Source organism: Pseudonaja textilis, chromosome 1 (genome assembly GCF_049901715.1).
Source record: "Pseudonaja textilis isolate UNSWEBS1 chromosome 1, rPseTex1.2, whole genome shotgun sequence".
NCBI lineage: Eukaryota > Metazoa > Chordata > Lepidosauria > Squamata > Elapidae > Pseudonaja > Pseudonaja textilis.
The window spans coordinates 92,828,140-93,928,974 of NC_141990.1; the positions used below are offsets into that span (position 1 = coordinate 92,828,140).

Below are 1,100,835 nucleotides of genomic sequence, written 5' to 3' on the forward strand. Positions count from 1 at the left end.
ATTTTTTTTTTCAGAGGCGGGCCGTATTAAAATGACCAACGGGCCGGACGTGGCCCACGGGCCATAGTTTGCCCACCCCTGGTGTAAAAGAATAGTGATCTTTCATCCCATAACGAAGGAGCAATGGGGTGAGGCACCAGCACACTGCTGGGGTCCAGGCAAGACTGAAGGAACCTACCCCAACCCAACCCAGGGTCAATTCAGTGACCAATCAGGATTACAGATGTGATCACATGACATGAACTACATTTCCCAGGATGCATTAACTATATTTACCATGAGGCATTCCCTTAAGGGGACAGCTCCCAATTCTAACTTAACTAACTCAGTTCCCATTACCTATATACTATATGGACAGCACAGGTCTTTTATATAATTGACCATGGGATCTTCCCATTTGGGAGAGAGACAGTTTAAGCCTTCAACAACTCTGTTATGTTGCAGATGTCCATGGAGATTCTCTGTTATCCAGGTCATGGTTGTCCCAAAGGTACTTTTTCATGAGGCATGTGGACTTTCTGTTTTTTCTTTGAAGACATTTTCCTTCTCACCCAAGAAGCTACTTGGATGAGAAATGATATAGTTGCCTCTTGAAAAAGCACCTTTGGGACTTACGTTGTAGATGTTCTCCCTACTACTTTTCAACATCTATATGAAGCAATTGGGAAAGATCACCTGCCAACATTAGTAGACATCTTCAGTATACCGATGTTATACACTTGTATATCTCCCAGGCAGAGAGAAGATGCCATGGACCAAGTGGAGGCTGTGGCCAGGAGGGCCTTTGCACCATTAGATTTTGCATGCGAGCCTTTCCTGAATCAGGAGGTTTTATATTGTTGTATTTCATTGGTGGATTTTTGCAATGAATTCTTCCTGGAGCTGTCTTTGAAGTCAACACAGAAATTGTTTTCTATGTTTTCTGTTTGGTCAGTGGCAAGTTGTGCCTGCCCTTTCTTTGCTAAGAGAAAGACAGTTAAGGTGTCAGTGTGAGTGGCTGTTCCTGGGCATGCGTGTGGGCATTTGAGTAGTTGGCACCTGGTGCTTTTTGTGCAGATGTGTTGGATGTGGATGAAGGCAGGTGAAGAGGTGAAGGGGAGTAAAATGGGACCGTGAAGCAAAGGGGAGATTCATTGTGAAGCCTGAATGAGAAAAAAGGAAGTGAAACTGCAATTGTAATGGAGTGAAAGAGGTAAAAGCAAGGCCCCTTCCCCCAGTTCTATCTGTAGCTCTCTGGCAGCAAGCATGCTATGTCCAATTGCTACGGTGCAAAAGTCTATCTGGATGGGTGACTACATGTGAGCGCTGTCTGCTATGGAGGATTCATAAAAGCGCAGATTCAACATCTCCGCTCATCTTTTTGAGACAAATAACATGATTTCCTCCTATTTTTCTTATACACTGATGCCTTGGAAAATCGGATATATTCTCACAGCTCTCTCTCCCCAATTCTGCAATCTCTGCTACAAGAACTCAAAATCCTCTCTCCCCTCCTTTGCTATTCTACCATATCCATAGATGATGTCTTTCCCTTTTGAAGGGGAAACCAGTGGTGGGATTCAATTTTTTTTACTACCGGTCTGTGGGCGTGGCTTGGTGGGTGTGGCAGGGGAAGGATACTATAATATCTCCACTCACAGTTCTCCATTTGCCGGTTCTCCGAACTACTCAAAATTTCCACTTCCGGTTCTCCAGAACTGGTCAGAACCTGCTGAATACCACGTCTGAGGGAAATGTACCATAATAATGTCCTTTTCCTGTATCAGAGAATCTTTAATATGAGGAATTACATACACCAACCCTTAAGAGGATGTTTATGGGATTTCATAAATGAATCTCTACGGTAGAATATTCCATCGGTAATTTGCATCGTTTAAGAAGGTTGTTGAAGCACTTGGAGGTTTTTATCTGTGTCCTCAGGGTCACTTTAGACTTTTAGCTATGCAGTTTAGGATGAACACCCTTTGAATGGTGTGGGAGTAGGAATGGATTTCCAGAGGGGAAAAAAAAATGCAGACTACAGGAACCAGGAGCACTACTCGGTGACTCTGAGGATACAGATAAACCTCCCAGATATAAATTATAAGTCTGTAAACTATACAGGCTTCAACACTGAGATATACTTGCAGATAAAACATTGCAATGTTTTAATTGTAAATTAAAAATAACTTCAAATAATAATATTAGGTGGGAGCAGAGACTGTAATGTGTGCCGGTAGAAATATTCATGGGCAATATTCATCAAGCACCCTCTAAAAGGATGCAAATGACCAGTTGTCTGCGAAGAATATAAATCCTTCCATTCCCCACCATCCAGTCAAAGCTGAAGAAGCTTCTTGGATGAGAAGCGAAACGTCTTCAAAGAAAAAACAAAGTCCAGTTGACTTCTGAAAGAAAAAAAAAGCCCCTTTGGGATTTCCTCCGGCAGTTTGCTTGTTTGTTTGTTTTTATATTGCCGTTATGTACGCAATACACGTAGCGCGGACAACGAAGCAAAGGGGCTCCCGCGAGCAACTTTCGTTGACGGAGGAGAAAGCGGAGTCAAGCGACTGAAGCGTGGCAGGGAACAAAGTCAGCGCCCAGCGGATTGGAGCAGGCCACCGGAAGTCCCGCCTCGAAATGGTGAGCGGTTCTCGCCTCTTTCTCGGCCGCTGCTTGGTGGCAGTTGCGTTTGGCTGCCGAAGGACGCGATGGGGAATTTGCTGCAGTTTCTGAAGCTGGTGGGGCAGCTGAAGGTGGGAAATCCGGGCGACGAGCCGAATGGGCTGGGGGGGGGGGAGTATTTTAGACGGAGGCGGTTCTCCCTGCTCATGCTGGGCTTTTCGTTGCCGGCTTGGTTTGCCGGTCCCTCCCGCGGTCCTGGCTCGCTCATTCCGGCTGCCTTCGGAAGCCCATCTCTGATTTTCGTGAACCCGAAGCCGGGTCGCAGGTTGCGCAGGATAAGCGGGGCCTCGAGGCGGGCTTACAAGGCTGCGATCCCAGCCAGGCGATCCCTGCGGTTCGCTTTATCCCAGTGGCCTGTTGGGATCCAAGCGCACGAAATGTATTCATTTATTTCGGCTTAGGATTTTACCTATTCGTCAAATTCGCCCGGCTTCCCAGCATCCTGGGTGGCTCGGATCAGGAAATGGCGTTAGTAACGCCAAGTAAAACGAAGGAAGGCAAGGATGTTGTCATTCCGCTTTTAATCCGCTCGTTCAAAAACTGCTGTCCACGGCAGCCCCTAATCTAGTTTTTCCCTATGGCCACCTTTATGTGACAGGTCATTAGGCTGAGAGACATAACTGGCCTTGCCCACTCGGTGAATTTCCATGGCTGGTGATGGATTTGAACCTGGCTCTTCCCCCCAAAAAAATTACATTATTGAATGTAAAAATTACATTCAATAATGTAATTTTTCAGGAGGCTGGCAGTGTATGAGATGGCACAAGCACTTGAGTGTTTTGACATGAATAGGTTCTGGGCATGTTACTTATAGAGCCCATGATGATAATGATGATTAGACTGCTTGGGCTCCTCAGCTGTCACTTATGATTTATATTATGCAATTGCATTGTTTTAAAAAGTTATGAGCTACCCAGAGTTGCTATTGTGAGATTGCTGCTATATAAATTGAATGAATAAAAACTGATGTGGAAAAAAAAACCTGCAGATATTTTTATGGCATTGCCAAGTCAATCAGTCAGAACAGAGCTGATTGGAAGGGACCTTGGAGGAATTCTAATCCAGCCTCCTGCTTTTAGCAGGAGACTCTATACCATTTCAGACAAGTGACTGTCCAGTTTCTTCTTTAAAATTTCCAGTGATAAAGACCCACAACTTCTGAAGGCAAGCTGTTCAATTGGTTAGTTGTCCTCACTGTTAGGAAGTTTCTCCCCAGTTCCAGGTTGCTTCTTTCCTTGAATAGTTTCCATCCATTGTTTCTTGTCCTGTTATCTGGTGCTTTGGTAAATGAGTTTACTCCTTCCTCTTTGTGGCAACTTCTCAAATATTGGAATCATGTTACTGCTAGTCCTTCTTTTCTCTAGACTAGCCAAACCCAAAACATTTTTCATATGTTTTAGGCTCCAGGCCTTTAATCATCTTAGTTGCTTCTTTGCACTTTTTACAAAGTCTCAATATCTTTTTTGTTTTGTGACCAAAACTGGATGCAATATTCCAGGTGTGGCTTACTAAAGTTTTATAAAACGATATTAATACTTCCCATGGTTTAGTTTCTATTCCTGTTTATGCAACTAAAGATTGTATTGGCTGTTTTGACTGCTGCCTCTTACTGCTGGCTCATATTTAAGTGATTATCCACTAGGACTCCCAAGGTCCCTTTCACAGTTACTATTTTTGAGCCAGGTTTTGCCTAATTGTACTTGTATAATATTGAAAATAACATGACTGAATCCTTCCTTTTACTTGTGTTTGAGGGGGGGGAATATCAGTAAATATTTTTTAAAGAACATTTCTGTGGTACAATAGATGAACATGCTGCCTGGGGCTTAAGTCTAATTGTCCATCTGGGTTTTCTGATTCCTTTTTTGAAACCAGAGAGTACCTCGCACCGGCTGGGTATACAGAAAGGTAAACAATCCAGAAAGTGTCTCAGATCACATGTACAGAATGGCAATTATGGCTATGGTCACTGAAGATAAAACTCTTAATAAAGATAGGTGAGTGGACCTTAAAATTAATTAAACAAATTTAATTTATATTTATTAATTAATTTGCCACCCATATTTTAAGGAGATGACTCTGGTTGGTTTCCAGCATTAAAATGTTAATATCCTAACAAATATCTTTAAAACAATAAAAATAGAAATCCCAAACAAGATAAAATATAGTTAAAAGAAGGGGAGGGAAGGAACAGGCCTTTTGAATTGTCTCTTAATTCAACTACCACCTCCCAAGTGATGCTCTCCTGTTAGGGTCCCAAGTTATCTGGCAGAGCCACGTCTTCAGGCTCCTGCAAAAAGACAAAAGGGGAGGAGCCAATCTCTCCTTGGGGTGAGGAGCCATGGCAAAGAAGGTCCTTCTTCTGGACCCCACCAGCTGAAATTCCTTGATCAATGGGGCCTGCAGCATGCCTCCTCTGCCAGTGTGGATGGGGTGGTGCTACTGAAATTCAGTACTTCAGAACTACATCCCCTCCTTGTTTAGTGATCACTTAAAATCAGAAGCAGAATGGTCACTAAGATGACACATGACAGAAAGATACTGTGAAGATCACTGGTTAGTTGCTGTCCTTATTTAGTAGATTAGAACCCTCTGACTGTTTGACACTGATCTTAATCAGTTTCACAGTGAGGGCTTTTGTTGTTAGGCCCCCCCAAAAGTTGTTACAAATGATTGCATTGATCAAAATGAATTTTTAAAATTATTATTATTATTGGTGTTTTTAGAGCAAAGTGTTTACTAGTGTTAAAACTTCTCTTTATGATACTTCATGTGACAAAAGTTTTTTATTTCATTCATTAACCTACATGGATATTTTGTCGGAGATCTATATACCATTCACTAATATTCAAAGTAAATTTTGCAGGTGGTGCTTCTCTGTTGTATATCTTTATCCATATTTTCTTTGCAGGTGCATTCGATTAGCTTTGGTTCATGATATGGCTGAATGCATAGTTGGTGACATTGCTCCTGCTGACAATATTTCCAAAGAAGAGAAACATCGGCAAGAAAAGGTCAGCATGGAGATGAAAATAGTGTGATTGTCTATAACAGCTTTCCCTGAACTGTCATTCCCAAACAACATTAAAAAACACTTTTAGAACATATTTCTGGTATAGAACCCACCAATTATACTGGGTTGCTGTACATTTACAGGTAAATGTAGGTTTCTAATCTACTAGTCCTTGAATTACAATCATAATGGAACCTGCCCATCAGTATTATAAATTGTGATGCTCCTAAATTGAGTCAAGCATGTGACAGACCTGATTTTGTGACCTTTTTTGGGGCAGTCGTTATGCAAATCAATGGATCCCTATGGGCTGAAAGTGAAGTAAATGCCAGTTTTCAGCAGAACCGTCATAAAGAAACAACTGCATGACCATGGGGCGCTGCAAATAGCTGTAAATATGGTCAGTTGCTGAGTGATTGACAGTTGTGACCACGTGAGGCAGCCAGCTGTTGGAATTTCAGAACCAAGTCATAAGTACCCCAGAGAGGTCCATCATAACTGAAAAGCCACCAAGCAACTGGTTGTAAATCAATAACGATAAAAACCAAGCTAACACACTCATATCCTACCAGTTCCCCCATATCTGACCAATTCTGAATAGCAATGCAACATAGACCATGGCTCTTATTGATGTCCAAAAGCAGAGAACAGGATAAAGGTATTTGTTAGCATTTCAATAAAAATTAGAGCATCTTAGAGATTTTGTTTTGTTTTTTTTTCTTTCTTCTTTCTTTTTAGGAAGCTATGAAACATTTGACCAGGTTGCTGTCAGAGGATCTGGAAAAAGAGATTTATGAACTCTGGGAAGTAAGTTTTCAGCATATAAAATTATTCATGGAATTTTTTTTCTAAAAAAGAGATCATGTTAAAAATTGTTTTGCATGAAAGCCACCATCAATTTAAGAAACCCCTCTCTACTGCTCATTATAAGATTCAGGGTAATTGTCATGCAGCTATTACCTACAATATTGGGAGTTAGAAAGCACAGTTAGCAATTTGAAGTATACATACTTAACATGATCAGTATATCTTGTCCATTACAGTGACACCTCTTTCCTCAGTTTTTGCTTAACGCTTCAAAAAATGAATTATTTTCTTACGTTTACATTAGAGTACGTTTGTTTTAATTTGGGGAAATATTGTGCTTCTTGAAATAATGTGAGTGGGGGATAATAGGGAACAGAATCCTTTTCATAAAGATTATTTATTATTGAAATTATACCCTTGCCTCAATCAACCAACTCTTTAAGGTCATAGACCAACATAGGAAGGGTGGAATGCAAACAATTAGTAATTTTAAAAGCTAAAAATGTAAAATACACAAGGTTAAAAGAATATTTTAAAATGATATGCATATAATCCATACAGAAAAGGGTAAAAATATGTGTGTGTGTGTGTGTGTGTGTATCCCACCTTTCTGTTTATTCCAACATTCAGTATTTACTATAATGAAAAATACAAAACATAAAAGATTTAATACAATTAAAGATTTGAGAGGATCTTTTGCCAAGCTTTTGTTAATTTTAATTAGCAAACCATTTAAAGTCATTAAAATGGTTAACAGTGCAGATCTCTCATTATAGGCATCATATACAGGTGAAACTTGAAAAATTAGAATATCATGCAAAAGTTCATTTATTTCAATAATGCAACTTAAAAGGTGAACCTAATATATGAGATAGACTCATTATATGCAAAGCAAGATAGTTCAAGCCATGATGGGTCATAATTGAGATGATTATGGCTTACAGCTCATGACAACCCCAAATCCACAATCTCAGAAAATTAGAATATTGTGAAAAGGTTCAATATTCTAGGCTCAAAGTGTCCCACTCTAATCAGCTAATTAAGCCATAACACCTGCAAAGGATTCCTGAGCCTTTAAATGGTCTCTCAGTCAGGTTCAGTAGGAATCACAACCATGGGAAAGACTGCTGACCTGACAGTTGTGCAGAAAACCATCATTGACGCCCTCCATAAGGAGGGAAAGCTTCAAAAGGTAATTGCAAAAGAAGTTGGATATTCCCAAAGTGCTGTATCCAGGCACATTAATAGAAAGTTATGTGGAAGGGAAAAGTCTGGAAGAAAAAGGTGCACAAGCAGCAGGGATGACTGTAGCCTGGAGAGGATTGTCAGGAAAAGGCCATTCAAAAGTGTTGGGGACTTTCACAAGGAGTGGACTGAGGCTGGAGTCAGTGCATCAAGAACCACCACACACAGAACGGATCCTGGACATGGGCTTCAAATGTTGTATTCCTCTTGTCAAGCCGCTCCTGAATAACAAACGTCAGAAGCCTCTTACCTGGGCTAAAAAAAAACAGAACTGATCTGTTGCTCAGTGGTCCAAAGTCCTCTTTTCTGATGAGAGCAACTTTTGCATCTCATTTGGAAACCAAGGACCCAGAATCTAGAGGCAGAATGGAGAGGCACACACTGCAAGATGCTTGAAGTCCAGTGTGAAGTTTCCACAGTCTGTGTTGATTTGGGGAGCCATGTCATCTGCTGGTGTTGGTTCACTGTGCTTCATTAAGTCCAGGGTCGTCGCAGCCGTCTACCAGGAGATTTTGGAGCACTTCATGTTTCCTTCTGCAGATGAGCTTTATGGAGATGCTGACTTCATTTTCCAGCAGGACTTGGCACCTGCCCACACTGCCAAAAGCACCAAAACCTGGTTCAGTGGCCATGGGATTACTGTGCTTGATTGGCCAGCAAACTCGCCTGACCTGAACCCCATAGAGAATCTATGGGGCATTGCCAAGAGAAAGATGAGAGACATGAGACCAAACAATGCAGAAGAGCTAAAGGCCGCTATTGAAGTATCCTGGTCTTCCATAACACCTCAGCAGTGCCACAGGCTGATAGCTTCCATGCCACGCCGCATTGAGGCAGTAATTGCTGCAAAAGGGGCCCAAACCAAGTACTGAGTATATATGCATGCTTATACTTTTCAGAGGTCCGATATTGTTCTATGTACAATCCTTGTTTTATTGATTGCATGTAATATTCTAATTTTCTGAGATTGTGGATTTGGGGTTTTCATGAGCTGTAAGCCATAATCATCACAATTATGACAAATCACGGCTTGACCTATCTTGCTTTGCATGTAATGAGTTTATCTCATATATTAGTTTCACCTTTCAAGTTGCATTACTGAAATAAATGAACTTTTGCACAATATTCTAATTTTTTGAGTTTCACCTGTATATACTGTATATTCCTCAAGTTACAACTATTTTTTAATGACCATTCAAAGTTATGATGGTGTTGAAAAAAGCAACTTACAACCAGTCTTCAAACTTACCATTGCAGCATCCCTGCAGTCAGGTAATCGAAATTTGGGTGCTTGGCAACTGGCGTGTATTTGACAGTTGCAGCATCCTGGGGTAACATGATTGCCATTTACAACTTTCCCAGGGATCATTACAAGCAGTCAATGGTGGAAGCCTTATTTGCTTAGTAACTGTGTGATTTCAGGTTGACTCAGCCTTCCATCCTTCCAAGGTCGATAAAATGAGGACCCAGATTGTTAGGGGCAATATGCCGACTCTATAAACTGCTTAGAGAGGACTATAAAGCATGGCAAAGCAGTATATAAGTCTAAGTGCTATTCCTAATTCCTTAATAACTATGGCAAAAAATGTTGTAAAATTGGATTGTTTCACTTAGTGACTGTATCTGTTAACGATGAAAGTTTTGGGCCCAATTATGGTCATAAGTCAAGGGCTACTTGTATTGTTCTACTTTGCAATTTCAGACACTTCAAGAACAGCCCTTCGTAAAGCACAATACAGTAGTTTGGTCAGATTGTATCCCAAACATAAACTGGTTTAGAAAAGTTTGCGCACCTGTTAAGTATGCAAATCACAGCCACAATCTGCAAATGTCCACTGAAGGTCAAGAACCATTCAAAAGATGCAAATGCGTTCTTTCTGGAGTATGGCCTCATTCAGAAAAGGTAGTCCCAGAGTAAAGCTTTCTCCTTACTGTCAACACTTCTATTTTCTCTGAATTTAACTTCAGCTTGCTCCCTCTCATTTAGCCTATTATTCAGGTCAGGCAACATCCCACAGTATTGACGGCTTCCTTAGAGGTGATTGGGAAGAGCAGTGGCGTTGTGCATCTGTTAAACAGTATGCATGTGGATGGATAAGCTTAACATTCACTTCAAACAGGCAGAGTTCGTTTAGGAAGATTTCAGCTTACATTACATGTGGAGCCAGGGTGGAATGCAAATATTTTTACTACCAGTTCTGTGGGTGTGGCTAGGTGGGAGTGGCCATGTGACTGGGTGGGCATTTCTTTTTCTTTACTTTTTTTTTTTGCAGCAACCCCCGCTCCGGGTTTTTTTTTTTGGCCTCCTGGGCCTCAGAGAAGCCTTGGGGGGGGGGGCGTTTTTGCTCCCAGGAAGCCCAGGAAGGCAAAAAATGGAGCGGGAGTGTGTGTGCACAGCACACCCACAGACCCTGCATGCCTCTTTTTTCCTCTTGGGCCTCCGGGAAGCCTCCTGGGTGAAGCAGTAAGACAGCAAGTGGGGGATCCCAGCACAACTGATTGTCGGAACAGCTGATACCTTAAGGAACGACTGGGCGGGGAGAGGAGGGTGGAGCAGGGCCAGCCAGCGGCATGATTTGCCGGTTCTCTGAACTGCACAGAATCGTAACAAATGGTTCTATAGAACCAGTCCGAACCGGTAGAATCCCACCCTTGATGTGGAGAATTACAACTTTAACAAAAGTTTAGCATTATATCTCTCTAGCAACAAAAGAGAGTTCTCAAAACACAGTTTCCATGTGAATTAAGGGAAGAAAGGCACTCTGCTGGAAAAGTACAAGGAGATGGAAGAAATGCTTTGAGTGGGCACTATAGTCCTTGGAAGCCAGAAGCAGCATTCTGTGTAGCTCACCTTGATTGTTCTGGAACTCAAACCTAACCTTTGCATTGGGAACGTATGTTTGGATGCGTGAAACATAAAGAGTGGAGCTCTTAGATCAGAAAGTGAACAATACTGCATATAAACCTGCATTTGTGCCTACATGTCTGACTTGCTAGAAAAAGTAATGCTGGGAATGACTTCCAGACCACAGTGTGACAGGATGAACTCCTTTTCCATTCTATGTTCTCTTCAGGAATATGAGTATCAGTCTACTGCAGAAGCAAAATTTGTTAAACAGCTGGACCAATGTGAAATGATTATTCAAGCTTTAGAGTATGAAGAGTTAGAGAAAAGACCTGGGACATTACAAGACTTTTATGATACTACTGCCGGTAAATATCCTTTCTTTTAAACAAGTTTATGTTTATGACTCATGAGACAAAACAAATGTTATAGGGTGGCTTCTCTGCTGAGAGATGACGCTACAGGATGCTGTTCATCTTTCATTCTGGTGCAGAGCTAGCTCATCTTCTGTGGGGCAGCTTGGAAAGTGCACAAGTGTGAACCAAACAGGACGAGCAGTCTTAGGCAGCCAAACTACTAGTATGTATTAGCATTGTAGTCTCCCGGCTAACATTGTCATACACTCAGTAAAATAAAGATGGGATATTAACTTAAAACAGATGACTGGGATCCTACAATCACCCTTTCAAAGTGTTCTGGGATCAAAATTTCTCAAACCAGAAGCTGATAACACCAAGATGGGAAAGGGAAGAAGTTGGGACTGTCCTGGGGGCTGCTCCATCTTGTTGACTGGAAAAAGGCTTGTTGCCTTGACTTCTGAATCATAGCCTAAATCTTGTAGATGTCTAGCTACTTGTATATTTTCCAAGAAATTCAATTTTGGTCGTAGGAGCTTCTCCTAATGGATCCACCCATTAACGTATTCCACATGATTGAAGTTGCAAGACATTCTAGTTAGAATTTTTCAAAGACACAAGAAGCTGCCAACAACCATTTGGTAGCAGCTGTTGGTGCTCTTGTTTTCTACGACTTTGGCTTGTCTAGTTGTATTTTGGAAGGCTAGCAAAAAAGCTGTCAATTTGTGACTTTGACTCTCTGTGACTTTGATTTCAGAGGCAAAGGACATTTTAAAAAACCAGCCAATTGTGTTGATACGTGCTATGGACTTGCTCCTCCTCTCATCTGATCTGATTTCAGGCGACAGATTAAGGCAATAATACAACATAGATGCCTAGCATTTTTTTTCAACATCCAAAGCTTTATTGTAATTTTAGGAAGGAATACCTTAGAAAATAGAACTTGTATAGGCAAACAGATGAGTACCAAATATAAAAGCTTACATAATAATACAGTTCTTGTAGGTAAAATTATAATTACCAGAATTACTGCCATAACCTTGCAATTAGCTTACTTGAAGAGTATGTAAACTAACTAAAATCTTTTTCTACAGGAAAATTTAGTCATCCAGAAATAGTCCAGCTTGTATCTTCGATAAATAAAGAAAGAAATGCAAACATAGCTGCGAAAAACAGTGATCCACCAACTTGAATCACGTTTGAAATATGCTTAGCTGCATCTAAAATAAATTATTTTATAATTTGAATATGTGTGTGTGTGGTCTTGTGGCATAATATACATAAAGACTTTTGGTTTATCAAATAATTTGTAGAAAATGTAGGCAATAAATGAGTGTGATATGGGATAGGAAGGCCAAGATTGGAGTCAAAAAAATAAACTGGCTGCTTTAAAAGCATAGTTGGAGTTTTATAGGAGGCAACTAGTACCTAGAATATTCAGTAATAAATTAATTGGACACAGTATGAATCACTTTGTTGCTTCCATCTCAGACTCTCTGCACGGCAAAAATCTATTAAGTGAGAAGGGGCGTTGGTTCTTACCTGATACGCTTCTTTTCGTAGAGCTGTTGAGAGTGTCCAGGTTGGGAGGAGCTCCAGTCTCGGCTCTTCCAGGCTGAGCTTGAAATTGAGGAACGCCCCCTCACCGTCACGTGGTCCTCGGGCGCTCCCCAGGTTTTTGCACAGACGAGAAGGAAGGTCCTGTTCTCATCACACTCAGGAAAAAATATATTAGATTGCTCGGTCAAACAGCCAGGTTTCCCACCAGACGGCCTACGGGTGGGGCTGGACACTCTCAACAGCTCTACGAAAAGAAGCGTATCAGGTAAGAACCAACGCCCCTTTTCCATAGAGCTGTCTCGAGTGTCCAGGTTGGGACATACCAAAGCTTGGCTAGTCCTGCGGGTGGGGCCCCGTCTGGTATAGAATCTCTCCTGGAACCCTGATGACCCGCTGGAAGGCATGCCCAACAGGAGAAAACCCTGGATATTGGGATGTCTCAACAAGTGGCCTAGAGAGGAGGCGGAGCTATCCGGGAGGCAGTCCCGCCAAAGAGGCCAACAGGTGTGCACTGGGACCGGGATTCAAGAAACTGGGAAGACCGACCCGTGTGGGGAATTCCCTGGGAGAACTCTGGGACAGAGAGAAGGAGGGGAGGTGCAGAGATCTGTGTGAGGCCCGGGAGCGCAAGAAGGGACCCGGCTAGCATTGAATGGGGGTAGATGTGTTGCCGACCAGGCGCCCAGGGCAGGGTGAGGAGGACAAGAGTGCTCCTGGGGTAGGAGCCTGTTGCAAGCAGGGGTTAAAGATCGGAGTAGAGGTAGGCCTTCTCGCACTCCTTCCTCTTTTTTTTTTTTTTAAAGGACAAGCGCCTGAGGGCGACTGCATTATCGAGAACGACGGAACGAACCTCTCCCGGATCCCGGGAGGGCTTCCTGGAAGGATTACCTCCGGACCCATCCGGCTCCGCTCGGTAGGGAGATCTATAGGGAGAGGATCGGTAGTATCTGGCAAAGGAGGAGGAATGAGAAGAACCCTGGCGAGGAGAGGGGGAGCCTCTGAAGTCGGACCTCCTAGAGAGGGAAGGGAGGTACTTGCGCTTGTTCCGGGTCTCGGCCAGGAATGGGTCGAGAACCGGTCCAAATAACTTTCCCCCAGAGATGGGGGCTGTTGCTAGCTTAGTCTTGTTTTTAACGTCCGCTTGCCAGTGGCGGAGCCAGAGTAGACGGCGGGCGGTAACCTGGGACGAAATGGCCCTGGTGGAGAACTTTGCCGCCAGGAAGGTGGCGTCTGCCGAAAACTCGGCGCGGCCAGGATCTTGGCAATGTCCTGGTGCGCCCTGAGATTGGCTGTGGGGACATGCTGCTTGAGCTGCTGGAGCCACTTGATGGAAGACCTGGTGAAAAACGACGCGGCAGTGGAAGCCCTGACTGCCCAAGCGTCAGAGAGGTGAGCGCGGCACAGGGCCAGTTCAGCTCGCTTGTCCTCGGGCTGGAGAGCATCGAGTGAGTCGCTGGGAGTAGAGCGGGAAACCAGGCCTACCACGGGCTCGTCCACGGGGAGGGGATCGAGCAAGGTGGAGAACTGCGGTTCCAGGTTAAAAAACCGCTTGTCCTGGGCGTTGGGGGGCGAGGAGGCCAGCTGCCTAGAAACCATGTCTGAGAATATGGGCGGGACAGGGATCACCTCAGTTTCCGCCACGGGCTGAGAGAAGAGAGAGTCGGGAGGAACCCCTGCCGCCGCCGGGTTGGGTGGGGGAGGGGGGTTCAGGCCCGAGGTGGTCCTGGCTTTGAACAGGAGGGACCTAAATAGGTGTGGTTTAAAGAGCCCTAGAAACGCGGGCTGACCTGGAGGGAGGCCCTCGTCCTCCGACATGTCCCCTTCTAGGGGACCTGTTCCCAAAAAGAGTTCACTGCCTATGAGGGACCTCATGTCAAGGTCCTGCTCGTCCCCAAAGAGGGAAGGGTCCCCGGGTTCTTGGGCCTCCATTCCCTCCAACTCCAAAGGTAAGGTTAAGTCCTCTTGGGGAGTTGCTTGACCATGCGAGGCCGCTGATCCTAGGGCCTCGGGGGCCGCGGGCCGAGGAGCCAGGCCGGCCAGCTGCTGCATCTGTTGTGCTACCCTTTGCCGGATGGCCAGCTCCATAGCCTGCATTAGGTTTTCGGGTATTTCCGCCATGGGGAGAGACTCCTCCGGGCGCAGTTCTACAGCAGTGGTGGGCAAGGTGACCTCAGGGGCCTGTCCAGGCTGTGGGGGGGAAGCAGAAGCAGGAGGGGAGGGGAGAGGAGGATGGGTGGAGGTTGATGGAACGGAAGGGTCCCGGGGCACAGAGCTTGACTCCTGAGAGCGTCTGTCAATTTCCCTTTCGAGGGCCCTGTGTCGCCTGAGGGCATCCCTTTGGGAAGCTTTGGATGGTTCCTGTGCCTGTTTGCGCAGGTGGTGGGATTTGGCCTTGGCCTTCAGAGAAGTGCCACGAGAGGTATTGTCGTCTGCCATCTGGAGAGGAGAGAAAAAAAGGAAAAAATTTTTTTGGTTAATGCGAGGCGGTTAACGGGTCTGGGTACAGCCAAAGCAGAGGCTGGAACTCCCAGTGCTCGTGTTGCACCCCCTTTTTTGTCAAGGCCACAGAATTGTTCTGTAACGTGTTGGGAAGTAGGGCCTAGCCCGGGGGCCAATCGGCCAGAATAAACGCCAAGCTGTCCCTGCCGGGCGAACCGGGGAAGGGACATGGCAAGCAACTAACTCCTTAGTTGGGGGGAGACTTAGGCAGGATTGCAAGGTATTTGAGCAGTCCCAGGATCTGCCCAGGAGTCAGGAAAACAATGCGGCCTACTGGTAGGCCTCTGAAAAAAAAAAAAAAAACCAATGACCCTGAGGCCGCAGGCAGAAGGGAATAATGTAAGCTGAAACCAGGTCTGGATGCGGCCTACGGGAGGCCGGGAATCCCAACGCACGTTCCACGCCCCCCTTTTAGTCAAAAAATTTTTTTCTGTTTAAAATAGAGGTTTGGTACGAACCAGGGCCTAGCCCAGAGACCAATCAGCCAGAAAGGTGAACGCCAGGCAGCTACCCCTGCCGGACGGACCGGGGAAGGGGTGGGGGGGGGGGGCAGAGCTGCTACTTCGCCTGCTGGGGAAAAAAAGGCTGCAGGGCCAACAGACCCTATTTCTGCAGGAGGCTGAGACGAGGGAATCCCAGGCTGCCTAATAGTCAGTTAAGGCTGCGGCCTGTAAAAGGCCTCTAGTAATGGCAGACGGCCATGCGGCCACTCCCAAGATGGCGGCCGTTCCAGGGCACACCCAAGATGGCGGCCGTTCCAGGGCACACCCAAGATGGCGGCCGTTCCAGGGCACACCCAAGATGGCGGCCACTCCAGGGCACACCCAAGATGGCGGCCGGTCCAGGACACACCCAAGATGGCGGCCGTTCCAGGGCACACCCAAGATGGCGGCCGTTCCAGGGCACACCCAAGATGGCGGACGCCACAGGGGGCCCGAGATGGAGGCCGCAGTAACGGAGGCAGCCCCAGCGGCGGTAAACTCCCAGGGAAGATTAGAGCCTTTGGGAGAACCAGGGAAGCGTACCCTGGGCTAGAAGGCGTTCGCGGGGGGGGAACGGCGGCTAAAGCGAGGAGAGGCAGGCAGGAACGAAGCGGCCTCGCGCGGAGCGATTAGGCGGCAAACGAAGCGGTGGGGGGGGGGCAGCGCTCGAAGCGCTCGTTTTCTCCCCCTAAGGAAACAGTTCGGAAGTTAAAAAACACTCCCTGGGGAGTTCAAACCTGAAGTCCTGCGCTGCCTGCCGGTGATCCAGTAGAAAGCGATGAGAAGGAGAGGCCTAGAATGCTGAACGACCGGAGCAAGGGAAAAACAGCCTGTTAGCCACGAGGCTGAGCAAAAAACTGGGGAGCGCCCGAGGACCACGTGACGGTGAGGGGGCGTTCCTCAATTTCAAGCTCAGCCTGGAAGAGCCGAGACTGGAGCTCCTCCCAACCTGGACACTCGAGACAGCTCTATGGAAAAAACACGTTCACCATTTGGGCAGTTCCAGTTAGTGAATTTCAGACACGAAAACCCAAATGATTAAACCATGTGTCAGCTTTTCAGTCTGCTTCTTTGAACATTTGCAATAGAAACAGTAACCATCTTTAAATGAACCACATAACCTAGCAAGATAGGGAGACAAAAGTGAAACAGGAAAATAAAAATAGTTGCTTATGTCACACTCTACATAATTTGTAAATAAACACAAATAATTTAAATTGGTTAATGCTGCATAAATTTAATTGAGCTCCATATCTTTTAGATATCAGTTTTTGCCAGGTTCAGAAGTCATATGTTACAAGATTTATTATTTTTTTAACATAGTTTAAAGGTCTAGCCCGAAATTAAGAATTGAAAATTTAAATATTCTCTTTAAAAAGTATAAATAAGTTCAGGTTTTTTTGGGATAGGCACATTTATTTTACTCCAACTGAAAAGAGAAAAACATTATTACAATTCAAACAATTGCAGTCAAGCATGGATATAATCTGGCTCAGATTGTTATGAGATTAAATCTCTACATGCCACATGTTTGCAAGGAAATTGGAACTGTTTATATACACCAACTTTTTACTGATTGGCTATTCCAAAATTATCTCTTTTTTTCTTTTATATTTCCTCAGTACTTTGTACTAAAGGCATGTGTATCATTGCTTTTTTAGACAGAAAACTTTGCAACAGAATTGCTTTTTGTTCCAATCCTTATCCCAATGGCACATATATAATAATGAAGAGATTGATTTTCTTTTAACAGTCAGAAACGGCACATAAACAGAGAACAGGCAAAAACAGCTGTGCTGTTTACACCATGAGAAATAGAATAGGTAATGGCTTGAACAATAATCACAACTTATTTTCTGAAATTGATTATAAAAACATACATGGACAAATTTGTTAAGATAATAGCCATTTTAAAAATTGATACAATTGTACAGAAGTTGCAATGTAAAATCACTTATAAGCATAAATAGAATTAAATGGGTAACATAGAAGGAAAGCTAGCAGTTACTTCTGCAGCAATGGCTGCCATTTGGTTGCATCCTAGCCATTCTCTCTGCCTAGTACTGTCTGTCTAGGTATATTCTCAATGCAGTCCTACAACTTCATACTCAGTCCTGGAGAGAAAAGAAACATTTCATGCATCGGTATACGCAAACAGCATATACCTAGCATTGGAGCTCCTCTTCGCTTTCTGAAAGTCGGCTGCCTGCAATTGGGTTCTGAGCACTAGCATTGGCTGCAGAGCTAAGAACTTCTTCAAAGTTTCCTCCATGGTGAGGGTTACCTCCAACTTTTGTCTAGAAGGAACAAAACCATTTTATTTTTTGCTAAAATCAATAATTTTATCTTTGTCCCTCTGGACTGTTTATGTATTCTGACTACCGTTATCATGAACTATTTGGTACCCTTGCATAATAACTCATTCTACCTTTTGATTGTCCCAGCTCACAAAGCAGCAAGTAAGACAGAACTTGTTTAAAACGCAAGAAACTTGTGCCAGAGCAAAAATTTATTATAAGCGTATTCGTGTTGACAAATAGATCAGCTTTGCATTATATAATTGTGACCATTTGTATTAAATTATTTATTTTGAAATGCAGTACAGAAGTTCCTTAATTCAAGATAGCTCTTAAATGCAAAATCGGCTATGAATTCATCCACTTTCCTTCAGAGATCTAATGTTACATTTTGGAAAAATCAGTACTGTAGGGAAAACAAGGAACCTATCCGAGTAACAGAAATTACCAGGAACCCTGGGGGAAAATGTGGATGACCTGACCATAGATCTGAGAATAAGTTCTGATAAAAGTATAGCTTGCTCTTAAACCAAGTATTTCAATTGATAAATAACACTCCGAGATTAAAAATGAACTGGAGTTTCATAGAAGGAACCCTGTGAACATCTAGTTTGCTTATAACACAAGTGTCAACAATAACTTAACTGACCAACTTTTCACAAGGTTTTTCTTAGGGTTTTCCTGGCTCCCCTAATCCCTTTTCCCTTTGTTCTTATCCCTACCTTAATGCTTGTAACAGTGGTTTCCACCTTTTCTTCAAAGGATTTGAATGTAGGAGAATTCCTTAAAAGGAAAAAAATGAAGACCAGTATTTGTTAGTACTTAACCTTGTTCATTTCTATAGTTAATATTTAAAAGTTTAAAGAACCCCCATTTAGAAGAAAAGTGCAGTATGTTTACAATGACATCAATTATTTTGAAATACTTGGACATCTATTTAGCCTACATCAACCATACAAATTCTTTGTGGCCCTATTATTCCAGATATCATTCTTTAAGAAAAAAAGATGATACTTGATAAAAAATCTATGGAAATTTGGGTAGCTTGAACTGAGACTCTGCATTGGAGATGTTCAGAGAGTACTGTTTTTCAATTTTTTTTTTGCATAGGAACAAATACTTCAGTTGGAAAGCTGATACCAAACAGAAGCTTTAATTCAATGGTACAAAATAACAGAAAGCGTTTAAAAGTGATTCAAATCCTTTTTTGCAGAGCATTCACTTCTGGCATTGTTCTAGGAGAATTAGATTGTTGATGTGAAAGTACTGTGGCATGTAGGCAATGTTAATAGATGAAACTGAGAAACAGACTCTCTAGCCAGGAATTAGAATCAAATTTGTCTCTGAATTAAAATGATCTGACTGGGACTTTGGCCTAAGAAACTTTGACAATAAAAAAAATGAGACAGACAATGTAATGGGTGCCCTTCCCCTCAAGGATGCTTCCCATTTTCTCTAAATATAACATACACCAAGTACAAACAAATGTTTCCAAACATTTTTATTTTAAGGCACTGCTAAAGTAAGGAATGTTTTACCATTCTCCATCATCAATTTCAAAGTTTCCATCTCAGCTAAACAAGAGGATCTCTTATGACTCCAAGCCTAACACATTTTTAAAAATAAAGAAGGTATCCGAAAAAATGGAAAATACAATTATGCAAAACGTTTCTAATATAAAGGCTATAGGGTTAAATATTTTTATAATTACAATACCATTGGATAGATAACCGTAGTTACCTCATAGCGGGCATACTCATGGAATGACGGATAGAATACCTGCTTTGCAAAAGCATGAAAAAGAAGAGAAAATACACAGCGATTACAGGTTTGCAGCTATATTGATTTCACATTAATGAAGTCCAGCGGTAACTATTGTAATTTACATTCTAAGAGCATGCTCACTGATGAAAAGGTACTTTGGAATCTCACTAAAATACAACACTCAGTTGTCAGAATCTAATGGAAGATCTTCCATGGTGACACTTTAACTCTAGTTCATTTGGTTTTAATTGATGAACTATAGCTAGATGGGGTTAGTATGGTATAGCATTCTAATTGTGCCTATCAGGAATAGTCTAGGGACTACCAAATAGCAGCAGCAGGAAGGAAGGGAATGATTAAGACACTAATGGGAAGAAGAGCAATAGTTCTAAACCCGGAAATACTTTATTCACTAGCGCTCAGTTGTAAGTCCTATAATGCACTACTTCTAAGATAAGATAAATAGGTCTTAGGTTAATGGTTGCCTTTAATAAACTCAAGTCTTTTTTAGAGCAGGGGTCTCCAACCTTGGCAGCTGGCTGGGAATTCTGGGAGTTGAAGTCCTCCAGGCTTAAAATTGCCAAGGTTGGAGACCCCGATTTTAGGGGACAGAAAAGTAAAACTCTTGTCTCTAAAAGAGCTGTATTTTAAAGACCTTGCTACCTGGTCTTTGTCTATATCCATGAAAGTTCATGTAGTCTTTTGTCAAATGGGGGGAGGAGGAAGAGGAAGAGGAGAAGGGGGGAACCTTCTCTTGTGTCTAATCCTCTTTTTAAAACACTGCAACAATAAGGAGCAGACAGAAGACAGAAAGCTACCTCCTATAAAAGTCAAATCAATACAACCTGGCCACATCCTGCTCATAAATATTCTAAAAATGGGAAACAGGACAGATTTAAAACTAACTCAATTGTTTCCATTTTTCAGAAAGAAACAAGCTTTCAGGCAGTTGGAATGTGCCAAGCTATAATTGAGAGCATCATTTATACTTAGACCAATATATGCATATTTACTTTGGAAGTGCTACCTATAGTTGGAAAATCTAGTTTTAAATTTTCCTACGTATCATATTCCTCAATAATGTTTGCAGATGTTTGTTTCAGTCCTTAGCAATCTCTCTACTGTTTAATCAAGCTATATATTCAACAATATTTTAGTTGAAGAAATAACCTCCCTCCTTAAAGGATGGAAAGAAATACTGCCAAATATTTACAGTATGTACTTACCCGATATACTCACAGGTAAGCCAACTTGCATTTTTCATAGCATTTTGGTTTAAAAAGTTAGGATACGTTTATCTGCAAGCGGATATATCCACAAGTATGATTGGGGACTATGGCTTGTTTTGAAAATATTACCACATATATTCATGGATAAGTTTATCCGCAGATAAGCCAAAGCAATTTGTGGGGTCTATTTGGGCACCTAAAATTCTTCTCTTATCTGTGAGTATATGTGGCATTTTCCATATAATTTCAAAGTTTCCTGAATGCACAAAGGAATAGCTTGCAAATAAGAAACCAAGAGACAGAGAGAGAACAAGAAGTAGTATCAACATATAGTCACCTTACCCAATGGAATGTGACCTGGCTCAGCAGCATAAGGAAAAATCAGGAAGAATTAAGCATGGGTATATAGCTACTGAAGTTCTTTCAAAACCCAGCATAGACTACTCAGTGCCATGAGGAATTGAATAATATTTACAGTATTTTTCATGACCAGAAAGCATGTGAAAATGATGCTTCACAAAGTACGTTAACACCTGCAAAGCACCAGCTTATTGAATGAATGGGTGGATGGATGAATGGATGGATGAATAAATACACTGCTCAAAAAAACAAAGGGAACACAAAAATAAGACATTCTAGATCTGAACAAATGAAATATTCTTATTAAATACTTTGTTCATTACATATTTGAACGTGCTGACAACAAAATCACACAAAAATTATCAATGGAAATCAAATTTAGCAACCCATGGAGATCTGGATTTGGAGTTACACTCAAAATTAAAGTGGAAAAAAACACTACAGGCTGATTCAACTTTGATGTAACGTCCTTAAAACAAGTCAAAATGAGGCTCAGTAGTGTGTGTGGCCTCCATGTGCCTGTATGATTTCCCTACAATGCCTGGGCATGCTCCTGATGTGGTGGCAGATGGTCTTCTGAGGAATCTCCTCCCACACCTGCACTAAAGCATCCCCCAACTCATGGACAGTCTGTGATGCAATGTGGCGTTGGTGGATGGAGCGAGACATGATGTCCCAGATGTGCTCAATTGGATTCAGGTCTGGGGAATGGGAGGGCCAGTCCATAGCATCAATGCCTTCTTCTTGCAGGAACTGCTGACACACTCCAGCCACATGAGGTCTAGCATTGTCTTGCATTAGGAGGAACCCAGGACCAACCGCACTAGCATATGGTTTCACAAGGGGTCTGAGGATCTCGGTACCTAATGGAAGTCAGGCTACCTCCGGCGAGCACATGGAGGGCTGGCGGCCCCCTAAAAAAATGCCTCTCCACACCGTTACTGACCCACTACCAAACCGGTCATGCTGGAGGATGTTGCAGGCAGCAGAATATTCTCCACGGCGTCTCCAGATCCTGCCACATCTGCCACATGTGCTCAGTGTGAACCTGCTTTCATCTGTGAAGAGCACAGTGACAAATTTGCCAATCTTGGTGTTCTCTAGCAAATGCCAAATGTCCTGCACGGTGTTGGGCTGTAAGCACAACCCCCACCTATGGACGTCAGGCCCTCATACCACCCTCATGGAGTCCCTGATGATATAAACATGGAGATAATCAATCTATGTGATCACTTAGAATCAACACAGATTTGATGGCACATAATCATCCATTTCCTGAACCTGGTGCTATAAAAATTATCCAGTTTTATCATTAATATAAGAATATTTATATCATATAATAGCATTTTAATGTGACATATTTATCTTTACTTTTATCAAAGCTTGCTATTCATATAAGATCTCCACTATTTTTAAGAACAAACTATACACAACTCTTTTGTGCAACATTATCAAGTGGCAAATAACTATGGTAAAATGTACCTACTATTAGTTGGGATTATATTAGAGAGCTGCACAGTAAATTATCTTCATTCAAATAATTCTTTTCCAGGGAGTGGGGATGGGGACATAGCGAAGGCAAAGTCAACAGTTTGGGCAAAACAACTTGGGCAAAAATTACCCAAGACTGGCTTTGTTTGAGCTGGAGATCAAAAAGTGTCAATACTCAATAATGAATTGGAGAAGTTTCAGATCCGACAATATAAATTAACGTCAACATAGGATGTTCCACTTAAGATGATAGAATATAACTTGCAATCTATAGGTCAAGCCATGGGCAACTTGCTTTACTGCCAGCTATTGTTTTGAAGATTAGGAACTCTCTCTTTGAAAAAGGTTGTTAATCCTTTCATCTGGGACTTATCTCCAATGTCTTTCACCTCATTCCTATCCAACTGCTAAAACCTTGGCAATAAGTAACAAAGCAAATACAAAATTAAAACTAGTTGCCTAACAAGCTTATAAACCTGGAACCTTGCTATTCAACAGTCTGTTCAACCCTGAAATGTCTAATAATAAAACCTGATTTTCTATGAAAGACGGCTCTGATTGAAAAGATCCACCATGGAGCAGTCCACTGAAAATGATGAATGAAGATCCTGACAGTTTTACAAGTTCTGTAAAAGTTTGGTGGTAAACTTGTTATTCTTCCTTCATCCCAAAGGTGCTTTTTCAAAGGACTTAAGTTTTTTTCCCCGAAGATGTTTCACTTCTCAGCCACGAAACTCTTCAGTTCTGACTTCAAACCCAGTTGCCTTTTGAAAAAGTATCTTTGGGATCATGACTTGGATGATTGAGAATCACCATAGATAATTATTCTTCAAAATATTTGTTTTTAAAATTTCATCCATGAAAAGAATTAATGTAATACAGTTTTTGTGGCCCAACTATACATTTACTAGTAAGAATTAGCAAACTGGACTTGTAAGCTCTTTGGTTCCATTGTCTAGGAGTTAAATCAGAAACGTATCTTACTAAGGTAGCAATTTACTTTATGATAAAACAGGAAAAATGAAAGCTAATTTAACTATTATTCAATTTTGTAAAGCTAGTAAATTGAAGAATAACCAGGAGGAACTAAATTTCATCCTTTAAATTAAATCCATACTGGCATACCTCATATCTCCAAACTTCTTGCTGATAACTGTTCCAACGTTGCTGATGGCTGCTGTGGCCTTTTGCCCTGCTTGAGTCAAAGTTTCTTGAGTCTTCTTATACCTAGCATAGCATTAATAACAATACTAATTAAGAACTAGATTCATTTTTATGCCCTTACGATATCAGGATATGATAAACTGAAAGCAAGAAGCCAACATTGTTACAGGAATTGAGAGCCAAAGTGCAAACTCACTTACAAAAGAGTGAACGAATTGTATGTAGGTCTAAAATGGGTTAGTCATTCTTTCAAATTATTCAGTGCATAGGGCTATGCATTGTTTGAAAATGCTAATAGCTTTTCCATGCAAATTTGAAAAATAATATGGTCACTTTAATGAATTGCAATGAAGATATGAATGCTTTAAGAAGTCACTTATTAAAGTATCCACATTTTTTGAGAATCACATAAAAAACTGAAAAAGACAGCACTGTTTTGAGAGATTTCAGAGCACTGTATTTCTGCTCCCACAAAACACTATCAAGTGATTTTCAAAGCTTACAGCCTTTACTAAATAATGCTCGAAACTAGAAAGAGCAAGAACTTATACATCAACTTCTGTAGGAGATTCATTTCACACTAAAATAACATATGACTTGAATTTCATTAATACGTTAATTGCTACTTATCAATTACATACTGATGAATGAAATGGGGGGGGGAGTAAAAATATGATTACTTAGCTAAAAGAGAAACAGTCTAGAATTCTACTGTCTTATACTGGAGTTTGTGAAGATTGGTTGAAGAGTGAGCAACAGCCTGCATCCCCAAATATCACTACATACATATCAGGCCATCAAAGTTCCTTGGTATGATGCACATCAGCCAAATTGATCTGTGTTGTACAGATGCATAAAGCATTATACTGGTTAAAATTATCACATAGCTAGGAAATTCATTTGATGGCTATGGGTAAGCTAGTTTCTCAAACTCAAGATTATTGCATTGAACATTTCAAAAATAAAATGTCAACTACAATATCAACATTAGAAAAAAATAAACAATAGCCATTTCAGTCACAGCTCACTAACTACAGAGTTAATTGAACAGATTCATATTAAAAGGAATTCTGCTTTTCCTCTTAAAACAGCCAACAGAATACATGTCACAATCCTCTTAAATTTGCACGTAACTGATTTATAGGATATGCTTTCAACCTGCTATGTTTCCATTTTTCAATGCAGCTGCAAATCTGTTTTAAAATCTAGAAACCAACAAGTCAGTTTTAGTCAATTGTATCTGCTGAGTATGCTCATTCATATCTTATAATTTATCTTTACCTTTTACCTTTCTACCTACACTGGAGATATATATTCATACTCAAACACTATTACTATTATTCTTTCTTTTACTGTGACCCTCTGTAAAAATACTGAGCAAGCCGATGGCATCAATCTATATAATTTATAATTTATATATATAAATTATATATATACAACTATATATAATTTATATATAGTTGGTTTACCAAACAGTAAAACCCAGTTCACTAATTATAATTCAATTCAATATATTTCTTTTTTTCTATTAAATCTTAAAATGAAAACAATTGTGACCTAGAGAAATGGAGAAATGAAAGAATAAAGTGAAATAAAAAAGCACATCATTAAGAGAAACAGGATATACTATCAACAAACAATAATAATACAAAGAATCCGCTAAGGTGTCATGTTTGTACTACCTTTATTCCCTGTGATTATGGAGTGCCCATTGATCATGATTATATCAATGAGCATCCCAAAATATCTGTCAATGACTCAAACATTTAGAAAACAACTGAAAAACTTTTGGATCAGAATCTCCAGAAATAAATGTTGAGAATTAGACAACTGTGTTTCCTTCTAACCAATTTTGATCAATCCACTCCCAATTTTAAGGGATAACTCCAACATCCCTTTTGTAAATCCAGTATAGGATAGTATTCGACCTCACTCTTCTGATTATTATGTGTTTATCTTTTTGTAATGCTTAAGTCATCATCCAATTTGATTTGTAAACCATTATTTCCATCTCTTTCTGATAGGCTGTAATTTTTAAATGCACATCTAAGTCAACTTCAGTTTTAAGCAACAGGCTTGTTCCTCTTCCATAACACCTTCTGATTCTGATATAAGGTTGAATAATTTAAAAACTTCTTGCACAGATATATCAAACACTTCTTTTAACATCTGGTGCCCTCTTGTGTCCAACCTTTCAAATTGTCTTATTAGTCTCAGCGTGTATGCAGAAAAATTCTCCCATGAGGAAGGATTCTTTCAATTAATTTCAGTCTTAAGTCCAACTGAGCCTTAATCAACTTAAAAGTTTCTAGGCAACAATAAAGTAATCATCAGAATCATATCTTTTGAAAGTGGATGACTAGATTAAATAGGAAACTACGCATGTAGTAGATTTAAATCTTAACATTTGTACTGCAGTAAGAGTCTGCAAAATATTAACATTTGCTATGAACAGGTAAGATAGTAATTTGAAAAGAGAAGTTTCCAAGTGCATGTATTGCATTATGAATATTGGGTAACTGATTAAAGTTTGAAACAATATAGAGGCAGAAAGAAATGCTTTACCTGCTCCCAGAATCTAAAAACTTCAATAGGTTATTATAATTAATAAAGACTAATTGAAAAAAAACAAAGTCTGGTGTATCATTTGGGTGCCTGTCATGCATTACAAAAGTGTGTGTGAAACTAGCTTCTTTGCAGAGAGATAATGCAAAAACTGAAAAGTGATGCAAGCAATATCGCATGGGTTTTTTTAAAAAAATTCCTATCCATTAAATTGCTGGTGCTGTCATTAAAATATATACCTCCTTGGACTCAGATAGGCCCATCTATCTACAATGCATTCTTTGAAAGTCAAATGGAGTTAGTTTGTCCAAAGAATATCCAATTATTCATTCTAAAGTGCCCAAGTATATTTCCTTCAATTAATATATCAAAAAGGGAGGTTTCCCTATACCTCAATGCAACCTTGCAACCTAGGAGGCTCAGTCTTTTCTATACCTGACAAATTAGTTTTAATAGATTTTCACTGAGAGGTGATAGCTAAAACAACAACCCCATCTCCCCCCAAAAGAGGCAAAGCATCCCACATAAGCCAGGCATTCCACGATTATTTTTAAGAGCATACCATATTTCCCCATGTATAAGCACCCCCTTTGTATAAGCCACCCCCCCAATTTTTGGACTGTGAAGTTTTGAAAAAAATATTTTATTAGAGAAACAAGTTATGAAGAAAGAAAATTTACAAAGAAACAAAATTCGACGTCTAGATCTACAACTTCGGTCATGACGCCGAAAGCGGTGCGGGCGACGCTAGCAATCTACGCATCGGAACGAGAGTAGGAACGAAGCATTCAGGCCGATGCCTAGCGTATGCATTTCTATCGCGTACTCGCACTCGTAATTGTATCATCACGTACAATTTTTACAAAAAAGTATAGCATACTGCTGGAAAACCAGTTTATTCCCACTTTATTATTTTATGCATTTTTCACGTATAAAAAGTGTACCTGCTTTGTATATGCCACCCCCCTACTTTTTGGGCTTGAAAATTTTGGAAAAAAGGGGTGGCTTATACATGGGGAAATACGGTAAATTGGCAGACTTGATAGTTCTTTGGTGTTGAACTTCAGAAGGGTTCCTTGAGGAAGACCAAGCCAACGAAACAGCGTTCCAAGTAGAGTCATAATAAGAGCGGTAGACGAACATCAAGTTGTGGAAATCAAATTGGTTCTACCCCAAGTTCTGGATTGCCCATGCAAGTGATAATGAGTTAATACCCAGAGGAAAGAAGAGACTGAATTTGCACTCACGCACTGGTAGTTTGCACGTCATGCCAACTTTTGCTGAAGTTCTGCTTCAGCTCATTCATCAGATTGATGCCCAGTTTTTGCTTTATTTCCACAAGGTGCTTCTCTTTGGCTGCTAAAACTTGGCGTAAAGTTGCAATTTCATCCTCTAGCTGCGTATAAGGAATAAAGCAAAGGAAAAGCTTGGATCATCGCTCCTTGTTGTTCATGCCCATTAATTTTAAGTGGCACACTTTCCTCAAGTACAATAATGCCAGATAACGGAATTCCTACCAAATATATATATTGCTTTTATATTCATTTAAAGAATGCCAAAATTAATGAATATGACTATTCATGCAGAAATGATGGAGTCAAATGGCTTATTATAATTTTAAAAAATAGGCATCACAATATGGCAAATCTCGGCAATGGTTATGTAAGGCTGGACTTTAGGGGTGCAAAGGTAGGGACCCACAGTCCTGGAATTCCTAAAGTATCAAGGGAAAGAAAGGCTGATCATTGATTATTTATAAGATTTTTATGCCACCGATTTCTTTATGGTTTATGGGGAATTACAGCAATTATACAACCATGATAAAAACAGGAGAAAACAATAAACCATCCATAGTAAAATATTTAAACATTTGCAATAAATCATTTAGACTGATATTTATAGCAACCATACAATATCTTAGCAGCCTATCACTCTGAATTAGTGATAACCCTAGTATAACAATCTTTTTTTAAAAAACAAATTTTATTGATTTTCAAAGACAATACACAAACAAACAAAACATAGAACATAAAAACATAAAACATCTTTTCTGAAAGCTGCTTGATCCTGGGTTACATCTCTTCGTACAGACACAAATTCAAATTCATATTCATTTTATATACCATTCCATATCTTATTACCATTTTCCATTTTCTATATAGCTTCTCACCTCTTTTAACTTTCTTAGTTTTATTTTATTAGTCTCATCTCAGTTCAGATCATAATACTTATTATTCTTTGTCTGTTCTGTTTCCAGCTATCTATTTCTCTTTTCTCTTTAGATAACTCCTGTACACTAATTGGAGTGTGACGCCTTTGACTCTTTCCCCTAAATTTATAATACTTAATATAATACATAACTTCCATTGGGATTCTGTTTAGTACATTCTAAAATTACACATTACATTTTATAAAAAGAAAAAAATTATAAGTATATAATATAATTAAAACAACTATCAATACCAATACAGATCTAATCATTAATATTAACATTCATTTATATCTTACACATCACTTTTCAATTGAATATCATACTTTTATGGGGACACTTATACTTTCCATAGTTATTTCCCCCCCCATATCACATATTTTAAATCATTGTATCATTAAAATGTTCCCATTTCCTCCTAGTTCAATTCTCTCATTTATTTCATTGCCTTCTTTTTATTCACAAAAATTTCACTAAGTTACACTAAATGTTTTATCTCATTTTTAATCACGTTGTTTCGAATTTTCTAACATTATTTCTAAGTACAAATATAAAAATACAATCTTGTGTACTTTTGCAGAATCCCTTTTTCAATTAAGTTTACCCATTATCTCTAAATGAATCTTGTTTCTTTACATCTTGCTCCCCACCATTAAGGCTTCTCATCCCTTCCTTGTTCTTCTCCCTGCCCTTTTTACCCCCTTGTCTCTCCACTCCCTTTTCTTCTTCTGCCTTCCCCTTTCTGTTGTTTTCTAACATCATATCCACTTTTCACCTTACTTTTCTCTTTTTTGGTTGTTTTTTCAAGTCTTAAAGTCCCCCTTTTCTTTTCCTCTTTCTCCCTTTCTTCCTCGAATGAAGTTACTTAATCATCAAAGATGGCTTCTTCTTTGTCCCAATCATCTTGTTGCGCAGTCAGTTTCTCATAAGTGCAAATCGCCATTTCTAGAAATTGAAAAAGAATGCCAAGAGAGTCTTTCCCTTTTAGTTCTTCTTCTTTATATTTTTGGTATTCAATTTTCAATTCATCCACAAGTGATGCCATTATAGGAAGAAAAATTTTTTTCCAAAACAACCACCCAAGTGTTTTTAGTCAAAAATAATTCCCAAAAGTCCCAAAGTCACCAAACAATCCAAATAGGCTGTTTCTTTTAACACTTTCTTCTTTCTTCACTTTCTCTTTCTGGGGTTACTGCTTAGTTACAAAGTTCCAGTTAAGATATATCTTTTAGAAGTCTTGTTAGTATTTAATAATTCTTTAAGAGTCTACGCAATCTCCTCCTTACTTCCAAATCCTGCTCCAATTCTTTTCCTCCCCCTTCCCACTTACAGCAAAAAAGATTTTTTTAAATATTCAGAAATCCTTATCCCTTTAGCATTTAATTACCTATAAGTGCCAATGCGGGTTTTTCCTATTTCTCTTGCTTTTCTATTCGCTGTCACGTTAGGAAGGAGAGTGAAAAAAAATATTTTTTTTTCCCTTTAAATTTCCATTCACCGCTTGTAAATCTCTGGAAACGATGTATCTTTCACAAATTTTTAGGTTCCAGGGTACTTTTGCTGTTGCTTTGTCCCGGTCAGCAAAAAAACTTTCACTTCTTCTCAACTCCTCCTGCACTTTCTTTTTCCGGCTGAGCACTTCTATGTGGCAGCCATTTCTGACCACCGCTCAGCTGCCTTCGGAAAAGGGGGTTTAGCCGGCTAGAGAAGAGAGGTGCGATATCTCTCGACCCTGCCAGATCCCCCCTGTCTTCGCCACCTTCTACGGAGGTGGCTAGCCCTGAAGCCGGGTGGCTCAGGGCACTCCGGCAGAGAGCGCAGGCAAAAACCGAGCACAGTCGCGGATTCCTGCCTGCCCCGAAGTGCTGCAGACCGGAACTCCTAGTTTATCCTTAAAGCACATGTCATGGTGCAAACTGTTTTGTAGTCTCTGTGATTATAGAATCTAGGTCAATTCTGATCTTAGAACATTCATAACATTCAGATGCCATAGTGCTTCATTGTTTCAAAGAAGTGCCCTGGAGATTTGCTTTCAGAAGTACTTGAAACTTCTCCAAGTTTACCAATTTTCTGAAGAGTGAATGAATTTTTGCTTATTTAGATTAGTTGTTACCCTTCCATTGGAAGCTATGATTCTCCGTAACTTTGCAAGTCAGTAGTTAAAGATGTTTATTAAACCTGACTACATTCTCCCAAAGTAATAAACACTGTAAATATTATACTCATACGTGCTCCTCTTTCTCCTCACCAACTCTACTACATTATAAATATAACACATGAAGTTGGGGCTACCAGATCAGGTTACAGAAATAAAATGATCAGCAGATTGCACTCTGAAGGTATTATTAGTGCTCACCCAAATTTTTGCAGGTCAGATCTGGTATATCTAGATCAGGGGTCCCCAAAATTGGCAACTTGAAGACTTATGGACTTCAACTCCCAGAATTCTCCAGTTAGCATAGCTGGCTGAAGAATTCTGGGTGTTGAAGTCCACAAATCTTAAAGTTGCCAAGTTTGGAGACCTCTGGTCTAGATGAAGCAGAATTCCAATCTATACCAGCTAATTTTATTATAAGCCTAAATTTTGCACCCCATTATTTTTCAGCTTAGATCTTTTTTAAGACCTCCTCCTTCTAACCATGCTGACTTATGATGCATTTTTAAATTGTTTACAGACTGTCTTATCTAAATTTCCCAACCATTGTTTAAGAGACATGTGTATATACAGATTCCTATGTATAACAATCCATAGTTCACTAGTGCATGATTTCTGGATATTTACAGAATCTTTGCTCATTTCAGGATTTTTACAGGATGCTGTTATGGATAATTAGCAGGCAAACAGGCTGCTTTATGTTTATTTGCCAACTAATTTTAACTGTTCCATCCACTTTTGTCTTTTATCTATGTTTGCATAGATAAGTCAAGTATCATAGGAAGATATGCTCAATCCCTATTAGATTCAGATATCATAATACTAGAAGTACTCAAATGTTTTGAATGGGAAAGTTTTAGATTTGAAACAGCTTGTTTCAACCTTACTAGAAGAGATGCAATGCTATTTCACCCATTCCAGGAAAATTTAAAACTTGAAAATGGTTTATTGAGCTCATGGAGCTGTTTGATTCTGGAATGCTAGAACAGCTGTGTAGTGCAGGATATTTCAAATTTTGCATTGCACTTTATATTTCCATGTAAATGTAATGATTTACAATGGCAGTGTATCTTGCTTTGTGATAGTATATAAGATTAATTGGGTTTTGGGATAAACTTAACCTGACTTCACGTCAGTGAGAAGGAAACACTTATACAACTAAACATAAAATTCTTTGTACTTGATTTTGACTCAATTTTATAAATAATAAACAGATACAAATAAATAACCAAGTGACCAGAAATGGATAATCCTGGTTCCTCAAACTAATGGGTGTGGCATGGCCCCACCAAAAGATATGTTGAATCTGACCAACTGAACTTTCAAGTGGCCAACTGAAGAACAATAGCTCTCGTTTCCCAATTCTGATAGACAATCTAGGACGGGTCGGCAACCTTAAACACTCAAAGAGCCACAAAAAGTCCTAACCGGAAGCCCCCGTTCAATTCTGGAGCTGACTGGAAATCTGGTTCCCCCACCATAGTGTCTACTCTTAGCACAGCGTCCGTTTTCCTCTGCCGACCGGAAGTCCGGTTTCCCCACCACAGTCTCCTCCTAGCATAACATCCTTTTTCCTAAAAGTGATTGGCAGCAGGGAGCCGCAGCAGAGGGATGAAAGAGCCACATGCGGCTCCAGAGCCACAGATTGCTGACCCCTGATCTAAGTGAACAATATCATGGTTAATAGTGTCCAAGAGGATTGGGATAACCACATCCCTCTATCTCAGTTGCACCAAAGTTTATGAACAAGAGCAACCATTGCAATTTTGATCCCATATCCAGACTTGAATCTAAATCCCAATGATCCAGATAATCTGTTTTAACCAGGATTACTTTTAATTATAATCCAATAGTTTCACACAACTAAGTGACCAAAAATAATAGAAAGTAAAAAAAATAGTAAAACTAATGAATTCTTTTAAAAAATCATTTTATTTAAAATGATGGATAAAGGTCAAATAAAATTACCTTGATTACTTCAACTTTTAATTCTTCTCGCTCTTCTTCAGAAATCACATTGGTCAAGTCAACATCAGTGACAGTGTCTTCATCTGTCTCAGGGAATGTTTGTTTTTCTAATAGACCTTTGTAAATAATTCAGAAAAGAGTGAAAATATAAGGGCTCCTTCAAAGCAAGCTTGATTCCCGAGTCTTCCTGGACAAGTGAGAGTGGAGAGACACAAATATAACACCAATAACAGATAGTCCTCAACTTACAGCCACAACTGAGCCCAAAATTTCTGCTGCTAAGAGAGACATTTGTTAAGTGAGTTTTGCCCCATTTTATTACCTTTCTTGCCATAGTTGTTAAGTGAATCACTGCAGTTGTTAAGTTAATAACATGGTTATTAAGTAAATCTGGCTTCCCCATTGACTTTGCTAATCACAAGGTCACAAAACATGATCACATCAGTGGTGGTATTCTACCGGTTCGGCCCAGTTCTGGTGTACTGGTAGCACCAAAGATCAGCTGACAGAGAACTGGTTCACTCCGAGCCTGTCTGACACTCTGCAGTTGGGCCCACCTGTTGCTCCTGCTCCTAGGTCTTTTTTAACCTCTCAGCTATTTGGCATGGCAGAGTGGATTGCTGTGCTAAACAGCTGAGAGGCTCAGTAGCTTAGTTTTTACTGTTTTAATGTGTGTGCAAAGTGTGTGTTTGGCACACACATGCGCAAAATGCGTGCATGCGCAATCCCACCCCTGCTGCCACACCCACCAAGCCACACCCACAGAACTGGTGGGGGAAACTTTTTAATCCCACCACTGGATCACATGGGGAAAAATAATGGACATAAGTGTGAAAAAGGTCATAAGTCACTTTTCCCAGCACTGTTATAACTTTGAATGGCCACTAAATGAGCTGATGTCAGTCAAGCACTAGCTGTAAGGAATGATCACTAGTGTATAAATCTTGAAAGTATAAATAGGCATACAAGTCCAGCTTTCTGGAAATAAATTTATAACATGAATAGAAGCAATTTAAGTAATTTACAGTATAGAGTGTGCTCCTTGTGTTAATAGAGAACATAAACAATTGTATATACATTAGGCTGTCCAAGACTATCTAGTAAATATTCTCAAGCTCAGATAAGACTTATCCTTAGGATTCATATCCAGTTTTCCATGTAGACTGTCAACTTGTTTGATCTTATGACTTACTTTATTCAGATGATGAACTGGACATCTCTATTATAAAGAAGATTTTATAATAGATGGCTTGAATATAGTTTTAAAAATAGAACCAAAGGTTCTTGAGACATGGTGAAAATGTATGAAGCTTAAAGATTGTAGACATGCTGTAATATATTGGATCCAAATTTTCTGAAGAGAACAGTACATGTTGACCAACTAACATATGTTCAATTCTTTGCTGCCAGGTCTAAAATTCATTTTTCTACATCATATACGCAACCTTCCCTCATAGTCATTATTTTGTACAGCTCATTAATTTAGATCTTATGATGATTTAAATGGCACAAAGTACATTCAAAAGAAATGACAAAGAAATGGAAGGAAACAGAGCATCTGTGTAATTTCCAAAGAGCTATTCAGTTCAGGTATGTTACAAAATGCCTTCACATTTCTTTGTGTATTCTGATTGAAATGTCAACCTTAAGGGAAATTAAAGCCAATTACATCATTTCCTGTCTTTATATGCAATAACATCATACAAAGTTACTGTACTTCTTGTTCTGTGCCTTAAACTAATATAGATCTTGTAAAGCAAACTGCTACTACATGGTTGTTTAATATTAAAAGTGATGTAGCAACATTATGCTTCTGAAAATACTTTTTCTGCACCACACCACTTTATTTCAATGATAAACCAGACACTGAGAACAGTAAGAAGACCAATTCTCTGTAACTGATCAAACAGACTAATATTAACAGTATAAAAGAAACGGAATCAGCTTTTCAGAACAATTAAAAAGTTCAGAAAAGATAACACAATTCATTCTCAGAACATAGATTTTGGAGGTGAAAAGAGTCAGTATTATGATACACCAGCTCTTACTTCTAAGGATAGAAACAAACTGTCTTTATGGTGCTATACCTTCATCTCTTTGCTGCCATCTACCAGTCACCCAGTTTTTTGCAATAGCTTTGTAGTTTATGGCAAAGAAGTGAATGTTGTCTTCTTGGGTCAGGAATAGCTAAATATGAACAAACTAATGCAGGAAGAATATTTCTATGACAAAGATCAGAATGATAAAATAAAGATAAAGGAATGTTTTTTCCCTAACAATGAATAATTGTAAAAGCTGTTTATTAAGAGAGAGCAGGAACCCAGATGCCTTCAATTATGGATTAATAATTACTAAAAGAACCCATCAATCAGTCCTGGATTAAATAAAGACTGACTGATCCCTTGAAGTGATGAGTAGCATGCAGAAACTAATTTTGGGGCATGTAATGCAAATGTATGATGAAGTAGAAAAAGCAAATATGATTCGCAAGTAGAAGAAAGGAAAGACAACAAGTACGGGTGGGATCAAGAGATCAGTGTTACCCCTTAAAAGATATACAGGTTTTCAGATCAGTTTGAGATGGTGGACATTGATTCTTGGACTTGCCAATGGCTGAACCCAACTTGATGGCATCCAAATAATTAAATCAAGTAACAATATACAAAGGAGTTTGAGACTTGTTACTAAATTTACTGCTTGCTCTTAGTGGAAGCCACATAGTAATGTAGCTGATTAGGACTGTAGCTTTAATTAGGCAAAGCTTGCTGTACCAGTGAAGTAAACATTATACAGCAATATGAGCTAGGTTAACAGAAATGATATAAATATAATCAGTTCACATTTTTCCATGAAATACGAGAATCCAAAATTTGATTAGGCATTTTTTGTGTGTGTTTTTTTTTTACTGCTAGCTGCCTTGAGTATTATTCATTGGTAGAATGAAGACATGCATCAAATAAATAAGAAATAAACATAGTCATTTATTATATTTCACTCGGCACTAATAGCTTTTAGATGCACAATAATTTCCTCTACAAGTATAAACTATATTGGATCAGGCCATGGCTATTTTAATCTAGCATTTTGTTTCTCATATTAGGCAATAGGTTCCTTCTTGGTTGTTTGCAAGCAGGAAATGGGAGACTTCTGCCATTTACCAGGACATACATTATTGCAAAAGCAACAAAAGAAAACGTGAGTTACAAGGGCTGCATTTCTTGGTGAATGGGATTCTACTGAACAGAACCTCCCTTCTAATACAGCAGAAGGTAAAGCACTGACATGAGACAAAGTAAACACTTCGCAGTATGCTGGACAAATAAGGATAAATAAGCTGTTGGAAATATAAAGTAGTTTTGGACTGAAGCCTACTAGTGGGTGATTGGCTAAAGTGCCCAAATCCTTCTGCCACGTGATATTGAAAACTTTCCAAGAGTTTTTTCATGGCAGTTTTCTTTAAATCCAGGGGAAGTAGAAAAAAAGACAGGCTGTAACCACACAAGTCAGCTAAGAGTTTTCATTTTCCACTTTGATGAAAATTCATCAAGGAGAATTAGCAGGGTCAGTGAGCCATTAGAGAACAAAAAACTAGTAAAAGAGCAGGCAAATGTGGCCTCTCGCCTCCAAAGGGTTTCCATGCAGATTAAGGCATTTGAGACACAGTATGGGACCTTGAACAGTGTTCATAAAAACTTAAGACTCAACAATGTCTTGGGGCTTGTAGTTCACTGTAAATGCACACAGAAGCACTGTAGGACATCTGGGATATAATTTTAGCTTTTAAAAACTCAGCGGTGGCAAGCATGCATCTACCCACTTTAGAAAGGAAAAGGCCTAGAATTGCCTTAACACTGCTGTTAGCTTTGGCAAAGATGGATCTGATTTGTTCCCTCTAGTTTCTGCAGCCTGGGAAATTATGCCAAGGTATTTAAAAACTGGAACTTGTTCAGATTTATTATTTCTAATTTGCCACTGAGGTTAATGCAACTAAGCCTCCCAAGAAGAGCGTAGTGTTGGTTTTGGAGTCACTGGTTATAATGAAGCACAATATTCCATTAGAGCTCTCCCACTTGGATAAATGACAGAAATGCTGAATCACTAGCATACAGCAGCACTGACTAATACCTGTCACTAATTTAGCATGGGAGAAGGGGTATCCACAGGGATGGTATTTAAAAAGATGGCCATCAAACCCATGCATCCAAAGCCCTGTTCCCTTTTTACATGCATTCCACATTTATAATTTATGTACATTTACATTTCACATCGTGATATATGTAAAAACGATGGATCTCTGATTGTGTAGTTGAGGCTGCCATCTTGATTTTTGTCTATGGAAATTCTCAGTGATCCAGGTCATGGTTATCCAAAGGTGCTTTTTCAAGAGGCAATTTGACTTGCTTTGTTTTTCTTCAAAAACATTTTGCTTTTCATCCATTAGGAATTGTGAACATTCAACTACTACAAAAGCAGATATACCCATTAAATGTTGGAACCCATTTCTAACGATCTTTTGTGAGGAAGTTACCTTTTTATTCTGGAAGAACCCTCCAATATTAGATGGATATCATATATCAAGTGGGCAGAAAGTGAAAATGGTAAACAAACACCATTATGGTAAAGTCTGAATAAGAATTGTTCAAGAAACTGAGAACCCACAGTTCAAAATCTTTTCATCACTATTCAAAATCCTTCATAAAACTCTACAAAAGATTTCAGAAGAATGCCTGGTACTTCAATATGCTTATTCCCTCAGGAGGTACTGAACTATACCATGTTTTATTTTCCTTGCAACCTTTTCATAACTCAGAACAATAAACATTAAAGAATCTTTTATAGGCTTTACATTAACACCTCATAATGTGTGGGAAGCATATTAGCAGGCAGCAGAAGCATTACATGAATTCTGGGTAATCCTTCTCAACAAGGTTTAACTTTGAAATAATTTTGGCAACTTTCTATTCAAAAAATGAACTGAAGGTGTCCTAATGGTCAATTATTTAGCTTAATAAATAGTAATTAAATACCACATAGAACAGAACTCCAAAATAAAATTGTTATCACTCACAAATCTCTCTCATACCTGTGAATATGTTGAGAGGAAAAGCTTTATGAATTTGTCAGAGAAGGCATTCATTAAAAAATCTGCCCCATCCAGAAATCAGCAACTGATTTTTCTGGATGATCACTAGCATGTCAGTTTACACATCATAGTCTAAGGTTAATAATGTGAGAAGTTAGCATCTAAACCATGCTCTTCCCACTCAAATCCATGAGTTTTAACACAAAGCTGAGAGCTGCAACTCACAATAACTCTGAAGTGGAATCCACACAGCGAAACAAGTTTCTTTCAATTATTTCAGAATAATTGCATGCATTATCAAAACATTCATGTTTAAACTGCATCTATTGTACACTTTTTCAGTCTGATGCAATGCATGTTTTACTTGAAAAGAAATCTCACTCAGCACAATGAGTTCTTGGTAGAAATATAATTATTCAACCATGATATTGTGCAAAATTACATTCAATCCCTTTATTAAAAACTAAACAATAATGAGTGAATATATTCCCTTAAAACAACTTCTCTTATTTTGCAAACTTGTTTCCAATGTTCATTTTTTTACTCACAAGATGGCAGTGTGGAATTATCCCTATAATAAATTCATTGGCAGAATATTATACAATTAGTTTCTTTCAGAAATATTCAGGCATGTATGCAAAATGGCAAATGGCACTGGCTAAAATTTATTGGATTTTCTCTAAGGACATGATACCCTTTAAAAAAAGAGTAATATAAAAAGGCATCCTCGATTATTTCTTAGGTTTAGAAAATGATATTGAAGTAACTAATGGAGTCACAAGAAGAGGGTCTCTGTAATAGGACAGAGGTCATTACTTAGCAAATTCTCCATGGAAGAGTTCTTAATTTAACTAGATCTCTCTCCACTAATAAGAGGCATTTATTAAAAAAATGCAGGCATAAAATAAGGGCTGTAAACAGAAACAGCAAATACAAGCTCTGGTCCATAAAGTTCACAGACCAAAAAGAAGCAAGTGGTACAAGGAACCAAGATTTAAAGAGAGATTCTGACATTTACTTTTTATTGCCAAACCTGTTACACAGCAAAACACGCAAAACTCCTTAAGAGACAGTGCTGTAATTAGCTCTTATGGAAACAATTGTGTTTAATACACTAAAATTGTATTCCATTCGGGAAGAGGGGGGCGCGAAACTTAGAAGGTAATTTGAAAATAAGAGCCTTTCCGACGCTCATAGAAAACGCTCGTTGATTTCTATTCACCAAATCAACAAAGGAGTTTTGCTTTGCAATTGGCAAAAACTCTAATAATGCAAAATGATAAAGAAGAAAATCAGAGGCTTTAAAAAAAAAACTTTTACTGTATTTGAATGCACGTTTTAAGGATACACCTGAGCCTTTTCAGGGGGAAACTGTCATGGGAGAGAATCTATATTTACCAGGCTGCGCCTCTTGACGGGAGAGTAAAAGTAACGGAGAACGCCACCTCAGGGCTTTTTGCTACACGGCGCCAAACGAGAGCATGGTCTTGTTGCCGAAAAAGCCGGCCTTACGTTGGACTTAGAGAGACCCAGAAGAACAACATCTTAGTAGTTTTTCTCATCAGGAGACCGCTTAGGGGTTCAAGCTAAGTAGTTCTTTGGCAAAAGCAACCGATCGAGCCATGCGGGATTGTCAACTTTCTTTTTAAAAAAACCCCCAGCTTTAAGCTATTCAAGGGACCTCACTCCAAAATAAATAAATAAATAAAATAAAGTATCTTAAAATAAAACTTCGAAGGTTCTACTTCCGAACCTTCGAAGCTCCGCAGAAAAGAAGCGCTGGTTTATTCTACGCCGTGCCTTTCTCTCTCATCTATTACGACGAGGATTATTCTGCAAGAGGAACCTTTTTCAGAACTTTCTCTGCTTGTTGCAACCAGAGTAAGAGGTCTAAGCTTTGGGTGACCAGCCTGAGGATTGCCACCCACTCCTCCTCCCTAAAAAAAAAAAAAACCAATACCGAGCCGGAAGCGAATTGGGGAGGGTGGGGAGAGAAAGAAGAGACTGGAAATCTCTGACAAGAAGAAGGGAAACAAACGCACGCGGCTTCCCCAGGAGGTCCAGCTAAGCCACGCACCTTGCGCCTGTGTTTCCATTGTCCCGCAGCGCGTCTCACCGCGGAGAAGACCAGCGGAGGGATCCGCGTCTAAAAACGCGTCCGCTTCGACGCCGCGATTGCTGCTTCTGGTGATCCTCGGCAGCTCCGGCTTCGATGCTCTTTGCCTGTGCTCTTCTGAGACAGCGCCACCTGTCGTCTTTTGGTCCGCTCTGCTACATCACCTCGGCTTTCTCCCCCTCCCTGCCCCAAATGCGGACGCTTTTGTGGGGAAGGTACCGTCACACGTTTCGCGAAAGGAAATATCTGTTTCTTCCTTTGGTGCCGGATTTAGGCATGAAGCTACAATTTAGAGGTTTACAATCTGAAGGGGCTCACAACATTTCAGGGTTAAGTGGGTGCTTTTCTCTCTCTTATTTTTGACTTGTAGAATTTAGTGTGGCTTTTTATATGTGTATTGTAAGAAACCTGAAGACCACATTTTCTCTTGTTTTGGAGATTACAATGAACAGAACTTTTGAGAGCAGATCCCAGGGGGAAAAATGTATTTTTCCGTTTTCCCCTTGTATTAGGTACATGTTTTCTAACTTCTGAGATAATATATGTAACACTTCTTCTGTCTAGTCAGATGCTATTAAAGCTAAGACCAAGAAGGTTAAGAAACCTTTCAAGTTACAAAATTTATATAGTGTCATATTTTTTCTTTTCATAGCTTTCTTTCTTTCTAAGCTACCCAACCTATTTTCACTTAGGCATCTGAAATTACTTAAATTTGCTCACAAATCAGCTTTAAATCTGAATTTACCCATGAATTATGAATGGCTTTCTTGGATGAATTGACCCTTTTTTATAGTTTGTAGTTTTCTCTGTGCCAGAAGTTGTTTTAGAAAGAAAGATTGGGGATGAGTTTCCCATACTTAGAAATGATGCCATACTTAGAAAAGATTGGGGATGAGTTTCCCATACTTAGAAATGATGCAAATTACCAACTGCTGAAGGATCATTGAAGACTGTGAGTGCAACTTAGTGCAATACTGATGGAAAACTACATCCAAAGACTTGGAAATTTATTTACAAACACACCCCACAACACACAAAAACAAAGGCAACTTAAAATAGAAAGATAACAAAAGACAAGAACAAAAAGAATCGAACCCACACAACCCAATTATTCTTGCCAAAGGCCCAGGTCTTCAAAGTTTTTTAAAACCCTAGCAGTGTTGGCACCCATCTGGATACTAGGAACCACACTTTGACATGTTTTGAACAATGGCATTATTTTAAAGAAGGAGAAAAAGAAAATATCTGATCAACCTCTGTGCTTCAGCACAAACATATATTATAATCTGAAATGAAAAAAATGTGTTTCAAATTGGCTGTGTAAGTGAACTGTTTTTTGAGTGAAAGAAATCACCAGTATAAAAAAGAATCTTAATATGATACACTTAAGACCAGATGACATATAATCATTTAAACAAAGGTTACCAAATTTAAATTTCTGAACAATGGTTTAAAATCTTATAAAGTTGAGGATGCAGGATAAAATAAATGCTGCCAGGTATCACCTATTATCCTGCATTTGCTTCTGCTTTTCTGCTTTAACAGTATTAATATTTTAAAAATCTATTAAATGAGAGATATTCTTAGTGCAATCTGTTTCTTGGGAGCCAAACCCACTGAATTCTATGAAATATTGTCCTTTGGTAAAAGAACAATTTCATGCCACAAAATAAATTGTGCCCTGACAATTATAATCATTTTTAAATATGTTCTAAATTACTGTTCCACCAGTAATAATTAAATGTATAAATATTTGCAAGGTGAGTAAGTATAGATCATGCTTAAGTTTATACAATTGCTTTTGAAGATTACAATTTCAAAGACATCTTATTTCAGCCTTGCAAGATAGCCCAGACAAGAAGCATACCAGAAATACCAACTCCATCTTTATTGTAATGTTAAATTTACAGAATCTTGTGAGCCTGAACATACATCATCCTCCCTCTTCTCTTTACACCTCAAGAAACTAGAAAGAGTCCTTCCCAAAATTTGCCATGCCCCATTTCTTCTGAGGGCCCAGCTGCTTCTTATCTGACCATTGCTTATTTGACTATATCAAGACTCATCTATCTGTGCGTCTTCCTCCTATCTCCCAAAGTCATTCCCATATACTACTGCCTGCCTTCTTCCTTCTGTGTACAGTCATGATTGAAAGAATAATTCACATGATTAAATTGACATGATTCAAGAAGGGTCTATGAAATCATACTTAATTTAACATTACTCATATGAAATCAAATTAACACATTTCAATTATTCTTTTCCTATTCTGTCAATAATATTCACCATTGAATTGCTGAGTTTCATCATGGTATTTGCCATTTTGGAGACTTTGTCCCATTTTTCTGATTGAAGAGATTGATGTAATGTATGCTTCATTTTTAATGCTGAAATTGCTTCATCCAGGCCCAGCATCTTATTTGATGCCTCCAGTAGACTGTTTTCTTTTCCAGCAAGCTGAAGATAGAAAAACGTGAAAATTATGTAAAAAGATATTGTTCATAAGGCCAAACTACTTTACCCAGCCAAATGAAAGGGCATAAAGTGCCTGCACTATATTTCTGAATTGTTATAGGAAATGAGATTATATTTACAGATAAAATTAATTTTGATAAAAGGATGAAATGTGAACAGTACAAAAGCTTAAAATACAATACAAAATACTAGTTTTGTTTTTAAGCATTCATACCTTTATCTATTTGGGCAGACTGTGAAATATTTGACATAATAATAGATCAATTCCTCTGTGATTTTAGTATTAGTATTTTCATGCAATTTCAGCATACCATTATCTACTTACTATAGCCTTTTAAGTGGAATTGTATAAAATATCTCATGCCACAACATATCCAGATTATTTATAGTGTGTACATGTGAATACAAGTATATTTGATTACAGATGTTCTTTATTACCCACAATTTCCTTACACAAATGATAAAAGAAATCACCTGTTTTTTTAGATTAGATGCAAAATCAATTAGCAGAGAATTCTCTCTTTTTAGTTTAATGTTGTCATCTTTTTCTTTTTCTAGCATAGCTCTAACTTCAGCTATTCGGCTACTCAGTGTTGCAATATTTAAATCAACAGTTGTGCTTCTTTTTTCTAACAGGCTAATCTAGAATAAACCAGCAACCATAAACAATAAAAACCAGCGAGCAGAAATTTAAAAGAAATACATATGAATATAAAAATGCTTTAATTGTTTAGTTGATGTACATCACTACATCAACTGAGCAAGAAAATTATAAGGGAAAATCCAGAGAAAATCAATAAAAAACTTGGATGAGCAACCTCCCTATCTCTCTGATGCCCTCACCTCAGAAGGCCTGCTTCCTGCTTCCCCCTTTCCATCAAAGGCCTTGAATATTGATCATGAGTATAATGGACCTTCTGAAGATCAAAAGTTATTGACTAAGTATCAGAAACAAGCAATCTGTGAAGAATATAATATTGGCTTGCGGTTGAACTTTAAAGGAGAACTAGATGTTTTCAAGCATCTGGCTTCTTTATAACACAAAAGCAAAGGAAAATTCAGCAGTAGGAAGTGAATGTTTTGACTCAGTTGCACCCATCTGTTATTCTCTAAAAATGTTTCTAATTGCTTTAAAAGGATTTTGTTTAAAAATGAACCTGGATGACGAAGCAGTTAGTACAGGATTTGATATGCACAGATTGTCACTGAACTAAGTGCTGGGTTATCTTTACACTTTATCTTTAAAAGTGTAACTAGTATGCATCATGTTCCTGTATTACCATTATACATGCAAATATAGAATAAGGATCTGATTTGTTAACCATTAAGTGCAAACTGGGTCTGTTTTATAACACATCCAATTAGTGATCATTTAGCATAATAGCCGTTTAGCTGGTAGCAGCAAAATGTCAGGCAGCCATTTCCCATCACACTGAAGTATTACTAAAGACAGAAGACAGGATTCCTCTGCTGTTCTCTACACAAATAAGTAAGGAATTGATTGGTAGTCATGTAACTCCTACACAAGATCACAGACATGTTGTTGTGATATCAGAACTAGCCTAGTACTGATTTTACGATTTTTTAACAGCCATTTAGTCATTCAACCTTATCTTCAAGTTCCTGGAATGTGCTCATTTCTTGCTTCAGAAGGTCTTGGCGTGTCTTAATCTCATGTTGCAGTTGCTCTTCCTGATCTTTCACTGTCAGAAATTGAGCGATGCTCATTGAATGGGTTGTATACATCTCTTCCTTGAGAACTCTTTCCTACAGCAAGGAAATATGAGCTATTTATGAAGTTTCAAAGGAAACATGTATATTTTTTTAAAGCACACAAGTCAACCCTAGATATTTAGAGCTATATAAAATAATGGAGCCCTGCAGCAGGTATTTTTCTGTGTTAGATGAAGTTTTGAGATTGTAATCCAGAAAAAAGAGGTGGGTGATATGCATTGATGGATGAAAATAAAGCAAGGGAGTACAGAAAAAGTGATTGAACCATTTTAGAAACCCAAGAATAAATGAGAATCATGAAAGAGGTTGGATTCTTTTGAATAGCTCAATCATATATTCATGGCAAAAGGGTACAAGGGAATTCTAAATGTGAGAAAGGTCATTTTGGTAGAAGATGTGTATGAATAAACCTATAAAATCATAAAATATATGCATATAAGAGGCAACTAATGCAAAAAGTTAGGATGAAAAATTAAATTCATATGTATGATACTGCATCAGGTGTTTATAAAGAAAATTATAATTTCAAAGAATGCAGTCAAAGAGGGTCAAGAGTAGAAGAGATAAAAAATACAGAGTAATTTTAATGGAAATTAAAAAAAGACTAAACAACGAGCTTCCAGTAAAATAAATGGCATTGAAAAATAACATGATGAAATAATTGAAGATGAAATTGAAGTGAAGGAATGCTGGAATAAGCATTGTAGACATTTACATAATTATAATAAAATATCAAATGATGAAATAACTGTTATATATGCTAGTGTCCTAGAAAAAATAGTGGGGGGTGGGGGAGTCTAAATGCTTTGAAAAAATAGTTAAGGTTGCTGCTGCAGTTGAGGCACTTGGAGAAATATAAAAATAAAGATCTAGTTTTGTAATAGAATGGCTATGCAAGTTCTTTTATATTCACAAGAACAGCACAATAATCCCTGATGATTAGAAGTGTTTGGATATATATATAGAAAAGGTTAATATATAATCAACAGTGTGATTAATTTTATTGATCAGAAATGGGCATCATACTAATTGGATAAATGAATGCATTTGTTAACTGTGCCCAGGAAGACATTTGGCAGAATCTGATCAAAGGAGAGTAAAAAAAAAACGACAGTGAGCCAAATATGGTATATTATGTCATCAGGAGATGCAATGATGATATTTTTCCTCTTCAAAAGTGAAATGTATGAACGTGAGAAACTAAATTAACTTTAAGTCAGTTCCTCTGTTAGGCAGGTCCATCCAGTCTTTATCTTTTGATTCCATTTACTATGCTACAGTTCTTTATTAACACTAATTAATACAGAAGAGAGCATTCTACATCTTGTGTAATATCTTCTCACTGAGATCCTAGTATAGGATTTCTATCTTTTGAAAACATGCAAGGCCACTTGGAATGTATACAAGTCATCTCCTATTCTTAACCAGCTCTTCTTGTATCCTGGGGTTCAGATCATTCTGACCACAAGGCTTTCTTTTTATTTAAAATACTATATTTCACCAGATTTTTAAGCTTTAATATCATAGGCATAACACAAATACATTAAAAATGTAGGCAAAATTTTGTCCCTTGAGAGAAAAAGAATGAATATTCAACTGGCCTATTTGTAGCAAGAAACAGAACAGCCTTCATTAATGCATTTTTACTGGAATACGTACAGATGGTAAAAAGGCACACTTTTAAAAAAATTAAAAGTAGTAGAAGCCAGTATATTTCCTCACATACTGTCAAACACATATGTATGTTCTTATTGTGGATGAGATTACTATTTTTCTTACAATGTTTGTTTGTTTGACAAGTTCCAAAAACCTGGATTGCAAAAGATTATTTTCCTTGGTCAAAACTGCATAATCATCCGCTATTTTACTTCGTAAGAGACGGTCCTGTTCTGCCAGTAGCTCTCGTTCACGAATTTGATGGTGCAGAAAAGATATCTCATTCCTACAGTAATCAAAAAATACAATTTCCAGAGTTTGCTATCATCCTGATGCCATAGGCCACAATTCTGCATCATTCCTAATTTTGATTATGAGAATTGTTGTCTACTGTTGAAGAAGACATGACACCTGCAGTTAGGTGAGGAAATTTTTTAAAACTTTTTAGTCAATTAATCCTGAAGCAACTTCACAATAATTAAAATGCAAAACAAAATTATTTAAAAAGGCACATCAGAATCAAAAATAAAATAAAACAAAGAAACAGAGCTTCATGGAAAATTAATAATTATAACATAATATAATCAGATTCAGAACTCCCCTGAAATACAGTGTCTTTGCAGTCACATAAATATCATCACAAAAAATGTAAAGTGTGATCGTCTCAGAAGAGAATTCTGTAATTATAGGATTCTAGTTGAAAAGGTTTCATTTCAAACATTTACCAAAGTTTCCTAGTCAAGCCTCCCCACAAAACTTCAGTATGCTAAATCCATTGGGCAGAACCATTAATGAATATTTTTTCTTCACTTCTAGCACTAATACTATCATAAATTAATCATTTAAGTAGGGGGTTTGCAGCATTCATAAATACTTGCAAGGTTGAATATGGTATTAGTTTATCTAGCCTTCATTTTTTCCAAAATTCAATAATTAGTACCGTAATTCATGAGTAATTTGCTCATGCATTGCGGCTGTTTTCTTAAGGATTTTTTCTTCCATTTCATGAATAGCAGACTGCATTTCCAAGAATTCCTTTTTCTTTTCAGAAAGCTGCAACTCCATTGCCTTTTGATGGTCCAACTGTTGCGTCACCTTGATTTAAATATAACATGTGATAGTAGGCAAATATTCTACAGAACTGTAATTCAAAAATAGTGGAGGGTCATTTCATCACAGAACAAGATTAATGAATAATTAGTCATATATCTAAAGTTAGGACTTTGAAATTGTTGCTTTTTTGTTTCTCAAATGTTTATAAACAACTTTTCTGAAGAAGGAAGGAAGGAAGGAAGGAAGGAAGGAAGGAAGGAATTTTTTAGCAGGAATATCTGGATAGATTTCATCATAATGTTATCTGTTTTCCCAGGATAACAACTCTGAGATATCCCAAAATGAGAGAGGAAAATACAGGAGCATGTACTTATTTGTTTATATAAAACCTGATGAGATGTTTGATATTACGTGCCCAGTTCAGCTTAGAAAATAAGGTAATATGTTGCTACCATAGATCCTAGGAGCTCTTGCATCTCTTGCATACTATATAGTGTATGCTATCTGATTTATCAAGGCATTAAAATATTTTGTTTTCTGAAAACTCTTTAATGATGATTTAGAGAAAGGATTGGGAGGCCATTACTGTCTCACAAGAGGCAGAATATATATTGCTTCTCTTGTCACATTTCTCAAAACATTTGTTCCATGACTTGCAGTAATGCAGAAGGAAATGGAAGAATAGATTTGTTTATATGGGTGGGGGGGGGGGGGGGTATGGCAACAATAGAATATGATGGACCAAAACTGATGTCAGAATTTGCTTTCAATGGCTTTGTGAGGAAAGTTTTTTCTTCTAACTGTCTAAGACAGAAGGCTGTAAAGGAAACTTGTGTGTTTAGAGGAATGTTTCTTCCCTAGTCAAAAAGTGCCTCTGAACATTGATGACATGAAATAGGAGGAATTCTACCCAAGGAATGCTTTTTTTGCTTTCGTTATACACCATCCTGGCATTCAAAAACAATAGCAAAACTCCAGGATCTGACTGTCTGGACACATAGGAAGCCAAGAACTGGACAACAGAACAACAAACAGCAAACCCAGTGTCTGAGAGTATGATCCACCCTCAGATCCTTCCCATATATCAATCACTCTGCCCACTGCTGGTGAAATAGTCCAGCTTGCTTCCTCAGCATCCCAGCCTACTCCCATTCCTCACTACATTACTCTTTTAGCAATAAACATATTTCCAGAAATCCAACTGGTTCCTGGTTCCCAAATTTGCCAGCCTTAGAGGGGCTTGACAGATGTACAGAAATAATGATGGCCATTATGAAAGCATAGATTTATTAGGCAGATGAAATATAAATTAAACTCTCCCAGCTCTATAATTCTGTGTATAACTGTTTTGTTTAAAAACTGTTTAAATCAAACATATTAGGACGTAATAAACTATAAATAAAATAACCAATACCTTTGTTTTTAGCATAAGGATAGTTTGTTCTTTGTTTTTCAGATTCATTTGTTGTTCTTCCAGTTCTTGCTTAGCATATGTGATCTCAATTTGTTTTCCAGAGATTTGCTCATCTTTTTCTGCTTTCTTTTTCTTCCATTGTCTGATCTCCTCTATCAAACCCTGTTTCTCTTTTAAATGCTGCTCTGAAAGTAGAATGTATGAAATTCTAGCCAGCATAAGATAACTAATGCTCTTCATATTTTTAATAAAAGCTCGCTCCAATTGTGATCAGATCAACACAGTTGTAGATTAAATTTAGCATCAGCTTTAAAATTCAGCAGCCACATTTTTTTTAAGAGAGTTGGAGGAGTTGAAAAGTTCAAGGTTATTCTGTATGTCGTATTAAGAAATTCCAGTGGCAGTCAATTGGTTCTCATGATTTATTAAATGTAGAAGTGGGAAGAGAGAAGGTGGATTCTGGGTAACACAGCGAAAATAATTTCACTTGGGAAATTGCCTTTGACATTGCAGATCTGTTTCTAAATAAATCAATTGGAAAGAAATGTCTCGGAGTGATTGATATCATGGATACTTTCTGGATGCCTTACACTTAGATTAAATTAGCTCAAAACTTCAAAAATTTTAGCACAAAATTAGAGTCGGAAGCCATGGAAAAATGAGCAAAAGGACATTTTGTCATGAATAAATAAATTATTCTGTGCATTATCTATCTTATCTATTCATAGTGAAATAAACAACTCAGCTGGATGTTTTGTCTGATTGATTTCATAGGGATAATTATGATAGACTGCTGCAGGAAAGAAAAGATCCTATAGCATCTGAAAAATGCCTGTGGTGGTTTTAACCAATGATTCATACATGCTGGTTTGTGGATAATCGGTACACCATGGAAAAATCCCACAAGGTTGTTTAATGCAACCTTGCTGTATTAACAGACTAGAACCTATTGGTGACTCAACAATATCAATAAAATAGAAGGTTTTGTTCTCTGTAGTATGAATGCCCTATCTGTGATTTAGTTCCATCTCTTTTTAGGTTTCTTTAGGTAGGCAAGGGCTGGTAGCCAATGAGCTAGTGAATGAGAGCTGCTATTCCTCTGCTGTCTTATATAGTATCTATATATCATACCAAGTTACAATTTGTTTTTTATTAGTTGTAGCTTGATGTGATATCTAAGTTCTGAGAATTGTGGATTAGTTATTATATCACGGTTAAATAAGTATTTCAGATTTACAGTAACAGCAGCTGATTTACAACACAAGACTGTAGTGTACAATGCCACTACTTAGAATACCATTTTTCAGTAGTGTTAGTGTTACTTCAGTAGTAACACCTGACTTGCTTCTAGATTCATTCTGTCTAAGAACCCTCTAGTTACTTCATTTCCTTTTGAACTGCCTTTTGAAGACTAATTTATAATCAGTTATTCAACACATTCATATTTTCTTTTAGAATTTGGTCTACCTAATTGAAAGCAAGAAAGCAAGAAAGAAAACATACTATTTCCTGAAGATATCATTTGAAGCAATAATATACAAATTTACCACAGGATGGCGCTATTTTGAAAAACAAAAGCAGTCACCTGAAGCTTAAACTTAAGTAATATTTGGCTTTTTAAAAGGGTTATTGTCAGCAGTCAACAGTTTCAATAAGCTATATAATACTAGAATGATGTATCTTACATTATGAATTTAGAGTGAAATTAAAAATCTGTCCTTGTCTGTCTTTCCTTCTATATTTGCTGTTTGGCTTTATTGTCTGCTTAAGTACATCTTTCCATTTGCTAAATAGCATAAGCATATTGAAAATGTCATGTTGAAAATACTACCGGTATTTCTTTAAAATAATCTTTAGTATGTTTTTACTAAGGCTATGCCTTGGTGATAAATTCATGAAGCTGTACACCTTACAGAGAAAAGAGTGATTATAGTACTATTATTTAGAAAATATTTTTTTTCAAGCACAGTTAGAATTTATTAGAGGTTCAAGTATCTTGGATGGTTTTAGTAAAGTTTCTTATTCTTTATTATTGAAAAAGAACAATACCATAGTTGGACATATATAACACTTTCCCCCCTGTCTACAGTGGTGGTGTTTAGTGATTTCAGTAGAGGACTTTGGAATTTTTTTTGCAGTTTAATGAAAATGATTTGCAATAAAATTTTCTGAGTTTTTTTCACCCCAGATATTAGAAGTCAACAAAAAATCCAAATGTTTATTAAATTAAAAAAAATAGTACTGTGGGAAAATCTACATAATTTTGATAATGCTGAAAAAATTATTACCATTAGCCATACTGATTTGGTTATTAAGTTGATTTCTTTCCATCATCAGCATGTTTAAACCATCTTTCTTTCGCCTCAGCTCCAGATCAAGGCTATCAGCCTTACACTGTAATGTCTATAAAACAATAAAAAGTGAGTTATAGTTATAAAATTATAGTTACAGTGAAATAACAGTTCAGAATCTTAAGGAGTTCATTTTAAATTATGTGTTCTGATACACTGCATTTCAGACCTACCGTAATGTAGAAAAATATTTTCATACAGGTAATCTATGACTTTTGACTGTAATTGGGCCTAGCAATTCCAGTTGTAATATGTGACAGTGGTAAAGTGGATTGTCAAATAACTAGACTCAATTTTACAACCTTTTTTGTGGTGGTTGTTAACTACATGCAGCAGTCATTAAGTAGATTCATTGTTCACTATGGTCGTTTTTCCCAACAACCAAATGTAAATGTATATCATAATGGTCATATGATCACAAGGCACTGCAAACGATTCTAAATGTGGGCCAGTTGCCAAGCATCCAAAATGTGGTCACATCATAACCTTGGAATCAGGTTGTTTTGAGAGTTCCATTGTAACCTTGAATAATCACTAAGTGACTGGTTGTAAGTTGACCACTACCTATACATATATTTCAAATGTATTTGTGGGTAGTTAGCCTCCTGTTTTTCTTATGTTTTCATTCATTGGTAGCAAGTCCTCAATTCACAAATACATTTTGAAACTGCTGGAAGAAGCTACTTTCACTTTCCTTAATAATAACCCACTAAGTATAAGTAAATATGCAAAAAATTACTTCGCCATTATTTGTCAAAGAGATAAAAGTTACCTGTAGATTTTGTAGCATATGTTCCATTTCACATGCAAGGAAAGGCTGAGTATGAATTGCTTTTTTAGTCTGCTCACGAGTAATAACAAAAGGTTAAGGCAAAAGGGTGAAATATTAACTAAATAACTTTCATTAAAACTAAAATAAATAGCTGAGCAATTCTCATTCAGCTCCCACATTAATACAATATTTGACCCCAATATTACAAATAATCTTTTTAATACCCCTATGATTCTTTAATTCATATTTTAGTTAACCATACACAGAAATGCATAGGATATAGAAATTTAGCTTCCAATTCAAGGAAATAAATTTGCTGCTGAAGATTCTTGATGTATTCAGATTCTATGCATAGTAATGTATTTTCCATTTCTAAAAGCAAAAAAAAAAACAATTAAAATGAAGCTTATAGAGTTATATTTTTATGGTTTTTTAAAAGAAACTTTTATCTTATATACCATAGTACTTATCATGACAGGATGGAAGTTCAAAAATAACTTTAGAAAGTATTGCTTCTTAGAGAAAGAGTAGTGGAAGCTTGGAACCAATTTCCAGTGAGTCAGTGATTAGTAACTGAGTTTAAATATGCTTGGGATAAACACATGTCCATCATCTGATGAAAAAAATAATAATAATAATTAAAAAAAACAAGAGCTGGACAGCCTGGATAGGAAAACGAGAAAACTGATGACCATACACTATGCACTACACCTGCATAGTGACGTTGACAGGCTATATTTGCCCAGAAAAGCAGGTGGCAGAGGACTTTTGCAAGTGAAGCAGACAGCCGAAGAAGAAAAGCATGCTCTGCTTTTCAGATTATGTGAAAGACAGTATTGAATCAGCTTTGATGGAGGTCAACAATAGGAAGCTGCTCAAAGTGCAGCAAATCAAGAATAAGTACAGGAAAACAATGATGCAAACGGGCTGACAGCTGGTGTAACAAAGCACTCATGGACACTTCCTTGAAAAGATCCAAGGAAAAGTAGATAAGGAAAAGACCTGGTGATGGTTGACCAACAGAACACTGAAGAAAGAGACAAAAAGCCTGATTCTTACAGCCCAAGAACAAGCCATCAGAGCAAATGCAATCAAAGCCAGAATAGAAAAATCTGCTGATGACCCCAAATGCAGACTCTGCAAAGAAGCGGACAAAACCATCAATCACATACTGAGTTGTTGCAAGACAATCGCTCAGACTGACTACAAACAATGTCACAACACAGTCACTCAGATGGTCTACTGGAACTTGTGTCACAACTACCATCTCCCTGTAGCAAAGAATTGATGGGATCGTAAGCCTGAAAAAGTGGTCGAAAATGAGCATGTAAAACTACTGTGGGACTTCCGAATACAGACTAACAAAGTTTTGGAACACAATACCCCGGATATCATGATTGTGGAGAAGAAAAAAGTGTGGATCGTTGACATTGCCATACCTGGTGACAGCAGAATCAATGAGAAACAACTTGAAAAAATCACCAGATATCAGGACTTGAAAATCAAACTGCAGAGACTCTGGCATAAACCAGTGCAGGTGATTCCAGTGGTACTTGGCACACTGGGCGCTGTGCCTAAAGACCTAGGCAAGGACTTAAAAACAATTGATGATGACAAAATCACCATTGGTCAACTGCAGAAGGCCACCTTACTGAAATCTGCTTGCATAATTCGCCAATACATCACGTAGTCCTAAACTCTTGGGAAGTGTTTTCACCTTTTCATCTGGGAGATCTGCCTTTAAAACTTTTTGATTTAAAAAATAAAAAGGATTTATACTTTCTCTTTCTGCAGTCATTCTAATTTAATTCCATTTTGTACAAAGGTAAAATTTCCCCAAAGAAACCTGCTCTACAGTCATAATCTCTCATCACCCTTGAATCCTTCACTATTTTTTTCAAAACAATTAAATCAACCATGTTTTAAATCTATGTTTGTCTGAAATGGTATAGGGTCTGCAGAAACTTCCCATGAGTTCCATAGGCTTTCTCCTTGGTAATTAAGTACAGGAGAATATAGTTGTTGTTGCTGCTGCTGCTGTTGCTTTAATTGGTCAAATACAAATGCTTGCAATTTGCATTCTGGATATTTTCACTATAGATGTTTTGTTAAAAGCCCTATCATAAAATAAAAAACTTTCATTTTACTAAAAATAAGCAAGATTGTTCAGTTAAAACTTGTTGGATTTTAAGAAGTTAAGCCAGTGCATTTTGCTCACGATCATTCATGTAATTATGTTTTAAATCAGCAAGTATATAAAAGCCTGGTCCAAGTGCAATACAGTACTCATATTTTATACTACCCTACTGTTGCAATTTTAAAATTTTAATTTATGTCCATGTCTGCTGATCCTTTATCAAACAAAATGAATATGTCTTTTAACCAAAGGAAGGTAAAATGAAGCAGTAAATTAATATCAGTGTAGTTAAATGATGATTCATATTTAAATCTTTCCATCAGGATTCTGGAATTAGACCATTTCTTACTTCGTTCCCAAGCATACTATGTTTCTTCCCCAAACCCCAAAAACTTTAACCTTAGACTGTCCACTATTGACCTCACCCCTTTCCTAAGAGGTCTGTAGGGGGCGTGCATAAGCGCACCAATGTGCCTACAGTCCCTGTCCTATTGTTTCTTTTATTTTTCTTATATGTATCCATGTATCCAACTATGTTTTTACTAATACCTATTATCTTGTAAGCAATTGACAAACCAAATAAAATAAAATAAAATGAAATACTTCAGTCCAGTCCAAACTCGAAGAAGAGATCCGTGCGTGTACAAGAATTACACTTTTAAAATCTCTTGCAGGAAAAAAAAAGGTTACAAGACACAAATTGAATCACTGCAACACAATTACTAGAAAGCTGGGCTTCCCCAGATGCAAATGCACGACCCTTGGCCAACAAACCACAGTAGTTAAGCTACGTTTAAGCTAAAACACCGGGGCAGTCCCTTCAGTCTTTAAAGTGGCTTATAATTTTATTTGTGGTAAACCGTGCGCGTTTTGCACTTCTCCATTTTTCCCTTCGGGGTTTGTTTGAGATTTGTTGATCACAGGTGATAGACGAGCGGGGTTGTTTAAACCCAGCACGAGCAAATGGATTCAGAGAGGGTTCATTTTGTAAGCAGTTGCTAACGACACAACTTTCCGGGCACGGACGTCAAATCGTTCTTACAGAGAGCAGAAGCCGGCTTATTCTCACGAGGAACCACAAGAAATGAGCTGTTCTCTAGAAGCGGTTTCGATCGCTCAACCCCAGGAAGGGACGGCGTAGGGAAGGGCAACGGCAGGCACAGGAAAGGCCCGCAACTCTTACCTTTCAGCTCTCCAGGAAAAGCCAATGCAACCGACCGGCGGCTCTTCGTCTCCACGGCAACCTGCAGGCACAGGTTTAGCCAACTTTCCTTGGGAGCCGAAGCCAAAATGTCAGAGGGCGGCAGCGGAGGCGGGGCCGGGCGGGGTAAAAGCCACGAGGGAGAAAAAAACCAGAAAAAGGAGAGCTAAAGCGCTCGGTTTTGAAGAAAGAGGGGAGGTTTCGTACCTCCTTTTCCTCACTTGCAAAATCTCCGCGATTTCCTTAAGACAAAACAAATTTGCAAAACAAAACAAGCCGGGCGTCGCCCTCAAAAAGACGACTCCTCGGTCCTGACGCAGAAAAGGTACCTCGTCTTCCTAATCTTTATACATTCTCAGTCATCCAAGATTATAGTCTCAAAGGTGCTTTTTTTTCCCCCAAGACGCAACCGGACTTTGTTTTTTTTCTTTGAAGACGTTTCGCTTCTCATCCAAGAAGCTTCCTCAGCTCTGCAGAATGGATGAGAAGCCAAATGGCTTCAAAGAAAAGAAAGTCCAGTTGCCTCTTGAAAAAAAAAAAAAAAGCACCTTTGGGATTGGCTTCCATAAAGCCAAGCTGCTCACCGGGCGCAACTACTTTCGGATGGAAGGCCCTTTCTTTGGCAAGTAGCCAACCCTGAAATTGCAGGATTCCCCCACAGCCCTGTCACCCTCCAGGTGTTGTTGCAAAAAAGGTAGGCCGCCCAACTGTGAGTTTGGTGTCCCATGTTTGCCTTGCTGCTCATGTTCCTGGGGCAGCTGAGCCAATTTCCTTCCATCTGGAGCATGGCACGAAAAGGAATTGTGATGAAGGAGCACCGAAGCTCCGCTGGCTTTGTCTCTTCTTTCATCTTGTCTCAGGCAAGGCATACAGGTAGACGAGTAGTAGTTAAGTATAGGTAGTCCTCGATTTATGACAACTGAGCCCAACATTTTTCTTGTTTAGTGAGACGCTTGTTAAGTGAGTTTTGCACCCGTTTTATAGCCTTTCTTGCCACTTTTGTTAAGTGAATCACTGCAGTTAAGTTAGTAATCCAGTTGTTGACTTTGCTTGTCAGAAGGTTGCAGAGAGTGATCACATGACCCTGGGATGCAGCAACAATCATAAGTATGAACCATTTGCCAGGCACCTGAATTTTGATCACGTGACCAAGGGGATGCTGCAAAGTTCGTAACTGTGGGAAATGGTCATAAGTCACTTTTTTCAGTGCCATTGTAACTTTGAACAGTCACTAAATGAACTGTTGTTAGGTGAAGACTACCTTTACGAACTGAATGCAAGCAATCCAAATGTTTCATCTGACAGTCTGGTCATGCTTTGCTTTGTCTTTACAGCGGATAAAACAACCTGAAAGACATTGTTTAAACTCAAACTCTTTGAGCCAGACTGAATAAACTCGGCAAAGGAGAAGGGTGCGAGCAACTGGCTCGCATTGTTGAAGCAGGTAAGAGTAAAAGGCATCCTTGCAAAGGAACACTCATTCAATTGCCTGTTTTAAGTTTGATGAAATCAACATACACAATCTGGTTAATGTAAAAAATGTTGCCAAAGTACCAGGTCACTCAGAAGGATCTTTAAAATATGCCTGGAACTCCAAGTTGTAGCTTAGATGTTTTTTTCTGCAGATCAAAGCTATGGCCTGTTTCAATGTTAATATTGCAGGCTTTTCTAAAGCCAGCTCAACTCAGACGTTAAGTGGAAAAGCCACAAGATTTGAAGGTTGAATTGATTCCAATTATTAGCTCATTAAATGTATTTTTAGTGTAATTAAATAGTGGAGTTAAAGCAACTGAATTGCTTTCTTCAGTTAATATGCTGTGTGCTAAACCGTGTAGCTCCTTGGATTCAATGACAAAAAGATGCTTGGGAGTATCTAGAATTGCCCACAATTCTTATAGCAACTGTTGTACACAGAGAGAAATCATACCACTCCAAATCTGCAGACTGATTCCCAAAAGAGATACACCTTGTAGATAGAATAGAATAGAATAGAATAGAATAGAATAGAATAGAATAGAATAGAATAGAATAGAATAGAATACTTTATTGGCCAAGTGTGATTGGATACACAAGGAATTTGTCTTGGTGTAAATACTCTCAATATACATAAAGGAAAAGATACATTCATCAAGAGTCGAGAATCATACCTACAACACTAAATGATAGTCATAGGGTACAATATGCAATCAAAACATACTAGGAAACAGTCTATAGATCAAAGTATACAAGTGACAAAGTTACAATCATACAGTCATAAGTGGGAGGGGATGGGTGATAAGGAATGATGACAAGATTAACAGGAATAGTAGTGCAGACTTTGTAATAGTTGAACAGGGTTGACGGAATTATTTGTTTAGCAGAGTGATGGCGTTTGGGGAAAAACTGTCCTTGTGTCTAGTTGTTCTGGAGTGCAATGCTCTATAGCGTTGTTTTGAGGGAAGGAGTTAAAACAGTTTATGTCCGGGTTGTGAGGGGTTTGTAAATATTTTCACAGCCCTCTTTTTGACTCTTGTAGTATACAGGTCCTCGATTGAAGGCAGGTTGGCAGTAATTGTTTTTTCTGCAGTCCTAATTACTCTCTGAAGTCTGTGTCTATCCTGTTGGGTTGCAGAACCAAAACAGTTATAGAGGTGCAGATGATAAGACTCAATGATTCCTCTGTAGAACTGTATCAGTAGCTCCTGAGGCAGTTCGAGCTTTCTGAGTTGGTGCTATATGCATGCTTCCAAGCAGCTTTTTCTCTTTGAATCCAAAATGCAGCTTTAATAAATCACTGCATCAAGAAGTCATTAAAGTCAAAATAAAATAGGTGGTTTTATCAAATCCTGAAGAGACTTCCCATGAATAATTTGGATTGTTTTGGAAAGCATTTTTTTGGTTATAGATCTTGAAGTGCTGTAAATGCTGATGAGGACAGGACACAGAAACATTGCCGCTTTAAGACTGAGCATGCGTCCACAGGGTTTTAGCACTTTAAGAAGTTTTCTATATAAAGGCGGCCTTGAGAGGGTGTATCTCTTTCTCCTTGTGTTCTGTCTCCATTGTGGTTCTCCGTGCAGAGTAAAAAAGATTGATTGATTGCCAGGTATTTGCCTATGTATATAGCTGTCTTGTATATAAACCATGGTTAAAAGACGAAGCCTCTGTGCTGTGTTTTGCTCCTGGTTGTCTCACAATAGTAGTCATGTTGCAAACACTCCAACATTGATTAGTAAAAGGGAAATTTTACATATAATTGTTTGAGGTCAGTACTCTACTTGGCACCACCAATTCCACTTGTATTTAGCTGAATGTTATTAGAATGTTATTGCAATAAGGTTCTGCAAAGCATTCAAGAGAAGTGCTCTGCAAAATGTGTTGGCACAAGTGAAACATACTCTTTAAGTATTAAAGCAGCTGCATCCTTTGTATAGAATACATAGCTACTTAACTGCAAGTCCAAAGTGCATGCATGAATACTCACTGGCTGTACCCATGCGCAGAAAACTATGGACAGCCTTCAAAAGGTTGCAGATGCCTTATAGCTTTCTGATTCTTCATTCATTTTTGCATGGTCCAACTATCCTTGTCAAAGAATTATTGGAAAGGGTTACACACAGAAAAGTATAAGCAGAAGATTAAAAAAAAAATGGTTCTATACTTGTTTCAGATTGCACCACCAAAACATTTTATATGAATGCATCCACATTTATGTATTTCTTTGACTCTGTGTAGTTTTTGTGAGAAAGGAAAATACATTTTTAGAATGCTTATATATTCGTAGTATATAAAGTAGAAATATTTACTTAACTTCATATGCATATTAGGCTTTTAAGCAATTGAGATTACAATGTGTGATGAACTTAACTCGTGATAATTTCTTATTAAAATGATGAAAACTAAATTAATGCAATGAAACAGGCATCCAATCAGGGGTTTCTTTTAAAAAGTTTATTAGGCTAATATTGCTATGAAAGTTAATGTGCAATTTAAAAAATACTTAATATTTCTGCATATAAATATCCATGTGTTGCTTGCCCAATATACAGTTTTTAGATCAAATTAATATGGACTATACATATTTATTGTGATTGAACTTTCTCATCTTAAGCACAGATAGACTTGAAGATCAATGGAAAACAAAAACAAAAGTATTCTTTAGGCTTCTGACCGTTAATCTGCTGTTACTGATAACACTAATTCCTGGAGTTGCTTACACCATAAATAGCATTCAATTTTCAAAACAGAAAATGAAAGACACAATTGTAACTGAACAGTTTTATGGTAACCAATTTTTTTTTTAAAGTTAAACCTTCATTTTGTGTTAAAAAGTCCTGTCCAGCAGGACATACATTAGCAGCAGAATACTTTCCTTTTGTGTCTTGAATATTATATATATGTGCATGCACGGTCTGTTCAATTAAGGTATGATCTACATTCATCAGGACATGTTTATTTCAATACATGTAGTACATATGCAATATAGAAAAGAAACTATACAGGCCACTTTTAAACCAAAAGGCACTTACTTAGAACAATATAAAACATTTTGGATGGAGCTTCAACCAACATCAACAACAATTAACAGCCACTGGCATTCCAATGTGAATGTTCAGAAATATACTGGGAAAATATTGCCTCAAATTCGTTAGTGAAATACATTACCAAGCTGTAACACAGTTGAGCCTAGAAAATATATTGCGTATTAATATGCTAAATCTGTATCTAAAACACTATAGATGAATCATCATAAAAGTTGAATGGCTATTATCCATTGATAATAGCACAAATTTCTAAATGGAACCCTTCCTGTAAAGAAGCAGTTCCCTAATATGCTGGGGACGAGTAATAATTATTGTGTTTATGTTCTTTCTTGTATTTCAAAAGTATTAAATGTTATTGGAAAACAACTCTTGGATGAAATGGAACTTCAGCCTCAGTCATCAAGTTAATTTTTATAAATAAAAATGACATAGGCAAAGATTAATGTCAATAAATACAAATATAGTATATGGCTGCTAGTACTTAGTGGATTTGCAAACTCTAGATCTTGGATTATGAGTAATTATCATTAGAAGGACAAGTTTTTCTTCATGTACAACTATTATGAAAAAGTAATTGATATAGTGCAGGGGTGTCAAATTCACAGCCCACAGGGCGGATGCATCACGCGCTGGCCACCCCCACCCCAGTTTAGCGAAGGAGGAAAAAGCCACAATACATCCCATGACGATGACGTGACAATGTGAGTTTGACACCCCTGGGATAGTGGGATCATGGATGGAAATGATGCTGAAAAAGGCCAGTGCAGTGCTACAATTTCATTTTATCGTTTTATGAAGCATTTACTCCATTAACTGGCTTAATGGACGATTGGAAGTAATTCTGTAGTATACAATGCACACTATTTTATTGATAAGTTGCTTACTTTTAAAACTTCCATGCAAAGAAAAGTGATTTTATGCTAAAAGCGATAGTCGTTTAATTTGGATTAACAGGATATAAAAAACAAGAGGAAAAGTAAGACTTATCAAATTTACTTTTGTCCATGTTCTTTAGTATTATGAAAATACAGATGGAATATTTTGACAGTTTTCAGAACAATTACCAGCCTTAGGAATGATTTCATATGAAAGTCTCAAATTCAAAGTAATGGAAATTTATGGGATCACATAAAACATCTTACTGAATATTTCTATTTAAATATTCAAATATACACAGTACCAAGATATTCAGAAGATGGAAAGGAATAATCCTATGCTCTTAGGATACAAAATATTTTTAAGCAGAATGTGGATATACCTACTTTTAAAAAATCTATCTTCCATTATCTAGTGGCTACTTGTAATATTTTTTCAACTCAACATATGCATACCCATGCAGAAAAAAATGTAATATATGATTATCTATCTATCCATCCATCCATCCATCCTAATTGATCCGATCTCCCTACCAAAGAGAGGCACTCATACAAAGAGGGCTCATCCATTGAAAAAACACAAAATATCCCACTGGTTTAATTATATTGTCTTCTATTCATACTTTTTTTAAATCAGGAAATGGCAACTTATGACTGGGAACTTTTAAAATTTCCTGGCAACATAGCCGATTTTATCACTTAAGACTCCAAAATCTTGGCTCTTTGTGGGAAATAGAGTGTTTTAAATCTCTCTCTCTCTCTCTCATAATGGGGGAAAGGGTCAGTGTGTGTGTGGGGGGAGGTGTTAAATGGTCTTATCCCGATGGGTTTTACTGAATACATTTTCACCTTTATTTTACCTCAAATTGCATTAAAGATCAAGAAATTTCACTCAAGGTTGCAAAATCTTTGCTTCATTCTCCATGGTTTTAAATCACTTTAATGGAATTACTGCATGTCTCTAATAATCCCCAGCATTATTAAAAATTTTCTTCACATCCACTTCATACAGAAAATATGGGCTAGAGGTAAAAATTGCAGGTGTATCCAGCTTTCCTCCCATTTCTCAGTAAAAATTCTATCATTGTATTCCTGAAAGCTGATCCTGACATGAGAGATCCCTCCAGTTATTGGGAACTATAGAAGGGGCAGGAAAGATTAACTGCCACTAAATTAAAGTCTTTAATACAAACTTTTATAGAAAATTACAGAAAAAGAAAAATAGAGACACCGATTCTGAAACCAGAGGAGAACATAGATGTTTTTATTTTATTTTTACCATGGGAAGCGTACTGTTTCAGATTTACTTTGTGTCAATTAGTCCACCACTTCCTTTCAGAAATAATCTTTATGATTTTTATAATCAAATAAAGTCTATTACAACACAAATGTACATATAGGTCCAAGTGTAATTTTAACACATACTAGGTTATTTAAATAAACAAACAAATCACCTTGCCTTCTCACAGGATTTCATATGCAACTTATTTGGAAATGTTACACAAAGAGAGAAGCTATGAAATTAGCACATAATATTGGCAATGCATTAAAAAGATTATGGGTGCCACATGGGGGAAAAAAGACATATTCACTCCTTTGCCCTTGAAACTTCTGTATATGACTGCAAGTGTACTCAGTAATAATTAGTATTCTACAGTTTGCAACATTCTGTATTCAGATCCTACTGCCATACACCTCAGAGAAGCAAATGAGTAAAGCAACAACTTACATAGCTGACATCTGTTGATGGAAAATGCAGTGATCTCCTCCCACGAGACAGAGCTGATTAGAATTACTATGGATTGTAACGGAGGATTTTCTTCTCTAGCATATTTTGCTAATACTAAGACACATCCAGAAAGACAACACAATTACATAAGCCCTTTAAAGGCATAAATCAGCACTCCTGAAGGGAAGTATAAATGGATGGGATACAACTGTATATTTTAATAAAAGGTTACCTGACATATTTTCATAGATTAACATTAGTAAAACAACGTGTTCAATAATTCACTGCTTTTGTTGGATCCATCAAATTACAGGGCAGCTTTCTCTGTTTTTAACAAAAACTTTGTCATATTTAGAAAAAAAGCAGGCAAGCATCAATACAGATATCAACCATAATGCTACCTAAAGCAAGATCATATTTCTTATAATTCGCTGAATGTCTTAGTAAAGACTGTACCAGAAATGGCAGTAGTGTTACATGACTACATCATCTTATTTTTTTCATCTATTCATTACTTTAACATAGACAACATATTAAATGAATAGTTCTAAAGAAAGTGCTCTAGAAATAATACATATGTAGCCAAGAACTGCACTGCATTGTGATTATGGTTTTTATAAGGTAACTTCATTTACTGAAAATATCCAAATGCAGCACAATAGTTTGTTATAATCAGAGAAAGCCTATTTGCGGAAACCAAACACAAGCTAAATATCAAATGGAGCCAGAATGTTAGTAATTTCTCCATTAAGATGAAATCCTCATGCAATTTTGTATTTTACTTTATATGCAAATACAATTCTATTTGGCAAATATATATTTTAAAAAGCGCTGGATAATCTAAGCTTCCTAGGGTTGACATATTTAGTTATATAGCAATCAGGACCTTAGAATAAATACTTGAGTGGCACAATATCATTCAAGCTTTTCTGATTGTTCACTGTCAAACTAAAGAAGAGTTGTATCCTAAAAAGGAAACTTAAATAATTTAAATATTTCAAGTCTTTTGCTCTGATAAAGTTACATTATATAAATAAAAATATTAAAGATGACTTCCTTACTATAAATAAGGAAAGGCTAGAAATATAGGGGACAAAAGTAATTTAAACTGGAATAACTTTTCTCAGAAAAGCACCAAAGAACAAGTCAGAAATTGTGAAAGAGAAACACAATATTTATCAGTCAAAAAACAATTCAGAAAAATAGAATTTTCTCCCAGAAACAATCCATAATTATTCAATGATTGTTAAACTGAACATGTTCACAGATATGTAGTTAAGGCTGACTGAAGTACAATTTGCAAAGATTAATCTTTAATCAACACTTTATAGAAAGTTTCTAATGCATATGTTTTTTTTATGGGACAGTATAATCTCATTTTGGGGTGAATTCACTAAAGTAATAATAACTACAGGATTTGACTGAAATATTTCTTCAAGCAGTATGTTTTGTGTTAAAAGAATTAGAATGAGAATAAAGCTTCAATTTTAATTTTTTACAAGCGTAATATGCATACATATTTGTGTCTTTTCTTTATTTTAATATATCAACTTTTTCAGTACCACCCAATTTATATCCAGGATGCCATTTTTAAAAAAGCAAAACAGACATGCATTTTGTCCAGCAAAAGTAATCCACTTATAGAACATTTGGCTTCCATAAATGAGATTATTTTATGTGGTCCCAAATGTGCAAACATGAATGAAAAAGATCGCAGCATTTCATAAGGGTCCACTCTGATAGCTCAAATGCAGAATCTGTACACAAAATCATTGATTGTTATCTCTATCAAGACCTGATATTGTATTCTAGCCAAATGGGCTATCTAATAAGCCAATTGTCTTTGCACATAATTTGCTCTTACATATGAAGGTTTCTAGACAAAATCCAAGAATTACTATACAGTAGGCTTTATGTTTCACAAGGATAAAAGAAGGGGGAAAATATGAAGCATTGCAGGAAAAGATAATTCTTAAATCAAATGGAAGCCTTGATGTTGCTTTAATGTATTCCACACTATAAACATCAAATCCAATCATAACTTGGATGTCTGAATGTTAGTAATACAAAAATGTTTTCACAAAAACATCTGACATTATAAGGAAGGACTAAAATCCCTGAGTAAATCAAAGACAATAGATATGTTTGGCCTGAGAAAACAATTATTTGGGATTAAGTATACAATCTTTTAAAAAAAGTTTAAGGCAACATTCAACTTTGAGAAACACTATTAAAGAAAAACATATTAAGCTAAAAATATATCAATAGCATATAGTTGAATGCAGATTTGCTTTGACAGCGGACGCATTGAAATCAAATTATCTAAGGTAGTCCTAACTAATTTAAAGACTGTTAATTTCAACAGATCTAAATCTATTCTTTTAATAAATAAAAATTATGTTAAAATGCAATGTTTCATTGGGGACTTCCCAAAATCAGTTTAATTTTAATGGATGAAAAGGCAGTAGTAAATTTGGGTATTATTTGTGGTTAATAGAAAATGACTGATAGCTATACAGAATTTAGCATGAACATATTTAACAAATTAGGGACATCAGTTTACTTCAGCTGACGCCAGGCAATGAATCCAGATTATATACTACAGTTGATTTTGTACTGATCAACAAACCGCTCCAAGTTTTGCTAAAATGTGTATGTCTTCCCTTTCAGTATAATGGAGCCTACTGGCATTATTATAGACTGAATTCAAGAACAATTTACAAAATAGCCATTTTCGGTAATACTGTCTTACTTTTTTTTAAGGATGTCCAATAGTGACAAGAAGTATTAATACCTCAGACTGAATCATGTTGTCCATAGAATGCAAATGGACATCTCAACACTGACTCATGGAAATGGAAAAGGTGATTTGGCCTCTCTCACTCAAGCCAAAACAACATGAGAGAGAGAGAGAGATTGCACTTGAGCTGCAGGTCTTCAATGAGTGAAAGATCTTTCATCTCACTGTAGAACTACTTCAGTGACTTAAAGGCCACTTTTAAAATTAAGTTCCTAAGGACTAACTGCATATCATGTTCTCCTTTACCCCAACATTCTCTTCTATGTTACCTTGGACAAAACAGAAAAACTTAAAAAATATATCCGTGATTGTTTTTATTCCTAAACCTGTTAACCTATTATCATTTTTAAATTTTAAATCCAATATAAATGGTTATTATTTTAAAAGCACACCAACAAGAAAAACACAATGTTATTTGGCTAACTGCTCTTGAAGTCAAACAAAGGTATCATTCAATTTTGTTGTAATAGCTTTTAAGAAACTTAGAATTTTACTGGTAATCTTGGAATTCAATCACTTATATTCAGTATGTGTATATGGGCCAATTTAGGTATATAATAACCTACTTTATGACACTTGGTGCACACCAGAGAACTGTACAGAAGCATGAGCATGCTGAGTCCGTACAAAAGCACAGAGGTGTCACCCAATAGTCATGATCCTTCCCAACTTTTAGGGATAAGTCATGATATGGCAGACTAATCAGTAAGGTCCACATCTTCTTCCTCACCTTATGAAGAACCAGACCAACTGGCACTGTGTTTTAATTGGCCTTATATTAAGAATCTTTTCTGGAACTACAGACATTTCTAGATGTTCCTAGGGAAGAACTGGAAACACAGTTTTAGACAAACTGGTACAGTTTGGTGGAAATGTAATATATGTTGATTTCTTCAGAGCAAAGTGTTACTTTCTATAATGGACTTTGCTGAACACTGTGAAGAACTATCTGAAGGAAGATTATTTCATTTCCTAGCTCTTCAAAACATCTTGATTTTTGTGGCATATTAGATTATGATCATGCTACTGTCTTCTGGTGCGGATATGTATGAAAAGCTTGGCATTGCATCAGACACTACCGAACAACCACAAAGAGCAGGCTTTTTGTCTTTCTCTAATTAGGTTAGACACAGTGAATTCCTTATACAATTCAAAACACGATAAATGGATGACATTATCTCCCAAACATCCAAGCTAATTCTTCCAACTTTTTAAACAGTAGTAAAATATGAGATATTGATGCTCTTCTAATCATTTCTCATTTCTATTCTGGATATCTGTCAACAGCTAATATTATGGTTCATTATTAGGCAAAATTTCACATCTAAGACAATTACTCCATTCAGTACCAGATGGATCCAATCATCATAGTGTTGATGACCATAAAAATCATTTTTAACATAATACTTTTAATCAACTGCCCACATGAAACCAACCTCTGTGAAGAGAAGTCACCTTCATTCGAATTGCTTCTGTAAAAGTTCCAGAGTTATTATCAATAACTGGAGAAAATGTTGCTGAATTATATACTCCTTTCATGAGCTCATCAGTAGATAGGCATTTACAGTGCAGATATAAGCTGTTCAAGAAAGAAGAGCTGAACTAAACCTTAGGCAGTTGGCTTGGGAATTAAAAAAAAAATTCTGAGGCCCCAGGTCTGAGCAAAATTCTGACTTGTCTTCAGTAGTGTACAGTGCAATAAGAATATGGCAGATGGCCCCCTAATCTCTGCCAGGGCTGTGATATCAAGATAGTTAACAAACACACTATTGCTGGTTGCTGTTATTTTGCATAAGCCTTGCAGGATCAGCTCCATTCAGATGCACAACTCTTCACTCGTACCAGGGCATTTCAGTTTGTGGTCTTTTCTTCTTCTTTTTACAAAGGCAATAGATGGGGAACACAAATAAACCTATTAAAAACAAGAGAAATCATTGCATTTTAAACATATGCCCACAATACCACTGTACACAAGTGTATTTTGAACTGGGATAAATGTATTCTGGTAAAGTAAAGAAAAATTCAGTAAGTGCACATAACTGTTATTCTCCAGAATCCTCATCCGGCACAGACCAAAATTATCCTACTTTGGGCATATTATGTGAAGATTCAGCTCTCTGGAAAAGGCTCTGAGGATGGGGAAAGTGAAAGGAAAGAGAAGATGATGACAAGGTGGCATGGCAGGGTGAATGGATTCAATTATAGGGACAATTATAGGGACAACACCATTGGGAGACTTGAAAAAACAAGTTATGGAAAAATCATTGAGAAAAAATATCAAGGTGATTGACTAAGAGCCGAAAACAACTTGATGTCACAAAATAAAGAGTTGTGTGGAAGAGTTCATAGTTTTAAATTTCTAGGAACTCGTATTTCCGACAACCTTACTTGGTCGGTCCACACTATGGCCACTGCAAAGAAGGCCCAACAGCACCTGCACTTTCTGAGGCTGCTGAAAAAGAGTGGTTTGGGTGAGAAGTTGCTGGTTACTTTTTACCGTTCTACCATCGAGAGCATTTTGGCATACTATGTAACAGTGTGGTATGCTGGATGCTCTGTAGTGGATAAGAAGATGTTCCAGAGTTATAAACACAGCACAAAAAATCATCAGTTGCTCTCTTTCTTCTTTGGAAGAGATTGCGAAGATCAGACTCCTCTCTAGAGCACAAAATATCTTCACAGACCGTTCTCATCCTGGTCATTCATATTTCGAATTGTTGCCATCAGGGAGACGTTATAGGTGTCTTAAAATGAAGACTAATAGACTGAGAAACAGTTTCTTTTCCAAGGCAATAATTGTCTTGAATCAAACAGTACATTTGTGATTTAGTTCTATGTATAAAGTAGCATTTTAAAACTATCTAACTTAATATATGTTTTAAATAGGTTTTAGACTAGGTTTTTAATTATTATTATTATTACTTTAATTATTTTACTTTTTAAATAGTGTGATTGTGATGTGGTGTTTGGGGCACTGTGCTGGAGTAGCTTTCAAATTTCATCGTATTTTGAATTCAATGACAATAAAGGTTTTCTATTCTATTCTATAAGAAAATGCCTGCTTCAGAATACAGAATTTTAGAGCAACATTCTTTATTCAGATTACTATCGCTTTTCTTTCAAGAGCTCAGGATCATTATGCAGCACATTTTCCTGCAAAGTCTTCCCATAACCACAGGTGACTTAAACCGGACCAGCCTAAAATCATCCAGTGGGTATCTACATGGCTGACGGGAAGATGGATTCATGAAATCATGAATAAAAATGATGATTCAGAAATAGCACCGAAAATATTAAAAGTAATTACTTTATAAAATATAAATATTATAACATTATAAAAATAAAAAGTTGTTATAGGATAACCAATATCTTTAATCTGTCTAAGAACAGTATTTGTTGACAAAGATACTTAGAAATGAATAGTATGGGGTATTTGAAAACAATTGTAAACATTTCAGAAATTTTACTCTTGGAGTATAATTTGCAACTGTATCAGTATTCAGCTGAACGGCACTGTGGAAATTATGCAAATGAAGGCATTTGAAGGCAGTTAATAACCAAGGTATTGCCTATATTTCCAAAAGATGAATTTACAGAATGTACAAAAAAAATCACTTAACTTTCCCTTCATGACTGAAGACATCTTTTTTTAAGTTTTGTCCTGAGAGATCTAGCAATATCTTTTTTAAATACATGAAGTGCAAGGGGTTTTTTTAACAGTGTAAAAATCATATTTTACTTTATCTCTGACTTGGCATATAGAGGTGAAATTTATCCACAGATCACCATTAACATCCACCAATCCCACAGTTTTATCTTAAAATAAAAACAATCTAGAGAGAGCAAAACTCTCATTCTGCAAAGCAAGTGCCAGCCTCCAGCATCATCTTTATTTCCAAGAAAGTAAAAATGATTAAGGAAAGTACTCCTGCCCTGCAGGCCAGATGCATCATGTGCTGCTCACGCCCAGTTTAGCAAAGGGGAAAAAAGTCCCGATACGTCACATGATGCCACTGTGACGTGAGTTTGACACCCCTGTCTAAATGGTTAGGGAAAGTACTCCAGAAAGTACTTTGTCTGGAAGCATGCCCATCTACTCAGAAAATGAATACAAATCAGAGCAACAGGCTTTATTGGCATGATAGGTAGATTCTGAAATGGGGTTATAGCATGCATGGTAATCATTGTGGGTGGACAAATCCACCATTTCATTTCAAGATTTATAAGGCTGCCCAACTCAGACAATGTGACTCCGAGTGACATACAACATTTATAACAGGTTCTTAATTCCAAATGTATCTTCTCACTATGACTTTTAGTTTTGGAAGAGAATTTTAAAATGTGCTGTTCATTAGTTTTCCAATGATTCGTGCTGAAATTACTTATTCTAATCTAACTCGTGACTTTTTTTAAAAAAATCTTCATATAATGATAGGAAGAAGATAGCAGTTTCAACTATATCTGTTGGGAAACAGAGTCAAGGTAAGTTGAAAAAGGAAGATGAATCAGAAAAAAAGTCATTATCTACCTATACTATTGAGATGTTACACTGGATCAGAATTCTTTCAATTCATGAAAACCTAATGTAACCTAAACTAATACAATCAGTGTTAAAGTGCAAGTATGTGAACTGTTACTTCAAATATTAAATATAATCATTATCTGTCTTCCAGATGTGCAATTACTGAATTGTATGGTGTGATTTATAGATAAATAAAAAGTTGAATTTCAGGAGATAGAAAAAGAGAGAGAGAGAGAGAGAGAGAGAGAGAGTTAGTTAATTGTGATTTTAATTGAGTTTCCAATTCAATATCCAATTCCATATCTCTGAAACCTTTTTTCTTTCCCCATTTATAATTTCTTTGAATTCAATATGTTCCTGAGTTTGAAAATTATGTAATTCAAAACATACCTTTTTCTCTTACCTATTAGAACAACAACAGCTCCTACTACCAGTCCCAAAACCAATATTACTGGTGCAATAAGTAACTTCCCACCTGAAAAATAGAATTTTTTAAACATATTGTGAAATATTTCAAACTATGTTATTTTAATTTCTGCTGGGAACAAACTAATAAAAATAAGTGAACTAACATTAAAAATTTAAGGAATATGCATACCATTTACTTACATGAGAAAATGCTAAAATGTTTTGCCTTTTGTGAAAATAATTACCCTTAATGAAAAAATATCATTTAATTTATGCAACTTATAGGCCATCCAACTCCAAAGACTGGAGATCATTGTTTCGTAAATCTAACTGCAGTTGCACACACTTCCTTGTGAATAACCAGGCTATGAGGATAAAACTGAACTTCCCTTATCTTCTCAATGGAAACTATCTTTTTTCTAGGATTAAATTTCAAAATTACTCATCAAAAACCACACTATTAATTCAATGTGTAATTGGCTCCTTACAAAACACCTTACAAAACCCAAAAGTAATTATCTTTTGAAATTGTTGAATCTTCCACTTTGGGGTTTCTTTTCTCCCCGAAGAAAAGAGGCTAATAAAGGGTAAAAGTGAACAATCAGAGTCTACTTTGTTTTTTTCTAAGAGTAGTTTAGAAATACAGTACGTATGAAATAGATGATCACTAGCACCTGCTTGTTATACCGGTAATTGGTTAATCATATACCTGATTCCAACCGTACAAAATCCCTGACTTTGTGCAAGTGTAAGATTTGATGCTGTTTTAAAAGCAAGGGTGGTCCACACCAAATATTCATTTGATATGGATTTGTCTTTTCATTTACCTTACATTTTGTTAATCAATAAAAATTAACACTTGTTTCTGAAAGCATTCTTAATTTATAGCATTTTTGCACAAGTGCCTAAGATTGTTGCACAAGACAGTACATCCAAGGTATTTGCACTTTGCAGAACAAATCTACTGTTCGTCAAATATGAGCTATGCATATTTATTCTAGGTATCAGTCAAAAATCAAATACTGATTTCAAGGAAGCACATTCAAAAATCGAGCAAGTCACTGGCAGCTGTTATTATTTTTTTTTAAGTAATGAAGAACATTTACTGACACTTGTGAATAAAACTGATCTATATATCCAACATATTTTTGTCATAAATGTCAGCATTCTAATGCTGACATTTTATATAATATTTAGTATGAATTTTAGTAATATATTAACTCATTGCACTTATTTAAAAAAAAAAGTAATGTTTCTCTTCCGCTGTTTGTTATTATTTTCACAATACAAATGTATACCCTTTATTCTAAATAGATGAAATTGCAAATATAACCATGTATTACTAGTATCTTTAATTTAGTTACAAAATACATTTAACCTACCAAATATTAAAGTTCCACAAAAAATGTTGTCCTCAGAGAATGTGTGTGTGTGTATTTATGTATTTATTTATTAATGGTAACATTACAATAATGGAGTCCATCTCTCTCTCTGTGTATATGTATATGTGTATATGTATGTGTGTGTGTGTGTGTGTGTGTGTATGTGTGTGTGCGTGCGTGCGTGTGTATGTGTGTATATGTATGTATGTATGGCATTCAGCTTTGTTCGGGCATTTTTCCACGTCATTGTAGTTGTGCTTTTAAAGTTGTAGCAACGTTTCGGCAGAATCTCATCTGCCATCATCAGGCTTCTGTGAATATTCACAGAAGCCTGATGATGGCAGATGAGATTCTGCCGAAACGTTGCTACAACTTTAAAAGCACAACTACAATGATGTGGGAAAATACCTAAATAAAAAATATATATATATATATAAATAAATATAAATAAATAAATAAATTTGTTTTGGTGGATTCTCACAGGTACAGGTATGCAGGTCTTGGCATGTTCAGGTGTTTTCATGTGTAAGATTGAGATCATCTTGGCAATGTTTCGATGAGGTCCCACTTGCCATCTTCAGGCTGGTGCTTTCGGCTTTGTACTTGTGCGAGCAAAGCATGATCGGAGCTGCCCCTATATATACTGGTGGGGAGGTTGGCTGTATTGTCATTTCTTGATTGGTTGATGGAGTTGGTGTTTGCAGATTGGCTGGCTTTTTCATAAGAACATGTGTGGCTGAGGTATTGGCTGTGTATCTATCAGCCTCCTTACAACACAGGAGGCTGATAGACACACAGCCAATACCTCAGCTACACACGTTCTTACAAAAAAGCCAGCCAATCTGCAAACATCAACTCCATCAACTAAACAAGAAATGACAATACAGCCAACCTCCCTACCAGTATAAAAAGGGAGACAACAGCTCCAATCACGCTTTGCTTGCACAAGCACGAAGCCAAAAACACCAGCCTGAAGATGGCGAGTGGAACCTCGTTGAAACGTTGCCAAGATGCTCTCAATCTTACACGGGAAAAGACCCGAACATGCCAAGACCTGCATGTCTCTCTGTCTATCTATCTATCTATCTATCTATCTATCTATCTATCTATCTATCTATCTATCTATCTATCTATCTATCTTTGGAATCCACTGCTGTAATATTACCGTTAAAAGATTCCATGTTATTATTTTTGAAAAGTGCATAAATCCAAATACACAGAATCAATCCAGGGCTACAAAATATTGAAACTATTTCCAGAACCCCACCTCTATTAGTCTTTTACTGCAAACAGAAACCTTGCAACATTTTTCAGGGTCGCACATTTATTCTTGCACAAAGTGAAGTCAGCTCCCCATCTTGGCATTCAACCAAGAGTTGGCTGTTCCAGAAAGTCTTTGGGGATTGATGATATGGATCCTGCCCTTGCAGTAGGCAATTGCTATTGTCGGACTCTTCCTCTATGACTCAATGGCTAGAACAGAGATGAGCAATTAATTTTTCCATGGGCCCAGAACTAGGACTATTCTAGAGGGCCACTGGCACCCTGCCCTACTCAGATGGTCAGTCTGGGACCATTTGTGGACTGTAAAAGGAACAGATCTGGACTAGAAAACTAACTGCCAGTAGGTTCTGGCAGTGTTGTTTTGTTTCCCCAACTTAATTATTTCAATTTTACTTTTCTATTATGGGACACTAGTCAGTTTGTGCAATAAATGAACTTGTAGTGTTTTAATTATCATCTGATTTTAATGAATATTGTCAAGTACAATATTGTACTACCCAACTTTAAACTATAAACTAACAATGGAAATGTCTGAAGGTGTATGAGTTAAAAATAAGAGGGCAGTTTTTGTATGTTCAACACACTCTAAGTATAGAGGTAAAAGTATATAAATTTAAAACAGGAAATTTAAAAATCTATAAACATCTACCTTGATGGCCAATTATGGCCTGAATTTCCAACATGGTGCTTCCCTTGGTGACAGACAAGTTTCACTTGATTTACTCATTTATTTTACATCCATTTAATTGAAAAATAATAATTAATGGAATGTTGGCCTGTTATTACGAAAGTACCAATTTCAGGCAGAAATGAAGGCTATTGGGCTCTGCATAGACCCCAGAAATGTTCTTAGAAAGTAAAAAACTGAGTTTTATTTGAAAGTATGTTAACCTACAAATTTATTATTTAAATCTACTGAGACACAGAATATAAGTTATCCAGATAAAAAAGAAACATGATACATAACTCATAGCATAGTGAGTTATTTTGAAAGAGGAAAGAATCAGTTGGTAAAATGTAAATTTATTAATTATATACTATACACAAATCCTTTCTATTACCTTTTTCTTTACCCTTTTATATATAAGGTGTAAATAGGATTTAAAAATACTTCCATATGAGGTGTGGAAACAAAATACCATCTTTCCACATTTTGTAATGCTTACTTTTGGATAAGAGGTTTTACTCCATTTCTATTGGTGATGACAGCTTTGTTTTTGTTTTTAAAAAAATTAAGGTTAAGCTTATATTGCAAAAAGTTTGATGACATTTAGCATCCTGAATTTCTCCCAACATTTATCTTAAATGCTCATTGCCATTTTAAATGTTCACTGAATATTCTGCTATATGCTGTTCTATGATTAATTTCATTTCAATTGTTTTATGTAAAAAGTTATTATCTTTTCTTCCCTGAGATCCTGTAGGGCAGACACTGTGTTGTAGAAAAAGCAGACAGCACCATTCTTGTTAAGCAAACAAGCCAGCAGACAGCACAGTGTATAGACAACACTACAGTAGGCAACAAAGAACAAAGCTGTTAAGAGATAAAGTAAACTTCCCCAATGGCTATTATCAGACTGCATTCCATCTATTGTAACATAAATGCCCAGGTCTTATAACATATTATATAACATGTTATCCAGTTGGTAAGTAGTGCAAGTCAGTTTGTATTGTATATATGTAAACAGTTAATAAAAGACTCTGTTTTCTGAGACATTGTCATCTGATCATGTGAGACAGATGCATTGGTGGTTGTTGAAGAAGATGCAATACAATCTTTTTTCTTTACAGCATTTTTGGTAAAAAAATAAATTTACCATAATAATTTGGTTCCTCAAGTAGAATTGGAAGGGGTTGACTGGTGATCAAAAATTATTCCGACAAATGACTTTATCCTTGCCCTCACTCCTCTCAATTTCCCTCTGCAATTCAAACTTGGTAAAGATAAAAAAATGAATAAGCTGACGAAAACAAAAGACCCAACATCCTGGATGATTCTTGTGGCATCTGCTCAAAGATTGGTCTTTAGACCATCATCAATATCTTAAATTCTGTCCCTGAATGAGGTATCAGAAAGACTGAAACACTTAAATCACTGATTCAGCTAATGCAAAATAATTAAGGGAGTGAGAGGGTGAACTATGGACATTGATGGAATGGATGGACACCTAATAATCCTTAATATAATTATTGGGCATAAATAAATACCTGTGAATCAGATAAATATTTTTTTATTTTAAAAGATCAACAATATATAAAGGTAGGTAGAAGTATGATGAAGACTTATAAGCAGAAAGGAAAAAAAGGTGAAAACATGAGACCAATTAAAAGCCTACATGAAATAAATAGCTGATTGAAAAGCAAACATTCCCAGTTGATTAAAACAAAATATGCTAACAGAGATTAATATGCACATGCCCATCCTGAGTATACTTTATATACTATAGTTTAGCCACCCCTGGCTCAAAAGGAAGTACTTGTGGCAATGTTAACAGAGCTATAACTTTATTTACCTGTTCAGAGGAAGTGATTATGCCACTAACTCAAGACATACAATTTCTACTCAGATTTGGTAAATACCACATCCCTCCCAAAAGTATGAAGAGAGATGTGGGGTACCAAAATGTATCTTTAAAAGCAGCCTGGGACTGAATAATTAAGTCCATTTGTATCTGTATAGTCTGGATTCCAAACAATCTGTACAATATGATTTTACAATTTCTTAAAACCAATGCAGTCCTCAGAAATTTAAGTCATAATTTTTATATGACCATATTAGCTGACGCTAATCAGTTGTCATAACTACTTTAGCTCAATACCAATATACTGAAAAAAAACATTGGGGTTCTTGGTGTCCCAACTCCCATGAGGTACAGGAAATTTGTGTGCTGTTGGTTAAAGCTACTAGTGAAATGTTTTACATTTCATCTAACTGCATCAAAATTAATTCTTGTGATGAATTTTTTTCTGAATCTGCTACTCAGTTTATTACAGATATTAAACCAATATGGCAGTATTAATAACCCTGCTCAAGCTTTTCCTCGGGATCTAAGTGTGGCTTTTAATAATGACTTTTGCTATGTGTTTTAATCTAGGTAAAATTAATTCAATTTAGAAATAACTCCTTGAAGACACGGCGAGCTCAAATACCCATTACAGTCGCATGAAAATTGTCTTCAATGCTTATGACAGCACCACCCATGGGTAAAATCAGAGAAATGTGCATTTGACACAACAAGGTTGAATTCCTAGATTACTCTACTATTCTGTCATTTGATGCCTGCAAACAATAAGGGAGATGACCTTGAGACAAATATGCAAGACTATTATATAAACAGAAACAGCTGATGCATTCTTTAAACTCTGGGAAGCAAAGTATTATCTGGAAGATGTTCAGGCAGGGATCTCTCTGGTTCACTAAGAAGGAAGGGAGACAAAGCACAATCAGGCTTGCAAGATTCTGTTACTTTAGCCAATCTCAATCTAATTCTGATTTTCTTGTAGAACTGATTTTCTGGTCTAGTTTACCTAGTGTACCTACTCTAGAAAGTTGAGGAGATGGCTCTGATGGAAATATGAAATAACTGTTTCCTATATACAAGGGGTGCTGAAACATCTTTTAAGATCTAACAAATGAGAGCGCTCAGAAGTAGGTCAGATGTTAAAGTGTGTGTGTGAGAGAGAGAGGAGGGGAGGGAGGGAGAGATGGTACAGCACATTCAGACTTGCACTATTCCGCTACTATGGACAATTTCAATAAAAGTAGTTCTAGTCAACCATGTCAGCTGACATTTACCTGCATCCTGCATTCTAGTGGGCTGACATCTACCTACCTATTCTACCTACTTAGCCTGATCCACCTTCTTTATCTATCCAAATAAATATTTTCTGTGCTAATAATTCTAGATGCAAATCACCATCTCCTTTCTTTCTCTTCATGTTTACCACTCCATGTGCAAATACACTCACAAAATTTGCCTGTCTATCACACCTTATACTAGCAGTTTAAAGTGCAAATGCATGTATCATGCTTGCTTATCCCTTGCTTTCCTTGCCAGTGACTCTGTATACAAGCATATAGGATGCACCAATTTCTCCTTAACAGTTATGTAGTGAAAAGTGATAATCAAGACAGTAGATAAAGTGCTTCAAAAGAGAATTTGAACAAAGATACAAAACTAAGGTGCATACATGCATTTGCATGTGCACAGTAATATATTTAGGTACTCCTCAACTTACAACCACAATTAGGACCAGAATCTCAGTTGTTGAGTGCAGTGGTACTTAAATTGGATACTATGTGACTGCTTTGTTCAATGACCACAATCTTGGCACTTCCAGTTGCAGTAATTAAACAATTTCCTGGTCATTAAGTGGCCAGAGCAAAAGAGCTGCCTGCTAAAGCATTTCAGCTCTGCGCAGAGCTGAAATCCTCCTGACAGGCAGTTCCTTGAGAGTGAAAGGGCTGCTTGCCAGAGGGTTTCACTTCTGTGTGGAGCTGAAATCCTCCTGGCAGGAAGCCCTTTCAAACTCAAATGTTTCAACTCTATTCCTGCAGCCCCACAAGGATTTTCCTCTCTTCTCCATCCCCTCCACTTGCAACCTTCCCCATGACCTTCCCAACTGGCTTTCAGCAGAAACTGGCAAAGAAGATTGCAAATGGCAATTACATGATTGTACAGTGCTTGGCAACCTGTCACGAATACTAGCCAGTTGTCAAATTCCCAAAATATGGTCATTTGACTGTGGAGGGAGGATACAATGGATGTTTTGCAATGAATGTGCTTGATGGGCAGAAAAGCATCTTTCTGAGGTCCTTGTAACTTTGGTCATTAAATGATATTCCTATCTGCAATGACAAAATCAACAACACAACTGCAGAAACAAGTCTATTTTCAGTTTGCAAATTATTCATCTATTGTCAGCATTAAATGGACTTTTCTGATATTTAAGAGACGGTTGGCTTATCTGGTTTATAAATAATATTTAATGAACAAAAGAATTTGCCCAAGAATCAACTGGGGATTCTTCACTGGACCAGAAATTTACAATAGCAGAAACAGGCAAATTATGAAATGTCTCTAATGCTTTTCTTTGTCAGAAACAGACTGTTGTGCAGTGTCACTATGAGCAGCTCACAAGCATGAAATGTACATAGTGGTGAAATAATGTGGGAGAAGTTGAGGGGGGCGGGAAGCAAGATCTAAAAATCTTGCCTACACATTGCATGTCAAAGTGTAGTATGTCCACCTGGCCACCTAGAAGTTCGAAAACCTGCAAATGCTATTAAGATAAAGAGGTATCACTAAGACTGGCATATTAACAAGGACTTGAAAGGAGCCCCCAAGTGGTCATCCCCAGGCAATGGTGATGTCACCAGCTAATCCTTTCAACCCGAAGTGTCTCAGTGCTTCCAACACAAATGCGATGCGAGTGTAGATTTTTAAAGCACTCTTATGAAATATTTTTTACAACCCTCCTTTATCCAAACCTAGTACAACAAATGTAATTCCAGATCAAAATTCCAAACAATGTATCATATATAAATATGATACTTGATATACACAATACTTCAACAAGCATTGGAAATGTGCTCTCAGAATGCTTAATTTGTTAATTGTCCTAGTTCTGCCTAGACAGATGTATGCATATCTTGTTAATTAGAGAAATTAAATTTAGTCCTGGACTTATTTAAGAGTACATATTTCCTACTGATTACAGAGAGGATTATGCATGGACTCATGATCATTCAGTAATCTGTACATCTTTGTATCTCCTCTGAAGTTAAATCAATTGAAATCTGTTGAATGCCAAGTAGCTCCGTCCCCCACTATAAAGAAATGAATTCTGTGGTTTGTTTTGCCTCTGAGTACAATACATAAGCAGTAATGCATCATCTGATCTATTATTTAATTCACTTAATTGGATTCAGATTCTGCAGAGCTTTAATATCTTAATACATTTGAAAGCGCTGCATTTTACTAATTTCCAAAGCATCACTGGGATATGCAATCTTGGCCAAAACATCAGCAAATTTGGAACAGCATTTTGATTTTCAAAGCAGCTGGGCAAAAAGAAATTAGTTAACATTTCACCTTGCTCTTTGCCAGATAGTTTTAAAAAAGATGTTTCTTCTTGATGTTCCCCATGCTATAGTTTAGCAGACGAAGATACAGAAAAGGGAACAATACATGATAGAAATGTATTTTTTGGTAACTTGTCAATAAATTCCCCCCTCCCGCCTTCAATGTATAAGGCAAGCTACATCATACCTAAGAACGATAGCTTCCACTGACAATTCACTTAATATTGCAGTAATTGCTTAATGGAATGGTCAGTACATTTATTTCATATTTCATTGAGTTACATTAGCAAGATCAAATGTACTACTGTTCCAGCTACTAGTATTATTATTAATGTGTCTCCTTAACACATTTTCTTTTCTACCCATTTCTCAATATTAGTACCGATTAGCAGATCTATAAAATCAAAGCACAAAAAGAAGGGCCTTCCAACAATGCAGTAAAATTGTCAAGAAATTCCCCCTTAAATTTTCTTTTTAATAATTTTGAACCATAGGCAATCATCACTTAAGTTTTGACAAACATTTCAAAAACATCCAGTGTATTTTTTAAAAATTTATTTTAAACTGCTGCTAGGTTGTTATGTTTGCTGCTCCATCATGATCTTGTAAAGGCAAGCTACATCATACCTAAGAACTCGGCAAAAGAAATAAAAAGTTCTAACAGAGCTATTCTGCTACGCTACCCTGTATCACTGATTCTGATACGTATTATGAAAGTTCCATTAAAACACTAAAAAAATCAATACATCATATAACCATTCTATTTTTCTAACAGGAGGGCATCATGATCTGGACAAAACCCCTGTAGCTTGAAACTCATTATTTGTAATAGGAACACAATGTTTGGCAACTATGAGACCCCGCTTAAGGTTATTTAATTATTCAATTTATTTTAACTTCTCCTGGAAGTCAAGGGGACTGCATGGGAGCATCTCCCATATAGAAACAGAGACAAGGGGCTGGGATAAATTAAGGAGGCATTGGGGTCAGAAAAATAGAAAACGGGTAAGCCTAGTTGTTTATTATTTTCTATAGATACAATATGATTTTCATTTAAAAAAAAATTAAATCTGAAATGCATAGAAAATATTAGGATAAATCCATCATTACATTAGCAGACCTAATTTCTCCATTCTATTGTGGAAGAAATCTGGGAGTTGAAGCCCATTATTCTTAAAGTTGCTAAGGTTGGATACCCTTGTTCTAGATTGTCAGATTCTCAAAATATATAACTGGCATCTAATTATGTTTCTGTTAAGAAGTTCAAATCACATTTGTGCAATTCCTTATGCAACCTCAAGATGCACAGAATTAGAAAACCTGACAAACATACTTTAGGAAGAGATTTCCATGGTAATGAATCTTATGTTCAGAACAAAAATTTATAGTTAGAGGAAGTATGTTTATTATTCTACATGTAAATGAGGAATAAGCATCAGAGTTCCTATCAATGGCAATTACTTCATAGATGATATAATTTTCCAAAAGATTTTATTACCCACTTACCACAGACAGAGCCTCTCACAAATCTCCTTAAATGTGGATTTCCAGGGAGGTAGCGGTATTTGCATCCAAAAACACTGAGGTTTGATGTGTGATCTCCAAAGAAACGAAGCTGGCGATATCTCTCCCCACAGCGGTAACAGAAGTTAGTGTTGCATTGTGAGCAAGTCATATGATCACAGCCTTCTGTTCTCTGAATATGAATCTTTAAAAGTAAAACAGGTGGGAGGGAAGGATAAAAATAATTGCTTTAAAAAAAGAAAGATTCCACCCAACATTAATTACGTCAATGGTTTTATGACAAATCATCCAACAAATTCTGAAGAAAGCTACTGTTGTATTAATAGGAGAAGCTAAAAGGCTGCTGCAATTAAGGTTTTTAAAATACTGCTGAAAGCCACAAAAATTCATAAACTTAAGAGACTGGTTATTTGCTCTACAACAATGACACAACTATAAGTTAAATCTAAGAAAAAACAAAATGCTGCAAAGTTAAGACATTCAAGAAAATTGACAAGACTTTTCAGCAATTCCCAAGCATTCAAAGCCTCTCATTCCCAGCCAAGGAAGAAAGTTATTATCCCATAGACCACCACCAAACAGTTGCTAGAGAAACTTTCTGCCTAAATCTTTGGATCAAGTCATAGGTTTACATTTATACAGTGCCATTGGTATGTTTTGGAAGGTAATTAACAATATGAGTCTATGCCCAGATATACAGTACATAAACATCAACAAAGACTCTATGATGCACACAACTGATTTTAGAATGGTTGAAATTTTGGATATTAAAATAATTAAATATATTTAATACACATATACATATATGTCCCCCGCAAAATCAATGAAAACTTGGTTCTATTTTTTTTCTTATTAATTGATTGTATTTCTAGTTTGTTAATGTTTGATTATTGAGCAAATCTATTTAGCTGTTTATCTATTATTTGGTCTGTTGTCCCAACTGGAAACTTGAGTAGCTCACAATAATAAAACAGAAAACAAATGGGCTAATTAGATTCAAAAAAATAAAATATATAAAGTCATAATTAATTATTTTAATCATTTTAAATCAACAAAGCATAATCACTTAGTTTATACAAAAAGTCATAAAGAATTTCTTAAAGTGCCAATGTTATTTCTACCTTTTAGAAGCAAATCAAGATTCTAGGTATTTTATTTTTTTATTTTAAAATATTTCCTATCAGTACAGCAAAAATATTTTAAATTATGCCGAAAGTTAGCAAAGCAGTATTTTTGCACAATGTATTAAAAATTTAAACTACTAAAGCACATGACTTAATCAGGAATTAAAAATAAAATAATTCAACTGTTAAAATCCATCTCCTTAAAATTGTAGTATCTTCAAAGAATTTTTAAATTGCACTTGAAAGTTATGATCAAATTGATACAACTTCTGGTAAACTATTTATTTTGATCAAAAGCCTTTGAGGAAATTTGGTAAATAGCATGTGATAATTAATTCTAGTGCCACTTTATTGTGAATTTCCCCTTCCAGATAACAAAAATAAATTCAATATCTTTTGTTAGCTACCATATTTACTGTAGCAAATCACTGGAAAGCTAAGGTACTTCCTTTTTATGTAGCAGTATTTAAAACTTTGAGAAATGGTATCACAGTCCTGAATAACCCTTTATTTGAATTATGTACTGTACTCAATTTCATAAGTTACAATTTTAAAACAGTAACCTTACCTTGACATTAAAAATAAAAATTGCAGACTAAATACAAATTGCTAACTAACCTAAGGAAGTAATCATTTGATATAATTTATAGCTTCTTCTGCAGTAACCCAATAGATTAATTTAGTTATAATAAACACTAGAAATGCACTAGGAAAACAATGCTGAAAATTTGAAATGTCATGTTCAAATCAGGACAAAGTGTTTCCAAAATGTATTCCACTTTGATTTTATATAATGAATATGCAGTTTGTAAAAACAAGCAGAACCAGTTGGTGGAAACATGCTGCATATTATCACCATTAGAACATAAAGCACAAGTTTGCTCAATAAAAATTCTTGTGTGTAGAAAGTTCATTTTCACTGAGTTTCAAATGAAGAAACTTGAGATACATTTTATACCTGCAGACAGATTTTGAGTTCTGTATTTGTAAATGAATGAAATAATAGCTGTTTAGCATACAGGCTGCATTATCAGAATGTTTTATTTTCAGACTAGTATTTAATGACAGTATTTTTCTATTTACTGCCTAAAAGCTATTTATGCACTTTGTTGCAAACATCTTGCATTAATTTTACTTAAATTAATGCAAGAGTCTCACTGTTTCATTAACTTTTGGACAGCTCCTGAAAAATAAATTTGCATGCTCCAACTTTTCAATATATCTTACTTATTTAAGAGTCACAGTGGTGCACTGGTTAGAATGTAGTACTGCAGGATATTTCTGCTGACTACTGGCTGCTTGAAATTTGGCAATTTCAATCTCATCAGGCTCAAGGTTGACTCAGCCTTCCATGGGAAAGAAAGCAACCATCAAACAGTGGTTTCCTCAAAATTTGGGGGGTTAAAATTTTGCAAGATTTGTTCATTTTTTTTCAAGATGTTGAGTAATAAAAGGAAGCTCCAAATTGGTAAAGTCATGGGATGATGTTCATTCCTGAAAATATCATTGACACTTCATGTACAGTACGAAAACTAAATTACACTGTAATTCACCTGTTAAAAGCAAACTTTTTTTTAAAAAAAGAATGCTGTCATGAAAAAAATTATGCAAAAGTGTTAAATGATTTTAATTAAAAAACATTTTCACATAACACTATTGCACTGGTCTTTAAGAAACATGGGACCAACCTTGGCAATTCAGTTCAGCTTTCATAATAACTAACATTGATATTTTTTTAAAAAACACAGTGTTTTTCAATATTGCTAAATATAGATTTCATCAAAGAAGTTCAGTTGAAATTTCTTTCTCCAACTTCCAATCAGTATTATCTTGAAACAGAGAAATATTTTATCAAATATTATTACCCAGAATAGTGTATCCTCAGAACTTACCATTTAAATGTATCTTAGATTATTCTAAAAAAAAACTTTGGGAAATGAAGGAAGGGAAGGGTTATTTGGTTTCTTTTCCTGAGAAACAGAATGTTCACAGTTCTAAAAGGCATTGGTTCAATAAAAAAGGGTGATAAGAACTGTAATGTCAACAGATGAAAGGGATTGGTTTTCTCAGTTTGTTTCCTAGTAGGTGTTAGTTCTACTAATTGACTTTGCCCAGGCACCTCAAAGGGTACTGCAAGAACATGCACTGTCTTCTTACCTTGCATTTTGGACATTTTTGAGCATTTCTTTGCCCATGTTCAATTTCACTGGCCCAGTGACGTAGCAGTTTGTCTCCCTTTTTGAACTCTTTGCAGTTGACACCTTCGTGCCAAGGAGAGTGGCACTTAAAACACCACACAAATTGGCAGGTTGGACACTGGATCTGTTTAAGTAAAGAGCATAAAGCAATAAACATCTAAACAAATGGCCATTGAATGAGGCTGGGAAAGCATAACTCAGCTCCCCCTTGCACAAAAATGACAAGGAGGAAGATGGTGAAGGCATGTATCAGAAAAACCACCTAATACAGGTAGACCTGAACTAATGACCACAATTGAGCTCAAAATTTTTGTTGTTAAGTGAGCTTTGCCCCATTTTACAACCTTTTTTTGCCATGGTTATTAAATGAATCACTGCAGTTAATAACTTAATAACCCAGTTGTTAAATGAATCTGGCTTCCCCATAGACTTTGCTTATGAGAAGGTAACAAAAGAGGATGACATGACCTTGGGACACAGCAATGGTGATAAATATGAACCACCTGCCAGGCATCTGAATTTTGATCACATGGCCAAGGGGATGCTGCACAGGTCATAACTGTGAAAAACAGTCATGAGGTACATTTTTCAGTGCTATTGTAACCTTGAATAGTCAATAAATTAACTGCTGTAAGTCAAGGACTACCTATAATACTGCAACTTCTCATTTACTCACACATTAAGATGAAGCTCTTAAGAAGCCTTACCGATTAAAGAAAAAGACATTTCATAAGGAATTAACTTTGTCGACAGCTTAAACCAATAAAATTCTCTTGAAATCAGAGTGTGGTCACTGGAAGCTGATTTATATAATTTATCTTCCTACCACACACTAATTCCAACTACTGTCGTACAAAACCTATTCTTATCACCAATATCAGTGCTCTAACCAAACTTGGAAGACAAAAAATAAAATATCTGTTTATTATTACTAGCCGATGGTGTTCAACAAATGTTACAACAAATCTTAAACAGTAAGAAGAATGCACTTGTTCATTGGCTGATAGACATCTGGGAATTTTGTTCAGGCTTTATATCATATGTAAATCTTCCTCAAAACATATTATCATTATGAAAACATAATAGTATTAAATACTATTCTTACAATATTTTGGTGGTAATCTTTAAAGAATACAGGAATCTGAGTTTTCAATAAGCACTATGGACCAAATACAATTACAAAGTAATCTTTGTATGTGTATGTTTACTTTTCCTCTAAGGGAAGCAAATCTCATAAAATGAATAATAGAGACCGTCTGTTGAATGCTTTAGGTGTTTTGCTCCTAAAATAGGCAAACACATTCAGTCTTGCCTCTATTTCTCACCTGTTTTATGCCTTTATTTATTTATGTGCTGCCATCTTGTCCAGTGACGACTCTCCAACAGGTTTTAACTTTCATAAAAATTCAGAAAGTCAGCTCTGTTACATTGTATTGTAACATGCAAATAAAAAACTGGTGTCATATGTTTATCTTTCCTACCAAGATAATAAATTTATTTTCATATCGGAAGACATTTTAATAGAACCCTATAGCTATTTGTTTGCAACAACCTGAATATGATAAGGATTGTGGACTTATTGCAATGGAACAAGTGTCTTGGTAAGATTCCATTAAGATTTCAGCAAGCATCCTATTATGACCTCTGATCAAAGCCAGTTCTCTTGCATGAGGTTTTGTATTCATAAGAATTTATACAGCTCTATATAGGCTTTAAAAATATTACATAGCAAAGCTGTTAGCAAAATATTAATGAAGCAGAGGTCAAGTTCATTATGTCTTGCTGGTCAAGATACAGATCTATTTTAATTTTTGAAACATATTTTAATGTATAATAGATGAGTGCTATGTGGCCCAGTCCTATTACTGCTTGAAATAATAGGCAAACTGTATGACACACAAATAACCTCATAACTACAGTTCTTTTGTTCTAGTTCCTTTCCATAGCTATTGATGATGTCAGAATTGCGAGTTATATTTCTTTGAGTTTATGTTGCCTTTCATTCAGGAGTTCAAGGAGGCATAGAAAAATCCCTATTTTCCTCTTACATAAATGAACCCCAGTGAAATGTTGTTTAAATTGTAACAGCATTGGGTTTTCCATGTGCAAGACCCTCCCAGCCACCAAAGCTCACTGGAACAGTTGCTATCTCTTAGCCCAATAATCCCAGATTTGAAAGAAAAAGAAAAATGGAATGCTTTCTGTGTTGACATGAATTTCTAGAGAAAAGACACAATAAATCAAATGAATGTTCTTCCTGGTAACATATATATGAGCAAATACACTATTCCTATATCATATTTTCAACAGAATATGTTATACAGTAGTTTTAAAAATTCGTAATATTGTTTGAATCAAGTCATGACATTTTCTTTTGCACTAATCAATAATGGAAATGCTTTGATTAGGCCTCTTCTTAGAAATTAGGTAACCAACTGGGTAATTATCCTTTCAACCTTGTCTTCTGCTTTTCCAAAATGCAATATTCTTTCCTTGGTGGGAGCTGTTCAGCTGTACTCTGCTTAACATTCAGCAACTTAAAAAAAGCAGCTGACCTTTGAAATATTAATAATCATATGTAAACATGACCTAGTTGAGCAAGTTGTGCTCTTAATGTTCAACCAAAACCTAGTTTTGCAACAGAGATATTTGGTCACTTGAACAATATGAGATAAATTTTAATATCAAATTAAACTTAGACATAAGCTGCTTGTAGAGCTATACCTGATAGTTCTTTATTATCATTAAACTGGCCAAGTATTTTTTAATGAATTGACAATGTGCATTTGCATAGAAAAAGTGCAAAATTTATAACCAATAAAACATTAAAGTAAAAGGAAATAACACTTACAGATTTATACTGCAAGCTTAACGTGTACTATATACTACAAAGTATTTTCTTTTTGGCTGTGTAGGAAACAGCTGGTATAATCTTACAAGATCAGCCACTGCAGAAATCTCCTCTATATGCAAAGAATGGTAAAACGTTTCAAAGAAAAATAGTAAATGGCTGTTATTTTTGATGTCAGCAAAACTGAATCCTTAAAAATCTTTCTGCAGAAGAAAAGCAAATCATATATATCAGTATAAAATAGAGATGTTTAAATCTGTGCAAACATTTATATTTTATATTGATATATATGATTCGCTTTTCTTCTGCAGAGATTTTTTAAGGATTCAGTTTTGCTGACATCAAAAATAAAAGCCATTTACTATCTTTCATTTCAACTGAAGGTTTAAGTTAGGTGTAGATACTGTGCCTTAGCATATGAAAGACCACTATTCAAAGTACCAAGTATCAACATCTTCTGGAAGACTCAGCAAAGATGTCGTAAGTTCTATTCCAGATTGTTTCAGTAGGTGTCTGCGAGCCAAGCAACTTTGCTAGTATACTCTATGGAACAGATGCCTATGCATGCACACACACACACAGCCTGGGAAAACCACTGAATCAAACACTTGATCCTTTATAAGGCTACAAATACTTTATAGTGCTATATAGAGTGCTTTATAAAGTGTATAGAGTGTTTGTACAACCTTACAGTTTATCTAATAGGATACAAAATCTAACTCAAAATATAACTTCTTGAATTGCTTATACCTTACAAAACTGACCAATGAAATCTTCATTGTATGTGTATTATATTATAATGTGTTCCTTCTCTACATCCTTACTACTGCTATCCATGTATTCCATGTCATACTCAATAAACCTAAGATTTAGCTTGGCTCCTCCAGATGATTTAGATTTAATTTTCCTCAACTCAATCAGCACAGTTAGTGATTAGGGAAACAAGTCTTGCAATATACAATATCCAGAGGGCACCAGATTGCCTATCCCCAAGGTTTTATGTGTGAAGACTTTCTTTTCCAACTGTGTTTCACATTGCTTTTTAACCTAGTATATCTGACAGGGTTGATGTTGTGTGTAAAAATGGGGGGAGAGGATGCTATATATGCTGACATGAGGACTGCACAGAAATCTACAAATTGCAATTCAAGCATACACCCAAACTCTCTGTAAATTTCAAGCCTTATTTTAGGAAAACAAGATACATCCACCCTAATGTCATACTGCCCAATTTTTTACACTGGATGTCGTTCACGAACAACTGACATGCAAATTTAATTTTGATTTTCTTAAAATATAATGGATTTCCAAAGGATAATTCCACAAAATAGTTCAGGTATCATGAGCTGAATAAATTATGGTCCAAAGCTCACAAGCATTTGTAGATTTTCTTAAATCAGAGTTGGTCATTATGTCCATAGTAACAAGTTACATATTTGCAAAGCATAGCAACTATTAGGAAGTTGGGGGGGGGGGGAAGCCTTTAAAGCAGCATTACTCAATGTGCTTGCCATATTGTCTAGACAGCAACAGAATAGAGAAGATTAGTTTAAGAAATGAAGGCAAGGGATGAGTAAGGATACAAGTCAATAACACATTCCTTTGAATCTGCTTTGTAATCCTTTCAATGCGATTTAAGAAAAACATAATTCAAGAGAGAATGTAGAATATAAAGTACATTAGTCCTAAAACAAAAATTAAGAATACAAAAAAGATACATTCATTAAATGCCCTGTATTATAAAAATATTTTCAAAAACTGCTTTTCCCAAGAACACTGAGCTTTTATCTAATTAATTGCTAGTTTTATATTATCAATATGATGAAATACTAAGATTATAAAATACAACCTAATAAATATATTAAAATGTAAACATTACGGTTGTACAGAGGTTCCAATTCAGTTCCAAAAAAATCCTTTTAGCGAATATGAGAACATTGTCTGAAACTTTTTAAAGCAGAGGCATCTTTTCCAAGGATCATGTGAATGTCCTGCTATATATTTCTGTAAATAGATTCAGTTGCTTTAAAAAGGGCTACATTTGTATTCCTGTACCATTTGAAAAACATTTTTGGAATATAAGGAATTATTTCCAGGTGATTTATATAACATTATTCATGTCTAAGTGTGTACCTATCAATAATAGTTAGTGAGAAGGCACTGGAACATTTAACTCTACTTAAACTGACATTGATAATCTCAATTTTGGTCAACCAACAAAAAAGTGGTGTTATGTAGAAGAAATCTTGATCACTTAATTTTTGATGGGGCTTCTACAAAGATCTATGTTGAAAAACAAGCTAGCAAAACGTCCTACATACCATCTGAGCATTTAAAAAAAAGAACCTTAAATATCAGTTAGTACTTACTGTATCCTTCTGGGAATGAATTATCTTCAACTGAATATTCTAAAATCAATGAGCATACCAATGTGTTTGAACCATGAGTTAATAATATATCAGAACCACATTAAATATTACAAGAAGAAAATTTGTTTACATTTCTCTACCACTCTCTAATTTGTAGTCCTGATCCTGTCGATCACTGAACCACTGATCCCAAATTTTGTTTTTACTATTATATAGTCTTTTAAATTACTCTAGCATTATTAAAAATAAAAGTCTAAGACAAAACTCTATGCTTATATTACTGATAATTCTTTTTATGTATGTACAATGTTATAATCTGGAATTCTGCACATGCAGTATCTTACCATGTATATTTTAGTATGTATTTTTCCAAAAATATTCTGCACATATAACAACCTATCTATTATTGCCCCATTATACTAAGCTTATATATCTGCATTCTTGTAGGTAAAATCTATTAAATACCTTATGGAATTTCATACCAAAGTGGCATGAAAAAATCAGAATAATCCCAAGAGGTAAAGTCCACCATGTACTTTGCGATGGTCAATTTCAGTGCAGTACCAAATCAAAAAAGTAAAGCTGGAAACTTTGTAAAATTCAGCTAGGTACTCATATAGTACAATACTTAAAATAAACATTGCAAAGACCACCAAATACTTCAGAGTGTAAAAACTGCCAAACTTCATAAAATATTGCAGGCCAGATGGCCATTTCCAAAAGTAGACAAAAAGACATAACAAACATAAGGATTAACATGGCATCTGACTAGTTAGTCCAGATAGATTAATTGTTGACTAATACTGGGTATGAAGCTACATATTTGTAGTCTAAAAACACAGCTTACATGAGATTCCAGTAAGAGAAGAAATCCCATTTAAATGCCCACCATATCCTGGCCTAATTTTGCTGCTCACACTCTGCCATTTAATCCATAACTTGTGTGAGCATGCTCACTTTGTACTTGTTCTCCATTCTGGTAGGGTTCGGAATATGACCTTTCCTCTTGAAGGTTGTAAAGTGCTTGCATTGAGGGCATGGCTTGGTGCCTGAGCCGATACGGCCAAGTTCCAGGAAGTATTTATATTTGATGATGTCATCATGTGGCAAGTTGAAGAGGATGGTGGTTTCATCCAGATGTTCATTGCACTCTGTAATCGGACATGGGATATCTGCTTGCCCCACCTGCACCTGCATATAAACAGAAGAACATGTTGATAAGGTAATGTGTCACAAAAGTAACCTCATAGAACTAAATTCATCTTTTAAGTGGATAGCTAGTCCTAGTCCTCACTTAATACTGTCCTTGTTCAGTCACCATTCAAAGTTCTGATGGGGTTGAAAACGTAATTTTATGACTAACCTTCACACTTATGACCATCATAGCATTCCCACAGTCATGTGATAGAGGACAGGTGTCAAACTCGATCGCATCATATGACATATTGCAATGCATCGTGACATTTTTTTGCCTTGGCAAAGCCAGGGTGGGCATGACCTGTGAGTAACGCATCTGGCCAGTGGCCCACCAGTTTGACACCCCTGTGATAGAAGTTTGGGTGCTTCACAACCATCAGGCATTTATGACCTTCACCATATCCTGCAATTACATGATCACCATTTGTGTGCTTCAAAGATAGCTTCCAACAAGCAAAGTCAACGGAGAAGCTAGCAAAAAAGTTTTAAGTTGGGTGCACAAGGTATCTTATTTATTGCATTGCTTAATGATGAAGCTGACAATCCCAATTGTGGTTATTAAATGAGGACTACCTGGTATAAGGCAATGGGGTTTAATTTAGAATCAATTTTATTGCATGTAAATACTATATTCATAAAATGAAAGGAAAAAAAAACAGAATCTATTAATATCATTATGGAATATTCTAATATAAGAATTAGAAGCTGTGGTCTCATAGAGTCCAGAAGTTGCTTGGCTCAACAAAACAACCAATGCTCAGAGATTGTGGGGAGGCTTAATTTGTTAACATTTAAGGACAACCTCTGCCCCCAACTTTGGGTAGACAATTTTAAAAAAAAACTCTGCCTAAAACATAAATTCAAATTCAAAATGAAAAATAAAGTTTTTAAATCTCTCATGTTTGCACAACTTAAATTTAAAAAAAAAAAAACCCTCAAGAATTATCAGCAATGCGGGCAAATTAATCTCTACTATGTAACAGTGAAAGCTAGATCTATCAAGTATATCTACATCCAGTGAAACAATGTAACAAAATTAGAAACGTGTATATAAAAGCCAAGAAAAGCCACAACAGACAATCGTGATAGAGGCTTAATCCAGGGCCTCAGGCTTGGTAACAAAAACCTTTCTTCAAGATCTTACAAAAAGGCCACCAAAGTCAGGGCAAGTCTCTAGGGCAATGATGTTTCAAATGGTAGGCACCAGATCATAAACAGATCTCTACCTGGGTCCCTATGATGGGATGTGGATATGACTTTGTGTGGTGGGGACGAAGAGAGAGCTCCTAGCTGCATAAAGGACAAAGAAAGAAACTCCGAAAGAATTTAATCAGTTTGTAAAAAGAGGGTGAGAGATTTGAACTTTCGACTTAGAAGATTTTAAAAATGTAAAATAAAACAGAATTAGCTCATTATGTTTCCTGTCCAGTCTACCTAGAAAGGCTGACCAGTCCCACTAGATGACAGCACTTGATGGAATCGGACCATACCTCTCTTACTGGATGTTTAAAAAACAGGTTGAGGAGTCTCACAAGCCTTAAAATGCTTATTTTAGGATTTATTCTATTATGAGTATTTATGCTTCAACTACCATATGTTATTTTGACCCAATTAAAATAAATGGGAAGAGATAAATGAAAAAAGTAGAAAAACAGAGGGTATCAAATCAATTTGTAAGAAAAAAAAGCATTTGATTTCAATTAATTCCATATTTGTATTCCTCCTTTGTCTCTCACACACAAATACTTTCAGCTAAGGCAGACAATAACTTAAAATAATTATAAAAAGAATAAATTGGAAATAATTGGAAAAAAATCTGGAGAGTTTTAGAAAAATATTCTCAAATATTACCAGTATATGTATGTTAAATAATCTATATATATTTTACCTTATTCAATTGGTGTTTTATTACTCTAATCTAAATAAATGAATTATTTTTTATATAAATGAATGAAGCATTCATATATTGTAATACAAATATTTATATTTCAATTACCATATATGAGCATTTCATTTTGACCAGATAAAAATAAATGGCAAAAGAGATAAATCTTACTCAACCTATCAACCTATTAATCATAGGCAATATTTCTTTATTTTGAGCCCAAGTCAGGCCAGGCGTAGGAGAAATTAGCATCATTACAAAGAAAAGAAGGTAAGATTGTACAGGACTCTATCTCCTTTAAATCTTAACTTCAAAAAATCTAGTTATGAAACTTTTAAAATAATTACTTGTAAGTTTAAAAAAAATGCATTGTGAGTTCAGTATGAAACAATGATACAAAGACTGCGCCACTACAATATTGTATCCAACTATTTAGCTGTAAAATGTGGTTAATGATTAGGTTTGCAATATTATAAAACAATAGCAATAGCATTTATAGACTTATACAGGTAGTCCTCAACTTACAACAGTCCATTTAATGACCGTTCAAAGTTACATCACTGAAAAAAGTGATTTATGATAATTTTTCACACTTACAACCTTTGTAGCATCCCTATGATCATGTGATCAAAATTCATATGCTTGGCAACTGGTTCATACTTAAGAATGTTCCTGTGTCCCAAGGTCATGTGATCATCATTTGCACTCTTTTGACAAACAAAATCAATGGGGAAGACAGATTCACTTAACAACTATGTTACTAACTTATCAACTGCAATGATTCACTGAACAACTGTGGCAGGACAGGTCGTAAAATGGGGCAAAAATCACTTAACGAAAGTTTTTACTAACAACAGAAATTTTGGACTCAATTGTGGTTGTAAGTCAAGGACTACCTGTTTACCACTTCACAGTGCTTTACAGCCCTCTCTAAGCAGTTTACAGAGTCAGCATGGGTCCTCATTTTACCATCCTCGAAAGGATCTGGGTCCTCATTTACCATCCTCGGAAGGATGGAAGGCTGAGTCAAACTTGAGCCTCTCAGAATCAAACTCCTGGAGCGAGAAGTGAGTTAGCCTGCAGTGCTGCATTCTAAGCATGGCTCAATGTATAAAGTATATGCATCACACTAGCAAGAACTTGTTTTAAATTGGCCTGGTTTCTTCCTAATTTAAAATTGTTGATTTAAATCAGCATGAGTCCACCAAAGCTTTAGGTGCAGCACCCAGAGACTTCAAATATCCACTATCAAAATATAATGTGACAACAGCACAAAATAATTATGGGAAGTAATTAGGTTGATAACGTTATAGGTCTTTGCAATAATTAGGGTCGGTTCAAAAGACAATTCGCATGCATGGAAATACAGCAACTGCCTGCATATCATTAAAGTGGATGTGCTGATTTTCCAGGTCTGCCATTTTCTGGGAGGCAGAGTCAGATATTTTTTTTTCTTGTTTTCCTCCCCAAAAGCTAGGTACGTCTTATGGCCTGGAGCGTCTTACAGTGCAAAAAATATGGTAAATGTCCAAACTATTCAAGCATGCAATTTTAATACAAAAATAAATTATTTGAAGACCAAAGTAAGGTTCAAAACTACCAAATGTATTATATGAAATAATACCATATGGAAACTTTACTTACATACTGTTTTAAGTACCTTAAAGTATACTGATATTTCAGAAGCAAAAACTATTTTAAAAAATCTTTAAAAACAGGAATCATGAGCAAATTGAGTGAGACACTAATAAGAGATTAGTTTCACACATCCCCATCTATCCACTATTGTCTATATAAAGCTGAGTTTAGAGAAAACTAACTATATATTATTTAAAAGCAAGTATCCTGCTAAACACTTGCAATAAAGTATCTGCCCTGTAATATTTAGACCACTATGTATTATGTCAGCATACCAAAATGTGTTGAAAAGTCACAATATTTAGATACATTCATTTAACATCTGGGTTACAGAGCTCTTTGGGGCTGAGGATCATACTAATTTTGGAATGGGGTCATGGGATCAAAAACCAAAAATAGGCTGAAGATAAAAATGTTATTTAATTTCGAATTAGAATTAAATATAGATTTAATTTAATATTAGTATTGGGATATTCCTGATGCATTTTATAGTTCTCATTTTTAAAATCACATTTTAAAAATGCAGTTTGGCAACAATTTTTGGAAGGGCTTTAGGGGCCACACCCAACCTTTGGGACCCATATAGCGCCCTAGAGATGTCATAATGTACATTTTTGCTTCACATTATAGCATTTAGAGAGGAATGTATCAGGTTCCACAGCTAGAATTGCCAGATAATCAGTCAAACAGGAGTGATAATAGCACTAATACTTCATATACAATTTAATATTAATGCAGTAATCTCTACAGGTGTGGTAACAGTAAATTACTTGTCAGTCACTACACACACACACACACACAGAGACACTCACATGTACGCACATATGCACACATACACCATAAGCCAGACAAGAAACACAGCTAGATGTAGTAATTCTACTTTATTGTGAGGCTACATTGATAGAATCTTCCAAGTACACCACTTTTAACCATTTGAACAATTAGGGTGGGTCCTTCCTAATGTTCTATTGGGGAGGGAGTTCCTGCATCTCTTGTCTGATCATTTCCTAGACAGCATCTCTTCCCCATTTTTCCCCAAGGTCATCTACACATTCCATTACTGCTACAGAAATCAATGAGTATGTAGATCCATTAAAGCAGCAGTCATCAATAAAGCATGCTTTATTCTGCTGGAGTTGCAATTCCCACATAACATGGCAACCCCAACACAATTGTAAGGTGATAGCTTGGGGAAGGTTGCAATAGTATCAGCTGTATTTAAAATTCGAGTGCAAGGTAAATTAATTCAATGATCAGAATATAAATTAGTGGTAAGAGACAGTGAGTCACCACTGTCTGAATGTTCCCCTTGCTAGGATTCCCTCGTGTCTAGTTTATCAAGAAGCAAAACATCCTTTCAGTTAAAATAGTTCTTGCAGATGCAACTGGCAACAAAATTTCTTTCTGCTGTAACTATTTTATTATTTTCTCCTTAGAAATTTTGTTTCCATGGAATGTGTCTAAATCCAAAATCAAAATTATTTGAATAGCAACTTTGATTTCTTTGTTTTCTTTTCAATACAATTTAACACTGGAAACTGATTTTGAAACACAGAAAATATATCTTCCAATCTTATTATCTATCCCCTCATCTACAGATGAAGCATATGTTATTTTATTTAGCACAGCATAAATATTTCTCATTTATTATATTTTCATAGCTTAAAGAACCCAACTTGGAATAGTACCACTCTTCTGAAATTTAATTAAAATTCAATCTGCTTCCAAACTTGAGACATAAAAACTTAATACTGTTTATCATAACTATAAAGTAATGTGAAAGTAGAACCTGTAAATTCTTTAATTCAATATTTGTAAAGAACTTCCCTTCCTATATTATCCCAAAATTTTAAATATTCTGCACCAGACTGAGTACCAGTTCCAAAATGTCTTCATCTAAAAAAACATTTTAATACAGAAGTTGAAATCATAAAATGTTCATCTAACATGAAACATCCTCACTTCTGTAGAATGTAGAATTATTCCAAAGAGAGCTTTTAGGAACACATATTGTATCATTTCAGTAACTGAAACTTATTTGGCAAAAAGTTAACACGCTGAGATTTAAATGCCAAGCAAGCAATTTCTGAATTAATGCATATCCTCTTAATGAAGCAAACAACATTTTGGTTGTGTTATTACTTTGGGGACATAACCACAATCATCCTTGGATTAAGGACAGACAGACTTGAAAGAATGAACCGGTTTCCTCAGACAACCAATTCTGCATGGAATGAAATGGCTGAAAATAATTAGATAAATACAGTGTAATTTATTTTTTCTGAATCCTTATAGGAAAAGGAAAAACATTACTTTCTTTTTTTTAATGTCTAAGCAACTTGACAAGTCCTATATTAAAAGCACCTGAAGTGAAACGAAGTAGGGGAGTCAATGATTACTAAATGCTTGGAACCTTCCCCAAACAAACACATCAGACAAGAATATTGGAAAATATTATTTTTAAACAGAACTAAATTAACTGAAACAAATTTCTGAAGTAGAAGCAATTTAATACATTTTACATCAAGCTTCCCTTATTGCTGAAAAGCCATACCTAGAAGGAAACAAGCAACTTTTATAAACAGCCATCATCCATTGCTTTTGCCTTGTAGCAATTGTATTAAATGATAAAGATTTAAAGAACACTGGGTTTCTTAAAATAGAAAGAGTGACTACTTTTATTGGATTTGCGACAGTTTAGGATTCTGAGTGTAGAGTTTCTACTCAGCATAAAAAGATACAAAAAGAAAAAAGAAAACAATACAACATATAATTTTATAATAAAACTAAGGGTTAGGGATAAAATACAATCAACTAGTCATAATTAACTACTTTAAAGTTGAAGGAAAAATATAATCAGTTTAACTAGCAATGTCTTCCTAAAATGCCAAAAGGAAAGGTTATCATTTGAAGAAAAGGCTGTATCACAGGAAGGTGCTCCAGCTTGTTCCCTCAGGGGAACAGTATATCTTAGAAAAACTTCCAACTTATAAGTCAAGTCAATACAGTAGAGACCAACCGAGTCCAGAGTTATTGTGGCAAACTGCTCTGGAGTTGAATGGGTTACAAATCCAGAGCCACACCATCCCAAAGGAGTTAAGACTCAATCTATCTCTGCCTTTCCAGGCCCAAGCAACCTGCAAGTATCTGCACAGATTTCAATGGTATTATCTTACGTACTGAAAATACCTAAGCCCATGCTTAGGAGAAGAATGACTTCATTTCATAACAGTGAAGCCTATAACTTTCTCTCCATCATGATCAACTGGAGCCACCCCTGTTGGAATCATTGTTGAACAGTGCCTCCCATTCCAAATCCTTGGTGGAAAATCAGAAGGATTCCATAATTGACAGTATGGAAGGACAATGAGAGAGATCAACAGCACTAGGAGCATCACATTTCCCCTATCTGGTTACCCACAATGCAAACAATGTTATCTCTGTACTGTGGCCAAGCTTGAAATCTGACTAAATTGAGTCTGATTTCTCCATGGCTCTCTAAATGGCAGTCCCATGACTTTCTTAACAACCTTCCCTAAAAAAGAAGGTTGAAACCATAAGTTTCCAGGATGTCCATGTAAATGCAATAGAAGCACCTATTGCTTCCTTCAGGGAGGATGACCACTCCCTCTACTTAGCAATGCATTTATTGCCACCCCAATATAAGTTCCTAGCACCTCCCCAGAGACATTCACCAACTAGGAAGGGAAAAAATCCAGACTACATGCAATGCTGCAATCCACCTTGTCCAATTCCTTGGATAATACAGAATCAAACTCCTCACAGTTAATCTGTTAAGATATAGTCTCAGACACTACCGCTGAATTTGCTCAGCTGACATCAAACTCCAAGCAAACCCAAGTGATTTTGTCCTCCTAAGAAATTGACCTCAATGGCCTTCCAGACCATTCTTAACCATCCTTTTCAGCAACCAGTTAAATATCACAGTGGAAATGTCATTATAGTCTCAGAAAACTCTTCAAGTGAGTCTGGAAACCGCATATTGCCATTGGATTACTTTTGGATAATGAACTTCCAACTTTTCATGTACCCGTATTAAATTACAAGTTTCCAACCACAACATTTTAGCTATATAGCATAATAGACCATAAGTGGTGTGGTTGGCAAGCTAAATATGTCTTTTTAAAATTAGGGTAACCCACCAAGTACAATCATGGCTTAATGTGCCTCTTCTTTTTCATTTAATGCCAGCAATGTTTTTAAAATGGTATTTGCTATGTTATTGAATCAAATAAGAAACAGCAAACAAGGGAAAAAAATGACTATTAACATTTTAAAAATCCCTTTCAAAATTGGCCTTGGTCCAACCCATTTTGGAATGTGGTAATTATACTGATGTTGGAAGTTCTGCAATAAACCATTCATAGTTGAAACTATCCTGTGATGGATTATATAGCTTGGAATTATCAGTCAACAAAACCCAGGAGCAGAGGGGTTTGGGAAAGCTAGTGTATACTAGAATCACCTCTAGGTGAGATGGGCAGCATATAAATTTCACAACTAGATAAATAAAATACTAAGAATACTGCTTAACAAAGCAGTCATTGTTCAAACAAGTATGTATGGTAGAAAGAGGAGTAATTTTTGTGGAAAAGGTCTCTCTCTCTTGCATTGAGCAAGGCCTATATTCACCAGCAGAAAAAGGGATAAAGGTGATCCTTGAGTTATAACTTGTTGTAACTGATCAAAGTTACAACAGTATTGAGAAATGTGACTTATGACCATTTTTCAGAGTTACAACTTTTGCAGCATCTCCATGATCATGTGATCAAAATTCAGGGGCTTGGCCACTGGTTCATATTTATGACTGAATCCCAAGATCATGTGATCACCTTTTGCAAACTTCTCCCAACCAAAGTCAGTGGAGAAGCCAGGTTTATTTAACAACCAACTACAGTGATTCACTTAACAACTGTGGCAAGAAAAGTCATAAAATGGGGCAAAACGTACTTAACAAATGTCTCATTTAACAACAGAAATTTTGGGCTCAATTGTGGTCATAAGTTGAGGACTACCTATATTACATTTGAATCTTCAAACCTGTCTTCCGTCAATTCAGTAAGAGCCCGCTATAAAAAACTGTGGTTAATTATCACTAAAAAGAACATGATAGCTAACACTATGGTAGTTCCTTTAATAGCACTGCTTCTGAAGAAATCTCAACCATTTCATTTAAAATTGCACCCCATATAAATCATTCCAAAAAGAATCAAACACAAAAACAGTAAGGCTAGGGGGTATGTCAAGCACTAAAGTTAGTGGTAAGTTAGACTGCATTTGGTCTCTATACTCCATCTGGTTTGAAGTGGCTCCAGTTTGACTGAAATATCATGACTCCAAAAAAAGCACAACTTCTGTATAAGAAGGTAATTCTTCAGATTCAATGTAATTGCAACTCAAAATTGCTGGAAACTCAATTTTAAAAGCCTATGCAGTCCATATAGTGCAAAATATTTTGAATTGAGCCATCACAGCACACTCTGAACAGTCTATTGAACACAAGGCATCATTGTATAGAAAACATATGGACACACACAGTGTGTGTTTTCCATAGAGTGCATGGATATCAAGCATTCAACAGCATTCACAGATCTAGTATTACCAGTCTTTTAGGGAAGGAAGACTTGTGCAGCTTCAAGAATTATTGGAACAGATCTTTAAAAATGCTGTGTAAATGCAGTGAAGTACCTTAACACTTCATAGCATACATTTTAATTAATATCTGGGGCCTATTAATGCACACATTTATGTAATCGATTGAATCCCCAGATGCCCTGAAGTTTGCTTGGTAAATTTGGCCAGTTGTTCTTCTTGCCTTAAAGTAACACACCGAAATAACACCTTAAATTTATATGCTGTATATTCATATGCTCTTAAGGTAGTAGTTGTTGAAACATTTAGAAATAAAGAAGCAACAGAAAACAACACAAAAACAACAGCAATTCATGTAATACCCAAGGTAATTCATAGAGCTATCTTGATCCAATGACTATAAAGGACTATAATCTATAACTTGATAAGGGAAAGAAAGTAAAGCACAGCAGGAAAACACTTCATATATTGCATATGGCTGGAAATTAAAAAGGCCAATATATTTGCATTTTTTGTCATTACCCAAGCCTTATACACAAACAATTTAATAAAAAAACCATTAAAGTTCAGTTAATAATTGGCTGGAAAAATTCTACTGAAGGTGTGACTCAGCTTACTCAAAATGATGCCTATTTTTGCCTGGTGACTCCATAGGCTCCTATCTCCAGCTGCTCATTATTTGTCTGACATTACTGTAGTGTCATACTATTCTTTCAGTTCATTAACAGCATGCAGTATATGTTGTGGTTCGCTGGCAGCTGGCAGAGGTATTGGACAGTGAGGACGAAAGGGAACCAGTCAGGGAGTCTGGCGAGGACTTGGACGAGGGTCCTGCATCTGATGCAGGGATGGGGTCAGGACAATCTGAGAGTGGGGCGCTGCCTTTGGAGCTTTTGGAGTCTGGCAGCAGCGAAGCAGAGGAGCCTGGGGAGCCTGTTCCCAGTGTGCATGTGCGCAGAGCTGCTAAAAGGCGAGAGCAGCTGATACAGAAGGGGCGACTTGGGAGTAAGGCTGGAAGGTGATTGCCCTTCCCATAAGGGATAAAAGTTAGTCCTCAATGATGAAGAGCTTTGCAGGAAGCAAAGCAATTCAGTAATCCCCATGTCCTTCTTGAAGCTCTGTAGTCTGGTCAGTTTTTTCTAGGTTTTGGGTTGGTTTATGTTAGCCTGAGTTGGACATCTGTTTCCTGGCAACATTCAACAGCACTAAAAAGCATGCTCTTACCTGGAGGAACTGTGTCTAATGAGTTTTGGCTGGGAATGCAAGTAATTTCCAGAGTCACATTAAAAAAGGTTTTACTTTAAATTCAGTTTGTGTTTTATCAAGTTTGATGAAGCCTGGATCAGAACAGTATACAGTGTTTAATAAATTTAAATCTGAATAAATTTTCTTGTAAAGTTCAGTTGATATTCTTTGCACCTGTATTTGAAATTACAAGTTACTTGGGAATAAACTGTATTCTGTACAACAACGTATATATCATGTAATGAATCTAATGTAACACATTACATGGAATTTTATTACAAATAATTAGTTCAAATTTTTAATATAGCAAGGAATACTCTGTACACATTTCTTGTTATTCCAGCCTAGTGGAATTATGATAAAATATTTGAATTCTTTGATATATATACAGGTAGTCCTCAACTTACAACATTTCAGTCATCATTCAAGGTTACAACCATTTTTCACAGTTATGACCTGTGCAACATCTCTAGGTCATGTGATCTAAATTCAGATGCTTGGCAGCTGTTCATATTTATGACATTGCAGTATCCTGGAGTCACATGATTTCATTTTGCAACCTTGTCAAGCAAAGTCAATGAGGAAGCCAGATTCATTTAACAACCGAGTTACTAACTTATCAACGGCAGTGATTCACTTAACAATTGTGGCAAGAATGGTTGGCAAAATGGGGCAAAACTCACTTAATGTTTCACTTAACAACAGAAATTTTGGGCTCAATTGAGGTTGTTAGTCAAGGACTACTATAGTTGGAAAAATTAAGCCTATTATTATTAAACAAAGTGTGCACAATTCACACGCACACACAAAACACAGAAATGTTTCTGGTGACACAGTCATTAGTCAGCGGCAGAACTGGAAAGTGAATATTTTTCCTTAAAAAATCTTACAAAATTTGATTAAAGAGTGAAGCAGTTTGAAAATGTTTGCCAAAGATAAGAGTTGGACATTTCCCCCCATCACTTGACATAATCCTGAAGACTGAAGCAGCTTTAAATTACTTCTAGCTGAGATAGAAGTACATTCTATTCTTCTCACCAGAAATATCTAAAGAAAAGATTAAGAACATTCTTGCCGTAACATCCATTCCTTATTCAGTCGCTATACCTAAGGCATACAAGGGTCAATTCATTGCAGGCACCATGTAGGTTCACATGTTAGATTAAGCTCAACTGTTCAACTGTATTTTGTTGAAACAAAAATACAATTGCCTGGTTTCACACATGGTCTTAAGCCTGTCAAACACAATAATAGCTGGATGAGCATAAAATGCTATGCCTAAAGCAAACAAATAAAATTATGGCTTATTATGATGTCGCATTTTCTTATTGTATATTATTTGCCTTGTATTAATTTGCCAGTTGTTTCCTATTATTTGGTTGAAGACAGCACATGACCAACCCATGTTTTGAAGTATACTGCTTATATAATGTTATCATGCAAGATATTTCCTATTTCCTGGCCAGGCTATGCTGAAGGAGCTGCTGCAATTTTGTGTATCAAAAATGAGTCAAGACTCAATTGCTTTATACATACAGTTTCACCCTACCTAAACTAGCATGCATTTGTTCTACAGAAAACAACAAAGCCAAGACCTGGGCTACACACAATGCACATCATGATTTTCATATATATTTTTTTAAAAAACACATTTTTGTGTAATTATTTAGTATATTTACCCATTAAACAAACATTTGCTCAGGATTTTGCAAAGTGAGAACCTATGACACCAATTGTCCAAAACAATATGCGTTACTGTGGGTCACTATGACCTTGATTCAGTGTTTCTAGTATTCAAAAATACTTCAAGCCCAGCCCCATTTCAAGGGTCTTCAAGCGATCAAATTCAGATATGCCATCTCAACAGATTGTCTCCTAGTTTAAGTACCTTAAAAGTAATTGTTTGTCACTTCTGATGCCAAAAAAAGCAATCTTATTCAGTTCAATTTATTATTATTGGAGTAAAGACATATACCATTAAGATTTGGACTAAGTGAAAGCTTGATACTTAGCTAAAACCAACATCTGTGTATATATATATATATATATATATATATATATATATATATATATATATATATATATATATATATATATATATATATATATATACATTGTATATACAATTGTATATATATATACAATTGTATATATATATATACAATTAATAATTATTAATAATAATAAATATATATATAGTTCTACACAGTGGTATGAGTTTTAATTGACATTCATCAGTAACTGATAGCCCCCTTTCCCCAATTAGTATTTTAAATGTTTTATTGTGCTTTCTGGATTATGGCAAACACCTCTCTGTACTTTCTAGAGCAAAGAAAGTCATAAATGATAAACAATGTAACTTTGACCTATTCCCAGAGATGTTGTAACATGGAAGGAATAAATATGAAGCTTTCGGAACATGTTATATACTATTTTTAACTTTCCTTCAGCGTAAGAACTTACTAAGTGCCAGGAGTATAGTAAACATACAACTACATTATATAAGCACACAATAACTATTTTCCATTGTCTACAAAAAAATGAAATAAAATTCCTTTTTATAATTCAGATGTTTGTGTGTATCTGTTTAAAATTAAAATCAAACACAAAAAGATTTTTTCAAGATAAATCTTGGTCAACTGCTTGGAATAATGTCACTAATATCTCAAAATTGCCCAGTTTCCTCAGCCTCTGAGGGAATTGGGAAAACAAATATTACTGGGAAATTTTATAGAATAAAACGAGGAAGTGTGCCTTTCAGTACCAGCAAGTCAACATTCCACCTATCCTGAAAGACCTGAATTTTCTATCAAGTTAAGTAAAAAACAAACTTTTTCAAAAGAGGAGCATCAAGACAAGCAACAAAACAAAACAAAAATGTTAGCACCAAAGCTAAGTATAGGATTTCATTTTTACTGGAACAAGAGAGCAAAGCCTCATATAAATGTAAAATATTAAATAACCTTTTGTTCAATTTCATATCCCAATGACTCAGTTTAAAGATACCACAAAAATGTAGTCATAAAGAGAACAGCTTTTTTGTCAATCATATAGATAAAGCTGATGAAGTGCCTCAGATTCTTTGATGTAAATAGGGAAGTGGAATTCAACTTCTTTATAGACTGTTAGATCATTTAACCACATCACTCTTACATAGCTTGCTCCTACATCATAGAACTATTAACATATTTAAAAAATCTTTTCTCTTACCCTCTTTTCTCTCTGCATTTTGTCTGAAGATTCTTTTATTTCTGATCATTGTAATAGTAGTATTTTCAGATGAATAGAAAATATAAGACCTTCAAATACATTGATACATATAAAAAATAGAAATAAATGATCACTTTGGTCTTTAAACATTCTTTTTGAATATAACAATACCTTCAACAGACCCTGATGAACAACAGCTATTCCACAGCATAAAAAGAGTATCTTGCTTAAATATATATCCAAGCTATTAGCATGATTAAAACAGATTAGAAGTTTTAAACCAGAAAGTCAGTTACTGACTTGATTCACCTATCCTGCTAAGTCACACTTTATTAACTAAATTACAATTACCTGGGTTCACAATATTATGGTAATTCATAACATGATTTATGTAAAATCTATGTAATACATTTGCAAAAGATAGCTCATGGCTTAGCAGAATGTAGGAACCTAACTCAAAACAAACCTTGGCTTAGAGTAAGGTATGAACTCAGCTAATCTCCCTTGTAAAAATTATAGTGGTATCATCAAATATGAGATAAAGAAAAAAATGCAAGCAAAAATTTCACAAACATGTTGATAGGAACACTTTTCAATAAGTAAACTAGCATTATAGAGGACACAAACTTCATGCTAATTTTATTAATCTCTTTCATTCTTACAACCCCCTTTTTTCTTAACTAGCCCAAACAGTTTTGGAAAAAAACTGCAAAGCCTTTTCACCTATTGTAACTTTCAAGTTTTTTGCCTTATAGAGGAATAAGTCCATTTATATCTTTTTTTTCCTTTTACTATTCCTGCACTGATTTTAACTCTAAAAGAAATGCAAAATTAAACTCTGGTGTAGACAGTGGGGGGAATCAAAACACAAAGTTAGAGAGAGAGAAATGCAGAAAAATGTGTGTTTGTGTGTCCCATAGGAGGAGCTGCAGTTATATGATTTGCAACAGAATTCAGGCATTGGAACAGCAATGGGTTGTTGATTTTGAGAAAAAAAGAAAGAAAATTATTCACAAGAAAATGCCAAATGCCATTCCTTACAGCACTTAGTAAAGTAAAAAGTCTCCTGCAAGTTGAACTTGATTCTCAATGACTACGGCTAGGTCCATGTAGTTTTCTCCACAACAACATGGAAGAATTTGATGTTATCTTCTTTGAGGTTATTTCTACCTCCAACCCTCCCCCCATCCCCCCCATTTATTCTATTCCTGTGGTTCTCATCACGGACCTTCTTTAAATACCTTTTGTGGCCAAGGACCGTGGCCAAGGACCCCCAAGATTTAAATCGTCACATTTCTTTGCAGTCCTCCCTATGATGACATCATGCCCCGCTCCCAGGGTTTTGCTGACCACAGGTTGAGAACCAGTGTTCTATTCCATATCTCCCATCCATGCTCTAACCTGATCTCTTCCAACCTAGAGTAAGTTCAAATTCGGAAAAGGCTGAATTATCTTCTCACTGCACTGCCTTCTTCAATGGCTTCTATGAGGGATAAACAATCAGTCACCACTCTCTCTCCCCACAAAAGAAGCAGGAAGCTTCAAGAAAAGCATGACATTTTGTGTCCCTTCCCCTCATAAGTTTTACATGGTTGGACCAAAGAGAAATGAGAGGAGAAAAGAAGAACAGGAAATTCAGGGATGCAGGATACCGAACAGGAAGTTCATGGGGGGGAGGGGGGGAAGCACTGATAGAAAAGGTATTAGTAAACCATGTGGAGTATAACAAGAAAAGATATTTGGCATTCAACTCAGGAAGAACATGTTGTAAAAGGGAAGGACGCTCCACATTTAAGAATCTCTAGGTTCAGGTATGAAATAGGAAAACAAGACCTGTGGGAATCTAAGGGCTAGTTGAAGAACATCAAGCCAGGTCTTCCCTGACTTCCAGACTGGCAGCTTCGTCCCCTAAACATACGTGCGCCTGCGGGTCGGGTGGAGAATAGGTTTTGGCGGATTTGGGAAGGCAGCATTCTTGCCCATGTGCCGAGAGCATGGGGGGCACGGATTTTACCGACGCCCGCAGGAGCGGCCAACTCGGGATCGCCCTCGGAGGCAAACAAGGGAAGGAGACCGCACGTCCCAGGGCCTTTTGGGAGGGGGAGGCATCACCCTTCCCCCCTCCCCTTCAGCCGCTCCGGGGAAAGGGAGAGAAGGGCAGGTCAAGGACAACTGCGCCAAAGCTGTACCCACTTGCGAGCTGAGATAGCGCTTGAGGCACGCTTCGCAGACGGGCTTCTTGCAACACGGCAGCGGCTTCAGGGGTTTCTCCTCCAGACAGACGCGGCAAGGCAGCACCAGGAGGGTCCCGGAGATCAGGCCGGAGAAAGATTCGGGCAGAAGGTACAGGTCCACCTCGACGTTGCCGGAAGGGGTTCCTTTTCCTCCAGCTCCCACTACGCTTGGCTGGGAGGAGGGCGGCGGCGGCGGCGGCGAGACGGCGGGCGGGGGGTCTTCTTGTCGGCCCTCTTCTCCTGGAGTTGGAGGAGGAGAAGGAGACTCCTCGGTCACCGCAGGGTAGACGGGCCTCAGAGCAAACGGGTAGCTGTTGCTACTTGGCGCTTCCGAGCATGGACCCTCTTCCAAGGGAGCCCCGCCGCCGTCGCCGGCCTCCTGGCCTTGAGCTTCAGCCGGCGGCGGTCCAGCATCGTCCTCTTGCTGTGGCCTTGGTGTCCTTCCACTGACTGTGGGGAGCGGAGGTTGAGTCTCCGTGGCCGGGAGACGCGGCTCGGGGGCGGCTCCGTCTGGCTCCGGCGGAGAGCTCGCCGTGCTAAGACGCTCCCCCATGCCCGCCGCCCCTGCAGCCACCCGCGCTGCTGCTGCTTCCCATCCAGTTCCCAAGCCGGAACTGGCCTTCGCACCCAAACCGCGGGGTGGGGAAGAGAACTCCTTCCAGAGGCGACCGGCGGGACCTTCCCGGCAAAAGGAAGCCAAGGAGAAGCAGCAGCCACTTCGCAGCTCTCCGCGCCGAGGGCCCGACGCCCCAACGCGGCACCGCCTCCCCCTGCTCGACTCGCCGAGTTCAAAGAGGAGTAGCTCCGCCCACGCGCCGCGCGCGCACGACACACCGCCTCGTATTACCTACCTTCCTCTTTCGCGGGATTGTATCCAGCTCGCTGACGCGCCTAACCATTCCACGCACATACGCACACAAACACACAGACCCCCGCCGCCTTCTCTTCGACGTTTCCAAATTCAGTCACCCTAACGCCACCTTTCTCTTACTTAGATGGTGTACGAATAGAACATGGGTACAGCCCTAAATTTCCTTCCCCCCCCAACTCCCCTCCCGAAAGGGATTGTTTTCGAAAGAGCTTTAGAGCCTCCCTGAACTTGCCTCCTCATTTCATCAGCTTACTTTTCAGAGAGTTGAAGTTATGCAGGTATAATCAAAGTGCGAGGGGAAGGGAGGGGCGGCGAATCAAGGTTGTTAATAAAACTGAATGAGCAGGATATATTATATGTTATTGGTATACTGTGTATTAAGATGCTCCTCGGGGATTTCCATCACGGGTTTACCTTACTTTATCTTACTGGCTGATTTTGCTTAACCAGGATGTGGTAAGGAAAGCTTATTCAATAAGGTCGTTTTAACCCCACGATCAGTTCAGTACATGAAAGAAATCAGACAACAGGGCTGCCGCCGAGACTAAGGAAGATCCGGAAAAGGCAGCTGAGAAATGCTACCTTCTAGAGCAAAACAAACAAACAAACAAACCCTAACTTGATTCAAATGAGAAAAGTTATAGTGGAAATAGTGATTACATTAGAACTAAAATATAATAAAAAAGTATAATAGAAGTGTGTGTGTGTGTGTGTGTGTGTGTGTGTGTTTTAAGTTTTTGCGGGTACTTACATGTATGGTATTCAGCTTTGTTCGGGTATTTTCCCACATCATTATACTTGTGCTTTTAAAGTTGTAGCAACATTCTCATCAGGCTTCAGAATCTCATCTGCCATCATCAGACGAACACAATACAGAAGCCTGATGATGGCAGATGAGATTCTGCCCAAATGTTGCTACAACTTTAAAAGCACAACTATAATGATGTGGGTAAAAACCCAAACAAAGCTGAATGCCATACATGTAAGTACCCGCGAAAACTTGAGAATGAATATATATATATATATATATATATATATATATATATATATATATATATATATATATGGATTTGGTTTTGTCTCACACACACATTCATCATCACAGGCAGTGATGAGTGCAGCTGCTTTTTTTAAGTCAGTGGGTGCTTGGCTGTGTTCTGACAGAACACAGCGCCCCACCATTCAATCCCACCCCTGACAGAAAGAAAGCAGCTGCAACCCACATCACTCTGAAACAGAGCAAGACAGACTGATGAGATGAATGAGACTTCATCAACGTGCCTAGACTTGAATCTCGAGACGCACCAAAGATCCACATACAAATACCGAGAACCTCAAAAACAAATATATATATATATATACACACACACACACACACACACACACACACACACACATATACATATGCACATACACACACACACGCACACACACACACACATACACACATATATATATATATATACATACATACATACACACACAGTTACTCTGAGAAGCACAAAGCTGAAGACACAAACCTGAAGATGATGAATGAGACTTCATCGAAACGTCGCCTAGATACTTCCAATTCTACGCAGGAGAAAACCTGACTAACCAAAGATCCACATACAAATACTCAGGAAAATCTCAGAAAATACACACACACACACACACACACACACACACACATATGCAGGTTTTGGCGTGTTTGGGTCTTTTCCCATGTAAGATTGAGAGTACATGGGAAAAGACCCGAACACGCAAAAACCTGCATACCTATACCTGTGAAAATCCACAAACACACACACATACACATGCAAACAACAATTATTACAAGTAATACGTTATCTCTGAGTTGGTGACCATCCAACTTTGAATGTCAATTGAAAAAGAAAGAAACTGAGGACTTGTCAAACAGGACAAGTGGGAAGGTAGCACAGAAGGCTTGAATTTTTAAATCAAAGCACTCTATCACTCTAATACATAAGAGTTTAAGCAAGTATAACAGTACATAGAATTAAGCAAAGGGAAAAGTTGTATTATCTCCATAAACTTAAAAACTTTTTTCAACTATCGTGTTTAAGAAAAATCCATTATATGTAACCTTTTGCGGAAGATGCTATTTCTTTATCAAGGGAATTAATTAACAGTGAACACACAGTAAATGGATAGAGTCCCACAGGACAAGCTTGGCAACAATATGAAACGCCTGAGAAAATTAAGAAATGTATTAGATACAATTAAACAAAGGTGAAGTACACTTGAGTATTGTATGTATGTATGTATGTATGTATGTATGTATGTATGTATGTATGTAGTAAGCATTATCTCATTCAGACAACTTGCAAAAAAGTAGATTAAAAGTATTTTTGCTTTCAGTTTTAAGCTTTTTAGGATTGCACAATCTGTTGAAACCAAATGCTATTTTGGGGCAAATGCTTTTCAACATGGTTCATTATAAGATAAGAGAAATCAAAAATCCCAATAAGCTATTAGATAACATAATTCTAACTGTACATATGTGCAGATGGATCTTAGAAATCATAGCCTCATTCAGGTGAATAGAACAGCAGTCAACTAATGCAATAAAATATACCTTATTCCAATTTACATTTGCTATACATACTCACTCTACCCAACAAGAGGGTTAAATGAATTGGGTAGATCTCGACAAAATCTATTCAGTTCAGCATTCAGTTTCTATAATGACTAACCAAATGCTTATAGTTCCCCTATAAACAGGATGTGACTGCAGTAGCACTGTCCTGCTTATGATTGCAGCAAATGTTTCAAACACATGTTTTCCTAGGATCATATGTCAGGACAGCCATGCAAGTCCCCCAAAACCCACAGCTGCTTTAAAATGTTTCTATCACAAGTATTCCTCAAGTGTCCTATCAGAATCACAATTTGCCTTTCAGATCCTGATCCTGTACAACTCACATTTATATTAAGAGGTATTTTGCCTTTAATACTGGTGGTTGTATATAGTCACTGATTGATTTATCCTTCAGGAATGGATCCCAGAGAGTTGCAGTCACAATTTTATGGTTAGAAATTCCAGTCTTTTAAAGATCATGAGAAAGCACTCTTTTCTACTTGACTTTCTCAGATTCTAGAATTAAGAGAGAGGAACGTATTCCCCATAACAGACGTAATTTTAAACATGTGCTTACCTTTTTCTTAATCTGGAAAATTCTAAATCTTCTTGCAACCTACATCTTCGAAGAGGCATTGCTAAAAAGAAATGAAGGGATTTGAGTTGATTCATCCAAAAATATATATTTATATTTTTTAAAATAAATTTATTGATGATTATATTATACAAATAAAATTAATTAAATACATAGTTCAAAAATAAATTTAAAAATAAAATTTAAAATGTGCAAAAACAGGGAAAAGAAAAGGATGCAAAGAGAAGCCCCTCCCTTCATCCCCAGCAAGTATAGTCAACATTAACAACTTATCGCTTTCTCTTAAAATACAACCAAACACCTCTTCATCCCATACCCACCCCATTCTCTATAGGTCTACATGTGACACCTCATCTCTCCATTTTAATCAGCAACAATGCAGTAAGGCTTAGCAGAAACATGATTACAAACTTTACCCATTATACCATTTCGAATACATTATTTGGAGAATCCAAGTGTTCTAAATTATATATGAGAGTTCATTCACCTACATGATACAGTCCTGTGGTTATCTGATACCTTTTTGGAATGGGATTTTAATACATATAAGTAGAGTTGTGGCAACAATTTTAAATTTTAAACATATTTATATGATATTTAACTATGTACTCAAATTCTTTGTGTACTTAGTCTCAACAAGTTGGTGAATTAATAATGGCTTAAATGACAGTTTATATGGAAAGATTTTAGTTTTTCCTATATGAATATTTAATTTTGCCCATGCTTAATTTTTTACATTGGTGCTTTGTCATTGATGCTGAAATATTCCCATGACATGCTTAGCCATTTTCTGTTTAGATCTAGTATGAGAGTTCAACTTGGACCACTGATTAAATTATTAAAAAAGATCTTAATAATACTATCTTCTCTTAATAAACAAAAAACAAAAAAAACCTTTAGCTGTAGCTGTTATTCATATTCAGATTGGGATTAATCTGTTTTCTAATTGCCAGGGAGAAAAAAGTATGACAAATAGAACTAGAAACATGTAAATATCATATATCCTGGTTTGACTGGCTTTGTCCCAGCTTTACATTCCAGTCCTGGTATCTCAGAAGGTAGGACTGTACAAACCTGTGAAGATGGAGCTCAGATTTTAGTCAACTGTTGCATTTTTCCCCTGCACAGTGGAACCAGTTTTGTAAGATGGCTAAACCTGTGTTATCCTTTTGCTTCCAGAAGTGCAGGTTTAAGCTATTTCAACTTCCTGTCCCCTGGCCTATAAATAAAAGGAGAGGGTTCACTGGTGGACTTAGAACATTCAAAGCATGTCAACTAATCAGTAAACCACAGCTAACTATGGTGTGGTGTGTTTTGCCACTGGACTGATGGGTAAGTGGCTTATTCATCTTGTGCACTCATATCTTTTGTTGCTAGGCTCCTCTATACTGTATATTTCTTCATTGCCCTTTCTTTGACATCAATCTGTTAAACAAATATAATGATTTCCAAAGGATCTGTCAGGTAGGTTGGTTGGTTGACAGAAGACTCTGCCGTGCTGAATGCTTCAAGAGAGATGTGAATTACTGAAACCTGTGAGATTTGAAATCACGGTTTGATAGCAATAGAAACAATGCTTTGATTTATATACTGTTTCAAAGTACTTTACAGCCCTCTCTAAGTGGTTTACAGAGTCAGCATATTGCTCCCAACAATCTGAGTCCTCATTTTATCAGTCTTGGAAGGATGGAAGGCTGAGTCAACATTCAGCCAGTCAGGATCGAACTCCTGTAGTAAGCAATGGGTTAGCCTGCAGTACTGCATTCTAGCCACTGCTCTTGAATCTTGATGCATTTTTATTTAAATATCTATGAACTACTGCAATCTAGTACAATATTTAGGATTCCCAGATTGGAGTACTGTAATTAGCCCTTCTCTACGGGCATATTTTGAAACATTCCAAGCACTAATAAAGTTACTTTAGACCTACGCTTCATATCCTCTCCACAAACGTGAGCAAAAAGGAAACTGTGTGCAACTCATAGGGAACCAATGACCAAAGAGCATGCCAAGGAAAAGAGGGGCTGGCTGCAAGTGAGGAATTCCCCTTTCATGCACTAAGGCAGGTCTCCTTGGCAAAAGGGGATTGAACTGGTACTGAAGAATGTGAATGATCTGAAAGTGAGCTGTCTTGTGATTCTCAGACCGAGAAGGGAATAGAAATGTTTCTAAGCTTGCACAATCATGTTGCACGCTCAAGTTCTTTCTGGCAGAAGTAAATAAGTACTTTCTGAATATGATATAGCTCATGAAGTTTCTTTGAAAATTATCATACAGCGCAGGCATGCCTGTGTGTTAATATATAATGATCTGGAAATTCATTTATATTGTAGATGAAGATTGAGAGAGTTATCTATAAAAATAGCAGCCTATTCTTCATTTATCTCAAATTAAATACTATCTAATAATGCAAAATCTGAAGATTAAGATCCTTGTTTTGATTTACCTTTTCTGCAAGTATGAATGAGGATGCAATTCCTACCAGTGATCCAGGAATTATCTATTTAACAGAGATCCATTTAACCGAACATCTAATGCTGCCCTGTTGAGAAGTCTGAAAGGAAAAAAAGTGTGTTTATTTTCTAGATGCTGGTTTCTGACCCTACAGAGGCCCATTTCCTGAACTCTTATTTGTCCTGAGGATGGTGTAATTTCAGATATCTTTGTGAGATTTCCTTTTTCCTGCTTAGAATTTGAGATCAACTCTCTATTCTCAATTTAGAGCCGCACAATTTATTCTTTCCCTAAATTGTGATTTGTAGCCCATTCTTCCTTTGCTAACACCATGTGTGATGATGGCCCAAATGTTAAGCCAACCTGCTGATGATCTTATTTCATCTCTGTATCAACATAAAGACTTTATATAAGTTCTTTGATTCCTTTTCAGAAAAGAAAGCTTTTACTGTAGACAGCAGGGCATTGTTTCTGAGGTCCCCAGAGAAATTTGAGCACTTTCAGCTGCTGGCTCAGGGAAACCAAATATAGGCGAGTTTAGGATTTACTTGCCTGGAATGCACAAGGATGTATATTATGTTGCTACATTATATATAAAGGCTCTGTTCAGACATAAGTTGGCTTAGAAGTTCTTTGGTGAAGGATCATATTCAGAGACAAACACAGAGTTCCTTTACCTTGGGGTCTTAATTTGGACTTTTGGCTAAGAAGTATTATCATTATCATAATTTTAAATCACTGGCTTTAAAGCTCTCCAGATATTCTTAAGGGATTACTGGGATTCTTCAGAGGCACACTTCCCTGATAGGCAACTTGCCAATTGCTCATTCTTGTTCGCTGCACAAACCCAGAAGAGTTTGAGGTACAGTATATGGTCTTCTAAATGTGATCTATCACTGTTCCATAATTGTTAACCAGCCTGGCCATTATCTGGCCAGAAGGAATTAAGATAGGGGGCACTAGGTCAAGTCACAACGGTAAGCCTAATATTCCCAGTTGATTGAGGCTCATATTGATCTGGAACTGAAACATGGCCTCATAATTTAGAATAAATTAGGGCCAGATCAGTAACTCATCAGAGGTTTATGTTAGGATATGTGCAGAGTAACTCATGTATAAAAAAGATATGCACATGGAAAACGGTTTATGAGAACAGTTATGAAGAAATATACAGCCACACAGAGTTGAATAAATTGTATTAATGTTTACTTGAAGAAATAGCACAGTCCAATAAACAGTCCATGTCATACACATTTTTAACAGTCCAGAAATATCCAGTTATAAAGTCTTCTTTCATCTAGTTATAAAGTCTTCTTACTGGTTCCATGTCTTTTACAGCAGACAAATATCAAACCATAATACAACAAATAACCTTCGATATCAACAGAATATCAAAATAAACAGGGTTAGTCAGTATCGGTCCGTAGTCAGTCAGTATCAGTATCAAGAGAGATCTTCAGTGAAAAAGAGAAAGAGAATTAAACCATGATCTATAGCTCCCTCTTATGGCAACTTGTAGCATAATTAACCAACCAGAACACAGCATAATACATTACAGTATTTTTCCTTAAAGCTACAAACATATATATTTGTAGTTTATATATTGTCAACCCAACTACGTATTTACATATACATAACAGTTTGCATGGCACAGCTGGAAGATTATGGAACAAAACTTCCTTTCAGACTTAGTCTATTCTCATTCTGAAATGTTGCCACTACTGATGACCTAATAACAATAACAACAACAATAGCTGATACAAGCTGGATTTGCTGGACCTGGCATTTTTATTATATAAAATAGTATTTTTAATACCAGAAGTGTTACGTTGTAGGTAGAAGAAATTATCCAAATAATTATTGCCTCTGTGATTAGCATTGCTTTTAGTCTGTACAAATGTACAGTATCTCATTACAAAATGAGAGACATCACAAATTCTGATCCTTCAAATTTTGAAGTGATAATCCTTTTTTTTAAAAAAACTTATACTTTAAAGAATTTATATAAAAGCCTTTTATAACCAAAAGTGTACATTTCAGTCTTTGGTTAACAAACAGGAAGCGGTTGGAAACTTTCAGTATTCTGTGCAAAATTGTGTCCATTTTCCATGCTCACAAGATTACATGGCTAATAGTGTTAATAACAATTTAGTGATATAAATATTAATACTGAGTTATTAATGTTTTGAGAGAAGTCTAATTGAATGTAAGTCAATGGGAATTATTTTTGAATATATATAGGTGCACAATGTACAATTTGCAGTAAAAAGGACAGCACATGCTAACTTACTTTTTACAAATAATTATCAAGTTATCAAATTCAGTATACAAATTATCTGGAAAACTGTGGACCACTTTTACCTCACAAAAATTAAATGAATGGAATTTGGAAGTCTCTAATGATTGCAAATCTATACTGCAACAGCAACCGTGGACATAAAATTCAAATAAACAAGCACCTGCTACACAACACCCAGAGGTGGTATTCAACAGGTTCTGACCAGTTCTGGAGAACCAGTAGCGGAAATTTTGAGTAGTTCGGAGAACCGACAAATACCGCCTCTGACTGGAGATTTTACAGCAAGGGTCTTCAAACTTTGCAAGTTTAAGACTTGTGAACTTCAGCTCCCAGAATTCCTAAACTAACATGACTGGAGGAGGAATTCTGGGAGCTGAAGTCCACAAGTCTTAAAGCTGTCAAATTTGAAGACCCCTGTTTCCCCTGCCACGCCTACCAAGCCACACCCACAGAACTGGTAGTAAAAAAATTGAATCCCACCACTGACAATACCCACTATATAATTGTTGATAAGAAAGACAAAAACGTCTGGTTAGAGGACATTGCAATACCTGGAGACTATGATGGAATGTGCACTTGTGGCAGCAGAGGGAGAGTATTTTGCTAACAAAGAGCTTTCCCCCAAAGAGACCTAGATTAAGAAACTGTCCAATTCCAAGATGGATAGGGAAGGGTGGAAGAGGTTTTGGAAAGCCACACTAGAATCCCTCAGGATGCCTCTAGTAAGTTATAAAGTTAAAACTTTAATTTGACAAGATTATGTCCATTAGATGCCAGCAAATAAAGGATTGCATTTGATTGGATTTTACTGTTTCATGTCTGGACTGACAGCAGAATAGAAAAGAAAAAAACTGGATCAAATAACAAAATATAAAGACCTCTAAACAGAAGTAGAACAACTGTGGCAAAAGGAAGCAAATATAGCACCAATAGTAGTAGGAGCCTTGGGTGCAATTCCAGAACATCTGGAGCATTGATCATCAGCATTGACAAAGTCATCATCAATCAATTGCAAAAGGCAGCTTTCCTTGCAACAGCTTACATGCTACCTTTAATATTATTAAACAGCAACATCTCTGTCCCAGGGCTTTGGAAAAGACTTGGGATTTGGATAAAATACCAAATCCAGTCCAAACATCTGGCTGACTGGGGTAACCAATAATAATAATAATAATAATAATAATAATAATAATAACAATAACAATAATAATAATAATAATATTGCCTTCGAATCTGAGAACAAGCCAAATGCACTGTAAAGATGATTGAAAGGGTTAACAGGGGAAGGTTGTTTCCTCATATATTTGTTTTGAATTTTATGTAATTTGTTTAAAATTAATTCTGCCAGGCTTCTCATAATTTTCTAAGATACTTTGCAGCTTGTACATGATGCTCTAGTATAATCATATTCTTCCGTTATTAAACTAAGCCATTCAGATGAAATTAAGTAGCTGAATTGGTAATACCTAGAAGCCTGTTTTGCTTGGCTGGTTGCATGGACTGTACCTTCTAGTTCCATGATTAGACACAGGTAATAATCAGATTAGGGCAACTGAAAGTTATTGTACCTTCATAACATCTTGCTCAGTAAACCTAATCACCTGAACATGTCCAGTTGAAGTAAATGGACTCAGATTAATCAGATCTGTGAAATATAGTTCTACTCTGGATTGAAAAGCATAGAATTCTTCTATGTAAATAATAAAACTAAAAGTAAAAAGAATTTTGAGGAGAATTTGACTTTTAGCTTCACAATCTTTATCTGTCAGGTAATTTCACTCATCATAAATAAAGACCAGCAATTAAAGCCTGACAAAGAAGTATTTTAGAAGTACCAAAGTACATAGAAATCAAATAGACTACATCATTACTAAAAGGAGATAAAAGATCTTAATTATAGCTTTAAATACATAGTCAGGTGCTGGCTGTAGAACTGACCATGAACTGTTCATTGGTAAGTTTCAAGTTGGGAGGGGGGAGCTTATCAAAATATGATCTTGAACATATATTTACCATTTTCAAGGAGAAATCTGGAATTTCTTTAAGAGTATACCCACCAGAGTATCTATGTGAAACAGGCAGTTAAATAATTTAAACAAATAAATTCTTCAATCTCATTGACAGTGTTTCTTGGCAATGCACTTAATGATTCTTCAATAACGTTTTTTGAAATGGAAACTGGATAGAGCAGCTGACCCCAACTAGATCTTTTGGGATTGCAAGTTCCAGAATTCTGGAAGTTTTTTCATGCTATCTGGGAATTTGGTTACTGGTATGGAATACACTTTAAGGCAGGACCAGGAAAAAGTCACGATACATTATGTGATGACGCTGTAACCATGCAAGTTTGACACCCCTGCTTTAAGGCACCAAATGAGAAAGAATGGCCTAATATCCCTGATGGTTGTAGAATATTGAACCCATTTCAGTATTTTTCCCAGCACATGACATTTTATTTTCTCCATTAAAAGAGGAGTCATTCAGGTATTATTGGGGGTGGGGGGGGTGGGGTGTGGAAATAATAAGCATACTTTTGAGATGGGAATATTTTTTCTGATAATTCCAATTTTCAAATGAAACCTGAACCAATTATAAGAGCTTCTGCTTCTGAGTTATATGCTGGTAGTAGAATGCTGTGGCCTGGTTTTTGATGTACATACATAACAAATAGCCTTGTTCCTAAATTAAAACAAAAACAAACTGATTAAAGATTATTTAAAAGCCCTCATCTGGCAAAAATACAGTCATGTTAAAACTTTGTTTCAAAGATGCTTCTAGTCTTTTATAAACTTTCTGTCTTTTTCTGCCATCATTTCCCTGCCTACCATTTTCCCTTGAAATATACTGTGTGTTAGGTATATTTGAGATGATTAAACTTTAGAATAGTTATTTTTGGTCTAATATAACATTCTGTAAAGATCATGTTAGTCCTAGAGCTCCCTCTGGTGTATATTTGGTTAGTATGGAAAGCATTGCAATAATTAAGGCTATTGTTCCCTATTATTTATTCATTTCTTTGGTTATGGTTGTTTGATATGATACGAGCACTTGATCAGTCCTTCTAGCCATGAACTAAGGTAGTATCATGCAAGATGGAGAACCATTGAGAAATAAGATGGAGGCATCAGTATATTTGGAGAAACTGAAAGATATACAAAAGTAGAAATATTAGGGAAGATAAACTCACATATACAAAATATCACTCTTCCCCATCCATATCCCAAAGAGGTCTGACCATTAACCCTCAAGAAGTATCAGTACCGGATGGAACAATAAGTAAAACTGATAGAGGGCAATGCAGCTGGCTAAGATCAGAAACCTCTTACTGGCTAATACATCTGTAATAATTGATAGAAAGCTACAGGCTCACCACCTGTATTCCCTAGTGCAGTTAAAACTTCACTCAGAGAAATAAAAATTATCATGGGGAAAAAGTTAAGTCCAGTTGCAAGAAGGAAAGTATTGAAATATCATGTAAAGAAATCTGGCTTGTATCTGCTAGGTATTTGAGGCAGTTAGTTGTGATAGCCATTATGAAAAATATTCTGGTTTCTTTAGTAAATTCCTTTTTTAAATTAATAACCTCAATCAACTCACAAAATGTATTTTATCCCAAACTATTTCTTAGAAAAATGTGATGGGGAAATGTACACAAGGTGTTCTTTTTCCAGTTTTTCTGAAAAGGACAAAGAAGAACACCAAGAAACTTCTTCCAAATTTAGCTCCTACAGTTGAACCTGTTGTCATTTGCTTTCTTTCTCAGGTCTCCTTCTTTGTTACATCTTTAATGCCAAAAGCAAAAAGCTAAAGTAATGAAACAAGCAAACATTATTGTATAAATGTTCCAGTTTACTAGGGGAATTTTGCTTTCACAGGAACCCCAGTGGGTTATGGGGAAGAGGTAAGCAAGGTCAGGAAAAAAAAACTTCTGATCTACTTTTTTTTGGTCATTCATTGCAGAACATCCTGCTGAAAATGTGGAATAACGTGTGTTTTTAAACATGTGTAAAATGCCCTGAATAACTAATAAGTAATAATGATGTCAAGGGCTTTCATCTGATCTTTCTAGTATGTTGTAATGGTCAGAAAAGTATATAATGTTCAGGCAAAATACTCCAAGAATATAGTTAGATGAGAGAGAGAGAGAAAGAGAGAGAGAGGAAGGGAGGGAGAGGGAGAGGGAGAAGAAGAGAAGGGAGGGAGGGAGGGAGAGAGGGAGAGAGAGAGAGAGAGAAAATATTATTTTTACGAATAATTCAAGGCAGCAAATATATCCAAAACATTATCCTCTTCTTATTTTCCCCACAACAACCTTGTGGAATGGTTTGGACAGAGAGAGAATGATTGGGCCAAAGTCACTCAGCTGGCTTTCATGGCTAAGGCAGCACTTGAACTCATAGTCTCCTGCTTTCTAACCTGGTGCCTTAAATACTAGACCAAGCTGGCTCTCAGTAATGTTTATGAGATATTTGCCATGAATAGCATGAACTAATTCTGGCATGCATTTCCTAATATCATATTTATCTCTGTCATTTTCACTTTTCTCTCCCTCTCTAAATCTCTTTTTCCTTCATGTAAATTATCCTTCTTCTCAGATTTGAGTTTTGGGAAGAGTTGATATGTTTTCTCTTGAGTATTATAGTAACTCTTCTAATTTTTAAAGCTTTTGATTATCTATCATTATCATGAATGTAGCTGCAGTTTTACATTTCTGAAATATGATTTTTATCAGATAATTGCTACTTTATTCCTGAACTTGGAAGGGAACATTATTTTCTTATCTCTGGAGCCTAACAACTCATAGATACTTGGCCTTTTAAAATTCCATTTAGTATATTAAATATATATATTAATTTGTTAAGGCAGCATTCTTATTTATGCTTACAAATCTACCTTGAAATAAAAATGCATAGCATAATTTAAATGAATCGGATTACTAGCTTTTGTTGCCTCAAGTTAATTGATACTAATCCTTTCATGGGTATTCTGTAATTGATAGTAATCTTCTCCATGGGTATTCTCTTACCATACGGTTTCTGACTTTATGTTATTAAAATGCTGTTTAAAACATTACCTTTTAAGGATTCAATAGAATGCAGGATATCAGAGTTGACAATGTTACAAAAGAAACAAGAAAGGAAGGAAAGAGCAGATGAAACAACTTTAAACAGGAAAGAAAGAACCATTTATTGTGAGAGGCAATGTTTAAAACAACAACTTGCATCTAGCTACATTTCAGAGGCATTTTGGAAAAGTTTACCTGAATACTCAGGATAAAACCTGAAAAGTTGGGAGTAAACATGCAGATTTTTAGAAATGCCATACTTTAAAAAGAGACAGATTAATATTTTAACTTGCCAATAGGTGGTGCTGGCAAATCAAAAAGAATTATTTAGTTCTTTTAATTCTGCAATACAAATAACTGAACTGCTAAACGTCTTCCTAATTCCAGCTAATTTCAACATTCCTATAAAGTTTAACACGTTTTATTGTGTTTTGCCAATATCTGTTATTGCAGGTATATTTTCTAGGGAAAAACTCTATTTTGAATAACAAATAAACAAATTCATACAGAAGTAGAAATCTGTTCTCTATCAAAATTGGAATTGAAAATATTTATATTCTGTTTCTTCATTTATGTAATTGTTATTTAAATACATATCCCCCCCCATACACACACACCCTTCAGCACAGTGGTGGGATTCAAATTTTTTTACTACCGGTTCTGTGGAAGTGGCTTGGTGGGCATAGCAGGGGAAGGATACTGTAAAATCTCCAGTCAGAAGTGGTAATTGCCAGTTCTCTGAACTACTCAAATTTTCCACTACCAGTTCTCCAGAACTGGTCAGAGCCTGCTGAATAGCACCTTTGCTTCAGCAATATTGTTCTCAGGGGGGAAAGAAGTCAATTACAAAAAGTTAAACCACTACGAATACTACTTTAAAAAATCCAAAGTATAAAAGCTAGAACATAAAAATTTAATAGAGAAGGAATTACTATACTGTACTTTAGTGCTATAAAGCAATTCAGTAACATTCTATAATTCTAAGGGAACAAAGAAAATCCATCAGGCATGGGAATTTCTTCTCTCTTTCAATGTCCAGTCCCATTTTTGTATAACATTGCTTCCAGAAAAAAAAAACCTTTGGGTAGGAAATCTATTTGGGCACTGCTGATGGATCAGCCAACAGAGATGCCATGAGCTGGAGAAATGTACATACAGTTGATTTAGAGAGAAAGACAAAAAAACCTTCATCTATTGATGCAACCATTGTCTTGGCCCCAGTACCAAAATATTGCAATTGCAATCATCACTGATGGTTTTCAACTTCTCAAATCTATTGCCCTGAATTTCCTTGTAAGTCTCCCCTCCAGGTTCTAACCAGCCTGAACTCCTTAATAATAGCAAATAGGTTCTGCAAACTGTTGCTGAATTATAAAAGAAACTCTCAACTTGCCCAGCCCAAAATTACAGTTCCTGGAAAATTGGCTATATAGAAATTCAGGTTCTTTAACTTATATTAATAGCACAGTGCCATAACCCAACACTGAGTTATTCAGAGCATGCATATCTATCTGAAAACTGCTCAGGCAGAGTAATAGTTAGGCACTATGAATCTGAGTCGAAAAACATACTGAGCTACCTAGGTGTCTAATGGAAATGATGGATTGAAGAACATTCTTAAACTCTAAATCTGGTTCTTGTGCAAATGACAATTCATTTCAGATAGAGTGAGAATTATTTAATCAGTAGAGCCACAATAACTAGTTTGTTCATATTGTCTGAAATGTATCTCAATTTACTGGCCCTCCTTATCTCTTTGGAAAATACAGTGAGCAACATGTGGTCCAGCAGGTGTTCCTGCAGCCTATCATCTTTCATTATGTACCATGCTAGATAGCATAGATGACATTTATCATTCAGATATATCTAGATCACTTGTTGGCTAGTTCTACATAAGCAATAATAAGAACATCCGGATCATAAAAAACTGGAGTCAGCAGAAAGATTGTGCTATTTTTGTGCCCTTGCAAGAAGCAAACACTTTTCTGCATTATTCAAGATTCAATTATTCTTCTACCTTTTTAAAAATGTCCTTTTTATGTAAAAATTACAAAGCAGATATCACTTCAAATTCTAACTGAATGTCATATTGTGTTTAGGGCAGTGGTGGGATTCAAATTTTTTTTACTACCGGTTCTGTGGATGTGGCTTGGTGGGTGTGGTATGGCCTGGTGGGCGTGGCAGGGGAAGGATACTGCAAAATCTCCATTTCTACCCCACTCCAGAGGGAGGATACTGCAAAATCCCATTCCCTCCCCACCCCACTAACCTGCTTTCCAGCTCCTTCTCTTGTGCAGGGCAACAAAAGAAGACTCAGCCAATGAGCTGGGACTTGGGAGGCAGAGAATAGATGGGGGCGGGGCCAATCAGGTGGTATTACGAACTACTCAAAATTTCTGCTACCGGTTCTCCAAACTACTCAAAATTTCCACTACCGGTTCTCCAGAACTGGTCAGAACCTGCTGAATACCATCTCTGGTTTAGGGAGCAAAGCACCTACACATAGGGCATTTGACTGTTATTCTAGATGTTCCCATTTGAATTCTCTCTGAGAATTCAAACATTAATCTTCTGAGCAGTTTATAAATTATTTCCTGCCTATTCCACATTACTTGGATTCTATCTCATGTGATCAAAAGAAGCTCAACATTTCTTTCTGGCATTTTGTTCCTGAGTAAAATGGTTTATTTTTCTCTAAGCTGTACTATATTAATGCAGTCAGTTGTGGATATTCTGCTTTTTTAGCTACATGTGCAAGCTGGAACAAAACAGAAGGATAGATAAGGGATTTCTAACTCTTACACAAGCTATTTACAGATCAGGATTTAGGTCTCTCGATGGGATTAAGATTAGAACATATCAAAACATCCAGTACTGATAGAAGCAAATTCTCAGTCTTGTGTGACTGAAGTGCAGTATATATTTTAATAATATGAATGGATTCATATTTGTACTGAGATTAATATGAATAATTCAATTAAACATATTAATTATATTAATTTATCATGTTTAGATGATTAAATCAATCATTTCATTGATGCTTTTTTTTTTCTGTTTTTCAGCTTTGTGGAATTGATTCCTCTGAAATCCATGACCAAATATCCAAGAACTTCATATGTGTTTAGACTTGAGAAAATTTTTTTGGTTTCCTTACTGCCAAGGAAATAATATATCCTACTTGGTTTCCATGTTCTTCTTCAACTTGGAATGAATACTGCTACAAATTTAAAAGCTCCTATAAGTAGAAACGACAACGTGAAGGTGAGTGGGATATGCTGGATGTTTATATATGGAAGTTTGGCTGCAGTGTGGTTTCTTTCTATGGTGTCTTGATTATAGTATTTATTTCCAAAAGGAAACAGCCCAGAGCACATCCTCCCTAACAACCAATATCTGGATAAGCAAGATAAATAGTCAAAAAAGAAACAAAGCTTTAACCAAGAAATCATAGAAGGAAGAAACCACATCATAACCAAAACTGATAGAGCGAGCTACTATATCTAAATAGCCAGCAAAATCCTGCTGTCCTTTACACTGACAATGTTACCTAGCCTGATATTGTTCCAAAAGTGCTTTTGAAAAAGGCAACTGGACTTTGTTTTTTCCTTAAAGATGTCTTGCTTCTTATCCAAGAAGCTCTGACTAAATGGTGGAAGATGGAAGGATTGAATTGAATTGGAACACTGAAAATCTCTATAGACATTTAGCCTGGTAGTGAAATATCCACCAGAAATAACTAAGGTCGGAAACCATCGAAAACCGATTGTTCAATTCTAAACTTGATATATTCTCTTCTATTGGAAGAAGAATAAAGGCAAACCCAGGAAAAGGTTAGATAAGGAAGTCATTAAAAAAAACCCTCCCTAACAATCTAGGTACAATGTTAAATGCCTTCTTGTAAGTAAGTCCCTTGAGTCCAGTAGAATTTAGTCCCAGATCAATGTCTACAGTACTAAAGCTTTGATTTATCTCTTAAAAAGCACTTAACCAGATTTTAGTTATTTAGTTTACTAAACAAGAAAACAGACATATTGATATTTAGGCTGGGTATTGTAAAATCCACCCCACTCTAATGATGAATATAGCATGCCTTTTGGAACAATTGTGTACCTTAAAATACAGCATCTTTCTGTGTATATGTATTAATGTATAACTATCTGTGTAAAATTTGATTCTTTCATATGAATGTGCAGTGCATTGGGGAATTTTTATGATGTAATCATTAGTCAGTCTGGTGTCTTTCACATATTTTCAGTAACAGTACTTATGTCCTACATCCGTGGTGGTGAACCTATGGCAGGCGTGCCTCAGGTGGCACACTCTGTGGGCATGTGTGCCATTGCCCCAGCTCAGTTCCATCACACATGCACGTGCACCTCCCACCAGCCAGCTGGCTTTTGGATCTCTGCCACACATGGGGTAGGACACATGCGTGGAGGTGGGGGCACATACACAGGGGTGCAGGCGGTATACACGGTGGTGCCTTGCATTTTGGATATGTTGGTGCACGTCTGTGCGTGACACTCAGGGCCCAAAAGATTCACCATCACTGTCCTACATTATGGGTCATCATGACCAAGGCCTGATAGGACTTGACACCTAAAATAGCTGGATAGCACCAAGTTCTCTGCTTTGACCACAGGACAAGGCAGTTTTCTGTTGTAATCTGCCTTGTCTTGAAAGACTGTGTAGTTGCCTCCATGGTAGGTTGGAAAGCTGAATATATCTCAAATGACTCTCAGGGGTCATGTCATCCCACTTCTAGTGTTACCAGATAACATCCTCCATCCACCTGACATAGACTTAAAATAAATATTGTCCAGATTTTTTTGAGGTTTTTTTTTAAATTGAATTGTTTTTACAACAATAGTTTTTCAGACTTTTGACTATTGTCACCTTATAAATTGCCTGTTTCTTTATTTCACTGAGACCTAGACTTACATAATTTATTTCCTAAGTCTAAAAATAGGTTTCAGCCTAGCCCTCTCCAAATCAACTAGGCAGTAGAGCACATGAGTACATATTTCACATCTTCTAATTTCTATGAAATTAAAAAAGCACTCCTTTGCCAATTCTATTATTATCACTAGCGTATTTCTCAAAAATAAAAGTTTGTTGGAAAAATAATGTGATTGAAAAACCAGTTTTTCTGATGCTGGAAAAAGGAAGTTAATATATTGCCTATATGTAGGCAATTTTTCACTGTATTTTTTGTTACAGATACCAAGAAAGTGAAACAATCAATGTATCCTTCCCCAGCAGATTTTTCCCCCATTCCAATGGTTCATGTCCCCTTTGTAGTAGTCCTATTTACTGCTTAATTAATTTAATTTAATTTTTTTGTTCTTTTTGAAAAAAGAGCAGAAGAGGAACAGATGTAGGTTATTTGTAGGTCTCTGTATTCTGAAATGGCTTTTTCTGTGATTTGTGCCTAGGCAAAGATGGAGGTAGATGGGAAGCAGGTGCTTGTTTTTTCCTCCATGAGGCTTCCTCCATGCAGAGGAACTTTAATGAATTCTGTTTTCCTTTTTATAAGAATTACCTAAGAAACAATACGGAGGATAGGGAAGGGAACTTGAATCAATTGTACATAAACTTGTCTTCTGCTGAGGACAGTTTTAATGTTTACTTGAGAATCAAATTCTACACAGCTGAATAATAAAGATACAAGAAATGCTGAAATGATGTCACTATATTGCATCTCTGAGGAATTAATGGTGTTTACCTGTGATGCAAGTTTTAAAGTGGTTATTTACAGAGCTTTGGGCAGGGTAATAAAATGGTGTTAAGATTTATATTGTAAATAGCATCTTAACAGGACTTTTCCACACACCTTGAATTATAATCCCCTTGTCAGGTTGATTTCATTCCCCTCATTATGATCAGAGTGATAACAGGGAAGGATATTTACACCCAAAAGCTGAATTTCCCCCCTCATTATGGGGGAAAATTCAGCTTTGGGGTGTAAATATCCTTCCCTATTATGACCCTGAATATTTAAAACGGGGCAAGAGGTTTATGTATGAGTTCTAAAGAAATGATATTATTCTGACCAATCTCTCTATACAATCTTTCCTGTTCTTCGGGAATTTAACTACTGACCTTAATCCAACAATGAAAATGTGTGATTACAATTCTTGTCCATTATGGCAGCTTAAGTCTATATATCAAATTGTTATGTGAGCAACAGTGAGACAACTCTGGCAGTGATTGCATTACAGCAGCCACTATAGGCTCCAGTTTAGATTGCTTTCCTTTTTTATTGCTTCTTAAAAACATTTTTCTTGGCTTTGTGAAAAACGTATTGTGGACGTATGTTTTGCAAACTGCATTTTGATATGAAGAGATTATTACCTCAGTTTAGAATTAGAAGTTGCTTGGATATTATCTTTCAGTCAAGTCTCATGTGGGACAGATGTTGAGGAGAACAAATTCCAGCTATCTTCCAACCTCCCATAGTACCTACAAGATTGCACATATTTTAGTTTTATCATTCATCCAAGAGGTCCATTCCATTTAAAAAATGTTTTAAAAAACCTAGCAATCTGGGGAGCCCTTTAAAAGAGCTGCAGCCTTTAAAGTGTGCTACATGGGTTCTAAGTTTTTTAATGTTGTTTAAAAAATGAAGGGAATCTAATGCAACTTCTGATATAAATTAAATACAACTGCTGTTTGCCTTCAGGACTTGGCTCTTCCTACTTTTCTCTATATTATCTCAGAATACGCTGTACAATAGGCAACTGAAATGTTTTGGAGGCCTGAAAAATATATGTAGGCATAAGCCGATTTATCTAAACTGAACTCTATTTGAAAGAGACTTTCTGTTGTATTGGCCAAGCAAAACATGTGGTGAAGCTTAGATAATCTTTTTTGAGAAAGAGACCTCTTTGACCACCCATTTAAGCTGTGCCCTTAAATGTCTACAATTTTCCTCTAAATCAGAATTATCTTCAGCACTTTCATAGTGACTATTCTCCACAGCAGCCACCAGCTGGTGCATCTCAGTCAACATGTATGAACCTATGAGGAATGAACTCCTCTGAGGTCCATATTTACTACAAGGTCATTAAATGTCTTATTTAGCCCTAGATCAAATTTATTAATTCATATGTTTGCTGAATTGTAAATCTGACTATACGAGTGAAGTGAATGCTTATCATGATCTTCCAATTCCTCTTCAGGATTTGATAAGTCACAGGGAGAACAAAGATGTTATCTATCATCAACACTAGGGGTTGTCCAAAAGCAACAAACTGACCATTTCTGTGCTAGATTAGTGGGCAATTAAACCTTTTTATGAATCAGGGAACAAGTTGTTCAGATGATCCCTTTCCATTTTCATCTCACTCTACTGAAGTCAGTGACCCAGTAGGTGGAACTGTGTAAGTCAATATACTGAAAAAAAACAACAACAACCTATTGGCTTTATATTATAGGGATTGATTTTACTTTCTGGCATGATTGACCTGTTCATATTGAACAACATGTGGTATGAGGTACACCCCATGGGTGATGCCTGAGGGAATTGCTCCTCCCTTTGTAAATGCCTGACACCTATTGTGAACTTGCTTCCTTGCATCCTATTATTGTCACACCTGCAGTTATTATGAGATGAGTGTCTATCATCTGATAAAATAGCTAGGGAAAAAGAGGTAGATTGAGAAGATGGGGAAAGCCTTCACAAGCAAATATCACATCCATACTTGTGAACAGAATAAAGTGTAAGAATCAGTAGTGCTGAGAATACAGCTAACCTAATTGTCTGGACAAGCCTTTAATTACAATTAGGGAGGCTGAAACAAAACTGATATAATTTGAGACCCCCTGAGGTACAGAGAAGAGTGTTCCCTTTTAGTAAATAGGACTCTACCACAATTAAAGCATAAATTGGTTTTACAAAAGCTCCATGATTCCCCCTTAAAAGCAAGAAATGTAATTACCCCAGTTAATTGGCATTCCAGCACTTAATTCTTCTAATCAGCTATTTGTACAGGAAATACCTTTATAGTATCAGAGGTGAGTTTAATTTAGATTTTGTTTTTCATTTTCAGCCTCCTGTCAAAACAGTCCCTGGGATTGTCTTAATTTTTGTATAAACCTCATTTGAAAATCTCTAAGGTATATATAAAACTCTCCACTTTATCCACAGCAGGAAGCAGTGAAATGTATAACCTAAGAAAGAAAAACATCCTGTAATCGACTAAGTGAAGTATAAAGTTAAATTAATTTAGAAATAAATTATTCTACTTTATATACTAGTGATGGGAAGGATGGACAAGGTGACACACTCATATAAAAAAAAATTGAAAGCAGTTGTGCATTTTCCTATTCATGCAGTACAACACAAATAGTTTTTGAAGTGAGAACCATTTCTCTTTGAGAACCTTCCTTTCCCAAATACTTTGCCTATTTATGTTATTGCCTGGCTTAATATTTCAATTATGGCCCAGAGTAGTCTGAACATTGATTTTCTCCCTAGAGAGAAAATAATAGAGACAGGAAGACACATTTTTACAAATTGGGACATAAAACCATAAAGAGAACCCATTATAGATTTTCCCGCTGCCATGGTAGCTCTGAATTGTAGCATAACAAACACTATATAAATGGTGTCTTTTTTTCTCTTCTTCCTTTTCATTAATTTAATTTATTTTTGCATCACATTCCCACTTCCTCTCTTCATTAGTCTTTTTTCGTTTTTTCCAATGCTCTTGTTAAACACTTACAATCCTGTGGTAATCAGCTGCTGCAGCATTTGTACAGCTCAGAGGAAAACATTGCTGAGTTGTCAGCATGTTTTCAACTTCATTTAAAATGACAACATGGTAATCAGCCATACATGCTGCATGGCTGTGAGGGGGAAAAAGAATCAGTGTGAGTTCTCTGCCATTAATTCTCTTCCCAACAGTGACCTACATCTTTGTTTTCTAAGCCAGTTGATTGCTTCAATAGGGCTTTGTTGTCCCTTTCTCCATGCTGATAGAATGATCACTTCATATCAGGGTTAGTAAAGGGAATTACAGAGAATTTGGGTATTAACCCCCAAAACTTTAACCTTAAACTGTCTACTGTGGACCTCACTCCATTGCCAAGAGGTCTGTAAGGGGGTGTGCATGAGCACACCAGCATGCCCGCCAGTGGTGCGATTCAAATTTTTTTACTACCGGTTCTGTGGGCATGGCTTGGTGGACATGGTGTGGCTTGGTGGGCGTGGCTTGGTAGGTGTAGCAGGGGAAGGATACTGTAAAATCTCCATTCTGTCCCCACTCCTGGGGGAAGGTTAGTGCAAAATCTCCATTCCCTCCCCACCCCACTAACCTGCTTTCCGGCTCTGTTCTTCTGTACATGGCAACAAAAGAAGACCCAGCCGATTAGCTGGGACTCGGGAGACAGAGAATAGATGGGGACGGGGCCAGTCAGAAATGATATTTGCCGGTTCTCTGAACTACTCAAAATTTCCGCTACTTGTTCTCTAGAACTGGTCAGAACCTCTGGTGCCTACCATCCCTGTCCTACTGTTCCCATTTATTCGTACTCATTTATTATGTATATACTTATACCAGTTTATACTTATATGTTTATATGTTGTATTTATACTTATACTTTTTTTCTCATACATGCTTGACAAACTAAGTAAAATAAATAAAATAAAAATATTAGAAGGGAAGAACACCCCTCCCCCCAATTAAAAATATAGAATTATCTGCACTTCAGCAAGCTATTCTTACGTCTGGGACATTGGCCTTGATTTTTCAATGTTTCAATGAGATTAGAGTGAAGTGGTCAGGCAACAAGATTTGATGAAGACATTGCCTTTACGATGGAATATTATCCTTAATAATAGAAATTGACTTGGCTATTAATGAAGTTAACAATAAAAATGAAAGCAGTAAAATTGGCTTTACAAGAAGATACATCTTTCTGGCACCTTAGGGATAGTTCTATGATCAGTTCAAAATAATAAATTGTTAATTTAAAATAATATTGTAACATTTTTGTTGTGCGAAGAATTAGCAGGGGTAACATTCTGATTGGAATGTTTTCTGATTGAAAAGTCTCTGCTTGAAATAGGATGTACTACATCCTTGGTGGTGAATGGAGAGTTAATTTCATATCTGTCTAAAAGATAGCAAACTTATGAGATGGCATAGATGGATCATCTTTTGGGATATGTCAAATGGATACTGAATTTGTGAGTGATATCTGGTCCTAGCTATGAATCCATAAACCAGCAATAAGGAGTCCTGTCATGCCCCTGGTGGAGACTGACTCTGAGGGAGAAGAGGAACAGACAGGGAGTGGAAGTGTGGCTCCGGAGGTTGTAGAGGAGGCTGGGGAAGGGCAGAGGTCAGCTGAGCAGTCAGAGGAGGACCCAGGCTCATCCCCTATCCATCCTAGGACACACAAGGAGGAGAGGATAAGGGAGAGACATGGTCTCCTTGGAAGGAGAGGGCCTTGATCCTCTTCATGGGCTGCAGGTGTAAGAACTGAATAAAAGTTTGGACCTGCGTACTGGCAAATGCTGGAAACAAAGCGCTTTTTATTTTGGTCTGAAGTTATCTTGGTTGGTGTCCTTCCAACAGGCTGTGCCTTGTTATCTCCTTGAACTTAGTAAATACTTCTCCTGTTCTGTTGTGGAAATTTCGTCATTGTAGTTTGTTTGGTTTTTTATTTCAACTCTATCTGCTCATTAAGTTTTGCTTTCTTTTGAAGACTTTTTAAAAGTCCGTTTTATCTCCAACTGAGTATTACTGAACAGTGGGGCCAAGTTAGAGGCATTAAAGGACATTTATTTATGTTTTGGATTTTGTTAGGTTTGTGTTACACTCTGGATCGCCACAAGTCCAGGCTAGTTCTGGCCTAGCATATCTTCATTCAGGAATGGATCTTAGGTGAGGGGGCGGAGCTGGCGTCGCAATGATATGGCATGCGATCTTGGAGGTCTGGGATTGCTGCCGATATCTTTGTTCCTGGATGGTCCAAACGGATCTAAACCATCCTGAAGAGACAGTGAATGTAAAGAGCACATCCTGTCAATCCCAGGGATACCGCAAAGTCCCTGGTAGATCCAGGAGAAGCTCTTTGTGCCAAAGGCAAAGAGGCAGCCATTAAAGCTGCTGAAGTTGGGACAGCTCCAAAAAGAAAGAGGACGGAAGGAGAAAGTGTGCCGGTTTGGTGAGGATTTTTTCTTTACTTTAAGATTTGAAAGGACACCCTAAGGAAAAGAAAGAATCTGTAAAATTTTAGACAGAAGTGATTGAGTGGCAATTTTATTTATTTATTTTTTTTTTAAATAAACTTTATTAGTTTTACTTTTTAAAAAACAACAACACAGCTACAAAGTATATACAACAAAAAGACGAACAGATCTTGGCATGGGCCAAGAGAGAAAGAGGAAAGCTTGAGAGAGGAAAGAGGGAAAAGGAAGGGAAGGGTGGGTGGGGGGAAAGTGGGGATAACAGAAGTAGAGAAAACAGTTATAATAAAACCATATTTTTGTGACTGTCTGTAAGGTCTTTTCTTCTTCCAGACTATCGTCGGCAGTGCTTTTCTTTATCTCTGCCTCGGAGGCCTCGGCCTTAATTTTCTTAGAGGTGATCTATCTTTGATTAAGCCAAATGTACAAAGGATTCCAATTGCTATAATAGGTTGAAGATTCTTTATTTTTTAATGCTTGGGTTAGTTTGTCCATTTCGGCGCATTGTAAGATTTTCTGAATAACCATAAGATCAGTGGGGATAGAGGGTAGTTTCCAGCACTGGGCAAATGCCAGTCTGGCCGCAGTTAAGATGTGGATTGTAATATACTTTGACTTTTTGGATATTTGTTTATCAAAAATTCCTAGAAGGAAGGACTCTGGTTTGTACTCAATTTGTTCCATGGTTATTTCCTCTAGCCAGTGTCTAATTTTTGCCAGTACTTCTGGGTTTCCTTGCATGACCACCACATGTGAAAGAAGGTACCTTCTATGTATTGACATTTCCAACACTTGGGGCTCGTGTTGGGGTGCATCTTCGCCAATCTCGAAGGGGGCAGGTGCCATCTATAAAACATTTTATATAAGTTTTCTTTATAAGCTGCTGATTTCGTGATCTTAATGTTCCTGTTCCAGATCTTTTCCCATTCTGCTAGGGTAATGCTCCCAGACCCACATTTCTGCTCCACGCAATCATATTTCCCTTGACAATTTCTTGTTCTAGTTCTGTTTCTAATAAATATTTGTAAAATTTAGATATATTTTTTTACTTGGTCCTAGTAGAATTTTGTCTAGGGTCTGTAATTTATTGTAGATTCCAAATTCCTTAATGTCTTGTTTGTATTTACTATGAATTTGAAGGTACACCCACTGATCAATTATAAATCCTCGCTCTTGCAGTTCTTGTTGTGTTTTCAATTTTCCTTGTGGGTCTAATAAATTTTCGTACTTAATCATTTTGGTTATATCCAGATTATTAGGGTGTACTATCGCTTCCATTGGGGATAGCCAAATCGGTATTTTTAAATAAAGCTTTTTACGTACTTTTTCCAATTAGTTAATAAAGAGTCCCTGATAAGATGCCTATGGAAATATGATTGCCTGGGTTTCCCAGATTCCCACAGAAAGGCATGCCATCCTTTCTGCATATCGTGGCCTTCTAATACTAGTGTTCTTTTGTTGGTTAGGTTCACCCAATCCTTTATCCATAGTAGGGTGGCTGCCGTATGATATATTTCCCAGTTTGGCAAGGCTAACCCTCCTCTGCTTTTCAAATCTTGTAGGGCTTTTTACGTTAATCCTAGCTTTTTTCCCCTGCCAAATAAAATTCAATGTTATCTTGTTTAGTTCCGTAAAAATTTTTTTATTTAGTTTAATTGGTATTGTCTGGAATAAATATAGAAATTTTGGCAGAATATTCATCTTAATCAAAGCAATCCTGCCCAATAGGGAAAGTTGTAAATTGCTCCAAAAATCTAAGTCTTTCTTAGTTTGTTGGAGAAGTTTATCATAATTGTTTTCTTTTAACGATTTGCTTTGTGGAGTTAGCCAAATTCCTAAGTATTTAATTTTTTTGTCACTTGTATTCCCATTGTTGTCTCTAGCTCTTTATTCTGGTCTCCTGTTAAATTTTTAGTCATTAATTTTGTTTTTCCACTGTTTATTTTAAATCCCGCGACTTCTCCAAATCGTTCTAGTTCTTCTAATAAGTTGTGTCCTTTTCTATGGGCTCCTCCAGAAAAAAACCAAATCATCTGCGAAAGCCTGTACTTTATATTCTTCTGATTTGATCCTCAAACCTCTAATTCTCAAATTTTGCCTAATGTACGTCAGAAGAGATTCTAGAGCGAATATGAAAAGCAGAGGAAAGAGAGGGCAACCCTGTCTTACCCTTTTCTATTTTTATCGGGCCAGTTTGTTCCCCATTTATTAGAATGTTTGCCTGTTGAGTGTGGTAAATTGTAGTGATGACATTTTCAAATCTGGTGCCAAGATTCATATTATATATTTTTGAATTAAGAAATGCCAATTTAAATTGTCGAATGCTTTTTCAGCATCCAAGAACATAAATGCAAATTGTTTTTCCGGGTGGGCTTCATAGTATTCTGAAATGTCTATCACTGTTCTTAAATTATTCTTAATTTGTCGAAATGGGAGAAATCCATTTTGATCTTCATGGATATAAGTGTTTAAAACCTGTTTTAATCTATTGGCTATTATAGAAGAGAATAATTTATAATCTGCATTCAGGAGCGAAATTGGTCTATAATTATTAATAAGTCTGTGGTCAAGGTCCTCCTTTGGGATCAGCGAAATTAAGGCTCCCTCCACGAGTCCGGCATCTTGGCTGCTAACAGTACCTCATTAAATACATCCAGCATCAGTGGTCCAATTTGTTCTATGATAATTTTGTAAAGTTCTACCGGTATCCCGTCTGGTCCTGGTGCTTTATTGTTACTTTGCTTCTCTATTGCTGACTTCAGTTCGGACCATGTTATATTTTGGTTTAATAATTCTATCTCTTCCTCTCCAATTGCTTTGTCATTCGCTTCCTCCAGGTATTTCATTATTTTATCCTCAGAGACTTCTTCTTTTTGTATAATTTCCCAAAGTAATTAGAAGTGATCTCTTTTTCTTCTCTATCTCCTCTTGCATATTGCCCCCTCATCCATTAATTGGTGTATCAATCTTTTTCTTTCGTTTTCTTAAGTTTGTGGGCTAACCATCTCCCTGGCTTGTTTGCATGCTCAAAGTAGATTTGTTTAGTCATTTTCAGACTAATCTCCAATTTTTCTTGTTCCAGTAAATTTAGTTTGTGTTTAGTTGTTATTAACTGGTTCTGTATTCTTTGGTTTTAAATTTTAAACAGGAAGTCAAAGTAATATTTTTTATTTATTTTTTTCTCATTGCTGGATTTTTTTATACATGATTTTATATTTTGAAACTGGACTGGTTTTTTTTTCTACCTATTCTTTCTCTCCTTTTTGACTTTATAATATTTTAGGCTAGAGACTCCCTTCTAGTCAACTTTTTAAATATCTTTTCCCCTTTTTAATTAATTTTTATTATATCTTGTTTGGAAAAGGAGGGGGAAAGTAACACTGCCAACTAGAGGCTTGGAAATATTGTATCACTTTTTTTTTCTCTTGACCAGACAAAGCTGAGAAAGAACTGAGACTTCTTTTCAAGGACATTGCCTGTTTGATAAGATAGAGGGAAGAGCATGGGAGTATTATAGTATTATTGCAGGTGCTCTTCTGGGTTTCTATCAACAGCTGGAGTCTGGTGTTGAAGCTTATAGAAAAAAAGGTGATAAGACTCTGGAGAAGAGAGTTATAAATCTTAACAAAAGCCTTGGATAATCAAACAAGGTGCAGTGTGCTCTTTTTACTTTTTTAAAACTGGGCTATTGTTTACTTTAACAAACCCCCTCCTTACTAGTTTACTTTTTGGATCTTTGGCCTTTTGGAACTTGTTTTTGTCTTTCTTTTTGTTTTTGAAGTCTAATTTTTACATTTCCATTTTATTTTAAAGGAAAAGTTTTAGTATTAATGATTTCCTCCTCCTCCTTCTTCTTTTTTAAGGGAGTAGTCTCTTTTCTTTTTTCTCCCTCCCTCCCTTGTATTTTTTTCTATTTACCTTCCATATTGGGCTTTTTTTGTGGCTTTCTTTTTTTTATGCATCCTTTTATACCTGAGACTTTTTAATTGGATTAAGGTGTTGAAGAACCTGAAGAACTTTTCTTTTCTCTTCTTTAGTTTTTTATTTTCTATTTTTCCGCCCTTTCCAGGATTTAACAATTTTTTTTTTGTATTTATGGTCTTTTCTTCCATTTTTGAGTTTTTACTGCTATCTAACCAATCGATTGGATTAAGGACAAGAACCTGAAGAATTTTTTAAAATTATTATTGTTATTATTTGGCTTCTTTTTCCCCACTATTTTTACTTGGAATTACAATTGATTATTTCATAAGTGGATTAAGGTCTAGACGAACCTGAAGATTTTGAATTGTCTGAAATGAGTAGGAAACTAACAGCGCCTGGTCCCTCAAACTTCTACTTCTTCCTCTTCACCATCTGGAGGACAACACTCAATACAGACGATGTTACAGCAAGAAAAAGAACAGGAAAAAGTGACGTTGTGGATGATTATGCAAGGAATTCAAAATAAGAACAGAGAATATTGAAAAGAGAACAGAGAACATTGAACAAAGAACAGGAAAAACTGATGAAAAGGTGGAGAACATTCAACAAATGATGATGAAGTATGATGAGAGATTCCAAAAAATTGAAGAAGAAGATAAACAAAGAGATAAGAAGATTGGAGATATTGATAGCAGATTAACTGTGGTTGAACAAGATAAAAGTGGGATGTTGAGATGGGAAATGGACAGATCAGAATTTTATCTCAGATTCCAAAACATAGACCAAAAAAAGGGACAAAACCTAGCTGAGATAATGATAGAAATTTTGGCTGAAGCTCTGGAAATAACTAAAGAGAAGATGATGGATGGAATAGATGAGGTTTATCAAGTCTTCACAAGATATGCAATGAGAAATAGATTACCAAGAAAAGTTCACATCAGATTTACAAAGAAAGCCATTAAAACGCAACTATTGCAAGTGGCAAGAGAGAAAACATTGAAATATAAAGACAAGGAGATTGTGGTCCTGAAACATGTACCTAGAAGAGTGAGAGAGATGAGAAGAGAATACCGATTTCTGACTAAAATTCTACTTTAAAAAGAGTTGAATTATAGATGGCTGATTCCAGAAGGTTAATGTTCACATGGCAAGAACAGAGACATAGAATTGATTCAATTGAGAAAGCTGAATTATTTTATACAGAATATTTTGGAGAGAAAGAGGAGGAGGCAGAAAAAGAAATATCACTAATTGAATTCTAAGAGGACTGCCAAATAGCGACTGAAAAAGAAGAAGATACAATAGGCAGAAAGGTGGAAGTCAAAGAACAACGTGAACCAAGATCTACGAGAGCTGCTAAACCTAACTACAAAATATAATCATGGAAGAGAAAAAAACTGATTACAATTAACATAAATGGACTTAACTCAGCTGTTAAAAGAAGGAAAACTTTCCATAAATTAGAGAAATTAAAATTTGATATAATCTGCCTACAGGAAGTACATATTAAAAAGCAACATGAACAATTGCTGATAAAGCCAAAATTAGGGAAAATATTTACTTCTTTGACACAATGCAAGAAAAGAGGAATGGTGTTATACATTAAAGATATTATCCCAGTGAAATTGATTTATACTGAAGACGATGGAAGATTACTAATGGTGGAAATAATGGACAATAATATGAAAACACTCCTGATTGCAATCTATGCCCCGAATGACAATCTAGAAGAATTTTATAGAAAACTACATATGAAAATAATTGAACTGGACTATGCTAATATAGTTATGATGGGAGACTTTAATGGAATTGTAGATAATAAATTGGACTATACAGCACAGAAAACAACAAAGCAAAACAGAAAGACTCTCCCTAAATCTTTTTTTTAAATGGTAGATGAAATAAATTTAAAAGATACATGAAGAGAAGGAAATGCTGAGACTAAACAATACACCTTCTATTCAAATAGACATTTATCATTGTCCAGAATAGATATGATATAGATGGCAACAGAATTGTTAGCTAATATTCAAGAAATAAATATTGAAACAAGTACTTGGGCAGATCACAATCCAATGACAATTAAATGGAAAGGACAAAGAAGAAGATCTAGATGGATGTTAAATAATACTATATTAAAGGAAAAGACTTCATACAGAGGATGGAGAAAGAACTGGCTTTCTTCTTTAGAGAAAATAAAAAAGAAGACACATCAATGCAGAATGTATGGGATACAATGAAGGCATATGCCAGAGGCTTGATAATAGACTATACAAGGAAAAGAAATACCATGAAAGGACTAACCTCTAAGACATTAGAGGATGTGTATAAAGGACTTGAAAAAGAGCTACAGAAAATCCCACAGAAAAAAGACATTAAATTAAAAATGGATATAATTAAACATAAAATGGGACTAATGGAAAACGAAGAACTAGCACAGAAAATCAGAGGTGCTAAACCGAACTATTTTGAAGATGCAAATAAACCAGGTAGATGGTTAGCATATAAATTGAGAAAGGAGAAAGAATCAAGGAAAATATTGCAATTAATAGATGACCAAGGCCAAGTTTGCTATGGTAGTAATGAGAAGAAGGAAATTATACAAGACTATTATGGGAAACTATACACACAAGAGAATATTGACGAGGAAAGAATTAAACAGTACTTACAGAATGCTAATCTACCCCAGATACCTAAAGAGACTGAAACAATGTTAGAAAGCAATATAACGATGATGGAGTTAACTGAAGCACTTAAGAAGCAAAACAATGGAAAGGCATCAGGCCCAGATGGATTTACAGCAGAATTTTATAAAACTCTACAAGAATCGTTGAACCTTCCATTGCTAAAAGTTATGAATGAAGTTATGTTAAAGAAGAAGATATCCAAATCATGGTCAGAAGGTTATATTACACTTTGTCCCAAAAGAGGAGGCCAATCCATTACAAATCAAGAACTATAGACCTATTTCCTTACTAAACGTGGATTATAAAATTTTTGCTTCAATATTGGCAGAAAGACTTAAAAAATACCTAAACAATTTTATCCATCCTGATCAAAATGGATTTCTGCCAAAGAGACAAATTAAAGACAATATGAGAGTAATCTTGGACACTTTGGAGTACTATGAAGCACACCCTGAAAAACAAATAGCTTTGATATTTTTAGATGCACAGAAGGCATTTGATAATGTGAATTGGTGATTCATGTTATTACAGCTGGAACAGATGGGCTTTGGTAAAAAAAATTATTCAAGCAGTAGAAGCTATATACCATAACCAAACTGCAAAGGTAATGACAGACTCTACTGATATAAGAAAAGGAAAAAGACAAGGGTGCCCACTATCACCTTTGTTGTTTGTGTTAACCTTGGAAGTGTTAAACAGAAATATTAGAGAAGAAAAGGATATAAAAGGGATGAAAATTAAGAAGGAAGAATTTAAGTTGCAAGCATTTGCAGATGATCTGGTTTTCATTTTAGAAGACCCACTAGAAACAGCATCAAAATAGACAGAAAGGATAGAGGTATATGGAAAGGTGGCTGGTTTGAAAATAAAGAAAGATAAGACAAAGATCTTGACAAAGAATATGCTATCAAGACAAAAGGAAGAACCGGTGGATCTATTGAAAATCCAGGTCACAAATAAGATCAAGTACTTGAGGATACATTTGACAGCAAGATGTAGTACACTAAAAGAGAATAACTATATTAAACTTAAGCAGCAGATAGCGCTAGATTTGGCGAAATGGGAAAATTTACAACTGTTATTAATAGGGAGAATATCAACAATCAAGATGAATATACTACCCAGAATTTTATATTTGTTCCAAACAATTCCAATTAGGCTCGGAAAAGATTATTTTGAAGATTTAAAAAAAATTGTGTTGAAATATATATGGCAAGGTAAGAAAGTGAGAATAAAGTTAAAACTTTTGCAAGATGCCAAAATAAGAGGAGGATTTGGTTTGCCTAACTGGGAGTTATATTACCAAGCTACAAAATTGATGTGGGTTAAGGAATGGATAACATTAAGAAATACTAGATTGTTGACATTAGATGGACATGATCTGTTGTTGGGGTGGCATTCTTTTTTATGGTATAAAGGAACTAAAACACAGGGGTATTTTAGAAGACATTATATATGAGAGTCTCTGTGGTTAAACTGGGAGAAGACTAAAAGGCAATGTTATTTGAAAATTCCAGTCTGGCTATTGACTATTGAAGCATTTTCTTATCCTATAATATATAAAAAGGAACAAACAGATATGGTGAAATATTGAATGAAAAGGGTGAACTTAAATCTATGCAAAAATTAGACGAACAAGGTATAAAGATGAATTGGTTTTCATATATGCAGATACATTCAAGGTATGATAAAGATTCTAAAACAGAAGGTTTCTATGATAAACTGACTGACTTAGATAAGATTTTGACAGGTACTGATGAAAAGGTGATTAAAAAATTGTATGGATATTTATTAGAAACTAAACTAGAAGAAGAACAAGTTAAAGAAACTATGCTTGCTTGGGGGAAGAATTTTGGATATGGGATTGATCTAGAGAAATGGCAAAAATTGTGGTCTCAAAATTATAAAATGATAATGTCAACAGCACATAAAGAAAATTTGTAGAAGATGTTTTACAGGTGGCATTTCCCCCGACAAGAATAACAAGAATGTTCAAGAATAAATCTGTAAAATGTTGGAAATGTCATAAGGTACCTGGCTCATATTACCATATGTGGTGGACTTGTGTGGATGCCAAAAAATATTGGACTAAAATCCACACGTGGTTGGAAAAAATGACAAAAAAGCATACAGACTTGAAACCAGAGATATTTTTATTGGGAATTTTACCTGTAATATATAGTAAAGAATTGAAATATCTGATTGTAAATGTATTAACAGCGGCTAGGATTGTTTTTGCCAAAAACTGGAAAAATAAGAAAATACCATTACAGGAGGCAATCATTAAGAAAATATTGGAATGTTGATTGACATTTGAAATCAGAGAACAAGATGATAAACAATTTTATAAAATTTGGGATCTATTCTATGAATGGTTAGACAATAAAACATGGTAATGAAATATGTAGATTCTTAGAAAATAATAAATATATAAAGATGTACTTTTTCTTATTATATCTACAAAATGATTGTAGGATAGATTTGAGATGATAATATGAACTGTCATAAAACAAATTAAGCAAAATATGGATTATTTCATAAAATATCAATGAATAATAGTATAGTCAAATGATTGATTAACAATGATATTAATGTATTTAATATTTGATTGAAAATCTGAGAATATATACAATGTAATTGTAATTGAAGACTACGAAATGGAAGCACAAAACAATTTGTAAACCAACTGACACACTGTATGTATATATATGGAAGATGGCTTGATGTTTTTATGTTTTGTTTGTCTATGTTTGTCTTAAAAAACCAATAAAAATTAAAAAAAAGGAATGGATATTAGGTGTCTTTGCTTCAAATTTATACAGCATTTTCCCTGCACATGTAGTGTAGTCATAGGTTTATCAGAATTATTAGAGTTCATAATTTGGAATCAGGTTTCTAGGCCATCAATATTCCTTCAGCATTATCTGGATTCTGGTGGCCTTCTGAATAGTGCTGGAACAATATTTGGAAAGATTACTTAACTTTGGATCAAAGTTTATCTGTAGCCTTGATCCAGAAACCATATATCAACCTTGTTTTAAATTCTTCATTTTGTTCCTGGCTATGACTCACAGAGTATTCCATTCCATTATGCTCAGCTTTAGATGGTTGTTCCCACTGATTCAGCCTTTAATGGCATTTTCCCCTCCTTCTCTTGCTCCTTCATTTGATATTTTTAAAAGTAGAACAATAAACTTGATTTTCCAAATTAGGGGAAACCTCAAGCTATAGAACAGCATAATGTTACTGATTCCAGACTTTGCCATAAACAAAGAGAAGGCGAACTTTACTATATAATACTTAGGCATCAAATAGTAGAACAAGTAGAGTCTGGTTACAGGGTTATCTAACAAAATATAAACTAGTAGGGATTTGAAAGAGGCCAAGACCACATTTTAATATAATGAGTTAAATCATGGAAAATGCTACAATGGAAAATGTAGTTAAAAAGCCAGAGAACAGCTTTCTGAATGGCCTACTGACCTAATAGATACTCATTTAAATTGAATAAAATATTTAGCTTTTGAACACTACTGACTGGAAAAGATAAAGTCAAAGGCTTCATGATAGTGGAATGCAGGAGCTCTAGGACACATTACATTATTGTTGCAACAGCTATGGAGAGGATTAATCTGAACACTGAGAGCTTTGAATTCAGCATTGTCTATTAAAAATCCACGGCAATTCTTAACTGGTCCCCAGGGATGGTTCCTAGCAGGCAGGAAGAAAGCTGGCAGGACTGAGAGCCTGCTCTAGATGGTGAAATAGATTCTGATGTCGCTGCAAAAAGCTTGCATCCTTTTATGGAATATCCTTTTTTTGCTTTGATTTCTCTTCTTATTACCCTTATCCCCCCACTTTTTTACAGTGACCTGTCCTTTTTCTAAGCAATTGGAAGATTTATGAGCCTCCCATGGATCTTGATTTATTCTGTTGTGGGACAAAGATTGGATGCTGGTGTTTTACCACAAAGCTGTTTATGCATCAGTTTTGGGGTTAATTAAAAGAAATTGCAAAGTATGGTGAATTGCAATTTCTCTGATGTATAACTGTTATAATTAAGGATGCCTTGAATGTTTGCAACCATTGAAATGTGTTTCAACAGAATCCAATCCAGATTTTCAACAGAATCCAATCCTGCTCTCTTAACTTGTTGATTTAACACATCTGACATCATTTGGTAAATACCGTGTTTCTCCAACAATACGGCCTCCACCAATAGGAAGGCCCAGCATGTTTTATCAGCATAAAATCAAATTAAGCCCCTGCCCCCAAATTAAGGCCTATATTAAACATGCGAAATGGGGGGGAATGGCCGGGTGGTGGTGGTTGCCGTTAGGAAGTACTTTTGTTGCATACCCAGATATGGTGCTGCCTGTGTTGACTTTGGCATTGGTGGGGCACTTCATATCGGGAGACCTTCCTCCACCATTGCTTTCTCTTCTCCCTTGCTGCTGTGGTGTTTAGAGTAATGCCGCGGCATTTGGCGCAGCCACGTGCAGCCAACCAGGGCTCCTCCCTGCAACCGGAGCCTGGCGGAGACACTCGGCTTCAGGCTCTCCTGTCGCTGCCTTCCCTTCTCCTTCAAAGGCAAAGCCAATTCTTTTCACCCTACTACTGGTATGACAAAGCCTCCCCTGCCCGAGAGGGCAGCCCAACCACATGTGGTGAGGCGAATCTCCCGGGGCTGCAGCGCAGGATCGGCCCACCCCGGGAGAAGCACCCAGCCGCCATCCCTGCCTGGCGCCGGGCAGAGTGTGAAGAGCATCACCTGGGGCGCCCAGTGCAGCTGACAGAAGGGCCCTCCTGCCTGGCAGCAGAGCTCTCGCCAAGGCAGTGAGCGCCTCCCTGCTGGACCCTCCGCTCATTCCTCCAGGGCAGCGCCAGAGCCATGTGGGCTGGGCAGAGCTGGGAAAGCAAGCTGCGGGTGCACGCCCACATGCCAAGAAAAAGAGCCAGGCCGACCCAAGCTTGGCTTCCTTTCCAAGTCCCTCCAGCCTGAACCTGAAGGGGCCACCAGGAGAGGCTGCCTGAGGCAGTGAAATCACCCACCCATCCATGGACAGGGAGGCAAGGCTACGCCGCGTCCTCCTCTGAGCTGAGCCCCACCTAGTCAGCGCCTCTGCCTGATGCCCATTCCACTGCAGTGTTTGGAGCTGCTGGTGCATTTGGAGATGTGTGGGGATGGGGACAGGCTGGGTGAGGGGTGGAAAGGATGGGCAGCTTCAGGCTCTCTCTGCTGGCCAGGGAAGCAGCACTGCCATCACTTTGCCTCCCTGTCCACAGATGGGTGGGCGCTATCACTGCCTTGGGAAGCCTCTCCCGGTGGCCCCTTTGGGTTCATGCTGGAGGGACTTGGGAAGGAAGCCAAACTCAGTTCGGCCCAGCTCTTTTGCTTGGCAGGTGGGCGCACACCCGCAGCTTGCTTTCCTGGCTCTGCCCAGCCCACACGGCTCTGGCACGGCCCTGGCGGGATGAGCGGAGGGTCCAGTGGGGAGGCGCTCACTGGCTTGGTGAGAGCTCTGCTGCCAGGCAGGAAGGCCCTCCTGTCAGCTGCACTGGGCGCCCCAGGAGAAGCTCTTTGCACTCTGCCCGCCGCCAGGCAGGGATGGCAGCTGGGTGCTTCTCCCGGGGTGGGCCGATCCTGCACTGTGGCCCTGGGAGATTCGCCTCCCCACGTGGGGTTGGGCTGCCCTCTCAGGCAGAGGAGTCTTTGTTGTAGTAGGGCATCATTTTTAAAATAATTGGCTTTACCTTCGAAGGCAAAGGGAAGGCGGCGACAGGAGCGCCTGAAGCCGAGTGTCTCCGGTTGCAGGGAGGGCTCCGGTTGCAGGAAGGAGCCCTGGCTAGCCACACGTGGCTGCAGCAAATGCCACAGTGTTGCTCTAAATGCCGCGGCAGCAAGGGAGAAGGGAAAGCAATGGTGGCAGAATGTCTCCCGACATGAAGTGCCCCACCAACGCCGAGGTCAACATCCAAACTGTTGCTGCCCACCCACCCGAGGATGCAAGGGGGGGAATTAAGTCACCCCTGAAAAGATGGCCTAGCCGTTTTTTCGGGGGTCAAAAAAAAATAAGGCCCGGCCTTATTTTGTGAGAAACACGGTAGTAGCAAGTAAGGATGGATATGTATGTGTATATATGTGTGTAGCATAAAGAGGATTTGTTATGAAACCATCTACAGACCCCCTCACATCCCGTAGGTAAACTGTTTCAACTCCTTCCCTCAAAATGACGCATAGAGCACTGCACACCAGAACAACTAGACACAAAAACAGTCTAGCCATCACTCTGCTAAACAAATATTTCCCTCAACACTGTTCAACTATTTACAAAGTCTGTACTACTAATACTACCAATCCTCTCCTCATTCCTATCAGCCATCGCCTCCCACTTGTGACTGTATGACTGTAACTTTGTAGCTTGTACACTTACAATCTATATTGACTTTTTCCTAGTATGATTTCATTGCTTATTGTACCCTATGACTATCATTAAGTGTTGTAACTTATGATTCTCGACTCTTGACGAATGTATCTTTTCTTTTATGTATACTGAGAGATTTACACCAAGACAAATTCCTTGTGTGTCCAATCACACTTGGCCAATAAAGAATTCTATTCTATTCTATTCTATTCTATTCTATTCTATTCTATTCTATTCTATTCTATTCTATTCTATTCTATTCTATTCTATTCTATTCTTAGAAAGAAAAAGCATAAAGACAATTTAGGAGGGAATCCCAAAAGAATCTTGAAGAAAAAATGGCTCATGAAGTATTTTCTTTTAGAATGATGAGTAGTATATGCAGGGGAAAGTTTCTTTTTCCCGATTGCACACTTAAATCACCTTGCAGTATCACCACTACAATTTCAGAACTACACTGATTTTTGTTATTAAGCACCTCCTTGCCTTGATTCCACATCTGAATAAACCACATCCAGTTCTTTATGTAACCGTTAAGGTTACCTTCAATTCATTACTGAAACTTGGTTGTATTTTGTTTCTTTCTCTCCTGCTAATTCTTTTCTCATCACTGAAAATCTCCTACTTTTGGGCAGCAATTTCCATCAGTCACCCCTCTTCCATAACATAACTGAAAAAGGCAGTATCGGAAACATCTGAGTGTGAACTGGGCTGAAGACTCTAAGGAAACTGATTATGAATTGGCAGTGAACTAAGAGTGGTAGAGGCAGAAATAGAACTAGGCTCTGGCAAAACAAAGCTAGCACACTGAAACATTCACAGCTGGCCTTTATACCTCCAACTGGAAGGGACAAGCATAGTCTCTGCTGTAATTTTATCTTTCTTTCTCATTGCTGACATGGTGTATCTTCAGTGAAGCTAAAACCCTCTTGAAAATAACAATATAGAAGCATTGCAAGAATTATGCAAATATCTGCTCCATTGGAAATATTCTTATACTCCTGGAGATTTATCAAACAATAGTCCTGAAATTCATTGGGTAAATTTATGGCATTATAAATACCTCCCCACTGAATGCAATAATGGATTTGTTGTACCCACAGTCCTCAAATATATCAGCTTGCCTGAACGGAAAGGGAACAGTTTCTTCTTCCTTTTAGTTAGTCATTCATTGGTTCTAAAATATTTAAACAAAGAAAAGCTATTAGGGTGTGCATGCAGCATAGCAACTGCTTATTCAATCCATGTTTTTATTGTTGCTCCTTCTCAATATTTCTGAAACATATCCACTGGTTTATATTAAGCAATAAATCAATGTTTTTCAACCTGGGCAGCTTGAAGATGTGTGGACTTCAACTCCCAGAAGTCCCCAGGCAGCATCATGAGAAGGAATTCTGGGAGATGAAGTTCACAGTTTTTAAGGTTGCCAAGTTTGAAAAACATTGTTATAAATCCTAACAGTTACAAATTATGTGGCATGTTAAGAAAAGGCAATATTATATTTTATTGCTATTAATTAAGATGAAAATTAATATTTCAGGATTATTGCACATTCAAAAGCAAACAGTAATAAAAGAAAGATAATTGAGATGGGGAAATATCCAGAAGTTTCAGTATTCAATCCTGCATTAAGATTTAGGAATTCACTGGGAACAGAAGAAGCTTCTTGGATGAGAAGCAAAATGTTTTCAAGGAAAAAGCTGAGAAAGTCCAGTTCCTTTTTGAAATGCACCTTTGGGATATGTATAGAGAGGTGTGGCTTTGATTGGCCAGAGCCAGTGAGGAGATGCTGATTTCACTGGGCAAAGAGGTTTGGGTGATGCCTCTTTTATGCAGTTACCCCACACCCAACAATAGCAGCTGTATTTGTGATTTGGATAGTTCTCTTTTCTTGTTGTTAATGCTCGGTCACTTAAATTAATTGCCCTCCTTGATTGCTTTGATATAAAGAAAAGTGCATCAAGAAATCACATCACAATTCTTTCTATTGATGAAATTTAGTCCAAAAGTACTAATGTTAGGCAATATCTATGTGGCAGTAAAGACAGAATGGAAATGGTCAATTTTGAACTTTTCAGGCACTAATGACTATTCAAGTTTTCATCCAATACAGATATACTCTAGTTTTTCTGCTCTAAAAATACCTTTCCAACTATGATTCATTGAACAGGCTCAAATTCACTTTTTAAAAAGTGTTCATTTAATGAATATTCTCTAAAATGTAAAGAGCAACAAAAATAATTTGATTGAATAATGTTATTCTAATCTAATACAAAAAATTGGTGCTCGGAGCTGTACATGATCCCCTTTTAGACCCCTTAACCTTCTCCATTTTTTGATTTCAAGCCTTTTTATACCCTTCAGAATGTAAATATGACTAATAAAATTCGAGGACAATGGATAGATGGAAATTATTGTGCCATTCATAAAAGAAGAAAATAATGGTTCAAAAACAAACAATTCAAGCTCCCTTGAAACCTGAGTTCTGCTGATAATTGTTATTATAGCCCCCGGGTGGCTCTCAAATCCCTCTACCCTAATATAAGTGTGGTCCTTGGTCATCAAAAGGTTTGCCGACCACTGTGAAGGAGCATAGAATTATTGCACAGAATGAACTTTTAGTTAATCATATAGTTCTTCTTATATTTACTTCCTATATTTGAACACTTTTCAAATCTCCAAAGGTTGAAGAAGAAGAGTATATTCAAAATTGGTAGTCGTTGATGAGAACAATGGAAAAATCCACTGAACTAGCAAATCTTTTATGAGTTTGGATGTAACCGCAATCATTTGTGTCATTTTCCATAAAATGTATTTGTTTAAAAAGATAAGGCTTTTTCAGAAAGACTGAATTCTAAAGAATAAATTGTGCCTTATAATAGCTCCTTATCCATATATGAGCCTGTATTTGAGAAATCTAATTATATTTTGCTATTGAAACAAGAAATAATAAAAATGCTAAGTAATTATGTGTGGGACAAAATGATATAGACAAATACCTAGAGTTTTGAATATATTCATGAATCTGGCTAGTTATTACATTTGTAGTAAGCTATAAATTGCCAACACCACAGTACCTTTATATATAAATGTAATATAATGTAAAAAAAAGCTGTTGCATCATTTGTACTATTTGAAATTTGCTAGGTTCAGTGAACATATTCTCAGTGTGGCTAAACTTAAATTGATGGAGTTCATATTTTGCTTATGCCCAGGTTGATAGAGAAATTGTTGGAGATCTAAATTCTTGACATTGGCAATTTTGGAATTATGACATCACTGAATGATTTCACAGCATTTCCCAGAAGTATACAACTGTAATCGGTGATCTGCATTATATGGATGCTGGAGGAATGATCAATGTTTATGTATGGCGGGTTTCTCCAATTTTTCTTTGTTGCAGGAAATTTTTGATAGGGATCAACTTTCTCTACAAGTGGAAGGATTGTTCTCATTCATGATGTGCCATAAACACAGATATAATGTTATTTAACTTGGTCATTACTGTGCAAGTCATGGCTCCTGATTTGTCCTTAAAAATAGTCAACATTCTAATTCAGTTTGATACGTTTATCTTGGCTGGATTTGGCTCTTCCTGATTTTACAATTTTAAGTTTTGCTATATTTCTGTATGATTGAAATTTCTACTATTGTGCTTGGAAACTTTGCAGGCTACCCTAGGAATTTGATTGAAGGGTCTCATGTAAAACTTGAAAATAAAATAACAAAGAAAAATGTAATAGCACCCAAGAGTGTTAATATTTCTGTTTAAAATTTTGAGATTCAAACATCTAATGAAACAAACAGCAAGTTTATAATCTATATGCCAAGAAAGAAAGAAGGAAGTTGTAACTGTAGGAAATCTTTGTATTCTGAGAACCATCACCAGTGTATGAAGAAATATTCAGATATGACTAGACATTGGGAATGAGTAATCAATACGACAAAGCAGAATCCACTCAGATTGGCATAGATTATAGTCTGTATTCTATCTAATCCAGGCTAAACTTCATATTTGTATAGGCTTCTCCAAATTTCTGGATATTTTTTCCTGATTACTCAATAGGACATTATGAGATAAATATGACTATATGATAAGCAATTCACAGTCAGCAATAATAGGGAGTATCAGAAAAGAAACTTGTAGTTCAGCACTGAAAAACATAAAACCTACAGTTGGAGTATAAACCAAGAGCTTTAGAATTTAGCCTATGATCTTGTCCTCCTCCATGGTGTGAATTAGCATAAGTGTGCCAGCTTAGTGGCTGCTAAACTCCATCCTTCAGCTAATTCTTTTCCCCATTAATGTAATGTTTGTTTTTGTTTTGTTTTGCTTTAATACACAAGAAGCTTGAATGTGAAAGGCAGGCATTAATCTTAAAACTAATCCACGTGCACAAAAATGTTAGTGGGGCCCAGAATCATTCTTAGAAAAGAAAAATAATGCAGCAAAGGCTACAGCTCAGCTTTGTTTGGATTTGTGTCTAGTTGGTAAAAGGGTGGTCTTTGATAAGCCATTCTCTTCATAGAGAATGAAGAGTGCAATAGCACTTAGACTTATATACTACTTTGTAGTCTTGAAGCGGTTAACAGAGTCATCATATTGCCCCCAACAATCTGGCTCCTCATTTTACCCACCTCAGAAGGATGGAAGCAGAGGTGGTATTCAGCAGGTTCTGACCAGTTCTGGAGAAAATTTTGCGGAAATTTTGAGTAGTTCAGAGAACCAGCACCTCTGACTGGAGATTTTACAGTATCCTTCCCTGCCATGCCCACCAAGCCACACCCACAGAACCAGTAGTAAAAAAAATTGAATTCCACCACTGGATGGAAGGCTGAGTCAACCTTGAGCTTGGTGAGATTCAAACTGCTAAATTAGTCAGCAGTAGTAGCCTGCAGTACTGCATTCTTACCACTGTGCCCCTGTGGCTCAGTGATGGTTGTTGGCTAAGAAAGCCCATAATATGATTTCAAAATTTCTAATATGCCTATCGGGTGACAAGGGTTTAAGCAACTGATAAGATTTTATAGAGATATCAAGATTGTCCTGCTGGGAGCCACATCCTTCATATTCTGTCATTTTGTAAAAATAAAGCTGGCATACTTTTCTGCAAGTTTGGCTTTTCCTGGTTCTGAAGTTCATGAAACCCAAGGCAGAGTTGCCTATATGTAGGATGATGATCTTTCTACAAATCCGGACTCCCTGTGGAGAAGCATCTGCCCAACTTTAATGCATGAAATCACTAAAATAGAAAGATGTCCGGATTGTTGCCTTTGCTACAAAGTTATACGATAAGTCAAAATGAGCAGATATATGCAGAACAGCCTTGCGGCTAGCCACTAAAAATAGAATATATTCCAAATACTTACAGAATGAAACTAAATGTAATAAAGAGAAAAAAAGCCAGATTGCAAGACCTTGAAAACAACCGAAGTACTATATGGCTTTAGTATGCCTCTCCCAGCAAAACTCTTAAGAGTTTTAGTAGTATGCCTCTCCCTGCAAAACTCTTAAGACTTATTGGTTAATTGAATCAATCCATCATGTTTTGGTGGCAGATTCCATTTTCAGAGTGTGATTCCTGTCAGAAGTACACTTGGAAGAGCACATCAGTATAAGATGAGGTATGTAATATATTTATGTGAAAGTATATGCATGCATAATTTCTTCTATGCTGAATGGTTTGTGGTTCAATTATTTAACTGATAAGAGTTCTGTTGCTTATTCTATCCTCCTGTTTCCAGATCTTACTAAAATTCTGAAGTGAGTTGACAGAAGGAAGTATAGTCCTGGGACAAGAGTCTGAAATACAGATTTCCCCTAGCAAGCTACAAAATAGCAGGAAAGGCTTCTTTTCCATATGTGGAAATGCAGTATTTTGGAAAGCTTGGTCTGTTAATTTTTTGAGCCATAGAAGGATCATAGAAACAAGGCCTCTTCCTCCTCCTCCCTCCTCCTCCCCTCCCCCTCCCCTCTGAATGTTATGGTTCACATTAGTTCACATTAGTTGGAAAATTCATTTCTTTGCTTCTTTTGGCTGTCTTCAAAGGTTTCAGTAATATCAGTATAAGAGTGTCTCCTTTGGTTTCGCTCGGCAGATCTGAGTTCTCTACTATTTCAGATGGAAGGAAAAGATTAAATATTCATCATTTAAAACAATAAATACATTTTTAAAATCCCTGAATATAGAAAATATCAACAAAACTATTCCCATTGTTTTTCTCCATCACCAGAAATCTTTTACTTTCTACATCTCTACCTGGCTGCAAAGTTATTCTTGATTGTGCTAACAGTTCCATGAGAATAGGGACAAGCAAATTATATATTTCATTTTTTTTCTCTAGGATTCTTATTTCATAATAAAATTATTGCCTCTTCAACTTTTTTTCCTCAGGTATTCCTATTCACTCCATCTTCCTGAGCCAGTTATTATTGGCCCAGCAAATCCTTTGCTGTTACTTCTTAAATGCTACTGATGTCTTGGAGGTTTGATTGTTTCAATAAGATTTCACAATTTGATTACCATTGCCTCCTTCCTAGGGTTGAGAGAAAACGACTGGCCTAATGACATGCCTAGGTGGGATTAGAGCTCTATGAATGACGTTCTATGTCCATGTTCACAAATATTATCTCCTTCTCTTTCAAGGTGTACCTGGGATTTATGTAAGAAACAGTACTTTTCCTTTTGCTGAGGTTTGTTTTGTCATTTGCACCATACCATGGCACAAAACATGTCGACATCTTTTTTTTCTGCTGTGTCCTGATGATGTTGCCTTCGTTTCACTCTTGGCTCAGGAGTGAGACAGGCATAAGTCATCCTTAACTGTAGAGAATTAATTTTCTCCCTTATTCCAGCACTTTCCAAAGGCAGCGTAAAGTCGCAAAACCTGTTGGGCTTTGCCACGATTTATCTTGGAAGGATGCCACACTAAGCAAGAGAAGCAGGGCAGGAATAAGCCATAAGGATAGCAGATTTCATACTGGTAATTACTTTCTTGCTGATTCAAGAATGGTTGGATAGTGCTATAAATTATAAGGGGTAGGACACTGCCACAAATGTTTTAAAATTTGGACTCAGCAATCATAGGAAATAATTATGCACACTCTGTACATTTAGTGATGCCTGAAGTACTCCCTCCACCAATCCTTTTGCAACATCATAGCTAGAGTAACAATTCTGACACGCAAGCAATTAACCTCTGTAATAATTTGGGCCTTCCTTCCTATGCACAGAATACATTGAATCCAGTCAGCATACTGCATGCTTGTGGTAACCGATCACATTTTGATAAAGTGAAATAGTGGGTAGTTGTTCTGACTTAAAGATAAGGTGGGGTGTTTTCTTTTTAAAGAAATTATTATGAAATAGTTTTTGAGGTATATAAGACTGGTACGTTGAACTGATTCTGGGTCAGAACATTTTAGTGGGCAGTAGGACAAAGTACGTATGTTTTGTTTGAATAATACTTGACATGAGGATTATATGCCATCATATGGAAAAATTACTTTGATCTCATTAATATTCACCCCAACCATTGACAATTGTTCAGAAGAATGAATAGTATCTGTATATTGCTAGAAGGCTTTCATTGCATTTAAAACGTTTAAGAAATATTCACATGTTTCAAAATATTCTTCCTCATTTGAGGCATACTAAATTATTGATTTGCTCTCCCCCATGATAGACATATCTTGATGCAATGTGCCTATTCCATAGCTCCAACATAGGCAATATACAGTATAGCTCCAATATATACAATATACTCGACTTATGACAACAATTGAGCCCAAATCTTATGTTGTTAAAGGGAGACATTTGTTAAGTGAGTTTTGGCCTAATTTATGACATTTCTTGCCACAGTTGTTAAGTGAATCACTGCAGTGAATAAGTTAGTAACCCGATTATTAAGTGAATCTAGCTTCCCCACTGTCTTTGCTTGTCAGAAAGTTGCAAAAGAGGATCATATGATCCCGAGACACTGCAGGAGTCATAAATATGAACCATTTGCCAAGCATCCGAATTTTGATCTCATGATCATGGGCATGCTGCAAAGGTCATAACTGTGGAAAAAATAAGTCACTTTTTTCAGTGCTGTTGTAACTTTGGTTACTAAATGAACTGTTTAAGTAAAGGACTACCTATACAGCCCCATATAGATTTACATCACAGAATCACAACATTGGGTGTGCCTGATAACTTTGCATCATGTATTGAACCTCGGGGTACGGTGATTAGAGTGCAGTACTGCAGGCTATTTCTGCTGATTGCTGGCTACCTGCAGTTTGGCAATTCGAGTCTCACCAGGCTCAAGGTTGACTCAGCCTTCCATCATTCCAAGGTCAGTAAAATGAGAACCCATATTGTTGGAGGCAATATGCTGACTCTAAACTGCTTAGAGAGGGCTGTAAAGCACTGTAAAGTGGTATATAAGTCTAAGTGCTATTGCTATATATACTAAATGGTATGCTAATTAAAGAGCTCCAGGACATCTGTCAGTTGTAGTGAAAATTTCTCCATGTCCTCAACTCTGCTGACTTCCTAAGAATTAGTTTTCTTGGATTGGGCTCATTGCATTGTCATTTATTCATGGCCAACATAGGAACATTTTTGAGGGATAGGAGATATTTATGTTATACAGTAGTAAAGGAGAATATTTGTAATTCAGGGTTGACATGAGGGGCCCTTGGCACTCTCTGAGCTGGTTTGTTTTCTTGCAGATGTTTCATTAACCAAACTAGGTATCATCAGTGCTAATAAGGAGTGTCTTAGTAATACTGATGATGTTAGCTAGTTTGGGTAATAAAACAATTGCAAGAAAACAACCCAGCCCAGAGAGCACCAAGGGCCCCTCACTGTTATATAGTTTTAGAGCCACATTTTTTAGCTACTAGAACTTTATCCAACTTCTGATCATGCCCATCTTCTGAAAACATCAGAAAGCAAAATGTCATCTATAAATTAAGTCCCCCCCACCCAGGTGTCACAGAAGTTTGAACAACTTGAGAAATTCCCAATATGATACCATCAAATGGTATGATCACTATAGTGAATCTGGCACAATTTTGGCCTAATTGAATCTGTGAAAATCCATGGAGAGCATCAAACAGCGAGAACACTTGAGCATCTGTAAGTCCCAGGAGAATGTACATTTAGCACCGAATCTACAGATAGCACCGCTGCATTTCTGTTTCTCATGTTTGCACAGCTCTTTAAAGTTGACAGATAAGTGAACCATCTCTTGGGCACAAGTATCACTGAAGTGCATGTTAGTTGAGTGTTCTTTTTAAAATCTCCCCTGGAACATTCTCTATAGTTCTGCTTTTAGTGTGGGGAATAAGAAGATCAATAATGTTCTAGGTTGGACAGCATACAAAACAGCTCTTTCTTAAAACCATGTTTCTACTGGAAGAACCTTTAAGGTTGCCATTTCTATATTTGGCTCCATGGAGATTTCTCCCGCATGACACACCTTTGGTACAGATGTGTCTCAGCCCCAAATATTATTTGTTTGCTCAAGAGGCACATATGCATTAATTAAACTCACATTTCTCTGCACTGGATATTGGGATAAGATACCTTAGAATGTAGATATTCTTGCTGCCAGAGCTTGCAGCAAACATGTACAGTATGAGGTGAAGTAGGTTCTAGAAAGTTCTGTAGACATGTTTGAAATAAGACTTTCATCAGTTCCTGTGCCCCCTTTTAAAGTTCATTATGTGATCACTGATTTGCAAAGAGATTTCTTACAATTTGGCGAAACCTACAAGGTATCCAGTGTTATATGTGTAAATTTTTTTGACTGAGGAAATGGCCTGGTCTATTGGTCTGCCAGATTCTTGCCCTGAACTTGACCATTGACAAATCTCTTATCATTCGCCTTTTCCAAGATTAAAGGAATTTTAACTAATTGCTATTGGAATAAAGCTGTAATGTTCAGAATTAGTCTGTTCCCATTTATTAGACCTCAAATCACAATCTTCTTTCTTATACAGCAATATTAAATAGATTTCAGCAGATTTCCAAACTAAAGTTTCCTTTACCTCAAACAAACCCATTGGTTTGCCTCAATCATAAAAATTTACCAAATTTTCTCAGATGGAGAAAGTAAACCTTATCTTTAAGCAGCAGCAGCAAAAGAAAAATATTTATATCTTTTTTTTCCTGCCGATGGCCACATGGCATAAATGAGGGCACATACCTGAATATCTTCTTCATGCAATTTCAGTAGCAAAAAAACCCCTCTGTTTCCAATCAGAACATCCCAGAGGGCTGTTAAAATCAAAGGCCTTTGGTTGGGAAACTTTTATCAGGAAATGCATGATTTCAGATGAGAGTTCTAGTCATCTCAGGAATCTCTAAAGCTAAGATAGATTTCAAACATATTCTTTATAAAATGGCTCAAGACTTTCAGCTAAATTACAATGCAGCATTTTAGTTTGTTTCCAATAACTATATTTATATTCTAATTGGTTACAAGTCCCGAATATGTTTTTATTATGGAAAACAATGCTGCACATGTAATTTTTATTATTTTTTCTAGGATTGTTCTTGACATATAAGATATTGAATTATCTTTCTGCTATTCACTCACTAGGATCACTTTTCACTCTGCTAACCGTGTTGAAGACTGCCCAACCATGTTCTAATCTGCTACCCTCAGAAACGATGGTGATCACTTGAGTGTTGTGAGCATGGAAATAAGAATGAGCTACCAAATTTGATCCATTTCAAAAGCAGCACATCAGCTGCATTAGAAGTTTTAGGAGAAGGCCTATGTGCAGAAAGCAATCAGAACTCATGGTTACCTTGTTGTTCCTGGAGATCAAGACAGTTTTTTCTGCAGAAATTAAGATGATAATCATTTAGCCCAAGAACAGTATAGTTGAGCAAAGTTTTCTTCGGACTACCACTATTATTCATAGTGTTATATTTTCAAAGAAAAATGTTATAATGTGAAAAGCTGTTCAAATGAATGGCAGCGACATTGTCCTAATATAGATATGATATCACATCTTCTCAACAGGGATTATTTAAAATAGCGCCTTAGTATTACTGAAAGTCTATTACAGACTTTAAATTCACTGATGAGGAAGCAATAAAAAGGCATATTTTAATAGCAGAGATTTTGTTATACAGTCTGAGTTCTAGAAAAAGCCTTTTAATGTCAGTGGATAATGAAAATACTGGTCACCTTTGACTGAGTTAAAATGATGTCATGACCTGGCAATTTCTATTCAGTCCTGACATATCTAGGTGGAGGCACAGCTCACGATTGCTTTCATGTAAATATAATAGGAGGTTTTTTTGGTGGTATTTTTGTTCTTTCAAGAATGACAGATCAGAAAAAAGCTGTGAAAAGTATCAGAGGACCATTAAAACTGGGAAACCTATATATTTTTTCCATTTATTTTTTAAAATGCAAATTACACTAGTTAGTCAAAAAAGGTCACCTTTTGTTAAAAATACATTCAGAATTAACAAATGACTCTTAAGAAAAAAAATGAGAGAGACATTTGGATTGTTAACACTTGCTTTTTGAATATTTGGATTTATAACAATAACAGAAAGCCCAGTCTAGAAAAATAACATACTTCATTGGATTTTGAAGAGGATACAGCTGTATAATTCAACAGTGTTCAAATATTCTCACACTACTGTGCTCTTATTTTTTTTTTTCTATAGTGGATTTGTCAATTCAGTCATTGTTGTAATAATTATTTTGGGATGATACTGATTTTGCTGCACAAGAATAAAAATAAATGCCTGATCCCATGTCTGTCCTCGTGTTTAACGTATATAGGTTTGTGCAGGTGTATTTCTATATAGTGGATAGTGTTTTATTTAAATTTAGAATTCTCATTACCTCAAAATTCTCTGGTCTTATTCAGATGTACTTTCTAGCCTCTTCCTGGATCAACAGGCCTCATCCGAACACAGAAACCTAATTTTCTTCCTGCCATCTGCTCTGCTACTTACCATCTACAGTTCTGCTCTGCTACTTACACCATCATCTACAGTTTCTGTGCTATGCCTCCAAATAATTGCTGATGCTCAAAATCATGTTTCTGATAAAGTCTAGTATAGCTGGTTATAGGCCTGCAAAACTTTCCATGCTATTTATGGAGACTCTTGATTCCTTACATGGAGACAAATATGCCCACAGGCCCAATAATGCATCAATGCATAGAATATATGAGAATGTTCCACCTTTTTCTTATTCACTTATGTCCCATACTGGATGCATTTGCTTCTCACTATGAGTGTTTGTGTGTGAGGGGGAGAAACATAAACCATGATATATCCATATGATTGTTATTATATTATGTAACAGAAAAATGACTCTTTCCTTAACTCTATCAAAGTAAACATTTGATGTAGAGGTACAGGAATGCCGTAATTTAGAATGTGGCACAAAGCAGGAATTGGTCAAATGTGTTTAGTTTGCACTCAATAATTCTAAACTAGAAGAATCACAATGTTTGCTCATGGGGAATGACAGCAAGCAAAATTTCATCAGTCCCCAGCATGTATGATGTACTGTTTATTTATTATTATAAATAGTAATGTCTCTTCTGAATAGAATTGGACTGCTGGTGACTTCACAAACAAGTAGTTCTCTTGACAACAGTGCAGAAGTGGTACCCATTGCCTTTTTTCCAGTTATACTATTACTTCATAGGGCAAAACTATGCACCCAATTGTAATATTAAAAGAATTGGGCTATAAAGTAAGGCTGAACTAGTGCATAAATTATGCAATGGATGCTTATTTCTTCTTAATAAGACTTCGAGATACAGGACAGTTAACATTTAAGTTGTCCAAACTTCTTTTCTAGATTCTACAAATCTACTTTTAAAAATACTTTGCCCTATTTTATTGGGTGCAGAACATCAGTAAGAGATCATTTCATCAAACCTGCTGCTTCAATGATTTGAAGGCAAACCTGTACATTTGTTTTGATTTTATGATATTTACTGCAGGGTCATCCCATTTTTTCCATTGGTATTAAGGATAATAAATGTAAAAAACAAGATTGGGGAGACAATCCATATATCATATACTCCAGACTTATTTCACTGGTAATAAGTAAATTTCAGGTGTACAAGAGTTGTGCCTCTTGATCCTGCCCAAAAATAATTAAATTGCAAACAACCATTAAAACTGAGAGCATCTTTAGAAGCTTAACTAAAGCGACAGTACATATACTATCATTACTACTACTGGTGTTGATACAACCAGGCAGAGACTTAATTATAAGCTTTATATTTTTTGGAATTTTCAAGTACTAACCACTATTTTATATACATTTCATCACTGTATTATAGATCAATATGGTGTTCCATTCATATCTCTGTTACTGATGTGACATTTATTGCTGGAACCAATTTGTTTTTGTTTCTGTTAGAAATACCTGTTCTGTTGTTCAGGTGGTATTTTTGTAAATACACTGGTACGTATGGTATGTTTACACTGGAGGTAATGGGTAAAAGATGAATGGTCTTATTTCTAGGGAACTTGTACTGAGAGTTACTACAGTGGATGGTGGATATCTAGGCCATATAGAATTGAAACATTTGGCAAGTGCAGACAAAAGTTATTTGAAGAAGCTGTAGTAGGCTAAGAAAAACCTAACCCAGCAAGTGCCTAAGGCTGATGCAGTTGTAGGTTTTAAATAAAGAAATTTGGGCAATTCAAGTTAAAAAAAAAAAGCCTGAGCAATATAACTCTTCCCAAAGAAAAGCCACTGCAGTAGTTGAATATACAGCTCAAATTCAGAATACAGACGCTTCTAGGAGTCAAGAGTATTTCATAGACATTGACCTACTAGTAAAGTTTCCAAAGGCATCTTGTTGCCAACTACATAACAGCACAGGTTTTTTTAGCCACAAAAATACAGGAAGATAAGATACACATTCTAACACACAACAGTTTCCCCAGAACCACAAAAAAAGGTTTTCAAAAATCTCACCAATGCAACTACTCCCACCCCCAACTTAAAAACAAAAAAGAACAGAATCTAGAAAGATCTTATATGCTGCAGGTTTTCAGTGTTTTTTTTCTTTAAAAAAAGCTCACTTACATAAGGTTTTCAACTGGAATCAGTTATAAAAGAGTAAACATTGTTAATACTTATGCAGTTGGCCTCAGTTGATAGAAATATGCAGATATCTCTGTTATTAGTAAAAGACGTAGGTTAGAATCATTTATAAAAGCACCTAGAGTGCATTCACTAAAACAGTGGGGTTAAGGAGCACTGAGTTTGCACTTTCTTTAGTTATTGTTTAGTAAAAGTTCCTTTTCCTGGCATTCCACAGCTCCCAAAGTGTCCAGTTCTTTTAAAATACATCAAAGTAATTTGAAACTAAGTATTCTGGAAGCTTAACCATAAAGCACTTTTTTTCTGACAATATTTTTTTTAAATACAGACATCTCTGGAATGGTGGGAGCTGTAGTATATTACCTGACTCAGCTTTATAATTTTTGTTTAGAATTCATGAACAGTATGGTTGATCCTAAAGGAAGTGATTTCAGAGAGCTCTCATCAAAGTTCTCAGTGTGTGACTTAGTATGGGTTAAGGCAAGCATATATTAAACAGCCTTTCCTGTCTATTGACTTCAGCTTCAACGTTATCTAAAGATCTTTAATCCGTATGGACTAAGAAGACATGGTTCCAGACAGAGTACAAAAGAGCCTCAAATAGCTAAAACAGATGAGATTGTTTCATACATCAGAGGCAAGTGCAAAAAAAGAGCAGAAGGTAGAAAGTGGCCAGGAGATGGCACCACTGCTTTTTTTTTTTTTTAAATAAACCTTCTGTATAGGAACTTGGAAAATCAAAGTTGGGAGGGACTGGATCTTGTGCACTTCTGCCAGCACTAGCTAGACAGAGAGGCCCTTGTCTCTGAGTGTTCTATTATATATTGAAACAGAAAAGTTAGGTCTTCTTTCATTCTTCTGCAACCTGTAGGAGGCTGTGCAAGAAGTCGATCTTTGTCCAGTCTTTCATCCCCAGGACAGATTTAGCTTGTGTCTACTTAGACCTAGAAAGAAAGAGAAAAAGAAGATAAAGACATTTTCTCACAAATATAATTTATACCACATCAGTTCCCTTTGAACAGCAGCATGAACTTAGTTCATGGTCCATCTCCAAAATTATCTTTAGTCCATTTTTGCATCTACTCAAAAGTTCTTGTTTAAACTACGGTTAAACACAGTACAAGAACAAAAAAAGTCACACCATTTAATATAATAGAATATTAGAACACTTCAAAGTTAGTTGAAAGAGATATTTTTTAAATGGAGTCAGAAATCTAAAGCTACCTAAACAGTGTTGAAATAGAATTCCCATCTGCTTTCATCATTGGTTCTACGGAGGAATTGCTGCTAAGACTTACAAATTGGGATACAAACATTACATTATATTTAGTTGAAAGAGATATTTTGGTTTGACCCTGGAAGTCCAGTTGCCTTTCCTATGTGAATAACACCTGTTATTCGTGACAGCATTATCACTACATGATACATGATATACATGTATACTATTATTCACCTTAATATTTTCCTACTAGTAGCACCAATAGCAACAATCTGATACCTGAAGGGATGGGGCAGGATGCCTGAGATTGTGGTCCCTTTCCATTTCATGCTTCTATTTAATAGGGTTTTTTGGGGGGTGGGGGTGGGTGGGGGCTTTTCTAGAGGCATTTCACTGTTAAGGGGAGAGGGAATGATAAGAGTGAAGAATTTATCGAAATGTAATGTTTGTATCCCAATTTGTAAGTCTTAGCAGCAATTCCTCCATAGAACCAATGGTGAAAGCAGATGGGAATTCTATTTCAACACTGTTTAGGTAGCCTTAGATTTCTGACTCCATTTAAAAATGAGTGCAAAGCAGTTAGAGTTGTCTCAGGTTTCTTCATGTAATCTGGGCACTGTGAGTGATAAGGTGACAACAGTTGGCTGTTTCTCAATGGAACAATAGGATCAAATCTCACTGAACTGTAGAAGGGGATATGATACAACTGACATTTGTTTTGGCTTTTAGGGACATAGTGGATTATAAGCAAATAATGACATTCGAAGTTTGCCCTTCTAGCTTAGAGAAGAAGCACAGCAAAATGTGGAGAGGGAAATGTGATAACAAAATGCATTAGGGCAATGGAGTTTACAGGTACAGTCTTTGGAATTTGTGCAACATAAAGGTTTAATAATACATGCATAAATATTTTCCCATGATCACAAATGATGGACTCAATGTAAAGTGTCCAAATCTTCATTGATCCCAGTGAGTGAATCTCAATGTGGTTTAGATGGATCACAAGATCTAAACTTCCTTATCTAAAGGTTTCACTTAATGAAGCAAATTGTATGTCACTGGTTTGTGGGTCCATATAGATGGGAGAAAATGCATGGCTGAAATACTTCACACTATAACATATAAAATCCTTCAATAGTGGTTACCTGTTCTTGAGCAATTCTTCCAACACAACCAGCATCTGATTCCTTTCCTTTCTTTTCCTTTCCTTTCCTTTCCTTTTTCTTTCTGTCCTGTCCTGTCCCATCCCTTCCCATCTCTTTTCTGTCAACCCAGCTGTGTCTCTTCTGTAAGGATTTCCTAGATTCATAAAGTATATTTGCTATTACAGAACTCAAAAATTAGTTAGCACTAATTTTTAATCTACTGATACAAAATCCATTTCTGAGATTCAATTCCATTTGCTAAAAAAGCCAAAGTTTTGTTTTCTTGTTGACATGCCAAAGCCTCAAAGAATATAATCACAGCAGAATTCCATGTCATAATCAGGTTAGTTATTTACATTTGTTAGGCTATATTTAGACTGGTTATTTATCATAAATGAAGACATAGAGAATTTTGCTTAAGATGTGCTTGATTGTAGCAACTGAGGCAGAAGCCTTGGCCTCCTAATATATGAAAGGAAAACAATTTCCAAGCACTTCTGGTTCTCTCTAAATTTTCTCTGCCTTTCCCCAACTTTTTCTCTTCTCCCTTAGTAGGGGAAAAAAAGAAATAACATGCTTTTGAGGGTTTTTACAAACTACTGAAGACATAATTTCTGCTGTCTTTTTTGACCATTAGAATTAGAGATTACTCACTAACAGTGATATTGTTTAAGCTGAGTCACCAAGTACAGATGGCTCAACAGCTAAGATAATTTCTAGCCCGAACAGTTTTGTCCTTCCTTGCCTGGTGTCCTTTAGAGACCTTCTAGAGCAGGGGTGTCAAACTGGCAGCCCATGGGCTAGATGCGTCATGTGTAGGCCACGCCCACCCCAGTTCCGCAATGGGAAAAAACACTGCAAACTCGTGATGCAGCAAGTTTGACACCTGTGTTCTAGAGGAATGAAGTTAGTGGCAGGACTATTACCACTTTATTTTGCAGTGCAATAAAACTTGAGGAGTAAAAGAAAGGAATAAAAGAGGCAAATGATCCTGCCTAGCATCAGTAAAATTATAGACTGCGTGTGGAGCAAGTGGATTGGAGGTAAATCTGTCAAGAAAAGGTACTCAGCCTGAGGGACCACAACTTGGCAATGTCGTGCCTAGCAACATGTACCACTCTATTTTACTTTCTGAAATGTTGACAAATGTACAGGATTAGCACAACCTGGCTATCCAAAGACACCTATAATCTGAAATGCTTTCTTGGTCTTCCTAACCCTGGAATTATTACTTTTACTAATCTACTACTACATAGACATTTCTCATCAAACTCTTAAGTTTTAGAGGAAAAAAAATAACATATATATGGAATAGGAGATAGATAATTTTGGTTAGACAATAATACATCACAACAAAAAGGCCCAGAAAGATATTGCTATGTTTGCTCATTTCTATGTTTGTTTTAAAACTATGGTTTGTATAATATCATTTTAAAATCCTGGTTTGCTGAATAAGAAGCAGCTGGATTTATATGACAACAACCAAATTACAGCAGCAGCTACTGAATTTACACATGGCATTAGTCAAAACTACACATCATGCCGTGTGAATCCATGTACTGGGCTACCTGCTTCTTCTCAATGTCAGTTGGCTTGTAAGAATTTGCCAGACTGTGATAGTATGTCCTCTGTTGCTTTATTAGAAATACTATGCTGGATTTACCAACATGTCAATGAGAAAGTAGTTTAAAAATGAAACAAAGCAGAATTTGAAATGCTCTTCCTGTCGCTCCCATGTTTCAGCTATATGCTTCAAAATTTATGTTGACTCCTCCAGCCCTACAGCTTCACGTTTTTCCCAGCAATACTTAATAAGCTCTTTGAATACAAAAAAGCTACCCTCTTTAAGCTGAGAACATAAAAAGAATGGAACAATATCTCAGTTAGGAGGCTCCATATGTTCATGGTAAAATATACTACCTAAAAGAAGAAATACAATTAGAATTGCTCTAAGTAGAATTTTGTTAGGTGTCTAGGTAATCCTCCACTTATTCCCCAATTATTTTGTTTGTTAGGTCGCAAAAGGTGATCACATGACCCAGGGACACTGCAACTGTCATAAATATGACCCAATTGACCAGCATCTGAATTTTGATCATGTGACACTACACGAGGATACTGCTATGATCTTAAGTGTGAAAAATGGTCATATGTCACTTTTTTAAAGTGCCATTATAACTTTGAACAGTCAAAGGTTGTAAATTGAGGACGACCTGTATAATATTTCAACAGCAACCAAAGAACAGATGGTAAAACATTTTTGTGGGCACGTGCAATTGAAAAACTATGTTAAAGCACAGCCACAGTTTCCCAGCCATAGCCACGATAGGACCATGGGCTGCTATTTGTGGCTCTTATGACTACCAATACAGAAGCTTCTGAAAACATTAAGAAAAAAAAATCACACATGTTATTTAATTATTGGAAAGCAGCTTATTAAACAGGCAGACCAATTCCATGCTAACATTGTATATTGAAAGGAAATGTCAGAGAGATCCTGTTTTCAATGCACCTAAAATCTGGGATTCCCTAGTTGATTAGCATGGCCTCTTAACAGAATAACAGAATTAAAAGGGACTTTGGAAGTCTTCTACTTATAAGAATTCTAGTCTTATATCTATAATGAAATTGGGGTCTTCACAGCACATGTCTGTTAGGCTGCCATCATTTTAGTGGGTAGGTGAGAGAGTTCCCTTCCAATCTTTTGAAACTTCAGCAGCCTTGAACTTTTCAATGTCACTGCTCTGATATTGGAAAAGGCAGGGCAGAAATTGATGGTCATGACAAGCTTTTAGATATCCTTGCTCCTCAATGTTTCCCCTTCCTATCATGTCTTCTAATTAAGTCCTGGATTAAACACAAATATGACACTGTACATACATGAAGATTATATTTATAGCCAAAACTGATTTGTTTTGCTTTCCATTTTTGGTCTTGTATGGAGTTTTTGGAAAAGAGGAATTTTAGTTTGTTGTGAATATTTTAATTTCCAACATTTGTGCATTTTGTTTTTGATGATCTGATACATTTAACTTGATCTGATGAGTTCTTATATTGTTTTAGGAATAGCCATCTTGGATTGGCCTCTTATCAGATATCTAAAATATTAAATATTCAGAATACAAAATCTATACAACTACCTATGCACGGAAATGTAGTTTTCAAAATATCTAGTGAGCTGCTTTAAAAACATAACAAAACACAGACTACTTAGCTTACTTAACTACTGACAAGAAGCTTAACTACTTAACTACTGACAAGAAGCTGTTCAATGTTTGGATCATGAGTCTCCAGCCTGCCATGAAAACTGATTGTGGGACTTTACCCATGCAAAGTATGAACAGTGCCATGTATTTCTCTTCTTGCTGCTTCAATAAAGTTGACTCAGTCCCTAAATCTAAAGATTTTTGCATCATCAGAACCACAAAATAGTCATATCCTCTTACATAAAAAGTATATTTATATGTTCTCTAATAACCACTGTATGGACAAATTGAACTCAACAGTTGGAGCAGGCAATGGGGAGCACTTCATACAATATAGTGGGCTGACTGTCCATAAGGAAGGCTAGCTGATTTCAGTTGAATGTCCACATTATTACAAACATTTTTTGAAAAACATTTCTTCCTGATGAAGAAGATTGATTAATGACAATCTCAGAGTTTAACCAGCCTAACAAATCTGTCACCATTATATTCTATCTTTCAGTGCCTTTACATCAAGCATCGCACAGGACACAATGCTGCATGCTAAAAAAGTAACAACTTATTGTGAATAGATTGTGAACTAACATTATTCAGGTATCACTGAATAATTTTCTTTGAATTATAACAAGCCATTTTTTTAGTATGTCTCCAGCAGTCCATTGAAGAAACATAAATGTAGATACTCACATATACATTGGTTGTAGCTGTAAATGTGATGTCTTCTGTGGGCCTTGATAGCCGTAAGAGTCAAATCCACCTATGAAATCAACTGAAAAAGGAAGGTATTTCTTTAATTGTTGACATCATTCTTTGAAGGGCTAAGTATCATGACTTTAAAACAGCTTTACACAAAGACTATATTGGCCAGCAGCTTTTCTTCCTGCTTTCAGGAAAGTGCCAGTCACAGATTTATTAGTATCTATCTGTATAATAAAAAGAATTATACATTGCTTCTACTGGCAGCAAGCAGTCCACCTAGGTTAGGGGTGTCAAACTCGTGGCCCACAAGCTGGATGCATCACATGCTGGCCACCCCCACCCCCAGTTTAGTGAAGGGGAAAAAAGTTGTGATATGTCACGTGATAATGTGTCATAGTGAGTTTGACACCCCTGACCTAGGTGGTGTGCATAAATTGCTCATTTGTTGAAGCTGCAAGCAATGCAAAACCATTCCCTTGCGATTTCCAAATGTTTTAGCTAGCTGTGATTATAGGTATTATATATTTGATGTCACATTGTGATTCTCTGAAAAAGAAATGCAAGAAAATGGACAATGCTTTTGAAAAAAATAAAAGGCTTCAGCATGGGAGAAAATGAGGGAGAAACAGAAAGAGAAAGAAAGAAAAAGCAATCATGATTGTGTCATCCATGGGGGGAAAAGCCAAAATCCACAATGAGATGAGAAACCTATTAGCACCATCAACAAAAAATTGACATAAAAAGCATGTTGGTTTTGATTTCTCTAAAACTTTTAAACAGGCAAGGTATTACCAAAAATAAGAGATAGGGAATAGGGAAAAGCAAAAAAAGAAAAAAGTCCATAGATTTAGGCTATAAGGTCAGTAGAATAAAATCAGCCCCAAAACATAAGAGCGGGTTGACTATGTTGATATCACATAAACAATTTTCACATAAAATAATTATTTTTCTCACTTCTAAAAATATATGTATTTAGTTCAGACTATTTCTTATCGGCAATGCCTTGGCCTGGCATCAAGAAATGTTGATCAATATTAAAGACTGTGTAGACCATTGGTGTCAAATTTGCGGCATCACGTTGCTGTCACATAACGTTTTGCAACATTTTTACCATTCGTGGAGCTGGAGCAGGTATGGCCTGTGCGTGACACATCTGGCCTGCGGGCTGCCAGTTTGACACCCCTAGAAGACTGAATATGGGAAACCTCTGGTCCTTCAGATGTAGTTGAACTTCAATTCCCAGAATTCTTATATGTTGGCCAAATACCATAAGGAATTGAGAGCCCAGTTTGTGAAGGAGATTACAAGAAGGCATGTCTAATCTTATATTTTCTTTGACCCAACAAGTAAACACATTTTGTATAGTAACTGAATAACCCTGTTAAATTGCAATTTTCTGTTACAAATTATTTTAATATTTATTGTAACAATAAAATCACTATTATGCTAAGTTTGCACTACAATCACTTCTCTTAGCTTGGTGGTGATTGTGCTAATTATAGCACAGGACCATAGAATTGTGTCCAATATCCATAAGCTATATTGTAGTACCACGTACTCAGTCCTGTCAGTCCAGCCAGAAATAAATTTTTATTTTGACATCTTGAACATTTTGCCAACTGTTGTTCTTTCTACTAGGTGTTTTAGCATGGAAGTGCCTAAAAAGCTACAAAAAGTTACATCAGTTCCTTTCTAACAGATATAAAATAAATACCAACAGATGCTCTAACTCCTAAACTGATTTATCAAAAGTGCTTTAGAACTTTGCTTTGTATCTTGAAAAATAATAATCCAATATCACCACTAATTAAGCTTATTTCAGAAAAAAGCATAAAAGTGCTAAGATATCTTCTCACTGATATAAAACATCAAAGGCTTAGAAATACTTTTAAAAGAGGGAATTATGTTAAATCTCATGAAGCCCCAAAATCTATATGCTTATCTGGAAGTAAGCTTGATTGATGATTTCACTGAGGCTTTAGTTCTCTTTACACTAGAATGCAGTATATATTAATCAGGAAATAGAAGATTCAAGCATGCTAGTATCTGGATATATAAATTGCTAACTACATTTCACATGCAAAAGGTGATGCATGAACATAATATAATCATTTTCTTACAGTTCCCCTAGATTTTCCTAGCACTGCTTCTTTCTTTTTTTGAATCATAAAACCATAATTATAAAGGGAAATGGAGAATAGCATGTAATCACTACTTTTGCTCAGCCTCTGGATGAGCTTACAGAGAGAGTAGGCATCCTGCTTTGGGGAATGTTGTGTTGGAAATAAAAAATAATTTCTTTCTCTTACAGAGACTTACTTCCAGGGGTGGGCTGCTGGGGGTTCACAGGGCTTTGGGAGAGCCCCTATCTAAGATTCTGTGCAGTTTGGAGAACCCCCAAATCCCATCCCTTGCTGGCCCTGCCCACCCCGCTCCTCCTGAGTTCCCATGTGGCCCATTTTGAATGTAGGTAAGTGCAGGGGCTTGGGGAGGGTGAAAAACAGGTATCCTGGAAGTTCGGGAAGGCTGGATCATTTCCAGCCTCCAGAGATTCTCCGGAGTCCACCCAGCAACCGGGCAGAGAACGCTTTGCTAAGATTTTTGAAGCCCATCCATCTATTAAGCATTCTCAAGCATAGTCCTGAGCTGGTGAACTTGTTTGGAACTTTGAAAACATGAGCGGTCTCTCACAAAATGGCTGCTTTCAGGACACATGTGCACAGAATGGCAGCCATAGCAATATAAACAAAGGTCTGATTTAGGATGATGCTACTTGTCAGTAGCATCACCTTTTCTGCAGGCTGCTCTAAATTGTCTCAGCTTACCTTTCTTCTTTTCCTAGTCTGGTGAACATATTTCTAAGCAAAGAATTGGGATATAGCCATCCATCTCTTAAAATTTTTCAAATAAAATAAAATAAAATAAAATAAATCTTTCAAATAAAGATGATACTAAAAACTAACAGTTTGCTTTTCCATATAAAATTACAAGAATGTTTAAAATGTATGTGTGTGTGTGTAAAAACCATGTGTAGAGATCTAGTAGTGCCAAAGAAAATGCTCACTAGACATTGGCACTTCTGGGTATCACATAAGCAGTTTTATGTCCTTTAACTACCCAGAGTTACAGTGAGTTGGGCAGCATAAGAGCTATGGTAGTGCAGTGGTTAGAACACAATGCTTCAGACTACATCTGCTGACTGCCAGCTGCCAGCAAGTTTGGCAGTTAAATTCCCACCAGGCTCAAAGTTGACTCAGCCTTCCATCCTTCCGAGGTCAGTAAAATGAGGACCCAGATTGTTGGGAGCAATATGCTGACTCTGCAAACTGCTTAAAGAGGGCTTTAAAGCACTGTGAAGCGGTATATAAGTCTAAGTGCTAGTGTTATTGCTATAACAACAAAAATACTACTACTACTATCCCCATTCTAAATTATGTGTGTATTAATTTAGCAGCTTACTAAAGCATCTAGATAATTTGAAGCATCTTTGATGCTTAGCAGTAACATTAAATTTTACACTTGGCTAGCAATTAACTATACAATTTTACTTCATAACTTGATTTAAAAAAAATGTATCTGAAATTCCAGAGGAATAGAATTATGCAAGAAAGGCATTAGATTTAAAACATTTAGAGCTAATATAAGTAGTCCTCACTTAATAATCATAGTGGGGACTAACATTCTGCCACTAGGTGACATGGACATTAAGTGAAACATCATGTGAGCTCACCTATGACATCAGTTCCATTACTGTCATTAAGTGAATCACCTACAAACATTAAGCATATCACATGATCTTGGCTTACAACATACTGCCACCTTTCCATTGAGTGATAAAAGTTGTGTCATGCTGCTGTTGGAATCTGATTCTGAAGGGGAGGCCAAGCAGCTGACAGGGAGTAGGAGTGTGGCTCCATTGGCTCTGGAAGAAACTGGGGAAGGGCACAGTCTGGCTGGGCAGAGCAGGGAAGAGGTAGAGCAAGGCAGAGGGAATTCAGAGGAAGATCCAGGCCCACCCCCTCTTCATCCTAGGGCATGCAGGGAAGAACGGAGAAGGGAGCAACGTGAGTTGTGTGGCTTATGGAGGAGGAAAGGGCCCTGATTCCCTTCATTAGCTGCAGCTGGGAACACAGTGTTTAAAAAGAAAAGCTATGCATAGCAACTTTTTGGAAGCAAATCATGAGTTATCTTTTATTATCGAGGCTTATCTGGGTTCCTGGCATCTTCCCAACTGTGTGTGTTTTGTTGGCCTTTGAAGTCTGCAATTCCTTATCCTGCCCTGTCCAGTTAATTTCTGCAGCATGGTTTGTGTCGATTATTATTTACAGTTTATATATACTTTGTTTTCGGACTGAATTTCCTCCACTTAAGGACTGTTTTGGGAGAGTTTTTTCTTCAGCTGAAGGTAACTGGACATTTGAGGCAAAGTTGGAGATATTAAAGAGACTTTTCTTACTTATGTGACTGTGTTGCCTTTGTGCCATGCCCTGGGTCATCACAAACTGGTTGTAAAGCTCATAATCGCATGATTGTGGGACACTGCAATGCTTGTAAGGACCAGACATAAAGCTACTTTTCCAGTGTGGCCCTAAGTCTGAATAGTCATCACAGATCAGTTGTTAACCAATGTCTGCCTGTAATTCTTAGGAGGGATGTGAACAACCTTTCAAAATGGTACTTTGAAACATGTACGAAATTCAACCTCTGCTCGGATTACTAAAGCAGCCACACATTTTTCCAGGCTTGCACAGTTCCTTCAGAGGCTTCTTCCAGATGTCTCTGCATACTTATGTGACAAAGGGACTGTGTATGTCAATGCATATATACCCGTGTTTCCCTGAAAATAAGACCGGGTCTTATATTAATTTTTGTTCCAAAAGATGTGTTAGGGCTTATTTTCCAGTTAGGTCTTATGGTATTAAATGTGTCTGACTGGCTGACAATCTCAACTGGGGCTGACAATCTTAACTTATTTTGGTGGTAAGGCTTATATTACGAGCATCCTAAAAAATCATGCTAGGGCTTATTTTCCAGTTGGATCTTATTTTTGGGGAAACAGGGTACTTGCAGAAACAGTTGTGAACAGCTTTGAAACAGCCACACAAGTCTGAAAAAGACATAACTGCTTTAATGATTCAAACACAGGTGCTTTGCTTGTGCTACAACTGCACGTTACGAAGACTCTTATTTAAATGCTTTTCAAAGATGTAATATTTGGTGTGCACAAAGTGGAGAAAGGCATGGGTGGCAGCAAGACTTCTCCCCCACCCCATGTGTGCAAATGCTTCCCAAACAATGAAAGGAAGAAATCTGAATAGCAACCTAATCTCTAGTGACTTTCAAGGCCAGATTTTTTTGGACAAGAGAGGAGGGAAAAGAATAGCTAGTTTAGAGCTGCTGTTGTTTCTCTGAATCTCTTGAATGAGAACAGCAGGAAGCCACTGTGTCAAAGAAATTGCTGGGTTGAATTGTGATTTTTCTCCCTACATTGCTCATTTTGTAATCCCAGAACAGCAAGAGGGAATGGAAAAAGGGCAGCAGGGCATTTTTAAAAATCTACCTGTCCACTTTTAGACAAAAAAAATAAAAAACCCACCAGCCACTGTGATGTAAAGCCCTCAATGATATTAGGGAGGCAGGAAGAAAAGGATTTGTCCTCTCCCTTCCTTTACAGGGGTAGACAGAGTACACCCAATAGATATCCATACTGAGCACTACATCAATCATTGTGAGAGAAATCTATTACAATTCCATTTGTAGGATCCAGGGGAAAAGCAATTAGTGTGTAGCTCTAGGATTCTGTAGCCTTCCATCTGGAAAAACCCCATACTAAGTTGGAGTGAAGGATTAGCTGCTTTCTGGCTAGGAGATGAATAGGTAAAGGTAAAGGTTCCATTCGTACATATGTGCTAATCGTTTCCAGCTCTAGGGGGCAATGTTCATCTCTGTTATAAAGCTGAAGTGCCAGCACTGTCTGAAGATGTCTCTGGGGTCATGTGACCGGCATGACTAAATGCCGAAGGCGCATGGAATGCTGTTTTCTTCCCATCAAAGGTGGTCCCTATTTTTCTACTCCCTACAGGTTAAATAAATAAAAATATTGTTTGATTGCAAATATATTTCATTTGTTGTAATGACTATTAAAGCAATCTATGCATTTTTAGAGAAATGCTTATTAAAGCCACCCATCCTAAAATATGTATATATTCTCTCAGATACACAGAATTAATTTCTTACAATCCTGAATCTGTGTCAGCTACTTCAGATAAATCGTGAGAATGATGGAAATCAAACTGGAACTGAAGAGATAAACCCCTGAAGAAAATAAAAGACCTCGGAGAACTTATTTAGAGTGTATCTATCAATGTGTTTTACTAAATTATATCTCTAAAAGACTCAAACAAATATCAAGCTGTATATTCTATTACAGGGCCCTTGTGGCTTTTGTGTACTTTACAATGGGTTATTTTAAATTAATTTTTTTTTATCATTCAGGTGGAGAAAAGGATGAATTCACATTACCAGTTCCTGTATTGGTGATTTCATTTAAGAAATGTAGCCGCTGCAATTTTTTTCACTTAGTTTTAGAGCAAAAGGAAACATTCTGATTGCAATGGCTGAATTAGACTGGACTTTTCACATTATATTATTACATCTGTTTTACCAAAAATACAATTTTTTGTTCAACAAAAAGTCATGTCTAGAGCTGACTGAAAAGATTCCAAAAGCATCTTTTTCAACAAACAAACAAATAAATAAATAAATAAGAAAGCAACACTGGTAGAAAAAAATAAAAGTGGAGGTTGAAGCTACATAGTGGCAATATCAGTGATAAAGCACCAATTCTTCCTTCCCCTTAGTGCATCTGCAGATTGCACCAGCAACTCTATTTGGGAAAGGTGAGCAGGACTAGGCTCTTATAGACACTCCAGGTGGTTTACCAGTTTTCTTAGTGGCTAAAATTGTCCATATTCACCCAGGACTGGATAGATTCTACAGTGGTAAACGAGACAATGTCCTACATGGTAATTTGGGATTCCTTTGAGTTTGTGGTGCCCAAGGAAGTCAATAAGACACTTGCTGTGTTTTGAAGGCTCCTTTCTGTAAGTTTCCTGTTTCCTTAGGGGTACCAGGCAGGACATGAATGTTTGGATGCAGGATACTGTCAACATTTCACTGAGCATTATTATATAATTATATGATACAGCATGATATAATAAGATAATCAATTATGGTAGGATTATGCCGATAGCACTAAAAAGGTGAATGCTCCCTCTGGGTGAATCCTTCCATGAAACTACAAGTTATAACCCTCAGACTAAGAGCCATGGCGGCACAGTAGTTAGAATGCAGCACTGCAGGCTACTTCTGCTGACTGCTGCTGCCATCAGTTTGGCAGTTCGATTCTCACTAGCTCAAGGTTGATTGAGCCTTCCATCCTTCCGAGATTGGTAAAATGAGGATCCAGATTGTTGGGGACAATGTGCTGACTCTGTAAACCACTTAGAGTGGGCTGTAAAGCAGTGTGAAGTGGTACATGAGTCTAAGTGCTATTGCTATACTTGATTACTCTTCTGCCCACTGGTTTGATTTTGGAACTCTGTAAGCCAAACTTGTTGAACCTTGGTGGGCGGGGGGGGGGGACGACTTTTCTCTAACTGCAAGTGTGTGCGTTTAGTAAAGTGGGCAAGCTCCTTCTTTGTGTATTTGTGTGTGCTTGGCCTGGAACAGGACAATAACATCTAGCTATACATTGGTACTCTGGACCAAGCCAGAGATACTGTGGGAGTCTTGAACTGGTACCTGGAATCTATAAGGATCTAGATGGGATTAAACACCATCAGTTTAAATCCTTACAAGACAAAGTTGCTGTTTGTCAGTGGACATCTAGTTGATGAAGTAATAGCAGTTTCAATATTTATTCAAAAGAATTGTGTTTTCCCAGAAAATATTGGTTCATGATGTGTGATTCTAGGATATCTTGATGCCAGTGACTCACGCCCCCAGAGATGTGGACATTGTTTGAGCCCAAGTAACACAATAAATAAATGACTTTACAATCCTTTACTGTGCAGTACTAGGTAATATCAAGCTTGCCTGGTCAATACAGAATCCACCTATCCAGTTCAGACATTAGTTTTATATGTTATATGTTCCTCAAAGAAGCTGCCTCCAGCAAATATGACCAGGTGACATACTGATATAGATTGTATATACTCCAGTGAAATGCATCAAGGCCACAGATCACATGGTATACTCCATGTTACAGTCAGCATTCCAGATCCACAAACTTTCTGCAATTGGCTGATAGACATGGACATTGAAATATAATGTAACCCAGAGTGTGGTATCCAATGATCTTTCTTTGATGTCCATGTGAAGAAAACATTAAGAACATGTCCTAAATATCCACCTCTGTACCATACTTAAAAGACTGAAATATTTATAAGCTCATGTTTATAGGAAAGATCATTATGGGAATAACCACAAAGTCAGCATTCCAATACAACTTAGAACTTCACAGACTGCGACAGAATGTAATTTCACCTAATTTCTCTGTAGAATGTTTGGATAAATCCAATGTATTTGTATCTGCATCAACAGGAAAATGCTCATCGTTAGTTCTTTTTTCTTTGGAGATCTCTCTTAGCTCTGAACTAGTTCCAGTCTGGTGACAAACTGAACAATGCTGGTTAAATGTAGAATAGATAAATATAAAGTAACAAGAGCCTATTGAGCCTGTTTTCATTCCCTCTTCTCTTCATACACCAAATGTAAAGAAATGCAAATATCCCTAGTGAAAAATAAACAGAGACCTAAGCATCACTCTTTACATATAGTTTTGGAACACAAGACCAAAATCATTTCTCCAACATTTTAATATCTAAAATTTGAGAGAAAGAGATACACACCCAATCATTTGCTTGTTCACACATGCATTGCTATCCCTTTATAACATTCAGAATTTCATTGTCTCATAAAACCTGGTGGCATGAACCATTTCCCAAAATAAAAATGCACATAGATAGAATAGAGAGTTAAAGATAATTTACTTGTCTATTTTGGACTTTTTAAATATTGCAAAACCTGTATTATTTGGCCGTACCCATTCTTCCTATCTTTCCCCCTTTTTAAAGGAAGCCCAAGGAAGATGAGGGACACACCAACATCAACTGTTGGGATGTTCAGATGTAAAAATCCAGGCAGACAGTAGCACATAATCAAATTACACCCATGTATATCTGCATTAGTGATCTTGTTTTGCTCTTGAACAAAACTGACAGTGAAAAAAAACAGAACAAAATGAACACAAAGTTTTAATTAATGCAGAAAATCTGAAACTAATGCAGTTCCAACCAGCTTATCCGTGAACAAATCAAATTGTGGGACTTATTTCCAAAAATATATAAAGTATTAGACTGACATGAGGGTTGTTGTTTTCCTTATGTACCTGTGTGTTCACGTTTGAATTTCTATTTTTCTTGTTCAGAAATTTCATCCAGCACTTATTACAATCTAGCTGATTCCAATGCACCTCAAAAAACCAGATGTTGGGGTAGAAAGGTCCAAAAAATCCTTTAGCATATAGCAAATCAGCATTACACTAGTGACTAGTAAGTCAGTAATTATGTACAGAATGTACTGGAATGCTAAAGGGAAGGAGTAAGTGAGGCAATATTACTGGCAAAGGGTATCTGTAAGGACTATTAACAAATAGGTTACAGTAGTAGCCAGGTAAGATCTGACTTGTGAAATGGAATATGAAATAGAAGAAAGCGGTGGTGTGGAAAAAAGGCAAACATATGCCAGCAGCTGAAAGGAGTTTGGGGGGAAAGGAGCTGTTCACATTTAGTATGATATGCAGAATTAGGAAATGAACAGAGTGGAAGAGAAAGATGCTGCAAATTCTTGCTTCTTTTTCTTAGGTTGCATGATTAAAAATCGGCAAAATTACAGAGAGAGACAGATGAATGAATGAAGCAATTTTTCTGAGTCACTGCAATGAGTTACAGTGGTAAAATGATCAGCATATGTCAAGTAGAGTTCTTGAGCTTTAAGTGGAAACAAGATTTCTTCCATTATTGGAATTTCATCCTGTCAAATGTGTATATGCAGAGGCCATCCTTTTTGTGACATTTCATATTTATGAAATACTGTTGGCAAATCCCCTGTTAATATCCAGCCAGCTATTGTACCTAGGCAAGTGACAAGTTTTTGCTTTTAATTCATGAATTTTGAAAGCATATAAACATTATGATTTTAGAAAAGTCCTTTCTGGATATACTTTACACATGCAGTATAACTAAATATCCATCTCACTCCTATGGGTAGTATGTGTCTTCCTCATTCTTGGGTCCTCTACCTGGCAGTTTGAAGGGTTGAAGGTTCTGGGCAGCATCTTAGCTGTTCCTGGCACTCCACTCTTTTGAACAGAAAGCATGTGACTGTGGGATGCTACAACAGTTGTATACTCTGTGTCATCTCTAATATTTCTATTCAACACTTCCAAAGTTAGTACAAATAGCAAAGGTGATAGTGGACATCCTTGTCTTGTACCTTTTCTTATATTGATAGGATCTGTCAATTCTCCCTCTATCATTATCTTTGCCGTTTGCTTATGGTATATGGCTTCTATTGCTTGAGTAAATTTTCTGGCAAAACCCATCTGTTCCAATAATAGTAGCATGAATCTCCAATTCACATTATCAAATGCCTTTTGTGCGTCTAAAAATATCAATGCCATTTGCTTTTCGGGGTGTGCCTCATAATATTGCAAAATATCCAAAATTACTCTCATATTATCTTTAATTTGTCTCTTTGGCAGAAATGCATTTTGGTCAGGATGAATAAAGTTATTTAAGTCTTTCTGCCAAAATTGAAGCAAACATTTTATAGTCTGCATTTAGTAAAGAAATAGGTCTATAGTTCTTAATTTGCAGTGGATCAGCCTCTTCTTTTGGGATACGTATAATATAGGCTTCTGACCATGATTTGGGTATCTTCTTCTTTAGCATAACTTCATTCATGACTTCTAGCAGTGGAAGGCTCAACGATTCTTGTAATGTCTTATAAAATTCTGCCGGAAGCCCATCTGGACCTGGTGCCTTTCCATTATTTTGCTTCTTAAGTGCTTCAGTTAATTCCATCATTGTTATACTGCTTTCTAACATTTTTTCAGTCTCTTTAGGTATTTTAGGTAGATTAGCATTCTGTAAGTACTATTTGGCTCTTTCCTCATCAATATTCTCCTGTTTATATAGTTGTCCATAGAAGTCTTGATAATTTTCCTTTTCTCTTTGTTGCCATAGCAAACTTGACCTTGATCATCTATTAACTGCAATATTTTCCTTGACTCTTTCTCCTTTTTTAATTTGTATGCTAACCATCTACCTGGTTTGTTTGCATCTTTAAAGTAGTTCTGTTTAACACTTCTATTTTTTGTGCTAATTCCTCTTTCTCTATTTGACCGATTTTGTGTTTAATTATGTCCAATTTTAGTTTAATGTCTTTTTTCTGTGGCATTTTCTGTAGTTCTTTTTCAAGACTTTTATGCTCATATTCTAAAACTTTAATGGCTTGCCTTTTCCTGATGTTCTTTTTCCTTGTATTATCAAGCCTCTGGTGTATGCCTTCATTGTATCCCAAACATTCTGAGTTGAAGTATCTTCTTTTTTATTTTCTCTAAAGAAGAAGGCCAATTCTTTCTCCATCTGCTGTGTAAAGTCTTTTTCTTTTAAAATAGTATTATTTAACATCCATCTCGATCTTCTTTTTTGTCCTTTCCATTTAATTGTCACTAGGTTGTGGTCTGCCCAAGTACTTGTTTCAATGTTTGCTTCTTGAATAAGAGTATAAAAGGAATGAAAATTAAAAAAGAAGAATTTAAATTGCAAGCCTTTGCGGACGACTTGGCTTTCATATTAGAAGATCCTTTAGAGACAGCACCAAAATTATTGGAAAAGATAGAGGCATATGGTAAGGTGGCTGGTTTGAAAATAAATAAAGATAAAACAAAGATCCCGACAAAGAATATGCTATTAAGACAAAAAGAAGAACTGGCAGATCTATTGAAAATTCAAGTTACGAACAAGATCAAGTATTTGGGGATACATTTGACAGCAAGATGTAGCACATTAAAAGAGAACAATTACGTTAAACTTAAACAACAGATAGCGTTAGATTTGACGAAATGGGAAAATCTACAATTGTCATTAATAGGGAGAATCTCAACAATCAAGATGAATATCCTACCTAGAATTTTATATCTGTTTCAAACAATACCAATTAGGCTTGGAAAGGATTATTTTGAAGATTTAAATAAAATTGTCTTGAAATATATATGGCAAAGTAAGAAAGCGAGAATAAAGTTAAAACTTTTGCAAGACGCTAGAACTAGAGGAGGATTTGGTTTGCCTAATTGGGAGTTGTACTACCAAGCTACAAACTTGATGTGGGCTAAGGAATGGATAACATTAAGAAATACTAGATTGTTGACATTAGAAGGACATGGCTTGCTATTGGGGTGGCATGCTTTTCTATGGTATAAGGGAACTAAAACACAGGTTATTTTAGAAGACATCACATACGGGAGTCTCTGTGGCTAAATTGGGAAAAGATTAAAAGATAACGTTATTTGAAAATTCCAGTCTGTTTATCGACTATTGAAGCATTTTCCTATCCTATAATATATAAAAAGGAACAAACAGTTAGATATGAGGAAATATTGGATGAAAAGGGTGAACTTAAATCGATGCAAAATTTAGAGGAACAAGGTATAAAGAAGAATTGGTTTTCATATGTGCAAATACATTCAAGGTATGATGAAGATCTTAAAACAGAAGGATTCTATCACAAACTGACTGACTTAGATAAGATTTTGACAGGTACTGATGAAAAGGTGATTAAAAAATTGTATGGTTGTTTATTGGAAATTAAACTAGAGGAAGAACAAGTTAAAGAAACTATGATTGTTTGGGGGAAGAATTTTGGATATGGGATTGATTTAGAAAAATGGCAAAAATTGTGGTCTCAAAATTATAAAATGATAATGTCAACAGCATATAAAGAAAATTTGTATAAGATATTTTACAGGTGGCATTTTCCCCCTACAAGAATCGCAAGAATGTTCAAGCATAAATCCGAAAAATGTTGGAAATGTCACCAGACACTTGGCTCATATTACCATATGTGGTGGACTTGTGAGGATGCTAGAAAATACTGGGCTAAAATACGCATTTGGCTGGAAAAAATGACAAAGAAACATATAGACTTGAAACCAGAGAACTTTTTATTGGGAATTTTACCTGACACTTGCAGTAAAGATTTAAAATATTTGATTGTAAATGTATTAACAGCAGCTACGATTGTATTTGCTAAAAACTGGAAAAATGAGAAAATACCATTACAGGAGGAAATTATTAAGAAAATATTGGAATGTGCTGAAATGAGTAGATTGACATTTGAAATTAGAGAACAAGAAGATAAACAATTTTATAAAATTTGGGACCTTTTCTATCAATGGTTAGATAATAAAATATAATAATAGAATACTTAGAATTTTAGAAAATAATGAATATATAAAGATGTATTTCTTTTTTTGTTATTATATCTATAAAATGTTTCTAGGATAGATTTGGGGATGATTATATGAATTGTTATAAAATAAACTGAGTAAATTATAGTTATCTCGCAAAGTATCAATGAACAAAATTATAGTCAAATGACTGATTAATAGTGATACTAGGGTATTCAATTTCTGATTGATAATATGAGTTATTATGCAATGTAACTGCAATTGAGACTATGAAATCGATGCACAAAACAATTGTAAACCAACCGACACACTGTATATTTATGAAAGAAAGTTGGATGTTTTTATGTTTTGTTTGTTTTTGTTTGTCTTTAAAAACCAATAAAAACTTGTTTAAAAAAAACAAAACAATTGTATACTCTGTGTGTGTGTGTGTATGCGCATGCGCATACACCAGTGGTGGGATTCAAATTTTTTTATTCCGGGTTCTGTGGGCGTGGCTTGGTGGGCGTGGCAGGGGAAGGATACTGCAAAATCTCCAGCCAGAGGTGGCATTTGCCGGTTCTCTGAACTACTCAAAATTTCCTCTACCAGTTCTCCAGAACTGGTCAGAACCAGCTGAATACCACATCTGGCACGCACACATGCTCTGCTTGTAAAATACCCAAATTATGATCTCCTGACTGTGGGGACACTGCAACAGTCATAAGTTTGAGGACTGCTTGTAAAATTACTTTTTCATCATAGTTGTAACAACAAATGATCATAAAATAGAGCAGTCATTTACTGAGGACTATCAATATCAGTCTTGGCAATACAGTACCTGAGTGGGCAATTCTGAAAGTTGGCTTTCTATATTTGTGTTGTAAAATAATCCCATAATCAGCTGGTAAAGTGGGCAGGGTAGAAATTTAATTAAAAAATAATAACTATCCAAGTTAAAGGAGGCTGTCCTATTGGAATTATTTGCTATTATGAGGTCAATGGTTTGCTTCAAGTCACTCCTACTATTCCTGAACCTTATTCTTCTTGACTGTCTGTATTCGTGGGATCCTATATTATTATAACTGGTATTTGTTACGTTTTTTGAAATAAGATTTCCTAATGTCCAAGATGCATGTTCGAGTAGATTCTATTATATATTCTTTGGGTTTACTTAATAGATGCAGTATATTCAAGGTACTATAGACCAAGACTTCAGACAGGTCTGATATTCACCTGCTCACGAACAACACCAATTAGGTTTTTAGTCTCTTACTCATAAAACCTGAAAGTCAGCAAGCAGGGAACAATGTAGACATTCAGAGCACTCAAAAGAACCTATATTTCATGAATACAATTCAGAGAGGGCACTGAGAAATATAATTTATATTTTCTCTTTCTGAAATTAAATTTCAGTTGAACCAGGGTGTTTCCAGAATCATTTTCATAATAATGTTCCATTTTACATATGGAGTATTCTAAAACTGTCCCTGAAGGATTTTCAAATTGAATGAATGCTTCAAATAAGTTGAGAAGAAAAAAAAGAAGGAAAAAAAGAGGTAGGCCATGCCCAATCAGTGCCATTTAGAGCCAGCCCAAGCAATGAAATAACTCTCTAATAAAATAAGTTGTTAATGGAGATTGCTGTAGACAATTTTATTAGAAGAGAAATATTGGGAGAAAACTGGTACAAATGGAGGAAAACTCCAGTATTCTCAAAGGTTAAAGCAAGTATGAGTCAACAACAATTATGTCCGGATGTTCTACCTTCAGGCAATTCTTTTCTTATGAACTTGGCTGGACAGAACCCCCTGAAGATTTTCTATGAAATTGTTCATGGATGTAAGCTATGCCTTGGGATACATATGGGATTTGTAGAGAGCTTAGACTAAGTCTTATTCAAAAGAAATCTTTGCAAAAGTACCAAATATTCTTTTAAACTTTCAGATTTCAGAGGAAACAGATTGGCTGTTTTAGAAAAAGTTGTCCACCATTATTACTGCTTTTACCAAAGTATTTCTGGTACATATTCAAAATGCAATGGAGATCCTTCCAGGCACAGTTTGAAAGGGCTGCTATTCAGATATAGATACAGATTAACAGAGTTGGAAGGGACCTTGTAGGTCATCTAGTCCAACCCCCACCCAGCAGATCCTGTACCATTTTTGACAGATGGCAGTCCAGTCTCTTGAAGACTTCCAGTGATGAAGCTCTCACAACTGCTGAAGGCAAGCTGTTCCATTGGTTGATTGTTCTCACTATGAGAAAAGTTACTTCTGGGTTGAATCTCTCCTTGTTCAGTTTCCATTTATTATTTCTTCTCTGGCCTTCAGTTGCTTTGGAAAATAGCTGGATCCCCTCCTCTCTGTGGCATCCCCTCAAATATTGGAAGACTGCTCTCATGTCTTCCCTGGTCCTTCTCTTCACTAGACTAGCCATGCCCAGTTCCTGCAACCGTTCATCATATGTTTTAGCCTCCAGTCCCCTAATTATCTTGGTTGCTCTTCTCTGCACTCTTTCTAGAGTCTGAACATCTTTTTTATAGCGTGATGACCAAAACTGGATGCAGTACTCTAGGCGTGGTCTTACTAAGGCTTTATAGAGTGATATTACTACCTCTCCTGTTCTGGATTGTATCCCTCTATTAATGCAATTTAGGATTGCATTGGCTTGTTTGGCTGCCACTGCACACTGTTGGCTCATATTTACACTTCACAGTTACTACTATTAAGCCTGGTTTCACCCAGTCTATATGTATACTTATGGTTTTCTTGCCTAAGTGTAAGACTTTACTTTTCCTTACATTGAATTTAATTTTGTTAGATAGGGCCCAGTGTTCAAGTCTGACAAGATCCATCTGGATCCTGAGCCTATATCTAGGGTGTTGGCTATTCCTGCCAGTTTAGTATCATCTGCAAATTTGGTAATGTCCCCTTCTATTCCCTCATCTAAGTCATTTATGAACATATTGAAACTCACTAGGCCCAGGACAGAATCTTGTGGTACCCCACTGCTTACTTCCCTCCATGTAGATGTAGCACCATTAAGGACTACTTGCTGAGTACAGTTTGTCAGCCAGTTATGAATATATCAAATGGTGATACTATCTATCCCACTTTTTTCTAGCTCACCAAGAAGTTGGTTGTTACTTTGTCAAATGCTTTGCTGAAGTCTAAGTATATTATGTCCACAATATTTCGCTGGTCTACTAATTTAATCACTATGTTGAAGAATGAAATAAGATTGGGTTGGCATGATCTGATTTTAACAAACCCATGCTGACTTCTAGTTATTACTTTACTCATTTCTAGATGTTGGCAGATCTGTTTTTTTTCCTTATCTTTTCCAATATCTTCCTGGGTATTGATGTTAGGCTGATTGGTCTGTAGTTTCTTGAGTCTGGTTTTTTTCCCCCTTTTTGAAGATGGGAACTATATCAGCTCTTTTCCAGTCCTCTGTTAGTACCCCAGTGCTTCAGGATTTTTGGAAGATGTGGTACAATGGTTCCGATATGACATCTGCCAGCTCCTTTAGAACTCTGGGATGTAATCCATCAGGTCCTGGTGATTTATATTTATCAAGATCAGACAGGTGCTCTCTTACCATTTTTTTTGCTTATTTTAACTTTTATTTCTAGTCTGTCTTTTACAGTTATGTTTTTGGTAGGTTGGACTATTGTTTCTTTTTGCATGAAAACTGATGCAAAGAATGAGTCAAATAGCTCTTCTTTCTCTCTGCTGCCTGTTACTTTGCCACCTTCTCTCTTTAGTGGACTGACTGTTTTGATTTGTTTCTTGTTATTTATATGTTGGAAGAAACATGATGTTCTCAGTCTTCTTCTCCTCCTCAACCCATTAACTGTTCTCTTTATATTTATTTTATAATTTAATCTTCATTCATTTTCTGCAAAATACTTTGTTCATACTGATTACTTATTTTCATATTCAACCAGGGATGGGATACGAAAGGGTTAACTATCAGTTTGGGATTTATGAGCTTCCCTGCCCGCTGTGAGTTGGTGCCTGTAAATCGTCATAAATCATCATTAGCACATCATTAGCATGCTGCCTGCCGAGAAGCAGCCTTTGAAACAGCCCTCTTTTCTTGTTTTTTTAATTGCAGCTGTGCCTCGTTCAGCAGCTGAAGTTGAAAAATCAGGAAATAAAAATCAGGTAAGAGCCTGGGTGGGTGGGTGAGCAAACACATCAGCAGACATTGAACTGGTTCTATGTCTGATGCTCTTCAGAGCTACTGGTTCTACAGAGGTGGACAGAACCGGCAGAAATCGACCCCTGTATTCAACCTATATTCATTCAGCTCCCACTCATTCTTGCCCTATCTCTTCTTGTCCTGTCACATACACTTTCTGAATATCCTACTCCTACTGTATCGACCTTACTCATCCAATTCCTACTTTAATATAAAAAAGTGGGCTGAAAGCATTTACTTTTAACAAATGTTCATTCCCACAACTGATGCTATATATCCAACTACTTTCCCCCCAGTATTTGCATGTCTTAAATATCTCCATCTGCCTTCCCATCTTTAGTAACAGTCTATGAAGGTCTGAAAATATCTACTTGTTTTGATTTATGAATAAGTTACAATAATTCATTTCATTTTTCTTATTGCACACAACTACCTTGGTCTTGAAACATTAATTTTCAGATCTATAACCCTCATTACAAGACATAATCTATCTAATATTCATTTAGCCAGACATATAGCACCATTTGTGTTCAACATATATTTATGATCAACATCCTTCTAACATCATAAAAAAGTTCCTAATACATTCATTCATGCATGCATACATTTATTGAACACCCAGGAGAACATTGAACATCCTAATTTTATTTCTTGCTCAATGTTGGACCATTCACTAAGCATTTAACTTATTCTCATTCTTTTGTTTACTTCTATAACATTTCTGTCTTATTTATTTAGCAGCAAAACAGTGCAAAACATTCCATAATTCAAGCCATTCATTTTATCACATGTTTTTTTTGAATATGCATTCATTCATTCACTCATTTATTAATTCAGTCATATAAACATAACTACACGCAAAGTTCCTAAAACAACAAAACCCAAATTCTTTTAAAGCAGTCTGAAGAAGAATGTTTTATGATGCATGTGAAGAACTTGAAGGGTCATAGGAAAGCATCTCAGAAGTGAACTCATGCCACAAAAAAAAAGCAGAAAATGAAATAAAAAGAAGAATGAAAGAAAAACCTTGTAAGAGTTCCCACAAACCATTTCAAAGGACACTTGAAGCAAAACATTCATAATGATAAAGAAATACATACTCTGGTTTGCTCCAGGGAGCCAGTAGGCCAATCTTCCGCCCATCACCGGGTATTCAGCTGTAAATTTTAGCAGGCCAAAACTCAGGTGAGAGTTTGAGAAAATAGAGATGTGATTTTCTTTAATAGGTAATGTATTTTTTTTAAAAAATAATTAATGGTTCACTGGATACTACTTTACTATTTTCTAAACAGTATTAGCCTGTTAAGTTGTCAAAATGCTAGTGGATGAAAAGTGTGAGAAATAAAGCAACATGCAGTGGATAGATGCAACCCTACTCCAAAACATATATTTTAGGATGCTCCTAACCGCTCCATAAATTCTGATCATTTCCTTACTTCAAACCATGGTTTGCTTTAGTTACAATTCCAACTGAACCAGTTCAAGAAACTAGAGTATATGAGGAATAGCAGCAGAATTGAAGGTAGGTTAAAAATGAGTCTCCCAGTATTCACAATTACTACTTTCAAGATTTTTGTTCAGAGATTGGCAGAATATACAATTATTGTTTTCCCAATGTTGGTTGTGATGTATGTTCTTCCAGAAAGGATTCTAGTGGCTTATCTTATTTGTAGCTGTCAGTTCAACTACACCAGATTCATATCAAAATTCAATCTTTTAAAAACACATATATAGCCCTATATAATAAGGCTATGTGACAGATTAAGAGAAAATCAATAAAATTCAGATGGTGCCAATCCATTTATTATACTACGATTGGGTAGAATATTAAACTGTTATTGTTATTAAACAGTATTGAATATTTATTAAGCAGAATCTTAGGACAATAATGTGATACTAAATATAAACATTATTTCCTTTAAAGTTTTGTCACTCCCTGTATCTTTATCTTTATCTATAGTTATATCAAAGTTCCTTGAGGAGATAGTAACTATTGTTCAGAAAAGAAGAGGGCAGATAAATGTTGTGGAAAGAATAGAATAATAGAGTTGGAAGGGACCTTGGAGGTCTTCTAGTCCAACCCCCTGCTTAGGCAGGAAACCCTATACCACTTCAGACAAATGGTTATCCAACATCTTTTTAAAAACTTCTAGTGTTGGAGCATTCACAACTTCTGGAAGCAAGTTGTACCACTGAGGAGCAGATAAATTAATATATAGGAAACCCATCGACAGCACCAGTTTTAGAGTGCAATTCCATTTATTAATTGTTTTTCATTACACAATTATTGTCTTAGCAATTTCCTTAACATCAGCTTCATTACTTGGGAAGGCAGCAATCCATAGCCAATTTTCTTTTCATGTCGTGCTTGTTCACATATAAATGCAGACCTTTTGTTCAAAATAGTTGCAATTAATAACTTCAAACAAAAGAAATGCAAAATCCTTCCACTCAAAGCCATTTATAATCCACTAAAATGAATTGAAATTCCCATCTTGAGCCTAACCTATTTTTTTTTTTTTTTACTGATAATAGGAATGGATTCCCAAAAGCATTCCATGCATCTTGATAGTAACATCCTAATTTTCTTTCCTGGTAAATGTTTTAAATAAGATTTTAGCACCCAAGGAAATTAATCTTTAAATTAATTGCACTTATAAAATGTCACCTCAGCCTTTTGTCTTCAGCCTAATTAGTTGCTAAAATTTAAACCAGCCTTAGTAGCTATCCTTTCAGTTTAGATTACTTGCAGATACAGGGAGTCAACTTCTTCTCTTTGTGATAACATTATAATGATTTTGTTCTGCCTCTACAAGGCCCAAGCTGTTAAAATCCTTATGATACTTCAATCTGGGCCCGATACAATTCAGAGAGCAATGGAAAAACTGTCACTAACTCCATAAACATTTCTAACTTTTTGTTCATTGTTGGGAAGTTTCTTAAACACAGATAATCCACATCATTGTTGTACACTGTACTGATGTCATCATCCATAAGTAGCTGATTTGTTCACTGCATCTCTGCTAAACAAACAGGATATATTTTAATGCATAGCTGAATAATTCAGTATATTTTGTTTTTAAAATAAAGAAAATGAGCTGAAGGAAACTATGGAAAATGGCTGGAATGGGAGAGTTTAAGCCACGGTTATCTCCTTTGAGTTTAATTTTCTGAGAAAAGCAGCTTCCCATGTCAACTTTTCATTAAAGACAGCATCTTGAGCTGATTGCCCACATATATCTAGTGCAACGTTAGTTCTGCCCTTATAGTTCAAGTCATATAAAACCATGAGCACAAAGGTCTGGGGTTAAATGCCATTTGTAGATACACAATCTCTGAGATTCACAACATTAATATGCAGTGCACAGTTATGCCTGAAGGAATAACTTTTCTTAGAACATCATCTCATGCCAAATTACTCATTTCTCTTTCAACATTCCTGGGTCTGAAGCCACTCTAGCAAGCTCTTTCTTTGAGAAATATGCTCATTTTCAGCCTCTTTTGCTGCCTGGAAGTTGTTAAGAAGTTCTTAAGTTCATGGGCCTTGCAAAACAAATCAGATAACTGTACCTTGGGCTGACCTTTGCCCCCCTCAAAAAAACCTGCCTCTGTCACTATATTCTGTACCAGTTGCAGCTACTAAATACTCTTCACAGGCAGCCCCATGTAGAGTGCATTTCAACAACCCAGGAATGAGATGGCTAGGCCTTGAATGACTGAGTGTAGAGATTCCTGATCAGGAAAAGTGAAATTGTGAAAAGGTTCTCCTTGTCACAACTGCCACCTGTTCTTCATGAAGGAGTTGTGAGTCCAGGAGAACCTCCAAGTTGTGCACCAGTTCTATCTGTGGTAGGTCCAGATCTCAAAGCTCCTTGCACCTCAGCCCTCTGGTCTTTTCAGGATTCAGTCGAAGCCTGTTGTCTCCCATCTCGATCCCCACAGTCTCCAAGCACCATGAGAGAGCAGTGACAGCATCATGTGGGTTGGAGATATAGAGTTGGATATCATCCACATGCTGATGATACTTCAACTCCTGGTGATCTCACCCAGTTGTAGATGTTAAAAAGGAGTGGAGAGAGTACCAAGCCCTATGGTGTGCCACAAGGGAATGGCTGTGAGCTGGATCTCTCAATCTCTATCAACATTGATTGGGATTGGCTTTGGAGAAAGGAACAAACCAGAGCAAGACTGCAGTGCCCAGCCCTATACTATGTAACCAACTAAAAGCATATCATGGTTGATGGTTTCAAAGGCCACTGAGAGGTCAAGGAGAGCAAGGATGGGTGTACTACCCCATCCTACTTTCACCAGAGATCAAGTGCAAACAATGTTATTTCTGTCCCATAACTGGGCCTGAATTCTGACTGGAAGCAGTCAAGACAATCAATTTTATCTAGAATTCTCTGAAGCTGCCAAACAACACTTTTTTATCAAATGGGAAGGTAGGAAACTGGATAAATATTGTCCAGGTGGGTGGGATCATTTTTTTTTCAGGTGACATTTATAGGTTTTTTTAAAAAACGATAGGAATATTTAGGTAAATGTTATTAGAAGATTGTGATAAATCTGACAGATACTTGCACTGATTTGAGAATCTGAAATATTCTGAGAATACTGATTGTCAATTTCAACAGTTCTTGGTTCAGTGCTTTTATGTATTATTTAACTTCTTAGCAACTATGTTAAATTGAAAGCTCAAAATGTATGAATAGCTGATTCCGCACACATTTTTATCTTTTGCAATGTTTGATTTCTACTCTCATCTAGCATCCAAGCTCATTGTTTCTGATTTTTTTCATACTCAAACCTGTCCCATATTTGCTGAAGAACAGTTTTTTTTAAGACTCCATAAGACAATTCCAGTCGGCTTTGCTGCATGGATATTTGCTTCCTGATCAACTACTTGTCAAAATAAACTTTATTCCACTAGAATATATGTAATTCAGAGTTGAACTGTGGAGTCCTTCTTGTTCTTTGAGTTTGGTTGTTTGCTTGCAAACATTGCATTACCCAGTTAGGAAACCTATCAGGGCAGCTGAATGTGGAATTTGCTCTTAATTTAGCAGGCTGGCCTGCTATAGGTTGCCCTACTGTGTGTTTTCTCCTTAGTTTACGGCCCTTAATTGGTCCTGAACTTTGATTAAAGAGGCAATCTGGATTTGAAGTTTATCTATACGAATATCTAGGGGTTGGCCTAACAGAATTATAGTTGTCTGAACTACTGGAGGATGATGGAGATGTTTGTCATCATTTTGTACTGTATGTGTGGTTATGTTTGTACTGGGCTATGCCCTCATTATCCTATACTCACTGGCTCTTTCTATGCTGGCTGCAAACAGATGTCATTGCTAACACACTTTCTGATTGAAAGGATTCGTCTTCGGTCCAAGATTCTCCCATTATCATAATATTTCTGTATTTTCTGGTAGTATGTTTCTTCCCAGAGTTAAGCATGCCTTCAAAAAGTGACTATTTCACAACTGTTTGTTTTCAGCTTCTGTATTATATATGTTTAAGATTGTTCAGTTAATTGATTTTTCTCACGGTTTTTTTTATTAAAGACTTGCTAAACTTTTGAGAAACCTATTCATATGTGAGCAATTTTTGAATTTATTTCTAGCTAGCTAGATGAATAGATGTCTGACTTGGATTTTCAATACTGATTACTTTCTGAAGGAACCTTTAAAGGATCAGCATAATAGTAAGAACAGTTCAACACTGAAGCCATATCAAGGGAACTGATGGGCTGTCTTTTGCTGCATGTGTTCAGACAGTAAATGGATACTTATTAGTTGTAAAGGCTTTATCTGGAGTCCTGCACTGAGCAGAGAGATTGCTGGGGAATTTTAATGGCAATTTAAAAGTTGATGAAATACTAACTGTATGTCAAATTATAATGCTTACAGAGAAAATTGTAATATTTTGAATCTCCAATAATCTAAAGTAATTGAAACTTCTACATTTGTGCATAAAATTAGCAATAAGAATTAAAATGCTCATAACTACTCATAACTACAGATTGAAAGCATGCAAAATAAAATGACAGTCTAACCAGATTGCAAAGTATCCTCAATATACCCCAAAACTACTGTGAGCAACATCAATCTTTATGAAGCAACAAGTAGCTGCCTCACTCCCATTAAGGGATACTGGTGTTTATCTACAATATCTTCAGATAGAAATTACTAATATAAATGATAATGTGCTTGGCCATATTATAAATATGAATGTAACAGTAATAATATGACATAACATAACATAGTTAATGCTTTGTGGAAAAGGGTTAAAATAATTTAATTCCACAGAGTTAAATGACTGTAATTTTAGGATTGTAGTTTGTAGCCTGATTCTGTAAATTTTCTTAGAAGAAATGCTATTCTATATATTTTCAGGAGATGGTAGTTATATATACATTAATCTGAAAGAAAGGCTCATTGAACTTAGTGAAACTTACTTCTAAGATGATGTGTAAAGCTAGATATTCCTTAAAAAAATCAGGTTTATAGAGAATAGCTATTATTACAATATAGATCATACTTGCTAACATTAATGTGATATTAATCAGTTTCGTGTGTTGCTCTATAAACAGAATAAGAGAAAGAAATGTGGAAAATAAGTGACACAAAAAAGGATATTACACAACAAAAGCTCTGTACTAAATTGTTTAAAAATAATACTCTTTTATCTAAATAATTCTATTTGGGAAACTGCATTTATCCTAAAGTGGAATCAGGAAAAGCTCTTTTGAAATTCTTCATGCGGGCCTCCACCATGTCTTCATCTCCACATATATTTATCATCAAAATGTGGTGATAAAGTCACCAGCTTAGAAAACCGGAAATCATCCTATCATAGCCACAAAGCCAACTGGGTAACCTTGGGCCAGCCACTCTCTCTCAGTCCTAAGAAGCAGGCAAGGGTAAACCACTTCCAAAAAATGTGATTTGTAAATTTCTTCTGGCCATGAAAATTGCAGAGGCTAGTCCAGACAGTCACTAGGAGTAAAAAAACAACAATTTGCACACAAAAAAGTAGTCTTTTGCTATTCTTGATAGGGGTTACAGATATTGAAGTACAATGATGTGAGGAACATACAACAGGGAAGAGCTATTTTAGATATGGTAATAAGGCTTTATCTTTTAAAATTCACTATGTTTACACCATTCCTTTTTTATTAGGGCACAGTAGTGCTAAAAGAGAAAGCAGTCTTAGAAACAGAGAATCTCTTCTTTTAATTTCGTGTAATCTACAAATGCCAGCAGGCTGGTGTTTTATTGATGACTCTCTAAACCTTTTTATGAAGTAACTAAATATTTAATGATTTTTTTTAAAAAAAGAACCAAAATTGTTGGGGAAGTTGACATAAAGCTTGTATTGGAGGAATCAAATTGCATAGAGTTTAAACTGATTAAATGAATATTTCAAAGTAATAAAATTACTGTGCAATTTTAAGAAAATATGGCTCTAATAAGAGTTCCAAAAATAACTATAATGTGTGGATTAGATATTCCATCATGAAAGATAAATGTTGACATTTTAGTTGCTTTAGATTGCTACTGCTAATATTCCCAGTGACAGTAGAATGCAACTGGTTAATGGTATCAAATTCAGTGACTGTGAAAAATAAGGGAAACACAGATTTCCTCTTTGTGTCATAGAACTCTAACTCTATCACATTTTATTTCTAAAAAGTTTAATTTTTAGGTATATATTCTATTTTACATCTTAATTCATTTCTTCCCATTTACTTCCCTTAGAGAAGCTCCAAAATCTTCCATTAACTGATATTCTTTATGCCTTGGCTGTTCCAAGAGTTCCAGATTTCACTGAATATTTCCCAATAACATTTTGGACAGTTTATCTAAAATAATAAAATGATTGTTTTAATGCCAGAGTATTTTAACTACATCGGGGACCTTACTGATTTAGAATATGAATCTGCCTAATTTACAATACTATCCAAACCAAACATAATTTCATTCAGCTACTAATGAAAGTATGATATGGAATGTAAAATGATCCAATACATTATAGGGGACTACAACTAATTTTTGTTTCCCCTTCTCTCAGCTGACTGGCTGTTGCTCAGTCTTAAGATACCTATATTAGATTATTAAGATGTCCCTGTAGGCTGAACTAGGAAGTTGTGGAGGGAGGGAGAAGGACTACTAAAGGCAGAAAGGGAAATCACTTATGTGATTAGAGATGTTTATGAAGAGAAGTCACCAGGTGTACAACCTGACAGAGATTTTTACCTCTCCTTGCTAATAAAACTTGCTACAGCTATTTATATTACAGGGAAATAAAGATATCCTAAGCACTAGGCTTATTTATAAACTTCTTAGGACACCAATGAGATAGTGAACATGTACCTAAACAAATCTTTTTATTGATCAGATGCTTTATTGGAGTATATCCCTTATAGAGAGTGATAATTAGCATCTGTTTAAGGTCTATAAAAACAAAGCATAAAATAAATTCATCTTCTGCTCAAAAGTGGCACATTCTTGGATCATTAAAACACCTTGTATTGTATTTATATTGAATAATAAATTCAATAACAACCCTGGAGTACTTATCAATTATGAGAGAAGAAAAAGATTTGAGGTATTCATGCATCCTGATTTCAGATTTCATGGATTTTCTTTTAGGAAAGAAAACTAGGAAATAATTTTGCCCACAACATGAGATCCAATCCAGCCACAGTTAGAACTTAGTTTTCTTCTCCTGGTGAAATCTAAGAGACTTCAGAATGCTAAACTATGCAGATAGTCACTGAAATATTAAAAACAACAACATTTGTATCTTCATGGCAGAAGTAGATGTCATGTTCAACACAGACTGGAGTTGAAAAATAATAGTCTCTTGTCAATTTTAACCCCACTCCATCTCCCAATAGCATTTTAAGTCTATTTATTTGCATTGTGGACATTATTATATGAGACCCACCAACCGGGATCCTCATATAACCAATTACAAGGTTGAAAGGCTGAGTCAACCTTGAACCCAGTTAGGATCAAACTGCTGGCAGTTGGCAGAGTTTGCCTGCAATGCACTACGCCACCCAGGACTCCTTAAAATAATGTTGTAGCAGAATTTGAGAAGTAAGATAATAAGTGTAGGTGAACATTTTTGGAATGGTGAAAAAACTCAACACAGAGCTTTCAGTTTCTAGATCACTTATACATAATATGTACTTCTACCTTCAGAAATATTTTGTTATGTTGGCACAGATGTGATGAGAAAACTGCAAGTAAATTGTTAAGGAAAAATGTACTTCTAATTTATATTTTGTGCATGTAGCTATATGTGTGGCTACAATATTTGAACTGTTTGTAATGTTTGACCATGGCCCTGATGTACAGCGCAAAAGGTAGAATGGAAGTTTAAAATGATGACATAATAAACCCAAGAAATCCAAGGAAGAAGGGTGACTATTAGGATTGTGTGCACCTTTAAAGGGCAATTCCATTCAAACATCTCCAAGGTCATTCAGGATGTAGAACCAAGGCAGTGTCTTTAAATGAATTCAGAGAGAGTCAGCTGTCTTTTGGGCTTTGCAGAGACTCAATAGTTGTTGCAGTTTTCCTTCCATATGTGGAAGGGACTGGGAGCTGAGTGGTATGAGAGGCTGGCTGACACAAGTCAGTTCCTCATTAGTTTATTATCTCTACAATCCCTACCTGTCAAAGCATTGGGAAGTGTGTTGTCTTGCTGTTTGTGTCTCTCTCCTGAGATTTTTTAAGAACATGGGAGGAGGGAGAGAGGGAAGGAAGGAAAGAAAGAAGGAAAGAAGGGGGAGAAGGAGACTTTCCAATTATTCTGTTGTTCTTCTTTAACATTTTTTCTTGTCTTTCCCCAAATCTTTATTTACCTTTATCTTCTTTTATCTCTCATTCTACCTAGTCTTGTGTCCTACATCTAAACTGCCATTCTTCAATTCTTTCAGCTTCATCTTTCATTTTCCTTTGATTCAGCCTACCCCAACAAATAAGCAATCCTTATGCCTGTCTTCTGCTACTTTACTGTCACTATCTTGTATTGTATTAAGTCTCCATTGTATGAATGAATCTAAGACTGCATGCCCATTGCTGAAAAACTGTAAACTAATTCTTTATAACAGTGCATTGTGTACACCATTGTGACAACACCCTCTTCAGAGCATTATTTATGTAATTAATAAACTTACATATATAGAAGACTGATAATTAAATCAGAGTAAAAATAATAAGAACAAACAGAATTGGGGGAAAAAAAACAGGAAAAGCATAGGATAGCAGCAGAGAATACTCATAAACACTCAAACTAATCACAAATTGGGCTCACCCATACTATCAGGGCCCTAGGATTCATAGCAAAGTCAGATTTTTAGTGACTTACAAAAGGCTAGCAAAAAAAACCCCCAAAACCAGGAACAATTGTAGACATGTTGATGTTTTCACATTGTAATATATTGTTGAATCTTTTATCAAATTGAATCACAAATTCTGAATTGATTAAATGGAAGCCTCTTTCCTTAGAAACTCAAATCCAAGACAGACCTTGCCAACTCTGAATTCTGAACTGCATCATAATTCACAATACCCATACCTATATCAAAAGTAAAATTAAAGCCACTGATGGGTTATCATGTTATTCAATTAGGAGTTACAGGCGTGTTAAACCAAGAGAAAGCCATATATATATCACTGCACCCTCTTTTGATGTTAGCAGACTCTCTTCTATTTCATCTCTTTGCTATGAAACTTGCCAAATGCCACTACAAACCCCATAGCCAGTTACAAGTTTTACATACAGGATAAAGCATTAGTAAGGCTGTGGTCATAGTGAGAAACAAAACGAGCTGTGCTAATGTTTGGAGGGAGAGAACTTGTGCAGCTTCATTTCAGAACAAAATAATTATTTTGTAAAGCTGCACGTTATCCTTCTCTCCATTGGCTTCAAACACTTGGACCTTTTTTGGAGCCTATATGTTAGGCAAGCTTCTACACTTTAACTTATTCCTACCTTTTATAGCATGACAAAGTATTCAGAATGGTATTAGAGTGGAATGGATGAGCGAGATGGGTGATATAAAAATGATTTCAACCCGCACGTAATAAACCTTTAGTACTTACAGCTGTCCTCTTCTTCGGTGATACATTTCACAACATAACAGGCGTAGATGAATCCTGCCAGCTTAAACAAAATGGGACAATATTAGATGTGCAGACAAAGTGGTTAGTAGGCTTGGCAGTGGGCTGTTCCTACAAGACAAATGCTGTCCTGCCCCCCCCCCCACCCAATTTGTTAAGACAATAGCATATGTTGTATTTAAAACAGTGATACATTTCTAGCAATAATAATTAGCACAGGACAGGTCAATCTATAATAATTGTCTGGGTCTACTGCAGTGGTGGGTTTTATTTTCTTAATTTATGAACGTATTTTGTCACTCAGAAATAAATAGCAATAGCACTTAGACTTATATACCACTTCACAGTGCTTTACAGCCCTCTCCAAGCAGTTTACAGAGTCAGCATACTGCCCCAACAATCTGAGTCCTCCTTTAACGACCTTGGAAGGATGGAAGGCTGAGTCAATCTTGAGCCAGTGAGAATAGAACTGCTGGCAGCTGGCAGTCAGCAGAATTAGCCTACAATACTGCATTCTAACAACTGTGCCACCACAGCTCTTGTAATATGTTAATAAATTGGCATGTAGCTGTGATGGCGAACCAATGGCACACATGCCGGAAGTGGCACACAGAGCATTTCTGCCAGCAAGCGACAGGTCACCCGGAAGAACTCCACTGCGCATGTGTGTGCACCCCCATCAGCCAGTTGTGCATGTGCAGGGGGGAGACACATGCATGGGAGGTGCACGCGCATGTGCAGGGGGTGGGGCACACAGGGGGTTGCACGCGCATGCAAAGAGGCACCTGGTGCACAGGGGATTGTGCATGCATGCACAGGGGGCCGGACACACATTGCATCATGGGTGCAGGCACTTTCGGCACGTGATGTGGAAAAGGTTAGCCATCACTGGTATATAGGAATGCCTGTAGCTGTTTCATTGAAAGCTTGCCACACAAGCAGAAGTCATGGGCCGTTTCCTACAACTCTTACAAGTTATAAGATAGCCACTCAAATCTAAGGAAAAGGGAACACTTTTTATTCAGAGCAAACTGCTCCCTCTTGTTTCAACAATCCATCCATATGAAGAGAAGAGAACAAGAAAGTGGCTTTAAAGAGACCTCTGTTTATAAATACAACAGAAATCTAGCACCAATAGAAGAGAATATATATGGGTCAGGAGTGTTGAACTGTGACATCCTTGATGTTCTCTGAGCTTGATCGTTGGCTTGCAGATGTTTCATTACCTCACTAGGTAATATCTTCAGTGCTCTGGACTGCATCTTCAGTGTGCTGAAGATCTTACTAGACAGGTAATGAAATGTTTGCAAACAATCAACCAAGCACAGAGAGTTCCAAGGATGTCACAAAAACTATTCAAACAAGAAGTATAGAAATGTTTTCAGATTACTAGTCTTCTGTTCCACGAGAATTCACAGCCCACTTTTAAATAAATATATCGATCCCGTTTACCTGAGAGAAATCTATATAATATTCAAAGTGCTTCCCTGTGAGACATCTTTTTTACACTAGAACTTGAAGAAGGTAGCAGTATTCACCATTCCTGCCTTCAAGCTAGCTGTTAACAGAACTGTTCAACTCTAAAAGTTCCAAAGCCATAAATTATTTTTTTAAATAAGAAAATTAAGTAACTGATATCATATTTGTCATTTGTCTGGTGGTCAGCAACCCCCCCCCCCAGCAAAATCCATGTATTGATATTGTACAAAATGTAAATAAGTGTCCCCTGACATGGCAGCAACAAGGTTATCTTGCTCTAGGTAGTAAATCTCCAGTGTAGAAGCTGCAGTCATAATCTAGGGCAGTGTTTTTCAAACTTGGCAACTTTAAGACTTGTGGACTTCAACTTCCAGAATTCCCTAGACTGCATGCTGGGAGCTGAAGTCCACACATGTTAAGGTTGCTATATTTGAAAAATATTGATCTCGTGATGTTTTTATAAGAATCCATAGATCTATGGCATTAAACTTAAAACTAAAAGGTGGGATGGGTGGGGAAATAAGGAAAACTAGCTGCAAAAAGGGGCATGTGAAGATCAGAAAGTTAACAGATACATGAAGAAGATACTGGGAAGGAAGAAATTTGATTACACTGTTGTACTAGGCCTGGTTTTAGAGGGAAACACAATGGTTAAATTTAATACTACATGGGGAGTATTATGTAAGATTACTCCTATGCGCATGCAGAGGTCACCCAAAGAATAGATAGCCTATTTTCCCATTAGTCCTAGAGCTTAAATCATGGGTCTCCAACCTTTTGACTTTCCTGGACTACACTGAGCGAAGAGGAATTGTCTTGGGCTACACATACAATATGTAACATAATTGATGCATATAAATAACAATATTCCTTTATTTTTAATATATTTTATATTATTTTAATATCTTTAATATTATTGTATATATTACGGCACCACATTACTATCTGTCTAGGGTTGCATGCATCCCATGGGCTATAAATTGGACAGGTCTAAAACATTTTAAAAGAATGTATTTTTCAAAAAATCCTGCTCCATTATTTCTTTTCTAGTGATCTAAGAGTGAAATAATTACATCACTATATTATTTTATCACACAGCATATTTGGCAACCAAGGTCATGCCTTTAGCACTTTTTCCTCCGATTGATATGCATTAAGTCTGCACTCTTCCTCCAATACTTCATTATTATTGGAACCAGTTTTGGACTTTTGCTGGATTTTGTGTTTTAGAAATTATCCCAGACTTCATTTGCCATCACAGGATTTTCCTATAAACCAAAGATGGGGAACTATGCCCCTCTTATGACTTGTGGATTTCAACTCCCAGAATTTCTGAGCCAGTCAGGATTTCTCGGGGTTGAAATCTACAAGTCATTAAAAAAACCATCATTCCCCATCCCCAATGTAAATGAAAGGATGATTGGGAGATGGACAGCATAAGCTTGACTATAAAGTTATGCTTCATATATTACCAGTAAAATGTTATTCCTCACAACCAAGATATTATATTGATCCTTCTTTCGGTGTTCAGTGTTTACAGAGTTCAGAACTCACAGTTAGTTGTGTGATTGCAGGCATACATACCCATTTCTTTGTAGTAGAAACAGGTAATATTCATTAAGCTTCTATCATGAGGGGTCCATACTGACAATGGTTCACAGCACCAGTGTCTTGAATGTTCAAATGAACATTAGAGAATCAGGAGGTGTTTTTTTTAAAAAAACCCTCTCTTTAATGCTGAGAAGGTTTCCCAAGAACAAAAAAGGCATCTTGCGCTTCCCTTAAGATCAAGAAGAGTCTTATGCCTACTAGTTTGGAGCGCCACTCATGCATCAGAATGACTAGATCTAACTGATCTAGTGGATGGTAGGAAAAATGTATTTCTTCATAGGTCACCAACAGAGCTCTGCAGAGCAAGAGTTCCCGACCAGCACACAAAGACTCTCTGCTGTGCTTTAGCACAGCTTGTCAAGCAGGCCTCTGAATGGAGCCAATTATAACTGTTCACTGAACCATCTCTTTTATCACAATTTCCCAGCTGGTGATCAGCCCTAGATGGGTGTTCAGTAGCTGGTCTGCCCAGCTATACTTTCTGACCCTTGGGCTGCTAGGGAGAAAATGTTTGCATCTTTCTGCTCTCTCTTTAAGCTAGCCATTGGGAAGAATAGCAAATTAGCATAGATGTGCAGAGGAAGTGGGTGGAAGAAATCCTTGAGGTAAATTAGTTGAAAAATTATGTTGAATAAATTGAGGAATTATTTTAATTATATCTAATAGAAGATACAGGACACGCTGCATTATGTAAGAATTTCAGCAAATTTGAAATTCAGTACAATTCTTAGATTTCTATCTATCTGTATACATAGATTTAAAAATGTGATATTATTCAAAAGTTGTCTAAAACAAAGTATAATAATAAAGAATTACAGTACTCGGGGTTTCAGTTTGCAAGGCTTCGGCGGCGGCAGGAATCCACGATCGTGCGCGGTTCCTGCTGCGCTCACCGCCGAAGTGCCTCCGATCCAGCTGGATCTGGAGGATATGGTTGCCCCATAGAGGCAACCAAAGATAGAGGAGATCCGGGTAGGGGCTTGGGGGTATTGCAAACCCCCTCCTCAGCCAGCTAAACTCCTTTTTCCCAAGGCGGTGGAGCGGTGGTCAGCAATGGCCGCCACAAAGAAACCTGCAGCTGGATAAGAAGTCAGAGAAAGCAAAAGTTTTTGGCTGATCCGGGACAACAAGGAACCTTTAAACACCCTGGAAATTTAATCCCTTGAATGATACATTGTTTCCCCAGAAGACTGCAAAGCGGCAGAAGAAAGTCTAAAAGGGAAAGTTATTTTCTCTCACTCTCCCTCCCCACGGAAATAGCAGATGGAAATCTGAAAAACCTGCTTGGGCATAGAAGGTAACTAAACTTGAAATTTAAAGCCAAGTGGATAAAAGATTTCTGAACATTGGAATTAAAAACTATTTTTTTTTTTTGCTATAAGTGGGAGGGAAGAGGTAAAGAACTTATTTTAAGATTGTATTGAAGGAGACTGCTTGGAGTTTATAAGACCAGAAATAAATGGCAATAAGACTTCTAAAAAATTACTTTGGAACTGTGTAATTGAATTCTACCCCAGGAAGAGAAAATATAAAAAGAAGAAAGTGCTAAATGAAACAGTTTGTCCTGATTTGGATTGCTTTGTGACTTTGGGATTTTTGGGAACTATTTCTTGAAAGATTTAAAACATTTGGGCTGTTCTTAAAAAAAAAAGAAAAAATGGCATTATCTGTTGAAGAATTGCAAATGGAATTTCAGAAGCTAAAAGAAGAGGAACAAGAAGGCAAGGGCTCTTCTGGATCTATTTTTCACTTTTTAGAAATGGCGATTTCTACCTATCAAGAAATGCAACAACAAGAAGGCTGGGATGAAGAAGAAGAAGCCATCTTTAATGGACAAATAATCTTAGCTGAGGAAGAAAAGAGAAAGGGGGGAAAGAAAATGGAGAACTCAGAACTTAAAAAAGCAACCAAGAAAGGGAAAAATAAGATGAAAAATCGATACAATGTCAGAAAGCAACAGAAAAGAGAAATACAACAGAGAGGGGAGATTAAGAGAGTGGAGTTTGAGAGATGGGGGGGGCAAAAAGGCTAGAATTGATAAGAAAGGAAGGGAAAAAGGAAAGAGAAGTCATAAAGGTTTAAAACAAGATGTTAAAAAACAGTTTTTTTTCAGAGATAAAGGGTAAAATATAATTTTAAAAAATTTCTGCAAAAGTACATAAGACTGTATTGTAGATATTAGTATTTGAAATCGAGTTAGAAAACTGAAATATTATATGAGTTAATAATGCATTAAAGGGAACGTATAAAAATGTTTAAGATTTAACAATAGAGTTTAACTTCCTATGGAATATTGTTTTTACTATATTATAAACTTAATTTTCTTTTTTTGTTTTATTATTCTAAAATGTAGTACTTCGAATGTACTAAGCAGAATCAGTATGGAAAGTATGTATTATTTTAAGTGTTAAATTTAGGGGAAAGATAAAAAATTGTCATACTTCAACCAGTGATTACAGGAGAAATATTGTATTAGAAAGAAAAGATAAATAGATAATTGAAAGAGAACGGACAAAAGATGCAAGTATAATTATCTAAACTGAGATGAAATAAATAAAATAGAATTAAGAGAGTGAATAGAAGAGAGAAAATATATAGAAAATATACAATGTTAAATAAGATATGAAATAGTATATTAAGTGAGCATGAATTTGATTTATGTCTGTACAAAAAGATGTAACCCGGGGTAAGCCGCTTTCCAAAAAGAAAAGTTTTATGTATTTATGTTTTGTTTGTCTATGTTTGAATTAATAAAATGCTAGAAGAATGTTGGAAGAGAATAACGAAATTGTAAATAAGACAGATGGATATAATGAATATATACAATTCAAGGCAAAAGAAATATAACTGAATAGAAGGAAAGGGAGAAATAAAGAGAAGTTGGGAAAAGATATGAAGTTGAACAGATAAGATAAATATACATATTAAATTGTGCTTGTATGGGAATGTGATAATTTGGAATTATCCTGTCTTTAAATAAGATGTTTTATTTGTTTTTCAGAAAAGATGTCTTATGTTATTATATTCTACGTTGTGTTTGTTTGTGTATTGTTTTTAAAAATTAATAAAATTTGTTTTTTTAAAAATAAAGAATTACAGTACTCAAAAGGATTAGGAGAAACTGTAGTAGAATATTGTCATATCTCAGAGAAGAAAACATTTTTTTTTTATATCCTTGATTCGTGAGATTTTACAGACTCATTCATTCTTAAAGCTGCCTTCCAAAATGCTTCTTATTTTCTCAGTCCAATCTACTTTCTTTTTATTTCCTGGTAGCTTCCTGGCTAACCTTCTTAGCTTTGGAGGGATCTGCAAATTTAATGTTCTGTTCTGTCAACAATTTGGCTGGTATCAAATGTGTTTTATAGAGTATATATTTTGATAATTTTTTTCCAGAAGGTGGTGCTGAAGGATTACTATTCTGCTTCAAGCCTGTTTCATTATGGAGTCCCTCAGGGCTCCATTTAATCCCCTGTGCTTTTTAATATCTACATGAAAGAGCTGGGAGAGGTCATTTTGGCAAGTGAGCAGAGATACCATTGATATGTGAATGACATCAGACATTCCTCTCCTTTTCATCTAACGCAGGTGAGGTATTTTGGTGTTTTGAACCAGTGCTTGGGCAGGATCAAGGATTGCCAATCAAGCAGGATTTAATACATACAAAATAGAGATATTGTGTGTGTCTGGGTGGCTGTTTTGCAACGGTCTGTACCAGTGGTGGGATTCAATTTTTTTTACTAACGGTTCTGTGGATGTGGCACGGTGGGTGTGGGAACGATACTGTAAAATCTCCAGTCAGAGGTGGTATTTGCCAGTTCTCTGAACTATTCAAAATTTCCTCTACCGGTTCTCCAAAACTAGTCAGAACCTGCTGAATACCAACTCTGGTCTATACTTGCCCTAAAGGAGCAAGATGAAGAGGCTACTAGATCTACCACTGTCATTAGAGGCCCAAAAAGCTTCTGTGGTATGGAATGTTTTTTCCACCACCCTTACTTAAATACTGATATACCAACTGTAACCTTATCTGAATAGAAATAATTTCACAATACTTAATAATTCTAATGATTTTCTGGCTAAACTATAAGGAATGCATTGTATCTGAAGCAGAAGTGGTCCAGAAACTTTAGTTAGTTCAAAATAGAGCAGCTAGATGGCAGATAAGAGATAACATATAATTAGAGTTGGAAGGACCTAATAGATCATCTAGTCCAACCCAAGCGGATGACCCTACACCATTTTTGACAAATTGCAGTCCAATCTCTTCTTGAAAGTCTCAAGTGATGACGCTCTCACAACTTCTGAGGGTAAGCTGTTCCATTGATTGATTGTTCTCACTGTCAGAAAGTTTCTCCTTATTTCTAGGTTAAATCTCTCCTTGTTCAGTTTCCATCCATTATTCCTTGACTGCCCTTGTCTGGTGTTTTAGAAAATAGCTTGACCCCTTCCTCTCTGTGGAAGCCCCTCAAATATTAGAAGACTGCTATCATGTCCTTCTCTAGCCATGCTGAGTTCCTGTACCTTCATATGTTTTAGTCTCCAGTTCCCTAATTATCCTGGTTGCTCTTCTCGGTACTTTTTCGAGAGTCTCAACATATTTTTTAGAACAGGCCACTATTTATATATTAAATCAGTATTTCACCCATCCACATTGGCTATAAATCCATTTCCATATCCAGTTCAAAGCAATGATTTTGCTTTTTAAAGCATTAAATTGCTTAGGAACAAGTTACCTGAAAAAGTATTTTCTCCCATATATACCTACTTGGACCATAAGATCTTCCAATGAGGCCTTTCTCCTGGTGCTTCCACCAAAGGAGGTGGGTTGGGACTCTACGGAGGGGAAATCTTTTTTGTAGTGATACTTCATTTATGGAATTTCCTACTTGAGAGCCTTGACTGATGCCCTGATTAGAATATTTAAGCACCAGATTTCCCAAGATTTTTAAATGCCTTCCAACTCTATTTTAATTTGTATTGTTTTAGGTTTTGAATTATCACCTTGCTATTGCTTAATTTGCATAGTGTTTTCATTTTGCATTTTGTTTGACTTTATTGCATATGTTTTTACTGAAATTATATCTTTGGGTGTATTTTATTGTAAACTGCTCAAAGAGTTTAATAAAAAATTTAATAAAATCTTGCCTTATCTAAAGTATATGCAATTTCAATTTTATGAGCGTGCACATAGGTGGAGAAAATATACTAGTTATCCATCTGCTGTCTATGTTAATATTACAAAGGACTGGCATGAAATCAGTTTTGAGGCATGAAATGCAATGTCATGCTTCTGGCAAAGTAGCCCATTTGTCTAATTTAACTTTTACTAAGATCCTTTAATATCAGGCTAATTACAAACATATTTTCCACTATTAAGATGTTTAACAGATGGTGGCCACTGAAGAGGTATATTGGGAAACTCGCCCAAACTGGCAACAGATGATGTACTTTCAAAAGAAGTAGCTGTGGGCTAAGACACAAAGTGCTCTGATGCCTTGAAAAATGGAGTCATGTCAAGCTGAAGATGGCTCTTTGCATGGCCTCAAAATGGTTGAAAGTGTATAGATGTTAATTCTAAATGTCTTTGGTAGAGATGGCTTTGATCTAAATAACTAGGAATGACAGTGTGCTGTTTACTCTTATTAAACCTACAAAAGCTAGTGAGGACCTCTCTGCCATTGTTGTTTTTATATTGTTTGGTATATCTTATGGACCCTTCTGGCTCCATTATTTTGGAGGCTGAAGTAAAGATCTTAACAAGCTCTTGGCCTGATGTTTAAAAGGCAAGAGGCTGTTAGTCACCTGAGAATGATGGGTCTGACTCAACCCAGTTGGTAGCTGATTCTGATGACCAGGACTTTGAGGGAAAGCAGCATTAACTTCTTTGATTAAGCACAGCCAGGAACTGCCTACATAATAGTGAATTTCAGATGTTCTCTCTATTGGAAACTACATTCCTGTTTCTATATTTCTGTGCCTCTAATATCCTGTTTCAATTAGTTCCTCTTTGCCCTGTGATCAAACATTTGGCTTGCTTTTCAGACTGAGTCAACCTATGTTCTTATCTTGAACTTGGCTTTCCTGTCTCTAAATATTCTTGACTATGTTGGAGTGCTAGGCATAATTACAAGGCAAGCAAACTCTTCAAATCTTGCTGCTCTCTAAATAAATAGCCAGCCTTTGTCTCTTGTCTCAAGATTTATAACCTGCTGATAAATAATAATTATTTGTATAGCTCTAGTGCTCTCCTGTGTCTGCTTTCAAACAATTGCTTGTTCCTGTTTTAAGATGTAATTGAAGAATTTCTAATAAAAGTCTTGATTTTTTAAAATCCAGTCTGCTCTAGTGTCTTGAACCAGTCTTGATTAGGCTGTTAAAAGCTCTTTATTTACTGGCTTAAAACAAAATCAGAAAAAATTCCATGCTAACCTCAGAGCTTATCAAACTTGGACACCCCTCAATCATTTAGAACAGGAGTATCAAACTGGCTTGCCTGGGCTGCACTGAAAGAAGAGAAAATGTTTTGGATCACTTATAAAATATATAATATAGTTAATGTATATAAATAATAAATTTCCTTTATTGGGGGAAGGATCTTGTGGGGCTAGATTACTAACTGTTCAGAGCCACATGTTGCCCATGAGTTGGACATGCATGATTTAGAACAAGGTGGACAAAAGAATAGAGTGAAACAAAAGACAATTCTCATAATAGAACATTGTAAGCTGCACTTAATTGTTTAGCTGATTAGGATGTAAAAGATCAGAAAGGAGCATCCAAGTGAGTTGATAGTGCAATCTCCCCTCCCCATCCTAATTTCTTATGTACATGTAAGATTGTCAGGATCTTATGTGTCTAGCTCTAGAGTCACAAACCACAGAACCATGAGGAGAAATAAATACTACATTGGGAGTCATTTGCAAGTATGCTATAGTTTTATTTTCAGATAATATTTTACCCAGGAGATCATTTAAACATAGTACAGTATTTCCCATCTGTAAGGTGGCATTTCCCTATTTTAGAATGGTACCATTTTATTCTACTATAGCTATTTTAATAGGCAGCAGCTATATCAATTGTTGTTTGCCATTCTATGTAAACAACAATTATTTATTCTTGACCTTTTGGTTCTCAGTATGTTAAACACAGAATTTGTGTTTTTCTGGAGCGTCAAATTCCACCATGCATTACCTGCATGCAATTTTTGTTTATATTTTTTCTCGCCACAGCAGCAGTAGGGTCTCAGTTAGGATGGGAACATAATGCTTTTCAAAATTCTTCCTTGCTCCATGGTGTTTTCCTGCTGAAAATTCTTCTACAAATGATAAGACAAGGAGGAGCTAACTGTATGGGTATAAATTTAAAACCCTCTATTTCAAGGTCCTCTGCCCATAGCTATTTATATATACAGTATATAAACACAACTAACCAGAGAATTTCCCCTGTATTAATGCCTAAGCATCAAATAGGGCAAAGATGAGCATGAAGGCTTGCTGAACAAAGTAACAAGAAAACAATGTTATTTTTCATGAAGAAATTAGCATTTCAGAGATCAGTTTCCAGGTGAAAAGTTGCAAGGTTCCCAAATTCAGATTTGCTTTTTGTTTTCAGAAAATATCTTTTGCATACACAGGTTACATTAAGTAAGAATAAAAGGGGAATAAAGACAGACATGAAGCAATGTGAAATTTGTTGCAGTTGTCATCATTGTAGCGTATTCTCTCTACCATATTTTACTATTGTTTTTACATGGCTTAAAAGTGGATGATTTTGTTCTATATATGGGATTCTCTTTCTCACCATGTTAATCACTGAATCAAATAGTTCAGCATTTTTAAAGGAGATCTAAAAACACAGACAGTGTTCCTATTCAAAGATTTCTCATGTTCTGTAACAATATCAAAACTGAATAAGTTATTAACAGCCCGCCCTTGGTATACCATAGGAAATTTATCAAAACTAAAAACCCACAATTTAGTTTATTTTTGTTTTTATTATTGTTAACTACTGACATCAATGCTTCATTTTATTGTGATTCAACTCCATGGATATTGCTGCTCTATAGCCAAATACAACATGGTTTTATCACAATTATGACTTGCTACCTTACCAAACAGATGCAATGAAGGCACTAAATAGATGGGAATGGAACCAATTTTCATAATGGAAAATGGACTTTTGTGGAAGAACATTGAATACATTTGTGCCATATCATTAACATAATATGTAAATTGATTCTTACATAAATCTCTATATCTCCAGGATTAGTTTCCATTTTCCACTGAAGTGTGAATTGTCTCCTTTAACATTACCTTACACAAACTCTTTATCTGTAATAATTGGTTCAACTGTAGCAATAGGCACTCAGTTGCCTTTCCCAGAGGAGGTGATTAAGGATGGTTTGTAATCAAAGTAGCTATGTTTGTCTGATGCATGGCCTGGCCATTCTCTCCTAGCTCTCTTAAAATTGTCTTAGCTTCTGAACAAACAAAGAAAGGTCGACATCTTCTCTGTTTCTTGCATTTTCTTTCTTTTTCTTTTTAATCTGCTCCTGTCCTCAGATTGGTGGCATGACTGGGGTCAACCCCACTGCAGATAGATTGGAAGAAGTACTTACTCAGATTTTCCCCAGAGACCCTCTATTTTTGCAAGATCTTTCTATGGCAGGGGTCCCCAAACTTGGCAACTTTAAAACTTGTGGATTCCACAAGTCTTAAAGTTGCCAAATTTGGAGACCTCTGCTCTATAGAATTGTCTCAGTCTTAGAAGGCAAGAGAATCCATTCATTCCACAAAAAGTAGTTTACATATGATGGGAGAAATTGATGGAGGACTTATTTTGACTCAAACAAGACCAGATCTGTTTAGGCCTAAACATAACCCCTTTGGGTTAATTGTGTGAGTTACTAGTTTGATTTAAAAAGTTTGCTTAAGAGGGCTGGCATATATCACACATCCATTCTCTTTTCCCTGAAAATGAATATTTTAATAGGGTAACATAGACCTTCAAATGAATTTGAACATGATTTCATAAGTTTGAGGTACCTTTCAGAATTTAATGAAAAAATGGCACCACTAGAAAGGAGATAATGAGACTTTGGGGGGGATGGTGGAGTGAAAGACCCTAGCTTTTCCTTACAGAATTACCTTCAAGGTAGAAACGCTGCCATGGAAACATTTCTTATTTTGAGAGATTTTCTGAAACCTTTTTTCCTCTTGTAGAGACTGTAATGATTAGAAGCAATGGAGTAGAGCTTTCTACCAAATTCAATCTATATCTTCCCAGCTTTAAGAGTATCCAGATTTATTGGAAGAAAGGCTTGGTTAGTTATATCTGGGGTAGAGAAGTGGAACAAGTAATTCCATTCAGATGCCCCAAACAATTTCTCTTCCTCTCTGTTCCCCACTCATCCACAATGTCCTTCTCCTTCATATCCCCTTAAGACAGAAATGTGTACCTGGATTGAAATGAAGAGCCTAGAATAGGAAACACCTTCCCTTTGACCTGGACTTGGCAATGTGAGGCCATGGCATGCAAATTTCTTCATCCAACTCAATCATGGCATGATACTACCTAGTTTAGCAAGACCCTGTTATAATTTATATACCATAAAGTTTATTTTTGTAACTAGAAGGCTTGATTTTTCTTCAAGCATTTTTATACAGCAGGTTCAGCCATTAAAAAAAGAAAAAAAGAAGAGGAGGAAACAGAGAAAGAATGAAAGAAAGACCCCTGTTCCCAGTTAGGAGAGTTGAGGAAAGCTACAAACTGGAAGAGGTAGAGGAGCTCTGCAAAATAAGAGCAAGGAAGATTTACACAGGTCTCCTCTGGAGACTTGATAGTCATGAGAAGGCAGCATAGAATTTGGGCAGGCAGGTTGCCAGTACCATTGCTGGGAAATTGGGAAAGACCTGTAAGATCTGTATGGAATGTTAGCAGGAAGAGCAAAGAAAAGCGTTTATAGTACAGCATAGTGACTTTTTATGTTGCCACCCTAGTCCTACAGGAGTAGGGATTAGAGCAGTTCCACACCTTTTGGTATTGAAGAAGGCTGTTAAACCTTGGTGTTCCTGGAAGCCTTTGGAGATTGAAGAGGAGATGTCCACAGTTCAAGATTGTTTATAGTGGCAGCATTTCCTCAGTGGAACAGATTTAATGGTCATGAGGTATAGGTTATGAGGTATAATGTTGGGGATTCGTTTTAAAAAAAACATCCCTTGTTATAAATAAGGAGCATATTTTGCTTAGAATTGAAGCAATTGTCATTGTCATTTGTAATTGAAGCAATTTATAAACCAGATGTCAACCTGCAAAACAACTTCAACTGAAGCCACGCTTACTTTTGCTTCATTTCTTGGTTGCCATTTGGGGGGTGTGGGGAGGGAGAGCTTAGGAATGTGGTGCCTCAGACAACTAATCATAACATTTACCAGCTGGTGTGTGAACCAAGGTCTTGTCAACGGATACTTGTCAAGGCCAGGCGGGATCCTACGACTGGACTGATTGGCCCATGTGACCTGAGAGACCTAATGGGAGTGGGGAAATCCTACTCTTTTAGCTATCACTATACACGGGAAAAAATTAGAGCTAGCTTCACCTTTATAAGTGCCGATATGATGTAAATCGTGTGCAACTGAGAACTGCTTCAACTTTAGAAAGAATCAAACTCCTCTGTGTGAATCAAACAACAACCAGTACTAGTTCTCTTGTGTATATAATAAATTAAATAGATAATTATGTAAAATGTGGGATCTTTATCCTTGAAGGCTGGATTCTCTTCTGTACAATTCTACCTTAGTGAACAGAAGAATTAGCGAAGGGCAGCAGCTGCAGACTGAGATTCTGTATAAGCAGGATCATGGTCACAATTACTGTACAAATAATTTTAAAATGATGAAAATCTGAAAAGACAGACATATCAATAGAGAGAGATAGACAAATAATAGGTATATAGACAGATCGAATGTTGGGAGTTTTCTTGAATGTAGAGGTCAGTGTACACAGTTACCAAGGTCACTAACTTCTGAGACAATACTAAAATAAAAATCAAATATTGTCTATCTGTTTCTCCTGACACTCTTTACGGAAACAAATTGTTTTCATATACTAAAAATACCATCTGAGTTGGTGACGGAGAGACACGCTATATAGGAAAGCACATAATTCTTATATATGTTTTTATTTCCTGTTAATGTTCAAACACTAAACTGATGATCAAAAGCAGGTAACTTGATTGTAAGATAGTAAGAAAATATATATAAAAACAGTGAGACAAGAAGAGAATTTGTGTAAATTGAAAGAAGTTAGTTTAAGGAGGTGAAGAAGATGCTGTGGAAAATACAGATAATTATAATGAGAATCTAGACCTCAAATGGCTGGCCTCCATTGAGAAATGTTTTATTTGTTTTGAGAAATACTCCTTAAGGCTACTTCAAAAGGAGGAGTAAAAAGCCTAGACAAGCATGCTGGAAGAAAACAAACTACCAAATCAGAACTCTACAAAAGTGTTTCATAATTTTAAGCTGCAGTATACACCAAGGCTGCTTCAGAATCAATACCTGGCCAGGCACATCCTGAGGACACAATGAGTTTGTAATAACTTGTCAATGCAATACTTAAAAAAGATAATTAATCATGGGAGACTGGAATGCTAAAGTTGGAAGTAAACTAGCATCTAGTATAATGAAAAAAAATGTCCTTCATGTATGAAATGAAGCAGGAAACAGATCTGCCAAAACACAAGGTGTACAGAAAATATTCACTTCCAACAATCTAAAAGATGATTTTACACAAAGATATCACTAGGTGGATGACATTAAAATCAAATTGACTATGTACTCTGCAAGCAATCACAAGATTTGGTACTGGTTGCAACTCAGAAGATCAGTTCTTTCTTGAAAAAATTACAGCTTCAGTTAAATAATCAAATAATCAGTCCAATAAGATATGGTTTAACCAATATCCCATATGATTATTCAACAAAGATTAAAAAACAGATCTTATGGATTACAGCTGAAAAATAGAATCCCTGAACAAGTCTGGACTCTAACTCATGATATACATATATAGCACCTTTGGTTGGATGGACAGTATTAGGATCTAAATACAGTATATGGTAATAAGTCTCTACATAAATTAGAAAATTATGGGATGTAATGTCTAATTTAAAAAACTGATGCTTTTTCCATTTTAAATTGAATTTATGGAAAGACTGAACTTTTAAAATTGGGAGAAAAATGGTGATATAGAAAAATTAGATGGAATGGGGATATTGCCTTTGACCCAAAAAGATGAAGATCAATTTTTAACATACTTGTATTAAGAGATAAACTTCATCCATCAAATATTTAGACAGTGCCAGTATTTACAATTACAACATTTGTTAACAACATTGTTTGACCTGCAACTTCTGAGACACCTGAGATACTACAATAACTAGTTAAATCATTTAAAACTAAAAAAGCTAGTATTAATTTTTATAAATATTTGTTATTAATATATGAATTTGATATGCAGATATTAGGAAATGAGTGGAATAAAGAACTAGGGCAGGGATGTCAAACTGGATTTCTTCGAGGGCTAGATTAGCATATTAGTTCTCCTCTGTGGGCCCGTGGGGGTGGCAGTGGAGGTGGTACTGATGCCTCCTGCAGCACTCTGCCAACTGAAAACAGGTGGTGTGGCCTGTTTTCAGGCTGTTTTTCGGCCCGGTTTTTGGCCCAGTTCTGGCCAGCAGAGTGCTGCAGGAGGCCATGAAGGGTGAAAATGCAGCGCACGCCCCCATGTGGCCTGTTTTAGCTGCCAGAGACACCACGGGCCAGTCCTTTGATAGTTCCAGGCCAGCCCCATGGGCTGGATTTAAGCACCCTGTGGGCCGGATTTGGCCTGCGGGCCTTCAGTTTGACACCCCTGAACTAGAGGTTCCTATATTGTCTAGGCAATGGGACATGTCTGAACTTTTACAGTAAAAGTCTGAATGAATTTCAAATTGCATCTTATATAACAAGTAACAATTAGAATTTATTGCACTTCATTACATTTCTACAGAGAAGGACTTTCAAGAACATTGCTCCCTTGGAGATGTAAGAAGGATAACGCTTCTTTAAAATATGTTTCTGGAATGTCTCATATTTACCAATTTTGGAGAAAAAGTAGTGGATTATATAAATATGATTGTGCAACAAAAGCTACATTGAAAAGGATAATATTCTTTTGAACTATATACCTAAGGCATGGAATTTGACAACTAGACAACATAAATGGGTTCGCCCTGCCATTATTGTAGCTAAATGACTGATATTGCAACACCAGAAAGATGTATGACTCCATTTATTCGGTGAATTGAAGACCTGATTGAACTTGTCACTTACGAGTGAATTGGCTGTAAACGTAGATTTTATATGGATCTTTTATGTGCTGTTTTATTTCTTTTCTTTGACAATGTATATATCTCTATCATTATTATCCTTTGTTTTCTTTTTTCCTCATTTTTGTTATTAATTAAAGAACAGTAGACTATAAATAGATTTAAAAAACACAGTCAAAAAAGGATAGAAAGCAAAAAGCAAGAAATATGAAAAATTGTCCAACTAATTATAAAGTTCCAGAGAAGGGCAGAAAAAGAATTATATCTAAATAAAGCCATACAAAAAATTGAGAATAGCGCTAAGGGATATGGAGCAAGCAAAAATTGGGAAAAATTGGGAAAGAAACTTGTGTATTGTGCCTTCACTAATTTAACATACACTAATATTAACACACATATACTGTATACGCGTTCCTATGTTAACAAATAATGCCAACCCAATGCAAATCAATTAAATTTGAAGTAGACTTTTTCTCCCTAGGGTCAAACATTTTCAAGGATTATGACTATCCATGAAATTACTGGAAACTGAAGGACTCTGACCTGAGGAAAGACTACTGAAGTTTTCATAATTACAACAGGAAGAAGATTTATTTACAGAAAATACGTTATATAAATAGGCAAAGCTAGCTAGCTACATCCAATGGGAAAGAAAGTTGAAAGAGCATGTGCTTTAAGTTTGTTTTTGTTTTTTTTCTGAGGAAGAAAGGCAAAAGGAAGTGAGCTCAGGAAAGCTATATTTTGGACTTCCCATGAAGAAACTAGAAACTCTGCCATTAAAAGTGGTTACTGACAACTGAAGCAAAATGAAAAGCTGCTACATAGAGCAGCTCTTTGTATTTCTTTTCCAGTGAAAGAGGGCAGTCAACATCACTTACTAGTGCTCCAGACTGTTCCTCCTTGTGAGGAGATTGCAAGACAACAGACTCTGGAAGTTCTGGGAGATGAGCAAATAGACAACTTGTTCAAACCACAGTCAGTGCCTTCAAAAAGACACTGGGTTCAAATACCTCCTTTTTCTAATTGCTTTTGGAAACTGCTTTCCAGCTGGGTGAAGACGCAGCCCTGGAATGTGCCTAGTGAGCCCAGCATTGTGGTGAAGCCTCCCTCATCTATTGAAGGGAGCTTGCTGGGAAGGAAGATGGCGAGGCATGGAGCTTGGAGTAGGAGGCTGTCTGGATGGCACTATTTGAGCTAGTGGCAAAATTAGAGGAAGTGGAAGCTTAACTTTGAATGATAAAAGTCAAATAATAGCAATAGCACTTAGATTTATATACCCTTCACAGTACTTTACAGCCTCTCTAAGTTTGTTTACAGAATCAGCATATTAACCCCAACAATCAGGGTCCTCATTTTACCAACCTCGGAAGGATGGAAGGCTGTGTTAACCTTGAGCTGGTCAGAATCGAACTCCTGGTATGAGCAGTATTGCGTTCTAACAACATTTTAACCACCGAGCTACCACGGCTCTAATATCCACTTTTTTCCTTCTTCATATCCAATCCTCTAAGAAGTTGAAATAATAAAATGCTAAGAATTTGTATATTATATAAATATCATTAAAATTACATAATTGTATGAAGACTTATATTAACATACTCAAAATGAAAAGCAAAGTATTGTAGCTGTTTCCCAACACATGTAACACTACACTAAGGTGACCAACTTTTTTACAATGAGGAGGACACAAATAAATTGAAGAAAAAAATATCGTAAATAAATAATAATTATTAATTGCAACAATAATACAGAATACACTATAATATGATAAATGCATAATTAAAAAACATTTGTAACAATAACATTTTATATTCTAATTATGTTTACATGTCTATTAATTATTTAAATGAGTACTTTTCCATTGAATGAATATTTTTTGTCAATGTATCATCTTCTAATAATATATTGGGAATATCTGAACAAAAAATATCCTTCATATTGACTTTTACGGCAAATGCTGCAGCTAGAATATCAAAATTCAATCTTGATTTCTCACTTTTCCAAAAATCATTAGCAATTGAAAAAACCCTTTCAACTGCTGCATTATTTCCAGGGCAGCACAACGTAAATTGAACAAGAATAAATAAATTTTCACATGGAATGTGTTCATTTTTGAAATGGCTGAATATTTCCACCCATCTTTTATCAATTTCAACATGTTTATTTTCCCATTGTATTAACTTTTCAGAATTTAAAAATACATTCAGTCTTCTAATTTCTTCAGAGACAATTGTCATCTATTTTAACGTCTGGCATTTCTTTAGATAAAAACTCAACACAAGATTCAATATCTGTCCAATATACTTGCGATGAAGTCAAAAAACACCATTGAAAACTGTTATTTCCTGTGATGTTTGTTTCAGACCATTCTTAGATATATTGAAAACATGTTTGGTAAAAATTCTACACTTCTTTGATGAACTTTTCCGTTATGCCCGGATCTGATTCCTCTAAGTCTGACAATTTTCTTTTTATAACTAAAGGAAGAATTTTTTTTTCAAATTGAGTTTTATATTGAAGGATAAAGTCGTTCAAAATAAGACTAACTTCTGTAGCTGAAATGTGTTCACCTTCAATCTTTTGAATCATTTTGTGAAAAATAGGTGCTTGATTATGTACAGAATATATTAATAGATATTTCATTATTGAAAAATGATCCCAGGATTTTAGGACATTAGTCTAAACTTACAAAATATGAACAGAGATGCTCAAATAATTGTAGAACACGTTCTATAATGGGTGTTAGAGCAAGTCATCTAACTTTTGAATATCCTAAAACTGTTTTGTATTAAACATTCACTTCTTCACAAAATTGTTTTAAAGTAGCCACACAAACTGTAAAATGACTAAAATACAAATAAATTGTAGTTATTATTACTTATACATCAATTGGCATGGCCATGTTGATTGTATTTGACAAAATATGTGCATTACAACTTATTCCTAGTATTTTCTTTTGGAGTAAATCTTGTAATTATATATATACATTATTCACCCCTTTGCGTCTTCCTGCACCAAAATTTGTGTTTGCATTATCAGCTGTTAGTGCAACAACTTTGGATTTCAATTTTTTTTCATTTATTACTTTGTATCGATGGTTTGATAAAATTTCAGCAGTTTTGCCCTCAATGGATTCTAAATTTAAAATTTTTACTTGAATGCCTTTGGTAACATTAAAATATCTTACTAGTATTGGATACAATTAAGTTTCATTATGATTGGATGCATCAGATAAAACCGTTACAAATGCTACTGTTTCCAAGTCTTCTGTATTTTGTCACAATAATTTTTAAATGCTGATTTAATAATAGCCTTGCATTTTGTCCTGGCGCATGAAAATTTAGCACCATGAAACTTTTTTAATAATTTAGTTGTACAATTCATACTACGAAAACTTTGATTGTGAATTATGGTATGAAATGCAAAGGGTAAGGCATATTTGGAAATTATTAAATAGATAATGAATTAATAAAACATGAATTATTGTGCTCACTTGTGTATGACTGAATATTCCCTGAGAAAGAAGTGAGTCTAATGTGTGTGTGTGTGTGTGTGTGTGTGTGTGTGTGTGTGTGTGTGCTGTGTCATGTTTCGGTAAGAAAAAACCACTTGCGCACAGTGCACTCTCTCAAAACAATTCTCCTGTGCAGAGCGCATGCATCTCATAATCGCATCTCACCGCACTGTATCGAGCCTTGAAGAATTGTCATGTCAAATACAAATACGTTACATCACACGCAACGGATCAGCTTGGCATCGATCAAATATGGAGATTTACAGATTAGTCTTCGAATATCGAAAAGGAGGACATGTAGGAGGACACTTTTTGAGAGAGGACAGAACTTACAAAAGGACTGTCCTCCCTAAAGGAGGATGATTGGTCACCTTAACTACCACTTCACCAGTGCTTCTCAGCTGTATCCATTTTCAGATGTGTGGATTTCAACTCCCAAAATGCCCCAGCCAGTAATGAGGTATTGCTGGGAGTTGAAGTCCACACACTTCTGAAAATGGCTGAGGTTGGGAAACGCTACCACTACACTGTCTTCCTTGCAATCTTGCTTTATTGAAACCACTCAATAGGAAGAACTGCCTCATGATAGGCATTAAATCTTAGGAGCTAATTTTAGGACTAAATTTTGAAATTTTAAAATCCTCATGCTAGATAGCAGAACAGGGAAGGACAGGATGCTTGGTCCACTCCTCAGCCACTTTCTGATTAAATTAGCAATGTGACCCCAGCAACTCATTCATGAGAAATGCTCTCCCCAAGATTTTCTTCTCTAGAATATATTCCAAAGGCATTTCCTTTTGAACTGACATGAAAGAAAAGGGCTAAAACTGCAGAGAAAAACTCTCAAAACAGAACTTTCACTAAATGTACTAAAGTTTCACATTTGTAAACACAAATACTGAATGCCTTGCCCTAAGCTAGATACATACAAAGATTTGAACTAAAGGTTGTGGCGATCATTATCATTAAGGAAATACACTTGAAATTGATTGTTTACAGAAAAAAAACCCCACACTTTCTCATGGATTAGAAAGATTGTGATTTTTAAAATGTATATTTATTTACTCATATATTTATATCCTACCTTTATTATTTTTACAAATAACTGAACTTGGCAAAGATATCCAACACACCTTCCTTCTCTTTTTTCTTTATAACAATAACCCTGTGAAGTGAGTTGGGCTGAGTGAGAGTGACTGACTCAAAATCACCCAGCCAGCTTTCATGGCCAAGGTGGGACTAGAACTCATGGTCTTCCACTTTCTAGCCTGGTTTCTTAATCACTCGACCAAACGGGAACATATGAATATAAAAAGATGCAGTAACCCTACTGTAAACCTTCTCTCCCCTAAATTTTACCATTCTATTACAACCAAGATGAAAATTTGGGTATCTCAATACTTTTTTCCTTTCCTGCCCAACTGTATTTATTTGGCTGACTGGAACAACAGGTCCTGCATTGCTCTGTTTCACCAAACCTGTATTCTTATGATGAAAGGATCGTAGGAGAAAGCAGTAAAATGAGTTTAGAATGTACTGAATGTGTTACTTTTCCTCCTTCCCGTCAGGGCAGAGAAGCATAAGACGTGCACCTGCCTGTCACTTTTTCCTCAAGTGCTTTTCAAGAAGGAAGCATACATAATACCTTCTCGCATCCATGGTTTCCGAGAAAGTTACCGAATGGTTTTTAATCACCTTGTTTTGATATCTGACTGCCTTCGGCAGCTTGAGCTTTTCCTATTGTAATGTCTCCCTGAATGTCACCTTTTCCCATCAGCTTTAGGATTAGGATAAGAAAAATTGGTGCTTTGTGTTGCTGCAGATCCGACAAAACCACCCCCTGCTCTCAGTTCTCCAAAGGAACGCCTTGCATTAAATGGCCCCTTTCTTGTAACCACCTGCATTAGATCAAGTAGCTGATTATAAATGTTAGGCAGTTATTTGGGGCAGACAACATCTGCATATCCTGAAGACTGGGAAGACTGTTTGCTGAGATCTATTTCTGATAGCAGAAAGGACAAGCCAGAATCTTTCTGGTAAACAAAGACAAGCTTTGACAAGCTCTTCTCTGCTGAGTACAAACTGCCTCATAAGCCGGAAACCCATATGGTGAACTATTTGCATGAAGGATGGGTTCTGAATTTAGAGTATTTTTTTCTAAGCATCTCAAGGCTGTTATAATTGCTTGGCATGGTCACCTCAGGAGACAGTGGAAGAAACAGCAGCTCCAACATTTTTATCTTTCATTTATTTTTTGGATCCAAGTTCTGGAGGTGTATTTTAAAAGGAAAGGATTTTGAGGAAAACAAACATGAAAATGAAAGCATTATATTTATTCTATTACTAACTCTATACCTGTGCTTCGCTACGAAACTATGTGATATGGCTTATTTTGGGAGGAGGAAAATAAGAGGGAAAATGTGCCTCTGCCTACCAGCATCCATTGGTATTTATCTGGCTAGTGTCCAGTCAGTTGAGGGCTGTTTGGAAACGGAAACAGTATTTGCTGTGTGAGCAAGGAGACCGCAAGGAGCCTGGGCGTGGCTTAGCTCAACTGTTCTGTACTAAAGCTGCTTGGTGCTCTGAAGCTGAAACTGAAACTCCTCTCCTCTGCTTGTGTTTTGCATTTGGAACAGATTTCTTTTCAGATGTGAGGGGAAGTAGAACTCCTTAGCATCAGAGTATGTTAATAATAATATAGGAAATACTAATGGTCTGATGGTCATTTTAAAAAATCCTTTCTTAGTGAGCACCTAGAAACCAAGAGGAACAAACATGCCAAATTTCAATTTTGTAGGCTTTACAGTTCTGGAGATTTTGTGATGATGTATGAGTGGTATTTTACTTTTATATATATAGATAAGTAAAAGTAGAATATTGCAGCTATTTTAAAATTACTAAATCATAGAATAATCACCATCCAAACTACAGTCTTTAATAATATAGTCATGTTTAATGTATGCATATATTGAAAACTAAGATCCATGATGAGTGTCCTGGGAAGCCATTACATTGGGTCACTTAAGAGGTTCCAACTACATGCTCCATCTCCTAGTTATTTATAACTGTTCTGGATTTTCCAGGGAAATAAATGCATTATGAGCCATGGTGGTGCAGTGGCTAGAGCGCAGTACTGCAGGCTGATTGTTGGCTGCCTGCAATTTGACAGTTCAAATCTCACCAGGCTCAAGGTTGACTCGGCCTTCCATCCTTTTGAGGTAGGTAAAATAAGGACCCAAAATTGTTGGGGGCAATCTGCTGACTCTGTAAAACACTTAGAGAGGGCTGTAAAGCACTGTAAAGCGGTATATAAGTCTAAGTGATATTGTTATTAGAGATGTCTGAACATCCTAGAGCGGGGCTGTCAAACTTCCAGCCCACACACAGCTTAGTGAAGGGAGAAAGAGTCCTGATACATCATGTGACACTGCCGTGATAACGTGAGTTCGACATCCCTGTCCTAGAGGGAACTATTTATAGAAAGATTCAACAGATCCTTACACTGTCATTGTGATGACCCGTAGTCTCTTAAAATAACCCAAAACATACATTAAAGTCCAGTAATACCTTCAACTTAACTTCACTGTTTTATTAGGCACAGTTTAAAGTTACAAAAGTAAATAATGAGGCAAACAACAACAACAACCAAAACAAACCGCATTGATGAGAGTTCTAAAGCAAGCCAAGATAATTAATCATACATTCTAGGAAGATAACCGAGGAGAGTCCATGGGAAGAACGCCAGCAAAGATAAACCTCTTTCAAAGAAAACAATAAACTTTGATTCCAGCAATTCTGACTACGCAGTTACAAACTTATATACATAGCTCCCAGCTGCAAGCCACAAGGAGGATCATGGTAATCTCCTCCTGAGTAGACCTCGCTTTTCCCTGATCCTCTCCTCTCTGCGTGCCCTAGGATGGATAGGGGATGGGCCTGGATCCTCTTCTGATTGCTCAGCCGGCCTCTGCCCTTCCCCAGCCTCCTCCACCACCTCTGGAGCCACACTCCCACTCCTTGTTGGCTGTTCCTCCTCTTCCTCAGAGTCAGTCTCCACCAGGGGCATGACAGTCATTCAATTTGGCATACTGTAGTTATCATCAGCCCACTGCCAGCTTCTTTTAGCAATGAATGAAGTCAAGTTCCCATTCTAACTGATCAGTAGCCAAAACTTGGCTAAATGGATTATGAAGACATTTCTTGTAGATTTGATATAAACATGCTTTCAAAGGATTACATTCTTTTTTCCTCAAAAGAAACAAAAACAAACTTAGTCATTGGTTCCAGTTTGTGATTCCAATCTCCATCTGATCCTGTGGAACTAGTAAAGTTGTTGATGGGCCATCTGCTAAAATAAAGCCAGGTCATGGCACACACTTCAAAGTAAATCAGGAATCCTGTAATTGTGGAGTCTGCCTGGCAAGAGCAAAGAAGCCTTATCCACAGAAGATATGCTGATGTAAATCGTGGAACAATTCTGGCTAATTGGAAAGCTGATCAAAGTAATACGAGCTAGCCAACTTGCATACCTTAGCTAAAAATTCCCTGCAGCAAATCAAATGTATATTAGATAACTCCTAGGGATTTCATTAGCCAAGACCTAGGAATAGGGACAGTTAGAGACCAATAGAATAAATTGTAGAATTATTACTAAAATATTTATTAGATGATATTTCTTATTACCTCACTTTGTCCTACCTTCTCCTTTAATGAAAAATGTATAAAACTTACTCAATCCTTTGTTCTTGGCTCTTGGCATTTTGACCATTTTCCTTGGAGTACTCCAATAAAAAGCAATCAGAAAACCTGCACCTCGTATCTGGCTTTGGCACCAGACTCAGACCCGAATTGGGGACAACATTGTGTTCTTGTTAATATGCAATTGTAGGTGCTAAAGATGGTAAAATAATTGTCATAATATCATAGCAGAATGCAACTAGTCATATTTGATTATATACAACAAAACTTCCTGATTTGGGGGTGGGTGGGGGGTGGGGAGTAGTTGTATTGTCTTTTTTTTCTTTATCTGTGATTATTAAAGCAAATAAAATCTAGTGCATTATTCTCACTCTGAATGCATGCAAATTAAACAATTGGATTGCTTAGCATCTGTAAGGGCTCCTTGGAGATCCATGCCTGCCTCACAATTGTAATACAACTTGAAGAGAGAAATTAACAAAAGCTTAGATCAATCTGCTTTAGAAAACACAGTCAGATACACAACAGCATCCATGGTGTGATTTAATAATTTGTTTTATTTACTGAAAGAAGTACCATCTGTAAATGAGATGTGTTCATTGCTTACCATGACCAACTGTACCTGTTAGGAAACACTTTACCTTGGCAGGCATTTCCATTTGGCTGATCTCTCCCAAGGGCATCCTTTATACATCATCTGCAGCTTCTCTTCTAACTAAGCCACAAAGCACTGCTAATGTCTATGGTCTACAGTTCACTTATTACATGACAGCTGGGCAGGCTGACAGGAGCGAGAAAGGAACTTTCTCGGCCTAAGACAGGAGTAGTCAACCTTTTTATACTACCGCCCACTTTCTGTATCTCTGTTAGTAGTAAATTTTTCTCTAACCGCCCACTGGTTCCACAGTAATGGTGATTTATAAAGTAGGGGACAAAACCCCTACTGCTCACCATGAAAGCTGGAACGCCCACTAGTGGGCGGTAGGGACCAGGTTGACTACCACTGGTCTAAGATATCTGAATTTGACAAGAGCTAGTAAGCTGATGAGGGAAGGAAGGACCAGAAAGGGTATTTTAAAAGGAGAATCAACGTAGTAATATTGTAGTCAAATCTCTAGAGACATCACATTTACTTATTAAATTTTATTTATTTATTACATTTAAATGCTGCCCAATTCTCTGATAAAGTGACTCTGGGAGGCTTACAATATAAAGACAATACAAAGCGATTATAATTAAAAGGATTAAATAGAAAGCTAAAAACCAAAAGGATGAGTAACGTGGTGGTGGGATCTTCTTTACTGCTCAGCCATCCCAAAGAAATGTGCTCCAGGCCAGGTAGCAGAGTCAACTCTTCCAGAAGACCAGGAATGTGTGCGTGGGGGGGCTATAGCAGAAAAGCCTCTTCTCCTGCATCCCACAAGCTGAAATTCTTTGGCAGATGGGATTTGAAGTAGGCCTATTCCGCTGGAGTGAGTGGGGCAGGCTACTCTGGACCCATGCAATAAAAAGCTTTAAGAGAAATGACCAATACCATGAATTGAACCCAGAATCATACTGGCAACTAATACAACTCATTATAACAGTGGTGCTACATGTGAAACCCAAGGGGCCTCCGGAACTTTCCGTGCTGCTATGTGTTCTGTGCCAGTTGTACCTCCTGAATACTCTTCAAGGATAGCTCCATGTAAGAGCGCATTGCAGTAATGTAACAGAAAGATGACCAGGACATGAGTGACTGTGCACGGCCTCATGATCCAGGAAAAAGCGCAAATGGAGCATAACACGATGGTTAAAATGTTCATTAACATGGTACTGCTTCTGAAATCATTATGTTATAAAATGAATCATTAAAAGGATCAGATGTGTTAGTGTTTGGGGACAAACCCCCAAGCAGAGTGCACAGCAGCAGTCAAGCCAGGCAGGCAAATGAGAGAGAGGCTGGGCCCAAGAGTATACACACACTGGAGACAAAAACACTGTTTGTAGTTTTAAATAGTTATTTAATTCATTCAGAGTTTAAGCAGTGTCATTCAGTCCATATGTCATTATCCAATATATCCATCCAGTAACATAGTTCATTAAACTAGTCAGTACAATGTCTTTATCTGCTTGTACATCTTCTCCTCCCGATACCTTTTTCTCGAAGACAACGCTGAGTATGCACAGGATATCAGCTCACCAAGTAAACAGTCCTTTTGTTCAGTAGAAACGGTATCAAGCACAGTAGCCAACAAGCAGACGTCTCATACAGGAGTAAACAGCAGGCAGCAGAGAGCAGAGAGACCAGGGAGACCAGTGACCAGACCAGGGCAGGGATCAGTAACCAGGAACCAGGAAGGGTTACGTTACTCTCACTGCCTTTTATTGCTGCTTGCAACCGCACCCTTAATTATCTAATTACATTGCAGTTTTGTGCTTAAAGCTACAAACACTTAAACCTAGGTTTATATATTTAGTCACCCAAACCTAGTTGGTGTATCCATATACCCAACATTCTCCCCTTTTGGGTGATATAAATATATAATACCTTTACAATTTAAACCCATACTTTTCACAACTCTCTAGGTGCTTAATGGCACCTTGGGCTTTAGTAAAATTATCAGCTATATTGTCCTCCGACATGCAGTACTCCAGCTGTATCATTTTACTCTGTACAGATTGTCTAACGTTTAGGTACCTTAAATCTGTATGCTTGCTCCTAGTTTTTACTGCAATATTTGTGGCCATTTGAATTGCTGCCTGATTATCTTCATGTACAATTATAGGATAATTTACAGTTATACCCATATCATTCAACATTTGTTTATGCATAATTAATTCAGTACATAATAGCGATAAACAGGAGAATTCTGCCTCCATAGTAGACAAACTTATATGCTGTTGTCTTATTGACTTCCAACCAATTAATGTCTTACCCAGCATTATGGCTGTTCCTGAAGTCGACTTTCTTGTGTCTCTTTCTGATGCAAAACTAGCATCTGCATAAGCACTCAATATGAGATCACCTTTTGGTTCTAGATACAGTGCATGGTGTAATGTTCCTTTAAGATATCTTAAGATTCTCTTCAATGCATTCCAATGACATTGAAATGGATCATTATTATGTCGTGCCAGCTGATTAATACTATAAGCTATATCTGGCCTTGACCAATTGCTAATGTATGATAAGCTACCAATCAAAAATTGATATAATACCTTATCAAACTTGGGACTTTGAGCATCCATTTTGCAAATATCCTGACTCATTGGAGTCTTTGCAGGCTTACAAAGTTCCATCTTATAATCTATTAGCAATTTAGATATCTTATCTTCCTGAGATATCTTAAAACCTTTCTGTGTTTTCAGTATATTCAAACCTAGATATTTCTTTATCTCCCCTAATTGCTTGATTTTTATTTTCTTGGCTAATGATGCTATTATTTTATTTGCTTCATCATTAGTCTCAGTAATCAAGGCAATATCATCCGTGAACAACAATAATAATGATATTTTCCCATTTGTCTCCCTTTTAAAAAGACATGGATCGGCTAAACCAGCTTTAAACCCTATATTGTTCAGTTCCTTTACAATATACTGGTTCCATTCATAGCCCGATTGTTTAAGACCATAGAGGCTCTTCTTTAACAACCAACAATCATTATTATTTTCACCTTTAAATCCAATAGGCTTTTTCATATATACAGTATGTCTTAGTGGAGCATGCAAGTAAGCAGTTTCCACATCTAAATGGTTAACTATATATTTCTTGCTTGCTGCCCACACTAAAGCTGCCCTTAACGTTGCTGCTTTAAGACTAGGTGCAAATACCTCATCATAGTCATTGGCACTTTGTCTAAAACCTTGGGCTACTAATCTTGCCTTATGGATTATATTTCCATCTTTATCAGTCTTTATCTTAAAAATCCATTTGCAGCCAATGGGTTTTATATCTACAGGTAATCTCGCATTTTCATAAACTTTCATATCCTTTAAGGATTTCAATTCCTTATTCATTGCTGCATACCAACTTTCTTTATCTTTAGAAGGATACTTTTTTATCTCATCCACAGTATATGGAACTCTATTTTCCTGGCACACTGTATTAGCCTGGTATCTATCAGGCGGTCTAGATATTCGTGTAGTTCTTCTGGGAATTACAGGGCTTGTATGAGAACTTTTTTGAGTTACTACTTGTTCGTGTTCCTCAGCTTGCTCAGCTATTTCTTCTATTTCTTCCTCTATGGGCACAATTTCTTCCTGTATTTCTCTCTTTACTTTATTTTTAAAGTTACAGGGATAATTAATGGGATTTCTATAGGATTCAATAACCACTTCTTTATTGTTATCCTGTTCTAACTTATCCCATCCTACGTGCTCTAGAAATTGGGCATTGGCACTACATAACACCTTAGATGTGCCTTTCTCCCAAAATCTATATGCCCTATGGTTAGCTTGGTAACCAACGAAGAAAAATTGTTTAGCTCTGTGTTGCCCTTTACGCCTGAGTTGTGTAGGGATATGCACCCATGCTGGTGCACCAAATGTGTGCAGGTAACTCAGATCAGGCTTCCTGCCATGCCACATGGTGAATGGTATTTCACCAGTAGTTGAGTTAACAACGTTGTTCAATATGTTATTAGCACACATTGCAGCCTCCCCCCACAAAGAATCAGGTAATCCAGAATCAGTTATCATTGTTCTAACCATTGCCTGTAGTGTTTGGCCTCTTCTCTCTATAAATGCGTTGTGTTGTGGTCTGTATGGTGCAGATTTCTTGTGCTCTATTCCAGCTACCTTTAATCGATTCTGGAATTTGCTGTTAACAAATTCCGTACCATTATCTGTCACCAAGGTTATCAGTTGCCGTTTAGTCTTTCTTTCTGCAAACTTTAACCAGTTGAAGAAATGTTGATATGTTTCAGTTTTGCTTTTCATTAGGTAGCAAAATCCATATCTAGAGTAATGGTCCATAATGCTCAGTATATATTGAGCACCCCCCATACTGGGTTTCTTTGGACCTATAATGTCTGCAAATACAACTTCTAAAGGTTCTTTAGTTTTGAAACCATTTAGCCTATTTGCAGGCAATATTTTACTCTTATCTTCACAACAGACATTACAACGCAAATATTTATCACAGGGTTTTAACCTTATTCCTTCAGATAACTCTACTGTACGTTTTAGCATTTTAAAATTTACATGCCCCAAACGCCTATGCAATAAATGGATACATTCATTATGAGGCTTGATATTGTTAAATACAGTCTGTGCCTCCCCTTTCTTACTATCATGTAAGACATACAATGCTCCATTTAAAGCTGCAGTTACCCTTTTGTTATCTCTTTCAAGTATGCACTTATTATTTTTAAATGTAACTACATAACCTAGTTTATCTAATACTCTTACAGAAAGTAAGTTCATCTTTAACTGTGGTACATACAACATTTTTATATTCTGGTTTAAGCATGGACAGTATGCAATACCTTCACCCTTGGCCTTGAGGTGCCAGCCATTTGCGAGTGATATATGCTGAGAGCTTGTTGACATTTTTATAAACTTTGTCTTATCTCTCGTGATGCAGTGGGATGCACCACTGTCCACCACCCATAAATCATTCTTCACATCACAGTTGCTAAACGTGGCTAGTTCAAAGGATTTCTTTGGCTTTTTTACATTCTGGCTTTTTCCTTTTCTGCAGAATCTTGCCAAATGTCCTCTGCTATAACCTGGTTAGTTAGACTGTGCTCACTGCTGGGCCCATAACCAATGTTAGTGTTTGGGGACAAACCCCCAAGCAGAGTGCACAGCAGCAGTCAAGCCAGGCAGGCAAATGAGAGAGAGGCTGGGCCCAAGAGTATACACACACTGGAGACAAAAACACTGTTTGTAGTTTTAAATAGTTATTTAATTCATTCAGAGTTTAAGCAGTGTCATTCAGTCCATATGTCATTATCCAATATATCCATCCAGTAACATAGTTCATTAAACTAGTCAGTACAATGTCTTTATCTGCTTGTACATCTTCTCCTCCCGATACCTTTCTCTCGAAGACAACGCTGAGTATGCACAGGATATCAGCTCACCAAGTAAACAGTCCTTTTGTTCAGTAGAAACGGTATCAAGCACAGTAGCCAACAAGCAGACGTCTCATACAGGAGTAAACAGCAGGCAGCAGAGAGCAGAGAGACCAGGGAGACCAGTGACCAGACCAGGGCAGGGATCAGTAACCAGGAACCAGGAAGGGTTACGTTACTCTCACTGCCTTTTATTGCTGCTTGCAACCGCACCCTTAATTATCTAATTACATTGCAGTTTTGTGCTTAAAGCTACAAACACTTAAACCTAGGTTTATATATTTAGTCACTCAAACCTAGTTGGTGTATCCATATACCCAACAAGATGCTTTTCTTTTGAGAATCCAATTCATTTCCAGGTACCAAAATAAAAATACCTCATATTCTTTAGGGATGGGAAAACATATGGGACGATCTCCAATTCTGGGTCATAGTCATGCATCTCTGTGTTAGAGGAAAAGTGGGGTTTTCTATTCTTTTGTTCCTTCCTTCCTTCCTTCTTGCTCTCTTGCTCTCTTCTATGTCTCATTAATTAACATTAGCCTTATAATAGCATTATCATTAAAATATAATTAAAAGCTTCCATCACCTTTAATAACTGGCTAGGGTTTGTTTAGGAATGATAGAACATAAATTAGTCTGCAACTTCTTCTAATTTCCGGATTCTATTCAATTCAAGGCAACATTTGTAAGAGTGAAAGGCGTTGTCTCTACATTCACTTTCTTGCAGACGAAAAATAAGGAATCTAATACAAAGTTTTGTAATTTTTTAAATTAAAAGCCATATACCTTTATACCTCACTTCATCATTGCAATCCCTGCTCTAGCATGAAGACAACAGCTGTCTTTCTCTAATACGCTCATCTTTGCATTATTCTTAAATTTTCCTCCTTCAAATTTTCAATGTAATATCAGAGCTCTAGAAAGTATATTTTAATGAGCATCCCCTTAACATATTTGCAACCCAAGCAACGTGAGTTGTATTAATGGTGATTGATTCCTATTTAAGCACTGGGAATAAGCTAGGGATTTACAGGTATGGGCATCTGTAGAGAAGAAGGAAGATTTTACTCATCATTTAGGCAATTAATGGTGAAATTGGTAAACAATTTCAGCTTTGGGATTAGATAGGAAAGCTACTGGAAGGTTTTTTTTAAAAAAGAATGGAAAAGGAAAACATTAAGTGTCTCTACCATGGCCATCTTTCCCCAAGCAGCTTGCTTAAAAATAATCAGTACTCATTTCCTCAGGAAAAGGATAGTTTTTGAATGTCACAGTCTCTGATACATATAAAGACATATGGGGGAATTATGATACTTACACTACTCGACAAGGCAGTGATTTGTTAGGGGGAGTAATATGGTATTCTTTGAGGGTGACACCCTCACAGTCTGGTATGATATGACATCCTACAGGCAATTGGTCCAAAGAAGCTGGAATCTCCTGAGATATTAAAGCTGTAAAAGCCTTTATCTCTGGAAATCTAACAAAATTATTTTAGTAGCTACAGGGAGGGAGACGACAAATTAAAAAGAGGAGTCATTCTTAGGAGGGATGTCTCTTTCTCTCTCTAAAATTGCATCACTGTAGCCAGTTAAGTGGACAAGTTATTTCTGACAGTTTATGAGCCTTGTTAATATAATGTGCTATCTGGGAAATTGCCAGCTAGCAAGATCCAGGAAAGTCAAAATTAGACCCCAGTGGTGGCAGGAATCAGCGGCCCATTTAATACCAAGTGTTTCAGCTGAGACTGTCTCTTCTGCTGCCAAATCAGGAATATTCAACCTGGAGCTCTTGGGCTTTGTATACCTCAGAATAGACCTGAATGCACAATTATTTGTAGCACTAAACTGACCCCCCCCAAAGGGGCGAAGAGGGGGAGCATGGAAATAACAGGAAGCTTATGTCTTATTCAGGTCCAATTTGTTAAATGATTGGTGGTTGCTCTCCTGTGTCAGGAAAGAAACCCTACATAGTGATGTTTGTTCTTTTGAGCTGTGGTTCAAAAGTGTGGAGTTTGAATATAATAGAATAGAATAGAATAGAATAGAATAGAATAGAATGAGTTGGAAGGGACCTTGGAGGTCTTCTAGACCAACCAGCTGCTTAGGTAGGAAATCCTACACCACTTCAGGAAAATGGTTATCCAACATCTATTAAAAAACTTCCAGTGTTGGAGCATTCACAACTTCTGGACACAAGTTGTTCCACTGATTAATTATTATAACTGTCAGGAAATTTCTCCTTAGTTCTTAGTTGACTCTCTCCTTGGTTAATTTCCACCCACTGCTTCTTGTCTTGCCCTCAGGTGCTTTGGAGAATAGCTTGACTCCCTACTTTTTGGTGGCAGCCCCTGAGATATTGGAATGCTGCTATCATATCTCTCCTAGTCCTTCTTTTCATTAAACTAGACACATCCAGTTCCTGCAACCATTCTTCATATGTTTTATAACTCAATTGAAAAATCTTGATTAGAAATGTCAATGATAAAAGGTGAAACAATGCTCTGAGTTTTCTTTTCAGACTTTTCCCACCCAAGTTTGGGAAGGAGAAGATCACACAAACTCCCTCTGCATTTGAAGAAGGGAGGAAGAAAGTAGTTTTTTTAAAATTAATATGCTAAATATGCTAAAGCAAAGAAGTTTCTGCAGTACCTTAAACATTCCCCAAATTTATTATGGCATGAACTTTTATCTGCTGAAGCCTAATTCATCAGTCATCTGCTCTACAAACCATGAGAAGGCCAAAGGACGATTTGTTGGTCCAGAAAGAAATGTTTTGCTTGAGAAGAATTGGTGGGTAAAAAAATAAAATGAAAAAACATTTTGTGAGTCCTATAGGAGGCCTGTCATGTGGTTAGCCAGTCTGGCATACAGAATTTCAGACTAGGTAGGACTCTGCTATTTTCCTGCAGAGTGATGCTCTTACAACTATCTTGTAGGCCAGGGTTTTTCAAACTAAGTTCTATAAGAAATTAGGGCAGAAAAGCCACACCACCACCACACTCAAAGTTTCATGGCCTGAAAATGATTGGAAAATCTCTGCTTTGGACACCATGGCAATAACACTTAGACTTATATACTGCTTCATAGTGCTTTACAGCCCTCTTTAAGCAGTTTACAGAATCAGCAAATTGCCCCCAACAATCTGTTTTTCAAAGCATCGAAAGGCAAGACAAGAAACAATGGATGGCAACTAATCAAGGAGAGAGAAGCAACCTGGAATTAAGGAAAAATTTCCTAAAAGTGAGAACAAATAACCAGTGGAACAGCTTGTCTTCAGAAGTTATGGGTGCTCCATCACTGGAGGCTTTTAAGAAGAGGTTGGACAGGCACTTGTCTGGAATGGTATAGGGCAAGGGTCTTTAAACTTGTAAAATTTAAGACTTGTGGACTTCAACTCCCAGAATTCCTGAGCTAACATGACAGGAGGAGGAATTCTGGGAGTTGAAGTCCACAAGTCTTAAAGCTGTCAAGTTTGAAGACCCCTGGTATAGGGTGTCCTGCTTGAGCAGGAGTTTGGACTACAAGACCTAAATAAGGTCCTTTTCAGCTCTTGTTACTCTTGTTCCTATTAATAGTGTTTGTATCCCGATGATTTTCCTAAATAAAACTGTGGACCTTGAATCCACTCAGTTCTATGGAGGATTTAATTTATTACAAATTCCTGAATTGGATGATCTGAATTAGTTACTTTAAAGCCATATATATGGGTCAAGGGATAGTTGATTAATCTGCAAAATTATTTTTTTATTAAATGTGTATGCCACCATTCTCACTATCCAAAGCAACAAATACAAATATAATTATTGAAATGTTTAAAAATGTCTCAAAAATTTCTTAAATTAAATAAACATTCTTTAGATCAGATTTTACCTTTTAAAAAATGTATGTAGTAACTTTCAACTTGTTTTAACATTTGGAAGATATCCTAATGGCTTATGGAACAAAGTCAGTTCAGGAAGCATAGAAAAACCAAAATAAAATAAACAATGCTGTGTGCATATAGGTTTTGCTGTTTGTTGGACTTTTTAAAAATCAACACAACTTGAAAGAAATCCCTTAGACATCATTGCATTTTAACGAATAAACATAATCACAACTTTCTAAATTTTTTTTTTTTTGAGAAGGAATAATTCTAAACTGCTTCATTTTGTATTGCATTCCCTAGAGGAAAACCTCAAACCAGTCCAAAGGGACTCAGGATGGAATACTCAGAGTACTCTAGTTGGCATTCAGCAATCTGTATTATTAAATGATAATAAAAACCATTGTTCAATGAACTGGGGTGTTCCTTAAGGAAGGAAATAATTTGCATGGACGAAATTCAGATTAAAGGAGACCAAAATAACTGCAAATATGTTATTTAATTATTACTCTGCCATTATCCTCCAAATATTAATTGCTAACAATTATTATTGTGAAAATATGTTATGGCTTAATGCACTCGCCTTATTTTAAGACATTTGTCTTTCTGTTTTGTTTACACAAAACATCTAAAAACAAGGTGAGTGCACCAAGCCATAACAAAATTCATTATAGCTAATAAATGCATCTGACAGTTGAGACAGAGAAAAAAGACAAAAAAAGTATACTTGGCCTTTGCAAAATGCAAGGGTAACTTGAAAGAAAAAATATCACTCACATTTCTAGTGGAAATCATTGCTGGCTACTATGGCACGGAAAGACACAACAAACCTGTTCCATAATTGCCAAATTGGAGTCAACCATTGTTTGTGAAAATCTTGAATGCTTGCTGCAATGGCCAGTACAAAAAAAATAGTTTAGGGTTGTTAAATCTGGGAGGATGGTTCAAGAACGGAGGCAAGACTCAGATAGCAACAACAGCTCTTTATTTGTGACTTCAGATCTGAGCAACTAACCCCAGCCGCAGCAGCCCCTTATATAGGGCTGGCTGCGGCTAGGCAGCCAATGAAGGCGATTTGAGTTTGCCGCTCTTGGCAGGGCCAATCGCGGCAGCCTGTTTACTGGCCAATCGCATCAGTCTATGGCGACCAATCACGATCGGCTTTCAGCAGGCCAATCAGATTTGCAGGCTACGAGCCTGCTAGTCCGGAACACCCCTCCCCTCTCGGTTCCGTTTAAGGGGTGGAGTAATATAGTCTCGCAGGTAGGCAGGTCTTCGCACCTGTCTGCCTGACTTACGCAATTCCACTTGTCCCTGTTCAAACCCGGGTTCAGATGGACTGCTTGCTGGATCAAACAGGAACGGTGAACCGGTGCCATGGTTAGGGCTCTCCTCTGGTGCCCCCGGGGTGATAGAGTCCTCAGCCTCACTGTTACTGCCATGGCTCCCGGGGCTCGCTGAACCTGCCTGGTTGCTGCTTCTTGGCGAAGCGTTTGACTGTCCAGTTTCAGCTGCAGCTGGTGAGTGTTGCCAACCATGGTGCGGTGATCTTGGTGTTAGCTTGGAATAAACAGGTGTTGGTTCTAATTCTGAGTTCGCTGCTTCCCCTCCCCACCTAGTGTCAAAATTAGGGTCAGGGTTGGAAGATGTGGTTAGTCTGGAGCGCAGTTGGTCAATATGGCGTTTCCATGGCCTGCCATCAGTGGTGAGTAGACGGTAGGAGCGGGGACCCGTAACTTGAGTTACTTGGGCAGGAATCCAAAGGGGATCCCCAGAAAATTTTTTTGCGAAAACAAGGTCTCCTACCTTGAAAACACAGTGCTTGCTGCTGGAACCCAGGGGCTTTTCCAGGGTGTAGGCAGGGTGCAAACGATCTAGAGGCGATCTGAGTTTCCTGGCCATCAGGAGTTCAGCTGGGCTCTTGTTGGTCGTGCTGTTTGGTGTGATGTGTTGTAGGAGCAGCATTCTACTGACTTTGTCGTGGATGTTGCCTTGATCCATTTTCTGCAGCGTTTTCTTTGTAAACTGAACCATTCGTTCAGCCTGGCCATTCGCCGCAGGATGAGCCGGCGATGTGAGTGCGTGTCGGATGCCCCGTTCCGCTAAATACTGTTCAAAGGCTAAGGCAGTAAATTGGGGCCCATTTTCAGAGACCAGGACATCTGGTAACCTGTGTGTGGCGAACAGTCTGTTCAGTTTTTTAATGACCGCCTCAGTAGTGGTTGCTTTCATCTTATTGACCTCAAGCCAGTTTGAGTAGGCATCTACCGTTATTAAGAAGGTGTGGCCTCTCGTAGGTCCCGCAAAGTCAATATGAATGCGAGACCAAGGACCCCTGGGTGTTTCCCATTCTGCTGGTGGGGGTTTAGGTGGAGCTGGTTTGTGAGCTTCAACTCTCATATTTCCCTAGTCAGCATGGTCATTTTCCTAGCCAGCATGTTCATTGCAAATAATTATGGTAGCTCAAGTCCATAAATCTGAAAGGAGCTCAGGATGGCGACTGGCTTAGAGAACACAGTAACTGTATGACAGTTCTAGTTTCCACAAACTAGTTAGCCTCAATATTGAGAGGCCCATATAGGGAAGTCATCTAGAGAACATTAAGACAGATAAGCCAGGTTGGAAGGATCATTTAGCTCACTGAGTCCAGTACAGCTTCCCCTACTCAGTGTAGGATGTTATAAGAATCCTGCATAAGGTGGGCTTTGAGAAGAGGTAACCTATTTCACCCAACCTGCTTTCATGAAATTTTGCACTCAGAACTTTCTTTGTTCTCAAATTCACTTGCTTTAACTTGAGGATAATCTTTTTCCTATCTTTAAAAAACTGGACTAGATTGTAATAGATTGTAAACATATTTCTGTGGCACCTTGGGAGCTATATTTCTGTTAAAGTTTGTGTTAAAGACTTTGAATGTAGTAGTAGTGGAAAGGGTAATATAATAATTGTAGTAAAATCAGTTTTCTCCAAAAAGCCAACAGTTTTAATGTTCCTTATAATTGGATGGCTAATGTTTTTAATTTCTAGTGTCTGAACAACATTTCTCCTTTTCAATTATATTTTTTGCACTTTATTTTTTTACTTCCTGGATCCTACATCATCCTCACTAATTTTTGTTTTAATTACAGAAGGCCTATTTTCAGCAATGATAATAATAAGAAACAGAGCTGACAAAAGATTTGTTTTTACTGAACATTTAGCAGTACTAAAAAATTCTCTTTTTCAGTACCATTTGTGAAATTATCGTTTTAAGCTATACTGTCCTTACTACAAGTTAATAATAATAAACTTTATTGTTATGGTCTTCAATTGACCTAATATCGATAGAATAAATTCCACTAACATTTTCTTATATAAATATACAATCAAACTTCACAATAACCAAAGTTATCTGGCATAATCACATTGTTATAACACTGGAAAAGGTTTCTTACTATTTGTGCTGTGCAGCCAGTGTATGGGAATTGGATAGTTAGTTAGCAATTGTGAACTGTCCCCTTAAGGGAATGCATCATGGTAAGTGTAGTTAAGGTATCCTGGGAAATGTAGTCCATGTCACGTGACCACATTTGTAATCCTGATTGGTCACTAAATTGACCCTTGATGGGTTGGGGGAGATTTCCTCACTCTTGCCAGACTCTTGGTAACTGTTCTACTTCTACTGCTATGAGATGGGAGAAAAAGGATAGAAGATAACCATCTTTTTACCTAAAAGACAGATATGCAAGGGACTGGTCATTAAAGAAGAACTTTATCACAAATGTGAGTTATGAGGATACCCGATGAACCAATAATAAAGACTTTGTATGTAGATTTTATTGAGTTTATCTATCTGCATCTGTACAGAAGACAAAATCTACCACTGTACAGAATACAGAACACTATTAAAAATAAGGACAAAACAACCCATTCTGCTTGCCTAATGTGGCCTACACACTGCTATGGAAAGCACTGAGGCTCTGCTAGCAGAGCATGTTGGCAAAGCAGCCAGCAAGGGGGTGGGGTGTAAAACTGATCCTTAAGGAGCCCTATGACATTGCCATGGTGAAGACCTATAATTTTTATGCATCGCTGTTTGAAAGCTGCCTATCAAAAGGGGACAGAATTATTATAAAATAGTTCACCCAACTTAAACAGCCAGTATAGCAGGATACTCTAATCATATTTTCAAAAGTTGCTGAGATGTCTAAGAGAATCAGCATATGCATTATTCCTATTTCTTATTCTCAGCAAAGTTCATTCCATGTAGCAATCATGGTAGACTCTGTCTCAAAGCAGAATTCAGGCTTAAGTCAGACTGAAATAAGTTTTATTTATTTTAATAAGTTCTATTTCCTGGAATAATGCCAAGAGCTATTATGCCAGATCTAAGATACTTAAAACTACTTAGAACTATCTCATTCTCTAGCACTTGCCTGCTCCACCTGTGCTGGCAGAAGAGGTATGCTAGGCCCTGTCAGTCAAGGAATTCCAGCTGGCAGGGTCCAGGAGGACAGCCTTCTCTGCCACAGCACTGGCCCTTTGGAACATCTTGCTCCCTGAGGTGAGATGGGCTCCCATCTTTCTCACCTTCTATAAGGCCTCTGCCAGATGGCTTGGGGCCAAGAGGGAGCATCACACTGGAAGCGCCTGATGAATTAAGAGCCAACCCTACCTCCTTGCCATATAACTTTCTCCCTACTTCCCTCCCATCTTTTAACTATAATTCTATTTTGATTGTAATTTTCATTGTCATTGTTTTAGAAATGTTTATATTTTATGCTTTCAAGGCTCTAAGCCATCCAGAGTCATTTTGAAACAAGATGGGCAGCAAATAAATTTAATATACATCTATAAATAAGAGTTGGCTATAAATCCCTCATGCAAGCACTTTATCTATGAAGGAGTGGTTAGTAATTTGTGTGTAGTCATACCTTACTTCTAGGCCTTATGAGTGTATGATTTAATTAGCCTATTTTATTTTCTTGTTTTTCAGTGATATAATTACATAGAGAAATCTTACTGACTACATAGTAGAGCCTTGTAACCCAGTAAGAAGAAGCATCCATATGGGGTAGAAGGTACTAAGCTAACTAGGGAGGAAAAATAATTGAAAAATGGCTAAAAAAAAAAGCTATTTAAAAAACAACGCTGTACTGAAATAGGTATTTCTGGCCAAAACAGGACTATAAATGCAGTCATGTTGATATGAGCAATCTATGTATGCATGTTTTCTATCTTTAATTAGTAATTGTTTAGTTTCATTTCTTATGTAACAAACATCATGTAAATGTCTTTAAACCCAAACAACTATTATAATAAAGCCTACCACCAAACCCCCCCCCCCCCAAGTCTATTGGAGAACACTGTACAGGCCTTGATCAAATTAGAAAAAAAAAAGATAAGCAAGAAGCTGATTTAAAATGTTATCGGCCAAAACGGTGTTGTTTGAGACACATTGTATGATGGAATGAGTAGAATGATTGCTTAGTCTGTGTGGGAAGGAGAAAGGAAGGGCAGTTTACATTCAAGTGAAATATCAGGCTAAACTGAAAGTATGACCTTATTATAGCTGGATTCATTGCCTTGGCTAAATCCAAGCTGAAGCAGGAAAATTTAATTGGCAGACTAGAAGAGGATGCAAGATGACATTACACAGTAGGCTTGAAGTCATGTAGCCATCTTCAAAAACAGATGATCTGTGCAGCTGCACGATAAGAAGAAATGCCAGGCAAAGCCAAGCAATAAAGCTGCTTTGAGATCTCACCCTTCTCATATACAGAGCAAGGAAAATATCTGTGGATCTATTTCTAAAAGGTAGCAGCGGTACATTTCTAATGCTACTTACAGAATTAAATCTTGTGCAAAGAGAGGGGGAAATCATGGTTATTAGACAACCGGGATTAGTCAAGTAATGCTTATAGTTGTGAGAGCATTACCCAGAAAAAAAAAAAACCCACCCAGATTTAGCTGAAGTGAAATATGGCCAGATATGTAACAACTAAAAGCTTTAGAAGGAAGTCTGCAGTCCTCTACATTTAAAACATACTGTATATTCTTCCCCAAAAGAATATATTACCCACAATAAATTCTGAAGCTGGTATATTTCAATTCATCTCAATCAATGGTAGTCATAAGTGCCTTTCTGAGACCCCCAAATACTAGAATACCACTGAAATTTAAGTTAAATATTTGTTCCAGAAAAGAATAAGAATTACTAAGCGATTTTCCTCTAACTATTATATGGCAGAACTATGGTCAGTTTAAAATTAACAATTTGTAATCAGAGCTTAATCAGAAGGAACCCTGTAACATGTGCCTTTTGTTGACTTCTGAATCCAAGAAAATGAAAATTATTTACTCATTTGTTAGACTGATATTCTACCTTTTCTCCTGGAGCTTGCAACAATATACACAGCATTATCTCTTCTAGTCTTTTTCATAACAAACTGGTAGGATAGACTGGAACAAAAGACACTCCTCTGAAGCAGCAACAATTATAGCAAACCATAATAATAAAACCATGCCACGTGTGTATATACTGATGTCTCAACCAAATGATGCCATGATGTATTTGTATTCTTAACCCAAGAAGATAAATCTCATAGTTCTGTCATGATATCTTCTATCAGAAACAAGAAAATAAGCCACATAGCTGTGTGATGTCTTAATGTTTTGTCATTTGACTTTTCTTATTCCCCCTTCCAGATGCCCATGCTTTGAATGCTAGCTTTTTAAAAAACAAGCAATAATCAATGATCACACTGATCAATGACCAAATGTACTTTATTTTTATAGTTCAAACACCAAATATACTCTAGGTAGTTCAATATTAAAATGATCCCACTGTCCCCTATAAATCTCCTACATTTATTGGCTGGTACAACAAGGTTTTAAGACTCCCAGGCTATCATTTACAGTATTTGGAGAAATGTACGTATATGTAATTGAAAAATCAATAGCATGTTGACTTCCAAAGTATTGATTCCATTTTTAAAATAGGAATAATGGCTAGATTACTAGCCAAGTAAGACAGCAGAAATGGTTGAGAATGAAGTAATACATGTTCACGACATCTTTACTGCCCATTTAACTATTCCAAATCTAGGTGACGTAACTGCAAATAGATTGTAATGTTTCTGTATTAGCACATGATGTTAAACTTGGTACAAAATATATTGTTTCCATGGAGAATTGAGCTACTATAGAAAGAAACTCTTCTAGAAATTAAACAGATGGGTTTTTTTTTAATGACCCTGTAATCCTTCGCATTGGGATGGAGTCAGGGTGATTGAGTAGGGCTGAGTGTTTACTGGCTAAATGCCCTTCCTGACAGCTATGTGAAGTTCACAGCAGATATTTTTTCTTTGCCCCAAAGAGAGAAATATCAGCCACTACCTAGGATTGAACTCACAGCCTCCTGACTGGGAAACGAGAATGCCACCTCTAGGCCACCATGTTGCTACTAGAAATTAAATGGTAAAATAACTAAAAATTCCAGCACTTTATAGAACAATAAATTATAGAGTCAGAATGGACTTTGGAAGTCTTCTAATTCAATTCTCTGGTCAGGGCATGAATCTTCATAGCATTCCAGACAAATGATTATCCAACATGTGATTGAAAACTTCCAGTGACTGAGTATTATGAGTCCATGAGATAGTCCACCTCACCGATTAATAACACATGATAAAAAAATTAAGTGTGGGTCTTCCTTTGCAGTTTCCATTCATTGGTTATTACCTTCAGATGGTATGGAGAATAAATTCTCTTCCCTTCAAGTATTAGAAACTGCTATCATGTATTGCCATAGTCTTTTCTTTAGGATAAGCCTACCCAATTTTTTAAAACAGCATTCATAGAATTTAGTCTAAACTTAGTAAAAAAAAAATACTGATTTTTTTTTGCTGTTCTTTCCTGATCCTCTTATATAGTAGCAACCAGAACATCCCCCTTCCATGAAACTGGTCCCTGATGCCAAAAAGATTGGGAACTGCTGATCTAGGTTATATTTTAATTCCTACTCCCAAATCTGAATAGTTAATTAATTATAATTTCAAAAAAAAATTCTCAATTTTTATGTATAGCATGAAGAGCATCCTATTGATTCTCTCTGATTATCTTTTATTTCCATGGTGCTCAGATCGCAAACATTTAAATAGGTTGGCTTCATGAAAGTCGCTCTCAAGCTATTTCTTCATTAGTGGTCTGATATGATTAAAAACACATTCCTTGCAAAGAAACAGCATGCCAGTGTAATATTTGCTGCTGCTGGACATTTGGGGTAATAACATTGCTCTATTTTACAAGGGCTGTAAGGAAGTTTGCAAGGTACCATGTAAACATTGCTGACAACAAGTGTTCTGTTATGGCCTGCTAAATGTTGGACAACCATTTTAAAACTATCTACAGCAGGGCTGTCAAACTTGATTTCATTGGACCGCATCAGGGTTGTGTTTGACCTCAGGGGGTTGGGTGGGCATGGCCGGGGTGGGCATGGTCAGCTTGACATCACTCATGTCCGGGGCACCTGTGGTGGCCTCGGTTTTCAGCTGCGATGGCCTCCTGCAGCCCTCTGCCAGTGAAAACAGAACGGTTCTCCTGAGCTCCATTTTTGCTGCCAGAGGCACTGTGGGCCAGTCCTACACTGTTTCCAGGCCAGATTAAGCTGTGGGCCAAATCCAGGCCTGTGGGCCTTGAGTTTGACATTCCTGGTCTACAGCCAAGAATTAAAACAGGAGAAACCTTTATATTTTTTATTATTTTCTGCACTACATGAGTTGTTTTGATCTGTAGAAGAACTCTCATTTCAACATTTTAATAAAATAGTACTAATTTTCTGTTTAATGTATTTCATTATTTAAAGCTAGAATGCCCATTAAAAAGTATATTATCATTACTATGGACCATTATACTTTAAAAAAGGACCACTTAAACCATAGGCACAGTTAAATCTGACAACTATAAATCCTTTTTAGTAATGGTGAAATGTATTCCACCATGAACTCAAGTTGCTATGGGGCCAACAAGTCCCCTACTGTGCCAGGTGTTTGATATGTCTGATCCAATTTTTTCTAGGTGTAAAATAGCTATCATTGCTTTAACTGCTGAGTTGTTCCTTTGCTTGGCAGTTGTATTCCCAGGCTGCTGTCCAGCTATATTTCCTCCTAAACCATTTTTGTAGCCACAGAAATTGTACTTTCATAAGATAAAGGTTAAGTATAACTGTGTTATTTTGACTTTAATTTCTTACCATTCACATGTTTTGTAGTTTTAGCCATTTGAATGACAGGTGAAATAATACATGGACCATTTTGATTAAAGCTTTCATGAGATAATAGTGTGAATGGCAACTGAGCCATACTAAGTCTTGCTAGGCATTACGTTCTCCTAGGTCAGGGGTATCAAACTTGATTTCATTGAGGGCCATATCAAGGTTGTTTTTGACCTCCAGGGGGCTGGGATGGGTGTGGCGGGGTAAGCATGGCCAGCTTGATGCCACTCGGGGGCTCCTGTGGTGGTCAGAGCACTCTGCCAGCAAAAACAGGCTCCTGAGCTCCATTTTCAGCTGCAACGGCCTCCTGCAACCCTCTGCCTGTGAAAACAGAGCTCGGAAGGACTGCACACCCTCCTGACTTCTGTTTTAGCTGGCAGAGGCACTACAGGCCAGGCCTTCACTGTTTCGAGGGTAGCCGCGCAGGACGGATCTAAGCACCCCACAGGCCGGATTCAGCCTATGGGTTTTGAGTTTGACACCCCTGACCTAGGAGAAAAACATTGAAGTCCATTTATCATTGGGCTAAATAATAGTTCACCTGAGCTCTATTTAAAAAAAGCAATAGAAACAAGACAGTATTCAAAGTCAATTACATGCTTATTTAAACATTTAGATAATGAAACTTTGATAAAGAATTTAGAAGAAAGTACAAATGAGGATGTTGTCAATTGGGTTGTGCCTAATTTTACTATTTTTTTTTTTTGCTGTCATCATAAAGTGAACCACCATAGTTGTTATGTGGATTACATTGTTGTTAAGTGAATCTGGGTCCCCCATTGACTTTGCTTCTTGAAAGGACAGGTTGTAAGATATTTGTTTCAGCACCATTGTAACTTCAAATGGTCACTAAACAAATGTTCATAACAAAGGACTATCTGTAGAAAGGATGTTTTTTTTTCCCCCAATTGCTATCCTACAATGAATCTCAGTAACGTGTTCTCCTCTAAAAGGAAAATGAATATTGGTCACCTTCTGGGTAGAGGTGACTGATATCCACAACACTTTAAATATCTCCTAAAAGTATTTAAAAGTTGGATGAAGTTATAATTGAATCTGTGTAACATATATGGTTTCACACTACAAGGTCTCTGGAGTAAAATGCCTTTGACCCTGAATCTAATGGTGAAGTTGCTGGACCTATTCTAGTTTTTTAAAGATTCCATATTTTTATCAAAGTTATATGTGCTTCAAAATTCTTTTTCTCTTTTGCTGGTTTCTATCATAAATACCTATGAAGTCCATTGGTTAAACTGGCTCCTTCTATGACTGATATCCTACTATTTGGGGATTTAACCCATTTAATCCACGATAGACAACCAGCACGGTAATACACTTTAAGGTTATGAAATACAAGACTACCCTTTTCTTTTGAATCCTGAATTTTTTGAAAAAGTATGGCGTTTTCTCTTTTTTAAAAGCACTTCATGATACTTGCCTTTACCTGAAATTTGGGCCATTTGAAATAAACAGCTCATCTTGGATAGTACTGCATTTTTACAGTTGGGATAAGTCCTAATCAAGAAAGTTTAAGATTTGTGCATTTTTAAGAGCCTTTTAAAATTTATTTTAAAACCTTTCCATAATTTACTTTCAATCGTTCTGAAAAAAACATCGTGTCAGATAAAGTCCCAAATATTTCGTGGAGTTTCAGTTATAGTTAGACTTTTTTTTGCTTAAATATTGAGTATTTGTTTTCTTTACATTGAGAAACCATCTCAGCCCAGTAGGATTGGTCTGCCCCACCTGAACTGGCAGAAGAGGCATGCTTCGGAGTCCCATCAATCAAGGAATTCCAGCTGGCGGGGTCCAGGAGAACAGCCTTCTCTACTACAGCCCCAGTCCTGTAGAACAACTTGCCCCCGAGATAAGATCGGCTACTATCCTTCTGACCTTCCATAAGGTCCTGAAGACCTGGCTCTGCCAGCTGGCCTGGGACTAACTGGGAAGCATCATACTCGAGGTGGTTGATGAATTAAGAGCCAATCCCACCTCCTCCTGCTCCCTCCCTCCCTATCTTTTAACTGCAATTCTATTTTGTTTGTAATTTTCATTGTCATTGTTTTAGAAATGTTTATCTTTATCTTTTTAATGCTTTTAATGCTGTAAGCCACCCAGATTTTGTATCTGGGGATTTTACCAAAGTCTTTTGATTGTTTTCATCAACTGTGGCACTCTGTGGCTGCATAGTGGAACATACATTATATGCATTTCAGCTTTTATTCTTCTCCTTGGATTTGAATCCTGAAATTCTTCTGTCTCTCCAAATCTTATCTGATAAACTTTCTAAAGCAATTACAGATAACGAGGGAGAAAGTGGAGCCCCTTGCCTGGTGCTTTTGCTTATTAGAAAACTTGTGCTGAGTGCTCCATTTGGTACAAGCTTTGCTGTTGCCAAAAAGGGAAATATATTGAAACTGAGAGAAAAATAAAGAATTCTTTTTCATGGATTTGATGTCTGCAAGTTCATCCTACAGTTCAGTTGCAGATGTTTGATGAATTGTATCGCTCAACACAAAAGGAGCAATGAAACTTTTTTTTCAAAAAACTTACAATTGGCATTCATTGCAGCTAGCAGGCAAATTTTAGCCTAAAGAGAAAATAAACCTTAAAAGCTGGAATCTAGAAGAAAGTAGACTTTCTTATTATCAAAAGCCTGACTGTGCACACTTCAAAAGCATAAACAATTTATTTGTGACCTTAATTTGTAGTTGTGGTCCCAAGATCATACAAACTTTGACATTAAATACAAATTCAGTTATTCATTCAATAGACTTGATCTAACTCCTCTATAAAATAGCTAGTATTACTTTTTCTTTCACTTATTGCTCAAGTGAGCAGCTAGTCACTTTCCCAGGAGTAATATGATAAAATTTATTAAGAACATTTGCTTTTGAGCTTTTAAAAAAAATAAAAAATAATTCTCCCATATTCTTTTTTAACAAGAGTGAACCTAAAAATATTTTCCTCTTTCCACCCCTCCTATTACATAATACATAATTTCAGAAGCACTAATTATTCCTAAAGACTCTGAAGCCATCAAATAAGCATTAAGGTATTAAAATGCAGTCTCTTATTTCAACTACTTAATAAACACAAAAGAAAAACTTACATAGAGGTCAGGAAGCCCAATAAAAACAGAACAGGGCAAAACAGACTGGCTCCAGGATGACACTGGAGAGCATGACAAGGTTGTATACTCTTCTCTTATTTATTCAACCTATATGTTGAATATATATTAAGGGAAGATGGATTAGAAGATGACCATGGATTTAAAATTTCAGGAAGAAACATCAATTACCTGTGTTATAGTGATGACAATACTTTGATATGTGAAAATGCAAATAATCTGCAAGTTGCAATAACAAAAGTCAAGAAGAATGTCTAAAAAAGTGAGACTAGGAGTAAACTAATGATAATTAGAAAAAATGAGCCTTAGAATTGACAACGATCATGGTAAATGAATTCTTCCTTTTAGGATCAATCATAAACTGTAAAGGAACAAGGAGACAAGAAATCTGTTGCAGACTAGCACTCAGTAGAGCAGCCATGAAGGGCTTGCAAAAGACATTCAAATACACATACAAAAATGAGAATTGTGCAAACAATGGTATTCCATGTGATACTCTTTGGAAGAAAAGTTGGACTTTGAAAAAGGATTATAGGAACAGTACTGATGCCTCTGAACTTTGGTGTTGGATAAGATTCCTAAAAATACCATGGACAGCCAAGAAAACAAACAAATGGATCACACAAATCAACTCCATTGTCTCACTCACGGTGCAAATGACTGTACTATGCAAATTATTGTACTTTGGATATATATTATGTAAACATTTAGCTCCCTAGAGAAGTGTAATGCTGGGGAAGATGGAGCAGAAGAGGATAACCAGCAACGAGGTCAATAAACCCAATTACAGTAATGATGGATATATCATTGGAAGACCTGTGGTTATCAGGTTAGGGATAGATCATCTTGAAGAAAATCATGAAGAAAAATTCAGGAAGAAAAGTTGCTAAGAGTCAACACTGACTCATGGTACATAATCAGTCTATCAAATCAATGTAACCAAACTGGTATAGTTTAAAGGCCCATGTAGCAAATTAGGGTTTGTATGATGAAGGCAAAACAGACACAGACACACACAGACACACACAGACACACACAAATTCCCCACCAGAAGATTTAGAAATGAGGGTGGGCAAATATTAGCAAAATATTGATTGCAAATCATTTGGGTCCTCCACACATCCAGAAACACTCATCAGTCTTCCGTCTTTCACTGATTCTTTCAGTCTTTTACATTAAACTATCAAATTAACCTTACCTCTATATAGGTGTGAAAAGGCATGGGCTTAAATATATCTGAAATGAAGAGATCTGAGTAGCTTCTAATTTACAGGAAGACCTCAGGTCAGTGACCATTCAAACTCGCAGTATTGCTGAATGTGTCAGGATTCCCAAAATGGCTTCAGCTCAAAATAGTTTCAGGGCTAACAGAATGACTGGTACTTACGATCAATCATTGAGATACTGGCCACTGCACTACCCCCACAATCACCTAATCACAATTCAGGTGATGTCAACCAGTTCACACTTATGATAGTTGTAGCATCCTGCAGTCATGTGATCACTATTTGTGATTTTTCTTGTTAGTTTCCCACAAGCAAAGTCAGTAGGGAAGTGAGCAGGGAATATTGCAAGTTGCTATCATCATTTTACTCCTGAAAAGTCCCATTATGGTCTTAACAACCCCTCCCCAGCCTGCACAGACTCACAGAATGCTACAGTAACCCTTCCTCAAGCCTCAGTAGTACTCACCTGCCTTCTAGTCTGCTTGTAAGCCTCCTGGGAATTGCAACATCCAGTCAGATTCTCCACTGACTTTCTTTGTGGAAAATTGATAGATGTCTCAAGTTGTAGTCATGTAAAATATTATCTTAACAACACACAGTTTTTGTTTAACAATGACAACAGGGACTACCAGAATTGCCATCACTCAGTGATGTAATCACATGACAATGTGTTGTTAAGCAAGGATTACCAATATTTTGGGATCCATTATTATCACAATTTAAGAACTAAAATATGTCACCAATCCACTTTAATATTAACCTGCAACAGTTTAAATCATACCAACTCATAATTTCTGAGATTTTAGACCTATCATTAAGAATTTATCCAAAATTTACATTTTCATGGGAATATTCATCACCTCCACAAGTTCGTCCATCCTCATTCAAATCTGTAAATTTTTTATCTTTGGTTTTTGTTTTTAAAGTACACATTTTTCCTTCTTTAAATCCACAAATTAATTCATGGAAGCTTCCATACATTGTCAACAGAATGCTAACCTCCACCTTCCACCCTTCACTTTTTTTTCAGAAAGAAAAGGAAAGTGTAAACTAGGTTAGCAGTCCTATTCATATCTATGACACAAATGGCATGCTCTTCTGATAATCTTCTGGTCAAAAAATTGGTAGATTTCAGCACATTTTTGGCAAGCACGCCATATAAACTATTTTTTAATGTATTTTAAGATTTGAAATGAAGACTGTTTTGTCAGCCAACAAATTTTAAATTATGTTCTTCACATTTCTTAGGACGTGACAATATATAATTGCACATTGCTATATAGTTTTCTTTTTTTTTCCAATAAAGTTTTATTTGGGTTTTCACACATACAAAATACAAGTAAAACATCTTTTTTGAAAATAGCATGGTCCTGGGTTGAATTTCTTTATACAGACACAAAACTCAATTTCATGCTCCTTTTTGTATTCTATTCCATATCTTATACTATTTTACATTTTTTATATAGTTTTTCCCCTCTTTTAATTTTCTCAATTTTATTTTGATTATCTCATTTCAATTCAGATCATTATATTTATACTTTTGTCTGTTCTGTTTCAATTTCATATTATCTTTTCTCATTAAACAAATTTTCTCCTGTATTACTAATTGGAGTATGACACCTTTATATCTTTAAATTATATCCATTCAACTCTTATTTAAACTTCAATATATACCTTAAGGTTATAACCTTCAATATAATACATATCTTCCAATCGAATTCTGCTTGGTACATTCTTATAATACACACTATATTCTTTAAAAAAAAATGTAAATATATGTAATTATAAACCCTCATTCAATTCCAGTTCAGTTCTATCATTAATAATCATTAAAAGCTTAACATCTTTAACACTTCTTTTCAATTAAATATCATACTTCCTTAAAAAACACATATAATCTCCATAATTAATTTTTCCCTTATTTCTCTTCACATATGTTTTATAAATCATCAAATATACCTTTTATTACATTTATTTATTGACAAGCATTCCACTGAATTATGATAGCTATTTTATCAGACATTTTAATCATACATTGTTTCATATTTTCTAAAATTATTTCTGTTTCTAGTATAACCATACTATCTTATGTACCTTTGCAGAATCTCTTTTTCCTTTAAATTTTTGCCCATTATCTCTAAATAGGCCCTGTTTCTCTATATTTTGTTTCTGTCTTTAATGACTTCTTTTCCTTTCTTTCTTCCCTCTCATCTTCTCCCTCCCCTTTTTACCCCTTGTCTCTCTAGTTCTAATTCTCTCTTCTGCATTTCCCTCTTCTGTTGCTTTCTGATTCTGGGGGGGGAGTTGTTTTTCCCAATCTTAAACTTCCCATTCTCTTTCCCCCCTTTCCTTTTTTTCCCCGATCTAAGATTACTTGTTCATTAAAGATGACTTCTTTTTTGTCGCAATCTTCTTGTCCAGCAGGCATTTCTTGTTGTTTCTCATAATTCCAAATCTCCATTTCTAAAAATACGAAGCCAAAAGAACCTCTCCCTTCTTGTGCATCTTTGTACTTTTTAAGTTCCATTTTCAGTTCTTCTAAAAGTGGAGCCATTTTAAACAACCACCCGATTGATTTTAGTCATTCAAAACAATAACCAAGAATCCAGAAATCATCAAGTAATCCAGATAGTCCCGAGTTATATCTTCTTATTTCTTTTTCGACTTTCTCTTCCTGGGGTTTTTGTTGTGATATTTCAGTTAGAATGTATCTTTTGGAAGTCTTGTTGAGATTTTGCTGTAAGTTCTTTTTTCATTCCAGGCAGTCTCCTCCCTTCCAGATCCTGCCCTTTTATTCTTTTTCTCTCCTTTCCTGTTTTCAAAAGTTTTCTCCAGAAAACTTTATTATCCCTTTGACTTTTTATTTTCAGCATTAAATACCTATTGATGTCAAAGTGTAATTTTTTCTAATTTCTTACTTAAGTCTCTTAGCTGCCAGTATAGGAAAAGGAGAATAAAAAAAAAACCAAATCTTTTCCCTTTTCTCTCTCCTTCACAGCTTAAAAATCTTCTTAGGGAACAATGTTATTGTTTTTTAATAGTTTCAATTCCAGGGTACCTTATTTGTTGCTTTTGCTGTTTGACCCAGTCAACCAAAACTTTCTCCTCTTATCTTCCTCCTGTTACATTCTTTTCCGGTTGAGTTCTTTGTGGTGGCCATTTCTGACCACCGCTGCAACCGCCTTTGGGAAAGGGAATAATGGCCAGCTGGGGAGGAGAGATGTGGCTCTCCTCAACCCTGCAGGCAGTCTCCCCCCTCTTCACCACCTCTACAGGGTGGCTTAGCCCCGAAGCCAGCCGGCTCAGGGCGCTCCAGTGGCGAGCACGGATCGAAGCCTCGCAGGGACGAGGTTTCGGTCTGTCACTGAAGAAGCTCAAACCGGAAGCCTCATTACTATATAGTTTTCTTTTTCCCTGATAATCTTAATGCTCTCACTAATTTGGGGGGAACATGGTTCATAAATATTACTAATTGAATGAAAATAGTACCTTCATTTATTGCAAGTTGAAGAAATGGGATCATTATTATTCCAAAGAATACACAGATTGGTGAGGAGAGTAGAAAGAATAAATGATTTTATATAATCTGAAAGATATTGCAGTTCCCAAATATCATGGAACACACTCTTCTGTAGATATGATCCTAGATTTCAGTCTTTTTAGTTGTTTGCATTAAAGGAGTCTGTTTTTAAATAATACTGCTTAATTCATTTTTTTCTTTAAAAAAGTATTTCATTTTTTAAGGAAAAAAATCCAACTTGGCTAATATAAAATAATACCAACAGATGATGTTGCATTTCACCTTGCCTGTGTATTATAATTGGGGGTTGTTTTCATTTTTCATTGTTATAAAACAACAGAACATAATATTATCACTGAGGACCCAGAAAAAGGTGTAAGTATTTTGCAGTTCCAAAATTTTGTTACCTATGTATTTTAAAGTGTGTTTGAAGGTGTTGAAAGCACCTGTAGATATGCCTGTAACTAGCACTATGTTCAGAGAAGAGTGAAAATGGGGCCTGAGGGGGAAGTTGGTCAAGGCAAACCTGCAGAAGTTCAATGACAAGAAATCATTATCCTTTTATTTTGAGATGACGTGTGACAAATTCTTTGACAGCTATAGTGTAAACAGCTGAGTGAAACTCCCGAGACCATGCAGAGCTGTGTACTGTAATGATGAGCTGATTCTTAGGAAGAAGATAGAAAAATCACAGCATTAAACATTCTTTTGTATTTCTGTCTATGACAAAACTGACCAGAGTTGATTCAAATCCTTCTCCATGCTTACAAGTGAACTTTTTGTTCAGCAAATTAATGTTAAGACTTACATCTGTTTAGGGATTTTCAATTGTTGCCCCCAAGATTCCAAAATTAAGGTAGAAACCCTTCCAGACAAACAGAAGCAAAATAAAGATGGGCAGAAGAGGAAAAAAGAAATTCAATGAAAACAAGTAAGTCAGCTCAATTTTCCCCAAGTACAAGAAAGAGATCAATAGTTTTTCCTTTCCTCTGGACATTTCTCTCATATTTTCTGTTTATTTACTAGGCTTGCAAGTACTTCAAGCCTGGGGCAAGCAAGAATGTTGCACTTTCTGCTATATGGAGAGTTGCTGTACCTTTAATGAATGGAATCTTTAAAACAATGACATAGGATGGGATCTTTTTTTTTCTCCTGCCATGGAAAAAGGCATAGAAAGGTCAGTTTTCTTGAATGAATTGTAGAAAGAGGCTATGCTTGTCTAAGACCAAGTATCATTTCAGACAAATGGTTGTCCAATATCTTCTTAAGAACTTCCAGTATTGGAGCATTCACAACTTTTGGAGGCAAGTTGTTCTACTGATTAATAGTTCTGTCAGGAAATTTCTTTCTCTTCTCTCTTTAATTAGTTTCCATCTTTTGTTTCTTGTCCTGCCTTCAGGTGCTTTGGAGAATAGCTTAACTCCTTCCTCTCGGTGGCAACCCCTGAGATATTGGAACACTGCTATTATGTCACCCCTAGTCCTTTTTTTCATTTCACCAGACATACCCAATTCCAGCAATTGTTCTTTATATGTTTTAGCCTCCAGTTCCCTAGTCATCTTTGTTGCTTTTCTCTGCACTCTTTGTAGAATTTCAATCTCTTTTCTATATCGTGGCGACGAAAATAGGTTGTAGTATTCCAAGTGTGGCCTTACCAAGGCATTATAAAGTGGTATTAACATTTCACATGATAGTAATTCTACCCATCTGTTAACGCAGTCTAGAACTGTATTGACTTTGCAGCCGAGAACTGTGTTGGCTATTTTCAAGGACCACCCTGTAAAAGAAGGGGAATCCACAACATACATACGTATTCAAGTATTTTATATACATGCATAATGCATGTGTATAAAATACTTTAACTGTGGCTTAACTTTTGTTATTAAATACCAGAATGAAACAAGAAGGCTTGGAAAAATTAATGAAGATGCCCAGAAATAAACATTAGAAAGCCTTTGGGAAAATGAGATTCTACAGTTGTGAGTCAGCTATTCAAAGCAGTTTTCCATTTAATTTGTAGAATTAATACTCAGACAATTTAGCTAAAAAGCAAAGTCAACTGAGCATAAAGGATTAAAAGAAGAAAGAAGAGGCTAAGAGTTCTAGAATTAATACTAAACTACCTTTGTACTAGGAAATTAGTAGAATAACTAGAAGAAAAAGAATTATTCTAATAAACTGAAAAGGTAGCATTAACCCAGATGTCAAAGACAGGATTCAAGAAATATCTAAATTGCCAATTTTTGAAAAGACTATTATGTCTACTAATTAAAAATAATGCAACACATTTACTATTTGAACTGATTTCATAATATTTGGAAGCATGGATAATTTTTTGTTTGTGATTTGTTACATGGTTATTCAATCATTAAATGAAAATGTGATATATTTAAATAATTTATATGTTAATTTTTAGGATTCTCTTTTTCATTTCATTTTATTCTTTTGAATTTTCCTTTATTTGTTTTGTTTTTCTAACTTTCTAACTAATTAATTCATTCTATGTGTGCGTATTACTATTAAAATCAAATAAACCTTTATTATGTACATAGAGCAGCCTAAAGGAATGGGTAAAATTAGTAAGAAGAAACAAAAATAAAGTAGGCAAACTAAAAAAAAATTAAAATCCAAAAGACATTAGTAAATTGTCATTAGTAAAAGTGAGCATCTAAAGGAAATTATGTAAAAGAATGTGCAAAAAAATAGGAGTCATAGAAAGTATAAAGTTATGAAAAATGAGAATTATTTTATTAGGATGAACTAAGGAACTATTAAAAAGAAATAAGGGAGCAACTCTCTCTATATATATAGAATGTAAGATATTATGTATATTATTATTTTGTTTCTGCATATTGTTTTCTCTATAGTTCTTTTAAAATTTGTAATAAATTTATAATAAAATTACCAATCTACAGATAGTTTTCAACCTAAGTAACAATGGTATTGAACAAATGCTGTTTACCGCCTGTCCTTGGAGGTCTGGCTGTCTCAGGAGCTCCATGGTTACATCATTGCAACCTGGGCCCTGGTTGGAGAATTCTGGGAGTTGAAGTCCACAAGTCTTAAAGTTGCCAAGTTTGGGGACCCCTGTTTTAAGCAATTATGTTTTCAGAATTCTGGAAGATTCTCCTGATATATTGTGTGCCTTCAAACAAAAATGGAGAGTGAAAAATCTAAAACAGATTCTGACTCTGGCCCCAGCCACCATTTGCTTTAGCATTGGCATAAAGCTCCCTACAAGGAATTTAGAACCAAGGAAAAAATTAATCTTAAACCTCTCTTTGAGCAACAGAAAGAATGTAATCGTAGCCAAGTAAATGGGTTGCCATTTCTATATATACTCTAAATTAGTGGTATTATATTTTGATCTATTCATAGCTGAGCACAGTTTCATCTGTTGAAGTCCTGCAAAAAGTAATAGATCAAGTCTCAGTTGAATTAAGTCATTTATAAATATTTCAAAGTATGAGCTATAAATTTTAACTCAGTGAGTTTCAAGACACAATCTCCCCCTCTATCCATCTGGCAAACAGAGAGATCTTCCAACTGGTCTAATAATAATTTGAAATGCGTGATCAACATGCATTGATTTCAAATACCTAACAACGAAGGAAGAAAAAATAAATATATATAAGCTGCATATATGATGGAAGGAGTTATTATTTTGATGGAGGGAACGGGGAAATTGACTGGCCAAATTAAGCATCTGTGGTAGCATATATTGGGATGGAGTGAAGAAGAGGAAGGTTGTCTGTTGGTTCATTTTAGCTTGAGGATAGACTTAGTCTTGAAAGACCTGAACAGCAAAAGCATACCCAGTTCAGCATCTTATTCAAGAAAACTGCAAAGGCAAATAAATATCCACGGAACACAGCTTAGGGTGGTATACAGGGTTAAATAATATAGTACTCACAAGACAACCTGCAAATTATATCTTAGAAAGGAAGAGAAAAATGTGTGAAAGATGAGACCGTAGAACACCTGACAAAGAATGTTGCCTGCTGTTATCTCATCAGACTCCTTGACTCTCCCAGTTTAAAAGCAAGAGGCCCCCAGTAGTCACTCAGGCATCCCAGCTTCCTGCTTCACAGCCTCCATCTCCTGGAAATAGCCTGTCAGGTCCCATCTGTTTTTTTCTTTTGTGAAGTTGCCAAACCCCTGAGAATGAGTCTTCCCTTCCCGTCTCCTTGCTGATGCAGGAAAACCAAAGGGGAATAACCCATCCAATCTGCCAGAAATTGATTTTCTGATATCAAGGACTGCTTCAGGGAGGCTGCAATCTGCAACACTTAAATGAAAATTAGATTCGTAAGTACAGTGTTTTCTTTTGTTGTCTGATTGCAAAACCCTTCATTTTTGCCCACTTCTTGCTGTGTGGAGTGAAAGGGCTTAAAATGAAATAAGACATTAATGATAAGAATCCTGAAAATAAGCAAGCATTATGACATCTGCTATGGTATGAAACAACAATATCAACAACACACAGGCAAGGCTTTGCTAGCATTTCCAACCTGCCCCAAATGGAAACTTTTGTTGTTGTGGTTTGAAAGAATGCACAAGTTTAAGATAGTACAATTAGTTGCCATGAAATTTGCCAGAACCCAGAAGGCCATTAAAACATGTGTCTTATTAGATATGACACAGTCATTAATCACCCAGAGCATTTCTTTTGATTGATTTATCAATCAAGCCACCATGTCTTTACCTTACATTTAGCACATTTATCTCAGGTCATAAATTTGCATTGTGTTTAAAGGCAAGGAGGTATCATTTTGATTGGCTGGGTTCAGCTTTAATACAGATTATTTTTATAGTTCTGGTCTCTATTGTCTACAAGGAAGTTTCACTTCTAATTCTGCAGGGATTTCATAGTAGACTTTACATTCAAATGTATATTTTTATAGCTGTAGTGAACATCACAAGTAGTAGAAATATATTATTTACCATCAAGCAAAACAATATATAGTCTCAAACTACTGATGATTCAGACCAAAAGCCTATGTAGTCCGGAACTGTATTCTTACAGTGTTCAGATAATTGCATTAAGAAAATTCCACAATTAGGATTTGTGCTTGTTAACTTTCTCCCATTTCTCTTCCCAGCAATGAACTATGCACACACTTCCAGTCCTGAGAGATGACAAGCTGCTAAAAGCCCTCTTTATTTTATTTTTTTCAGAAGTAGCCACGCTATCACCACTTATTGTTTAATAACACTTAATTTAACTCTGCCTGAAGGCAGAAAAAAACAGATGTGTTGCATTAATAAACCAAGACCCTTTACTAGAATGGTCCTTAAGAAACAGATAAACATGAATGCTTGGAAGTCTGGCCCACTGGTAAGATGCTCCCAGATTTAGGATAAATGTTAAGGCTGTCCCATCTTCTAGATCAATACATTTAAGAGAAAAATCAGAAATCTAAAATCAAAGAAAAGATAGACATAACTATCTAAACTTATTGGGAAACTAAATATTTCAAAATATGTAAGGCAGGGGTGTCAAACTCACGATGTCACAGCTGCGTCTCATGACGCTGTATCGGACTTTCCCCCACTTTGCTAAAATGGGTGTGGGCATGGCCAGCGCATGACGCATCCGGCCATGGGCTGGGAGTTTGTGCAGCCCTGATCTAAAGGACTTTCCTGTGATATCATAACATATATAGATAACTCTGTAGCTGTTAGAAGACAAAATAAACATCACACATCAGTTTTTTTCTGGGAAATAAAGGGAAAGGACATTCTTGGAATTTTGACCCAACTCGATAACTTCCATGTGATGCTTATTTATTTAGCATAAGGTTGAGTCCTTGAGAAAGGCAGCTTAGGATCTAGATTTTTGATCTGGTTATATCTGATTGCACCCTCTATTTACTGAACTGTATCGAGGAAACTATAGATACTTCACAGACAGGTAGTGTTAATATTGGAAGTAGAGATAGTCCTCAATTTACAACCATTTGTTTAGTGACCATTTGGAGTTACAACGCACTGAAAAATTGACTTATGACAGTTTTTCACATTTATTACCATTGAGTCATCCCCAGGGGTCACGTGATTAAAATTCAGATGATTGGCAACTGGCAATTGCTGTTTCCCAGGGTCATGTGATCACCTTTTGACAAGCAAAGTCAATGAGGATGCCAGATTCATTTTATAATCAAGTTACTAACTTAACAACTGCAGTGATTTATTTAACAACTGTGGCAAGAAAGGTCAAAAAATTGGCCAAAATTCACTTAACAACAGTTTTGCTTTGTAAGAGAAATGTTGGATTCAATTGTGGTCGTAAGTCAAGGATTTTCTCTAATACATAATCATTATCATCGCAAGTAATTGCTGATAGTTCTGTCTCACTTTAACTAATCTCTTTGAAAGCTTCCCAGGTTAGGAGGTTTCATTTCTTGTTTCAAAGGATTCCATGATTTACATGCCTGCCCCTATTTTCTCTTAATGCCTGTCCAAGAGACAGATACACATAAAAGGAATACATAGATACAGTATCTATGACTACACTTTCAAAAGAAAGCATTACTATGCTTTCCTGGTTAGGAATTATTGGGTGTTGACCACAGCTTTAAATAAATCTGTGGGATCCTTTTATTATTTATGATGACCTGATTATCAATATATCTTTTAATGTTACGTTAAGAATTTTTCTCCATTCTTAATTGCATTGAAAATATTTTTTAAGCCAATTATTTTCTATGAGAAGGGCTGAGAGACTTGCTGGTTTAAAATCTTAAATTTATACAATAAAATCTGACTTTATAAAGAATCACTGAATGGGCTGTCAAACCAGAGTAGTACTGACTCTAATAGCACAATCAATTTTTCTTAGACCTGGCAGGCAATTAACTGTTTAGGCTGTTTATGATGAAAACAAATATCATAAGCTATTATTATGCACTGGAAAAAGATTAACTAGGGTTTATAATAACTGTACTCTTATTGTACAGATATACAATGCACTTACTGTAATTGCATTGTAGTTCTAAACCCAGAAACGGTCTGAAAATAATTAATGTATTTTTTTTCTTTTCAATTGCACGTAGCTAAGTCCTCTTGATTTAATTAGGTCTGACATAGTTATTCCAAGGTGTTTAAGTTGAAATTCTAAATGAGTTTATCCAGGAGTAGCTTCCACTGAGATTTATGAATTTATGTTTTTTTTTAAAAAAATAGCTTTATCTATAAATTCTTAATGCTTCATTATATACTTGAAATATTTCAGGGTCAGAGCACAATATATAAACATTGCTCAATTTTTATTAAATCACAAAGGCATTGTCAATAAAATATAGTCTATATACGTTTTACATTCCCAAGTGTTTACCAGCTACCATGTCTATTGCTATAAGGATGTATCACTTTGCAGATGTCATTGGTATTATCAAGCTTTTGAGCAGAATCTACAGCAAGAGTTGCTTGTTAGTTTAATCTCCAATTCGCTCAAGCTCAAAAACCAGTCAGGCTTTTCAGACTGAGTTCCACTGCTTCTTCTTTTCCCCCAGATAATATTTTTATTTTATTTTATTTTTTTGATTTGTCAATCGCTTACAAGTATAAACATGAGTAAGAATACAGGAAATAGGTACAAATAAATAGGGACAATAGGACAGGGATGGTAGGCACGATGGTGCACTTATGCATGCCCCTTACAGACCTCTTAGGAATGGGGTGAGGTCAATAGTAGTTAGTTTGAGGTTAAAGGAGTGGGGGTTACAGGATGTAAAAACAGAGTCAGGTAGTGCACTCCAGGCATTAACCACTCTGTTGCTGAAGTCGTACTTTCTGCAATCAAGTTTGAAGTGGTTTACACTGAGTTTGTATCTGTTGTTTGCTCTTGTATTGTTATGGTTGAAGCTGAAGTAGTCATTGACTGGTAGGACATTGTAGCAGATAGTTTTGTATGCTAAGCTTAAGTCTAACTGTAGGCGGCGTAGTTCAAGGTTGTCCAAACCCAAAATTTCAAGCCTGGTCATATAGGGTATTCTGTTGCAAGCAGAGGAGTGTAGTACTCTTCTTGTGAAATACTTCTGGACTCGCTCGATTGTATTAATGTCTGATATGCAGTGCGGATTCCAGACTGATGAGCTGTATTCAAGTATTGGTCTGGCAAAAGTTTTGTATGCTCTAGTTAGCAATTCGATATTTCCGGAGGAGAAGCTTCATAAGATTAAATATTTTATCTCTTGATCATTGGAGGGTGGCATGATAATCAATTTGGAGTCTGCCTGGCTTCCTAAGGTTCCAATTCCCTTTTGGGTTGATTTACTACATGACCTAGTATAGCTCAATGGACAAGAAAACCTTCTAGGTCCGTTCAACTCTGTTATTCTACTTCCCTTTGCAGGAAAATCCTATTTATCTGTGAATCTGAGGGACGCAATCATAGCTAGCTAGCATCTTCACAACAGATGAGAACTGGATTTTGACCCTTAGGACCATTTCCACTCATTTATGAACTGACTTCATTTATTACTGTTAGACCTCGACTTACAACTGAGTCCAACAGAAATTTCTGTTGCTAAGCGAGACAGTTCTTAAGTGAGTTTTGTCTCATTTTACGACCTTTCTTGCCACAGTTAAGTGAATCAGAAATGTCAGAAATGGTGCAGAGTCCCCCTTCTTGGGCAGCGGGTTGGACTAGATCACCTATAAGGTCCCTTCCAAGTCCTTTGTTAATATTCAATGCTCCTTCCACCCCACTCCCTTTCTCACTTTTTTTCCTCATGGAACCTGACTTTTATGAAGATCTTATAGCTTTCTGTGCGATGCCTTCTTGGATATTGTTAAATTCTTGATTTTTCAAGAAACCAGAGCACACATTGACTATTTAAAGACTGTGGTTATTCTACTTCCTCACAAGAAGATTCTTCTTTGTGGTTCTTTTTGTTCAGCCTAAGGCAGAATGATTTTCCCACTTCCAAGCAAAAAATGAGATTAAAATTCCTATCTTCTTCTCCTCATTTCTTGTCTAGGGTACAGTAGTCAAGGCAAACCTTTCTTCTTGCTGACATGGATTGATTTCTGGCTTTCTTGTGATCTCACTTTCACTTTGAATGTAATTGCATAAACTAATGTTTAAAGTTTTTATCAATTATTCACCAGAGAGGAAATAATATTGTTGCACAGTGCTACTGATTTTTCTCAAGCTAGGCTTCAATCGGTGGCTTAGAAATAAAGTATACCACATTTCTTTAAACTATAAGGAGGCTTATGTCATCATTTTCTTTCTTTCAATTTATTTTGAAGCCTCTTCTTCACACCAATAGACTGTTCATATAAAGAAGTGTAAGAGGTATCTTACAACTAAATATTTCTGCTATCAAATATCAAAAATTAAATGTATCCACAACTGTTTGCCCAGACATTTACATATAACCTAACTACTCATATTGATACTTCTGGAAATCTTTCTCAGAACTTGCTACATCATATAGCTGATGAGCTATTCTGTAGTCTTGAAGCAATGTCTTGCACAGGTTTTCACTTTAACATGAAGCACAAGTATACAAACAATCTTGCATCATACCTATTAGAACAGCACAGGAAGGCTAACTGATAGGGCTATTCTCATTCTCAGCAATCTCAGAGAAATTTCTATGTGGTATACGATGATGACAGCAGCAAAATTTCTAAGCAATATAATAAAAAGCCTGGCTATCTCTTGTGCATAGCCTATGTGTAAAATACATATAATGAGTATCATTATATTACTTAATTACCATAGTTATTTAAACATTAAGTCTTCAATCTGATACTCGATAATATTCATAGTAATGAGCAGAAGCTATAGTAGGGCTTCGGGGCTGGATATCTTTCAATAAATTTACAAGCACCATTAGGCCTTTTCTTCCCTCTAGGCTCTTTTATACACACACACACACACACACACACACACACACACACACGTGTGTATGTGTGTGTGTGAAATCTTTTAGCAGTAAGTGCAAAAATTAAAAAGGTCAAATTATATGATGAAGCACACAGACCTGGATGTTTTAAATGGTACCCAAGACTAAAACAGCTAATTGCTTTTTTCACACAGCAGCTGTCTTAAGTCTCCATAAGGCAAATGGGCTCATGTAAAGTAAGAAAGAAAAAAGAGGGGGAGGAATCCATCTACCTTTTCCTTGTACTCCCATTAGGGCTTATTTCGATGGAGTGTTGTTATAAAGAAATAGAAATCACTTGTTAGCCTGTTAACATTATTATCAAGGAAAAGTCCACAATTATGTTCTAATCCATTTATCTGTGTATCCCTTCCCCACCAATTCCAATCAGCTGCTGTGGCCACAGCTGCATTACTAGGGGAACAGCATGGAAATCTCCTTACTGAACAAATATCCAATAACAAAATAATGGTATGATTTGTCTTGCTTGTTTCTGTATCTTTAGAACTGTTTATTTGTCATTAAACCAAAAAAATTAAAGTCATCTATTGTTATGTAGCACATCTTCAGTTTTGCACTGCACAAGGAAACCATGTTGAATGATATCTCAGTTTGCTTCCAGGCTTGCATTATGCATCAATGCATTGCATATAAATAACCTAGATGAGGAGATTAAAGGGACATTCATCAAATGTGCACATGACACCAAGCTGGGTGGGGTTGTTAATATGTTAGCAGATAGACCCCTTATTGGATTGGAGGACCCTTCTCTCAATCACTCATTTCCTAGTCATCTCCTGTATGGAATTTTGCAATATGCTACTATATATGGGGCTATCCTTGAAGAATATCCAGAAGCTACAATTAATACAAAATGCAGCAGCGCAAGCAATTTGGGGCACCCAAGGATGGTGCATTTAATACCTTTACCGTGTGAGTTGTACTTGGTGCCACTTTGCGCATTCATGCTTGTTGGCCACTCGCATGGAACTATCCCTTCTCCACACACACTTACACAGCCTGGTCTGCAAAGCTGGAAAGGCTGAGGAACTCTTCTCTACATGGTATTTCTTCCTCTGATTTTATCCTCACTGAACAACATTGAAAGTTATGATAGACTGAGAAACGTATGGCCCACCATTGTCCACTGACATTCCATGGTTTAATGTGGACTTGAATCTAGTCTCCCATGTAATCCAAACTCGAATCAGGACATCATATTAATTATCACCAATGTAGTAGTTATGTACCGTGTTTCTTACAAAATAAGGCTGGGCCTTATTTTTTTTTGACCCCTGAAAAAACGGCTAGGCTGTCTTTTCGGGGGTGACTTAATTTCCTCCCCACCGAGAGTGGCCTGTACCTCTCCACGTTTCTATTGGCCGATGAAAGCTCCCGGAAGGCAGAGTCCCCAGCCACTTCGGGGGGCAAGGCATGGCTGCCCGTGTCCCCTCGCCATTAGGCAGTGTCTTTCGGGCGATGGAAGCTCCCCAAGTGCAGTCACCAGCCACTTCGATCGGTGGGTAGAAGCGGCCTCGGGGTGAGGGAATGTGTGTGTGCGCTCACCCTGAGGCCGCTTCTACTAGCTGATTGAAGTGGCTGGTGACTGCACTTGGGGAGCTTCCATCGCCTGAAAGACACTGCCTAATGGCGAGGGGACACGGACAGCCATGCCTTGCCCTGAAGCGGCTGGGGACTCTGCCTTCAGGGAGCTGATGTTCTATTGGTATATCGGGGTATTCTAGCCTAGGCTACCTGCAGGGCACTCCTTAAGGCAAGTTTTCTCCCCACCCTTCCCCCCATTTCTCTTCACCTCGTATAGTTCTAAAGAACAATGTGAGAAATCGTGGGAAACGCATGGATCAAATAGGCCTAAATTTGGGGGGTGGGGATTAATTTCACCTCATGCCTAGAAATCATGCTGGGCGTACCTATTGGTGGAAGCCATATTGTTGGAGAAACATGGTAGATTAGTGCAACCTATTGGCAAGCAGTCAATTAAGATTTAGCATTTAACAAGAGCTGATTATAGTGGACAATTGGTGAAGATTAAAATGGGCAAACCAGGGAGTATGAGACTTGCACTTCAAAATTTATTATGACACAATTGATCAAACTATATTATTTTTCGTTTTTATTCATCCGCATTTTCTTTTTTTTCATTTATTGTGTTTTTTATGTACTGGGATTCTATTACTAGTTTTGGTCTACTTTTTTTTTTAACCAGGTGCATGTTTTTCTAGGAATCCACATTTAATCAATTAATCAGATCAATTTCTTAAAATCGTTTTCACTGAATAATATGGTCTTGTTTGGACAACATTTCTTTTTTTTGGTGGGGGGGAGTTTTATTTGGGTTTTCACAAAAACAAAATACAAATAAAACATCTTTTTTGAAAATAGCATGGTCCCAGTTTATCACTTCTTCATACAGACACCAAACTCAATTTCATGCTCCTTTTTATATTCTATTCCATATCTTATTACTGTTTTATATTTTCTACATAGTTTTTCCCCTCTTTTAATTTTCTCAACTTTATTTTAATTATCTCATCTCAATCAAATCATTATATTTATACATTTGTCTGTCCTGTTTCAATTTCATATTATCTTTTCTTATTAAACAAATTTTTCCCTGTAGTTACCAATTGGAGTACGACACCTTTATATCTTTTAATTTTATCCATTCAAACTCTTATTTAAGCTTCAACGTATACCTTTAAGATTATAGCATTCAATATAATAAATAACTTCCAATCGAATTCTGCTTGGTACATTCTTAAAATACACACTATATTCTTAAAAAGAAAAAAATTATATATATATATATATATAAATAAAGCACACATTCCATTCCAATTCAATTCTATCATTAATATTCGTTAAAATCTTAACATCTTTAACATTTCTTTTCAATTAAATATCACACTTCCTTGGGAACACTTATAAACTTTCCATAGTTAATTCTTTTTTTTCCCCATATTTCTCACTTATATTTTTATAAATCATTACTAATAATTAAAAATGTTCCCATTTAATTCTCTCAATCATTTTAATTCATTTATTTATTACCAAACATTCAACTACATTACAGTAAATATTTTATCCATCATTTTAATCATATTTTCTAAAATTATTTCTGTTTATAATATAACAATGCTATCTTATGTACCTTTGCAGAATCCCCTTTGCAATTAAGTTTTCACCCATTATCTCTAAACAAGCTTATGGTTACAATCCTTATATCTTTTCCCTGTTTCTCCATTTCTTGTTTCTATCTTTTACAACTTCTTTTCCTTGCCTTCTTCCCCCTCTTCTTCTCCCTCCCCCTTTTACCCCCTTGTCTCTCTACTTCTAACTGTCTCATCTGTAATCCCCTCTTCTGTTGCTTTCTAATATTATACTTATCTTTCAAATTATTCTTCTTCTTTTTGGTTGTTTTTTCTAGTCTTAAACCTTTCACTCTCTTTCCCCCCTTTTCTTCCCCCCCCTTAAAATTATTTGATCATTAAAGATGGCTTCTTCTTTGTCCCAATCTTCTTGTTCTGCAAGCGTTTCTTGTTGTTTCTCACAGTTCCAGATTTCCATTTCTAAGAATTGAAATATGAAGCCAAAAGAACCTCTCCCTTCTTGTGCATCTTCTTTCCATTTTTAAAGTTCCATTTTCAGTTCTTCTAAGAGTGATACCATTTTAAAGACTTTTAAACAACCACCCGGTTAATTTTACTCATCCAGATGCAAAAACCAAAAATCACCAAATAATCCAAATAATCCAAGGCTGTTTCTTTCTGCTTCTTTTTTCCACTTTCTCTTCCTGGGGTTCTATTATTTTGTTACCAAGTTTCAATTAAGATGTATCTTTGAGGAATCTTGTTGTAATTTCACTGTAAGTTCCTTTTAGTTACAGTTCCATTCCTTAGTTCCAGGCAGTCTCCTCCATTTTTCCAGATCCTGCCCTTTTATTCTTTTTTTCCCTCCTTTCCTGCTTTTAAAAACTTTTGAATATCCAGAAATCTTTATTATCCCTTTGACTTTTATTTTCAGCTTAGATGCTTTTTAATGTCAAAGTGGATTTTTTTCAATTTCTTGCTTAAGTCTCTTAGCTGTCAGTATAAGGAAGGGAAGAAAAAAAAAACTAATCCTTTCCCTTCTCTCTCTCCTTCGCAGCTTCAAAATCTTCTTTGGGAACAATGTTCTTAAATTTAAATTCCAAGGGTACCTTATTTGTTGCTTTTGCTGTTTGACCTGGTCAACCAAAACTTTCTCTTCTTATCTTCCTCCTACACATTCTTTTCCGGTCGAGTTCTTCTTTGGGGTGGCCATTTCTGACAATTTCTACAACCGCCTTCGGGAAAGGGAGTAATGGCCAGCTGGGGAGGAGAGATGCGGCTCTCCTCAACCCTGCAGGCAGTCTCCCCCTTCTTCACCACCTCTGTGGGGTGGCTTAGCCCCAAAACTAGCCGGCTCAGGGTGCTCCAGCGGTGAGCATGAATCGAAGTCTCGCAGAGATGAGGTTTCGGTCTGTCGCTGAAGAAGCTCAAACTGGAAGCCTGGACAACATTTCTAATGCAAGCAATTATGTTGTGGAGAGAAATGCTATCTCAAGAAAGGCCCTACTTTCTTTTTTACATAGTGGAGAAACGTTTAAAAATAAATGCCTGCTGTAACGTATCCAAACTCAAACAAATATGCATTTCCTTCAGAAAAGTTGCTTATATGCATATGCAAATTTAATTGCTTAATTAATAAGGTAAAAGTTAATCAGCTAACAGCTGTAATTTCTTTCCAGGTAGCTTTTGAAGTTTACATATGAAAGAAAGTCCATGGTAAGGTATCAGATGATTAGTCTCTGTGCCTGAATAAACAATTTTTGTTTCTTTGCTGAGGAAATAAGTTTTTATTTGTGAAGGCCACGTTGATTTTAAGGTTTGAGAGTGAAGTGTTGATAATACAGATGATTCCTTTAAGATTTCAAACCTTAAGTGCTGTTTCTGGGGGTATGTTCCACTGTATGCAAGGAGTGTTTTCTTCAGATAAGTCAGAGGTGTTATTCAGCAGGTTCTGACCAGTTCTGGAAAATGGTAGTGGCAATTTTGAATAGTTCGGAGAACTGGCAAATACCACCTCTGACTGGACACGCCCCCATCCATTCTCTGCCTCCCAAGTCCCAGCTGATCAGCTGGGACTTCTTTCATTGCCTTGCACAGGAGAACGGAGCTGGAAAGCAGGTTAGTGGGGTGGGGAGGGAATGGGATTTTGCAGTAACCTTCCCCCTAGGAGTGGGGAGGGAATGGAGATTTTGCAGTATCCTTCCCCTGGACTGGGTATCAATGGAGATTTTACAGTATCCTTCCCCTGCTATGCCCACCAAGACAATCCTTCCCCTGCTATGCCCACCAAGACATGCCCATTAAGACACACCCACAAAACCGGTAGTAAAAAGATTTGAATCCTACCACTGAGATAAATGTAATATTGTACTGTACAATTCGTCATAGAGTCTAGGTCTATTTTTCTTTGCCAACATATTTTTGTCCCATGAAACTGCTTCCTCTTATATTATATTCTCCTTGAAGTTACGATTCCTCAATCAGATAGCAACCTTGATCTAATGTCATAAATAAGTTACTATTGCATCTGTTGATATCTAATAGACCAAATAGACATTTGATTTAATTTATCAGATCTTCTAAGTAGTGCAAATTACATATAATTGTTCTGCTTGTGTTCATTTTGCACTTTCTGGCATAGTTTGTTTTTGTTGATAATGCTTTCTCTCAGCCTTCAATCTTCTCTGTGTTTTCTTAACTCAATTCCCATCTTGCCTGTAACTATATTTATTCATTGTAATATCACTCATTCTGATCTTCCTCTTCAAATTCTTGCAGATGTTGTTTCTAAGATTAGAATACTGATTTTGTTCCAACTAATTTTTCTGGGTCATCCAGAAGATACCTGCCTTTTTATGTTGAAATAAAGGTGCCATATTATTATATCTTTCTGATTAATTTTGCCTTGATTAAAAGTTTTTATTTCTGATTTATTTTTCAATTCTAATAACTTTGGTCCACACTGAAATCATGTATTTGCATGGTTGCAATGGTTTTCTTCATAAACCATTTATTTTTATTATTAAATAACAAAACAAAAGGAAGCTTTTATAATAATACATATCCATCATATTCAGTTAGGTTTATATATAAATCATACCATATTATATAATTAATGTATTATATTTAAATCATTTTACCTGCTTCATAAGAAGAAAAAAGTAGGAGTAAATATATAAATGAGCATAAACAGTGTTCATTTCTCAACAGTCTTCCCTTGAAAACTCCAGGGAGAAACTATTGTGTTCAAATCAAGAATTGGATAAATTGTTCAAATTCTGACATATATAAAATATCTTGGGATCTTTTAATAAAAACCATTGTGCAATTATAAAATTATGCAATGTCCATTTCTTTGACCTCTTGTTGGTTTCCACACTGGACATGTTAATTTGAAAGAACATCACCATCTACAATAACTAAGGACACTTTCAGAGCAAAATAAAAGTTTTAAATCTAGAAAAATAAGATTTATAGTTTTCCATGGAATAGATGTATGGGACATTATAATTCCTTATTCTGTATCTTCCTATATTCTTGAATATCTAACAATATAAACTAATAAGCATTTATAAATTATAGTTGCAGGCTTATTATATTGCAGAGATTCTGCTAAATCTATAAGCAGAGGCAATTTTGAATAGCGTAGAACTTAGTATAGAGATATCACAAGGTGTTTGATTTCAAGTATTTCTATTTCTTGGATTTTGGCAAATAATATTTATGTTGCAAAACCATAAGTAGTATCATCACCATTTGATTCAATCAAATGACTATGCTCCTCATTCGACCTGTATTGTCCATTAAAATAGATATTTTCTATTTTCTAATGAGGTTTCTCCCCGATCATTAATCTAGCATGTTAAGATTGTGTGCTATTGCAACCCACACCACTCTGGCAGCTACAGTAAAAACAAGAGAAAATATACATTTTTTGAAAGAACTGGCCCTTCAAATTTATTGGATGGGCGAAACATGCCTATTTAAAGCAGCAACTCAAGAAAAATTTCAAGAGGACAAACCATGCTTTTATTGATATGAGACAGAAATTACACAATATAATATAAAGTTAAAACTTTTTTGTTGAGTGAAAAAAAGGGAGGAAATTTCTCCAGAAACTTCCAAAATGATGTGTTAAATTACTGAAAATATGCTTAAGGAACTTTCTCTCTCTGTCTCAATATCATATGTCATATGGCATGGATGATCACAGTAAAATGTTTTAAAAATACTGATTTTACTCCAAATATTCAGCTTTTGTACAGCCCACCTATCTGAACCTAGTACTATTTCTCAATACTGCTATTTCTTGTGAATAGTTTTGAAATATTCTAGATATATCCCTTCCTGAGTAAGATAAATCATTGCTTCTGTGCATTATTAGAATAAAACTGATTTTTATATCTTGACAGCCTCTAATGGCATCAGTTTTGATTAAGATCAATTAATATTAATAGTCACTTCTGGTGAGATGGATAACTCAATTCATTGTATTAATTCTAGTATAAAAAAATTACGAGTGTCAACAGATCATCTGTGAACAAGATTATTTAATATCCCTTGGCAATATGATTGAAACCAAGAATCTCACTATTACATGTAATCTCACTTGCTAATATTCTAAGCATAAAACTTTAATGGAGAAAGGAGATGACTTTTTTTTTTTAAAAAGGGCTTCAATAAAATCCCATTGATCTTAACCTTGGTCTTAAATTGACTTAAAAGGTGTCAAAGAAAAGAACATCTTGAAAGACTGAAAAACAGACACAGTCAATTAATTTTATCAAAGTGTTTCTGTGCATCCAATGAAATAATTACAAGAGTTTTCACCTTGGCACAATGTAATGCTATAAAATTGTTTATCAAGAAAGAATATAACATAGACAGAGCAATAGAAAATGAGTGATTAAAACTTTGATTTTAGAAAGTTACCAATTGAGTAAGGGCCCAGATAAATTTGAAATGAGAGCTTCGAGTTAATTATAAAGAATCCTTCCTACGGGAAAAATACTTTTGTTTGGATTCTTAAAAAACAAGATAAGAGCAAAATTGGGAACTACTGTAGAAGGAACTAATGATTACAATTAAAGGAGAACAACATTCAAACACAACTTACAAATACAGAATGACAGAAATGTTGAAGGATATTTGTGAACAATGGACCCAGATATTAATTTTAAGAGTGTCAGCCTCTATAGACAGATTCTGTTCAAAAGATGTTATTGAAATGGATGAAGTTTTACCGGACATGACTGAGATTAATCTGAAAGTGGATTTAAAAATGATAGGCTTTAACTCTTAGACTTTGGGGAGTTATAGTACTCAAGTCTTAAAGTTGCCAAGTTTGTAGACCTCTGGGCAAGAAGAATGATATGGAAAAAGATGCTGCACTGGATATTCAAATGAAACTGGCTGATGTCATAATAATTAAAAAGAATATATAAATAAGAAACCCAGATACTACATTTGTTTCCTATATTGTATTTAGAAAAGAGAGTTGTTTGAAGAAATTTATGAGAAGGAACAAGGAGAAAGTAAAAAAAAAAAATCAAGCTCTAGGACATTATTTGAAGGAATTTAAGATCAAAATTGTAAAAGTACAGGACTATAAAGTTGGCTTATTTGATCGAAGTTAAAATAGATATGTTGCTATCTCTGGTAACCCTTAATGGATTTTTGCTGATCAGATCTGGTTTAGTGATATGTTTAGAGATAAGAGATGGGATATGGGAAGAAGAGAACATTTGTTGTATTTTAAGGGAAGGGGATAAATTACTAAAATTGTTTATACTTATTGTGATTAAGGGGGGAGTTTTTTCATATATTTATTTCCTTTTTTATATTATAATTCTTTATTTCTTTTCTATTTCTCTATTGTTTCCTTTCTTCAATTTTTATTCTTTTATCTTTTTTTAGTTGTATTATTTTTATCTCTTTAACTGTAATGTTTAATAAAATTACTACTAAAAAGGCAGGTGGCCATTTGTGCCCTGGTCCCCAACACTGGGCTAGAGGAAATTTGGCCAAGTTGCATGATTCTCTAAGTCTTCCATGTGGTCATTGCAAGGCGAATGGGAATTCAGCATGGGTTTCAAAGAGAGCCTCCACATTTTCCCACAGAAATAGAAATGAAGTAAAATCAATAAAGAGATAGGAGAACGTTCATCCTTTTACCAGCTATAAAGGTTTGGAGATCCATTTTTATATTGCTATCACCATCAGTAAATAATCAAGTAGCTGCTACTAATTTCACCAGGTCTCTACAATGCGGTTAGATTGGCTCTTTTCTTTTATTCTGTTTTGCCCTTCCTCCTAAGCATTTCTTCATTCTGCTTTGGTGCTAGAAACAGACAGTGACAGGCTGCTTGAAGTGAGCAGCTGTTCTCAAACAAAGCAGGTAGAAATGGAAGAAAAGCTGTCAAACCCATAACAATAAGCCCATCATGACATAATTACAGTAAATCTCTAGAGTGGTCTTTATGCACATAGCACCATATGTTTTCAGAAGAGGAAAGATGCCACAGTATGCTATAGTGGAATGTAAGCAGTTTCAAATAATTTTCCTCTTTTTTTTTAATCTGAGAAATTAGCATATAGGTTCATCAATTGACAACATGGAGAAGGAGTCAATTAAGTCAGCTTGTAGTTTAAAAAGTTGAAAGGTAAAAGCGGACAAAAGGAATGGTCTCTCTCTCTCTCTTTCTCTCTCTCTCTCTCTCTCTCACACACACACACACACACACATTCTGAGAGTTGTACTATAGAAAAAATTCTACTTCATAGTAATTTTTTTTTCTACTTATTGTGACAACTTTGCTGTTATGGGAGCAAATTCTTGTAATATTTTTTTTCATTATAAATAAGAACATAGTGAGTAGGTCAGATACTCTCATATCCTAGCAATCAGCTTTTTTATTTGTGTATGTTACATTTCAAACAATATCCTCACAATAACCTTGTAAAGTCAGTTAAGCTGAGATAGAATTATTTAAAAAGAACTAAGCAGGAGACTAGCTCATACTGGTTTCAGTTCAAAAAGATTTCAGTGTCTCGATTTAAAAATAAAACTTCAATGAGTATTTCAAATAGCTACTAATTTCAGCTTACCCTCCATATTATACCAGGCTCACATTCTTCCATCTAGCAACTATTGTACAAAAAAGCAAATTTACTGAATGAGGATCCATGTCTTTATAGGAAATACAACCAAAAGTTGTGAAAAGAAGGAAATTAAGGTCCCAGTCAAGGACTATCTGTAGTCTGAGGAAACCTGGCTCATTAAGTAAAAAAGAAGCTGCTCATTTTATTATTGATACTTTTACAGTATATTTGCCTTTACTATAGAAATATTCTGCTTATAACTAAGAAAAAACAATTAACCCCAGGCCCACAGAAATAACCTGTATTCCTTCCTCACAGTTATTACATAATTATAAATTAAGTAAATTTAAAATATGATGTTGCACATTCTCTTTTCTTTAAGGATTGGCAAATGGATCTTTTTAAAACTCAGACTCATTTGTAAAGTAAAGCTTGACAGCAGCCATGGGAAAAAGAAGAGATAATATACATGGCACATATAAGGATTCTGAATTCCCCAGCTGTGCATCTTCCTACATCTCATCCTCTCTATGTTGAGAAATTCTTTGATTTTCCAGAAAGGATTTTCATGGGATGCTGAGAAGGATGGAAGAAATCTTTTTTTAATGACATTCCTATTCACACTATGAGTTGAGTAAAACTGAGCCTGTAGATGAACAATATTACCCAGTGAGTTTCATAGTTAAATTGGAATTAGAACACTGATTTTTACTATCTAAAGTCTAATATCAGATCCACAACATGTCGCTGGCTCCTACTGTATCTTTCTAATATAGATATGGTCTGAATTATTTAGTAAGAATACAAAAGGGAGGCAAAGTCTGTGGTATTTCTTGTGTTTAATACTTCCAGAAAGTATTTCATTAGAGCCTTAAGTTCTCATTTGATAATACTTACCCCTACTTAGCCTGCAATCACGAAACCATTTTTTCCTTACTTACCAAAACTGTTTATTGCAAAACGCCAGTTGGACTGCTTCTTAGTAAATGGTTTCCTAAGTGCATCTTAAATTTTCACAATAGTTGATCTATTGGTTGCTATCCACAAAACTTGCCCTTGGCTTTTACTAAAGCCTTCTCCCAAAGAAAATGATAAAGGCTTCATAATTAATCTTGCTATCTATCATTTATATCCAACTACATAATACATGCACGCTTTCCTCAAGGTAAGAAAGAGGACTGCCAATTTTGTACCTTACACAAGCTGTGCAAAATTGATATAACAGTTTTCATTAGGAGGAATGTACAGGGAACTAGCATATGTCTTTGTTCTGTCCCACCTGTATCCACAGATGAAACTTCAAGTTATATAGTTCAAATACTTTACGTAATCAAAACCAGAGGCAGAAGATTCAATTGCTCTGTTATCACAGTCCTTTGGCAATCCTCCAAGAATCTGTCCGGCAATTCTGTAAAGTTCGTAACTCACAACGCAGTAAATCAGACGCAAGTCTTTCCAAGGCAAGATTCACTTTGTTTCCAGCAAATATTTCAAAGTCATGCGCTCCCTTATATCCTCTAAGAAAGGGCGTGTCAGTCTCATTAATTAATCCTTTGCTGGACATCTCTTTTCTAATTGAGATTGACATCTCAGTCTTCTCCTAGTTCTGGCATCCATCCAGCATCCGGCAGTTTCATCTCCGCTTGAAACCTCTGACACACTCTCCTGGTTAACAGTTAACACCTGAGGTTCAATTAGGGAAGTAGTTTCAGGGGAGAGAGTGGCCTCTGAATCTTCCAATAAATCAGGCTCATATCTCGAATCCAATTCCTCTCCCTGTACCTGACTCCCCTCCAAGTCACTTAATAATGCAGAATCAAATCTCAGTGCCAGATCGTCTTCCTCGCTCGAACCCACATCTGCTGACTGATCAGGTTCAAGTCTCGGAGTCACAACATGTCTTTATGTGTGTTTTCATTTTTCACTCAAGAAGCACAAATATATGTTACCGGTGTTTTCTTCTGGAAGGACTGAGATTGTACTGTAATTAAGAAACACCAGTTATCCTTTCTGACTGCTAATAGGGAAAAATATTACACCTTATTACACTTGGTCTTTCAAAGGCAAAACTCTGGTAAGATTAAATCCTGTGATTTAAGGGAAGAATTTATGTGCCTAATTTGTTTAGCTGAAAATACCAGCACTGAGTCTGCAATCTTAAATCTCCTTATTTGGAAGGCTTACCAATTACTTAGGGGTTCTTTTCAGAGTAGATAAAATTTGTATGAAGTTGTGGTTTTACAAAGTTTTAATTACAGATAAACTTCAAAATACCGAAGATTAAGGAAGCTATGGAATCACATCCTAATATATCCTAATATGGTATGGTTTTATTAGACACTAGTTCTACACCTGTGCTTCACTATGAAACTATGTGATCAGGCTTAGTTTTGGGGGAGGAAAATAAGGGGGGAAAATTCTGGCTCTGCCTACCAGCATCCATTCGTATTCATCTGGCTAATGTCTTGTCAGTGTGTAAGAGAGTTGAGGGCTGTTTGGAAACTGAAAAAGTATTTGCTGTTTGAGCAAGGAGACAGCAAGGAGCCTGGGTGTGGCTAAGCTCAACTGTTCTGTACTAAAGCTGCTTGCTGCTGTGAAACTAAAACTGAAACTTCTCTCTTCTGCTTGTGTTTTCCATTTGGAACAGATTTCTTTTCGGGTGAGGAGGGGTAGTAGAACTCCTTAGCATCAGAGTGTGTTAATAATAATATACAAAATACTAATGCTCTGATGGTCATTTCGAAAAATCCTTTTTTAGTGAGCATCTAGAAGCCAAGATGAACATATAGGACGTTGGTACTTACCTGACACGCCCGTTCTCTTTGAGCTGTGAAGAGCATCTAGTAGTGGGAGGTGCTTCAGTCTCTGCATGTCTAGGCTGGGCTTAATTTGTGGAATGCTCCTCCTCCTCCATGGGACTCTTCCCCAGCATTCCCCAGTTTTGGCGAAGATGAGAGAAATAAATGCCCTCGTCCTCAATGCCCTAACAAATTCGTTGGCCGAAACAGGACCCCACCAGACGGGAAAAGGGTGGGGCTGGATGCTCTTCACAGCTCAGAGAACGGGCGTGTCAGGTAAGTACCAACGCCCTTTTTCTCATGAGCTGTTCAGAGCATCCAGTAGTGGGACATACCAAAGCTTGGCCTGTCCTACGGGAGGGACTCCGTCTGGCCTGGAAACCCCTCCTGGTCCCTGTGGACCCGTTGTAGAACTCTTCTGCCAAAGGAGGCCTCAGCGGATGTAAACACATCTATTTTATAATGCCTAATGAATGGCGATGGAGAGGCCCAAGTTGGAGAGGCTCGACAAATTTCAGTTATTGGTGCCTATGTGGCCCACGCTGCCAATGTTGTGGCACTTCTTGTTGAATGAGCTGTTATGCCCCTGGGCACCTGCAGTGCTTGAGTCTGATACGTTTTTGCTATCGCAGCCCGTAGCCAACGGCCTATTGTAGAAGATGAGACCTTGCATCCCTGAGTGTTGGGCTGAAATGACACAAATAAGGCTTCCGTTTTTCTGAAAGTTGCTGTGCTGTTAATATATATTCGCAATGCTCACCTCACATCAAGCCTATGCCATTGTAATTCCAACCCTTGGGATGGTCTGGGACAAAAATTAGGAAGTATCAGCTCTTGTGCCCTATGAAAAACCGAGTTAATTTTGGGAATAAATGTAGGATCAGGACGAAGGACCACCCGATCAGAATGGAAAACACAAAGATCTTGACTGATAGACAAAGCTGCAGGTTCCAAAATACAACGAGCAGAAGTCATCGCTATAAGGAAAACTACTTTATACGTCAGAAATTGGAGACTTGACGATTTCAAGGGTTCAAAAGGGCCCTTAGTGAGTGCGATGAGGACCTTGTTAAGGTCGCAGGTGGGATAACAGTGTACCGCTGGAGGGCATAAATTTGTGGCTCCTCAAAGGAAACTCCGTATGCGTGGATGATGGAAAAGAGATAGTAGACCTTCACAAGTGAGAACTGATGCCAAGGTCGCCACCTGTCTTTTCAATGTATTAGGTGATAATCCCTTGTCAAGTCCTTCTTGCAAGAACTCTAGGATTTGAGCCACAGATGGAGAGATGAGATCAATTCGAGACTTGGTACACTATTTGCAGAAACTGGACCATGTGGCATTGTAAATGCGAGTTGTTGAGGGGCGTCTGGCGGTTTGGATGGTGGCGATAACTGTGTTGGAAAACTTTTCACTCTTCAGACAACTCCACTCAACCTCCAGACGGTCAGGTGCAACCATTGAGGGTCCGGATGTTGAAGGGGTCCCTGGATTAGCAAGACCATGTCTGGTGGAATTCTCCATGGTGTTGATATGGATAGACTGCGGAGATCTGCAACCCACAGCCGTCTGGGCCAGTAATGAGCTACTAGAAGCAGCTCTGCCCTCTCGTCCAGCAGTTTCTGGATGACCTTGGGAAGCAGTGGAAGTGGCGGGAATGCATACAGAAGTCCTGGGGGCCAACGACAGCAGAGCGAATTGAAGTTCTCTGCTCCTTGCAAGGGGTACCCGGAAAAACATCTCGGGAACTGAGCATTGAGGGGGGAAGCAAACAGGTCCACAACCAGCTGTCCAAATATCCTGACCACCTCTTGAAACAGGGTTGGATGGAGGCGCCACTCTGATTGATCGATCTTGGTCCTGTTTAGCCAGTCTGCCTGTGTATTCGACAGGCCCGAAATGTGCTCTGCTCTGATGGAAAGTAGGTTGCTCTCTGCCCAACAACACAAGCGCTCCGCTTCCCGCATGAGATGTTTCGACTGTGTGCCCCCCTGTTTGTTTATGTGAGCTTTGGCTGTTACGTTGTCAGTCAATATTAGTATGTGCTGATTGCGTACCTGTAGAAGGAAGCTGTGGAGAGCCAGGTGTACTGGGAAGGAAAGCGATACGGCTCTGTTGTGAGCAAAGAGTTCACGACGCTGTTCAGGTAAAGGAAACTCTGTGGCTATCTGTTGGGATGGCAGGGGTAGAAAGATCAGTTGTGGGGAGGGGACGCGGAGCAACGCCGAAGCCTCCCACCGCTTTGGGGCATGAATTGGCACTTCCCTGTAATGTGAGCAATCTCCGACTGTCCGATGTTAACGAGCCAATGTCGAGAGATCGCAATGCAATTAGAAGGCTAAAGGATTCTAAAGACAAGCTGATTAACTTTCGAACCTGCTAGCAAGGAAAGAATTTTTCCTGTTTCGGTCAAGGAAGAATCACAAGCACTGCTTATCTCTCACGAGGCTGAGCCAAAACTGGGAAACGCTGGGGAGGAGTCCCATGGAGGAGGAGGAGCGTTCCACAAATTAAGCCCAGCCTAGACATGCAGAGACTGAAGCACCTCCCACTACTGGATGCTCTGAACAGCTCATGGGAGAAGTGCCAAATTTCAAGTTTGTAGGCTTTACTGTTCTGGAGATTTTGTGATGATGCATGAATGGCATTTCGCTTTTATATATATATATAGATTGAATTCCTAGATATACTTATTTGGAAGTATTTCTTTTTGAAGCACAATTTCATGATAATTTATTCACTTTAATTCTGGTCAGGCATTTTTTTGAACTGGTGGGGTCAAATAATGACAAAAAAGGTGTTGTATTATGCTGCCAATCAAACCCTTAAAAAAAACCTTCTACAAAAGATCAAGGGTAAGCTTTATACTTGAAATTCCCTTTGTAAAATAAGAGCTAATGTGACTAAATCTATCAGTTCAGATAGATGATACAATGACTTGATGTGTTTTTGTCCCCCAAACTTCTACTGCTAATGATGTGCTGCTTAATATTATTGTCAGACTCATCAATATACTGTATGGTGGTCTGAGGCAATGTCAAGCAGACTACAGCTGAAGTCACTTTTGCTAATAAGACAGGATGGTGTTATTGGGTGTTATTGCATAATCAGTGTGTGGTCTCACACATATTTATACCGTTGTACTAATTGTACTAATTTCATTCATTCTTATCTGAAATACTACTTACTCTTCAACATCTATCTGTATCATTGACAACCAACTGTTCTGGTTAAAAAAATGAGTTGCATTGACTCAACAAACAGCTCCACCTTAATCAAATATTATTATTTTCTCACTATGCCCATTGAGCCCAAACTTCATTACAAAAGATCTTAAGTCATTTAATTCTGACAAACTATTACTAATCACTTGAGGAATAGAAAGACTTGGCAACAATGTCTTCAATGCATTGTGAGAAAATTCTCCAGATAAAGTTTGTAATATTCTCTCTAAAACCTGAACAGATGACTTGCACATTTACTCAAGAAGATAAAGATAACACCAGCTTTAAAACCTCTAACTGCATTTGATTGATGAAAGTATAATGAAAGTTCCTTCCAACAAAACAAAATCATCTTCTTTGCTCCCACCTTTGAGGGTAGGTGCTGAGCGGCTTAATTTTGGGCAGGGTTAACAAAAACAACACAATGTCATTCAAAAAAAAAGTTGATTTTAAATAATTCAAATGCTGGATAAATTGAAATTCTGTATGGTGATGAAAATATAGCTCTGGCTTTATTTTCATCAGCATACAGAAAGATTAAAGCTGGACTCCCATTAAAAGATATAATGCAATTCAGGAAAACTGTCAGCATCCCATGTAATGCACTCATAGAAAGGAAAATTCTGAAGCATGCAAGCTCCTCAAAGAATGATTTATTGGATATATCATATTGGCACAAACTGGTGAAAGCTGACTCTGAGTTTTTCTGTGGATTTCACCTAATTAAAAGTAAAAGTGCCCCCCCCCCCCAGTAACTGGTCGCATTGTCCAATCCAAGTGCTGGTTGGTCACTTGATTACTTTCTCCTCTGGCCAGCCACCTGTGTGAATGTGCAAATGTCCTTGGGTTCCCATAGGAAAACTTTGGTTTGGCTACAAAACCCCATCTACACTGGTGTGTGGCAACCCTGGAGCCGCTAAGATGGCCTCAGCCAGGTTCCTTTCAGGAGAAATATCCACAGAGGCAAAGCTATTAGTAACCAGCAACATGATCTTCTGATGCTAAGAGAGAAGCATGGATGCTAAGAGAGATGCTAAGAGAGAAGAAAATTATTTAATACTACAGATAATTTGGTTGTCTTGCAAAGTGATCTTGACTATGTGTCCAAATGTTCATCTATTTGGCAACTTCATATTTCAATTAATAAATGCTCTGTCTTTACATTTTGGTAAACATAATCAGAATGTCAAGTATAAGCTAGGTGGTATCGATCCAGCAAATGACCCTCAATTTGTTAAGGACCTAGGTGTACTCATCTCTAACGATCTATGCTCCAAAGGTCACTGTAACCGCATTGCTAAAAAAGCATTAAGAGTTGTAAACTTAATTCTTCGAAGTTTCTTTTCTGGAAACATTGTATTGCTAACTAGAGCTTATAAAACTTACACTAGACGAATCTTAGAGTACTGTTAAACTGTCTAAACTTTGGAAGGAGAAAAGGATACCATCAGAGGGCATGATTATAAAGAAAATAATAGATTGTATAGAGATAGACAGGCTAATGTTGAAAGTAAAAGACAAAGAAGATTCAATATATTATAGAGCCTGGGATGTCTGGTATGAGTGGTTTAGAAATAAAAAGAAAATAAAATGGCAATTAGGAAAAGAATGAGGAAGTACGTAAATATGTAGATATGTTATAGAAAAGATTGAAGTGTAAGATGAAATATATTGATTTGTAACAAGAGTAAGATGTAATGGTAATGGAATAAGCAATCATATATTGAAAAATGTAGGGAAATGTAAAAGATGTCTTGATGTTGATAACAATGCATATAGTTTTATTTTATGTTTTTAAACTTTGGAAAATTAATAAAATATTTTAAAAAATAAAATAAACTGTCTAGAATCCCTACCATATATCTGACATTAGTACAATCAAGCAGGTTCAGAAATACTTTACGAGAAAAGTTTGGCCCTCTTCTGTACATAATAGAATTCCCTACGCTACTAGGCTTGAAATTCTTGATTTGGACAACCTGGAGCTGCGTCACTTGCGGTCAGACTTAGGTATTGCACACAAAATTGTATGTAGCAATGTTTTACCTGAAATGAACTTTTTTTGTTTCAATCGCAATAATATGCACACGAACTGTTTTAAACTCTCTGCAAATCATTCTAAACTTGACTGTAAAAGATATGGTTTTTGTACTGGAATTGTCACAGTCTGGAATGCGCTACCCGATTCAGTTGTCTCAGCTACAAATTTTCTCAGTTTTAGTCGAAAATTGACTTCCATGGACCTTACTTCATACTTAAGAAGTCCGTAAAGGGGGCATGCCTAAGTGCACAAACGTGCCTATTGTCCCTGTCATTGTTTTTTTATATTATTCCTGTTTTTGTTTCTGTTTGACAAAGTATAATAAATAAATAAATAAATAAAAATAGTATTTTCTTTCACATATACTACGTTGGATTGAAAACTACCTTCACTATAATTCAGTTTCTAAGATTAGACAGAGATTATAGGAAGAAGCTTAAGCAATTAATTAGCAATTGATATTATGATACCTATCATAATCAACGAATAAGGTGACATATGTGTCTGCATTCATGTTGGACTGTTCCATTGTATTAAAATAAGACCTCATTGTGTTGTCCCATTTACCTGCCAACTACTTTTTTCTCTAATTAATTCCATATAGTAGCAGATTCATATTGGAAAGTCACTATTTAAATACTGGAATGTTACTGTTTGTTTCTATATATAGCCAAGGATACAAACATACCAGATACAAGAAAATGATACAACCAATTATAAATATTAAGATATTTGTATATCTACATACAAAAGGGTATCAAAGTTGTCCAAATTGCAGATGATTGAGCAATAATAATTGCAATAAATTTGGCAAATGTTCTGAAAATATCTGGAGATTTGTCCTAACAACAGCAAAAGAGTACAGTATTCTTCTCTGAGCTGGAATGAAAATTGGTTAGGAAAAGTATTATTAAGTCAGTTTGTTTTATTGAATGGAAAAGGCTACCAAAAGCATGTGGGGACTGTTTCTAATTTCTTCCAATAAAAAGGGGCTGGCATGTTATTAGATCTTTTTTTCTAGTAACAAGGATGACAAAAATGTGATAATGGATAGGATGCAAACACACATTTTGCATGTTTGCTGAAACATTCAGGGCGGGAAAACAGCCTCCCAAGTAGGCCTGTTTGAACAAGAGAGTGACTTAGGCACTTCTGAATACTGATACAGAGCACCAGGGTTGGGATTCTACCAGTTCGCACCTATTCTCTAGAACCGGTTGTTAACATTCTAAGCAATTCGAAGAACCAGTTGTTAGAAGAAATTACTGACCTAATCCTGTAAGGAAGGCAGGAAGGAAACATTCTGGTGTTGCTTACAGAAACTGCCTCTCTGTTACCCCTTATTACATTCTTGGCAGGACTAGACTTCCTGTCTCTGGAACTTCTCTGGAGTTTTTTTCCCCCTCCTTTGCTGTTATTTTGCTTGTAGTGACCATTCAAAGTTACAATGGCACTGAAAAAAGTGACTTATGACCGTTTTTCACACTTATGACTGTTGCAGCATCCCCACAGTCACGAGAGGCCAGGCGAGGAGATGCATGCCACGATGTGAGTGATGTTGAGTTGGCCACACCCAGCCAGCCACATGACCACCAAGCCATGCCCATCAACTAAGCCATGTCCACAGGTTGTTAAAAAATTTGAATCCCACCCCTGCTGAGCATCCTTCATTTCAGATCAGACCTAAGTTCTCTTGTGACAAGTCAGCTGGTAGTCCAGAGTACTGCAAATCTATGTGATCCCAGTCTTCCATGTGGTCATACAATTATCCTACAGTACCCCATAGACTAAAGCATTTCCCCCAAAATAGCAATTTATCCCAATATTTCAGGAGGCAGAGCAGCATCCTCAGCTTACAACAGTTCATTTAGTGACCACTCAAAGTTACAACATCACATAAAACAGTGACTTGTGACCATTTTTCATACTTACAACTCTATGATCATGTGATCAGAATTCAGACACTTGGCAACTGACTGATATTTATGACCTTTGCAGTGTTTTGGGATAATGTGATCACCTTCTACAACCTTCCGACAAGTCAACTCAAGGAGGAAGCCAGATTCATTTAACAACCCTGCTACTAACTTATCAACGGCAGTGATTCACTTAACAATGATGAAAAGTTGTAAAATGAAGCAAAACTTATTTAACAAATGTCTCCCTTAGCAACATACATTTTGGGCTCAATTGTGGTTGTAAGTCAAGGGCTCCCTGTATTAGTCACCACAGATAATAGGAACTATGATTTCAGCAAGGAATATAGCACATAGCAGAAATACCCACAGCAGACCTCTCGATATGTAGTTTAACTGCTTCAATTGGGCTTAAGTTGACTGTAGTAGATCAAGAGGCTGATGTTCTTATCCTGAAAATTTTCATGGCAGTAAAGAACTAACTATTGACACTTTGCCTGCACAGTGCACAATTTTATTTAAATTTGGGGGTTTTCATTCAACATTTTTTTCATATAAATGTTGAGAAGAATTCAGATTTAATTAATGACACCAAGCCAGAAGGCAGCCTAAAGCAATGGATGGAAACTTGAGAGAACCAACCTAGAAATAAAGGGAAATTTTCTGATATTTGGAATAATTAATCAGTAGAACAACTTGCCTCCAGAACTTGTGGATACTCCAACACTGGCGGTTTTAAATAAGAGATTAGACAACCATTTGTTTCAAATGTTATACAGTTCCTACTTGAATAGGAAGCTGGACTAAAAAACCCTTCCAACTCTGTTATTCTGTTAAATTTGAACTATACTAAAAGTCAGTACATCTATCTTAACCTGGCCAAGATTTTAAAATGAGAATTGATCAGTTAAGCAGTTGGAGAATATCAGTAGGAAAATTACAATTAGGCCAATTTATAGTGGAGAGAGACAAATTTGAAGGCTGGTTTGCAACTGAGAGCAGCACAGCTAAAAGTTGAGAGCGAAACAACTACTTTTCCCCAGAAAGGTTGGAAAAAAGGTAATAGGTGAAAGCCAATTGATGAGATGATGTGAAGCCGTACCCTGTTGTTATGATAAAACTTCAAGCAGACAGAAAATCCCAGTTTCAGAAAGAGCTCTGCTTAGAGGAAACCTCATGTTTCCTGAAAATTTGAAAAAAAGGAATAATTCCGAATTCTGAAGTTACAAAAAGGTCTAAAATCAGACTTATTTAAGTGCAGTTTTGTGTGATTTATAAAATCAGATCTGAAGGAAAAGTTATTAGGAGCTTATTATCTCCAGAAGACTATCTTAAGAGAAATGATGTTTCATAAAAGTATGTCTGGTATGATTTGCTTGATCAGAAGAAGTTTAATTTTGTGGGCATTGGAGAGTTAAATCCTGAAACAAGGAACTCACACACATTTGTTGAGTGTAAAAGGAAATAGGAGTTTTTCTACCATGAGGCTTATTAAATTGCTCAGTGAAAAAAATTTAGAGGTAAGATTGGCTCATAAAGTTCATGGCCTTTGTTTTCTGGATACTATTGCTCAGAGTGTGAAAAATATTGTTTAGAACTCTTTGTAAGGGAAGGCAAATCTGATTAAATATGTCTAGTGAAGACCTGGTGGGATGAGTCCCACGAAGAGGATATAGCAAGTGAAGGATCCAGAAGAAACAGAAGCAACTGAGAAGAATGATGAGTAGCACTATTAGTTAAAAATATCACAAATCCAAGTGAATGAACTTAGTGTAGACACTATTTTATAAATATAATGGAAGAAAGAATAAAGGAAGTGGTGTTTGTGATAGCTACTATTGCTTACCCAACTATGGAACAAATATGAGTGATGTTTTATAAAAGCAAACTGCAGATTTTTAAGGAGACATGCAGTATTTTTTATTTTCCTTTGTAAGGCAAACTGCTTTCAAAAGGACAATCCAAATAATACAATAATTTAAAATCATAAAGTGGTTAAGTTTGGTATTAAGAAGACACAAGTTCAAGTCTACTATGGATGTTCCTTGGATGGGAAATTGTGCAGGTCATTCATTCTCAGCTGATCCTACCTCACAAAGTGTGATGGCATCTTATACTTGTTGAATCCTTCAGGGGATCCATTTTGATTCCAGTGATTGGAACTTTTTTTAAAAAAAAAGTCTGCTTTGAAATTTAAAAAAGAACTGTGGGAGGTTGTAAACTTATAATAATATATAATGATACTATAATAGCATATATTATCTGATAACAATAATATTGGTATTAAAAAACAGAAACAAAAATAGGCTAGGCAACTCCAACAAAGAAGGAGTTAACTATAATATCTATTTTGCCACAAAACATTTATTGTAAAAATCCAGAACTGCTAACTGATTACGGGATTTGGTTATTAAACATAAAGGGAGATTGGTAATGCTATTACAATAATTATTTTAATGTACTCCTATAACATCAGTGGAAAACAAATTGCAGTCAATATGTAGAACATTATATAGGCAAGCACTCAGAGGGATCAATATGAAAATACTCAGCTTTTATATCAATTCTTGTTGCTGGTTGTATTAAAATTATTATTAAAGATATATTTGTAATGTATAGATAAAGAGTTAACCAACTTTTTCTTTTTCACTGTTGTATAATATGCAATAGTGTATTTAACTACATGTCATTCAGATGCGCCTTTCTTTTGGAGAAAGGCGCATCTGAATGGCTGCTAAAGAATAATAAACATGTTTCCTTGGTTAACAGTTACAGGATTTTGATGCTCACAAGTACTTCTACTTGACTATAATACAGGAAACATATTTTGGGGGACTGATGTTGTTCTTTTTTCTTCTTTGGGTGCTTTTTACCATATGATTTAAATCAGTGGTTCCCACCACCCCCTTGGTGCTACAAATTCATCCTCAGTGCCCTCCACCCAGGGGTGGGATTCAAATTTCTTTGGGCATGGCCTAATTTGAAGGTGTGGCTTGCTCATCACGTGACTGGCTGGCATGGCTGGCTGTGGCTTGCTGGTCACATGACCTGGTAGTTGTGGTTTGGTGATCATGTGACTGGGTGGGCATGGCCAGGTGACTGGCAAACCAAATACAAGTGGTCCTTACTTAATGGCCAGTTGTTTAGCAAGTGTTCTAATTTATGACTGGCCTCTCCAGAGCTACTTGACCTGTTTTTGGACTTTTGACAGCCATGTACACACACACACAAACACACACACACACACTCCCTTCCAACCCTGCTGGAGCAGGTCATTGGACTAGAATCAGCAAAGCATTTCTGATTAGATTCTAGTAGTGAATAGAATCTAATCAGAGATGCTTTGCCGATTCTTGTTGATTTTTATTTGTATTTCTTTATTTTATGTTGCTGAATTGCATTGACATGTGTGTCCCTTCTTGTGCACAGCCCAGAAGCTTTTGTGATTCTTTGCAGCAAAAATTACCAACCTCTGGCTTTGCTCTACTTTTCAAACATGCCGCCACTGCCACATTCTAGGTGCCGGCCCCACAGGTCCACCCAATTGAGCCCACTGCACCAGAGAGACCTGCCAAAGCAAGTCCGAGCGAAGTGGTGCATCAAGTCAATGGGGTGAGCCTGAGAGAGAGAAAGAAAAAAAGAAAGAGAAAAGGGAAAGAAAGAAAAAGGGACAGAAAAAGAAAGAGGGGAGGATGGAAGGAAGGGACAGAAAGAAAAAGAAATAAAGGAGGGAGAGAGGAGAACGATAATGAGATATCTATTCTAGTCCAATCATCTGCTCCAGCAGGGTTAGAAGGGTGTGTGTGTGTGTGTGTGTGTGTGTGTTCTCTTTGTAATTTACCAGTACATTTTGGTTTTGCCTTCTTCAGAATTGGCACTGTAATACATTGGGGAGAAGTAATTTTTTAGGGTGGAGATCTGGTCCAATGGATCCTGTTTAAAGCCTCAACAAAATGTGAGAGCTTCCTGATAGTCTTGACCATGTTTTGTCCACAAAATCTTTCATAAAGCCAAAGATGCTTCAATATGCTGCAAAGATGTTGCAATGTGGAAAAGGGTCTCAGTCTAAACTAGGCCTCATTTCAATCTGATGCATCAAGTCTCTCTCTCTCTCTCTCCCTCCCTCCCCCCTCTTCAGCTCATTCTGGCCTCTCCCAGCTCAAAACTCTGAGAAAATGTTTCCTCCCCCTCAACACGCATTCCTACACACACACACACACACACACACACACACACACACACACACACACACACGTTCATTTCATGGGTAGATTCTTTCATGGGAAGAGCTGCTGCGCTGGATGACAAGGGAGGAGAGAGAGGTAGCCATCTGCGTGCCACCTGTTTTTCCCCCCGGAGGCTGCTGGACAGAGTGCCAGCAGCCTCCTACTGCCTCTTAGTGCCCCCCTGTCAGCCCCCTTGCTTCTTAGCATCCCTCTAAGGCATCCCACCCCCCCAGGGGGCGGTACCGCCCACTTTGGAAACCACTGATTTAAATCAAGACTCATGTCAGGTTCCCAGATAAATGAAGCTCTTTTGTCTCCTTTCTGTGGCTTCCTGTCGGCTGAACCCACCACTGGCTGTGCCCACCCCTCACCCTCCTGTCCCAGGCACTTCTCACCTAAGAAGGTAAGGGTGATGGCAGCAGATGGAGACTCACTCCATATTCCAGAGCTGGAGCGAAACTCTTGTTGGTGCTGCATGCACTTTGGTCGCTCGGGGAGAAGTGTGACTTTCTCTGCACCCCGAGACATTGGCCAAGCCTGGCTGCAGCCGATGCTCCATGTCATAATGGGCTCCAGGAGGAGGAGGGGATGCTGTCTCCCCCATTGTGGAGTCCGCTAAATTTAAGTGTGCTGTGCAAGATGCAGTGAGCAGGCCATGAAGGCGGAAAGCAGCGGCATTAGCCTCAGCTGGGCCAGCCAGTGTCTTGGGACAGAGAGAAAGTCGCACATCTCCCTGAATGGACGAGGTGCATGCAGCACCAACGAGGACCGAAAGAAGAGGCAAGAAGGGGGCACTTCAGTCCTGCTCTGGAATATGGAGCAAGTCTCCATCTGCCACCGTCACCCTTATCTTAGGTGAGGAGTGACTCGGAGGAGAGGGTGAGGGGCGGGACCAGCCAGTGGTGGGATCATCTGACAGGGAGCCGCAGCAGAGGGCCCAAAGAGCATCATGTTACTCTGGATCCATGGGTTGCCAACACCCGATCTAGTAGAATGAAAGCAAAGATAATGCCACTAGTAACAGGTGAATACCAAATTTGGATGTAATCCCAACACAACTGAAGCACCACTTGACCAACATTGCCATTGACAAAATCACAATCAGTCAATTGCAAAAAGCAACTTTACTTAGAACAACTTACATCCTGAGATGATACTTTTAAATACCACCAAACATCTACATCTGCCTATCCCAGCTCCCTGGAAAGGACTCAATAGGTAGATAAAAATGCCAAATCCAGTCTAAATTTCTGGATGACTGTATGAACCATAAATAACTGCACTGATCCCAATTGTCAATACTGGCTTCTTTGGAGAACCTTCATCTAGAATAACTGAAAAGTAAGCCAGCAGTAATTGCAATAACATTTTAATACGGTATTATATTGTACATTATTGTACAAAGAGAAACAATAACTTATGAATGCATGTTTCTACAGAATATAGAAACATATCACAATTATTTCTCTACCCCGCAAAAAAGAAAAGAAAAAAGAAAAAACATTTCCCATCATTAATTAATGGCAATGATGGGAAGATAATATTGCCTGGCATATTATTTTTTAAAAAATCACTCGGGCAGAACATTTTCAGTTTTGCTATCCATCTTTACTATCTACGCCATCTTCATATTGCTATCTGATTTATCTGGCTTGAGCACAAACTACTCACACTATAGCAATGTATTTATTCCTGACTTCTTCCAGTACCCCCGCCATACTGGTAACAAACCTGGAATTATATGGGAATCAGTCAAGAATCAGGATAATGTCGGCCTGTAGAGCAGGGCTGTCAAAGCCACGGCCCATGGGCTGGATGCATCATGTGCTGGCCACACCCACATTCAGTTTAGCAAAGGGGAAAAAAGTCACAATACGGTGACGAGTTTGACACCCCTGCTGTAGAGAGTATAAAGGATGCCCCTGATGGAGAAATGATGATGGAGAAATGATGCCAAGGGAACCATCAGATAAACATGGCTTAAGCCCCTATAAAGACTTACAAAAATTCCTAAGACTGGTAGTCCCTCATTCACATGGCAATTCAAGAAAAAAGAGGGGAAGAACATCCAGACTTGAAAAATGATGTTGCTGCAGCCATTCTAATTTAAGTAATGTTAGGCCTGTGTGATGTCTATTTCTTGTTCTGATACAGCCCTTCAAAATCTACCTTTTCTGTTGTCCTGACTTAAAAGTATGCTTTTGCTTGTTTAACCGTATCTGCATAGTTTCTCTAAGATCATCTCTGTGGATGGATCTACAGATGGATCAGGACAGGCTGTACATATAGCAATTTAGGATCATATTGATTAATTAACACCAAACTTAGCGAGTACCCTGAACTAATTAGCCCAAGTACTAGGTGCCAAAGATGTAAAAACCTAAGAGGATTTGAGAGAAAAATCAATATTAGCTATTCAGTAGCTAATATTAGGATCCAGAAATATTATATCCAGAAATATTAGGATCCATAGGAACATTTCCCATGCTTGGCAGCAGAATATACTTGTTTCCAAGATGCTGGCACTACAACAAATCACAAAAATGCTTTTGAGAACTTCATCTAATTAGGCCACTTGGTGGGAAAAGAAATGATCCAATCCCTGAGGGAAAAATACAATCACTGGTAGACTGAATGACCTAAGAGATATTTTTCCTTTGTTTGCTCAGCAAGCCAGCTCACATATGGATTCGTTGAAAAAGACTGGTCCTAATAGAATGAAATAGATGATGAAAGCGGTGGAAATAGCATTCTTTGACCTGATGTTGGTTACATCTTCTTGAACAAATACACCTCACCAACTCAATATATCCAGTATAGTAGGAAAGCAGAAAAAGGACATCAAGGTATAATGAACATGTCCTCTAAAGTCTTCTCAATTACTTCCTGTTCCATTTTATTATTTTGTTTTCACATCACTTTATCCTCCCTTATCTTCCTTTTTTTATGACATTCATTACTGGTTTGTCCCTTTGCAAGTGTGAATATTTATACTACTACTATGGGGAAAAGGAAAAAGATACAGGCTGCATCTGCATCAGAGACTCCATCCAAGACTATAAAAAACAGAAAATGGACAGATATATGACAAGCAAGCAAGCCTCTTTTGTAGGTAACCTCACTCCATTTTGGCTGTCTGATAGGTATGATTCCCGGGAGTGGGATTTACAAGCTCCAATTGAAAGCCAGCCATTTATAGATCTTTCCTCCTCCTTGAGAGAGGATATTCTTTCTCCTCAGACTGCAGCTGCTTGCTCAGTGGCCATATGGCTCACATAGGTTGGGGATGGGGATTTAAATCTTGAATTTTTGAAAAGCGTAGATACAATTGTTTAGATGACAAGACATCGTTTCTTCCTGGCACAAACTGTTCTTTCAAGCTCCCACTTGTACACTATAGTTAAAAATAAACTAGATGTTTCAAAAGAGTCTCTTGTGAAGTTCATTGACAGCCAACAATAACAAAATTATTCATTTTGCCAAAACAAATGATTTGTGCATGAAATGCCTCTTATAAATAGCCGACAGAGGACAGGAGGTCCCTATCTCTGAATTTAAGTCTTTGAAAGGGAAGTAAGAAAAAAAAATGGAGAAGGCTCAGAAATCTCACACAACTGAGAGGCAAACTCAGAAAGGCCAAAAATCTTATAAAAAGTGTCTCCTACAAACTAATCTGATAACTTTGCACATTTTAAGCATTAGAGTACATAGAGACACATGGGGATCTTTAAAAAAAAAGCTGCCATCTAACTCTGTTAAGCCTGCTATTACACTGTGAAAGGTGGAATGGCTTCTAGTCAAGTCTTACGGACATTTGGGCAACAGTCTCCAACATGCTGTTTCAGATGAAACTCTTAAAATCAGTCTTTTTCAATCAGATTTTTCACTCAGAGGAAATCAGCCCATTTCTAACTCATGAGTATGCTGGTATATTAAAAGAATAACAGAACTGGAATGGACTTTGGAGGTTTTCTAGTCTAACCCTACTGCTCCAACAAGAAACCCTGTACCATTTCAGATAAATTGTTGTTGAATCTCTTCTTAAAAACTTCCAGTGTTCTACTGATTGTTCTAACTGTCAAGAAATTTCTCCTTAGTTCTAGGTTGGTTCTCTCCTTGATTAGAAGGATCTATTGCTTCTTATATTCCCTCTAATCTTTGAGTGGTTTAACATACAAAAGTAAGACTTCTTTTAATTTTTAATAGTAATTTTATTAAAAATTACAACCACAACAGCAAAAACTAGTATGAACTGGTGAAAAATGAAAAAAAAAAGAATGCAGAGTTTTGACACAGTAGGAAGGAGTATAGAAAATTTCAAGGGATTGTGTTGATTATGGCTGAGTATGTTGGGAAACAGCATTATGTCTCAGTAGACAAGACACAATAATCTTGAAAATGCAATTTATGATGTTTCTCTTCAGCTTGAAGATAAAGCTTCACTTCTTTTGGATTCCCTCAGGTAGCAGATATGATTGGAATGCTTCTCCTCAAATTTTCAGTTTCTTCTTCCTAGATTTTATAAAAGCCCAGGAAGCCCAGAAATTTATACTTCATCTTTCACGAAGTCCAAAGCTGGTCAACTACTTTGACTCTTTGTACCACAAGACTTCCATTTGTTGAAGTGATGGTTAAATCCTCTAGTAACCCTATAGTTATAGTATAGTATACATGCTATACTTATTGCATATGTTTATATACTTCATACATAAAATCATTATTCTACTTTTCTTGAATTTACTAATGTTATAATATTTGGGAAGAATTAGCTGATAAAAAGTTATTGTTATAAACTGCTTTAAGCTAGCATTTAAAGCTGATGAAGGGAATGTTCCTTTTCAAATAAAGAAACGTCTTTAGATTATTTTATCAGCTCCTAAAGGTTGGATAAATGGAATCACATAATCCTCAAATAGGTGTAAACTAGACAAGCCATTTCAGAGATATTTCCTTATCCTAAACAGAAAACAGAATGACCATAGATGGACAAAAAAACTGTGGGAACAGAAGCAACTTCCAAGTTCTTCTCAGCTTTCCCCATCTTCCTTCCTTCCTTCCTTCCTTCCTTCCTTCCTCCCTCGCTCCCTCCCTCCCTGCCTCCCTCCCTTCTGCTATTTTGGCTTGTTGGGGTGTATAAGAAGTATAAGAAGTGCTGCATAGTTAGAGAATTGTGCAGGGGGACAGTGTAGGCCAAGAAGTGTGCACATGTGTATGTCCTTGCTTTGTATTTCCCCTTCCCTTCCCTTCTACTGCTGATTGTGGTGGAGGGAAGAGGAGAGTCAGAGATTGTGAGAGTGACTGGGAAACTGTCACAGCACATTCAAAATGAGCATCACATGAGTGCAGCTGCAGCAGCCCAGCAATACTGTAGCAGCACTAGCAGCCACCCAGCAGTACTAAGGCACTCACAGGTTTCCCAAACTTCATTCCCTCAGGAATTATGGATCTCAGATTTTGAATACATACTGTAAGTTGTCCCATTTGAGTTTTCTTATAATGTGCCATTTCACCTAGTTAAAGGTTATTGGAACAAGAGTTCAAATAGTATATAGCTATCCACACAAATGCATGTGTGTGTGTGTGTGTGTATGCAATAAAGTTTTTGGGGGGCTAAAATTACATTCAAAATTATTTTTGGATATGAGATACAGAAAATTGTCATATATAAACTCTAAGTGAAGTACACTACTGTATATATCCCGAACTATCCTTGAAGAGCAGAGATACATTTTTGAGGTAATTATTTCTTTGGAAAGTTTATGCACGTGAATAGTATTAACTGTCTTGTAAATTATAATTGACAGAAGTCTTTGATCTAAGGATTTCCAAGATTAATGACACAGTTTGTTCAATTTTATACTTCAAACAGGTAGTTAATGAATTTTCTCTAAGAGAAAGAGAAATTCAGTACCTGTAACAAGGCTTATATAAAACAAACTAAAATTCTTAAATAAAATTGCAGTGACTCCAATTTCCCTCTAATGCTTTATAGAGCATAACTACTGGAGCATCACACAGCTAACTTTTTTTTAAACCTTGCCAGTTTTAAAATGTGTGGACTTCAACTCTGGGGAATTCTGGGAGTTGAAGTCCACATATTTTAAAGCTGTCAACAGCTTGAAAAACATCTCAGAGGGCTACAGATTGAGACAGAAGAGACCTCATAGATTATCCAGTATGAACACTGCTACTGTAAGAAATCTGCACCATAGAAAATACCGCCCATTGTTTAGAAAAACAGACAAAACATTTAAGGGGACAATGAGGCAGAATTATGGTAATCCACTCTCCAATGTTCAGCCAACTAATTAAGAGTCTTACACTTAGGCAAGAAAAGCCAAAAGTATACATATGGGTGAAACTAGGCTTAATAGCAGTAATTGTGAGAGGGATCTTCAAGTCTTAGTGGACAACCATCTAAATATGAGCCAGCAGTGTGTGGCGGCAGCGAAAAAAGCTAATGCAATCCTAAATTGTATTAACAGAGGGATACAATCAAGATCAAGGGAAGTACTAATACCACTCTATAAAGCCTTAGTAAGACCACACCTTGAGTACTGCATCCAGTTTTGGTCACCACACTATAAAAAAGATGTTGAAACTCTAGAAAAGGTGCAGAGAAGAGTAACCAAGATGATTAGGGGACTGGAGGTTAAACATGTAATGAACGGATGCAAGTACTCATTGCAAGTTGCTAGTCTAGTGAAGAAAAAGAGCAGAGGAAACATGATAGCAGTTTTCCAATATTTGAGGGGCTGCCACAGAGAGGAAGGGGCAAGCTATTTTCCAAAACACCTAAAAGCCAGACAAGGAATAATGGATGGAAACTGAACAAGGAGAGATTCAACCTGGAAATAAGGAGAAATTTTCTAACAGTCTCTCTCTCTCTCTCTCTCTCTCTCTCTCTCTCTCTCTCTCTCTGTGTGTGTGTGTGTGTGTGTGTGTGTGTGTCTTTGTCTCTCTCTGTGTTAAAGGTATGCTTTGGAATTAGTTGAAGCTGAATTTTTCAGTATAATTTGCAAACTGGTTTAATTTACCATTGTGAAGTAGATAAATCCTTCTCCTGTTTTAAACATGAGTTTCCTTGAAGCTCCAGTCTCTGCTCATTTTTAACAGTTTGTGATGATGTTTTAGGAGCTGCGTTACCTAGTTGGTCAGCTGAATAATAGATTTAATTGACAGAAAAGACACACAACTCATACTTTACACTTCTCCTTCACTCCTGACAATCAGAAATTACCTCCACATTCAGAGAGCGCCATCATCTTCCTCTTGCACACACAGATATTAAACCATGTTTCCAAAATCTGCTACAAATATCTCTCAACCACAGATATATCATCCAAAATGTACAGGTAGCCCTTGACTTATGACCATTCACTTAGCGACTGTTTGAATTTACAACAATGCTGAAAGAAATAACTATCAACCAGTCCTGGCATTTACAACCATTCCAACATCAAAACCACTGCAGTCACATGGTCAAAATTCGAGTGCTTAGCAACTGGCATGTATTTATAATAGTTGTAGCATCCTGGGCTTATGTAATTGCCATTTGTGTGTTCCTCCCAGTGGCTTTTGACAAGCAAGATCAATGGGAAGAACCAGATTCACTTATTGTCCACATGATTCTCTTAACAACCATGGCAAAAATGTCTTAGTGGGTTAAATTGAGCACAGCTCACTTAACTGCATCATTTAGTGACAGAAGTTCTAATCCCAATTGTTGGTTGTAAGTTGAGGACTACCTCCATGTGCAAATATGAACAATTCATCTGTTCTTAATCTTCATCTAGTTCTGTACCCAAATATGAAACTTACAGGTAGTTATAACTCAGAATCATCCATACCAATTTGTGGTTAAACATTCTGTTATTCAGTTCCCGTTTACTGAAATTTCTGCCTTTTTTGTACATTTCATCTCTTAGAGCCATATTTTGGGGGGACAGTGAAGATACATTTTTCTGTGCAACAAGTTAGCTGAATTATCCCAAATGTTCTAGAGTAAATCCACTAAATTTTGAAGATCCAGAAGTGTACTGTTTCATTTCTGTATATCCTTATCTTTAACAGGTTTTAATTTGGTATAGACTTAGAGGTGTTAGGTGGAAATGAATAATTAAGAGATGAACAGAATTAAAATACAAAAGGCATAGAGAGTGATAATTACCTACTTGACAGGGGCCACTCACAAGGCAATTGTTGGGTGTGATATTCTGACATTATCAAGATAATTAACACATGTAGTATGATAAGATTTCTTTGCCTTTGTAGATGGGAAGGAATCTCTTTTTGAATAGTTTCATGGTATTGTTCTTTGTATTTATTTATTTTGTTCAGAGATGAAGTCAAATATTACGTATTCTTGAAACTATTAACAGTTAAATATTTATTTTTATTAAAGTTATAAACAACCTTTCTCAGACATACAGCTTAATCAAGTGTAGTAAGATTGCTCAGAAAACAACTGCTCCAGTAAATTAATCCTGACTAGATTCAAATTAAAGCCCCACCACTGAGAAAGAGAATCTCGATTTATTCAGAAGGAATCTGCAGTTTGTTAAATGCATAGATCCACAGAGTTAGAATTGGAAGTCTCCTAATCCAATCAGCTGTTCAGGGAAGGAGACTTTAGCGCAGGAGACAAATGACTGTCCAGTCTTTTCTTGAATGTCTCCAGTTATGGAGCATCCATAATTTCTGGAGGCAGGTTCTTCCATTGCTTAATAGCTCTTACAGACAAGGAATTCATCCTTAGTTAAAGTTTGGATCTCCCACTCTAAACCTTCCATCTGTTCATTTTTGTCTTCCCCTCAGGTGTTAGAGGGAATACATTTCCTCTTCCCTGTGATATTCCTTCACAAAAACACTCCTAACAAAAACCTACAAAAAAAAAAAAGAATAACGCCCCAGGGAGGACAAGGATTCTCAGCAGACCTCCAGTACTGAATATCTGGCATGAGGGAAGAGAAGAAAATGAAAATATCCAAGAAAAGTGGAACTTTCATGCCTCACTCACTTGGACAGAATGGATGGCCAGAATCCTGAAGCAGGGCACTTCAGAAATGAGGGATCATATCTAGAATAATTTATTTTATATCAGAGAAAGAACTCAAGAAAAATAAATAGTTGTGAAGTATAACTTACAAAATAAAAATATATCCAGTTTCTTTTTTCGTTTGTGTGTCAAGGGTTCTCTTGATTTCTTCTTTTCACATAGAATAAAAGACGCTTCTCATCATTCTAGTAATCAAGACTATGTTCCCAGTAACACCATTATAAATAGCTTAATTATGAACCCTTTTTCTTTAAAAAAGTGCATATTCCTATCTTTTTGCATCAGATATCAAAGTTCAATTTGAATCACAAGAAATATCTGAGGAGTTCAGATTTGCTTTATAAAGTTCTACATAAGTAGGAGGCACATTAGAATGTTGTGTTAAAATTAAAATACCGCTACTGAATAGTAACAAAATATGAGGTATTATTTAAAATAGAACTTGAGAAATTACCTAAGTTTAAATAACCTTATTTATATGAATAGTGATGCTCAAATGAAGGCTTTAATTTGATTCCATTTCTAAATGCAATATTTGTATCCATTTCTGGAAGAAAAACTTGTCTCTTTAATGAGAAGGTCAGACAATGGAGCTTATAGAGGAGGCCTATATTCATATGGAGCTAAAGACATCTTCAAAACTGGTTGCTAGGTTGCCAAGCTGGTTTTTTTCTGAAATTTTGCTATAATCTGTCTCTTGGTTTCTCAAAATGCCCTTTTTTCCCTTCTAACTTTGAAAGAAGCATCTTCCCCCGAGGCTTGAGCATTTCTTCTGAATTTATCTAGGTAGGCTTTACTTAGAGCTACAGGTGTGAAGGGTTCTAGTGCTAGGATAGCTGTTTTCTGCTGCCATCTCTTTGAAGATCTTGGGTTGTCTAAGCTGAAAAATGGGGAAGAAAAGACGATATTCACAATTTCGCCCTTTGGGATTGCTGAAGTGCTGAATGTCAGGACAGCTTCAGACCACTGAAGAGAGAGAGGATGGTACAGTAACGGACAGGATATTCAGATAGTCACTTCATAATTAACTAAGTGCAACTTCACTCCTGAGAATTTCTCATCTTTGTAGTAAATTTCAACAGAAAATTCTGTTTCATGAATGGAGATTAGAAAGAAAAAAAATGCAGATCTCTCCCCACCCTGCATGGCATGAATATTTATAGTGTAACTAAGCCGGGGCCTATAAATGCTTGCAAAGCTGATAGCCCCATCTACTTACTTATTTACCACCAGCTGTGAGCAATTTCTCAGTGGTTTACAATCATATAATATCTACACATAAAAGCAGCTATACATACAGAAATAAGAACCACGGTGCTACACAATCTCATAACCGTTAGATCTGAAATGCCCTGCAGATGGGTTCAGTTTTCAGAGGTCTTCTAAATGATGCAAAATAGGTGAAATCAACGTTTGCTGGGAAGAGGCTTTTTCATAAGGTGAGTCCAGAACAATAAAGCACTGCTTTCAGACATTGCCCAGGTTATGGGGTACCCTATGCTTTCCCACCTGGGATATTTGTATTGGATAGGTGGGTTCTGTCTGGAAAAGGTGGTTCTAGGACCCAAAATAGCTCTTTAAATTGTATTCAGAAGCCTACTGGAAACCAATGCAGAGCATACCATTATGTGACTCTAATGACTCTCACCTACCCACGTGCTATCCACTGTATTCAGCCCCAACTGCAATTTTTGGATGATTTTCAAAGACAGCCCCATGAAAAGCAAATGATTATGATAACATGTATGATGCTGTTCCAGGTAGGGCAGTAACTAGTTCTTCTTTCAGATAGGGTTATGGCTGTTATATAATCTAGTTTGCCAAATGCTCCCCTAGCCACAGCCTTGCTGTAGTTGTGACTCCAAAACAAACCCCCAAGTTGCAGACCTGCTCTTTTGTAGGTATGCCATATCATTCATGGTTAAGATTTACCAATGGAATGAGTGGAGTATGAGTTGCCAGTGTTTACAAAGTTTGTGAATTTCTTTTAAAATGTAAAATGTGGAAATGTTTGTTTTGAATTTTTAGTTACAGTTGACTAATAAGCTGTGATCAATAGCTGGGTCAGCCAGACTTGTGGCTGATGTCATGGCGAGATTGGACATGAGGAGTGGGTCTCTGTGCTCCCACACCAAGTTCTCCCCATTGGAGGGCTCTGAAAGGAACTAAAGTCACCCTGTAGGGGTGGTAAAGTAAAGAGGGACACTCTGTAGGTCGCAGAGAACTGCAACTCTTCCGCTTGACTCAGGGCTTCTTCTCTCTCATTCACGATGAGGAGAAGAGGCAGCCAACAACCGAGGCAACAAAGAATGTGTAGGAACGGTATAGATAATAAAATGGATAACAAAAACAAGGATAATAAAAACAAGGATAAATAGGCTGAAAAACAGCTTCTATCCCAGGGCAGTAACTTTACTGAATTCTACTGTATAGTGCAATATTAATGCAATATCGGGTTTTCAATTCAATGTATAGAATGTGAAGGATGTGTGTTTGTGTTTACTTTCATAGTCATAATGTACACTGAAGATAGTATTTAACTTGGTTGCATGAGGTACAATGACAATAAACTAAACTAAACTAAACTAAACTAAACTAGATGAACAGTGACTGGAGCCGGGTGACATTATTCCTTTTTTTATTTAAAAACCAACTCTAAAAGGAAAGAAAAAAAAGAAAATCCCTTATACCATAAAAAAGGCATGATCGAATAAAAGTATAGTCAAACTTTTTTTTTTTAATAATGATATGATGATTTATAAGTTTGTATTGACAATAAGAGTTATTATATAAGGTAATTGTAATTGTGACTATGAAGTGAACGCACAAAACTGATGAACCAACCGACTCACTGTTTGTATATAAATATGGGGGAGCTGATGTTTTTATGTTTTGTCTGTTTGTTTGTATGTTAAAAAACAATAAAAACTTTTATATATATATATAAAAAAAGAAAATCCAGGAAAAGAGACTCGTAGAATTATTTGTTAAAGTGACGAATAACTATACAGAGAAAAATTCTAGACCCGAAAGAAAGGAACCAAGGGGAGAAAAGTTAAACCTTTTTAAAACATTGAAAATTGGACTTTCAAACTGGATAGGTGTTGTTTTGGAAAGGCATTATAAAATGCTGGAACTACCTACTTGAATAACCAACTTTGCTTCCATAAATTGAATTAAAATTCAATTAAATAACTTGTTATATTTGAAACAATGCTGAAACTGAAGCTGAGGGCACCACCTACTGATGAATGGAAAATATACCATACCCCTACGAATCTGGGAAAATTTCTGATAAGAGAAATAAACAATATTCATCTGGAGGACTACAGTGATACCTTCTGTTCTATAATTATCTACTTTATGATTATTGGAGACTCAAGTGTGAGAATAAGGAAGACTCTTAAGTAAAGTAAAGTGACTTTTGACTTTGGGGAAGCTTCCTGGACTACCTAAATGGAACTGATTGAATAATCCTGGGATATGAAGAATTATTACTATTGTACTCTTGGAGGAGCAATATTAGGCTTGAATATATTGGCTTTGGACTATTGAGTAAGAGCGGGACTTACTAAAATAAGACAAAATACTCCACCAGGGGAAAATGAGTGACATTTCAAAAGAAATGGTGTTGATGTTCCAAAGCATTAAGGATACTATGACAAAGAATCACAGGGAGATCACAGGGAGATCAAGAACCTGGAAGGCATAAATGGGAAAATAGAAAATACCCTACAACTGATAATGAATCAAAATCAAAAAGTCCAGGAAAGACAGGAGATAACAGAAAGAATGGAGGAAAAGATAGAACAGACAAATCAGCAAATAAAGCAAGAAGATGAGAAGGAAAAGACAATGAAGATAATAATGACTGATGAAATAAACCAAGGGGAAAGTAGTTTAAGAGAATTAAAAATGGAATCAGATAAGTATCAGGTAGATACTTTCAAAAGAGAGATAGGGGCTTGGATAGACACTCTATAGGCCTGGCAGCATAGGAGGATAGAGATGGAAGAAATAGTTAGACTAAATAGTGAAGACACAGATGTTGATAGAGACAAAGAACCAAGAGAGGAGTAGGGGAGGCAAGCTAAAAAATGAATAAGAATTGAAGTATCAAAATGGGGAAAAAAAACCTATGGGTAGAAAGGAAATAGAGTTGCCAATGCTTACAAAGTTTGTGAATTTCCTTTAAAATGTAAAAAGTAGAAATGTTTGTTTTGTATTTTTAGTTACATCTGACCAATAAGTGCTATCAGTTCTAGCTGTGATCAATAGCTGGGTCAGCCTGTGGAAACTGTCTATATTGAGCAGTTAGACTGGAGCCACACTTTATTAATAAATGTTATAGAAACAAATCACAAAGCCCTGATTGTAAAGTTCCTTCCCTTTCTCTGTAACACAGGGAATTAAGGCAGAGCCAATTTGAGGATTTTTGTTGTTGTTATTGTTCCTTATTTTCTGGGCTTAAAGTCTGTAGAGATTTCCCAAGGTTTCCCAAGGTTATCTCTGTGCTTTCTACACACACTGCCTACATAGAATAAAGTGAATAAAGTATGAATCTGATATATGTAAATCCCAGGTTGTATTCCTGGTATATTCAGGTAAGATTAAGGAGGACTTCTACCTGAAACTTTATGAATCCATTGCTAGTCCATATGGAAATCAGCTCTATAGACCAATGTAAAATGAATTGTACCTTTTTATGGCTGTAACTTGTAAAATAAGGGCTCTGGTTTTATAATTTGAGGAACAATCCCTCAGAAATTAAGTAATAGTACGTGAATATTATGTGAATACGAAGCAGGAGCCAAGTAAATGTCTCTACTCAATGTAGATTATGTATACTTTTAAGTCTCAACATAAAAAGAAAAGCTTTAGGTATAAATTCAGCTCATGGCATATAGGAAACACTAATATAAGCCACTTCTTGCTCTATGTCTTTATGTTAGAGAAAGAAAGCTCTATAATGCAGTAACATGATATTGTATTTCTTTCCTTTTAATCAGAGTTATGATTTATTATTAAATCACAGATCAACTAACTGATCTATATATTCTCCAATACTTGGACATACTTGTGCAAATATATCTCTTTTCTGTTCTGTTTTCCAAGAATCACTTTTACATATAATTTCTTTCAGGTAACAAACATTGGCCAGAATATACACAAGGCTATTCAATATGAGGAAATAGTCTATAATAATATTTAACTACTCTGTTAAAGAGTGCAATGTTTTTTTCTAGTTTACAGTACAAAAATCTTTCAGAAAAAATAGGTGTTTAATTTAAGATCATAGTTCTGCTTCCATAAGCATGCTCTGCAGAATGTAAATTGGTTGTGCTTTAATGCTTTTACAGTTAGTATAGCAGGTGAAGAATTAAATATTAAATATGGTGCCTGCTTTTTTATGGTATATAGAAAGATATGCAAGTATTTCTACTAAAACTCCAATTTTAAATTCTGAATATTATACTTTCCTGACAGATTTGTTCCTGAAAAGAAAAATTAATTGTACTAGATCAAAAATGGAATAATGAATCTAGAGAAAACAGGGTGATTTTACAGAAGCTCGTTTGATATATATGTCAGGTTCCTTGATTTTTAGAAATTTCATGAATCATTAATTAATCTGTTCACTTCTAAGGCACAATTTACACAATTATTGTGCATTCTCCAATTTATACAATTATTGTGCATTATTCTTTTTGCAATTAAAAAAACCTTACTGATTTTTTAAATCTCTGATTTATTTATGAATTTATACATTCATATATTAATGCTTTTCTATTGAGCATATCAATATTCACATTTTAATACTTTTCTATTAAGATCTGTATAAATAAAATGAATAAATGAAGTTCCGGATAAAGAAGAAAACACTAGAACAACATATGTACAACTAAGCATTGTAGTTTAATTCTAAACTTGTGGAATTATTCCAATGAATACACACTAAGTCTTGTTGCTCCATCAAATAGTACAACTGCAAAACTATCCATAATTCTGCAGTTTTTAATAAAAAAGATAGTCGCTCATTCAATCACATAGCTAGCATTTATCCATAAAAGTATCTCAAAAATATATATTTAGAAATTCTGGTACTTGCATCCAAAACTTTAGCTTGCATATGTTCTGTAGAACACCACATGACTTTCTGCCTTCGAGATTCTAGAGATTGTTCTTTAAAAATGATATGTGGTTCCAACTAAACCTTAAGTGATATGTGCTACAAACTAAACATATTTAAAAAGAGTATTGTAATTTTTGTATTCTCTTGGGTTGAGATACCTCATATGTTGTGTCGGCAGCCTGTGTAGATGGCAGTGGAATTGGACAGTGGAGAAGAACGGGGACCGGTCTGGGAGTCTGTGGAGGACACGGACGAGGGTCTGCGTCTGAGGCAGAGATGGGGCTAGGACCATCTGGGAGTTGTGTGCTGACTCTGGAGCTTCCAGCGTCTGGCAGCAGCAAGGCAGAGAAACAAGGGGAGCCTGTTCCAGTGTGCATGTGCACAGAGCTGCTAGAAGGCAAGAGCAGCTAAGACAAAAGGGGCAACTTGGGAGCAAGGCTTGGAAGTGATTGCCCCTCCCCTAAAGTATAAAGGAAGTGCAAAGGTACAGAAACCTTTGCAGGAAGCAAAGTCGTTCACTCTGTTCGGTTTAAATATTGAAGCTCTGTGTGGACTTTGTACTTCATTTGGCTTTTTCAGTTAATTTGGCACTTTAATTGCTGGCAGCAATTGAAAGAAGATAAGGTGAGTGCTTATCTCGAGGGATTGTTTCGGATTCATTTTGGGCTGGGAATGAGCATAATTCCCAGCATTGAAATAAAACAAGAGTTGTTTGGACTAAGCATGTGTTTAATTACAGTCTCAGGAAGTCTTGGTCAGAACATCATATAAGAAGACAATGAAAGAAGAGATAATGGGATACTTACTGCAAAAAAGATTTGTAGAGAACTGTGAGCCACTTCTATATATTGATATTCAAGAACACACCCTGACACAGTGATGTAGCGATGGTCTTCTGGGGCCCAATCTGGGGCTGGAGTCACAGATGTCACTGTGCAGCCTGGGCCATTTTCCATCCACCAAGACCGGTGCATTGAAATATTGAAGGTCAGAATAAGATCTGTTTCCTGTCAAAGGGAAAAATCAGTAAACCATCAGTTGAAGTTTAGTTTGAAAGATGGCTTTACTGTAAAAAAAACCACACACCTTAAAATATCTCCACTCAGTTTTAAAATTAAAATTTGCAACTAGACTTGTAATTTGTGACACAACATTTCAATTTTTATGGTATCATTCAGCTTCCATAAAAAAAGAGAGAGTTGATTCTGTCTCCTGTATATCCAGTGACAAAAAAGACTGGCAACAGAAGGCCACAATCCGCTTAAAGAAGCAACCTGTGAAAAGGAATCCAAGTGTTCAGTCAAGCAAGAAAATTAAACCTTTTGTGTGAAATGGCTGCTCAAAATCCAATCATCCCCACAGATTGTTTTTACAGTTCCATTAATTTTTATTATCAATATTGAGCTACCTAATGAAGATTTTGAAACAAAAGGAAGAGAATGTCAGAAAAATAGCAAGGGGGAAGTCACTGAAAACAAAGGTAACCGTTGATGGTCATCTCAGGTTTGTCAAACTTTGGGAGGAATGTTCAGTGGGCAGATGAGTCAAAAGTGAAATAGTGGGACTTCGTAAACATGATGTCTGAGGGAAGAAAACCATTATATTTCACAATAAGAACTTCATATTAACCGTTGAATATGAAGGTGGTAACGTCATGGTTTGGGGATACAGATAGCCTTCAACTTACAAACACAATTGAGCATTTCTGTTGCTGATGAGACACTTGTTAAGTGAATTTGCCCATTTTATGACCTTTCTTGCCACAGTTGATAAGTGATTCACTGTAACTGTTAAGTTAATAACACGGTTGTTAAATGAATCTGGCTTCCCCACTGACTTTGCTTCTCAGAAGGTTGCAAAAGACGAATTTGTGGCCCAGGGACACTGCAATCATCATAAATATGAGTCCGTTGACATGGTTCTGAATTTTGATCACGTGACTGTGGGGATGATGCTATGGTTGTATATGAAAAATGGTCATCGGTCAATTTTTTTTAGTGCCGTTGTAACTTTGAACGGTCACTAAATAAACTGCTGTGAGTTGAGAACTACCTGTATGCTGTGGCCTCAGTATTGGGTTACTTACCATCACTGAAATAAGCAGAAATTTTTGCTTTAAATAAGGCCATCCGTCCCTTAGCACAAAACATTGTATGTATTCTATGTTTTAGACTGGCCAAATAAATGTTAAGACTGAAATTGCATAGACATGTTGTGGCACTATGTGATTTCACCAGGAAACCCTCTGATATTCCTGAAGTCAGCATGAAGGAATGAGCCAAAATGCCTACACAGGAACATAGGAGGTTGCAATGGAGGAAGCATTTGGTTGCAGTTATTGCTACTGATATTACTGAAAGGAATAGTTCCTTTTTTACATTCGTGCCTCATACTCACTGGATTGTTTTGCTTATGAAATAAATGAAACAATCATTAAACTTTGGTGTTATTTGTTCATTCAACTTTTTATTTATTATCACTCACTTGAAGTTCCGATAAGATACAGTACAGAGTAGTTCTGATTCAAAATTCAGAAGTTCTAAAAAAAGGCAAATATATTTTCAAAAAACTGTAAATTGGAATAGCCAGCTAACTGCTATATATTTGATTGTTCTCATATATTCAAAGCCAATAAATAACCAATAAGGCAATCTATACATTGTATTCTTTATTAAGCTTTATTATGGTCTAATGTGGTGATAAACTACCGTATAAATACTATAATTATATATGATGTTTTCCTAAAGCTCTTGACTAAATACCTTATCAAAATTTCTTAAGAAATGATAACTGTCATCCAGTAAGGTCATCTTAATGGCTTATAAGTGACTAAAGAATAAGAATATTAATAAAAGGAACCATACAATAATACTACGGTATCACAGTGGAGAAATGCAAAGTAGAATACAAGTAGTCTTGGTTTAGTAACCACTGTTGGGACTGGCATCTTATTAGTTAAGCAATGCTATCACTAAGAGATAGTGCAGCTGTGCTTATGATCTTATGCCAGCTTTCCTTCGATTTACAAACTTGCAGATGCTGAAAATATTAGGATTGTCATAAAGTTAATTTTTCATCACTGTTGGAACTGTGAATGGTTTTTAAGGAAGGAGCTGCTAAACAAGGACTACCCGTACTTCAAATATTTTCATTGCCATTAAAGGTGTGTCTATTTATGCGTGAATAATTTACTGTGGATTTAGAGGAAAATTTTTAATGTGATCATTTCTGCAGGTGACACCAGATTATTCAGGATTATCCCATCAAATAGGCAATGAATGGCCAAAGTAGTCCACTATAAATTTAAATGTAAAACATTTAACTTTTGGAGCTAAGTATTACAGCTCAATATATTCTCTAGGAAGATCAGAATTGATTGACCAGAAAAAAGACCTTGAGGTCATATCTTAAGGTGATGAAAATTCCAATTTATTCCACGCTAGGCATTATACTGGAGTGGTGACTATACTTTGGTTACAGTGTAGTGTTCTGATTATTGCATTTCAAAAAAAGATAATGTAGGGCTAGAAAAGATAAAGAAAAGTGTAGGAAAGAATAAAAGCAACTCCCAAAGGAGCAAAGGTAACAAAATGTTAAGCCTTTAAATTTAATTTAGTTTAGGCTGGAGTAGGCACAATATTTGTCATACATTGTTTGGTAAAGTGGTAGAAATAAGTTTTTCTTTGTTTTTCATTCTAGTACAGCCCAGTTTCATCCAGTAAAACTAAACAGAGGAAGATACAGAACGCCAAGAGAAAAGTACTTCCTCATGAAGCAAATAGTTAAACCAGAGATACATAGAGAGATAAGAGATAGAAAAAGAGACAGTATGTGTAAATAGGTAAATAACCTTTTAGAGATCACAACCACAGAGAAAACTATGCTTTTCAACAAATGTTACAAAAATAAAACTATGAAGACTACTTCATTTTACCTCTCGTTATTTTTGGTTTCAATCAGTCAAACTCTTTAATTTTACATGCCACAATTAATTTAATAATGTGAAATTAATGCTGTTCCATTTTAATTGAAATTAAAGCATTTGAAGGAATGATGACTAAATATGATTGGGATTCAGGTTGATATATGTTCCCTTTGAAGACCCCTGAGGCAGAAAGAGAAACCACTTCCCTTGTTAACTTCCTTAAAATCCACAAAATAAAAATCTGTTACCTGGGAGAGGGGAAGCAAAAATCAAATCTACTGTAACAAAATCGTAAACTATTGAATTCCTGGCCTGCTTCATATGCTGTTCTAGAGGGTTAACAAGGCAGAAATCTAACTGCTAGTTACGGTGATAAGTATAGAAAAAAGGAAAGGAATATAGGTTGGATAAACTATGATATTGCTTCAGAACTTTCATGAAGTCAATCCAATTCTGATATGACTGTAAGATTTAATGCAGTTCAGCAGTGTTATAGTGCAGTTATATGCATATCTACTTATCATTTCTGATAATGATGAGTCTGCGTACAGGGATGAAGTTCATCAGCTGTCCCTCTGGTGCAAAGTAAACAATCTTATTTTTAATATAAATAAGACGAAGGAATTCATAGTGGATTACAGGAAGAGCAGTTCGGATATCCAGCCGTTGTATATCGATGGTGTTTTGGTAGAACAGGTGGCAGAATGTAAGTTTTTAGGTATCACCCTGAAACAAGATCTAACATGGGGGGCAAATACTTTAGCCCTAGAAAAAAAGGCTCATCAACGACTGTATTTTTAAAGACTTTTAAGATCACAACAACTGCCAGAGAGTCTGTTGGTTGCCTTTTATCGAAGCTCTATAGAGAGCATTTTATCTTATTGCCTCTGTGTGTGGTTTAGGAGTTGTACAGAGGCGGAGAAAAGGGCACTCCAAAGAGTGATAAAAAGGGCACAAAAGATCAGCGGATGTCCTCTTCCCTCATTGGAGGATTTGTATAACATGGGATGTAGAAGGAAGATACAAAAGATCTTGAGAGACCCTTCGCATCCAGGCCACTCGTTGTTTGAGATCCTACCATCAGGAAGATGATATAGAGTGCTGAAAGCCAGGACAAGTAGATTTAAACATAGCTTTTACCCAAGTGTTGTGATCAGGTTAAATGCAGAGTTATGAATCTGGTGGTCTTAACATATATATATCCTGGTTGTACAGTTTTTAACTGTTATTTGTTTTAATTTGTTTTACATTGTTCTTTGTATATGTCTTTTGGTGTTGTTCAGTTGTATGTTGTGGAAGAGCACCTTATTTCGTTGTTCTCAGGTTTCTGAGTACAATGACAATCTATCTATATCTATCTATCTATCTATCTATCTATCTATCTATCTATCTATCTATCTATCTATCTATCTATCTTTCTATCTTTCTATCTTAGTCCTAAACTTAACCAAGGTGTGGGATCCACTCTTAATAGTCTGATAAGAGACATGGTTCAACAGCTGAGCAAAGAAAATCTGTCACAAACAGTTCTACACTTAAATTATTTAAATTATCTACCTCTATTATCTAAACAAAATCTAAATGCACCAAGCATGCTCATTGGCTGCTTGGCTCCATGCACATCACATCTGTGTCCATTTATATGTGAAATATTTTAACAACCAAGATGGCCAATTACTCTGTGGTGTACTCCCTTTTTATAAATAATTGATTGAGAGTGAATAATTAATTAATAGAGGCTATGGGGGTATTAACAATCAAATGTGTGCCTCAGAAATCTGTAGTGCATGAGTTCTTTAGGTCTGACTTAGAGCTCAGCCTTGCTGAGACTTAAAGCTGCAAATGGGAAGTTCTTAAGAATGAGGGCAAATATATGTGTCCCAGGATAATGTTGCAAGATCGACTCAGGATTGGTCATCGGAACCAGAGGTTTACTTTTATAAGCTTTCAGACTGGTGCTGGACCCTATCTTCCGTTCTTAAGAAGTCTTCATAAAAAAGAAGATGTCCTTTCATTGAGTGTAGAATTTTGACTCTAGAAGGGAAAAAAAACTGGTGCCTCACCTAAAGAATGGTGAGAATTTAGCACTTGCCCTTCATTGCATTAGGACAAAATAGGAAGTTCTTTGTATCCTTCATATGAAACAACTCCCTGCCATGAAGTATTTTCGGTAGTAGAATAAATGAGAGCTTAAGCAATATCACTTGTATTCATGTCATAGTGGATGATGTGTTGAGAGCGGTCCCCACAAAGGAAGAGCAGCATGATAGGATTCTGCGGGAAGTGATTGAAACAGCCCAATGGGAGAATGTTAAATTAACCCAGATAAGATCCCATTTAAGATGAATGAAGTTGGGCATCTGGGACATATACTTTCATCAAAAAGCATTAAGCCAAACGATAGTAAAGTTCAAGCTATAGTTAATTATTGCATTACAAGATAAAGAAAGGTTAACAGAGAATTTGGGGGAGGGTCAGATTGAACTGATAGCAACCTCTGCTTGATAAATGCCATGTTGCAATGGCCTTGGGGATATGACAATATATTGACATTTCTGAAAACAATACTGGACAATAAAGATCTTGTTTTCTCAACACTTTTGGGTGTATTTTATAGATTTTGGGCTGTGAATCACAAAAATAACCTGTAATTTAACCTATCCTGTATCATTTTATAGAAATCTTCTGTTTTTGCAATTTCTTTTTAATCTAATATATGTTTTAAGTTTAGTAATTAAACAAAGTTTACTCATTTTAATTTCACTAATTACTACTACCCACTAGAATACCCCTCTTTATTGAGTCATCAGGGTTAAGTTTCAAGGCTGTCTTGTCACACAATGGCAATATATATTCTTCAATACCTGTTGGCCGTGCTGAACACATGAAAGAAATATACAAAAATATGGAATTGCTATTGAAGCACTTCAAGTAAAACTGGAATATCTGTGGAAATCTAAAAATAATGATTTTGCTGTTTGAATATGTCAAGTAGATGTATTGTTATTACATACGCAAATGGGACAGCCATGCAAGAATGCCATTTTACATTAAAACAAAATGGCCAGTCAGAAGAATTTGGTTCCAAGATAGAAAAACCACTTGTTGACCTGACAAAAATATGTTTGCCTCTGTTTCACATTAAACTTGGACTGATGACAAATTATGTGAAAGTGATGAACAAGAAAGTGAAGGTTTTTGTTATTTGAGACAGATATTTCCAATAACTGATGCCAAGATTAAAGAAGGCATTTTTGTTGGTCCATGGAGCATATCTGTCATCAGTGACAAGCAGTTTGAAGATTTGTTACTGGGGCCAGAAAAAATTAATTGGAAAGCATTCAAAGATGTCATTGAGAATTTTCTTGGTGATTACAGGAGACCAAGCTACATTCAGCTAATTAACAAACTTCTTACAGTGTACAAGAAATGAAACATGTTACATGTTCAATTTCTGTCTTCATGTTTGGACTTCTTTCCCAACAATCTAGATGCAATCAGTGACAAACATGGTGAAAGTTTTCACTAGGTCATTGCCACAATGGAAAAATGATATCATGAGAATCCATCAGTGCTGGTTAACTACTGTTGGACAGTTCAACGAAATATATCAGACACTGAGTAAAAACAAAAATCAGCAGTAGGCACTCAGTCCTGTTGAACTCATGCAGAGCATGGGAAATACCATATGATTAAATACATTATAGTCATTAAAAGTTAATTTCATATTTTTCAAGATTTTTTATATAATACAGTCATTTGAAATTATGTTTGTCTTCAATTTAAAGGGATCTAATAATCACTAAAGGTTTTTCAGAAAACAAAACTTTTGAAAAAAAAATGGTTGTCTAGTGTATTATGTACAGGACCTGTTTTGAAGTTTTATGACACAAATAAGACAATTATTGTTCAAGTAGATGCATCTTAGAAGCTCAGAATGAGATCTCAAATGAGTTGGGGCTTGCCTTTTACAAGAGGATGTTCATATAATTAAAACTGTTGACTGACACAATAGAACTGGGATGGCAAACCTATGGCATGCTTGCCACAGGTGGTATGCAGAGCCATTTGTGCTGGCACGTGATCCTCAACCAAACTTACCTCACTGCACATATTCATGCCTCCCAGCTGATTTTAGCCCATTTGAGACCTTTTTTGGCCTCCCGGAGGCTCTAGGGAGGCCTCTGAAACCTTTGGAGGCCGAAAAACAGATCCGTTTCATCACTTCCGGTATTTCCAGAAATACCAGAACTGATGAAACATGCCCATTTTTTGGCCTCCAAAGGCTGCAGAGGCTTCCCTCGAGCCTCTGGGAGGCCAAAAATCAGCTGGGGGGCACACGGATGCCTAGTGCAGGTAAAGGAACGGGGGGATCATGTGCGCATGTGCAGGGGGCAGGGCCCCTGTGCACATTGCCTTCTGGGTGCTGGCATGCAAGAGCGCATGTACACAATTTTCGGCACAGGAGCCCAAAAAGGTTAGCCACCACTGAAATAGAATAATGTTGCAGTAGGAAAAAGTTATTATTGTGTTTGCTTCTATGATATTTCATCAGTATATTTAAATCTTAAAATTTTAATGTTAACAAAATTGCAAATGGATCAGAAGGCACAAGGCAACTTCTGTAAATTTCATTGGCAAATACAAGGATAATTGCAATGTTTTCAGTTAGAAAAATACATTCTGCACATAGTCCTCCAGCATGTATCTAGTGAACAACTGCTGATTGTAGGTTTATTTTCTATAGAAGCATTGCCAAATATCGAATTATTGAATGACATAGTTATGGATGACAAAATAGCTTACTCTGTACATTTTATATCTAAGGCAGGAGGAGATTTGTGGATGCAGCTATCATAATGTCTGGAATTATAGTCTTTATCTGGTTTAGTTCACTCTGGGTGGCCATGATGGACAAAGCAAGTAGAAGTTGTTCTGCAATTACATTGGTATATAAAGTTATGGTCTTCACAGGATGGTCTCTCGAAGACCGGGAAAGATTACTATACCTAGTCATATAAGAGTAGACATGCTTAGTCTCCTTCATAAATCATTATCAGAACAAATCACTCACAGAACAAAAGCATACGTTTTTGTATTGGCCAAAATGATACAACTAAGAGCATCAATTTAACTGAAAGGTGCAAGTTTTATCAAGAATAGAGCTTGATGTTAATGAAAATAATTTACAGCATTTAATTTATAAGCCATTTAATCAGAAAAGCAACTCGAGACTGCACAGTAAAACATTTAAAACATGTTAAAACAAAACAAAAGCAAAGAAACTAGAAATTGGAAGGAAGGAAGGAAGGAAGAAAGGAAAGAAAGAGGAAGGAAGATCTTGTCAAGGAAATGAAAAAGTATTAAAATAACACATATCTCCAGCAAATTTATTAAGGCGTTCTAACCTAAGACTTGTTAAGAATGTCAATTTTTTTACACATTTCTTAAAAGATAGCAGAGAAAAATCAGAAGACATTGTGGGACTCTCGGCAAAGCATAAAGGGGGGCAAGTAATGCCACATCCTTCATGATGTCATAATACAATATAATTCTTTTGTGTCATGATCGACTGACACAAATTGCCTAGTTACATCATGTAGCATGTATCACCATGGCTTTTACATGGCATCTTTGTTTTTCTTTCTTAAAACTTTATTAATTTTCAAAAAAGATACAAAATTAAAAGATAACAGACAAAAATATTTAAAAAAGAAAAAGCTCAGGAAAGAGTGAAAGTGTCAGCCTTTCCTTTCTCTCGCATCTTTTCAGCTGCCATAGTAACAGGGGGAGGGTGAAATAATTGGGCTTTGTGGGGGTGGGAAATGTGCTGGAGGTTTTAGAGAATGAGCTGTATAACTTGGGGAAAACTTTATTGTTTATGCTTACTTGCTTGCTTAATGCGCAACTGCAGTTCTTTATCAAACTAGGCCAAGGTCAACAGCCAGATGTCTGCATCACTACCTGAAGATGCCCACATGACATTATACACATCTTTGATGAATGGACCGGTTGAACTATTATGGGTGGGAACGTTGCCATCACTTTGTACGTGTGTTTTTCACTCGTAAATCCTCAGATCTAGAACTCTTTTGATGCTACCACTTGATTTCCAGTAAAAGTTTCTTTTCTCTTTAACAATGGAGTCTAAGAGTGTCTTTCTTGGATTTTGAATGGAGCACCATCGGACATTATTATATTAGATCTCAGTTTACCAGCCCACCCGAAGAATGAAACCACTCTTTCTTCTGAGGGGGTCTGAAAAACAATGTCTAATTCAGCTAGCGACCAAGAAGATTTGGGAGCTACTGGAAAAACAACTTCCCTGCTTCTGGATGCTGCAGGGGAGGCCAAATGGCTAGCAGGGCTGCATCTTGATGAGAAACTAGTGGTCTGACCCAAATGGTCCTTGAAAGTCGGATGGAAGGAACCAGAGGAAAACTCCGCTCCAGGGGTGATAACTACCCGATGGTGCCAAGGAGAGGAGGCTTGGCATGAGGAACAGAAGAGAAATCTCCTGCTAGTGCAAGTTTTAAATCTCCTAAATGAAGCTGTGGGAGGAAACAAACCTGATCAAAGGTATGAATGGCTAACTCGTAGAGAGAAGGGGGAGGCAGCAGCAGCACTGGAAGCCCCGCCAGTCATCCCCATAAATCAACCTGGGCCAGTTCAATAGGGGGCTGCAGCCCAAGGGCCCCTGCAGGGGGAGCAATTGCTAGAAGGCATCGAATTCCAAAGGTGCCTCCATTGGAAGTAAAATATGGGGGGTGGGGGAATCCCAAGGAATTAGGTTTCTTCCTAGCCCAAGTTTGGAACTATATGGAAGAATATGGGGAGGATTTTTCATCAGAAACAGCTAAAGTGAGATGTGTCACCAGGGCTTTAGAAGGAATGGCTGCAAAATGGATGGTGACATTGCATAATGATAATGCCCCAAATTGATGAATTATGACCTATGCATGGCAGCTTTGCGTGCCAGATTTGAAGACCCACTGACAGAATGTAAGGCTAGGATTAGAATGAAGACCATAAATCAGGGGCAGAGATCAGTGGCCAAATACACCCAGGAATTTAGAGAGCTGGCATGCCATATTTGAGGCTGGTCCCAGGGGGCCCTGATAGAAGCATTCAAAGATAGGCTGAACGAAGATGTTTATTAAAGCTGCATTGCCAGAAAAGACCCGAGTAATCTGCAACACTGGTACATATTAGCAGCAGAGGTGGAAATCGATCTGACCCGAAATAGACGTAGGTTGGAGCAAGCCCTCCCCCATCAACCCTCAAGAAGCCCCAAAGCCTCAAAAGGGAGGATTGGCATGAAACCCAAGACCACCGTATGCTTCCGATATGGGAAGGAAGGTCACCGGGCTACAGACTGCCACACTAAGTTGGAGCCAAAAGGGGTGCCAGCGGGAGGAAGAAAACTAGAAACTCCAGCCAAGCCATGCGAGACTGCACTGAAAGTGGAGGAGGTTGTGGGGTTCGCTCTCTGAAAGGAGAGGGGCTGGGAATTCCAACCTCTTCTGGTGAGAGTGAATCTGAATCTGAAGATAATCTCCTGGTAAGTCCAAAGAAGGGCCCCATGACTATCCCAGTGAAATTAAGGGTACCCACTTTGGGAACCCAAGGGGAAATGTTGGCCTTGCTAGACTCTGGGTTCACAAGCTGTATAACCAGTTCAGAAGTCGTGGAGAAATTGGGACTAAGGCTAAGAACTTTAAAAACTCCCATAGCGTTTTGCCAATTAGATGGATCAGTAGTGGGGGCAGCCCTGCACATTTTATAATGGAACCAATGGAAATGACGATGGGGAGGCATTGAGAGACTTTGTGTTTTATTGTTGCCCCTGGGATGGGGTGCCCCTTACTACTAGGCTTGCCCTGGTTCCGGAAGTGGAACCCCCAAGAGGATTGGAGGAGAGGACCATTACGCATATGCACTGAGCAACCCCCGGAAGGGAATGGACGGTCTCAGAACTCCCAGAATTCCACAGAGTTGGCGTCCATGGGCAGTGAGAGCTTGGAGGGGGGAGAAGATCCCAAAGAATATTGGGATTTAAAGGAAGTTTTTAGTGAAAAGACATCGGACGAGCTTCCCCTCATCTTCCAACAGATTGCAGTATCAATATTCTACCAGAAGTGAAACTCCCTAAACCTAAACTGTACTCGACATCTGACAGAAAGTGTAAAAAAGAAAGGGAAAAACAAGAGAAATAAAAATAGAAAAGGAATGAATCACAACATTTCTGGTGTTGATATAAATAAAAACATCAAACTCTTACTCTAAGGTTAACATTTGTCTAGATTATTTCCCATATAATTCTGATCATCAAAACCCAAAATCAATTTTTCATTTCTTTCAGTTTCTCTCAAAAAGCCCAAAAATGTTTTCCAAGTACAAACAAAATTTGCTAAAGTCTTTTCTCTAATCAAGGGTGTCAATTTCACCATTACTATCAATTCTATCAGCATCAAGATCCATTCTTACATTGTAGTTAATTCTAAATCCTTCTACCTTTGAATATATAAAGTCTCATTGCCATTATCATACACAAAAACCAAGTTACATAAGATGTTTCCATTTATTTTTCCCTTAAGCCCAAAAGAAAAGTCTCTGGTTCAACTTTATATTCATTTTTAACATCTTCTGTATCAAAAAACATAACAATTCCAATATTTTCTAAATTTTATTACATGTCCACCAAAAATGAAAAATTGTTCCTTTAATTTGGTTACATTTCCAGCTAGTGTCATGTACAAATAATACATTGTTTTATAAAAATCCTTTTAAAATTATAATTCAGTGCTAAATTACATCCCTTGGTTCCATACATTCTCCCTATGTTTCTACTAGAAGTGAGCTTCATCTATTTTAGAATTGAAAGTGGAACTTTCAGCTAGATGAATGACATAGTTTGCAAGTAGATTAACCTGTATCAGTCCAAAGTATCCTCAATCCAATGAGATTATGGAGTGAACAATTCAAATAATTCAATCAATACTTTACAAAGTACAAGAAACAGGTGAGGATGTTCATTTAGTTTTATTGGAACTTCAGAATGTACTCTTGACTAGCCTGAAGTTGTTGCACAGTTATTGCCAAACCTCATATTAGGGACCGTCCTTTCATCTATCAAACAATTCTTCTGCCCGAATTCCTTAGGGAATGCATTTTCAATTACAGCAGCAACAAGTTAAAGCACAAAGAATATTATGATTGGATTGGCAAGCTTACTAGCAGCCTGTAGAGCACAGGATTCAATGTGCATAGCAACAGCAGGGGGTTGGCAACTGGAAGGGATAATAACACCATATACAGATTGTACTATGTTGAGATACCAGCAGGAAATAGTTAGTGACGCAATAGGGGATATCATCAGGAGAATCAAATAACCTCAAAGTTAGGATAAAGATTGAAACTCAGGCAACAGAGTCAAACTGTATGATCTCTACAGCTGTAGTGTCTTAGCAGTTGGCTCTACTACAAAGAAGCTGAAAATTCACGATCCTCAAATCAATAATTGGGAACAAGTGGAGCAGGCAGCATTAGGAGTAAAATTTGTCTTGTGTGTCTATGTGCGTGCCTTTGAGTGAATATTGACTCCTGGCATTTGCATGGACAAGACCCAGCAATTTTCTTGGCAAGTATCTGCCAACGTCATCTTCTTAGATTTGACAGATAGAGACTGGCCTAAGGTCCTTCAACTGTGTGTAAGGTGGGACTAGAACCGTCAGTCTCCCAGTTTCTAGCCTGGTGCTTTAACCACTACACCAAACTGGCTCTCATTAGGTACAACTACTTTCAGCTAAATTTAAGAGAAAGTTGGATGCTGACTTCATATTTTGGTTCTTTATGCAGAACGAAGAGAGTTTTATACTTTTTTTTCTTAATACATTCAGAAATTTAGTCCCTAAATTTTAATCCTGATCAAATAAATCAATGTTTCCTATTTCTTTCCCCTTATTTAACAATCTAACAAGATTGATAAAAAAAAAAACAAGATCTAACGATCTTTAATTCCTCCAAATATCCCAGAACTTGATTTTTTCCCCTGCCTTTCTCACTTAGTTTTTAAAAAACTTTTAACAGGCCTCCTTTGTAAATCCAATATAGGAAAATTATCCAAATCATTTTCCTGATTTGTTATTGGAGTTGGGTGGCATAAAAATATGAAATATACATAAATGCATAAAGATGATAAATCCATAATCCTTTCCTTTCCTTTTTTTCTCCACTGTTTCTCTAAGGAAACCAGGGTAGTGTAATTAATGTACTTCTTTATGAAATAGAATAGGTCTAAAGATACATTGTGTGCTTCATAGTGAGTGGGTGCGAAACTAAATCAAAAGGAATCACTTCATTTTCTTTTTTTTAACCAGTGGCTAGAATGTAGACAAATTTCGGCCTGGCTTAGCCTCCATAGACTTACTTTTCTTTCTCCTGGCTTACGCTTTTCTTGTTGTATCAGGGCTTCTTAATGCTTACTATCAAGCTTCTCAGGATGCATTGTCCATGCACCAGTTTTTAATCAATTCAGTTGATAAAAGAAAAGCCTTTTCAGCCACTGGCTCTAACACCTCAAAGTCCTTCCAGATACCTTTCAGCACTAAAAGCAATGAACTTTAATAAGAATGACTTGCTGCAGAGACAGTTACAAAGAAAACTTCCTTTTTTCTGAAGTCTGAATAGGTGACTGAAATGTTTATTTACAGATCTGGTAGACAGCAGATTTATCCTTCTAACTCTGATGCTCTGTCAGCTTCTTAAATTAAGTTTTCAGTAGCTGATTTGTCCCCGGGAAATGCAAAAATGTGGTTGATCTGTCTCCTGGGGCTTCTTATACTAAATTTTTTGTTTGTGTTTAGTGCTAATGCAGAATTAGAGGGACTGCTGTGTTAGAGAGCTGGAAGATCAATGCTTTTATTACTTTGAATTGGAAAGCTGGTATATTCAATAGGGCTCTGGCTGGGGATAATACTATAGAAAGCTTCCTTTCTCCCTTTCTTTCTGGGTTGCAGAATGTAAAACTTTAGGAAATGTGAACTCAAAATAAAAGAATAATGCATCACTGGCAATTTAGTAGAATATGATAATATAGAGATTCTTAAAAGGAATTATAGCATTATTTTAATTATATTCTTCCAAGTAAGAAAATGGCTTACTCTAACCAAGTAATACATAGGTACAGTATGATGTCAATGAGAATAAATGCTGGAGTCACTTTCTGACACAGGTGAAACTCAAAAAATTAGAATATCGTGCAAAAGTTCATTTATTTCAGTAATGCAACTTAAAAGGTGAAACTAATATATGAGATAGACTCATTACATGCAAAGCAAGATAGGTCAAGCTGTGATTTGTCATAATTGTGATGATTATGGCTTACAGCTCATGAAAACCCCAAATCTACAATCTCAGAAAATTAGAATATTACATGCAATCAATAAAACAAGGATTGTACAGAGAACAATATCGGACCCCTGAAAAGTATAAGCATGCATATGTACTCAGTACTTGGTTTGGGCCCCTTTTGCAGCAATTACTGCCTCAATGTGGTGTGGCATGGAAGGTATCAGCCTGTGACACTGCTGAGGTGATATGGAAGACCGGGATGCTTCAGTAGTGGCCTTCAGCTCTTCTGCATTGTTCGGTCTCATGTTTCTCATCTTTTTCTTGGCAATGCCCCATAGATTCTCTACGAGGTTCAGATCAGGCGAGTTTGCTGGCCAATCAAGCACAGTAATCGCATGGTCATTGAACCAGGTTTTGGTGCTTTTGGCAGTGTGGGCAGGTGCCAAGTCCTGCTGGAAAATGAAGTCAGTATCCCCATAAAGCTCATCTGTGGAAGGAAGCATGAAGTGATCCAAAATCTTCTGGTAGATGGCTGTGTTGACCCTGGACTTAATGAAGCAGTGGACCAACACCAGCAGATGACATGGCTCCCCAAATCAACACAGACTGTGGAAACTTCACACTGGACTTCAAGTATCTTGCAATGTGTGCCTCTCCATGCTTCCTCTAGACTCTGGGACCTTGGTTTCCAAATGAGATGCAAAAGTTGCTCTCATCAGAAAAGAGGACTTTGGACCATTGAGCAACAGACCAGTTCTTTTTTTCTTTAGCCCAGGTAAGACGCTTCTGACGTTGTTTGTTGTTCAGGAGCAGCTTGACAAGAAGAATACAACAAGTCCAGGATCCGTCTGTGTGTGGTGGTTCTTGATGCACTGACTCCAGCCTCAGTCCACTCCTTGTGAAAGTCCCCAACACTTTTGAATGGCCTTTTCCTGACAATCCTCTCAGGGCTACAGTCATCCCTGCTGCTTGTGCACCTTTTTCTTCCACACTTTTTCCTTCCACATAACTTTCTATTAATGTGCTTTGATACAGCACTTTGGGAACATCCAACGTCTTTTGCAATTACCTTTTGAGGCTTTCCCTCCTTATGGAGGGTGTCAGGGATGGTTTTCTGCACAACGGTCAGGTCAGCAGTTTTTCCCATGATTGTGATTCCTACTGAACCTGACTGAGAGACCATTTAAAGGCCCAGGAACCCTTTGCAGGTGTTATGGTTTAATTAGCTGATTAGAGTGGGACACTTTGAGCCTAGAATATTGAACCTTTTCACAATATTCCAATTTTCTGAGATTGCGGATTTGGGGCTTTCATGAGCTGTAAGCCATAATCATCTCAATTATGACACATCACGGCTTGAACTATCTTGCTTTGCATGTAATGAGTCTATCTCATATATTAGGTTCACCTTTTAAGTTGCATTACCGAAATAAATAAACTTTTGCATGATATTCTAATTTTTTTGAGTTTCACCTGTAATTGCCCACAAAAGCAAAGAATAGGAAGATGTAAACTACCAAATTAATAAACTTGGAGAAGGCTTAGAAAGGACATTAAATAAAGAGTAAAATTCTGATGGCAGGTAGAAAACCAACTGCTGCACGAAGGAGAAGATAAAAGAACTATAGAAAAGAGGGCAAAGGAAACAAAATTTTAAAAAAGAAATTATGCAGAAAGAAATACACCCAGGAAACAACAAAACTATTACGAGCACCAAAGCCATAGCGTAGCTTTTAATAGCCATTTTTCTGGCAGTATATAATTTGAGTGAATGTGGAAAATCTTTAAGACAAGTTGTGAAATCCATATTTATTTGTTCATGACCACAGAGTCACAGAACCATGCACTATTTTAATCTATACATGATAAGGCAAATAAGATATCTGAAAGAGCTCAAAAGATCTATTACACATATTTCCTAATTAGAACATTTATGTATTAGCGCAGAGAATATTTATACATTAGTGTAGTGTTGGTGAACCTTTTTGGCACTGAGTGCCGAAACGGGAGCATGCACGCATACGAGGGGTGGGGGGATGGAGAGCGCCAGAAACTGGAAGATCAGGTCCCCGGTGCGCATGTGTGTGCCTGGAAACTGAACTTCTGGTTTCCGGCACGCATATGTGCGCCGGCCATCTGGTCTTCCAGTTTCTGGTGCACATGCTCACGCAAAGAGCAGCATGTATGCCGGGGAGCTGCTCTTCTGGTTTCCAGTGCTCCCACACATGCAAAGACCAGCTGGCCAGTGCACATATGTGCACTGGAAACCAGAAGAGCAATGGGCGACGACTGGCATGCCTGGAGACATGGCTCTGTGTGCCACTTCCAGCATGTGTGCCATAGGTTTGCCATCATGGCATTAGTGCATAGGTTCCTGAATCTAGCAGTTTGTGGGAAATAAAAATTCTATTTATTAAGTAATAAAATATCCCACTATGCTTATTGTTTTCAGAATACTACTTGGCCATTCAAATGTGCTACAGCTATTATTTCAGACTCTCCTAGTCTCAACCCCCTCTGTTCATCCTTCTCTTCAGGCTGCTAGGTCAAGCCAGTATAATTTTTTTCACCATAAACACTCTTTTGCCTTCATTTCAGCTCTCCACTATTCCTGCTGGGATCATCTGGAACAGGGCCTCAGGCAAAGGAAGTCTACTGTCAAAGAATCCACTATCCCCTTTTGGGATAGGTCCTCCTCTGTAGACTTGTTCTAAGGTCCTCCTCTGTAGACTTGTTTCACAGAAGCATTTACTATAGAAATGGCTGCACTGCCCTAAATGTTGTATCCACAAAGGACAAATTCTATGATAGGCTGGTCAGTGGTTTCTCTGACTCTTTATTTCTCTTTCCCTTTCTCTCCCCCCCGACCACTCTGTGTATGTGTGTATGTAGACCCAATAAAGGGAAACAAGGACAAAGTGGAACAAATCTGAAAGTAACATTATGAATGTTTTTATTTTCAATTCAAGATTTGTACATAAAATTCAATGGGCCATCATTGTTCAATGAGGTGCCAATGAGGCCAGGGAGCAATGCAGTCAAGCACATATGCAGAACTATCCCAACCATTCAAAAATAATGTGATTGCCTAATCACTTGCTTTGTTTACAGTGCTGCGTCATTGTTAAGCAGGATGATGGGATTATTTCAAGTAGAGGTTTTGAGGTATGATCAACATTAGCGGGGACAGAGGTGGGTGTCACATGTGGCAACGCCTATTCTACTTAATGGCAGTGGAAGAAAGTTTATTTATTTACTTGATTTGTATAAGTAGCCACTCAACCAACCTATTCTGAGCCACCAACAATTCTAAAAATATTTTTAAAACAGTACAAAATAAATCTATACAGCAGCAAATAAAATTATCACAATAATTGTGAGGAAAAACAAGAAATGGTCCTAAATTTAGGGTTCCAGGCCTAAAAACATACAAAACTTTTTAAAGAATGACAGAATGCTAACAGGGTCAGGGCCATTCTGATTTCTGAAGGAAGGATGATTCAAAGGGCAGAGCTACAGAAGACAAGGTAGATCTTCTGATCCCTGCCAGCTAATATTCCTTGGCCCACGAAATTCAGAGCATGCCCTGAATATTACCTGGATCTGATTGGACAGGCAAAAACTATTGGGAAAAGATGATCTTTTGGGTAACCAGTCCCAAAAGCCCAGGGCTTTTAGAGTGACAACCAGCACCTTGAATTGCATCTGGAAACTTACTGGTAACTGATGCAGCTATTATATGTATTGCATACCTGATATCATTTATTATGTGTGTACTGGTAGCTATATTTGTATCAGTTGAAGCTTCTGAATGTTCTTCAAGGGTAACCTCATGCAAAATGCCAAGATGTTCTTGTTGTTGATGTTGATTAAGGGTCAGCTCCCAGGCCAGACTAGTGAATGTCTGATTGACACAGATTCTGGATCCTTCTATCTTTTGTATGGATATGGAAAAGGTAATGAACAACCATCTTCCAAAGATGTACTTAAGTTACTCTCATGCTTACCCAAAAATAGTGTAATCCAAAAATGGCATTTGTAGAATATCATAAATAATACTTTTGGTAAAGATTCACCAAGACCTGCTTGATGTAAATCTGGTTAGGAAAGTGAGCAATTTCCAGGTATGACCAGGTTCCCCTCTCCCACAACATCTGCATAGGAAGGGGTGGGATTCCATCAGTATAACACCTGGTTTGGTGATCATGCGCTTTGCTCCATGCTCGCACTCCACATTTAAAAAAGCCCATACTTACCTTCAACTGCAGCTCCTGTCAAGAAAACAGCTGATGAGTGGCAAACCGTACTGCTGCGTGAATCAGCTGTGCTCTAATCAAAGGAAATAAAGCACAGGAAAGAACAGGGGCAAACGGGTGGGCCCACATGCTCGTTGCAGCAAACTGGTTCGGAGCTAGCTGATCATCGGAACAAGGGGTTTGTCCGAACCGGTCTGAACCAGTAGAATCCCAGCCCTGTGCATAGGAGGGATTGTTTTGCTAGGCTCCAAGCATGAAAACCTTTGGTGTCATTACATGCTACCCAGCCTGGATGATATAAGACTGACATTGGTAGAAGCAAATTAAACAGAGCCACATAGTTCATTTCTGCAAGTTTAACTTCCTTATTGCTCCTTGATTCCATAGTCAATTTGCTTCTGGAACATTTTCTTCTTTCTAAACTGAAGTTTACCAGCTTTGAAAGTCTTCAATGTTTGCGAGCCAATTATTTTGTGAGATAGGAATACATTTGAATTGATCATACACACTAATAAAAGACTTAGCCGGCTATGAATTGGCCCTGCTAACTTTGTCATTAGGTTTCTGTTTGAAAGGGCTGATAATGTCCCATCAATATTTAGCTCAGAATGTAATGGAATTGTTGTTTTTCTGAGACTTGTTCTATAAAACATGTGAAATTAATCAGAGATAATGGATCTCACCGGGGAAAGAGATCTGTTCCTCTTGGTTGTTATTGAACATCATTTTAAAAAGCTGGGAGTGTCCAGTGAGACACCAAATCGGTTTTTCCTCTGTTCACCCATAAATATTTCTGAGCCTTTGCTCTTCCTAAGCTTAATTATGAAAATTCAGCTCAAAGAGTGGAATTGTGCTTTCTATACACTGTTCTCCTCTTATCAGTTTTCTGTGATCTTCTCATACAGTACATCATTATCACTTCTGATGTCATTGTGCTGATTTAATACTTAATGCACTTTGTCCTAATCATGCTTCAGAGAAAACATTCCACAAATATGCTTTTTATTACTGATATGTTGTTCAATATTCATTTTCTGTGCATTAATTTGATCATTTTCCTCTTACACAAATCTGAAATAAAGAATACATGTGGTCAAATTAGAAAAATGAACTACACCGGAAGTTTTTATAACACAAGAGCTGTTAACACAAAGGATCTATTTTCGTCTTCAGTACTTAGTTTGTTATTACTACAGGGAGAACCTCTATATACATGACATATTATCTAAATTCAGCAGACTGCCTACGTATCCATAATATTATCTGAAGCTACTGCTTTGCAGTGTAAATTCAACACCTGAACATTTATAGCAATACTCTTTCTAGTAATTCATGATTCAGGGTATGTTTGAAGTCTGGTGGTACACTTGATACTATTCAAGTGCAGTATTGCAGGCAAATCCTGCCCACAGCCTGGAGTTCAATCTTCACAGGGCTCAGGATTGATTTGGCCTTCCATCCTTCAGAAGTTGGTAAAATAAGGACCCAGATTTTTGGGGGCAATATGTGAATAATGCTTATATTGTAAATCATCCAGAGAATTATTGGATAGTATTGGGTAGACATGCTACTCTGCACCTGGATGGGAGTGACTGGTGAAAGTCTCTAGTTGGAATGAAGTAATGATTGGATCATGTGGTGAATTATTGGATGTAGGGGTTGGATTTTGGGTTTTCTTTGTACTAGGGAAAACCTGGAACTTTCAGATTTAGGTTTTCCCCACATGTGCCAATGTGACTTATCTAATAAAATGGTTCTTTGGGAGGATGATACTCTCAGAGTCTTTTTTCTATGGAGGTTGTTACTTGGAACGCTGACATTATCATTTTAGTATCTACCAGTTTTAATGTTTGAAAGCCGCCTAGATTTGCCTCTAGTTGAGATGGGAGGCATAAAAATCAAATGAATGAATGAATGAATGAATGAATGAATGAATGAATAGGTACTCTACGGAATCCCCAAAGCAATCCACTTTCTCTTTTGAAACTCCAGACATATGGGCACTATTCTCTTATTAATTCTGGAGATCACAAAATTATTATTTTCTGTGATTTTTAGGGTTTAACACCTGACTTTCAATGATTTCTAATCTCTGGAAACAGGTGGGTTGGAGGAACAGATATCATTCAGCAGTTGTTTTTCATTTTGTTTTCCAATTCAAATGAACTGTTCCATCTGAGAAAATGTTAAGATAGGTATTAGGCAAAGCTTTCTTATTTTACCCTTGTTAATTTCCATAGATTAAAAAAGACAATTTTATTTTAGAAACTCACGTGCGCGGAGAGTGACTTTGTAATATGCCCTATTAAACTCACATCATACACCAAATTAGGCAATATTGTAGTAGTTCTCTAGCGTTATATCATTCATCTAAAATGTAACTGTGTTCTGTAATTAAATTTTATATAGATGTAATAGCTTGTTTTTTTTTTACTTGTTTCACCCTCTAATATTTGTTTTTAGCATATGACCTAATTGTGAATTTTCAGCATTGTTGCCTATTTGTATGCAGTTATCATTCAGTACTGACTAGGAAATGGTATCAGCAATAGCACACTATTTGTGATGAGTGAACCCATCCCTGTCATTAGCTATTTGGCAGCACGCTTTGGAAGCTAATGACAGTGATGGGTGTTTACTTGGCAACATTCTTTATCAGGTTATTAGCATAAAGGCTTAGAATGTGGTACTTTATGGGAAATAGGAAGTATTTAAATTCAGGAATAGAAAAAAATCCAGTCTCTATACTGAAATCTATGCATGTTTACTCTAACAAAAATCTATTTTGTTTGATCAGATTTACCTTAATATGAAAACTATGAAATCTATAAAAAAGAAAAATCTAGCCAAAAATTACATCTTCAGACAAGGCAATTTCCCAGATGTAGAAGTTTGTTATGACAAAACATTGATATGCACAAGCTTTTCCCATAAGCAACAGGTCTGTGCATTTATGTTTATTTGATGCCTTTATTTATTCATTTAATCATTTATTTACTTATTTGTCTACACACCTATTTTATAGTTTTCTCTTTATTTTTAGTTTACTGATCATAAAGGTAGGTAAAGTTTCCCCTCGCATGTACGTGCCAGTTGTTTCTGGCTCGATGGGGTGCAAAGCTGAAGTGTCAGCACTGTCTGAAGATGTCTCCATGGCCATGTGGCCAGCATGACTAAATGCCGATGGTGCATGGAACGCTGCTACCTTTCCACCAAAGTGGTCCCTATTTTTCTACTTGCATTTTTAAATGCTTTCAAACTGCTAGGTTAGCACAAGCTGGGACAAAAACTGGCAAATACCACCTCTGATTGGAGTTTTTACAGTATCCTTCCCCTGCTACACCCACCAAGCCACACCCACAGAACCGGTAGTAAAAAAAATTGAATCCCACCACTGAGTTGTAGTCCTATACAGCTAAAGGGCACTCAATTAAGAAAAGGTCCTTATAGTAGAGTTACTTTTGTCAAACAAAAGTAGCAGCTTTTTCCGTAAATTAGAAAAAGCAAGTAAGCATCCATCCATGGCCACAAGGCCACACAAGGAAATAAATGAATGCAAATGTGGAATCCTTTGTTTTATTGTAACCATATAGCAACTCAAATAAAAAACGTCAACTATAATAGTAGATATTTCTAGCTTGACAGACTTCATCCTTTATTTTAAAGCCCTCTTTAACTGAAGGGCTATTTACATTGAACATTTTAAATATTAGAAATAAGGATAAACAAATTATGTTAATTTAAGTATTATATTTTAATGTGGAATTTTAATGTGGGATTAGATTTTCATTCTTTTGTGTTATGCAATTCAGTATGCTTTAGTGTGTTAAACTAAATATTCAGTAGGTCTTTTCAACATGACCTACTCTTTGTACACTAACAAGAAGCTCTGGCTTCTACAGTGTATTAATAAATGCTTTTTCTTTCTCCCTTAATCAGATTGACAATTATATTAAATTTCATGAGACTCTACTTAAAGGCAAAGCATTGTTCTCAAGAAAAGCCAAGACATCAAACTCAGTTAATTGACAGGTACATTTTGGTTTCAAAGCAGCTTTCTAAAGTTTAAAGCTATTGCCAGAGTCCTCTTAAGAAAATCAATGAATACAACGGAAGTCCTGAAATGCAGTTAATGCTTCAAAGGAAAAAAATTACTAACTATATGACAGTGGCTTATGGATAATTTTTATTATCAGGATTACTATTCATAGTTACTATACTGACCTAATTTTCTCCTGTGATTTTTTAAAATCCATTTCCTTCCACTTAGACAGTCTTTCAAAGAATGTCAAGTAAAAAAGAGAGCATAGCAAAAGAGCATGTATTTTATAAGAACAAAAGGATATAAACATGACCATGAATACATTTAGGCTAGACGATACTTTACTATTCAGAAGAACAAAATTCCACAAGAAAAAGTGCAAAGATCATTTGCCAGGACAACGAATATGATTAAGCTAATGAGAAAGTCGCAGAGAGAAGAAATATAAGTTAATAAATTAAAAGCAATGAAGCATTTAATCCAATCACACTGAAATCTTTAAGGATTTTTTTCCCCTAGGAAAAACGTTCTTTATAGTGTAATATAATTCTTTTGTTAGTATTCTCCCTTCCACATACAGCTTTCCCTGATTTTTACACAGTAAATTTTGGAAGTAAGATGTGAAATTTTGGAAAAACACAGAATGTTTTAACAGCAAAGAACCTACAAGCTGCAATGTAGGAATAAAATACTGAATTTTATTTCAATATTTTCAAATTTCAACTGCTGAAAGCTAAAGGTTTCCCTCTTGATTGCAAATGAGGGCCAGAGATACTTTTTAGGAACCCCAAAAATCTGTTGTTCAGCCTTGTGATTCCTTGAAGTACCTATATCTTTGTTGGAAGTAAAATCTGATCTGGTTCCAAGCCAGAAGAAAGACACTGGGAAAAAAACCGAAATGGAAGCAGAGTGCAGGAAAGGAGGTCTCTATTTATTTAGGAATGAGGAACAAAATGAATTAGCAATCAGTTCTGAGACAACTGACAACCTGGTCTGGTGAATGGACAGACTTATATTATTTTGGGCTGTGTGATTGAAATTTCTGGGTTTGCTGGGCAAGAGTTTCAAGCGTGTGTTATTCTAATTGTGGTAGCTTGGTTTCTATTGTGGCTGGGAGGTCATGCCTTGTCTTTGAGGTCGGGTGAGGGAATGTAGATTTTATGTATCTTTTGTCTTTCTGCTTTTTAATCTGATCCATTCCAGCCTTCTGTGGAGGCTGCAGCTGAAGGTGTTTTGTTTATGAACGGAACAGTTTGTGAAACTAAATATCCATTCACAGATGCCGTCTGCTTGAGTGGTTTTACTTCAGGGAAGACTTTTCTCTTCCAGGGTATGTGTGTTTCTTTGCTAATATGGAGGTTTTCTTATATTAAAAGGGGGTGGTGGTGGTTCTCCTTACACTTTAATAAACCAAATAGTGTGGGCCTACTAAGTAAAACTTTTGAAATGCAATGATTACCCATTAGGAATGAATACAAGCAAACATATAAGCAGCTCTCTTTCGTGCTCTTACTCTGCCTTTCTCCATCTGGTCTGCCCTTCAATTTTCCACAAGTTAAACTTAGTGTCTGACTGGACATGGCTGGGCTGAGAACTTAAATTAGGTTTAACTAGTGCTTGGATGTGACATTGCCAGGGCATATCTGGACCATAGACTAGATTGAGAAAAGTGAAAACAATCCAAAAGAACTTAAATGTTAAACTACTCCCACATTTCTGCCAAGAGTACCACATGGACATTTTTGAAGTTACTAGGAATCAGATTGACTCAAAGGAGCTTTACATACTTTAAACATACAAGTGAATCATGCAATGCCATCATTGACAGTCTTGAGGGCATGCTTGGCCTTCTAGGCAAGTGTTTAAATATCTATTGATGCTTATGTGCCTTGCTGAACTGAGATAATCCTAATAATTAGATTCTCCACAGAAATTGACATAGGTGGATAAAGAATCAGATATACTGGGAAGACTCTTTCCAAGAGAAAAGCAGCTGGATTCTGTCCTTAATGTCAGATGAGAAAGCTCCGTAATCCATTCCAAATAAAAGGTGCTTCTCTATTCAGTGACAAAAAGAAAAATGTATTGATCACCTAAAGCTGAATTTGGACAGCGAGGTTTCATCCTTTGTTCTGCAATAGATATTCAGTGATTGAACCAGATCCAAAACTGAAATTATTCCTAGAGGACAAAGAGGAGCAAGGCAGTAGAGACTAGTGATGAATAGGAAAGTGGAGAAGAATATGCTACCAAGATACCTGCTCCAAACTAGATGGAGAGGAAAATCCACCAATTCAAGCATATTACTCAGGACAGGTAGCTCTAGAGACCCGCTTCCTCCTTTTCTTTTCTTCTCCTGCTCCAATTGTTACGTTAAAAAAGTATTTAAATACCAGCATCTTCAGTGTTATCATTTACAATAAAGCAACAATAACAAAACCATTTTACTCCTGGACCATCCCAGATAGTTGTACATCGGTAACTGCTGGGCCAATTCAGGCAGAGTAATTGTGCAACCCAGTTTTCGCTATGAAGACTGCACTTCAGTTATATTAGTCCTAAAACAAATATTAATCAAAATGATGGGGAAAAAAGAACAGCAATCAAGTGATTTGGGAAGACTGATGTGTCAAATCCTAATAAAGAAATCAGCAAGCAGATTATTATTTTTTTAAAAAGAGGGGAAGTAGCATGGAAGCATAAACATTCTTATGTTTGTCTCTGGGATATCAATAATTATAGGCAATACACTTATCCTTTCCATGCATTTTGACTCTATTTAAATTCTTCAGAAGGAGGAGTTCTAATTTTAAGTTATTTAATGCTTCTGACCCCTTGCATAGAGCCAAAGAACAGATGCAATCCCAAATTCAGTATTCTGCCTTTTCATCCTTTCGCCCTGTCTCCAACTTGGAAATGGCTCCTGTTGAGAGCAAAATTCCATCCAAGAGGCAACAGATGGTGTGGGAAAGTGAGAATTCTAAAAAAGAACTGTGATCCATGAATGCTTATGTGCTAATAAATTTGTTAGCCTTAGTGTGTCGAGAATTTTTGTGGCTCTTGTTCCATACCTGTGCTTAATTTCTAAACCTTAAATTTTATGTACACTGGTCTGTCGTAACACTCTGCTTTTCTTATTTGAAAACCTTATTTCTTCAAACTATGTGAGAGCTGAAAGAAATAGCATTTTGGGTTTGTATGTGTGAATAGAGTAATAAAAGATGCACCACATCACCCTTATAACACTGAAGACAGAACTACAAAAACAAAGAAAGATCAATGAAGAGATAAATACATACCTAGATAAAAACAGATTTTCCAATTGCTATTTTTAATGCTGTTTTGCCATTTTAAACTCTTAGATGTTTCTTATCAGCTGAAAAAAAGTTTATGTTCCTCAAGGCTGGATAAATGACTTGTGCTGAAACTATGTGAATGCTTACTTATCATGCCAGCATTGACTCTTCTCCTAATCATTATAATTCTGCAGATTTTGAAGAATGCTTTGATTACAGAATTACTCTTCTTCCTACAATTTCCTTGTTACTCTTTCCTGGCTTAGTAATCACATTTTATTCCAATGACTTGGTCATTAAGGGGGGGAAATGAGAGAGAAGAGGGGGGAGGGAGGTGTTGATTATAGGTTGCTACCAATGTCTTGTGCCTGACCCATTTTGGGTGGGGTTTTTTGCCCCTCACAGGGATGGAGAATTGCCTAAACAAGTTATCTCTTCTAGAGGTGCTGATTTCTCTGCTGTGCACATTTCACAAAAAGTGTTAACCATAAGTTAATAAATTCAGCTCTGTGACTTTAATTAGTTGATTAGACCCTCTCACTGGCTGGGAACTGCTGCCTGAAACCAACCACACTTTAATCAGTTTCACATTGAAAACTTTGGTTGTCAAGCATTATGGCATTAGACAGCAAGTGCATGGTTAGAAAATGATTTTTTAAATTACTATCTATTGCTGTCATATTTGTGAATGGTTGCTAACTAAGGTAGTCACTAAATGAGCGCTATATGCATTGGCCTTGGGGTAAATCAACAGAGTCTGGAAATTGATTGTATGCCAGACATCAATGGGGAAAGACACTCCAAGAAAAGAAAAAGATACTCCTGCATCCACTATACTCTGCAAATGGGACAGAGGAACATAGAATGGGTATTTGGAAAGTCAATAGGAAGTGCACAGTAGTAATGAATGGTGCACGTGTATTTAAAATAACTGCTTTAAGGCAATTGTTTGGAAGACCTACCAATGGGGAATATGAATCCTCTTGAGAAGGATCTCTATCTTTCCGAGAAAGACTGCCAATGGAACAAGAAACATTGTTTAGCCATACTTTGGTTCATAAAGAGTTACTATCCCACACTTTTAGACTGACACTGCCTTCCCTTTTTTATTTTCTTGATGAATCCTTCAGCCTGGAAGAACAAAGAAGCAAGCTGTACAATTTATTACAAGGAAGTTTTCAGAAGTCACTTCATGTGCAACATAGTATTTAACCCAACAGTACAAAAATTAATAAGGAACCCATTTTTATTATAGTGGATTTTCCCCCTGCAAGTGATAAGGCCTGTCAAATGATTCTGTCAAGAAAGGAAATCTTTTTCCAGTGGTTGCACAAACAGAATAAACCAGAGAAATAACATTATTTCAGATAAACGATCAATTTCTCCATAGTCCTTGACACTCATTTCAAAGAAGATTTCTGCTGGGCTACACCAGGAAGTCTCTCATGCATGTAATAGAATCAAAGAGGTCCATTATAGTTCTAAATTGGCATGATCTCTGTTCAGATCTGAACTCACTTTCTCCAACAGCTGACTAAAAGTCTTGAGAATCCCCAGTGGTTTTTAATTCTTGACAGATTGTTTCTTCTAAACTGTGGCATGTGCTAGAGGCTATTGATATCCTCTAAGGTACGGGTGTTCAAACTGGTGGCCTGCGGGCCGGATGCGTTATGCGCCAGTCACACCCACCACAGTTCAACAAAAGGAAAAACTGTGATACATCACCTGACGGCAACTTGACATGGTAAGTTTGACATCTGTGCTCTAAGGCAAAACATCATTTTAATTTCTTCCTCTATTTATCAAAAGTTTCTATTTTTTTTTTCCAAGAAAGAATTTTTTTTTTAAAAAAAACCCATATATATATATATATATACAGAGAGTCCTCAACTTACAACAGTTCATTTAGTGACCATTCAAAGTTACAATGGCACTGAAAAAAGTGGCTTATTGTTTTGACCAAGGCTTCCTGAGATAGTAACAATCACACACTGTTCCTAAAACCCTTTTAAAAAAAATATTTCAATGGCTGTGAATTCTATGCATTCACAGCCCGTAATGAGTTCCAAACAGTTTATGAATAGTCCAACAGAAGTCTACCAGTCTTTCGGGATAAGGCTGATAAGAATCCACCTTTATCTCCCTTGAAATCCTGCCAATGACTAAATTGCCAATTAGCTGTACAAGGCCAAACAGAGCACAAAGTCAACATGGAGCTTCAGAGTTTAGGACGAACAAAGTTGCTTCCTGCAAAGGTGCATGTCCCTTTGCTCCTCCTATATGTCTTATGGGAGGGGCCAATCATCTCCAAGCCTTATTCCTGAGTTGCCCCCATTGTCTTAACTGTTCTTGCCTTTTAGCAGCTCTGCGCAAGTATGCAATGGGAACAGCCTCCCCCTGTTCTTCTGCCTCACTGATGTCAAATTCTGGAGGCTCCAGAGTCAGCACATTACTCTCAGATGGCCTTGGCCCCATCTCTGTGTCAGACGCAGATCCCTCATCTGAGCCCTCCCCAGACTCCAGGACTGGCCCATGTTCCTCGCCACTATCTGACTCTGCTGCCAGCTTCACAGGCCGCCACAAACCACAACACTTATGACCATTTTTCATAGTTACATCCTTTGCAGAATCCCCATGGTCATGTGATCAAAATTCAGATGCTTGGCAACTGGTTCATACTTATGACCACTGCAGTGTCCCAGGGTCATGTGATCACCTTTTGCGACTTTCTGACAATCAAAGTCAATGGGGAAGTCAGATTCATTTAGTAACTGGGTTACTAATTTATCAACTGCAGTGATTCACTTAACAATTGTGGCAATGAAGGTCATAAATGGGGGGAAAACCCACTTTACAAATGTTTCCCTTGGCAACAGAAATTTTGGGCTCAATTGTGGCCATAAATTGAGGACTACCTGTATTTATAAAACTTTGTGACTTAGCCAAAGAACAGCATATGCATATTAGTGCTAAAGAACCAGTTTAAGATACTATTGAATTAGGTGTTTCTCCCTCTTCCCATGAGCTTGATTTTTTAACCTATATCATGGGTAAATGCTAGAATCATGCTAAATGTAAGAAGATTTAATGAATGTTGACTCTGATGTTTATGAATTCTTTTTCTTCCAGTGTTATTATCATCTACTGTTTGTCCAATCTATCATTAATGACAATAGAAACTTTGGCCCTTTTGTTTTCGAGACTATTTAAATGTTTGACTTGTGCAACTGCTGTTAGGTTATTAAAAAGCACAGTTAAACAAAGCACTCCAGAAAAACCCTATGCCATCTGGAGACATTTATGACTGACTTTGGATTCAGACCAATAACTGTAGGAATGGTGCAGTACGACAATTTCATCGACTGCTCCTTTCTTATCTGTCAGAGGCAAAACGCTGTGACTTACCAGCCAGGGCATGTCAGATCATCCCCATTATGCACTCAAGCTTGATTGAACATTAGAAAAAGATTTCTGAACAGAAAGAGTGCTGGAGAATGGGACAAGTTATCCAGAGAGATGAAACCTGTTCCCTTTGTTGAATGTGTTTAAATGAAGACTAGATAGCTATCACTTAGTCATGCTTTAATTTGGATTAGTACACTGGGCATGGGGCTGGAATGGATGGCTTTAATTACCCATTCTAGCCCTGGATTCTAAAAAGAATGTGTAATGGTTTAATTATCTCCACAATTTGTCCAAATCCTAGTGGATTTTTCACACATTGCAGCCTTGTGTAAGAGCCTGTTAAAAATAATTCCCGGGGAAGAGGGTTGTCTATGTAACAGTACGAATACTGGTTCAAAGACAAAAGGTTATATCTTTTTGTGCAACACCAAGTTTATCTACGTTATGACCCCAGCAATTAATAAGGTGATAAAATCTGAGAAGTGAAAAAACTAGAAGCAAAAAATGGGGCATTAATTCTCATTGCTTTTTCTTGTTTTTTTCACTAAGATCAAATGTAGTTGCTATTTTTCAAGTTTTATCGTCGTTCATTTTAAAATGTTTTTAAAGTTTCTTTTCTTTTCTTTGTCTCTTGTATTCCCTCCCCCACAATTTTTATTTTATGTAGATTGGTGTAGGGGTTTTTCTTTTTATAAAATATAGATTATTATATAATAGGATAATTTTTCCCTACTATTCTGAAGATTGCATTGGTACAGTATGCAAAGCTGATTTTTTACCATTTTCTTTAGTAGTTCACTTTATTCGCCCTTTCTATGGCAGTAGGAATTATGTCCCAATAATGAATCATGATGAAAAAAATCGCATTCCCTGTTGACAGACATTTTTTCCAGCTTAACCTATGAAAATGCAGTTTTTATGGAATCAATGCAATTAGTTTTATACTACTTACTCAGAAAGATGGGTTTTTAAAATGAGACATTTTAAAAGAAGAAATAAGTGAGCTGGCGTTGATCACAGGAAATGAAATTGAACTCTGTAGTCTGTGTGGGTGAATTTTAAGAAACAAGTATTGATTTCAGTTGATAAATATGAAAGTAGTTGTCATTCCCTTCGCAGCTGTAATAATAAAGATTAAATGGATGCCACTATACACTGCTGCTTTTGCTTTAAATATAATACAAAACATAAACACACGTGAGAAAGTATTCTTATGTAATTGGTAGTAAAACACTCTGAACTCAACATCATTTACTTTTGAATGAATATGCAAGGAATTTCACCATTAATAACCACCCCTCCAAAATAAAAACTTAATAAGATTTTGAAATGATAGGAGAGTTCATATATATATAGGAGAAAATACTTGCAAATGTTCTCTCTTCAAGCTCTGTGGTAAAGAGCATGATCAAGGGCTCAATTTTACAAATTACAAGGTTGCCTCAAAATGGCGAAGGAAGCCAATATTAATCCTATTTCACAAACAGGCTTTCATCTGCCACACTGCCAATTCACTAGCATCAATGAAGCAGCAGATAAATAAACACAATGGCAGGAACAGCAAGACAAAAACTGAAGCTGAGGCCAGATTTTTACTGATTCTAAAAGCATGTCTATATTATTATTTTTTTATTGTGTTTGAGAGGATTAAAGCACTGCTCTACTGAACTCTTACTCTCTTTCTCTTAATGGAAAGGGGGGAAAACCCATCGAGTAAACATACACCTACCATTCATCTTCTTAATTTACAATTATTTTACCAAACTACTCTTTATCTGGTTGATAGATTGTGTGGCATCAAGTCATTGTTGACTCTTAGCAATCATACACATAGATATTTCTCCACGACAATTTGATCCTAACCTGTATTTTAGGTGTTCCAACAAACATCTAGCACAACTGTAACTAAATCCATACATCTAGCTGCAGGTTGTCCTCTTTCTTTCTACCTTTCTCAGCATTAGAGCCTTGTCTAGAAAGCTAGGTCAGTATCCAAAGCACACATATTTGAGCCAGGCCATACACACTAGGAGTCAGAAGTGTAGGTTTTTTTGGTTCAGTGTTCTAGTTGTTTGTTTTCTTGGCTGTCCATGTTTTTTTAAGGAGTCTTGGCAGTCACCAAAGTTCAAAGGTGTCAATATTCAATAGGAAGAATAAGTCCACCTTTCACTTCTATAGATGTTACAGAAAATAGTATGACTAGCATGATTCTGATCTGTCAGTATAGACACATCACAGCATTTGAATATCTTTTCTTGGGGCGTTAATGGCCATGCTACCAAGTGGTCCTCTGTGATTTCATTTCTAGATTTTTGGTTTCTTAATTGTTGATGGTGATCCTAAAAGATCCAGAAAATATCTCCTACTTCTGTTTCTTCATAATAAGTTCTAAGGCTGGTTGTTCTACTTGTTCTCATTAGTTTGGTTTTCTCTACATTTAACTTCACTCTCATTTTTTCCTCACTGTGTTCCTTTTATTAGAACTTCTCTGGATTTCTCCATTATTCTGCATGTGTCAGCAATAGCTCTCATTTTTCTCATTTTTTAAAAAAGAATGCTTGAACATCTGGCATCTCTTTTTCCAGGTAGGGCTTTAATTTGTGCCGAATGAACCTGAGTATTATTTTGCTAATATGTGAAATTAACAATATTGCATGATAGTTTGCACTCTTGTGTGTGTATGTGCCTTTGAGTCATGTTGACTCCTGAACTATGCCTGCAGTTTTCTTGGCAAAATTTCAGAAGTGGTTTGCCATTGCCTGCTTCCTAGAACTGTGAGAAAATGACTGGCCCAAGATAACCCAGCTGGTTTTGTGCCTAAAATGGGATTCAAACTCACATTCTACTGGTACCAAGCCTGATGTCTTAATCACTGCACCAGTTTCCTTGCATTTTTCTATATTACTTCTACCTGATGTAAGCACTTTCCTGACCCGAGAATTGCGATGAGCTTTCATGCTTTGGTGTAGTCTTGGCATAGACTCCTGACATTCTTCATTCATCCCTCCCAAGAATACATACAACACGTACACCTAACCATGATAAAGCAGCACATCAATATTTGGGGAGAATTGCCTATTTATTCATGGCAATTCTTAAACCCACAAATTCTGAATAAATTCTGCTCTAGAACAGCTGATCTCTGTGATAATATTTAGAATGAAAGATGAACAAATATTACTGCCATGACCCTTCTTAATATGGGGCTACAGTAACCATTTACGGAAGGAATTTTTAAAAGATAATTCTTTCCTCCCACATAATCTTGAATGCACCATCTTACTGTCTGTAAGTTACTCGAGATCCAATCCTAAAGCAACCCTTAAGCATGTAAAGCTAAATGGGTTGAATAAAAAAACGAGGCTAATGTAAACATCAAAGGACTGGGAATACATAGTACAGATATTCCTTGCTTACCAATTGCCTTATACTCTTAAAGTTAGAACACTGTAAAAAAAAAAGGCAACTTTCCAACCAAGCCTTAAATTTATGATTGTGGCGGCATCCCATGGTCATATGATCATTTATAAGCATTACAAATGATTTCCAACAAGCAGAGATGGAAACTGCATAAATTGTGATCATGTGATATCTTGCTTAGTTACCAAATGGGAAATGATGTTGTAAACCCATCACAGAATGGAATAGAATTATTTATTGGCCAGGTGTGATTGGACACACGAGGAATTTGTCTCCGATGCATAAGCTCTCAGTGTACATACAAGCAACAAGTGATAAATCATGATAGTAATCATAAAATACAATCACGGTCACACTTAGTAACTGGGTTGCTTAATGATGAAGTTTTGTCCCAATTTGGTGACTAAGTGAAGTGACTACCTCTATATATGCTAAGATTATTTTGTTCAATGATCCATCCTCATCTCAGCGTTAAGCTCTCATGAATAGAAAACCTCATGCTCACATAAATGGGAAATATACAACATATAATGGTTATTTCACAGACCATCTAGGACTATTACAGCTCATCTCTTTTAATATTTTAAAAGCTATTTTAAAAGGAGCTTTTCTAAAGAATATTTGGTAGATAGTTTCTTGCTGTTATTTTTGTTTTATCCCATTTGACTTTATCTCATTTTGTTGCTATTATAGTTAGTAATATTTGTTATTACTAAAACATATGTGTTTACTGTGAACTGCTTAGATTTGCTCTGGCAAGTTTTATTATTATTTATTTAAGGTGTACTAACTGTAGTTGTTTTAATATGTATTTTATTGTTGATTGCCACTGGTTCTATAGTTAATCTGATGGAATACCAATTAAATAAATAAAAAAATAAAATATTTGCCCATGATTTTGCATTTCTTGAAACTTTTTGTTACTTGGAACAGAATAACAATATCAAGTAGATATAAGTAAGTGCTTTTAGGTCTTAGATATAAAATATTTAAGTTGTTCACACTTACAGTGCAAGGCTGGCTTGTGCAAGCAGGATTATTTTGGACTACAAGATGCAAGAAAGGAGGTACAAGGTTCACAACAAAATTATATTCAATGCAAAATTATGAAAAAACCATAAAATGCTATGACTTTTTATAAACCAGAATACCATAGCAATATTAATGAAATTTTTATTTATTTTTGTGGATAGGTCCTTCATGTTTGTAACCATATTTCAATGTATTGGGTAGACTAGTGCTTCTCAACCTTGGCATCTTGTGGATAGGTGGCCTTCAACTCTCAGAATTCCTCAGCCTGCAAGGCTTGCTGGGGAATTCTGGGAGTTGAAAGTCCACCAATCTTCAAGCTGTTAAGGTTGAGAAACACTGGTAGAACATTATTTCCATAAAATAGTTTCACTGGTAGTTATATAAAATGGACAGTCTTAGTGAACTTTTTGCTTAGTAAAACGGACACTTCAGTAAGGAGCCCTATTCTCTTTTCCATACTGATCTCCTATCCCTCTTTTCATTATTGTCATGCTATATGATGTTTTAGTATATACCTTGCCAGTTCTCTTGATGATCTATGAGATAGCTTTACTGAGGTTATATGAATGTATTTGTACCCCACTGTCCATCATTGTGATAGATAAGTAATATATATAGTTGACAGCTTTCTATCATGAGGATTTTTAGGAACAATGAATATTACTCACATACTAACAACTGGGAATGGGCAAATCTATCAATCATAGCATGTCACATTTTTCATTTTCAAAAATGAGCAATTATCTCCTCCACTCCATTTAATACTCTCCATTTTTACAAGCCATTTTTTCCATATATGATTTTTCTCCCTGTGCTTTCTTCTAATACATGCAGTTTTAGTTGCCGATTTTACTATGAATATCAATTTGGTTGCAAGTAACTAAAATTACATTATTAGAAATAAATGTCCATTTTTTCCTGTTTTTTAAGCTTTTTTGTATTAGTCCTTACCAAAGTATCATCCATCCAGCTTTTTCTTCCACTGACTCATACAGCTATGAATGTTGATTTTGTCCACATTTCAGATATATTTTCCCCTCCTATGAATAGCAATAAAGACAAACACTGGCAGTTTGGAACACTCCATATTCTTACTTACATTCCTGCTATATAAATCAAATCGGAGCTCGGGTGGAATACTTTATAAAAGTCTGCTTGGATTTTACTACTGGAATGTTACTAGCAAGTGCTGCATTTAAGAGATAATAAATCATGTATCATCAGCTTTAGTCAAAGAATAGACTGGTTTGCTCTCCACAACTTTAGGATACTTAAGCATAAATCTATGGTCATTTTAAATGCTGCAAATTCTTCAAGGTAAGGTTTCTTTTTTTTTCCAAGTAGCATCCTTGCAAAATGAAAATATTAAGCAACATGGAAAAGGATACCACAAATGGTTTGTTAATGCACAATTAAAACCAAAATCTTTTATAGTCATTTTATTACCGTACACCCAGTAATCAATTATCCTGATATCAATTGGAAAACTAATTCTGCACCAAGTGAGAAATCAAATAAGTTCCTAACCAACCTAGCTGACAACTTTGTTGGCCAAAAGGTAGAGGGTGAAACTAGAGGGACAGCTATACTGGACTTAATTCTTACAAACAGAGAAGAAGTAATAGAGGGAGTTGAAACTGCAGGAACCTTGGGTGAGAGTGACCATGTCATATTAGAATTCAACATAACACAAACACAAGCAACAGAACATAATGACACCAGAGTCTTGGATTTTAAAAGAGCTGATTTCAATAAACTCAGAGAGAACTTGGGAAAGATTCCATGGATGAAAATCCTAAAGGGGAAAACAACTCAAGAATCTTGGGGAACTCTAAAAAGTATGATCATAGAAGTCCAGACCAGCACAATACCACTGAGAAAGAAAAACAAGAAATCCAAGAAGAAACCAGCATGGCTGCACGAAGATCTCTCTGGCAAATTGAAAGAAAAAAAGGACAAGTACAAAAAATGGAAAGAAGGACATACAACTAAGGCAGAATATCAGCAGATAGCCAGAATATGCAAAGACGAAGTCAGGATAGCAAAGGCTCAGAATGAACAAAGACTTGCAACAAAAGTCAAAGATAATTAAAAAAAAGTTTCTTCCAACATATAAATAACAAAAAAAAAATCAAGAAAACAGTCGGTCCACTAAAGAGAGAAGATGGCAAGGAAGAGAAAGCAGAATTGCTTAACTCATTCTTTGCATCGGTCTTCACACAAAAAGAAACTATAGCTCAACCCACCAAAAAACATAACTGTAAAAGACAGACCAGAAATAAAAGTTAAAATAAGCAAATAATAATAATAATAAGAGAACACCTGTCTGATCTTGATGAAAACAAATCACCGGGGCCTGATGGATTACATCCCAGAGTTTTAAAGGAGATGGCAGAGGCCATCTCAGAACAACTGCACCATATCCTTCAAAAATCCTGGAGCACCAGGGAACTACCAGAGGACTGGAAAAGAGCTGATGTGGTTCCCGTCTTCAAAAAAGGAAAAGAAACAGACCCAGGAAACTATAGACCAATCAGCCTAACATCAATACCTGGGAAGATACTGGAAAAGATAATAAAAAAACAGATCTGCCAACATCTAGAAACAAATAAAGTAATAACTAGCAGTCGGCACGGGTTTTTAAAGAACAGATCATGCCAAACGAATCTTATTTCATTCTTCAACACAGTGACTAAATTAGTAGACCAGCAAAATACTGTGGACATAATATATTTAGATTTCAGCAAGGCATTCGATAAAGTAGACCACAACCTACTTCTTAGTAAGCTAGAAAAAAGTGGAATAGATAGCACCACCACGAGATGGACTCGCAACTGGATGGCAAACCGTACTGAACAAGTAGTCCTTAATGGGTCTAAGTCTACATGGAGGGCAGTAAGCAGTGGGGTGCCACAAGGTGCCGTCTTAGTACTCTTCAATATCTTCATTAATGACTTAGATGAGGGAATAGAAGGGGAACTTACCAAATTTGCAGATGATACTAAGCTGGCAGGACATCATCTCAGCCTTCAAAAGTTAGGAAGGAAGCACAAAAATAACAGGTAGTATTCCCAGCATTCTCTCCATGGAAAGTAAGCAGAAGCAAAAAGAACACGGAATACTAATATTTACCTATGAAAATGGTATTGATGGGGGAACATTTTGTTTTTAAGATCATGATATTTGTTTCTTGGATGATAGCCTACTAGAGCACATGATGAACTGCAAGTCACAAACACTAGGAAGAATGTATAGTATATGACTGAGGCATGGTAAATTGTTCAGAAACTTTAGCTTGAGTCTTACATGGGCTGTAAAACATTGCAAAATTCAGACCAGTACTTATGCACTGCAAAGAATAACTAAAAAGTTGCCTATTAAACCACTCAAAGAAAAATCATGAATAATGCTGAATCATAAACTCCTCAACCTACCTTATGAATTTACTAATCATCACCATCAGTGTGGAATGATCAAGAATAAGTCTTTTCAGAATAATCAAAATAATGTTTCATTTCTTTAATCAGATAACTTCCTTACTTGAAAGTGGAACTGCTGCAAGTATAATACTGTATATCTTATATTCACCAAAGCATTTGACAAAGCACCCATTCTGATGCACTAATTAAGTTTGGGCTGAATGGCGTATTAGGTTGATCTATTGTTGGACTGAAATTTTTACTGAAAGAGACTTTATCATTAGTGTGTTACTAATCTGGAATAAATTATTGGGTAGGATGCTGTACCTGGAAAACAAAATAGAAATGGAAAAGTTGAATAAGTTTAGAGGAGTGGGCCAAAACTACACATTAAAAAAACATTTAAATGTAATATTATTTATATTAGTTTCAGCTCTTTTGATTTTTGTCAGTGCTACAATTAATATCTAGATAATTTTTGTGATTTTTTAAAAAAGTGTGAATTATAGTTCATTAGTGTTGTGCATTTTTATGTTTCCTTAGAAACCAGTTATTTTGATCTTTTCCATGGAGAAAAACTCTAGGATAGATAACTTTATTCCATATAAATTACTAGCCAATAATGCCAGGTATTTATTTATCCCAATCCTGTATTAGACAGGAAAACCCTGTAGTCGGGACTCACGCTGTTGTACTGTCTTTTGCACAGCATCGCAACTCTTCTGTTCCTTTCCTCGGAAGTTTCTTGTCTACACTGGTATTTCATTTTTTTTTAATTGCACTTGGCCAATCGCCTGACGTTTCCTTGAGAGGTGTACTTCCTTGTGAATTACTGTGAAGCCATTACCATGGCAAGTCCATTGTGCTATACAGTAGAAGCCATTTTAAGGCACACACCCCGAAGTGAGTGAGGGGTGTCTTACTCCCACAGTATTTGTTTCCAGAGGGTAAGTCATCTATGTACCAAGTTTGGTTGAAATTGCTTGAGGCGTTCCAGAGTTATGCACACCCCCCCCCCATGATTAAAAATGTAGTTCAATGCTAATGGAGAAAATGATTGGTTGTTTTTGTGTGAAAATGTGCAGATATGAGCATATGGCTGGTTAGAACAGCATGCATTACTCCTTAAACTAAGCAACTGCTAACAGAGAAGCTTAAATAAAGCTACCAGATTTTAAGTACATAAAAAGCAAATAGAATCCCCTTTGTCATGACAGACCGTCAGCACCTTAATTGTCTGAGGAATCTATCTAGACGGCACCCAAAGGAGGTTAACCCTATTGTGAGAAAATCTCCTTGGAAACAGATCAGACTATTGGAAATAGTGGTTTATGTCTGAAAATTGGAATCCCTGAAATTGCTGCCCCAAACTAAGAAAATATAAGTATTTAAAAAAATAAATGTCTTGTACTATTTGAAAGAAAATTATTTTACCATAATATTGACATTACAAACATTATAAACATTTAGTCCTCAATATTTCTCCAAGAAATGTTTTTAAAAGGATCATATTCATTTGAAAAAGAGTGAAGAACTGGAATGAAATGAGACATTCAGTCAGGTTAATATAACATCATTTTAATAAAAATATGAAGGTAAGGGAATAAAAATATCATGGAGTTGTAAATAGACTCTGTATTTTGGAAGAACTAGTATTAAAATCTCTCAAATGCTTCACCCTTCTGTTCCTTACTTCATCTTATTTTCGTACTTCATTCTTTATCCCTCAGTTATTCTGAATAGCAAACTTTCAAATAACTCCCATCTCTGTTCTTTCAGAATAGGTGTCTTCTCTATTGCACTGGCACTATTGCACTATTAATCCTCATCACTCCTTATCCCCCATCCCCTCACACTTGTGACTGTATGACTGTAACTTTGTCACTTGTATCCTTACGGTCTATAATGACTATTTCCTAGTATGATTTGATTGCTTATTGTACTCTATTACTATTATTAAGTGTTTTACCTGATGATACTTGATTCTTTATGAATGTATCTTTTCTTTTATGTATACTGAGAGCATTTGCACCAAGATAAATTCCTTGTGTGTCCAATCACACTTGGCCAATAAAGAATTCTGTCTGTATTGGCTACTGATCACTAAAAGCACAAAGAGCAAAATTAATGCAATCAGCATTCTTGTTGGAAGTTGAAATATTATTTGTATGCATTTGTATATCTGTGTGAATATTCCTGAAATAGAAAATTGATGAGCTATTATTGGTTAAGCAGGTCTTATGACTGTAAGTGAAAGATTTATTTACAAAAATACATCCTCTTATACCTGTGAATATGTGCCTGGCGAGAATGGCAGAAGGACATTACCTGAGACAAACAAAATTTAGGCAAAAAAGCAGGCAGAAAATTTTTAGTTTAGTTTACTTTATTGTCATTGCACCTTGTACTACAAAATCAAACACCATCTTCAGTGCACATCATGACCATGACCATGAAAATAAACACAAACACACATCCTTCACCCTTCACAAATTGAACTGAAACCCCCCGACACCACACCAACAGTGCACTATACAGCAGAATTCAAAAGAGCTATTGCCCTGGGATAGAAGCTGTTTTTCAGCCTATTTGTTCTTGTTTTTATTATTCTATACCGTCTGCCAGATGGTAATAGTTCAAAAAAAGGGTTCCCAGGATGAGATGGATCTTTGAGAATGTTTTGAACTTTCTTAAGGCAGAGGGAGCTATAAAGCTCTTCTAAAGAGGGGAGAGGGCAACCAGTGATCTTCTGGGCAATGACAATAACCCTCTGGAGTGCTTTCCTATCTGCCACTGTGCAATTGGCAAACCATACAGAGGTGCAGTATGTTAAAATGCTCTCTATGGTGCAGCAGTCACCAGCAGTTTTTCATTCAGTTGTTTTTTTTGAGAAGTCTCAGGTAGTATAATCTCTGCTGGGCCCTTTCGACCAAGGCTCCAATGTGGGCACCCCAGGTCAGGTTCTCTTTTAGGGTAACACCCAGAAACTTAAAACTAGCCACTTGCTCCATTCAGTCTCCATTCATAAGCAAGGGCTGGATGTCTGATCTGTTCCTTCTATAATCCACTATAAGCTTCTTGGTCTTATTAGTGTTGAGGACCAAGTTGTTGTCTCCACACCACGAAAGCAACTGGTCCACCTCATCTCAGTACGGGAATTAGGGAATACAAAATAAATTCTTTCCATTTACATATTATTTGTGATCAGTAAATCATGAGGTCATTGTATTTAGATCTCCCATAAGTCTAAACTAATTGGCCACTGCAAAGTCAACTCTATTGTAATGATGTCAGAAAAAAGAGAGGGGGATTTTCTGTAAATTCCAAAAACTTAATTATTCTTAAGCTAAGGGTTAGCTGCACTTTCCAACTCTGAAAAATTTCTAGACTGTAATGGCATTATTAAATTATTTAAATCAGCTTTCCCATCTCAATTCTAGTTTCTTTCAAACATGTTGAATTTAATTCACAAAATACTTGGGGCATCAGATACAATCATGTTGAGGAAAACTAAATTAAAGCAGGTTTTAAAAAATGTTATCACTTTTTAACAAGTGCTTGAAGATAGCAGCATAGTGAGAAGTCTTGAATGTTGAGAAACAGTTTTTTTTTTCAACGTATGTTAGATGTTGTCAGCACATTGCTTTCCCAAGAGAGGAAAATTCTATGTGATTTTTGCAGACCAGATCTGTTAGCTCCATATATTACAAAATCACTTTCTACTGCCTTAGACAATAAATTAAGCACAAAACTCCACAAGGAGATATACGGGAAAATTTCTAAAGTACTTCATGCTATCCATGTGATAGACTATAGTTTCAATGTCCCCTATTCATCAAGCCAATCTCATGGGAGAGGGAATCTACCATAACTAAAGGACTCCAATTGGAAAGACTACATAAGGATGTAATCCTTAGAACAGATGTGAGAGCAAGAATAAAGTTCATTCAGTTAAATATTATTTATGATGTTTATAGGGATAAAGTAAAAGCTTCTCAAATAAAACTTGATTTCTGGTTACAATACCTGGACAATACCTAGTTCATCTTGAAAAACCTAAGTGGGGTTCAAACTTGGTTAGCAAGCCAGGAACACCATAATGGAAGTAAACTAGAAGGGAAATTTAGAAAATAATGGCAAAGACAACAGTGCCAACCCATATCTGTACTGCTGCCAAAAAACCCAATATAGCCATGTTTATGAAGCTACCAGGAATTATAGGAAATTTTACTTTGACCTCCAAACAATACGCTGTAGGCAATATTTTTGGTAATAAATGTTGAAAAGTTAATATTTGCCTTAACAAATAAAATGAAAATATCCCAGAAAAAAAACCCAAGCATAAAAAGCAATATCAATGTTTAGTCATGCCAGCCACATGACCATAGAGACGTCTTCTTCGGCTTTGTAACAGAGATGAGCACTTCCCCCTAGAGCTGGAAACGACTAGCACGTATGTACAAGGGGAACCTTTACCTTTTGCATCACTGTGATTGTCATTATGATTTTTTTTTAACACTCTGAGGACACTCTTGGATGGGATCCTTCCTTTTTTTGGTTCTCTGCACAATAACCAAAGCAGAACTGGAAAAGTTAAGAATTAGGCCATGGTAAGCAGTCCTCTTATTGCAGGAATTTAAATTGAAGCACGTAGTAGTTACCAAACAATCTATCCAGTCTTTTCTTGACTATAAAGGAATCCAGTAATTAGACCTTCTTTAGAACTGTTCCTGCCATTAGGACACTTTTATCAAATTCAGTTAAGTTTAACTTATGACTATTACTCACTCCAGGGTGAAAGAGTCATATTTCTTCCTCAGTCATTTTTTTCTGTAAGACCCAGTTGTTTCCATTTCTCCTTTTGCCCCTTCTTTCTGTCCAGGTAGTCCTTGATTCAACAACTACAATTGGGACCAGAATTTTTCATTGCTAAGCAAGGCAGTGAGTCATGCCTGATTTTACATCCTGTTTTGCCACAATTGTTAAGTAAATCTCTGGAGTTTTAAAATGACTTTTGTGTTTGTTAAGTGATTCTGCACCCCACCGCACCCCAATTCAAAAATTGTGATTATAGGTCCCCGGGGTGCTGCAATGGTCATAAATACATGCCAGTTACCAAGTGCCCAAATGTTGCTCACATGGCCATGGGGATGCTGCAATGGTTGTAAATATGAGGACCAATTGTAAGTCATTTTATTTTATAATGATGTAACTTATGATAAATGAAGGGTTGAGGAATACCTGTACTTAGTTGTCCATGTTTTTTTTTTCTTTTATTTTTCTTATATGTACCCATTCCATGTATTCATAACTATGTATACACTTATACTTATTATCTTGTAAACAATTGACAAATCAAATCAAATAAAAATAAAAAAATAAAAGTTACCATTCTTTGCAGCTGTTCCACTTGATCTAAGCCAGAGGTGGTATTCAGCAGGTTCTGACCAGTTCTGGAGAACTGGTAGTGGAAATTTTGAGTAGTTCAGAGAACTGGCAAATACCACCTCTGACTGGCCCTGCCCTCATCTATTCTCTGACTCCTGAGTCCCAGCTGATTGGCTGATTGTTGCCCTACACAGGAGAACAGAGGTGGAAAGCAGGTTAGTGGGATGGGGTGGGAATAGTGATTTTGCAGTAACCTTCCCCCAGGAATGGGGAGGGAATGGAGATTTTACAGGATCCTTCCCCTGCCATGCTCACCAAACCAGGCCACGCCCACCAAGCTACGCCCACAGAACCGGTGGTAAAAATTTTAAAATCCCACCACTGATCTAGGCCCTACTTTTAAGGGTGTCACCAAATGGCTCATGTGATCTGTTGCCGCTGGGGCAGGGGGGCTGGGAGGTGATTCTGTTATATTGTACTATATTAATTTATTTGATTTTTTTATAAGTTTTAAATGTGGTTTTATATTCTGTAAGCTGCCTTGAGTCACCATGGGAGAATAGGTGAAAATATAAATCCAATAAATAAATAAATAAATATAGTGCAATATTAATGCAATATCAGCAGCAGTGGTATTCAGCAGGTTCTGACAGTTCTGGAGAACCAGTAGTGGAAATTTTGAGTAGTTCAGAGACCCGGCAAATACCATCTCTGACTGGAGATTTTACAGCATCATTCCCTTGCCACGTCCACCAAGCCACGCCCACAGAACTGGTAGTAAAAGCATTTGAATACCACCACTGAATATCATCTATTTTTAAAACCTGCAGGTTAGGGGTGTGCTAATCAGCCAAGGTCCAATCTGAACTTTTGAATCAAATATTTGATTTGAACTTATTAAATTCAATTTAGTTTGAGTAATCAAATGAAATTTATCAAATAAACGTCTATGTGTGCATGTCCCAAAATCTACCAAAATCTAAAAGTTTCAGATGGTTCAAAGGCACCACTGAATTGAACTTCACATAGAAGCTTCACTGCTCACATAGCACGTAATCTCTTCAACTCTCTTAAAAGAAAGTAATTCCAACTTATTTAATGCAACTCTTAGGAACTAGCATAAATTGTTCAAATGTGTGTTCAAGGCACAATCCTTCACTGTAAACAGTTTGTGTGCATGTGTGCTAGGTTTTTTTTACAGAAGTGAAAAGTCATAATTCATTTCCCTTCTGCCATGCAAAACACTCTGCATAGGTAATAAGGTAACATTTCCAATCTTGCAGTATAAATAGCAAACGTCAGGCTGATTAGAATACAACTTAATTGCATTTAAGTCATTACACTTCAATCTCATTCCTTCTCTAGAAGGAATGTTTATCATTAAACAGGATCACACAGGTTTTTATAAAACCAGTTCTAATTCAGGATTGGATTCTTTTCCCCTTCAAAATAATGCTTAAAAACATTGTATGTCACCTGATAATAAAAAGACCTAATCATTTCCAATTTGTTATTATGTATGCATGAGGAACAACAAAACAATTCATATAGCAAACAAAAATGACACCGTTTGTTTGGCATCTTTATTACATCACACTGTGCATTATTGCACTTGCATTAATTTAGCTCAAAAGTAAAGAGAGCATTTTCTCCCCATGTTAGGAAATAATGTATTTCCTAGTTGCTATGAATTTGCTCTCTTTCCTCCTTTTTCCCTCAGCTTTCTTAACCAATCTTAGCTGGCTAAGGTCAAAAGGAGGAGGAAGACAAAACTGCCCCCCTTCTTGCTTCTCTCTGAATCCCTGATATGTCAAGATACTTTGGAAGTCTTCAGAAAAATTCTTAGAAAAACTATTATTTCCACATGAAGTCTTAAATCCTCCTGTTGTGTCTCCACTGACAAACTAATAACCAGGACATGTCCTGTCTCCGCAAATAGGTTTTGTAGAGTTGAAGCAAATAAAGCTGGGTCACTTTTTTTTTAAATATAAATTTTATTTGGGTTTTCACAAAATACAAATAAAATATCTTTTTTTGAGAATAGCATGATACCGGGTTATCACTTCTCCATACAGACACAAACTCAATTTCATATTCATCTTTGTGTTCTATTCCATGTCTTATTACTATTTTAACATTTTCTCCATAATTTTTCCCCTCCCTTGGTTTTCTCAACTTTATTTTTAATTATCTCATATCTAAATTCAATTATATATCTTTTTCTAAGTTTCAATGTCTTTCTAATCATTATATTTATACTTTTGTCTGTCCTGCTTCAATTTCATATTATCTTTTCTCATTAAACAAATTTTCCCCTGTAGTTACTAATTGGAGTATGACTCCTTTATATCTTTTAATTTTATCCATTCAACTCTTACTTAAACTTCAATTTATGCCTTTAGAATTATAACATTCAATATAGTACATAACTTCCAATCAAATTCTGCTTGGTACATTCTTAAAATACACACTATGTTCTTAAATATATATAGAGGGAGAGGGGAGAGGGGGAAGGAGAGAGAGAGAGAGAGAGAAAGAGAGAGAGAGAGAACAATAGTAAATAAAATACTCATTCAATTTCAATTCAATTCTATCATTAATATTAGTTACAATCTTAACATCTTTAACATTTCTTTTCAATTGAACATCATACTGCCTTGGGAACACTTATAAACTTTCCATAATTAATAATAATTAAAATGTTTCTGTCTTTTATAACTTCTTTTCCTTTCCTTCTTCCCCCTCTCCTTCTCCCTCCCCTTTTTGCCCCCTTGTCTCACTAATTCTAATTCTCTCTTCTGTAATCCTCTGTTTTGTTGCTTCCTAATATTGTAATTATTTTTCAAACTATTCTTTTTTTTTTTTTCAAATCTTAAACTTTTCACTCTCTTTCCCCCCTTTCCTTTTTTTCCTCCACATAAAATTACTTGATCATTAAATATGGCCTCTTCTTTGACCCGACCTTCTTGTTCTACAAGTGTTTCTTGTTGTTTCTCATAGTTCCAGATCTCCATTTCTAAAAATTGAAATATGAAGCCAAAACAACCTCTTCCTTCTTGAGCATCTTCTTTCCGTGTTTTAAGTTCCATTTTCAATTCTTCCAAAAGTGATGCCATTTTAAACACTTTTAAACAACAATTCGATTGATTTTAGTCCTTTAGATCCAATAGCCATAAATCCAAAAATCACCAAGTAATCCAAAGCTGTTTCTTCTTGCTTCTTTTTTCCACTTTCTCTTCCTGGGGTTCTATTATTTTGTTGCAAAGTTTCAGTTAGAATATATCTTTTAGGAATCTTGTTAAAGTTTCACTGTAAGTTCCTTTTAGTTCCAGGCAGTCTCCTCTATTTTTCCAGATCCCGCCCTTTTATTCTTTCATTTTCTCTCCTTTCCTTCTTTTAAAGGATTTTAAGTATTCAAAAGTCTTTATTATCCCTTTGACATTTTATTTTCAGCTTAAATGCCTATTAATGTCAAAGTGGATTTTTGTCAATTTCTTACTTAAATCTCTTAGCTGTCACTATAAGGAAGGGAAGAAAAAAAAAAAGCCAAATCCTTTCCCTTCCCTCTCTCCTTCACTGCTTTAAAATCTTCTTTGGGAACAATGTTATTTTTTATAGTTCAAATTCCAGGGTACCTTATGTTGTTGCTTTTTCAGTTCAACCCGGTCAACCAAAACTTTCTCTTCTTATCTTCCCCCTGCACATTCTTTTCTGGTTGAGTTCTTCTTTGAGGTGGCCATTTCTGACCACCACTGCAACCGCCTTCAGGAAAGGGAGTAATGGCCAGCTGAGGAGGAGAGATGTGGCTCTTCTCAACCCTGCTGGCAGTCTCCCCCCTCTTCACCACCTCTACGGGATGGCTTAACCACAAATCCAGCCAGCTGGGGGCGCTCCGGTGGCGAGCACGGATTGAAACTGCGCACGATCGTGGATTTTGGTCCATCACCGAAGAAGCTCAAACCGGAAGTCCCAAAGCTGGGTCACTTAAAAGTTTATTGTAGACTATCAACGTATACAACCATTGAGTGGAAAGCACAATCTAAAGGCATCAAGTGGGACTTGAACTCAAGATTTTGTAGTTTCTAACCTGGTGCATTAACCGCTGCATGTATTAGCTCTCGGGAGAAAGAAAAAGAGTGCTTATAACATTTGTGTTTTGTTCATAGTAGGTTACAAGCCTGAAATTTGGATTCTACACAGAAAGTAGGAGCTCAGATTTTTAAAAAAGCATGATGGAAAAAAACTATGTAATTCTCTCATTCTACATTTGTATACGCCCCTTCCCAAGCAATAATCTAAGCAGTCAAGCTCTGGGAAACAAAGATTTCCTTTGGGTACTGGGAAGTGAGCCCTCTTTTGTGATCATATAGAGACTTTAATGAGGCACCTGATGCAACAACAGATTTCAGCAACACTCCCCAATTTTCATGAGGTTCTCAACTAACGAGTCATTATCAGAAAACAAATAAGCTTACTTGTGAGCCATATAGAAGCAAGGCCCGACACTATTATTTATAGCTGAATGTGCATTCCAAGTTTTTATTATATGAGGTAGCTGATCAGAAGAATTAATGGAAAGACAGCATCCCTCTTCCCCCAACCCACCAGCATGAGATGCCAACTTATTCCTTACCATTGGCACCAGGATCAAATAGTTGCAGTTATGGGGCACATTGGCAAAATGACTTAACCAATTATTACATCATTAAGCTGCAAATGTTAGAAGCACCCATCTGATACTATATTTACAAATTCAGTGAACACTTAGGGCAGGATGATGATGGAATAATAGGTACACCTTTATTTTCCCTTTTATTTTTTAAGACTTCATTAGAAGAAAGAAAAAAGAAAAAGACTACACCTAGGGCTGACAAAATATAAACGCTATACATGGTTAAAGACAAAGGAAAACCACCACCAATATTCTCCCTAGTAATCATGAATTGGAACAAGTATTTTTAAAAAAATCATGCGTTAGTTTGGCACTTTGACAACTAATATTAAAATCAGATCAGATATTGACAAAAGCTACCAATTTGATATAAAGCATCACTCAAATTATTAATAATACAACAAGAATGAGAAAGAATTCTTACACAATATTATTATGGACATTTAAAACCTTAGCTTAAAAGAAATTGAAATTTCAGATGTGAGAGAAAACTATGCAAAACAATACCCCATAAATGGTTTCCAAATTATATTATAGTTAGAATCAGATTTATTTTTTAAAGATTTTTTTTTTACATTAATGTATATTCCAATGTTTAATCTGCCAAACTTCTAATGAACAAATTGAATGTAATTTCTATTGGAACGGAGAAATATCCTCTATCTTAAACTTAAAAACTAAAATTCTGCAAATTGGGTCTATGCCATACAGTAATTGGGTTGCCTTCTTAGCTAGCGAGCAACAGCCTTAGTTATGGGAATTATCATAACAAAGGGCAGAAATAAGAAATAGGGGGAACTAGAATATCAAATATGTTCTCCATACTTAACCCACTTAAAAATATTCAGCAGTAACTTTTTAATCTTAACATTTTCCCAAGTAATGGGTCTTTTTTCCAATTCTAATTGTAGCATGGCTTCGAACTGTAAAAATGAAACAAGGTGATTTTTTACTGATATTGCCAACTTTGTGTTAATTTCTCTATCATGCCCAATACATAACAATATATTTACAAAACTGGGACTATAGTACAACACATTTTAAATGTAGAAGAAAATAGGGTGGGGCTGTTCTATATTGAATTTATAATATCTCTTCCACACTTCTAGTATGTCTTATTAAACATTTTGTCTATTTGGATCTACATCTGCTTATTCTTTCAAATCAATGTGTAAAAGGCATATATATCCCAAAGATGCTTTTTCCAAAAGGTAACTGGACTTGGTTTTTTCCTTTGAAATTGTTTCGCTTCTCATCCAACAAACTTTTTAGATGTAATCTCAATTTTCCATTTTCCAAGGAAAACCCCTCACAAAAGCCCAGTTGCCTTTTTGGGAAAAAAAAAACTTTGAGACAATCCTGACCTGGAAGATTGATAATCTCCATAGACTATTTTATTATGAACTTCTGTTATTAGCTGTACTAATATGTGGCATAGGTTACTCAAAAATTCATTTGTGGTATTAACATTGTACTCAATTGCAGATTGTATGGTATACTTTCTTTTCCTGCTCCCCTATTCTGATTGAAGTGTTTCTGCCTCATGTGAATCAAAATACATTCTATTTTTGTAAGCAAGATAATGTTGGTGTAGTTTCTATTCTGGGTCAAGAACTTTAAAATTATTCCTCTATTAATAATGTGATTCAATAATACCACTGGCTTTTTACAGTTACACCAGCATTTCTTTTTCCAGAGGTTCCCAAGAGCTCAAAGAAAATCTATAGTCTGGAGTTAAAAATAGCTATCCCTTTATTTAATATAGACACTTTTCATTTCTTTGGTATCAATGCTTTTTAATTGATTATAGCCTGATAACTGCAGAAAAAAATATATTGATTTATGAGGTTCTAGCAAAAGGGCTATTTGTGCTGTTCAGCAACAGCATTAATGTATTGTCTACTCTATGAAAATGAATTTCTATCTTGAAACAAATAACTTTATAAAAGTATGCACTTACACTACTACAAATTGGTTTGATATTGTTGTCCCAATTAACATCTTATTTATCTCTTTAAGCCAAGGATTAGGGTTGTAAAAGAAAAAACATCACAAAAATCAATGATAGCAAAGTGGCACAATGTTGAACCCCTATGTTTACATAATATATTACGTGAATATAATAGAAAGCAAAAAAGTATGTGTTTAGAAAAGTTGTGTACAAAAAAACAGGTTACAAGACAGCTGTGTGAATAAAAAGTTTATATTTGATAGAATTAGTTCAAATCCATTTTATTTTGGAGCGCAGCGGTTAGAATGCACTATTGCAAGCAAACTCTGTCCACAGCCTGTTGTTCAATCCTGATGGGGGGGCTCAAAGCTGACGCAGCCTTCCATCTTTCAAAGGTCAGTAAAATGAGAACCCAGATTGTTGGGGGCAATATGATGACATTGTAAACCACCTAGAGAGTGCTGTAAAGCAGTGGTTACTAACCGGTGGGCCGGGGACCACTGGTAGTCCACGAGAAAATTTTGATGGTCCGCAGAGAAATGTCCCCCCACAAAGCACCCCCCCCCCAAAGCAATTAATCCAGGCTGCATGGGAATACAAGGCTGCACCACCCACATGGTCCACCCACCTGCTGGCTCCCACCCTTCAGTCAAGCACAAAACTTACCCTGAGTAGAGACATGCGAGCTGGAGTTGGAAGGTAAGACCAATGGCGGGGGAGGGAAATCCACCCCGGGGTGGCTTGCTGACATTAGTGGGAAAGTCGGTCCCATATTCCAGAGCTGCAGTAGTCACAAGACTGGTCCTTTAGTCATCCTGGAGCAGCTCCTCTAGTCCATGGCAGGCCGGAGCACCCGGGTGGAGGGGCAGCTGCTCCAGGATGACTAAAGGGCCAGTCCTGTGACCACTGCAGCTCTGGAATATGGGACCGACTTTCTCACCAATGTCAACAAGCCACTATTAGTCAAAATTCATATTAGTGGTCTGCGAGATTTAAAATTATGAGTTTGGTGGTCCCTGAAGTCCAAAAGGTTGGAGACCCCTGCTGTAAAGCACAATGAAATGGCATATGAGGCTATTGCTATTGCTAATTTTTAAAATGTAGGTTAAGGGATATTCAGTTTAAAATTATGTATGTTTAGAAAATGTGTACTTATACATATCAGGGAAAGTTTTGAATGAAAAAATACAATCAGTGTTTTAAAATATGTAGTTTTATCAGGATGTTTTTGTATGTAAAATATTTAAAACATACTCTAGCTTTAAAATAATCCTTATTCCCCTCCAATTCTTTTCCTTTTGAACCGAAGATTCACAGTGTAACATAGAGAAAATGAAACTGGATAGACCAAGGGCCCAATCCAGAGTAAGCTGCTTTCGTCCTAAGTAGAATTTGCCAGTATGTATTTATCTCATTTTCTATGAATGGGAACACTAAGCCAATTTTGTATATACTACATATTTTACAAAGAACAAATGTAAAGAAATTTAGAGTGGAAAACTTTTGTATTCAATTATCTTTTATATGTATGAGATAAGTCTCAGGCTGGCTGGGAATTCAGACAACCACATTCCAATATCAGCCTCGGAGAAGATCAAATTAGAGACTAGATTTCAACACAGCAAAAGTTACAAAGGGAAAAAAAATCTGGAGAAAAATGTAAAACATATGCACAGATATAGTAGTGCTGATGTTGTCTCCATCAGGCTTACTAAGTTACACCTGACTGAAGGCATTGGCTGGTGCAAGTAACACTGAACTATGCAACTATAAGTTTACTTTGGCATTTTGAATGTTGCATGAATTTTGTGTGAATCTAATTTATCATAGTTTACCTGATGACTTCAAACTACAAGAAATGCAGTTCCATAATTCCATACTGCTGTTTATTTGGCTATTTACGAAAAGAGGATTTGTCCGCAACCTTTATGAACTACTCCAGGGATGTCAAACTCAATTTCATTGATGGCTGCATGAGGGTTGTGTTTGAACTTGGGAGGCCAGGGTGGGTGTGGCCAGCTTTACATCACTTGTGTCAGGGGCACCTGTGGTGGCCTGAGCACTCTGCCAGTGAAACGGGCTCCCAAGCTCCGTTTTTAGCTGTGCTGGCCTCGTGCAACCCTCTGTGGCCTCCCGAGCTCTGTTTTCACTGGCAGAGGCACTGCAGGCCAGTTTTCTATTTCCAGGGTAGCCCCTTGGGACAGATCTAAGCACCCATGGGGCGAATCTGGCTCACAGGACTTGAGTTTGGTACCCCTGAACTACACTGACTCATACTTGAATTTCTTGCCTCTGAAGCTGAAAAGCTTGAAGCAATAACCAAGAGTCCTGCAAAGCCTGCCAACTTGGCGTGCGTGCGTGTGTGTGTGTGTGTGTGTGTGAGTGAATGTGTGTGTGTGTGAAGGGAGAATTTTATTAACGCAAAAGGCAACGTAAATGCACTTTCAAAGACATAGTGAGGTGTAGCTGCCATTAAAATGAATTGGAGATGTTTGGCTACCTTCCATACGACATTCTGGCATGAGGGGGAGAAGGGCTTTCACCATTATCTGCAATGAGATTTCATTTGCAACCTTTATGTGAGATGTAAAATAGCATTTGGGACGTTGGAATTGCACAGCCCACTTCTATTGCAGGTGTCTAATTGATAGCAATACAAGCTTCATTAGAATACACAGCAGGCTATGAAACTTTCTAAAATGCCACCAAAGATGAATGTAATTCGTTATTAGGAAAGGTAACCATCTGGTTTGGGAGCTTTGGCTGAAATATGCTGCAGAGGGTCTAAGCTGTTTCTTCAGCAACATGCTCTGGGACAGAGCAAAAAGCAGGCATACAGAAAAGAGGTGAGAAAAAGTATAGACATAAAATAGCGGACCTGTCAGGCTATTTGATTCAACTTTACTCCAATCATTTTAGCCAACTCTAAATTCGGGTTTCATCAGTTCTGAAATTTCTTCTTTTGCCTCTCCAGTACCCATATTCATCTCTTTGCTTTTATTTTGAAAACAGTCTATCCCTCCGTTACTGGATAAATGACCTTTTCATAGCATACAAACCAAACAGAAACATTAATGGGTTGTGGGGGGAAACTAGCTTTTCCGAATGCTATTCTGTTCTTCCTTGTTTTCTCTTATGACACTGTGGTGCTCTACTGCAGTGCATAATTATTTCTGAGAGATGGAAAGGGAGAAGGAATTGTTACGAGCTGCAGATTCATCTCTCCTGGAATAATTACCAGCAAAAGTTGTTTCAAAAAAGGGCACTGTGATCTGTATATTTTGTCTGCCCCAACTCCCTCTCTCCCTCCAAAAGGACAAGACAACATTGATGGATGTCCATCCAGTACTCTCTAGCGATTTTATATGTCTGCTGGCAGAGATTTCCATTTGTCAGATGCAATATCTATCTGTACCACGAGGGAATTCGCTTACATTTCCAATAAACTAGCTGGCTTGAAGGTTTGCAGGCGCTGGCCAGCCTTTTATCGAAGTGAGACAAGGAGGCTTTTCAATGACTATTTCAGAAAAGGAAATGAAGAAACCGACAATGGCCCAGTCCAATTCAATTCATTTCCGAGCTCTGCAATTGCTTCTATTCATTTTGTGTGCTTGAATCGTAGGTGCAGGGAAAAAAAACTGAAATAACTTTAAACATTCACTTTCCATCAGGCACTTCAAAGAGTAAAACTGTCCGAAATGTAGAGAACATGATTCTTACACTGCCAGTCCTCCATCTGATCAGCCTCAGAGTAGTGCCATCATTGATCCTTCATTTTGAAATAACCCAAAACCTGACTTTGTGCTCTTGCACAATATAATGTCAAGGTTTGAGAATAAACACAAATTAATGTTTGTATCATCTTCTCTAATGATCATAATGAATACGAACATTGTAACACAGGTTTAATATTCAATTACCTTAAATATTCAAAATCACAGTCTACACAAGAACTAGGAATATTTTGAAATAAAAATAAGCCTACAGAATTTGTATAGTGATAATAAAATCATCAACATGGCATCAGGATATTGACAGCAATTTCCAAATGCATATGTTCTATATCTCTATATGGATTAAGAATTTGGGTAGACAGATTAGGTACAGGTATCCCTCAATTAATGATGGTAATTGGGACCAAAATTTCTGTGCAGTGGTAAAATGTCTATATTGTTTAGTGTTGGCAGGCTGATAGACCCTGTTGCAATAATGAAATGAAGATCATAGGGTATTAAGTGAAAACCTTACTTGACTGCAATTTGCAACTTCCTGCTGTCTTCCACAAACAAATTCAGTGGGAAAGCTGGCAGGAAGTTGGAAGCACCAGTTATGACAAGCCTTTTCGTAGGTTGCTGGGTAGGCTAGTGTCATGGTTTATAGTAGGGTGGGTGCTGTGCCATGAGTACAGGATGGGGGGTGGGGGGAGAAGGATGTTGGGTGCTGTGAAGTGTTGTGGCATAATGCAAGTATGTGTAGGCAAACACAGTGGTGCAAATACGGGCAAGTGGGGGATGATGTTTCAGCATGGCATGAAAAGTGGGAGAGTGGGCCATGTGGTCCAGTTCAATTACAGCCTGGTAAATGGTCATTATAGAGTGCAGGTGGGAGGAGCTACGGGCAAGTACTACAGAATATAAGGTATACATAGTGAAGGTTTTAAGGAGAAAAAGTAGCAGGAGTGGGAATTGAGTGTGCTTGTGGGAAGCCAGCAGAGAAGGTCACAAATGGTGGTCACATGTCGTTGGGATGCTGCAACTTCATAAGTGTGAACTGGTCGCCAAGTGCCTGAATTAAGATCATGTGACTGTTGTGGACGGGGGGGAGCTGCAATGGCTGAAGCTTTGAGGACCAATGAGTATTGCTCATCCAGTGCCACTATAACTGCTATATTGTAACAGTAGCTGAACAAGTGTTCATAACCTGAGGAAAACTTCTATAAACAAGCCTTGCCTTGCTTGGTTATCACAGCCAAATATAAAAGTTTGAAAGTAATTAATCTGTAGAAAAATAAACTAAGAGCAGATAATTAGTCAGAATTGGAATGGACAAATTAAACATAACTTCTTAAAGAATTGACAATTACAAATAACTAGATAGAAGGATAATGTGCCAATTCTGTACAGCTGGTACATAATGCCATTGTATATATGTGTTTGTGTGTAGTTTTGCAGCGTAACTAAAGAAATTTCAAATAGTTAATCAACTGAGCTTTAGACAATTAATTGACTGTTCTATTACATTGGCATAATTTTGCATATGAATGAAAACACAGTATTTCTGCAGCAAGAGGGATATTTTTATTTTGGATGATGCACACATTCATAATCGTAGGCATAGTTTTAGAAATTACATTTTTCTTTTGTAAAAGAAATTAGAATACATCACATGGTACTGCCATCTGCTGTTTTTTTTTTTTGTACTAACAATCATGATAACTTAAGTCCCATTGTGATGGGTTTATCCTAAGCATGACTAACTCTGGAAAGGATCCAGTTCCATATATCAGCTTTCCCAAAGCCAAGGTATGAAGGTTTTCTTATATATTAAATTTGTGTCTGTATGTATATTGATGTGGTTTTGGGCCTGTGCCTAGAAGAGGACCGCATAATGCAAAGACCTACAGGTTTTTTTTAATATGCATTTTATTTTTTATGACAGATTCTCTTGATTTGCCTTGGTAAGACCACACTTGGCATACTACATCCAGTTTTGGTCACCACAATGCAAAAAAGATGTTGATACTCTAGAAAGAGTACAGAGAAGATCAATAAAGATGATTAAGGGATTGGGCGCTAAAAACAATAAAGAACGGTTGCTGGAATTGGGTATGACTAGGTTAATGAAAAGGACTTGGGGTGACATGATAGCAGTGTTCCAATATCTAAGGGGCTGCCATAAAGAAGAGGGGGTCAACCTATTCTCCAAAGCACCTGAAGGCAGGACAAGAAGCAATGGATGGAAACTAATCAAGGAGAGAAGCAACCTAGAACTAAGGAGACTTTTCCTAACAGTTAGAACAATTAATCTGTGATGACCCAGGGTGGGATCCAAACAAACACAGTCACAGAAAACAGGTGAAGCCCCTTTTATTCCTTCACTTTGCTTCCAAGCTTCAAATATCCTTGACGGAGGACAAAAAACTCCCACACAAACAGATACAAGAAGGAGGAAAAAAGCAACACAAATCAGGCAAGATAAGGGCTGGAGGACATCCACAGATAACAGAATGCACACTGGAAAGGACGCCAAACTCAGAGAGGAACCATAAACTAGAGATATTTCCACACTTTGTTTCCAGCATTCGCCTGTACGCACGCCTGTCTTCTTATTCAGTTGTCACAGCTGCAGCCCATGAAGAGGATCAAGGCTCTCTCCTCCCAAATGGACCACGTCTCTCCCTTATCCTCTCCTTCCTGCATGCCCTAGGATGGAGAGAGAATGGGCCTGGGTCCTCCTCTGACTGCTCAGCTGGCCTCTGCCTTTCCCCAGCCTCCTCCACAACATCCGGAGCCACACTTCCACTTTCTGTTGGCTGTTCCTCCTCTCCCTCAGAGTCAGTCTTCACCAAACGTTATAGGGGGCTGGATTAGAAGACCTCCAAGATACCTTCCAACTTTATTAATCTGTTATTTCATGATTCAAAACTTTGTACATCTATGAAATAAAGAGAAAACTTCTTTCCTAATACAGCGTTTTCCTTGAATAAAAAAAGCATTTATACATAAAGCATTCAAGACATACACTTCCCAACCAGTACTCTCACATGAGCATTTTTTAAAATTTGAATGTATAGATTTGCTTATTTTCTAGATGTGCTCATTATGTAAGACTAACACGGATTACAATGAATATACAATATTATCTTTTTCCTCATGATACAGTACTAAAATGATCTTATTGGAATCAAAAGCTGTAAAATAAACAGTACATCTGGAAAAGCACAATTAGCATGCTTGAAAATGGAAAGGCAGATGATGCAAATATTCCTGCTCCATAAAATGTCAAGTTCAATGCCTCACTGTGCACTAGATGGCTTAAAGAAGTGGCCTTCTAGTGCTAAGAAAGCCCCTTAATGCATAAAAAGACAGCATAATTGCAAACTGTGTAATTTTATTAAAATCAAGCTTGTAACATTTAAAATGAAATGCATATTTGAAGTTTTATGCATTTTTATCAATTAAATGCAAGTGAAAAATGTCACAAAGCAAAAAATATCTGCTGTTTTAAAGGTCTCAGATCAAAGATTAAGTCTCAGGATTCTTAATACTCAAAGAGAGCAAAACAACATTTTAATGAAAAGATAAACAAGCCCTATTACCATGTTCAGTTTCTCCCCCTCTTTCCATTTGCTTTCTCCCCTCTCAGATTAAATGAGTTCTATATTCTAATGAACAAGACTGCAGAAAACAATTCTTTGCACTTTGCATTGAAGTCTCACTTTACCAGCATGAATGAGTTGATGCAACAATTCCAGAATTACTTCAACATAAAGTAAATAACCAAGATTTGTGGTCTTATACTTCATCTTTAGTTAAGCTGAATATTGTCAATTGCAATAATTATCCCATAATGTAACATGCTTTCTTCTAAGACATCATCTGTCCTTCAATTAAAGGAATCACAGTTCAAGAATCAATCATAGTCAAGAGACAAAAGTGCACATTGCATAGCAATTCATAAAAGCAAATTAAAATATTAAAATGTCATCCAAATTCCACTGATTTCTTTCCACTTACACTTTCTATATTTTGAAAGGCAATGTGCCTGACAAGCAAAAGCAAGATCTTGCTCCTTGCCATGTTATTTCAGTTTCTATCTTAAAACTGTATTAAAAATTGGCTACAGTACCTAGAGATGTTTGTGTTCAGAAGACCACATGGTGCTATGGAAATTCTTTAAAAAAAAAAAAACACAGGAAAATTTCTATGTTTTTTCTACACTTCCACATAGGCATAGTCAAGGAGCAGTGTTTTTTTATACCGTCTTTCAAAAATCTTAGACCTGAGATTTAGTTAGTGGTTTCACTAATGCTTTCATTACTATGCTCAATAATTTTTTGAAAGTTTTATTATTAAGTAATGTCACTGACCTGTTAGAACAAAGAAGGGAATTTATTATGTAGAATGCTTTGAAAAAGATGATACAGTCAGTTTTCCCCAGTCTATTCATTTTTCATGCTCTTTTCACAGAATCCTAAATGCCCAACACAGTGTGATCTCCCCATACTCTGTGTCTCCTCTAAAATAGAATGTAAAATACATTTCCACAAATGGATCTTTGTTTTACACTTTTTAATTGGAGAAAGTATTCCATCTTTGTTTTTTGTATTGCTCAATGTCTCTGCATTGTCCATTTTTCTCTCTTAAATACTTTTCATCTGATCTAAGAGTCTATGATTTCATGAGGAAAGAATGGGGCACTATATTTTTCAAGTCCAGCAAAGTAGCAATGTTGAAGGAGACCACTCTATTGCAGCTATCTTCCCTCAGCCTCAATACATTTTGCATTGTAAGGTGAAGAAAATATTACAGGGATTGAAATTGCAATGTCGCAGCTCATTTAGGAAAGTAGAAATTCCATTAAGCTAACTCCACTGAGCTCAACCTTCCTATATGTAGGCATGTAAAAGATTATATCTAAAAACTCTCTCTTCCCTCCAAAATGTTGCTTTTTCAGCTTGATTTGATTGTTACATCCTGATAAAGTTTACATGTCTACTCCTGTTAAGCATGTATGAACCTTACTGAATTAGGAGGATGGCCAGAGGTAGGCAAAATACTCAGTTTTGTTTTTTACAATGTACTGATATGATGTTACGGAATGATTGCTCTAAAATCTAATCAACAGACTAACAAACATTGCCATTGGTACTGTTATTTAATCTTGTGGTTTTGCGTAGTGTTTTTCAACATTGTCTTCTGTAAAATCAATATGTATTAGATCATTGTAGTTTTCTGTGGTTCGGCTAGAAAATACTGGGCATGATCCATTGCTGTTTACAAATACTGAGCCAAAGAATGTGTTAAAGATGTTGGCTTTAATGGTGTCGTCGATGCAGTCTTTACCATTAGGTCCTTTCAGGGGGTGGGATGGACCTTGAATCTTTTAGCTTGTTTACAAAATTGTAGAAAGCATGGGTGGAATTGGTATGTAGAAGGTTTTTCTCTTGCTTAATGTGATAATTGGTGCATTCAGTCTTTATCTGGTGGCATACATTTTTGTATCGGCTTTTGAAGTCGGCAACGTGACCAGATTTGTTTTTCCGCCAAAGTGATCTCTTTTTGAATTGAAGCTTCCTTATTGTTATGGGTAATCTGTTTTTTTCTGGTTTTGGGAGTTGTTATTGGTACATATAGTTTGATGACTCTTTTGACTTCAAGTAAAAATATGTTGTAATGGTCTTCAACAGTATTGCATCCAGTGAATAGAGATTGCCAATCAAGGGATGAGAGATCGTTGTCTATAAGATCATAGTTGCCTTTTTTGAAGTTATAATTGGGGATCACATCGTGTTGATTTTTGTGTGGATGTATGTTGAGACAAAAGTCAATCATGCTGTGGTCACTGTTGGAAAAGGGTTCCTTAATTTGTATTCTGTAAATTGAATTCAAACTATTGCAGAAGATGAGATCGAGATAGTTGTTAAGTTGGTTACTAGTTGTTCCAATCCCAGGTTTGTTACAGTATTGTAGAAGGTTGCATGCATGGGTTCAATTTTACATTTGTTTAGGGTCCAGTTAATGTGAGGTAGATTGAAGTCACCAAGAAAGATAAAAGTGTGTGGGCAGGATGTTGAATTTAGCTTGTTTACATGTTCGATATCATAATCAGGGTCTCTGTAACATAGTAAGAACCGAAATGTGATATTTAAGGACAGTTCACAGATGATGGTCTCAGGAATAGCAAGCTCCTGGGTAACTTGGATGTTTTTTAGATGTAAGGACTTTTTATAGAAGATAGCAACACCACCTCCTCTACGGATTTCACGATCTGATCGGTAAACATGATAGTCACTTACTGAGGTAATGGAGTCAGGGAGAGATGCGTTGAGCCATGTTTCACAGACAAATATGATGTTGAATTTAGCCATATTTAGTAAGAGGAGAAATTCAGGTATTTTATTCATAAGGCTTTTTGCATTGAGTAGCTTGCATTCATAGGCTTCCCAGGACTTGTTTACCATGGTCTCATGAGGATTGTGGAATGCTATGGAGTGTGTTTTAAGAAGTATTGTTTCTTTGCATGGACACCTCATGTAAAATGACAATGAACTTAGTGTGTGTCAATGATTTGTATATGGTTGCAGATCATACAGAGAAGACTGTAGGCATCTATTAGTTGTTTTTCAAATTAATCTTTCCAACATTACTGACATTTTCCAGGAATTCCCTTTAGAAACCAGCAGTCTGTTAGTGTGGGGTAAATACTTCTTTTAAATTCACATAAAAATTTGGAATAGTATGATAATGTGGGCAATTTAAAGGAGGCTGAGAACTTCCTGCTTTTGAGGTTTCAGAGCATTATAAATCTTAGAAGCTTCACCCAAAGGTATTCATACCTTTTTTTAAAAAATGTGATCCAGTAGTTGGTAGAAGCCTATAATCTTAAAAGTGTGAAATGTTACTTCTCATTCAAGGCAACTGCATAAATATTTTAAGAACAACACAAATGTTATTTTAGAGTGTTTCTGCATAGGATGGTTTCTCTTTCCAAGCACCTAGCTATAATTTGTATTTGAATTATGGGAAATAATTTATGCATCCATTGGGGAATAGAGCAAAAGAGAGATTCAGCAGGATAAGTAAATTATAATTATTTAACAAGTGACCAGCTCAGTGCTCGAGCGAATTTTGCACTCTTGTTTAAGTCCCTCAAGGGCATCCTTTGGCATTCAGACATAAGAGGCATTAGCAGAGCCTCTTATTATTTCTGTCGGGAAGCGTGTTCTGTCCAGAGTCACTTAGGTAATCAATGTCAATTTATACTAGACAGGAGTTGTACCAGCCTTAGCATCTGTTATTAAACCTGTTTCCAGCGAACAAAATTACATTAATTCAGAGCAAGGTATATAAATAATCCTTTTATGTATCATAATCACTACGCACATTAAACAGTATATACAGACTTCTAGGATGTTTTCCTTTGATGGGGGTAACTCCACGATTATAGTACAAATGCAATATTCATTTTAAGAAATATTTTAGCAGATTTTTATGGCTAATGTAACTAGGCAGCCTTTATTATGGGCTGGTTCAGACAGAAGGAGAATGTAGTTTCTGGAGGAGACATCCTTTTAACTGAGTTGGATGGGGAAAACCACTGATAGGAAATTGGCCAGGAAAGAAGGCTTCACTCTGATATCAACTCTCATGAAACAAAGCTTGGGTTGCATGATGTAAATTGGTAGTTTATTTCTGTCCTCTAAGTCCACTTCTAGCCTGCCATGTTTGAGTGTTTTCAATCTAGTGTGAATTCTGCCAAATCCCAGGGAACATAATTTATCAGTGGTCCTGCTTTCTGCTCAACATCTCTATTTCCTTGGAAGTCTAGGATATGACAAACCTGGTTCCTATTAATTCTCTGAATCTGGATAAAACCTGGAAATTAGAGTCGGCTAAAGTGATTTGGGACAGATTGTTATTTACAATAAGGAGCATAGCTCTAATCTGCTTGTCCTAACTGAAAATCTTTAATAAAGCTTAGTAAATACTGATCTGTTGTCCTTGCAACTTTACCAAATCAAAACAAATGAACAACAATACATTTCCAATTTGTATAAAATGTCATGATGGAGAAGGAAAGATGTAGTAGTGATCCACACTTGTATCCCCAAATTAAAATTACTGCCTTGTGACCAGATCATCATCGCTGTATTGTAAAAGGATGAGTAGCTTGTGAGTTGTAGAGATATTAGTCTCCCTTACTAACTGAAGGATCACAACATGGATATGTGTCACTCATACTGAAAATTTTAAGGATTCCAGGTATCACTGACCATTTTTGTGGAAATGGCCTAACAAACAAATTCTATACTTATCCAGAGATGAAAACAAACAATGAATATTCATGTAGGCACCAAGATAGTGCTTTTGAATAGAAATGTAACAGCATCCCTTCCTGTGATCCTTTTCTTATTCAACACCAGATAATTCCTTCTATAGAAAGGCTGGGGCAGGTATAACTTGTATAGATGGAGGAAACATGCAGACATGTGGATTTTTGAGGCACTCTATGATGCTCGTGTGAAGATGTAGTAATCAGAAAGCCAAGCAAAATGAAAGAAAAGATTTATTAAAAAATGTTTTGTTGTGTTTAGTTTTGTTTTAACACAAGGAGTTCTGCTATGTGTACATGGAAAAAGTTATAATTGATGGATGGGCTCCAATTGTTCATCATTCATTTTTTATTACAGTATTCATGATTAATTAAGTTCAATTATTGTTTTTCCTGGTTCTGACCTGACTCCACCCCTTTTGTGAGAAGTGCCATTTACACATGCAAGTTCAACCATTATTTGAGTGGGGAAGTCTGCAGAATCGCCTTTAGCTGCAGTTAGCTTAATTTGAACCTGTTTCTATTTTCTTTTCCTTTTCTAGGAGGGTTGTCTTCAGTTCAAGTAAAAACGGTACCTCTGTAGCTCTATAATCCATGGCTGTTCTGAACCATGAAATGAATAAACAAATAAAGTATAATGACAAAATGTATGTATTTGGTTATTTAGTTCCAAAAATGTTGCAGACTCTGTTCACTCTCTCAAGTTCACAGTGCGATTATAGCCTCTCCAGCATTTTTGCACAGAAACTTCATTACCCAGCTGGTTTGAAAGCAAACCTAAAATAATGCTATCTATTCTCCATGCTGCTTGAGAAGGCAAATTCTGACTTGTCTTTTTGTACCCCCTCATTAGCCTGGAGGGGGTTGCAGTAGCCCCACAGCTTCTTTAAATTAGCAGTAACTCCTTTCCTCTGACCCCAGGTGCCACCACATTTAGGTAAACAATTCTCCCTCTGCCAGGACAGAAATTAGATTAATAGGCTTGCACATTCACATATTGCAAAGAGGGCTCTGCAAAATTAATCAGCCAGAAAATGTTGCAGCACAGACAAAATGATCAACAAGGGGGTTTGATCTTAACTTTCACCAGACAAAAAGAGTGGTAGAATGCTGGACACAGAAGATCTTGTGACAGAAGTCTTGTGATGACCCGGAGTGTGGCACAAAGGCAACACAGTCACATAAGTAAGAAAAGTCCCTTTAATACCTCCAACTTTGCCCCCCAGTGTTCAGTTACCTTTGGCTGGAGAAAAAACTCTCCCAAGAACAGTATTTAAATGAAGAAAATTCAGTCCGAAAACAAAGCACATATAAACTGTAAATAAAAATCCACAGAAACCACGTTGCAGCAATTAACTGACAGGAATAAGGAATTGAAGACTTCAAAGGCCAACAAAACACACAGTTGGGAAGACGTCAGGAACTCAGATAAGCCTCGACCATAAAAGATAACTCACGATTTGCTTCCCACGAGTTGCTGTGCGCAATTTCCCTTTTTAAACACTGTGTTCCCAGCTGCAGCTAATGAAGGGAATCAGGGCCCTTTCCTCTCCTGTAAGTCATGCAACTCACATTGCTCCCTTCTCCATTCCTCCCTGCATGCTCTAGGATGAAGAGGGGGTGGGCCTGGATCTTCCCCAGTTTCTTCCATAGCCACCAGAGCCACACTCCCACTCCCTGTCAGCTGCTCGGCCTTCCTCTCGGTATCAGATTCCAACAGGGGCATGACAAGTCTTCTGAATCAATGCCCAACATCTTGTACTGAAGGAAGACCAATTTCAAGGGTTAAAGAAAAAAAAAAAGACACTGGTTTGAAATGTGAGCATGGCATCCTCTTGTGTGATCCTCCATCAGAGATAAAGATTTACATAACTTTCATGAAGCAAGAAAGATCAAGTAATATTTATGCAGCGGTAATGGAATGCTGGCTACAATTCAACTTCAATGACCCAGCATTAAAACTGAGACATAGGTAGCCCAGAACAAGAAGCTCCCTTCAATTCCCACTCAGGTCTCAGGTTTGGCAACCTGAGAAGAAGGGTAACTCTTGTTATCTGTATGTCAGTAGCCTTTCAGAACTACTGCACTATGGATTATTGCCTGGTATCATTCTCTGATTAAAGTTGGACTTTAGGGAGCAGTTGTGATTGCCACTGTTGCAGTGGTGGTGTGTTACTGGTTTGGACCGGTTCTTCTGAACCGGTAGTAAAAAATGATCAGCTGAGAAGAGGAAAAAAAATAAAAAAAAATCCTCCAACAATCAGCTGAGAGGAAAAAGAAAAGTGCAGGATCAGCCCTCCCACCCGCCCTTGCACTTTTATCTTCTTTATCCTCTCAGCTTATTGGTGCTGAAGGTCTCAGCAGGTATGGGGGAAGCTGTACACTGGTGTTAGGCAAAGCATGCCCACCAAGCCACGCCCACCGAACTGATGGTAAACAATTTGAATCCCACCACTGCACTGTTGTATTGTCTTCCCTGCTACACAGCATCATTCCTGCCTGGCATGATACTACTGACATGCTGACTATAGACTCTCAGGGCTTTCAACTTCTACTGGGTGACAATGCATCTAGAGCAGCAACGAAGTTCACAGCCACCATAGCGGCCACGAACCTGTCCAAAATCATTGAAACCCTGATGCATATACTTCAAAATATGTGGGTTTATTATTATTTTTGTCTCAAGGCAATTGTAACATCATATGGTAGTGGAGGACATTCCTGCCAGTCTGTTGATATAGTCAGATCAGTATCTGTCTTTCAGCTTCTGGTATTACCCCACCCTTTCAGTGAGACAGGGCCTTTTAAAATGGCTTGCTCCAGGTGACTTATGGATCTGTTGAGTTCCCAAAGGAGCTTAGGGCATGGTGGACAATTCAGCTGAAGTTAAGGCTCAGCTTGGAATTGGTGAGTGGCTGAGGCCTTAGATCACATTGCCCCTATTCAGCCTCCCCTTGTGCATTAATCCCATGGTGCATCTTAGTTTTCCAAGGAGCTTTGGGAGATGTAATGCCAGAGATGCCTACAGCACTGTAACAGGAAGATGAAAAACATGCCTGATTGAATATGAATAATAACTCATATTCAGGATTATATAACTCACCAATTTGGAACTAGAAGTGATACATCAAATTATAACATGAACTCTACAAATAAGAAAACTCAAATTTGGAACATGACATGATTCCATGTACAAAATTATAATCCAAGAGTAATTTCCACATAGAGAAAAAGTTCTGATTTACTTTTTAAAATATGACGTTATATGGACATAAAGGAACTGAGGCATATTATTCCACCTAAGATTAGGTTAACGTCAATCTCAAGGTACTAAAAACGTATGTTTTTGCATGGGTTTGGTGTAAGGGCTTTTGGTTTTGTTATTGTATGAAGCTTGGCTGCTGTGTTTTTATTTTATTTTATATTATATATCTTAGTTGTTTTTAATGTTTTCTATTATAAGCTACTCCAGAGTTACATACTGTATGTGAGATGGGAAATTATACATAGCACAGCATAAGATAGCATAACATAACATAACACAGCATATAAGCGATGCTTGAGAAGGGTCCATGGCCTTGTCTGGGATGCAACACATCCTCTTCATGACCTGTTTTCCTTGTTACCTTTCGGAAGGAGGCTTTTTGGTATCTGAAGCAGAACATCTAGATTTAGTCAGCTTTGTTCCATAAAGAATCAACTTTATGAACTCACAAGTTTTTTCTTTCTGATAAGTATTCAAAATGGACAGTGATTAATATATATATGTATATACATGTATTGGTGTATGTGTCTGTGTTTGTCTATGTGTATATATGTGTGTGTGTGTGTAGATAGATAGATAGATAGATAGATAGATAGATAGATAGATAGATAGAGTATGTGTGTTATGTATGGGTATGGGTAGCTATATACTTTGAAAGCAGGAAACAGAATTTCATTTTTAATGTGTACCAGTGTGGTCACAGTAAAAAAAATGATAACAAAAGTTATCTTATACTGTATAGGTAAAATAAATCAATCAATCTGGACACCCATTTTGCAAGGTTGTTTCTTGTTTTTAAAGTGTGTGTTATTCAGAGTCACCAGTAGGCCTTTAAATTGTAATTAATTAGTCAATTAATTAATTTCTGGGATGACAATGGATGATCTGACTAGAATTGTACTGGAGAGTACATCAGCATAATAAATCTGTTAATCAGCAATTCAACTCTCACTAAAAGTTATCCAAGGAAGTAGATAGATGTTTAGCTAGCAACAGTGACGAGGAGTCCTTTTGACCTCTTCCAGATGGTGCTGAAGAAGTTGTATCGATCATGGTGGCATATGCATCAATCACTCCCTGATTATATTGCTCTAAGCTGGGCTAGGGAAAGTTTAAGGGTGTGGTTGTTTAGCTGTTCCTCTTCCTGGGTGCTGCCTGTAAGTCTACATGGTACTCAGCACTTTTATATTGCTGGACAAAGTTCTTCGCATTTAGGAAGTTTTGTTTTGGGCCACAGAAAATGCTGGAGTTTGAATATGGCCAATGGGCTGCTGTCAGGATTTTGAGATGGTACAGCTTAGGAAACAGAAGTCACAAGAATGACTGGAACTCTCCAGAACTTGTAAATGCTCCAGCATTGGAACATTTCAAGAAGGGATTGGATAACCATCTGTCTGAAATGCTATAGGATTTCCTGCCTAAGCAGGGGGTTGGACTAGAAGACCTCCAAGGCCCCATCCAACTCTGTTATTCTATATTCTATTCTGTTGTTATAATAGCAACATAATAATAACACAGGTTGAAAGTCTGAAAGAGATTCTCTCTCGCTTCTTATATTAAAAAGAATCAAAGTGGGTTAAACTGGATTTTTTTTTCTTCATTCTCTTCTGCTTATCCAGGCTAAGTTGATATTTATAAAATAGTTGCTGAATTTGTTCTTCAGGACCATCTTCATACTCCTCTAGAACTGCAAGTTTGAGATTTCTGTTCTATATTCTTTCTTTATATTAATAAGATTAAAAACTTCCTTCCTTCCTTCCTTCCTTCCTTCCTTCCTTCCTTCCTTCCTTCCTCATATTCTATACAAAAAAATCCTACATAGCTTACTGTAATATTAAATAGAACAGAATAAATAAAATCAACCAACCAAACAACAACAGTTCGAAATATATTTTACTATGACAATGTCTGGTTTCATAGCATATATTGGCTGTTAAGAAAGAAGTAGATGCAAGAAACTTGAGTATTCATTTCTGGCTAGCTGGCCAGTATAACTTAGTCATTAAATATAAAGAGCTTGGGTTACATATTTTCTCTCCAACTCAGAAACAGATGAGAGATTTTTATCTGCATTATGTATGGTATTAATCATACATTTTTTATAAACACAAGTGGCAAATAACGTAAGCTCCACAGTAGCAATTATATTTAAAGAAAATATTTTACCAGTTTTCTTTTAATTAACTGAGAGATACCATCATTTAGAACAGGTCTCACAAATCAGGCAGGAAGTGGTAGGAGAAATGTTGCGCGGGGAGATAAAATATTTTAAAATTAATTAAAAAATTTTTTTTAGTATTCTAAAGAATTATCTATATGGCTGCATAAATTGTGGCTCTAGATTTGAGAACATGAGAATTGGTTCCAAATATGCAGTCAAGTCTGAACACACAAAAAAGGCTAGTCTGAATTAAATTACATAAGCAAAATAGAAAACCGGACATAAATAATCACTTCTGATTGTTTTACTGACAACTTTTGACAAACATTCAGCGTAGCAAATGAATATGGACCAAATGATGAATTACTTGTTCTCCTGTTTGGCTGTCATATATTTAGATACATGATGGAAAAAGAAAACACTACAGGTAATCATATTTTATCTAGTGCAAACTTCTCCATCCTGAGCTCCAGTATACTCATTACCGATAATTCCTATACATTCATAAATACAATTACAGAATTTTCAACTATATCTCTATCATTCATTCTGCCAGCATAAATTCCACATAATTTTGCTTTTCTTCCCTATTTTCTTTGGATTTCTTGGATACAGAGTTAAACCAAATCTGAAATCTAATCTACATATTTAAAAAATAATCAGCGTCTATTCTTCTTTAGACCACAACTAAGAGTCATTTTATTTAATTAACTAAAAGCGTCTTAGGAATTGTAGCCATATAGTATACTGAACACAGCAATCACAGCAAGTGGTAGCATTTTAATTGATCTTGATATTAATTGCTCTTGACTTGCATCAGAATTAGTTAGCATTGAGAATAAAAGCCCAGCAGAAAATTCAGAATTGTAGATTAACATGGAAAATTAATAAACAAATCCTAGAACAGTACCTTTTCAACAACAACAACAAAAATACTCAGTCTTCCTTCTGAGTTGTAATATGTATGTATGTATGTATGTATGTATGTATGTATGTATGGTATTCAGCTTTGTTCGGGTATTTTCCCACGTCATTGTAGTTGTGCTTTTAAAGTTGTAGCAATGTTTCAACAGAATCTCATCTGCCATCATCAGGCTTCTGTATTGTGTTCATCAGGGGTGGGTTTCTACTGGTTCTGTCCACCTCTGTAGAATTGGTAGCTCTGAAGAACAGCAGACATAGAACCGGTTCTATGTCTACTGATGTTTTTGCCCCCGCGCCCACCTGGGCTCTTACCTGATCTTTATATTCCTGATTTTTCAACTTCAGCTGCCGAACGAGGCACAGCTGCAGTTAAAAAAACAAGAAAAGAGGGCTGTTTCAAAGGCTGCTTCTCAGCACGCAGCATGCTAGTGACGATTTACAGGCACGCGGCTCACAGCGGGCAGGGAAGCTCCTAAATCCCAAACTGGTACGAACCGGTAGTTAACCCTGTCGTATCCCACCCCTGTATATAGGTTTGTAAATTAGCTGAGACTAATGGTCTCTTTAAGACTTGACATTTATTTGATGGCACATCAATCAGTCACTCAATCAAAGAAAGAACTTTTAAATTTGCAGGTAAATAAAATAATATGATTATTTCTTTGTTTTTAAATGGTGAATACCTTCATTTCTCTTCGATAGTGGAAAGGATGGAACATCTCTTCTATGATATACTTAGCATCTAATAATTTTATTTTTTTCCTTTATAAAAAGGAAGTTGTTCGTTGGCTAAATGTTTAAAAACTGATTTATCAAACTAATACATCGATTAATTGTTAAATGTATACAGGTAGTCCTCAACCTGTACAGTGGCAACATTGACCACAATTGAGCCCAGAAATTATGTTGCTAACTGAGAAATTTGTTAAGTGAATTTGCCCCTTTTTATGACTTTTCTTGCTATATATGTTAAGTGAATCACCACAGTTGTTAATTAGTAACACAATTAAGGGAATCTAGTTTTCCACATTGACTTTGCTGGTCAGAAAGTCACAAAACATAATCACATGACCTGGGGACACTGCAAAGAATATGAACCAGTTGTCAAGCATCTGAATGTAAATCACATGACCATGGGGATGCTCAAAAGTGTGAAAAATGGTCCTAAGTCACTTTTTTCAGTGTCATTGTAACTTTGAACGGTCACCAAATGAACTGTTGTAAGTCAAGAACTACCTGTATTTGAAAATTAAAAAAAGAATAATATCTGGTCTATTAATATTCCACATTCCAATGTGCAGAAAAATGAAAAGTTTTATAAAACGGATTTGGGTTTTTTTGCTCTGCAAAATGTGTATCTGCATCATTGTGGTTAACCCTTATAAAATACTGTGCATTTCAGTATGAAATGCTTCTCAATCTACTATACAGCAATGGCATGAAAATGCCTCAGTTAGATTTGATGGGCACATAAGAAGGTATGAACTACTTTCATGCATTATAATGAAGTTGAGCAAGTGACCTTAGAAGATGCTGCTAAAAACTGAATGCTGTCCAAAATGAGGGTATCAGATTTTTTCTGCAATCTGTTTAATATAGAATATGTCACTAGGGCAGTTCTGCCACAGCTGTGTTTTTCTAGCAAAAGAGGATCAGACTGGTTTTTGGATTGGTTTGAAATGTGTATCTTAATCCTTCCTTCCTCCCTCCCTCCCTCCCTCCCTCCCCATTTTAAATAACCCACCAATATTTTATACATAATAGAATTGCAGAATGTAAGAATCAAATTACATCCAATAAATCACATTCCACCTTTACACTATTAAAATATAAACAAAAATATTGAATAGTACTTGGCAAAAGTGAGGTTTTCTGATTTTTCATAGAGAACAACACATTTCTAAAATGTCCCTTGTTCAACTCAGTTTCATAGTATCCTATTACCATATCAACATCACAGTTCTCAAATATTGCAATACAGAAACTTTCATATAAATAAATATACACTTCTCAAAAAAATAAAGGGAACACAAAAATAAGACATCCTAGATCTGAATGAATGAAATACTCTTATTAAATACTTTGTTCATTACATAGTTGAATATGCTGACAACAAAATCACACAAAAATTATCAACTGAAATCAAATTTAGCAACCCATGGTGGTATGGATTTGGAGTTACACTCAAAATTAAAGTGGAAAAAAACACTACAGGCTGATCCAACTTCAATGTAATGTCTTTAAAACAAGTCAAAATGAGGCTCAGTTGTGTATGTGGCCTCCACGTGCCTGTATGACCTCCCTACAATGCTTGGGCATGCTCCTGATGAAGTGGCGGATGGTCTCCTGAGGCATCTCCTCCCACACCTAGACTAAAGCATCCCCCAACTCTTGGACAGTCTGTAGTGCAACGTGGCGTGGGTAGATGGAGCGAGACATAATGTCCCAGATTTGCTCAATTGGATTCAGGTCTGGGGAACGGGTGAGCCAGTCCATAGCATCAATGCCTTCGTCTTGCAGGAACTGCTGACACACTCCAGCCACATGAGGTCTAGCATTGTCTTGCATTAGGAGGAACCCAGGGCCAACCACACCAGCATATGGTCTCACAAGGGGGCTGAAGATCTCATCTCGGTACCTAATGGCAGTCAGGCTACCTCTGGCGAGCACATGGAGGGCTGGTGGCTCACTAAAGAAATGCCTCTCCACACCATTACTGACCCACTGCCAAACCGGTCATGCTGGAGAATGTTGCAGGCAGAATATTCCCCACGGCATCTCCAGACCCTGTCATGTCTGTCACATGTGCTCAGTGTGAACCTTCTTTCATCTGTAAAGAGCACAGGGAGCCAGTGGTGAATTTGCCAATCTTGGTGCTCTCTGGCAAATGCCAAACATCCTGCACAGTGTTGGGCTGTAAGCACAACCCCACCTGTGGATGTTGGGCCCTCATACCACCCTCATGGAGTATGTTCCTAACCGTTTGAGAGCCACATGCACATTTGTGGCCCACTAGAGGTCATTTTGCAGGGCTCTGGCAGTGCTCCTCCTGTCCCTCCTTGCACAAAGGCGGAGGTAGCGGTCCTGATGCTGGGTTGTTGCCCTCCTACGGCTTCCTCCATGTCTCCTGATATACTGGCCTGTCTCCTGGAAGCTCCTCCATGCTCTGGACACTATGCTGACAGACACAGCAAACCTTCTTGCCACAGCTCACATTGATGTGCCATCGTGGTGAGCTGTGCTACCTGACCACTTGTGTGGGTTGTAGACTCTGTCTCATGCTACCACTAGAGTGAAAGCACTGCCAGCATTCAAAAGTGACCAAACCATCAGGCAGAAAGCATAGGAAATGAGAAGTGGTCTGTGGTCACCACCTGCAGAACCACTCCTTTATTGGGGATGTCTTGCTAATTGCCTATGCTTTCCACCTGTTGTCTATTCCATTTGCACAACAGCATGTGAAGTTGATTGTCAATCAGTGTTGCTACCTAAGTGGACAGTATGATTTCACAGAAGTGTGATTGACTTGGAGTTACATTGTGTTGTTTAAGTGTTCCCTTTGTTTTTTTGAGCAGTGTATTACCAGGCAAGAAATCTTTATTCCCAGAGAGCTGGGAGTGAGTGACTGGCTAAGGGGCCTCCCAACTGATTTCGTGTCTATGGAGATACTAGAATTCTTAGGCACCTGGATTCTAGTCTGATATCTTAATTGTTATACCATACTGGATTATCTTGAAAGGGGGTGTCAAACTCAAGGTCTGTGGGTTGAATCCAGCCTGTAGGGGTGCTTAGATCTGGCCCACAGGGCCACCCTGGAAACAGCAAAGGACTGGCCTGCAGTGCCTCTGCAGCGAAAATGGAGCTCAGGATGGCCGCCCTAACAGGATCTGTTTTGACGGCCTCCTGCAGCCATCTGTCAGAGAAAATGGATCTCAGGGGATATGCATGGCCGCCCCAAGCTCCATTTTCACTGGCAGAAAGCAGCAGGAGGCTGTCGCAGCTGAAACTGGAGCTTGGGAGCCTGTTTTTATTGGCAGAGCACTCAAGCCACCACAGACACCCCGGCATGAGTGATGTCAAGCTGACTATGCCCACCCTGACCACGCCCACCCTGGCATGGTCAAACACAACCCTGATGCACTCATCAATGAAATAGAGTTTGATATTCATGATCTAGAATTTTCCCTTTAGGTAGCCCATAAGTTAGAACTTTAATGACTAATGTCCATCCCTTGTAAAATAGCGTGTCAACTCATTCTAACATTAGGCTTCTATATCCCACTGAAGTTATATTGCCACTATCCATATATTGTCAGCTTTGAAATTCAGCTGCCACATTTTTTTTAGAGTTAAAGGAGTTGAAAAGTTCAAGGTTATTCTGTATGTCGTATTAAGAAATTCCAGTGGCAGTTAATTGGTTCTCGTGATTTATGAAGTGTAGAAGTGGGAGGAGAGAAGAGAGGAGAGAAGGTGGGTTCTGTGTAACGCACCAAAAAACTTTCACTTGGGAAATTGCTTTTGACATGACAGATCTGTTCCTAACAAATCAATTGGAGAGATAACGTCTCGGAGTGATTGATATCATGGATACTTTCTGGATGCTTGACATTTATTTCCCATGTCTAACTTTTATTTTTTGAATGGGCTTGGCTGATGCCCCTGAGTTCTTTTCCTAGAAATGGAGAAAGAACAGCAATCAGCTGAAGTTGCAGGTGTGCAGGGGGGAGCATGTGAGGGCCCTACCTCTGGAGCATTAATTGAACCTGCCAACCGTTGTTTAGAGGAGATGATGGATGCTTTCAGGATGGCAGTAGGAGAAAGAGATTTGGGAGCTATACCGAAGTGTTTCAACTCAAGAAGTTGTTATAACCCAGAGGTAACCCAGCTGTCTGAAGAGAAATCTTTCTCTAGCCCCAGGCATATGGCTATTCTGTCGGATTGGAGGGAAGAGAGAGACAATCGGGGTCGAATTTCTCTCAAGAAGACAACCCCCAGATTTTTCCTGGAAGTCCATCAAGGGCAGATTTACATCAACAGTTCCAGAATTTAAAGATGACAGATTTGGTCTCACAGTCTGTTTGGACCAGTGGAAGCTTGAGACCACCCATATTCATTTACCCAAATATTGTGAGGAACAAGGAGATATACAGATGCCAGTTGGAGGAAGCCAGAAAGAAGCCTCAACTAACAGAGGTATGTTGCAGCCTCAGAGGCAATCCCCTCATTTTCTAGAAGGAATTTTGCCCCCTGCAGAGACTATCCCTCCAGGGTGGGGATTTTATCCAGGCCAGGGGTGGATTCAATGCAAATGGCAGCCAGCACCAACACAGCCCTCGTCTGAAGGGGGTTGCCCAGACAGCAGACAGCAGCCACACCCCCTCCACCCAATCAGGGAACCAGGCCACACCCATCATTCTCCTGGCAACCACAATTGCAGCCCCAACCAGAAGTTCAGGGGGCCTACCCAGCCTACCCGTCCTGTTTCTTCCATTCCAGTACAACTTGAAAGAGCCTGGCATGTGCCACCTCCGCAACCACGACCCAGGCTGGACCGAATACCTTTTGAGGCCGTGTTCGATGGCTGCCATGAATATTTCAATTACTTCCTCACTTGAATCCAATCCCATATAGATTTGGAGATCAATATGCCACAGAGCGTGATTTGATTTGGTTATGGCCATAACAAATGAGATGAATGAAGGGGATGCTTCAGTCTGGGTGGCCCAATGAACAAGCCCCGAATTATATGAAGTAAACAGATTTATTCAATTATTAAGATTCAGATTGGAAAATCCAGACAGGGTAGAGAGGATGAAGAGAAGTTAATGGAAAAGAGGCAAGGCAAGCGACCATTGTCAGAATTCATTTGGGATTTTAGAAGGGTTGCAAGCCACCTCATGGATTGGCCTGAAAGAATGACTTTACAATATTTTTAAAAAGCCATTGATCCAGAAGTAAAGAAGGCCTGTGAAATTAGGGGAATCCCAGAGACCTTACAGTCGTAGTATATTGCCTCCCTTAGCTTAGATAACAGCATCAACCTGCATAGGAAACCCCTTCCGGCAGTCCTGACTAAGAGAATTGCGGCAAGGAGACCACTGACCGGACCAGCCAAACCTGCTTGTACCTAACCCACCAGGGTGCTGAAATGTTACTGATGTGGCCAAGCCGGTCATAGGGCAGCAGACTGTCTAGCCCCTGCTCCTGTGCCACAAGCTCCACAGTTGAAGCCTAATACAGCTGTTAGAGGTCAGAAGAATCAAGGAAGACCTCCGGGCATGGACGGGTTTGCCAAACACAGCTGGGAAAGCCCCCTCTGCGCAGATGGGAGCAACGGACTACCAGATCGACACCACGTCCCCAAAAACTCAATCTGTGAAGACGACCCAATGGTTAGTGATCCCATCATACCTTTTACAGTCAAGGTCAAGTTAGTGGTACCAAATACGGGCAAGGCTGGGGAGCTAGAAGCTATCATTGATACTAGCTGTTCCAGATGTCTTATCAAACTCCCCATCGTTGAACAATTGGGCATAAAGACTAACCCTCTAAAACGCCCAAACAGATTTGAGCAAGTGGATGGAAACTTAATTGGGGGGGCAGCCACTCAATTGACAGAATTAATCAAGATGAAATCACGAACTCATATGCTTCATAGTGGCCCCCAAGATGTCAGAATCAATAATACTGATACTTGCTTGGTTAGACAAATGGGCCCCGACAATCAAATGGGAGGATGGATTCAGAAAAATCCTTATTGGACCAGGCCCATTGCCTTCTCTTCCACCCACTACAAAGCCACCAGCCAGCTCAAACCCAGAGCCTGAGCCAGCATCCATGGCTTCCCACCTTCTCCCAGATAACCACCAGGTACCCGAACAATACAAAGATTTGGCTAAAGTATTCAGTGAAGAAGAGTATAATGTTTTACCTCCCCATCGTGCCACTGATTGCGCCATAGAATTAGAGCCCGGGGCGAAATTACCAAAACCAAAGATGTATTCCATGACGCCTGCTGAAATGGCTGAATTAAGGAAATACACTGACAGCAATTTGGAACGAGGTTTTATTGAGCCTGTCAAATCAAGATTATCTGCCCTCATGTTGTTCAAGGAGAAGCAAGATGGCAGATTGAGATTGTGTGTTTATTTTAGAGGCGTGAACACAGTATGCATCAAAAACATGTATCCTCTCCCTCTTGTGAATGACTTATTGAACCACCTGTTGAAGGGCAAAGTATTCACCAAGCTAGATCTAAGTGAAGCTTATTAACCGGGTCCACATCAAAGAGGGAGATGAGTGGAAAACTGCTTTTAACTGCCCTCTGGGTAGCTTCCAATTCAAAGTCATGCCTTTTGGACTTCAGGGGGCTCCTGCAGTGTTTATGCAGCTCATCAATGAGGTGCTACACCCGCACCTTTACTGGGGGGGTGTCCTCGTGTATCTGAATGACACCCTTATCTTCAGCAAAACCATGGAAGAACATGTTCAATCCGACAGGTTCTAGAAAAACTTCTAGCTGCCAAATTATATTTGAAACTCTCAAAATGCGAATTCCACAAAGGGTTGCCAGACTACCTAGGTTAACAGACATCCAACCTGGGGATTGAAATGGACCCCGGAAAGGTGAAAGCAGTGCTGGACTGGCAACCCCCCAGAACCCGAAAACAACTTCAAAGTTTCTTGGGGTTTGCCAACTTCTATAGACAATTCATTCCGTCCTTTGCTGATGTTGCCCTCCCGTTGACAGAGCTATTAAAAACAGGCCCATCACCCACCAAACCAAAGCTGAGTCAACCCCTGGCTTGGACTATGGACTGTCAGAAAGCTTTTGAGACATTAAAACGCCTCTTTGCAACAAAGCCCATCCTCAAGCAGCCAGATGCGACCAAGCCTTTTATTGTCCAAACAGATGCAAGTGATGTAGCAGTGGTAGCTGTTTTGTTGCAAAAAGATTCTGATGGCCTTGCGCTTATGTGTCCAAAAAGCTGACGGATGCAGAGGAAAGGTGGGCGGTCTGGGAGAAAGAAGCATTCACCGTACAATGGGCTTTATTGACTTGGAGGCATTTTCTAGAAGGGGCGCCAGAGGCCTTTGGGGTATGGACTGATCATAAGAACCTCGAGGTCTAAAGACCCCTAGGAGATTATCTCCCAAACAAGTCTGCCTGGCCCAATATTTCAAGTGATTCAATTTCAACATTAAAGTTATCCCCGGAGGGAAAAACGTACTGGCGGATGCTCTCTCCAGAAAACCTCAGTTTGACAGCCACCGAGAGGAAATAGTACAAGCCTTAATTTCAGACACTCAATTGGCAGGTCAAGTAACCACTCGAACCCAAGCTAACAGCAACCCCAAACACCTGGAAGATAAATTGACTGCAGAATTGAAAATGGCCCTATTGACTGATCCTTGGTTCCTGGACCATCAAGCCGAGTTGACAATGAATAGACTAGGTTGGAAAGGGACTAAGCTTTATGTTCCCACAAATAAGACTACTGGTACTAAAGCGTAATCATGACTCCCGGCTGGGAGGCCACTTTGGATTCCTAAAAACCCTACATTTACTAAGAAGACAGTTCTGGTGGCCAAAAATGAAACCTGATGTCGAGGACTATGTAAAAAGTTGTTCAATTTGTGCCACAATGAAACACAGAACTGGAAATCCCCCTGGCCTCCTGCAACAAGTTGATGAACCAACCCAACCTTGGGAAGAAATCGCAATGGACTTTATTGTTGAATTACCTATGAGTGAAGAGAATACGGTCATTGGGACTATAATTGACTTATTCTCTAAACAGGCCCATATTTTGCAAAGGGCTTCCATCTGCGAAAAAACTTGCAAAGCTGTTCATGAAACATATCTATAGACTCACATGGTGTACCTCACAGGGTAATATCAGACAGAGGGGTACAATTTACCGCAAAATTTTGGAGAGAATTTCTGAAATCCATTGGCTCCTCTCAAGGGTTATCCTCAGCTTTCCATCCTGCTTGTAACAGAGCAGTGGAGAGGACTAACACCATGATTGAACAATACATTAGATGCTATGTAAATTATCAACAAGAAAATTGGGCTGAGTTATTATCTTTTGCAGAGGTTGCTTACAATAATGCAGTACATAGCAGCATGGGATTAACTCCATTCCAAATCAACACTGGAATGGATTTTGTCCTGATGCCAGAGTTACCTAGACAACCTCCCTCATCCATGTCCCTGACAGAATGGAAGAACTCATTAAAGAAAGGGTGGGAAGATACAAAAAAAGCTTTGAATGAAGCTGCAAAAATTTATACAAAACAGGCGGATAAACATAGATCCCTTCAACCACCTTTTAAAGTAGGGGACAAAGTACATTTGTTGACCAAATATCTTAGGTTGAAACTGCCCAGTAAGAAACCGGCTGCAAAATTCTTGGATCCATTCCCAATTTCAAAGATAATCAATCCGGTCACTGTCCAATTTTGTCTTCCTCGACTATTGGGGCAAAATTCAACCAGTGTTCCATTGTAGTTTACTAAAACCAGCTACTATATCGATGATAAGACCACTACCACTTTTTTCTTTTCTTTTAGGAGGAGGAGTTTTCAGAGAGGGGGGGGGACGCCTGTCAGGTTTGAAATTCAACTGCCACATTTTTTTTAGAGAGTTAGAGGAGTTGAAAAGTTCAAGGTTATTCTATGTGTTGTATTAAGAATTTCCAGTTGCAGTTAATTGGTTCTCGTGATTTATTAAGTGTAGAAATGGGAAGAGAGAAGGTGGGTTCTGTGTAACGCGCCAAAAAACTTTCACTTGGGAAATTGCTTTTGACATGCCAGATCTGTTCCTAATAAATCAATTGGAGAGATAACGTCTCGGAGTGATTGATATCATGGATACTTTCTGGATATTTTGAAAGGAAAGTTTCTTCAAGTGTAACATGCACAGGTTTAGAACTGCAGTGTAATCCAGCTTTCCTTCTTATTTCTGGTGGGAAAGTACATTTATAATGAATGACAAACTGTATGGGCCTAGAATACAGAAGTAGAGATTAATCCATTTTTTAAAATAAGATGAGAAAAAGTATTTTTTTTTTCAATTATAATTTTACATGTAGTTTGCATTATAAGAATGATATAAAAGACTTGGCTTAAGAAAAAGGAAGATAACTTCATATGATTCAACTTCAGTTATATCATTATTTTCCAACAGCTCTTGCCCTAATTATAACTATTTATTTAACAGAAAAGTTGTTGAACAAGGATTCTTCTATTTTGTTAGGGATCTATTCAGATGTTCAAAATTCTTCTTCTTTTTGCTCAGATATTTTTTAAAAATTTGTGGCATCAAAGTTTTTAGCAAAAGGGATTTTACAAGAGAAGCAGCTGAGAACACAAGGTCAACTTGTTAACACACTTCATGACAAGACTGCAGGGAGAAATGTGAATGGGCTTTTAAAGAGGTTCAAATAGTGCAAAGTTTGTTGAGGGGGAAATGCTCCTGGTCTCTTCAGGACCTTGCTTATTATTATCTATAAGTTTATATTCTACATGCAGAGAATGACTTTCTCATTATCATGCAAAGCTCTTCTAAAATCTTAGCATTTGTTCAATGTGTTCTGCTCTTTCATAGGCTTAGTACTGTACATCTACAATGTCAGGGAAGTTTTCCAAACCTCACAAATGGCACCTCCTGGATTCTATTTATCTGGATCCTTGCCCAGCATGGCTTCAACACATACACAACGTAGTTGTCGCTGCCAAATTTTGTTCTGAATGCAAACCTTATTACTGGAAAGTGTTTAATGTCTGTTTGCTTGTTTTATCTAGAGAACTTGTATCTCACCTTTCAGCACTGCAGTTCCAACACAATAAAACCAAAATAACAAACACTGATCAAATGAAGCAAAGCAACCGGCAAAAATAGTAGCAGCAACTGGCAGCCAGCAGCAGCAGGTGTAGCAGTGTTAAGATGAAAACCTTAACAGACAGCTGGAAATCCAACAAAATAACAGAATAAACCATTCCTCAAAATTACTTCAGATGAAAAGGATTGTTGTATCTAAGAGAATGAAAATTGACATTGGTTTTCCCATGGATGAAAGATAGATATATAAACTATGATGAGTTATTGCTACAGAGAAAAATTATTTTCTTGTCTTTACTGACCTATCCTCTAAAGCAGCGGCCTCTAACCTTTCTGGCTCAGCAGACAGGCAGAGGAGGTGACAGCGAGGTTGTGGGGTAGACAGGAAATGATTTCACTTGTGTGTAAGTGTCGCTTTCACAAAGGCAGCTTTGCAAGCATGCATGCACTTGCCCATGAATTCCATGGCCCAGTCTGCTGCGGCCTGGAGGGTAGGGAACCTTGCTCTAAAGATGGGAACGGATAGAAAAATAGGTGGTCAGTACAAGACATTTAGAGAACCTGATCCCAGGTCTTTAAGGTTTTTATTAAAATCTACTACTTTGAATATTGTACACAGATAAAATTAGATACCAACAAGGAATTATTGTATAGATATTATAGCTTGGTTAGTTGATAACCATGTCAATTGAATTATGTATCAACTAATCATTCCAAACAGTCTTCAAAGGCAGACCCATAGAAAACACAAATGCAGTAATCCAATCTTATGGCAACATAGAGCTCCAGTCAAAGTTTAAGTAGTGTTCTTTTCAATGATGCTTACGTTGCCTTTCCTGAAGTTTCAGGTTGTTCATAAATCCCCAAACGTTTATTATATGAAAGTTATTTAATAAATACTACTTTTATTAATAGTACTATAAATTACAACAACAAAAATATTCTCTTGGATAGTCTGATTGACCTGTGGGAGGGTCAATATTGACCAATTAAGGGAACTCTGGTTTACATTGTTTAAAGAAACCAGAATCGAATTTCCAAAAAAACAGTACTAAGACATACATAGGATTTCTTCGAAGAGCTCTCCTTTTTATACCATGGATGAATATTTGCTGCTTGGTGACAATATACATTTACATATTAATTCATTGCGATTCTATGTTCACACCATAAAAGTGCATTTGGGTGAGTCAGCAAATTTGAAAAGGTATGTCAGCAAATTTGAACTATTCTTTAAGCAGAACTCAGAAACACACAGGGGGAAAATCAATGTTAGACAATGTCTAACAAAATAGAAATTCAATCTGCTAATGCTAGAAATATTTTAAGCCTGCATGGGTCATTCCACTGACCTCGGAGAGACTCGAACTGCCAAACTGCTGGCAGCCAGTGATCAGCAGAAGTAGTACTGCATTCTAACCACTGCACTACCATGGCTCTTTTCTCTTTACCTAGAAGAGGGGTGTCAAACTGGCAGCCCATGGGCTGGATGTGTCATGTGAAGGCCATGCCCACCCCAGCTCCATCACAAACCATCATGAAACATCATGTGACGGCAATGTGACACTGCGAGTTTGACACTGGTGACCCTAGAGCTTATAGGTATCAATTACTTTTCATCAATGAAACCTGAATGTATTCTAGAGAATAAAATCACACATAGAATGTAAGTTTCTATGAACAAAAATGCAAACATTGTTTGAATGATGAAATTTCAAAATGATACAAGAAAATGGGTCCTTTTCCAACCTATCATGGTTTCACTGATTTTCATCCAACTGAACAACAGATGCCTTGAAGACAGCAATTCAGTTTGCTATGTGATAATCCATAGAATCAGGGATTTTTGGCATTTCTTTCTCTATTAGGCAGGTTTTACCCATTTTCATTTTCTTTCAATTTTGGCTTAGTTTCAGGTGGAAGGTGCCATGCCACTGCTAAAAAAACCCTGCTGAATATTTTCCTCACACATTTCTCCCGAAGTAAGTAAGTAAGGTTTATAACTAAGTTGAGAAGTTAATATCTACAAAATGTTGTAGCAAAACAATCATTTTATGTATCCATAAAATGCAAAGAAATCAAAGGAAGAACACTTTATATTCAAGTGATTATGAAGAAACATGTCAATTAATTGAAAAAAGAAATTATGCTGAAATAATATACAAACATCCATTTTCAAATAAATATGGATAAGTATATACATTACAAAATATCCAAAATATTTCAGTGGGCAAATGGCTGGTCCTTGGGGCAAAATGCAGCCACATGGTTTGATAGATATTCATAAACCAAAATGTGGTGTATAAAGTGAGGCAAGCATCAAATTATATACTACTATTTATCTGTATGTATAGTAAAGAAGTCAGGAAAGCCCTTTAGATGAGCTGAGCTATATTAATCTATCTTTGAAACTGCCACAATATAAGTAAATCACACTTCTGCATTGCCAACATGATGCCATCAGGAAGGAATTAAATAAAAGGTAATCAGATCCTGTTCAGAATTCATTCTTTTTCTCAGAACCAGAACAATTTAGTGCTAAAAACAAATAGATCAAAAATCTTTTTAAATAAAGGGATTATTCCAAATCCTTGGGATAAGAAGCTCCTCATTTAGGTTTTATATTTTAAAGCAAAGCTATTGAACTGAACTTTCTGGAACAGAGGAATGAGTGAAGAAAATCACTCTACTTTTTTGGAAGATAAAAAGGGACAGAGAAATTAAATCTTGCTTTTTGATCAGATTTTTGTATTATGATTATCATTATTACCATTACTGGAATACTATATGTTATACCCTTGATTTCATCAAAGCATTTGAAATTAACTCAAAATAACTCAAATTAATTGGTTAACACACTAATTAAGTGTGAACTTGATGACATCCCAATTAAGCAGGTATATAACTGGCTTAGAAAGCATGCTCTAAGCATGTTCGTCAATGGTTCATTATCAAACTGGAGCAAGATATCAAATGGGATGCCAAAATATTTTTGGCCCTGTATTCTTTAGCATTTTTATTAATGTCTTGGATGAAGACTGGTGCTGACATAAAATTGGGTATCATTACCAGAAACTGAAATAACCATTTTGATAGATTATTGAAAGAGATTGAAAATAATAGTATCAAGTTTAATAGAAACAAATGCAAAAATTTTCCCTAATAAAACATAGATACAATGCATAAGGATAATATGGGGAATATTGGGCTTTGAAATAGTACTTAGCAATAAAGAAAAAATACTGATGTATTTGATTATTGGTGTTGCAGGAGATTCTTGGGGAAACAGATCAACCCAGAGTTCTTATTCGCGGCAATGATCATACTTCAATCACATTATGCAAATATTTAGTTTTCTGAAGAAGTTTAAAATACCAACAAACCTGGAAGGAAAGCAAACAAGAGGACAAAGGTGAAGAGAACCAATTTTAGCAGTGGTGGGTACACTATAAAATGCACTGTTATATAATGTGTGTGAAATTTTTCCTTTAGACACCCAGTCTTATACATTTTTAAATTTCTTTTTGTCCCCATCTCAATTCAATCTGAGAGAAGGAAGAGTTCTGAGTGAAACATATGTCTGTCTGTCCACCCACCCATCTGTCCATTTATCCATCCATAAATGACTTTATTTTTTTAGTGTTTGTATTTTTCCAAAGCAGTGAAATAGCTTCAACAATGAAAGTAATATTGTCCACAATATAAAGTGACATATAGCTCATTCTAAGAGCTGATTCATACATGCATCTCTATTATTGTATAATTTGCTGCCTAATGCATGGACAGCCTCCAGTAAACTGCTTTGCATTTGTTATGTCTCTGATGTTTGATTTGTGAGGCTCATTTTGCATATCATTACTTCATGCTGCAGTTATTAACTGATGAGCAAGCATGTGTGTGATTTCTTCTTAACAGCTGGAATCTGACAGGTAAAGAATTAGATAACATTGTGGTCCTACAATGATCTCTTTGTTTTCTGCTTTGGACTTTTATCAGCCTTTGCATGAAAACTAGTATCTCATATCACTTTTCTTACCAGAACACTCTAGAAATGCAAGAAGTAACTTTTTTCATTCCTAGAGTGTTCTGGTAAGAAAAGTGATATGATTATTTTTCTGGCCCTTCTGTTATTCTATATTCTGTTATTCTATATTATTCTATATTATATTCTATAATAACAGAAGGACCAGAAACATAATTTCATCATGGGCATCCTCAGGAAGGAGCAATGAGCTGGGACAAATAATGACATATATGTCATGACACAATGCAAGAATATAAAGGGCAGAGTTTGCATAATGATTTCAATAGCACATATTTAGATCTTTGGGCAAAACCTTGGCTTACTGCAGACACCCTCAATCTCAACTCTTCTGATATAGGAAAAACTGTGCCCTTGTTGGTGGCCATACATCATTCACTTAAAGAAGCTAAATCCAGGAGATTTGGTTTCCCTGCTCCTCATAGAATCTGTTCCATTTTTGGAGAGTTTGTGGTATCACCTGTAATTTTTACTCAAATTCTTCTAAATTGGATCTCTTGTCTGGCACCCTGAAAAATGTGAAATACATTTAAAAACTTTTCTTGCTATACAGGTCATAGTGGATTTCTGCATTAAACCAAGGGCTCGATTAGATCTCCTCCTATTCAAATGTCCGAAGATAATAATATTATAATTCCTTCCCTAAGCTAAACATTGTCACAGTATATTCATGAACTGTTCGTTTTTCTGGCGCTGAACTAATGCTGTCCAACTTTGAATAAATATGTCTAATCATTTCTCTTTCTCCTCCCAAAATAATCCCTAAGCCATTCACCATCTTTATTACTCACTTCTGAGCAATAAATAAATGAAGTAAAGAAACTTTTCATGATGGAAGAATTTTAGAAATGTAATTAAATTACACAATTTTCTTGTTTCATTTTAAATGTTTATCTTTTCCATGGGCTCTGCTCAAAATAGATTTTTAAAAATCTGAAATCTGCCTCTCACTAATTTCATTGATCTAATGATGATACCAGAAGGAAACTTTTAGGATCAATTTGGATATAAATCTTTAAAGAAAAAAATGGAAAGCTTATACTGCATGTCCAGTACTTTTGGTAGATATTATTGACGTATCTTGAAAGTTATTTCCATCATAATTTGAATAGTAAAATTCTCACTGTCCTTTTTATTGTTTTTGGCTATAGCTAAGAGGAAAATCACCTTTTAGGATTCTAAAATGATTGTCACTGCTGAACAAGAGTGAGAAGGCCAATTCAATCTAATTGTAACAGATCAAGAATTTCCTGTTAATTCTAATGGAGCCCTTCTGCCCAATAACCTCAATGTGCTGATCTAATTGTGGTAAAAAATGTAGGTGAAACTTAAAGTGATCCTAGGTGTGACAGTGCAGTGTACCTTTCATTCTACGTTTATTATTCAAATTTATACAGACAATTATGTTAAAATTGTTAAAATTAATGGGTAACATGACTTATCTGTTCTGGGTAGGATCAATTTCAAATCTAGCTTTTCATTTGGTTATAGATCTCCAGGAGTCTTGGGCACATAAAGGTAAATGCACAGGGTATATGCAAAAACTTTACAGTAACAACACTGTCTGCTTGCTTCCTGATTAATATCCCACTGAATAAGAACATGCATTAAAAAGCCAACTGGCAACTTTTTTGTTGTGTTTTGTTAACCATATTTTTCATCTCATGGAGTAATATAATGTAATCTTGTTCTAATTATCTTCAAAAGGGGACATGAGGCACCAACAATCCATGGAAATAAACACAATTTTACTTAACCAAACACAATTGTTGCCCATAAACACTTAGTAAAAATAAGACAAAATTTTAAAATATTGTTGAACAATTAGACTAGCATAAACATATCAGCATTAAAGAGTTACATTGTTCAATGTTGTCTTGTTTAATTTGAAACAAAATGAGCTTTTTGTCAACAATCATCATTATGTTTGTATAAAAGGACTTCTAACATTTCCAAAGATAATGTAGTACCTATAGGATAGGCTGCTTTAAACAGAAGTGATCATAATGCATGATGTCACACGACTGCATTGCTTAAACGATGGCAGTCCCAGCAGTCCCCATTGACATCGTGATTGCTGGCAGACTCCATTGCCTTTGTTAACAGAATACCACTGAATGTTAGGCAAGGATCTAACCTGTTCCAAGCCACTTCCTCCTTGGTCCCTCTCAGCTCTGAGCCTTTGTAAGATAACGGACTGTCTCTGCTTCGACCCCACCCCCAACTCACTCATCTCCACTATCTCTGCCTTTTTGACCAATCTGTACAACAGCACTCCTCAGGGTGGAAGACGATGTTCAGGTGCTTACCTCGTGCTTGGATGCTTTGGAGGTCTAGATGAAGAAGAACTGGCTTAGACTCAACCCTGGCAGGATGAGTGGCTTTGAGTCAGGTGTGTTCTTATCCTTCACTGTTGAAGGGGTAGCAAACACCCAGACCTGAGTTGGTGCACAATTTGGTGGCTTTGTCAACTGTCAACTTTGGGTTGGATTACGGGAACTTTGCTGTGCATGAGACTACCTTTGAAGACCACCTAGAAAGTTATACATAATTTAGCATGCAATCTTGCATGCATGATTGTGAAATTTTGTCCTTTGACCTTACACTGACATTGTGTGACTTCCAGTTGCTTTCTAGTTGCAATTCAAGGTGCTGTTTGTCTCCTTTAAAGGCTAAATGGCATGGGGACAAGTTATTTGGGGGGACTGCCTTTTCCTGAGAATATCTGCCTGGCCTATCAGGTTAGGCAGGCTGGGTGTGGTCCATATTGCCATCTGGTGGGATCTTGGAAATATGCATTTTCTGTGGCTGCCTCGATCATTTGGAACAATCTCTACTTTGACATTTGGAGTGCTTCACCTCTATCAGTCTTCTGGAAAGCTGCAAAGACTTGGTGTTTGTCCAGGCATTGCGCTACGATAGAAATGAGCCCAATAAATGTTAATTTAAATATGGAATTAGCGGGATGTTGTTCGGTGGTTTGGATAATGTTGTTATATTTCTTTTCTTTTTATTAAGTATCATTGAGGAATGTCTAGGATTACTACAGTATATATAAAATAAGGGGCATACAAATTTCTAAACAAATAAACACATGCACAGTGCAGAAACATCCATATATTTCTTTCTCTCTCAGTTATTTCCCAGCAATAAGAGTAGTTCAAGAATAGGCCAATTTTTCAGGTTTGAGAGAGGGAAATCTTATGATCTCTCAGCAACAGTGACATCTTTTAAAGATTTTCTTAATTATAAAAATATATATGTGTGCTTACATCTTTTGCTTAAGAAGATTTAGTTTTAATTTCTATGAGCACAAGCATTTCACCACCAGTGAATTCCCATTTACTAAGGTATTACTCCAAATGATAGCAAAACATTGAAGACCGAATAAAGGAATATTATTCTATATTGTACAAAAGGTATTTTGTCTTTAGTTTATGAAAGACAGCAGGAATTTGGAGTAGGTAATTGTGCAAACAAGCACTGGGAAGACTAGCTAGAATCAAAGTTAAATTCAGTAATCCATTCAATATGGCAACTGGTACTGTGCCACCAAAAAGAGTTGAGAGAACATTCTGTTGCAGGGCTTTAACCTTGTTTTGTTACTGAATCCATACAAGGAATTAATAGTAAGGCTATGGTTAATATATTAAAGAAATTGAGTTTGTTGACAACAGAACATATATGATAGCAATTGTAGCTTAGAACATTTTGCAAAATACAGAATTTCAAGGCATTGCCCACATTTAATAGACTTGGATAGAGAGAACATAAACATAAACCTATTGAGATAACAGGGTTAGAAGGTACACCCTACAGCTCTTCACCACTTCTGCATGTGCATACGTTAATCGCACAAAACAAAACTACACAGCAGAGATGTTATTACTTCAACACTGTTTTCTATTTTTTCACATGCATAATATTTAGATCTTTCGTATTTTGCTTCACAGTTGGGAAATGTTTATATTTTATTCCTCATTCCTGACTTAATAAGTGGCTGAAATGTTCTAATTATTGTGTAGCAGAAAAGAAGCAATATAATACAGTGAGGGAGTAAATGGATTTTGATTAGAAATCTGAGACTATGTTTTCTTAGCAGTAAAGATTTTGCAAGATTTGGTGGCTACCTGAAGAAAAACTAGGCAATTTCCTTGGTTCAGAAATGGCTTGTCAGTGTCCAGGATAGTTTTCAACTCCCCAATGTACAACTCCCCTAGAGACCAGGACTCTCCCTGTGGTCCTCCAGTCCTCTTCCTACTTAGCTTCTGAGATCAGACAAGCAGATGACACCTGCACTCAATTGACTCAATTCTTTGTAATTAACCAAAAGGTGCTTTTTCAAGAGGCAATTGAACTTTCTGATTTTTCTTTGCAGACATTTAGCTTCTCATTCAAGTCCAGTTGCCTCTTGAAAATGCACCTTTGGGATAGCCATGACCTGGATGACTGAGAATCTCCATAGATATCCTGATAATTAAATGGTTAAGTCTATAAAACTATGAGTCTATGGAGGCCAGTTTGGTCTAGTGGTTAAGGCACCAGGATAGATACCAGAAGACTATGAGTCTTGCCTTAGGTATTAAAGCCAGCTGAGTCTCTCTCTCTTAGCCCAATTCGCAACACAAGTTTATTGTTTGTTTGTTTGTTTGTTTGTTTATTTATTTATTTATCTATCTGAATTTGTCAAACAAAAATGAGAACAAGAATAAGAAAATAAAAATACAATAACAGGGACAATAGGCACTGCCCCCTCTACTGACCACTTAAATATGAAGTAAGGTCCACAGAAGTCAATTTGTCACTGAAACTGAAAATTTGTAGCTGTGACAACTGAATCAGAAAGGGCATTGCAGATTTTGACAACTCTATTACAGAATTCATATTTTTTATAGTCAAGTTTAGAACGATGTACATTGAGTTTAAAACAGTTGTTTGCACGCGTGTTAAATTTATTGTTGTGGGGAAAATAGAAAGAGGAAGGAGTGTTACGTATGTTTGCTGCCTTGAGTTATTTAAAAATCTAAATAAGTCTAAATTGTTTTTTTAGTAACCGTACTAAACAGGGGATTTCCCATTGCCTTCCCTCCTTCCTTTATATCAGTGGTTGCCATCTGGTGGGCTGCGGCCCACTGGTGGTCCATGAAAAAATTTTGGTGGTCTGCAGAGAAATGTCACCCCCAGAACACCCCCCAAAGCAATTAATCCAGGCTGCACAGAAACACAAGATTGCGCCGCCCACATGGCCCGCGGGAACCCTCCCTGCCCAATCACTCCTTACCCGGCAAACTTGCCTGCTAAGTTGCTATTTTTGCTTTTTTCACCCCCGACTATCAGCTGTTCTGCTGTGTTGGGAGATTTAGATTAGCTAGGAAGCAGGAAATGATCGCATTTCTTGCTTTCTAGCTAGTCTTTAGATCTTCGGCTCTGCTTTTAAGCATAGCCAAAACTCCCTTAGGACTGAAGGTTCTATTATTCAGTGCAGACTCACGGCAAGCAAATTTTATCTGACAGACTCAGGTAGCCGATGGCAGATAGATAGATCTCTGAATGAATCTGTGATTCTGTGAGCAACTCAATCTGCCTGCCTGCTTTGCCTGATTTTGGGTTAAAAGTTGCCCTTTTTTTAAATAAAAAAATTCAATATTTATATAAATATTTATAATATTTACAAACAAGCCATGCCCAGCCAGTCACATGACCACTAAGCCACACCCACAAATTAGGCCATGCCCACAGAACCGGTTAGTGGTCCCTGGGATTTAAAATTATGAGTTTGGTGCTCCCTGAGGTCCAAAAGGTTGGAGACCCCTGCTTTATGTAATGTATTCAGTATCAGAATTATTGAAATGTGTTCCTTGCTACTCTAGTCTTATTTCATTTGATTATATTACTATAAATTTACAGTAATTATGCAGTTCATTTGTAATGTATTACTGTAAATAAGGAAGCATTATCACCATTTAAAAAATAATGGATGCATTAATTCTCAAAGGCACCTTTGCTTAGAAATAATATTTTGTATTCTATTAACTGGCATCATTATTGGAAAGTCTAATGCTTCCGTTTAACTATTTCTGTGTTTCTGTCTTTGGGTGCTTGAAATGTATGTGGAGGTTTTTTCCCCCTGGCTGAGTGGGTGAGAGATACCATCTAGAATTGAAAATACCTGACAACATTTTTCTAGGAAGCCCAATGTAAACAATGTGCATGGAACTCCAGATTCCCACAACTGTCCATGCAGACCTCTATCTATATAACAGATGGAAACAAAAGGCAAGCCTCATTTTCATCTTTATTTCTCCAGGAAGTTATAAATGGAGTGTTGCCAAGTTAACCCCTCTTAGTGATACTTTCAGAGGAAATATCCTCAGCTCCATGGATCTAAAAATGGGTCTGGAAACCAGAACATCAATATGATTTTATTTCAGGTGACCTCCATTCTGGAAAGTCAATTTACTGAATTTTTAAAAATATATCAGGGGGGAAGCTGCAAAACATTATGGTTTTTATGATTATATCAAATGAAAACATTTGCTCATTCAGAAAGCTGCCCCATGATCAGTCAAATGAATCAATATAAGTGGCTGAAGGGGAGATTTTGATATTAATCAGTGTGAGTGTCATTCCACCAAAAGCTTTCAAGCTCCATTATTGATCTTAAGAGGAATATGAGTGAAATCAATAAGACTTAAAAGAGCTTAGCTATGGGGGGCATATCTTATTTTAAACCCTCTTGTAACGTTTAATTAGTTAAAAATAGGCCTAGTTCACATTTTTTAAGGCTAAGCCTTTTTAGGGGAAAAAATCCTAAATCTATTTCTGTTTTGCTTACTGTGAAGAGTAAAATTTATCGCCTATTATAGATTCACTATGCAATTTTTATTTAATTTGCAGAGCCCTGAAATATTTGCAACAGATGATATGGACCACAATACTGCTAACTATGCTATTGCTAAAAAAATTAAATTTTCATTTACATTTTCATTTGTAATACAAAAATGAATCTAAAATAGATGGAAAAAATATTTGTGCAGTAGAGTTAAGGAAATTATATAGTTGTCACTGAATAGGCAATCGAGATTGAAAAATATTTGGGAAACTAAACATTTGATTAAAGATGTGGTTCATACTGAATCTTTTTAAATTTCCTCTTATGTGATTCTGCGTGTTAATTTGAAAGCATTTTATCTTCTTGAAATGTATTACACTTGAATTGCATTAATAGAAGTGCTTTTTTATCTGGACAGAATTTCTGTTTTAAGTCTCAAGTTTTATTTTAAATATATATCGTCTGGGAGAAGTAACAAATCCGGTTTCTACCCTCAAACATATTCCAAACTTCTCCTTGGAAGTAATCATGCAGTAAAAATAAGTAGGAATTCATTATTTTCTCATGAGTCTCTGCTCAACATAACCCTATATGAGAAGAACACCATACTCTCTAACTGAACCATACAGCCTTCAGCACCAATTTGCAGTTGAAAGTATAGATAACACAGCACTAGTTACATTGATTATTTTTAGTATGATAAAGAAAAACAATGATTCATATCTGATCCTAATGTTTTCCTGTTTGTGATGGAAGAATGTTTTATACCCAAATTATTCATCTTGGTCACATCTATTTTCGTGTACAAGTGGTTGTCTAGTAATATAAGCATAATGCTGCCTGGTGAGAAACATCATGACAAATATGCTGGAGGGAAAAAAAAATCACCCAGCAAATTGAAGATATATATTCTTTCCACTAAGCTACCCTTATGCGCTGCCAAGTGCAACCAAGCCAAAGAGTAAGAACACTAGAGAAAGCTTCGTGGTTCACAAGTGGCCTTTTTCAAAGAGATTCAAGCTGACACTAAGGGAGCCTTTTCAGAAAACGAGAGGACACATTCACGCTGTTCTTTCTGGGAAGACATTTATATCAAATATTCATGGTAGTCTCTTGTCTATACAAATTTGGTTTGATAGTGCAATTGTGTCAGACTCACCTGGCACCAAAATTCAGTTGCTTTGCACTTTCTTCCTAAACAATACATTGTTGGCTGTCAAGAGATGGAAAATGATGCCATATCGAACTGCTTTATGACCTGTGCCTCATTTTTTCTAAAGACCTGAGCTAACAGCCTCCTTTCTGGAAGCCTATATTCCAGTATCATTTTTCTTTGTGAATGTTTATCAGAAATCTGGAATTTCATAAGGCAAGGCAGAGATAAAAGATTACTCACATGCAATGCCATATTAGAAAAGCAATGCTCTGGTCCATTAAACTATGAGGGAAAAGATATATTGCAGGGACGCATGAACACAAACAAAAATAAGAAGATGTATAAGTGTGTGTGTGTGTGTATCTATCTATTTATATCTATCTATGTCTATGTCTATGTCTATGTCTATGTCTATGTCTATGTCTATGTCTATATCCATCCATCCATCATCTATCAAATAGTGTTTCTTTCCAGGTTGTTCTGTCCCTTATATTTTTGTGGCTTGTGTCAGCAGGCAATAATTTATTTTCAATTCAGATAGTAAATAAGGAAAAATAATTACGTGCACTAATAAGGATTTGGAGAAAAAAGTATATTACAAAATCACTCACTTCTGTATTCTTTATCCTCCCCCCCCCTTTTAAATGTGAATGACATTTGATAAATCCTGATAATACATATGCTTGTGTGTGTACATGTGTAAATACATGAACAAATAAGGACTTCTGTTTTCACCTATCAACAATTGATAGTGCCTTGCCATAAAGTCAGGGTTGGGATTCTACCAGTTTGGCCCAGTTTGGATGAACTGGTAGCTCTGAAGATCAGCTGGGAGGCAACCGGTTTGCTCCGAAGATCAAGGTATTTCCTTTTTTCCCTCCCACCGATCAGCTGTTTTCCTAAGATCAGCTGTGCCACATGATTTAGATTAGCTAGAAAGCAAGAAATCATCGGATTTCTTGCTTTCTAGCTAATCTAAATCAGGTGGCACAGCTGATCCCCCCACTCGCTGTTGTACTGCTTCACCCAGGAGGCTTCCCTGGGGCCCAGGAGGTAAATTTATTTATTTATTTTTGCCTACTGGACCTCAGGGAAGCCTCCTGGGAGTAAAAATGGGGTGTGTGTGCAGTGCAGGGCCCCCATACCGTTTTTGCTCCCGGGGGCTTCCCTGAGGCCCAGTAGGCAAAAACAATGCCCACCCAGTCACATGACCACATGGCCATGCCCACCTAGCCATGCCCACAGAACCAGTAGTTAAAAAATTTGCATCCCACCCCTGCATAAAGTTGATGTTTAAAAATATGCCTGAACAAAAGGCAATACTTTGCATCTCCTTTGAGAACAGTAAATCTTTGTGGAATTTCTTATGCACAATAAACATTTAATTTCCAAATATAGTATTAACAATCAAAACATGAGTAGCATATAAAAAATGTCATTGTGATACAAGAGAATGGAGAGAGAAAGCCATTCTTTCCCACCACATGGATAGGTGAGGGTGCAGTTCTGTGCCTGATCAACGATTGAAAAAATGTTTCATGTACTGTAGACCTCTTCAAACACAGAATGTCATTAAATACTAGATATAGGGCTCAATTAACTATCAAACTCGATTCAAAGTTGGGATCCAAAACCAGAGTAATTATGTAAGATATCCTGGGGTGAAAAGACTGCCTCATTGCATCTAAGCATTCACAGGGAGTTATAGGTAGCACAAAATACAGCAGTTGTTACAATTCTTGCCTACGGGCTTACAATTGAAGATTGACAGAACAAAGGTGAAAGGAGAAAAGGAGAGCTTAGAATCGTAAGGACTCACAGAGAAGATTTAATATGGCACTGAGGCGAAACTTTGAAAAGCAAGCAAATTATCTGCTAGCATGTTGGCTAGGAACGGGATGCATAATGTTTACATATTTGTATTAGAAAATTAATAAAGATATGGCTCTGCCCCAAAGGTCACACAATTCAATTGTAATGCTTATAATTTAATTGTGAAGCATTTTAGTCCATGATCCATTACACAGGAAGGTGGAGATTTGTCCAATATTGTGGCTGTTAAAAGTACACAAGAATGTAGACCCCTTTGATCTTGAACCCTTTATGGTCTCTGGGGTTTTCAGATTTATTTATTTATTTGTTTGTTTGCTTGTTTGCAAGCAGAAACATTAGACCCTGAAGACATCAGCAACCTGCTAACATTTCTTTAATAGGGTACAGTTCATATTCCACACGAACTATGAACTTCTGTTTAGCAACAACGAAAATAAACAGATTCAGAAGAAAAGTCATACTAAATGTAGAAAGGAAATGATACAGAATACATTTCATATGAAAATAAAAAGGCAGATTCACATTGACTTTTTATTGCATGTCACACATGCTTAAGTGTTTGTGCTATTGTTAAAATAAAATAATATGCTATATAAATATGGAAAGGTATTATATTTGACTATTAAAATGACATTAAGAAGCCAGCTAGGATAGAAATCCCTGTAAATCCAAGGAGATGTTTAGTTTTTATCTTATATCAGATGTGCAAACCTTTTATAGTATACTTGACTTACAATAATATTTTAGGAGTTTTAGATATACAGGTTGAATTGTTACATGCAAAAGGAAATTCCAGCCAACTAATGTATCATGAATTTTCTAATATTAGTACCCTGAACCTCCAGAATTATGATGTAGGAATTTTATACAATAAAATGACACATCCCCAGCTACAAAAAGTTCCACTTAGAGAAGCTAATTGCTATGATTCCGCAAAGAAAAATGGAACAATGATTGCTATTGAAAACAAATCTAGGAACTATAATCTATTGGGATGGGAATATTCAGAACCAAAAGAAAACTCTTACCTAAGGTTTCAGGGGAACAAATCTGGGGAATGGAAAATTAAATACAGATCTTTCATCTACTGGGGGAAAGGCAGGATAAATCTCCATTTAGAAGCACAGTCATATAAAAAAAAGTAGCTGTCCACAGTTCTGGTTATTCTCCCCATTTTACAGTAGAATGAGCAAACTCGATCGCGTCACATGATGTATCGTGACATATCATGATATTTCTTGCCTTTGCAGAGCCAGGATGAGTGTGGCCTGTGCATGATGCATCCGGCCCATGGGCCTGATGAATTACACTATATCCAACCAAGCTCAGAAAGCACCAAGGACACTACAAAATTCCCCAAAATCAATGTAAATATTATGCCTAATAATAATTCCTGACTCTTTACTACTGGAAAAATGTCTTATTTAAGTTTTAATGCTTGTTTTTTGTTAGGTCACAAGACAGCTAGTTAGTCAAGAAGGAAAATTAGAGCCTTATGGAGCAAGAACACATAGTAAAGGGGCTTTATTTTTTCAGTGGTACATAACTTCAACCAAAGAGTTAATATCTATGCCTAACTTGCCATTTCATAATAATGTTGGAGACAGAAGCAGAAAGGGCACTCTGCTTGCATCTTTCCTTCCCTTCGCAATTAATAGTATGCAAATCAGATTACTGAAAAAGGTCAACAGCACTGGGACCCTAATCTAGAATAGTTGTTCGGTGCCAATGGAATGTAAATATGCAAATACTAATAAAGTAGGGGAACATACACAAAGCCCTGACCAAGAAAGAAATGGGTGCTTAGGGGAGAAATAGTTTAAGGAGGAATGAGTGAAGCCAATTCTGAAACTCAAAAAGTCACACAGTGAATCAGCAAACAAAGGAAAAAAAATCAAAATATAGGCCAAATAACAGCTGGATGTTTACACTAAGAACTATTAATATATTTTAAAATATATTCAAACCATATCAGAAGAATATATAATTTCAATGGCTTTTGATATTTTTTTAGATATCAAAGTATTTTTTTTAAATGAACATGTGAGAAGTCAGTTAAATTAAATACTATTGATGTTATTTATGGGGGTAATAATAATAAAATGGACTAAATGTATTCTATAGTGGAATAACTGCTTACTGAAAATAAGGTTCATTGAATTTAGTCAGGCTTTCTCTTGAACTGAAATAGAATCATACTCCAATTCCAAATCAAGAAGGAAAGCCCAAGCCACTTGTAACAATTACATAAATTACAACTTTGGGGGATAGTAATAACTGACATTACAACTCTTCAAACCTATAATTTATTTGATTGCTACAATATCAGTACAGCAAACACTGAAGGTTATAGTGTTTGTCCATAGACTGAATGACATCTTGCAGAATAGATTCCTTCTTCCCTTTCCACAGTGTGCAGTCTATAACTCAGCTGATATGTTTGATAAAAATAAAATTATTGTATTTGGCAAGGGAAGCAGTTCCCTTTCTCAGCATTTCCCATTATTCTGATAGGCTGCCAGGTGGGACATTTCTAGTAGACTTTCTTGAAGATTGTCAAAGAAAATACAACCTAGTCCTTAGGTTGTCAGCCATAAATTTAAAAAATGCTGGAAATGGCAAATAAGCTTAGCCCTAAATTAGATGAATATCCCAATAATAAAATAGTTAAGAAAGAATTATACTTTCCCTATTGGTTTCTCTCTTGATGCCCAATAAATCCAGTGTTTTGCATACATTTATTCCTAAATTTAACAAAACTGAGTATCATGTTTTAGAATTTAAATTTCCTCAGGCAATATTTGATATTTGATATATTCATATATAGGAAAAAAAAGAAGCACAAGAAGAGCTTCTCAACAAGAAATAATTATTGCATTTATACATTCTGACCATCAATAACATTTTGAAAAGAATCCAGTTTATCAAAAGAAGAAGAAAGCAATAACTCATTTCCCTACCTGGACATCCTGATCAGCAGAGACCATAATGGCAAACTAGAAACACAAGTGTACAGAAAAACCACTCACACGAACCAAGTGTTCCATTACACCAAAGTAACACCCCAACCTCCCACACCAGAAGCAGAAAGAAACAGAACTGGTCTGTTGCTCAATGGTCCAAGGTCCTTTTTTCTGATGAGAGCAACTTTTGCATCTCATTTGGAAACCAAGGTCCCAGAGTCTAGAGGAAGCATGGAGAGGCACACATTGCGAGATACTTGAAGTCCAGTGTGAAGTTTCCACAGTCTGTGTTGATTTGGGGAGCCGTGTCATCTGCTGGTGTTGGTCCACTGCTTCATTAAGTCCAGGGTCAACACAGCCATCTATCAGAAGATTTTGGAGCACTTCATGCTTCCTTCCACAGATGAGCTTTATGGAGATGCTGACTTCATTTTCCAGCAGGACTTGGCACCTGCTCACACTGCCAAAACCACCAAAACCTGGTTCAATGACCGTGGGATTACTGTGCTTGATTGGCCAGCAAACTCACCTGACCTGAACCTCATAGAGAATCTATGGGGCATTGCCAAGAGAAAGATGAGAGACATGAGACCGAACAATGCAGAAGAGCTGAAGGCCACTATTGAAGCATCCTGGTCTTCCATATCACCTCAGCAGTGTCACAGGCTGATACCTTCCATGCCACACCACATTGAGGCAGTAATTGCTGCAAAAGGGGCCCATATCAAGTACTGAGTACATATGCATGCTTATACTTTTCAGAAGTCCAATATTGTTCTCTGTACAATCCTTGTTTTATTGATTGCATGTAATATTCTAATTTTCTGAGATTGTGGATTTGGGGTTTTCATGAGCTGTAAGCCATAATCATCACAATTATGACAAGTCACGGCTTGAACTATCTTGCTTTGCAGATAATGAGTCTATCTCAAATATTAGTTTCACCTTTTAAGTTGTATAACTGAAATAAATGAACTTTTGCATGATATTCTAATTTTTCGAGTTTCACCTGTATACCACTATGCAGGACAAATAGACAGAAGACTGGCAGAAAACCTCCATGAACACCAACTAGCAGTCAGAAGACATGATGATTTTTTTAAAATTTCACAACATATGGACAGACTTAACCATAGTTTCAATTAGGAAACTATGACCATCTGTGACCAAGCCAAGTCTAAAATCATAGGGAATTTCTAGAAGCCCGGCAATCTGACAAATTAGCCATCAATAGACACATAGACATTCACATCTATAGACTATGCAAGGGAAGCAACCAGCCAAAAAGGGAACGAAAAGAGCTAAGTACCTCTCAATCAGTAATCAGCACAAAGATAAGCATAGATTAACTGCAAGATTAGCAGCAAACCAACAATCAAGTAACCAATACCCCAATCAAGGAACTGCCAAATAAAGCAAAAGTAAACAGCCCAACCTTCACCAATATAGCCATGGCAAACCCCCTTTTGGGCATTAGGGATCAATTCCATGGACAGAGGTTTTTCTGCAGACCAGAGGGGGCATGGTTTTATGTGCTGCCTGCAGCCCGTGGGTGGGGATTTGCTTATTTGAGCAGCCAAGTTTCTGACATGCTGCGGACCAGTGCCGGTCCATGGACTGGGAAATGGGGACCCTTGCCCTAGACCAGGGGTGTCAAACTCAAGGCCCGGGAATTGGATCCAGCCCACAGGGTACTTAGATCTGGCCTACAAGGCCACCATGGAAACAGTGAAGGACTGGCCAACTGTGCCTCTGCCAGTGAAAATGAAGCTCGGGAGGGCCGCATGCGGCTCTCTCAAGCTCCATTTTCGCTGCCATAGGATTGCAGGAGGCCATTGTCAACTCATAAAACATTTTGTATACACGTTTTATAGTTGACAACAGAAAGAAGTGGGGGGAGTTTCAAAGAGCAGGCAGCAGTGTGGAATTGAGAGTACATTCCATTCATATTTTTCTTCAGAGACTGATTAGATGACTGAAGCTTCTGCCGTGCAAAAATCTAATTGGAGAGCATGATTGACGACTCTTGGCTGTAGACGTGTTTCGTTGTATGATACACTCCGGGGGGAGAGGGGAAGCAGGATCAAGGGTGACAGTGAATTATGTATCTCAGAGTTGGCTACACCCAGACAAATATCAGACGTAGAATGTTAACTTCAAATAAATCCTTTTTAGTTTTGGGAGTGTGGCTCGAGGTTCATGATTTAAGTGGAGTAACTGCTGGAATCCTGACAGCCGTTGCAGCCGAAAATACAGCTCAGGAGCCCATTTTCACTGGCAGAACACTCAGGCCACCACAGACATCCCTGACATGAGTGATGTCAAGCTGGCCACACACCCCCGGCCACCACCCCCACCACCCCTGAGGTCAAACACAACCCTGATGTGGTCCTCAATGAAATTAAGTTTGACACTCCTGCCCTATATAAACTGAAAACACTCCTTATTAGCACCAATAATGTTACCTAATTTGAATGATAAAACATCTGCAAGAAAACAACCAAACAAAAGAAAGAAAACAACCAAAGCCAAAGGATGGCTTTGAGTTTTTGTGTAACTTATTCAATAACCCATAGCTTAACATGATAGTAACTGCAGTTAGATAGTTAACAATTTGCAGGAATTAATTGGAAGCAGACAAGTGCTAAAAAAATTGTCTCTCAGGCTTGCCTTGGATGAACAAGTAAATCCTGATTTGAGCATGAGACTCATATCTTTGACAATCCCCTCACAAAGGTGTTCTGTTCTGCATTTTTGCACTCCTAAAGAAAAATCCACAGGGAGTTCTTTCATTTAGAAAGGAAAGTGCCTCGAACTGTCCATCAACAGCTGACTTATGCAGCTTGCTTGAAGTGCTCTGTCATGACAAGAAACAATAATATATATTAATAATTTTAGTATGTCAGAGTATTTTGACTCTGCATTTAAAATAGAGAGGATCTGAATATAACATTAAAAATGGTCTTAAAGGTCACTGTTCCCAAGTACTGCAGTACTTCACATATTTTCATATTTCAATAATGTTCCTATGAGATGCTTATCAAATATTGTCTTTAGGACTTTAGCAATTCATTTATTTTAGTTGAAATTGTGTTGAACTATAAATCTGTTCACAGAAACCAACATATTACATACACACACACACACACACACACACACACACACACATTTGTTTTCTTATGTTTTCACGAGTATTTATTCAGCTTTGTTCGGGTATTTTCCCACATCCTTATAATTGTGCTTTTAAAGTTGTAGCGATGCTTTGGCAGAATCTCATCTGCCATCATCAGGCTCGTGTATTGAGTTCATCTTTGTCATGTGTGTCAGGCTTTCACAGCCGTATCTGTTTTAAATTTGGTGCTAGCCTTGTGCTTTGTTTGAATGGTTTTTTCTTCATTCTGATTGGTTGGGAGTCTTGGTCTGTGTTTATTGGTCTTGGAGTTAGCTGTGTTCTGCTTGAATAGCGTTTCTAATATCTTCTATCTGCGTTGTAGCATTTTTTTGTCTTCATTAGCTGGCAAGATTGTGTTTCGTGTATTGGGGGCTTTCAGCGTGGCTTGGCTTCAGATGAATGACCGGCTGTCGTTTATTAGGAAGCTAGGTTTCATCTGGGTGGCTGGCTGGGGTGTGTTTGGGCTGGAGGTATCAGGGGGTGTCCGTTTGTGCCCAGGTGCTTGCTTGGCTTGTGGTGTGGAGAAACCCCAAAGATAAAATTGACCTGGAAAACCAAGGCATATATGAAGTACCCTGGGCATCATGCCCTGTCACATACATCGGACAGACCAATAGAAGAATAAGTACCCACCTTGACGAACACAACAATGCAGTAAAAAAGCTGGAACACACTTCCTCACTAGTCCAACACATGAAAGCCACAGGTCATAGCATCGACATCAATGGCACCAAAACCCTAGCCACAATAGAAAACCCCAGCTACAGAATTATCAGAGAAGCCACAGAGATTGAAAAACGTCCTGAAAGCATGAATAGAAGAGATGACTCCACCAGACTGTCAATTATCTGGAAGCCTGCACTCACAAACAAAAAAATCTCCACCAACTATTTGTAGGTTTTAATTTCCCAATAATTTAACATATATTGTACCTCTTTACATTCAACTGTAACAAGCTGGAATGTCCACAGGTAGAACAAACCCTAAATTAAAAAGAAAAAAACTTAAAAATATTTGGAAGAATTTCTGATTTTTCCCCCTGAATTAATTTAAATAAGGCATAAAATGAACTCACTGCTAACTAAGTAACAACAGATAAAACTTCCAATTTATGAGAGCTATTATTTTGGATGAACTAGAATATTTGAAAGATTTATATGTATCATTTGTAGTACAAGTAGGAAGTCAAAATTACCACTAACTACTGAGTTTTATTTGAGGAATTTGTTGTTCTTATAAGACTAATTTTTTTGAAAAGAATATTTATAATAGATTAATAATTACTTTAGAGAATGGAGTTATTTACCCAAATATGGTTTAGGTTATCCTGAATCTAATTATCAGACAAACTGGACTCCAAAATGCCTTATTAAATGCCAGGAGAAATGGAGTAGAATCCAAGTATGCTTATACCATGCCCATAGTGACGCTCCAAAACCCTGTTCTTTATCCACATCAATTTCCACTCATAAGAAGGATGTTTTTTTATTCATAAGAAGTGTCTATCAATAAACCTCTAAATAAGGCTCTTTAATCTCTCAAATCCCCTATGGGTGCTAACCATGTGCAGTTTATTTTGCCAAGTATGAGGTAACCATTAACTTCTCCCAAAGTCAATGGTTAATGCTAACATAATAGTCGCAATATATATCTGTATATACTTCAGCAATTAAAACATTGGAGGAGAAAAGAGCAGAAGCCATCTGCTATATGAGAGTGAGGCAGGTGGATTAAGTGGAAATGGGACTGTCATAACCCTACACAAAATAGAGAAGAATAAATAAATATTTAATAAATACTGTCAATAAATTTCACACAAAATTTACTGACTATGACTGTATTTTAAGAAAATACAGATTTAAAAAAAATATCAGGTTATTTTGAATGATTCTGGATTAATTGCTTAGTAAGGGTGAAATAGAAATAGAAATCATGTTAGGAGGTTCTTTATTTGCCTCTAAAGCTATATGTAAATGTGCTACATTTTAGGTAACTTAAAAGAAAAACTGGTACTCATTTATCTGGCATGTGGTATCTGCATTTCATATTTCAGATGGCCACTCAAAGTATTTACTGTATATTTGGAAATATTTTGTTTTCCTTTTCCTTTTTTAATTTAGTAGGAATAGATTGACAATTCCTAATAATACTCTGTGATCTGCTAAGAAATCTGTCTCTAACATGTAAGGCAGAAGAAGCCTGCAGTCTTTCCAGAAAAATTCTTTCTCTATTTGACAATTTCTGAAGAGTGACTGAATAAAATTATTCTTGGAGCCCTCAAGATATTTAAAAGTTGTTGGTTAGAGTACAGGCCCAACTAGGGACTATGCTCAATAAAAGTTTTGCTGCACTTCTCAGAGAATTAGTCTATAACTGAAAAATCATGTAACCTTTCATCTACAAGTTAATGTATTCAGAAACTGAACAGTAATAGACTTTAGTTAATTTGCATTTTTATTTCTCATGTAAAGGGACTTCATGCCACTAAAAACAAAGGAAGATTCACAGCAAATGCTTTGTTCTGTTTTTGCATATGTCATCCAGGTTCCAACCTTCCAACAAATCAACAATTATAGCCAAGAAGCTGGTATTGCTTTCAGATGCATCATAATTAAAGCACTGCATTCTAAATCTGTTAAAAAATGTCATTTTATTTCTGTTACTTTATTATTAAATATTTTTCTACTGTCCACACAAACTCATTTAAAGAACACCAGAATTAAAATCCCAAGAGCCATTATATAAATTATAAAATGTCTTCAAAACATAAAATGAGTTAAAAGAGTACCTATCCTTATTTGGTTTAATTAAAATTGTTTTTTTTAATTGTTTTTCAGTGCCACATTTAAACAAGCAAAGTATGTATTTTTGATACTTATATTTTAAATATATTTTTCAAGGATGTTCTGGAGTCCAAATTTCTTTTTCTTGGAAACATCTAAGTTCTAGATCTGTTGGCACAGGTCTAGACCTATTGGTACAGTTCTAGACCTATTGGTACAGTTCTAGACCAATCAAGTATTCTATAGGTCATTTTCATTTCCTTTTAGAACAGGAGCATCAAACTCAATTTCATTGAGGGCCTCATCAGGGTTGTGGTTGACCTTGGGGGGATGGATGGGCATGGCTGACTGGGTGGGCATAGTCATCTTGATGCCACTCACTAGGCATGGCCGACTGGTGGGTGTGGCCAACTTGATACTGCTCCGCAAACTGTTTCTTCTTTGCACTGGGTAAACTGGGCCAAAGCCATGCTGGCCTGATGTTTCCTCTTTGCATTGGGTAGACTGGGCCAAAGCAACACAGGCCGGCTTCCATACATTTTCCAGGATGCAGTCGGAGGATCATCAATGTTGCAGAGTTCTGCTCTGAGAAAGTTTTGGACTAAACTTTCTTCTTTAGATAAGAAAAATAGGATAAGAGAAAGCTGTTCACGAATTAGCTTTCCCCACAATTTTTTTATTGGTTTAAGTGCTAAGTACCAAGGACCTACACAGCAAAAAAACTTTTTATCTTTCCATTCCATTTGGTAAGTCATATATTGATTTAGTACAGAACTATAACATGACATTTCCCTTTTCTAATCTTGAGTGGACAGGAAAAATGCTGGGCAAATTATATTATTTGGATCATCAAACTAGACAGTGCCATGGAGCGGAAGAGTAAATAATTGAAGCAATCTGCAATCATCTACTATTGCTTCAAATTGCAAGCATGTTATTTTAATCACCTTCTTTCGAGTCACAAAACTAAAAAAGCAGAATGCTTTAGCATTCAACATTGTACTGATATTTTTCACATCATAAAGCAGTTACCTTTGCTCAATGGAGTACATCAGACATTTGGCAGAAAAACTATGTCTTGAAATTGGAATTGACAAAGATAACTGAAGACAGTGCTGTCCGTCCTTCCTTCCTTCCTTCCTTCCTTCCTTCCTTCCTTCCTTCCTTCCTTCCTTCCTTCCTTCCTTCCTTCCTTCCTTCTGATTCTTGTCTACCCCCTCCCCCAATTCAAAATATTCTACATTTTTATGTCTGAATCATATCTACATTTTCTAGTATGATCATTTATTGGAGTGTACATACCACTATCACCATGCTACGGCTTTCTACATTCATACACACTCATTTCTGGTACACATTTTATTCATTTTATTTGCAATTAAACCTACGTCTTTATTTTTTATACTGTATGTATTGATCAATCTCATAGTCTCACGTATAGTTCAAGGATCAATTCTGACCCTTTTTTGCCAATATGCCAAAAGCACAACCAAAGCTGGTATTTTTCTGAATGAGATTACCATTCTCCACTTTGCAAGCTAGAATGTCTAATTACTACCTTGCAAGCCAACAGAAAGTTGTCCCATTCTACCAACTCAGAGGTAGATCCAGTAAATGAGATACTCAGAATGCAGAATTCCCATGTTGTTATTGCCTTTTCCAATACATGCTTTTTATCTTAAAAACTGACAGAATTACATATCAGGCTCATCCATTTAACATACATATTAATTAAACCAGAACCTTAGAACATTTCTTGGTCTGAAAGGGTCTTTGATTCCTGCCCCCACTAAACTATTCTGTGATACGAGGCATGCAGTGGTGGGATTCAAATATTTTTACTACCGGTTCTGTGGGCGTGGCTTGGTGGGCGTGGCAGGGGAAGGATACTGTAAAATCTCCAGTCAGAGGTGGTATTTGCCAGTTCTCCAAACTACTCAAAATTTCCTCCAGAACTGGTCAGAACCTGCTGAATACCACCTCTGAAGGCATGCCCTCTGCCTCAAATTTATCACTTTTTGTTTTTAAACCATTTTGCTTTTTGAATTGTTGATCATAGGAAAACATTATTTAAAATTAGTCAAAAGGGGATACCATTGTTTTTAATATAGAGACATTGATGTGCAATTTGTTTTAAAATGCTCTTCCAAATTGTGATAAAAATGCATAATTCAGCTATATCTTGTCTTTCATTATATAGGCCTCCAATTTCTTAAAATTCAGTTAAATTTGAAGGAAGGACATGAAAAGAGAATCCATCTAATGAAACTTTTTTTTTTCCAGATAGGAGGCTTCAGAGTTGGGGAAGAGCTGTACTGAGGTAAATGACAAGAGACCCAGTACCTTGCTACTACTTTACAAAAAGAAAACAGCTCAAACAACAGTAAAATGGATCAAGAGAAATTTTCAAGGTGGCTTGAGAATGAGTTCGCAAACAAGAGCTTCTTTTACTAGTTAAAAATTACAAAAGACTAGCGGACCAATTTTAACGCAGTATTAGCTAAAAAAATAAAGTCTCATGAAAACTCATTTCATCTGTTTTAACTGATTCAGGAAGATATGTTTAAAAGGATCAAACCTGAAACAGCATATGCTTAGAAATGTGTACATTGATTGAAAAGTCTGTATTTTCACCGTGAATCTTTTATGTGTTTCACTACATCTAAAGCTGCAAAAAAGAGCATGATTCTTATGAAAGTCAACAGGAAATTGTATATATCTCTAGAAGAAATGTTTAGGAGTGCTTTAGTCCTCCATTCCCCAAATGCCTCAGATCCTTCATTCCATTGGCATAACACACTTGCAGTCACTTAAGCCAGAACATTTGTCTTCAGAGAGCTGGCATTTTAATACATAGTTTTAAATCAGCAGGAGAGAACTTATCTAAGCCAATTAAAAGGATCATGAATAAAATTGAAAGAGTGGACAGCAACAACTAAAAGTGGCATATATTTTGGAAACTGCCAGTGACTCAAATGTACAGGAACAACTTTTTATGATATGCATGTCATTTCTTTTAATTTCATTTTACAGTACTTTAACCATTCAAATATTTATAGAGATGCATTAATGCAGAAACAACATTTTATTTATTTATTATATTTATTGCCTGCTTTTCTGCTTATATAAGCACTCCAGGGGGCTTGAAAGAATTAGAACTAAATACAAAATATAAACCATGTCAGTGAAATCAGTATCATTAAATAAATTAAATAACAGCTGAAAGCTTAGAGAAAGAGATTTGTTTCTGTTATTTTTCCAAAATACTTGAAAATACGGACTACCATAAATACTAACTAGGAAAATCAGACACAACGCTATATAGGGTTTAAAAGTCCATGCCAAAATCATAAATCATATCCACGGGGTGATGGATAGCCAGGGCAGATTTTTCAGTATATTTATCATATGATACTCACACACTGCAATCTTAGCAACATACCTGCAGCATTTTGCACCAAATGCCATTTCTGAATATTTTTCAAGGATAGCCTCACTTAGAGCATGTTGCAGTAATAAATATTTGTTGCAGCTTAGATAACCAGTACCAAGTCAAACCAAAAATCTGGGTAATATATTCTTTGTTAGAGCCATCACCTAAGAATTCAATGACCATGGACTATGCCCAGAGTATAAACCCATTCTCTCTGGGCGAGTGCAGTGCTGTCCAAACAGGTGTAATTTTAATCCCCAAACCCAGTTCTGATCTACACAATCTTCACCTTGTTGAGATTTCATACCAAGTTATTCTCTTTCAACCAGTTTTTAATCAAGATAAAGCAATACCAAAGGGTATGAGTTACTTTATTGGACTAGAGTTTGGAATAGAGCCCTGAATGATCTTTCATCTACATGCAGATGAAAAATAGCACTGGAACAAGATAGAAGCTTGTCAAGGTACAGAAATCAAGGCCTAGGTATTGATATTAGATCCATATTGATGGATAAGATTATGGATAAAATTTCGATTGAAACAGGTCCAGATAATCATATAATGTATCTGGAGTTGCAGGATTAGTACTTTCTAAATTCATTTCACTGAATAATGGAATATTGAGCCAAGCCTATAACTAAAGATCATGCTGGCCACATGACTGCGGAATTGTGTTCGGACAATGCTAGCTTAACTTCCTTGAAATGAAATAAGTGCCCTCCCCACCATAGTTGGCAATGACTAAATGGAGTAAAATCTGCAGGGACTCCTCTCTATAATTAAAGAGAACCTCTGAATCGCCTTGGGATGAGATGGGCAGCAAATTAATTAATTAATTAAATATTCAAGTAATTCTTCTGTAAGAAAATGCACATTCAAAGAACTACTGAACTCTTTCTTTCAGTAATGGACCAATCCCAATCTGATTCTTTGACACAACAAGAATAAGAAAGGTCAAGAAAGCATATGGTGACTTTAATCTTTCCATATATAGTATATGTGATGTCTTTTTCTGCAAAGAACATGAGAATTGATCATAATTATTTTTCAATTATTCTGGTTCATCCCTCAAAAAATCTTAAAAATACAAGACATTCGTAATACCAACACCTTATTTTGTGCCGATGAAATGAGGCAGTCCACTTGCTGTATCCATTACCATAAAAAATGTCAGAATATTCATGAACTGGCAGAGGCATGGTAACAAGGTCAGCATTGTTGTCACCACAAAAATGAATAGGCATAGCAACTAAGTTAGCCAATGAGGGCTGTTTGGAAACTGAAACGAGCCTAGACGTGGCTCTATATTAAGCTCTGAGTTCTGAAGCTGCAGTCTTATCAGCAACTGCTGGATTGAAACTGTTCTCTGCTGTTCTTGCTTGTGTTTTTGCCCGTAACTCTCTACCACATTGGAAGAATCTACTATTGGTATTGTACATTTTATTCATGTTCTTGTGTATATAAAGAAGTTAATGAATTCTGCTGAATCAGTCATCTCTGTGTGCTTTCTGGATTTGATTTCTGCAATAAACTCTTTTTTAAAAAAGGATTTATTCCATGTTCAGTCTTCAGCCTTCTACCTAGCTGCTTCACTGGTCTGAGGTTCCTGGTAAACTGAGATGCTCCTTTAGCTAGAGCAGGGTGTCAAACTCAAGGCCCAGGTCTGGCCCAACCCGAGTCCGGCCTGTGGGGTGCTTAAATCTGGCCCATTGGGTTGCCCTGGAAACAGTGAAGGACTGGCCTGTGGTGCCGCATGAGGCCCTCCCAAGCTCCATTTTCACTGGCAGAGGGTTGCAGGAGTCCATCCCAGCTGAAAATGGAGCTTGCAAGGATTGTGCATGGCCCTCCCAAGCTCCATTTTTGCTGGCATAGGGTTGCAGGAGCTATCACAGCTGAAAATGGAGCTCTAGAGCCTGTTTTTGCTGGCCACTACAGGCACCCCCCAACAGAAGTGACATCATGCTGGCCACGCCCACCCCGGCTCCCAGAGGTCAAACACAACCCTGAAGTGGCCTTCAGTGAAATCGAGTTTGACACCCCTAAGCTAGAAGGAAGGATGGGCTTAGGAAAGATAATGTCAAAAATATTCAAAAGCATTATTGACATACCAGCTAGTCAATTTCACCAGGATATTCAGGAGATCCATGAGAGATCTAGGCTTGACAATTTCAATACTCCTCCAGTGTAGCAAAGTTTTCATAATGCTAGCTGTTAATCTAAAATTTATCTGACAATGAGCAATTTATAATAATTGAGTTACACATGATTCCTATATTTTCAGATCATCAGTTTCAGGTAAACAGAAGACAATAACACCTAGTACGAGGTCATCTCCTATTTATAAATATCTGTTAAAAACCGTGATTTGGGCAAATGAGCCCATTTCTGTAACAGCACCATTATCCAGATGATAGCTTTATATTATGTAATGTAAATGTTAGTCCATTTCATGCAAAGTGCATTCCATCATGAGTCAATAAATTGAGATTTCACTGTACTAAACTTACAAGTATGTTCTACCGCGAGCACAAGGCCAAAAAATAATTGAGAAAGTCCATGGTCATTACAATGGGCATGAAATCCTAAACCAGTGCTGACTGGACAATCTCAGTGACTGCCAGATGAAATATGGTCCCCATCAGAAAATGCTATTTGCTGCAGACTTCCATGGCAAGCTGACATCTTGCTGGCTTTTGTTAGCTAACAAGACAGCTTTTGTGAGGAGAAATGTGATTGGATCCGAACAGGCATAATTTCTCTGAAACATCAAACTTCCACTCATAAAGCAGCCTTTAGTGACAGACTATATTAGATTGCCTACATGTCAAGTGATTTGGTCAGTGACCACTGCTCCTTATATTCCGACAATAAAATCTCTTGTAAATAACTATTCAAAAGTATAGTAGCTGAATTTAAAATTTTAAATAAATTGTAAAATTTAAAATATTCAGTGTTGTTATCCTTATTAAACACAGCAAATGACAAACATCAAATCTGTGGTCTTTTAAATGTCAAAATAGAGGCACTCTAGAGACCAAGAGTACTTGAATTTTCAATTAGCATATCTTGTGCATTTTATAATTCAAAGATGCTCTGATACACACATCTATAAAATGTATTTGCTTGTTTATTTGCTTGTTTTAACCACGGAGTCATAGAATTGGAAGAGCTATTTAAGACGTCCTAATACAATCCAGTTTACCTCATCCTTGACAAATAGCTGTGCTAGCTCTGTCCAGTGAAGGAGAATTCAACACTTTACTCAGCAATTGGCATCATATACTCTATTCAATTCTTGTGAAAGCTGCATACTTTTCAAACTACGAATAAGAGTCTGAGTAAGAACATTGACTACTAAATTGTGTTAATTCTTAATAGTGATATGAATGTGATATTTCACTACATAGGGAGAAAACTGTAAAAATGAATCAAGAAATATTCCTAGAAACAGATCCCAATTGCTTCAGTTTTATACCTCATGGTATTTCAGAATCCAAAACCCAAGAGCCATGCAATTATCATTACAATTGTATTCTCAAATCATAAGTGCTAATGAAGAAAAACTAATTACTTAGCTTCATAATCAGTAACCTAGTAAGTCTTTTTCCCCAAACCTTCCTTCCAAATAAATGCCTGATTACAGCAGAAGCACATTAATTTTTCCATTTATATATATTAAAAAACACTGCATCCCAGGAAACTGTTAAATCATAAAAGCTTTAATTTTATATTCCATCTAGAATTCTGATCTTTACACACTGAATCAGAAGTATTATTTAATTTTGTGGAACCACTTTCTGTGTAATATTATTTTATTTCACAAATTTATGTACTGCTCAATGTCGAATAACTGTGTGGCTTACTGGAGAAGGAGTGGCAGAACCTGGGGGCAGAGTCTAAAGAAGAATCAGCCTAAAGTCTCTATATAGCCACAAATGGACAAAGTACATCTTCTCTTGAATTGACCCTTAACTAGTGCCAAAATTGTGCTGACTGTTAGTCAGATTCCTGTGGATAAGCATGAGTTAAATCAGTTTTTAATTAGAACCTCACATGTGGTCCCAGTCTTTCCTGCATGACACAAAAATAATAAAAAAAATCACATGAATAAAATCTATATAACAAGTAAAATAAAGAGGCAGAGGTCAAGACAAGTCATACTCAACTGATGGTATTGTTGACAACAGTATGGATATTGTTTGCCACTGCTTTCTTCCAGAATGTATTATGAATTACTACACTGGTTTCTTGGTAGTTCCCCATTCAAGTAATAACGAAGCCCCACCCACCTCAGCAAATTCTTTCTAGAGGCTGGCACCCAGTCTTGACAAACAGTCACATAAATAACATAAAATATCAGTGCAAACTGTAATGGGGAGATAAGCTTCCATGATGTTATTCCAAATGTAATTCTTCCTATGGAAGAAAAGGAAAACCAATAGCTGATTATATAGATATGCATAATGACAACTCCACAAGGTGCTCCATTAATAAGCGTAAGGATAGAACTTTAGAAGTTAGATGAATTGATATTCTTGAGTAAAAAATAACAGCATGATTTAATAAACAGGGCAATGATAGGTGTAGAAATTACTTTTGGAGAGATGGAAGATTGGGTAGCTTTGCATTTGTGCTCCATGTTCCCATGTGGATTTGTTGCAAGATCAGCAGCAAATATTATTTGCATGGCAATAAGTGTGCTACCTCCTTCATGTTAGTATTATGTACTATATATGCCTTTTATTTTTATTAATTGTTTTCACATATTTGCCAGGGGGAGTTGAAAGCTACCTTAACTTTGAAGACCTACAGTCATAAATTAATTATTCACCTCTGCTCCACCAGTAGATCTCAGCATGTAAACAAACTTACCACTGAGCAAGGTCAGGTGAATAAAAGTCCAAATCAGGTGTGGGATTCTACCAGTTCTGTCCACCTCTGTAGAACCAGTTGCTCTAAAGAGCAGCAAACATAGAATCAGTTCTATGTCTGCTGCTGTTGTGGCCAACCTGCCTGCCCAGGTTCTTACCTGTCCTTTATTTCCTGCTTTTTCAACTTCAGCTGCTTTGTGCAGCACAGCTGTGGTTGAAAAAGCAGGAAAAAAGGGCTTTTTCAACTGCTGCGCACCTGCATGCAGTGCTGCTCAGCTGTCCGGGCAGCTCAGCAGGTTGTAAATTGCCCTTGCGCGACTCACGCAACTCACGCATGCGTACGCAATGCAAAGCAACAGAACCAGTTATACTGGTTGGATCCCATCTGTGGTACAAATCATAGAATTGCCCAAATTAACTAGCTATTTTGGGAGAGAGGTGCTTTGTTATATTGTTCCTTGTTAAAGAGCTAGCTCTTGGTATGAAATCAACAATCACTTACACTTCTGTTTGATTCGCAAGGTAACTGAATCAATCAGGTCCCACCCCACAAACACAGAATCCAATTTCTTTTTGAATAGGGGCTTGTGGTTCCTCGGTAAGTGGAATGCTATACTCTTGCAATTGTCTGGTGAACAGATAGCATGCACCATAAATTACCGTAATCCCACAGAAATTGCAGGAGCAGATTCTGGAAGGAGCACATTAGGTACAACCAAGTCTCTATGTCTGAATGTACAAAGGTAGGATGGGATAAGACACCACATAATGGAATTTTTCATCATAATGAAACAAAACAAGCCACACTGGGGAAAAAGGAGGTCCAAGCATCATGAATTTATTAGAAGCAGCACTTAATTTTTATGGCAATTCAAGAACTTTAAAAAAAATTAACCCTCCTGTCAATAAAGTATTCTTAAAATAACACTGTAGTGCATTTGCAGTACAATATAAATGGTTTATATGAAAGAACAAAATACTTGTGCTAGTTGTGTAGAAAAGCAGTATGAATGTACATACAAATGCAACACCAACAAGAGAAAAGTTGAGTTTCTAACTTGCACCACCCATGATGGAGGCTGGTAAAAGTTTAACATATATCCAATGAGTCTGATTCCCCTAGCAATTCTTGATGGATTTATCTGACCTATGAAGAATGACTGCCTTTTCAAACTGCATCTTCTTCCCTTGAAACCCTCCAGAAACTAAGATGTAATGAAATGTGGGTATAAGACCTAGGCAGCAGTCTGGGAAAATGAGAAATCTGGAAATCATCACGATCTGTAATGGAGGCTAGGAGCCAAAGTGATGAGATCAGGAATAGCCAAAAGATAACCAGAAGACAGGGTCAGAGAGAAAGTCAGATGTTGTAGTATCACTACTGAAAAAAAGATGGAGATATGTAATGATATGTATTGCTTTTTGTCCATGCACAGGAGTTTGGTTCTACAGTACATGTTAGGAATATAAGTCACCTAACAGTTATCTGGGTTGGAAATATATCAACCAAGATAGACATTTTAATACTGTATCTTTAAGAAAATGAAAAAATTGCATTTGGGTGTGGTTTCTCAAACTGCCATAAGATGGAGCCAGAAACCTGGGTTGTTTAATGTTAGTCTTAGTCTCAGAAGAGAGTGTGTCTCAGTGAGTCTCTTTTTCCTTCTGTTGGAGAGTATTGCCGTTCTTTCTAATTGACTGCTATTCCTGAATTTCATGTAAGTCTGATACTGAACTGTGTTTGACACTTTGTTATTGGATTATCCCTGGACTAAAAACTGACTGATCTTACTTGTGAATGATTTTGGACTGTTTTTTTTGAACTCTGCTTAAACTTTTATGGGAAGTAAAACCCTACATTTACTGTACAGTGTATCTGTGTGCTGTGTGTGTATTATTCAACACTTCTCTCACTACGTCTCCCTGTATGCGCTCATTCTCCTAACGGGGAATTACCTCAACAGTTTTATCTGACCTATGAAGAATGACTGCCTTTTCAAACTGCATCTTCTTCCCTTGAAACCCTCCAGAAACTAAGATGTAATGAAATGTGGGTATAAGACCTAGGCAGTAGCCTGGGAAAATGGGAAATCTGGAAATCATCACGATCTGAAAAGGAGGCCAGGAGTCAAAGTGATGAGGTCAGGCATAGTCAAAAGATAACCAGAAGGCAGGGTCAGAGAGAAAGTCAGATGTTGTAGTATCACTACTGAAAAAAAGATGGAGATATGTAATGATATGTATTGCTTTTTCTCCATTGCACTGGAGTTTGGTTCTACAGTACATGTAAACTTCTGTATTTTCCTGTCCTTTTACATTTTATGTAATACTCTTTCTCTCTAAGCTATTCTTTACACATGGTTTTTCAGCTAATTTTGTGTTTATTATTTATTTATTTAAGAATTGTGTATCATAAAGTATTACAATATTTCAATAAAATATTTTTAAAAAAACAGTACATAAAATTTAATGTTAAAGTTAATTAAAAGGCAGGGGCAGAACTTTCAGAGCACTAAGTAGTCCCATGGCTGTGTGCCCCTCTGTGTGTCCCAAGGAAGGCTCCAGAGCCACATTTTTATGCCTTTCCAGAAGTTCAGAAAAGCAAGGGCCTATCTCACCTCCAAGTGGAGAATGTCCCCCAGAAGATGGCAGAGAAGTCCATCTTGCTGGACACTGCCTGTCCGAATTCTTTGCTTGACAGGGTCACAACATACTTTCCCTGCCTGACTGGGTGGGACAGGCTGATGTAACAGGACTATTAAGTGTAAAATGTCCTTGTTTGATTGACCACCTAGAAATACCTAAGTGACATTGCCTAGGAACTCTCTTATGTTGTTCTTGTGAGATTGCTAATTGAATTATGTTGGTCATTATATCTTGGTAATTAACAAGGATAATGCCAACAAGCATGACTAAGAACCAGGAAGTATGTCAGGCTCAAGCCAGTTAGAATGGAAGAATAACCAAGTACAAAGGCACAGAGTTTGGGAACATCCTGTTGTCTGCACTATGCTCAAGTGGAACAGAAAGGATCTAACTGAAATTTGAATAAGTGGGGTGAATTTGGAAGGTTCTTCAGTGAGAGAACTGCCTCATCACATGAAAAAGATACATGTCAGCCTTATATGGTAAACCAAAGTAAGAAACCAATCCCATAAAAGTCAGGACTTCTTTTATTGTAACATCTACCGTAACAGAATCTTTCAGTCTGAATGTGCTTCCATCTCCCCTACTTTATCTTTGGGTGAGCTAGAGAGGGGCTTGCATAGTTTTCTTTCCCTGGGCTAAAGCCCTTCTTATCTGAGCATTGCCTTGATAGTGGCTTTTTCTTCTGTCCTATCCTTCAAGACCATTCTCTTTGCCATTTACATCTCTAATCTCAAATCTGGTCTAGAATCCTGGCTGAAATTTGGGGATTGCATTAAGCGGGATTAAACATGTTATAGCTGATGTTGTAATATACATCCAACATATGTTAATTTCCTCTTTTAAATTTTTTTATGAATTTTCCTAAGAGTTGGTTAATGTACTCTCTCTATCCCATTCTCTTTCAAATAAAGTCTAGTCAGATGCTCTCCTGCAGTCTGCTAGAGACTCAAATGTTTCTAACATACTATGAATATAATTTCCTTCTATTCTATCACCTTTAACTTCTTATTACCATATGAATGATTAGTTGAAAGTGGAAAAATAAAAAGTGTTCATGAAAGCTTACCCAAATATACTATTTCTACAGCATTACAGAATTTAATTTTGCAATCATTTCCATTCTAACTGGTAGAAATGCTGAGGTTAAAAAACCCAGCAAACTTATTTATCTGGAACCACAAGCATCCTTATAGTATCTACCCATAAAACTACCTACAATATAGCCTACACTGTTGGATACCAGCTCCATTTTCAATTTTCATTTGTTAGATATATGATCAACCATGTCAAATCTGTAATAGTAATATAAGTTGGAAAAATAAAATGAAGTCATTTACTTAAAACATTTTGATAGCTATTTGTTAAAAAAAAAAAAAACCTGGTCAGATTTCATGCTCAAAGGCATTTACCTACAAAGTTAACTGGATGCTTTGAGAAGAAAAGTAATTTAATTTCTCAGTTATCTTAACAGAACATCTGCTAAACCAATATCCATGGAAGCTAATATGTTCAAAATTAAATATCCTGCAGGTACCTTATTAGAATACATGCAACACTGAAATTTAACTGCTAACCACTCCATTATAAATTATTTCTCTGAGAGATATAAAGTAATAAGGGGCCAATATATCGCTAAGGCTAAATCACTCCAGTAGCTAAGATGGCAGGAAAAATATAATGAGGAAATTGCTGAAATATATTGTATTAAAATGTCTTTTCCATGTTACGAAATAACATATTTAACTTGTTTAGTAAACATACATTTGAAGTTATGTAATTTCATTGACTCATGGTTGAAAATGTAATAGGCAAAACTGTTACCTTAGATATCTGTAAGGTCTTCTATGCATAATGTTTATAGACTCTATTGTGTGATTTTTCATTTTCATGTTGAAACCCAATCACTAGCACCATGTAGATAAGGAAAGGAACACTAACATAATCATGTGGACATACAGATCATGTTAAAAGTATCCATAAGTTTAATTAGGAACCCTAATCGTAGACATTCGTTTTGAGATATCCTGAAAATAAAGATTTCAACTGAAGCAGATAGCATGAAATGAAAATACAGAGAGAGAAGAATGAATGAAAGCCTAATATACACAATACATTAAGTCCACCTAGAGGGCACTCCATTTCTTATCTTCCTCCTGTAATTTAATTTGGGTCTAGCTCCGTGATGATGAATCTATGGCACGCATGTCGGAAGTGGCATGCAGAGCCATTTCTTCCGGCACGTGAGAGGTCGCCCGGAAGAGCCCCACTGTGCACGTGCACTGCCCACCTGCCAGCTGATTATCGGGTATCTGGTGCGCATGTGCAGGGGTGCACAGAAGACATGCGTGCATGCACAGAGACCCGCAGCATGCAGGGGGGTGTCACGTGCACTTGCTCAGGGGGTGTGGGGGTCCTGCACGCATTGCCTTCTGAGTACTGAGTATTGAGAATTGTACCGTGTTCTAGGAACAAAGCAAAATTCTGAGTACTTAAAAAACAAACAAATGCAATTGATTTTAAAGGATTGTAACCTAAAAAACAGTGATTGCTGTGGTAGTTGGAATATCCATCTCTTTATGACACTTTAATTTCTTTGCAAATTTCATTTGTAAGCAAACAGATATAAATATAATTTGTTTTTCTCATGCCAGACTAGGAAAGAACAGTTTTTTTTCCCTAAATCCCATTCCAGATCCAGCTATCAAATCAGACTGGATCTGCAAACCAAATGGTTGTCCCTCTACATCCTTAGTGAACAGATAAAACCAAACTAGACCTGTTTTAAAAGTGCTAGATTTGCAACAATTCAATTACAATTTTATCTCAAACAAAATACCATATCAAACAAAGTGTAAAAATTTTAACTGTAGAACCACTAGAGTTATCTCATGCTAAACAACACATGTACAATACAATTGCTTTTGGATGATAAGACCTCATATTCTTTAAAACAGTCAAATAACTAAGTACTTTCATAGATCAAAGGCTATCTGTTTCGAGCAGATTTTCTATTTGATGATGCATTCCTCTCTCACTAGTACTATCTATCTAAGCCAGTTTGTACATAAGTTTGAATTTGCAAATTATTTCAATTCTTTCAAATCTCCATAATAAACTTTTATATTAGCTAGTAAAATCACTAGAGTAGCAAGTATTAAAAAACATGCAATAATATAGTAAGAATACTCAATTTTGTATGAAAAAGGCAATAGTTTATGCTTGTAAAAGAGATACCCTAAACCAGGGGTGTCAAACTCAATTTCATTGAGGGCTTCATCAGGGTTGTGTTTGAACTTGGGGGGGGGAGCAGGTGGGTGTGGCTGGGGTGGGTGTCACCAGCTTGATGTCATTCATGTCGGGGCACCTGTGGTGGCTTGGGACAGCAAAAATGGAACTCGGGAGGAGACTCCATTTTAATTGGCAGGAGCACCATGGGCCGATCCTTCGATGTTTCCAGGGCAGCCCCATGGGCCAGATCTAAGTACCTGCAGGCCTTGAGTTTGACACCCCTGCCCTAAACTCTGTGTGTGTGTGTATGCGCGCGCGTGCATGTGTCTGTGAGAGAGGCGGGGAGATATTCTGTACAAAGTTTAACTTGAAGGATGGAAATCTAGACTCAAAAATAAGGAAAGGAAAATATTTGAACTTGAATCAACTCATTTAGGTCTTGGATCTATTAAGACTGCTTTTTTTTAAAAAGTGCTGTGCACCCTCGGCATTTAGGTAGCCATTCTTAGCTGTGACATTCAATATTCAAAATTCATCAGCCTTGATGATTCTTAGGGTTAAAAGTCTGCCCTCACCTATTTTATACCTTGGATTCATTCCAGAAAGCTGCTGCCTTCTGCAACTGCCATCACATACTGGAAAAAGCACAACTGCTTCAAAGAGTTGCAGAGGCTACCTTCATGCGCCTGTGCTCTTGAAAGCACTTTCTGAAGCTTATATAATATTGCTCTTGATTCCAGGGCAAAGTTTAATGTGATGCTAAAGTAAAAGGGCATATTTTATTTAACCTTATACTCAGGGATATCACAACCAATATTCCTCCTCTGCCGGTATTTCTAACTCACCTTAGTTCAAGGTGATAATTGAAAAATTAAAATTTCATGCAAACATTCTGTGCTACTAAGTGTTCTTAGAAGCAAGGACACCAGATGTACTTCCAGTGACCTAAGAGACTGTGAATCTGAAGTAAATTACAGCTTAATTTCTAAAAAAAGAAAGTAATCAACCTCTACTAAGAAAGCATATAATATAATTTTTCTTGCCAACATAATATTATTTAAAAGCATCTGCGTAATAGCATGAGCTCTATGTAATTTGTACTCCCAACAGAAAATATTCCATACATGGCAGCTTTTCTAAACTGTAACTTTTGTCCTTTTTGTTACCTGGCAACTGCTTGTAATAATTTTGATAAGCTGTGAAAGCCATGCTATCATGGGGAAGACATTAACAATGACACAATGGCCCAAAATTTCCTAAGTCCACTGCCAAACTTAGCATTATTTATCTATCTCAGGTTCTAATGCAAGGAGAGCAACTCATTGGCAGGAGCTACTAATCTCATCATTCTGAATACCCCATTATTGTTATCAAGCTCTTTGACTTTGGTAAAGAGCTGCTGTAAAAGTGTCACAACCTTTGTGACATGGGAGGAGGAGAAAGAGCCATTAGTAAATTTTCTCACAGGGAATAGAGCAATAGCTTGGAAAATGCTATCTTGATCGGGCAAGTAATGACAGAAAATCAGTTGCAGATAAGCAAGAGGAAAATAAGACTCATAACTACTTCCTTCTCAGGTGAAATAGCTTTTCGTAGGGAAGAAAGGTATATTTTACATACAGAGAATATAATATATTCCCAACGGGGCAATTATTAAGCTATATTTTTAACACAGAGATTCCTAAAATTATTTTGTGGAAGATTATCTCTCATGCTTTACAACCTGAACTATGTCCCTGATGTAACATAGGAATAGTCCAGAGATTCCCCAAGGTCACATTTTATTCTCTATTTACAGTTATTTCACAACAATAGCCTTTTCAAACAAGGTTCAATATTCTTTTTCTTGCGCGAAGAATTTCCCAAGAGTGCATTTAACCATGCTGTCATATTTATTTTCAGGGAAACATTCAAATAATGAAAAGAAAAAAACACAAACCAAAACAGTGGGACAACCTCAAATCTCATTTGATCATTCAAGACTACTTGAACTTTCTGTTAAAGAAAACAGTGAAGTTGTTTTTAGAGCGTGTGATCTTTAATGATGCTCATAGAATACTGTAATCAAATATATCAAGTGGTCATGAGTATTGCGTTGAATGAGTGTACATGTGTTGGGTGTGAACTTTAAGAAAGATTGTATTTGTCTCTTACTATTCATAAGTCAAAATCTTTTTCCCCTATCTGTTATCTATTCAGGTTCTTAGGCAAGTATACACAGTTATTTCAGAGAAACATAGTTAATTGATGTCAGCCATTCTGTGAAAGTATCCATCAATTTGTCTACATTCCAAGTATTTCTGATAATTCCAAAGTGATTAAATTTATACTTCAATCCTGTTAAAAAGATGGAACAAATTTACAACTTTCATCTAACAATTTATTCTCAAAAAGTTGATGATCTGCAGTTGGGTCATAGTACTTTTTCTGTGATTACTATCATGAACTGACTCAATGCTTAGACCTTCTATGACTTGGGATGCATTAGTAGTAGCAATTGGTGATGAGCAGCACATGATGTGGATATATCACAGCAGCTTCAAAGGTATCTTAGATAAGTGTGACACAAGAGACTATTGAAGGGAATACCACACAGTAGGGAATTTCCAGCCAATTCGTTACAAATCTCACAGTTTGGGGGCATCACAAAAGAATCAATAGTGATGGGGAAACAGAAGCTCCTCAAATTCACTTAAACATGGTATTAGAATACAGTAATTCATGCTAATTGAATTAAATCTTACAAAATCTAAACTGAGTCTATTTTCACATCAAACTTTTAGACTTTTTATTTGTGAAAGTATTTTTCAGAAAATGTGCAGATGATAGCAATTCTTTTTTTTCCAAGCCAGAAGCAAAGGATATGGCTCCTTAAGCACCTCTAGATTCCCTGCAGGAACCACAAACAATTCATGCTGTATCTAGTGTTTTTTTCATACTGCTACACAGGCAAAATTCTAGACAATATATATCCGTTTTAGAAACATTGCCCATTATGTGGTCACCACATGAAAGCTGTGGCTTCCCATGCTGGCAGTCTCTGAGATCGGCATTGTTTGTATGGATTAATTCACCACACAAATGAGTACTTTTTCCCATACCATCATCTCCAACCCACTCCCTCCGTCTCTCACACACACTTTCCAACAGAGAAAGATTTTAAATATCAGAGGGAAAATCGTTTGATTTCTGACAGCCAGCTCACAAAAAAACTTTAAAATAATTTCTATAGAATGGTATAGAATGGTATATAGGTGTGGGACACGGTGGCTCAGTGGCTAAGACACTGAGCTTGTTGAGAAGAAAGGTCGGCAGTTTGGCGGTTTGAATCCCTAGCGCTGTGTAACAGAGTGAGCTTCCATTATTTGTCCCAGCTTCTACCAACCTAGCAGTTCGAAAGCGTGTAAAAATGCAAATCGAAAAATAGGGACCACTTTCATGAGAAGGTAACAGAGTTCCGTGCACCTTCGGCATTTAGTCATGCTGGCCACATGACCACAGAGATGTCTTTGGACAGTGCTGGATCTTTGGCTTTGTACCGGAGATGAGCACCACCCCCTAGAGTCAGAAATGACTAGCACTTACGTGCGAGATGTACCTTTACCTTTACACTGGTATATGTTATACATGGCCTTAAAGATGAAGGTGGATCAGAATGAAGCAATTGCCAGTTTATTTCATTTTGCTATGATTAAAAATAATAGTGATTCTTTGTCATCTTGGAAAGAAAACACTCAGATCAATATAGTAAGTTTTTTAAATGTTCTACTTTGTTTTGAAATACTGAGCTTCCATTGTTTGCAATCACTGCTACATTTCTTCATGAGAAAGATAAACTCTTCTCTAATGATCTGGTGAAAAATTAGGTGACCTGGAGGCCAATTTGAATGAAACAAAATAAACAGAAAAAGCACGAATTCTATGTGGTTTTGAAGCAATTCACATATTCCACTGAACAATAGTAGAATCAAAAGCAGGGAAAATGAGTTCCAAAGAAAAGGCAAAATGTTTATTGTTTAAATAGTTTGGCAAAAAACAATTTACAGTAAAATCAAACATTTTAATAAAAATTTCTTCATTTATAATCTCCTTGACAAAGAACTTAATCCAAAATATACTGGGCCACCAATAGACATTTTTTTCAGGCACTCTGAATCCATCTCTTATGTTTTCAATATCAGGGTATATCTTTTCCACATGGTCTGAGTGAGAATAGATGGATCAGTCTATTTCAAACTCTTATCATTTTTGTTTGTGTCCAACCTTGTCTGTTCTGTCCTTTTAATGAACTGCATTAAGTATTATTAAACCACACACAAAATTAAATAAAAGCATGCGACTGAAGACTATGAAGACAATCAAGTCATTTCTAAGCAGAGAAACAATGATTACAGTGAACAAATTAAGTGGGAATGGGAAGCAACTTCTTGAGTCATACTGGCTTCCCCGTTGAGTTCCCTCTCTCCCTCGTTCCATCTATCCATCCATCCATCCACATTTATAGGAAGGCAGGACTTCTCAGATAACTATTGCTAGATCTGTATGAGTACACAATTGACTTCTAGTCCTCCATAGACATGGCAGCTAGCTGGATGTCTTTGGGCCAGCCATTTTCTCAGTGCAACCCGCCTCATAGTATTGTGGGGAAAAGAAAATGGAGCACTATGATTAGGGGACTAGAAATTAAAACATGTGAAGAACAGCTGCAGGAATTGGGTATGTCTAGTTTAATGAAAAGAAGGATTAGGGGTTCCAATATCTAAGGGTTGCCATAAAGAAGAGGGGGCTCGACCTATTCTCCAAAGCACCTGAAGGAAGGACAAGAAACAATGGATAGAAACTAATCAAGGAGAGAAGCAACCTAGAACTAAGGAGATATCTCCTAACTGTGAGAACAATTCATCAGTGGAACAGCTTGCCTCCAGAAGGAGGCTTTTAAGAGGACATTAGACAATCAGTTGTCCAAAATGGTATAGGGTCTCCTGTTTGAGCAGGATGTTGAACTAGAAAAACTTCGTCCATTCCAACCCTATTATTCTATGTTCTATGCACTTGGTAGGAAGAGTTCTACATCACAAGCCAACTCCCTTCCAACTCTGTTATTCTGTTCTGTTAAACTATGAACACCACCTTATTCAGAATAAAGATGGCATAAAAATAATACATAAAAAGATAGGGTTTTTTTGCACTCTTGCCCAAGATGTGTGGAAGTATGTGTATGGAAGTAAAGATGCTGAAATCACTTAAAAGTATAAACAAAATAATTCAATCTTTCGATATATTGCTAAAAAGGAAACAAAATTACAAAACATTTGCTGTGCCAGTTATCTTGTCCTTTTTTCACTAATTAGCAAAATTATTTTGAATATGCATACTTCTATACCAAATCCACAACTCAATGAACAAGAAAAAGGCAACAATATGCATCATATTTAAAAGCATCTGACCAGTTATGATATTCCCAAGTATGAAATTAACATTATATAAATTAGTCTTTGGAAATCTTAGCCCATTTACTATCCTCATTAGAAGTTGTCCTCCTAGATGTATATTTTATACTGATAATATTTTGTCAGTGATTTAAGGCATGCACTGCTGAGGCAACCTTGATAGTCCTCATTTCCAAGGTTACTAAAGAAATGAGCAGATTTTAAGTATATAAGAGCAAATGTCTTTAAAACCGGAGAGGTAAACATCAGATGATTTAGCTTATCAGGCAGTGAATTACCTTTGATAGGTCTCCAGCTTCCAAGTAGAAGCAGATAACAAATATGTTCCATGTAACCCAGAGGATTAGCCAGACAGCATACTGTAGAGAAGAAAAAGAAAAAAAACATGATTATTTTTTAATATCATTTAGGCTGAAACAATTCTGAAAAAACAAAAATGAAAATGCAGACACAGGCATGCATACACAATATGCAATCATTTTGTTATATGAAAGAGGTTTTACTTACTTTCCCAAATAAAGACAAAATGAGTGGCTTGTCATTTCACATTTACTCCATATAATAATATGATAAGAGTGCTAGTCCGCAATGAATGATAATTTATTCAGCAACCAATCAAACATACAGCAGTGTTATACAACTTGTACTTATGCCTGAAGTTATGGCCACAATAATGCTCTCATGGTCACGTGATAAAATCTGAGCACTTGGCAGCCCCTTGACACAACTTCAGAGGCACTTCAACTCCCACCTCTTGCATATCTTCCCCCATCTCTGCCCTTTTGGCCACTCTGTACAGTGGCACTTCTGGGGGATGGGACGACAGTGGTAGTACTGGGGTTAATTGTCCCCTTCCATGAGCCCCTACTTCAACTCAAGCACTGCTGATGTCACCACCATCACGAAGAGGATCACCTCAAGCCCCATACTGTGGCCAAACACCCCAATGCCACATTGCAAAGCACTGCTGCCCTGTCATCCATAGGTCCTGCTGTCCCCACCAAATCTTCACCATCTTCATATAGGAGAGGCTTCATATAGATGTAAAACAGATGGAGAGAGGGAGTTGAGCTCTATAGCACCTGACAAAAGAATGGAGCACTTCCCCTGTATCCAGCCAACACTGACTAGATTTGGCCAGGAAGGAAGGGAACCGTCACAAAAGGGTGCTCTCAGTTTCCAATTCTTGTAGGTGATCCAGAAGGATTCTGTAGTTGACGGTACCAAAAGCTGCTGAGAAACCAAGAAGCACCAAGATAGGTACCATTTCTATCCCATCTCCACAGTTTACCCTCAAGTTAAAGCAACACTATCTCTGTATGAATCCTTGCATGAATGAAATGGGTCTCTGTGTCACATGCATATTCATACTCAGTCTTTGCCAATGTGCATAAATTCATAAATGATGCACAAATATGCATAAGTTCAGTTTTACCCCAAGATGCTCACATTCTTCCATGAAACCTCAGATTTGCAAATGAGGGACAACTTTGCAAGCCAAAATTTTATTAGTCACAGCTACCATTAAGAAAGATAAGCTACGTACTGATAATTCTGGTAATTCTCAAAGAATAAATAATAATGTCATGCTAATCTGCCTCAACTCCACGATAACTAAATTAATTATATAAGACCATTACGTTACTAATATCAAAATTGTTTCCAAGCAAATCAAAACACAACTTTACAGTTATATGGTCTCATTTTATCATTTCATAAGCCTGCTTAGTTGTTTCAACCATGTAAATCAGTGATTCTGTTTTATTTGTTAAAGGTAATTATATCTCAATTATCCACAGTGCTTGGCAACCAGCACTGTAAAAATATGTTTTTACAATGATTGCATCCTCCCAGTCATCTGATCTCCATTTGCAACCTTTCCTGCCAGCTTTTATCAACCAATGTCAATGGAGAGATTCAGATTCATTTAACAACACATCTTAACAGATAACAAATAATCAGAGTTGGAAGGGATCTTGTAAGTTATCTAGTCCAACCCTCCCCACCCAAGCGGGAGACCCTACACCATTTCTGACAAATGGCAGTCCAATCTCTTCTTGAAAGCCCCAAGTGATGGCGCTCCCACAACTTCCGAGGTCAAGGTGTTCCATTGGTTGATCGTTCTCACTGTCAGAAAGTTTCTCCTTATTTCCCGGTTAAATCTCTCCTTGTTCAGTTTCTATCCATTATTCCTTGTCTGGCCTACAGGCACTTTAGAAAATAGCTTGACCCCTTCCTCCCTGTGGCAGCCCCTCAAATATTGGAAGACCGCTATAATGTCTCCCCTGGTCCTTCTCTTTACTAGACTAGCCAAGCCCAGTTCCTGCAACCGTTCACTGTATATTTTAGCCTCCAGTCCCCTAATCATCCTGGTTGCTCTTCTCTGTACTTTTCCTAGAGTCTCAACATCTTTTTTATAATGCGGTGAACAAAACTGGATGCAGTATTCTAGGTGTGGTCTTACTAAGGCTTTATAGAGTGGTATTAGTACTTCCCTTGATCTTGATTATATCCCTCTGTTAATACAACTTAGGATTGCATTAGCTTTTTTGGCTGCTGCTGCATACTGCTGGCCCATATTTAGCTGGTTATCCACTAAGACTCCAAGATCCCTCTCACAGTTACTGCTGTTGAGCCTGGTTTCACCCAGTCTATATGTGTACTTTTGGTTTTTCTTGCCTAAGTGTAGGATTTTACTTTTCTCTACATTGAATTTCATTTTGTTAGATACAGCCCAGTGTTCTAGTCTGTCAAGATCCATCTGGATCTTGAGCCTATGTTCTTGGGTGTTAGCTATTCCTGCCAGCTTAGTATCATCTGCAAATTTGGTAAATTCTCCTTCTATTCCCTCATCTAAGTTATTAATGAAGATATTGAAGAGTACTTGGCCTAAGACGGAACCTTGTGGCACCCCACTGCTTACTTCCCTCCATGTAGACTTAGACCCATTAAGGACTACTCGTTGAGTATGGTTTGCCAGCCAGTTGCAAGTCCATCTCGTGGTGGTGCTATCTATTCCACGTTTTTCTAGCTTACTAAGAAGTAGGTTGTGATCTACTTTGTCGAATGCCTTGCTGAAATCTAAATATATTATGTCCACAGTATTTTGCTGGTCTAGTAATTTAGTCAGTGTTGAAGAATGAAATAAGATTGGTTTGGCATGATCTGTTCTTAACAAACCCGTGCTGACTGCTTGTTATTACTTTACTTGTTTCTAGATGTTGGCAGATCTGTTTTTTTATTATCTTTTCCAGTATCTTCCTGGGTATTGATGTTAGGCTGATTGGTCTATAGTTTCCTGGGTCTGTTCCCCCCCACTTTTTTTTTTTGAAGATGGGAACCACATCAGCTCTTTCCCAGTCCTCTGGTAGTTCCCCAGTGCTCCAGGATTTTTGAAAGATATGGTGCAGTGGTTCTGAGATGACCTCTGCCAGCTCCTTTAAAACTCTGGGATGTAATCCATCAGGCCCAGGTGATTGGTTTTCATCAAAATCAGACAGGTGTTCTCTTACTATTTTTTTTGCTTATTTAAACTTTTATTTCTGGTCTATCTTTTACAGTTATGTTTTTGGTGGGTTGAGCTATAGTTTCTTTTTTCTTTTCTTGCTTTCTAGCTAATCTAAAAGCAGAGCTGAACCTTCCTTAGGACTGAAGATTCTATTTTTCTGTGCAGACTCAGGTAGCAGTTGCAGAATCATAGATCTCTAAAGTGAATCTGTGATTCTGTGAGCAACTCAAAATGCCTGCCTGCTTTGCCTGCTTTGGGGTAAAAGTTGCTCTTTTTTAATAAAAAAATCAATATTTACATACATGGTGTGTTGTAAGTTAATTTTGTGAGTTTGCTTGCTAGCAAATTTTATGTGACAGACTCAGGTAGCCGACTGAAGAAAGATAGATCTCTAAGTGAATCTGTGATTCTGTGAGCAACTCAATCTGCCTGCCTGCTTTGCCTGATTTGGGGTAAAAGTTGCTCTTTTTTATTAAAAAAAAATCAATATTTACTTAAATATTTATAATATTTACATACAAGCCATGCCCAGCCAGTCACATGACTCCCAGGCCACACCCACAACTTAGGCCACACCCACATAACTGGTTAAGAAATTTGAATCCCACCCCTGTTTGGCTGAAAAAGGATTTAACAGGCCACACTGTAAAACTTGGCAAAAATCCGATTGGGTCCCTAAAGTAAAAGGCACTGACAGGATGAGAGAAAGTGTTAACTTCAAGAATGCAAGAGGAGTGCATAAGATACAACATAAGATGACAACAGATACAAACTCAATGTAAACCTCTCCAAATTTGATTGTAGAAAGTATGACTTCAGCAACAGAGTGATCAATGCCTGATGCACTACCTGTCAATGCACTACCTGACTCTGTTACATCTCTAACCCCCATTCCTTTAACTTCAAACTATCCACTATTGACCTCACCCCATTCCTGAGAGGTCTGTAAGGGGTGTGCATAAGTGCACCATTGTGCCTACCATCCCTGTCCTATTGTCCCCATTTATTTGTACCTATTTCCTATATCCTTACTCATGTTTATACTTATACCTATTATCTTGTAAGCAATTGACAAATCAAATAAATCAAATAAAAATACAATAAAGATAGCTGAGAATGGTTAGTGGTTAGTGGCAGGTGACAGTTAGAAAAACCATTAAAATAGAATTAAAAATCCACTTGCTTAAGTTAAGGCTCTGTTGTACAAGGAAGAGTGATCTTATCTAGCTCACTCCTTCCAGAATATTTTAATAAGCATAAACTTTACCCAATGAACAAAGGTAATTTGGTCACCTGTGTTAACAGTAATTATTTATTATATTAATGCTGATTAACTGCAGTTATAATCTAACCAACCAAATTGAATATTTGTATGCATCATTCCCTGGAGAGGATATATGGTATAACTTCTCCCTCCTCCAGGTATTGGCTATTAGTCTTTGGTACTGTATTGGTTAATAAATAAATTCATACTTCAATTTAAGTATATCTTGGCTTCCATTTAAATATGCCCTTGGTAGGAAGTATTCTACCTCAAAAACCAACTCCAAATCATAGGTTCTGAGTATGATTTCAACAAATTACAGTTGGGATTACCTTGTTGACACTTTCAAAGCAGCACTAAATTGTAATTATTCCAAAAAAAGTCTACTCTTTTCCTTGTGGCTACTCTGGAAAATGAGTGATGTTGGTAAAATGTGCTAATATCTCTGCTCCTTGCTTGTCACAATAAATTCATGTCACTAAATAAATAATAAATTCAATAAATAAATTCATGGCCCATCAAAAATGTGCTACCCTACAAGTGGCAGTTCTGTAAATTCTGCTTTGAGCCATAATGTTTGTAAGTATTTTTCCAAAGCCAATTTTAAATTCCTGGCAAATTTTCCTTTCTTTTTCTCAAGAGGAAAAATCTATACACAGCTGAATTTTCCTTTAATCATTACAACTTTAATCATCTATAAATAAGAAACCCTGTGTGCTGATAGATGTAAGTACTAATTAAGTTAGATAATTAATTAATGCATGGACTGTTTCAGGCAGGTGTGCAAAGGTGCTTTGCTGTAAGAACAGTAATTAAAGCTGTTCCTAAGCATACAGCATTTCTTCCAAGTTTGTCTTATCTTCTTTGGAAGATAGGTCAATATTATTATCAACGTATTGATGATATGTTGGTGAAGGGATTGGATTGGAAAATAATTAACTCACCTAAAGCCAGCTAATGGTTTGAATCAAAAACTTCCTAGTTCACAGTAATCACAAAATGTGACTGTACTAGATCCTAACTGTTGCCTTGTATTATGTGATTGCTGGTTACAATTATCTTCAAAATCAAAGCCTCATTACAAAAACTTAAAATATTGTAATTGTTTCAAATTTGTCAGGCTATATAACCTCCAGGTTACAGCCATTTAAATACCTCTTTGGGTTCATGCCTGAACTAATCAATGTGGCAATGCAGCATAGAAGGTCTGTAGCAAGATAAGGAAACAAATCCCATACCATATCCTATTTCTATTTACTGCTGCATTTTATGAGAGAGTTTCAAATTGTGAAAACCTGCCCTCCTGTTTTGTGGGAATAGTTAAGAGAACTACATAATCTAGCAGTAACCACGACACAAATTACAAGAGTCAAAAATCAATAAGGTCTTTATAACAATGTAAAATTAAGATTGCCGGGCTCCACCCCCAAGAGGGTATGTCATACCTTTCAGAGACACACAGAAGAGAGAAATTCAGTAGGTGTGTTGATTAAAAGTGGGAGAAACAGGATTTAGATTTTTATTAAAAGTCTTGGGCTATATAGAAACATAAGTAGATACACTTTATGGATGGGACCACAGTGATGTCATGGTACCTTCAAAGGATGCATAAATTAATGGGTTTTGTGGATAGATTCACCACACGTATTCTTTCTTGCACCTGATTAATTTGTGGAGAGAGAATATTGGTTGTAAGGAAACAGTCATGTTTAACACTAGGAGGGGAATATTTAAACTAATGTCTAGAGATCTCAAAGTTAATTTCTTGGTGGGAGGAGGTAATGGGTATTTCAAATAAAACAAGCTCTAAGAGTTTCCTATAAGATCAGCAACATAGCTACAGTTTATCTGCAAAGACAGGTGACTGAAAATAGCCATGCTGATACAGATAATCTCAACTTTTGTCCATAAGGAGCTGCAGTGGCACAGTGGTTAGAGTGCAGTACTGCAGGCTAGTTCTGTTGACTGCCAGCTGATCGAATCTCACCAAGCTCAAGATTGACTCAGCCTTCCATCCTTCCAAGGTGGGTAAAATGAGGACCCCAAATTGTTGGGGGAATATGCTGACTCAATAAAACCGCTTGAGGTGACTGTCAAGCACTGTGAAGCAATATATGTCTAAGTGCTATTGCTATTACTATAATTGAGCCCAGAATTATAGGTCTGATCATGCCAGTTGCTAAGTGAGTCACCATGTGATTGTGCCCAATTTCATAACCTTTTTTTGTAGTGGTTATTAAGCAATTCCATAATACCCAATGAGTGTTTTTTTCTTAGAAATCAAAAGTAAATGCCAGTTCCCCACACAATAATGATAATAATAGTAATACTAGTAATAATATGGTCATGGGACTTCAGGGTTCTGCCAATGTCTACAAATGCAGGCTGGTTGACAATTGCCCAAAATGCAGTCAAGTGACCATGGAAGGGTGACAGCCACCAGAATTTTGAAACTGGAATGTAAGTACAGTTAGTCCTTGACTTGCAACCATTCATTTAGCAACCATTTAAAATGGCACCATAAAAGGGACTTACAACTAGTCATCACACTTACAACTGTCCCAGCGCCCTCATTGTCACATGATCAAAATTCAGGCTCTTGGCAACTGGTATGTATGTATGATTGTTGCAGCATCCTGGGGTCACATGATCGCTGTTGGTGATCTTTCCAGCTGGCTTCGAACAACCAAAGTCAATTGGAGGGAAAATGGATTTGCTTAATGACTGCATGATTCACTTAGCAACTGCAATGATTTGCTTAATAACTGTTGCAAAAAAACAAAAGATTGTAAAATCAGCCGCTGTTTACTTAACAACCACCTTAGAAATGTTGGTCCCAGTTGTGGTTGTAATTTATAAGAACCTGTAGCTTTGAGGAGGTCTGTTGTAATTTTGAACAGTCTCTAAGGGATCAGTTATTAAAGACTATCTGTACCAAACACACCAACTCTGTCTTTTTCTATATGCATCATGTCACATGCCAGTAGTTCAGGAGTAGAATTTGTCTTGCAATACTGCAAAATTATTTGCCTTCTGCATCCCACAGACATTCATACCTGGAGAACAATCCCTTCAACCTTTGGTAGAATGAATACTTTCCCTTGACATTAAATATAAAGAGAGGATTTCTTTCTTCTGCTCTACCTATTGTTCCTTTGTCTACATCTTTTTTTTAAAAGCTTCTTCCTTTTCTTTACACCTACTGTTCCTGTGTGTTTCTCTTTGCCGTGTGGTGTCTTAATAAAACTGACACTATTTTAAACAGATCATTTGGTTGCCAGATTCTGTTTTCAGGGATTGTAAATGTGTCTCCAAAGGCAAAGGTGTCCCCAGGTGTGATACCAGGTAATGGGATTTGAAGTGTCTTTTAGTTTTTCCAATAGCAGAAACAGAAGGTTAGTTGGAATACTTACAACAGTATGATATGGTATCAGGATATCAGATTAAAATAGCCCCAAAGATCACATGGAAACAATCTGAAGAAAAGCTACATCTGCAGCAAATAACAGGTCTTAGTAATACTGTTAAACTAATTAGATATCTAGAGATTTATTCAACTTTATTCCTAACCTTTGTGCTCCTCTCTAAAGGCAGTAAGACTATTTAAAGCAGGAGTTCTGGTTTGCAGGGCTTCGGCGGCAGGCAGGAATCCACAATCGTGTGCGGTTTCTGCCTGGGCTCATCGCTGGAGTGCCCCGAGCCAGCTGGCTTCGGGGCTAAGCCACCCTGTAGAGAGCAGGGTCGAGGGGAGCTTCATCTCTTCTCCTCGGCTGGTCAAATTCCCTTTCCTGAAGGCGGTAGAGCAGCGGTCAGAGATGGCCGCCTCAAACACACACTCGACTGGAAAAGAAAGTGCAGGAGGAAGTTAAGAAGTGAAAGTTTTGGCTGACCGGGATAAAAAGCAACAACTAAGGTACCCTGGAATTTAAATTTTATAAAAGATAATATCGCTCCCAAAGAAGAGTCGGAAGCAGCGAATGAAAGTGAAAAGGGAAAGTTTTTTTTCCTTCTCTCTCCTTCCTTACATTGACAATGAAGAGAGCTGAATAAGAAATCAGAAAAATCTGCTTTGGCACTAATAGGCATTAAGCTGAAAATATAATTAATTGCCAAAGGGACAACAAAGATTTCTGGACACTAAAAAATCCTTTTTTTATAAGCAGGAAGGGGGAGGAAAAGAATAAGGGCAAGATCTGGAAGGAGGAGACTGCCTGGACTTCAAAAGAATCTAAAATTAAATCTCAATACGACTTCTAAAAGATACATTTTAACTGGAACTTTGTAACCAAATAGTAACCCCAGGAAGAGAAAGTGAGAAAAGAAGAAAGTGTAAAAGAAACAATTTGTGTGTATTTGGATTGCTTGGTGACTTTTGGATTTTGGGATATTATATTTGAATGACTAAAAACAATTGGGTGGTTGTTTAAAAAATTCTACAATGGCATTACCCTTGGATGAATTGAAAATGGAATTTAAAAAATATAAAGAAGAGGTACAAGAAGGAAAGGGCTCCTTTGGCTCTGTTTTTCAATTCTTAGAAATGGCGATCTGTAACTACAAGAAACTACAAGAAAAGACTGTGCAACAAGAAGATTGGGACCAAGAAGAAGCCATCTTTAATGAACAAGTAACTTTATCTAGGGAGGAAAGGGGGGGAAAGAGAATGGAGAATTTAAGACTAAAAATAACAGCCAAAAAAGGGAAAAATAATTTGAAAAGTGGATATAATGTTGGAAAGCAACAGAAAAGGGGAATACAGAAGAGGGAAATGGTGGTGTAGAGACAGGGGGCTACAAAGGGGAGAGAAAAGAAGAAAGGGAACAAGGAAAGGAAAAGAAGTTACAAAGGTTTGGAGCAAGATGTAAAGAAACAGGACTTATTCAGAGATAATGGGTGAAAATTTAACTGAAAAAGAGATTCTGTGAAGGTACATAAGATTGCATTGTTATATTTGTAACAGAAATAATCTTAGAAAATTGGGAAACAACATATGATTAAAAAGAGGGATAAAATAGTCAGTGTAACTTAATGAAACTTTTGTGAACAAAATGAATGAAATAAAATAAATGAGAGAATTGAATTAAGAAGGAACGGGAACATTTTAATTACTCAATGTTTTAACTATGGAAAGTTTATAAGTGTTCCTGTAGGAATATGATATCTATCTGAAAAGTAATGTGTAAAATGTTAAGGTTTAAATGATTAATGATAGAATTGAATTGGAATGGATTGTTGTTTTAATTATATTATACATTTATAATTTTTTCTTTTTTTAAAATACAGTGTGTAGCTTTAGAGTGTACCAAGCAGAATCCGAATGGAAGTTATGTATTGTATTAAGTGTTATAATTTTAGGGGAAAGATATAAAGGCATCATACTCCAATCAGTGATTACAGTAGAAATTTTGTTTAATGAGAAAAGATAGTAGATAGTTGAAACAGGACAGACAAAGAATATAAATATAATGATTTGAATTGAGATGGAATAAATAAAATAAAATTAGGGAAGTTTAAAAAGGGGAGAAGCTATATAGAAAATGTAGAATATTAATAAGATATGAAATGGAATATAAAAATGAGCATGAACTTGAATTTGAGTCTGTATGAAGAGATGTAACCCGGGATCATGCCGCTTTCAAAAAAGATGTTTTATGTTTTATGTTTTGTTTGTTTATGTTCGTTCTTAAAAAATCAATAAAAATTTTCAAAAAAAAGACTATTTAAAGCAGTAAGAGCAAACAGGTGTACAACACTGTGTTTACTAAATATCCGCTAATAATAATAGATGGAATCCTGTTCTTTATTAGGTTGAAGCTAAGCTTTTTAACAGGGTTCTTCTTTAATCTAATGCCTTGAATTAGTATCCTGTGTAATAATCTGAATCAAAGTAGTCCACTCCAATACATCTGGGTTTACTTATTCCTAACACATCTGAGATGGTACTCTTCACTTATGCTTTAACAATTCCAGCTTTTCTTGTTTCACGCTTCTCATATCTCCTCTTTGAAAAGCAAGGAGCTTCTTTTTCAATATTGATAACATTGGTGACCAAACTTCCTTACAGCTTTTGTCTGTACATGACATCAGTAACCAGAGAAGTGCCTTCCAATCTGGCATCTCACAATCTGATATTCAAACAATCAAAAAATGGTAATTATGTTCATACAAGAGGTTACTTATTTATTTAGATGGCTTGATTGGGGTTACTTATTTTATGAGTAAGGCTATGTACCATAGAACAGTAATTCTGGCCTGTTGTCAAAATTAAACTAATTTTAATTAATTAAAAACAATCATACCAGAAGTTCCTACTTTAGTGTAATCTTGTGTGACAACCACTGATTCGACACAACAGTGTCTACTAAAGCATCTGATAAATTGACCCCATGCTAAATTGTTCAAAAAAAGCCTTTCCTGATATAATACCATTATAGAATGGCTCAGCTGGTAGAAGCTCAATTGTGCATATATAATTCCAAAGGACATTAACAAGAAAAATTTAGTTATTAGATAATTTCTAATTTTCATGATTGAAGATACCAGAGATGGAATATTTAAAAAAAATAAAGAGTCTCCACAAAGAGGAATAATTAATTATCATACACGTATAAAACTGAGGTCTGTGCCCAAGGAATGGGAAAAAGAAAGAGGAAAAAAAGAAGTACAAAAAGTTTGTGAGTAAGATAAACTGTCTCTAAAGTAGATAGATCAGGGGTGGGATTCAAATTTTTTAACAACCAGTTCTCTGGGCGTGGCTAAATTGGTGGGCGTGGTTTGGTGGTCATGGGCTGGGCATGGCCAACTCAATATCACGTGTATCGAGGCACGAATCTCCTTGCCTGGCCTCTCATGAATGTGGGGATGCTGCAACAGTTGTAAGTGTGAAAAATGGTCATAAGTCACTTTTTTCAGTGCCATTGTAACTTTGAATGGTCACTCCACACAAGCAAAGTACCAGCAAAGGAGGGGGAAAAAAGTCCAGAGAAGTTCCTGAGACAGGAAGTCTAGTCCTGCGAAGAATGTAATAAGGGTTAACAGAGAGGCAGTTTCTGTAAGCAACACCAGAATGTTTCTTTCCTGCCTTCCTTACAGGATTAGGCCAGTAATTTCTTCTAACAACTGGTTCTTCGAACTGCTTAGAGCAGGCTTGTCCTGCGGCCCAGGTCACCTTGTAATGCGGCCCAGTGCCCACCCCAACCTTCGTGCCAGAGCCAGCGAGGAGGAGGAGGAGGAGAGGCAGGCGCGAGGCGAGCACCACGCCAAGCAGCAACAGAAAAGGCGGGCGCTGTCAGAGCGCCACCTCCTGCTGTTGCCACTGCTGCCGCTGCTGCCCCCACCGGCACTGCCGCTTCTGCCCCTGCTGCCGCTTCTGCCCCCGCTGCTGCCCCCCCCGCCGCTTCTGCCCCCGCCGCCGCTTCTGCCCCCACCGCTGCTGCTGCTTCTGCCCCCCCGTCGCTGCCGCTTTTGCCTCCGCCGCCGCCCCCGCTGCTTCTGCCTTCCAGTCCTGCCTCATCCAGCTGGGCCATTTGCAGGAGGAGAGGTAGGCGCGAGGCGGGCGAGCTTTCTTCCGCCCCCACCTCCGCAAAATTTGGCTGGAAAATAAACCATGATAAACCGTGATAAAAAATAAATAATTTTTAATAAATAATTAATAATAAATAATAAAAACATCTCACTAATTTCATTTCCAAATAAATGTAATATGTTAACTATGTTTTCTATGGTTTTTTTGGATGATCAGGTATCGTTACTGTTATTTTATTTTATGTGCGGCCCAAACCAAATTTTCATCTTCTAATGTGGCCCAGGGAAGGTGAAAGGTTGGACACCCCTGGCTTAGAGTGTTAACAGCCAGTTCTAGCAAATAGGTGCAAACTGGTAGAATCCCACCTCTGAGATAGATATGAGAGAGAGAGAGAGAGAGACAGAGACAGAGAAACAGAGAGAGATAAATTCATAATAAAAGGACAAAGAGGCAGCCAAGGTGATCTCCTTACAAATATAAACAATGAACCTATAATAAAATGAAATTCAATATCTTATTCATGGAGGTATTACTTGCGATTTTGCAAAATGTGAATGTTTTACCATGAAAAAGTCACCCTTAAAATTTTCTTTCAAATGTAAAACCAACAGTTTGCAAGATACCCAGTGCTAAGAAGATAAAGCACGAGAGTTCCAATGAACTTCCGTTTACAAGGGATTTGATATATCAACACTGCTCAGCAGGAAGCTGTAGAAGATTTTAAGACTAGGCTTAGTCAATTATTCAGTCAATTTAATATTGATTGAATAATATTCCATCAGTTGTAATTTTGGTAGCAGCTCAACCTGAGTAAGTGTCTGTCTGAGATTTCAGCAGATGAGATTCACATTAATCCTTTATTTTCTATTTTAGTTTGTACCTAGAGTCTACTGTAAAACATCTCCATTGGTGTGGATTTCTTTTCAGTTCTTTGAAAATTTAATCCACAGCAAAGCTGGCATTCTTTCAGCTACAGCTTAGGCACTGGCTGGGAATGTTGCCATCAGCATTTATACTTGATGCCCATACATTGTCTTTTGGCTCTGCACACACACAGGTCCATCTGTTGCAATGGCCTCATGCCACTTCTAAGTTAGCTAGAGTATGAGATTGGGCTTTAGTACCAAGAAATCTTTGATAGGCAGGTTCCCAAACCTTGTGCCTTCTTTGCAAGAAGTAGCTTTTATCTGAAACGTTGATATACCATTAGTCTCTTCATATTGTTAACAACTGTATGGGCAAAATTATTTTACACAATAAAAGAAAAATCTGAATGAAGGTAAGAATGTAAACCTGGTGATTTCAACTATCAACTTATAAAAGACACAGGAAATTGGAAATAGGACAAAGAAAAAATATATAGAGTATATCAACAGATTATTAAGATTTGCTGACCCAGGAAGCTATTAACAGCATAAAACAGCTGCAGAATCTATTTGCTGCTTATTTCTGAATAGGCTTATTTCAATTGGAATTACTTAGTATTTAAATAACTGAGGTATATGTTATGTATCCTTTGCTTCAACTCAGATAGATTTCTAGATTTCATGCCATCCGTGATTGAATGGGGCAATTTCTTAAAAAATGGCTATAAATTAATGGAAACTAATCATTCTTTCCCATATGCCCTTCAAAAAAATAAGAGTATGGGTAAAGGATAAAACCCTATGCCTTATCTTAAGACAAGAATTAGAAACAGAATTATTTAACAGTAGGTACTATAGAGTAACAGTACCCTGTCTACTATTGTTGTTTTATTAAATACTTAATAAATACTTAATAAAACAATCAATTTTAAAACTACATTTTAAATAGAAAGGATTAAAATAATGGATAAAACCCCAAACTTCAGTAAGTGAGTTTTAATTCCATAGATCTTCCAAAGATTACCAATATGGTATATGCCGCATTGAAAGTCATCAGCCAGCAACATATCAACTCTCAGAGCACTGCAGTTCTGTCATAACTCACTTCTAATTTCAGTCTCCACTCTGCCTGAATAAGCTGGCTGACAGTGTCATGTTCATATTTGCCCACAACTTCCTATAGGGTCAGAATCCTTGGTTTGAAAACTCCAGCTTTAAATAATTATAAGACCATGTTGTCAGTGTTAAACAGAAATCCTGTTCATGTTAACAATCACAACTATTATATCAGGTGCAAAAGACCAAGGTCACATATTAAGTTCCAATTAAACTGATTTATTGCTCATACCTATGCACAGAAATCTAATCAACTAATGATTTGCACAGTTTGGTGGTAGATAAGGGTTAACAGAATTCAAGAGGGGTTGGACTTAATGTGCTTATGGCAACGTACAGATTCTAAGCTGATCCCTCTTTTGACTCTGCACCCAAGCGCTGCGACTTCTTCTCTTACATCATGCTTCTGAACATAATATATCACTACCAAAATATTAAAGAGATTTTGCAGATTTGTTAAGAATTCAGAAATAAAATAAACAGCACAAAATTAAATTAAATAGGTAGTCCTTGACTTACGATAGTTCATTTAGTGACTTTTTGAAATTACAAGGGCACTGAAAGAAGTGACTGATGAGCACTTTTCACACATAAAACTGTGGCAACAGATCAAAATTTAGACATCTGGCAACTGACTCACAGTTGCAGTGTCATTGGCTCATATGATTACTTTTTGTGGCCCTCTAACAAGCAAAGTCAATGGGAAGCCAGATTCACTTAACAACCATGTTAATAACTTAACAACTGTGGCAAGAAAGGTAATAAAATGGGGGTAGAATTCACTTATCAACTGTCTCACTTGCAAACATAAATTTTGGGCTGACTGCTGATTTTTGGGCTGACTGTTGATATCAATTCTAGATTTTGAATCCCACATTGATCATCCCTTCTATTATATTAGCAAGGAACCAATTCAAATGGTTGAGACTTAACTGATTAAATCCACAGGAAAGGTAATTTATTTCCAGCTCAAAATTATTTTCTTAAGGTAGAAGTTCAACAAACAAACACATTAAGCCCAAAGTTCAACAAAATCATTTTTGGTGTATCATTCATATTAACATCTTGAAGACTTATTTATGTTCCCAAAATCATGCAAATATTGAACAAAAATAGAACGTCTAACAGGTTGACAGTTTGGCAAGCCCAAATCATATGTCAGAAGCCTCTCAAATATACTACATATTTAGCATTAAAAACTGATACTAAACTCTTTTTAAGTGTCGGCTGGATTGTCCAATAAACATGACAGTATCTTACAAAGAATTAATCTCATTTTAAGGCTGTGAGAAACATATTAATCATTTATTATTCCCCATAATGTTTTGAGAATTTTCAACCAACTGTATACATTAATAGGAAGCTCAATTGAAACAATTTTGAAATATTTGAATCAACAAACTATTATCTTCTTGGGGATAATTATTCCAGTGTAACTTTAGAGAATAATTATTTCAGTATATTTAAAACTAATTATTCCGCTATATTAAAAGCATTTAAAATGTTTGTGATTCAACTGGATGTCTAGTAGACATTCCATTTGATTGAACAAGTGATAATCAAACATATATCCACAATTTTAGATGAATTATCTCAATAATTATCAAGATAACCAATGTATAATGCATAACTCATAATAACAATTTTTGTTCAGTTCCAACTATTTTTATATCCAAAATAGTGTTTGATTGCCTAATAAACAGGCTATTAGTTTCAAAACCAATTTGGATATAAGAGAGTATTCTTTTCTGTGATAATAAACTATCTAGGTTCACATACTGATAAAACATACAAGCAAAAAGGAGGCTTAGTGTAAATGTATATGGAGAGATTACATTAAGATTCTTTTCATATTGTCATTTTGTATAAGAAGCCTTGAGTGGTTTGATTCAATAATCCATTATAACAGCTAAAGTATTTTTAAAACCTAAGTACAGCATACTGAATTATCTGGTTCCCAATTAAGATATAGGATATATACATGTATGAAATCAACTATGATCTACATTAAATATTTTATGAAATCAAAAGAAATAACTGGGTACATTAAAACACACTTTGAATGATTTATCCACTATTATAAGCATCACAATATAATAAGTCATTATACAGGGGGAAAAAACTCTTTACTTAATTGCACTGGAAATAAAGCATAACCCAAAAGGAAGAGTGGAAAAGAGGAAAAGAAGACAGATAAAATAAATCCAACAATATAATGGATGAGGCTGCAATAAAGGAAACTGTTGCTATATTCTTTGTCACTTTCACATTTTGCTGACTTAGAATTTTGTTAGGCACTTTACAGATCTAATGAGCTCTCTGGCAGAAACTACTGAGATTAGATTGGATATGGCAGAAAGGGCAAAGATTGAAATATTTGGTCATGGAGAATTTGCATCAATGAACTCTAGGAAGGAAGATTGAATCGGTGTGTCCGCTCAATTGCCAAGGTTTTGATACATATCTTACCAAGAGAGGTAGGTGCTCATGCTGTTCTAATCCTCAAAAATAAAAGCTTGACTCTTTTTCTAATGCCTCCAAGCTGATTTTTTTTTTCATGAAAACTAATTTCACTTGGAGGAAACAGCAAACACATTTTATCCACATCAGTTCTGCACTCACAATGTCACATAGCTCAAGGAAAACAGTAATGGAATGCTGAATAAACAAACATTAGCCTACGTGAGACACCATTTATTTGTATATGGTATGTAAACATACATTACTATGCCCTGTTAAAATCTGAGATTACTTCTGCCCTATAACAGCAACACATTAAATGTGTGCTATTTTAATGTGCAAATCTATACAATGCCAAAAACTTAAACTGAATTAAAAATTGAAATGAGCTTCATTTATGTTATTATTGTGGTATACGTTTAATCTGCCTTGCATTTTTGTTGTTTTAGGAAAAGAACTGGCATTCATCACTAACACACATTTCTTTTCATTAACAAATATTTGCATGCTTGGAGAACCCAGAAGAATTCCAGTTAACTGAGAATTAGGTTGATGATTGATAGTCAATGAAAATATTTCTAAATATCAGTCTGGTCTAAAGTGCTAAAATTGGAAATCCCACTTTCAAGTTTTAAAAAAAGTCTATAATGAAGGGCAAGGCACAATACTTTTCCATACATCCTGCACATATCCAAATATTTGCCCATAATGAATTTGGCAAAAGCCAGTTTGGTGTAGCAGTTAAGGGGCCAGACTAGAAATCAGAAGACAGGAAGTTCTAGTCTCATTTTAGGCATAATCCCATCTGCATGATTTTTGACTAGTCACGCTCTTTTAGCCCTAGGAAGGAAGCAATGACCAATTACTTCTGAAAAACCTTGCCAGAATATCTGCAGGGATGTCTATACTAACTCGAAAGTACACAATACACAGACACAGACACCACAGAGAAGGGGATTCTTGTCAACTAGGATGTCTCCCTTAATCCTAAATATCAATCTTCTAAAAGAAGGTAAAAGAAGACTCCAACATATTATAAGAAAACCCATATGAATTCCATTCTAAAATATTATTAGATTTCATCTATAACCCAATTTTCTGTTTATGCATAGATATAAGTAATTGTTTGATGAATCCACCCACTTATAAAATATGTATTGTCTTTACATATAAAAATAGGGTTCCAAGAAAGTGTAAATAAAAAAATTGATTTAAGTTAGTGCACATACACACACACATAATATATTAATATTAAAAATGTCAATCCACGAGTCAAACTACAGGGATAAAACAATGTGTGCAGGTATATTCTAGCAGTGTATTTCAATATGAATAAGATGAATGTTTAATTATTCCACCTGAAAATTTAATTTTGCTGCTTGGAAATGATAACAATTCAATCATGTGTTATAATTTCAGTCTATGGTTATTTATTTTCCTCACCTTCCCTACTTACCAAAATTTTAAGTGCTTACATAAATAGTTGTTTTTTTTTTGTATGCAAAGAAGCATTAGAAGCCATCTGCAGTCATAGATCAGACTGAAATTCTCTAAGATAACAATAAACTCATACAACTACAGGCAAGCTCTCCGATTTTAGTGAATAAGTTTTCTGCTAGTGCTCATTATTTCCAAAGGGAAAATGGCACTGAGTAAATTGACAAGAAAAGAAAGTAAGTCAGTGAATATTTTTGAGATGATCATAACCTGTCGCTCTCTCTCTTTGCACATTTAATGTTTAATTATAGTTTCTTCAGTACTGCCATGAAGAACAAGATTCCAATTCTAAATGTTAGCATTTCCAGATAGAAATTATTTCCACTCTCCTCACAGACAGTCTCAAGGCATGCAAAACTGTCAGGAAGAAGCTATTTTGGGTAGATAGAGTAATAAATGTTTCTAGTGTAATTATGAATATTTCATTTTTACCTCATTAAGGTCAAAATGTGATCAATATCCTAGTCATATCATCCCAATCATCCCTCTTTCTGCTTCTTTTACCAAGGTAAAAAACACCCGAGATTTTTCAATATAAAATCCCATTTCACATCCTGTATTTATTTCTATGTCTACTTCTTATTTGTATTAACCTTATCAAGATATTGACTAATGAAGAAAATGAAAACAGTGGGGAAATGGGGAAGGAAAGAGAAGAGAAAGAAGTGTATGGTAAAGGGAAAAAAAGAAAGGAAAACATTGACTTCCAAGAGTAACATTATAATTTCAACTTTTTACTTTTACATGTTTAATATGCAACTAGCAAGTCAGTGATTTGAAGCCAAAAGGAGCATACAGAATTGGGATTCAGAATAATTTGAATGTTGCTCTTCTGCACTTCTTATGTTATGCCTTTATGTGACTATCCTTACAAATTCCTAAATCCTTAGGTTAGGATTAGGATTTGAGAAAATGAGACAAAAAGCCCCTGTATTTTTTGCGTATTTTTTATTTTTATTTACTTACAACTGCAAACCAATAAAAAAAAGTTTGAAAGGACACGGTAAGTCAAACCTGAAACACTCATAAAAAGAATGTCAAATTGACTTCTGCAAGTCATAGCTTTTGCTAAAAACCTGGAAACTTTTCTGATTCTTATACATATTTGGCTTTATAGAGGCAGTCTGTAATCGCTTGGTCAAAGAGATGGCTAATAATCAAGTTTATCAGTTTCAGGTTTCATAGGATAATGGATATTTTAGTAGTACATATTATGGATTCAACCTGTTTGTGGTTATCATATAGGAAGCTAATAAAACTGTTAGGTGTTATCTGTAGAGGATATAGGGAATGGCATTGAAGGACAGGAGGAAGATCTGCTATGAAGGAAATGGTCAGAGGAGAGGGATTTGAATCTCAGCCAAGAAAATAACATGAGAAAAATGTCTTGGATATGTCCCCGCTCTTGAGTAAAGTCAAGTTGATGGAGGGGGGAAATATATTCAGATTTGCAAGATTCTGTTACCGAAACCATTACAATAAAAGTAGTATTGACCTGTATGCCATTGGTTTCATATTCGGGTCAACTATTGGACTGACATTGTCATAATGGGTAGTGTGCCAATTTGCCCCCCCCCCCAAAGAACTTTATTCCTGTCATTTGATATGCCTAGCTACCAAATCCTGTTTAAGATCAACCAAAACATTGTCTGGGCAAAGGGATGATATAGCCAGGAGACTACATAACCCAACAGACTCAATTGATCTCCCCTTGAATGAGGTAAACCTATCTGGTAGACTGGGGCAGACCAGGAAACCAGTTTGCATGAAGATTCACTTGAGTTACATATACAAGTACTCCTTAAGTAATGACCATTTGTTCCATGACCATTTGAAGTTACAGCAGCAGTGAAAGAATGTCAATTACACCTGGTCCTTACAGTTACAATCATTTCAGCATCCCAGCAGTCATGTGATCAAAATTTGGGCATTTGACAACCCATCTGCATTTATGGCCTTGAGGACATTTAAACTCTTCTGTAAGATCACTGTTACAATTACTTCAAATATACACGGATATGTCTTGATATAGCAAAATTATTAATCTGAGAAGGAGGTAGTCACTGGATATTGCAGCTAATTTTCTTCAGTCTCAAATAATAGACTCAAAGGCTGCTCTTAAATCAAAGGCAATGTAAAAAGAATCTTTAGGAAAACTGGATTACCTCTTTATTAAGTATCACAGAATTGCACATGGAACCTTGGTAGAATATCCTGATCCATGTCCTGTCCATTTAGGGGCCAGAATGTTTTCTGGAACAAGACTAAATGTTTATAATAAAGAAATTTAGCATAGCTTACTGTTTTTTTGTCAAAGGTTGATTGGACAATCATTTGCTGGATTATGACCATCAGTTTTCTTGTATATTTGGAGAGTATTTGGTTAAAGCAGTAAAGTACAGCCCTTTTTTAAAAAATCTCAAACTAGAGTAAAGGCTAAATACAACAGGAATAATGAAAACATTTTTCTCATCTTAGGCATGTTATGAAAGCATTATAAGAAATTATCCATACTGAAAATATTACCACCAAGAAAACCTCAAAGTACATATAAATAAAATAAGGATTGAAGTATTGACGAAGCAAGAATTTTCTTGAACAAATTATTTCTTGCATTGCTAACCTAAGACACATCTATGCCCCATTTCCTTTCTTTAGATTGATTTAATCTTTTATGTGTGTGTATTCTTTTATTATAATAGGTTAGTAATGATAATATGAGCAGCGTTATCATTATTAACAGTAATGTGAAGTGTGCCCAATACCCAAAGGCCTTCCAGGCACATGTACATAATTAAGATACAGATAATATTCAATTAATTAAAAACTGAAGAAAAAAAGATTAGCCCGGGAAAAATCTCAAACTCAGAATTGCTGCCATACATATTACAGTATATTTGTGCCAATAAAGTCCCCAAGCACATAGGAAGCTGAGCATGAAATGCAAGTCTGCCTTTGAGCTGCCAGTGTCTCAAAGGGAGGGTATGCTTTGGGTATTGTACAGGTTGTGGTGTGGCACAGCTTAGTAAATTAAGATTTAGAGCAATTTTGTTCCATGATTTCATTTAATAAGGAAGAGAATGGAATGGAATAAGAGGCTATCCAAACCAGGTCCCATCACCTACACCTACATGCTACCACACTGCAAGAGTTGCATGGGTATTGTATACATGCATCATGTTTTATATTATTTCATATAAACAACTTTCTTCTATAAATGAATTCTGCTGAATTATTTACGTGTGTGCTGGTTGGATTGCTGCAAACTCTGACATGTATAAACTACATGGCAATGTTAATATATGTCAATAGTCTTAATGTGTCAGAACAATGATGGTACATCCTGAATTTCAAATTTGGTTATTAAATAAATTTCATCCTTATCTTCTCATTTTCTAGTAATAGATGAAACATGCAACAGTTAATTAATACATATCCAGAAATAACTTCATATTTGAGATTCAATTATTTCATGCTTTCCTTCTCACCCGTATCACATGAAGATATGAATGATTTTTCACAGATTTTCTTTCATGTAAGTGTAATTTCTCTAATGGTTTGTAAATATACAGTTTACAATATTCATTTAAAGAAATGAATATTCCAATTATAAGAATAAATATTACATTATTTTTAAAATAATTGTTGGCAAGATGAAATTGATTTAAATATATTTTATCTAGCAAATGTTCAAGTTTACTTTATTAATTAGCCCTTGGCTCATATCAAAGTGCAGAATTCCAGACACAAATTATTACTAATATCTGATAACAATTTAAGATGGAATTGGATAAAATACAATGCTAGCAAATGTGTTCTAATCTTGTAATCTCTGTAACTTATTCATAACACCTTATATATTGAATAATGTATAAAGAAATATCAAATATTTACTCTATGTTCAGACAAAATTATGGTCATTGCAATAGAAATGAAAACACATAACTGGAATATTGGAATTGGAATATTCTTTATTGGCCAAGTGTGATTGGCACACAAGGAATTTGTCTCAGGTGCATAAGCTGTCAGTGTACATATTGCACAAACAACATAGGGATGTCATAGATCATAAATCATAAAGTACAAGTAGCAAGTGATAAATCATAAGATACCAATAGGAAAAGGTAGTAGGAATGATGAGAAGATGAGAAAGATGAGAATAAGAATTGCAATACAGCCCTGCTACATGGGTAAATATCTGTAGGCGTAAGACAGTGCTTTGGGAGTTAGGTATTTAACAGACTGTTCTCATGGGGGAGAAAAATCTTTGTGTCCAGTTGTTTTGGTATGCAGTGCCCTGTAGCAGCACCTGATGGGGAGGAGTTGAAACAGTTTATGTCCAGGATGTGAGGGATCTGTAGATATTTTCACAGCCCTGTTTCTGGCTCTTGCAGTATACTAGTCCTCAATTAGTTGACTTTTTACCACAGCTAGTTTCTTAATTACAGGTAATCCTTGTGCAATGATTCTTTCGTACAACTGTTCACAGTTATAACAGTGAAGAAAAATAATTTTGCAATCTGTCCTTCCATTTTATGACCTACACAGGTGTGTAAATCAAAGGATAGCAGAAATAAGACTGTAAGCACAGTTGCTGTTTCATTTAGCACCTATTTCAAGTAACAACTGAGTTGCCAATTCCAATTGTGGTTACTAAACAAGGATTACATGTAGTAGCACTGCCTCTTATGCACAGCATGATATTTATTATGATACAAGTTGCAAAGAAAACTAACGCTATTTAGGAGAAAAATAATTCTTTTGTCAGGGTGGATGAAGTGCCATATTGGTAGCCATTTATAATGCAATATCTGCAAAGCTAACTGAACATCAGATGCTACAGCACTGAGATTCTTATTACTTTACATCTGATATTTATTATGTGCAGTATGGTTCCTCTGACAGGAATCTGTGTGGCCTTATCACTGTGCCTATGCATGGACAATAAACCATAAAACAAGTCTCTAGATAAATTGCACAATTTACAACTAAACTATGGAAATTGTAAGAAATTGGAATTTGGGGGCACTCTAACTGCTGTGTTTCACAATATGCATGTTTTTTATCTTGCTTTTCAATGTAAGCTGTAAAATATTTCTTTCCAGGGAATAGCACACATGACAACAAGCATGGTGTGAAAAAGTAATTTGCTGTTTTCCCTGCAGACCACTCGAAAGCTGAACAACTTGCTGAAACAGTCAGATAGAGAAGGATCAAAATGGCAAGATTTACAAGGAACTCAGTGCCTACATTCAAGGAAGGGAAAATGCAATAAAAGAATCCTTAAAGCAAAGTTTTAAAAAAGTCAGCCAGTACAAAGCAATGCAGCTGCAAAGATATTGTGACCAGAGTACATGTGTCTTACAGCATGATCTTTAAACTAAAAAGAGACAACTTACTTCTCCAAGAGAAAGGATATAAACCATGTTAAGGAGAAAAGAAAATATCACAGTGGAACTGCATGCAGATTATGTGTGTGTGCAGATTGTGAAAAAAGAACAGAGACAAATGCTTTGTCCAAACAATAAGCTCCAACTATTGTATATCTTCATGCATATGCCTACTTATATGTCAATCCATTTTATTTCTTTGTTAATCAGCAATGTTTGTAATTTTAAAAAGAATCTAATTATGCAGTTATGAAGATATTTTCCCTTCAACTGTACAATCCCAATTGTATTTTATCTCTCAACAATCATTTTTGCATTGATTCCAATTCCTTTTTTTTTCAGCTGAAAATTGTCATATTCAGAGAAGTGCAAACCTCACTTAGCATAATATAGCTTACACAGATTATCTACTGGATAAATAGTTAGCAATTATGGAGCTTGGGAAGACCAGGCGCCATCCTCCTGGGCTCCATTTTCAATGGAAGAGGGCTGCAGGACATCAAGTTGGCCATGCTCACCCTGGCCCATTCATTCTCCCCAAGGTGAAATACAACCCCGATGCAGCCCTCAATGAAATCAGCTTGACACCACTGCTCTAGCTAGTGGTCTCTGAGAATGAACATATACAAAATATATACTCTACCATGGCATTATATTTTTTCCTAACAAGGGTAAAAGAGCTAAGTTGCCCAATAGCTTCACAGTAGAAGAAAAGAGGATTTTACATGTAAGCTTAGGCATGATCTCTATTTCACAGCATCTTCTCTGGTTCACTGGGCATATCAATTCAACTAGGAGCAGCATGCACTGGAATCCAACCAACAAATATACTCCAGGAACTGAGCAATTGTCACGTGTTAGATTTCTTCTGCGAATTCAGAAAACATCTTTGGAATGTCACCTAGAAGGCCTCTAAAGTCCTCTGGAAAAGAAATCTAACACAATTCTTACTTGTTGAAGCCACCACACATTGTGCCTGGATTCTGTGCGAAGGAAGTTTCCATCACATTTTAAAGATCTTAGGGAATGTTCCTCTTAAGATAGAACACAGAACATGATACAATAGGGTTAGAAGGGATCTTGGAGGTCTTCTGAACCTCCTGCCCATGGCAGGATGCCCTATACCATTTCAGACAAAATGGTGGTTCAGTCAGGGGTGGGATTCAAATTTTTTAACAACCGGTTCTGTGGGTGTGGCTAGGTGGGTGTGACTATGTAGCTTCTTTTTTTTTACAGCACACTTCCCCATTTTTTTTTGCCTCCTGGGCCTCAGGCAAGCCTTCTTGGGGGGGTTGCTCCCAGGTGGCTTCCCTGGGCCCAGGGAGGCAAAAAAAGAGCAACACCTCCCTACACTCCATTTTTGGGCCTCCTAGGGGATGTTTTTGCTCCCAGGAAGCTTCTCTGGGGCTCAGGAAAGCAAACAAATGGAGCGCAGGGGGCATCAACCCCCACATGCCCCTTTTTGTCTCCTGGGCCTTGGGGAAGCTTCCTGGGTGAAGCAGTAAGACAGCGAGGGGGATCCCAGCACAGTTGATCATCAGAACAGATGACCGTTGGGAGGGGAAAAATACCTTAAGGAGTGACTGGGCAGGGAAAGCAGTCAGCAATGTCACGCATACACACAATATTGCACTGCACGATATGAACTGACTGGGCAGGGAGGGGAGGTGTAGGCAGAGAGGGGCAGGGCCAGCCAAGGGCACGATTTGTCAGTTCTCCATACTACATAGGTTCATAACAACCGGTTCTACAGAACTGGTCTGAACCAGTAGGATCCCACCCCTGGGTTCGGTGTCTTCTTGAAAACCTTCAGTGATGGAGCACCACAACTTGATTAATCACTGATTAATCATTCTCACTGTCAGGAAATTTCTCCTTACTTCTAGGTTGGATCTCTTTTTAATGCTCTTCCACCCACTACTTCTTGTCCTGCCTGCCCTCTGGTGCTTTGGAGAATAGGATGACCCCGTTTTTTGTGACAATCCCTCAAGTAATAGAAGACTACTATGATAAAGACCCCTGAAGTTAATATCTTAAGGTTACTCCTGTTCAGTATTTTGGGCAAAGAATAAGCTTGCACTTGTATCTTTCATAACATCAAGGCACAAAAGCAGCAGCCAGGTGCTATGTTTTATTATACAGTTTTGAATGTACTTTAAAACAAGTTATCCCATGAATCTTCTAACTCTTCTATTTTTACACCCACTTCTATTTTTCTTTAAATAAAGCATGTTACAGGCACCTGTATCAAGACAAGCTACAGAAGTCTTTGTTAGGAGAGTTAAAGCTTTTAGTAACTATCCAAGTAACAACAACAAGAACAAACAGGGAGGTCATTTAGGTAAATATATGAATAAACCCTATTTTCTCCTTCCTGCTGCTTGGAAGATAAATAGTTAGCAAGTAGCCTTTTCCCCTAGAGGCTCTATTTTTTCATATATAACTATGTTTGAAACTATGGATGTGGTAGAAGGATATTTGCAAGAACAGGAAGGTACAGAGAACTGTAGAAAAATGGTGTTGCTGTAAATTAAATTTAGATATTATCTTACTTCATGCGTTCATTTTTTTAATGTGTTATTTCTTACTCATTTTATGTGTTCTGCATAATATTGTTTATGCCAGAAAGGAAATTACCTTAAAGAAATATAAATATGTCATAACAAAGAATAGGATGTTTGAATCCATGAGGCATCAGAGTAAATAAAATGATTTTCCCCCACTAAAATAACAATCAAATAAAAAGTAATACATTTTATGGGGGTTATGTCCTTTCTTCCATCTCCTGTCTTAGGGACCACAGGAATATCATAAACCACACTAACATAATGAAGAAGTATAGTTGAAAATATCAGGTACTCTTCAAAGATGAATGAATTTTTAACAGTTACCTGCTCCATAAAGATGAAACAAAACATAAATTTATATTTGAATAAATAAAAATCTGTGGAAAAAATATGGAATATATATTACAAATAATCCAAGAAAGAAATAAAAAGCTAAAATACAAAGAGGAGGGGAAAGAGCTCATCTCTAAAATGTTTACTTGGAAGTCTCACTAAACTCAATAAAGTTTACTTCCAATCATTTGAGTTTAAGATTGTAGTTTAAAGCCAATTATGATAATTTACAGTCCTTACCTACAAATCCATATTAGCTACTGAAATTCAAGCAGTGATTTGCATAGCAGTAATTAAAGCAGTATCTTAGATTGTATAAGTAGAAAGATAGACTAATTTAACTGCTAATCTCCAGATGAAAGCTGAGCATTCATTTGGTTATTTTTCTTTCTAAGAGGTTTGAGAAAAAGATATTTAACCATTACCTGCAGTTAATGTAGCTTTTAGACTTATCTAACAAAAAGCCTTTGATTTTATGAATCCAAACTTGCTGCTGTTTGAAAAGAAGATGATTTTGATACATCAAGAGAGATATTTTCAGAAATAGTCAAGAAATGCTGATATGTGACCTTGCACTAAGAATGGGCAATTCTTTCCCTTTCAGCTTCATTCATGTTTGCAGTTTCCAACCTAGACATAAATTCATTCCACTCATTTCTATATTTCATGAATTCAGTCCCAATACCTTGCAAAAAAGTAAATCTGACTGAAAATTAATAACATATTAGTCATTGAGAGAACTTTCTAATGTGTACATATTTTTTCATAAATATTTTCTTTAATATTATTCCTATCATGTACATTTCTTCAAACATACTTATTTTGTACATATTTTTCCAATATATGGTTTTTAGTGCCTGTATATTTTCTGAATATTGCAAATCTATTCTGGTTCTAACATAGTTTGGGAAAAGGGAATCTGTTGAGTTTTTATAACCATTCAAACCAAAACATATTCCCATTTCTCCACCTTGAATAAATATGAAAGATAGAGATAGGATTGTTGCTTTACTGTTTTGTTTTTTTTCCGAATTAGGATCTGTAGGACCAGCCTGCAAATAAATTGAAGTTCTACTCTCAAAGTAACTATTGTAGAGTCAAGAATTTATAAAATTCTTTAAAGCACAGGACTATATGCAATATTATACAGTATGAATACTACTTGTATTTACAGAAATTCCCATATATCTCCTTTTTTTCCATCTGTGAAAATAGAAAGTTTTCTAAATCTCTGGATATGAAGGGTGATAATGGGAATATGAAGATCCTGTTCTACTGGAAGGGCAAATTTGCAATCAAATGTTCATATATTGCAGAATTAGGAAGAAAACAGTTCATGTTCTTTAGTAGAATGGCTTCCAATCAATATTTCCAAATTGCTTTATCAAGAAAATGTGCCAGAGACATATATGAAGCATAAGTAATTTGAAAATCAATATAAAAAAAAAAATTTGGCTCTGTCTGTGCTCCTTTTTCTTGTGCTCCTTTTTACCTGGAGACAGAATGACATTGCATTAAGCAGCTTCAACTCCATGCCAAGCATGTTGATGTTTATCACCCACAAAATGTATACCCAAACATGCTCTGTAGATCGATTCTAGTTAACATGTATACCTCAGGAATGGAAATTGCTATTTCATTCCTCTGACATGTTAATTTCAATTCACAAGAGCATCAGGCTGGCGTTTATATTATTCCCAGCAATGAACAGAGAGACTCAGAACATCAAAGAATCATTATATGAAATTAGGAGAGTAGATTTGCTGCACAGATCTTCCTATCAGGATATTTGGCAAAATGTCAAAAACAAGCTCTTGTAGGCTTGAGAATTACTTCTTTATCCTTGTGTGACAATGCTTGTAATCTGTGAATCACCCAGATAGTTCACTGCCCTGTGCTTTATCCTGTATAAAAGGCTACATATTTAGTACAGAAAGAGATTGCTTGTAAACATGTCAAGAACTAACAGACACAGAATTCCTGTTTTGTGTGACTTATTCTAACAGAAGGAAGGGAAAGAAGAATCTGCATGCATGTTAGGAAACCTTTTACTATAATTTGGAGGAAAACCATGAATTATGTTTTATAATGTCTATAATAAAGAATGATTCTATGAAGAAATAATCAGTTTGGTGGAAGAGCTGGACTTCAACAAAAAGAATGCTAAGTATAAGAAGCATACAGGACGTGACTCTTGCAGACATAAAGCAAAGGAATAGACACCTGGCTTGTTTGTCAAATTGATGTGTGTGGGGAAAAAATCGATAGTATCGGCAGATATGTCAATGGTGGTAAAGCTACAGAAATTCTTCTAGGATAGTAAAAAACTACATGGTATAGTTAAATAAACTGGCTTGGAAAAATACTTAGTGTGATAGGATATTCTTCTGTATCAGTTTTATTATAAACAGAGGCTTTTAAGACAGTATTCAAATCAAACCTCTGTGACAGGAAATCCTGAGGAAGGAACTACTGAAATTAGTTGAGTTTAGTGAGGCCATGCACAGAACCAAATGGAAATTTTATTTCTATGAAAACTTCGAACTGTTTTGTTGTAATGAAATATATTTTACTCCTTAGTAAAACTGACTAAGCATAAAGGAATATCCACAAAAAGCATGATATTAAAAAAGAGTCTTCCATGGCATTCCAAACCATATCAACCATTCTCAAAATATGTGTTGGATATTGATTATGTTTTTTGACTACAGATGGTTTAGAATGCAGTGGCACAAGCAGTAATGGGCACTTCTCACTGTGGCCATTTAACACTACTGCTATGAGAGCTGCATTGGCTGCCAGTTGGCTTTCAGATATTCAAGGTTCTGGTTCTAACTTCTGAAGCCCCTCATGAACTGGTTATGTGAGGACCATCTTTCTCCCATTGTCTTTGCCCATCCGGTGTGTTTGGGCAGAATGGGTGCATTCCAGGTCTTTTATTACATGTTGTCATGGTTGGGGACTTGGAAAGTATGCCTTTTCTGTTGCAACTTCCACACTCTGGGACATCATTTCTCCAGAAATATAGATGCTACCCTCTTTCCTGGGATTCTAGTAAGCTCTTACAACCTGGCTTTAGTCCTAGGTTCAGGGTTGATGTGTTTGGAAAGGTCCTTGCCATTCTTTATTTTCAATAAAGGAGAATATTTGTCGCTCAGGGTTGAAATGAGTTGCTCTCTGAGCTTGGTTGTTTTCTTGCAGACATTTCATTATCACATACATACATACATACATACATACATACATACATACATACATACATGATATTCAGCTTTGTTCGGGTATTTTCCTACGTCATTATAGTTGTGCTTTTAAAGCTGTAGCAATGTTTCGGCAGAATCTCATCTGCCATCATCAGGCTTCTGTATAGTGTTCATCTGTGAGTCAGGCTTTTACAGTGGTTTCAGATTTAAATTTGGGGCTAGCCTACTGCTGTCCCAGAATGGTTTTTTCTTCATCCTGATTGGTTGGGAGTCTTGGTCTGTGTTCCAGACCAAGTTTGCTGTGTTCTGCTTGATTGGTGTTTCTAATATCTTCTGTCTGTTTTGTGGCTCTTTTTGTATCTTGATTGGCTGGCAACATTGTGTTCCTGTTTTGGAGGCTTTTAGTGCAGCTTGGCTCCGAGTAAATGGACGGCTATCATTTGTTAGGAAGCTAGGTTTCATCTGGGTGCCTGGTTGGAGTGTGTTTGAGCTGGAGGTATCAGCGGGGATCTGTTTGTGCCCAGGTGGTTGCCTGGCTTGTGGTGTAGAGATTTTTTTGTTGGTGAATGCAGGCTTCCAAATGATAGACAGTCTGGTGGAATCATCTCTTCTATTCATGCTTTCTGGTCTTTTTTCAATCTCTATGGATTCTCTGATGATTCTGTGGCTGGGTTTTTTTATAGTGGCTAGGGTTTTGGTGCCATTGAAGTTGATGCTATGACCTGTGGCTTCCATGTGTTGGACTAGTGAGGAAGTGTGTTCCAGCTTTTTGACTGCATTTTTGTGTTCATCCAGGCGGGTACTTATTCTTCTATTGGTCTGTCCAATGTATGTGGCCGAGCATGATGCACAGGGGACTTCGTATATGCCTTGGTTTTCCAGGTCAATTTTATCTTTGGGGTTTCTGAGGATGGCTGCTATTTTTCTGTCTGTTTTGAAGGCAGTCTTGATGTGATGTCTGTGCAGTATCTTACTAATTTTGTCTGTAGTACCTCTTATGTAGGGCAGGACAGCTGTTCCATAGGTCTGTTCATCTTCTGGGTCTCTATTATGTCTCAGTGTGTTTTTGTGGATCAAGCTGGTGATTTTGCTTTTGTGGAAGCCGTTGGCTGTCAGTACTTTAGTCAGGGTGCATAGTTCAGTCTTAATGTGTGTCTTGTTTGGTTCTAGTAATTAGTGTTTTAGCCACGGAGTTTATCTGTGCTGGGTGGTGATGGGATTGGGTGTTGAGGTAGCAGTTAGTGTGTATTTTCTTCTGGTATATGGTGTGTCCTAGTGTGCCATCTGTTTTTTTGTAGATAGTACATCTAGGAATGGTAGTTGTTTGTTTGTTTCTGTTTACATGGTGAACTTGATTTTGGGGTGTATGTGGAAATATATGTTTAGGTGTGTTAGGAAATATATATATATATATTCTGTGTATGTTTTTTTTAGCTAATTTAGTATTATATTTTGTAAGCCGCTCAGAATATGCTGGAGTGGGCAGCTGTAATAACTTTAATAAAATAAATAAATAAAGTCCTCTTGCCTTCTGAGCACTCAGTAGCAGTTATCCATTTTAAAAATCGGAAGTACATAACAATATCTACATTATTATGAAGGAGTATATGCATATAAATCTGAATCACTGAAGTTGCTGATAGAGTCGAAATAGCAATTGCTAAATTCTAGTGGATGAACTTAACCTGCTGTTATGATTGATCCTTGTGGATAACGCTTTTCAGCATATGTCGAAAAGCTAAAAAAGCCACCCAGGCTGAGCAGTAAAAGAATAAATAAAGTCTGACTCTATAATCTATGGAAATGTCATCTCTGTTGGCCAAATATCTTGTATTATTCTTTTAAACTATTTTATTGTATTCCTTTTTACCTTCATCCTTCTTTACCTTCATCCTTCATCTCTTCATCTCTGATTCCTATTTGAGTTCACCTCTGAATTAGATTTGCCACTATCGTGAATAGTTCCAGAGTTACAGTTTTATACATGTTGTCTTAAATGTTCCATTTAGCTAAGACCTGGATCTAAGTATTTTTCTCTCTCTCTGCCACCTAACCCATTCTGGACTTCAACATTTATTACGAGAAGCTACTGCAAGATTGCACAGTTCTTTGTGGATTTTATGTTTAGTTCTTTTAGGAAAACAGTAGAAGAAAGAATTAGATTGGAGGGAGAGAGGGAGGGAGAAGGAGAGAGGAGAGAGATGGAAATCACCCATTTCATTCACAAAGCATAAATAGCTTAACTTTTCAGATATTGAACTACTCCAGTACTTACACATGACATTATGTAAATCCCGGTAACATACTTTTTAAAAAAAAAAACCAATGATCTCTGAACAATGTGCTGTATTTTCTGCATAAAGTTAATCTGTCTTGATCACAGAGATTATATGTACAAATGCCTCCTAATTTATACAGTCTTAACATCTCTTAATTCTTATTGCATATAGCAGGTACATTATTAAGCATACAAAGTTAGCGATACTTACTCCTGTTATGTAGCGAGGTCTATACTGGATGGTTCCAAATAGGCCAAGTATGACTATAATAATGTGTACAAAATTTGCGAGGATTGGTGCCCACTGATAACCAAGGAAATCAAATATCTGTCTCTCCAGCACACAGACCTAGGATTAAACAACAACAGTGATTTGATTAGAATAGCTCAAGAAAAAAAGAGAAAGAAAAGAGAGAGGAAAAAAATTGAGTTTTGAAAAATAGTTTTTCCGTCTTCAGTACCACTAGAAACTTGTTATATTGCTTGATAAGGCAAAAAAGACAAAGAAAAGCAGATTTTTCACTACGATTCACTCTTTTTGTCTTACTAAAAATGTACCTTTTTAAAACAACAGTCCACTGAGATCTCTTTAGATAAAATATTCACATGGGCAGTGTTAGCAAGATATAAATCCCCATTCAATGAGATGCTGCAGTTGAAGGCAGTGAAGCATTAACAACTTAATCGTTTACCATTAATAAGATTTCCATGTCTAGAATGAGTGGTTTTGTTTGCAAGTCTGATACAGTTTTTTTCAGATGTGAATGCGTCACTTGGGTGTGTGGCAAAGGAAAGGATCTGAATCAAGTATCAGATATATGAAATTAAGATAGGTCCAAGTTTGCAATGCAAGTGATTGCACTGCAAAACTAGGATTTATTATTTATTTATTTACTAATTTATTTTATATGCCGCTAGTTTCACTACCCAGATTAACTCTGGGGGGCTTATAATAGCATGAAAGCATTAAAAGGATTAAAATTAACAACAAATAAATAAAGAATATACTTAAAGGCATGGACTTGAACATTTTGTAGAGTCCTGAAAGACATTTTGGGAACCAGATGTATCTCATAAATTATATTCTGCCTTATTGAAACCATCTGAAAATCTATTGAAAATCTATTGATCTGTTTATTTCTAAGACTTCTCTCCTACTTTGATAAAACAATTACAGAGAGAGATATTTTTCATAAAATCCCAGAAGATGATAGCATCCTGACTGTCATCTAACAAGTTAACTAGAAGAGGTCCGGTTCATAGTTGAATGGGAAACCATCATAAAATCCCAGGGCTATAGATTAGGCTGGGGAAAAAGCCATATTAGAAGAAGGCTATAGTAACCCTCTTCTACAATCTTTCTGGGGGAAAATATACACTGTGCAATAGATATGCCCAAACAGTCATCAGGAGACAATTCATACATTAATCAAATGGTTTCCATCCAAAAAAGTTAATGACATAATATGAGATGCCAGATTCTAGTCTGTAAGATACTATAAAGTTTTCCTACAATAGAAACAAGAACTTACTTCTTTATGTTGTGTATGTATGTATGTATGTATGTATGTATGTATGTATGTATATATGGTATTCAGCTTTGTTCGGGTATTTTCCCACATCATTATCAGGCTTGTGTATTGTGTTTGTCTGTGAGTCAGACTTTCACAGCCGTTTCTGTGAAATTTCAAGGATTTTTTTTTCAATGTTTTCTACAAACTATGTAATATGATTAATCCAATTTCAGAGTCAAGTCACTACACTAATGGCATCATAGAACAATCATTCAGTCCAATTTACCTTTTAACACATATCAGTTTTTGCATCCATATTCCCATTGCATCATACAATCTACATAATATTTATTTCAAATAACTCAAGGTCCCAGCTAACTAAACCACAGCATTTGCACACACAAAAGTATAAAAAACTTTCACAACTTCAATACCTCTAATATTACCACAAGCATTCCTCATACATTTATTCAGATTTCTTAAGAAATTTTCACTGCAGATTTGGAAACTATTTCTGAACTTATTTACACACACCTAGCATAAATCAATTCATTAATTCTATTTGCTCCTATCCTTTTCATTTATTTTGAAAAGTGGTACTAAAAGCAAGGGAAAGCAAAAACTTTGCTTGAAAGCATTCGGTACCCATTATCATTAGCCAAAGATTACACATGATTTCTGTGTTGCCCATTGTTATTGTAAATAAAAATGGGAAACCACTAGTAACACATAACAGGTTTAAGTTTATATTTTTTTTTTCAAGCTGATTTTAAGATTTAGACGTAGAGGACAAAGAAAATTTTAAATAAAAAAATGATATTTTATCCTTAACGATCTTTATCAGTATATGTACTACCTAAGATATACTGTGGTAATTACAATGCGTACCTTTTAATAGTTATAAAAATGTCATCAACAAGCAGGAAAACATTTTTTATTTGAACTGATTTGCACTTCCAATATATATCTATAGTCCACTGTTTTATTTTAATTGTTTACATGAATAAACTAAGTGAGCCATTGATCAGGGATTTTGATGCTCTTGAGGAATAATCACATTAATCTCAAAGGAATAAAGAGAAGCTCTTCAATATGATTATTTATGTGCTTTATTCCATACCCGACAAAATATGCACACAGTGTACCATTTTAAATGACATGCATATGAATGCTTTGCATCATTTTGCTATATTCAAACAACCGCTTGGTAAGGAACAAGGCCCTCAAGGGGGTTTAACTAGCTGTGTCCTTGAAATCCTTTATAAATTAAAATAAAATCAGTAAACAAAATCAATTATTCTGGTGAAATACTTTATCTCAGAGACCAATATTAGCTTTTAAATAAACGAAGGTACATGTATAACATAAACACCTAATTCAACTGCTCCACTGCCCCTGTTTGAGTGAAAATAACATACACAGAGTATTTCCATTTTAACATTTTAAGAAAAAACAGCTTTCTCTCTTCTGCCATTTTCTCTGATGTTTGTTTCTGCTCTGAATTTACAGGTAAACAACACATCCAGTAATTCCATTTTTATCAACCAATTACATTAGGCATATTATTAAGCCTAATTCCATATTTTACCAAAGGATAGCTGGAAGTGATTTAGCTAATCTTTGTCATAAGACAACCAACTTGGAATGCTCAGCTACCAGGAGGGAGCCGAAAGAAACAAAAATGATAGGCAAAGACAGTTTGAACAGACAAGGTTTTTCAAAAAAATTGAATTAAAAAAAGGGGGTATTTCCTCCCAAAGAGATCTCAGCATTTTTAGACACCAAGAGAGAGGGATTGCAACAGAAAAAAAAAGCTAGAGAGAGACTAATCAGTATATGATAGGTATACTAATTTAAAAAAAAAAACATATGCAAGAAAGAGTGAAGAAACACATCATGATTTACTAAAAGCATTTTGCAAAAAGTGCTGGGTAAAAACTTTTAATTAGCAAAATACATTGCCAACCCATATAACCTTAAAAAGTACATAGAGTTGCCCTTTTTATATGGTAACAGTTGCCAGGACACTTTGAGTTACTTATTGGAAATCACACATAATTCTTTCAAAAAATGAAATTGTGGGAGTGTGACTCAATGTAAAAAATAACTCATGTGTTAAATTGATAATTCATCATTTTTAGACTTATTGCTACTTTAATATTACTTCCAAAGTTTTTATTTCATTTTATGTAACCGGTAGTTTGTAAATTTCTATTCCTTTTTCTTTTTATCATTTTTTTTGGCTTTTTTGAAGGGGTAGGAGGCCTATCAAAAATATATTATAATAAGTACAAATTAAAAAAGAAAAAGAAAATTTATCAATTCATATCAGCAACATAAGGTAAGTGTTTTTTTTTCATTTATGCAATATTCTTGTGCAAAACATTAAAAAATAATTTAGATTTAGGTACAGTACATCTCCCACTAAATTTTGAAAAACTTCCATGTTTTGGTAATTTTCATGTGACAGGTTTACTTGGTGAACTACTTCTGGTATTTTAATCTGGTGGTACTTTATGCCTTTGAATGTTTTTACTGCTGTAGAAAGAACTGTAGTGATTAGATTTCTTCTCCTTGTTACTAAATTTATGGTATTTTATGGTAAACAAGACTTCGGTACAGGAGAGTACTGAAGTCTTAATCACATGAAACGAGGAAAACCTTCTACGCACAAATTCCACCCATGCTTTCTACAATTTTGTAAACAACAAACTTAAAGACTCAAGATCCATCCCATCCCTAAAAGGACCTAACAGTAAAGACTGTAATGATAAAACCATTAAAGCCAACCTCTTTAACACATTCTTCAGCTCAGTCTTTGTAAATAGCAACAGCTCATGCCCAATATTTCATAGTCAAACCACAAACAATCACAGCAATCTAATACATATCAACTTTACAAAAGATAACGTCATAAAAGCACTATGCAATCTAAAACCGTCACTATCTATTGGACCCGACGGACTTTGTGCCTACTTCTTAAAAAAGCTATTCACTGCCATAGCCGAACCTCTAAGCATAATCTTTGAAAAATCTTTCAGGACCAGCTCCTTGCCCAACCTATGGTCACTAACTACGGTCATCCCCATCTTCAAAAAGGGAGACCCCAGCCTAGTTGAAAATTACAGACCAATCTCTTTATGTTGTGTCACCTGCAAAGTCATGGAATCAATTATTAACCAATCAATTATTCTCCACTTAGAGACAAGCAACCTATTCTCTAACAAACAATTTGGTTTCAGAAAAAAAAAAAATCATGTAATCTGCAACTCCTACATTGCAAAAACATATGGACCACACAACTCGGCAAAGCAACATACACTATTTACATAGACTTCTTTAAAGCCTTTGATTTAGTTGTACATGACAAACTACTTCTAAAACCAAAATCTTATGGCATCTCCAGACACCTGCATAATTGGATAGATGCATTCCTGTCAAACAGGCAACAAATGATCAAAACAGGAAGCACCCTATCAAATCCCGTACCTGTCAATAGTGGTGTCCCCCAAGACAGCGTTCTAGGACCAACTCTCTGTATACTTTACATAAATGATCTTTGTGATCATATTAAAAACAACTGCATTCTTTTTGCTGATGTTGTAAAACTATTCAACACCACTGACAATACTGCTATCCTTCAAAAAGAGCTCGACTATGAGTCAGAATGGTCAAACAAGTGGCAACTTCAAATCTCAAAAAACAAATGCTGTCTTTCATATTGGCAAAAAAATCCAAAAATAAAATACAAGCTGAATGGACATGACCTTATAGATGACCCCCACTCTGTCAAGGACCTTGAAGTATTCATCTTTAATGATCCAAGTGCTAGAGCCCACTGAAACAACCTAGCCAAAAAGGCATTAAGAGTTGTTAACCTAATACTGAATAGCTTTTTCTCAGGTAATATTGTACTACTAACTAGAGCATATAAAACATTTGCTAGACCAATTCTCAAATACAGCTCATCCGTCTGGAATCTGCATTGCATATCTGACATTAATACAATTGAGAGAGTCCAGAGATATTTTTCACAAGAATCCTCCATTCCTCTACTCGCAACAGAATACCTTATACCAACAGACTTGAAATTTTAGGTCTAGACAACTTAGAACTACACCACCTTCAGTTAGACCTAAGCATAGTACATAAAATTATCCATTGCAATGTCCTACCTGTCAGTGACTACTTCAGCTTCAACCACAACAATACATGAGCACACAATAGATACAAACTCAAGGTGAACCACACCAAACTTGATTGTAGGAAATAGGACTTCAGCAACAGAGTGGTCAATGCCTGGAATACAGTATTTATGGTGTTTATGGGAGGCATGGACCCCTCCTGCCAGATTTTAATGACTTTTAAATGCAGTTGCCATATTAACTTACAAGTACATGATTTTGAAGCCATACAACTAAATGTTACATTCTTGCCTAACAAATAGGTACAATGAATGTCCCTGAATATACAACCAGTGTAAACTAAATGCTAATTAACTCATGCTGATATTCAGCAACAAGATTTAGGAGCATTCTCTTTCAAGGATCTTGAAAAAAAACTGATCACAGAGATTGTGTCTGTCTTGTTGCAACCCAACAAGACAGACACAGACTTCAGAGAGTAAATAGCACTGCAGAAAAAACAATTATTACCAACCTGCCTTCCATTGAGGACCTATATACTGCACAAACCAAAAAGAGGGTTGTGAAAATATTTACAGGGCCCTCACATCCAGGACATAAACTGTTTCAAACTCCTTCCCTCAAAACAACGCTATAGAGCACTGCAAACCAGAACAACTAGACACAAGGACAGTTTTCCCCCAAACGCCATCACTCTGTTAAACAAATAATTCCCTCAACACTGTCAAACTATTTACTAAGTCTGCATCACTATTACTATTACTATTAATCCTCCCATCCTTTCTTTCACCCATCTCCTCCCACTTATGACACTATAACTGTAACCTTGTTGCTTGTATCCTAACAATTTTATTGATTGTTTCCAAGTATGATTTGATTGCTTATTGTACCCTATGACTATTCTTAAGTGTTGTACCTTACGATTCTTGACGAATGTATCTTTTCTTTTATGTACACTGAGAGCATATGCACCAAGACAAATTCCTTGTGTGTCCAATCACACTTGGCCAATGAAGAATTCTATTGTATTCAGTATGTTAGATCTTCCATGTTATTTAGTTATAATTTTCATGCAACAGGGTTTTTTATGCACATCATCACTGGGATGTTGATAACTAGTTGCATCTGCACTAAATTTAATAGCCTGGATATTAACATCTGCAAGAACAATCCAAAGGATATATTTATTGGAAAGTTTTTGAACTCTGTACATCCTAGAAATGAGAGATAAATAGGTCAAGCTATTAAAAAATAAATAATATCAAATTATATCAAAATACAACTTTATTTTTATTAATTTATCTGAGCTAATTTACTCTTATTAGTAATTTATACATTAAGTTTTCTACCATTTACAGAGTTATGAATTATAAACACTATCACTTTTATGCCTGCAGGTTTTCCATTCCATTGAAAATTTATGTGTTTTTCTTGCTACATCACCCAGAAGTGACCCACCAAAAGTTACTGCAAGAAAAATATGTCATGTTCTTATACTCCAATTAAAAAACTGCTATATATGCAGTTTCAATAGTAAAAGTTCATGCAGTGAATTGCAAGACACAAGTAATGATAGTAAGTAGTGAACAATGGATGTGTCTGTGTAAATCAGCCCATTGTTTTTTTTTAATAAAATGCAGAAACCTCTCTGTAGTTAAACTTCTCTGTAAATGTTTTTTAAAAAATGACTATTGACTACAAAACAACTCTTTCCTTTAGAATATTATTTATACAGACACAGATACACACAGAGTTCTTTTAATTATAATAAATGTAAGAATTTTCTAGTTTTTTTAAAAAAAATACATTGTAAAAGTAAACAACTGATTAGTCTCAGAAAGCTATTTTAGACTGATATATTTCTCCTTGGAGATAAATATTTATTTACAAACTGCACTAATAAAAAGTACAGAAAGACCTTGTAGGTTTTCAGAGGAAGAAAAAATTCGCTGCTTTTTAGTTACTTGGCACCAAATCCAAACATTGAAATTATTTTTTGTCTCTATAAAGCTCATCTTGCTTGAGAGAGAGGTATAATAGAACATTGATTGGAGCCATAGTTGGGAATAACAGAGTTTAAAACATGCTGTCTGCATTTCAACTTCAAAGATTACTTTGCTGCTATATAGAAAATATTTGTAATATCATGAGATTTGTACTGTTGGACTTTCTCCCCCACTTTTTTTTTGCTGCTCAAAATGTTACAAGCACTTCCAGAGTACTAATATGCAGAAACTGATTTCATGGCGTTAACAAGGCATTTTAGCATAGTAACCATAAATGTCACCCTTACTTCCTAATTTATAGTTAATATTATAGAGTTACTATATCAACACCAGGGGTTACCTTGGATTGTAGTTATGATCCAACATTACAATTGGCTTTACTGTGTTACATTTTAATTGCATGACACATTGAAAGTTCTACATTATATGAGCTGCTTACCTGCTTATACACCAGCGTTCTTCCTTCAGACTTCCTCCCATTGAAGGTTGGCAGGGAAGGAGACTGGCCAGCAGAAATTCAGGAATAGGGGAAGCAAATACCACAACACTGTCCCACAAACACAGCTACAGAGTTATCACTTGAGATAACAACCATTTCTGCAAAAGTTCTATTGCTTAGCATGCTGGCACAGTCTTTGAAACCACCAGAGGCCAACTCTAAAGTTCAACACAGGCAAAAGCAGCACAGCATAAGCCTCTCTGTAATTCTAAAGTGGTCTTATTTGATTAAAGATAAAGGTTATTACGTTGGACATTGGAAGCTGTGATGTGACCCTCTAATGGTTTCCTAATGCTTCACAGATCATTACATAAGGAAGAGTCTCCCTATTCTTATTATTCTAAACTTTGATATCCTTAAATTGCAGAAATAAAAAAGAATATCCACAGGAACTCTAGCCATTTGGAAATTTATGAACTTTAAAAAACCCACCTATCATGTTTAAACCAGGAACGAAGCACTGAAATAATAATTCTATTATTAGGACCACAAACCCTCAGCTGCATGAGATATTTCTTCATACACTGATTCTTCAGTGTTCTTTACTCCTAAAAAGACAATCAACACAAATAGCCTGAGCCCTTGTATATAATCTTTCCTGGGCTTGATAAAATAAACAGGAAGAAGAGGAGGGGGAAACATGATAAGGTCTGCACTTGGTTTTAACTGGACATAGATCTGATCTTTGGGCAAGTCAACTCGTTTGGAGAGGCAGTTCTGTAGAAAGTTAGCACTCACTCCTCTCCTAGAAGAATGAGATATTTTGGGAAATATTAAAAAAGGAAGAATATTATATTTCCCTAAAGGAGAAACATGCTCTTGGAAAGCAGCCCCCATCTTGTGTTAATAGCCTCAGCAGGACATTCAGCTCCATGGTGATGGGATTAAGACATGACCCCTCAGGACATAATAGGATTATCCTGCTACCATCTAGCAGCAGAGCTTACCACATGGCACAACAAGCTCCTTCACTGCATTCACTCAAGAAGCTTCAACCAAGCCTGGGACTCAGCCAGCCTGCAAAGTTAGCTAGCACCCCTGTATCGCCCCCTGGGAGTCTGACAACAACCAATAGAATATATTTCTTGCATAGGAACAGTAAGCTCAAGGGCAAGACTCAAGAGAGGGTATAAATACCCCTCTCGCTCAACTCCATGTGGTCAGCTGCACCAGGACCATGTGCTTGGTGGTCCTGTTCACCATTAAACCTTCTTTCCAATCAGCCTCCATGTTTCCAGTGTCTTTCTCCCCACTTGGAATTGAACCAGGTGGATATTTCTTCCAACAGTTCATAATATTTGTTCCACTTGGTTAGCAGGTCTTTTTGCTTTGCACTGCATTCATTGAGTTCTCAGAGCTGTCAATGAATAATACAGTTTCTAACCCTCATATCGCACAGTCTAATATGGATTAGGACTCATGAGGAAGTGGGTGGATTAAAATCATGCAGTTAGCTTGCAGGCCAAGGGAGGCCTAGAACCTGATCCTAGGCCAGCAGTATAATCACCAAACCATCCTGTTCTCTCGTTTTGAAAGCAACTGCAATGTAGCAATTAAGATGTGTTAGCCCTGCAAGGTAGACCAGACCATGAAGCAGGCATCATGTGTGTCTAAAGCTATTTTAAGATTGGCTATACAGGTAGTCTTCGGCGTATGACCACAATTGAGCCCAAAATTTATGTCACTAAGGGAGTTTTGCCCCATTTTATGAACTTTCTTGCCATAATTGTTAAGTGAATCACTGCAGTTGTTAAGTTAGAAACATAGTTTTTAAGTGAATCTGGTTTCCCCATTGACTTTGCTTGTCAGAAGGTCACAAAAGGTGTTTCACATTACCCTGGGACACTGCAACTGTCATAAATATGAGTCAGTTGATAAGAACCTGAATTATGATCACATGAACATGGGGATCCTGCAATGTGATCCTGTAAGTGTGAAAAATGGTCATAAGTCACTTTTTCAGTGATGTTGTAACTTCAAACAGTCACTAAATGAAGTGTTATAAATCAACAACTACTATACTTGTGATAATAGAATCTTGGAAGCCAGAATATGCTTCTCCTCTCTCTCTTTTATCTTTATGTGAATTTGTGTTGGGTCCATCTGAGATATTTTTGGATTTCTCCTGCCTCAGTTGGACTTCTGCAATATAGCATTTATTTCTTGTTGCCTTGGTAATGGATCTCCTCCTTCTCCCTCAAGCACATCTTCTTTACTCTCTACATCATGAGGGAAACCAAGACCTCTGTGGATGATTTTAGACTAGTCTTTCTGAACCCTAACCTTGCATTATTATAAGAGGAAAAAAGGATAATGGAGTAAAATGTATATTAAAACAACAACAACAACACGAATGCAATCAAAGCCAGAACAGAAAAATCTGTTGATGAGCCCAAATGCAGATTCTGCGAAGAAGTGGACGAAACCATCGATCACATACTGAGCTGTTGTAAGACAATCGCTCAGACTGACTACAAACAATGTCACAATACAATCTCTCAGATGATCCATTGGAACTTCTGTCACAACTATCATCTGTCTGTAGCAAAGAACTGGTGGGATCATAAGCCTGAAAAAGTGGTTGAAAATGAGCATGCAAAATTACTGTGGGACTTCCGAATATAGACTGACAAAGTCTATTGTGTTTTGGAACACAATATCCCGGATATCACGATTGTGGAGAAGAAAAAAGTATGGATCGTCAACATTGCCATACCTGGTGACAGCAGAATCAACGAGAAACAACTTGAAAAAAATGGACGTTGGGAGAAGTTACCGTGAACACCCTTTCTATCTATGCTGTGAGAGAGCCCAGGATGGGTTGACTCCTTCCTATGACGTCATAGCTGAGTCTGTACTAAGATATAAAAGCCAGGCCCCGGGAGAGACCCCAGCTTTGGCGAAGATACTTGACAGACTAAAAGGTGTCTCTGAAAGCCCAAAATAAATACAGAAATATGTCTTACCCTCTCCAGAGGAATCAAGGGAGGGGCTGGGCTCTCTCGCAGCATAGATAGATAGGGCATTCACGGTAACTTCTACCAACGTTCATTCTCCTCCATGCTGCATCGAGAGCCCAGGATGGGACATACCAAAGCTTACATGTCCACGGGCGGGTCTTCACCTGGCTCATAACACCGACTATGGAACCACTCGTTGAAGCACCCGTCTGCCAAAGGCTGCAGTCGCCGAGGCAAAAGCATCCAGATGGATGAAAGGAGACGGGGATGTCCACGTGGCCGCACGACAAATCTCCTCCAAGGATGCTTGGGTTGCCCATGCAGCTGAAGTGGCCGCGCTTCTGGTAGAGTGCGCCGTCAGACCTTGGGGAACCGGAAGGGCCGCAGCTTTGTAGGCCTGCTCAATGCAAGACCTGACCCACCTGCTAATAGTAGGAGAAGAGGCCTTGTGCCCCAAGTGAGAAGGGAAAAAGGAAACAAACATGGCTTCCAACTTCCTGAAGGAGGAAGTGCGCTTAATGTATATTCTAAGAGCCCTTCTTACATCTACCGTGTGCCACTGCCGCTCTAAGTCATGGTGCGGGAGAGGACAGAAGTCAGGTAAAACAATGTCCTGGGACCTGTGAAACCAGGTGTTAACCTTAGGAATAAATGAGGGGTCCAGGCGAAGAACAACCCTATCACTGTGAAAGGAACAAAGGTCCTGTCTGATGGAAAGAGCAGCAAGCTTGGAAACCCTCCTGGCAGAAGTGATGGCAACAAGGAACATTACCTTCAGAGTCAGGAAACGGAGAGATGCTGTTCTAAGCGGTTCAAAGGGGGGCTTTGTAAGGGCATTAAGGACCAAATGAAGGTCCCAGGAAGGATACCTGTGAACCACTGGAGGATGCAGGTTGGAAGCCCCTTTCAAAAACCTCCTGACTGAAGGGTGATGGAATAAGGAAGGAAGCAAACCCCATGAAAGGACTGAGGAGAGGGCCGCAACCTGCCTGCGTAAGGTGTGGGGGGCCAAACTTTTCTCCAGCTCATGCTGAAGGAAGCTAAGAACTTCTGCCAACTGGGCTGAAGCAGGAGAAAGACCCTCCCTGAGGCACCATCGGGAAAAAGCCTTCCAGGTGGTATCAGAGATACGCCTTGTAGAAGGTTTGCGAGAAGCCAGGATAGTGAGGATGACCCTTTCTGGAAGATCAGCCTCCTCTAGCCGCTGCCGCTCAAGTGTCACACGGTCAGCTTGAACCACTGGGGCTCTGGGTGGAGCAGGGCCCCCTGGTGAAGGGAGATTAGATGGGCAGGGATCCTCCAAGGAGAAGCCACCGATAGGTTGACCAGATCCACAAACCAGGGCCTCCTTGGCCAATAGGGTGCCAGGAGGAGCTCCGCACGTTCCTCCAACATCTTCCGAATTACTGCTGGAATGATGGGAAGCGGGGGAAAGGCGTAGAGGAGACCCTTGAGCCATCTGCACTGAAGAGCATTGGTCCCCTCTGCTCCCTGGCAAGGAAATCTGGCGAAGAATCTGGTGACTTGGGCATTTTGAGAAGTGGAGAAAAGATCCACCTCCGGTGTTCAGAATCTGAGGGAAAGATCCCTGAATAGAGATGGAGGAATGGACCATTTTGCCTGGTCAACTAGGCTCCTGCTGAGCCAGTCGGCCTGAGAGTTGTCGACCCCGGAGATGTGGTCCGCCAAGATCGATAACAGGTGTTTCTCTGCCCATAACCCCAGCTGTAGAGCCTCTCTCACGAGGGCTTTGAACCTCGTTCCCCCTTGCCAGTTGACATGAGCCATGGCGGCCATGTTGTCCGTAAGGACTGGAACATGAGAGCCGGTCACTGATTGCCTGAAATGCTTGAGAGCTAGAAAAATGGCTCTGAGCTCTAGCCAATTTATGGGAAGGGTCTGTTCTGATCTGGACCAAACGCCCTGAGCTATCTGGCCCTGCATGTGGGAACCCCAACCCAGGAGGCTGGCATCGGTGGTTATCACTAGCCTGTCTGGGTCCCTGAACAGGAGTCCCCTCCAGATAGATGGGGAATGCCACCAATTGAGAGACCTCTGGATTCGTGGCAGGAATGAGACCTTGATGGATGAGTGGCTGGTTCCTGCTTGTTGGTAGGGAAGCAGGAACCATTGGAGGGCTCGGGAGTGGAGCCGAGCCCACGGGATGATGCCAATACAGGAAACCATCTCCCCCAGAAGTTTGGACAGCAGCGAGAGGGGGACAATTTGATGTTGCTGGATCCGGCTGATGATCTCTGCAAGGCTCTTTCCACGAGCTGGGGACAGAAAACCTGGCACAACATGGTATCGATGACTGCTCCCAAGTGTTGCAATTTGGTTGTAGGAGAGAGCTGGCTCTTTTTGGTGTTGATGGAAAATCCATGGCTCTGGAGACATGACAGGGTAATTTGCAGATCCCGATGGGTCGCAAGGATGGAAGAGGAAAGAATCAAAATGTCATCCAAGTAGCATTGGATCCTCACTGGAATAGAATGCAGAGATGCCACCAATGTTGCCAGAACCTTTGTGAAGACCCTTGGAGCCGATGAGAGGCCGAAGGGAAGTGCTCGATACTGGTAATGGGTATTCTGATAACAGAAATGGAGAAACTGGCGATGATGAGGCCAAATTGGGATGTGGAGGTAAGCCTCAGTGAGATCAATGGAAGGGAGGAGGTCGCCCTCCTGAACACTCTCTAAAATAGAATGCAGAGTCTGCATTTTATATTGCCTGTATTTTACAAATTGGTTGAGAAATTTTAGATCCAGGATGGTTCGCTACCCCCCCACCCCGTGGCTTTGGGAACTATGAAAGGGCGAGAGTAAAGTCCACATCCCCGTTGAGATGGGGGAACAGGTTGAATGGCCCTGATTTCAAGAAGGTGCTGAATGGCCTGATTCATGAGGACTTGCCTGGAAATGTCCTGAGACACAGGACAGATCAAAACAAATTGGAGAGGTGGGGTTAGGAAGTCCAATTGTAACCCTGACCTAATAGTGCTGAGCACTCAAGTGTCCGTTGTTGACTCCTCCCATTTGGAGGCAAAGAAGGCTAGGAGACCTCCGATGGGTGGGGAGAACGAGGGATTACTTAGAGCGACAGAAGGAATGACCCCCTTCCCCTCGAAAGGGCCGTTTACCAGTAGAAGGTTGTTGCCTGCCAGATGTTTCCACCCGTTGGTCTTGGTGTTGGGAGTATGGCCTGTGAGAGCGGGGGAAGCGAGATGAAGTCTCTGCTCTGAAGGCAGGAGGGCAATAAGGAGCAGGGTGATAGTTGGCTTTCTTCCCAGAGGAAGAGAGAATTTTATGTTTATCTCTGGTTTCGATAAGGTTCCAGAGCATCACCAAAAAGCTTATCGCCTGCGAAAGGAACTGAAGCCAGCTTACATTTTCGGCGTGACTCTGCCTGGCAATTTTGGAGCCATAAAGGTCTTCTTGCTGCTACAGAAGATGCCATGGCCTTGGATGCAAATATGGCAGAATTGAGAGTGGCATCCACAGTGAATTCCGCCGCTGCAATAATCTTATTAAGGTCTTGGTGAGACCAAAGGTCAGAAGCAAGCAATCTATTCTGGAGTTGGCTCAGCCACCGTATGGATGCCCTGGTGAAGAAGGATGCTGCTGTTGAAGCCTGAACAGCCCAAGCAGAAGCCTGGTGATTGCGCTTGAGGGTCTATTCGGAACGTTTATCATCCGCTTTCAGGATATCTTCTGGCTCTGTGGGAGTGCCAGAAGATGAGAACGAGGCCAGAACCGGAATGTCAACAGAAGGCACTGCCAGGTCATTGTCCAGAGCTGTGCTGACCTTGTAGAAACGCTTATCTAGAGAAGATGGGCAAGGACCTGCCGAACGAGAAGCGCACTGTTCCTTGACCATGTCCAGGAACAAAATGGGAGAAGGCAAAACCTCTGCATGCACTTCCAGCTTGGAGAAGAGCGAATCCTCTTGGCTAGAGGGATTTCCTTGTGGCTCGGGAGCCACTTCCTCTGGCGACAGCTTGGCAGTGACCAAGGCCTTGCTGAGTAATGGTCTGAAGAGAGTAGGTTTGAAGACCAATGCAGAGGATGTCTGCTCTGGGTGAGAATCCTCTTCCTCTGAAAGATTTTGGTCAAAAATCTCACTCCGTTCACACTCTGAATGAGAAGAGTAACTGTGTTCAGATGGTGAAGGCCTTCCTTCCTCATCAACCTCCTCCCATTCTGATAGAGAAAAATGGACCCTGAGGTCCTGAGGCCTGTGTAAATCAGGATGATGAGGCAAGGAACTCATAGATTGAGAAGGGAGAAGGGCCTGAACCCTTTCCAGAGGTTGAAGAATTTGCTTGAAGCCTTCAGCCAATCCCTGCCTAATGGCTGATGAGACTACATTTTGGATATCCCTTAGTCTATGCTCAATGGTAGAGGCAGAAGGCTGAAGGCCTGTTGCTGTGGGAGTGAAGGTGGCTTCAGGCCTAGATTGAGGAGAGGTTCGAGGCCTGGAGGGAGGGGGAGGAGCATAGGGCACAGAAGCCTGTTGGAAATAAGGCCCAGATCTGCTTAAATCCTGAGGATCTGACTGTACAGCAAGAGCCTCAGGAGACCAGGATGGAGGATGGAAAGGCTCATAGATAACCTCTCCTTCCCTGGGAAGGCTTGGCTGGGGCCTATGAGTGTCACCTTTAACATGCTGTAGTTGCACTCCCTTCTGTTGAATAGTTCTGTTGAACTGCCTCTCTAGAACTGCATGTCTGCACTTCTCTGCCCTCAATTCAGCCTGAGTTGCTTTCTTAGGGGCTAGAGCCTTAGCTTTGGTTTTTGCAGCCACCTCCCTCTGGACTGATTGGGTGCGTTGCCTACATCTTTTTCTACTATTGGGCTTAAGAGACTGTTCCACTGTGGGGGGGGGGGAAGCTCTGCCTGAGCCTTATCTTGCTCCATTTGTAAAGTAAAGGCTCTTGCGTTGGAAAGAAGCTGTTTAGAAATTTTTCTATTAAGCCCCTTAGGTTATAAATGGCCCCCGGGCTTACAAAATGGCCACTCACCTCGTGGTGGAAGGCTTGAATCCAAGATGGCCACTGACTACAGGAAAACAGCCTCCAAGTTTGAAGAATCACTCCTTAAGCTATACAGCGCCCCGAGAGAAGTCAGCAAGGGAAAACCACAGCAACCAGCTACACGATCAGCTGGCTGGAGCTCTTATCAGTTTGCCAATCGTCTTTACGATCGCTCCAAACTGCAGGCGTGGGGGAGGTCTGCAGACGCTGCCCAGCTTGCCTGCACAGAACTCTGTGACGCTGCTCCCAACGTTGCAGGAGAGAGAGAGAGAGAGAGAGAGAGAGAGAGAGAGAGAGAGACCTGCTCTCCTGGAAGAGCAGCTGCCCAGATCCCTGGGAGTTGCTTGAAGAGAGAAAAAAAGTACTGAACAGAACGCTTTCAGAGACACAGCTACTGACTGAAAGGAGCTGAGTCAAAAGCTGGGGTCTCTCCCGGGGGCTGGCTTTTATATCTTAGCACAGACTCAGCTATGACGTCATAGGAAGGAATCAACCCATCCTGGGCTCTCAATGCAGCATGGAGGAGAATCACCAGATATCAAATCAAACTGCAGAGATTCTGCCATAAACCAGTGCAGGTGGTTCCAGTGGTACTCGACACACTGTGCTGTGCCTAAAGAACTAGGCAAGCACTCAAAAACAATTGGCGCTGACAAAATCAGCATTGGTCAGCTGCAGAAGGCCACCTTACTGGAATCTGCTTGCATAATCCGCCGATACATCACGCAGTCCTAAACGTTGGGAAGTGTTCGACTAGTGATTTGTGATATGAAACCCAGCATAGTTATCTTGTTTGCTGTGTACACTGTCATAATAATAATATCATTATTATGATAATAAAAAATAAAACAAATTACCCTCCTTAGTTTTATGAAAAGGAAAAGAAAAGGAAAAGAGAGGAAAGATATCTTCAGATTTGCATAATTCTTTACTGTAACCTTAAAATAAAGGTAGTGTTAATACTCTTGGTTTCTGCTTCTTGTTTGAACTACCTTGTGGGCTGAAAGATACAAATTTCACTAATAATAATCACTTCTCCCCACCATAAGTTATTTGCAATTCCTACTGAATTATGTGCAATTACATACTCAGCAAGCTTCCTACTTACCCCTACCTTTTTTTAAAAGTGAGAATTTTATTCTCTATTAAGAATATTTTACACATCATCAATCACCATCTCTCAAACACATCCTGCTAAGCTTCAAGAGAAAAACAGAAGAGGTTACTAAACATTTCCTAAGCTTTGGTAGAAAATCCAAGCAAGCTCATTGGAAGTCCAATCCCATACCATCTCAAAGCCCAATTTTCTACCTCATATTTGCCTTCTAATCTTTGCTCTCTCCTCCCTTGAGTTTGGCTTCTTTGCTTCAGTACTTACAGCAATTTCTCTTGGCAGCAGCCAAAGTGGTAATGTAGTGCATGTGTCTGCAAGCAATTTTCCAACAGAATCTTGCCACTGCCAAATAAATGTCGTATTTCACAGAGCATTCATTCTCCAGAGTTCTAACAGAGAGATATTGTTGATGCCTCCTTTTTCTGGCCATACCTCATATCTCTAGCTGTTTCAAGGTGGGTGATCACCTTGCTGGTTTGATAAAATCCAAGAATTCAACAATAATTATTATCCCGGCAGGGTGCAAACAGTTAGGTGGCAGGTATTTAAATTCTGCCTGTCCAAAACAGTAGGGTCTACTGATTTGTGGCACTGCATATTTTTAATAATCGTGAGTGTTGTCATAGGATATGAAAGGCAAATTAAATTGTCATACTCTTCCACAATACCTATCACGAGGGGGGAAAAGCAAGTTGAAATTTCAAGTTATCTCTCGTTTTCATTGACGTTGGCTTGTTAGCTAATGACCCTTTTTGAGGTAAGAAGCAATTAGCTATGCAATCATGACCAGCAAAAGCTAGGTATTTACAACTGTTTTTGACCCATTTAACACAGATTAGTCTAAGAGAAAAGAAATCTAATGCTTCATTTATGTTCATAAAAGCAGTAGAAATGCTCGGCAGTTTACTAACAATACATAAAATATACCTTGAATCAAAACCTCTCTTCTTGAAACAAATCTAACTATATTAACTATAGATACTGTAATGCATATTGTCTATTCTGAATAGATTTCTCACTATTTTCTACTAAAAACAATCAATAAAAAGGTGATTGTACAGTTTTAACGAACCTGCAATTCAATATACTATGCCAAATTAGGGTGTTTCACTAAGGAGTAGGACAGGTTTTATAATCCATATACATACATACATACATACATACATACATACATACATACATATATATATGGTATTCAGCTTTGTTTGGGTATTTTCCCACGTCATTATAGTTGTGCTTTTAAAGTTGTAGCAACGTTTCGGCAGAATCTCATCTGCCATCATCAGGCTTCTGTATTGTGTTCGTCTGTGAGTCAGACTTTTACAGTTGTTTCAGTTTTAAATTTGGGGCTAGCCTACTGCTGTGCCAGAATGGTTTTTTCTTCATCCTGATTGGTTGGGAGTCTTGGTCTGTGTTTATTGGTCTTGGAGTTTGCTGTGTTCGGCTTGATTGGTGTTTTTAATATCTTCTGTCTGTTTTCTGGGTTTTTTGTCTTGGTTGGCTGGCAACATTGTGTTCCTTCCTGTATTGGAGGCTTTTAGTGCAGCTTGGCTCCAAGTAAATGGATGGCTATCGTTTGTTAGGAAGCTAGGTTTCATCTGGGTACCTGGTTGGGGTGTGTTTGAGCTGGAGGTATCAGGGGGGATCTGTTTGTGCCCAGGTGTTTTCCTGGCTTGTGGTGTGGGGATTTTTTTGTTTGTGAGTGCAGGCTTCCAAATAATTGACAGTCTGGTGGAATCATCTCTTCTATTCATGCTTTCAGGTCTTTTTTCAATCTCTATGGCTTCTCTGATAATTCTGTGGCTGGGGTTTTCTATAGTGGCTAGGGTTTTGGTGCCATTGAACCAAGACAAATATATATTTGGACAATATATATATGGATCTTTGGTTATTCGGGTTTTCTCCCACGTAAGATTGGAAGTATCTAGGCAACGTTTCGATAAAGTCTCATTCATCATCTTCAGGCTTGTGTCTTCGGCTCTGTGCTTCTCAGAGTACATTTTTATGTACTTTTTAAAATTGGAAAATAAATTGGACAATTCTGAAAAGTATGGATTTCAGAATGTAAATTCTTTTTTATCTGTATACTGCGTAGAACCTCTCTGTGAGAGAGAAGGGTGATTTTTAAATGCGATGAATAAAAATATTTTTTTTTAAAAAAAAATTCTCAATGTGAATATGGTGTATTTTAACAGTTCTGTTTGTAACCAATAAATAACACAAATCCCAGTAAGTAGCTAACACCTAGAAACCTATATATCTGGATTTATTTTTAATCTCAGTATTAAATTGCAACATTGTAAATCTGTATTAGTTTGAAAACCATTATGGTTATCGAAACACCAGAAGAGAAAATGTTTTTGGCATTTTGAAAGCTGCAGCTTGCAGAAAAAGTTTATAGTGTGCACATGCTAAAGTGGAAATAGGAAATTCCAAGAGTGTCTAATTAGCTAAAGTTTTCTGGCTGATCCCTTACTATTATTCTGGAAAACTTGACTTTGAAGAATGAAATGCAAAAATAAAATACCAAAACAACTGTAATAATTGTCTATCCTGCTTCGTCTATACAGTAGATTGACTCTTTCTAAATTTGTCTGTTTCCAGTTGCTCTACCACAGGGCCTTAAACTTGTAGCCCAGAGCCTTCAAGTCATATTCTGTGATCTGCCATGATACTTCAGCAGCAATAACAATGGTATCATCTGAAGCAGGGCTGTCAAACTCCCGGCCCGCGGGCCACATGCGTCATACATTGGCCATGCCCATGCTCGGTTTAGTGAAAATGAAAAAAGTCTCGATGTATCACGTGATGCCACCCTGACGATGTGAGTTTGACACCCCTGATCTAGAGGGTTTGCTCTGATTCAGTTATGATGTTTTATCTGGAATAGCAGAATATTTGCAAAGGCTAGAACCAACCTTCCTCCCTCCCTCCCTCCCTCCCATCAGTGGTCTCAGTTGTAAGACAATGGACTTTCTTTTCTTTTCTTTGGATTTAAAAGTTCAAAGAACACCTGCAAATAATCTTTAGTTGTTCCTGTTTCACAGCATACAGCAACATAATCAGGCTTTCATTATCACTTTATAATATGAAAGAGCACTTGACTAGTTGCATGCCTAAACGAATTCCAAGACCACAGACATGTCTAAACTGTTGCAATTGTGCCTGTTTGTGAAGCTACTTCAGTCACCAACAGAATACTGGAAAATCTACTAAGAGGCAACTAGACTTGAAAAGGACATAGGAATATGCCCTAGATTGGTCCCATTTGGAGAATTGTTTCCACTTCCAAAAGTCAATATAAATTGGTGCAAATTCAGACAAGGTTACTATGATGGTAGAGCTAAAATTCTATGAGGCAGGATGAAAGGATGTGGGTATATTTAACCTAGAAAGAAGATGACTTCTGACATAGGGCTTGGATATCATATTATATCTGTCCAACCAGGACATTGCAGCAGAGTGGGTGCATTATAGGTCCTCTCCATTAAACATTGTCATCTTGTGGGATCTAGGAAACATGTCTTCACTGTTGCAGTTGCCACCTTCTGGAACAGCATCCTCCAGAGATAAGGACAGTACCCTCTCTCCTGGGGCTCCAGAAAGCTTTGAAAACCTGGATTTGGTTCCAGGCCTGGGGTTTATGTTTATGATTTGTTTAATAGACCTCCTCTGGATTTTGTTATTTTTTTATTCTGTGCTGTTTGATGATTTTTAGCTGTTCTTTTTGTTGTTGTTTCTAGTTTTGTACACTTCCCAGAGTCCACTGGAGTTGGCCGATCAATAAATTTAAATCGATCAATTAATCAATCAATCAAGGTTAGGTTGCTAGGATGAGTCAGGTTGCTCCACTAGTAGATGTTGATCTAAACTGGAATTTCTTCCTTAAAATTTAGGCCACTTATATGTACATACAGAAAGAAAGGTGTAACAGAATAGCAGAACAGCAGAGTTGGAAGGGACTTTGGAAGTCGTCTTCTTCTCTTTTTTTAAAATTGTTTATTAACAGTGCATACATATTTACATACAACTAACAAAGCATTCAATGGGCCTCAGTTTGCACAGAAAAAAAAAAAAAAAGGAGCATTGCATGCATGTTAGGACGATTGTCTCTGTTCGGGATCCCAAGAGATATCGTATAAAAGTAATATGTTAGTTTCACCTAAGGCACTGTTCTATGGGGGGAATCATTTTGAAACCTAGGTGAGGGGATGGGGGGAAGCCTGCAGGGATGAGGCTGGCTTGGGTGATTTAATGGGGGAGGGAAGGAAGTGTGTACGTTCCCAGAAATGTTTCCATCTGGGCTTTAAAAGAGGTTGAGGAGCCGGCTTTGCTAGCGAAGGAAGGGGTTTGGGATATAATGTCCTGCTTTAGAAGACCTATACTATTCCAGACAAATGACTGTCCCATGCTACAATGGCTGTAAACACTTTGTAATTCAAATAAAGCAGGGCATAGCATTAAGCCTAAAGTGTTACTTGAGTTTTTAAAACACTGGCTCCCAATTGAAATACACACTTTAACAGTTGTATGGAATAAAGAATAAGAGGATCCTCTTTGTTTCCCTGGACAATGGAAAGAGGGGTTGACATTTTACCAAAAGTTACAATAAGCAGTGAAGTATGTTTTATTCAACAAAATACTACTTTAGACCGATTGGACTTCACTGGGTTTGAGTAGAAAACTAACATTTGCCAGCTATTGGAGAGGCAATGGGATTCGTACTTCATTTAAACATATTGCATAATGTCCTATAATTGGACCATTTGGGAAGAATGTTATTATATGTTCTTAATTTAGCTTTGAGACAAAATGTATTGTTTTATGCAGTTTTATGTGAACTGTATTTTTATTGGATGGAAAGTGACATTTGGGAAAAAATGGATTTTCCATGCCTACATACAACTAAGAGCCAATGCAACAAACAGAAGGTTAGGACATTAGGGGAGAAACTGGAAGATTGTGAATTATAATTGCATCTTAGGCACAAATTCAGCTGGATAACTTTGGGCCAGTCACTCTCTCTCAGCCTTAGGAAGAAGACAATAGCAAACCACTTCTGAAAAACCTTGCCAACAATAATTGCCTGGGTTTGTCTAGGCGGTCACAGGAGTAAAAAAGCAAAAACAAAAATCTCAACTCAAAAGCACACAGATATACCTAAAAGACTTCTTCAATGTAAAAAAGATTAATATATCTCCGACAATCATCTCCACAGAATGATTTTATTATTGAAGTTATAAACAATTTATGAATGTATCTTTAATTGGCATAGACTACTTATATAAGGAAAGGTAGTTGTTCATTTGATTTTCTTTGTAAAATCCTTCATATATTATATGTATTTGTAACTACATGCATTTAATGTTTTGATTTTGCTTTTTGTTCAGTTGCAACTTTATTTTTCTTGGGCTAATGACCCCAAATAAAGTTAAGTATTACTTATTTTTATTTTTGGTGTTCTATTACCCAAATGCCCCACAACCCCTCAAGCCCTTCTATAAAATTTGAAATAAGGAAAGCAAACTCTGCTATATTATATGAATTCTAAAATGCACCACAAAGGCTGCATTGATGGCAAACATACCTTCCTGTGAAATGTTACTATGGCAGCCCAATTTTTATCTGGATTTCCTCATCTAACATCAGTGCCTTGAACATTTTTTAAAAATCTCTACAGCTTAGTGAAAAATTTCTGAATATAGACACAAATATAATTTTGAAACTTTCTCCATGTGTAGAATGAAGCACTACAAAAAGGAGAAATTGTGGCCCTGCAATAGTTGGAAATCCACAGCTCTTAGCATCCGTCATCACTAGCCAAAAGTGGCAGGGCTGAAATGATTTACAATTCCTTAACATATGGAGGAGCACAGATTCACTAACTATCCTACATTCACTTGTTAAAATATTTACAAGGAAGCTAGATACCTGGATGTGAATGCCTATAGAAAATTATGCTCTGGCACAGTTTTAATGGATTAAAAACCTAGTATGCATTCTCAATTCAAGGATAATGTTTTTAGGATCAATACTTATAAATATTGTTCCATAATAACTACCACATTGGATTCTTCACTATTACAGATGGTGGACTGACATCACAATTCTGAATGAATATGCAACATAAAAAATGAATATGTAATGAGTAAATGAAATGCATTTATTTTGAAATTTGTTCTTTTTAAGCAAATACAGGAACTAAGAAAAATAAGTTTCTTAGGTTAGAATCACTGCATTTTTGGAATTAGAATGAACAGCCATCAGCATCTCTTACTAAAAAAACCCATAACTTCTTCTTTTGTTTAGAACAATAACCACTAAAGCTAAAACAAATGTTGGACAATAACATTGCTCAGGTTCTCATGAGTCTGATAGCAAGTATAATCATATATAAAGATGAGAATAATAATAAAATATACAATTTATAACAGCAATTTTATATTCTTCTGACTCAAATCCAGGAAGTGGAACTTGCAAAACATCTGCCCAACAACTTTAACATCAATTCCCAATGGAAAGCCAAAAGGCTCACTGAACGTCCTGTTATAGAAAGACATATAAATGACACCCTTCCTCGAAAAAAGGTGCCATGCTTTGAACTACCACGTCAGCAATGGACAATCCGGAATAGGATCCGCACTTCACATGGCGTCTCTTTATAAATGGGGCATAGTATCCTCCCTCAGTGTGTCTGCAGGGTCCCAGGTCAAACCGTTGATCACACTTTGACCTGCTGTAAGCTGAGGGCATATACCTCTCCAGTATCTGACTTTTTTTAAATCATACAAATGATTCTGTGCTTCATTGGTTAGATGGCCTAGAGTAGATGTTGATATTGTTCTGACCAAGGCTTTCCGAGACCATATTTAAGCACATACTTAGTTAAAACAACTCATTTTATTTAAATGTTGGGAATTATTTTCATTCCCAGCTGGTAATGAGTCCCAAACAGTCCCTTCGAGATAAGCACCCACCTTTCTTTCCTTTGAATTGCTGCCAACAACTAGAATGCAAAATGAATTATAAAAACAACAACTGAAGTACAAAGTCCACACAGAACTTCAAGGATTAATCTGAACAGAACAAACAACTTTCTTCCTACAAAGGTTTCATCACCTATGCCTGTCCTTCATATCTTATAGGAGGGGCAATCACCTCCAAGTCTTACTCCCGAGTCGCCCCTTTTGTCTCAGCTGCTCTTGCCTTCTAGCAGCTCTGCACACACGCACTCTGGGAACAGGCTCCCCTTGTTCCTCAGCCTTGCTGCTGCCAGACTCCGAAGGTTCCAGAGTCAGCACCCCACTCCCAGATGGTCCTGGCCCTATATCTGCATTGGACGCAGAACCCTTGTTTGAGTCCTCTCCAGACTCCCTGACTGGTCCCTGTTCTTCCAATTCTGCTGCCATCTGCACAGGCTACTGGCAAACCATAACAGATATCTGTACATTTATATTTTATTGGGGTCTATTAATTTAGTTGAAATGTCAATTTATATTGATAGTTCATATATGATATGGCATATGCTAAATAAATAAGTAAAATCTACTCTCTTAAATCCTGGTGACTCTCTTGTTTGTATTTAAAGGTTGCAGACATCTTCATAAGTAAGGAATTGAAGCAGGGAAGAAAAGTGAACAGAAATTCTTCTGATATGGATATAAGACTTTTAGAGTCCTGGACATTGGCTGTTGATTTCTTTGCTATCTATATTCATGCAAATGGACTTTCCTGTTAGTTATATCTAATTGAACAAAGAGAGAAATGTAAGCAAAATGAAAATGTTTGGCTTTGTGAAAAATCGCACGAAATGTCAATTCTCTCGCTCTCTTTTTTTGTCTCTCTTGACTCCCTCAGGGTTAATTAAATTATTCTGAGCAAGATTTGCAGAAAGAACGAGATAGAAAAGAAATGAATGGATGTACTCTTTCTTATTTCCATCAATACCAAAAAAAAAGGGTTGCAATCGATTCACTGGCATCTCACATTACAGAAGCCCAAGCTATGATTTGATAAGGTTCTTCTAGACAATATGACTACCCTTACATATGTTATTGGTCTCTCAAAAACAATGTTCCAATTAGATTGTGAAAACAAATTGCAGCAATTTGTTTGATTCATTTCTATCCCACCTTTTCTCCAAGGGATCATGACAGCTTCCTTCATTTTATCTCTTCAATAACAACCCCATAAAGTAAGCTGGCTTGAGTGAGAATGACAGGCCCAATTAGTTCTTGTTTTAATCCATTATTTGATAAACCACTTCAGAAATATTTGAAAACTAGTAAGTAATAGAGGACTACTTTCTAAAATTCCAGATGAAGACAACTTTAAAGGCAGCTACTATAAGAAATCTTAAGATACTCTCAACTACCTGAGAGGCCCAGAGGTCCATAAGGTGCATATTTGCTCTGTTAAGAACAGAAACAATATACTGTTCTAAAGACATATTTTTAAGGTCTAAGAAAATGTGTGATTTTTCTTATATCCACAGGGTGGTTTTTTTTAATATTCTGAACTGTTCAGCTTGCTGAAACTACTTTATACACTGAAAATGTATAAATGTCAGCTTATATTGGCAAATCAAGTAGATTTTACTGACATTCAAAAATTATGCAGAGTACATACAAAGAAGGAGAGCAGCTATGCTGTAGTCAATAAAGAGAATTCCATATCTTCTATAGTATGTTTTAGTTCCTGGCTTTTGCTGTTTATCATATTTCCTCATAATGTTTCTTCAGGCATAAATGTTCAACGGAAAATAGATAATGAATTCTGGTAAGTCTTTTGTGGACTTTAAGGATTCTGAGTAGCATACTATTTTTATGTAACATAAGAATCCTTGGTTTATGTTTGTCATGATGATACCCACAACAACATTCTTCAGTCTTCTGAGTAGAGGAGGCAATTATCTTTAATAAGCACCTTTTAAGTGATGTACCACATGTCTAATATTAGAAATTATGATGATATTATTTCAAGTAATGAAATTTTGCTGGTATATTTTAGGATCCCCTGTAACTGAAGTTATTCTATTTTGATTTTGCCCTGGTTGCTGTTAAACCTATCACAGATTTGACTCATTTGTGTAGTGAGTCAGTATCGCCTTATTTTAAATAATTTAAAGATAAATGATAATGATTTTTTTTTTGCATGCTTGACTGGCACTATGAGTAAGTATTTGCACAGTTGACTGGAGCAAGTAACTCTACAATTTTTTAAAGTGTCAACCATAAGTAATGTGAAATTTTCAACTTGACCTATAGATCCATTTATTGTAAAATCAAACTTGAAATATCTCCTTAAAAGACTTTTAAGTACAGTGAAAATGAAATTGGCATCAGTCCATAATAAGCCACAAAAAGACTTGCATAACTTCACATCCTGGAGTGTCTACTTAAAAGGATTTTTTTTCTTATCAGAAGCCACCCTCTAAAATTACCCTTTCAAATGCATTTGTATGACAATAATTTCATATATACAAAGATCAGACCAATTATTAGCACAGACAGGGTAATGAGCTAGTTTTCAAATTGCACAGAATTCTTCCCTGCTAAACCACAATGGCATGGAAGAAAAAAAAAAGCATTGCTGATGAATGGCGTGGAATACTGGCATAGCTTGATCAGCAGTAGCACCCTCAATTTCCTTTTTTATTTCCTATTGACTGAAGATCTATACCGGACAAAATTCATTTTGGTTTTTAGCAAACTCACAAGTTTTGTAATTTCCAGCTGACTATCATAATTATATTATGATACTGTTGCTGTTTTGTAAATATTTTGTACCTAATATACCTTCTCTACGAAACTATGTGATCAGCTTAGGTTTTGGGGCGGAAATAAGGGGGTGGAGGGGAATTCTGCTTCTGCCTATCAGCATCCATCAGTATTCATCTCACTAGCATCCTGTCAGTGTGTGAGAGAGTTGAGGGCTGTGTGGAAGCAGTATTTGCTGTGTGAGAAAGAAGACAGCATGGAGCCTGGGCGTGGCTTAGCTCAACTGTTCTGTACTAAAGCTGGTTGCTGTTGTGAAACTAAAACTGAAGCTGAAACTCCTCTCCTCTGCTTGTGTTTTGCATTTGGAACAGATTTCTTTTCAGGTGGGGAGGGGGAGTAGAACTCCTTAACATCAAAGCGTGTTACTAATAATATACGAAATACTAATGCTCTGATGGTCATTTTGAAAGATACTTTCTTGGTGAGGACCTAGAAGCCAAGAGGAACATACGTGCTAGATTTCTAGTTTATAGGCTTTACGATTCTGGAGATTTTGTGATGATGAATGAGTGGTATTTTGCTTATATATAGAGAGAGAGAGATTAGGAGTAAACTATTTTCTTACTTAAACTTAAAAAACAGAATGATATGGGAGTATCCTTTAAAAGCTACTACATTTGCAATGTCTTTCATTTTATACAGCAGTTGAAGTTTAATGATAGCAACTTCTGAGGGTCCAATAGGGAGTTCATCTTTTGGAGGTAGCTTTCTTCCTCCCCCCATACATTCCTAGAATTCTATCTTAAATGCATTCTCTATTGACTGAAGATCTATACCTTACTAAGTGGTTTGACTTAACTTGCATCAATTCTTCCATTTAACACAAAATCTGTAAAGACATAGAATATGAAAAGTCTTTCAAATGATCTCTGAACTCAGAAGGTTCCAAGGTTGAACTGCTATGCTAAACAACATCAATAATGGAAAGCCTTGGACATCCAAGCAACTATATCCCATATACCTCTTCCCCTGAAAAAAAATCACATGCAATAAAAACTGTACCACTGATAGGGAACCACAAACACATTTCATAAAATCCTCCAGAGAAGTAATGATGGAGCTTGCATCAAGGAAGTTATAAGTGCATCCATGACAGAGAGTCTACCTGTTGTGGTTTGCCGGCAGCAGGTGCAGACGGCTGAGGTCTCTGACAGTGAGGGCTCGGATGAGGGGCCTGCATGTGATGCAGGGATGGGGCCAGGACTATCAAAGAGTGGGGTGCTGCTACGGAGGTTGTGGAGTCTGGCAGCAGTGATGAAGAGGAACCCGGAGAGCCTGGGCTCAGTGTGCATGTGCGCAAGGCTGCTCGAAGGAAAGAGCAGCTGAAGTAGCATGGGCGACTTGGGACTAAGGCTGGAAGGTGATGGCCCCACCCATAAGGGATAAAAGCCAGCATTGATTGAATATAATTTATGGTGGGACTGGGATAGAGATAATATAACCACTCTTGTCCTTCTTGATCTCTCTGTAGCTTTTGTTACTATCAGTCATAGTTTCCTTCTGGGTCATCTCTGAAGGTTAGGAGTTGGAAGTCCTATATTACAGTGATTCTTTCCCCGCCCACCCGAAGGGATACTTCCAGTCAGTGGTGATAAATAGGACATATACAGATACCACTGCACCTGTTCAACATTGACATAAAAATGATGAGCGAGATCACCTGTTGCTATGGGATCAGATTTCTTCAGTATGCTGACTATATTCAATGTATATCTTAATCCTTGCCTAATTAAGTAATGTGGTCCAAGTGCTTTCCAGATGCTGGTGGTTGTCTGAGTTTGGATGCTAAAAACAGGTTGAGATTCAATTTCACCAACAAAGATCTGTTAATTCCAGTGAGTCGAATCAGAAATCTTAATTAGGTTCTATTCTTCTGGGTGAACCTGGTTCAAAGAGCAGGTAGTAGCTGTGGCCAAGATGGCCTTAGTACAGGTCTGTCTTGTGCACCAATGTAAACTTTCATGGAATGGGAGGTGTTATTCACTGTTGAACATCCCTCAGTAAATTTCTCACTACAGCTTTACATGGGGATGTCGTTGACAAGCACTCCACAGCTACATCTGGTCCAAATTGCAATAGGTCAGGTAGTGAAAAAATTATTTTGAGGCACTCATATAACTACTGAAACCCAGATTTTGAGAAGTACAGTAATTTCAAATAGTTGGTTATTTTTTTCTGAATTAAGGTAGTCTAACTTGCTGTGTTCTGGTATATGTATATATGCATTACGTAGACAGATGAAGGAAATCCATTATATATGTATATCCATATATCTATCCATATATCTATATCTATCCATCCATCCATCTACCTACCTACCTACCTACCTACCTATTTATGATGTCCAATGTGATTAATCAAATTCAAATCCCATAATTTATCCCAAAGTTTTTTTTAAGATTTTCACAATGATTGTTCATGCTTAATGTAAGAATTATAAGTAACACTGCTGGGATTTTGTTAAAATTTAAATTTAACATCTTAAATGTAATAGATAAACACTATTCTTAATTAATAGTTTTAACTGATGAGATACAGATATTCACCAAACCTAATTCATTTAAAACAGGGGTGTCAAGCTCAATTTCATTGAGGGCTGCATCAGGATTGTGTTTGACCTTGGGGGGCCAAGATGGGCGTGGCCAGGATGGGCATGGCTAGCTCGACATCACTCATGCTGGGGATATTTGTGGTGGCTCAGCGAAACTCTGCCAGCAAGAACGGGCTCCCAAACTCTGTTTTCGGCTGCTATAGCTTCCTGCAACCCTCGGCCAATGAAAACAGAGCTCCGGAGGGCCGCTGCAGCCCTCCCAAGCCAGCGGACCAGCTCTTTGCTGTTTCCCAGGCAGCTCCACAGGCCAGATCACAGGCCTTGAGTTTGATACCCCTGATTTAAAACATAACAGTCCTTGTGACCATTCCTTCTGCATAATTTCAACAATAAAGTGATTTCTATCTGTAAATCTTAAAATATTTATATTTTAAGTTCTTAAAATCATCTATTACTTCCCTTTTTGAATAAATTTAACTTCTTACTTAAAAAGTCAGTTTGTGTCCTGGAAGAAGGAAAAGAAAGATGCCAACCATCATTTAAAAAAAAAAAACACTTTATACTGCCCCTTTTAAATCAAGCTTTCTGAAAATGGCAAGATCTAGTTTTAGGTTTTACAATACACAAATTTCAAATCATCATTGAAATATATAACGAATCAAACATAATCATTAAAGTATAAAATAAACAATAAAAGAAGCAACCAAGGTAATTAAGAATTATAGGCAAAATTAATGTTAATTTTCAGCTTTATAGGACTACCAGGAATGTTCCAGTGGACAGCCATTCTCTCTACCTCTACCTATCACTTGAGGGCATGTAAACAGGACCTTTGAAGTTATCCATAGGTTAAGATTAGGAAAACAAAGAGGTCTCTGCTCTGCTCTCATTTCATTTGTGTGGCTACAGAAGTAAGTGTCTAAGTGTGTGTGTGTGTGTGTGTGTGTGTGTGTGTGTGTGTGTAAGAGTTCTGACAGATGCCCTAATTAGACCACAAATCAAGTTTCAAAAGAAATCCAGTTAGTAGGAGCAACATGTTGGCACATACTAAGCAGGCCAGGAATGCTTTACAAGTTGATAGTGTGTGTGTGTCATCGTTCCAATCAATGAACTCAGAGAAGTCAGGATTCTGACCCTTGGGTTAGGTTGAGAAAGCCCTTTATTGAGTACATCTTGTCGGCAATTAGAAAAGTGAATCTAGTTCTAAATAGTTCCTGAAGTTAAAAGTATAGGATTTCCCCCTCCCCTGTGTCTTTTTGGTCACTTGGGCCAATCAGATCTGCCACAGGTTCCCCGCTCAGCTATGACAGGCATCTGTTGACATGGCCTTGGTTCACATGCCGGCTGTTAGATATTTTGACTAGCAGCTGAGGCACCATATTCCTAAGCTCCCCCATCCTTCCCACTGCTGTGAATGGCAACCAAGAAATGAAAAAGAAGTAAGCATAAGAAAGACTGGCTTCAGCTGAGGTCGTTTTGCAGAGTGACAGACAACCTCTTTATCACATTAGGACTTTAAGTAATTATTTAGGTTAGATGAAGGCTAAGTGTATAGCCTGTTTTTTTCATGAAGATTCTTTGAATGGATATGTCAATACAACAGTTGTTCAAGAGCTATTTTAGTCATAAGACAGGAGCTGTTTTTAGTTAAAAAAGAAGGATCAATTCTAGGGTTAAGAAAAATCTCGTCCAGAGATTATCTTTCTCTTTGTTTTTAATAGCATTTTCTTGGCGCTTTCCCCCTTGCTAAATCAGTTGGGAGGCCACATAAATGTTTTAAATAAATAAATAATTCAAAACTTAGTGTCCTCTATAAATTGCCTGACATTTGCTGAATCCCTTAAGAATAGTTGGGGGGCTATATAGGAAAAACATTGACGATGAATGAGAATTGTGTTGAAAAACTGATCCTTCATGTAGAAAAATGAAATCTGCATGCCCAACACTTTAAAAGCTACTGTATGGGATATTGGATATGCAGTATACCCTGGAGTTTCTTTGCTTTGCAAATGATTCCAAGGTGATAGAGAGGAGATAAATGTAAATCAACAGTGTGCAGATTATAAATTGAAAGAAATGTGTATTTCTTTTCCTTGACCCCTGCAGACTAATCACTTCTGGGAAAACCCAAAGAATTCACTAGTGCCATTCAAGTCTGCCAGGTGGAATTCAGACGGAGTTTGGGAAAATGAGATTAGGAGAAATTTCTTCCCTGGATTCTGTCTCAGTTCTAATAATTGAAACATTTTTTGCGTAGGACACAAGCAACAGACTTATTTTTACTTTGATAGAGTACATATGGTGTTTCATATGCAGAAGGATTCTGCCATGTTATCTTCTATTAGCATGGGGTATGTTTTATGCATGCAGAGGGATATTCTCAGACGCTAAGTAAAATTACCCTTCACAGAAACAATTAGGAATACAGAAACGTTTTATTCTCATGAATGAATGAATAAACCTGCAGTATATAAGTGTGTGGTAGATACTGACTATGTGAAAGTCAGTGAGTTATATAGAAGACGTATATTTTCTCCCGTACAGGCTACTCATAAAATTGAGGTGGGTTTAATCTCAACCATCAAATAATATAGGTGTTCATAAGCCTCCTGGATAACAGGTAGTTTGGTGTGACCTTTCAGGTAGGTAACATTTTACTTTTTGTTTAAAATATCATTTATTGAAACAGGCTCTAGAATTAGCAAAAGGATTTAAATTCAAAAGTTGACACTTGAAATCCAGGTGAATTTCAAACATCAACTTTTATGGTTATAGACACAAAGTCCAAAAAGCCCACATTTCAAGTCAATCCAAGAATTAAAACTTTGCTGAATAAGATTTATCCCTACATGAAACACCAACAAGCCTTTCATTTCAAGCAACAATGTTTAAGAATAACCATGTTAATGAAATCATTAGAAGCGGGATATGTATAGTAGTTCAGTCTCAAAAAATGGATTATAATGAAATGTACAATGTTAAGATTTGTCAATACTTTGTATCTATAAAACTAGAATTTTCAATTTCTTTTGCTCCCTGATTCAATCTGAGAGGAAAGAAAATATGAAGTTCATGATTTAGCTGACCAGACTTGGTATACTGTTTCCCAGGGATCAAGAATTTAGGAAGGTATTTTGTCTCTCAAATGCATTTCACAATGCAGGATATAGTTCTCTCTTTTCAACACTCAGATTTTGGGACAGGAACAAGGTGAATAAATGAAAGGTATATTTACTTCAGTTATACGTCTTCCTAAAATGATCTGAAAAAGCTTCACATTCAATGTGGCTCGCCAATAATATCTTATAGTTTGCTAGTGAGTAATAAACCCCATGTTGCTGGAAGTTGAGACAGGCAATAAATTTAAAAGATGTATTCATAAGATGCTGCATTGAGTTTAACTGATCATAAAATGTGTAGGCTGATACCACGATATTACAGCATAATCTGCATTATTTATAGTTTAATCTACAACCTTAAAGTTTTTGTGTCTGAAAGAATGTAATAATCCAATTCCATATTCACATATGCATTTTACAAGAGAAAAACAAGTATTATCAAAATATGAATTAATTGGGCCTATTTTTCATATATAACTTTGCCAACTGGATTATCTTTTTAAAAAGTTGTGTTTCTAGCTTTGCTCCTTTCTCATCATAAAAAAGTTGTTTGTATTAGTTTCTAGGTAGGCAAATTTATTTTCTTAGAGTCAAACATTCAATCAAAATGAATAGTCAACAAAATGTTCAAGCAGAAAATTAAACCCAACCTTAACAATCCAAGGGCACTTGTAATTTATGGACCGCTGGTTGTTATAATTTTTAAAAAATGAACTAGAAAATTACTTAATTATGAGAAAAGGAACTAAATGCTTTTCCTAGCTACTTTCCTAATCTATGTAAATTAAAAACATCACAAACACTAGGACTGCAAAGCCAGACAGGGGAGAAAATCTGCTATTCTTTAACCCTGACATATTCAATTTAAACACCTATGCATCAATTATGTCGAATTGAGCTTTTCTGGATCCAAAGTGTGAGGGTATCAGAGATGATCAGGAGCAATAACCTGCCAAATCTAGATTTACAAAATGAATCTGGTTCTGTTAAAACCATACAGCAAAAATGTACAAGTACTCAGAGGTGGGATTCAAATTTTGTAACAACCGGTTCTGTGGGTGTGGCTAGGTGGGTGTGGTCATGTGACTGTGGTTTCTGTGGCCATGTGTGGGCGTGGCTTTTTTGCAGCACCCCACCTCTGTTTTGGGGGCCTTCTGGGCATCAGGGAAGCCTCCTGGGAGGGGATTTGCTTCCAGAAGGCTTTCCTGGGGACGAGGAAGGAAAAAAATGCAGCATAGAGGGGGGGCCCCTCCGCACTCTATTTTGGGGCATTCTGAGCCTCAGGGAAGCCTCCTGGGGGCATTTTTGCTGCCAGAAGGCTTCCTTGGGCTCCGGAAGGAAAAAATGGAGCATGGAGGGGGCATGCAGCACCACCCTGCACTGATTTGGGGCCTCCTGGGCCTCAGGGGAGCCTCCTCAGGGGTGCTTTTTGCTCCTGGGCTTCCCTGGGGCCCAGCAAGGAAAAAAAAAACAGAGCATGGGGGGCAAACAGCATGTTCCTGCACTCCATTTTGGGTCTTTCTGGGCCTCAGGGAAGCCTTTTGGGGGGAGTTATTGCTCCCAGAAGTCTTCTCTGGGGCTCAGGAAGGAAAAAATTGAGCATAGGGGGGCACGCAGCACGCCTCTGCTCTCAGTTTTTGGGGCCTCCTTTGGGGCATTCTGAGCCTCAGGGAAGCCTCTGGGGGGCATTTTTGCTTCCAGGAAGCTTCCCTGGGGCCCAGGAAGGCAAAAAACAGCATGGGGGCAAGGGAGCTGTGCCCCCCTCCATTTTTTTGCCTTCCCGGGCAAAGCATAAGTAAGCGAGGGGAATCTCGACACAGCTGATCATAGGAACAGCTGATTGTCTCGAGAGGAAAAAAAGAAATACCTTAAGGAGTGACTGGACAGGGAAGAACGCAGTCAACAATGTTGGACATGCGCGTGATATTGCACATGCATAATAATGACTGACTGAGAGGGGAGGGGCGGATGGAGGGGGACGAGGCCAGCCAGGAGCACAATTTGCTGGTTTTCCGAACTGTGCAGAATCATAACAACTGGTTCTATAGAACCGGTCTGAAACGATAGAATCCCACTCCTACTATAGGTATTCACAAGTCCACTAACACTGTGTAATATACTTAAACAAAATATAAACTTCCCTTTCTATAAAACCTAAATCCAGATTACAATAGTGATAGAGTCAGAAAATAAGAGATTACTAACACGTAACATTTAGAAAATAAGCCAAAGCCAAATTCCTAAGTATTCTACACTAAGATTGTAAATGTACAAAGTAACTGGATAAATGTTAAAATATGGATGTGGTTTATTTATGAAACAAATATACAATCTGTTTTACATGTGTGCAGATCACAGCTGTGCTTGGTGACAGAAAGAATCATGTTATTGTTTTCTGATAGAAAAAAAAGGGACAAATGACTGAATCTAGGGAGATTGTGGATGATATATGGACTGGAAGTTACTTCAAAAGGGAAGAGAGAAAATATACTGAATTTTAATTCAGGTAAGACAGAGGTTCTTTGTGAAAGAGAAAACTAGTTTTTGAAGATACTGGTGACAAAACAGCATTCAATTAGATCAGTGGTTCCCAAAGTGGGCAGTACCACCCCCTGGTGGCCAGTGGGATGCCTTAGGGGATGCTAAGAGGCAAGGGGGCCGGCAGGGGGCACTAAGAGGTGGTAGGGGGCACTGGCACTCTAGCCAGTGGGGGGGAGCCTCTGGGGGGGGGGAGAAACAGGTGGCACGCAGATGGCTACCTCTCTCTCCCCCTTGTCATCTAGTGCAGCAGCTCTTCCCATGGAAGAATCACAAACACGTGTGTTTGTGTATGTGTGTATTTGTGTGTGTGTGTCAGAGGAGGAATGTGTGTCAAGGGGGGAGGAAATGTTTTTCTCAGAATTTTGAGCTGGGAGGTGCCAGAACGAGCTGAAGCACCAATGGGAATTTTCCCTGCTCCAGTGTCATCAGTCTACGGGCAGTCTCCCTTGACTTCACCCAATGGAAGAGAGAGTTCCAAGCAGAGAGAGAAGTGGAGAAAGTGGGAGGGGGGATCTTTTCAGTCTTGGGTTGCTGCATTCTAGGGGGGTCTTTCATGCCAGCTCCAGAGGGGAGGGTGGACTTCCTTTTGCGCCCCCCCCCCCCATGATTCTCATCCAATCTCCCTTTCTCTGTGCACCTGGAGGGGCAGACTAGATGCCCTTTGAGTCCCCACAGTGCCCAGAAGGCGCCCAGGCTGGAGCTGCCGAGACTCCAGATGGGCAAAATGGAGACAGAGCTCGAGGAGTCCTTCAGGCTCCCCTCCCCCGCTCAGTCGGGAAGGAGGGAGCCCCGAGCAGGTGCTGCAGAGGACAAGGGGAGAGGTGCAGCCCCACGGCCAGCCAGGACTTGGGGGCCCCATACTCACCCCAATCTGAAGGGAAGCCAGGAAAATCCTCAGCTGACAATCCATGCAGGAAGAGATGGAGAGGATCTGCAGGGATCCCCCCTAATCCGGCCAGATCCTCTCCCAGGCCCTCTCCCCTTGACAGGGGGGATTTCCATAGGGATCTCTTGGCTTTTGGAAAACGGTGTTTTCCATCCTTGAAACCTGCATCTCTCTCGAAGAGCCCCTTACGATCCCCCCTCAGCCCCCAATGGGAAGGCATCTCCCCCTTTCTTTCTGTGGCTCAGGATCTCACTTTTCCTTGAAAAACAGCCCCTGATGAAGATCCCAGAACAAAGTGGCCATTTCTCCTCCATTTTCTGCTCCTTTCCTCACACAATTTCAACATCTGCCCATCATTTCAAAGCGCAACAATCGATACTTTCATCAGAGAAAAATATACAAAGTAACATTTTAGGGGGAAATTACCAATATAAATATGCGAACATAGAAGTGGGGTCACAATGAACTTTTTTTCCTTCAGAAATTTGCATATCTTGGCTGTGGAATAGGAAGCGCTGCTATAACAAGGGTCCTTTTTCTAATGGTTTTTCTTCATTATTTCTTTATTATTATTTTATCATGGTGTAAAATAGAAAAGAAAATAAAGCATGTGAGGAAATGAGAAAAGGAAGGAAAGGGGAGAAGTGTGGGAGAAAGGAGGCACCGGCCCCACAGGCACATCAGGAAAGTACTTTTCAAATGCGCCACCACTGCTGCGTTCTAGGTGCTGGTCCCACAGGTCCAACCCGTTGAGCCCGCTGCACCGGAGGGACCTGCCCAACCAACTCCGAGTGGAGCAGTGCACCAAGTCAATGGGGTAAGCCTGAAAGAGGGAAAGACAGAGAGAGAAAAGAAAGAAAGAGAGAAGGCAGAAAAGAAAGAGAAAAAGAGAAAGAAAAAGGGACAGACAAAGAAAGAGGGGAAGGAAGTGGGGAGGGAGGGAGGGAGGGGGAGAGAGAGAGAGAGAGAGAGAGAGAGAGAGAGAGAACGCTGATGCATCAGATTGAAATAAGGCCTAGTTTAGACTGAGGCCCTTTTCCACATTGAAACATCTTTGCCAGCACAATGAAACATCTTTGGCTTCTATTAAAGGTTTGTGGACAAAACATGGTCAAGACTATCAAGAAGCTCTCACATTTTGTTAAGGCTTTAAACAGGATCCATTAGACCAAATCTCCACCCTAAAAATTACTTTTCCCCAATGTATTACAGTGCCAATTATGAGGGCAAAACCAAAATGTACTGGTAAATTACAAAAAGAACACACACACACACACACACTCCCTTCTAACCCTGCTGGAGCAGGTGATTGGACTAGAATAGATATCTCATTATCTTTCTCCTCTCTCCCTCCCTCCTTTATTTCTTTTTTTTTCCTGTCCTTTCCTTCCATCCTCCCCTCTTTCTTTGTCTGTCCCCTTTTCTTTCTTTCCCTTTTCTCTTTCTTTTCTTCTTTCTCTCTTTCTCTCTCTCTTTCCCTCTCTCAGGCTCACCCCATTGAGTTGGTGCACCACTCAGCTCAGACTTGCTTGGGCAAGTCCTTCCGATGCAGCAAGCTCAATGGGGTGGACCTGCGGGGCCGGCACCTAGAACACGGCAGTGGCGACACGTTTGAAAAGTAGAGCAAAGCCAGAGGTTGGTAATTTTTGCTGCAAAGAATCACAAAAGCTTCTGGGTTGTGCACAAGAAGGGACATACATGTCAATGCAATTCAGCAACCTAAAATAAAGAAATACAAATAAAAATCAACAAGAATCAGCAAAGCATCTCTGATTAGATTCTATTCACTACTAGAATCTAATCAGAGAAGCTTTGCCAATTCTAGCCCAATGATCTGCTCCAGCAGGGTTGGAAGGGAGTGTGTGTGGCTGTCAAAACTCCAAAAACAGGTCAAGTAGCTCTGGGAAGGCCAGTCATAAATTAGAACACTTGTTAAATAACTGGCCATTAAGTGAGGACCACTTGTATTTGCCAGGTTTGCCAGTCCACCCAGTCACATGACCACCAAACCACACCTACCAGGTCATGTGACCAGCAAGCCACGCCCAGCTAGCAAGCCACACCAGCCAGTCACGTGATGAGCAAGCCACACCTTCAAATTAGGCCATGCCCAAAGAAATTTGAATCCCACCCCTGGGTGGTGGGCACTGGGGATGAATTTGTAGCACCAAGGGGGCGGTGGACTGAAAAAGTTTGGGAACCACTGATCTAGATGTACAATTTTCTTTGGTACTACTTGGTGTAGTCTGGAAGGTGAGAGTAATAATGAATGTTTTTCTATCCACTGTGGATAATACACCATCTGTGAAGTTATTTTTTTAACTATTGAGCTTAGTCACAGCCATCTCTTAAACTGTCTTAATTTAGCTTTCAGGATAACTTGAAAGCAACAGCTATTAAAAATTGGCTGCTACTGCTTCGGCAGGAAATCTTAATAAGTGGATGCTTCTTTTATGCCGTTTATGTTGGCATTTTGTTTTTCTTACATAAAGGATCAAGTCATCCAACAGATTGCTTTCACCTTTCACTTTTTCCACTTATCAGCTAGATTGGTCAGAACAAGGAGCAAAAGTGCAGCTTAAGCCATGGAATCCCTTTATTGAGAGATTGATCTGTACTGTACTCATTTAGTCTGCGATTTTCTTGACATTTTAAATATTTCAAAGGGAAATTTCAGCACCATAGATTAATCACTATTAACATGTTAAATTATTTCTATATTTTTTAAAAGGAATGTTGAATAAAGAGCTATGCCTTGGAATTTTGGGATATAATCTTAGAATTAGAAAGTTGGGAGTCAACACTTAAGCCATAAAACCACATCAGGGGCTATACATTCAAGTTAAACAACTACAACAGATGGTTTTCTAGCCTCTGGTGAAGGGGGGAGGGCGGCATGCATGTTGATTTGTTTTTACTACTAGGAAATTTCTTCTAACATTTGGTCACAATCTGCTCTATTACCATTTAGAATCATTTTTCTATATCCTTTTATAAAGAAACAACAGAGAACAAGTCTTGATCTCTGTGTGTGAGACAGACAGATGGACAGATAGGCAGACATTCTTTAAAATATATGAAAAGTATTATTTCATGCCCTCCCCTCTGCAATCGTCTCAAACGGAACAGTCCTAATAACTTTAATCTCTCTCTGTAGGATTTACTTTCTAGTCCTCTATTATTATCTTTCTCTAAATCTGTTCCATTTTGTCTGAATCTTTTCCAGCACAGCTTTGAACACATAGCACCATAAAGGTGGGATCTGATCAACATAATATGTCCTGATTGAAAACTGTATTGCTGCTCATGCAGTCTAAAATTTTATTTGCCTGTTAGGCAACCACATCCTATTGTTGATTCTTATTCAGTTTGCAACTCACTAGTATTCCAAGATCTATTTCTGAAGTACTATTATCAAGTCACATATATTTGATATTGAATCTGTGCCTAAGTGAAACACTTTATGACCTTGTTAAATCTGTTATTTCCCACCCATTTTTCTAATCTAGCAATATAATTCTGGGTTTTATTTCTGCCTTCCGGAATATTTATAAACATTACTTACCTCACAATCATTAATAAAAAAAATCCTGAAGAGTATAAGGCCCAGCATTAAACTCTGAAGCAATACACTGTCATGAGAAATTATTGGGGCAATGTTGAAAATAATTTTCAAGACAGCTGTGTATTCACTTGACTCTTACTGTATATCATTGAGCCTATACGCAAAGGTTGCTAATCAGAATTTCAAGGGGTATTTTCTTAAATAATTTGTAGAAGTTGAGATATATGATTTTTCCCACAATTATTATCCAATCAAAATATGATAAAAATATGATAAAAATTATTCTACTGAAAACTTGTCATTGATTTCTGGTAATTACCACACTGCTTTCAATATATTTAGGTATGTTATTATTTACTCTGGAATCTTCCCTGGCATCAAGATAAGCAGACTATTCTGTATTTCACCATATTTCCCTTCTAGTGATCATCTGATGACTCACTCCAAGAATTTTTACATATCTAGCTCAAGACAGAACACCAATTATTTCTTCAATAGACTTGATACAATTCACCTACAGCTACTTGTGCTAATACATTTGTCTGAATTATTATCACAATGCCTTGCCAATGTCCAAATGTATAGGTCAAGTTCTTAGACATTGAGCAGTGACTATGCTGGTTGAGGAATTCTGGGAGTTGAAGTCTTCAAATCACATTTGCACCACAGATCTATCTGAATCACACCCAAGCCAGAAGAATGTAAGATGTTCATTTTGGCATGGCTTAAGTGAGTTCAGCATAAGTTCCTATTTTATCCTCTTCCATACCTAATATATATTTAATTGCTCCTATCACATAGTTTGCACATATTTAAAAGTACCTCTTTATATAGGGTTGTTTACATGGATAAAATGCTAATATCTGGAATATTTTAATCTTTCTGCCACTTTGCAAAAGTCTCCCTATCAAAGAATCAACAGAGAACTGATTATTCTAAGCCCATTCATATTCTAATTTTCATGCATCTGAGTTCCACTGATATGGTCAGAATAAGAAATACAGCTTGCTTTTATCAACATAAGCCATTTTCATGTCATTAATTTCTGTCCAAGTGCTTTTTCTTGGAGATTTTATACTGATTTACTAATATTCCAACCCAAACAAAATTGGGGACTCAATGCTTCCTCTGTTGCACTTTCTTGGATTTGCTCCCAGACACATCCAGTCAGATGTATTAAAGTGCAATCCATCAGTCCTTGAGCTAGCAGGAAAGTGTTTCAGCATAAAATTTGCAGCCCTGATAGCTGAGCTTTATTCTACCACAGTAATGAGGCCAGCAAGTGGTGCTCTGCTTTCAGTTTTAAAGTAAGTTAAAGAAAGATTCTGAGGATTTGGATCTCATCTGTTTTTCTTTTTCTTTTAAATTTCATTTCATTAAACTTTTAAAAACATTGTAATTAATATTTGTTTCAGAAAGCCTTCATAGCTAGTAGTTTTATATGCAAGCTAAAGAACAATATAGCTAATATTATTATGTAAAAAATAAATCATGATTTGGAAAAGAAATCAAATTGTTAATAAAACATGCTAGAGTGTACCCATGGCAAAGCCTATCTTTAGAGAAGACAAGGGTAAGCAACACTTTAAAACTAGGTCAACTAAAGGGAACTTCAAGGTGGATTGATGGTGAGGTGGAAGTTACACATTAATGAGAAGATCACATCGAAATGGCTATTGAGAAATATTTGTGCCCAGTTAGAAGAATGTAAGTATGTAGCCTGTGTTCCATCGACTGCCATCAGAGTTCAAACTGATTCTTGTAGTTATAACAAAGCCTACCCATTAAGTCTAAAAGACAGTCAGCTGAAAAAAGAAATCATTAAAATGCATACATCATTAAATATCAATTGTCTAATTAAAAAGTTACTGTTTCAGTTCAGTAAGTCACTAATTTTACTCATCTTACTGAATTTTTAACAGAAACCACCACACTAACTAATTAACTCACCTTGATTACAGTTTTCTTAATAAAGTCTGACAAATGCTCACTGGATTTTGCTTGCCTTTAATATTATTATTCTTATTAAAGTACCAAATTAAAAAAATAAACAGATGGTTTATTTGACAAATTAAAATAAACGTTCCAGTAACTTATCGCTCAATCATGCACAATGCATAAATTCCATTACCATATTGCAGAATTAACTCATCCTAAGTAGTTATTATTGGAAGACAAATATTTGGCTTTTTCTTCTTATCATTCTCTTGTTAATATTATACTTCAACCCTTGCACAAATATAAGCAGGGGTGGGATTCTACAGGTTCTCACCTATTTGCTTGAACCAGCTGTTAATTTTCTAAGCAGTTTGGAGAACCGATTGTTGGAAGAAATCTCCTTTTGTTTTTTTTCAACCCTTCTTGCATTCTTGGTAGTATGCCTAGACTTATTGTCTCCAAAGGAGTTCTTTTTCTTTGCTGGTACTTTCTTAAAGGGGAAGGGTTGTTTTAAGCTTTTTACACTGCTGTTGGGAGGAAATACTCCCCTGTTGGAGTTAGCACTTTGAAGAAATAATTGAATAATGAAGCAGAGCTGCCAGAAAGCTTTCAATGACAAGGAACCAAGATGAGTGACATTCAGTAAGGCTTCTTGGCTAGCTAGAAAAATCGACATTCAAACGTGAGTTTACATACCTTTTCTGAGTTTTGGTCTAAAACTGGTGACCATTCAAAGTTACAGTGGCACTGAAAAAAGTGACTTATGACCATTTTTCACACTTACGAACATTGCAGCATCCCCACTGTCATGAGAGGCCAGGCAAGGAGAAGTGCCCCTTGATGTGAGTGATGTCAAGTTGGCCACAACCACCCAGACACATGATCAGCAAGCCATGCCCACCAACTAAACCACACCCACAGAACCGGCTGTTAAAAAAATTGAATCCCACCCCTGAATATAAGTATACTGGCACAGGCTAAAATTCCTTTAAGCCAACTCAGGCTCATATGCCAATCTGGCTATGGTACCATAATTGAAGATTTAAAAAGATCACAAAGACATTTTGTTTCTAGAACATCAACTCTATAAAGCATATAGTGCATAGAAATAGAACTTGATTCAGTGCGAAGTCAGTGTAAGAGTTAATTCTTACACAGTCAGGGGAAATACCACAACTAATCTAATGGTTGCAAAAAAACATTGAACATATAAAACAAGCCACCACACTCAAAGAGGAATTCGAACAGTCTGTTACATGGACAAGGAACAAGAAAGATATGCAAAGGTTATATACACAGCATGTTCTTGAAATACAGAAAACAATAATGCTTATTTACTTCAATATGTATTACTTATTACCAGTTTTGGTGATTTCTTATGTGCTTTTTTAAATGGTTCAGTCCTGTCTGTGAAGAAAAGTCACCCTGGGCGCTCAATAGCTGACAGGACTTGGGTTTTCCCAGTCTAACACTTCAGTACATTCAGATATACTTGCAGATATAGTTACAAAGTCCTACGCAAAAACCACAACATTCAAAATCAAGTATCCACACACATATCCACACATTCATACTTTAGAGCACTTTCATCAAAAAGCCCATCCCTTCACAGATCTCTCCTAGAAAAGGAAAATGCAGAGGCAGTTGAAGAACAGCAATCAAAAGGAAGATTTTTTTGTGCTGGGTCCTCAAATAGGGAGCAGAGATTCCAGGACAGCACATACTGTAGATGTGCAGAAAAAGGGAGAGGTTGCAAACTGGTGTACTGACAGGGAGGAGTAAAAAACTTTCAAGATGATGGCCACAATCATGTGATTGAAGCCCTGTGAAAAAGGGCGGGGCTTTGACTGCATAGTTTTCAATGCCATTTTGACTTCTTTAAACCCCTTATAGATGTTCTTGGTTGGGGAAAAATGCCATGGCTTGGTACAGACAATCTAGGCAGGAATCTGAAAAGAAAATGGAAGAATATGATATGTGGTTGGAAAAAAACAGAGAGCTAATGGAGGAAGAGAAAAGAATAGGCACTTGGGATTACAAGGCTGAGAAGATCAGATGAAAGCCACTGGTTGATCAATGGATGGGGAAAGAAGAAATTTAGCATGGTTGGGAAGAAGAGGCTACTCAAAAACTGTTCCAGCTTTTTTTTTTAAAGGATAAGCAGTTCCAGGAAGTATAGTTGATGTAAGGTTCATAATCTAAAACCTAGATTGAAGGAAGAAGTACAGAAGTACATGTTATAAACCCTGAGCAAATATTACCTGGCCAGAGTGATCCTTGTGCTGTAAATCTTCTAACATCTAACTGGATTAATGTAATGAAGCTATACATAAGCTACTCTTTGACAATCATATTCTTCATTTAAGGACCCCATAATCCCTTGCAGAGTGGAGTCTGGGCAACTGAATGAGCTAGTTTTAATGTCCAGATGCCCTTCATGTCACCAAAGTTACTCTTCGACAATGCCATAAGTAAATTTGTGTTTGATTTCACTAATTGTTTTAATATACCCTGAAGTTTAATTATAATGCAAATAGTTTAATTGGTGTAAAATAATGGTTCTTGTTTATGTTTTTGGCCTGTGAGGCAAAAACCTGCCTAGGATGAAGGAACTGTCTTTCTTAACACAAGAGGCTGTAGAAAGCAAAAGGTACACAAAGGCATAAAGAGGGAACTTTAGAAATTTCACATAGAAAGTGAAATTAGGGGATGGGAGGTAAATATGGAATTTTGTGATTATGTGTCAGATGAGAGTGAACTCAGGCTAAGGCTGTTTCTTAAACTATAGCAAAAAATATAACAAACTGGTCCAGATAGGAATCTGGGAAAGGGGCTTGAAAGGGTCTGCTCCAAAAATAAGTGAAGGCTGTCAGGTCACATGTAGTTGCAACCAGATTTAGGCTAAATACGAGTATACAGTAGTCTAGGACAGCAGTCACCAACCGGTGGGCTGCGGCCCACTGGTGGGCCATGGAAAATTTTTGATGGGCCGCAGAAGAAATGGCCCCCAAAAGCAATTAATCTAGGCCATGCAGTTCTTGCGCCTCCGAGCTCTCCGAGGGACCCTGGAAATAGGCCCCTGAGATGCATGCGCCAACCAGCTTCTACACCCAGTGGTGGCGGCAACAGCAGTCCCCTCCCCCAGCGCCTGCTGTCAGCTCTTCCCCATTAGTTCTCTAGCTTTAAATTGCTCCCAGCTCTCTCTCTTCCTCCCCCCCCCCGTCCACTTGCAGGCAGGAAAGGAAAGGGAGAAGGAGCTGTGCACAGCTTTCCCCTTTTCCAGCCCTTGCTGCCTCTCCCAACATCGAAGCCTCAGAAACGCAGGCAAAGCCGCTGCAGCGGTAGCATCCTGAGTTGCCTTAGCATGCTTGGTTATAGTTAAGAATCGCACTACCCAGAGAAGGAAGTGGTGCTGGAGTAGGAGGCAGTAGTGGAGAAGCAAGCAACTCAGGGCGCTACCGCTGTGGCGGCTTTGCCTGCATTTCCGAGGCTTCGATGTTGGGAGAGGCAGCAAAGGCTGGAAAAGGGGAGATATTATATTTAACATAAAAAATTATATTAAATATATTAGCTTTTTAAAGAAATTCATGTTAGTGGTCCTCGGGATTTAAAAGCATGAGTTTGCTGGACCCTGAGATCCAAAAGGTTGGCAACCCCTGGTCTAAAGCACGAATGCCTTCCTTCTTCCTAAACTTTCTAAAAATACAATATTTTGTATCAGTGAGAGAAGGTGACATCAGTCAATGTCGTTGAGGGGTGCCATATACCCTTGAGCCAGCACTGGTTGTAGTAAACAACAGAGCCTGTGGAGAGTCCCAGGTGACCGATGACAAGCAGCAAACTGTTAAGATTTAAGAGTCTGGCACAGATTTCAAGAATCTTGCTCTATAAAGTATAAAAAGGATTGTTAAACTAGAACTCGTCAAGAAGTTTCCATCTCTTCGGGAATGAGCATCTGGAATCAAAAGTTTCAAAAACATGTTCCTTCTCCCTTTTGTGAGCTTTCAAGGCTGAAAAAAATCATTAAAAAATTACAAGAAGATCATATAAGTAGGAATAAGATATATTTAGAATTTGTGTGCATTTGTTTAGCTTGTTCTATACTACAGTGATCATATGTCCTCAAAGGACAATCCTTTATTTCAGAAAGCTGTCCTTTGGATAAATTTAATTCGTTTATTTATTTTCTTGGTTTTGCTCTTGAATTTTCTTTTGTAAAACACAGTTGTAAACATAATCAATTACCTTTTTTAACCCTTATGTGCCACTTTCAGATTTGATCCTTATTTTTTTCCAGGAAAATATCATCACTCTAAGTATTTCATAAAAAAAGATCAGAATTGTGCAGGTTCTCTGTGACGCTCTATGAAAATGAAAGCTGGATTTTGAAGATGAAGGATTGGAAGAGTATACTGATATTTTTGAATTTGATGATGGAGCACAAACTACATAGGTCTCTGAGATCAAGAAAACACCTCAACGTATGCATTTTTTAGATAACTATTGCTGAACTAATTAGTTCACTCTCCATTTTTCAATGCATCTCATAACAGAATTGGTGATACTTGACTCTAAGTTCACCAAATGCCTGCAATCCAATTAGTCCAGCACTTATTGCTTTCCTACCTGAAAGAAGTTATCTCATGCTAAACATATTTTTCTTCATTTTGCCTTGTACTGACTAATTGGAAAAGTGCTTGTTAGTCAAGGAATACTGTAGATAACTTCTATTTAGTTGCATTTTTTTGCAATTCCAAACTTATGGATAACCACCTTAACAAAAGGTACTAATGGCTTTCAAATTATGATGGAATGTCTAATAGATTTTGGGCAAGTGAGGGAGGAAAAGAGAACGTTGCAAATGAGAGACCCAGCCGAGGGGAGGGAAGAAGCATGAGACAGACACTCAAAGCAACCCTGCCTTAATTACACAAAAGATAAATTCAGCTGGGGAATAGTTTTGACAGGCTTTCAAGATTCTGTTATGTTACCCTCCTAGCGGTAAAGATCATTGCAAAAATTCAAGTGGTTCTCATTTCCTGAGTTTATCAATCTCAAAGGACTCCACCCCGCCAAAGAAATAAAGTCTATATAATGATGCTGCAGGCAAAATTAATATTAATTCAGCAACTTATAATAGGACTCTGCAATGAAGCTTCACTTTACTAGCAATCCCAGTGAAAAGACACACAGAGAGAGTGCTTCGAGGATGATTCCACACCCTGATAATCCAAGCTGTTGATTTGAGTACTTTCCATAAATCCACTGCAGAATCTTACTGCATGTACTTCAAGATTTAGAATTTGATGTTTTGATACATTAAAATCACCTTCTTCTTTATTTGAATCTATAAAGGCTGAAAACCTGGAAGGAGATGAGGCCTTATGAATTAGTCTCTTTGCATAACTGGCCTTGCTTCCTTGCCACTCCATCTGTAGTCAGGAAGATCTGAAGAGCAGTCTTATCCATGTTTTATTAGAAATTGGCTTTAGAAGTTATATTGGGGGTGATTTATAAAACACATGGTACAGTCACAAATGATTTTATTAATGTCCATAAGTATACTTCAAGAAAATAATTAGCAAATCAATATCAGTAATCTTCAAGCACCTGTTGTCAGGCACAAAGGATCAGGATCGCATATTCTAGTTCATAAGGTTTATTCTCAAACATATACACAAGAATCTAGCCAAATAATATAGAATACTAAATTGGCACCAAATAAAGATGAACAGAATTAAAGATGGGTTGAACTTGGACTATTTGTGGGAATGTAGTATCTCTAGGCTGATAACTCACTTAATTCCACCCCCCACCCAGCTGTGCCTGTTCTTCTCCTATATCTATGCACCCATACATGTAGGGGAAACATAGCAAAAAAGCTACAGAGTAGGACCACACTTAAGATGAGAATCTTGGTCGTTGAGTGAAGTGGTCATCAAGTAAAATTACATGTGACCATCTTGCTCAATGATCACAATTTGGACACTGCTGGTTGTGGTCATAAAGCAATATCATGAGTTATTAAGAGGATGGAGTCATAGGTAAAGGGGCCTCAGGGGATGGAAAGGCCCGACGTAGGTTGTGCATGAATTGAGTATGTGTGCTGCAGTGCCGGGCAAAGTTGCAGATGGCCCTGGAAGCATCACCTACTCCAGTTCAGCCCTGTCGTGAGGCAGTCATCATCATCAATGCTGGGGACAGGTCTGAAATAGACAGCTGGGGCATTTAGCAGCCAAGCTCCATTATATACTGTTATTGTAAACTACTGTTAAAGCCAACCCATTTCAAACTACTTTCAATAATATTTGCTATAGATTCAAACCCATGAGCACGGAGTCTGATTTACAGCAATTTAGGGAAGGAAACACTTTCCAGCAGCCCCACTTGACTAATTGTGAGGATTATTGGAGTTTTAGATCCAGAGGTGATATTCAGCAGGTTCTGACCAGTTCTGGAGAACCAGTAGCAGAAATTTTGAGTCATTCAGGGGAACCGACAAATAACATCTCTAAGTGGAGATTTTACAGTATCCTTCCTCTGCCACGCCCACCAAGCCATGCCCTCAGAACTGGTAGTAAAAAAAATGAATCCCACCACTGTTTAGATCAGTATCTTAAGAGTCCTTTCATTCCCAAAAGTGCTCCAAGTCCATCCCCACCGAGTTCTGTTGACCCTAATCTGGTACCAATTTGGTGTTGAACTTTACTTGACCAGATACTTGCATGTATGCTAGAAAAATCTTCTATACTGCAACCTTATGAGTTTGCCCTGACACTTTGTTCTCCTCACTTCTGTCTTATGTTGTGGTCCATTTTCAAAGTTATTCTATGCACCAACATGGTGAGGTGGGAGGTGAGTCTTTCTAGAGTTAGACGGCAACAGTTTTTCAATATTAAGCCATTCAAAAAAGTCACACAGAAGTTAGTGTTGCTTCCTCAGTCTTGATGATTACCTAGTGCTGAATAGGAACATGGCACATTTTCTTTTCCCAAAATATTCTTGGAAATTAACTCTTGCTGGGATCAGATGGCATTATGCAATCTTGTGAATTAAATAATGCCACTGTACCTCTTAAATTACCAACTGCAGCAAAAGATATCTAATTACACTTAATTGCTTTTCATTCCAACTAACCTTATTTAGAGTTGTTATTATTATACAAGCTATATCTTTTTCCAGTGTTTTTCAGCAATTGTTTAAGTTTTAAATGCATCTACAATAAGAATGTCTTGCACAAACAAGGAAGAGGAAGAAAAAATGTATTTGCTGTAGTTCCCAAACTTTTTCGGCCCACTGCCCCCTTGGTGCTACAAACTCATCCTCAGTGCCCCCACACCCAGGGGTGGGATTCAAATTTCTGTGGGTGTGGCCTAATTTGAGGGTGTGGTTTGCTGGTCACATGACTGGGTGGGCGTGGCTTGCTGGTCATGTGACTGGGTGGGCGTGGCCAGGTGACTGGCAAACCAAATCCAAGTGGTCCTCACTTTATGACCAGTTGTTTAGCAAATGTTCTAATTTATGACTGGCCTCCCCAGAGCTACTTGACCAGTTTTTGGAGTTTTGACAGCTTTAGATCAGGGGTCTAAATCCCACCCCTCCCTGTCTGTGTGTGAGGGAGAGAGAGAGGTTGGATCAGATCTCTGTCTCTCTCTCTCTCTCTCTCTCTCTCCCACCAACGCCAGAAAGCCACCGTCAGTCACAATTCATATTAGTGGTCTCTGGGATTTAAAATTATGAGTTTGGTGGTCCCTGAGGTCCAAAAGTTTGGCGACCCCCAAAGGGATGAGCCTGAGAGAGGGAAAGAGAGAGAGAAAAGAAAGAGAGAAAGAGAGAGAAAAAATAAAGAGAAAAGGGAAAGAAAGAAAAAGGGACAAAGAAAGAGGGGGGGATGGAAGGAAGGGATAGAAAGAAAAAGAAATAAAGAAGGAGGGAGGGAGGAGAAAGATAATGAGATATCTCTTCTAGTCCAATCACCTGCTCCAGCAGGGTTAGAAGGGTGTGTGTGTGTGTGTTCTCCTTGTAATTTACCAGTACATCTTGGTTTTGCCTTCTTCAGAATTGGCGCTGTAATACATTGGGGAAAAGTAATTTTTAGGATGGAGATTTGGTCTAATGGATCCTGTTTAAAGCCTTAACAAAATGTGAGAGCTTCCTGATAGTCTTGACCATGTTTCGTCCACAAAACCTTTAATAGAAGCCAAAGAGTTCAATGTGCTGGCAAAGATGTTTCAATGTGGAAAAGGGCCTCAGTCTAAACAAGGCCTCATTTCAATCTGATGCATCAGGTCTCTCTCTCTCTCTCTCTCTCTCTCTCTCTGTCTCTCTCTCTCCCTCCCTCCCTCCCTCCCTCTCAGACTGGCTTTGCTCTACTTTCCCAATGTGCCTGCGGGGCCGGCGCTTCGAACATGGATGGATGGATGGATGAATGGATGGAGAGAGACAGACAGACAGGCAGACAGGCAGGTAGGCAAACAGACAGACCTTTTGGATGGATGGATGGACGGACAGACAGAATGCAACAGCAGCGGCACTTTGGGAAAATGGTGGCAGCGGCTTTTCCCAATGTGCTGCCACATTTGAGGCACCGGTTCTGGAGCATTACTACAGTCAATGGGTGAACCTGCAGGGCCGGCGCCTCGAACGCCCCCCTGCCGCTCTTAGCATCCCCAAGGGGGGCAGCAGAGGAGGGCTAAGAGGCAGCAGGGGGGAGTTCGAGGTGGCCACCGGCCCTGCAGTTTCACCCATTGTTTTCACACACAGAGCTCTTGGTATGATACAATGACAAATTCAGATTCACTATAAAATAATCATATTGCTCCCCAATAGTTAAGATCAGCTAAGAAGGGCGTCTTTTCTCATACCTATGTTTATGTGTGTGCCTTTAACACCATTTCATTTGTAATAACAATGGCAGCATATTTTTTTCTAAAGTAGATTTTATTTTAAGCAAATAACTAATAAAATACAGTATGGGATCCTTGGTGCTCTCTGAGCTTGGTTGCTTTTTGGTTGTTTACAGTGATGATGTTACCTAGTTTGGTAATGAATTGTCTGCAATAAAATAACCAAACTCAGAGAGCACCAAAGACCCCACAGTTCAGTCATGGGTTACAAATATTCCTTTCTAAAAGACAGTATTGTTCTACCAATCATGTTCGTTTCTTCAGTGCTGATTGGTACCCTTTGACATGCATTTTTCTTCTGCTATTACTCTTCAAGATATTTTATTTTTCTCTGCCTTTTGTCTCATTAGATTCACTGCCAATTACTGTTCAGGCAAACTATACAACCAGTATCCTTTTGGAACTCAATCAGATACAGGACTAAAAATAACAAGGAAAAAAACTTCATGCATGACTAGTATTCTCCAGAGGTGATGGACCAACATGATCAATCCAAAGGATTAGGAGAGATTTATTGCAAAACCTGTGCGAGATCACAAGGATGCCTAGACTTTCTATAAGCCAATCACACTGTGAGAGGAAAGGATGGAGGAGACAAAAAGGCTGGGTGAAAAGAAAGCAAACATGAGCTGACAAAATAGAAAACAGAAATTTGCTTACAAGCATTAAAACAGGAGGGGCTATTCTTAAAAGTCATCAAAGCAAAAAAAGAAAGAAAGAAAGGTTGAACATGTCTCCCCACCCACCCTCCAATTGTGGTAATTAGAAAAAGTAATTTTTGAAGAGATATTTTGTTCAAACCTTGAAGTCAGATCAAAGACAGGAGGTATTTATGTCCTGAAATGGCAACTCAATTTTATCAATATGTTTTGCAAGTTATTAAAATTATCTTTAGACTGTCCTTTGGCCAAAGAAATCAAGATGTGAATCTAAGGAAAGAATACAAGTCATGAATAAAATTAGACATGCTATAACAGCTGTCTTTATTTTGCCATTATTTTACCTGATTCACTGGCAAATCACTAGAAGGATGGGAAGGAGAGGAACTGCAATTTCTTTCTTAAATGTAGCACAGAAAACAGAAAATCCTGAGGGAGGGAGAGAGGGAGAAGGAATGGAGAGAGAGAGAGAGAGAGGGAAGGAGAGAGAGAGAGGGAGGGAGAGAGAGAGAGAGAGAGAGACCAGTTGTATCCATGTGGGAATGGCTTTTTTTTCTTGAAAACAATGCTAATTTCATTTTCAAAAAGCTACAACATGCATAACATTAAGGCTGTGCAATCTGCCTGAGAAGTGAATTATTAGCTCTAAGAGAGGGTTAATTTCATTTTTATTAATCTAAAAGAAAATTTGGAATATGGATCAAAAGTAAAATAAGCAAATAAAACCCCTAAAATTTTGCTTTCTATCATCTGTTTCCGAAATGCGGGAAAGTTAAACCATTTCACATGGACAATCCAAATACTGTAGGGCAAGGTTTTTGAGCTTCGTGATTTTGAAATCTGTTTCTTTAAAATGCACATAAGATTTGAGTTAAAAAATACAGGAAGTTTAGATCTCTATTAAAAGAACAGTCTTGTCAAATGTTATTGGAAAAGTTGAAAGATTTTTCAACTTTCAAACTTCATTCATTCTACAGTGCTTTCAAGTCAGTCTTGACTCTTTGAAACTGCCTGGAAAAGTTGTTGCAATTTTCTTGACAAGATTTCAGAAGTGGATTGCCTTTGCCTCACTCTTCCTAAGGATGAGAAAGAATCACTAACTGAAGGTCACATATCTGGTTTCATGCCTAAGATGAAAATGGAAGTCATGGTCTCCCAGTTTTTAGCCTGGTGCCTTAATCATTACATCAAACTATCTCTTTCATATTTAAATGCCTTTAAAATATTTTATTTTATTTTGTTCCGAGACAAATTGCAATAATATTTGTAAAATAAAAATAGAATCTTTAGTAAGACATTTTTGTGGCAAAGAAAGCTCTTTCTAAAAAAATTCTAAATATGAATTCTTAAATTTTATATTAGAGGAGTTATGCAAAACTCCTCTAACATTATATATACACACACACATAGTTACTTAGTTCTATTTTGCAAAGTTCTTTTTAAAATTCATAATTACATAGAACTGAAGCAGCTAAGAAAAAAGGGAATGGTAGGATAGGGTAGGATAAAACAGGGCAGGACAGGAGACAATAGGGGTAGGGTAGGTTTTGATGCCTATACAGATGAAATTAGAACCTGAAAAGTGGAGAAAAATCATATTTTCTGTTTAAATATGGCAATCAAGGATTGGAAATCTGGATAATAGCAATTTAACGAAGTTTTCTTTGTAACATGACACTTCGGTGGGCTGTAGACTTTGAGAGTGCATATGAAAGAATTATATGAAGAAAAAGTGGATCTTTGCCGAAGTATCAGAACATTAAATTAGACATTAGGCTAGCAGGACAGCAGAAAATTGATTGTCTGTAATGAAACCAGTAGAGCTTGGCAGCCTTGTTTGCTCAAGCTTTTTTTCCCCCCTCTTGCTTTTTATCACTGTTGATTTGTTATAGCATGCCACGATCATAGGTTAACACAGTTAGAATTTCTTTCCTTCAGATGCAGTGAAAACAATTCTGGGAAACTAAAACTTTCATCTAACATTTCGATAATTATTTTTTCCCTATTCCTATCGATTTTTAAGATCGAATGCTCAAATGCTATTAGAACTGCATTTCTCTATGTCTTGAGATGCAAAGTCTATTTTAGTTGTATACCCATTACTTTTCAAACCATACAAGTTTTAGATGGGAGAGAATCTGGACATTCAGAGAAATGTATGGGCAAAACAAAACTTGGGTTTGCAACTCTCAACACTTTATTAATTATTTAGTCTGTAAGTGGGGACTCCCATGTTCTGTTTTGAAAAACTTATATATAGAAATTAAGCATATTAACAAGTAGGCTTAGTTAAAATGTCCTCTGATATCTAGTTTATGGATGGAATTATTATTTTTCCCCTATAGAGGAACATCAAATGAGCTATTACTGGGTTACTGCAATTTTTATTTCAATCACAGGCGATCATATGTATTCTTCTGCTATATCTTATTGTGGCTGGTTAGATAAATCTGGTAAGAAGTAATTTTGAAATTTTTTGGATCTGTGAACCCTAGACTACAGGGTGCTGCCTATAAGAGTAAATGTTCTGAAGACTGAATTAGCTGCTCACACTCTGTTTTGGTTGCTCTCTCCATATTGCTATGTACTGTATTCCATAGAAATAAATCACATATGCTCTGTTACGAAGACAGCTCCAATTGAATATATCTTCCAGGGTGGGTGATGAGGGAACTCTCTCCCTTTTTTTTATATTCTCCACTTTCAGAAATCCATACTCTTTTACTTTTGTCCAGATATAATTCTAGAGGCTTCCGTAGATGTTTAATCTTTATACCAATATTTTGAAAAACTTCATTCATTGATGTTATAGCTTCTCTGAGATTGTGTGAAGTGATATTGCTGCCAAAAGTGCTTGATGCATCTCCCATTGATTTTTGAACAATATTTTATTCCATATATAGTCATTGTTTTTCTTTCTGTATTTCTACATCTATCACCCTTTTTCCAGATGGAAATAACATCAAATATCAACTCTTTATGCAGGATATGCAGTTATTGCTAATGCAATGAGGATGTTTAGAGAACTCACACAAAAACAGATTGCTTGTCAACCAACCGGATCTTTGATCAGCACATACACAGAAAAAAGAGAGATCACTTGGAGGGACTGATAGCATGGTCGAATTAATGTGAAAGCAACCTAAACTAATATCAACAATAATAGTAACAATAATACCCTTTAATATACATACGGTAGTATTTTTCTTCTTTAATTAAATTGTGTTCAATTGATAGACACAGCTTAGACAAATCCCTGCAGTTTTCTTGGTAAGATTTTTCAGAAGTGATATGCCATTGCCTGCTTTCTAGGGCTACGAAAAAGAGACTGGCCCAAAGTCACACAGTTAGCTGGCTTTGTGCTCAAACCAGGACTAGAACTCATGGTTTCTAGGTTGTTGTCTTAACCACTATGACAAACTAGCTCTAAATACACAGTAACAGTATTATCATTTCCATTATTTTCCAATCTGGAAATTCCTATATAATAAAACATACATGGGACTGCCTATGGGGACCATACAGAAGTTTCACTGGGTCCAGTATGCAACAGTGCTGACATTTACAGGAATATCTTAATATACCTGGGATATAAATCCACTTCCATCTGCAATTCGAGGTGCTGATACTTACATGGTATTGAACCAGGTTATTTGTGAGAGCATTTGTTTTCCAATAGTATCCCCTGAGATTTGGCTAATCCCTACATTACTCTTTCGGAAGGCAATAAACACCTGTTTTTTGTTTACTGGCACTTGGCCCAGAAGAAACTTATTGGATGGGTCCCCCACCCGCAAGCACTTATATATTTTTATTTTGTTTGGATATCTTGATTTATTACAGGTATTCCTAAGCTTATGTGATGGAATGTAGTAGATTGAATTCCCTGCAGCGCATGCATTCCAAAGGAATAAGAAGCAGCTGAGTTCAGATAGTTTGTCTGAGTGAAAGAGGGTGAAGACAGCCACTCCCTAATAGGTCTCAAAGTATATGCTTGATGTAGATAGTAGAATGCTTCAGTTTGGCAGGATTCTGTCTGTAAATGTGGAACAATCAAAAAATCTACTTGAAATGATCATCATGTGTCTTTTGTGGCTTGGGGGGCATGACAGCTTATAATGACAACTGACACTAGAATTGTCTTCGCTAATTGACATGTTCATAAAGTGTGATTTCACACCTCACATGATCACCATTGACTTTGTTCACCATTGACTTTGCTTGTGGGAAGCCAGCAGCCATAAAAAGTCAGAAATTATGATTATGTGACTGCAACTTGCTGCATAACTGCAAGCTGGATCGTGATCATATAACTGTGGGGATGCTGCAATAACTAGATCTCCAAAGACTGATCACACATCCTCCTTGTTCAGCACAGTTATAACTCTGGATGGTCACTGAACAAGTAGAGGTAACCCAAGGACTATGTATGTATTTTTTTATGGATTCATTATTGCTAGCGATGATGCACACAATCCTGTGTTGAGTAGAAAGGCTATACAAATGGATCAATCAACCAATCAACAGTTGATAGGATGGTATTATTGTTATTATTTCTAGAAATCATATTTTTATTCTTTTTGAAATGTTAACTACAACCTGTTTTAAAATATCGATAAAAGGTCTTGGGAGAAATCATATTAGAATCTTTGCACATAGAAAGGAAAATTCTGCTATTCAAAATTCTGCTTAGAATCTTTGAGACCTGTGTAAATAATCAATAAGATGACTGTGTGTGAATTCACATACATTACTTATGCTCTACAGAAACACAGTCCTTTTAGCAGTTCCGAGAAAGTTCCATACCCATTTGCACTATTCAAGTGACCTTGATGGCACAGATAAGCTCCCAAATGGTCTCAACAACTCTCAGAGAGAGAGAGATCTAACATGATTGCAAGGACTATAAATCCTTCCATTTTCCGCCATTCAGTCAGAATTGAAGGAGCTTCTTGGATGAGAAGTGAAACATCTTCAAGGAAAAACAAAGTCATGTTGCCTCTTGAAAAAACACCTTTGGGTATTATTATTTGTATATAACTGTGGCACAATTGTACTCCTTCTCTTTGTAAAAGTAATACATGTTCCTAGAAAGAGGAAAAACCGCTACAGTTTTATCTCTGAATGATTTAGTTAGTTAGATATGAGACAAGAATCAACTGAGCACACAGTATTTCTTTAACAAGAGTTAAAGCCTATTTTTTAATACTTTACTTGAAATTTTCAAGAGTGTTTGTGGGATACTTGAATATATATCCTATTTTCTTTGGTTACTAAGACATTTCACAGTGGGTTGATCTGGAAATGGTATTGGTAACCTGCAAATACCCTCTGACCTTTTTTAAAAAGTAAATCAAGTAAAGAATGTTATTTCTCTACCCTGCTCCTCAGGACCAAGGACATTGAATAATAGACTGCTTTGTGACCTTTCCCTGCAAGAAAGTACAAATACAGCTGCATTTTACCTGTGCTAGCCAGTGAAGATGACAATATTAATGGGACCATTATCCAGACCCTGCATATCAGGTGCCTCAAAAAGAAGCTCAGGCCTTTAGCATCATCGTTCAAGAGGAACAAAGCAAACAAAAGAAAAAGAAAATTTAAAAGGAAAAACAACCAGAAGGCTTGTTCTCTTTCCAAGAAGCCACAGATTGAAAATATTGCAAAGGTATCTGTGATTCAGACGACAGAGGATGGCAATTGTCTGAGGCTCTCTGCAAAACAGAAGGTAAACAGTGGAATTTTTGCTAAACTGGCGGCATCTTTACTTCTAATAACAAAAAGAACATATAAGATTGGGTTGATTTTCCTACTGAAGAATTTCTCCTATCGAAGAGTTTCTTAAGGCTGCGAACAACAGAAAGCTTATTAGGATCTTTGCACTCTCACTTCTATTCTGGCATTAAAATCAGCATTGCTGATCTGCAATTTGTAATACTATAAAAAGGGCTTCCCCTGTTCTTCTTAGCTCTTTTCTGCCTCTCTGTCCCCCGTTCAGACTACCTCTTGGGGGAAAGGGATGATCCTTCCCAAGTGTTGCTTCTGGTACAGGGAATATTTAATGAAAAGACCACAGTTCATAAGAGCAGGATCTCTTCCTTCGCAATGTAAGGGAGCTACACCCATTGTTCTTTGCAATTGCTATTGAATTCAAAACAGCCCTTGCTTAATAACCAATCATTTTGTGACCATTCAAGGCAACGAAAGGATACCCCCAAAGGTACTTATGACCCAGTTTTAGAGTTCTTGTATCCACCCCTCCCCCATGATTGCACTTTGGTAACCCGCTTGCATTTACGGATGTTTGCAGCATCTTGCAGTCACATGATCACTATTTTGGGTGGCAATTGAGAATGAAAATAAATTACAACAATCTGGGGAAATAGCAAAAGGGTTTGCCATCTTAATGTTGCCATTGACTGTATGTTGGTGCTAGAATAATACATTATATATATTTTTAATCTGAGCTAGTCTCTAATGATTTCCCCATGATCCTGATTCTGGGGATCAGGGAGCTCTCCAAGATTCTGAGATATTTTTTTCTGCCAAAGCCTAAACCTATTAATGTCTCTTCCTTTTTTTATAAATACAAACCTTTAGCTAATTTCTTGACCCTTTATCTGGACAGAGGATACCATCCCAAAGAAACTAGAGTCATTTTTCTCGGTGTTTGTTATAGGTAGGTATATCTGCCTTCATTTTCACTTTTTTCCTTTAAGCAGAAATAGTTGGTGCCATTCAAACCAAATTCCCACTAGATCACTTTTAAGATTGTCTTGGCCCCCTAGTGTCACTGACAACCACTCAATAAAACCAGTCTTGGTAAACACTGATAGTTTTTATAAAGATAAAGCAGTGGTGTTATTTCAGACTGCTTGCATGTTTTCCTGAAATCAGGTAGCAATGTGAAATCTATTCCTTATGGAATATGGAGCTTCATGCTGCTTTCTCCTCTCCCAATTCATTCTTTACAAAATTTGGATCTGTAAGATAGAACATTTCATGCTCCCCTAAGTCGAATGGGTTACTCCCAGTTTTTACTATTATTATTATTATTATTATTATTATTATTATTATTATTATTATTATTATTATTATTATTACCTGGAAAGGGAAGAAGGGGTAACAACAAATGAAAAGCCAAAAGAAAAAGCTCTGAAATTCTGAAAGAACCTGTTGGAAAATGACAAGAAGCAAACAAATGCAAGCTGGATCAAACAGATTGAGTCCTCAGTGAGAGTGCCCAAAATGGAAAATGTAAAAATAACAAAGGAAATGGTTCAAAGGCAGTCAAGAAGAATAAAGTACTGGAGCACACCTGGACCAGATGAGCTGCATGGCTTTTGGCTGAAGGCACTAACAAGCTTACATGAAAGACTTGCTGTCCAAATGAACCAAATTATAAAAGCACCTGAAAATGATGAATGGTTAACAACCGGAATGACTTTTTTAATTCAGAAAGAGAAAGACAAAGGAAATGACCCAGGAAATTACCAACCAATTACCTGCTTGCCAACAAACTATAAGTTTCTTACTGGCATAATTGCAAATCAAATTTATGGATACTTGAAAAGGAAAGATCTGCACCCAGTAGAACAGAAAGGGTGTTGCCAAAACTCAAGAGGCACAAAAGACCAGCTGCTGATTGACAAGCTAATTCTGAAGAATTCGAAGAAAAGGCAAACCAACCTGTTCATAGCTTGAATAGATTACAAGAAAGCGTTCGATTCAGTCCCTCACAGCTGGATTAAGAAATGCCTGGAAATCTTTGGCATCAGCAGCAACATTCAAAAATTCATGGAAATTTCAATGAACCTCGGGAAAACAAAGCTTATGGCTAATGGAGAAGAACTGGGTGAAATTGAAATTAAACGAGGCATCTTCCAAAGTGACTCCCTTTCACCGCTACTGTTTATTCTGTCAATGCTACCACTGACAACCATTTTAAAGAAGGTGAACTATGGATACAAACTTGCAAAGAAAGGATTGAAAATTTTGCATTTCTTGTACATGGATGATTTGAAGCTGTTTGGTAAAACAAAAAGTGAAGTGAATTCACTAATTTAGTGAATTTAGCCAGGACATCGGCATGCACTTTGGAATTGACAAATGTGTAACAATGGCAATCATAGCATGCAAGGTCATAGAAGATGATGGAATAGAACTTGAAAATGAAGAAATGATAAAGGTAATGAAACCAGAAGCAGGCTACAAGTACTTTAGGGATTTTAGAAGCCTATGATTTAAAGCATAGTAAAGTCAAGGAATCAACTTCAGCCAAGTATGTTTGAAGAATTTGCAAATTTTAAAATCCAAATTGAGAGGTGGAAACATCATTAAAGCAATAAATACCTGGGCTATATCTGTGATTTGATACTCTGCAGGAATAATTGACTGGACCCAGATGGAGCTGGACAATTTGGACAGAAAAACAAGGAAGCTTATGGCTGTGAATCATGCCTTGCATCCTAAAAGTGATGTTGATCGATTATATTTACCAAGAGCAGAGGGTGGTCGAGGTTTCCTACAAGTAAAGCAGAGTGTAGAAAAAGAAAGACACAGCTTGAATGACTACATCCAGAAAAGTGAACAGCCAATGATTAAGGAAGTCAAAAGCTGAATACAAAAAAAAAGTAATTGAGAAGCGAATTGAAAATTGGAAAAGTAAAGCTATGCATGGCCGGTACCTGAAAAGTATTGAAGGCAAAGCTAACCAAAAGCTTACTTGGAATTGGCTAAAATCAGGAATACTGAAAAAAAGAAACTGAAGGCTTTATTTTGGCAGCTCAAGAACAAGCCTTAGCCACAAATTGCATTAAGGCAAAGATTCAGCATGTCGCCATCAACAGCAAATGCTGCCTTTGTAATGAGAAAATGAAACAGCTGACCATTTAATCAATGGGTGCAACAAAATTTTACAAACTAACTATCTAGAATGCCATAACCAAGTTGGTAAAATCATTCACTGGAAACTATGCCAAAAGTTTGGATTAGAGTATAGTAACAACTACTGGGAATATCAGGTTGAAAAGGTTCGGGAGAATGAAAAAGTCAAGATCTTGTGGGACTTCAGAATTCATACTGAGAGGCACTTGTCCCACAACACACCTGACATAAAAGTAGTTGGAAAAAAAAGGTTTGGTTCATTGACATTGCAATAACTGGTAATGCACGAATTGAAGACAAGCAGCAAGAAAAAGATCACAAAGTATCGGGACTTATAAATTGAAGTTGAGCGACTTTGGAAAAAGAAATCATGTGTTATCCCAATTGCAATTGGAGCCCTTGAACCAATATCTAAAAGGCGATCTTGCTATTTGGAAATTCTGAATTTATCATACTTGAATACCCTGATTCTACAAAAATTACCCTACTTGGAACAGCTTGTATCCTCTGATGCTACCTTAACAGTTCCTAGGTCCTTGGTTAGGACTTGAGTTGTTGAGCTATCAACCAGTCCCAAAGGCTGTGAATCTCACTAAAGTAGTAGTAGTAGCAGCAGTAGGAGGAGGAGCAGTTAGTAGTAGTAGTAGTAGTAATAATAATAATAATAATAATAATAATAATAATAATAATACCTTAACAGTTCTTAGGTCCTTGGTTAGGATTTGAGCGGTTGAGCTACCAACGAGCCCCAAAGGCTGTGAATCTCACCAAAAATTAACTAATAATAATAATAACAACAACAACAACAACACAACAACAACAACAGCAACAACTAACCAATACAGTTTGAATTTTCAGCACTGACATCAGCATGGAATTTGGCATGGACAAATGCGCCACAGTGGCACTGAAGAAAGGAAAAATCATAGGAAGTGATGGAATCAAAATGCCCAATGGACAAACAATCAAGTTCCACCAACCCGAAGCCTACAAATACCAGGGCATACTGAAGCTGGACAATATCAAGCATGCACAAGGAAAAAATGTGGTCAGTAAAGAATACACATAAAGGGTCAGAAAAATTCTAAAAAGTAAACTGAATGGCGGTAACACCATCAAGGCTATAAATACATGGGCCATACCCGTCATCAGATATACTGCTGGAATCGTAAACTGGACACAGGCAAAGCTGGACAGCTTGGATAGGAAAACGAGAAAACTGATGACCATACATTATGTACTGCACCCACTTAGTGACGTTGACAGGTTGTATTTGGCCAGAAAAGCAGGCAGCAGAGGACTTTTGCAAGTGAAGTGGACAGTCGAAGAAGAAAAGCATGCCCCGATTTTCAGATTATGTGAAAGAGAGTGTTGAACCAGCTTTGATGGAGGTCAACAACAAGAAGCTGCTCAAAGTGCAGCAAACCAAGAATCAATAGAGAAAAACAGCAATGCAAACTCAGGCTGACAGCTGGTGTAACGAAGCACTGCATGGGCAGTTCCTTGAAAAGATCCAAGGAAAAGTAGATAAAAGACCTAGTTATGGCTAATCAAGGGAACACTGAAGAAAGAGATGGAAGGCCTGGTTCTTATAGCCCAAGAACAGGCCATCAGAACAAATGCAGTCAAAGCCAGAATAGAAAAATCTGCTGATGACACCAAATGCAGACTCTGCAACGAAGTAGACAAAACCATCGATCACTGTTAGGAATGTAAGTCACCTAACAGTTGGGTTGGAAAATATATAAACCAGGATAGACATTTTAATACTGTCTCTTTTAGGGAATGCTAAAATTGTGATTGGGTGTGGTTCCTCAAATGACCATAAGATGGAGCCAGAAACCTGGGTTGTTCTGTTCTGTTGTTGTTGAGAGCATTGCGGTTCCTGCATTTTCCTATTGACTGTTGCTGATCTTATTCTTGGATTTCACAAAAACTGAACTGTTTTTGATACTGGACTTTGTTACTGGATTATCCCTGGACTGAAAACCGACTGCTTTAACCGTGAATGATTTGGACTGTTTGTTGAACTTTGCTTAACAGTTTTACTGAAAGTAAAAACCTACACTTTACTATACAGTGTATCTGTGTGCTGGTTGTGTGTTATTTTTCACCACTCTCACTACGTCTCCTGCATGCACTCATTCTCCTAACAGGGAATTACCTCAACAATCACATACTGAGCTGTTGCAAGGCAACTGCTCAGACTGACTACAATCAACGTCACTGGAGCTTGTGTCACAACTACCATCTGCCTGTAGCAAAGAACTGGTGGGATCATAAGCCTGAAAAAGTGGTAGAAAACAAGCGTGCAAAACTACTGTGGGACTTCCGAATACAGACTAACAAAGTTCTGAAAAACAATACCCTGGATATCCTGATTGTGGAGAAGAAAAAAGTGTGGATCGTCGACATTGCCATACCTGGTGACAGCAGAATTGTTGAGAAACAACTTGAAAAATATCACCAGATATCAGGATTTGAAAATTGAACTGCAGAGACTCTGGCATAAACCAGTGCAGGTGATTCAGGTGGCACTAGGCACACTGGGTGCTGTGCCTAAAGATCTAGGCAAGCACTTAAAAACAATTGGCACTGACAAAATCACCATTTGTCAGCTGCAGAAGGCCACCTTACTGGGATCTGCTTGCATAATCCGCCGATACATCACGCAGTCCTAAACATTGGGAAGTGTTCGACTAGTGATTTGTATACGAAATCCAGCATAGTTATCTTATTTGCTGTGAATAATAATAATAATAATATAAAAAAACAACAATAATAATACTTTATCATCATTGTATACATATACATAGTATACACAAACAACGAAATTCACATAACACCCAAAGACCAGACCCAACACATACACACACACGACAATCCCCAAACACCCCCTCACCCACCAAAATTCCCTGCCCCCTAAAAACACACAAGCATCCATACAACAGACCAAGTAATACTGTCCAACAGCTCACTGATGGTCATCCTTAAGTTCATTGTTAAATGCAATTATAGCTCTGGGATAAAAACTGTTTAGAAATGTGTGGTCTGAGTTTTAATTGTTTTGTATCTTCTGACAGAAGGCAACAGTTCACAAAGATTGTAAGCAGGATGGAAAGAGTCTCTGAGAACGTTGTGCAACTTCCTCAAACAGAGAGATGCGAAGATATTGTCCAGGGCTGATAGCTGGAGCCCGATGATATTCTCGGCAGTTTTAATGATTCTCTGTAGAGCTTTTTTGCATGCTACGGAGGTGCTCCCATACCATGCAAGAATGCTGTATGTCAGGACACTCTCAATGGTGCTGCGGTAGTAGGACAGAAGTAGATGCTTGAGGGACTTCCGGTTTTAGCTTCTTTGGCGACAGACCGAAACCTCGTCTCTCTGAGGCTTCGATCCGTGCTCACCGCTGGAACGCCCCGAGCCGGCTGGGTTCGGGGCTAAGCCACCCCGTAGAGGTGGTGAAGAGGGGGGAGACTGCCTGCAGGGTTGAGGAGAGCCGCATCTCCCTTTCCCAAAGGCGGTTGTAGCAGTGGTCAGAAATGACCACCCCAAAGAAGAACTAGACCGGAAAAGAATGTGCAGGAGGAAGATAAGAAGAGAAAGTTTTGGTTGACCGGGTCAAACAGCAAAAGCAACAAATAAGGTACCCTGGAATTTAAACTTAACAACATTGTTCCCAAAGAAGATTTTGAAGCTGCGAAGGAGAGAGAGAAGGGACAGGATTAGGGTTTTTTTTCTTCCCTTCCTTATACTGACAGCTAAGAGACTTAAGCAAGAAACTGAAAAAAAAAATCCACTTTGACCTTAATAGGCATCTAAGCTGAAAATAAAAGTCAAAGGGATAAATAAAGATTTCTGGACATTTAAAAGTTTTTAAAAGCTGGAAAGGAAGAAAAAAAAGAATAGAAAGGATCTGGAAAAATGGAGGAGACTGCCTGGAATTAAGAATGGAACTGTAATTAAAAGGAATTTACAGTGAAATTTTAACAAGATTAATCAAAGATACATTTTAATGGAAACTTGGTAACAAAATGATAGTACCCCAGGAAGAAAGTGGAAAAAAGAAGCAAGTAGAAACAGCCTTGGATTATTTGGATTACTTGGTGATTTTTGGTTTTGCATCTAGATGAAAAATTAACTGGGTGGTTGTTTAAAGTTTTTAAAATGGTATCACTTTAGAAGAACAAACGGAACTTAAAAATGGAAATGCACAAGAAGGAGAAGTTCTTTTGGCTTTGTGTTTCAATTCTTAGAAATGGAGATCTGGAACTATGAGAAGCAATAAGAAACGCTTGCAGAACAAGAAGATTGGGACAAAGAAGAAGCCATCTTTAATGATCAAATAATTTTAAGTGGGGGAAAAAGAAAAGGAGGGAAGAGAGTGAAAGGTTTAAGAGTAGAAAAACAGAAGAAGAACAATCTGAAAGATAATATAATATTAGAAAGCAACAGAAGAGGATTACAGATGAGAGGGTAAAAGGAGAGGAAGAAGAGGAGGAAGAAGGCAAGGAAAAGAAGTTGTAAAGACAGAAACAAGAAATGGAGAAATAGGAAAAGATATAAGATTGTAACCATAAGGTGTTTAGAGATAATGGGTGAAAATTTAATTGTAAAAGGGATTCTGCAAAGGTACATAGATAGTTTTGTTATATTACAAATAGAAATAACTTTAGAAAATATGATGATGGATAAAATATTTATTGTAATGCAGTGGGGTGTTTGTTAATAAATAAATGAATTAAAATGATTGAGAGAATCAAAAGGGAACATTTTTAATTATTAGTAATGATTTATAAAAATATAAGTGAGAAATATGGGGGGAAAAAAGAATTAATTATGGAAAGTTTATAAGTGTTCCCAAGGAAGTATGATATTCAATTGAAAAGAAATGTTAAAGATGCTAAGATTTTAATGCATATGAATGATAGAATTGAATTGGAATGGAATGTGTTTTATTTACATACATACATACATACATACATACATACATACATATATATATTCTTTTTAAGAATATAGTGTATTTTAAGAATGTACCAAGCAGAATTCGATTGGAAGTTATGTATTATATTGAATGCTATAATCTTAAAGCTTGAATAAGAACTTGAATGGATAAAATTAAAAGATATAAAGGTGTCATACTCTAATCGGTAACTACAGGGAAAAATTTGTTTAATAAGAAAAGATAATGTGAAATTGTAACAGGACAGACAAAAGTATAAATATAATGATTAGAATTGAGATAATCAAAACAAAGTTGAGAAAATTAGAAGAGGGGAAAAACTACGTAGAAAATATAAAATGGTAATAAGATATGGAATAGAATATAAAAATGAGCATGAAATTGAGTTTTGTGTCTGTATGAAGAAGTGATAACCTGGGACCATGCTATTTTCAAAAAAGATGTTTTATTTGTATTTTGTTTTTGTGAAAACCCAAATAAAATTTTCAAAAAAAAAAAAAAAGAAGAAGTAGATGCTTGAGATAGGTTTATCTTCCTGAGCATTCTCAGGAAATACAGCTTCTTCTGTGCCTTCTTCACAAGCATGTTAGCATTCATAGTCCATGAGAGGTCCTCTGAGATGTAAGTGCCCAGAATTTTAAACTATCAACCCCCTCCACCTCCTCGCCATTTATGTACAATGGTAAATGTACATTTTCTCTTCCTCCTGAAGTCAATTATAAGTTCTTTAGGTTTTTTGGTGTTAAGTGTAAGATTATTTTCTTTATACAACAACCACTTGTTGCCAACTATAATAATAGTCCCCATGCATTCTGGCTACCTACTGAAAAAAATGCCATTTTTGAAGGATTTATAGTAACTTAGGAAAACCATTTAATTGAAAATCAAAACTCTTAATGGATCACTGATTTTGCAGAAGTCTGCATCATTAAGCCTGGACTGTGTGTTCCCTTACTGAATTTGTGCTGCTGTTCAATAATTCTGTATTACTATGCCAAAGTCCTAACATACACAGTATAATAGGCAAGTTAAACATTAAAAAAATTAAACGACTGAATTCAAAAACAAGAATTTATCTCAGCCTTTAAAGATCAGAAACTGCACATTTACATTGTTTTTCCCCCCTATCTGGGGGAAGTGAATCAATGTAAAACCAACTTGCTTACAATGTACACTGTTACTTCACAAATCACATTCAGAACTTGGTTCATTTGATGCTACAGCTGTTAGCTGATACTCAACAATCAGAGCTCTCTCATAATGGCTCACCAACGATGTTTGTAAGCTTCTGAAACAGATACACTCTTCATATTACTCATTTGTTAGATTTATGTCCCATTTTTCCTTCAGCAGATCAAAAAGGCATACAAAATCCTCCTTTTCTCCTATCTGGGTTATTGACTATCCCAGAGTCACCTTTGTGACTTTGGTAGATCTCTGTGAATTAGAGTAGATTTGAACCTGGGTCTCCTCGTGTTAGTCCAACAACCTTTATACAGGTAGTCCTTGACTTATGACCAGAATTGAGTCCAAAATTTCTGTTGCCAAGTGAAACATTTGTTAAGTGAGTTTTACTCCATTTATGACCTTCATTGCTACAGTGAATCACTGCAGTTTATAAATTAGTAACCTGGTTGTTAAGTGAATCTGGCTTCCCCACTAAGGTTGCAAAAGGTGATCACATGACAATGGTTATAAGTATGAGCCAGTTGCCAAACATCTGAATTTTGATCACATGATCATGGGGATGCTGCAAAGGTTATAACTGTGAGAAATAGTCATAAGTCACTTTTTTCAGTACCTTTGTAACTTTGAATGGTCACTAAATGAACTACTGTAAGTCAAGGACTACTTGTACTGTATTGGCTTTTTAAACAATTTGATGGCAGGTAAATCTCACAGAAAGTAATGACTATCACATCAGAAAAACGAATATGAAGCTCAATTGCTCACTAGGCTAATTTTTTTTTAACCTAAGTAGCTATTTCAGAGCACAATCTACAAAAAGTCTGATAGTCACTATTTCATTTTATTGTGCATATGTGAAATGCCCTATATTCTATGAAAGATGGGAAGGAAAAGCCTCCAATTAGCTTCTAACAATAAAATACCCTTTAAATGGAAAATATTTCTGCATAGAATTCTAATTATTCTCCATAAAATGCTCAGAAAAAGTTCTGAGTCTTTTTTTTAAAAAACAAAAACAAAGCATTAACACTAAAAACACCACTCAGTTCAAATCCCCTTGGTTTGGGAGCCTGGGAGATCACACAAAGAGAGTACCAAAAGAACCAGCAGATACCGCACTAGCTAAGGGAAAGGATTCTCATGTAAGACTTTCTTTGCAATATATTTTCTTTATGAACTTTCTTTAGGACTGTGAAGACCATCTGCATTTTCCATTTTAATTTCAACTGTGTTTTTACCTGGCAAATAGGTTTTTTAGAACAGAGATAAATCCTCAGTTCTCAAAAGCCCCAAATATTACACCAAATAAGAAATTATAGATAAATATTATTCTGGCATATTGATTCATAAAAATTAGACTATTAGTTGTTTGAATATACACAGCCCCCAGTTATTCTTTATTCTGAGGTTATTGCACAGAGAAATTGTTCTTGACTTACTACCAAAGTTGAGCCAAGTATTATGGTCGCGGTTGTTAAACAGGTCATTATTTGACCAGGTCTGATTTCATGACTGTTTTTGTGCCAGTCATTAAGCAAGCACGATGGTCACTAAGCAAATCCATTCTATCCAATGGACATTTCTTTTGCTGATAACCAGAAATAAATACCAGAAACAGTTAAAAATGTAAAAAATCATGACTTGTGCTGTTTAATGACTGTACAAATGGCCATCTTTACACTACAAACCATACAGATGAGCTGGTTGCCAAGGGCACAAAATGTAATTGTCTGATTCCGGGTGTGGCCATTGTAATTTTTTGAACATTGGTTATGGTCATTGTAATTTTGAAATCAGGTCATAAGTAGCTTTCGGAGGGTCCATCATAACTTCTAACCACTGTTAAGCAATCGGTCATAGGTCTACCTGTACTTGGATCACTAATATAGGAAATATTTTTAAAGGTGTAGTTACCTAGAAAAATATTTTAAGAACAATTATAGAGTTAACACATATAACTACTATACTGAGCACATATAACTACTATACTTCACAATGGCCTTCTTTCAAAACTTCCTAAGCTCAGACTTTTAAGAGTCAAACTAGCAGAAGTACAAGTAAAAAGAGATAGCATAAGATCTCTTGATAATTTATGAATAGCCTGGATGCTTTTCATCTTTAAAAAATATTTTTAATTTAACTGCACTGAAAGCTTTTTTCCTTCTTGCTTTTTATGGTCACTCCATATAAAGCAAATATGCTTATTTGAATAATTACAGAGATTGCACTCCATTGTTCAGTTATAATAGCAATTAGTGCAGTCAGTGTAAAAAAAAAGAGGCATTAAGCAGCAAAACATTTTATCACTCATTTTATAAAGGGCTAGTTTTGCTAAGCCATGTGAACTGGAAAATCTTGACTCAGCACTTGGTTTCCTACACTGGCTATATTCCCAGTGGCCTTGCTACTGGCACACATTTGATTATACCATCCATTAGCTCTGTATTTTCATTTGAATCAACATTATGGCCTATGCTGAATTCATGAAATTGAGCAATACAATCCCGCATGGGTCTCTCACACCAGGCATTTTCTACCAACTCTGGGAACAAACTAGACTTAACACTGAGTACATGAAAAAGAATTGCAGCAGCTGCAACTATACTATTATATCATCATAGTGTAATACAGTACTTTAGTTCCAGATGCAATAAGACTACAGTTTCCTATCACCAGCAGGGCATCAAGATCTGCATGTACATATAACTTTTATTTCTGTAAATTCTTGAAAATGCATGTCACAATTCCACCACAATGCAAGCTTCCTTTTTTCAGCAAACAACATATAATAATGAATTGAAAACCAGAAGGATGAGAAAATGTGGATCCCAGTGATGACACATTGTGTCTCTAAGAGTGGGATTTAGGCACCTGTAAAAAATGAATCAGAAGCTGGAAAACAACCAAGCATGAGAACTGAGGAAACATAGCAAAAATCAGACTTACTGGAATAAGCAGGAGACCTAGAAGAAACAAGATAATGAAAAACATACAGAACTGGAGAAAAATCAGGGAAACGCAAAAAATCATGAAAAAGGTACTCTAACTTACAGTACATCTTGTCAACAAGGCTTCTACGTTTAGTTTATTTGAGGTTACTGCAGTCTCCAATTCTGAAAGTCAGCACATAAGACAACACAACAGTGTGAAGCCCCATAAACTGCTAGCATTGTTCAGTAGCATGGCAGATGACAGAAAAGAGCAAAGGAAGATGCTGCATCTGGGTGATCTTTTTATTTATTTATTTATTTGACTTATTTGATTTATTTGATTTGTCAATCGCTTTCAAGGTAATAGGTATAAGTATAAACATAGTTATGAATACATGAAATGGATACATATAAGAAAAATAAAAAGAAACAATAGGACAGGGATGGTAGGCACATTGGTGCGCTTATGCATGCCCCCTTATGTAATCTTATGTAATTGGATAGAGACTGGTACTGACAGATAGCAATTTGCCAAACTACAAATGGCCCTACCTTGCAAATCTTTTGAGTAGGAAATCTCTTTAGGCATGGATCAGTCTAACAGGCCAAAATGACACAGATATAAAGGCTCAATAAATCAAATGCCCTTTATTTCCAATGGATATTGAATTAAATGACATTAAAAGTGAACATTTTTAAATATTTCACTCATTCTATGCAATTGCTCAAACAATAGTGTAACAGTATTTATATTCATATTATATATACTTGAAGAAGAAAAACACAGATACAATTTGTTGAAAAGGCCTAGAGTAACAGTATTGTGGAATGATAAGTACTGTATAAGGATCAGAGTAAAGATAAATCTTCTGATTTGGTGTTGGAAGAAGGAAATCACTTGTCCTCTCTTATCTCCTAGAATTGTGTCAATACATCACTCATTAATTTACTATACTATAGGGATAACCTGAAGCATTTGCTAACAATGTGCCAGTTCAGTCAATAGTCATTTAATCAAATATGCAAATGGATTGATGGCAACAAGTAACTTTTTCTTTTTGCTCTGCATGGGTGGTGAAGATCAGTGGGTGAGAGAGATGTAAAGCTATTAAGGAGAAAAGGTGCATTCCTGGGGTCAATGTCATTAGCATAGCTATGCAAAAGAAGATGATGGGAATGAATAATTGTAATCTGAATATTAAGAATGTGAGAGTTCATTAATAGGACCTCGCAAAATGTCAGTGCTTTTCAATTATCTGCTGTTGAAATAAAAAAGAATGATAATTTCCAAAAAAAATCTAAATATTAGAATAGAATATAAATAATATTTTGAAAGTAAGAAAATCTCAAAAATCATATAGCTAAACATATTTCTCGTAGGATTAAATATAACTCAACTTGCAAAAATGGAACACACTGTGGATATAGTTATGCAATCATTACTTCTTGCCTGTTCTCAGTTAGTTACTTTATTTCTGAGGAGAAAAGTAAAAACCACAGCCTGACATTCAAACTTTAAATCAAACTATATTTTGATTATAATATAGCATATTCAAATATGAAATCTAAGTTAATAGGAAAAGCATTCTACAGAGAAAAAGAAAGAAAACCCTGCTTCATTATGTCTTTGAGAAAGCTAATGAAGAAAAACCACAGTGTGTTGCAGGAATCATTATGACCTGCTTTACATATAGTCTTAGGCCATAAATCATGCCTTATAGAATCACATTTCTTATAATTAAAAATCACATGAAGCATAATTAGTACCTCTTTATAAAGCCTTAGTAAGAACACAGCTGGAATACTGCATCCAGTTTTGGTCATCACGTTACAAAAATGATGTGGAGACTTTGGAAAAGGTGCAAAGAAGAGCATCTAAGATGATTAAAGGCCTGGAGTCAAAAAAAATATGAAGAAGGATTGCAGGAGCAAAGTATGGCCAGTCTAGAGAAAAGAAGGACTAGGGGAGATATAACAGATAAGCAGAGTTGGAAGGGACCTTGTAGGTCATCTAATCCAGCGGTCGTCATGAGAAAATTTTGTGGGCCGCAGAGAAATCTCACCCCTAGAGCACCCCCAAAAGCAATTATTCCAGGCTGTGCAGAAACACAAGGTTGCTCAGCCTACATGGCCTGCAGGAACCCTCCCCACTCACTCACTCCTAACCAGTAAACTTGTCTGCTAAGTTGCTATTTTTCCTTTTTCCGACCGTCATCTGTTCTGCTGTGCCAGGAGATTTAGATTAGCTAAGAAGTAGGAAATGGTTGGATAAAGTAGGAATTTCTTGCTTTCTAGCTAAGCACAGCCGAACCTCCCTTAGGACTGAAGGTTTGCTTGCAAGCAAATTCAGTGCAGACTCACGGCAAGCAAATTTGAGAGACTGAGCTAGCCTATGGCAGATAGAAAGATTACTCAATGATTCTGTGAACAACTCAATCTGCCTGTTTTGCCTGATTTGGGGTAAAAGTTGCTCTTTTTTATAAAAAATTCAATATTTACATACATGGTGTGTTGTGAGTTAATTTTGTGAGTTTGCTTGCTAGCAAATTTTGTGTGACAGACTGAGCTAGCCAATTGCAGATAGATAGATTTCTGAATGAATCTGTGAATCTGTGAGCAACTCAATCTGCCTGCCTGCTTTGCCTGATTTTGGGTAAAAGTTGCTTTAAAAAAATCAATATTTATATAAATATTTATAATATTTACATACAATCCATGCCCAGCCAGTCACATGACCACTAAGCCACACCCACAAATTAGGCCATGCCCACAGAACCAGTTAGTGATCTCTGGGATCTAAAATTACGAGTTTGGTGGTCCCTGAGGTCCAAAAGGTTGCCAACCCCCGCCCAAGCGGGAGACCCTACACCATTTCTAACAAATGGTAGTCCAATCTCTTCTTAAAAGTGTCAAGTAATGATGCTCCCACAACTTCCAAGGGCAAGCTGTTCTATTGGTTGATTGTTCTCACTGTCAGAAAGTTTCTCCTTATTTCCAGGTTAAATCTCTCCTTGTTCAGTTTCCATCCATTATTCCTTGCCTGGCCTTTGGGTGCTTTACAAAATAGCTTGACCCCTTTCTCTCTGTGGCAGCCCCTCAAATATTGGAACACTGTTATCATGTGTCCCCTGGTCAGTAAATAAGCAGCAGCTTTATGAGAGCTTTCATAATTCATTTCTTCTTCACAGAAAAGCATTCTAGGTTTTCAAGTCTTCATATTATATATTTTCAGAGCTGACTTGCAGAACAGATATGGAAAAAGTACCAGAACTGATAGATGTACTCCAAGCCATTTAAGAAAACAAAATGGGCTCAGCATAAACATGCATTTGTACATTTTCAGTCTAATTTGACCAGGTAAGCATATGAATTCAACAAGAATGACTGAAAGCGGTGAAACTATTGTGTTGATCAATTGTATCTTCCTATGGGAAGTATGCAGTATTTCTGAAGTTTGATTCGTAAAGCTGAAACAAGCAGAAATTCTGACCTAGGAGAATTAATGTCAACCAAAGTATTTATATCTGAGTTCAATCCATAAAGAAAATAAAGAATATAATACAATGAAAAAAGAGGAAAAAAAGGAGAAATAGTTCCAGGACAAATTAAAAAATATATAGAGTGAAAGAATGGAGACATTCTGCCAATCACAGCATAGTTGGAGCTTAGAAATTATACTTATTCTGCAGTTTAATATAATATTAAATGTGGTGTCTGTTTCATAAATGTTCACACCCCATGTATTTACTAATAAACATTTTGTTTCTTTTTGTTTTCTTTTGAGAACATAGTAACCATAATCATCAACAAGGTAGTAATGGTTATACTCAACAAAGATTACAAATAGTAAAAAGTGATAGATAATAGTCACTATTTTCTGGAGAGCTTTCAAGTACGGGTTGTTTCTCTTGGAATAAAGGACTTACAGGTCCTTGAAAAATCTCTTCTGCAGGTAGAATTTGAAATAACAATGGAACTACAATATTCTTCAGCAGAGTTCAAGAAGGCATATATATTATTCAAGCTTAATTCTAGGCATGTTCCAAGCCTATGAAGACATATTTGAAAAGATCACAAAAGGATAACCGCTATTTAACTCCACACACAGTGCAAGGGAGATCAACAGGGTTAATCCCATCCAGCACCTACTCTGAAGTAAACGGGTGTCATGTGTCACTGCTAAAAACACTTGCTATCGATTGATTCTGCTGAGTAAAAGGCAAGAAAGTAATAAGACAGATTTGAACAGCTGAAAGCCGAGAAAAGAAACACGCTATTGAAAAAGTAATTTGAGTTGGGACAACAGAAATAAAAAGAAACCTGTAAACATTACAGGTCAATGGCCTGGATATGTGCAATAAAACTACACGCCTCTCTCACTTTTAAAATAAAAATAAAAATGTTTACTTTTGTTAGGTTTAATTTTTATATATATAAAACATGGACTCCTCATAAATCAGACAAATAAAAAAATAGTCAAGAATTATGGATAAAATAATTATTTTTTCTTTTTGGCTGCCCAAGAGAAAGCTAGAATGCTGCCTCAGAAATGCAGAGAGGTGCTAGACAAACCACAAAAATGAATAATCAACATTCAAGCATGCTGTTATTCAACAGGTCCAATGCAAGTACTGTTCTCTGGAATAGGTGAGAACACAAACTTAACACATCATCACTTCCAGCATTAATTCATTATTTTTCCATAAGTGAGCAACAGTGCATGATTATAGTATGCTGGCTACTTCTCAGCTAAAATTATTCTTATTCTGATGTAACTAATTATATATAGGGAAGTGCTTATGTGTCGCTTCCGAACGAACTTGACATGGGATTAAATAACACTGATGTCAAACAATGTTTTTGTTTGTAATTTTCTGATTTCACTTTCAGTCTGATGGCCCAAAAGTAGAAAAGTGGAACTGAATTAGACCATTTGACTTTCTAAGTTTTCAGTCCTAAATTCATTTCTTCTTGTTCCCGCATCAATTTGTGAATGTTTCCTGAAATCTGCAAAAAAAGTTTATGCATATTTTTGTTCATTATTCTCCAAATATATATATTTAAGGAAAATTTTGAATGTAAAGCTTTACAGACATAAATATTTATAAGCAATCTCTATTTTATGTCTTTTATAAATTATTTTCCTATACAAAGGATGAGTAACATATGATTTTCTTGTATACATTCTTCGTTTGCAAATGTGAACTAAATCTAGTATTACCCACTCTTAAAAGTTTTCTCAGACACACTATTTTCTGCAGAAAGCCAAACATAAGGTAACCTCATTCAATTCACATGTAATCATAGGGACTGGCTTGACACAAACTTTGCTAATTTAATTCACACCAGGTATCCTATTACACACATTAGCAAGAGAATGTTCAAGATTTCCAACCTATAATTCAACAATCTATGGAATGACAAATGCCAGATGTGAAAATTAGATTCAGAATGCCAACTCACGTTTCTAACATTCAATACATAACAGAAAAATCAAAATACATGTAATTTTGTTTTATTAATGATATTAAGACATTTCACTACAACATATTATAGATACCTCTTAGAAACATGGATGTTTTATTTGCTAGATTTTAAAAATCAGGCATCCATGTCACAGATAGAATGTTTAATTTTTTTTAGCCACTAAGGGTCTGTCAAAATTAGAAGTTAACTTTTAAAGATGAGAAGTGGTGGAACATATCAGTTAATTGGGCTGATAGTAATAGTTGAAATGAAAACACACACATTCTCTCACCCCCATCCCACAAACATATTCACACTGTTCCTGGAAATCTCAGGTGGTGACAAGGTTAAAGTCTTTCTTCCCTATTCTATTATGAATTATAATGCAACCTAAGTCACTGATAGAGTATCTTGTTTGGCCAATTTTGTTTTTTGTTTTTGAAAAAGAAAACAGTGATGTCATAGGCTAGAAGAATTCTGCATAAATGGCATGCCTTTATCTTTTTCATCAAAGCCAGCGTGCTTTATATGGGAAGGCAAATAATGGGACAGAGATCATCCCTATTCTTTTTTCTGAAATGTGCAGTCCAGGGATAATCTGTCAGAATTCAGAAGGATTCTTTGTTCTGCAGCAAAGTTTATATTTATTGGGGCTGATCGTTTGTTCATTGCAACGCCTGACTTCTGAACTTCAATATGAAATACTTTTCAGGAAATATACATTAATGGTTGAAATGTTTCCACAAAAAGAGAACCACGGATCACAAGCAGCAAATCTGTTTTCTTGTTTTAAATAAATCTTTTATTGGTTTTTAAAACAAACATAAACAAACAAAACATAAAAACATCAAGCCATCTTCCATATATATACATACAGTGTGCCGGTTGGTTTACAAATTGTTTTGTGCTTCCATTTCATAGTCTTCAATTACAATTACATTGTATATATTCTCATATCTTCAGTCAAGTCTTAAATACATTAATATCATTATTAATCAATCATTTGACTATACTTTTATTCATTCATGTTTTACAAAATAATAATATTTTACTTCATTTGTTTTATGACGGTTCATATTATCATCCAAATCTATCCTAGAATCATTTTGTACATATAATAAGAAAAAAATACATCTTTATATATTTATTATTTTCTAAGAGTCTACATAATTCATTGCTATATTTTATTGTCTAACCATTGATAGAATAGATCCCAAATTTTATAAAATTGTTTATCATCTTGTTCTCTAATTTCAAATATCAATCCACTCACCTCAGCACATTCCAACACTTTCTTAATGATTTCCTCCTGTGATGGTGTTTTCTCATTTTTCCAATTTTTAGCAAATACAATCCTAGCTGCTGTTAATACAGTCAGGTATTTCAAGTTTTACTATATATTTCAGGTAAAATTCCCAATAAAAATATCTCTGGTTTCAAATCTATATGCTTTTTTGTCATTTTTTTCCAACCACGTGTGGATTTTAGTCCAATATTTTTTAGCATCCGCGCATATCCACCACATATGGTAATATGAGCCAGGTGTCTGATGACATTTCCAACATTTTTCAGATTTATTCTTGAACATTCTTGCTATTCTTGTCGGGGGGAAATGCCACCTGTAAAACATCTTATACAAATTTTCTTTATATGCTGTTGACATTGTCATTTTATAATTTTGAGACCACAATTTTTGCCATTTCTCTAGATCAATCCCATATCCAAAGTTCTTCCCACAAGCAATCATAGTTTCTTTAACTTGTTCTTCTTCTAGTTTAATTTCTAATAAATATCCATACAATTTTTTAATCACCTTTTCATCAGTACCTGTCAAAATCTTATCTAAGTCAGTCAGTTTATCATAGAAACCTTCTGTTTTAGAGTCTATATCATACCTTGAATGTATTTGCGCATATGAAAACTAATTCATCTTTATATCTTGTTCCTCTAGTTTTTGTATAAATTTAAGTTCACCCTTTTCATTCAATATTTCACCATATCTAACTGTTTGTTCCTTTTTGTATATTATAGGATAAGAAAATGCTTCAATAGTCGATAGCCAGATTGGAATTTTCAAGTAACATTGTCTTTTAGTCTTCTCCCAGTTTAACCACAGAGACTCCCGTATATAATGTCTTCAGCAAATCTGTTTGTGTAGTCAGAAGAAAGCCCTAATGCTTTATTCTTAGAGCCTACAAGCTTCCATCATCAGAAGCAATAATAATTTGCCAATGAAGTCAATTTAGCTCCACAAAAAAATGATGGGTGCAGAGACATAAAGAATGAATGAAAAGCACAAGCTTTCTATGGTATTACCAAATGCATGATAATAAGTCACTTCAATTATGTTATCCAAATCTATTTTTAAAGAAGAATCCTTGCTGTTAGATTCTTTAGTAATGCATAATTTGCTTCTTCCACGATCTTTTCCAGTAGTTATAAATGGCAATACAGAATTAGAATTAAGTGATCATATAGTTTAGTTTATGCTTAAATTTTGCCAATAAATAAAGTGATCTGTTGTCAGTTTTGAAATGAAGTTCATTGCAGTACACAAAAGGGTCCATCAATGTTACTCAGTCCTTCCTATTGTGTATTCTTTGGTTTCTCAGTGGTTACATGTTAGAACTGGTGTTTGGCTTAGGGCAGTGGAGGTGCAATCTGAAGCTGGGGGATGCTATCATCAGTCCCTTGTAATGGTCAGATTGCTGTTCATTTTTTCAGTTTTCTGTAGCTGTTCTCCACTGCTGAGAGGAAAATGTATTATCTAGTTTACCTCAGGTACCTAATGGATCCTTGCTGGGTTTCAGAGGGAATTGAGGGGAGGGTGTTCCTAAAGCTCTGGTTCATGATTTCACTGAAGCCTTAGTTGCTGCTTGGACCAAAGCAGCAGCATTGGATCATCACTCATTCTATGGAATTCAGCAAGTCAGAGTCAGGCTTATTTGGAAAGAGTTTTAGCTTGTTGGTACTATTGGACAGCATCCTTGGACTATAAGTGAAGTCACTTATGAATTACAACCAATGCTTTTGTTTGGACAGTCTCCTGGTATGTGGTTACACCCCAGCAGCAGTGAAAAAATTTTGAGGGAGGAGGAATGGTCCCACCAGTTCTTAAAGAGGCAGTGGTCTACCCCTTCCCCAAGAAAACTCTGCTGGATCCAACATTGATGGACTTTTTTTTATGCTATCTCCATCCTTTTAAGTGTTGTATTGTTGTGTTGTGTTGTGGGAAAAGAGCCTCGAGATCCAGTTGACTTTTCCTCTTTTCATTTGCTTTCTAGTAACCGCGTGTGGAAAAACCTCGGCAGCCTTTTTTATAGCCGGCTGCTCGCGGCTCGTGGCCAATGATGGCTCTTCAAATCTCCCACCGCCATGGACCAAACTATCATAGGTAAGTATGCAAATATATAACAAAGATGATCAGGCCGCATTAATTCTGGCCCTTCTTATCTTTCATCAGCTTTCAGTACCACTGATTATGATATCCTTATGAACCAGAGATTAGGAATCAGGGGTTAGGAATTAGGGCACAGTGTTGAGTGGTTATCCTCTTTTATTTATTTTATCCCAATTTTATTATTTTTATAATAAAACTCAACTCAAGGTGATAAAGATACATAATAGTCCTTCCTCCTCCTGTGAATTGGGTTTAACTGAAAGAGTGTGACTGGCCCAAGGTCACCCTACCAGCTTTCAGGTAAGACTAAACTTACAACTCTCTTTCTTTTAAGGCTACTTCCAGTTGGTATCATTGGATGACAAAGGTGTATCTTGGCTGGATTTCTCTGGATTCTATCTACTTTTTAATATCTCAATGAAGTTGCTGTGTAAGGTCATCTGCTGAATATGGGATTAAGTACATTAGTATACTCAGCTATAGAACTCCACCGCAAGAGATACCATGAAGGTTTTTTTCCATTGTCTGGAGATTTATGAGGATCTGCATGGGGAAGAACAAGCCTCAGCTTAACTGAGGTTGTATTAACTAGCTGTAGGTTTTGACATGTTTCTTAAGTGAATCACTGCTGTCATTCAATGAATTCCACAGTTGTTAAGTGATTGAATTTGTTTGTTGGAAGCTGGCTAGGAAGGTCACAAATGGCAATCACATGGTCCAAGGAAGCTGCAGCCTTCATAAATTCACTTGAGCCAAGGGTCTACATTTTGATTATGCAACCATGGGCATGGTGTGACAGTTTTAACTTCAAGGGCTGGTCACAAATTGCACTTTTTTTAGTGCTGTTGTAACTTTGGTACTGAATGAATGGTTGTAAGTCAAGTACTACATACATAGCAAAGAAGTTACCTGTCTTAAGATAAAAATAACATTAAATCTGTAAAACTATAGTCAGATATTTGGGTCTAATGAATAAAATGTAAAGATAAAAAAGACTGCAGTAAGGTAATGCAGAAAGAAGAAAAAATAACTGAGAATGACAGCAATAATTGTCAAGAAAGTTCATAGAAAAAGTTTCCCCAGTGAACACTGAGGAGCTATTTTTCCAGTTTATCTGGATAACTGGAAATATTTTGTACTGAGGAATATACCCATATAATGATATTTATAATACATTCTCTTTTTAAGGAATTCATCTGAATGGGAGTGAGAGGATTACCAATATCTATCAACATAAATGAAATTTCATAAACTTTTATAAAGTTGATTTACCATTTGATACAATAAAAATATTAAATAGGTATTTATTAGTATGATTAAAATTAGAGTCCTACTGAATTTTAATAGCATGGAAGCTGTTCATATAATTTGGTATTGTTTATCAATTGATTATACATTAATGCCATATTTTAATGTATATTTAATTGCAAATATAAATAAATAAACAATTTCTTGTTTCTTATTAAAAACAAAAGTTTTCTTTGTTAGTATTGCTCAAATGATAAACAGAAATAATTTAAAGCAACACCTTCAGGCAGTTATATATTAAAATTCATGTAAAGTATGAACCATTAAAAATCCTCTTTTTTTAATTCAGGCCATCAACTCACTTGATGCAATGTAAAAAATTAATGTGAAAGTGAAAACCATATATCAAAAGTCACTAAAATGTGGCTTCTTTTATCAATAAATAATGATAATAAATTAGATTCTACAAGTGCACCTTATGTCCAGAGGTACATATACATATTTAAAATATCCATAATGAAATATTAATTTAAATAAATAAATAAGTAAATACAAAGATAAAAAATTCAAGGAGAATATATATATATATACCATCTTGGTCTGAAGCATTGTCAGAGAGGGATATATCAATTTCTCCTGAAAGAAATCATTTACGATGCATGCATTATTTCTATCTGTTCCAACAAGGACTGGCCGTATTATGTGTATGTGTTGTGCCATATTAAAAACAACAACTGTTATGGTGTTATAATTGGAACAAATATCTGAATAGGTATAGAGCAGGGGTGCCGAACTCAAAGCCTGTGGGGTGCTTAGATCTGGCCTGCAGAGTTGGCCTGGAAACTGCCAGGGAAAACAGAGTTTGGGGGGAGGGCTGTGCTCCATTATTGCTGGCAGAGGGCTGCAGGAGGGAGGGGCTACATACGACCCCCTCAAAGCTTCATTTTCATTGGCAGAAGACTGCAGGAAGCCCACACTCAGTTTTTGCTGGCAGAGGGATGCAGGAAGCTGTCCAGGATGAAAACTGGGCCCAGGGGGCCATACACGCCCCCTGGGCTCCGTTTTCACTGGCAGAGGGCTATCAAAACAAAACAAAAGGAGAAATGTTTCCCCTTTTGCATTTGAGCAAAGAAAACGAAGGAAAGATGGGAAGAGCGCAAGGAAGGAAAAATAAGGAAAGAGGGGAAGGAAGAAGAAAGAATGAAGAGGGAAGGAAAAAGAAGAAAAGAAAAGAAGGAGATTATAATGAAAGTGAGGATCTCAGGGAAGTCCTGCCTTAGCACTTGGCCATCACAGGTGCCTCCAACACGTGTCCCGTGCCATGCCCACTATGACCATTCCCACCATGGCCATGCCCTCTGGCCATGCCCCCAGACCTCTGAGGTCAAACACAACCCTGATGCAGCCCTCAATGAAATCAAATTTGACAGCCCTGCATAGACAATTGAAATATATTTTAGTCCACAAATAAAATATTAAATTACTACAGGTAAAACTGAAGAATCACTAGAAAGCACAGAGAACGCAATACAGATACAGGTAGTCTTCAATTAACAACCAGTCTTTCAGCATCTATGCAAAGTGATGATGGCACTGAACCAGTGGCGGTTACAATTGATCCTTATGAAGGTTGCAGTGTTCTGCAATCATTTGATTGCAATCCGCATTCTTCCTTGCTGCCTTCCCACAAGCAAAATCAGTGCTGGGGAAACTGGCAGAGAAAATTGCAAATTGATCAAGTACATGTCCCTCACCTGGGCACCTTCTCCCAGCCTCTTTGCACTCATGCCACACCTCTCCAGACACCTGCACACTCGCTTCCCTGAACGTTTGCTATGCTTGTGTTACATCTCTCCTGCCACTTACACACCCTTCCTGACCAGTCACAGTCTCCCCCAACTGGCAGCAATCACCCCAAGCTCCGCTGCACATGTGTCGTGACTCCCCTGACAATCATGCACCCTTTCACATTTTTGTGAAACCTTCACTGCTTGCCATCCTGCTTGCAAACCACCCAGGAGATGAAATTTCTTGACAGTTTCCCCACTGACTTTGGTGGGAGCCAGTAGAAAAGTGAAAGGAGATACTTGCTTAACGATCCATGATCCTTACTTAATAATGGCTACTGGGACTTCAGGATTTGCAATGGCTAAGCAATGTATCCTGTGGTATTATACTCTATGATCCCATCACTTAATGATGGAAATTCCGATTGTAATAGCTTCCATAGCTCGAGGAGTCCTTGTATAGAAGGGTGGTGGACAAGAGAGAGAAATGTAAGAGAATAATGACATTTTAAAACAAATATTAAAAAGAAAGAGAAGTGTACAAATGAAAACATGGAACTACAATCCAACCAGCCAGCAGCAAAATATAAGGCCTGCATTCAAAACAAAGGAAAAATGTTTCAAGTGACTACATTGATGAACAGAAGAAAGGCATATTAGAAAGTATTTAAAAGGATAATCGCGCTCTTAATGTCAATAATTTATTTTTGTTTCTCCTAATAGAGTGAAGCTGCAAAGCAGAGCATAATAACATGATTGTTTCTTTTGTGACTGAAAATTGGACTCATTTTGTAAATAATTTTATTTACAAATAATTTTAATGTGTTTGTTAATTGGTGATTTGTTACTTTAACTTAAGGAATGTAGTGAAATGAAAAAGAAGGAAGGTATGAAGTTCCTTTGCTTTTCAATACTGTCTTGCACAGTTCTTCATAAACAATACAGGAAGTTAATTAATAATTAAGATATTTCAAATGTGAAAAAAGTAGAAAAAAAGTAACTAAGTAACCAAGGCAAAGAATTTTAACTGTTTAATTTTTAAGCAACTGTATCTGAATCCCTGGATATTCAGTCAATATTTAGAACTCTACTTCAGGATTTCTAGTTGTATTTTTTTTAGTAGGGAAATTATATTTCTCTATTACATAGCAAGCTGTTTTCCATGTGGGAATAACTGTATTTGGAATTTGATACAAACAAGTGAGAATTCTAATCAGTGTTTTTATAATAACATACTAAAATGCAAATTGTTAGACAGAATTTGAGTTCATTTAAAAAAAAAACCATGAGTTAGAAGAGGGCGAAATTAGAAAATAAACTTATCTTTCTGAAAGCCATTTATTCTACTTTTAGAAATCTATATTTATTAATTATTTACTTGCATTTATAGGCTTGCCAATCCAATCCAGCAGCATGCTGAATAGTTTGCATACCATATACAAAAGAAGGTAAAAGACAAGAAAAATAAAGAATTAAATTACAATTATATTTTAATATTCTACAGATCTGAATAAATTACACAGATATTTAAGAAAATTCACCCTCTGCGCTGCAATAATCAGTAGGGCAGTGACTTGTTTAGAAAAAGAAAATTTTATCTTGAGAAAAAAAATAATTTATAGTAAATTAACAATTGCATTCACATATCAAATTCTACAGGGAATGCCACATATTCATAAAATTGGAAACAAAACAATAGAAATACACAACTATCCTCTTGATTACATCAGAATTCTGAAGCAACATTTTGTTAATTGTTAGCCAGCCTGACACCGATTTTGATCAGTTAATATCCTTGTTTTTTCATCATTCCATCTGGTTAGAGTTTCTTAGCCTAGGAAATGATAAAGATCCACTGCAACAAAGATATACTTAGATCTTCAATATAGTTATTAAAATGGCAAATGTTTAATTTGAACCAGGAATCTAAGCAACGCAAAAGGATCACTGGATTTTTGCCTCATGCGAGTCACCTTTTTTTCACATGTAATGACAACTAATTTGGCACTAAGGAAACATAAACACTTTCATTTTGGAGCATGCCATATGGATTTTGCATTTTCAGAAAACAAGCAATAGCCACACTTTCATTTCCAAGGCCAGGTGCACTTCCATAAACAATACACTGTAGTATTTGAAGAAGATAACTACTAGAACCCTCCTAATTAAATGAAACACAAATGAAGCACTAACTAAATAAAAGTACATCAGTGCTGCCAGTTGCTAAATGTAGCTAAACAGAACCCAGGTGCAACATAACAGGGAGAGTTAAAAGAGTGCTTTTATAAAGATAGTAAAATGTAGATTTATCGGAAATTTTCTAATGTAAACACCAGAAACAGAGATTCTCATACATTTAGATACTGATGGTACAATGTTTATTTTTTATCTACAGACATGATCGAAACCTCTTTTTCACATTCATTTCTAAACAAAGAAGATATAAATTCATGTAATTTAATAAATTTAAATGTAGAATTATTCAATCAGGTTTATGGGAGTCCGTTAAGCTTCCCTTGCCTTCTATTGCACCCAGAGGTGCAGCAACATTTTGATGTCATTGTTCATTCCAAGAACCAAAGCATAGGCTCATCCAGAATATAGGATCAGACTAAAGCAAACACACACAACTGTGTTTGAAAACCACACCACCTAGACTGGTGAGTGCCTCTTGCGGGTTAGAGAGAAGCACAGTGCTTTCTTTTTTGAAAATGTAAAAGAGCTAGAATAGCAATAGAACTTAAGACTTATATACCACTTCATAGTGCTTTATAGCAGGGGTCTCCAACCTTGGCAGTTTTAAGACTTGTGGACTTCAACTCCCAGAATTCCTCAGCCAGCTTTGCAGACCCCTGCTTTATAGCACTCTCTGAGCAGTTTAGAGTATTGCTGCCAACAATCTGGGTCCTTATTTTACTGACTTCAGAAGGATGGAACGCTGAGCCAGCCTTAAGCTGGATCGAACTCCTGGCAATGGGCAGAGTTAGTCTGCAATACTGCATTCTAACCAATGCACCACCACAAATGCATAGGTACGAAGTCTATTATTTTTAATTTTTAAGTTATATTGTTGATCACCAGAGCGAATGGCTAGTTACAGATTTATTCCTCCCCCCCAATCACAACTGGATTATATTAAGTCAAAATGTGACACTTAGAACTTTAAATAATTATCTCCAAGCAAATCTGGAAATGACTGCAGCTCCACTTAATAAGACGAAGAAAATGAAATATAGAAGGAGTTCTTTTCATAGTGCATTCATGTCAATATATTCACCAAATTAACTGCAATGATTCTATCTAAGGAATGCACAAAAGAAGCACTTCTATTGTTTTACTGAATTAAAAAAAAACCTTGCCTAATGTTAGTTAGGAATAATTGTTTGGGTTTCAAAGGATAACAATAAATTAGCAGATTTCCATGAATCTACCTTCCTTCCTTCCTTCCTTCCTCCTTCCCTCCCTCCCTCCCTTCCTTCCTGAGACAACTCTATGACCTCTTTACAATTCAGAAAATTATAGAGAAGAAGCACACCTGCCTTTAGAGCTGTGTGGAGGTTGAATAATTATTGTGTATGCTGAAAAAAAGTTGAGTGATGATCTACTGTATACTTCCCTCCTGTGGTTCACAAATAGATGGGTAAATTTTTCTTTGCTAATTTAAATGCTATTCAGTGAGTCCTAGCATGCTAGATTTGTGCCAAGAATAGGGGTCACAACGCATGTGCATACATGAATTTGTCTCGCATAAACAAGGCGAACAGCACCCAATTAAAGTATATGAATGCAATGGTCAACTCAGTTGTTTGCATTGCTGACACAAACTATTCTATGACAGCTGCTCATTATTTAGAATATCATCTTCCTTGTCCATAATAATAGGTCTCCATCATGGTTAATCACTTTATTTAAACACTCTCACATTTCCTTCCTTGAAATGAAATCCTTCTTTTCTGGGTAGCCTACATAAGAAGTCAGTATAATTAATGGGTTTTCCAAAAGATATACATCAGGGACCTTACCCTCTGGGAACAACTATGTTATCCAGCAAAAGCTCCTTCATGCAAATATTTTAAGAAATCTATACTTAGAATAATGTTATATCAATGCATTTTCTTTAGGCTTTCTTAAATAATGGTATGATGTTCACTGATCTTTCATATGACACTTTTATAAATAGATTGAGTACATGATCTTGCCATGGGTGTTGTTATACTTTCTTCTTTAACTCACTAGGTGGATGTTGTCTTTTTCTTTAAACAATTGTAATTTCTCAACAGTTTTCTGTGCAACATCAAGGGATTGATATATTAATACTCTCTCTCACTCTCACCTTGCAAGAAAGTATTGTTTTATTTTATGACAATGTCCGTGTTAGCACTCTAACGTTCACTTCCAAATACGAGGCATAATTTAAGAATTCTTTTTCAATTGCTCTACTTTGCTTTTCCTCAACAACTATAAAGTGTTCAAACTTCCCCACCTCAATTATATTTCTATCTTCTATTTTTTTCAATAATAAAGAACACATTTGATTTTTTCCAGTTTTTGTAAGATCTTTATATTCTCAAGATTTAGGGCCATATATTTAAGAAATACTAGATTGTTGACATTAGAAGGACATGATTTGTTGTTGGGGTGGCATGCTTTTTATGGTACAAGGGAACTAAAATTCAGGGGTATTTTAGAAGACATCATATACGGGAGTCTTTGTGGTTAAATTGGGAGAAGATTAAAAGACAATGTTATTTGAAAATTCCAGTCTGGTTATCGACTATTGAAGCATTTTCTTATCCTATAATATATAAAAAGAAACAAACAGTCAGATATGGGGAAATATTGAATGAAAAGGGTGAACTTAAATCGATGCAAAAACTAGAGGAACAAGGTATAAAGATGAATTGGTTTTCATATGTGCAAATACATTCAAGGTATGATAAAGATCTTAAAACAGAAGGTTCTATGATAAATTGACTGATCTAGATACGATTTTGACAGGTCCTGATGAAAAGGTGATTATTATTGTATGGATATTTCTTAGAAATTAAACTAGAAGAATAACAAGTTAAAGAAACTATGATTGCTTGGGGGGAGAACTTTGGATATGGGATTGATTTAGAGAAATGGCAAAAATTGTGGTCTCAAAATTATAAAATGACAATGTCAACAGCTTATAAAGAAAATTTGTATAAGATGTTTTATAGGTGGCATTTTCCCCCAGACAAGAATAGCAAGAATGTTCAAGAACAAATCCGAAAAATGTTGGAAATGTCATCAGACACCTGGCTCATATTACCATATGTGGTGGACTTGTGCAGACGCTAAAAAATACTGGACTAAAATCCACATGTGGTTGAAAAAAATGACAAAAAAACATATAGACTTGAAACCACAGATATTTTTATTGGGAATTTTACCTGAAACATATAGCAAAGATTTGAAATACCTGATTGTAAATGTATTAACAGCGGCTAGGATTGTATTTGCTAAAAACTGGAAAAATGAGAAAATACCATCACAGGAGGAAATCATTAAGAAAATATTGGAATGTGCTGAAATGAGTAGATTGACATTTGAAATTAGAGAACAAGAGGATAAACAATTTTATAGAATTTGGGACCTTTTCTATCACTGGTTAGATAATAAAATACAGTAATGAAATATGTAGATTTTTAGAAAATAATAAATATATAAAGATGTATTTCTTTTTTATTATATCTACAAAATGTTTTTAGGATAGATTTGGGAGGATAATATGAATTGTTATAAAATAAACTAAGTAAATTGTGGTTATCTCGTAAAATATGAATGAATAAAATTATAGTCAAATGATTGATTAATAATGATATTAGGGTATTTAATTTTTGATTGATAATATGAGCTCTTATGTAATGTAATTGAAGACTATGAAATGGATCCACAAAATGATTTGTAAACCAACCGGCACACTGTTTGTATACCTATGGAAGAAAGTTTGATGTTTTTACATTTTGTTTGTTTATGTTTGTTTTTAAAAACCAATAAAATTTAAAAAGAAAAGATTTAGGGTCATATAAATCGTCTGAAGTGTTGCTGCTGTCAGAACAATGTTGCAAATGAAGAGCTGCTCCTCAAAGCATCAAAGCTGTCATGTCATCTCAAGGTTCAGTGTGGCCACTTCAAGGAGCATTCTAAATCATCTGTGTAAGTTTATACAGGGACTGTAAATATTTTTGCCTGAATTAGTGACAAATGAGGAGAAATGTTTTGCTCCAAAGTTCCCATATATTCTCATTCAGCCCACTGTAATACAACTTTCAACGAAAATACAACATAGATAGTCCTTGACTTAATGTCAACTCATAAAATATTTTGATAGTCTTTTTAGAGTTCCCAGCAGGAAGGGAGGGGGAAGCAGTGGGCAGCTTGCATTCCATAAATGGTTTCAAAGATAGTTTCTAGGTGACCGAAGTTTCTGCCACGCAAAATTCTAACTGGCGAACATGATTGATGACTCTTGGGCATGGATATGTGTCCCCTTGCAGAATATGAATAATGATATACCCAGGGGATGGGCGAAAACCAGAATCAAAGGTGACAATTAATGATGTGTCTCAGAGTTGGCTACACAGAGGTAGTGCCAGCATGTTTACTCCTAATAAATCTTCTTTAAGCTTCAGAAGTTGACTCGAGACTCATGATTTAAATGGGGGCAACTGCCAGAGCCCTGACACTTAGAGCATTTTGTTTAGTGACTGTTTGAAGTTACAACGACCCTGACACTGGCCCGTTTTTCACATTTACGACCATTGCAGCATTCCCCTGGTCACATGAACAAAATTCAGACAGTTGGTAACTCACTCGTATTTATGATGGTTGCAGTGGGATCCTCTTTTGCGACCTTCTGACAAGTGAGGTCACGGGGAAGCCAGATTCACTTAACAGCCATGTTACTAACTTAACAACTGAAGTGATTAGTTTAACAAACTGTGACAAGACAGGTCATAAAATGGGGGAAAACTCACTAAACAAGTGTTTCACTTAGCAACAGAAATTTTGGGCGCAATTATGGTCATAAGTCAAGGACTACTAATATAAAGGAAGGAAGGAAAATAGAAAGGAAAGCAAAGAGAAAGCAAAAAGTGCAAAAAAAGAAAAAATCAAAAGAAAAATAGAAAAAAAAAGATTCAAAAAAGTGGTTTTTCAATTGTTGTGGGACAGTTGAATTCATCTCTGACTTTCAATTTTGAAATATTTCAGTATTATTTGATTACTTGATTTTGTTTAAAACATTTTGGATTAAAAGCATTAGATGGTTATCATTTCCACGATTAATTTTTTTTAAAGAAATGGATGGCTTGCTTTAACCCTGAACAAGTATACAGGAGAGGAATATTGTATAACAAGGAGTTTAATGATGCTATTAGCTCTGCTTTATTAAGGGCATATGAATGCCACACTAACATGGACAATATTAATTTAGTATATTGTAATTTGGTGCCTTGCTACTGAGCTCATTTGATAGCCTCATAAGCCTCGCACTGCTGAAAACCTGACAGTATAATTTGGCTGCCTGAGGCAAAGCATTCTGGGTTGCTATCAGGTCATGAAGGTGCAATACCAATTAATGCATTAAAATAGAAGGCAACATTTTAGTGGGGTCTGCCTTCTTTCAAATGCTGTATATGCTGGGTTGAAGCAAATGATCCTGAAAGAAATTCTGTGTTTGCAATCCGACCGCACATCTATTCTACTTCGCCAGGAGTCAGCCCCACTGAATTCAACATTGCTTACCAGTGGAGTTTTCTTATTCTTGCACTTAGAGCAACATTAAAGGCAAAAAATACATGGAGAACTGGAGTTTATATTATGGTATCCCTGAATTTTTAATGCAGTTGATAGCATTTAAGTTGTGTTTTTTCTACTATCTATAAACTTAGAAATAAATTTATGTTTTCAGAGAGTGGCAAATATTAAATCTCAGAAGTAATATATGCATATGAAAAGCAACTTTCTTTCTTAATTATACTAAACCTCCTTAAATGGCCTTAATCCTCTAATTCCCCCATCCCAATTGTAAGCATATTTAAGTACACATGTAACTACAGTATGTTGGCTCATATTCCGTCCTTGCCAATTGCTTATCACACTAGGTAGTGCCATATACAGAGTCTACAATGTACAAAGAGAATTATGGAGATGGTTGCTTCAGAACTTCTTTAGTGGTTATGGTAAAGTCCAGTTTGAGAGAAACTCTCAACAGGTCATTAGCTTTTGAAAGAAACACACAACATTGACTAATTTCAGTTGAACAAAATCTAGTCAACATTAAAAGATAAAGAAGCCCTCAAGCTGATAGCTCAATTCCAGATAACTGGATCCAAGAATAACCAAGCAGAAACAGATGCAATTTTCTCCTTTCAAAATGACTTTCCATTCTTACCTCCATTAATGGCTCATAATTCCTGTTTATGCTGGAGGAGAAATTATAATTTCCATAAAGGGCATATGCTTTGGCTATTCATCCAGTTCGTTGTGACTGAATATCTGAGGATAGCTTCTACTTCCCTTTGACCAAAGATGCATAAGTTCTTCTTGCACTTAGAAGTTGTGTTTCTGAATACTTTTAAGAGTGATCAAAAAATTTCAATGAATTCTGTTCATGTCTTCCGGATTAACATGGGAAGATCAGAAGAAAAAATGGAAATCATGGGGGCACTGGAGGCACTGCAACACATCCCAACTCTTGATGTTATCAGGAACTGGTTATACAGATAGTCTTTTATAGCCACAATTGGGATCAGCAACTTGGTTCAAAAATTTAAATCTTCTCCCAGGCCTTGGTGTAGGGAAGATGGAAACCCTGGTTAGATAAATTTGTCATATGGCTATATGTTTTGAAGTCCAGTTCTAAAATTTTGTTTACTTCATTTATTGTTTTAGCTTATATTTATATTTGTTTCGATACTGTGAGCTGCCCAAAGTTCATCTAGAGTCAGATTGACTTAAGTCTGTATTATTAAATAAATAAATATATTCTTATTATGTAAAACTTATTCAGTTGAATGAGCTTGTTTTATTCAAGCTGCAGCCTTGTCCAGGAATGTTATCATATTAAGACAACATTAATGTTGAACTAGAATCAAGAAATAAAACCAAATGCTTTAAGAGTTTTAAGCTTTTTTATGAAAGAGAAATATTGGAAGGCGAAGGGCAATGCCTGATGTCTTATATGGAAGTGACAAAATATACAAAGAAGCAAAAATGTACACTATTTTCATTGTCATGCTTATCTAAGAATTGCAAATTGTACCTGAACTGCACAATTAATAGTACTAGGAATGAAGGCATACTAGTTACTTAATATCATTTGTAGCTACTAGAATTGAGTGAATCTTTAAGGAAGTGCTTTGCTTAAGTCTCAAAATTGCTTTCATGGTCCTTCTGACTTTTAAGAGTTAAGTGGGTGCATTACTCCACTTCCCCTGTCATGACTGGCATTTGAAGGCATTTTTTTCAAGAGGTAGCAGGGCAGATGAAGAGATACAAAGAACGTAACAGAGGAAAATTGCTCCAACCCTGATTTTTTCATGTTGGTCAGTATCATAGTGTCCATTCCTTGAGGTCAAAGTTCTAGCACTGATTGTACAAAGACAGAGTCCTTTGGAAAATATAAACTTAGGTCTCTAGCTTCAACCTGATATGTTGAAAAGTCATGTATGGATATGTACTTATATTACACATGCATATATACACATCACAGATAACTTCCACTGTACTGAAATTCAGAGAACAATATGAAATAAAAATGTGCATATAGGATTGAAATTCTATCTTATTTCAGAGATATTATTAATAAGGGCAAGGAAAAGTATTTCATATAATTCAAGAACATGAATAATGATTTCACTTTGCCTTCAGTGTCAAAGAGGTTTTGGTGTCATGTATGAGAGGCTAATACATGATTTTTCTGGCTACACTTTTCTCTTGTAATATAATTGCCCAGACTCTGCTCAAAAGAAGCCTATAGCTGGAATATCGGGGTTACGATGGGTCAGAAATGAAGTGAATTGTGCTAGCTGATCCAGGTAAGGAAGAGCGAACAATGCTATCCTTTTCTGAACCTGGTTCCAATCTGCACTATAAATCTTTAATTCCCATGAACATTTTATTCATATCACAGATTTTTAGCCAAGAGCCCAAGACTATAACTTCATGGACATAAGTGCAAGTCAAAAGAGAGGCAACATGCCCGCACACCATTACAGACAAATTTTAGCTGATTCTTTAGTTAAAACATCAGGAAAGCTTTCCATATATCCTGCCATCCATCTCCTACATCGTTAGGAACAAGTATGTGAATAAACCCATTCTCATCTTAAAACCATTTTTTAAAAAAATGTCCAGAGGTATTCGCTAATAAATCCTCTTGTGCAGTAGGCAAGACAAATATATATTTCATTTCAGAAGGAAAATAAGACACAGAGGATTTATATTTGGACATTAGGCTGAATGATGGATGTTGGTGGCTTGAGGAAGACAAGGACGTGTTCCTACAAGTACATTTTTCAGGAGATTCTAAATATCAGTACATCGTATAACCTACACATTTAATTTGAACAGAGTCATTTGTAATGGCATCTTCCCTGAATTTCTACAGGGTTTTTAATTATGAAATTAGGGACAGGAAAAATGCAATTTATTTTGTCTTCTGATTACCCTTCATAACTAAGGACAAAATTAAAGACATGATGGTGATGCTGTACGCAAAATCTCTATGGGCTGCTGTTAATGGTATACTGAAGACTTGACAGAACAATTTGTTATAAAAATACAGCATTTAAGATGTTGGTCACTTTCTAGCATGGACAGAATAATCAAGGGTAAGAGAAAAAGACAAAAGAGAAAATTCAGCACAAAAAATACAAGAGAAGCAACTAGCTTCTGAAATGGTAGTTTAGTCTAGTTGCACATGAAAGGAGTTGCCATTTTATAGAACAGCATTACCCAGTATCAGTACTTCTGCAACACAAGATATCACATGCAAAAATCTGCATTTGTAGAAAACTAAATGCACACATTATGAATTGAATCAGTGCCACAGAAAACTGTGACATTATGCAAGCTAGCTGAATTAAAACTATTGTTCTAATGAATTTGACAGCTTATAATTTTCCAATAATTTCTGCTGCAATTTCCAAGAATATGCAAATTTTAGCAAAGTAATACTTGTTAAAATGTTACTCCAGTAGACTTCTCCACCTCAATCCCAAATTTCTCATGATGATTGATAATTTAAAGTTAAATTCCTCAGTGTATATTTATTTTTGATTGTGCTTACAAATATATCATGAAGTTAATGCTTTTACGCCAAAAAATTCATTGTAAGTAAATAAAATCACACAGATACAATGCTGCCAAAGATTGCTTATCTGACACATCTCCTGCTTCAACTTCTGGACCAAGCATTTATTCAGGAAACAAATGCTACTATCTGTTTTACTTTAATAACGCTCATAGTTTCTTTTCACTATACAGTTGCCCATTTTTATAAAATTACGGTTGATGTTCCTTTTCCAATCTCAGGGGTGTGCCCTTTCCTTTTGAGCTTTCAAGCAAAAAGATCGTTTTCCCCCAGAAATTGCTGTAGTTAACAATGTCTGTTGTTATAATGTTAGAAATTTTAGTCAGCTGGGAAGTGTGTGAAAGGTGAATAATAAACAATTTTCATGTAGCTGTATCACCAAATCATGATTTAGATTAGAACTGTGATAAGTCACAAAATTTAAACAATACCTTTCTTTTTCTTTTCTTTTTTTTCAATAGCTCAGTTATACCAGAGACGTACAACATCAGATCGAATCTTTGTTGCTGTGGAGGCTACCATTTTGATTTTGATATCTAGAATAAACTTTTAGCGCAAAGCTGAAGCCCAAAAGTCATTTTAACAAGAATTGTGTGTGTGTGTGTGTGTGTAGGTATTTATGTGTATTGTGTATGTTTGTATGTACATACATATACACACACCGGTACATAAATACCTACACACACACACACACACACACAATCTCCATCCAACCAACATTGGGATGTGTGTGAGAGAGAGGTCATTGCAAGGGCCATCAGACACAGCTCTGGTGCTTTGGGAAAAAAAATTGACCCCCTCTTCATTGAAAGGCTGCCACAAAAAAAAAAGGGGGTCAATTTATTTTCCAAAGCCCCAGGGGGCAGAACAAGAAATAATGGATGGAAACTTATCAAGGAGAGAAGCAACCTGGAATTAAGGAGAAACTTCCGAATAGTGAGAACAATTAACCAGTGGAACAGTTTGCCTTCAGAAGTTATGGGTGCTTCATCACTGTAGGTTTTTAAGAAGAGATTGGACAGAGCCCTTTCCTCTTGGGAATCCAGATTACATCCCAACATACTGCATTGTGGTTTTACTTGTTTTTATTTATTTATTTTTATTTGATATTCTTTAAATTTCTATGCCACCCATCTCACTTATTCTGCAGCTCAGGGCAGCATATATTTCCAGGTGGAGAATCTGTAAGTAGCAATTACGTAATGGCTATGTGACTTTTGAGCATTCTTTTAAAATGAGAATTTCTATGATCCTACAGAAATCACTCTATCGCAAAGCAGTTGGCAGTACCCTCCACTCTCCCAGAAGTCAAGTACTGTATATAACTGGGGGGGGGGGGGAATAAAACTCAAAGGGGGCATTTGGTTAATTATCACTTAGAACAGGGGTCTCCAATCTTGACAACTTTAAGACTTGTGGACTTCAACTCCCAGAATTTGCTGGCTGTGGAATTCTGGGAGTTGAAGTCCACAAGTCTTAAAGTTGTCAAGGTTGTAGACCCCTGACTCAGAACATATGTGTCGCTGGGTATAAGCTGATGCCTTTACAGATCACAAGTGCTAGTTCTATAGAGATAGCTCTACTTTACCTAAAAATACTCTGTTTTTGTTGCAATGAAAGTTTTCTTTCCAGAAGTCCTGATATATTTGTTGCCAAAAATTAAACCCTACATTAATAGGATATAACCATTTAAATGTGTATTAATTTTAAAAACTAAGCTATTATAAATCCTGAACAGGTATGCAATTGAGAAAAAGAGAGAGAGAGAAATATATACACCAGTTGGGTGAAAACAGGTTGCAATCTTCTCAGAGGAATTTAAAAATGCCAGATGCCAGGATCAGGTAAATTAGTTTACAGATTTTGACAGCACCTTCCATACTACAGGAGTGTCAATCAGCACAGATACCTCTATCTTTAGATGAGTGAAGCAGCAGCACAAGGAAACAACAATGAGCAAGGAAGGATTTCATTCTTTTGTGCCAGGTTTCTCTGCCACCTTCTTCCTCTGTCAAAATGTACAGATGAAACTTGTCTATCTGTTAAAATGGAATTTCTAAGGGAAAAAAAATCCCCAAATGTGTTCAAATCGCATTGAAGACACCATCCCTTTGGGTCTGAGGATCTAAAGGAAATATTTTTAGTATGCTTTGTGTATTTTAAGAGATGCACAATATTGAGCCAGTTTGGTGTAGGGCTTAAGGCCCTGTCTGTGTGTTCTAGAACTGCCTTAGGCACAAAGTCAGCTGGATGACCCTGGGTCAGTCACTCTCTCTCAACTCTAGGAAGTAGGCAAGGGCAAACCATTTCCAAATCAATTGCCAAGAAAACTGCAGGGACTTGTCCAGGGAGATGCCAAGAATCAATAGTAACTTGAAAGTACTAAAATAATGTAACATAATGTAGCATAAACAATATTATTATACTTAATCCTGAGTTATTTGGATACAGATTTCAAGACACAAAGTGTATTCATCATTACCTTTTATTTTCTGAAGTCAAAGCTGCAATCTTAAGCACCATTTAAAGAGTGTCTTCTATTAAATTTAGCAGGACTTTTTCTGACAACTGTGTATAAAACTGCAGTCTGAACAATGAACTAGTTTTCAGATTGTTCCATCATCAATCACTTTGGCTAAGGATGATAACAACTATTATCCAACCAATTTTGAGAGTGCTAGGTTGAAAAGCTGACTTACCTCATTGGAAATTTTAAAGTACATTATTCATCTGCCATAAGTTCCTACCATGTTTTCTTCAACGGAAAACAATTCTAAATTTAGAGGCTGCCTTCCCCTTCCAAAAAGAAAAACAATAGCAGGTTGGGATAAATATAAAAGCACGGGGGGTGGGCGGGAGGGAATCCTGTACCTTTTCAAAGTCTAACAACACACCCACACACCTTTCCTTATGTCAGACAGAGAAAGAGAAATAGAAAGGGAAAGAGAAGCTATGCTGGGAAAAAGAAGAGAGGAAAAGCAATGAGCAAAGCACTACAGAGCTGAACTAGAACTGGACAAGGAATGAAAGACAAGGAAAAGAAACCTACAAAATACTACAAAAAAGGGTCCCATTCTCCAGCAGCAGAGCTAAGTGCCAGCCTTTCCAAGTTGGGTGGGCAACAGCTAATCTTCAAGTCTATCCTCACTTACAATACGAACACCTGTAGTCATCTGCATCTCCAACCAATCCTCTCTTTTTTTTTCAACAGCACCTTCTCTATTCAGAAAGACACCTAACACCAGGGATTAGGGAATTTTTCCTTTCCAGCAATTATTAAGTCCCCATCCTGGATTTCCAGTTCACATTTTCCAGTTAAGGGCTCATTTTGATTAACATCAAACAACAAAAATTGTTTGAACAGCAAGAGGGCGGAGCTGGCATCGCGAAAATACAGCATGCAATCTTGGAGGTCTGAGATCCCTGCCGATATCTTTGCTCCTGGACGGTCCAATTGGATCTAAACCATCCTGAAGAGACAGTGAATGTAAAGAGAGCATCCTGTCGATCCCAGGGATACCGCAAAGTCCCTGGTGGATCCAGGAGAAGCTGTTTTTGCCAGCGGCAAAGAGGCAGCCATTAAAGCTGCTGAAGTTGGGACAGCTCCGAAATGAAAGAGAACGGAAAGAGAAAGTATGCCGGTTTGGTGAGAACTTTCTTTATTTTAAGATTTGGAGGGACACCCTAAGGAAAAGAAAGAATCTGTAAAAGTTTTGACAGAAGTGATTAAGTGGCGATTTTAAACAGTAATGTCAAAGTAATTTTTTTTCCCTCATTGATGGATTTGCTACACGTGATTTTATAATTTGAAACTGGACTGGGTTTTGCCCCCTTCTTTTACCTATTCTTTCTCTCCTTTTTGACTTTATAATATTCTAGGCTAGAGACTCCCTTTTAGTCATCTTTTAAAATATCTTTTTCCCTTTTTAATTAATTTTTATTATATTTTGTTTGGAAAAGGAGGGGGAAAGTGAAAGCAAAAGAAACTTTGTAACACTGCCAACTAGAGGCTTGGAAATATTCTATTTCTTTTTCTTGACCAGACAAAGCTGAGAAAGAACTGAGACTTCTTTTCAAGGACATTGCCTGTTTGATAAGATAGAGGGAAGTGCATGGGAGAGTATTATTGCAAGTGCTCTTCAGGGTTTCTATCAACAGCTGGAGTCTGGTGTTGAAGCTTATAGAAAAAAAAAGGTGATAAGACTCTGGAGAAGAAAGTTATAAATTTTAACAAAAGCCTTGGATAATCAAACAAGGTGCAGTGTGCTCTTTTTATTTTTTTTAAGCTGCGCTATTTCTTACTTTAACAAACCCCCTCCTTACTAGTTTACTTTTAATAATAGCTATTTGGATTTTTGGCCTTTTGGAACTTGATTTTTGTCTTTCTTTTTGTCTCTTGAAGTCCAATTTTTATGTTTGCATTTTATTTTAAAGAAAAAGCTTTAGTATTAATGATTTTCTTCTTTTTCTTTTTAAGGGAGTAGTCTCTTTTCTTTTCTCTCTCTCCCTCCCTTGTATTTTTTTCCTATTTACCTTCCATATTGGCTGTTTTTTAAATTTTTGTGGCTTTCTTTCTTTTTTCTTATGCATCCTTTTATACCTGAGACCTCTTAATTGGATTAAGGTGTTGAAGAACCTGAAGAACTTTTCTTTTCTCCTTTTTAGTTTTTTACTCTTTACTTTTCCGCCTTTTTCAGGATTTAACAATTTTTTCTTTTTTGCGTGTGTTTATGGTCTTTTCTTCCATTTTTGAGTTTTTACTGCTATCTAGCCAATCAATTGGATTAAGGTATACAAGAACCTGAAGAAATATTACTACTACTACTACTACTACTACTACTACGACTACTACTACTACTACTATTTGGTTTCTTTTTTCCTACTATTTTTATTTGGAATTGCAACTGGTTATTTCACAAGTGGATTAAGGTCTAGAAGAACCTGAAGATTCTGAATTGTCTGAAATGAGTAGGAAACTAACAGCCCCTGGTTCCTCAACTTCTTCTTCTTCCTCTTCACCATCTGGAGGACAATGTTCAATACAGATGATGTTACAGCAAGAAAAAGAACAGGAAAAAGTGACCCTGCAGATGATTATGCAAGGAATTCAAACTATTCAAATAAGAACAGAGAATATTGAACAAAGAATGGGGGAAACTGATGAAAAGGGGGAGAACATTCAACAAATGATGATGAAGTATGATGAGAGATTTCAAAAAATTGAAGAAGATAAACAAAGAGATAAGAAGATTGGAGATATTGATAGCAGATTAACTGTGGTTGAACAAGATAAAACTGGGATGCTGAGATGGGAGATGGACAGATCAGAATTTTATCTCAGATTCCAAAAGGTAGAGGAAGAAAAGGGACAAAACCTAGCTGAGATAATGATAGAAGTTTTGGCTGAAGCTTTGGAAATAACTAAAGAGAAGATGATGGATGGAATAGATGAGGTTTATCAAGTCTTCACAAGATATGCAATGAGAAATAGCTTACCAAGAGAAGTCCACATCAGATTTACAAAGAAACCCATTAAAACACAAATATTGCAAGTGGCAAGAGAGAAAACATTGAAATATAAAGACAAGGAGATTGTGGTACTGAAACAAGTACCCAGAAGAGTGAGAGAGAAGAGAAGAGAATACCGATTTCTGACTAAAATGCTACTAAAAAAAGATGGCTGATTCCAGAAGGTTTAATGTTCACATGGCAAGAACAGAGACATAGAATTGATTCAATTGAGAAAGCTGAATCATTTTACATAGAATTTTTTGGGGGGAAAGAGGAAGAGACAGAAAAAGAAATGTCACTAATTGAATTCTAAGAGGACTGCCAAATTGCGACTGAAAAAGAAGAAGGTGCAGTAGGTGGAAAGGTGGAAGCCAAAGAACAATGTGAACCAAGATCTACGAGAGCTGCTAAACCTAACTACAAAATATAACCATGGAAGAGAAAAAACTGATTACAATTAACATAAATGGACGGAAACTTTCCATAAATTAGAGAAATTAAAATTTGATATAATCTGCTTACAAGAAGTATATATCAAAAAACAACATGAACAATGTTGATACAGCCAAAATAAGGGAAAATATTCACTTCTTCGACAATGCAAGAAAAGAGGAGTGGTTTTATACATTAAAGATATAATCCCAGCGAAATTGATTGATATTGATGACGATGCAAGAATACTAATGGTGGAAATAATGGACAATAATATGAAAACACTCCTGATTGCAATCTATGCCCCGAATGACAATCAAGAAGAATTTTATAAAAGATTACATATGAAAATAATTGAACTGGACTATGCTAATATAGTTATGATGGGAGATTTTAATGGAATTTTAGATAATAAACTGGACTATACATCACAGAAAACAACAAAGCAAAACAGAAAGACTATCTAGAGAAATGGCAAAAATCGTGGTCTCAAAATTATAAAATGACAATGTCAACAGCATATAAAGAAAATTTGTAAAAGATGTTTTACAGGTGGCATTTCCCCCAGACAAGAATAGCAAGAATGTTCAAGAACAAATCTGGAAAATGTTGGACATGTCATCAGACACTGGGCTCATATTACCATATGTGGTGGACTTGTGCGGATGCTAAAAAATATTGGACTAAAATCCACACGTGGTTGGAAAAAATGACAAAAAAGCATATAGATTTGAAACCAGAGATATTTTTATTGGGAATTTTACCTGAAATATATAGAAAAGAATTGAAATACCTGATTGTAAATGTATTAACAGCAGCTAGGATTGTATTTGCTAAAAACTGGAAAAATGAGAAAATACCATCACAGGAGGAAATCATTAAGAAAATATTGGAATGTGCTGAAATGAGTAGATTGACATTTGAAATCAGAGAACAAGATGATAAACAATTTTATAAAATTTGGGATCTATTGTATCAGTGGTTAGACAATAAAACATGGTAATGAAATATTATTTTCAGGCGGATAGATTTCGTGTCTGAGCATTCTCACATGATGGTGGGACTCCCCCCCAAAAAAAACAGTTAAATAAAGAAAAAACAATGCATCCTCATATAAGAACTCTTCTGCTTCCGATTACCCCCATGCTTACAAGTTGCAAAGGAAACACGGAAGCAGGGAAGCGGCTGCCCAACTCCGGAGCTCCACACCATTTTTTTTTCAGAGGGAATCTGACTCGAGTATAAGCCGAGGGGGTTTTTTTCAGCACAAAAAATGTGCTGAAAAACTCAGCTTATACTCAAGTATATATGGTATTTTCTAAAACATGAATGAGTAAAAGTATAGTCAAAGGATTGATTAACAATGATATTAAGGTCTTTAATACTTGATTGAAAATATGAGAATATATACAATGTAATTGTAATTAAAAACTGCGAAATGGAAGCACAAAACAATTTGTAAACCAACCGACACACTGTATGTATATATATGGAAGATGGCTTGATGTTTTTATGTTTTGTTTGTCTATGTTCGTCTTAAAAACCAATAAAATAATTTTTTTAAAAATTGTTTGAATGGCAATCAAATACCACCTGAAAATGGGAGAGAAAAATAGAACCAAACCCCGAAGACAGATTTGCAAGGTACAAGTAACATCAACTCTTAAGGTAGACCAGATTCCACAGGAAGACCATTACTTATTTTATTGAAATAAATTATAAAACAGAATCTTGTACTCCTGGCTGAGCTTCTCTTCCCCTCCCCCTTATATCTCACCTCTTACAATGCCTGAATCTCTCAATACTATCTCCCTTCCCAGGACTAAGGAATGCTTCTGTCCTTTTTGTATACCTAATGTTTTCTGAATATTTGATTCAAGGCCATTTCCCTGGATTTCTATAGATGATCCCTGTTAAAAAGCCCTCTTTAGGTTCCTGTCATTCACACCTGAATGATTGCCCAGCAATGTTGTGACTTGGGCTTGCAAAATATCACAGTGTATTTTGCCTCTCAACATTAACCCTATTCAAACTGGCATTCCTTCCAAGCCACATTTTGACTGCAATTCTCTTAGAATTTGAAAACTGACTTTGTTAATGAATATGACAACACCTTAATGGTACAGCTTTACACAGTGCTAAAAGTTCCAGTGTATTTCTCTTGTACTATTTGCGTTCCAATTTGAATATTGATAGTATGCAACCACTAAATTGAAGACAATTGGGGTTTTTTGTATCAAAGAATCAAAAAATATTGCACATTGAGATGTGGAAAAATCCTTAAAAAATTAAAAATGTGAATGAACATAAGGCACTGAAGTTGCCATTTTAATTTCCAAAATTTTGAAAAGATAAATATTATGATTATGCAGTGGGTGTTTTCTTGCTTCTGAAATTAGAAAATATTTACCGGTACTATGTGCACTGCCCAGATAGCAAGTTTTCTAAACTTTCAATGTTCTATCTATGGCCTCCTTGCATTGAATTTGAAAAGAGTTACATTAAATACAAAATAAAATATTTTTAAGACAACAAAGTTAATAGTTCTTCATACTGATGATTTAATAGCCAGTCAGGATGTTCCCTGACATTTATTGTATGTGAAACATAAGTTACTTGTGTTAATGTTTGGGAGAAAAGCTGCTGCAAATATGCTGTATATCAGGGTTGTCAAACTCAATTTCATTGAGGGCCGCATCAGGGTTGTGTTTGACCTTGGGGTGCCAGGTGGCCTGGCTGGGGTGGGCCCCATTTTCAGCCGGAATGGCCTCCTGCAGAGGCCACTCCTGCAGTCAGAAAAAATGGAGCTTGGAGGGGCTGCATGCTCCCTCTCACCCGCTCTGTTTTTGCTGGCAGAGAGTTGCAGAAAGCTGCAGGAGATTTGCAGGAGGCCATCCCGGCCAAAAACAGAGCCTGGGAGGGTCATGTGCAGCCCTCCTGAGCTCCGTTTTTACTGGCAGAAATACCATGGGCCGGTCCTTTGCTGTTTCCAGGGCAGCCCTGTGGGCCAGATCTAAGCACCCCATGGGCCAGATCTGGCCTGCGGGCCTTGAGTTTTGACACCCCTGCCATATATTCTCCTGAAGTTTTATTATTTAGTTGTAAAATGGATCCATTCTGCATATCATTGGGATGGTTTGAAATATTCACAATACAATATTTTTCTTACATGGTTACAACTGCATTACTAGCTCATTTTATGGAATTGTGTATTGTAAATCCTTACAGAACTGCAATTGTTAAGTGGGAATGTTAAATACCTTTTAATGAAAATGGTAATAGGATAATATATCTAACACTAGTCCATTCTTCACTGCCATTTTTATTTTAACATTTACTGAATTTTGGAAAACGACATGAAGGAAGGCTGAAGAGCATCACAGCCTTTCTCTGTCTCAGACTAACCTTCCTCAAGATTTTTGTTCTGGGGAAAACCAGGAAGATAGAGTTCTAGGTATACCTCTTTGACCACATGTATGGAAGATGGTGTGAATATACTGCTTATACTATATAAGGTGAACAAATGGCATAAATTGGATTTTCATATATGTCAAAGAACTAGGATTGTGGTAGCAAAGATATCCCATTAAGAAAAGTCTTCCCTTTCACAATCTGCACACACATAAAGCTTCAGGTTCACATAGTACACCCATTTCATTTATTCAGTTTGATGCCACCTGACTCTAACAATAAATAGCAGCTCATAAACAACAGCAAAAAACAGCAAAAGAAAAAGAAAAAAAAGAACTACAATAAATTAGACCATAACAAATTGCCAAATTATTACAGGACGAGAATCTTGACAGCACATCAAAATATAAAACATCACAAACAGGGAGTCCTGTCCACTCAACATCAAAGCCTAGGAAAAACTGTTAGATTTTAACCATTCTGACATAAAAGAAGACCTTTGGCCATATACATAAATCACTTCTGTCTTTAAAAATAATAAAAGTAAGCAAGGAAATAGTGAAATTGTTTCAAAAGTCATGTCAATCTGACAAACTAGTTGCTCACCCTGAACCTTGACCTATGAGAATGTCAAGGCATCCACTGAATAGCAAATGTTTCAATACAGATTTTATCAGAATATGGTAGAACACAATGCAGAATATTGTATAACTTTGTACCTGTGCCTATGAAAAAACTAACAGCCCCAAATTAATCCTTTCAAGAGATCACGCAGTTCCATCCAGAACCAATTCAACCATCTCATCCAGCCGCTTTAGGATGTAATTCTTTGCATTATTTAAAAAACTTTTACAGTAATTGGCATTTACTAGTGGTTTCAAAGGCTTTCTATGAAAAAGGAAGATCACTGTTTGCAAAATACCTAATGGCCAAGGAACTCTAACACTCTTGCCTGGATGCATGCCAATTACCACAGGGAATCTGAACGTTATTCATGATTTGCTTGGCTATTTTCCTAAACATAAGCTTTTGTTTTTGTTTTTTAAAGAAAAATTAAATGCATTCACCTGGGGCTATACATCATTTTTCTAAGCACTTATGTTCAATTAAGCAATGGTGGTCTCTCATACAAATTTACTAGAGCCCATAAGAGAAATGAAGTTATCAAAAAAGACTGTGTCAAATGTTCCTCATCTGATACAAAGGAGATTAGTACATGACATTAGAACAGAAGGAGAACTAAAGCACTAATACATCACCTTGGTTTCCTGCTGTCAAGCAGATTAACAAGGAGACAGAGCAATAACTTATTCATGCAAACACGCTTATTTACTTCATTAGATAAATGCTTGGTACATTCAGGGTTTTATTTTCTTTTGTTATACAGCTTTAAGTGATGCTGATTCTTTTTAAATGACCTTGCCAATGGATACATAAAATATCCCATGAAAGAGATAAAGGAGGGGACCATTACTGCAGTTAACATTAACATCTTTTGTTCTTGTGCTTTTGATAGTTTTTTAAATACACACACACACACACCTACCTCTTTCTTCATTTAGGTTTGAATGCTGCCCAGTCATTATTGTGTTGGGCAACCACAAAATTAAATGAAATAAATACATAGAGCAATTGCATCTAAGCAATTGTAGATGCATGAAATTCACTATATCTACATTTAAATGCCAGGCAACATGTGGACATGCCAATACTGGTAACTGATTTTTCAGCCATTAAATTATCTCTTATGACAGTATTTGTAGCTCTGCCCAAGGGAACCAGTGAATTGGATGTTTCATACTGCTGAACTTGCTATACAGGGATGATCATTTCTTTGTTATTTTTCAAACAAAGAGAATAAACATAATTCCTCAGAGATCTATATCACTAATCTATTTTTTTTAAGAGAGGGAACACTTAAGATATAAATGCAGGCCTAGGGGGAAAATTCTGCAAAAAAAGCAGATGCAGAATATGCTAAATGCAAGCATCTGTGATCCTCAAATGTAGCATGTCCATTGAAGTTACAAACTGAACACCATTCCATACCAAAGGAATTTCTGAGTCAAAATGTCAAAAAAGTCAGAAACCAAAGTACAATTCTTGGTGTGAAAATATGCAAATGTGTTATCCTATTATTAGATATGAAAATCGATTAGGAAACTATATATGTTAATCAGTGCTGCCTGATGAGGCTAACTGCCACAGCTGAGGTAAATATAATGAGGATCTCTAGAATTCTCCCTCGAGATAATAAGTCTCCCATCTTGAAGTTCAATTATGTCTCACTTGTCATAAGACAGTCTTTCTGTTCCTTTGATCAGAAAGAAATAAGAGGTGGGAAAATCTCTTGCATGTCTGTTGTGTGAGAAGCGTTGGAAAGCTATAACTTCAACTTCATAAGAAGTTGACATTAAGGCTTCCCAATGCTATTTACACTTGCTTACTTTCTTAGAATGAGGTAACAGATTTGGAACTCAAGTTTTATTCCGTAAGACTTATTATGCATATACAAGAGACATCTTTCTTTCTTTTAGGAATAAGAAACAGTCAACTCAAATTAGGGCCAATCCTTGGTCATCAATTTATGTTGTGAGTTCGATTACAAACAGTTTTTTCAGAGTGTGTGGCAAAGCAAAGACGTACTGCCATTTACTGAATTAGATGCAGCTTGCTGGGGTGCTGTGGCTGCTCTCCATAGTTGCTGCACAACCGGGATAAAACCACAATTAAAGAATTGTAGACAGGTGACAGACAAGTTCACATTCCCTTGCTCTTTGAATCATTTTGCAACAATAATAATTAGTGCACTTTTACTAATGTGTGATACTTATTAGAAAAATACAGAAATTACAAAAATAAGTCCAATAGAATTGGTTCATAACAGCCAAACCAGTAAACAAATAATATAAATTCAATAATCGTTCATTTTGGAAACAATATCCAGTGATATGATGGAGCCCATATAAGTTTACAATTGAAAAAAGCAAGTTTCAAGCTAGGAACTGTCAAGATTAATGAGAACAAGGTAGGATCCTCAGGCCCTTCACTAACTGATTAAAAACAGATGACTTTAAAGGGGATTTCCAGAGTTTTAAGGCCTGTGCCCAAGTGCTGTGAACTGGAACAAGGAACAGAAACATCCCCCTGCTCAGTGTAACCTAAGGAGCAAACAGGACTGAGGGAAGAAATGTGGACAGACAGATACTTGGGGAGGAAAGGGAATACTTTAAATATAAGCACCAGTGGTATAAACTGAACTCCAGCTCAAATAGAGAGGACTTTCTCATTATAATTAGAAAAGCATGAAAGAGAATAGAGAGAAGAATTAAACACAGCCCTACTCTTGATGTTTTAGATATCCCATTATTTTATTTCAGTCTGTGAATTGCACTGGGTTTCTTCTTTGATTTCAATATTTCTAGATTCCCTATCACCATGTAATTTGCTGATATGTTTTACATGCCTGCTTAGGACATGACAGATTAGGATATTTCCAGTGCCAACAAAATGACTATAAATGGACTGTCAAGTCTCCCTATCCACCAGATTTGAGGAATGATAAGAGCAGACCTTTATTTGAAACAAGCAGACACGCTTCACCTAAATCTATGTAGGACTTCTTGCTGTCATCTAGTAGTCTTCTAGAATTTTGAAGCCTAGATATAATAGTCCTATTTCCTTCAGTGTGGATACAAATAGTGTTTATATGAATCTTCCTGATGTGTTATTTATCTACAGAAGAGTCACATTTTCTAAGGAGATACTAAAATCACCTTAACATATCCAGTACCTAAACAGAGTCAAACTGTAAGACACTGGCTAGTGGAAAGAGAAAATTGACAAAGTCTATATATGTATATATACTGTATATATACTGTGTGTGTGTGTGTGTGTGTGTGTGTGTGTGTGTGTACATTCAATGTGTTCTTCAAAGGGCAATGAAGCCACACAGTTCAAAGACTGCTCACTGCTCCTTTATTCCTAGAAGACCTTTGACATGTGAAATATTAACATTTTTGATGAAACATAACAAAAAGTAGTCACCAATTTTGATTTTGAAAATCCCAAATATTACATGCCTTTCTCAGTAAATCTGTCTTTTGAGCAATAACAAATGAAAAGATTTGGACTTAGCCAATTTGCAGTTGTTAAAGATAGTATTTTTTAATGTGGAATTGTTTGAAGTCTAAAAGGTATTCAAGATGACAATTATTGTGAGATATGATTTATTTGGAAGCTTATTATATTTTGAGTACAAGTTCTGAAAAAGACGAAATCACACAAATCTGTACAGATGATTATATACTTCTATTTCACTGGAAATGTTGACTGAAACAGGTCTCTGGATTTAGTTATATTTCTAGAAAGTATAGATTTAAAAGGATTACATCTTTTAAAACCATTTGCAAAGTTGGCTTCCATAGATATTATTGCTTCCAATATTTCTCTGTTTTTCATAGTGATTGTACATTAACCATTCATTTGATTTTCCTCATTGAACAGAAATATTCATGTGATATTCTTTGTTTTAATACCACAATGGGGAAAACACTGTAGTCATTGATGATACTGCCAAAATGTGTGATTAAAAAAAAATATATCAAAGAAATGTTTTTTTATTTTATCTGAGGGAGAGTCCATTAAGGAATATGGAATATAAATAAATTAAAACAAATACATGTTATTTTTTTCACAACAAACCTTCATACTGTAATCAAGATATCAGAAATGTCTCATTTCAACCAATGCTTACTGCATATCACTGAGAACTAGAAAACAAAGGATTGTCCTAACACTAATGTTCACTTGCCTGCCACATCATCAGAGCATGTCACTGGGATATAACCTGAGGAATAGCTTGTCCTATTTGTTAAGTTTGAGCAATGAGAGGCTGAACCAGAGCATGAGTGCAACAATACTTTATTATAACAATAAAGGGCTGACCGTGCTTGCCACGCCTGGAACTGGCTCGCAGCAATCAGCAACTGGCTGGACCCCGCAGCCTGCTTTTATAGCTGGCTGCTGGGGAGAACCAACCAATGAGGAAAGGGGGAAGAACGCCCACACAAAGTGAGTGGACCTGAGTGAGAACTCCTAGAGTCCTCAGGACATAACACCCCTTCCCCCCAGATGCGAACATGCATAGTCCTTGAGGTAGACAGGGGGCTTGTGTTGGCGCCTGGAACGACGCAGTTCGGGAACACTGTCTGTCCGTTCAGGATCAGTCTGTGACGGTTGAGCCGGCAGAGTGTCACCAACGCGCTCTCCGGTTCGGGCATCCCCGGAACTCACAGGGTTGGTTACTGGGGTCGAGCCCCCGTGGACTGGATCGGGCTGGTCAACCCTCTGGGCACTGTTGTCCGAGTTCGGGCTGACTGGAACGACTGTAGGTGCGAACTGGTCGTTGGGCACGATGTGGCTGAGAGGCGGATGAGGCGGTTCCCCTTCGTCTGGTGACTCTGGATCCCTGCTGGCAAGGGTGCTGAGGCGCTCCGCAGTTGGTCTATGTGCCTCCTCCAGACGCGACCATCCTCCAGCCTGACCCTATACGACCTCGGCCCGGTGATGGCTATGACCTCGCCTGGAATCCATAGAGGATCCCCAGCTAAATTCTCGCAAATACTGGCTCCTGTAACATAAAATGTCTAACCCCAAGTGGAAGCGAGGGAGAGTCAGGGCAGTATTGTGGGTGAAGTCTGTCCAATACAGTCCTCAGGCGCCGGCCCATCAGGAGCTCCGCTGGGGACTTATTGGTGACTGAACAGGGGGTTGAGTGCTGGCTCATCAGGAACCGTGAGAGTTTGTGGTGCCAGTCATCCCTGCTGAACCTGGCGAGGGCTTCTTTAGTGGTCCTGACGGCTCTTTCAGCCAACCCATTACTGGCAGGGTGAAATGGGGCTGTGAAAATGTGGCGGATGCCTAGGTTGGCAGCAAACGGCTGAACTCTATTGATGCGAACTGTGGGCCATTGTCGGAGACAATGGAGTCGGGTAGTCCGTGCGTTGAACAGGCGCGTTAACACGTTGGTGATTGCTAGTGTGGTGGTCGTGGATAGCTGTGCTACGTCAATCCATTTAGAATAGGCGTCCCGACCACTAGGAACATCTTCCCATGCAAGGGGCGGCCAAATCGATATGGATTCTAGACCAAGGGCGCTGGCGCTCTCCCATCTGGTAGGGGTGGCAATGGGGGAACAGGACGGGATTCCTGACAGATGTTGCAGGAACTTACCCAATTGACAATGTCCTCGTCTAGACCCGCCACCACACGTAGCTGCGTGCTAATGCCTTCATTCTCACGATGCCAGGGTGTCCCTCGTGCAACGCCTCCAGGACTCGGGTACGCAGCGAGGTCGGAATGACCACTCGAGTGCCCCATAGTAGACAACCCTGCAAACTGGACAGCTCCTGCATGCGAGTCTTAAAGGGTGTGAATTTGTTTTCAACGTTGCCACCTGGCCACCCCTCCTCACCCAGTTGAGCACCTGGGCGAGCGTTGGTCTGCCTTGGTTTTAGCAGTGATGTCAAGGGCGGTGATGGGTAGGTCCAACTGGGTGATCTCGAAAATGGCGTTGACAGGAGCGGGGTCTTCAGCCGGAGCGGGTAAGGGGCAGCGACTGAGAGCGTCGGCGTGGGACAGTGTTTTGCCCGGCGGTGTATAAGTTTGTAGGAGTAGGCCGCTAGGAAGAGTGTCCACCTTGTCATCCTAGGGGAAAGGACCTGAGGGGTCTGTTTGTTCCCGGCCAGTAGGCCCAAGAGGGGCTTATGGTCCGTAACCAGTTCGAAAAAATGGCCAACTTTTTCACGGCCGCAACAGCTGCTAGGGCTTCCTTGTCGATCTGGCTGTAATTGCGCTCCGTGGCCGAGAGCGTCCTTGAGAAAAAGGCGATGGGAGCCTCGGCGCCATTGGGAAGTCTGTGACTAAGGACCGCCCCAATTCCAAAAGGGGATGCGTCTGCTGCCAGTACTAAAGGAAGGTTAGGGTCGAATTGGATAAGCACCGCCTCTGATGTGAGTAGTGATTTGACGGCGTTAAACGCCTGGTCTTCTTTGTGCCCCCAGTGCCAAGGTGACTTTTTGTTCAGTAATCTGTGTAGGGGTTCGGCTACTGAGGCTTTATGGGGCAAGAAGGATGCGTAAAAGTTCAGCAGCCCCAAGAAAGCTTGTAGCTCCGTTTTGGAGGTTGGAGTGGGAGCCTCGTGGATTGCCCTAACCTTGGACTCCAGGGGGTGAATGCCAGAGGCATCAATTTTATAACCCAGAAAGTCCACCTGTCTAGTGGCAATGGCACATTTTTCTTTTTTAACTTGAGGCCATGCTGTCTGAACCTCTCTAACACTGCTCGCACTCTCTGGAAGAGTTGGGGTCTGTCCCTGGCCGAGACCAAGATGTCGTCAAGTAGGGTACTACATCAGGAGGCCCTGTAAAATCCGCTCCATGAGGGATTGAAAAATACCTGGGGCAACACTTACGCCAAATTGGAGACGCTTGCATCGGAAGGCACCCTGTGAGTGACGATGGTCTGGAGTTCCGCTGTTTGGTTATCAACAGGGAACTGCTGATATGCTTGAGACATGTCCAATTTAGCAAAAATACTGCCCGCTCGAATGTGTGTAATAAGTGCTGAATGACGGGCACAGGGTAAGCGCTAACTTGTAAATATTTATTGATTGTTGTCTTGTAGTCCGAGCAAATTCTCAGGCTACCATCTTTTTTGAGGGGTGTGACAATGGGCATCTCCCACTTGTCGAAATCTGTTGGCTCAATGACCCCTTGTTTTAATAGTTTATCCAATTCAGCGTCTAGTTTTGGCCGGATAGCGAATGGGACTGCTTGGGACTGCCTGGGGGTCAACTGTGAATGAGATGGGAGTTCCATTATAACACCCCAGCTCCTCGCTGAACACATCTGCGTAATCAGCGAATAAGGAGTCAGTGTCTAAGGTTGAGACAGCATGGACTCCTGTTAGCCCTAGGCCGAGGTGGGGAAACCAATCGAGCCCCAATAAGGTGGGTAGATTGCCGTTAACTACCACTAGAGGTAGGTGACCTTTAAAAGTTCTAAAACTGACAAAAAACTTGCCTCTGCCGATCACAGGAATGGTCTTCCCCTGGTAGTCCTTCAGGCCGAACTGGCATCTTTGAAGCCGGGTAGTAGATAGGCTGGGGTGGAGTCTCTTGAGGGTGTTCCACGAAATTATTGAGAGCGCTGACCCTGTGTCAACCTCCATGTGGCACGGTTTACCTTCTAGGGAAACGGAGAGAGAAATTTTACTGACAGTGTGGCAAGTGCGTTTGGCAAGGCGGTGCGTGCGACAGTTTAATACTTGCCTCTGTGGTCCCGAGTGCGAGGAGGGAGTCTATGTGCTGCGCTTTGGGGGCTTGGCAGACTCTCGCGATGTGCCCCCTTTATGGCAGTTGTTGCAGGTGGCTCCTCTAAACTTGCAGGTGGCCTTTGATGCGATCCCCACAGGCTAGGCACAGGGTGATGTGCTTGGGTGGACCGGTGTTTTCTTGTTTGGCCCCTACCTGCAGCCGTCTGTCGTTGGCGAGGCGGTGGACGTCGTTTTCATCGTTGAGGGTTTCCTCTGCTACCACCTCCTCGGAGTGGACTGGGAGCGATGTCAGATTGGCACTTGGGCCCTGTATTTCGGTGGCTGAGTTCGTTGCCAGCTCGGCTGCCAGGGCCTCCTCGACCGCTTGTGCGAGGTTGAGGTCTTTTTTTGCTAGAAGGCGCCTCTGCAGGTTGAGGTCCTTGACCCCGCAGACTAATTGATCGAGGAGCATGTCCTCCAGGTAGGTTCCAAACCCGCAATGCAGTGCTGCTGTTCTGAGGGCGGCCATATATTGATTGATGGTCTCCTTACTCGATTGCTTCCTCATACGGAAAGTGAACCTCCTGGCGATCTGTGAGGGCCTGGGAGCGTAGTGGTTAGTGAGGATCTCAAGCAACTCGGACCACGGAACGTTTTTTAACTCCCTTGGAGCTACGAGCGCTGCGGCAGTATCGTAACGGTGGCTTCGCAGTAGATTAGGAAATAGGATTTTTCCGATGCTCTCCCGCATCCGCCAGGCCGACCGCATCGATGTAATGATTGAAGCGGTTCTTATACGATTCCCACTTCTCTTCGTCTGGTTTGAACGCCGGGAATACTGGATTGGAACTCATGGTGCTGGGACCGGCTGAGCTACCTGTGGAAAAAAAATCTCTCTGGGACAACGGGCAAGGTTTTAGTGCTCGTGGGTTGCAAGTGATTTCAGCTCTGGAGAGGTTTTTTTGCTATCCTCTCTCTCTCTCTGGGTTAACCATGTTGGCTGTTAGCCATTGGAGGTGTCTAGATTCGCGCCAGTGTGGGCGTTAGTGACTTACTACAGCGCTGTGCTGTGTCTCTCTTTGGTTTGAAATTCAAATGACAACCGTTTGAATTTCGCGCCTGATACTGAGCGGCTGCGGCTCGCAGCGCTTCACTTTCCCTGTAGCTGGACTAACAAGCGGCTACAGACGCTTCTAACTTTCGAACCTGACCGCTTTCTCTGGCTGCGGATCAGCGTTCGCTTCTCTTCGCCTGCTGACCGCTTTCTCTGTCGGCGGATCAGCGTTTGCTCTTTTTGTTTGCTCTTTTTGTTGCTCTTTTTTGCTGACCGCTCTCTCTGGCTGCAGATCAGCGTTTCTCTTATCGCCGGCCGATCGCTCTCTCTAGGCTGCGGATCGGCGGCTAGTGACTCAGCGGTTGCATGGTGCTTCTGGTAGCCATCCCATCCTCGTCGCCAGTGTTAAGTTTGAGCAATGAGAGGCTGAACCAGAGCATGAGTGCAACAATACTTTATTATAACAATAAAGGGCTGACCGTGCTTGCCACGCCTGGAACTGGCTCGCAGCAATCAGCAACTGGCTGGACCCCGCAGCCTGCTTTTATAGCTGGCTGCTGGGGAGAACCAACCAATGAGGAAAGGGGGAAGAACGCCCACACAAAGTGAGTGGACCTGAGTGAGAACTCCTAGAGTCCTCAGGACATAACACTATTACTTGAGATTTCATTTATTTATTTGCTGATCCCAGTATTCTGAGTAGAAGGGCATGGTGAAAATAAAAAAAAATCTTCCTGTCATGTTCCTTTCATTTTGAAGACTGGAAGGGAATTACAACAAGTACATATAATTATTTATCTGACCATACCTAGCTAGGCATGCTACTTTTTTCCACTTCTCATGTTTGTTTCCACAGTTTAGAATTTATTCCTTTTAACTGCATCAGCAATCTTAGTTCTCTTAAAAATTGATAGCAACAAGACTTTCAGGTTTCTAACAACTATCTTTTCTGGGGGGAGGTGGGGGAATGGACACTTCCTGCTTTTTCTGCCACCACTGCTGATCAGCCCCAAGTTTGCTTGAGTCATGATCCTTATGGCAGCAAAACAGGAGAGAAACTTCTAAGAGACCAATGGGGGAAATACCTACTTGACACAGGAAGAAGTTCCCTGGGGAACAAGATCCTGGATCTTAGTCTACTACTGCATGTAAAAGTGCTTCCAGAAGTCAGGGTTTAATTTGCTTTGAGACAAGTGACAAGTGTCCCCTGGAAGTGCCTTCACTTGCCTTATAAAGAAATGCATGTATGAAAACAAGTTCAAGATTGCTAAAATAGTTTGAATGTGGAACTTTTCTAAGGCAAAACCATGGCAAAAGTTTTCTCATTATGTAAAACAGTTCAAGCTTTTGTAAAGTTAAGTTCCTTTATGGGGAGCAAAGGATAGTTATGTCATTTGAGGCCAAGAACAAATCCAAAAGCTGGTAAGTAAAAAATTTTTTTTAAAAAAAACCCACTGCATATGCTATATTTAACCATATGCATTAACTGTTCAATGTCGATATATTTTTCACTGTATTTAACAGGAAAGAAAAAAATATAAATGTTTAGAAGAAATCCTTAGAGGAGCTCTGGGGCCACATATCCACTGAATTGCCTAGTGATGTCCTTCCAGCCTAGTAAGAACTATTTGAAATGAGAATACATGCTACAGGGTATCCCAGGACAACCTCTATGAACCCTATATAAATTTGAAATTTAAACCTGGGACATTATTGTCTTTCTTGCAATCTCTACCCTGCTTTCATAAATATAACAAAAGAAAAGAACAAGAGCTTTGATTGCTAAATTCAGTTATGACTTCAGCACCTCTGAATTGATTGGTAAAATCAGAACTGTTGTATAAATGGAAAGTAGTATCCTAGGAAGTCAACACCTCTTGGGAGGATTAGTGTAAGTGCTCTGTATCTGTTTCTTAATGCAGAAATTCTTAATATGCAGTTTGCTATGCACAGCACTCAAACTGCTGTATAACGCTGGAAGAATGAAGAGAGCCCAGCTCTAGATGTCAGAAAATAGCAGAATTTGTTTTCTTAATTGTTGGATGCAAATTTGCTTTATTTAAAAAAAGTAAAAATATGCAACTTACAACAGATCATTAAGTGATGATTCAAAGTTACAAAGGCACTTGACAATTTTTCAGTTACAACTTTTGCAGCATCTCCATGATCATGTGATCAAAATTCAGATGCTTAGCAACTGGTTCCTATTATGACCATTGCTATGTCCCAAACTCATATGATCTCCTTTTGTGACCTTCTGACAAGCAAAGCTAATGGGAGAAGCCAGATTCACTTAACATCTGGGTTACTAACTTATTAACTACAGTGATTCACTTAAAAACTGAGGCAAGAAAAGTTGTAAAATGGAGCAAAACTCACTTTAAAAATGTTTCCCTTAATAACAGACATTTTGGATTCAATTGTGGTTATAAGTTGAGAGCTACCTGCATAACTCTTAGCACATTCTGCATCCATTAATTTGCATCCAAAAATTACTCAATCATGCTCTCCTGATATCTTTTAACTTTAACAATTAGATGTAGAAATAGTAGTATTTTAGTGAGGAGCAAAGTTGATTTTTGTTTTTGGATTAATGTTTATAGCCTCTTGTGTTTTTTGTTAAAAAGCATTCCAATTTTTTTTTTTACAAAAAGTCTTACAATGAATAAGATACATTGATCTCACTATGTCACTTTGCATCAAGAGTTGGCTAGGAGTTTTGTAAAGGACAGCAGGCTGTTCTACCATCTGCTGTCTGATTATTGTCCTGAATGTTTCCTCTAACAATAGGCTTTCTTATTACCAAATCTAGGATGAATTGACATTGATTGATTCAGGCTATTAAAAGACACACACAGAACATGATTCACAGGTTTTGATCAGGGACCTCACCATGGACTTGGGCCATAGCAACAATAGTTGGATAAACAAGCCACCATTAAAGCTTTCAAGAGTTGTATGGAAAAAACATTTTAAATTTCAAAAAGTTATATTTTCATTTCATAAGAATGGGAACAAAATATTGTGTAAATTAAATTTCTCGTTTGATATATTTGATAGCAGTGGTCACCTTTATTGAAACAGAAGTGAAATGTTTAATGTTGCACAATTGGCCAAAGTGGATCGGGTTTAAAACCTCATGTTTCATAAAGAGAAACAACTCAGCTTTACGGTATGTTTTTAATATTCTACAGTTTTGAGTTTAAACTGAAGGGACTATAAAACCTGTAGGTGTTTGTGGGTATGCAGATGTGTTTTAAGATATGTGACCTTGAAATTATTATAAATAGAAGTCTCTACTTTTTATTTTGTTCATTGATTACAAAACAGCAGTATTACATATCATCTTTACATTTCATGGTATTTGTATTTTCTCTTAAGCACAGCCAACAAAGGTCAGTCTGAGGAATGTCAAGAGGAAGGAGGTTGACATTTGCAGCAATATTTGAACAATCGTTGCAATTTCCCTAGTATTATTTGTCATCCAACACAGACCTCGCTGTTTTTAAATATTATCTTCTTACCGGTGTTAAGTGCTATCCGCAATAACTCAGAATCCAATCCAATCTTTTGATTCTGGAAGGAGCTTTTTAAAAAAATCCTTGCCTAGGCATCAACCAGAGGCTATATTAGAGATAACTTACTTAGAGATAAAGAAATGGAATAGTTCCCAGATGAATAATGAATAGCCTGATGGGTCAAGCAATGATCTCTGGAAGTCATTGATTATAATGATTCTCTTCACTCAAGATTATTCCTTTGCATAGACATCACTTTAAAGTTCTGTAAAATATGCTTCTCATTCTCCAAAAGGTACACTGTCCGATCCCATGATACTTTGTATAAAATATCACAACAATCCTGAGAGAGAGGCCCAAAGTTACCGAGCTGGATTTTATGCCTAAAACATGATTAGAATTTATAGTCTCCCCTTTCCCCGACCAAACTGGTTCTCCTGATTGGCTATTTATAATCGCAATTAATCAACTTCAACTTATGTCATTTCTATGACACTTTGATAAAATTACTGTACCTTCATTGATTGGATTCTGTTAATAGCTTTTTAAGTTATCCTCTTATAAACTTTATAATAAACGTTATAGATGAGTTCATTCCTTTACAACATGACCAGCTCATTACATTATTCTACAGTATACCCCTATATTATTAGGGTTCCATTTTACAAACCTCAAAATAAAAATTGCAGTTTTATTCATTCCTTTTTTCAGTTAATTTGTTTTGTATAATTCTTTTTAAATAGTATGGGGAGTACCTCAGATGATCTAATAAATATGTGATTCTTCTGCAGTGAACATGACCACAGGTTATTCTTTGGCTATGATGCAAAATGTATGCCTACTTCAATCAGTTATTATTAATATACCATGAAGCTCCTCTGTATCAACTGCTTAGATTTCTTTTTGTTTAAATACAATTCCTTCTTCACAGATTTCTCATATTGCTATTATAATAGGATGAGGGAGATGTGTGTGTGTGTGTGTGTGTGTGTGTGTGTGGTGTATTTGCATATATGTATATATCTCTCAGACATTCATTTTCTCTCAATATATGTTTCCAAAATTGGAATGTGGATTCATAAATCTGCATCTCTTTTTCTTCAATTATTTTTGCTGTGGTTTTTGAAGATATAAACAATTAACACAGATTAAGGGGGTGGGTGGGGGTGGGGGAGAGGAATATAAAAAAGTTATCTTGCAGTGCACTCTGTATGGGGCTATCCTTAAAAAGTCTCTGGAAGCTGCAACTGATGCAAAAGGCAGCAGCTCAAGCAGTTTTGGGCCTCCCTAAGTTTGCACCAAAAAAATGTGAGCTGCACTGGGTGCTGGTTTGCTCCTTGGTCCAATTTAAGATATTGGTTATTACTTCTAAAGCCCTTTATGCCATGGGACCAGGTTATCTGCGGAACAGTCTTTCACTGACCCATCCCACCTAGTCAATCATGGCAGCCAGGTATGTTATGGACCCCACCTGTTAAAAAGAATTTGGACTGGTGGGGTCTAGGAAGAGAGCCTTTTCTGCCATTGCCCAAGCCCCAGAATATCTTGTCCCCGGAGGCCTTCCAGAAGAATATCAAGGCATGGCTCTGCCAGCTGAAATGGGAGGTTTAAGAATGGTATGCAAACCTGTGGGTGGGTGGTGCCTTAAGGGTGCTCCCTCTGCCTTTTTTTAGTTTAGAACTCATAATTTATTTTTATTTATTTGTATACTACCTCTTTATTTTTAGAATAAGGTGGTGAACATATCCAAAGTATCTTCCTCCTATTTTTTCCACAGCACCTTTGGATTGGGCTAAGAAAGTAACTGACTCAAAGTCACCCAGTTGGCTTTCATGGCTAAGACAGGGCTTGAACTCACAGTCACATGCTTTCTAGCCTGAAGTCTTGATCACTAGACCAAACTGGCTCATTTAATTGTATAACTAACCAATTATTCAACTCAAGATTCTGGGAATATATTGCTTATCTCATATTTGAAGTAGAATATTACTTATTCAGGAAATAGTAGACAGTCTAAGGTTAAAGTTTTTGGGGTTTGGGTCTTACAAACTATTGTTGGAAAGCAATTGGTCATTTTCACCATCTCCAATATAATTTGGTGTGATTCACAAACGCATCTTATTTATTTATTTTATTTTATTTATTTTTCAAGCAATTATAAGATAACAGGTATAAGTATAAACATAGTTATGGATACATGAAATGGATACATATAAGAAAAATAAAAAAGAAACAATAGGACAGGGACGGTAGGCATGCTGGTGAGCTTATGCACGCCCCCAAAGACCTTTTAGGAAAGGGGTGAGGTCAATAGTAGACAGTCTAAGGTTAAAGATTTTGGGGTTTGGGGAAGAAACCAGAGTCAGGTAGAGTATTCCAGACATTGACCACTCTGTTGCTGAAGTTGTATTTCCTGCAATCAAGTTTGGTGTGGGTTACCTTGAGTTTGTATCTATTGTGTGCTTTTGTATTGTTATGGTTGAAGCTGAAGTATTCATTGACAGGTATAACCATTGCAATGTATTATATACTATACTTAAATCGGACCGAAGGCGGCGTAGTTCTAGGGTTTTCTAGGTCTAGAATTTCAAATCTCAGATTCCATCTTGTAGTTAAGTAGGATTAAAAGCAACAATTTTATACGTGGAAGATGTTTTTTTCTAAAAAGAAATAATCAACTATGTAGCTGTCATTTTCTTTAGTAAAATATTGCTTGTCAATACTTATTTTAACCTGTGCAGAAAAGACATGTGACTGCTCAGAATCTTGCAAATGACGAGTGGACTGCAGAAACAATATACTTACAGTACAAGAAACTGCTGGATCTCCTTTCATGTCTTCTAAGCTACTTTCTAATTGGCTTCAATTATTTATTATAAGAAAAGTACATTTCCCATAATTACCTAAAGGTGATTCAAAACTGTCACGCTGCTATGAAGGAAAAAAAACAAAAACCAGGCACCGTATTTTAATCTGGTCCAGCCAGTCTTTGAAGAATTTCCATGTCTCTCAACATATCCTATTAAAAATGTAGCATATATGGTGTTATTGCATGGGGAATTATTATTATTTTAACAACCTAAAGTTTTTGGCAATTCAAAATGCCCAGGCTTTAAAGTCCAAGGCACTATACATATGTACTTGTACTAGGGTATGAAATAAGTATCACAGAGGGACGTACTAAAAGTTTGTTTCCATATTTAGATAATCTGATATGAGTTATCTCTTAATTTAATTCTTTAAATTTGTTTATAAAATCAGAATTAAGCTGAATTGCAAAATATAGGATTAAAAAACCTGCCCTTTTAAAGAAGATAAAACTATATTCACCAAGCATATGTGTTCCTACTATTATCTATTATATTTATGCAAATCTAAATGCTTATTTTGCAGCTTAGCATACGAATATTTTTGAAAAAGAAAAGACATATATCCAAGGCATAGGTATAGCTGGTATCATGGCTAAGAACATACTTTTGAAGCTCTTACCACTTCTATTATTGTATTGCAATTATTACAATTATTGTAATCCTCCACTCACAGTAGAATTCCCTATGCCTCCAGGCTCGAAATTCTGGACGTGGACAATCTGGAATTGCACCGCCTGCGTCTAATCTAAGCATAGTTCACAAAATTGTCTGCTATTAGGTCTTGCCTGCCAATGACTTCTTCAGCTTCAATCACAATAATACACAGGCAAATAACCAATACAAACTCAAGGTAAACTGCTCCAAACTCATGACTTTAGCAAAAGAGTGGTCAATGTCTGGAACGCCCTACATGACTCCATTGTTACAGCCCCAACCCCTCACAGCTTCAACCTCAAACTTTCTAGCTTCAACCTCACCCCATTCCTAAGAAGTTCTTAAAGGGGGCGTATATAAGTGCACCAGCGTGCCTACCATCCCTGTCTAACTGTCCCCATTTATCTGTATTTACTTCCTTTGTTCTTGTTTATGTTCATACTTGTTATCTTGTACATGTTTGACAAACAAATAAAATAAAATAAATAAAACAATATTCATGCTGTGCTTATAGTATTTTTTGCGTATTCTAGAGAAAGGTCAATTGGCAAATTTACAATCTGCAACAGGGAAGACAACTGTATAGGATCAATTGGACTTAGATGTGCAATCGTCTTATCAATGCTTCAACCATCCCAGCAATTGTTTAGCTGTGTATTTCCCTGTGCAAATTACACAGGAATATCTGTGCAGATGTATCTTTATCTACAGCATTCCTACATTAATTGCCATTAATATGGCATCTTATTCTGCTGTATTATCATACGCCAATAACTTATAGTTGGAATGGAATCGCCCTCAAGACCTGATAACAGCAACAGCAAATGTTCAATTTAAATCAGGGGTCTCCAACCTTGGCAACTTTAAGATTTGTGGACTTCAATTCTCAAAACTGGAGAGCCTGATTTTACTTCAAATTAGCTCACAAACTAAGTCCCCTTCAAAATTCAGATGTGCTGATGTTCACATGGTAATTCAAATCTGTCTCTCCTGACAAAATAAGCATTACTGTACCCAAATGAGCAACAGTATAGGACAAGAATAGTGTAATCCTCCCCTTATACATTGTACATCTTCCTTGCACTGAAATTACGATTTCAGCACCTGGCCTTCACAAGGCTCTAACAGAGCTATTTCACTGAGCTTTACCAGGCACTTTATTTCATTAGGTTACAGCCTTTCTAAAATGACTGATTTTGTCAGACCCTCTTTAGCTGGAGGGCACGCCGATATATTTGCTAGCAAAAGGGTTAATGGATTCAGCCTTAGAAAAATGCACTGCTTTAAAGGCTTATAATATGATGGATAGTGAACCGCACACACACTAGTAAACAGAGGTGAAAAACAAATTAATTGAAAGGTAGAGAGTTTATTGTTTGCTTCCCTTTTGATAGATGGATCTCATTATTTTTCTTGGGTAGACAAAGCCATAACAGTTCACCAAGGAAGGCAAAGTGGCAGTTTCAGGAAACTGCTTACAGATGGACAGCCAGCAGGCTAAAAATATTACTTCTTGTCCACCTCATCAATAAACGAACTCCATGTAGAATGGTAATTCTTCTTTCCTGCTTGCGCTGTCCTTTGTGAGGCAGAAAGGATGTTATTGATAATAGGGGGATGTTCAACAAAATATATACAGTGGCACACACTCATTCGCTAAGGTAAATCCATACTGAGTAGCTATGCAATCTTTTAATTCCATTATTTAAAATGGCAGCAGGCCATTGTTGATGTCTTAAGAGATTGTGCTGATCCTGTATTTGTATTTTGTTGCTAGCTTATTAATGATTAATGGTACAGATTTATTATTTGCCTAAATTTAGATGTTGTGCATTCTATGTTGAAAATACTTATTTTTCCCATGGCCTTATTAATTTCAACCTGCATAATGTTGATAAAGTTTCATAACCATTGTTGCTTTAAAAAAAATTGAAAACTTAAAACAAAAAATGAAGAAAATGAATATAAATTATAATACAAATTATAAAATAAAAAAGATAAAAAAGAAATAAGGCTGTATAGAACAAATTAAAGAAAATGCTTGTTAAAATACTTCCATAGCACTAATATCTTGAAAGATATTTGAATTCTTAAATGGCTAAATGAAATATTTTCCAAAAAAAAAAAGAAATGAAAAGTGTATTGTTAAGTGTTAACAAGGCAGGTGTCTCTAAAAGAAGCAGCTGGAACTTGATGAAACCAAAACAACAGCAGATATTATTAAGCCTGGTGGAACAGTGAAGAACCAATTTGTGTGATCACATGTTTCACAGTTAACCATAAGCTGTTCTTACTGTTCCATCTAAATAAACTTGAAACTCAAAGTACAATTAAAATTAAGTAAACACGTGCTACAGTAAGTGAGACAACCTACAAAGGCTGGATGAGAGCATTAGTCCACTTCTATGTGACTGTGACATTACCTGTTTTACGTTTAAATTTTGGAATGATTTAGATTACAAGACTAATTTTGGATAATAATAATAACGCATAAGGTTTTCCATCCTGTGTTAACAACTGGAGACTCTGCCATATTTAAAATTTTATCCATAACAAATATACAATGAATTCCTTATGGCCAATTATATTTGTGAACTTCAATATATATATTAAAATCACTGGAGATTTAATAAACGATTAAAATGTTTCTTCTTGTGTACAGGACTGGAGCTATAGTGCAACTATTATTTAGGGGATGAAGGAAGATTTTAAAGGAGTATAAACTCTCTCTGTTTAACATCTAAAAAAAAAGCAACTGACCACAAGTGGGGGGAAAAACCTGAAAACCTATACAAAGCTACAACAAATACAAATACACATCTTAAAATATTATAATTTGATGAATATAAATACATCAGTCTACAACTATGCAGCTATGCAGCTATGATTTGGACTGATCCAAAACTAGAAAAAAATAAAATGATAGGTGCCTATTATCACATTGAAGCCCTCTTCTCACAAGCCCTTGACTCACAATAAGTCAAGGAGAAAGCTCATATATTAACAAATTAAAATCAATTTGTATGCTGCCTCAAAAATAGAGGCAAGTGTCGGTGGGTTAGAGATTAAAGAAACAGCAAGCTAAGAAGAATAAACAGATAAACCATAAATAAGGAAATTCAGTAGCACTTTGGAGAAAATAAAGAAAATAAAAAGAAAATGAAGTTTAACCACAATTATAAGATGGAACTTCAATAATAAATCAAACCATAGCCCACCCTACCAGCGCCACAGAGATCTATATTCTAGATCCCTGTGCTGGAATACAGTAGACCAGATTCCCAGAAGGAAGGGGGTGCATTCCAAAGAAATAAGAGGCAGCTTGGACCAGATATTATATGTGAGGGAATGAGGATGAAGATGGCCCTCTCCCTAATAGTTTATCAGAGTATGCAGATAGTAGAGTACTTCAATTTGGCAAAATTCTGTCTAAAAATGTGGAACAATAAAGAATTTAGGTTGGAAGAATCACCATGTATCTTTCCTAGTTTATGAGCCTGATAATCCCTTTACACTTGGGATCTGGGGAGAAACAATTCCTCATATCTTACTGATCAGGTGTAAGTAGGAGAAAGGCAATCCCAAGGATATCTATTACCTAACCACAATGTTTTTAAAGTTAGCAACCATCACCCAGAAGGTTATTCTAACTCAGATTAACTCTATATGTAATTAAATTTAATTAAAAGCAAACTCAGGACTGAATAGTTTTGTAGCCATGAATGTACACCACATAAATATCTTTTCCTTGGCTCAATCTGGAAACTAGAAAATATAGAAACCCTTCCCGGCACAATTAATCTAACAATATTATATACATTGCATTTCCCAGATAAGTAAAGTTGCAAGATATTAAATATTGTCTATCATATTCAATATAGATTGCAGTAATTTTTTAAAAAGATCCATTGAAAGAGAAAGCTAATTTTGGATGTTCTAAATCTCTAGCTAAGGTAAAATAATATTGATCTATCATTTATTACCAGCATCTGATTCTAATGAATCATTTTTAATCTCTTAAAATAAAATCTATGCTATTTCTGATTTGTTTTGTTGCATAATTCATCATGAAATAAATGAAGTATACTGCAGTTTTATATTTTTATCCAATTCTTCTGAAAAAACAAGCAATTGGAAAGGACTGAAATAAACAATAAAGAACACAAAGGCCTCTTTGTTATTGATCCACAATAAATGCAATTGATTTAGTCAATTTGCAGACAATTAACTACTTTTCTAATGAGAGTCCAAATGTGACAGAGCATTAAACAAGGATTAAACCTATCCAAGATTTATTTTTGAATATTAGGAAGCCAGGGAAAGTTAAATTTGTCAAAATTGATGAAAAAGAAACTATAATAATACCAGTCTTAATGGCAGATTGGCACAGGAGGAAGAAAAATGTCTGCATCTTGAATTTATTATACATCTTCTACCAATTTGATGCCCCCCCCCAATTCTAGCTATGTTGTCATGTTCTTATTTTTGTACTGGTTTTGTTTTATATTGTAGTTTTTTAATGTGAGCTAACAAAAATCATTTTTATTGTAGTAGCATAGAAATACAGTATGTTAAAAAACAATTAAATAATAAAAAAGAAAAGCAATTTAAATGAAAGAAAAGCATTCAAAGGAAACCTGGCCATCATTTTGTTGTTGTTGTTGTTGTTGTTGTTGTTGAGTCACTAAGTCCTGTCTGACTCTTCATGACCTCATATAGACCATAGCATGCCAGGCTCCCTAGAAAAAAACAGAACTCAATGCCTTCTCTATGAACGGTGCAAAGTAGGTGTAGAGGTTTGTACACCCTTTAAGTGCTATAGTTTTGTTCTTTTATCAACTGTCTCAAAGAAAGACAAGTTTACCTGAAATTCAAAGTACAAATGGAACTGCGAGAAATGCAGGATGAATGGTGTCAGAAGATTGATCAGAAATGACTGAAAAAACACTGGGCTGAATACTTTTCCAACTTAATCAGCCATCCGTAGTTGATTCTGATATCTTACACCAGATTCCTCAGCTGCCAGTCTTGGTTGTCCTAGACCTGCCTCCCTCTACTCACGATATCAAGAAAGTGACAGGGCAAGATTGTATTCTCCTGAGACCTACAAAGCATGAGACCCAAATGCATTCCAAAACATTGAGCAAAGCAGACCTTGAAAACTACAGAACTATCTCACTGCTATCCACTACAGGTGAGATCTTTGCCTAAATTCTCTTGAACAGATTGGTCATTATCTTGGAAAGGAATCTCTCAGAAGAGCAATGTGGTTTCTGGTTCAGAATGAAGTTGTGATGACCCAGAGCTAGGCATGGAAACAGCCAGAATGAAGGCTTAACTCCCCTTTATTGTTCCAACTTTCCCTCAAAAATCCCACTGTTCACTGCAAGTCCAGGTGCCAACCTCTAACCACGTACCTCCAATAGGTCCTGACTACTATTAATCCAGAGGAGCAGCACAGTTCTGAGAGCAGCCGCAGGCCAAGGAATTTGGCTTCAGAGAGTTCTTGCCACAGGAATAATTCCCTGAGGCTGCAGCACTACCCGAGTATAACTGTGTCACTGCAACTTCATACATAGTCCTCTGCTGATCCTGCTTCTCCATTCTCTTTGCTTGGGGATCAGAGGGGGAGGTAATTACTTGTCACCTGAGCTCCGTCGCTCTTCTGCTCCACTGCCTGCCCTGTCCTCCCATCTCACCTGCACTCCCTCCCCCTCACTGGTGACCCTTCCTAGGCCCCAGGGACCCAGGACTGTCTTGTCCTGCTCCTCCGATCATTCCTCCATTGGCCCTAGTTCTGTCATGTTTTTCTCCTTGGACTCAGGCTCCGATGGGGCCATGACAGGAGTACAGCAGATATGATACCATGTTTCTCCAACAATACGTGCCCCCAATAGGAAGGCCCAGCATGTTTTCTAGGCATAAGGTGAAATTAAGCCCCTCCCCCAAAATTTAGGCCTATTTTAAAACATGCAAAATTATGGGGGAGAAGGGCAGAGGGGAACTTGCTGTTAGGAGCATCCTGTGGGCAGCCATGCCTCACCACCAACCGTTCCTAACGGCCAATCATGGAAGAATGTGGAGAGCTCCCTAACCCTGACAAGCACCTTTGCTGCAGACTCAGGTATGGTGCTGGCTATAGGCTGGGTCAGCAGGAGGGTAGTGGTGGGGCACTTTACATCACGGGACCTTCGGCACCCACCACTGCCGCTTTCACTGCCATTGCTTTCCCTTCTTCCTTTGCCACAGCTTATGCTGCATTTGGAGTGCTGCCATTGGTCAAGACGTAGAGGACAGAGATCATGCTGGACATCATGGCGGTAGTGGAGAAGTGGCTCTTCCAGCAGGTGGAGGAACGGTTCGAGCACATTCCTCTACCAGCAGCGTTTCAGCCGCTTCTCTGGTAGGGGAGCCGCTTCCATAGCTTCCAAGGTTCCTGCCAGTGGTGGCACCTCTCTCGCTAACACTGTCTCCAACAACAGCAGCAGCAGTGGTAGGACAGACCCTGCTGCCGACGAGAACCACCTGCCCTCCTGCAGGAGCATCACTTTGCTTGATAGCAGCTGCGTCAGCAACATCCTGAAAGTCGGTGAGTCATTTGGGCTTCAGTGGGTGGAAGTGGCGGTGGGAGGGTGATGCCATCATTTCTCTCCCCCCCACCATGTCTTGCTTTGCTTCCCACCCTAGAGCTTCAGGTCATGGTCTCATCACCTGCACAGTCAGGCGCTCTCCCCTTGCTCCAACTGCCCAAACCCACGCTCCCCTTCTTTTAAGTTTTCTTTATTCTCATTCCCTCTGTCAGTTCCCTAGGAATACAGACTGGCTGGGCAGCTTCCTCCCCCCCAGTAGTTTTAAAAAGGGAACCATCTATCCATTTTGCCCTTCGAGCAGAGGCAAACCTTCCAATCCAAACATAAGAGAAAGGGAATCATCCTACAGACCCTTAGCACCCCCTTAGCAGTATGAATTAATGAATGAATCAGCAGGAGAATCCTCTGGGAAGCTTGACAGGGAAAGAAGGAAGGGGAAGGGAGAGAGGGAAGAGTGTCTTTGGGATTTGCCTGGAAAAATCCAGAAGGTGGATTTCCATCCTATTTCTGTCCTTCAAGGCGATGAAGGTGGGGAGTGCAATAAAGGGGGTCCTAAGGGTCTGTAAGATGATTCCCTTTCTCTTATGTTTGGATTGGAAGGTTTGCCTCTGCTCGAAGGGCAAAATGGATAAATGGTTCCCTTTTTAAAGCTATCGGGGGATGGGGGGTGGAGAGGAAGCTGCCCAGCCAGTCTGTATTCCTAGGGAACTGACGGAGGGAATGAGAATAAAGAAGGGGAGGTCTACTGGGGGGTTTCAGGCAGCTGGAGCAAGAGGAGAGTGCCCGACCGTGCAGGTGACGAGACCATGACCCAAAGCTTTGGGGCGGGAAGCTTCCACACACCAAAGCCCAAATGACTCACCGACTTGCAGGACATTGCCGACACAGCCGCCATCAAGCAAAGTGATGCCCCTGCGGAAGGGCCGGTGGTTCTCATTGGCAGCGGAGTCTGTCCCACCACTGCTGCTGCTGTTGTTGGAGACGGCGCTGGTGAAAGAGACACTACTGCCGGCGGGAACCGTGGAAGCTACAGAGGTGGCTCCCCCACATGAGAAGCAACTGAAACACTGCCGGTGGAGGAATGCGCTCAAACTGTTCCTCCACCCACTGGAAGGGCCACTTCTCCAATACTGCCGTGATGTCCAGCAGGGACTCCGGTTTCTCCATCTTGCCCAATGGCAGCACTCTGAATGCGGCATAAGCTGCAGCAAGAGCAGAAGGAAAAGCAACGCTAGCGGAGGAAGCGACAGCAGCAGGTGCCATTGGTCCCGTGATGCAAAGTGCCCCACTGCCACTGAGGCTGACATCATGTCACCACTGCCCACCCGCTGACCCAGCCTGCAGCCAGCACCATACCCGGGTCTGCAGCAAAGGTGCTTGGCAGGGGTAGGAAGCTCTCCGTGCTCCGCCATGATCAGCCGTTAGGAGCATCTGGTGGCGAGGCATGGCTGCCCATGAGGCACTCTAGGCGAGGATGCATGGGGGGGAATTAATTCACACCCGAATAGACAGACTAGCCATTTTTCGGGGGTCAAAAGAAAATAAGGCCCGGAGGGTAGAGCTGATATCGTGACAATACGGCATGCAATCTCGGAGCTCTAAGATTGCAGCCGATATCTTTGCCCCTGGACGGTCCAAACGGACCTAAACCATCCCAAAGAGACGGCGAAAGTGAAGGGCGCGTCCTGTAGATCCCAGGGATACCGCAAAGTCCCTGGTTGATCCAGGAGAAGCCCTTCTTGCCAGCGGCAGAGAGGCAGCCATTAAAGCTGCTGAAGTTGGGACAGCTCCGAAACAGAACAGACTGGAAAGAGAAAGTGTGTCGGTTTGGTGAGAACTTTTTTTAAATTATTATTCTAAGACTTAAAAGGACACCCTAAAGAAAAGAAAAAATCTGTAAAAGTTTTGACAGAACTGAATAAGCGGCGGTTTTTAAACAAAAGCGTCAAAGGCTTGGTTTTTGTTTTTGTTTTCTTATTACTGGACTTCTATCGTGATTTTGCATTTGCGAACTGGACTGGTTCCGTTGCTATTTACATCTATTTTTTCTTCTCTATTTTGATTTTGCAACATTTTAGGTTAGAGACTCCCTTTAGCTATTTTTTCTTTTATATATATATATATATACTTTCTTTTTTTTAAACTTCTATTACATTTTGTCTGGGAAAGGACGGGGAAAGTGAGAGTAAAGAAACTTTGTAACACTGCCAACTAGAGGCTTGAAAATGTTTTAGACGAAGCTGTGAAAGCTGAGAAAGAAAGATTAGAGACTCCCTTTCAAGGACACTGTAACATGATAAGATAGAGGGAAGAGCACGGGAGAGTGTTATTGCAGGTGTTCTTCTGGATTTATATCAACAATTGAAGCTTGGTTTTGAAGTTGTGGAGAAGAGAGCCTTGGATAATTAAATAAAGGGCAGTGTGTTCTTTTTAATTTTTTAAAATTGTGCTACCTCTCCTTACCAGCTTTACTGTACTCTTTTTTTTTAAAAAAAACTTTATTTTGGTAATATTTCCATTTTTGCTTTTTATTTTAAAGGGAAAGCCTCAAAAAAAATTTCTTTTTTCTTTTCCCTTCTTCTTTGGGTTTTTTGTCTTTCCATTCATTCTTTTGGTTCATTTTTATGTTTTTTTTTAATTTGAGACCTCTCAATTGGATTAAGGTGTTGAAGAACCTGAAGATTTTTTTCTTTTTCTTTGTTTTTTCTTTTTCTTTTTTGTCTCTTCTCTTCCTTTTTACTTAATTATTGATTAGATTAAGGTTTAGATGACCCTGAAGAAATTTTCTCTCCTCTTTTTTAAAAATTATTTTTGGGCTTTTTTATCATTTTTATTTTTCACCTTGGATTATAATTCACTACCTCATAATTGGATTAAGGTTCAGAAGAACCTGAAGATTTTGAATTGTTTAAAATGAACAGGAAATTTATAGCTTCTGGCTCTTCAACTTCTACTTCCGCCTCCCCACCATCCGGAGGACAATGTTCAATCCAGACAATGTTAAAGCAAGATAAAGAACAAGAGAAAGTGACTCTACAAATGATTATACAAGGAATCCAAGAACTTAAAACAAAATCAGATACTATTGAAAAGAGAATAGAGAAAACTGATGAAAAAGTCGAGAATATTCAACAAATGATGGTGAAGTATGATGAGAGATTCCAAAAAACTGAAGAAGAAGATAAATAAAGAGACAAGAAGATTGGAGATATTGATACCAGATTAGCAGTGGTTGAACAAAATAAAAGTGGGATGCTGAAATGGGAGATGGACAGATCAGAATTTTATCTCAGATTTCAAAACATAGAGGAAGAAAAAGGACAAAATTTAGCTGAGATAATGATAGAAATACTGGCTGAAGCTTTAGAAATAACAAAAGAGAAGATGATGGATGGAGTAGATGAGGTATATCGAGTTTTTACAAGATATGCGATGAGAAATAACCTACCAAGTGAAGTTCATATCAGATTTACAAAAAAAGGCCATCAAAACACAAATATTACAAGTGGCAAGAGAGAAAACGTTGAAATACAAAGGCAAGGAGATGGTGGTCTTAAAACAAATACCCAGAAAAGTGAGAGAGATGAGAAGAGAATACCAATTCTTGACCAAAATGTTACTGAAAAAAGAGGTGAATTATAGATGGCTAATTCCAGAAGGTTTAATGTTTACGTGGCAAGAACAGCGACAGAGAATTGATTCAATCGAGAAAGCAGAATTATTTTACGCAGAATTCTTTGGAAGGAGAGAGGAAGAGGCAGAAAAAGAGATCTCTTTAATTGAATTCCAAGAGGACCAAATGGGGACTGAAAAAGAAGAAGGCGCAGTAGGTAGACAGGTGGAAACCAAAGAACAACGTGAACCAAGATCTACGAGAGCTGCCAAACCCAACTACAAAGCATAATCATGGAAGAGAAAAAACTGATTACAATGAATATAAATGGACTCAATTCAGCTGCTAAAAGAAGGAAAATTTTTCATAAATTAGAGAAATTAAAATTTGACATAATTTGTCTACAAGAAGTACATATTAAAAAACAATATGAACAGCTGTTGGTACAGCCAAAATTAGGGAAAATATTTACTTCTTTGACTCAATGTAAGAAAAGAGGAGTGGTTTTATATATCAAAGAGACCATCTCAGCAAATTTGATTCATACTGATGAAGATGGAAGAGTATTAATGGTGGAAATAATGGACAATAATATGAAAACACTCCTGATTGCAATTTGCGCTCCGAATGATAAACAAGAAGAATTTTATAAAAAATTACACATGAAATTAATTGAACTGGACTATGTTAACATAGTTATGATGGGAGATTTCAATGGAATTGTAGACAACAAATTGAACTATACAGCAGCAACAACAAAGCAAAACAGAAAGACTCTCCCTAAATCCTTTTTAAAAATGATATATGAAATAAATTTAAAAGATATATGGAGAGAAAGAAATGCTAAAACCAAACAATACACTTTTTACTCAAATAGACATTTATCATGGTCCAGAATAGATATGATCTGGATCTCAACAGAACTAATATCTAATATTCAAGAAGCAAATATTGAAACAAGTACTTGGGCAGACCACAATCCAGTGACAATTAAGTGGAAAGGACAACAAAGAAGATCAAGATGGATGTTAAATAATACTATTTTAAAGGAAAAGGACTTCACACAGCGGATGGAGAAAGAATTGGCCTTTTTCTTTAGAGAAAATAAAAAAGGATACTTCAATTCAGAATGTATGGGACACAATGAAGGCATATGCTAGAGGCTTGATAATAGACTACACAAGGAAAAGGAACATCAGGAAAAGGCAAGCCACTAAAGCTTTAGAAGATGAGCATAAAAGACTTGAAAAAGAGCTACAGAAAAAGCCACAGAGAAAGGACATTAAGCTAAAATTAGATATAATTAAACACAAAATGGGTCAAATAGAGAAAGAAGAATTAGTACAGAAAATCAGAAGTGCAAAACAGAACTATTTTGAAGATGCAAACAAACCAGGTAGATGGTTAGCATATAAATTGAGAAAGGAGAAAGAATCAAGGAAAATATTGCAGTTAATAGATGACCAAGGTCAAGTCTGCCACGGCAATAAAGAGAAGAAAGAAATTATTCGAGACTTTTATGGGAAATTATATAAGTAAGAAAATTTTGATGAGGAAAGAGTCAAACAGTATTTACAGAATGCTAATATACCTAAGATACCTAAAGAGACTGAAAAAATGTTAGAAAGCAACATAACAATGATGGAATTAACTGAAGCACTTAAGAAGCAAAATAATGGAAAGGCACCAGGCCCAGATGGACTACCAGCAGAATTTTATAAAACATTACAAGAATCGTTGAACCTTCCATTACTAGAAGTCATGAATGAAGTTATGTTAAAGAAGAAGATACCTAAAACATGGTCAGAAGCCTATATTACACTCATTCCAAAAGAAGAGGCTGACCCATTGCAAATTAAGAATTATACACCTATTTCCTTACTAAATGCAGATTATAAAATTTTCGCTTCAATATTGGCAGAAAGACTTAAAAAATATCTAAACAACTTTATTCATCCTGATCAAAATGGATTTCTGCCAAAGAAACAAATTAAAGATAATATGACAGTAATTTTGGACACCCTGGAATATTAAGAGGCACACCCCGAAAAACAAATGGCTTTGATATTCTTAGATGCACAAAAGGCATTTGATAATGTGAATTGGAGATTCATGTTATTGTTATTGGAACAGATGGGTTTCGCCAGAAAATTTATTCAAGCAATAGAAGCCATATACCACAAGCAAACGGCAAAGGTAATGATAGAGGGAGAATTGACAGATCCCATCAATTTAAGAAAAGGTACAAGACAAGGATGCCCACTATCACCTTTGTTATTTATATTAACTTTGGAACTGTTAAACAGAAATATTAGGGACGAAAAGAGTATAAAAGGAATGAAAATTAAAAAGGAAGAATTTAAATTGCAAGCCTTTGCGGATGACCTGGCTTTTATTTTAGAAGATCCTTTAGAAACAGCACCAAAATTATTGGAAATGATAGAGGCATATGGCAAAGTGGTTGGTTTGAAAATAAATAAAGATAAAACAAAGATCTTGACAAAGAATATGCTATTAAGACAAAAAGAAGAATTGGCAGACCTATTGAAAATTCAAGTCACAAATAAGATCAAGTATTTGGGGATACATTTGACAGCAAGATGTAGTACATTAAAAGAGGACAATTACACCAAAATTAAACAGCAGATAGCGTCAGACTTGATGAAATGGGAAAATCTACAATTGTCATTAATAGGGAGAATTTCAACAATCAAGATGAATATTTTACCCAGAATTTTATAGTTGTTTCAAACAATACCAATTAGGCTTGGAAAGGATTATTTTGAAGATTTAAATAAAATTGTGCTGAAATATATATGGCAAGGTAAGAAAGCGAGAATAAAATTAAAACTCTTGCAAGATGCTAGAATTAGAGGAGGATTTAGTTTGCCTAATTGGGAGTTGTACTACCAAGCAACAAATTTGATGTGGGCTAAGGAATGGATAACATTAAGGAATATTAGATTGTTGACATTAGAAGGACATGATTTGTTGTTGGGGTGGCATGCTTTTCTATGGTATAAGGGAACCAAAACACAGGGCTATTTTAGAAGACATCATATACGGGAGTCTCTGTGGTTAAATTGAGAGAAGATCAAAAGACAATGTTATTTGAAAATTCCAGTCTGGTTATCGACTATTGAAACTTTTTCCTATCCTATAATATACAAAAAGGAACAAACAGTTAGATATGGGGAAATTTTGAATGAAAAGGGTGAACTTAAATCTACGCAAAAACTAGAGGAACAAGGTATAAAGATGAATTGGTTTTCATATGCACAAATACATTCAAGGTATGATAAAGATTTTAAAACAGAAAGTTTTTATGATAAATTGACTGACTTAGATAAGATCTTGACAGGTACTGATGAAAAGGTGATTAAAAGACTATAAGGATATCTATTAGAAATTAAACTAGAAGAAGAACAAGTCAAAGAAACTATGATTGCTTGGGGGAAGAATTTTGGATATGGGATTGATTTAGAGAAATGGCAAAAACTGTGGTCTCAAAATTATAAAATGACAACGTCAACAGCATTTAAAGAAAATTTGTGTAAGATGTTTTACAGGTGGCATTTTCCCCTGACAAGAATAGCAAGAATGTTTAAGAATAAATCCGAAAAATGTTGGAAATGTCATCAGATACCTGGCTCATATTACCATATGTGGTGGACTTGTGTGGACGCTAGAAAATACTGGACTAAAATCCACATGTGGTTGGAAAAAATGTCAAAAAAACATATAGATTTGAAACCAGAGATATTTTTATTGGGAATTTTACCTGATATATACAGTAAAGATTTAAAATATTTGATTGTAAATGTATTAACAGCGGCTAGGATTGTATTTGCTAAAAACTGGAAAAATGAGAAAATACCATCACAGGAGGAAACTATTAACAAAATATTGGAATGTGCTGAAATGAGTAGATTGACATTTGAAATTAGAGAACAAGAGGATAAACAATTTCACAAAATTTGGGACCTTTTCTATCAATGGTTAGATAATAAAATAAAATAATGGAATATGTAGAATTTTAGAAAATAATGAATATACAAAGATGTATTTCTTTTCTTTTTTTATTATTATATCTATAAAGTGTTTTCAGGATAGATTTGGGAGGATTATATGAATTGTTATAAAATAAACTAAGTAAATTATAGTTATCTCGCAAGGTATGAATGAACAAAATTATAGTCAAATGATTGATTAATAATGATACTAGGGTATTCAATTTTTGATTGATGATATGCATTATTATGCAATGTAACTGTAATTGAGACTATGAAATGGATGCACAAAAAAATTGTAAACCAACCGACACACTGCTTGTACATTTACAGAAGAAAATTGGATGTTTTTATGTTTTGTTTGTTTTTGTTTGTCTTTAAAAACCAATAAAATTTACAAAGAAAAAGAAAAAAAAGAAAATAAGGCCCGGCCTTATTTTCTGAGAAATACGGTATTTGCCATGAGGCAAGTCCAGAAGAAGTGCATCTAGTAGAACAAGTCTCTTTCCTCTGTCTTCACTGACCTGACAAAGGCATTTGACATTTGAAACAGGGTGGCTTTCTGCATCATCCTGAGATGTTATGGAAATCCAGGAAATTCATGAACTCCATAACACGAGTTGTTTACTACAGTGTTACATCAGCTGTATTTGTCTTTTCCAATGGAATAAAACAGTGCTAACACTGGTCCTATTCAATCTGTTCTTTGCTGGAATGTTGTCCATATCTGTCCAGGATGTGTCCAAGATCTGAAGGAGGGAATGTACATTGAGTAACAATTGACAGCTCTCTCTTTGACCTTCGCTGCTTGAATACACAGAGTATCAGAGTACCAAGCTGGAGGTCTGAGATTATGAGAAATCCACCACCACTGATTCCTCGTTATCAGAAGCCAGATGAGAAGAATGGGACATGTTATCAGAATGAATAACTGCCATATGCTTCAACAATTGCTCACCAGTGTACTGATGTCTGGGAAGAGACCTCAAGGTCAACCATGCAAGCACTACAAAGACACTATAAAAGAAACTTTTCACCAGTGATTCTCAACCTGTGATATATCGACCTTGGGGGTCCATGATGTCACAGGAGATCCACGAAGGCTTAAAGAAATGCTATGATTTAAATCTTGGATTAGGTCTTGGTGGTCTGTGGCCATGTCTTGTGACCACAGAAGGTATTTAGAGGGGCTCTGTAGTGAAGAAAAAGCTGAGAACCACTGCTCTATACTACTTTGCTACCAGCCAAAGATAGAAGCTGCAGCTGTTGATCAAACCCATTGGTGAGCTCCTGTGCTATAAAGCCTCCGTTGGCTTTGAAGTCAGGTGCCACTAAAAACTGATATAAAGCCATAAATGGTTTCATAGAATAAGTCACAGAGACTACAACAATGGACTTCCAGTGTTCCCGCTGTACTTCCACATTGGGACTGCTGAGTGTTCACATATGAACTGCACAAGAGTGTCTTCTTCAAATCCAAAATATTACTATATATGTTAACAGGAACAAAAGATTACTGACTTCTTAAAAGCCTAAAATTAGCTAGGTGAAACCAATTCCATAAATAAGCAGATATTTTGACCAGTTTTATCTCTAAGGGTATGACCGTTGAATTCTCTTCTTTCTACCGTTAGCTTTTCTAAGAAGCTGTCTGAACATTTGAAAATGAAGATAATTCATTATACAAAGCAATGAATGACTATGGGGGAAGAGGTCTCTGAAATACTTCTGGCTTGCAGTCTACCATTGTGTGAAGTATTGTTAAGAATAAAAATTACATGAAACTGTTAAAGTCAGGCAATATGTGGAAGATTAAGAAAAAATTCTGCTACACTTGCATAAAAAATGGACAGAGCCACAGATCACTGCAAATGACCATCTGAAAAAAAAAAAAACTGATGATGGACTGGTTTCCACAGAACATTGTCATTTATATTTTAAAAAAATGATCTTAATGAGATTGCTGTACCCCAATGTTCCTTATGAATTAACCTTGTATATAATGCTTCACCCCAATAATCCCTAGAGTAGAAACTCTCTACTTCCTACCCTACTCTGGGTTGCAGCTGATAGAACAGCTGAATAATGAGGTTAGACAAAATGTTCCATTCTGACAACTATCCCATTTAGATTATTCCCCGTGTCCTGAGCTGGAGTGTCCAAAATGTTTATGCTATGAGACTTAAACTTGCCTTCCCTGAGTAAGAATGCAGTCCAGAAATTAACATATCCATTAATTGAATGATAATTATGGCTTGTCGAAAATAATCTGGAACAGGACCATATAAGTAGTCACATAGTAAACTTGTTTTTTGGGGGGGAAAGAGAGCGGTCAAGGTATTTTTGAAATTAGAGGACATTTCCATAAATCCTTCATTATGATCAGGTCACTGTCTGTCCTTGGAGTTCTCCCTGTCTGTGACTCACTATAAGAGAAAAAACAGAGCTGTTTCATCAAATTTCCCCCAGGTACCTGATAGACCAGGACAGATTTCAAAGGATGCCTAGGAGATCTCCTGAACCTTTGGTGGGTAGTTCTGTGGTGAGCCTTTTTGACCTAAGACATCTAAGATGATACGGGTCTTGTCAGATTTGTCATTGAGCATCCTCTCCCTGTTTGCTGACCCAAGGAAATTCTTTGGTTACTGAGGAGCTCTGGGAGATAAAATGACAAAGGACACCATAAAGCAGCCCTCTGGGATAGAACAAAGAAGAAATGTGACCCAAATATGGATAAAAGTTCATAATTGAGCATACACAATAACAGCAAGCTTGATCTCAAGAGATTTACTATCCATAAATTAAACTGCACTATTTCCCCTTTTAATGTGGTTTTTTTAAAATACCTTTATTCTTGTCCTTTAGGGTGGGTATGTTTTATGAGACAAATTTGTCCACCTGCCAATGTAATCAAGTATATCTTCTAGAGTCCTCTACTACTTCTACAGATTATATTGTGAAGATGAATTGCTCATGCTCAGTAGATAAAATATGGCAGGAAATTCTACATTTAATTTTGTGCACCTCTTCATTGGCTTCCATTATTCTTTTCACTAAAGGGTAAATTATTTGGAAGAGAGCAAAGACTCCTTCCTTCAAGTTTATTTGCATACATGTGATCAAGATTTAGTGTTCAGGACCAGTGAAGAAATTTCTTTGGAGATTCCTAATCAACCTTGGCAATATATTCTGATGAAAATCTATTCATCTCTGAAGCTTTCCAACATTAAAAATGTATCACTTCTTATACTAGGAAGTAATAAAACCATAAACTTTTCCAAATAAGATGGATTCTGAGAAGAGACCCAAGGCCTGTCTTATAAAATGCAGATTATATTCAATTTATGATGTGATTATTCCATATAATGACCTATTTGCTTTACTTATGGTTCTTTCCCACATAAATATAACTCTTAAATAAAGAAGACCTCCTGTTGTACCTCAGCACATTAATTTCATTGCTTATGCTCTTTGATTCATCATTTAGGTAGATTTGAATAATTTTCACCGTGCAACTAAATCGCTTCTGGATGACACAGTAAGCGGTCTGAAAAATAAATTGCTCATATGGGGAATTACATTTAAAATCTTCACCTTGTTTTGTAGCAAGAAAGGTAAAAAAAAATGGAGTTTAATGTGAGCAAGATTCAGTTCAGATAACTAAAAGGGATCAATTCTTAAACAAGAAATAACAAGAAAGGGTTTTTGCCAGGTTTTTCTTCCAGAGTTCCCAGCATGTTTTAGGATATCAAAATGTCCTATTCCAGGTAAATAAGGTATGTGCCAAAACCTCCCTTACAGCATTGTTCTATTAGAAATTCTAATATATTTTGGATAAAGTTCTAATTTTAATTTTTCTGGAGAAAAGCTCTGGATCTTTGTTCCACAACGATCAAACATTTCATAAATGCAGCATTCTCCTATCAAAGACTTTCCATGCTTAAAAAAAAAAAAAAAGTGGACTTGTGGAATGTCTCCTTCTCATACCTGACAGGAATGAGTGACAACATCCTTTTTTAAAAATAATAAGTTCAGACCAGAGCTGGAAACCTGGGAAATTGAGGATCAGATTCAGACCTTCTTGGAACTTGGGGAAATTCTAAATTTATTCACTGTGGTTGTGTCTATCAAAACCAGATTCCATGGTTGTGATTCTTTTTCATCAACATTGGCCACAAAGTCACTGTGTGACTTTGGGCCAATCATTTTTCTAAGCTTTGGGAAGAAGGCAAGGGCAAATCACTTTTGAAAAATGTAACCAAGAAAATTGCAGGGGGAGTCACAGAAGTCAAAGTGATATGAACTGATCTCAGTTGATTGAAAAATTCAAGACTGTTGACCTCAAACAATGTTTTGAAATCTATTGTTTTAATTTTATGTTTACATTCTGACAAACAGAAATATGATACTAGTTTTTACTTTGTGATCTTTGTGGTTGCACAGTCTGCTGTGTAGATAAAAATAAAAACAAATAACAAATTGACAAAAAATCATAATACTATTATTAGTAGCATGTTTATGTAATCCCTAAATATGACTGTTAGCTTGATACACATGAAACCTACTGAACAGCACAGAATGAATATAAAGCAAGCAATTTTTTTTAACAACACTAGCAACATGCTAGACCAAAATCCTAAGATGTGTTTCTAGAACCAAAAAACTTTGGAATGTGAAAGTCCTGATGTTAATGAACATTACGTTGATATTGGGACTAGGTGTCGGGCTCATGCTGGAGACGTTCTGGGAGCCCGACACTCAGGAGTGCTTGTCCTTCGAGTCTGCTCCTCGCTTGCCAGCTGGTGAACATGTTTGCAACCAGCTGTTCGGCGTAGAAGGAGGATCGACAACGTGCAGAGAGGCTTGGTAACCATGGACATGTCTGCTATTCTGCATTGTTAGAGCAATGGAGCTTCTGGCTGGGTGGTGGGGTTGTAGGTGATGGGTTTGTTGACATTAGGCATACGTAGATGCGGGGTAGAGGTGAGGATAATAAAGGATGGGTGTCGGTTAGCTGGGTGGGATTGACAGACAAGTATAATAAGCACTGAGAGGCAGTTGCTCTCAGTGCCAGCTTTATTTGGAATTGATCCAGTGTTGCCTTTTGGGACTGTTGTGAAAATAAACCCTGGTTACTGCGAATTACCATTGTGAGAACTGTGGTTTTTCAGTACAAATCCTCAGATACCCAGTGGGGCTGACATTCTGAAAATTGTTCTGAAAATTGTTCAGAAAATAGTTCTGAAAATCGTTAATTTTTAGTTTTCTATATATCTGTATTTTATTATAAGGTAAGTTGCCTAGAATCTAAAAGTGAGGCAAGATATACATTGTAGTAAGAGAATGAACACCTGCACTGGAAAATGTGGCAAGTGGTGAGGTGCATGATCAATTCAATTGATCAATTCAAGTTGCCTCTTTTGTTTCCACTGCTCTTGCCTTCTAGCAGCTCTGTGCACATGGACACTGGGAACAGGGTCCCCTGGTCCTCTGCTTCACGCTGCTGCCAGACTCAGAAGGCTCCAAAGGCAGCACCCAACTCCCAGATGGTCCTGGCCCCATCCCTGCATCAGATGCAGGACCCTCATCCAAATCATCTCCAGACTCCGTGACTGGTCCCCTTTCTTCCCCACTGTCTGATTCCACTGCCGGCTGCACCGGCTGCCGGCGAACCACAACATGAATAAAGATTATTCTGAAAAATTAAGTTGCATGAACAGAAAACAGGACCTCAGAAAGGGCCTCAGGAGATGGCTTTAGTGTTTACTAAGGTACATATAGTAAGAAACAATCATTCAGGTCACCATTAGGAGTTCCAGCAATTGCAGTATTCTGAATGGAATCCAAAAATGGTTTGGAAGTCACTGAGGGCTCACCTTTTAGGGATTACACTTACCTGCAACTGCCAAGTTCCTAAAAGCCATTTTGAGGAGACCATGTTGCATTTCAAATACCCCTTTTGAGTACTGAATCAAAGTTCCATTCGTTGTGGCTTAAAACTAGCTCTATAATTTAAATTATGGGATATAACTAATATTGGCTAAAATTTTAATAATCACCAGCATTCATGACAAGCCATGATAGCAAAAGGACAATATGGGTATCATGACATAAGTGACATAATTATGCAATTTGTGATAGTTGCATCATAATATGTGATATAAATACAATACAGCTGAAACTCAAAAAATTGGAACATCATGCAAAAGTTCATTTATTTCAGTAATGCAACTTAAAAGGTGAAACTAATATATGAGATAAACTCATTGCATGAAAAGCAAGATAGTTCAAGCTGTGATGTGTCATAATTACAGCTCATGAAAACCCCAAATCCACAATCTCAGAAAATCAGAATATTGTGAAAAGGTTAAATATTCTAGGCTCAAAGTGTCCCACTCTAATCAGCTAATTAAGCCATAACACCTGCAAAGGGTTCCTGAGCCTTTAAATGGTCTCTCAATCTGGTTCAGTAGGAATCACAATCATGGGAAAGACTGCTGACCTGACCGTTGTGCAGAAAACCATCACTGACACCCTCCATAAGGAGGGAAAGCCTCAAAAGGTAATTGCAAAAGAAGTTCGATGTTCCCAAAGTGCTGTATCAAAGCACATTAACAGAAATATGTGGAAGGGAAAAGAGTGGAAGAAAAAGGTACACAAGCAGCAGGGATGACCGCAGCCTGGAGAGGATTGTCAGGAAAAGGCCATTCAAAAGTGTTGGGGACTTTCACAAGAAGTGGACTGAGGCTGGAGTCAGTGCATCAAGAGCCACCACACACAGACAGATCCTGGACATGTTTTATTCCTCTTGTCAAGCCGCTCCTGAACAACAAACAACATCAGAAGTGTCTTACCTGGGCTAAAGAAAAACAGAACTAGTCTGTTGCTCAGTGGTCCAAAGTCCTCTTTTCTGATGAGAGCAACTTTTGCATCTCATTTGGAAACCAAGGACCCAGAGTCTGGAGGAAGAATGGAGAGGCACACACTGCAAGATGCTTGAAGTCCAGTGTGAAGTTTCCACAGTCTGTGTTGATTTGGGGAGCCATGTCATCTGCTGGTGTTGGTCCACTGTGCTTCATTAAGTCCAGGGTCAATGCAGTGGAGATACCAGGAGATTTTGGAGCACTTCATGCTTCTTTCCACAGACGAGCTTTATGGGGATGCTGACTTCATTTTCCAGCAGGACTTGGCACCTGCCACACTGCCAAAAGCCCCAAAACCTGGTTCAATGACTGTGGGATTACTGTGCTTGATTGGCCAGCAAACTCGCCTGACCTGAACTCCATAGAGAATCTATGGGGCATTGCCAAGAGAAAGATGAGAGACATGAGACCAAACAATGCAGAAGAGCTGAAGGCCACTATTGAAGCATCCTGGTTTTCCATAATTCGTCAGCAGTGCCACAAGCTGATAGCTTCCATGCCACGCCACATTGAGCCAGTAATTGCTGCAAAAGGGGCCCAAACCAAGTACTGAGTACATATGCATGCTTATACTTTTCAGAGGTCTGATATTGTTCTATGTACAATCCTTGTTTTATTGATTGCATGTAATATTCTAATTTTCTGAGATTGTGGATTTGGGGTTTTCATGAGCTGTAAGCCATCATCATCATCACAATTATGACAAATCATGGCTTGAACTATCTTGCTTTGCATGTAATGAGTCTACCTCATATATTAGTTTCACCTTTTAAGTTGCATTACTGAAATAAATGAACTTTTGCATGATATTCTAATTTTTTGAGTTTTACCTGTATGTCATGTCACTTATATAGGTTAGATTATAACACATTTCATCATTGGCTACCTTTTCCCTTGCCTTTGCACTTGTTTTCAATGGATCTCTGCCATGGCCAATCCTCTGGAAGAGTTTTATTTTACCTTATAAAAAGTAAACTGAAGGGTATATGAATAACTGTCAATTCACTTCTCAATTCCTGATTTACAGGGGCTGTAAAGGGCTACTAAATAATAGATATTGGATATTGAATTTCAGAAAGGCTGAAGCGCAGACAAGTTTATTATCACTGAAGTATTTATTTTAGCTCACACTGTAAGAATAGCTTTAGTGCAGTTCAATCTTTTTACTCTTGGCCGCATTGAACAAGAAAATTAGTAATATCCCTATTCATCAATGTGTGTGTGTGTGTGAGAGAGAGAGAGAGAGAGAGAAAGAGAAAGAAAGAGAGAGAGAGAGAGAATAGTCAATCATATATTACTTTTTAAAATATTGTTCATGTTATCTGTATTATTTCTTCTTTAGTATTACCTCCTTCTTCCAATTTGCAACTTTTACAAAGAGATCAGCAGTGTAAAAGGATGTACATTTTACTTTCTTCCTATTAGATATTGTTTCTGGTGTATTATCTATTGGTTACAAATACATTGTGCAAGTTATTGAAAATAGACTAAAATGTATTTTAGTTTATATTATTTAGTATTCATATTTATTTTCATCTGAATCCAATCATTGCCAGACATATTGTATTACTATTTTCATTGTATATTTGGACCAGATAAAGTGTAGGATAACTGTGGACAGATTTTTCTCTCTTTGACAAGTACACTATTAGACAAATATGGCCTGATGCTATTAAAGGAGAACCATCTTTCCAATGTTATTGTTCATTCAATAATTGTGCTGAAATCAAGATCAATTTCAAGTTATTTAAGTCAACCTACATCCACAAATTGTTGGTTTTCAAATTACGTCCAACTGCAACTGCTGAAAATCGATGAAACAGTAATAATAATAATAATAATAATAATAATAATTATTATTATTATTATTATTATTATTATTATTTTAAAGTGATAAATATAAAAATCTATAGTATAATCTGCAAAGTTATACTAAATAAATGTAAGTTATGAAAAAGCATAACATAAGCAAAAAGCAAGAATACTCCCACAACTTAACAATACTTCCAGAACCAGAAATTGTTTTGATCTGGTTTTGATGTACTTTGTAAACCATTTTTAAAATAAATGCATAAAAAATAAATGCATATAAACCTCTTAATTATGCACCTCTTAATGAACACAATTTGGGTTATAATAATGTAATAATGTAATATAATGTAATAATTTTCCTAGTAAGTATATGGTTTGCTATTATTCTTCATGTGATACAAAAAACGTAAAACAAAAAAACAAAAAACCCTCACATCTTTTCTAAAAAAGAAAAACATGAATTTGGCAAAGTCTGGTCTTAGGGTCTGAAGGCACCCCTTGGAGGTTACTCAAGTGAGTAATTCCATGGACAAAAAAACTAAACATGGCTATAGTTACTTGAACCAGCTTTTCTAGAAACTAGATGACACCCTAAGATAGTCTAGGTTGGGTATCACTAAGGAGGGAGCTTTACAAAGTCACCCAGCATCCCTTTATCTTTAAAACAGTTCAGCTAAGTGAGAAAAAGCATCTAGAAAAGTGTTCTGAATTTCTAACCAGTTTAAAAACAAGACAGTAATTAAGGCATTTGTCTCATTTTAAATGGGTGAAGTAAAATCAGATTTAACCACCCTGATTCACTACCATCATGCATAATAGAAAGGTGTGTGTGTATATATACATATATACATATATACACAAACATTATTTAAATACTGTATCTTTACTATTACCATAGGCATAGGTATACTCTACCAACAGAGTAGGGTACTCTGCACAATAATGTTTAGTTGTGAAAACCACCTATCAATGGGGATTTCTTTAAAAATGTAAGTAAAATGTAATTCAATGAAATCAGTTGCAACATTATAATCATTCTTGCCACGAAAGGACCACTTAGCCTCTTTGTTAAGTCCTTCAACTAAACAAAGGTTACTAGATTACCATTCCTGGTTTTTAAAGCTTTAAAACATGATTCTTGCAATGACTGTGTAGGCAAGAACAGACATGAATAAATACATTGTACAGTGTAAGCCTTTTATACTTTTACAGTAACTGCTAGTCCCCAAACTCCAAAGATTTTCCTAGAATGAAATGTTGGTTTAAGTATTGTTGATATTTAATGCAATTATATGATGAACTAGAGACATCCTGAATGCTCCCTTTAGTTATCAAAAATATCAGCTCATGCATTATGTAGTATAGCACTCTTGTGAAGACAGGATGTAATATTAATAAGATAAATAAATGAAGCATGGGATATAAAAAGAGCAGGCTACAATAATAGAGGAAAAAGAATTTTGGCTGGAATCTTTGTGTATATATTCATTTAAGCCTACAAAGGTTGGATATTTTTTTCAAGGAATAGATCAGAGAGATAGAAATGATGGACACTAAACACAATGGGATCCCTCTTGATATTTTACAAAATAGGTTGTTTTAATGTGCACGTATTTAACTGCCAAGCACCCTGCTGACTGAACCACAGTTTGAATTCCTATTAATAGCTCAAATAAATATGAGGGAGTGCCTATCTCAAGCAAGATCCAGCAAGTGGGAGAATTTTGAGTCCCTTTAATTAAACAATGTCACCTCTGTAGACCTCAGAGATGTATCTCTCTATCGCATTGCCTGGCCTCTGGAATATTTCTGTTCCAAAGCAGAATGGCTCCCATTCTGATGAAATACACTGAAAACCTGACTATTCTCCCAGGCCCTGCAGGGCAGTGGATGATCTCATTAGGGTTTTCTTGTGGAATATGGTTGTGTTCTGTATGTTCTCTGAATGTGTATCAGCCATTTCTTTACAGTACTTCATTGTTCTGGCATCTTAAGTCAATTGAAGCCAGGTAATTAAAGAAAGGAAGGACGAAAGATACACAATCGTCATTGTGTTATTTTTAAGCATATTAATTTTTGGGAAACTGAAAAAAAAAGTTATTTTCAGAAAGTACAACTGTGATGAGCTATTTCTTTTCCATTTGGTTGTGGGTTTTTTTTTTTTAAGGTACTTGTCATTTTGTTATTATCGGTAAAAGAAATAGAGGTTCAATTTGCAGGCACATTGTTTGAAATGGATAAACTTTACAGATAGTCATCAATTACCACCATTTGTTCAGGGACTAAAGCTCTGGTAACACTGAACAAATGCTAATTACACCTGTTCATTGAATTTACACCTGCTGAATGCCTTCACAATCATGCTATCAAAATTTGGATACTTGGCAGTATCACAGGTTCTTTTTAATCTGTACCCAGATTGATTGACTTTAAAGCTCAAAATATCCATCAAAAGCACTGACTCTAGCCAACTAAATTTTTATATCTCACTCTAAGGATTGGAAAGATGTTTTATTGTGGGGAAAAAACCTAAGATGCCAAAGTGAAACATACTAACATATATATGTGAGTTCTTTCTATGTTTATTGTCTTAAAACTATACTGTATTCGCATTATTGTTAACACTAAACAGTAATCGCTATACTATATTCTTCTACTGTTATTACATCTTATTCTATAATGAGGGGTCCTTGATGCTCTTTGAGGATGGTTGTTTTCTTGCAGACTTTTCATTACCCAAACTAGGTAACATCATCAGAGCATCCCACATTTCAACTCCGAGCTACAAATATTATCCTTTATGGTAGCATATACTATTACTTCTACTGCTATGCTACATTATACTCCATTGATAATATATTTTAATCTTTGTTATTATTCTACTACTACTAGTAGTTAACAGCAGTGCTTTTCCTTGTGGACCTTGATCTATAGAAGCAACCCTCCCATTTCCCTCTCTCCCTCCTCCTCCTCTCCTCCTTTTTTTCTAAGACTGGATCTACTAAGCTTCCAAATAGCTGCATTCTCTGTGAAGATTAGGAATTCTGCAACCTGTTGTCTAAAAACACCTGGAGGTGATGCTGTGATAAAAATTTCCAGAAACAGTACACAGAACAATAAAGCAACAAAACAAAATGTGTTATTCCCTCTTCACTTTCCATTCCTCACACACCCCATGAGGTGAGATGAGAATTTTTTGGAGCAGGAAAGAATGAATCTTTTGGAGCCAAAGAAATTCCATTGTGGAATAGATCTTTCTTTACCTGATCTTGTATGGAGATTTGGGAATGATAAAGGAAGTCCTATCAAGTTTTTTTTTTAAGAATTAAATATAAATAAAGAATGTAAGGCAGATCTTGTTTTTGGAAATATTAGTGATATTTAGAGGATTAACTTTAAATTAAATTTAAAATTGGATTAAATTAAAGATGTGCGTTTTTAATTTAAAAAAAATCAAGGCTTTTTTAAAAAATTAGACTTGTATGGCTGTTGATCTTGCAAACACAGTTTAACAAAAATCAATATAAAGAAAACATACCGAAAATATAATTTAAAAAATTTAAAAAACACTCTAGCAAAACTATTCTACATTTACAGTAATAATATTTTAAAATCTAGAAGACTGTTATAATGAGCTATATTAGTAATTCATTTGCTTTTTCACTAATTGCCTTACTAATATATTAATAGTATAACCAGATTATCTATAATTAGGGCTCTGATTGCACTACATTAAGGATAAAAAAGGATTGACACGATGTAGACTAGGCTAATAAACGTTTTGGTAGATATGTACTATATATAAATTCACTAGTGGGAAGCAAATGGGATGGGGGATTTGAAAACATCACCTCTGGCTCTATGCTTTGGAATTATTAATATTTATATGTCTGCTTATATAAAACAGGAGTCTATAAAGTAAAATATCAAAAAGATGAACAAAATTTATTTAGAAAATTAAAACTTACTACAGTTTTTGGACTGAATGACCCATACAAATAATAAAAGCTCTTACTAAATTTTCAATCTAAATCTTCAGAAACGATGAGCAATATTCTACTCAGAAGGATTTAGTTTTCATGTTAGAGACTCTAACAATGACAAACGTCATTCATCATGGGACTCATGATCAATTTCAATTTCACAGGATCTGTTAATTTTCAAGGCTTCAATAATAATTTAGTTTTTATTGATGGAATTGCAAGAAATGCAAAGCAGATTAAAAATGACACATAAATGAGAAAGTTTATGTAATTTAACACTCTAGAATGTAATTGAGAAGGACCATGCAGACCAATTCAAACTCTTAATGTGGATCCACTATAGCAAAGATCAAAAGTCATATTTTGTGATTTAATTTCACATATAGTACTATACTTAAGAGTGAGTGCTACCAGTTTGCTCATATATTTTTAAAACATTTGAACTATGTATATGGTATGAATGTTAACAATGTGTTTATCTACTGGACTTAATTAATGATAAGCAAATTACTTTCCATCAAGCTTTTAAGTAGCACAGGTTATTGCTCATCAGAAAACAGCACTAAGAACATCCATTTCTTAAAAGCATAAAGGGTATATATCTTCCATTCATTCAAGAGGTAAGGCTAGCAGCTTTCTCATGCTCCTTCCTGTAGCAGAAGGTCACTTTCAAAATGACCAGCCAGAAAGAGAACTTAAAGATCACATGAGAAAAGTAGAAATAAATTCAATATATGATACTATTTATAATTTGTTACCTGTATCGATGAGGCCCTAATATGTGGCATTTTTATTCCTTTTTAAAGTAGTCTGATGGATGCACTCTCTCCACAGAAAATGACCTTCACAATAAGGCCAATGTATTATTTTCCTCACAGAGCAGTCAGGATATTGTACAGTAGAGTATACCAGAATTATCAGAATGATTGGAAACTATAATGAGTGGAAATTCATTCGGAAGACCCTCTAATCTCAGTTAGCACTCTCTTGATGAAAGTTTTGACTTAATTTCAAGCTAAGTGAGCAGTATTTAATAATGGGGAACGTAGATGACTACATGATAGTCCTACCTGCAGGAGATGTTGGTGTTGAAAGCAGCCAACATGAACGCTTCACTACAGGTAGTCCTCAACTTACAACAGTTCATTAGTGATCGTTCAAAGTTATAACGGCACTGAAAAAAGTAATGACTTATGACCATTTTTCACAGGTACAACATTTCCAGCATCCCCATGATCATGTGATCAAAATTCAGATGCTTGGAAACTGGTTCATACGTGTGACTGTTGCTGTGTCCTAAGATCATGTGATCACTTTTTGCGACCTTCTGACAAGTGAAGTCAATGGGGAAGCCAGGATCACTTAACAATTGAATATTTAATAACGGAGGCAAGAAAAGTCATAAAACAGGGCAAAATTCCTTTAACAAATGTCTCATTTAGCAACAAAATTTTGGGCTCAATTGTGGTTGTACATCGAAGACTACCCATATTCCCCATGGAGCAAGGCTGTTCTACATCTTGTGGCTTGCTTGATACATGATTTGATTCACTTGCATATCATGGTCAGTCAATGCAGCTCTGCCGTGAAGTTGAGCTGCTGAAAAAGTTAATAACAGCCTGTTGGAGATTGCAAAATCTATTTCTTTTCTTAGTAGATGTTGATAGCCTATGTCATGTCTGATTTATTACACATATGTATACATAGCATATTTGAAACATTAGGATCTGCTCTATGGTTTTGCTGCACATTCAGGGGAAGAGCTGAATCTGCTCAATTTTCACACCTGAGTCTAGATGATGGAATTTACCTGTCCTAGGATTAGGAACTTCTCCCTTTCTTCATAAACATACAGACTGTCCAGTCCCTTGCATAGAAGACATGAAACAAAATAGAATCACTCCGGGAAGAGAAGAGCCCTTCCCACCCCACGCAGCATGTCTATCATCTCCACTGGGTCCCCGGGAGCTGAATACCAAGCTAGCGCTAATCAGCTGTTTGCCTGAAGCCGAATCACAGCTTTCCAAGTAAAGTTTGAAAACTAGCTCTGAAGAGAGCTCTCACAACACAACTCACTTCGACGAGTGGACTGAGTCGAAAGCTGGGGTAACTATATCAACAGAAGCAAGGTTGATGATTCAGCAGATTCAGTCATGTGACAAGGAGGTGGAGCCTACCCTGCACTAGACTTTTGAAGTAGTCTAACGAAGAATGGACAAGAGTTTTGACAAACCGCCTATGTAGAGATGTCCCATTTGAAAACAGAATACGTACAGGCATTTTTGTGTTGATATCTTCCTTTTAATAAAAACTATTAATCAGCAGTCTTTAAAAAAAAGGAATAAAAGTTAGAAATATAATCACTATATACTCCACTAATATACTCAGTAGGTGGTCTATAGCCTATAGAATTGGATGGTATTTGGTCAATTTGTGTGAGTTGGAAGATGGACTAAAACAACACTAGGCAGATTTGTTTAAATTTATAATGTAACACTGTAGGCCATTGTTTGGAACTAATGCATTTAATACTATGAGGGACCACAGGTTGGCAAATTGTAAGCTTCCTTCACAATGGATTTATTGTTTGCATCTCCATTTTTGTGAATGAAAAAAACTCATTCAATTGAATTCAAATTTAGCCAGATCTGAAGTTTAGGTGTCTGCCACTTTCCCAAGTTTGTGCTCTCTGTTTTAGGTGAAGTAGGTGTAGAAAAATTATGATCATAGGCTGATGTCCTGCTATCTCTCCCTTCATATTTTTACTTCCTAGAGACTTGGGTTTCTTTCACTCTTTATTTCATTTAAAGACATTGTCTAAGGGCTCAAAAATAATTTACCCCCAATATGAGGATTGATTTTTACTCAAGAGACCATGTACTTTATGATGTGCAGTTCAAAATATAAATTCAAATGTACCAATACATGGCGATAAATCCCAACTGCATATATTAGAGAATGGGACAAATAAGGTTGGCTTGGTGGCATTTTTCCCTAGGGAAAAAGTCCTTGAAAAAAATATATATAATCACAATTTTAATTCAAACATTACTTGAACTTCAATCAGCATTTCATAACTTGGATATGCTTGAGTTGTAACCATATATTATCAACATAATATTTACAACTTGCATAAGAAATTCTGGAAAAATTAATGTTTTACCTTAATAAAATAACATTCTGAGATGACAGTCCTTGCTTATTGCTCCCAATGTGCTGTTTGACGTATGTCATACTAGGCACTCTTTTTACTAGAAACATCAATCAAAATATTCCCTGGGAAGTCATTCCTATAGGTGTTCAATGGTTATAAAAACTTGACATTTTCATCAAAAATATAATTCAAAAAGGTTATCATTCTATGCCAATGTCTTTCTCCATATCAGTTCCGTTAGTGCAGCCATGGCCAGGAAAAAAAAACCCCAAACACATCAAGTAAGTCATTGCCTGAATTTGTTGACATATTTATAGGTTGACAAGCAATTGCTGACAGCATGATGAAGGAGGACCTTGAAGCTGTACCATTTAATGCTACGGAAGTTTTGAAGATTGCCACCAAACAATCTTTAGCCTCATTCTATAGTTAACAGGCTTATAGTTAACAGGGTTATCGTACTATCACACTACTGTGGAATCAGACAGAAAAACAATCTAGCAACAATCCCAAAGTTGCTTTTTCAAAAAGCATTTGGACTTCTTTGTTTTTCCTTAAAGACATTTTTGCTGCTCATTCAAGAAGCTTCTTCAGTTCTGACTGAAAAGTGGATAATGGAAGGATTTGTATTGCTTGTGGGCATCTTGTTAGTACTCTCTCTGAAATTGTTGAGGTCATTAAAAAAAATATCTTGTGCCCTCAGGGTCATCAGAATAGCGCAAATGGGTTTAGAACCTTCTTGGAACTGCTGAAAGGACTCTGTTGTAAACAGGACATAGGTAGAGTCATTTCCCTCCCTCTCTGCTGAGAGAGGGCTGTTCAAATTTAATGTATTTTATTTATTTTTATTTTATTTGGTTTGTCAATTGCTTACAAGATAATAGGTATAAGTTAAAACATAGTTATGAATACATGGATACATATAAAAAAAACAAAAAAAAAACAATAGGACAGGGATGATAGTTGGTGCGCTTAAGCACGCCCCCTAAAGACCTCTTAGGAAAGGGGTGAAGTCAATTGTAGAAAGTCTAAGGTTAAAGTTTTTGGGGTTTGGGGAAGAAACCACAGAGTCAGGTAGAGTATTCCAGACATTGACCACTCTGTTGCTGAAGTCGAATTTCCTGCAATCAAGTTTGGTATGATTAACCTTGAGTTTGTATCCATTGTGTGCTCTTCTATTGTTATGGTTGAAGTTGAAGTATTCATTGACAGGTAGGACATTGCAATGTATGATTTTATATACTATACTTAGATTGGACTGAAGGCAGCCTAGTTCTAGGTTTTCTAGGTCTAGAATTTCAAGTCTGGTGGCATAAGGTATTCTGCAATGAGTAGAGGAGTGGAGAACTCTTCTTGTGAAAGATTTCTGGACTTTCTCTACTGTGTTAATATCTGATATGTAATGTGGGTTCCAGACTGATGAGCTGTATTCAAGTATTGGTCTAGCAAATGTTTTGTATGCTCTAGTTAGTAGTGTGATATTACCAGAGAAAAAGCTATGTAAGATTAGGTTAACAACTCTCAATGCCTTTTTGGCTATATAGTTACAGTGGGCTCTAGCACTTAGGTCATTATAGATGAGTACTCCAAGATCCTTGACAGAGTGTGGATCATCAACAAGGTCTTGACTATTCAGCCTGTATTTTATTTTCTGATTTTTTTGCCAATATGTAAGACAGAGCATTTATTTGTTGAAATTTGAAGTTGCCATTTGTTTGACCATTCTAATACATAGTCGAGGTCTTTTTGAAGGATAGCAGTATTGTCTGTGGTGTTGAATAGCTTTACATCGTCAGCAAAGAGAACGCAATTGCTCTTAATATGATCACACTGCCTTGGGGGACACCACTGTTAACAGGTACAGAATTTGATAGGACGCTCCCAATTTTGACCATTTGTTGTCTGTTTGACAGGAATGCTTCAATCCAGTTATGCAGGTGTCCAGAGATACTATAAGATTTTAGTTTTAGTTTGTCGTGTACCACTGAATCAAAGGCTTTACAGAAGTCTATGTAGATTGCGTCTATTGCTTTGCCCTGATCGAGTTGTGTAATCCATATGTTATTGCAGTGTAAGAGTTGCAGATTACAGGACAGTTTTTTTTCTAAAACCAAATTGTTTATTAGAGTAGGTTGTTTGTCTCTAAATGGAGGATAATGGATTGGTTAATTGATTCCATGACTTTACAGGTGATGCAGCATAAAGAGATTGGTCTGTAATTTTCAACTAGGCTGGGGTCTCCCTTTTTGAAGATGGGGATGACTGTGGCTTGTGACCATAGTTTTGGCAAGGAGCTGGTCCTGAAAGATTTTTCAAAGATTATGCTTAGAGGTTCAGCTATCGCAGTGGGTAGCTTTTTTTAAGAAGTAGGCACATATTCCATCCGGTCCAATAGATAGAGATGGTTTTAGATTGCATAGCGTTTTTTCAACACTATCTTCTGTAAAATCGATATGTATTAGATCATTGTAGTTGTCTGTGGTTCGACTAGGAAATACTGGGCATGATCCATTGCTGTTTACAAATACTGAGCCAAAGAATGTGTTAAAGAAGTTGGCTTTAATGGTGTCATCATTGCAGTCTTTACCATTAGGTTCTTTCAGGGGTGGGATGGACCTTGAGTCTTTTAGTTTGTTGTTTACAAAATTGTAGAAAGCGCGGGTGGAATTGGTGTGTAGAAGGTTTTTCTCTTGTTTAATGTGATAATTGATGTATTCAGTCTTTATTTGGTGGCATAAATTTTTGTATCAGCTTTTGGAGTTGGCAATGTGACCTGATTTGTTTTTCCGCCAAAGTGATCTCTTTTTGGATTGAAGCTTCTTTATTGTTATGGGTAATCTGTTTTTTCTGGTTTTTGGAGTTGTTATTGGTACATATAGTTTGATGACTCTTTTGACTTCAAGTAAAAATATGTTGTGATGGTCTTCAACAGTATTGCATCCAGTGAATAGAAATTCCCAATCAAGGGATGAGAGATCGTTGTCTATAAGATCATGGTTGCCTTTTTTGAAGTTATAATTGGGGATTACATCATTGTGTTGATTTTTGTGTGGATGTATGTTGAGACAAAAGTCAATCATGCTGTGGTCACTGTTGGAAAAGTGTTCTTTAATTTGTATTCTATAAATTGAATTAAAACTATTGCAGAAGATTGAGGCAGTTGTTAAGCGTAGTATTGTTGGTTACTAGTTGTTCCAGTCCCAGGTTTGTTACAGCATCGTAGGAGGTTGCATGTATGGGTTCAGTTTTACATTCGTTTAGGGTCCAGTTAATGTGAGGTAGATTGAAGTCACCAAAAAAGATAAAAGCATGTGGGCAGGATGTTGCCCATGTTAGTAGTGAATTTAGCTTGTTTACATGTTCGATGTCATAATCAGGGGCTCTGTAACATAGTAAGAATCAAAATGTGATATTTAAGGACAGTTCACAGACAATGGTCTCAGGAAGAGCAAGCTCTTGGGTAACTTGGATGTTTTTTAGGTGTAAGGACTTTTTATAGAAGATAGCAACACCACCTCTTCTACGAATTTCACGATCTGATTGGTAAACATGATAGTCAATTACTGTGGTAATGGAGTCAGAGAGAGATGCATTGAGCCATGTTTCACAGACAAATATGATGTCGAATTTAGTCATACTTAGTAAGAGGAGAAATTCAGGTATTTTATTTACAAGGCTTCTTGCACTGAGTAGCTTGCATTTAAGGCCAGTTGTAGTTGGAATTGAGGTAGTTAGGGGTGTGCGTGCCTAGTTTTGAGTGATGCTGGATTGGATGGGGTGGGGTTGGATGTGGAGTTGTGGGTTGTGTGACTTACTTTTGATACAATCAGCGCGATAGTCAATGTACAGATTCTTCTCTCCATTGTCTAGACGTCTTTTGAATTCATTGAATTCATTCATGGGAGCGGATTCTTTGCAGTATGAATAAGTCTGGTCTTGAGTGAAGTTTTTTGTCGTTGGGATTGGTTTTTGCAATGGCGTTTATTGTATGAAATAATATGCATTTGCATACAACTCTACAAAATTTTGGGGCCACTGTGCCATCATTGTATTTGAGCTCAGGGCCATCTCTGGTTATTTCAATGATATCTTCAGGAGAGATTTTTGTTGTATTTGAGTTGTTTATGATATTATGAACTTTGGTGAACTTTAGTTGGCCTTTTTGACCCCTCTTTCCAACCAGAGTTCTTCTCTGTCTAGAAAATGGACTTTGGTGTCTTTAAAAAAGTGGCCTGTCTTTCAAATGCAGATGGACTGTTGAACCTTGATCTCTTATGCTGTACCATGTGTTTATGAAGTGGCTGTTTTGTTTCTCCAAGGTACAGATCTGCCTGTCTCACTGTATTACACTGCACATACCACATTGCTCAATTTGTGTCTGAGTGTTTTGTTCTTTGGATGGACAAGCTTCTGCCTTAGTGTATTCTTGGTTAGTATACATGTATATTGTGTTGGTAGGAAATCCTCCTCACTGGTTTGAAAGAAGGGTCAAAGAGGCCATTTACGATCTATGGCTTTCTATGAGTTTACTGTATTTAAAAGCAAAGATTCAACATCTTCAAGAAGAGACAGGTTTTGAACAGGGTTTTGAAAGAAGGGGAAAGGAAAGGTTTAATTTTTCATGCCAGGTAGTTATTTTTTAATTAATCTGGAATTCTATTTCTTCTTTGAAGGATATTATGTTTTTAATATTAATGGCCTATGGATACTACAAAATATCTGAGAATGTTTTGGATTTTACATGTTGAAAGCAATACTTACAGAACACCTTTTATTCATTACAAATATTAGAAGCCAATATCATTAAAATTAGAAAAGAAGTGAAATTTGATTTTCCATCTGAAGATGAACACATTTTACAGGTAATCCTTCACTTGTGATCAAAATTGCATCCATTAGAAGTTGTGGTTTTAGGATTGGGGCTCGACACATAGTTGTTAAGTGAAACACATGTTCATCAAGCCAATCTAATGAGCAAAAATGCCACCCAAAAAGTCACAAATCAGGGTCATGTGATCACAGAACACTGTAACTGGTTGTAAATAAAGTTGGTTGCCAAGCCCCTGAAATCTGATTTCATGACCATGGGAGGACAGCAGTCGTAACTTCAAGAATGGTTAATAAGTAGCTTTTTTGAAGTCCATTGTAATTTCAAAAATTGTTAAATAACCGGTCATAAGTTGAGGACTACCTGTATTTCAAGAACCACACCTGATCTGGAAATAGTTTCATATTTCTTCCAATCTAGTAATATAGTTTTCCAATAAAAATATATTAGATTAAGGCAGAAATAAGCCTAAACAAAACTGTATTTGAAAATATGAAAGTGAAATGGCTGGGTTTTTTTATCCCAAAATAAAATTTATATATGGTAACTTAAAGTACTAAAATAAATTCAAACAAGTTATTATAAATTATTATTGCATAACAAGTGTCTATAGAAAATCAAAACTAAATTAAATTTATTTTCATTCCATCAATCAAGCTCACCTTGCTGGCAATAAATAAGAAAGAAAGAAAAAAGAAAAATGAAGTCTTTTTACAATCAACATAAGCATGGAATTGCATTATTCCTGTCTCCCTGACAACCTGTCAACTTCCATGACCCAAGGAAATTCCCAACTGATTTTCTGATCCAGATGTTTAATAATTCAGAGATCTGTTCCTTTTGGGGAGAAATGGCATTTGTCATTAATGACTAAACTACGACCAAAGAGCTCTCTGTCCTCTGCCTTAATGTGCCAAATGTGATGCAATGTCACTTTTGTTAAATTAACTAAATAATTTCAAATGCCTTTCAGTTGAAGGACTATGACAACAAAGGATAAAATAATCACCTCTACAAAGAGCCAGTTTTTCCCCTTAATACCTCAAAAAATAATGCCATGTTATCATTCAACATATTATCTGTATGTTTGTTAAATGTAAGTTCTAATCAGTTAAAAATGAAACAGTTTGCTATAACAGAAATCAACTTAATTTTATGAGTCATAATACTCCTGGGACATATTAAAAACACAAAGTACCTAATTAAATTAGGTATGAGATGACTTAGATAATTAGATAATTTACATACTTTAGATTTAATCTCACAGGCTACAATATAGGTGGCCAGTGCTCTAATCTGCACCAACATAACAGAGCAGGATTTAATATTTCATAATTTGTGAATTAAAGTCAATCAGCAATAATTTATATAAAACAGTGGGCATGGGGAAAATATTTTTAAAAGGTTTCCATGGGCAATGGAGACAAATATGATCTTACAATTCTAATTTACTCAAGGAAGCAGATAGCCTCCTGATGATGAATGAGAGACAATTTGCACAATTTATACAGGAAAAGCATAAATGAAGCAGAGAAGTACCTTCAGACAGAAACATAGACAGAGGAAGAAAAGCTTTAATTGCAGAAATTACTGTAAAAAATTGGGTGGGGGGAGAATAGGCTCAAGATGCAAGGAAAGAAAGTCTGGAATGGAATGGAATTGGAAGGGAAGGGAAGGGAAAGGGAGGGAAGGAAAGATTCTTTATTGGCAAAGTGTGATTGGGCGCACAAGGAATTTGTCTCCCATGCAGAAGCTCTCAGTGTATGCAAAGCAACAGAAGCAAAACAAAATATGTATCGAAGTTACTGTAGAATACAGCTAAATCTGTACAAGTATAGCTAACTACTGTATACTGCTGTATTTGACAACTATCACTTACTGACTGAATTTCTCAGTTGAACATCTATTATATATACCGAGTAAAAGATTCCAATATAAAATGTTTTGGAAATTAAACATATCAGAGAAGAGTAGAAGTTTTAGATAAAAATGATACATCTCAACATCCCAGTCTACAAAAGGAACTGATTCATCCCATATCCTTTATTCCTACATAGAAAGCCACCCAGTTTGTTGCATTAACTCACATAATAATATATTCTGTTTCATGCAAAATAAACTGAATTTGTTTAACTACAAAGCATTATTCTAAACCTTGTCCCCAATATATCCAACTGGTGGAAGTAATTTCATGATCTGTCATTGTGAGCCTGCCTTTATCTTTTTCAAATCAATAAAGTTCTTTTGCTTTGCTTTAAAAAAAGTTTCTATGCTATATTTTAGATATATTTTTCATATCTAATTAAAAATACAAACCAGCTGTTGACATCATTCAAGGATTTATACTGCTTTCAATCATTACTTACATCTAAGTCTGTGGATCAAATTATTCAACGGAGTGGGAAACCTAAACTCTACCTCTAGCCTCCCCTTATCTTTCTGTTGCATTCCTCTTTCCTTTTGCTTTCTAGCATTCTGTTGTTTTTGCATCTTATTTTTCTCTTTCGTAAATATTTTTTTATTTCTTAAGTCCTTACTTTTCGCTCCTCTCTTTCTCCTTTCTTTCTTAGTCACACCATTTAGTTCATTAAAAATGGCTTCTTCTTCCTCGTCTTCTTCCAGCTGTTGTTTAATTTGCTGACACATGACAAGCGCCATATCTAGGAAACAAAGGGCTTCTCCCATAACATCTTTGCCTTCTTTCCTTATTTTTAAATATTGTTTTTTTAGTTCATCAAGAGATAGAGCCATTTTAAACTATTTCTTCTTCTTTTTCTGTATCCTCTTCTTATTATTAAGCCAATCAGTTATTTCCAAACTTAAAACAGTTCCCAAAAGTCCCAAAATCCCGAAGTCATCAAACAGTCCAGGCAGAGTACAAACTTCTTCTTTTTACAATTTCTCTTCCGGGGTGAAGTCAAATTAGGGAAAGAAAAAACGTTCAGTCTGTGCTTTAAATCTTTTTTACAATTAATTTCTATTCTCATTATCTTCAAGGCATCTCCTCCAGCAAAGTCTTAGAATAATTTTTTTTTTCCAAGCCTCTCCCTTCCCACTTATAACAAAGGAGTTTAGGTTTTACCTTCTATTAAAAAGCAGGTTTTCCTTGTCCATTTGTTAATTCCATAAGGGAGGGAGAGTAACTTTCCCTTTTCATCACTTTTCTTCGCCGCTGAAAACATCAATCGGGAACATTGTAGCGTCCAGAAAAAAGCCAATATTTTCCCAGGTGTTGAATATGTCCTTAAGGTCCCAGTTCAACCAAGAAAAATATTTCGTTTTAAAACTCCTTCTTCTTCCTCCTGCACATTCTTTATCCAGTTGCCGGCTTCTTCATGGCGGCCATTAAGACCACCGCTCCACCGTCTTGAGAGAAGGGGGTTATTGCCGGCTGGGGAGGGGGTTTGCGATACCCCTCAACCCCTGTTCGGATCCCCCCTTTCTTCAGCTGCCCCAACAGGGCAGCCTTAGCGTCCAAATCCGTCAGGATCGGAGGTACCAAGGCGGCTAGCACAGTAGGGATCGCGGAGAAACGCGAATCCCTGCTGTCACCGAAGCCGACAAACTGGAAGGACCCCCCCTCCCCTTATCTTTATTGTTTATGTCTGATGTGACAGAATATTTTTATTCTTGGAGGAATTAAATAAAAGAAACAGTTCAAATAGCAATATTGGCCACCAGTTATAAACATTATAATTGGTAGATTGGCTCGGAGATGCTGTCGATATGTTCAGTGCTATAATAAACACTAATGCTCATTGATTGAAGGGATCCTAATTTTCATTTCTTGGTATGGGCACACTGAACCCAAAATGTAGTCAAATAAATATTATCATCAATTAGACATTGTGTCAGCTATTAACCAAATGCAAACAGCAAAGTACATTATGATAGCTGGTTTCCTTCAACTCCTTTTAAATCTTTTGGTATTTTCAAAAAAGTGGTGGCCAAGATTGTAAAAGTCCAACAAATTTGTAAGTCCATCATATTTGTAAGAATATCACTTGAAACTAGAACAAAGTATATCTCAAAAAACTTGCTAAAATCAAGATTAAATTTCACATGTCATTTTTCAGATACCCCGCTAGCAGAAAATGCAGAAATATGCTTCACACATTTCCACTCTTCCACTCTTTCCACTATACCTATACTCCAACACATGTAGAGTAAATGTTTCAGTTTTAACAATCACCCAAAATTTGAAAAACATTAATGTTCTAATTCAACTGGGAAACCTAAGAATCCTATAGCAGTTCCAGAATAGAAACCATTTTAAAGTATTTGGGAACATCCATATTTCTTCAGTCATTTTATTGTCTCCAGGATATAAGTATACTGAGGTTCTTTGCAGCTTACTAATGATATCAGTAGAACATCATGTGGGTAGAAGCAAGGAAGGGTTATCAGGTTTTATACTTTAGCTGGAATAGCTGCTGAGTCACCTTCCCAAGGTTGTGCTTGGTGACACTGGTGTCCTGCAGGGAACAGAAAACTAAATGATCCCAGCAGTGACTAGAAGTCAAAGCAAGAAAAGCTTCTCATCAGGATTCTTCAAGAGCCACAACAGCTACATGGAAACAGGACATACAAAACTTAGGTTTATATTTGTTGAAAGGAACATAACTATTTTCTCTTTATGTGAGCGAACATAGTGATGACATTGGGAATTTTTCCAGTTGTTCATTGAGATACTGGCTAGCTTGCAACAATTCTTGACATTGTATAATGCTGAAGTTCCATTTTGATAGAGCAATTCCTAAAATAGAGTTGTTACACGGCATGCTGAGGAACACCCACCACTGCCTGCATAGCTGCATTATGGATCAACTGAAGCTTCTGGATAGCCCAGGGCATTTCAAGGATAGCCCAGGGCATTTTGCTATAATCAAGCTATGAGATGATCAAGGCACAATGACTGTCACTTTTGCTTTGTATTGAAGGAAAGGATGCAACTGGTGCACCAATGAGCAGGAACTGTGGCTCCGGGAAGATCCCCTTATTGCACATCACTCTTGAACAGGGATTTTAACCCCTTCCAAACGCAGAAATTGGATCTCCCGAGATCTGAGTGTCCCATAAACCCACCACCACTCAGTCTTATTAGGACTGAGTTGGTCAGTTCCTCATAGAGCTTTCAGCAATGGGACAGAATCTCAACAGAGCCACTTGACTAGCTTGAGATCAAGAGATGTAACTGGTATCATGAACATACTGATGAACCTAAACTATCAATCAGCAGATTATGGCATCCAGCAATTTCATTAGGAGAAGATCCCATCCACATCCTGTTTATGCATTGATCCATTTTTATCTAGTTCTTGGTTTATTTTAATATTTTAATTCTTAAATTGAATGTTTTAAATGTTCTTATTGTTTTATGTTACACTTTTGTATTGTTGCAAGCTGCCCAGAATCACAATGAAATGGGCAGATTGGAAACTAAAGGCCAAAGTGTCCCCAAAAGTGGTAGGAGCACCCAGGGATGTTAATTCTAAACTGGGAGAGTGGCTCCAACAGATCCCAGAAACAACATCAGAACTTTTCTGACCAGAAGAGTCAGTGCTAGGAACAGCTAAGATTCTGGGAAGAATCCTCAAACTTGTAGGCCTCTGACAGGGTATACGAGATTGAGGAAGAAACACAGACCATCCCTAAGACCGAGAAAGGAATTTTTATATATTTAATATAAATATATAAATTCAGATAAAGAAAAGGTTGGAAGAGTGAGTAGAAAATAGGCACACACAAAGGTACCAAGGGAAAAATCTTTCCCCAACCACGAATACTGAGTGGAACTTGCTTCTATGAAAGAAAGACAATCACCATAGAACAGCTCCCAATCCCTACCACTAAAAGCAGCTCAGGTATCCTAAATGTATTAATCTTACTTTACTTTTACTCGTTTTTTCTTTCACTGACTGTCTAATTATATATTGGTCTTGAGAAAGTTATAGATGATAACAATACATAAGGTAACATAAAATAGGTGGTAAGCTGAAAACGGAAATAATAGGGGATAAAGAATTGAAAATATATGTGAGGATGAAATAATTTTGATATTGAATTAATGAATTGAAATATGAAAGGGAAATTTATCTAAAGACTAGTCGAATGGATAATAATTTGAAGTGATATTAATTAAGAAAGTTGAAAGTATAACTATGACTATGTATAAATATTATAATCTGGGATCACATTGCTCACATGAAGAGATGTATAAAAAATAAAAATAAAAAACTTTGGGAAAAAATAAAATAAAATAAAAGCAGCTCAGGTATTTTGCAAACAAATGCATTCACAGAAACATTTCATGTTTTTTTGTCCAAAGCTTAGATCTCTCTACTTTAAGTCAACATAATTGCTCTTCTGATTGAACAGTAATTGTGTTAGTTGTTAGTTAAAGTTGTTTTTGTTGTTAAGAATCGTATTATTGATTTTCCAAAAACAACATTGACCACATACCTTATCTGAAATAAAAAGCTAGATTCTTAATCCACCTGGATACTTTGCATAATTATGACCAGCAAACAACTAGATAATGGGTTGATTCTACTTCTGTTTAAACAAGCTGAAAAATACCTATTAAAACTAATCAAGACAATGCATAAGCTACATCCATCTGTCAAAGATCAATTTGATTTCTCCTCTGAGGACTGAGGGCTGGCAGAGGACGAAATTGCACTATTTCATAGAACTGAAGAAAAGGGGAATCTTCCAACTGTAACATAATATCTTGAAGAATATGGAATGTCTCCAAATTGACAAAATGAAGCCATATGCATACATATGAAGCCATGTGTATTCAGAACCTCAGGATCCAATCTAGGAGAGAAGAAGAAAATATTTAAGGAGAAAGGCCGATTATAAAAAAGTCTTGGGGAACTTGGAGTTTAGCAGTCATGCATATCTGATTCCAGTACTCATCTAGTCTTATGCCCACAGTCTGTATATGCAAATTAGTTGTATGTTTTTGGTTCTTGTTTCCTGTACTTATCTTCCTTGTGATCTCTTGTCTTTTGCCCTATGGTTCTTACTGACTACTCTTTACTCATTTCGATTGAAAATCCCAAGCAAAAGCATTTAGCACAAGGCAAGGTAGCATACAACTAAAAAAACTTGAATGCACTGCTAATTTGATTATAACAGGGCATTGACAATTGAAACATTGCATCCACTAGATTTATATGGAGCAGATTATCCCAACTAGAAATAGTTTTGCGAGCTAAAATCCAGATGTGAGAGGAAACAAATACAAGTTTGCTTGTTATTAAAGTTCTGCAATGTTCCAAAACGTGTTGTAAGGCACATAAATACAAACAAAGCATCTATTCACAAACATTAAAGCATCCATATCCTTTGAAAGAGTTGAATAGCTATTTCTAAGTTGTCCCTAGCTCTTTATGCATTGTGCACATGCGTAAGCACATAGTTTCATTGGTGGTCCTAGTTAGGGTTAGAGTTAGCATGATTAGATCATGCAGTTGAAGTTTACATAATTTATGCTATAATTATCCATCAATCATTTCAGTGATTCTAGCTCCTCAGAGTATCAGGTAATTCTGCTCAGAACACTTGTGAGTTGCATTGCTTAAAATCAGAATCATATCCCTGTGCCAGTTTAAATCCTGAGCAACAGATGGAAAATAATCCACCCAGGCCTTTAGAAAATGTCTGGATTTATCTGTCTCAGCAAGCAGACTACTGAATTAAGTCCAATACAGAGAAAGCAAAACAGTCCAGGTTTCAATATTAATCTGTTCATGTCTTTGCAACTATTGCTGGTTCTCCAAATCTATACCTGCTTCATAGCATTTTATTTTGGACCTGATATCATAAACATTTTATATGGTCATAATGAAGCTATGAATTATCAAATCACTCCAGATAATGAAGCTTCCATGTTCGACTTAAATTGCCTCAACCATCATCACACTTGGAGCCCTCATCACCATACTCATCAGTCACAGAAATTTGTAAAACTGTGAGTCAATTATCAGCCATATATCAACCAATATTATCTTAGTTTTGTAACATGGCTTTTTAAAATAACTTATTCATTTGTCCCAAAGGTGCTTTTTCAAGAGGCAACTGGATTTTCTGGACTCCTTGTATAAAATCCTTCCATTCCTCACCATCCAGTCAGAGTTGAAGAAGCTTCTTGGATGAGAAGTAAAACATCTTGAAAGAAAAACCAGTTGCCTCTTGAAAAAAGCACTTTTGGGACAACCATGACCTGGATGACTGAGAATCTCCATAGACATTTATTCATTTGTATTCATGTGTGGGTGTATGTATGCGCCTCCAGGTTAGACCTGACTCCTGGCAATTAAACAGAGATATACTTTCTTGGCAGAATTTTAAGATGTAGATTCTCCTTGCCTTCTTCGTGATGTTGAGAAAACAACTGGTCCAGAGTCACCCATTTGGATTCACCACTAAGGCAGGACTAAACACAGATTTCTCCACTTCTTGTCTAGGGCATTACCCATTAGACTAAAAAAGAATTCTCAGCCTGGTATAAGAGAAAAAAAAACTTAGATAAGACTGATTTTACCAACTACACAACTGTACTTGGCAGAAAGAATATGTGCCTACGGATTAAACAAGGCCATAAAAAGTTGTTGCAATTTTAAGATATTTTGCTAGAATGAACACCTTTAAAAATTTAAATCAAAAAAGGGCTTGTTGCTAGAGGACAAAGCCAGACTAAAAGAGCCTTTAAAGGGCAATCCCTAAGAAGTTTCCTGGCTAGTTTCGCAAAGCTTTAAAAAAAAAAAAAGAATGTTTGTCTACTTATAAAATTGATGAAGATTTCTTCTGACTCTACTGCTTACAAGGCAGCCTATCTGGCAAAAGCATTCCCAAATGTGTGGCAAAGAGAGATTATTGTCAACTATTATAAAATATTGATGAACAAAGAAGTGCTGAAAGATTACAGAGTACCCCTGTGGCTTCAATTACAAAAGCATAAAGACAGAAGTAAAAGGAGGAAATACTTCAAGGAGGAAATACTAATGCTTCAGCCCATACTGTCCTTGCATCGATATAAAGCTGTGGACTGAGCAAAGACTTGCAAGAGAAAAAGGAGGCATTATTATTACATTTCCCCACTTCTTCTGTATCCCCTGGAAAATTGCTCTAAGATGGTAAGGGCATCCCGCAAAAAAGGTTTGGAGACCTTATATGGGCTACAGTGGGAAGGGGAAATTGGCAAAACATGGTTTTCTGTTCTTTAGCGGGAGGCCTCTGTTGTATTTATAATGTAATTAATAAACCAAAAGCCAGCAGTAAATTAATTGTAAGACTGACATTTGTAGAAAAAGTAATGCTGTATAAAAGTTGAAAATATGAATTAATACAAAAGGTGGTGTGTTTTTTTTTAACCTTTTCTTCTTGTAAGAGATTACTGGAACAAAATACTGTAGGTGGCAAGGATAATCCTTTACTTTCAGCAACCCCTGGGGTTTCAAACAGAACTGTATCCATCTGATTACTTACACTCTGAAGCTGTCATCTAAGGCTTCAAATGCCCATTTACTAAATATCCAGCTACAGCAGAAATGTATATAATTGTTTAATATGTAAACTATAAATGTAGATAGTATAAATATTTTAGAGTTCATAGTTCAGGTTAAAGGAGATACTGTTATTCAAAAAGTTATGTTCACTCTTGTTCTCTTGCTGTAAATTATCACAGTTGCTCACATTTTAATCTAAATTAAAATCAAGAACAGGAAATAGAGTAACCATACACATACACACGTTTATACTATATCCTGTGTCCTATACATCCTATATGCTAAGGAATATATTCTAAGGCAGTTTAACTTTTCTACATATATACAAAATATATCATACCTTGCAGTTTTAATAAGCATTTTTGAAATATTAAATATTAATTTTCTGTTTTCTTCTGCTCTTTAAAATAACAACTTTGTTTTAATAACTATGCTTTAGTCAATGTCTTCATTCAGAAATACTAATTTATCTTAATAAGATCTCAAAATGCAATCATTCATTGTTAGATTGTAACTAAAATTGGGATTAATTCCATGCCTTAAATCAGCCTTCTATCCTATTATGAGGGAAAACAATAGCACTATCATCCCTTGCCAGTCCAGCTAATGGCCATAATGATTATAATCGTAGAAGTAAATGCAGATAATAGAACAGAATAACAAAATAACAGAGTTGGAAAGAACCTTGGAGATCTTCTAGTCCAACCCCTGCTCAAATAGGAAACCTATAGCATTTCAGACAAATGGTTGTCCAATCTCTTCTTAAAAACTTCCAGTGTTAGAGCATTCACAACTTCTGGAGGCACTGACTAGTTGTTCCAACTGTCAGGAAGTTTCTCCTTAGTTTGTCTTCCGGTTTGCAAGGCTCCGGCAGCAGGCAGGAATCCGTGATCGTGCGCGGTTTCTGCCTGGGCTTGCCGCTGGAGCGCCCCGAGCCAGCTGGCTTCGGGGCTAAGCCACCCCGTAGAGGTGGTGAAGAGGGGGGAGATCCCAGCAGGGTCAAGGAAAGCCACATCTTTCCTCCTCAGCTGGCTAAACTCCCTTTCCCGAAGGCGGTAAGAGCGGCGGTCAGAAATGGCTGCCTCAAAGAAGCACTCATCCGGAAAAGAAAGTGCAGGAGGAAATTAAGAAGTGAAAGTTTTGGCTGACCGGGATAAGAAGCAACAACTAAGGTATCCTGGAATTTAAATTTTATAAAAGATACATCGCTCCCAAAGAAGATTCGGAAGCAGCGAATGAAAGTGAAAAGGGAAAGCTTTTTTTTTTCACTCTCCTTCATTACATTGACAGCGAACAGAGATGAATGAGAAATCGGAAAAATCTGCTTTGGCATCAATAGGTAATTAAACTGGAAAATTAAATGCCAAGGGGACAATAAAGATTTCTGAACACTAAATTTTTTTTTTTTTTGCTGTAAGTGGGAAGGGAGAGGAAAAGAATAAGAGCAGAATTTGGAAGGAGGAGGCTGCCTGGAATTCAAAAGAATCTAAAGTTAAATCTTAACAAGACTTCTAAAAGATACATTTTAACTGGAACTTTGTAACTAAATAGTAACCCCAGGAAGAGAAAGTGAAAAAAGAAAATGTTAAAAGAAACAGCTTTTGTGTATTTGGATTGCTTGGTGATTTTGGGACTTCTGGAAATTATATTTGAATGATTAAAAACACTTGAGTGGTTGTTTAAAAATTTTTTTACAATGGCATCACTTGTGGATGAACTGAAAATGGAATTTAAAAAATATAAAGAAGAGGAACAAGAAGGGAAGGGCTCTCTTGGCTCCGTTTTTCAATTCTTAGAAATGGCGACTTGTACTTACGAGAAACTACAAGAAAAGACTGCGCAACAAGAAGACTGGGACAAAGAAGAAGCCATCTTTAATGAACAAGTAACTTTACTTGGGGAAGAAAGGGGAAAGGGGGGAAAGAGAATGGAGAATTTAAGACCTAAAAAAACAACCAAGAAAGGGAAAAATAAGGTGAAAAGTGGATATAATGTTAGAAAGCAACAGAAAAGGGGAATACAGAAGAGGGAGATGGAGGTGGAGAGACAAAGGGCAGAGAGAAGAAGCAAGGGAGGAAGGAAGGGAAGAGAAGCTACAAAGGTGTGGAGCAAGATGTAAAGAAACAGGGCATTCAGAGATAATGGGTAAAAATTTAACTGAAAAAGCTATTCTGCAAAGGTACATAAGATTGTATTGTTATATTTGTATTAGAAATAATGTTAGAAAATTGGAAACAACGTATGATTAAAAAGTGGGATAAAATACTCAGTGTAATTCAGTGAAACTTTTGTGAACAAAATAAATGAAATGAAATAAATGAGAGAATTGAATTAGGAAGGAATGGGAACATTTTAATGACACAATATTTTAAAATATAAGTGAAGTGGGGGGGAAGCAACTATGGATAGTTTTTAAGTGTTCCCATAGAAGCATGATACCTATTTGAAAAGTAATGTGTAAAATGTTTAAGATTTAAATGAATATTAATATTAATGACAGAATTGAATTGGTATGGATTGTTGTTTTAATTATATTATATATTTATAATATATACTATATTTTTAAAATATAGTGTGTAGCTTTAGAATGTACTAAGCAGAATCCAAATGGAAGTTATGTATTATATTGTTATAAATTTAGGGGAAAGATATAAAGGCGTCATACTCCAATCAGTGATTACAGGAGAAATTTTGTTTAATGAGAAAAGATAATAGACAGCTGAAACAGGACAGACAAAGAATATAAGTATAATGATCTGAATTGAGATGAAATAAATAAAATTAAGAAAGTTAAAAGAGGGGAGAAGCTATATAGAAAATGTAGAATGGTAATAAGATATGGAATGGTATATAAACATGAGCATGAACTTGAATTTGTGTCTGTATGAAGAGATGTAACCTGGGATCAAGCTGCTTTCAAAAAAGATGTTTTATGTTTTTATGTTTTATGTTTTGTTTGTTTATGTTTGTTTTTAAAAATCAATAAAATTTTAAATTAAAAAAAAGGAAATTTCTCCTTAGTTCTAGGTTGCTTCTCTCCTTTATTAGTTGCCATCCATTGCTTCTTTCTTACCTTTAGGTGCTCTGGAGAGTAGGTTGACCCCTCTTCTTTGTGACAACCCCTGAAATATTGGAACACTCCTATCATGTCACCCCTAGACATGCAATTCAGTCTAACTCTCCTGTATGCAATTAACTAATACTTTTAAGGATTATATACCTCTATCAAGAGTTATTTTTAAAGTACCCCTTGCAATTTTTGTTCCATGAACTGTACAATTTCCTTTATAAGTTATTAGTAGAACCCTGATATATAAACATTTTAAATGCAATTAATCAGCATCTCATCAGTGCTTCTCAACCACTTTAGCAACTTAGCAACCTTATGATGCATGTCCCTAAATTAGAAAAGGCTATGTTATAAATAGATTTAATATTTGCTCGGAAATGTTTAGAAAAATTAAATGGCCCATGAATGTCCATCTAACAACACTATCATCATCATCATCATCATCATTATTATTATTATTATTATTATTATTATTATTATTATTATTATTATTATTATACACAAAAATGACAGTATACACAGAAAACGAAATAACCATGCTGGGTTTTGTATCACATATCACTAGTCAAACACTTCCCAAGTGTTTAGGACTGTGTGATGTATTGGCAGATTATGCGAGCAGTTCCCAGTAAGGTGGTCTTCTGCAGCTGACCAATGGTGACCTTGCCAGCACCAATTGTTTTTAAGTGCTTGCCTAGATCCCCCCCTATGGGGTGTCGCCTTGACTTGGTGGGGGGCTTAACTGTTTCAATGAATCTGAGAGCTGTGCTGGCAGTAGTGCAGATCCAACCATGTCAGAGAGGTCTAGGCCAAGGAGCAGAACTGAGTACACCCAACAACCTATGCAATGAATCATGGTGAAATACAACCGAACGAAGCCTATACTGGCTCCGTCGTCACCCGGGTTAACAAGGACTGCACTGGGTGTTGAGGAACCTGGGCATCCGTTGACAAGTGGGCTACAGGCCATGGGTCCCACAGCTGAGCAACCAGGGTATGGGCCTGCAGGGCTACTGGAAGCTGAACAACCTCAGAAGTGGCAGAAATACACCATGTCAGAGAACCTCACTGTAATGAAATGCTACTACAAAGCAGAACCAGAAAAATGAGGCTACCAAAAAAGGATGTACAAGTTATGGAAATAATAACAACAACAACAACACTTGAACTTCTTATGACAGAATGAGAAAACAGAAACACTGTCTGTCATTCTAATATGTGAACTTCAGGACATGCACACTGATTTTGTACTCTGATAAGTAAGCACTGGAAAACTAAAGGGATGGAGCAATTATGCTTTTTCAGAAACTTTCCCATTAGTGAGAGAAAGTGAAAAGGGTTTGATGTGTTGGCCAGAATAGTGAGTGTTGAGATTAAGAATCTGGGAAGAAAAATATCCATAAACCATGATGAATATAGGCGGTTTTAGCTGCTGCAAGAATGTTATGTTCCTGGCTGAGAAAAATTTCTTGAAGTTTCTTTCTGAAGAAAGAAGGTGGCTATCGTGATCATCAAAGTGAAGGACAGAACTATTTGGCACAGATGGGTCTGGTGGCAAAGTTCCAAGCCAGCAGTGTTCTGCCAACTGAGGGATTAATACCCATGGTTAACACTAAAGAGGGAGAAGGGTTTTAAAACTAGATACACATACATATGAGTTTAAAAGGTACTCTTACTTTATAAGATGACTTACTTTACAGAAAGAGAAACAGTTAACCTAAGCATGCTTTTAGACATAATAAATCAAGCTATTGCTTCCTACTGTCAGAAGCTATGAAGTGAGAACTGGTTTCTTTCTCTATACCCGCTGACAGCTATAGAATTAGTCTTGCATGGTTAATAGTGAAACAGAGATATTCCTATCTTTGATGATGCTCTGAAAAAGGGAAAAGAACTCATAAAATGAAGGGATTGTGACCTCAAAATCTCTGTTAATTTCCTGACAGCCCAAAGCCTTGTGTCACTACCTCCTTTGGGTCCAACCTCAAAGCAAAACAAGTTCATAAACATTAAAATCAGACACTTTCAGTTCTTCTGAAACTATAATTACAATACTTCTATGAATAGATTCCTGATACTTAAGACCAGTTTACAATCACAAATCAATGCACTGCATAGAGAATATGCCAGACAAATAATTTAAAATATATATAAGACTAAATAGTTATCCTTTTGAAAAGAAATATATGGTAAAGATACAGGTTGACCTAGCAGATACAATCTGGACTAACTAACAAGGCCTCTGACAACAAAAGCTTTTGTTAAAGTAAGATTTCTCTTCTTTCCCAGTGACTAGACCTCTGGGAGTCCGTTTTGCTCAATCCTGGCAAAACTGAATGCCTGTGAGATTTAAGACCCATTCCCTGTTCAGAACATTTTTCACTTTCAACTCTTCCTGGAGCGCACTTTTCCTGTCAGAGATGATACACAATTTGGAGGTCCTTCTGGACTCATATATGGTCTCTTGCTCAAAGACCAGGTGACAGAAATTGCTAAGGCACGTCTTTGCACAGGTTTGCTTTGTCCCACCAATTGGCCCACTCCTGGATTCCTTGTTCATGCATTAGTTACTTACTACTTGGATTATTATAAGCCACTTTACTTGGGTATGCCTTTGAAGAGCATGTGGAAGCTATAACTGGTACAGGCAGTTTCTGGAACTTCTCACTACTCTCATGTAACACTATTACTCCTAAAATATCCCTGGCTCCTAATAGTCTTCCAGGGATAATTCAAGGTGCTAATTATTCCTTATAAAGCCATACATATCATAGGGCCAGTATGTTAAGTTCCGAAGAAAGGGGAGGCCACACCAGAGCATTCTGTAACACGCTTTATTCACAGGAATAAAGGGGCTGTCGCGTCTGCAGCTAACAGCAGACTAGCTAGCGAACAGCAACTGGCTCGACCTAGCAGCCGGCTTTTATAGCCGGCTGTCGAAGGGAGCCAGCCAATGGGGGTTGCAAACGCCCCCACCGGATGGACGGACCTGATGGAGAACTTGTGTTAGTCCCGAGGACATAACACTCCTTCCCCCCAGATACGAACACGAGTAGTCCTTTAAATAAGCGGGCGGCTTGTGCGAGCGTCCAGACCGGCGCAGTTCTGGCGAGACATAAGGTGGCATGGAGTTCTGGGAGTCCGGAACTGGCTCTGCTGGACCCTCGGATCGAACTGGGCCCCGGTCTGGCGTATGGGAATGGTCACAGCCCCCGGGTTGGATTGTTAAATTGTCATTGTCACGCAACCCGGGGGTGTCGCTGGTTGGAACGGCTGACGCCTCTGTAGGACGGTCCCGGTCTACCGTCCATTTCCTTGGCTCGGCTGGCGATGACTGGTCACTCTGGAGGTCACAGCTGGGATTCGGATGCGGCGATTGGACAGTCACCGGAGTCCCTGGATCAGCGTTGGCATGTTTGCTCTGGCGACTTCTTATCTGGTCCAGATGCCTCTAGCTGGACGCGGTATGATCTTGGGCCGGTGATGGCCACGTTCTTTCCGGGCACCCACAGTGGATCGCCTGCGTAGTTTCTGGCGAACACTTGGTCCTGTAACATAAAACTCCTGACCCTACTGTTAGACCCAATTGGTGTATCAGGGCAGTAGTGGGGATGCAGTCTATCTAGTACTGTCCTTAAACGTCTGCCCATCAGTAACCCGGCGGGGGATTTGTTTGTGACAGTACAAGGGGTCGAGTGTTGGCTTAAAAGAAAACGAGAGAGTTTGGAGTGCCAGTCATCTTGAGTGAATCTTGCCAATGCTTCTTTCGCTGTCCTAACGGCTCTCTCTGCCAACCCATTGCTGGCAGGGTGAAAGGGAGCCGTTAGGATATGCCGGATGCCCAGGTTGGTGACATACCGGCTGAATTCTATGGAGGCAAATTGGGGGCCATTATCAGAGACTATGGTGTCAGGTAGACCATGTGTAACAAATAAGCGGGTCAGAGCCTGGGCAACTGCTCGGGTGGTAGTTGTGAGTAGGAGGGCCACATCTATCCATTTGGAGAATGAATCCACGACCACTAAGAAAGTCTTGCCGTGGACGGGACCTGCCAGGTCAACGTGTAGTCGTGACCACGGTGCGTCGGCACTCTCCCATTTGGTTGGGGTAGCCACCGGTGGTGCTGGCCTGGATTCTTGGCAGGGGCGGCAGGAGCTTACCCATTTCACGATTTCGTCGTCCATGCTGGGCCACCATACATAACTCCGAGCCAATGCTTTCATCCGGACGATGCCGGGGTGCCCCTCGTGTAACGCTTTCAGGACGGGCGTACGCAGCGGTTTTGGAATGACCACTCTGGTCCCCCATAGTAGGCAGCCCTGTAAACTGGAAAGTTCCTGCTGGCAGGTTTTAAACGGTGAGAAATCAGTTGACAGATTACTGCCCGGCCACCCCCTCCGTACCCAGTCCAGGACCTGGGCGATAAGTTTGTCTTTCTTGGAGTGGAGAGCTATGTCACCGGCGGTGACTGGGATGTTAAACTCACTGGCATCGAAAATTGCATGGACCGGGGCCGGGTCCTCCACATGTGCTGGCAACGGGCAGCGGCTGAGAGAGTCGGCGTGGCTAAGGTTTTTTCCTGGGCGGTGAACCAGTTTGTACGAGTAAGCCGCCAGGAATAATGTCCACCTAGTCATCCTGGGAGACAAGACTTGCGGTGTTTGTTTTTCTCCTGAGAGGAGTCCCAACAGAGGTTTGTGATCAGTGACAAGTTCAAAATTGTGCCCAAAAAGGAATTCATGGAATTTTTTGACCGCAGCAACGGCGGCTAGGGCCTCTTTGTCGATTTGGCTATAGTTACGCTCGGTTGTTGACAGGGTTCGAGAAAAGAATGCGATTGGAGCTTCGGTGCCGTTGGGGAGTCTGTGGCTTAAAACAGCCCCAATTCCAAAAGGTGAGGCTTCTGCAGCTAAGACTAGAGGGAGGCGCTGGTCGAATTGAATTAGGACAGCGTCTGAAGTGATTAGCGTTTTGACTGCCTTGAAGGCGTGTTCCTCTTTGGGTCCCCAATGCCAGGGAGTGTTTTTGTCTAGAAGTCTATGCAACGGTTCGGCTACTGACGCCTTGTGGGGTAGGAACGACGCATAGAAATTTAGCAGACCCAGAAAGGCCCCTCTGTGGGTGACAATTGTTTGCAATTCGGCCGTTTGGTTATCCACAGGAAATTGCTGGTACGCCTGTGACATATCCAATTTGGCGAATATGGTTCCCGGTTCAAATGTGTGTAGTAAGTGTTGGATTACTGGGACTGGATATGCGCTAGTCTGTAGATAGCGGTTGATTGTGGTCTTGTAGTCAGAACACATTCTTATACTGCCATCTTTTTTAAGGGGTGTGACAATTGGAGTCTCCCATTTAGCAAAATCTGTGGGCTCGATCACCCCTTGCTTAAGCAATTTATCTAGTTCTGCATCCAGCTTAGAACGCAGAGCAAATGGTACTCTCCGTGGTTTCAAGCGGATGGGAACAGCTTGCAGGTCCACTGAAAAAGAAATGGGCGTACCGTTATAACAGCCCAATTCATTGCTGAATACATCAGCATAATCTGAGAATAGAGTGTCGATATCGGAAGGTGAGACAGCATGTACTCCCGTTAAGCTAAGGCCGAGATAGGGGAACCAATCCAACTCCAAAAGGCTAGGGAGGGCACCATCCACCACCACTAAAGGCAGATGGCCTTTAAAGGATTTGAATCTAACAAGGAACTTGCCTGTTCCGAGTACTGGAATATTCTTCCCTTGATAATCCCTCAAGGTGAGACGACTTCTCTGGAGCTGCTTCCTGGACAGGGTTGGTCGTATTTTCTTGAGCGTGCTCCACGAGATGATCGAGAGCGCTGACCCGGTGTCGACTTCCATAAGGCAGGGTTTACCTTCTAGATGGATAGAAAGTGTGATTTTATTAGGGGTCAAAAAGGTATGGTTAGCCTGGTAACACATATAACAATTTTCTACTTGCCTGGGTGGCTCGGAAGTAGAGTAAAAGGATGATGACCTTTGTGGAGTTGTGTGCGTTGCCTGGCAGGCCCTGGCGATGTGGCCCTTCTTGTTGCAATTATTGCAGGTGGCGTTCCTAAACCTGCAAGTTGTTCTTGCATGGGACCCCCCGCAGGAGAGGCACAACAGGTTGTGTTTAGGTGTGCTGCTGTTTTTTAGTCTAGCTCCTACCTGAGGCTGTTTGAAGGGTTTGAGGCGATGGACCTCTGAGTGCTCTATGGAGTCTTCTTCGCTTACCACTTCCTCGGAGTGGACAGTGACCGGGTTGGCTTTGGTTGCGCTACCTTGAATTTCAGCGGCCGACTGAGTTGCTAGTTCTGCTGCCAAAGCTTCTTCGATTGCCTGAGTGAGGTTGAGGTCTTTCCTGGCCAGCAAACGCCTCTGTAATTTTATATCTCTGACTCCACAGACGAGTTGATCCAGGAGCATATCGTCTAGGTAATTTCTGAATTCGCAGTGGAGTGCTGCGGTTCTCAAAGCGGCCATATACTGATTGACAGATTCCCCATCTGCTTGCTTCCTCATACGAAAAGCGAAGCGTCTCGCTATCTGTGATGGCTTTGGGGAGTAATGATTGGAGAGTGTCTCCAACAGCTCGGACCAAGGAACGTTCTTCAATTCTCTGGGGGCGAATAGCGCTGTGGCGGTATCAAATACTGCGGCCCCGCAGTAACTCAGGAAGTACGACTTCTTCCTGTTCTCTGTAGCATCGGCCAGCCCGATGGCATCAATGTAGTGATTGAAGCGGTTCCTGTAAGAGTCCCACTTGTCTTCATCTGGTTTGAATGGTGGAAATGCTGGATTTGAATTCATGTTGAAATTCAGTCTGTTGCAGACTGACCGATCTCACTGGGAATGCAATGGCCCTGGTAAGTGTGGCAGCTGCAGTTCGCAGTGCTGCTTCAGCTCTATAGGATCTCTCTGGGTTACACGCTCTATGTGGCTATGGCTGAATAGCCGTAACTGACTTCAGTTTGAAAATTGCGCCCTTACAAGGGCGTAGGCGGCTATGGCTGCAGCCCCGTGCTGACAGCTATTCAAAATGCACGCCTAATTGTATCCTGGCGGCTGTGAGTGCAGCGCCGGAACTTCGCTAGCAGCAGAATCCGCACTGTGACGGTTGGATTCTGTGCTCAATGCTGGGCGGCTGAGGTTTTCAGTGCCCTACTTTCACGTAGCTTTTTTAACGAGCGGCTACGCGCTCTGCTTTCACTTCCGCAATCCACAACTGACCGAGTTCTCAGCGACGCGGCTACGGTTCAGCGTTGTGGTGTGTGATTCAGCTCTTGTTAGTTGCTGCTGGTTGGCCGGATCCCATCCTCGTCGCCAAAGTTAAGTTCCGAAGAAAGGGGAGGCCACACCAGAGCATTCTGTAACACGCTTTATTCACAGGAATAAAGGGGCTGTCGCGTCTGCAGCTAACAGCAGACTAGCTAGCGAACAGCAACTGGCTCGACCTAGCAGCCGGCTTTTATAGCCGGCTGTCGAAGGGAGCCAGCCAATGGGGGTTGCAAACGCCCCCACCGGATGGACGGACCTGATGGAGAACTTGTGTTAGTCCCGAGGACATAACACAGTATACTTGTGGGACCTTTTTCCCATTGCTTCTGTTTATCCCACCAGAATCAGAAGAGAGGACATGTTCCACATCCCCTCCATTAAATAATAATGCCTTGTTGGATTCAGGAGCCATGCCTTCTCAGTAGCAGCACCTGGGCTTATAGAACATAATCGAACAGAGATCTGAACAGAGATCTAGTATGTACTGTATACTTCAGAAGTCATGGTTATCATTTGCAGCAGTTGGTTTCAACATTTGTTCACCACCCAGAATCATTGTTATGAGACAGGTCTTACATATATTATTAAATATTAATTGTAATTTATTATATATAGTTTAAATAGATAACAAGCATGCATGAGAATTAATTATATTAAAATGGCTCAACATTGATAACAAGATTTCTGTTATCTTTTTGGTTGTTTAAAGTATCTCCGAATAATGTGACTATAAATAAATGTGTAAGGAATTTTTATGATTATGGATTATTATCGAGGTCATGAATGTACATTGCTATTTTATGAAGACATTTTTAAGTAGAAAGTTAATGATTTGCAGCAAATGTTAGAATCAATTGTATGAAATAACAATTATGGGTCTGAAAATTATTACTTTAAAACCAAAATAAGTGTATTTAATGGCAAAAATGAATTGAACTACTGTAACTTATTGATAAATGAGGGGAAAATTACAAAAACTCATGTTGTATAATGTTCCTTCACTAATGATGGACAGCTGGATAGAAAATTTTAAATTGTGCAAATACTGGCAGAAAGGGGAGTAGGCAGTATGTAGTTTATTAAGAGGAATCAATGCATGCCAAAAGAGATAAAACTGGCTATATATTTTAAAAAACATGCTTTGGCCAGGAAAGTGAAAGTTGATGCATTAGGTTAGAAGAAATATTAAAATAAATTGAATGTATTGGTAATGGCAGTTACAAAATGTTTGTAATAGAACAAAAAAAGGGGTCAGGAATGAATGAATGAATTAATGAATGAATGAATAAATGAATGAATGAATGAATGAGGACTGAATAAATGCAGTGGAACAGAAAAGTGAATGGTGTGAAAGAAATACATTAAATTAATTTATTCTACAGAGAAAATAAATGGGAATCAAAACACAAAATAAACATAGCAACAAAGAATGAAGGAGAAGATTGATTGATAAACTCATAGTTCAGTGGAGTTGCCTCATTTTCTATTTAAATAACTTGGATGAAGCACACTGTGGAAGCAAGGATGATTTGGTTTGTACAATAAACTATATTGGTATCTGTTTCTTTTATCTACATGCATTTAATATATTCAGCTTACACTTTCTTAGTTCTTTTTGACATTTTGCATGTTATCCCAAAGTTGGATTGGTGAGTATGCAGGTATATACAGATACTGCAAATACACAACACATACACATCATTGAGAATGTCAGACAGGCTGGTTTTAAACTTTCCCTCAATTTTGCCCTCAAAGAACAAAGAAAAAAACATTATTTTTACCACCACCCCTTAATTCTTTCAATCTTTTTAGTTTTTAAGAACTTATAAAAGGAAAAAAAGCTTCTTTTTCTGCATGAAAAGGTCACTGGAGTTATCTTTAAGATAGCCTTTTCTATTTCTTTAAAACAACACAAAATCCTCAAGGAATTAATCCATGCTGTAAAGAATCTCATAGTGGAAACAAAGGTGGTATTCAGCAGGTTCTGACCAGTTTTGGAGAACCGGTAGCGGAAATTTTGAGTAGTTCGGAGAACTGGCAAATACCACCTCTGACTAACCTCACCCCTATTGGAAATGGAGATGTTACAGTATCCTTCCCTTGGAGTGGGGTGGGAATGGAGATTTTACAGTATCTTTCCCCTGCCACTCCCACCAAGCCATGCCCACAGAACCGGTAGTAACAAAAATTGAATCCCACTCTTAGTGGAATACTAAAAATTTGCAGTTTCCCCAAAGTATTAAGCAATTTTCCATTTTAAAACACACTCCATTATTCAAAACCCATATTAAATCCATTAATAGCTGCTGTAGCTAGCCATCTTGGCAACTGTATTAGATGGAATAGAAAAAAAAATGCTAATAGGGTACTCTTACTCTTTTCTTTGCACACTTGTACTTTCACAGAAATTTCACCCCACAGGCAGAAGCAGATGGGACTGATGAGGAGGTAATAAATGCTACTTACCCAGAGTAAAAATAGAACTGTACCTCTGCCATCATTTACATAATAAAAAGAATACATCCAGATCAAAGAATTATGTTCTGCTATGTAATATACAGATGGCATTTCCCTTAAATTGGCACATGTCATATTGGAAGAGATGATGAGGTTGTACACAAAGGGCCATGAAGAACTCCCACCGGGATGGCCATATGCTTTCTTTCATGTGTAGGACTTATCTGCATATCTTGGATAATTGGATCATTCTAAAGAAGGCTTCAGCTATTTAAAGGAAGAGATAATCCGCATTTCCAGTGAGATGGCCAATTAATTTTAGATGCCTTAGAGGCTAATGAATTCTATGAATTTATGAACTCTTCCTCATTGGAACTAAAGCATTTTACTTCTGTGGAAGCAGTATTTTGATACTAATTGCAAATGGACTGTTAGCTGGCAGAAGAATGGGTAAGTATGCTCATGTCCTAAAGCACCATAGGCTAATATTGCACAGATATCTATAAAATAACTTTACTCCTTGGAGACAGGTAAGAAACTGAGAAAAAGGAATACAGATCCTTGGAAGGGCACTGCTAAGAAACTGGAAGTAAACACCTGTTTCTGGCAAACTATCATATATTGCGGCCCCATGACTGGCACACTGCAAACAGCCATAAACGCAGGTAGTGGTTGTGGCTGATGCAGTGCAACCACAAGGAGTTGAAAACAAGCTCTTTCCACCTGAGTGAAAAGGAAACCACTCAAGAGAAAGAAAAGATCAGCTGTTAATTGACAAGATAATTCTGGAAAATTACAAAAGTAGGAAGACCAACTTGGATGTAGTATGGATACAAGAAGGCATTTGACTTCCTGCCACATGATTGGATAATCAGGTGCCTAGAAACAACAAGAATTAATAGAAGCACCAGATGTTTTTGTGTAAAGATAGGTGCCACAATGGATGACATAGTTGCTGGTCAATGGTGATAGATTGGGAGAGGATAATATCAAGAGAGAAATTTTTCAAGGAGACTCATAATTACCACTACTGTTTGCCATTGCGCCAATTCCTCTGTCAAAAATACTGCATAACTCAGGCCAAGACTATTAAATATCAAAAACATCTTCCAGGCTACCCCAACTCATTTACATGGATGATTTGTAGCTATGAAAAAGATCTGAAATAGAATTGCTGCTCAACACTGTCCATATATGTAGTCGAGCCACTGAGTTTTGACTGGACAAATGTGCCGTCCTCATCATCAACAGGGGAAAACTAGTGAAAACTCAAGGGATCCAGATCTCCTATGAAAATATCATCAAGAATCTGGATGAAGACAATCACTACAAATCTGGACATCCTTCAAGCTGACAACATCAAGCACACTGAAGTAAAAAAGGTTAGAAGTAAATAATCATGAGAGTGAAGATGTCCAAATTCAGTGGGGGGAAAACCATCAAGGCAATTATGAAATATATGAATATCAAAAAGTGCAATTATTGATTTTCAGAAAGTACATTATAAAAAAAAACGAATTATGAAATGTTTTGCACCCATATGGGAATGAAGGTTGCTTGTTGAAGACCAAGTAGGTTGTATCAAACTAAAAAGAAATGGAGTGAAATATTGTAAGTTATATCCAAATGACCAAGTAGAGAGAAATAAATTTCTATTCCTTGGTAGAAAGTTTATTAAAGATGGAAAATTGATATTAATATATGCAAATGGTAACAGATTGTGTATTGTATGTGGTCTGTTGCAAGAAATTAATGGTTTTTGAAAGAAACAGAAACAGCTGTGTTGTCCTGCCCACTTTGTTATATGGAACTGTGAATTTGACAAAAGAAATTTAAAGAGCTGAAAGGATCTGGTATTCAGTACTTAAGTGTGTATGGAAAAACAGGAAGATATAGGGTCAAAAACAAATGAGTGCTCAAGGAATGTGCATTCAATTTAAAAGTAGGCAACAGGGCAAAAAGAGTGAAGTGTTTTAGTCACAGGAAAATAATAAATGAAGACTGAATTACAAAATAATTATATAAAGGGAGAGTAAATGGGTCAAGAGGAAATTTTAGTTGAATAGAGTTCACAAGACCCTAAAAATTGAGGAGTGAGAGGTATAAACGTGAAAAGGAATATACACTCATGTGAAAAAACAAGCACACCCTCTTTGAGTTCTATGGTTTTACCTATCAGGACATAGTAAAAATTATCTGGTCCTTAGCAGTTCTTAAAAGTAGGTAAATGCAACCTCAGATGAACAAGAACACATTTTTATTTTACAAAAATAAATCAATATGGAGAAGGGATGTATGAAAAACTAAGTACACCTTGTGATTCAATAGCTTGTAGAACCACCTTTAGAAGCAATAATTTGAAGTAATCATTTTCTATATAACTTTATCAGTCTCTCACATCATTGTGGAGGAATTTTGGTCCACTATTCTTTACAGCATTGCTTCAGTTTATTGAGGTGGGCATTTGTTTATGCACAGCTGTCTTGAGATCCTGCCACAGTGTTTCAATCAGATTGTGGTCTGGACTTTGATTGGCCCATTATAATACTTTGAGTCTTTACGTTTTCAGCCATTCTGTTGTAGATTTGCTGATATTCTTGGGATCATTGTCCTGTTACATGACCCAAGGTCAGCCAAGTTTTAGCGGTTAGACAGATGGCTTATATCCCAGCACCACTGTCATTGATGGTTGTACATTTGTATTGAAAGGCTATGTTTGTTTTTTGCCAAACATGGCACCTCCACTTTGATCTCATCTATCCAAAGGATCAGAAGTCTTGTGATTTGTTCATCTAAGCCATGCTGCCATGTTCTTTGTAGAGAGAAGAGGTTTTCTCCTGGCAACCCCTCCAAACAAACCATGCTTGTTCAGTCTTTTTCCAATAGTACTGTCATGAATGTTAACATTTAACATGTTAACTGGGGCATATAGAGTTTGAGATGCAACTCTTGGATTTTTTGCCATTTCTCTGAGCATTGCATGGTCTGATCTTAGGGTGAATTTGCAGGGACAGACACTCTGGGGAAGATTGAACACTATCTTGAATATAAATCCACTTTAAATTGTTTGGAAATGGCCTTACAACCCTTCCCAGATTGAGGGGCAGCAACAATTGCTTCTCTAAGATAATCGCTGATGTCTTTCCCCTTTGGCACTCTATTGACAGTGAATTCTAATTCAGTCTCAGGCATGAAAAGTTGAATGGGTGATTTTGAGCCAGTCACCCTCTCTCAGCCCACAGGCTGTAGATGTGGGGAAATCAGAGAAAGGGGAATTAGGCATGTTAATTCCTTGAGTTATTTATAAAACGAATAATGGTAGGATTAAAAAATTGAAACAGTATTTGGATGTAATGGAAGCAGGAATAGTTTGCAATGAGAGAAAGATAGAGATTGGGAATGATATTGATATGAATTAGTTCAAACTAAGTTCCCTTTTCAAAATCCGCTATCTTTAATTTGTTTGATTTATATCAAACAAATTAAATAAAAACACTTATTTATATGCATTTGGTGGATCTAAATAATATTGTTTACCTCACAAAAGAAACACGTTGATGTTTACTAATGGATGTACATATATACATTTGAAATGGAGTGTAGGTAATGTTTGAGTAGCAGAATGGATTTATGTTGGCATGTTACCCTATATACCAGGGGTCCCCAACCACCGGTCCGGGGACCGGTACCGGTCCGGGGAACAATTTCTACCGGGCCGTCGGTTTGCTGGGTGCCGCCATCTTGTTTTGATGAAAAAGTGCTTCCGGTGAGCTTTTCCGGGTAGAAAGTGGCGTTTGGGTGCTGAAAGAATCCTCGCGCCTTAGTTTCATTGGGGGGGGGGCTTCGAACAAAACTAAGGCGCGAGGATTCTTTCAGCACGCATGGCAAGGTGAGCCGAGTGACTGTCCCAAAGCCGTCGCGAAGCCCATCGACACAGGTACAAAGGAGGAGTTGAAGGTGGCGGGGAGAAGCAGGGGACGGCTGGCTGGCCGGTCACTCAGCTCACCTTGCCATGCATGCTGATGCTGGTACCGGGCCGCGGATGATTTTGTGATGCTGGTACCGGGCTGCAGCACAAAAAAGGTTGGGGACCACTGCTCTATACTACAGTATATACAGTACCCTGTATACTATAGAAATGCAAAGTAATTCTCAAAACTAGGATCATTCTGTAAAATGGTTCCAATTTTTGAAGAAAGGACTGCCATCTATCTACCCAAATGTGAATAGTTGTTCCACACATTCAAAAAATTCTGAATAGCATTTAATAAACATGAATAATATTCACAGATTTGCCTATTTGTTACACACATATTTTCAGTAAGAAAGGAAACACTGGCACAAAGGGGTCATAATTTTTTTTCAAATAATGAAATATTCCCTTTTTTAATTAGATGACTCATTTTGTAATCAGATGTGCATTTATCATGAATACAGCTACCTATGCTCTAGATTTTATTCTGTGAACTGGAGTTCTTAAAACCAAAAATAATTTAGATTCAATATCCTTCTAAAAAAGAGGGGAAAATGATAGACAAGGAAAAGAATGAGGCAAGAAAATGAGTCTTCCCATTCCACATGAATTTATGGATACTCCTGGGAATGTTTTAGAATAACTGCATTATCCACATTAGAGAACCAAAGGAACATATACTGGCAAACTTAAATTACATTGCTGTTCTCATTTTCAAACATAGGGAGACAGTTTCCCAGAATATCCTAAAGTACATTCATATCACAGCGATCAAGCAAGATGTCAATTTTCTCTGTCCTCTATTACATGCCATCTCTCTCATTCTGCCAAAGACCAAGATTGAGAATAAGAATTTATTAGGTAAAGGAAAAAAAAGTAAAATAGAGTAACCATTCTACATACAAGGGCACAATAGAAAGGTGGAGGTTTTGATTAAAACAAAGAACAATCCCGGGAGTGTTCATCCTCTTGAAGATCGGGATGGTCCTGGACCTTCTAGTTTATGATAAGGCATTAAAAGCACCTGGATGTTCCCCTAAGCATTTGGACTAGGACAGGGGTCACCAACCTTTTGGATCTCAGGGACCACCAAACTCATAATTTTAAATCTCAGGGACCACTAACCAGTTCTGTGGGTGTGGCCTAGTTTGTGGGTGTAGCTTGATGGTCATGTGACTGGCTGGGCATGGCTTGTATATAAATATTATAAATATTTATATAAATATTGATTTTTTTATAGAAAGAGAGCAAAAGCAGGCAAAGCAGACAGACACATTGAGTTGCTCACAGAATCACAGATTCATTCAGAGATCTATCTATCTGCCATTGGCTGGCTCAGTCTGTCACATAAAATTGGCTTGCAAGCAAACTCATAAAATTTGCTAGTAAGCAAACTCACAAAATTAACTCACAACACACCATGTATGTAAATATTGATTTTTTTATAAAAAAGAGCAACTTTTACCCAAAATCAGGCAAAGCAGGCAGATAGAGTTGCTCACAGAATCATTCAGTGATCTATCTATCTGCCATCAGCTAGCTTTGTCTGTCACATAAAATTTGCTTGCCGTGAGTCTGCTCTGAATAATAGAACCTTCAGTCCTAAGGGAGGTTCAGCTGTGCTTAAAAGCAGAGCTGAAGATCTAAAGACTACCTAGAAAGCAAGAAATGCAACCATTTCCTGCTTCCTAACTAATCTAAATCTCTCGGCACAGCAGAACAGCTGATGGTCAGGAAAAAAAAGGAAAAATAGCAATTTAGCAGGTAAGTTTGCTGGGTCAGGAGTGAGTGGGCAGGGAGGTTCCCACAAGCCACATGGGCAGTGCAGCCTTGTGTTCCTGTGTAGCCTAGATTAATTGCTCTTGGGGGTGCTTTGGGGGGTGACATTTCTCTGCAGCCCACCAAAATTTTCTCACAGCTCACCAGTGGGCCGCAGCCCACCGGTTAGCAACCATGGGATTAGGAGATAAGGCGAGCTGTCAGTTCATTTTCTTATAAACTAGGATTATTTTTCAATATTAAGGATTCAATATTGTTCTTTTGATTATTACATTATTATTTTTAATCTTGCATGCTGTCCAGTGTCACTGCTGGCAGAATTCACAGGAATTTCAAGCATATTTTATTCTTGAGAATCTTATGAATTGTTGAACAATTTTGCAATATGTTTCCCCTCTCATTTAGTTCAAATCAGAAACGTATGTAGCTTTTCTGTTTAGCATTTGGTTGAATTTAGAGGATTAATCAATGCATAGCTGTTTCTATTATTTAAACTGCAATCCCATGCACAATGTACTTTTTTATTTATTGGTATCACAGATTCAGAAAAGACACATCAACTTACATCTTCAAACAAATTATTCTCTGTTAACAATGTATGCTGGAAACTAACTCCCAGGGATTGGGGTTAAGTCAAGCTAACATTGAAAACAATAATCTTATCTGACATCCATGACCTTTTTGATTAAAACAACTCGTCTCTTTTTCAAAAGACAGCTATTACATCTCATTAACCACTCAGCACCCATGCTGTCCTTTGAAATGCCATGCCATACAATTTTTGTTCTCTTGACTGATGATATTTTGGATTTTTTTTTCTTAGGTTAATACATTAGAAATAGCATGTTGCAAAAACATTAACAATAGTTCAGGATTGAAAAAAAAAATAGAGAAGTGTCTGCTGAACCATACTTCTCTAATTTTTATATCACATTATTCTTCTTTGTCTAATTGAACAAACACTATTCTTAAAATCACATTGGAATGCCACTGCAAATTACAAAACTACTCGGCATGTTGGCTAGCAATTGAAGATAGTTTTAAAATCTGGTTAATATCGTGACTTACAACACTCAATCAGAAACTTGGAAAATACACTCTATAGCTAGTTTGGAGGCAATTGGAATATGGATGAAGGGCAACAACATAATGTTAAATCCATACCAGTTGCAGGTTATCATTATTCAAAGATATTAAAGGTCTAAATACTTCCTTTCCTGGATTGGGAAGTGTATTCAGTATATCCCTTGGGATTCTCGATTCTCACTTTTCTCAAATAGCATTTGTCTGAAATGACTTTCAACCGCTTCAGCTGATAAATAAGTTACAATCTTATCGGAAGAAGACAGGCATTGCTTCTGTTAGTCATGCTTCATACAGTACACGGTGCACTTGTCTATGAAATGCCTTTGAAGACAGTGTACAATCTTATTTCATCTCTAATCAGAAATGTGGCAACCAAATTTCATCTGTCACTCCTACATCACAATGTAACTTGCAAAGGGTCAATTGCTGTGATTTCCTATTTTCTTTTACAATCAGTCTGAAGTGTTCATTTTAGACTTTTCCCTATATACCTGTCCCCAATTAAAACCAAGAGTTTCAGGGTCACCACAGGTAACATTGATACAAGCATGTTTGTGGATTAAAAAAAAAGAAAATTCATGTTTTGAAAATGCTCTGTGGTATTTTTTTTTCCTGTATTTGAGATAAATAAATCTGGGCTATGTGCTTTTGGTTCCCTCCCACCCCCGATCAGAGTTAAAGGCATCATGTGTTTTAGGGTCCATCCACTCTAAATCCAGATTAAATAACAAGAATTGCAAAATTATGGCTAGGAATTAACCATCAACATTTAGCGCTATGGTAAAAAGTCTCTTGCTTCTCCATTAATGATGAGATAGATTTATTTCTATATTTTAAATTATGGAAATTATTTGAAAATAATTTTGGTAAAATAGTCTTTCTTGCCCTGCATTGAGGGATGCAAGAGCTGAAAATACCCAAGTTCACGTGTAAGTAAAATATTTAAAAGGCACTCATTTCACTACTATTCTGTGGAGCCTCTTTCCCCGTCACATGTTTGAAGACTCATATACTTGTTTCCATGTTCAAAAATCATACACTGTAAATCAGTTTCTACAAGACTTGACCAAAGTAGAGTCCTTTAATAGATCAAAGTAGTTAAATTCTGACACTGGTAAAAAAAAAAATGTGTGTAGTTACTTTTTCCCTCCTGGGTCAGCAAATTTTCTAAGCAGCTTGCTTGCGTGTGTGTGTGTGTGTGTGTGTGTGTGTGTGTGTATGTCATGTGTGTGTGTGTGTGTGTGTGTGTATACTGTATATATCTTTTAACAATAGCCTATTTCCATCAACTGTATGTTCTGAAAGATTTTGTTTAACAATTATGAGAAATGCAAAGAACGGAGAACTCTGATGATCATTTTCACAGTGCAGCTGCAGTTTTTTGTTTGCAGTTGCCACTTTGCTAAAAATCTACCACTTTATTTATTCTTCCCAAAAATGGCCTTCAGTATTATTGGGAAAAGCTTATTATAATAGGAAATAAATCCAGGTATATATATCAATAGTCATTCAATTAATTTAAAATAATTAACAAAACCTTATACCAAAACACATGTGATTCTTTCCACCGAAATGGAGCCTGTCCATTACATTTGCATATCACAATGGCCCTAAAGTGAAGCATCTCATTTAACAAGCCCCCCCCCACATCCCTGTTCTTTCAAATGCAATGAAGGTGAAGGTTGTTAAATGAAGAATGGTGTGCCAAAGGGGTGGGGGAAATCTTTAGAAGTTTAGCGCAGGCTTGGGCTCACCTAGTCTGGGCCTCCTACTCCACCCCCTCAACTACCAAGACACCTGATGCTCTAGTTCCTTCCCTAAGGGTCCCGCAGGCCTTGACCAAGCCAGGACAAAGAGTGCTTTAAACACCCTTGCCTGACTAAATAGCCAGCTTGGGAGCAGTATGAAGCCCCAAAGGGCAGGAAAAAACCTTGGGAGGCCCTTGGCAGGTCAGATGAGAACTAGGCCTTGACTGTAACTATCCTCTCTATTCAGGTCACTTCTGTTGATCATCTCTAGTTTCCAGTGGTGGTATGCTACCAGTTCGCCTGGTTCTGCCAAACTGGTTGCGGCAACGAGCAGCAGAGACCGAACTGGTTCACTTTGCTGTTGGGCCCACCTGCCCACCCGGGCTCCCATACTCACCTTTATCTTCTGCTTTTGAAGCGCAGCTGCTTTGTGCGGCGCAGAAGAGTGCCATGCAGCAGCTGCTGAAGTGACCGCCAGAGTGCAGGCTTTCAGGAGGTGAGTTGGAACACTTCTGCACCTGCACAAATGCCTCTACACCCGCACAAAGTGCTTGTTTGGCGTGCACGTGCATGTAAAGTGTGTGCACGCACGTAAAGCGCACCGACCAAACCTGTGGTAAAAGTTTTGAATCCCACCACTGCTAGGCTCCCTTGCCTAGCTGAGTGGCTGGCTTGGGAGCCGGTCAATATATACATACTATGGCATGTTTTGAAAATGATTTAGAACACAATCTTAACTAAATATACACTCTAATACTATATTTATTTATTTGTGGTATTTATTTTAGTGGGCAAATTCATAGACACGTGGATATAGTAGATTTCTTCTATAAATGGATTATTCCATGTGTTTTACCAAAAAAAGAAAGAAAGAAAGAAAGAAAGAAAGGAAGGAAGAAAGAAAAGAAGGAAAGAAAGAAACTTTTAAGCATACCGATGCACAATGAATCTGTTAGTAATCTCCATTTTGCTCTCCAAATTCATGTGGACCTAAACCTAACCCTAAGTGAGTTTGCCTCCCAATGGGATTTTCTCATGTATTTTACCAGGAAATGCAAATAGGGCAGATTTCCAGAAGTAACTACCCTCCTAAGCATATCAATCCACTATGAATGTTGGTGAACTTCATTTTGCTCTCTGAATTCATGCTGGCCTAACAAAGACTCTAAGTGGATTTTCCCAATTTGTTTTACCAGGAAATGTAGCTAGGATAGGCACAAAAAGTCAGTGCACTCCTAAACATACCAATGCACTACAAATCTATTTGATTTTGATTTGATTTGATTTGATGACCTCTATTTTACTCTCAAAATTCATGCAAACCTAACCCTAATTCTAAATTTATTTGCCACCCAATGGGATTTTCCCCTTTATTTTACCAGGAAAAGTTTTGTATTTTCCACATTATAAGACGCCCATTCCACACAGCAGGAATTGCTGCTGCCAATCCCTGCTGTTGTTCGCCACCACCAAATAGTGGTGGCAGTGATCAGCAGCGATCCCTGCTGCCTGAAATGGGCCAAAAACAGAATGCGCGGAAGCTGAAAATGGGCTGCAGAGGCTGAAAACAGGATGCACAGAGGTGGCAATAGGCGATGGCAGTGGTAATGGGCAGCGGCAATCCCCGCTGCCTGGAACAGATGATCAGTCATATTACGGGAGGCAGCTCCAACCGCTAATCAGATGTTCATGCTAAATCAGGCTGTGATAACGTCCTGAAGCTGACCAGGCTGTTTGCTATTTGCTGCAAGGACACGAGCCAGAATATTGATGGATGCTGGGAGGCAGTGGCAGGTTATTTTTTTCTTGTTTTCCTCCCCAAATGCTAGGTGAGTCTTATGGTCTAGAACGTCTTATAGTGCAAAAATATGGTAGATAGTGTGAGCTCGAAAAGTCAGTGCCCTCCTAAACATATTAATATGTTAAGGATCCCAACACAACATTGGTGCTGACAATTTGCATGCCTGAATTCATGGTGACCTAACCCTAAACCTAAGTTGACACCAATGGGATTTTTGCACATTAATTGAATTTTCTCATATATTTATCAAAGAAACAAAAATAGGGTGGACACAAGAAGTCTGCAATCTCCTAAACATACCGATGTACTACAAATATGTTGGCAACTTCCATTGTGCACTCCAAAATTATGCAAACCTAACCCTAACCCTAAGTAGGTTTGTCGCTGAATGGGATTTTCGCACGAATTTTACCAGGAAATGCAGATTGGGTGGGGTCAAAAATTCAGCACTCTCCTAAGCATACTGATGCACTATAAATGTTTTGGAAACCTCCATTTTGCTGCAGACATAACCTTATCCCTAAGTTTGTTTGTCTCCAATGGGATTTTCAATGACTTTTACCAGGAAAAATGGTAAGGCATTTAGGATGGGCTCGAAAAGTCAGCACCCTCCTAAACATTCTGATGCCTTAAGAACCCTTTGGCAATGACAGTTTTCCTTCCTGAACTCATGGTGACCTAACCCTAACTTTAAGCTGATTTGCACACTAATGGGATTTTCCTTGTAATTTACCCCAAAATATATAATCTAAATTTTATCTATCAGATATGCTGATATTATTGAAAAGATCTCTTCCTCCTAATATGTTGAAAGAGTAGAAATATGCATTTCTGTTCATCAGTTTTCTTCTAGTAATCTATTATGGTGAAATAATAATGTCAAGTTTCACAACTATGTTGTGTGTGAGTCACATACATTTTCATTTAATAAATCGTGATTTGAGCGAATTCCCTTACTTTTCCAATCTCTGCAGATATTCAAACTGGTTATTTCAGTCGGCTATTGAATGTGCCCTAGTATTCTTCCTGATTTTCTACCTAATGCTTAACTGACTTTCTTTTTGTCAGAACCATCTGTTTAAATCACATTCAGTTAACATTTAGCTTCTCAGTATGGTTCTATATAAATTCTTACATAACGTTCTTATAAACTTTAATCAACAACCATATGTTTCTCTCTTTTACAGACACATACACACTCAGATACTGTATGTATGCGTTTGTGTATGTGTGTGTGTGTACATCCCCACCCATACATCTACATTTATATCCAAATGGTTTATTGCTCCTTAAACTAAAATAATGTTAAAAGTAAGAGAAAATATATACCACATAATAAATTTTCAATAGTAAAATAAAGAAATGCCACTGTAGATAAAGCAGTTGTGGAAACCTCACAAGGTCCTGGTATAAGCACTTGCAATATTTCTAACTAGTTTTTAGCCAAAATTTCCTAACTTCTGAGCCAAGTGCTTGCCATATTTACAGAAAATGTAATTCATATCTCCTCTGATTAATACATTTTATGTATTGTATCTAGAAATCTAATTCTAGAAGACATTGAGCAAAAAAAAGAGTGAACCCTGGAACATGTCAAAGTGGTTAGCTCAACCAAACATTGTTCAATTTGGATCCATAAACTCTGAACATGAAATTAGGAATCTTTAAAACTATAACTTATCTGAACAATTACATAAAATCTGATGCTATATCTATGCCATACAGTGCTATAATTTTCTTCTCCTAACCTCTTTTCTTGAATTTAGCAGATCAGAAAATGCAAAGATAAGTGCATTCACTTATCTTTATTGTATTAAAGGACTATTCTGGTATTCTGAAAATATAACTTAGAGTTTATGAAGTAGAAGTACCCTTCCCACAGAATTCTAGAAGCACATTGATGTCCAGATAGAAGTCTTCTCCAGCCATTAGATATAGGATTAGAATTGCTGGTTTGTAACCTTTTTTATATTAGATTTTTCCCACAAGATTAAAAAGAAATTTGACTGGCTTTCAACTGTTCCAATCATTCTCTTTTTGATCCCTTCACTGTTCAGTTTTCACTCTTTATTTCCAATTGAAGAAGCAGTTTGACTTGAATATCAAACAACTTTCAGCCAAATCTGAAGACATGTAATTGTTCTGCTCTTTCTTAAACTATAATTTCCTTTTCAGACTGCAGTATTGTGCCCCTTCTTATGTTCCATCCTTCATAGTTTTAAATTAAACTTACTTTGCTATTATTTCTTGTTATTTCCCAGTATCCAATATATGTCATGATCTTTTAAGGCTTTTTAATGGCTTTAATTCTCCTCCTTTCCTTTCCAAGCTAATTTCTGATTTATCTATCTCCATTTATCTATCTCCTTATCTAGTGTTCTTTGATCACATATTTACTTTTATAAATTTCCGTATTGCTTTTGTTCAATAGATTATTTTCTCTGCAACTATATAGTTATGATTCTATTTTCCCTTTCCCTACAATTGTCTTCTCTTTTTCTGGATTTCTTCAAACAGACATTTTCACATCAAACTAAAATCAATCTACTCTTCTTTTTTCCCCTTACTCCTTAACTCTATTGCCTCCCCCGCACCCTTCTTATTTATAATACCATATGGTGTTAATGTAATTTTTTTCTTTCTGCTAGTGTCTCCTTGTTAAAAACCGCATGTAGATTTTGTGTAACCTTGAGGGTGCTTAAAGAAAATTGTGAAGAGAATTATATCATCCTATTATGGATGTGTTAAACATTTGCTGTAGCTTATTTAATACCTACATGAAGCCCCTGGGGATTCAGCAGTTTGGGATCTGGTACTACCAATATGTTGATGATACCCAACTATACATCTCCAGGCAATATTGCAGATGTTGACTGAACATTGTCCCAATTCATTCTGGATGGTTGGGGGGGGGGAGCAGTAAATCCTAGCAAAATGGAACTACTGTTTTGTACATCAGGTTTCTTCTGTGTTCCTTGTTGGACATGATTGCACTGCCCCTAAAAGTACAGGTCTAGGACTCTGAAATCCTCCAGGTCTCCCAGCTTCAGCTGGTTAGATATTTTCTTATCTCTTTTTCCATGAGATCAGCTGAAGGACCTGCATAATAAAGGTAAGTTTTTTACATCTCTTCTTCACTGGACTTGAGCAACTGTAGTAAATTCCAATAAATACAAGAACTATACTGTTAGAGACTGCTAAGGTACAGGTAATCCAGTGGGACTATAGTAAGAATGCATGGCCCGTGGGCATTTTTCTATTAAATGATGATCGCATTGTTCAAGATTCAACTCTGATAACCCTTAATTTTAGGTATATGGTCCTTTATTTCTTTAAAGAGAATCCACTATTCATGCTGACTTGAACAAATGCCGTCAGTCCAAAAGTACAATATCTGCCTTTGAAGAATAAAAGCTGTGGTCAAAACCATGTTGCCTGGAGCAATTTAAAAACAACAATGAATTCTTAGACATATCTAGGGAAAAGAACTAGATCATGTGATTTGGATTAACAAGAGTATGAAATAGTTTCTCTGTTTGCAAAAATCAAAAATGTAGCAAAATCAAGCTATAACATTCTTAGTTTAATTTTTATATTCCTCTGCATCTTTGTAGAATGTAAGAGTAAAAAAGGAGATGTCAAAACAGCACTAAAGCTATACAGAAGTTACAATTTGATGCTTCACAAGCTAATCATTATTAGAGTATAAGTATTTTTACAACATAAATATTCATGATAAAGACAAGAGAGGCCACTACATTTCCCACTTCTATTTTGGACTTCACTGTTTATTTTAACAAAGGGCAGAAGATAAATGAAACACAGTTAGAGCTGCTGTTATTAAAAAGGAAAAAAGTGACTCATTAGAAAAAGGCAAACAAATTCATGCAGAAAGAAGCTTTACAGGAGGCACCTCAAACACCTGAGAAAAGATTCATTGCCAAGATCCAGTCCTTCACAGCAGCCAAAAGCTAATTTAAATATGGTGATGATGTCTTGTTGTCATAGTATGATCATGAGTTCATTGGAAGCTAGATGTGCTTTCACTGTTAACAGCACCAAAAAGAGATTGTGGAGACATTGATAAATAATCTGACTTTTACAATGAATTTAGATCTTCAAAATACCTTTACATTCCATTATAACTATTAGAGCTCGATTTCATTGAAGGCCACATCAGGGTTGTGTTTGACCTTTGGGAGGGGCATGGCCAGGATAGGTGTGGCCAGCTCATGTTGGGGGGCACCTGTGGTGGCCAAGTGCTCAGGCAGGACTTCCCTTGATCCCTCCCAATCCCACTATAATCTCCCTCCTTCCTTCCTTCCTTTTCTTTTCCCTTCCCTCTTCATTCTCCTGTCTTCTTCCTTCCCCTCTTTCCTTCTTTTTCCTTCCTTTCTCTCTTTCCCAGCTTTCCTTCTTTTTCTTTGTCTTTCCTCTTTCCCTTTCTCCTTTCCTGTCCCTTCTTGGATGCTCAAATGGAAAAGAGGAAACATTTCAACATTTCTCCTTTTGTTTTGTTTTGAGTTTGTTTTGCTAGCCCTCTGCCAGTGAAAATTGAGCCCAGGGGGCTGTGTGTGGCTCCCTGGGTTCCATTTTTGGCCATGACAGCCTCCTGTAACCCTCTGTAGGAGGCCATTGTGGCAAAAAACGGAGCCTGGGAGGGCTGCATTCCATTTTCACTGTTAGAGGCATTACAAGCCATTCCTTCACTGTTTCTAGGGCAGCTCCATGGGCCAGATGTAAACACCCTGTGGGCCAGATCTGGTCTGCAGGCCTTGAGTTTGACACCCCTGTATTAAAGCATCAAATCTGTATTTTTAATTGGTAAATTCCTGCAGACTATATTATAGTGGCCTTGAATACACAGACGTGATAACTTTAGTAGTAAAACTCTCCATAGTACTTCATGATTTAGTGTTTTAAATAGAAAAAGCAAGTACTTTGTATTGCCCACAGATGGGATGATTTCCTAAAAGTATACTAAACTCCCATGAAACAGATTTATAGAATAATAAAGCACAGGTTTTTTTTTCATGTTTTACTTTATAACCATTTCATATAAATATTATTCTTAACCTGAAAACATCCATGCAGAGCACTAGTAAAACAAGACAGTAAATGACTATGTTCAGCTTCAAAAATATGCTACATTTTAAAAACAAATTTTGAGTAGGGGAGGAAAGCAGGCATGCTCATGCTTTAAATTTTTACCCTTCTGCTTCACATGAGTCAATTTCAAATTTATAGCAATGACATATTTCCATAGTTGTAGTAGAGTTTTGACAGCCAAGCAAAAAACAAAAAAAACCCTTACATCTAGGATCCTAGATGTATTTACTTAAACATTGTTTGTTCTTCCAGGAAAGAAGTTTGGATGCAAAATATTCTCTAGAGCAGTGTTCCCCAGAGAAATCCTTGAAACAGTACATTTTCATCTATTTTTAATTATAAGTATCATCCCAGTTTATCTTTCTGTACTTTCAACTGTGAATCAAATCAAAATGACCCAAAGTTTTCATTTGAAGCACACACTGCAGCTCTCTTAATCATAATAATTGTCTTAATTACAGAAAATATTTTAAAGTGTCTCATTTTACTGTCACACGTGGAGAGATCTTCAGCTAGAACAGAAGCCACTGTCAGCTTAAATTTTTGGTTAAGGCAGATGATTCTTGAAGGCAATTTTATAACCAACATAACTGAAAATGAAAGAATATTTAAATTTGTCAGCAAGATTCAGTGCATATTTAAAAACAACCAGTGATGTCCAAATGTTATGATAAGCAACTAGGTTTACAGCATTCATTTAATTTGCATTAGTCCACCTTTTCTAAGAAATTCATCATGGAATTCTCAATGTTATTTCATTTTGCTTTTGGAATGAAGACATACTTGGATAAAGTTTGGTTGAAAGACTGTCATAGTTTGTCATTTAAAGAGTTAATGGATTCACAGTTGAATTAAACCAGATCCAAGTCTAGCAATCTATTTTTGGTTCCCTAGAGTTATTAAGCAACCAACAAGATAAGACCAGGACTTTCTGGGAAATTAATCCAGTCTCCCCTTACTGGTAATCAGTGTCCTTCATGTCTTTCAGAAAGCCATTAATAATTAAGATGTTACTGAATTTCAATTATGAATGCTTTAGGTGTTCTTCAATCAGCAGTTTATTCATCATCTCCCCCTTCTCCTCCTCCTCCTCTTCCTTTGATGTTATAATACGTTTCCTATATATCTCTTAGATGTTTTGCATCACCAGTTTTTCAATTCTTTATTCAGAATTTTTAGTTCCCGAGCAACAGAAGCATTTTATATCAAGCTATCTTTTAGAAGACCATTCTATATGTTGTTAGAGCAACCATTTCATTCCCTTCAAATGCAGTCATAACCAATGATCAAAGATTGCTTAGAGGTAATTGCAGTCTGGAGTATACAGAATCTGCAGGTTCTCATTTCCACCATTCAGAATTCCCTTTCATCTCCAGCAGCTGGAGGCAAAAGGAAAGCTAGCCCCACCCCCATATTTTGCTATGCACTTTTAATTTGATAGATAGGGAATCACTTCCATTTTTTTCAAAAAAAGAAAAAGAAATGATTTAGTGACATATTCATAGGACACTGATTTATTTTTAGTTATAAATAAGCCCAGTGCCACATAGGTGACAATATCTTCTCTTTCACTTTACAGTGATCATTCAAATGACTTGGAGTTTTCTTGGCTTCTCACATTTCAATTAAATACCATAGGAAGCTATGGTGGATAATTTCTTCATGTTTTTCCAGTTCAGAAAACATTTACAGCTGCCAAGGCTACAGACTGATAGAAAAAGATGTAACAGGAAAAACAAAGTAAACACCAGCATTTTTCGCATTTCATAATAATTGGTCAAAAAAGTGCAAAAAAGTGTAAAAAAAAAGATTTAGGTACCTGGGATTGAACAGTAGCTTCTTTTGCAATATATGTGTTTATCTCCATTTCATTAACCAAAGCTCTCCATTTTTCTTATAGTGGTTTAGAATTGTTCCTAATCCTAACCCTATGAAACATTTTTGGATTTCCTCATGATCTTTTACTAATTTGGGTAGCAAACAATGTACTGCATCCACAACAGGGAAAAAAAGCCTCCTTTCCTTGATCTTATTTCATTTTGATCTGCAACTCAAATATATTAAAATAATTGCAGGAGTAATTAATGTGTTATATTTATATAGTTGAATGATTAATAAAGTACAATAATTAAGCCGCATTCAGAGCATTAATAAATTAAATTGAATTTACCTCTGAATAAATATGCAAAGAATTGCTGCTTTTATAGGGGTAAAAAATTCCCGAGGCTACTTCTAGTATTTTAAATCACAAAAATATTATAAAAATATTAAATTAAATATATTCTATGAATTTTTAGTAAGGAAATGGCTGGCATTATCAGACTTCAATAATGCTATTTTAAACCTCAACGTAATTTATTTTGCCAGATCATGCTATTATGCTATTGAAACCCACAGCAGATTTCTATTTACTTATGGTAAATTATACATCTCATTGAATCACAAGGCTGGAAGTGACCTTGGGGGTCTTCTAGTCCAAAAATCCTGCCCAAGGCAGGAGACCTTATACAATCCCAGACAAATGGCTGTTCAATGTTTTCTCAAAAACCTTTAAAAATTAGGCAGCCACAATTCCAGGAGGCAAATTGTCACTTCCCTTTTTTAATACAGAACTACACAAGTTCTCCCCTTCTCAGTTATATCTGCATTGCTTTCTCACCATCTTGTGAATGAGAATTTGCCTTACACATAACCTTCTGTTTATAACTAGAAATGTGGAACTGGTATATTATTTTAAAATTAAAAATCAAAACTTTTTATGAAACAAGCCACTACTATTTATATAGCTCAGGTGGGTTCAAATATTCTGTCAGTTTGCTTTAAAATATTATGTCAAACTTCTCAAATGTTCAGTTCTAAAACCAGGGGTGGGATTCAGTCGGTTCAGGCCAGTTTGAATGAACCGGATGTTAATTTTACATCCAGTTTGACTAACCAGTAATTCTGATGACCAGCTGGCCTGGCCCACCGCTCCCCTTCCCTTCCAGGAGTCCCATTCTGGCTCCAGATAAGTGCAAGGAGACCTCCTCGCAGCAAAAATGGGGCATGGGGTGGCGGCACCGGACCCTCCCATGTCCTGTTTTTGGTTGCCAGGAGGTTCCAGGGAGCTTTCTAGGCCAAAAATGGGGCGTGCAGTGTCCGCCGCTGCCCTTCCCCCCCCCCACGGCCTGCTTTGGCTGCCAGGAGGCTCCTCTTCAAGGGAGAAAAAAAGGAAGGAAGAAAGGAAGAGAAAGGAAGGAAGGAAGGAAGGAAGGAAGGAAGGAAGGAAGGAAGGAAGGAAGGAAGGGAGAGAAAGGGAGAGTGAGGGAAGGGAGAAAGAAAGAAAGAAAAAGAAAGAAAGAAAGAAAGAAAGAAAGAGGGAAGAGAAAGAAAGGAAGAAAAAGAAAAGGAAGGAAGGAAGGAAGGAAGGAAGGAAGGAAGGAAGGAAGGAAGGAAGGGAGGGAGGGAGGGAGGGAGGGAGGGAGAGAGGGAAAGAGGAGGGGAAGGAGAAAGAAAGAAAAAGAAAGAAGGAGGGAAGGGAGAAAGAAAAAGAAAGAGGGAGGGAAGAAAGGAAAAAAGAATAAGAAAGAGTAAGAAAGAAATAGAAAGGGAAAGGGAAAGGAGAAAGAAAGAGAAAGAAAGAGGGAAGGCGGGAGGAAAGGAAGGAAGGGAGAAAGAGAGAAAGAAAGGGAAAGTAAATGAGGTATGGAGGGAGGGAGGGAGAGAGAGAAAAATGAGAGGATGGAAGGACCACAAACCCTGGCACTAGATGCAGCTTCAGAGGATGCTTTGAAACAGCACAGCAATCCAGGGCTGGAAAGGACCTCAGAGGTCACCTAGTCCAACCCCATCTCTAGCAGGAGACATCTGGGTTATTTTGGTGCCTCACCCAGTCACATGACCACCAAGCCATGACCACGCCATCATGACCATCAAGCCACGCCCACAGAACCAGTTTTTTAAAAAAATTGAATCCCACCCCTTTCTATAACTGTCATGAAATATCACAATGTTTAGTTGTTTTCCTTAGAAAATGGTCCTGCAGAACAAGCCTTTGGAGTCATAATTTCTTTCAATCACTCCACTGAGTTAAAAAAAATTCAGTACAGAAACTGAATACAAACTGAACACAGCTGAGGAGCAAACTTGCCATTTGAAATACAAATTTAAAGGTTTGAAATATATAATTTTTAAATGCTGTGCAAATAATACTTTTTCTTGGTCCTGAAAATTTTGGGTAGAATCTTTCATTTTTAGACACAAATAAGTCAAGCTTTTCAAACTCTGTTTTGGGAGAGACATTCCTTCAAATATATGGTATTCAAATTATTTAGATCATCTAACGCAAGCAGTAAGCCATTGAACTAAGTTTGGTACACACTGCAGTTCTTGATTCCATACAGATCACCCTTCTAGAATTCAAGATATAAGCTCCTTTAAATTAAAAGTTGTGGAATGTATACAAAGGTCTGATATTTTAATTGAAGTAGGAACAAACAGGATTTCCTCCAGTTTGTATTCAAATGGGTGAACCAAAGAAAAGTCATTAGTGATATTCTCATAATCCTCAATGGCTCTATACAAGAATATTGGAATAATTCCTTTCTCTTTTCATTACAAATGGGCTGAAGTCTAAGGAACTACAAAAACTGCAGGAAAAAAAAATCCAGAGAAAAATTACATTAGTCGCAGAGTACTACAATAAGAAAAAAATGGCTCACTTTGCTTTGTATCAGCAGAAAGCTAAAAAAAAGCAAACAAAACCTCAGCATTTAATTTGTAATATGCTAATATGAAACAGTAAATCTTATCATTCATAGATGTTTTTACTTTAGGGATCTAAATCTCTCCAGTAGAGGAATGAAGAAATATGATACATGAAAGGAAAATGTCAGGGCACTATTAAATCTGTTGTTGTTGCTGCTATTCTTGATATACCCAGCTGTTCAATTTTTTTAAAAAAAATGATTCCCCAATTATGCTAGTTCTAACCTAATTATCAATTGATCTTCTTTGATGATGTCAGTAGGGGTTGCTACATGATCAGCATTCCTCTTGAATAGCACGCTAAAATTACTATTAGCTGAAACACAGGCAGAGAAAATGAAATTCCATGTATTGTTTGCAGTTTCATCATTCCTATGGCCATTGAAATAAGTGAGTAAGTGAAAAACAATCCAGCAAATTTAAATGAGGAATCAGGAACAAAAAAAGATTAAAAGCTTAATGCTGAACACAATATCAATAATTTCTATAAAGCCGACAAGCATTTGCTTTCTCTAGACTGATCCACAATAGCTCTTTTTAAGAGAGATGAGATTTCTTTCCAGGAAGGTTCACTGAATTGCTAACTAATTGCATTCACAGTACTTGCCATATCATCATCATGGAACTTTTTATGGCTGCATGCAAATAGATTAAAATCAATTAAAGAGATGAGTCCATTTTTTTCATGTATTTTTATTTAGTTTGACAGCTGTTTTCTGAATCCTACAAAGACTGCATATGCAGCAGATAATCCCATATGAATATACCAATTGTTATATTTGTTACCTCCTTCATAGAAAAGCTGTTACATAAAAGTGAAGCAGTTCAAAGTGACAGATAAAACTCTCCCTCCATGCCTCAAGTCATCTCTAGAAATTGTACAGTCTGCTATTTCATTAGCATTCCAAGGCAATAACTGAAAGCATTCAAACTAAAGTCTGAAAAAGTGATGCAATTTGGCTCCAACTTTGAGCTACATACAAAGAACCTGTTGTGATAATACATGAAAAAATATGAAACTATTTCAAAAAAAAATCAGTCTGTTCAAGAACTCTACCTTCTAATTTCTTTGCCTTATAAAAACTCCTGCGGTGAAATTGTTCACAGATAAATAACAGCATCTTAAGGCATTTTATATTAACTTTTGAAATCTACACCAACATTAGCATTAGTTTTGGAGACTGTCCACAAGCCATTTTTCCTAATAGTTGGGCTTATAGCAGCATTTGAATCATTTGCTATTGTCACCAACCTTGTGTTAAAACAGTGGGGAACCATAAAACATAGTTCTTATTCTTAACGCAATACAACAGGTTTAAGTGGAGGAATTCTTAACATACAACAGACTGTTAAATCAATAACACTGGCAGTTGACTTCCATAATTTTCTGGCTTCTCTAACTATAATTTATTTTTCTAACATGGCTGGAATCCAGTTTACAATTATTTGTCTTTAAGTTCTAAAAATGTAAATAGGATAACGTTGGCTTGTGTGTGCTGTAACCAGTGACTGCAGTCTCAATACAGACAGTACTAGGTAATTACAGGTAGTCTTTGACTTACAACAGTTCATTTAAAGACTGTTCCAAGTTACAACAACACTGAAAAAAGTGACTTATGACTATTTTTCACATTTATGATGGTTCCAGCATCCCCATGGTCATGGTCAGGTGATCAAAATTTAGATGCTTGGCAACTGACTTCCATTTATTCCAGTTGCAGTGTCCTGGGGTCATGTGATCACTTTTTGCAACCTTTGGACAAGTAAAGTCAATGGGGAAGCCAGATTTGCTTAACAATCATGTTACTAAGTTAACCAGTGTGGCAAGAAAGGCCATAAGATGAGGCAAAATCCACTTAACTGTCTCGCTTAGCAACAAAAATTTTGGGCTCAATTGTGGTCATTAGTTGAGGACTACCTATATACAAAGAAAAAGAATGGGAAGAGTTTTGTCCTAAAAAAGTTTCAAGATTGTAGAATAATTATACTGCTATCTTACTTTAACAGAATAACAGAATTGGAAGGGACCTTGGAGGTCTTCTAGTCCAACCCACTGCTCAGACAAGAAACCCTATAGCATTTCAGACAAATGGTTGTCCAATCTCTTCTTAAAAACTTCCAGTGTTGGACCATTCAAAACTTCTGAAGGCAAGTTGTTGCACTTATTATTTCAACTGTCAGGAAATCCCCAGTCCTCTAATCATCTTTGTTGCTCTTCTCTGCGCTCTTTCTAGAGTCTCAACATTTTTTTATATCATGGTGACCAAAATTGGTTGCAGTATTCCAAGTGTGGCCTTACCCAGTGGTGCAATTCAATTTTTTTTACTACGGGTTCTGTGGGCGTGGCTTATTTGGTGGGCATGGCTTGGTGATCATGTGACTGGGTGGGCGTGCTCGGTGGTCATGTGACTGGGTGCACATGGCTTGGTGGTCATGTGACTGGGTGGGTGTGGCCAACTCAATGTCACTCACATCAAGGGGTGCCTCGTCTGGCCCCTCCCCTCCCAGCCATTCCTTGTCACCCAGCCTCAACTTATCTATAGTTCTGTAAAAATGTTCACCTTTTTTGACTTTATTATCTGCATACTATAGATGTACTTTCATGGACCACTGAAAGGAGGAAATGGCTCACATGCTTTACTCAAGAGTGTGATAGGCAACAGGCTTTTAAGGGGCTGCCACAAAGAAAGGGGGACAATGTATTTTCCAAAGAAGCAGAATGCAAACAAGAAGCAATGGATGGAAACTGAACAGAGAGAAGCAACCTAAAACTAAGGAGAAACTTCCTGTGAGTGAGAACAATTAACCAGTGGAACTGCTTGTCTCCAGAAGTTCTGGGTGCTCAATCACTAGAAGTTGTTCAGAAAAGACTGGACAGCCTTTTCTCTGAAAAGGTATAGGGTTCACCCCAAGGTCCCTTCTAAGTATTATTCTGGCACCTTTCCCAGGATTTCTACTCAGAGTTTGGCATCTTCAGTTTTCTTGCCTGAGCTGGGGGTTGGACTAGAAGACCTCCCAGGTCCCTTTCAACTCTTGCTAAACACATGTGTATTTTATGCTCTGGACTATTGACATTGAATGCATGTAAACCCTGAAAAATATGTGGTAGCCCTGGGCAAAAGAAAGGCAGAAAAATCACTCTTGGTGTAGGGACAGTGTAAAATATTAACACATGATAAATAATGGAACAATTAAAAATAATAGCGCAGAGTTTTATTTCTCTCTCTCTCTTCCTATTTTTCTTTCTTTCTTTCTCTCTCTCTCTCTCTTTCTCTCTCTCTCTCTCACACACACACACACAGCACTTAACAGGAAGCAGCTCCTTTAAATTTCTCCAAGGCTGGAATGGATTCCCCCACCTCCTCTGTCAGACCACACTCTTTCTCACTCCAGGCACTTTACTCATATGGGGAAAGTGATACTTGTAGCATCTATGCCTTTCTTCCAGGGAGAAAGAGGACGTGGGGAACGGAAAGCTAAGAGAGCGATCGCAAGTGAGCGACCGGGTTAGGGGTGTGGCCAGCCAGGGGTCACCACCAGTTTGGCAACCCAGGCCAAATAACTGCTACCGGTTCGCCCGAGTAAGTGTGAACCGGTGGAATACCACCTCTGGCCTTACCAAGGCATTATAAAGTGGTATTAACACTTCCCATGATCTTGATTCTCTCCCTGTTAATGCAGGCTAGAACTGTGTTGGTTTTTTTGGCAACTGCAGCACACTGCTGGCTCATATTTCAGCGATTGTCCACTAAGACTCTCACAGTTACTACTATTGAGCCAGATATCACCTATACCAGTGGTGGCAAGCCTGTGGCACGCAGAGCCTTCTGTGTGGGCATGTGCATCATCACCCCAGCTCAGCTCCACCGTGCATATGTGCATGCCTCTCGCTGACCAGCTGGCCTTTGGGTCTTTGCTGCGCATGTGTGGGGGTGGGGCACATGCAAGAGAGGTGTGCATGCGGGGGTGCATGCATGGGGGTGCGTCTTGCATTTTGGGTATGCACGCCCATGCTTTGCGCACTCGGGGCACAAAAGGTTTGCCATTACTGACCTATACTTTACCTGTGCATTTGGTTTTTCTTGCCTAAATGTAGAACCTTATTTTTTTTCACATTGAATTTCATTTTGTTTGATAGCAGCCAATGTTCAAGCCTTTTGCAAGATCCTTTTGCATGTTAAGCCTATCTTCTGGAGTGCTGGCTATTTCTGCCAGCTTGGTATCGTCTAAAAATTTGATGAATTTCCTATCTATCACCTCATCCAAATCATTGAGGAAGATGTTGATGAGTAGTGAGCCTAAAACAGAGCCTTGGGGTACCTTATTGCATATTTCCCACCATGTAGATGCAATTCCATTGAGGACTACATGTTCAACCAGTTACGAATCCATCTAGTGGCGATGCTGTCTAACCCACATTTTTCTAGCAGTATCTCATGAAGTAGTAGGGTTGTGCCCTACTTTATCAAATGCCCTACTAAAGTCCAAGTAAATTATATCCGTAGCATTCCTCTGGATTACTAATTTTGTCACTTTCTCAAAGAATGCAATTAGATTTGTCTGGCATGATCTGTTTTTGACAAACCCATGTTGGCTTTTGGTTATGACTCTGCCTCTGGGTGTTCACTGATTTGTTGCTTATCTTTTCTAGAATCTTATCAGGTATTGAGGTCAGTGTCACATCCCCATGGCATGCTGGAGCCGTGACACCGAGTGTTTTGCTGGGTCTGAGTATTCTTCCGTGGTAAGAAGCACCTACCGGCCGACCGACACTGGGTCGGAATGGCCGATGGAGATGGATGACGAGCCCCGATGACATCAGACGCTGAACTATCACAAGTCACGGGCGGCTATCGGCAGAGCGATGAACATGCTGACTGTTAAAACAATGACCCAGGGGGGTTGAATATACATCAAGAGGGTACAGGGGAGTTGGTGGAATATGGAAAGTGGGGCTGTGGCTAGGGGGTGGTAAAGGAGGATGGATAAATAACAGCAGAATGCACAGTATCGAGGGTTACATAGTGACCGGAAATTAAGCAGTAGTGGACACCGGATGGTCGATAAGCCCATTACGTTATTATCTGGTGGATAAATACAGCTCTGGCTGCGAGGTGCACCAGAGCTGACTTTACTATCACTTTTGATGCCTGTTGTTACCCGAACCCAGAACAATATATGGATGAATAAAAACTTTTCAAGTTGCCGTGGAGCTTTATTTCCCTTTCTTTCTGGACTTCGGCTGAACAGCTGAGAGTCAGGCTGATAGGTCTGTCATTTCCCAGATTTATCCCCCCCCCCCCCTTTTAAAGATGAGAACTACATCAATTCTTTTCCAATTCTCTGATAGTTCCCCAGTGCTCCAGGATCTTTGAAAGATACAGTTCAGTGGTTCTGAGATTACATCTGCCAGTTCCTTCAGAACCTGGGGTATAATCCATTTGGTCCTGGTGATTTGAACTCATCTAGGGTGGACAGGTGCTCACTTACCATTTTCTTGCCTATTTTAATTTATATTCTTAATCCTGCTTAGCAGGTGTATTGTTCTGTTCTACCGTCTGCTGAAATTCATGGGGCAGAACATATGACAGAGCTTCTCAATGGTGGCCCATAATTTACTGAGTGTCTTATCCCCATCTCCCAAATACAGATGCCCCAACTTTCCTTTTTTTCAGGATGCAATTATAAAGTGGCACTGTTCCAGCAAGCATTTGGCCCATAATAGTTTGGAAATTATAAAAATTGCTTTTTAAAACATGTTTTACATTTTATTAATACTTTCCTTATTTACTCAAATCCTTAGCCTCTTAAAATAAAATAGAAAGTAACACCATTTTAGAAAATGTAGTCAGTCAGAATAAACACTGCACAAGAAGGCAAATAGTCTGATTCAATGTAAGACATTTTCCTATAATTTAGAAGCTATTTTGAGACATCTTCCCACCTCCTCCACAAATGCTAATGAATTAGTTAGATGTAATAAGTACAGGGGATAAGTAGCACTTAAGAAAGTAAACATGATATAGCAAGTTTGGTATTAATGGTTTTTCACTGAATTGTCAGTTTCTTCAAGACCCAATTTACCAATATCTATACAATGCAATTAGATTTTGTTTCAAACTTTTCAAACATACCTATTTCTATTCTCTTGGTAATTAAACAGAAATCTCTAATGCCTATGAGGGGACTTTGGGAGATAAGCTTTTAAATCACTCAACCATTTTCTAGGTTTAAATATATTATCTCTTTCCAGATAATACCCAGATCAGGAATACCCCTTGAAATACCCCTTGAATACCCCTTGAAAGTACTCTTAAAGCAGTCTTCATTCCCATTTAATATATCTATACAATGGTACAAGAACGTGCTAAAAGGATAAAGTGCATCTGCATCTCCAAAGTTCCATTAAAATCACAGTTGGAAAGGGCTACTTTAGCCTCTAAGTCTAATACATCATTAAGTGCAGAAATCTTAATTCAAGGATATCTTAAAAAGGCCATCCAGATTTCACCTGAACTCACTTAGTGAAGGAGTGACCAGCAGTTCTGTATATACAGGTAGCCCTCAACTTACCATTATTCAATTAGTGACCGTTCAAAGTTACAATACTGAAAAAAAGGACCACTGACCAGTTTTCACACTTACAACTATTTCAATATGTCCGTGGTCATCCAGGCCATTCGTTGTTTGAGATCCTACCATCAGGAAGACGATATAGAGTGCTGAAAGCCAGGACAAGTAGATTTAAACATAGCTTTTACCTAAGTGCTGTGATCAGGTTAAATGCAGAGTTATGAATCTGGTGGTCTTAACATATATATATCCTGGTTGTACAGTTTTTAACTATTTGTTTTAATTTGTTTTACATTGTTATTTGTATATGTCTTTTGGTGTTGTTCAGTTGTATGTTGTGGAAGAGCACCTTATTTCGTTGTTCTCAGGTTTCTGAGTACAATGACAATAAATTTATCTATCTATCTATCTATCTATCTATCTATCTATCTATCTATCTGTCATGAGATCAAAACTGGTCCCATGTTGACAACTGACATTTATTTATGACAGTTATACCACACTAGGCAGGGTGTGTATGTCATGTGATCATCATGTAACCTTCTCAGCTGGCTTCTGACAAGCAAAGCCAATGGGGGAAGCCAAATTCACTTAACAACCGCAGTGATCTGCTTAACAACTGTATCAAAAAAGGCCATAAAATGGAGCACTTCACTTAACAACTGTCTTGCTTACCAATGGAATTTTTGGGCCCAACTGTGGTTATAAGGCAAGGACTACATGTAATCGGTTCTACTGTCAAAGTGCTGTTAGTGGTAGGAATATGTGGTGGCGCAGTGGTTAGAATGCAGTATTGCAGGCTAACTGTGCATTACCACAACCAGGAGTTCAATCCTGACTGACACAAAGTTGATTCAGCCTTCTATCCTTCTGAGGTCAGTAAAATGAGGACCCAGATTGTTGAGGGCAATATGCTGACTCTGTAAACCACTTAGAGAGGGCTGTAAAGTACTATGAAGCAGTATATAAGTCTAAGTGCTATTGCTATTACAAATATGTTACAGTTAATGCCTTAGTTTCCTTTCAAATAAAAGGAGATCAATGTGTAAACTTCCCAGGGCTGACAGAATCTCCTTCTGAGGTTAAAGAGATACTTTTCCTGAACCCCTCAGACTAACTTAGGAAAAAAAATGATTTTCTCATTTCAGGAAAAATCAGATAATCAAACAGAGGCATATTTATATCAGAACTACACTAAGGATGTGCTAAGACTCTCACTAACCAGCAGTTCTAAATTGTTAGTCTCAGGAAAGTTATTGGTAACTATCCTATAACAAAAACTTATTTGTTAGAGGTGAAATAATTCTGTAGAGGTAGATAATCTAATTTGCATTAATTTGTTCTACTATGTTCTAATAAAATTGAATAGTTCTATTTCAATTTTTGCTATTTTTCACCATTATGTTATACAACATAGAACAATTAAAATCAGATGAGAGAAACTGCAATGAGAAACTATTTTACAGAGCTAAGTAAGGAATTTGCTTTAAAGTCTCAATTGCTAATTCATTAAATATTAATATGCCATTCCCACTCCCACCTCTCAGGTATAGTCATTAAAAACAAAACTTCTAAATTTCTAATCTACATTTGACATAAGAATGAGCTGTGCTCCAGGTCTGAACAAATCCTGAATCCTGAGACAGATCAAGTTAATTTAGGACAGCTTGTCAATTACTTGAGATTAAGTAAATAGCTCTTATTGATTCAAACGCCTGCACTGGAGTTTCAATATGATGCAAGTGCTGTACTAAGTACAGTACAGTACTTGTGAAAAAGTCCACAGCATACAGTGCAAAGATAAATAAGATTTGATTAAGTGTGGTCTGTTTTCAACTCAAAGTCACCTTTGCAGTCAGATCAAACTTAAGCCCTAAGACCATAGGGACAGAGTCTTATGGCTACCAATTAGGGAACACAATAGCAGAAAGACAAAACAAGAAGGAAGCAGAGGCAAGTTTAAATCAACTATGAGTTCAAAAGGGTTTGGAGAATGTTAGAGAAACAGTATGAACAACTAACATCTGGAAATATGAATGACCAACCATGAGGTATTTATGATGAGTTGTATCAGAGTTCTACAGCCTTACTGGTTCAGAATGCACATTACGACAGCACAAAATATTATTAATGTGTGATTAGAATGTAAACTTTGGAGTAATTGAGAATCTGGACTTACAGAAAAATTTGGACTGAGTACACAATATTGCAGAAGATAGTTTAATAAAAACTTGGAAAAGAGTGTACTTTCTTCATTGTCAATACCTGCTTCCAGCAACATAAAAAAGTGTCTCTACATTTATATAGCATCAAAGAGAGTGACAGAATTAGAATCAAATATACGTCCTCAGAGGAAATAGACTAGTGCAATCCAATCAGTCAGGATACTTTCAGGTGCAGACTGAAAAAGACCATGAAATATTGGTGTCAAGCATAGGTTAAAATCAGAAAATTAAGCAGAGTAAATGTGTCAGCAAGACTTGACCTGGAAGAGATATAGTCAGAATATAAGATCAATTGAAAGAACAGACTCAGTACATTCCTTTTATGCAAAGTAGAGCTTGAGAAGCTACAGAAAGAGAAAGGAGGCATTATGAAACTAAAACAGAACAAAAATCACTAAATTTCAAAGAGGTAAAAATCAAAGTGCCTTTCACAAAAAACTATCATGATAGAAAACACAAAGGATGAAAGCCTTGGACAACAAAAAGGGCATATGATAACTGGATGTAGACCTCAAATATCAAAAGGAAAAGGATAAGAAAAGATGTTTCAATCAAGAATGTTCATAAATGTAGAAAACGTAAAAGATCTTTTAAAGAAGAACACAAGAATCACAAAAAAACGTATCACTAAGACCGGAAAATTCAAGAATAATCTCAGAAGTCATCAGAGGCACATGAAGTTATAATATGGAAATCTGCCATAAAATGGGATTATAAAATAGCTAAGTTATTTGTAAAGATAGAATATATATAAGAAGAAACTTCATTAAAAAGTGAAGAAACAGACCATCAAATAGGAAAACAGCAGGTGTAGATGAAATATTCACTTTACTATTTAAAGCTGCAAGAGAAGAGAAATTGAAGCACTTAACAGCCCTAGTTAATATGATCAAGAGAATGGAATGTGCCAATTAGCAAACCTCTGTACTAGTCATGCAAAGTTTTGCTTCTATTCTTACAAAGAAGAATACAGCAATGCATGGGAGAAAAATGACAAATGAACAGTCAGGTTTCAGAAAAAGCAGAATGACATAAAATCAGATAACTAACACAAGATGGATAATGGAAAGAGAACAGAAGATAGAAGTTTACCTTCACTTTCCTGACTACTGCAAGGCTAGAATGTGGAACATATCAAGACTAATAGGCATGCCAGAATGCTTGATTATCCTTCTGAGGATTAGCAAAAGTCTATTAATATAAATGAAGAAGCAGAATGTCCAGAAGAAGGGAATAAGATGAGGGTGCGTATTGTCCCCATCTTACAAAACAAATGTAAAAATGGCAGGATTCAGGCAGATAAGAGCTAGAATCAAACCTGTCGATTAAAACATTTGCAACATTGTAGCAGATTATGGTACTGCATTAGCTCAAAATGAAGACTTAGAGCTCATTAAGAAGGCAAAAATGGAATGTGAAAAATACAGATTAATAGCAATAGGAATAGCACTTAGACTTATATACCACTTTACAGTGCTTAAAAAGCCCTCTCTAAGCGGTTTAGAGTCAGCATATTGCCTCCAACAATATGGGTTCTCATTTTACTGACCTTGGAATGATGGAAGGCTGAGTCAACTTTGAGCCTAGTGAGATTTCAACTACCAAATTGCAGGCAGCCAGTAGTCAGAAGTAACCTGCAGTACTGCACTCTAACCACTGTGAGATCGTGGTTCATTAAAGACAAAAATATGCATCCTATAAACTCAGTGAATTTATAGTTCAGAAGTGGACATGGCCTTGTTTTCTTGGGCTGAAAAATAGTTACCTTTTCTGCAGTACTGAAAAGCTATGAAAACCAGGCAGTAACAAAGACTGAGAAAAATAAGACAAAAAATAGAGAATGAAAATCAGAGTATCATGGATTGACAAAAAAACCAATCAACCGTCTCTAGACTAAAAAGTTGGCTGTTTCTTTGTTAAGACAACTATTCAGCTTGCAGAAAAACACAGTATATTAGAAAAATGATTAGGTTTGATAAGTTTGTGAGAAACAAAAGGGGAAGCATTTTTTTCATGGAATTATCTATACTTAACAAATTAAAATTACAGAGTAGCAAAATTAAAAATGATAATTATAAGATAAAAAATAAAGTAATGGCAAGCATACAAAGTTTCAAAAACATTATAGTGAGAAAAATGGAAGATGTACTTTCATATGGCCCTAGTTAGAGGTAGCCACGATGAACAAACTTCCCTCAACATTTCACTACAGATCAAATAAAACTAGCTAAGGCCCTTACTATTTTAAGTTTAGTTGATGGAAATTGGAAAGCAATTTTGTAATGATCAGGAAAATGGATATCTTTTTTTGGTGTTCTGGAAATAAAAACATTTGTTCCACAAAGGCGAAAGGAATGTAGTAGAGATCTTTTGGAATCTCTATTCAAGTATTGCTGATGAGATCAACAGCATTCATAGCCGAGTTAAAAGCACTTCTCAAAGGTAGATTTAACACTGTCAGATAGTTTTCAGTGCAATAGAAATTCTTGACTGCAGGAAAAATATGGTGACACTTTGTTGTCTACCAAGGCAGTTAGCTGTTTGAATTGTGCAATCAATGAAATCTTTATTTTCTTTGTAGCTATAGAAAGTACCTCAATAGAAAGCCCATAAATTTTATATGTGCTAATAGACAATGTACTAAATGAAAAACCAAACTGGATTTGTTCCAGAAATATTTTTAGTTATCCTAGAAGAGAGCATACCAAACTTAAACATCTGCTCATTCCTTTGCTATGGTGTTATTTCCATAGCCAAATCCTCTAGTATGAACAGAAAATTTATGATAAGTGTGATGGTAAAACTGTATGGAAATACATTCTGTAAAATTAAAAGATGAATAGTTCTATAATTAGGGGAAAAACTTAGACCCCTTTTATGAAAATAATAACTCTAATATTTCAGCCTTTTGGAAGACAACCATAGGTGTTAAGTTAACTGAAGAAAGCAGTTAGAATGGCAAGGTACCATCTTCTAAAACATCTGAAATAAGTTAGGATGGCATACATTCATCCATTAAGTCAGAAGTGATGTTTGACTTGATTGCACCCAACTAACCATCTTTAGAGTGATTGAGGTCTGATTGAACCATTTCCATTTCCCAGGTTTGGTTCTCAAAATTTGGAAGCAATGTGTTGAATACAAATTCTGGTAATAATTTCTTATTAGTGAGCTAAGTTAAGCATCATCAGAATGACCAGAAGTTCTCTACTTTTATTCTTCTCTCTTAGCCATTCTCCTGAATTGGTTCATCAGTCCTACTGATTTGGAATGGAAGTATACATAAACAAACAAGCAAAAAAAAAGACATACCAATCCCTTCCACCCTGCCATAATCCTGAAACTATTTTACAAAATTCTCCTTACATATCCAATTTGTTTCCCATGTCCTTCCATCAATCAATATAAGTGCACAAGTTGAAGAATCCAAATGAGAGCACTTCAGTAATTCAGGCATGACTCCATGCACAAATATTGGGCACAATTTCCATAACAAGCAATGGTGCAAAGGCTCTCCTGGACACAGACTCCATTTCTTGTGCTTTCTCTGCAAAGAACACCACTAGCCCTATCAATGCTGGATCCAAAACCAACCAAGCATCCATCAGCTATCTCTCATGTTCTTCTCACCTGCAATCTTGACTATCTCTCCTATATCATCCGCCTCCAAATTCCTATTCTTAAACTTATGTGCTCACAATTGTATATCAATATTTCTTCTACTTCTGCTAAGAAAGAGAACAGAAACCATTCTTTATTCCCTAATTCTTTCTCTCATCTATGTTTGAATGATAACATCTCCCTAGGCAAATGTTTTTGTGCCTTCGAGTCAGTTTCCACTCCTGGCAACTGCCAGGACAAGTCCTTGCAATTAGCTTGGCAATGGTTTTACAGAAGTAGTTTGCCACTGACTTCTTCCTAGGGCTGAGAGAGAATGACTGGCTTAAAATCATCCAGCTGGCTGGCTTCATGCCCAAGGCAGGACTAGATTTTGCAGCCTGCTGACTTTTATTCTGATGGCTTAACCGTTGCACCAAACTTGCTCTCCTCTCTATGCAGTATTACCTGTTAAATATAATACTTCTAATACTCTTTTAAATAGAGACTGTTTGATGTCTTGCTTCTGAGAATTGCTAGGAAAACTGCAGGGACTTATTCAGGTAATCACCAGGAGTCAACACCGACTTGAAAGTATAAGTGCGTGCACAAACCCACACTATTAATTATTAAAGAGAACTGAAAAGCACATCTTCCAGTTAGAAGTTATTCTTCACATTATCCAGTTAGAAGTTATTCTTCAACCGGAACAATCTGGAACTGAACACACTCAAAACTGTAGAAATGGGGGTAGACTTTAGAAGAAACCTCCCATACTAGCATCTCTTACAATACTAGACAACACCGTATCAACAGTAGAGACCTTCAAATTTCTAGGTTCTACTATATCATGACCTGAAATGGACACCTAACATAAAAAATGTCATCAAAAAAGCACAACAAAGAATGTTCTTTCTGCACCAACTCAGAAAGCTCAAACTGCCCAAGGAGCTGCTGATACAGTTCTACAGAGGAATTACTGAGTCGGTCATCTGCAGCTCTATAACTGTCTGGTTTGGTTCTGCAACCCAACAGGACAGACACAGAGTGTAATTAGGACTGCAGAAAAAACAATTACTACCAACCTACTACCTGCCTTCAATCGAGGACTTATATATATATACTGCATGAGTCAAAAAGGCTGTGAAAATATTTACAGACCCCTCACATCCTGGACATAAATTGTTTCAACTCCTTCCCTCAAAACGACGCTATAGAGCAATTAGAACAACTAGACACAAGAACAGTTTTTTCCGGAAAGCCATCACTCTGCTAAACAAATAATTCCCTCAACACTGTTCAACTATTACGAAGTCTGCGGTACTATTACTATTAATCTTGTCATCACTCCTTATCACCCATCCCCTCCCACTTGTGACTGTATGACTGTAACTTTGTCGCTTGTATACTTACGATTTATATTGACTGTTTCCTCGTATGATTTGATTGCTTATTGTACCCTATGACTCTCATTAAGTGTCATACCTTATGATTCTCGACTCTTGACGAATGTATCTTTTCTTTCATGTATACTGAGAGAATTTACACCAAGACAAATTCCTTGTGTGTCAAATCACACTTGGCCAATAAAGTATTCTATCTTCTTTCTAAAACATCTTCAATACAAAAGAATGTATCTTGCTTTCTCTTAAAGTGCAGAGTGTGGATATCGACAAGGAAGCGAAGTAGCAGTCCTATCTCTCCTTGAAGTTCTTCAGATCAGATATTTTGCAGAATTCAGTACACTGGTTGATTTGCTAATGATTATTCTCTTTAAGTGGAACATCAGTGCTTCATTAGGAGAAGAATTATTACTCTTCTTCCCAATAAATATTTATCTGAATATGTACATTGGAATATTGTATTTCCAAAGGATTTATTTCCAATTAAAAAGCAGCATCAGGAGACAACATTGTGCTTGTTTTTAAAAATGCATTCATCTATTTAAATTATGCTGTCAATTTTATTCCATAGTTTTGAGATATCTACAAAAAATAGTTGTAAAGAATGGTGCCCACCCCCACCCCCCCACAAAGTTTGGGCTCATTTTTTTCATCTCAGAAGCATTTGTTAATCTGCACATACACTGATACAGAGAGTAGAAAAAATACAAAAAGATACTATGGATAGATCATTCTTTTCTTGCCACTGGTAATTGAAGAGAGATTTGAATGTAGATGTTGGAGGAATAACTTTGTTTCTCCATACAGATCCTCCATTTATAAAAAGAGCAGGAAAAATAATATTCAGCATTTCTAACCCAACTTCAATATACTGCTGCCCAAATCTTTTCATTTTACCAATCAACCAAGTGTGAATGAAATAATTTATGAAGTCTTTAAAAGGAAGTCCAGAAACTTCCTACTATTCACCTTCTGATCTCAACTTTTGGATAAGAGAAATGCCACATCAACCACATGGCTGCTTCCTAGGGTACAACTCCAAGGAATTTAATACTTGCATTCCTTGGAAGAGCCTTTATCTGATATATAAATGTGAAGATAAATAAATTAATCAGCATTCTAAATATATTGTTTCCTGAAGTTTAGGATATTTTTTATTACAGTTTAAGATATTTATTTATTTATTTTTTATCAACTTACAACCATAATGGAGCCTGCCCATTAAGGTCATAAGTGATGATAGCCATTAAGCAAGACAGTTTCATTTAATGGCACCCCTCCCCCTCCTATCCTTTATACAGTTATTAAACAAATGTGCGGGTCATTAAGTGAAGAACAGGATGTCTTGGAGTGGAGAAGATCTGAGAAGCCTAGTCCCTACTGCCCGGACCTCCCAAGATCTTGTCGGGTTCATTCCGGTGTTGCCTGAATGACCCAACAACGATTCAATGACTGTTCCAGCTGACATTCCGATATGTTCCGCTCTGTCATGCTGCGTCAATGGGATCTGGCATCTTGGCAGTGGTTTGGAGGCAACATGATTTGCCTCTCACATCGGTTATCAGCAATTCGGAACTGTAATCAGCTGTTGGGAGGAGCGGCAGTTAGCGGTTGCATCAGCCGCTGCAGGGTGGTCCCAGAAAGCAATCATGTGTTGTTAACCTTTGTTGGGGAAAGAGAATACGTACCTGGGATGGAAGGGGGAGGGATTGTTGGAGTCATTTAGGTACGGGGTAGAGGTGTGTGGGTATAATTATCAGGCGGTGCTGTCTGTTAATTGGGAGGAGGGTATAAGAACAGTGTTGGGAGGCGGTTGCTCTCAACACTGACTTTGAACTGATCCTTGTTACTGTTACTACTGATCGTGATTGGATGCCAGGCAGCATAACTACAGGCACAAGAATGTCAGTTATAGCTTGTAAGCATCAGCATATTTCCCGAGGGACCTACAGGACTGCTCCTCACCTAGTTTCAAGATCTGGCAGCATCCATCTTGCTTTTCTGTTTTTTTGCAGTGATGCCCAGCCAATGCAATGTGAGGTCAGCTTTCTTAGAGAGGCTGCCTGCCTCATGGCAATCTCATACTATTGTAGCAAGCAGGTACTATTTTCATGAGCCTGTAGGGAGCTCCATTTTTTCTATACTTTTTAAAAAAAAATTTTTTTATTGGTTTTTAAAAATAAACATAAACAAACAAAACATAAAAACATCAAGCTATCTTCCATGTGTACATACAGTGTGCCGGTTGGTTTACAAATTGTTTTGTGCTTCCATTTCATAGTCTTTAATTATAATTACATTGCATATAATCTCATATTTTCAATCAAAAATTAAATACCTTAGTATAATTATTAATCCATCATTGACTATACTTTTATTCATTCATGTTTTACAAGATAACCACAGTTTACTTAATTTATTTTATAACAGTTCATCTTATCATCCCAAATCTATCCTAAAATCATTTTATAGTTATAATTAGAAAGAAGTACATCTTTATATATTTATTATTTTCTAAAAGTCTACATATTTCATTATTGTATTTTATTGTCTAACCATTGATAGAAAAAATCCCAAATTTTATAAAATTGTTTATCCTCTTGTTCTCTAATTTGAAATGTCAATCTACTCATTTCAGCACATTCCAATATTTTCTTAATGATTTCCTCCTGTGATGGCACTTTCACATTTTTCCAGTTTTTAGCAAATGCAATCCTAGCCGCTGTTAGTACATTTACAATCAGGTATTTCAAGTCTTTACTATATATTTCAGGTAAAATTCCCAATAAAAAGATCTCTGGTTTCAAGTCTATATGTTTTTTTGTCATTTTTTCCAACCTCATGTGGATTTTAGTCCAGTATTTTTTAGCATCTGCACAAGTCCACCACATATGGTAATATGAGCCAGGTGTCTGATGACATTTCCAACATTTTCCAGATTTGTTCTTGAACATTCTTGCTATTCCTGTCGGGGGGAAATGCCACCTGTAAAACATCTTATACAAATTTTCTTTATATGCTGTTGACATTGTCATTTTATAATTTTGAGACCACAATTTTTGCCATTTCTCTAAATCGATCCCATATCCAAAATTCTTCCCCCAAGCAATCATAGTTTCTTTAACTTGTTCTTCTTCTAATTTAATTTCTAATAAATATCCATACAGTTTTTTAATCACCTTTTCATCAGTACCTGTCAAAATCTTATCTAAATCAGTCAATTTATCATAGAAACCTTCCATTTTAGAATCTTTATCATACCTTGAATGTATTTGCGCATATGAAAACCAATTCATCTTTATACCTTGTTCCTCTAGTTTTTGTATAGATTTGAGTTCACCCTTTTCATTCAATATTTCACCATATCTAACTGTTTGTTCCTTTTTGTATATTATAGGATAAGAAAATGCTTCAATAGTCGATAACCAGACTGGAATTTTCAAATAACATTGTCTTTTAATCTTCTCCCAGTTTAACCACAGAGACTCCCGTATATAATGTCTTCTAAAATACTCCTGTGTTTTAGTTCCTTTATATCATAAAAAAGCATGCCACCCCAAAAACAGATCATGTACTTCTAATGTCAACAATCTAGTATTTCTTAGTGTTATCCATTCCTTAACCCACATCAGATTTGTAGCTTGATAGTACAACTCCCAATTAGGCAAACCAAATCATCCTCTAATTCTAGCATCTTGCAAAAGTTTTAACTTTATTCTCGCTTTCTTACCTTGCCATATATATTTCAACACAATTTTATTTAAATCTTCAAAGTAATTTTTTCCAAGCCTAATTTTTTAAGAAGGCTTCATTTGTTTGTGGTTTTTTGGCCTCACATCACATTGGTTAGAAGACAATTATCTAAAGAAATAACTTCTGGTCTTCTTTGTAGCCAATATAAATGTTCATTATCATTTCCACCCTCCTAACTTAATATCATGCCTTCTTTTTATAAACAGTAATTTTTAATCAATAATTCTGAAATCACCAATTCATTTTTGTTCACTGTTAGCAAAAACATCCATAAAGGGTTTCTAGTCTTTTAAAAAAAATAATTGTTCCTGTTTAATTATGCAAGTAAATTAATCCATTTCAGCATTTCTTCACTGTATATTCCTCCATTGTGGGTATTTCATTATTACTTCAGTTTTGTGCATATAGTAATCTCACCTCAGTAACCATACATAAAACTAATTGTCCATGAGTCTTATCTAGTCAATTATCTATAAGTTCTAATAAAAAAGCTGTGGTTTCAACTGAAAATTAAGTTTTAAAATTCTCTTCATCATCACATATATTTGTGTTTAACACTTCATTTTTTTACAAGTCTATCATTCATAGTGAAATATCCCTTTGTAATTTTCACATTCCTAGCAGCAGCTAGAAGTACCTTTATGTATCTTTCAGAATTTCTCTGGTTCCGTATACTAATGTTACATCCTTCTATAGAAATTTTCTCTGAAATCATAAGACAATATGAATTTTAGTCCTTTTAAGCACATTGTTTCCTTTGATCCAGCTGTGCATTATAATCAAGATTCTTAGTCCATTTTATCATGCCCTCTTTAAGTTGTTCATCCATTTCAAATCAAGTACAACTGTTCTATACTTCATAAGTTTTTATTTAAAATCTCTCCCTTAAATGTCCATATGAAAACCACTGAAAACTACATTCTTCTTCAATTATTATTATTATTATTATTATTATTATTATTATTATTATTATTATTAGGTTTTCATCTTACATTACCTGTTTTCCTATACTAAGAAATCTTCATATGTTAATGAGTTTCTTTTCTATAAAATATATGAACTGAGGCAAATATATGTATTTTCAGCCTTAGTCTGAATGCGTATGTATTCCATATTCATAACATGGCATTCCTAATATAAAGATATGTAAAGCCAACATTTATTTTATCATACCCCCCAAAAACCCATGCAACCCAAATCTCAGACTATGTCCTTCTAATCCACAGGTGTCAAACTCAATTGCGCCACTTGATGTATCATGATATATTGCAATGTTCTTTGCCATTGTGGAGCCGGAGTAGGTGTGGCTTACACATGACACATTTGACCTGCGGGCTGGCAGTCTGACACCCCTGTAAATCTAATCATAACCATCTCCTATTTCTTAACAATAGCCATTCCTTCATCCAAACATTTTGTTCGGTTGTTTTGCAATAGCATTCTTTTTGATACAGTACATTTTTTTCATTCCTAGTCTAAAGAAACTAACCCCTCAAGGTAGAATCTGTCCAATCCTATACTGGAAGGTACTTAGTTACCCCCAATGAGAACAAAGAGACATCGGCTCATATATAATTCTTCTCTGTAGCAGCCGCTCCCCCTACTTTGAAACATCCTTTCCTAGGAGATATCCCAAGCACTTCCTAATTGGCCTTCTGCAAAGCATAAAAAAATAGCTGATATTGCTGTCTGTTCAGTATTGGGTAACATTTTTTCTTACTTTCTCTTTGATGTTGTGTGATAGGGATTTGTTCTTTAATTCTGAAATATTGAGAATCTTGGGAATTGGATGGCACAGAAAAGCCTGTTGAATAAACCAATAAAAATCACCCAACCAACCAATATCCAATGTTAAAATTAAAATAATTTGTTCCATTCTGTATTAGTAAACCAAATTTAAGTCTTCTTTTCCTTTAATTGTAATCTTTAGTGCCTTTTTTAAAATATTCAACATTTCAACAATTAAAAACAAATTTCCACATTTTGCAACGATACTATAGCAGTGTTTACATTAGTAAATATCCTTTATTACTGTGTTATCCACCTCTATATTTAACTCTTCATCATTTTAAGCATTTTATACATATATACATTTATACATATATACATTTATTTACACATAAATCTTATTACTTTATGATTCATCATATAATATCATTTGATGCCTTTGCGTCTTTTCTTTATCCATTTGTACCAAAATATCCCATATCTTAGTATGTTCCTTCTTCCTTATTTTTCAATAGCTTTGTCAATCTGTCCATCTTGGCACATTCGTGTATCTTATTCATTATTGTGGTTTCTGAGGGGGTTGTAGCCTGTTTCCAATTTTGGGTGAATGAAATTCTAGCAGTGGTTATAATATAGTACATTAGATATTGGTGTTTTTTATTCAGACTCGGCTCTAACATGCCTAACAGGAAGATTTCTGGTTTGAGTTTGAGTCTCTGTTCCATTAGCTCCTCTAACCCGGATTTAATTTTAAGCCAGTATCTCCCTGCTTGAGGACATGTCCACCACACGTAAAAATACGTTTCCTGACTATGGTTACATCTCCAGCCTTTGGCTGTCATATTTGGGAACATTTTAGCTATTCTCGCTGGGGGGAGGTGCCAACGGTAAAACATTTTAGCCTTCTGATTTCCTTAACATCCAACCTTCAAAGTCTCATCCTATTGTGATTTTTAAGATAATTCAAAACAAAAACATTTTCCCATAAAAATAATTCTTATAATCAATTCCAAAATATTTCAAATCCAACTAGATCTTTAGTCCATTTGTAACTTTCTAAACTCAACATTCTAATCACCTTTTTGCTGTTTATTCCAAAATAATTCTTAAGTCTTTAAACTTGTTTTTAAATCATCTTTTGCTAAGAGTTAGAAAAAGTTCACCCAGTGTTATAAAACTTGTTGATCCAAAGGTTTCTACTAGATGAAAAGCAATTAATAAGCAATTTCCAAAAATGATTAGAAAATCAAATATGCAAACCCAGTGTCCTTTTAAAGTTACTGATTATGGTGTGAACAATAAGATGGCTTTCTCTTGACTTCCAGACGTCTAAACCCACTATTAAGAAACAACTGTATGGTGCACTTACGAGCAATTTCAAGTCTTCTTCTTGTCTGGAGAGGAATTATGAAGAACCAACCCTTCATTTTGCTTCATCATCTTCAATTTGCCATTTCTTCCTTGGAAATCCTCTAATAGTCACTTCTGAATAATTTCTATCAAGGTCTTATTGCCACCATTTGTGCACTTATTAATTACCCTATGAACATATGTTGCTAATGCAGGTCTCAAGAGAGACATATTATTTTCTTTCCCAAATTAATGTGTTGTGCCTGAAGCTTCAGAATTACATACCAGATGTTCAAAGTCTATATTTGATATTATAGCAGCATTCCAAGCTCATCAAAAAATAAGCAAAGAACATAGAAGCAATAGTAACAGAATATTTTCAGAATACAAGGTAAACTACGTCACCATGATATAAAAGAAATAATAAGCCTCTATGATTCATTGTATTTCCATATATCCCAAATTAGAATATGTGTGTGTGTGTGTGTGTGTGTGTGTGTGTGTGTTTTCTTAAGTTTTCGCGGGTACTTACATGTATGGTATTCAGCTTTGTTCGGGTATTTTCCCACGTCATTGTAGTTGTGCTTTTAAAGTTGTAGCAACGTTTCGGCAGAATATCATCTGCCATCATCAGGCTTCTGTGTTGTGTTGTGTTTGTCTGTGAGTCAGACTTTTACAGTTGTTTCAGTTTTAAATTTGGGGCTAGCCTACTGCTGTGCCAGAATGGTTTTTTCTTCATCCTGATTGGTTGGGAGTCTTGATCTGTGTTTATTGGTCTTGGAGTTTGGTGTGTTCTACTTGATTGGTATTTCTAATATCTTCTGTCTGTTTTGTGGCTTTTTTTGTCTTGATTGGCTGGCAACATTCTGTTCCTGTATTGGAGGCTTTTAGTGCAGCTTGGCTCCGAGTAAATGGACGGCTATCATTTGTTAGGAAGCTAGGTTTCATCTGGGTGCCTGGTTGGGGTATGTTTGAGCTGGAGGCATCACGGGGGGATCTGTTTGTGCCCAGGTGTTTGCCTGGCTTGTGGTGTGGAGATTTTTTTGTTTGTGAGTGCAGGCTTCCAAATAATTGACAGTCTGGTGGAATCATCTCTTCTATTCATGCTTTCAGGTCTTTTTTCAATCTCTATGGCTTCTCTGATAATTCTGTGCCTGGGTTTTCCATAGTGGCTAGGGTTTGGTGCCATTGAAGTTGATGCTATTCTGAAGTTGATGAGATTCTGCGGAAACGTTGCTACAACTTTAAAAGCACAACTATAATGACGTGGGAAAATACCCGAACAAAGCTGAATACCAGACAGACAGACAAATTTTATTGATTTAAAAGGTTTGATTGGCTGGCCATCTTAAAACAATTCCAGGCAGCTCACAACAGCAATAAAGCCAATAACTATAAAACATAATCTTAAAGTGAAACAGTAAAAACATTAAAAACCTACACCTTAATCATGTACTTAGGATGTCCTATAGCAAACTCCAATTACTCTCATTCTTTTCTTTCCATTCTATCCTATCCCAGGTCTCATTAAAAAACAGGATTAGATATCTGTTCTTCCAACAGGCTAAAAGAGTGAGTCATGATGAATTGCTGGAGGGGTGGATATTCCATAAGGTAGGGGTAGCCACTGAAAAGGCACTCTTCCAAGGCCCCAATAGGTGGCAAAATTTGAGGGAAGGGATCTGGAGAGTGCTTATCCGGTTCATACAGTGGGATCAGTACATATTCTCAGGGAGAAGTGATTTGGCCAATAACCAGATGTTGGGCAGGGCTTTAAAAGTGATAATAAGCACCTTGAATTGCATCCAGTAGGAAACTGAGAGCATGCAGCTTGCACAATAAAGGTGCAATGTAGGCAAACCTATGAACACTCAATATCATGGATACGACTGCACTACACCAGTTGTAACTTCCAAATTGTCTTCAAAGGCAGGTCCATGTAAAGCCAGTAATCAAAATGATTTCAGGAATCCAAATGAGAAGCGATTAAGGCATAAGTGACCATGCAGGAAAGGCCACAATTAGTACACAAAACAGATCTGTGCAAATACACCTCTAGTCATGGATTTTTCCTGATCCTCCAGGTATGAGGCAGGAGGGTATCAAAATAGCACACCTTCATCAGTCCAGGAGAATGCAACCCTATCCAGAATCAAAGATGACAAGTCCCTACACCCTGTAGATTAAAATCCCAGAGACATTGCATCTCTCCAGAGTTGAGATAAAGTCTCAACCATCCAAACTCCAACAGTCCTCCCCATCCAAACTCCAACAGTCTCCAGGTATTTGGACAGCATTGGAATGGTGTTACTGCTTGGCCAGGGATAGAATTGTACAGTTGGGTATAATCACTCTACTGATGATATCCCCTTGTTATGTCCCACCTTCAAAAATAAACAGATAAGGCTGAAAGCAGCAGTCCTCGCAAACAAAGGCAGCAACCAGGAGTCTCCACCGATCACAGCTGTGGCCAGCCTCCACAAAACAATCCAAAATAATAGTTCCAACAAATCCAATTCAAACAAAAATACTTCAGACCCAAATCCTCCAAGTCAAAGTCTTCAGCTCTCCTTGCAGACAATTTGTTCCCGACAAGAGTGCAGAGTCATCCCTCTTCCTTTTATAGAGCAGCAGCTAATTAGTCTAATTACTGATCTGCCCTCCTCCTGTGCTCCCGTTGGTTTCTCTCGTCAGGAGACGCCTGCTTCTGATATCCACCCAGCGATTATCTAAATTATTACTTTCACCTGAAGACTTCCCGGCTGATAACCTGATTGAGAAACCGAGGAGGTTGAAGGTTCAGGCCGGTCCTGCAAATCAAATGTCCTCCCTTGTAACATTCTCATTCAAAACTGCAGGCAAAACTGTTAGGATTCCCTTTTGAAATTCAAACAGTCATTTCACGATCAAATCAAACTACAGGGAGTAACGTTCTCATTCAAAACTGCAAGCAAAACTGTTAAGATTCCCTTTTGAAATTCAACAGTCATTTCACAATCAAATCAAACTAAAGGGAGTAACGTTCCCTGGTTCTGACGTCAATCCATGATCTAACAGTCATCAGATTCAAAGTTCCTAACAGGATTGGACCTTCCAATCACAACATCCCCTTACCCTGTGTCATTGGATTATCTCATCCTAGTTTCATGTAGATATTAAAAGAGGAGAACGAGACACCTGTCCTGTCTCAGATTTCAGACAAAGATACGCAGAAATCTTGTTAAGGAGTTATTTACTACAGCAACGCAGGTAGTAGTAGACAAGATCATAAATTGAGATCTATGCAAAGAATGATTGCCTGAGAAGTCTGTTTGTAATTCAAGTAGCAGTGGAATTGTCCAAATTCATTCATTCTTTAGTCAAAGAACTAAGTTGGCTAGTCCGATAGTTAAATGTTCCAGAACAAGTAAACGCTTACAAGATTTAATTCCAAATGGTTGATTCCAACAAAAGCTGAAGGAAAAGCAGCTATATAAATCTATTCACAGGCAGCTAGCTACAATTACTCAGGTCTTGTCCTTTGCCTAGTGAGGAGCCTCACTGTGCTGGTTAGACGGTATATAGCATGCTGGTTAGACAGTATATAGTTAGTTTGGGAATGAGAGCTATCCCCTTAAGGGAATGCTTCATGAGAAATGTAGTTAATGCCTCTTGGGAGATGTAGTTCATGTCACGTAGTCACATCTGTAATCCTGATTGGTCACTGAATTGACCTCTGGTTGGGCTGAGGGAGTTTTGGGGCATTCTTACCTGGACCCCAGCATCATGCTGAAGTCTTCCTTTGGTATATCACTAAGGGATGAAGATAACCATCTTTTCACACTATGGAATCAACTATTAATGCAAAGATTGGACATTAGATGAATCTCAGCATAACTGTGAGTTATACCTTGAGGATGCCTGATATAATCCAAAAAAGCAACTTTGTATGGAAGCCTTTGTAGTGTTGAACTGCCTGAGTCTATATTCAGCCAGAAAATTAGAGACTTGAAACTCACTGAATGACATTTCTCTGCTCACCACTGCATGCATCAAGATCTGGGGCTTGGTGTATGTGCCACATCATCTGACTGATCCAACTGATCAGGAGATATCTGTGATTAATCAGCCTCCTCAGATGAATTGTGACTTGAAGATTGTCCTGAAGCTGACAATGCACAGACTTCGCTAGAGAAATCCTGTCAGAATTGGACTGAGAATCTGAATCTGAATCATGGAACATGATAAGACCTGAGCTCCAGAAAGTAGGTTCTGGAGTCAAGCATAGGTGGACTGAATAAGGTATCAATGTTACACAACAGAGCCACCTTGCCCAAGAGAAATCCACCCCATCTCCCAGTGTACCTTCCCATGCTCAAGTCAAGATGATAAAGATAAAAATAATAAAGATAAATTTTGGATATCATACGTTCATATGTATTCACAGAAATAGAGAGATGTTATCACAAAATATCACATCCTGTTCTATATAGAGAGATTCTGCACAACTGAACCATCTTTACCGGTATCATTTTTTAAAGATTTGACAACACTTAAAATAATTTCATTTTCAAGCAAAAATATCAAGACGCCTTTAATGCTTTTAAAAATCATTGATTGCTACCCTTAGTAATCATTTTCTCTACTTTGGATTTCACTCGTGAATTTGGATATTATCAAAAGATCATTATCTATACAGATATCAGCAGCAGGTTAGTTGGAACCTACACAAACATTTCATGCAGACAAAACTAGCAGGGAAAATGTCAAAATGAGGGCAATTCCAAAAACAGCCTAAGTATTTTCATTGGCTACAGAATACTGATTTGTTGTGGGTGGGTGCAGAATATGAATGTGAGAAACAGGATACTGCATCCAAAGCTAACTTTTTAGAACATTAAATATCTAATATGGCAACATGTCATTATATAGCTTTCTTGTGAGTTCAAAACATTTTACCAGAAATAACAGTGAAGCATGCAACTGTATTTCTAGATATGGAAGCAAAATTAAAGAAAGAGTATGGAACAGTGGCCAATGAGTATTTCTTTTATTCATCAAAAGACTCATTTTCATCCTCTGAAAAAGAAATAAATTTATCCATCATTTTCTTCAATGAATTATCAGAGAACTGTCTCAAATGTAAGCTTCCTACAGCCAATGCAAATTTGGTTTACATAGGTGAGGACAATTTGCAGTCCATGGGCTATTTACAACTTCTTATCCCTTTGTTATGACCTCCAGAATCACAAAAATACATGCTAATGAAGAAATCTATTATATGATTTCTGTCTTTTTTTTTAAAAAGTGAAATAGGTGATAGGTTTAAAGTATTTATTTTACATTAAATTGCCCCCAACTAACAAGCAGGGTATAGTTCATCATTCTTTTGACCCAATCTTAGAAAACTGCCCAAGACCAGGGGTCCCCAACCTGTCGGTTGCAACCCACTAGTGGGCCATGAAGGGGGCTGCAAAAACAGCCAATGAGCGCATGCATGCGTAATCTTCACTTACACAAGCAGCAGATGAGTATGTGCGCTCCATTTGCATGAGCGGCAGGCAGACTTGCACGCTGCTCATGCAAATGGAGATATATGTGTGTGTGTGTGCATGCTTGCCAACTGCTCACGTGAAACCATCTACTCCCCCACCCCCAGTCTGCAAAGCCGGAAACATTGGGGAACTCTGATTTAAGACCATTAATAGAATGTTAAATGATGAAAACATCTAAAATTAGGTTAAGAGAAATTAAGAGAAGGGACACAACATTATCTTATGTAGTTACAAATGTCCAAAATTAGACTATTCAATGCTGTAAAGCCACTTGGGAGTTTATCTGAGTATTACATTTAGTTTTAGTTAATATACTGAAGACAGAATTCTAATAGTGAATTAAGAATGGATTAATATTAATGAAAGGAAATGTAGATATCTTATTATATATATGAAAATCTCATTGGCAGTCATTAAGGCTAATAAGTGATCATGAAATCCTAAATTTCTACCCTTCAAAACTTCCGTATTCCCTTCTTAAGGAAAACAATTATGGATACGGTGAAGTAAGTATATAGGGCAATCCTACTGCAGTTCATGACTTGCTCCAATTTTAAGAGTCTTTGGGGATGTTGATGTTAGGCAGAGAAATACTGTCTCTCTTCTTTTTGGACTTTTAAAAAGTCCTTATTATTGCAGAATTAATCTTTTTACTTAGATTGTAATTGGAATGGAGGGTTGTGCAAGGTAATTTTGTTCCAGACAATTCACAGCCCTTAAAGGATGTCTTGTCTTTCTTTTCTTTTTTCTGCCATCAGAATAGCTAAATAAAATAACTTGTCACAAAGAACCAGCCAGAATGTATTCCCCATTCCCAGAGAACAAACTCCAAAGTATTCAGAGAATACTTTAGAATATTCTCTGAATACTCTAGAGTATTCACCTTTAGAACACTGTAACCGAAGACACTGGATTTCATTCTCAAACTTCTTCTCAAACTACATATGCTTATTGTCGCTCTTGGGAACTGGTGGCTTCCCTATCAGCTCGTTACAGAATTCGTCATCTGCTTGTAAACTTAAAATATGGTCAATTGTTGTTTTCAAACATCACTGCAGGTCATGAAGACTGAATCTTGACCATCTTTACTTTTGGTTCTTAAGATACCATTAGTAGAAAGCATTTATTTATTTTATGCCCATTCATACATTCACATGTTAATATAGGCAGTCCTGGACTTACAACAATTCATTGAGCAGCCATTTGAAGTTACAATGGCACTGAAAAAAGTGACTTATGACTGTTTTTCACACTTAAAATCATTGAAGCATCTCCATGGTCATGAGATCAACATTCAGACACTTGGCAACTGACTCATATTTATGACGGTTGCAGTGTCTCAGAGACATGTGATCACCTTTTGCGACCTTCTGACAAGCAATGTCAATGGGGAAACCAGATTCGCCTAACAACCATGTTACCAATTTAACAACTACAGTGATTCACTTAACAACTGTGGAACAAAAAGTCATAAACGGGGGGCAGAATTTTTTTCTATTCTAACTTTCTCACTTAGCAGCAGAATTTTGGGTTCACTTGTGGCTGTAAGTCAAGGACTACCTATATATGAAAAAACAATAATTCAGCAAATTTGTTCCTTGCTGAACTCTACTAACACCTTTCTCTTTCTTCCTGTTTTCTCACTCTATGGAATCTGACTGTCTTATATTTTCCTGCAGTCTCTGCTTCCTCAAAAGTGACAGTGACTAAGTTACCAAAAAAGGGCAATCAGCAATCTCAGAACAAAGCCCCTTGCAATCAGGAGATTATTTTATAGAGGAGCTCACAGTCCGTTACAGCACCCTGATTTTTGGGTTATTCTCCTTCTTGTTTCTTCCCCTGTAAAATTTAATTAACATAATAGTATACAACACTGCAGTGTATAAATCAAACATAAAATAGGAAGATGTATCTAAAAATGCAGTATTACCAATTAAACACCAACATCAAGCAAACATTTAATACAGCTAGTCCTCGAGTTAAGAATGTAATGGAGCCTGCCAATTACATTTGTAACCCGAGGATTCGTAGGAGTAAATTGCATATCCTGACCACAGGGAAGGGATCCTCCTAATTTTTTCTCAGCATTTATTAGTTAGTTATGCATAGTGTGCATTAGTCTGGTAAGATTTTGTCTACTGGTGAACAGCGATAGACTGTTAAAAGCATTTACACAAGTTGTTCTTAGCTTACCACACCTGCCAATATCAGAACTATGTACACTGACATAAGTCAATTAAATTCCGTTTTTATTACTTTGAGAATTCAAGGAGAAATTCTTGAATTCTTTTCATTTATCTGAAGTCAAGTTTATTTCTCCAGTTAATTTGCATGATATCCTTTAGACTAAATATTAGTTCTTGGAAATTTATCCTTTTAATATAGTGATGTATTATTGATAGTGATAGCATTTCACTAAAGTTTTAAAAGTCAGTTCAGAAGGCTTTTGTAAATTAATAGCTTCTCATAATCTATAAACAAGGAAATGACTGTATGCCTTAAAAAGTAAAAATAATAAGAAATGTTGTCTCAAAGGCAAGCTTTGATGGATAGTTACATTTCCTTTGATGACAAACCAAATAATAATAATCATAACCCTTCCTCAAGCTTTTTCTACAATTCTATGGATTCTTTTTATGTTGTACTCAGATATGTTGGTTCATTGGGCTTGGCTAATTTAATATACTTTCACTGTTTTACACCTCTCTTGTAATTTGAGTTATCTATAATTTGTAAAATTTGTTCTGGAAATTATTCTTAAAATTACATTAATACTATTGCTGAGTCTGGCAAAGTTATTTATAAAAATAAAAAAGGTGGGATTAAAATATATTTAAAAAATTGTCTACATCGTCACTAATCATGTTATCTGTTTTTGGATTTAGTTCAGGATATGACTCCAGCAGATAAGACTAATTAAAAGATTATGGAGGACCTAAACTAATTGCTTTTTTTCTCCAGAAAATTTTCTTACATTGTTCCTGTATTCAAGTGGTGAAGCATTTCAGAATATTTTGATATCCAAACCTGATCCACTTACCTGGTTATAAGCCCTATCAAACATTCTGTCAATGATCAAATTATACTTCAGTGCTGAACTATGTTTTATGAAAATATCCAGTGGCAGTATTAGCTTTTATCTTCTAAAGTATAAAAAATTATTGTTATTACTTGTTGATCTTGATACACTTTGAGACCACAGATCAGGATCTTCCATACAAAGGACAATCCATAAGAAGTAATAGATGAAAACTTACCAAAGAGAGAACTTAGGAGTAATTTTCTGACAGTGAGAGCAATTAATCAGTAGAACCTTCAGAAGTTATGGATCACTGGAAGTTTTTAAGAAGAGATTGGACAGCAATTTGTCTGGAATGGTATAAGGTTTCTTGCCTGGAAACGGGGTTGGACTAGAAGACCTACAAGGTCCCCCCAAACTCTGCTATTCTGTATAAATCTGTATAAATTCAAGATGAATGTCTCATTATACAAGTATCTCCAGCTATAGAAAAAATTAACATATCTGAATCTACTTCCAACTCTTTCTAGATGAGAATTAAATTACATATATATTACACCATCAGGAAAGTGCTGTCTCTGGCTAATTCCTTAAGCCTCTAAGAACTAGGTAACAAATGCTATTCAAATGCAGCAAGCAGTAACTCAGCTTTCACATAGTGGCAATACTGCATGGAAATAAAGCTGGAGAAAGAGGGCAGTGTATCACTACGATTACTGCCAATGCCAAGAGGACAGAGAACTACTATACAATCTAAACCTACCTAAAAGACAAACAGAAAGGAAAGAAAAAAGCAGCAGTCCTAGCAGGGTAACTTAAAATGAGGGCAAAATGTTCTCTCCATTATTGATACTGAAATCTTCAGAAAAGTAGGGTTAAGTGAAGTACAATTGGAACAATAGAAAGCAGTTAAAAGGGCATTTAGCTTTTAGCTAGTTTTCTTCATGACTTCAGAAACATTTGAAAGGTAAAAGAGAAATGAAAGAGCACAAAATGTTCAAATTATATGCTATAAAGAAAATTGCAATGTCATTGATAGCAACAATTGCAGTTTTTTAATGCAAATAACTAAATTTTATGTTTGTAGAAAACTCAGGTACAGTTGCACAATAGTCATCTATGCATCTTTCAATATAAAATAATGGAAGGGCTAAACTACAGACTGGATTCTCTTTAAATACATTTGCTGCATTATGGCTGCTCAAACACTTGCAAAACCCTCTTGAAAATCAAAAGACAAGTAAAATGACTGTACATACCACAGACCACTGTGGATTTTTCCACCTGCTGGAAAAACTACTTCCAACTCATCATAAAAGTAAGGTAATCAACAACTCAAATGAGAGATTTCTAGGAAATAACAGAATATTATGATGTAGAAATGATACTATCTGGTATTAAGATCCCTTCCAGAGCAGAAAAGTTTCATAATGATTCTTGGTAAGTGAAATAAATACTTGATAGGAGGAGTAATATCTCTTCATCTCAGATAATCTAGAACAGGCATACATAACCTACTACTCAATACTTGGCTACAAAACTATGTGGTCGGGTTTTAGTTTTTTGGGAGGAAAATAAGGGGAAAAATTCTGCCTCTGCCTACCAGCATCCATCGGTATTCATCTGGCTAGTGTCTTGTCAGTGTGTAAGAGAGTTGAGGGCTGTCTGGAAACTGAAACAATATTTGCTGTGTGAGCAAGGAGACAGCAAGGAGCCTGGGTGTGGCTTAGCTCAACTTTTCTATATTTAAGTTGGTTGCTGCTGTGAAACTAAAGCTGAAACTGAAACTCCTCTCCTCTGCTTGTGTTTTGCATTTGGAAGAGATTTCTTTTCAGATGGGGAGGGGGAGTAGAACTCCTTAGCATCGGAGCGTGTTAATAATAATATACGGAATACTAATGCTCTGATGGTCATTTAGAAAAATCCTTTCTTAGTGAGCACCTAGAAGCCAAGAGGAACATACGTGCTGAATTTCCAGTTTGTAGGCTTTACAGTTCTTGAGATTTTGGGATGAAGCTTGAGTATTTTGCTTTTATGTATATATAATAATAATAAAGAATAAAGATAGAGGGGGAAAGGCTATATTGATGAATTAAAAATCCTCACAAGCCACAAATGAATACCTGGCACACAGATCAGCTATTCCACAGCTAGTAAAGCAGTGGCACCACAAGAGCTGGCAGTGACAACAAGGCTTGGAGGCAATACCAAAGCACATCTTTTGGGGAGACAGCTGAGAATTTATTACTTTTTTTAAGTGCCACTGGGCTGCACAAGACTGCTTGGCAGGCCACATGTTGCTTAAGGCTGTATGTCATGCAAGACTGATCTAGAAAGTCATTTGATGTTTTGCTTAGGGTTGTAAGCACAGTCCTAAGTAACATAGGAACAATTCTAACAATAAAATGAGAATAATTAGCAAACATAATTCTGTAAATATTGGAGACACAACCATATCTATTGATTTTTATACTTAAAAAGGTGGTAGAGTTTAAATATAAGAGCAGACCTAAACAGAAAGAAATGTATATGGTAGCTTCTTCATGTTAATGAAGAATAAACATGTTAATGTAAATAAATATGATCTCTGATTCTTGACTTTCACTGAAGATTTGGTTATCTTGATGTTTTTGAGATGCTTTCATGGATCAAGTTATATATTTTTATAAAATCTCTCATAAAATTTCTTTAGTTCATTCAACAGAATAATGATAATCATAATAATACTAATAGAGGGGGGAGGAGGATAATAAGGAGGATAAATAATAGTGCTACAGCCATTCTACTTGGGTAAATTCACATAGACCTAAGGCAGTACTGTGAGAATTAGGTGTTCGGCAGAGTGATGGCACAAGAGGAAAAAAATGTCTCTGTGTCTACTTGTTTTGACCTGCAATGCCCTGTAGTGACCATTCTGAGGGGAAGAGTTGAAACAGTTTATGTCCAGGATGTGAGGGGTCTCCAGATATTTTCTCATCCCTCATTCTGACACAATATACAGGTCTTCTATGGAAGGCAGACTGGTTGCAATTGTTTTTTCTGCAGTCCTAACAATCCATTAGAGTCTGTACCTGTCCTGTTTGGTTGCCATACCAAACCAGATAGTTTTAGAAGTACAAATGGCAGAGTCAATAATTCCTCTGTAAAACTGCATTGTCATATCTGACTAAAGCAAGGAACAGTTAACCATGATTACATAACTATAACAATCTTGAATCACTGACAACGTATATGTACAATATGTACTTTCAACATGTGAACCCAAAGACAAAGATGCTAAAATAATATGCTGTTATGAGCCAATAAATCAAAGTGCAAAAAAGAGACACTGTTTTCTACAAATGGAAAGATAAAAAGGCAAGAAGCATGCTGACAAGGAATTAAGCCAAATACTAAATTTAGATGAAGGTAGAAAGATTAAAAACTCCCAAGAATTAATCTTGGTTCCTTTTGACTGCATGGGCGCATCCATATAATTTTCTTGGCAAAAATACTGAACAATTGGGCATTTTTCAACTTCCCAGACTAGCCTAGGGGCATAGGATTTCCTGATGTGGTACAAACCAAACATAAACTAACTCTTGCTGTGCTATGCTTATTTTTGTAGTTTTTTTTTCAAGTTTGGCTCGATGCAATATTGAACCAGATACAACACTGACATAACTGTAATAGAAAAATGAAATATTGATCTCATGGCTGTTCTCATTATTCTTAGCTGAGGCCAAACCTGTCAGTCATGGCACCCAATATTCTTCTGCCCAAATCTCTTTCTTTGGGCACAGCTGCTACACTCCTCCCAATTCCACCCTCTTTTTTTTTCCTTTGGGGGGGTTGGAGCAGCATTTCTAGTCTTTTAGAAAAATAGAGAAGCAAAGGCTTAATGAAGACCAACATGGCAACTTCAGATCCATTGGTTTCACTTCAAATCTATTCCAAATTACTCTAATCCAACTTCAGATTCTCTACTTCAGATTAAATGATGCCTCCCCTTAGCATTTACTTCATTCAAATGTTACCTGGAGTAAAGTTCCCAAGATACAAAGATTACTGTAATAGTGATTTATCAGTTTGGACATTATACATTACAAAAAAAAAAACAAATAAAATGGTTTTCAAACTTGATTCAAATTAGGGATTAATATAGAGTTTTATATTTAACTATTATAGCTATAGAGAGCTTCATTCTGGCACATAAGACCTTTGGCAACCTTCCACACACTTTATTAACATAAATGGATTTTGCTAGTTATTGCTACAAAATGATTTTGAATAAAGATAAACTAATCTCTGTTACAGCCAGAATATTTATTTTATTTTATTTTATTTTATTTTATTTATTTATTTATTTTATTTTGATTTAACAGTCGCTTACAAGATAATAGGTATAAGTATATAGTTATGAATAGTTATGAATACATGAAATGGGTACATATAAGAAAAATAAAAGAAACAATAGGAGAGGGACGGTGGGCACGTTGGTGCGCTTATGCATGCCCCCTACAGACCTCTTAGGAAAGGGGTGAGGTCAATAGTAGACAGTCTAAGGTTAAAGTTTTTGGGGTTTGGGGAAGAAACCACAGAGTCAGGTAGAGTATTCCAGACATTGACCACTCTGTTGCTGAAGTGGTATTTCCTGCAATCAAGTTTGGTGTGGTTAACCTTGAGTTTGTATCTATTGTGTGCTCTTGTGTTGTTATGGTTGAAGCTGAAGTATTCATTGATAGGTAAGTCATTGCAATGTATGATTTTATATACTATACTTAAAGCCACATAATTGTTCAAAAAGTTTAAAAATGGCTTGTATTTGTAGAATTCTTTCCTGGAGCTACATGACGACTCAAACCTAATTTACTATCCCTATAACCATCTTCAAGCATTTTATGATTTACACAGAAATTTCTTGCATTTTATGATTTACACAGAAATTTATTGCATTAAGAAATCACTGTTTTGTATTCTCATTAATTTATCTTTTTCTATGTTGAATTTCATTACTTTTCTTATGGTGCTAATGTCTCTATTTGTATCGCTCGCTGGCGTTCAAAAGTCTTGCAGACTAGTATGATCTGACAAAAGGAATTAATAAGCTGTTTCCCATTTTTAAATCATTAATAAAGACAATGTCACCGATTTCCTTCTGTTCTGTATTTTCTTTCTGAACAGCGGGATAGTTAATCATATTAGAGATATGGCACCCATTATCATTTAAGAGGCAACATGATGAAAATCCACTTCCGCTTGAAGAATACTAATAGAATGGATTCTTCACCATGAGGGCTTTTATCTTCCTCAAAATGCCAGAGTTTGACAAAACAGGATTTTACAAAATGGAAAGGAAAGGAGAATTAGAGTCCCTAATATGAATCAAGTTTGCAAACCATTATTTGCTCTTTCTGTAATATATAAGGCCCAATTTGTCAAACTACTATTACAGTAATCTTTGTATCTGGGAACTTCACTCCAGATCTAGGTGCCTCATGCCCAGCATGAACATCCAAGCCAACAGCACCAGCAGATTTAGTTCCTTGATACAGACTTGTTGATTATAGTTTTTCAACAGCAGCTGCAAGGCATTAGAACCGAACAAAGCTCTGTATAGAAATCAGCAGCAACTCCACGCCCTGAAAACTGGCCCCATCTGACAAACCTCTGCAGGAAATCTGTTGCTCATGGAAGCATTGCTTATTTCCAAATGTAAGATGAAATCGATTCTAAGCTACTGGAATGGGAGAAAGTGGAAGTCCTATTCAAGTACGATCAAATTTTGTAAAACTTTAATGAGCAGTGGAGAACAAAACTGATCTCTTTAAGGTTTTTTGGCTCTAACATTTGGTATAATACACTTGCCTCCAAAGGAAACTTTGGCATAGGCCGAAACATAATTGGTTTGGTCCTTCAGTTTTAACAAGCAAGCACAAAAAATTACGAACAGGAAAAACTTGTTGCATTTCTGGTGAAAATTCCTTAAGATAAAAGGAAAACTCCTGCTCAAGTTCAGATGTCTTTGTGACCATAATCCATGCAGTTTTCTTGCCAACAAGCAAAAATGGTTTGTTACTACCTTATTTCAGGAGACATTTTAGAGCAATTGTTAAGTGAGTCATGCCTGATTTTATGACCTCTTTTGACATGGTGGTTAAGTGAATCACCATGGTTATTTTTAAGCAGCAGTGCTGCCTTAGCAATATATAAATAAACTTTTAAAACTTCAATGAATGTATGTGTGTGTGTGGGGGGGGGGGGACAGTTACTACAATGCTGGTATCAAATAAGCATCGATCCCTGCCATCTGCCTAAGAGAATGAAAGTTTTAATGCCTACAGGAATATTTTTCCAATTTATTGAAAATATGTCATTTCAAAAAGACACTGCACATTCCAATTTAATTTGAGAGAAAATGAGAAAGTATTCTTTGAAGCAACAAAGCTGAAATAGGCAGAGGCAGAACCCCTAACAACACTGGACCAATTTACCTTAAAGATCTCCTTTGCCTGAAAATCTTTTAGTGGTACCACTAAAAGACCTCAACAACAACAAAAAAATCAGCACAGATTAACGGCAAAAGCATCTCTGTCTTTTGTTTGCAGAATACATCAAACCGTTGATACAAAATGAAAAAAAAAATGGACATATCAATGGGTTTATGCGGAGGTAATAGAAAGTCACATTAGTGCCTGCTAGTTTTCAGCTTCACCCAATTTTGAATTAGAAGACAAAAAAGAGAGGAGAGAATGATAGTACTGCAAACTGCCAAATTCCAGTGCTCTTTTATTTACGAGAAGGTGTTTTTGTCCCATATATAGTCCCATTGTTAGAACGTTAACAACTAAAAAAACCAAGCAGCTGCAGCCAAGTATTTTGTTTGAAAGTGTGTTGTCAAGTCTCTAAAAGCTGACTGCAGCCAAAAAAACTCAATTCTCACAGAATCTCATTATTTGGATTCACTGAAAGGAAAAAAGAATTAAGTTACAGAAGAAGCTGGATATGTATAATTGAGCACTCCATCTATCAATAAGTTTGTTAAAAGCAGGGCTTCTTTTATTCTTCTTTCTAACTGCCTCTTGGTGTAATGGAGATGTTGCTATCTGCATGCCTGATACGAAAAGACAAGCGTCCATATTACTATCCTGCAATATTTGGCCAACTCACATTACCATTTCAAGACTCGGAGCATTCTGTAACATTTGTCTAAGTCTTCTAAGAGAAATAAACAAGTGACTTGGAGTGGGAGGCAGGGCCGTCTTAACAGCATTATGGGCACCAGGCAAAGCAGTATACTGGAGCCTCTATGACAACTGCTCACAGGAATAAAAATGTAAATGGTCAATAAAATCAAACATATATTTGCATGTTAGTATTAACTTTAAAATGCAGTAAAATGTAATGAATATGTTGCTGCATTTATATGATACAAGGTGCACTGAAAGGTTAACATACACAAATTAGTATATGGTCCCTATGCTTGTGGGGCTCACGGGCAAGTGTCCATCAAGCCCATGCGTTAAGACAGCCCTGATCAGAGGGACACAAAGAATGTCTTCATCCGTTTGTTTATTTTTAAGCCTTTTTTTACTGCCAATTTACCCCATAGCAGTCACTCTGTGAACATGCAGATTCTGTGAGAGGATTAGTAGCAGACAATGGAAGTTACAGCTTTCACAGCTTTTCAGAAGGTCATAAAAATGGGGCTGTTCCAGAAGGTCTTTGGGGACTGAGTGTTGTAGATCCCCTGTGCCAGGAATGCTACCTTAATTGCAATTTTCAAACTGTAATTATATATGCTTATTTTATTACATATTACTATATTTTATTATTAGTGCATTAGCTAAGACTTTATTTTGCTGAGACTGAATTGTTTTATAAATAAATATAAATCTCAAATACTTTTACTAGCTTTTAAAAATTGTTTATTCTGTTTGGTAAACCATGTTAATTAATTTTTTGAAATAATGTTCAAGTAATAATATTTTCTCAGGTATTATCTTGCATAGAATATCCATATCACTTCCAAAAAGACCGTAGAAACACTGACTGATTTCTTCCTCCAGCAATTTATCACAGTGGACAGCATCCTATGTTCCTTTCCCAGGAATAAGTTCCAGTTTCTCATGGCACTCATTTCTAAACACAGATGAATAGGGTAGTGCCATTAATATGCTGAAGGAATTTACATTATATGTAATTTTGTTCATGCTGTATAAATAATTGCTGTACAGGTCAATCCAAGAGCAACAATACCATTCAGATATCAGTGCAAAAATGCTGAAGAATATAAGTGTAGTATAGTCTTTAGCGATGCATAAATGCATCCACTTAGAGATGTAACACAGTAGTTCAAGAGCTATACCAGGCTTAGTGTGGTAGGTCAGTGGCATATTCCAAAAATAAACATGCCAAAGGCCTTTGGGAAGGAGTTTTAGGAATTTTAAGAGGTGAAATAAAACAGCCATCTTAAGCAACTACAAGTATCTACATGCATCTTCAAAGTCTTCAAATGCACAACAACAAAATGTTCAGATATGGGTATATTCAGATACATTTTTGATGCATTTACTTTTCCTCTGGGACACAATTTTACAGGGAAGATCAGATGCCATTATTTTCCATTTGTAAATTTCTCACGTTTTCTCATTTCTCACTATTTTTTTCCACAAATCCATTAAAAAGAATATGGCAAAACGGTTTTCTGTATCATAGCTTGATCAGTAGAGCTAGGTGTCTGAATCTTGAACTATCCAAGATTTACTTGAGACTCAGTCAGGTATATTATTATTACAACATAGAAAAGAAACAATTGTAGTTGATTCTGGTAGTTTAAAATTATGTCCTCATTCATGCATAGATATTTGGGCCTTCATATGCTGCCAAATGGGTAATCCAAAAAAATTATGGAAAGAACAAATACTATTCTAAAGACATTCTCTTTTTTTAAACACAAGATGGCAACTTTGTTTCTTCTTTTAAAATAGAGCCAGCTTGGGTTCACAATTCTTTTATGGAATCCCAGGGTGGATGCATGGATTCTAGTTTCATTAAATTGCAAGAAACTTTTTCTCTGGGGCTTCCAAGGAAGGTTATGGTAAACTAAAGACAACTCTGCAAGAGCAGAGCTGACAACCGAGACAAAGACCAAAGGATCAATGAGTAAACTTGTTTGGAACCTCTCTAGATAAGGACAGGATGGGAGATCACCCACATATGCATCAGATGGCTGCACCTCACAATGAGACTGCAGAATGGCAGTTTTCCACAGGTATGAGAGTTAGAAAGGGAAAGATGTAGCCATCTTGCTTGCAATCCACAGTAAAATCTTTTAAGGCAGTGGTCCCTAATCTTTCTAGCTCTGTGGACCAAGTGGCAGTGGTGGAGAGGAGAGGGGATGGTTTCATACATGCACCTGCCACTTGCCCAAATATAGCTTTGTGTACATGAGGTTCTGGGCTTTGGCCCGGGGATTGGGAATCCCTATTTTAAGGGACACTGTTCACAAGTTTCACTTACTAATCACTTTTGGAAATTGTGCATTATCTACCTATAACTTATTAGAAACCTTCAGACCAATAAGTTTGAAACATCATATAACTGCCTTCAATCCTGAATAAAATAAAATTCTCACTATAAGCTTAAGAATTTAAAAATCTGAAATAAACATCAGAAAGCTAAATAAAATTTTGATCTTAGAAAATTATAAATGAACTAAGGGACCAGATAAAAATTGGAGCACTAAAACTTTTACAATAAAAATTTGAAATTAACTATAAAAAACACACAGTTTCTCATGGGATTTGGTTTTACTATTACAAGTTATTTAATTGTTATAAGACAAAGTAAACAATTTCATGATTTCAAAATTGGGTTTTGAAAGAGGTCTAAAATTTTTAGGTAGAGGAACAATTTACAAACCTGAAACATGTTGCAAAGCATTCTAACAGTGAAAATGCTGAAGATGATTTTTAAACAATGGAATTAGAAAATGCCACGATTATCAAGAATGTCAGTAATGATATCTGCTTCTATGGATAGACTATGTCCAAAAGATGTTATTGAAGGAATTACCGATGCAGAACAAATTTTAGCTGTCAAGACAGAGATGGTATCAAAAGAGGATTTGCAACTGACAGGCCAAGAGAATTTGTAAAAGGATGTTTCACTGGGTCTACAAAAAAATTGGCTGAGGCTTTAAAATTTAAAAGGGAAATACAAGTGAAAATCCAAGAGAATGACCTGAATAATTTTTCCCCACTGGATTTACGAAAGAAGCTTTTGAAGAACTTTGTGCAATAGGACAAAAACAGAAATGAAATTAAAACCTACGATATTAGAATGAATTAAAGATTAAAACTGTTAGAAATAAAACAAAAAAAATTAAAATTGATTTATTGTTTAAGGTTAAAGCAAGATATGTTGTTATCTCTGGCAACCCTTTACAGTTGTTGTGTTTTTTTTTTGCTGACACCAAAACTAAAAGATGGTATCTTACAGATTTTATAGACAAGAGGTGGGATATGGGATGAAAACAACAAAGACTTTGTAACTTTAAAGAGATTCATTTGTTTATACTTGTAATCAAGGTTGGAAGTCATTATTTTGTTTCTATTACCAGGCCAGCCCCACGAGCCAGGTTTAAACATGCTGCAGGCCGGATCTGTCACACGGGCCTTTAGTTTGACACCCCTGGCCTACATTAATAAAATATAGTTCCACTGAAACGTATGGAGTCTGCTTTTTGACCTAACCTAACACAGCAGGATTGTATGGGGAGGTGGTCAGGTGGGGTATTCTAACTTAGATACCATTATAAAAGTTGCCAACTACAAGACACTACCAATTCAAAATGATACCTTTAACCACATCTGATACTTCTATGTTTCTGTTTTCTGTATATGTGGCTGATTAATAATTGCAACTAACTGATTAAAATAGGAAAGACTGCTAACCCAAACATGAATACAATACCCATACATGCACAAAGAGATACAGCAGGAGGCAGAAGAATTCAGTATTTTTGCAACCTATGTTGAAAATGGCTATAAATATATTAAGAAATCAACCAGCTCTTGAACTTAAATGGCTAAAGACAAAAATAAAATCAATAAAAATTCATTAAGTCAGTAATAACTATATGCCCAAGAGAGCCAAGTGTTTTTTTCCCCACCCATGTTATTTCTATATTGTCTTTTTGCAAATGAAACTGTTTTGGGCAAAAACTTTCAATTGTGGTATTAGACATGGAAGTTAAGATTTTTCAGAGGTGAAAAAGTCAGATACCTGCAGTAGTATCATCTCCACCTTGTCATTACTGTATAAGTAATTCAGGTGATGAACTGCACATACAGTATTTAGCTGATATTGGGATATACCATTCATATTTTCAGATAGCTGGATAAAATAATTTCTTTACTAAGTCCTGTAGAATAATAGTGTAAGGATTTAGAATTTCTATGTCTTTATGCTATGTTCTACAAAAACAGATAATTTATTCAAAGCTAAATAACAGTATAAATTGCCAGACTTGAGCCATATAGTTGTTAATTCTGGTGTAATATTATTCGATGTTCTACAGTAGTGGAATAGTTTTCAGTATACCTCACAATAAGCAATTAAGTGCAGGCACTTTAAGATTTATACTTTTGTCACAAAGAAATAATCTAACTATTCAAAAGTATTAAAAATCTATAAAATTGCATGCTTTTGATAATGTATTAGTACAAATTGTAAAACAGGGAACACCTTATCTCCTTTGTGCCAGCTATATTATTTCTTGGCTAAACCAAGATTCTTTTTGCTATCAGTAGATGTATGAACATATTTTTCTATTAGCATGGTTGTTGTTAGCACTTCATCGAAAGCGCCTCTATCCCAAAATGATGTTGGGATTGTTGTTTTAAACCTGCTTAAGCACTTTAAGCTGTTTTACCTATTTAGGCTTTTTGCTACTTAAATGCAGACCCCTTTGAAACATCTCCTGCAGGTCTAAATTTTTCAGTAACTACCATGCTCTAGATCATATTAAGGCAAATATGAGGGAATTGTGTATATTTTACCTTAAGAAAAAATTAAGGAGATACAAGAACAACATTTTTCAAGTACCTAAAGAGTGTTATACAAAAGTTAAGACCTGATGATGTACTTCCAGAATGGACAGGACAGATAATAATTTTACATTACAATACATCATTAGGAAGGAAAAATCCTCTATAGTAAGAGTTGTTTGCCATTATGAACAATTACAAACAATTACACTTACAAAGAAGGATGGTGTGTTTAAATTTCATGAATTTGTACAAGAAGAAGATAGATTTCATCTGCCAGGGAAGCTTTAATTTGAATTTATACACTGAACAAAGGGATGGTCTTGTTGTTTTAAGGAGCCCTTTTCAATTATACGAACCTCACTGAAATGATTTGTTATGTTTCAATTTACAACTGATGCTCAGATGCCTCATTGTGCTCTGAATACTTTGTTCTCTCTCCTGCAGCGCATATTCCTAGAATGAATGACATCTTCCTTAACTGTCACAGGTAAATACTGAGCACATTTGGCAGAAGAATGAAGGTTGGGCATATAAAAGACAAAATGGGAAATGGTACGATCAATTATTAAACAAATTATTTCTTATCTTAGATGAAGACTGATCCAAAAACAAATGAATCTGGAGAGTTTGTATACTTTACTCCAGCTGCATCTGAAAGAAGGGTGCCTGATAACTATTTGGGGGTTTCAAGAAGAGGATTTTAATTTTCATGAACCAATTCCATCAAGCAATTTAATCCTTCTGTATGGAAGTTTATAGGACTTAAAATGTAGTTTTTGGAATATTGACAGGGAAACATCCCTGTCCCTTGAGAGATTAGTATGTATATACATATGACATATCTTTCTGTTAAAAAAATTGTGTGGATGGCTATTCAGAAACACTTGCAGCAACCTTGCACTTAAATTCAGTTGCTGCTTTTATATTTAAGTCAAAATGAGGTTGTATGCTTCCTCTTTGGATGGAATGTAGACATTTATGAAGTGTCCTTAACAATATGTACAGTATACAATAACTAATATTATATAAACATGTACTGTATTCGCACAACCCAGGCTTTATTCCTTGTCTTTCTAAAGTAACTTCTTTCTTTTTCTCATCTCCTTTCTTCCCCATGCTGCTCTCATTCCAAAGACTGGTTTATATCTACGATAGGAAGAAGTGAAAAAGCAGAAAGCAACCATTAACATACATTCTTCTAGTTGCAAGAGTAACTTTTATATCAGCAATCCAGTTTGGGCAGGACCATACTAGTTGGGTAATTTACTATATATTGAGGAGTGGGTTCCTTCTCCCCAAGTTCATTCATTCCAATTTCACAGTCTCCTAAGTTCGAATTAAATTTCAGGAACACGAATTAAATTTCTGAACTTGTCATAGTGGAAGAAAATAGCTAATCCCTCTTCCTTCCTTCCCTGATATGACTCAAGAAGAAGTTAGGAGACCCCAAGGAGGGCTATCACCAAGCTGGGGAGAGGCTGATAAGCTTTTTGGTATATTAAGAAAAGGAATCTGTCAGCCTCAAGATCTCTTCGGGTACCCCAACTATTATCCTTTATTTCTCCCTTAGTATCTCTACTACTAGGCTTCTTCTTTTCGGCTGTCATTAGCAACGGGGGGGGGGGTAATTGTGGGGGAAGAGAGCTGGAGGTGTTTTGCATTCTTTTACTGTGGGCAGAAGAAGGGGGGATTTCTTCTTTCCAATTTTCCATTTCTTTCCTAGCCTCTATCCTTTTGCGCAGCTGCGAGGTCTTATCAAAATATGTCAAGGTCAACGGACAGAGGCCTCATCACTACCTGAAGATGCTCACATGATCATATTCAGAACTTTTAATTGGCAGAGACTTCTGGACTTTGGGGGTGGGAGCAATTCCATTTCTTTGTATGTGTGATCTGCGCGCCAAATTCTCACTTTCGAATTCCATTTGTAGCTTCCTTTTCATCTTCTAGTAAAAGAAGAACTTTGCTCTGAACCATGGAGTCTGAGTATTTCTTTCTTGGATTTTGAAAGGAACATACCGACATTATTCCGAAAGTCCCCATCAGCCCACCCGGAGAAAACACCAATTTTTCTTCCGAGGGGTTTCACATCATGTCATCTCCAGCCAGCGAGGAGGATGAGCAGGGAGCTGTGGGGGCAGCAAATGCTGTTACCAGAGATGCCAGCCACCGATTTGTTAGCTGACCTTACACTGGAAGAAACTCCAACCGAGATGCCCAGATGGTCGTTAGGAGTTGGATGGAAAAATCCGGAAGACCCCCTCCTGGAATCACTGTAAGTCGAAGAGGTGCGAGGAGCGGCTGTGGCAGGGGGAGGAGATGGAATGCAGGCTGGATCAAGCCGGGAAAAGCTTTAAGGATGCTTCTGAGAAACCCGGCAGGGCTCCAACATATGAGGGGAAGAGAGCGAGTTCAGCCTGGGAAGTCGGGCTGCCACCACCCCCTGGCCCATCCCACGCCGGCGCAACCACCAGCTCCCGTCTGGGAGCCCCAGCAGCGGGGTAATGCCTAGAAGACGCCACCCGCCTCCTTAGATGTGAAGTTTGGAGGAAATCCCAAGGACTTGGGGTTTTTCCTGGTGCAGGTTGGAAGCTATATGGCAGAATATGAAAGGGAGTTCACCTCTGAAGCAGCCAAAGTAAGATGTGTTACCAGAACCCTGGAGGGATGGCAGCTGACTGGGTGGTGACTCTGTATAATGATAACTCCCCAACTGCGAAGCCTTGATGTTTTTATGACTGCCTTGAGGAGGAGGTTTGAAGACCCTCTGGCAGAGAGAAGGGCCAGGATCAGGATGAAAACCATAACTCAAGGGGGAAGATCAGTTGCTGACTACACCCAAGAGTTCAGACAGCTGGCATATCGCATTCGAGGCTGGTCCCAGGAAGCTCTAATAGAAGCCTACAAAGATGGCCTAAATGAAGAGGTATACCACATGTGCATCTCCAGAAGGGATCCCCATGACTTGCAGTTGTGGTACCTGTTAGCGGAAGAGGTGGAAATAGATCTAGCCCGAAGTAGACGCAGAGGAGGCTCCGTGTGGAGCACCATGCTCCCTCCTCGGCTCCGAGAGATCCCTAAGCCCCGGAAGGGAGGGGTGATGACAAGGGCCAAATCCACTGCCTGTTTCCGTTGTGGGAAGGAAGGCCACCGAATTGCGGATTGTCGAGTCAAACCAGATCCAAAAAAGGACGGGGCCCTGGAAGGAAGCCCGAATCCTCCCCAACCAGGCCTCGCGAAACCGGGCTAACAATAGGGGAGGTTGTAGAAGTCACTCCCCAGCGGAAAAAGAGCTGGGACCCCGACTCCTCCCGGCGAGAGTGAGACCGACTCGGAAGATGACGTCTCGGTAAGTCCTAACCGGGCCCCCTTACCATTCCAATTAAATTAAGGGTGCCCACCTCGGGTACTGAGGGGGAAATGCTGGCCTTATTGGACTCGGGGTGCACGAGGTGCCTAATTAGCATGAAAGTAGTTAAAGGCATGGGCATTGGACTGAGAAATTTGAAAACGCCCATATCTTTTTACCAATTAGATGGGTCTGAAGCGGGGGTTGCCCTGCACGGTTTATAACGGAGCCCTTAGAGATGACCATGGGAACCCACAGCGAGACCTTGTGCTTTATTGTGGCTCCCGGGATGGAACACTCCCTAATCTTGGGATTGCCCTGGCTTCGGAAATGGAATCCCCAAGTAAACTGGAGAAAGGGGTGGATACGGATTCGTACTGACCAACCTCCAGGAGAGGGAGGAGCAAACCCCTTAAACCGGGGAGAATCCCCATCCCAAGCCCCAAACCCCTGCTGAGACAGCTTCCACAGGGGCCGAACGCATAGAAGGGGAGGAGAAAATCCCGAAAGAGTACTGGGACCTAAGAGAAGTTTTTAGCGAAGAGGCCTCCGATGAGCTCCCTCCCCATCGGTCAACCGATTGCAGCATTGAATTTCTACCGGGGTGACACTACCGAAACCAAAGATGTATTCGATGACCCCAAAGGAGTTAGAGGAATTGAGATCGTTTATCGACAAGAATTTGAAACGAGGGTTCATCCAACCTGCCAGACCTCGAGTGGCGGCCCTGTGATGTTCCGCGAGAAGAAAGATGGCTCCAAGCGCTTGGTGGTGGACTACCGAAATTTGAACGCGGTATCCGTGGAAAATGTGTACCCCCTCCCTCTAATGAAGGACATGTTGGCTCACCTGGCCAAGGGAAGATCTTCACGAAACTGGACTTGAGGGAGGCCTATTACGAATCCAATTAAAGAGGAGACGAGTGGAAAACTGCATTCAATTGCCCAATAGGTTGCTTCCAATTCAATGTTCTCCCGTTTGGCCTACAGGGGGCACCAGCTGTCTTCATGCAATTGATCAACCAAGTGCTCCACGAACATTTATACAAGGGGGTTTTGGTCTACCTTGGCGATATCCTTATCTACTCGGAGACCAGAGACCAACATGTGAAACTGGTGCAGTCCGTGCTGCACAAATTGCGCGCTGCCAAATTGTACGCCAAATTGTCCAAATGTGAGTTCCATCAAGAAAAGATTGACTACCTGGGATATCGTATCTCACCCGAGGGTCTTGAGATGGACCCGGAGAAGGTACGAGCCGTATTAGAGTGGGCCCCACCAAGAACCCGAAAACAACTTCAAAGTTTCCTTGGATTTGCTAACTTTACCGGCAATTCATCCCATGTTTTGCTAAAATAGCCATGCCTATCACCAACCTCCTAAAAACAAAGGGTGAAGCGAAGCCAAAGCCTAGCCAGCCGTTGAATTGGTCTATGGAGTGCCAAGCCGCTTTTGAGAAGCTAAAAGACTATTTGCTGCCGAGCCAGTGCTAAAGCATCCGGACATGGATGTCCCCTTCGTGATCAAGCTGATGCAAGTGATGTGCGGTAGGAGCGGTCTTACTTCAATTAAACGAGAAGGGGACACTACAACCGTGTGCCTACACATCCCGTAAATTAACTGACACTGAACGTAGATGGGCTGTCTGGGAGAAAGAAGCTTTTGCAGTCTGCTGGGCTCTAATGACCTGGAGGCATTTTCTGGAAGGCGCGAGGTACCCATTTGAGGTTTGGACTGATCATAAAAACCTGGAGGCCTTAAAAACGCCTCGGAAACTATCTCCTAAGCAAGTTAGGTGGGCCCAGTACTTCAAGCGATTCAATTTCTTTCTGAAGTACATCCCAGGAGGAAAGAATTTTATGGCGGATGCTTTATCTAGGATGCCACAATACAACAGTGTTCGAAAAGAAGTGATAAGTCCGATTGTGCCCACCACACAGCTGGCAGCACCGGTGGTCACCAGGCGCAAAAGAAGAAACAAGAGGCAGATCTGTCCAATGATTTGATCGAACAATTTAAAGAAGCTTTGAAAACAGATGAATGGTTCCAGGCAAATGCAAATAACTGCACTGTTAGAGATGGGTTAGCCTGGATGGGAGCGAAGCTGTATGTACCTAAAACACTGAGGAGCCAAGTATTACAACAAACTCATGATTCCAAGGCAGCGGGTCACTTTGGTTTCGTGAAGACCTTACACCTAGTGAAAGCGGCAGTTCTGGTGGCCCTCTTTGAAAAAGACATTGAAACTTATGTAGCAAGCTGCCCAGTTTGCGCCTCAGCTAAGAGACCTCCCGGTAAGCCGCCAGGTCTGTTGCAAAATGTGGCCAGGCCAACTGCCCCTTGGAAGGAAATCTCTATGGACTTTATAGTAGATTTACCTGAGAGTGCTGGGCACACGGTGATCTGGGTGGTGACCGACTTGTTTTCCAAACAGGCACATTTCATACCTTGCACCAAGATTCCCTCGGCGAAGTCGTTAGCCAAACTGTTCATTATACCGTCTACAGACTGCATGGTGTTCCTGAGCGTATAATATCAGATCGAGGAGTTCAATTTACCTCGAACTTCTGGAGGGAATTTTGAAGTTGATAGGCTCCACCCAAGGGTTAAGCTCCGCCACCACCCCCAAACTAATGGGGCCTGCGAGAGGACTAACGGGGTGCTAGAGCAATATCTCCGATGTTACATAAATTATCAGCAAGACAACTGGGTGGACCTGCTACCTTTTGCGAAGTAGCGTATAACAACTCCGTTCACAGCAGCACTGGTTTTACCCGTTCAAAGTGGCCACGGACAAGATTTTGTACCCATACCTGAACTTCCTCGCTGAGAAACCCAATATCCAGTCATTGGATGACTGGATATCTCAACTACAACTCAATTGGCCAGTGCTTCGCAAAGCTCTGGACGAGCGCATCAATCCCATAAGAAATTTGCAGACAAGAAAAGAGCCCCACAACAGTCGTATCAAGTAGGCGACAAAGTATTCCTCTCAACCAAGTATCTGCAAACCACTCAGAGATCAAAGAAGTTAGGCCCTAAGTATGTGGGGCCCTTCCCTATTGAGCGGTTGTGAATCCCGTGACAGTTCAATTGACGCTACCAAAGACTCTTCGTCGCATTCATCCTGTTTTCCATGTCAGCCTGCTAAAACCCGAACACACCTGTACATTGAGACCGACCCAGACTGATCCCCGTCCCATTGTTGATTGAGGGTGAACAACATTTTGAAGTTAAAGAGATTTTAGACTCTCGAAAAGGAGGGTCGCCTACAATATCTTGTAGCCTGGAAACATTTCCCCCCTCTCATGCTGAGTGGGTGAGCGAAAAGACGTTAGGGCTCCTGACCTGCTAAAGAAATTTTATACTAAGTATCCTGATAAACCATAAGAATGTATGCAATGCTTAACATATCTTTTTATTCTCTCTTACAGGGACTAATGTCCTTTTTCTCAGGGGGTCCGAATGTCAGCCTCAAGATCTCTTGGGTACCCCAACTATTATCCTTTATTTCTCCCTTAGTATCTCTACTACTAGGCTTACTTCTTTCGGCTGTCATTAGCAACGGGGGAGGGGTAATTGTGGGGGAAGAGAGCTGGAGGTGTTTTGCATTCTTTTACTGTGGGCAGAAGAAGGGGGGATTTCTTCTTTCCAATTTTCCATTTCTTTCCTAGCCTCTATCCTTTTTGCGCAGCTGCGAGGTCTTATCAAAATATGTCAAGGTCAACGGACAGAGGCCTCATCACTACCTGAAGATGCTCACATGATCATATTCAGAACTTTTAATTGGCAGAGACTTCTGGACTTTGGGGGGTGGGAACAATTCCATTTCTTTGTATGTGTGATCTGCGCCAAATTCTCACTTTCGAATTCCATTTGTAGCTTCCTTTTCATCTTCTAGTAAAAGAAGAACTTTGCTCTGAACCATGGAGTCTGAGTATTTCTTTCTTGGATTTTGAAAGGAGCACATACCGACAGAATCCCTCAGTCTCTTCAATGCAATTATGCAGAATTCAGCATGCATCCTATGAGAGATGCCATGTGTCACATCCTCTTGAAATACATGGGGAAAATTCAGAATTGTCAAATTGTTGTATTAAAATTGGGATGGATTTTTCACCAGTACATTTGGAGGTAAAGTTTGAAGGAAGCAGTCTCCTCTGCCTTGAAGCATTGATGGAGCTTGATAGGTACACCAAAGTAGCCTTCTGCATTGTTTCAAAAATATGGCTATGTAAACTTTTGACAAAAATAAGAGTTGTTGGCAACAGCAGAAAATTATATTGTGACTTCTTCACTGGAACTATTCATTGTATTTTAGTGGAGAAATGTATTTTAAAATATGAATACTTTTTAGGTAAAAAGAGATCTTTTCAGTTCTGTTTGATGATAAAGAGATATGACTCTCTTTTTTCCCCTTTACGTTCATCTGGAACATGAAGAACATTCCAAATAAAGTATTTCTGTTATCTTATTATATGTCTGTTAAGAAACTCTGCTAATCCTAGTGGGATTCAGTCCTAGGTTCAAATAATTACAGCCTTTTAATGGATTGCAGTCTTACTATTGTTTGAAGACATTCAAGGGTTGTGGTATTGATCATTTTTACTTGAGAGTCAAAGGTATATAGAGCTTTGAATAGGATTATATTCATGGGCACTGCTTTAATAGGGAAGATCAAAGCTTGCTTTCACTGACTGTATTTAATCTCTCTGAATTGGTGTCATCTATATCCACTCAAATTTATGTGAAATGCAGAAATGATGAAAATTATGGGCTTGAAGGAAAGGCCTGATTTAACTGGCACTGATGGATACCTTTATTTTTCCTGTTTAATTATTTTTTAATTTTCATCCTGAACTATAATTCTATGATTTATTTATAACAATTTTTAAAGGTAAAAGTAATGATAGATAATATGCTGGATATTGTTCTGAGAATCAAAAGGGTAGGGCAGATCATATCCTACATCAGACTGATGGAACTGTAAGACAAAACACAGTAGAAATGCTGCCACAAGATAGTCCCAGGTAGATCACACTGTAGTATCAGTTCCATAATTTGTCACTGTGACTATTTGCCACTAATCTAACTGGGCATTTTAAAAATAAAAGTGTACTATATTCTCAATCAGATAAATCTCTTCCTTGTTCAGACTATTTGGAGTGTTGAGTCCAGATTGAGGGAAATGAGTTCAAAAAGATCAGTTACAAATGAGAGCATGTTCAGAAGAGGGCTAAGGGAAAACAGAATTGAGGAAGAAATATAACAGCTTTCTTCAAATAACTGAAGGTTGTCAAATAGGAAGAGGGCTTCTCTTTGTCCCAGAGACCAGGGCCTAGAAGTAATGAATTAAAATTAAAAAGAAAGACACCAGGAGAAACGTCTTGACATGATGAGCTGTCAGATAACAAAACAAGCTATCACTTGAAGTGCAAAGTTAATGCTAGAATTAGACATCCTCAAATAGAGCCTGAATGGAATCTTCCAGTGATATTTTAGTGGAATTTGCATTGAGCAGCAGGTTGGATTACATCCAACCTGCTCTAAGGAACTCTGCTTTTATGGTTCACTTCTTCTAAGATCACTCTTTTCTACATTTTTCCCAACACAACAACTTTGTTAGATAACTTGGAATGAAAATTACTATCTTCAAATCACTCATAGGCTTTCAAGGCATAAACTTGTGCTGGAGAGTTTAAATCCAATATCCTAACCATGTAGAAGACCCATCATCTGGGTCTTATAATAATTGTGCAGCAGGAGATGAGTTTGAAGTTCTAAGCATTGTTAAGTCCTACATTGGCAAGTAAAAAGTATCAACTTTCTGATAATTTTACTTTAAAAAAAAGATAGAAACCAGATCACTCTGGCAGAACACTAAGTATTAAATCATCTAAGACTAAAAAGGAAGGCCAAAGGTGTTATGATATGTACAGAATAACCCTTGAGTAACAAGGATATGCACATGGAAACGTTTATGAGTAGTTATGAAATTCAGCCACACACAGCCATACACTGAATTAAAGTTTATTTTAAAAAATAGCACAGTCCAATAAACAATCCAGATCATATACGTTTTACAGTCCAAAAATATCCAATTACAAAATCTTCTTACCAGTTGCCTTTGTCATTTCCAGTAAACAAAAATATCAAAGTATAAGCACAGCATAAACACAACAGAGATACAGAATGTCAGAGACAGAATATCAGAGAGAGTAAGCCATGATCTCTAGCTCCCTCTTATGGCAACCTGCAATACAATCAACCAATCAGAATATAGTATAAATCAACACAGTGATTTTTTTCTTAAAGCTACGAACATACATTGTTGGTTTATATATTGCCAGCCCAACTAATTGGTAGACAGATTCCTAACAAAAGGCCTCAGAACTGCCAGTCTACATCTAAATGTAAAAAAAAAAAGTGTTTAAATTCAAAATACTACCATTTAGCACCTTCTGGTAAATGATAACGGTAAAGCTAATCTAATTATTTGATCTTCACCCCACTGAATTCCCACCCCAGAAGGATTACATTATTTTCAGATCTTTGGTTGACTAAGATCCAATTTATTCCAGTCAACCTAACCTAACAGTTTGAAATAGAGCATTATATAGTGCTATACTGTATAAAGTTCAATTTTCCAAAGTATAACAAATATTTATCTTTATCTACCCATGGGATGAAACTTGGCTCACATCAACTTTAATAATTACATGGGGAAAGGTCGAATAAATTGCAGCATATTAAAATGCACATCATTATAAGGAGAATTTCCTTCAAGACAAGAAGAAAGACATGTGCAACTTCAGGATACTTATTTATTTATTCAAAGGGATGATATAACATCTTAAAATAAATTCTAAGCCTAAATTTATTTCTGAAAGGATGTACTACACAAATTTAACACTCTTGAGAATTACAAGTTTAAGAGTGTGAAAACTCAATTATAGCCATTATAATCATACTATTCTGTAAGTTTTGATTAATCTGAAATGAAACAATCTAACACAGCCAGCAGGAAACCATTATTTGATAGGCTATATAAACTATCACATTGTCTATAATAGAGATTCAACCAGCTGAGAACTTTAAATGAACACACGAATCTCCAGAAATTATTTTCACACTTATCAGTCTCTTTCTCTCTCCCTCCCTCCCTCTTTAAAAGAAAAAGAGGTGTCCAAGACATTATATTGTTTTTCCACACAATAATGTCACCTTGCATGAAAAAGTTCCATGTAAAAAATAAACAAAGAATTGCATGTTTGTAAAAATGTACAAGACTTATATGGCTGCCTATCTCATACAATGACTCTAGGCAGCTCACAACAATCCATAAAACAAAGTACCCTTCGCCCTAAGGGCCAGACCAACATCCTCAAACCTCAACTCCCATCTGAGCTCAATATTTGGGGGAAGAGCCAGATCGTCACAATTCTTGTGAAGGCTAAAATGATCCCAGGTGGAAGAATATTCCAAAGGTTTAGGCAGGGGTCTCCAAACTTAGCAACTTTAAGACTTGTGAACTTCAACTCCCAGAATTCTGGGAGTTGAAGTTCGTAAGTCTTAAAGTTGCCAAGTTTGGAGACCTCTGGGCTAGGACAACCACTAAGGCGGCACATCTAAGGCATATCTGAGGTCTTTTCAGATAGCAATGTAAGAGATGGGACCTGGAATGCATTCACCCTTTCTAACTTAGTGGGATAGTCAGATAACTGCAAGTCCCCATGCCTGTCTCATGTAGGGCTTTAAAGTAAATAACCTGAATTGCACATGCAAAAATTAGAGGAAAGTGACAATATTTCTGTTTATCCCTGACTAGGAACCTTTTTTGAACTTTCTGTGTAAAACATTAAAAAATTACTTTGACGATTAGATTTTTCTTGCTTGGAGATGAAAAAACTCTTCCAGTGACACAATAATGTGAGCACCAAAATCATTTATATTATATAAAATTCCACATATGTCAGTTTACACATCCAAAAGACCTTCTTGATAGCCTGATTCAGATAGATCATAAAGTTTATCATAAAATTTAAATAGAGATTACCACTCTTCCTATGAGAAAAATCAGGAATCATTCAGTGCAGCTCTCCATACATGATATTATTTCAAGTATTTCAAAATAAACCACATTGGGGGGAAAGTTACCTTCTTCATAATGCTAACAATGTCTGACTCAATTTTTTTTAAACTTTACTAATAGGGATATGCAATTATCTTATTTCCTTAAAAAGTCAAGAAAAGAACAATTGTAATGAGTTAAAATTGTGTCTAATCTGGTTATTTGCATAAATGAGTGATTTCAGCATAAATATGATCCAACAAAATCACTGTTGCCATATTACTTTTCTCTTCTTATTCACAATCAGCTACTTTTCTTCTACCTTTCACTATTTTCCCTTTTCTCACAGGGTATGATACATGCTTTAAGAAACATGTAATCAGAATCAGGATCTTATGTGATCACAGAAAACTGAGAACTCACCAAAATGCCAGTCTTTTCATATATACCCCAGTACCGGGGATGAATATCAGGGGAGGAATACAACTCACTCATCATAGCTGAATTAGTATTCAGGATCAATGTAATATCAAAAGAAACGATCTCAGCTTGGCCAGGGCATGAGGCAGAGAGTTATAATAAACACAAATTTTGGCTAGCTGCTAGAGATATAATGCCATGTCAAATGATGTCATGCCATTACATAGCCAAATCTGTTTAATTACTTGTCCTCTCAAAATTGAGAGAAGAGTTATGCAGCTGAAGTGTACATCCTAGGAAAGATTCCTCTTTTCCAATATTACTCTGAAAGGCAGGTCAGAGCATGAGAAAATAAAAATAAAACCATATTCACTTTATTGTTTTGACAACCAGAAATCTTTGTGTGGTATCTGCTTTGGGCTATTTTGTTGTCTCACAACAAAGTCCCAAAATAGAGAGAATAACCTCTGTTTATCTGAACAAAATAGAAAAATGGTATTTTTCGTATAGATAGTCCTTGACTAACAACCACAATTGGACCCAGGATTGCTATCATAAGTCTGTGAGGTTATAAAATGAGATGTCACATGACGGCAATGACCTACAACAGCAATCCTGGTGCTTCCTTCTGCAGACATTAACTGAGAATTGCTGATCATTAAGCAAGTATCTAGCCCAATCCAAGCCATTCCAGGCTTGGTTCTTCCCAGCCCTGAGCTTCAGTAAGGTAAAGGATTTCTCACATTCTCCCCCCCGCCTGCCCATCTCACCCCATTTTTGGCTTTCAGCTGCCCTGAAACCAGTGGCAAATCAGAAAACTGGGCATACCTTAGTAGCAGCAGGAGAAAGAAGATTGTGAAGGTCAACTGGGACAGTGAAGTGCAAGGTGCAAGGGGCCAAAAGGTCATAAATGTGGAGAGATAGGTGCAGGGAATTGAAGCACCCCTATGATGCTTCCAGCCTTCCCAAAAAACAGGCCCGTTACTGGCCTCCCCGAGTGCCCTGCACTTATTTGCATCCAAAACAGGCTGTGTGGGGATTCCTGAGAGGGGCAGGACAGGGTGGGAGGGGCCAGCCAGGAATGGGATTTGGGGGTTCTCCGAACTTCTTTCTGTTCTCCGAACAGAATCTTAGCTAGGGGTTTGGGGGAGCTCCTAGATAAGAGTCTGTGCAGTTTCGAGAACCCTCAAATCCCACTCTCCCAAACCCCTGCGAACCCTCAACAGCCCACCCCTGGTCATAGGACAGGGACTATAAGTAGTCCCCCCCCTTAGCAATCACAACTGAGACCAGCAACTCTGTCACTAAGCAACACAGTCTTTAAGTGAAACATCACCTGACTGCAATGGGTTTACAACTTCACTTCCACTGTGATGATTAAGTGAATCACCCTGGATCATTAAACAAGGCCTTACAGTATGTGACCATGGTTTGTGAGTTTACCGCTGACTTCTCCATTGATTCTGCTTTTAGGAAACTGGTTATACAGCATACAAATGGCAATTGCATGACCAAGAGACCTGTAACAATCATAAATGCCCACCAGTTCTGAAGTACTTGAACGTCGACCACATAATCATTGTAGATGGTACAATGGTTGTACATGCAAGAAGAGGTCAAAGTTACTTTTTCATAGCTATCATAACTTCAAACAGTTGCCAAACAAGGCTGTTATTAAATAAGGTCTACTAAACAATCAATTCACATTTGATCATTGTCTACCACTAATTTACTACAATTATTATAAAGTATCTTATTTTCCAGTGCACTTACATAAATTTACTTACCTTTTAGTTCACCCTTAACTCAAATGTTTTATTTATATAAATGCAAGACTTTCTGGGATTCAAAACAAACAACTAGAAATGTGATAGTGATTAAAGTGAGCCAAATACTTCCAGAAAAAAAATTCTCCAGTTATTTTAGGTTAATTATAAGGCCAATACTTCTTTGGTTTGTAACATATTTACATACTGTTATGAAAAATGTTTGAAGTTATCCAAAACCCTTTATCTTGAAATTACAGGTAGTGGCACTGAAATGCAAACTTTGAATAGAATCATTATTTCTGGCATGAATATTTATTGATGATCTTTCTATTTCAGATATTTAATAAAATAATAGAAATTTCCAGTATATAATGTAAAAAAATTGTGATTATCACAGGAATTTAGCACGTTAATTAAATTTATAAAATTGTAAGGGAAAAATGTTTTTTTGCTGCCACATACAAGAAAAAAAAATGTTTTCCACCTCAATGAAAATAACTTCACTAAAAAGTCGTGTCTCTCTCATTTCAATTAACATTTTTATGTTCATAGTTACAAATCAATTTACATAATGTCTACATTAAGCTACAGATAATACATTACAACCATAACAATAATGAAAAGGGATCTCAAACAGAACAAACTCCAATTACAATAATTAAAGAAATAAAAACAAAACATTTTTATTTATTTATTTTATTTTTACTTATTTATTTATTTTGTCAATCGCTTACAAAATAATAGGTATAAGTATATACATAGTTATGAATACATGAAATGAGTACATATAAGAAAAATAAAAGAAACAATAGGACAGGGACGGTAGGCACGTTGGTGCGCTTATGCATGCTCCCTACAGACCTCTTAGGAAAGGGGTGAGTTCAATAGTAGATAGTCTAAGGTTAAAGTTTTTGGGATTTGGGGAAGAAATCACAGAGTCAGGTAGAGTATTCCAGACATTGACCACTCTGTTGCTGAAGTCGTATTTCCTGCAATCAAGTTTGGTGCAGTTAACCTTGAGTTTGTATCTATGGTGTGCTCTTGTGTCGTTATGGTTGAAGCTGAAGTACTCATTGACAGGTAAGTCATTGCAATGTATGCAATCTTTACCATTAGGTCCTATCAGGGGTGGGATGGACCTTGAGTCTTTTGGTTTGTTGTGTACAAAATTGTAAAAAGCGTGGGTGGAATTGATGCGTAGAAAGTTTTCCTCTTGTTTAATGTGATAATGCATTGCTTGTATAAAATGTGAAAAACAATTTGCCTGGAAAACACAAAACATAAGAGTTTGATAATCTGATCAGTGAAACATCTTATTTTTTTCTGTGAATTATTTCTTCCATTTTATATATTTTCTACCAAAGGTATGTATATAGTCACAAATGACAATATTCAGGGTGTATTCCCAGACTGTTAATTTATCATAAATAAAGTGTATCCATTAAGAAACAGACTTGTCATTGTGAAATTATTGCCTTTGTTTCAATTGCAACAATTATCATTCTGGAATTAGTTATCAGATAACATCTATTGGTGACCTACCAAAGTACATCTTAATGCCTTGTTGAAAATCACTGACCATTTCATGAAAGTATTTTTGGAAAGCATGCGCTCCTTTAGTCTAACCTTGGGTTGGAAGTTGAGCTGGGCTGAAAAGAACTGTGAGAATGAGGCAATGATTAGAGTGAATATCTTTTATCAACCTTTTGACTTTCTTATTCTTTGTACATAGTAGTGAGAGCTGCAGTAGTAAGAGAGAACAGCAGCACCAAATAATTGAAGAATACATGAAAAATAAACTCTATGTACAGTAAAGACAGCTGTAGAAAAATTCTACTTAGCACTAATAGCATCAGATGGCATATTCAATATTCATGCAAGCACATCTCATGGAAAATATGTCAGCAATAGGCACAAGCAGCCAAAAGAAGACACAGGCTATTACGTCCTCTGAGTACAATTTTTAACTACAGGTAGTCCTCGACTTATGACCACAATTGAGCCGAACATTTCCATTGCTAAGTGAGACAGTTGTTCATTGAGTTTCCCCCCCTTTTTTGCCACAGTTGTTAAATGAATCACTGCAGTTTTTAAGCCAGTAACTTGGTTGTTAAGTGACTTTGGCTTCTCCATTGATTTTGCTTGTCAGAAAGTTGCAAAAGGTGATCACATGACAATGGGACACTGCAACCATCATAAATATGAGCCTGTTGCCAACTGTCCAAAATTTGATCATGTGATGGGGATGCTGCAATGATCATAACTGTGAAAAAATGGTCATAAGTCACCTTTTTCCAATGCCACTGCAATTTTGAACAGCCACTAAATGAATGGGTGTAATAAGTCAAGGACCACCTGTATTATGTTTTGGTATAAAACTGATTTTATATGCCACCTACAATGAGGCAGTTTATAACTCCCATAGTAAGTAAAACAGGTATATTGACTCTGAGAAATTTCAGACCTCATTCCAAACAAAAACTAACAGTGTTTCTATGAAAAGGAAAACTATGGCAAAATTACAAGCAGATGAAGATTAAACAGTTAAAATAGTCATTTATTAGGGATGTGCATGAATAAACAACTTGATTGTAAAGAAGAACAGGGAGTGCTTCAATTCTCAGACCACCCAAATCTACTCATTTTAAGAGTTCATGTTTATTAAACTCACTCTTCCTTTTCAACAAACACAAAGGAAATGAATGCTTTCAGCTACATGGGGCTCGTAATGGACACGAAACGTAGCTAGCATCACATTCTCCTTTCACTGCTGTGCAACAAAAGCTTCTATCAAGGCTTAACAGTAAAGAAAATTCAATTAATTCATTGTAACAGAATACTAAGGTCAGAGCACCCATTACCTATGGATATAGGCCACTAATCCCTTCTACTGAGAAAATGTCAATTCTTATTCCTATTGTTATGATTTAGAAAGAAATCCAAGGAGCAATCTTTTCTTGCCAGTAACTTCTCTATTCCAGATTGAGTGCTTGGCCTCTGTCCCAAGAGTTTTACATTTGGGAGAAATAAGATACTTGTGTGGAGGTTTGGACCAAGTGACAAGGAAAGACTTACCTATCAATTTCCTTGCTCCTCACCTCATTTTAGTTCTAATTGCCATCACGGGCAGCAATTTTTCTACTTTAAAGGGAATTGCCAACTATGCTACCATGGTATGGATTTGCTTGTAGCATGTAGTTTATGCTTAAAAAAGGACAAGCACATAATTTATTAGAAGTCATTAAGGTGGAACACTGTAGTATTCAGATCAGAGAGAATATAAGAAGAAAGTTTAATAAACATTATATCTAATTGTGCTTACAATTCAGATATATTTATTAATGTTAAAACAGTTATTAATTCATTTCAAAGCTTCCACAACTGAAGTATTATTAAGCATAGTTTCACACTGAAAGATATGGACATTATTCCTCCTTCACATGAAACATACTGAATTTCAATGCAATAAATCCTATTTATTTATTTAGATTTTTAAAGGAAGATTAGTGGAGTTAGTGTTATTCTGATTAAGAAACATACGACATAAAAATTATTCATTCTTGAATTTTTAATATTATTTTATTACCAAGCTGTATGGCTGGAGCACCTATAGTGGACTAAAACTAAGCTTCCTACAATTTGGTTCTTTACCTTCATCAATATTCAGGTCCAAGTATACTAGACAGATTGCAATACCAGCCTCTGTAGGCATCACTTAAGTCCATCACAATCTCTAAATTTTGATTCTTGGACTCAGAGCTTTTTCCTCCATTTTCCTTGGTTTTTGAAGTTATGAAGAAGCTGCTTAAGAATTGATGCATCTTCCCAATTCCTGCTTTGTATCATGACTTTTATTATCACTACTATACAGGTAAAACTTGAAAAATTAGAATATCATGCAAAAGTTCATTGACTTCAATAATGCAACTTAAAAGGTGAAACTAATATATGAGATAGACTCATTACATGCAAAGCAAGATAGTTCAAGCTGTGATTTGTCATAATTGTGATGATAATGGCTTAGAGCTCATGAAAACCCCAAATCCACAATTTCAAAAAATTAGAATATTACATGCAATCTATAAAACAAGGATTGTACAGAGAACGATATCGGACCTCTGAAAAGTATAAGCATGCATATGTACTTGGTTTGGGCCCCTTTTGCAGTAATTACTGCCTCAGTGTGGTGTGGCATGGAAGCTATCAGCCTGTGGCACTGCTGAGGAGTTATGGAAGACCAAGATGCTTCAATAGCGGCCTTCAGCTCTTCTGCATTGTTTGGTCTCATGTCTCCCATCTTTCTCTTGGCAATGCCTCATAGATTCTCTATGGGGTTCAGGTCAGACGAGTTTGCTGGCCAATCAAGCACAGTAATCCCACGGTCATTGAACCAGGTTTTGGTGCTTCTGGCAGTGTGGGCAGGTGCCAAGTCCTGCTGGAAAATAAAGTCAGCATCCCCATAAAGCTCATCTGTGGGAAGAAGCATGAAGTGCTCCAAAATCTCCTGGTAGACGGCTGGACTTAATGAAGCACAATGGATCAACACCAGCAGATGACATGGCTCTCCAAATCAACACAGACTGTGGAAACTTCACACTGGACTTCAAGCATCTTGCGGCGTATGCCTCTCCATTCTTCCTCCAGACTCTGGGTCCTTGGTTTCCAAATGAGATGCAAAAGTTGCTGTCATCGGAAAAGAGGACTTTGGACCACTAAGCAACAGACCAGTTCTGTTTTTCTTTAGCCCAGGTAAGATGCTTCTGACGTTTGTTGTTCAGGAGCTGCTTGACAAGAGGAATACAACAAGTCCAGGATCCGTCTGTGTGTGGTGGTTCTTGATGCACTGACTCCAGCCTCAGTCCACTTCTTGTGAAAGTACCCAACACTTTTGAATGGCCTTTTCCTGACAATCCTCTCCAGGCTGCGGTCATCCCTGCTGCTTGTGCACCTTTTTCTTCCACACTTTTCCCTTCCACATAACTTTCTATTAATGTGCCTGGATACAGCACCTTGAGAACATTCAACTTCTTTTGCAATTACCTTTTGAGGCTTTCCCTCCTTATGGAGGGTGTCAGTGATGGTTTTCTGCACAACTGTCATGTCAGCAGTCTTTCCCATGATTGTGATACTTACTGAACCAGACTGAGAGACCATTGAAAGGCTCAGGAACCCTTTTGCAGGTGTTATGGTTTAATTAGCTGATTAGAGTGGGGCACTTTGAACCTAGAATATTGAACCTTTTCACAATATTCTAATTTTTTGAGATTGTGGATTTGGGGTTTTCATGATCTGTAAGCCATAATCATCTCAATTATGACACATCATGGCTTGAACCATCTTGCTTTGCATGTAATGAATGTCTCATATATTAGTTTCACCTTTTAAGTTGCATTACTGAAATAAATGAACTTTTGCACAATATTCTAATTTTTCAAGTTTCACCTGCATAGCTAGTCTTGATTTTAGCGGTATGATTTTTGTGGTATCAAATGTGGTCTTTGACTTTACATGGAAATAAACATGAACTTACTTGGTCTTTCTAATCCTTACTTGCCAGCTTTCAAATCAAATTCATATATGTTGCAAATAATACCTTGCAAAACTTGACCCAAAATAATATATATAAAAAATATACTACATACTGTTAAGTGATAAATGATTTCCCTGTTAGAAACAAAAGATGCCTTTTCCTTAGCCTGCAATATTTTCTTTTCTTACAAAGTAAGCTTAGGCTAAATCATACAAAGGTCCTAGTTATTATGCAGAATATTGTAATTTGAAAAATAACAGGGAACTCAGTAGCAATATATGGAGACTCTTCTTGCTTTTGTGTACGAAAGCTGCATAGTCAGCCAATGTGCAGGACACAGTTGAACACTATGGATAGATTTATGTACATATTGGATTGAGTTATTCAGTCACAGTCATGAAGCTGGTAGCAGATTTTTCTGTTAAAACAATATAAACTATGAGCAATTACCATGATGGTAGTTAACTAAGAAATGGCAGAAACTTTCAGCAGTTCTACATTACCGTTTTATTTTGCAATTTTGGGGGGTTTCTGCTAGATGATCATGAATGATGATTGTATTATGCCAGCATTAGCGCTAATGTAGTTGCTCACACATTTATCATAATGAAATCGCAAGGTCCTTTTCTGCTATGTACATAATTAGGTGAGAAATATTCAATATTAACTGTGGAGGGTTTTTTTGAGGGGGCAGGACAATCTATGAGAAGAACATTCATTTTAATACATTGACGTTCATTGCTGTGTCATGAGCTGCATAGGTTGCTCTATGTTTAATTTTAATTAGGACCTCATAGTCTTGTAGGTTACAACACTAAAGAAAATATATGCTGCTAAAAGTTTATTATAATAGTTCTCGAAGAAACAGATTTCAAAGAAACATAAAGTATAAAAGAAAAAAGGGGATTGTGGCAATGAATAACCCCAAATTGTAATGCATCAAAACTATCCAGCATTTACCAGACCTATGAAGGAGATTCTTAAAAGATGAAAAAATTCGTTTCATAAATAGTCTAGGGCATTACCCCTTTATGCATTATGCTATAAATTATCGACAAGACAATTACAAAAACAGTGTTGTAGAGAAACAGCTAACATATAGGTAAAAGCTTTTGTAAAAATTAATGAATAGGAGAAAGTAACTACCTGTGAAAATACTTATTTAGAAAGATTCTCAATTTAAATTGCTTCACATTTGTTTATAATAAAGCTATCTTCTATACCACTCTTAACTGTTGTACCTTTGCCACCGAAAAAATATCTCTTTGTCATATAGCATCTCAGATATTTTCAAATCTCTTCTGGAGGATGGGGGATGGGTTGGGATGGGAAATTTCTAATGCTTAAGCACTAAGTCAAACTACATTTATTTTAGAGATACTGTAGCTCAATTAGGGTAATATTTAACACTGGATAGTGCTTTCAAATGCACTGAGGATTTCATATGCATTAACTAATTGAAATCCAATCAAACCCTTGCACAAGAAATCAATATTATTTTCTCTCATATTGCATAGTAACACACTGAAATTGAAGAAAGTACCTGCTTAAGAGTACTTTGGTGGCAGAGAAGACATTGCAGTGGGATCTTTTCCTACTGCTTATCTTAAATAACAGTTCTATAAAGAAGGAAGTGCTGGGAATGCAGCACCCATGATGATTAATATAGTTACAACACACCTAGGGAGGAACCTCACATCTAACTAACTATTCACACATTTTTACACACACGTCAAATATTGCTAAAAATGGACAAAAAGGAATTATATCTCAAAAGTTATGTTCTCCCTCGAGCTGCTCGGATCATCCAGAGAGTGGGAGGTGCTCCAGTCTGCCTCTGTGTAGGCTGGGCTTAATCATTAGGGAACGCTCCGCCCTCTGTCACATGGTCCCTTGTGGCCTCCCAGTTTATGCCCAGCCTTTGCAGAGTTAGGCTGTGTGTTTTGATTGTGCTTCCCACTCTTTGGCTGATTCAAGCAGGATAATATTTCAGTTCAGGTTTGATTTAAGCTTATTATTCCCTTAGCCTCTGCGCATCTGGGGGTGTCTTGAGACTTAGGGGTGTGCGTTTTTCGCCCCCAGGGGGCTGGGCGGGCAGCTTAGCAGCACTTAGTGCTAACACCCCCCCCCCCCCCCCCCCCCCGCTCTCTGCCGTTTATTTTTTTTTTTCCTGCCTTGCTGTCCTGGTGCCTTTCTAAGGTCTGGAGCCTTTTTTATTCTGGTTTTCCCCCCACTAACGCCAATTTCAGCGTCCTCGCCCTTGTGGCTTGCAGGATGCACCCACCCTGAGCCGCCCGCTTTGCCTTTCACTTTCGATTTCCAGGCGGCCGCCATTTTGGGCGCCGCCTCGTGGCTGGGCGACATTTTGCAGGCCTCCTATTGCTGCGACGTTCTGCTGGCCCTAGGCTTAGGCTCCCAGGCCTAGTAGGGCTGATCTCTCTATCTCCCTCTCCCAGAGGGGAAAAAGAAAGCTGTTTTTTACTCTTTACTCTGTTAATGGTTGGTGTAAGTGTTGGCTTCCGCAGCAGATCTCAGGGTGGGGAATTAGAAAAGCAGCCACTCCCTCCCTGAGGGGGGGCAAGCTGCCTGAGGCCTTGTATTGCTGGCGTTGATTTGGCTGATTGGCTTCTCTTCCTTTTACCAACTGCCAGGTTGTTATTCAGTCTAATACAGAATATCTTCATATTTCCTTACATTGGTAATCCAATCTCATTCAATTGGCATTTTTTCTCTCTCAGATTTGCTTAGAGAGACCTAGCTTCCATCACTGTTGCTGCAGTGTGTTTTCCTGGATCCTTATCCTGGTGGGATATAATTGTACATTAAAAGTCTATATCTGTGGCAGTTTTTTTTTTTTTTTAAAAAAAACCTTTTTTGGTCATATTTTCAGATTATTCATTGCAAATTCCAAAAGGGGGCGCGGGCCAGTTTCTGGATACCCGGCCTTACCCAGGTCGTATCCTAGGTGTGCCAACCGCCTGTACACACACACACATATATATATATATATTTCTATATATTCATTTTGATATTTCTGTTGTTTTACCATGGCAGATGATAACCCTAACTCCCGCCATTCTTTGAAGGCGAAATCTAAGTCCTATCATGTGCGCAGACAGGCTAAGGAAACCTCTCAGGAGACTTCTAAGGCCTCTCAAAGGGACGCTTTAAGGCGTCATAAGGCACTAGAGAGGGAGTTCGATAGGCGCTCTAGGGTGACTCAACCATCACCCCCAGCCGCCCTTCTACTTCCAGGCACCCCCTCCAGTTTGTTCCCTCTCTCCAGGCACAGCTCATCCCAGGAGTCTCACGACCCTGGACCAGCTACCAGCCGGATGCCTGAAGCAACCTTCACTCCCACGGCCGCTGGCCTGAGACAGGAGGACCCACCCACGATCGAGATGCCTGAGTACATGAGAACTTGGATGGAGCAGGCTATTCGACAGGGGATAGCTCAAGGCATGCAGCAGATGGCCGGATCCAGCCTTCCTCAGACAGTTCCCGCGCAAGAACCGGTGCCAACTAGGTCCATGCCCGCCCTGGACCCTGCTCCTGGTCAGGTACCCTCCCGGGGGGCCAGCCCTCTTCCAGAAAGGGAACCGGAGGAGGGAATGGAAATTTTAGACCAATACAGGGAGGAGGAGGAGCACCTTGAATGGGGATCCACCTTCCATGGGGAACCCTTTTCAGATTTAGACCCGATGGAAGCAGAGTTGTCGGAGGACGAGGGCCTTACCCCTGTCCAGCCTTCCTTTGTGGGGTTATTCAAGCCCCACATGTTTAAATCCATCTTGTTTAAGGCCAAGAACACCTCGGGCCTGGCCACTCAACTTCCCCCTGTCCCCCACTCCTCTGGGGAGGAACCGGAGGACGCAATGTTCAAACAGCCCGTGGTGGCCGAGGATGTGATTCCCGCTCCTCCCATTTTCCACGATCTGGTTTCCAACCAACTGGGTTTTAGGGGGGCTCCTCCGGCCCCATCCACACAGGATAAGAGGTTCTTTAACCTCGAACCGGATTTCTGCTCCCTCCTCAATACCCCAGAGGTGGACGAGCCCATTGTTGGTCTCGCCTCTTCCTCCTCCCCGAGTGACCCACTGGAGGCCCTCAAACCCGAGGATAGGAGGTCTGAATTGGCCTTGCGGCGGGCTCATCTAGCCGACGCCTGGGCAATTAGATCGGCCACCGCAGCCTCCTTCTTTACCAGGTCCTCTATCCGGTGGCTCCGTCAACTGAAGGCCCACATCCCTCCATCCAATACACGGGCGCTGCAGGACATTGCCAAAATCACAGCAGCGGCAGAGTTCTCAGCGGACGCCACGTACCATTCAGTTAAATTCGCCTCCCGGGCGTTAGCATCCCAGGTCACTGCCCGCCGTCTGCTCTGGCTCAAACCATGGCAGGCGGACGTGAAGAACAAGGTCAAGCTGGCATCCGCCCCCATTAAAGGGGAGAAGCTCTTTGGGCCGGCCCTGGACCCTCTCTTGGCCGAAACTAGGGGAAAGAAGAAATTCCTTCCTCCTCTTTTTCGGAGGCCTGACTCCCGAGCCCCTCAGCCCTTTCGAAGAGGATCCTCCCGGTCCTTCTACCAGTCCCCCTTCCCCCAGGTACCCGAGACCTCCTCGTATAGAGCATCATATTCCCAGGATCGTTCCGACCCGAGCGATCGGAATAGGAGGGGCGGAGGATTTAAGCGTCCCTTCAGGGGTTCCGGGGAGACCCTTCCGGCGCTCCAAATGAATCCTGTCTTTTTCCCCCATTGGTGGTCGGCTGAGGCATTTCGCCGACCTGTGGGATTCTACCACTTCCGACAAATGGGTCAGGGACTCCATCAGGTTTGGACTCGCTCTGGAGTTCAACTCTCAACCTCCCGAGTTCTTCATGTCATCTCCCTCCTCTAGGGACCCCTCCAAACGCAAATTAATGGATGCGGCCATCCATCACTTACTCTCCATCCAGGCCATCCAGCCAGTTCCCCCCTCTTAGCGAGGGCAGGGTTTCTATTCCCACCTCTTCGTGGTTCCCAAGTCCTCGGGGGGATGGAGGGCTATCCTGGACCTCAAACGGCTCAACCGCTTCCTAAACCCCTGCAAATTCAAAATGCACACCCTCCAATCCATTTTGCAGGGTACCAGGCAAGGAGATTGGCTATCTTCTATAGACCTCTCTGAGGCATACCTCCACATCCCAATTCGGCCTTCACACTCTAAATTCCTTAGATTCTGTTACAATCACCACCATTTTCAGTATGTGGCCCTTCCCTTTGGGTTAGCCTCAGCTCCCAGAGTTTTCACTAAGATCCTCGCGGCCCTGGCAGCTCGCTTAAGGGACTGCCCAGTCCGTCTCCACTGCTATCTGGATGATATCCTCATCCTGTCCCATTCACAATCCCAAGCAGAGCTGGACACCAAGACTACTCTCTCCGCCCTCCACGCCCATGGTTTCCTGGTCAACCAAAAAAAGAGCCAACTGGTCCCTTCTACCCGAATTGCCCACTTGGGGGCTATCATTGACACGGTGCAGGAAAAAGTGTTCCTTTCCCGGAAAGGCTCCAGAGTATTCGAAATTCAATTCAGGTTATTCGCCGATCAAGGAGGGCTTCTCTGTTAGATTTATCTAAATTACTGGGAAAAATGGTTTCATGCATCTCTATTATTCCTTGGGCCCGTCTTCATACCAGGTCCCTGCAGTGGCTCCTGCTTCCGTTTCAAAGGTCCGGCAGAAGCAACTCAAAATCCTCCATCAAGGTACCTCCAAAGGTCCTCTCGTCTCTCCTCTGGTGGACCAACCCTGCCATCAACAGGGGTCATCTCTTCAAAGATCCCCAGCATCTCGTCATCACCACAGACGCCAGCCTGAGCGGCTGGGGCGCTCACTTCCAGTCCCTTACAACACAGGGCAAATGGTCCCATGCAGAGCGGGCCTGCAGCATAAACTGGCTGGAGCTCCACGCCATCCACCTGGCCCTCCGCCACTTCCTGCCTCAGGTACGTGGGCGGCACGTCCTTATTCTCACGGACAATGTTACCGCCAAGGCCCATGTCAACAGGCAAGGCGGGACCCAGTCTATTCGGTTGATGAGAGAGGCCGAGAGACTCTGCCGTTGGGCAAAGCGTCACCTCCTCTCGATCAAAGCAGAACACATTTCGGGGGCCTCAAACACCCGAGCGGACTGGTTAAGCAGGGCCACCATGGACCAGTCTGAGTGGCGCATTCATCCATCCCTTTTCAGGGAGGCGACCATGATCTTCGGTCTCCCGTTAGTGGACCTCTTTGCATCCCCCTGCAACACCCAGCTCCCTCGGTTCTTCTCCAGATTCCCTTCCCCCGGGGCCGAGAATCACGACGCACTTCGCTGTCCGTGGCCCCCCGGACTCCTGTATGCCTTCCCCCCGTTAGCTTTGCTTCCCAGGGTCATTCAGAAACTGATCCAGGAGAAGGCAGATCTGATTTTGGTGGCCCCCTACTGGCCCAGGCGACCATGGTTTGCAGACCTCCGCAACCTCTCGGTGTCTCCCCCGTGGAGAATCCCTCCGGACAGGATCTCCCTATCTCAGGGGCCCATTCAACATCCGGAGCCCCAATGGCTCCAACTAACTGTGTGGAGGTTGAGCGGGAAAAGTTGAGGAAGGAGAATTTATCTGACCAGGTCATTAACACGATCCTGGCCGCCAGATGGCCTTCAACCAATCGGATATACGATGCCACCTGGGTCAGCTTCTGCAGGTGGTGCCATTCATCCATGGTCAACCCGCTCTTGCCTTCGGTGGCCCAGATTCTGAATTTTCTCCAGGATGGGCTCAAAAAAGGTCTCTCACCTAATACCCTGAGACGCCAGGTAGCGGCCCTCTCAACTGTTGTCTCCGGCGACAATCTGGGTCCCCTCTCTCACCATCCCCGTATCAGGGCCTTCCTAAGGGGGGCTACTAACCTCCGTCCCCCTGTTGTGCACCGGTACCCCACTTGGGACCTTAACAAGGTCCTGGTGGCCCTCAGCAGACCTCCTTTCGAACCCATTAGAGAATCCTCTCTCCAAATTTTGACCTTTAAGGTAGTATTCCTGGTGGCAATTACCTCGGCTCGCCGAATTTCGGAGATTGCTGCCCTTTCGGTGAGAAAGGACCTCTGTATCTTCCATTCCGATCGGGTGGTTCTACGCCCCGACCCGACCTTCTTGCCCAAGGTCAATTCAGCCTTCCACAGGGCTCAGGAGCTTACACTCCCGAACTTTTGTCCCAATCCTTCGCGGGAAAGGGAGAAACAATGGCACACCCTAGATGTCAGGCGGGCCCTCCGCATATACATTAACCGCACGCAACCCTTTAGAAGGTCAGAGTCTTTATTTCTCTCCTTCCAGCCCAAGTCCTTAGGCCACAAGGTGTCCCCTTCCACCATCGGGCGATGGATCAGAGCCACCATCGCCAAGGCTTATTCGTCTCAGGCCTTGCCAGTTCCCAGTGGGGTTACGGCGCATTCCACCAGGAGTGCGGCCACCTCTGCGGCCTGGGCCACCCAGGCTCCAATCTCAGACATCTGTCGGGCCGCCACTTGGGCTTCCCCCTCCCCTTTCATTAGGCACTATAAGATTGACATCTTTGCGTCAGCTGAGGCCTCGTTTGGTAGACGAGTCCTCCAGCAGGTCATCGAGGTCCCAGGGGAGCTTCCACCCCAGACGGATTCCCTCCCGTAGGACAGCCAAGCTTTGGTATGTCCCACTCTCTGGATGATCCGAGCAGCTCGAGGGAGAATGGGCGTTGGTCTTACCTGACACACCATTTCTAGTCGAGCTGCGAGGATCATCCAGCCCCACCCTTTTTAATTTTTTCCGTCTGGGGGAACCTTGTTTCAGCCAATGATACTTTAGGTCTAGTTAGATGAGAGTTAGACGACTTTCCTCCTCTCTCGACTTCGCATAAACTGGGAGGCCACAAGGGACCATGTGACAGAGGGCGGAGCGTTCCCTAATGATTAAGCCCAGCCTACACAGAGGCAGACTGGAGCACCTCCCACTCTCTGGATGATCCGAGCAGCTCGACTAGAAATGACGTGTCAGGTAAGACCAATGGCCATTCTCTTACTTGGAAACTCAGACAAAAAATGTCTGAAATCTCACTATTTCATGATCCCATTAAACTCCTACTATCTATCAACTGCTCTTAAGAGTTCCCTGGGAGAAAATGTACCTGACTTTTGATAGGACCACACTCAGTCTTGATAGGACTGATTCCCACCCAGTCTTTAATGGCAGCTCTATACAGACCACCTACAATAACCAAAAGAGTAGAGCGTTAAGGCTAAGAGTCACTGTCTTCTGGTCCCAGGTAAGATCACATTGCAGAAGTCTGTGTCATAGCAATAGCACGTAGACGTATATGAGTCAGCACATTGCACCCACGAATCTGGGTCCTCGTAAGGATGGAAGTCTGAGCCAACGTTGAGCCACTCAGAATCGAACTCCTGGCAATGGACTGTGAGTTAGCCTGCAGTACTGTATTCTGACCATGGTGCCAACACGGCTCATAAAACTTTCAGTCCCAGTACCCATGCATCCCATTCCAGGAAAGGCTGCAACTGGTATATCTACTAAAGACAGGCATGAGTCTAAGAACTCCAAGTTATGGACCTTAGAAGCAGTGCCACCCACTAGAATTCTCTACCCTATTCATTACTCTTGCTTAAAAATGGAAAACTGTAAAATGTGCAATAGTTATCAAGTGCCATTAGTTCCAAGGAAGTCTTCTTAAAAAGTAGACGCACCATAGCTTTCTACAAGGAAAGACACTGATAATCTAGATTCAGTTTGTTGGCGATTCCCAGCCCCATGTGGGAGTCAGGAAGACATGGATCAAGTCCATAAGAGCATTCTACCATTTCCTCAAAGTCCACCAACAAAACGAAATTTAAATAACAGTGCCTGACAATGTTTTCTCTATAGAGTTCATAGCTACTTTCATGTTTCACTTACAATATAAAAAACTCCTCCAAATGTTTTGCATACCCTATTAAGTAACAAGGGATGTGATGGCTCAGTGGCTAAGACGCTGATCTTGTGAAGCAGAAAGGTCAGCAGTTTGGCGGTTCGAATCCCTAGCATCATATAACGGAGTGAGCTCCTGTTACTTGTCTCAACTTCTGACAACCTAGCAGTTCGAAAGTATGTAAAAATGCAAGTAGAAAAATAGGGACCACTTTGGTGGAAAGGTAACAGCATTCCATGCACCTTCGGCATTTAGTCATGCCGGTCACATGACATCTTCGGACAGCGCTGGCTCTTCGGCTTTATAACAGAGATGAGCACCACCCCCTAGAGCTGGAAATGACTAGCACGTATGTATGAGGGGAACCTTTACCTTATTAAGTAACAAGGCTGTACTGTCTCAGGTAGAAAACTCTAGTCATATAAACAAGCATACTATAGTTGCAAACAGTGTTTAAAAATATCTGCAGTGCTATTTTAAGTTTCTTACCATCTGAGATTTTCCTACTATTATATGCCATTTTTTAAAGAAAGCTTACTTGCCATTCCATACCAAAAGTACAAGCTTCAGTTGTATACAATGCATATGCACTTCACTGAGTATTATTATTATTATTATTATTATTATTATTATTATTATTAATTTATTTATTTATTTATTTATTTATTTTATTTGCCACCTATCTCACACTTTGAGCAACTCTAGTTTACTCTATAGTAAATAATAAGAATAAAGCTTGATCTGGCTGAGTCTTTCACAATGTATTTATGCCATGACTAGAAATGTGAAAGTCTCTTAAAAAGAAATCCAGATATCTTTCTCTATTCTTTCCTAGGCTATATAACACCCCCACGTACACACACACATTAAAATGGATGAGGAATTTTACAGTATAGTATTCCTTTTTAAAATATACAAAAACCAGTTATGATAGGGGGAAATGTTCTATGTTCAGAACTATATCAAATGAAGCACAAATAAATTCACATGAAAAAAGGCTTTCATTTTCCAGTGCAAGCAAGTCCGTGAAGTTAATAAAAATGATAATGCAATTTCCATTCCCCTCCATTCTCCAGACATGGTAACAGCACAATGTAGCTAAGGATTAAACCAGTTTTAAAGAGCTGCCTGTTACACAAAATGTTGTGCCTGGCATCGTATTCAGATACATTCAGAATTCTCTTCCTGTCCAAAAAAGAAACCTGGAATATTCACATCACCTAATTCTATAGATCCACTTTCCCTACTCACAGTTCTCCAGGATTACAAGCAATCATCTGTCCCAACATAAAATGCTGATGTCCCAATCTTCTTCAATTTAAAAAAAAAAATTGAATAAGCTAGGAAGCTGGAATTCTTTGCATGCAGATCATATTATTTTCCCATTAAATTTTTTTTATCATTACTTGGATTATACCACAATTTTATATGCAAGAAGAGATTTTGATAGAAAAATTAATTTAAAAAAAATGTAAAATAAAGAACTCTAAAAATATATGGTAAGATATGCATGCAGGTTTGGCTGGAACCTTCACAGAGCTGTAAACTGATAAACATTTCTCATAAGTAATGGATGAACCGAAATCAAGAAATTATTAAAAATGCATTAAGTGCAATATATGTGGAAATAGATCAATTCACTATGGATGTGTACTTTTTAGTGAAAACAAAAGATGGGCCCTTTCATTTTTTAAATGTAATTTCTACCAATAAAATACAATGCATTCTAACAATCTAGGGGAAATAAAGGATACACAGCATTCGAATCAAATGTTTAAAGCTAGGAGATTGGACATTGTCTAGTTTGAGAGCAGTATACTAATACAAACCACTACCCAAACTATGCTTACAAAAAAGTAACAGAACAGAGCTAGAGTTACTACTGCATGTAATGAAAATCCAGAATTCCTCAGGCTTTGACTTACCTGGGAAACAGCATGCTCTAGTTTGCTTATTCATGCTATTTGATTGTCTTCCTTCGATCATACTGCCAGCGGGATGACCAAAAAGAATCAGGCAGCTCCAAGCCTACTCATCAATGCACATCAGGCACTTATTTCTTTATGAATAAGCCAGAGTCAAAACCCATGGAGTGGTATGCGTGTTGTGTTTGCAAGCATTACGGGGAATCAAAACCAAGCAATGTTTAATGATGTATGTTTTGCAACTATAAGAGAAAGACTTATTCACAGAAAATACATTACAGGGATAAGCAAATCTTAGCACCTAGCTAACTTTAGACCACCAGGAGAAGAGTCAAAAGAGAATGTCCTCTGGGTATCCATAAAACAAAGAAGAGACATAAAATAAATTCTTAACTTTCTAGGCCATTAACTATTACGTTACTTTGAAAATCTATCCACTTGGCCAAGTGACCCTAGGAAGCTTACAGGAAGACTCTAGGAAGCTTATATTTAAAAAAGAATAAAGAAAATACAATTCACAGAATAAGACAGCCACACCATGTAATGTTTAAATATTTTCCCGTGTCTTTGTATTTTATCTTATTTTGAAATTAGTTTTGGAAAATACATACACAAAGAGTTAATGCCACTGAATATACACCTCTAAGAGCAACAATTCTGGTTCTTGTTTACAAAACAAAAAGGCTAGCATGTTCCCAGTTCTCCTATCACAACCACAGTCATACCTATCCACAGTGTGAGCCACACCTGCTACCAAGATATGCTAAACAAGAAAGGTGAAACAATATGTACACACAAAATGTCTACATTCCTGGGTGATATAACCTTTTGAAGAGATTTGGATTACTTCTAAGAGTCTAACTTCTAATTAAACATTCAAAGGATAGCAGAAATGTATATATAGTTTAAGTATTTATAGCCTGCCCTACCCATTATCCAGAAGATTTCAGTGCAGGTTTCAATCTACAAAAGGGCTTGGATAGTTTAAGAGGCAACTTTGCTAAACTAGTACTTTTAAAATGTTTGGAACTCCAGAACTGCAAGGCAAAGTATTTTAGCTTTTTTGTTTTTATTTATATTATATATGGACTTTGGTTACAAATTACTTCTTATCCATGTGAGCCTGATGAGTTAGATTGTGTATACTTTTTTCTTTTTTAAATAAACAAATACAATAGTTATATGTAACTGCAGTGTGAAGACTGAAAGATTCACATTGGAAAATGCTGATTATGACAATGAAAGCAACTAAAGAAATGAAGATATTTGTACACTTCAAATAAAACTGGATTATGTCATAGCTCTTATATAACTGGACACTAAAACATACTTGTTGTGTACAGAGAATAAACTATTGTTCTGTGTTAAATATGCCATTGTTCATAATGCATGAATTACAACGAAAGTACTGTAATATAAAAATACTTGAATTGTTTTCTCTGCAAATTAAAACCTTCCAATGATATTCCCAAATTACACATTTATTGCATTACATAAAAATACTTTCTTTTATGGGAATTCACAAGGTTGTATTCTCACTCAAAACAAAACAAAAGATAAAGTTAGTACAGGTAGTCCTCAAGTTACAATCCCAATTGAGTCCAAAATATATGTTGCTAACATTCATTAAGAGGGTTTGTCCCGTTGAGAATATTTGGTGTTTTCCATACCTGCGCAAAAGCTATTCTGGCGGTTGTTGTAATGTGTAGCAATAAATATTTTACCTCTTTTGGTAGTTTATCCTTGATGATTCCTAGAAGGAAGGTTTCCGGTCTGAGCTCAATCTCGTACCCAGTAATCTCTTGTAACCAATTTTTGATTTGGATCCAATATAACACCAAATATTCCCAACGAAGAATTGATAATACATAAAATAATGGAAAGTGCTGAGATGAATATGTTAACATTGGGATTGAAAGGAAAAGATGACTCAGAATTCTTTTTAATCTGGAACAACTGGCATAAATGGCTAACAAACAGAACTAAGAAGGGAGACAAGAGATTTAATTGAAACAATCCTTATGAGAGTAAAATGTAAATATGTAAATTATATAAAGATATAAAGATAATAATTATAGTGGAAATTATTATTTAATATTAGTTAAACGTAATGTAATGTATTGGGATATTTAAGAACCTGTATAGATACCAAGAATGCTGTTGGAATTGAGATATTTTATGATGTAATAAAAGAAACTTAATAAAAAGATTTTTTTTTTAAAAAAGAGGGTTTGTCCCATTTTATGACTTTTCTTGTCACAGATGTTAAGTGAATCGCTGCATTTGTTAAGTGAGTAACATGGTTGTTAAGTGAAATTGGCTTCCTCTTAGACATTGGTTGTGAGCAGGTCCCAAAAGGTGATCACAAGATCCTGGGACACTACAGTGGTCATAAACATGAACCAGCTTCAAGCATCTGAGTTTTGGTCATGAGGTTGCTGCAACTATCACAAGTGTGAAAAACGATCTTAAGTCACTATTTTCACTGCCGTTGTAGCTTTGAACAGTCACTAAATGAACATTTAAGTCAAGGACTACCTGTATGTATTTTGTACTAAAACTAGCTAAAAAGAAAATGAAGTTCTTCCAATAGTTACCAAGATTTGGACTCTCGCTTGTTCAAATGAGCATTTTGAAGCTTCAGAAGAAGCAGATCTGTACAATAACAAGTAACTTGCCATCAATAGCTGCTCTGCTACTTGCCCAAGACATTGTAAATGAAATCCTGTAACATGACGCCTTCCACAATGCAAGCAAAACCTTATGTAAAGCTTGATCCATAACTTTATTAACAAAATCAGGACACTAGAACTTTCTCAGTCAGGCACACACTCAGATATATAACTGTATCATGCTGAATACTTTTGTGGGTAATATATGTAAATACTATGTATGACAAGAGTAATGTAATCCTTTTGGACTTGTTTGATCTCTCAACAGTTTTAATATCAATGATTAAGGCAACCTTCTGGACTATCTATGAAAGTAAGAAAGAAGCCATTATTTAAAACTAAATAGGTGTTTGCAATCAGTGGAGGGGAGTAGAGATCAACCCTTCGCATTCCCAACTGTGGATCCTGGTGACATAGGGGTTGACATTCTCCTTCCTCTAGCCACTATGCAAGATCATCTAATGGTATAAAGTCAGATTTGAATCAGGTACATAGATGACAATTAATTACTTATCTCAACTCTGAGCCATGAAGAAGATATGGCCAAAGTTCTGCTTTGATGTTTGGAAGCTATGAGGGTCTGGATGGGAATAAACATTAGACTTCACAAGACTGAATATATTTGCGCGCAGAAGCCTTTCAACTGGAGATACTCTATCTTTGTCCCTGGACAGGATTATGCTTCCTTGTGCAAAGCAAACTTGTAAGCTGGGAAACCTCTGGGCTCACAGCTCTTATCAAGAAGAGCAGGTGGCAGCTGTGGCGAGAAGGGCCTTTACAAAGGTCCACCTTCTGCACCAATTTTGGGATCAAGAGACTTTGCTCATTGTCACTCACCTCCTGTTTGGAATAATGAAATACGCTCCACGTGGAGTTGCCTTTGAAGACTTCCCAGAAATTGCATTAGACTGCAAATGAACAATTGAACAATTCAACTGCTGTTAGCCAATCTATCCATGTAACATCTCTGCTTCAAGAAGTGCACTGGTTATCAGTTTATTTCCAAGGGATCTAAAATAAATACAATGAACATGCAGGTTGTTATCCTCAAAGCCCTTCATGGGTCAGGATCCTCTTCTCAACCCAATGATCTCTGATCCTTTGTTGAGAAGCATGAGAAGGAATTCTCTCTTTCTTTAAACTCTCACAAAAAGTCACCTGCAGAAATCCTGGGATCAGCCTTCTCTGGAGGAGCACTCCATTGCTCTTGTCAGTACTTACCCACTTTCTCTGGAATCTCTCTACCAATCTTCCATAATTGTATTGAAATATGTTTTGAAACAGATTTCAACAGCAAGATTTCAAAGACTGGGTGGGTTATCTTAGTCTCTCCTGAAAAGTTTTTCAGTAATGACTGATCCTTGGGCTATTATTTATTATATTGTGGTATTTATGCTGTTTTGTTTGTTATTAATCTCATACTATTTAATCTCACTTGTTTTTAATCTCATACTATTTTAATCTCATACTAGAACAGTAAGCCTCTCAGAGTCAGAAATGACTGGTGAGCCATAAGCCTAATAAACAAATAAAACCACAATAAAGTTTAAAAAATATAAAATAATTGCCAAGTCAATTTTAAATCAGGGATAAATTAAAACATATTTAGAACAGTTTAGTACTCTAAGATAAATAATTCTAACCTAGAACATTTTTCAAATATGATTTTTAGAGTTTTTGAATTCAATTTTTTGTGATATATTTTAATCAGAATAATATGTTGCCCAGAAAAACATAAGTACAATTATCCAAAAATAAAGTGACAAGGATAACATATGGATCATGGAATGAATTCTGGTTAAAAAGAGTTGCAAGCTAAATAAGATTAAAAAGAACATGAAATTTTTACCTTGGACTGTTTCAGTATATTTAATAGCAATATAATTTACAGATATCAGCAGTTAGAGATTTCCACAGCTTGGAAAGAAATATTATCACCTCTTAATGTCTCTATGTAACCTATACTTAAAGTCACAGTTAAGGAGCTGCCACAAAACATGGTAACTGCTTTATTCACTTACAAAATTGTTAGTTGCTGAAAACAAAGTGGTTGTCCATGCACAGTCACTTGAAGATAACAAGGAAAGCTTCTGAAGCAGCCAGGGGATTCTGGAAAAAGTCCTGGCTGCTTTAATTATTTAAAGAGAGGTGCTACATATGCTCGCCCACGTATTCCTTAGTAACCAGTTTGAAGGATTTGCACAGTCTTTATACAAAGAATACAGATAATAAAAAAAAACATTTTTAACAGTCTCCAAATAATCTTATAAAAGTGAGTAGCCCACATGGTTTTATTACTTACTGTTCACATGGACCCCTTTATTAGTTGTGGACCCTCCCCCCAAAAAAACAAAAGTTCTTTGAATCTCCCTCCCTTGGAGAAAATAAGCAGTGGGTTTCTATCTCAAACTGACATTTAAAGGAAGGTACTGGAAATGAAGTAGATGGGTCCTGTCTCTATATTTCATCTTGAGGGTGCTTCACTGTGACAAAATAGATTTTACAACTCTCTTAAGAGATTCACATCTAGTGTAATCATTAAGACTGGCAACTACGAAATGAACCATAATGACATTTTAAAAATAAAACACATGTATAATATAGTCTCTCTGGATAATCACTAAAGGACAAATATCTAGTGGAGACACTGAAATCAATGTACAGCTTCTACTAAAAAGGGAAATTTTAAACCTGATTAGTAAGAAAACAAAAAATAAAACTACTCATATCAAAACATCTCTATACAAACATGTATAGAATACTGTGGACATTAATTTATATTCCACCTTTGTTATTTTGATCAGAAACTCAAGGCTGCAAAAGTATCTAACACCTTCCTCCTATTTTTTCTACAATCCCCACCCTGTGACATGAATTGGTCTGAGAGTGACTGGCCTAAAGTCACCCAGCCAGCTTCTTCAAGAATCAAAGATGTGGGAGAGGATAGAGAAAATAAACCATGATGAGAAAAGAGGGCTTTTGAGGGCTTTTAACTTTTTAAAAGTAATCCTGTTTGAGTCATGATATGAGGCATATAAAATTATGCAGTGGAAAAATATCTTCTTTGTTTATTCTCATAATTGAAAGCCAAGGTGATACAGTCAAGCTTACTGATATGGGACCAAAAACAGCAAAGCTCTACTAATCTCTAATCTGTAAACCCTAATCTACTAGCACAAGATATCATAGTGGTTAGCAACTTGCAGAACATTAACATCTCCTTAAAATAATTCAATTATTTCTTGGAACATAAGGCCAATAACTGTTGGTGGAACTATGCGGATCTCTAAAGAGGTGTTCTATTTCAATGAGGCTTTGAATGAAGCACCTTGCTTTTCTTTGACAAGCTAGAACAGCTGCTTCGCTCCGTAACAGCAGCTTCCATGCCTATGCCCTGCTTACATCAATGCCTCGTTAATGGAGCAGAGGAAGTTGGGCCAACCTCAACTCTCTGCCAAGATAGAGTGACGCTTCTCCATGGAAAGAAAAGTCCACTCAGCCAGATCACAGGAGACATGCAGACAACCTACTGATAGCTAATCAGCAGTACTCCCACTAGACTGAAATCAATTCTGATCTAGATAATCACATTCACCTTCAAGATTGTGCTAGCACAACCCTAATTCACTATCTTCTTAGCACAAGCCATTTGACCAAAGCAGTGTTCTTAAGACTGAGCCAAATTAGACTGTACTGTAATTTATATATTTTGCTGATTTTCCATCATTTTTCAGTGCTGATATTTTTGCTGATTTTCCATCATTTTTCATTGACCTAGCATTTTCATTGTAATTTTGTTTTTCAGCCTAAAAGTGAACCATTCAATCTTTTGCACTTACTTTTCCAACAATATACAATTACAGAACATGTCTAGTTTGTTTTGCCGGACATATCCTTCAGCCCACAACAACATTTCAATTCCAAGCAATTTTGGATGATACTGCTTATTGGGCTTAGACTAATTCCGTGATGGTGAGCCTATGGCACACGTGCCAGAGGTGGCACACAGAGCCCTCTCTCTGGGCATGCGAACCATCGCACCAGCTCAGCTCTGCCGCACATGCCTTTGTGTGCCTTCCACTGGCCAGCTGGCCTTTGGGTCTGTGCTGTGCATGCGTGGGGCTGTGGCGTGGGAGGGGGTTGTGCATGAATGTGAGAAAAGAACAAAGAAATAATAAATCAAGGAAACAAAAGGCATAAGAAAAGGAAAAGGAACTATTAGCTGAAATCATTTAACATCAACATCATTCACTATAGTTCTCCATAATTATCTAGTCTTACAAGCCATCTCAGCTTCTACTAGGCTTATGCACCACTTCCTACATTACATTTTATTCTTTAGCGTCTCCCCTTTTTTGAAAATCTGATTCACTCCCTCAATTGTATCTTACTCAGTTCTTCACCCTCCTTTTCAACCCATTCACTTTTTCTTCTTGGATTTGGCAATTTGTGATACAATTCCCACTTGTTTATTCTACGTGGCCAAATCATCTTGGTGTACTGTTCTTATACTGGTCACTTGATTTTTGATTTGATTTCTATTCCTTCAGCACCCATTTATTCTTGAGCCCATCTCTTTTTATTTTACTACGGCACTATTATTTATTTTACTATGGTAATCTCTATCAAATTCAACTTTATATTTTTCTTGGCACACCCAATTCGAAAAATGGATAGAAGCATACTCTTAGGCATTTTTTCTTTTTTTGACAATTTCTTATAATTCTACCAAAATGCCTTTTGGTCTATTCCAAAAATGCCTTTATTTTACTAAATGACTTCTTTCACTAAGGCTTAGAGGACACTCATCTGGTGCTGTAAGGCAAGTTGATCCAAAGTTTCCTAACAGCTGAAAAGCAGTTAACAAGCAATATTAAAACTTACCAGTAAAAGCCAATATATGCAAAATACAGTTGAGCAGAAAAACAAAAATAACAAACAACAAAACAGATCAAACCAACAAGGAAAGAGAAACCTATACTGTAACCACTTAGGCTGGAAGAAATGGTGAACCAATGACTCTATTAAAAGAGTGATGAGCTGGTGAGAATGAAGAGCTTGCAGTAATTCTTCTCTGGACAAGGAGAGGACTTGAGGTTATCAATACATGCTCCAGACACTTGCTACTGGAAATGGAAACACATTAATCTCCCAAAGGCGTTAGAGCTGAAGGAGATGAAGGAATAACCATTTTGCTAAACCACATTTGGTGTCCTCAAAAAAAACAACAACACTGGATTTGCATTCTTCCTTTTCTAATCAATTCTAAATATTGCTTGTTAACTGCTTTTCAGCTGTTAGGAAGCTTTGGATCAACTTGTCTTACAGTACCAGATCAGTGTCCTTTAACCCTTAGTGAAAGAAGTTTTAAATACAAGCTTAAGGATTTTTTTTAAAAAAAATACTTTGGAATGAACAGCAAAGGGGTGAATTTTGATTTCGGAAAGTTACAAATGGAGTGAGCATCCAGGTAGATTTGAAATAACATTTTGCAATTAATTATAAGAATCCTTCAATACTGTTGTTTTGAATTCTCTAAAAAACATAAGACTTTGAAGGTTGGATAGTAAGGTAATTCTTAACTTACAATCACAAATGGGACCAAAACTTCCATCACTAAGTGTTTAAGTGAATTGTGTCCAATTTTACCACCTTTTTTTGCTGGGGTTATAAGTGAACCATTATAGTTGTTAAGCAACTCCTGCAATCATTAAGCAAGCCTGGCTTCCCCCATTGATGTTGTTTGTTGGAAACCCTGGGAAAGTTGGAAATGGAGATCACATGACATTAGGATGCTGCAACCATTGTACATACAGGCCAGTTATGAAATTTTGATCATGCGACATGGATGCTACAATAGTCATAAATGCAAGGACCAGTCATAAATCACGTTTTTAGCACCATCATTACATGGTCTTTAAATGAATGGTTTAAATTGGGAGAATTAGAAGGAATTAAAGATTACCATTAAAAGAGAAGAATGCTGAAATGTCACTAATTATTAAAAGGGATATACAAATAAAAATCCAAGATGGCGACCTAGATAATTTTGTAAGATTTACAAGTTAACGCTCTGAAGAATGTTGGGATAAGGGACGAAGACAAAAATGAAAATAAATCAAGTTCAAGGCTATTACTTGAACAGATAAAGATCCAGATTGTTAAAAGTAAAAGGAAGAAAGATGTAGTTGGTTTATTTGATCAAAGCTAAACAGATATATTATCTCTAGTAAACTTTAATGGACTTTTGCTGATCAACATTATTTTCATTCTAATTTTTTAGTCCGTATTATCTTTAAAAATATAAAAAATGAACCTTTTTATCAATTATACAACTATGAGCAATCAATATCTTGATTCTATGAAGTACATTTTTAAAAAGTGCAATTGTGATAAACTGTCTGCATGCAAACTTAAGAATGTTTGAATTCCTTTAAATGCCAAATCCTTCTTTGTCTAACTATTTTTATTTCTTATGTTTTATGTCAGGAGTGGGTTTCTTAGCAACTGATCATGAACTCAATACATACCAAGCAGTGTTAGTGGAAGGAATGCAGAGATGACCTAGTCCAGCTCCCTTGCTACCCTAAGGTATGCTGATTTCATACCAGCACTATCAATCAAGTGTCAATTTGCAGCTCTTCTTTTTCCCTTAATGAATTTTTAACAGCAAGAAAGAAAAGGCAGAAGAGATGCGTGGGAAAATATGCAAGTGGAAGATTATAATTTCTTGATCTCCACCCTGATCTCCACCCATACAATTTCACAAATACGATATAATTATTGCATCATAAACATTTGGTCTAAAAGTAGAGTATTCATAGATTGCCTTGTACAATCCACAAACAGGGATATGGTAAATATTATATGTTTAACTCTTCCTGCGAAGGTAGCCTTTGTCAGTCCAGAAATTCTGAAATACACATTTTTAATTTCTTAGTGCATGCTGAAGTAAAGTAAAAGTCTATAACAAAATTTAAGTTTCTCTCAACTCTTCCAGGATCATTAAAATTAATAAACATTGTAGTACAATACATACTCATATGCATCAGTGTCTTGCACAGATCAATCACAGTGAAATGATTCATGAGCAGACAATGAAAAGTAGACCAATAAGGAAGAAAACATTTTTCAACAGTATTCAATATTTTGGAATATATGTAACATATAGTTGACCAAGGATATAAAGCAATTAAATTATCAAACGGTCAAGAGTTTTATCTTCTCTCTTTTAATAAATCAATGCTATGGCATTAAAATTTGTTTAGCAGGAATCAAGAGAGCTAAATAATGTCATGAACTCAAGAATTAAGTTTCGTAGTTGGCCTTATATAGTATTCTACTTCATAAACTTTGAAACTGTACAACTTTATGTCATGCCCCATTTCAGCTCAAGTAAACTTTGGCACATTTTAAATTAATTAGGGGTTGTGTGCAGAGGTCCTTCTATGTTGAGCCAAAAAGACAAGGAAACCAAACCCAGTAACATTGGATGTCTGGGACAAAGAAGGAAATAAGAGCATTTTGATAGCATTCTCTTTTCCCTCCAGAAACATCTCATCTCTCAGAACTCACTCATCCTTCAGCTTGATTCCATAGGACAAGTCCTGAATATTGCCTTTTTTGATTACATGAAATAAAAAAAAATTAAGATTTGAAATGGCCAGCTAATACATATTACTGGTAAATGCTCCAGGTTTTCAAAGTTTAATATAAAAACAAATATGATACTTTTAAGACAACATCTCCTCCCTAAGAAACTGCATGTAAATAAGCAAAATAGACACTATTCTGAAGGACAAGATTTAGATCCCACCACACACAACTGAGAGTTGATAGATTCACTGAAACACCCTCCTAAGCTAACACACCTATCATTGGCCATTTTCTTCTTCCAGACTATCTTTTGAACCACCTGTCATTTTGAGAAAATAAAGCACCTTAAATGGTATCTTACCAACTATTACAAAATTTGTTGCTGTTCTCAAGGTTAATTGCTTTTCTCACTCCTTTATACTAGACTCTATGCAGAAGTTCAAATCATTCACTCCCATGCACCGAGGACAGAATTGCAATAGTAGGAAAAGTATTTCACAACCTGTGCCACCTAATTCATTCAATCAAGGTACCTTCACAAACTAGCTGACTGGAACTGCATCTCTGAAACACCTTTTCACTTACCAAGTTAAAAGTGTTCAGCAAAACTACAGTAGTTGGAATCTCCAACACACAAGGTCAGAGACTGACACTGATTTGCTAGTTGTCTCCTTTTCAATCTGTGGCTAAGGCAGTTTCATCATTCCAATAAAAGTACATGGTCCGGTTATCTGAGCTTTTTACCACCCGCTTAAAAACAATACGCTACTTAAACCCTGAGCACTGCCTCTCACCTGATCATCTAAAACCACTTTATAATCACGATCGCAAAGCGTTCACCCGTTTTAATTAAGAAGAACCAATTCCAAGACTCCGCTTTAAGCCTCCCTGAAGACAAGTGAACTTTTCATGCCTCCCTGAACTACACCTTCCGTGGCAATTTAGCCGAAGTCCAAATTCCCTTTCAAAAAGCATTCGGCTCTAGAAAAGATCCTAGATCTCTCTTGAGTTGGCGGGCCTTCAGTGGGAAAGAGGTCTCACTTTTTAACACCACTACCACGCTTCCCACGCTCGGAACACAGCCCACTCTGTTCAAGGAGAGCACAGAACCGGAACCCCGAACAAAAATCTACCCCGTTCTCACGTTTAGCAAGTACCTACAGCGCTGCCACACTTCGCGCTATCTTTCTTCTAATTTCTGCTTTCCTCGCGTTGCCCTGAGCCCACACCCCTCTTTTTGCACTTTCTTTCGCAGGGGAGTCTTCGGATGGGAGGGACGGGGGGGGATCGGGAGAGACAATCAAAAGGATGCCAAAGCAGCAGCCCGCTTACTCACTTACCAGTTGCATGCCACAGATAAAGAGCAGCGTGCACCTGCCGCTGCAGTAACCCATGGTTTCCCCGAGCCCTCGCAGCAGCCCCGCAGTCCCACGCAGAGCCCAGCCGTATCCAATCAGATGGTGGGAGAGGCTAAGCGAGCCTGGGCAGGATTCAAGGGGCTCCTATCTGCCGCCATTGCGTCCCGGGAAGGGGCGGACATCAGGCTCTGCCTTAGCAGCAGCAGCAGCAGAAGGAGCAGCCGCCGCCGCCGCGCCAACAATCGCCTTCGGCGCCCTCCCGCCTCTCGTGCAAAGCGGCGCGGGCGGAAACGGTGTCCCGGCATCCAGCAAGCACAGCGGCGGTGTCTCCCAAAGGCATCCGACGGCCTTTGCAAGTTTGTTGGCCAGCCGGGCTCAGCTCTTGATCCATCCAGCCATTCGGGCAGGTGGGGAGGAGAGAAGCAAGCGAGCTCAGCCCCCTTCTGTAGTCTGACTCTCTCTCTCTCTCTCTCCCGCGTCGGCTCTTTTCTCACGCCCCGCTTCACCCGCACCCCCACCCACCCCCGCTCCTTGTTTTGTTTCGCCTCAAGACAACAGCAAGCCCGAGCCTCTTGTCAGCGCTCGGTCGGGGCTCCTCTTTGCCTCGGTCCCGCCGTTCAATGGCAACGCGGCTATTCCCAATGCAGCACAGCAACAGAAGGAGGAGGAGGAGGAGAAGAAGAAGGGAGCTGGCTGTTGCTCAGAAGCGTGACAGGCGCTGTCTCTCAATGTTTGCAAGGCAACCGCCGCCGCCGCTCCCTGCTCAGCCCAGTTTGAAGCACGCGGGGCGGCGGGGAGGGAGGCTGGAAGGAGGGAGAGAAAGGAAAGGTTGGAGGGGGATAGGAGGGAGACTTCCCGATCCCCCTTATGACCTTAACTCTGGCCTAGACTTCAGGGACATCTTCCATCTCAAGCGCACACCCAGCCTCTCTCCTCGCTCCCCACCCCCACCCCCTTTTTGCTTTCTTTTCTGAAATGGCACCTCGGCGTCGCGTCCACCCCCGCCTGCGTCGCGGCGGAAAGCGCGAAGTTGAGAAGAGACTGTAGCGGTGCTTTTTGAGCGGGTTGCACACAAGGACCTCGGGGGAGATATGAGAAAGGGGGAGTCGCCTTTTTTGGCTGCAGCCGTCAGAGGGGAAATGAGGGGCGGCCTCGGCGGAAAGAAGGGTCCCCGGGCGCCGCCACCTGCCTGCTCTTCGGGGGCACGTCAGGGAGAGCTTGGCTGGCTGCGCTTCTGCTACCTTCCTCCCCAACTAAGGAAGCGGTGGGAAGCTGTGTGTGGAAGTGGACGCCGGCTCAGGCCAGCGGCGCGGCGCTCTCTACTGCCGCCTGCTGGGCCTTGGTTGCAGAGGCAAGCTCAGGTAAAGGAAAGCAGGCCGGCGTGCCCATCAACGAATGAGGCCCCCCCCTTCTTGATTAGCGTCCACCTCAGCCCGTGAAACAGCGAAAGAGAGAAGCGGTTGCTAAGTGGGGCTGCTAGCCCTTTATATTGCGCTTCCCATCTACCCCGCTGAGTTTCTTTACCCATTCCTATCGACTGCAAATCTCTCTCTCTCTCTCAAACAAATGCAAGAAAATGAGAGAGAGGGCATCTTTTCTTGCATTTTTCTTTGAAAGAAAATTCTGTTTGCCACACAGCTGCTGAAGAGAATTGAGGGTCGTCCCACCCAGGAGAATGCAAGTCTCATTCTAACAAAAGCAAGTCTATTTCCCCGTCGGCTTTAAAGGAAAAGAACACCTGGTTTTAAAACAGTTACATTCAAGTTTTCTTGAGTCTATATACTACTGAAACACTCTATAACCTTTTACTGGGTGAAAGAGGGCATCACTTTTGAACCTAGGTATCTCAAATGGGCAAACTTGCAAAATACATCCAAAATGACTCCCAAAGGAATAAGATTGGGAAAAGTTGTGGGAGCCGGGATTCAAGGGAGGGAGGGAGATAAGTGGTGGCTATTGTGTTCTAGTGATTTTCATTTTTAATGTTCTGGACAGTTTCCCAGCCACTCTCTCAATTCCTTATTCACTCTGTCCCTGCCCAGCTGTCACTTGCCTGCCTGCTGAGAAGGAGAGGGAGTGAGGAAGGAATCTCCCATCAACCTTTTCTAGACTATTCACACACACACACACACATATCCATTTGTGTCTCCCCCACATGCCTTCCCTGACCCACACCTTGAAATGGGAAGATAGATTCATTTTATTACAAATTATTTCATTTCAACTATAGAAACAATGTTAATGGTAAAGGATGATGAAAATATACTTTTATGATGGATGGTGTGGCTTTCAACTTCATTTGGTTTACTGTAATCCTGTTTGTGGGGAAATTGGTAGTTGGGTATTTAAGACTCCTTAACAGTCAGGTAGCATTTACAGTACCAGCATTAGAAGTTCAACTGAAGGGAGAAAGAAAGGAGAACTGTTTTGTTCTGATTATTTTTTCAGCTTTCTCCAAGTATTACAAGTCACTACTGTATTTTAAAAGATAATTAAAACGCTGTGACTTACCCATTGTGACTAGAATGAGTCAATATCCATCTGATGGGTGTTGGCAGATTCTACAGCTTTTTCAGTATATTCAAGAACAGAAGCTAAAAGGAGAAAAATGCTTCGGCAAGACTAGGCATATCTTTCTCACTCATTTAAAGTAATATACATTGCCTGCCATGGGGAGACTGGGAGTTCTAGTTCTGCTGCAGATGCAAAGCTATTGGGTAATTCTGTCCCAGTTACTCTTTCTCAGTCCTAGGAAGAATGAAATAACAAACCAAGAAAGCTGCAAGGACTTGTCCAGGCAATTGCCAGGAGTAAGAAGAAACTAGAAGACACTCAAACAAGTACAAAATTGGTAGTACGGTGTCCTGTAGAATAGCATTTTTAAAATTATATTCTGTGGAACTTGAAATCTGCAAGAATTGGGTGAGGTTCATGAGAGATTAAGGAGGAACCTTAAATAAAGTCGGTTTTCTATCACTAGAACTTTGCTCTTGATCTGGGATTCTCACCTAGTTTCCACAGCCTAAAAAAGAAAACTTCTACTCTAGATCTTTTTTTTAAAAAAACCTACATTTTATATATCCCAAACAGAATAGTATGGGTGGCAAACAATCAATGTTGTAATTCAGAAATCTTTGAAAATCACATTGGAAAAGTCGTATCTAAACTGGTTATTCTCAAGTGATGGTATGGATACTGAAAATGGGATTTAGATGCAGCCTATATGGGACAAAAGGCAAGACACTAGAACTTTAACTGAATATTTCATTGAGTTTTCTTCTACACCAAGACTGGCACACAGAACTAATTTATTTCAGTAGTAGCAGATTTTAGCTAGCCTCCGACAGCATTGTTTATTAAGAGATCAGCCTCTTTGAAAATCTGTATCATTACCATCATTCTTAGAGAATCTTGAATCTGATCTATGTACAGACCACAATAGATTCTGATATATATATTGGTTCATGAAGTCCTTGAAAATTTTCATTCTTTTTCATATAGTCTTTTCATGTAGTTTGGATTTCAGTGTTATCTTTTGTTTTCTAACAATGCAGTAAATAAATAAATCACCCAGTCAAAGTTCTCATGACATTTCAGAATAAAAGCATGAAATTTACCAGTTTCACTTGGTGCATATTGACATTTTTGTCTTGTTTCTGTAGCCCATCTTCTGTGAAATAGAAATTACCTTACTTGATCTAGTTGAATCTTACAGCAACAGATCAAAAGATGCTATCTCTGAAGGTGTGTTGGTTTCGGAGGTAAAAACCAAAGCCACAGAGCACTTACAGTTACCTCTTCCACTAACATGTTATCATCACCTTTTGCTTCTGATAATACAATGGTGGGTTCACAGTATCAGTTATTTTTATATGCCAATTCTGGATCATTATTCTATGTTATTTTCTACCCTGATATAGATTAGTTCAATTGGTTGGGAAATATTCAGTTTATAAGATTAATTGGATGGGGAAAAAATTGCTTTAAGATCACTAGATCAATATAACATATTGTTAAATTGTACATGTAACTATTTGTTGCGTGTACAAATACACTAAATAGGATTAAACATACTAAAATACTTCTAAACATTTAGAAATTAATTTGTCAAATGTTATAGATAACATTTCTATGGATATTACAAATAGCCCTTGCTTATTGACATTCGTTCAGTGCCTGCTCAAAGTTAAAATGGCACTTATGACTAGTCTTTGAAGTTCTAGTTGTCACAGCATCTCTGCTCTTGTGATCACAATATGGATGTCTGATAACCAGCTCAGATGATGGTTGCAGCATGGTCACATAATCACCATTGGGGATCTTTGTTGTTAGATTTCCACAAGCAAAAGCAATGGGGAAACTGGCAGGGAAGATTGTGAGTCACTCCTTTGGGTGAGAGTGTGCAAATGGCTTGTGATGGAGGAAATCACTCACAGTTCCCTGCCCAGCACCAGCCTACCAAAATCCCTCTGCACTTGTACCATGTATCACAGGCCATGTATCCTGCCAGGCAGTAGCTATCTCCAGCTCTGCTGTGCTTACCATGCCTTAACTATTTCCTGGCCTGATTGCAAACCACCAGGGACTTATTTAATGACTTGCAATTTTTGCTTAATAATGGCAATTGGGTGTGCTGGAATTGTCCTCATTAAGTATTCTGATCATGTGGCATTATTCTTTCTGACCACATTGCTTAGTGAAAGAAATTCTAGTCCTAGTAATTGTCATTAACCAAGAACCACCTGTAGTTAGTGGATTAAAATTCCACTTAATTGGTGGGTAAAATCAATATTAATTAAATTAATATTACTCCTCAATATAAATTTTAAGAGGCATACTGGTGTTAATTCAAAATATTTTTAAAAAATTCATATTGCTCTAAGGAAATTTATATGACAAGACAGGCTGCCAAAAATGTTATTGGCTAAATTGGTAGGTACTATGTCATGAAGAAGAACATTTTAATTTGCCAGACTTTTAAAAAATATAATTGGGCATTTATTTGATTGACTATATTTATGTGGAATGAGAATTTAACTGAATATCAATCTCTATAGATTCTGTTCAAAAGTTATCCCTGTTTAGATTACTCAGATCAATACAAGCCAAAGAAAAAACTTTCATTTCCTGTCTTACATGCAGCTAAACATGTTCAACCCCTAAGGGGATGTAAACTGGATTTTGATGCTGGGTCTCATGAATATTTAATTTTATTGAAAAACTCTGCTTTAAAAATAAGTGATAAGATAGTCTTTGGAAAGAATGTGAAAATCAACTAAAATAGATACATTAATTCAATTATTTTGTAATTATGGTTTTACAACTTTACAACAATGTGGAAACTTTCTTTGCTTAATGCAAATCAATAGCAATATAATTAACGTAAGTGTGTTGATTTTTTTAATATGCATCATAAGCATTAACTCGAGGTGCTATCATTTTTAAAAATTGAATCTAGTTCTGAAATTAAAACTCTTTAAGTTTGAAATTATGTGAGATGTTGCAAATATCTTTAAAGCTGAAATTACTGATATTTTTGATTTATGAAAGATTATGAGAGACTTTCAATACCCAATAACTGAGCATGAATGAGTGTTTAAAAACTTTGCTTCTTTGAATTTTAAATTCATCATTTTTTTTAATTCCAACTCTATTAGATTTCTGAAAAATGTATCAATATAAATGTGTGTGTGTGTGTTTGTGTATAATATAAGAGGTACATTAAAATGTATGCAGTGCTTTAGCTTGCTCCTTGGCCGAACCACGACTTTGATTCAAAGACTTCTAATTTGATTCTCTCTCAGGTTTGATTCGTTTATTCTCTCCTTAGCCTCTGCGCAATTGTTTATTCTTTCAATTTATCTAACTTGGGGAGGATGCCGTTGCACCCCCAAGGAGGGCAGCGGGAGGCTCTGTAGCAGCTTCGTGCGACCTCCCCATAGCTAAAAAAAGTGCCTCTGCCTCTTTAAAAGCCGCTGCGTTCTGTTCTGCCTTTCTGGCAATCTTGCTGTTCTAGCGGCTGGTTTTTTATCGCTGAGAGTCGTATTGCTGTTTTCCCCCCCCCACCTCGAACGCCGATTTCAAGTTAATTAGGTTAATCTCTCCCTTCTCTCACCGTCTCCATACTTGGAGTTTCAGTTTTGATTTCCCCGAAGGGAGGTGGCTGCTGAGCAGTACCAGAGCCATCTGTTACTGGTGGATGCCATTTTGGATCGCAAAAAAACGTGGCATAGGCCTTTGCTTTTCAACTTCCCTGCGCTGTGGGTGGAATTTGACTCAACGTAGCAGGATTCCCACAGGATCTGTTGGGTCTTTTAACTTCTTTTCTCTGGCAATTTGTACTTGAGGTTACCTTTTATCACTGAATCTTGTTGGCATAGTCCCCATAGCTATCCTCAGTGGCACAGCAGCAGGCAGCTAGGCCGTGTCCGCCTGTGCAAGTAAGCTGCTGTAGGCCCCATTTTCATTTCTACCCGGGCCTCAGGCATATCGAAATTTGGCTGATTGGTTGACTCTCTCTCAAAAATTGTGTTGCAAGTAGACTGTGGCTCCCGGAGCACTAGTGCAACAATTATACCAGCTTCATTGAGGTATCATTTTCAAGCATAACTTCAATATTAGCATTAATGTACAATAGTAATACTAATACTTTTAACAATATAAGCAATAATAATAATAGTAATAATAATATATTTTGTACAGTATAATATGGTAATTCATTACATTATTATCACTGAGATACGACTCCTTCCCTATTTGGATATATACATATGGCTACCAAAAAAAAGGGGGGGGCGTTAAAAATTATCAGGGCAACCGTCTTGAATCAGATTGGACCCTGGGCGTGCCAACCGCATCATATTGTCTTTTTCTACCCTACTACTATAATATATAATTTATAAGAATGGCAGATGGTAACACCTCTAAAGGCCCTTCATTGAAGGCAAAAGCCAAAACCCATCATTTGCGCAAGCAGGCTAAAGAGACCAAAGCCTCTCAAAGGGGCGCCTTAAGGTGCCACAAGGCCCTACAAAAAGAAATTGATAAGCGCAGCAGGGAAGCCCTCCTGGTGCCTCAGGCTTTACCATCCTCCAGTCCTTCTACCTCTGCTCAACCCCCCCCCTCCTCTAGATCTTCCCCTCTCACCCAGGCACAGCTTGTCCTCACAAGGTCAACATGCTCAGACTTCCAGAACGCCAGCTAGAAGGGCGCCAGAAGCCACCTTCACCCCCACAGCTGCTGGACTTCATCAAGAGGGTTCCTCCTTGAGGAGGTTCCGGAGAGACTAAGGACCTGGATGGAGTTGGCCATCCGCCAAGGGATTGCAGACGGAATCCAGCAAGTAACCAGGTCTAGTCATTATCCGGTGGCTCCTGACCTCAAGTCTCAGTCACTAAGATCCCTGCCCAGGTCGGACCACCACCAGGTATACTTGCAGAGGGAGATCCCCTTCCATGGCCGGGAGGAGGAGGAGGAGGAGGAGGGAGAAATGGGCTAGTTCATGGAGGCAGATGAACTCGAAATGGGGTCCATGCAGGATAGCGAGCCCCTATCAGAGGCAGACTCCTTGGAAGGGGAAATGTCTGAGGACAAAGGGCTTATCCCTGACCAGCCCACCTTTGCGGGTTTATTCAGACCACACCTATTCAAATCTCTGTTATTCAAGGCCAAAAACATCTCAGGCCTAAGTACTCAATCACCAGGTGACACCCCCGCAACCTCCACGGAAGGTCCAGCGGACCTAATCTTTAACCAGCCTGTAGTTGAGGCTGAGGTTATACCGGTCCCACCCATTTTCTCTGATTTAATGCAAAAGCAGCTGGCCTCTACAGCGGTACACCTGGCCCCATCTGGTCACGATAAAAAATTCTTTAACTTAGACTCAGGATTTTCAAAGTTGCTGAATACCCCGGAGGTAGACGAGCCCATAGTGGGCCTAGCATCCGCCTTAACTCCAACTGAGGTGTTAGAGGCCCTAAAGCCTGAGGAAAAGCAGGCCGAGTTAGCCCTGCGCAGGGCACACCAGTCAGACGCTTGGGCCATCAGATCGGCTACGGCCGCATCTTTCTTCACGAGAGCATCCATTTGTTGGCTTTGCCAACTGCAGCAACTCGTACCCATGACTAACATCAGGGCGTACCAGGACATCGCGAAGATTACGGCTGCTGCCAAGTTTTCCGCTGATGCCACTTACCACTCAGTGAAGTTTTCCTCTCAGGCAATCATATCACATGTCACTGCCCACCGCTTACTTTGGCTGAGACACTGGCAGGCAGATTTTAAAAACAAAGCAAAACTGGCCTCTTCCCCCCTTGTGGGAGATAAGCTGTTTGGTCCCTCCCTGGACCCCTTACTTATGGAGACCCGCAACAAGAAAATGTTTCTTCCTTCCCTTATAGGAAAATCAGACTTCAGAACCCCCCAGCCCTTTTGGAGAGGCTCCTTTCGGCCCTTCCATTGGGCCCCTTTCTCCCCCAGGTATCAGAGGCCTCCTTTCTTCAGGTCAGCTCAACCCCAGGATAGAGCTGATTCGGGAGACAGGAATAGAAGGGGCAGTCAATACAAGAGGCCTTTTCGAGGGACAGGAAGCAGGCCCTTCCGACGACCAAGATAGGTCAGGGGAGACTCTCCCCATTGGTGGTCGCCTTAAGTTGTTTGCGAGTCAATGAGACTCTTCTACCTCTGACGCTTGGGTCAGAGACACCGTTAGATTTGGTCTTGCCCTTGAGTTTCACACCACCACCCCAAATTTCTTTATGTCATGCCCCCCGTCCAGAGACCCGATCAAGTGTAATCTAATGGATTCCGCGATCCAACACCTCCTAAACATAAAAGCCATCCAACCAGTTCCATATGAACAAAGAGGACGGGTTTTTTACTCTCATCTCTTTGTTGTTCGAAAACACTCAGGGGGGTGGAGAGCAATTTTGGACTTAAAAAGGCTTAACCACTTTTTAAATTAATCGTAAATTCAAAATGCATACCCTACAATCGATATTGCTGGGCATCAGACATGGAGATGTGCTCACGTCCATTGACTTGACGGAGGCGTATCTTCATAGTGCTGTTAGGCCTTCCCATTTTAAGTTTCTAAGATTCTGTTACAACAATAACCACTTTGAATACGTGACCCTTCCCTTCGGATTAGCCTCTGCACCCAGAGCTTTTACCAAGGTCCTCGCAGCACTCACTGCCCATCTCAGGAATATCCCCATTCGTCTTCAGTGTTACCTGGACGACATTTTAATCCTGTCCCCCTCTAATCCCCAAGCAGCGAGGGACACTCAGCCCACCTTAGCTTCTCTCCAGGAGCATGATTTTCTCATAAATTGGAAAAAGAGTCAACTATCTCCATCGACTCGAATAACTCATTTGGGGGCAGTTATTGACACATTGGAAGGCAAAGTCTATCTGTCCTCAGACAGACTACTTAGCATCCAAAAATCTGTTCTGGAGATTAGGCACTCTAGAAGGGTGTCCTCACTAGATCTATCTAAACTATTAGGAAAAATGATATCATACATCTCTATTATTCCCTGGACCTGTCTTTGCTCTAGATCCCTCCAGTGGTTCCTGCTTCCGTACCAGAGATCCGGCAGAAGCAATTCCAAACGCATGGTCAGGATACCTCCCAAGGTCCTCATGTCCCTACCTTGGTGGGCCAAACCAGTCATCAACAAGGGCTGCCTCTTCAAAGAGCCTCAGGATTACTACCACCACAGATGCCAGCTTATTTGGATGGGGCGCCCACCTTCAGTCACTCACATCCCAAGGCAGATGGTCCGCAATAGAACAGTCATGCAGCATAAACTGGCTGGAGCTTCACACTATTTTCCTTGCCCTCCGCAGCTTCCTTCCCCAGGTGCGAGGTCAACATATCCTCATCCTAACAGACAATGTGACAGCCAAAGCCCACATAAACAAACAAGGGGGCTCACAATCCATACAATTGATGAGAGAAGCCAAGTGTCTGTGTCGCTGGGCGGAGAACAATCTTCTTTCTATCAAGGCAGAGCACATTTCTGGCCTGTCAAACACACAAGCAGATTGGTTAAGCAGGGCCACCATAGACCAGTCAGAGTGGCACCTCCACCCATCGCTGTTCAAAGAAGCAGCAAGGATATTTGGACAACCACTGGTAGACCTATTCGCCTCCCCTCTCAATGCTCAGATCCCGAGATTTTTCTCAAGATACCCATCCCACAGGGCGGAGAATTACAACGCTCTCTGCTGCCCATGGCCAAGGGGGCTCTTGTATGTATTCCCCCCACTAGCACTGGTGCCCAGGGTTAGCCAGAGATTGTTACAAGAGAAAGCGGAATTACTCCCAGTGGCACCTCACTGGCCCAGGCAGCCGTGGTTTGCAGACCTTCGCAGCCTCTCGGTAGCCCCTCCTTGGAGGATTCCACCAGACAAGATCTCACTATCTCAGGGGCCCTCCTTCACCTGGACCCTCAATGGTTTCAATTGACTGTCTGGAGGTTGAGCAGAGCAGATTGAAGAGCGAGAAGCTCTCCACAAAGTCATTAGCACCATCCTAGCTGCTAGGCGACCCTCAACCATCTGTATTTACAATGCCACACGGTCCATTTTCTGCAGATGGTGTAGTAAATCTCGAACAGACCCTACTTCACCTTCTGTAGCTCAGATTTTAGAATTTCTGCAGGAGGGGCTTGACAAGGGACTATCCCCTAATACCCTGAAGAGGCAGGTAGCAGCGCTAACATCAGTTATTTCCTGCCAAGGTTTCAGCTCCCTTTCTCATCACCCTCGCATACGCTCCTTCCTTAGAGGGGCTACCAATCTAAGCCTCCCGGCAGTACACCACTACCCCACCTAGGACCTTAACAAGATCCTCCTGTCTCTCACCAAAGAACCGTTCAAGCCATTGAGGGAGTCAAGTCTCCAATTTTTGACATATAAGGTAGCTTTCCTGGTGGCCATCACCTCCGCTCGTCGCATATCGGAAATCGTAGCCTTGTCTGTCAGACAAGATCTCTGCGTTTTTCATGCCGATCGAGTGATTCTCCGTCCCGATCCCTCATTGTATGCCTAAGGTCAACTTGGCTTTCCATAGAGCACAGGAGCTCATCCTTCCAAACTTCTGTCCCAGGCCTTCACAAGAAAGGGAAAGGCAATGGCACAAGCTTGATGTTAGGCGCGCTCTGCGAATCTCCATCAAGCGCACTCAGTCCTTCAGAAAATCGGAAGCCTTATTTGTTTCCTTTCAGCCCAAGACACAGGGTCAAAAGGTGTCTCCATCCACCATATGCCGTTGGATAAGAGCAACAATAGCTAGATCATATCAGGCTCAAGCCCTGCAGGTGCCTAGAGGCATAACTGCTCACTCAACTAGGAGCGCGGTGACATCGGCGGCTTGGGCCACTCAGACACCAATAACTGAAATCTGCCGGGCAGCGACTTGGACCTCCCCATCTCCCTTCATTAGACACTACAAAATTGATGTGTTTGCCTCTGCAGAGGCCTCATTTGGCAGACGGGTTCTGCAATGGGTTCTTAGGGACCCTGAGGAGATTCCAAACCAGATGGAGTCCCTTCCGTAGGACAGGCCAAGCTTTGGTATGTCCCACTACTGGATGGTCTGAGCAGCTCATAGGAGAAGGGGCATTGGTACTTACCTGATACGCCCATTCTCTTTGAGCTGTGAAGAGCATTCGGCCCCACCCTTTTCTTCCATCTGGTGGGCTCTTGTTTCAGCCAATGAACCTTTTTAGGTAGTAGGGATGAGAGCACTTATTCCTCTCGTCTTCGCAAAACTGGGGAACGCTACAGAGGAGTCACATGGAGGAGGAGGAGCGTTCCTCAATTCAAGCTCAGCCTAACAATGCAGAGACTGAAGCACCTCCCACTACTGGTTGCTCTTTGCAGCTCAAAGAGAACGGGCATATCAGGTAAGTACCAACGCCCCTTCTACCTCTGATTGTGATTGGATTGCAAGTGACTTTACACTGAATGCACTAATATACAACTGAGCAAGTTATTTGATTTCTTTGTGAATAGTGATTCCATAGAATAACTGCAATATTGCTTTCTATAATGTGTTTTTGTTTGTAAGCTGCTTAGAGTCGTGAGCGAGTAGGTAGCTAAATAAATTTTCTTAATAAATATATATTGATAGCGTATTGTGTGCAGCAGATGATGAATAACGTAAAAAGGTGCATTTTTCCAAATATCTATTCTGTTTAGCATTTTCCATCAAAATGTTACTCTCGAAAGTTTGTAGCTTTTTCTGTAATATTGATTAGAAAAAAGTGCTAAGTTTGCTAACAAATAAAAGAGATTAGAAGTTGAAAATTGTGATGCTATTGAAGCAGTCTAAATTCTGGTTCTAAGAACAAGTATGCCCATTATGCCCTGCCAATTACAATCACAAGTGACAACAACTATTACGAGATATCCTTGCTTAATGACCCCCATCTCCTGCTCTCCCTGATACCACTCTTAAATGTACAGGTCATTAAGTCAACACTGGATACCTCATGGGAGGAGAAGGCCCTGAGAAGCTGGCCAGCCAACTGGGTCTATAAAGGAGACAAATAAACAGGAAAAAACTTTACAAATAAGGGCCTGGCACTGCATTCCAATGCCAAAGATGCTTCTAAACAAATCTCCATGATTGGCTGATAAAGCCATGCTTGTGGGCGGAGCCTCTGCCCCAATCAGCTAGTCACTGGGAAACTGCAAACCTCTCCTGGCTCTTGCTAGCTCTGAGGAAGTCAGCCGCCTTATGCAAAGCAACTGCTTCAGGACAAACTTCCAGAGGTTTCCAAGCTTTTTGCTGTCTTTGGGACCTAGCTTCTGCTGTAATCATTTGATGTGTGTTGATGCTGCCACTTTTTCTTTACCCCTGAACTTTTTCTTCAGATCCTCAAGGCAGACAAGCTGCAGAAAGATTTTATTTCCTTGCTTCATTCCTTCCTTTCCTCTATCTTCATTCTGGCAGTGACTCATCAAGATAAATAACTTAAAGATTTTGTCACCCTCTTTCCAGGCCTGCAGTAAATTTAGCAAATTAAGTGGTTAAAAGAGACTGAGATTAGAGAGTTGGAGGCAGAGAGTTTAGTTTCAGTTAATTGGGGGAGAAAGATCAAGAAGTCTATTCCTCCCAGCTTTTTTGTTTTCTTTATTGAAGAAATGTCAGATTTGAAGGGAGAGAGGGAAGATGTTAAGAAAAGGAAAGGTTTGGGGAAGTTTGTCCTGAAGCTGCCATTTTTGTATGCAAACAGATGGCTTCCCCAAAGCTTAGGAGAGGTTTACAATCTGCTGACAGTCAGCTGATTGGGTCAGAAAGCTCCAAAAGCAGCTGCCATTTCCACAAGTAATTGTCAAAGTGCCTAAAACTGCTTCCAGGAGGCATGGGGGGCAGGCCCAGGCAGCATGGGGTCCTGTTTGAGGCGAGATGGAGGAGAGAGAGGTGGGGGTGTTGCAGCTTCCCTGTGGGCAGTTATAAGGGCAAATGACCAGAAGGGTCCTATAGCCGTAAGTTTGAAGAAGATTCATAGGTAGCTTTTACGGGGTCTGTCCAGGGGTGGGATTCAAATTTTTAAACAACCGATTCTGTGCGTGTGGTTTAGTTGGTAGGCGTGGCTTGATGATCATGTGACTGGATGGGCGTGGCCAACTCAATATCACTCACATTGAGGCATACATCTCCTCACCTGGCCTCTCATGTCTGTGGGGATGCTGCAACAGTCGTGTGAAAAACGGTCATAAGTCACTTTTTTCAATGGTCACTCCACACAAGCAAAGTACCAGCAAAGGAGGGGAAAAAACTCCAGAGAAGTTCCTGAGACAGGAAGTTTAGTCCTGCCAAGAATGTTATAAGGGTTAACAGAGAGGCAGTTTCTGTAAGCAACACCAGAAATGTTTCTTTCCTGCCTTCCTTACAGGATTAGGCCAGTAGTTTCTTCTAACAACCGGTTCTCCGAACTGCTTAGAATGTTAACAACCAGTTCTAGCAAATAGGTGCAAATCTGTAGAATCCCACCCCTTGCTCTGTCATAACTTTGAACAGCTATTAAGTGGCCAGTCATATCTCAAGGACTAGTTGTAATTAGAAAGGTAGCAAATAAAGTTAGAACTACCAGATCTGGGCTTCAAAACTCCTTATAATCCTAGATGGTATGGTGTTCATATAAGATGAATTAACTGCATTTATTAAGATTAGCTCTGACATCACAATGCATGTTTTGCAAGACCTGCCATTTCTTACTTGCATCATAACCTCACACACAAATATTTAAGGGGCATGATTTGCATTAGCATATAAAAATGCACATTGTATTACTTGAGTCCCTCCTCTTCTAATGTGGATATCTCTGCCATCTCTCTAAGCATTAAGCCAACCCAAACCTGCTTAACCTTCAGAGTGAGGGAGATGTTGGCATCTGCTGAGATGATCATAAAGTAACTGAGGCATAATTATCCTTTCATGTGTCAAAATGTTCAAAATAACCTGTCTTCCGTGCTGTCCTTAATAACTGTACTGATGCATTCCACAGCAGGTTTTATGGGTGGATATTTAGGGACTGAGGTATAAGTAAAGATTCTGTATGTGATTATAAAGCATTAACATTAAAGATAAGCTTTAACTTAAAATTTCTAGGATGCTTGCATATGAGTGAAGAGTATGTGTTGTGTCTTAGATAAAAGCAGCTTTTACAAAATGGAATTTCATTTTATAGCAATTAAATAAATGTAAAGAAAACACCAAAATCTAAATGGGTCTTCCTCATTTTTTTAAAAAACAGTTTTGTCAGACAATATTAATTTATAAATATAATAAATACTTCAAACAGATTAAAAACAGTAAGCCTAACATGAGGATAGCTTATTGTGATCTACACCTCCCTTGTTTTCATTTCTCAATCTTTTTCCAGCCACACATTCTTTGCAAGCTTATGTTTTTCACAGAGGCCCTATCAGTACGAAATGAATGTATTTCAGGCAGTAATAGTATTAGGCATGATAATCTATAGCATTTTCTTTACACAGCTATTATTTTTATGAAAGGAGAGTGGCAGTTTTGTGTAGTAAGCAAATAATCATTCAATAACAAAAGAGCAAATAAATTTTATAAATAATGAAGAACGTGTCCATGAGATGGATGGCAAATAAATTTTATAAACAAAGAAAAAAATGTTCTCTTAACCAGCATCACATCTATTTGTACAGCTGGTCAGTAATAGATTACAGCAGTTACTACCATAATTCAGAAATTAGATCAGTTTTTGTATGCGTTTTAATATTCTGGTAATGTATTGCGTAAAGCATCCCATCTGGAAGGAGAGACCATCTTGCAAATATCTCTTTCACCTTGAAGGTTTCTGTTTGGCTGAAAAACTGCTTCTGAGATTGAGAGAAACTTCTGGGATAGGATAGGATAGGATAGGATAGGATAGGATAGGATTGGATTGGATTGGATTGGATTGGATCCATAAGATAGGATGGGACAGGCAGGACAAGACAAGATTGTCTTTATTGTCACTTTTTTCTGTAAACATTGGCACACATTTTAAAAAATGAAATTCCGATTTTGCCTACTCTCAAATGAAAGCACATGAAGATGGTATTGGGCAATTGGGGGAAAAAAGCTTTCTCTAAGAACCTCCCTATAATGCATTCATGAGAAAGACATTTTGAATTTAACTCATATTTGAAATATTAACAAAAATTATGCTTTGAGGGGAAATGATTGAAATGTCATGTGAAAATGAATGTAACATTTTTGTCTTTAGCAACTCTGTTTACATATCTTCTGCAGCATCACTGTTCAGTAATGCATTCATGTATGACTGTAAACCCTATTGCTGCTTCAAAGACTGTGTCAAACACCTTTTTCCTGGTCCTGAAGGATTTCAAAGATTGATTGCCCAAATGACAGTTTACTTACTTTACTGTCATATATATTTGTGAAATGCTGTAACAAGTTGATTAGAGGGTTCATATTTTGCATAGTGACAAAATCATCTGTCATATAATAGTCTGATGTCTTAAAACCATTTAACTAAATAACAGTTCCTAGTGGAAAAATGTAATTCATTGCAGTAAAACTGATTTACAAGTGCCTTATGTCAGATTTTAACTAAATGTTAGGAAGTATTAAATGGAACTTTCCACAGCCATGAACACAGAAATCCATGGAAAAGGAAGATCTAAGGATTACAACCAAGACATTTACTTATTGTTCTAGAAAAGTTTGCAAAAATTCTGTAATATATTATTAACATATGCTATTTTCTACTCTATGATAACTAAATGGTAGAAATTTTTAATCCCATCTAATGTCATTAACACATAAATTCCCTATCCAATTATGTGAGATATATAGTTTTGTTGCTCTGTTCACTTAATTTTGGGGGTAGGAACCAATAATCAGGTATGATGAAAATCCAATAACGTTAGGAAAATCACAATAACATTAGGAAAATAATGTAGAGACATTATTTTATTAGAAGAGTAGATAGATGTTTAATACTTATTAGATGCATTATAATGAATTTCCTTTTATCATAAATAGCCCAATATCTTTATATATTAATTCAGTCAAAATGGTGGGATTTTATAGCTAAAAATTAAGACTGAAAATATATTAGAGAAATAGCAGTCTGTGTAAAAACCTATGCCAATGATTTCTGTAATACATAGTTTTATTCCAAACCAGTGCAAATGGGATTGATATATAAGGTTTGATGTAAAGCAGGGGTGTCAAACTTTATTTCACTGAGGGCACATCAGGGTTGTATTTGACCTTGAGGGGTCGGGCTGGGTATGGCTGGGCTGGGCATGGCCAGCTTGTCACCACTCTTCGAGGCTCCGTTTTCTGATTCCTGCAACCCTCTGCCAGCAAAAATGGAGCCCCAGGGCTGCATACAGCCTCCCCTAGCTCACTTTTTGCTGGCAGAGGCACCACCGGCCAATCCTTTGCTATTTCCAGGACGGTCCCATGGGCCAGATCTAAGCACCCCGGGGCCGGATCCAGCCCATGGGCTTTGAGTTTGATATCCCTGTTGTAAAATGAAACATTGATTACAGACAAGTCTAAAGACACATAAACATGGAAGAAATGTAAAAATTTCTATTTAAAGGGAAAGCAATAGGTGACATATACAAGCAAATTCTATTTACATTAAGTGGTTAATGGTAATATAATATTGTTTATATTAAGCTATTTTATATTAGATTAAGAGAGAATTAAAATAGAAAATAGGAAGGGAAGGGGAGGGAGGGGGGAGGAAAGAAGGAAGGAAGGAAGATTCCTAAAGTGGAAAAGAACGAAAGGTTTGTTAGAATAAAATTGCAAAATAAAATTATATTTTAAGAGATTTTTTTTTTTTTTTAATTCTTACATTATACATTAGTGTGGCATCAGCACAGAATAATCAGATGCATTTCTGCACTTGATAATTAACTGATTACTGAAATTGGATAGTCCAACCTCAAGATCATATGGAATTTATTATTTAAATTTACTTAGAGAAAAAGGGAAAAACAGACAAAGCCTGCATCTGCTTGACTATTTTATAAAGCATTTTTGGAGGCAGGTGGGAAAACAGGGGTTATATACTATTCTTTATATTATATAAAAAAAACTTTCATAAGATATGATTGCCACCTGGTGAGATACATTAGGAAAACAATACCTTGTAAAATCTCGGGTGAATTTCTAGGAAATAAATGGGGGGAGGGGGGAGGAACACATTAAAATCAGTTCATGAAATCAAGCAGAATTAGAACATAAACAAAAAATAAGGAATTGACTTATAAGAGCTCAAACTGTGACAGTGACCTTTAGCTGTAAGAAACTGCAATTATCCTTGAACAAATGTATAGCCACATTTGTATAAGAACAAAGACAGCAGGACCTTACACACTTAAAACAGTTTAAGGAAGATGAGAAATTTTAGTCAGGATACAATGCATTGTGGCAAAATGGAGCAGGGGAAGACATTTTTATGAAATGGGTGGGAATTAAAATGAGGGAAAAGTTTGAGGAGTCTTAGGAAATAGGAATGACTATTGGGCATTCTGGACCTTAAAAATTATTTTCAAAATATTTCCAAGAAGAAATTGTTTGACAATTTTATAATGATGTATAAATACTGTAGATTACATTGATTAGTAAACAAGAAGCTAGTTGTCCAAGGACAGATGTGGTCCTGCTGCAGGAAGCGAAGGACAAATTTGGTTGTGATCAAGAACTTCTTGCTGAACAGAGAGAGACACCTGTGGGCTAACTAAAATTGTTAATGAATACATATATAGTATCCTCAGTATATGAATTTTTAGTGAGAAAAAATAGCCAAAAGCCAAATTCTTGGAACATATTGTTGGTTCACATGATAGGACACTGGGTTGGCAATTTGCAAGCCCACATTCAAAGCCCAAGTGCTGCTGTGTGAGCTCCTACACCAACTCCTACCGACCTAACAGTTCGAAAGCATGTAAAATGCGAGTAGATAAATAGGTATCATGAGAGGAGCCCCCAATTAGGCATCCACCAGGGCAATGGTGGTATCACTAACTGATCTTTTCACCACAGGAACACTTTGGTGCTTCCAACACAGTACAGTAAGTATAGTATAGTATAACTAATAATTCCCTCGGATCATCTAGCTAATCTTTTTATAACACCCACTTGTTCATTATTTGGCAAGGAACTGAAAGAGTTAATCAAATTTGTCTCTAAAAGTTCTTCAGAAGACTGACTTGCTGTGGAAAGTACAGATTGTTTGCTGAGATGTTTTCTTCTCCAGGACAGTGGTGATAGAATGTCCTTGGAGTTACCTACTTTTATCTTCCTACAATTAAACTTTAAAGTAAAAGCACTCTTATTGCCAAGATGAGTTATTAATGAGCTTACTCCCTCTGTGTGAAGCACATGTAATGGGAAGATCACAAAGGCTTCATTTTGAACAACCTGCTGGCAATAGTAGGATATTCAAATGTTAGGAGGATTTGTTTAGTGATTCTCCTGGATAGAAGCTACACAACCTTTTGCAAATCAGTGTACTGCCTTTCACAGTGTGAAAGCTGACTGAGAGAAAGAAGGGTTGCACTTCTGGATCCCCATTTTCCTCTATTTATTCTGTTATTTTGGATTTGTAAAATAATCTGATTTGGCTGCAAGTAACGGTTATGATGTAATTGCCTTTCATCCAAAAGCAGTATTTTTCTTGTATACTTCTCTGGATGTAGGTTTAAACTTCTAAACATGAGGTCTTTCCAGTACATGTTGTAGGACAGTGGTGGTAACTTTTTGGGGCTCCTGTGCCAAAAATTGTGCGCATGCTTGCACTCGCATGCCAGCACTCAGAAGGCAATATGTGCTGCCCCTCCCATGCCCTCTGTGCATGCATGCACGATCTCCCCGCTCCCTTATCTGCACTGTACCTTCCAGCTGATTTTTGGCCCATTTGAGGCCTTTCTCGGCCTACCAGAGGCTTGAGGCCTCTGCAGCCTTTGCAGGATGAAAAATAGGCCCATTTTGTCACTTCCTGTATTTCCGGAAATACCAGAAGTGATGAAACGGGCCCAATTTTTGCCTGCAAAGGCTGCAGAGGCTTCCTTCAAGCCTCTGGCGGCTGAAAAAGACCTTAAATGGGCTGAAAATCAGCCGGGAGGTGCCCACATGTACAGTGAGGTAAGTTGGCCTGGGGCTCGCGTGCCATAGGTTTGCCATCACGGTTATAGGACATCATAAGCACTGTAGCATAGGTGAGATGGATTGTTCTTCACAGTGTATCTTCTGTAGGGAAGCCCCATTTTCTTACATTGTCCTTTGATCCTCCTATCCTGGTACACAATCTATTTAGCAATTTCCATACAGAAATTGTTCTTGTCTAGGTAGCAGACAATCATGTGGTTGTGCCCAGTTGCCCAATAGTTCCTTATTCGCCTTCCATAATTCCAGGGCAGTATGTCGTGATTGATTGTTAGGAGGGGGTAGAAGTTTTGAGGAAGTTGTTCCTCAATCAGTGTAAAGTCATAAACTGGGTAGATGCTGGTAAATGGTGGCCTTTATCACATCTTGCTGACCCATTCAAGGAGAGAACCAACCTAGAACTGAGGAGAAATTTCCTGTTATTGAGAACAATTAACCAGTAGAACAGCTTGCCTTCAGAAGTTGTGAGTGTTCCATCACTGGAGGCTTTTAAGAAGAGATTGGACAGCCACTTGTCTGGAATGATATATGCTTGTGCAGGGGATTGGGCTAGAAGACCTCCAAGGTCCCTTCCAACACTATTATGTTCTGTTCCTCACTCTCTTTTTAAGTTCCAAAACAGGATCCATTTTTCCACCACAGTTATTGGTTTTTGAGACATGGTTATATCAAGGTGAGCTTGTTTTGACTGGCGTAGCAGTAGTATATGATGTGTTTAAGCTTAATAGCAATAGCACTTAGGCTTATATACCACTTTACAGTACTTTACAGCCCTCTCTAAGAGGTTTACAGAGACAGCATATTGCCCCCCGCCATAATTTTGTCCTCATTCTGCCCACCTCAGAATGATAGAAGGCTGAGTCAATCTTGAGCCTGGTGAGATTTGAACTGCCAAATTGCAGGCAATCGCAGTCAGCAGAAGTAGCCTGCAGTACTGCACTCTAACCACTGTGCCACCATGGCTCATAATAAGAGACAATTAGAATGTCTACTTGGTTGTTAACTGTGGTTAAAAGCTCAAGAACTGACAATATAGTTTGTGTCCTCAGTAGGCATTGCCTGCTTATATTGTCAGTAACATTTTCATTTTTTAAATCCTAATCCCTTTATTGTATAAGCTTTGCAGCCGCTGCTCAAATGACTGCAATTGTGAGGCAGAAGCTTCAAAAGTTTGGAATTCTCTGTCTCCATTTGTAGATCCCATTCCAGGAGGATCTATTAGAGAAGCTATCAGGAATAGTGCAGGGGATGATTTGGTTAGCTGTTTGCCTTTTTAAGTAACTGTCAACTTTGAGTTGTTTGGTAGGCTTGAGTGAAATCTGAGAAGCAGAATGTGAATACTGCCTCTTCTTCCTTTTCTCCACAGCAGAAATGCAAAGAATATAGGTCTCCATTAAAAAGACTAAAAATGCAGGACTCTAGCAGAACAAGAATGAAAAGAAAATGAAATAAAAATAAGATAAAATGCAATGGAATAAATGTAAAGGAGTTAATTAAAAATTTAAAAAGTGGCTTTAGAGGGAGCTTTTAGCAACAGATGCTACCTCAATACCATCTTTCTAGGCTCTCCTGTTTATACACATTTTTAGGCTGCTCCATTCTCAGCGGACTCTGGGTAGTGAACTATAAAATAGTAACAATATAATTAAAACAAAACCTAATACAATAGAATTCTTATAAAAGCTATGAAAACCCTCATCATGGTGGTCTCATACAGCTGGAGTTAAAAGCGTCACTTGCTTACCCAAAGCTAGGAGGATATGATTATATGTAAAAATTAAACTGAATTCCTTGGTGCTAATAACGTGTTTTTGACATTGTAGATGCTAATGGATATATTTAAATATTTTGTAAAATAAATATGTAGATGTAAAAAATTTCAAACTCAAATAATAATTTAGAAAATGAGTCGAAATTCATAGAATCTTTGTGCCCTTGCAAAAAAAGGGAAGCAGATGGAAACCCAATTTCTAATCTCAGTAATACACAAAACCCAAGCTTGACTTCTATATATGACACAAACTTATTTTAAAAATTGCACATTGCTCTCATTGCTCATGCTCTCCATAGGGAGGAAGGAGGGGATATGAACCATAGCTTAAGGATCTTGCTCTCAAATGTTGCCCATTCACATTGATCAAACCAAACCACTAACTAAGAAATAGATGATGTTCTTTCACAAATTAAACTATTTTACTATGATCATTTTCATACATATGGAATATATATATAACTGACCAAATATAGAACATAGAGCTTAGAATAATAGGGTTGGAAAGGACATTAGAGTTCTTCTAGTCCAACCCCCATCCTATGGCAGGAGTTCCTACACCATTCCAAACAAATGGCTGTCCAGTCTCTTGTTGAAAATCTCCAGTGATGGAGCTCCTGCAACTTCCAGATTGATTGACTGATTGATTGATTGATTGATTGATTATTCTTACTGTCAGGAAATTTCTCTTTAGTTCTAAGTTGGATCTCTCTTTAATGATCTTCCACTCATAACTTCTTGTTGGGTTCTATTTTCTCTGTCATTTCATAATCAACTAAATATGATACAGTTTCCTCTTTTCATCATCAGGACTTAATGTTCTCCAGTTTTCCTGGTCCAAGCACTTTGTGAGAGAAAACACATAAAAGCTTCAGTATTTTGCTGTGAAAAATTGATGATCTGTCATGATTTTCTAGGGGAAGTTAGCATCTTAAAAGGATGCCAGTGGATATATTATAAGCGTTCTTCTGGATGTAAAAGGCTATTTATCCATAATTCTTGTCAATTAACCATCAAAATGTATGAAATAGGAAAGTAGACCATGTATTGAAACATCGCCATTCCTAATTTTGATATTGCAAAGTGCCAAATGTCCTTTGGCTAAGTGGCTTAATCCGTAGGTTTAAAAAAATAAGCTAAAAATAAAACCAATGCAATTTATGCAGAAAGGAGGCAGGGTCCAGAATGCCAAGTAATACCAGATGGTCCATCTTGCTCCTAACTAGCTTCTGGCTTTCTTCAGCACTCCTTGTGGCCATTTGGAATGCTATAACTATAGCCTGGCAAAAGCTTTTAGTTTTCATAGATCAAGAACCCATTTTCTAAGTAACAAGCAGTCTACATCTCCTGGAGCTTCTAGTCTGTGCCAGTTGGATTCCAATTTTCTGGCAAACATGAGGATCTCAGCAATAAATTGCCCAAGATTAAAACAAAACAGCCAATCAGATGTAGAATTATTCTGAATAAGAGAGATGAGATCTATTATATCCAAAAGGGTTACAGTTAGCATATGTTCTAAACTCTGGAAAAACACCTCTAGGGAAATCTATTTCTGCACTGCAAGAAAACTCCCAAATTGTATATCTCTTTTAGAAAGAGGGCATACCCGTTAATTGTAACCCACTAATTATAACCCTCTATTCAGGATATTTCACTATCCATACATCTTCAGTCATTTATGGATTATATTTATTTATTATTTTGTTTGCATCTCATCTTTATTATTTTTACAAATAACTCAAGGGAGCAAACATATCTATACACTTTCCTGCTTCTATTTTCCCCACAACAACCATGTGAGGTGGTTAAGCTGAGAGAAAGTGACTGAACCAAAGTCACTCAGCTGTCTTTCATGGCTAAAGTGGGACTTGAACTCATGGTCTCCCATTTTCTAGACTAATATGTCTTAATCACTAGACCAAACTGGGTCTCAGATTGTATCTCAAGTTGTTCATCTGTCCCAAAACAATCACAATTTTTCTTCAGTGTTTGGATAGAAACTAGACGTAGAGTTATCACCTGCTTGCGATCTTCTCCCATTAGTGGACCAATTGTTTCCTTGACATTTTTTCTTGCTTCTTTACATGTTGAAAAAATTATTTATTAGTTCAAAATGTCACATTTATATGCCACATGGGTTACCAATTGACAATTGAGTGGTTGAAAGACTAGAAAATCTTGATTCATATTTCATGCTATGTTATGATTGACTTGACTATGTTTATTCATAGTGGTTAATGAACCGCTATTATTCAAGCACAGTTAGTTAGGTAGTTCAATTTATTGTGTTGTTTACCCCAGTAGCCAAATTCCTTTATCACACAGCCTTCCTCAACCTTAGTTTCCTTCAAATATATAGAACCTGACTCTAGAAATTTCAGCAATGGCTGTGCAGGCTGAGAAATTCTTGAACTTGAAATCCTAACTGGAGAAAATGGAGATGGGGGAGACAAACCACATTATTGTTATGAGCAAATTTAAACAATATCTCACCTCATGCAGAAACTCACAGTGGATTTATTGTATTAAATATGTTGCAGAACTGTGACCATCTTTTCTGATACTCTGTTTATATACCTGTAGTTTGCCCATTACTTTCCTCTTGCATTTCCTTTTAGGAAATATTTTGTAAATGTCTACTGTTCTTTTTCTTAGAGATCTCTTTCAACATCTCTTTCAGTGTTCATTGTTTGCTAAAATATATTTGAATGACTAGCAACCAAATAAGAATTAACAAATCGGAGAGCACACTTGTATAGATATTCCCATCATTTGGTAGATATTATTCTAAGATTGCTATTATCCAAATCAAGGATAGGAGGATACTGGTATAGCCCATTTTTATGGTTTATAGATATTTCTAGAACATTTGAAATTTTAATATATTTCATATATTTCATATATTCAGTATGTTGAATGAGTTTTAAAGACTCAACAGTTTACAAATTGGATGGATAGATGGATAAGCAGACATAAGACAGGATATTTTCCAAATCTTAAAATCATTCTGAAACAATGAAAAAAAATGAGCTAAAATTAATCTCCTGCTTGGGAAATAACAAAATAGTATTACAAATGTTTTATTTAATTCACAGAGCATTTAAATTGCAAACAATATATTAGAATATATTAATAATTTTCCTATGTCTTTCCCAAGCTTTCTAATAATTTGATGGCATAATTTTAAATTATTTCATGATTGGTAATTTCCATTTTTTTTCCAGCTGCCATGGAACAGGTCTTTTGTCCTCTATTGTCTTTAAATCCACTCTTCAGAACACATTTATCATTTGAACATGATGTAAAAAGAAAAAAAAGCATCTTATAGTTTCATCTTATAGTTTCAGAAAAGATGAGCACCTTTCCAACTGAACAATAAGCTTCCATCCTCAACTGATTTATTAACAAGATTCTAGACATGTGAACTTTAAAACAAATCCCAATGAGTTCAAGAGAGTTCTAATCTAACAGATTTTTAGGTCTAAAAAAGCTCATTAAAGCTTTGAATATTTTTGTGGAGGGAACAAAGAAAAAGAATGAAAAGAAATCAAGTTGTAGGTCATTATTTGAAGGGACTAATGATCAAGAGTGTTAGAAGTAAGAAAAGTAAAATTGGTTTATTTGATTAAGTTTAAAATAGATAAGTTTTTCTGGTAACCTTTAATGGATTTTTGTTGACATCAGGACTGAAATAATGAGGTTTTATGGATTTGTTTATAGATAAGAGATGGAATAAGGGAAGAATATATTGTTTGTTTCATTTTTAAAGAAGGCAATAAGTTACTAATATTGTTTATATTTGTGATGAAGGGATAATTCATTGCTTTATATATTTCTTTTATTTGTTCATTATATTATTATCTTTCATTTTCTGTGTTTCTATTTCTTCTTTTCTGCACCTTTTTTCTTTTTATTCCTTTTTATTTTGTATTAGTTTTTTATTGCTGTACGTTGTAATCTTTAATAATATTACTCTATATAAAAATGTCACTATAACATTTATAAAGACATGTCATTGATAGACTACTGGAGATTACAATTTTTTAATCCATATTTGATGCATCCCTAATTATATCCATTTTAAAACTGATCTTGAATTTTTGATAAAGTTATCTTGTGGGTTTAACTTCTGCCATGGATTCCATCAAATAAGAAAGACACCCAGGATCCTTGAAGTATCCAAAGCATCTGGCCCATATTGAGCTATTAAAACTTGCTTAAATTCAAAATAATACAATTGTTGTGAACTAAAAAATACAAGTTCTTTTTGCAGGCAATAAAAATCCTTAAATATATTACATTATAATTGAATGGAAGTCACTGCTTCCACCATACCTTCCAATACAAAAAAAAAATAGCACCTTTTTAAAAGTGGAATTTATCCAAAGAGATAAATTATCATGACTCTCATTACCAGGGATGGGATGCTACCGGTTCGACCCGGTTCTATAGAACTTGTAGCTGCGAAGAGCAGCTGACACTGAACCGGTTCGGTGTTTGGTCCACCCACTTGCCTGTGCTCTAGGCTGTCTAGGCGAGGCACAGCTGAGGTTGAAAAAGCAGAAAACAAGGATTTTTTAATGCTGCACACCCAAGTGCAGTGCTTATCAGCTGTCCAGGCAGCACAGCTGATGATTTGTTGCAAACGCTACACACACGATTGTCCCCAGTTTGGAGAACCAGCAAATCACTCAACTAGCTGGACCCTCCCCTCCCAATGACGTGGGAAAATACCTGAACAAAGCTGAATGCCATACATGTAAGTACCCACGAAAACTTAAGAATATATATATATATATATATATATATATATATATATATATATATATGTTGTATTGGAAGGATATGGCTCGGAACTTTGAATCTAATGACTGTTGACACACACACACACAGAACCAGGAACACAAATTGGCAAGCACAATTAGCACGTTGCCTTGATGAGTACAAAAGGACACAAACACCTGAGCTTGTCCTCTACTTCAAAATGATTAATGATTACTTGGGATGAAGACGCTTTCAGTTTGAGAGCCTTCTCTAGATCTTTGAGTTTGCAAAGAGCTCTGTCTGTTTGACTTTTTTTGAAGCCCAACAGTTTGATTCATCAGAAGTTATAGTTTGATTTGATTGTGAAATGGTTAAACTGGGAGAAGGTTAAAAGACAATGTTATTTGAAAATTCCACTCTGGTTATCGACTATTGAAGCATTTTCGTTTCCTATAATATACAAAAAGGAACAAACAGTTAGATATGGTGAAATACTGAATGAAAAGGGTGAACTTAAATCTATGCGAAAACTAGAGGAACAAGGTATGAACATGAATTGGTTTTCATATGCGCAAATACATTCAAGGTATGATAAAGATTCTAAAACAGAAGGTTTCTATGATAAATTGACTGATTTAGATAAGATTTTGACAGGTACTGATGAAAAGGTGATTAAAAAACTGTATGGATATTTATTAGAAATTAAATTAGAAGAAGAACAAGTTAAAGAAACTATGATTGCTTGGGGGAAGAATTTTGGATATGGGATTGATCTAGAGAAATGGCAAAAATTGTGGTCTCAAAATTATAAAATGACAATGTCAACAGCATATAAAGAAAATTTGTATAAGATGTTTTACGGGTGGCATTTCCCCCCGACAAGAATAGCAAGAATGTTCAAGAATAAATCCGAAAGATGTTGGAAATGTCATTAGATACCTGGCTCATTTTACCATATGTGGTGGACTTGTGCGGATGCCAAAAAATACTGGACTAAAATCCACATGTGGTTGGAGAAAATGACAAAAAAAAACATATAGACTTGAAACCAGAGATATTTTTATTGGGAATTTTACCTGAAATTTATAGTAAAGACTTGAAATACCTGATTGTAAATGTATTAACAGCGACTAGGATTATAATTTGCTAAAAACTGGAAAAATGAGAAGATAGCATCACAGGAGGAAATTATTAAGAAAATATTGGAATGTGCTGAAATGAGTAGATTGACATTTGAAATTAGAGAACAAGAGGATAAACAATTTTATAAAATTTGGGATCTTTTCTATCAATTGTTAGATAACGAAGTACAGTAATGAAATACGTAGATTTTTAGAAAATAATAAATATATAAAGATGTACTTCTTTTTTATTATAACTACAAAATGATTTTAGGATAGATTTGGGATGATAATATGAACTGTTATACAATAAATTAAGTAAAGTATGGTTATCTTGTAAAACATGAATGAATAAAAGTATAGTCAAATGATTGATTAATAATGATACTAAGGTATTTAGTTTTTGATTGACAATATAGATCATATGTAATGTAATTGTAATTGAAGACTACGAAATGGAAGCACAAAACAATTTGTAAACCGGCACACTGTATGTACACCTATGGAAGACAGCTTGATGTTTTTATGTTTTGTTTGTTTATGTTTGTTTTTAAAAACCAATAAAATCTTTAAAAAAAAAAGAGTTTGATTCATCTGATCATCTTTCATTTTAAGAACCAAAGAAGGAGAATATCCTAGATTTAAAAGATTCAATTCAACAGTTTTGATCATGTGGATTAAAAAATTGCCCTGAATTGTCCTGAATGATGCTAGGGCTTGAGGATCAAATGACCTGCTCTCTGCCCTGAGACATTCGTCTGACCCGGCTGAAGCCAATGCTCCATGTCTTAATGGGCTCCAGGAGGAGGAGGGGATGCTGTTTCCCTCCATTGTGAAGCACACTAAATTGAACTGTACTGTGCAAGGTGCTGCAACAGCAATGGGTAGACCATGGAGGTGCCAACAGCAGTGGTGGAGAGAAACAGTCGGGGCAGGCCAGTGTCTCGGGGCTGAGAGGAAGTCGTGCACCTGCCTGAGCAACTAAGGTGCACAGAGCACCAACAAGGGCTGTAAGAGATTAAGCTTCACTCCCACTCTGGAATATGGAATGAATCTCCATTCCTTGCCCTTACCTTCTCAGGCCAGGCAAATAGTGACTGGGAGGGGAGGGTGAGGAGCAGCACCAGCCAGTGGTGAGTTCAGCTGAAGGGAACTACAGCAGAAGGATGAAATAACCGCGGGTTGCCGACACCCATTGTTTTAGCCTGCCTGTGCCGCCACCCCCCTTTGCTGCAACAGCACCATTACCTCATTCTGGCTGGCAAGGGCTGCGCTACTCCTTGCATGTTCACCACCTGCAAAGTTGCAAGTTGCATGTACCTCCCTTTATGGCAGAGATTTCCAGCTCCACCATGAGCTGCCTGGCCGGTCCCGTATTCCAGTGCTCTAATCACAGGAGTGGCCCATTGGTCATTCTGGAGCAGCTCCTCCACCTGAGCGTGCTGTGGACCACCAACATTTTCTCATGGACCACCAGTGGTCCACGGCCACTGGTAGGTGGCCTCTGATTTAGATTGTACCCTTTTCAAGGAAGTGAAACGAGCTGGATTGCCAATCAGAGCCTCTAAAATGAGCTGGGTTAGAGGCTTAGCTTGAAAGAGATCAGCTGGAATATAATATCTTCCCTTGGAGCAGAAACAAACTGAGGATGGCATTGGAAGATCTTTGTCTAATAGCAGCAGCTTTTTCACAATGGACATTTTCCAGCCACTGAAACACATGACTATTCCTAAATACTTAGAGCAAGCCACTTATTCTGTTCTATGGCCATTAATTCTCCATAAAAATTTAATCCAAACCAAATCAAAGCCTTTTTCTGCTTCAGAGATACTAGTAGAGCAAAATCCATTCTATCTTTAGCTCTATTATATCTATCAATTCATAAGCACGGATTATCTAATGTTTGATAAACCTAGATTCAGAAGGGGAATTATATATAATAAAGCCTTCTGCAACTGCTTAGTCAATGATGGAGTTAGAATCTTAAAATCCATATTAATAAATGAAATAAGCCTACAACTAACACAATATTTTGGAGCTTTACCTGGTTTTAAAATCAGCCTTATATTAGCTTCATTAAACAATAGAAGTATACTGAAACTGACAGAAGGTTTGAATACAGATAAGGGAGGTCGGAGGAATTAACCAATTACTTTCCACATCTAACATTAGTGTAGTAATGGCAATAAGTCAAAACAAAGTTACTAACTAAAAGCAGGATAGGACTCTGCCAAGTGAGGGTGGGGGGCATATCAGTACAGTTTTCTTCCCAGTCTAGGATGAATACACTGTGATAAGTCAAGGTTGGTTCTCAATTACTAGTGAAAAGCCTCCTCTGGAAGTTAGTCACACTTGAATGAGAAAAATCTTCCCAACTGAATTGTTCCCTTTGATCTTGCTATTGTGCTAGTTTCTAATTGGGTTGTTTTACAATAGCTTGTTATCCCTCCAATTACTATGGTTATTGTTTTATTTTCTTCCATTCAATCATGTCCCATTCTTGGAGATCACCTGGATAAGTTTCTGCAGTTTTCTTGGCAAGGTTTTCAGCCATTGCCTCCTTCCTAGAGATAAGAGAAAGTGACTAGGTCAAGATCACTCAGGTGGAACTAGAACTTGCCATCTCCTAGTTTCTAGCCTGATACCTTAATCACTATACCAAACTGGCTCTCATGGTTATTGTACGTTAGTGTTAAGTATTTACTAGTAACTTATGATTTTTAAAGATACTAGTAGAGATGGTGATAGAGATGGAGATATTAAAGAAAAGGGTATATGATGCATACAGTTACGTCCATTTGAGTGTATTGTGCATTTGAGTCAGTACTGACATCTGATAACTGTTATGACAACTGTCCCTGCAGGTTTCTTGGCAAGATTTCAGAAATAGTTTGCTACTGTCTGAAAAAGTGTGATTGGCTCAAGGTCATCCAACTTGTTTCATACTTGAAGCAAGGGTAGAACTTACAGGCTCATTATTTCTAGCCTGGTGCCCCCAACCATTAGAGCAACCTGGCTCTCATATTCTAGGCCTTTTTTTAATTAAGGATTTTTCATGGTTTACCATCTTTGTAAAGATAACATCAAAGTCTATTTGCCATTGATTAAGGTTTAAATTGAAAGTTAATGTTTTAAATTTAAGTGACAATTAGATTTAAATTGTTTTTCTCTGCTTTAATATTTCAAATACAGTTAGAGTTGTTCCTATTGAAATGTTGCTGCTTCACTGAGTGAAAAATATTTCAATACTTCCTCAGAAAGAATTTTAATATTGTGGAATACTTTCTTTCCTACCAAGGACACCTGAATTTTAACCAGCAATTCAATCCCACGTGAGGCTCTCATTCATTCTGAAGTTTTTTGAATGAGTGGTAATTGGTCTCAGAGTTCCCACCTGGCATTTGGAAAGAAGTAGTCCCAAGTGATCAAGAGAGAACCAGATTCAGTAAAACTAATTTGACCTACTAATAATGCTTTTAAAAAGCAATAGCACACAACAAACCCATTTATTACAAAAATAATACAATAGGATAAAAATAATGAGATGATGCACATTTTGATTGATAAGAAGCAGTAGCATCATCCTTAAACAAAATGTTCCCCAAATTAATTCAAATTGCCGAAGAATTGAGAATAATGGATATGTCACATGGCTTAATTACAGCAAACAAAGGGTAATTGATCAACTCTAATGGGGAAATGACACTGGAGTCACTAATAGGTCAATTGTCTCAAACATCTCCATTAGTTTAGCATTATTGAAAATAAATGATGTGTCCCTGAAATTCCTTTTAAAAAAACAACCATGTATCAACTTCTCAGAAGTGAAAGGGAAACAATATTAATATTGTGGAGAAGCAGCAAATAACTCTTAATAACAGTACAAAATCTGATGACAGAAGTAAAAGGCAGCGTTTTAGAATTCATCTAATTTTTAACAGAATATCTCTAATAAATAAGGAAATTCCTACTCATAAGATTGAAAGATATAGCAATAGCAATAGCATTTAGATTTATATACTACCTGCTGTACTGCTTTACAGCACTCTCTGGGTGATTTACAATGTGGAAGCATTATTTGCATATTTTCCCCAACAATCTGTGTTGTCATTTTACAGAGCTTGGAAGGATGGAAGGCTGCCTCAACCTTGAGTCCCGTTAAGATTGAACTTCAGACTGTGGGAAGAGTTTTGCCTACAATTCTGCACTTTAACCACTGTGCTACCAGGGTTCCTCCTCTCATATAAAGATAGCTCTGTCCCTACTCAGGTTCAAGACTAGGGACAGGATGCCAACTGTTGCCTGAGTGCCTTATGTTATAACCAAATGCTTGTGTGCATTTGGGAGACCATCATGTCTAAGTTTACCAAATAGTGGAAAAAACTAAAACAGATAGAAATAGATATGTGCACCAGAGAATATATTTATTTATCTACTCACAAGGAGGGTAGACATCTCCTGAAATAATGTCCCTGAAATCATGACATTTTACTGTTTGTGGGCAAGTGCTGGGGGAGATTAAGAGAGCAATGGGAAGACAAGACGGACAATATTGGGAAAATTGGGGGAGAGTGGGCAGGAATATTGATGGGAAAAGTGGCCAATGAGAAGGCATCAGATGGAAAGGTGATGAGAAGGCATCTGATGGAAAGGAATTGGGAATATCAGTAATACTGGCAATAACAGTGGTACTGACCCTCACTTGCAATACTTTGGGTTGTAACATAGCAGACTGACTTTGTGTGCACAAAAGTATAGGCATTCAGATTGATTAGTCACTTCTTTCTCAAATATTCATTAAGTCAAGGTTTTAGCTTGTGTATATATGCAAAGTTTTTCCCTTCAATAGCACTAGAAATAGCACTTAGACTTATATACTGCTTTACAGTGCTTCACGGCTCTTTCTAAGTGGTTTTCAGATTCAGCCTATTGCCCCCAACAATTTGGGTCCTCATTTTACCCACCTCAGAAGGATGGAAGGCTGAGTCAACTTTGAAACTGGTGAGATTTGAACTGCCAAATTGCAGGCTGGCAGCCAGCAACCAGCAGAAGTAGCCTTTGGGACAAGCTTATGAAACATTTCAGAATGCCAACAATATTAAATGTGTAGTGGATTTTGCACTATTATGCTCTTCTGAAAAAAATAAGAACCCTCTTATCTGTCTATCTGAATATAAAATGCAAATTGCTGCAACCTAACACAAGTTCACATGCTGTTATTACTTTTTTCCTGCTTTAAGGTTTACAACAGCCAATTACAATTCCTAAAACCTGTCTTTTTAAGGCATTGGAAGTTTTATGAGGAGGTGTTCTTTGTGAAAACACTCAAAGACAGACAAGTATATATTTCTCAGATAAAGAGGGCACTAGATGCTGCTCTCTAGAGACCCCAATTTTTACAGCCTCATTAGCAATGTCTTAATTAGATGTCAGGCAGGTTAAAACCGACTTCTTCAGTTGAAGTAAAAGGCAATGAAGGGCAACTGATGTGATCTCAACATGCTAAGTTACAAACTTCAAACTGTTACAAAATTCAAGATAGAAAAGAGCATGGCTTTAAGTGTTTGGGATACAGTTCTTTGAGAAATGATGTTGGATAGCTTTTCCAATATTTCTTGCTGAAAGAAAAGAATTAATTTTAGATTTACTGCTCACATATGATTTCAAATATGGGAGGATAAATCCCAATTGTTGTAGAATACTCAATAGAAAATAGATTATTTGGTTCAGCTTGAAAATCAGTGGAAACTACATTCCTACCGTAGTTCTCCTTTTCCATTCATGGGAGCATGGATCAAAGGCTTTCAGCTTATCAGTAGATCATCTTCAAAAAGATAATTTATCATCCATTTTACTGTAGCATCAGTCAGTCCTGCATTCTAACTTTCCTCATCTCTCTTCATATATTGTTTACAACTCGTGTAAAGCTCTCTGTTAACAAACCGTTAATGAACAAAGTTCTAACTTATGCATGAAACACAGATAACAAATTTAGACAGAAACACTTGAAGCATTAACCTAGATTTAGCCAGGAATTCACAAGGTGAAAGTTTGGTTATATCTCCGAATATATATTGTGGCAAACACTCTAAAGATGTTTTCCACAGTTAACTTTCCATGAAACATATCAGGAAGTGTTTTTAAAGTAAAACCCTTTAAGCATAACATATGCTATGGGTTCATATATGAAAAAAAGAAGAACAAGAAACAGGAAGAGATGACCAGAGGCAGAATGTAATGTCTTCCTCAATCTCTCCCTCTTCTCTCCAACTGCATGCTAAATGGTAAGTTTATGCATATATTGTGTGAAATTATATTGAAATTTAAGACAAGCCATGGAATTTATAAATTAGTATGTCATATCAAAGCTTGCTAATTGCTATATTGTGTATTATTCCTTTAGTTTGCTTCTTGGAATGCTTATCATTCTTATTAAGTTCTTACCAAAAAAAAAGGAAGTAAACGTTGTTGCTCTGTAATGAACCTTGTCCCATGCTTATTTTTCTGGATATCCATTAGCTATCTCATATTTTGAAGCAGTGGAAACTGAAGTTCACCAATCCCATAGTAGGCTTTTACCCAGAAATATATGCTGGCTGCGTGACTTACCCACAAAATACTCTGGTCCTTGCAATTCATATGAAGGTGGGGCTGAGAAGATGTGTATTGTTCGAGTTTCACCTGAGAAGTTTTCTCACTTAGGAGAGCTAATGGAAAAAGGAAAGGGCAAACATAAACCTTGCACCCATTTTTCCATCTTTCCATCTTGGGGCAGGAGGGCTAAAACAACTTTTACTTGCACACACTGTTGCATAGGTTTTGTTTTGTTGCACAATTGCACAGGGAATTATCCTGTTACTCAAACAATCCTTTCCAGATTACCTTCGTTAAGGCAGAAGTTTGGGGACTAAGGAGGAAAATGTGTGAATCATTGAAGATGGCTATGGCTTTTGAGTGCAACCCTCCCTATTTGCTCTTAGGATACAGGTAGTCTTTGACTTATGACCACAATTGAGTGCAAATTTTCAGTTATTGAGTAAGACATTTGTTAAGGGAGTTTTGCCCCATTTTATGACATTTCTTGCTACAGTTGTTAAGTGAATCTGCAATTGTTAAATTAGTAATATGGCTGCTAAGTGAATCTGGTTTCCCCATTGACTTTGCTGGTCAGAAAGTCATAAAAGGTGATCACATGACACTGGGCCACTGCAATTGTCATAAATATGAACCCACTGCCAAGCATCTGAATTTTGATCAGATAACCACGGAGATGTTGCAAAATTTGTAACTGAAAAATTGTCACAAGACACTTTTTGCAATGCTGTTGTAACTTTGAACAGTTACTAAATAAACTGTTGTAAATCAAGGATTACTTGTATAGAGAGAGATTGGAATTTACAGATTTCTATATGCAAAAGAGGCTTCAGAAGATATAAGAGATTACTAAGATTATCTTCTGCTAAGTACACTTTTAATAATGAAAGACTTGGAACCATTTCACAACTTGGACAGAGCTGTCTTCAAGATAACACATCCTAAGCTAGTTCGGTATGATAACCAGCAATCTCCAGAAGAATGTATTTCAAGCATTTATAAGGCTGTCCAACTCAAACAGTGCAACTCTGAGTGTTGTATCATATAAATAATCATTAACCAAAAAGAAATAATCATACATCATTAAATAAATATCCCACTTTATAAAATAGTGAAGCAAACAGGGTAATGTAAAATAACCAAATGAGATTTAGCAATAGATTTGTTACATTCTCACTGTACATGTTTTGATGTACTCAGTTAAAGCAGTTGTATGTCTTAAAAAGCATTGATGTAATTTATATTTTTGCTAGTTTCTGTCAGTTCTCATTAGCAATACATTTTTTAGGAAATAAGAAATAGTCTTGTAGTTAGGTATCTGACTGATAAGATATCATTTTGCTTTTATTCATAATAGATTGGGTACAGATAAAGGCTGATTTGGATAAAACAAATGTGACTTGAAGGCATTGTGTCAGCCTCCAGGATTTCTTTCCTTTGCTTTGCACATTGCTTCCTCATAAACTTACAGTGTGGGCTTAAAAGATTTAAAAGTAAACCTTTACCATGCTGTCATCTTCTCTTCTAGGAAGCTAATGCCTGGGTAACATGATTGTCATGAGAATTAAATATGAATGTTGGGTTCCAATGATGAGAAGCATCATTTCTAAAACAAAGAAACAAATAAACATCAATAGTCTTCTGTGGGGCTAAAAATATTAAGACAGCAATTTACATACATTCAGGGCCTTAATATAAAGTACAGTATGATTACAAAAATTCAGTGCATGTGTCTATGATCTATGAGGTGGAATTCATATAAATTATTGAAATTCAGAGTTAATTTCCTAGGCAGAATATTATAATTGAATCATATTTACTTGAATAATTAATATAATAATATTTGAATATAGTTAGTGTTACATCTATGTTGATTGTTTTACATTCTATTGGTTTTTATTTAGAACTCTGTTAAAAATTAAAGTTGATGTAAACATCCTTTATGATATATTTGTCTTCTGTGTTGATGACATGGTGGTACAAGCCAGCTTAGCTATACAGTGAGTTTAAACTTTATATATGAACAACAGTGACCTCATGTGGCTATTGCTTTAGGATTTATCTCTCAGAGATCAACAGTAAAGTCTCTTTTTCAAAATTAGCCCATAGAAAAATTATAAGAAGATAACTAAGCATGATATTTTTCACTCATGTTTTTTGGTGGTTTGATAAAAGGCTTTTACTCTACAGGCAGTTAATGGTCAAGAAACATTTCTAGTCCTTACAACTTTGAAGATCTCTCAAATATGAATTGCATTTGTTTAATGTGATAATTTGTAATCTATTGACATTAGGTAGATAGAAAAAATATTTTCAGAACACTTATTACTTCTGATCTAAGTAAAATTACTTACCACTAAGTTCTCCTGAAATTCAAACTAATTTATCCCTTTACTTTCAACAGAAGTTAGTTATTTACCTTTTGTTGAAGTTAAACAATTTGTCTACTTGCCCCAAAATCTTCTTATATACGTTTCCTTTTTGGTAATTCATGGAGTTCAAATTCCAAGAAACAAGAAGACCTTAAAGATTATTTAATTCAGTCTCTAAACCTACGCATTCCTAATGTTCATTGTAAATATACATAGTCATAGTGCAACATGCCTTCTCTCCTGATTATGAATACAGGGAGACTTTATTGAAGGATGTTGTTCATCTGAATAAGAAATCACTACTATTCAGAAAAAAATTCAGAGCCAATGTGTCTGTGGCTACCATATTATTCAGCTTCCAAAAGAGATTGACTCAGGTCCAACAAGACTTAGCATCTTATATAGAATTTAAAATAAGCATTTACTTTATTACTCCTACAGATAATGCTAAAAGAAAAGGCTGATTAAAACTTGTAATGGTTGAGCAGGAATGACTTTCGCTAGCTGCTCCAATCTAGTCACTTTCCAAATTTGCAGATTTTAATTCCCTTATTTCCAGCAAGCTTCAGCATTGCTAGGAATTCAGGTCAAATGCATTTAATTTTACTAGTTTAGGGAAGAGTGATCTTCGTTATATATGCTTGAAATATTTTGCTGCCTTGAGTATAGGACAATGTCCATCTCACTCCAAATGTATGCATAGAAGCAGATCAGATGAAATACTCTATTTTACTTCAAGATGGAGAATAGGATCCTATTATTGACTATTCATGATATCTGTTCTTGACATCAACTTCATTTTGTTTGATAATAGGGCTGGATCTGTGGACAATTCTCCCCAGCCTTATTTGGAATGAATTTGGACAATTATTTAAGAAAACATACTCTTTCTAGAACCTACAGAAAAGAATAATGTACACACAGCTCTATCCTTGGCATCTAAATTACTGGAATTCAAGGTAGCAGCTAAGGATTCTAGGTAAGTAGCAATTGCTGTGTGTGTGTGTGTGTGTGTGTGTGTGTGTGTGTGTGTGTGTGTATTATGAAGCAGAAAGAATGTGTGAAAAATTACATGTTGTTCTGATCACCTCTGATTTAATATAAATCATAGTAGAGCCTGAAAACAAATGACATGACTTTCGAAACTAGATGATATGGTATGATTGTGTAGATGGTTCTCATGAAAATACTAAAATAATTTCTTTGTTCTGTTTTATATAATTATAGCATTTAGGTTGCAATCTTAAAGATGCTTCCTTGAAGGTATGTTTCAATTGAATATCAGGAGCTAGATTTATCTCCTTAACTTTCTCCTATGGTTGCTTAAAACAGTAAGCTTTTCCATTACATTAATAGAACAAATGTAAATTTTGGATGTCATTTTTTTTAATTTTAATGAAGATAAATCATCACAAACCACTAAAATTCAATAGCTATAGCTTTTCAACATCTAAAAATGGAAAGGTGTCTATCTTAGACTTTACCAGTCTTGACCATCACTCTTAGAAATGAGGAAACTGCCAAAAAATTAATATCAGTATTAACATCAGAAATATAGCCAAATACATAAGGACATTCTAAGAGTCAGCCAATAAACCCCTCTACATGAACGGATGAACCTGTCAGCTTCATTTTTATTTATATTCATTTCACAAATGTGTTCAGTCTCATATTTATCATATAACATGAATCATTTACAATTCCTGGTTATATGGATAAATATGCTGGTTATAAGAAAAAGTGTGCTGAATATGCAAGAACTAACTTGCAAAAGACAATTTGCTCTATTTCATCTATTGTGTTATGGCTTTTTTTAGTCATAAATCTTTGTAGTTTCATGTTCACATTTGTACTTACCTATCAACATGGATATGAAGTGTCTTAAGTTAACCATACTTCTTTGCAAAATGAGCCAAATCAGAAATAATGTTCCTTTCTATTCAATATTTCATATCAAACATTGTAACTGGTTTTTTGGCATTATATGCTGTAAAGGTTATGTTTATGTCTTAAGTTTAAATTCTTTATACTGAAAATTTTTCCAATATTTAATTTAATTGGGAGGCAACTTCTATTCACTGATTTATTTTAAGAGAGTTGCCAACAGCACTAAAATCAACATATTATTTGTGAATTCACAGAATTATTTGGTGACCTAAAAAGGCTGTGAGGCCAAGAAAACTACTTTAGAGCTAGCACAGCCATTTTGTCCAAGTTTTGAAATACAATATTTATGCTTGTTTATAGCTGATTTATTCAGATGAGTTGACATATCCAGATTATGACCTGCACTTAAGAAATTATGTTCTGATTGATTTCTGACTAGTGGGAACCAGTTGGTATATATGAATTTGAAAAGCAAGGAAAAAAGGAAAAGAGACCTGCTTGGTCTAACAAAAACATGAAGATGGGAAACAGGATTTTTAATTCCAGGAAAAGGAGGAAATTAAATAAATAAAAGTGTATTTTGTGTTATGTGGGAATTTCGTTTTCCCATAGATACTTATTAATGATGTTCAATAAGTAAGCCATAATTTTATGCACTCGGGGTAACAATTAGCTTACAATTTTCATAAATCCATTTGTTGAAAAAGTAGATGTGGGAACAAATCTGTTTAAGGAGAGGAGTTTGAAATGTTATGAAGTAATCTAATCTAGGATATGAATTATGACAAGACTTTCAAGTTTGAATGAGAATCATTGATCAAATGCACCAAGAAAGTGGATTTTTTCAGTAATCAAAACCTTTAATAGGATGGGAAAGCCTCTTGAGTTTGGGGGAGTTGAAGTATTCATATTTTATTTTTTTTCATTTTATTATTTATACATCACTTTTCTACCTTGCCCATCTCACCTAAGTGACTATGAGTGGTTTATAATGCAACAAATATCTAACATCTAACAATTAGACAGTCATTTTGCATACTATTCTATTTAATTCTGTTCCTATTATGATTGTGGCCTTTAGGGCAAGTCAATCATACTGTAGGGTAGCCTAGGAATATATATTGTAAGGTATCTTTGCAACTCAATGCAACATATATGAAATCAATAAAACTGATTCTTTCATGGGCATCCCAGCAAGTTATATTGATGCCAAACTGTCAAAATATGCTGCATAACATTGCAATGTGAGCTCCACCCTTTCCTAACTGTGTCACAATTTGCATGCAAACCCTTAAGGAACAGAGTGTACTGTAAGTTATACGAAACATTTTGTCACCCATCTTCTACAAAAATCCAAACAGACTTCAGTCCTAAATATACCATCCATCAACTGCCAGTAAATCTTTGCACTGACCTACAAATAGAATAAAATAAGTATTCACCCAAGATTTCTGTACTTCATGCCTGCATGAGCACAGATTGTGGGGTGTTGAAAACTTCAACTTGAAAGAACAATGCAGGCCACCAAGTTAATCAAGGAATAATTTGGCCACTTGGTTGAACTCAGGAAACATGGAGAATGACTAAGGTTATAAAGTATATGTTTGCTCTTGAAACTGCTGGATCCGCCTTACGAAAAATAATAAAAACTTTCATCATTCAGGGATGTGATTCATCATTCAGACATCAATACTTGGTGTCTCCAACAAAGCATGATCTTCTGCTGGTACAGTCAACTGATACAAACTCATAAGCTGTGGATGTGAAACAAGTAGTTGAACAATGGTTCTCAATTCGTGTCCATGGACCCCTGAGGGTCCATGATGTTGTCACAGGGGGTCCACAAAGGCTTGAAGAAATGTTATAATTTAAATCTTGAGTAAAGTTTTGGGAGTCTGTGGTTTTGTTGTGGCCTGCTAGCTGCCAGCAGAGCCAGGGCCGTCTGACATTTCCCAGCTGCCTTTGGAGTCAGAGGAAAGTGGGGAAGAAGAACAGCTGGAGCCTGTTTCAGATGCGCATATGTGCAGAATTGTCAGGAGAGGGGAACAACTGAGGAACGGGCTGACTTGGGAGGAGGGGCACATGTGGATGCTGAATTGCCCCTCCCTGGGGAATAAATAGAGGCAAAAGGGGAGTGGTGGTTGCAGGAGACAATAGTTCATATTTCTTTCAGAAGATTTGCTTATAGTGGTTCATGACTCAGAGACTCTTTGCCAGGAATTAATTTACAGCTTTGGATTGGAAGCTCTCAGCCTGGCAATTATCCAAGTACTGATAAGGTCTGTTCTTGCAATTAACCCTTGGAAGTATTATTATTGGGACTTTTCTGTGTGTGAATGCCATGAATTCACAGTAACTGAAGAGGGGTTTTTCACGACAAGAAGTCTATTTCTTGGTTCTGCTAAGCCTGGGTCAGAACAGGTCTGTGGCCACAGAAGGTATTTAAAGAGGGTCTGTGGTGAAGAAAAGGTTGAGAACCACTGTAGTTGAACATTGTTTTATAAGAATACATACATTAGAGAATCACAGTTATGATTATAGTAAGAAGCATAGTAGGTTACCTTGTAAGTAGCACTATTATATGAGTAATACCAAGGAGTGGTGCTTAAATGACACAGTTAAATCTCACCCTTTATATTATTTAGCCATCAAGTCAGTCAAGGAGTTAGGCTCAGTTACGTCCAATTTCTCATCTTTGGACTACATAGCCTATGCACACTCTTCTGAATCCTGTCTACTAGATTCTTTAATACCTGTACTAAATAAGAATATTGAAATGATTCAGTCTATTTGCTTACTCTGGGGAATGATCTTGCTCTAGGCTACTAGGCATATGTCCGCTTACCTAGACTCTAAGGAGACAAAATGAAATCCTTAGAGAACAGCTTGTCTTTATCTTGATTCCCGTGTATTCAGTCTGAGCTTTATTTGTGATTGTAAATCACCTGAGTAATGGCAGTGTATCCACTTTTGAAAAATATAGCAAAAAAAAAAAAAAAGTCTTCTGACCTGTTCTGGTTGTACAGGCAATCTGGCTGTGACATCTGTCACCTTATTGATCTGCAGGCTTGATGTCTGTACTTGTTTCTCCTTGGTTAACTTCAAAGATTCAGGTGGAACAGAGAATACCACCACTTTCACCTGCCTCTCCAAATCCACTTTTGTGATTCTTGCTCTGAGACAAGTTTGCAGAGAGGAATTATTCACCGTGATATATTGTGCCAGGGAGTGAGATCATTTTTTTTCTGCGTATGCCCTAGCAGTTAGGAATCATTCTGCTGCTATATTTTTGTTGAATCTCTGCAATTTCTTGCTGGTGCCGACACTTTAGCCTTCAGGACTTTGTCTTTTGAAAGTGATATGAGTTCAAATCTAATTTTGCCTGGAGCACCACTTAGTGTCATATCAAAATGGAGTCATTAAAATGTCCAAATCCATTTTTCTAGTTTTTAAGTCCTGGAACCACACTTGGAAATTCCTGCTAATTTAATTCCAAGACTGTACCCTGAATTTTGCAGTACAAAATTTATTAAAGCCACTGTAATCAACAGAAGGGGGAATAGATAGTTATAGAAGCTCTCTCTCTCTCTTTGTATCCCTCTGTTTTTATTTCTGATGGAACCAATCTTTTTATGGATTTAATAATTACAAAGAGTATATGGAGAGAAGTGTACCATTATGTAATCTTAGAGAGAATAAAATATATAAATGCATTTATAACTGCTGTAAAGAAGACCAGAAACTTCTTTATATTTTTCTTTTTTATTTCCACTTTTTTCTTTACTATTTCTTTACTATTGATTCTATTTTTTATTTTTGTTCGCTAAACACATACTGCTTTTACTTTGTGAAAAATCTTCAATACAAATAAACCAATGTACCAGCCTTTGATTCATATACAATGATACAGATGCTTAATTATGTAGGAAATTTAAATTAAAAAATCGTGTAAAGCTTTTGGATTAGCCAAAATTGTACACCTTCATTCTTATCTCATATTCACCAAGAATACATACAATGTTAATAATCTTTCAACCATTAAACCATTCACCTCTAAGAAATATTTCCATTTGTATACCAGTATACCATAAATGCATGGATTTTTAAACATTTTAAATTTTTAAAAAAGTTACATTTGCATTATGTTGATTTTGAAGTTTCCAACCAAATGGCATCTGTAGGTATTTTTAAAAAGTTGAATGACTAGAATTTGTGATGAAAATACTGCCTGAGGGATAATTTAAGGATTACTTGATTGTTGCAATGCACACAAAAGGCTTCATTTTAAAGACGGATCAAAAGGCTTGATGATCTGAAGCCACAGTTCTAATAAAGAGTAGTCTAAATTCTAATATCCTTTTATAAATGTTAACTGTCAACCCTTCTTTCCATTTTTTAAACAGTTTGGGGGCATTTTTTCAGTATATTTATGTCTAAAGTATTGTCCAAATATATAAAGTAATGTCTCTACCATAGCTATGAAGAAAGGGAATTTCTTTAGCGTCCAGCATTTTTTGAAAAATGTATGGGGAAAAATATTGACTGTTCTTAATTTTAATATAAATTCCACAAATATGGATAAAAACATGTTACCACGTCCCATTTCCTTGAATCCTTCTTAGGATTTAGTCACATGGCAGCTTAAACTTCTTGTCTCCAGCTTTTTTATAAAAAGAAAATTTAAAAAACCCTCCAGGAATTCCTGTAAGATTGCGGTGGGTTAATATTATCACTGTCTTGATGTTCAATCTGGACTAAGGCCAATGGGAAATCTTACCAGTCATTCTTGCACATCTTGTCCTTTCCTTGTGTAGGAAGTCAAGTATATGATTGACAAGGTGTGGACAGGTCTTCCTGTCCTTTTCCTTTTATGATTGGTTCCAACTCAATAGTCACTCATGTTTGCTTAATCTCATGGAGACCTTCCTTCCCCTTCCTGTATTCAGCTATTTTAACTTTATACAATCCTCTTATTCCTCATTTATATATATAATATATATTCACATTATATTTCTGGACAAACTGAGACTGTTTAGTGAAAAAAGGAATGTATGGGGGAGCTCACTCCAGATTTTTACATATTTTGGATTTGAAACATCAAACCAGAAAGTAGCTGTAGCATATTGATAATAATAGCCAATACGGTCCTTGTAGAATTTTAAAAGTAGCTATTTTCATCTGGGCAACTAAGATTTGCTGCAAGTAATAATATAAGATATGTGCTGGCTATCCTAAGTAGAAGTCATACTATGGTAGCATTGGGCATGTGCTTAGATTCATCACACAATATATACAGCAGTGTGAGAAGGAAGTGCCATATGTAGCATAGTAATATTGTCTCATGAAGTTTAAAGCATAATTATAATCAGCAGTGGGGTGATCACCAGAGGTAAAAATATAGTATAGGGGTGTCAAACTCGAGGTCTGCAGGCTGCATTCAGCCCGCAGGGTGCTTAGATCTGGCCATGACTCTGCCCTGGAAATAGCAAAGGACCAGCCCGCGGTCCCTTTGCCAGCAAAAATGGTACTCAGGAAGGTCGTGCATGCCCTCCTGGGTTCTGTTTTGGCAGAGGGCTGCAGGAAGATTCCCCCCAACCCTGCCTAGGCCACCAAAGGTGCCCCCTGACACGAGTGCTATCAAGCTGGCCACACCCAATAAATATATTTTCCAGAGTATTCCCTCTTTTTATCCCCTGAGCAAATAGAAGCTCTTTAGCAGAGACTGGTTTTGCAGTAGACTAAGAAAAAGAGGAGCATGATGTCATCTGTTTCTGCATTCTGGGAGAGGTGGCTGACTTGTTCTGGTGACAAGCTAAAAAGTACATGAAAGCATATTATGTGATTTCTAAAATGCAATAGTCTTCAGGTGATTGCCAGAAATCACAAGGTATCTGCTGCAATCACAAGGAGTCCTAACACTTTACCATAACTTATTCTATCTTTACTGGGAGCTTGGAATACAAAAGTTTGTACATATATATTGTAACAAAGCTACTATACTTTCACAGTACGCACAACTTACCCCTCCTCCTCCTCCTCCTCCTCCATAAAATACTGTGGAATATTTAACCTCTTCCAAATAGTCAAGGTTAACTCCCCTCTTGTTGTGAAAAAAAAAAAGATATCTACTTCATTTATATATAATAACCTAGCAGAGAAGTGACTTGTGAAATTAACTAGGAGAATCTGGATGCTGGGGAACATTTACCTCCCCCCAAAAAAGTAGGGGGAAACTCTTCTTACTCTTTTGGCAGAAAAGGAATTACCATCTTTGTTCACTATAAATTGTCTTATCACCAGGAACCCAATGGAGAACTTCAGTGGCTGAAGGCCTGTTTCATAGATACAAATACCTTATTAATAGGTAAATAGGCAGGACCTGTTCAGATTCTCCTTTGATATTTTCTAATTCAGGGTTTCTGCCTTTAAGGTTAACCATCCATATAAAAACTGGAGGCATTTGGAGGATGTGTGGGGGAATGTTCAGTATTCTTCTCCAGAGAGAGGGTCTCTGTGATGGAGGGGAGTTCTTACCAATTTTGGAAAAGCTTCCATCTTTCAGTGGTTCCATCATTCATTTACTATATTCAGTAAATGTTCTCTTTCATGGCAACTTGTGATGAAGGGTGTCACTGATTACCAACTATGAGTCTCTTTATATGCTATCTTTGGGATCAAAGGTGAACATGGCTGTGAAGACATGGGGAAATGACAGAAAGAGGGATGCTGTCTATCCCTGATTCTCAACTCATAGACACGATAAGGCACAAAATAAGGCATCAACAGCAAAAAACAACAACAACAACAGCCTTTGTCTTCTTTCAAGCTTTTGCTTCGCACACAATAGAAGTAATTCTCTTTGATTAAATTAAAAACAAAAAGGGAATTAGATCAAATCCTTTGAGTATTTGTGATATTCAATTAAAATGTATTGAGTAATAAAATTGCATGGCATATGCAGGAAATAATAGTTAAAAAGGCTAATTGGAAACCTGGCTGTTAAAATGACAAATTGTTATTTCCTTCGCTTTTGATTCATACAGCGTTATATATCAATAAGGGCTGGTTTGCAAAATGTCTCAGCCTTTGATAGACATTGGCGGACTGGTTAACTATTGCTAATGATAAGCCAGTCAGATCAGTCTCAAGAGTAAATAAGAAATTTAAAAAACCCAAGAAGTCACAGCCATCAGGAAGCTTTGATATTTGGTACTGCAGGGAAGAGGTTTTATTCCTTGAGGTTGACTTAGCTTACCAGCCCTGCTTTGAGAATATGTATGTGTTAGTATGGCAATTTATGGTTTATTTGAATTTAATGCATTCATCCCAGTCTTCATAAAAACATCCATTTGATGAATCAAAAATTTCTATAAAAGTAGCATAAATGATCAGTGCAGTTTTCTCAGGTGGTTTACTGTACAAATATGCTTATCTCAGAAGCTTGCAGATATTATTAGACTGCAACACTTCACTTGATATTTGGTTGGTTGGCTTTAATATTTAGCTAATATATTGCAATATATAAAAGCATACAGGTTTTCTTTGTTCTGTTTTTCCCTGGCAGTGCTGGAATATAAATTGGTCCCTTTTGGAGGCTTCCCATAACTGTTACCTTGTTTATTTCCTTCTTCACAAAAAGCTAGGCCATAATATAGTTTTTTATGTCTAAGATGCCAGCTATTGCATTTGTACTGAATGCCCTCAGGATAATTTTTTTAAAAGGGGGTCACATTTGTCATTTATAAATTCAGATTCTAAGTTTGATTTTTTAAATAATTTAACCTTTGATGGAATTAGTTTGTTCAGATTCATATCACAGGCATTTTTATTATGACCATAGCTTCAACAATTAACAAGTGGAGATCACAAAGGAATTATGGACTGGAAAGTAAAAAAGAAAGAAAGAAAGACTTGTCTACAAATCACTAGTTACTAATTGTTATAAATACTCAATGGGAAGCCACAAGGAAATGTAATTTTATTTATATATTACATTTTTATCCAGGCTTTTTTACTTTATAAGTAACCCAAACTGATACACATACACAATACCCCCTTTGTTTATTTTCTCCACAACAACAACCCTGTGAGGTGGGCTGGTCTGAGAGAGAGAATGGTTGGCCCAAAGTCACCCAGCTAGCGTCCTGACAGCTTTGGAAGCTGAAAGAACACTCTGGACAAAGGCAATATCAAATCATGTTCTTATTGTTGCTGTTTTTAAAAAAACAGAAATTAAGGTTGAGAAAGGGAATTTTTATCGATTTTCATACCGCTACAATATACTGTAATGCTGATTGTAACCTTGTAACTGAAAGGTTCCTCACATGCCTCCTCTGGACACTATCTGCACTTGGAAAACTCTGGCCTAGATGATCTGGATTTAAGATTACTGGTTCAAAGAATAGGTTTGTTTAATAATTTGCTTGCTTTAAGAGAAATATTATGATGCTTGGCTTGCCCTAGGTGGAAGGCTTTCGTGCTGTTTAAACAGTGTTGAGGTAATTCCCCGTTTGGAAACAGAGTTGCACTTTTATTCTTGCTCATCAGTTAATTTTCACTTAGTCTGTTTTATTCTAGTTGGTGCACTCTGCAAAGTGTAGCAATTATGTGGATTGTCATCCCTTAATTTATTTCTTATTGCACAGATAGTCCTACAGTTACGACCACAATTGATCCCAGAATTTATGTTGCTAAGTGAAACATTTGTTAAGTGAGTTTTGCCCCATTTTATGACATTTTTGCCACAGTTAAGTGAATTACTGCAGTTAAGTTAGTACTCTGCTGTATAATGCAATGATGGTGTAGTGTTGGGGATTTTCAGTTCAATGTGTGAAGGGTGAAGGATGTGTGTTTATGTTTATTTTCATGGTCATGATGATGTGCACTGAAGATAGTGTTTGATTTCGTTGTACGAGGTGCAGTGACAATAAAACTAAACTAAACTAAACTAAACACGCTTGTTAAGTGGACCTGGCTTCCCCATTGACTTTGTTTGTCAGAAGGTTATCACATAACCCTGGGACATTGCAACCTTCATAAATATGAACCAGTTGTCAAGCAACTGAATTTTGATCATGTGACCATGGTGATGCTGCAACGGACATAAGTGTGAAAATCGATTATAAGTCACTTTTTTCAGTGTCTGTAATGAATGATCCAGTATTAATAGATGTTGCCTGCATTTCAAATGTTATTCTAAAACAGAAGAGCTATATTAAGCTAATTATTTTCCCTAGTTTCATAGTCTTACCCTGTCCAGTGGCTGCCCTTTTTATTTTATATCTGTTGTGGTATGATCCTGGAAGTAGGTATGGCTTGTCCTATAGTATTTGCAATGCTTGGAAAATAGTTGATGCTTTATAAGTGTTTATGTTTAGTATTAAACCCACACAAAAATTTAGGTTTATCCAGAAGGAAAGTTATTAAATTTCATCCAGCTGTGGCATTAAATGAATGTTCATTCTGGGAAATCTGAATGAAAAGGCCTCAAAAGTATAACTATGGATGAATCAGCTTAGCTGATAATATAGGACTTCAGTCCAAAATTCTAGCAGACATACTTTAAGATTATTTTAAGAGGTGTAGGACCAGTTTCGGATTTTGCTTTGCATGAGCCATTCATTTACTTTTTATTTTATTTTTTTAATTAGATATGTAGGTTAGATTAAGTAACTGACCAGGATGAGAAGCTAGGACACGGACTGTGTGGGAAACAAGAGTGTGTTTTTGAAAGGACTAGAAAGAATGAAAGTTTTGAAAGTAAAATTCATTTTCAAAATTCAAAGTCTCCTTTGAAATCCAAATGTGGTACAAAACAGTCAGAGGCTGTCACAATATTTGCTAAAAATGTAGAATTACAGGGTCATCCCATGAAGAAATTTTCACTCTAAACCATACAATGTTTAGTGCACCGTGAGTATTCCAATTTGAGTTCTTCAAATATATGTCTCTGTATGTATACATATATATTACAGATTTTTAAAAATAATATAAAAGCAAACACAAACTAATACAAATAGAAAAGAAGTCAAAGAGAAATACAAGGAAAAAAATAGAAAATAGAAAATAGATGCAAAGTAACTTCTGATTTTCTTTACAATAATTATAAGTACAATTATAAGTTTACCTCTTATTCCATGATTACAACATATCTCTCTTCTGTGTATGATTTATTCTGTTTAATCATCAAAATAATAAATCGTAAGTTCATTTTTTCTGTTTCATGGAAAAAGTCTCCAAATACAAGTTCCTATAATGATTAGCCCCTCTCCACAAAGAATTCCAGGAGTTTCATTTTATAATTGCTGCATATTTGCAACTGAAGTGTTTCTCTGTCTTTCCCTTAGCCACTGAGATCATAATTGCAGCTGTGGATCTCAATTATCTGGTGATATCTGTCATGCAATGCAAGACACTGCCTGGTTTTGTTGTAAGAATCCACAAAGCACTCTAGTAAAAAAAGCAGAAAAGAAAAATGCCACTTTGTGTTTATCTTTCCACAATATAATGATTGTTTATAGAGATCTAAAGCTGCAGCCCACATCCATTCTGATAACCTTCTTAACCTCACTTTAAATGCTGGGTCAAACCAAACAGACCATTGAACTGAGTTGTAAAATGGGAAAGGAAGCTTAAATGCTCAGCTGAAAGAGTGTCGTAATTATTCCAGTACAATTAATGTACTATTTTACAATTTCAAAATATTTACTTGACTTGAAGTTATGATCCTCTTCTTTTTTCATATTTCTTCCTCTTGTGAAACAAATGCTAATTTTTCCATGCTTTATTTTTAGAACCACATTGGTTTCCTCTTCATTTCTCTAAATATTCTTTTGATCATACCACCAGGCTACCTACTTCATTGTTTCTGCTCTCTTCTATTCCCTAACAACTTACAGTGCTCTCTATATTTCATGTTTTAGACCTTTCCCTCTGGGTTAGCTTCACCATAACTCACTATTTTAAAAAGTATGTCTATGCTGGGAGGACAATCTGGTGTCCTCCATATGTTTGGACTTCAAATCACATCAGTTCCAAACAGATCATTTCATTATCTTGTATTTTCACTAATCACTATGTTTCACTCTGGAACTACTTATTGGAACAAGGGAAGACAAACTATGGCTTTCCAGATGCTTCTGAATTTCAGTTTTCTCATCTGTTCCTATCCGCATGGCCAATGATGAGGGATAATGCAGTTTTATTCAATGATGTCTGCATTTGAGAAATAATTGGGCAGTTAATTTTATAATAGACAAGTGCCATTTCAATCATCAAAGCTCTTTGCTACTGTTTTATTATTTGATTTTCTCTTGAAAGAACATCGCACATTGAGTTTTACATATAACAAAAATATTGTCCTGACCCAAGAATCAGAGAATGACTCTGTGAAGAAGCTATTTCAGTAAGATCTGTGAAATGTCAGCCTCAGGACATGCAAAGAATTACATGAGACTGCCCTTTACCTGGGCATATGGAGAAGTCAGATGATGAAGTAAGGCTTCCCAGCCCCACATTTGGCAAATAGAGAGGAGATCAGAACAAAGACATTTTGTGAGGCTCCATGCCAAGCAAGAAATTAAATCTCTTGATTAAAGACAGCAAACTGCCTTATGATTTAAGAAGCACCCCTGACCCATGATACCTTGTTAGAAGCAACTGTCTAATCTCTGGCTCTTGTGTGATGCTTGTGTGTGAACTCTGCTTGTGAAATTCTGATCTCTGGATTAGTTGACAGCCCTGACCTGGATCTTGGAACTCTGGATTGGATTTGGACAATCCTGCTGTGTGCTTCTCTTAAAATAAAAGCCATTCAGGAAAGTTTCTTTCAGAGATTACATTTTGACTTGCACTCCTTGTCTGCTGCAATACTTTGATTTTGAGAAAACTGCTAATTCCCATAGCAAATGTGTGAATGAGTGTTCAATTGGAATAAAAAACAGGACAAATGTCAATACTGATTTAATACTGATTGCTTTCTTACTCCTATTGTGGAATGGTCACAGCAAAGCAATGGTAATCACAAATAGGTTCCTCTGGGAAAGCAAGTCTTTTTGGTTCCTCCCAACTTATTGCTAGATGAAATCCATCAGCTTTTGGTTGGAGGCTTGCTGCTCATTTGACCTACCTTTCAAAGTTCCAGAGAGCACACAATTTTCTAACAACTCGGTGTGAGATTATTTGAGGGGAAAGGCATGATTCATTTCCACTAAGAATGACTTCTTTCTTCAATAGGTTGTCATATGACTGAGCTCTTTGACAATTTCATAGGATAATTAATATTTCATGTCATGGGCAGAAAAGCAAGTTCAGACAAAACACCCATGGCAACATTAGGGTTAAGAATTCCTATCTTTTTAAAGTGGATGAAATTTATCCCAAGATAGTTTAATAAATTGTTTTCTCGTTTCCTTAAAGGACAGCACATAGCTCTAGCATTTATCAGAATGGATGCTGCCATTCTTACCAGTGCTAGACATAAAATTGTTCATCACCATTGGATGTTCTACTTTTGAATGAAACCACCGGCAGACAAAGTTTAATCAAATCAGGCACCAGCCTAGGCATAGAAAAATCCTATTGACCCCAATCCTTTATTTGCAGAATATGACATAATTTTGTCCAACTAAAGCTGTAACCTTCTAACCTACTGGATGTATCCTGAGAGATGTGTGTGGCCACCCTGAACCTCTTACTCCCTCCTCCCACCACCCCGTCTCATCTTCCATTAGCTTGGAATTTTGCAGTCTCTTAATCCAAGCCTCTCTCTTGGAAAGATATCTGCTGCCAGAACTTCTCTCCACTGATTCTCCAGATGCATATTCCGTAAAGAGATAATGCATCTGTTAACCTCTCAGGTTCTGGGGTGAAAGGGAGGCCTGATGGTATGTAAACCAATTAATGTTCGTGGTAAAAAAAAAACATGTGTAAAAGAATGAAAGATTTAAATTTAGTAGGCATTTGACTATCCCTTTTGTAAGTATATATTCTTATATTAACTTGGAGAATAAAACTTTTCAAAATAACCAACAGAAATCTCCTGATTTGGTAGTCATCTGTAGCAACATCTCTTTAAAAATTAAATGTGTCTTTTGAAATTAATTATGGAACTGGAAATGTTTGGATCTGTAGTTCAGTAATATATAATAGGCCACAAGCTCTCCATGCTTTTCTTGTGGAAAAAGTGTGCTTTTCATTGGATATTAAAGACAGAATGGAGACTCCTTATCCTCATTTGTAATAGAAAACAGGTATGAGGGAAAGCTTTTTCTGTAGACATGTTGAGTCAGAATAAAAGAGTTTAAGGCTATAATCCCATGCCTATTAATTGGAAGCAAATTCTATTACAATAAATATTTAACTGTATTATGAATGCTTCCCTCTAATCTAAAGTAATCTGAGGTAGCATAAACATATTTGTTTGTTTGTGTGCATTTATTATGTGAGGAAGAGTGAGGTAATTGAGACAACATGAAGATAAAATACTTTGCATCATTTTGAAGTCTCCGTCAAAGAGGTTTCAAACAGTCCTAGCATTTATTTATTTTTTCTTTCCTTAAATGCAGGGTTTCCCTTGAACTTTTTAAAGGTGTTTGAAAGGGTGTGGTAGTTGAGTTGGCTGGGCCTTAATAAGGTAGCATAATTTGTGTTGTCAAGATATAATCATCAGGATGCTTTATGAAAGTACTTTGCAATATTTTGAACCCCCAATAAGATGCTTTTAAAAGCTGTTTGTTGAAGCTTCAAACAGTTATAGCATTTATACTCTCCTTTCCTAAAGTAACTCATGACTGGTTAATTCTTCTGGTTATTGGTCCAGTACTCTATGCATGAGCCACTAGAACTACCTGAAGTTCCCATATTATGTATGGAAGAGTACCCAGCACTCTGAAGAAAGCTCTACTGTTGTGAAAGATGGATGGGAAGGACAGAAAGACCAGTGGCAAGGTGGATAGATTGCAGTGGCAATCAAAGACCTGAGGGACCATGTTAGGGTGGGATAATCATGAAGAAAATCTGTAAGTTCTGACACTAAACCAGAGGTGGGATTCTCCCAGTTTGGATTGGTTCAGGTGAACCCCTAGTTCCAATAATCATCTGGCTCTGAACCAGTTTGCTTCGATGTTCATGTGGGTCCACCCACCCACCCCTGCGCTGTACTCACCTATATCTGCTCAGCTGATTCGTGCAGCAGAGTGGATTGCCGCACCTCAGCTGTGTTACTTCTCAAAGTAACATTGAAGGTCAATAATTTCAAAAGCTACGCACACACGTGTGATGCACATAATTAGCGAACCGGTTGTTTCACCAGCAGCATCCCACCACTGCATTAAACTCATCATCATTCATTCATGGTATATAAAGAAAATCTTGTGAAGTTGATTAGTCTGAGAAATCAAGACTAGCCAAAGTCATCCAGCTAGCTTCATGGCTAAATGAGAATATGAAGATGAATCTCTCCACTCCTAAGCTAGTGTTTTAATATTCTACTGGAGTCAATATATTGTGTTAGGCTTTCTTATTCCTTATTAGGAATACAGCTCATTCTGCCATTATCATTCTAGACATTTAAGTATTCCTTCATCTGTCATCATAGTTATTAAACACACACACATGCAATACTTAAAATGCATTGGCGTTTGTTTTCATCTTGTTTATAGCTGAGATTAGAAACCTCAGAAAAATCCCAGATGAGTTCTTATAATAGTTGTCCTGCTGATATTTTATTGCTTAATTATTTTTTCTCCTTTCTGATATTTAAATTGAATGCATTTTTGAAGTTTATGTTTTAATATATATTTTAATTGCTATAACTTGATAGTAAGGAAACAGGGAAAAACTTCTCATTTTTTTTTAATATTGTTTACATTAAATTGGTTATGAGTTACATTGCTGGTGTGGAAAGCTGGATTTGAGTAGGCTACATTAAAAGATGAGTTGCCAATATCATGATATTCTAAAAATGTTGACAGAGCAATGGACTTCTTGAGGAATACATAATCTCTTTCTATACAGTGGATTTTCAAATAAGGAGGATTTTAGTTTCTACAGGCTTCAAGAGACTAAATCTCTTCCCTTTCTTCACCTTTTCTTTTCCCTTCCCTTTCCTTCCTTTTGAATACAAATATACCTGGTTTAAACTCCATGCTCTGAAACATCTACCTGATGCTCGATGCTTCTTAAAGGTAAGTATGAATGTACAATAACATCAAGCAAACTGGAATTAAGTATGATTGTACTTGCCTTTGCTAGATTTTACACATATCAGCCATAGTAAAACAGCTTGGTGAATTTAATATTTGGACTAATGGCTAAGTGGGTGGAGAAGGCAATGTTGCCCTTTACATCAAGTAAATAAGTTGTATTATTGCATTGATTCTGAAATGAAATAAGCTGTGCCTGCTGCATTTAGGGCTTTTTCTGAGTAATACCATCAATCCCTATCCCAAAGTCCTGTTCTGAGGACGTGATAGGTGTTTTCCATATATCCACATTTAAAACATCTCTCTCTGTCCCTCTCTCCTCCCACTCTCTCTCACACACAATTGTATTGGTTTTATTTTTATTTATTTAATTTTGTTAATTGCTTACAAGATAATAGGTATAAGTAAAAACATAGTTATGAATACATGGATACATATAAAAAAATAAACAATAAAAATAAAAGAAACAATAGGATAGGGACGGTAGGCACGTTGGTGAACTTATGCACGCCCCCTACAGACCTCTTAGGAAAGGGGTGAGGTCAATAGTAGACAGTCTAAGTTTAAAGATTTTGGGGTTTGGGGAAGAAATCACTGAGTCAGGTAGAGTATTCCAGACATTGACCACTTTGTTGCTGAAGTATTTCCTGCAATCAAGTTTGGTGCAATTAACCTTGAGTTTGTATCTACTGTTTGCTCTTGTGTTGTTATGGTTGAAGCTGAAGTATTCATTGACAGGTAGGACATTGCAATGTATGATTTTATATACTATACTTAGATCGGACCGAAGGTGGCGTAGTTCTAGGTTTTCTAGGTCTAGAATTTCAAGTCTGGTGGCATAAGGTATTCTGCAGCGAGTAAAGGAGTGGAGAACTCTTCTTGTAAAATATTTCTGGACTTTCTCTACTGTGTTAATATCAGATAAGTAATGTGGGTTCCAGACTGATGAGCTGTATTCGAGTATTGGTCTAGCAAATGCTTTGTATGCTCTAGTTATTAGTGTAATATCACCAGAGAAAAAGCTACATAAGATTAGGTTAACAACTCTTAACGCCTTTTTGGCTATGTAGTTACAGTGGGCTCTAGCACTTAGGTCATTAGAGATGAGTACTCCAAGATCCTTGACAGAGTTTGGATCATCAGCAAGATCTTGACTATTCAGCATGCATTTTATTTTCTGATTTTTTTTGCCAATATGTAGGACAGAGCATTTATTTGTTGAGATTTGAAGTTGCTATTTGTTTGACCATTCTGATATATAGTCAAGCTCCTTTTGAAGGGTAGCAGTATTGTCTGTAGTGTTGAATAGCTTTACATCATCAGTGAAGAGAACGCAGTTGCTCTTGATATGATCACAGAGGTCATTTATGTAGAGTATGAAAAGAGTTGGTCCTAGAACATTGCCTTGGGGGACATCACTGTTGACAGTACAGAATTTGATAGGATGCTCCCAATTTTGACCATTTGTTGTCTGTTTGACATGAACGCTTCTATCCAGTTATGCAGGTGTCCAGAGATACCGTAAGATTTTAGTTTTAGTAGTTTGTCATGTACCACTGAATCAAAGGCTTTACAGAAGTCTATGTTGATTGCGTCTATTGCTTTGCCCTGATAGAGCTGTGTAGTCCATATGTTGTTGCAGTGTAAAAGCTTCAGATTACATGATAGTTTTTTCCTGAAACCAAATTGTTTATTAGAGAGTAGGTTGTTTGTTTCTAAGTGGCAGATGATGGATTGGTTAATAATTGATTCCATGACTTTACAGGTGACGCAGCATAAAGAGATTGGTCTGTAATTTTCAACTAGGCTGGGGTCTCCCTTTTTGAAGATGGGGATGACCGTGGCTTGTGACCATAGTTTTGGCAAGGAGCTGGTCCTGAAAGATTTTTCAAAGATTGTGCTTAAGGGTTCAGCTATGGCAGTGGATAGCTTTTTTAAGAAGTAGGCACATATTCTGTTTGGTTCAATAGATAGAGATGGTTTTAGATTGCGTAGTGTTTTTTCAACATTGTCCTCTGTAAAATCAATATGTATTAGATCATTGTAGTTGTCTGTGGTTGCTCAACAGATTGTCACTAAGTGGTGGAGAGCCAACAGATCTTGCTTATGTATGAGTCATTCAAAGAACTCAGTTTCAGAGAATTTTCGTAAATTAGTAAATCATTTTCTTAGAGTAACATCACATTTACCCATGTCTCAGTGGAAACTCTTCATCTGTCTACACAGCCTAACCTTTATATGTTCTGCCTTCTTGGCTTTGCTTTTTATACCTTCAGAAAGGGGGAAATAGTGCTAGATAACTGAGTTTAGAAAATTTGGAAGCCAATCTTATGTTTTAAGACAATCATTTTTGACATTCTCCTTATCCATAACTCCCCAGCTTCTTGCAGCCTGGCAGCATCTGGTAGCTATGAGACACACATATGGATAAGCAACTTTAATTTCTCACTATATATATTGTAAAAATACTACATTAAATTGGAGAAAAAGCCATGTATTGGCTGTTATGCTACAATATTTCAGAGTGGAACATCATTCTAATTTAATAATAGATAAAGATTTATTAATGATAAAGGAGGGGGAAAGGAGAAAATAGTCTTAGTTGAATTCATTCAATGGGGTACAAATGCTTTTTTTCTGAATTGCATAAGTTTATGTTTGTTTTCATCAACAGACTTAAAATGGGTTTTCTTTAACAGAAGTGCAGATGGGGAATCTAGCAATGTTTCTCAAATTGAATTCCCATTGCTATCATGTCGCATTTTTCATTGATACCACCCACTGTTTTCTAAATGTACTCTCTCAACAACAATCTGCCTGAAATATAGTTTGAGACAGTTTCTTCATTAACCTCTCTCCATTTTTATTTCTAGCAATTTCCTTGGTTTTCTAATTGCATTTCTTTTCCTTCTTTTCTTCGCCTGTAAAGTGAAATGCCAATTTTGTAATTACTGATATGCCGAAGTATTTATTTCTATCCCTCCTTATCCTTATTGCTTCCAAACCCATAAGTGTCCACTTGCTAAACTCTTGAGGATTCATAAATAACTGCATAATTTTTAATTGTTTAACCAGAGTTCACGGGAAGCACACACATCATAACCATTAGCACAGAAAGGAGACACTTGAGTGCTCAGTTACTCATAGTTAAATTATTGTTAATAAATTTTGAGTACTTCTCGGAGCATGAATGAAGTGTGGGTTTCCACCCAATATGCACTTCATTTATACCCACAAAAAATTATGAGACTGTACTGAGATACACTGGAAGGAATAAGATAAATTGAGGGAAAACTACCTTACACATAGTGATTTTGTTTTATAGATTTTTTAAAAAATCATTAGATATGTTTCACATTCTCTCTACTATGCCCTTAAGTCCTAGTAGGAGATCTTTTCTCCCCTAGTGACTTGTAGAGTCTCACAATATCAGCTATGAAGAAATGGAGATTTGGCCTTGGAAAATGTTACTCAGTCATGAAAAAAGGAAAGTGTGAGGAAAAAATCATAATTAAACCTGCTTTGATTTGTTTTGCTGAAGATGAAGCAGTGAAAGAACTCTGCTGGGCTTGATTTTCATATGCTACTCCAATGAAGATCATTCTTAAAACCCTCCTGGGCCTGTTTTTTTTAACCTTGCCTATCTTGAAGAGCTAACATCATCCACATTATTATTGTGCTGATATAACAGTAGCAAGGTTTATACACTCTAAACTGTAGTTGGATGATTCTACAAAGTATTCTAGGTCATTAGTGAAGCATTGAAGGAAGGGAGTTATATGAGCCTAGAGTGACAAGATATCAAAAGAAGTCTAATAGCACTTTTTCTAACCCTTTTCTTATTAAAAGGTATAGGCTTTTGTGAAGAGAACTCACTTCACCAGATGCCCAGTAGGGCTTAATATAGGACTTAAATGACTTGACATAAGACATAAATCAGGGTGAAGAAGAGCTACTCTATCAACAATTGTCATATGGTGTGCTGCTAAATGTTTAAGAACTGCCTCTGCTGTGCTACACCTTTATCCATGCTTGAGAAAGTGAAGCCTTGTTGTCCAGGATGAGCTGTAAGTTATTTAAAATGTGTTCAAGTAGTTTGAGCTATGATTTGTGGATGAGAACCAATGATACCATAGATCCTCTCTCAGGGTTGATCTGGTTCTGTGGATTTGTCTGGATGGATAATTCAAACTGTTTAATTCCTGGTTTAATTCATTAGCGAGAAAATGGTCTTAGTATTACTTGATATATGTTGCCATAGCAGAACATCCTGCTTTTCTGATAGAATCTGTGCTAGAGAGAGGGCTCTCATCTGCTTCTTAACTGAAGAATAAACTAATTTAAAGAAGCCTTCCTTTTCACAAATATACCACAATTCTTGACGCTTCTTCACCTTCCTCTCTCCACTATTCTCAGTGTGGTTAATAAAAATGGGTCAATATTTTATTTTGTACCTTTCACATTCCTTTTTCTCCCTTTCTCATTTGGAACTACTCTAGTCATCCTACTAATAAAATTTTTAAGCATCCTCATATTTTTGATAATACAGGATTGCATAAATAAATGGATTGTGTAGGTGAAAATTGCTGTAGACGTAAATGTATCATATAGGGATTTTTGTGTAAATTAATTTCTAAATTCTTTGAATGAGACAGGAATGGAGATAAAGAACAGTGAAAAAAAGGAGAAGAACTGATTATGTAAAATAATAAAGTATCTGAGAGGAATGTACCACTGAGATGTAATAAGGTAGACGTAGACTATTATTATTAGCTAGTCACTTAGGAATTTTCCTTTGAAAGTATCAAATTTATATACTTTTAATTAAAGTATTACCTTATTATGTATAGCTATGTTCTCTCGGTGTGTATGAGTAGCTACTGTATGTTTACAGCAAAGAACATGGAGCTTATGCTTTAAATAAATTTTGTACCTCAAATCAGAATAAGTCATTTCAGAAACATACAGGAATCACTGAAAGGAAAGCTTTTATGAACCACTCTAGAGAACTCTGAATTGTTATGGATTCTCAGAATGGACTTTTGTACAAAAATTAATACTTTTCTCCTAATTTATGAAGCCAGGAAGAGAGAGGGAGGAAGAATAGGAATACCCTCTTTATCAAAAAAAAAAAAATCTTTCTTCATAACTCCCCTAGAGGAATCTAACCCTTGTGTTGTCCTAAGTTCCATTACTTTCTTCTGTTACTTCCAAGGCTTTTGTGGAATGGAAATCTGTGGGTTAGAATGCTAAAATGTAACACAAGAATGAGACAAGACCAGCAGTATGATGCAGAAAATAAAATTGGGAGTGCCAGGGCATACTGTAATGTAAAAAAGCAAAGTTGTTTTCCTATTGATAAAAGCTGTTTTCTGTAAATCTCTGTCTCTGTATCTTTATCAGATGTTATCCACTTATATAAAATGAAATTTAGAAGTATTGTCTTCCATGCTTCATTGCAAAATCATTTAGATTTTCCTATTATTTATGTGGCACAACATTAGGGAGAGAAAAGTAAGACTTTTGCTAATAGAAGCCTGATAAAGGTTGCTACAGGAATAAGGAGTTTTCCACGACCTCTGTATATTAACCATAGAGTCTCATTGAAGCAAGGTTTTTGTTATGCTCCAAAAATTTAACGTTAAAAGTTGCTCCTCACATGCTGTTGGCAGCTGCCTAAACCAAAAGTAAATCTTTTTCCCAAGGACAAATCTCATGAGCAAGTTTTACAAAGATAAAAGTAGGAGTGTTAAAATGAATTCCAACATGTTTATTATTTCTCCTTTAGAATAAAGGAGCTCATCTAAGACCTTCATGAATCTGCTTTGGGGTTATTGTTAGCAAAACTCCCAAATCTATTATCTGCAGTCATGACATCAGCTTTATAATGGAGCCTAAATTCTTGGAATCCTTGTTGGAGAACAGCTATTCTCCAACAATATGCATACTATTGTTGAGTATGAAAATGAGAATAGTATGTTGAGCATACTATTCAAACTTCATTGTACAGCGCCACATTTCACTTTACTCTTCAAATACTACTCTTAAATGAGACATGGTACAAAGTAGAGGACTTACCATTCAACAGAGCGGGGTTGTTCAATGCTAAAGCAGATGATGAGATGGAAGGCATTCAAATATTGAGAACCCACCACATATTGCATGGAACTTCCTATTATGAAGTCTTCAAGTGCCAAATTCAAGTGCAGAAAAACGGATGGATACTCATATTCCATACTGATTTTTTTTCTCAGTACAATACTGGACCAAACCAAGATTTTTTTTAAAAAAAAAGTCACATAAATTAAAGGTAAAGGTTTCTCCTATCCAGTCATGTCCAATTTTAGGGAGCAGTGCTCATCTAAATTTCTCAGCTGAGAAAGCCAGTATTGTCTGAACACTCTTCTGTGATCATGTGGCCAGCATGACTATACTCCAAGGCACATGGAACACTGTTACCTTCCTATTGAAGTGGTACCTATTTATCTACTCTCATCTGAATGCTTTCAAACTGCTAGGTTGGCAGGATCTGGGGAAGTATTGGAAGCTCACAGTGTCATGTGGTGCTCAGATTTTGAACAATAGCTATCAGCTTTTCAGCTGTCATGCTCAGTGTCTTTAGCTGCTGAACCATCACACCCTTTGACCACACAAATATTAAGACAAAACCCTGCCTTCTGTGCCAATATAGGTATCAAGAAGGGGGGGGGTACATAATGTCAAAATACATGTCACATTACAGTATTTCTCCTCCATATTCTGTGAATGAATATTGGTTTTCCAGAGTACAAATGTTGCAATCTTCAATTTTTCACATAAAAACCTTGTAGTTTCTGACAGCATTCTGGGTTCTCAGGTCCTACTAAACTATTCTTTTTCTTCACACAACTGTATTGCATTTCAAAAGAATATACAACACAAAAGAACAAAGAAAAAAGTCAGAAAAAGAAAAGGGAGGGAGGTCAAGGAAAAAATAGTGGAGTGCAGAGAAAGGAAAAAGTAGAAAAGAGAAAAGAGTAACCTGTGATTTCCTTTGGTACTAATACAGCATAAAATTCAGTGATCCTTTGAACTAGAGCAATCCAAAGCACACAGTACTTTTGTAGTCATGAACAATTCTAGTGATCAAATCCCAAGGTTAAAATTTCATTTCTTTCAAACAATTCCAAAAGTGAATTCTAAATAGAAACTAAGCTAGACAGTCTTCTTTTTAATCAAAGCAGTCAATTTCACCACCTCTGCCAACTCCATTAACGTTTTCATCCATTCTTACATTGGAACATTGTTGGAAGAAAAACTACTGCTTTCAATTGTTTGATTCAATTTGAGAATTCTCTGAATTAAAATAAAGATCTGATCCCAATATGTCTTAGCTTTCTTACATTATGATGCTAAGGTACTCAGCACCAGAGCAACCTGGGAGCTCCGAGGGAAAAGAAGGAATGGAGCTGGCAGAGGGGAGGGGGAGGAAGGGAGGGAGAGAGAGAGAGAGAGAGAGGAAGAGTGAGAGAGAAAAACCTGGGCCACCCAACAGCTCTCAGATGTTGAGACTGCTATTAGACACTTCAAACCTGTCAGAGATCTTCTGTTCTTAGATGAATTCTAATTCCAATTTAATGGGTTAAAATGAAATTTTCAATGTAAATAATATAATTTAACTCTTCTAGTCCCTGTTGCAAAATCAATTTATATAAAAGCTAATGGAAAAGGGAAGCAGCAGATGGAAGTAATTGCAAATTCTTTTCCCCCGAATCTTAGCTTAACGTTTTTCTTGGATTACAGACACAATTCTGTATTTTGGGATTCAGACTGAATTCAGAACAAACTCCAAGTGATTGCATGTTCTGTGTAGATAACATGCAGCTGCCAGGCTTGTTAAGCAAATCCTTCATATCAAGAACAGCCACTACAGAAATAACTGATGAATATTAGTCATGTTTCCATAAATATTATGTACACTGCTTCTCAGTGGAGCTTGTATTATTGTAACTCTTCAATTTATTTATGTTAATATGATGAATTTTGTGGTTGCTAAAAAGAAATAGATTCATGAACCATAATTTCCTGGAATCTGATGTAAACTACATTTTGCAACAATTCAATTTAAAATCCAGTTTTCAATGCTACATTTCACTTCAGGACATGCAACTCAGAAAGATGATGTCCAAGACAATTATTTTTCATTAGCAAGAGTTAACAACACTCTAAATGACAAGGCCTCTTTTTCACAAACTTCATCAGTACCCACATTCTTATATACTAAGCAAAATGAAAGCATTATAAAAATGCCACAATCAAGTTGATGCAATATTATCTTTAGATTTAATGAATGTAAACCAGCATTCAGAAAAGTGTCCTCTAATTTGGTACTAAAATATTGGAGCAGGTAGCTTTGCACAGGGGAAATAATAGCAATAGCACTTAGACTTATATACCAGTTTATAGTGTTTTACAGCACTCTCAAAGCAGTTTCCAGAGTCAGAATATTTCCCCCAACAATTTGGGTCCTCATTTATTCACCTCGGAAGGATGGAAAGCTGAGCCTGGTGGGATTCGATCTGCCAAATTGCAGTAGGAGTAGCTTGCAGTACTGCACTCTAACCACTGCGCCACTGAGGCTCTATTAATAATATATATAATGATATTTATATCTATTAAATATAAATAATATTTAGAGGATGAAGTTTTAAGAATAATGTTTGTAGAAGCAACTTTGGAGGCTGGTTATTATTATAACAAAAAAATAGTAATCTTCATTCAAGAAGTAAAATGATAGAAAAGCTAAGTTGTATCAATCTGTAGTTTAAAACTACACTGTGCACCCTCCAAATTGGATGTGTATGTAAAGAGAGTCCATACTACTGAAGAAGAACTGGGAGAAATAAAAATGTGGAGTGTGGCTCTTTATCAGTTTTATAGATGCAGAAAGCCAATGCACACAATGCTAAATTTTCCAACAGAAAAATAATATAATTTGCTGCTTAGAATTGACTATTCTAAACTCAACATGTCCAAATGACCCTAATGTTAAGTTTGGGTAATGAGAGGCTGAACCAGAGCATGAGTGCAACAAATACTTTATTGTGATAATAAAGGACTGAACGTGCTAGCCAAGCCTGGAACTGGCTCGCAGCGATCAGCAACTGGTTGGACCCCGCAGCCTGCTTTTATAGCTGGCTGCTGGGGAGAACCAACCAATGAGCGAGGGGGCAGCCGCCCCCGCAACGCGAACGGACCTGAGTGGGAACTCCTTAGAGTTCCAGGGACATAACACCCCTTTCCCCCAGATGCGAACACGCATAGTCTTTGAGGTAGGCAGGAGGTTTATGCTGGCGCCCAGAACGGCGCAACTCGGGTGGGTTGTCTGTCAGTTCAGAGTCTGTAGGGGAAGGCAGGATCGGTAGGGAGTCACGAACGTGTCCCTCGGTTCGGGTTGGTTCGGGACTTGTAGGGCTGGTCACTGGGGACGTGCTCCCGTCGACTGGTTCGGACTGGTCAGCCATCTGGACGTCGCTGTCTGTGTTCGGATTCCCTGGATCGGCTGCTGGTGTAATCAGGTCACCGGAATTGGTGCTGATGTGGGGTTGATGCTGTGGCCTTGCCCCGGTCTGTAATTCTGAGTCACTGCTGACGAGGGTGCTGTGACGCCTTCGCAGCTGGTCTAGGTGTCTTCTCCAGACTCGGCCATCCTCCAGTCTGACCCGATATGACCTGGGTCCGGTGATGGCCACGATCTCGCCGGGATCCACAGTGGGTCTCCAGCGAAGTTCCTCGCGAATACGGGTTCCTGTAAGACAAAATGCCTAACCCCGATGTGGAAGCGAGGGAGAGTCAGGGCAGTAATGTGGGTGAAGCCTGTCCAATACAGTCCGCAGGCGTCTGCCCATCAGGAGCTCAGCTGGGGACTTATTAGTGACTGTGCACGGAGTTGAGTGCTGGCTCATCAGGAAGCGGGAGAGTTTATGGTGCCAGTCATCCTTGCTGAACCTAGCTAGAGCTTCTTTAGTGGTCCTAACGGCTCTTTCAGCCAATCCGTTACTGGCAGGATGAAATGGGGCCGTGAAGATGTGGCGGATGCCCAGGTTGGCAGCGAAACGGCTGAACTCGGCTGATGCGAATTGGGGGCCATTGTCGGAAACAATGGAGTCTGGAAGCCCGTGTGTTACAAACAGGCGAGTTAATACCTTGGTAATCGCTAGTGTGGTGGTTGTGGATAGTTGTGCCACGTCAATCCACTTAGAGTAGGAGTCCACGACCACCAGGAACATTTTTCCGTGCAATGGGCCAGCTAGGTCGATGTGAATTCTGGACCACGGAGCGCTGGCGCTTTCCCACTTAGTGGGGTGGCAATTGGAGGGGCTGGACGGGATTCCTGGCAGGGATGGCAGGAGCTTACCCATCTGATGATGTCCTCGTCGAGGCCCGGCCACCATACGTAGCTGCATGCTAATGCCTTCATTCTGACGATGCCAGGATGCCCCTCGTGCAACGCCTCCAGAACTCGGGTACGCAGTGAGGTCGGGATGACCACTAGAGTGCCCCACAGCAAACAGCCCTGCAAACTGGATAATTCCTGCAGGCGGGTCTTGAAAGGTGTAAATTTGTTTTCAACATCACCGCCCGGCCACCCCCTCCTCACCCAGTCCAGTACCTGGGCGATCGTTGTGTCAGTCTTGGATTTGGCCGCAATGTCAAGGGCAGTGATGGGGAGGTCCAATTGGGTGACCTCAAAGATAGCATGGACCGGAGCAGGGTCTTCAGCTGGAGCCGGCAGGGGGCAGCTGCTGAGGGCGTCTGCGTGGGACAATGTTTTACCTGGGCGGTGTATGAGTCTATACGAGTATGCCGCTAGGAAAAGGGTCCATCTCGTCATTCTAGGAGAGAGGACTTGAGGGGTCTGTTTGTCCCCAGCTAGTAGACCCAGGAGAGGCTTATGATCCGTGACCAGCTTGAAAAAGTGGCCAAAGAGAAATTCATGAAATTTCTTCACTGCTGCGACAGCTGCTAGAGCTTCCTTATCGATCTGGCTATAATTGCGCTCTGTCGCAGAGAGCGTCCTGGAAAAAAAAGCGATGGGAGCCTCGGAGCCATTGGGGAGCCTGTGGCTTAACACTGCCCCAATTCCAAAAGGGGATGCGTCTGCTGCTAGCACTAATGGAAGGTTGGGGTCGAACTGAATAAGGACCGCCTCTGACGTGAGTAGTGATTTGACGGCGCGAAAAGCGGAGTCTTCTTTGTGACCCCAGTGCCAAGGCGATTTTTTATCCAACAGTCTGTGCAGGGGTTCTGCCACTGATGCTTTATGGGGCAGGAAGGACGCGTAAAAGTTCAATAGCCCCAAGAAGGCCTGCAGTTCAGTTTTGGAGGTTGGAGTGGGTGCCTCGTGAATTGCCTTAACCTTGGACTCCAGGGGTGAATGCCTGAGGCGTCAATTTTATAACCCAGAAAGTCCACCTGTCTAGTGGCAATGGCACATTTTTCTTTTTTTAATTTGAGGCCATGCTGTCTGAACCTCTCTAACACCGCTCGAACTCTCTGGAAGAGTTGGGGTCTGTCCCTGGCCGAGACTAAGATGTCGTCGAAGTAGGGTACTACACCAGGGAGGCCCTGCAAAATCCGCTCCATGAGGGATTGAAAGATGCCTGGGGCAACACTTACGCCAAATTGGAGACGCTTGCACCGGAAAGCACCCCTGTGGGTGACAATGGTCTGGAGTTCTGCTGTTTGGTTGTCAACAGGGAACTGTTGATACGCTTGAGACATGTCCAATTTGGCAAAAATGCTGCCAGGTTCAAAAGTGTGTAATAAATGCTGAATGACGGGCACTGGGTAAGCGCTAACTTGTAAAAACTTATTAATTGTGGTCTTGTAGTCCGAGCAAATTCTCAGGCTACCGTCTTTTTGAGGGGTGTGACAATGGGCGTCTCCCATTTGGCGAAATCTGTTGGCTCAATGACCCCTTGTTTTAATAATTTATCCAATTCCGCATCTAATTTAGGCCGAATAGCGAATGGGACTCTACGCGGTTTTAGCCTGATTGGGACTGCCTGGGGGTCGACTGAGAATGTGAGATAGGGGTACCGTTATAACACCCCAGCTCATCGCTGAATACATCTGAGTAATCAGCGAATAAGGAGTCAGTGTCAGAGGTTGAGACAGCATGGGCTCCTGTTAGCCCTAGGCCGAGATGGGGAAACCAATCAAGCCCCAAGAGTGTGGGGAGGTTGCCGTTAACTACCACTAGAGGTAGGTGACCTTTGAAAGCTTTAAAATTGACAAGGAACTTGCCTCTGCCGATTACAGGAATGCCCTTCCCCTGGTAGTCCTTCAGGCTAAACTGGCACTTCTGGAGCCGGCTTCTTGATAGACTGGGCTGTAGCCTCTTGAGGGTGCTCCACGAGATAATTGAGAGCGCTGACCCTGTGTCAACCTCCATGCGACAAGGTTTACCTTCTAACAAAACGGAGAGAGAGATTTTACTAATGGTATGGCAAGTGTGCTTGGCATGGTGGTGAGTGCGACAGTTCAATACTTGCCTCTGAGGCCCAGAATGTGAGAAGGAAGGGTGCCTTTGTGCCGAGTTTTGAGAGGCTTGACAGACTCTCGTGATGTGCCCCTTTTTGTGGCAGATGTTGCAGGTGGCTCCTTTGAATTTGCAGGTGGACCTCGGATGAGATCCACCACAGGATAGGCACAGGGTGATGTGCTTGGGTGGACTGATGCTTTCTTGCTTGGCTCCTACCTGCAGATGCCTGGCGTTGGTGAGGCGGTGGATGTCGGTTTCATCACTGGGGCCTTCCTCTATGACCACCTCCTCGGAGTGGACTGGAACTGTCGTTAGCTTGGAAGTTGGACCATGGATTTCGGTGGCTGAGTGTGCTGCCAGTTCTGCTGCCAGGGCCTCCTCGACGGCTTGTGCGAGGTTGAGGTCCTTCTTAGCGAGTAGGCGCCTTTGGAGGTGGAGATCCTTGACTCCGCAGACTAGCTGATCGAGGAGCATGTCCTCCAGGTAGGTTCCAAACCCACAATGGAGTGCTGCGGTCCTGAGGGCGGCCATGTACTGGTTGATGGTCTCTTTGTCTGATTGTTTCCTCATATGGAAGGTGAATCGCCTGGCAATCTGTGAAGGTCTGGGAGAATAGTGGTTAGTAAGGATTTCTAACAGTTCAGACCATGGAACGTTTTTTAACCCACGTGGAGCCACGAGTGCTGTGGCAGTGTCAAAGACGATGGCTCCACAGTAGATCAGGAAATATGATTTTTTCCAGTGCTCCCCTGCATCAGCCAGCCCAATTGCGTCGATGTAATGGTTAAAGCGGTTCTTGTATGACTCCCACTTCTCCTCATCCGGCTTGAACGCTGGGAAGACTGGATTGGAATTCATAGTGAGGCAATCGGTTGTACAATCTGTTGGGAAAAATCTCTCTGGGGCAGCAGCAGAAGGTTTCTAGTGCCTGTGGCAGGCAAGTGATTTCAGCTCTGGAGAGGCTTTTTCACAATCCTCTCTCTCTCTGGGCTAAACACGAGGTTAGGCTGCCGGCTGTTGGCAGCGTTTTGAAATTCGCGCCTGCGTGGGCGTCAGTGACTTGACTTACAGCACCGCGCTGTACTTTTAGGGCAGAAATTCAAATGACAGCCGTTTGAATTTCGCGCCTAAAGAAACGAGCGGCTGCGGCTCGCAGCGCTTCACTTTTCCTGTAGCTAGGCTAACAAGTGGCTACAGACGCTTCTCACTTTCGTTGCTTGCTGACCGCTTTCTCTGGCTGCCAATCAGCGTTCGCTCTCGTTGCTTGCTGACCACTTTCTCTGGCGGCGGATCAGCGTTCGCTCTCGTTGCTTGCTGACCGCTCTCTCTGGCTGTGGATCAGCGTTGCTCTTATCGCCTGCCGATCGTTCTCTCTGGCTACGGATCGGCGGCTAGTGATTCAGCGGTTGCATTGTGCTTCTGGTAGCCATCCCATCCTCGTCGCCAGTGTTAAGTTTGGGTAATGAGAGGCTGAACCAGAGCATGAGTGCAACAAATACTTTATTGTGATAATAAAGGACTGAACGTGCTAGCCAAGCCTGGAACTGGCTCGCAGCGATCAGCAACTGGTTGGACCCCGCAGCCTGCTTTTATAGCTGGCTGCTGGGGAGAACCAACCAATGAGCGAGGGGGCAGCCGCCCCCGCAACGCGAACGGACCTGAGTGGGAACTCCTTAGAGTTCCAGGGACATAACACCTAAGGTGGGAAAAATCCATAGGATCATGTCTGTTGTAATTGTCTAGATATGTACCAAAAATAAGAGATTGGGTATGGGTGTTGGGGTGTGTGTGTGAATGTATGGGCATTCATGAGAATGTGTAGCTCCAGTTAATGAAACAAAAAAGATTTTTCTAGGTTGAAAAAAGAGATAAGATACTGTTATTTTAAAAGGAAGTTCTTTAAAAAGATCTGCAATAAGGAAACTTTGAGCTTTCTTTGAATTGCAATCAGTCAATTATGGAAGCCCCCTACTGGCAAAGAAAAAAGAAAAGTGATTGCACAAACCTGAATATTTCAAGAGTGCAAGGTGGGTTTGAAATCCATCTCTCAAAATAGGTTGTGTAAACTTGATGTTTAAAACCCATCACTGATAAATTCATTGTATTGGAAATTGAGCACTCAGGAAACAGCTGAACTCCAAACCATGAAACGTGCAAGATTCTTCTTGTCACTTAAGACAGATGGGATTTTTGAGGACATAGGCATGCTGTGAATCACCGGCAGTGACCATAAGGGTCAAAACTATCAGCAGAAAAACTCTCAACTCTTCCTTGAAGCGAAATAGAAAGGGAATTTTAAATCATGCCAGGCTGTCTGTCATTTTGGCCTCCTGGCATTTCATGTACATGAGATCAAGCTGCTGTTCTTTACACTGAGCGCAATTGATTTTGAGTGCAGAAGTGGGCCTGAAAGCATACACAAATAGCTGTTAAGCCTTATGTTTCTCAGCTGGAGTCTAGTGTTACTTTCAAGAGTAAAGTGTTTCCCATAGAGAATGGGATGTTTGGCTCAGTATTACCAAAAAGTGGATAGTATTAATTTCTGCCTCTTTTAAGCAAAAATATCTGAGCCTTGATCTCAACGGATCTATGCCACTGCAGACTGCTTCTGTTTCCATATTGCTTTTGCTGAGGTCTGGCTGATAAAATGGTTTAAACCTCAGAAAATGCAGAATAAAAAAACTGCACTTCTGGCAGAGAATAACTAAGTACAAACATATCAGGCAGAGAGGACTGAATTTTACGTTCTCCCTGTTTGAAGTCTTATTTCCTCCAAAATCTAATACACTTTTCTTTGATGGTTTTTAAAGCAAGTCAACGATGGCAGAGACATGTGGTGCATTACTGTTGTAGTGATGCAATTGTGCATCACTGTTTTGTTTTAAGAAGCTTTGTTGTCTAGAGACAATTGATAATATATCAAAAATTCTAATTCCAATATTTTCTTCCCCAAACAGTTGGGAAGTATTGAGCCCACCATATGAAGTTTTATTTATTTATTTGCAAAGTTATTTTTATAAAAACTAAACATTTCTTTACATTCCTAATTTTATCTAATATGTACGCAACATTGCCTGTAATTTGAATTTTGTTTCTTAGTTTTGCCTGAAAACTGCACTACAAAATTCAGAGATGTGCACAACCAGAAGGATAATTATATAAGGATAATTATATAACTCTTTATAAGAGTTTGGAAATTCAGATGAGATCAGGTTGATTAAGCATGTGTAGCTCTATCCAAAGTCTCCAGCATTTCTAATTTCCCTTTCCTCATTATGCTATAAATCATCAGAGTACAGACAGTGGAAGAGGAGAAGGTATCAAAAGCCGCTAAATGTCTAAGACAGCAACTAGTCTTAGCAGTCCAGTAAGCATTTTCTCAATAAATTATCTACTATTCTTGAACTGTCTGTGCCCAACTATGATTCTATTGTATATAGATTTATCTGTACCACGTGACACATCAACTCCAAACTTCAATCTTATTTTAACCTAGCAGATTGTGTGCCAGGCTTCATCAGGTACATGGGGCTTCTGAATCTGAGTTGCAAAAATGTGAATAATCACTAGAAAATATTGAGAACAATAGCTTAAATATGATACATCTAATGTGGTATGGGAGGTAGCGTTTGATTTTACTTTTATTCAGCCAATAAGAATAGTACAATTTTTAAAAAAGCAGCTTTGTACACTGTGTGAAAACAACCCTACTATTAATTATATTCCTTATTTATTATTTTGTCAGCATCTCATTAATCTAGTCTCTGAAATAACCTATTTTCTGGGTTTCATCAATAAATAAGCCATGAACTAGTTAGCTAACTCACTCATGATAGATAGATGGGTAGATAGATAGATAGATACATAGATAGATAGATAGACAGACAGACATAGACATAAATATAACTGCCCATCTGACACTGATCCTAGGCAGCTCCTAACCCAATGGTGATATTCTACCGGTTTGGCCCAGTTTGGCTGAACTAGTAGCTCCAACGATCATCTGCGAGCGAACTGGTTCACTCCAAAGATCAGCTGCTGGGCACTCCCACCTGCCTCAGCTCTATACTGAACTTTATTTTCTGCTTTTCAACTTCAGCTGCTTTGTGTATCAGCTGTTTTACACACATTGCCATGTATCAGCTGTTTTACTTACACACAGGGCTTGCAGCAGAAGGTGAGTTGCAAATGCACATGCGCAAAGTGTGCGTTTGGTGCACATGCATGCACAAAGTGTGCACTCACACCAAACTGGTAGGAAAACTTTTTGAAACCCACCACTGTCCTAACCACTAATAAAAGCAGAAATATAAAAACAGGTCATATACCCTTCCCACCAGATACCAGATCACTCATACGGTGGACCCCGTAACTCAACCCACTCCTAGCCCAATGCTTTGGGAGTACAACCAGATCTTTAACAGCCTTCTGGAAGACTAAAAGGTAGGGGCTCCCTGAATCTTAATATGGGTGGCTATTGAAAAGTTCCAGGGTGGCCATAGAGAAGACCTCCAAAGTCCCAATGAATGACAATATTTCAAAGAAGAGACCTGGGACATGCCCATGTTATCTGGCCTAATGAGCACATATCTTTGAGGAGAAGTGATCCTACATGTAACTTGGCCTTATGCCATGTGGGGATTTAACCAGCACCTTGAATTATATCTGGAAAGCAACTTAATGAATGGGCTAGGTAAACTCAACACACTAAGCCACAAAACCCTGCCTCTCAAAAGCAAAAACTTAGTAGTATATTATACAAATATGTCTGCTAGGTCACTACTTAATTTGTTTAAGCGCATTATTGAATATAGCCAGTGAATGAACAAGCATGTATATCTTCTTTTAACCCTTCTGACTCACAGGACAAACATGTAAATGGCTCAAAGTCATTAAACAGTGGATACTGGCACAATGCCAATTAACATTTTAAGAGAATATATAAAACAGCTGTAGCAACCAGATCCTGAGTTGCCAAAATCTGGATGATCAGTAGATGAGACCAGATACTGAAAACTGATACTATCTTGTTTTGACTTGCTCAAAATGAAAAGAAACGTGAGAATGGAATTCAATCTACATGGAATGTGAGAGGATTATATTTCTAAAATTGAAATAGCAAGTGATGGAAATCAACCAGGCCCAATCACCACAAGGTACGATGTTGCCAAATACTTATTTTGTGAATGTTTTTGCCCCTTCCCCCAAAACACCTTTTTCAGGGATAGATGCATCAATGCTAAATTTAGTGAAAGCAGCTGGTTCTTATCCTAGGCAGCTAATCCTTGATTGCTCTCTGCTCTGCTGCTTTGCTCCCAGGTGCCAAGGTTCCTGTGAGAAGCTTCTCTGTCTTCCTGGGTTACAGCCACAGCCCCTAGGGCTATTAAGTGTTGAACAGCCTGCCTCCTAGAGTCTTGGGGCACTGCATCAAAGTAACTAACCAAAGTATGACTTGGCTGGTTACTTTGCCTAATTTCAGGGTTCTTGTGAATGTACTTTTAATTTCCTTGGAGGAATATTTTAATACAAGTAGTCCTTAACTTAAAACTATTTCTTTAACAACATTTCTTTTTTGAAGTTATGACTGCACGGAAAAAAAGTGATTATAACTAGTCCTCACACTGTGGAGTCCTTGGTGCTCTCTGACCTCAGTTATTTTTTTGCAGACATTTGAGTGGGGTTGGCTTGCTGTTTATATATAATAGCTTGCTCTGTCAGTGATAGTGAGGTGTGTTTTTCCCCCATGGTAATTCTTTGATTAGCAATAGTGATAGTACTTAGAATTTTGTACCATGCCATAGTGCTTTACAGCAGTCTCTAAATGGTTTACAATATCCTCATTTTGTTTCCAGCAATCTGGGTCCTCATTTTGCTGACCTCAGAAGGATGGAAGGCTGAATCAACCTTGAGTTTGTCAGGATTGAACTCCAAACTGTGGGCAAAGTTAGTCTGCAATATTGCATTCTAACTACTGAGCCATCAGGCTCCTTGATATTGATTAAGATATTGTTTTCAGTGTGATTGTTTGCTTCTGAATAGTTTCTTGATGAGGGTATTATTTTCTGATTGATTGATTGTTTTACTGGTGTTAATCCTGATTGCTGAAGAGGATGTGTTCTGGTCTTTTTGTTTCCTTCTTAATATTTTTATTGTTGTCAACCGTCTCTTGGTTAGGCAGCAAAAGAAACTCCTGGGACATTATTTTACCAAGAGTATAACTTTACTGATAGTTCCATATAGGCACAGATGAAATGAAGCTAGATCTGAGGTTTTCACACAAAAAACAGCATAGCTAATTTCACCTTTTCCCCATTTGGGCCACCCATTGTCCATTGTCTACCAATCCAAATGTTCTTTTCATTTTGGGAAAACAGTCTGCACCTTTGGAAGGTTCCCATCACACGACCTTGAAGTGTCAGGATTTTCTCAGGCTGCAAATGGCTCACATAAATTTCTCATCTCCGGCTTTAATTGGTTGGTACTATGATTATGCCATGTGGTTGCAATATTTGCTGGTTGTTTCTAAGATACTTCTATCATTACCCTTTTCATAGCTTGAGGTAGTTGTTCTGTAATGGATTGAGATGTCAGGCACTTTAGATAAAGTATGGTTTAGTCTATATACAGGTAGTCTGTTTCTTTTTCTAGTGTTCTGGATCTGTATTTGTACTCATCTGAATAACGTTCTTACATAGCTCCTCTGGTGAAAGGTTGAACTATTACTTTGTCAATAGAGCACTTGTTTAGTGTGTCATAGTGGGTCTTAAAGATAGGTCACTAAAAGCTCTGGATCTGTCAGATTCAAATCCTTTCCATCCCCCAAGAAAAGCTGAAAATGGTTTTAGCTTTGAAGCTGATGTACTTATTTTCTCCCCAGGATACTCAAGAAGTTGGGGTTTCTGTGCCATTGAATCTCTCTGCTATCAGAACATTTTTATTACTTGCTTACAACATGTTAATGCCAAAATACAATGTGCAGGTTTATAAACAGGACATCAAAAGAATTAATGGAATTCAGAGTTTTCCACAAAAAACTGTTTCTGCTTTAAAAGCAAGATGTAAATATGAGATGAGGAATCCTAGAGGTACAAGTTATAATTAAATATTACAGAAACCAATTTCCTCTTTATCTTCAGTCCTCTAGATAAGGCAAACAGCTTAGAAGGAAGCCTGCAGGTCTCAGAGTAAAACCACAGTTCAGGACCCAGTGAAATGAAAGAGATTGTCAAAAATGTCCACAAATACAGTACCGTATAGAAAGAATTCCTGTCTTCATCATCTAAAGTGAAGAAATGTATGTCCTAGCATGTCATCACAAGCATCATTTCTGTGTATAATTCTATTCCAATAATACAGTATATGCCAGGTATTTTCAAGGATATGGCTGCATGGATATAGATGGGTCTGTCAATAAGCAGAACATTTGTAGGATGGTATACTGTATACTAACCAGTTGTTGGAAATGGAATATAATATTTAAAATAAGTAACATCCACTTTTTGTGATTTGCAATTATTTTTACAGTGGAAACCATTTTTTGCTTTTGAAGATATAATCCCACAATTGGTTTTTTATTGGGAGGGGGGACGGATGGTACCTTCAAATCGTTGTTGATTCTTGGCAACTGTCTGGATTCCCTGCTGTTTTCTTGGCAAAGTTTGTCACAATGGTTTATCCTTGCCTACTTCCTAGAGTTGAGAGAGAAAGAGACTGGAGAATGAAGGTAAATATACACGTCCCAGGATAATGTTGCAGGTTCCAATCTGAGAAGACCAAAGATTTATTCTTCAAAGCTTTTGGGCTCATGCTGGAACCCATCCTTGGGGAATTTCTCTTTCTTCATAATATGAGCGCTGGGCTATTCTATGCATTGAATTTTTATGATTCCTGGTTGTGTGTAGCTTTAAGTTCTTAACTAGGGTGTTGATGGCTAGCTATCAAGTTGTTAGTTGTTGTTTCCAGAAAGCGGAGGTCACTCAGTTGGCTTTGTGCTTAAGGCAGGGCTAGAACCCACAATTTCCTGGTTTCTAGCCTAGTTCCTTAAACACTACATCAAACTGGCAGCACAACACTTAGAAATATGTATTGGTGCAATATAGCAAATCCATTATTTTGATTACTACAGTTCCATATGTGCTATTTTAGTAACATATTTATTTTTGTAAATCCCATCTCACATCTGGAACTAAATACATTGCAGTGGATTAACTTTCACAGTGAGAAAGAGCAGGTGGCTCTAGGTTAATTTCCTTCTTATTCCAGACCTCCAGAGACATTTTGGGGGATTTGGGGCAGTGATACCACAGCTGTAGGTGGGAAAACCACCATCTGTAGGAACAGTGGGTTAAGATGTTGCCAACATACACATGGCCACTAGATGGAAACAAAGAAGCAAAAACATAAACACTTGTCCTTTGCTGCCATCTAGTGGCTGCAGGCCAGATCTAACACTATTTAACTTGTTATGTAAAACAAAACAATGTACCTAATATAATAAACCAGTTGTTAGGTTTATTTGCTTTATGATATGACTCTGCTTTATGGTGGTCACTGGTTGCAATAACAATCTTTTTCAAACTACAATTGAGTAATTAAATAACCTCTTTGAATTTATGGTTAATATTTATTGCACAGGAAAAGTAATGTACTCTTCCTTCCTGTAGCACTTGCAATTAGCTCCTCTTCATTCAGGAATGAATAACATTATCCTTATGAACTGGGGGTGTGCATAATATTTTAAAGTCAAATTGTTTCAAGCTCAATGTTTGAGCATGAAACTACACAGTTATCATGAGACTGAGATAAAATAAACTCAAATGCTTTGAACATTCCTATTATGAACACCCCATCTGTTTCTAAGAATTTATCTATTTCAGACTGGCATAGATGGCAAAGTTCTTGAAAATATCACATTCTGTTTTGGGAAAAAAAGTAGGAATAGCACATATACATAAAAATATAGACACAGACTTCATGGGGAATGTAGTATGAAAAGCCCTTTTTTATATTTCATAAAATTTGGCAATTTCTCCCTTAAATGGTTTATAAATTGAATCCCATGTTGCTGAAAAACAAGGGTTTTGTCCTACTAGTTAGGAGAATTGACTTCCTTTTTCCAAATCTGGCTCCAGATGTGGGTACTGAATTGGATCAAACTATCTTTGGAGTTTTCCAGTAAAGCCATTTTGGGAGGTGGGGAAGCTACAAATTGATGCCAAAATTAGATGACGTGATCTCTGTTCACCCCTTATATCAATGTTTAGCTTTGCTGTTCGGAAATGTTTAAAAAATGTGATTCCTGCTCGTAGCTCTATGAAAACACATATCCACACCTCTCTGATTAATCTCATTGAACATAATGTAGTTTTGCATCAGATTTCACACCTTTCTGAAACCATCTTTTCGTATGTCAAAACTTTCCCCATTAAAATCTACATGATAATGAAGAAAGCTCATTTGAGCAGCTTTTTATCTTATCTACTGACAGCATGGCACAAGCAAGATTATGAATGCAATTAGCACACTTTAATTACTGGCTGGGTAGGTAATGCATTGATAACTGTCCTGCTTGCTGTTTTATGGAAGATCTGCCTCATTGTTCATTTGTTTATAATTATTATGCTTCAACAATGAATGAATGTCCCTCTTGAAAATAGTTTTTTATTTGATTCTAGGCAGCAAAATATAGTAGAGCTTCCAATCCTGTCAGCACGCCAGGTATGATCAGAAAGCTTTATTAGGAAGCTTTCTGCTAAAGGGTTACTTTAAAAAAAAAGAAGTACTCAATTTTCCTAGGTATTTGACTTTTTATATTGTGTTGTTTTGACAGTGTTTCATTATTCATTCAATATGGCACTTAGAAACCTCCTTCCCAATATTTAATAAATCCATCTATTTCTGATTACTTCTGTGTTTCTGTTTAAAACCAGCTGGATTAAACCTTCAAACAAAGTATTTAGTGAATGAATATGAAGTTTGAATGTTCAAACAACCACCGAGTGCCTTGATTCCACTAACTAAAGGGGGAGCTCAAATATAAATACTTAAGAGATGCAAGAGACTGATACTCTGATAAGAATTGGGGAAGAAATGAGAGGGTGTGTGGGAGTGCAGGAGAGCATGATGAAGCTCTGAGAGATTGAGTAAGAGGTGCAGGGTGTGGCAGGTGTGTGAGGATGCATTACAGGTGGTGTATGCATGAAAAGCAGCAGTGTGGATCATGGAGGGTGCATGAGGATATGCAAATGGATGACATGCAAGGACAGACAGGCTGGGGAAGGATGAACAGCTGGGGCAGACTTACCCTAGTGACTTGTGACCTTTCCTGCTGGCTTCTCCATTGATTTTCTGGGAAAGACAGTAGGGAAGTTTGCAAACGGTGATCATGTGATTGCATGGCACTGCAACCATTTATGTGAACCAATTGCCAAGCACCAGATTGTGATCACATGACCATGTGGGTGCTAGGAGAGCTGGCCTGTAACCACCATAAGTTCAGCACTGTGATAACTTTGAACAGTTGCTAAACAAATGGTGATTGGTTGAAGAATATTTGCATAAATATTTGTATAGGCAACAGAATATCAGAACAGCTTTGTATTTATTTGTGTATTGCTCATATGTAACAGCCTGCTGATGACAGAACTTGCAAGTAAAGGGGACAATCAAATTCAGTTTATTAGCAATCAAGGATAGGCAAATTTGTATCTATCAGTAGATTTAGATTATATTTTTCATGTATCTTTCTCAAACTTGCTAGAGATGATGGAAACTAAAGTTCAAAACTTCTGTAGGACACCAGATTGTTGTTATTTGGCAGCACTGATAGTAGACATTGTAGCTGTTCTCATCCCTCTATTGCTCTATTCAGCAGGAATTACACAAAACCTAGCCATGATTCTATTTAATAGAATTAAATATTTTTTTGAAGATGCTCTTATATCTTCTTGAAATCTAGAATATATATTTTGCCATTAAAGTAGTAAAATTCAATTGTACAAATAGATTAAAAGAGTTTATGAAAACATATATGAAAATGTTATAAGATGGTGTAAAAAGAATAAGCTATCATATAAACAAAACAATAACAAAATAAAAGCAAAGAAAAAGCTTAAAATAGCATCACCACATCATTAAAACACCTAGGAAAATACAAATGTCTGCCTAGTGCCAAAAAGATAAATAAATGTTACCATAGAACATAGAATAATAGAGTTGGAAGGGACCTTGGAGGTCTGCTAATCAAACCCGCTGGTCAAGCAAGAGACCTTATATCAGGGATGTCAAACTCAAGGTGCTTAGATCTGGCCCGCAGGGCTGGCCAGGAAACAGCAAAGGACCGACCTGCGGTGCCTCTGCCAGCAAAAGCAGAATGCCGTTTTCACTGGCAGAGGGCTATCAAAACAAATTAAAAACAAAACAAAAGGAGAAATGTTTCCCCTTTTGCATTTGAGCATGCAAGAAGGGACAGGAAGGGAGAAAGGGAAAGAGGAAAGACAAAGAAAAAGATGGGAGGATGGGAAGAGAGTAAGGAAGGAAAAATAAGGAAAGAGGGGAAGGAAGAAGAAAGGATAATGAAGAGGGAAGGAAAAAGAAGAAAAGGAAGAAAGGAAGGATTATAACAAGAGTGAGTAAAGATCTCAGGGAAGTTCTGCCTTAGCATTTGGCCACCACAGGTGCCTCTGACAAGAGTCCTGTGTCACACACCCACCATGGCCATGACCCCTCCCCATGCTCACCCCCCACGCCCCTGGCCCTCTGAAGTCAAACACAACCCTGATGTGGCCCTCAATGAAATCAAGTTTGATACCCCTGTCAAGTTTGACATTCCAATCCATTTCAGACAAATGGCTGTCCAGTCTCTTTTTGAAAGTCTCCAGTGTTGGAGCATTCACAACTTCCAGAGGCAAGCTATTCCATTGGTTGTATGCTGTCTCTGTTAAGAAATTTTTCCTTAGTTCTAGTTTACTTCTCTCCTTGGTTAGTTTCCAACCATTGTTTCTTATCTTGCTTTTCGGTGCTTTCGAAAATAGTTTGAACCTCTCACCTTCATATGAGCCCCTCAATATTGGTGCTACCATGTCACCCCTAGTCCTTCTTTTCATTAGACTAGATATACTGAATTCCTGTAACAGTTCTTCATCATTTAGCCTCCAGTCCCCTAATCATTTTTGTCACCATGGGGGTGGTGTTCAAATCAGGGTTATAATTGAAGAGCTTTGTCCCAAATAGTGAGGAAAATGTGAGAAAGAGAGTAATACTGCCTTCATCACTCTTAGTATAAGCTGATTTGGAGAATAGCTTTGGATGGCTTTCAAGATTCTGTTACCTTAGCATTATTCATTCATTTCAGAAGTCAAAGTGACATTTAACTCCTGAGTTTGCCAGTCTTAAAAGGATTTGAAAACATGGAAAGAGTCATTACTTCAAAACAGTGGTCCCATGCTGTGAAGGGCTGAAGTTTTAAATGGACAGTAATTGGGAACTGTTGAAGAGCCAAAAGAGCTGGTTATGTTTATGCCAGTCAGTTGTAGAGTCAGGATTCTTACTGCAATGTTTCAATTGGTGTTTTGGAGCATACTCAGGGTCATATAAAATATATAGCAGCAATTTAAAAATTATCATACAGAGCTTATTTCTGTCTAAGTCGCGCTGCAGCTGGCATGTCAGCCCTAACTGATGAAAGCTGTTTTTGTCACTGATGCTGTGTATGCTATAATTTCAGAAATTGATCCAGAAGCACCTCTAAGCTACAGACGTAATCCTTTAAAGTCTATCTTTTCTGCACTGAGCTTTAGTTTGCTAGACTTCCTAACCAGGTACTGATTTATTAATTATGCATCCTCATCTTCTCACCAAATGAGACAACCCATGAGTGCCAAGGGTGAACAAGCATGTGGTGATGTTATATCAGGCCTTAACATTGAAAATCATTTAGAGAAGTGATTAAACAATCACGGACACTTCTACTGCTGGAACTATAGAATAAAATTATAGATAAGTGTGATCAATTTTCTAGACATGAAGTGATGCAACAATCTACTTGGGGTTCTATATAACCTCTAGTTGGATCCAATCCAAAAAAGAACCAAGCTTTTTGGAGAAGCTTAGCTAAAGCTACTCAGAGGCTTGCTTTTTCAACTCCTCATCACCATAAAATAGTGATAATGAGTTTCTACTAGTGATTAGATTTGAGTGAGTTTATTCTCCTGCATTCTAATAATCCTCTACCTTACTTCATTGTCTTCAGGCAAGAGTCTCTGTCATGGGAGAAGAAATTCAGAAATTATTGCATCAACCGTCTTGGTCAACTCTGTATTCCACATGCAGCTAAATTTTCTAGAACCCATTGGAATCATTCAGCCTCTGGAAGCAGGTCATCCTAGTGTATCTCTTTTCCTAATTATTCCTACAGAGAAGAATAATTGCTGGAAAACTAATCTCAGCAGGACATGGTTTGATTGTAACAAGTGAAGAAATATCAAATACCTCACTTTCAGCCTATTATCTCCCTGCCTAATAAAGGAAAACTAAATCACAGTGGGTCCTGCCACATTAAAAAATTCTCATCTTGCATTCTGTCCTCTATAATATTCTTTATAGCAATATGACATGTGTCCTCCATAAAAACACAGTGGGCATATAGAAATACAGGGGTTTGAGAATGTATGGATTTTTCAGTCTATTTGTTTCAAACACATTTGCTCAAAACACTGTTTCATTGGGAACACTAGAGAATTCAGAGTCTGATCTAGACATTACAAAGCATCATGTAATTTGTTGAAGATCCCCAAACTTCCCTTAAAGCTTTGACATTGCAAACATTTTATATTAAATTAAAAACAAAAGGCAGGTACAAATATAAACTAATTATCTATCCATCAAGAGTTAGACTGATACCAGTGAACATCAGGACTCTGCATTGACCAGTAACCATAACTATTAATATGTACACTCAGAGATTTGAAAATACACTGGAAGAGATTCATTCTTGGTATGAACCAGCAGAATTCTTAGAAACTGAGGGGCAAGAACTAAAAAAAGAATCAGAGGGTGAGATGGGGTATTTCAGTGATTTTAAATGTCAGCAGAGAATTCAACAGGGGAAATTTTACCTAAGTTAATTTTCTTCTTCAGTCACTGTGGCTGACTTCACGGTGTCCTTCCCAACCCAAATAAGGCCCGGAAAGAATGTGCTAAGAGTATTCTAAGAATACATTTCAGTTTGGTTGGATAAGATTACCGTCAAGTCTGTATTTCATGTTTTCTGCCATAGACCTCAAAGAACTGTAATCATATTAAAAGAAGCGGCTAGGGCTTTGACAGCTCCTTCCAGTTCCTTTGTGCTGCCTTTGCTTTTACCGGCTTGGCTTTCTAGTTTGGAGCTGGGTGCTTAAAACTGAATAAAATAGATCAAGTCCCTGAGTGGTGCCTAGGATGCCAAATAAGCTGAGCTACAGATCTGCTGAGAGCCATGGCTATTTTTATTAGAAGCTGATACTTTAGTGTAGCTGGGAACACTGCCTTGGAAGAGGGTTAGTTTCTAGCGAAGGTGGGGAAGGCAAAGCAGGGCTCTGTAGAGAAACTTGCTCAAAAGAAGAACCCAAAGAAATTTAAAAGTGCAGAGGACATCCCACCTTTTAATACACCAACTCCTGCAAGAGTCAACATTGGCCCTGTCAGATCCTCTGAGCTGCTAATACAACTTGATCTTTTTTCACAGTGCATTTCTTACCATCAGCATTATGACTGAGATTGCAGCAGAAGGTACTGTAACAATCTTGATGTTCTAATTGTCTGAAAAAAGATTTTTACTCAGTATTTTTAATAGACTCAGCCACTCAGCATGATCTATATATTTTTTTTAGGAAATCATGGCTTTGCTGAAGGGCATGCTTGAAGGGAAGAAGCTGCTCCTCTTTAGCAGCTGGAATTTGTACTAGTTAATAAAACCTGATCATCATTCACCTCTAAAAATAGCCTTGGTCATATAAAGCTTGGGAAGGCAGGCTTAGACAGAGAGGCTGCAGAAATAAAAAGGACAAAGAAATAATAATAAAGATAGGATGGTAAATTTTAAAGCTCATCCTGGTCACTATATTGTTGTTTGGCATTTATGCACTTTTTTGAATCCATTTTACATTTGCTGGCAAATCTTTCAGGCACTTTTTAAAGATATTATCTTGATTTTATTATTTTTATAAGTAACTAAAGGCAGTGAACATACTTAATACTTCTTGCTCTTCTTGTTTCCACAACAACAATGAGTTGGGCTAAGGGAGAGTAACTAGTCACCCTGCCAGCTTTCATGCCTAAGGCAGGACAATTCATACTTAATTTTATTTATTTTTTATCTGTGTGACAAATTTACAAACCTCCAATCTCCCTCACAGAGGGACTCTGAGCTGTTTACAAGTAAACTATGAAAACATAAAAACTGTATATAAAATATAGATAAAAAGCAAAGATACGTAAAATTCAGAATCAAAAGGTGGAAAAATTGGCCTTTAGGTACTATTCATCCCCAGTTGTATGCTTCTCTGTGACCCCAAAGCAAGATGGAGAACCAGGTGTTTAGATATTTCCAAAAGGCCAGGAAAGGAGGGGGGGGGGTTTCACTTCTGGTGTTTAATGTTCCAAAAAGTGGAGGTAATGGCAGAGAAGGCTACCTTCCTAGGCACCACCGGTTGGAATTTTTTAACTGACAGGATCTGCAACATACCATCCCTGCCTGACTGGATGGGACAAGCTGACGTAATGGGGTGAAGATGGTTCTGCAGATAATCTGGCCCCATGCCATGTAGGGCTAATTTTAATGGCCTGTTTCATACATTTTACATTCTGCTGATTTTTGCAGTATTCCACTTCACAAATTATATGAGCTCAAAACTGGCTTTCTACCAAAGGAATGCCCAACAGGAATACTGGTAGAAATCATCTGATTTCAAATGCTGTTTTCCAAGTTGTCACTTTATATTTTAGGTTGATGTATAGCTATATTTAGAAACACTATACGTATTAAATGTGTTTGGTTTAATGTGAGCTGCTATTTACTAAACAAATATTTCTATAGTGCATTTGTTTTCAGATCATGCCTTGTAAATGTGCAAATATTTCTTTTCCCAAAAAGAAGAAGTCAGGATTCTGAACTCCCCCACTGTATTTAATTAAGGAAATGAAGTATGGGTTGTTACAGAGGAAGTAAAATGCAGGATTTGAACCTTGAGGAACAAATCACTTAAAGGCATGATGCAAATGTAAAGGCTACACAATATGCCTTATCAAATTAAATCTTTGAAATACATTCAGTGCTTTGTAAGACTAGATGCTACTAATCCTGAAAGTCTTCAGTAATTGTATAGTTTTGGAAGCTGTATATGAGGATTGCCTGAATGAAGGCTAGAGAGAATAAAATTTGAACCTATAAATAAAGAAATGGTTATCTGGAAAATATCAATAGTTCATGAATAATTTTAATATTTCCAGACTATTAATGTATACAAACATTTTATTCAGTACAATGATGAAGGGTTTTTTAAATGTAGGCTTTTAAATATGCTGTTCATTTTTACAATGGAATCTCACAGCAATTTTTTCCATTATGAATCTTTGCATTCTTCTTTCCCAAGCTTATAACCATCCTTTCTGTAACAAAAGCTCTCATTCAACAGACCAACACTGTGTCCCAAATCATTGCAGTTGTTAATGAAATATGAAAGCAAAATAAGTTTAATATGATAGAATTTGCATTGGATATTATTGGAGACTGAATCTGTTGCTTTCTATTTCTGGAATGCTTAATATTCATGTTGAGTGGTATGTTTGTGAAGAACAGGCACCAAGCCAATATAGCTGTCTTACTTTTGATCAGAGTTTGGGTAGATGTAATGAAGTATTTGAAGAAGAACATGTTGAAGCTGGACAAGACCAGGTTCATACAAAAGACCAAAATTATTTAAAAGGTAACAATCTACTTGCTGGCTCAAAAGGTTGAAACCAGTGACCAACACAAAACAAAACTTTAACAGGTTAAGGGGTAATATTAAATGGATGCTAAATTTTGGGCCAATATTGGCAGTGGGAAAAAATGTGGACTAAAATATTTAATTTAATTTACTCAACAATTTAAGAGGCTATCTTTATAAAATTAAATATTGATGCCATTTGACACATATGAAACAAAAAAAAAGTATAGAAACGTTTTAAGTAAAGTTTGGCAATATGGAAAAGTGGATGGAACCTATTATCATATGTAATGGAATTGTGAAGTGACCAATCCACAGGACATTGGTGAAAATAATGGGAATTTCTTTTTAGATTAAACCAAACCTTTACTTATTAGAGTCAATGGAAGAAGATCTGAGTAAAAAGCATGTGTGTTATTGTTGTACATTGTTACAGCAGCAAGATTATTATATCCCTAGAAATGGAAAAATAAAGAAGCTTCAAACAATGAAGATTATCAGTATTTAAATAGTGAAGACTATTTAAAGTTACAGACTTGTCAGAGATGGACAAAACTTACTTGTCTAATGAGAGAGAATCTACAGAGGGTTTTATTAAAAACTGGGGTTATATTACAAAAGTAGAGAAAAATAGTTTGATGATATTTTATATATTAAACAAGGGGAGATTATGGGAAATGTAAATAGTGATTAAAACAATATAAGAAATGGTTAATGGATGCCTGAGGAAAGTGAAGGGTTGATGTAGACTATGGATTTTTTTATTTACGTTAGATGGTTAATTTTGTTTTTGTATATATGTTTTATGTCCATTTTATGTGTAGAGTTTTAATAAAATTTATATAGAAAATTATTAAGATTTAAGAATAACTGAATAGTAGATGTAACTAAGAATTCTTTTTCCTGAGAAGAGTTCTGGTGAGCTTTTCTACTACATAATTTATCTGATGTAAACATCTGCATTATTATTGTGCAGATGAGTCTTGCAATTATTAAATGTAAAGCTCAGTTGGAATGTTCTAGTAGAGGGGTAAAATATAAAAGATAGGAAATTTAAAAAAGAGAGAAAAGTTTCATTTGGATTTTAGCATCCCAGAAGATCATGGTAGCTTATAGCAATAGCAATAGCACTTAGACTTATATACCGCTTCACAGTTCTTTGCAGCCTTCTCTAAGCAGTTTACAGAGTAAGCATATTGTCCCCAACAATCTGGGTCCTCATTTACCCACTTTGGAAGGATAGAAGGATGAGTCAACCTTTGCCACCTTATATAATTTTCAAAGGAAAGAGAGATCTTTGACAGATAGTTGGACCAATTGTACAGGTTCTTTTTTAAAATTTTGTATAATATACAAAATATTTGTATAGTTATATATTTTGATAATATATAATTTTATTAAAATTTTAAAAATAAAGATTGAAAGTGAAAAAGAAATCAAAGTAAAAGCTAAACATGCAAGAAAGAGAAAATAAAAAATATATAAAGAGATTTCAAACCTTCTTTACAACAGTTATAAGCATAATTATCCAATCAAACCATTACCTAAAAGCATTGCATGACAATTATTTTAAAAACATTAAAAACTATAAAAGTAAACTAATAAAACAGTAAAAGAAAATAATAGATGTAGGGAACTTAATAATAGTGGTGTCACTTATTATTTCACACATCCCTTTCGACAGGTAAATCCATTTAACTTGCTTTATACCAAGACCAATCTTTCTTAAATACTAGTATTAATTTATTAGTAATTGATGCTAGTATGTGGTAACAGTTTCCTTTTTCTTATAAATAACAATAAACGAATGAAGGCAAATATACTTGTTGCAGGATCCAATCTCAGTTGATCACCGGGAACAGAGGTTCAGTCTTCTGAGCTTTTGGGCTCATGTTGGAGCCCATCCACATTCTGATGAGAGAAAAGTTCCCTGAGGATGGGCTGTAGTTTGAGTCCAAAAACTTGGAAGAATAAACCAGTGACTGACCCAGATTGGATCCTGCAATAACAGTAGATTTAAAAAAAAAAACATAACTGTACTGAGCAATAAATGGAATTATTTAGTCTACTTTTTCTTATGCTGAAAACAGCTTTATGTGAAAAGTAGCTCTATACCCATGCTTTGCCAGTACAAAATTATGTGATCGGGCTTAGTTTTGGGGGAGGAAAATAAGGGGGTAAAATTCTGCCTTTGCCTACCAGCTACCATCGGTATTCATCTGGCTAGCGTCCTGTCAGTGTGTGAGAGAGTTGAGGGCTGCTTGGAAACTGAAGTGGTATTTGCTATGTGAGCAAGAAGGAGACAGCAAGGAGCCTGGGCATGGCTAAGCTCAACTGTTCTGTATTAAAGCCGGTTGCTGCTGTGAAACTGAAACTAAAACTCCTCTCCTCTGCTTGTGTTTTGCATTTGGAACAGATTTCTTTTCAGGTGGACAGTGGGAATAGAACGCCTTAGCATCAGAGCATGTTAATAATAATATACGAAATACTAATGCTCTGATAGTCATTTTGAAAAATCCTTTCTTCGTGAGTACCTAGAAACCAAGAGGAACATATGTGCCAAATTTCAGTAGGCTTTACAGTTCTGGAGATTTTGTGATGATGCATGAGTGGTATTTCACTTTTATATATATAGATAACCAAGTAAACAGATGAATATTTTTTTACCAAGGTTTAAAAAGTACATTTAATTAGCATACATTTATTTAAGATAACTTCCGTAATTATTCATAGCAGTGATTCTTTGAGGTTGCTTTCTATATAAACTCTTATTAAGAATATGTTTCTCTTCAAATTATATTTGGCATATTTGTATTTGTCAGCTTGCGGGTGCATAGTATATTTTCATAGTGAAAGGTGATGAAGTCTTCAATATATAAAATCATAAACAAATGGAGTGATAGAGAGATTTCCATTTCTGTTCTTAACTATTCAGTTAAAGGGAGCTTTTCCAGCATTTGTTTGAATATGAGCAGAACATTCCTAACATTTTGTTTTCTTGATATCCTTGATTCTGTGGAGATTCTGTCAAAAGTAACCTTCTGTGCCTCATTTTTCTGCTCAACTCGGGAAGTCAGAGATTGAGGCCATGGTGTTAGCATTTGCAGGATCATTTTTCAGGAGAGGCAAACCTCCAGGGATGCTTTAAGAGCCAATACAATACAATATAATGGTAAAGCATGGAAAAGTTAAGGAACTCAAACAAAGGGTATTAAAAGTAAAGGCATGCTTTTAAATATGTTTCAAAACAATCAAGGCCTTTTTTGATATCTCCCATGGTAGATTAATAAGACAAGAACCATTACATTTAAAGTGAAATAAGAGCTGTGGTGTCATAGTGATTAGAATGCACTATTGCAGTCTAACTCTGCTGAATACCAGGAGTTTGATCCTGACTGGCTCAAGGTTGACTCAGCCTTCCATCCTTTCGAGGTTGGTAAAATGAGGACTAAGATTGTTGGGAGTACTATGCTGATGCTGTAAACCGCTTAGAGGGGGTTATGAAGCACTAGAGAAGCACTATGAAGTGGTATATAAGTCTAAAGTGCCATTGCTAAATTTGTAATGATTTTCTTCAACCCCAGCTTTTTCCAGGTCAGCTTGTTAACCACCTTGAAATTTGTTATCAGAAAACCGAATAAACAATAAACAATTCATTGTTATTTTTATCTACTATGTATAATTTGTTTTTTTTTTACTTTATTAAATTATTGAATCAAACTATCCTGTATTCCAAAACCACCCTAAATAATAACCTATGAAATCCTGATTGTAATTATGGATTCCTTCATATTTTTCTGGGTTTTTCCCCCAAAAAATACATGTATGGTTTCAATGAATACATTTTGGTTATGCAGATTGAAGTTAACCAAGTGTGGTAAGAACGAACAATATTCTGTTTTTTTATATATAATTATCTGTCAAAAACTTAATTTTAACTAATAGTTTCTGAGGTAAATCTGTATAATTTATTCTGATTTGTTAGTTTTAACTTTTCTTCAGAGGCAACTGGTTGGCTTCTATAAGAAACAAACTGTTAAAATATAACATGACATGAGAAGAGCTATTCTTACTATCTTGTGAATATCCTAAGCAAATTTGTCTGGACAATAACCACAGTACCTTCTGGCTTACTGGGAGACTACACTCAAGCTAATCAGATGCAGGTTCCCCTATTATCAAGTATTACAATAAAATGTGCCTTCTAAAATATTCTTGTAGATTGAAAATGTAAAATTTGTTCTGTTGGGACCCATTCTTTGCTCCATTAAACCTATTCAATAGTTAGCCTACAGAAACAATATCAAAAAGAATAGGTCAGTTATTGCTCATCCTTCTGGGTTTTACCATCTCTGCAGAAATGATTATAGAAAGGTATTTGTGAAACTTCAGGTGACACAGTATACCCAATGAGAAAAAAAAGTCAAGTCAGTTCTTTGTTCTCCCAAGTATCTGCAATCTGAACTTTTGCACCTTTATCTTTTTGCATTAATTTAAAATAAAAATGTTTGTGTGGGACTACATAATGCATTCACAATATGCAAAAGAATTTTGACAGGATCAACAATGCTGTCTTATTTTTTAAAAAATCTAACCCTTTTCATATTTGAATAATGCTGAAATGCATAAAAGCAATTTAAAAAAACACCAATAATAGAAATAAAGAAGGGGGGAAAAGCATATGGTTTATAGGAACTACAGTGTATTATTTGTCATATACATTCACAGTAAGCTCAGGATGCTTTTCAGAATTGTAATCTAAAAGTACCATGAAATTACTTCTAAATTTTTAAAAAAACTTCACTATCGCTTTATTTTTCTACTTGAAAAAGTTTACAAGTAGGTATATGTGTGATCTGAATAGATATGTTACTTTGAACTTAAGAGGTTTCCTTTTTCTCTCATAGTACTCTCAAGGTATTCTTGTGAGCACTTTCTGGAAATATTATTTGAGTCTTTTATATATTATATATTATATTTTATATACTGGAAAGACCATTGCATCCCAATGGGATTGGTCCATCCCACCTGTGCTGGCAAAGGAGGCATGCTGTGAGCACTGTCAACCTGATTATTGGATGAGGTCCAAGACCAGGGCCTTCTCTGCTGTTGCACCTGCCCTCTGGAACATTTCCCCTCCCTGGTGTGAGGTCAGCCCCAATTCTCCTGATCTTCTGAAAGAGCCTAAAGACCTGGCTCTGCCAGCTAACTTGGGGCTTTAATGGGGGGATATCACAGTGGAGGTGGTTGTTTAATAACAGATCCCATTTCCCTCCCGATCCTACCCCTGCCCCTTCCCATCTTTAATTGGATTGTAGCATTGGGTTTGTTTTAGCTTATTAATATATAATATTAATAATATTATATATATATATATTTATTCTTAAGTTTTCACGGTACTTACATGTATGGCATTCGGCTTTATTCGGGTATTTTCCCACGTCATAGTAGTTGTGCTTTTAAAGTTGTAGTGACGTTTCAGCAGAATCTCATCTGCCATCAGCTATATATATATATATATATATATATATATATATATATATATATATATATATATATATATATATATTATATACACACACACACACACACACACACACACACACATACACGACTGTAAGCCACCTCAAGTTACCTTGTGGTAAGATGGGCGGCCAATAAATTTTATAAATAAATAACTCAAAGGTCAGCAAGCTATCTTGCCTTCATTTGTGTTGCTTACTAGAATGCTAGAATCCATCACAGAAAATCAGAAGGAAACACAGGCCTTAGAATTAAGGAAATACAGAGTTCTATCTTAGAATTGCTATGTTTTATTTACTGAAATTTATCTGCAGGTCAATTAGATTAGAGGATGTCAACTTGTATTTAATATCTGTTTTTTCCCATTATCTCTTACATGAGGCAAGTAACCAATAATTTTCCAGATATTTTGAACTAACTCCAACAATTCTTTTCCATCAGCTTACTATTCCTGCCTTCTCTTTATTTAATTCTTTCTATAGACAGCAAGCTTAGGGCAGAGGAATAATAAAACTTTGCTAAAGAGACTTGATCAAATGAAGTAGATTTGTGAATTGAAGAAGCGACACCATCTGAGTGCATTAAATCAAATCATATAATAACTGAAACATGTGAAGATTGGTTTTGTCTGAAAAAAAACACCAGCCTCACTTTTAAAATCTCATTCTGTAAAATACAAAACAGAAGCTTTCATATTATGGCTTATGGATAAATATTTTATGAATTAAATTATTAAATCAGTTTTCCAGTTTGAACTGTATCAATTTGATTTGGCCAAGATCTTTTACTTGTTTGGAAACACTCAAGATGACCCCGAGGCACTGGTCAGACCAGGCATTTCTTTCCAGCTTCTAATCTTTTCATCATTTCTTGTCTTCATCATTGTCAGACTTGAAGTATTTAGTTCGATAGAAAGAAGCAAATGCACTTTTTATTGTTGTTACTGACAATGATTGAGAATCAGAAACCTTTAAAAATATAGACGTGCCTCATTCAGATATCTCCTGGCCAATCTAGTCTCACTTTCTGGCTGCCTCTACTACAATAATGAATGAGGAATGCTAGAAAAAATAATACTAGCTTTATGATTAATTTCAATTATCAATGTGAAAAATCTATGTACGGAGAAAACAACCATATCTTACTTAACACGATCTTCTTATGAAGTATATTTGGATTCAGTTCTTTTTTCTTTTTAAAAACCAAATTTTCCAGGTGCTTTGTTCTTAGTTAAAAGCAATAATAACCTTCACGATAGATTGATGTGGAAATTATTATATCATAAAGGCAGATTCCAATCTCAGGTAGATATAAGCAGAAGGAGGGGAAGAACTCTGTAGAAAGAGACACTTTATTTCCATATTAATTCATTTTTAAATTATAAAAGACAGAAGCAATAACAGGTCACATATTGTTTTAAGGAGTATTTTCTGTATTTGTCCCTTAAAAGCAGTCTTGAAATTGATTTCATTGTAGATTTGTCTCATTCAAAACCCTGCTACACATTTTCGTATAGAAAATGGGTTTGTACATAATTTTGCTTGGCATGTATATATTTAATCCAATTTTTATCTGATAATAATGTCTTCTAGAAGAGATGAAATATGTATAGTACAGTACTTGAATATGGAGCCATCTAGAAAAATTAAATCACTAATCTAGAAAAAGATATTTGGGTTTTTAAGTGTAAATCTTGCCCAATGCAGAAGGCCAAAGAATACTATACAGTCTCTGCTAGAATACACTTGGCAAAGAGATAATTAACTATATTCTGAGACTACTATTCCAGTGTCAAACTAGGATGTTTTTTCTTGGTTAGGATATTTTTTTCTGTATCTTAAAATAAGTATTCTGGGTCTCTCAGATTGAGACAACAAAAATAGATTTTGAGTTGTATTGCTTCAGGTATTTGAAGACCGTTATAATATCCCCAGAGAGCTAGATTGGTGAAGTGGTTTAAACCATCAGACTAGAAAGTGAGAGACTAAATTCCAATCTTTCTGTAGGCATGAAGCCAGCTGATGATTTGGGGCCATTTACTCTCCCTCAGCCCTAGAAAGGAGGCAATGCATACCACTTTTGAAAAAATAATGTGTTCTTATCCAGGCAATTGCCGGAAGTCAGCACTGAACTAAAGGCACAAAAAAACAAACAAATGTCTCTATTTCTTTTCTTCTGAAGACTAATGACCTCAGAATCTAGGACATGCTACAACAGTCCTTAAGTGTGGAAAATGGTAATAAGTCACTTTTTCAGTGGCATTGTAACTTTGAATGGTCACTAAATAAACTGTTGTAAGTCAAGGACAAGCTGTATTTTTGAGCATTGAGTAATATTCCACTTTCAATATTTAGCAGCAGAATTTTTTGGAGAAATACATCATTTTACCTGCGCTATTTTTCTTCAAAATATTTCTAATGCGAGTCATCAGGTTTTTGAACTAAAATCATGTCAGAGAACTGCAAAGTCAGATAAATAGATATACCTCAATCTACATATTAGTCCAGGTGTTGCAGGGCAGGTGAGCTTGAATTAGAATTTGTAAAAGAATTCTTTAATTAGTTCATCCTTATGCAAAGATTTGTCAAACCGTCCAAAATGGGGCAGAGGAATCTGAATCAGGACAACTTCAGACATATCTGTTTTCCCTTTGATTTTCTGATATGTAAATCAGGTGATACTCAGAACAATTTTGAAATCTGTGGGCAGGATCTTCTTTTGTAATATAATGCCTTTACAGTTAGCTGTTAACTCTGTTAACTGTTATATAATAATAGTCATCATGATAGAAGCAGCTGAAATAGAATGTGTTTAAGCAGCATCACCTGTTGCAATCACACAACTGTTCCACTTTTGATGGAAGACATAATGCTACTGATTTGAAATTTGGTATTTTATAGTAGAGCTTTGTAACAGTTCCTTGGAACACTTTGTCCCCTGAAGAAATTTGACGGAACCAAAATTATGCTTTGGAAAATGGAAAAAGTGATGCCTTTTAACATGTAAAAATGTTTTTAAAAGCCTACAGATTGCATCTATCTATATGAATACACTAAGCTGAATGCATCATTCATCAATAACACCCATTTCATGTAGTTGGCAAAAACTATGCCAATTTTGTTCAGCTTACATGACATTTCAAGGTAGAAATCCTAAGTTCCAATCAAATCACTTGATCAGCAGAAGAATGTTTGAAAAGAATGCAAATGAAAAACAGACAAAGAAGAAATGAAATTGTGTACAATGCAAAATGGTAAAATAGTCCTGCTGACAAGGAAGCCAATTAGAATTATGTCTGTCGACTTTGAAAAGCATTTAGAATTTTCTCTAGCAAAGCTGGGAGGTTGTGTTACCGTCATGAATGATTGTAAAGACACATCTGAACAGCTCTAATTCTGACAATTGGTGGAACTGTTCTGAAATTTCAGTCACCACATTTAAATCTGCAAATATCTCATTCTGTGGCTAAAATCTGCAGCAAAATAACTTAAACAAGCATTGATTGTCATATTGATAGGGGAAGTTATTGTGCTCATTTGGGAATCGTGGCAGAAGTACACTTTTCTTTCCTTAGATATTGTTCACCACTTCTGATTATATGTCATTGTGTAAACTTAAAATAACGTACAGTTAGTTTTTTATGCATAAATTATAATCTAATTTTTCCACATTGCTAAATGATATGATTTACACTGAAATGACAAACTAAAGCTACACTATACAGAAAATCAAATTATTTCTATTATGATTTAGTAGACTTGTTTAATCGTTGATATCTTATCTGAGATAAAAATAAACATTAGGAATAAGGTACAAATTTATGTTGGGAACAAATAATTTGTATAGAAACTTTTAATAAAATTACATGTGAGACATCAAGTAGAGTTTATTCCTGTTCTCATATGGCAAGTTTACTTTATATATGTTGTCCAATAAAGTTTAGGTCATTGAGGCAAGCTACTCAAAATGAGAACAATGCCAGTTTGCCAATTTTGGAATCATTGCCTTCAGCTATATAAAGTCATATCCAAAACTGATTGTCTGAATGATTGAATCATCTCTGTTGTTTAAGTGCCATCCTGAGGTTGTGTGATGGCCTGGGCATGGCACAAAGGCAACACAGCCAGAATAATAAGGAGGAGTCTCTTTATTAGCTCCAATTTTGCCCCCAAAGTCCTGGTTACCTTCCAGTCTGGAGAAAAACTCTCCCAGGAACCTGCAACAGATATTCCAGTCCAAAATGTTATAAACAGAAAACTTTAAACTATGAATTCAGCAACACAAGATAAGGTAATAAATCTGGCAGGGCAAGATAAGAAGTTCCAGAAGTGAAGTAACACAGCAATAAATCAAACTAGCTGGGAGGATTCCAGGAACTTACATAACAGCAGCCAACATGAGATAAACTCAATGTTTGTTTCTGACAAATGCCTCTCCCAAACTGCCTCTCATTTATGCCTTGTGAAGGGAATCAGGGCCCATTCCTCCCTTGTAAGCCATGCAACTCACATTGCTCTCTTCTCCATTCTTCCCTGCATGCCCTAGGATGAAGAGGGCATGGGTGTTTGTCTTCCTCTCCCTTGTTCTACCTCTTCCCTGTTCTGTCCAGCCTGACTTTGCCCTTCTCCAGTTTCCTGCACAGCCAATGGAGCCTCTCCCTCCCTCCCTGTCAGCTGTTTGTCTTTCTCCTTGGATTCAGACTCTGACAGGGGCATGACAGATTACTTACTGGGATGTTGTTGTTATTTATAGGAACATATTCCTATGAATCACCAAGAATCTAACTTGTCTCAGAGATGACTTTTGACTATAAATATTCTCCATACTTTTTTAAAAAATGTGTCATAATGTAATACATTTAACTGTCAAAATAGAAGCCTGCAACTCATAGCTAGTCTTGTACTTAGGATATAACTTTCATTTAAGTAAGAGACAAATATCAATAACAAATTAATTTTTACCTTAAACTTAAACTACTTATCATTTCTGGAAGATGTATTTGCTTGAAAGTATGCTTATTTATGTGGACATCCAGCTGGCCATTTAAATCCTGGCTAACTAAAGTAGAGTTAAACAGAAAGCAACTTTTACAATTAACAAGAGTAATGAAAGCCAAGGTTCAATTGAAGGCATATTGCAATCACATTTATATTCCCAAACCATAGCAAGATGGAAATTATGGTTTGTAGTACTGAGAAATAGTAACAACAGCTATAAAGCATTTATTAAGTGTACGGTATTATTCCTTAAAGGAAACTCTTGGATTCTTTATTTTTAAAACCTCTTACAATGGAGCTAAATGTTAACTATAAATAAAAAAAAAACAATTTCAAATGTAAATTTGAATAAAAACTGTTATACATTTGCCTTTATTAAAATATGAATATAAAGAACAGCGAGAAGTTAAAACATTTAAGGGTTCATTTTACTGTAGAGTACACTTATAATGAAAGAGAGAAATTGGGGCCTATTCTACAGGCACTGCTGTGTGACTTTCAAAAGCTTGCTGTTTCTCTTGGCCCTGTAAATGTTGTCTTTGACTTTTTTTCAATTCTGTTTTTTCTTTACTTCTTTTCATATTCTCTTCTCCTTTTCTCTATGCTTCTCCTAAGAATGATGGTTAGTTGCCAACTGCCTTAGGAATTCTCTTCCTTTTGGCTACTTCCCTACCACGTCAAACTCTGCTGCATTGAATACTTTGCTTCCTGTATTCGCTTTCTCTTTTTCCTCTTTTTGTCTTGGTGGAAATGCAGTATAACGGTGAAAATGCCGTGTCAAGTTACTGTGCACTGATTTAATGTCTTTTACTTGTTGTTAGGACCTGTGTCCACAACAACTGTCATAGACAACAAGAATGGAACAGTTCCTGTGCCGCATATGAAAATGTCCAAGAGATCAGTATCAGAAGATTTTGCAACAACCTTCAGTTCACCTGCAGCATGGCTCCTTGTAGTTGCTCTTATTGTTACCTGGTCAGCAGTGGCTATTGTCATGTTTGACTTAGTGGATTACAGAACCTTGGCAGGTAATATTCATGTATGCTGTAAAATTAAAGGTATTCATGCATGCAGCAGAATCTGGTGAAAATTGTCATCTGGAAATTCACGAAATTATTGTTCTCCACAAATTAACAGAGTTATGAATCAAACATAAGACGTTAACATGATTTCAAGTTTTACAATATCTGGGAAGTCTAGTTAATCTGTAACACCTTATTTCTTTTCATTTAATTATTTATCAAATTTGTATGTTATTGTACCCCCTAGATTGTTCAAGATTTTGTTTAAAATCTTTAGCTGAGTAAAATTCTATCCTCCTTTCAGATCTACTCAGAAACACAAAGCAACGCAGGGGTTGAACTGAAGCACACATATCTATTATTCTTTTTGTGAAGAACTGAAAGATCTTAAAACTTGTTCAGCATTTTCATTTAGTTTTTAGATACTTGGAAAAGTTCTTCTCTAGAATGTTTTCATTTGCTTGACTTGAACTACAATATAAATCAAGCTTTTTAAAGCAAAAAGTAATAATAATACTAAAACACTTCAACTAAGGCCAAAGAACTTTGAGGAACAAGGAAGAAAATTCCATTTGTTTAAATTCAGTATAAATATATACTTTACATTTAATTCAACTAATGTGATTTTTTTTTCTTGTATATGACAATTTTCTCTCCTGTGAAATTAAAAATTACAGTTTGACATGAGCTTTTGGAAGGATTCTGGGATGTAGTAGGCTATAATCTTTTAATGTGGATGATGATTTCTACAGAACCAGCAATGGGCAATGCTATAATATCGTTATTGCATTGCCCATTGCTGGTTCTGTGGAAATAAGCTATTATCTAGTCACATCTTAGATCCAAACCATGGGCTTTTCCTCTTGTGCCAAAACATTACATGAACGTCCTTCTTTTTCCCTGTCATGTTATCTAAATTTCATCTCAATCTGTGCCTGATATAGCATAAGGTTGTCCTTAGTTTCTTTGTATTTCTGTCTTCTACTGACAATTTTGCCATGGATAAAATCTAGTATATTCATTGATAAATTGGTTGCTGGCATGATGAGACCTTGGAATTTGCCCAGCCCTTCCAAGATTGCTTTCAATTTCAGAACTTATTATACTAAAAAATCTAGGTGCTATTTCATTGTGTGATAGAGGAGAATTTTTTTCTGAATGTGCAAATCTCCCAACAATTCTGAAATCTGCAAATTCAGCTGAAACCTAATTATCATTGTTTTACATTAAGTGATGCACAGATTTGTCTAGGCAAATTTCTTTTAGTTTTCCAATCTTAATGAGACCATTGAGAATTAAACTTTGGTTTCTGGTTCATTTCTGTGCTTGATAAATAATTACAAATCATATTTTAATGGTTTCAATAGACTGCACAAAGATTTGTTTAGTATTTTTTCAATTATATGTTAAAGTGGCAATATATTTAACACAATAAAATAACTGCTAATAATGGCAATGTTACTGTATATATGTGAATTCCCTTAAAAAAATTTTTTTCAGATGTTGAAGATAGGAAACACTTTTATTAAATCAAATTTAGCATCTGGACGCAGCTGCTGGTGCAAAATGCAGCAACCCATGCATGTGCGTCAGTGTGCGCATGTTGCACATTAGCTAAATAAGCTTCATTGGTTGATGTCTCTGGCCAATGGAAGACTATTTCTCCCTGAGCTTCAATTGGTCCCAACTTTACTGATCCTTCTAAAGGCCCTTAAGACTGATCTCATTCCAGGCATGGGAATAATCATTTTAGTGACAATCTGGTACATGCTACAATGTTTAGATTGGTTTAGTCTCTTGATTGTTTGGTGTGTAGCTGCATTTTACAGTATGTTTTGTATTGTTTTTGCTGCTGTAAGCTGCCCATAGCTGCTATGTGATATGGGCAGTTATATAAATGAAAGAAATAAGGAATGGTAAGGAGGAGAGTGACTTCATTGCACATTGCTGTTGTTATATAGTTACATCACATATACTCTTCTGACACTCTTATTTTCATTCTTGCTGACCCTTCCTTTTTTCTTTGAAGTGCTATTTTCTTATTCCTCCTCCTTTTTCTCTGTATTTTCTGCTTGGTTAGAAGAAGCTCAGTCTTTCCAGAGATCTAATTTTTTTTCACTTACATGGGTTAATTAGACTAAGAGTTGCATTATATTAGGCAGAGATTCAAAAGAAGCTGCAGAGCTTCAAGTAACCTCCCCCTGCTTTTAAAGAAGTGCATACATCCCCCATTTGACTTACATACATGTGGCTGGAGATTGTGACTAAAGGCATATTACTTGTCTTTTTCAAACATTGTCTAAAAGGGTTGGGGAACTTCTCAGAGTTATATCTATAATTCAAGTGTGGCCTGCTACTTTGATTCCTCCAACAAAATGAGTCTATGAGGGGCTTTTGTCTTTTAGAAGAAAGATTGAGAAATTATGAAAGAGCACTCAGGGGTATATTTAAAAAAGGAGAGAGCTTCTGATAATTATGAAATAACACAGATTGTTCCCTCTGCTCTTATAAGTAACAATAAAATATAGAGTGCAATAAAAGTACTGTGTTTCGTCTTCTAACAAATCATCATACAATCTAACAGTTTATTCAATCCATCCTTAAAATCATCAGATTGATTGAGTAAGCCCCATTGGTCGCCATAAAGTCATTGCTTGACGTTTAAAATGTATAACATTAGATAGAAGCTCACAGTTTGTTCTCATTATCTATGAGTAAGGGTTTTTGTTTTAAATGAATTCTTTAAAATTAAAAGTAGAATTAGATACAGAACCATTTTGGAATAGGCAAAGGTGCTTTCCTGGATAAGGACCACTACTAAGCAGTGGTGTTGCCAACTGCTTAATATGGTTTCAAAGTGCAAATATATTTTACTAGGATTATGACCAGTATCAGGTAAATATAAGGCTGCTTTAAAGAGTTGCAGAAAAATGCTACACTTGTGCCTCTGACAACTCCAATGCATTGTAGTATGGATCTTTGGGTTCCTTCGGTAATTAGTTCTTACACCAAGTAGAAACAGTAGCCTCTTGAATTGCACCACAGACAACCTGATATTTCATTAAGGCAAAAATAGAACTTGTATAAATAAATAGATAAACATAAGAGAGATAATAGATAAATAAATAAATACAGGAGATCTGGTGATACAGTGATTAGAATGCAACATTGCAGGCTATCTCTGTCCATGGTCTGGAGTTTGATCTTGACAGGCTCAAGGTTGAGATAGCTTTTCATTCCTCTGAGGTCAGTAAAATGAGGACCCAGATTGTTGGGAGCAATATGCTGACATTGTAAATCACTCAGAGAATGCTTTAAAAGCACCATAGAGAGGTATAAAAGTGGTATTGCTATAAATAAATAAAGGCAAAAGGCTTTATTACAAGGCTACCTTATAAACGAGTTTAGAGATTGCAAAGCAGGAATGACTAACAATGTAAATACTTGCCTGAAATTTTATGATAAATACCCACCTGGAGCAAGTTTGTGATTCTACAAGGTAGCCCTCATTTAAGCAATCACAATTGGAACTGACAACTTAGTCCTTAAGCAAAGTGGTCGCTCAAACTGTAACTGTGTCTGTGCTTACTTCAGCTATCTTTGCTTTAGAAATCTCCAAACATTATAACTGAGGATTGATTGCAAAAAATTTTTTTCATTACCACTATAACTGTAAATGGTTGCTGTATGATAGAATCACTAAGCAAGGATTCAAGGAATTTTTTCCTACCATTCAATCACGTCTGATTCTTGGAACCTGCCTAGACAGGTCTCTGCAGTTTTCTTGGCAAGATTTTGTTACAGAAGTGGTTTGCCATTGCCTTCTTCCAAAAACTGAGAAAAAGCAACTGGCCCAAGGTCACCCAGCTGGCTTGTGCCCAAGGTGGTACTAGCACTCATGATCTCCCAGTTTTTAGCCTGATGCTTTAAACACTAACCAAACTGGCTCTCTGTTTCAGGTTGTATCCCATATAGATTTTTGTTGACCCATATTTCTGTCCCTAATCTTATTTCCAAGATCAGGAAGGAGTAGCAAAATGATCTTTACTGAAGCAAGTGATAATTAAAAATATATTTTAAAAATATATATTTTTTTGCTTCTCAGAATCAGGGAGTTGAATAAATTCTAAAATCATAATTAAAAAATGGCAGTTGTTGATCAGTCTGAAATACAGCAGCCTGGAAAACAGGATACAAAAAATTCCATAGGTCAGTGACCAGCTGTTGGAGGGATGGATGCTGTGGCTATTTGGAATTGAAGTTGTCACTAAATGAGAACAAAGCATTGCAGACCACTGTCCTGAAGGGCTTAAGATGGATCAAGTAAAAAAGAAATACATGAAGAACAGCTGGAAAAAATAAGCATGGAATATACTAGGCATGGATGGAAGATGACATCATCTGTTGCTGTTATTCAGGAAACAGTGGGTGGCCTATATTCTTGGTGGGACAAACAGAGAATGCAGATCTGTCCTAAGTGTTCATATTCTCAGTTTTAATATCTTCCTTAAGGCTAAAATATCTTTTAGATCAATTTTCTACTCGATCATTTTTGGAGTTATCCCTGCTTATTGTCACCTTTTCTGAGTTGTGTTCAGGCATTATGTTCAGTTATCATTTGCTAACAAGCCATCATAGCCTGATTCATATATTATACTATACCAAACCAAACAGACCACTGTACAGATTAGCACAGGGGTGTCAAACTTTATTTCATTGAGGGCTTCATCAAGGCTGTGGTTGACCTCGGGGTGATGGTGGATGTGGCCAACTGGGTGGGTGTAGCCAGCTTGACACTACTCCCCAAACTGTTGGCATGTTTTCTCTTCTCATTGGGTAGACCGGGCCAACGCCATGCTGGCCCTATCTTTCCTTTTTGCACTCGATAGACCAAGCTGATCTTTCCTCTTCACATTGGGTAGTCCAGGACTCCCCACAGGCCAGATCCGACCACATCGCAGGCCAGATACAGCCTGTGGGCCTTGAGTTTGATACCCCTGGCTTAGCACAATCTTCCCCTTGATGCTCTGTTGATTATATTTAATTTCTACAATTTTCAGTAATAACCATGCTTTCTGGGAGATCTTTGGAAGGTGCAGTTTATCTTGATGTGAGAATTTACTTTATTACTTGTAATAGTAATGATAGGAAATAGCTCCTTTCCCCCAAATGAACCTATGAATAACAGGAGAATTAGCTTGCTAAACATTTATTATTTTTCTGTGCTGGCAGAAATGCTAACCTGACAATAACTATCAAGATTAGAATAACTATTCTTATTTTAATTTGGGTGACTTGAACATTAGAGGCAGAGAGGGGTTTGTGAAGTTTTGCACATGTATAGGTGTCCATTTCCAACCACAGCAATGACAAAAAGGCAATGTATGTATTAGGATGTTGTGATGCAAGCTGTATACTTTAATATTTGCATCATCATGTTGCACAAAATGCATAAGAGGCAGAGTTTGTATTGACATGTCCCAGTGAACATTTTATCTCTTTACTGCTACTCAGCTCCATCAGTACTTATAATCACACAGTGACTTGCCTGCCTAGTGCAAAGTTGGGAGTTTTTACACATTGTTTAAATAAATAGACAAACAATGCGAGGAATAAGGCAATGATCCCAGTCTCCTTTGACACTAGTGACATTGGAAAATGCAGCTAGCCTGTCCTGAAAAATCAAATTCAGGCTGCTGGATAACAAATCGAAGGCTAGAAATTAGAAAGTTCATTACATTCTTAGAATGCTACCTGCTCTACTCATAGGAACAAGTAGATAGGCAGAGCTCAAGGCTATCAATGTGTTGATGAAATATAGTACCCAGTGGAAAGTTTCACATTTGACAGGCCTTGGGGAATATTTCTGGACAAACAAAATTGGAGAGATGGAGTCTCCTTTAACTGAAGTGGAATCAAACTACTGACACTTAACCTCAACATGCTGCCAAAGCAGCTTTGAAGTAATCCCCTGGGGGAAAGTTAACAGGGGCTAAGCAGCATCAAGTTTGGAAGGGTGAGATATTTCAGAAAAATAATATAAGGCAATGTATTGTTGGTACATGTCACCAGACAAAACTGTCTAGTATGTATAAACGTTCTTCAAATTTATGTTGTAAAAAAGCTAGAAAATTTCAGACTCAATCACATATAATATTGAGAAAATAATAAAAAATTAAAGATGAGTACACAACCTAAATCAGAGAGTTTAAGGGACTGATGAAGAAGTAGATGAGGGGAAAACCATGGAACTTTGTTTTTATATACACAGTTGTTAAGTAAATCACTGCAGTTGTTAATTTAGTAATATGGTTGTTAAGTGAATCTAGCTTCCCTATTGACTTTGCTTGTAAGAAGGTGATCACATGACCAAAGGATACTACAATCATCATAAATATGAGTCAGTTGCTAAGTGTCTGAATTTTCATCACACAACTATGGGAATGCTGCAACGGTCATGTGAAAAATGATCATAACTCACTTTTTTCAGTGTCATTGTAACTTTGAATGATCACTAAATGAACTATTTAAGTCGAGAACTACCTGTATCACATTATGAAAGGATCGGCAAAATCCAGGAAGCTAACCAACATAGATTAGTTGTAGTGTCCAGGAAGCTTTAAAAATAGAAAGGCTTCCTTCAGGAAATAAAAAAGTTGTTATTTATATGTATCATAATTAGAAGCCCAAACTGTTAGAAAAAGAATACTGTAAATAATAATCATTAAATATGCACTGTGGGAAATGTTGTGGACTTCTTTCAATGTATTTGAAAGAATACGTGGTTTTCCCCTCATCTACTTATCCATCAGACCCTTAAACTCTCTGATTTAGGTTGTGTACTCATCTTTAACATTTTATTATTTTCTCAATTATTATATGAGATTGAGTGAAATACATTGACCTCACCCCATTCCTAAGAGGTCTGTAAGGGGCGTGCATAAGTGCACCATCATGCCTACCGTCCCTGTCCTATTGTCCCATTTATTTGTACCTATTTCCTGTATTCTTACTCATGTTTATACTTATACCTATTATCTTGTAAGCAATTAACAAATCAAAATAAATAAATAAAATAAATATTTGAAATAGACAATTCGCTATGAAACCAAGAGAGATTCAGGAAATTTTAGTCTTTTCAATTTAATGCTTTTTCTGAATGAAACGGTAATTATACAAGAAATAATTAAGTGTATGGAAGGGTACATCTTGCTGAAAGAAAGTCAGTATAAATCCTGCTTCACCCACCAACTTTCTAGAGCTGTTTGAGAGAATCAACAGGCTCTTGAATGAAGGTAAAACACAAAAGCGACTGTGAAGAGTTGAAAAAATAACTCTTTAAACGGGTGAATGGTGAACCAAAAGATCCAGCAGGGCTACTCTAATGCTGTAGTCTCATTATAACTTATATCAAAGCTAACTCCTCAGAAGAGGTATTCTTTTTTTAAAAAAAGTTCTTTTTTATTTTTTATTTACAATAATTCCATCTTTCGTTTCAAACTGTGTGTTGACTGGGTACACATATCTTGTGCTTACAATTATAATTAATACTTTTCTTACTAATATAGCAATAATCACATTTTCTTATAGCTATTATTTGATATATCTATTATTATTTAATAATCTTAACTTGTTTCTCTATATATTCATCTAATCCATTTTAATTTGTTTTATTTTCCAACCATTGATAAAATAAATCCCATACCATGTAATATTCCATTTCTTCTTTTTCTTTGATTACCAATGTTTACCTATTCATCTCTGCACATTCAAATGTTTTCTCAATTACTTTTCCCTCTATTGGTATCATATCGCTTTTCCAATTCTGAGCAAATAAGTTCTAGCTTCTGTTAATGCATGTATAATTAAATATGTTTCGAAGAGGTATTCTTTTAAAGGGGTTATAAATCAGTTAATTAATTCTTTCTATTTTGTATTTAGGACAGTCCATAAACAAACTCACCACAGATCCATTTAGAATCATGCATGGTGCTGTGGAAGAGAGCACCAATTCCATTTATGGCTTTCTTTCTTTACTGTCTGACCTCATATTTGAAGATGAAGATGAGAATGGAAAAGGTAAGTTTAAGTTAGGTTGTTGATTTGATTTATCTTGCTACACCTTTTTTTAAAAGCAAAAATTAATATGAAATGTCACTCTCAGAGCACTAAAGTTTACTAAATAGCCAGCATAGTTCCTTTTTCTTCTTTTTGTAGAATAAAGTCATGCACTGTTAGAGGAAGAATGTCAGAATTAAAATGTTAGCATTATTTTCAGCCTTGCTCTAAAATATACAAAAAATGATAGAACTACAGGACAAACATGCTGCCAAGGAATTAGCTTCAGCAGTCCTATTCATAAGTCTTACATTTTAATTTTGTGTGAGAGAGGAATATTTGAGCAACAGCAATTCTAAATGGACATTGGATGCTTTCAAATCTAAGAACGTTCAATTGTCCCACCTTACATTTTGTATTAATCAGTTGGTGTCAGAGCTGCTGGCATCAACAATAACATTTCAGTCCAACTGAAAGAAAATCTGAATGCTAATATGCTACCTGTGGTCTTGTCAACATATACATTGGCAGTAGTTTGGGAAAACTGCATAACTAAGTCCAACAACTCAAAGAGGCTTTTGATGGTTTTGTCTAAACAACAGTCCATGTTATGGGCTTGGGGAGCTTGGGATGTAATAGGGCCTTTTTTTCCCTTTTAAAGTAATTTAAAAATTGGTTATGTGCCAGTCCTCGTGAACTTCTAATGAAACTCACAAATAAATGGCTTAACATCTCAGAATTAGCTTCTTTTTAAATGATTTCGCCATAGCAGATTTTTTTTCCTATGGCATAGTATTAATTATTGTTTAGACATAATAATAAAACAGTGCATATTTGAGGCTCATGGTAATACAGTTTCTAATTTCTAGCCAAAATGTATCACTTGATAGTTAGCTGTGACAGTGAGGGGTCTGTAGTGGCAAGGTTCTTGAGTGAAAATGGAAATTTTTGTGTATGCATATTATATATGGATATGCATGTATAGGTTGCTTATCTACTACTTGGGTTAAAGTACAGCAGGGGTCCTTAGCCCCCGATTTGTGGACCACCACTGGTCCGCAGCATGTGAGAAACTAGGCCACGCAAATAAGCAAAACCTCATCCGCAGGATGTTGGCAACACATGAAACCACACCCTCTAGAGCCTGAGGAAAAACCGCTCTCCATGTAACACTGCTCCTGACAAGGACATTTGATAGTTTGAAGTAGCATATAATTTGGACCACTGCTGAGATCTTCGATTAGTACCATCTGCAAATACTAACCATTATGTTGTTTTACCACGGGGTTCCATTTCTTGATAGAGTGTCAGATCATTTACCCATGTTACTGAAGAGAAACGCAACTCTAATCCTTTTTAAACAAGAATTGTCGTGTAAGATTTTTTAGTTGTGACAAAAAAGTGTAAAACTGTAGTAGCAAAACAGAGTTACTGAGAGAATTTTAGTTCCCATTTACATCCTATATTTTATTTCAAAAAGAATTGAAAAGAATTATATTCTTTCTCAAAAACCCTATATTAAATATAATACAGCAATACTTTCAAAAGCCTGTAATTTCTAATTAAAAATGTGTACATTATAGTAATAATGTTCATAAGAGCTCAAAACTGAAGCAGATTATAATTCAAAACGTTTGAAGATCCTTTTATGTTTTTTGGAAACCATATATTGCCTATACCAATTAGAAATTCCAAAAGAGGGAAGATACTAGAAGTCTTTCTATTTTAAGGCTTGATTGAAAGATATTTTTCTTTTAAATAGAAGAACTGTCATGGTCATTATTAGGAACAGGAAATAGTTTGCATTTCAAAACATTAGGGAATACAAACAGCACCTCTATGATATTCTTTAATGCTGCTTCATTTTTCTCCAGGATCATTCATATACAGTGTGTGTGTGTGTGTGTGTGTGTGTGCACGCGTGCATATGTATGTATATATGTGTGTGTATGTATGAATGTATGTATGTATGTATGTATGTATGTATGTATTTGATTTTGTTTTTGTGGAAGCTGTTCGCTATCAATATTTTGGTCAGGGTGCATAGTTCAGTCTTTATGTGTGCCTTGTCTGCCAGGCATTTGGTTCTGGTAATTAGTGTTTTCAAAACACTAATTACCAGAACCAAATGCCTGGCAGACAAGGCACACATAAAGACTGAACTATGCACCCTGACCAAAATACTGATTGATACCTGATCCACAAAAACACACTGAAACACAATAGAGACCCAGAAGATGAACAAACCTATGGAACAGATGTCCTGCCCTACATAAGAGGAACAACAGACAAAATCGGCAAGATACTACGCAGGCATCACATCAAGACTGCCTTCAAAACAGACAAAAAAATAGCAGCCATCCTAAGAAACCCCAAAGATAAAATTGACCCAGAAAACCAAGACATATATCAAGTACCCTGCACATCATGCCCTGCCGCATACGTAGGACAAACCAACAGAAGGATAAGTACCCGCCTTGAAGAACACAAGAATGCAATAAAAAAGCTGGAACACACTTCCTCACTAGTCCAACATATGAAAGCCACAGGTCATAGTATCGACTTCAATGGCACCAAAACCCTAGCTACTATAGAAATCCCCGGCTACAGAATCATCAGAGAAGCCATAGAAATTGATAAAAGACCTAATAGTATGAATAGAAGGGATGACTCCACCAGACTATCAATCATCTGGAAGCCTGCACTCACAAACAAAAAAATCTCTATACCACAATCCAGGCAAGCATCTGGACACAAACAGACCCCTCCCCTAATACCTCCAGCCCAAACATGCCCCAGCCAGCTACCCAAATAAAACCTAGCTTCCTAATAAATAATTATTGGCCATTCACAAGAAACCAAGCTGCACTAAGAAACCCCAATGCATAAAAAACAATGTTGCCAACCAATCAAGAACACAGCAACTTGAAGACCAATAAAAACAGACCTAGACTCCCAGCCAATCAGGATGAGGAAAAAAACCATTCAAATAAAGCAGAAAGCCAGCACCAAATTCAAACAAAAAACGGCTGCCAAACCTGACACACAAGATTAAAAAGAACCCAATACACAAGCCTGAGGATGGCAGATGAGATTCTGCCGAAACGTTGCTATAATAAAAGCACAGATATTAAGACATGGGAAAATACCTGAAGAAACCTAAATACCATACATATAAATACCCGCAAAAACATAACACACACACACACACACACGTTGAAGTACTGTTTAGGAATTATATTTGAAGTAGCCCTGGTAATGATAGCAACCTTTAACAATTTGATACACTCCAATTATATTAGATTGCAATTCAATGACATCTGGAAATTATGAAAAAATATCATTCAGTTTATCTGAAAGGTCAAAGGTCCCAGAAAGGAAGTGTTTGACCTCAATGTTCATTTGTTCAAATTACCTGTAGTCAACTAATGATACAGGTCAAAATCTCAAAGTTAAGGGATTTTTGGAAGCCCTTTATTTAATTAGAGCTTTTCAAACTCCTAAACAATTGTAGGATGTATATGGGCAATCAGGGCTAGGTCAAGCAAAAAGGCCCAGCTTCCCCAAATAATAAAAAAGAGCCAAAATATTGCCACCATATCATCTGAGGCTGTCAGGACAAATAAAAAGTATGATAGAGGCAAGCATGTATCACTGGGTTAAGGGAGTGAAACCAGATTTGGCACAATAGATGCTATTGGAATGGAAAATATTGAAATTGCAATGAAAAAAAATCTATTTGGTGCTTGGGCCACTTGAATTCAATGTATAAACTCATATTTGTCCATTCCTATCTCAGATCACAATCATTTCCATAAATCTTGATATGCTCATAAAAAATAGCAATACAAAAATCTCAAAATGGAGCTTCTTTTCTTTTATCTTTTTCATTTTCCAGTCATAACGCTTGAATGCATTTAAATATGAAAATAATCTAGCATGGAATAAGAATGCAACTAGATTATTATTCTGCTATTCATTTTATTCTGCTTATTATTTTCTCTCTTGGCTTAGGTGAAGGAGAGCCGTACCTGAAAGTAAAAGGTTTGTTGATTTTTATAAAGAATCACATGCATTGTGCGATTAAGTGGGTATTAGGGCAGAAACAATGCAGCAGCTTTGTACTGCCAGGGCTTTGCTAATTATGCATCTTCCTGCTAATTGCACATTTCTTCTCTGGATAAATATCATTTGAAAGCCATGCAGAATAGTCAGCTCCTGGATAGGAAGTTGTATGCCTGAATAACTAAAGAAGTTATCCACTAAAGTTAAAAGCCTGAGTAAGTTGCCACTGCCCTAAACAACTAGTTTTGTTTTTTGATAAAATTCCTGTGCCTTTAACAGCTGTGTGACATTTAAATATGGATGGGGTGGGGTGGGGAAACATTTTCCAAACACTACCTTTTATATTTGGAAAAATTGAATATGAATTCTTTAAGAATCAAGGAAAGTGGCTGCTTGCCCCTATTTAAATAATATTATTTCAGAAGATCATTGATCTAGGAAAACTGACTTCTTAAATATTCTCTTTATGGAAATCTAGTTGATCAAGTTGACTTTCCCCAAATGAGGAAGCCTTTCTCATCAGATTTTGTCTTACATTTTATAAGTACATTACAAAGAGCTGAACAGAGACTGAAATGGCATGGAGCTTAGCACATTTATCTACATTGTGTTTCCTTTGCAACTAGGACTTTCTTCTTAAACTTGTGAAGTTCTACCAAAGCTAATGCAAAAAATGGAAAAGAAGCAAATAAGGCTGCTCATTCAATGGAGCCAATGGCTTTGTTTGAATGTAGTGCTTCCATTTTAAATTCTGACACCTAGGGTAGTTTTTTTTTATTGAAGGACACTGTAAAAATTAATGGCATTGCATTTTGTATAAGACATGCAGCTACCGTCAGAGTAATAATGATGGATAAGGATTTATTACTTGAAAATATTCTTATTAATTGTGAAAAAACAACAGATATTTGTTCCTCACTTGGGAACAAATTATGAAGTCCCTGGCCCTGATGGAATCAGTTTTCTATGGAGGAGAAACTTAGTAGCTTTCAGTTCATTTCCTTCAAAATGGAGGAAAGTGCTCTGGTATCCAGTTCTTCCCATATCCAGTGAAATAGCTTTTGTCCTCAAAGGATGAACTATATGAACAAGGGGGAAAAGGAATGTTTACATGGAATTGGTCAGGTTTAGCTATAAAGTGGGATCAGTGAAATTCTTCAAACTCATAAACTGGTGAAGATAGTGATTCAACAGAACCTGTATATGCCATTGTACTTAAAATTATAGTGCTCCATCACTGGAAGTTTTTAAGAAGTGACTGGCAGCCACTTGCCTGGTTTCCACAGTGATGTCCTATTGAATCAGCAATCAGCATTAAAGAAACCAGTTTAGTTTAGTCTAGTCGTTAAGGCATCATGCCAGAACCTGGGAGAGTTGTGAATTCTAGTCCTTCCTTAGCAATGAAAGCTGGCTAGATGACTTCAGGCCAATCCTTCTCCTTCTCAGTCCAATTCCTCTCACAGGGTTGAGGTTGTGGGGAAAAGAGGAGGGAGGGAGGAGTATTACATATGATAATTTCTTTATTTATAAAAACAATATAGTTGAGATTAAAAATAATGAATAGAACCAGTTACTTGGAAGCTCATCCTATTCAGGCAGAAGTTAGGCCCTTCCTTAATTTTGTCAGAATTTCTTTTTTAAAAAAAATTGTTTAAGATTGCAGAAGAATGCCTTTCAAATTCACTAGTAACTTTGTGTTTTTTTCCTCTCATGCAGAAGAAATTCAACCACCAGTCAAAAAGAAAGGTGAGCAAATTTAAGAACAAATTAGGTTTCATCTTTTATCTTAACATTAAATGGCAGCTTGTAAGGCATCCAAAAAGTATCCATGATATCAATCACTCCAAGACGTTATCTCTCCAATTGATTTATTAGAAACAGATCTGGCATGTCAAAAGCAATTTCCCAAGTGAAAGTTTTTTCACATGTTACACAGAATCCACCTTCTCTCCTCCCACTTCTACACTTCATAAATCACGAGAACCAATTAACTGCAACTGGAAATTCTTAATACAATATACAGAATAACTTTGAACTTTTCAACTCCTCTAACTCTCTAAAAAAATGTGGCAGCTGAATTTCAAAGCTGACAGGTGTCCCCCCTCGAAAACTACTTCTCCTAAAAAAAAAAAAACCACACATACAGGGGTTAATACATTGTCCTTAACCCTCTCTCCCCCTTCCCCCGAGGACCCTTCAGTTTGTGGCGAAAATCCTCATGGAATTGGTTAACCAATTGATCAGCATGAACATCCCAATTCTTTACTCAAGTAGCATCTGAGAGGGGGTATCCTTTCCATAAGACCAAATATTGCAATCGGCCAAGGTGTAATCTAGAATCGAGAATTTTTTGAATCTCATAATGTGTTTCCCCATGTACCATTAAAAGTTTAGGGGAGCAATTGGCAGTGGTCTTATCATTGATGTAGTAGCTGGTTTTAGTAAACTATAATGGAACACCAGATGAATTTTCCCTAATAGTCAAGGAAGACTTAATTGGATAGTGACCGGATTGATTATCTTTGAAATTGGGAACGGACCCAAGAATTTTGGAACCAGCTTCTTACTGGGCAGTTTCAACCTGAGATACTTGGTCGACAAATATACTTTGTCCCCTACTTTAAAAGGAGGTTGAAGGGATCTATGTTTATCCGCCTGTTTTTTATAATTTTTTGCAGCTTCAGTCAAAGCTTTTTTTTGTATCTTCCCATCCTTTCTTTAATGAGTTCATCCATTCTGCTAGGGACATGGGTGAGGGAGGTTGTCTAGGTAACTCTGGCATCGGGACAAAATCCATTCCAGTGTTGATTTGGAATGGAGTTAATCCCGTGCTGCTATGTACTGCATTATTGTAAGCAACCTCTGCAAAAGGTAATAACTCAGCCCAATTTTCTTGTTGATAATTTATATAGCATCTAATGTATTGTTCAATCATGGCATTATCCCTCTCCGCTGCTCTGTTACAAGCAGGATGGAAAGCTGAGGATAACCCTTGAGGTGAGCCAATGGATTTCAGAAATTCCCTCCAAAATTTTGCAGTAAATTGTACCCCTCTGTTTGATATTACTCTACGAGGTACTCCATGTAGTCTATAGATATGTTTCACGAACAGCTTTACAAGTTTTTTTGCAGATGGAAGTATTTTGCAGGCTATAAAATGGGCCTGTTTAGAGAATAAGTCAATTATAGTCCAAATGATCGTATTCCCTTCACTCTTAGGTAATTCAACAATAAAGTCCATTACGATCTCTTCCCAAGATTAGGTTGGTTCAGCAACTTGTTGCAGGAGGCCAGGGTTTTTTCCAGTTCTGTGTTTCATTGTGGCACAAATTGAGCAACTTTTTACATAGTCCTCGACATCAGGTTTCATTTTTGGCCACCAGAACTCTCTTCTCAGTAAATGTAGGGTTTTTAGGAATCCGAAGTGGCCTCCCAGCTGAGAGTCGTGGCTACCCTTTAGTACCAGTAGTCTTAGGGTTGTGGGTACATAAAGCTTAGTCCCTTTCCAAGCTAATCCATCATTCATTGTCAACTCGGTTTGATGGTCCAGGAACCAAGGGTTGGTCAATAGGGCCATTTTCAATTCTGTAGTCAACTTATCTTCCAGGTGTTTGGGTTGCAGTTGGCTTGGGCTCGAGTGGACACTTGGCCTGCCAATTGAGCTTCTGAAATTAAGGCTTGTAGTATTTCCTCTTGGTGGCTGTCAAACTGAGGTTTTCTGGACAGAGTGTCTGCCAGTACGTTTTTCCTTCTATATTTAATGTTAAAGTTGAATTGCTTGAAATATTGGGCCCAGCGGACTTGTTTGGGCGATAATCTCCTAGGAGTCTTTAGAGCCTTGAGGTTCTTATAATCAGTCCATACCTCAATGGCCTCTGGCACCCCATCTAGAAAATGCCTCCAAGTCAACAAAGCCCATTGTATGGTGAATTTTTCTTTCTCCCAGACTGCCCAACTTCGCTCTGTGTCTGTCAGCTTTTTGGACACATAAGCACAAGACATCAGTTGGCCTTGAGAGTCCTTTTGCAGCAAAACAGCTGCCACCGCTACATCACTTGCATCCATTTGGACAATAAAAGGCTTGGTCACATCTGGGTGCTGGAGGATGGTCTCAGCTGTGAAAAGGCGCTTTAAGGCCTCAAAAGCTTTCTGACAGTCCATAGTCCAAGCCAGGGGTTGACTTGGCTTTGGTTTGGTGGGTGATGGGCCCATTTTTAACAGCTCCATCAGTGGGAGGGCAACTTCAGCAAAGGACGGAATGAATTGTCTATAGAAGTTGGCAAACCCCAAGAAACTTTGAAGTTGTTTTCAGATCATGAGGGGTTGCCAGTCCAGCACCATTTTCACCTTTCCGGGGTCCATTTCAATCCCCAGGTTGGATATTCGGTAGCCTAAGTAGTCCAATGACTCTTTGTGGAATTCACATTTTGAGAGTTTCACATATAATTTGGTGGCTAGAAGCTTTTCTAGAACTTGTCGGACTAATTGAATATGTTCTTCCATGGTTTCACTGAAGATAAGGGTGTCATTCAGGTACACAAGGACCCCCTGGTAAAGGTGCGGGTGTAATACCTCATTGATGAGCTGCCTAAACACTGCAGGAGCCCCCTGAATTCCAAAAGGCATGAGTTTAAATTGGAAGCTACCCAGAGGGCAGTTAAAAGCAGTTTTCCACTCATCTCCTTCTTTGATGTGGACCCGGTAGCAAGCTTCCCTGAGATCTAGCTTGGTGAATATCTCAATAAGTCCTTCATAAGGGGGAGAGGGTACATGTTTTTGATGCATACAGCGTTCACGCCTCTAAAGTCAACACACAATCTCAACACTCCATCCTTCTTGAACAACACAAGGGCAGCTAGTCTTGATTTGGCAGGCTCAATAAAACCTCATTCCAAATTGCTATTGATGTATTTTTTTAATTCAGTCATTTCAGCAGGCATCATGGAATACATCTTTGGTTTTGGTAATTTCACCCCGGCCTCTAATTCTATGGCACAATCAGTGGCTCAATGGGGAGGTAAGACATTACACTCTTCTTCACTGAATGCTTCAGCCAAGTCTTTGTATTGGTCGGGTACCTGGGGGTTGTCTGGGAGAAGGTGGGATGCCATGGATGGTGGCTCAGAGTCTGGGTTCAAGCTGACCGGTGGCTTTGTAGTGGGTGAAGAGGGGGCAATGGGCCCGGTCCAATGAGGATTTTTCTGAATCCATCCTCCTGTTTGATCATCGGGGCCCATTTGTCTAGCCAAGCAAGTCCCAGTATGATTGATTCCTGGGGGCCACTATGAAGCATATGAGTTCACGACGGGGCCCTAATTCTATCTTGATCAATTCAGTCATCTGAGTGGCTGAGGCCCCCCAATTAAGGTTCCATCCACTTGCTCAAATCTGGGCGTTTTAGCGGCTTAGTCTTTATGCCCAATTTTTCAATGATGGGGAGTCCGATAAGGCATCTAGAACACCCAGTATCAATAACAGCTTCTAACTCCCTGGCCTCCCCCATGTTTCGTACCACTCACTTGACCTTGACTGTAAAAGGTATGATGGGATCACTCACCATTGGGTCATCTTCGCAGGTCGGGTTCTCGGGGATGTGGTGGCAGTCTGGTGGTCCATTGCTCCCATCTGCGTAGAGGGGGCTTTCCCAGCTGTGTTTGGCAAACCCACCCCTGGCTGGAGGTCTTTCTTGATTCTTCCGACCTCTAACAGCTGGATTAGACTTCAACCACGGACCTTGTGGTACAGGAGCAGGGGCCAGACAGTCTGCTGCTCTATGGATGGCTTGGCCACATCGGTAAAATTTCAGCACCCTGGTAGGTTGGGTATGAGCAGATTTGGCTGATCCGGTTGGCTGTCTCCTAACTACAATTCTCTCAGGCAGGGCTGCTGGAAGGGGTTTCCTGTGTGGGTTGATGCTACGATCTAAGCTGAGGGATGCGACATACCATGATTGTAAGGTCTCTGGGATTCCCCTAATTTTACAGGCCTTCTTTACTTCTGGATCAATGCCTTTTATAAAATAGTGTAAAGTCATTCTTTCAGGCCAATCCATAAGGTGGCTTGCGACCCTTCTAAAGTCCCAGATGAATTCTGACAAGGGTCGCTTGCCTTGCCTTATTTCCATTAACTTCTCTTCATTCTCTGCTACCCTCTCTAGATTTTCAAATCTGAGTCTCAATAATTGAATTAATCTGTTTATGTCATATAATTCGGGGGCTTGTTCATTGTGTAGTTAGCCCACCCAGTCTGAAGCATGAACTTCATTCATCCCATTTGTTATGGCCATGACGAAATCACGCTCTGTGGCATATTGATCTCCAAATTATTCTATATGGGATTAGATTCAAGTGAGGAAGTAATTGAAATGTTCATGGTGGCCATTGAAGGGTATTCCGTCTGGCCTGGGTCATGTTTGCGGAGGTGGCACATGCCAGGCCCCTGCAGGTTGTATTGGAATGGAAGGAACAGGCCGGGTAGCGTACTTAGGCTGGGTAGGCCCCCTGAATCCTGGCTGGGTAGTGCCTCTCTGGAATAAGGGTCTCTGTGGCCTCGCTGCTGGTTGGGGCTGCAATTGTGGTTGCCAGGAGAAAGATGGGTGTGGCCTGCTTCCCTGGTCGCGTGGAGGGAATGTGGCTGCTGTCTGCTGTCTGGGTAATCCCCCTTCAGATCAGGGCTGTGTTGGTGCTGGTTGCCATTGGCATTGAATCCACCCCTGGCCTGGATAAAATCCCCACCCTGGAGGGATACTCTCTGCAGGGGGCAAAATTCCTTCTGGAAAATGAGGGGATTGCCTCTGAGGCTGTAACATACCTCTATAAGTTGATGCTTCTTTCTGCCTTCCTCCAACTTGCATCTGTATAGTCTCCTCATTCCTCACGATACTTGGGTAAGTGAATATGGGTGGTCTCAAGCTTCTACCTGTCCAAACAGACTGGGAGACCAAACCTGTCACCTTTAAATTCTGGAACTGTTGATGTAAATCTGCCCTTGATGAACTTCCAGGAATAATCTGGGGGTTGTCTTCTTGAGAGAATTCCAACCCCGATTGTCTCTCTTCCCTCCAATCTGACAGAATAGCCATATGCTTGGGGCTAGAGAAAGATTTCTCTTCAGACAGCTGGGTTACCTCTGCGTTATAACAACTTCTTGAATTGAAACGCTTCGGTATAACTCCCAAATCTCTTTCTCCTACTGCCATCCTGGAAGCATCCATCATCTCATCCCAACAAGGGTTGGCAGGTTCAATTAATGCTCTGGAGGGAGAGCCCACACACACTTCCCCCTGCACACCTCCAATTTCGGCTGATTGTTGATAATTCTCCATCTCAGGAAAAAGAACTCTGGGTTTCAGCCAAGCCCTTTTTTTTAAAAAAAAAAATTGACTTGGGAAATAAATGTAAGCCATCCAGAAAGTATCCATGATATCAATCACTCCAAGACGTTATCTCTCCAAATGATTTATTACAAACTGAACTGGCATGTCAAAAGCAATTTCCCAAGTGAAAGTTTTTCGCGTGTTACACAGAATCCACTTTCTCTCCTCCCACAACTGGAAATTCTTAATACGACATACAGAATAACCTTGAACTTTTCAACTCCTCTAACTCTCTAAAAGAAAAATGTGGCAGCTGAATTTCAAAGCTGTTGATTTACTTTACTAGCATGGGTCACGAAATACTGGGAGAATAGAGAAAATGATGAAAATGGGGTGCATGGCAGAGGTGGTATTCAGGAGGTTTTGACCAGTTCTGGAGAACCAGTAGCAGAAATTTTGAGTAGTTCAGAAGACTGGCAAATACCACCTCTGACTGGAGATTTTATAGTATCCTTCCCCTGCCATGCCTACCAAGCCATGCCCACAGAACCGGTAGTAAAAAAATTTGAATCCCATCACTGGGTGGGTGGAATAAAAGTAATAACTACCTTTGAGGAGTAGAAGAGCTTTTGGAAGAAAGGATTTTCAGAATTCCCTGCCCTGCTAATTCCTCACCTGGAATATAACAAATAAGAAGGAGGCTGAACTTCCTCGCAGATAATGTATTAGTGGAAATTCTGATAATAACACAGATAAGGGCTCAGTTATGTTAGGGCAAACTTGTTCACAGCTCCCTAAAGATACAAATATCTTAGTTCATAGAGGACATAGAAAATGGGGCTTACCTGTCCATTCATATCCTGCCTCTTTCTGATTCATTTCCATTAGTAAGCATCGGAACACTCTGTTGGTTTTATTTCTATAGTATTTTCAGCAATTGCTAAAATTGCCTGTCCTGCAAATTTCACAACTACAGTAATTTATTTTTGGCTTGTCAGGAAGCTCAAAAAGGCTCAGGACACCTGCCAAAGAGAAGGAGGAAAGGGGACGCTACAGGATGTAGAAGATTAGAAAAGGGAAGCAAGACAAAAGGAACTTTGATGGAAATCACTGAGCTATGTCCTAGATTTTATTATACACTTAAGTCATATGGTGCCTGGAAAGCCATTAAAAAAAGGTGTGGACCAATAGAAGTGAAGTTGGGGAAAGACAAGACTCTGATATGTTATACTAATACGAGATTATGAAAAGACAGGCAGAGAGAACAAGCGAAACAAGGGATTTTTTTTTAAAAGGGAGGGAGCACTATGTAGGCTATTTGGAGCATCTGAGGAGTGGTGAGATATAAATCTAAGAATGAGATTCTGTCATTGTTAATCATGACTTCCTCTTAAAATTGAAGTACTGTTTAAAACTTGTGACAAAATATTACAATGGAAAGCTTTTCATGCCATCTAATTAAGTTTAGTCTTACATTAAGGAGCATGCCTCAATAAGATTAAAGAGAATTCGAAGGTCTGTGTTGTACCCAAGAAATCTTTTTTTAGTTGTTCAGTATGAAGGTATAAACTAAGGAACTTTAAAATATCAATGATAAAATGTAAATGTTGCATATATTGGACAGGGCCCTGATATCAGAGATCAGACAAAAAGTCTAAAAATGCATAGTCTTTTCTAGCACATCTCCCTATACTTTTCTTATGCCTGCAAAGCAGAGGTCTCCAACCTTGGCAACTTTAAGACTTGTGGATTTCAACTCCCAGAATTGAAGCATAGCTGGAGAATTCTGGAAGTTGAAGTCCACAAGTCTTAAAGTTGCCAAGGTTGGAGACCTCTGCTGTAAGGTTAAGATAATATGTTTTGTCATTGTGTCTGGAATATCATGGTTTATGACTTCATGTTATACCCAGTCATCCAAGTGTGATTTATTAACAATGACTTGGTATGCTAAATTGAAGCCCTAAATTGCCATGCTTTTCCCCTTCCTTTTAACCGTAGTGATTTTAAACAATACTGAGATTTCCATTTTTTTAATGATATGGTTAAATCAAGCAATGAAAAATAGAAAACAAGAAATGTTTTAAGCTGCAGAACAATTTAAAATACAGGCCATAGAACAACTCGATTCTCTCCTGAAAACCTGTGGACTTGATAGAGTTTGCCAGTATGGCAGATATTGGCACCAGTTGGGTAATTAGTTATTCTATTCACTCCTCTCTAAAGAATATCTCTATTTGCATATTTAGTGCTTTCAGAGTTTAGCTGATTTTCTCTTTATATCTCCATATGGCGATGTGCTTTTTTTGTATTTGAACTGCTTTTGCCATGGTTTGGAATGGGGTTTGCTGTCTCTTAACTGCTTCCCACTGGCTGGTGTTTCAGAATCTTTGTTCATAGTTTTTTCTGTTGAAAAATGCAGCTTTATTTTCAATTTCAAATTCAACTTCCTGAATTACATAAATATTCTCTTGACATGCTTGCAAAGCTTATTTTAAAGATTGTCTTCCTTTGTTCTTGATAACTTGCTTCACGCATGATTAATGCAGGGTTTGGATCAGAACTCCCCATTCTTGTGACCACAGTATTAAAAACAATAGATGGCAGCTAGTGGCTTTATGCAAAGCACTACACTTTATATATGTCAGTGCATATGTAAGCACCATTGACTGACTAATTGATTGATTATCTGCCACCAAATTGTTGTCAACTCTTAGCAACTACATACATTTTCTCCCTGATGACTTATCCCTAATCTGGTCCTTCAGCTCTTCCAAAGTGCACTCACTGCCATTTAACCAAGTCCATCTTTTTTACTGCTGGTCATCCTCTTCTTTTTTCTTCTACCTTTCCCAGCATTAGAGCTTCTTCCAGAGCTGTCTTCTCATAATGTGTCCATAGGTTAATTTTAGCCTGGTCTCTTCTGCCTTGAGTGAGAAATATAGGTTGATTTGTTTGGTTGTCTATTAATTGATTTTCTTGGCCGTCTTTGGTGTTCTCAGGAGACTTGATCAACAAGAATTTTAAAAGTATAAATAAGCTTCCAATTATGCATATTTGAAAGCCCATTCTATTTCAGATTGATGACTCTTTGGTAAAATGAAGAGATGAGACTTTTTCCCCCGCACAAAACAAAGCCATGTAAACCCATTCTTTTATTTAATTCAATGCATTCTATATCATACCTATCCTACTTTAATTAATAATAAAGCTTTGGATCAAAGAAAAAGGAGATATACCCATCTTATACAATTGCTCTGCAATCTTTTCCCATTTTGGGCTTGGACAACCTAGAACTACGTCACCTACAGTTGGACCTAAGCATAGTACACAAAATTATCTGCTACAATGTCCTACCAGTCAATGACTACTTCAGCTTCAACCGCAACAATACAAAAGCACACAAAAGATAAAAACTCAATGTAAAACACTCCAAACTTGATTGTAGAAAGTACTTCAGCAACGGAGTGGTCAATACCTGGAATGCACTACCTGACTCTGTTGTTACATCCTCTAGCCCCCACTCCTTTAACCTCAAACTATCCACTATTGACCCTTTCCTAAGAGGTCTGTAGGGGGGGTGCATAAGCACACCAAGGTGCTACCGTCCCTGTCCTATTGTTTCTTTTTATTTTTCTTATATGTATCCATTTCATGTATTCATAACTATGTTTATACTTATACCTTTTAAGTTATAATCACTTGAAAAAATAAAATAAATACATACAAAATAAAAATAAAAAATTTCTAAGAGGTCTGTAAGAGGCGTGCATAAGTGCACAATTGTGCCTACCGTCCCTGTCCTATTGTCCCCATTTATTCGGACCTATTTCCTGTATTCATACTCATGTTTATTCTTGTACCTATTATCTTGTAAATCAAATAAATAAATAAAATAAATAAAATAAAATTAACAGATCCTAGCAAATGGTTCTTGAATATGTATGTATGTATGTATGTATCTGCTGCTTAGTGCCTATTCTTGTTCTACAATGATCAATGCCTCAATGCTGTTTTTTAATCAGTCCTTTCCAACCACTGGTAAAATTTCCCAATGTCTGCTACTATAGTTAACTGCCAAAGCTACATCCCATGCAGGGTCTTCTCTTGCCTTGGTGCTTTCTCTGCTTGATCTTCCTTTCATGTCGGTTGCTGCTAGAGGCAATCTCTCATCAGCTCATTTTTGGATGCCATCTTACTGCTGTAGTCTTAGATCCTCTTTGGGACCTGTCTTATCTTTTGATGCATATTTGACTGTTGTTTGAGATTGCTGTGGTCTGCTCTTAGGTGCTGCTTCCACTTTGCACTGGTGTCATGTGACTTCTTTCTCCCATATGTTCTTCCAGTACAGTTTAGTTTCTGCTGTTACAGTGTTGTTGCACAGAAGTTGGAATACACTTTGGATGGTTCTTTGGAGAATAGTGCAGTTGTCTTCTTTGTCTCTGTTTTCTAGTATGTCTCCTTGGCCTGGTAGCCATTGCTGTGAGACTTTATTTAGCAATCTCAAGGGGTTCAGATGGAGCCAGGCTCTTGTATTTTTTTTCTTCTGTAGTTGAGTCTTATCTTTAATAGTCACATGTTTCTGAAATTCCCCCAGCTGACTAACTTCTCTTCCAGTTACCTTGAACTTAGCCAAGTCAAGGCAATGTTAATTACAGTCAAAGACCAGAATCATAACCTTTTATCTCACTTTCAAGGGATGATGGTAGTTATGTACTGCTGTTTTTCTTGACTGTGTAGCCAAACATCTCCAAGATTACCTGCCAGGGCAGGCATGACCTGTCACAAAACATCTGCACACCAGAAACAGAACCAGTTACCAGGACATGATAAATCAGCCTACTGTGAACATTCAGAGGCATTGGAAATAAATAATTGTAATTTGTAATTAAAACCATAATATTTTTATGCTGTGTAGGTCAGGGAGTCAAACTGGTAGCCCACAGGCCAGATACATCACATGCAGGCTGCGCCCACCCCAGCTCCATGAATGGGGAAAATGGCGCAAAACGTCACGTGATGGCAACATGATGGTGCGAATTTGACACCCATGATGTAGATGGGGCAAGAAGCCTTATAGGCCCCAAAAGAGGTACCTACAGACACTTTGTACCTACATCTACTTCAGTTTTATTTAATTGTATCCAACTATCTTCTGATAAGAATGATTATATTAAAAATATTGATTAAATCTGAAAAGGTCTGCTTAGAAAAAACAAAAAAGCAGAAATGAAAAAATTGTGAGCAACTACTGAATACTCTTTCTGCTTTTTTTTTTTTGCAAAACACAGCTGCTTGCTCATAGGAGAACTGGCTGTAAAGTTGGATCTGGGCCTCCTTGTTATAGTTGAAACATTTATTTAGGATTTTTAAAATAAATTTTAATCAGGCTATAATAACGGTTATAATCATGAATATTTGTCAGGTGCCTAGAGCTGCTGGCATCTCTCTTCCTTTCTTTCTCTTTAAAAGACTTGACAGTTTCACTTAAGTAAGAATTTAATAAAAGTACAAAGAGGAATAAGGGCCTTGGATTCAAGGAAAATAAAAAATGTAGAGGAACAGAAGCTGGCTGAAGAATCTATATTTAGTTTTTCACAATAGATGATAAATTAATGTAACAGCTATCAGCTTTAACTTGATAGCAAGGAAGACATCAGAAACTTTCAGATCAGCGCAATTTAGCATGTTAGTATGTAAGTAACTGCTATATTTAGTTACATTTAGCTATACTTAGTTATTTCAATATGCCGTATTAGTTATTTTATTTTATTTATTTTGTCAATTGCTTACAAGATAATAGGTATAAGTAAAAACACAGTTATGAATACATGGATACATATAAGAAAAGTAAAAAATAAAAGAAACAATAGGACAGGGATGGTATGCACGTTGGTGCACTTATGCACGCCCTCTTAGGAAAGGGGTGAGGTCAATAGTAGACAGTCTAAGGTTAAAGTTTTTGGGGTTTGGGGAAGAAACCACCGAGTCAGGTAGAGTATTCCAGACATTGATCACTCTGTTCCTGAAGTCGTATTTCCTGCAATCAAGTTTGGTGCAATTAACCTTGAGTTTGTATCTATTGTTTGCTCTTGTGTTGTTATGGTTGAAGCTGAAGTATTCATCGACAGGTAGGACATTGCAATGTATGATTTTATATACCATGCTTAGATCAGACCGAAGGCGGCATAGTTCTAGGTTTTCTAGGTCTAGAATTTCAAGTCTAGTGGCATAAAGTATTCTACAACGAGTAGAGGAGTGGAGAACTCTTCTTGTGAAATATTTCTGGACTTTCTCAACTGTGTTAATATCAGATATGTAATGAGGGGTCCAGACTGATGAGCCATATTCAAGTACTGGTCTAGCAAATATTTTGTATGCTCTAGTTATTAGTGTAATATTACCAGAGAAAAAGCTACGTAGGATTAGGTTAACAACTCTTAACGCCTTTTTGGCTATGTAGTTACAGTGGGCTCTAGCACTTAGGTCATTAGAGATGAGTACTCCAAGATCCTTGACAAGAGTTTGGATCATCAACAAGATCTTGACTATTCAGCCTGTATTTTATTTTCTGATTTTTTTTGCCAATATGTAGGGCAGAGCAGTTATTTGTTGAGATTTGAAGTTGCCATTTGTTTGACCATTCTGATACATAGTCAAGGTCTTTTTGAAGGGTAGCAGTATTGTCTGTGGTATGGAATAGCTTTACATCATCAGCGAAGAGAACGCAGTTGCTCTTGATATGATCACAGAGGTAATTTATGTAGATTTGTTTTTCCGCCAAAGTATTAAACTTGGGCGAGCAATTTTCTTGATTAAAACAAAATTAAAATGAACCATGGTTTCTTAAGTTTCTTAAGTTTTAGGGACATGATAAATGATGGCTACTTAAATTCTGAGATGAAGTCCTTGAGGTCATTCTGGATGAAAGAAAAAATGTAACTTCATTGTGGTTAAAGATGTCTTTTGTGAAAATTGTTTTGCATGTGGAAAACAAACACACGGGCTGAGAAATATATTTCAATATATATCCTAATTGGGACTAAACTTATTTATTTATTTATCATATGGCATAGAATAGATAGTGGCAATAAAATTATATAGAAGGAGGATATAATACTATGGCACATGTATGATGGAAATAGGTAATCAATTTTGTAAGGTTTGAGGAACACACACATACACACACATGTATATAAAGATTACATTTTAAAATATGTTGATTCATATGAATGGGAATATGTATTAATTGTAATGTGTCCTATATATAAGCCTAAGCTAGTAGTACTGCTTTATAAGTCCTTAGCGCGAGTCAGGAAGGCGTGGCGGGTTGGGTGGCGCCCATGCCCCGGCGAGGCAGCCGCTCGTGGTTCGCCCGTAGGGGAGAGGTGACTGTCGGAAGGGCTGGTGACCAAACAACGGGGACAGGTCAGGCCGATCTAGTGCAGCGCCGACCGGAGACAGAAGGGGGCGCCAGGACTTTGTGGGGGGGGCACGCTGAAGAAAAGAGAAAAGAAGTAAGACCACACTTGGATACTGTATCCAGTTTTGGTCACCACAATATTAAAAAAAATGTTGAGAGTTTGGAAAGGATATAGAGAAAGTAACAAATATGATTAGGGGGCTGGACACTAAAACATATGAAGAATGGTTGCAGGAATTGGGTATGTCTGGTCTAGTGAAAAGAAGGATTAAGGGTAACATGATAGCAGAGTTCCAATATTTGAGGGGCTGCCACAAAGAAGTGGGGTTTCCCAACTAGACCACAACTTCGTAGGTCTTGAATAGCATAGACTATCATCCAGTCCAACACCCCCCACTCCCCAAGTCCAGCAAAATTTGTGGAGACAATGGAGAAGTATATTATTATTAGGGTACCAACTGCATATAGATGGAATCCAGGGCCACACTCATTAACAGTAACTGCCAGTCGCTTCATAAGAATATTAAAGAATATATTGTACAAAATAGAACACTGCAGGAAACAGCTAAATAGAAATACTTGTATTAGTCATTGCATCTACATTCTTGAAGATTCTCTTCCTCTATATATAGGAATTTATACTTGGCCACAAATGTCATGAAGGCTGCAAACTAGACACATTTATAGGAAAATGCTGTTGATTTCTCAATCAACATGGTTTTGATGGCATTATAAGTAGTCTTCATTGCATTAATGGTAAAGAGCTGACATTTAGGAAAGTATAACAGTTCTCTTGCAACCACTTACTCTGAAAATCTGCTGTGCAGATATTTTAATAAGTTTGTGTGACTTATTGAATTGGCTGTATTTATGTTTCATGTTGTTTTGTCGCACTTTATCATGTTGTTTATACTTTTAACTATATGCCATTGTAGGAATCAAACTAAAGAGCTGTACACATTTTACTACATAAATAAACATAAGCATTCTCCAGATCAGTCTCATGATGCAGATAGTTACACTCAATTTGCAAAAATACTTCTTGATGCTGTTCATATCATAGATTTACTGCACTCAGTTCTCATTACCAATGATTTTGCAGCACAAGATCACACTAACTAAATTCAAAGTCACTCTATTGGGAACACAAATTCTTACTTTGTTTCACTATATAGTGCCTGTTGTCATATGAAGCTTAGCACAATGTCAGTACAGGCAAAGCTTTGTGATATCACTAGTTTCTCCCCTTTTGATCAGTCAGGAGAAGAATGAGTGGAGTCAGTGGAAATACCACTGTACTATATTAAACATAAATCTCTTTTAAAAAGTATGCAGGGCCTCCTAAATCAGACCAAAGTTTAATTTGGACTTGGATCTGATGTTTCATAGTGGCCAGTCAGCTCACAATTGAAAGTAAAAAGGCAGTTGAGTTTAACTCATTTCCCAATTACTAAATGATTACCTCTATGCAATTTGGCAGTGAAGTGGAAATGCTTTGCCATTATTTATTACCAGGATATTTTTTCTAACTTTGCAATCTAACCAACAGATCTGAAATTCCTTGAGAATACCCCATCTAGAGCTTAACTTCCAAGATCAGACATAATTCAAACAGCCACATTGTGATTAGTAGCCGTTTTGAATTGAGATTGACTCCAGAAGATTAAGATGGACATATCCATACAACTTTCAGCAATTACAGTAATTTGCCATTGTTGTCTTCTCTAGCCAACTCAGCTAAGCTGGCCTCCATCCAGCTGCTAGAAGATTTAACCTTGTTTAGCTTTTTAGATCAGCCAAGGTGGCTAGATGATGTCACCTATTTAGACAGCTCATAAATAAGCCTACTGAACTTGAGACCTTTTATTGTTGTTATTTTGAAGAATGTAAGTCAATAACAGTGTGAAAAGGATAACTACAAAATGATAAGGTTTTCTATCAAAATGCATTGTAAGGTTCTGTTATGTTTGCCATTTGCCAAATCTGTAGAAAATGGTTTTAAAGTGCTTTCAAGCAGTGCTTTTTAAAGACATATTGCCCAATAAAAATAATCAAAAATAATACTTTCAAATCAAAGTATTTGCCTCTTTGGGAAATATGATGTGTTTGACTTGCCTGCGGTAATATTTTCATCACTGAAGACTTCTGTGGAACTATGCACAGTGAGAAAAATGCTTAAAATTCTCAGCAGTAAATCCTTAATCCATGTTAAGTCTGTGTTGTTCACTTCCTCCAAACAAAATAGTGTTAATATTTGGATGCATCATAAAATCATCCCATTTCAAGTACCTTCTTGGTAAACAATGAACTATTGATTAAGACCTACAGTTGTTTGTTTCTCAGTGATACAACTATGTTGCTCTATAATGGTTAAGTACATAAAAGAAGTCTACTTTGGATTTATTTTTCAGTAAAATGGAGCAATCTACCACTATAAATTCCATCATAGCTCAATCCAGCTCAGATACTTGTAACGTAGAGATGCATTATCCATAAATTTTGGTTGAACAAAAACAGCAGAAGCAATATATGTCTAAGGAATCTGTTATGTCCTTGGAACTCTAGGAGTTCTCACTCAGGTCCATTCACTTTGCGGGGGCGTTTTTCCCCCTCACTCATTAGTTGGTTCTCCCCAGCAGCCAGCTATAAAAGCAGGCTGCGGGGTCCAACCAGTTGCTGATCGCTGCGAGCCAGTTCCAGGCTTGGCAAGCACGGTCAGTCCTTTATTGCTATAATAAAGTATTGTTGCACTCATGCTCTGGTTCAGCCTCTCATTTCCCAAACTTAACACTGGCGGCGAGGATGGGATGGCTACCAGAAGCACCATGCAACCGCTGAGTCACTAGCCGCCGATCCGCAGCCAGAGAGCGATCGGCCGGCGATAAAACAACGCTGATCCGCAGCCAGAGAGCGGTCAGCAAGCAACGAGCGAACGCTGATCCGCCGACAGAGAAAGCGGTCAGCAAGCAACGAAGCGAACGCTGATCCGCAGCCAGAGAAAGCGGTCAGCCGAGCGATAGTAAGCGTCTGTAGCCGCTTGTTAGCCCAGCTACAGGAAAAGTGAAGCGCTGCGAGCCGCAGCCGCTCGTTGTTTAAGGCGCGAAATTCAAACGGCTGTCATTTGAATTTCAAACCTAAAAGGTACAGCGTGGTGCTGTAAGTCAAGTCACTGACGCCCACGAAGGCGCGAATTTCAAACGCTGCCAACGGCTGACAGCCTAACCTCGTGCTTTGCCCAGAGAGAGAGAGGATTGTGACAAAGCCTCCTCAGAGCTGAAATCACTTGCCTGCCACAGGCACTAGAAACTTTGCTGCTGCCCCAGAGAGATTTTTTCCACAGATTGTACAACCGATCTTATCACCAGGAATTCCAATCCAGTCTTCCCAGCGTTCAAACCAGATGAGGAGAAGTGGGAATCATACAAGAACCGCTTTAACCATTACATCAACGCAATTGGGCTGGCTGATGCTGGGGAGCACCGGAAAAATCATATTTCCTGATCTACTGTGGAGCCATCGTCTTTGACACTGCCACAGCTCTCGTGGCTCCACGTGAGTTAAAAAACGTTCCATGGTCTGAACTGTTGGAAATCCTTACTAACCACTATTCTCCCAGACCTTCACAGATTGCCAGGCGATTCACCTTCCGTATGAGGAAGCAGTCAGACAAAGAGACCATCAACCAGTACATGGCAGCCCTCAGGACAGCAGCACTCCATTGTGGGTTTGGAACCTACCTGGAGGACATGCTCCTCGATCAACTAGTCTGCGGGGTCAAGGATCTACACCTCCAAAGGCGCCTACTCGCTAAGAAGGACCTCAACCTCGCACAAGCCGTCGAGGAGGCCCTGGCAGCAGAACTGGCAGCACACTCAGCCACCGAAATCCATGGCTCAACTTCCAAGCTAACGACAGTTCCAGTCCACTCCGAGGAGGTAGTAGCAGAGGAAGCCCTTAGTGATGAAAACGACATCCACCACCTCACCAACGCCAGGCATCCGCAGGTAGGAGCCAAGCAAGAAAACACCGGTCCACCCAAGCACATCACCCTGTGCCTATCCTGTGGTGGATCTCATCCGAGGGCCACCTGCAAATTCAAAGGAGCCACCTGCAACACCTGCCACAAAGGGGGCACATCGCGAGAGTCTGCCAAGCCTCTCAAAACTCAGCACAAAGGCACCCCCCTTCTCACACTCTGGACCTCAGAGGCAAGTATTGAACTGTCGCACTCACCACCATACCATTAGTAAAATCTCTCTCTCCGTTTTGTTAGAAGGTAAACCGTGCCGCATGGAGGTTGACACAGGGTCAGCGCTCTCAATTATCTCGTGGAGCACCCTCAAGAGGCTACAGCCCAGCCTATCAACAAGCCGGCTCCAGAAGTGCCAGTTTAGCCTGAAGGACTACCAGGGGAAGGTCATTCCTGTGATCGGCAGAGGCAAGTTCCTTGTCAATTTTAAAGCTTTCAAAGGTCACCTACCTCTAGTGGTAGTTAACGGCAATCTCCCCACATTATTGGGGCTCGATTGGTTTCCCCATCTCAGCCTAGGGCTAACAGGAGTCCATGCTGTCTCAACCTCTGACACTGACTCCTTATTCGCTGATTACTCAGATGTATTCAGCGATGAGCTGGGTGTTATAACGGTACCCCTATCTCATTCTCAGTCGACCCCAGGCAGTCCCAATCAGGCTAAAACCGCGTGAGAGTCCCATTCGCTATTCGGCCAAAACTAGATGCAGAATTGGATAAACTATTAAAACAAGGGGTCATTGAGCCAACAGATTTCGCCAAATGGGAGACGCCCATTGTCACACCCCTCAAAAAGACGGTAGCCTGAGAATTTGCTCGGACTACAAGACCACAATTAATAAGTTTTTACAAGTTAGCGCTTACCCAGTGCCCGTCATTCAGCATTTATTGCACACTTTTGAACCTGGCAGCATTTTTGCCAAATTGGACATGTCTCAAGCGTATCAACAGTTCCTGTTGACAGCCAAACAGCGGAACTCCAGACCATCGTCACCCACAGGGGTGCTTTCCGGTGCAAGCGTCTCCAATTTGGCGTAAGTGTTGCCCCTGGCATTTTTCAATCCCTCATGGAGCGGATTTTGCAGGGCCTCCCTGGTGTAGTACCCTACTTCGACGACATCTTAGTCTCGGCCAGGGACAGACCCCAACTCTTCCAGAGAGTTCGAGCAGTGTTAGAGAGGTTCAGACAGCACGGCCTCAAATTAAAAAAGAAAAATGTGCCATTGCCACTAGACAGGTGGACTTTCTGGGTTATAAAATTGACGCCTCAGGCATTCACCCCCTGGAGTCCAAGGTTAAGGCAATTCATGAGGCACCCCTCCAATCTCCAAAACTGAGCTGCAGGCCTTTTTGGGGCTATTGAACTTTACGCGTCCTTCCTGCCCCATAAAGCATCAGTGGCAGAACCCCTACACAGACTGTTGGATAAAAATCACCTTGGCACTGGGGTCACAAAGAAGACTCTGCTTTTCGCACTGTCAAATCACTACTCACGTCAGAGGCGGTACTTATTCAGTTCGACCCCAACCTTCCATTAGTGCTAGCAGCAGATGCATCCCCTTTGGAATCGGGCAGTATTAAGTCACAGGCTCCCCAATGGCTCCGAGGCTCCCATTGCTTTTTCTCCAGGACGCTCTCTGCAACAGAGCAAAATTATAGCCAGATCGATAAGGAAGCTCTAGCAGCTGTTGCAGCAGTGAAGAAATTTCACGAATTTCTCTTTGGCCATTTTTTCGAGCTGGTCACGGATCACAAGCCTCTCCTGGGTCTACTAGCTGGGGACAAACAGACCCCTCAAGTCCTTTCTCCTAGAATGATGAGATGGACCCTTTTCCTAGCGGCCTACTCGTATAGACTCATACACCGCCCAGGTAAAACATTGTCCCACGCTGACGCTCTCAGCCGCTGCCCCTTGCCGGCTCCAGCTGAAGACCCTGCTCCAGTCCACGCTATTTTTGAGGTAACCCAATTGGACCTCCCCATCACTGCCCTTGACATTGCTGCTAAAACCAAGGCAGACAAAACACTCGCCCAGGTACTGGACTGGGTGAGGAGGGTGGCCGGGTGGTGATGTTGAAAACAAATTTACACCTTTCAAGACCCGCCTGCAGGAATTATCCAGTTTGCAGGGCTGTCTGCTGTGGGGCACTCGGTGGTCATCCTGACCTCACTGCGTACCCGAGTTCTGGAGGCGTTGCATGAGGGGCACCCTGGCATCGTCAGAATGAAGGCATTAACACGCAGCTACGTATGGTGGCCAGGCCTCGACGAGGACATCATCAGATGGGTAAGCTCCTGCAACCCCTGCCAGGAATCCCGTCCAGCTCCTCCTATTGCCACCCCTTCTAAGTGGGAAAGCGCCAGCGCTCCGTGGTCCAGAATTCACATCGACCTAGCCGGCCCATTGCATGGGAAAATGTTCCTAGTGGTCGTGGACTCCTACTCTAAATGGATTGACGTGGCACAGCTATCCACGACCACCACACTCGCAATTACCAAGGTGTTAACTCGCCTGTTTGTAACACACGGGCTGCCTGACTCCATTGTTTCCGACAATGGCCCACAGTTCGCATCAGCCGAGTTCAGCCGTTTCGCTGCCAACCTGGGCATCCGCCACATTTTCACAGCCCCATTTCATCCTGCCAGTAACGGATTGGCTGAAAGAGCCGTCAGGACCACTAAAGAAGCCTTGGCTAGGTTCAGCAAGGATGACTGGCACCACAAACTATCGCGTTTCCTGATGAGCCAGCACTCAACTCCTTGCTCAGTCACCAATAAGTCCCCAGCTGAGCTCCTGATGGGCAGGCACCTGAGGACTGTATTGGACAGACTTCACCCACATTACTGCCCTGACTCTCCCTCGCTTCCACATTGGGGTTAGACATTTTATCTTACAGGAACCCGTGATTCGCGAGGAACTTCACTGGAGACCCTCTGTGGATCCCAGGCAAGATCGTGGCCATCACCGGACCCAGGTCATATCGAGTCAGACTGGAGGACGGCCGAGTATGGAGAAGGCACCTGGACCAGCTGCGTAGGCGTCACAGCACCCTCGCCAGCAGTGACCCAGAATTGCAGACCGGAGCGAGGCCTCAGCATCAACCCCACATCAGCATCAGTCCCGGTGACCAGCTTACGCCAGCAGCCATTCCGGGAATCCGAACACGGACAGCGGCATCCAGATGGCTGACCAGTCCGAACCAGTCAACGGGAGCACGTCCCAGTGACCAGCCCTACGAGTCCCGAACCAACCCGATCCGAGGGGCATGTTAGTGACTCCCTACCGATCCTGCCTTCCCCTACAGACTCTGAACTGACAGACAACCCACCAGAGTTGCGCCGTTCTGGGCGCCAGCATAAACCTCCTGTCTACCTCAAAGACTATGCGTGTTCGCATCTGGGGGAAGGGGTGTTATGTCCTTGGAACTCTAGGAGTTCTCACTCAGGTCCATTCACTTTGTGGGGCGTTTTTCCCCCTCACTCATTGGTTGGTTCTCCCAGCAGCCAGCTATAAAAGCAGGCTGCGGGGTCCAACCAGTTGCTGATCGCTGCGAGCCAGTTCCAGGCTTGGCAAGCACGGTCAGTCCTTTATTGCTATAATAAAGTATTGTTGCACTCATGCTCTGGTTCAGCCTCTCATTTCCCAAACTTAACAGAATCTAAGATGTATACTTTGGAATGTTGCGTAGAAAAGAAGCAAGTTACTAGAAACTGTATATAAAAATGAATATTAAAATCAAGTCTCATTTGAGTGAAGCTTGAGTCCTGCTGACCTCTTGGATATGGTTGGGTAGTTGTCTTGGAAATAGTATAGAAGTTATTTGGTATTGCTTGTTTTCAGGATATTTTTTAACATCTTAGTCTTGATTACAGATATGATATTGCAGGACTGCTTTTGTTTAGTTGTTTTTTCCTATCCTAGAAATAGTAATTAGACTTATATATCGCTTCACAGCCTCTCTAAGCTGTTACAGAGTCACATATTTCCCCCAACAATCTGGATCCTCATTTTACCGACCTCAGAAGGATGGAAGGCTGAGTCAGCCTTGAGCCAGGTGAGATTCGATCTGCCAAATTGCAGGCAGTTGGCAGTCAGCAAAAGTAACCTGCAATATTATAAGATGAGACAAGGTTGTAATGCTTTACTGATGGGTTGATGTATCTTTTTATGGGATCCAGGAAGCGTACCTCCTCTGCAGCCATGCTTACTTTGACTATATAGATCTTTAGGAAGGCACTTAAACCTGGCTCTTTCCAGAAACCTTGGATTAGTGATGATATGCATTTGTGCAACCCCACTAATTGTGATGTGGGTTGCGTCTTCTTCTCAGTATAGTTGCTTTTTATTATGTGCTTAACTCATTCTTATTTCTGTAAGTTGCCTAAAGCAGGGGTGGGATTCACATTTTTTAACAACTGGTTCTGTGGGTGTGGCTTAGTTGATGGGTGTGGCTTGGTGGTCATATGACTGAGTGGACGTGGCTTGGTGGTCATGTTATTGGCTGGACGTGGCCAACTCAATATCACTCACATTGAGGCACGCATCTCTTTGCATGGCCTCTCATGACTGTGGGGATGCTGCAACAGTTGTAAGTGTGAAAAGTGATCATAAGTCACTTTTCTCAGTGCCATTGTAACTTTGAATGGTTACTTCACACAAGCAAAGTACCAGCAAAGGAGGGGGAAAAAAACTCCAGAGAAGTTCCTGAGACAGGAAGTCTAGTCCTGCCAAGAATGTAATAAGGGTTAACGGAGAGGCAGTTTCTGTAAGCAACACCAGAACGTTTCCTTCCTGCCTTCCTTACAGGATTAGGCCAGTAATTTCTTCTAACAACTGGTTCTTGGAACTGCATGGAATGTTAACAACCGGTTCTAGTGAATAGGTGCAAACTGGTAGAATCCCACCCCTGGCCTAAAATCATTGGTGAGTGGGCAGCCTTAGAATCTGACTAAAAAGAGAGCAGAAAAGAAAAAGCAGATTTTCTTGTGATTTTTAAAAAAATACTTAACAGATAATTAAAGAAAAATAAGAGATTCTGGCACAAACCATATTTAGACTGATCTAAATATTTACACATTTTTAGTGATGGTGATTCCAATTATTTTTCTACAGTTAAGATTTTTACCATAGATTCCTTGTTTAATTTGGCACACAAATGACTTAAAAGTAGCACCACAGCACACCTCCCAACAGAATGGCAGAGTGTAAATTCCATCTGTCATTTACAGTGAGTATGTATTGAAATTTTAAATTGTTGCAGGTCAGGATACCTTTACTTGCCTCATACTTTTTTTTTTCCCCTTACAAATGAGTTTGACTTGCTGAATTCATATTGCATTCTGTAGGAAGTGAAGTGATTCCTTTTAGATTGTTTTTAACTAGTGTTCTTGTAATATCTTACACAAGAAACTGTATAAGTGGGAACATGAGCTAAATGTTGTAACAATTATAAATTCTTCAGGTTGACTGTGGTGTATGGTCATGTATTAAGCCAAGTGGAAATACCTTCTATGGAAAGAAATTGTGTTAAGCCTCTAAGACACTGAAATGCCTTAATGAGCTGAGGAATAGGATCTTTCAAACCATTAAAATAGGCATGTAAAGATACTGTTCTCGTTTCTAATGAGAAAGAGAATAGGTAGCTGATAGTGATTCCCATTTCTATCTGATGAGGTGATTCTTTTACATAAATGTCTCTTTCGCCTTATACCTCTCTTCTCAATTGTTTTATGTGGGGAAAATATCAATATACTGTAATTAATTTTTTTACAGCTTTAACATTTTACAGCATTAACATTCAAGTGTTTTTACAGTTTTATATTTGCTTGGATATTATCAAAGATATTACCCTAGTAAGTGTGAGGCTTATCTGGTCACTTAATATAAATTTTGAAACAAAATTTATACTTTTCAATTCAATATATTTTAACAGATTATATGTTTGTATGGCATTGGATTGCACTGCATTGCATTTACTATATTAGGTAACCTTGAGCCAATCACTCTTTCAGCCCAATTCACCTCACAAGGTGGTTGTTGTGGGGAAAATAGGAGGAAGGTGTGTTGGATATGTACGCTGGCTTGAGTTATTTGTAAAAATATAAAGATGGGATATATAAACAAACAAATAAAATATACTACTATATGAACACATTACATGTAGTGTGGTCATTTGCAGAGGTAACAGATTGTTCCAATAGAACAAAACTTGCTGAAGGAGTTGTAGCAGTGCTGTAACATCAATTGATCAAAGACCTTGTGTGATATATTTTATTAGAAAGCTTTTCTTTGCATTCATTTCTAGCACCTTATAAATTTTTTGCATTTTAAACCTGGAAAATATTTTTCTGAGCTGTCTGTGGACATAATTTGTCACTTCTGTGCTTTCCATATCTGGCATTACATGGGCTATATAGATCAGTCAAAAGTATTGAGAATCTTATCCTGCCAAATGGTATTTCAACAAGCTTTTAGTTTATAGGATATAAAACAATTATTTAACTACAGTATAAGTGCTTTGTATCCTCACGTCATCAGTGCTGAAACTTTTATAAAATTGGCAATTTTAGAAGCTGTGGATTCCCCACCCCACCCCCACTTTGCTCTATTTCCTTGTAGCTAATGAAAAAGGAGCAATGAATACGTTTTAAATACATACTCTCTCACAATAATTTAATAAACTGTGGTGCCATCTCATGAAGAATCGGGGTGGTTGCCTTGGTGACAGAGATTATCCTTGCTGCTGCAGGATTCTGGCAGTTTTCTAAAAATGAATTCATAATATTTTGGATTTATTAAAAATATGCTTTTCTGATGGAGATAAATTGCATCCTTTCAGCTGGCCTTGTAATGCTTCTATAAAAATACAACTGCTTTAGCAACTCAGCAAAGTATATTATGTGATTAGTTGGAAATTAAAGTGCATGCTATTTTAAAAAGTGAAAGGAAGCTTCGGAGAATGTGATTCATTCCATATTAAATTTTTAGCGTTCCTTTAGGTTGCAGACTGCCCACACTAACCTCCAAATAATTTCTATAGGATCCAGTCTCCTTGTCAGCAGTGCTACATTTTGGCAGCCTTGCATTTTGGAGAAAGAAATCTACAAAAAAAAAATAAATGGTATATTAAACCTAAAATAGATTGAACAGGATTTTTTTTTTGTAAAACAACACAAAACTCTAGCCAGAAAGTAGATGCCTTTCAACTCATTAGTTTAGTTGTTTAGTTATTAGTTATCTGCTTGCTATTTCTGGCCACTAAAGTAGTCATGTTTGCCACAGGTGACTGGTTTACCTCTGCCCTTCTTATAAAATTGTATTTGCATGACTGGGAATGGACCATCATGGATTAATGATTAGGTTAAATGACCTAGACTTCAAACCTCCCCGCCCCCAATTCACCTATACAGGTGACCCATTAATTACTTCAGTTTCTAAGATTTCAAATTTTAAACAGAGCAAATTTCACACATAGAATCCAGAAGGAACCTGCTCCTTCTTTCATGGTGATTAACCAAAAGTCCTAGAACTAAGGAGAAATTTCTGGACAGTTAGAACAATTAATCAATGGAACAACTTGCCTCCAGAACCAATAACAGATAATCAGAGTTGGAAGGAGGTTGGACTAGAAGACCTTCAAGGTCCCGTCCAACTCAACTCTTCTCTTCTCTTCCCTTCTCTTCTCTTCTCTTCTCTTCTCTTCTCTTCTCTTCTCTTCTCTTCTCTTCTCTTCTCTTTTTGGCTGCTGACTGAAAACCCAATAGCACTAATTTTGAGCAGTGCTTTTTTGAAAGAGTAAACTTATTTATTTATGCAGCTATCTATTTATTTATATCCTGCTTTTATTGTTTTTATAAATAAGTCAGTGAACATACATAATATGTGTTTAGTGGGAATAGTTGATCAACATGCTACCAAGTCAGTCAAGAACAATTAATCAGTAGAACAACTTGCCTCCAGAAGTTGTGAATGCTCCAACACTGGAAGTTTTTAAAAAGATGTTGGATAACCATTTGTCTGAAGTGTTGTAGGGTTTCCTGCCTAGGGAGGGGGTCGGACTAGAAGACCTCCAAGGACCCTTCCAACTCTGTTATTCTATTCTGTCCTCCGAAATCTTAACATCTTGTTGGTGCTCTAAGAGGCAAACCATTCCAGCTCTTAAGAAAAATTCAACTGACTCACTTTTTAAAGCAAACTTGCTCATTTCATACTGCCTGAACCACCAGAGAAACCACAGCGTATTGTACTTATTATTTTCCAAATTTTGTCACCAACAATCTGTAGGGCAATGTATAGGAAAGATAGTGCAATGTAGAAATCTAATATCTATAATTAGAATTACACATGACAGTCTCTATATGTGCCAGTTTCTCCCATCAAAAATTATCATGAAGGATATGTCTAAAACCAAACTTGGAATCTGATTGAACTGGAATGGTAAAATCCATTCTGTTGCAATCTGATTAGACGCAGAGCACCTTACCCAAGGAAATTTTTCTTCACATCTTGGGTATATTTTCAGGCACTGAGAGAAATAGCAAAATGTATCACTATCACTAGGAAAATGGCTCAGAGCAGTTCCATTACATTTCTCTGAAAGCTAATTCTGAACTGAATGTTGAGGTTTTACCTTAAGTGATTTTTTTTTTGATGGAATACATTTTGAAAGCAGAAATCCTACCAAGAGCAAAGTATAAGGAGTATCTCTGTACTTCAAACATAATATTCTAGTTATTATGCCTCTGTAATGTTTTCTCTGTTCCAGAAATCCAGATAGACAAGGCTGAAAAAATAGAGAAAGTAGAAAAGAAGCCATCACCAAAAGGTAATATTATATCTATTTGAGTATGTATATATTCTGTGCGTTGGCACATCTGGTTTAGCACTCTCTTCCACAAACACATGCAAAGGGGTTATATGTCCTTGAGCTCATTGTTGATATCAGCAAGCATAAAATGTAAGTCTTGAAACCAATTCTACCAGAACATGCATTTTTGTTGCCTAAGTTATCAGCAGAATCACATGCCTGTTCAACATGCATTTTATTGGAAAATAATTCACAACAGCATATAGAAAACTTATTCATTCCTACCCACCCACCCCCAAATTGTGGATAGTTAAAATAGGACATATCAAGAATGATGTCTTATGTATATTTCAGTTGTGGATTTGTCAACTTTGATGTATTTGCACTGGACTTCCTTCACAGTGTTCAAATCACAACAGTTTCCTTCTCCTCTTAATTAGCTGGTTTTCTTCTTTCCGTGTAGAAATTCAGAGAGACAAGGGAAGGGAAAGGGAAGAGAAAATAGAAAAGAAACTACCACTCAAAGGTAATTAGTTTCAGTTATTTTTATCACCCAAATGTTTTATATGGAAGAACATAAAAAACTGACCCAAACCTTGGGAAACATACACAGTGACATGGAGGATAAAGTATACACTGCACAATGCCAACTTTCCCATGACTATATCATACATCTTAGATCTGCTCTGGAAGACTAATGTGTTTGGTGGTTGTTTCATCAGCTCTCTCATAAATACCCCTGGATTTATAACCCATGATTAAAATAATAATCAGACAACTAAAAGCAGATGAAAGCTTTAAGGTGCCTTGAAGAAAATGCCTATATCCTTCTCAGTCAGATATGGTAAAGAACCATATCTAAAATATATGAAGAACAGTTTCAGGAACTGGGTATGTCTAGTTTAATGAAAAGAAGGACTAGGGGTGACATGATAGCAGTATTCCAGCATCTAAGGGGCTGATACAAAGAAGAGAGGGTCAACACATTTACCAAAGCACCCAAAGGCAGGACAAGAAACAATGGATGGAAAGAGAAAAGCAACCTAGAACTGAGGAGATATTTCCTGACAGAACAATTAATCAATGAAAAAAGCTTGCGTCCAGAAGTTGTGGATGCTCCAACACTGGAGTTTTTAAAGAAAAAATTGAACAACAATTTATCTGGTGTGGTATAGGGTTTCCTTCTTGAGCAGAAGGTTGAACCAGAAGAAGGTCTCTTCCAACTCTGTTATTCTGATACTCTGTTATTAGTTTAGCAGTTTCTTCCCATAGAGGCTAATCAGATAGCAAAATACTGAAGAATTAAAGAGTAAAAAATGTCATTGATTGAAAAATTAATATCTTGGCTAAGTCTTGATGAACACTTCAAATGAAGATGTCTTTGTTAACATTGCTGGGTTTTTTTAAGGTACATTAATAAAGTATTCTGAATATATTACCTTTGTCTGTACAAAGACAGACCTTTTAGAATAGGCGTATTTAATATGAATGTTTAAAATCTTTATAAGATTTGTTCTTTCTTTATATGTTTCTTTTTCTTTTTTCCCTTTTCTTATTATCTTTATCATATTACACTCTGAACATTAGAGCTATTGCATTGATCAGAAATTGCACTAAACCATGGTAGGACCTTTTAAGCACTGGTTTAATAGCACAAAGAAAAATGGAAGAAATGAAAGCTGGCAGTATCATTTGAGTCTGCAAATGCTGGATTTTTTAGTCTTTTCACCTGGATTGCCATCGGCTGACCCATTTCTGCCAGGGCCACCTGCTGCTGTCTGCCATTTGCTAAACTGAGCTCAGATTAACTTTTAACATTTGATTGCAGCTGCTCCCAAAGCTGTAGTGGCTGCACTTATGAGCTTCAAAATTCTATTTAATGTGTAGTGGGCAGCAGTGGGCAACATGCAAATAATTTCTTGCATGTCCAATTCATTCCAAGCTTACAGGAAGACAGCAAATTGGTTGCCACAGGCTTGCTCAAACTATGCAAATTAGTGCTTAATTATGGCTATTAACAATATGGCCCTTCCTGGATTATCTCAGTCTTGAACAGAATTGTGTGGAGTAAAACAAATTAGGAAAAAAAGAAATATGTTTTAATTTGTGCCAAGGTGTTAATTTTTAATATGTGTACACACACACACACACACACACACACACACACAGAGATTATTAAAAACATTGCATTGCAAATATGCCAGTTTAAGATGATAGATGTTTTGCTTAAAGTTTTTTTAAAATAAAACCTACATCAGTTTGAAGGATTGATAAACGTAAGAAAAGAAAGAGAAAGAAAACACAAAACTTTGTAAGTATGATTTTAAAAACCCAAATAGATCTATCCCAAAATCTGTCTTCAAATAGCAATTAGATAATATATTAAAAATACTTTGCTAATATAATTAAAAATACAGAGCAAATATCAACAAAGCAATCTTTAACTGACATGTTTTAAGCCTTAATAAATCAATATATATATTTGCCTAAATGCTGGATTAGTAAAACAATGATATTACTTCTGCAGCCAGTACCAAATTAGCTTGCGCCCTTTCCTTATTTACAGTTTGCTGTTGTTTTTATAGATTTCTCTATATTCTTGCTAACATCCGAACACTAATACTGCAGAAGACTGTACAAGGTTATGCTTTATCTCAGGCAACATTTTGCTCCACAAAGGTGTCTTCCTTTGCAAAATGGCAGGTGTGATAAAGTTCATCTCACTGAGCTGAGGAGGCTGTGCAAACCATAGACCAGGCACTTTACGTTCTTCTAAAACCTCATCAAGTAGATAACTTCTCAAAGCAATGCTCTTCACTTCAGGAAACTTAGTACATCAATATGTTTCAAACAGGTACTCCACACAGACCACCAAAGTCAAGCATTTCTTTGGAACTTTGCATAGTACAATCCAATGGTGGGTTTCAAAATATTTTACTACCGGTTCTGTGGGTGTGGCTTGGTGGGCGTGGCGTGGCTTGGTTGACATGGCTTGGTGGGCATGGCAGGGGAAGGATACTGCAAAATCCCCATTCCATCCCCACTCCTGGGGGAAGGTTACTGCAAAATCCCATTCCCTCCCCACCCCACTAACCTGCTTTCCAGCTCTGTTCTCCTGTGCAGGGCAACAAAAGAAGACCCAGATGATCAGCTGGGACTTGAAAGGCAGAGAATGGATGGGAGCAAAGCCAGTCAGAGTGGGTATTTGCCAGTTCTCTGAACTACTCAAAATTTCTGCTACCAGTTCTCCAGAAATGGTCAGAACCTGCTGAATGCCACCTCCGGCACAATCCTTTAAAAGTCAACCCACTTACAGCAGACGCTCTTCTTTTTGAATGTGCATTGGTAGCAATGTGACAAAGGTCAAGCAGAAGAATTTGGGGGAAGGGAAATAGTGTGTGAGTCTAGATGTTTAGTAAACTAAAGTAATGGTGGCAAAATGATATTTCAATATATTTTTTTAAATCCCCATATAGAATTTTCATCATAGTGGGAGATCATAGTGGGACTTGCCTTGCATTAATAAACATAGGCCTGTGAGTTATGGTATATTTAGTTGGCCTTTTTTTTTGTAGTTTGATCTGTTTTCATTAAACTAGAGATGATTATCTGTCCCAGAAGAAGGAGAAAGTGATTACTCACTTGCATAATTCTAATGTATTCAAATGATTTTAATTTAAAACTGCTTGTATAAATTAGAATGTCATAAAACAAAGCCAAGCAATATAGGTATTCCTACACAGCCTCAGGCTCATGGCAACTGCATTTAGAGGCAGTTAAAGGCTGAGCAGAAAATAAATGGATTAATAACGTTTTGGTATACGTCTAGGGGAAGTCAGGCAAGGGGACTCCTCCTTAATGCTCAATTTAATGCTTCTATCCAAAGTATTGCATATGACAGTAGCTTCAGTGGCATTTGGAATTATTTTCTGAGATTAATTCTCAGAGAGCCTAAAAACGTGCCTATTTGTTTACTAAGAATGAAAACCAGGAGCTATTTGGAAAAGGTTCTAGGGCCTTTTCCAACTAGTCTTTAATTACTGGCTAAGACTTAAAGATATGCCAAATTGTCTTCCTAAGATATGCTTACAGGAGCAACTAAGCTTCTGTAAAGATGACACCTGGCATTAGCATGGGATGCTATTGATACTGAAAATGGGGTTCTCTAACATTTATTTTGTGCATCAGCATAGTGCAAATGTCAACCTTGAAATTAAGACTTGGATCCAGGATATTTTTATGCAAAATTACGTTTCCCAGCTTAGGGTAAGAAAACTGCACCATCGCCAATGGCTCTCAATAGGATTTTGATGCTTTGGTCACAGTCTTGCCACTTTTGTCCATGAACGGAAGGTTAAGGCACAGATACAGAAGGGTAAAACTTATATTATGACAGCATAATATTGTTTGGGTCATTCTGCCCATCCCACACCATTCTGCCCATCCATTATTTACAGGGTTAAAATGCCTCACGTTCAGAGCTGGTTTGGTTCTGAGGGAAGTTGGTAATCTGAGGAGGAGACTGATGCTGGCAATGTTGCATAACTGTGGTGCCAAAGACAATTTTAGAAGAGAAGCTGGCAGGGGTTCATATGAGTTTGGATTCTGTTCTTGAGGATCAGGCAACATAGAAAATCTCTGTCACTTTACAACTCCTTCCTTCAAAGGATCAGGAACAATTAAGCTGCAGACTTCATCAGTTAGAAGCAGACCCACAAAAGATCAATTCTTTTAATACAGATGCCAGAAGAAGATCCACATTCTGCTTCAAGCAGAAAAGGATTGTTAAAATTGTTACACCTTATATTGTGAAAATTAAAGTGAAACAGCTTACAGTTGAAATACTAAGTAGAGATTCAGATTCATTTTTGCAATCTTGTATCGAAGTAAACCATTGCTTGTAGATGTTATGGTAGCCTAGATAAATGTTATGTACAATTTTGTTTAACCTTTTATATAAATAGTTTTGCATACTTCATGTTTGAACAATCTCAGGAAATTTGTAAGCTTACACTGGAACATCTGTGGTCAGTGTGAATGGTGTCTTAGAGTTTTAATATAATTTTGAACATGTGATAATCTTTGATTCTTTCTTAGTTTACTCTGATTGGTGTGGCTTATGTTCAGATGAATAAAATGTCAATTGGTCTTTAAAATTGCAAATCAAGGTTAACGTTGAAAGACGAACATGGGTGTGAAAAATGTTACCAAAATTGATCTACTTTAAACTAACCTCACTATACTAGAATTTCTAAACTAGAATTCTAGTTTAAAGTAGAATTAGTATGAACATGGCCAATGAAAGCTTTCATTTCATGTGTATAATTTTCAGAACCATTTACACTCTCTCCTTCTCCCTCTCTCTCTCTCTCTCCCCCACACAAACACAAACTAAACACCCACAGATGAATGCAGAACACACACACATAAATATATATATCTCAGTGTTATAGGATGTATGTGCTTGTATTGGCCACAGGCTGGAAAGTGCTACCTTGATGTCTCTATGCAACAGTAAGTTAGTTGCTAAGTAAAGTGGAATGTAGATTAGTTTATGCAATAAACATATTTTTCTACCACTCAGAGTTGGATGGCAATGTGGTAATTAGTTTGAAAGCTCTGCTCTTTGGATCTTGGCATCCTGGTTATTGCACAGTATGCTAATCTCAGACTAGTATGCTAGTCTGTAAAACAGTGACCATTAGTTCTTCACAAGGACATGGAAAGAGACATAACTTCAGGCTATATACTTATCTAGTGTTAGGAATGTAAGTCACCTAACAGTTAGTTGGGTTGGAAAATATATAAACTGGGATAGACATTTAAATACTGTCTCTTTAAGGGAATGATAAAATTGTAATTGGGTGTGGTTCCTCAGACAGCCATAAGATGGAGCCAGAAACCCAGGTTGTTCTGTTCTGCTGTTCTGGAGAGTGTTGCCGTTCCTGTATTGACTGTTGCTGATACCAGTTGGATTTGATGTTAGTCTGTTACTGAACTGTTTTTGATACTGGACTTTGATATTTGAATTATCCCTGGACTGAAAACTGACTACTTTAACCAGAAATGAGTTGGACTGCTTGTTTTGGACTTTGCTTAAACGTTTATTGGAAGTAAAAACCTACATTTTACTATACAGTGTATCTGTGTGCTAGTTGTGTGTTACTCTTCACCACTCTCACTAGGTCTCCCTGTGTGTGCTCATTCTCCTAACGGGGAATTACCTCAACACTGGTTATGGGCCCAGGCCATACCAGGCTCCGATAACTGAGAGTTGGTGTGAATACACAGTACTTTATACAGACAGCTGTTTACTGTTTAATTGTGGGTTACTATCCTGGTAAAGATGGCACAAGACACTTCAACCAGTCTATCACTGATAACCTGGTTGGATGGAACAAACTATGTTTCCTGGTCTATGAAGTGCAGTCTACTTCTGCGTAAAGAAAGGTTATTATTTTGAGTATTATGGACCATTACTCCGGTACGGTTTCTGCTATCTCATGAAAAACAAAACAGAAACATTCCAACATTTCTTTAACTGGCTAATGTTTGCAGAGAGAAAAATGAGGAGTAAAGTAATTACTTTAGTTACTGATAATGGGACTGAATTTATCCACAAGAGATTCTAAACAATGCTGAAACTGGCTGGTGTCGAGCATAAACGTTCTGCACCTTACAGACAACAACATAACTCGTTTATAGAACGAAGAGGGCAAACGTTACAAGCCATGGCTCACACTATGTTAACTGACTCAGGTTTGCCTGAAACACTGTGGGTTGAGGCCATAATGTGTAGCAATCATGTGTTTAATAATGTAGTTAACACAACAACAACTGGAGAATTGCCATTCACTCGTTGGCATGGCAGAAAACCAGATTTAAGTTACCTACACACATTTGGAGCTCCAGCATGGGTGCATATTACCTCACAAGTAAGACTGAAAGGGCAACATAGAGCTAGGAAATTATTTTTCATAGGTTACAAAGCCAACCATAGATCGTTTAGATTCCGGGATCAAGGCACAGCTCATGTTTATTGTAGTGCTAGTGCAAAATTTCTTGAGCACGTTGGATGGGATAAACTGGAACAGGAATCCAGCAATGATATTATTATTGACACTAAAGTAGTCCCTAAAGATGAATTAAGTAAACCACGAATAGCCATTAAAGAGGAAGAACAGGCATAGGAGGAAGTAGAAGAACAGGCACAGGAAGAAATAGAAGAACAGGAGCAGGTGGCACAGGTGAGTCCACCAGTAAGCCCTGTATTACAAGACATTCAACCCGAGTAACACGACCACCTGATAGGTCTCAGGCTCGTGTTGTACGCCAAGTGAATACAATTCCAAATAACTATAATGAACTGAAACTGTATCCTGCTAAGGATCAGGCTGCTTGGCAGAAAGCAATGGATAAGGAACTGAAATCCTTACAAAAACTGGAGGTATACGAAAATGTTAAGTTACCACCAGGTAAACATGCCATAGGATGTAAATGGATATATAAGCTTAAGACAGGTGTAGATGGGACTGTTACCCATAAAGCCAGGTTAGTAGCACAAGGGTTCAGTCAGTCAGCAAATGACTATGATGAGGTGTTTGCACCTAGTCTGAAGGCTACTACATTAAGGGCAGATTAGTGTGGGCAGCTAAGGAGAAATATATTGTAAATCATTTAGATGTAGAGACAGCATATCTGCATGCACCGTTGCAACACACTATTTATTTAAAGAAACCTTTAGGTATCAAAAATGATAATACAACTGATTGCTGGAGATTGAAAAAGAGTCTTTATGGCTTAAAACAATCAGGATATGAGTGGAACCAGTGTATACGGAATTAACTAAGATAGGTTTTGTAGCTGGTGTTGAGGTAATTCCCCATTAGGAGAATGAGCACATACAGGGAGACGTATTTGAGAGCAGTGTTTGAATAATACACATACAGCACACAGGTACACTGTACAGTAAATGTAGGGTTTTACTTTCAATAAAGGTTTAAGCAAAGTTCAAAATAGGCAGTCCAAAGTCATTCACAGGTTAAATCAGTCAGTTTTCAATCCAGGGATAATTCAATAACAAAGTCCAGTGTCAAAAACAGTTCAGTATCAGACTTACATCAAATCCAGTAATATCAGTCAATTAGAAGAAATGGAGGAACGGCAATATTTTCCAACAGAAGGAAAGAGAAATACACTCACACTCTCTTCTGAGACTAAGACTAAGACAAACCAGGTTTCTGGCTCCATCTTATGGCCATTTGAGTAACCACACCCAATTACAGTTTTTAGCATGCTCTTAAAGAGACAGTATTAAAATGTCTATCCTGGTTTATATATTTCCATCCCAAATAGCTGTTAGGTTACTTACATTCCTAACAGCTGGCATGGCTGATCCATGTTTGTTTAAAAAGGAAAGTAATGGTGTAATTTCATTGTTGCTATTGTTTACTGGTGACGTAGCATTAATCACCAAAACTGAATAAGAAGCTACTAAAATAATCTCACTGTTAGAGAAGAAATTTAAGATAAAACAGTTAGGAGAAATTAAACAATATCTTGGTTTAAAGATAGCTAGAACTAGGGGAGGATACAAGATCTCACAGGCAGATACAATTAACCAATTACTAAAGAATTTTAAAATTGAACTTTGTAAACCAGCTAAAACACCAATGAGCCAGGAGTTTAGCCACAGTGATGTTCAAAGTCCTGTTTTTGATAAGAACAGCAATTGGTTTGTCTTATCTCAGTAATTGGTCAAGGCCAGATGTAGAATACTGTGTTAATCAATTAGCCAGATTTAATGCTGAGCCAACTGAAAGGCACTGGCAAGCTTCTAAGTGTGTGTTAAGATATCTGAAACAAACAATGCATTATGCATTGTATTTGGAGCCTAAAGATGAACTAAGTCTAACTGCATATGCTGATGCAAGTTTTGCTACAGACATAAATACACCTAAATCTACATCGGGTACTGTAGTATTATTAGGAAATGTGTTGATTGGATGGAGGTCTATTGGACAGAAACATTTAAGTTTGTCAACAATGGAGGTGAATTCTCATGTCTGTCTTTATTATGTACAGATTTAATTTGTTATAAGCAACTATTAATTGATATGGGAATTGATGTAACAGATTCTATTGTTGTTTATGAAGATAACCAATCAGCAATACAGATGGCTTCAAATATTGCTGTTGAGACAAGAATGACACACACAGATTTAAGATATTTAAATGTGAGTCAATGTGTGCAAAGTAAGTTGATTAAGCTTGAATACTGTATGTCAGAAAATAACATCGCAGATCATTTTACAAAAGCCCAAGGCTCTGTAAAGCATAAGGCTTACTATGAGGATTATGGACTTAGAATGTAAGGTTGTATATATTGTCCTACCTAAAAGGGAGAATGTTAGGAATGTAAGTCACCTAACAGTTAGTTGGGTTGGGAAATATATAAACCAGGATAGACATTTCAATACTGTCTCTTTAAGGGAATACTAAAATGGTAATTGGGTGTGGTTCCTTAAACGGCCATAAGATGCAGCCAGAAACCTGAGTTGTTCTGTTGTTCTGGAGAGTGTTGCCATTCCTGCATTGACTGTTGCTGATCCTAGTTGGATTTGATTTAAATCTGTTACTGAACTGTTTTTGATACTGGACTTTGATATTTGGATTATCCCTGGACTGAAAACTGACTACTTTAACCATGAATGATTTGGACTGCTTGTTTTGGACTTTGCTTAAACGTTTATTGGAAATAAAAACCTACATTTTACTATACAGTGTATCTGTGTGCTAGTTGTGTGTTATTCTTCACCACTCTCACTAGGTCTCCCTGTGTGTGCTCATTCTCCTAACGGGGAATTACCTCAACATCTAGCACAGCAGGTGTTGGCAAAATAAGAAACCTCAAGTTCCAATGATGATACACCTTTTGACAACTTCACCTTGGTGACATTGCATATTCACAGGCCATGAGAATATGAGGATTTTAGATAAAGCATTTATTTGTTTTTAGAATATATGCATGTGTATATGTGTGTATTTGTTTGTCTGTGTATCTCTTTGTGTATGCGCTCACATACATGCATTTATAATACTATGTTATTAGATGACTGTTTTAGATTTTGATATGATTTAACTTTAGCATTTTGTGTTGATGGGGAAATTGTAAATATCTGCTATACATAGAAATTCTACTGAGGTCAGTATATTTTGTTTCAGGGGATAAGATTATAGCAACAGCCACCTGAAGTCTTATAAGTAATAGATTAAACAACAAATTGTGGTGAATGGGTTATTCATCAGATATGTATTTTTATTTATTATAAAATGTATATCACATCCTTCAAATGCTTAAAAACCACTCACAGCAGCTAAGTGAACTTGGTCTAGTTGTTAAGCACCACATTGGAAAATGGGAAACTGTGAGTTTGAATCCTGCCTTAGCCATGAAAGCCAGCTGGGTGACTTTAGGCAAATTGCCATCTCTCAATCCAACTCACCTTGTAGGGTTGCTGTTGTGTCAAAAATAGAAGGAGTAAACTGTATTGGATATGTTTGCTGCCTTGAGTTATTCATAAAAATAATAAAGTTGGGATACAAATAAATAAAGTAATACAAATAAAAAAAATAACAGATAGCTTTGCATATTTCCTAGGCTACCAGATATTGGGTGTAGAAACTGTGATGACCATTAGATTAAAAAATAACTCTGTTTGCTGTTATCTAGTTGTCATTCATATTTTAGCAAACAAGGTATGCAAGTTATTGATTTTTGTTAAAGGTGTGGGCCAAGGAGTGGACAACAGAGAGTGCCCAGTGTGGCTTTATAGCTGCAGGCTCTAAGATGGCTTCCTACTCATCTTTTACTGTATCTATAGTACTGGAGGAATTGTTGGACTGAGATACGGTTACTAATGTTCTGCTGAGTCATCAATGAGTCATCTGGAGTTTTGCAGCCCTGATATGATAGACCAATGCCAATTCCAGCAAATTCCAATTTGTTGAATTACAAAATGGCCCAATCTTGCAGTCTACATCTGGTGGCCATAGCCCAATTTAAAATTAAAAATAGCTTTGCCACTGATATTTTGGCATTTATTGGAGGGGACTGTAGGTGGCCTCAAGTCTCTTGTGTTGCTGATCTGAAATAGAATAGTTCCAAAGAAATAAGAGCAATCATCATCAAGTCAAACCACAGAGGTATAACAACTTACAGGTATTCTATCATATACAGAATCTTTGTGATCATAACAGTGCATCAAGTTATCGTCTTACTAAGTAGATTTAGAATTAAGTCAATTTCTACTGAAAAAAATTCCCATCAACACATTTCCCCCAACCTTGTAGTCACCAGATGAACTGGAATTCAAATTCTCAACATTTCAGATAACAGATAATCAGAGTTGGAAGGGACCTTGTAGGTCATCAACCCCCCACCCAAGCGGGAAGACCCTACCCCATTTTGACAAATGGCAGTCCAATTTCTTCTTGAAAGTCTCAAGTGATGGCACTCCCACAACTTCCGAGGGCAAGCTGTTCCATTGGTTGATTGTTCTCACTGTCAGAAAGTTTCTCCTTATTTCCAGGTTAAATCTCTCCTTGTTCAGTTTCCATCCATTATTCCTTGTCTGGCCTACAGGTGCTTTAGAAAATAGCGTGACCCCTTCCTCCCTGTGGCAGCCCCTCAAATATTGGAAGACTGCTATCATGTCTCCCCTGACCCTTCTCTTCACCAGACTAGCCAAGCCCAGTTCCTGCAACCGTTCATTGTATGTTTTAGCCTCCAGTCCCCTAAACATCCTGATTGCTCTTCTCTTTCCAGTCAGCATAGGAATTTTAGTAAAAAGACAAATAGGGAATGCATTGTTTCTACTCATATTTGCTTCATCAAATACATTTAGCCTTGTGTAATAAGGAATATTGTTGTACTCGGAGGACACAAAAGTGTTCTTTCTTTGTCAAGCTAGAAACCATTTCCTTAATGAGCTGAACAATTTTCTCACTAGTTTCAGAGCAAACTTAAGAATCTTAAAGCACAGAAACAGGAATGACTGTGGGTGAGCGAGCAGCTGTTTGTGGGTGTTGATTCTGTAGGTCCATAGAAAATAGTCCCCAAGCTAGCTTGATTTAAAAATGCAATTCATCCTGAAGATGTGTGCTCATTTAAAGAACACCCCATTGTTAACTCATGTCCTTGCAGCTGAACTAATTTCCAAAAATAAAAACTTTACTTGGCAGACAATGTGGTTTTTTTTTTTGTTAAGAATAGAAAGTTGCATTGGTAAATAGTAACACATTGAGCTAACAAATCAACATACTGATGTAATATAAAAAGTTAGATTATGCAACAGAGGGTAGGTATAGCAATAGCACTTAGACTTATATACCATTCCATAGTGCTTTACAGTATTCTCTGAGAGGTTTACAATATCAGCATATTGCTCCCAACAATTCTCATTCTACTGACCTTGGAAGGATGGACAGCTGAGTTAACCTTCAACTAGTCAGGATAGAACTGTCTGTGGGCAAAGTTAGCCTGCAGTACTTCATTCTAACCACTGCACCACCACAGCTCCTTAGGTATGGAAAACAAACAACAGCAGTGTAGAAATATCCATTTGTCACACCTACAGTAAGCACATGGACCAGGGCAGGGGAGATCCCACCATGGTGCCTCTATTCTCTATGTATCTATACGACATGCTAATGGGATCCAATAAAATCCATCATAGGTAATGACTACAAGTAGAGAAGTGAAGGCATGTATTTTATACCTCCCACTCAGTATGGAACTATGGCTGACCTACATGTGATGTGATATAACCACTTTTACTCTGATGTAATTAAATTTTCCAAACCAGTACAGTACAGAGGATAGAATCTAGTCTAATATTTATGTTGAATCATATTGGTTAACTCAACTTTATCATACGTGACTATTATACTTCAAAAAGGCAGTTTTACATCTGTATTTGATAACATTATTTCATGTTACTCTTCTAAACTGTATGTGAATGCATTGATATTGTTATTTACAGAAATTCAGAAAGAAAAACCTGAGAAATACGAAAAGCCTAAAAAAGTAGAGAAGACCAAGAAGCTTGAAAAAGTAGAAAAACCTCAAAAAAGGGAACTTACTAAAGGTGAGAAATAACCACTGATCATAAACTTGATAATCAAGTTAATCTGTGATGGTTTTTTGACATAGTAAAGTGTATAATCCACTGCTGAAGTTTAAGGGACAAAAACCAGAATGGGACAACTTGCCATAGTCAACTCTCCATGGGACAACTTGCTGTGGGATAATTTAATAATTCAACTTAATTATTTCAAATAAACAAAAAGATATTTTAATTATTGCCATTCACATTTCATTCTGTCCCTCCTTTTGCATACTTTCTTTAATGATTCTAGTCCACCATTTCTTTGATATTAGTGTAACTCTTGTCCCACAGGAAGTTGTCCCATGGCAAGTTGACTGTGGTGACTTAGCTTGGATGAATTGTCATAGACCCAATCAAAACAGTACTAGAACAGTTTCTGCTCTTTTCAGAAATGTGAATTGTCAGTTTTTCCAACAGATGCTCAGATAATATGAATCTAACAAGATTTGGCAGCTCTTTGCTTCCTAACAAAATGGAAAAATCCAACCATATCACCATTGCAAGAGGAAAAAATAAACTCCCTCTTTCTCAACTACAGTGTTATGAAGCCGATAGAGAGCTTGTATCAACAGCAAAGGAACAATATCTGGTTTTAATTTCTAATCAAAGAAAGAACTGAGTCAGGAAATGCAAAAACAATAACAAGATGAGATTTAGAGGAAGGATTATTAGCTTTCTGATGAATGTCTGTCATTGGATGATTAGAATACATTCACATTCCTGAATATCTTCCAATCATTTACATTCTGTTAGTCAGAATTAGAAGCAAATTTCTGGTCTTCTTTGCCTTGGGTTTTGGAAAAATTTAAATCTAACTTTTGGTTTGAACTTGTGGTTCTGTGCTGCTGCAACTCTACCCACAGATACCAATTTCTATAGAGAATGGCATATTAATGTTCACTTCAATAAATGGCAAAGCTTACTGGAGCTCCTTCTTTAATAAAAATTCCAACTTTTGGAATCAGACTTTAGTTGATTTATTTGGAAATATATTGATCATAGAGCCACCTTTTTGTACTAATTGATACTGTGACAGTACTGAGGTACATTTCATAAACCAATAAATTGAATGAGAAATAAGGAGTAACTTCTGTGAATAGGATTTCTATAGAAATCCTGAACATACTACGGTGGGTGTGGCCAGCTCACATCACTTGTGTGATCAAATGCCGTTTTTGCTAGTAGTTTGTTTTGCAAGCCCTCTTCCAGTAAAAACAGAGCTCATGAGGGCTGCGCGCAGCCCTCCTGGGCTCCATTTTTGGCTGCGACAGCCTCCTGCAGCCCTCTGCCAGTAAAAATGGAGCTCAGGAGGGCCAGGTGTGGCCCTCCTGGGCTCATTTTCTCTGCAGAGGCACCATAGGCCAGTACTTAGGCCAGGATGACTCTGCGGGCCAGAATTAAGCATCCTGTCAGCTGGATGAGACCTGCGAGCCTTGAGTTTAACACCCCTGTACTACATGATCATGAACAGAAGGGAAAGTGTAGCAGAGTAATGTAGCAAAATAAGACCAATGTCAACAGTTATTCAGAAAATGTAATTGCACCATTTTTATAAGATGACATTTTGAATTGTATATCTAAATATATTTATTTGCTTATAGTGATACTCAAAGAAAAATCTGAAAGACATGAAAAAGTTGAAAAAAGAGAAAAACCTGAAAAGAAAAGCAAAGATGAACGACCTGGAAAGATGGAAAAGAAAGAAAAAGCTATAGGTAATTATAATTTTCATGAATCCTGAAGATGAACAATTCAAATTGTAATATATGAAACAGCCCTAGGAGATAGGGAGAAAATATTCCATTCCCCAAATCACTGCTTGTTGATAAATGGAACATAAAGCTAAATTTGACTTTCATTTTTATTTCATTGTATTTCTCAGGAATCAGTTAAAATCCACTACTTAAAACAGGACCAATCCCTTTTTCTAACCAAGATTTCCTAGACAAGATATATTCTCTTAAGATGAATTCTTTCATTCTTCTGTTATTCTACTTTATGTAGGAAATTATTACTTTCATTTGTGGAAAAACAGTGGGTGATTTATATCACTTTCAGTTTTTAAAACCCTAACATTTTATCTGATTAGTTACAAGCTATTGAAATTTGAGGAAAGGCAGTGAGTGACAGAAGAAAAGAAGATAGGTTTTAATTAAAGAAGATAACAAACCATTATGTTGTAGCATACTAAGCGGGCTTACAAAAGACTAATTCATTTGGCGATTGCCAAATTGTTTATAGACAGTATCATACTCAGTGTTAATTCCTTTATTCTTTAGAGACTTGGATCACCAAATTTCAACTTGTTGCTTATTGACAGGCCTTTTTGGGCACCTCACTGTCCTTGCACCACAATAATATAGTTTCCTGTTCAATATTATTGAATAGTAATATTATTCTCATGATTTTTGCAAAGATACTTAGAGGAAAATGTTCCCACCATATTTAAAAAAGTGCAACAATATGTTTCCATATTTGTTGAGGTCTTAAATAAAAGTTATGGTGATAAATGAATATCCAGTTCAAGAGAAATCAGAATCAGTATATTACATCAGTTGTGACTGTATTTAATGAGTAGATCTACAAGTATGCTACATTTTTCCATTCTCTCCTTTCCCTCTTCCCTACACAGCCCCGAAAATCTGTTTCATAGGATCCCAAGTCCCCAAAGTAGAATTAGGGGTGCTGAAGTCTGCAGGGAAAGAGTAAATCCATTCCACTGGCAGATATCTTTTCTTCAGCAGATAAACACAAATTGCTTCTACCCATTATGATTACCCCATGAAATTGTCATGAAAATGATGGTGCTTTCCCAGGCACAAAACCCACTTGTATACTACTTTGAAAGTTGATGGATGATAATAAAAAGCTAATTATATTGTACTTGCCTGCAAAGAGAATGAATCGCTTAAGGCAAGAGGACATATGGTATTTGTAGGAGCACTTATGGTCATTTTTCATTGTAGTGTATTGAATTTAATGTTTCCTTATGGCACAATCATGACCAATTGGGGCTAAGGGTCATATATGGCAGGAAATTGAACTATTGACTGACATAGCTATTATTTGTGTGTATCATTTCAGTTGATAAACCAAGTTTTAAGAGGATTTTCCATGGAATTAGCACTGCAGGAAGGGATTTTATATAGATATGCACCTGCATATTTATAACAGCTCCACAATCATTCACATTTCTCTTATGGTTATCTTAAAATGTAAATGTCTTTATTTAAAAGCTGGCCATTTTGAAATCTTGCAAGTGCATTAAAATATGAAAAAGTTCTAGTGGCAATTAAGAAAAGGACAAAGAATCTGAACAAATGTGGTGTCAAAAAGCCCTAACCCTATACCATTTCAGTCAGCCATTTGTTTGAAATGGTATAGGGCAGGGCTGTCAAATTTGGGGCCCACAGGCCAGATGCATTATAAGCTGGCCATGCCCATGCCCAGTTTAGCGAAGGGGAAAAAAAGTCACGATATGACATGTGACGCTGCCATGATTCTGCGAGTTTGATACCCCTGGTATCCTCAAGCAGGGTTACCTGTTTGAACAGGTGGTTGGACTAGAAGGCCCCCAAGGTCCCTTCCAACTCTGTTATTCTGTTAAATCTCACAATTTAATAAGCTGTGAGTGAAGATGAAACAGTTAAAGCTGAGTTTATATTCTTACCCCATTCCTGAACAGATATTTCAGATGTCAGCTTTTTTAAACAACAACACGCGCCTCTTTCAATATTCTTTAAAAACCAAAAGTAAATTAAGGATTTATGTTTGGTGGCAGAATTATGGAAATTTGCAGAAGCCAACAAAAGGTCTAGATCAGGGGTAGTCAACCTTTTTATACCTACCCCCCACTTTTGTATCTCTGTTAGTAGTAAAATTTTCTCTAACCGCCCACTGGTTCCACAGTAATGGTGATTTATAAAGTAGGGGACAAAACCCCTATTGCCCACCATGAAACCTGGAATGCCTACTAGTGGGCGGTAGGGACCAGGTTGACTACCACTGGTCTAGTTGCTGCTTAGGCTGGCTCTGATGATTATTTATTAGTTAGCTTTGAAACCATATGCTTGGCTCTTCTCTATTGCTACCAGTAGTTCCCTGGTTCCTCTCCAGATGGAGAGAAGATACTTTGGAAAGAAGTTTTTTTTTTAATTAGCAGGTGAATTTCAGACATTAGCTCCCAGTGCTTCAAGAAACCAATTGAACAAATAGAAATCTGAGGCTGCTAGATTAGAATATTTAATGGTGTACTTCAAATACCTCCTCCTAAATCCAAACCAAGTTTTTATTTTGAGGAGAGGAAGTGCGTGTGAGAGAAATAATTTCCTAGGTACACCAGAAGAGAAAAAGCCTTAAAGTGATACTAATCATGTTGTTGGGCTTTGTAGAAATGAAGTTCAAACATTAAGGAGGCCATTTGTATAGTACTTGCTTTTTTATGCCAGAAGGAAAAATAAGGTCCCCTTGTTTGTACACATTTATATAGTGTTTATTTTTATTGATTGATTGATTTTTTTTATGCTGCCCATCTCCTCTATAAGCAATGTGTTCAGATCTCAATACATCGTTGTTTTGCTCTTTTGTCTTAAATCCTCTCTGGTACGACTGCTTACCTTGCAGTTCACCTCCCAGCAACTACAAATGAAGGCAGCAAATGAAAGCAGCAGCAGCAGCTGCAGCAGTAATTTTTCTTGTAGTTGGGAGATGTGGGATGCTGTCATGTGGATGAGTACTGGGCAGTGGCTCATTCCTTATATAATAAGTAATTTGTTATTGAATTTATAACTTCTCTTTCTCCCAAAAGGTTAAAATGGCTTAAGGTGACTTCCATAATTATATCAGCAACAACCACCCTATTAATTAGGTTGGGTTGAGAGAAGATGACCCAAAGTAATCCTGTGAATTCAGTGATTGATCTTAGAGCAGTACTTTAAGCGATATATTATACAGGCTCTCTGCATATCTGGAGACGTACAGTATATCTATATACCCAGTCCTCTATTCCCATTTAGAGTATGCAACATCAAGCTGCACAAAAAATAAGAAATAGTTAGCAAAAGAGATAGGTAGGTAGGTAGGTAGGTAGGTAGATAGATAGATAGATAGATAGATAGATAGATAGATAGATAGATAGATAGATAGATAGTGTCAAGTGTGCCTCATTCAAAACCAAGAAAGAAATTCTTCAACTCTATTGATGTAGAGAAAAAGTACTTTTACTGAGTTTGAAATGAGAGGAACAAAAGAAAGCAAGATCTGGAGCAAATAGGCACAAATATTACATAATGAAAGTTATCCCAAGTTCCATCCCCCAAGAGTCCAGACTAGTCTTCCAATCTGAGGTGTTTATAATGTCATGTGCGGTACATCTTCATGTGATTTCTCACTCATCTGGTATGCCAAGACGGTTGACCTTGGCCTAGTAGAGATAAGTCTATGCAGATGTGCAGTAAGTGAGAAAACATCCCCTCCTTTTTAGTTCACTCTCCAGCATCCTTCCCCTCCCAAATACTAAAATTACCCCTCCCCCCATTTCTATGGCAGCCAACAGGAAGCAAGCAGCAAAAGATGTCAAGAAAGCTTTGTAGAGGCTGACTGACAGACAGGCAAGCAGGCAGGCAGGCAGGCAGGCTGATGATAGAAAAAAAATGATAACAAGTATGAAAAGGAAATATATAAACTCTACATTTGACCAGCTTTAGTTTAACAACCTTTGGAATTAATGGGCAAAATCTACTAAAGACGGATATGCTGTGCTAGAATATCAGCAACAATTGAGGAAATGTGGAACTAGGGCATTGGGGAGATCAGCAGGCTATTGGGGTTCACTTGGGGTTGCTAAGAGGAAGAGGAGAGAGATGGAATAACACATTCTTCTTTGATTGCCATTTTCCACACCTACTTAAGCTGAAGACAGTTTGGTGTATTGCTTAAGGCATCAGGCTGGAGACTGGGAGATCACAAGTTCAAGTCCTGCCGAAGGCACAAAGCCTGCTTAAGTCAATCTTAGCCCAGGCAGCAGACAGGGGCAAGCCACTTCCAAAAACATTGGCAAGAAAGCTGCATTAGCTTCTCCAGGCAGTCGCCAGGAGTCAACATTGTCAATACTGACTTGAAGACACAAACACACAAACATGCAGGCACCCACAACCCCACCCCCCAAATACAAATATTTTGCCTTTATAGCCTACTTGGAATGGGTTTCATATACTCCATGTATAGTGCATGTCCATTCACATAATTACATGGTATAATGTCATATTATGTTATAGTATTATACAATTATTATACATTTCATTCTAATAACAAGAATGTAATGGGCAGTAATATGGCTAAGATGTTCTAAGAAGTTCTACACTTCACTGACATATCAACTTTTTGTTTCATTATTATTTTCAAAGATCTGTTAATGAAATATAATTTTCTCTTATTGTTGATTTTTCTATATTCTATTCTTGTTCTATAAAGGGGCCACATTTATACTATATTTTTAAAAATGTTTCAGTATCTTCCAAGGAGAAGCCTGCAAAACAAGAGAAAAAGAAAGCAGTTCCTTCCCCAAAAGGTAATTTTATTAATTTTACTCTACTGAGAAATAATTCAAGGAGCAGCACATTTTTAATGGGAGGGGGGGAGAACTGAATGCAGAATGCTCCCTCCCATGTCAGTCTGTTGACAAGGGAGTTTTCCCATATAACTGCTATTGAAATGGCACAAGAATGTGTGAGTCCAGCTATCTTCTGTATGATGTCTGTCAAGTTGCATATCCTCTCTTGAGCCTTTTATTTTGGGTTTTCTTCTCCAAGAATTTCAAAGGATGAACTCTGATGAAATACTGTAGGAATGATTTAACATTAAGATGTCTTTATTCAAAGAGCTGTTATTCTTTCATTACCCATATTTGTTTTTTTGTCATAATAAGCCTGTGAAACTTTAGCATGTGACAAAACTACCATGCACAAATTTTACTAGGTAGGTTCCTCTTTGCAGTCAGAAGCAAGACATTTGCCTATTTGTATCCTACTTTTATTATTTTTTATAAATACCTCTGGATGATGAACATATACAACTCATTTCCTATTGTCCCCACAATTACAACCCTATGGGGTGAGTTAGGCTGAGAGAGAGAGCAACTGGCCCAAGGTCATCCAGCCAGCTTTCATGGCTAAAGCGGCACTAGAACTCACAGTCACCCCGTTCTAGCCTAGTGTAACTGATGGGGATTTTAAGAAGTGGTAATAGTGATGGTTGTTTTCTCCAAAATTAGTGAAAATGAAAAGTTTGTAACAAACCTTTTACTTGAGTATTACTTTTTGATTAAGTGAGACTCAGGCTATTTCTGAGGTTGTTTGTATTGCTTTGTATGTGACTTCCATCACATCTAAATATAGAGCTTCACTTTGTGCTCTATTATTTACCACATCAACTTTTTTATTCCTCTATTACAAAGATCTCAGTTTATTTTACAGCTGGGGAAAAAAAAGAAGCTGGGATAACATTAAATTTCTACACACCTTGTAAGGTAGAAGTTCTGAGAGAGGAAGTTTGCAATTCCTTTTATTAGCATTGTGTTTTTAAATAAGCTTTGGGAGAAAATACAAAGGGATCTATATGTTTTTAATTGGTTTCATTTTCTTCACTCTTCATATGTGTGTAAGGGTAGGATAAAAACTACCCTGAAAGTTTTTATATTTAGGTACTTACTATCTCATATTCCAGTTAAATTGGATATCTTTCACGTCTCTACTGAAAAGTAATTTTCATTGAATTCAGTAGGGCTTATTCCAAAGAAAGTGGATGCAAAAATCCCATTGAACTTAGATGTCTAACTTTCCCAATATAAGCAGAATAATTCCTAAGGCCTAATTGAGGAGGAAAAATAAATTTATCTGATTTCAGCAGTCCACATCCTAAAGGAAACTGCATAAAAATAATTGCTCTTGAAATGTTCTGTCTGTTCTGTCACAAAGAACACTTGTGATGCTATTCAGCATTGGAGCTGTTCTAGTTAACTCTGGTGATAATGAAACTATTATCTATTATCAAGAGAGATGATTTTGATGTTGGTTATATATTGGAGAGTGCTTGAAAAATAAGTTCCATCATTTTGAACTGAACTCAGAAACTCTAAACAATTGTTTCTGACCTTGCCATTGCTTCACTGTGGCTGAATAGGCTTGTTTTTCTTAGTGATTCATTGGAACATTAGCATAGAAGCCATGTAGCACAGAGGTTAAAATGCAGTATTGCAGGCTAATTCTGCTCACTGCCAGTAGTTTGATTCCTACTAGCTCAAGGTCACTTAGTCTTCCATCTGTCCAGGGTCACTAAAATGAGAATCCAGATTATTGGGGGCAATATGCTGACTCTGTAAACCACTTAGAGAGGACTATAAAGCACTATGAAGTGGTATATAAGTCTAAGTGCTATTACTATTGTGGCATCACTTTTATTTGTAAGCCTTCCAGAATGGTTTTGCAGAGTGATATGGGTGGCATATAAATTTAATACATAAATAAATTGTGTGCAAGTTGTGGTCTCCAAATTGCCTTTAAAGACAGCTCAGGGTAAATGGTGTTAGAATAAGCTCTGCAAGGGGTCCCCTTCTCTGACAAAGGTTAGAACTTGAAAGTTACTCTGCTGATTACTGTGATTTGCTTCTCCGTGTTGAGGTACCAAATTTCTCATCTTTACTACTACAATTCTCCAAGGGCCAAGAATTATTTTATTAACCATGCCTCTCTATTCTGTCAATTTGGCTTAATCGTGATTACACTCTCCTGCAGACACTCCTACATCTTTAATTAATGATGTAAACTCATTAACGTAAATGTTTTCTTCCCCTGCTGCATATGAGTAGTATGAGTAGTAAACAAGAACTTTATAATAAAAGTAGTATGGAGAATGCTCTGAAAAATCTCAGGTGATGTGGGAAGTCTTAATTTGTTCCTGAGACAGAGATTGAGACTCATCTATTGAGACTCATCTATTCTCTTTCATTTAAAACAGGCTTTTGCTTTTCCATAGCAGAAATAACAGTTCTGTAATTTTACGCCCGCTTGCAAATATAGTATACATTTATTTTGCACATACATGTTCTTTGGTCAACTAGGGAAAAAATTGAGATGATGTAGATAATCTCAGTTCTTCTCTTCTTTGTCTCTCTGTATTGATAGGAATAGTCTGCAGGAGAACTGTAGCTTTATGTTTGTTTTACCTAGTTACATCATTCTATAGTTCTCAGAACTCAGATCATTCTTATAGATAAGTTTTCTTTTTAAAATAGAGCACTTGCAAATGATTTGTGTATATTAAGATTGTCATTATGTAAATACTGTGATTGTCTGTTGAATCAAATTACTCTATATTACTCCACAGTTTGTAATTTGCACCAAACATACCAGGATAACTTATTTGTAAATCATCACAAAACAATTACATACATTTATGTCTGCCATTGAAAACCCATTAAAACAAATATGTCTTGAGCCATCTATATTGTTAGGTGGCAGATGATTGATGTGATTACATTAGTGTTCTGCATCTCATTCTGCATTTTAAAGGATAATGGAATTAAACAACAAAATTACCTGTAAAGAAAAACCTTTTTCAAAGAAATTAAGGATCATGCATCTTAGTATACTCTTACATATTATATAAAGTGCTGGTAAAGTAATATTAATATCTTTAGTGAGGATTACATGAATTTTTGCTATTTAACTCTTCAAATTAAATCCAGAGTAGCATTCCGTATGTATGGGATTCCTAGTCCACATCAATTACTTTTTCTTAAATGAACAAATTAATATTTGTGTTTTATAGATTGATTGGTAAAACAAGATCATTTTCTCATTTTAGTAACAGAAAAAATGAAAACTGAACAGCAAGAAAGGATGGAAAAAAAAGTTGTCACAAAAGGTATTTCTTTAGTCATTAATAATATTCAGGAGTGAACTTCTTTAACTTCTTTAATCATATTGCAAGAACAGGAATGCAAAGGCCAAATCACTCCAGGAGGCTATTACTAAAATAATGCTAAAACCAGCAAGATTTAAACATTAGTATGAACCACATCAGATATGGAATTCAACTCCCCAAATTCTCAGCAATAATTGTGAGTTCTGTGAGTTGAAGTTTACATATCTGGATATGGCCGAGTTGGAAAATCCTTGTCTAAACATTACTTTATTCTTCTATTGTGCAGAATTTAAATCTTAAGATTAATTGTTGCTGTTAAATATTAAGATATCTAAGAATTGTTTGGATGTCTTACCATTTTGCTATTGTCATACTATTGTTTTTTTTACTTAGAAAACTAGATAAATGATATTTCATTAAATACAGGTGTGTGTGTCCGAGTGCAAGTAAAAAAACAACAACTAGGCATTATTCTCTAGAAATTACTTTTTAAAAATCTGTAGACTTTTGAGCTAAGAATTAGGTCCTGTTTAACCAGTGTGCTTAAAACAGTTGTTCTGCAGTTTATGTTTTCCACTGATGGTTAATAATGACACTGTGGTCTCCTAAAACCTCATAAGCTGAACTGAAGATATTTTTAATGCCATATGGCAGGGATTTGTGAAAAAAGTGACTTTTGAACAGTGACTTTTTTGAAAAGTGACTTTTTTTTTGCATGCAGATAAAAAGAGCATCCAAGTTGAAGAAAAGATTAAAAAAGATGTAAAAGAAAAAAAACCTGAGGCCAAGGCACCTGAAAGACTAAAGACCAAAGAAATCAAAGCACCGGAAGTTACAACACCAAAAGCCAAGGAAAAAAAGGAGACTGCCTTGGCAGTCAGAGAAAAAATCGATCATAAAGGTAAACAATATCAGGAGGAGGTCACCAAGAAATGGTGAAGTGCAGGAAGGAATTCAGATTCCCTGTTTTAGAAAGAATTTATCCATAATTAGGAGAAGGGGAGGGTGTCTTCCTTTTGGATCACTGATCTCTATTTTTTTTTTAACTAAGAATTCTTTTAGGAACAAATTTCACTACAAAAGCATTTTCAGCATAAGAACAAAGATGTGAAATCTCTTTACTTTGTCCAACAGAAGGAATAGCAACTCTTAGGCCCCATCTAGAGAATGCTTCACATTCTTAAATCTAACTGGAGAATTTGTCAGGAATTGGAATGAGAAAGGGATAAAGGTAGGCAGAATTTGGGGAACATAGATTTTGAGATCTATGCAATTTATATCTCTTCCTACATTTTGTTCATTAAATGAGGAAAAATGGAGGCATGGGGAGGATTGACCTCTCTGAATGCTTTTGACATCATCAGCCAGTCAGCCAATCATTTTGCTGGCTCTTCTGTGAGATGTATGTTTCTGGCATGTATATTTCTTTTTTCAAATCTATCCATCTATTCCTCATGTACCAGTTTCAGGGCTGTTATCAGGTGGGTTAAAATAGTGGTTCCCAACTGCCAGGCCATGGCCTACCACTGGGCCTTGAACCAATTTGAACCAGACTGTGAAAATGGTGGAGGAGTGTGCTCGTGAGCAGCGGGTGAGCTCATGTGCTCCAATTGTACCCCCCCACACAAAACCGTTCCCTCTTCCCCACCCACCAGTCCACAAAGGCAGAAAGGTTGTGGAACTCTGGGTTAAAAGAAACATATATAACAAGGGGATAAATCCAAAATATAATAAAAAAGACTTAATTAACTTTGTTTCACTCCAGTGCCGAGAGGAATCCTTGAGGGTAAGAGTCTTATAGATTCTAAAAATCTATCTAGCTCAGTAAAAAAAAACCCCACAGCAGCTAGTTGAATGCAACAGGAAACCTATAGGTAGGGACACAACTAACATTTAGTGCCAGCTTTGGACTCATCTAAACTTCTTTCCTTCTCTCTAAGATGGATATCTTTACTTGTCCACTTCCACCCAACACATTCCATTTTCTCATTCTTGCTTGTGGTTCCAGCCAACCATTCTCTTTTTAAGAAATATTACAATTCATAGCCTCTAATGTTCATTTCCTCATCTTTGTAGTTAGCTAACCAGCTTTTGGTGAGTAGCATGGAGAGTCAATCCCAAATGAGCTGTTTTCAAATTCACTTGAACTTCCTTGCCCTTTGAAATTCCATTCCACATTGTTGTTTTCTTTTTCTTCTTCAAATGTTGTACCTCTCCCAAGTCTGCTGATGTTTTTGTTTTAAGCACAGATAGTGGCATTTTGAAAACATCAGGATTCACATGGGGAAATGATAGACAATACAGTTATTATTAGCATTTAGGATAGATCTTTTTAATGACTTACAGAATTTTGAAAAATTCATACAAATCTTCAATTTGAGCTGCGTAAGATTTTTGTAGGCTTACCCCCCCCTCCTTTCTTTTTTTCTTTTTTCTTTTTAGAGGGAGAGGGAAATGAAAGTCTTCCTATTCACTTCCATGCTGTGCAAAAATATAGTGATTTTAAATCTATTTATGGTTAGGCCCCATAATCTGAGTTATTTCTTAGAAATTATTAGGATTATCTCTTGAGGAAAAAGGTATGCATGTAACTAAAATGACAGCACACATCAATTTTTTAAACTCTTCTTATTCATTTGAAAGACTATACAACATTTTAACATATCTAAGTTAAGAACATTTGTGCATCATCTTTAATTTTCAAGTCCTCTTATTTAAATCAATTTTTTGAGACAACTAAACCTGTAAAGAATGGTTTTTTTAACCAGGCCCACATGTGCAGAGTTTGAGCTAACTACTTTATTATAGTCTGCCTATAATACAGGAATCTCCCTAGTCTAGCAGTTCTTTCATAGGAATAATTACATAAGTCTCCAAGGAATTCAGGGAGGGCTAGTTCTGGCCTTTTTATAATTACATAGTGACTCTAGTCTAGCCCCATGCTTTAGCCTTCCTCCCTGCCAGTTTGGTTGCTTCCCAAAACATGTAAACAATTCACCCTCAAATTTGTGTTAAAATTCTTGGGCTTTTCATTTGGGTTTTTATTCTTTTATGCATGTTTCTGCATACCTTTCCTGGCATTTGTATTTCTCCAACCAATATCTCATAATATTATGTGTTTATGTGCATATTTATTCCAATAAACACATTTTTGTGCTCATTATTACCTAATATATGCATTTTATGTCTTTTTATTTCCTTGCGAATTTGCATGGCATTCAGAACAGTGTTAGTTATATCCAGTAAGCTTGAAGGGTGTGAATATTGTAAATTGTATAAAAATTAGATTGAAAAAATATATGTTCCAATTAATTGAATATGGATATTATTCTTTAGCCATAGCAGATTGGGGGGGCGGGAATCAAAATTTAGATTAAAAAAAACTTTGAACTTTAGCATTACTATTCCTTCATATTCGTTTTTTTGACCTGTTCAATCATTTCTGTCTTTTTGACAGATGTGCCATATAGAAATTGGGAGCACTGGTGGTGAGCTCATATCTGAAGAGATTGCTCTCATTACTCTCTGAAGGAGCTTTCAATTTGAGTAACATGTACTGAGCTGACAAAAGGCTGATAGGGTTATGGAAGGAAGATTGTATGAACTTAATATTTCTTCCTTTGGCAGAGCAACCCTGAGTGCAAGATTGCCCTACAAGCTGCAACCCATCAGAACAAAAATGAAAATAGCGAGATTTTTGCATTTTCTTGCTATGTCACTTCTGCATAATAAAAATGAGATTTCCTTGCTCTAGATGTAGAGAAAGAGGGGACCATTTGGCTCCCAAATCCTTTCCCAGACATTTTCCACTCTGTTGCTTCAGATTTTGTGTTTCTCTGAATTTCAGTCATCATTTTTTTTTAAAAAAAATCTATTAATCTTCTTTAAATCTGCACTTTATGATAAAATAGAGTTAGACGTGTTTTTATCAGATAATGCAGCTATAAATATGAGGAAAATATAGACACATATATTTAAATATGTGTTAATGTATGCATTTTGATGGAAAGCTTTAAAGATATTTTTGGCAGAATGGATACATGAAAATTTGCACATGAAATAGTGATGAAATATACTGTATTGATTTTTTTTCATCCCTAGTGGTAATCCATCAGATCAATGTCTCATGCAAACTACAGTGCAGGTACCATAGTTTTATAGATATGACCAAAGCAAAGGTCCTGGGTCTTATCTTATCCAGTTTGTGTTGGAGAAAAAAATATATTTTTGATAGTTAGAATGAGGTATAAAGCTGATAGTCTTCAGAACCAGGTCTTTTACCAATTCTAGTATTTCAATGGAAGACAAATCCTAAAGGTGAACAAAAATTGGTTGGTTTCATAGCTGTCCTTTCATCCTTCCCCCCCTCTGCCCCCCCCCCAAAGATCTGGAAATGTAATTCGTGGTATAATAGATTTAAAAACAATTCAATTGAAGTATACGGTGTAAAGTTTTTAAATTGATAACTGACACACATGTGTCAAAAGCATAAGCCAACCCACATTAACTTTTCTGACTGGGTTTAAAAAAAAAAAAGCCAGGAGGTCATGTGAATTTTCCAAAGCTATCCAGAAAGAAACTGCAAAGCAAAACTAGACAACGTGCAAATTATATAACTATTGCAAGTAGTGATTTAAAAATAATAATTTTAAGCTATTAGGATTATGTTCGTGATTTGAAAACCTAATGTTTTTCCCCCCAATTCCTTTGATTTTTTTTTTTTAATTTGTTCATCTTGGACCGTGGTTCAGTACTGACCTCCATAACCAAGCATTGCCTGCCAAGGAGTAGGAGCTTTCAACAACAAAAACACTGGGGGAGGAAGGATTACATATCCTCTTCTGTACCAGTTGATCATAATGCAGAGTGGCCCTTTGTGTGCTTCCAGGGAAGTCAGGAAAATCACAGATTGGAGCTGGGCAATGCAACTTGTGCGTTATCTAATTTAGACCTCAGTGGAATCACAGATGATGTTTTCATGCATCTCTGTTCCAGATGAATATCAGAGGTGGCAATTCACAAAGGTTAAAATCCAGTTCTTTCCAGTGGAATTAGTAGAAAAGTATTGCTTATGGAAATGGTCTGTGAAGAGGCCAGAAAGGCAAACTTGACCTCAATTCTTCAGCAAGAGACCAACATTTTCCATCTGTTGAATGTCGTGGCTTTTATTTTGTAGCAGCTGCAGATAAATTAAAAATAAACTTAATACATTTTATTTAATGAAATAAGAAAATAAATTAGAATCGATAAATCATTTTCTGCAGCACAGATTTATCATGCAGTTAATTTTGTTCTGCCTCCAAATGTTTTAATTTTAAATGGTCTGCAAACTCTTTTTATAATTGGATCACAAATGCTGCCCCAAGGAAAGGGGAAATGTTTATTTTTGTGGAACAGAAAACTAAAATTATGCTGAAATGACCACTACAAGCTCTGCTGACAGTCCAATGGCCATTGCTGTTTTCAAAATTGTCAAATAGCCCTGCCAGTGACTAGAGACAAGAACTTAGAAGTGGTGCAAGGAACTTGGCCCTAGTGAAAGAAAAAAAAATGTATCTGAGACCTGAGGGTAGTAAATCTGAAAGTTGTCTTTTAGTACAAATACTTTGTGCCAAATGGAAATTTATCTTCTGAATGCAAATTATTTATAGGAGTCATATTATCACAGAAGTTAATTCTTTTGGATTTATGGACTTCTGCATGTATGATTATGTTGCATCAATTATTTTGCAGATGTCTATTTTGTACATGCAGATTTACTTTGTGTGCTTTTTTTTAAATGTGCTTTTTAAAATGAACATGAGAGCCAGTTTGATGTAATGGGTAAGACACCAGGTTAGAAACTGGGAGATTGTGAGTTGTAGCCTGCCTTAGATATGAAGCCAGCCATGTGACTTTGGGCTAGTCCTTCTCAGCCCTAGGGTAGAAGAAGAAGCAGAAGAAGAAACATAGAACAATAAAATTGGAAAAGACCTTCGAGGTCTTCTGGTCCAATGTCTCTTTTGGGAAACCTTTCGTGATGGAGCATCGACAACTTCTGAAGGCAACCTGTTCCATTGGTTGAGTGCTTTCACCATTATGAAATTTCTCCTTAGTTCTAGGTTGCTTCTCTCCTTGGTTAGCTTCCAACCATTGTTTCAAGAAAAAGGAGGAGGAGGAGGAGGAGGAGGAGGAGGAGGAGGAGGAGGAGGAGGAGGAGGAAGAAGAAGAAGAAGAAGAAGAAGAAGAAGAAGAAGAAGAAGAAGAAGAAGAAGAAGAAGAAGAAGAAGAAGAAGAAGAAGAAGAAGAAGAAGAAGAAGAAGAAGAAGAAGAGTGGGAAGGGGAGGTAGAGGTAGAGGAGGAGGAGGATATTTGATGCACTGGCTTTCAAATTTAAACACTGTTTCTTTATTAAAATAATTGTGTGTAAGCATCCTCTGAAGTGCAGTTGACACAACTGACACATAGAATCCTGAAGTTTATTTAACACTTCTTTCCGCATTTTAGCCTATATATAATTTTTTATAGGCTACTGTTTAATCGATAGTCACTGTTTAATTGATAAATTGCATAAATTTGCTCAAGGTAGAGTTCAGCGGTTCTCAACCTGTGGTCTGTGGACCCCTGAAGGCAGCGCAATGTCATCATGGGGTCCACGAAGGCTTGAAGAAATGTAATGATTTAAATCTTGCGTTAAATTTTGGTGGGGTCTGTAGACATGGTCCATGGCCACAAAAGGTAAGGGGACCATGGCGAAGAAAAGGTTGAGAACCACTGGTCTTATTCTCTATCTTTACTTGTCCATTGATATTTTTTTAAGATTTATTATTTTTATGGGAATTCTAGTGCTTTAATACAAAATGTCCATGGCGCTGCAATAGGAATTTGTTTTTATCTATTCTCAAAGACCAATACTGAACAGAAAAAATTACATTTTCAATTAAAATATCCATAGTTATTTAAAGTGACTTAAATCAGTCTTAAAATGAAAATAATGATTAACAAGTAGATGCAGTTGTTCTATAAATAAATGCCAGAAACATTTGGACTAAATTGCCTAGTTCAGGAATAGCCCATTTTATGTTGCTGGACTCAAGACACTCAGCTTTACTCCTCATTGAGCATGATAGCTAGGGCTTTTGGAAATAGTGGTTCAGTCATCTCTTAAAGTTCTCACAGTGTTCATCCCTTAGTTAGCTTCACTGTCCATACTGGAAACATCTAGATTACTCATGTGCAAATCCCTCGGTTGGAAAAAAAATAGAGTTCCAACAGTTTTTCAACCTGGCATTCTGTACATAATCTGGGACTGTAACTCCCAGCTATTATGACCTTTCACCCTGCTGATGAATAAGTCTAGGAATTTCAGTCCCAACTGGGTGGATAATTTGGAACGGTGGAAGTGGGAAAAAGAATTGGTGATTTGGTCCTCAAAATTACACATGATTTAGAGAATCCTGGCCATTGGAAACACCATCTTTGTGCAGAAAGCCTGAAGGAATTTTTGACGGAAAAATCTTTAAAAAGACACAGAAACACCAATGCTGTCATTTGTTTCATGATTGGTTACTTCAAGAAATAAAAAGTCATTAAGAGTTCCAGTGCAGTACTCTTTTTTGTTTAATCTTAATTTTAAAAAAAATCTAATTATGTCTTATTGCTCTTTTCCTTCCTTCTATTCTGCCAGATCAATTTGCATTCTGTCGTTATATGATTGACATGTTTGCACATGGGAATGTGTACACAGGTACTTGAAATGAATGCTGTCAATGAAGTGTTTGGTTTTTCTCAGAGCTTCTACTATTTTGTGCTCTTCAAACATCTCTCTGTGTGTTTGCGTGTGTGTGGGTGTTGTTAAACATGGGCACTGAGAGTGCACAGGTTAAATAAAGCATATTAACAAATGGCTTGATCCATTAAAGCTTCTAATAAATTGTTCTGTAGTTGCATGCATTTAAGTTAATGTCAATATAAAAAGATAAAATCAGTGGAGATTTGATAAAGAAGGAAGATACTTTTTTTTAGCAGATGGCATACTGATTGTTTGCATGATGCTTTTATGCCATGTAAAAGATTAAATATTTACTTGATGTAAGGCTTCATTTGTATTTTCTTAAGATAGAAAACATCAAAAGGCTGATTAAAAAAATCAAAAGCAAGGACAAGTATCTCATGGAAATATTTTGAACCAGTTGGAATTTTTAGGATAGAAAAAAGTGATTATGTGGGGGGGAATTATACTGATATATAATACACCCCCCTCCAAAAAAGTCCCAGGACATAGACAAAATTTCCTTTCTGTAGCGTTTGCTAAAGCTTTCTGACCATAACTGATGATAATTAACACCATCATGTCATCAATTTTGAAATGGGTAACAAGTGATAAAATTGTATTCAAAGCCAAAAATTAGAAATATAACGTTTTGAAAAATCCAAAAGAAACATCCAAATATCCCCCTTTGCAGCTCTGAAACTTGTGGCATTGTGATAATAAGGACATGATTGTTTCTGGGAGAAAAGGGGTATGGTGACTTGCTAAAACATCTTAGGAAATTAATTATAGTCAAGATAAATTATGAATTAATTTAAAGTGTGCGAAACTTTAAAGACATTCAAATCCTCTACGTAATAAATGTAGTGATTAGGTATGCTGCCTTTGGATCATGAACAACAGTTCATTTTTTCCACTGATCTTGATGAGATTCAAGGTTCTTTTAGGGAAAGGGATATAATTAGCAATGCCACTTGCCTAATGTTAAAATATGTTGTTCTGCCTCATGTAGGATGTACATCCACTTCCTCTTCTGACATGGCATTTCTTCCATATCTTTTCTTAGCATGCTATTTTCAAAACAAGCAGAAATGAATGTTTTTCTGAGTATTGCCAGTTTAATAAATCAAGAAGGTAAATGTATTGCTTTTGTACCTGGGCATTTTAAAATGAGTTGCTAATGTTAAAAAATTCCTACAGAAATCTCTTTAAGGTTTGTTTCTCAATATTTATATTCTCAAAGAGAAAATAATTCAAAAGATGCAATGAAGTACATTTCTAAAAATGTAGTTCTTATCCCAACTAAGATAAAATAAAAGGACTTAAGCAAATTGTTTCTTATTGTTTAGAATGTCAAGACCAAACTCCAATCCACTTCTGAGATATTCTGACAGTTCCTACAACCATTAGCCAAATTAAGTAAGGCTGATAAGGGTTGAAGAATGCTAGAGGACAGCAGTTTATTTAACTCCACTATAAATAAAAGGTCTGCTGACCTAACCATTCACATGGTTTGGGTGGGAGGGCTATGCATGTTTTATAAACATAGAAATTGAGAAAATTGACCAAGCAATTAATCATGATGTGGTTATCGTTACCTAATTCCCACAGTCAATTAGCTCTATGAATCTGAGAGTTAATTGTCCCTTCTGACTTCTTTTATTGAGGCAAAGACCTAGAATTGTCCATGAAAATGTAACCTTACAGAGTCATAAAGTTGGAAGGGTCTGCTGTGGTCATATGGTTCAATGTCTTGCCTCTCTATATTCTTTGTGGCTATTTTGGTCTTTATCCTCCCTCAATTCTAATGGGTTTGAAAAAAGGGACAAAAATGGGAACAAATTGTTCCTTCTAAACTTGTCAATAGCAACTCTACCATCAATCATTGTGCCACCACAATTGAAGAAGGGGGAAAAAACAGGAAGTGGGCAGTAGATAATAGCCTCCTGGCCTTTTTGTAGTAGCTGCATGCTACTGCGTATTCTGAATAGTGTGCTGTTGTGTTGCTGCTGCACAAAGTTGAGGTAATTGGTTCTGTATTGCTTACATTTTAAAAGCAAATGAATGTGTTTTGGTAGAGTTCATTCACTAGATTCCAAAATGTAAATGATAACAATAGATCACAGTGAATAAAAATGTTTTTCATGGATTTTATAAAATCTCACACGCTGCCATGTACATAATTTAAGTTACTCTTTAGAATTCTTGTGAGCTCTAACTGTAAAATATATATTCCTGTTTTTCCATTCAGCAAATATAATTTTACTTTATGATGGCCAGTTATGTGTAGAAAATTCTTTCCGTTGTACTTCTACATGCAAAGGGTTTTGTAATATGCATAATGTTGTGCAGAACTGAGGAAAATGATACTTCATCTTTTACAATACTTCAGGTTCTAGAGATAAATCTGAAAAAACCTTTAAACTTGAAGTTGTTTGTAGATAATAACTTCACTAATTCTTGACCATCATTTTCATCTTCAAGATATTTATGTTTATTTTAGATGGAAGAAATTTTTAATTTCCTAGTGATACAAAATTCATTTTAACTTGTCAGTTGATCTTCTGATCAGTAAGAACAAGTCTCCGTCTTGTTGCCAGTGCGTCAGGGCACAAAACTGTTGAACTTGCAGAAAAATAACCAGAGACTGTCCAACATGGGGAAAAAAAATGGGTATCATGTTTCTCATTCATGAAGCCACTTGGTTCCTCATGTTTCTCATATGCCCATGACTCTTGCTTGAATCAGTCTATTTAGCAAGCATAAAATAAAAATTGGACACTGTTACTGCTTTTTTCTGAATATTTTCCATTTGAAGTGTTATTCCATACACATACCCAGTCAAGAACTAATAAATAGGTTTCTCAATGTAAGACAGTTCTATCCAAAAACACTGAGCTGAGTCAGATGTTCATTCTGTAGCCCTTGTCAGCTTGGACAAGGTGTAAGCCCAGGAAAAATTTCAATTACCCCTTGTGTCTGTTGGTAACCACCCATTAAATTACTTCAAATGTTTTCCATACTTAGCCCATTCTCTTGCAATCTATAGAACATTTAATATACCAAAAAAAAAATGAATATTTATCTTCCAGGATTGCAACTTTCCTGCACATAGATCTGCTTTGACACATTGATCTAGACTGCAATCTTATCTATACCCACTCAAGAGTAAGTTTCACTGAGTTTAATAGGGTTTATTCCAAAGAAAATTAATCAAATATTTAAGCCATTACTGATAGGCCTCGACTTGTGACCATAGTTGTGCCCAAAATTTATGTTGTTAAATGAGACATTTGTTAAATGAGTTTTGCCTCATTTTACGACCACAGTTGTCACAATTGTTAAGTGAATCACTGCAGTTGATAAGTTAGTAACATGGTTATTAAGTGAATCTGGCTTCCCCATTGATTTTGCTGATCATGACCTTGGGAGACAGCAACAGTCATAAGTGTGAACCAGTTGCCAAGCATCTGAACTTTGATGACATGATCAAGGGGATGCTACAAAGGTTGTAAGTGTAGAAAACGGTAATATGTCACTTTTTTCAGTGCCGTTGTAACTTTGAACAGTCACTAAATGAACTATTGTAAAGCGAGGACTACCTGTACACATGAGGCAGCACTTGGGGATGAAGTTCCAAATGGCAGCAGAAAAAGGCCATGTCCTAGGTCCCCTCTTAGCAAACAGGACCTCCACAATGCCTCTCCTGGCAAATCAGATGGAACAGGTAGCTGTCATCAGAGAGAGGACATCCTCAGATAACCTGGCTCCATGCCTTGTAGCACTTTCAAGGACAAAACCAGTACCTTGAATGGTTATCTGGAAACAAATGGGAAACCAGTGCAGCTCTCGAAAAGAGGTATAATGTGTGTCCTTTCAAGGACATATATCACTGCCCGTGTTACTGCATTTCGCACCAGGGCAGCCCCGTGTAGAATTCATTACAGTAATTCATTTGGGAGGTGACCAGCATATGAGTGACTGTGAGCAAAGCCCCATCATCCAGGAATGGGCACACCTAGCACACAACACAAAGATACACAAAGGGAGGAGAAATTCAAAACAAATGGAGAAATTATGAGAACACACATAAATGTCTCTGATTTGGCAGTCAGCTGTAGAAAACAGCTGAAATGAATTTATAGATAGAAACAAATGAGACTAAGCATAACTAAAATGGAAATACTCTCCTTCTGCTACTCAACTACATGCCTTCCTTTAATTATGCACCATGCTTTAATTATGCATCTGTGGGGAATTTTAAAAAAAATTTAAGTATGGAGGGAGCAATATTCATTAAGACCACAGTACATGGGGAGGGGAAGTTTAATTCTATCAAAATTGCCCTCCTGCTGTAATTAGCAATAGGGAAACAAGTTCTCACTAGTGCCATTGAGAGCCTTTTCTAGTTTAAATTGCAGTGCTTGGAGTAGTTTTTATCGGGATAATGACTGGAGAAGAAGAATTACATTTGTCCTCCCCCTATCCACATTAATTTTTTTTAATTTCCTGAATTGCTTGAAAGACACTGAATTAACTCAATCACTGTTGCTCAGCCTATTCTACCTAGGTGATTGCTATGAAGATAAAATATGGGTGATATTATCCTGGCACCATGGAGGAAAGATAGGATATGTATTGCTAATTGCACATCAATAAAGAGGGATAACAAGGAAATGATTTGCTTTGCAATTTAATGCAATGTTATTGAATTCTGCCCTTTGAACCATTATGTGAAACGTGTTTTCATTTTGGTATTCACTTTCCTGAATTGTGTTATGCTTTTCCCAAAGAAAAGTTACATACAGGAATTTACATAACTGTTATATCTATGCTGTGTCTATTTAGTTTTCAGCTGAGCAGGAAACCCCCACTTAACAATCAAATGTCATCCAATATTGATGGCAAAAATTATATATATTAGATACCATAGTTGGCTTTATGAACAATTGTGTATAAAACTGCATATGTGATAATGAATCCACTGAAAATACACACAAATCTTCAGAGGTTTTTTTTAAAAGTTTCAAACTGAAGTCTAGCATTAAGAAAAGAGAAAGGAGAAATAGGAGGAAGAATTGAAAATACTTCTGCAGAAAATGGTTTGAAAAGATCAATTTGTGAATTGAAGGAATCCATGAATACGCCAAATCAATTGAACAATGTTTTTGCTATAGTAAAAAAAATCCTTTGAAAATAATGGTGTAATCCTACTCCAGTTAGACACTACAGCTAATATCCATTTAAACACATTTACATAGATAGTTTGGCCTGAATGCAGTATATATCTGCCAAGCCTATATTTTGCATGCTAAAAAACCATGGGCACTATATTGTAAAGAATTACAGAAAACAAGATTAGAAAAAGCTTAGCCTGAGAACTCAAAGAGTCATAGTCACTTAAAATACTAAATAGGTATGTCAAGTTAAGCTCATCTTCATAGACATGTTCATATAATTGTACCGGATGGATTTTTCAGCTTCCAAGCTTCAGGAATTCCTGGTGATCTACAGTAAGTTCACCCTGCTTATCTTCTGAACCAGAAAAAACAGATCTGCAAGGTGCCTAACACAATATAAAGTCTTTCGATGCACTATAATCTTGAGGTTTATGATCTCAAGAATGTTTACCCTTCTAAATCAGGGGTGTCAAACTCATGTTACAGTGGCATCACATGATGTATTGGGACTTTCCCCCCATTTGCTAAACAGGGCATGGGCGTGGCCAGCATGTGACGCATCTGGGAATTTGACAGTCCTGTTCTAAATCAAGTCATTTTGGAATGATACAAAATATCAGTAACACCCATAGAATTTGCTGCAAAGAAGTTTCTTGGGAGATCCTGCTTGAAGATTTTCCTTTAAAAAAAAAAGTTAGGTAACACATACTAAATATTTTGATGATGATGTTTTAATCACGTGAACAACAGAGAGATTTTTAAATTGTATCTTGTGTGTGTGTGTGTTTGATTGTTTATATGTGTGTATGTTTATGCAGTCTTCTATTAACCCTCTGTGTGTGTGTGTGTGTGTTTATATATGTGCATGTTTATGCAAGCTTCTATTAACATTAGCCATCTATCAAAAATAACTGTAGTATACTGATAGTGAGAGTGGAAGGACATCCTATCATCTTTCTCCGGTGAATAGCTAATCTATTAGATTTTATAACCATGTAAATGATTAATTGCACTGATGCTTATTATTGCTCACTAGACGTATTATAGCCTCCCCACAGGACAAACTGACCTCATGGTATCCTGTAGTGTGCAAGATATCAGCAAGAATATTTTCATTAAGCATTTTGATTACAAACTGTGTGTAGCACTCTATTGCAATTGGAATTGTATCTAATCCCCTGGTTCTGAAGATAGCTGTAATAATAGGATCTCGTTATTAATGAGAAGTCTACTTTTAAGCCAGCAGTGTTCACAGCAAACCAAGATGGTGCCAGTGATTTTATTACACAAAGATTTCCACTGTATCCTGTTAGCTGATAGAAGTATGTAATTCACAGCATTTGTGTAATGCATATATTGTCATTTATTGCTCCATTCCTCAAGGTTCCCTACAAACTAATAAGAAATATATAGTTGAGTGAAAAACTGGACTTGGAAGTTTTGCCAGACTGTTGGATTATTATTTGAATTTACACAACCCTTGAGGTTGTTAGCCGTTTTGCTTTTACAATGAAAGTTCTCTCACACAGAGAATTAATTAATATGTCCAAGTATTTTTTACAATGAGATAGTTATTTGCAATGACACTAATGCCCCATTTCCTAATAAAACAGACTAATTAATAAATATTTTTTTCCTGCTGTTTTTCATGGTAGCAAAAGCTGCCCTATTTCTATAATGTTATGTGTATTTATTGTACACACTCATTCTCAAATCACTCTCAGGAAAGTATTTGCAAGCATGAATTAGTTCTATTATAATAGCAAATAGTGGTAACAAGGTCTTTTATTTGACTTCTACCAGGCATTAACTTTCTGTATCTTTTCCCTTTCTTAATTCATTTTGAAGATTGGTTTAGGTTAACCTTGGGCATTTCCTTTGTCTTCTTGTCCTTATTGGTTTTTCTTGTCTTCGTGGTTTGCTAACTCATACATCTTCACATCTAGCTATTCTTCTATCCCGTGTTTGGCTCCTTGAGATTTCCATTGCTTTCTTAAACTGTGTGCTGAAGACTAAACTTCTCATCTTTCCTTCAAAAATTTTATTCTCCTCATTAAGTTCTGTATCCACTGGCAATATCAACCTCCGCTTGTGGAAAATCCAGAGTTCTTTTTGAGTATTTTACTCAAAATGTGTTTATAATCCCTTTTCTCCCAAACCTATTTAAGTATCTCCAATGTTGTTAGTTCTGATTTCCTGTAGGATATTTTAGAGAACTACTTAGACCCTTAATTCTTATTTGTCCCCAAATCAAATATTGGAGGGAGAGAAAAAATAGGCAAGATAGGTTTCTGGCTGTGGGGTGTCTGTGGCATCATCACTTAAGTCCAATAGAAAATATTTACAGACTCCTCACATCCTGGACATAAACTGTTTCAACTCCTACCTTCCAAATGATGCTATAGAGCAGCAGTCGCCAACTGGTGGGCTGTGAGAAAATTTTAGTGGGCCGCAGAGAAATCTCACCCCCAGAGCACCCCCCCCCCAAAGCAATTAATCCAGGCTGTGCAGAAACACAAGGCCCGCGGGAACCTTCCCCGCCCACTCACTCCTTACCCCGCAAACTTGCCTGCTAAATTGCTATTTTTCCTTTTTCCGACCATCATCTGTTCTGCTCTGCCAGGAGATTTAGATTAGCTAGGAAGCAGGAAATGGTTGGATTTCTTGCTTTCTAGCTAGTCTTTAGATCTTCGGCTCTGCTTTTAAGCACAGCCAAACCTCCCTTAGGACTGAAGTTTCTATTATTCAGTGCAGACTCACGGCAAGCAAATTTGAGAGATTGAGCTAGCCGATGGCAAATAAATAGATCGCTGAATTCTGTGAGTTACTGAATCTGTCTGCCTGGTTTGCCTGATTTTGGGTAAAAGTTGCACTTTTTTATAAAAAAATCAACATTTACATACATGGTGTATTGTGAGTTAATTTTGTGAGTTTGCTTGCTAGCAAATTTTATGTGACAGACTGAGCTAGCCAATGGCAGATAGATCGATCTCTGAATGAATCTGTGATTCTGTGAGCAACCCAATCTCACAGCTTTGCCTGATTTTGGGTAAAAGTTGCTCTTTTTCTATAAAAAATTCAATATTTTTATAAATATTTATAATATTTACATACAAGCCATGCCCAGCCAGTCACATGACCACCAAGCCACACCACAAATTAGGACACACCCACAGAACCAGTTAATGGTCCCTGGGATTTAAAATTATGAGTTTGGTGGTCCCTGAAGTCCAAAAGGTTGGCGACCCCTGCTATAGAGCATACCAGAACAACTAGACACAAGGACAATTTTTTCCTGAATGCCATCACTCTGCTAAACAAATAATTCCCTCAATACTGTCCAACTATTTACAAAGTCTGCACTGCTATCACTATTAATCTTATCATCACTCCTTATCACCCATCCCCTCCCACTTGTGACTATATGACTGTAACTTTGTTGCTTGTATCCTTACAATTTATATTGACTGTTTCCTAGTATGATTTGATTGCTTATTCTACCCTATGACTATTATTAAATGTTGTACCTTATGATTCTTGACTCTTAATGAATATATCTTTTTTTTATGTACACTGAGAGCATTTGCCCCAAGACAAATTCCCTGTGTAATCACACTTGGCCAATAAAGAATTCTATTATGTTGTAGAAGTTGGATACCTGGTCCAAATACTCAAAACTACCTATGTTACTATTACTCAATTCTATGGAACAGGCTGGAACCTCTGAACCAGGGGTGGGATTCAACCAGGGTTACTACTGGTTCAGTGACTATGTTTTGTGCATGTGTAACAAAACCTTAAGCTGTGCCACCCGGAGAGCTGAAAAGCGCAGTGCGCAGGTGCACAGCGTTTGAAAAGCCTCTTTTTTTTCCTGCTTTTTCAACCTCAGCTGTGCCACGCAAAGCATCTGAGGTTGAAAAATCAGGAAATAAAGGACAGGTAAGAGCCCGGGCAGGCAACCGGGCCAAATAGCAGCAAACACAGAACCAGTTCAGTGTCTGCTGCTCTTCAGAGCTACTGGTTCTACTGAGCCGGGCAGAACCGATAGCATCCCACCCCTGCTCTGAACCTCTGAAATCCATCTCATTCTGGAAGAAGAAAGTTTGGTGCTGGCTATCTAGAGGATGGGCTTCAGGATTTTTTTTTTTTACAATCTAGAACAGCCACTCCTAGTTTGGGAATCTTTTTGTGTTGCTCTTCTCCTGAATTGAAACCAGACAGCTTTGAAGTCCTCTTATACGGAAGAGGAGACTTCAAACTAGTTGTGGGTTGACTCCCCTCCCATGGTTAAGGGCTCTTTGATTTAGTCATCCTTTCATGGATTCTGCGCAGACCAACCTGGTGCTGTGCAGGGTGTGATTCCGGTTAGATGCAATATGGAGAAAGTATATCTCAGCTTTCTCCCACAGTGCTCACTGAAGAAGTTCCTGTCAGGCTTCTTTTATACTGCAAGCTCTGTGAGGAAAAAACCAAGGGAGTCACTGAAGCAAAGCCACATAGCCACATCATTTAGCTCTTGAAAGGGAGCAGACCAGGCAGGCTTCACTAAGCAGTTTCAAGGGACTGCTTGGTTCAAAGCCTTGTCAAATTGAAGCATGTTGACATTCCTTTCAGAGTGAAACTGTACCAGAATGACCTCATCCACGTTCAGCCAGAAATTGCATTATATATTTCATAACTTATATCTCCCTTAAAACCTGAGATTTTAAATTCTCACTTGAGAATGGACATACGGGCTGAATAGGTGTTCGAAGTTGAAATGTAGAAGAGGAAAATTATATTGCTGCATGTTTGTCAGTATAAATAAATTGCAAATTTGTCAAGGTAAAATTTTCTATGCCGATGTGTAATAAAATAACCTAATATGGCAGGCATACATTTTTATGAATGCATTTGACTGTATTATCTCAATACTTCAAAGCTTTGGCTGTCGTAATCCTGATTTATATTACTAATCATTTTTGTGAGTTGATGCCTGTTTTCAAGATGTATGGAAAGTATCAGTAGAAGAAATACCTTACACCAAAGCATTTTATTATATATATTTTATTAGAGTGAAGGTGGAAAGTAGAGGGTTTAAAAGAGAAACTAGCGTGTTCAGAGAGGACATTTATTGCCAACATATCCCACATGTAATGAGAAAGGAAAAACATTTTGGCCAGAGTTACTCTACTAGAGCGGACAAAAGGTTTTCCTAACCAAATTAAACATGAATTCACCCTTGATTCTGGAGAAACAATTCCCTTTAGCTTTGGTTATGACTCCAGTGATGTTGCCTATGCTAAGCCACCTTCTAGAATGGGTCATCTGGGGCTGTGGTCACTTGTGCAAAATGCAGAGGTCTTTTGCCTGTGTATTCTACCCAAAATGTGGAGAGTAGTAATTCTACTTCTTCCCTTTCTTCACAAAATGATAATCTCTTTCACTGAAAAGTACGTCATCTGCTCATGTTTCTCTGCAGCTGCACTCATGCGGACATATCTACAAAGGCTTGATAATATGCTACACAAAGTAAAGCATCTGTTAAAGAGTTTGTGTCTCCTCAACTCGGTAGACATTTATGAATTAGAAAAGTCCTTTTTATTACAACAGACGTAAAAGGGCTTTCAGGCCTTCCTCCTCCAACAATCAAGAGCTATAAATGTGGGATGCTTGATTATATAGATTGATGTTTTTTAACCCTGAATACAAAGTGATCAGCAAATAATTCAGCATTTTTCACTTTTTTGATTTCACACTCACTCATCTAGAACTTCAAATCAAGGGGTTTTATTTGTTCCGCCCTCTTTAATTTCTAGGAGGTACTTAGTAAATATACACAGGCAATTCAGGAGAAACTCCTTTCTGCTGAGGGACTGTTTTTCTTAAAGTGGTCTCCAAGTGTACTTCATTATATATTATGTACTGTTTTGCATATTATTATAATTAATAGCCTTCCATGCCTCTCTTGTGTTCAGGCTCGTATCCTCCCCTATTTTTGGAACAGACCTCGGCAATCACAGCTCTTCTCCCAGCTGCTGAAGGTAAGTTCAATTAACTTCTATAAAAAAATATTCAGTATCTTGACCAAAGTAGATACTATTATTCAAATTGATATCAATATCCTATGTTGGGTCAGGGCTGGGGATGGAGATAAAGGAAAGCTTAACTATACCATACAGAGTCTAAATCCAAAATATTGCTCAGGATCAAAACAATACACAATAAGTTGCTGTGAGTTCAAAAACCAAAGCCAGAATATTCCAAATCCATGCTGAGATTCCAGAAAACAAAGACAAGAATGAAAATTAGCCTGCAAATATGTGGATTTCAGGGAGGTTAATCAGGATTCAAATGCAAGGGAATCTACTCCCTGGGCTTTACAAGCAAGCTATTGCTTCCAATAATAAACTGCTCTCAAACAACGAATGTATTAAAAGTTATCGTTACATGGTCCTTACTCAATTGGCTTCAGGTTTGATCTGCCTTAAGCTCTACAGATATTGAGCAATTCCTAAATGTACTTTTATTTTCAAGACCTTCTCTTGTATATTTGCACACTGATAGATCTTTATTTTCTGACATTTGACTTGACATACTTGCCATTTACGTGGACTGTGCTGGTAAATATGTGACAGAGTCTTGGTCAACGTGTTCTGGGTTAGTGGAGATAGATTATGGTCAGAGTCTTGTACTACAATCTGGGTCATGTGATCCAGAGAGTTTAGTGAGGTCATCTGACTCATCTTTCTTATCTAAGAAGTCTTTCTCAGATAAAGTCATAACAACTGGATCTAAGCTAAACTAAAATTGAAACAGTTTTGCTCACTGGAATTCAGGATTGCTTCTAAATTTGATGAAATGTAAGGATTCAGGTTTTAGTCCACTAATATAATTTACAAGACCTCCCACTTTTAGAATAGATGGGAAATAAATGTTTATCTTTTCCTGCAGTTTTCTTGTTCTACTGACAAACCTAGTGAGTTAAAGGAGAGAGAAAAACGTTGCCTCCTTGTTCCTTCCATTGTCATATGTATAGCAGACTACCCTGGGAAAGTTCGGCAAGATAAGCATATCGTAATAATTTTGTAAAGCTGGGCAAGAAATTGTAAAGGTCTTTGTATTACAACATCCTTTGACAATGTCTCCACTTTGTTTCTGCAAGAAATAAATAAATAAGTAACAATGGAAAATATGCTCCTAGAAAAACTACTATAACCCAAGCAGGGGTAGAATGGTGGTGATAGTTGTTTTTGTGCCTGACTCAGCATTGTTTTCTGGGGACTAGATTAGTCCCTGCATTTTCCTTGGCAAGATTTTTCAGAAATGGTTCTTTCAAAGACTGAGTGATAGTGGCTGGCCCAGCTGTCATGCAGGTCCAGTTGGCTTCATATTGAGTAAATCATGTTCTTCCAGTTTCTAGTCTTATGTTTTAATCACTGAATGAAACATTTCATATGCCCAGTAGTACAACTGTTTAATTCTTTCTCTAAGTATATTTCCATTTCTAGTTTTTTTCTCTGAACATACTTTCTCTTAGATAAAGGCTGAAATGTCTCATTCTTTCAAGAATATCTAGAAGAAGGTCCTACATTAATCAATTAGTTTCTCTTGAAAAAGTTCCAAGCAAAGCTTTTCTTGGTCACCCAAGAAGCCATGAGCATGAGGTATTTAGAGATCTAGCATAGTATGATTGAATGGGGTAAGAATAGAACCACCATGTAGGAAGTAGAATGAGAAGGTAATAAGATGCAGATCAGTGCTTACCTTAATCAGACTGAAGCACCTTAAAATGATAGTTTGACTTCCATTTCCTGTAAAATATTCTCAGATAAATATAGAAGGTAGAGCTGAATTCACAATTTAGACCTCAAATTCCTCATGTTAGGCAGGACATATTGCTGTCTGGTTTTGATGGATGCATCTCTTCAGCTCACCAAAACAAAACAAACAAACTTAAGAATTAAGTGGCTGTTGCGCCACCTTATTTGTCATAATGGTAAATATTCATTGTGTTAATTTGTAATTAGTGTTTTAAACTTTAAATGATTTAGTTCCTAATTTTCAGAATTATGAGTTACATATTGCTTTTGCTGATTCTTAAAGGAATTGTCACCATTATGGGATTGGCTGTGTATATATTTCATACTGGTGGTGCTACAATATATGTAATCATTTTTCTTCAATAATCCCAATATCCCAAATTTATTCAAGGAAAGAAGGAAAGGAAAAAATAATAATAAAAGGCATGCTTTTGTAAAGTCCTGGGCATAGTGGTCAGGCAGTGATCTAAATTTCAGAAAGATGCAGGAGAAATCTTGATACGTCCCTTGACATTATTTATGAAGTATAAAAACCTAAATTGTTTCCACTTGTCCTGTCTGATCTGGCAAGAAAGGGCACGCTCTGAATACTATCAACTAGGGAATGTTGGCTAGTTAGATCCAGGAGGCTTATATATGCGAATATGTGCAAATGGGTTAGAGCCCATCTCTTGGTTGTGTGGATGATTATGTTAGATTATGCCTGGCTGCTATGTGATTTTTTAAATGTTTGTTTTCTTATATTCTGTATTTTATATATTTATTGTAAGCATATAAAAGTGAAATAGGAGAGTATATAAATCAAAGAAATAAATATTAATTCTGTAAACCGAAGATAAATTTAGTGTCATATGTAAATATTAATTCTGTAAACTGAAGATAAATTTAGTGTCATATGTAAACATTAAACAAGAAGAAAACCTTCTATGCACCAAGTCCACCTGCGCTTTCTACAATTTTGTAAACAACAAACTAAAAGACTCAAGGTCCATCCCACCCCTGAAAGGACCTAATGGTAAAGACTGCAATGACGATTAAAGCCAACCTCTTTAACATATTCTTTGGCTCAGTATTTGTAAACAGCAATGAATCATGCCCAGTATTTCCTAGTCGAATCACAGACAACTTCAATGATATATCGATTTTACAGAAGACAATGTTGAAAAAGCACTGTGCAATCTAAAACCATCTCTATCTATTGACCCGGACAGAATATGCGCCTACTTCTTTAAAAAGCTATCCACTGCCATAGCCGAACCTCTAAGCATAGTCTTTGAAAAATCTTTCAGGACCAGCTCCTTGCCAAAACTGTGGTCACAAGCCACGGTCATCCCCATCTTCAAAAAGGGATACTCCAGCCTAGTTGAAAATTACAGACCAATCTCTTTATGCTGCTTCACCTGTAAAGTCATGGAATCAATTATTAACCAATCCATCATCCGCCACTTAGAAACAAACAACCTACTCTCTAATAAACAATTTGGTTTCAGGAAAAAACTATCATGTAATCTGAAGCTTTTACACTGCAACAACATATGGACTATAGAACTCAATCAGGGCAAAGCAATAGATACAATATACATAGACTTCTGTAAAACCTTTGATTCAGTGGTACACGACAAACTACTCCTAAAACTAAAATCTTATGGTATCTCTGGACACCTGCATAACTGGATAGAAGCATTCCTGTCAAACAGACAACAAATGGTCAAAATTGGGAGCATCCTATCAAATTCTGTACCTGTCAACAGTGGTGTCCCCCAAGGCAGTGTTCTAGAACCAACTCTTTTCATAATCTACATAAATGACCTCTGTGATGATATCAAGAACAACTGTGTTCTCTTCGCTGATGATGTAAAGCTATTCCATACCACAGACAATACTGCTACCCTTCAAAAAGACCTTGACTATGTATCTGAATGGTCAAACAAATGGCAACTTCAAATCTCAACAAATAAATGCTCTGTCCTACATATTGGCAAAAAAAAATCAGAAAATAAAATACAGGCTGAATAGACCTTGTTGATGATCCAAACTCTGACAAGGATCTTGGAGTACTCATCTCTAATGATCTAAGTGCTACAGCCCACTGTAACTACGTAGCCAAAAAGGTGTTAAAAGTTGTTAATCTAATCTTATGTAGCTTTTTCTCTGGTAATATTACACTAATAACTAGAGCATACAAAACATTTGCCAGACCAATACTTGAATACAACTCATCAGTATGGAATCCACATTACGTATCTAATATTAACACAGTAGAGAAAGTCCAGAAATATTTCACAAGAAGAGTTCTCCACTCCTCTACTCATTGCAGAATACCTTATGCCACCAGACTCAAAATTCTAGACCTAGAAAACCTAGAACTACGCCGCTTTCGGTCCGATCTAAGTATAGTGTATAAAATCATACATTGCAATGTCCTACCTGTCAATGAATAATTCAGCTTCAACCATAACAACACAAGAGCAAACAATAGATACAAACTCAAGGTTAATCGCACCAAACTTGATTGCAAGAAATACGACTTCAACAACAGAGTGGTCAGTGTCTGGAATATTCTACCTGACTCGGTGGTTTCTTCCCCAAACCCCAAAATCTTTAACCTTGGACTGTCTACTATTGACCTCACCCCTTTCCTAAGAGGTCTGTAGGGGGCGTGCATAAGCGCACCAACGTGCCTACCATCCCTGTCCTATTGTTTCTTTTCTTTTTTTATTTTTCTTATATGTGTATCCATATATTCATAACTGTTTTACTTATACCTATTATCTTGTAAGCAATTGACAAAAATAAATAAATAAATAAATAAATAATCGATGCAACACTTTGTATATGAAAAGCTACGTGCAAAGATTAACTAGATAAAGATTTAAAAGGGTAATTGTTTTTCCACTGTGAGAGTAATAAAAGAGTGTGTTAAACTGACATATAAAATTATAGGTTAAGTCTAGTCAACTGCATCCACATTAGAATCTAGATATAGAACTATCCCAGTATATCTCTGATTTGTGCTCTTACTCCTAATGTTAACACAGTACTATGTTTTCTCTTTCGACTTATTTACACAGTTTTACACAACTCATTTCTGTGAAGCTATTACAAGTGGCTTGCAAGCAAGTGACAATTTAGAATAGGGATCCAAGAGTCAGTGTGATTTTTAATATAGAGAGAAACAAGCAGAAATCAATACGAAGCCTTCACATTTTGAAGCAGTTCTATACCAAGCCTGAGTCCAGAACAGGAAAAAGCATACCTTTACCCTATTTGATGTCTGACCCTGACAATGGTATCTATAAAAGTGAGAAAAGCACAGACATTCCAAGAAGGTTGCACAATATGACTCAGTATTGAAACTAATGTAGAATGGTTTCTATGTAAAACTAATTCAGAGTTCTGTAATTTAGGTTATATATTATCAGGGAAAAAATAATTCATTAAATATTTTTCCCAGACTGATTAATCTTTTTGCATGATTATCCATGCATTGCTAGTCCCTACAAAATTAATCATGCCCCTAGTATGAGAAACATCACTTTTGGTTCCATTTCCCTGAAATTGCTATTTTTTATTTCTTTTTTTATACTGAATTTCCATACGATGCTGGCTCCAAATCAGTCTGTTCCAGTATTTTCTTTGCTACTTCCATGTTTTTCCCCCCAGCTTGTGGCAATTTTCTTCCAATCATTCATAAAATATGATGGCATGTCTATTGTGGCTTGTAAGAATGATTCTACGTTTAATTAATTTAGGTTGTCTCTGATTCCTTTTCAGAGTAGCTTGGGGATAACTGATGAATTGCCCATTTACTCATCAATTTCTATTTCTCTCAGGAAGCTAGTAATTTATAGTTTTTCTTCTTACTATAATGCTAGTTCATTATAAAAAAATATGGAAAAGTAATGAAAAACCTAGATGCTTAGCCACTCCTTTAGGTTGAAATACAGAAGCATGTTAATCTCTAACATGGGCCCAGAGATAGGGCCAGCATATTTAGTTACACTTTTTAGGATAAATAAACCTTCATTACTCAGAAAACGTGGCCTGGAATCTTTATCAAGGTGAAAATGAATCAGATTTTGGTTCAGTTGTGGGACTATGGAAAGTCAAGTAGATTACATGTAGAAGTCTCTGAAATTTACTGTTGAAATCTATAGAAGGACAATGTCCACCAATTGAAAAAGAAAAGGCATATAAAGCAAATCTCTCTTGTGGAATATGGGCTGTATAGAAACATAAAATATAAATAAATAAATCTTCTGGGGATTGTTTTTTGGGTATGATTTCATTTGAGCCAATGAAGCTTATCCATAAGCCATGTTGCTGATTTGGTCACCAACAGGTTCACAATTAAAATAAAATGCCTGGTATACAAATAAAAGCATAGGTAGCTGCTGCCAAGCATTTCCACTTCATCCTTGGCATTTTTATTTCATTTTGCATTTGGAATTCACTGCCAATTAACTTTGGAGGGTCAAACTTCCATATTATACTTTTAAATCTGAAGGCAGTCTGTTTTCTGCTACCTACTACCTTCCTTAATGGGTTACCATACTTTAAATGACTTTAAGTATTCTGACCCGTGAAAGAAGATTTTAAGCTCCTCCTCTAGATAGCAAAGTTGAATGCTCACAGAAGATCCACCACAGATTCACATCATTTGAGTGCAAGAATATTAAATCTGGCTCAGCTATCTATTATTCCATTCCAACAGTAAATAAATTATAGGCTGGAAAGGCAATAAATAGCAGAATAGAAGTTTTCAGACCCTTAGTGAAGCTATGCTGTTTCCCAGAATGACCTATCATTCTGGGAAAGGCATCATTATACCTTAGCTTTCGTAGTCCCAAAGGGTTTGGCTATATCCAATCAAAATAACAGACAAGGTGTTTAAAAACATTAGATTAATTTATACTGTAGTGATTGCAGTACCTATTTCTGGCTTAGAATTCTTGAGACAAGTTGAACAGATGGGATCCAGAATTAAAAAATAGCTATTCCCAGAATCTCAGGTTGATCTTATTTACATTTCCCTGACCCTTGTAAACTGCCTGATTACGTCAGGATGGCACAGCTAGGCAATGCTGAAGAGAAGAATAGAACCTAAGCGAAACACTCATTAAAACAAAAAAGGAATGTTTGAAGAGACCCTGTCAGATGAGATGAGCTCAGAGGCACAGCAGGCTTCAGAGAAGTTCTAATATACCAGGAATATCATTTCTATTCTCAGCTGATTTCAATGAATATTAATACTTTGAATACTTAGAAACTGAGAATAGCCAATATATTAACTGTTTCATAAAATGAAATGAAATAGCCATGCTGGTTAGGAATTATGGAAGCACCACTCACAATATTCCTAGACACCACAAGATGAGGAAGGCTGAAAGAGAATATACCCTTAAATAGTATAAATAGAATTGATCTAGCCAAAATGAAATCTAGCATTAATTTTAAAATTATTTCATGCTGAACTTTCTCTCAATAATGCAGTATTAGTTGGGACTGGTATAGATATGAAATAGAGATCTAACTCAAGCTTAATCTGTTTTATATTGCCAATTAACTTTGGAGGGGAAAACTTCCATATTATACTTTTAAATCTGAAGGCAATATTTTAAGGGAAATTAAGCTACCGTCACATGTCTTTCACAAAAGCGTGTTTCCATAACCGTTCTTATACAGTTTGATGAGAAGCACCAAATGCACTTAGGCTCCAACTTGAAGGAAGCTACCTCCTTATTCTTTTTGCTTCTATATATTCCTCTTTACCACCAGTCTTTTGGCCCCTGTTTCTTACCTCCTCCTTTTGCTGATGATGGATGGGCAGCAAGCTGTTTCTGAATCAGCACTAATGTCACTTACTTACTCCCTGTATTATCTTGCAACTTAAAAGTGTGAAAATACAGAGCTTGGTAAGGTGTATCTTCAGAGAGTCTCAGTTGTGTAGCACTATGCCATCTAACTCAAGTGCTTTGCTATATTTAGAAATTCTCATCACAGGCAGATCAACAGGCAGTTGTTGCACTCTAATCTTCTTTGAAGGACACTTGGCATAAATCCAGTGCTGCTGCTCCTTGCCTTCTTCCATCTCTTAAAAACACTTGACATCACAGGTGGAAGACATAAGATGAAGTAGAAGTCATTGAAGACCATTTTAGAGCAATATTCCTGACCTTTTGAGGCTTACATGAAAGCTTCTTATTTTTCTCATCACATCTTACAATCTTTCTCTTCTTCACTGACTTTTCAAAGTTATTTTTTTTAACTTTAGAAAGAGATCTTTTTGATTTAGGAATTTTCTAGGACCTTGCTCCATTAATATGGGGTTATGGAAAGTAAAACATAGTTTGAAGAAAGTAACATTTGAGGAAAACCTTGGTAATAGTTCTTTGTTTCAGATAAGATCGTGCATTCTGAACTGGAAATGGCAAGTCTGGATATGAGGTCATATGTCATGGTAATGTGAATGTGCAGGCTCTGTTTACTCATTTCTATTGTGAAATATTGTATATATTTTGTGTTTATCAGGCTATGGATAGGAAAGCTTTTTTGTTGGGCAGATCTATTTCGATCCAGATCCACAATCTGGGATTACATGCAAAGTTGGCTTCTGGGAACTTCCTTCTGCATACTTAGTTGGCTTCTGCATACTTAGAATTAAGAAATTTTAATGGGGAAATCTCTGACCCCATGTTCATCCCCAGAATGACCTTTTAAGAAACACAATTACCTAATTTATTTAAGGTATAAATCCATTCCTGGCTACCTGCAAGTGATCTTTGCTTCTTCAGCCTAATTTGCAACTTTGTTGTAACTTGGGAAATGCAAAATCTATGCTGAGAGTCATATAATACATAGTAGAACTAAGTGAGTGGGATTATATAAAATTATTGTCCAAATCAATTTATTTACTTTTGAAAGAGCATGCACTAATAGCCCCACACATTTTCTACTCCATGTTCCCATTGAATGCTTTATATTATTCTCCCTTAGTGTCATAGTTTATGTTTGCCAGTTGCTTTTCAACTTTCATTATTAAGTTCACTTTGTACAATTTCTTAGTTTGCTCATATGGGACTTAAAATGAATTTATGGAATGGAATGAATTTATGACCAGAATGATGCTAGTAGGAATATTTATAACACTTATTACTTCATAATCAACAAGGATTCTTATCTGATACTTAATTTAGGAAGAAACAAGTGCCTCCCACTAAACATCAGATATTTTTTATGCATAAACATTGTCACATTTTTTTTTTGTGATCATTTTTTCTTCTGACAGTTGTCCTGGTTTCCAGATATATGTATATGTTGCATGATCTTAGTGCACATATTTGCACCTTGAGGGTTTTAAGCATACACCCCCCAAAAGAACTCACCTTTTCCCAGGAAATTCAGGGAGTTGCAGTTCCAAAGGCATAGGAGAAGGAAGGCTGCTAGTGTCTAATAGTAATGCATACCTGTTGGAGGTGAAAGTAAAAGCCTTAATTCCATTTTTCTGGCATTTTCAGAACAGTTGTTACTGTCTTGATCAGGGCTGTCAAACTCCCAGCCCATGGATCGGATGCGTCAAGTGCTGGCCACACTCATGCCTGATTTAGCGAAGGGGGGAAAGTCCCGATGCTGCTGTTGTGACCACATGAGTTTGACATCCCTGGTCTAGACCTTTCTAGTAAATATGTATGAAACCAAATGCAACAAAGTTTCTGCTCCTTAGAAATGTTTACACTTGGGTAGACCCTTTGTGTACAAAGAATGTATCTGACCTATTGATATATTTGTGCTGGATTGGAATGATAAATTTGAGTTGGTTCATGGCTGTGAAGTGTAAAGAAAAATGGTATGTATTTTTAATATAAAAGAAACTACTCATGGCTGAACAATTTAACAGATATTTCATTGCACTGTGGATTTCGCAATATTGGCATACAGGCAGAATCAATTTTGTTTTCATATCTCTTTGTAAATCTCTTTTCTACCATAGCACATGGATGGTGCTTATATTTATGGAACTAATATGCAAAAAGACTATAGGGTTTATAGTTTTTAAGAAAGTATCTGCTTTGTAATACTCTCAATCACATTTTTGCTGGAGCTTCTGCAAACATGCTGTTCTTTTTCATCCCTGGTAATTCATTGTTTGCATTCCTTGGTTTAACTTTTTAAAAATTATTCTTTTGTTCATACAGTGGGAAAGCTTAATGTGACAGCTACAAAAAGTAAGTAGTGTATATTGTATTATCTTGTTTGCTTTTGGATCGATAACCATACCAGTTCCATTTGAAATGGTCATGTGATTTGAGGATAGACTCTTCTAGTATCCAGAAAAAAACATATTGTGTATTCAAATCAGCATGTGTGGGAAGTTAGGATGTGCCAAAAAACCCCATGATTAAGCTAACTTAATCCTGTATCCTTTGGAGGGGAACGCACAGGATTCCAGATCACAAGGAGATTTTAAATGTTGGTTTCAAAGGTCCTTCTCTGAAGATAATCAGGTTGTATAAATGGATGCAAGGAGTCAGGACAGAGACTAGTTAGTGCTACTGTCTTCTCCCTTTGTAAGTTGAAAAAAATGTGTGAGGCATTTCTCTTTATGTTGGCAATAAATAACAAAATATGTTAATATTAGTGACACTGAAATCAAGGGCAGAGTTAAAGATGAAACTGATGTTTGAATATTTCTGGACTGCTTTTATTTTCCTTCCCTCATGCCTAAAGTTTTTTAGTCATTTGTGGGAGAAGCAGCTCCTGATCATGACTGATGTTAAGTCCATAAGATATATTTTAGCAAATTAACTGAATATGGATTTATTAGAAAAACAGCGTTCTCTCTTACATCTTTCTCTTCCTTCCTTGGTATAACCACATGTTGCATTAACTGTAATATAGGTCATGCTCTTTTGTTGTTGTTGTTTTTTAAAAAGTCCTCTTGATTTGTCTTGGAGCTAATCTATCCCCAATACATTTTGAAATTATTTAGACCTTTGTTTCTATGTCTGTTCACCTTTGCCTCCATCTGCATAATTCTGTCTCAGTCACTGTCTCCAACTTTATCCATCTCCTTCACTGTCTCTATAATTATCCATCTCTGTCTCCGTCTCTGTCTCATTTATATCATCAGTATTTGGATCTATTATCCAGTCTGTGTCTGCAGCCTGAAGGGATGTAACTGAGACACAAAATGATGAATTTGAAGCAAGGCTAATTGTCTGCTCTATTAGGTGTTTAAACAGAGCTCCCTTGGACCTGAGGGAGGCCTTTCAGATGAGGTTCCTCAGTGGAGGGGGCCTTAGTAGCAGCAGACCTGAGCTGAATGTTCATTGACCAGCATCGCATCACAGTATTCTCACTTCTAGATCCAGAAAGGATCTGTCTCCCTCCGCTTCAGAATACAGCCATGCATATTCAAGACCCCTCCCTCAGACAACCCCTTGCAATCACCTTTAGATCTATTAGCTAGGGTGCAAAGCTCTGGATGAAGGGCATTAAAGTGCAGCAAAGAATTTTCAGTCTCTTTCAGCAGCCATCATTTCTCCCTTCCCTTTTCCTTCAGGGGCACAAAAAAGGAAGAGAGCACCCAGGAGCAATCAACATGGAAGCTGCCAGAGACTCTAATGGCTCTGTTTCTTGTACCTGCCACAACAGCCACTGCAGCATTAGTGGCTCTTTTGTCACTCACTCTGACTTCCTTTAGAGCTATCCAGCAGTGTGTAGTTGACAACTGGACGTGGCAGAAAAGAATCTGAAGAAAGCTGACTTGGCTTCCATCCAATCACTGTCAAATATAGCAAGGCAGATGGGCTAGCCTTAATCTCCTTACCTGGTTTGTTAAAGGTGTGGGCTAAGGAGAGGGTGACAACTGGAAGCATAGTGGACTCCCCTTTATTACTCTTCATCTAATCATCTTTTTAAAAATGTGCATCCCACATATTATCCCAACCAGCATAGAATGATTGCCAGAACCATCTATTCCTTGTGTGGATGAAGTTTAAATGCATTTGGTCTCATCCACTTCATTATGAATATCAGATATCTATATCAGATGGTTGAATCTATTTGAATGAAAAAGAGAGGCATAGAAAGGGTTAGCACCAAAATGTAGAAGTATCAAAGCTTTAAAACCTGGATAGTTCCCTAGTGTAGTTTATAATACACATTAAACAGAGTGAGGAATGATATAGGGGGACCACCTTCCAAGACCACTTTTCCAACAATGTCAAGCCTGATCATTAAAAAAATACTTCTAAATTCTATCCCATCCAAATGCCCTGATCATCAGATATAATGGATGAAATCCAGTAGTGCTGACATTTTGCCTTTCAACCCTAAATAACAAAATAAACACATTATTTGTGCCCAGTTATAACTACAGATGATCAAAGTACTTTCTGTCCCCAATGAAATAAAAATGAAGTCGAAGTGTATCAAAATTATCCTGGGTGGTCCAGAAAGTTTGTTGTCCCTCCATTCAAATACCAGTCAACTGCATTGCTGTATGGCATTGGTCTACTTTTTTAAAAAAAAAAAACCTTCTGAAGTTGTTTTTCCTTCACCACTTCTGTGTGAAGTCTTTTGCCTCCATTAAAATGAATAGGCTCTTGACTAGACAACATTTTGTGCTGTTTATTTTATTTTTAGATTCAGAGATATTTTATTTCTCCAAGCGCAGAAGTAGAAAGGGTTCTGTCATTTTGACTACTAATTCTTGAATAAAAATGCACTCTGAAATAATTTCTTTTTAAATTTATTCTTTAGAAGTGGAAAAAGGAAAAAAGGTGGTTCAAGAAAAGAAAGCTATTCCACAAGTTATAAGAAAAGGTAGGGTATTTATTATTTTAAAATAAAGCAATTAATTTGCTTCATCTTTAAAGGGCTCTAAACTGCCTATTGTATTTAAACAAAATGAAACCAATTAATTTACCCTTTGATTTATATCTTAGAAGAAGAGAAGAAAAGAGTAACTGCTGAGAAGAAAGGTGTTCCTGAAATTAAAAAGAAAGGTAAGTTATTTGCATAAGTATTGCATTACTAGATTGTTGCTGTATTAAATAGGTATATGGTTATTTCTGAAGCATTATAAATTTGAATTAAAAAATGAAGTAATCATAGAACCACCACTTTAGTAAGATGGAGAGTAGAATGTATGTGAATATATGTGATGCTTGTAAAAGGAAGAATAAAGCTTCAATTGCACAATCACAGATGATCTTTTTTGACCGAATTCCATGGACATCTCTGTAGCATTTGGAAAGAGGCTAAGCCCGAAGGTGGGGCCAAACGCATCATCACTCTGGGACCCTATGCCCCTGAAAGAGTCCAGAGAGGTGTGGTGGCCTAGTGGTGAAGATGCTCACTTCCCAATCAGAAGGTTGAGAGTTCAGTCCTAGGTAGCAGCAGCAGATATTTCTCTCCTAGGGTGCAAAGAAAAAAATATCTGCTGTGAACTTCCCATGTAGACGTCAGGAAACTATTCTGTAGGGACAACAATTTAAACAAAGAATACATACATTCATCATGAGATGTAAGCTAAATGTCTGCTGACACAGAATTCTAAATTAGAGCTGTTTGTTTTAATGTTGAATGGACAGAATGAGTTGAGCTTTTTTTTTCAGTTTATTAGCTATTTCTGATTGTATGATCCAAAGCCATGTTTTTTCATATTTTAGAAGTAGGAGAAGAAAGAAAGATAATCCATGAGAAGAAAGATGTTTCTGATATTCAAGCAAAAGGTATGCTTTTGGACTGTGAGTTTTTAAAAAAATTATCATTAACATGATAGTTTAACTGTAAGGGATGATATATAAATCTCATTGTACATTACATCCCCCATTAGAAGTGTTGTAATCTGTACAGATGATTGAATCCTACTGATGTCAGTGAGCATCTCCCAGGTGCATAACATTCTTTACTTTTGTCATTGACCAGCAAAATTTACTGTCAAAACTAGAATTAAAACCATTTCACTGTTCTAATATAAGAATAACTAAATGTAGGGAAGTATAAATATAAATTTGTCATTGGCACATGATATCAATGCCATTAAGTTTATAAATACATAATTGACGGATGCAGTGCTACATAAATCTATGTATTTGGTATACTACACACACACACACACACACACACACACACACACACACATGTAAATAATGATAATATCGATATAAACATATATGATATAGATAGATGTATCTTCTCCAAGTATGTTCAAATTTAGACTGAATTCAATATTCAATCATTCAAAATAATAGCATACGTTTTTCATAAGCTTGCTAAAGTATGTGATTTACTTTTCCAGCATAAGAAACATCTTTTTTAAATTAATTTTTAGGAAAAAAAGAAGAAAAAAGGAAAACTCCTGAGAGAACGACACTTTCTCTGGTTAAAAAGGCAGGTAAGAAATACTATATATTCTGTTACTCCCTTCAGTGAAATCTGATGACTACGTGAGTGTATTTTTTAGATTTTAAACTGGTGAGTATACAAATGTTAGTTTTAAAAAATGTTCTGAATTTAGTATTTTTAAAATAAAAAGTGATTCTTACTTTAGATTTACATTGTGCTTACTTTAGATTTACATTGTGTCAAACTTGAACTTTTAACTTGGTACTTTTTTGTTCTTAATAGTATTCATTATTATAAAATTATTATATCCTTGTATCTATGGCATAAAGTTATTATCCACCTTTTCTTAATACACTATAATAAGGTATTTTGCAAATTTTCATAGTAAAAATTAATGAGAATTAGTCAGGGCTCCTACATGCATGAACAATTCTTCAAAGAAATTAATGTTTGTAAAATATAAGTATAAACTATTATGACCATAATAACAAAAATATCTTTTATGACAAGTAATTCAGTTTGTGGACTGGTAGTCCAGATATGTTAATTCTTTTAATTGCATGAACTTTCATCAAAATCTTCACTGAAATTTGGCTATGCTGAGATGCTACTCCGGATACTGGGAAGACACAGTTGAAACCTCTTATGAACCACATCATCTCCATCCCTAGGGTCTTTTGCAAGAGAAGCAAAGAAAAGGCAATATGGCAGCCATAACTACACAATCAAAGCCCCATTCCCTTTTCACAAATGTGACCCATAGAAAAAGGGGCAGAGCTTCTGTTAGGCAGGTGCAGCTGTTATCTTCATGTTTTTGACCTTTTCTTCTGCTCGTATCTACCCACCCTTGTGCTAATTGCTGCACCCTATTAGCTCCCCTCTGAATAAGATATCAACAAAAAGCTGGGTGGAATTAGATCTAAGTTCCCAAAGTAGAAAGTAAAACTACAGTATAAGAATGAAAATGCATTGCACTCATTTTTCAAAATCAAAAGACATTTTGCATATTTGGGAATTGAATTCCCATTTTGTTCATACCTACTTGAAATTAAATTCCACCAATCTCAGTAGGCTTATTTATGAATAAATGTACAATATGTAAGTTTTCATTGGAATAGGAGGATTTTGCAACAGTAACTCATAACTTTATTTTTAATAACAGTTATCCTGATGGTCCTATAGAGAATAGTCCTATAGGATGTTGAAGATGATTTGACTTTATGGGTCTATGTTTTTATCTATTCAGGTTTAGTTTTTACCATTGAGGGTCTGGTTGGTGTTGCTCTTAACTTCTGTAAACCACCGAGGGCCTGTATGATCATGGCAACAATAAAATCTGATAAAGAAACATAAATATTTAAAATACCTGTGTAATCCCACATCTCCAGAGGCTTTTCCAGTCAATGTAAGTTGAGGAGGGAAATTGTTATGCATTCATCTGTAACATGCCCAGATACTCCTCTAAAACTGTTGTAAGTGGAAAACTCTGGGTGTCCATTCTATCTGAGCTCTCCTGGAATTTGGCTAGTGTGTATATCAACCTTATTCCCACCCACCCCACACCCCCACACTCATTTACAGTATATTGGGAGAAGGTCATTGTGCAAACAGGATATGACTGAAAGTGCATTGTAATTCCAGAAGTTGATGTATTGAAAAATGATTTTTGTAGCATTATTTAAATGTCATATGCAGATATTATAGTGTAATACATGGCATCATGATACTAGGAATATATAAAAATTGATCAGTTTATATGAAATTATTGTTTCATAGCACAACCTACCAGATGTTCAGATGGGATTCAGCATTTTTGTCTACCTATTGAATCCTTCCCAAGAACCTGAGATATTATTATTATTATTATTATTATTATTATTATTATTATTATTATTATTTATGCAATAATGTGAAATCACAGCTGCCAATTCTTTAAATGTTGTTAGCCTTCATACTCATTGAGTTCTTTCTAAGATTATTATTTTAGGTCACTCTGAAAATACAGAGCTTTAATTATGATAAAATAGTTCAGCTATTCTTTTGCTGCTGAGTTTATGGGTGCACTTTACGAACAAATCAGCTAGCATATTGATATGTACGCAATAAAATGCATAGATTTAGATATGCATATTTGGATTTAATTTTCATTATTGAAGAAAGGAAACATTTATTTTCATGCAAAACCAACTTGGAGCTTGAGTTATCAGTTATGAATCCCTAATATATTTAAATTCAATTTTTATTATAATATATAAATACAATATTTGCAAACTTTCTTGCTACATAAGGAGCTGTGATAGTGAAGTGGTTAAAGTACAGTACTGCAGGCTAACTTTGCTTGCTGCCAGGAGTTCGATCCTGACTACCTTAAGGTTGACTCAGCCCTCCATCCTTCCAAGGCTGTAAAATGAGACCCAGATTGTTGGAGGAAATGCACTGGCATTGTAAACTGATCAGAGAGTGCTGTAAAGCACTAAGGAGTGGTACATAAGTCTAAGTACTATTGCTATATCTTAATTTCAGCAGGTTCAGTAGCAAAAGTTATGAGTAGTTCGGAGAACCAGCAAATACCAGCTCTGACTGGCCCTGCCCCTATCTATTCTCTGCCTCCCAAGTCCCAGCTGGATCTTCTTTTGTTGCCCTGCACAGGAGAACAGAGCTGGAAAGCGGGTTAGTGGGGTGGGGAGGGAATGGGATTTTGCAGTAACCTTCCCCCAGGAGTAGGGAGGAAATGGAGATTTTACAGTATCCTTCCCCTGCCACACCCACCAAGCCATGTCCACAGAACCAGTAGTAAAAAATTTTTGAATCCCACCACTACTTAATTTAATCTTTAAATGCATTAAAAACAAAAATGCCACTATAACAATTGCTTGTTCCTTCCTGGTTATAGAAAACCCAGATAAAAATATGAAAAAATATAGTTAAAAGGTTTTCCTCTAAATTGTACAGAATAGCTCAAAAGGTCTTGGCACATACCACTGATCGTTAAATATAATCCACTTGATTGATGTTAACTGTATCTTTTGAATTCTGCATTCATTCTTATAGCTTTATCTGGTTTTTTTCCCCCTTAAATTTCTTAAGACTGGCTTGGACAGAAGGTTTATTTATTTAATTTATATAGCAGCCCATCTGACATGCATGTGACTTTGGGAAGCATACACAATTAAAACAGAACTAAACAATCAGTATTGTTTATCCATTTAAACAATTAAAAATTATATTAATCAAAGACACAAAAATTCAGTCAAACGTACTATCAACTAAAAATACTTCTTTGGTCTTTTTAGTTGTCAGCAGAAAGGGAAGGGGGAAAGCAGTGCATTCCTTAAATACTTGAGACCATTGCTTTGGAAACCGAAGCTTCTGGCATGCAAAATTATTACTGAAAAGCATGATTGTGTCATGGATGTGTCTCATTGGAGAATATACATCCAGGGGGTGGGGGGAAGACCAGGGTCAAGGGTGAAATGAATGACGTGTCAGAGACGGCTGCAATTGGGAAACATCAACATGTCAACTCCTTAATAAATCAATCTTTTTTAGATGCGGCTATAGACTTATGTTTTGAATGGGGGTGCATATTGGAGTCTTGACAGCCAGCCGACTCTAACAGTGTAAGTGTCACAGTCTTGACACTTATACTATTTAATGGGCCATATGCTTCCATGGAATCCTCAGCCCTGATGACAAAATCAAGTTTTGAGGGCCTTCCAGAAAGCCAACAAGGTTGGAGCCAACTTCAACTTGGTGTGGGGGGGGGTATCTTTGAGAGGCTTGGCTACTGCAGCAGAAAATACTGGGCTCCTGGCCCCACTAAATGATACTACTTGGCTGATGACCCACAACATGCCCATTCTGATGGTACAGATATATATAACTGAGTGAGGTGACCTCTCAGATAACCTCATGTAAGGCTTTAAAGATTACAGCATCTTGAATTGGACCCAGAAGCAAACTGGTAACCAACGTGACTCATGGAGCAGAAGTGTAACACACATAACTACCTGCATTGCTGTATTTTGCACCAACTGAAACTTCTGGATACTCTTCAACAGCAGCCCCATGTAGAATGTATTACAGTACTCCATGTGAGATATGATTTGGGCATAGGTGACTTGACAAGAAGGATTGCAACTGGCACACAGCATGAAGCTGTGTGAACGTCCTCCCGGCCATGACTGCCCCTTGCATTTCATACAAGAGTCATGAATTCAGAACAATTCCCAGATTGCACATTGAGTCTGTCTGGAACAATTGCAATCCACCTAAAGCCAAATATGGTAAATCCTCAGATATGAAAGGTCTCCAAACCCAAACCCACTCAATTTTGCCAGAATTCAGCTGAAGCTTGTTGTTCTGCAGGCACCAAGAAAGGACATTGACAGCATCATTTAGCTTAACAGAGACAGAAGTGTATGGCTGGGTATTGTCAACATATTGATGATACCTTACCCAATGATGATCAATAATCTCACCCTGTAGCTTCACATAGATATTAAACATAAGTGGAAAGAGCACTATGTAGCAGGGGCACAGTAGCAGCAACCTCAGTGGTGGGATTCAATTTTTTTTACTACTGGTTCTGTGGGCGTAGCTTAGTTGGCATGATGTGGCTTGGTGGCCATAAAATCTCCATTCCCATCCCACTCCAGGAGAAGGTTACTGCAAAATCCCATTCCCTCCCCACCCTACTAACCTACTTTCCAGCTCCGTTCTCCTGTGGAGGGCAACAAAAGAAGACCCAGCCAATCAGCTGGGACTCGGGAGGCAGAGAATAGATGGGGGCGGGGCCTGTCAGAGGTGGTATTTGCCAGTTTTCTGAACTACTCAAAATTTCGGCTACTGGTTCTTCAGAACTGGTCAGAACCTGCTGAATACCACCTCTGAACAACCACAACTGAACTTAAGAGCCCAACTTAATGAACAGGGCCTCATAACTTAATGAACAGAGTCCCACAACAGTGAGGAACAGCACCCCCGGCAGGGGCCTTAATGCTGCCCATCCACATATAAGCCCTTGGACAAAAGAATGAGCGAGATTGAAGTTTCTCACAAGGATGAGATTTGCTCTGTATTTATTAAAATGATGCTCACAATCCTAAATTTGTGTCTTTACATCATAGCTTGCTACATGCACATTGTTAGCATGCAGGGCTGCAATTCTATTGTTCTCATTTTGCACATCTGTTTTCTTTTTTCCAGTAACAATAATTGGTTATGCCAGGTAGCAACAGATTCTGACTTTCAGAATTCTTGTGGGAGAATGTATTGAAAATATTGGGAAAACATATAGACAGATGCTTAGTTCAATGTATTTCACAGTAAAATGTAAAGTGTGTGGGGTGTGTGTGTTAGATTTTATTCCCCCATTCTTCTACATGTTCTTACGCATGTATTATCATTGTATCTTTCAAGATTTAAAGAGATGGGTTTTGTATATGTCTGGCTACATCAAACATCTAAATAATATACTTTATATTCATTATGGTTAAAAATAGGTGGAGATAAGATAGGTAAAAAATATAGAGATAAGATAGAAAATATTGTAAGATAGAAAATATTTGATGTTTGTTTACTTGTTCAATATAGGAAGTAGCAGTTATTCTCTAGAAATCAAAGTGCCACACAGCAAGGTTTCAATTCCATTCCGATTCTGATGGGACCAAAAGTCAAATGAATAGAACCCCCTCCCAATAAAAACACTTCCAAACTAAGAATATTAATTTCATAGACCTTTTCACTATACAACTAGGTCCTAGGTGAATTATACTTAGGTGTGCAGTAAATACCTATACCAGTACAAAACTCCCAGATGCATAGTTACAGATAACTTGAACCTTCCTTCCTTCTCTTTTGTGTGATGTGGAAGTTACGAGACTTTTGTTGCTACCGAAAATACATCCACTTCAGATAGAACAGAGGAAAATTTGCCCAATTAAAGACTGAAATTATAGCGGACAGCAAAAGTTATATACGGGCATGCAATGAAACTAAGAATAAAAACTACATCAGTAAGAAAAGGGGGAAAAAGAAATTTAAGAAAATTGCAGGAATAATGGAAAATATTATGCAAAGATGGGCATAATAAAAGGCAAAAAAGGTAAAGATCTACTGGAGAAACCAAAAAACAGAAAATAGGGCATGAATAGACCTGAGAACTATACAGAAATGATTCCATCTCAGAATTAATGATATGCTTGAAGGTTTGATCACTGGACTACAGCCAGAAAGTCTGAAAAGTAAGGTTAAGGGGCCCTGGAAAACATTGTTTCATCAAAGCGGCAGGAATTGATGAAATACTAACAGAACTATTTAAAATCTGTGATGATGATGATGCCATTAAAGTGCTTCATGTGGTTTGGAAGTAGCTGCTGAAAACATAGCAGTGGCCTAACAGAAAAGATCAATACCCAAAAGGGCAGTGCTAAGAAATGTTCAGACTAGTGAATAGTTGTGCTTAATTCACATGCCAGTAAGATAATCCTCAAGATGCTGCAAACCAGAACTCAACAGTGCATGGAATAGAAACTGGCAGAAGTACAAGCTGCACTCAGAAGAGGCAGGGTCACCCAAGATGACATTGGCAACTTCTGATGGATAATGGAAGAGGGAGAGGAATTCTAAACAGGCACTCTATGTTAGCATTGCTAATTAGTCAAAGGCTTTTGTGACTGTGTAGCTCTCACATACAAAAATTGTGGACAACCCTTAAAAACATGGATATAGGCTACTTCATCTGTCTCCTGAATAATTTATATGATCACCAGATCACCATCTCTTTATTATGTGTAGAATTTATTACAAGAAATACTGTCCTAAAAGAAGCAGAAATTGGAATCTTATTTGCTGGAAGGGACATCAGAAAGTTCAGATATGCTAATGATACCGCTTTAATGCCTGGAAACAAAGTGAGATAAGCAAGGAGGAGATAAGAGGATGTCTTGTTCAAGGATACCGCACAACCTGGCTTTCCACTCACCATGTTAAAAAAAGCCCCCACAAGATTATGTCAATAAGAAACGCTAGTCAAATGTAAATAAATGGAGATGAAACTGAAGTGGTTCCTTATTTTCTTCAGTTCAGAAAGTCATGGGAAAGATTGCCATAGCTATGAATGAAAAGAAATTACAGCAAAAAGGATCTAGACAAAATATTAAAGTGAAGAAAAATCATGCTAATAACAAATGTACTGGAAAGATATCATCTTCCCTCCATCCCTTTCACCTGAATTTTTTCCTGTTGGCTTCCCCACTGACTTTCTGGGGAAGCTGGCAGAGAAAATTGAAAATGGTGATCACATGCTTGCAGGCCACTTGGCAACCAGTTGTAACAGCAAACATGTTGTCAACAGCCTGAAATGTGATCACATGACCTCATTGTGAGATGCGTGTGCATGTGTATGTGTGTGTATTTCGTGTTTCATGACACATGGAAGACATTTTCTGAGGCTGTAATCAGTTTGACTGTTTGTTAAGTTGTAAGTAGAGGATTATCTGTAGGATTGTAGATTTCTTAAACATGATTAAACACAATCAGTGCCAAGTGCAATTGGAACTGCTGAAAGGACTATGTTGTAAACACATCTACATTAAAATTGAACAGCCCCCTCTCAACAGAATGGGAGGGATACACACTATCTATCTTCTGTTTACAACACAATCCTTTCAGCAGTTCCAAGAAGGTTTCCACACCCATGTGCAACGTCCAGGTGATCCTGAGGGCATAAATAAACCTGCAAGTGATCTCAATGACTCCCAGAGACAATGCTATTGACCAGGAATTCTCCACCATTCAGTCAGAATTGAGGAAGCTTCTGGGATGAGAAGCAAAATGTTTTCAAGGAAAAACAAAGAAACTTCAGTTGCCTTTTGAAAAAGCACCTTCAGATTAGCATTACAATATCTCTTCACTTAGTTGCAAGCGGTTTGCACTGAAACCAACCATGAGTGGCTCTGTTTTCATACATTCAGATTAAAAACAATATATCCAGAACAAAGGGGAATACAACAATTAGTAGTCTGGATAAAATGGCCACCAAATCAACATGTCCCAAAGATGCTACAGTAATGCCTGTGATTTTGAGAAAACAGTATAAAGCAGTTCAGATACACTTTACTGATTTCAGTCAGGATGTGTATTTTTTTCTAGACATTCTCAATCAGTCTGATGGAAAATCAATTGCTTTTGCCCATTCTGAAAAGGACAAATTGTTGGTGAAATTCCTGCAGATTGGATTTGATGACCTTATTCTTACTAGCACTGATGACGGGCTAGCACTTATTATGTTACTTAGTTTGGGTAATGAAACATCTGCAAGAAAACAGCCAAGCTCAGACAGCACCCAGTATAAGGCTGCGCTGAGGTGGAGAATATTATCATGTCTTCAGAAGCCATTTCTCCATCTATGTGCTACTAAAACTCTTCTGGCTGTTTGTCTGATTCTAATCTTCAATTAGCCCAAACAGTGGACCATCTCACAATAATTTTTAGTCAAGGTATCTCAAATCCATTGACTTAAATAATATGTGCAAAACCCAGGACTCTTGTGGAATTGAAAGAATCTTCAAACCTCTTGCATTCATAAAGTTGTGACTGTTGCAGAGCCCCTGCAGTCAGCTTCAGTCATATGATTATGATTTCTGATGCTTCCTGCTAGCCTTCCACAAAGAAACTTAATGGGGAAGCTGGCAGGAAGTTGGAAGTTACTCCTGCTTCTACTGCTTTTTTGCCTGCCTATGGCCATTCTGTTTCTCTGATTAGGTGAGGAAATGTCTCTCAAATGGATCATGAGTTATCGAGTAGTTTTCCTTTATTTAGTAAGTTCCAGAGTAAAACATTATTGAGACATTCTTTTTTTTTCAGAAAGGGATGGCTGGGCAATCAATGTCAAAGATGCCACAGAGCTATGTAGAGATGGATAATCGAGAAAACGTAAATAAGTTTTGCAACAATAAAATAATCTTTAAAATTTTACCAAAAGAGACATTACCTCAGGCAAGTGAGAATGAATTACTAAAATAAATACTTCTATTCTACTTCTACTAGGATAGATAAGCTTCCAGGAAATTGGAAGTTAAGTTGTAAAATTTTCCAGCCCTATTAAGTTAGGTTGGGGTGGGGCAGTGGCTCAGCAGCTCTGCAGCCCAAGTTCGAGACCCAAGCGCCATGTGATGGAGTGAGCTCCCATTCTCCCCCCCAGTTCCTGCCAACCTAGCAGTTTGAAAGCATACAAATGTGAATATGTAAATAGATACCACTTTGTTGGGAAGGTAACAGGGCTCTGTGTCATCGTGCTGGCCATATGACTGCAGAAATGTCTTGCGATAGTGGTGGCTCAATGGCCTTGAAACAGAAATGATTACTGTTGTTGAGCAGGGATCAGGTGTGGCTCTGTACAAATGAGGAGACTGAGTCCAGATCTCTCTTGATAAATGAAATACACTTATTCAGTTGAACAAAGATGACTCCTCCATAAGGAAGAACCCTGAATACAGTGCAAAGCAAGTATACAGTATATAGATTTCTTATTTTTACCTAGTTACATAAGAGGAAGCCAGCACATGACAGATAAGGCATAGAAGTTATAAAAATACTCATGTATGCCTTCTATGATTTGGATTTCATGTTTAACCACATACTTGTGGTTTCTTATGGAACTTTCCACAACCCTAAAGGCCTGGCTAAGATCTGAACTTTAATTCTACCATCTCAACATAAGAACCTTTTAACCAATCATCAGAGTTATTAGAGTCCTGATCAACACCACCCTGTATACTCAGCAACAACTAGCAGAGTAAAATCCATGAGGACTCCTTTATCTTTTGCCCTCCCTTTTTTATTAAGTTAGGATAACTATACCCAGGCCACAAGAATCTTGGATGAACACTAGAAATCTCTTAACCTTTGGCTGCCAACTACTGGCTGGTTAGAATTTTGCATTCTAGATATGGTAACCTACCATAAATGTTGCATTTTCCCTAAGAAGTACCGTATTAAGAGGTGGCAAGCTGACAAATTGATTGGCTTGGGAGTTTTTCAATTCAACTCTTTCAATAACAAAAAAAAACCCAGCCAACCATGTGTTTTCTACAATAATGTCTCAGTCAGAGAAAATAAGGCATTCAGAGAGCATAGCAATTCACCTATGAATTGAAGGAAGAAATTAATATATCTAGATATCCCACCTACCCCCCAATATCCTTTAATTCATCCCAGAACTATTCCAGTTGAGTGAAAAAGATTGCCTGCAATGGTTTGGGAGGGAACATTTGGTAGAGGGAATTTCTCTACCAATAATTGAAATACCACCTATAGAAAAGTATGTTGGGGAGTTATAAAATTGACGACCTCACCAGCATTCATCAAACTGCTTACTTCATAATGGCTTCTCAGAATGGGATTACAGCATTAGGGAGTAATTCAAAAGTCACTTATCAGTCTCTTGATTCCAGCAGGAGTACATACATATGCATGAGCAGTGAATCATCCCCTCAGGTTGCCTTTCTAAATGCACATTTGCAGAAATAAATAGTAATGCCAATGTTTTCCTTGGAACTTGATATCAACAGTGTGCTGGGAATAATAAAAGTGTGCCATACCAAGAAAATGTAAAGACCAATAAATAATAAGGGTTTTTAACAAAAGTGAGACAGATAATGCATATTGTTGAAACTAGCATTAATGATTGTCATAGTATCTAATGTGGAAAGCAGTTGTGTTAAATTCAAGTTAACATCCATTTAGCTGTTCTGGTGGAAGGATCTAACTCATGGCTTTTCTCTGTACTTAAAAAAAGCCAAGCCTTAAATGAGAATATTAGCCCCATCACTAAAACAAACATTTGACTTGATAGCATGGGGTTTATCAAAGTAAAAACTGATAGGATTGTGTGAAGGGAGGTGGGGATTCAAATCAGTCACCCCTCAGTTTCTTAACATTCAAAAGGTTTATTTTTCTACATTTGGTATGAACATCTTATTTGCTTGTAATAACATGATCATATAGATCATGTTAATGTAGTTAATTAAATGCAGGAGTAAAGCATTAGTTGATGCTTGATAGGTGTTTTGTTTCATATGGGCACTTGGAAAATGTACTTTTCCAAATCCAAAAAGCATTCTAGAAATTGAACACTACAATCAATATTCTGCTATTTATTTTATCTTTTTCATTATTCATTTTACAAGGTTGAGGAAAGCCAAATATAATGGCTTCCTCTCTTCTCAGTGTTTCTCCATAAGTGCGAATTGCAAAGATGGCATCAACACCGTGTTTCCCTGAAAATAAGATCTAAGCAGAAAAGAAGCCCTAGCCTGATTTTTTTTAGCATGCTCCTAATATAAGCTCTATCCCAAAAATAAGCCCCAGTTAAGTTTTTCATCTGCTGGGTGTGCGTGGGTGTGGCCAGTGCTCGAAAGCAGCAAGCGTGTGGGGGCCAACAGTGTCCAGCAGCCGCCGCAGCCCATACAGCACAGGTGGGTTGATTACCTATCCAAGCATCAGCCGGAGGAAGAGATGCGGGGGGGAAGGCAGGTGATCCCGATGCAACGTGCAAGCCGCAGACAAGCCAAGAGACTGTAAGATGGAGTGGGTGGGCTGCAGCTGCTTCCAAACACTGTCAGGCCTCCTGAACTCACTGCCTCTTGTTGCACACTAGAAGGGTGGGGCACCCAGCTGGGCTGTTTACCCGGATGTCATGTTTACCACAAAATAAGCCCTATTGTGTCTTTTGGAGTAAAAAAAAGACTGGGTCTTATTTTGGGGGAAACACGGTAGTACTAATGCTTTTGACAAAGTTGCATTAATTGACGTGAGGACAGTTTTTTTCCTAAACACCATTACTCTGTTAAACAAATAATTCTGTCAACACTGTCCAACTATTTACAAAGTCTGCACTACTATTACTATTAATCTTCTCATCACTCCTTATCGCCCATCCCCTCCCAGTTGTGACTGTATGACTGTAACCTTGTCGCTTGTATCCTTATAATTTATATTGACTGTTTCCTAGTATGATTTGATTACTTATTGCACCCTATGACTATTATTAAGTGTTGCATCTTATGATTCTTGACTCTTAACAAATGTATCTTTTCTTTTATGTACACTGAGAGCATTTGCACCAAGACAAATTCCTTGTGTGTCCAATCATACTTGGCCAATAAAGAATTCTATTCTATTCTATTCTATTCTATTCTATTCTATTCTATTCTATTCTATTCTATTCTATTCTATTGATTGGTATTGATTTTTACAACATAATGTAGGGTGCTGCATTTGATTGCACAAGATGGTGTTGAAATGCCAAAAAGCAGACCTTACACCTGCGAGAAAAACACTAGGATGATGATGATGGCTTTCATTATTCAATAAAATTGTTATGACATGTGTTTTAACTCTAACAAAATCCCGGAATGGTTTAGTAAAAGAGAAAAGGACATGAATGCCAAAAGCCCCTGGATTTGTCCCTCCAAGTTTGGAAATTGGGATTTTCCTTTTGGAGAGGAAATCCAACATTAGATTTTTTTTTTTGGTTAACTTCTGCACTAAGCTTTTTCACCTGGGTCAGTGCAAGGTTAGGAAACTCAACACCAGAATTTTTCAAAAGGAGTAGGAAGATTTGGTAGATTAAAAACTCTCACACCATGACTGAAAATTTTAAATAAAATGCCTCCTACCTCTGACAAGGTTTTCAAAAGGAGGGAAATGAAGACTGTAAGATAAAACTGGAAAGCCACCAATCTTTCTCCATTGATGCTCCGTCCCTGGCAGAACCTTGAGGATTTTTCAGCGCTCTGAGATCAGATGCCTCTGCTAAACTTTATATTCTGTCCTATAGATTACGCCTCACTATAAAAGGATATGGAAGCTCTATTTGGGCGACATCCTCGGGCAATTGCAATCACATGAGGACACAAGGAAGATTGTGGCTGGCTCTCCTCTGTTGCACCGTGTTGGAGAGAAAAGGTCTAAGCAGGGAGACTAATCTATTCATGGAGATTTTCAGCATGCTTTAGGACAGTGGTCACCAACTGGTGGGCTGCGGTCCACTGGTGGGCCACGAGAAAATTTTGGTGGGCCACAGAGAAATCTCACCCTCAGAGGACCCCACAAAAGCAATTAATCCAGGCTATGCAGAAACACAAGGCTGTGCCGCCCACATGGCCCACGGGAACCCTCCCTGCCCACTCACTCCTTACCCGGCAAACTTGCCTGCTAAATTGCTATTTTTCCTTTTTCTGACCAGCAGCTGTTCTGCTGTGCCAGGAGATTTAGATTAGCTAGGAAACAGGAAATAGTTGGATTTCTAGCTAGTCTTTAGATCTTCGGCTCTGCTTTTAATTACATCTGAACCTTCCTTAGGACTGAAGGTTCTATTTATTATTCAGTGCAGACTCATGGCAAGCAAATTTTATGTGACAGACTGAGCTAGCCGATCACAGATAGCTAGATCACTGAATGATTCTATGACCAACTGAATCTGCCTGCCTGCTTTGCCTGATTTTGGGTAAAAGTTGCTCTTTTTTTAATAAAAAATTCAATATTTACATATTGAGTTAATTTTGTGAGTTTGCTTGCAAGCAAATTTTATGTGACAGACTGAGCTAGCTGATGGCAGATAGATAGATCTCTGAATGAATCAGTGATTCTGTGAGCAACTCAATCTGCCTGCCTGCTTTGCCTGATTTTGCGTAAAAGTTGCTCTTTTTTATAAAAAATTCAATATTTATATAAATATTTATAATATTTACATACAAGCCATGCCCAGCCAGTCACATGACGACCAAGCCACATCCACAAATTAAGCCACACCCACAGAACTGGTTAGTGGTCCCTGGGATTTAAAATTATGAATTTGGTGGTCCCTGAGGTCCAAAAGGTTGGTGACCCCTGCTTTAGGACAGGGATGTCAAACTCAAGGCTTGTGAGCTGGATTTGGCCCACAGGATGCTTAGTTCTGGCCTGCAGGGCTGACCTGGAAACAGTGAACGACCAGCCCTCAGTGCCTCTGCTAGTGAAAACAAAGCTAGGGAGGGCCATGTGCAGCCTCCTGAGCTCCGTTTTCACCGACAGAGGGTTGCAGCTGAAAACGGAGCTCGGTTAACTCCATAGGCTCCCTGACACAAGTGATGCTATGGGATTCAAATTTTTTTACTGTCGGTTCTTTGGGTGTGGTTTGGTGGGTGTGGTTTTGTGGGTGTGGCAGGGGAAGGATACTATAAAACCCCCATTCCCTCCCCACTCCACTAACCTGCTTTCCAGCTCTGTTCTCCTGTGCAGGGCAACAGAAGAAGACCCATCCGATCAGCTGGGACTCGGGAAGCAGAGAATAGATGGGGGTGGAGTCAGTCAGAGGTGGTGTTTGCCAGTTCTCTGAACTACTCAAAATTTCTGCTACCAGTTCTCCAAAACTGCTCAGAACCTGCTGAATACCACCTCTGGAGTCATGTCAAGCTGGCCACGCCCCCCCTGCCCCCCCCAGTCCCTTGAGGTCAAACACAACCCTGATGTGGCCCTCAATGAAATCAAGTTTGATACCCCTGCTTTAAAACCATAACTGCTTGGGATTCTTACTCAGATGGTTCATATTTTCCCGTTCCACACGTGAAAAGCAATGGGATCAGATGGCAGGGATATCATTGTATATGTAAGAAAATGCATGAATCTAATTAGAAGTTTTAGAATATTCAACTTGAAGACTATTGCAGCATATGAATTATAGTAAAATAATGTAAGTTTTTGCTTTTGCAAGGGTTTTTTTTTTTAAAAAAAGCTTATAAGTCATTCTTCAGATGGGTCTATCCAAACAGAGAAATCAAGTCAACCCCGCAAATACAGTTCTCTAAAAATATAGCATTAAAAATGATAGCTACCCATGCTGTGGATATTTGCCATTTCATATATACTTTAAACAGGTTTTCTCTTTTGAAACGCTAACTTGATAGCATTTTTAAGCTGACTATAATTGCCATGTTTGCTCATCAGATTAGTGTAGTATATAATGAAATTTCCAATTAATGTGTGTTCATAGTAACAAGATATGGCGGGTTAGGTTCTCATTTTCCTGAGAAACATGTGGCTGGTTGTGGTGGATATATTATTAGCTTTTTCTTTGCAGCATTTTGGTTGCAAAAAAGAAAAAAAGAAGTCTATGAACACAAAGGTGCAAACAGTGTTTCTGACAGTATTAGAAAATGTTAGAAACACTTTAAAACTCCTTCCATTCTTGTCTCATATTTATGCATGCCACTTATGTGTGCAACATTGCTAAATAATTATTTAACTACAGCCATATGTTTCTTTTCTCTTTGTACACTACCTTGAAATTAGAAGGGCTTTTTATTTTTGTGTTTGTGTGTGTAGTAAGACTACAAAGACGTTAACTGTCACATGTATGACCAAGAAATAGAACCTAAGAGGCAATTAGACACATTTTTTTTTCTGTTTGAAGTCACCCCTAGGAGAAAACTGGTTTATCCTTTACCCCAGTGGTATTTTTCCATATTTCTGATGGTTTTGTATACATTTCTATGGGGAAGAATGAAGTGGTATTGCATTTATAATAATAGGAAAAGTAGCTGTAATAGTAATATCTTGCCATCAGTGAAGTATGAGTAGCAACACTTTGCAGCCAGTAAACACTTATCTTAGAATAATATAAAGTAAATTGTAGGCTTCTTGCTCCTAAGAAGTTTGTAATTGAAAATACTAAATGGAAAGCCTATAGAGAGAGATAAAGACAAGTTATAAAGGAAAGGATGTGAGCAAATGCTATTGCTATTTCAAATAGAACATTTTAGTTACAGTTGGGAATGGCAATAAACAGATTTTTCTGCCAAAATTCAACAGAGCATGCTAGGGTTGCCAGGGGCTTAAGTTGGATGCTAATGAGCTCGGTTTTGCTTACCTCTGCTTTATATATTAAGGGAGAGATGCTTAGGGAAACTTCTATGATAAAAGTCTGTGCCATGATTTATTCTTTATTTACCTATATTCTGTAGGGTTATACGTTTCTGATCTCTGGTATTCCAATTTCATGTATGCTGGAATTATCTTTAAAATGCTTCTTTTTTAATGCTAATTTATGCTAACCTTGAATAAATTGTTTAAAAGATTTTAATTATTGTTGGATATTCAAAACTTGCTACCAAATCCATCCGCACACATATATTTTTTTGTTTAGTGTCCCTGAACAAGCCTATAATCTAGATATAATCAACAGGATGTACACATCTAAAGCTTTATGAAGAGCAAATCAGTCCCTGAAGTTTGTAGATGAGCCATCGGCATAATACCCCTCCCCACATAACATAGTTCCTTTGACACTGTATGTTAATTGAGTTACCTCCACAGAGTTTAAATAGAGAAGAATTAATTGCAAAGATGATTAGCTGACTGAGGGTGTTTAGTCAGATGTGCACAGCTCTAAATCATCACACCTTTTTTTTTTTTTTGCAGTTCATAGTTTGACAGGAACACAGAAATGATTAAAAATGAGATGAGTCAAGGAGTTCATCTCCATTATGGAAAGTTTAGTTCCAGGCTATGTTTCCCATGGTCGTGATGGAAGAGTTCTCAGAATGTGACTTCACCTCAGAGTACCCTCCAGACTTATATATCATTGTTCTTGTAGTCGCCCCTTCATCCAGAAACCAATCTCAGAAAACTTCAAATAGATTGCATAGGAGAAAAACCGCAACTGCCATTTCTTTTATTTATTGCAGCACAGGCAGAATTCAGAGGATGCAAAACAGATCATTGAAATGAGAATGCCTCCTTCAAATGGCTCCAAAGGAAAACAAAAACAAGAAAAGAATTGCTGGGTTCTCTTTGTGAACTTTCTTTCCCTTGCCAGATTTTTTCTTTGATGTCTCTCTTCCATGATGTTACCAAACAAAAGAAATTACTTTCAAAAGAAGAGAGAAAAGAGAAAACCATAGTTAAGATTTAGTCCAAGATATAATCATAGGGATGCATTGAGCCTTGAAAACTAAAACTGGATAGTTAAAAAGCAACATAAGTTTAAAGTCAGTTGGACAGGGCATGGGGGGAGGGGGAGATGAAGAAAGGGCAAGAAATAGATTCACTGACGTGTAAATGGCAGAAAGGTGAAGATCGGGGAAGAGCACAAGCTGGCTTTGAATGGAAGGCAGGTGTCCATGGACCAAAAATGTACAAAGCAAAAGATACAAGTACAGATACACATCCACCTATTTTCAAGAGAGATGATAGTAGAAGGGAAGAATCTGTATTGTGGATTATAATGAATGACTGGAGGTAAGAAAACTCAGTAATGCAAAATAGCCAATGTATATACAGATATTAAATGCAGATTTTAAGGCTAACTGAACATATCAATTAGTCATTGTAGCTACACTCGAAGTACAGAATCTTAAGTGTAAGATTTGCATGTGTTTGAAAATTTAAATGGTAAATAGAACCATCTGGAATGGCTGGGGAATTTATATAGACACATGGCTATCAATTATAACTGAGCAGCATTATAAAATGAGCAATATAATAAAATAAGTTTACAGCTTTATTTGTCCTTTTGCCACATGGGTAAAAACCTTAGCCCAAATACAACAGTTGTAAAAAGGACATTGAATCAAGCCAGGGAGAATTGTCCTCCTATATTTAGGGATAGTGATTTGCCTTTGATATCTGGCTAATCTGGTCAACCTTACTGGAAGAGAAGGAAATATAATTAGAAATAAATCTTTAAGAAGAAATGCCAAGTCTAATTGAATACTAATATTCTTAATTAGAAGCTAGCATTGCTTTCATTGCTTCCCCAAATTTCACAGGTTGCTTTCTCACTTGTATGAATTCTCAGAGCCCATATAAATTCTTTAGAAAATCAAGATTACCCATTGCCTAAAATATAAATGAATGGGATGCAAATGCCTCTCCACTTTCGTTTTCATTCAGCTAAAGGTCATTGTTTTGCAGTATCATTAAAAGGCTTTTTAAATTGTTGAATAACATTTTAGGATCCTTCCAAATCATAAATAGCTCTCTTTCTTCCATGATGTATCTCTGAACCGAATCTAGGTAAATGAGATGCATTTCTATTTAATTTTCCTTTGTTTTCCTCTATTGTCTCTTATTTATTGTAGCATAAGCTAATGTCGAATATTTCACTCTTCAATACAAAATAAAGTCAAGGATTAGTAATCAGCTTCTTTTTTTAAATATTCATGTAGATAAAACACATTAATCCCCTGACCTGCCATAATGCAAAACACAGTATTAATTAGTCTAGAGGAAATAACAACAATTCTTTTGTCAAGTTTGCTAAAATGAGCACAATTGGCAAAACAGGTATCGAGTAGAATCCTCTTTAACACTATTCAAAAGCCAGCAATACTTGCTCTGGACATGGTATCACAAATGCACAAATCTGCTCGAATGGATGAAACAAAAATAAGGGCCTGGGAAGGAATCTGATTACCACAAGCTGTATGTATTTTTCTTTTTTATCGTAGACAGTATATTTGGGACAGAATCAATTTGTCTTCATGGACTTAATATCTGTAGGTGAACTTCAGTTTTTATAGACATGGTTTCCTTGAAGGAAGACTAATTCAATTAATCTATGGCTGCTCCAGTTCCACCATCATTTCTTAAAAAATGCCCAGGAGTATCGCTACTAATCCTGAAAGGGGCCACTCTTAGATGGTTGTGAGTTTAGTTAAGACCATCACAGGGGTGGTATTCAGCAAGTTCTGACCAATTCTCGAGAACTGGAAATTTTGAATAGTTCAGAGAACCAGCAAATATCATCTCTGACTGGAGATTTTACAGTATCCTTCCCCTGCCACACCCACCAAGCCACGCCCACAGAACCAGTAGTAAAAAAATTTGAATCCCACCACTGGACCATCAGCTTACTCAGAGAAGGAAAACGCACAATGTCCTTTTGCTTCTTCTGTGTTCCAACGATTATTAGGCTGTTTTAGAGCTAAAGTTGAAAAAAAAATCTATCCTTTGAATTAAATTATATCTTCTGGCTTTGGCAAGGGAATTATGTTCACTTCCTTTCCCATTGTACATGTGACAGCATCAGGCTAGATAACTTCTTCTCTTGAGAAATACATCAATATCTTACTTCCCCTATTAATAGGTGCCAGTGAAAAGTAATATTGGTGTGAGATTACATTCAGGAAATCATTTATGAACTTTTACTCAGTCTCTGATTAATTATCGTTCTGTTAGATATTTTGTTTCATGACTTTTTAGCTATGTTGAGAGTTTTTAGAAATAGAACTGAAGATTATAAATGTTTTACACATGTAAAGAAATTCATCTTAAAAGTGAGATTACCTGAAGAGAAAGGTTCTAGGTAGTCACAGTTTTTTTGTTTGAATGCCATGGAACTATGGTTCTTTCTTGCACTGATTTGTTGCTTTTCATCTAGACTGGACTTACCATAGTTACCTGGTGGTATCAAGTTCTCAGAATCAGTGCATCTCAAATGGGAAAACTAAAGTTCAAGAATTAATCTTGTACAGTAACATAGGATATGATGCAACCTGAGCTAAGATTTCAAATGTTTACTTAAAGCTTCCTAGTACTCCTTCTTATTTTCTGTAGAGGCAATACACAAGCTATTTCCTCTGTCAGAGACATGCAGTAGTAGTGCTCAGTATCATGATATCTTTGAGAGCATGTGACTAGTAGACCTGTATGAAGTAACACAGATTTGCTTCAACAAAACGGTGCAAGTAATGGAAGTCATCAGGTTTACTTTACTGAAATGCTGAAGCTGGGTATTCTTAGCTTCTTCTTCCAGTTTGTAATGGGAAGAAGGAATAATCTTGAGGACCACATCAAGACAGCAATAATATAAAAGAAGTCAGAGTCTGGGGCAGAAGTGTATTTAGAGAAAGCATTTCTGACTTGATAGTCCCTGGTTCTCATGAAGATAGCAACCCTGTCTAAGCAGTTTACAGAGTCAGCATAACCCCAACAATCTGGGTCTTCATTTTACTGACCTCAGAAGGATGGAAGGCTGAGTCAACCTTGAGCTGGTGAGAAACAAACTGCTGGCAACTGGCAGCAGAAATAGACTGCATTCTAACCACTGCACCACCATGGTTCTTAAGATAAAGGGAGGAATAAGGGGGAGAAGCAAATTCAGCCGTGCAGAATTCACAACTTTGGTTTCGTGGTCTGATCTACCTTGAAACTACAATGCTTCCAGGCTGAGTTGCTTCAGGACTGCCCACAGTTTTTATTAAAATGATTACACATGGAAAACTTTCAACGTGGGTTGAGGAAAGCCCTTGGGAATACTTTGGCTACCAATACAGGAGAAGGCTTCTTAAAAAAACTTGTTAGGTCTTTAGGTGCTTCCTCTTGATGGGAGAAGTTCTTTTCTCTCTCCATTCCTCTCTCAACATCTGGTCAGCTGGGGAACAGGCCAATAGTGTGAAAGGAGCTTTCCTCCACAGTTGGTATTTCTCATTTTCTAGCAGAAAGAATGTAAACTATATAAAAATCACAAAAGAATGCATCCTTTCCTGCCATTTGCCTCTCTCAGTTGTTGGTCCTCTGAGCAATGGTTTAGAAAGTCCAGCCTAGGAGGGTTTTTTTTTTAAAAGCATGGCTCTACATACAAAATTCATTAAAATATAAAACCATTTGCAGAAAATGATGTTAGGAAAGTTCATGTGGAAATCCCCCTTCTGGGAGACTTGAAGAAGCATTATACTGCCAGTGCTTGTTGTATAGCTGTGAAAGTTCACATGCCCCCTTTTTGCAAAAATAATTTTAATGAGGCTACATGTGAAACATTTGTCAGTAGTTAGGTGTCATAGAAATAACTTGAATAAATTATCCAAAAACAACTAAACAACAATTCTACAGCAATATTTCAGACAGTAGTTGTGGAAATACTTGAATAGAATGGAATGGAATGGAATTCTTGTTGTAAAAAAAATTTATTTGGGTTTTCACAAAACATAATACAAATAATATATCTTTTTTTGAGAATAGCATGATCCTGGGTTATCACTTCTCCATACAGACACAAACTCAATTTCATATTCATCTTTATATTCTATTCCATATCTTATTACTATTTTAGCATTTTCTCAGTGATTTTTCCCTTCCCTTAGTTTTCTCAACCTTGTTTTTAATTATCACATTCCTTTCTAAATTCAATTATATATCTTTTTCTAAGTTTCAATATCTTTCTAATCATTATATTTATACTTTTTCCTGTCCTGTTTCAATTTCATATTTTCTTTTCTCATTAAACAAGTTTTCCCATGTAGTTACTGATTAGAGTATGACACCTTTGTATCTTTTTGTCCATTCAATTTTTGTCCATTCAAATCTTATCTAAACTTCAGGTTATGCCTTTACAATTATAACATTCAATATCTAACCTCTATTTTATAACACATAACTTTTGCCAATCGAATTCTGCTTGGTACATTCTTAAAATACACACTAAGTTCTTAAAGAGAAAAAATATATATATATATAACAATAATACATAAAATACTTATTCTATTCCAATTCAGCTCAATGTTAGTTACAATCTTCCATTAATATTAATTAACATATTTAAAGTTTCTTTTCAATTAAATATCATACTTCCTTAGGAACACATAATATTTCCACAATTTTCCATATTTCTTTCATATTTCTCTTCACTTAATTTTTTATAAATCATTAATAACAATTAAAATGTTCCCATCCTTTCCTAATTTCCTTCTCTCATCCTCTTCATTTCATTTATTTATTAACAAACATTCCATTACATTACAATAAGTATATTATCTCAGTTTAATCACACTTATTGCATATTTTCTAAATTTATTTCTATTTCTAATATAACAATGCTATCTTATGTACCCTTGCAAGAATCCTCTTTCAATTAAATTTTCACCCATTATCTCTATGTCTTCTAAATAGGCTTATACCTTCAATCCTTGTACGTTTTCCCTGTTTCTCTATATCCTGTTTCTGTCCTTTATAACTTCTTTTCCTTTCCTTCTTCCCTCTCTTCTTCTCCTTCCCCTTTTTGACATCTTGTCTCTCTAGTTTTAATTCTCTCTTCTGTAATCCTCTCTTCTGTTTCTTCCTAATATTGTAATTGTTTTTCAAACTGTTCTTTTTTTTCCCTTGTTTTTTCAGATCTTAAATTTTTCACTCTCTTCCCCCCCCCCCATTTCCCTTTTCCCCCCACATAGAATTACTTGATAAAGATGGCTTCTTCTTTGTCCCAACCTTCTTGTTCTACCAGCATTTCTTGTTGTTTCTTATAGTTCCAGATCTCCATTTCTAAAAAATGAAATACAAAGCCAAAAAAACCCTCTTCCTTCTTGTGCATCTTCTTTCTGTTTTTTAAGTTCCATTTTCAGTTCTTCCAAGAATGATGCCATTTTAAACACTTTTAATTGATTTTAGTCATTTAAATCCAATAACCAGAAATCCAAGAATCACCAAATAATTTCAAATAATCCAAAGCTGTTTCTTCTTGCTTCTTTTTTTCCACTTTCTCTTCTTGGGGTTCTATTATCTTGTTACAAAGTTTCAGTTAGAATGTATCTTTTAGGAATCTTGTTAAACTTTCACTGTTAATTCCTTTTACTTCCAGGTGGAAGTAACTCCATTTTACTCCATTTTTTTCAGATCCCACCCTTTTTTTTTTCCTTTTCTCTCCTTTCCTTCTTTTAAAAGTTTTTTGAATATCCAAAAATCTTTATTATCCCTTTGACATTTTATTTTCAGCTTAAATGCCTATTAATGTCAAAGTGAATTTTTTTCAATTTCTTACTTAAGTCTCTTAGCTGTCAATATGGAGAAGGAAAGAAAATAAACCAAATCTTTTCCCCTCCCTCTCTCCTTTGCTGCTTCAGAAATCTTCTTTGGGAACAATGTTATTCTTTATAGTTCAAATTCCAGGGTACCTTATGTTGTTGCTTTTTTAGTTCAACCTGGTCAGTCAAAACTTTCCCTTCTTATCTTCCTCCTGCACCATCTTTTCCAGTCAGGTTCTTCTTTGAGGTGGCCATTTCTAACCACCGCTGCAACTGCCTTTGGGAAAAGGAGTAATGGCCAGCTGAGGAGGAGAGCTGTGGCTCTCCTTGACCCGGCTGGTGGTCTCCCCCCTCTTCACCATCCCTACGGGGTGGCTTTTGCCCTGAATCCAGCTGGCTCGGGGTGCTCTGGCGGCAAGCACAGATCGAAACTGTGCACGATTGCCGATTACAGTCTGTCGCAGAAGAAGCCCAAACCAGAAGTCATTGGAATGGAATTCTTAATTGGCCAAGTGTGATTGGACACGCATAAGGAATTTTTGCCTCTGGTGCATAAGCTCTCAGTTTAAATAAGCAACAAGTGATACTCATAATTATAATCATAAGTTACAATAAATCATAGATACAACAGTCATAGGATACTAATGCAATCGACATAAATCATAATAGGATACTAAATAAAAGCAATCAACATAAATCATGAGATAAAACAAAAAGTTATAGTCATAAGAACCTAAGGAAATAGGTAATAGGACAGATGAGAAGAAAAATAAATAATGCAGCCTTACTAGGTGGTTTGACATCCCAGAGCATAGACAGTGTTGTGGGAATTGTTTAACAGAGTGATAGCATGGGGGGTGGGGAAACTGTCTTTGTTGTCTGGTTGTTTTAGTGTGCAATGCCCCATAGTGTTATCTTGAAGGAAGAAGTTGAAACAGTTTATGTCCAGGATGTGAGGGTTCTGTAGTTATTTTCACACCCCTCTTTCTGATTCTTCAAATATTTATACATAGGAATCCTTCCTTTCTACTCCAATGAGTACTCAAGGATTATGTAAGTGCTATAGCTTCACAACCTTGAAATCATCCAATAAAATATTAGATGTACATATCAGCTGTATACAGGCATACTTATTTTTTTTATTTTTCTCTCTATTTAATTTGTGTTCCATCTTTATTGTTTCTTTTACAAATAACTGAAAACCGAAAATATCCAACACCCCTTCCTCCTTGTATTTTCTATGCATCCCTGCAAATATCTGAGAGGCATGCTGTGGGAGTTCTGCCTGGCGGGATCCAGAAGGGCCTTCTCTGCTATGGCTCCCACCATATGGAACATCTTACCCCCTGATTGGCTCCTACCTTTCTATCTTTCCACAGGAGCCTGAAGACCTGGCTTTGCCAGATGGCTTGGAGCCCTAACCAGGAGCATCACATTGGAGGTGGCTATTGAATAAGAGGTCATCCCACCCCCACCCCCTATTTATTCCCTCCCCATCTTTTTATTATCTCTTGATTGGATTTATATTTTTACTCTTTTAAAGATATTTATTCGTTTTTAAAGTTTTAATGCTGGAAGCCTCCCAGAGTTATTTGCTATGAGATGAGTGGCAAACAAGCTCAATAAATAGATGTTTCTGTTGTATCAGATTACCCTCTCAGGAACCTCTTGTGTGTTCTTTCCAGAATGCGGCAATGGGCTTTTGCATTTCCAGAAGCCATTTTCATCATAGCTTGTATCTTTTACTTGTATATATCCTCTATGTCTGGGCTGATCCTTTAAGTATAATGTGGTCATGTTGGTTTGTGTCTGGAGCAGTGTGCTTGTAATCTTTGAAGCTTAATGTAATGTGTGAGCTAGGCTTCTATACAGTGGTGGCATTCAAATAATTTGACAACCGATTCACTGCCCTAATGATTTCTTCCAACAACCAGTTCTCCAAACTTCTCAGAAAGTTAACAACCGGTTCTCCCGAACTGGTGCGAACTGGCTGAATCCCACCACTGCTTCAATAACTGATTTAAAAAATCATGATTAAAACAAACTGCGCTTTAGCAAAATATGTGGTCCCCTGCCATCTTTTGTACCCAAAGCAGAATCAGAACCTCTGGCTTCTAACCCAGTGCCTTAGCCACTAGACCAAACAGATTTAGTCAAATTCTACTCAAATTTACTCAATTTCTGCTCAAGAAAATACACATCCCAATCAATACATTTCCTCCCATTTCCCCAACATATGCATTTTTGCAGTATTTTTCCTCCAATATATTGTTTTTCAAAAGAGCAAAGACACTTGTGACAATGGATCTGGGTCATGCTTTAGGCTAGGGAACCTAGTTGCTTTAAAGACTCAAAAATATTCCTTACTGCCTATAGTTCTAACCCAGCCTGCTTAGTGACTTAGAATTACTAAACGGCTGTGGCTGCATCAGGGTCAGGCGTATTGCTCGGTCTCCATGGGCTTCAGTGACAAAGCTACGTTTACGTTGCCTGCTGCCTTTTTGCCCGGGTGTGACAATGGAATATACTGTCACCAGGGCTCTGATGTTTAAATGCCAGCTTCTGCAGCTTTCCAAAGGCCATCGATACATGGGAAATGAGGAGAAAAGGCAAAACTGATCTCTCACACATTCACCTTCACCTTTGTTACTCTTTGTATGTGTGTCTGTGTGTGTGTGAAAAAGAGAGAGGGAGAAAGAGCGAGAGAGAACATCTATGACAATTTTACTTGCTATTGTGGGTATGTTGGGAAGGACGGAAAGGGAAAGAAAGTAATTTTTGCCCATATTTCATTATTAATAGCTTGTACAAAAAGAAGAAGAAGAAGAACTGGTGACCCCTTGTGGCTGCTTTCATGATTTGCTTTGGGCTTCAGCATTTGCCAGGATGATACTGTTTTTCCTCCATTAAAATGTTTTGGCACTCCAAGCAGAGAGGATCACAGTATAATGTTACAGTTGTGAATACCTTTCTAGTAGTTGGAATTAAAAGCAGGTCAGGTTAAAGACTTTGTGGTAATTCGAGTTACCAAGTGACAAAAGGCAGAGAAGATCATAATTTTTATTTTGACAGTCTGGAGCCCCTGGTGTACAAAACGTCTGAGTTTCACAGCCCGTGCAGCACACAGACTGATTCATCTCTGTTTCGTCAAGGGTCCTCAGCACTATCAGCATCAATATTTCCTCCCACCTCCTACCTTGTACCCACCAGGCTTGCAGTATGATTCATCTGCTGTTCCCTGGCATCTTCCAGGAGCTGCTTTTTTCCTCCTTCAGAGATGAGTAATCACAGAACCAGCCTTCAGGAAAAGGAAATGAGCTCCCAAAAGAACCCATCTGAAATTGCTGAAAAATCTGCTGCAACATTTGGTGCAGCTTCTGGGGAGAACAGCACTCTTGATGCAACTAATTGGTTGCACTCACTGATTGGTTGCAAAGATTTCTTTTAAAGCTCAGATATTTAATATATTATAAAACTATAATTTTCCTTATGGGTTATTAAGGCATAAAGATTATTTTCCCCCGGGTTCCAGGCAATGCTTATAAGATTGTTCTCCAGGTATCTGATTGCACCCACACTTGAGGTCACAAGTAGATTAGTTCTGCAAGAGCTGTCTGCTGCCGCTCAACTTATGACCACAGCGGAGCCCAAAATTTCTGTTGCTAAGTGAGGCATTTGTTAAGTGAGTTTTTTGCCTCATTTTACAACCTTTTTGTCAGAGTTGTTAAATGAATCACTGCAATTGTTAAATTAGTAATATGATTGTTAAGTGAATCTGGCTTCCCCATTGACTTTGCTTGTCAGAAGGTCACAAAAGGTGTTCACATGACCCCGGGACACTGAAACTATATTATAAATATGAGTCAGTTGCCAAGTGTCTGAATTTGGATTGTGGGGGTGCTGCAATGGTTGTGAGTGTAAAAAACGGTCATAAGCATCTTTCGGACAACCATGACCTGCATGATTGAGAATCTTTGCAGACTTTTAGCTATACCATTTGGGATGAACACCCTTTGAATGGTGTGGGAGTAGGAATGGATTTCTAGAGAAAAAAATTGCAAACGACAGGAATCAGGAGCGCCACTCAGGTGACCCTGAGGACACTGATAAACCTCCAAGGGCTGCAACAACCCTCTAAAAGGATGCAAATGACCAGCTGTCTGCAAGGAATATAAATCCTTTCATTCCGTACTATCCTGTCAGAGCTGAAGAAGCTTCTTGGAAGAGAAGTGAAACATTTTCAAAGCAAAAACAAGAAAGTCTAGTTGCCTCCAGAAAAAGCATCTTTGGGAGTTATAATTTTTAAAACTCTCGCTCTAATATACATCACAATGGCCACCAGTAAAAGTGGTATCTTCCAAAGTTAGGGCAAAATACCTTGTTTCTGATTTTTCTCTCTTCTGTCTTGGTAGTTAAAGTGGTTTTTTTAATTATATGACTTTTTTTTAAAAAAAATGTAGACATATAACATTAAATGATAAATTCAGCATCCAGTGTACAGGCATGGGACATTTCTCTGAAGGTGCATTTATTAACTACTCAACCATACTAAAATTGCAAATGCTGAAGTGTGGACTGATCTTCAGGTGAAATTGTGTGTGGAGGCAATGGGCAGGTTTAAGGGACCCAGGGAAGCAACAAATAATATCAGAAATAAGTGGGAGGTATTCTATGTTGCTCCAAATTATATTACTATTTAAATATATGACCAGGTTTAACTAATAGTCCTTTTCATTTTCTAAAAATATCACCTTACTTTTTTTAATGTGAAACTATAATGCCTCCATTTTAAGGAGTATTATAAATCAATTGGCAGATGATCGGTGGATGGAAATTCGCCGCAGACATCATTAATATGCAAAATGTAAATGAACCACTTAGCAGATGGAAACATTATAGATAAAAGACTTGTAGCCTGTAGTTGAGATGTATTTCAATAAAAGCTGCAATTTTTACTATATGCAGCTTGTCTTAGTCTGTAAGAAAAACCACTTGAAAACTAGGAAGATACTTTAGAAAAATATAAAACACCCCAAAGAAGTGATCCTGCCTCCCCTAAAAAAAGTTACAAGGAAAAAAAATCAGACACCTACAATTATTGCATAGAACCCAACTCCCCTTTCTTGCCAACTCCCATTGAAATAAGACATCAAGTATATATGCATTTATTCCATACTCCAAAAGGGACAAGACCAGAGCAAAAATTTAAGCGTGATTTGAATTAATAGTTATTGAACAAAAATGTCTGGAAAATAAGGTGTCTCATATATAAAATTTATTGAACTGCATCTGCACATATGATCACCAACCATTCTCTCTCATCCAAGTTTTCCTCTCTCACCCCACACAGATACATATAAACTCGTACAGTGATAGACTTCAAATATCTGGGATCAGAAAGTATCAAGCTAGACAACTTCTTCCCACTGAGTTTGTTGTGGATTCCTCTCATTTTCTGCAGGCTGTTCCTCTGTTAGGAATGTTTTTGCTTAATTCAGCTTAATTTTGCATAATGGAATGGATACTTGGGAAGAGAGTCTAGAGAAATATTGAGCTAGGAAGGGAATTAATAGGAGCCTTTGTATTGGGTTACAAATATCAATAAATCCCTAATAAATCCCTTTGATTTCAGTAGTTCTCACGTTCACGTTCTCACACATGGTACTCTAAATGCTGGTCAGCATGACTTTCCTCTCATAGTTTTCCATATACAGGAAGTACACGTCTGTAATGGAGCCTGTTTCATCCATGGAGACATTTCATTGATGAAAGAGATTGACTTTACTGAGACCTCCTTTGCATAGTTAGAGGGGGTTTTCCACCACAGACATGCATTTTCTGCACAAGAAGGTTGACAAGAAGACAATACTTGTATTTGTCTCTGAAACGGCAGTACCATAGTTGCTCTTCTCCCCCACCCCCACCTCTTTGCTGGAAGCCTTTCATCTTTCAACTGAACCTTCCTTTGTTTCCATATCCTCAATAATTCCAAATCAGATATAAGTATTTGAAGGAAAATATGTATTGTGTTTCATCCAGGAACACCTTCAACACTCTTCTATAAAAAGAACAGACAAAACAAGCATGTGGGAGCTGATATTTTGCTCTGCTGTATGCACACAAAGAAATACTGTATAGTGGCATTCTTATGATTCATCTCTTGAGCAAGGTGGAATATTCAGTACTGCTCTAGAAAGAGGTCTTCCATATTTCAGGAGGGTTAGAGCTTGCAGATATGATCTGGATATGTCAAAAAGCCATTTCCTTAATAGATTGCTTAACTGAAACCAAGTTTTAATAGCAGCTGTGGTAAAGGGCCAACAAGACAGAACCTTGAACTAATGATTTTCATCAAGCTGCTCTCATGTCAATAATTAAATATCCTAAGCCAAATTTGTGTCTAAATGGAATGAAGAGCAATTGATTTCAATTTTTAGAACTCAGCCTAGACATTGGCAATAAAAGTGCTATAACATAACTGAACTATGGGTTTAAATCATGAGAATGTCAAGGCTGAAGATTAAAATTATGACTTTTTGTAAGGAGAATGCATTAAAGATTTAACGTTCTGCAAAATTGTAAACTGGCACATATTATTGTTGGGCTGTCTGTGTTTCTGATTACTGAAGACCCATGACCAAACATTTGAAAAGTCTGATTTGTCCATTGAACTGATTATTCCAATACCATATATGAGACACATGCTATTTAGAGAACACAGTTACTGCTCTATTACTGTAATTTACTACAGTTTCGCTTTTTTAAGAATACAATTTGGAAAATGTCCTCATTTGTCTTCTTGCATTTAACTTTTATATGGGAAAGAACTCTAGCATCTGTTTTGTACAGTGAAAATAGTTTTTTTGTAGCCAATCTGGGATACATGATAGACTGTAGGTGTTAAGAATTCAGCAATGTCATTAACATATAGATGAAAGTGAAAAGAAGCTGTGATATTCCTTGCTTAGCCTCTTTCTAAAGGTATAGAATCTGAAAGACTTCAAACCTATAAAAAATTATCTGTTCTGGAGGAGGGCTAGTATTTCATGGGGAAAATAAAATGGGTTTTTTTTGCATAATAATTTGCTACTTAATATAATTTTTATAGCCTCTCTTTCAGAATAATCTTCTCAAGCCCTATCTTTAAAGGAATTAAAGAATTGTTAAAAAAAAACATTCACTATTACTAAAAAACAAACAAACAGTCCCATAAGGCATTTGATGACAATTGTCAAGCAGGTTTGGGTGATGGTTGTTGACCTCACTTCCTTCTCTGGTTAGAGGTCCTTTCCACAGGGAAAATGGTGGCAGCAGTTCTGCAGGGTATATGTTGGGGAGAAGAATCCAACTGAAAAAACTTTTATGATGCTTATTGCTCATCTTCATTCCTGAGTTTATGGCAATCGCTTTGACAAGGGAATAGAGAAAGAGCTTAACTGAGCAGCTTTGGAGAATGCTTGTTACTTGTCCAATGTACCTTGAACTTGAAGTCTTGTCATTCAAATTGTTGTGATTTTCCCCCTCTTCTAGGCTAACTGATAAACCACCCTTCTGTGTTTGGATGCAATTAGTGCTTCCCATTGTTACCCTTAGAAAATTTAACACATTCTAATTCAATAGGTTAGATCAAAGGAATTATCCACAGTATCCCTACCTACCCTCCATAATTCTGTTTTCAGTTAACACTGTTAATTAACTCACTTAATAAATACAAGTCCATCAGCTAATATAAAGATTAAAAAGTTGTGGAGAGTGTTAACATCAGTTGCTATTATTAGAAACATTCAAGTATGTTAGCTAAAATGTCTGCTGTTTGCTTGACCTTAGCACCAGAGTCAAATAAGAATGATGGAGTGTTGCATAAATTAATCAAAGGCAATAATGTGCTCCAGAATCATGCATGTATTCCTCAATAAGCCTATTAATTATACAAAAAGGCATAATTAATAAACAAATCCACTAGTCTAGGAAAAAGTTATTAATGTTTGCCAGCTTGCTATTCTCCCTTAAATGAAAATTTCATTAATTAAAATTTTGAGCAGAGTATTCATTTAATCCTGACTTAATGCTACTATGTTTGTGTTAAATTATTCTCAGTTGATGTATAGTTGTTGATATTTCAAATTGCCCACCCCACATGGTCTTCTCTTTATTCTTAAATAATTGCATAATCTAGGATGTTCATCTTTTGCAGCTAATTTTGCTGTAAGTGTAGGGATATGGATCACTGCAAAAACTCTTCTACTAAAGATAAATCCATTCTAAAGCAGTTGCTGCTGATCGTTTAATTTTCATGCTGGCAGTCACATGGAAAGGATATGCCCAGAGGTGGGATTCAAATTTCTTAACAACCAGTTCTGTGGGTGTGGCCTAATTTGTGGATGTGGCTTGGTGGTCATGTGACTGGGTGGACGTGGCTTGCTGACTGGGCATGGCTTGGTGGTCATGTGACTGGGTGGGTATGGCTTGTATGTAAATATTATAAATATTGATGTAAATATTGATATATATATTTTAATAAAAAGAGCAACTTTTACCCAAAAGCAGGCAAAGCAGGCAGGCAGATTGAGTTGCTCACAGAATCACAGATTCACTTAGAGATCTATCTATCTGCAATCGGGTACCTGAGTTTGCACTGAAAAGCTTCAGTCCTAAGGAAGGTTCAGCTCTGCTTCTAGATTAGCTAGAAAACAAGAAATCCAAGGATTTCCTGCTTTCTAGCTAATCTAAATCTCCTGGCAGAGCAGAACAGCTGATGGTTGGGGGGGGGGGAGGAAAAATAGCAACTTACCAGACCAGGCAAGTTGGATGGCTCGCATGCCAGGTAAAGAGTGAGTGGGTGGGGAGGGGTGGGACCAGCCAGTGGAGCAATTTCCCGGTTCTCTGAACTGGGGACAATCGTGTGTGCAGTGTTTGCAAGAAATTATCAGCTGTACTGCCTGGACAGCTGACAAGTGCTGCGCTCAGGTGCTCAGTGTTTGAAAATCCTCTTGTTTTCTGCTTTTTCAACCTCAGCTGTGCCACGCAAACTAGCTGAGGAGGGAAAAGCAGGGAATAAAGGACAACCTAGAACCCGGGCAGGCAGATGGGCCAAACACTGAACTGGATCGGTGTCAGCTGCTCTTCGCAGCTACAGGTTCTATAGAACTGGGCCGAACCAGTGGCATCCCACCCCTGGAGATGTCACTGTACACCACAGAGGCAAATAGGCCCATCTTAGTTTTAGTTGCTACAGGTGCTGATAACCTTGGGGAAGTGAAAGTTACTCTTCCCTAATTAAAGTGGGCTGCATCACTTGATGGAAATGTCTTCTGCGCATGTTTTTGCATGTAAACAATGCCGTCACCACCTCAACATGGCACCCAGGAAGTGGAATGTCATTTCATTTTGTAGAGCTGCATCAAATGGCCTTTTGACTGAAAGCTAGGCAACCTGGTTGCATTTAACAACTTTGAAACAGCATAAACTAATCTAATCAGCATATATCTGATATCAACACTCATTAATAATGTTTAGATAAATTTATGTCAATTCATCTGCCTCCATTGGGTCATTAAGCTCTTAGTCATAAAATTTCAGCACCGGCCTAACTTCACATGGTTACTGGTTGAGGAAGTGAGTAAATGAAAATTTAGTCTTATACCCTCTCTTATATGTTTTGTAAGCATCTGATTTTGACCAGATTTTTTTCAATAGAATGTATGTAAACATTGACTATAGTATCATGAAATTGATTTCTGAGATCATAAGAACAGCAGCCCCCTCCTCTGTTGACTGGGGGAATAGCTATCAGGCAAAGGCATCTAAAACCATTAAATATTATGGATTATCATGTTTTAAGAGTACAGTGTCAAAACAACTTAAGAAATCAGTTTATATCATGTATTTCAGTATATTAAGATCAAACTAAAGATGTGCATCCCTCAATTATTTTCTCAAAAGCCTAATATTTTATAACGCGGGCGTCAAACTCGCCACATCATATTGCTATCATGTGATGTTTTGTGGCATTTTTCCCATTCATGGAGCTGGGGTGGGCGTGGCCTTAGTGTGACACACCCAGGCCGCGGGCTGCCAGTTTGACACTCCTGTGCTATAAAACTTACCTTTTTTTGTCAAATAGGCTTTTACAGGTAGTTCTCACTTACCTACTACTTCAATCAGTGATCATTTAAAGTTATGACAGTACTGAAATTTTATGACCAATACCCACATTTATAACTTTCATGGTGTTCCTCTGTCATGTAATTGTCATTACAGTCAATACGTGTTGTCCTGTGTCTGATCTATTGTTTTTTTTGCTTTTCCCAGTTTGCAAAGTACATATTAGAAGCAATGGGGTGGCATTAACAGTCCCAAACACCCCTGTTGGAGCTGCGAGTATGCTACACAAATAGGCTGGTGCATTTCCCATTCTATGCTTGCTTATTCTTTTGTAATCCCTTCCTCTCCAATCTCTCCATCCTGGAAAAGTGGGGGGGGGAGCAATTTCTGTAGGCAATCTCCTGTGTCTAGCCCATTTTTATTTCCTACTTGCAGTGTAAAAAGATTGGAGGGGAAGGGATTATAAGAGAGTAAGCAGGCACACAATGGTTAATACACTAACCTGTTTCCATAGAGCACCTATTGTAACAATGCAGTTTATTGCTCTCAATTAGCATCACCCATTGTATGCCTGCTTACTCTTTTGCAATCCCTTCCTCTCCAATGAGTGTAAATACAAATATGAATGTTCTTCTTGTTAATTATGTCATTGCCAGAATGACCAATTCAAAAGATGGTTAGAAGGGAAACAAAAAGAGAAGGTGTGAAATGACTAGTCTTCTAGGTTTTGAGCTGGCTGTTCCAGTGCTGCTGGAGTGAGCATTACAAAGCACAGGGGAGTGGGGAAAAGGAAAACATAGTTGCAACCACATGATTTCCCACTTAGTGACCACTTAGCAATGGAGTTGCCCATCACAATTGTGGCCAATAAATGACTAAAGCACTGTCTGTATTCCAATGAAGATTTACATGATATCCAGTGAGGTTAAAATTTAACAACTTAAATAACATAACCAAATAACTGATTAAATTTTGAAGATTTAACCTCACAGTATATCATATAACTTGCATTATACTGAACTACATTCCATGAAAAATATTTTCCAAATATTCTTTTTATTTGTTAGATTAATAATCCACATTTTCTCTGGGACCTTGAGGTAGTTTACATATTGTTCATTTCATTTGGATAACTGTTCTGTGACTAGACTGCCCTGAAAGAAGGCTTAGTCCATAGTCATCCAGTGAATTACCATGGGTGAAAGTAGAATAAACCTGTGTCTTCCCATTCTTAATCTAACATCCTAATCATTCCATCACCCTGTTCCTTACTCCTGCAACTTCATCCTTCTAGGTTTCAATATTATGATTTTTTTTTAAAGTAATTTAGTTGTAATATTTCTTTATAGGTTAACAACTGTAGAAGTGCTTCATAGTGTTTCTACTCTCTATGGCCATTTTATTTGTCATTTAATTTAGCTATAATTTCCAATTACCATTAATGAAATTCTACAAAGTTTTACGCTTCTGAACAATCCAGCAAATCTCAGCACTGTTCAAATGTTCATTTTTATTATTAACAGTGACTCCTTCTTGTTAAGAAATTGTTAATAAATTATCCAAGATGAAATCCTCTTAATGGATTTCAAATCTGAATTACTTGATAAGATATCTAACAATAATCTCATTGAAACCACTGAAGCCCACTTGTGAAAGTATGTTCATGTTTATAATATTTTGCTTTAAAATAAGCTGGTCATTTTGATTTTATTTTTATAATAGTCTGAAGATACGTTTTCACAAATTATTATTGCAAAGATCGAGTGTAATCTAGAAGTCTGTTAAAGTAAGCAGCGTCAAAAGATTTGAAACCCAAAGCCTCTTATATCATGAGCAAGCTTTAATGAACAGCCACAAGGAATCCACTATCTTTTATTTGTTGGTGGACATGCCCAATCAGAATAAATGTGACAGGCAGGGTATGAAGAACTAAACTTCTGGGATAGAATGAAGATCTTTCATTATGCTTTTTTCATGATCAAAGCAAGTTTGTTGCTTTAATGAGGCAGCTTGGAATATAATACATGAAACAAATAATTATTGCATATCCTTTTTCGGATGGTTAATAAGCATAGTAAAAGCTGCAATGCATTTGAACAAAAAAATTAATGAGTGCTGCAAAATCCTGACATAAAGAAATCTAGTCCATTGCAAATGAAAAGAAGAGACAAAATACCATAATCAGATATTATTTGTTCTCTGTCTGATCAGTAGCAAAGCAAAGGGATATTCCTTTGCTGTTGCAAACTGAAACCTTCACTAAGGAAGGCCCAGAGCTTCCCAGATTTCTCAGGATAGCAAGATGAGTGACATATAAATGTAATTAATAAAAAATGGACAAATCTTTTATAAATGTAACTTGGAGTAAGGCCTATTAAAAATCAATGGGGATTACTTCTGTGTAGTTCTATAGAGAGTTGGCCACACTGGGAATTTTGCAGTTGAAAGAGAAGAATCCAGTGTGATGCATTGATGTTGACTTCAATCAGCCATCTCTTGAAGATAAGCCTTATGTTGACCTTACTTAGAACAAATATAACTTGCATGCTAAGAATAGCACAACCTTCCAGTTACTTTTTAAACAATTAAATCAAGTTAGATTTTATCTGCTGTCTTTACTTGTTAATCAGTTGTACTTTCTTTGAACTCCTTGCCTAAAGTATGTGACATTAACACTATGCACACCCTCCAGTTAGGAAAATAGTGTGTGCAAGTGTATGTGATCAAAAACATTTTCCATGAGAAGGACATTTAGTGAGCCACAGTTCTTCATGATGACAATTATTCATGAGACTAATTGTCCTTACTGCCTGGTGACCTCAATGTTTTGCAGCTGGTGGCATTTTATATTATAGAAAATAAAGGGACAGGATTAACATCACAGCTTAAGGCTAGGATGGGATATGGTCAGTGTCTGGGATATGGTCAGTGTCTGGGATAGGAGTGGGTCTCAATATTTTGAATATATTTAAATAAAAGTCTGTGTTGTTTGGATAAAAAATGTGGTTTGCTAGTACCCACAGTAGCAGATACACAAGTTGTAATTCAGGTTTTAAGTCACTGCTGTATTGTAAAAGTAATATTATACAATGGATATGTGAGAGGAGCAGTGACAAAACTTGTCACTTCTAAAACTTCAGCCTTCACACAAAAGAGAACCAGACGTACAGGGAAAGGAGAACAGGTTTTTTTCAAGCTTGTGTGCTATTTCTTATGCAGGAGAAAAATGAAGCAAAGTGACTGTTAATGCACACATGTATTGCGTCAGCTAAGAATAAATTATGAAGCCTGAAAACAGATGCTAGTGCTTTGTTGATACAAAGAAAAGTGCTTTGTATACATCACCTGCGTATTAGAAAGCATCACTTTTGAAGATTGTGCACAACTTTACTAATATACCCAGAAGCTATGGAAAGCTTCCTCTTAGTGTGTGTGCATGGATCTGTGTGACAACTAAGTGAAAGGGTAAATACAAGAGTACTTAAATGGTGCTAACACCAATACTACAAATTCTCCAACAGATGTGTCTCAGAATGAGGCATATATAATAAGAATAGCTTTACTGCCAGATCCAACCTGAGTTGGTCACTGGGACTAGAGGTTTGTTCTTCTAGGGTTGAGCCCATCCTCAGGGAACTTCTCAATCACCAGGATTGAGTTCTGTTCTGTGCATACTATTTATGTGGTGTCTGGTTGTGTGTGACTTTGAATTGTTCATTGGGGTGTTGATGGCTGGCTATTAAGTCATAGATTGTTGATTCCTTGTGTTGCTATGCCCTCAGCTCCTAAGTACCGGGTAATCTGTTAGTAAATGGCAAGGGTACGGTTTCCCAGGCTTCAATTATTTCTCTGGCTCTTTTTATCCATGCTCGGTCAACAAACTTAGTAGCTGCAAAATTGAATGCATGTCCTTGTTCATGGCAGGCTACCAATAAGTTTGGGTCTCCTCTTCTAACAGCTTGTTCATGTTTTTTAATTTGGTGGTTAACTTCCTCCTGATCTGTCCTACATAATCACAAGGGCAATCCATGCAGGGAATCCAATACATTTCTCCCACTTCCAACCAATCTTTGTGCTGCATAATTTGATCTCCTGTGGTAGCCTCTGGGTGGTGGGTGATACCCACTTTCAGATCTCGGATGCTGTGTTCTACTGCTTCTGAAATGTTTTTGATATATGGCAGGGTGTGCTATATAGTTTCTTTCTTTCTTTCTTTCTTTCTTTCTTTCTTTCTTTCTTTCTTTCTTTCTTTCTTTCTTTCTTTCTTTCTTTCTTTCTTTCTTTCTTTCTTTTTTCAAGGACTTGCAATAAGCTCCCTTTTATCTGCTGGTGCTATAATGGTGAATGAGAAAAGCTGACTCTAGCACATTTTGACTACCAGTTCCATCATTCATGGAGAGTATGGTTTGATGTGCTTGCTTGGGGAACTATAGAACCTTTCATGTTTAGAAGCCTTTAATAAAGGATGACTGATTAAATGTCACTTTAAATGTCTAGTTTTAATTCTACTAATATCAGTCTAAACAGATACACGCTCAGAATCCTACTGTATCTTATCTTTCCTTCAATTCCTCCACCTACTGATGAAAATTGGCTTCATGATCATTATAATTCAATACATCTGGTTGGTTCCAGTTTGAAATGGCTGTTTCACAGGATCCCAAACACTCTTGGTGTGTGAATTTTGATTTGTAGCAATCAGAGGTGCTTTGAAAATATGTTAGAATGGATTTAATTTTAATTCATTCTTGGCTTTGGTTAGATAATTACCAGGCTATTAGTTCCTTGAGTAGGGATAAAGCATAGTTACCTAATACTTGACATCTGATGCCCATACTTTTTGAGACCAGGCTGTACTAAAAATTGTCCCTCATTGCTTAAAATACTCCAACGAAAAGCTGTTTTTTCAGAGAGCTTATGCCACCTGCTGCAGCTTTTATTTTAACACATTGGAACAATTTGCTGGGGGCAGTAAATTAAGTACCATCCATACATGATGTATTGCTTTAAAAGCCCCCCATTAATGTGTCAAAAGTGCAGGAAATGATTTTACACATAAGGCTGACATACTGTATCTAGAAACCTTCTGCTTATTTAGTGTCTTGGAAGCCCCAACATCTATGTGCTTATGTTAGTTTTCTACATCTATGTAAATAAGAAACCCTGGTCTTTAGATGTTGAATAGAGAATTGGAAATACCTTGGTTAGCTTACATTACTAGGTGAGTTCTCAACTAAAATAAAGCAATTGCTCATTAGCAAATATATCCTCTGAATGCACTGACACTCTTTTTTTTTTTTTTTTTTGAGCAAGCATTCTTCTGAGCAAACTATCCTTCCATGAAATCAATCTTAAATCAAGTAAACTTATATAGATTATATGATATGTCTCAAATATAGATTCACGTAATGGTAAAATGTTTTGAATTCCTCTATCCCTTCTGCCCATCTATTGAAATATGTTATGTAATGATTTTTGAATTCTAGCATGCCTGATTATCTAGATGACCAGACACTCCAGCCCAGATTTATTGAGACTATGGGTTTTGAAATTCCTAGTTGTGGAGGTTGGGAAGATTGGCCTATACTAGAAACAGCTGGTCATCAGAATCACATCTATCATTGATGATAGGTCCCTTACATAAGTATGGAGAGATCTATTTGTTCAGCTGCTGTCAACCTTTTTTTTCCTCAAGATTGTCACATTTTATCAACATTGACTCCATATTTAAGGTCCCTAAGACATATCTACCTTGTTTGCTGATAAAAATCCCCAACTGTTCTTATTTTTTGTTGGTAGCTGGCTTTTGTTTATTACCACATATGTTCCATTTGGTAGATTTAGTTCTTTATTTTAAAAAATCACCTTGTTCTCTGTAATGACCATCTATAGTCCTGAAAACATAGCCTTTCTTTTTAAAAAAAGCAACTTATGCCTTGCATATGTAAAAATTCATTCCTGCAATTATTTACAAACAGTGCTCTGAATCCCAGAGGGGTTTTCAAAACTGGTTCAGTATCGTTTGTGCTGTTTCTGTGCATTATGTTAATCAGTGATGTTCAATATAGGGAGTAATACTTTTATCATTATCCATAATGGAGAAGATTGCGTGCTTGCGTAAGGAAACTGAGAACAATCTAAAAACCTGCTCTGGACCCCGATTTTCCCTGGGCAAAGTTGCTGTGGTTTGACAATGCTCCAGCTTTGTGATTGCAAAGATTGTCTGTGCATAGTGGAAGCAGTATCAGAGTCACTCCAGATTTTGCCTGAAGTATGTTAATGGAGTCATGTCCCACATTTTGAGATTTCCTCGTGTATTTCATTAGGGACCTTAGCAGAAAACTGGTGGAGGAATTGCTGTGCATATTGAATAAAGAACTATGTGATTAGGTTTTTATTCAATATACACAACAATTCCTGTGCATATTGAATAAAATCACATAGTTCTTTATTCAAGGAGTAACTATGAATGAATAGTAAAAGGAAAAAGGAGAAAAACAAATCTTCAGCAGAGATTTGTTTCTTGTTTTAACCTTTTTTATATATTACTAGGTGAAAATGAATACATATGAATCAATTCCTCATTTGATAATCCTTAAACATTGGAATGTTTGAAAAACAAGCTACCCTTGAAAAACAAAATTGGATGAATCTCCTCTCTGTGAGAAAGTTATTTGAGTAAAAGAACATTCTTATCTAAAACATAAAGAATTATCCCAGTGTATCAGAACTTTTGTTATAGAGCATGTTGTAGATCACATCTGTTGTTGAACATAATGTTGCCGGTGAGTTCGGGTTTTATAGCTTCCAGTAATAGCAGATAATTGTGATAAATGATTCATATCAACTACAAGCGACACTTTTTAAAATTACCATATCTGGCAACCATAAAGCATTTATGAATGCTTCAATAGACCTCCCTGACCGAAAACAGCTTTATGGTTAATTTCATCTCAGTGTGGTAATTAGCAGGGTTTGAAGCAATTCCTGGAAACAGGCTGATAGAGGCGAAAGATTAACACACAAATGTTTTTTTTCAGAGCTACATATACCCAATAATGCATGAGTTTCTTCTGTAAACTGCTAGGTTTTTTTATTACCTCAGATGAAAGAAAAGGTTCTTACAAAAATGGCACATGAGTCCTAAAGAGCAGAAATCAGTGTAGGTGGTCCCAAAGAGATAATCTTCATATAAGTAAAAGGAAACAGTTTTACTGGGAAAATACATATCTAAATGGAAGCTGGCCTTGAAAACTGCTAAGAAGGCATTTTGTCTGAAATAGCTCTCAGTGCTTTTTATTCTAGTTACCCCAGAAGGGCAAATATTTCAAAGTAAAGTTTTTATTGCGAGTCAGTTCAGTCTAGTGGTTAGGTCATCAGAAGACTCTGAGTTCTAGGCATGAAAGCTGGCTAGGTGACTTTAGGCCAGTACATCTACCTCAGCACAACCCAACTCACAGGACAACAAGAGCACAATATGAGGAAGAGGGAGTATTAGGTATATCTGATGCCTTGAGTTATGTATAAAAATAATAAAGACAGGATAAATAAATGAATAAATTATTTCATATCCCAGGGTTGCATTTCAGCATTCAAATTAGATGCTAACATTGAAACACCCGTCGTTTAGAAAGCTTAAGATGCAGCTCCCTGGAGAAATACATTTTTATCTTTTGTGATGATGAAATAAATGGTTGGCTTGAGGTACATATGTGAAAGCCTTTAGCAGTGCTGTCGACTAATAAGTAACAGTACACTTATTATAATATATTCTTACAGATACAAAAGAAGCCGTTTCCATGAAAGACCTAAAAAGTGAGTCTTATTTTTATAATTATGCTCTTACCATTGTTTGTTTTATTTCACTGTTATTAGTGTTTGCTTTGATACATCCAATTATGCGTATTGAAGTATATCATTTTATACATTCTTTTTCCTTTTTGGTAAAAGGTGTCTTCTCCTCAACAGGATTTACATCTGGATAGAACTGCAGAGAATTGTGCTGTAAAATTGTATGAAAATGCAAATATGGAAAGAGTGACACCATTTATAATTTTAAAATGACATGTTTAGACATAGCAGTTTCTTCTATTCTGAATCAATTCACACTGCATTTTCAGTTCCCCATTCCCATTTGTGACTGACAGTTATTTCTTCCCTTCTCCATTTTCTTTAAAAAAAAATTACATCTTGAAAAAGCAGATAGGGATTGAAATGTCAACTGTGATCTGAGCTGAGTATTTCATAGTGGCCATGAGCTGGATAGAAGAGTTCATTTATCTGGTTCCTATATAATAAGGTCTGAAGACTCTTAGTCCTTGAATAATGAAAACAAGTCCCTGGCATGAAAAATACAACTCATCAAGCCTGGCAGCATTTGTGTTTCTGTTTCTGGGAAAGTGATGCAGGAAACAAAGAATCCTGCATTATTTAACCAGGTAAAATATGGCCTAAAATTGTCCCATTTTAGCTTTCAGCTGTGTGTAGGAAGTCCTTGGACCTATGACTACAATTGGGTCATAATTTCCATTGCTAAATAAGGTACCTCGTTTTTTTGCCATGGTTGTTAAGTGAATCACAGTCATTAAGCAAATCCGGCTTCCATCATTGGCTTTGTTTGTGGGAAGCCAACTGGGAAGGTCACAAATAGTGATCCCACGGTCCCAAGATGCTGGACAGCCATAAATACATGCCAATTGCCAAGTGTCCAAATTATTATCACATGGCTATTGAGATGATGCAACAACAAGTGTGACGACTGGTCATAAGTAACTTTTTTTCAGTGCCACTGTAATGTTGAACAGTCCCTAAACAAATGTATTCTTCTGCTGAATTGCAGAAGGTACCCAGGTACTTACAGAAGAAAGAAAAAGGACAAACACATCTGAAAGGACTACTTGTTTCAGAATTTTTCCAGCATGTTGCAGTAAAGTTATTCTCCCTGGGCTTCTATAGCACTACTAAAAACTAAATACAACTCAGTATCACAATGTTTCTCATTTCAGCATCAGGAAGAATCATGGATCATCAAAAGCAAAAAATAAATAAAAATGAACACTTGAGAACCCCCAGAGCAAAAGGTCATCACAGGAAAGATAAAATACAAATATAATTGCTGCTTCTTGCTGCTGATTTCAATTGTTCAGTTTGGGTAGCAGGTGCTGAAACGTACAGCTTTGATGGACAATTCTGATCCTTCGCCATGGCATCTTCCATCCTAGGAAAATGGATGCTGCAATCCATCATGTCCCTGACATAAACGATCATAGTTCAATATTCTCTTCTGAGTAGCACTTATCTTTGGCATTACAGAAAGAGCGTCTGATTGTTTTCTTGTCAAACAGGCATGTTTTGCACAGAGACAGGCTGTGAATCGACTCTAATCACATGTAGTCCCATTGACCTGAAGTGGGGATGGGTATACTCATTTATCATAAAAGATGGATCAAAGACAAGCCAGATTGTTCATTGTTTGCATACGTACATGTATATCAAAGCTGAGCTGGTGACACTGATCTGTAATACAGCTTGAGAATGACCTGTTTTGCTTTATTTTGGAGGAGGAGAGCATAAATATAGAGACTTTAGTTACTTTCAGGGCGAATGTTATTCCAGCTATGCCTTTTTATGAAAATGATGCATGTGGTTTGTGAAATGACTATTACATTGTGATGCTACATTTGTTAATATTAATTATTATCACTTGATTTCAAATCACGCTTTCTCCCCGTTTTTGACTTAATAGAATTCCAAATAACAACTTATTTTAATTATCTTCTCTTTTTCCTTATGAAAAGGATACTAAGGGCAATATTTTTTCTATGTTGTTTCCCCATCTTTTTAAATTATTTATTTTGTTATGGCATGCCTCGTTAAGATTGCTTTAATTTGTTCTCATTTCAAGAGCCAGCAAAAACTCCTGTATCCCCCCAGCCAGTTTCCATAAAAGTGGCAACACCAGGTAAACATTTCAATTATGTTCTCGTGCTTTGTTTTCAGGATTATTTAATCACCCTTTTGGGCAGCATGTATTTATTTTTATTATTATTATTATTTTATTTCATTGGACCAGAGCGCCATCTGTTGGTTCAGATGAATAAGAACTCCTTTTGTTCTGTGAAAATAAAAATAATGTAATGGGTTTTGACTTGTCCTGCCAATTGACAAAACCATACATAATCATTTACAAGCCACAATAATTGGATTCACTCATTGTGTTAAATCAAAACTAAGCACACTACACTGCACTGTGGCTTAGTCATGAGGAGTGAACCTTGCAAATCTCGGAAGGAAAGGTTTTCCTCACAGAATATGATCATCATCTAAATGTTGAGGGTGGAATTTCTTGAAACAAGAGCCATGCACAAGTAAGGCTGCTTTTGGAAGGCAAGATCCGTGGATATTCACTGCATTTCTGTCAAATACTTGGCCACATTTGCAAATATAGACCTAGATGAAAGCCTTCCTGCATTATTTGCGGGGGACGGGACAAAAAAACATTTTTACTGGCCTACAGCAGGTTTGTTCCATTTATAGAAGATCATCCCATATTTAATTAGTTGTTATATGGCTGTCCTTTACCTGTTTTTGTGGAAAACCCAACAACATGGGTTATCCAGTTACACATTTTCTATTATAATAAACATTTGGTATTTCTACTCTGAATACTTAACCATGATAAAATTATTTCTAAAGTTGACTCTGTAGGCATGAATTGGCTTTTGCAAATCAGCATCCTCCTTTAGCCACTTTTTTTTAGAGAAGAGAATGGAGGTGACAGAAAGTAAAAAGAAGATAATATTTTTCTTCAATAATTGTTGGTTTGATTCTGTGCCCTAGAACTGTGGCCCCCAAATAGATGACCCCAATTAAATGGAAAATCTTATCCTTTTTTTATCTGTATGAAGTGAGTGAAAGGAGGAAACAGATGCTGAAGATACAATATAATTATCAAATCTCACCAGGCTCAAGGTTGACTCAGCCTTCCATCCTTCCGAGGTGGATAAAATGAGAACCTAGATTGTTGGGGCAAATATGTTGACTCTGTAAACCAGTTATAGAGGGCTGTAAAGCACTGTAAAGTGGTAAGTGCTATTGCTATCCTAAGGCAACAGATTATTCAAATAGTCCCACAAAGAAATAATTTTATAAATTGTTCCTCTGATAACAGTGACTCCGGTCGTTTCAGATGACTTCAAATATAGTCTTCACAACATATAAATCCTCATTTAGCCATTTTGAATAGTATTATTCCTTTGTAAAGAATATCAACATTAAAATCATTCATGAGAGTGCATTCATTGCTCTGCAGAATGATGACTTCCTTAACAAAAATGACATTATAAAGTAATTGCTAGTTCTTAAAAACAAACCCACTTTTTTTCCAGATATTTTTTGACATCCCAGTTTGCCTAGTTCCCTGAAATATTCGGGCCCAATTTTGCTTATTTCCCTGAAAAGTAAGCTACATGCTGCCATCTGCTGAAACAAACTTGTAAATTCATCAGAAAAATATTTTGATTTTTTTTTTTAAACAATTGTGTCAATATTGCAACAATTGCTGAAAATGCTTATGGGGCTGAATTATTCTAAAAATAATTTATTGCCTGAAAAAAATATTTAATAAAACACAGAACTTTTGTTGAAACTATGTAGTAATATATGTGAATGACTGAACAGCTTGAAATATGAAAGGATTAAATGTTTAGGTAAATTCTTGCATGAATTCACAAATCAGAGTGACCATTAAAAAATCTTGCAGTAGGAGGAAACTTGGATTTAAGTTTGATTGAAATCCATGGGGAAATAAAAATTCTGCACAATAAAATGTTTGCAGTTCAATTGCAGAAATGTTTATTTAGAAGCCATTCCTACAGAGTTAGTGTGGCTGACTTTCACATATTTTTATATTTTATCTTTCACATATTTGTATATTTTATCATTAAAATCCCATTTATTTATTTTCTTTGAAATTGGATAAACATACCCCCTTCAAAACTGAGTTTCTCAGGATGACTAAAAATATTAAAATCATAGTGTATATTTAAACTAAAATAATTAAAATGCACTATACAAACAATAAAAGTCTATCTGCACATTGATCAAAATGCTTCTGTGTAGCGTATGTGAATGTATATTTGCAGTATTAATAGGTAAAAAGATATGGGGAAACTATATGTAATATACTTTTGTAGTATAGTATATATACCATCATTTTTATTGAAGAAATGTTTAACAAAATAAAACCCACTAAGGAAAATAAAGTTAATAAATAAAAATAGTAAATAGAGAAAAAAGCAGAAAAGGAAAACAAAGGAAGAAAAGGAAAATAAGGATTATAAAGAAGCAGCTTCCAATCTTCTTGACATTAGCTGTAAATAGATTTTAATTCTTTCCACTCTCAAGATTCCACATGCATGTATCAATAGAAATGTTCAGTATGTGTTGACACTATAAACAGTCTGGATGATCTTGGAGCCCCTGGACATTACTATTTATATGAAAATAATTACAGTCTATTAAATGCCTTTTTATAGTATTTCTAATATAGTTGTTTCTAAAAAAGGAAAGAGCAAGGAGAAACGATTGTGCTGGCGCACCAATTCATGTTTGGATCACTAACATACTTGAAAATTTGGGGGTAGCGGCTCAGATATAATCTCAAACTTGCTTTCTCAATTCTTACCTCAAAGTACTTTCCTTCTACTATAATTCTACTTCTTAGAAGTATCTATGCGCATAAACAAATCAATTGAAACAATCATCTATTGTAATTACAAGTTTCAAACTTTACAACTGCAATACTGAGTATAGTAAAATTGATTCATGCATATTGAGACTTCTGCATGAATCAGGCAGGGGGAGCAAGCTAGCTACAGGAAGCAATCTGAAAGCTGATGAGAAAACTCCTTAATATAGAAGTAAAGCTGATGAGATTTTGACTTTATGTGTGATTTCATAGTCTTGACAACGAATGTTCTTTAAAGATAACATAAAATATGTTTATTCTGTCAGTTTCTAGCAAAGCTACTCTAGAGACAATGCTGTGCTTTAGAAAAACTGTTCACATATTACCTTGCTGTTAATTGATAGCAAGCTCTAGGTCTTTTACAAGGAAGGCTTGATACCTCATCACTGTCTCACCACCTGTTTGAGATTTGGGGAGTTGATCTTCTAAATATTTCCCGAGTAGCAGATGGGGAATGTTCTGCCAGCTTCCCTTCCTTCCTGAGCCATCACCAGTATGAGTGATCTCTATTCACCTTCTGTTATGACACACCATTGCCTTTTCAAGTAGCTTCAGAGGATGTTGGATACTCAATTTGTGAACTGGAAATTATATAGATTCCACGGCCCATGCTTCTGTGTCAGGAAATGAGGCAAAACATATCCTATTTAGTCACCAGAGGTTTCTTAAAAGAGAGATGTATGGCTGTTCGAAACCATTTGCCTCTCCATTCTCCCTCTACTGGAAAAGAGATGGGAGCTTTTTCCTCCATGAATAATGGTGTGAAGAGAAGGTAATAGAAGTCAGGAAGTAATGTTATATTATATCCAATTATGCTTAGATTACAGGTGTCAATCTCGCTGCCATCACGTGACATTTCTTGAAGTTTTTCCCATTCGTGGAGCTGCAGTGGGCGTGGCTGCACATGACGCATCCGGCCCATGGGCTGCCAGTTTGACATCCCTGGCTTAGATAGTCATTGATGAGTAAATCAAGATGTTAATTAATGCAGCAACAATTAAATATAATAAAATGCTTAGTGCATTCTATCACATGCAGTCACGTAATATTATTAATATTTATAATGTTAATCCAAACACTTAATCATATGATTACCAATGTAATATTGAATTGAATTCTGAGCTGTGTTGCAATACTAGCAAAACTTCGGTGTGCATTAAGACATTATTTATATGGGCAAATAATATTTTTCTGTCTGTAGTCTGATAGAATAACATTAAGAATTTCATAGCCTAAGGCCATTTCTTGACAGGGCAGATGCAACATTAAATTGGATTGAGCAACCCACCGATGCCATTTCTAGGGACTTTTTCCCAGGATGCCAGATCTTGTTTTCCCAACTACTTACCAATCACTGTTTCTGATCCCATTTCTAACACCAAGTTATTATGAAATGATAATTATGTGCCTAGTGAATAAAAGGAAACCAACAGGTAATAGAAAAGTTTAACCCGCAATGATTATTGGATCTATATTAGATATCAATAGTGGGGTTGTTACAGTACTTAGAAACATACATAGCCCCATGTGTCTATTGCTCATTGATTCAACGCATGATTTTGCCATATATGGATAAACTGTAGAAAGTTTATAATGGTACTTTGCTCCCTACATGGTCTTTTGAAATGGGAGTCATTTCTCCCATTTTAGAATATTCAGACATGCATATTAATTTAATAATAATTGGTTGTTGTGAGCTGCCCAGAGTTGCTTAAAATGGGTGACAATATACATCTTTAAAATAAGCAAATAAACACTAATTTATTAGCTTTCTTTTTTTGCACATGACTTGTTTTTATAGAACTAATGGAGAAGGACCTTTATATCTCTCTATAGATGATTTGCCTCTATGACAATAGGTTTTTAGTTTATTTTAATTTTAATTTTTCCTGGAGGGAGGGGAAGAGGTTCTTGTAAGCAAGTGAGTGGGTTCAGGGATGGGATCCAACTGGTATAACTACTGGTTCTGTTGCTCGGCATCGCATGCGTGCGCGAGTCATGCAAGTGCAATTTACAACCTGCTGAGCTGCCTGGACAGCTGAGCAGCGCTGCGTGCAAGTGCACAGCAGTTGGAAAAGCCCCTTTTCCCTGCTTTTTTCAACTGCAGCTGTGTCGCACAAAGCAGCTGCGGTTGAAAAAGCAAGAAATAAAGGTCAAGTAAGAGCCCGGACCGGCGGGTGGGCCAAAACAGCAGCAGACATAGAACCGGTTCTATATATGTTCTCTGTCTGCTGCTTTTCAGAACTACCGGTTCTACAGAGGTGGACAGAACTGGGTTGGACAATAAATTTCTTGTTTGCTGGCAGACAAACAACAGTTAGTTGTTATTGCTGCAAAGCTAAGTTCTGATTCATCCTTGGTCCTCTATGAGCACTGCAAACTTACCAAAAAGCAAAAGATATGCTTATTTCTTCTCTCTTGTAATAAAACAAACTAACTTCCCTTTCAAACTCTTAATTGAGCTTACTGTCTACAAGTGACCTCAGTCTATCATTTCATTTTCTGCTCAGTATAGAAATACTACACTGCTTGCTAAAAACTCTCAAGGGCAGGAACAATGTCATTGTTTTTTTCTGACTTTCCAGAACCATACAAGAAAGAAGAGCTGATAGAAGTAGGAAACTACACCCCATTTTCTCACCTCTGCCTTCCCGGAAACATATTGATGTAGAATGCTATTAAAAATTATCATAATTCTTTTTTTTCTTTTATATTAGCAGACAGGCCAAAGAAGGCTGCACATGTGAAAGAATCTGGTAAGACCTGGGTATCTTTTTTCCCCCAAATTACACTTTCTATTTTGAATACTTTGTATTAATTACATGAAAAATAGACTACATCTTGTTCCTGTGAGTTACTTAGGACTAATCCCTACAGCCCCCTATTTGCTACCCCCAAATCATCCATATTATAGTCTTCACTGAATAATTCTTACTGTCTCTTCAATCCATTCAATGAGTCTGGATGGACCATGTCTGCACATATAATTACATTTTTCTTATTGTAATTATCTCCAGCATGAAAGGCATTTAAAGGACACACTAACAAGTTTATCTAATGGGCTTATTATTTTCCATGCTTCTACCAAACTTTGCCCATTTAAATATTTATCCTCCTGTGTGTATCATAATATATGTGAAGTCTATTAATAGTATTAACATTCTATTAATCAAGAAATTTATTCATTTTGTTACCCTTGACAAGCAACTCTCTTTCTGATTTAATATAAATTTTGAAGAACAAAACCACAATTTACATAGATACATGCTCATGGCAATAAGAATAAATTTTGCACAGAATTGGAAGAAATAAACAATTCTAATGAGATCTGATTGGCGACTTAAATTTAGAGAATATGCAGCAATAACAAAAATAAGCAGCATATATACAATAGGAATAAAATAAAAGCCACTTAATCCCTGCTTTGTTTTAATTATGAAATCACAAGACTAATTAACTGTGGTCTTGGTTTCTCATTTCACTAATGATATGTATTGTAATATATGAAATAAGCACACCCTTATAGACTCTGATGGAGAAATCATGTTGTGTTCTTCTTCTTACATCCCAGAAACACATAAAAAAGAAAAGCCAATAGAAATAGGTTAGTATGTTAATATTTTCTTTCTTTTACAACTGTAAAACATGATATTGGACATGGATATGGGTTATACAAGTTCAAATTGTGGAATAACCGAAATCCTTATATCTTCTTCTTTTAGCCAAAGTGCCAAAGAAACATGTGCATATAAAGAAATCTGGTAAGACTGGGGTAAAAATGTATCTCAGAAATGGTACTGTTTCCTTTGAACACTTAGTGTAAATTAATAGAAGACTATGGAAATGGATATTCCATATTCTAAATGACTACCCAGTGAAATAAAGCCCCAAATGTGCATAATAAATTACCAGGCCTCATCCACATAGCCCTTTAGCTTTGCCTCCAACATGGCTTGCTTGTCTTTTCTTTGAGATATCCTCAAATTGGATCTTGGTATTGAATCCCAATTTCTGGAAGAAGGGGTAGAAACTGCTCTCTTATTCTCAAGTCAGAAGACATATAAGCCTTAAGAAGAAAACCACAAAAACAAATAAAGTGCATTCTGCCAACTGAATCCAGAATTTAAGTATTAAATTATATACTGTTTATTTTGAACATTTAAATGCAAAAATCATTTTCTGGTCATATAAACTTTAAGTTATTTTTTTAATCAACAAAAATGAATATATGAGTTATCTAGTGAGAGGAGTCTCCTGAATTCTATCTAAATTTTAATTGAGGATTTAAAACATTTTGTCTCTAAGTGCCCTCAATTTATTACTTCCTTCTTTGTTAAATATGGAATCATTCACTGTTTATTTTGAATACCTGAATGCAGAAATCAAGTTCAAACCTTCTTCTTATTTTCTAGAACCAGACAAGAAAGAAAAGTCAATAGAAATAGGTAAGCATGCTCTTATTTTCTACATTTACTTTACCTAAAAGTTGTGTTAAGGCTAAATATTCAACATATGTGATAATAATATATTTAAATCTTTTCATTTCAGCCAAGCTGCCAATGAAGGCTGTGTATGCAAACAAAACTGGTAAGGCTAAGGGGAAAAAAATCTGGGACATTCAACTTTCTACCTTGAAAATTAATCAAAGACTACAGAAATGAGTGTTCCATAAGAGAACTATTGAACTAAAATATCAAACATTGATAGGAGGTGATTCAATCTTTTGTCAACCATACTAAATTGTCTTAATGGGGAAATCCTATATTAAAAATCTGGGAGGAAATATTGATATGGATGAAAGTGGGAATATTGACTTCGGATCAATTGGTACATAATGATGACAAATTTTAACAAATGATATGTGAAGAGACAAATATTAGATGTTACCCAGTGGCAATATTTACAGTTACAATAATTGTTAACAGCATTGTTTGAACCAGCAGCATTTTTACTTTCTGAGACACGAGAACAACTAGCTAAATCTTTTAAAACAAAGAAACCAATGTTTCATTTCAACAGATATTATCAATAAATCAATTCAATATGCAAAAGGTAAACGATTAGTGGAATAAAGAATTAGAGGTTCCTGTATTGCCTAGATAATGAGACTGTGTCTTAACATCTATACCAAGAATATCAATAGATCTCAATTTCTGACTTATAAAACCAAAAATAATATTTAGAATTTATTGGGCTCCATTGTGTTTGTATAGAAAAGAATTCTGTAGGATGGCATTTTGTTGGGATTCAGTAATGGCAATGCTTCTTTAAAAGCATTAAGTTTTGAGACAAAATAATGGACTACATAAATGTTGACTGTACAACAAAAGCTGAGATTTTTTGAGGATAATATTTTCTTAATACATGGAATTTCACAACTGAACAATATGGATTCTCTGTGCCCTTATTGTAGCTAAAAACTGATATTGCAACATTGAAAAAATAAATGTGTGGTTTTACTGGATTGAAGATCTGTTTATAGTTGCTACCTATGAGTGGATTGCCTATAGAATGGATAAATATAAGAAAATATGTGTGGATACTATATAAGAAAATATGAGATTCATTTATACAAAGTACTATAGTTTAAAAAAAAGAATGAAAGTCATATAAATGTATTAGAAATATACATATACCTGAATAATGTTTGTATTAGATTATATATAGAACTGTATCTGTTTCTTGTTCTAACAACATATTATACTCTGTATCCTATTATTTCTGTTGTACTTTTTCACTTATTTTTAAGCACTTCTTATGCATTGTTTTGATAATGTATGTATCCTTTTGTTCTTTTGCTTTTCTCTGTTATTGTTTTAAAAGCAATAAAATTATTTTTAAAATGTAGATAGGAGACCGCATTCTGTCCAATGTGATTAATTGGGAAATTTAAAAAAATCTATATTTAAGTGTCCTCACTCTATCACTTTTTCTGTTAAGAATGGAATCATCCATTGATTATTTTGAACACATAAATGCAGAAATCATGTTCAAATCTTCCTCTTACTTTCTAGAAGCAGACAAGAAAGAAAAGCCAATAGATATAGGTAGGTATGGTCTAATTTCTCCACTTCTGTTATTTGAAAGATGGGATACATATATTATCCATGTTCAATATTTATAATAATCAATATTCTTAAATCTTTTCCTTTTAGCCAAACTGTTAAAGAAGGCTATGCATGCAAGCAAAACTGGTAAGTCCTAAGCAAAAATAATTCTAGAAAATTCCATTTTCCACTTTGAACATTAATAAAAGGCTAGAGAAGTGACTAATTGCTAAAAAATAAATAAAACACCAAATGTTTTGATTCCCTTCATTGCCCTCACCCATGGGAAGAGATGGCCTATTCTATTGGCACTCCCCAGATGACTGATGAACTGTGTGGAGTTCTAGAGGAGCTTATGGTTTACACTGTGAATCTTGGTGCATGGTTTAGGTGAGGTCTCAGTTGTTGCGAGGCATAGGCTTTTGACCACAACATCCCTAAGTGGCCTGTCTCTGTTTATCAATACCAGGCACACTTTAGATTATTGAGAAACCCCAGGTGATGGTACACCAAAGAAATGCAAGCCTGATTAATATGGGGTATTGCCGGTATTGCCTTGTAGTGATAAGGGCAGCAAAATGTACATTTTATGAATGTTGATAGCTGTCCATTGGTTCTACTTATGGTGACCCAACCTCTCCTAGATTCCCTCAAGGATGGCCATTGGATCATCTGAACTGTTTGTTATGGGGAATATTCTAGATATCTGACAGATAGTATTGCTCAGATTGACATTGAGTTGGATTCTGGCTGGGTGGGTCTGATCTGATCTGGGTGCCTAGTGTACAATCTTGTAGTATGATCTGGGTGAGTCCTGAGGAATAGATAGGTTGCTTTGGCTACTTGTTTGTTGAAGCCTCCTGAATTAGGTCTTTGCCACTGTACTGGACTCTTTGAGGTAGTGCCTAGAGCCCAGAAGGTGGTAGTGGTATTCCCTCTGTTCAAGACCCAACAATTTTATATAACTACTGATCTGTCTCTAATCTTCCCCTTTCAGGAAGGTTGCTGAGAAGGTGATCAGACTGCAATTAACAGAATAGCAGAGTTGGAAGGCACCTTGTCGGCCATCTAGTCCAATGCCCTGCCCAAACAGGAGATCCTACACCATTTCTGACAGACGGTAGTCCAGTTTCTTCTGAGAACCCTCTAGGAACTGGATTATCTAGACATATTTCATCTGGGCTTTATGTCAGGATTCAATACAGAGACAATCTCAGTAATCTGACTTTTGTGGGTGACACAAAATTGCCAAGAAAAAAAAAAAACCCACAGTGAATAAATCATAAAGTGCCTTCTGCCAAGTGTGAGTTATCTAGTAAGAACAGTCCCTTCAATCCTAACTTAGTTTTATTAGTCAAATTAAAAGACTGTCTTAAAATGACATCAATCTATCATTTAATTCTGTAAGAGAGGACCAGGCTGAGCATGAGAGAGGGGTCAAATATGTCACCAGTCTCAAGTCCCTTCACACCCACAAGATATCTAAATCCAGCCCACCTTGAATTCTGTTGGCTCTTATCTACTGCCGATTTGCTTTGACCATTAGTAGTTCAGATTTTTGTAGAAAGTGTTAGACATGTAGACATTTGCACCACCTGGCTTCCTGATTTCTTGCACCTGACAATTCTGTGTAAAGTAGGCAATCATCCACTGTTTTTAGAAGCACCCAAATACAGAAATAATGTTTTCTTCTTTTTTTATTGTCTAGAATCCCCCAAGAAAAAAAGGCCATTAGAAACAGGTAAACATGAATTACTACCCCACCCTTGCTTAGGTCAAACTTATTAATATAGCACAGTTGTGCAACATTACTTCAAATTCAGTACTCTTAACTTTAATTGATCATTTGGATTCCATCTATGTCATAATCCAAATGTCTGAATCTTTTCCTTTTAGCCAAAGTGCCAAAGAAAGATGTGCATATAAACAAAACTGGTAAGTCCTATGTAAAAATATATCTAGAAAATTACAACTTTCCATTTGAAAATTTGTTATAAGTTAACACATCTCTATGAAGATGAGAGAAATAATGTTTGGCTCTTTTCCTTATTGTCTAGAACTCCACAAGAAAGAAAAACCATTAGACACAGGTAAACATGAATTACTGCCCCATCTTTCTTTATGCGAAACATATATAATATAGTACAACTGTGCAACATGTATTAAACCTCAGTACTTTAATTTTAATTTTAGCCAAGCTACCAATGAAGGATATCCATGTTAAAGTATCTGGTAATATCTGAATCAAAACAAATCTAGCAATTTACGTTTCAGTTAACATAAAATTATGATTATGATTGCCTTGAAAAAGATACCAGACCAAAAAAAAATCAAATAATGATGAACAATAGAATGCCTTTTGCCCACTCTTGGTTTCCTAGGGCTTATCTCTTTCCCTGCCACCTAGATCATTTGCTTACTGCTTGTTGAAGATATATCCTTGTATGAGATCCTCTTTCTTAGGGCTGGCTTGCGGGACAGGGTGGTTAAAGCTACTCCAGCTTATCAAAATAGAAAATGGTATTTTCTATGAGAGAGCAGACACAGACTTCCGCCATGTCTATTCTGTGTTGCCTGGAGAAGGAATCTTTAGTGTCGCCATCATTGTGGGCTCCAAATATATAGAAGGACCATATGAATTGGTTATAAATGCCCTTCACAGTTAATTTAATTTGAAAATCGAAGATATTAGAACTTTCACACTTAAAGTTTATATTTTCTTCTTAGGAAAAGTTAGTCTACCCAATACCAAAAATCAAAACTGAATGTTAGAAGGGAAGAATAGAATAGAGCTGGAAGGGAACTTGGAGGTCTTCTAATCCAGGCTCCTGGTCAGGCAGGAGACCCTATAACATTCTCTAAGTTACACTGCTCCTATCAGTAATCACTAGCACTTAAATAGAACCTGGTGAGACTGAAAATATTTCTTCCCTCCTCTTTCTAGTCTTTTAGAGGGAGGGTCCATTTAGTATGAACACTCAAATGTTGATATCATGATCTGGTTTTCCTCTTATTTTTTTAGAACCCCACAAAAAAGAAAAGCCAAGAGAAATGGGTAAGAGCTCTCTTATTTTGTAAGATCCTCTGGAACATATGGGCATTAAAGGGATATTGATCATCTGGATTCCGTCTGTGTCATAGTCCAAATGTTTGAATCTTTTCCTTTTAGCCAAAGTGCCAAAGAAAGATGTGCATGTAAACAAAACTGGTAAGTGCCATGTAGAAATAAATCTAGAAAATAGCATCTTTCCATTTGAAAGGTTGTTATAAGTTAACACAACTCTATGAAGATGAGAGATATAATGTTCTGGTCTTTCTCTTATTGTCTAGAATCCCACAAGAAAGAAAAGCCATTAGAAACAGGTAAACATGAATTCTTTATGCAAAACATAATATAATATAGTACAACGGTGCAACGTTTATTCAAACTCAGTACTTTTTTCTTTTCATTTTAGACAGGCTACCGATGAAAGCCATCCATATAAAAGAATCTGGTAAGATCTGAATCAAAATAAATCCAACGATTTTCACTTCCCATCAGTTAACACAAAATTAGTATGATGAGTTGCCTTGAAAAAGAGACTGAGAAAAAAAGATCAAATAATGATAAATAATAGAATGCCTTCTGCCCATTCTTGGTTTCTTAGGACTCATCCCTTGTCCTGCTTCCTAGGTCATTTGCTTATCACTTGTTGAAGATATATCCTTCTATGAGATCCTCTTTGTCAGGGTTGACTTGCTGCCAGAGGGAAGGGCCCTTAAGTATGAAGACCCAAGTGTTGATATCATGTTCTGGTTTTCCTCTTATTTTTTTAGAACTCCACAAAAAAGAAAAGCCAAGAGAAATGGGTAAGAGCTCTCTTATTTTGTAAGATCCTCTGGAACATATGGGCATTAAAGGGATATTGATCATCTGGATTCCATCTGTGTCATAGTCCAAATGTTTGAATCTTTTTCTTTTAGCCAAAGTGCCAAAGAAAGATGTGTATGTAAACAAAACTGGTAAGTGCCATGTAGAAATAAATCTAGAAAATTACATATTTCCATTTGAATGTTATAAGTTAACACAACTCTATGAAGATGAGGGAAATAATGTTCTGGTCTTTCTCTTATTGTCTAGAACCCCACAAGAAAGAAAAGCCATTAGAAACAGGTAAATATGAATTACTGCCCCACCTTTACTTATGTGAAAGATATTAATATATCACAGGTGTACAACATTGTTTAAAACTTAGTTCTTTTGGGAGTCTCAAGTGAGAGGACAGGAGATCGGAGGTGAAGAAGTCTGGTGCAGGCTTCGAACACCTTTTCTGGCGTCAGGAGCGATCCCCCAGGGATACATGAACCCGGAGAGGTTCGTGTCAGCGTGGAGATCCTCGAGCTGCAGAGGGGGAAGGCAACTCCCCAACAGTGAAGAGGAAACTCCCGAGCTCGGCGCTAAAGAGTAAGCTGTCATTTTATGGCGGCTTCCAATCGATCTGCCACTTGAGTGAATAAGCAAAGCAGTGACAGCCTGCGAGATCCAGTAACAGGAACAGAGAAACGGTTTATATCTTGGATTCTTTGAAGTCTGAAGGGAGTAGAATGACAGAAGAATGATAGCATAAATTCTTCTCTCCTGGTTGTGATAAGCACCTCTTGGAAGTCCGGCGGAGAGCGGCCAGAAAAGCAATTGGGGAAGCTTTGGGGAAAGAGAGATTGCTAAAACCTGGAGATTGGAGATCCGGATCTGGTCTGAGCACAACATGACTATTACATCTACTTAATATTGGGGAGAAGATAAATTGAGCATTATATTGGACTTTGGAAGATTTGTATGTGGATTTAAAAGTTGGAAAGCAAAGAAAGAAGCAGCAGCAAGAGGAAGAAGCCAGAGGCGAACAGAACAGCTGGGATAGACGGTTTTGGGACTGCAGATTAGTCAGCACTTTTCACCATTTGCTGATTGGAAGGCTGAAAAGAAACCTCTAGCTGGAAGATGGAACTTTAGCTCACCCAATTTGCTCTCTTTATTACGTGGTACTACTTAAGTTTACTAAGTTGGCACTATTTTCTCTTTAAGATGACTTCCTTGTGGTTGTTTGTTTGTTGATTTTCTGAAGCTGTGGTAATCTCTCTTCTACCCCTTCTCTTATTATCTTGCCCCTTGCCTCCCTATTGTATCTCCTAAACACTTTACATAATTTTACTTACTGGGGGGGAAGAGGAGGATACACTATTATCAAAGAGTTAAGAGTTTACTGTTGTAAGTATTAATAGTAAAAGGGATAAACTTTGTTGATATAATCTATTTATAAATTATTTAGACTACTTACGACATTTAAGATCAATTCCTTAAAGTGTTAATTGATGTACTATTGTTGACCAATTTTCTTATTACATTGACTAGAATATTGTTGCAGATCTCTATTTATGATATAGGGGAAAAGACTGTGGAGTGAGATATAAAATTGAAATACGTGAATAGTCTTTCAAGTACAGAACCCAAATACTGAATGGTGATTTGGGATAATATATTAATATTGTGCATCAACAAAAACAAATACTTAGAGAGATGACATCCACAACAACTATGGCCTTAAAAACAGGAAAGAAGGCTATCCCGACCCTATCGACTACGTTGACAGCCACCCCACCAACATCTCAAAAAACTATCGAGGAGTCTTTAATAGGGAAAAGCAGCCCAATGTCCCCAATATTAATATACAAACTTCAATATTAGCCTTGCAGGAAGCTATATCTAAAATGCAAGAAATGATGATTAATAATCACAAGGAAACTAGAGCAGATATAAGTGAATTGAAAGATGAGATGGGGAAAATGAAGGCTGAAATGAAAGCGGATATAGCGAAGGTGGAGGGTAAGATAGGGTCTCTACAGCAGGCCATGGAGAGAAAGCGAAGTGAAAATAAAAGATATAGAGAGTAGAACAACACGCATGGAGTCTAACTTTGAAAGGATGGATGAGGAATTTAAAAATGTACTTAGAGAAACGGAAGACTCTCTGATCCACCTCGAGATGGACAAAGCAATGGCGTATTTAAGATTCCAGAATGTGGCGGAAGCCAAAAATGAAGAATTGGAACATTTGATGGCAGAAATATTGGCTGAATGGCTAGGAAAGGAAAAAGATGATCTAATTAAAGAGTTTGATGAGGTATATAGGGTTAGCACAAGCTACGCCAGGCGTAACAACTGTCCAAGAGAAATTCATATCCGCTTCTCTAGGAGATGTCTGAGGGATTTAATTTTGAAAATGTCTAGGGAGGAAACAATATCATATAAGGGCAGAGAAATTAGGATTTTAAAACAAATTCCAAAGAGAGTGAGGATGATAAGACAAGATTATAAATTTTTAGCTAATGATTTAAATAAAGAAGGAATCCATTTTAAATGGTTAATCCCGGAAGGGATGTTAATTACATGGAAAGAGAGGAAAATCAAAATAGAATCGATAGAACAGGCCCAAGTTTTTCATCAACAGCTCACAGATAAGAATAGTCAACCCACCAAAGAAGAACCTAAAACAAGACCACAGGAGGTCCGATATTATCACAGAACCCAAAAGGAACGACTTTCTCAATTTCAAGAAGTGATAATCCACAACATGGGAGAGAAGAGCAAATCCCACAACAACAACAACAAGAGAACCGAATCATTACTAGGCAAAAATCTAAGCAGAAGTAGATAAATGGTGGAGGGGAAGAAGTTGCTCTCCATCAATATAAACGGATTAAATTCATTATTAAAAGAAAAAGGATATTCTCAAAACTTATTCAACATAACGCAGATATAATATGTCTTCAAGAGACACATATTTCAAGAATGACGAAAGATATCTAATTTGTCCAAAATTAGGTAAACTTTTTACAGCACCGGCCGACCAACACAAGAAAAAGGAATTGCAATTTATGTAAAACAAGATGTAAAGGCAGAACTAATCTGGTCGGATCCCAAAGGAAGAACTCTGGTTATACAAGTTCGGATAAACCACATCACATTTTTACTTGTAGCAATCTATGCCCCAAATGATGACCAGGGGAAATTTTTTAAACACCTTCACCAAAAATAGTAGGCTTTGAAAAAAGAAACATTTGCTTGATTGGCGATTTTAACTCCATTGCAGACTACCAGAAAGACCATAGTAATATGGGGAAAAACAAGAAGGGGAAAGGGAACTCTCTGCAGCATGTAAGGAAATGTTGAGAGAGTTAAATTTAAAAGATCTATGGAGGGAACGGAATCTTGAAGGAAAAACAATTTACATATTATTCTAACCCACATAAGACTTGGACCAGAATAGATATGGCTTGGATGGATTTGACTTGGCTAATGAAATAAAAGAAATCAAAATTCTACCGAATGAATGGGCTGATCATAACCCAATACAGCTAATTTGGAGGGATAGGAGACGAATAAAAAAAGATGGACACTAAATAACCAAATTGTAAACGAAGAAGAGTATATTAATAAACTGAAAGAGGAGCTAAATTATTTTCTAAAAGATAATAATAATGAAACAACTTCAAAACAGAACATTTGGGATACTATGAAAGCAATTATAAGAGGCACAACAATTTCCTATAATGCTTTGAGAAACAAGAGAATTTATGCCCAACAAAAACGCGTTACAACAACAAATCCAAGACTTAGAAACACAATTACAAAAACCCCTAAGACCCAAGGACTACAAAATCAGTTAATACTAGCCAAACATAAGCTGAATTTAATTGAACAAGATAAATTAGAAGTTAGCTTGAGAAGGTCCAAACAAAATTATTTTGAACACGCCAATAAACCAGGAAGATGGCTATCTTATAAACTTAAAAAGAAAAAGAAAAGAGATTGATACACCAATTAATAGATGAGAAAGGCATCCCACAACATGAGATTGAGAAGAAAAAGGATATTATATTAAACTATTTCCAAAGATTATATAAAAAGAAGAAATCAATGAGGATAAAATAAGAACTTATCTGGAGAATACAATGATAAAACAATAGGGAAGGAGACAAAGAATTACTAAATAAGGATATTACATGGTCTGAGTTAAAATCTGCAATGGAAAATCAATGTAATAATAAATCCCCTGGTCCAGATGGGATTCCAGTAGAATTATATAAAGCCACATTAGATTTAGTAGGGCCTCTGATGCTGGAAGTGTTTAACGAAGTACTTTTGGCTGCCAAAATGCCAGACTCATGGAGGGAGGCGTTGATTGCATTAATTCCGAAGGAGGATGTGGATGCCAGATATATTAACAATTATAGACCAATCTCACTTTTAAATGCCGATTATAAATTATTTACCTCAATTATTGCGAATAGAGTAAAACAAGTTTTAAATTTATACATTCATGAAGACCAAAATGGTTTCCTTCCATTCCGCCAAATTAAAAACAATTTAAGAACCGTTATTGACGCCTTAGAATATTATGAAGCTCATCCAGAGAAACAATTTACACTCTTGTTTCTAGATGCGGAGAAAGCATTCGATAACTTACATTGGCACTTCTTAATACAAAAATCTATAACATGAATCTGGGCACTAAATTTGAGAATATTATCACAACAATTTACAATACCCAACAAGCCAATATACTAATTAATGGTGAACAAACAGGCCCACTAAGCATTGAAAAGGGCGTTGAGACAGGGTTGCCCTCTCTCACCCCTCTTATTTATATTTGCTTTAGAATCATTGTTAACGCTGGATAAGACAAAATCCTGAAATTCAAGGGGTTAGGGTCAAGGCAGAGGAATATAAATTACAGGCGTTTGCAGACGATATGGTTTTCTTCCTAGAGGATCCCATGGAGAAAGGACATAATCTAATAAAAGAACTAGAACAATATGGTTCAGTAGCAGGAATAAAGATCAACAGAAATAAGACGAAATTACTGACTAAAAATCTAACAGAGAACCAGAGGAAAGAATTAGAAAAACCATGGGGATACAGGCAACAAAAAGGTCAAATATTTAGGCATATGGTTAACACCACATAGTAAATCACTCAAAGAGAATAATTATGATAAACTGTTACAGCAAATTAAGAAAGATCTAGAATCCTGGAATAAGTTGCAGCTTTCTTTACTGGGCAGGATTGCCACAATCAAAATGAACATTTTACCAAAACTCCTTTACTTATTCCAGACAATCCCAATAAAATTACCAAAAATTTTTTTGATGATATAAATAAGGTAACTCTTAAATTTATTTGGCAAGGGAAAAAGCTAGAATCAGTATTAAGGCCTTACAAGATGCAAAAAGTAGAGGTGGGCTAGCGCTTCCAAACTGGGAATTATATTATTGGGCAGCCAATTTACTATGGTTAAAAGACTGGGTCAATTTACGGAATAAAAGAACTCTAGCCTTGGAAGGGCACGACCTTCAGAGAGGATGGCACGCATTTCTATGGGATGTGGGAAAACTAAACAGGCGTACTTTCATAGACATCTTATTAGAGATTCACTATTAACTAATTGGAAAAAAATATGTAAAAAACATTATTTAAAAATTCCGATTTGGCTTTCAACAATGGAGGCAATGGTTCATCCCAACAATTTGGATATAACAAAAATGACTAAATATAAAGATTTATTAGATCCTTTAGGGAAGCTAAGAACTCGACAGGACTTACAGGAACAGGGATTTAAAATTGATCAGTGGTTATATATACAAATCCATAGTAGATACAAACAAGATATCAAAGAGTTTGGAATTTATAGCAAATTACAACACTTAGATAAAATCTTATTAGGATCAAATAAAAGAATATTTCTAAATTTTATAAATATTTATTGGAGGTAGAATTAGAGCAAGAGATAGTGAAAGGGAACATGATAAAGTGGAGTAGGAATATTGGAAGAAGCATTACATTAACAGAATGGGAAAAGATCTGGAATAGAATCATTAAGATTACGAAATCTGCGCGTACAAAGAAAATATGTATAAAATGTTATATAGATGGCACTTACCCCCTTCGAGGTTAGCGAAAATGAACCCAAACTCTAGTCCAAAATGTTGGAAATGTAAAAACATAGAGGGAACCTACTTTCATATGTGGTGGACCTGTAAAGAAGCCCAGAAATACTGGCAAAAAAATTAGAAAATGGCTGGAGGAGATAACCAAAGATCAAATTGAATACAAACCAGAGTTCTTCCTACTAGGGATCTCTGATAAACATTTTCCTAAAAAGACGAAATACATAATAATTCATATTCTAACTGCGGCCAGATTAGCATTTGCCCAATGCTGGAAATCATCCCGTTTACCTACAGATCAATTGGTCATTCAGAAAATATGTGACTGCGCAGAAATGGACAATTTAACCATAGCTCTTAAAAATAAAGAGTCTTCAGCATTTGATAATAATTGGAATGCATGGTATAATTGGTTTTATCAGAGATAAACTGTTTAATGAGCATAAATAAGCATAAATATCCATAAATAGCGATAAGATGTGTATATTTAAAGTAAGGTAGGAGAATTGGATCTTGTAGACTGTCAAAAAGAATATTTGTCTGGTTTTAACGTATTTTCTTTTTTCTTTCGTCTCTTTGTTTTTGTTTTTTTTCTCTCTTTTATACTTCTTCTTCTCCTTTTTCGGTCGCAAGACCGAGCGGTTTTTTTTTTCTCTCTTTCTCTTCTTCTTTCTTTCTTTTTCTCTCTCTGTTTCTTATGTAATGTTGTTATGTTATTTTTTTAATTGTAAATTCAATAAAATTTATATGAAACAAAAAACTTAGTTCTTTTAACTTTTTATTTTAGCCAAATTACCAATGAAGGATATCCATGTAAAAGAATCTGGTAAGATCTGGATCAAAAGAGATCTAGCAATTTTCACTTCCTATCAGTTCCTATCAGTTAATACAAAATTATTGTGATGAGTTGCCTTGAAAAATATGAGAAAAAAAAGAAAAAAAGAAAAAGAAATAATAATGCTTTCTGCTCATTCTTGGTTTCCTAGAACTCATCTCTTATTCTACTTCCTAGATCATTTGCTTATCCCTTGTTGAAGATATATCCTTGTATGAGGCCTTTTTTTTTCTCAAGGTTGGTTTGATGGAGAGGCCGATTGAAGCTACTCCAGCTCATCCAACTAGAAAATTTATTTTCTCTGAGAGAGCAGAAAAAGACCTCCTCCACAAGTAGAATGTTTTGCCTTTAGTGTTGCTAGCATACTGGGCTCTAAACCTATAGAAGGACCATATCAATTGGTTGTGGATTCCTTCCATACTTAATTTAATTAGAGATATTGGAACTTTCACATGTAAAGTTTATCCTTTCTTTTTAGTGAGAGTTGGTCTACTTTAAACCAAAACTGAGTATTCTCTAAGTACAGTACTCCCATCAATAATCATTAGCCCTTAAGTAAAATCCTGCAAGACTGAAAATATTTCTACCCACCTTTTTTTAGTCCTTTAGAGGGACTGTGAGTGTCCATTCTGAAATGCTTCCCAGACTTTCCCCCCGTTGGCAGACTAAGCTGCCTTTTATCCGACCACTGACTAGGATGAAGGTCTTGCTTCTGTCTCCCAAGATCACTTCCACATGCCATCACAATAATATCCTCACAGCTTTACCAGACATGTTCTTCTTCCCCCCACTGCCCCTTGCTTTAACTTTGAACGAGGCAGATAACATTGCTGCAACCCCTGATCACAGCAGCAGGATAAGAAACAAACCAACTGTCTTTGTGCCAGGCAAAGTACGTTTCCATTTAGTATGAACACCCAAATGTTGACATCATGTTCTGGTTTTCCTCTTACTTTCTAGAACCCCACAAGAAAGAAAAGCCAAGTGAAATGGGTAAGAGCTCTCTTATTTTGTCTTCTGCACTTCTCTGGAACATATGGGCATTAAAAGGATATTGATCATTTGTGTTCAATCTATGTCATATTCAAGATGTTTGAATCTTTTTCTTTTAGGCAAGGTGCCAAAGAAAGATGTGCATATAAACAAAACTGGTAAGTACCATGTAAAAATAAATCTAGAAAATTGCATCTTTCTATTTGAAGAATTTTTATAACAGACCACTGACTAGGTTAGAGGTCTTGCTTCTGTATCTCAAGGTCATTTTCACATACCATCACAGTAATCTCCTCACAGCTTTACCAGACTCTGTTTATTCCAGGACCATTTCTTACATAGCTGTCTATACCCCTTGTTCTTGTCCATGTAGTAATCTTCCTCTGCTTGCCTGATTCCGTTCCTCATTAGCAGCCCCCAACCAAAGATGACCCCTGTCCCCCATCCTATTCCTCTTCCTTCTGCTGCCCCTTCCTTTAACTTTGAACTTGGCAGAGAACATTGCTCGACCCCTGACCACAGCAGAAGAAGAAGGAACAAACCACTGTTATTATGCCAGGAGAAGAATCTTTCCCTTTAATGTGAACACCCAAATGTTGACATCATGTACTGGTTTTCCTCTTACTTTCTAGAACCCCACAAGAAAGAAAAGCCAAGTGAAATGGGTAAGAGTTTTCTTATTTTGTCTTCTGCACTTCTCTGGAACATATGGGCATTAAAGGGATATTGATCATTTGGATTCAATCTATGTCATAGTCCAAATGTTTGAATCCTTCTTTTAGCCATAGTACCAAAGAAAGATGTAAATAAAGCCAGTAAGTGCCATATAGAAATAAACCTAAAAAATTGCACTTGAATTGCACTTCAAAAATTGTTTGAAGAATTGCTATAAATTAACACAACTCTATGACAACGAGTGTTCTGTGAAACCAATCAATTAAAATGATCAACCATTGTAACAATTTCTGGGTTTTCTATTCAGAAGAACCTGCTCAATTTGGCTTCATTTTTCTCAAATTAAAAGTTTCACTGAGGTCACTGGACACTCCAATGCAGATATGTTTTTGTCTACCCCTTATTTCTAGAGCCGCATAAGAAAGAAAAAACAGTGAAAATAGGTAAATATTCTCATTTTCTTTTCCAATTTGCTTCCCTGCAGCACTGACATGGTGTATTGTTCAAAATTTATAGTAACCTAAAACAATAATTTTAGCCAAGCTTTCAGAGAAAGATAAGATTATCAAAGAATCTTTCAGATCTGAATAAAAATAAATCTTGCAAAGTACACTTTCTGTAAGAGTGGTGTGTTTGTGTGAGCTGGAACTTAACCTGAGCTACTACTAGTAGCACAGGTTGAATATCTATAAAAGAAAAAGAGTTGCTCATAAACAATACATTATAGGAATAGGCAAAGCTAGCTACATCCTACCAGGGGAAAAGTAAAAGAAAATGCATTCCATGCATATATTTCTGGAGCAAATGCAGAAGGAAGTGAACTCAGATTAGTAAGTCTTTAAAACAAACAGCAGGCAGAATGAGATAAATAAAAGATGGAAGCAAAACAAATCCTGAGTTATCTATGTGTTTCCAGCTTCCCCCTTGTGGTCAGGAAGAGATGCTGAATAATCATTGCCATGGATTCATATCTCCCTTTCCGCTAGTACTTTCTACTTTTAGCTCTTAATATAAATTAACATCAGACAGTGGAAATAGATGTGGTATAGGGAAAATGTAGAGAATAAGGAAAATGACCTTGATAATGGTAGGCAAACTCCATTGACAAGATGACAAGGGATGAAACATTTTAAAAGTCCAGAATAGCTCTATAACATTTGGAAGTGGCTCAGGCAAATGCCTCCCTAATTTGCTAAGGAGGAAGAGGATGAGGTTCAGCACAGTCTAATTTGCTAGAATTTTGCTTTATTAACCAAACTCAATAAAAAGTAGTTTTAGCCTCCCTTTTGAATTGATTTCCTTCTTTGGGTCTACCTGGAAGAGATGAGAAAGAAGTGCTTAAGTTCTGAAGTAAAATGGTTAACGAGAATCAAGTTGGTGTAGTGCTTAAGAGTTTGAACTGGCAACAGAGAGACCTAGGTTCAAGTCTATATTCAGCCATGGAGCCTGAGTAAATGACTTTGGGCCAGTCTGTCTGTCTCAGTCCAACTAACCTCACAAGGTTCTTCTTGTGGGAAGAAATGGGAAGAAAGAATACTATTTATTGTAATTACTCTAAAGCAGAAATCATGGTCTGGTCTTCTTAATTTCTAGAAATACATAAGAAAGATAAGCTAACAGACATGGGTTCAGGCTATCTAACCTTGCTCTCAGTGGAGCATATTGATAATGTTTAGAGTTATAATATCCCAATATTTACACTTTTTTATTTCAGCAAAGCTATCAAAGAAGGATGTGCATATGAAAGAAACTGGTAAGCACAAGGGAAAAAAATCAATCTAAAAAATTAGAGGGGAGGGAGGGATACAGGGAGGAATTTTAACACTTAGTATAATAAGTAAATTTGAGTTTATTTCCTGTTATCTTGTCTTGGCTTCCCTGAATTATATTGATAGAACAGCCCAGAATGTATGTAAACCCAATATCTTTGTTTCTCAGCACCCCAGCCCAAAAAGGATATCCATATTCAACAATCTGGTAAGACCTGAATAAAATAAGTTTAAACACTATATAAATCAGTAGAATATTTTTATTTATTTATTTATTTGATTTGTCAATCACCTACAAGTTAATAGATATAAATATAATCATGAGTAAGAATACAGGAAGTAGGTACAAATAAATGGGGACAATAGGACAGGGATGGTAGGCACGATGGTGCACTTATGCATGCCTCTTACAGACCTCTTAGGAATGGGGTGAGGTCAACAGTGGTTAGTTTGAGGTTAAAGGAGTGGAGGTTAGAGGATGTAACAACAGAGTCAGGTAGTGCATTCCAGGCATTGACCACTCTGTTGCTGAAGTCGTACTTTCTGCAATCAAGTATGAAGCGGTTTACATTGAGTTTGTATCTGTTGTGTGCTCTTATATTATTGTGGTTGAAGTTGAAGTAGTCATTGACTGGTAGGACATTGTAGTGGATAATTTTGTGTGCTACACTTAAGTCTAACCATAGGTGGCGTAGTTCAAGGTTGTCCAAGCCCCAAAACTCAAGCCTGGTGATATAGGGTGTTCTGTTGCGAGCAGAGAAGTGTAGTACTCTTTTCATGAAATACTTCTGGACTCGCTTGATTGTATTAATGTCTGATATGCAGTGAGGATTCCAGACTGATGAGCTGTATTCAAATATTGGTTTGGCAAAAGTTTTGTATGCTCTAGTTAGCAATTCGATATTTCCAGAAGAGAAGCTTCATAAGATTAGATTTACAACTCTTAATGCCTTTTTGACAATGCTGTTACAGTGAGCTCTGGTGCTTAGGTCATTTGATATGAGAATTCCAAGGTCTTTGACAGAGTATGGATCATCGATGAGGTCATATCCGCCTAGTTTGTATTTGGTGTACTGATTTTTTTTACCAATGTGTAGGACAGAGCATTTGTTGGTTGAGATTTGGAGTTGCCAGATGTTTGACCATTCAGACACATAATCAAGATTGCTTTGAAGGATAGAAGCATTGTTAGTGGTGTTGAATAGTTTTATGTCATTTGCAAAGAGGACGCAGTTGCTCATAAGGTGATTGCAAAAGTCATTTATATAGAGTATAAAGAATGTGGGTCCTAGAACACTGCCTTGGGGGACACCACTATTAACTGGGGCAGGGTTAGATGTAGCGCTCCCTATTTTTACTATTTGTTGCCTGTTTGACAGGAACGCAATAATCCACTTATGGAGGGATCTGGAAATGTCGTAAGAGTTTAGTTTCAACAGTAGTTTGTTGTGTACCACTGAATCAAAGGCTTTGCAGAAGTCTGTGTAAATTGCGTCTATAGCTTTACCCTGGTCAAGTAGAGTAGTCTATATGTTTTTGCAGTGTAGGAATTGTAGATTGCAGGACAATTTTTTCCTGAAACCAAATTGTTTTTTGGAGAGTACATTGTTTGACTCTAAGTGGAGAGTGATGAATTGCAGGTCATTACAGTTAGTTGTGGTACAACTAGGAATTGTGGGGCATGAACCATTGCTGTTTACAAAGACTGAACTAAAGAATGTGTTGAAGAGATTGGCCTTAACAGCTTCATCGTTGCAGTCTTTCCCATTTGATCCTTTTAGGGGTGGGAAGGTTCTTGATTCTTTAAGTTTGGTGTTAATAAAATTGTAGAAGGCGCAGGTGGATTTTGTACATAGGAGGTTTTCCTCTTATTTGCAGTGGTAATTTGTGCATTCTATCTTTATCTGTCGGCATAGGGTGTTGTATTGGTTTTTAAAGTTTGCTACGTAGCTGGTTTTGTTTTTACATCATAGCGATCTTTTTTTAAACTGAAGTTTCCTTATTGTTATGGGTAATTCACTTTGTTTTTGTTTTGGGGGTTGCTAATGGCACATATAGTTTAATGACTCTTTCAAGTTCAAATAAGAATGCATTATAATGGTCTTCTGTAGTATTACAGCTAGAGAACAGAATGTGCCAATCAAGAGATGATAGGTCAGCATGTATGAGATTATAGTTGGCTTTTTTGAAGTTATATTTTGGGGATTCAACATTATGATCTTCTTTGTGAGGGTGTAAATTGAGACAAAAGTTGATCATACTGTGGTCACTGTTTGAAAAGGGTTCTTGTATTTGTAGACCATATATTGAGTTTGAGCTGTTGCAGAAGATAAGGTTGAGGCAGTTATTGAGTCTAGTGTTGTTAGTTACTAATTGATCCAGTCTCAGTGTAGTAAGCATTGTACAGGGTTGCATGTATGGGTTTGGATGTACATTCATTTAGTGTTCAATTTATAAGAGGTAGATTGAAGTCGCCAAGAAAAATAAGAAGGTGAGGGAAAGAGGCAGCCCACGTTAACAGTGAAGTTAGCTTGTTTGCATGAACTATGTCATAATCTGGGGCTCTGTAGCATAGTAAGAAGCAGATTATGGCATTTGAGGACAGTTCACAGATGATGGTATCTGGGAGAGCAAGTTCCTGTGTAATTTGAATCTTTTTTAGATTTAGGGATTTGTTTGTAGAAGATAGCAACTCCACCTCCTCTACAGATTTCGCGATCTGACGGATAAACGTGATATTCACTGACTGTGGTAATGGAGTCTGGAAAAGATGCATTTAACCATGTCTCACAGACAAATATAAGGTCAAATGTGGTTGTGCCTAATAAGATGAGGAATTCATGCATTTTGTTTGTGAGGCTTCTTGTGTTGAGTAGTTTGCATTTTAGATATGTAGTAATGGGTCTGGAGGAAGTAAGTGGTGTGCATGCCTAATGTTGGATGTTGGGGTGATGGTTTTGGGGTGTAAGTTGAAGGTCTTGATTTTGATACATTCTGGGTGGTAGTCAATGTATAGGTTAGTATTTCCTTGTTCATGGAGTTTTTTGAGCTGAGAGCATAGCTCATGGGATTGTACACATTGCGGTAAAGTTAGGTGAGAGCATGAACAGAGGTTCTTATGGTTGGTGTTGCTTTTGGAGAGTGAATTTATAGTATAAATGAATTTATGTTTGCTTGATTCATTTTTGCAAATGACCCTGCAGAAGGTGGCGCCACCGAGCCGTCACTGTTTCTGAACTCTGGGCTGATGTCAAGTATTTCATCAGGGGAGATGGTTGATGCTTGATAGTCACTGATGATGTTGTGGACAATTGTGATGTCATCATTGACATTGTTGTCCTTATTGTAGACCAAATAAGATGGCGTTTGGACGCTTCCATTTGCGCTTGACAGCTTCTCTGATGAGGATTGGGATATCATTATTTGTTGGATTTGTGTTTTTTTGTGGATTGGGTTGCAGTTGTTGGGTAGAGATGTGGTTTGTAGCTATTGGTTGTTCAGGTTTTTTTTTGTGTCTTTTTTTTCAAGGTTAGTTAAGCTTTCTTTTAAAGTGTCCAGGGATGCTACTATGGTGTCAAGGGATGTTATTCGTGTTTCTATTGTATCATAGAATCTTTCAAACAGGGCAATATATTTGTCCACTTTGGGTCTGCATATTGGGCAGAAATATTGAAATGCATGGTTGGATAATTCTAGGAATTGAGTCATTTGCTTGGGTAATCCCAAGCAGCCATGGTGAGCATAGTTGTCACATAGAGAACATTTGGTGGAATTTTCATTAACCTTTAGAGTGTCATTACATATTAAGGCATGTGAAGGAGTCTTGTGGTTCACTGGTGGGGATTTCTTTCTCTTTAGATTGTGGTTTGGCACTGGATTTTTTTCCTGGCATGGTAGGTTTGTTGAGATGGTATGTTGATTAAATTGCTTCATGAAACAAGATATTTGGGTAATCAATATAGCCAATATCACATCAATTAATCAATTACAATAATTTCTCTAGTCAAATAATTTTGCTAAGCAATAATCAGCCTAATCAATTAATTACACTAATCGCTAATCACACTGGTCAATTAAATTCACTAATTCACTAATTTTACTAATCAATTAATTACATTGATCCTGATCTTTTATACTGATCAGTAATCACACTATTTGCACTAAACACTCTAATCACACGAATCAATCAAAACAATAAATCAATTAATCCATTGATACATTAATTATTTTATAGAAATTGATTTAGAGACATCATTATCTAATCATTGATATAGGTCATGAGGTAGAAAAGTTATAAGTTTTGAGGTAATGAAGTAATCAATATTTAAATATTAAATTAATGAAGTAGTATTGAGAGTCATCAAGTAAAGGGTAATTGCTTTGCTAGCTGCTGCTAGTCGATCCACTGGGTGAGAAGGATTTATTGCTTTGATGGCTGCTGTTATCTGATCCGCTGGATGAGACACGTTGTAAAAGCTGTAGGTTTGGAACACGCTGAAACAGTCTGTAACAGGATGACTAAAAACACGCTGAATTATTGAATTAGAGTAAAATACGCTGAATCACTGAAACATGCTGACTCCGTTCAGGGAATCCTGTTTGGGGAACCACAGCTGCTGATTCCGTTCACAGCTGACTCAATTCAAGACTCTACCTAAGAAAACTTAGGATTGGAAAACTCCTTAAAGCCACGTGGTTTCTTTTGTTTTAATGGCTACTAAGTAATAGTTTCCTGGTGGGGTAGAGGTTGGTGAGAGATTGTTGGTAAGGTAGAGAATTGTAGGAATTATTTTGTAGCAAGATTGTTTCCTGGTAACAACAAAAAACAAGAAGTTTTTCTTGCTGGGATTTAGACTGGCTGACTGTAAGTCCGTTCTGGCTTGGCTTTCTGGCTGCCACCGGGGAATTGTATTTATCTGGGGCTCAGAAAGCTGAGTGGGGATAGCTATGCTCCAGCTTGGCTCTCTAATTGCCTCCTGGCTCTTTTAATTATATTTAATTTAATAATATTGAATTATATTGTGTATAATTGAACACGTGTAAGAATTGACAAGTGAATAACCAGTAAAATAAAATGATAGATGGAAAGAATATAATGGTTATGGAATTGGGTTGGCATCAGAGAGATGCACATTTAGCCATAGAAACCACGGGGGAGTTTCAGGCAGTTTCTCTTGAATCCAATCAAGGAAACACTATGGCAGAAATGGGAGGAGTGGACACTATGCATTCCATAAGAAGAAAAAGTGAAATATAAATCTAAGAAATGAAATAAATTTATGCATCTGTAAGACAGCCTTCACCAGTTGGAATCTGCCCATTTTCCCACCCATGGAGAAAATTGCTTTCAAAGCACCTTGTTGTTCACCCTCCTTTAAGCAGGGATACCAGAGATGAGATTGGCCCCATCCGTGCTCAATTCTGGAAAGTTGTTAAAAAGTTGCTATTCTGGAGACCCTTTGGGGATGGATGAGTAGTTTGTAGTTGGTCAAAAAAGTCAGCAATTGTGGATTATTTATGGTTCTTTTCTATATTATATATACAAAATGTATAGCATTTCAGTCCTATTAATGGAAAGAGGTAGCTAAGTCACTGTAATTTGGAGATGGAGGGAGGGAGGGAAGGAAGGAAGGAAGGAAGGAAGGAAGAGTGCTTTTTGAGATTTGATCCAATCCCAGTTTTATTTTAATTGGTGAATCATGGAATTGTTGTATGTGTGTGATCTTGCTCTATCATTTCATTCTTTGTAATATTTGCTGTATAGACTTTGATGGAGAATCATATTTTGTTCTTCTTCTTACTTCTTAGAATCACATAAAAAAGAAAAGCCAATAGAAATAAGTTAGTATGTTAATATTTTCTTTTTTTTTGGACATAGATATGGGTTATACATGTTCAAAATGTGGAATAACTGAATTTTTATATCTATATATATATAAAAAGAAACATGTGCATGTAAAGGAATCTGGTAAGACTGGGGTAAAAACATATCTCAGAAATGGCTATGTTCCCTCTGAATGCTTAGTATAAATTAACAAAAGACTATGAAAATGGATGTTACACATCCAAAGTGATTATCTAGTGAAAATAAAGCACAAAATGTGAATAATATACTATATTCTTCAAACTGTGGGTTACTTAGGCTTCATCCATACAGTCCTGTTCCTTTGACTCCAAGATGGTCTGCTTGCCCCTTTTAAAGGAGATGTCCTCAAAATGGACCTTGGTATTGGAGCCAGATTATGGGTGATCTAGAACAGGGGTCTCCAACCTTGGCAACTTTAAGCTTCAACTCCCAGAATTCTGGGAGTTGAAGGTCCTCCAGGCTTAAAGAAGAAATATAGAAGAAATATTTCCTTGTTTGCTGGCAGATAAGCACTATCATGAAGACATGAATGTGTTGCATTTTAGTCCTATTACTAGAAGAAGGGACGGCAACTGTTTAGTCTTTTTCTCAATTTAGAAGACATATAAGCCTTAAGAAGAAAAACACAGAAACAAACAAAAAGAATAGATAATAAAGTGCATTTTGCCAACCAAATTCAGAATCTATTCAATTCCAGATTAGTTTTACTTGTGGAATTGAAGTCTGTCACTTTATTGTTTGTTCAGTATTAAATTACAGACTGTTTATTTTGAAATTTTGAATGCAAAAATCATGGTCTCCCTCTTACCTTCTAGAAGCAGACAAGAAACAAAAACCAATAGAAATAGGTAAGCATGTTTTTATTTTTCCCACCTGTGCTTACCTGAAAGGTATGTTACATGGACTGATTATCCAGATTCAACATTTATTATAATTTTTTCATTTTAGCCAAGCTGCCAAAGAAGGCTGTGCACGCAAACAAAACTGGTAAGACCTGAGAGGAAAAAAATAAAATATTACATTTTATACTCTCAAAAATTAATAAAAACAACAGAAATTAGTGTTCCATAAGTAAAATGAAATAAAATATCAAGCATGGATAGGAGACTATGTTCTGTCCAATGAGATGATCTGACCAGAAGTTCCTTTTCTACCTGTTGTTTTAAATGTGGATTTAAAAGACTTGCTGAGTTAAAATGATCTTGCTCTATTATTTTAATCTATGTAGTGTATGGAATTATAAGCACACCCCTTGCTTTTTATTTTGCACCTTGAAATGCAGAAATCACATTCTGATCTCCCTCTTATTTTCTAGAAACACATAAAAAAGAAAAGCCATCAGAAACTGGTAAGCACGTTGTCACTGTATCTCCTTAACTTCCTTGAAGCAAGTAGTTTAAACCAGTTGTTAATGTTTATCATCTTAGTACTTATATATCTTTTTGTTGCCAAGCTGCCAAAGAGTGATGTCCACTTAAAAGAAACTGGTAAGGGCTGAGTAAAACAATTCTAGCACATTATACTTACAATTTTCAATTCCTTCTATAAATTAACCCAAGACCATCAACATGATTTGCCTTGAAAATGTGCCTGATTGAAGAAATCGAATGGTGAGGATGGAAAATAGAGTGCCTTCTGCCCATTCCTGGTTACTTAGTGCTCATCCCTTACCCTGCTCCAAGGTCATTTGCTTACCATTTTCTATTTTGATAAGCTGGAGTAGCTTCAACCACCTTTCAAGATATGTCCTCACAGGAGATACTTCAGCTTAGGGTTTGTTTGCTGCTGAAATTCTTCCAGGTGATCCATCCATATCATGGAGTTTTCCATCAGAAAATAGAAGTAGACCTCCTGTATGACAGAGTTGACAAAAGAAGTAGTCGTTAGAATTGACAAACTGTTGGATTTCAGTTATCCCACAAGAGGCCCACACCATCCCATCTGGCCATGAATCCTTGTGAATCCAATGTCATGTTAACTGTGGCTACTAGAAAACTAGTATCTGGAGGTAGTCCTTGCTTCTGTATGGCTGGTAGCCTTGTTTGGAATATGGAACTCATTAATAATCAACACAAAGTTTCCTCTAAGTTTACTATTGCTATCTATAACCCCCATAGCAGCTTTAGCAAGACACTGCATGACACCCCATCCTATTGATCTGAGCCTCTCTTCCATGACCCACCTTTTACCTCTTCTTTGCCTGTATCCTTCTCACAACTCAGCCAAGTATGGACCCTTCTTTATAATTAGTCCTCCTCCCTTAAATACCATTTCTCTTAAATCTCTGCTCATGGGAGAACTTTACTCTCACATCTGAGAGCAGCAGAAGAAGAGGAGTTAATTAGTGTACATATGCAAAATAGGAACCTTCTCTTACCTGTGCCCCAAATGCTTGTAATATATGGAATAATCCCACACTATGCAATGAACACTAAAATACAGAAATCATGTTCTTCTCTTCCTCTTTCTTAGAATCACGCAAGAAAGGAAAGTTGGCAGAAACGGGTAAATATGCACCTGCGTTTAATCTTTGCATCTCTGAAACACATGAATATAAATAACCTAGGTTCCAAATTTTTATCATAATCAAAATGCATGATCTTTTTATTTTAGCTAAGCTGCCAAAGAAGGATATACATGTAAAAGAATCTGGTAAGACTTTGGTAAAAACATATGCATGAAATTACGTTTCACTTTGAACATTTACTGTAAATTAAGACAGATTTATGGAGATGAGTTTTCCATACTTATTAAGTGTCTAAGAAAAGTGATTAAGAGAAGTGACCAAGTAATAGAATAATATCAAAGATGATTAATATATTGCATTCTGTCCACTATGGATTATCTAGTTAGAAAAGCTTGTTCAATCCCTGTTTTAATTGTGATTTGAGAGGTCTCACTGTCTATAAGTGATCTTTATATTTTATTCTTTATAAAACATCGTCTTAATTTACTATAAAACACTCTTGTACAGAAATAATTCTCTGATTTTCTAGAAACAGTTCACTATGTTCTTATTCTTTACCCTTTGCTTCTCTGAAACTTATGGCTATAATATGCTGTTCAAACATTATAATAAACTAATATTTAAAAGCATTTATTTTAGCTAAGCTGCGAAAGAATGATATGCATGTTAAAAGATCCAGTAAGACATGAGTAAGATCAAATGTAGAAATTACTTTGAACATTTAGTATAGCATAACACAAGATTATAGGAATGAATGTGCAATTAAAAAAAATAAGGAAAAATAAAATAACTCCTTTCCATCCTCCTGTTCCTCTTTCCTCTGTTGCTATTTCCTTTAATTGGCAGAGGAGAAGGAACAAACCACTGTCTTGTGTCGGGGCAGACCCTTTCTCTCCCAACTCCCATATGTTGACGTCATTGTCTGGTTTTTCTCTTACTTTCTAGAACCCCACAAGAAAGAAAAGCCAAGAGAAATGGGTAAGCATCCCTTTGTTGTGTCTTCTCTGAAACACATGGGCATTAAATGAATATTGATTATCTGTGTTCAATCTATGTCATAGTGAAAATGTTTGATTTTCAGCCAAAGAGCCAAAAAAAGATGTGCATGTAAATAAAACTGGTAAGTATTATGTAAAACTTCCTATTAATCCTATTATCCACTCTGTATGGACAATTACTATGTAAACACACGCTGTGGAAATGAATGTGCCATAAAACTAGTGAGTTACCTTGAATTAAAGTTGCAAAATTGGATAGACTACATTCTGCCCCCTTAGGTTTTTTTTTAGTAAAAAAAAAACCCCCTCATTTAGTCTATGCTTCGTTTTAACTGTCAAATTAAAAGATTCTCTTACTTCAAGGGAACTCAGTCTATGATATAATTCTATGTAGAGTGTCTCTGACTGCTTGCTATAAAAAAACCAACTGTAGAAGTAATTTTCTGGTCTTCTTGCTTTCTAGAAGTAAATAAGAAATGGAAACCAGTAGAAACAGGTAAGCATGCTCCTATTTTCCCACCTATGCTTACTTGAAAAATTTGTTCCAAAAAGTCATTATCCATATTCAACATTTATAATAATCCATATATTTATACCTTTTCATTTTAGCCAAGCTGCCAAAGAAGGCTGTGCATGCAAACCAAACAAGTAAGACCTTAACGGGAAAAACACATGAAATTCAACTTCCCATTTTTAAAAGTAACAAAAAATTATCTGGCCAGAAGGGTCTTGTCAACTCTGCTTTCTTTTAATTATGGAATTAAGTCAGATCACTGACTTAAAGTTATCTCATTCTATGATTTTAACATGTTTTATGTATGGAATTAATATTTATTTTGTACTCTGAAATGCAGAAATCATATTCTGATCTTTTTCTTGTTTTCTAGTAACACATAAGAAAGAAAAGCCAATAGAAATAGGTGAGTATGTTGTCATTGTACCTCCTTTATTTTCTTGAAGCAAATGATATGGTAGAGTTGTTCAACGTTTATAATAACTCAGTATGTATATACTTTCATTTTAGCCAAACTGCTAAAGAAGGATATCCATGTAAAAGAATCTGGTAAGATTTGGGTAAAAACAAATTTAGCAATTTACAATTAACTCAAGACTATTAAGATGTTTTTGCTGTGAAGAAAATCTGACTGAAGAAATCAAGGATGGAAAATAGAATGCCTTCTGCCCACTTTTGGTTTCTTAACAGTCATTCCTTGCCCTGCTCCAACATAATTTGCTTGCTGTTGCTTGAAGAGATGTGTTCACCTGAGATGCTTCATGTTAGGGTTTGCTTGCTGCTGAGGCAGGCTGGAATTCTTCCAGGTGATCTCAGAAGGTCATACAGCACACGCCCTGTACGACTGAATTGGTAAATTGTTGCATTTCAGTTATTCCGCAATAAGACTAAACCATCCCATCTGGCTATGAATCCTTGTAAATCTAATATCATTATAACTGTGGCTACTGTAAAACTAGATCTTTCATATTTGGAGGTTGTCCTTGCTTCTGTCTAGCTGGTAGGCTTTGTTTGGAATATTGAACTCATAAACCACCAACACTGGTGAGTAATCCCTAAGTTATTGTTTCTATCTATTACCTCCATGGCAGTCTTAGCAAGACATGCACACACACCCTCCAATTGATCTGAGCCTCTCTTCCATGGCCCACCTTTTACTTCTTCTTTGCCTCCTTCCCACATCCTAGTCAAGTTTGGACCCTTCCTTAGACTTCATCTTCTTCCCCCAGATGCCATTTTTCTTAAATCTGTCATTGTGAGAGAGCTTTACTGTGACATTTAACAGCAACAAAAGTAGGAGGAGAGGCCACCAATGTGTTTGCACCAGAGGGGAAAACTGTGAATGAATAGATAATAAAGTACAGTCTGCCAAAGTTGAGTTATCTAGTCAGAGCAGTCCCTTCAATCCCAATTTAATTTCAATTGGGGAATTACAACTTTTTGCCTCTAAGTACCTCACTCCATCATTTGCTTCTGTATTATGTATTAAATTATACTCTGTTTATTTTAAATACCCAATGCAGAATTCATATTTTTGTCCTTCCTCTTTAGAAACAGACAAGAAAGAAAAGCCAACTGAAATAGGTAAGCACACTCTTATTTTCCTGAGATAACCATACCTGAAAGATGTGTTATACATACTAATAATCTGTATTCAGCATTTGCAATAATTGATCTATTTAAATCTTTTTATTGTAGCCAAGCTGTCAAAAAAGCCTGTGCAAGCAAGCAAAATTGAGAATTGAGAAAGAATAAATTTGGAAAATTCCACTTTCCATTTTGAAAATTAAAATTAAGAAAAAACTATAGGAATGAGTATTTCATAAGAGCAGTGGCTGTTAACGATGAAAATAAACCATCAAATGTAGAACGCATCATTCAATGAAACATCATTTTCTTCACTCTTGTTTTCTAGAAATACACAAGAAGGAAAAGCAAAAAGAAATTGGTAAGTGTGCTGTCCATGTCCTATTTTTAGTTCCCTGTTTAAAATTTATAATAACCTCAAATTTGTATTATTTAATTTTAGCCAAGCTACCAAAGAAGGATATTCCTGTAAAAGAATCTGGTAAGATCTTAGCAAACTAAAAAAGTAAAAATGCTCACAATAAGTTATCTAGGATCACCATCTTTCAGTCTTCCTCTTATTTTCTAGAATCCGATAAGAAAGAAAAGTCAATACAAATAGGTAAGCACTCTTTTATTTTCTAACCTTTGCTTCCTGAAACAAATAGTTATGATAGGAATATTGATTGTCTATATATAAATTATTATAACCAAAATACTTTTTTTTTTAGCCAAGCTGCCTAAGAAAGATGTGTATATAAAAGAATCTGGTAAGATCTGGGCTAAAATACACCTATGAATGAATTTGCATTTTCCATTTTTAAGCACTTAGTTTTAAGTGAAATAAAATTAAGGGCAGGTAACATAATATACATTTTGACCACTGTTACCTCATCCTCATAGCCCCATTGCTGTAGCAATAGCATTTAGACTTATATACTGCTTTATAGCCCTCTCTAAGCGGTTTTACAGAGTCAGCATATTGCCTCAGCAATTTTACCCATTTCAGAAGGATGAAAGGCTGAGTCAACCTTGAGCCTGATGGGATTTGAACTGCCAAATTGCAGGCAGCCAAGAGTCAGCAGAAGTGGCGTGCAGTACCTACCCACTGAGCCACTGAGGCTCCTAGATTAAAGATAGTCTAATTACTGTTTATTGAGGACATATTTTCACCCAAGATTCCTCCATCTCAGGGCCAGCTTGCTACTGAGAAATTGTGAATTTGCTCCAGGCAATCTAGCCAGACCCTTGATCTTTTCCATCAGAAAACAGAAATAGTCCTCCTCCAGAAACATTCTGTAATGCCTAGAGATGGTTTCTTTAATGTTGGCAAGCCACTGGGTTTCATCATTCCACAAATGGACTGAACCTTCCCATCTATCATGAATTGTGACTATCAAGGAAATGAAATCCCTCCAATTTGCAGCTTGCCTTTCCTTTTGGGCGGTGAGAGTGGGGTCAGTTTAAGGGGATCTGTAATTTGTGGAAGACCACAACTGGTCCTTCCTTTATTACTGTTCCCACCAATAAGCCTTGTAAAACCTAATAGACGCTGCACAACTGATGGCACCTCTCATCATGCCTTCTTAATCTCTCTTCCACCTTCCACTTTATAATTCTCCTTCTCTACCAGCCTGGCTCTCTGAGTCACATGAAGTCTTCCAGCCAAGGGCAAATCTTTTCCCTATCTGGTTATCTTTCTTCCATGTTCACTTCTGTTATCTCTGCCTTTGCTACTGCATCTGGCAGCAATAGTAGGTAACCACAAGGAAACAAGGGGGAACCATAAGCCTTCAAATGGAGACATAACACTCTGGTTTTCCTCTTCTAGAACTGCATAAGAAAGAAAAACCAATGGAAACAGGTGAAAATGCTTTTATTTTTTTTATCCTTTCCTAAAATATTTGGTTATGATAAAAGATTACCCAGGTTCAAAATTTACAATAACAAAAATCTTTCACTATTTTAGCCAACATGCCAAAAAAGGATGTGCATGTAAATAAAACTGGCAAGTCCATTGTAAAAATAAACTCAGAAAAGTATACTGTTTACTTTTAACACCCAGTATATAAGGCAAGCTTGTGGAAATCAGCATGCCATTTAAAAAATGACTAAAAAGTTAATTTTTTTAAAAAAGGTTACTTGGAGAACAGATGATACTCTGCTCCCTGCAGAATATCTCTGAAATTAGATTGTATATCCATGTAAAATCACTCACTAGATTTTTTATGTGTGACTGGCAATCTGGTATTCTTCAGTCAGAATACTTGTAGCAAATCAACTTTTATAAAACTAATTAATTATTCTTCATGCAAACTATGCAAATACAAATATGATATTTGATGTACTGAATATCTTGACTCTCTCCAATCTTAATAAGCCATTTTGAAATGAAATATTGACCTTTTGCTCAATTGTGTGTGTGTGTGTGTGACATACACTTGATAGGAGGATAACTTTTTTTGATGCTACAAGATATGATTGTATCTCAGTAAGTTGGTGGGAGTGATAACTTTGCTCATGAAAATTACTATAGACCTAATAACATCCCCAATTCAAGAAGCGCAGCTGTTATTGCATTGTCCTATTGAGGCAAACATTTTCCAATCTCATATAAGCAGATAGAAATGCATAATACAACATATTATTTCATTAGTAATTCTGTTTTCATAAATGAAATGTGTAAACTGCTCTGGGGATGTAATTCCTTTCTCACTAAAATAAATATCAGGTGTTCTCCAAATATTTTTTCAAAGTGTTGCTATATATTACAGTAGTGCTTTATTATCATACATCAAAAATATGTGGCTGAACTATATGCTAAGCAAGGACTGAGTAATTGAATACTTTATCAAGAAAACCCAAAAGTACACATATAGACTGGGTGAAACCAGGCTCAATAGCAGTAACTGTGAGAGGGATCTTGGAGTCTTAGTGGACAACCAGCTAAATATGAGCCAGCAGTATGCAGCTGCCACAAAAAAAGTTAATGCAATCCTAAGTTGCATTAACAGAGGGATACAATCAAGATCAAGGGAGATACTAATACCTCTCTATAAAGCCTTCATAAGACGACACCTAGACTACTGCATCCAGTTTTGTCCACTGCATTACAAAAAAGATGTTGAGACTCTAGAAAAAGTACAGAGAAGAGCAACCAGGATGATTAGGGGACTGGAGACTAAAACATATGAAGAACAGTTACAGGAACTGGGCTTGGCTAGTCTAGTAAAGAGAAGGACCAGGGGAGACATGATAGCAGTCTTCCAATATTTGAGGGGCTGCCACAGAGAGGAAGGGGTCAAGCTATTTTCTTTTCTTTTTTTAAAACAAATTTTATTACAATTAAAAAAAAACAAATCTACAACATATACACAAATAACAAATAGTCAAGCTATTTTCCAAAGCGCCTGTAGGCCAGACAAGGAATAATGGATGGAAAATGAACAAGACAAGATTTAACCTGGAAATAAGAAGAAACTTTCTGACAGTGAGAACAATCAACCAATGGAACAGCTTGCTCTCGGAAGTTGTGGGAGCGCCATCACTTGAGACTTTCAAGAAGAGATTGGACTGCCATTTGTCAGAAATGGTCTAGGGTCTTCCCACTTGGGCGTGGGTTGTTGACCTACAAGGTCCCTTCCAACTCTGATTATCTATTATCTGTTATCACATATTGGATCTTGGATTACCTTCGGGGAAAAGAACCATCCAATCTGCCTCATGGCTTTCCTATACAGAGGTTGTATGGTGCCATCTTATAAGTGGGCACCTTTCTGAGAGTGGTAGAGGCTGGTTTGTACCCTCCTGGAGTGAGCCAAATTGTGGCCACTCCCCAAATGCTGCTCGCTTCCAGGAGAGCACCACATGGCCTCTGTATAGGAAGGCTGTATGGCGGATTGGCTGGTTCTTCTTCCCAAAGGTGATCTTCAGAAAAAGTAAGTGAAATTAGGCATAACAGTGGGGTGGAGGAGGCCCAAGGCCTGTGAACTCAGCTGTGACTCAGCTGTTTGGGAGGTAAGCCCAAAGGACCCAGCATGGCAGGATGGCGGAAAATAGAGAGGTGAGGTCTCTAGCGCATTCCTATAGTTGGTGCTAAAGTCAGGCAGATTTTTGTTCACATGACCACAGGGGGTCTGCAGCAGCTATAAATTCAGATACAGGTTGCAAGTCTCTTTGTTCAGTGCTATCATAATTTCAGATGGCCTCTGAACAAACAGTCATAAATCATGGACTACTTGTAACTCCCCCTCCCCCTTGGGAATGAATGGTGCTTTTGTTTTTGGCATATTCATCATTTGGGGAGAAGCCATTATTAATCAAGACGACAGGAAAACCTCTGCATTTTTGAAGCACTGAATCTACCCTTCAATCCTAATCTAACAAAAAAACAATTTAGCATGTAAAGAAAGTTTATGCTGTCACCTAACCCATCTAGGTGAGAAGAAGGCAATGTATACATTTGATCACTGCCTTATGCTGGAAAATATAAAGAAGGATACCAGATCCAATTCTGGAAGACTTCCATTTCTGCTTACTTAGCCATTCATTGGCACTGCCTCTGGGAGCTTTAAACACTTTTCAGGCAAGGGAGAAAGCCATTGTGAAAATACCATGTATCAGCAACAATTCTATAAATACTATTTTTTTTTTTTGGTAGTGGTTTAATAAACCCAAAAGTCAGAAATTAAAATGAATATTTCAGAATAGTACAATGTTAAACCATCTCATGATGATGGATGCAGCTACCCCATGTGGAACCAAGCAACCCTTCTATCTATCAGTAGTGCTCCAAGGGTTTCAGGAAAACAGTGCTTCTTTTTAGAATTCTCGTTCTGTATTTCATTGTGTTCCAGATCCCCACTAAACAGTCTTCAAGTAATTCGATCGTGTTCTGTTGGGAGAATCCACTTTTGTTAGGATCTTTCTGGAAAATCTTAAAAAAAAAATTTCAACCTTCTTCAGGGAAAAAAAAGAGTGCTGGGAAGTAACAGAAATATGTTTTTGTTTTACACCACCTTTACTGATTCAAAAGTTTCTCCTCTCCTGCCAGATTCATCCCTAATTGCTTTTAAAAAAAGAGTTGAAAATATTGCTTCATTCTACATGGCTACATATTGGATTTCTCATGAGGATTTTATTATTTCCTAGGCTTTTAAAGCTTTTATGGTGTTTTTAGATTGGGTAGCTACCACTTGGGATATCCGTGGTAATGTATACAAATAAATGTGTATTTTAAGAATGTTGAGATTCTATATAGTGTTCAGAATATTTTCTTACTGTATTTGCAGCTGTTGGAGGAACCCACAAGCCAAAAGGTCAGGAATGTTATTTCCTTTTTAAAATGTATATACTTATATAGAGAATGCTGTGCAGTCTGATCCCTAGCCAATTTTCAGAGAAGGATTGTAGAGACCTTAATTCAGTTCAATAATTCTGAGAGCTGGGTTTAGTAGTGTCTCGTGAGATCATACACTTCTCTTTTGTACCGTAACACTTAGTCATTACTGCTTTTTTGTTAAAAGTGTTTTCACTCTTGAACTATCACTTGTATTAAAACTAACATTTTGTAGTTGAATTCCTTCTCTAAATAATTTAGGATCGTATTATAGTTCCAGATTTCTCAGATCTATTCCACATTAACTCAAAGTATGAGAAGCTTTCTTTTTTATTTATTAAGCATTATTTATTTATATACTTGTTAAAAATAAATTCATGTAGGTGCCCAACTCACACATAGGTGACTCCTATTTTAAAATGAGTTTTATTTTTATGTAAATAATAACTTAACATAATTTGTGGTTCCTTTTTTTTTTTTTGAAAAAAAAGTCTATGACTTAGATCTATCAAGACTTTGGAATTAAAAGCATACCAGTACTTAATTATTTATTTATTTACATTCTAGCTTTATTATTTTTATAAATAAATCAAGGGAATGAACATATATAATATGCCTTCTCCTCAACAACTCTGTGAGGGGATTTGAGCTGTGAGAGGGTGATTGGTCACTCCAGCTGGCTTTCATGATTAAGGTGGGATGAGAAGTCACAGTCTCCTGGTTTCTAGTCTAGTGCCTTAAACAACATGATTTGTCTTCTGTTCAGTCTGTGCTTCATTATCTTACACAGTAGTATCTTGGTATCCATCAATAATTCATTCCAGAAGACATGATAAATACTAAAATTGATGAATACTGAGAAACCCAGGTGACTTACCACGTGACCCGCTATTTTGGCCGGACAAAACAGTGAGTCACAAGGCAAGCAGTCTTGCACATCAACACCAAAGACAATACTGCTACCCTTCAAAAAGACCTTGACTATGTATCAGAATGGTCAAACAAATGGCAACTTCAAATCTCAACAAATAAATGCTCTGTCCTACATATTAGCAAAAAAAAAATCAGAAAATAAAATACAGGCTGAATAGTCAAGACCTTGTTGATGATCCAAACTCTGTCAAGAACCTTGGAGTACTCATCTCAAATGATCTAAGTGCTAGAGCCCACTGTAACTACATAGCCAAAAAGGCATTAAGAATTGTTAACCTAATCTTACGTAGCTTTTTCTCTGGTAATATTATACTACTAACAAGAGCATACAAAACATTTGCTAGACCAATACTCGAATACAGCTCATCAGTCTGGAACCCACATTATGTATCTGATATTAACACAGTTGAGAAAATCCAGAAATATTTCACAAGAAGAGTTCTCCTCTACTCGTTGCAGAATACCTTATGCCACTAAACTTGAAATTCTAGACCTAGAAAACTAGAACTATGCCGCCTTCGGTCCGATCTAAGTATAGTATATAAAATCATACATTGTAATCTCCTACCTGTCAATGAATACTTCAGCTTGATTGCAAGAAATACGACTTCAGCAACAGAGTGGTCAATGTCTGGAATACTCTGCCTGACTCTCTGGTTTCTTCCCCAAACCCCCCAAAATTTAACCTTAGACTGTCTACTATTGACCTCACCCCTTTCCTAAGAGGTCTGTAGGGGACATGCATAAGTACACCAATGTGCCTACCATCCCTGTCCTTTTATTTTTCTTATATGTATCCATGTATTCATAACTATGTTTTTACTTATACCTATTATCTTTTAAGCAATTGACAAACCAACCAAACAAACAAACAAACAAACTACTGAGAGAAAGACAAGTCCCGGGACAAGATTTCTGCTTCAAAATGTGTTGAATACAAAATTTGATAAGTTTTGAAGTAGTCAAGTACTGAGGTAGACTGTATCCTAAATCTACAGAAGCTTTCTTCAGGAGCTGAATATTCTTCTCCTTTACCATGCTGCAAGGGGAATTATTGCTTATCTTTGATTATTTGATTATATTTAACATGTAACTTCAGCTTACAATATCATTAAATCAGACACAGTGCTTAACAATCAATAGGTGAAACAGTGAGTAGTTTAGGATTCAGGTAACAAGCCAAATGTATAGCTTCTAGGTTACATCTCACAGCCATTTCAAGGAAGATAACCTCTCAATCTATACACCTTACGCCTATTGATGCACAATGCTCTTCTCTCACTAACTCCCACTAACTAACTAGGGAAGACATCCAGGTAAATGCATTCAGATTGATCCACATACTGTAGGATTTTATATTATTTTAATTATAGGGCTACTTGCAACACAGATTCTAAGCTCTGGCAGCTGGGGCCCCCGCAGTCTTGTGATTACATTTTGAGTACTCTGCAACCAGCCCATATTTATGGCTATTTGCAGCATTTGGCAGTGACATGGCTATGATTTACAATTCTTTTTTTTTTTTTGCTGGAAACTGCCCTTTATTTCAGTTTCCAGCAAAAAAACCAAACAAACAACCAGTCATTGCAGACAATGGATTTGCTTAAGGACTGCCACAAAAAACAAAAAGATTATAAAATTGATCATGGCCACCTGATGACCTACTTAAAAATCAGCATGATTTATGACCATAATTCTGGGCTCAATTCTGGTCATGAATTGAGGACTACCTGTTTCATGTTGTTTATCTCTGTGCAATTCTACCAGATTTGTAATCTAGATACAGATTTCTTGGAAGACACAAATGTAATGTTATCACATAATTTTAAATTATCTGTTATGATCTAATCAATATGCAAAAATGTTACTTCAAATAAGCAATAGAGATTTAATGTTTTTTTCCAAAAGGCATTTGTTTGCACGAGCCATCTTCTCTTTGAGACTAGCTGTGTTACAGTGTCCCTTATCTTCGTTTTGCAGCTTTACAAGAAAAGAAAGAAGAAAGCCCTAGCAAGGCAGCGGAACAAGGTAAAAAAAAAGAAAGAAACTCGGCGAAGCTGATAATATCTAAAGCAAGTGTCAGAGCTGTTTTTAAAAATGCACATTTCATATTTCAAAAAACTGAGAACCTTGAATTTGTTTCTTTTAACGATCTTGGTGAATAGTCTTTTTAATCTGTCTGGGAAGCATCATTCTGACAGAAATCAGTTTGTATGTATCCAAGTGCAAAGACAAAATGTAACCGTTTATCTAGACATGTCATCTTTTGTGGCCTAAATTCTTTTGACCAACTTGATTTGTGGTATAAAGGCTTTAAGGGGAGATGAACACTTTATGGCATAGGCATTATTCTTTTATGTTTTAACAATATCTGACCCTCTACATGGATCTTTAAAGAAGTTGCATTGTATACTGGTAGTCCTTGACTTCGAACCATTCATTTAATGGCCATTCGAAGTTACAGTTTGTCCAGATGCCTTCCAACAACTCAAGTTAATGGGGGAGGCCAGATTTGCTTAATAAACACATGGTTTGCTTAACAACCATGGCAAAGAAGGTCAAATATTGGACTCACTTAATAATCACTTTGCTTACCCATGGAAATTCTGATTCCAGCTGTGCTCATAAGTCAAGGACTACCTGTACCATGGGGCAAAGGTAGGTATAGAAAGTGGACTTCAGCATGTTTCCATTTAAATGACCAAATCTGCATACAGTTTTAATGTGGAAAAAGTTATAGAATTAATATAAAGGAAAACACTACATAAAGTGAAGATGTATATAAAATGAGGATTTAAATAGCTTAAATAATTTTCAACATCAGGCATTGTTTCTCTGGATGCTGGAACATGCTTCTTTTTCCTTCTGGATATAGTTAATTTTGCACCCTATAGTTTTGTCCCCATTAATACTTAATTACCAATTAAAATTCATTCCTTTAAAAAGTCCTAGGTAAAATTCAGTTGCTGGGCTTTTCTATGGAAAATCTGTGCTCCTTAGGTTTTGATAATGCTACAAATATCCTTAAGCAATGAATGTTGGGATATAAATCTCCAAACAAATTTAAGTAAGATGTCACACCCTAATATTTATCATTTGCTTCCAGAAAGATTTATTCCAGACTCCTATTTAATTACTTATTCCAGTTTCAAAATTTCAATTGATTAGATCCCAGCAGTGCTTTTTGAACGTTTTAAGAGCGCTCCTATGTATCTTCAGATATGTTCATGTAGAGATGAAGCAATAAAAGCTCTAAACCATATGACACTATATTGTTCCCTGTATAAAGACTCTAGCTTATATCTTACCTTGAAGAAATTTCATGTGATTTCTCTTTAATTTTTGTTGGACAGGAGCTAAAAAATAATTCTTCTATTTTCCCAATTCTTCATTATTTTTTGATTCTGTTATACTTATTTTTTCTGTTATACTGATATATGGAAAGATGTAATGCTTCTATTATGAGATATTTTGTTTCTATCTGGCCTTGGGCCTATAATAAATTTGATTGGATTTTATAGAAATATATAAAGTTAATATTAAAGTTAACTCTGTATAAATATTTATTCCAAATAATGCAAACTAAAAAACACAGAGACATAAACATATGAGAGAGTTAAAAATAAGAATTTCAACATCTTTGATGTAGTTATTCATGACATGATTATAATTTGCACAATATTTCCCTTACCTTTAAAAAGGCATCATTTCAAATATTTAATGGAATGATAATGACAAGCTTAGAAGGCATCATTAAAGTTCTTTTGCTATCATCCAGAAGATATTAGATTTTAAATATAGAAGAATAATGTGATATTATAGTATCTCTTTCGAAAGTGGCTTTAGTGACTACACCAATAGCTTCACACATAAACATGTAGGCAAACATATCTGTGCCTATGTCCAAAATCAGCTGACTCTTTAGATGTTTAAGCTGAACACTTAGAAATGATTGATTTTTTAAACTTCTAAGTACTTAAGGCAGTGTTTCTCAAGCTTGACAACTTTTAGATGTTCAGACTTCAACTCCCAGCATGTTGACTGGGGAAATGCACACATCTCAAAGCTGCCAAGGTTGAGAAACATGGATTTAAGATGTGAATATTAGAGAAAAATGTTTACTAGAATATGTATGTTAGGGGAAAAGCAAAGAATATGCATACCAAAATTCATTCTGACCTAATTTAAAGTGTAAATAATTACACAAAGGTATTTAAATTAAGATGGGAAAATGCACATTTTTGACAATTTCATCTCTCCCTGGTCTTCTTCCCTCTATCTTTGGTCAACAAGCATTCTTGGGAAACATGAGTAGTATCCTCAAGCCTAAACTCATAGTTTCAAAAACATCTTGTAATTGGTTCTTCTTTAATCAAAAGCTCAGTGAAAGCTTTTAATCAAAAGCTCATTTTGAAGTTGGTTTTCTGAAGCATTAATAATAGAAACAAAATAATAGGAGAATAGGAGATTTTGGCTGCTTTCCATTTCAAGGGATGCGTCCTTGGATAATGTTAAGAAGCGATCAGGCACTTCATTCATCTTTTCAATGTAATGAAATAAGTCGAAAATTGCTGTTTTGTTATGAGTTCCACTGATTCGGAAGCCTTTTCAAAAGTTGGCTAAGAAAGAAATCTCCATGGATTTTTGCTATTTGTGAGTGAGATGCCACTCTGGACCTTTTTTTTTTTTTTTTTGCATGTGCAAATAGACTTTTAATCTGATGAATTTTACCCCTTGATTCCAATAAATGCATTTCTTCATACAGTTTCCTATTAATCATATAGTCTTAGCTACTATATGAGGAAATAAGGGATTTATTATTTTTCTCATTTCTTCTTCTGCAGATAAATCAGACTCTAAAGAATCAAGTAAAGTGTGTCACAGTATGTATATCTTTTGTGGATATGATAAATTACCTGACAGCTTTTCGATGAATAATATTTCTTTTTGTTTTCATTATTTTAAAGTATTACAAGATCATTTCAAGTCTTCATTAAGAGTAAAAGTAATTCATTTTTTTTAAAAAAATAATCCACTATGCTTCTTAAGTGGACATTAAAAAAAGTAGAAATGATAGGTGTGGGCACAATTAATCATATTTTAGATTGCACAATGTCAATATTATTGAATTTTACTGTTCTATTATTTTGAGCTCAGTTATAATTTCCACAGCCTAGCAGTGACTGCATAATTCTTTGTACAGCAGAAAATATTAGTCCTGGTCACAGATTTATTAATGTGTTGATATATTCATTATTTGTAAGTATTTATTTTATATTAGTGGTGCTGTACTTTTCATTTTCTGGATTAAAAAGAAATTTTTCCATTTCAGTTATAAAAATATGATCACATATACGCTTAAATTTTGGAAATGCATAAATAACAGTACAAAATATTATTATTACTTCCAACTATTCTATAGCATTCAGCATGTAGTAATATTAATTATAATACTGAATACAAAGCAAATATCATATCCAAAAAACAGAGAACATTGGAGCTTTTGGAAAATATAAGTCTTATAAAGGAGTTTTCCATGTAGCCTTATGAATTCACACATGGATGAGCTGCAAATAATGTTGCAACAATTTTCTGTATTGTAAACACCTGTGTTGTATTATCCTTCTCCTTTCCATCTTGCAATATTCATCACAAGCAATTAACTCTTAGACTATTATCATGTAAAACCAGAATTTAAAATATTTGTATACTTCTTTCAAGGGATATACCTTCTCAAAATGGTTCCACAACTTAATATAATTGTATATTTGCAAAATAAAACAGCGAAATTATAATATAATATATGCTTACACAAATTTTCAACCATTTGTAATTTGTACGTGCATGAAAATTAACACAACCCTGGTATGCATTTTGTAGAACACATGAAAGAAAAAGAAACAAATTATGATGCACCTTTAAAAAGGGAAGACTATAAATAAGCAGCTGAAAGCAAACTTGAAATTAAAATATAAGTATGATAAAACTGCCAAGTTCTTCCTGATTTTGATTACTCTGTTTCTCCAACAATATGGCCTCCCCCAATAGGAAGTCCCAGCATGTTTTATAGGCATGAAATGAAATTAAGCCCCTCCCCCCAAATTAAGGCCTATATTAAAACATGTGAAATGGGGGGAATGGTGGGGGGGCTTGCCATTAGGAAGTACTTTTGTTGCACACCCAGATATGGTGCTGCCTGCGTTGACCCTGATATGAAGTGCCCCCCAACACCGAGGTCAACATCCAAGCCGTCGCCACCCACCCGAAGATGCAAGGGGGGGAATTAAGTCATCCCCGAAAAGACGGCCTAGCCATTTTTTCGGGGCTCAAAAAAAAATAAGACCCAGCCTTATTATATGAGAAACACGGTATATACAAACAATTAAACTGGAATAAATATGTGTCTAGTCTTGAAATATTTAACTGCAAGGTTAATATTGAATATTACATGAATGCAGACAGCAGGAAAATAAGCATATGTGAAATGAGACTGAAATGCCTTCAGGGGTTCATAACGACAAAGGATAAAATCATTTATACATATCCATTAAATACCCAATCTTCTCCTTTTCTTTCTCATTTAAATATTAAGTCGATAGGGAACAATTGTGTGGCATCTGGCTGGGTATTGTCAAAGGCTTTATTTTGCAATGTATGCATCTTGCTTTCCTATGCATTGTAAATGTGTCAGATCCATTAAGTACGATAAAGCTTACTTGGCAATCAGTTTTGTCAGAATTCCAGCCTTAACCGGAAGTCAGCATCTAAGAATGCAACGGGGCTCCTTGTGTGGGTAAACATGAATAGGATTTGGCTGATGGGACTCTTCATACTATTGCCAGGATGATAAGGGAAAGTGTTATTTTAGGCCCTAATATCGTGTGTGGCATTGAGAAGATGATTGTTGGCATAAAAAGGAAACTACAAACATAATAAATTACATTACAAAATGAGTACAAGTACAAATGGACTTACAAGAGTTCATTTAGTTCAAAGTTCAAACAGTTCAAAGTGACAACAGCAGTGAAAAAAAGTGACTTATGACTGTTTTTCACACTTAGGACCATAGCATCACCCCCATGGTCATGTGATCAAAAGTCAAGATGCTTGGCAGCTGACTCATACTTATGACAGTTACTGTTGTCTTAGGGTCAGCTGATCCCCTTTTATGACCATCTAACAAGACAATGGGAAAGCCACATTCACTTACCAACTGTGTTACTAACTTAGCAACGGCAACGATTCACTTAACAAAGGTGGCAAGAAAAGTAATAAAATGGGGAAAAAACTCACTTAACAAATGTCTTGCTTAGCTACACAAAGTTTGGGCTCAATTGTGGGCATAAGTCAAGGACTACCTGCAATCTATTGTTTCGCTGTAGTAAAATGCTGGCAAGAGATTTTGGGATTTGTATGCAGCATGCGCACAATGTGAAAGTGAAGTGAAACAGATTCACTGAAGAAAGCAAAGCAAAATAATTATTTCAACTGCAAACTATAACATAGATGGGACACATTTACAGGTGGGACAATGAAAGGAGATTCTGCAACATTCAATACAGGTAGTTCTTGAAGTATAACTGGTTGCTTAATGACTGTTCAAAGTTATGCTAGACCAGGGGTCTCCAAACTTGGCAACTTTAAGACTTGTGGACTTCAACTCCCAGAGAGAGTTGAAGTCCACAAGTCTTAAAGCTGCCAAGGTTGGAGACCCCTGTGCTAGACCCCTCCAGAGCTATTTATAATGTGATTTGAAGTTACAGTGGCTCTGCATGCACATGTCACAGTCACGTGATTTCATTTTGGGCATTGGTAATCCTCTCCCCTCTACAGCCATTTGCAGTGTCCTATGGTCATCTAATCATGATTTGTAATGTTTTTTCCCCCTGGTTTCTGGCACTTATTTTCAGTTTCTGGCACTTATTTTCAGTTTCTGCCAAAAAGTGCCCATTGGGGAAAATGGATTTTTTTCAATGACTATGGTGTTCACCAGAGGTGGTATTAAGCAGGTTCGGACCAGTTCTGGAGAACCGGTAGTGGAAATTTTGAGTAGTTCGGAGAACCAGCAAGTATCACCTCTGACTGGAGATTTTACAGTATCCCACTCCTACCATGCCCACCAAGCCATGCCCACAGAACCAGTAATAAAAAATTTGAATCCCACCACTGGTGTTCACGTATCGAATGCTGCAAAAAATATGGTCACGTAATTCCTTAACTTACAGTCTCAGTGAATTACAACCATAATTCTAGGCTCAATTACAGTCATAAGTCAAGGACTACCTATAGAGGAATATAAATAGAATTTCACATCCCCTTGGCATTTGGAAGCCCCTTATCCTTCACAAAGGTGATCATGGTCCCAGCTGATGATAACAGTGTTCCTGAACAGGCGTATAATAAAGCTCCTCTCAAGGTAGCTTATATCTAGCTACCTTATACCTCTTGCAGTTCATACTTCTAATAAACCACAATAGCTGTTTATCTTTTCTTGCCTAAAAGTTATCAATGTCAGTTCACTCATCACATTCTTGCTACTCAATGGCTGGCCTTGGCAAAGTAGTTTTGAGATTTAAAAAAATTAACTCTTGAGCTTACCTGCATGAGGATTATGAGGAGCAAACTGGTAGAGAAAGTGAAAGTGAACTTACTTTTCGAAATCTAAATTTTTACTTTGCTATGCCATGCACAGGAATGACAAAAGGGAAGCTATTTTACACAAGAAAGAAAGAGAGGACAAATCCTCCTTGGTATTACAACAATTTTTGGCAACAGCAATCATGTATATTGTTGTTTTGTGGTTTGAGATTGTTCCTTATATTTTAATCTGATTTGTATGTTGTTATTACCCACCCAGAATTCTTTTAGAGTAGGAATAGATTATAATTGCTGTTAAATAAATGAAATCTTAAATAAAGCAACTGGAAGCTAGTATGAAACATGCAGCTTCTAATTAAGTAAAAGAATTTATGATCTGACAAAGTATAACCATCCTTGTATATTCATATATCAAGACATTGTCAGGCAAGTAGGAAATTATTTGAGTATCTAGTACCCACAGAGACTTGTCTTAGCAAATAGGTTCCACAACTCATTGCTTGGTGTTATACTTTTCCGTGACTTTTAAAAGTCTTGCATTTAAAATGCCACATCCAGTCAGGAAAATTATAATTGAATGCAATTAGGATTGCTGCAAGCTACAATCTTCTTTCATTCCAGTTGAGTGAGATACAAGAAGATCTGAAATGACCGGGAGACTTTCAAGACATCATTCCCCATTTATTTCTGTCCATCTATTTCTGCCCCCTGTACTTCTGTCAAAGCATTACTAATTCTGGAATCTGAAAGGTCAAAAGGCAACACCATCCATTATTGACATTCAGCCTGATTGGTCACCTGTTGTTTGTATAGTAGCAAAAATCTTTAGATAATCAAGCTATAAGGTTGGGATTAATTTGATGCTTACATGCAGAAGCATCTAATGTTCTTTATGAACGGAATACATTTCAGTCAAAGGAAATGTGCTGTGATCATGAAAAGAGTCGAATAAGTGCAGTTCTTTTCCAATCCCTGCTTGAAAAAAGTTCGATTCCACTCATGATTTTAACTACCGTGTTTCTCCAACAATACGGCCTGCACCAATAGGAAGGTCCAGCATGATTTCTAGGCACGAGGTGAAATTAAGCCCCACCCCACAAAATTTAGGCCTATTTAAACCATGCGTTTCCCCGCCATTTCTCGCATTGTTCGTTAGAACTACATGAGGTGAAGAGAAATGGGGGGAAGGGCGGGGGGGGGAGAAAACTTGCCTTTAGGAGTGCCCTGCAGGTCGCCTAGGCTAGAATACCCCGACCTACCAATAGAACATCAGCTGATAGAAGCTCCCTGAAGGCAGAGTCCCCAAACGCTTCAGGGCATGGCATGGCTGCCCATGTCCCCTCACCTTTAGGCAGTCTCTTTCAGGCGATGGAAGCTCCCCAAATGCAATCACCAGCCACTTCAATCGGCCGGTAGAAGTGGCCTCGGGGAAAGCACACACACACACTCCCCTCACCGCGAGGCTGCTTCTATCAGCTGACAAAAGCTCCCTTGAAGGCAGAGTCCCCAGCCACTTCAGGGCGTGGCATGGCTGCCCGTGTCCCCTCACCTTTAGGCAGTCTCTTTCATGCGATGGAAGCTCCCCAAGTGGAGTCACTAGCCACTTTTATTGGCCGGTAGAAGCAGCCTTGGGGCAAGTGCACACACACACTCCCCTTGCCGCGAGGCCGCTTTTACTGGCCGATCAAAGTGGCTGGTGATTGCACTTGGGGAGCTTCCATCGCCTGAAAGAGACTGCCTAAAGGTGAGGGGCCACGGGCAGCCACGCCACGCCCTGATGTGGCTGGGGACTCTGCCTTTGGGGAGCTTTGTTGGTTGATAGAAGTGGTCTCGCGGTGAGGGGAGTGTGTGTGTGCGCTCGCCCGAGGCTGCTTCTACCAGCCGATCGAAGTGACTGGTGACAGCACTTGGGGAGCTTCCATCACCTGAAAGAGTCTGCCTAAAGGCGAGGGGACACGGGCAGCCATGCCATGCCCTAACGCGGCTGGGGACTCTGCCTTCGGGGAGCTTTCGTCAGCCAATAGAAGCAGCCTCGCGGTGAGGTACGTGCGTATGGGCCACTCTAGGTGGGGGAGGAAATTAAGTCACCCCTGAAAAGATGGCCTAGCTGTTTTTTCGGGGGTCAAAAAAAAAAAAAAAGGCCTGGACTTATTTTGTAAGAAACATGGTATTGATACTTACTACTGCTAGCATGAAAAGAATTTGCAGTATATCCAACTCAAAATTCAGCTACAAAACTACATGTTATTTTGATGCAGCTTCAGTTTGGGATTATTAATTGCTAGATGTGAGTAATGTTTGCTCACTGTGCTTTTACACAGAGCCTGAGAAAGAAAAATCAATGAAGACCATGGAAACCCAGAAGAAAAAGGGTAAAGACATATATTTTTAAAGTTTTAAGACTTTTAAAGTTTATTTTCAGACTGCAAAAATGGTGAAGAAATTCTCTTTGAGCCCATAGAATTAACAAAGAAAGTGGTAAAAATTGTGGAAGGAAATAATAATGATTGGTTTTATTTTTGATCTAGCTGTATATAGTCTTATTACATCAAATGAAGGTTTAAAAGCACCCAGAAATGTGGGTTTTTTTAAAAAAGAAAAAATGCAAAACAAAACAAATGAATTAATGAATATTTCCATAGATATCTCAAAAGAAAAAGTGAAGCCTCCTATTGCTGTCAAAGGAAAAGGTAAATATTATTTCTAAGATCTTTTTTTTTTAAACTAGGGCCATTTTAGGATTTCAGAATGTTTTTGTTGATGCTAAATTGATTTAAGATAGTTATATGAGGAACATTACATATAATGGAGCTCAGTGTTGCCAGTGAACGAAAGAAGGTCCTTAATTTACCATTATTCTCTTTTTTGGTGTTAACTTTAGCTCACTTTCATCTAATGCTCTTCCACATACTGGGTTTGTAGCACTCTGAGCAGTTTCTGAACACCTCCAAAGTGGTGGGATTCTAATTTTTTTACTACCAGTTCTGTGGGCATGGCTTGGTGGCAGGGGAAGGATACTGTAAAATCTCCAGTCAGAGGTGGTATTTGCTGGTCCTCCCAAGTACTCAAAATTTCTGCTACCGGTTCTCCAGAACTGGTCAGAATCTGCTGAATACCACCCATGCTCCAAACCCATCTTCTTATGATTTCTATTGGTAGCTTGGTTGATTTACTTTCAACCTTGCTTCAGTAGTAGTAGGTCTGAAGCAGGTTTTCAGCTGGAAAAATAGGTTATTTGGGGTGGCTTTGGTGAGAACGTTTGCATTACTCTCTTAATTGCTCTCTGATCAATATCTAATTAGCAGTTCCATATTTTACATGTTTGATAAATTGATTAATCTATTTATATGGCCACGCACCTTGCAAATTGTGATTCTGCTTGGCTAACTTAGAATTAAAACAAAAAAGAAACCAAGTAAAACAAAAAGTAACAAAAGTAAAACCAAGAAACAAAAAGAAACCAAGTAAAAATAAAAAGGCAGTAACATTGAAGGGTACTCAAGCCTAACCACAATCCATTACAAAACAAAACTCGTGTAATATCCTGGCTCAATGCCAGGAGAACTGAGCTGATGAAGGAAATTTTCCCTTCATTGGCTCAAGTGAAGTCAGAGAAGGTGAAATTTCCTTCCTTCCTTCCTTCCTTCCTTCCTTCCTTCCTTCCTTCCTTCCTTCCTTCCTTCCTTCCTTCCTTCCTTCTTTCTTTCTTTCTTTCTTTCTTTCTTTCTTTCTTTCTTTCTTTTCTTTTTTAATTAAGTGCCTCCCATTTCCCCTAGAACTACTGTAACATTTTCTTCTATCTTCCTCCTCCTTTCTTATTCTTAGTGTTGTAAGGTCAATAACACTGAAGACAATTGTGGGATGGCACAATATATAACAAGATAGAAATCATGATGGAGTATCTACCCATATGCACCATTGATTTTCAGTCCCAGTCACCTACCACATCTATATACATATATATATATACATATATATATTTGTTTTCTTAAGTTTTCGCAGGTACTTACATGTATGGCATTCGGCTTTGCTCGGGTATTTTCCCACGTCATAGTAGCTGTGCTTTTAAAGTAGTAGTGACATTTCAGCAGAATCTCATCTGCCATCATCAGGCTTCTGTATATATATATATATATTAGACAATCCTTGCCCCAATGGATTATCGTTTCAGAGGTTTTTTTAAAAATCTGAACAGAGGAACAGAATGACCACCGGTAAGCCAAAAAGCAGTGGGAGCAGGAGCAACTTTCAATTTCCTGTCAGAGTTTCCTTGTGGGAAGCTGCCAGGGAGCATTAGAACTCTTCCTTCCTTTCCTGGCAGCTGAAGCAGACATAACTTTTCCAAATTTTATTCCTTGGGGAATCATGAGTCCTGGATTTTGGACACATTTTGTATGTTTGCTCATTTCAGGTACCTTTGTTCAAAAACTATTGCCCTATGATGTACTATTTTGCCAGTTAACGGCTATATAAACAAGTGTTTTAGTAGTACATAGATACTGGATTTCATTTTCACAATTCAAAAGCATAGCAGTAAAATCATGGAATCTTTTTAAATAGGCTGAATTATACTTCTAACAGTTGCAATGAACTGTGATTTTATGATAAAGAGAGCATCCAGCTTTTTTAATGCTAAATATCTGCAAAGCTATGAACTTTGATAATAATAATCTTCCAGTAAGTCTATAATGAAAAACATTCATAATATTATATTGCTTTATTCATCTTAACTTTCTGGTTTGTTTAATTCCTGATTCAGCACACATGCTAACCCTTGTTACTAGTGCAAAAATATTGTGATTATATCTTTTAAAATGGGGAGTGACGCATTTGTACTTAACGCAATGAAAGATATGCTTAAATTTGCACTTTGCAAGCTAAGAAAATTATATTTTTCAGAGGCAGCAAAATCAAATGATGCAAAGCTTCCCATTGCTGAGAAAAAGAAAGGTAAGTATATTATTATATTAATCAAAATATCAAATTCTTGTATTTGCTTTCCTTCTCTTCATATTAAAGGAGACATTCCCCCCTCAGAAAAAAATTAAATGACTGGTGAAGAAATGCAAACAAGATTTTGTTCATAGTTTATGGTTATAATACCACCTAAACTTACATAATCCAATCTCAGAGGCTGGCTAAAAACCATGTCAAAGTAAACTCATGTTTTGTACCCTCTGAAGCTCTACTGAAAATTGGATCTGGGGAAAAAATAGCTAGCTTCTTCTATGCAGTGTTTGTATAAGTTTGGGGTCACCATGACCAATGAAAATTCGTCTAGTTATCTGAGAAAGGGCATTAGTGAAATTAATGAGTGAAATATGGATGAGTGAAATTAACTTGTATCTGTAGCTGAATACAAGGTTATTTGTATCTATTGTTCCAAATATCAGAGAAACAAGCTCTCATGCCTATGATTATATGTTCAATTTATGTAGTTTCTGTGATTTGGGGGAAGGGGAGAGATGGCTGAGCCACAGATGTTAAAAAAAAATCAGTTGTGTTATATGTGTGCAATTTTTTTGGCTATTGTTTAGTGATGCGTGTAAGGTTGGATTAAAAATTCAATTAAGCTGCCTATTATTTTATGTGCTGCACTTTAAATAATACAAATTGATAAAATACAAATTCTTTAGAGCAAACATGACCTTGATTCTTAGTGTGCATGTCAGGACAATGATGTTTTGTCCAAAAAAAAAAAAAGTATAACCACTATGTCTAAATGGGTTGTAAGAATCTGTACAGCTTGAGGCTTTGCTAGTCTTTCTTTTTTTCATAATAGTAAGTGGCATGACACATAACTCCTATGACAGAAAGTTTGAGAAAAGTCACAGAAAAAACCTCCAACAACCTCAGTCAAGTAAATCACATTTTCTTTGATATTTACTCCATTGAACAATAACAAAATTTCATTTTGACATTCCTATTGAGAATTAAGGTTTTACATGATTGAAGTGGTATGTCTTTTTTGCATTCAGGATCATCAATATGGTACATAGAACATCACATCATGCATCCCTTTAAAATGTTAAATTTTATCTGCAAGATGACCACTTAATTACCTGTGGAGATAACAGAATAAATAAAAAGAAGAAAAAGCATGTATTAGTTTAATAAAAATTATTAACAAGCAACATCAGTGGGGAAGCAGGAAGTCTGATTCCCATTACTTTTTTTTGTCCCACCTATGGCAATTCTGTTTATTGGTTTTAGGTAAGGAAATATATCTGAAATTATGGCCCAATGGATCATAGGTTGTCTAGTTTTTGTTTGTAGTTAGTACAATATGACAGGAGAGGAGGAAGGTGGTTTTTTCCCCCCTCCATCTCTTGCTTGGCCTGGATGTAATTCAAAGATCAAAGCCAAAGACACGGAAGCCTATTGTTGCATAAACTAGCAGTAATATTCTCTTGCCAATTCTTGATTTTGCCTCTGACACCCTACTTCTGCTTTTACTTTCTGCCTCAGAAGAATAAAATAAGAAAGCCCCCTCTTGCCAATCCTAGTTTTATTGCTTTCATCACCAGCAAGTAATATTTGTTAGATATTGGGAGGATTCTTTGTTAATGGAAAGTGGGATATAATGGAAAGTTGTTATATTTCATTTTTAATGGGTGCCAGTATGCCCACAGTAAAAAATGACAATAAAGGTTCTCTTCTCTTCTCTTCTCTTCTCTTCTCTTCTCTTCTCTTCTCTTCTCTTCTCTTCTCTTCTCTTCTCTTCTCTTCTCTTCTCTCCTCTCCTCTCCTCTCCTCTCCTCTCCTCTTCCCTTCCCTTCCCTTCCATTCCATTCCCTTCCCTTCCCTCATTTCATCTCATCTCATCTCATCATCTTGAAAGAGAACTAGCTCTAGAAAATGGGCATAAACATTTCAAGCATTTAAGTTCAAAATAAGTTACAGTCAGTACATAACCAAGTTTCCCAAATCCTCCAGTCATAAATCTGGAGATAGGCAAGAAGATAAGAGAGCCAAGTTTCCTGGGAAGAGAAGTTCACTCAGAACTGTTCTGATGAATAGATTTTTCTAGCTACTCAGTATTCCTTGAAAAGGGGGTCCTTGGTGCTTTCTGAGCTTGGTTGAACTCAGAGCCAAGCTCAGAATTTGATCCAAGCTCAGAGAGCACCAAAGACCCTCATTTCAACTCTGGGCTACATGTATTTTTCTTTATTTTTTTCTTTCACTGCCTCACCAGAAATATCTATAGCGTAGTGTTACTTACTTGACTGGTGTCCAGCTGAGCCCACTATGGATTATTTATTCATTATTCTTCTCTATCCCTTTCCAGATACCACTACTGAGTATTGGTCCATGGTAGAAATAAGTGGTGTTCTGAAATGTTTCAGTTCAGCTGTTGCCATTTCCCAATAACATGCTCAGGAGCAAAAGCTTGACTGATATCTCTTCAGAAACCCAATAAGCCATTTCTGGTTGGAGGTGAAAAGGCACACTATGGCAGCACTCCTTTTTGTTTGTTTGTTTCTCCCATCTCTGGCTTTCTCATAAGAGCCATGGGACCAATTTTCCTATGTCTTCTAGCAACTGTTTTTTTTTTTACCTCTATTGTTTGCAAAAAGTGAGGCAAATGTGCATTTTTAAAAAAATCATTTTTTTCAATCCAAATTAATAACAGAAATGTCCATGTGGTTGAGGCCGTTCACAAAATATTGTATTGCTGTTTCAGCCTTTTAAATGTTTTTTCTTGCACAGCTGTGAAGACTAATGGCAACTTTGCAATTGATAGTATGGTGGATAACACATATCATGCTTCTTAAATTTCCATATTTTAAATAGCACTGTTTGATATTCTCATTCATGCTGACTTGCACGCCGCAGCTGCCAAATACACCAGGCAACCTTTTCCAATTACGCTTCCGTATTTAACTTGACTTGGCCTGAAGCAAAACCAAATAATGGGACAAGAGTTGAAAGAGGCAATGAAATAAGGAACAAAGATCAAGAGAATCTGAAACATCAAACAAAACCCTCCACCCAAAGACTCTAGCAGTGTTGGCTAATCTTTTCCACATTGCATACCAAAAATGCTCGTGTGCTCGTTCATGTCCCTGCACCCATAATGCAATGAGCGTGTGACTCCCCCTGTCCCCTGCACATATGCATGCACACGCCACCCCCTTGCACTACACGCCTCTGTGCATGTGCCTGCATCTTCCCCCACGCATGTGCGGCAAATACCCGACAATCAGCTGGCTGGTGTGGGGTGCATGCACATGCGCAGTGGGGCTCTTCCAGGCAACCTCTTGTGTTCCGGCAGAAGTGGCTCTGTGTGCCACTTCCGGCATGCATGCCATAAGTTTGCCATCTCAGACTATAGTATGCCTGCAGTTCAGCTGTGAAGCAGACTGATAGTGCAATTGTATGCGTACCTGTTCTATGTTATGAGTCCATGGTCCATGTGAGCTGGATCTTTGACTGTGGATGTTATAGCTTGGTCATAGGTAGAGCCTAGTCTCCCCACACTAGAGAGCTAAGTCTGAAAGTACACATTTCTCATGGTCTCTTTTTACAGTCTGATAAGTTGGGGAGAATCCTCTCTGAGTTTATTTCTCTGACCATTATGCATCTGTCAGCTCTACCAATTCTTACTTGATCTTTCCCTAGGCAGCACTTTGTAGTTCCCCCAAGATCATTCCTACATACCATTACATAAGCAAAGCTAGTGAGTCTGCATATTATTTACTCAAGTGAAACTTAATATGATGTTACCAGATGGTGATGTAAAAAAAACAACAACAACTGAGGAGGAATGGGGAAGAAATAAGGGATGTGAGTTCATTCTTTTAATCCTTTTTCAGTGGGTTATTAGTTCAACTTTCAGTCTAAATAATCTAAATAATCTTCAAGCTATTAGAGATAATGTAAAAGTGTTTTTTATTCCCCTTCAGACTGTTCTACAGTATAGTATAGCAAAGATAAGGAATACATTCAAAATTCAGATGGGCTGACAATCTTGACTTTAAAAAGAAACTATTGTGTTTTTTCCCTTTTTTTTTAGAAACTGACATTAAAAAGGGGGAAAGCCCAGCTAAAACAGGTAACTAACTGATTCTAAATAACTTGGATTAGAAGTGTCTGCTACAGATTTTCTTAATTCTTTGGACACTGCTCTTGTGCACAACCTGAGAAACATAATTTCAATTGCCAAAGTCGCTAATTTTTAATTATTTTTCATTTGTATTAATAGCAACTATGAGCTATGTTCTCTTAATATTAATAGGAAATTTTAAAGTTCTCATTAATAGTTGATGAAAAGTACAATTGTTTAAAATCCCTCTTTGTTCTATAATTGTCTAAAACTATGTAGTAAATAATGATGTTTACTATATTCAATCTGTACCATAAAAGTTGTGATACCATAATGTCAAATCAGAAACATTTTGACAAAAATATTGTATATTTTTAAAACTTTCTACTACTTGTAAATTGTTTTTAATCCCTATACAATCAGTCAATGTTGTGCACAAACTGGTCATACAAATGTTACAATTTCTCTTATTTTATGAAAGCAGAATTGTTTTACATATACAAACTGCTGAAGATAGTAATTGGTAAAGGAATGTTTATTGGTCCCTTGGCTAATACAATTAATTGTTATAAAATCTTTCTTTGCTATACATATGTGTATAATAAATTAATAAATAGCTCTTCCAATCAAATGGCTTTGGGTCAGAGAGAAATTACAGTTTTACACTTTTGGAGAGCACATGGTTGGAGAAGACTGCTATAATAAATAAATATGTGGCTTACAGCTTAAATTGACTAATAGGTGGGTTTCAAAGAAAGCAATTGTTATGTCTTATATTTAATTTACCTCTTTTTTAGCCTCCAGCATGATAAAACAAACCAAGAATATTTCTCATCCTGACATTACAGGTATGATTTTGTCTCTTGCAGTTTCTTTTTAAACATTTACTTACTATTTTTCATTTTAATTCATCAAAAAGACAAAAGGAGGATTGTAACATGCAATGTCACAACCATAGCATAAAAAAGCATAAAACTTGTTGTTAAGTCAAAACAGAGCTCACATCTTTAGCTATATTATGGTAACAGGAATGGAGGGGCTTGGTTGGGAAGGGGAGGCACTCCAAGACTCAAAGATAAATGTCATGCCCCTGTTGGAGTCTGACTCCGAGGGAGAAGAGGAACAGGGAGTGAAAGTGTGGCTCTGGAAGTTGTGGAGTTGGATGGTCAATCAGAGGAAGACCCGGGCCCATCCCTTCTCCATCCTAGGGCACGAAGGGAGGAGAGGATAAGGGAGAGATGTGAACAGCGTGGTCTATGGTGGAGGAAAGGGCCTTGATCCTCTTCATGGGCTGCAGCTGTGAGAACTGGTTAAAAGGACGGACATGCGTATGGACCAGTGCTGGAAATAAAGTGTGGAAATATCTCTAATCTGTCATTCCTCTCTGAGTTTGGTGTCCTTCCCAGTCTGTGTTCTGATATCTGTGGATGTCTTCAAACTCTTATCTTGCCAGGTTCCCTTAATTGTTTCAGTGTAATTTGTATTCTTTTTACCCTTTATAATTTATAGTTATTTTTTAGTTTAAATGGCATTTCCTCCATTTGTAACTGCTTGGGAGGGTTTTTTGTCTCCAGTCAAGGATATTTGGACCTTTGAAGGAATTAAAGGGGCTTCACCTGTTTTTGTCACTGTGTTTATTTTGTATCCCACCCTGGGTTATCACAATATGGGATTGTTACCATTTCATCACTGTGTGTGGATATCCTATTCTCACAAGCATCCTAATTCCAAAGGTTCTTGCAAAGGGCACCTCTCTGCCTCTCCTGATGCAGGGATCCACAAGTGTAACACATTTAACTGAATGTAGCCTATTGGTTGTATATGCTGGTCCACTAAATTAATCCCCATGATTTTGCCCTATTCAGAGAGAATGGAGATGCCAGGAGCATCTTAACTTGGTGTTAGGGATTATATAGTAGAGATCAAAACCAATGGATAACCCAAGTGCTACAGCTTCTCTCAGGTTAGAAATAGAGTAGATGGAAACCACATTAACATCTTGAAAATGTTGCATTAATCCATGTTTAATGATATATTTAAGATACTTTTCTTTACAATGTATGCAAATTAATGAACATTAAGTGCTAGTTTTGAAATTAACCAATATAGTACAAGATAATTTATTCCTTTGATCTTGCCCAATTTCACTTGTAATTTCTAGCTAGGAAATTACTGGAAATGCTTTTGTTAATACATAAATATTCTTCTGAAACAGAGTACCATGCCTCATTGTTTAAGGGGTAAAATTATTAGACCTCTACTTAAGAATGCCTTTTTGTCTTCTCCAGAAATTTCATATAGCACATGAATTTAGCATCACACTGACCCTTGGAAAAAGTGTATTATGCTCATGTTAAAAGCATTAAAAGGCTGCCAATTTACTTCTAGTTTGGTACAAGATGATAGATATTACCTTTAAAAGCTCACATGGCCTAACAAGCTACCTCATTCATTGAAAAATGGTCTAATAATGCTTGGAAATCTACAGATGCTGAAGACTCATCTTGAGGTCCTGACTTGGAGTCAAGCTTTTTCTATCATTATCTGGAAGGTGTTCCCTAATGAGCAGAAAGGAGAGACCTCTTTGCTGCTCTTTGCTTTTTTCCTTTTTAAAGACCTTTAAAATAAGATACTTTTTGACAAACTTTTTGATTATTTAAATTCTGGTTTTCATTTTTAAACTTTTGGTGTTGTTGAAGAGCAACAAAAGACTTCAAGAGCCAACAGTATCAAAAGTATATAAAATAAGTAATACATCAAAGAAATAAAACCATAGCCAAGACTTCAGAAAGAATAAAGCTACTAATGGATCCTAAGCTACTAATCCTTAGACAAATAATTATTTGTCTATGGATTATGTCCAATATCAGAGGCAGGAAATTTCTGGAAATTCAGGTCCTGGATAATAAACCTGAAAATGCTGAGCAAGATGCCCCATCTGTTCTGACAACAGGAATTGTTTATATCCTTTCTTTGTCATTTTGGGGGGTTTTCTCTCAGCATAATTATTGATTCTAGACTGTGTGTGTGTGTGTGTGTGTGTGTGTGTGTGTGTGTGTATGTATATCAGTGTGTGTGTGTGTGTGTGTGTGTGTATGCACACACAAACACACATATATATTCGGAAACATTGTGGCTCATTTTCACACACATAAAAAGAGTATATAATTAATACCCTCTTGGCATTCTAGAAAGAAAAGACAACTCATTAAAACTATAAAATGATTATAAAGAATAGTGACAGGTGATACCAAGAGAGGAACCAACGACTCATTAAAACTATAAAATGATTATAAAGAATAGTGACGGGTGATACCAAGAGAGGAACCAAAATAAATAGTATCCAAAATTAATGAACCCAGAATAACTGATTATTTTTGAGATGGGAACACATGCTTCTTAAAAATATGCCTAGGAATTTTACATGTCTCTCTGATGTAGTCAGAATAATATTGTATATATTGTAGAAAACAAAAGTAGGAATTTCCTGAAGTCTCTCTGTATTCTGTCAAACAATGTCAATGAACCACTGCTATTAATTTGCTCCCTATGGAATAATACCTTTGAGGCAAGTGCCACTAATTAGCTTATTTTAGCTTTTGTACATTATATATTCATCTCTTCTTTTACCATTGGAGTAGTCCCAGTCCACAGCCAAAATTTTTCATTTTTGTGAAAAGGAATGTTGCGCAGGTAGTCTTTACATATGACTGGTCATTTAATGATTGTTCAGATTTACAATGGAGCTCTTCAGGGCTATTTACAATCAGGATTTCAAGTTATGACAGCAATCCTTCTCCATGGTCAGGTGATCACATTTTGTGCACTCAGCAACCGGTCCTCATTTATGTCCATTTACAGTATCCCACAGTCAAATGCCACAATTTACATATATATATATATTTTGCCAGAAACTGGCATTTGCTTCCAGTCTCTAGCAAAACATGGTCCATTGCAGACAATGGATTCTGATTGCAGCAATCACTTATTCACCAACATATTTGCTTTAGGACCATTGCATTTCTTAACAATCATCACAAAACGGTTGTATAACTGACCTGCTTAATGACCAGCATGATTTATAATCCTAATTCCAGACTCAAGTATGGTCTTAAGTTGAGGAATACCTGTAAATGAAAGTATTTTCAAGTTTACTTATCTGCTTACCACAAACAAGCAACAGATCAGAACTGTAGCAAATTCTGCCCTTACCAGTACTGGATGTGTGCTCTAAAAATAAAGACATGACTCAACATAAAGATTGACTAGCATATTTCTTCCCTTGTTGCCTAAGAACGTCACTTCCTGATGAGGAATGAATTAATGATGACCATTATCATGATTTATCACTTATACCTTTTATATGTACACTGAGAGCTTATGCACCAAAGACAAATTTCCTGTGTGTCTAATCACACTTGGCCAATAAAGAATTCTATTCTATTCTGAGCTAAAGGACAGGGTGGCTGTGCTATTATTGTCCTGGTGAATTTCAGAACACATTGTCATGATTTCATAGCAACTATGGGTCTATCTTAAGCAGCATCACACCTCAGTCCTTCTGCAAGGCATCTGAGATTGCTTTTTCTGTGTCTAATGAGGTGATGATGACCAAGCTGTAGAAGAATTCCCTCCAGTTCCATTGTCTTTAATTACATTTTAATTTATGGTATTTAGATTGATTGAGTCTAAAATAGGAGACCATTTCCAGAAAAAAAATTCCAGATGTCTTTCTGATAGCTCTTAGAACTTTCTTGCTATTATGGTAGGCAATTGTGTCAATGCCTAGATTATTGGAAGAAGAAAAAGAAAGAGAAGAGCAGGCAAAGTTGGGGAAAGGGGGGAACATCATCAGTTTAAAGTCATTGTGTTCCCATAAGTGCTCCAAGTCCAATCCCTCTTGAATTCTGTTGACCTTTATCTGGCACAATTTACGGTTGAACTTTTGACGAGATTCTTGTGTACAGGCTTGAATAAATCTCCTGTTCTGCAACTTTATGAATAGTCCTGATTCTTTGTGCCTGAAAGAAGGTGAGCTATGGCTAGAAGAGAGATTATGTTTTATTTAGAGACAGTGATAAGCTACTAAAATTGTTTTTACCCACTGGGATAAAGGAAAAAATCGTTTAATTTTTCTTTCTTTTTCTTTTTTCTTTTACACACTCCCTGGTTTTTCTTTTTCTTATATTTTTCTGTTTGTGTTTTTTGCAGTACTCAATGTATGATTTTTATTCTTTTCATTTATAATTTTTAATAATGTTATTTTTTTAAAAAAAAGAGAGAGAGAGAATGGAAGATGCCTACTGTGTGCTGACACTATTATGACTCTGGTGGTATATAAACATAAATGCATAATTTGAGACACTATTACCATAAATTGACTCTTATTGCCTAGAAAACCATTGCATAGAAAATTACATTATTGTGACTTTCAGCCATAAAAATGTTTCATTTTGCAATCTTTATTTTCTAAAGATTAGAGGGATACAGGAAATAAAATTCATTATTATTATTTTTCTTTCTTTCTTTTTAGGCAAGGAGGCAGAACATAAACCACCAAGTAAGTTTCTAAACTTTACAGCTATTAAAAATACAGGAACAATGATCAGTTGGATTTTTACTGTCTGCGACAAACTTTTATTCTTTGCCTATCTTCTAATCTAAACCACCTGTGGGCTTTGGAAACTCTCCAGGGAAGATCTGGAGATTCCACAAGGTGGTACATTGAGTTCCATTAACATGCAGGTGGATGTTGTATTTTCTCATTGAAATATGGTTATAATCATACCTTAGCTGTATGGAGTAGTCATAATAGCTTTACTCCAGTAATATGTATATGTGACTGTCACATCATTTCCAAGACTATATAATAATGTTCTATTGTATGGTATGATTTTACTGAGCAATAGAGACAAAGGTTTTGCCCCCAGCATGGTCTATCTTGATGATCTATGAATTAATTATTATGAAGTACAATATTAATCCTGTTTCTTGCAAATCTAACCTAGAAATATCATGATATTTCTGAAGAAGCAGCCACATAGAGAGGGCACTGACCAGGATTCTAATAAAACTAGACTCAACTGAAACCTAACAGTTTTTTCCCCCCACTTGTTTCATTTCATGGAGCTCCTCAGAATGGAGTGGTGCCTAACGGAAGTGCTTCAGGTCATTGAGAAACCTGCTAGGTCTAACCATCTTAAAAGGTTTCTCCTCCCTGCAGTGGTTCATGGTCCTAGTTACCTAGAATTTGATTCCTTTTATATGAAGGAGATATTATGAAGTTACCAAGAGTTACCATTTGCATGTTCTCATCAGACTGCTAATATACCCATTCCAGAACTGTATTGTGTGTAGGCATATCTTCTCAGAGAAAGCCCATGCATGACCACACGTATCAATTCATTATCTATTGTATGCTAGTTTGAGAAAATCAGAAGACAGGGCTAACACTGTAGCTCTTCTCTCAGTAATTCTGGAATGACTCATTTTGTGTGAAATCCATCTGAGAAGAATTTAAAAGTTAAGAGCAGAGACTATACAACGGCAAAGCAATGTTGAATTTATCTTGTATTGCTCCCACTTTTTAGAACAAGAAGTTCTTGGGCAAAAAAAAGGAGCTCATCTAGCAAAACCAGGTATTTATTCTGATATTCACACTTCACACAACCACTTGGCAAAGTAGAAGAAGGAATTGACAAACTGAGCAGAACAATAAGGCCTTGAGCACCTGACATCATTGCTATTCCACAGTGTATACTTCTTAGGCTTGCTCTTGGCTTAAATAATAGGGATGCACCATTCTGTCCTTATTCATAAGTAAGCATGAATTTTTCTTTGTTGGTGGAGGGGAGGGGACATGCAATATGTGTAGGATCTAAGCCAAGAGCAAGCTTAAGAACTACAACCCAACATTATCCTTTTCTACTTTTCCTCCATTGAAGTAAGGTTCCTTAATTTCTCTCCATGTCCAAAGAAATTACAAGATGTGTCATGTTATATTTATACTTGCTGCCTTGCTTTGCATGTGAATGCCTTTTCTAAATCTGCAATTTAAATAGCCTTGTTAACCTGGTTGCTAATAATGTCTTTGCTGCTATTTTATCTTTTTCTGAAAAGCATGTTATGCACATTAACATATTGAATTAATAGAATTTCCTAACTATTGTTAGCCAAATAGCTTAAATAATGCATTTGTCAATTAACTGTGATTAATATTTTACTTTCTTATATTTATGTCATTTTTTAAAACAGTACAGAATATAAATAGTTCACATATAAAGAGATAGAACACTGAAATACCAGTGTTTCTTTCAGGGATGCCTGCAAGGAGAAGGTCAAAAGTCAAAATTGTGTCTATATCCATGTGATCAAAGCCTGCCTTTTTTTAACATGCACCATGATGCATGTAAAAAGGGGTGGAGTTCAGAGGTGGCATTCAACCAGTTCTCAACAGTTCTGGAGAACCTGTAGTGGTGATTAGGCATGGGTCGTGGAACCGTTAGTAACTTCTGCTGGCCACGCCCCCGAACCGGTTCTCTCGTTGCTGGTCGCTCAGTTGCCCCACCCACCTGATGCTCGCTCACACCACTCACCCGCCCGCCCCCAACTGAGCAGCCCTGATCTGCCTGCCCTGCTCACAGGTAACCCTGCGAGCCGTGCTCGGCCCACTGCGACCCACTGAGCAGGGCCTTTCTGTGACTGGCCCCCACCGCTGGGGACCTTTCCGGGTGGGAGGAGGCCAAGATGGGGTGCCGGGCCAGTCCAGAGAGTGGGGGAACAGCGGTGGCAGCAGTGCGGCTATGGGAAGGAGCCCCAGGAGTTACTGGCCTCCTTTTTGGAGCGCGTCGACCACCTTCCCAGCCCAGAAGAGCAGGGAAAGCAGAGGTAAAGCAAAGAGAAAGGTTTTACGGCTTTGGAACAGGGGACAAAGAACCAAGACCAGCTCCAGTTTTTGTTGCAAAGCACCTCAAGCATCCAGTAACATGATCATGCAGTTGATAGGTGACCATCTCCAAGCAGATAGCATCATCTAGTAACCCAGAGCCTACAGGAGTATTCTAACTCTTGATAAGGTGATTTTGGCTCAATTCACAGCATGCCAAACCAACATTCACATTGTCCCCACCCTCCGCTTGCTGCTCATAAGTTCTTCCCAGAAAAGAGGTGTGTGTGTGAGATAGAGACAAGGAAGGGAAGGAAGGGATGAAGGGAGGGAGGAAGGAAGGAAGGGAGGGAGGAAGGGAGGAAGGGCAAGAAGGAAAGAAAGAAAGAAAGAGGAAGAAAGAAAGAGGAAGGGAGAGGAAGAGAGGAAGAAAGAAAGAGGAAAGGAGAGAAAGAAAGAGAGAGAGAAAGAAAAAAAGAAGGAAGTGGGAAGAGAGAATACTCTGTGGTATTATTTTTAATTGTTCCATTATTTATCATATATTAATATTTTGCACTGTCCCTACACCTAAAGTGATTTTACTGCCTTTCTTCTGCCCAGATATTTTTCAGGGTTTACATGTCAGGGCATAAATACAGGTGCATTTAACAGAGTTGAAAGGGCCTATGGAGGTCTTCTAATCCAACCCCCTGCTCAGGCAGGAAAACTCTGAGGAATCCAAAATCTGAATAGAGGTCCTGGGGAAGGTGTCAGAATAACATAATAACACTTAGAAAGGGACCTTGTGGGGAACTCTATAACATTTCAGAGAAATGGCTGTCCAGTCTTTTGTTAAAAACTTCCAGTGTTGGAGCACCCAGAACTTCTGGTGGCAAGCAATTCCACTGGTTAATTGTTCTCAGTGTCAGGAAGTTTCTCCTTAGTTTTAAGTTGCTTCTTTCTGTTCAGTTTCCATCCATTGCTTCTTGTTTGCATTCTGCTTCTTTGGGAAATACATTGTCCCCCTTTCTTTGTGGCAGCCCCTTAAAAGCCTGTTGCCTGTCACACTCTTGAGTAAAGCATGTGAGCCATTTTGCTCCTTTCAGTGGTCCATGAAAGTACATCTATAGTATGCAGATAATAAAGTCAAAAAAGGTGAACAACATTTTTACAGAACTGTAGATAAGTTGAGGCTGGGTGACAAGAAATGGCTGGGAGGGGAGGGGCCAGGTGAGGCACCCCTTGATGTGAGTGACATTGAGTTGGCCACACCCACCCAGTCACATGACCACCCAGTCACATGACCATCCTAGTCACATGGCCGCCAAGCCACACCCACCCAGTTATGTGACCCTAAGCCACGCCCACCAAATAAGCCATGCCCACAGAACTGGTAGTAAAAAAATTTGAATTCCACCACTGGTGGAGTTATTTATTTATTTATTTATTTGGGTTTTCACAAAAAAGAATATAATACAAATAAAACATCTTTTTTTGAAAACAAACTTTTTTTGAAAAACTGCTTTTGCAGTTTAACCTGGTCAACCAAAACTTTCTCTTCTTATCTTCCTCCTGCACATTCTTTTCCAGTTGAGTTCTTCTTTGAGGTGGCCATTTCTGACCACTGCTGCAACAGCCTTCAGGAAAGGGAGTAATGGCCAGCTGAGGAGGAGAAATGTGGCTCTCCTCAACCCTGCTGGCAGTCTCCCCTTTCCTCACCACCTCTATGGGGTGGCTTAGCCCTGATACCAGCTGGCTTGGGGTGCTTCGGCGGCGAGCACAGATCAAAACCATGCATGATTGCGGTTTCGGTCTGTCAGCGAAGGGATTCAAGCCAGAAGTCTGCCACCACTGGTGGAGTTTTGATTGCATGTTGCCTTTTTTGATCCCTTTCCCTGCAGGACACCCCTGTTTCTATTAACAACTTTCAGGGCTTCCCCATGAACGAGCCCAATGTGAATTTCCTAGATATAAGAAAAGTTTAAATGCAATAACTCAATCTATAGCAGATTGACACATTTGGAACTCTTTCCTTCAGCACCAATAATGAACAACTTTGTGCTACATATCATGTTTTATTGCCACAGAGAGCATAATATTAAATAATATAGTAAGAATTAGTTATATTGCAAAGTAAACATAAGTAAAAGAGGCTTTGGATAGATGATGTCAGAGAATATAAGCTGTAACTATTCTTAGGAGGCATCTCTTTTTATGATTTATGCAAACTATCCATGTGCAAAGAAGCAGTGTGTTTCCAATTACAAGTTGCAGTTTGCTACAAAATAAATGTTTAAATATAGAGAATAATTGGTAAAAATTACTGTGACTCTCATATGCTTGCTAGTATTTCTGTGCCATTACAATATAGGCAGTAGAAGATAGCAGATCTTCTACATATTTTTTAGAGTAGGTTTCTCCAGCGTGGTCACAGTCAACCCCTAAGGTTCAATGGGACTATCCATTATTGTTATTGTTATTATTTATAGTACTACTAGTTAAATAAGTATTTATTAAATTATTTTATATGTTAAATATTTGGGGGCTGATGAACAATCTGAAACTTTATGAAGGGTTAATGAGCTAAAGAGTCTGGGAATGGCTCTTTAGAGGCATTAATAGTTGCATAGCATTCTTTAAATCTCACAATCCCTCCATTTCTCTACTTCAGGTCTTCTAAGGCTACAAAATGAACTCTCTCTGACCATATTTGATCATGTTATCTCTGAACTTGAATACAAATTTAGCAACACATTATGATAACACGGCTTTCTTCTAGTCAAATTTATTCTTGGTGCCAAGAAAGATTTTGCACTGAATTTCATACTTTATTCTTATTCATTTTGTCAAAAGATTGTAAGCTTTTACATTGCTCTGATAATCAATATATAATTAATGTAATATTATGCTGCAAATAGCTCTCTTTAAATATTTGTGCCCCTACTTCAAGTACAGAGAACAGCTACACAAGTACGTAGATTGCTGCTCTTTAGAGAATATCTTACTACACTGATTATTGTGTTGTGTTATCAGTTGTCTCCTATCTGATGGGGAAGAACTGAAGAACATCTATGAATCCCAATGTATCAACTTAGCTAAATTCGATCTTAGCATTATTTTTAAATGAGGAAGGTAAAGATAGTAACATGAAGGAAACCCTAAATTATCTATTTCTATATCCATCAATCATAATAGGAATGAACAGAAGTAATTGGAATTATATTTTAAAAGTCATTATCTATTTCTATCTTTCACTACTTACCTATTTTGCTAGATCTCTAATTAATTGTTTGTGGCAGATGTGTAGTATTTTGGAACATCAGGAACTTTATTTGCATTAAAAAGACTATTGGTGCATCTATTTTTTAATTATTTAAATCTAAAAAAATTTTCAGGTAACATAGCTGCATGAAAGACTCTGTCTTCTACATTTATATTTACTTTTTTATTTATGTTTTATATTTCTACTCAAGAAATGTTAAACTATTTGATGTGCCTCTTATTTGCAGGTATAATCAATATTTCAAATGATTTTAGATGTCTGCCATGTTGCAAGGATATAAAATGGATACAGACTGGAGATAATCTGCAGAACAGATCACATTAGAACAATAATATCAAGTCCCAAGGCAAAATCCAATATATTCAGTTTTGGCATTAAAACAGATCACACTTTCCTAATGGGCACCCTCCAGCTATCACTTTTATCCTGAAACAGTGTCCATTGATCTTCTGGCTGATGGATTGTCAGAAACACATTCCAATATATCTGAAAGACATTTATTCAAGAATACTAGTCTATATCTGGAATAATAAGTCTTGCAAGAAAATAAAATGGCAAAAATCTAATTCATAATATCTATAATCTGGCAAAAATTCCTGTCAACTTCTTTATATCTTAAAAGTTTCTATTTTCACTGCGCTTATATTCTGTAGAAATTCCCAGCAATCCAGATCATGGTTGTCCCAAATTACCAAATGTCTCCAAGGAATATAAATCCTTCCATTCCCCACTAACCTGTCAGAACTGAAGAAGCTTCTTGGATGAGAAGCAAAACATTTTCAAAAGGAAAAAACAAGAAAGTCCAGTTGCCTCCTGAAAAAGCACATTTGAGACACTGCAGTTATATTTTCTCAGATATACTGTGGGCTTGATTAGGGGAATTCAACGTGTACAGGTTGAGATCTGTAGAGATTCTCAGTCATTCAGGTCATGGTTTATACAAAGGTGCTTTTTCCAATGGCACCAGGACTTTGGTTTTCCTTGAAGATGTTTTGCTTTTCATCCTAGAAATTTCTCTGGCCAGAACTTAAGAAGTTTCTTGTGAAACATCTTCAAAGAAAACCAAAGTCCAGTTGCCTTTGATAAAAAGTACCTTTGGGGACAACATGTACAGTTTGTATTTACAAGTGAAATATTTCTACATTAACTTAACAAAAGTGTTGCTGTATCACAGTGTATGCAACATACACTACACAGGTAGTCTTTGATTTACAACTGGTCACTTAGTGCCCTTTCAAAGTTACAACAGGCCTACTTTTGGAGTACTTATAGCCCAGATTCAAAGTTCCAATGGCAGGTCCCCTCCAAGGTCATGTGATTGCTTGGCAATACAGCCACACTGATAGCCATTTGCAGCATTTTGCAACATCCTGTATCGATGATCGAGAACCATGGGTAATATCAGGTTGAACATCTTTTACAAACTTTTCAATGTATGACTCTAATGGGTAGATTCTATTACAGTCATATGTAAATGATTATCTGCATTGAAAACAGCCCCAAACTCTCAAAGTATGAAGATTTATATAGATGTACTTATTTTTTTTCTTTCTCTTTCTATGTCTGTGCCACTCAGTAGAAAGACCAGGAAAAGCAACAGCTGATCTCAAAGTTGCAGGTAAACATGTAGTAGATGTACATAGCATATAGTACATATACATATGGTATATGTAATAACAAGCCACAAGAATTGTACCTGATGGAGCTTAATGTCGCCAGAACCTTACCTGATATATCTATTGAGCACCATAAAAACTAATTAAATTTGTCCCATTAAAAGATCTGCCACAAAGTGTCAGATATTCTATTTTTATCACTCTTCAAGGTAGCCACAAACTTTAATTACTTACTTGCTGTTAGTGTCTGGGAGGGTAATGTAGCATGTGGAGAGATTATGCCAGGATGCTCACAGTTGAGCAAATAGAGACTGGAGTTGCATTAAAGTGAGCTGGATCTGGGAAGGGGAGGGGGCGGCAGATAGAATGAACAGCTTTATGGCAAACTGCGAACTACCTGCTGTTGTTCTCAGCAGGAAGTATCAGAGTGGCAGCCATGCTCCAGCTCTGCACCTTAGTTAATTTCAGTCTGTCTCCTTGTATGAAGTCACAGTTGATTGACTGTATTCAGGGATGCTTGAAAAAAAATGAATGCTGAAGAAAGACATCTGTGCATATATCAAATCACTTGAGATATGATTCAATCCAACTCCATAGAAGAGCGTGTAAATGTGCAAATGTAAGATCTGTTCTGTTTCCAACCACATTTAACTTGCCTGCTGCTGACAGACAGAAATCACAAGCTTGTTTTCTCCAAGGGTTTGTGAAACAATATGCAAATATCCAAGTCCCCTAAAGTTTAACGCCTATGATTTGGACATTCTTTGCAGATGAAAAAAAAGCAGAAAAATCTTTGAGAGAAAAGAAGGAAAAACATGGTAAGACTGGGGTTTTTTTCTTTCTAAAAAACTATATGTTCTCTGAATTTGCTAATATCTTTCCTTCCTCACTTACCTTAATATTAACAAAGCGGATTTTATGAGCTTCAGTTTAAATATTGTATTTGATTTTTCTCTCTTTTTCTTTTACATACAGGAAAAACAGTTGAAAAGACACCCTTGAAAGTAAAACATAACAAAGGTATGTATGTATGTATGTATGTATGTATGTATGTATGTATGTGGTTTCTATCCAGCAATTAATTCAAGAGTGCAAGGCAATCTACACAAACCTCTTCCTGTGAAGGAGGTTGGGTTGATGCAGAGTGATTGAGTCTAGAATCACCCAATGAGCTTCAGTGGCTGAGATAGATTACAGCAGGGGTCTTCAAACTTGACAGCTTTAAGACTTGTGGACTTCAATTCCCAGAATTCCTCCTCCAGTCATGTTAGCTCAGGAATTCTGGGAGTTGAAGTCCACAAGTCTTAAACTTGCCAAGTTTGAAGACCCTTGGATTAGAGTCTTTGTTCCCCTCTTATTACAACAACATACAATTGTCCTTACAAACCATAAATCTAGAGCAGGGATGTCAAACTCATGTCGTTACAGTGGCATCATGTGATATATCGGGACTTTTCCCTCTTTGCTAAACCAGGTATAGGTGTGGCCTATGCGTGAGGCAGTGCTTTTGACAGCCCTGATCTAGAGTATTACTTTTAAGAGAAGAAGAACAAGCTTCTAGATTTTTGTTTGAAACTGGACTGGATAGCTTTTCTAGAAATCAGTTGGTCCTCTGTAACTACTGTATTCTTGGGGATGGGGAATGGAACTGGTCCTGAAAGGTCTAGGAGAAAGATGGGGAAAGATAGAAACATGGCCGCTTATTCTTCATCATGACTGAAGATCTTTGATTTCATGATTTTGTGACCCAAGGAAGTTTTCCCTCAAGCCTTGGTGAAGTCTCATGGACTTTGATTAAGGGCTAAATACTGTGAAACACATAAAGTTCTTTGAAGAGAGTAGCTGTGCACATAATGTGTGTGTTTACGTACCTATATATCTATTTCTATGTCTATAACTCTTATATTTAGAATCCAAAACAATTAAATGTTTTTGTTCTCTTTAACAGTTCCTGCAGAAAAAGCAGTCCCTTTTTATCACAATGTGACTACAGGTAATTGGTGGTTGGTTTCCTCCCCCTCCCGCTCCCTCCCCTCCCCTCATCCTCCCCTCTCCTCCTCTTCCCCCTCCCTCTCCTCCTCTTCCTCCTCCTCCCCTCCTCCTCCTTTACTCTTTAAATCCAGTGTCTATTAAGATTTAGTATTAATTGCTCACTATTGAGATCCATTTATCTTAATTAAAAACCACATTTTTACTTGATTATATGTGGTTATTTTTCAAGCCATAATTTTCTACTGTTTCTACATTGCACTTATGTGTTATCAGATTATGTTGGCTTCTTAGGTTTTCAGATATAATTTAAAGTTTATGGCTTGGCAGTAAGTTAGTTTCAGGGCTGTTTTTATCAATGAGAATCAGTCTGACCAACTCAATATTTTTGGGAAAAGCTGATCTTTCCTCTCCATTTTCACATGGTATAGGAGGCTAAATGATATTGCATTTCTGTAGCAGCCCAGCTTTTTGGAATGGCCTCCTTCTGGAACCTTGGCTAGTTTTGAACTTGACCGCCTTTTGGAACAAGCTGAAAACAGATCTCTTCTGGAAGGTCTTGGAAGTGGCTTCCCTGTGCCTGAAAAGAATATTCAAAGATAGACAAATAAGGAAGCCTTGTGGTATCACCCAGGAGGGCTTCTTATACACATGTGCAAACAAAAAAACCCCTTTCATCCCATTATCAAAGACATTCATAGTCATAGCTGTTTTGAGTTTCAGTATGATGTGACCTCAAAAATGCAGCCGGATTAACTTAATTAAGTAGCAAATAAAACAATTGAAAGAAAGCAAATTAGCAAAGAAAGCGAAGAATTAATTGATTAGCAAAGACAGCAAAGATTTAGCAAAAAAAACCTTGCTCTACAGATTCTCTCCCTCTTTCTGAGATTTTCTTTCTTTCTTTTCAGAAAAACTTTCAAAAGCTGCAAAACCAGGAAGTAAGTTAAAGGCCTTGCAAATATCTTTGATTTTCAAATGACTTCAATTCCTTCTCAGGACATGTAACTAGGTATCCACAGTATTGTTTCGCCTCATCTTGTCAGATTAAGAAAGGATGAACAATTTGCCTTTGAAAACTAGTTAATGAGGGAAAGCTCATTTTTCATATTTTGTAAGATTAAACTAATCTTGAAAGCAATTGAAGAAGAAAAGATAAATTAGTACAAAGAATTTGAATAAGACATCAATTTTTATATATTTCATGTTGCTATCTGTACAAGTACAAGAGGAGAAAGTTTCAGAAAATGATTTCCATATAAGTCAGCTACCATATATCAGACTTTTTCTAACAACTGTGTAATTATTAGAATAATGTCTTGAATTCTGCTCTTCTGTTTGGTTGTAATAAAAATATAACTCCACAAAAACACAGCTATTCACTCTTTCCCCTTCCAGTAATCGTGTCATAGATTATGACCATTGCATAAATCTTCAGATCTCCTTCTTCTACAATTTGTTTCTGAAGTTTATGGAAAGGAATTACATTATTATGGTTGTAGTACAATGATTCTTTAATACCAAGACTCAAGTCAGTAAAATAAATTTGTAATTCACATTCAGTACAGGTTAGAATTTAAACTTCCACTGATTTTTTCCACATGAAAATTGTGCTCATGAGAGGCCAAAAGCCCACATGAACCTATTTTTAAAATTCTAACCTATAATTCTACCAAGTAGAAGACTAAATGCTTTACTTGCTTTACATTCTTAGAATAATTATTAGCCTTGACTTTATCATCTTCCTTCAAGAAATAGGGTTTCCTTAGAACTGCATTAGCCTCAATAAAACAACGTTTTGCAACTCTTAAAAAGAGATGTGCATAAATGTAAGAAAGGTTCTGATTAGCTGAGCAGAATCTGTGTACTGGTCACACTAATGTCTGTCCATGCTGATGCACTATTTTTGTAGGAATGAAAATTGTTATTTTTTTATCAATGAATGAGAATCAAATGGCATGTTCCCATCTTAATAGGAAGAGGAAGATGTGTTGCATACGTTTACCATCCTGAGTTATTTGTAAAAATAATAAAAGACATGGTATTGATTAATTGGGATGGACAAGTCATATAAGTAGGTTCAGTGGCTTCTTATCCATGCACAAACATACTGCTGAGAGCAACGTTGTTTTGTTTTGCTTCTGATATGAATTATTATTTTTATCTTGTAAGTTGATTGTACCACTGAGAGGGAAGATGTCTTCACTAAGAAAGTTTCTTTTTAGTAAGTCTCCTATCTGAACCAGTATATTAATGAGCCATAAAAGAAATAAAACACAAAGAATTCTATTGCTTCTAAACTTTGTTTATGGCCAATTAATGGATTTGGGAAGTCCTTTAAGGCCTGATTCACATATGCAAACTGCAGTGTTGACCATTTAATGTGATGCACCACTTGTGTATTCACCGAACATGATGTAAATGTATGGCATGAAGGACCATTTCTCTTGCATGAGCTGCTAAAATACCTACCACTGTGGTCAGGCTTTCTCTAGCAGGCTGGATTGGATCTAATTAAATGGGCATTGAGAATCCCGGAATTTCTGAAAAGGTAGTTTAATTGTGGAAAAGTTAAGGGGCCATTGTGAAACAGTAAGGGCATCTTGCGTTTATCAAATGCAAGTTCCAGGGAACCACACTGTTTATAAGGTTTCATGTTCACATTTTTTGCATCTGTTTCTTCTACTCATTCTAAAAGCAATTATCTTGGGTGGGAGATACAATTTCCATCTGTTTCATGTTTTGGTAGCCAGATCTGGTATTTGGCTGTGTGAGAATTTTTACAGTTGTTTGCTGTCATCCAGAGATCACAAATAGCTTTCTATAACCACATTCTGATTAACTTCAGAGTGAGAGGGCTGTTCTGTAGCATTAATGTTTCAACCATGAACTAGAACTAAGCAAAACACCCCTCTCCAGCATAATATCCTAGGATATTTGGACTTCAATTACAATATAGTGGCTTCTATAAGAGATGTCAGTATGAGAGGGGATCTGTGATATATTGTAGACTTTATGTTGCATTGTCTTGTTTACAAGTAAGATTGCTGGTTGTAAACACCTAGAGGAAGAATTAACAACTGAACAAAGAAAAACTGGACTTTATCCAATATAGAAATCTAGGGAGCATGCAATAATGAACATACTGACAGTGTTAAATCAGATTTAGTTAACATAGGAACTGTTGGACTTGTTAAATTATTTTTAGCTAAATGTTTATAATTAATACTTTTTACTCCATTTTGTTGCCTCTTAATGATAATTCAATTAAATAACACTTATATCTACTAATTTCCTGATAGTGGTTAAAAACACTGTGTATCCCAGCAAGACTGTGAACTATACTGTTGGGTATGTAGAGCCACCCATTGATTAGAAGGTCATAAATGATGAATTAAATCAGAGCTGTCAAACTCCTGGCCCACGGGCCAGATGTGTCATGCGCTGGCCATGCCCACACCCAGTTTAGCGAAGCAGGTAAAAGTCCCGATACATTACATGATGCCTCTGTTATGAAGTGAATTTGACACCCCTGAATTAGATTAAAAACAATCTCTTGGAAAAGGAAATAGTAACCCACTCAAGGAGTTTGCCAGGAAAAAATATCCACAAACAGATTTATGTCAACATGATATTAAAAGATTTAAGAGCAAGTCACAGATGTCAGTATTGGTATTGGCTGGAATAGAATTAAAAGCATATTCAGCAGTTATGTCCCCAGAGGCAAAAAGGAAATTTAATGCTGCAAAAATATGTATACTATTTAGACTTGCAATGTCAGAACAAAACATACTTGATGGTGTCAGAATAGAAACGTCAAGAAGCAATTACTGGCAGACAATCCTGGCAAAATGATGTCCATTGGGTCATGAAGAATTGGAAGAGACTGAATGATTGAATAACAATTCTAATTAGCAGCCATGTCTTTTCTCTAATTCCAATAATTGTTGTAGACCAAAATAATGTGTATAAGGTATGCTTTACTGGTGACATTGATAGCATTGGCAAGTATTCAAACATTATGCCTGGAAAAACTTCTGCCAATGCAAGGTGACAAAAAATATGTAAGAAGCTGGTTAAAACACACATGCAGATTTATACCTCTATATCATATGGAGGACTGCTGATGGAGAAATTCATTGCCACAATATTATTTCTTTCAATGACAAATCTATTGTGGACAGAACATCTAATATACTTTTCAAACTTCATACCTGTATGCCCAACAGATATTCAAAGACCTTAACTGCTGCCAATGCAATCTTTGGTTGTAGGATTGTAGAGAGTATCTTTTTTTTTGGAGGGGGGGGGGTGTTAAGCCAAGGCATGTCTGGCATGGATTTGAATGGATCAAAATTATTTGAGCATTATTAGGGTTGTTATTAGGGCACTAAAAATGTAGCATACATTAATTCTGTCTTGTTATTTTGGATACTTGTACCCTTGGCCTATCCATCTGAGGACCAACTTCCTACTCCCTCTCTAGCTGCCTATGACATGAATGAAGCTCTTCCGCCTTCACTTCTTCACTGAAGGCTGCCAATCCGTTCATTCTTTGAGAAACCACTTCTTTCTTTTAAGTGACATGCAAAGGAATAAAAGGAATAAAAAAGGAATAAAAGGAAGGAATAAAGGAATAAAAAAATGCCATAAAGAACATGTCCCTTTGGTCCAGCTAGATAACTTCATCACAGATTGGACATAAGATGAAAATTGAGAGTGGGTTTTTGTTTTTTTGTTTACTTTCCTAGTGCAAACACTTTGAGGAAACAATTTGAGAAAAAATAGTTTCTGGAGGGCGAGCTATTTATTCGCATGCATCCCAAATGAACATTAACAAACTTATAACATCAAATATTTGCTAGTCTTTTACAGTGACAAAGAGTGCCTGGCTATTTCTGATTTTTAAATAAAATAAAATAAAATAAAATGATCCGTTCTCAGTGGACCAGTTAATCAAAGTGAACTATGATGTTGTTTTGTGACACAGTGTGTTAATGAACTCTCCATCTGCTTTGCCTTTGCTGCCAAAGTACTTTGCTTTAATGAAAGATGTCTGCTGAGTGACCTGTTCCTGACCCACAAGCATAACTCATTACATATTTGGCTCAAGATGGAATTGTCTCTAATTAGCAACATTTTTATATTCAGGTCAAGATTCAGGCCTTCGAATTTAACAGTCTTTCCTAGGTGGCTGCAAGCTATTTGACACATCAAATATCATGACCGGCATCAAAACTGTGCACCAAGAAAAAAGAAGTCCCTTTTACAGGACAAGCATTTAATTGCTAAAGACTCAGAGCTGCATTAATAAGATTTGTGTTTGAGCAAATCTAACCACACCTTTTCTCTAGTTTCATTTTGTCTTGTATGGAAAACTGAACAAAAATATATCTTCATAATACTCCCCATAATTGAAACTCTGTTTGTGGGGGGTGCATACCTGCAAATGTACACAGATAATATGCACATAATTTGTACATCTCCTTGTACAAATTATATAAGAAATATCGGCATGGCACACAGGAGACAACCAACAGAGCAATTTGGTTATTGAAAAGTCTAATGCTAGAGCAGGGGTGTCAAACTCAAGGGCAGGGGCCAGATTCAGTCCATTGGTGCTTAAAGCTAGCCCATGGGATCACCCTGGAAACAGCAAAGAACCAGCTCGTGGTGCCTCTGCCAGCAAAAATGGGCTCCCGAGCTCCATTTTTGCTGGCAGAGGGTTACAGGACATAGTTGCAGCTGAAAACAGAGCTCGGAGCCCATTTTCACTGGTAGAGCGCTTGGGCCACTACAGGTGCCCCTGATACGAGTGATGTTGAGCTGGTCATGCCCTCCTGGCCACACCCACTCTGCCCCCCCCAAGGTCAAACACAACCTTGATGCAGCCCTCAATGAGATCGAGTTTGACACCCGTGTGCTAGAGCCTTAAACCGTTCTTCCATTTCCTTTCTGATTGATTTCTCACCCACTGACATCCATGGGAGATAAGACAAAGGTTCCAAATCCATGATTGGCATCGTCTTCCTGCTGCTTGGTGGGCAAGAAAAGAATCGGGGGAGAGCTCATTCTTTTCCTTTCCCTATATCACAGGCTCTGACAGCCTGAAGACCTGGCTCTGACAGGTGGTCTGGGGACCAAATGCAGAAGTGGAGGTGGCTACTGGATTAATTAGCTGGCCCCCTTCTCCCCTGTGTTTCCTACTTCTCCTCCCACACATCTTTCAATTCATATTGTTGTACTTTCCTCGTTTATTTTTATTGTTTCATTGCTTTACTATTGTTACGTTTACATTTTTTATCATTGTTTCCCATTTTTACTATTGTAAGCCGCCCAGAGTAACCCCAGGGTGAAATGGGCAGCAAATAAATTTAACAAATAAATAAATTTAATAAAGCAGGGAAAGCAGGACAGAGGGAATTTCTATAGAGGCTGACAGGGTGGATCACCACCACCTGCAGAGAAGGCAAGGACCTAGGCAGCAATCATTGAACATTCTACTTTGTATCATTGCAATTCATACTATACTGCGCCGTAGTGGCACAGTGGTTAGAATGTAGTACTGCAGGGCTAACTCACTGCGCAGTCCAGGGGTTTGATCCTGACTGGCTCAAGGTTGACTCAGCCTTCCATCCTGCTGAGGTTGGTAAAATGAGGACCCAGATTGTTGGGGGCAATAGGCTGACTCTGTAAACCATTTAGAGAGGGCTGTAAAGCACTATGCAGCAGTCTCTAAGTCTAAGTGCTATTGCTATATTGAGCAAAAGCTAATCATTTCTCCCAGTCTGACAAACCATTATTATTGTTATTTGTTGTTGCTGTTTTTTCATGAGGCACGAGTATAGTGATAGCTGGTGACACAACCGTATTAGATCGCTTGACTGAATTTGGGTGGTTTTTCTTTTTCCTTTTCACCATTCCATACTTCTAAAAGTCAAAATAAATATCCTACATTTCAAAGAAGCATTACCTTCTCCCCCCTCCTCTCCCCTCTCTGCTTCTCTTTCTCTCTCTTTTTTACTTTTGGTGTTGTGAATAAAAACTAGTATTATGCCATCATCAAATTTCATCCATGGGAACTTGGGATCCTTTAATTTCTGCAATGTATGCTCAGATTCTTTAGAAGTGGCAACCAGGGGATCAGGATCTACATGGAGCCCACAGGCCATAGATTGCCCGGCAATCCATGTTTTTGAAAAAGAAAACACATTTGAAGCTCCAAAGCTCCATCCAATTATTTCAGACAACTTGCATATAAGCCATATGATAATGAATATAAATGGGCATAAACTGTATCTTGGGTCCATATACGTTAGCATTTCCATTGTGTATTTGACTTCTAATTTTCTATTTACTTATACCGAGGAGTTTATTTGTAATTCTTTTCCCCCCAGAAGGGTATATTCTGAAATAACTGCAATGAAGAAAGAGAAATGTCACTTCATAGCTGACATTTTTGCTCACAGTATTTTGTGTCGGCCATTAACATAGGAATAATGTGTGCCATTCAATAGCAGATTTGGTTGGCAAGGTAAAAAAGTCTTTTTCGGTTTGTCAAAAAACAAATGTGGGATAAAATATTGCTTGCCATTTATTTAATGATTAAAACTCTTGATGCCATCCATGCCTGACCAGGGAAGAAAGTGGTTTTGGACATTGATAATCTACATTAGTCTCTCGATGTGCTTGACTTCAATTCCTTGAATTTCTATCAAGGAGTTGGTTTGATGGTAACATATTTTGATAACAGACTAGGGAAGTTGATCTATGCTTTTCTAGATTAAATGTTTCCTTAATTTACAGCTATATACTCTGATCATTCTTTTTACTTCCCTCTTTTCAGCTGCTGTCCGTTACTATCAATGTGTCTTTGTAAATGGATTTAATGGTTACACACCTCGATATTCTGTTACTCAAGAAAAACCTGCTGATCCCAAGTTGAAGGCGCGGAAACAATAATGTCCTGCAACCTGTGACATTGCAACAATTTTGCACTTTGAACCTACTTCAGGGGGTCACCTGGAAGTCCACTTAGCACCTGTGATAATGGAAGTATGATCAGACTGATCACATGCACCTGTAAAGGTTGTCTCTTGGTTGTTAGAGCACCAGAGACAATTTTATGGCATTATATGATTAAGGATATCCATACTACTTCCCTGAATGAAAGCATGGTGCTGAAAGAGTACTTGACAGTAAGTTCTGTGTATGTGTATAGGTGTATGTATATTTATATATCCTGTTAAAGTCTGTTTCTAGGTTCTGTTTTAGACCTAACTAGTATGGAAAACATTTTCCATGGTATCAGTTTTGGAAAATGTTGAAATGCAAATAGTCATTTGCAGTACAGTTTGCAATCTACGATAGTGTTAAATGAAATTGCGAGTCATTCTGTATTAAACTTTTAAGTAACCAGACTCTAATAATAAAACATATGTTCTACATATGATTTCTTTTTTGGAAAGCAAGCAATAAAATGTTTGCTATTTACATACTAGAGAGATATTTGAATTAAGCGCATCAATTTCTCTTTACTTGCTATTTGAAATAACCGACTGATATCTCAACATCAAAAGAAAAATATAATGCTTCCAATGAAAATGTCTAAAAATGTTATTCTGGCTGCCTATTAAAATAGGTTTTGCTTTGTAAATAATACTGTATCTTTGTAAGTAGTTGTTCCTAACTTCTATTAAATGTATTTTGTGTATATAATTTTATACTTGTTTGCAATGTCAAACTGAACAAATTATGTACTGTTTTTACACCAATTGGATAAGGACAACTCTTAACACAAAAATTACATCTGAAGTCTTTAACTGAATCAATTTCATAAGTTTCTAACAGGAGACTATTGTTGAAATGCTGATATTTATTTTGAAGAGATGTACAGGGTTTAGGTAACTATGCCTAAAGAGGTTGAAGCAATTCATGACAATGTTTGGTTTTCCCTCTCTCTCTCTTTACCTGTTTCATCTTTTCATGTCTTGGTCATACTAAAATAGGACTGGAATTTAATGCTACCTAGGCAATTTCCATTACTGTATTTTCAACCCAATCTAATATGATTCTCCCATTGTGAAAGTAAATTTATTGGGAGAAAAACAAATACAGATAAATGGAATACTTGATTACTAATATTTCTGTATTAGACTGAAGGCTAAATCACAAACAAGTGATTTAGGATCATTTTGATAAAAATAAAAGATTGTACTACTTAAAGAATGTACTTTGGACGTACAGGCTTATCCCGCTGCTGGATGAGCAAAATGAGGAGGTGCGTCAACAAAGCAGAGAATTAAAGACTAGACTGTAGTCTTTATGAAATATGGTTTTGACATGTCACAAGATATATGCATTGATTGAAAGATGATTGATCTTGTTAATATTGTATCATGATTGATGAAAGCATTCAAACTTTTTATAAATGATGATACCTCACAAGTGACATGAAAACGTTTGACTGTGCTTGATTATATGGTAGAGTTGTAGAGTTGGCATAGCATTAATGTGATCAACTCAACCATATCAAGAATTATGATCCACCATGAGTGCAGAAGTATAGAAGTTTCAGAATGTAACTTTGAGATCTGCCTCTTTTAGATGGTTCATATCTACCTCTGATCTTCCTAAAACAGAAACCTTAGGCTTCTGTTCACTTTTCCTATAATTCATTTATTTTGCTATTTATAGCATAGTTTTAGTGGCTTTCCAAAGACCTGCAGATTGAAATGCGTGTTTTTAGTCAAATCGCACAAGGTTGCTCTAGAGTTGTATTGAAATTTTGCTAATTGTAGATAAACCTTACTTAGATGATTAAAAGCTGTTTAACTGAGATTTATTGAAGCATATCCCAATTCCCTATAATTGGTTCAAGTGCAATAGCATATTTGAGAAGACATTTCCCTTTGGATATCCAGCTGACTCAGAGAAATTCAAAATATAAAATCTCACATAATGGTCAATGTTTCCAGAAGCATTAAACATTTGCTTAAAACAAAAGTTTCTTATTGCCTCCATCCAGACATCAGATTAATAAAAAAAAATCTTGCCATTATTTGAATTATATCAGTTTATCCATGTTTTAACTGTTGATTTGCAAAACAAAATAGTCAAGGGTATCATAGTAAGGACAGCTCAGTTTCATTATTTGACAGGGCAGTGATTCATGATATTGTTATTTATCTTGATATTTTAATTAATACCAAGAATCAAATAGTAATTACTGTGGTCTTTCTATGTGGCATAGGTTCTTTGAATAGTTTGCCACACATTAACTTAAAATCCTAAATTAAATTTCATTTCATGTTCTACTCCTTGATAATGCTTTCAGTGATGTTTCTCAAGACTGAGAAAGTTTCTTTACTTGGCATCCACATAAAGGTTTGATGTTAATAGACAAAGTTTTCATCATAAAAGCAGTGGCCCCATTGTGCTGTTGTGCATATATTTCTAACAGCATATAGGGATGAGAAGTACAACATTTCATGGTATAGCAGACAAAATAACCCTACAGCACCACAGTATAAAGAACAGATAGTAGGGACACTTCCTATATCTTATTGATAAGGACAATGGAAAAGAAAGAGGTGCTTATATTTTTATGTCTGTTTTTACTGATTCTGTTTTTCACCACCTTAATTTAGCTTACTGTTTTTATTGGGTATGGAAATTATGCCAGCCCCTGGGCTAGCATATTTCCTTTCTATTTTGTGGATATATTCAGAGACCTGGGAGTTTGAACTGATAGCACTAGATGTGGGCCATGACATCTCCTGTTTTTTTAGCTGAACTTTCATTTTTCATTAGTTAGACAGCCACAAAAGCAAAAGTATATACTATCACACAATGATGTTCCTCAATGAAAATCCTTATTGGACCTCTTTCTCTATGGAGGACCATCTCTTTTTCCACAGGGAGGAAGGTCTATAATATTTTATTACTTGTAGGATACCACTCCAGAAACTGTAGTAGTGTTTATTAAAAGTACAGTGCCAGCTAAGCTAAACAATTACTGCCATAGTCATTTTCCTACATCTACGCTACTTAGTCCTTTATGATAACTATACTATTTCTATATCTTTAATCTCAAATGCAGGCCTTTTTTCACAATAGAAATCAGGGAGTGAATGTGTGACATCCATAATTTCTGGTTCCATTTCGTTTATCATGAATAGAGTAAGGGAGAAAAAAAGTCACACTGGCTAAAATAATTCTTGTATTCCTTAGTTTTGAAAATAAGAAGGAAAATACCTCTAAGAATAGTTTGTCAAGTCGTCCACTGCCTTTTAACTGCCGCAGATGTCTTCCAATTGTCAAAATAATATACCAAGTTATAAGCACTGAAAATAAGGCTATCTCAATTCAAAGAAAGACGTAATGCTTTGTACAATTTTTTTTTAAGGCATCCAGATAGATTTATGTGTATGCAAAATAAGTAGAGGTGTATTTGAAGGTAAGATCAAAAAGGCCTGGGAATGATTAGAAGTAACACAGGCAGGGTCTTGTTTTAAACAAGAAGGGAATGAAATATTTTAATGGATGCAAAAAGAAATGGTAAACATAAGAATGGCAAAATGAAGAGATATATCACTATTGTGAATGGATGTAGTAGAAGGAATGCTGAGGATTTTTTTTGAGGTGTTGCAAAGCAATGAGTGCAACACAGATGGGAAGAAGAAACATGGTAAATAAAGAAAAATGTTTGATCTTCCATCTTGAGAAATAAAGCCAAGAAAAGAAGAAAAGCTAACGCAGATTGTTTTTTACAAACTAGAGAAAGTACTGCAGAAGGGACTTCGCTGTAAAATAGTCAGTGGTGTTTTTCAATTACCAAAATAGATTTATATTTAAGAACACAGTGTAGCATTGCGGATGACTGCGGTATTGGTTGCATGTAGAGAATCAGGTGATGGATTTGTTCCAATTAATTGAACACCAGTCAAACATAACTTTTCCCTTCTTACAATTGTGAGACATATACTGTATTTGGTCAATAAGAAGACTGAAAGGCCTGCACATTTTCTACACATTTATGATCAATGTTCTCCCCTATTCTCAGTACACAATCATGAGTTCCAAACTCTCATTCCTTAACCACACCAAGGAATGGAAGACTATGACTCAGTTGTCAATAGAAGATACCTATCTCTCATTCACTCTAATCTTTGGTATAGTGTCTTGATATAGGCCTATCTATAAATACCAGGAAAGCAGAGAATAATCTTTGTTATAATCTATAGCATAGTAAACAATATTGTGCTCATGGACCCTTCCTTTGTACCTTCTAGAATCTAGATTCTAGGCTGCAGATGACTTCTTTTTAATAGGACCTTTAATTTATAACGAAGCAAATATTGCCATGTTACAAGCACCAGGTACTAACATATGGATCCTGTAGATAGTCTTAGAAAATAAAAACGTTAGGTAACTACAGCTTAGCACCTGGTTTGGAAATACACTCACCTTTCCAGAAAAAATAGAAAGAACGAAAGAGGATGTGGGGGGGAGAGAAACTAGAGGTAATTACAAATGAGATGTATTTTATGACTGGCTGTACTGACTATGGCAGGCATTTGTCAAATGGAAAAGTCTATCTGTCAGCCATCTGTAACAATGTTCAGTACGCCAAAATGATAGCCTACTTCTGAGCTACTCCATGACTGTAGGTAGTCTGAATTTATAGCTTTATGCAAAAATATGTATCACACCATACTGACAACTTTATAAAATAGAAAAGAGAAGAGCAAAAAGTTGTGTAGACTGAGAATGTGCTGATTGGTTGTGAATTTCTCCTAAATTGAGAGAACTGCACAAAAAGGGTTTTATGATTTTCTGAAGGTGCAGTATTGATCTGAAAAATATATTAGAATATATTTAGAATATGTTTTAGGCTTCAGTCCTATAGACGTTTAACCTCTAGGGTTATTGGAATTAAGAAATAACTGGAGCTCTATCCAGTGATGTCTTGCTCTGATCTAGCAGAAAATACTCATACAACAGAGAGCTATTTAGACTATCAAGAAATATTCTTTTGTTTCACAATTATATTTAATGACTGCTACTGGTATATGTTAAAATATTGGTACTTACTGAAATTTAAATAAAGTTTTTAAAATAAGCAACAAAAAAGAATGCTAAGGACAAGAATATTTTGCTTTTATATTTATGTCTTTATGTCTTCATTTTCATCTTAACTTTGTACATACTTTATCAATACTACAAATGTTTTCCTTTCAAAAATTATTTCATTTTTGGTCTCCAAGTGACATCTTATATAGAAAATGTTTTTATCATGAAGATACTGCATTGACTACAGATTGTAATTATTTATGTAATACTTCTAAACATGGAAAGAATAATTGTTGAATAGCTGGATTAAGATGCAAATTTGAAGCCCTGTATATTTCCAAAGCGAATTTGAAAAAAAGTGTTGTTAGGTTTCTGTCAAATTACTGTTGCAAACCTCACTGATAGTCTGTAAGTGAGAAAATATCAAGTATTTTCAATAAAAGGGAAATGTTTTCAACCTCATGTTTCTCCATTTTTAAATTAAATATTATTGGTCCACCGCATTTTAAAATATTCTTAGTTTCAAAATTTAAATGATCTTTTATAATCTATTGTTTCAAATTCCTAAATTGAATATTCACAGATAAAACATTTTTGGCACTATTTTCATATGCACATCAGTGTGAAATCACAGCTGCCAGTTTTTTAGCTGGTGTTAGCTTTCATATTCATCAAGTTCCCAAGAACCTAGGATGTCATAATGTATCAGTGTAATATATGTGAGGATCCCAGCAATATGACATTTTGTAATTGATAGATGGAAATATTTGTCAATGCACATATTTTCTAAGTGCCATCCAAGACTTTTGTTATGGCACCCAGGGAGCAAATAATCATTGGGACCACTATAGTTGGCTTATTGCCATTATCCTTCAACTTCTATTTTTAGACCTTGATACTTGGTGATCTCCAATTCTTTGCCTTCTGGTATCCCATGGCATTATCGTATCAGTTATCTACACATTCTTTTCAACCATAGTTAAATTTGATGTGTGGTGAGCCAAATTCTTATCGTATTTATCAATGACTGGATTTCAATTTCTGATTTTCCATAAAATTTAAGTTCATTTATATAAAGCAAATGTGAGAGTCTATTAGTATTTAAGAGCCAACATGTGTTTTCTTCAATATTACTGAAAGTTGGACCACAACAATGACAAATAATAAGAGTGATGATAAGTCACCCTGGAAGATGCCTCTTCTAATGTTAACAAGCCCAAATTTTCATTTCCAACCACCAATTCTGTCGTCTTATTTTTCCTATAAACGTTCTGATGTTTTTTCGGATTGCAGCTATTTCCAAACATTTCATGAGCCAATTATGTGGTAATGAATCAAACATCTTTTTATAATCAATCCAGACCATATGTAAATCATTTTATTAGCTTTTGTAATCTTCCAATCCTATTTTATCAATCAAAGGTTGTTCTTTTCTACCTTTGCATTTTCTTTTATTTCCTTTCTATTCTGTTGGGAGATTGTTGTTTTCTTCTAAACACTCTTGGATATTGTCTGCTAAATAATCTTGGATGTTGATTCATTTCCAATATGTGTTTTTCCCAAACTAATTTTTTCTACACTACTCCATATTCCCGCATTATTTTTGGTCCTGCAACAACAGAAGTGAAAATTGAGCTTTTATACATGTAAACAGAACTCTCTCCTTTTTACAACTACTTACCAATATTAATCTTTTCTCTAGATTATAAGATAACTTTCCAAGTTTGGTTTGCTCCTTTATAGGCTATTTTGGTGGTTAAGTATGACCAATATTACTCATATTAATTATAAATGGGGTATGGGAAAAAAGAATCCCAGTAATAATTTGAATATGATTACCTAAAAGAATAATGCAGGTTCCTTATTCTTGGGAAAGAAATGTTGATAGGATCACTTAATGGAAATGAACACATGAACATGCATTCAAAAAAATAAGATGTAGTTAATTTTGCTCCCTGAATAAGATAGCCAGCAAAAAAAAACCCCATCATTTTTCCCATTATTACCTATATGGTTTTAATGAGCTCTATCTCTCAACTAGCTTTTAATGATTTTGTGTGTGTGTGTTTTCCAAGTAAAGTACACCTTGTTGCCATCAGGATTAAGTCATATACACAAAACAATACATGGAACTTCAAGACTGATTATGGAGTCATTCCATCATGGGCAAGTGACTGAAATGTGCTCTATTGGATTAAATATTGACAGAATCCCAGGGCTAACAAGGAGGTTGACCTCTCAGCCAGATCCTGACCCTTTCTTTAAGGGGAATAAATAAATCTTTGGTTTATTGGCATACAGTATCAGTTTCATTCTGAGTTTGGATTGCAATGCCACCATTTTTAAGAATTTGGAAGATAAAGAGGAAGGGCTCATACCTTTCCACTTTTGCTTTTTGTGATTTTATTGACCTAAGAGAGATAGTGGGAAGCTAATTCAGATATATTTCATCAAATAAATCAACAAATTTCACTTCTCTTTTGTTGTGGATTCTTTTGCAAATAATTCTCCCACTACCAGCATAGAGGGTTTGTTGTAAAAGTGTAGGAGAATTTTATTTTTCCATGCACACTAACATTTAGCACAAATTTATTTTCAACATGAAGTTCTAAGCAGGATAAAACATGAAGTTAAATTAAGTGTTTTATGTTTGTACCACTTTAATTTGGTAATATCAGACCTAGTTCTACCCAGAGTTTTTAAAAAGGCATGTTGAATTTAGCAGCAATTTCTATTTCTCACAGTCAGATGAAGTGTCATTTGGCCTGGATCCTGTCATTTGGCCTGGATCCGATGGTAGGTGAAACTTTGATTGATCTTTCCATCTTCCTTCTAGCACCATAAAATCTGCAGTGCTTAGTAATTTGCGATTTCTTCTGTTTGGCATATCTCCAGGTTTTACCCTCAAAAATGCTTCATAGACTTGAGCACCCATAATCTAAACTAAGTCTTCTATCCAATCCTTTTTGGATCCTATAGGCATTTTTCCCCTCTTATTTAAAATCCATTGTTTATCCTCAACACTTACTAGCATGACCTCCGTCTTAGCTATTTAAGCTGCCTCCTTTTCTAACCTTCTGTTTTGGTTTTTCTTTCTTAAGAAAATATTTTTCCTTCTTAAGTCTACTTCAAATGTTATCATCGGGGTGGGATTCTACCAGTTTGCACCTATTCGCTAGAACCGGTTGTTAACATTCTAAGCAGTTTGGAGAACCAGTTGTTAGAAGAAATTACTGGCCTAATCCTGTAAGGAAGGCAAGAAGGAAACATTCTGGTGTTGCTTACAGAAACTGCCTCTCCATTAACCCTTATTACATTCTTGGCAGAATTAAACTTCCTGTCTCAGGAACTTCTCTGGAGTTTTTTTTCCCTCCTTTGCTGGTACTTTGCTTGTGTTGAGTGACCATTCAAAATTACAATGGCACTGAAAAAAGTGACTTATGACCATTTTTCACACTTACGACTGTTGCAGCATCCCCACAGTCATGAGAAGCCAGGCAAGGAGATGTGTGCCTTAATGCGAGTGATATTGAGTTGGCCATGCCCAGCCAATAACATGACCACCAAGCCATGTCCACCCAGTCACATGACCACCAAGCCATGCCCACCATCTAAGCCACACCCACAGAACCGGTTGTTAAAAAATCTGAATCCCACCCCTGGTTATCATGGCATCATATGTGTATAGCAGCCTATCTGCAGCTCCTCTTTCTCCTAGGAGAGTTTTCTTCTGAGAATCTTAATTAGAATTGAGAAGTTAGAATAACTTTATTGTCACTTTGAATGTACACTAACCAGCATACATTAAAATGAAATTTCATTGCATACAGCTCTCAAAGGGTCTCCACCTCCAATATACTCTACATAAACATGACTAAATAAATAAATACAAAATTATGCATATATCCACATATACTATATGACACAGAGAAACAACACAGTCTAGTTTGGATGTATGCATGTAATGTGAGAAAAACTAATCTTGTAAGTTTACCAGATGGATGACATAGGGAACAAAACTGTTACAGAATTTGGTAGTCCTGCTAGAAATACTTTGAAACCTCCCCCTAGAGAGGAGCAACAAAAACAGACTGAGAAATCGGTGTGTGGGGTCTCTAACAATGCTTTGAGTTCTAAGCACATAGTACACTGTGCAATTAAGGCTTATTCTTAGTTCCTTATCAGCAAAGCAAATAATAATTGCTTTCTTGTTTTCTGAAAGAAAGTATGGATATGTGGAGAATCATATTTTCATATAATAACAAACAAGAAAAAGAAAAAGAACCAAACTTAAGAAACATGTAGAAGACTTCTGGCTTTCTTTTCAACAGATGATTACATTTTTACTGTTCTTCCACCTTAAGTATTTTACAAATCCCTTCACCTCTGCATTAATCCTCATCTTTCTTCATCTTCAAATCCATAAATCATCAATTCATTGCTTTCTTTCAGCAAAAAGTCCATATAAAGCAAAGGTGTCCAACCCACAGCCCACAGGCCGCATGTGACCTTGGACAGTTAACAATGTGGCTCCATAAGATGGTAAACTCTTAATATTATTATGTGATTTATATACATTAACTATATTATATATTTCATGTGAAGCCTAAGACAATATCTCTTCAATCAATGCAGCCTTGACAAGCCAAAATGTTGGCCAACCATGACATGAGGCTTCCGGTCTTTCAAAAAAGGTTTTGTTATTTGAAACAGGTCAGTTTTACTATTTCTGGAGATTCTGACATTATCACAATCCATTTGTCTCCGGTGAAAATTTCTTTTTCTTTTTTTTATTTCTCCCACAACAACAACAACCCTGAGAAGTAGGGTGGCTTAAGTAAGAATAAGTAACCCAATGTTGCTGCGTGAGTTTCTGTGGCTAAGAGTATACTGGAAACCTGGGTTTCCCTGCTCAGTCTCACATTTTAGACATTGTGTATGACACTGTACTTCATCATATAGCCCATGACATTGAGCAGAATATATTTTGCACAAGAAATCCAGTACAATCTTCCTTCACGCTGTTAAGTTGCTAGGTAACACTCCTACAGCATTCCAATTAGCTATGCACCCTGCACAACACAAACCCACTATTGTATCATTTTGTCTTGAAGAAGTAATTAACCCAAAGCTTTTTTCTTTCCTGGTGTCTTTGCCGTCCCTATTCCTACAACGGCAATCCTCCAAGGAGCCTTTTTTCTCCCATCCTTTGAAGTAGCTAGCCTATTTTGTCCCTATGTATACATTTATTTTGTAACACGTTAAGAATGAAAGAGAACAGAGGTCTATTTCACCCCCGTTTCATTTGATACTGAACATTTTTTATTTGTATAGTATCTGTTTACTCTGTTGAGTGATAAAAAGTCACAATAATGTGATGGCAATTCCAAAGCCCAAGGCAGACCACACAGTACAATGGGAAATGCAGCATTATTGCATCATAGTGAAAAACTCCAATGACAGATCTCCCAAAGAACCCATCTGTTCCCTCTGGCATTTGGCCTTCCTTAATTCACTCAGGTCACAATATCTCTCAAACTGCAGCCAGACATTTCTCTCCTTTGTTCTGTGAACTGTTCTTATTGCCATATGTTAAATGACAATGCAAATAAACCATTTTTTTTGCTCATGCTGTAAAATGGTGGATATTGGTAGCTATACTAATGAGACAAGGTTACTGCTTCAGAGAGATATGCAAAATCATCCATCATAATTAGTCACGGTCTACCACTTTCCTAAAGATAACTTGCTCACCATAACATATTTCAACCAGGCAGTAGAAGTTGTTTTGTTACTCTGTAATAAGCAATATGGGTCATCTTAGAGTGATTGATGAAGCAGGCAAAGTCTCTGTCTCTCCCTCCCCACCTCTTTCTTCTAGAAACTTCTTATGGCCAAATGGAACAATAATGCTCAACTGCTCATAGAGAGTAAAGAAAAGAAAAAAAAATAGTATAGAATGACAACCAACTTTCTTGGTAATAACAGAGTTGGAAGGGACACTGGAGCAGAGGTGGTATTCAGCAGGTTCTGACCAGTTCTGGAGAACCAGTAGCGGAAATTTTGAGTAGTTCAGAGAACCGGCAAATACCACCTCTGACTGGAGATCCCTCCCTTGCCACGCCCACCAACCCACGCCCACAGAACCGGTAGTAAAAAATTTTTAATCCCACCACTGCATTGGAGGTCTTCTAGTCCAACCCTCTGCTAAAACAGGAGACCCAACCATATACCATACTGCACTGTCCAGATTGTCCAATCTCTTCTTAAAAACCTCCCACAACTGATGCACCCGCAACTTCTGGAGACAAGCTGTTCCATTGATTAATTGTTCTCAATGACAGGAAATTTCTCTTTAATTTTAGGTTGGATCTCTCTTTGTTAAGCTTCCTGCAGTCACTTCTTGTCCTGCGCTCAGGTAGTTTGGAGAATGGGTTGTCCTCCTTTGTGACACTACTCTCATATTGGAAGACTGCTATCATGTCAACCCTAGCCTTTCTCTTTATTTGGCTGGACATAGTTCCTGCAACTGTTCATCATATGTTTTAGTCTTCCACCCTCAGATCATCTTTTTTAAAAATGGTTTTTATTGCAGTTTTCAAAAATACAAATTTCAATCATAGTCTTAACAACTTTTTGGCATCGACAAATATATATATCCTATATACATATATTTATAATCATATGGATTGTCATGCCCCTGTTGGAATCTGATTCTGAGGGGGAGGTCGAGCAGCTGACAGGGAGTAGGAGTGAGCCTCCGGTGGCTGTGGAAGAAACTGGGGAAGCACACAGTCTGGCTGGGCATTTAGAGGAAGACCCAGGGTCACCTCCTCTTCATCCTAGGGCATGCAGGGAGGAACGAAGAAAAGAGCAATGTGAGTTACATGGCTTACAGGGGAGAAAATGGCTCTGATTTCCTTCATTAGCTGCAGCTGAGAAAACAGGATTTAAAAAGAGTGTTTGCACATGGCACCTTGCTGGAAGCAAAGCATGAATTATCTTTGTCAAGTCTTATCTGGGTTTTGGCATCCTCCCAACTGTGTGTATTCCATTATTTTTTGAAGTCTGCAATTCCTTATCCTGCCCTGTCTCATTAATTGCTGCAGCATGGTTTGTGTTGGTTTTTATTTATAATTTATATGTACTTTGGGTTCAGACTGAATTTCTTCCCTTTAAAAACTGTTCTTGGGAGAGTTTTTTCTCCAGCCGATGATAACTGGACATTGGGGACCAAGTTGGAGGTATTAAAGGGACTTTATCTACTTTTGTGATTTTATTGCTTTTGTACCATGCCCCAGGTCATCACATTGATAATCTACAAAGGTCTCCTGCTTTATTTACCATAATCCTTCTTCCTAATCTTTATATCTGTTTTTTAACCACTCATACCATTTATCCCATCCTGCATAATATTCAGAGTCTTCCTTGTCTTTCATTTCCAATTTAAGCTGATCCATTTTGGCACATTCCAGTACCTTTTGTATGATCATCTTTAATGCTATTCTCTAGACTCTTTCTAGTATCTCAATACTTTTTTTTGTATCATGGTGACCAAAACTGGATTCAAAACTGGAAAATGATGGCTTTCGTAGAATCATAGGTGACTGGACATCATTTATTGAAAGGCTTGAAAAATTAGTTGAAGTAAATGAGATAGTTCTGAAAAAGAGATGCTTATATCATTGAATGGTGCTGGGATGCAAGTATTTAGCTTATTAAGCAGCTTAACTGTCCCACAAAAAACTTGCACAATGCAGGTTTGCAGACTAAGAAAAAATAATGCAAGAACACCTGGGGCTCAAATGATTAACAATTTCAGGACATTTCATGGTTTCATGAGTGAAAACAGAAAAATGGACAACCCTAACTGCACATAACTTATAAAACTATCTGAACATTGTACATTTAGTGAAAAGCTAAATAATGCATTGAGAGACCAGTTAGCTTGTGTACTTCTTAAGGAAAGCATTAATCAACCATTCTGAAAAGACACAAATTTAACTTTTAAGAGAATGGTTACAATGGCCATTTCCATGGAAACTGCTGTTAAAGAGATATTATAGAGTTACAGTTGGGAGTAAAGCAAGAGTAACCTGTCCAGGTGAACTGTACTATTGTTGTGGCAGAGGTTTGTCAAACACAAGCCTATTTAGTCTATGAAATATCTTCATACTTACATTTTCAGCCTAAACCCCTTAGCAGAATCAGCATCTAAGAATGAAAAACAATTTGGGGGACTTAACAAAATCTTAATTTTGTTGGGTTCCATCTAATATTTTCTAAGGTTTCAAGTCATACAATGTTGACTTCATCCTCTCTAAGTAGTATTTGCTTTTGATGGAGATTTAATATTTAACTACAGACATTTTAGGCAGAAGTAGAAAAACTTTTGTCTAAAATCATGGAAAGCACTTAATTATGGGGATCATGACTATCAACTGGAATTCTTAGATATATGCGAGGATATTTCCAATTTTCAAATGTCAAACTTTACATATATAATAAGGAATACATTAATAAAGGCAGACAATTTGTTGTTTCTTATATTCCATCTGGGGAAACTGGTACTTTTAAGTGCAGTGTCTTTCTTTCAGATAAATGTGAAGTGCAAAGAAGAGCAACTAGGATGATTAGGGGACTGGAGACTAAAATATATGGAGAACGGTTACAGGAACTGGGCATGGCTAGTCTAGTGAAGAGAAGGACTGGGGAGACATGATAGCAGTGTTCCAATATTGAGGGGCTGCCATAGAAAGGAAGGGGTCAAGCTATTTTCCAAGGCACCTGAAGGCCAAAGAATAATGGATGGAAATTGGTCAAGGGGATATTCAACCTAAAAATGAGGAGAAATTGTCTGACAATGAGAACAATCAACCAGTGGAACAGCTTGCCTTCAGAAGTTGTGGGAGCTTCATCACTGGAGGCTTTCAAGAAGAGATCGGACTGCCATTTGTCAGAAATGGTGTAGGGTCCCTGCTTGGGCAGGGGGAGTTGGACTAGATGACCTTCCAACTCTGTTAATCTGGTAAAATTAATCTACTTAAGCCCCCGTTCAAATAATTTTGAAACTGAATCAAGGATATCCATAGCACCAGTTCTTGGCTTAACAATGACAGAGATGATCAAGGTGCTGTCCTTTTTAATTTGCATTTTATTGACTTATTTTTATCCTGCCTTTGTTAGTTTTCTATCTAATTCAAGGTAATGAATGTAACTAATACATCTATTTTTCTCCACAACAACAAACTTGTAAGATGAGTTTAGTTGGGAGGGAATGAGTGGCCCAAAGTCACCCAGCCAGCTTTCATGCTTAAAGCAGGACTAGAACTCACAGTCTCCTGGTTTCTATCTTGGGACCTTAACCACTAGACCAACTGGCTGTTTATGTTGTACAAACATTGTGTAACAAACATTGGGTTGCACAAATAATAAATGCATGTGCTGCATGCATGGAAAAAGAGTTGTGTATTCAGTAGTCTGGTCATCCACCCAGTTTGAAGCTAGGAAGTGAACTGAATGATTAAATTGTAAAATCTCTAGCACTCAGTTGATAAGAGTCTTATTTTCCCAATATGGCAGTATGGAATGGTTGTGGTGACCATTCCATAAACTGTAGTCAAAACTAAGAAGCCTTCCTCCTTTTAGCCAGCTGCTGAAAAATACAAATAATTAATAGTTAAGAAATTATGTTTCTGCTATCAGCCATTAATAAGGACTTGGTTTTAACTGCAACAAAGAATAATATTGGAATATTCCTTTCCAAGTTTTTAAAGTACGCTTAGGTCCAGATCTCAGCCTATGTTAGAGCTAATGAGTGGCTCTCTAAATATTGTATGCAAACTTGGAAGAAAACACATCAAAGTAAATTGCAGGCTATCAGAGCAAATTGTAGTCAGTTGAAAAGATTGGATAGAGCTTAATTCAATTATATTAGTTGTTCAGCAGCAATATTTTTGCATATCTGTCTTCCATTCTAGAAGTAATTTTTAGAGACCTTTTCTCTAGCATCAAGAAAATTTCAGTTTCTGTTTTCTTACATTTTACTGTTTAACATTATGGTTATCTACCAACACAGTTGGATGGTTCAGTCTTCCTGACCTGATTACCACTGCAAATGATGTACTGCACTCTACAGACATTCCAAAAAATAGATAGGCTTCCTTTTAAAATATAGTCATAAAGAGGATAACATAAACCATCTAACCAGAGTATGTGTCCGTCATTTTCAATATTCTCCTAGCCTATGTCATGGTACATCAGCTAATCTTTGGTTTGTTCTAACCATGGTTTGTTCCATAACTCTCATGTACATGTTAGACTAATGTGGACATGACATGCAACCAAAGCTTAATTCTTCTTTTTTTTTTTGTAAATTTTATTCGAGTTTTCACAAAAAAATACAAATAAAACATCTTTTTTGAAAGTAGCGTAATCCCGGGTTACATTTCTTCATACAGACACAAGTTCAATTTCATGCTCATTTTTATGTTCTATTCCATATCTTATTACTGTTTTACATTTTCTACATACCTTCTCCCCTCTTTTAATTTTCTCAATTTTATTTTAATTATCTCATCTCAATTCAAATCATTATATTTATATATTTTGTCTGTCCTGTTTCAATTTCATATTATCTTTTCTCATTAAACAAAGTTTCTCCTGTAGTTGCTGACTGGAGTATGACACCTTTATATCTTTTAAGTTTATCCATTTAACTCTTATTTAAGCTTCAATATATACCTTAAAGTTATAACATTCAATATAATACATAACTTCCACTCGGATTCTGCTTGGTACATTCTTAAAATACACACTATATTCTTTTTTTTAAAAAAGAATATAAATATATGTAATTAAAACAACACATTCCATTCCAATTCAATTCTATCATTAATGTTAATATTCATTAAAATCTTAACTTCTTTAACATTACTTTTCAATTAAATATAATACTTCTATGGAAACAGTTATAAGCTTTCCATAATTAATCCCGCCCGCTTCTTCACTTATATTTTATAAAACATTATCTAATTAAAATGTTCCCATCCCTTCCTAATTAAGTTCTCTCATTTATTTTATTTCATTTATTTTATTAACAAACATTTCACTAGATTACAGTAACTATTTTATCCCTCATTTTAATCATACATTGTTTCCAATTTTCTAAAGTTATTTCTATTACTAATATAACAATACAATCTTATGTACCTTTACAGAATCCCCTTTTCAGTTAAATTTTCACCCATTATCTCTAAATAGGCCCTGTTTCTCTATATCTTGTTTCTGTCCTTTGTAACTTCTTTTCCTTTCTTTCTTCCCTCTCTTCTTCTCTCTCCCCTTTTTACCTCCTTGTCTCTCTATCTCTATTTCTCTCTTCTGTATTCCCCTCTTCTGTTGCTTTCCAATATTATACTTATTTTTCAAACTATTTTTCTTTTCTTTGGTTGTTTTTTAAGTCTTAAATTCTCCATTCTCTTTCCCCGCTTTCCTTTTTCTTCCACACATAGAATTACTTGTTCATTAAAGATGGCTTCTTCTTTGTCCCAGTCTTCTTGTTTTGCAGACATTTCTTGTTGTTTCTCATAGTTCCAAATCTCCATTTCTAAGAATTGAAAAATGAAGCCAAAAGAACCCCTCCCTTCTTGTGCATCTTCTTTGTACTTTTTAAGTTCCATTTTCAATTCATCCAGAAGTATTGCCATTGTATAAATTTTTAAACAACCACCCGATTAATTTTAGTCATTCAAATGCAATAACCAAGAATCCAAAGATCACCACGATGTTTGTTTGTTTTTTAGTTTAAATTCCAGGGTACCTTAGTTGTTGCTTTTGCAATTTAACCCGGTCAGCCAAAACTTTCACTTCTTATCTTCCTCCTGCACGTTCTTTTCCAGTCGAGTTCTTCTTTGAGGTGGCCATTTCTGACCACCACTGCAACCGCCTTTGGGAAAGGGAGTAATGGCCAGCTGAGGAGGAGAGATGTGGCTCTCCTCAACCCTGCTGGCAGTCTCCCCCCTCTTCACCACCTCTATGGGGTGGCTTAGCCCTGAAACCAGCCAGCTCGGGGTGCTCCAGTGGCAAGCCCAGACCAAAACCACGCACGGATCGCTGATTTCTGTCTGTTGCCAAAGAAGCTCAAACTGGAAGCCTCCAACCAAAGCTTAATTCTTAACATGCAATTCAGTCTAGTTGCACTTACAGCCACTTTCCTCTTGCTTACTGTATCTTTCTCCACTATATGAGTCAAGAATGGGACAATTTAAGCAGATCTTATTGGAATTATTACAGATGTGAAGGAGAGTCAGAGAACAAGCACCATCCAGCCCAAATATGGCTTTAAAATAAAGAACCATAAGGTATATATTACTTTATCTATGAAAGGGCATTACTTCTTATTTTCACCCTGCTTTAATTTATTAACTCATGTAATTGTCCCTAGGGCAGGTTGCTCTTCCTAGAGCAGGGCTGTCAAACTCCCAGTCCATCAGCCAGATGCATCATGTGCTGGCCACACCCATGCCCAGTTTAGTGAAGGGAAAAAAAGTCCCAGTACATCATGTGATGCTGCCATGACCACATGAGTTTGACACCCCTGTCCTAGACCATCATGAGACCAGACTCAATGGCTGTGCATTGGAACCTTGTATTCAAGTCTTATAAAAACCATGTAGTCACATTCTCTTAAAAGGAAGAGCGGAGATCTCAAAATAGCATCTTATCAATTCATGCATAAGTCTGTGCCGGTTATCTTGCCTTCTTTATTAGATTGGAAGGATCCAGTTACAAGAATTTCTTCTCACACATACACACACACATACCTACCCATATATATCCAGTGTCTTGCAATTGGCAGGTTACTGATTTTATCAGGGGTATCTTTATGTGAGTACATTTTGTCCTGCCTTTATTAACAAGCAGTACCAATCCTATTTGAAAGGGTATTATGTCCTCAGTACTTTTTTCCCCCATTTAGTCTCTTATTAAGTCTGAACTAGGAAAATGTAAGTTGGGCAACACACTTAGAAGATCCCATCTTGGCTTCTTTTCTTAAGTATTCACTGACAAGAAGGATGATTTCAGTAGAAAAGAACACTTCTCTAAAATCCTGGTTGTTTGGGAATGTTTTTTAATCTGGAAAAAAAATGCTTGATTTGCATTTCGGAGACAACTCAAAGAACATAAAAATAGCAATGAAAATATAGTATTTCTGTGACTGGTAAGAACAGAAGCCAGACAACTAAATTTTCTTTCTATCTGAAAAAAAAAAAAACCACCCCCAAAATCAGATGGATATATTTAACCAGAGGAAGGGCAAAATTCTGCTGAGAAAATTATATGCATAATTATTTCAAATCTGAGCAAAACTGTCTCCTTGGTATAACTAAATGATGGATCTCCATAAGCATGGAGAACCAATTGAGCATCTCTTTAAGAAGGAATTCCATTGGGGGGGTGGGCTGTCACTGAAGAGATCCTGCTCCTAGTTACTACACTAAAACCACTTACCAAGGGACTACAAACAGGACTTCCCCAACTGGCCTTATTGGGGAGGAAATGTGTTTATGTATCTGAGTCCTAACCTAGTTGGAGCTTAATAGACTAATAATGACAACTGAGCAATCAGCACAGTAGTTTTAATATGGACCTTATGTGGTACTATTTAGTCACTCCACTTAAGAATCAGGCAGCTGTATTTGCCCCAATTCCAGCTTCCAACCACCTTCGAAGACAACCTATGGAATACATTGCAACAAATCAGGCTGAGGGTTATTAAATGAAGGATCACTGAGGTTAGGATATTTCAGTCTAGCTAGCATAAACATGAAAGCTGGGTATAGCCATTCCTTATCACTGAGACCACATATACTTCTAGTGATAGATTGGAATCAAGGAGAACACCCAGATTGTGTATCTGTGGTTACTTAGAGAGAATGCTACCACATCAAATAAAAGTGGCATTTTTCTAATTTCTTCTTAACCTCGAGGCAATTGTCAAATTTGTGCACCTCTCCTAAATCAAGAAATAGAAAGGAAAAAGAGAGTTGAATATCATCAGCATACTAATGAGAGCACTTCCAATATCCATTAATTTAGATATTGAGCAGCAAGGGAGTAATAACTTGAATCCTGGGGGAGCCTGTAACTCAAAAGCCAGGTGCCGAACAAGAATCTCTCATTGCACTGCATTCACTTCACCTACAAATAGGAATGAATGATCTCTGAGGGTGAGAGGGGTTCAGAAATGTGGAAAATAAATAAGCAAGCAAAAAAATGAAAATAAATAAGTAATATATACAGGTTCAATCCATGCTCCGTCCAAAATATCCCACAATCACTGGTTTCAAAGAATTCAAGAGAGCAGCATTTGCCCTTGTCTTTCTCTTAGTGGAAGACGTGGTCAAGTAGAAGATTCCATCAGCATGACAGGCACCATCCATTCTGTGTACATGGAGTTTAGAGTATACTAGACAACCCATGACCCATTTGGTCAACCTTTCAGAGAAGAAGAATGAGTACGGGTGGACAGAAAAGCAGTGGAGCAAATTCCCACCAACTTTCTAATTGACAGTGCTTGTGGGAAGCTGGCAAGGCGTGTCAGAAATCATTCCTCCTCCTTTTCCTCTGACCTGTAGAACTTCCTGTCACTTTGTTGAGCAGAGGGGAAACAAAGGGAGCTATGGACCACAAGGAAAATTGCAATCCTACTTGTGTTCCCAAGGGACCCTCCACCTAGAGAGGAAGAGAGACAACCTGTTGAGAGTTGCCACCCCCACCCTCAGGCATGCCAACCTCATCAGCAGGCATCCAAGTTGCTCCCTTGTCCTTCTTTCACCACTTACTGCCATTAAGGTATTTCAAACTTAGTTCCAAAGCAGCCAGTCTCCACTCACCTGTCAGGCCATCTCACCAGCTGACTATATACAGGAGTAAGAGGGAGATGGGGTAAAGGATGGGGATATAGCCCTTCCATCTTCCCTTGCATCACACAATCTAGCAGTGGGTGCATGGGATGTGTAGTCAGAAGGCTTGGTGGTGCTGAAGAAGCACAGGATCCTGGCATTCTATAAGTTCTATAAGTTACTTGGTATAATAATTGTTGTCCTGTACCTTCCAATTTTGCCTAAGTGAAAGTTTCAGACAAACAGACAAAAGAGTTTGAGTACTATATAGATAGATATCATAAGAAATATATTGATCGTGGGCTTCCGGTGGCAAGGCAAGGACGGTCAGAGGGGCAGAAATCTGCTCGTGATTCTAGCCTCCCTTTTCTTGAGTTTGGTGCAATCTTTCGGGTGCTCGAGTCTTGGAGAGACCCGTGCCGGTGTGGGGAACCTCGGGCTGCAGTGTGGGAAAGCAAACCCCTGTAACGAAGAGGAAGCCCTCCAGAGCCCAACGATCCAAGAACAGCCTCCTAACAATGGAGGCTCCAAGTCGGACTGCCACCGATGGGAAGAAAAAGTGAGTGAAAGTTTGCAAGCTCGGGGGAAAGAGAGTCGTGGCAGAGAAGATATTTGACTGACAATAGACTGATTTCAGGCTGTTAAATACTGTGTGAATGCCAGCTGTGAGCTCCAAGACAGGCGGCTACAAAAGAATTGGTTTAGTGAATGTGAAAGAGCTTGGCAGGCAGAAGAGAGTCGGAAATAAAAAGAAGTAAAGAGAATTTTGGAAGTCTGAAGACTCTATTATCACTAACATTTGGATTGAAGCTATTAAATTGGATCCAGAAGCAGAACGAAGCCGATCGGGAAAGACAGAGCAACGCCATAGGCAGTATCCAGAACGCTGAAGCGAGTGGGAATATTGCTTACTGGCAGCTGTTACTCAGCAAATCTTCATTTGCCATTTCCGTGTGCTAGAAGTGAAGCTTCAAAGTGAAAAGCGGAAACAAAAACTCTTGTCTTTGGAATTTTCTTTTTCTTTTCCTCAACCCTTTTCTGTGTGTACATACTTACTAAAATAGCCTCTCTTCTTTCTTACTTGTGGATGGTATGCTATGTTGAAATATGCTTGCTTTTTTTTTTTCCCCTCTGATTTCCTCTTGATAAATATGTACATTTAGTAATGAAATATTAGAGTGTTAAAATATTGGATTAATTTAGTTAAGTTATTATTAATAGAGATTGTTATAATTTGAATGGGAATATAGGGGAGACAGTAAGAATATTAAGCATTAGTTACTTAATAAGCTTAGAGCTCTCTAGACCAATATTATATTTCTTTGTGTGGGTTTATCTGTGAATGTAATATATTTTATAGTTAAGGTTACTTTATATTGAAGTTAAACTAGAGAAAAATATATACACTTTACTAATTAGTCAAGAATATAGCTACTTAATAGGTTGATAGATCTTGGTCAATTTTAGTTACAGAACTAAGAATACTGAATGCCAATTTGGAATAATATATTCAATATTGTACAACAACAAAAACAAATTTTAAAGGAAATGACTACTACAACTACCACTGCTGGTAGGAAGGTTAATCCCACAATAATGACTACTTTGACAACAACTTCACCCATGGCACAAAAAACAATAGAGGAAACACTACCAACAGAGAAGTCAACTAGCATCTCGAATGCTAATATCCAAGCAATGTTCCTAACTTTACAGGACTCATTGACAAGATTGCAAGAAACAATGATTAAAAACCACAGTGAAACAAGGGCAGATATCAATGAATTGAAGGAAGAAATGGGGAAACTAAAGACAGAAATGAAAGCGGACATTTCCAAAGTAGAGGATAAAGTGGGGGTGTTGCAGCAGGCCTTGGAGAAAATGAAGTTATAATAAAAGAAGTAGAGAAAAGAACCGAACGAACAGAAAGGGAATTAGAAAGGGTGGATGAAGATCTCAGAAGCATGAGCAAAGAAATGGAGGACTCCCTTGTCCTCCTAGAAATGAACAAGGCAGCAACTTACCTAAGATTCCAAAATGTGACAGAATCAAAAGAAGAAGACCTGGAATACTTGATGGCAGAAATACTGGCGGTTTATTGAAGATGGATAAAGATGAAATTCAAAAAGAGTTTGATGAAGTCTACCGGGTCAATACAAATTATGCAAGACGCCACAATTGTTCTAGGGAAGTACATATACGATTCACTAGAAGATGTGTTCGAGACATGATATATAGAACCTCAAGAGATAAAACTATAACCTACAAAGAGAAAGAAATTGTGATTCTTAAACAGATACCGAGGAGAATAAGGGAACAAAGGCGTGACTATAAATTTCTGGCAGCATATTTAAATAAAAAAAAGAATCACATTTAAATGGCTTATTCCAGAAGGAATGTTAGTGTCGTGGAAAGAGAGGAAAATCAAAATAGATACTATGGAAAAAGCCCAGGATTTTTACAAACGGATGGTGGGCCCACAGGAGCAAAGTAGTAGGGAGAAATTGGACACAAAGTTTCAAGAAGAATACAGTGGACATAAAAATAGAACTGGAACGGTAGGAAACCAAGAAAATACCTATCCACAACAAAAGACAGAAGGAACTACATCAATACAAGCGCAAGAAGAGAGAGGAATTGTTACACGACAAAGAGCAAAACAAAACTAAATAGATGGGAGAAGAAAAAAATTACTATCAATAAACATAAATGGTTTAAATTCAACAATTAAGAGGAAAAGGATATTATCTAAATTAATTAAACATAATGCAGATATAACGTGCCTGCAAGAAACCCATATAAAGAAGAAGCATGAAAATATTTAGAATGCCCGAAATTAGGAAAATTATTTACCACACCAGCAGATGAGGAGAAAAAGAAGGGAATCGCAGTATATGTGAAAGAGGATTTGAAATCTGAGCTAATATGGTCGGACTTAGAAGGAAGGACTCTGGGTTTGCAGATCTGGATTAATGATATTCCAATTCTTTTAGTAGTAATATATGCTCCAAATGGAGACCAAAAAGAGTTTTTAAACACCTATATGGAAAATTGGTTGAATTGCAAAAAAGAAATATTTGTATGGTAGGGGACTTCAACTCCATTGCTGATTTCCAAAAGGATCACAGTAATGCCGGGAAGAATAAAAAGGGGAAGAGAGAGCTCCCAAGATTTGTAGGGAAATGATGAAAGAGCTAAATCTGACAGATATATGGAGAAGATTACATCCTGAAAAAGACAATTTACATTTTATTCAAATCCCCACCAAACATGGACACGGATTGATATGGCATGGATGAGTGGAGAGATAGCAAATGAGACAAAAGAAGTGGAAATTTTGCCTAATGAATGGGCAGACCATAATCCAATACAGGTAATATGGAAGGGCAGGGCAAAACCAAAGAAAAGATGGACCTTAAACACTCAATTAATAAGAGAGAAAGAATATATTAATAAATTAAAGGAGGAATTGATTTTTTTATTAAAGAAAATGATAACGGAGAAACCACGAAACAAAATGTCTGGGATACGATGAAGGCGGTTATAAGAGGCACAACAATCTCTTATAATGCTAAGAGAAACAAGGAAAATATTCCCAACAAAACAAATTACAACAGAGAATTAAGGAGCTAGAAACCTTCTACAAAATAACCCAAAAGAATCCAAACTGCAAAATCAGATAAGTATAGTCAAACACAAACTGAATTTAATTGATCAAGAGAAAATGACTATGAATTTGAACTTAACTAGACAAATCTATTTTGAACATGCCAACAAGCCAGGAAGATGGCTATCTTATAAATTGAAAAAAAGAAAGAGAAGAGACTGATATACCAGTTAATAGATAGCAAAGGAGATACATACCAGAAAATAGAACAGAAAAAAAGAAATCATTCATAAATACTTTGAAGATTTATACAAAAGAGAGGATGTCAGTGAAGATAGAATAAGGAATTATCTAGATGAAGTAAAGGATAAGGCAATTGGGGAAGAAATGGCTGAACTATTAAATAAAGACATTACTGAATCGGAATTGAAATCAGCAATAGAGAGCCAGAAAAATAATAAAAACCCCGGGCCCAGACGGGATCCCAGGGGAGCTGTACAAGGCAATAGCAGATCAAATCGGACCACTTATGGTGGAAGTTTTTAATGACGTTTTACTAGCAGCTAGGATGCCGGACTCATGGAGGGGGCACTGATCTCGCTGATCCCGAAGGAGGATACAGATCCCAGATATATAAACAATTACAGGCCGATTTCACTCTTAAATACTGATTATAAAATATTCACTTCTATTATAGCAAACAGATTAAAAAGATTGCTAAACTTGTATATACATGAAGATCAAAATGGATTCCTTCCAACTAGGCAAATAAAGAATAATCTAAGAATAGTATTAGATTTACTAGAATTTTATGAAGCCCACCCAGAGAGACAAGTAGCACTCATGTTTCTAGATGCAGAAAAAGCTTTCGATAATTTGAATTGGCAATTTTTAATTCAAAAAATTTATAATTTGAATCTGGGTACCAAATTTGAAAATATTATAACAACTATATATGACACACAACAAGCTAATATAATAGTGAGCGGGAATGCACCCGCCCAATAAAGATAGAAAAGGAGTGAGACAGGGTTGCCCACTCTCTCCCCTGCTCTTCATATTAGCATTAGAGACATTATTAACACTAATTAGGCGAATTCAGATATAAAGGGATTAACAGTTAAGAAAGAGGAATATAAATTGCAAGCGTTTATGGACGACATGATTTTCTTCCTTGAAGAACCAAAAGACAGGGGACCAAAATTGATGAGTGAATTAGAGAAATTTGGAGCAGTAGCGGGACTTAAAATAAACAAAAAAAAAACCAAATTAATGACCAAAAACCTAACAGAAAAACAGAAAATAGAACTAGAAGAAATAATGCAGATACAAGTGACAAAGAAAGTGAAATACTTAGGAATTTGGCTAACCCCACTGTAAGACACTTAAAGAAAACAATTATGATAAACTGATACATCAGGTAAAGAAAGATTTAGAATCGTGGGGAAACTTCAAATTTCACTACTAGGCAATTGCTACTATTAAAATGAACATTCTCCCTAAATTTTTGTATTTATTCCAAACAATCCCAATTAAATTACATAAAAAGTTTTTGAAGAACTCAATAGAACAACCCTGAAATTTATTTGTAGGAAAAAACCCAGAATAAATGTAAAAAGCAATGCAGGATATGAAGAGCAGGGAGGGTTAGCATTTCCAAACTGGGAGTTATACCATATGGCCACCTCATTAGTTTGGTTGAAGGATTGGGTGAATTTAACCAATAAAAGAATACTATTTCTAGAAGGCCATGATTTACAAAGGGGTGGCACGCCTTTCTATGGGACGTAGGAAAACCAGTCAAAAATATTTCCATAGACATTTAATTAGAGACGCACTATTAACAATTTGGAGGAAAATAAGGAAAAAAACATTATACAAAAGTACCAGTATGGATTTCAACAATGGAGGCAATGATTCACCCAAACAATTTGGAGCTTACCAAAATGATTAAATACAAAGACTTATTAGACCCACAAGGAAATTTGAAACCGAGGCTGGATCTTCAAGAGCAAGGACATAAAATTGATCAATGGGTTTATCTTCAGATTCAAAGCAGATATAAACAAGACAAAAAAGAATTCGGAATTAATAACAAACTGCAACAGTTAGATAAAATTTTATTAGGATCAAATAAAAAAAACATAACAAAATTTTATAACTACTTATTAGAAACAGAACTAGAAGAAGAAATCGTAAAAAGGAAATATGATTGCTTGGAGTAAGAACGTAGGGCGCAGCATCACATTAGCGAATGGGAGAAAGTTTGGGGCAGAAACAATAAGATTACCAAATCGGTAGCATACAAGGAAAATCTTTATAAAATGTTTTATAGATGGCATCTCCCCTTCGAGGTTAGCGAAGATGCACCCCAACATGAGTTCGCATTGCTGGAAGTGTAGGAAAAAGAAGGAACCTTTTTCCATATGTGGTGGTCCTGTGCAGAAACCCAAAAGTATTGGAAGAAAATCAAAACTTGGTTGGAAGAAAGCACCAAAGAGCAGATCGAATACAAACCAGAGTCCTTCCTACTAGGGATTTTTGATAAGCAAATTTCCAAAAAAACCAAATACATAACAATACACATTTTAACAGCGGCCAGATTAGCCTTCGCTCAACATTGGAAACAACACCAAATTCCATCAGAAGAAATGATTATTGAAAAATCTCAAATGCGCAGAAATGGATAAATTGACTTTGGCGCTAAAAACAAAGACACTTCACTATACTATGACAGCTGGAATTGTTGGTATAATTGGATTGACCAAAGATAAATAATATATTATAAGGCATAAAAGAAAAGTATCAATACATAATAACGAGGTAGCGATATAAGTTAAAAACAGGTGTGGTTATATGACACAAGTTAAGGTGATGAAAACAAAAGAAGATCTTGCAAACTGTTAAAATAAGAATACTTTTAATCCTGTAACCTCTTTCTTTCTTTCTTTTCTTAAAATCCTTTCCTCTCTTCCTCTTCTCTTTTCTTTCTTTTCTTTCTTTCTTTCTTTTGCTTATTTGTGTATGTATTGTGACTGGTTTTAATTGTAAAAATTAATAAACTATATTTAAAAAAAAAAAGAAATATATTGATCAAAAAAGGACATTCCATAGCTAAGTAATATTAGTATGCAGACCTTTTTCCTTATCCAGGACATTTCACCACAACATTTAAAGGTCTGTAGAGGTACCAGTGTTTCTTTATCAAACCTGTTCCTCTTCAAAGGAGCTTTCAAAATCAAGACCTGGGAGTTTCTAATTGCTCCAAAATTGAACAAGAACAATTTTCCTTAGGACTTCCTTGGTTTAAAGATGATACCAGTGAGTTGAGCAAGCTACATTTTCAGATAGCTGAATGTTCTATACCACATTCAAAAGTAGCCCCATACAGTATGCTAACATTGCAGAAACCTAAATAGGTGATTATGGTACCTTTTCTGGACTAATATAAAAATTAAAGCTGCAGCACTAGATTTCATTCTGTGCCACCTCTTTGCAGAGTTTATAAACATCAGTCTGCAAGAAATACACTGCTCAGAAAAATAAAGGGAACACAAAAATAAGAGATCCTAGATCTGAATGAATGAAATATTCTTATTAAATACTTTGTTCATTACATAGTTGAATGTGCTGACAACAAAATCACACAAAAATGATCAATGGAAATCAAATTTAGCAACCCATGGAGGTCTGGATTTTGAGATACACTCAAAATTAAAGTGGAAAAAAACACTACAGGCTGATCCAACTTTGATGTAATGTCTTAAAACAAGTCAAAATGAGGCTCAGTAGTGTGTGTGGCCTCCATGTGCCTGTATGTCCTCCCTACAATGCCTGGGCATGCTCCTGATGAGGTGGCGGATGGTGTCCTGAGGGATCTCCTCCCATACCTGGACTAAAGCATCCCCCAACTCCTGGACAGTCTGTGGTGCAACGTGGCATTGGTGGATGGAGCGAGACATGATGTCCCAGATGTGCTCCATTGGATTCAGGTCTGGGGAACGGGAGGGCCAGTCCATAGCATCAATGCCTTCGTCTTGCAGGAACTGCTGACACACTCCAGCCACATGAGGTCTAGCATTGTCTTGCATTAGGAGGAACCCAGGGCCAACCACACCAGCATATGGTCTCACAAGGGGTACCTAATGGCAGTCAGGCTACCTCTGGCAAGCACATGGAGGGCTGTGCGGCCCCCTAAAAAAATGCCACCCCACACCATTACTGACCCACTGCCAAAACGGTCATGCTGGAGGATGTTGCAGGCAGCAGAACGTTCTCCACGGCATTTCCAGACCGTGTCACGTCTGTCACATGTGCTCAGTGTGAACCTGCTTTCATCTGTGAAGAGCACAGGATGCCAGTGGCGAATTTGCCAATCTTGGTGTTCTCAAGCAAATGCCAAACGACCTGCACGGTGTTGGGCTGTAAGTACAACCCCCACCTGTGGACGTTGGGCCCTCATACCCCCCCTCATGGAGTCTGTTTCTGACTGTTTGAGCAGCCACATGCACATTTGTGGCCCACTGGAGGTAATTTTGCAGGGCTCTGGCAGTGCTCCTCCTGTCCCTCCTTGCGCAAAGGCAGAGGTAGCGGTCCTGATGCTGGGTTGTTGCCTTCCTACGGCCTCCTCCACAGCTTCTGGTATACGGGCCTGTTTCCTGGTAGTGTCTCCATGCTCTGGACACTACGCTGACAGACACAGCAAACCTTCTTGCCACAACTCGCATTGATGTGCCATCCTGGATGAGCTGCACCACCTGAGCCACTTGTGTGGGTTGTAGACTCTGTCTCATGCTACCACTAGAGTGAAAGCACTGTCAGCATTCAAAAGTGACCAAACCATCAGCCAGAAAGCATAGGAACTGAGAAGTGGTCTGTGGTCACCACCTGCAGAACCACTCCTTTATTGGGGATGTTTTGCTAACTGCCTATGCTTTCCACCTGTTGTCGGTTCATTTGCACAACATCATGTGAAATTGATTGTCAATCAGTGTTGCTACCTAAGTGGACAGTTCGATTTCACAGAAGTGTGATTGACTTGGAGTTACACCTTTATTTTTTTTTTGAGCAGTGTATTTCTGTACCATTCTTTCCACTACAAATAAAGGGTACAGATCAAAAAATCTTAAAACATGTCAGCTCGTACTTGTTTGATATAATAAATGATGCTGAAGAATAAAAATTTAGAAATGATTGAATGTTTTTATATATCAGGATAAAATTGAAGCATTACAAAAATAATCATCTATATAGTTCTGTGCTGGTATCAAACTGGCCTCCAACCTGTTAACATTCAAAAAGGCAGCAAAGTGACATTTCTAATCCCAAATGAGGCATAATACAACATAACTGTTGCCTTGTCAGCTTTGTTTCTTAATGAAAGGGAAAATGTAAAAGACAAAACAGAATGCAAACATGTTCATATCTGTAGGCTTCACCTCTTTCATTATTGTTGGGGTTAGGCCTTAGTGCTGTCAAATTAGCTTAACTGGGAAGGACCTTGAATTGGCCCTGACACTTTGACACTTTCATCATTGCATGGTGTTTGCTGGGTATAACTTAATTAAAACATTGCAGCAAATACATCGACTGAATTGGTTCAAGTTTCAGAAGCCTGGAGCTTCATTTGGCTTTTATGTGATATTGCAGGCACCTCATCCATTAGTACCTCTAACAAGCCCTGATGATACCAAAATGACATCATGAGCATGGCCACCATTCTGACAGGGTAGTCCGCTACACTTGCAGATATCACTAAATTCATTATGTTGGCTACAATTTTATACCAAGATCAAAATGAAGTTTTCAAAAATAGTCTTTCAAATAGTTGTTAATAGAGGTCAGGATGCCTCTAGGGTGGTTAACATTTAGTCAAAATTATGTTCTTCACAGACAATAATATTTTTAAAACATTTTTAAAATCTTATCTTTATTATTTTTATAAATAACTCAAGATGAGGAACACACAAAACATTCCTTCCTTCTCCTATTTTTCCCACAACAACCTTGTGAAGTAATTTACGCTGAGAGAAAGTAACTGAATGCAAACATGGGCCCAAAATTACCCAGCCAGCTTTCATGCCTAAGGCAGGACTAGAACTCACAGTCTCCTGGTTTCTAACCTGGAACCTAGACTAAACAGACTACAAAACAAAACAAACAAACAAAAATTTTTATTTTAAATATTTGTAAATATTTAATTGAAAATATAAAATATTTTATTTTCCATCTAACATAAAGAATGGTATTTATTTTAGCAAAGGTAATAAGTGAAAGAAAAAGAAGGTGAATATCATGATGCAATACGGAAAGCTTTGGTCAGGTCAGTGTAACATTCCAGAGTATTCTTCTAACCTATTATAGCAGTAACTTTATCTCTGGGATCTAGCAGGACAACCGGGGTGGGATTCAAATTTTTTAACAACCGGTTCTGTGGGCATGGCTTAGTTGGTGGGCGTGGCTTGGTGGTCATGTGACTGGCTGGGCATGACCAACTCAACATCACTCACATCGAGGCACGCATCTCCTCGCCTGGCCTCTCATGACTGTGGGGATGCTGCAACAGTCGTAAGTGTGAAAAATGGTCATAAGTCACTTTTTTCAGTGCCATTGTAACTTTGAATGGTCACTCCACACAAGCAAAGTACCAGCAAAGGAGGGGGGGGAAAACTCCAGAGATGTTCCTGAGACAGGAAGTCTAGTCTTGCCAAGAATGTAATAAGGGTTAACGGAGAGGAAGTTTCAATAAGCAACACCAGAATGTTTCCTTCTTGCCTTCCTGACATGATTAGGCCAGTAATTTCTTCTAACAACCGGTTCTCTGAACTGGTTAGAATGTTAACAACCGGTTCTAGCGAATAAGTGCAAACTGGTAGAATCCCACCCCTGAGGACAACCTTTTGGCCTTCTAGAATGCCATGAACAGCTGGCTCTTTCCCCAGACACCTGGATAGGATGAGACTGCAGCTCATTAGCTATGTGGTTTTGGGGTCCCAGGAGATGTAGTTCATATTTCTGTTGCTACTAATATTGTTTATTTTTATGCTTTATTGTTATGCTGTGAGTCACCCAGAATTATTGTGCATAAGATGGGCATCAAGAAATCCATGCTGGCTGCAGTTAATAGTAGCATGCCTATGTAAGAGTTCACAAGCAAGTTTTATGCTTTACTCAAAGATTTCGTCCAGTAGAGGTGTCAAGCTGACAGATCTGTAGTTTCTCAAATGCATAATTAAAACCACACACATATTTTGTAATGTTTAATACAATACATCCAGATGATTTATTAAGGACATATTCTTTTCACATTCATCTATGTTCTGCCAACACTGTTCAGTTTTATTTGTCTGTTGCCTCTTCTCAGTAATCTTTCTATGTTTGTTAAAGATACACAACTGAAGACCAGAATTTCTCAGCAGTTCACAGTTGTTTGACCTCATTATCTTTTGTCACTATTCACCTATGATTTAATCTGATTCATGAAGGAAACCCACATAATTCTATAGTGAATTACGGTCTCATCTCCAACCTGATGACACCAGGGTTGAAATATGTTACATTTCTTCATCCATCAGAAGCTTTTGGTGATGTCACAGAGTTGCTCGCCACTATGAAATTTCATACTCCAAGTTACATGAAGCAGAAGTTGGTGAAGGAGGAAAAAACCAATTATGAATCTTCTCCCTGTACTAAAAACAAATGTTGTGATTCTAACTGAGATTCAGCATGCAAGCAGGAGAGGTATCCTTTCATCCCATCTGCCCCACACCATGAAGGACTAGACTTCAGGGGACCAAGCTGGCAGCCAGAACCAGGAAGCAATGCATCACCTGCATCACCTGAAGCAACTGTGTGTGCGTGTGTGTATGTATATTTCAGCTTTGTTCGAGTATTTGCCCAAGTCATTGTAGTTGTGCTTTTAAAGTTGTAGCAACGTTTCGGCAGAATCTCATCTGCCATCATCAGGCTTCTGTGGCACAACTACAATGGCACAACTACAAAAGCACAACTACAATGACGTGGGAAAATACCCGAACAAAGCTGAATGACATATATATATATATATATATATATATATATATATATATATATATATATATATATATATATATATATATATATATATATATATGTAGATCTTTGGTTGTTCGGGTTTTCTCCGCGTAAGATTTGAAGTATCTAGGCAACGTTTCGATGAAGTCTCATTCATCATCTTCAGGCTTCTGTCTCCAGCTCTGTGCTTCTCAGAGTAATGGAGATTGCAGCTGCTTCCTCCTTTTAACTGCCAGTGGGGGTGGAACTTGATTGGGTGGGGGCTTGGCTGTGTTCTGATTGGGTGGGGTGTGTTCTCATTGGTAGGGGGTTTGGCTGTGTTCTGATTGGTTGGGGGTTAGCCGTGTTCTGATTGGTTGGAGGCGTGTTCTGTTCAGGAGGGGCTTGGTTGTGCTCAGGTTAGTTTTAGTTGCTGGGGGATTTGAGCTGGAGAGTTGTGATCTTGCTGTTTGGCTTCTAGTTCGTGGTCCTGCTGCATCTTCATAGTGGGTGTTGGTTTGCTTCATGTATGGCTCAGAGGGTTTGAAGTGGGTAGTGATGCAGCTGCAGTGCAGCTTCTGGTCCATGGTCGCTTTCTCATTTTCTGAATGGGTGGGAGTCTGTTTTCTACATGGAAGTGTGGTGGTGGCATCTTGTGTGGCTCTCATGGGTGTGGGTCCAGTGTCCTTCTTCATGTTAGGTACTCGTCTGTTCATGAGGGCGGGTTTCCAAATGGCTGGAAGGCGGGAGGTGTCATCTCGTTTGTTCATGCTGTGTGGGCGTTTTCTATCTCTATGGCTTCTCTGATTATTCTGCTGTTGAAGTGTTCGGTTTTGGCGATAGTTCTGGTATTTTTAAAATCAATTTCATGTCCTGTGGCTTTGAGGTGTTGGACCAGGGAAGAGGTCGTTTCTTCTTTTTGATTGAGTTCTTATGTTCTTCAATGCGTGCGCTTATTCTTCTGTTAGTTTGTCCAATGTATGTGTTAGGGCAGGTTGTGCAGGGGATTTCGTATACTCCTTGGTTTTCTAATTCGATTTTGTCTTTGGGGTTTCTTAGGATGGTGGATATTTTTTTGTTTGTGCAGAATGCTGTTTTGATGTTGTGTTTTTGGAGGATCTTGCTAATTTTGTCTGTAGTGCCTTTTATATATGGGAGGAGGGCTTTTCCGTTTTCTTGTTCTCTGTCTTGGATTTTGGTTGGGGCTTCTTTTTGGATTAGGTGGGTAATCTTCTTTCTTTGGAATCCATTGGCTTTGAGTACGTTGGTGAGAGTGTGTAGTTCGGTTTTTTGGTGTTGTTCATCGGCTAAGCATTTTGTTCTGGAGATGAGTGTCTTGGCTACGGAATTGATCTGTGCTGGGTGGTGGTGTGAGAGTGCATGTAGATAGCGGTTAGTATGTGTTTTCTTCTGGTAGATGGTGTGTCCTAGGGAGCCATCGGATCTTTTGTATACCAAGACATCTAGGAAGGAAGTTGATTGTTGGCTTCTGTTTCCATGGTGAATTGTATTTTGGGGTGTAGACTGTTGAGGTATGTGAGGAAGTTGTTCAGTTTTTCTTTCCCGTGTGGCCAGATTATGAAGGTGTCATCTACGTATCTGAGCCAGAGTTTGGGTTTGTGGTCGCATTTTTCTAGAGCTTGTGTTTCAAAGTGTTCCATGTAGAGGTTTGCGATGACAGGTGAGAGGGGTGATCCCATAGGTGCTCCTTCTATTTGTTTGTATTTTTGTCCATTGTAGGTGAAGTAAGTATTGGATAGGCAGTGGTTGGTTAGATCTAGGATGTGCTTGGGGGGTTGTATTTGTTTTGGATGGCTGTCAAGGCTTCTTTTATTGGCACTTGGGTGAAGAGGGATGTGACATTGAAGCTTCAAAAACAAATACAACCCCCCCAAGCACATCCTAGATCTAACCAACCACTGCCTATCCAATACTTACTTCACCTACAATGGACAAAAATACAAACAAATAGAAGGAGCACCTATGGGATCACCCCTCTCACCTGTCATCGCAAACCTCTACATGGAACACTTTGAAACACAAGCTCTAGAAAAATGCGACCACAAACCCAAACTCTGGCTCAGATACGTAGATGACACCTTCATAATCTGGCCACACGGGAAAGAAAAACTGAACAACTTCCTCACATACCTCAACAGTCTACACCCCAAAATACAATTCACCATGGAAACAGAAGCCAACAATCAACTTCCTTCCTAGATGTCTTGTATACAAAAGATCCGATGGCTCCCTAGGACACACCATCTACCAGAAGAAAACACATACTAACCGCTATCTACATGCACTCTCACACCACCACCCAGCACAGATCAATTCCGTAGCCAAGACACTCATCTCCAGAACAAAATGCTTAGCCGATGAACAACACCAAAAACCGAACTACACACTCTCACCAACGTATCACAGCCAATGGATTCCAAAGAAAGAAGATTACCCACCTAATCCAAAAAGAAGCCCCAACCAAAATCCAAGACAGAGAACAAGAAAACGGAAAAGCCCTCCTCCCATATATAAAAGGCACTACAGACAAAATTAGCAAGATCCTCCAAAAACACAACATCAAAACAGCATTCTGCACAAACAAAAATATCCACCATCCTAAGAAACCCCAAAGACAAAATCGAATTAGAAAACCAAGGAGTATACGAAATCCCCTGCACAACCTGCCCTAACACATACATTGGACAAACTAACAGAAGAATAAGCGCACGCATTGAAGAACATAAGAACTCAATCAAAAAGAAGAAACGACCTCTTCCCTGGTCCAACACCTCAAAGCCACAGGACATGAAATTGATTTTAAAAATACCAGAACTATCGCCAAAACCGAACACTTAAACAGCAGAATAATCAGAGAAGCCATAGAGATAGAAAAACGCCCACACAGCATGAACAAACGAGATGACACCTCCCGCCTTCCAGCCATTTGAAACCCGCCTCATGAACAGACGAGTACCTAACATGAAGAAGGACACTGGACCCACACCCATGAGAGCCACACAAGATGCCACCACCACACTTCCATGTAGAAAACAGACTCCACCCATTCAGAAAATGAGAAACGACCATGGACCAGAAGCTGCACTGCAGCTGCATCACTACCCACTTCAAACCCTCTGAGCCATACATGAAGCAAACCAACACCCACTATGAAGATGCAGCAGGACCACGAACTAGAAGCCAAACAGCAAGATCACAACTCTCCAGCTCAAATCCCCCAGCAACTAAAACTAACCTGAGCACAACCAAGCCCCCTCCTGAACAGAACACGCCTCCAACCAATCAGAACACGGCTAACCCCCAACCAATCAGAACACAGCCAAACCCCTACCAATGAGAACACACCCCACCCAATCAGAACACAGCCAAGCCCCCACCCAATCAAGTTCCACCCCACTGGCAGTTAAAAGGAGGAAGCAGCTGCAATCTCCATTACTCTGAGAAGCACAGAGCTGGAGACAGAAGCCTGAAGATGATGAATGAGACTTCATCGAAACGTTGCCTAGATACTTCAAATCTTACGGGAGAAAACCCGAACAACCAAAGATCTACATATAAATACCCGCGAGAACCTCAGAAAACATATATATATATATATATATATACACACACACACACATACACACACACACATATATACATATACATATACATACATACATACATACATACATATATATATATAATATTTATATTATATATATATTTATATATATATAATATATTTCTTGGGTATTTATATGTATGGTATTCAGCTTTGTTGGGGTATTTTCCCACATCATTATATTTTTGCTTTAAAGTTGTAGTGACATTTTTATTTTATTCTGCCAAAAAGTCGTTGCAACCGTAATCCATTCCAGGATTATAGTCGCAACCCGATTTGGTTGTGACCGGCAGCATGACCAACTGCATATGTGCAGACAAAAACTTGCACTGACTGCACATGCGCGGAATGGGAAATCAGCACAGAAAAGGGAATCTGCCATGACCAGGTTTGTTTGTCACCTGATTTTTTAATCGTGACCTAATTCAAAAATCGAATGGATTTTTTGGTCGGAACCTGATTTAGTTGCGAATAGAAGCGTTCATGACCCGAGGTTCCACTATATATAATATAGTATATAAACTAAAAAATAATAGAAAAGCAAAGAAAAAATTGAGTGAAAAGGGAGAAGGAACTAGGAGAAAGCACAGTCAGGGAGTGTAGGCAAGAAGACAAAAAGCAAAACAAAAAAAGAGTAATTTATGACTTTCTTCAGTACAGATATAAGCATAAAATAGAATGAATCTTTGAATGAGAGTGAAGCACAGCACACAGCATTCTGTAATAAACAATTCAAATCTCAATTTTTTCAGTTGCAAGCAAAAAATAAATTCAAAGGTGGTTTCCAAATATAAGCAAAGGCTTTTCTTTAATCAAAGTGGTTAATTTCGCTCTCTCTACCAACCCCATTAACTCTTTAACTCTATACAGGTAGTCCTCAACTTACAGCAGTTTGTTTAGTGACCATTCAAACTTACAACAGCACTGAAAAAAGTGACTTAAGACTGTTTTTCACACTTACCACTGTTGAAGCATCCCTGTGGTCACATGAACAAAATTTGGACGCTTGGTAACTGACTCGTATTCATGATGGATGTAGTGTCCTGGCCAGTGGTGGGATTCAAATATTTTTGCCACCAGTTCAGTGGGCGTGTCTTGGTGGGTGTGCTTTGCATGCGTGCACACAATTGCATGCATGCATGTGCCAAACGCTCACTTTGTGCAGGCGCAGTGACATTTTCGCAGGCACAGAGGTGTTCTAATTTGCCTCCTGCAAGCCTGCACGATCCAGTTGCTTCAGCAGCTGCCGCGGGGCACTATTCTGTGCTGCGCAAAGCAGCTGAGCTTCAAATTCAGTGGATAAAGGTGAGTATGGGAACCCGGGCAGGCGGGTGGACCCAACAGCAGAGCGGCCACTGCTCATCACTGCTACTGGCTCGCCAGAACCAGGCTGAACCGGTCGAATACCACCACTGGTCCTGGGGTCATGTGGTCACCTTTTGCAACCTTCTGACAAGCAAAGTCAATGAGAGATCCAGATTCATTTAACAACTGTGTTACTAACTTAACATCTGCAGTGATTCACTTAACAACTGTGGCAGGAAAGGTTGTAAAATGGGTCAAAACTCACTTAACAAATCTCTTGCTCGGCAACATACATTTTGGGCTCGATTGTGGTAAGGCCAGGACTACCTGTACTTATAAAAAAAAAGGAAAAATATTTGCTTGAGTAGTAAGGGGTAAATAATGTTCAAGACCACCTTAGGTTTATAGAAATTTAAATAACCAGCATTAAATTCACTGTTTATTCACTTATTTGTGCATTCTTTGTTTGTTTTGCTTTTCATCCAGTTTATTTCTTTGCCACTTTTTTCCAGGTTTAATTGAGAAATTGTTTGGGGGACCAAGGTGAGGAAGTTTACTAATAAACAGACAAAAACTAGTCAGCCCAAAGTTTCCAATATTATCACAAAGATTATATTTAAAAGTTATTTCAATGGCATTTGAATATTATTTTTAACGTAGAGACAAATTTGAATGCTGATACATTTCCTATGTTTCTATTTTCTAGGCCAAAATGTCTTGGAAAGTTTTGAGGTTTGGGGGCACTTTGGGAAATGTAACACAGCAAGACGTTTGGTTTTGCTTATCAGTATTGAACTATGCAAGGACTAAAACAATCTTTTTATCATTCTTATTACTCCGGAATGTGTTTTCCCTCAGTGTAATTTAGAGAGTGTAATTTCCTGATGATTCAGTTTCTGACAGCTTTTCTAAATTTTTCAACACTTGAGGAGGCAAATTACAAGAAACCTCATAAAAACCTTAGCCTTAGCTGAAATTCAAAAGAATAATGGTATTTAGAATATGTGATTTAGATGTCTGGATAGATCTGTTGATATATTCTAATTGCCTCACCCCGGTCTGCATGACTCTGCTGCACACTGGGGGTTTTTCTGCATAATACAACAATTTGTATAGAGCTAGCCTGAAAGTTATTTCTGGACTGCTATTATTAATGAGTTTGGGGAGCTAGCTCTTAAAAATAAACAGTCTTTTAACAACACAGTGTCAGATTATAACATCACAACATTTGATTTATTTTAAAGCATTAATTTAGGAGATCAATCCTGACTGATCTTTAGAAGGCCAGATCCTGAAGATGAAACTCAAATACTTTGGCCACCTAATGAGAAGGAAGGACTCACTGGAGAAGAGCCTAATGCTGGGAAAGATTGAGGGCAATAGAAGAAGGGGACGAAAGAGAATAAGGTAGCTGGATGGAGTCACTGAAGTAGTAGGAGTGAGCTTAAATGGACTTCAGAAGATGGTAGAGAACATGAAGGTCTGGAGCAGAGGTGGCATTCAGCAGGTTCTGACCAGTTTTGGAGAACTGGTAGTGGAAATTTTGAGTAATTCGGAGAGCCAACAATACCACCTCTGACTGACTTGGCCCCCATCTATTCTCTGCCTCCCGAGTCTCCCAGCTCCTGATCACTCACAGCTGATCGGCTGGATCTTCTTTTGTTGCCCTGCACAGGAGAACGGAGCTGGAAAGCAGGTTAGTAGGGTGGGGAGGGAATAGGGATTTTTCAATAACCTTCCCTTGCCACACCCACCAAACCATGGCCACAGAACTGGTAGTAAAAAAATTTGAATCCCACCATTGGCCTGGAGAAACGTTGTCCATGGGGTTGCGATCATTGGACATGATTTCACAACTAACAACAACAACAACAAAGCATTAATTTCAGAAACAAAACATGTACAGATATGAAGAATTTTGTAATAATTTTTAGTCACTAACATTGAATGAGCACAATGGGTGACTCATGCTGCCATAATTCCTGATTTAGGTTTACACTCGTTATTGACTTTATGATGTTGTCTTTGAACAGTAGAGGAGTAAAAGGGATTTTCAAGAATTCTGGTTCCCCTTCACTCTTGAAAAGCCCATACAGCAGTCCTTGTCTTACAACAATTTCTTTAACGACTGTTCAAAATTACAATGGAACTGGGTGGGGAAATGATTTACGACCTGTACTCTCACTTACAACTGATGCATCTTCATGGAGATGCGATCAAAATTCGGGCACTTGGCAACCAGCATATATTTACAAATTTGCAGTGTCATGGGATCATATGATCAACTTTTGTGATCTTCGCAGACAGCTTCTGACAAGCAAAGTCAATGGGAAAGCTGGATTTGCTTAATGACTTTGTGATTCATTTAACAACTGCAGTGATCCACTTCAAAAAAACATGGCAAAAAAAGATTGTAAAATTGGGGGGAACTCAGTTAACAACCAAGCGTTGCCTAGCAAAGAAAATTCCGGTCCCAATTGTGGTTTTAAGTCTAGGTCAGAATTCCCCAACTTTTTTCCAGCTTTGCAGACCTGTAGGGAGGGGAAGGAGAGGAGAGGTTTGCACACGAGCAGTGGGCTAGCATATGTGCACAGTGCCATTTGCAAGAGCAGTGGACACACATGCCTGCTGCGTGTACAAATCAGAGGTGGTATTCAGCAGGTTCTGACCAGTTCTGGAACTGGTAGCAGAAAATTTGAGTAGTTCAGAGAACCGGCAAATATCACTGGCCCCACCTCCATCTATTCTCTGCCTCCCGAGTCCCAGCTGATCGGCTGGGTCTTCTTTTGTTGCCCTGCACAGATAGAGCTGGAAAGCAGTAGGGTGGGGAAGGAATGGGATTTTGCAATAACCTTCCCCCTGGAATGGGAAGGGAATGGGGATTTTGCAGTATCCTTCCCCTGCTGCACCCACCAAGCCATACCATGTCCACCAAGTCATGCCACAGAACCAGAAGCAAACATTTTTGTATCTCACCACTGGCGCAAATAGAGCATGCATGTCTGGACTTGCCCACCACTTCTGTGCCCTGGTTCCAAAAGGCTCAAGGACCAGTAGTGAGTCACAGCCAGTGGTGCAATTCAAATAATTTAACAACTGGTTCACCCAGGATCAGGTTGGCTGTCGTGGGACCCATCCCTGTCCTCCAGCTCTGCCGCACATACAGAAGGAGCCTCCCGTAATGGCCAACCTGACCCTGGGAAAACTGGTGGTTAAATTCCCCACCCCCACTATCAAAGTGGATCCTGGGCACTGCGCTGCAATGAAGAAATGGGAAATAGAGCAGCCAGCACAAGGGAAGGAGTAGGAGCAGGGAGAAGAAAGAGGGAAATTAGCCTTCTCCTTCCCTTGTGCCAGCCGCTCTGTTGCCCATCTCCATTGCAACGCAGCACAGTGCTCAGGATCAACTTTCATAGTGGGGGTGGGTGGGTAATTTAACAACTGGCTTGGCCTAACTGGTACAAATCAGCTGAATCCCACCACTGGCTGCAACCCATGGGTTGGGGACCGCTGATGTAGGACTTCCTATATGTTTTTTATTGTCCCCCCTCCCCAGTTCCTAAATATCATTTCATTGAGCTTCATTTGCATATATGCTGATCTTTGTTATTAGGAATGGCTCTCAAATGCAATCTTGTTGGCACTTACAAATATTCTACAGGACTTTCTAACATGCTCTGTTTCGAGCATTCATCATGTGACATGAAGCTGATGCTGTGGTGAACAGAAAGCTTTTTTGGGGGGGGTTTCAGTTCACTTTTTAATGGTTTCCATTATTGATTTCCATTTGCAACTTCTTCTCCGTCGGGATAATGTTTTGCAGACTTTACACAGGCAGATAAATGTAAATAAATGCATGGAAATTTATGGGCAATAGAGTGCTAGAAGCCTAATTGCTTGCATTTTTATGAAGGGATATTTGATCATTAATGGACTACTAAAACACTGGTGGCAGTAAAAGCGAACACTTGGTGAACTTGAAAGAGAAAGCATCAGCATTATTTAGCTGACATTATCTATCTTCAGCTATTGTCTAGCTCAGACTGACAAAGCATAAGTGATGATTGGCTGATGGTATTGACTCCAGGTCCCAGACTTGCAAGTACATAGAAAGCACCATCCTGATTGCATCTGAATTGTTCAGGTGGTAAAGATAACGTAGAGAAATCGCAGGTTAATTTTATAGTGTGTTGCTAATGAGTAACAAATGAGAAAGCTGATGGTATGGTAGATTTTTAGATTGTTTGAGATTTATTTTTAGCTGGGAAAGAAGGTGACTGAGGACAGACATGACTGAGGAGTACAAAATCACAGCAAGGAAAAGTGGATCAGGTGAACTTTTTTCTCCCTCTCTTCAATCAGGTCTATATAGGGAAGTGATTAGAAGGTAATTTAAAACAGTGAAAGAGAACACTTCTTCATACAGTGTATAATTAAGTGGTGGGATTTTGCAATAGCACTGTAGGGGTCTATATAACTACAGAGCCCTCACATCCTGGACATAATCTGTTTCAACTCCTCCCCTCGGGACTCCCTATAGGGCATTACATGCCAAAACAACTAGACACAGACAGTTTTTCCCCTCGTGCCTTCACTCTAATGGACACCTAAACCTCATGGTACTGTCTTATGTCTATGCATATTCAGATGTTGTAAAATTGTAAGATTGTTATTATCCTTCTCATCTTTTCCACTACCCGCTCTTATTGGTATCATTATTATAATTATTATCTTATTGCTTTGCATGTACATCTAGAGCTTCTGCACCAGAGACAAATTCCTTGTGTGTCTCATCACACTTGACTAAATATTCTATTCTATTCTGTTCTGTTTTGTTATTCTGTTCCGTTCTGTTCCATTCTATTCCATTCCATTCCATTCCATTCTATTCTATGGATGCGGTGGTGCAGTGGTTAGAATGCAGTACTGCAGGCTACTTCTGCTGACTGCTGGCTGCTTGCAATTTGGCAGTTCGAATCTCACCAGGCTCAAGGTTGACTCAGCTTTCCATCCTTCTGAGGTCAGTAAACTAAGGATCCAGATTGTTGGGGGCAATATGCTGACTCTGTAAAATGCTTAGAGAGGGCTGTAAAACACTGTGAAGTGGTATATAAGTCTAAGTGCTATTGCTATTGCTACTCTACTCTACTCTACTCTACTCTACTCTACTCTACTCTACTCTACTCTATTCTCTTTGGATAGGACACAGGTCCAGGATCCATGGGCTCTAAATATGTGGGAGCAACATATCCTTTTACATGTTACAAGGATGAAACAAGATTAAGGAGACAGCTTCAAGATCTGGACTTGGCTGATCAACTTTTGCAAAAAGTTCAGACTCCTAAACACAATATAGCACCATGAACAGATTAATATGATGAATTTCATGGATGCCAGTGTAGTGTGTAATATGTATTTACCATGATGTAAGATCATACACCAGAGTAATATACATGCTGCACAGAATATGACGTACATATGGAAGCGTATGACTAGTTTTTTCCCTAAGTACTTGTATAAGGATTATTCTTTATATTATCCATATTGTCTTGTATTCTTGTATGGACTGCATCAGTAGAGGCTAAACCAATTTTGTTGTACACATGATGTACAATGACAATAAAGGCGTTGAGCTTTGGACTTTGTTGTTTGTTGTTTTATGCCTTTGAGTCAATGGATGCGGTTTTACAGCCAAGGTTTGCCATTGCAACCTTTCAAGGGTTGAGATAGAATGGCTGGCCTAAGGCAGAACTAGAATTCAGGGTCTCCAGCCACTGAGCAATTGATTTACCAGACCAGGTTTTCTGTTACGTATAAAGAGAAGTAGAATTCTTCTCTTGGTCAGTGGCTTCCATATAACTATCTTTGTATAAAAGAGAATATTTATAACTCAGGGTTGAATTGTGGGATGCTTGATGCTCTCTCAGCTTGGTAGTTTTCTTGCAGACATTTCATTATGCAACCGGGTAACATCATCAGTGATCTCTGTCTCTCTGTATATCTTTCTGTCTGTCTCTGTCTGTCTCTCTCTGTCTCTATCTCTCTGTGTCTCTGTCTCTCTCTGTCTCTCTGTCTCTCTCCCTCCCGCTGTGTGTGTGTGTGTGTGTGTATTTCCTCATAGGATTATGATGGTAGATACAAAATGATGAAATATTGTTAATGTAGAGACATACAAACATAATTTTGAAGAAAGATGCAAGAACCATTAAGTAAAGATCAGTATAACCTTGGAAAGGGAGCATGAGTGAGAAAGAAACTCAAAATAAGACAGCCTTGATTCTCTTGGGTACAAGAGGAGGCATAGGGAAACTGAGACTTTCAAGATTCTGTTAATATCTGATAATATTACCTTATAGAGAGATGGATGACATAAACAGTTATTAAATAAACTAAGCAAACAAGTAAATAAATAAATGTTTTCTGACCTGGTTTAACTTGAAGAGCTGACAATTAAACTCCTGGAGAAAAGGCAGAGTATAAATCTAATCAACGAATAAAAGAAAGAAATTTTCCCTCTTTTCCTCCAGGGTTAAGTAGCAATAGTGGGCCATGAGACTACCCTACTCTCCCTTCTACATAAAAGCTGTAGTCAGAGAACAGCTGCAATAAATCATTTCAGTCTGTAGGGAAAGGATTTGATCTGAGCTGTTGCTTTAAAATAAATGTCAAAGCAGAGTTTCTTGAATAAATCAATATTATTTCCATGATAGTATATTTATACAAAGGCCAAGGAAAACTGTTTGCAGGGTTTTTTTTTTTTTTTTTTGTATGCCAAAAGATACTGGTCTTTTTGGCTGACTTTTCAAACCTTTCTTGTTCATGGAAGATCACAGTCTATATACTATGTTAGTGTTTGGGGATAAACCCCCTAGCAGAGTGTGCAGCAGCAGTCAAACCAGGCAGCCAAATGAGAATGAGGCTGGGCCCATGAGTATACACACACTTGAGACAAATACACTGTTTGTGGTTTAAATAGGTATTTAATTCATACAGAGATTAAGAATAGTCATTCAGTCCATATGTTAGTATCCAGTTTATCTATCCAGTTATCAAGTCCTTTAAACAGTAAATACAATGTCTTTATCTGCTTTTAATCTTCTCCTTCTGATACCTTTCTCTCAAGACAACACTGAATCCTCAGCTCACCAGTAAACAGTCCTTGTGTTCAGTTGAATTTGGTATCTGGCACAGTAGCCTCCAAAAGTAAGCAGATAGACGTTCCAGCACACAGCAGACCAGGAACAGTAACCAGGTGCATCCAGAAGCCGGACTCATACAGTTGCATCCAGAAGCCGGGGCTCATACAGTTGCATCCAGAAGCCGGGGCTATTACGTTTCCCCTCCTACCTATATGGCTGCCTGCAACCGCACCCACAATGATATTGCAGTTTCTTGTGCTTAAAGCTACATAGCACTTAATCCTAGGTTTACATATTTATTCAACCCAAACCAGTTGGAGTATCCATATACCCAACATTCTCCCCTTTTGGGTGATATAAATATATAACCTTTACATTCTAAACCCATATTTTTTACAATTCTCTAGATGCTTAATAGCACCTTGGGCTTTAGTAAAATGATCAGCTACATTGTCCTCCGACATGCAGTACTCCAGCTGTATCAATTTACTTTGTACAGATTCTCTTACATTCAGATACCTCAAATCTGTATGTTTACTCCTAGTTTTAACTGCAATACTTGTGGCCATTTTAATTGCTGCCTGATTATCCTCATGTACTACTATAGGGTAATTTACAGTTATACCCATATCCTTCAACATTTGTTTGTACATAATCAACTCAGTACACAGTAAAGATAAACAGGAGAATTCTGCCTCCATAATAGACAAACTTATATGCTGTTGCCTAATTGACTTCCAGCCTATTAATGTCTTACCCAGCATTATGGCTGTTCCTGAAGTCGACTTTCTAGTATCTCTTTCTGATGCAAAACTAGCATCCGCATAAGCACTCAATATGAGATCACCTTTTGGTTCTAAATACAGTGCATAGTGTAATGTTCCTTTAAGATACCTTAGGATTCTTTTCAATGCTATCCAGTGACATTGAAGCGGATCATTATTGTGTCGTGCCAGCTGATTAATACTAAAAGCAATATCTGGCCTTGACCAATTGCTAATATATGATAAGCTACCAATCAAAGATTGATACAGTTCCTTATCACATTTGGGACTTTGTGTATCCATTTTGCAAATATCCTGACTCATTGGAGTCTTTGCAGGCTTACAAAGTTCCATTTTATAATCCATTAGCAATTTAGATATCTTATCTTCCTGAGATATCTTAAACCCTTTCTGTGTTCTCAGTATATTCAATCCTAGATATCTCTTTATCTCCCCTAATTGCTTGATTTTTACCTTCTTGGCTAATGATGTTATTATTTCATTTGCTTCATCATTAGTTTTAGTCATCAGAGCAATATCATCAGTAAACAACAATAATAATGATATCTTCCCATTCTTTTCTCTCTTAAATAGACATGGGTCAGCTAAACCAGCTTTATATCCTATATTGGTCAGTTCCTTCACAATATACTGGTTCCATTCATAGCCCGATTGTTTAAGACCATAAAGGCTCTTCTTTAACAACCAACATTCATTATTATTATTATTGTCTCCTTTAAATCCATTAGGCCTTTTCATATATACAGTATGTCTTAGTGGAGCATGCAAGTAAGCAGTTTCCACATCTAAATGGTTAACTATATATTTCTTGCTTGCTGCCCACACTAATGCTGCCCTTAAAGTTGCTGCTTTAAGACTAGGTGCAAATACTTCATCATAGTCTTTTGCACTTTGTCTAAAGCCTTGGGCTACTAATCTTGCCTTATGGATTGTGTTTCCATCTTTATCAGTTTTTATTTTAAAAATCCATCTGCAGCCAATGGGTTTTTCATTACTAGGTAATCTCACGTTTTCATACACTTGCATATCCTTCAGAGACTTCAATTCTTTATTAATTGCTGCATACCAATTTTCTTTCTCTTTAGAAGGATACCTTTTTATCTCATCCACAGTAGATGGAATTCTATTTACCTGGCACACTGTGTTAGCCTGGTATCTATCAGGCGGTCTAGATACACGTGTAGTCCTTCTGGGTATTACTGGGCTTGTATGAGGACTATCATGAGTTACTACCTGGTCATTTTCCTCATCTTGCTGAGCTATTTCTTCCTTTTCTACTTCTATGGGCACTATCTCTTCCTGTACTTCTCGCTTTACATTTTTCTTAAAGTTACAGGGATACTTAATGGGATTTCTGTATGATTCAATAATCACCTCGTTATTGCTATCCTGCTCTAACTTATCCCATCCTACGTGCTCTAGAAATTGGGCATTGGCACTACATAACACTCTAGATGTGCCTTTCTCCCAAAATCTATATGCCCTATGGTTAGCTTGATAACCAACAAAGAAAAATTGTTTAGCTCTGTGTTGCCCTTTACGCCTGAGTTGTGTAGGGATATGCACCCATGCTGGTGCACCAAATGTGTGCAGGTAACTCAGATCAGGCTTCCTGCCATGCCACATGGTGAATGGTATTTCACCAGTGGTTGAGTTAACAACGTTATTTAATAAATTATTAGCACACATTGTGGCCTCCCCCCACAAAGAATCAGGTAACCCAGAATCAGTTAACATAGTACGGGTCATCGCCTGCAATGTTTGGCCTCGCCTTTCAACATATGCATTGTGCTGTGGTCTGTATGGTGCAGATGTCTTATGAGCTATTCCAGCTGCCTTTAACCTATTCTGGAATTTTCTATTAACAAATTCCATACCATTATCTGTCACCAAGGTTATCAGTTGCCGTTTGCTTTTCCTTTCAGCAAACTTCAACCAGTTGAAGAAATGTTGATATGTTTCAGTTTTGCTTTTCATTAGGTAGCAAAACCCATATCTAGAGTAATGGTCCATAATGCTCAGTATATATCGAGCACCCCCCATACTGGGTTTCTTTGGACCTATAATGTCTGCAAATACTACTTCTAAAGGTTCTTTAGTTTTAAAACCATTTAGCCTATTTGCAGGCATTATTTTACTCTTATCTTCACAACAGACATTACAATGCAAATACTTATCACAGGGCTTTAACCTTATTCCTTCAGATAACTCTACTGTACGTTTTAGCATTTTAAAATTTACATGCCCCAAACGTCTATGCAATAAATGGATACATTCATCATGAGGCTTGATATTATTAAATACAGTTTGTGCCTCTTCTTTCTTACTATCATGTAAGACATATAATGCTCCATTTAAAGCTGCAGTTACCTTTTTGTTATCCCTTTCCAGTGTGCACTTATTATTTTTCATATCACAATTGCTAAACATGGCCAGTTCAACGGATTTCTTTTGCTTCTTTAAATTCTGGCATTTTCCTTTTTGCAGAATCTTGCCAAATGTCCTCTGCCTCCACAATTAAAACACTTTTTAATTGTGTATGCCGTTGAAGATAACTTCTCTTCTTCCGGGTGCTTTCCTTTACACAGCTGGTTTCTCTCAAGCTTTGAAGATAATTTCTCTTCGTTATGTTTATCTTCCCTCAGCTGTTCACGTTCACTCCTTCTCCTGGCTTCCTCTAATAGCCGGCCGGTTATCTCAGTTACTGATAAACTGTCTTTAGGCAATACTTCCAATGCAGTCACAAAATCATCATAGCTTCGATCCAGAGAAGACAGTATGATGTATACTTGTTGCAACTCATTAAATATAAGCTCTTTTTCTTGCAGTTGTTGAAAAATGCTTTTCATACAGTTTAAATGAGTTAACATGTCTCCATTCATCTCAAGATGTGTTCTAAACAGCTTCCGTGTAAGATTGATATGAGCTCCTACACTGTCTCGAACATAAATCCTTCTAAGACTATCCCAGCAGTCTGCAGCATTTTCCACTCTTCGGATATGAATTAGTTGCTGGTCAGACAGGGTGAGACCTATGATGCACAAAGCCTGCTCATTTTTTCTTTCATAGTCCTGTATCAGTTTATAATCCTCTTCATCGTTGGGATTTAAGTTTGATACATCTGGTGGGTTTGTAATTATGTCCCACAAACCTTCTCTTCGTAGCAGTAAACTACACTTCATTGACCATGAAACATAGTTTGTTCCATCTAGTCTGGCTATCATGGACAGACTTGGCAAATTTACTTGTGCCATTGCTCTGCAGAAAAATAACTATTCAACAAACAGTTTGTCTTTACAGCAATGTGTAACTCTTGACCAAACTCTCACTGGTATATCCTGGTTAGCTAGACTGTGCACACTGCTGGGCCCATAACCAATGTTAGTGTTTGGGGATAAACCCCCTAGCAGAGTGTGCAGCAGCAGTCAAACCAGGCAGCCAAATGAGAATGAGGCTGGGCCCATGAGTATACACACACTTGAGACAAATACACTGTTTGTGGTTTAAATAGGTATTTAATTCATACAGAGATTAAGAATAGTCATTCAGTCCATATGTTAGTATCCAGTTTATCTATCCAGTTATCAAGTCCTTTAAACAGTAAATACAATGTCTTTATCTGCTTTTAATCTTCTCCTTCTGATACCTTTCTCTCAAGACAACACTGAATCCTCAGCTCACCAGTAAACAGTCCTTGTGTTCAGTTGAATTTGGTATCTGGCACAGTAGCCTCCAAAAGTAAGCAGATAGACGTTCCAGCACACAGCAGACCAGGAACAGTAACCAGGTGCATCCAGAAGCCGGACTCATACAGTTGCATCCAGAAGCCGGGGCTCATACAGTTGCATCCAGAAGCCGAGGCTATTACATTTCCCCTCCTACCTATATGGCTGCCTGCAACCGCACCCACAATGATATTGCAGTTTCTTGTGCTTAAAGCTACATAGCACTTAATCCTAGGTTTACATATTTATTCAACCCAAACCAGTTGGAGTATCCATATACCCAACATACTATCTCTGTATTTATATCTAAATCATTAAATACAACCAAAAAGTTCTGAATGACATCAAACTATAATAAAAATTTTGTCCAATTAATAAATCCATTCATCTACTATAAATAAATAAATATATATAATTGAGCAGAGGTAATTTTTGCAGTGAAATATCTTTTTCTTCTTCTGGGCATGCTCTTTATCAAGGTGGAGCTGTGCTCTATCCTTTCTTCCTCTTTTTAGCCCAACATTTATGTTGTAAGTGAGACATTTGTTAAGTGAATTTTGCCCCATTTTACTACCTTTCTTGCCACGTTGTTAAGTGAATCACTGTAGTTCAGAGCTGGTATTCAGCAGGTTCTGACAGTCATAAGTGTGAAAAACAGTCATAAGTGACTTTTCAGTGCCATTGTAACTTTGAACAGTCACTAAATGAACTGTTGTAAGTCGAGGACTACCTGTAGTGGGATGGCTGAGAGACCCCCCCACCATTTGAAATCATTTCATGTACAGACATACTATGAAAATTAAATATAAAGAAAGTGGATATCAGCTAAGAGATACTGCTGGATCTGAAAAAGTGATTGAGTCAGAGCTGGTTAGTACTTGGAAGGGATATCACCAGGAAATACAGGTAGTCCTTGACTTACGACCACAATTAAGCCCAAATTTTCTGTTATTAAATGAGAAAATTGTTAAGTGAGTTTTTCCCTATTTTACAACATGTCTTGCCACTGTTGTTAAGTGAATCACTGCAGTTGATAAGTTGGTATCACGATTGTTAAGTGAATCTGGCTTCCCCATTGATTTTGCTTATCAAAAGCTTGCAAAAGGGGTCCACATAACTTTGGGACACAGCAGTGGTCATAAGTACGAACCAGTTGCCAAGCATCTGAATTTTGATCACATAGTCATGGGGGTGCTACAAAGGTCATAAGCGTGAAAAATGGTCATAAGTCACTTTTTTCATTGCCATGGTAATTTTGAACGGTCACTAAGTGAACTGTTGTAAGATGAAGACAAATCTAGACAGCATACTAAAAAGCAAAGACATCATCCTGCCAACAAAAGTGCATATAGTCAAGGCTATGGTTTTCCCAGTTGCAATGTATGGCTGTGAAAGTTAGAGCATAAGAAAGGCTGAGCGCCAAAGAATTGAGGCCTTTGAACTATGATGCTGGAGAAGATTCCTGTAAGTCCCTTGGACTGCAAGGCAATCAAACCGGTCAGTTCTAGAGGAGATCGACCCTGACTGCTCTTTAGAAGGCCAGATCCTGAAGATGGAACTCAAATACTTTGGCCACCTAATGAGAAGGAAGGACTCACTGGAGAAGAGCCTAATGCTGGGAATGGTTGAGGGCAAAAGGAGAAGGGGACAACAGAGAATGAGATGGCTGGATGGAGTCACTGAAGCAATAGGTGTGAGCTTAAATGGACTTCAGAAGATGGTAGAGGACAGGAAGGCCTGGAAGAACATTGTCCATGGGGTGGCGATGGGTTGAACACGACTTTGCAACTAACAACAAAGATGAAGACTACCTGTACTAGGGCTATAAGCTAGGCTCTCTTTTTTATGTCCTTGTAGTTCCTTAATTTGCGATAGCATCAGGATGACTGGGTGGATCTGAAAGCATTTACTGGCTGAATGCTCTTCCTGGCATCTACATGGAGTTTGCAGTATATATTTTTTCTTTGCACTCTAGGAGCAAAACATCGGCCGCTACCTAAGGATTGAACTCTCAAACTTCCAAATGGGAGGTGAGCATCTTCACCACTGCACCACTGTGCTGCTCAGGCTGTATGAAAAATGAAAACAACAACAACAATCCACTTTTGTGTTGTTGTCGAAAGCCTCCTACACAGATAAATTCATAGTCACCGAAAGTAACAGTCTTGAAGAAGACTTTCCTAACAATCAACAAGATTCTTCTTCAATTGTGCACTTAATTTCTTTCACATAGAAAATTACAATTAATGCTAACTTTTGGGAACTCCAGAAAACTATACCCAAGATAGTCAAGTGTTTTGTGCAGTATTAGGAATTCAGGTTTGCAAGTTTACTTTAGTGGCATGAAAATTGCATTCGTGTGAATAGTAGAAATTAGTGGAATAGCAATTTAATGGTCCTGACAAGGAGAAATACCAACTGTGCAGATCCATACGAAGAGCCATATCTGTATGACTGGTTTACTTGACTTTAATCTTTTAATATTTGTGTATTAGTCTCAAAGTACTCAATCTGGTATGAAGATCAGTTTTTAAAGCAATGTCCAAATTGTCTTGTAGACCGCTTAGAGGAGTCCTTACTGAAATTATAAATTAAATTGTAATTTTTTAAAAAATGCATGAAGCTATTTAAAACTAACTCTTCCATTAATCCTCTTTAAATAAAAAATGCATCATGATCACCTATATCCAGAGGGTCTGAACAGCTAATATAAAAAACAACCAGCTTCCACCTGTTTTTTTCTGGACATTTTCTGCCTCTGAATGCTGCTTGAAAAATGTGAGCCAATGTTGAAATATATCTTTCTTCTCATTGAAATGTCCTTGTTCTTCATTTATCCATCTTTGAATAGTACCTGAACTTCTTCCCTGTCACTGTCAGTTCACTACGCATATTCTTAGTGAACTTAGTGAATCAGGCTCTCGCTTTCTATTTTGTGTCATAATGAAAATTTACTTATTTTCAGCTAATAAATTCAGCTCTAATCCCTGCATTGTACTGCATTTTGTGTAATAATCTCCAGTTTTGACCTGTTGTTTCTTCCTATCTTACTATTCTGGTGGAATAGTCACAATGTGAATAAAACAAAAGGGAGATATTATGAAGTTTGTTAAAAAAAACCAGCTCTTTTTATCCAGGTGATTATACTGTACAACTGGAGATTTATTGCAGTGGTTATTGAATTCATAGGTGGGTGATGGCTGGATTGATATAATTCCTGTGTTACTGCTTGGGTCTATTCCAACTTTCTTCTTTTATAAATAATTCTGAATATCCTTTCTAAAAATAAAAAGCCCTGGTTTCATGCCAGATTGCTTCAAAGTGATAACTCTAATTCCACTGGGAAAGTATGAGCATCACTATGAATACTCTGTGCTCAGTTTTCCAAGCTTATTAATGAACTCTGTAGAAATACTGGCCTGTCCACTCTGTTATTCCTGGGTGACACAAGGAGGATACATACATGCAGAAGGACCAGGAAATAAACCAGACTCAAATTTCATTACTAATCCTTTCTTAATTACAGTAATTAAATTACATTAATTTACCAATATAAGTCTCCTTCCTTCATTCCTTCCTTCTTCTTTCTTTTAGAATTTTTCCTGTACTGTTTCTCTTCCTACATTTTTGGCATCTTTGACATATTTCTGGATAGTCTCTTACCTACTAGTAAAACTTCTTTCTTTCTTTCTTTCTTTCTTTCTTTCTTTCTTTCTTTCTTTCTTTCTTTCTTTCTTTCTTTCTTTCTTTCTTTCCTTCCTTCTTTCTTTCTTTCTTTCTTTCTTTCTTTCTTTCTTTCTTTCTTTCTTTCTTTCTTTCTTTCTTTCTTTTCCTCCCTCCCTCTTCTTTCTTTCTTTCTTTTCATCCCCCCCTCTTCTTTCTTCCTTCCTTCCTTTCTTTTCCTCCCTCCCTCTTCTTTCTTTCTTCTTTTCTCCTTTCTTTCTTCTTTTGTTCTTTCCTTTTTTCTTTTTCTCTGTCTCTTGTTTCTTTCTTTCTCTCTTTTTCTTCTTTTAAAATGTAGACATTTCCATCTCAGAAATCTCATCATGCATCATGAATAGACTACCTTGCCGTTACTTTATTTGCTGCAATAAGCCAATCTTCAGATTAATAGTAGCAGCAGGCTAATATGGACCACTTCAACGTAAAACATAAAGTCTTTAAACTGAGCTCAGTTTCTGGTGACTTCACAAATCACCAATCTTCTTTTCTGAATAATAATAAGGAAATACTGCCTTTATCATAGGCCTTTTTTCAAGTTCTCGATCTAAATGATTTGGGGGAATTTCCTGGTGGTGTCCTATCAAATAATAGCCAGGCCTGACCCTAGATAATATGTTTTGAGGTCACCTGTTAAAAGGAAAATATCTAGTGTTTTATGCCTGTAGTTTCTAAACTTTCAGTCAGAGAGTAATTCTCCTCACATTTATTAATCTCTGATCTGTATTTCCAATTAAACCAAACATTATGAGTTGAATCTTGGGCTAGTAATTATAAGCAGTGTATCCATATCATAACAACCCTGTTTTACATATAGAGCCAAATCCAATGTAGAATGAATGAAATGTAACAAAAGTATAGGATTGGGAGATATGGCTTGGTGAAGGACTCTGAAAAGACTAGGAATAGTAGTCCCAAAAATGCTTTTTCAAGACGCAACTGGACTTTCTTGTTCTTCTTGGAAGACATTTCGCTTCTCATCCAGCTGAGTAGTGAAATGTCTTCAAAGAAAAAAAAATTACAGTTGCCTCTTGAAAAAGCACATTTGGGGCAATCATGACCTGGATGACTGAAAATTTCCATAGACATCTAGGAATCATAGTGGATCACTAGCTTAACATGAACAAACAGTGTGATGCTGCAGCTAAAAGGGCTAATGTAGTCTTAGGTTATATTAACAGAGATACTTAGTTCAAGTTATAAAAGGCAATAGTTCCATTATCTTATATAACTATAGGCTGCATTAGGAGGATTGTGTCCAAAATTGACCATAGCATTTTATAAGGGATATGAACAACTAGTTCACAGGGAGAGCTACCAGGATGCTTAGGGATCCCTAAACCAAGTCCTATAAGGAATGGTTAAGCATGCTCTGCATACTTAGTTCACAAAAGGGAAAATTAGGGAGAAATAGTGTGGTCTAGAAAGATCACAGTCCCTGGCACATGAAACAGGGGTGGCCTATTGTTGACAGCAGACCAGGGAAAGAATCAAAAGGTTGAAATGAAAACAAAAACCAAAAACTTCTGAGTTTTCCTGCCAAACTGTGAACCATATATGTACACAAAGTTTACAGACCAATTTACGCCTTTGTGTCTAGTCTATACATACAGGTACTCCCAGGGGTGGGATTCAAAAATTCCAACAACTGGTACTCTGCCCGGTTGCTAGGTGGGCATGACCATAGTGGGTGTGGCCTACAGGAACTTCCGGGAGGGTTGCTTTTCACCTTCCCCAGAGTCTGGAGGCTTCCCTCGGTCCTCTGGGAGGGGTGAAATGGCCTCCTCTGGGCTCCGGAGCCCTCTGAAAGCTGGAAACAAGGTCGTTTCCAGAATTCTGGAACTTCTGGATGGGCCATTTTTCACCCTCCCAGAGCTTCTGCATGGACCCTGTACTTACCTGCATCCAAATGGGCTGCATGGAGGTTCCTGGGAGGAGAGGGGAGAGGAGGGATGGGTGGGACAACCAGATGTAAATTTAACATCCGGTTTTCCTGAACCGGCCCGAACAGGCTGAATCCCACCCCTGGGTACCTCCCAACTTACAAATATAATGGAGCCTGCCCTATGACTATCGTATTCAGATTTGGTGTGCTTTTGGAAGTAACTCGGGGATTTGCACATGCCAAATTTCAAAAACCTGGAAACATATAGTTTCAGTTTATGAGGAAGAAAATGCTGAGAAAATCCATATGCCAGGGGTGATAAATCTTGCCAAGTCTCTCTGATGGAGAACTGTTGTATTTCTCTTTTACAGTTGTCAACCTTCTTGGGAAAGAGATGAGGCTGCCAGCTGTGAAACATCTGGTCTAATGAAAAGATCCCTATCAGCCTTGAACTGCACTTAAGCAAGGTATGAAAGATTGGTGCTAATATGGCTACATTTGTTTTACTTACTTTGGCTAATTATTGTAGATTTTGCTCTAAATGAATAAGGGGAATTTGTTCCTTTTCAACAATGAACTAGTCCTGAGCTTTGATAACAGCTTCTGAAAATATACAAACTAAGAATATTTTCAAAGTAACCTTATTTCAATAAAACATTCACTCACTTGATTCTTTATATGTTGGAAGGACTATGTTTTTATTAAGGGTTTAATCCAAATACTCATGGGAGCAAGTCCCAGGGATAAGAAAGAAGAGATCTTTTCAAGTGGGATCACAGAGAGAGATCTGTTTCAGTTTTTTCTTCCTTAAACCAACAGGGGGAAAATCCAACATTTGATGATGATGCAGAACAATCTTGCAAGCTTAAGAAAGAGCTATTGCACCTGAACTTACAAAATGGCAAATGAATATTGTATGGCAAACAAAGCCATAAACAACTCAAATCCATTGTTGTCCAGTGGTCATCTAGATTTTTAGCAATTCAGATACAATAGCCCTGTTTTATCCCCACAGCCTGGAATCCAGTGTCACTCATTCTATTGTCTAGCTCTTCTTCTGATGAATGTTTTTGCATTACCATATCTGGCCTATAAATATCTAGATGACTACAAAATAGTAGCAAATCAGTGTCACTCTGTTCCCATTTATTGGTTGTCCAGATTGTTGCAGACCTGATATGGTAGTGCTAGGGGGGAAAAAAGCAGAAAATACACAGGCCTAGGTCAGATTACAAATTATCAGGCTCCAATTATCCTACTTTGGACACATTATGTGAAGATTCAGATGTCTAGAGAAGGCTCCTATGTTGGGAAAGGTGGAAGGAAAGGGTAGAAGAGCACAACCACCAGCAAGATAGATGGGCTCAGTTACAGTGGCAAAGGATGTCTTGAAAATCCAGGTTAGGGATAGTGTGTCATAGAGGAAATGTATCTATGTCATTATTAATACTTAATACTAACTTGATGGCACATAATCAGATCAGTGTCTATGGAGATCCTCACTCATCCAGGTTATGGTTCTCCCAAAGATGCTTTTTCAAGAGGCAACAGGACTTTCTAGTTTTTCCTTGAAGATGTTTCACTTCTCATCCCAGAAGCAGAGCTGAAGAAGCTTCTTGTATGAGAAGCTAAATGTCTTCAAAGAAAAAACAGAAAGTCCCGTTGCCTCTTGAAAAAGCACCTTTGGAATAATCACATCAGGTTATGCATTGGATATCTGCCAGCACAGATGCATGTAAACATATGATTTTATTCCTCTGGCATGTACATTTTCATTCTAGTACTCTGGCATGGATCTGTTATCTTGGTAGATTGTATTTGGGACAATTAGAACACCATATCCTTATCAGAAGTATCAGCCAATATTATTTGTGAGCACTTGCTGAACTGGATCATCTATTTTCTGGAAAACTTTCTGATAAGTGCTGACATATACTGAGCCACATTTGCCATATTGATGCTTGCTTAGCAAGATGAGAAAAGATTCTTTCATAGCCAGAGTAATCTGTAAACATTTAGTGGAGATGAGGAAAAGATAAAGAGGTAAGTAAAAAGGAAATAAAGAAATAATACTGTGTAGATATAAGGCATTATCTTTTCCAAACATGGAAGAGATTATTTGCCATCAACATTGGTAAGAGAGAAAATGTGAAAATTAATAAAAAGGGTCAACTGTTCTTAATTCTGTCTTTTCACTCTTTTCATTTTTGAAAAATCTTTCTGTTACCATATTAGGACAAACCTCTCCATAACATTGGGACAGTCTAAAGAAAACAAAAATAGCACAACTGTTGTAATGAAGTCACTGAGAATTATGTGGGAAAACTCCAAACTCAACTCCCGTCACTAACTCTCCATCACAGCAACCTTCATGAGAATATAATATAAACTGCGATGTCTGCGAAGCAGAGAGAGGCTGTGTCAAAAAAGTCAGTATGTCAGCCATATCCATATGAACGAAGCCTTCTCCCTTTTTAATGTCTCTGGACTTTGATTGTGCAGTTGGAGAGGGGTTACTAATTTGGCTTTTTTGATCCTCTCCCCTGAAGGGAAAATTCTTGTTATATTGATACAGTCTAAATGGATGGTGAGAGAAATGGGGCTGTTGTCACAAAACTGCCCCTGGCAGTAACTAGGAATTTCCATTAGAGAATTTTGTGTTGCAATACGCAGAAGAAACATGTATTTCTTTCATTGTGTACCATAGAAATGGAATATGTAATGTTAGCCGCCACAATAGTTGAAAATACCAATTCAGTGGTTAGAAACATTTAGGAATTACAAATAAAGCAGTCTCTGTTCTCCTTATGTATGGCATGCATTTTAAGTGACAACCAAAAAGGTAGAAGATTAGGGATTTTGCAAAACTCTAAAATAACTCCTTTCTAATAAAGCAGTTAAAGGGAAAATATCACCTTGCTTAGTTATTTATATAAGTTTTTTTTCTATCCTGACCTGCTAATGCATATTGGTTTAATTTTATGTATGGACATTTCAGAAAGCTACTATTTCAAAAACCTAAATACAAAATGCTGGCTTTCAGAAATAATAGCATGGAAAGGTTTGTGAAATTTTAAATGTCAAATAAAATCAGGATTCTCTAAAGCTTTTTTTTTTCATCAAAGCTTTATTTTGACAAAATTGAAGCCCTCTGTACTCATTAGCTTCAGCAGTTTATTTTTGTTCAAATATATATTGTTTATATAAACAGTGAAAAGGCTTGTTACAATTTTTCAAAGAGTTTTGTGTGAATAAATGGTTATGAAAAAGTTTGATTTCATGTACATATACTGATAAGTTTTGGCACAAATGTAGCACAATAATTTTTCCCAAGCAGTACAGAACAATAAACAAGGTCTCTTTCAACAAAATTCTTGTCTGTGGTGTGGTTTGGGCCCAATTCACACAAACATTCAAAAAGTCATTTTACTTTGTCACTTTTGTGAGATATCTATCTGTCTGGGGGGAGGGGTCTGAAATACTTTAGGGCAATTTACTCTCAGCCATTTTTTTTTAATGTGTCACAACATCACATGAATATGTGTCTCATAAAATAACTCACCTTATGCACTTAAAAAAAGCAATTTTGTGAAAGTTTTGTTTCATCAAATATAGGGGAATTTGATTTCAACTTGAAGTGTTATATAAGAACAGATTTAATTTCTTAAATCTCAGCATTCTGCCTGATTTGCAAATAAAATGCCTGAACCTTTTCATGCAGATGACATTTCCCCTCCCCAAAAGCATTGCTACCCACCATGCAAAATTCAGGATTTACATATAATTAGACTGACAAATGTTCTGCGTCAAGAAAATGTAAACATTATTTTCTGTATAATTTCCTCTATTTAGTTCTACTCTAGTCAGAAAAAACCAACAAGGAAAAGTAACCACAGGTGTCTTGGGGGAAAGGGGAAAAAAACCTGGAGTCATCCTGAAATGTTTCTGCAAGTGACATGAATTACATATTGGCGACAGAAGTGATGATGTAGTTACACAACTGTTTCATTTGCAGTATCATGGCATATGTACCATTTGAGGTAACTGTGGCTGAGGGATATAACTAACGACTAAGAAATAACAGAAAAATCTAACAATCATGAAATGTACTTGAACTCAAGATTAAGCTGTGCATTATTAAATTATTAACTTGTAAAGATGTGTTTATTTTTTCCTTCCATCTCCCATTACAATAAGTTGATTAAAGGCTTCTGTTAGAGAATATTTTTTTTTCCAGTTTACATTAAGCTTTGTTTGTTTTCTTATTTGGCACTCAGATTACCATGGAAGGTCTTTTTCTTGGGTTTTTTTTTAATATGATGGAACAGGGGACAGTTATTAATGACAACACTGATAACAATTCTGGATTTTCCATGTTGTAAACTGTAACATTTGTAACATCAATTACTTAGTCTTCCCTCCATGAAAATTTTATTTTCTTTAGTAGATTTCTATGCCACCTTTTCTCCCTGAGATCAAGATGGCTTACACAGGGCTATCCCTTTGTGCTATTCTTGGAAAAACCTGTCAAGCAGGCTAAACTGAGAATGCTTGGCTCACATTTGGTCAGCAAACTGCGATAGCCCAGTCCTAATCCAACACTTTAACTGCTATACAATACTGGCCTATGCAGATGATCTGAGAAGTAGGCGACAGAACTTTTGTGAAGCACAGAGAAACAAAAGTAAACCAAGTTGCTTATTGGTGAAAAGTTGACAACGCTAGCTATAGTATATATATAGTAGCATATTTTTTTGAAACTTCAGAAACATTTGTTGTGATTCCACAACTATTGTAGACAATGTATGAGAGAAATGGGTAACCGGTGAGGCTATTTTAGTTTTGAATGGGGTAAAGGTGGCTTATTAGTAACAACTAAGTTTGGCTTCTTGGATACTTCAAAATGTGATCGCTGCTCAATTACATGCAGAATTCTTAGATGTGGATAATCCATAGTACAGGAAGTCCTTGACTTACAACTATTTGTTTAGTGATCATTCAAAGTTGGGATAGTGCTGACAAAAATGACTTATAACCTATCCTCACACTTATTTCTGTCATAAGTGTGAGGTTCAAACTCACACAAACTTCTCTTCAGTTACAGAGGAGTTACAGAGAATCAAAATTTGGTTCATTTAGAAACTGGTTATGTATTTACAACAGTTGCAGCATCCTGGGTCATGTGATCACCATATGCAACTTTTCCTGTGGGCTTCCCACAAGTTAAAGCAATGGGGGGGAAGTGGCCTTGGCAAAAAAGATTGTATAACCAGGGTGTGACTCATTTAATAACTGTATCTCTTAGTCAGTGACACAAGTTCCACTCCCAATAGTGGTTGTAAGTCAAGGACTATTTGTATTATTTTCAAAAAGTTTCCAGAATTTGCCTGAGCTCTTTCCGTATTTCCTAATTCTGAATTCACGTCAGAGTGCAAAATACAAATAGGATGCTTTTCATGGGTTTTTCGGTACTGTGGTTAATTATGGTTCAGTAAAGTTAAAGTCAAATTGCTACTTCAACTTACATGGTTGAGGGCAGGAAGAGAAGAGCGTGCAGTAGCTCTTCGCATCTACTCCTCCAATAGTCGACTTTTTTTCAATCTGTTTCTTGTTTGAAAACTGAAGGAGGGAAACTTGAGCCAGGAGTAATGTCATCAGTGGTGGTGGTAGGCTTTATGCCAATCATCAGCAAGCAATGTGTCTCCCCTCACCCCCCCATGGGAATTGTCAGGCCTAAAAGTCACAACTGGAGATATGGGATGTTATGCAGCAAATTGGGAGGACATGTGGATGCAGGAGGAAAAGGCTGCCCATGAAGTAAGGATTCAGAGTAAGATCCTTGGGAGGATAAGAATATATGTGCTGACAGAATACAGTGGTGACTTCTTCAGCCTGATTGAGTCAACAATAACTAAGACAGAAGTTGGGAGTTTATAAAAGCCATGAGGATGGATGGATGATCTACAGAATTGCCCATGTACTTGTGGATTATATAATGTATCATGCTCTCTAGTTCCTCAGTCCCCACCATTGCCATCTGCCAGCCTGCAGCTGTTTTAAACAGGATGTACAATCCAAGTGGTATTTGTCACTGCTCTCAGAAGACCACACTTTCTGCAAGGGAAGTATTTCCTCTGGAATATCTCTATTGTTGCTAAAAGATGGAAGATGAATTATGCAGAATCAATCTGTTACATCCTGAGAAATCTTTCCAAATGCTCCTTGTATTAATTGATCAATTAGACACTTTGTAAAGTGCAATTAAGCACACATAGAGTTGAGAATTCAAATGCAAAAATAAATCCTAAACAATATCAGGTGCAGTTTTGTCTTGGTCTACGCAGAACCTTTCAAATGTGATGTCGATCACTGACTACTTATATGAGACTAAATAGTTCTGATCCATGATGCCAAGAAAGAAAAA

General features: G+C 37.3%; 6 protein-coding genes across 44 annotated transcripts; 2 read left to right on the top strand and 4 right to left on the bottom strand.

Annotated features, from left to right (window-relative positions):
* The first annotated feature begins 2,589 nt into the window (after window positions 1–2,589).
* HDDC2 (HD domain containing 2) lies at window positions 2,590–12,177 on the top strand. Its single transcript, XM_026705455.2, has 6 exons — window positions 2,590–2,735; window positions 4,540–4,661; window positions 5,576–5,678; window positions 6,416–6,484; window positions 10,804–10,942; window positions 12,025–12,177. The coding sequence occupies exons 1-6, from the start codon at window positions 2,691–2,693 to the stop codon at window positions 12,120–12,122; spliced, it is 576 nt and encodes a 191-aa protein (XP_026561240.1). The 5' UTR covers window positions 2,590–2,690; the 3' UTR covers window positions 12,123–12,177.
* TPD52L1 (TPD52 like 1) lies at window positions 12,169–39,982 on the bottom strand. 3 transcript variants are annotated; one of them, XM_087941611.1, is made up of 9 exons: window positions 39,834–39,981; window positions 32,674–32,789; window positions 27,589–27,737; window positions 23,738–23,839; window positions 21,104–21,118; window positions 19,509–19,547; window positions 18,491–18,551; window positions 16,436–17,768; window positions 12,169–12,441 (listed from the first exon to the last, which is right to left on the bottom strand). In XM_087941611.1, the coding sequence occupies exons 1-8, from the start codon at window positions 39,850–39,852 to the stop codon at window positions 17,637–17,639; spliced, it is 633 nt and encodes a 210-aa protein (XP_087797737.1). In that variant the 5' UTR covers window positions 39,853–39,981; the 3' UTR covers window positions 12,169–12,441; window positions 16,436–17,636. The 3 variants fall into 3 exon arrangements, with proteins under 3 accessions (XP_087797737.1, XP_087797728.1, XP_087797720.1); XM_087941602.1 differs by lacking the exon at window positions 21,104–21,118 and having other exon boundaries at window positions 39,834–39,982; XM_087941594.1 differs by lacking the exon at window positions 21,104–21,118 and having other exon boundaries at window positions 19,509–19,550; window positions 39,834–39,982.
* Window positions 39,983–41,231: 1,249 nt separating this feature from the next.
* On the bottom strand, window positions 41,232–54,755 carry LOC113439538 (uncharacterized). Of its 3 annotated transcripts, none has more exons than XM_026705417.2 (10): window positions 54,648–54,755; window positions 51,609–51,699; window positions 51,328–51,406; window positions 50,493–50,607; window positions 48,205–48,389; window positions 46,678–46,832; window positions 45,861–46,023; window positions 43,956–44,114; window positions 42,822–42,989; window positions 41,232–42,329 (listed from the first exon to the last, which is right to left on the bottom strand). In XM_026705417.2, the coding sequence occupies exons 2-10, from the start codon at window positions 51,695–51,697 to the stop codon at window positions 42,126–42,128; spliced, it is 1,317 nt and encodes a 438-aa protein (XP_026561202.1). In that variant the 5' UTR covers window positions 51,698–51,699; window positions 54,648–54,755; the 3' UTR covers window positions 41,232–42,125. The 3 variants fall into 3 exon arrangements, with proteins under 3 accessions (XP_026561202.1, XP_087797765.1, XP_087797774.1); XM_087941639.1 differs by lacking the exon at window positions 54,648–54,755 and adding an exon at window positions 54,507–54,598; XM_087941648.1 differs by lacking the exon at window positions 42,822–42,989.
* A 6,550-nt stretch (window positions 54,756–61,305) lies between these two features.
* On the bottom strand, window positions 61,306–106,182 carry RNF217 (ring finger protein 217). 4 transcript variants are annotated; one of them, XM_087941657.1, is made up of 7 exons: window positions 105,321–106,139; window positions 89,297–89,530; window positions 88,340–88,378; window positions 83,079–83,243; window positions 79,780–79,981; window positions 69,518–69,589; window positions 61,306–66,504 (listed from the first exon to the last, which is right to left on the bottom strand). In XM_087941657.1, the coding sequence occupies exons 1-7, from the start codon at window positions 105,912–105,914 to the stop codon at window positions 66,425–66,427; spliced, it is 1,386 nt and encodes a 461-aa protein (XP_087797783.1). In that variant the 5' UTR covers window positions 105,915–106,139; the 3' UTR covers window positions 61,306–66,424. The 4 variants fall into 4 exon arrangements, with proteins under 4 accessions (XP_087797783.1, XP_087797787.1, XP_026561236.2 ...); XM_087941661.1 differs by having other exon boundaries at window positions 69,505–69,589; XM_026705451.2 differs by lacking the exon at window positions 88,340–88,378 and having other exon boundaries at window positions 105,321–106,182.
* Window positions 106,183–154,851: 48,669 nt separating this feature from the next.
* NKAIN2 (sodium/potassium transporting ATPase interacting 2) lies at window positions 154,852–727,234 on the bottom strand. 5 transcript variants are annotated; one of them, XM_087941688.1, is made up of 8 exons: window positions 726,283–726,773; window positions 447,953–448,090; window positions 416,013–416,093; window positions 294,721–294,921; window positions 192,668–192,728; window positions 182,651–182,707; window positions 163,817–163,898; window positions 154,852–158,503 (listed from the first exon to the last, which is right to left on the bottom strand). In XM_087941688.1, exons 1-8 carry the CDS (start codon window positions 726,334–726,336, stop codon window positions 158,494–158,496), a joined length of 684 nt encoding a protein of 227 aa, XP_087797814.1. In that variant the 5' UTR covers window positions 726,337–726,773; the 3' UTR covers window positions 154,852–158,493. The 5 variants fall into 5 exon arrangements, with proteins under 5 accessions (XP_087797814.1, XP_087797827.1, XP_087797821.1 ...); XM_087941701.1 differs by lacking the exon at window positions 182,651–182,707 and having other exon boundaries at window positions 726,283–727,234; XM_087941695.1 differs by lacking the exon at window positions 154,852–158,503 and having other exon boundaries at window positions 163,813–163,898.
* A 79,247-nt stretch (window positions 727,235–806,481) lies between these two features.
* Window positions 806,482–1,046,143, top strand: TRDN (triadin). Of its 28 annotated transcripts, none has more exons than XM_087941721.1 (78): window positions 806,483–806,988; window positions 820,528–820,734; window positions 828,670–828,807; window positions 832,801–832,830; window positions 834,568–834,597; window positions 860,382–860,441; window positions 860,887–860,949; window positions 873,467–873,571; window positions 875,194–875,307; window positions 880,101–880,160; window positions 883,454–883,513; window positions 884,235–884,414; window positions 891,180–891,239; window positions 902,401–902,466; window positions 912,441–912,470; window positions 915,010–915,072; window positions 915,195–915,254; window positions 915,921–915,983; window positions 916,586–916,648; window positions 957,264–957,299; window positions 959,389–959,445; window positions 964,950–964,988; window positions 965,804–965,836; window positions 965,955–965,993; window positions 966,645–966,677; window positions 966,781–966,819; window positions 968,247–968,279; window positions 968,388–968,426; window positions 969,988–970,020; window positions 970,176–970,214; window positions 970,337–970,369; window positions 971,302–971,334; window positions 971,449–971,487; window positions 971,610–971,642; window positions 971,735–971,773; window positions 972,096–972,128; window positions 972,243–972,281; window positions 972,400–972,432; window positions 979,050–979,088; window positions 980,058–980,090; window positions 980,210–980,248; window positions 980,723–980,755; window positions 981,176–981,208; window positions 982,480–982,518; window positions 982,704–982,742; window positions 989,216–989,248; window positions 989,349–989,387; window positions 989,716–989,748; window positions 990,873–990,905; window positions 991,014–991,052; window positions 991,813–991,845; window positions 991,949–991,987; window positions 992,329–992,361; window positions 992,475–992,513; window positions 992,753–992,785; window positions 992,890–992,928; window positions 993,931–993,963; window positions 994,295–994,327; window positions 994,409–994,447; window positions 994,535–994,567; window positions 994,677–994,715; window positions 995,777–995,809; window positions 999,237–999,263; window positions 1,002,197–1,002,244; window positions 1,005,061–1,005,099; window positions 1,011,136–1,011,186; window positions 1,011,457–1,011,504; window positions 1,013,714–1,013,764; window positions 1,017,831–1,017,869; window positions 1,018,658–1,018,708; window positions 1,023,394–1,023,420; window positions 1,024,451–1,024,498; window positions 1,030,584–1,030,625; window positions 1,031,394–1,031,441; window positions 1,031,599–1,031,643; window positions 1,032,572–1,032,616; window positions 1,033,524–1,033,553; window positions 1,040,459–1,046,143. In XM_087941721.1, exons 1-78 carry the CDS (start codon window positions 806,967–806,969, stop codon window positions 1,040,572–1,040,574), a joined length of 3,789 nt encoding a protein of 1,262 aa, XP_087797847.1. In that variant the 5' UTR covers window positions 806,483–806,966; the 3' UTR covers window positions 1,040,575–1,046,143. The 28 variants fall into 28 exon arrangements, with proteins under 28 accessions (XP_087797882.1, XP_087797890.1, XP_087797939.1 ...); XM_087941728.1 differs by having other exon boundaries at window positions 1,030,587–1,030,625; XM_087941745.1 differs by having other exon boundaries at window positions 968,250–968,279.
* The last annotated feature ends 54,692 nt before the right edge of the window (window positions 1,046,144–1,100,835 follow it).

What these genes read in the sequence shown, in the direction of transcription:
- HDDC2 (XM_026705455.2), top strand. Translation starts at nt 2,691, where the DNA reads ATGGGGAATTTGCTGCAGTTTCTGAAGCTGGTGGGGCAGCTGAAG. An exon ending in AGCTGGTGGGGCAGCTGAAG is followed by an intron (nt 2,736 to 4,539) that starts GTGGGAAATCCG and finishes TTTTGAAACCAG; the next exon opens with AGAGTACCTCGCACCGGCTG. An exon ending in CTTTTATGATACTACTGCCG is followed by an intron (nt 10,943 to 12,024) that starts GTAAATATCCTT and finishes CTTTTTCTACAG; the next exon opens with GAAAATTTAGTCATCCAGAA.
- TPD52L1 (XM_087941611.1), bottom strand. An exon ending in ATGAGTATGCCCGCTATGAG is followed by an intron (nt 18,552 to 19,508) that starts GTAACTACGGTT and finishes TTTCCTTTTAAG; the next exon opens with GAATTCTCCTACATTCAAAT. An exon ending in CCACTGTTACAAGCATTAAG is followed by an intron (nt 17,769 to 18,490) that starts GTAGGGATAAGA and finishes TGTTCCTTCTAG; the next exon opens with ACAAAAGTTGGAGGTAACCC.
- LOC113439538 (XM_026705417.2), bottom strand. Translation starts at nt 51,697, where the DNA reads ATGGAAAATACATTACTATGCATAGAATCTGAATACATCAAGAATCTT. An exon ending in GAATTGGAAGCTAAATTTCT is followed by an intron (nt 51,407 to 51,608) that starts ATATCCTATGCA and finishes TTTTGTTATTAC; the next exon opens with TCGTGAGCAGACTAAAAAAG. An exon ending in ATATGCTACAAAATCTACAG is followed by an intron (nt 50,608 to 51,327) that starts GTAACTTTTATC and finishes ATTGTTTTATAG; the next exon opens with ACATTACAGTGTAAGGCTGA.
- RNF217 (XM_087941657.1), bottom strand. Translation starts at nt 105,914, where the DNA reads ATGGGGGAGCGTCTTAGCACGGCGAGCTCTCCGCCGGAGCCAGACGGA. An exon ending in TTCATTCCCAGAAGGATACA is followed by an intron (nt 83,244 to 88,339) that starts GTAAGTACTAAC and finishes TTACTTAAACAG; the next exon opens with ATCCAGTGTCCAACCTGCCA. An exon ending in AGCTGTTGTTGTTCTAATAG is followed by an intron (nt 66,505 to 69,517) that starts GTAAGAGAAAAA and finishes TGTTTTTAATAG; the next exon opens with GTTTATTTGTGTTCCCCATC.
- NKAIN2 (XM_087941688.1), bottom strand. Translation starts at nt 726,336, where the DNA reads ATGGGTTACTGCAGCGGCAGGTGCACGCTGCTCTTTATCTGTGGCATG. An exon ending in CACCGAAGAAGAGGACAGCT is followed by an intron (nt 182,708 to 192,667) that starts GTAAGTACTAAA and finishes TAAAATTTACAG; the next exon opens with CTGAATACCCGGTGATGGGC. An exon ending in GCTCCCTGGAGCAAACCAGA is followed by an intron (nt 163,899 to 182,650) that starts GTATGTATTTCT and finishes TTCCTTTTTCAG; the next exon opens with TTGATTTCATAGGTGGATTT.
- TRDN (XM_087941721.1), top strand. Translation starts at nt 806,967, where the DNA reads ATGACTGAGATTGCAGCAGAAG. An exon ending in TAGCAAGGCAGCGGAACAAG is followed by an intron (nt 1,002,245 to 1,005,060) that starts GTAAAAAAAAAG and finishes CTTCTTCTGCAG; the next exon opens with ATAAATCAGACTCTAAAGAA. An exon ending in GGAAAGCCCAGCTAAAACAG is followed by an intron (nt 1,017,870 to 1,018,657) that starts GTAACTAACTGA and finishes CCTCTTTTTTAG; the next exon opens with CCTCCAGCATGATAAAACAA.